The sequence below is a fragment of the Rhodnius prolixus genome, unplaced genomic scaffold (assembly GCF_049639745.1).
Source record: "Rhodnius prolixus isolate KJV_2025 unplaced genomic scaffold, Rpr scaffold_6, whole genome shotgun sequence".
NCBI lineage: Eukaryota > Metazoa > Arthropoda > Insecta > Hemiptera > Reduviidae > Rhodnius > Rhodnius prolixus.
In genome coordinates, this window is record NW_027411634.1 from 35234039 (window position 1) to 36344311 (window position 1110273).

The window sequence follows — 1110273 nt, forward strand, 5'->3', positions numbered from 1 at the left end:
CAATTTACAAAGTTTACAATGTTTTTCATCATTGGTTGGCGTGTCTACTGTTTTGTCTGCTCATGGACTGAATGTGATCGGTCTGTGTGTGGTATGTGTTTGGTTGTGAGGAAGTTAGTGTTGCCAATTGTCAAGTATTTTGTAGTAGGTTAGCGTATAACATATGTTGTTTAAATTGTTGGTGTCAGTTTAGAAATTAGACTGTTTTCTGTCTTTGATATGTATATTCATTTCTAGAAGTCACCAAAAATAATGAACAGCAATTCGTTTATGTTTTCATAACGAATAATCTGTTCAAAGCTTGTGAACACAAATAATCTCAGAGCGTCATTTCATCACCTCTGTGTAATTTCTCTCTCTTACAAAGTTTTCTTTAGTGTTTTTGTTATTAGTTTTTTGTAAAGACTGTTTTAATTTTTTTACATTAGATGCCTCGTCTAGGAAATTATTCCTGAAGAAATAACGATTTGTGTTGTAACAATAGTAATATCAATTATTGCTCAGAGACTAGGAATGACCCAATCCACTGTTTCAAAAATTTTAATGTGCTACAGGGAGACTGGGAGATACTCCCGAAGGTCTTCCACGGGCCGTCCAAAGAGTACAACACGGACAGATGAGAGATTTATTCATCTAAATGTGTTAAGGATCAGGTCCGTCACTAGCAATCAATTACGTCACTTGATCGCTGATGGCCGTAATGTCCATATTTCAAGAAGGACAGTTAGACGAAGGCTAAATGAAGCAAACTTGGCTTCCAGGATACAGCTAATGACCCTCTTCTTACCAGAGCACTTAGGCCTTGGGCACACAGAAAGCGGTCTGTCGCGGCGGGCAACAATCTCCGACCGAGGCGGTGGAGCGGTCTAGTTGTATTACACAATGTTGTATCATCTCTGTCAAACAGAACGCGGTCTAGTCTTTGTCACGACAAAATCTGGTAGTACAAAATTACAGATTTCAACGTGACCGCCTTGTCACTTAGTAATACGAAACAAAGATTCCAATGTTAAGAAACTTTATTAGTCATTTTTTATTTAATTCTCACGATATACGAAAATACTAGAAGAACCTATCTTCATGTGACTCCAGTTCAGTACATAAGCGGTGGTATTCCTCTAATTGTTCTCTCTTCTTATTGATTTCATGCACCCAACTTCGTCTTTTCTTCTTTTTGCTTTGCAAAACTAATAGCAGAAGGAGTTGTTTTTCATCAGAGCTCATACTCAATGTATAAAAATTAAAACAAATAACAAGAAGAAAGCTACCAAATTGGACCGTTCTAACAAAAGAATCGCGTTCTGGGTGACGTCCTCATATCGCAGACCGCCGCGACGACCGCTGGATTGCTGCCCGCCGCGACAGACCGCTTTCTTTGTACCCAAGGCCTTAGAGTTTCCAGGCTTCATTATTCAAGAGAACATGTCAATTGGACAATAGAGGATTGGAGATTTGTTTTATTCACAAATGAGTCGAGATTCACCCTCCAGATGGAAGGATGAGAGTTTGGAGGCGACAAGGCCTCCAAATGCAGAGGCTAACATTTCTCCAAGAGTGGGTTTTGGTGGAGAAGATGTTATGGTTTGAGAAAGCATACGTTTTGACGGTCATACAGACTCACACATCGTGGAAAATGGGGCGCTAAATGCCCGGAGATACCGTGAAGTGGCTCTTTCAGCGATATGTGGTGCCAATCTATGAAAGAGTCGGTGATGATTTTTTATTAATGCAGTTCAATGCCAGATGTCACACTGCTCGAGTTCCCCTTGAGTACCTACAGGATGTTGGGATTCGTCGTTTGGTTTCTCCACCGAGAAGTCCAGACCTAAATCCAATCGAGCATCTTTCGAACACAATTGGAAGACATCTCGGACTTCGTCTGATTGTCCCTAGCGCTCTCAGTTACCTAGTACAGCAATTATTTAATTAAAAGAATGGAATGAGATTGCTCAAGAGATTATCCAAAATCTAATCGCTTCAATGTCAAGGAGGCTTGGTGCAGATATCAGAGCAAGAGGAGGTATCCCTAAATATTGCTGAAATAAATAAAACTTAAGAAAGTGATACTAAATAAGAACCATTTTAATTTTGAATTTTATAGATTTTTTGGGGGAGAGGGCTTTATTTTTTATTTAGTGCAATAAAATCAGGTTTTTCTTAAATTTTTGGTAGTTGTTCTTTTTTTCCTTTGGATTAAAGTTCAACAACATGAATCCATACAAAAAAAAATACAAAAATACATTTTACTTCAAATTATATTTTGGAATTTTATGCAATACTTTTGTCCAGCAGTTTATATGGCAGAATTTTAGTTCGTTTAGTCATACCATAATTTAGTATATAAAAATGTAAGGCTCTCTCTAAAACAATTATTTACTAATAATCCTGCAAATCTTGATCCAATTTTGATACAATTTGGCAGGAAGAAGTGATTAGAGCTTCCCTATGTAACATATGCTCTAATACCCACTAAGAGGAAGTACTGCAATCTTTCAATTTATCGACGAGTGAACCTATTTTTACACGAATGAATTGTCATTCGATTTTAAATTTTATGTGGATATAGCTTTTGTGGATCTCGACTTCCATAACATGGGAAAGGGAGTTTTCCCTAAGCAAGGGCTCTTTTAAAGTATTATCAATCATCTTCACCCGATTTTGATAAAAAATGATTTGTTAGCAAAAAGTTGTTAAAACTTTACTGCGCTTCATTAAACTGCCAGCCTACTCTTACAGCAACTAAAGGGAAGTAAAGCAATCTTGCGAATTTAAGTACAATTTCTCTTTGCTTTTTTAAACCTGTTGTATAAGGGAGAAGTACTGCAATCCAGTTTCCCCCCCCCCTTTTAAAAGAAAGTATTTTAATCGCAGTTTAATTTTCCTATTTACTCGCAAATACCTTTCTATTTTATTCAAAACGTTTTCCTAAGTAATTTCTTTTGTGGGTTTTTTAAGGACCCCCAACTATAAGCATTTATAGGAGCATTTAAAAGATCTCTCCAGTTGTTACTTTACTCCATATCAGGCTATAATGCAAGTATTGCATATGCCAAATGTTAACCCTTAAATGGTATCCTCAAAATCTCAATTTCAACTGGTATCGTCATGTCAGCTTTGACCCGAAACTTTAAATGCACATTACTTTTGAAAGGTCATTGATATAATTAAAGTCAATTTAGTTTTTGTTAGAAAATTTATTTAGCAAACAAAAATGATGAATATTTTTAAGTTGCAAAAAAGAAGAACAAAAAATAATAATTACTGAAAAACGTTATTTTCTTAAAGTTATATGTTCATTCCAAGAAAATTCCTGAAGAAAAAAAAATTTGCGGTAGTTTTTTTAATTGGGATTATATAAGAGGGGTTTCTTTTTTATTTTTTTCGTAATGTCCCCGAGTAAGACAAATTTAGCTTTCCTAGTTCATGGACCAACTTAACTGAACAGAACCAGTTATCAGCAATAATATTAAATATTATGTAATATTTACTATATAATATTTAATATTATAGAATAATATTAAAAATAGAACAGAAAACAAACTTTAAAAAATAAAAACAAAAAACTAAAAAAGTTATAACGTAAATTGTACGGTCGGGTCAAATTTGACCCAAAACCTATATTTTCTTTTCTTGCACTGGTCAAGAACGACTAATTTTTATGATCGATTGTTGGTGAGGATGAAAGAGGAGAATTCAGGGAAGGGGAGATGTTTATAGTTAATTCCTACAAAATGCCACACACAAGAAAAACGCGCAGGTCAAATTTGACCCGACGATACCAGTTGAGAATTAAATATATCTGTAAAGCAGATATATAACTTTGCAGAATAGACAAAAAGAAAAATCTATCCACAAGGTACAAAAATCTCTTCAACAAAAACTTACATTTTGAAAAGTTAAGTATAAGAGTTGATTAAACGCCAAAAGGTACACAAATCAGCAAGTACCTAACATTTCACTCATGCTTAATTAATTTTACTGCTCTAACTTTTCACTAATATTTTCTAGAATTTATTAGATATCACAGACTCTTATGCTGGCTATTTTCATCTAAAAAATATTTGTTCAAGTAGCACACCATGTAACTTAAATTGACAGTAATATCTATTAATCTATAATAATTACACTAGGAGTGGATGTTGGTCTAGTGGTCAAGTGGGTGGCTTTGTAATTGGGAGATCCCAGTTCGAATTCCGCGTATGACTACTTTTAATTTTTTTTTTTTGTAAAATAATCTAACTATTAATCACAGGTTAAAAAGAAAAACGTAATAAAAAGCACAAAAATTTATGAGGCTAAAAATTAAAAAAAAAAAAAAAATTTAATGCTTCCACCAATATGCATCAATGATTTTATTTTAATAGGATGAAAAATTAATGTCAGTTTCAGTCATTATAAACTTTATTATGCCAAGCTTTCGACTTAGGGACTAGGTCATCTTCAGGGCTGTGGAACACATTTAGTGTGTTAACAATTATATTACCAATTTCTTAGGTCGAAAGCTTGGCATAATAAAGTTTATAATGACTGAAACTGGCATTAATTTTTCATCCTATTGAAACTATGATTCAGTCATCAAAAATAATGAACAGTGATTTTATTTTATTTATTTATTTTTTTAATAAAAACCTTTGGTTTTGTTCTTTTTTCGATTAAATTGATTGTAACTTTACGAGTAGTCAAGGGTTAAAAATATTAGGTAATAATTAATCTTGTTTAAAATTAAATAATATAATTTTCTTCAATTACATTCTTATTCCAGGTGTTCTTCCCACAATTTTGTATATATGTATTATAAAATAGATAAAGATCTATGCATATTTTTAGGACAGCTAATTATTAAAGTATTTTACTACAATTTCTTAAAGGGACTACAGTAAATTACAAGTGAGAAATGAACAATTATTGTTTGATAATTTATTTTGTTATTAACTGTGTGTAACTTGTGCTCTCGTATCTTATGTAAGACGAATTGAAGATTCAAATTTTGTTCTAACTCTGTGTTTCATATTTTAACAGAACCACAACACTAACATTGTCTTTTCCTATTTTAACGTGATTACTCAGAACAAAGGGCAACATAAAGGTAAATCAGAAGAATAATTTGGAACAGAGTTAAAATAAAGTGCCTATTTATTTATGAAGATGTAATTTACATTTTATCATAAGAATAACAAAAACATTTCTATGAATAAACTGGCCGCAAAAGGGTCTGTGACATTTAATAAATTCTAAAAAATATTAATGAAAAGTTAGAGCAGTAAAACTTAAATGATATCAATTAAGTATGAATGAATTGTTGGGAACTAGCTGATTTGTGTAGCTTTTGGTGTTAAATCAACCCTCGTACTTAACAGTTTTTGATAAGGAGATAAGTACTGAGTTTGCATCTATTATTTTCTTTTGGTAGCCCTTAGGAATTCAGCATTTCTAAAAAGTCTAGAACTTTCACATTCTCTTAAGAGTGTCCAGTTTTATTTAGCTGTAAGAGGACATTCTCCTAAGAGAATACAATATGGGAATCGTAACCAAGTAGTAGCTGCATGGTCCAAACATCCAACATTTCTGTTCTTTTATCTTACAACCAAATTAAGATAATACTCAAGGCAATCTCCTAAAGCTTAATTAAAATTTCCAAATAGAAGAAAATTTATTAAATAATATTACAATATGAGGAAGTCTTGCGTATTTACAGATGTTTTTCAGAAATAACTGATGATAAAACAAAATGGTTCTTTTATTCACAAAAAATAAAAATAAATTAATTTAAAAGAAAATATTAACTTTTAAAATACATTGCTTTTTACATTTATTGATCACTTCTATTTTGTTTTTGTTTGCTTTATAATAAATACTATCACAGAACTTTGAAATAACTAACAATTAAATACTGCGTCCTTATTAGTTATTATATATTTCATTATTCGTGTACACTAAAATTAAGTTTTATAAACCATCACTGCTTATGATCTTATCTTCATATAAATTCAAAACCTTCGTACTTATGGTTCTCAATTTTAGTGTCATTTAATAAGATCTGACCTTTGATTGTAAATGCAACTATAAATGTTTCAGTAAGATTTCCTACTTCTAAAGATTTTATTGCAACTATAATTTCATCCTTGGAATTTGGCAAAAATTTGAAACTGGAAAAACCACGTGTTGGAATCACAGAGCCAATGTCAACTATCTGTAACAGTTTATTGGATTGGATTATTTATTACATTACATTTATTATATGAAAAAATACTACTTCATGCAATTATTATCTTTGTTAATTGGTATGCGATGCGATTTTTGAACAAAAAATAATTATAATGTGAAATACACTGAAATGCCTAATAATAATAATAATAATAATAATAATGCGATGCGCCGAAAAAAAAAAAAATAAGAAGAAGAAGAAGAAAAGGGATTAGCTATGTGGTTAGCGTATTGGGTTCCCACGCGGAGGACCCGGGTTCGAATCCAGCTTTATAGAGCTGCTTTTTTTTCTTTCTTCTTACAGCTCACTTTCCGGTGATAGACAAGATTGACTGTAACGAGAGAACGCTGTCCGGAGGCCGGCAGTGCACTGAATAAAGCTTTGGGCGCCAATAACCTCAGATGTTGTCGCGCCTTAAATAATTTAAAAAAAATAAAATAATTATAATTATAAATAATCTTGTAATAAGAAGAGACAGAGAGAAAAACCCAGAATTCTTTATACAGGGTGAACCATTAAGTAATGTCCATAAGCCTACTGTGTGTAGTACATCTAAAGTGGAGTTCAATGACGTATTGGCCAACTTCATATTTTCCACGGTTCTTGAGTGACGTCACTTTAATTTTTTCTTCTAAAATCATTACTTTTTCCAATAAAAATATAATTATTCAGAAAGTTTTAGTCCGAATTCGATTTTGATGACACGGTTAGCAAGACAGATAAATTTTCTAAAAATTGATACCATTTTGAAGCATATGTTATTCTCCAAACAACCTCAATCTTCCACCGCATGATGGAAAAATAAAAGTAATCGAAATTTTTTTGAAAACTCATTAGACCCTTACGTGATCATTATCAGACCTAGGTGCTGGCACTTTTTTAAAAGTTTCCTTGTTTAATGGGCTAATAATGGGTATATCATTTTCCAGGATTCCTTTTATCTTCGTATGAGAAATTACGTTTGTTTTGCAAGAAAACATGTTCACGAGCACTCAAGAGTGTTAGTTATCAAGTTGTTTAATTCATTGAAAACTCTTTTAGATGGACCAGTAGTCAATTTTTAAAGTAAACTGTCTTAAAATAAGGAAGTCAAAGGTTACAAATAGCACTTAAAAAAAGAAGAAAAAAAAGGGTTAAGGTTTATTCACATTCTTTTCTTTTTCAACAGTGTAGTTGTGTGTGAAATTGTAATTTGGAGTAAATACAAACTATATGAATTTTCGTTTATAAAAATAGTACTTGTTTAAAATATTTCCTAACATTTTCTCAAATATTTCGGAGAGATCAGAAGTAATTTTTTTTTCTGGATTTCCTCATCCTTTACTTAGCGCATTGATTTTTCATATATTTTCATTATATTCACATCGTGTATTAAAAATTCTAGGCCTAAACCGTGCAATAGACAAGTAGTGATCTAGGCGTAACGTCTACGTTAGCGCCTGAATATCTATAACCTTGATTTGTCTAGCACTAGGAGATAGGAAGATACCAATGTGGATTTAGAAAAGAAAAATCAACATCAGACCAAATATTCTCACTAAGAATGATATTAGAAAAATGAAGAGAATATAATCTCCAAACCCACCATCTCTTCATAGATTTCAAGTCAGTTTATGACAGTGTCCAACGAGGAGAACTGTATCTCGCCCTGCTACAATTAAATATATCGTATTCCCAAAACTAGTACGCTTAATTAAGATGGCAATGAAAGATAGTGTGTATGCAGTGCGTATTAAAGGGTATCTTTCATCGGAATTACTTTGGGTCTTTTAGCATAATAAAGTTTTTGTATCAGTCGAGGAGCTGGCCCGACGCGACAACCCCCAAACTGGAGAACCTGGAGCTTTGATTTCAGGGTTCTCTCCCCCTAGACAAGTTGTCTTCACTACGGCAGTGAGCCTTGTCTTTCCATGCAGGAAGAAAGATGGAAGAAACGAAAGAGAAAGAAGATAGAGGATAAGGGAAACTCTGAGAACCACGGACGTAAATGTCTAAGGGGATCTCAGGGGTACTCTTTTAGTCGCCTCTTACGACAGAGTTTACTGTGGGTGTATCCTTAACCCTAACCCACTGCGGTCAGAGGTCATCGGAATTTAACAGCAATAAAGATCTAATGCAAGGAGATTCTCTATCCTGCCTACTTTTTAATCTCATTTTGGAATATGGAATGCGTGAAGGCAGAAATCCCGCTAGCCGGTTATATATTTCACAAGTCAGTCCAGATTTTAGCCTACGCTGATGGCGTGGATATAATTCCTTAATCTGGTTAGAGCGATTGGAAAAGTGGGACTACAAATAAATGCTGCCAAGAGCAAATATTTAAGAGCCGAAGGACCTGCAGATCAACCCGCGCACGTAACACTTGGAAATTATATGATTGAACAATTGATTATATGATTCATATACCTCGGAACCTTAATCTCTAGGGATAACGACGTATTCCTTGAAATAAAAAGAAGGAATATGTTGGCTAATAGTTGCTATTTTGGCTTCAATAAGCCCATGAGAAGCAACCTAATCTCAAAAAATACAAAAGTACTTCTCTATAAGACCCTGATTTATATTTTTGTTAATTTAATTTGTTAAAAGCGCGTCAACATCTGAGGTTAAAAACTTTACTTCATTTTTCTCAAAAATGTTACTTATGCTTAAAACGTGCACTGCTCGTGAAAAAACAATTGCATTATTATTAATTAGGTTTGTAGGTGTTTACCTTTCGAAAGGTAGTCCATGAATAGTGGTTATTTTAAAAATTGATGCAGAAATTTCTTAATAATTGCAAAAAATTGGCGTCAAAAGTTTTCAAAAAATAGTTCTGGTTTTGATTTTTCTGCATCAATTTTTAAAATAAGCACTATTCATGGAATACCTTTCGAAAAGTGTTTGTATGTGGATGTTTTTTCATGAGCAGTGCACGTTTTAAACGTATGTAATATTTTTGAGAAAAATGAAGTCAAAGTTTTTGGGGAAAAAAATAGAAAGTTGCTATTTCTTATGTTTGGGCCACAAAGTGAAACACTTGATATTATTATTTTGAAATATCAATTAGCTTATTTAAAAGGAAATTTAACCTTCTTTCTAATTGAAATTGCTTTAGCTTTAGTAATTTGAGAAATGTAAACAACTATTTTCTAAAAAGTAGTAATACCTTAAAAAGACAAAATTAAAAATATCTATAAAACGAAGCCGAATCGAGCCATAGTTTAATAGAATTTTTTGTTGTAAATGATGCCTAGAATCGCCTCTCGAAGTAACGGTAGTCTTATGCTGAACACCCTTTATATGCTAACATACTACTATTAAGTAACATACTATCTACCAAGTAATTGAATCTAAAATAAATTTTAGCTAATAATTGTTTTTGATTATATTTATTTAGTTATTTTTTTAGCAATTGAATAAGGTGACCACGTTTGGTTGTGCCCTACAGTGCTCATAATAGCACATATTATTATCACTCTATTTTACCCAGATTTTACTGTTATTTTTGTTTAATAAATACCCGAGACATTTTTAAAAAATATTGAATAATTTGCACATGTAACGCTAATTTAAATAAGTAATAATATGGCAATTAAAACAGATTTTTGTTAAATAATTGAGAACACTTAACGGTATCTTATCACTTTACAAGGTTACTAGACTAATATAAATAAAGTTGATTTATTTCACTTTATTGTCACACGGGTTCTGTGTAGGTAATTGAAGTGCGTAATATTTGGACGAGCAAATCTTTTACTTGCCTTAATGTTAAAATAGTACATATTAATGAGTTTTAAACTTTTGTGCAATAAAAAAAAATTACAACTTCTCAATTAATAATTGATACATGTGGCGATCCATAAAAAGAAATAGCACATATTATTCAATGAGCAAGTACTAGATCATTCTGTATCTGCGTAACTGAACCATTTTTCCACGAATTTAAAATTTATATACATTTATTTTGGGGGTGAGATAGAGATCTAAGTTAGGCGTCACGGTAGCCAAGCGGTTATAGGCGAGACCTGCAAAGCTAATATGCATTGTGGTACTGGGTTCGATTCCCGGTCTTAGGCCTTGGATTTTATTTATTAGTTAATAAAAGAAATTTATAGTCAAGTATGTTTGCTAGTCGCCTCCGTCCACGATACCTAATTGGTAGTTGGACGTTAAGCCCCGCCTGAAAAAATAGGCGTTTACTTTACTTACCACTTTTTTAGAGATCCAAGTCTTTACGACCCAAAAAAAAGCAGTGCTAAAATTAGAAGTTTGTGGCCCACAAAAATGAAATCTTTATATTTAATACCTTGATATATTTAAAGTTTTCACTTGCAATCAAAAGTTTATTTGTTCCCATTTCTTCATCTGTCTTTTCATTATAAATATAAGAAGACATTCGTCTTGGCAGGAAAAACCACTTTTTGTGAATGTCACTCCAAACTCCAGCCTCATGCCACATATATCCTAGGGTGAAATAAAACGTTTCCATGCTAATGAAATATACATTTTAATAGTAAACTATACTAATTTGAAATGTACCTGGGAAAGTGATTCCAAATGGCTTTCTTAAAGCTATATAATTATTTCTCCACGGTATATCGGTCACTTCGCCAAATCTGCTAATTTTTTTTACCCACATCGGATTGTTATTCACAAATTCTCCTTGTGGTGTAGTCCATTCCTTTCCCACACTTCCAACGAACAGATGTTCATCTTTTACTGTAGCCCATTCTGACTTGAAACCTTTAAAAATAATTGCATTGTGAATATTCCAGGACAGAATATAATTTCATACTTTATTTTTCGTAATACCTTCTTTTCTTAGTTATTTAGATATATATAATAATAATAATAATAACAGAAGCTCGAAGCATAGAATGAGTAGTATTAGTTTAACTGCACTTGTTTAAACTTAAAAATCTATAATCGCAGAAAATTAACGAAATCAGAGAAATTAATAAATACCTTTGCCGATTTTTCCAGGTCCGTCCAACAGTACCACCCAAGGATACACATTTTCATTTTCAATTACATAAATTATTCCAGTACGATCATCAGCAGAAAGTAATTTACCATCGAATGTAACTAACTCAGAAAGCTCCATGCCTCTTCCAGAGTAACTATACTTAGATTTTAACATTTTAGGTTCAGCTTCATCCCACTTAACACTAACCGTTTGTGACTTACTGTTCCATGTTAAGGTTCCTTTCTTATACCGACTTCTCCATGTATTTGACTCGTGTTTGCTCAGCGACGAATGATCCATATCACTTATGACCCCTATTTTGAAAATAGTTTCATCACCGGTTGCCACTGGCTTGGTTACAGGATAAGTTGTATTATATGGGCGTATTGCTTTCACTGGAATTAGATAATCGCTATTGACTAAATCAGAGGTAAGTTTATCATTTTCAGAAATTTCGTTAAAATTACTACTGTCACTAGATCGGAATGTAGTCAACAAAAACAGCGCACTAATAATTGCTACTACTGTTAAGCACTGGGTTTGTATTTTTAACGTTCTTTTTGCAACTCTGTACGAAGGTGGTGTCCTTATGGCTTTCCTCCAGTCCTTTAGAGCCATAAACATTTCTCCCTCTTCAATGTTACTGTACATTAATTACTGGTTCTGAGAGCTTATAAACGATAACATGACTACGCAAACTTGAAAACACTGCCACACAATTTCTTTAGAAGATAAAATTACCTACAACAAGCTGTAGGTACATGTTTTTAAAATAATATTTTTGAATAAATCCTCAAAAAAACCTTTCGTGCACCAAAAAAAAAAAATATTGAAATTAATTTTAGATTATAATATAATTTAAAGGGAAGAAAAATTGTTTTAAATTATGAAATAACCTACATTGTACCTTCCTTTCCATATTGATAGCTCTTGAATCTAGTTCCGGACACCGAACACGTATGTGGGGCAAGACAAGCAATGTCGTAACTTAAAGTCCCTCTTTTTCTTCTTGGAAAGTATAAAGTGAGAATCATATTCTAGCTTATAGTGAAAGAAATCTCTAGTTGAACTTTAACTAAACAATTGAACATTAGCATTAATGTGAAATTAATTATGAAGCAATATAAATGGTAAAAAAATTCTAAACATTTTTAAATTTATACTTTCCTAATAATTATTTTAATAGGTATTCAATAAATAACCAGACCTCTAAATTCAAAGCAATTTAAACTCAATAAATCTGTGTTCTCCCCATCCCAGAAAAATTAAGTAAGTGATTTAACGTACAGATTACGAAACCAGAATAAGTAGTAGCAAGTTGAAAGCTTGTTTTTTTTTTATTGAATCTACATAATTTTGTGGAAAATCCATTTGCTACTGGCAAGTCGGTTAATCTCAGTTACGAATGTTTGAATTTTTGTTTTAAATTCAATTATTAGTTGAATAAATGTTTGCTTCATTGATTTATAATACAGCCTATTTTTTTCTTTTAATTAAGAATAATGAATAAATGCTTTCGTCCTCTTAATAAATTGTGAAACAATTAAAGTGGAGTAAGCATGCTGTCTTAAACATTGAAACAAAAAAACTTATTCAAGAAATATCTACTCTAACATTCTGATAAGATGAAAGCACGGCACACCAGCACAGTAATTTTCTAACCAGGGAAGGTAATGCATACTGCGTATGGGTTATAAAATCTCTTCTTGAATGTAAATTATTCGAGGATCCTGTCAGATGCTTGTTTATATTCCAAGCCGTTCGTAATTAATCAATCACAATTTACAACAATGTAAACACTGTCAGGAAATATATGTACATCTTTGTGTCACTCATTATTTTACATGATTTTAAAGTAACAATTTTTATGTAGTTGTGTCATAGACTTCGTTGAAATTGGATATTATGGATGATTTAAGGCTAATTGATTTTGATTGGAATATTCAGGTTTTATTGATTTTTTATTTTCAAAATAGTCTATATCTTGTCTTTTAATTGTTTAAGTTTAGTTGTTAACGTTTTGTTTGTTTTTTTAATTTACAGTTTGTCCTAGGCAGTAGTGCTCTTAGCACTATAGAAGAACCGCTTTTACAGTTATCATTTCACTTATGTGATACCCTGAAATTTCAGTTCTGCAAAGCAGAGGAAATAAAAGACACATTCAACATAGAAATAACGCAGAAAGATCTCGATAACTTTATAAATATGTTATCAAACGCTGTAAGTTAAATTGTAATGTAAACATTGTTATCTAATTTGTGAAAATTTATATAACTTTGTGTAAAAAAGAACGAAACATTAAAAATATTGTGTAAATTCTAGTTCCAAAATAAAAACACTGGAGAAGCTATTTTAACTCTTTCGGCAGCCCTTTTTTCATGATTGTAATAAAAAGAACAAATTTTTTGTTTTGTTGTTTCTTAATAGGGCAACTTCAGTAATGTAAACAGTTAATTCTTTTAGCAAAGTGTCTAAAATTCGAATGGTAAAATCAAAATTTGTTTTGTTTACAAAATATTTTTCGTATTCATATATTTTTTTTGAATTTGGAACAATTGAAAATTTGAAATTTGGTTATAAATTCTTTTCTCTTTTATAGACAGTGAAGTTTTGTGAGTGTAGGAGATGCATTTCATTGTTCTAAGTTTTGTATACTTAATAGAACTACATAAGTATCGATTAATAAACATGATGGATTTTTTAAAATTGTCGCTGGGCTTAGACGACCGTCATATGTATATTTGCATAAATTTAAAATGAATTGTGAGTCAGAGTATTAAAAAATAGGTTTAAGAAAGAAATATTTTTTTTAAGTCTAAAAAAAGCATCATATAGGCTACTTGAGTTTTACTTGTACAACGCATGTATAAATGAAATAAGTTTTATGAAATTGTATTCTTTGTTCTGAATAATTATATTTATCTTGTTCTACTTTTCTGAAATCTTGTAAAACTTTTTTCTTTATTTTGATTTTTCAAAAGTGATGTTTTGTTAGGATGGTTGCTATAGTGATTCAACTTAACATTACAGATTTTATAAACAGAAGTTATTCTTTGTATTGTTGGACGTCTTGAGATTAAAATGTCTTACAGAGATTTAAGAAGTAATTCTATGGAAGTAATTATATATTTTCCAATAATTAAAATATATATATATAATGGTAAAATATTTCAGATTTTACCGAGATGATGAGAACTTTGGGATTTCCCCGGTTAATTTCTTTGGAAAACTTTCGTATACCAAATTTCACATTAATTGCTGATATTCTAATTTGGCTAGTAAAAAGATTTGATCCAGACGCTGATATTCATGACAGTTACACTACAGAAGAAGACAGAATACTTTTAATTAGAACTGCTGCAGAATTTATGGTAAACTACATTCTTGACTTAATAGGAATTTAAACTAGTTTATTGAATTAAACAATATTAACTTGGTTTCAAGGCGGTGAAAGCTAATGTCATGTTTAATACCAAAAGACTGTATCAAGCTGATGGATATGCTGTCAAAGAGTTATTAAAGATAACAACGCTATTATATAATGCACTTCTGGCCAATAATAAAGATTCTAACTGGTTACCATCTTTTAATTCAGATATTTCAACTTATGTGAGTAAACTCTGTTTAATTTTTGTTACTACACTTCTCTTAAAAAGCAAATGTGGATGTAATTTAATGCAGTTAATAAAGCCATATCGTTAAAAGGCAAAAGTTATCTATGTAAATCTGCTATAAATGAAAGAACGGCTTCGTTCTTTGGAGTAACGCTAACAAAATTATTTTGTGGTAAAATCTCCTCAAATTTATTCATTAAGGATAGCAAGCTAAAATCTATTTTTCAAAATGTTCAGTCTAAATAATTTTCGAACTTACCAAAGACTAATTTAATAATAGTGTTCCAAAATATATTAGGCGTCTCCAAATTTTTTTATTTCAAAAAATTTGAATTTAGCTTTTAAACTCAGTTAATTACCGGAACATATCTTTTGTTCCTTTTAGGGTTCAGTATGTGTACACTAATTTTATAGAGGTCTGCAAAATCAAGGTAGTGAAAAGATTTCTGAAAGCTGTGGGTGTATTTTTGTATCAGTGTTGTGTATTTTCGTTGAGATACACGCCGGGTCTAGATTCCTATAGATGGTCCTTAATTATTGTGCATATTACAGTTGCCTCATTTGTAGAGATTTGTAAAAAGTTGGTAACTAAACTAAAAATTAATAAAATTTCCTCAACTACTTGGTCCGTTATGCGAATTATAACATAAGAACTATTTACGAAACGTGAATTTACAGAAAATACAACCAATATTAACCATTTATCAATTATTATTATAGATTCAAGATTTAAAAATGTCCAGAGATTTAGCATCACAAGTGACCATCAAAGGGGCATCAATATTTGAACTGTTGAGAAAAGAAGTAGACCTTCGGGTAATTACACATTTATAAATTAGTAGTGTAGCGTTACAGATCTCTGTTACTTGTTCACAAATAAAATAAAAATTATTGATGACATGATTATTGCAGGATATTAGAAATTCGAGTATAAGTACATTAATTGAAATGAATCGTATTGAGTCAGCGGTAAAAGAGGCAGTAGAATTTGCTAAGACCAGTATTGCTAATACAAAGTCACTTATAGAAAATGTTTCGGCGACCGAAAGTAGCCTGGATGCAAAAATTGAAAAGAAACAAGTTGAGTTAGAAAGAAATCAAAAACGATTACAGACGTTGAAGAAAGTCAGGTACATTTCTTATTTTTATTGATTTTTCAGTTATTCTGTCTTAATCAGTTGATTTTAAACTGGCGACACCTAAATATTGCCTGAATAGATTATATAAATCCAGCTACCTCTTTTCTGGAAGTCACTGACTTTCAATCCTCCTTTCAGTCGTCAGGTGCTCAGCTGTTTGAGCAGCGTTACCCTGAACTTGCAGGCAGACGATGCTATCAAGTTGAACCCGTGCAGAATGCCTTGAATTTACCATAACCCAAACTGTATAAGAATGTTGCTTATATTTTAAAAATTGAAATACTTAAATCAGAATGATTTGTTTTCGTATGGTGCTTTTTAATTCGGAATGCGGGAAATGTTCTTAATCATCAGACAGGTTTTTGTCCTTCGACGCTTCTTTGTCAATTAAGTTAGCCCTTTCATTTGTCTAATCCAACCTTAACCCATCTGAAAGCCACTCTATGTCCACGAGAGAATGTGATTTTAACCTGAAAGAAACAAGTTTAAATTAAATGATAATCCATTTTAGGGCTCTATCGTGCTTTGCACCGCCTTATTATCAGTGCAATATTTCTTTATTTACGCTTCGCTGTATGAATTAAAGATTTTTTTTTCCAGACCTGCATTTTTAGAAGAATTTGAAAAACTTGAAGCAGAATTACAAACTCTTTATCAAGAATATGTAACACGAACTAGATGTATTTCCTACTTGGAACAGCAGCATGAGGAGGCCACTTTGATTGAACAAGAGAGAATGCAACAAAGACAGGTTTTACTTTAACTAACCCAATTAATAATAAAACGACTTAATTTGAATTTATTCCGTTAGCGTTAAAGTAGATATCAGTGGATTTTGGAAAGTGGTCTCGGACGACCAGGTTGGTTCGATCTTTGCAAGCTTTTGCTCTTTCAAAATATACGCTTTAAAAATTATTTTTTTTATATTCTTAGAGAGAAACTAAAAAAATGGTCGAGGAAATGCAGCAAGCGGATGCAAGAAATTTAATTGAAAGCGATATACTGAATTTAGAAGGAGGACAGAGTAATCATGGTTATCAAGAATCCAACAAGCCTGCTCCTGTGACCAGGCGTCTTCGTACAGCTACCGCCGCAAGTAAGTAAGAACTTGGAAGCCTTTCTATTTAACATCCACTTTAGATTAGAGTTGTAAGTAATAGTTTTTATTGCGACCCAAAAAAGCTAATGTTACTCAAGGTAGTTGCTTTGTTTGTTTAATTGTACGTAATCGTTTGTAAACTGTGCAATGTGTAAATTTGAGTTTGTCGTGATGAGCTCAAGTTTTGCTCATGGTTTTGCCAATCCCACATAAGATTTTTATCATTGGGTTTTATGTTTTGAGGAGTGAATAAGCATGTATTCCTATATTTTAGATGTTTAGCTGGGCCACTTCCCTACTGGGATATTTATTTCTTCTTCTTCTCTAAGGCTCAATAGTCCTTAAAAGGACCAAGGCCTCCACCACTACCCTCTGCCATTCCTCCCTTTCTTGGGCTCTCGTCCTCCACCTTCTTACGCCCATCGCCCGCAGATCCTTCTCCACCTGGTCAATCCATCTATTTGATGGGCGGCCCCTGAGCCTCCTGCCACCAGGCTTGCCCTCCAGCGCCATTTTTCGCCCGCGGCTGCGATCCATCCTCATTAGATGGCCAGCCCTCACGTCGGCTCCGAAATTATTGTCCTCAGTCAGTACCGCACCCAGATTCTTAAAGGCCTCCACGCGTTCATAGACCTTGTCCTCTACTTGCAGACTGCCTTGTCTCTCTCCATGTTCCCTTGATGTCTCTAAAAACTGAGTTTTATGTTCGTTTACATGGAGCCCCATCTTTTTAGCCGCATCCACGCACTCTTTCATGTCAGCACGACGTCGTCTGCATAGGCGAGGATCTGGCATAGCCGGTTGTAGATATTACCTCCGGGGTTGATTGTTACGCTTCTAACTATCATCTCCATTACGAGATTAAATAAAGTAGGTGACAGAGGATCTCCCTGTCGTAGCCCATTTGCCACCGAGAAGCTTCTAGATCTGGCACCGTGGGCATTGTCAGCACTTCGAGTTTGCCAATGTCATGATTGTCAGGTTGATTAGCTTCTTGGGGATTCCAAACAGCGTCATCATCCTGAACAGCTTATCTCGATGCACACTGTCGTAAGCCTGCTGCAGATCGATGAAGATGTTATATAACTTGATGTTATACTCTCGGCATTTTTCAAAATTCATTCGGAGGGTGAATATGTGGTCCGTGGTGGATCTGTCACCTCTGAATCCACTTTGGTAATCCCCCAGTACCTTTTCAGTCCAGCAAGTTAGCCTATTATTGATAATTTTGGCCATCACTTTGTAAACAATGCTTAAAAGCGCAATTTCCCGATAATTCTTACACTCCAGCCTGTCGCCTTTCTTATATATCGGGCAGATTACAGCTGTGGACCATTCTTCTGGCATTTTTTCCTGCATCCAGATGTCCCAAAAGAGTCTATATACTTCTTCTCGAAAGATGTCACCACCAGATTTCAATAATTCAGCTGATATATTATCAATGCCAGGGCTCTTAAATTGTTTTAATTTATATTTATTTGCTTTTTTTTTGCTCTAAACATTAACCATAGAACCATGGCCATTGTTTCATGGCCTAAAAAACACAAACATCCTATTGGCCTCTGCATCTCCTTAATGCTTTTAATGCTCCAATTCTCAGTATTTTGGTGGAAAAAACCAGCCGTATCTATTTGAATGTCCATGCATTTTTAATGAATTGTTCACAAACAACTTTCCCTTCTTTCTTTTCAGTAATTTCCACGAGATAAGGATGTCCTGAGCGATGAAGGAAAATGAACGTCTTCATGGAAATAATGCAATGTGTGTGTGTGTTTTAAATATTAATAACTAATTCAATTCAATAAACACTGCATTATTTCCATGAACAAAGTATATTACTGTTTCCATGAAAAAAGTATATTATTGTTTCTATGAATATATGCGCTAAATCAGCGTAGAAAGCAAGATCTCTATTTCGCGCCAATCTAAATTTTAATTGTATTCCTTCTTATCAGTTAATAAATGTAGCGCTTCTGGATTCATTGTACCTTAAATACTGCAGGCATAACAAGAAAATTTCTGTTAGAAATTTTATATTTATCTCCTGCGTAAAAAGTAAATGATTAATTTTTCCATCCTCTCCGCTTCCCTAATCACACTGTTAATTACGTGGATGCGGATTCGTGAGGTCGTGAATTAATGATTTTCATGAATAATCATAAATATTAAAATGCGAACTGGAGTATTCTAATTTCTGGATCAAGTCAATCTTTCGGCTACATATTTGAAGGCTGAGTACGCTTTTATATATTTAATATCTTCAAATATTGAGGCTTAAGCAGAGGTCACAATAAGAAGTTTTGTCTACTTAGAACTCCAAAACAGATATTTTCGTCCTGCTCTTTAATATTTCGGATGCATGTAGTTTTGTTAGTAATGTTAAGAAGTTATTGATCCATTAATTCTGGAAGGATAAAAGATTTTGTTCATGAGGGAGCCTCATTACTGCGACATCATGGGCCTGGCCAAAAGGCTAGCGAAAGAAGTTTACCGGTTTCCACTGTCGGAATTTCCAGCCTCGATTTACCGGGTTTAGAGAAAGTAAAAAGTAAATTGTGTCTGAAAAATCAATGATAAATAGACCTTATTATTTTTTTTAAATTTACCATATTGAACTTTATTTCAGAACCACGATTGACAACTGGGAAGAAAAGAGTATTTGGAAGCATGAATGTAGCTGAAGATGATAGTAACAGTTTAGATTCAGATTCAGACCTCCTTCTTGATGATGATGGAGACAATTCAGATCTTTTCGGCAGTGGTGATGATATAGAAGGTCTGCCTTTAGAATCCAATCGTTCTGAACAAACTGATGATGATTTCTAATACATCTAAAAAAAAATGTTTGTTTATTTCGATAGGTATTTTATTAGCAATTATGTAAATTTTAAATATAAATTAAGGATTTCTAGCTAATGTAAAATGAATTTATATTGACATTGGTTTATCATTCAAATGCGATAAATTAGTGGAATAGCTTCTATTTTTGTATTTGTAAATTTAGCTGTTGTTAATTAAAACATGGAGAAATCAATTTAAGAATTACTTTTGGAATAAAAACTGCGTGTTTACAAAATCTCTTCCTCTTCATTTCTTTTTCTAAGGTTTTCACTCATTTTATATGAAACAATTGATTTAACTATCTTCTTTAATTAGGTTAAAAAAGTTATTGCTAAAACATAACATTCAGATCAGATGAGTGTTGGGATGGCTGAAACTAAATTCACCCCGACCTGAATATTGTGACTCCTATAGATATCAGCAAAGTTTTTTACCTGGTTCGCTATCTGAATATATATTTAATTTACAGTTAATTTTAATTTGACGTTTTATATGGTTCATTGCTCCCAGCCTATTGGTAAATTTTGTAAGTATGAATGGTCTGTATGAATGTGTGATTATGAAACTCTCCATCAAAATCGAAAAATCATATTAAAGTGTACTTCTATTTGGGTTTTCTATGGGATGCGACAGAAAGCTAGAGATCAAAATCCTGCCTCCGGAGAACCACTGTTGATTTTTGTTACTCGCTATTTTCATAGTTTCTGTAAAAAATTTCTTTTTTTTTTAATTTATTTAGTAATTTACAATCTGTTTAAATATATATAATAAGTAAACTAAAAGGTAGATGAGATATTTTGATGCGTGAAGAGCAGGAGTAGCACTTGCTATTTGGACTTGCCCAGCGTTAGCATTCTCTACAGGAAGCCGATTATGATAGTTGATGGTTTTCAGATTTCAAGGAGGTCTCGAGGCCATTGGCGATTCATTCGGCGTGGTGGATCGTGAGAGGAGGCGAGATACTGTTCAAGAGGATTAGAGCATGTAGAGAAAACAGTACGGAACTTGTGATATTTTATCTTGGCAAATTGTACAAATGGGATGTTGAGGTCGTTACGGATAGTTAAGTTAGTCAAGTAGAAAGGAGCGTCAGCTATCTGTCTGAATAGTTGTGATTAAAATGTTTGTAGAGAACGAATGTTTGTAGGTTTGACTGAACCCCACAGTCCGTAAACTTACATAGGTTTAAGGATAGTGTTATGTGTCAACCGCTTGAGTTCTATAGGTTTTTTTTAAATGTGTTTTGTTGGCTCCCATCAAACTATATTATAGCTGCCTTTAGCATATAGTATACAGGCTTATGTATACGTTTTTCTTATTAGTAGAACTTAGCCTTTGATAATATCGTGCTTATGATGCTGGTGAGAGTAAAGAGAGTTTTGAGAAGTAAATGCTGGTGGAAATACTATTCTTTCGAACTAAAAGGGAGTTTCAAGTATTGATAAAAAAAATGATGAAAATCTCGTAGTGCCCTTAAACCACGGTCTCTAAGTAATTTCTGTATAAATATTTTGTAGAAGTTACTTTTATTGTTGAATCAATACTTTAAATCTTCTATTTCTTTACTATCAGTAGCCTCCCTGGCTAGCATGTCTAATTTTTTGTATACTTCAAGTTTGCGATCCTGTTGTCCAAAGAAACTGTACTGTTAACCACTTCTTCTTTCAGGGTAGCAACTATTTCTACAATTTCTACTATATATGTTGTCAAAATGTATATCTAGGACAGCCGATTTATTATTACTTTTTGGCTGTCACTTATAGTTGTATTTGTTTTGCGACTATGTGCGAATGTATTTTACTGCCTTTAATTTTGTAACCAATTCAGCCATCTAGCTGTAATGCCATAAGTAGGAACAGGGTAGTACCGCAGACCCTATTTAGTTATTTTTTCGTACCGTACGTGAAAACCAGATATAGTTTTTGGAATGATTCCTGAGTGCTATTTTTGAATTTATGATAATTTTACGGTTTTACTTTATCTGTTCCTATAATTGAAGAACTTGACATACGAAAAAAATCATAATTTTTTATTGTCCTAGGACTAAGATGCTTCAATGTCCCAATGAGTTTATTAAATCGTATCAAATTGTATCATTGAAAATGTTTTATGGGATAGTGATTTGGTGATAAAGGTAACTTAACATAGCCGCTTGTGGGGGGAGGGGAGGATTGAAACCTATAAAAGGTAGTACGTATAACCTCTTTCTTTTTAGGTTTAAAAAAAAAACTTTTTCAATGCTTACACATTTTCGTAAAAATCAGAGTATTCTATTTTTTTTTTTTGTGCTGACTACACTTATCATTCTATAACTTAAAACAAATAATGTTGATGACGATAAATATAGAAATTTTGGGTAAATTAAATCAGGAGTCTTTTATTTTTCATTTATTTTTTAATACTTCAGTGATGGAATAAATTTATTTTTTTCCAGTTTATAAATGAATAAGGCAACACTGCGTGCTAAAGGAAAAATATGCAACTGGCCTGTAATTTAGGGGGAGAGAGGCATTCTTAGTTCAGGCCCGTGGTTTGTTTTTGGTGTGTGTTACGCTTAGAAAAGGTCACCGATAGTGATATTTCTGAATTTGCCGACATCTTCCATAAATTTATATGTGGTAAGTAGGACTTTAGACTTAATAGTAAGTTTGTTGTAGAATTATTATATTCCTCTAAAATAACTCCTTACAGTTTTAATTTTGTAGGTCACCGTTTCCCAACACACTGATTTTTCTTCCAAATTTTTATTGCAGTTTTTGTTTTTCGTTCTTTTGTTTATGTACAATGTAGGAGAAGTTTACTATTAGAAGTTAAACATGCTAAACATATTATAACGTTTCTCCTTCTTTCTAAAAGGTGTTATTTTAACCAGTTCTTATTTTCTTTTTAATTTTTGCAAAAACTAATTTTAATCTTTAATTTTTGTTTACAAATTACGCTTATGGTTTTTGGTTTGTTTTTTTAATGAACAACCAATATTTTGCATTATCTGCTCGTTCTTTTAAAGATGCTTGTGAAATATTCAACGTTGCTGCAGTTATAGTAAACCTGTTTTTTATTAGCTTTTGTTTTTTTATTTAAAGTCATGTTTTGATTTTTAATTATGGTTAGAGTATATAGTTAGGTAATACTAAATGAAAAAATTGTGATGAGATTATTTTTTATTACTTCAAGTTTCTAATACACATAGAAAAAGGCAGTTTTGATAATAATGATTTTTGGTACTCATAATGTTTTTTTGCTGGTATTTATCCTTACGATTTATTTTTGTTTTTAAAATTATTTTTTTTTATGTAGACGAATATATTTTGCATTCTTGAAAAAAAAAAAAAAATGCGCTCTACCCTACAATTTCATTAACTTAACTTTCATTGCTACCAGATTTTTAGTTAACAAAGAAGGGAAAAAATTACGTTTTCATCAATTTAATACATAAGTGAAATTATTTATTTTTCTTTATTATTGAAATAATCACAGTCTTGAATTCATAATAAATATGACGTAATTATTAAACGTAAAATGTAAATTTCTGTTAAAGATATATGAAGTTTACTGGTTGCGCCATATTGGTAGGAGCCATTTTTAGAGGACAGCCAGTTACTTCTACCAAGCTTTGCAAAACAGCTTGTAGGTCCATTGAATTACCGTGCTCTGGTGAAATAGTAGATGAAATACTCGTAGAGTCACGTCTAACACTATGGAAGATAGTGTAAAGGGAGGGAAAAATAAGGTAAACGCGCATGGTATTTACAGGCTAGAGAAAGAGAACTATCGTTGCCAAAGAGTTTTCTGTAAGAGATAACAAGAGAATTGAATACGTGAGAAATATGAATTACAGTTAGTGATGGGCAGAACGAGTCCGCGTTTGGAGTCGTTGGATTTGAATCAGTTCCAGGGTTGGAATCGATTCCAACAACTCGTTCACTGATTCCAGTCTGTACTTACCCTATGCATTAGTACAAATGTCACGCATTGTAATTAAATAAATAATTAAAAGTTAGCTTTTCCAGTTAATAACAAAACTATATTTCTTTAACACACATTAAGTAGTTCCCTAATTCCCAATTGATCTGATAAATATAAAATTAACAACGTAACCAAATATTAACAAAAATAGGCTAGTCAAATATAAAAATTAAAGCAACTGCAGTTTTGTCGTTATCTAGCTTGACCACCGGAGTTAACTTGATTCAAGAAGAAAAACGCAAATGGGTAGGAAATTATTCCCATAAAAAAAAATTATAACCCTTCAAACAAAATGATAATTACTCATAAAGAAAGAAATATTTATTTACTATGAATTAATATCAAGCTTTTAAAATATCTTATTATTTTACAAAAAGAAAAAGCTGTGTGCCAAATCTTTAACTTAGCGGCTGGACGCTCTTTCTCTTATCTTCATTGGCGAAAGTTAAATCGTGTACATGTCATGACGACGATCAAAGTAATACTGAGCTAAAAAATAGTATTACCTAACTGCTTTACTTACTGCTGTATCCCTCCCACTCTATCACCTATTTCACAAACATTCGTCGATTGGAAGTAGGTTTTAGTTAAATATTTGTTTCATTTGAAAACAAAAAACATTATAACGCTTTCTCAAGATGTTTTTAAGTTTTAAAAATTTGTTTTTGTCCATTACTCTTGTAAAATACGAAGAATTTTAAATAAAATATAATATACAAACACAAATGATCTAGAATGCAGGTGGAGTCAGTCGGCGTTGTCATGGTGATGGAACCGTTTAACGACTCCGGTTCCAGCTCCAGCATTTTCTATTGGCTAGATTCAGTGAACGAAAAAATGGAACGAGTCCGGTTTCAAAAGGATTTAAATCACTCCGGATTTGACTCCACCAATTCCAGTGGATTTAACCAATGAAATTGCTGGTGTTGGGCCGGAGTCGTTAAACGGTTCCATCACCATGACAACGCCGACTGACTCCACCTGCACTCTAGATCATTCTGTGTTTGTATATTATATTTTATTCGAAATTCTTCGTATATTATAAGAGTAATGGACAAAAACAAATTTTTAAAAATTAAAAACATCTTGAGAAAGCGTTATAATGTTTTTTGTTTTCAAATGAAACGAATATTAAACTACAACCCATTTCCAATCGACGAATGTTTGTGAAGTAGGTGATAGAGTGGGAGGGATACAGCAGTAAGTAAACCAGTTAGGTAATACTATTTTTTAGCTCAGTATTACTTTGATCGTCGTAATAACATGTACACGATTTAACTTTCGCCAATGAAGATAAGAGAAAGAGCGTCCAGCCGCTAAGTTAAAGATTAAGCACACAGCATTTTCTATATGTAAAATAAAATATTAAATAATAAGTAAAGTAACTACAGCATTGCTTTTTAATTAATGAGATGGGTGTGCCTGGTGTTTCTTTGCAAGGTTCGCTATATTGGGTACGAAATTATTTTTCCTTCGACTCCCTGTCTTAGATCGACCCCTACTTTTGTTTAGAAATTAACAAAATAATAAAATGAATATTATTTTAGAATCGATATTCTAAAAAAACCTTGGAACTTATTTTATTCTTCAAGCATCAGTATTTAAGCTCGCCAGATTTTGTATTTTGGTGTGGATTCCTCTTACAAGTTGGAATGTGTCAGTGAACTTCTACATAGTAGCCTTAAGTGAGTTTTATTTTAGTGTAAACGACTACAGTATTAATTATTTTCATTTTAATTTGCCTCAATTTTTTGGGGCGGGGCGGAATCACTTTTTTTTAAAATAGGGATTTGAATCAACTCGTTCCACCATCGGACTCGTTCCAGTGGAACGAGTCCGCTCTAATAGCCCATCACTAATTACAGTGGCGAAAGGACGAACTTCTCTAATAACTTGTAATTTCGTGCGAAGAACATTATAAAAGCTTATTTTGATTATATTACTAATCAATACATTCAGAAAATTTAAAAAAAACTCTAAATTGTTCATATTAAAAAAGGAAAATCATTGGTGTATTTTTTTTATCGTTGATTAACGCTAGCAATCCTGTTTAAAAAAATAAAAATAAAATACGGCCTTAATATTTTACATGTTTAAACTCTATTTCAGGAAATTGTTCCAAAAAGAAATAAATTAATTACATTTCATAATTCGCTTAATTAGACTTTACAACATCGACTATACAAACTTTATACATCGTATTAAGCGTTATTCTAAAATTATTATTTTTGTTTAATCATAATTTAACAGTATAATGGCGAAAATAACCGCACCCGTTCATCCCTTCCACTCCTTCTGGGGCTAGCACACTTAATGGAATCGCCAGCTTGACAACAACGCCACGTATCGATCAATAGTGCATCTTGTGTTTTATATTCTCAATTAAGAAAAATCTTCTTTTTAATTTATTTATTCAAATTTAATTATACATAAAATAACAGAAAAGTTATTTAATGCATTAACAGGGCAAAATTATAATTATATAAGGGTTCCTGATTAGAAAATAAGAAATGTCAAAGAGGGAGTGTGTTCAGTTGTTGGAATGGCACGGTTTGTAGAGTTGAATAGGACGATGTCCTGTGAGAAGTGCCACAACTAAACCGATTTGGCTTCCCCGTTCAGCCATTGCAAGGTCTGTAATACTGATTTTAACCAATATTCTAGTTTCAAAGTGTTCAATAATAAAGAAAAAAATGATAATCAGTGCTAGTGTTATGTATGTGAATTTAATAGGGAAACATTGCTTGAAAATATTTTATAGCTGTAATAAGCATTAATATATTTTTTAATTCATAAGATTATAGCTACGTTTTAACAATTTTCGTATTGGTGAAATATGAATTACTTTTTCGCAGCTGAAGGTAGTTAACAGATAATGATTATTATGTATTATTTTTTCTCTAACTTAATAATAATAAATAAATTGAAATAGATTGGAAGAGTTTTATAATTTAGAAAGTAGTATTTTTACTTATATCTAAAGTAGACTTCAGGGACTATTAATAAATAATACTAATTAATGAATTGCAAATTGGATTATTTTGTAAACTGCAGGTTTTTGCTCATTCCATTTTAAGATAAAATTTTGGGTATTTATTTTGTGATATATATATATATATATATGTATGTATGTATATATCAAATATGTAGCGATATATACATATTTTATTGAATGTAAACATTTTATGTAATTTCAATAGTAATTAAAAAATTTTTTTTTAGAAATTAAGGAATTTAATTTTATGCACGTAAAAGTACTTAATTATTTTTTACATATTGTTTTTTTCCAGATTTCTGCCACTATGAAAATGAAAGATAATTATCTTAGTCTATAAGGTAAGCTTGAGTGCATTTTCAAAGATGAAAAGAGAATATTTGCAGATTTTTGTTGAAAGTCATTAATAGTTTATTGATTCGGGCATTTTAGTTCTCTTAATAAAATAAATAGCACAGGAATCGAAGGCAATTTTATTTCGTAAAATAGTTCAGTTATAAGGCATTCATAATTAATTGAGTCAAAGCCGACAAGACGAAAAAAATTTTACTACTTTATATTTTGATATATCTGATTAAAAGAAAAAATATAAAAAAGAAATTAAGATCAACAGAATTAAATGCCAATTATGTACATTTTATAGTCTAATTGTTCTTATTTCATAAATAAATTGACCCTTAAGACATGTTCCTTATGATTAACGTCTAATGCACATGAGAATGTTTAAAGAAAGCGTTGATTACTGATAGTATTAATTATACAAAATTTCAGCAATTATTTGCTTGCTATTGCGAGGCACAGCAATTTCTATTAACGTGAAAGCCATGGTAACTTTACATTTGTATTTTTGTGAAAAACAACCTACAATTTAAAAGATGTTAATAAAGACTAAAAATGTTAATAAAGAATAGTTTATTAACAAACTACGTAGCCAATACATTTTCCAAGATGGTTTTTCAGTTTTGGAAGAAATCAAAGTTTATTATTATAATTATTTTTTTTTTTCTAGACTTTGGTTTATTTACATTGCCTGCCAAAGACGTACTGAGAAAGATAAATGTTTCCAAACCAATCTAGTTCATATGAGATTTCTTCTAAAACTAATGCCTTTGTACAAATTAACGAGGTATGTCAAATAAAAAATTACAAGTTCTATTTTTCTACTCTTTTCCTTCGCATTTATTTTGTTTAATTTTTAGGATAATACCGGAGGTGTGAATGGTATGGCGCAGCCTCACATTTCTGACAATCCTGCTCTTCAAGTGCCTGATAATAGGGTATATTTATTTCTATTTTTTAGTACAGTACTTTAATCGTAAGAAGTAATCATCAGCAGATTACAAATATTATAAGATGTTTGATGTGGTTTATAAGATGTTATATTTCTTGGCTTTGTTGGATAACACAGTTGACCCAAATCCAAAGGCACTTATATTTTAGTAATTTTCACAATGTCAATTTTGCTGGATTTTTATTTTTTCTTTCACTATTGTTAGCTAAATGGGTTGAAGGTAGAAGTTAGTTTCTTAAGGCTTTGTGGGCGACGGGGCAAATCGATTATTTACGCACTAGCAGTAATGAAGAAAAAAAAGTCATATTTGTTTTGCTTATTTGCTATTCATTTATTTTTATTCAATAATGATTTATAAATGTAATTAATAAAAGACCTATTGGTAGGTTTTTGTCCCCGCGCATTTTTTTGGAGCTGATTTCAATTTACATGGATTTTTTCTTGACAATTTCTTATGCTTCCAAACATTCTATTTACTAGTTTTGGTTTTTTCATCCGATAGGATATCACATTTTGCGTACGAGTTTTATTAAAACTGTCCAGTAGGACAGTTGTATCAGGGTTGAAGTGAAATTCTTATGCGACCGATATTAAAAAAGAAAAATAACTTGGTGTACTAGATTGTACCCTTGTCAAGTTGTCTGCTTTACATAAGGGAATACAAAGGGATGTTTAAAACTTATCACGAATTACAATTAAATCTCTAAAGGTCTAAGAAAACAAAAAATGCGTTTCTTTAATGCGAAAGATAAATACCTACAGCTCAAGCCAGCACTCAGTTTACGCTAAGATGTGTTCAAATCGGCATTAGGAATCTTGATGAAATTGATCAACTAGTGAACTATCAAAATATTGGATAACACAAATTAGTGGCAAAAAAAAAAAGTATCCCAGGAAAGTAAATGCGTGAAGATTCGGCTGCCCTTTATGGTCTCAAATTTCAAGTCAATAGTCAAGTTCGGTTGATTTGAGCAAAAAATGGTACGAAAAATTTGTTACCCGTCACCTCTAGTTACAGAATATGGGACTTGATTTTAGATTCCTCATCGTATGGCAGACGCGCGTCCAAAAGTAAGGGTTCGCTGATGACACCATTTACATATGCACAGTTTTAAATAGCACAAAAAGTTATGAAAGAAACCGGAAACCTCAGTTCGATATTGTAAAGTTTTGTCCTTTTACTAAAAACTTTATCCACACCTAGTGACTGCCACTAGTTATTAATATGTGGGTTCGATAATAATAAAACCCGCTAAACTTGTAAGTAACCTGATTTATTAACATTACTAACATTAACATTTACTAGCAACTATCGCTATTCATTACATTTACCATTTATAACAGTTAACTGTTACTTACTTATTACGTAAATACACCACAAAAACTGTTTTACGACTGACTACTGGTCCGCACTGCACTGAATTGCGCTAGACTCAACTGCTCAAACTGTCACTCACTAACCGGCTAACAGTCCAACTGGCTGACTCTGCAGAACTCCGACTCAGCTCTAACTCTTTCCAACTGTGACTGCCTGCAACTGTCCCTGACTCCCACTGTCTGTGACTCCAGCTGTCACTACTCACTCCCACCTGCAACTGTCTTACCCCCACTCCCACTGGAGCCGCTCCCTTAGCTTTTACACAGTGGTACTATAGGCTTCGGTCACTAAACTCCTAGAACAATCTAGCCCTTTCTTCTCCGGCTCAGGTAAATTCTGGCCTTTCGTTTACACAGCGGTGGACCGTTATAGACTTCGGTCACCCAACTCCCAGAACAATCTAGGCCTTTCTTCTCTGCTCAGGTCAACTTTGTTACAATATCTTCAAAATTAGGTGCTAGGTCATTTTATTAACTTGATATCAAAGAGAAAGAAGAGCAGGCGTGGTAAGTAATTTTTATGTATTTTTTCATCCCCTTTTTACTGAAAATATTGCCAAGGCAGTAAAGCTAGTATTATTCTTAATATTAGGAAATAAGTAGTTTTCCGAGTGAATTTCTAGGCAATAATCAAATGTTAAGAGCTTTAAATGTTCACAAGCAAAGACGAATGGTTTAAAAAATAATTTTACTCTGCTACAAACAAGAAGGTTAAATACTTTTTTGAAAATTTTGGGAGAGTTGCGTTTAATTACCAAAAAAATTGGAAATATCCTGTCACATATTTAAATATTCAATATCTTACATTTAAAGGTTAAAACTTATTCCTTAATTTATCAAATAATGCACTTTACGCAGCTTGTGCAGCATTTTCTGTGTCTTCAAAGGTATCTCTTCTTGCAAGCACATCTGTAATTCTCAAATGAAACTAGAGGTGACTGGCAACAATTTTTCCTCTACTACTTTGTGCTCAGATCAACCGTTTAAGCATGAAATGCATTTGAGCCGCCTTAAAATGAACTCCCTGTTTATATTATATATCCCATATATATATAACACAGATATATACATCTATATAATTACTGCATAAAGTTTTTGGAATCCCATTTATTTATGAAAATCATGAATTCTTGCACTTATTCCTGAATAATGAGTTGACGCTCTGGCAGTGGCCTGTGTCCTCCAGATCTCGAAATGTCGACTCTGTTGCTTGGCAAGATTGTGTAATCTACATTAGGTGGTTAGTTTATTTTTACACAATACCAGCTGGTACATGGACAGTAGGGTGAGTCCATAATGTGAAATCTGTGCAGGTAGTATCTATATGGATGTGACCTGTTAATATTTGGATTGATCGTTAATTTCATATTCTGTCTTAAGTGGACCTGTGCAATATATTTTTTAGGCAGTGTTCTTTTTTGAGAATTTTGTTAATTTATTTCTAATTCTTCAAGGCTTTTCTTTAGTTTCTCTTTAACGTAGAACTTTAAGTACTACTTGATGATGTTAACGATATATAGGTTTGCCTCTCTTATCAGAAAATTTTGCTTTGCAGTTTAATTTAATTAGCTCTTTCCCATGGATACTAGTTGCGTATTTCGGAAGTCGATAAATGAGCATTCTGACAGATGAAAGTTTGAAACTGTTAGGGACTTCAGTGCGGGGCACCACCGATGTAAAACATTTGATTTTTGTTACTTTCTTAGAAGATGAAGTATATTGTTGAAGAATTAGAATATTTGTACAGGATTATGAATGTTATCTTCAAAAAGAGAATATTTCTGGCTTGTTTTAGATTTTTGTTTTTTTTTTTGCTATTAATTTATATAACATTTAACAGGTTGATAAATCTATTATTTGGTAAATTGTAGGACAAAATGGTGATGGTGAAAGGGGAGGAGAAGAAGGTAGACCCCATCCTGACTGTGATAACCAGCCATCCGTCCCAAGCGCCCGCCAAGATTACTTCGCAATCTTCTGTAAGTAGTAGGGTACATGTTCCACAAAAGTAACCTTCCTAGCTTAGAAGAATATGATGGTAAACTATAAATTTTCATTTTCAGGATTGTGTGAGGGAGTCTGACGGATCTTCCAAAATGCCACAAGCGGAGAGAAAGCTCGAGGGTGCTCTTTGCTTAGCTAGCATTAAGTCTATTAGTAATAATGAACAAAATACAATTAGTGTTAAGGATATTAATTTAAACAAGAAACATACAAGTCAGAGTGAAACTCTGAATAACATTCCACTAACCAACGATGATGCTGATTTTGAAAGCTTTAAAATCTGTGATTACTACAGTCGATGGGGTATTCCACGTTGTATGAGATTGTATGGAGGTGGTGAAAGTTCTTTAACAACAGGTACGGCGGGATGGGGTACACCGCCAACTAGCACTGGTGGTGGTGCATCTGGGTGGACTGGAGGTAGCTCTAGCCAGCCACAACAATCGCAACAGGGGGGTTCGTCGCAACAAGGTCCTCAATCAGGTGGCAGTGGTGGTTCTGGAGGATCTGCAGTGACATCCCCTCAATGGGGTTCTAATAATAATTCTGCTAATGCTGGGAATAACAACAATTCTGGCAATAATAGACAAGGAGGGCAGCAATCACAGCAACAACAGGGAAGTGCGGGAGGGCAATCGCAACAGCAACAACAGGGGCCACCTAGTCAGAGCCAGGTCCCGCCCGTCACTTCAACCAATTCACCAACTACTACAACTGCAGTGCCAAACAATTCTAACGGTGGTACGGCCAATAACAATAATGGAGGTATTGGACAACAACAAAATCAAGGTGGTTCAGGTTCACAACCTCAACAGCAAGGTGGTGTTAGCGGCCAGAACGGCCCGTCTTGGGCAGCAGCCGCGGGAAAAGGATTACCACCTACTTCACAATCGCAGGGTGGTCCTTCATCTACCAATTCGTCTACCAACTCCATCAGTTCTACTAAGCAACAGATGGAACAACTAAACACCATGAGGGAAGCCCTTTTCAGTCAAGATGGATGGGGTGGAGTAAGTACACAGAATTTCTGATTCCAATTTAATAATTGCTATTCAAATAATTTTGGATTAATATTTAATTTATCTGTGTTGTATATGATGTAATTTATGTATAATGTTTAAAATTTAAATGTGTTGCAGCATAATGTTAACGATGATAGCAACTGGGATATACCTGGTTCTCCAGAACCTGGAGGCAAAGACAACAGCAACAGTGCAGCCGTTTCTATGTGGAAATTGCCCATTAACAACGGTAATTATAGAAACTAGTATTAACGTTTTTCAACATTAATCTTTTTCGTGCTATTTTTGACGATCAATCTTAATACCTCTGTCCTACAGGACAGTTTTAATGTAAACTAAGGGTTCACGACTTTACTTTCCTTGTCTTATTGGAAACTTGACGTCAAAATTTTCTCTAAACTTCCTGTGTACACATAAGTGTTTAATTTCATAAACTTAGATCTATTTACTCTATTTTTTATTTTTTTTTAAGGCTAAGGCGCGTCATCATTTAAGGTCATTGGCGCCCACAGTTTTTTTAGCGCACTGCCGGCCTCCGGTCAGTTCTCTCGCAGATAACCTGACCATCACTGAACAGTGAGCTGTGAGAAGCTCATAGGAAGAGAAAATCTGAGTCTCTGCTGCTGGATTCGAATCCGGGATCTCCGCATTGGGATCCAGTATACACTAACCGCTTAGCTAATCTCTTCCCTTCTATTACACTACTATTTTAGTTCTGAGAGAATTCGTTTTTGTGCAGTTCTCGGGGAAAAAGTTATACCCAGATATGGAAGTGACACTACATTTCATTTTAATGCATGGTTTTCAAACATGCTGTGGTTAGAACTTGGTTTAGATTGATCTTGGTAACCTCGACGCCAGGAACGTATTTGAAATTCGGTTTTTGAAGATAGTGTGCTTAGAACTTAGAAAATGGTTGCTTCTGTTCTTATCAGATTTTCATTCTGCAACTTCCCACGAAGCAATTATCCCAAGTTAAAAATTTACCAGTCACTTCAACAAAATAAATCTGTTCCATTTAACGCCTAGTTGTTGTTGCGTAATCGTTTTTTTATTGTTGTGTAGTCATGGTACCTTATCTTATTTCTAATGAAATGTTTGCAATTTTAGGTGAGTTAAGCATTTTTTCTATTAAAAATATATCTTGTTTTCCAGGTACTGACTTATGGGAAGCTAATTTGCGAAACGGTGGTATGCCTCCTCCTCAGGGTCAGGCTCAAAAAACACCTTGGGGACATACTCCAAGCAGCAACATAGGAGGTACATGGGGTGAAGATGATGAAGGAGATGCCTCTAATGTTTGGACAGGAATTCCACCAGCTTCCGGTTCAGCACCGCAGTGGCCAAATCAACCGCCTATTTGGCCAGGTAAATCAATTTGTATATTAAAGAATCAATTTTTGCTAGAAGGTAGAAGTAGTAGGGGGAGTATTAGTAAAGAAATAAATAAAATGTAATGGGCTGGTTAGTGAGTAAATAAAATGTAATGGGCTGGTTAGTGAGTAATAAGCACTCATTAGGCTTATAATAGTCAAATTTCCTTAAACTGTTTCTTCTTGGGAGATTTTAGGTAAATCCATTTTAGATTAATACCAATTTGTGTCTTTAAAAATAGGTGGTACAAACAAGAAAGATGGTGGTGACTGGGGCGGTCCAAATTGGAACGATCAACGAGACCCACGAGACCTGAGACATAACGAAATGAGACAAATGATGGATTCTAGAGAAAGCATGAGGCCTGGTTCTATGGATCACAGGTACAGAGTTCTGTTTTTGATTAATTGTTTCGATATGTTAGACAGATAGATTTCAGACGTATGGTTTGTGCTGTTTGATTTGTTCCCTTTGATAATTAAAAATATTTGTTTTTAAATATTATTTTGTACCTTTCTCTCCTAAATAAACCACACTTGATTAAAATTACAGGAGCATGGGAGGTAATGATGTCTTGATGAGAGGTGATCCAAGGGGAATTAGTGGTCGTTTGAATGGCGTAGCAAGTGAAGCTATGTGGCCTACTGGTCCTACTGGTCCCCATCATCACATGCCACATCATCAGGGGAAACTAAACAGCCATCCGAACCAACCAGGTAGCACTCAAGCTTGTTCAAAAGGTGTAATTAAACTTCATTATGAAGAAAACAATTGTCAAATAATGTTTATAACTATATTGGAGAATTTTTGCTTATTAGGAGTTAATCAGTGGGGAGGGGGAGGAGGACCTCCAATGAAGGAAATGGGAGGCCTTGGAAGTAAGACCACAGGTTGGGAAGAACCATCACCGCCTGCCCAACGCAGAAATATGCCTAATTTTGATGATGGAACTTCTTTATGGGGACAACAACATACTAGACCAGCTATGCCAGGTTAATATTCTTATGTTTAATTAATCCACCAAATTTCACATCTTGTGAAGGTTATTTAGGAATCATTTATTTATACAAAATATATTCCATTTTAGGTCAGAGTAAAGTATCTCATTGGAAAGAGATGCCTGCGACAGGAATGGGCCGAGGAAGTCTTCAGTGTCCACCCGGACGCGGAAATCCTAATATAAAGCCTGATCAACCTCTTTGGCACCATCCAAGGTGATCCCACATCAAAAATAAAATCTATGTATTTTATATCTATATATAAATGTATATATTTTCAAACATCTTCAAAAATCTGATGTCACTTTCTCTTTCTCTACTGTAATAAGAAGGGAATGTATTGGAACGCGCTGATTTTTATATCTTAGGAAAAATCCGTATTTCTGCAGAAGACGCTCCAATAATGTTTTCGGTTTTGGTCAAAATCAGTATACCCGGAAGTAATATTGAATGAATTTTTCATTTTTCAAGATTTCGCGTGAACGGTTTCAACATTTTTTGAACTTAATGTTCTAATTTCATTTCAATATCTCCAACTTTTATTTGATTGAAATATTCTGGGAAAATCCGATTAAGGGCACTTCTGATCGAAGAGGTAGTTAGCCTTACCTCTAAAGTGCTAGCTACAAAATTATAAAAATAATATATTTCCTAATTTAAAGAAAATCAGCTGATCGATAGTGCCACTTTACTGAAAATATTTTTAATTTTTAATGATTTCATCTAAAACGGCTCCTATAATTTCATTTAAACTTCATTTAGAGGTTACAAACATAACAAACCAATTTTATTTAAGACATTTTTTCTGGAAAATTCTATTAATGTATACTTCTGAGAGAGATTTGATAAATTACGTCTGAAGTGCCATATTCTGAAAGTTAAGATTTTATTTTTTATTCACTTTAAAAGGTGGTTGACAAATATATTAAAACCGAGTTCGAAGGAAATTTCACGGCCGGAAGGAAACACATACCTCTTGATTTATTGGATAGTTTAATTTCTCGAAAATGGCTTGTAGGTTGTAAATTTCATATAGTTGAGGTAGGTTTCTCTGTAATGTTATATTTCAGTGCAATGAACAGGTTTTAAATGTTGGGGGTATTAATATCGGTCAAATTTTCCGAGTTAGGAAAGTAATAATGAGTTAGAGATTTGATAATACTACTATTATTAGATTTTTTATTTATTTATAATTAATTATTCTCGGTTGCATTACATTTGGAGGTTTGGCCAGAATTTTTTTTAAAGTTTATATTATTATTTTTTTTTTTTATTCCTTCTTTCTTAATACCAGTTTACCAAAACTTAAATTTTCTTTCTTTTACATATATTTAGGAATGGAGGTTGGAATGAAGGTACCGGTATGGATGTTGGAAGTGCTTGGGGAGAAGAGAAACCTGCTCCGTGGATGGACCAAACTCTAACAACCTCGTCTTGGCCAACTGGACCTAAACACAAGCCTAGTTGGGATGGCGATTTAGATCCATCATCTTGGGTACATCCTACCAAACAGGTATGTATTTTGTTTTATTTTTTACGCAGTTTATTAGAATTTTTGTATGTTTTAATGTGGAAGGTTGAATATTCATAAACTAGTGATTTATTTTTTATTTTAAAGCAACAGGCAAAAGCCATCTCCAAAGAGATGATATGGTCTAGCAAACAGTTCCGAATGTTGTCAGAAATGGGCTATAAGGTAAATAAATTATTTGACTGAAGGATTAGTATTTTAAATGGCCAACATCAAACATAAATTTTATGATTTTAGAAAGAGGACGTAGAAAACACGCTTAGAGCATCTGCTATGAATCTAGAGGATGCACTAGAACAGTTAAATGCAACCCGCAATCCTGGAGATAGATGGAGACATTCTGAATTAGATACTGACCATCCTATGATTAACACTTATCCTACGCCCCAACAAGCTGCTATTTGCATACCATTTCAGCCGGTTAGTGTTAGAAATAAAAATAAATAAATAAGTCAGTCGGTAATAAAGCTAAAATATTTGGGAGCTAATAGATAATTTATTTCCGAACACAATAGAGATTGAAGACATTATAAAATTAGTTTTTAGAAACTCCCCAAACATTATTGCATTTTAGGAAAATTTTCAATTATGAGAGCAACACTCGTGATCATGCTTAGTCTTTCTAATTGTGACTGGTTTCAAATTTTTTCATTCATCGTCAGCGTTCACTTCATTTAGATTCATGGTGTGTTTTTAACTTCTAATGTTCAGTGCCTCCACTCGAGCTTGAACTAAGCTCTAACAATGGAATCCGACTCCTAGCCACAAAGAAGAAAGCTTACAGTAAAAAATCTAGCATATAAGATAAAATGTTAATTATCCTGTGTTTAATAGAATTTTGAAAGTGTCAAAACTGTGGCACAAAGGATTTTAATTATCGTAATTAGAATTTAAATCCAACCCCATACTTTTCAAGCATCTAAAGAAGCTAAAATATATTGTACTCATTTTCATCTTCAGTTCTGACCATTCACATATTTAATTGGTTATATTTGCAGAATGGTGGTGGGGGAAGTGGTAGTGCTGGAGGTCCAAATGTCCTCGCAAACAGCAATCAGAATATTTCAACACTTAGTCCAGCAATAGTGCAAAAACTGTTAAGTCAACAGCCACCACCACAACAGCAACCGCCTTTCACACAGGTAAAAGTTAAAAAATCCTTGCATAGATCGACATTCACTTACTGAAGGTTTCTTTAAGATAGAGAACTTAACGTTAAGAAGTTGCGGAACATTCTCTATCATAGACGAAACAAATTTGTTGTTCACATTGGAGGAAGTTTTGCTTTTGCCACATTAGTACAGCTATTCGCGATAGTTTTTTTTTTTTAACCGTTAGAATTAATCGCTTCTACTTTGCAAAGGGTTATAAGTTTATTTTGTACAATTGTATATAGTATTCTTTGGTTTCTTGAACATTATTTTTGTAATAATAATAACTTTTTTAATTAAATTTACAAAAACACACAATTTAATTTTAAACTGGAACACCTACTGCTGCATGGATTGAAGTCAGTCAGCAGAAGTTAACACCTACACAGTTGTACTATATTTTATAAAAACAAATATTTCAAGATAACATCACTCAATAATAATATAATTTATATAACTAAATACAAAATGGCTTACAAACAAAATGAAATTCTATCCAACTAAATATTAAATTCATTAATCAAACAATTTCTGTATTTCTGTACTCTAAAAGATCATCTTTGAAAAAAGTTTTATCCCCCCTAACAAGCCGTCCATTAAATTTCCATCCGCATTCATTCATCCGTAATTCATTAGACTCTTTACATATCGACAAACATTCCTTATACCAAGCCTCTCCAGAAAATAAGTATTTAATTTTTCCACTATATCCTTCCTCATGAAACCCCAAACCTGTGCTCCATAGCAAATTATTGATTTAAAAACACTAATAAAAATTGTAAATTTTGCTGATATAGGAATGTTACTGTTTTTAAGTATTCTACTTTAAACTGACATAATACAAAATTTGGCAGCGCGTCAATTCTGTTCAAAATGATATTTTAAACGTAACTGAGGTGTTAACCATATTCCTAAATATTTATATTGGTTGTAATTTCGAATTGAAATTCAATTGAAATTTAACATTATTGTGTAAATTTAATAAGTTAAGTAAATTCTTTCAAACATAAATTTAAATACAAGCTTTTCGCAATGTAAATAATTTAATATATTTTCGCACTAACAAATGTTGCTGTACGGTAAGTATATTAGTGTCGTAAAAACTTCTGAAAGAAGTAATTAGTGATTACTAAATAATTCAACAACCATTTTGTCAATCATGGTTTTTAATTTAATTAATATCGTGTGTCGATATAATTCGTCTGTCTAAGGCTCTTAGGTGCACGAGCCTTCCCAGTGCATTATCTGTTGGCTCTCTCGTTACAGGCAAATCTGTCCATCTCTAGAAACTGGCTCTAGAAGAACACATCTATGGACGTCGGATGCAAATTTCCGCAATCTGAGTCCTATTGACCAACCAGTAAGCTGGTCCAAAAGCCTTACATTTCCTATTCCACACTATATCTACTTAAAAAAAAAATCATTCCATTCAGCTACAGTAAAAACGTTTTCAGGTCGACAGACTTCCTTCAATGATTTATGGCACTGACGACAATGAGAAAAACTTACTTATAGTTATCTGCTTCAAGAAATTTAAGTGAAACGCAATCTCTGAATTTCAGTTAATTTTGTACTTCTTTCTTTTTTTTTTTACAAGATATGGGCAACCAAGTAAAAGAAATCCTACACCATCTTTGAACTTATTTTTAGTTATTAAGTACTTGTTTGTAGCATTATATTTTCAGAAAAGTTATGACCATGATTATTGTTAATTATCAGAGACTGCACACAATAAGTACTATTGCCAGGGTCTCCAAGCCTTATCTGATTTTTTCCTCTTAGGAGCCATTTCATGTTCAATGTTCGGGGATATCCAAGTGTGTGTTTTTTGTTTTTTTTTTTTGTTTTTTGCGCATTGACTGCCACTGTCACTAACTCCTGTCCAAGTCAAGTGTAAAAAAGTGTTAACCTTATAGTTGCTGAATTGTGACCTGTAGTCCGGGTCTACAATCGAAATACGGTTACTACATATAATCTCGTTCGTACATTCATTTGAATATGGGTCAAAAATGTATGGCTCCTAAATTCCTGGTATTACTACTATTGATTTAAATTCAAGGCACGTCAACAGCGTCACAACGCGCTGGCGGCCTCCGAACAGTGATTAGTAGAGGGTTCAAAGAAGAAAAATGCTAAGAGTAGCACGTCCAGATTTCAAACTGACTTCTAGCTTACTGGTCTACCGCGCTATCAACTAAACTAATCCCTTTGCTCCAATTATTAATATTTTTCTTTTCTTTTTTTGTCTCAGCAATCGTCCAGGTCTCAGCCTGCCCAACAACCATCCCCACAACAGCTGCGAATGTTGGTGCAGCAGATTCAGATGGCTGTACAAGGCGGTTACCTCAGTCCTCAGGTGCTTATCTACTCAAATTTTAAAAATTAATACATTTATTTTAAAATTTATTTGATTTTTGTTTTTTTTAAACTACATAGAGTTAGAAGCATGTTTTTTCTTTTTCAGATTTTAAATCAACCACTGGCTCCTCAAACATTGATTCTATTGAATCAACTATTGCAACAAATTAAAAATTTGCAGCAATTAATGCAACATAATGCGGTGATTCAAGTTAATCCATTAGGAAAGCCAAGTAGCAGTCAGATCCTTCAAATATCTGTTCAGATTACTAAAACTAAACAACAAATTGGCAATCTTCAGGTACAATAAAATAAAAAGTTTAAACTTTAAAATCCTAAATAAAAAATTCTTGAATAAAAAAAATTCTTATTTTAGAATCAAATAGCAGCACAACAAGCTATTTACGTGAAACATCAACAACAAACTCCAGCTACTACGGACTTTTTTAATAAAGGAGCAATGCATGAACCCATGTCTGCATTACATGCTAATTTCTCTGATCTTACTCTAAAAGAACCTCAAGTGGTGAGTGAACATTTTAAGAATAATATTGCTGATCAAAAAATCAGTTTGCGCAATATGAGTAGAATGAAAGATTTAATGATATTTTGAAATTTTAATGTTTATTATTTTATGGCTCTGTAGAGTGGCAGTACCGGTCAACAATCCAGACTTAATCAATGGAAGTTACCTGCCCTAGATAAGGATACAGATTTGGGAAGTGGGAATGATTTCAGTAGGGCTCCTGGCAGTACAGCTAAACCTACACCAGGAAGTTCTTCTCCCAACATCAACCCGTTGCTTGGACAACCAGATGGGTAAAAGTTTTTGAATTTGAGGAATGAAAGTGGAAACATTAAATTGGTTTCATCATTATTTGGCCATAAAAGGAAGTCTTGAAGATTAGCAAATTTTCGATGAAGGAGACTCTTCAAAAAAAATTATGAGTTAGATACTTGTAAGAGCAGTGCGTTAAAGTTTACTCTAGGTGTTTTTCTTTTTTTTTTTAATTTTATTTTTTTGAGACCCACATGGCCATCTAAAGTATGTTTTTGTTGGTTTATTTAACATCAAGAGTTTTATTCAAATATTTGTAGGTTAAACAAAAGTGGTCACTGACAGTTTGAAGAAATGGCAGTTAGATAAATGAAGGGAATTTTTTTGAATAAAAAGTCCTGATTTTTGTGTTAATTGCTTTTACAGGACTTGGTCATCGGTGACTCGTCCTAATTGTGATACAGGTTGGCCAGATTCAGGAAATGATGAACCCTCGTCAAAGGATTGGCCAAGTTCTTCCCAACCTCCTACTCAAGCGTTTTCAGATCTTGTACCTGAATTTGAACCTGGCAAACCGTGGAAGGTATTAACATAAAATAAATATTAGAGAAGTGTTACATATTTGCATTTGATGGAGGAAAAGTGATATATGACTTTCTGATAATTGTACCAGGGAAATCCGTTGAAGAGTATTGAAGATGATCCCAGCTTGACTCCAGGATCAGTGGTGAGATCACCACTGTCTTTGCCTTCCATTAAGGATACCCACATCTTATCTTCTTCAGCATCAGTTCCCGGAAAAGCTTCTCCTACAACAAGCTCATCTCTTGACATCATGCCTCCAATACCATCACTTAGCTTGTCATCCACAACTTGGAGTTTTAATCCGCCAGTATCCACTACTAGGTGATTTACTAAATAATTTTACTAATATTAATTATAACGTAGCTACGTACTAGTGCCAAATAATAAAAGCAAAATAAAATGTAAATGTTTGGTTTAATTAAAATTATTATATACTTAAAGACGAGAATTAGCTTTTGATTCTCAGGTCAGTGAAAGCATTCTTAGAACTTCATTATATGTGATGTAAAATATATCTATTTCTGCATCATCTAGTGCTAAAAGGGTCTGGACTTCCTTTTTTATATTACATTCATCTCTATCTCAAAACAATCTCATATTTCCAGATATTCTGGGATAGCTCTATATTTTTTCTTAATCAGTAAACTCAAAACTCGCTTTAAGAGTGCTGGTCCATATAATAAATTTTAAGATATAGTAATAGTTTGTACTTTTATTCTATTTTTATTATTATTTATTTTTGAATAATGTATTTGATAGTTTTACTTAATGATGCCTTAAAACTTGAATTTAAATATTATTTTTACTTAGTCATTTGTTGGACAGTGGTGGTGCATTGGGAAAACTGGGGGGAAGTAAAACAGCCAACACTACAGCAGGTGGAAGTGGTGGCGCAGGAAATGGCGCTGTGGCGGGCGGTGGAGGCGGAACTGGTAGCGGCGGCCCCTGGGGTGAAGCGGGAACTGGAGGTAGCGGAGCTCAGGTACCAACACCCAGCAGCGAGTTGTGGGCCGCACCTAAGTCTAGGCCACCCCCAGGGTTGTCAGCCAAGCCTCAATCACAGTCACAAGGGCAGACGACTACTTCTGCTCCTACCACCAATGGTTGGGGTTCTCTTGGCTCCAGGTGGCCGACACCTGCCCAGGCGCCTTGGCCATCTACTCAGGCCACTGCACCTGCACAAGCTGGCTCGACTTGGTTACTTTTGCGTAACCTTACCCCTCAGGTAAATAAAAATTCCTCTTCATTAATTTTTTCTCGTTAATAATTGAGAATATTTTTTTCTATTTGGTTTAAAGTTTAGGTATTTGAGACATCCTGTTAAATGAATTAAACTTTTTTCTCCCTCAGATTGACGGTTCTACATTAAAAACGTTGTGCCTCCAACATGGTCCGTTGCAAAATTTCCATTTGTACCTGAATCATGGCATCGCTTTAGCCAAATATACATCACGAGAAGAAGCGAACAAGGTAAAAAATTCTATTTTACATTACATAAGATCAGGACGGGAATAATGCTGAATAAAATCAGAGACAGAATTTCTGGTAAAAAAATGTTTTTTTTTTTAAACAAAATTGAAACTATTATTAATATGAAAGAAAACAAGCGAGGTCTTACAGTTGGTACAATGCTTAATTATGAAGTATGTATAAATGAATAAAGTATGAATAAAGCATGCATTATTTAAGTATAAATGGTCGCGCGAGGGCAGTCTTGGAAAAGACAGCCAGCTTGCAGACCGTAAACCATTTTTTATTCCAAACACTTAATGTGTTTATTTTTTTAGTTCTACGGTTCTTGATCGCTAGAATCATGAACATAATTATTGACTACTAATCAAGGTTTTTTCTTGAGAAAAACAACCCTTGTGCACAGTATTATCTGTACTGAATAGGACTAATTATATCTTTTTATTTTCTCGGTATTTTTATTTTTATAAATTTGCTATTAATCTATTTCATCTGTTTTTTACCACGTTAAAAGAGTGCACAATGAGGTTGCGGATGCGGGCTAGGCCCCACTGTCGGTAGTGTGTGTACGCTAGATAATTTCTCTCCTGTTGTTTATCACGTACCATTTTCACATCTGTAGCCAAATTTACGTGTAAAAATGTAAGCACGATTGTAAATTATTAAATATGTGCAAAAATAAGGTTTGTAATCTTAACCCTATTCCTTTACAATGGTTTCCTTTATTATTTTTTTATCATGTTTATAATCTTTTTCTTTGTTATTTTTTTAGGCTCAAGGTGCTTTAAACAATTGTGTACTCGGCAACACCACAATATTTGCTGAAAGTCCTTCCGAATCAGATGTATTATCATTACTGCAGCATCTCGGACACAGTACCGGCGGTTCCAGCGGAACAAGTGGTGGTGGAGGAGGATCCTGGAGAACAACAGCAACTAAGGAGCCATCTTGGGCATGGGGTGGTGGCGCAGGAGGTGGTGGAGCGCCAGGTGCCGCTGCGGCCGCCTCACTTTGGGCAGAACCTCCAGACCAGCACCGAACAACACCATCTTCTATAAACTCATTCCTTCCCGGCGATCTGCTTGGAGGAGAGAGTATTTAGATCATCAATAAGACTACTACTGCAAAATTTCCAAATCCAAAGGCCTAATAGTGTATGTACTACCAAGAAGAATCGATGAACTGAATTACAAACAAACAAGGAATTGGGCAATACTATTAGCGACAGCGCTCCACGAAAGTACCAAAGGTAAGATGATTTGACTTTTTAAAAACAAAAATTATCTTGAGTCAAATCTTCTTCAATTATTATTATTATTATGTTTTAAATATATATAATTTGGGAAGTACTCAGAAGTACTTAATATATATACTTTCTTTTTTTTTTAATAATAATAATAAGCCTTATTGTTTTAAACCAGAAAGAAACATGACTTCAATAAAATTTAGTGATAAGCAGTTTAGGATTACTTTTTAATGAATGCTACCACTACTAGTTCTTTCCCAGTGTTCAAATATTTTCGTTTTTATTTTAATATAAAATAATGAATGTGGGGTTAAATAGAATGATTCCTTTAAATAGATTTTTATTGTAAAGTTTTTTATTAATTACATAAATTTGGTTGGTTTCATCACGCTTTATTTTAATTATTAATAAAATATTTATGTTAACAGTATAATCTCTTAAACCATTTACAGCAATATATTTATATTTTAAAATTCATTCTGGATAAAGTCCAAACAAAATATATGTAAAAAAAAAAAAAAAATCATATCTCAGTGAGCTTTCTAGTGGTCATAGCTAAGTTGTGAAAATTTATTATAAATGTATTATAATCAAATATCTACTTATAATAATAATAATGTGTATGTATAATTATATTAAAAATGAAGATATAAGAAAAGAATGAATTTTGAAAGCCTTAAGAAAATCACCATGATAAAATCAATTTATAAAGAGTTAAGTCTAATCCTTAAAAAATTATTAATAAAAAGAAATATTGGGATTTTTTTGTACTTAGCATAAAAAGAAACAATAAATGGGAATACTTTTCGGTAATTTAGCATTGGACTTTTACATTATCATTTTATCTTCTAATAGTTCTCATTAATTTTGAGTTATTCTTTTTCCAAGCAGTATTTCATTATTCGCGAAATAATTGGTTCAATTTAAAAAAGTTCATTTAATCGGATTGGTTCTTAATAATAATAAAAGATAAATGATTTAATTAAATACTATAAGTCATTTTCATTAAAAATAATAAAACGTCATTTTTAGTCCCAAACAAAAAACCTGTAAAAATTGTTACTTTGACCACAATATTAAAACATTATTAATTTCTAAAATAATAAAAAAAAAAAAAATTGAGGACCAAATTCAACATTATATTTGTTAATTTTTGCTCCTATATCCTCCCATGTTTTTTAATAACGTAACATTCATTATATACTACTTTTAGAAATTCACACTTTCTTTGTTAAAGTTTTTTTAACTCTCGCCAGCGAAAAGTTTAGGATCCGTTCAGAGTATGAATCAGAGATGTACTAATCACAGGATTTGCTTCTTTTTTTTTATCTTTCCTGCAGGTTAGATTAGCAAATGCGTGAAATTCTTTTGAATGAACACATACCACCCCTCCTGCAGAAGATCAAATTCAATTTTTTGTACCTGCAAAAAACTTGACTGAAATGTGGGGGGGGAAAAAAAGTAATACTACGTGGACACTTCTGGTTTTTCTGTGGGGTTCTTTGGCTAATTTTTAGAACTATTAAACAAAAAAATGCTATAATTTTCAATGTGTTTTTTCGTCGATTAAAAAAAAAAAAAAAAATGTAATAAATCCAGTTAATATGAAAAGGTACCTAATTAAATACATATTGTATTTTTCATTTAAGAGCGATAAGAGTAGCTAATTAAACTATCGACTTTAAGATCCCCTCTTTTGTGGTTGGTGCGTGTGTGGGTGTACCTCATTGCCTCCTTATTCTACTAACCTCTCGCTTTGTCTTTCTGCGATTTAAATTTTTTTTTAATCTTTATTTCTCATATTTCATGTAAAAATTAAATAAAAGCTTTGTACAAAAAAAACCTCCAATCAAAAAAAAACAAAAAAAAACTCATTTTTGATCTCAATAAGAACTACATGACTTTTTTTTTATTTAGCAAAATATATTAAATAAATTTGTATTTATTCATAATTAAATATTTATGGGGGTTATAATTGTCATTATTCTACCAATATTCATCAATACCAATTTATGATTATCATTACTATAAAAGAAATAATTGACTATTTTTAAAAATATATAAAAAAACTTACACACGACAAGTACATAATTTTTTTAAAAAAAGAATGTTCCTGTCGCGACCACAATCAGACTGCTTGAGTATTTTGTGAAATTATTATAAAACAAATTTTATTTACAAAATATAAATTTTAATTAATTAGTTTAATCTTACTTAGCAATTAAAAAAATTACTTATTTATTATATATATATATATATATACTATTATATATTTTATATATATAATGTATATATTTCATTTTTTTTTTCTCTTTTTTAATGGAAATTTTCACTCGTGTAAGGTTTATATATAGATAGTGATTTTAAGACTTGTTATTGTGTTATGTATTTTTTCAAGTCCAGTAATTTGTTTATTTAATTTTTGTGTTTGACAGCTTTTCCCCCTCTAGAGAAGTTATATTTTAAGTAAAAAATAATAATAATAATAATATGAATAAAAAATGGTTGTCTAATCACAAATTTTAGGACGTACTTGGGTTTTTGTCAATAAGTTAGCATAGCATAATTCTCCTAAAATTTATACAATATGGCAATATTATTCTATGTTTAAAGTGATCTATTTTTTGTTTCCTTTTTAGTTTTTATATTTTCTAGAAAAGTAAGTAAGATATATTAATATTAAGGTAATGTGTGCGCGAAACATATGGTAATATTTAAATAATTTGCTTACCCCTCAGTTAAATCCCCCATCTGTAATTATGACAAGCAACACGTTTGGCTTTTATTTGTATTTTTTAATTAGGACACTTAGGCATAATTTTTTTTTTTTCAGTCAAGATAAAGTAAAATAAAATTTACTATTTCCCCTACTGAAAATCTTTTATAACAGTTTTTTGATCTCTGAAATTTGCTAATAAAATTTAAAAAAAAATACCCTGAAATATTTAGAGAGTGAAGATTGAGCATCAGAAGATTACAAACTTGTGACTCTCTCTAGTATATTAACAGATGTCACACATGTGACTTAAGTCTTGTTTTGCCAAACAATATTGATACTGATAGAGCACTTCTGTCAGATCAAAGATCGTATGTATCAGAAAGTATTTCTACCTAATCATACGTTTCATTATCATTAATAATAAAAGAAACATACTGATTTTTTTTAGCTAGAAACTACTGCTCATTGAATTATTCTGAGTCGCCCAGCAATACATTTAGTTATGGTTTTCTCATCCCCACCTGCCACTAAAAAGTACTTTTTTGCTCCTTTCTCAAAAAATAATGATCCACTTCAAGTAAATTAACCAACTTAGAACCCATTCGTACATAAATCGAGAAAGTGCCGAAGTACCTTTCTTCTATATTTTTTATTTACCTTTGTCTCAGTTGTGAACCATTTTCTCTTAATTCTTGTAATTGTATGAGTATTAATGTTTTACTGGTACATCCAAAAGTATCACTGTCATGATCAAAGAATTTTTGTCCGATTTATTTCCACTTACTAATACAGTTTTTTAATTAAACTTTTATCAACTGTATGCAGTTAGGAATGATCTTAGGTAAAATTCTTCTTGAGATTTGATGTCATGATTCTTGAATTACTTGAAAAAGTTTCCTTACTAGATTACTGCTTAATTGAAAGTGATAACGATCCGTGATCATACAAGAAGTTTATCAAATTAAAAAAAGTTTAAAATGGCTTAATATGTATTAATCTTGTATGATGTAGCTGAGATCTTTTTAAAAAAAGACTTAAGTCAAATGTGCGTTGATTTGAGTTAGTTACTTGCCTATACTAGTTTTTATAATTTTTTCAGTACTTTCAGCAGTGTAAGGTATAATACACAAAAGCTACCCTTCAATGCTTAATTTTTTTAAAAATAAATATAACTATTTAATGGGAATTTGAAGTCCACTCAAAACATTTTTTTTTTCGTTTTAATAATAATATAGTAATATTTTAATTATTAAACTTGTTTTGTGTGAGGAAAGTGTTGCCATATTTTGGGGAAAAGATAAACTTGAGGTACTAAACCTCGATAGAAGCTGTGAAAACAAGTGGATGTGAAATTATACATTTTCTCTCTCCCTCTCCCTTTGCTAAAAGCATTAAATAATCACTAAATTAAATAAAAATAAAACAATCATTTGTCTTCCCACGATTATTTCCTAAAAACTCTGAATATCTATAAAAGTTATCCAAAAATACTTAATACCACGCTCTAAATTTAAAAAAAAAAAAAAAACCTCCCCTTTAAAAAAGGCAATATAGGATCTGTAAACAGAAAAATCGGTTATTAATTATTTATAAATTCATTGGATTCATTTATATGTTAATGTATTGTTTGTGTGGGAAAATATGATTTCTTAAGTTAAATTAAGTTGTTTTCATTAATTTCTATTATAATTATTTTTTGTTAATATTAGCTGAAATCTAAAAATTCACTACTATTCACATAAATCTATTAAATTTTGCCAATTTAAAGAATTATAAGTAAGCTACAAAAACCAACCAAATATTATATTGATAATTTTTTTCTTCATAGCATTAAGCCAAAATATTACTTCTACATTAAATTATTAAGAAATTTTTAAGTCTAAGAAATTTCAATAGAAAGTATGTAGTAGTAGGGTGTACAAAAAAAAAAAAAATTAAGAAATAAAAAAAAAAATTAAATATAATAAAAATAAGTAAGCATAGGTAGGTATTTGTGTTACAATATTGTTTAAAATATAAAATAAGAAATATGAATTTTACAAAAATTACTTTTACTTTCATAATTACTTTTAAATTTTTTAAATTGGGTTAGGTATTCTTTTTTTATTAAATTGAAAAGAGTTTGCTAGGGTGCAAAATGAAAAAGTATATATAAATGGAGTTTTTTTTTTCCAACTGTTACATCCAGCATTGGACTATTCAAACAAACAAGAACTTGGCGGCGAAATTGTTTTTTAAGTGTTTTATCTATTTATTTTTTTTTCCATGTTACCTGAGGATTAAATTTCAGGAAACCTAAAAAGTAAATTAAAAATAAAAGTAAATTGGATTTTTTTTAAAAATCTACATTTAATAAAGAAGATATGTAACCTGTGGCCTGTTTTGCTCACACACCTATATTTAAAAAAATATGAGAAAACAAAAAAATGAAAAAAATGAAAAATCTCCTCTTAATATTGTGATAACTTATATAAATAATAATAAATAAATTTAAACTTGATAATAAGTATGTTGCATAAAAAATGTATGTATGTCAGGAACTTCCCACCCAAATTTTTTGCACATTTGTGGGAAACTTGTCAGTATATATATGTAGAATATATATATATTCAAAAGTAATTAATACAAAATATATTTTTCTTTTGATTTAAATTTTAAGGTACGTCGTGATTTTTCCAGTGATACGTACACAAAACAAAAACAAAAAAAAATTGACTAAAAATTGGTAGCTTGTACTTTGTAATTATAATCCATAATTTAGTTTATATAGTACACAACACGTAATATTAAAAATCAACTAAGGTAGTCTATTTTCTGGTAGCTTAGATAAAAAGAAGGAAAAAATAAATCTTGTTGCGTTGTTTATGTTTGATTATTTATGTAATAATGGTTATAATATTATTAATAGTGATAAGTAATAATAAATGAAAAACAAAAAAAAAAATTTGGGTCACGGTCGTTTTAACTATAATAATAATAAAAAAAAAAAAAAAAAAAAAAAAAAATTGTCAATTCACATATCCTTATTATTATTTTAAATATATATATTATATTTTTGAAAAGTACAATTTAAGAAATTACAATTTTTTTTCTTTATATTTTATTATTATTATTATTATTATTATTATTATTTTAATAATCATATTTTCCCGCTTTCTTGGTCTTGCGAGATTTCTGAGGTCAAATGCATGAATTAATTTTCAAATTTATTATTATTATTAGTTATATAAATTAACAACGCGGCCCCAACATTCATTTTTTCTTGATAGATGTATTTCTAATAAATACAAAACTTATGAAAGTAAGAAGTTACGCACATAAAAATAAAAACCATAGAATTCCCATTAAACACTCATAAAATTTTAGTTCATATACACAAATTCGGGCCTCCTTATTAATCTCATGTTAGCGAAAGACTCCAGTATGAGTGTTCTATAGTTTTGAATATTGTGACAATACATAAAAAATATATCTTTCCTCATAATATTTTGTTGAATAATGAAAAGTGGTTTGTACACATTTGTTTAACTTATTTTTAATGCTAATAAAAAAAAACCCTTATACAACTGTCCTACCGGACAGTTTTAATATGTTTATTCATTTTGCAAGGTTTACTAATTGATAATTAATGAAATGTGTAGTTCCACTGAAAATTCTAATATTAGTTCAGTAGTAGTTATCAGACAGCAGAAAATGTCTTGTGTTTCGCTAGCTTCACTTTAAAGTTATTAAGTTTTAGTGAACTATTTTGTAATAAAAGAGACAGGAGCCCAGGTACAAGCCTAAACTTATTGTTCACCCCTCCCTATGGTTTATGTATCATCTTTCATAAACTTTGTATCGATATGAACACTTCAGAGATTGAGGGTTTTAAATTATTATGACGCAGATGTCCGGCTTTAATCTTAAACCTATGGAACTTTCAGCCTTTAGCAATTCTTTCAATAGCTATTCCAATGTATGCGAAGCGGATTCTTGACAAAACATCCAAATTGCTCATGTCTGAAGGAGGAAGTTCTCCATGGCCATGATAATGACTAGTAATTCTCATTGCAAATTCTACTCTCACTGCTGAGGACAAACAACATAGTGCGGGTTAAAATTACTTGCCCTCTAGAAACTTTTTGAGTGCTATAGCTATAGACACGACTATAGTCTGTCCTGTCAGTAACAGTTCCTCAATACACGGTATGGTCTTTTACAATCAACTCATAATGGCTATTCTTTACAACTTAAATGATTAAAATTGAAATATAGTGGGATCTGTGCCCTAGACTTAAACCAAATCATGGCATATTTTGTGTCAACCCCTTGAGAGTCTGTCAGATAGGTAAAAACCTTCCCTTTGACAACGTTCAGCAGTTTTTGTTTTTTTTTTTTTGCTGCAAGACATTTAGTTTCTACAAGACTTTAACAGGAAATGATAGGCATTTACTTTCTAATTAGTCTACTTCAGAGGCTATATTTTAGTTAACCCCACTCTATGGAGTGCTTTTTCTAAACCAGAATAATTGGGTTCCTGCCGAGTTCAAAATCTGCTCGGTTCTAGTTATGCACAACTTGGCAGCGCTTTTCTTTATTGACATCTGGAATCGTTTTCCTTCTATATCCGTATAAATAGCTAGTGTGTAAAGATTTGAGTATTTGTTGTCCACAATTTATTATTCAACAAAAATTTTGGGAGGGGGGAAACCTTACAATGTACGTATTTTAATACAAAAAGTCGCCTAAAGTTTAGTTTTTTGGAAGAGATATTTTACTGCAAGGAGGGATAGCTTTCAAAGAATAAGTTGATTGCTCCTAAACTCTTAGGTCCACTGAATTTTAGTTTTCTTGAAATTTGCGTTGAACGAATTTTATTATTTCATTATATTCTTCTTTCTTTAATTTCTTTTTCTTCTACTTAAATTTTCATTTTATTACGAAAGAGGAACTTCTGGTAAATCGGCCATACGTAGTGGGCACGCTTATTTATCAGTGAGCTTTAGTAGTTAACTTTAGGATTTAATTGATGGTAAATATTGTAATAATAATAATAATTTTAATTAGTCCAAACTTTGTTAATAGCACAAAATGTAAATATATATATATTTAAAGAGACATTTAAGGAATAATAATATAAAAAAAACAGGGGAAAGTGACAAAACAAGTTTATTTTTTAGCACCTTAAGGAAGAAGTTAATTGTTTTTCTTCAATTAAAACTAATTATCCTGCCTACTGCGAGAAAATAAAAATAATATTTAAAAAGGAAAAATTTGATGATAATAATAATAATTAACAATAAAAATTTCCAATTTCCCCAAGATTTTTGTGATTAAAGTGCCACTTTTGTTTGATGAATAAAAAAAAAAAAAAAAAAAAAAAAAAAAACTATTTAAAGGAAAGAATTAAAAGAAAAGAAAAATGTAACTATAATATATGCATACATATTAAAAAGATTTAGATGTTGTAAATGTTGTCTGTTACTCTCAAGATTTATAATGTGTGTGTTACTTTAAATATAAAAAAAAGTATATATGATAAAAATTAAGGAAAAAACTTATGTTTTTTTAGCATTTTAGTGTAAACGAAGATATTTTATAAAAAGAAGTCTTATAAATTTAAGGAATAAAAATGTGTGTGGTGTGTTAAATATTTGTATAAGTAATTAGTATTGTGATTTTTTATTTTTTAATGCTCTTTTTTAAAAAATGTAGTTAGATATAACATCAGGGCATGAGAAAAAGGAAGGTGAAAAAAAAAAATTATTAAAAAAATATATATATAAAAGTAATAGAGAAAACAAAGTGTTTCTGCGAGTTCTATATATTTATTACTAAAATGTAAAAGATCTCTTTATCAATAAGCACAACTTGTTATTTTGATAAAATTAAAAATAAGGAAATTTTTTAAACTCAAAAGTTAATACTGGACAATCATTTAATTTGAATATGTGTCTTGTTTATTTTATCTCTTCTCTCTGTCGTTTACTTATAAGAGCATATAACATTTATTAGATACGCAATTTTTAGGTTGTAGTGGTCAGAAGAACAATTGGTGGTTTATATTCCCCATTCCAACGGCTTGTTTTTATCTGCCATGTAAATCATATGGCGGAAGAAATTTTCGCGGCTATTTCTATGCAAATAATTGTGAACTTGTTAAAAAAAATTTATCAACAATAGTTTTTCGCCCTATTTTTTTTTTTTTTTTTTTTTTAACTAGTATTGGTATTTAGTATTGCTATCTTTTTAGGAACCTAAGTAACTGTTAACTGCATCCAAATCACACATTTCCTAGCCAGTTTGGTGTTAGTAATATCCAATTTAGTACACCTTTATATCTTGGCAGACAATTTTAACATATTACCCCACTCGCAGCATTCTTTTTGAAGAAAACCATATGGTATTAGAAAAAGGACTATGTCCTTTTGGATAAAAGTGTTCGTATACTCCTTGTGATGCTGAACCATTTTCTTTTTCTTGTTTTCATTTAATGCAATGCTGAACATTACAGAATTCAGCGTAATGTTTATCTTAAGCGAATGGCTGTAGCAAGTACTTAAAGTATTGTTCTTTAAATAAAATTGTCTAGAATGTAATGTATCCTCATGTTTGGTCCTAGACGCTTAGCTCCACTATTCCCTTTTGGGAATGATGAACTCCAGGTTCGTTTTAACTCCTGGGTGGGGCGAACTCAGTCACCCTAAAGAGCGTTATGGGAATTTTGTACAAAATAAAGTAGGAAATGATGCAAAAATATAGCAAAATGAATGAATAATAAAAAAAAAATGGAACATCCTTATTATCAAGACTAAAACAAAAATGTATAATATACACCAATTATGCCTATTTTATTTAAGTAAATTAAAGAAAAAAAGCAATAAACTTAAATTTCTTATTATTTTTCTTTCTTTATTTCAAAGATTATTGGTTCTTATTAACTTAATTTTAAATTTCTCCTAAAAATGGCTACAACGAAATATTAACTTCTTATTTGTCGTAATTTTTCTCTCGCAGAAACACGTTTATAAGAATACATATTTCCATTCAGTATCACCTCCATATATTGTTTAGTTTCCTTAAAAAAATCTTTCAAGCCATATCATTGATTTTAAATAATTATTAAAATAATCATAATTAAGAAATAGAGACTTTAATGAACCAAAACCAGAAGCATGAACTTCTTTAGTCAATATTTTTTTTTCCCTAAGGTAATTTAATATACATTATAATTAAGTCATAGAAAGGAAGAAATTAAACAAAAAGAAGTCTTGTCTTTTAGTTATAAAATAATAACTCATATATCAATATTTTTTCTGGAAATATTTAAAAAACGGCTTATTTTTTCAAATTAATAAATTACATGAATTAATAAATTATAAATTAAATGTAAGAATTATGTGTGAAATATTTATTTAAAAGTGAAAATAAAGCAAAATTACATAGTAATAATAATAATAATAATAATTAATAATAAATAATAAAATCTCTAGGGTCAGTCGTAAATAAGATGTGTTCAATGTAGTAGGCTTATCTATCTTTGCAAAAATAAAAATCCTAAATCTGTGGCTAAGGTTCTTAAGTTTTCATTTTATATTATTATTTAAATAAATAATATTTAAAAAAATAAATATATATTCTTTCGTGACTAGTGCACCACGAATTGATGCTGATCTTTTCCTTAATTTTTGAATGCAGTGATTGGAAAAACAGCCTTACAGTTGAATAAAAAAAAAAACAGCATTAATCGATATACTTAGGAAAACAATAGATAAAAAGTACTCTCTTCTAGTGGTCTTGGAAAAAAGGGGAATCATTGTTATTTACCTTTTTAAACTTAAAATGACAAGTACTTTGTTTTTCTTTTTGAGAAATTGTTGAGGTACAGATGTTATAGAGTATTTGTACAGAGATTTTAAAAAGAAATTTAGTGAATTAAAATAAATGTTATCAAATATCTTCTTTTTTTTTTTTTTGTTAAGGTTAGTTATCTATAAATTACACCTACATTTATGTACTAACGTGAAAAGGTTGTAAGATATACTTTTTCCCCCACTGTCAAACAATAAATAGATTATGTACATGTATAATGAATGACAATGGTCATACAATTTGTAAAGAGAAAGGTAACATCTTTTTCTAGATTTTGTGAATTAATCAATCCTATCTTACTTATATTATTTTGCCTTTCGCATTGTTTTTTTTCCCTGTTGTATACATTTTAAGCGCTGAATGTTTTCTTGTATACATATAGATAAGTGTAAACCAATATGTAAAAATAATCACATTTTAGGCTTAAATTTAGGTTTGTTACATATATATATATATAAAAACATATTTAAGAAAAAAAAATTATATAATTGTCTTTAATTAAGAAAAAAAAAAAAATAAAATGAAATGCACAGCTATTTATGTAAACTCAATTGATAAAAAAATTAAATGAAATACAAATTATAATTTTAACCCCAAAATTGTTTAAAGCAAAAACTAAGTATCAAAATTTCTGTGCAGCTTCTTTTCAGTATGGGATTATTTTGGTTATTATTTTACTCGTCTGTGATTACCCCTTTTTTGTTGGTACAAGTTGGGCAAACAGTGGATAAAGTTGCCGAATTTAATTAAAAGGAAAAATGGTAGGAGCAAAACTATGATTGATTTATATGATGGGATTAAGGTTGGTGATCCGTAATATTGTGTATTAGTATATTGTTAAGTTGCGCACATAGAATGTTCCCATAGACCACTTGTTCCCATTCTTAACATCTGTAGAAAGTATTCATGATTCAAGTAGTGCTATACTCCTTGTCCACAATCATTATTGCAATATTTACGTGAAAATGTTTAGTTTTACTTCTTTATTTACAATTACATAGGATGTTACCTTGAAATTATTGTAAGATAATAGTTTCAGCACTTAAAACTATAATCTCAAGATAAATAGGAGAAACTTCAGATCTAAATCAAGGAAAAATCTTGTTGTGGAAAAGATGTTTCTCACTATACTTGTTACTTAAGGAGATGGTAACAAGCATAACCTTATATTTGAAGGGATAAAACTTATTGGGATAACAAAATTATATTATACAAAATGTTTTTTAAAAGATTTCAGAATGTTTTACCTACGTGTAGAGCCTCAGGATTTGATTATTTTACCACTATGATGATAACCAATAGGTCTTAAAAAAGATGCTGGCAAAAAAAAGTTCTTGCGTTTGTGTTCTTTCTCAAAAATTAAACCGTGCTGAAGTTTTTCTTTGTGATTGTTTTTACTAATTCTAATCACGTTGAACTATACTATCCCTTGAGGTTGCTACCATGCGCCCAGATATTACTTGGACGGCCAACTTAACGCTCATTGTCATGGTATCCCGGTCCAAATACACTCACACGAGTTGCCACTCCAATGTTAAACTGATGTTGAAAATAATGTTTGCCGTCAGCAATCAGAAAATTGCCAGAATGATGTTTGGTAAAGTGGATAAAATCCTCATCTTTTTTCAGGGCATTCCTATTCTTGCCGCCTGACCTCCTCCGCCTTCCTTTTGACGGATTGTGGATTCTATTTGTATTAGTAGCGCCACGGGCATGGGTTTGTTTCTTTGCATCTCATTGAGCCTTTTATTGCCTAAGCATCAGTCTCCACACTCAATGAAACCACTGAAATACTCGGTTGTTATCTTTTGGGCTACCGCCCATCAGCGCAGTACAACCTTGAATCCGTGACAAAGAATATTGCCTAGCAGAGATAAGAAGTATAGTCGTCAAGTTTGTATGTGCTGACTTGTAAACCAAACTTTCATAAACAACGCGATACAGAAGTTCGTTCGATAGTAATGCCCTTCGTTATTGTTTCTTTGGAGAATAGGCAAAAATGCTGGACTGCGCGACTTAGCGTCTTAAAATCTTTCAGATAATATATAGTCGCAAGTTCATTGTCTAAATTGTTCATTACGAACACAGATTTACTTCATTAGCAGACTATTATTTGCATGAATCAAAAGGAAAATTGGATTTTTTTGTATTCATTTTTTTTTTTTATTTATTTTTTGCTTCAAAAAATTGCTTTTAAGTAAAAACAAACTGCATTTGAGAATTAATTAGTGAAACTAATTCAGCTCAATAATTTTTTTTTTTTTGCGGGGGAAAAGAAAGCTTGAAAATAAAAAGGCGCACATGTTATCATTCCTGTTAGTTTGCAGAATTTGTTATTTTTTTGGCGATGTTTTCCTTTATGTTTGTTTGCCAAGACTTAGATTTGTTTTTTTTTTTAAATTAAATATTAATAAATATAATTAAAGACTGAATGGTGATGGTCATCATAAATATAGCTATTTCGAAGCGCAGGATTTTGTTTTGTTTTAAATTCAATAAAAAAAAAAGGAAGTAATATTTTGAGTAATATTCTCTGAGAATTAATTAAATGTTTAGTAATTTTTGTAACTGAAAAAGCAACTAATCATAATTCCCTTTGTTTTTTGATATTTTTTGATTACTTTTTTAATTCTTCAGTATTAGCAGGCCAAATGGATATAACTTGCAACGTGCCTAATGTAAGTGCTATATATAAATCTTTTTAGTCCCGGCATTGGGTTTTATTCGTATAAATATTAAGAACACCTATTGTAAAAAATAAAATTTATAAAGAAAAGATTGAGAATCTAATATATCAAACTTGTAATTGTACTATGTGACTTAAATGAAAAAGAAACAAAAATAAATGTACTGGTTATCTTATAAATACAAAAAAAAAAAAAAAAGTAACAAACAGTTTTAATAAAGAAATTATGTTTTCATATATATTTTCTCTTTAAGGTTATCTTTAGAGAATAGCTTTGGTAACAAACTTTGAAATACCTAAGCTGTCCAGTTTCATTTTGCAAGTGTTTCGGGTTTTCAGGCATGTTTGTTATATATTATCCTAATTTTTACTTTATATGTGTGTTGTTATTAGGCTTTAAAACATATTTTTTGCTTAATAATTGAATGGGATCACATAACTCTTACTCTCTCTACATTTTGGTGGCTACGCTACTTTCCGGACTTCGCAGTTAATCAAGGTGTATTGATTTATAGTGAGCTAAATAATTGTGTATTAGTAATTTGCTGCGTCCTTCGGTCCCCTTTATATGTAGGCAAATGAACCGGAGGTGCTTTTTTGATAAAGGGAGTGAAAGGGGCTTTCATAAAGGTGGTTACATGATGGCTAAAAGCAGAAGTAGATGTGTATATCGTCAGAAAACCAGTTTTAACTAGATGATGTGGTTAACACCTGTGTTGGCATTTTAACCGCTCTAGTCCTTTGACGTGACAACCGTGATGTGATGACCCTGCCTAAATGATCGTGTGCAAGTCCTGTGCTTACCAGTTATCCTAGCGCCTCAAATAAGATTGCTTATTTATTTTGTTTGGGTATGTGTAATTTATGATATAATAGTGTATTTTTAAATATTTTCAAGCTGCAAGTTGTTAGAAAATCCATATAATATCAAATGAAATTGCCTAGAAGAAAAATTACCAATTTTATCCTTTCACCTGAATGATAGATACACTAGCTACTTCTAGAGAAGTTGATCAGATCCCTTCTTTCTCCTGTTTAAGGAAGGCTCTTCAAAACAATTAGTCCTAGAATTGACCATTTTTAATGTGTAATTTAGTTTCTGTTGTGATAGATAGGGCAGTAGAGATAGCTTAATGTTGGAAATATTCAATTTACTGTATCATGTATATAAAACAATTTATCAAAGCCTTATTCACTTAATATATTTGAAAATTAAGAGAAAAAAATGTTTGTTACATTTTTTTTTTAATCCTGAGGGACTTACACAAAACTTTCAGAAGTTGGAAAAATTACGTTTAGAAAAATGTGATGTTTAAAAAAAAATAGTCATAGAATGAATCAATAAAAAATAATAATAATAATAATAATAATAATAATGGTTGAGACCGAGAGACCAACTTTGATTTTGTTTTTCAGAACATACGAATATATGAATAAATATATATATATGTATTTTTTGTTTAAGTTGGTGTTTTTAAGATTGGTGAAAACCGTCCTGCGCATATAATGTAGATCTAGATAAAATAATTTAAAAATCTACATTTTTTTCAATAACAACTCAATAAACTTGTAGAATTATTCATAATTATATATCCATTTATAGTAATTGTTGTATTAGGTTAAGTTTTCCTCTTGTGTATTGTGTGTATGTATGCTGAGCCAAAAATTAGGATTGAAAATAATTAATTTTTTTTTTATTTAAGGTTGATATTCATATCTGAAATATTGTAGTTATCTTGCTGTCCAAAATTATTATTTTTTTTTTTAATGTATTTAATTCATAGATCTCTTTTATTAAGATTTTCCACTGGCAACAAGCGCAAATTCAGCGGTGGCACAAAGTTCGCGTTTTTTTTATTAACTGACGTCCCATTTTTTCTTAGAATTTTTTCAATCAAAATTAAGAACAAAAAACCTTTTTTTAATGTTAAAAAGAAAAAAAAATTAACTTTTGAAGCTTTTTTATGTCTTTTTTTTTAGTCTAGTCTTTTTCCGTTTTTAAGTCATTTATTATTAGAAAAAAATAATATTAGTATACATATAAATATATGGGTTAGGGATTCTTTGTTTTTTAAAACAGAAAATACTTTCATTTCTTAAAAAGAAAAAAATAAGGCTATTATTAATATTTAAAATTTTCAGGGAAGCAAATTTTTTATTAATTCTTTTTAATTTAATTTTTTTTTTTTTTTAGAGGCCTTTTCCACTTGTGTAATTCTTATTTTTTTATAGGTCGTATTTTGTGCAATCAAAACAAACATCAGAAGAAAAAGTGTGGAACTCAAAAAGAGTTTTATTTAACATTCCGCGATTATGTTAAAAATAATAAATAAAATGCCTTACAAATTAAGTATCATTAAAAAAAAAAAAAAAAAGAAAAGTTATTTTACTTTCTTTGTTTCCGTAAAAATAAAATATCTGAACCTTTTGGAGACAAGTGCCTTAAAGAAAATTATTAAAAAAAAAAAAAATTCGTTTTGTAGATTTTTCTAAGTCAAATAAAAATACTAAGTTTGTGCTTTTTAAAGTGTGGCACAAAATGGGTGCAATTTAGAACATGTGTTCAAAAAAAAAGAAAAAAAAAAGTAAAATAATTCCAACACAATTATATTTAAATATATATTTTAGTCTGTAAGAAAAGAGATATCGTAATTTTTTTTTTTTTTTTTTATTGAGGAACACAATTTATTTTTAATTTTTATGTATCAAGAAAGCGTAGGAAATATTTATTAGTTTTTTAAAAGTAACATTTAAGTTTGCTCCAGATAAAATGACATTTCTTTAAGAAAGCGTTGTGTGAGTTAATTTGTTTGCTAGAGAGTGAGAGAATTAGCTTCTTTTTTTAAAAAACTCAATTTGCTTTGAAGAAATGTGTCATTGGTATTGAGATAATGTGTTCGATTGGGAAACTTTGCTTACGAGAATGTTGTTTAAGGGATGCTGCAGTTACTGTGACAAAATACGTAGTTGTGAAACTGTGTACAATTGTATCAAGTGAATATGAATGTGATGTTTAGAATTGTGGGTGGTTACTGTTGGATTCAAGAGAAATTGTGATTTTTTTTTTTTGGTGAGTTAATATTCTGATTCTTAGTTCTTCTGATTTAAGGGGTTTGTTTATGGATAATTGGTGTTTTGGTGATAATTGGTAATGATTGTTGAGTATTTTGAGGATGTTTTCCGTGTATTTAGAGAGAGTGAAAATGTAGAGCAGTAAATAAAGAACTTTTTCTTACCATTGTGTCTAAATCAGTTCTTGATTTGACTTTACTGCTTCATTTACATAAAATCTCCTCTCTCTCTCTTTGTGAATGGTGTGTTTGTGCTGGCTTTTTAATCAAAGATATAAAAAGAAATATTTGAGCAATGTGATTCTTTTTGGTCTGAACAAATATTATGTATTTAATAATTAAAACCAATACAAATTTATTTTTTTAAACAAAACAAAAATAATTTTTTTCTATTAAACTCTCTCTCACCCTCTCTCTTTCTATCACTCACACTCTCTCTCAATATATATATATACATATATACACAAATAATATGTGTATGTATATAATAAATAATACAACCTTTTTTTCTTGTGATTTGTTGTATATTTTAAAACATTAAATTAATTATAAATTTCATAAATTAAAATCTATATTAAAAAAAATCAACTCGTAACAATAATTAAATTAAACTTATTATAAATTACCTAATAAATAACGCTCAATTTTTGCTAATCTTACTCGGTATTAAGTTTAGATTTACTTTTAGTAAATTGTAAATGTGGCCTTAGGGGGAAAAAAATTAAATAAAATGTAGTATATCTTTACTGGAGTTTTATTTTATTTTTTGAAGAGAACAAAATTAATTCAATTTTTATTTACATATCATTATATAGGAACATTTTATTTTTGGGGCTTAAAAACTTTTAAAAATTCAATAGAATTGTGTTTTGTATTATTTTTTAAGTTAGGGTATTTGTAAAAAAAAAAAAATGTGATTAATTTTTAATTTTTTCTTTCTTACCGTTATAAAAAAAAATTAAGTTTAATTATATCTAATAAAATCTTATTTAGCAATACTCAATTACGTGCTCTCAGGACTTCGGTGAAATCAAATAGCTCTTATTTAAAACAAAAATATATATATTGGAAACCATATTAGCGCTTCTTTTAAAAATAATAAAATAAAAGTTAAAGCATAAGGTCACTTTTTTCATACACAACGTTGTAAATTATTGTGTCTATATGATGAATGGTTACCCTTATACTCCTCTAATTTTATCTGTGTATTATTATTTTTCTTTATATATATTTTTTTAAATTTTGACAAGTTTCTTTTCTCAGTCATTTATGCAGGCTCCAGATTTTTAAATTTTATTTTATTAAAATCATCTTTTTTTTTTGCTATTAAAATAAAATGTTATCCATAAATACTATTGTGATAACCCTAATTTAATATTAATGGAAATTTATACCTTATTATTTTCATTTAAATTATTGTTCTCAATTTTTAAAACAAAAATATCGTATCATATCTAAATTAATGCATATATTAATTTAATTTAAAATAAAGTAATAAGTTTTAAGTTGATTAATAAATGAGTAAAACTGAATGGGTAAAAAAAGACTGTATAATTAAATGTCTTGAGTTTTTTCGTGTTTTTGATTTTAATTTTTTCAATTTTATGTATAGCTTAAATCTTTTCTCTCCGTGAATCATTTAAAAAAAAAAATAAGAAAACTTGTGAAAACTTATCACCCAAAAGAAGAGCAATAGTTTCAGTAAACTGCTATGGTCATTCAAAACAAAGTGATTAGGGAGGGACCCTGTCCTTTTTCATCCGATCACTGATAGTTTGGCGTGTTGATCAGAAACTGGTACCGGAAGACGGTGGAAGATCTTAACTGCTCCCTCTTAAGATTATTTAGTAAGTATTTTAATTTGTTCAAGTCTGGCCCGTGCAATCCGCTTTTATTATTTTTTGGCCAGGATTGAAAGATTGGGGTAGCGCTGCTTCGATCTCTTCCATTGTAAATAATATTGATCTGAAATTTGTTGGATTATTCAGATGATATTTATTTCAAAATATAATAGTGGTTGACCATTGATTTTCATCTATCTTCACAGTTTTATGTTCTTTAATCAGGTTTGTGAACTTTATTGTTTAAATCTAAGTAAATTTTTCTGTTCGCCTTTAAAAACAATAGTTTATAATAGGCAGTAAAAATTTAGGTTTTCATCTATTTTCACCTTTCACTTTGTTTCGACCGGGTAGTTACGCACCATGTTTTTAAGTCAATTCATAATCCTCTGTCGCCAGCCTCCCTCAAATGGTGGTACCTCATATTTAAATTTGAAAAAAGTATTCTAGGTCAAAGTGGTGAGATGATTCTGCCAACACTATATTATTAGGAAGATTGTCATTGTTGTCCATCGTCACATGGTAGCCTACCACTGCGATGGGATGGAGGGAATGGTTCTTCGTGTATGGTTTGGTTTCTGTCTAACCGTCTCAGCTATGCAGTTTTCAGTATTACAGAATGTTTCCCTCCCCAAATGAATACCTCAAATTTTAATTAATATTTTGTTCATGTTTGTATATTTTGTTTTCCCACTGCTAGATTAGTCAGTCCATCCAAGACGCGCATCTATTTTTCTCCCTATGTTTTTGTTTGCTTGAATATAGTATAAAATCGTATTTCTTTCACTTTCTTCTTTTAATGTTTAATTTGTGATATAACGACTTTCTTTTTCACAATATATTTAATCTTTGTTAAGTAATTATATACATAATTATTTTTTTTAATGTATCAAAACTATATAAACAAAAGTTATATTTAATTATATTAATATTAATTAATACTTGGGTTCCTAAATATTTTAAAAATAAAAACAGATAATATTAAATATAATATTTTTTTTATTTTTATTTAATTTATTTATTTTATTTTTGTGTGTGTGCCAAATATTCGTAAGGGTGATGGTTGGGCCAACCCGCGCTCCGGGATTTAAAAAAATAAAAAACAAAGTAACGCGACTACCAACTTTAGATAAAAATTAATTTTTTTATTATAAATAGTAATCTAATAATAACGCCTATAATCCTATATTTTATTTTTTTGAAGTAGCGTAATATATTTTTAAGTAATTCGAGTTTTAATTCATTTCTATACTTCTATTTTTCTCTTAAAACTTCTATTTTATGCTGTCCTACAGTCAAATATCAGATATATGGAATATCAACCTTAAATTGAAAATAGTAATTATAATTGGCTCTTTGTTTTCTTTTGAAAGAGATAAACTTGTACAAATAATTGAAGTGTACTTTTCTGTTTAATTAATATTATTATTTAAATCTTAAATATATATATATATAAAATACAAATTAATAAAAAAGTTTTCTAATTTCTTAAAGTGAATAATAAAAGTTAAAAGTGAGGAGAGCTTTATTATTAATAAATTAGTTATAAATGTGTATGTATGGTATTTTTCTTTGGTGGGATTATTTAATAGAAAGTAAAGAATAGAATTTTAGAAATTTTACAGTTTATAAAAAAATTCCCTTCAGTGTAATTTGTACCAAATGTACCTGGTTATGTATTATATGTATATATATATAATTTTTTTTTTACTAAAAATAAAAAAAAATATATATATATTATATATAAAACTAAAAGGCGGCTTTTTTACTTTTTTTCTATCAAAGGTGTATGTATGTACAGTACGACCGTTTTGTATTGGCACCTTTGATGTATTGCTAGCTAAGCCCCGCCCTCAATCTTATTGGCTAGAGCGCGACTTCATTGAGCTCCGCTCCTGACGTGTCATAACTAAGTGGTATACACCAATCGTTCTTCATTTTTCTTAAATGTGAGCTTGGGTAGGCTTTAGGCTGCACTGTTGTAAAAGTAGTTTTTAATAAATAAATACTTTAAAGAAATTACAAACAAAAAATATAATAAAATTGAATAATAATAGATTATATTGTTTATTAGTCCAAAAAAACAGCATGCAAAACAATAAAAATTACGACCATCAAAAGACTTGCTTATTTAAAAAAAATATCTTGATGCAACTTTTGGTTTTTTATTTTCAAAAAATCTGACTTTGAATATGTTATATATGCATACATTATTTTTCCGAAAAAAGTTCATTTGTAAATTTTTTTGCATTCCTTCTACAAATCTAATAAAAAGAAAAAACTTGTTAATGATAGATCCAGGTTTTATTTTTTTAAATAGTTCAAGGATAAATTTAAAAACATTGTGAAAAAACTTAATTTTTTTTAATTATTGCGGCCTAAAACTTCAAATAAAGGAGGCGTTGACAATATTGACAAAATCAAATCATAAAATAATGAAATATCTAGCTTGTCATAAAAGTATAATTTCTTGAAGCTTTAGTTTTAGTTAATTGAGGGGAAAATGCGAAAGAGAGAATGGATGTTCCAGTAAATGCTGAAAGTACCTAATAAATAGCAGATAAATAAATAATATTTCACTGAGAATACTTTCATTCAATTATCCTAAACTGATTGGGTGTACATTGTCGGGCAGAAAGTATAACGCTATGTTGCATTTCAATTATAGGTTCTATTTAGTACGAACAAGCGCTGTGCATTAGCGATTTAGCCTAGAGATACTGCGATTGAATATACTACCGTTTAGTCAGTAATTGGGAAAAGATAAAGAAATGAAAGTACTTTTTCATGGCGGTGTTGTTGATGTTTTAAAGAGAAACGGTACTGACATAGAATTCGTAAATTATGACAGAAGAACCATTCAAAAAGCAACTAGAAAAACTACCATTTCAAAAAATAAATTAAATACATAAATTTCAAAAAATAAATGAAATACATAAATTTTAAAAAATAAATAACTTAAAAGTGGTAAAGCGGTCCTAGAGCTCCGCACCTGTGTGGCAACGCAAGTTGATAATGGTGTACTAATTTAAAAGCAAGCGCCAAAACTAACCTTTTATAGGGTAAAATTTATTTTATAGGGTTTATTCCAAATAACACCCCGCTTACCAGCACTTGTCACTTATTCGTGTATAACGAACTAATTCGTTAACATTTCTTTCTGTGAAGTGTTAAAAACGTAGTCTACGTCAAAAAGTAAACCTGGTGCTATTCAACAAGTATAAAGTATAAACAGAAGGTTTTAATAAAAGCATTTACTGCTACATTTGCTTTTTACAAGCAAGAAAAAAGATCTTAGTTTGATTACTTTTCCGGTGTATTCTGCAAAAAGTAAAACAAAAAATGGAATAATCTGATCGATTTCCTTAAACGAAAAAAATTCAGCTGTTTAATTTTTTTTAAATAAGGCATTCGATCATTCCACTCTAAAAGCTGTTCTGTAGTGCCTACCTTAAATAATGGAGAAAAAAAAAAAAATTGGTACATATATTATGCATGTTTTATGAAATCCACAAAAGTATGTAATATGTATAATTAATATGTGCAAAGGGGTAATTTCTTGTGACTTGAGCATTTAACATCACCAATTCATTGAAAAGTAAAATGAAAAAATATAAGTAAAGAATATAGATTTAAGCAAATAATTTTAAAAAATATAACTTACTATAATAAAAAAAAAAAAAAAAAAAAAAGGCAGTTTTACTTAAATAGATAATTATGAAAGTAAGTTTGTAATTTACGCTTCAAAAAAAAGTCTCCATATAAAATTCGAGTCAAAATATTTTTTAATTTTTGTTGTAAATCTCTGTGGTTCCCAGTATTAATAGAAAATATTTAAAACTGAAGTAGTTTTCAGGCGAATAACTCTCCAATAAGTTAAAAATAACGTGTATGCCTTAAAAATGTATTTTTTATTTTTTATTTTATTTTTTTGTTTATCATATCCGATATAATGCATCGACTGATATATAACATAGATGGCCGTTGTTTTTTATATTTGAATCATTTTCACTATCTTTAATGCTCATTCCGAATTTTTTTTTCACAACATTATTTTTTATTTTATTTAATGTGCATATATTAATACTAATTTTTAATATGTGAACTAAGGAAAAATTACATTATTCACAGGGTTTTCCAAAATTATGTTTGTCATGACAATTATTATATTAGACTTGTATGACCTCTTTTAGTTTCTTTTCACATGATGTGTTAACCTTATTAGTTAATTTTAAAAAAAATGTACCATAATAATTAAAAAAAAAAAATTATAATAGAAGGGCTGTGCCGGTTTGTTTCTGTTTTTTCTTAGAAAAAAAAACCTCACTATCAATCTAAGATGGTAGGTCTAGAAAAAAGAATGTTTAAAAAAAAATCTTGTTTATTAACCTATATCATGTCCAAAAACAAAAACAAAAAAAAACGTGTGCAAGATGACATATTTTTATGAATCATATCACTCAAACGAGTCAACGCAATTATTTAAAAAAAAAAAAAAAAAAAAAAAAAAAAAAATTAGTATAAAAATTAAATTTAATTAAAAATTGAAACAAAAAAATGTTTTTAGGTAAAAAAAAAATGCTGTGTATAACCAAGACAAATGATGCGATTGAGTATGTGGAATGAGCCTGTGTTTGTTATATTTTATTTTTCTTTATTTTTAAACCTAAATGGCAATTTTAAGTTTTAAGCATAACTTTGTAATATATAATATATATTTATCTCAAAGGGAAAAAATGGAGGAAGATAAAATAAATCTTTTGTTCCGTGGTAAGGTGTCCACATAATTTAAGTGCTTTTTAATGAAGAAAACAAATATATATCTATATTTAAGAAATATAAGAATATTGTATATTACCATTAAATATGTTTAATGTATAAATGACCAGTATGCATTCAATAAAGGTTGTCCTTGAGTGTATTTATTTTTATTCTTAGTGTTACGCTCTTCCAAGAATTACTAAGTTTAGAGGAATACAAGCCTTCAAGTACTTTGAATTGAGAAGAATTAACGTAAGAGAGGCATAGAGATAGATTATTGATGATGATAAGTGAGAAAGAATCCTTTAAAAAAAAAAAAAAGCTGAGTTCTCATCTATAGGCTTCCTTATTGAAAAGAGAAAATAATTACATAATTCCATGGGTGTTGACTTGGAAATCAACCTGAGGGGAATATTGTGACAAATACGAGTTAGAAACCACTTCTTGTAGTGCCTGCTTAATATTTTTGAGGGGCTACTGTGAAAAGTGACGTTTTCTTCTCTAAAAGATCATGTTTGCTAGTCTCCTCCTTCGACAATACGTAAATTAATCGATGGCAAAGCCATGATAAAGCGTGTAAAATTAGGCATTATAGCACATTTTTTTAAAGTACCTTTTCTAAGAGAGTTATAAGTTACAGTATAAGAGAGTTAAATTCTGTAATTCTTAATCTTAATTCCTCCTCCATTCTGTTCATTGAAGATCTCGAATAATGTTACTCCAGTATTACCAGCGTTTCTGCGTGTCATTCGACTGGTGAAAAAGAAATGGTTACCTAAAAAAAACATAAATGAGACCACATCGATTAAGCTTCATTTTCTCTAATCGTGGTTAATGCCTTTTCCATTTAATGTGGTCCAATTTATTAAAACGAAGATTTTTTTTTCGAAAAAAGTCAGTGTTTAGTTAAGTTTCGTGCCTTTCTCGAAGACCCTACTTTCAAATTAACGCAAAATCTCAATTTTAAAGTGTTTTCTTTAAAAAAAAACCTATGTTAATTGTTTACAACATTCGGAGTAATAAGTTTTAAAAATTCATCTTCTCTTCGTTTCATGTAAGGTCCATCAATTTTTTTAAACAACGATTTATTAATGAAGTAAAAATTTAACAAGGTAAATATAAATAAATAAAACTGACAGATTCACTGACAGTGAATATAATTATACGTGAGAGAATCAATTATGGACTCAGAAGAAGATATACAAGGTAATTATGAAAATTCTCTTCAATAAAAGTTTTATATTCATATCAATATTAAAATTAATGTCCTTAGTTTGAATTATTGGGCTCAATATTTGAACACGTATTAGTAACCAGATTTCAACATTATTTATTTATTGATAACCTTTTTTTGTGGCTGTTGCTCGAATTTTAGTAACTCTAGTTGACGGATTGGTGGTAGATCGAGATGTAGACGTAGTAGCGATTGGTGTTGAGTGTTTCTTTGTAATGTTCTGGATAATATCCACTGGTAATCTCGTAGTTTTAACACCTAGGTCACCCCAAGGAGAGGTCATTTTGGTATCGCTTTTTGTGAAAACAATCTTATCAGAATTTACTTTTTCTGTTATAGTTGTGGTTAAAAGTTTTCTGGTTGACGAGGATGGTATACTAGTTTTCTGTTGGATAGGTTCGTTATTTAGTTGTGTAGCACATCGCAAAATTGGTTTTACAAATCCAATAAATTTAATAGTGGTGTTACCTACAGCTAGCAAAGGTTTAGCCTGAAAGGTACCAGCATTTGTCTCATCTGCTTTGACCGAAATAGCAAACAACGACATGTTTGAGTGCAGAAATAGCATTTCAGCCAATGTCCGACTAATGTTCATGGCTTCTTGAAACTTTTGTACACATACATTCGGTGATTTTGATAAATCTACTTCCTCTAAAGAAAGATTGTCTGGTGGAATCAGTACAAGAATTATTCCAGTTCTCTCTTTATTTTCTGTATTATTATTCAGTAATGTGTTTATATTTGATGTAGTATGATTATCTTTAACATTCAATTCTGTTTGTTGAGTTCCAATAGGTGTTGTACAATTAGTAGCTGGTTTTAAATTTGATTCATTAACAAATTCTATTTTTAGGGAATCTGTTACTGATGTATCATTGCGTGGAACAAAGTACGCATTTGAATTTGATAAAGTCCTGTAAAAATTAAAACAATTTCTTTGATTAAACTTACTCCACCTTCTCTGTTAATTATCGTCTAATTCTACCTGTTTAAATTTCTTAGAAGATAGAATTTTAATAAACGTTTAAAAATGCATTTTATGTAAATGTTAATGATCAGAGATTATAATGAAGCTTCTCACTGGTTCGAAAACTTGCAAGTGGCATCTCTCATACTATTTCTTTTTCATTTTCACATTAAATTGCTATTTATTAATGTTTTCCCGAACTGAAATCGGGGAGTTTAACTTAAGTGATCTTGGCTTTCCTGCAAGTAAAGAAGCCTAACATCATCTTACTTGTATATTCATTTTTTTTTTCTTGAGAACTTTTTAGGATCTCACAATAAATCAATTGATGTTTAACCATATATATCTAAATAAAACTATTTGACAAAATCTTATTCCCAGCAAACTGATAAGTGAAGGTAAGATAGATTATTTTCGCTCGATCGTTTAGTTCAACAGTTCTACCTTACCAAATTTAAGAATATACATTTGTGACTGGTGGTTAAAAAGAAATGTGACTGTTCATACTTAAACTGAACATACAACAAAGATGATAATAATAAATCATACCAATAAATTAAAGAGTACCCACAAAAAATATTCATTGCCTCATTTTACTTTTCAAAACTTGCTGCTGTAAATTAATGTTCTTTTGTGTTATTCGTACTTCCTAGGAAACAGGAAATGTTATAAAACATATGAGCTGTAATAAATGTGAGCCTAACAAAATTAAATCGAAAGTTATTAAGTTGTTCATCTATCTGATAACAATTAGAAGTTGTAAAGTAGATGGTGAATACGGCTTTTACAATAAAAATATTAACAAACCAACAAAATTAGAACAGAACTATTGTTATTTTCAAGTTTAATTTCCATCTAATTAAAATAAATTAGATGGAAAGAGAAGGTGCTTCGATTGCAGGCATTAAAAATATGTCTGAAGTAATCCGTGCCCATTAATAACTTGAACTCGAAGTTGCAGAGAACCCAGAAAACTTTAAAATAACCTTTTCTCAACAAACATTTTTAAATAGAAGAACATAGATTTTTGCGGGTACAGGGCGCTTGTGTGAGGAAATATAAGTTCAAAGCTTAAACAATTTTTTAATTTTATTGAAACTATTTGTTAAATACAATTAAAATAAATACAATAATTAATAGTATATGTGTTATTTACTACAGTAGCCGATTTGTTAGCTCTAAAAGATCTGTAAAATGTGTAATTGTTAAATAAATAAATAAATGTTAGCGAAAGTCTAGATATATGAAGACTACTTTTACTCTGAATCACTTATAAATAATTGTATAAATTAATTAATTTAAGCAAATAATAATAAAAAAAATTCAGTACGTTCAATAATAAATATATTTCCGCAATATGTAATTAAGATGAAAATGTTTAAATGGACGGAATATAAACAGATATATCCATCCCCCAGCATTCTGAAATTTTCAGATTTTTCTTCAACGTAAATTTTTTGTGCTTTTCATATTTAGAGTTCCACTCCTTTATATAATTGTTTACCAGAGTCATTTTCAATGTCTTCACGGATCGAAGTACAGTCTAATTTCTTTTTCTTGAACGTGGTATGTTTTCCACCACAATATCGATTTCTAACACCAGTTACATAGCTATGACGGAAATTATTAAGGCTATATTAGTTAGATAATTAACATTTACAATAATGTAGAAAATTTGTTTTTTCTACAAAAAAGTGAGAGCAAAATGCTGCATAATTATGATATTTATCATGTGGTGTAATCAAAAGTACTTAAATATAAATTCTTTTTATTAACCTTTAAATAAAATCCAAGGCCTATTTCGGGAATCGAGCCCACAGTACAAACTAGTTCTGCGGATCAGACCCTCTAACCCCTCGCTACCGAGCAACCTAACTGGTACCAATAAATGAACCAAGATATCTGAAGAAATGGTTAGTTCCCTACTGAGTCTAAAGGTGATCACGCATGACCCAAGAAACAACTATTACCCATTGTGTGTGGCGCAGTTCATCTCACTTATGACACTTTCAAATAGAAATTTATTATTGTTTTTTCACTTAAGTTGCTTCATTCGTGAATAGATTTATCAAATCGCTGAGTCACCCATAATTTTATAGCTCCACTGCCAGATGGCCATAATTCGAAAGTTAACAGATAAAAACAAAATATGTATATTACATGTTATTTTCTTCAGGATCAACAGGTTTGATGCGATATCTGTTCACTGCTTCTTCAAACACAAAAATGCTTCTCTGATCGGGATTTCTGCAAGTAATAATAAAGAGAGACATTCTTAATAATGTATCGTAAAAAATATAAAATTACATTAAAAGTGGAGCTCAGATTTATATGAAGGTACCACCTCGCAGATTTAGTTGTACTTTATTAAGAATGGATCTATGAATCAATGAGTATACATATCAACAGGCACGAAGATCGTTGCCAGGAGAAAAAAAAGTTATGCAATGCACCTGAAGATGTGTATGCTTAAGTAATAACTTCCATTTAATTACTCACTTCAATATTAATTTTCGAAGCTGATCGAGCTGGTAAGCAATGAATGGTTTAATACTGGTTGACGGAGGAAGTTCAGATAAAACTGGTATAGGAGGTATACTGCTTTTCGTTAGCACTTCTCTATCGCAAGAGATACAATTCATCGGGCTGGAACGAAATAAAATTTGTAAATAATATATAGATAATTATTTTCAACTTGTTTAATTCTGTTTATTTATTTTTAACATTAATGGAGTCACTACTCCTAATTAAATTGAATTTCAATCCGATGATCCATAAAGCTGGCCAAAACCAAAATGATTCAAACATTTTCTGAATCTCCCGCTCTCGGATAGCAGATATAATTATAAACAGAATAAAATAAAACTTTTAGCAAATAACCATAATTTTAAAGTAAAAAGATCTCTTCCTTTACAATTACGGGATTGCCACTTTCTCTAGTCCTCGCTCTTCGCTTTTTGAATTAAAATACTCAAACTTAAAAAATAAGACCACTTTTCAGTACTTTGGATGTAAGAAATAATTTTAAGAAACAGTAAGAAATACCTTAATTTTTCCTTGGTACCAGCTGCTAGTCTTGCCGATTTCTTTAACGGAGTGTGGAATAATTCACTTTTTATATTATCTAATTTATCCAAAAATTCTTCTCTTAGCTGATCTATAACTTCATTATCACATTTTCTATTCAGAACTGCATATAGTTCATTAAATATTATTTTCATTGTGTCCTCCTTCAGATATCAATTTTATTATGTAATTACCTTAGTAAAACTTAAAAATTGAACTACAAACAAAAATCTCAATGAAAATTAACACATACCTGAGTTGCTACCCTATCAAAGGTTTCTTCAATACCACGAGCGAAATCATTGCAAACTAATTCAAATTCATCAACGGATACTTTCAATTTTAAAAGGTCACAATCAGCTTTGGAAGCTAGAAATTCATCTATTTCAAACTTATCAGCTTTTATTTTTTTTAATTTTTCCACTTCGTGTAGGCATTCCTAAATCAAATGTAATAAACAAAATGTGTCATTTGTTTATTTATTCAGTAACAATTTCAAATTGAGGCATGCAATGCAGAGGACTCGATTATACTTTACTTTCTGGGATTCATATCAGCGCATTTTACGTCAGCAATGTTAGAAATTTAAAAAAAAAACGCATTGGTAAATTCTAGATCTGATTTGAGAGACATCTCCAGCCATGATCCAGTGTGGGGCCAACCAGGAGTCTAAGAGATGTTTGTGAAAAACACGGAATCTTCTTAAAGCCAGCCTTATTCGGACCGCTGATCAACATTTTAGCCTACCTTCAATCCACCGAGCTTATTCATAAAGCTAAATGGTGGAAAGCTAGATAGGACATTATGTCCCATGAGTCATGCAAGAATAGTTTTTTTGTGACTAATAAAGGGAAGAGACACGCCATATTTAGTCAATCTTGTACATACACATTTCCTGAAATACCATATTGCCTGGTCCTTAGACTAGAAATTCATAATTGTCGGGAGAAACTTTTTCCAGTCTTTTAAAAAATTCTTAACCAAAGTTCAAAGTGAAACTTTTATGGATTTGTTGCTTTCAACGCAGACTGACTGACTACTCGAGCAGATAAGAAATGTTTTTACAGGTGAGACCTTATCCGCTCAACAGAAATATAGCAAAGAATTTCAGCCTGAAAAACATTCGCACATAATCTCTTGACTGAAATAGACCTCTGTTTTAAACCTTCAGTCCATTCTAGTCCATCCGTAAATAAATATAGAGACAAGTGAACAATGCCGTTAATTAAAGAATTCCAATATCATGTTATTAAATATATTATGAAGGCTGTTTGAATGTTGCTACTAGTAAATAACTATATCATCTTAATAGGATAAAATCTTTTCATTTAATAACAAAAAATTATAGATAATAATTACCTCTATTACGTTTGCTTCTTTTTCGTCAGTGTTTGTTATATTCGATAGAGAAGATTTCATAATTTCTATTTCGTGTGTTATTTTATTATATTTTTTTGCATTTGAAGATATTAAACCTAGAATCTAGGCATTAAATTTCGTTATAGAAGCACATGTTACAAAGTTGCACAAATAAAACAAATATTCATGGCTGGTCTTTACTCGACGAAAGTTATTACATTCGAGGACCACGAAAATAGCAAATGCTGGTAAATAAAATGAAACCAGTAAAGAAAACATCCACTCTAGTAAATCATCAAGTTTCAATTTTTTTATTAGGTATATTTAAAGTTATTTCTACTAAATGTTCATTGAAATACAGTAGAATTGAAGGGGGTTTTTACCTTACAAAAAAAGGTTTGTGTCAATGCAGTAAAATTACATAAATAGATGGTAGAACCAATAACTTTGCCACAATGCTCTGAGGTCTATTCATCAACTAGTTCCTATTTTCCACTAGGTTTTTATAATTTATTTGGAAAACCTATTTTGTCTTAAATTATTCCCCCGGCCTCAAAACTTGTAAGCAGCCATTTTTTTGTTAGTTGAATGAAACAAATTTTAAAGAAGGAAAATTTATTATGTAAAGTAATACTTCCAGATTATAGGTTTTAGCCGAAACTAAAAGTCTCTGTAGACTGCAGTGTCTTGGTAAACACTACTCTTTCAATTTTTCTATTATTTTGTAACTATTATAAAAAAAATCATTGTAAAAATAAAAAAAGACTTACTTTCTTCAAATAAGCACCTTCATTGCGACCTTTAAATTTAATAATAACTTTTAAATTTTTAAATATTGTTGCTATATTATCTTCTAAATCATTCGTTCTTATCGATATGCTATTGATTCTTTCACAGAATGCAGCTAATTGATGTTTAATTTTTTGTGAAATATTTGGAAATTGTAGTTCTAAGCATGCTACTCGCTCTTCTAGTTGAATAGCCGTTTGATTACATTCTTCTGAGCCACCTTTCTTCAACTTATCTTGTATTAGTTTTTTATTGCTTTTTTTTACCTAGAACACATATAGTACGTATATATAAATTTCAGCTGGTTAGGAATCATTAGGCTTAAATTAAAATTAGGTTTTGTTCGTCAATGGCCAATGGAAGTAATTTTTTAAAGTTTATCGATACAGATACTCGTATGTTGTTTGTACGGTTATAACAACAATCCTTTCAGCTCTGAGGAAACTCTTGTAGAATGACATCAATAATATCCGGAACGGAGAAAATATAAAGATTAGTCTTTAAAAATAAGACTTCTTCTTCCTATTGCTAGATAAACCTCATTTTTTTTAAAAAAGAGTGTACAACAATATTGACGTACCTTTTTCGTAATAGGTGGGGTTTGTTCATCAATATCAAGTTTCATTATTATAGCATCTGAAAAAAAAAAATATTTGGTTTTTTGTGTATCAATTCAATATTTACTTTCTCTGTTATTGTTACTAAGTATACCACTTTCATCCCAGTTTTTTAAAAACATTTGGGGGGCCCAATAAAGTCGTCCCAGTTAAGTTAGCTCTTCCAGTTCGCGTATTTCGGCCGAAATTCCACTATGAAAAACGACAGCAAAATAAAAACAAAATGTTTTGCTATGCTGTTTCCACGCTCAAACAAACATATCATACGCTAATAACATTTTGTTTCAGTGAACCTAATAAATTCTCTGTAAAAATTAATTTCGAAAATTTCTCTGACAGGAAGTAATAGTAAGTTAAAAGTGATTATTTTTGCATATGGTTTTTATGTGTTAGAGTGGACATGGTTTTAAAGTGATAAAGTTAGCTAAAAATCTAATAATAATAATTAATAAATAAATAAATAAAGTAATAATAATAATTGTCGTTTTATCTCTGAAATCCATCAATCGGGAGTCAGACTTTAATGAAGCGCTTTTCCAAAAATGGCCTACGGTTTTATTTATATGTGTCTACCAAGGATTTCCATTTTTAGTGCCACCTGAAACTTTTTCTATATTTGGAAATTGATATTTTGGGACGCATTCTCTAAAACAAAAAAAAATCCATCTAGAGCGCCCAAAATTTTCGTGACAACTTAAGGCTGAACTAACGAATGAGAATGAAGTCGTAGAGAATGAACTTTGAACAGTCTAGCCCAAGCTCTTTTATAATTCCTCCCTTCCCTTTAGAATATTGTATTCTTTAAAAATTCTAATACCTACAAATTAGGAGAAAGCGAAGAAAACATTTTACATCCAAATTTTTTTTATATAAAAAAATGCACAACGTCTGCAGTCTTTTACACCTTCACTGTGTCTAATTGTTGTTCGATTTATGTATATTATATCCTATTCCACTCCTATTGTAATATATTCCACCTATGCTATTTCATATAAGATTTCCTATGTTATAATAAAGAAACTCAAATATCTTTTACAAAAATGTTTTTTGTAGTAATCATATACTCCAAAGAACCATTGAACTTAACAAAGAAGAAATATGTTAAACTTCCGAAATTACAAGAATAGAAAATACTTTCAGTACTCTACTAGTGTAATGAAGTAATTTATATTTTTCATGTGCTTTTTACGACTAACTACCAACAATAATTATGCACGATAATCTCAAGGTGCCCGAGGAACCTTTTAATGTTGATTTATATCAAGAATAGAGCGCGGAGCTGCGTGTCGCTGAGACAGTTCTACTAAAATCTAATACTGCATATATTTGGAAGTTGCATTTCTCTTTACTTGCAAAATGTGATACAAAGCTATTATATTAGGTTGAATAATTGCCGGGGTAAGATAGTTCATAATATGACTTAACTTTAAGCATTAGGTACAAATGCCTTTGGGGATTATGTGAGAGGAATTTTCTTAAATTTTAAAGCTAATTTAAATCGCCTACCTACATAATCTGCCAGTGTATTCACTTCTGCATTTAAAAATTCCACGTTTCTCACTAGTTTTGTATTTTCTTTTAATATCTGGTCCATTTTCGGATTCGAATCTAAGCCTTCCACAAAAGTACTAGTTTCTTTATCTTCTGCAACTTTGTGATCTTTCATACAAGATTTTATTGTTTGAGCCATTTCTGATCCAATGTTTTCCTCTTCAGTCAAGCCTTTAGAACGTTTCACCCGTCTATCTTTGCTCATTTTTACCACTCTTTTCTTAACTCTTTTTGGGTGGTAATGATAAATTTGTGGTTTTATGTGGTTGATACGCACCTGTCGTCCATCGGATTTTTTACTGTGAGTACTTCCCTCGTGAGAAACTTTATCAGAAATCCTATATTATAAAAAAAAAATCAACCAGGAATAATTTTTTAAAAATTCAGGAAACAAAATTCTCACTAATTAGAGCAAATAAAGGGGTCAATTTTAAAAAATAGTCTTTTTTAATCTACAAATGCACTCGTTTTTTGAAAGGCGGTATAAAATGGACCTAGCACCTTTTACTAGAAGCAGATGAATGATGGATCCCATGTTTTCTTTCGTACAATTCGTATCCTAGATAAACAGTGATTTTTTAGTGTTCAATTTTGAAATCTGTTATTCCTCAAAAAGTAAGTGCCTTGGAAGTTACCTTCTACTATTGTCTAAATAAACTTTATATGGTCATTTCATACATGTAGATTAATATCATTTATTTTAATTATTTCTCTAGAAAAAATTGTTTTTAGATCATTTTGAGGCTGGATAAATTTCGCCTAGAGAGTCGTTTCGGTGGAATGTACAGCGGTGACAATCTGGATAATGTTGAAATGTTATTACGGAAGAAGTGATACATGTTGTATTTAATTATTTGCCCTTGAAGAAGCTTCGGGGTACCTAAGAGAAATTAAACTACTGACCTAAAGATAGGCTGAAGAGATTAATAACAATGGAGTGTGCTTAAAAAGTAAACTGTTAAGCTTTATTTTAAGTATTTATTAAAGTCAAATAGCTTGTGCTAAGGCTTTAGTTAGATAGCAGCGAAAAGGGTTTTAATATTAATCTGATTAGGTGTTCTAGGCGTTTCTAAATTGAAAATTGCCGTTTACCCGGTAATTATAGAAAATAACGTAATTTAATTGCACGGTTCAAATTTGGTAGCGGACCATTTTTTGTGAATGTGGATCTTGCGAACAATTTTATAGTTATCTTCAAACTCTCTGGCCGATATTGGCATTTCCTGCTGTAAATAGAGATGGATGAAAGTTATGTACTTGACTATTCCGCTACACTTTAAAAAAACTCGAAGGGAACAGCTCCTACTCTTGCTGAGACAAAATGCTACTCCGATTCCTTATCATCGGCTTTATCGTTTCTTACAATGCTCAATGCTCTAATACCTAATAATATTGAGTCTTATACTGTTATGACATCATTAGTAGTCATCCCTATTACTGTGTGACATCAAACATGAATATCCTGGCAAGTAAATTCTACTAAATTCATGATTAAAATTAAAAATTAAATATATATAAATCAACAGTCATAAAAAAAAAAAATTACTGTATCTCCTTAGAAGGCATTTTGGAGAACAGTTCAATCCTAGGTCTTATTTTTCTTGAATATTCTGCAGCGCTTTTTATATCCATCATTGTTTTTACAATATTCTGTCCCAATTCTTCTTCCAGCTTGTCAATTATTATTTTGAGACTTGCATATTCTTTTGCCATCGTTTCTAACAATGAAGCCAACTACAAGTGTGGAAATTTTATTTAAAAAAAAAAAATGGTACATATTTCAGGCGATTAACACTCTTAATCTGAAGTTAGAACATACTCCGAACTAAAAGCTCTCATAACAAGGTCTAGAGTTCAGAGGATCGAAAAGAAAAGGAGCTCTGTACTCGGAAGTTCTGGATTTTTATTTCATTTAATAATTTTTAATAGCGTGAGGTACATCGTATTATTCCTTATATGTTTATTTCCTTAGAACTCTTGGGATCTAGAAAGGTGAAAGATATTTTCTCATAACGCTAAAATGTACGATATGAATTTCGTTAGAATTTATCTCACTATGTCTATCTTTGTATATATAGGTCTTAGCCTAATACATTCTTGGTAGGTAAAGACAGGACAAAGCTTTCTTCGAAGATTTATCGTCAAAAAGTGTGTAATTTTTTGGAGAAAAATGAGTTTTTTTTTAATAGGCAGGTATTTTCTCTTATTACAGATATTTATAATGGAACCACTCTTAAAAAGCTATATTTACTTCGTTGTCTATTTTATTAACTTATCTAAATGTGCGAGTAGTTGAAATAGAAAAACTCTCTTACTTTGTCGATCCCCTCTTCTGCCCCAATCATCCTCTTGGTTATGTTTAAACTTTGCAAAAGATCTCTAATAGGTTCTGCATCATTGGATGATTTTCTTGTTTCTTCTAATAAAACTTCATCAGATGGCAAAATATGAATACTCATCGCTTCAAGTTGAGATTGAAGGGCTATTAACTTTTTTATGTTGGAAAAGAAATTAGAGCCTATAAGTAAATATGGAATTTTTCAGAAATATTATTCAAGAAAGAAAAAAGAAAATATTTGATTTATTTACCTTTCCTTCAAGTCTCGCAAAACTAGTCGGAGATACAACTGACATTTTCTTTCTTAGTGGTTCAGTAATTTTTCCATATTCAATGACAATATTTTCCTGAAATTCATTCTAGGCGAATTAATAACTGTTTATCAAAAATTCTCAGAAATCAGAATACATTAGTGGAACAATAATTACACATTGATAGCGGTGAATAAATTTTGCTACAGTAATTTTTGTTCACTCTCATTTGAAAAGTATAAATGTAATCACTGTATTGCAACATTAATTTTTATATTATTTAGATTTATTACTAAAATGAGATCTGGGTTTGGTGTGGTTGGTTCCTATCCAAACCCCAGTTTGAAGAATGAAGACCAATGTTAAAGCAACATCCTGGTCTGCATGCAAGAAAGTATTGAATTATAAATTCTTTATGCAATATTTTAAGAGTTTGCCTCTCCCACACTCGTTAATCCCATTGATAATCTCATTCTCCCATTGCGATGGTGATTATCAGGACTTCGTCCTTTCATATCTTGTGTAATAAGTTAACAAGAATTGGTGAGGGACGAAGACCCAAAGCTTCAATTAGCCCCAATATTTTGGTGTACGTGGTTATGTGTGGATTTGTTGTTGGGTTTAAGGATATATGTAAGTTCGAATGATGGTATGATAGTGAAGCTAGAGTACTTCTGTGGGTTCGCTAAACCCAAATCTTATTTGTGGCATACGAAGCCGACATTAGAAAATTAAACAACTATTACAAAAATTTACAGAACAGTTAATAGCATCAATAAAGCTGCACGATGTAAAACCTCAGGTTTCAGTCCTGAAAAAGCTTTGGCACAATTAGTGGATGCCTTTCGCCCGAATCTTCACTATAATATTTTCAGTAAACCGTCAAAAGTAGAAGGGTGAGACATACATACATCCTTTGAACAATTCTGAACAGCTTTTGCAGATACATGTGGTCAATCATGTATATGAAAGCATCTGAAACTTGGCACGTACTGTTCATTAGGCAAAGTTGAGGAAATTTTTCTTGCGCTTTCTTTCGAGACGTCATATTATCGGCCGGCTCATCATTTATTTAAATGTGTTTTATGTTTACTTAAGTCATTAATATTTCAAATAAAAATGTCTAGCCGACAAAACCTTTTTGCATTAATTGAATTCAGTTTAATCCAAATAAATTATTGGCCAGCACACTTACTTCGCTTATTTCTTTTGAGTGTTTTTTTTTGTCAGCTGTAACGAAAATCCGGATAAATTTCTAAAAAAATAATAATAAAAATAGTTTATAAATTTATTTACGTATTGAACTCACTTTCTAAAATTGAGTCTTCATCATGTTCATCGCCATCCTTAAATCAATTAGATTAAATTTTATTCATACATTTATGAATGATGCAAATTGAAAATAAATTGTACACACAAAAAGCGAAGTTACCAACGGTGGATTTGAAGATTCATCTCCTTCTGGAGTAATAGTCACTGGTACATTTCTTACTTCTTCATTATTTGAATCATAGATTAAATGCTGAAATGATAAAATTTGAAAGCAGTGATCCGTGATGAAAAAAAATTTGTGATTTTTGCTATTTCTCAATGTTAAAGGTGACGTATGTTTTAAAATTACCAAAACACAAGAAATATTTCAGAATAAATCACCCAACCACGCCAACAGGAGTGCGCAAATTATAACTAAGTTTGTTTACAGAACTGGTCCATTGTTTATCTTATGTCCGATCTGCTATTATCCGCTTATTCAAACGATATTGTGGCTTTGGATATCTAGATCATAGTTTAGTTAAGAATCCCATAAATCAGTAACACACTAAAACTTCGGAGTTTGATGAGCTATGGTGTATATTAGGGGTGCCAAACTTTCATTGAAAATGAAAAAAATTGTTTTGAAGAAAATAGCGATAGGGGTGATCGAGGCAATGCCGTATACAAAATTCCTTCGTTAGCACTTTAACTACTGAAGACAAGTGTACACGTGGACAATTAAAAACGTTTGCTGCACAAATTTTATGCTATTTTGGGAGTAGGTACTCCCAATTTAATTTTCATACGTGAAATTAAATAAAACGGTGTACAGATCAAGATTAACTGGTAAACATCAATTCGCCTTAGTGAAGATTGTCTGATCTTAGTCTTTGAATCCAGATATTGGAAAACTAGGTCGAGGACGGCGCTGGCAAGTTTCCGGAAAAAAATAATTTTAGTTTAAGAAGTATGTTTAATAAAATAAATGTTTAAATAAAAGCAATTATAAAGTGTTTTAATTACCCACATTCCCTATAACTACTCATATTCCTAAATCCTTACTTCTATATAAATTTAACAAAAGTGATGTGGCCCGCGTGAATCTTGCCCGTTTCACCAAATGGCCCATGTTTATTTGGTTTGACACCCTTAGTGTATTTGGACGGAACTCTTTGGAAACTAAGGAATGCTCCCGCAAAATATCGAAATTACCTCTAAGTTCGGAACTCAAGCGGAATTATTTTGCGCCTAAAAAAAGTTAAAAATTTCTCGAAATCTATGACACTATTTACATAAAAGATTGAAAAAATCAGTTTCAGTACCTGTATTTCGTAGGAATCATTTCCATTAAACTGTATTTTCATTTCACTTAAATCTAGGTGATAAATGATCGCTTGAAGAGCAACTTGTAGTGCTTTAAAGTTGACCTAAATGAAAAATGGGAAAGGAAATATTTTCAGATTATGAAATAAATACGGCATAAAAATTATCTCTATATATTTACCATATAATTTTGCTTACATTGTCTGGAACTAATGCTAGTTGTATTAAATCCGGCACTTTAATAATTGTAGGCATTGTTTCCCGTTAATTTTTCTTAACTTAAATATTTACGAAATATTTTACTTTTTATTTTTGAAAATTTTTGCATGTGATGACGAAAAACTCAGGTGATTTTTATTTTCTCTTAAATTTTTCAAAATCTCAAATTATTTACATTTAGCTAAGTTGTATTTATCAATTTGAGGAAGTAGGTAGAAAAAATATAAAGAAAGTAATATTATGAATTTTTAGGCTATCTTATTATTCCCTGGAAACCATAAAGTTTTAAATACCGGTTGGTTTAAAAAAATAATTATAATTCAATTTTGTATTTCTTGAAGTTTTAGGCTTCTTGAATCAATAAAAGCCTAACGCCACTCTTCGTGAACAAGGCTTTTTCACGCCTACGTACATATAAACCAAGAGTTATACAAATTATACAAAGTAGCAAACATCATGTATGCGATTAAGATGTCGAGACTGAGCTGGGTTAGGTTATATGGTAAGAATGAAGAAGGGTAAAGTGAAATAAATACCCGGGATTGAGGAAGTGATGTGCCATGGAATATGAATGGAAGTATGGGTGCATCAAGAAAAGTCGTGAGACCCAAACTCAGTTTGTTTGTTGCTTTGAGCGACAATGCTAGAAATCTTGTCGATGGGCGTAAATAGAGAGTATTCGCAGGAAAGAGAGTCTTCCAAATTAGGCTCATTGAGGAGACTTGAACCTTTCAAAAGATGTACAGCTATTTAATCATAAAAAATGTACATGAGTGGTTGATTTGGATTTTTTTTAGTTTATTGTTTTTAGTGAAATCTGAGAATTCTAGCGAAAAACCCTCGCTCTTCCTTCAAAGGTTCATGTTTTAAGAGACCAGAGTACTGTTGCATATGTGGTCGATGTCTTAAATGTAAGAAATGTGCATGAAAGCTTGAGAACCAGATAAAATGAGAAGCTTTTGAGAAAGTATTAAATTTAAATAGCTGGGAGTCTTTTTCCCAAGTCGAGTCTTAAAACCGAGATAAATGAAATAAAAGCTGCAGCTGAAGGGGTTAAATTCTAGGAGGTGGCGCGAAGTGATGAAGAGGACCTCAGAAAACTGAAAATAAAAAATTGAAAAGGTAAACTGCAGATCGGAGTGTCTAGAAAAGAAACTTTTATAACATTTTGGTACGATGACAAATTGAATAATGTGTACGAATCTTCAACATATCTTTTCTTTCAGTCAATCACATTTTCCTCATTGAATTTTACTGAATAGATGTTTGATGTCACTCTGTACAAATGATCTAACTGGTAGATGGTCTGTCTCAATATGCCCGTGAAAGAAAAAAAAAATAAGTGAATACTATACCTCATAAAAGTAAATTTGCTTTCTCGTACTCCTAATCTAGTTTATGCCTGAGGCTTAATGTTTTCAAAAATCTTACTGCCTTTGGTTTATAAAGATTCTTTAAAAACTGTATTTCTTAAAAAACTTGTGTTTTTCCTTTTCTTTTTGCAACCAGTAACATATCATTAAGATGAATAAATTACCTTACCTAATCGGTTTTACCTTCACAGCATTTTAATTAACACAACCGATTCAATAAATTAATCGATATTATTCATCGATAATTTCTTGAACAATTGAAACCTGGAAACCTTTTTTCTGTTATCTGAATTTATCTGGGATCTTTCTTTTAATTTTTAAATGTTTTCCATTCGCAAGTTTTCCACTCAGCTTTCTAGGCAAGTAGAGCTTATGAAAGTAGAATCTAATTATTCAAGAAAAATGAATCAATTGAAAAATAGAATATTTGGTGACTTAGTTAGGCCTACAAGTAGAACTTCAATGAAGGTATGATTTCTTTGCAAGCATTACTATGTTGTATTTTTCAAATTTTACCCCGCATTTTCTTCGTGATGCAGGTAGTTGCCTTGATGAGTGAAAGGCCTGTACATAAAAATCCTGAGAAAACTGTTGACTATTACCCGAGACACGTAGAAACCCACAAACTCTGTTCGATTTTACGAGATTATGGGTTATATCGTGATGAACATAGAGACTTCCAAGAAGAAATGACTCGGTTGAGAGAATTAAGAGGGAAAAGAATATGGCGTAAAGAACCAAAGAAAAATTAGACTTTTGATTTACATTCGATTAGAGTTGAAAGTTGTCTTAAGGTAAATCATATAAACTAATAAATATGCATTTTCAAGAAAATATGTTCCATTTTTTTTTATTTTGCAAATTTGAATTTTTCTTTGCTGGATTAAACTAACAAACGTTAGATTATTACTTATCGGAGAGGAAAAATTGTCTTTCTTAAACTCAGAATTCTTTGTATACCAAAAGTACAAGAAACCAGGTAACTAAACACAAAACATTATTATAATATTTATTGTTAGGATCATTCTACTTCTACATCAAATAAATAAAACGCTTGTATCATTTTTATAATTGCTTTGTCAGTCTTTGAAGGCTGAAATAAAATGTACACAACTTTTACAAACTGATTCAAAAAATGTTCATTCATCGGTCATGCTTTCCTTGTTTAGTACGAGTGATTAACAATGACCATAATAGAGAACGACAAGCTCACTTGCACCATTATAGCGCTAAAGAAACTGAGCTCCACTTCTGTCTGCTATGAAGAAATCGTAAGAGGAAGGAAATTCGTTACACGATTATGATGTATTATTCTTTGAATATGCAAAACCAAACATTAAAAGTAAGCACGCTACGACGGATAAAATTAATGATTCTATCCAAAATTGCTCACACAACCACGCAATAAGCAAATAAAAAAGGGTTTATAGTTCTTCTTTTTTTCTATCATTAGAATCTCCTTTTTTAGCTTCATTTGGATGATCCTCCTTTAAACAGGAAGCATTGTCATTTTTTAATGCTCGATCTTTACATAAATAGGTTTTCAATGAAACATGTTGATGATTAAAATACCAGTCCTCTATGTCTGATTCATAATTTTCTAGTACTGTTTCGCACTGAAATAAAACAAATTATTAAAAAAAATAAATTACTTTTAGTTAGTAAGATTTACTGAATTAATTCTATTTTTTATTTATTTATTTTTAAAGTAAAGTGGTTACCTGCGACTTCATATTAGTTATTTCAACTGAAGGCTTATCCCAAAGTTCATGAGGAATTCCCAAATCAACTTTGACTCCTTTTTCTCTGAAACATTTATTTGACGAAGAAGAAATCAGTGGATTTTATGCTAATGGTTCAAAGTAAAATTTGGATTAAAATAACACTAGGCCGATAAAAATGAGCTTTTATGTAAGGTACTTTTAAGAAAAATAAAAAATTATGAAAACTTACACTAGGCCATGCAATGTTTTAAATGTCTGGCTCATTCCTTTAGCAAAACGAGTGCTATCAGTTCTCTCTTTGTGAATATTATACTCTAGTATTTTTTCACACAATCCGTCCAACGACTCAAGCAACCTCAGTTCACTAGACAATAATTCCAAATAATTGGCAACTATTTCTATTAAAAATAAATAATACGGACCGCTTTCATTCACATCGATGATTTCACATTCTAATAAAGGTATGTTCCATTAACTTTAAAAATACTATGGGTAACAAAAAAAAAAAAAATTGAATCAGTTCTAATAATGTTTTAACGTTTCAACGAAATTAATAAATCTAGTTAATTTACTGAGAAGCAAGTACCAAAAAGTAAATAGATACCTACGATTTCGTATATTCTTTTTTCTTTTTCGGTTTAATATCATCAACCGAGTAACCGGTTTCAATCATTTCTTTAGTCTTGCCAGTTTCATGTAAACGATTTTCTAGTTCAATTGCTAATATTTTGCACACTAAAAGTATAATTAAAAAAATGTTACACCTTTAAAAAAACTAAAAAGAATTTAACACTAAGACTTACATAAAGATATAAACTGAAAAACAGTGTTCACATAATTAAAACTTAAATAGACAACCTTCACATTTGTCTGCGTATTTAACTCCTTCATCATCATCTGGAGAACTATGACACATAGAAATAAATATTATAGATATAAGCAAATATTTCATTTTATAAACGTATATATATCTCATAAATATCAAATGATAAAAATTTAAAGGTTATAATAAGGTTTCAATCAACAAAACATGGAGGATTGTTCAGTGGCAGTGTTGGTTAAGATGGGTAAACAAAATCAACTATACTTACGAAAGAAAGCGTCTTGTTTTTAGTGTCTACTAGTAGTTTTGGTTTGCTAGATGAATGGGAATATTTAGACAATGTGAATAAAATTGAACCCCAATTCTTGAATATAAAAATGATACTTTGGTTATAAAAGGTCATTTTATCCATAATCTCTGATAATTAAAGTGATCAGTAGTCACTTAGATTTAAACTTTTCAATTCAATAAAATTGTAAAATTAAAAGTAAATTCTTTCACTTCTACGCTAAAATATGCAGTAGTATTATCTGCGCCTATTCAACGTTACGAACTAATCTCACAAGTTTTATCTAAGTTTATTACATATGTATATAAATTAAGTTAATGCAATTTTACCAAAATGCTCGATTTCTGACAAAGATATTCAGCTGATAAAACTGGAATTAGCTGAATGCGAAGGATATAAGGAATAGAAACTAGTTGGGGAGAAAAATTGAAAACCCAAAAGAAGCTAATATTTTCAAAATAAAATAGAAAGAAAGTTATTGGTAGTTCCATCATCCATGCAAAAGGTATATTTGTAAACATTTCTTTCTGTAAAACTTCAGAATCCTTTCGGACCACTAGCGCCGATTGGTGGATTTCTTTCGCTGGACTTTGTTTTTAACAAAAATAAACAAACCCATTTTACTTTCTAACAAGCACAACCTAAAGGCCCAGAAACGTTTCAAAAGTTTAACCATTTTTCTTATCCAATAAATATCAAATTTAAGATAGCTAAAGCTTTTGAAAGAATTGGAACAAAAAATAGAAATGGGAACAAATTCCTGAAGAGGTTGTCATTCTATTCTCAAAAGTCTTTATTTTAATGGGCCTACATTGAATTTATTATTATTGGACATACATATGTATATTAAATTTATCATTTAGTAAACATTCAAAGTTTGAAGAACGCTTAATGTAAGTTATGCTGTACAACTACCACAAAGAACTTATAGTTACGTGAATTAATGTTCGGAATTTAGAAAAAACAAAAAAAAGTAAAGTAATTGCCTATTTTTTCAGGCGCGCTTTACTCCAACTACTACCAATTAGGTGACGTGGACGGAGGCGACTATCAAACATACTTTACTGTAAATTTCTTTTATTAACCATTAAATAAAATCTAAGGCCTAAGACCGGGAATAGAACCCAGTACCACAATACGATATGTATAGCTTTATATGTAGGTCTCGCCTCGAACCGCTCGGCTACCGTGGCGCCTAGAAACAACAAACTTTTGCTAAAATTCTATTTTCCAATATATTTTCTTTAATTTAATTTCAGTTACCTCGTTCTAGCTGTTTAATGAAGAAATAGCATGAACTTTAGTATTGTGTTGTTTAAAAATAATTTTCTTTAGATTCATTAGATCTTCATAGTAGATCGTGAAAAACTCTTCTAATCCTAAACAGCAAACTTGGTAAAATTGTTTATTACTTAACTTCTTTATTTACAAACTAGTAAACGATAGGTCACTTATCACATCAAAATTATATTATGCTTTTAATAATTGACAGTAATTTATATTTGGGAACAGTAACCATAGAAACTAGTTATTTATGAAATAACTTCATATTTTTAACGTTCTAGGGTTGAAAAATGGATGGAATAAGCGTTTTCGATGCAAATGAATATAGAATTGAGCGTAAAAGAAAAATGTTGCCTGCACAACCGTTATTGCCCGCTGCCAATAAAGATAATACCGAAATGGTTAAGCAAATGGTTGAGGTTTCTAGGTTTCCCCCGCTATTTAAAGAGAACACTTTAACTAAGGGTCTTCCCATCAAGGTAAGGCAACAGTTATTTCTTTATGAAGATAGAAGCATTAAATGATTAAAACATGACTATAATAGAAGTTAAAGTTATTGTATTTTTATTAAACTTGCAAAACAAAATATGTTTACAGTCGCAAAACAGTAGAATTTTAGATTTTGCAGTGGTAGGTTTTTTTTTGTATAACCAACCCCAGTATTATCGAACCATAAGAAGGTGGTAATGTTTTATTTTAATTAAATCACACAAAATCGAAACATTCCGGGGGATATTCCCCTATGACCTCAGTAAATAGGCTTTGTTACCGAACACCATTCCAATTCACAATCAAGCGCTCGCTTTTATCAATAGATAAAATTTTACCTGAACTTTTTGAGGACAGTGAGTAAATAATTGCCTGATTGCTTCTCACCAAAAAGAATGAACGGTTTAGTGTATATTATTTGACTTCCATTCTATTGAAAACTGATAAAATCAACGATATTATTTAGCGCTGCAGAGGCATTTCATTTTTAAGCCTTAAAATTCACACAGTACCCTAGCTGGACGTCTATGTGTCTATCCTTTATCTTATAATTTCCTGGTCCTTTTAAATATACTTAATTTAATATCTGCACATCTTCATTTTCAAAAACTTAACTTTCTAGGATGCTTTAAATTATACCACCCCGTCTTCTAGAATTGGATCGACCTATACCCCTGGGACTAGAGATATACAATTAAGCCAAGTAACAAAACGCATAAAAACGAATCAAAATATTGGTAGAGAAATTGGTATGTTTGATTCAGCTGGGGAATTACAGTTCCCTCCTGGATTCATTCGTGGAAAGGAAGATCCACGTTATTATTCTAAACTAAAAGCGGCTGAAAGAAATAAGCCTGGAGTAGTTGATTTAAAGGTATTTGATGAAATTGTTATAATTATTTTTATTTAAATGTCACGAATTTTTTGTTTTGATTATAAAATTAACCTCTTGTTTAAAATAGGATCTGCTTACCGGGGAGTACGAAAGAAGAAAACTAGAAAGAAAGAAAATAGCGTCAAAATCAAAAGAAAAAAAATTAAAGGAACAATTTAAGCGTGAGCGAGAAGTACTTTTAGAAGAAGAGAGGTAAGGCAACAATTTGTGTTTAATTGCAGTTATTGGTTTTTTTAATTTGCTGTATCATTGGCTTCAGAAGAGAGAGTATATAGTATTGATTACATAAGAATTCTCAAAGAAGAGATATGTAGATAACAGGTATTAACCACAGTAAAACTTCTTGGCAGTGAACAGACCGATCTAGCATATCTGGAGCACTGAAATTATGCTATAAACTAGTACGCCTTATTTGATTTGGGATTTCAAGGAAGCCTGTGTTTTTATAAAATGGAAAAAATAGAAAAGTCATAGTAATAACCACGTTGTGATTGCTTTATTTATTCTTAGAAAAAAAAAAAAAACTTTTTAAAACTGTTTTCAGAAAATTAATGAGTATGTCTGCTGAATTACCCCGCAGCCCTGATTTACAAAGAAGAATTCAATTAAAAAAAATACTTGAAGAACCTGGAAACAAAATGCGACCTGAAGATGTTAAAACGATTTATCATTATTTTACATACGTATGCATTCTTATCTACACCTTTCACTTATTACTATAAATTATTATACTTATTACTTATTACACTTATAATACTTACTGTACTTGTTACCAGGGGCGGCTCTAGCTCGTTTAGCGCCCGTGTGCAATGAAACCCTGGCGCCCCCTAGGCCTGATCCCCCCCCGCGGCTATAACTATTAACTTTGCCGTCGTAACAAGAAAGTTTTTTCATATTAAACTTCTAAACTTTAAATACGTGAAATAAGGTTTATTTCGAGTTGAAACAAAATGTTCGAAAAAGAAGCCGTTCTTTTCGGGCTCGCGTTTGATAACTGCCGCCACCGCGCTGGCTGGCCGCTTCTGTCATATCATTGTTGTACCATGATGGTCCAAGACGATGCTCTTAGCTGTCTCAGGGGGCGCGGCGGCGCCCGTGTGCATTGCACACCCTGCACTATAGGTTAAGCCGCCCCTGCTTGTTACTATAAACATGAATAATTTTTTTTTTTTAATTTAAGGGAATTTCAAAAGATATAATTCAACCGTTCAATGAAGAATGGTTAGAGGCCTTCAAATCACACATACCAGATAAACTTCTTACCAAGTTAGTTTTTTTGTTTATGTAAACGGTCCAATAATTGAACCAAAATAGATTCGATGAGAAGCGCTGCAAGATCATTCAAACAATAGATCTCTCTATTCAAACTTCATTTTCTTAAGATTCTGTGACAGACATACATCCTTATACAATATGTTAAACGTTTCAAATAAACTATTGGAATGCACCTGGACTAATAACATTTATAATTCTTTATATATCTATGTAAAACTCCATTCGTAATCGTAAAAAGAAGTGTTTTGCAACTTTTATAGATCTGTTTTGCTTTATAATTAAAATTAGATATGCCCTATGATAAGAACCTTGAGAATTGAGTAAGAGAATGTCGTATATTATTTATGAATTTATGAGCATGCCATATAATATGCGTGCTTACTCAAGAATCTTTTTTGAGCCTGACAATACCTGAAAACATGTTTATTGAAAACTCACTGTTGATATTTTGACACTATGACAATACTTCCTCTAAGTTAGTGTACAAAACTAAGTTTTTACTTAAAGCACTATCTATAGAATTTACTTAAAACGTAATCGTAATAGTTGTTATTGAAAGTAAATTAGAAATAATAACGTAATTAGAAGGTCCGGAGGCCGGCAGTGCACTGGAAAAAGCTCCGGGCGCTAATGACCTCAGCTGTTGATGCGCCAAAAAAAAAAAAAAAAAAAAAAAAAATATTACATCTTCTTTGTTTCAGATGGAGTAAACTTCTTCCACCATTATTTAAAGACATAAGATTTAATTATACATTAGGCATAAGAAAAGCAATCATTGAATATCTACTATTAGACGGTAATGAAAGGAAAAGATTAAACATACTTTATAGCCTACCAAGATTTCCCAATATTGTTATACGATCGCCAGTACCATGGCATAATTCTTTTGTTACTATATCACATCAGCTTCATTATAAATATTATTGCTCACATCCAGTTGTATTAGCAATTAGTAAATTGTGGTATGATCGGTAAGTTTTCCAATTATTTCTTTCATCATTTAAAATCCTACATATTTCCCCCCAAAAAATGTATAAATTTTGCTTCTTAGTTACAAAAGATTTCTAATTGTGCCAATTTCAAAGTTGGAAGAAGCCAAAATGCCAATTAGGCCAGCTGAGTTTGATGAACTTACTTTACGTCTTTGTGAAGAAGCTCAGGAAACTTTTACAAACTTGTGAGTGAACAATTTTTCGTTTGATAACTGTAGTTTATTAATCCGGAGTCATTTGCTTTGTTAGAACCTAAGGTAGTTTTTTCGCAGCGCGTATTACCTTATATTATCTACTCCTACAGATAAATTATTAATTATAATAATTGCAGCTAAATTATTTATTTGAAAACACAAATAATCATTGAACTTTTCCTATAAATTGAATTTTCGTTACTAAGTTAGTTGTTACTCTCTGCAACACATTTGCAGAAAAATTATATAATCTCGACTTGCAAGGAATAGGTACTAGATTATTTGCTTCACTTATTCACCCTACAGTAATTTAAAAAAAAACAAAAAACAGCTTCTTAATTATTATTTGTTTCTGAAGTAATCAAAAGACTTGAATGACGAACTCATTTTTATCCATTCTTTAATTGAATAAAATATAAATTGGTATTTGTTTTCCCTTACGAATAAATTATCTATACTTTTCAAATCTGTACAAGTTAGTCCTAGGTTTACGTACTATCTACAGTTATTTATTTTATTTTTATTTATTTATTTATTTTTTGGCCTTTTGTACTTAGCAAACAGCCAAAAGTTATGTCGCTTTAAAGAATTAATTATTTAAGTTATGGGTTAGCAATGGGGTAACATTATATTGTGGACAATGTGTGTTGCTGTTGTAGTTATTGTTTATAATTATTCCTAATTTGTTTTTATTGTTGGTATTGTATATTATTGTATCAGATTATGGACATAATTATTTATTATGGACAAGATGGGGTATCTATAGATTAATATTATTGGATTTTATGAAATTGTATACGTCTAAGTGTATTTGGTCGGTTTGGTGAGCTAGTATCGTCAATAAGTTGACAGGTAGTGGACATTTTGAGGCAGTAACAGCGTTCCAAAGCTGTTCTTTGCCTTTCTTCTCGCAATATTGTTCTATTAAAAGAGTTTTTTTTTTATGCCAGAATTTTACTTTCAGGACTCTAGGAATCTGTAGTTTTGTATACTGTCATTTACTTATTTTCATCAGTTTGGCTTACTAAGTTAAGTTTCATAAGTTTCATTTACGATAGTACTTTCCCTGACAATTTTGTTTTCACTAGGTTACTGAAATGTGGGAAGTCATATGTCTTTACATATATTTCTTATTGATTCAATTAAAAACTAAAAATCTTCCTGTATGAATTGCATACAGAAGTTTAGGGATCGAAGTGACAATACAGAAAAAATCTCAACGAAGTAAAAAAACTCGTTCATTAAATCAATTAGAATTTTTTTACTGAAATTTTTGCAACTCATTTAATCCTTCTAAATTTTATATTGATTGAACATTAAACAATTTAAGGCACTTTAAGGCACTTTAAGGCGAAGGCCTACTCACTCACATTCTCAAAGTTCCTTAAATCGAATTTTACTAATAAATAAATAAAAAGCAGCTACACTCCAGATTCGAATAGGGATCTATTCCAATCCGAACTCTAGGTCACTATACTAAAGTCGCCGCCTTCATTGCTATGATGTTTTATACCATATATAATTGTTTACTTTTTTTCTGCGTAACAGATGGCTTGTGGATGTTGCGGAAATCATCTTGAATATGCGTGATACATGGGAATATTTTGCACCAAAAACTCCTAACGAAAGTACAGCTCTGGTTGAAAAATTCTTCGATTGTATCAATACACTTTTATCTTTGCAGTTGAGATATATAGTTTTGAGATCGATAAACCATTACCGTTCTATTATCCACAAATATGAGGTATTTCTTTTAATTCAGTAGTCTAAGATTATTATATAAAGGACGGTACTATTACATACCATTGAAACCGATCTATCGTCGTGGCGGTTTGCAATATGAGCGTTACGTTGAATACCATAGATATGTAAGCAATGTAGTGCTTTTTGGCCAACTAATAAATAAATCATTGTAGTTTTTATAAATTTTGTAATTTATTAAATTTGTTAATTTTAAATATTGTTTGTTACAAATATAATTTTTGTTTGGAAATGAATAGTTCGTGGCATGAAATTAAGCTACATAATTAATCGTCAAATTTTAATTATAATATTGGGCGGGTGTTGGTCCAGTGAAGTGTAGATTTGTAAGTGAGAGATCCTCAGTTTGAATCCCGCGTATAATTACTTTTTATTTGTATTAGTAATAAGGTACATACGAAGGTGAATATAAATTTAATAATTTCTTTATATTTGTACTTGTAAACATTCACTATTAATCATACGAGTGACAAATTTATAGAGCTGAACCATAACTCTAAGCCTTGGATTCTCTGAAACACTTCACTATAAATGTTGCCAGCTGTCAAAACAGACTCCATATTTTGTTTATCCAAAGTTTCTGGTATATTGAATATGATTAATGTCTGATAACTTGACATGCAAGTTTCATAGTTAGGTGGCTACCTGTTTTTCATAAATTTTATAATGGAAAACATGATGTAATTTAATTGTGAACAGAAACAAAGGAAGTATTTGGTCTATAATAAACTAAGATTTTGTTTTGTTAAAAAAAAAAGAGAGTCTGAAAATATTGAAAATGGATTTCTTTATGAATCACTAAATCCTCAAAAATTATAAAATTTATCAATATTTTATTTGTTTGTTAATATGACTTAAGTTTTTTTGGTTCTTTAGGGAGGTAACAGTATACTGAATGAATATAAAGATCTGATGTTCCCAAGGGTGCCTTTCCTCACGATTACAGTCATACCGAATAAAAAGTCATCCGATTTAACTTTGACACCATCGCTTTCAGAAATAAAGCGTGTAATACAAGCAGTTTTTCCGAAAATTCTTCATTTAACTAAAAAGTTGCCGGCTATTGAAAAATATATATTTCCTGGTTAGTCAGTCAAATGTTTTGTTTTGATCAACTATACTTTTTTCAAAAATTTAAAATATTAATTATTTCAGATTTAGAAAAAAACAAACCTTTCCTATCTTCTGTGCGATCATTTGAAGAAGAAGTGGTACAGATAATTGACAATACAATGATAACAGTCGATAAAAATATTACTGGACCAGATAAATATTTGAATTCATATTCTAAATATTTTTATATATTGACTGGCGAAGCGAGTCTAGATCTAGACAAGTTTTTTGCTGTGGATCCAATGCCATCTCTTAAGGTAAACTAATTTTTATTTGTAAATAGATGGAGGTCACCATTGTTTGCTAGAGTACCAAAAAACATGAGTACAACTTGATTGTAAATTCAAATCTCACAATGTAATTTCTGTAAAGAACTTCTATGTTGTTCAACTATAATGCCACTCTTAAATTCATGTTCCAAGCGGTTAAAAACTAAGTCACTATAAAAATTTATATTTTTTCTTTAATAAATACGTATTTTTCCAGGATTTTGCAAAGAAAATTAGAACATATGAGGATATTAAAGCTGAAATTAGATGCCTAAGAGGAAATATTCCTTTAAATTTGCTTAACTTAGATTGCACTGTACTTAATGATACCATGTGGAATATAATAGACTCTCTTAAAAAAAGAATTACAGATTATTTTCTAGATCAGTCTAGGAAACTTAATAAAGAGTAAGTGTTTAATAGTAAGATATTCATGTGCGCTGATGTCTTTTAATCGATGTACCAAAAGTTGAAAAAAAGTATACGTTTGTTTGGCTGCCCAGGCGTATATCTTTATATATGTGTAATTTGACATTCGGTGAACATATTAGCATAACATAGTTTGAAACTTAGGAAAACAGATAAATGAGGTGGATCATTACGAAATAGGTGAGCGCATAGATCTCAAAAACTTGAACGTGGTGTTTTATAATATAAAATAAGGTGATTCGGGATACAAAGTACTTTCTGCAATTGTCATAGTTCCATCAGAACTGCACACCAGTATTAGATTTTAATATTTAAATCCAAAGAGATGATCTTCATGTCATACTTTTCGCCATACCCATGCATAAGGTCATACCTGTGCCATGTTTTTACCTACCAGGATATCTGCGATTAGAAATAATAATAATTCAATACTTCAACTATTTACGTACAACAGACAACTTGTCTTAGTTTTTGATTATTCCAACTTATTTGTAAAATATCCCTACCGTATTAGCAGTAACTAAAAAAATTGAAGGAAAGAGCACTTTTTTCTTTCTTCTCGGTCTGTAAATCATTGTAAAAGTTTAGGCTCCAACCATAACTAATTTTCCGTGATTTCCTTCTATATATTAGCATTATTATTAACATTATTATTATTTTTATTACTATTATTATTGCTATTATTCTAATCGAGTACAAATACCAACTAAAAGCAATGTTTATAAAAATAAACTTCAATACATTGTTAAAATTGTACTAAATTAGGGGAGGTGAGGCTCATAAGTAGTCATTATTTTGAATTTTATCATCTTTTTTTTTTAATCTTAAGCTCAGAAATGTTCAATGATCAAGAACTCGTTCAAATAAATTTTTCAAGAAAAAATCTATTTCTTCTTATATTTTTGTACATTTAGGATAAATAGTACATTTGACGTGATCTCTCTGCGTGCAAGCGAAATGCCTGTAACTACAGCTGAATTGGTTGATTTTACGAATTTTGTAAATGAAAGCCGTGATTCCACTATGTTTGATATGAGAACAAAACTGCTTAAAAGTGGAGAGTATTTATCATTTATATTTGATTATGAATTACTTCCAGGTGAATTAACTTTATCAGTTTTTTGGCATATTTTTTAAAGCTTAATTATATATTTAAAAGTTCTTGCTGAACTGGTTTATTAACCTTATCTTTGTTTAAAAATTCTTATTTTTAATACTCACAAGCTTATTTGCCTTCAAAACATAAAATATTGGGAATTAAAGTTTCAATAAAGGACAAAACTTATGGTTTTCATTGTAGATTGGAACCTATTTATTATTTGCTGCCTATTGTTGAAATAACTCAACTTGTGAATTTGGAATTAAAAGTTTTGAGATAATAATTCCAAAAATAGTTAAAAATAAAAACTTACTTTAGTTAGCAATTTAAACACATATTATTTATATTAATGGGTTGATTCTTGCATTAACTTGTTTATATTTCTTTCTCTTCTAGAGGACGATATTCAATTGATTGCAAAATGTTTTCTGTGGCCTCGAGAGATGGATGCTATTTTAGATGCAGCTATGGGAAGAATTAATTTACAACGTGACATAGTTGAAACTTCGTTAAAGAAACGCAAATCTAAATTTGAAGAAACGTAAGTAAAAATTGAAATGGTTAAAATGTCACTTCACACTTTTGAAAAATGAAAAATAATAGTCTCCAGCTACCATTTTACCATTTTCTCTTTTACCCAACTTTTCTTGATAAATTGAGGATACACTTGGACGTTTTCTGGTGTGGTTACATTCAGTATTTTGTTTAGCCCACCGCCGTAAGATATCTTGCAGTCGAAAAAAACTTTTACTTCATGTTGCAGAAAAACGTGGAACAATGATGTTTAATGAAAGCTATTAAATTATTTTCTATTACCTCTGACTAACATTTCTGAGCTTGATCACGAGAACTTAAATTGAAATAGTGTATATGTTACAGTTTTGTTTTATTTTTAATTTATTCCACTCTGCAATTTTAATTGTTACAGTTTACTAGAACACCAGAAGATGTTGGAAATTTTTAGAAAGAAAGATCCTCCAATACTAACATTGGAGGAAATGGCTACAAATGCTGAAGGAATAGAGAGACTGGTAGTTATTTTGAAAGGAGACAAGACCACAGCAGATGTTAGTGGAATTTTGAATTTACTGACATTTTGTATGCAGAAAAAAATACTTAGTTCCACTTAGAAATAAGATTTCTTGTCTTCGAAAATGGATATCTACATAATTTATTTAAACACAATCTTCTTCAGTGGTAAAGCGACTTATAGTTAGTTAACCTTGCTTCAGTAATATCTTTATAAATATATGTAAGGGTTGAAGTAGCCACCATTCCTAAAAATCTACATAACCTGAAACCTCAGGACTTCCTCTCATAAGGACTCTGTCCAAAATATTTGAACCACGCGCTCTGTTCCTAGTAATTGATCTAATTATAATTTTCAGGCACTTAATACTGAAGAAGAGTTACTTGAATTCGAAATTTCTCCTTTTAAAATTTTACATCAAATGTTAGCTGGAGTAGAACCTTATGACAGATTGTGGCATACAGTTTATGACTTTCATACTTCCTACGATAAATGGTTTTATGGTAAGAATTTTAAGTGTATAGCTCATCGCTGACTTAAACCAAGGCTTCAACAGATTCATTTTCCTTTTTTCGTTGTTCTAATTTTTTTCGGATGTTCGCTCATCATGGAGAGGACTAAAAAATGAAATCAGTAAAATCTATATTTTTACAGTTTTTGCTAAATATATGAAAATTATTGCTAAAACAATACAAATTGCGTAAACTCAAACTTACAAATTTGTTCTCACCAGAGATGCGATAGAAACTTTATTATCAATAACAATTAATCAGAAGTCCTGTTCGACATTTTTCTAATTTCTATTTTTTTTTTTTTCATATTTCTTTCCAACATTTAATTTGGCGTACTCATTACGAAAGCAAATTCGAAAAATTTATTTAATAGTGGGTGCTGAAAAATTTTCTTTTTTTTACAAATTGTGGAATAGGTATGCAATACAAGAATGTTGTGAAACAGTTATTTTTATCCTTTTCACATCTTATAAAATGAAAGCAAATAGTTCAAATTTTATGTTACATTTTCTTAGTAATAACAAGGAACCCTGTAATCCGTTCAGCTTTGTCAGGATCCATTCACCTAAAAAGTACTGAATCTCCTTTTTTCGTTGTTAATTTTCTCAAAAGTAGCCCACAATTTCCTTTGAACTTTTAATACAGAATACATACGTTTGTCTATAACTTTTATTTGAAGCATTTTACCAGGAGGAAACTTCATTTTTGGGCATTTCTGGACGAAAATAATGTTCATTTAAAAGATTATTTTTTAGCTATCAAACCATCTACTTTACAAAAAGATCAATTACTTTTGTTAGGGATTCTTAACGTAAAAATTTATTTCAAGGAGAGGTTTTGTAACGTCACGCTGTATTTTTACTATAGTGATCTTGTGACATAATCAAATAACTTTTATCCAAGTGAAGTCTGTAAAATTTAGTACAAAGTCTCAGTTAAAAGAAAATGTAAAGAATTATTGTAGCAGAAAGACATATGAGATCACTATCCAGTTCGGATTTTTATAATTATTATTATAATAATTTTGTGAATCCTGAATAGGGCCATTTATGGGTTTGAATGCAGAAGAAATTAAAGAAACTGTTGAAAGTATGTGGCGTAATCTTTACAAGTTAGCTAGAACATTTTATAATGTTCCCGGATCAAAAAGAGTGGCTGAAACCGTTAGGGGAAAAGTAGATAAGTTCAGACAATATATCCCCGTCCTTGAAGCCATCTGTAATCCAGGCTTGAAGGAAAGACATTGGAGAGAGGTATTTGTGCAGTTTTTAATTGAGCATTTTTATTCATTCATAAAAATTTATTTAAATTACTATTACAAAATGAATTTTCTTCAATGAAATTTAGATTAGTGAAATCGTTGGTATTGATTTACACCCTACTGAAGAAACTACATTAGCTGAAATGATTGAATATGACCTGTCTAGATTTATACCTAAATTAGAAGAAATTAGTGTTGCTGCGTCTAGAGAATTTACACTGGAACAGAATCTTAAGAAAATGAAGTTTGAATGGCAAAATGTAGCTTTTGAATTAATTATTTTCAGGTGTGTCCACTCTTCATTCTGCATACAGTTCTTTTTTATTTAATCTAATTATTGTTAAATTATATGTCCCCTCCACAAAAAATTGTTGAGTGACTTGCAAATTTGATTACGCATAAAACTTTTACGAGAAAAATGTTCATTTGTACAAACAGTTGCTGAACATTTTTCCATGGATCTTGCAATGGTCTCGCCCAATTGTCTACAAATCTGTTTTTTCTTCTTTTAATTTACTGAACTTTAAGGACGGTTACGATCGTTTATCTTACAGAATCTATGTATTATGGAAAAGCACTTTGTTAGGAAAAAGTTCATTACATTAGACACTTACTTATTTTACTAATTTTTTTAGAAACGCTTAATAGCTGTTTATAAGCATATTTTAATTATATTTAAACAAGTTTACAGTTTTTGTTAAAAAAAGAAAACCATTAGATTTTGCTATCAGATAATACTTTCTGACTAACTTTATTCTTACTTTAGAGACACTGGCGTACCTGTGTTGTCGGCAGTAGATGATATTCAAGTAATGCTTGACGATCATATATTAAAAGCACAAACCATGAGAGGTTCTCCTTATGTGAAACCTTTTGAAGAAGAAATGCAAAAATGGGAAGAAAAACTTCTCTCCATGCAGGATATTTTAGACGCATGGTTTCAGGTACTTTGAATAAATTCACTCATCCTCTAAAGTACTCATTTATATATTGGTTCTTTATTGGACTAATTGCAAATGGTTGGCTCATTGATGCTGTAGTATGGGGTAGTAAAAAGAATTTCTTAAGTTGCTGTTTTTGTTTTTTTAAAATGTTTTTATTGCTTGCCGTCGTTTCTGCTGACACTCCTTGTTTTTATGAAGCTGAATGATTTGAATGGTAATTAAAATAATTATGTAAAAATAATAAATAATAAAACTTTTACTTTTTTCGTTTTCAATTATTTAAAACGCATAATTTTCATAATTACTTGAATGACATTTTCAACTTTTTTTTTCAGAAAAAATTTGGTGGACTGGACCATTTTCTTCTCAGTTTACTTTAAATGCTTTCAGATAAAACACATCCTAATGAAAAGTCCATTTAACCCGCTTTTCTAGTCAGTAGATGGGCAATTTGGGTTCTCGCTACCGTCTCCCAGAAATTTCTACAAATCCTCCAAAAGTCATCTTCTTCAAAGTATAACACATTATATTTAATTGTGTAAGGGCTAAACGTCTAATTTTCAGGGTTGAATTTTATAGGTGAAAATAGGAGAGAGCATCCTTTGACTAATGACCGACACGCAGTACCTCACTTAACTTCCTTGACAATTTTTGGTTTTGAGGATTTCGTATTTTTATTTAACTCCAATGTTTATAATTTTAGCACTAAAAATTGAAGCATCAACTGTGATATAGCGGTTTAAGCGTGAACATTAAACTAGAAGTCGGGTTGATGGTCCACAATCAAACCCTACATAAATAGCTATAGGAAGGATGTTAATTACTTACGCTCCCTTATTTGGAGTTGAATTATAGATAACGCCTCCTTTCTAAGTAATATGCTAATACTCTCAAAAGGTGTATTTCAATGTTGTTGGTTCTTAACGAGAAATTTATTTTCAGCTGCATTTTATCCGCTTAACCCTGAAACGCTTCATCGCCATTTCTGAAATATTAATAGTAATAATTTGTTAAAGGTTCAGGTTACTTGGATGTATCTGGAAGCAATATTTAGTTCTGAAGATATAATGAGGCAAATGCCGGAAGAAGGAAAGGCTTTCCAAAAAGTGGATGCGAGTTGGAGACAATTAATGGAAAGCACAAATAAAGATCCTAATGTATTATTAGCTACGGATTATCCAAATCTGCTTAAAGTTCTGAGAGAACTTAATGGACTCTTAGAAGTTATACAGAAAGGATTAAACGAGTATTTAGAAAAGAAACGTTTGTATTTCCCAAGGTAAATTATTTTTGAGATTTGAATAAGCCACTTAAAAGATTAATACTTACTAACTCTTTCGTTATTTATTTTTTTAAAATTTAGGTTTTTCTTTTTATCCAATGACAACTTATTGGAGATTTTGTCAGAAACAAAAGACCCTTTAAGGGTACAACCGCATTTGAAAAACTGTTTCGAAGGTATTGCATCGTTAGATTTTAATGATGAAGTTGTAATAGTTGGAATGATTTCAGCTGAAGATGAAATAGTTCCGTTCGTTACAAATATTGTACCCGCAGAAGCTAAAGTAATTTTATAACCCTTATAGACTTAATTTTATTGCAATTTATTTAAAATTATATTTATGTTCTTTATAATAGGGTTTAGTAGAAAAATGGCTAGTGCAAGTAGAACAAGTCATGAGAGAATCTTTAAAAGATATTTGTTCTGAGGCATTGAATACTTACGGTACCATGTATAGAGTTGAATGGTTGTTATCATGGCCTGGTATGATTGCAATATGCTGTAACTTTATAAAGTGGACAGCTGAAGTTACAGAGGCGCTGTCAAAAGGAAAAGTGCAGGTTAATAATTTATTTCGAATTACATTAAATGCTTTCCAAAACGTAACTTTTATCTTCATTTTTGTTTCCATTTTCGTCATCACTTTGCCTTAGAATTTTTTTTAAGAAATAGCTAAGAAATCGATATTATTTTATATTTAAAATTCTAGTATTATTCCAAAAGGCCTTCTATGAGATATGGATAAGGCGTCGTGGGAATGTTGCTGCTAAATGAACTTTTTTTTTATGTAATAAGAGATTAAAAATAGGAATGGTTTATGAATGGTTTTGGGTTAATTAGAAAGAGATGGATACGAATATGGTAAACTTCTAATTTTTCCACTAGAGTGAAGAATATACAGTATGTGTGAAGTGGTTAAAGAGAAATGAATGGATATTTCCTTGCATTTTACGGCACTACTTTTTTCATATTAAAATGTTCTGGAATTATTAGTAAAACAGTATTAAAGTTATGCTAATTTTACCAATAAAACCAATTATATTGTTTAGTAATTCCAATCATTCGCGAGTTGTTTAGTTCTATGCCAAAACCATTCATTCTTTAGGTTCAGAAGCAAAAGTATTCTTGAACTTTAGCTATGGCTTCTCTTGAAGTTGTTGCTGACTCCGAACGAAGTCTTTTTTTGACCGAGGAACACATTGTTCTTCAATATACTGATGGGTAAACTTAGATACATGATGGCATTCACTATTCTTTTGGAAGAATAAAGTGTTCGATTCGTTTTAAGCCATTTCTAAGACAGATGCTTTAGAGGGGCTCAAAGGTTTTGCCATCATATTTCTAGTTTAAAAGTTTAAACTATTTAAACATAAACTAGTTTAAAACTTATTTAAATATTGTTTAATTTATACTCGAAGTTCTGTATAGAAGAACGATTTGATTGGGAAAATTTTCGGAAATTTCTTGTTTTAATTAAAGTACTGCGTGAAGCATAAAGTGTAGGGCGAGTAGAAATTTCTTCCAACTTAAATGAAATTAGTTAATGTCCGTAAATAACTGATAATTCGCATTTGCGCTACTGATTAGGTTCAACTATTCTATGCAAACTAAAATTAACCGTTAATTCACCTTTATTTCCTTACACTTACGTGTATATATTATCTATTGCTTACTAACTTAACATTTAAAGTAATATTTCTGTATTTAAAATGTAATACGCTTTCATGCAACTATAGTGACAATGATTTTAAAAGTATACATCCTACCTGACAAGCTACCCACTACTTACAGACAGACCACTGAATTTGTAGTAACCATAAGGCCAAAATAAATTTTTTTTGTTTCATACAGGAATACTATGAAACTTGTAACGTGCGAGTGATTGATCTTGTTCGAATAATTCGAGGCAACATAGCAGCTGGCGCAAGAATAACCATGGAAGCTCTAATTATCCTTGAAGTTCATGGTGAATAAGTTGGTGACTTTATTTATTAATTAAATTGCAAAAATAAATATCTTATATATTTTTCTTTATTTATAAATAGCAAGAGATATTGTTAAACTATTGGTTGATTTAAAAACTAGAACTGTCGATGATTTTAACTGGATATCCCAATTGCGATATTATTATGAAGACGATATAGTACATGTTCGTATGATTACTACAGATTTTGAATATGGTTACGAATATTTAGGTAATACGACCAGATTGACCGTTACTCCATTAACTGACAGGTGTTATAGGTAATAATTTTTATATGATAAATAAATTAGTGATTTTTATCTCGAATAACCTAATGTATTCAGTAGTTTGCATTATAAATTTTTCATATTTTCATCAGAGATATACTTCAGGTATAATTTTTTATTTTTTTAAAATTATTTTAGTCTGACTACTTTATTGCCACTATTAAAAAAAATAGTACTGCTCAGTTTCACCAACTAGCTGCTACAAATTTAACAAAACCTTCCTTTGACAGCTAGTTGAACACTTTTAATGTTACGTTTTTAATTAATATAACTACCTACTTACTTTTTTATAATTGCCCTCTTAAAGAAAATGTTTTTCTGAATGCGAACGCCATTTCTATCTTTAATAGTGTTTTGTTGGATATTGTTTAATTTACTTTTGTTGTTTAATTTGGTACCAAAACGTTGGACCATTTGCTCTTAAGTGGCAGTTACGTTTCTTTTAAACCTCATGTTTGAAATTATTTTTCCCTAGTGATATTAACTTCCGTATCTTAAAAAAGGGATTCCTGAAATAATAGCTAATAGCTATAATATAATAATAGTAAATAATAGCTTAAAATTTTAGAAGAAAATCCATAGCTAGTTGAATAAATTTTCCGTCTAGTAAAGAATAAACCCTTGGAAGTAAAGAGTTTTTGTTTACTTTTGTTATTGGTGACTGGAAGGTATTCCATGGAGTCGGAACTCATATCACATTGCTTTGTAATATAGTTGACTTCATATTTAATTGAATAACTTTAAAGTTAGAATAATTATATTTGAGAATTAGATTTAAGAATTACATTTTTCTATCAGAAATCTTATTTTCGTATTTAATTAAACTTAATTCGTAATTTATCTGTATATATTGATGTTAATTATTATTATTATTGTTATTGTTATTGTTATTTATTAGAACATTGATGAGCGCATTGAAATTAAATCTTGGTGGAGCGCCAGAAGGACCGGCAGGTACTGGCAAAACAGAAACGTGTAAGGATTTAGCAAAAGCCGTGGCAAAACAGTGTGTAGTGTTTAATTGTTCTGATAGCCTGGACTATAAATCAATGGGGAAATTTTTTAAGGTAAATGTTTTTTAAAGAAATTTTACTTAAAAATTATTACTTACATTTTTTTTTTTTTATCAAATGCCTTATCATCCAACCCTGCCATGACCAAATTTTGCTTTGCATTTCTCACTGTCTGCTAGAGGTCCTCTTACATCTTCCAGTGACAGTTATCCATATAATTGTTACATGATACTTCCTCAGCACATATACTTCGTCGATACAAATAAGTATTAAATGTGAAAAACTCGTTTTTTACTTTACCCCTCTAGTTGTTACTTTAGGTATGATGCGTATGGAGTCAGATATATATACATAATTCACATTTTATGGGGAAGAAGTAATAACGAAAGCAAAGTTTCAAAAGTGCAAAAGATCAAGCAAAGACTTTGGGAAAGCTGTACCCTGTACAGCTGAAAACTATACCGAAGTATTTATTCCAGTTGTCGCGGATCTAATGCAAACGTATTTCCTTCTTTCAACGGTACATTTATTAAATTGCCTTCTAAGTTAAAATATATAATAGTTATTAAAATAATTTTTTTTTTTGTGTGTTTCATCCTTGTAATTATGTCCACCAAATTAACCTTCGGATGCCAAATTGTTATATTTGATATAGGAGCTTTTGCAAGTAATCGTGACCAATAATTAACAAGAATAAAGCAACAGCTTCTTTTTTTAGAAGGGTCAAGATTTTGCGATTGATCTGGCTTTAAAAAAATCTTATATCGTAAGCTTTGCTCCAGTGAGGAGGCTCCCCTATCACTCTCTCTCTAACCCTTTTTTTAGGCATACGAAAACAACTAGACAATCCAGCTGTAATGTTTTCTTTTTTAAAGCAAGCAAGATATTTTTGTCGATTTCGACGAATATTCTGTGACCGCAGATGTATCATCTATTTATAACCTAGCAGGGCATTTTCGGCTGCTTAGCAGTCCATAAAATAATTTTTTTTTAATTCTCAAAAAGCATTCCTTGACAGGCATCTTATCGCTTAATCTTGTAAGTGCTTTTTGAGGATATTTTTCACAGGGGCTTTCAGGTGAAATAAAGACGTGTAGGGGTGTAGTAGATCGCGTCCTCATTGTGATCCCTGGAAACTAGATATACTTCTTAACTATTTTACAGCAGTGGTGCTTATATGTCAATATTCCTTACATACTTATTTCTATTATAAAATTATCACTCTTTATATTACCATGAGTTTAGAAGGGTAGGTTAATTTTTCATGTTATTTTTCTCTATTTGTACCTATTATTTCTGAAACATTAATAATCTTGATTTGTTTTTATTTTAGGGATTAGCACAATCAGGAGCTTGGTCATGTTTTGATGAATTTAATCGTATTGAATTAGAAGTTTTGTCCGTAATTGCCCAACAAGTGTTATGTATCCAACTGGCAATTATTCAGAGCAAGAAAGTATTTATTTTTGAAGGAACCGAAATATCGTTAAATCCTACCTGTAATGTATTTATTACAATGAATCCTGGGTAATTAAGATTTGTATTAATATAGTTTTTTTTCTTTTTCTTCGCTAAGTTTAAAGAAATAGGTTGATAGATAGGTTGTAACAGTTTTAAAAAGAAACAGTACCGTCCAAAATGTTTATTTTATTTCTTACAAAATTTGTTTTTAGAAATAATAACTTTACTTTTTTACAATTTTTCTGTAAAAATATTGTGAAGTAGATTATAGATGCTGGGCAGATACCATATAAAATGTGTTATCCCTTCTAGATTTTTTCATTTACAGGTACGCTGGCCGACAGGAATTACCAGACAACTTAAAGGTGTTGTTCCGTACCGTTGCAATGATGGTTCCAGATTATGCTATGATAGGAGAAACAGAATTGTACTCTAAAGGATTTGATTCGGCCAGAATGTAAGACAAAGTTGTATACATATATATAAAACATTCTTAAATTTGTAATCATTTTGTGTGAAAAGAAATCAGGAGTGAATCTCGAAACAATTTTTTCTTACTAAAATTCCGGTGGTTCACATATTTTTCAAAATTATAATTTGGAAACATATAATTTTTCTTCTCTTCTCAAAACGCTTTAAAACTATTTTTTAAAAGAAAATTATTCAAATAAAACATCTAGTGTACTAGCAAATTAAGAATGTTAAAGGAAATGAAAAATCCGTTTGAGGATTTCCATTTTTGAGACCGAAACTACGAAAGACAGATTTCGATCGTATTCTGAGCTTCTACAAGTCCATATTATCTAGATCCAAGAAGAAATATTAGGTTTCTTCAAGCGATTCACCACAACTCGTCAGTGTAATGAGAGGTACAGGTATTACTGTTTCTTTCCAGGTAATATGTTGAGTAAAAAAGCTTCTAGTTTTTGGAAAAAGTCTTCAGTAGGATATCTTTGACCCATATATATAGAGATTGTTTTGTGGGTGCAGATTTCAGCTCACAATGTTTCGGTCCATTACAATGGTTTAGGTGTATCTGGTGTGCATACTTGTCTTACTTTTTAATTTCAGTTGTTATCTTCACAATTCTAAACATTTTCTTCAAATTTGGCTTATTTTCTAATTGTTCTAATTTAGCTGATAAATGTAGTTTGTAATTGTGTTATTGAGCTAAAATTACTTAAAAATGATGCCATTTACAGCGGTCTCCAGTAAATGTTGAAACGGCACATTAAATACTTAATCACGATTTAAAATTCTCTAGAAACTTTTCAACAAGTTTTCCTGAAAATTATTTTAATAAAAATTAAGCTGCAAAATATTACTAACAGTTAGTATTTTGAATAAAGAAGATTGTTTTCTCAAATATCATCAGATTACTTTGTTTCGTTTCCATAAGTTTTAAAAGTAAATTCTATTAACTTTAACTGCTGACTGTGAGCGGTGGGAAGTTTTTTTATCGATTTATTTAAAACTTGTGGCTGTCCTAAGTGAATTGTATAGTTTCTCGTTGCCAGGGGTAACATTTTGCTCGGAACGTTATCAGTTCTTTGGCTTTAGTTATTTAAGTGTTGTTCAAGGCAAAATGGCGTTGGAAAAATCAAATTTACACAATCCTTGGATTGAAGCTTTTTCAGATTTAAGAGCTGACCTACAAACGTTTAGTTCATGTATGAGTTTATCAGATTTAAATGCGGACAATGATTATAAACTTGTGGTTGGCGATTTTGGTAATGGCATTCAAATAAAATTAAAAGTATTTAAAGGCACGTTATTAATTGTTGAATTGCCATTACTATCTCAACCAGTCGCGATATTGTGCATGTATACGGACAGAAGTGAACCAAGAATCCCAGGAATTGCTGTAGCTACAGGTTCTAGCGTTTTGGTATATAGAAACTGCAGGCCTTATTTTAAATTTAATTTACCCTCACAAGATTGTAGCAGCCTTGAAGCTGATGTTTGGCAAGAAGTAAACAACAGTGAACAATTGGTACATGTTTTGAAAGAAATTAGTGTGAACGTGGGATTTTCAAACTTAAGTTCACCTTCTCAGAATGTACTTCTCATGGAACCATCTTTAAGAGAGGATTTTTTAAATCATAACTCACATTTCATTGTGAAAAAACAGATGGTTATTATATGCGCTACTACGATTAGCAAATATGCGAGCAATGACAGGGATGTGTCTTGTGCTTTGTTGGCAACAGAAAGCGGACAGTTATTTGTGATGGATCCAGAAACATTCACCCTAGTAAATGACTTTCAGTTGCCGAGCATTTGTTGCAATCTAGCCGCTGCGGGTGTGTACCTTGTGGAATATTGTATATTGATGGCGTTTAGAAATGGTACATTGTACACCCTAAGAGGTAATAATATTCGATATGTTACCCAGTTAATGTCGTTACCTGTGACAACGCTTCTTTGGACGAATAAAATTGTCACAGCTTGTATGGATCATACTCTAACTTGTTATAATTTAAAAGGGCGAAAATATTGGTCAGTAACTTTACCTTCACATCCATTATATATGACCGACATACCGTTGGTAGGTTTTGCTTTACATTTACTAGCGGTTAGTTTAGGAAATGGAAATATACATTTCTATAATGGTGCGCATATAGTATACGTTGTAACAAATCAGGAACCAATATATTCTATGATATTCGGTAAATATGGCCAAGAAGAACATGCACTTATAACTGTAACATGTAACGGTGCTTTGGATATAAAATTGTTGAGAAGGACAGCACAATTTAAAAATGAAATTGTAAATACTCAAGCAGCTCCAAAGCCTCATGACATTAAATTTTTAGTGCCTAAAAAGAGTAAACTGTTTCTTGAACAATCTCTTAGAGAGCGACAAAAATGTCGGGAAATGCATACATGGTTTCATCGTTCTTGGATGGGTTTAAGAGTATTGACCAGTGAGGCGTACGTGAATGCTTTGTATAATTCTTCCTTTACCAACAATGAATCATTAAAAATGATAGTTGAAGTAGTTGGTTTAGGCCCAAGAATGAAAATGAGAATTATTTTACAAAATATTTCACAAAATATAATTCCGATAGGATTGAAATTAACATTTATATATGATAGTAAATTGTATATAATTCATGAACCCATCATTAAAGTGCCATTAATGGTTAAAGGTGTTAATTACATTCTAGAGACACTTATAACTTGCAAAATGCCTGTGGCCGGAGTTATAAAAGTTTTAGTCATTTCATCCATTGTGCTTTTATCTACGTCTGTCAATATGCCCGATTCTGCTGGTATATTAGATTAATTTGTTATTCTAAGGTTAATTACCGAACAAATGGATTCCTTGTAAAGGTTTCTTTTGTTTTGATTTTTTTTTTTATAATGTTAAATGGAAAATAAACCTTTCTGTGATTAAGGCGCAAAATAAAAGATTAAATGTTTTTGACCTACATTTCTAACAATCTATTTATTTTCCTTTATCTCTTGAAAGGGAAAAGTATTGCTTTTCAGTCAGGAATTTTCACAAAAAACGCACGTTCTGATATCCCTTAAGTTAGTTAAAAATATTTTAACTTTAACTTAAAAAAATTTTCGATGGATAAAGTCAATGATATTGCCCAGTTGACTACATTCTACATTTCAATAGAAGAAAGTCGTGTATATGTCTTTGTACCTGTATTTAAATTTGATATTTATATTAGGTGACCCGTGGGAACCGACAGTAAGATTTTTAATTGCTACAAAGCTTTTATACCCACTATGTATATGAAGATCTAATTATTTTTTACGTTTTTCAAGATACTTTATTGAAGGGTATTGGCGAAGTTAATCTTGTTTCTAAAGATACACTTATAAATTGCTTGTGGTCGGGGTTATAAAGTTTTTAGTAATTTCATCCTTTATGTATTTTTGCATTTGTACATACTCGTAGACTTACTTAATTTAGGTGACCCATGGGAATTGTATGTGTCCTTATGATTGCAATATTTGTGACTGTGAAAAGTATAGCAAAAAAAATCCAATTAAAAGAATGTCAGAATATCACAAATGCGACTGTGCAAAATGGCTTTTTTGGGGATTTGTGGATTTTTATGCGAAAAGAAATTTAAGTTGGACAAAACTGTGAGGCCTATCGTTATGGTTGAATTTTTCTTAGTGAATATTAATTTAAGTGGTGTTATTATGGAACAGTAAAATCATGCTTCCTTTATTTCATTAGTCTGTGTAATATTGAGTCGAATACCTTTGTCCACATTCTGAGATTTAAGAAAATTAAATAACGTAACTTGCGACAAGAGAAGGTCTTGCCAAGTTCAGACCAGATTTTTCTAATTTTCCAAAGTTTCAAATTTTTTAAATGCAGTTGAAGAAGAATATGTTTCTAAGATAATGTATTCAGTTTACATTGCATTTAGGAATATTACCTTTTCGAAGATTTCAACTTTAACATAAATTTTGTTTGGTTCATTTTTCCCCACTTCTCCACTTTGATGAGTTGCAAATTTATTTTTTGTGTGATTTGCATTATCTTCCTTTTTTATTTTACAATATATGAAAACTTATTAATGGTTTATTTTCTAGTTTGGCAGCAAAAATAGTAGAAACCTACAAATTATGTTCGGAACAATTGTCCTCGCAATCACATTATGATTACGGTATGCGAGCTGTGAAAACTGTATTAAAAGCAGCAGGCTTATTGAAACAAAAATATCCATTCCAAAGTGAATATGTAATCGTATTAAGAGCGATTATTGATGTAAATGAGCCGAAATTTTTAGGGCAGGTAATTAGTGAGAACATATTTATATAATTCCATTTTAATTTAGGTTCTAGCAAAGTTTTTATCTATGACCCTTGAAAACCAGTGAATCACTATGTAATATTAATAGGCTTAATTTTATTTATAGCCAATTTATATTTATTTGAAAATATGTTTAACCATGAAAAAGCAAATTGAGCCGTGGTTGGCAAGTGGACATTAAATTTGTCTCACACCTATTAATAATAATAATCAATAAATAAAAGTAAATAGAATAGTAGATGGGACGGGATCTACGCCTTACGGCACCGCAGCCACAAGAGGCTTATTGTGCCAGTAAAAGTAAATAAGTAAATTTGTAGAATTGCTGTTATTTGTCTGTTTGTTATTATAAGAGGACTTTGTATTCAATTTTACATGTAAATGACCAGTCTGTAACTTTCTCTATATTCTGCTAACTTTCTTTATTTTGTTATATTTTTTCTCAAGCGTCTTTAAACTGATAAATATGTAAAATAATTGAACTCTTGCTGTTAAAAAAATTGTAATTTTTGGAGCCAATATATAATTTGATTTGATTGAGAATGTAATATTAAAACAGGATTCTAATTTTCAGGTAGATAATAAAAAAAAAAAGTTTTTTCGATTAGCTCTACATCTATCAGATCCTCAGCCTTTGCCTGAAGAATTTGTTGTTTTGTATTCCTCGCTTTCTTAACTTTTCTTGACAAACATTTTCTGAAGAGTGACAGCAATGAAGCTCCATAAAGTCTTTTCTATGTAGCTATTCGGTTTCTTATGACTGCGTCTAAATTCTTTGATGCTCATCAACCAGCTATTCGTCAAATCTCCTCCTCTTCTAGTATTTGGTCTTATCCTAATTTATTTTCACTTGAAATGTTACAGCCTCTTGTTTTAAATTTCTTATAAATTTTTTTTAGGGTAGTTGTTAACAGCAGCTACACCATTTTCATTTAGTTATGTACTACCATCAGAATTAAAATTAATTTTACGGAGGGCTGCTCCAAGTAGGCAATTGAAAAAATTGGGAGTGTCGGATCACCCTGCTCAATCCTAGGATTAAAAGAAATTCTGCGACTCAGTACTAGTCACGAGTTCCAGCAATATTCTCATTGAAAAGATATTAGTAGTTTTAATATTTTACAGACTGGAAAAAAGAAATTAAATTATAAAATGATTAGTGCAAAAATGTTTTTTTGACTTTTTATTTTTCAGGATTTGCCCTTATTTAGTGGAATTTATCAAGATCTCTTTCCGGGTATTGTTCTTCCCGCACCTGACAGGGTAGAACTTATAGAAACCCTTAAAATAAAACTCAGAGATCATAATCTGCAGCCAACAGATTGGTATATTAATAAAATTATTCAAATTTATGAAATGATTTTAGTACGGCATGGACTCATGATAGTTGGAGAATCGATGGGTGGAAAGACATGCGGATATCAGGTTAGTTTCTTTAGTTAATGTTATTTTTCACGAAAAACTAATGTTAATTTAAATCAAAATATTATTTTTTTAAGAACCTAGGTGAAGCGCTATCACAGATCCAAAATAATAAAAAGTCTTCAATGGAGGAATTCAAAGTACAATATCGTATAGTAAATCCTAAATCCATAACCATGGGACAATTATATGGGCAGTTTGATGCAATCTCTCACGAATGGTCTGATGGTAAGAGCACAATACGCTAATCACGTAAATAAAATCAAATATTTTTGAAAGTGAATTAGAAATTCGATTAAGATAGTGCATGATATCACTATGTTTCATATTCAAAGAGTATTCAATATTTCAAGACCAGCTCAGAAAGTGGTCAATTTAAAAATAATGAAAATGCAAATTTTAGTTGGAACATTGATTACACTATAAATTCAAATAATCACAACTAGATTAGATTAAATTGTATTAAAGGGCGGTTTCACCAAAAAGGGGAAGGAACGCAGACAGTCCAAAATGGCCATTGTTCCTCTGCCTCCCATCATCTCATGACTCCGGGCTTCAAGGCCACCAAATGCGGCTAAAAATATTGCCGGATAATAGTTCAATACACTAATGAAGTAGTGACAGGACACTTGAGAGCATGGCGACTCATTCGCCCAGTGCACTGAAAAAAACCTAGAAAGTTCGTAAAGATTACCAGATGCCACAATCTTCGGGAGGGGAACATTTAAATTGAAGACGAGGAATCTAGTTTTAGAATGAACAGGACACACCTCTACAAAGTGCCGCACAATCTCCTTGGACTCATCTCAGCCAGCGCAGATTGACGGACTGAGTAAGATCGCATTTGAAAAGATGGTACGCTAAATTCGCATGTCCAGTCACCACCTGAACCAACTGGCGGAACCTGCTGAAGCCAGTCACAGCCGTTTTCGACAGGCCAAGAATTTCCTTAGCCAGATGAGTCAGCTCGGGTTCTCCACTGCTTCCAGTGTTCCTTCAAAATCCATTGTTCCACCTCTGTTCTACAAGGTCGAATAATCATTACTTACTATTTATAACATATTTATTATAATCAATCAACGTTTTTAATGAGTCCAGCTTTTGATTTTCCATTTAGCCTCATTTTCCATAGCAATCAATCATTCAAGTACAAAATTCTTCTTCTTCTTCTTCTTCTTCTTTTTATTATTATTATCAGTAATGCGCGTCATATTTAGGTCACTGGCCATAGTTTCAAATAGTGAGATGAAATCAGCTCCTCAATGAAGGTTGCTAACTAAGGGCTATCTAAATTTACAAAATAAAAATAATAAACCGAACTCATGGCCTATAAGATATCATAGTTTGCAAGTTTACATCGGATTTTTGTAATGTTTTTCGCAGGAGTTTTAGCTAATACATTTCGGGAGTTTGCCACAAGTCCGAGTTTGGATAGAAAATGGATATTATTTGATGGTCCTGTGGATGCTGTTTGGATTGAAAATATGAATACAGTTTTAGATGATAATAAGAAGTTGTGTTTAATGTCTGGAGAGATTATTCAGGTTGAGTATTTATATTAAATAAAATTATGTGTTAGAAGATTTATCAGTATTAAACGATAAAATTTGCATAACTATTTGTGTATTTGAAGAGCTATATATTCTATAAATATGTGTTGGCAAAGTAAATATTTATTTAAAAAAGAAAAAAAAACACAAAAAAAAACCAGTGATTTTATTAGCGGCTGAGTGAATTAATTTAAATATTCTGTGCATTACAATTAAACAAATTAAAATTAAATCGTTCAATGTTTGCTTGAATAATGGAGTAACTACTATAATATTTCCTTCTTTTTTTTTTCTTTTTTTTAAAAAATTAGTATATTAATGGTGTTTCAAGTGTGTACGCCGAAACAATCCAGGCCTAAAAAGAAATAACTCTTCAATAAATATCAGGAAATGCATACTTCATTATTTGTTTGTTTACTACCACCTAGAGACGATATCTTAGCGATAAAAACCCCTCAGTTAGAAGTACCAATTTACAATGATATTGTTTCCGTCGCTATTTTTACATTTTCTCCTCCACCGCTGCAACTATTTTACACACATGAAGTTCAACAACTTTCATTTGATGAACATTTTCAAGAAAATTATTCAATGGCATTTGGGGGGAGGTTGGTTAGTGTTCTAAAATTTTATTTTTAGTGGAATGTAATTATGATGTGTAGTTAAAATTTTGAGCTTGAAGAGAATGGTGTAACCGAAGTAGCGAAATTCCCGAAGGGTTCTTTCAGATTTCCAAGATTTTCTAGTTCTTTGAGTGTTATTGTACGGAGTTACAATTCCTGCTATTAATGGGAATTAAATATGTTTTTAAAATAGTGATGCAACTGCTTATCCAGAAGTGTAAATTTCCTGTCGATTTTTTTTTTGTTTTTGGCATTTGTAAGCCGTTGTGTTAAATTATCGGTCTTTTTTGAAATTTCTGCATGAAAGTTTACTTTAAGATTCTGATTCGGCATGGCATGCCTTCCTGTAAAAATTCTATTATTATTAGAAACCTAATGTATTCAGCTAGCATTTAGTGAATTACAGTTTGCATAAACACCAAATAAATTAGCAAGAGTTTTTATGTGATTGGTTGCATCACTTTTTTTATGTTGCACCAATAAAATAATATTTGTTTTGTTTAAAGATGACCAACAAAATGAATATGGTTTTTGAACCGGCTGATTTAGAATTTGCTTCACCTGCCACTGTATCAAGATGTGGCATGATTTATTTAGAACCTAAACTATTAGGATGGAAAGCATTGTATGCCTCATACTGCAATATACTAGTTACAAAACTTAATGCAGAACAATATGAACTTGCTAAAGAAATGATAGAATGGTTAATTCCACCAGTAGTGAACTTTATTGCGATTAAAGCGAAAATGTTTGTAGATACATCTGAATTACATCTATTTTATGTGAGTTTTACTTATTACCTATGTACTTATCATTCAAAATTTTAAGTTTTTTCTAATTTTGTGAACGCCGGATGCAAAGGTTCATTGTAAACCAACAGCAGTTCAAAATATTAGCACACTAATAAGATGGCAACTTCCTTAAAGATGAATCTACAGAAAGGTGTTCAGAACATCTTTTGTAGATAATAACTTGCTTAAAAGATGAAGCTTCCAGGTCAAGAAAAGAAATTGTGATGTTATACCGTTGTTTCTCAGAAATATATTCCTTCTTTCTTAAATTCAGGCTGTTTAGAAAATTTAGCTGTTCGTTTTTCTTCATACCGAATCCTGGAATGTTTTAATTTTATTCTTCCGTTTTCTACCATAAGCCTAAAGGCACAATGTTAAATTAAGATCGGAGTTCCTCTATTTAAATTATTTACCCTAGCTAGGAAAATATGTAGATAATTTCACTTTTCTGTTTAAAGCCAAAAAAGACGTTTGAAAGTTTTTCTTTTAAACTTTAACAAAAATGGCCTTACTTCGGTCAAGGCATTCTTTTTTCTTTACAGGTTTCAGTTTCTTTTCTTTTTCTGCGGAGCGGTAACAGCAAAGTACTTATGTCTGCGTACACCAAGCACTTTTATAAATATCCACCTTTTACATAAAATTAATTTCTGATGTACACTTTAAATCCTTTTTTAATTGATCAAATAGGTTTTTACCTATTTTTTACGTTTTTTTTTTAAACAATATTTTTAATTGATCGCTGGGAGACTGATTTATGTATGTTATATAATGTAATCCCAAATGAGTTCTTAATTTAAAAAGAATGTACAGCTTTGTCTATTTAGCATACCTCTAATTTTCTTTCTTTTTTTCCAGAGCTTTTCAAGATTTTTTACATGTATGTTAGATCACGATAAACAACCAGGAGGATTAGGCACATTTTCACTTCAGTGTCTTGTAATTTTTTGTATTCTATGGGGAATTGGCAGTCCTATGAAGGGTAAATTTTTTGAACATTTTTGGCAGATGAGTAAATTGTAAGTTAGGTATGGCGTTGTTGCAATATATGCTGTCTGTATTGATTGATCGGGGCCAAAAACAAACTATTTGCTTTAAAACGAAATTTCTTTAGAGCTTGGTTCGATGTTTCGGACACCTCTTCTATTGAGGAAATGCAAATGAATTTTTCAAAAATAATACTACATCACAATTAAAACAGATTTGCGATATTTGGGAAGAGAGTTGTAGAAGGAATACATTTTTTAAAAAAAATAGTATAATAATTATTTTAAGGTGAGAGTCGCATAAAATTTGATACCTTCTATCGATCTCTGACTGCTGGATCTTTTGAAGAATATCCCAAACCTTCAAGTTTTAAAGTTTCTAAACATCAACTGTTTCCTGATAAAGGTACAGTTTGGGATTGGTTCTTTGACAAAAAAGGTAATGGAAGTTGGATGCCTTGGCTGGAAACTGTGGATAAAGTTCCTATTCCTCACAATGCTAAGGTTTGTCGTAATGAACAAAAACTAAAAAATATTCGTCTGGATGCTGTAAGGATCATTTCAATTATGCCTGTTTTTCAGGTGAGCGATTTAATAATACAAACTGATGATACGGCCAAGCAAAGATTTTTTATTAAACTATTTCTAAATGCCTTAATACCAATATTATTTGTTGGACCCACTGGTACTGGTAAATCTTCAATTATACTGAATTATTTAATGTCATTACCAAGAGATAAGTATATGCCAAATGTTATTAATTTCTCTGCTAGAACTTCTGCTAATCAAACTCAAGAAATAATTATGTCTAAACTTGACAGGTTAGTTCATAAGTGACTTTATTAAAGGTGTAGATGAATTAAGGTTCTATCAACTGTGAAACAAAACATTCTATTGCTGCAATATTTCTACCTATGATTACAGAAGACGCAAGGGAGTGTACGGTCCGACAATGGGAAAAATGTGTTTGCTATTTGTAGATGATTTAAGTATGCCGCAAAAGGAGGTTTATGGAGCTCAGCCTCCAATTGAACTATTGAGGCAGCTGATCGACCATAAGCATTGGTACGATCTGAAGACAACGGCTCGATTAGATTTAGTTGACATTGTAAGTAATGTATCAATTTTTTTTAATGTAAATTTTGTTAACGAATGACAAAGTTGTCGATAAATGTGATTGTGTTTTGATATAACTACTGATGAAAGATCCAGCTCACCAAAACTCCCATTTTGTATTTTGCAAGGATTTCTTACAAAACGAAATTAGAGCCTTTTCGTTTAAGCTACTTAAATAGTAAATTTTTACATAGCTATCTTTCTATTAGCAAAAACAATTTTAAAGTTTGACTTATCTTTTTATTTTCTAATAGCGACAGAAAAAAGAATTTTTCATCGTCCAGTTCAAAATAGTTTTACAGTATTAGAGTTTCAGTTTGCATTGAAGGATACCTAACTCAAATTTCTTATCTATGGTATGATATACTTATACCATATATGATATGGTTCCTTTTACTAACTCTCTAAGCATTAAATAAAAGGATGGAATCTAAATTTTGATTTAATTAGGTTTCAACTAGTTAACGTATTAACTTTCATCCTTTTTCTGATAGAATGTAGGTTACTTGTAAATTTCCTTCTTTTTTCCTAAATTGCCAATTTTTGTTAATTAATAATTCCAGGATAAAATTCACTTATTGTCAGTTGACTTATTCCTAAATAAAGGATTCAGTGTAGAAACTGTTATCTGTTATTTTTTTTAAATATTATTTCTATGAACCATATACAAGGAACCATTGATATTCATTGCGTTATGTTCTAGTTATTTGTGAGCGCAATGGTACCTCCTGGAGGAGGATCTAACGTAGTCACTGCAAGGTTATTGAGACATATGAATGTAATCGGAATAGATTCATTTCAAGATTTAACTCTTACAAAAATATTTACTAGTATTCTTGATTGGCACTTTTCCAAAGGTTTTGATGAGCGCATTTCACGATTGAGTAAGGTATATGTTTTATTTTTTCCAAGTTCTATTTGAGTCTGACTGTAATTCATAAATATTGTTAATTATCTTATTATTTTTAGTTATTGGTAGCCGGTACATTGGAAGTGTACACTTTAGCTGTGAAAACATTTCTTCCAACGCCGGCAAAATCTCATTATACATTCAATTTGAGAGATTTTTCAAGAGTTATACGTGGTTTATTACTCGTCCCAAGTTCCCGCATTCAGGCACCTGAAAAAATGTTTAGATTGTGGGTTCATGAGAGTATAAGGGTGTTTGGAGATCGTTTAATTGAAGATAGTGACAGGTATTTGTGTGTGTGTGTTTTTTTTTTCTTCTTAGATTTAGATTTATTAGAACACGTGGTAACCTCCCAACATACGGCGGTAATCGCAGAATTGTTGGGAGCTGTCCTTATACCACAAGTAATAATTATATACAAAAACTTAATGATGTAATACACATAATTTGGGTTACTCCTCCCCTACAAGGGATAAAAAGGTAATGAAAAATATCTCCTAAAATTCATCATCCAATTTTTGAATAATTTGTTTTTATTGTATGGTATTTTAGACAGTTATCTTTGCCTTTTCTGAAAAAATTTTCAAAAATGCATTTTTGGAGAATCTTATCAGTTCTCTAGTAAAAAATGGTCTCAATATTATTGCAGTATACAAAATATATTTTATACTTTAAAAGATATTTTAATATCTTTTTTATGTTTTATCATGTTAAAGTATTTTCATTATTATTGATATATTTATCTCAGATCGACATTATTTGAAATAATGAAAGAAGCATGCTATTTTCATATTCGAGCAAAAATGTCACAATTTCTAAGCGACCTTGTACCAGAAAAAGAAGAGCTAAATACAGAGCATGTAAGGAATTTATTTTTTGGAAATTATTTCGAACCAGATGCTGATCCAAAAGTTTACGATGAAGTATGTTATTGATTTTTTTTCTTATTATTTTTGTAATTTGAAGGAAGTGTGAAAATATGAGAATAGTAGAAACAAATGGTCGTTTAAGAGTATGCGCAACAATTTTATTTTTTAAAAATTACTAAAATTTGTAGAAAATTTTCCGACTTAAATTATCAGAAAATTGTTTTTATTATAACAGATACTTGATCTTGACAAATTGGAAGATGTTATGAATTATTATTTGCAAGAATACAACTTATTGTCTAAAGTACCTATGTCTTTAGTTATGTTTAAATTTGCGATTGAACATGTATCAAGAATTTCCCGAGTATTGCAGCAAGACAATGGACATGTAATGTTGGTGGGAATCGGGGGCTCAGGCCGTCAAAGTTGTACAAGATTGGCTACACATATGTCTGAATATGTGTTATTTCAGGTAATTACCCCGCACATTTCTATTGCTATATTAGTTGTTAGGTTTCGAATTAGTTCTTACGATTTCATAGGAAAGATCACCTGTTTTTACCTGTAATCCCTACCTTCTATCGTCTAGGCTTGTTATAACCTTGAGTATGTTACATTTCTATAACAATTTGTTTGGAACTTCTATGAGAATTTTATTTTTGAATTTTCAGATTGAAATAGGTAGAAATTATGATTTTAACGAATGGAGAGATGACATTAGAAAATTACTCAAACAAACAGGAATTGATGCTAAACCTCATGTTTTTCTATTTGCTGATTCGCAAATAAAAGATGAAGCTTTTGTAGAAGATATTAACATGTTGTTAAATACGGGTGATGTACCAAATTTATATCAAACTGAAGAAAAAGCAGAAATTTTAGAAAAAATGACTAATGCGGCGAGAGAAAGTGTAAGTGCAATATTTCTACACAAGAAAGTGAAGAAGAAAAACATTTTCATATGATTTAAATATTAATTTTTTTTATTAAAACAGGGTAAAAAAATTGAATCAACACCCTTGGCACTGTACAATTATTTTATAGAAAGAGTAAAAGCATGTCTACATGTAGCTTTAGCAATGTCACCTATAGGAGATTCATTCAGAAATAGGATAAGAATGTTTCCATCACTTGTTAATTGTTGTACAATCGATTGGTAATTTAATGTTTTAACTTTTTTTTTCATTTAACAAAACAAATATTTCCATGAGATTGGCTCGAAATCCTTCGCCACCGCGACCGAACGGGTCTTCTGTGGCACAAACAAAAATTTAGTATCTTATTTCTTGTATTCTTTAAGTGAAAAATGTTTGTAAACAAAAACTGGAAAATTAACCAATCACTATGTAATAGGTTTACTTCTTGGCCAGTTGATGCTTTGGAAAAAGTTGCGCAATTTTATATTGAACAAATCGATATCGCTGATGTTGTGAAAGAGAAATGTGTAAAAATGTGTCAAGCATTCCACACTAGTGTGGGAGATGCGTCTCAAAGGTATGTTTTTATCATATGACTCCTGAATGTTTGGGACGTCTAACTCTAAATAGTGATAGCTTAGACATTTGGGAGGTTTGTGTTTTTCTGAGCTGTTTGTTTGTTTAATTCCGGTTCCTAGAAATTGTGATACATATAAATCAGCATAAATTAGTAATAATTTATTACCATTCGAATAATTTATTTTAAAGAAAAAATTATAAATATTTTACAGATACTTTGAATTACTGAAACGAAAAAATTATGTTACCCCAACCTCCTATTTGGAATTGATCATGACATTTCAGAATTTACATCAAAAGAAAGTTGATCAAGTAACTTTATTAAGAACGAGATATGAAGTTGGGTTAGAAAAATTAGATTTTGCTGCTAGCCAGGTATAGATTTTTTAAGTAAATTTAAAATACTACTTAAAATTTATTAAATTTAAAATATTATCGCTAAAATTATGTAATTAATTCAAACTTTAATTTATTAGGTAGCTGTAATGCAAGATGAACTGCACGCTCTTCAACCTCAATTAGTTAAAACTTCAGAAGAGACTGAAAAATTGATGGTTAAAATTGAACAAGATACGGTGATTGTGGAAGCTAAAAAAGAGGTTAGAAATCTTAATTCAGAAAACATGCGATACCTGTTTCTCGACTGAGAACATAGATGACTATCTTCCTACCTGAATTTTCGAGATCGCAGAATAGATCTATTACTTATTACATCCTTAAAGTCATTTCAGAGCTTCTGCCACTTTTCTGCCTTTACAACATTGTAAATTAGAAGTGTAGACTTCATGTGGTAGTTGAAATCTTTTCCTAATGACAGATTTCAGACCAAGTGTCAGTCGTAAGGAAACATTTTTCTATCAAAAGCTCTAGGTAGTTTCATTGCACTAACCAATGTGTAAGGATGATTTTGAAAGAAAGAAAGAAAATAAATTTATTATTGTCCCCTAAGAATAAATACATATGCAATGGGAGGCCTTATTATTTGGCCTGTATTTCAGATATTTATAAACAAAAAATAGGCAAGTATTTACAAAAATAATTATACAAATTAAGGAAATAAATCCATTCAATTATTATTTCGGAGGAAGCTGGGTAGAAAGGAGTTGATTAAATACAAGGGATTTAAAGATGGAAAGGGTGGGAGCATGGCGGACAGATGAAGAAGGTAAGGAGTTCCAGAAAGAGGTAGCGCGTATTAGGAAGGATTTGTCGAAGGATGAAGTACGGTGTGAGGGAATATAGAGATCAGAGGGACGAGATCTAGTATTACGAGAATGGTTCAAGGATTTGAATTGAAGAGTTGGAAAATATAAGAGGGCCTTTGAGATTGGATAACTTGGAAAAGGAATGAAGCCAAAAAATACTGGCGGCGGTACTGGTAGACAGGAAAAAGCCACTTTAATTCATCGTAGTAGTGCGAAATGCAAGAGTCTCTGGTTTAAACACGTAAACAGGATGTTTCAAATTAAGAAAAATCCTGCACTTGTAGTTTTACATCGTATGAATCTGTTTCTAGGACTTATAAAAACGTTCTGATTTTTGAGTTGACCTATGCACCATTAGTGGTAAAGTTACCATATTTTTTTTTTAAATAAGAAGTAGGTCACTAATATTAAATTGTGGGACGTTGTAGGATACCTTGGCATGTGATACCATAATGTTATAGAAAATCAAAAGTTATAAACTAAAATTTGACGACGATATTTCGTAATTTTGAAACATAGTAGCATTTACAGTTCGCAAACACTGAACTTGATTCATAAAAGATCAACCACACTTACATTTTCTGTGCGGCATATGCAAACGGGGCGCCGGAAAAAATACAAGAACCAATTAGCAAATAGACGCTTTGAGTGTTCTTCTCTCCCCACTTCCACCAAGCTACTCTTCGATTTTGTTCTAATGGTTATCAACATTTAACAACGCTTTAACACTTTGCTGCCTACAATGGTTAATAGGACCTCCGATCTTGGCAAGCATTAGATTGCTTTATATTTGACGGTTATTTTTGCCCAGACAACTCTTCGCTAGTCTCAGTTGTAACATTACACTCAAGAGCTTAGCTTTGCTAGTTTCTTGAAGATTTGGCTCGAGAGACTAATATTTGGTGATCACTCATTTTCCTGAAAAAATATTTTCAGTAATATCTAGAATTTCAGTGAAAAGTGGCATGAACATTTACTTTTATGATATGTAAAAGTTCATAATTCTATGCTCGTCGCAAACTGTTTGAAACAGAAGTTCGCAGAAGGCTTGCCTTTTGTGAAGCTATTAACTTCTGTTTTTGTCTAAATGCAAATAAACACATTACAAACAGAATTTGAATTTTGCTGATCGATCTGCTTCAATTTTAGGCATCCAAAGTAAATTTTTTCCAGGCCTACGTTGATGCTATGTTAGCCCAGTTTAATTTTCTGCTAATCACATCATTTCAACTGTCCTGTCAGTCCATTTCACTATTCCCTACTATCCTATTCAGCTAACTTAAAGTGTTTAAAGCAAATAATTTAATTTATATATTTCGATGACAGATAGTCGCAGCAGATGAGGCTTTAGCAAATGAAGCGGCTGCTGCTGCGCAAGCAATCAAAGATGACTGTGAAAGCGATTTAGCAGAAGCGATCCCAGCTCTTGAGGCAGCTATTGCTGCTTTAAATACCCTTAAACCAGCAGATATTACCATTGTGAAAAGCATGAAAAATCCACCTGCAGGAGTTAAGTTGGTAAGTCTATATTGCTGTGAACTATTATATTTAACTATGCTTTACAGTATAAAATATTGTGTACGCATGTAAATTATGTATTAAATAAAATTTTAGGTAATGGAAGCAGTTTGTGTTATGAAAGGGATAAAGCCAGAAAGGAAACCAGATCCTTCAGGCAGTGGTAAAATGATTGAAGATTATTGGGGACCATCACAAAAAATGCTTGGTGATATGAAGTTTTTAGACAGCTTGAAAGGTTACGACAAGGACAATATAAATCCTGCAATAATGAAACGTATACGAGAAAAGTATAAAACAATTTTTCTTAATTAAGAATGAATGAAAAATTTAATAAAAAATGTATGCTATACTTCTTCTGATATTTTTGCAAGTTCTACTTTTACGGAATATTTCTAATTTCTTTACTACTTTCCTTTACTGTTGGTACAGCAACTACGGGAGCGCAGAAATATCTTGGGATAAAATGACAATATACTCTAATTGTTAACAGCTTTATAACCCACATTTATTGTACAGGTTCATTCCTGATCGTGATTTTGATCCCAATGTAATAAAGACGGTATCAAATGCATGTGAAGGTCTATGCAAATGGGTGAGAGCTATGGAAGTGTATGACAGAGTTAACAAGATTGTTGCACCAAAAAAAGCAAAATATGAAGAAGCTGAAGCTGAATTATCAATACAGATGGGTAAATTGAATGAAAAGAGAGCCCAGCTGAAAAAGGTTAATTTTAAATTTTTATAGTTTATAAACGATTATATATTTTAGTCTGTTAATTAGGGATACTTATTGGTAAGGAAGAGTCTAATTTTTCTTGTAATCTTTTCTCTTAACTTCCTAACTTATTTGCAGATAAATGCACAAATTTTTTCTGTTAGTGCATTAAATATTATTGAAATAAATTTTTGTTGTAAAAGATGGTGTCTTTGGTTAGGTGACAGACAATCTACAAGCTCTCAACGATGAATATACAGCTAAATCGAAAGCTAAAAAAGATCTAGAAGACGCCATAACTTTATGCACTCAAAAGCTTGAAAGAGCTGAAAAGCTTATTGGTAAGTTATTTTGACTCGCTTTCATCAAAACAATATTTTCTTAAACATTGATATTATAAACATAAACTACCGACTCAAAGTAGAAAGAAACTAAAACAACTTGGCCAATTTATTTATCAAAAAAATCAAACTTGATGCTCCACTTCTAGTTAGACATTGCTCCGAAATTTCGAGAAAAGTCAAGAGAAAATTTTAAAACTTAATACCAATAAAACTGTTCTTTCAGCACCTCAAGTAAAACAATCTTCATATTTGTGCACCAATAAAGCCTTTTTCTAATAATTAGAGAAAAATCATCTGAAAAAATAATGTAATTCTTCAAAATCTGATGAAATGAGATTCTTAAAAATGTCTTAATTGATATTTTAAAATTGCAGGAGATGTTTTTATATTGAACATAATCACAAAATCTACTTTAAACCTTGAGAAGTTTAAAAAGAACTCTTTAATCCACTTTCTTCTAAAATTGAACAATAAAAACTTACTTATTTTTTGGTGACAATATTTAAGGTGGATTGGGAGGTGAAAAGAAGAGGTGGAGTGAAACGGCTGAAACGTTGAAGTTTACGTTGATCAATGCCATTGGGGATGTTCTACTTTCTTCAGGTGTGGTTGCTTATTTGGGAGCGTTCACAGTTACATTTAGAACGGTAAGAATACTTGTTTTTTCACTACTTCACTATTTTATCAAAATTTACTACTTCAACTTATCAAAATTGAGTAAAAGCATTTAGATGTGATCCCTTTGAAAATGGTGGCAAATTTTCTAAAAAGGATGTTCACCAAAAGGATATTGTTGATCATGTTTAGTAGGACGTTTAATAAGATATAATTGTGAGAATGTTTGATTCCAAATAACTATTTAATATTTTGTGTTCTCCTATGAAGGAATTGATTCAAGAATGGAATCAGCTTTGTAAAGAACTTGAAATACCATGTTCTTCACAATTTTCTATGATAGTCACTCTCGGTGATCCAGTAAAGATCCGAGCTTGGAATATTTTTGGTTTACCAAAAGATAATTTTTCTGTGGAAAATGGAATTATTGTACACAGCGCTCGTAGGTGGTCCCTTATGATTGATCCACAGGGTTAGTGTGTTCATTAATATTTTATTAAAATGGTTATATTTTTATGCGCTTTGGCATGTGGTCGCTTTAGTGCCGAACCATTGTCCTCACTAAAGTAATTCTCACTTGAGCTCGACTTGTAATCTCTTTTCTCTTGTCATCCGCTTTTATGTAGGTCACAATAGCTCTCACTATGTTTATTTTTTATTCATTTTTTTGTAATTTGTTTACCAGTGTTTGAGAGTTGGAACTACATGAACTACATTTATTTTCACTTTCTTTTAATGAATTGTTTACCTTTCTTTGATCTGATTATTACCTTCATTCCGGTGTTTTTATTTTATTAATTTTTTTGATATTATTGCGAACGAATCTACGTTCTGCTGATCAGAAAACGCTTACACAATAATGCAGACCAAACTATAGTTTCCTATGATTTACCCCACTCTTAAGTTTATTGTAGGTTCGTTTAAGATTCATGTGTTCACTTGATATCATGCGTTTTGGACATGACCATCTTTTTATTACCTTTCTCTATTACACATCATTAGTCATATTTCACTATTGTGATAATTGCTAAATACTGTCAAAATTAGTCTCTATTATCAAAATAGATTCCCTAGATCCCATAGTTTTAATAAATAATGGTTTATTCGACCATTAAAAGCATTCTCTTACTCTTCATTAACCTTATAAGCCATAAAAATTAAGTAAATACATTTTTTAAAAACTTGTAGTTGAGGGTTATAATCTGATTAAGGAAGACAAGAAAGAGAGATCCATTAATTGGAAAAAAATGAACACAACTGTAGTTCACGAACAATTCCAATGCAGTGATCTGAGTAATCGACATTAAGATTCTGAATAAAAGAATAATTATTGAGGTCATGTGGCTCGGTTTCCAAACGACCAACGCGGCCTGAGCAAAACCCTTTCATTTAATTCAATTACTTTCAAACAATATCTTTTTTAAACGTAACTGTTTTCTGAATTTTGTTATATTTTAGGACAAGCCAATAAATGGATTAAAAGCATGGAAAAAGATAATCATTTATCCGTGATTAAGTTAACAGATGCAAATTACATGAGAAAAGTTGAAGTCTGTATAGAACATGGATTGCCCGTCTTATTAGAAAATATCTTGGAAGGGATTGACGCTAGTCTTGGTTAGTAATATTTTGAAGGCTAACCAACAGAAGTTACAAACTTGAGCAGACAATTTCTGCGATTTAATTAAATATTGGTTTTTATTTAAGGGAGTATAATTTTAATGCAGTAAAAACAATACTCAAATTTAAGAAACCTCATGGTCTAAATAATATTTTTTAGCCCAACGCCCTTAAGTATCCAAGGGGTTTTTGTTTCAGTGTCTCAATATAGATTTTTTTTTTGGCAATTTTTTACACACATATGTACCAAGCATCCGTTAACGAATTAAATCTCCAGAAGCCGATGCTCCGACAATGCTTTTAAAAAAGGATCGGTATGCCATTGATCATCTGAAGTCAACTTGTGAGATGACGCTCCAAAATTTAAAAATTATTTTAAAAAAGCTTGCAATTCTGTAACTAATGAAAGTAAATTTAAAACTTTTTTTTTGACGTGATTTCAAAATTGCATCTTATATTCCAAGCAAATGTAGCATCAAATTAACACTTTACTATATTACTATACTCACCACTCAGTGAGTGCAATCTTTTTGTGATTTATCAACATTAATTTTATCATCCACTTCTAAGGAAGCACCCTAGCCAAGTTTTAAGCGCTCTCACAGGATGCATAAAGGGTCGCGTGTTACTGCGTGAGATGAGTATGTTTTCATATTTTGTAGTGAAGTTAATATTACAGATGCACCTAAGATACACACATATTTTCACATGATAATTAACTATGTTTGTTAAGAATATTTATATTTGAATAATATCTTACATTTAGAATTAATAAACCCTGCGAGTTGCTAACTTCCTAAGTACCAAAAAGGATCGTCTGCAAAGGGTTAAATTCGTCCTAGATTTAGATATTTTTATCGTATTGATGTGTTCTTTAAAAACTCTTCAATTATATAAGGATATGCCTTTACTAAGTTATCTCCATCAAAATTATATCAAGGTTAACTGTATTGACTTTCAGAAGGATTCAAAAACTTGGCTGGTTCTTTTGAGGTTCCTGCCTTAGGTCCCTACCAGGACTGATGTACGAGTATGATTAATAAACAATTTTTATCTAACAGAGCCAGTACTACTGAAGAATTTTTACCACCAAGGAGGTATGTCGTATCTAAAAGTTGGCGATAGTCTTCTCCAATACCATCCAAATTTCCGCTTCTACATAACAACGCGTTTACGAAATCCTCATTATCTTCCAGAAATTGCCGTCAAGGTATGTTTTTCTGAAGTGAAAATTTAATTTCTTGTAGTATTTATTGTTATTTAATTATTTCTTTTTTTTAGGTCACCTTGATAAATTTTATGATTACTCCTCAAGGTTTGGAAGACCAGCTTTTGGGTATTGTAGTAGCTGAAGAAAAACCAGATTTGGAGGAAAAGAAAAATGCTTTAATTATTGAAAGTGCCGAAAATAAAAAACAACTGAAAGAACTAGAAGACGAGATTCTCCGAGTGCTATCGCAGGCTGAAGGAAATATATTAGAAAATGAAACCGCTATTCAAACTCTGTCTCAGTCAAAGGTACATTGCTATGTGTAAGGTATATTACTTCGCTCAGACATCAACTGTGGTTTTAGCCACAAGCTACTTATATTCAAGACTTCCCTTTTGTCTAGTTCAAAATATTATAAGATCTATCAATTATTTCAGCCCCTAAATATTTGCTTTTTTGTTTTTAAATTATATTTTTTAAATTAAGGTGCGTCAACATCTAAGGTCAGTCATTCATTAGTTTTTTATTTCCTGTGAGGAACCAAACACTTTTGTTATCTAATTTTTATGTGCGAATATAAAACTGCCCTGTATTACAGGTATTCGCAGACCTTGGGAATGACACTTCAATCTAATGGATCTCCCACTGGAGCCATTTTTTATATGTAGCCCTACATTAGATGCATTTTATAACTTTATACCTTCATTACTTTTATGTTAGACCCAGTTGGTCCGTGAATAAATAACAGTTAAATAAATAGTACGCAATTTCATTGAGGTCACTTTTAGTCTACGGTTGATTATTTCTAAATTCTAATTTGAAATCTAAATTGAGCTGGTGTCAAACTTAATATGACTCTGCTAATTTTATTATTTTATTTGACCAATTATTATTTTATTGCCAGTGGGAAAAATGATAATAAGATATCCAACGTCTTTGGTCTCCTTGTGCCTTATTTTTTCTTCTTCTTTTCTTTTTTTTTTTTTTTTTTGGCCTAATGCATTTCATATTGTACCGTCTCATGTGATTCTATATTGCTCAGTCAGTTTTTTTATTTTTGTCAGTATCCGTTCTGTAGTTATTGGTTTAGAGCAAACTTCGTGACATCATCGATATTATATTGGTCGACATACACATGTCTATCGATAATATTCAGTTCAAGATAACCTGTCGTTTAGTTCTGACTTAATATTCAATTTTTGAATAAGAAAATTTTCATTCTTAAAAAAAATTGGCGTTAAATATTTAAAGTTATTGAAGAATTGTAACATGAATTCTAGTTCATCAAGTAAATTTTTAAATTACTTTCTTATCTATTATATCTTGACTAAAATAGTTAAGGAAATGCCATCATTTAGAATTAAAGGTGTTATAAGAGTGGAAAATGGAAACGGCCAAAATTTTTTGGGATTTATTACTTAAAAGTTAGTTTGTTTGTTTCTGCATTTGTTTATTTCTTGCTTACGGAAACTGAATTGAACTTCTCTAGCATAATTTTAAAACATTTGAACTCTTAATCTGTAATTTAGATTGTTGTACATCTTAATTTTTTTGTTAGATACTGTCTGAGACCATCCTGAAGAAGCAAGAAGTAGCTGCAACTACTGAATTTGAAATAGACCATGCTAGAAACCATTATATACCTGTATCTAAACATTCGTCTGTATTGTTCTTTTGTATCTCAGATCTAGCCAATGTGGACCCTATGTATCAGTACTCACTTGTTTGGTTTATAAACTTATACTTTCAGGTAAGTAATTGCTTTCTTTATTAACGCTAAGGTCATTGAAACTAAACTTTCTTTTATTAGCCTTTATTATGCACATAAATGTTTCAGGCTATAAAACTTAGTGAAAAGAGTGATAATTTAGAAAAACGGATCTTTAATCTTAACGAATTCTTCACATTGAGTATTTATAGAAATGTATGTCGTTCGCTTTTTGAAAAAGATAAATTGACATTTTCTTTCGTCCTTTGTATAGGCATTGAGAGAAGTAAGGTGAGTATTTTATATGTAATAAAATATTTGCCTTCTTTTAGAAAACATTCTTTATTTTATAAATTTTTGTTTAGGGTTTAATTAATGAAGAATTATTCGCATTTTTTTTAACGGGAGGTGTTGCTTTAGAAAATCTTTATCCTAATCCTAGTCCAGAATGGCTTGGAGATAAATCATGGGCAGAAGTAGTGAGAGCAAGTGCTTTGCCTGGGTAAGCATACATTTTTTCCCCCCTCAAAAAACCTTTCTAAACATTCGTCTGTATTGTTCTTTTGTATCTCAGATCTAGCCAATGTGGACCCTATGTATCAGTACTCACTTGTTTGGTTTATAAACTTATACTTTAAATACTTATACTTTAAATAAACTTATACTTAAACTTAGTTAAGACTTTATTTGATTGTTGATAGAAAAATTCTTGAATTCGCTGTTTTAGGATGGAAAAATTCAAAACATCTGTGGAAAAAAACAATTCACAATGGAAACGTTTCTATGACGCTTTTGATCCAGTTAGCATTTCACCTCCAGAACCTTTTACCAATATTAGAAATCTAATTTGGTTGGTAATATTGAGATGCATTCGTTCTGACAAAGTAGTGCCGGCTGCACAGGTAATATGAGACAAAAAAACAAACAAAATCATTTAATGGGGTTTATGTATATATTCCAATGATACATACAGTGCCGAACAAAAGTCTGCATACAGCCTGAAAATTTGTCTTTTATCTCGGTCGGAAAGGATATCTTTGAATAATGTTTGCTATGTTACGATATGAAAATCCTTGATTATTTAATTTAACTATTAATCTGCGTTCTGACACAGGAATTTCCTTTCTTTGGTGAACCATTTTAAATAATAATAAATTCTTAACACGTTTCTTAACTTAATAATAACACGTTTCAACTAAAACTAATAAATTTGTAAATATTAAGATTTACCCTAACTAGTAAGTATTATTATAATATTGAATTTATCAATTCTGTATGTGGACTTTAGTTCAGGCATGAAGTCCGATCTTTTTATTTATATGCTGGAGATGGCAGAGGTCTTTTCATCTCTCATATATATATATATTTAGTAACAATAGTTACAAATGTTTGTCACATTTTTTACTCTAATAATTCTTTATTTTGAAAATTCCCGAAATATTGTGGTGTATGTAGACTTTTGTTCGGCACTGTAGTTATGTGAATTTTATTATGTTGGGCGAAATTAGTATTCTGTCACTTCGCTTAATACTTCATTTTTATGCGTTTATTGTAAGAAATTACCCATCAGATGTTTGGTTATGATGTTTATTAAACTTAAAATTATAGGAACATTGAGTCTAGCGCCAATGTACATGTACTCTTAGCATGTGGTGACATCAACTGGTTATGAAACTAGAGCTAACACTGCTTTGAAAAACAAAAATAGGCTCTGTTCTTGCAAATTGCAACTTCAAAACATAATTGCATAACAATAATCTTTCCAAGTTCGACATTAATTATACTGAAGATAACAGGGCAAAACTGCTGGTTACTTCTTGAATTGAGAAACTTTACCAAAGTCACACCAATAGAAATTAGTAATTCAACTTGAAGGACGCCCTCTTTTTTATCTCCACTTTTTGAAATCCCTCGGTTTTGTGCAGAACTTCATTCTGAATTAATACTCGAAACCTATCTGGCCTTGCAATCCGTTACCAATGTGCAAACCTTATTCTGAGTCTACCTTTTGAATTATACATAGCGCAGTATTCCGTCATTCAAGACAAAATAGCTTTATATAGACGAAAGAGAATGATTAATTAAATTAATCCCTACGCCAAGGTAGAAAAAATAAAATTTACTTTAATTCTTGTATTTTTTCTTCTATAGCAGTACATTGTAGATAGAATGAGTAAGTTATATGTCGAACCACCACCTTTTAACCTGCTGGAATCGTATAATGACTCAAACTGTTGTTCACCACTGGTGTTCATTCTGTCACCTGGTTCAGATCCAATGGCTAGTTTGTTGAAATTTGCTGATGATATGAATATATCTCGAACAAGCCTTTTGACTATATCACTTGGCCAGGGTCAGGTCAGTAATAAAAGTTTTGTTTTTTCTTTAAATAATTGTTTCAATCAGTTTTATTAAAAATTTTATAAACATATTATATTTCAGGGACCAGTTGCAGCCCGTATGATAGATTCTGCAATAGTTTCTGGACAGTGGGTAATTCTACAAAATTGTCATTTGGCTGTTAGTTGGATGGAACAATTAGATAAAATTTGTGACGAGGTTGTTGTTCCTGCAAAAACGCACACAAAATTTAGAATTTGGCTAACAAGCTATCCATCCGAAGCATTTCCTGTGTCGATTCTACAGAATGGTTAGTTTGAAAACTTTATTCTGCCTCTTGATCTTCAGTAGTAAAAAAAGTTCTTATATTTAATAACAATTACCGGAAATACAACTGTAAGTTGTTATTATACAAGCTAATTCAACTTGCCTCTGCCCTTTTAATTTTTGAACTATTTGAGACAATGCAATGTGGTAAAATTCAGGTAAACTTTATAAAGTTTATTGTGACATATCGCCTTGTAGACCAAATAGAGTTGGACTCAACTGGAAATGTAACAAAGCTTACTACAACCCTACTGAGACCTATTCTGAGGATTACTGTGATTCTGTTTCCTGTGAGATGTTTCAATTGTCTGGAAGTAGTTCTATGGATTTATTTTTATATATTTATGTTTGAACTCAGGTTTGTTGGGATTAGATCTTTAAATGTTGTCCTTCTTATCCAACTAATGTTTCGACACGTAAAAAAGCACACTTCCGTAACTCAGATAGTTACTCTTTGGTGCAATATCTGGGCTAAAGCGATTGGCAAAATAAGAAAGACGAGATTTTCAGACTAACCAGAGTTCAAAATATAAATTACAGAAAGAGAAGGTTAAATAAATAAATCCATTATTGTATTTGGATTGGAATTTGAAGAAAAAATAATATATGAAATTGTTTTAGTAATTGAAATATCAAAGCATTGTTTTAGTAATTGAAATTTTGAAACATTTTAAGTTAATTTTTAAAAAGCCAAGGTTTCCTATTACAAATTTTTTATTAAATTTTGAATATAGTTTAATATATTATATATTTTGAATATACTACAATATATTTGAATATCGTTGAATATAGTTACTTGTTGTTCACCTATTGGAACAGAATCACTAACTTGTTCAAAAATTTAAGAGGCATGAGGTTTTTATAGTAAATCCCTGCGATCCTTTTTCGAAAAGCATTTAACAAAAATTTTTAAATTCTTAGTTTATTTATATCATTTTTTTCGCATCTTGCTTTAGACGGGTTAGGAATAATTAATTTTGTAAACTTTTTAAAGCCATTGTTATTTTTGATGAGGTACATTAGTGGTGTCCTTTATATATTCTCAACGAAGCCATTCGTTTAGTTCGCTTCGAATTTATGAGTAAATACAAATGAATTTTTAATAAAATTTGGCAATTTTAAGACTGAATTTTGTAAGAAAAACTTGTTTGGATACGTTAAACTATTTTTTTTTTTAAATCTGGACCATAATGACACAAACCTCTTTTAAATTTAGTTTACGTCAGGTTCATTTTATTTCAGTGTTTCTAAAGTAATAAACTTCTTGTTAAATGCGCGAACTAATTGAGCGAATAATTATGGACGGTGAATGCCCTAAAGAGTTTCTTTGGTTTAAAAAAAACAAAAAAAAAACCTGATTTAATGTCCAGTGGACAGCAAGGGTTAGTAGTATCACTAGTATTAGTAATCATTTGCTCATTAATTTCTCACTTTTTTTTTAGAATTTTTAGTTAATTATTAAAACGAAACTATATATTGTTGACTGGTTGACAAAAAGAGGTATGTAAATAAAAAGAAAACATTGTTAGCATGGAAAATTATTAATTGTGAACTTTATGTTATTTTTACAGGCGTGAAAATGACCAATGAACCGCCGAAAGGGCTAAAGGCAAACTTATATAGGTCTTATCTGATGGATCCTATATCAGACCCTAGATTCTTTCAAGGTTGTTCGGTGGTTAATTCCTGGCAAAAATTATTGTTTTCACTTTGTTTCTTCCATGCAGTAGTACAAGAAAGAAGGAAATTTGGTCCACTTGGCTGGAATATTCTGTATGAGTTTAATGAGTCCGATTTAAAAATAAGTGTCTCACAATTACAGGTAATTTTGATAATTTTATTTTGACATTTGGTGCCATTATTCAAAGTTTACTTCATTAAGGACTTTTTTTCACAGATGTTTATAAGTGATTATGATGAGGTGCCTTTTGACGCATTATTGTATTTAACTGGTGAATGTAATTATGGGGGAAGAGTAACTGATGATAAGGATAGGCGACTTTTAAATTCTATTTTATCCATTTACTATAACAATCAAGTGGTCACAGAAGATAAGTATGTACAAAAACAAAACTATAACATTTTGATGATTTTATATATGTTGGTGATTTTGTCTGAAATAAATCTAAAGTAGTGCGAACAGTTAGAATTTTTATTATTGCTGGTTAAATCCGCTAAACGAATGTGACACAAATATTTGAAGATGGTACAAACGTCAAATTGTAATAGCAAATAGATGACAGAAATGTGCAATAGTAATTATATCGATTATTTTCAGTTTTACGGATTGAATCAAGTATTCAATTTATTAGGATTTATCAGTGTTCATACCTCTATGTTTTATTTTTTAAACAAATCTTGATTCCTTTCCAATCGGAACTCGGGATCCTAAAGTATTTTTCACGAAATGATTTTTTAATTGTTCTAAATCGATTAAAAAAAAATGTAAAGTTAGAAATTGTTCTATTTATGTAATAGCTGTTTTAATTTATGGATGATAGATGGTTATCTTAATGAGCTCTTTAGGACTTTAATCTATTGTAAATAATCTTATTGAACCTATTCGGTCGAACCTAGAAACCAAATTTAATTTTATAGATTCCCTGCCAAACTTACACATTCTGCAGAAACATTTTGAGATTGGCATTTAAGCCTGGCACATTAATCTTATTTACCTTCTAATAATTTTAATTTAAACTGCTAAAACATATGTAGTTATTATAACTTAAGAATGCCATGATTCTTCATCAAGTCTTTGCAGTTTCTGTTTTCTTGCTGTTGCGACATTTACAAATTTATGTCTACACATTTCATACCATCAATCTCTCTTTCTCCGCGATTTTTAGGTTTTATCATTTATGAAAATTCTGATATGTTTCCAATGCAACTTTTTATTTATTTATTTTTAGTATAATTTTGGCAAAAACAAAACATACTGTTATTAATTAGAATTATTTTTTAGTTACGCATTTTCACCAAGTGGTACTTATTATATACCAGATAAAACGGATTATGATGGCATTTTAAAATATATAGAAACATTACCATTTATACCACATCCTGAAGTATTCGGTCTTCATGAGAATGCAGATATTACAAAAAACAATAAAGAAACAAATGAGGTAGGAAGTATTTAAAATAATTGAGTGATATTTTATGTTTAATATTTATTAATGTGAATTTCTAGAAAATATTCAAGTATATTTTAATTTCATTTCGTTAACTAGCCCATATAAATCTATGATAATAATAAAATATGGTTTAGTTGTTAGGTAGTATTCTAAAAACTCAGGCAGAAATTACAGCTGGGGCTGGCATTGGAGATACTGAAGAAATGATTTCCGAATTATCTGCTGATATTTTAAATAAACTACCTCCGGAATTTAATGTTCTTGAGATTGAGAAAAAGTATCCAACAGTTTATAGTCAAAGTATGAACACTGTATTGAGGCAGGTAAGCTTATTATTATTTTACTAATGTTGGAAATTCAGTTTCACTCACAAGACCAGGTTTTCCCCTTGCATATTCAGCATGATTATGCTATTAACTGTGTTATCTTGTATCAATAAAGTTATAGAAATTAAAATTGTAGATGGTGTTGGTTCAATCTTGGTTTTTGGAACTAGCGTATTAATCATACAAATGTACACATTAACGTTTAGTATAGCCAGGTGTAATTTTTCTGTCTTTTTGATGTCTTTAATTGTTTTTGTGATAATTTGTTATTAAACTAGAATGCTGTATACAGGGTGAGCCAGTAAGTATTGTCCATAGGCCTACTGGGTGTAGTATATCTAAAGTGGAGTTCAATGACGTATTGGCCAACTTCATATTTTCCTCTGTTCTTGAGTGACGTCACTTTAAAGTTTTTTTCTAAAATCATTACTTTTTTCCAATAAAATTGTTATTACTCAGAAAGTTTTAGTCCGAATTCGATTCTGATGACACGTTAGAAAGACAGATAAATTTTCTAAAAATTGATTCCATTTTGAAGCATATGTTATTCTCCAAACAGCCTCAATCTTCCTCCGAATGCTGGAAAAATAATAGTAATCGTAATTTTTAAGAAAACTCATTCGGTCCTTACGTGATCATTATCAGACCTAGGTGCTGGCACTTTTTGTAAAAGTTTCCTTGTTTAATGGGCTTTCAAACAATGTATTATTTTCCATGATTCCTTTTATCTTCGTATGATAAATTACGTTTGTATTACCAGAAAACGTGTATGTTTAATGTATCAGTGTAAGCTTGCTTGTGTGAAACGGAATAATGCAGGTTATCCCAATGGATTTATGTGGCTTTTGTAAAATATTCTGAAAGTGATTATGTATGTATAAATTCATACTTTATGGCATACCAACAAATATGAGTTAAATGATAACTACATTATGTATTTTTAAAAAGACTGGAATTTGAATTTTTTAATTAATTTTTTCTTAGATCGGTAGAGATCTTAAATGGTCATTCCATTTACAGTCCAGTTATTTTTAATTCTATAGAGTTTTCATGAAATTCTCAAAATTAACATTTCTCCTTGTAAATTATTCCGATTCAGATCGAATTCTAATAATTATTTTACAATAAGTAATGAATTGTAATGAAATTCCTCTTATTATTTTTATAAGATTTTACATTTTTTGAATTGTATGCACAAATCTTATTATTTATGTAACAATTTTGCCTTTCTTAGGAGTTAATTAGATATAATCGTTTAATTGCTGTGATAGTGAAATCATTGAAGGAAGTGGTTAAAGCTGTAAAAGGTTTGGTACTAATGTCAGCCGCTCTTGAAGAAGTAAATTACAGTATGCTTGTAGGAAAAGTTCCTAACATGTGGGCTAGTAAGTCATATCCATCATTGAAACCACTTGGCAGTTATATTAACGATCTTATCTTAAGGTAAGTTTAGTTTTGATTTAAGTATTTTAAAAATTATTTCTATGAATATTTTTATTTTATTAATACTTTTTTACAATCATAAAACAAGTTTTTTCATACATGTTCGCAAGAAGTTAACATACATAGATAAGTAGATAGCTTGGTTAGTCAGCGACTATACAAAAAATTAACGCAGGCAGATTGTTTTCCGCCCACCCCTAATCTTTGAAGTGACACCAGCCATTAGTTAGGAATTCGTCCTACCAATAGCTGGAGGACTATAAAACACAGTATACTCGGGCCTGAACAGAATTTAGTGTTTTCTACTAAATTCACATGCCTCTGTATAAAATACAACTCGAAAGCATTTTGCAAATACAAAACAAACATACAGAACTGTTTAAATTAAATTTTTTAAAGGGTTCTGGGTGTTTAAAGGTTCATTAATTATATTTCATTATTTTAACTAATTGTTTTACGATACATTAACATTTTGAATGTATCAAACATACCCACCACGTAACCTCTCTCATTCAGTCAGCAAGTGTTGTGTGAGGTAACATAAGTGAAGTCTCCTCACAAAACTGATTAATTTACCTCTTTTGATGAGTAACAGTCAGAAACTGGTAAGAAGATACCATGAACATGCGTGTACATAACATCAACGAAATTGTCCAGCACTGTGGACTTAACCAAATGAAGAATCGTTCACAAGTTGTTCGATACGGCTCATTTTATCTTGCCAAAGAGTTAATATTACTAAAAACTTTAAAACCTGCAATGGTTCATTATTAACTGTAGTATAATCACTCTGAATTATTCAAATATAATTTAGCCAAACTAATAAATATTAATTTTTTATTTTTATTTTTTGGATTGTTGATAATCAAGCCGATTTGAAGTCTTGATTTCAAATATTTGAAAAAATTGCCATTTTTTAGCAGTGAATAATTTTAATTTCTAAGTTTTATTAATAATAAAATATTATTTATTTCTTTTTAGATTAAATTTTTTTAACACTTGGATTGAGGAAGGAATACCAAATGTATTTTGGTTGCCTGGATTTTACTTTACTCAATCATTTTTATCAGGAGTATTACAGAATTTTTCAAGAAAATGGAAAATTTCTATAGATCAACTTGGATTTGAATTTACTGTAACTCAATTTGATAACAATGCAAGCAGCGCACCACAAATTGGAGTATTTTGCTCTGTTAGTGCATGATAGTAATTTTAATTATTTATCTGTAAAATGATAAGGACTCTTTAGAAATACTTAAACATTCCTTAGTGAAACTTTTTAAAGTAAAATATTACTTTTTGTTCACCGATTAATGTATTTATAAGCAAAATTTCTTTGTATAAAATTTGACGTAACTTATGTTTTTTGTTTTGTTTTGTGTTTTTTTTTATGATTTGATTTCTTTTTTTGATACACGCAGCAAAAACATGAGGAGGAGGAGTTTAGTGTTTTTGTTGAGGTATGCAAAATTTGTTATTTGATCGAGCACTCTTTTTTTTTATCTGTATAGCAGAAAGTGTATTTTACACTTTTAGGAAGTATAATGAAATCAGTACCAGTCATAAACTTCCTTTCGTTCTTCCTATCTGTGATTTTCTAAGTTTTTAACAGTAGGGGAAAAAATGAAACACTTGCGATATTTTCTTATTAAGAATTCTCTTATGTTCGTTAGCTGTAATACGAAATTTTCGCTATTTGAAGAAACTATTTTAATAAAAGATTTATGCTCAATAAAATTGATTTTTTTAAAATTTATATGACAATACTTTATTAAACTATTCTAGCAATGTTTGAGCTTCAATTTACTGACTGCATCCCAAAAAACATTTCACTTTTCAGGAGAAGTGCAGTTACAATCCAGAAACTTTCATAACAAAACTCAATAGAATGTTGTCTTTCATGGGGTAAAAACCGCAAGAATTAAAAACGATTGCTAATTCGTTAACGATGGTACCATTATCATACTTCAAGGTTTCAAAACGGTCTTAAATTTCGTCTACATAATAGTATAGAGTGTATAGAGTGTGTGTCCTTATATTCTAGAACCTTCTCACGTCAAATTTCGATGAGTTCGTCACCAACTAAAACGAGACTGGTCTCTAAACATAATGTATTTCTACAGGTTCACACAGTGATATCTTTCTTGGCCCAACTGGAACCTGGCACATTTAAAATTTAGAAAAGCTGAACATGTTGTATATGTGTATTTACTTACACTTATATATTCTGTTTTTTTGTAGGGACTTTTCTTGGAAGGTTGTCGGTGGAATAAACAAATTAACTTTTTAGATGAGTCTCTTCCAAAGATTTTATTCGAAACAATACCAGTCATTTGGTACAAACCTGGAATAAAGGTATACATATTTTATATAAGTAAAAAAAATTGTACCATTAGCTTAAATTTGTGATATATGTCAGATATTTTTTTACTTTTTTTTTTTTGCTTCGTGTCTCGTCACCGACGAGAGTAGGAAAAAATCTGTATCCATTATTATTAGTATTATTTTTATTATTTGTGTGTAGGCAAATTTTGTACCGAAAGCTGTTTACAAATGTCCTTGCTACAAAACTTCAGCTAGACGTGGAGTACTGTCTACTACAGGACATTCTACCAATTTTATTATGTACGTGGATTTACCTTCAAATAAACCAGAACAGCATTGGATTAATCGTGGAGTAGCCAGTTTGTGTCAACTTGATGATTAATAAACAATTAAAACTATTAATAAATATATATATACATAGATCTATTATTTCCTTTAAAAAAATCGAAGATAATGTAAATATTACGCATAGCTGAACATCAAATAAGTCTCTCTCTTTAAGTAAATCCTCAGGACTTTTTTTTTATTTGTTAACTATATAGCTATTTTTTTTTTTTACTTCTCTTTTCTGGATTTGGCTCTCTTCCCAGATAATTTCCACGCTATCACAGGTTGCAGATGTGGAAGAGTTATCAGACATGGTTAGTTGCGAAATAAGCAGTCGAGGACAAAAGGACCTTCGTGATTATTAAGTGAAACATGATTTGGTCGAGTTGGCGCCACCAATTTAAGAAAAGCGCTCAATCGAGTGTTAGGAGGTAGAGTTTTTAATGTATTGATTTGATGAATTAGTTTATTAGCGTTTATTCATTCAATTTGGTTGATTTTATTTAATGTAGTTAATTAATTTGTTGATATAATTCTTGTTGGATTTATTCTAGCCGACTTAAATTAATTAATTCTTAATATTAATATTTAATCCAGAAGATGTAAGTTCTGAGAATCTTAATTAAATCTAAGAGATCCACCCGAAATGTGGAGCCAGCAACCAAAAATAATAGTTTATTGTAAATTCCAAACTTTCAACCCCGCCGCATACATTTGATTTTTGTCGGTGCTTACACTGGTAGCGGCGCAATTACGTTACGCTAGGTTCTGATACGGTGGCGCACACAAACCCCCGGCGGGTTTGCGACGACATGAATTTATGAAGTTTTTGCGAGGAAGTTCCTTGTTTTCTATAAAGCGAAACACACTTCCTGCAAATAGACATTTTTCTGATGGTCGACCTTTCTCAATTGAATCCAAATATTGCTTTTTTCCGCGTTGTGATGTGTGATTACAGGCGTAATCTCTACATTTTAATGGAGAAATATATTTTTTGAGTTTAATTGTGATAAAGAATTATTTGTTTTCTTTTATTAAATATTAAAAAAGTATTGGTTAAAAAAAAAAAGAAGAAGAAGAATGAAAGTAACTTTCAAAGATATTTTTACAGGTAAAAGGAGACATTTGAACGAGTTAAGTCGCTTTAGTATTTGGGATCAGTCCTGAAGTCTCCCTTGTTAGGATGCAGAAGGAAGCATGAGAGCTCAGCAGGTCCTAACCTGCAGCAGTTAGAATGTTCATCCAATAGTGAGAAACCAAAATATCTAAAGGTAGTAAAAAAAATTATTCACGCAATAATAGACGGGGTTCTTACCTTAGACATCGACGCAGAAGCTCTGTAATGAATTGAGTGTAGCAATTTAGAATGAATAGAAACGGATTACTGGATACACCAGAATGAAATAAATTAGGAATTTGATTGTGAGAAAGGTAATAAAAGTTTTGCGAAAATAAACTTAATAATACGGGCACTTCAAAATTGTCCCGGAAGATAGACATGTGGAGGTGAAGAAATGGAACCCTCTGAGGAGTAGCAGGAGAGAAAGATCAGCGAAGACTAGGAAGGAGACTATTGGAAAGCAGACTTGGTGAACATGTGACCTGACTACGTCCGGAATGGGAGAATCCTATAAAGTACTTTTTACCTGTTTCGAATCCGTTCGCCTACTTTTGAGGAAGTGGGTAGTGGTAAGAATAATTTCTCGTCGGAACTCGACAAACCATCACTCGAAAGTAATAAAAATTAAAAACTAGGAATATGAAATTATTAAAATACGATGGCTTGATAATGTTTTTTCTTATTTTAAATTATTTTGTTTAATTTCTTTTTTATAACTTCATTGTTGTGAAAAGAGTGTCAAAACCTAATGCGAAAGTGCTATTTAACTTAATTCAAAGGCAGGTCCAGTTCAGAGTGCACACGCTTTATGGTATAGAACTCGCAACATTCATCTGTTCCTTCTCCAGATTAGACTAAATTTAATAGGAATTTGAAAAAGGAGTCGCTTATCACAGAAGATCCTGTATTTTTGTATTGACAAAACAAATTAGGTAGGATGTGAACAAGACATTGGTTCGTTTAAATGCTTCAGTGTCTTACTCTCGTTAGAAGGACCACCTAGTTTAGATTGCAGTAAAGAAATAGCAATAAAGCTTTAGTAATATTATAATATTTAATGTAATAATTTGATAAAGCTGTTAGTTGTTTAACGTACCAATTGACCGAAGTTAGTAAACTCAAGTTTTTTTGTTCAATCTTTGATCTAAAAAACAGTATTAAAACATAAAATAAGGAGATATCTTTTATTTTATTTTATTTTATTTTATTTTTTTGTGTTGAACAATCTGCTTAGTAGCAATATGAACAGTTGCTGAAAACAGGTTGGAATAGTAAAATAAGCCAAAAATTTATCCTTAGATTTCTAAAATTTTGTGTTAACATTTAATTCATAAATGCTTTTTTAAGCATCTTAGCGGACAGAAATTAAACTCATTAAGGTTTATGGAAACAAGGGCAAAAAAATGCTAGATTCTAAGTAATAATTTTCAATTTCCTTTTAATGAAACAAAAAATTTGACAGTAGATAAAGCCATCAGGTTATTCATAATCAGAGGAAAATTTAAATTATAGAATTTATTATTTAATTATAGAAAAACGATTGGAATGCCTTGAATTCTGTAGAAAGATTAATTTTATTACGATGCCTTAAAATAGCTGCTAATCATATAATGAAGTCTTATTTAACAGTGCAGTTATAATAATATCGAAATTTATATTAAATGCTGCAATAAATTACAAATTTGCATTTCAATGAATGGATTAAAGAAGTAAAACGCAGTCAAATTTTATAACATGATTTGAAAGTTTTTATTGAGAACTAAATGGTGATAATAAGATGTAACGAATGTGTTCTGCCGCTCGATTTTGGAGGAAATTACAGTTAAATTATTCATTGCATTGTTATTTCTAAATTCTCGTAGTGCTAGCAATGTCGACGCTGATGTATCTACAAGGTTGGCACTTGATAAACTGGCTGAAGCGAGCTGCGCCCTTAGTACGTTGCTGCTAATTTACTCATAGGCAGCTTCACAGAGTAAGTGGTTGGAGACCGAATATGATAATATCCAATTACCTCTATCAAATTGTGGAAGTAGAGCCCTCAAATCTCTCTTTGTCTCAAGATTAAAGAAGTGACGAGAGATCACATTTGTTACGGTCCACACATCAAGTAAGAGGATCATGCAAAAAGCTTTATCTCTGGGGAAAAAATAAATAAAAATTCTGAATTAAGTAGAAAGGTCACAAAAATTATGGAGATAAAGTAAAATTACATTTTTTCTTCAACCTATGTATATCATTTTTTTATCTTTGAAATATTAGGTTGGTGAGTAATGCAACACGTTAGAATAGGAAAGAACGGTTACTGCTTATTATTTGCTCTCATTATTTGATACAATAGGTGCAAGTGGATGAAATATTGACTCTAAAAAAGTGATTTGTATCAGTGCAACAATAGTCAAATCTGAAAGAAACTGACTTATGGAAAAAAAGTTTAAGACTTTACTTAAACCTGTTTATTAATTACGTTTAGGTATCTTAATGTTTTCTTGTGAAAAAAGAGAAATAATTTTAGTTGCTATGTATCCTGCCAACGATCTTACAAACAGACCCTGCTTTCTCTTATTGATCAGCCAGGACGTCTGAGCTAATTGTGAAGCTTGATAAATTAACTTCTTTTTTTTTCTTTTTTGTTTTTATTTACAGCTACATGAGATTTGTGATTAGGTTTAAACATTGTATAGTACAAAATAAATCTCGAAACTTTCCTTTCACTGTTTTAACAAAACTATTTTAACCTTTTATTTCAGTTAATTCATAATTAACAAATGTAACCTACTTAATGTATAAACAAAGACAATTATTACATTTATATGCACTTTTTTATACTTAGTATAAGACAATCATAAATGTTTTTATTTTAATTATTTGGATAAATATACTTTCTTTAATTAAAATTGATTCAAATTTTGCGCCATTTGCTAACCCGGCTTGACAGAGCATGCCTGCTGCATGTCTACCAGTTCTAAATAGATATGGGTGTAGCGAACGCTCTCTGTATAGTTAGTTTTGTTTTGACACAATCGTGCATTCCGGTCGTCACGTGGTTTCTTTTCTTGCCCACCCACGTTACGGATTTGTGGGTAAACAAGGTTTAACTGTGCTTGCTGATTGTTTTATTACAAGTAGGTTCATACACTAATTGGTGGCTGAGAAGTGGTTAGACGTGATGTCTGTATCACGGTCTCAGGAGAGCGATGCTTGGGCCCTACTTTCCCTTAAATCGTCTCCTGCTAGTCCATCAAAAATTCAATGGAGTCCAGAAAATAAAGGAACCGCAATAGCAAGGTTAGAAGGTCGTGAGTTTGAATATATGGTGAGACAGAAACGAATAGTAATTGGTAGAAATAGTTCGCGTGGTGAAGTTGATGTAAATATGGGACATTCTAGTTTTATTTCGCGTAGACATTTAGAATTATATTTTGAACATCCTCATTTTTTTATGATGTGTAATGGAAAAAATGGTGTATTTGTGGATGGCGTATTTCAAAGAAAAGGGGCTCCTTCCTTTCAGTTACCAAAAACGTAAGTAATTAAAATACATGTGTGTTTTTAAGAAAATACAGTGAGTGTAGCAGTTTATGTTTATAAAGAGCTTGTTTACAAACTTGAAGGCCACCAACCAGAAGACCCCCAGGGCAAATTATTTCATGCAATCAATTGCCTTCTATAACTCAACTCTTTATTTTTATTTTTTCCTCCCCTCTCCTTTTTCTTCTTATTTACGTATTTAGGTTGTAAATTTAGGTGCTTTTCTTTGTTTTCTTCAACAAAAAATTAAATATACATTTTTAATTAAATATTCGAGGAAATTTGAACATTTTTTACTAATCATGATTTCTGATTCAGCTAATGAAAAAATCTGTTTTTCTAAACTCGAGACTATACGTTACACTGTTTCAAATGTTTTTTTATTTATTTTCGTCGTCGTCTTGCATTTCAGTTATTTTTAGTACAATTAATGATTTCTGTTTTATATTTTCATTAGAAATCTATTGTTATTTTTTCAAAGTTGATAGTTTCATAATATTAGATGCTATCTAATCAATATTAAACCGAAGCTTGCGTTATTTTGTCTTTCTTTTCTTTTAATACTAGCTACTAGTTCTCGTATTTTTGTTGTATTCCTTTGTTTTATAACTATTAGAATTTATAAATTCCTTATATTTGTATAACCTCATACGCATAAGAAAACTCATACGAAGCAGTTCCATGTTATTAATTAATCATGGATACACAGTCATATTTTCAATATAATTTAGTTATGCTAATTGCAGTAAGAAAAAGTATTTGGCACCGGGTCATATGTTCTTGTTTAAAGTGTAGTTGTACTATTTAAAAATTGCCTGATCTGCTGTAAGGAATCGATGACAACATTTAAGCCGGTCATTTTTTAGGTTCAGTAATAAAAGAACGTTTTTGAAGTATTTATGATACAAAAAAAAGGATGCCTACTCAAATGAAACTGTAATTAAACTGGGTTTTTTATTATAATTTTTTATGTATGTAATATTTTTGTTTAAGTAAACTTGAGCTAAATTTTAACAGCGCAACTTGTATAATCATTTTTTTCTATGTTCAGGTAGATGATTGAGCTCTGACTTCAACAAGTCTATATATACATTTTGGGTTTATATCTATATTAATTTGATGGTTATTTTTATAACATTCAAATAGAAACTATTGGTTGACTTACCCTATTTTTTTATTTTTTCTTGTTTACTATTATTTAAAGTTATTAAAAATTATTTTCAATTTTGGATTTTATTACTTATGTTTTTTAATTTATATTACAATACAATTTATAGGGATTTTTTTTTTATCACTTGATTAAATAAATTGCAGTTACTTATAAAACGTCTTCTTAAAACATTTAGATACATTTTTCATACTTTTAAGTAAGATGTACTTAATAGATTTAGAAAACATGCAGATACGAGTATGCTCATTTGACCCAACAGAAATTAGTTACTGACCCGTTTTACACCATTCTATAGGATGCTTCTCCGATAACAATAACAGATAATTATGCTGTTTTTAAATTAATGTAGCAATAAAAAAATCTGTTATTTTTACTACCATCATTCCAGTTAGAGGACTTAATGCGATCAGACAAATTTCAGATATTGATGATTGATAGGAAATTAACGTTTGAAGATTCCCTTAAATAAAAAAAAAAAAAATTGGGGGAAAATTGCCGTGTGAGGAGAGTGTATGTGTGAAGTGAACATTTGTTGCTCTAAAATAAAATACTACAGGAAATTCTAACTAGTTATATATGAAATTCACTGAAAGTACCACTTCACCGAGAGGAATATATCATTTTCTTGAGTTTTACTCCACAACAGTTCTGATTTTCTTTATCCACTTATTTACTTACACAAAGATGTATAATTTTTTAATTACTGCCTTATTACCTAAATGTTTTTATTGATTGCTCCAAATTGTTGCACCAGATACAATATTTGTGTAAAAGTAAATTTGAGTCTTTAATTTGTTTACTTTGAAAAAAATATTTAAGTGTTTCATATAATCTGATATTGTTAAACTTGAAATGAGCAGGAATTTGACAAAACATATTGCCTATTTTGAAAAAAAAAAGAAATTTAATTTTTGTTTTCTAATCTGTATAAATTATTAATTTCAACCACAGATGTATAATAAGTTTTATTATTTACTTCAAGTTGATAAGATAATATTTTTAATATTAAGTAAACTAAAAAATTTGAACTTTCATTTTTTATTTTTGTCAGACATTATTTGCCATAAATAATGATGCAACAACAGGATAAAATTAATGAAATCGGTTTTGTTTTTGTTTCCTTTCTTCCCTCTCTTATTTATTTTAACCTGACTTAGGTAGACAGTAAAATATTCGTACGAAAACATTCACGACAAAAATTATGCCACGGTCACGTCTACAAGACTCTCCAAATAAAAAAGCAATTGTGTGGAGCGTACGCACGAGGTTGTGCCTCACCAAAAATCTAGTCCTCGGTTCGTCCATGTTCCATTGAGAAGTTAGACTTCAGATCCCGTAATTTTTACAGAAATACTCGAGCTCACTCTAGAAAGCTGAAATTCTTAGAATAAACTCCAGCGGCTGATGACAGCGTACAATAGCTAGCGAAGTCAAAAAGTGCTTTGGAACAAAGCAGGATCCAAGCTATGAGCCCTTGGGTAAATTGGAAAGGAGCACTATACTGATTTTTAGTGAAGATCTGGCAGCTGTCTTGGGAGATAGCTCTACCTTCTGCGGTGCTTGAAGCTACAGGCTGCGGGTTTGCATGTGACATGCAAGTCTACCTTCTAGCCTACGTTCGGGCACACAAAGTGGTGCTGCCGGTAATTGGTCGTGGGTTTGAGACGCAGCCGATCTAGGCAGAACACTAGTCGCCCTTTTTTCCAGTTCTATTAAGTTTTTTCGCGCATTATTCTCAAGTATGAATGGACATTTCTAACAAATAAAGAAGGATTAAATCTAGAAATTAACGCCCAGATTATATTGCGATCATCTAAGTAGGAAAACACTTAGCGGCTATCAAAAGAGTTAAAAACTGCTAATATTTTCTTTGTTTCTATCTTATACCTGTGATTTAATACTAGGTTTCGCATCGGAATACCTGGTTGTATCTGAAGTTGCAAGTCTAATTTATTTTAATTTTCTTTACTTTAGGCAACAAAGAAATTTCTAGAAAATTATTTTCATTATTGAATGCAAGCCTCAAACAAAGTTCAAATGAAAAATTTGATTAACCCATTTTCAAAATTCTAACTATTCATAAAAGCAGTAAGGAATAAAAATATCTTGTTTTACGTATTGTGGTTATTTATTTGTTTATACTTTTAGTAGATGCCTTATCGTGAATATTGATAAGAAAAAGTAAATTTTATTTTGAAACCTATAGAAACGATTTCGTTAATTTTTAGCTTCGAATATTCAGTAGTTTATTTTTCTATTAAAACAAATAATTTTGTCTAAAATTTGTAATAATTCAGTATAAAAAATTTGGAAAGGATATAATTACTACATAAATTAAAATCAGATTCATTTACATCTCGAGTAGGGACTTTTGTCAAAATGGCGTTACTCTGTGTTGTTTTAGACATTGTAAAAAATGAAAAAATTCATTATCTCATTATCTACGTATATGTAATAAACTTGCGCACTAACAGAAATAACGCACTCCAATTTTTGTATCAGAGAGAACGTGTGTCTTATTTGTGTGAGAGAAGTGGAGGTGTAAAGATAGAAATAGTATTGTATTTATTATTATTATTTGCAACCATGCTCGGCAACAACGCTGTGATCACATCCAACTATTTTTTGTTTCCTCTCTCTCTCTCTTTCTCTTTTAGTTTATAAATTTTAATTTAAAACGTATAGCTACCTATTTATTATCTTTATTTATTTTTGATAAAATAATAAATACAAAAACTCCTGTGTGCTTGTGTAATAATTTAATATAATGCATTGTTGCAGGATTTTCATTTGGTTAATGTCTTCCCTTTTTTTCCTTTAATTCTTCATTGTCTTTTACCCAAATTTTTGGTTGTTGAAGGAAGCAAAAATACACATATCACAGTAGAGTAAAGACAGATTATTTGATCGTACGCACTACATTGGCGCACCCAGGGAGGTGTTGCCGGGTTGAAATCCCCTAAATGAATGCCAAAATAAAAAATTTCCAAAAATGGGCTACAAAAATGTACACTATCAGTTGGCAGGCTCATGCGATTCGTGTTTTTACTCCGTCTGATTGGCTCGACAAGAGGACTAGGATCTACCACATGGACTCTCTCGGCCTTGGTAAATGAATGCCACTACTTCGGCATTTGGCTCGGTTTGTTAAGTATATCATGGGGATTCTTTCCGGGCGAGACACTTTGCCGTTTCGTTATACTTTAGTCCTGAATGCACTGGCACTCGGACAATATTTACTAATATCTACTAATATTCAGCGGAAAGTCCTCCATCTAGGCTCACAAAGGAATTTCGTAGAACTTGATACCTAGCAAAGCCACATGAATGTCTGAGAAAATGACGAGTCCTAATTTTATTATCCTTCTTTTTTAAGCTCAGCAACAGATTTATTGCAACTAGGTCTGTCTGAAATGCTAGAAAATGTTTATTGAGAAATGCTAGAAATAACTCGAAACGGGGAATACTTACCATTTGTGGGTAATAAGTTTTATATATATATTTGTATCTGTACTATTTCTGAAGTGTGGTGGTCTTCTTCTATGTTATCAATTAAGAAGAATTTTAAATTAATATAAATAAATTTAATTATCAATTAAGAAGAATTTTAAAGTGCAGGAAATTTGGAGTATGAGACAATGCAATATTCTCCTCAAATAGTTTTTAAGCTTCTATAATATTAATTTTTGTTTCAATGCATTTTTACTTTAGTATGGAAACCATGCTGATTTCCAATTTTGTGGCTTTTTGTATTTCATAACGAGAAACGTATTTATCTTAATTTATTTATGTATTTAATTTCTTAATTACAGATGTACCTTAAGATTTCCGAGCACAACTATTAGGCTTACTTTTCATTCATTAGTTGATGAAACTGGTCCACCATTGAATGTGAAACAGAGGGCACCTTTACCGCCTCTGAGAATTAACATTCCAGATCCTGATTCAAATTTTACTAGTCCTTTTCCTTCGCCAACTGGTACTATAAGGTGAGATTTTATATAAATTTATTAAAAAAGAAATCATTTTGGGTAAGTTGAAAAATAGTTCTGCTTAAGGTGGAGTGTTTTTATTTCTAATTTATTTAGTAATATACATAATACATATATTTATCTTATTTATATTTAAAGAAAACTTTTTAATATTATAGATATTTTTTTTCTTACTATCAGCAATACTTTCGTGTTCCACTTCTTTGCAGTTTATTTTATTGTTTTATTTTTTATTATTTTATAAAGAGTATAATACATATATTTTAGTTGAATAAATTGTTATCAGAAAGATTGATAAGACTTAGGCCGAGATGTAATTGTTCCTATAAAACAACTAAGTGAGTGGGCAGTTGGAGGTTTAGGTTTAATCTAGGGGTATTTTGTAAAAAAGTAAAGGGGCGATTGAAGTATTAAACAGCCCCCTAAAAAAAAATAAATAAATAAATAGATTTAAAACAAAAACTAAAATCTTTCTTAGCTAAAAATGTTAGTTAACGCATGTGCAGATCAGTATTTATAAAAATAAAGCGTCAACAAAATCATAACTCTGTTAATGACAGAATTTAGTAGTCCTTTAGTTGAATCTGTTTTATACTTTCTTTGATTCTGGATTACAGTTCTTAGAAAACAAAGGTGATGATATACAAGCTTATTTGATGAACTCTACAAATTATAAAGCTTATTTAACTCATCTATTTAATAAATCTAATGAAATAATTCTGCAACTCAATCGTCTGTACAAAGATAATTTTGGAGAAAAATAATTCAACCAATTTTCAAATTTGTTAAAAGATAGGAAAACATGGTGATGTTATTTCCAATTGCCAGCAAGTGGATGCTCTACATTCTGGTCTCAATCAAAGATAAAATATTTAAAAATGAACATGAATATATCCGCATATCATTTAAATGATGATAGAAACAGATTTCTGAATTCTATCCTTGAATCAAAGACAGTAATATCTACTTGAAGGTTTTCCTTCAGCTTATTTCGTTGGGCGTGATTTACTTCTGTCACAACTCAACTAAAAAGAAGTAGATTGCGTTTAGTTAAACACTGCACATATGATTACTGAGGAGTAAAATAAAGTCGGACATTCGCAGAATATAACCAAGTTCATACTTCCCACAAAACTATTTATTATTTACTTCTTTATTAAAGTTGTTCTGTGCTGAAAATTCGATTTTGTTGTTACTCATTCTTGTTTGTAATTTTGTTTTGATTTTATTAAGTAATTTAGTTATTTCCTGTTAATTATTCTAAATTACTTACTAAAAAGTAATCTTTGTATTTCTATTCAGCTCATAAAGAAATGCAAGTGCAGGGGCAGCAAGTAATTGTTTTTGTATTTCTTCAAAAAAGGCCTGAAGGTGAAAAAAGACAATCTCATTTAAAAATATATTAATAATTTTAGTTATTCGGTAATACCAATGAGGTTACTGTTTTATTTTTTAATAACAAAAACAAAAATTAATGCAAAAATATTTTTTAAATGTAGCTAGTTTGAGATTTCAAGATAAATATGACGATAAAAACACGATTGATGAATTATTTACAAAATTGTTTGGTCAGTGGGGCTCCCAAATATTGATTTGTTTTACTACTCTTTTCATTGATACCTATAAATTGAGAAAAATTTCGTTTCTTTTATTCACTAAAAAATTCTTAACATGCTACATGGACTTCTGATTGATCTTCCCGGTTTTCACTCTAGTTTCTTACGAAAACAAGTTTGAAAAATGTAAAGTCAGCAAGAAAAGGGATCTTCACTAACCACACATAACAAATCTGGCAGAAACATTTGTCAACTCAATCGATAATGACGGATTTTCCATTGTTTTGTTCAATAAGTTCGGGTTATAAGGTGACTGGCACCTTTTCATTGTTGTTATTTATTGTTCTATCAAAGATGTTTTATGGATAAGGATTTAATTTTGGGTGAAAAAAATTGATTTAAAAGTAAAACAGTAGACATTTAAAGTTCTCTACTGCATCCGTAAGCTCTTTCCCATTATTAACCAATTATTCCAACTGGGTTGGATTTTTATTTTATTTGTTTATTTATTTTGCAACTGTAATTAAGAAATTTAAACAAATAAAATAAAATATTAGCATTGGCTAGAGGAATAATCGAAAAATTCGTGTTTGTAGATCTAAATTCTGGGAACAAGTTTCTACCGTTCATTATAGGTTTATTTATAGTTGGACAGCTGTTTTTGGTGTAATCGTATCAAATGAAATTACTTTTTTGAAGCCGTGCAGCCTAATTTAGATGTCTCTTACTGAGGACTTGACATTTACCCGAATTCCAAAGTAAAGCCTGTAGGTAATCATACTTGGTGAATAATCGGCTTCAATTCCGAAGTAACTTGCTGTTAACAGCTTAATGCTTGCCTCCTATTGCGCATCGAGCAGTTCTGCCTTTTTGTTTATTTTCTTTGCTTTGCCACTTTATTAGCATCATCATTTCGTCGCAAAACTAAGACTTACATTGTACATTGTAAGACTGCTACTTCTTTTTTTATGAGATCGTAAATTATATATATGAATTTAGTAAGTTTCAGTGCAGCCTTTACCATTATTGCCGCTTGCAGTAATTAAAAATCTTGAAGAGGATTATTGTTTTCTTTAGATTTTATAATCCTTGGTTTTATTTCCTTTTTAGTATTTGCCTATTTTTTGTGGAGGAGATTAACTGAGATAATATTTTTATATATTTTTATTTATTTAGATCTTCAACTTGAGCTGAAGATCTAATTGCAGATTCAGCCTCCGAGTGGAGTGAAATAGGTCCTTTTTTCTGTTTATAAAAGATTTGATATCCTTAGGTGAAGATGGCGTCTTCAGAAGAATTGCACTTTCCCGATGTGAAACTTGTGGGCCTGTTGGTGAGAATGAGCGTGTTATTAGAAAAGAAGTGGACGAAATGGCCGGACCACTGAATAAGGCTGGGTTGTGTTGAGCTGGGTTAAATGCTGAGACATGCACGTACCATCCCACTTGCGATCCTTAACATGATTTAGATCCTACGGCTTCTTTTATTGAAGTGCGTTACATAACCTGAAGATAAGCCAAAAAAGAAGTAAAATTTTAATTTATCTCTTGAAATAAGATGGCTTAATTTAAATGTTTATCTTTTATATAGCAGTACTTAAGGAATAAAGATTTCGTTGGAAAAAGAGGGAAAACAACTGCTAGCCTAGATAGGAGTGATTTTGTTCACTTGAACATTCATTGTTTCTCTGAGTTCAGGGGGAATTTAGATTTTTATGGATATCTTTATTGTATTACAATGGCAAACTAAAACTTGTTTACTAGCATTCAATTTGGAACCAGGATATTGCCCACCTTGCTTGTAATGAATATAGTTTGGCTAAATTACTCGCTTCCCCCCCCACCCACGGTTATTCTGGAATCTTGGTCTTAGTGGCCCATTAACGTCCATAATTTTTAGCATTTATCCGTATGGATAATTAAGATAGTTTACCCTTATGGATAAAGATTTGAATAAAATCGCCAGTTGAAAATGCTTACATTATAAAGAAATAAACTGAAAATGAGGTGTTGTGTCATCCTTACTTTTTTGTACAGATATCCCTGGGGTAATAATCTTGTTTAGGCCCCTTAACACAGGCTGTTTTAAGTAAAATGAAATTTTAAGATCGCATTCTTTCATGTGTGCTGGGAATCTAACGTACAAGAACAAAACTTTGTTTTTTTAAGATTATTGTTTTCATATTAAGAATCTTAATTATCTTTTCTGAAACTGAATTACTTATTTTAATGAATTACCTACCGTGGCTTGTTATCAGCTTATAAATATCTGAACTGATTCAGTGAGGAACTAGCCTAGATCAAGGTTCGACTCTTTCCCATAAACGAACAATAATTTAACCAAGTTAATTCTTAAGTATAATTTTTGTAGTAAAATATGTTCTGTGCTTTTTTGATTCTCTTTTTCATTTTCCTATTTTTCTTTACTACTATTTTACAGTTCACTTGTTTGCTTTGTCTCTAGGTATAATACCAACTTGAGTTACATCTCTTTACAATGGCTAAAAGGTTAAATTTGTTTTGCAAGAAGTATAAGTCAAGTTCAGATCCTACTTAACTAGCTCATCCTCAATGTTCTCACCATAGAAGCTTGTCTCATTTATACATCAGTGAATTTCATTGTTACTATTCATTTAGATGGAAATTTATACATGGCAAATGAATTTGTTTTGAAAAACTTATGAGAAATGAGTTTGGCAATCGTTTTATTGTTTTACTTTTGCAATTAGTTGCTTCCTTGTTCTCTTGACGCATATGTTTGCCTACTATTATTAATAAACTTATACGCCTTTAATTATTGAAGAAACAAAAAACTTAAAAAAAAAAGAAAGAAAAATAGCCAAATTGTTCTGGGGATAGTAAATATTATGAGGGATTGCATTTCCCATGTTAACCATTTTCCTCTAAATTTAAGCTAAAATTTGCATTTTTTTTAAAAATTTATTTATAATTTTGTAAAAGAATAGCTGTTTGGATTTCAAGATTTGAATGTCAAAAAAGGAAATAACTTTGTTTTATAAATTGCTTGTCGGACTCAGAATTAAATAAGGCTTTAGTACAGTTAAAAAATCCAATTAATAAAGCATATCTCTGTGCTCTCGCTTAGCTCTCGACTAACTCTTCTTTTGCTGAAAGTGTTCACAATTTGAATCCCCCTCCTCCTTGTGCATTCCAACGGAGATGACCCAGTAACAATATGGAGATAATTATGGATTATAATGCCAAAAATGTTCAACTTCTATTAAAACCTTTTAATTTTTTGTTTCTATTCAAAGCAGTAGAACATTTGGTTATTGGGCTTTTGGTATGTTACTAAATGGCTTAAAAGACATGTCCTTAGGGGCTGATGGATTAGATCACTTTTTCTTTAAACTTATTTTTCAGGCATTAATGTCCATTTATTTTGTAGGTCGTTCTCTTTGTATGTAATAGTTGATACATAAATTCATAACGTTTCATATTAGGATTCTTTTTACAGTGAAGGATTGGCTTGCAAATCAGCGCAATAAGTCGCTAATATTATTGGCTATTTCAATTATTTAAACTCTAGTGCCTTTATGTTTTCTGTTTGCTAAATCTGTATATAGAACGTGCCACCTTTGACTTTTACCTTTGTAAGAATCTAACAAGGTTTCCTCAGTTGCAAGGCAATCATTTATCTGCTAGGAATAGGAGGAGGCTTGAGCGAGGAAAGGTGGGGTTCTGAAAGTATCCCCATTAATAGGCGAGCATATAGCAAATGGCAAAGCGCTGGTTTTTGTCTTACATGATGGTATGCAGCCACCAAGATTTCAATTTCTCGCCCTTTCTTACACCTTGCAAGTATCATAAAACTGTGATATGGTCATTCACTCTCCACCAATGATCATACTTGAATTCATGAAACGATCCTTATCTGTGTGCGATTGGCGAAGAGAGTCATTGAAATCATAATGGCTCATGCGAACTACTAACGGGCGGCTTTTGTACCAAGAGCATTCTCATATTCCAGCTCAATTTTAAGAATCTTTGAAATGGTGCGTGTGTGGTCATGATATCATGTAAGGATGTCACCAACTACTTTTATGTATGTTCACCTATCTATTATAATTGTGTCAAATTATGTACACATAGGCATCTGTTAGTTGTTCCTATGCAAAGATGTTTCTTGCCTGATTTTTACATTTATGCAAGTATGTTTTTCGACTATTTGTACACTTATCTAGGCGCTTAAGGATGTTTATTTGTCTTGTTGAGAATAAACATTAAGCTATTCCAAAACATCTAGGAATTTTTATTAAAACTAAGTTACCTACGAGGTTTCAAAAAATACAAATTAATAAGTAAAATAAACTTTTCATAAATGTTATCTATTGAGATAAGAATGTCAAGAATAAACATTGAAGTATAGAAATAAAATGGAATGCAAAATTGAAATAAAAATATTACTTTTTTTGATGCCCAGTCTGGCTAGATCTACGATTTGTTTAGAAACCATTTCGCGCTTTATAAAAGTAACATCAATATTGGGAACATCACCGAGTGATAATCACCATGTATTACTAGCTTTCTCAAAGAACCAGAACCTCTGTCACTAACTACTCTTCACCTAACTACATCTCTTACTTACATAACTGTCCTGCAAGTGTCCTTTAAGTCGTACAACTTTCCATAAAGAGGCTTTGATAATGGTAGTACTAAATCTCTGTCGACAAATAGATTCCAAATAGTTCTCCACAATCCTGCAGACACATCCCTTTAGGCAATTCTCTCCAAGATCTCCTCATAAAGTTCCTTTGGGAGGCTTCCTGCAACCTGTAACATTTCCTTGGAAAATCGCTATAGTGTACGACTCTTTCTAATTTTTCGCAACTTCTAGCTTCGAACTCGTTTTACATTTGCCTCATCTAAACTTCTTTCTAACCTTCCACCTTTCTTTTTCACCTACAAAACTCTTCCAAAGGTTGATACTTTTGCTTCTCAACTGTGGATTCAAAGTTTACCTATGGATTCCTGTTTTCGTTGTCCAATTTACTTATCAAAAAAATTGGTTGAACCTCCCGGAGGTTTGTTCTGCCGGTTGCTACTTTCTCAATATCTTTTACTTGTGATTAGAGTTTAAAACTGCTCCAAATATTTAAAAATTCCGTAAACCTTCAAAGAAGTACTCCCTCATCTGTTTCTCCCTAAGTATATATTTTTTTTTATTAACCCACATACCTGGCTTTTTCACCTTTAAACCAAATTCTTTAGCTGTGACATTAAGCTGTTTTCTATAGCTCAATTAACTATCAAAACCATTTACTATCCAAAAACAGTACTGTTAAAGGGAAGTATTTGTGTTTTAAGTAAGAATTCTAGTAATTTCGATTGGGTTTATATAATTTTCAAAATTAATAAACTTTTAAATAAATATGCCATCTAGTGATTAACAGTTATTTGCAGTAAATTTTTCATTAGTAGCCAGATGTTTTTCAATTCCGTGAAAAATGTATCCCATCTTTTATTTTTGTTAAAACGGTAACTGCAGATATGATTAATCAGGATTTCCGTCATAATGCAGTTGAGCGTAGGATGTCTGTTTATATTTTGCTCTGAAAATCGTATGTGTGACCTTCAAATGTTAGCCGACCTAGTTAAAAAGAATTTTTTAATTAAAGTGTTCTTCCATTATATTTTATTTAGATAAATTCGCATCAGTATTTACAAATTGTAATAAAATAAATAAACGATAAACCAGCAATTTACACCAAGCATCTTAGAAATTATTGGAAATTTTTTTGATAATCACCCTTTGCGTTTGCATTAATTAATCCTTTTAGTTCATTCTCGGTAACTAAAGTAGTATACTGAATGCCTATTTTTTTCTGATGGGGTAACTCTAAACTACCAAATTACGGGTCTTGGCTATGAACAAAGCTCATACTTTATTGTACAATATTAACACTTAAGAAATGAAAAAAATGGCTACCCTCCGGACTCGAACATGCGGATCTTTTTCTTTCTAGTCTGAATTTATTACCGCTACACTAAACCTGCTCCCGTTCGGAATAGGTATGTTTAAGGATATCGGACATAAATCATTTTATTTTGTAGATGTCATTATTATACAACTTCCTCTTCTAAACGGATATCGGAAGCAACGGATAGAACTGAAACAGTCGATTAAGTTTGAAAGTTTTGCCCTCTACAGACGGAGTTTAGGTGCTGGTTGCCAGGTGCTGAGGTGTATCCGGTCAAGTTTAATAAGCTGATCTGATTACCCATGGAACTGATTGTGGGTGCGCTGTGCCTAATAATGCTCTAGCACATGTGGAAGGAGGCGTAACGAAAAATGAGTAATATATTTCGGCTCTTCTTTCTGCTGACGCTGACGGTTTGCTCTGACAATTATGGCGATAGTTGTTAAAAAAGCTGCGCTCGCCTTAAAGTACCACCTTGCCAGTTCAGTTTTTCCATTCCTTTTAAAGCTTAGTTTAATGTTTCCATTGTCTCGGCCATGGTTTCACGTGTGTTCTGTTCCATAAAGTATGAAACATAATTCCTGTACTGCAGAATTATTTTCTTCGGTTCATGATCATTCCTCTCCTCTAATCATCTCTCATCAGAAGATGCCAATTATCTTGCCATTATTGTAGCATTCTCTTGTAGATCCTTGTATTGGTCACCTACCATATTTCTTTTGTCCCATATATTTTTACAGTATAAAATGCTGGATAAGTACAAATTGTGGAGATTTCCATAAATTAAATAAATGCTGAAGTACAGGGTCTTATTTCTTAGTTGCTGGTATACCGGGAATTTTCGATATATCTTGGCTTTTTAAGAAACTTAATTGTCTAATGATGACCCTGTCTGGATCTCTTATATTTTGAATTCAGATCGTCCTAATTAACTTTTCGAAATGTTCGCCTTCATTCTTAAAGGATGTGTTATGAAAGGGGTTCCTTATTTGTGAAGGATAATTCTGTTTTAGTTAAAATCTGGTAGCTAAATTGATGGCCGATTGCTGCTATCTTCTTTTTAAATTTTTATGTTTGTATATTTCGTTTATGTAACTGTATTTACGTCCATTCTGTTATTAATTGAGGTAGTAAATTTTACTGTATATTTTGACTATAAATCTAGTTATGCTTGTAATTGTTACTCATTGCCCATATCCCTAGGATTTCTGCTATTGAACTTGTGATTCTTATAGTTGAACTTATATTTATGGCCAAAATTCCTACCTTAGTTAAGAAGAATATAAGTAAAAAACGAAATATACAACCGAGTTAACTAGAATTAATCAAGAAGGTAGCGTCAATGGCCTTACTGTATGTAACCTCAACAGGGTATGCAAATCATTTCGTATCAATCGGAGCTTCTGAAAGTGCACATATCCGTGGCGAGATGTTTAGCAGTTAACTTGAAACTATTATCTAGCCTTAGCCAAAATACCATTGTTCAAAATATGATTAGTTTCAGTAAATGGTAAGCCTAGCTCTAACGGGGATTATTTTATTGTTTTATGCATATTATATATTTTATTTATTCTTTTTTTATCATTGGCATCATTTAATAATGTTTTTTGTGATGTAATTATAGGAATAAGAATTTTTGAAATGTTTTCATATTTTGTTTTATTTATTTACTTGCACCCTATTGAGGTGTACAGAAAATTTCGCAAAAAAAAATAATCAAAAACAAGTGGAACATGGAAGTTGGGATGTGTAATATGATTGGATTTGCAGTGCGGCCAACTCATGTCCTGCTAGCCCGAGGGGAGGTTCTAGGCACAATTATAGCGCCGATCTGCAGATGGCTGCAGCTTGTGCTGCCGTAGTAGCTGGCCCTAACACTGTCGTCAACACCATTACTGTCTCAACCACTCATGATGACAGGTAAAAATATTCATCAAAAAATATTTATAATGTCCTGTCAAATACATTTAAAAAAAAAAAAAAGGCTCGTGAAGACAGTTTTCACAATTTAATGGGTTTTGTGGGAACTAAGTTTGATCAACAGCTCAAAATTTTGCTTTTTCCTCAGTCTACTTTCCCCCATTTTCTTCATAATAAGCCTAAATGTTAATTGCTGTTTTTAAATTGTTTGTTCGTTTATTCATTTTGAAATACTAGTTCACGGATTTTAATTTTAATAGCTTTCATTTGATATTTCAGTACTAAATAAAATACCAAATTCTAAGTACAATGCGACTATTTATATACAAGGCAACTTAATTCACCTAGTTTAAAAAACATTTTTAACCACTTTAATGAAGTGTGTTTAGATTGTATAATGAAGAGGGGACAATCCAAATCTAAGTTCTACGATTTAAATGATCTATTGGGCTACCTTAGGAATCCAGTTTGTACATACACTTCTAAAAAGTGAGAGTTTACCAGTAGGTCTCCAAGTAGTTGCATACATCATCTATTCTGGGCATTGGGTAATGTAGGTTCAATGTAGGAAGTAATGGGTGAAGAATTGCCTGTAAAATTCCCCTTCCTTCTAAAGGGAACACTTGGAAAGATGTTTAACCTTAAGAACATCTGAGTTTCCATTTCATAAAGTTACAGATATTGAAATAAATACAGCTGCTTTCTAAATCTCATACTTCAAATTATGAAGAAGTTATATATATGTTGACTTCTTACAGAGAATTTTTTTTTTTGTAAATACTTATCTATGGTTTACTTCCTGGGTGGGCGTTTCTTGGTTATTTATATGGCAAGCCGTAACTGTGGTTATCTTCCTGAGTAATTTCAAATGGCATGTAGAGAGAAATGTGTTGGATCTTACCTGGCTAGGATGTTCTTGTAATTTTGATTTAATGAAATACGTATTTATAATCCAGTAATTGTAACGTTGAAGTATAAACTTTATTAACGTATCAAGTTCATACGTTCGTGTATATTTTCTTCTTGAAATTTAAATGCCCATAAAATCATTGTGTTGCCTAAATAAGCCGTGATTCCAAGTGCATGGATCTTGGTTTTTGATAAGCTGCTGAGAAGATGTTATTTTTAAATTTTTTTTTTTTTTTTCTTTTATTATCCGCTGTATTTATTTAATTTTCCTATTCTCATGTGCAATCGTCTCTTAAATTCTAAATTTTTTGGGTAATAGATCTTGAGAATTCGCATATTTGTTACAGAAGAATGATTGTAAGATATGCTTTGACTTTACAAAATTCAACTTTTTATTAAAGTTAAATCTAGACAACTTTTATTATTATTATTTACTATCATATTGCAAAGAATAGCTTAATTTCTTTCGATTGTCAAATCCGTGAATTAGAATTCATTCTTGTGTGTAACTGTTTGTTATTTGATGTCTTGCATGAACTATCACCATCACCCTTCTTTTTATATTTATGTTTCAAAATATCGTATTTTTAAAAGACTTTTTGATGCTATAGATATCCTTATAGCGTAGATTTCATCGCAGGTGATAGATGATCTTGCTTTATTTTTTTCAACGATTAGTACTGTTGCATTAATGCTAGATTTGTAAGCGCTATAAGGAAAAATGTGTCTATAGTTGCTGGTGAAAAAAAATTAATTATTACTGAGATGATATTTTTAGTTTTAATACGATATCTTCTTGCATTTTTACCATTTCTACAGAACTTTTCTCGTAAATTATTTCAAAAAGAAATATAAATCGATTACTAACGTGGATTAAGATCTGGAATGCTTGCAGTAGTTTCACTTTTCAATCTGTTCTTCCATTATAGCCTTAATGAATTGAAATTCAAATACTTATAACTAAAGCAGTATTTTTCTATTCACTTCTTTACTAGAAGAAACTTGAAAACATCAACCTTTTGTAGCTGATATTAAGCTAGCCTCACTGCCACACTTGCTCCGAAAAAATTGAATAAGCGGTTCATTCAGGAAAAAAAATGGTGCCATGATTATTTTTTGCTACAGAATAATGTTTCTCAAAAATAATGATAGTGGGAGAAAAAAACTTAGTTATGGAGTCAAATTCTCTACACCAAACAAGTCGATTGCTTGCATCCAAATAGGACTGACTGAAGAATCACATTGCGATTGGTTATCAAGTCTGTTGACTAGAATATTAACCTGATTGTGTTAATATTAGATAGCCTGTCTAAAGAGCCGTTGCCGCATCTTCAAAAAGCTTGGTGTTACTGTAATTGTCTGCCCAACAACAACAAAAAAATCTGTACTCAAGACGACCATTGCAGGAAAATATACAGTAAGCAGGGGTAATTTTGTATACACAACCATTGGAATCATGATTTTACATACAAACAGATTTTACTGGTGTGCACTCTACGTTCTTGTAAGTTTACTGAGATACATCGTATACAGCAGAAGGAACCTCACTCTATAATCTCATTTACCTTATCCATTTGCATGATCTTAGCTTTATGTTCTAAATCAGCCAAATTGATTCCCTTTATGCAGTTTGATGTTTTTAGTGATAAAAACGCAATATCTACAGTGGGAAAGATATTTTACGCTAACACAAGTTTCATATTCTTCAATTCATTTAAGTTTATTTTGTTTAAAAAAATATAAAATTAAAATGTTAAAAATTTTCTTCTTTATATTTGAAAAACAAAATAAGAGTTATAATTTTACAGAAAGTGGGATTTGAGAATCTACAACTCTCCCATATAACATATGAGTATTTGAGAATAGCAACTCTCCTAGGATTTCAGCTTTTCATTTAAAAATACGAATTTTCTGACTATTCCAAAAGAAATTAAGGGTGTTTTTAAGTCTGAAAAAAAAAGTTTGAAACACCCACATATAGGCTCCTCGAGTGTCAAAACGAGCTATCTTAGGTTTGGAGATTTACTTAGTGTCCAAACATTTAATATAATCGCAAATCAAGGTATTATTATTATTATTATTTTTAATGGAACAATTGTCCACAATTTCTGTAATTGAGTTGTCGTTTTGTCGCACTTATAACATATATCTTGTTGCAATATGTGTTCGACTGGTCGTGTTTATGTTAACTTTGTTATATGTAAGCAAAATTAGTTTTATCTCATTTTCTGATTATGTTTAGTATGATGCATTCTACTAGTATTTTATATCTTGCAAATTTAACTCTTACTCATTTTCCAAAACTTTTAAGGTACTTACAGATCTTTATCTTGCCTCATATCCCTTGTCATTACTAACCTTTACACTTCTCCAGTCGGATGCACTTTAAATATTATAAAACAGAAACTGAAAGTTGAACATTTACAACTACCGTCAAACAAAAATACCTTAGATTTAATAATAACTTCTAGCTAGCTAATGAAGAAGAAATGGAACACCACTTAAGTCGGCTATACTGCCTGTAAACACCTTGGACACAGTTACTTTCCACAATTGATGAAAGAATTCGATGTAATATTTTATGCACGTTTATGTAGACGACTTACTACTGATACAAAATACAAACATTGCCCAAACCAAGACCACAGCAATCAACCTAACTATCCATCCAACTTAACTATTACTCGGGTACTCTCTTAATTCATTCCGTATCAAACTTACGCGTACAAAAAAGCATGAATATGGAGCATGTTGCATGTTTTCTATTATCAAAAGTTTTCATGATTTTACTTATGTACGCATTATTTGTTAAGTGATGATAATCACATATTATCATTATAAAAATCTATATATAAAATCATTATTTTCTTGTACTAATGAACTAGGTACAATTCAGTTTTCCTGCTAAAATTCGAACGCCCCCTCGTATAAAAAAATACAACTCTAATTTTACAATTCTAAAACTTTTCTAATGCTCAAAACATACACACACAACCCCTTATTACTTCCTAAGTTTTATTATTATTTTTTTCTCTATTTTTACAAAAATAAAAATGTTTTACCGTACATACATGCACACCATTTTACCTCCCTCACTCAGTCAGCAAGTGTTGTGTGATACAGAAATATAATTGAAATCGAATTCTGTTCACCAAACTGATTAATCAATCTTTAATGATGCTTGCTTGATATAAATTCAGGTATATTGTCTAGACTGCAGACCAACCACACTTTTAACTTTTAAGATATTTTTTAAAGATTTACTGTTACAATAAAGCATTAGCACAAAATAAATGTGGGCATGACATGATTGTACTATTGCTACATTTAATAGATTTTAATCTAATAAACTAAATTATCTAATAAATTTTAATCTTAATATTTTATTAATAATAAATCATTACTGTATATAGCCATAACGATAACGATCTATTTCTAAATTTATAGTATACATTGTTCAGATTTCAAGTCCAAAATTATAAAGAAATAGTCTTAGGCAGGGCCGGATTTTCCTATAGGCTAATTAGACTTCAGCCTAGGGCCTCAAGATCAAGAGAGGCCTACATTCAATTGTTAGCAAAATTAAAATTACACTATTCTAAAAAATAGTGAACACTAAAACACTGAACCGAAAATAAGGAGAAATTCTACGCATATGACTAATAGACAAACATAAAAATGTATTGGTTAAGATGAACGCGTTCGGCTCATTGGGTCAGTTCGTTTGTTTATACAAAATTGCACCTAAGTATAGTTCATATGTTCACTGATTGCTATGGCAAATATTGACGTGCCTTATGCTACTAAGCTCTGGTTTGTTCTTGCATAAATAAAGTGCTGATTGGTGTAGATTTGAACAGACAAATGGGAGGTAAAAGGGCCTCATAAGTGAAATAGCCTAGGGCCTCTTTTCATCTAAATCTGGCCCTGGTCTTAGGGAATTTTAATATAAAGCATAACTTACATATGCTATGAGACATTAATCTTATTTTACATTACAATTTATTACTAAAATTGATTGTATTATTGTATGGTGTTTGAAAATAAGATCTTCTGAAATAGAATATTTAATGACTAGAATATGTGTTTTTCAGACTTTATGTGACGTGATCAAGGTTTCGCATTTTCTAGCTTTGGTGATCATAGGTTTGCTTTAACAAACGATTACGCGATCGTTGCCATCATATTCTTTAATTACCATTTTATGATAATAATGAAATTACCTCCTTTTACCCACAATTATCATCCAAGTCGATTCTCATACCATTAAAAATTAATAAAGATTTTTAGGGTATTTTTTGTAAGCAATATCTCGGTAACGTTGAAACATTTTCAACTTTAAAATATCAGTAATCTCTCAGGGCTCATTAAATTATACATTAAGAAGTTCTAAATCATATATTTAATTAAAGTGGTTTTATGGTAGGTCTTTTTTTAGGTCTCACTACACTATGCACAGTTGCCTTGGTAAGGTGAAAGTTTCGACTGCTGATTTTGGGATATATATATGATAGTTACTCAGAAAAAGATTGCCTTATTAATTTTTGTTTTCCACACACTAAGGTCTATCGACCTCTGGAAAGCGACTACTGCGGCTCTGCGCACTGTATTTACCTAGATAGGGATACTTGGCGTTGTGGTGTAATACATTTTTCCTTGTTGCTCACAGCAAATTAGCTAGTTTAGAAAAAATTAATTTATGATGTATTTAAGTTTTTCGTAAGTTCTTACTTGACGAGGTGTAAGTTGCATATTCTGGAAAAAAAAATGGGTTTAGGATAAATCCATTTTCTTCCTCTTCTTGGGTAAAGCGTTACTCATCCACCAAGTTTTTCCGACCAAACAACGCTGGCTGGGGTGTATCAAATAATTCTTACATTAAAATAATGAATTCAAAGACGTCCGCTGTAAATACGCAAGTTTATTATTTATTCAATTTTTGACGATCAACCCTTGAACGACTGTTCTCCCGGACAATTATTTATTTGTATGGTATTTCAGACACTTCATTATCATTATTATTATTATTATTATTATTATTATTTTTTGTCAAGCTAATGATTACTTAGAGTTTAATAATTACAACTGTTTTGTTTAGGAGTGATATATTGGATGGATCAGACGGAAATAATTCAGATAATAAAATATACCGATCTAGTAATGGTTGTCAACCGGGTGACACTTACAGCCCACCAAAGGTAAATTTTTGAAGTATTTAATAAATTTTGAACAATGAAAATGATATGAATCAGTAGCTTATTTTCTAAGAATACAAGGCATACTAATTGAAATGCACGACCTTTGAATTCTTTTGATATATCATTAATTTTGGGAGGAAATGTAAGTAATTTTTTTCCTGACAGTATTTACTTCGCAACGTTCATAATTCGAAAATTTGGCCAGATCTTTTGATTGAAATAATCGTTAATTTAACTAGTGTCTTCAAGTTAGTAATAATAATAAATGGTGATCCTCTGTAGACTCAAGAGTTTGTTTTTTTTTTTGCCTTCTGGGCATGCATATTAGCCATGACTCAAGAGTTATAGTGACGAATCAGTCAGGTTCTGCTAGTGAACAAAATCTAAGAGAGCAGAGAAATGGCAGAATGCATGCAGTTTTAAAACTTCATGCGTGAACAATATGTTTTTTTGAATACGACAGTAACTGCTCTCAGGATAACTGCACATTGCAAGTGACTACTTGTGAGATATAAATTTTTAAACGAACTAAACAATTAGGCTTGATTTTTTTTTCTTTTTTTTTAAAGGGTGGAACTGTAATTTTGTGTAATCATCTTTCTAGACTTAGTGTGTGAATTAAATTAATGGCTGGTGATTGGCAGCATGACTGCAAAGAATGGATAAAAAAACATAATCGTAAAATTATTTGAGAAACTGTTCCGATTTCGCACTATGTGAAGTATAAGATATTTTTCTCTAAAAATAAAAAATTTGCTTTAAATTCACGTACGTTTCCTCCCTAAATTCATTCAACTTGAGGCGATTTCCTTTTTTATTCTTATATGAAGTTTAGTTCGCTGGCACAAGTTCTTTTCTTTGTATAAAGAAGTGTACGTGAGCATTAAAATGCGTGTCAATGCATGCGCAATTGAATCCAGTTAATAGATTTTTAATGTAGAAGACCTAAAACTTGAAAAAGTTTAGTAACTTATTGTCTAAATTTAGGGTACGCCAGTGATATGAACATTCCTCTTAAATGTAACTTTACACTCCTATATTGTTTTTGTAAAGTTCTGTTGTTTTATACTGGTGAAGTTACATTATTATAAATCAAACGTTTTGCTAAAAAGAAGTAATCTCCTTGGAGTTAGCAATTCAATCTACAATTATTAGATATTCAGTTTAGATAATTATTTATTTTATGATTTTAGGACGATTCCAAGCCTCCATATTCATACGCCCAATTAATAGTTCAAGCAGTAGCTTCTGCCCCAGACAAACAACTTACACTTAGCGGAATATATTCATATATTACGAAAAATTACCCTTATTATAGAACAGCTGATAAAGGGTGGCAGGTGAATATTTAAATTATCTACTTTTTTATAGTTTAATTTTAAGGTTTGGAAAGTTAAAAACATTTCCTTGGTATTTTCTTTTAGAATTCCATTCGGCATAACCTTTCACTCAATCGTTACTTTATAAAAGTGCCAAGGTCTCAGGAAGAACCAGGTAAAGGTTCATTTTGGAAAATAGATCAAGCTTCGGAAAGCAAACTTATCGAACAGGCATTTAGAAGGAGAAGGCAAAGAGGGGTTCCATGTTTCAGAGTTCCTTTCGGTTTATCTTCTAGGTAATGTAAACCACTTATCTCACTCTCCTGACATTAGAACATTTAGCGATCTAACAATCTAAATTACAATTTTTTTTTTATTGTAATTGTTTTTGTTTATTATTATTATTATTATTGTAATTTTAATATTAACTACAGGAGCGCACCGGCATCACCTAGCCATGTGGGCATGAGTGGACTAATGACTCCAGAAAGTTTATCAAGGGAGGGTTCACCAACTTTAGAAGCTTCTGCTCCGGGTTCGCCCGCTGGTAGTCTTATTAGTCAGTCTGCACCTGGGTCTCCTAGGTCGCGTCAAGAAGGTAATAGCGTTAATGAATTAATCAAGACATAAATTTAAGTAATCTGAAATGGAAATTAATGTAAGAATCACTTGACAAAGCCTTCTAAGTGTTTCAATAAATGCTGCTGGCCAACAGTATGATGTAAAAAAGTAATGTCTTATTAATAGGTGATTTTTAGATTAAATATCAGTTTTGAGTCTCGAGTTGTTGCTTCGCAACTAGAAATAAGGAAGAGATATGTGGATGTAACGAGGGTTTCGCCTTCATGATACATAACTTCTTCTAATCAACACTATGACAGCCCTGTTACCCTTGCATCAAACTTTTTCCATTTAATGTAAAAATTTCCTGTCAATTTTGTTTTTTCTAAAGGATTTTTTTTTTTTTTAAGGTGCTACCGCTGTAGCAGCCAATAATTTGATCAGTCTTTCAGAGGACCAGTCTTCTGTAATGCCAGCCTTTTCACAAGCACCAGTTATTGTACAAGCCACTTATTCAAATTACACGTAAGTCGCTGTAAAAAATCTTAGTTGTAACCGAAAAATGTTAACAATTCTAACTTACCACAGGAGATTGAATGTCGTGAATAGGATTTAAGAATATAAATTAAGAAGAGAAACTTGACTAAATATGAAAATCTGAGTTCATGGGGGCAGATTCAACTAATTTTTTTATTTTATTAATTTATTTATTAGTGACGAGCAGTTTTCATTATCAATATATGTTAAAGAATTGTGCTCTACGTTAAAATCGAAAATTGAAGTCCACTCAAAAAACGCAAGATGGAAAGATTGCAACAACCGCTTCCAAAAACCCTCCTGCGAAAGTAGCTACATCCAATTTGTGGCATAATATTATACCTAGACATGATTTCCTCATGTACTTTGTCCATTTGCCCTTGTGAACAAACGGGTATCATGTGGATCGAAACCATCAGATGATGTGCCCCTAGGCACTATTTGGCCGATTAAAATATGGAGATTTTAATATTTATAACTTCAAAGCTTCACTCCCCTGCCAAAAATATATTAACTTGAAAAGGCAATGGTTCGGAATAACTTTGTACAGATCTTTATTAAGTTATTCAAAGTAATTCTTGTGCTTTTTTTTTTTTTTTTTTTTTAAATATTGCTCTTTAACTTAGAAAAACTAAGATTTTTATAATATTTTAATTTTATCTTGTAATGTTTAGTTTTTTAATTTTAGGAATTCTTACTTAACCGAAGGTGGTAACGATACATCAATAGTTAGTATAAAAAGAGGAATCGAAGACAATGAGACTGACGACGAAGATGTTAAAAAACCAAGGCGAGAAGATCAGGGATTGGATAATCTATAAAGTGGTAATTTATCTATTTTTAATTCTCGTGTATTTTCTGATAAATTTAATTTTAAATAGTAAAGTAAAATGTTGAATCTGAAAGGTTCTCCAGGACTAAGTGCCCTCCAATTTAGAAAGGAAATTCGATGTAAAAATGCATTCATATTCCCTTTTTGAAGTAATTTTCACCTTAAAAATGCTTTATACACAAGGAAAAACATTTTAGAATAAAAAATTTAGACCAAGCACCAAAAAGAATTGAAAATTATTTTTTTCGGAAAAATAAGTACTTGTAAGTAATATTCAATTTGCTTGATACTTAAATTCTCTTCTTGCCTCTTATTTGTAATGACAAAGTTTAGAATCGTGCATCGAACGCATAGTGGATACGTCGTATTCCTTTGCAACCTGTCCGTCTAATTATACGAATACCTCTACTTAATGCGATTTTATGGCATATTATCAAATATAATCGGCAGTATCAAATTATTTACAAGAATTCTACATCAGAATTTCGAATTACACTTTTTATAATAGGGATTAATGTAAAAGAAGGAGAAGTTAATACAAAAAGCACACGCTTAGAAGTGACATTACGGGCTCCTCTACGGCGATCTGCATCATGTTGATGTACATGTATAATTCAAATCCAGCCCTGAAGAAGGTACAATAATCGTTAAGCTTTTCAAGTTATATTTTGGAATCCATCTCTTATTATTCTGCTAGGTTCCCTAGTTTTACATATATCGCCTTAGAACTTTGTGTTGTCTGTGCTCCTCCAAAAAATTATAAATTTTTTTCAGCTTTTCATAGAATCCTTTAAAAAAAAGTTTCAGAGTTAATTGTATTCACTTTTTAGGGTCAAATACAAAGAAATATAAATACTCAATCATTAAGTTAGTTTTGATGTAAATATTGCTTCGTTTGAGATTTATAAGCAGTAAGATAAAATAATAACATCCGTTCTACAAATAAGGACATAAAAAAAATTAAAAAAACAGGAAAAGCACATGAAGACAAGCCGTGAATTCATTGGTTCATTACTTGCGCTTATGAGTAACTATCTATCTCTTCTTGCATCTCATTTAACGCGTGCATTGACATGTAAGGGGATGCTATCCCTTTCTCAGTCGCATGACACAAGTTAAAAGGCATCTAAAATATGGGGCTTAACCAAATAAATGACCCAAGAATTAAGTAAAATAATAATTTTATTATTCTTAGTAGAGAAATGTCTATATATATGCATTAATAGAAATATGTATTGTTTGTTTCTGTTTACAGACAGATATTGTTTTCTCTTCTTTATTTTATTTCATTTTACTTCCTTTTACGGTTGCCATAAATTGGTGGAACAGAGTTGTGAATTTATGCGATTTACTATTATTATTTTTTTAATTTTTACTTTCTGATAACACTTTTAAGTATAGATTATAATTTGTTTGAGTACTCAAAAAATAAAATGAAAGAACAAAAACAAAATGAAGAAGCGGATTTGTCCTATTGAAAGAATTCTTTAGCCATGTAACAATTTAATAGTTTTTTTTTAATAATGAAATTTTTTGGGGGTATTTTTTGTTTTGTTACCATATTTATTATGTGGCAAAAAGTGTTGATATGACTAGCCACGTTTTGTAAACTGTAAAGTACTAAGTTTTCTTTTATTTGTTTAAATATTTAAGAAAAAACTGTAGCACACGATTATTGTTAATTAACACTCTTGTAATATTTATTTTTTCATTATTAAAAAAAAAAGTATAAACATTATATTTTATTATTAGAGTATAAAAAACAAGAAATTTCATTGTAGATGACTTTTTAGTTGATATTGTTTTTACGTTTAAATGAAAGAGAAACCTATTTTTTGTTTTTTTTTTTATTTTAAATTTTAATCAATTTTAATTTTTAGAAGTTTCCTGACGTTTAAATTAATTTTCCAAATAACTAAAAAATATTAAATATTTTCAATTAAATTGTAATCAAATTATTTTTAAAAACTTTATCTGGAAGAAGCAATTTTATTTTTTATTATTTCTTCTATTGTACTTAAATTCACCGGAGAAGCTTGGAGAATATTTACTTTTTACTTGATCAATTTAAAAGAATTTATATCTTTCCCCCACGAAATGAACCATTTTTATTTATTTGATTTTTTCATAACTTTGAGTTCAGGATGTAGGTCAAATATATTTATATAACAGCTGTTGCTACTGGTAATAAGAGTTACTTGCCATCTTGCCAGGCATTGGTACTCGAAATAGAACACCTTCTTCTCTGACTTTTAGTTCTACTAAGACAAACGGTAAAATAAGGCTAACTGTAAAGTCGGCTAACCATTCGCAATCACATGATCTACTTGTTCAGATCTTTACTGTCAAACTATGTAATTAGTAATTAGTCTCATTGAAATCCTGTGAAGAACTCTATATCGCAGAAACTCAATACTTATATTTTTGGTTAGTGTAAATTTGGCATTTACCTGAAGGTAATTATTGAATGTAGTTTTTCTGGAAAGAGAGGTGAATAGATGGTGTTTCTCGTTGGAAGCTTATCCTTCGTTGCCTCTTAAGTTCCTTGTCGAGTCTCAAACCGTTCCCAGGTTAACGCTAAAGACGTTACGTGGTATAGAGCCTTATAATTCCCCGGAAATTTTCTTTTACAATGTTTGCCTTAGCGACATATTTTTTTTAAATGCTATTGTGTAGGCCAGGTTGTGGATTACATTCGTTTTACCTGTCTAAAATCACATGATTGACTAGATGCTACCATGCCATCATAGATAGATTTCTGGGAGGGAGATCTTAGTTTTACTGCATGTAAAATATTTATATTAGTGCTGACAAATGATGACAGCAGATTAATCTGTGGTTATATATCAATATTCATTTGCATTTTGCAATTTCCTCGTATCAGACATATCTTGCAGGTTGTGAGTTTTGAAATTGTGGCAGAATAATAAGGTTCGTGTTCTTAGGCTAAAAAAAGGCAGATTTTCATAATCCAAGACGTTGAAGATGCTAGTCCACTTCTTCATAAAGGGTAAATCAAGATTCCTAATAAATTCCTTAAATATCAACTTAAATTTCGTCAGATTCTTCTTTATAGTGCCTCCAAGCCCTTACAAAAGGAGGGCAAAGTCGTGTCTTTTTCCCGGAATGACTCCTTAAAGTTTTTATTTATGATCGAATATCCTTGAGCTCAACATTTAATTATTTAAAATAAATCATGTAACAATCACCCAGTGGTAGAGACAAATTATATTATTTTAAATAATAATAATTATGAAAAATGTTCTTTGGTGAAGTTGCCACTTAATTTTTATATTTTTAACTTCCTTCCAAAACTGGAATTTTAAAAATACCAAATATTCTGAGGTTTGGCTAATGTAAAATTTAATACATTTTCCTTAAAAACAAAAAAACAAAAATAGGTACGAATTGAAACAACTTAATTGCTATAAATACCTTTATTTTTTAAAAAAGTTTTCATTATTCCTTTAATTTGTTGCTCTTAATTATTATAGTGGAGGTGGAATGTACAATGAAGTTTTAGATGTATTAATTAAAGCAAGTGATTCATCTTAAGAAACTGAGCTTGCAAATTTGAACGTGCCGAATTTCATGCAATTTATGACTGTTAAGGTCTATTTTAGGTGAAAACGAAGTTTTCTGTTTAAGCAAAAAGTATTAAGATTTAGCGGCAGTTAGATAGATTTTCCTATAGGATGTGGCTTTATTGTCCAATGCGACTTAAAGATCTGTTATGATTTCCACCAGTAACTTGCCTATTCATAAGTTGAGGCAAAATGTGCAGATATAGTGAATTAGGCGTTTAATGAGCTAAAGTTTGCCTGTGGGTCCCCTAAACTGTAGTTGCACACTTAAACTAGCGTGAGAGTTGGAAGTCAGAATTGAGTGCTTCTTGAATGAGATCCTTGCAGGGGCGCCAAGTCCCTGTAGTGGACAGTACTCTTTCTACGAAGTTAAAACAGGTACGTTAAGTTATGATTTCGAAAGTTATGACGGTTTGCTATATACATTGCACAAGACTTCTTCATTTTAAGTTAGGCAGTGTTTTGTATTCTATTTCGCCATACATCGAGTCACTTTGCAACCTACTACTGCGTTCTGCGTTTAGCGCTAATTTAAAATTACAATTCTCTGAGTAAAAATTTCCGTGATGAATCCGAGCGGTTAACGCTGTCGAACGTATTAACTAAAGTATATTCTCTAAAAATAGCTAATATTGAGAGAAGCTAATAGGCTTAGTCACACGGATATCCCGCTTCCGAATTCAGCTACCAGCCTGTAGTAGATTTTCTTTTTCTTTAGTCGAGAGGCGGCAGCCTCTGAAAGAGACTGGGCGTCAATGACGAGATGTAGACGAGCTTTAAATTAAATAATAATTGTAAGTCATGCCTAAAATTAACTTGAATTAATTGCTATTCCACTTCCGCTTTAATTTATATTTTCAGCTGATTATTTTCATAATCTTAAAAATTAATTATTGAAAACTACAAGTTTTCATTGTAGGTTTCTTTTATTTGTTATTTCTAGACAAACTGAATGCTTTCCAAATGAAAAAATAATTATTTAATACACACCTGAGATTGTTCTATTTCTTTTAAGCCCCCTCCCCCCAAAAAAATAAAAAAAGATTGGGACACATCTAAGTCACCAAAATATAGAAATATATATACTTATATATAAAATGTACTAGCTTTAAACAAATATTGATAAAAATTAAATGATGTGTAAAAATTATTAATTGTTATATTTTATTAATAATTGTACGCTAAGTATGCAGAAATTCATTTAAATAGAGTAATTTTTGTATACTTTGCCATTTAATAAGTATAAACGAAAAATAAATAAATGAAATTTATTATTAAACAAAAGATGCTGTTGTAAATATAATTTTATTGCGGTTATATGATTTATTTCGCCTTTATTATGAAATGGATTAAATACAATTTTTGAAAAATTGTCAAAATTCCTTTTTTTAACATTTCATTTTGAAAAGATAAGTTATACTACTGAGGAAAATATTATGTAACCGCAAAAATAGAATTATTTTTTCTTTTTAAACAGTTCGAATGAATAAAATAGAAGGAAATCTAAAAAACATGATTATGAATGAGGTGAACTTCTTTTTTGAACTTTTAAATCAGTAAAATAGTTCATCATTGAAAAAAAAAAATCAAATAAAGTCTTGTTGGTTGTTTTTCTTTCACTTTCGCTTTGTAATTTATCTGAATGCAAGCAAAAAAATTTAGTTGTAAATAATGTATGTTTTTAAGTAAAATATTAATGTGAGCACGATTTTGCTTAACTTTAAAAATGTTACTATTAAAAAATTAAAATTATAGAGGGTCAAAATAAAAAAATAAAGCGTAAATAAGATGCGATCATCACTAGAAAAGTTATAGATAAGATTTTCTCTACTTTAGTTTTATTATTGAATCAAAGTGAGTTTGATAGTGAATCAATTTCAATGAATAAGAAGAAAAAACAAATAATAAATAAATAAGGGTATGTCTTTTTTAAGAAAATCTGGCAATTTATAAAGGTATATTCAGGAAGTGTCAATTAAATATTGGTTCGCGGAAAGTTAGTTTCAGTGAAAGTATAGCGTTGGACAGCAGAACATCACAAGAAAAAAAAGAAGTTTAAAACTCTATAAAAATGTTTGTTTATTTTATTATTAGCAAAGTTGGTATTATACGGCGAAGGGAAGCGTGGTATGATGAATGGCTTACAGTCACCCAAGGAAAATAATGCAGGTGGGCAAACTTTGGACTGTTATGCCAAAGGTTTTAGCTTAGCTTTAACATTTATAAAAATCAAACATTACTGCAAGCAGTTTTTGCAAACTGATGTAGCTTAGGGCACTGGCCACAGATTGTGGAGGTGCCGTTCGCGTCTAGCTGGCTGTCTTTATATAATCTGTTTCTGAGGCTTTTACTGTAATGATGTAATTTCCTTAAATTGTTGGAATAGATATAATTTATATTTCACTGAATGTTGGAGCATGTGCATTACAGGGAAGAATTGTTGTGAATTAGAATGCTATCTCTTTTTAGATGAGCTGTGTTCCCTCAGTTTCTCAATTTTTTTTTTTTTTTCTTCTATCGTTTTAAAACAGTTTAAGGAAGACGATTGTAATATGGTTTTGTTCATATCTTACATTTTATCTACCTATTTTATTTGTTAGTTGCCCCTTATAATTGCCTACACAATTTCTTAGGTAATAATAATGAACAAATTTATTTTTTTGTTAACGTTTCATTTATCAACTTTATGACATTATACTTCCTTTGTCGCGGTTCCTTAAAACAGGTTTATTCAGGAATTATTATACGCGCTTTGCCGGAAATGCCTTTGCTGCTTTTCGCCTCAAAATGGCTTGAGAAAAGCGTGTGTTAGCAAAGTGAATTGGTGGATTCATTCCACTTCACATAAATGGTTTGTGCACATTGCTAATACTATATTCTCTGTAAAAGGCGATGAACAAATATTTGTCCATTATTTTTTTAAAGTTCTATAAAATTGAAAATTTGTTTTCAGTTAACAAAGATTACCCTTTTTTTTTTATCTAAAACGTAATAAGGAAGTCTACTTTGCTAATAATTGCTGATTATTTACATTTCTATTAATACAAATAAGTTCTGTTATGAGTAATCAAGACCTCTCTCATTCTTTGACTTAGATTTAAACACAAACTTTGTAGGTTCTTCAATTGCCAACTAACTCATTTGAAAACCCCGGAACCAGCTATTAGGTTTTTAAAACATTTCTGTAACCAATATTTGTAACTAACTACAAATGTATTAAATTCTGATGTGGTTGCCAGTAGAAGTTCGAGAATTCTCTGCTATGCAGTTCTAATATCCTGACTTATTTTTTCAAGTTGCTAACTACATTTGAATATTTGTTTATAAATAAAAACGAAAAAAATAGTTGGCTGTCTATGTGATAGATTTTATGTAGTCTAGTCATACAGGTTTATTTATCCGTTGCTTTTTGATATGGTTGAAAGACTTTTTTGAGACTAGGCTCTTGCACTGAAGGTTGGTGTCAGCTGGATGATTTCCCGGTATGATCTTGAAAATGGGAATCTATAACACAGGTAGCCTTTTATAAAAATTAAATATATATATATAATAAATATGAAAACTCTTTATTTTTTAATTTTATAGGAAAATGTCTATTAAATTTTCAATTTCTATTTCGCGCTACACACTTTGTGCTCACATTGTTCCTATTTTTTTTTGTAGCGAACGGATCTAGATTTTTTCCTCTAAAATCACTTGTTTTATATAGTTAGGTAATAAAATTACAATAAAAAGAGTTGTACTGACTTTTTTTTTAAATTATCAATAATACAAAAGAAATGAGAACATGAAAGTAACTATGAACATATTAACTAAGAACCAGATGAAACAGATTATTATTTATAAATAATTTAAAAACATTGTTATTCATTGCAATTCTTATGCAGACGTTGTTATATAAAATTCCTTATTTGGCTCTGAAAATTGAAAAGATAAAGAGATTGTAGTGCTTGTTCAGAAAATTGCGCATATATATCTTATTTCACTAGTCAGGCCGTTTAAAAAAAAATTTAAAAACAATTATTTACTGATTTGCTGGCATTTTTAAATTCATATAAAACTCTTCAGTTTTACAAGGATGAGTGAGAGAGTTCAAAAGAAACGTCTGTATTTTACTGGTCTACTTTTAATAATAGTAATCGGAGTAATAAAAGAAGGCTTCCCAAATAGAAACCCCAGATTTTAAACAAGAATAGATGATTTATTTGTTACCTTAAGATGTACTTCAAAATTAAAAATATATTCTTTAAGTTGTAAAACACAAGAAGGAAAAAATAATGTAAACATTAACGGTTTAATCGGTTGATACTTCATAAGAAATTAAAAGCAAAAATGGAAACAAGAGTATGACCAAACCAAAAAAAAATCAAAACTTAATAAAAAAAGTAACAAGAGTACGCATAATATATAATTTAGTTATTTAAAAGTACATAAATAAAAATGAGGGAGATTTCTTTCTTTTTATGGAAAAAATAAAAATTTATAGTGTGACTTTTATCGAAACAAATAAAAAATATATAGAGGTGTCATGTTATTTTTGTTTTATTATGCAGAGAAAATATATGGTTCATTAAAAAACTTTTTTAAATTTTATTTTTTTTTTGTTTTAAGTTTCTTCTCAGCTACTTTACTTTCAATGGAATTTAAGGAAACGAGAGTGTTATTATTTAGGTTGCTAATGAAGGCTCTAACCACATTTTCAACATAGTTTTGAGGACTTCACGGAATATTAAATTAGAGACTTAGTACAGACACATATAGTGATAGCAATTTAAGGATTAAGTTTTGATTTTTAATTTTACATTATTTAGCAGAGCCGCAGAGTTTTCTTTCTCTAATTAAAAAAAAAAAAAAAAAAAAAAAAAGAATTTATAAAGTTTAAAACAAAATAGATTACAGTCAACCCTCCACAGAGAGCAGCCATCTGCAGTTTTTTCAAGTAATAAATTAAGTTAGCTGGTATGTTAAAAATAAGTTTTAGTAGAAATAATCTATTATAACATTTATTATGCTAAAATTACTGCAATTAATGAATCATCTTTCTCGTATATTGGTGTTGTAGTAATTGTTAAATATAATTTTTATACTCCTTATGAGGTAGCGAAGTTTAAATTTTAACAAAAAATATTAGTTTGCTTAAAGTTCAATGCTACTCAAACAATCAACATAGTGACAAACGTTTATTACACTACAATACTTTTATTACATTATAATTTTATTACAAAGTAAACAGATCTATACTTAACAGGTAAAAACTACTAAAGATACAAAAAAACACATTAGTACACTATAACTAAACTACAACTCATTTAAAAACACAAATTAATAACAAAAATTAAACGTTTAATATTAATTGAAAAAGCCGAACTGAAGCACAGCCGCAAAACTGTGTCATCAAATTACTCTAAAATAAAAGAAAGTTCAGAAACATCTATCAAAATTATTTCATTATGAATCAGTTATAATTGCACTGCATTAAAATAGAATAAAGAATTTATAACACTAATCTAATACCACTTCTATAAACATTTCCATAAAACATTTGGTGATATATTTGTAAATAATGAAAAAATAGAAAAAATAAAACAATTTTTCTAAATAAAAAATTACATGCCAATGCATTCTAGCGGCGATTGCTTGAACTACGGTCAAACATTAGTTTAAGCTTTCGCCGCTAGAAAGCGTGAGAATGTATTTTTCTAATGTTTGAAGCCATCATAGCACTGCTAGACCTCAGATATGTCAGCAAAAAAAAATTCTATTCAGTACCATCTGAGTGCCGAAGGAGAGAAGGTCGCTTTGTCGCTCGTCTTACCAAATATGTCTATTTCAATCTTCAATATGTTGGACTTCAATCTTGAATAAATCATTTGAAATAAAAAAATAAAATAATTTTTCTATGAAAATAACAAGAAATAATCATGCCAATGCATTCTAGCGGCGATTGCTTGAACTACGGTCGAACATTAGTTTCAGCTTTCGCCGCTAGAAAGTATGAGTATGTATTTTTCTAACAGTTCGAAGCCTAAAAAATATGTCTTCCATCTCTCTATAAGTGTCATGGGAATCTGTTAATATAACAAGTATGACGAATAGTAAGCGAAAGATTAATAACGGTTAATGGCAAAAGGAACGGATTATTCGCCCCGCCCTCCGCACCCTGCTGGCATAACTTACTCATATAGACGCCATGTCAAGATGTCCGCTGTCGAAGCAACATCCAATTATTTCTTTTTTTGCAGCAAATACAACCTATTTAAGCTTTTTTCTATTATCAATAATTAAAAATAACATAATACCACCTAATTACCATTTTTACTCATTAAAAAAATGCCTAACTCGGAAAATAAATTTAAAAAAATAATGAAATCTAGACAAATTTTAGTTCGTAGAATGACTTGCAGCCAGGGAGCAGCACCTGCTACTCCAACACAAGTTACTTCAGAGCTTTCTTCTACAGTTATTTTTTTAAATGTTATTCAACGTGTATGAAGACCAAAATTAAAAATGAATATTTCATTTATTAGGTACGCTTATGAAATATAAATGATTGAAAATTAATTAATTAATTATAAAAGGTAGTAAATAACATGCAAAGTAAAACACATACTGAATAATATATTTATTTTATAATTAAAGTATTACTTTTTCATGGTAAACTGTCCTTTTAATATCACCTAATCTAAGTAGTGTAGTAACACCAATGCTTTTTACGCCTCTAAACAAGAAAACTTTTTTTTAAATTAATAGAATATTCTATGAATCACATAGAAAAGTTCACAAAGTAATGGAAAAAAAATTTTATATACAATTTTTATTTTATTTTAAATAAAAAACGGATCAATAATCTAATTTACAGAAACAATCATAATAATAATAACTCTTCTTCCTATGAGCTTCTTACAGTTCACTTAGTTTACTATTTGTGTTCTTCCAATCAAATAGCTGAGAATCCAAAGAAGAAGTTTGCCATGAATGCAAACTTCTAACTTCGCGAGCAAAATACAATGATTAACACTATCGAAAGTCTTGGCAAAGTCAGTGTAAACGGAATCAACTTGGGCATTGTTAACAAAAGAGTCAAGAATATATTTTTGATACGATTTTTGGTGACAGTAGAGCGACCTGACAGAAAGCCATATTGTTCAGGTATTAATACAGATTTTACATCAAATGAAAGAAAAATATTAATTATACTCTCAAAGATTTTTGGAAAGACAGATTGAATAGAAATAGATCGGTAATTCTTTATATCAGATTTATCACCCTATTTGAAGATTGGAGTAACGTGGGATAGTTTCCACATTACCGGAAAACAATCGGTTCTCAGAGACTGGTAAAAAATTATATGAAGAGAATTCAGAAGGGCATAGGCACAATTTTTTATAAGTATTGGAGGGAGGCCGTCAGGTCCTGGAGCCCTATAAATATTTAGACAGAGCATTTTATCTAAAATAATACTTTCAGGAATTTGGTACGAATGTACATTTAGTGCAGTTTGGAAGTTACAAGAAAAATTGCTTTTAGTTCTATTGTTATATACACTACTAAAATGTTAGCAAACATATTTACTATTTCCACCGGATCCCCTGAGTTACTTTCATTTAGATGCATAACATTAGGATAGCCAAGAGAGTTTTTAATAGTATTCACATAATTCAAAAAAGCTTTGATGTTTTGATTCAACTTTTGTGCAATATTGGACAAGTATGCTCGATAGCAAGTCCTAGACAAGGCTCTGCATTTAGATCTTAATACAGAAAATTTTACATAGTAACTAGGTATTTGGGTTTGTTTATAAACACAATGATACATTCTTTTATAGGCAACGAGAGCTTTTAAGTAAGAAGAAAACCATAGGGGATATTTTAGATTATTACCTACATAAATGGACTTTGGGACTGAATGTATCAATACCATATCGTAACTAGTTATGAAATACTTTCAAAGTATTGTCAACACATTCACAGCAGAATAGAAAATCCCAAGGTACACTGTTCAAATATTCGTACCGCCCTCCACAATCACAGTAGTTAAAGTTATAACTATAATCACTTAACACTAAATATGTATTTATAGGAACATTTAGTTTAAAATTTAACATCAACGAAGGATGTAACTTATCTTCTTTGACTAGACTATTTAGATGATAGAACTATTTACAGTAATATTACTAGGACAATTAGTAAAAATTAAATCTAATTTTCTGTTCATATTATTTACAGAATTCTCTTGTTTTAAACCTAAAACATTTGTTAATGAATCCATTGATAGAGACGACTCAGCATGTTGAATCATTAGTTCTTCTAAAATTTCACGCAAACGGAGATATACCAATGAATTACTGCCCGGAAGAATGTAAACGTTGCACAGGAAAAAGTCTTCCTTTGACGATATCTGAACAATAAGTAATTCAATGTTTAAATCGTTGGTCTTAGGTACAAGAGCTGAGGATATCTTCAATTAAATTTATTTATTTATTTATTTTACAATTACAAACATACAAATTATCTTTACAAAATGTATAAAGTATAGAAAGTAATAAGATATTTACATTGTAATACCTTTTCAGCAGGTCTAGTAAGAGTGCCTAAACATTTAGCTATCTACCCTCAGTAAGTTTGCTCCAAGGCTTTTAACTTCTTCAACAGTATGGTTCCTAATGACTTTACTTTCTTCTGGAAAATCTTCCCTTAAAATTTTCAATTCTTCAGGTGTTATATAAAGTCCATGTTCTTTTTCAATAGATCTTGGATTTGTGTAAAAGATCTTCTGGCAGCATTTTAGCAGCTTCATAGTATAATATCTTTAAATAGCAAAAATAAAAAGATGTAAGATTGACAAATTTAAAAAGGCAAATGTGAGTAAATATTCGTCTTATTTTTTCTTGGAGATCTCAAATTTTAATACAAAAAGTACAAATCAGAAAGAATTTTTTTTTTTAACGGTATAATTATATTGGTAGGAGGTTACTTTTTCATCGACCTAAGTAATATCTTGGCCCTTTTTTCTTGTCGCAGAAAAACACATTTACAGCAGTAGAAAAACAAAGTGAGTGGATTTTTGGGCGCAAAAAATGGTACAGAGAATAAGAGTTGCAAACAGATGACGATTGCAAATATGCAGATCATTTTAATTCAATGTTAAAAACAACTCTGCTTTAATTAATAATGCGAAGTAAAACATTTTTAACACAATCATGTAAAAGAAGCTTTCAAATTACTTATTTTTAGTGCTTCTAAATTGTATTTTCATTTAACTTCCAAAACTAATTCATTTACTTAAACTGCACTCATTAATGAAAAGAAAGTATGCAAAGTTTAAAACCATATATTCTTGTCTACAAATTTCCTTTATCCAAGGGCATTTTTTCACAGCTAAGAAATTTCTTAATTAATTTCTTCCACTGAAAATGTACTGGTACTTTGTAAAGCTAGTCTCCAAATTAATGGATATCTTTCAGCGAAAGTCTCTTTGGTTAGTCTACTCAAAAAATTTATTATTCTCTGGTGAGCATTCTCTTTTGTAACTGAAAAATAAAAGTATCGATGAAAGAAAAAGTGGTCAGAAATGAAATTATTTTAAATACATTTGAAAGAAACAATGAGAAATATTGGAAAAAGTTCAAGGAAGTTGTGTTGTTGAAGCTTGTCCAGCGTTGTGTGATTGGAACGAGATATTTTATGTAAAAAATGTCTGATGTATGAAATAGTAGAAAGGAAAACTGTGTGAAAGCAATAATTTAGTAGACAATGGGTAGTGCTCCTGTCATCATGATTATCTAAAGAACTATTTGTGTTCACTTTATTGACGGAAAGGTCGTTTTTTTTTTTATTAGATAATTGTCATTCGTATTTTTTTCTTAATTGAGTGTTTTAGTGTGCACTTTTTTATTTACCAAATTATAAGAAGAGCAAATGATATTGAAAGAATTACCTTATTGTAAATTATAGTTGTAGTAAAACTTTGTGCACTCCCTTACTTATTTAGTCATAGTAGGTCTTAGTAACATTGCATAGTATTGACAAAGAAAAACTATTCTTGTTCCTGCTCTGACAATTTCGTTCTGAATATAAAAACTAGCATTACACCAGCCAATGCTGATTTTGTAAAAATAACATGCGATGAATTAATAATGTTTTATCTCGAGATGAAATTAATTTTTTAAAAGTAAATTATAAGTAGCTAACTTTATAAGTAAGAGAACAAATAAACTATTGTTAAACATAAAAACAAATAAAATGCACATTACCTTAGTTATAGAGTTTTGTTTCAACCATAATTTTAACTCATTTTAATCTGCAAGAATATATGCATCCTCAGATAATCATTGATGTCGGCGTGAGGGTTTCTTTTTCAAATAGATAAGTAGTTTTTTACGTTTGTTTTAAAAATTAGTTCAGATTATCTTTTCTCTTAGATTTGAAGCAAGATTTGTTTTATCAATTATAGCTGAAAAAATCGACTTCTGGCACACACTGAACAATTTACTTCTTCTAAGCTTTCAATTTGTTATGTTTACATGAGATTTAATTTTAAAGAAAGTAACACCCTATTTCTATTCATACATTTAAAATAAGAAATGAATATTACAATAATACAAAAGGAAACTCCTTTGAACAACAAACTTTAAGTGATGAAATGTTTTCCTGGCAGAATCACAATTCCTTAAGGAATATTAGCTGGGTAGTTTCTTCGTCATAACATCTATTACACTAAATCGCGCTTCATCGCAGTCACCAATTTCTGTGAATGTGCAGCATCATTTATTTCCAATGTATCGGTACATCTGGAACATTCAATTACGAGAGTCAACGACTAACATTACAATCCACTTAATTAACTTAATATTAGATCCACAATCTGATTAAATAGATGGCGTCTTTCTTACTCACCGTCTCTTCTATTTCAAAAAGATGCTGATGATATTACATTTTATGCAAAAACACTTGATTATAAAATGGGAAGATAGATTTTTGCCAATTTCTGTCATATTTTCGACCACGAGACTGTCATCTTCTGGGCTTATACCTACTAACAATTGTAAAGTGCTTGCAGTTCTGGGTAATCTTTGATTTTATATTCTGCAGCACACATTTTTATTGAATGTTGACCGGTTTCGGACTTCCCTCCATTATCAATTTGAGTTTTTTAGTGTGCACTTTTTTATTTACCAAATTATAAGAAGAGCAAACGATATTGAAAGAATTACCTTATATCAGCGAGCTTGTAAATTATAGTTGTAGTAAAACTATGTGCACTTCCTTACTCTTTTAAATTATTTCTAAAATTGATAATTTCAAATAGTTTTTAAGGAAACTATGACCTGAAATAGATACATTTTATTCTTATTAAATAAAAAAAAATGGGCAGCTCTGTCTGAAACTTTAAGACTTATGTGAATAATGTACATAGAAATATGATTTTAAAAACAGGTAATAAAGAATTTCCTGTTAAATTATTAAAACTTTTCCATTTCTTCCCTTTTTATTGAACGTCTGCCTCCAAAACTAGCCGACCTAATGTGTGTTATGTACGCTTGTCTTATAAATAAAACGTTAGAAACAGAAAAAAAAAAAGGAATTTTCAGTAAAACAAATGAAGTTTTTCATTTTTTCCTTTTTCTGATCTCGTTTCTTCGAAAAATTGAACCAAAATCTACATTTTTTTAGATGTTAAAGATGGAATCACTAATTATCAATTTAACGCAATTAACCTTTTGTACTGTGCACTTTTTATATTTTCCAAGATATAAGAAAAACAAACGATATTGAAAGAATTACCTAATGTCAGCGAGCTTGTAAATTATAGTTGAAGCAAAACTTTGTGCACTCCCATACTCTTTTAAATTATTCCTAAAATTAATAATTTCAAATAGTTTTTAAGGAAACTATGGCCTGAAATAGATACATTTTATTCTTATTATACAAAAAAATGGGCAGTTCTGTTTCGGACTTTAAACCTATTTATTGTTTTAAATTCACAATACTGTTACTAAATAGCATTTCAAGTACCTGTTTATATACAAATAGTTTTATTTATATACAATATAAATATTTAAATAAAATTGACAAAAATGAATAAAACAAATGTAAACAGAAAAGAGCTTCTACTCACTTCTATATCCTGATACAAAACTTGAAATTTTGGATATGTTTTGACGATTTTAAAGCTTTTCTAGTTTGCAGAGCACTCAAGTGGCGACTTTAGGAATCATAATTGAAAACAATATTTTTATACTGTTTATATTAGGTTAGTATTTTTTGCAGAAGCAATTATTTCGGGCTGTGACTTTATTATTTTAGGTTCTTTTTTTGGTATTTGTTTTGATAAAAGGAATTTATAGCATAATACCCCACCCGTATATTCAATGATGGTCTATAGCAAAAAGTGTTTAAATCATTAAAGTTCCATTAATATTCTTGAAGTTTAACTAATAAGTCTTCATCACAAAATTCATTGATAATTACAAGTGCTTCATTATTTTAAGGGTACCAGCCACACATTAATCTTTAACAAATAAACCGTAGATGATTTTAATGCAAATTTAGTGCTATCCAAAAAAGAAGGAGTCAAGTGTAGCACTAAATTGGTATCTCACCAAAATGTAAGCTAACATTTAATTGAATTTTTTGTATGACATCCAACCTCTTTTGGCGATTTAAAAAAAAAAAAAAACACCTGCTGGTGACAACTACAATAATTAGTCCAAAGTTAAATTTATATTAATAATTAGAGTACTGTTCTCCTTTTGTGTGACGCTCTCATTCATCCTAAGAAAAGTAGATTATTGTCAGTTTGTTTTATATCGTTTTTTTATTATAGAAACTCACAATGCAAATCATGTTACAATTGCTGATAAGTTTAGAAGCTTTGAAGATAACCTAGTCTCCAGGTCGGAAGCTCGACAGAACAAAAATGAGTGAAACTAGGAATCTATTTTACCTTTTTTTATTTTGTTTACTGATTTTGGCGTCTTTTCGGTGTCAATGAGTTCATTTCACTCTTCACAGAGAGAAAAGTTTAAGATCTAGCTCGTATTGTTAAATTGTAAAACAGTAACGTTTTGTTGGTTTTCCAACCTTTAGATCCACTGCTTAATCGAAATTACACTTCTCCGTTGGTTTTGCAAAATGAAGCCAATTCAGCCCTAACGTTGGTTACATTCAGATCTTCAGCGGACTATGCGGTCTAAAAAGGAATAGGTTTCCAGCTGGATTTGGCAGTTTACTGGCAAAGTAGAGTCGTAGAAACGTTTATGCTTTTACAGTTAAGTATACTTTTCTTCTAGAGTTATAAAAAGTGAAAAAATGGTTCCTAAATCACAAAAATATGTAATTAAAAAGAAAAATTGTCAATATCTTCCCGCAAAATTTGCATTGGAACAGCTTGACGCCGTGATCTGGAAAAAATGAAAATTCATTGTTATTAATCTAACGAGATTTATGCTGATTTACAAAATTTATTTTTTTAAATATACCTGAGTGCGTAAGTTGATTGTATGTATATTTTTATAATTTTGTAATACAATTTTTACGAGCTAATCGCCTAATCTGTACGTTTCCTAATTTCTAGGTAAGTGAAGAAAAAGATTTGAAATTTGATTTAATGGATGGCGCTTTACTGGTTTCATGCTGTTTAACACATATTCGCAAAGTTCATGTTTTCTGTAGTTTTGTAGAATTTGTTTTAATGGTTAATGAAGATTCTGATATGTTAACTAACTTCACCTTTCGTCTAATACAGAAAATCAATGTATCATGCATAGTTCGTTTAAGATGTTTAAAATATTAATGCACTATAATTGAATTTTATATTATAAAAATATTATTTATTAAAAAATATATGCATATTTTTAGTAACAATCGATACAATTCTTGTCCCTATCTTCACCAACATTCCATTTGGAATATAAAAGGATATCATCTAAAAGTGATTCCATATCCCACGTATTTTTATAATTTTCTTTCGGTTCTTTCATATAAGTAGTGTAATCTACTGCTGTAATTTTATATAAAAATTCTCTAGGTGGAATCATTATTTTTTTTATGTTAGGCCAGCTTTTTACTGGTTCAGTCAATTTTACAAGGCCAGACAACAACTTAACATCACTTTCAGCCACAATTCCATCAATGACATCATCGTGTGATTGACTTTTATTATTTTGATCAGCTTTAACCTGCAAAAGTAATGAAAGTAAAAAAAGAGATTATAATGGAAAATTAAAGTAATTTTAAATGTTGATTATAAGCTTTAAAATCAATAGTGTGGAGTAAGAAAAGTTTTAAATTTCACCTCACAAGTGAGAAATTATTTTTTATTAATAAGCCAATAAAAACTAATAAGTTTACTAAATAATAAGCATCACCCTCGAAATATAGAAATACAACACCTACAGTTCGCTGTCTATATATCTAAAATTCGTTTCTCTTCCAGTAACCTTTCCAAAATTGGCTATGTTGCGGTAATCAAGAGTGTCTATAGGCTAAAAAGGGCCCTGTTTGATAATTTATAATTTCCAGACCAAGACCCTCTGTCTGTATCTAGAATATTATTCCCATTAGTTCATTTTTACCTAGTTGGGGCGACCTCAATGTCCCCAATACGATATCTGTTATCGTCACTATTGTTACCAATTAAAGGGTTGCTATTTTATCGTCTTCAGGATACTTCATCAAAAAATTAGTTCGTTTCTTTTGTTTGTCTTCTGCAGTAATGATCTCCAAATAATGAAATTACTGCCATTAGTACTAAGTACACTAAGAACTGTTCACTACATTTCTTTTGAAACAACTGTCAACCCCAATAAATTAAGGCTATAATGAAGAGGAAAAGTTTTTTAGTTTTTATAAAGCGTATAATTACAACTGAGATACACACTTTGAAAAACAGTACAAATTTTACATAAGAATTAAGAGATTAAAAAACAAAACACTGCTTAAACTCTTAATAAAAGATATTTGACCTGACAAGGTGAAATTCATGGATGTAACTATTTCACATGGATATGTTGTGTATGCTCTATGTGTAATGTGTAAATGTATTGGGGTGTAAAAGTATATATTGCTCATGTTCATGTTCTTAGGCTGGGATACCCGCAGGGACGCCAAGAACCCTGAAGAAGTGGTTAATCTACTTCCCCCTACGGGCTTCCAACGGGATAATAAACTTAATATTTTTCTAGTATCTATTAAGTAATTAGATAACTATTTTCTACAAATATATAGTTTTTTTCATTTCTACTAAAATCCATTCTTAAAGTTGATCCTACTTTTTCAAAGCAAGATTAGGTTCTTTTCCACATCCTACATTTCGTTCCTTTTAGCACTAAACCACTTATTCACTTCATTATAAAATAACGAACCTATTGAGACGAACTGTGCTCATTTTTTTTCCCCATTATATATTTTTTAAGGGAATTATTCTTATTTTTACATTTAAAAACAACTTACCTTATTTTCAATTTCATCTGTCTTTTCGAAGTGGTCTAGTCTATTTCCATTTATGGTATCTTCATTAACATGACCAATGGAGTCTTCTAAATCATTCATAATCTTAAAAGTAGTAATGACATCCATTAATTTTTTTATGATCGACGCAGATTTTCTTTGCACTTGAATATCACAATCGTCATGTAAGGTTTCCCATAAAGTCTACAAAATAAATGAGTTAGGTATACCAAGGAAAAAACAAGGGGTATAACATTTATTTTACTGATTTTCTCCGTCATAGCAAGTATTTTTATTGTATCTCTGACCGTTTTCAGACTTTGAACAATCACAAGAGGTAGGTTTTTCAATTTAGTGTAAAAATGTTTTTAATAGAAATACTTTTGTTTCCGTCCCACACTTCACTTACTGAGCGCGTATGTGTGTTATTTTAAATTATTTGTTAATGAATAGTACATTTTTCTAGAATTAGTGAAACAAAATTAATAAAATCTAGTAGGTGTTTAAGGATTCTGTATGTTTTATAGACCGGTAATGTTTTAGAATTGTTCAGTTAGATACAGGTAATTGTATTTTATAAGGAGGAACAAGAATTGAAGCATAAAAACTGAATTATATCTAAACAGTTCATTTGTACTTCAAAATAATTATTGTTAATTGAGCATTAATGATCATGAACATTGATTATAAATAATAAACAGTAAAGAAAATGAACTTAATATATTTATGCCTTTTTTGTCTCACCATGTCTTCGTGTTTGGTATGGAATGAATTTAAATGACATGTAATGTATGGAATGAATTTAAATGACATGTAATGTATGGAATGAATTTAAATGACATGTAATGTATGGAATGAATTTAAATGACATGTAATGTATGGAATGAATTTAAATGACATGTAATGTATGGAATGAATTTAAATGACATGTAATGTATGGAATGAATTTAAATGACATGTAATGTATACAAGAAGTTTTAAGAAAATCTGAGGTGCCACTTTTAAAAAATCCGATTGAGGAATCATCTTTAAACATGGAATTTTAGCCACACGTTCTTGATATAATTGTAAATTACATGAGATAATGCAATACAAATTTAGTAATTAAAGATATCCCAATAAACTGCAATCAAATTTTAATTAGAATATACTCACATAGAGGCAACCATTTGAGCTCAAATGTCTCATAGCACTATTTACACGTAAACTCACTTCAGTTGGTGTTATTTGTACAATTTTTTTCTTCTCTTTAGAAAATATTACCTCAGGAAACTTTCCATCCACCATGCCAACTGATATAAAAGTTTTCTCTTGTATTGCATCCCAAAAATCTAATGCACTAATTTTAACTTCCCAATGTAGATCATTTTGAGCTATATGATACATTGCATCGTACACCCATTCCAGACTGCTTTCTCTATGACATAATAGCATTAACATTACGATGATTCAATTAAATTTATCAAATTTTTAATGATAAAATTATGAAAAGTTAATTTTATAACTACGTATAAATTTAATGTACAAAATTCAATTGTGAGGTGAACATCCAAAATTACATTTATTAAACAGCCACACTTAACAAATCAGCAAAGCATTCCTTTAGGACCCCTGCTCTCCCAAATATTATACTTCTCTTACACCAAGCCTTCTCAGGTAACACAAACGAAAACATACCTTTTAAGCTAGTTAATGTTTTGTCTACCAATTGAAACGCTACAGATGTAAGCTGAGTCGAATGCTAAGTTATACATTATCTAAGATTTACATAGCTCGAAAGTAAGGTGGTACATTCACTTAAAAAAGGAACTAACAAAAAAATGCAGGGCCGCAAACATTTCAGCTAATTATCTACAAAAAGTATTTTTTTTTTAACAGGTTTTCCTAGACATGTACAAAACTATTCTTAGGTATCTACCTAAGGAAAACCTGATAAAACACGGAAATTCATTACCTCAAAATTTTTTCAAGAAAAACACGGTGTACTTTAATTTCCTTGGGATGCTGGATGGTTTTTACGGAACTATTAACGACACAAGTAAATAATTGGAACTCAATACAACCGTACAATTTATTACACATACATAAAATAAATAAAAATTATATAGCGGATTGACAAGAAGTTTAGAAGCACAGTACTACACGCAAAAAATTAGCTAAAAATTACTTTTATTAACTATTTTTGGGGTTGTTAATAACTAAACAAGCTTCTTTTTTTTTTTGTAAAATCCCTTTTTATAAGCGTGAAAATTCACTAAGAGGTTATGGGTACCCTAATTAAGCCTTCCGCACTATATATTTAAATATATATATACATATATAACTGCAATCGACTTTTGTAATGCCTGCAATACTATCTTATAAATAAAATTTATGTATGTTCCCTTATGTATCTTTTTTGTAATATAAAATATTTTATATTTATGTATCAAATTTTATATATCAACATTTCGTATATTATGCTTTAAATATATAAAATAAAACACGTAGATGTACGTACTACATGGCATGAATAATGCAATGATTAATTACTTTTACTTTTCAAAATTATTCATCATCGTTTGGATATAGACCTAAATGTATAGTTTAACTGTGTACCTTCTAAACTCTAATATTAGCAGTTATAACAGAACATGAGTTATTATACCCTACGACAAAGTTACTTAAAATGGTGGATGTTTGTATCACATTTTTATTAATCTTTTCAGCTATTTTATGAAATAATTATCAGCATTTTTTGCGTAATATATATATAATATATTAATCGTACGATGAATTCATCTATACTGCAATATACAGGATGTTCATTTTAAGGCGGCTCAAATGCATTTCATGCTTAAACGGTTAATCTGAGCAAAAAATGGTAAAGGAAAAATTGGTTGCCCGTCACCTCTAGTTTCTAGTGCCTTCAAAGGTGCCTCCTCTGGCTCACAAGTCAGGTTAGCCTGAAGGTTATCAACTGCTCTCTGTAACTGAGGAGGCACCTTTGAAGGCACAGTACATTCTTCAAAAGTTGAGTAAAGTGCATTATTTGATAAATTAAGGAATAAGTTTGATCCTTTACATGAATGATATTGATCACTTAAATATGTGGCAGGAGATTTCCAATTTTTTGGATAATTAAACGCAACTCTCCCAAAATTACCAAATAATTATTAAACCTTCTTGTTTGTAACAGAAGTAAAATTAATTTTTAGCCATTTTGTGTATGCTTGAGGACATCTAAAGCTCTTAACATTTGGTTAACATCACTCGGAAAACTTATTTTCCAATATTAAGAAAAATACTAGCTTTACTGCCTTGGCAATATTTTTAGTTGAAAGGGGATGAAAAAATACATAAAAATGACCTATCGCGTGCTCTTCTTTCTCTTTGATAACAAGTTAAAAAATTGAAATATGATTATTAAATACCAGATTTTGAAAAAGCCTAGCACCTTTAATTTTGAAGATATCGAATTGCGGTTTCCGGTTTCTTTCATAACTTTTTATACTCTTTAAAACTGTGTATATGAAAATGGGGGTCAACTGCAAAACCTAACTTCTGGTCGCGCGTCAGCCGCGTATACGGGCAGGAAACTAAAATCAAGTCTCATATTCTGAAACTAGAGGCGACGGGCAACAAATTTTTCCTCTACCATTTTTTGCTCAGATTAACCGTTTAAGCATGAAATGCATTTGAGCCGTCTTAAAATGAACACCCTGTATATTTCATTCAATTTAATGTACGTTATATTAATTCGTACAGTACTGTGGGAGTAATTAGTTTTATAATATACACATGTGTTTTTGGGCCAGAAAGCAGTTAAATAAATGACGTTTGTCAGGTGATAATATCAAATAATGGAGAACAGAATGTGCAAAAAAGTACTTAAAATATTCTTACGATAAATTTCGGTGCTTACAGATATCCTTTATTAGTAAAGCGGCTTTATTTCTAACAATCCCTTCCGTTTCAAAATAAAGCAGAGAAACAAAAGTAGTCTGAAACAAATACATTAATAACATAAAATAGAAACTCTCTAGTGAAACATTATAGTACTTTCTTTTATGGTCATCTAACTCTGACAGAAATTTATTCGTTTCGCTAAATTTACAATAATGGTAAAACATAATCTAAAAATTGAAAAGTAAATTTAAGGTTACCCCAAGAATATTAATGACGAGCTTTTTGCGAGGAATGTTATGAGCATTTGCTCTCCTTATATTATCTACCCGTCAAAAACTTTGTTTAGAAACGAGATGGGTGAGGAGTTATTAATCCGCACTTATTGGTACCAAAGAACATACGACCGTGTAACATATGAGAATGGGTCAAGGAGGAATGGGCCATACGAGGATTGTGGCTGGAGGGTCGGTTAATGGAAAAGACACTAGGAACCCATAGGTAAATTTTCTAATATCTTCCTAGGTGGATTCACATAAGAGAGATAACCCATTGGTTCATTGCCCTCCCCCCACAAAAAAAAGAGAAATGCATTCAGTTTAATATTAGGAAATGTTGAAATCAGAAAATGAGCACTTTCTTTTCCAAAGCCGGATCGCCATCAAAGAGCTGAGCTCTCATTTTCACTTTGAAAATAGTAAATAATTCCTTGACTAAATTAATGAGCAGGACAAACAAAATAAAGGCATCTTATTTTGGATGCCGTGGCAAGATAGTGTAAAAGAAAATTAAACGGTTATCGTTCTCGCAAAGGTGTCAACCCCCCCCCCCTTCTTATACAGCGCGAATCCTTTCAAAGGGATAAGAGACTGATAACTTCATGAGCAGCTTAAGAAGGAAAAGGAGATTGGCAGAGCTAAGCTCCAAGACTGAGACAAGGGAAGATATGTCTACGTATCTATAACCGAAAAATTCTAAGATGTGCGTGGGTCTGAGCAAAAATAGCCTTGGTGTTGCTGTAGAATTTCCTGACAAGACATTGCCGACTAAGTGAGCACCAGTAGGAGATGATGGCACCAGCAGATGTTGTGGAAAGATAGAAACTGCTGAACTCCTTCTAGCCGACTGCGATAACATCACTCAAAGAAGATTCAGATGCCTAGAAGTTAACAAGGGCGATGTCCTCCAAGATATATTGTATGAAACTATATTTGAGATTTCTCAGATATTTTAAAAATTATTTCCAACCAATAATCATTATTGAGGTAGAAGAACTGACAATGATGTAAAAAAAGTACTTAGAGGAAATTTAATGCAATATTTCCTCGTGGTGCCAAAATCTTTGAAAAATGTTAGAAATAAAAGTGATAAGACTTTTTCTAATAGTTAGTGTACTCTAATTTTCAAGGAAATGATGGGTTTTCAAGAAAATCGCTATTAAATGTTTAACAAACAAACCCGACCTTAATATTTTAATTTCACAAATGTAAATATTACCAGCACTTGTTCCTTTTGTAGATAAGTGTCCCAAATGACCTGGATTTTTATTAATTCACTCAAGCAACTCAACGCAGTCGCTCTTACATAAGATTCACAATCACTTTCAACTATTGATAAAATAATAGCTGGCAAATTATGTTCCAATAGCAGCGATTGAAATGCTGGAAATTCTGGAAAAAATACAAGTAAATGCAAATTTTTTAATCAGAATCTTAAGTATGACGCTTAGAAGCTACTTAAAATTTGGTTTTATGGCAACGTACATAAAAATGGGTACAATTTTAAATTTAAAAAAAAAACCTTTAACGATTTAATTTGGAAAATTTGTTTCTAAGAATATCTAAAATAGAAAATTCTTTTATTTCAACCTATAGTAAAAATGCTAAAATACAAGTGAAAAACAAAATAATAGAGAAGTCTCTATTCACAAACTATGATTTTTTGTTTCGTCACTCAGATACAAATGCTCATGTGCTACTCATTATATCAGCAACGTTGACACTTTCAAAAGATGAAATGATTTATTAATTTCCAATCAGTGTAAGTCAAAGCAGTATGATAACCTTTATTCCCTAAATCAAAAACTATTCTAAATAAAAAATTTTTACTTATTAGGTTACTAAACCTTGATAATTCCATCTGTAACCTTAATGCTGGCGCTGTCTTGAAAATTTTCTCATTTTATGCTTTAAACTAGTGTCAGTTCTAGTTTTTTAGATTGTTTACATTTCGACATCAAATTTCAATACCTCTCCACTGATGGTGAAGATCATTAGGATTTGGATTTGATAACACCAACTTCACTGAACCCTTTACCTTTTACTTTACTTATTTAGTACAACATATACTTCTTTAACGGAATATCCTTTTTTTTTTATAATGTGCTTTCAATTAACTATATGAAGCGTCATAAAAGTAAATAGGAGTTATGAAAATGATGGCTTGATATCGGAGGCCAGGGTCTCAAGCCAGCAGATTTGAGACAAAGCTGAACAATATGTAGAGGTCTTATAGAGCTATACAATGAGAGTAGAGTACACTAATCTCTACTATCTGTAGAATATGGGTATTTTGTATTGGCTGCGTTCTTTCCTCTTTTTTGATGGAACCGCCCTTTTAATACAATCTACAACCTGCAGAATTAAAAAATGATCTAGGCCCAACAATAGTGTGAGAGTTGGGTAATCAAGGTAAACATTGTACATACTAATAGACAGGGATACACCAGTAAGGCTACTAAGGAATTCTAAGACAAATTTGTAATTGATAAAAATATTAGGAGATATAATAGATAAAAATAACTGAACCTCAAATTTAAGTTAATTTTATATATATTATTAAGTTGGACACTTACTGTCTACCGCTAAGGAACCAATAATTTGTAAAACTTCTAATGAAGAATCTCTGACTTCCCAATGAACACTTCCTAATGTTTTAAATAATTGATCTCCAAGATCTCTCATACTTGAACCTTGTAATGTATCAACTAGCAGAGCGAGATTGGGAGGCATAAAATTTAGTAGAACCAATTTTACTAATTTTAAAGCTTCAGCACAAATCTGGAAATGACAAAAGATTAAACAATTTTATGAAAATAAGTTTGGTGAAACATAATTCTTATCTAAAAACTGCCACAATCCCCCTTATAATAATAACTAACTGAAGGTCGATTATTCATCAAAATATTATTTACTGAAAAACATTGCATCCATTTAGAAAAACTCTCCTGTTTATTAATTTGAAAAATTCTCAACTGCTGATTTAAATTAAGCAGATGTAAATATTTTCCTATGATTTGTGATTATTCAGCAAATTTTGGATCTAAAATCATTCAAAATCTCCTTACTTCTGTGCTTCTCACAGAATGAGTGAACCTAACTAGATGAGTGGCATTTTCTTTTTTTGAAATTTTGCCTAATTTCAAGAGATAAGCCTGTATTAGAGTAAATTAGTAATCACTTCTCTGATCAACTTCACGGCGATACGAAGAACATAATAAGGCTCGGAGTAATACGAATAGATTCAATTTTTTCTAAGGAGAGCAACTTTTAAATCTCAAAAATATTTTTTAAGTTAAAAATATATATGGGAACAAAAAGCTTGAGAAAACTTAGGCTCTACAGAGAACACGAATGTTATCTATCTAAACACCAGTTGCAATTCATTCTAAATAAGTGTTCTTTTTTCTAGACTCTGTATATTTAGTTCATTGTAAATTATGAAAAGATCACAACCCTGTAGTCCTTGCCTGAAATGATCTCTACGTTATTTCTTAAATGCCTCTCGGATTACTCAAATAAAGGCAATCAAATAAATTAAACAACAAAATTACAAGTATTAATACTAATTAGTGAAAAGAGAATCAGAAGATTAACTCTGAGCCAAACTTCACAGACAAAGGTTTTTTTTTGTTATAATTAAAAAATAATAATTAATAAAACAATGTAGGAATCGGTCGCAAATTCTACAAAAGTTTCAATGCAAAACATACATTACTAATTAACATAAAGATAATGACAACGAACTAGGTTTTCAACCGTAAAAAATAAAAAAATATTGACTTGAATCAGCTCTGATATAAGAATAAAAATAACAATTAATAAAACAATGTAGGAATCGGTCGCAAATTCTACAAAAGTTTCAATGCAAAACATACATTACTAATTAACATAAAGATAATGACAACGAACTAGGTTTTCAACCGTAAAAAATAAAAAAATATTGACTTGAATCAGCTCTGATATAAGAATAAAAATAACAATTAATAAAACAATGTAGGAATCGGTCGCAAATTCTACAAAAGTTTCAATGCAAAACATACATTACTAATTAACATAAAGATAATGACAACGAACTAGGTTTTCAACCGTAAAAAATAAAAAAATATTGACTTGAATCAGCTCTGATATAAGAATAAGAATAACAATTAATAAAACAATGTAGGAATCGGTCGCAAATTCTACAAAAGTTTCAATGCAAAACATACATTACTAATTAACATAAAGATAATGACAACGAACTAGGTTTTCAACCGTAAAAAATAAAAAAATATTGACTTGAATCAGCTCTGATATAAGAATAAAAATAACAATAACCATTCCAATTACAATTTTATTAAACTTATAGTATTTGTATTAATCTAATAAATAAGTATATTCATCAATTTAGTACCATTACTATAAATCGCAAAAAAGATGTTGAAAATGAATTTAAAAGAAAAGAAATTTGAGACACATAATTTTCCTAATACACTTGTTGGACACTATTTGATGTTGTTTGAAGTTGTAGTTTTCAATAAAACTATACAGGTGAATTTTATTTAAAGTTTAGAGATGTTATATTTTTTGTATAAGGTCTTGAAAACTTGTCTTTTTCTAGGCGCCAAACACTTTGGCACGAACATGTACACTCATCATTCATTTTACTCTCTTATATCATGGCTGATATAATAAAAGTTCCATGCTTTGTTAGAGGACAAAGACCTATGTAGAAGTTACACTCTTCTGTGATGGAGTCTTGTAATGAATTGAGATTTTAGCTAAGTGGATGCTAGAACAGGAATTAATGTATATCTGCAAAGACAGAGTTATGAAGGAGTTTGCCATCGTTATATAAATTAGACTTTTCAATGAATTTAGCGACTTTAGGAACTTTGATTAGTTTGGATTTTTTGGGATACAGAGAATATGGCTTAAAAAAAGCTTCTGTTGGCCCAAACTTGATGAATCTTATTTCTAAAGATAGATGAAAATCAAAAACTGATCAGAATTTATATAAAAAAGTATGCTAGCGACAATGTTTAGCCTTATTGATCCAAAAATGATACATTAATTTTTTTTTGTTAATTTGCTTACCAAGTGGGGTACATCCGGATTTGTAATTAAACTCTGTATAAAAGACATCATGCAAACTGTTTCAAGGCTGTCTCTCCAAGAAAATTTGAATTTAGTAAGATAACAAGATAGACCATTAAGTATGGCTGACAACAAGTCTGGATGTGTTCTAATCAAGTTTTCAGGACAACTTTGACATTTTTGTATTTCTATCTTTGTATCTCTTTGGACAAACTCTTTTAATAAATGCATAAACCCTTGGAAAATCATAACAGCTTGCTCCTGGAAAATACATATTAACAAGGAAAAATCAACATTAAAGCACAAAAAATAAATAAACAAAGAACTAGTTTTACTTCCTCTTAAAACACTAAAAAAAGAGGATGTTTTACGATCGTTATTATTTCAAAATCTAATTTCTCCTGAAAATATCAGTTTCCAGATCCTTGACTCAACTAGGCGACTTTTACTAACGTTTTAGTGTGAAATAGGGTCTGCGCTCGTCAATTTCGTCGTGTATGGACAACACGACTCAAAAAGAAAAATCGCATCAACTACAAGTTTGATATTTGTTCTAAAAGTTACCATCCGATAATAAGCTTTTAGAGGATATTAGTTATTCGGAAATGCTAATTAACTGAATACATTTTGTCAGATTTATGTTTTCTAAAAAAGACATCAAGATTTCTTTAAAAGTATGTAGTAAATCTATAACTTTTATCTGAACCATTTTTCTGTCTGTTTATGAACAGTTCTTGGTAGAAAAGGACTGACTCAGCTCGTGTCTAAAGTATCATTTTGGTATAATCTACAGATTTCATAATTATACGTTAGTGCAAGGAAAATGTTTCTCTAATTTGGATTTTGAAGGAAATGCACATTAGATACTAAAAATTATAGTAAAAGAGGTGGAGTGTCCTTACTAGTTTATAAATGTTTTATTTTACTTTAAAGCACGTCAACTTCTGAGTCATCGACGCCCGGAGCTTTTTTCAGTGCACTGTTGTCTACTAGCAGTTCTCTCTTTACATTCAAAACTAATCATAGGGAAGCGAGCTGTAAGAAGCTCCCAGGAAGATAAAATATAAGGACCGACTTGGATTCAAAATCAGCAACTCTGCATGAGAATCCAGTACGCTAACCATCTAGCTAATCCCTTTTATATATATATATATATATATATATATAAAATGGTGTGTATGCAGAGTCCATTAAAACTTTAAAAGACAAGACTTTACAACTTTTATTTTTCGGTTTAAGACTAAACAATCAAATTTCGTCTTTTGAAAGGTTTGCAAGGATTTCAGATAAAGATTACAGTCATTAAAAAACTAACTTTAATAAAACTACTGCTGTAGTTATCATGGAGCTCATTCATTTAAGAAAATTCTTTAACTGACCTTTTCACAAAAAGAAGAGATCCGAATGAAACTATTTATAACTTGGCACGTCATCTTTTCTAAAGAAAGATCTGTGGCAAGACATTGATCTCTATAAAAGTAACCCAACCGAATCAATGCTGGACAAGCCACATTAAATAGCTTATCAACAAAAAGTTCGGTTACTTCATTTTTATCCATGTAGGTTAGTCTTATGTAAATAAACATTGGCATTGCCTGAAAAATGAGAAAGATAAGAAATGTAGAAAAACCATAAAAACTTTCAAAGAGAAATTTCTTGTACAATATTGTAGGCAATTTCATTTGTTCATTATTTGCACAAGAAATGTGTTCTTTGACAGTGAAATAATTATGCTAGGCTAAATAAAAAGCAAGAGATCCCCAAAGAGATGTTTTTTGAAAGGAAGTGAAAGTTATGACTATATTAAAGATGGCATCTTGTACGCCACATAAGTTAGAAGAACACATTGTAGTAGAAAAGCCAAATCCTGAGGGATAAGAAAAAAAATGCATATTCGAAGAAACATTTTGTTATTCATTAATGCAAACAGGAAGTTCAGTATCGAAAAGTACTAAATTCAGAATACAACAAAATAGATACAAATTTAGAAGAAGTTTTGAAGTTTTTTTTTCCGCGCGCGTTGACAGTTATCCTCACTTACCCTCTTAGTACATCGTTCTAGTCGATATGAGGGAGTGGGTGATATTTTGTGTCACTCCTTACATACTGAAGTAGTTAACTACTAATTTCTGGGTTATAATTGAACCAGTGCTTTTCTAAAATTGCTAAATAAAAAATTTAGTTTTTGTCGATAATCTTTAACTCTTTACTAACGAATAACGAACATACACATTGAAGAGAAGAAAAATGGGAAAACGGCGCGAATAAATTGTCGTTTGTCTGTTGAACTTTGAAAAAAATATATATATATAGAATTCTCTAAGCAGAAATAATTACCACAGCCAAGAAATGTATCCTTTAAGATTAAAATTCTTACTAGATAACTTTATCGTTTACCCCGCTTCGCAGAAAAATAAGAAGCCGAATCAACTCTTCTAGAGGATTACTTCAACTTGAGAATGGCTCCAGTGAGGCTCATGCAAACACTGATGACCTACGACGGCAGATTACTTGATTCTAACTGATTTACCAAACAGCTACAGGTGTAGTGACGATTTCAGAATATCAGAGGTGGTAGGAGAATATTGGGCTGATTGTTATCATGTGGCTGATCCAGAGAAGGGTGTAGTTTTTCAATATATCTCTAAATGGTATCTTTCTAACAATTTATATAGATTAGAATGAAAAATAAAATCATAACTAGTTCCGTTACCTGAACTACAAAAATCAAATTTTCCACTTTTGTAAACTCTCCTTTATTATCTGTTCTGTCAAATTTCATGTCAAATTTATGCCACAAATATGAATAATCAACACATGTTTCCAATATTACTTTTGGGAAAAGATGTCTAATTATTAATAAATTTAAATGTTTCAAAATCAGAAATGAAAAATCACTTTCTTTGCATAAATCATTTTGGGTCAATATAATAGCCGATATATTCCATACGCAAAAAAATTTTGATGCAGCTAAAATTATCTGAAATAAAGAAATTAAAAATTCATTAAATGGATTAGACATTAGTTAAATAATTTTTCAATTTTTAAATATTTTAGCTATTCGGTTAAGAAATTATATTCTAGGCAAACGAGAATCATACTGATTTCTACATCAAGTACACAACAAATAATATGATCAATAATGTTGTCTAAGAATATTGCAGTCTAACCACTCTAGAATACATGTGGTTTCTGTGTCATGTTCACCAAATAACATGATCTATAAATTAGGCAGCCAAGAATTCTGGTGGTTTCTGTATCGTTTACCAAACATCAATCAAAACTTTACTAATGCTTCCAATACCCGTAAGACCTTCAATGCCAACAGAGGTGTGATCTGGTGTTAATTTTACCCAAAAAGATCACCATGTCACGTCATCTAGTCTGAACCATACTAAGTTCATCGTCTAAGATGAAAGATATTTAGTACTTTCTGAATACTGAAATTATCAAAGCAATACTACAAAACAGGGTGCTACTAGCAACGTTTTCCGAAAGTTACTAAATAATAAAAAGAATATCTCCTCAATGGCACTAACATTTAAATCCCCATCTTGATGCATTTCTGTCCAAGCTAAATCTTGAATTCGATATTTTCCATATAATTCGTTTATATCTATATTTACACCATTATTTAACGCCATTAGCAGTATTTCAGACATCACTTTATATAAATTTAACTTTATCTCTCCAGGTTGTATAAGAGTGCATTTATTTTCGTTTTTCAACACACAGGGATTTTGAATATCGAATGCATTTATAAGTTGGTGGTGTTGCACATTCATATCCAGTATCTCTTTGAAAACTAAATGGGTTAGAAAAGTATTGTTTCTCAAAGTAATTACTAAGTTGGAAAGTAGAATTTGTGATCTACGCCTCACAAAGATACTTAGATTAATCAAAGAAAACTGTATCACATCCTTCCAGATTTCTGAAACAATCAGTTACATCAAAATTAAATGCTTATTTTTTTTTTCAAAAATAAATAAAAATGTTCTTAATAAAATACCATTGTCAATTATCCAATTCACTCCTTGTTCATGTAGGAGTAAATTATTTATCACATCTATATAACCAAGTATTATACAATTCTTTTGATTTTCCAAGTCCTTCATAATAGAATGAATTTTCAACAGAAAATCACTTCCGTTTAACAGAGAAAATCCTTCTGGTTCATTTACAATTTTACTTAAGATTCTCAACACAAACCCTTTTACATCATCTTTTATTTCTTCCCAATGGTTTATGGAATAAGCTATCCAAGGCATTAAGATTTCTATGAAAGGATGTTGCTTTAAAGAACCTGCAAGTAAAAAAAAAAAAAAATCACATTTCGCTGTACCAAATGTACGGCGCAAAATAAAACCAACGCAAATAATAATAATAATAATTATAATAATAATAATAATAATAGAAAGATATTTACAAATATGTGTTGTATAGCCAATATTTGTTTTTTCCTGGTCGACTTAAAAATAAATTCTAAGCAAAAGTTACTTATTTTCAATCTGGTTTTCTACTTTAATTTCTTCAATTTTCGTACATAATTCGAAAGAGAATATGCATAAATAAAAAGTATAATTTAGCACTACATAAATATCAATGGCCGGAAATAACTATACTAACCATACCAAATTTTTCGTATTTTGTGTAGTGGTCTCATGAAGAGATAAGTTGTAAGGACTAGATTGGTTCCCAGATAAAGGTGTCTGCTGTCTTAATTAGGCGATGTAGGTTCTTTCTCTAGGGAAGTCCAGCACTAGACGTTTCTACGCTTTTGGACTTAGTGGCTAAGACCTGGATTCAATTACGAGGGAATCTCCTTCACTTAAGGCCCTTGGAGTTTTTGGGCTCGTGGTGTCAAGATGTAATGCCTTGGGTTTTAACCACATTTCGTCTTAATCTAGGCTCAGAAATAAATCGCTAGTTTGCTCATTACACCCTTAGTGTTCGGAGACCAAAGGAGTAAGCAAAGAATGGTAGGAACACCATGGAATACGTGAATAAATGAAGTTTCTCTTTCGAGAACTTAAAAGCTACACACCATAAGCCTCCACTACAAAAATTCAATCTAAATAAATCTGACGTTAAATGGTAGAAATTGGATTTTTTAATTTTAGACCTTGGCTAATAACTATAATTTCTTTTCGAAAGCAGATACGCATATTAAAAATTAGATTATAGGTTTACGCAGAACATTATAACTGCTTGATTAAGATTATTTTAAAATCTATTTCTTTTATATATATAAACAAATGTTCTCTATTCCAATTTCTAAAAATCATATACTATTTCAATTAAATTAATCTTTTCCTAATTAATTTATGTTAATGATACAGACTGATTAATTAAATGTTATTTTTACTTAATTGTGTAAATGAGTTCAATTTTAATGTTATTCCCTGTATTGTTTTTTCAAAAAATTAGTAAGGTTTCATAATCCTACATATCTGGGTTTATGTTATAACACTAATTCTCTTTGATTGCGTCTACTAACAAAAGCCATGATATTCTTAAAGCACAGAAGGAAATTATTTTTGTGACTATTATTGATCTTCATTGTCGTTTAAAGATTTTCACTCTTAAATCTTAACACTCTAAAGCTCACTCTTACAGACAAGAAGAATGTAATATCTAATTCATATTAAAAATTAACTGATTACGTTTATTTTAGATAATTATTGCTGAATTCTAAATTCTGCTAAAAAGGTTTCTAAATATCTAAAAGATAGTTTAAATACAAAAGTCACCTTTAGATAAAATACATATCTGGTCAAATAGCTTTTGTAAAACCGTGTCATCAGATGTCTTAAAACTTGGTTGAATAAGTTGTGAAAGGACACTTTTCAATTTATTCATTGTTACACCAAAATACTGTTCATTTTCAACACTAATAGAGAATTGTCAACTATTTTCATATTTAATAAGTTTTATGAATCTATACCACGATACTCATTTTTAAATGTACATAATTCGTGACTGCTATAACTGACTCTTCAGAATATTATGACTCAAAATAAAAAGACATGAAACCTAACATTTAAACTGAGTTAAGTAACCTCCATCTCCATCACACACACCATCTTGCCCCTACCGCTCTACTTATTCACTCTTGTTTTCTTTTATTGTTCAAGATCAAATGAACAATGTTTTTTAAATCTTTTTGTGTACTTTCTATTTTTTCTTTATATATATGCCAGGCAAAAATTTTAAACCAATGGTGATTTTATGTTATCTGCAATTAATAAAAAGGATATTTTTTCATCACGTCATAAAATTTAATGAGCCAGATTTCTAAAAAAAAACCACTTAATCTCTCTAAAAAACCAAGCAAAATTGGGATATCCTGTAAAATCGGATATATTATTCATATATTTGATAAGCAATCATTCCTCATTCTAGAGATAACATATGTATCTAACTAGCTGTTAATTCGTGTTTAGCGCGTTTCGAACAGTGTCCGGTCGTGTGTGGTGTTGCGAATAGTCTATCTGTAGTGGGTTAACTCTCGTCTAGGATTGAAGGTTACTTGTTTTGATAATTTCATTTAACATTTTTACTTAGCAATTTTTTTGGACTCCTCCAATTAGGAAAAGGTTTAATTGAAGTAAATTATATCCAAGATCATTTTATTATCATTTCAACTATCATTTAATAGCATTGCACCTTAAACTGGATTATTAATATTTGTAATATTTTCAGTACATGGCGCCTAAGTCTAAAAAAAACATAAAAAATGGTTTCTACTACTTCATGAAAGAATTAAGGGAATTAGAGGAATCTAAAGGAAGAAAATTTTCTGGGTTGAAAGAAGTATCAGATTTTGCTAATCCATTGTGGACCGTAAATATACAATTTACTTACTTATTATTATCAGTCATTGACATTTTTACTATGGTTATCGTTTTCGGAACTTTTGCTTACTTGAAGCGTGTAATTATATTTTTATAATATTTGAAATACATTTTTATCACTTGGAGTAGATTTTTATTAATGGCGAAAAAGGCAACTAAACATTTTTGTAAGTAGTCAATAGAATGTAAAAGATGCATCAGAAGCCTACCTGAAACAGAAATACTCTTAGATTAGGCATTTGTGCTAGACGTTACATGTAAGATAGCCTTCAGAAGTCGTTGATGTTTACAACTATGTGGATTTAGCGGGCAGAGCCAAACTTGAGCTCATCTCACTCATATTTAACGGACTCCTATATTTACGCACAAAGTTTGATATATTAAACTGCCATAGAGGTCTTATAGGACACAATTAATTGACTGTTGTCATTTGCTTTGATAACATAATCTATAATAGAATAGTTCTAACCTGAACTATTTCCCTGTGTTCAGATCTTTATTAACATAAGAAGTCACATGTTTTGCAATTATTAAAAATTGATGTTTGTGTATCAGCTGATAATAATAGGCAATTAGTATCAGAAAAAGTTCAGATTTTTTAAATGTAGTAATAATATGTGAGCATTTTTACATTTAATGTCTAACATTATATTATTTTCAATTCATAAAGCTTGTTAGTATGACACAGCACTTTACTTCAAAATTATATTAGTGTTATAGCTTTGTATGGCTGAGAAATGCATCTCCGGAAAAGAAAAACTTTTGTCATCAGGAACCCCTGTCCAGACTCGTAAAGAAATCAAGAATGTAGGAGTTGTTCTAACTACTGGGTGCCACATTAAATTCTTTATTGGCGTTGGCATTACATAGGCTAACATGGAAATTAGCATAAAATAATAAACTGAAACAATATTCCTTCATACTTCCGAAGTTTTATTATGAACTTTTTTGTAGTGTCTATTGTGGAAAAAATATTTATCCACTTCATCCGTAAGATCATTTCATTCTCATACTTTAGCAATCCTAAATCTCGAGATGGTTTATCCTAGTCCAATTTGTATGGTCTTGTAATGTTGATAACCTTAATAATCAATTAGCGTGAGGCACAGCAATTCATCAGAATATAGGTTTTCCAGCTATAAAGAAATTACGGTTTCGTGATTTAAAACGTTAGAGTAAGTTTAGTTACTACATTTTCAATCTTGACGTAACTGCTTGAATGTATGCCTCTTTTTATGTGCTGAAAGTAAGTGTAATGAGAAATGTGTGAGAGAAGTGCATTTAAGACAAAATTATTAATTTTTTTTTTCCTGTACTTTAATGGCTGATTATTAAGTGAAACGTTATCTACTTTTTATCCTAATTTATTTATTTATTTTTTTATTAGGCGATGTCTTTCGAGGAGAAAGAATTTTATAATAGAAAAGCTAGTCTTGCTAAAGGCACTGATGAAGATAGTCGGCATAAGTTTACATCATTAGGAGTGAGCTATGCTGATATCGATGCAGAAGCTAGAGAGCAAGAGGAATATATGAACGTTATGCTTCAGACAATTCGAAATACTGTTCGGAATCTCGACCGAACAACAAGTAATACATTGAAATAATTTGTTTCTTCTTTTCGCAGGACACGTTGAAAATTATTTTAAGTAAATGATATTTTCATTTACAGCTTTGTTAACTCATAAGTTTTATTTATGCCATGTAAATTATTTTTACAAAGGAGATAATGATTTCTATTCAGTAGCAGAGATAGCACTTTCAGAGTTCAATTTAAAAGACGGCCTCTTAAACACCATACATTTTTTCGTAGATCCAGGTAAATTTTATCAATATTTGATGGTTATCTAGTTACATTAAATAGAAATGAATTGCGAAAGGAGGGAGTATTCCGTATGGCTCCAGTCATCGCGACCAGTTAACATTGGTTAGAGAAACTACATAAGCCAAATCCTAAGATAGCCCAAAAGCTGACTTGTGATGCACCTCCCTAATATTACCGCCATTTGAGTTTCAATGACCAGTTTCTTCTCACCTTGTTGCGTGTTCCTGTTGAGTAAAAAGTAAAACCAGTGGGATGTATACAAACATTCTCATTAAAAGAAGATCTGAGCCTCTCCATTTACATGATAACATTTTATTACATGTAATTCCCATATTTAGATATTAGATAGAAAGAAAGACAGTTTATTGAGTCTTCTTGTGAATTACACTTCTTATGCCATTGCAGACAGGGTCTAAAGAAAAGCCATCGTATCAATATTCTGTAAAGGTGAGAAAGAGATCTTAGATGAACATAATGGATGAATGAGAAGGCAGTCAATGCATTTCTCTGCTTTGGAAATTCAAATGATATGTGCATCTGCAGAGAGATGGATCCAGTTATAGGAAAAATTTCGAAGGCTCAAAATTTTGGATGACAGATTAAATGATGTATTTTCTTCATAAATGATTTATAACCAAAAGAAATCCTAACGGTTGCAAAGTTTAAACATAAAACGTTAAAAACGGCCTTCGTTGCAGTAATACAAGTCAACCTGCTGCTGTCAGCCACGTTCTGCTTGCGTTCTCTGAACCTCTTCTGCGGCTTAAATCTAAGCCTTCAACTTTTAGATTTAGAGATTAGGAAGAACTGCTCCCTTTGGGCCAAAAGATAAAGTTCATTCTCAACAAGATGTAATTGGTATTGACTGGATTTAGTGAAATAGCAAAGGCCTGAATCAAAAGGGATCCAATAAAAATGCCTTGTAGATTTCATAATCGGGTACACCTAAAATGTAGTTTTTACTGGTTTATATATGTTTATAAGAAAAGATGCTTTTATATTTGTTCCTTTGCGTATCGACAGCTAAGATCATTATTTTTATTATTAAAATTATGAAAATAAATAGAATTTAAATTATGTATAATAAAATTACTTATAGGTAAAATTCCTTTGGGTTTGCGCTTTGAGGCAAAGGACTGGGCTGAAAAAACTCACGGGATACCTTATGATTGGAAATGTGGTGAAAAGGATTATTACAAAATTTTTACGAAAATACGTAATTTCTTGACGGTAAGTATTTTTAAGTCATATGAGATTATAATTGTAATTTTGTTGAATGTATTTTTTAAGGTCATTCAGAGAGTGGTTCCAGCAATATAGCTGTGAACCTTTTTTTAAATTTAATTTTTGAATTAACGTGCATGGGTTTAACGATCATTTAACGTTGAGAAATAACATAATTGCTTGTTTTAAACATTATTCATTATTTTTACGCTTAATTAGTTTCAAATTAAAGTTTCAACTCAAAATAATAATATTACTTTCTAAAATCATTCCAATTCAAATCTTTCATAGCAATCTTTTTCAAGACCACCTTCTTTACTTTAATATCCCTTCGTGATCGCTTTCTTCTCTTATCATTATTTCATACCACCGATGTTAGCTTTTAGTAGCGTCTTAAGGGATTTCTTCTATTTCTGCAGCCTACTTGATTATATGGTTATATGTATATTTAATTAGGTATTTGTGGCTGTTCGGAAATTAATTGCGATATTCTCTTCGTTTATCATCATAAAATTCAAACATTGTATTTATTCACTTGTGTATATTCTTGGTTAATGGTGTGCAGGGAACGTAATATTGCAATTTCTGAAAGATTTGTCAATTGATTCGGAGAGGTCTTTTAGCTTCTGCTTGGCCCGACGTAATGTTGAATATTTGTCAATTACCACTTCTTAATTCCACCTTTCTGCTGATAGCATCTCGTTAAATTAAAATTATGAGATTCCTTGGGTAACGAGGAGTTGTTTAAGCCTTATTAGAGTCAGATTAGTTGGTCGATGTAAGCTTACGCACGTTATACCGAGTGATCCATACTTAACAGAGCCAACAATGAGAGAACCCTTACAGGTTAAGTTTGATTAAAATTGTTTCCAAAATCTGATTTCAATAAAAAAAATTCAAATGTAATTCACCTTGTTACTTTCGATTTTTATTTCTGCTGCACGTTCTCTACTCTTATGTTTACTTCTTAAGTGAGCAGTAATGGTTAGGAGACCATTGAGACAAATCTAGTGTTTGAATTTTATCCATATTTCCAAGTTATAATTTGTTTTTGAATTAGCTATTTGCTAATTTGCTAACTGTGAACCTCATATGTACAAGACTGTTGTTAGTATTACATTTAAATCACTTGACATTTTGTCTTTCTGGTCAAAGATATGACCAGAAGATATGATATATGATGATGGACGAAAGTCGAAACAGATAAGCAATACAAAATATCAGCTATTCCGCCACACAAACTATAAAAAGGATCGGGCGTTAGCGACATCTTGTAGAGGTATCTCCTCAAACCATGATTCCATAATGAATTTTGAATGTCATTGCAAACAAATTTTGTTTCACACTCCTAACAGAAATATCTAACGGATTTTTAATAAATTTTGTCTCTTATCGTTTTTTTTTCTTAAAATATTTATATTCTAATAGTTTTATTATGAAAAGTTCTTATTTTTTCTTATGTTTTTGCTTTGTTAATTACCATTCTCAAAAGAATAAAACATTATCAAATTATATTTTATATTAAATTCTTATCGCCTCCACCCTTATTATGATCACGATCATTGTCATGTGATGTCATGATACTATTTACCCACATTAAAAAAATAATAATATTCCTATAGTATCACAAACATTGCACGTATGTCTCATCACAATATAACCGTCAGATAGTATTGTGACATGATCAAAATTTTGCATTAGAGTCAAAATTCTTTACCCACAAATATGCTTGTCTATCTATGTAGATAAATGAAAACGCGAAACCGGCCAGTGTTCAAGAAAAAGCATGCCATGATGATATCTTTGCTAAAGATTCAGTTATTGCAAGCATCATTAATGACCTAATCACCCTACATTTTACAGAAGGATAATCTTTCCTGTATTCCTCCTGTTTATACAATGCCCGACTCACTAAATAGCAATATGTGTTTGTCTGCTGTGAAAAGTGCACTCACCACACTTTGTGAAGCATCAAGTAAGTGATTTCTTTCTCTTTTATTACTGTTGTATTATTTTTATTTGAACACTCAGTAAAATTTTAATTTTCTCACAGTTTACTTCCTTTAAAAGAGAATATATAATAATTACAATAATAATACTGTATTTATGCAATTTGACATACTACAGGGAGTCTTTCAGATTTACATATTAATTTTTCTGGTCATAATATATCATCCGACACTTTCGACTCAACCACATAACTTGAGAACAAAACATAAAAATTTCAGCATTAACATTTTTTAAATCTGACTTGTGCTTTGTGTTTTTCAGATGAAAATCCTATCATATTCAGAGTATATCCATTTCCACAATTATTTTTTGAAATTCGTAATAAATGCGTTCAAACTGATGAAGGTGTTGGTACTCTGATGCCTAGCGTCGCCATAGTTGAAAATGAAATTGAAAAGGATGTATTTTCCTATGCAAAAGATCTAGGATGTCCAGTAAGAAACCTCTTTCTTTTTTAAGTAAATAATTTATAAACCACAAGCTAATGTAAAAAGCCGTTGTTAATATCAACCCTAGTTAGATGAAGTTTCCATTGGATTTATAAAAATAAAGAAAATGAGTGGGCACACCTAACGGATTAAAGTGCTTATGGAGGGACGTCTGTCAGGCAGGTAGTATATATTTATACATATAACTCTGGAGTCTGGTGAGGCACTTTTGGGTAGAAGGTTAGCGCAGTTAGTTTTATTGTCCATACCTTTTGCATTGTCTTTTTTTTTAGGTATTTTCAACCTAACATGATTCTTATGGAACATTTTAATTCTCTCGTTCCCATCGACCTCAGCAACAATTGGATCCACTCTAAATGTATTTTTTCAAGGAACAACCTCATTCTCCAAACTAATCGCTATTTGTCAATTTTTTCAGCCGGGCTTTACGCCCAACTAGCAATTAGGTGTCGTGTACGGAGGCGACTAGCAAACATACTTATCTGTAAATTTCTTTTATTAACTATTAAATAAAATCCAAGGCCTAAGACCGGGAATCGAACCCTGTACCACAATATATATTAGCTTTACAGGTCTCGCCTCTAACCGCTCGGCTACCGTGGCGCCTAATCGCTATTTGTATGAGTATAATATAATAGATGCTCCCATAATAGACACTTTACATGAAGTTTATATCTTTTGGCACATCTCAATTCGTTATAACTTTCAGAATTGTGCCCTTTTCCTCGATTTCTTTGGTCTTTACTTACAGTTTTCCAGATTTGTATCTGTGGCGAATGTCGCTGAAACTTTTATAAGTAGGATTGGCATTTATTATCGCAATATCCGTTCGGGTTTGCGCTTATTTATCATGTCGAAAAGTCTAAACGAACATAACGTGACTATGTAGGAGCTTTATAGATCCAAAGTGGTCGCAGTGGCGTAGTTTTTATCAATTATTGTGTTAAAGAACTACTGTAATAAGAATCACCTCTACAGTGCTATTATCTACATAAAATAAAATTTGCTCTTTAATTATTACATGTTTTTTGTTTTCAGTTTCATGAAGAAAAAGATTTAACAATTCACTGTTCTTTATCAATTGTGACTCGTTGGGTATATACTATATGCGATCATTGTTGCAAGCATGTAGGGATTAGTCTAGAACTAGGAAAACATTGTCCTAGAGATGCTGATGTCAACTGGGATTATAAATATACTAGGGTGAGTGAAAAAAAACTTTGAATCGCAATTTGATACAAATGCATTTGTCAAAATAATGTAGTTTTTATGAATGTCACAAAACCTTTTTCAATATAGTACTAAAAAATTCTTTTTACTTAATCTTGCTCTATTAGTAAGTGACAGAATTATAATCGTGAAGGTTTTCGATTTTGAGATTTCACCCAAAATGTTAGTTTTGATGTCCCCTGACTAAGGAAAACTAGTATATTACAAACCAATGTATAAATAAATAATAGTATAATAAATAGTATAAATCTCAAAAACAAAAACAAAAAATCAGGAAGACAACTTTCATATTTTGTGCTATGCACTACCAGATAGCATAATAAGGATTGCGTCAAAAATCTGTTAAACGTAAGTACGACTTTTCTGAACGGATTTTGTGAGTCGAAAAAAGGCACTTATGATTTTCTATAAACTTTGTGTAACTCCATATCTTTTATTTTATACTTTCAAGTAATTGCTTACAATCAACCCTAAGCAGCTATTGATGCCTTTCGAAAAATAATGTATCTTATCTGTAAGTCTTACGTTTCCAAAACGCAAATAAAAATGTCAAGAATAATGACTGACGTTCTAATAATAAATTGCTATTCATTTGGATACTTAAAAGTTTTTTTGCAAATCTTTACGAAAACAAAAACAAAACAATGTAACTTAAATATAACTTAAAATCTTACCCAATATTTTTGTTGCAGACTGTAGGAAAAAGTTCAAAAGATTCAGAAAGCAGTAGTGCTAAGAAAAAAAATGATTTCATGCCTACTATAATAGATCACGGAAAACTAAAAGTAACTACAAGTGCTTGCAATAAATATTTAATGCATTGATAACATTAAAAACTTGCAATTAAATACCAGAAAACTTTTTTCCATTATTTTTCATGATTATAATTTTTAGGAAATCAGGGAACAACAGTTACTTGAAGAGCAGGAGTCTCTTAGAAAGGCAGAAGGATTACGTCCCCCTCGTTCAATGATAGGTGAGATATTTGCAAATAAAAAGTATTAGCAGTTTACAGTAACAGTAAAACACATACACACACACACACACACACACACACACACACACATATATATATATATATATATATATATATATATATATATATATATATATATATATATATATATAAAACAGGGTGTTCATTTTAAGACGGCCCAAATGCATTTCATGCTTAAACGGTTAATCTGAGCAAAAAATAGTAGCGGAAAAATTTGTTGCCCGTCACAGAACTTCGAAACATTCCATGATAGTATTCCGTTTTAAGCATTCAACTGAGCACTTATGAATTTAATATTTTATCCAAGAAACACTCAGAAAATTAATTTGATTTTAGGTGCTGCTGGCCCGTTAAATGACAGAATGATTATTGGTAAGTGAAGCAAATAGATATTATTTTACTTTAGTCTCTTCGCTAGCAGATGGTTACTTCAGGCAGATAGCAACTGGCTAGCTGAACGGTTCTTAGATCTAAATAGTTATCTGATAGATATCTTGACAGTTGATCCCTAGTTAGTTGATACTTTGGCACATACTATTGGACTAGAAAGTCTGATGTTAAAGTTTTATTTCACATGTTTCATAAATAATAATCTACCCATTTTATTCATAAAAAATAAGATTATTTACTATAAACGCTGTCATCGATTTTAGTTTTGATTGATTTAATTTATCTTAAAATAGTGCCTCCTTCACTTCAGTGCCTTCAATAACAATTGAATTTTCACTAACGAACCGTTTTGGTCATAGATCATACAGTTCCTACCATGTAAAGTGTCTTGTTTTCTGCTTTGGTTACAAAAAAGAAATTTACGGGATCACTGAGATCTGACGAAAGCATAGTGAAAGTGACTTTTTAAATTTAAGGTTCGAATCCGTTCAAACTAGTACTTCCAAAAAAAAGGAACTAAGTGATCAGTTAATGAAACTTGATAGTAACAGAGAAGATTATTTAAATATTCATTTACTTCGAGATATGAGAACGAATATTTGAAGATTTAGATAATTCAATGTCCACTCAAACCAATCAAATAAAATAGAAACAAAGGAAAATATGTCGCCCACATCCTTTAAAAACTTAAAAATCGAAAAACTATTGATTATTCTGACACAAAATATTTTTTAACATATATGTATATATATATAAAATACAAATTCTTTCCTTTTCGGCTTCACCATCTAGCCAGGTCATTTGATTTGATCTGTGTACTAATATGAATATCTAAAACGTCTACTTGTGTCCAAGTCCAAAAATTTCCTATTTACAGTTACTCATTCTAAACCTATTTATAACTAACTACCCAGGCATCAATCTGTCTTAAATTATCATTTGCTTGCGACATCTACACTCTAGTCTTTTATATTAACTAGTGGGAAGGGGTATCGGGTAAATCTTTGTTCTGGCATCTTTTTCTCTTTATTTTAATGGAAGAATATGCACTGATCTGAGAGAAGAGGTTTTATAGGTTTCACATTAAGAGGCTATAAGCCAGAAGAAAAAAAAGTGCGTATTTGTAAAGTATGAAGTATTAAGAGTGAGTCTATGAGAATTAGCAAGAGTTTTCATCTGGGTTTGCTTAACCTAAACAGTACATCCAACTATTTTTGCAGGTTGTTCATTTATTTGTAAGTGTGCAGTGAGTTTGTGGGGTTCAGTGTATTGTTAGACTGGGATACCCGCAGGGTGGCAAGATTCCTGTAGAAGTGGCTATTATTCATTGTAGCTCTACCCAAATAAGTCGTGAATGTTTGTTGCGTTTGGGTAGTTCAGCCACTGTCTTATCAAGTCTTCATGAGCCTAAATCAACATCTTTTGACTATTTCTTTTAATATCCAATGAACTCCATGAACTTTTCATACAAGTTAGAATGATTTCACAAGAGTTTAAAAATGTGACCTTGGGCTTTATCAGTACTATAAAACAAACGAAGTTTTTTATCTGCCTTCTATGGTCCATTTTGTGGCCCCGCCCCCGTATAATGTTGTTCAATAATGAGGACCGAACGACAAATATAAAAAGTGTCTTTAACTTATGCATCCTCGTTTGATCATATTTTCTCAATAACTGATTTCGTTAGTAAGTGAGTCTAATTCGACATCAAAAGAAAATCATGATCTGGCCTTCTGGGTCTTTTCATTTTCTCTTACTTCTAACAAGCGTGAAAATGTTTTGTATTTTGAGTTATTACTAGAAACATCCGTTTTCTAGTCTCTTGAGTCTAAAAAAAGGGAATTTTAGAAAATGGACTATCTATCAAATATCTCAAAAAAAAGAAAATACATGAACTTTAAATTACGTTGGGTTCTTTGTTTGATCCCTAAATAAGCGACTTTTGGACGCTTCCTCACCCAGAAGTGCCACTTTTATTTTATTTTACATTATTATTTATTAAATTTTCTCGAAAATATCTCCAATGGTTTTCTTTTAAATATTTAAACACTCATCTTTTCTGAACATTTTCCCGGAAAAATTGGAATGAAAGCATTTTTAGGGAAGGAGTGATTCCTTTCCCTCCAAAGTTCTATTTAAGTAAAATGTATTGTCCTAGCTTTTTTATACCTTTGAGGAGGGTGAAGGCTTAATGGCAAAAATAAATATCATAATCTAATATATGTAAGAATAAGAAGAATAAATATTTATTATAATAAATATATACCACATAAAATAAATAAAGTATAAATGTATAAAAAAAACATTTCAACCTTCTTAGCTAAGTAAATAAGAGAAAAGTTAGGTGAGAAGGATTGGAATGCAGAGATTTAATATATGTACTAGTTGCTTTAGATAGTAGTTTTATTTTAAATATATTCAAGTTCATTCCTTCTGCCATTCGACATCTTGCAGGCCAATATACTAGCAGAATTAGATTGATCACAAAGTTGGGCAAACCCGATGTTCATATTTTCATCTTTGACACTATGTAAACTCGACCATTCTGACAATTATCTTAAAAATTTAGACCTTAAATTCTTACATGTAAAAAACGAAAGTTTGGCTTATGGCTGCGCCAGTGCAATGCAGAAACACATAATGCAAATAGCATGTTTATCATTTAGAAGTGTTTTCGTCTGGTGTTTTTGTGTATGTTATACAATGATCATTGAAAGAAGACAATTTAACTCCTCTCTTCCTTAAAAATGATGTCATGAATTAATCCTAGTTATTTTTTCTTCCTTTCTTTTTTAGGAAGAGGCGTAAGACAAATCCCTGAAGAAACTCCTTGGCCTATATCTGGTCGTGGAAAATTGCTATGAAAAATTACATTATCTTTTGCTAATTATTATTACCAATTTTTGTTTTGACATAAAGAATTTTTAATTTTTCGTAATTTTAAGTTTTAATTGAATAGGGAGAAACAAAATTGATTAGTTTGCTTAATGTTCCCCAATTAATTAGACTTTGTTTTTATCGCAGAACTCTTAAGTAACATCTTTTTATTTTTAACGTTACCATTAAAAATTAATTAATTCGTGTTCTTTTTTTATATTTCTACTGAATTAGAAAAATATTTTTTATGTTATCAAAATATTCTTATAATGATAAACTGTGATCAATGGTGATATGATTTGATTTTTATGTGGATATTTTTGTAAGAACGTTACTTGTATTTACCTATATTGTTCATTTTTTTACTTAATAAAGTACAGTTTTGTTTCGAAAATCCACTATCTTATTCCAAAATTTCAATAAATTCCTTATAATAGATTGAAGTGTATATATATATGTACCCAGTGGCGGCAAAAAGTATTTGCACACCAATTTGTTCTCCAAATTTTTTAATTTAAGTGATAAAAAATTTCTGTTAACTTTATAAATTAACAAAACTTAAAAGTAACATAAACATACGGAAAAAAGTATTTGCACACATTGATTATAAAGTTCCAAAGGCCGTTCACTAGTTAGTCGTCATTACTTTCTTTCCCTCAGTATTCTAAACTGTGATTGGATGTTAGAAACTCCTCTTAACTTGTGATAAACTGATATTGGCGAAAAGAAGGGGAATTAAGTGTCGGCTCCTGTGAAAAAGTTATTTTACTACGGAGTCAACGAAAATCATATCGGGAAATTGCTGATTTCTTAGGGCTGAATTTCTCTACTGTAAGATACGTTATAAAGAGATATGAGGAACGGGGCACAACGGAAAGCAGTAAACGCAAAGGTTGTCCGAAGAAGATAAATGGTAAAATGAAGAGAAAAATAATACATAAAGCTCATGAAGAAGTTGAATATTATTGAAAATTTATGGACCATACTGGATCAAAACTTAAGGAAACACCTAATCATTGGAAGACACCACCTTAAAAATCTTTAGTCGAAGTATGAAAAAGAATCAACCCAGATTTAATTAAAAATTTAGTCCACTCAATGCCCAGATGTTGTAAGCAGTTATCGATGGTCAAGAGCTTTTTACAAAATATTAACAGTGAATAAAATAAGTAGACCCTACACAAATGGAAAACTATAATGTGCAAATACTTTTTTCCAGCAGTTTATCTTAATTTCTCTTTCTATTTTACTATGACAGAAGATTTTTGTATATTATTTATTCAAATATTTGGTCAGTTTTGAATATACTTTTTATGTTTTGCACTTCACTGAAATTTTTTATTACCTAAATGTAATAAGTAAGTAAAAAACTTGGTGTGCAAATACTTTTTGTCGCGCCTGTAGTTGAGTGTCCCAACCTCAAAAGAATGTCATAAAAATTCTTCTTATCTGTTTTAAATATTACATTTGAAACATATTAGGAGAATTTTTTTTTAATTACCTATCAGAACATTGCAAGCCAGGATAAAGAGCCATACCATATATACAACACAATCTCACCGGACAAAGAGCTGTAAGAGGTTCCTAGAAGAGGGGAAATCTATGGGCCTGTCAGCATTCGAATTCAGAAGTCTAGAGCAGGGGTCGGCAACCTATTTTAAGTAGAGAGCCATTTTTCCTTAAATAATTTTAGTAAATCTTACCAAGAGCCGCAAGGATGATAGTGTAAACAAACTCTGAAGATCATTTGTATTCGCAAATTATTGTTTTTGGTATTCAATAACATTTAAATGTTTTATAAATTTATTTTTTTACATATTACAAAGTAAATAAATAAATAATAACTAAACCTGTGTTTGAATGAAAGTATTCTATAATAACGTACTTTATTTTAATATAATTCTTTCTATTCAATTTCAAACCTATCACATTTAACATTCTTTTTGGAAAAATATCTATAATAAATGAAATTTTCATTTGTTTCAATAAAATTAAAATATACAATATATTTTGGGCAGGCTGAAGAGCCATACAATTTGGATAAAAGAGCGGCATGCGGCTCGCGAGCCGCGGGTCGCCGACCCCTGGTCTAGTGCATTAACCACTCTAGCAAAGAAAAATTAAACAAAATTTCTTTACGTAAATTACGGTAAGTAATAGTCTTTTGATCGTTGTTCATTATTTTTAGCTTAAGGTTTACCATAATATTAGCAAAATATATTTGTGAATAAATTAATAAATATTAATTAAACAGGTAATAATTTTAGAAAATAATATTTAATTTAGTCCGGTTTGGTAAAACTATCAGGTTAGTGCGTAGATAGTGGTGCAACAAATCACAATATACTTTTCCAGATTTGGATTTACACATGCTAATTACGACTTTTATAATATTCTGTATGTTAATAAAATGTATAAATTTTCGCTAACTGACATTTCTAATTTAAATTAAATTGATCTTTAAATTATCGTATGTACTTTTTATTTAATAAACAGTGTTTTAAAGGAACGCACAAGTCCATAGAATGATAGTACATTGGAAAATAAAATAAAGGAATTTACCTTTGAACTTTGATAATCCAGAGAATTTCCAGACTATAGATAAACTGGACTTAGACCTCATTCTACTCAGCTTCAAACGTTGCAAAACTTAATTTAGTGGTAACTAGTATAAAACGGAATCCATATAATTTGCCCAGTGATATTTAAAAGTTCTGAAAATAGTGTTTGTATTTATCTATATATTTTACTGCACAATATTAATGGTATACAATCTTTGAAAAGGTAAAATAATAAAATATAAAATTACATAAAATTTTAAATCAATATTACAATATTAGTGCAACAGTTATTTAGTTTACTTTCCGTAATTAACTTTTGCAAATAATACAGATTGGTGCGTAATTTGTAATATAAAAATATTAATAAACATAAAATTCATGAGAATTAATCAATTGAAAAGGCATTACAGATTTTTCATTAATGAATTGTAAATTCTTTAATGAAACATTACTGCTCAATAATTAATCTTATAATTTACAATATTTGGAGTGAGTGTTAATTAATATAACTAAAAGAAAAGTTAAGAAATCGTCTATTTTTTCAGGCGGGCTTAACGTACAACTACCAATTAATTATTACAACTCCAGGTTTATCTCTAAGTCGTCTATCTGAGGTCACCTTCGTATTCTTGACTCTTCTGGATTACATCTCTTAAAGACACAACTATTCTTTCCTTCCTTTCTTTTTGAAGACTATTGTATCCGGATTCCCAAATAAATGCTTCCAGAAACTATTTGTACAATTAGGATCAATTGATTATCGAAGTTCTTTTTCCATCCCAAACCATGTGAAACTTTTCACTATTTATGCTCAACATCCTTCATTCTTCGGCACATATGACCACTGACCTTATTGTTATGGAAGATGTTACCCTGGAGATAGCTCCTTGATCGAAGAGCCTATAGATATGCTTATTATTTTATATTTCTGCAGTTTAATCTCTCCAGTTAGAAAGCTACCAATAAACTATGCGAAACCATAATACAAATTCGTTTTTTTTTTTTCAAAATTTTCCTATCTTTACGTTTGACCATGCAATTATTACGTACTTGTATAGTAAGAATAGAATATTTTCAATCCTTTTCTTTAACCTCTTTGACAGTAGGTGTTTAAACAAAAACTTAATATATGTGTAAAATAGAAAGAAATGAACAGAATCAGTGAATCAAAATAGTATTAAACGTCTCCACGAAAAAAACTATGATTATGGAGAAAGACGATCAAATAAACAATCAGGCATACTAGTGATTTGAAATCGATGAATAAACGAGTTATTTTTCCCGAGGCCAGAAAACCTCTTGATTTATTCCGCACTTGAGAAAAAGCTTGAACTCACTAACTCACTTGTATATTACACCGTATTAGGCTCCTTGAAATCTCAAATTAGTAGTGCTATTTCTCCTGTTATTTAACTAGTGTTAAGTTTGAAAAGCAAACAGGCAGAGCAGCTTCGTCCATAAGATAATCCACCAGCTCACTAGCCCTGATAGTGCTGCTGGGTTTTTTCAGACACCCACTTTCTTTTCTCATGCTCGATACCTGAAGTCCTCCTGTAACATGTATGGTATTCAAACCACAAAACTAAGTAATTCATAAAATAAGAATTTTTGTAACATGATTTATTTGTTTTCTAATAGAAAAATGGATATTTGGGGCAAACATCAACTACCAAATTTATTAACAAATCAGGAGAATATCAATACTAATTTAAGATCTGTGGAGAAATCTTTCTTTGATGATAACTGGATTGATTTTGGCAAAGTTGATAAACTTTCACAGAGAAATCGTTCAATTTTAGCAGTGAAAAATGATAAAGATGTTGATAATCTTTTCGAAAAACGCACATTTCTGCCAAGCGCAGGTGAGACAAATTATTTAAACTCAACTAGCAGTAATTATTTTTCTAGTGAATTTTTATTAGACTACAATTATTTTATAGGTATGTAATATTTTTATTTATGGCAACCATCAGTATTCTAATGTGCTACTTCAGTACAAAATACAAATCTATTATTTAAATATTGATCAGATTTACTAAACGCGTAACTGCGAATCCAATTTGAATTAAATTCGATTACTGAAAAATGGATTTCTAAATTTTCGAAATGTTGAACAAGAATCCAATGATATTTATTTCACTTAAACTTATGTACTTAACTAAAAATCAGTTATTTAAAGAAACATTTTTTTAGACAAAATTTATTTAAAAGTGAAGTTCTTAGAAATCAAAGACGTTATCTCTCAAATGCTTTGAGGACTAGGGAATTAAATGCTTCCAAGAAACCCGACATGGCTTCTTTAACAATTTGTTTTTAAGCGGTATATCAGTTTTGAATTTCGAAAATTCTTTAAATTTTTTTAAAATCTAATCAATAAAATTATAATGCTTTATTCCCGAAACATAAATGTCTCATTTACGTATTTTTTCTTGATTGGTAATGATTATAACTTTTTCAAATAAAGTTCCAGAAGAGTACGATTGGGGAATACATAATATCAGCTTCACTGATTCAAAAGAAATAAAAGATACTGAACATTTAAATGGAAGAACAAGTATTTCTCCAAATCAACAACCTTTATACCGGATATCTCCTGAATCTGGATGGAACGCTGCAAAAAATGTATGTTTTAAAGATTTTTTTGGGGGGGCAAAGACTGGATTATTGGTCATTAACACTAACAAGATTACGTCAAACTAAACATCTTTCATGTGTGGCAAAGTGTCTTTAGCTATTGGAAAGAGTTTGAAACAATAATCGTTTGTTTTAGCAAACCTATTTCATTTTAGGTTGGCCTATTTAGAAAATGTCGTACACCGTCACCATACATGCTCAATCATAAAGGAAATTCAAGCAGTTCAAATGTAAATGTAAATCGGAAGAACGTACTGCTTTCCGATGGTGCAGACAGAGATGTTAGTAAGCCAATTTATTCTCTTTTATTTTTGCACTTATGCTGTCTATGGTCAATTTAAACTGTTCCTTTCCGCGAATTTTGAAAAAGAATTATATCATTTATAAAGAATTATTTTATAACTAAAGAAGCTTCGACATAACAAACATTTCTCATGTTTTTCTTTTGGTTTGTTTTCTAAAATGGAATATCATTTTCTAAGTGAAATGTGGCATTAAGTAATAATACGAATTTTCTCAAGGAAATTTTAAACTTTTGCAGATTTTTTCCCTATATATGAGCTACTGTTTTCAGCCAAGAGCATCACTATTTTTCCATATCCTGCCCGTCTCATCCCTTAGACCTCGATTAGCAATTTTCTCTTCCAAACTCTAATTTCTCAGGCTATCTCTTTTTTTTCTTTTTTTTTTTTGGTACCTCACCATTTTCGTGGACCGTATAATCTTAGCTTTTTTTAAAGCCTGTCTTCTTGAACTGTCTTTGTTAATTCCCATTTTTTCTTTTTTTTTAATTTCCTCAATTCTTATTCTAACTAATCTGTTGTTTTCAGGGATCTTCCCCAGATATCCGTATTTTATAGTTCGCCTTCTTTTCTCAAAAATCATCCAGTCTCCCAAAAAACTATATTATAACCATTTCGTTTTTTCCCCTTATTTACGTCTCTGATTCTCCATGACATTCCAAAACTGATTCAATCTTTAAACATCCTACTCCTTTAATTCTTTTCAATCAAACTGCCACCTTACTTCAGTTCAGAATAAAAAACAAGGCCCTCATGTTCGTCTATTAAGAAATAAATCTGCATCACTACGTTTGCTGGTCTGGTGAGATGCAGACAATGATGCTGATATTAAAATTGCCAAGAGAAAAATAAGAACTATGAACTTGTATCAAGCACTCAGTCGGTATCAAGAATGTCGGAAAGATAAGCAAAAAAAGGTCTTTTGAAGCTTTGATTTCTCTTGGAAAACATCAAATAGTAGCGTACGAATTTAAAGTTCTGTAAAAGATAGTACGACGAATAGAAGAGAAAGAATATCCTGGGATATTCATAGCCAAGCAACAAATATCTTAGAGATAATTTACATTTTGATTTTCGTCGTTTTATTTGTACAGAAGCAGTAAGATGCTAAATGGAAAGTACAAGTACGGCAATAACTAACAATAATGTAAGGGATATCAATCGCAATTCATATTACAGAATTATTGGCTCCTTGGTGGATGAAGAAGAATATACCTACGCTAAATATTATCACCTTATAGACATTAGTCGTTACGAAATAATCTGGTAATCCTGAGAACGACAGCACCAGCCGCTGGTTACATGAAATCAAATTTCCTTGACACGTTCAAAGAAAGAAGATATTGCTGCAACGTTGAACTCCTAAAACTATGAGTCTGCGGAAGCGATCTGTAAAACGAAATATTCCTGAATCATCTTTTATGAAAATGTTACCTTCATGACTAAGTTTGAAAGCTCTTTCAACGACTCATTTGCAATTTTTTTTTCTCTAATTCGTCAGTAGTACTTTTGTAACCAGAATGATCCTTCCATTTTGAAGAGTTATGTCCAGGAAATCGATGCTGATATAAAATATCGCGAAGAACATTTATTTACCAGAAATTTAATAAAAAGAAAAATCAGTTTTGTAAAGTAGTAAAAATAATTTTGATGCTTAATGGGTCAGTTCTGTTGATTTTTCTCTTCTTCATCACTTTTGCCTGCTTCGAACATAACTTGGATCATATTTACCATAACTGCTGTTGGAACATTGTAATCAAATGAGGATACACTTTAACTTAAAGAACCAAGTCATGCCTGGACCACAAGTTGCACCCATCAGTGAATAGTTACAAGTACTCAAAACTTACTCAAAAATATAAACGCAACAAAAAAAAAAAGTTCAAAAAGACAGGATAGAAGTTTTTTATAGATTTAAACTAGTCTATTTACTTGACCCGTTTTGCTCACTAACGATGAATCATCATTGGCAAGGTACCTGAATTTCGTCGGTGATAACCCTTGTCTTACTGCTTGATAAACAGCCATGAATTGTTTTCGTTCTGAAAATGTTGGGACTTCAGAAACTCCCTCAACAATAGCTCCTTGTCCCTAAAATTATTATTATGCCAGTCAATGAATCTTTTCAGCACCTGTAAGCTGGGAGCAGCTTTCCATCGATGCGCTTTACTGACTCTTGGCAGTCGCTTAGGGTTAAATTTGTCTGAATTTTCTCTTTCGCTGAATTATTTCGCTTCTTTTTTTTCTTCTGCCGTAGATTGTTATACGATAGTTACACAATAAGTAAGTATAATAACCATAGTAATTAGTTTATCTATCAATATTATTGATCACTCGGTAACACAAACCACTTGGCAAATAACTGACATTTTTCTAATTATTTAGCGATACTTATAACCGAAAAAATAGCGTGCAAATTTTAATTAATGGAAACTAACGCAGTTTGCATTTCTAGTGCATTCTAATGATTACAAATACACAAAAAAAATTAGGTATCAGAAAAAATGTATTTCTTGGCGAAAACTTTAAGGTCGATTCATGGCATTACACGATTAAACTGAAATTTTGTACAGACAGATTATTTGTTGGTAGCTGAATAAGGTGGAAGTTAACATTTTTATAAAGTTGAAAATAAGGGCCACCCTAATGTTTTCCATTTCAATGTAAATTGTTATCTGTGTAATAACTATTGAAATTATAGAAGGAATCTGCCTTTTAATTGTTTTAGTTGCAGCGTACATTGGGTTCTTTAGTGTGTTGGGTCGGTATTATCAATGAACGATTTTTCACGTTAGACTGGGGCACTGCAAGTGTCTTAAGGTGACTCGAATACAAGGTATTCATTAAAGAATAATGTATGTAGCGCGACAGACTTTTAAGTCGAAGGTATTGGGTTCTAATTAAGGCGCTATTCCCTTATATTTCTATTCCTAGGAGCCTCTACAGCTCACTGTTTGGCGGATAGTTTAGCAACAGAACACAATCCAGAAGCCGGCAGTGCACTGTGAGGTCTTCAGTGTCAATGACCATAAATGGTGAAGCACTTTAAATAAAACAAAAAAGTGTTCTTATTTTTATTATTCTAGAAAACATTTAAACCAATACCATTTACGAGTAACACACCAGGAAATACACCAGTTGAACTGCATGTAACTAATTTAGATCAAAGCATTGATGCAATAGACATAAAAAAAATTTTATTGGCAATATTTGGTGAACATGTCATGGTAAGCATATTACTCTCCTGTTCTGTATTGCGATTACCATTCCCAAATTGAATCATTTGTTTAAAAAATTTCTTTATTAAAGGTTCTTCATGTCTCTGTTTTTGTTCAATCTGATGGTATTATTGCCGCTTATGTCAAAGTACCTTCTATTCAAGATGCACAGTATGCAATATCTCAATTGCATCGGCGTAAAATTGGACATAAAAAAATTATTATTTCATATGGTCACTCCGGGCAACCACATAGCCCACAATTCATAAGGTAAATATTTTGATTTCACATTAAACAAAAATCAAAAACAACTTTTTAAGAAAATATCCATTAAAATTTTATTTACCTTTTTAAGACGAAGAAGCACATCAAAGGACCAGAAAAAAAAAATCGGCTTCGGAACAATATGTAGGCTAAATTCCCAAATAAAAGTTGGCTAGCTTTATACAAGTATTTGTGTGCACATACTTAACTGTTATTAACAAATATTTTATTTCATATAAACTTCTATAATCGAACATTGCTCAGTTAAAATATGTTTTCAAGTTTTAAAAAGTCATTGCTAGAATTGTTATTTGTAAAAAAAAATGATTGTACAATAATAATTTACCCCATTTACAGTTAATTTAGAACTACATATGTACGTACGTGTGTTCACGTTTACCATTTTTGCGAGTGAATTGAAACCTTCTCGCAGGGTACCCACGCATCCCTTGACAGATCACTAAGCTTGGTACAACTTAGTTCCTTTCTGGTACTGACATTTTTACAAATATCTTGTCATAATAGGCAATTGTCCGGAAATACGGTTTAATAGATTAACCATTCCTTGTCAAAGACATCAAAAATGTATTTTAAGTGAAAACGGGAACTCGTAGATGACCCAGGATAGACCATAACCCATCACTGAACTAATTTTACATTTTTTTTTACACAGATGGCAAGTTGTGTCATTATTGAAAGAAGTACCTGGACTTAAGCTGCCATTATTTAAATTTCTTGAAATGTTTGAATCACGATATGTTACAACAATATCTGTTTCCGATTTGTACCGTCTTAAAGACGTTTGTGTTATCACTGATGAATCTAGTGGTCGAATGGTTTCACTCCACTCTAATCATAGGAATACACCATCGCCTTGTTTAACTCTAACGCAGGTAAAATTAAAAATTAATAAAAGATAGTTAATTTTTTACTTATTACAGGGATAAAGTCAGCATAGCAAATCTTGTGCGCAACTTTTTTTTTTATCTAACATAATATTTGGCATTTTTGCCATTTCTTTAATGTAAAACGGTATAAATTGATTAAGCTTTTTATGTATGAATTGTGTTCGGCATAAGAGTGCGCATTGTTACAGACGTTGTAGAGAAAGCTTTCGGCATTTCGTCTCACTGCAAATGTTCACTAAGTTAGGCTTATCTAGCGGTCTTCCAAAAATTTGCAGTGTATGACAGCGAGACAGATTTCCAGGTATTACTTTTTCCAGAAGTGTAGACCATGCTTAAACATGGTTGTTTTCAGATTAGCGTTCAAAATATATTTCTTTATTTTCTCCCCTTAATTTTACTATTAGCTGGCTAATAGTTTAAACTGATGCCAAGGGGGGAAACAAAATTTACTATGACTCAAATTAAATTTTATTGTCAATTAAAATGACCGTGCCTTCCCTACAGAACATCAAAAGATGCTCCGCTGCCTTAGTACACTGAGCATCATAATTAGAAGGTTTTTCTCTCGCTGGGAGGATTTTTAGAAGCTCTATGGTATAATCTCTCAAATCGCTTTCCTTCGCGATGATTCCGTAGACCCATTCTTATACTGCCTCAGCCATTCTCAAAAGCCCACAGTTCAACGTCCAGCGCTATTATTTTTTTATTTTTTTTTTAACCTGCTCAGTCTTTTGTCTTTTTATATTTTTAACTATTTGTAAGTTCTGCCAAAACTAGATTCTGCTTGTTTTATTTTAGTGGAATTCTGCTGCTTTTATTTTAGTGGAATTCTTCTTTTTTTATTTTAGAGAAATTCTGCTTATTAGTGGAATTAAAGATATATTCTGAGTATTACTACAAGACGTATCCCTAGTTACTTAGACGAAAAATAGGTTTATTATGTTCCAGGATGTAGAGCCATACTGCATGAAGCATTACAAAGTGAGACAGTGTCCAAATAAAGGATGGGCTGAACAAGAGGTCCCACCACTACCAAATGTACTGGTATCATTGCCAATGTTTTCAGCCAATCTATTACATTTACTTGCAACCCATAACAATGTTTTACCATTAGCAAGGTTTGATTAAAAACAAAAAGTTCTGTTTCTTGAGTGTTGAAGTCAGCCACACTTATCCCATTGAATATGTTACAGCTTCTGTGATTGTTACAATGCAGAATGTGAATCTCTTACAATAAGTGAAGCTGGTGTACCTTTGGAACATCTTGTAACATGCGTTCATAATGTTGATTTAGCACTAGCAAATGGGGTAAAATATCTGAAACCATCAGCTACTGCAAACGATAAACATGAAGGTAAATTATTGAACTGAATTAATTTTTTATTAGATTTAAAGGTAATGAAAAATAAATAAAATATTTTATTTAGATTCGAGCGTGGCAGTCAGTCCTTCTTTAGCAAATGTTCTTAATTTATTTGGAAGAGAATTAGTAGATCTATTAAAGACACAAATGCATTGCCAACTTTTATTTAATAGATTTATTCCGGCATATCATCACCATTTTGGCCGGCAATGCAGAGTTGCAGATTATGGATTTACAAAATTAATTGATTTATTGGAGGCCTTACCAAATATTATACAGGTGATTCTTAATAATAATAAAGTGGGCGTAATCTAACACGCAATTGAATTTTTAATTTTCAGTTTCTCTTACTCCCAGTAAGAGGAACTATGGTGATCAAACCAAATTTCGGAAACCGAGTTTACCAGAATAATAAAGTTTCTTTTATCTTCATGCCCACACTTTCTACCTAAATGCAAAGAGATGCGTATTTGTGTGAAAGTGTTTTGCATAATATGGTTGTATTTCACCCATTTATAAATGCAGCTTTCTAGAACCATTGTTGCGCTTCCATTCTTGCGGTCTCCTTTCCAACCAGCTAAATCAATTTAGTCTTTTTCCTTCCTAATCTCTTTTCCCTACAGGCTTTAGGATATAAACTTCTTTAACATCTGTTGCTTTTCCAATCGCTGACTTATTCCTATAAATTTTTTTTTTTTTTTTTTCTAGGGCGTCTTTTTCGAATGTCTTCTTCATCACTTTTATATCGGCAATTAAAACTTCCTTAGTTTGTGTTCATTACTTTTAACAGGGTGCGGTCCTGTAGAGATCTGATGTCCTGATTTTTGTCAGAGGCTTCTTTTTTCCCTGGACCTCCTTTCTTCTAGTTTCTTGCAAAGGCGACCTTCGTATTTCTCAAGGCAAAAACATTTCCGTAATCTCTTTGCTCAACTTCCACGACCTCTGCAGCCATTTTCACTCCCATCGCTGATATTACGCCGGGAAGCCAATTCTTTCCTTTGTTCACTTGGTTTCTTTTTGTACAGCGTCTATGATTCTATGGCGTACATCGTAATAGAAAGAAAAAGGACTAGTAGATCGCTACTTTTGTGAATGTTTTAAAATTAGACTTTAAAAATCAGGAAATGCTTATTCCATCCTAAATATAACTAAAAATAGGTGAAATTATAATAATATTAATAACTTGCACAAACTTTAAAGATTAGAGTTACTTAACATCTTCACTGTTATTTTTTAAAATAAATCCGATTTTTGTGTATTTCTTTAGAAACAATTTAACATAAATGAACGAAACATAGGTATTGTAAAATATAATCGGGTAATTTATTTTTAAAGTGAGTAAGTAAGAATACTTGATGCCAGATTGGTAATGAACGTTTTTTGCGCAACCGTTGGAAAAAAATAATTTCGTCACAAATTTTAGGTTATTGGAGAAGGTAACAAGAGAATAGTCACCCTCTCGCACAGAGCTCAGATACGAAGATTTACTTCAGATCTTCTAAGAGCTTTAAAGACCCAACCATATAAACGTATGACGTTATCAGAACTACCTGGAGTTTTTGAAAGAGTTTTGGGTAAACCATTTGATCCGGTAGATTATGGACTAAGCTTTTTAATTGATCTGGTGGATCAGTTATCAAAAACTACTGTTCAAGTCATACCTGCCGAACAAGAGGATGATTTTGTACTAGCAATACCTAAGCGGGAACAAACTCCATGTGAAATTGAAAGGACAAAACAGTTTGCCAAAGAAGTGAGTAATTTATCACCTTTAATCATTTTTTGTAAATTAATTTAATAAGTTATATATTGGACTATCATTTTATATAGGTCATAGAACTACTCGGACATGCACCTCAATGTTCAATTCTATTCAACAAATTTATACCTGCATATCATCATCACTATGGGCATCAGTGCCGTGTAGCAGACTTTGGATTCACCAAATTGATTGAGTTATTTGAAGCTATTCCTGATATAGTTAAAGTAAGTGAAAACAAACGTAAATTATTTTTATTTCTTTTTTGAAGTACAATATTCTCAATTATTAATGAGAGTAAGACGAAATTTGATTGTCTGTATGATTAATTTAAAACTGATAGTGGCTGAGGCTCAGGCCCTTCATGGGCTATGATGGTCAGAGAGTGAGACGAAGTACAAGTACAATGATGGTGGCATCGGCTTCCATGAAGAGAATTCACAAATCGAAATTTAGTCACCTCAGACACAAGTCAATTCTTCATATTACATTTCACATATGCGCAAAGAAAATTTCAGCTACAAAACGATAAAATTGCAGAAGTTTAAGTTTGTTATTTCGTTTAGGATGCTACTTTAAGATCTTGGCCTTAAGATTTTAGACTAACAGATCGAACGAAAATCACACACACACACATGATTTCATAGATTTTTTATATTTTGATATTTTGTTAAAAATGATTCAAAAAGTTTCATTTAGTATATACGTCGTATGTACAAACGTCTATATACAGTGTTGGCGGTGGATGAAAATCTGTTGATTAGAAGTACGAGTATACAGAGGAAACGTTCTAACTCAACTTTTTCCCCGACTTTAACTGTTTCCATGATCAAAAGCTGAACAGTTTTTTTATATTCTCTTATCCTTAAGAGAAAATATTCTTTCCATTAGTTTTCGCCGGAAATAAACGTTTCTTATCCTTTGAAAAGAGCTTCACTACATACCCTTACTGATAATTTATAGTTTTTAAAATTGGTTTTTGTGGTCATCGTATCTTATATCCACACCATTTGACAAAAATTATCTTTAATTGCTTTAGTTGGAGGAGGATATTGAAGGTGAAAGACGTGTCATCTTAACTCAATGCGAGAAACTTCGGGTACTTGGCGAGCAAATCTGTGATTTAGTTACACCTTGTTGTCCTCCAGGATTGCCTCTTTCTTCACTCGAAACTACATTTCTTTGGCAGTTCGGATATTCTTTGAAACCAGATGTATATTGTGCTAAAAGTATTGAACAGCTCGTACTTAATCTCCAAACAATTAAGGTTAGAATTTATCACAAATATTAAAAAACAGAAATTTTATTTCATTGTTATATACATTATTTCTTGTTTAGCTGGTTGATTCAGACATTGGTAAAATGATTGTACCTGTTGAAGAAGCATTAATCAAGCATTTAACCGATAAAGTTAAAAGATTATTGATTAGTTCAGATGAAGGAAGAATGGCATATTCTCAAATGATATGCAGCTTTAATGCTGTGCACGAAAAATACATTCAACCAGATAATCTGTTGATACTTATTCCGGAAGCTGTTCAAGTAATGCATATTTTTATTAAAATATATATCAATTTTAACCAGTAAAGATAGTAATGTAAAATTTTTATTTTTAAAGGTCGATGTTAAGGAAGAAAATGAAATATTTATTAAACTCACTCCATTGTATCAGTTAGCTAGAAGAATTAGCATAATATTAGCCAAAAATGAAGGTAGATTAACAATATCTTCATTGGAAAATGCCTATTTTAGAGAACATCAACAGTCTATACACCCTAACGATCTTGGATATTCGAATCTCCAATCTCTTTTGGCTGCACTACCAGAGATTCTGGTGCTTAGAGGAAAAGGTCTGAGGCGAGTGGTACTTTTAAACAAAGAGATACTTCAAAGTATGTACCTTAATATTGGTGGTTGAGGTTTTCCTGTTAGTCTATTATTACAATTAATAACAAAATTTCAGTATTTTATATATCCATAAGCGTTAAACCTCTCGAAAAAAAATTCTGAATACGCCCGTCTCTCTTAGTAACTATACGTCCTTAGTAAGAAAGACGAGGCAGCCATATAAGACGTTGATAATGATTTTTGCGAAGCTTGCGCGTCAATTTCAATCTAAAGTACACGTGCATTTACTTCAAAACTCTGCCTTGGTCGTTGTCTTACCTTGGTAAGGGAAAGGTAATATTGACTAGTGTAGCTTGAACTTACGATTTCTTTTTGAAACAATTTGACTTTGACATGGTAATAAATAAATCTACTACGAAAATCTTGAGACGGATAACTGTTGGATGTCAGTCAAATCGTATTTTCTTTTAGTACAAGAGGAAAATTATGAGAAGTTATGCTCTACCTTTCCTGGAATTGGGAAGGAATGGAATTGGTATTAAGAAGTATTTGTCAGTTTATGATGTCTGACTTTTGCATACATTTATTTTTTAACTATCTAAAACTAGAAAGAAAGGGACTCTAGTTTAGGGCACTGGAGTACTACATAGGAAGGTTTAAGTTCAGTTGCCTGCCTGCCTTAAATGTTCTTTTTCTAGGAGCCTTACTAGGGTAGTGCTACCTGCAAGGTGAAAACGATGTCTTAAGGCCGGCAGAGCATTGGAAAATGCTACGTTTGTTTGCAGAGGTTCTCAAAACCGGATATTTCTTATGTGCATTCAAAATTGATAATTACTCGATTCCAATTATTTTTCTTACGAGAAGTTAGCGAAATTAAAAAAATATTTTTATCTAAGCACTGTCTTGTTTATTACAACGTGATACCAGAAAGTTTGTTTGGAATTGTAAATATTCACAATTTTATTTTATTAATATTATGATTATTTTAAATTCAGAGAAGTATACTTTTTCTAATGAAAATTCATCGGAGCTGCAGATTTTTAGCAAAACTTCAGAGTTTGTATCCTTAAAAAGCTCGTTGAAAGAAAATAATAATGTAAGTAAACTTTTACTCAATAATTTTATAATTATTATATACATAAAACAAAAAACCTTCTATTATTTTAATATTAACTTTGTTCCTTGAAGTCAATAGTAAATGTTTAATCTGTTTTTTGTTTTGTTTTGTTTTAGATTCCTGTGATAAAATTGCCGGAATTTATAGCTCCCCCAACTAATATCTCTCTTTCTTCATTAATATCACCTTGTAAAGGTTTGCTTCCGCCTTCAGCTCGTCCATATATCCAAGCCCCACATCCATCTCAGCTGCCTACTCCAGACAGAAATCTTCTTTCGAAAAAGGTACTGTGAAGGAGGTTCCAATTAAATTAGATTTTGAAATTATAACTTAAAAGAAGAGTTTTTTTCATTGCTTAAAACTTTTGTGTGAATCATTCACACTACTTCTTACTCCAACTCTCAAGATCTAAGTGAAATATTTGTAGGAGTTTTAGCAAATGCAACAATTTCATTTTCATAAGAATGTATAGGGTGTTCAAGGGTGGCCTAGAAAAATATAGTTCTAATCTAAATTAGTAGGACATAAAAAATAAAAATATTAATATACATATATTGTAAATCATGGTCCGTTTCCTCCCAATATTTGAGAAAGCGGCAATTTAATTTTTTCAATCGTTCTCCATTTTAAAATTGCCTTAACACATGAGATTATGGCTGCTGCAAAATTAATTATAGCAACTGAATGAAAATTAAATGTTCATAAGATGATGATATCATTTAGATTAATAATACAAAAGAAATATCCTTATATTTATATATTTGAGAGCATGAAAGTGTCTTAATTTTCAAAATTTCAAATAAATTTATCATCAAACTATCTCTTTAATTTTTGAGCAATAATCTGCCAAATCTCTTACAGTATGTTTTAATTAATAATGCTCTTCAAATACTGGTGCTCTGTTCACATTTATTTCAAGTGCACTTTTGTATTAAAATGAGATATTCAAACATGCAAGTCAAAGAATCGGTAAAAGTTTCAAATTGTTTTTTTCAATTTATATTTATTATTGGTTACTTTTCACAATTTTGAAAAGGAAAAAGAAATAGAATAAACACTAGTTACTAAAATATTTGGGATTGAAATATCGAAGATTCGGTCAAATTAAAAAAACAATTCCGTCTTTTCGCCAACGTTTCGACAAATTTATTGTCTTACAGTTTTTTTTTCTTTCTTTTTGTGTAACTCAACTCACATAACCACGCCCTGAGGAAGACAATAAATTTGTCAAAACGTTGGCGAAAAGACGGAATTGTTTTTTTAATTTGACCGAATCTTCGATATTTCAATCCTAAATATTAATACGTAGTTTACGATCACTAAAAGCTAATGCAAATACTAGTTACTAAAAAAAATGCATGTATTCAAAACTTGAAAGAAATCTTATTCTTACCCGATTGCGTGCTAGTTGTAATATACTGTACGATGTAAAGGTGCATTTAGACAGATGCCCTAAAAATAAATGTAAAATATTGCTTAAGTATTTAAAGAGCATTAATTGAGGAATATCTTAAGAGTTTTGACAGCAATTTGCAGTCAGCGGGATGAAAAGTCATTTTAAGTTTTGAAAATGATTACCTTGTTTTATTGAAAGCCTCTTAACCCTTAACTTGGCAGAATTTTTTTTTTTTAATATCAAAATAATATTCATACCACTTCTAGATCCAAGGATGTCTAGAAAAAAAACTAAAACAAATCTCATGAGGGTATTTAAAAAAATCACATGTACACATTGCCAAGAGCATTAATAAATACATAACGCTAACAATTTTTTAAATTCTGACTTATCTCCAAAGATACATTATCATAAAAAGGGTTAAATGACACTCTCGTTAGAAGCGAAATGAAATTTTATCTTGCAGAAAATTTAATGATCTTTTGATTGGCGTAATAAAATTTGTTTGAGCTCTAACTCTCTATCTAGCAGTTAGTCCATTTTTTATATAAAACATTCGTGAAGCAATAAAATGTTATAAAATAGTCGCTTTCTTGAATGTGTTAAGGGAGTAAGAGAAGGTGAACTTGGAAAAGTGATATCTAACTTTTATTTTGGTCTGACATATTTTTGGTAAACAAAAACAAAAATGACTGACCAATATATGCTAGCTTCGTAAACATAAAAACAAACTTCTTTATTGATTTTCTTTTCAGGATAATGGTATCAATCTGTGCGAATCAGAAAAGAATGCAAATAAAATTAGCTTGAAAAGAAGTGGTCTATTTGGGACAGATTCAGAAACTACAATAGATTTCAATTTAGAACCTAGAAACGTTCAAGAGAGAAGCTCGTTTCCTAAAATAAGTAAGCATCACACATTTTTTTTATTGATGGCTATATTTTAAGAAAGTAAATAAGTAAGATAAGTAAATAAATAAGTAAATAAGTAATAAGTAAAAAAGTAAGAAAGTAAATCAAATTCCCATATCAATTAAGAAAAAAGCGTTAACATTTTACCGTACTACGATCTACGATCGGAGTTTTTCTGGATTTGGTTGCTTTACTGATGGTCATGCTTCTAAAACAGTCCAGTAGACCTTATTTACCGAATTTTCACCGAAAATATCTGTGATGAGATTCCCTGAGTTCCTAAAAGTGATTTAAGAAATGGAGTGAGTTATACGAGTATAAACACGCAGCTCAAAAACAAAATAAAAAAAATTGCAGGAATCTCAAACTTTGTATTTCGTTGGGTACAGGTACCATTATGTATCCCGACAGAAAATTATCGTTCAAAATCTTTTTACCGGAAGAAACATTTTATTTTGAATTTCACTTGCTTCAAAGGGACTAAAAGTCTTTTTTCTATATATTTACATTTACATTATTATTGATTTTTGTTTCTCTCTCTCTCCCTATTTAGGAAGAATTCGTCTTGCAGCTCAATTTGAAAACCCTATTGATCTCAACTAAATCAAGAATTATTTCTAAAAACAAAATAAATCAATATATTCTTCCAATTTCAGTGGCGATTTCGTGATTTTAAAATATTGTGATATTGTTTATAATTTTTTTTATGTGCCTAAATAAAAGGGACAAATTTGATAATTATTCCCATTTTATATATATATATAAATGCACACACATGTATATATATATATATATATATATATATATAAGCTGTTTTTTATAAATTTAAATAAAAATTAAGAAGTATTACTGCGATATTTGAAACTAGGTATTTTCAAAATATTTATTAATTTTTGCAATAAAAAATACAATTTTAGATAGGTGCTATATCGATTTATATTAAGATTTTGAAAAGTTTAGTTAAATTTTATAAGAAGCCGAATTTTATACTTATAAATGATACATAATTGTTCTATTTAGATGAGATCATAAATTAATTAAGATTAAGAAAACTAATAAAGTCCATCCATTATCAATTACTATATTTGCATTTTTGAGTTGTATACCTAATAAATTATTTATTTTTGTTTAAGCATTTAAAAAAATGTTAATGAAAAAATATTTCTACCATTTGACGTTTATTTAATTTTAGTTGATGATAAATTCTAGTTTTTATTTAAAAATAAAACAAAAATTATTGAATTCCTGGATAAATACAATTTATACCAATGACCAATATCTCTAATTTATTAGGGATTTTTTTATGGTCTTTCAAATTTATGAAAACAATAATCGAGAATTTCAAATATTCTTAGTAACTAGTGAACTGATTTTTTTTATGTTATGGTTTTTTTATTGAAATGAAATATCGACTTTTAAAATATGTATTAAATATCTAACCATCTTATGAAGATGAATATTTTGTTCCTAATTCAAATCAAAACTAAAAATAATTTTTTTTTGTAATTTTCACTTTTTGCAAGGGGAGAACATTATTAATATTTTGTGTATTATGTTGTAGAACGTATTGTTCAATACTATTGTATTAATTTCATATTAAGTTGCGATTGTATCCCTTTCCCAAATTTATTGTAAAAACAAGATTTTTTTTTTAAATTTTCAGTTGAGTTGCTAAACAAGCCCACGTTTGAAAAAGCAAGAAAGTATTTGGTGAGATCGTTCGAAGTGTTTACTTTTCTTGTATTTATTCAGTCTGAGCTCTTTCTACTCTGAGATAACGCTGGAAAAGTATTTTCGTCTTTTTTCATTCTTAAACTCCTGTGTTTTAGCTGTTCTGATTCAGTTCCATGTTGCATGTGCATTGTTTATGGGGGCAAGGTAACTAGAGCTGCTTAGGTACTAGGACTAATAGGGAAGCACTTAATCTTATGTCGGTCTCTAGAGAGCTTGAACGTATGGCTCCACTGTTTGGGCTGCTTTGGTTGCATGGGAGGTCCCTTTTGTTATCCTCCAACTTTAAATCACCACCTAACATGCGCCTTTATAAACATTTTCTCCGCCCGTTTGGAGCATTACTTGCTATTTTAAATCGGTCCTTCTATAAGAACGAAGAATTGTTGCTTACGGAAGTATTTTCACTTTCTGCATGCAACTACTCACCAGCAACTCCTTTATCATCGCCTGAATGATCGATCTGCTCTTGCACTCTTTGTAGGAACAAGTGATCGTCTTCGTAGTTTTTCGTTGGGTTCTTTCTGAATAAAATATCTTCCGCAAATTTTGATCGCCTGGAAGAGATGGAAGATTGATGGAGAACTTGCCGGTATTTTCTTCTTCGTTTAACTTTATTAATTTTTACTGCTTTTAATTGGTATTTCTTTTATAAAGCGAATTTGATTAAGCATATTCCTTACAAAATTAAACAAATCTTAAATTAAATCTTTGTTATTAAGATTCTATTTTAAATTTCGTTACAGTATAATGATCACATTCTCCAAGAGCAATGAGAATTAAAAAAAAAAAAAAAAAAAAAAAAATTAAATATGTTTGTTTATATGTTATACAATTTCATGTATATTTAATATTTGTATGAATCGTTTACTAAAATACGTTATCCAATGTTTTATTTGATATGGTATAGTTAATAAAATGTGGCTTAGTTTTGAAAGAGTTATTATTCTGATGTGTTAATTTTCGTATATATATTTCGCCTTTTTTTCATAGCTATAACTTCAATCGAGAGACTAATCTGCAAAATTGTATAAACATGCAAGTTAACAGAAATGCCCTAAATCCGTTTATGTGGGATGTTTGAAAGAGATGTCAAATGCAAACAGAACAATTTATATGAGATCACGCAGAATTTGGAAAATAAAAACAAACAAGTTTCACAAAGTGCTTTTAGGAGTCGCTCGAGAATTTCTTAAACTGCTGTGCCACTAATTCTTTCGTGATGTTCATGGAACATTGGAAGAAAGTTGAACACAGCTTTTATAAGCTAGCAGAGAACTGACAGTATTCGTGCACGTCTCATTCTTATAGATCAGCCATCAAGTGTTTGCACGCCGACTCTTCATTAATCATGAAGTTTTCTCTTCTAAATAGAGTTACTTCTTTCGGGGAAATGACGTATATGAGAAGGTTTGAAGCAAACAAAGATAAAGATGGATTTCTCCTTTTTATTTTACAACTACAGTATCTTTCCAAGCTTAGTGAATTTCAGCAATATACAGAACTTATAAACTTATCGGTGGTCTGAGAGAATTCTTGTAATGAACAATTAATCAAATTCTATTTAAGAATTCTAGATGTTTCCAATAGATGGGTAAGACTGATACATATAAGTTCTTATTGTTATACGCCATTGAGTTTTTGTAAATGCTTTCGTTAAGTATTCACCAAAAAGCTGCAAAAGATTTATGGAGAAATTACTATGAAAATAGAAATAAAATTATCACTTCAAAAATTGTTCATTAGTAAGTTCATAAGTAAGATAATAAGTACTGTTTTAGCATTATAGTATAAAAGTTAGTAATAATAAATATAGTATAGATTATTTGTTTTATTTTGTTTTAAATTTCGTAAGAAGAGCATGTTTGGGCGTTTGGAGATGTTCTCTAAATAATTCGCTTGATCTAGAAGACACAACGCAATATTTACAATAGTAGGTGCCAGTAGATGTTATGTAGACTGATAAAGCAGGATCTACCGTGACTTTTGTACCACTGACCCTGTCATCTCGTTCAACTTTTATTTGTGTTACAGATATCACTTCAGTGTTTATCTCTGTTTTTGGAGCTTCCTGATTCCATGAATTTCTGGATGTTTCTTGTTTTAGTTCCACTTCCGTCGACTTTATTTTTCCAGTCTTAATTTTAAAAGGTTCCTTATGTTTATAAGGGCATTTGTTGTAAGCATTTTGACATTTGTGTTGTTTTTCACACCATCCATCTTTGTCCAATTTATAATCATGACAATCGTTTGATTTCCAACTACTTCCAGACGAAGATCTGCTAGTGCTTTCAATACTTCTGCGTTTCCTATCTCGTCTGTATTCTCCACTTTTAACATTATTTGTTCTTTTATCCGTTCGCTTTTCTTCACTTTTCTTTATTGATTTATTCTTTTTACTTTGATCTCTATCTGAGCGATCAGTTTGGCTACGGTCGCTGTATGAACTACTAGAACTTCTATATTTTCTACTTCTACTGCCACGTATACGTTTCCTACTTCGACTACGACTTCTGTGCTTTTTATCTTTATATTTATCATCCTTGTAACTTTTCCTTCTTGATTTGTAACTATGGCTACGTTCTTCGTCACTAATATATCTATTATCTCTTTTTCTTTTTTCGTGGTTTCTATTACTTTTGGTATCATACTTGTCATTTCTTTCATTATAATGACCCCGGTAAAAATATTTACCATTTTGGTTTTTGTGATATTTCCTGTAATTATCAGTATTTCTCCAGTTATTATACCAATATCCATTATAGCCATAATTATTGTAATTTCTATTATCATACCATCCATTATTGTAATTAGTCGAATTTTTCATGTTTCTTTTTTTGTCAGATTCACGAACATTTTCTTTTTTATTGGTACTGCTTTCTTTGGACTTAACGATGTCCACATTTATTCTGTACCCAGCTTTATCAAATGTACATTTATTTTTATTCAATTGGTCCTCTCTTGCAGTAATAACATCTTCAGGTATAGATAACTTATTAGATGCTTTAATTTTTTGAAAATTAGAGCTTTCTTTTTCTATCTCTTCAATAGCTAACTTTGTTATTTCTTGATCTAGTTGAGAGTCTTTTTTGTCCTTATTATTATCTGGATTTGCAGTTTCATCAACACACTTACTTTCTTTTTCTAAATTTTGTGAAGGACCAACATTTGATACACTATCGTTTATTGGATTTTCTGAATTTTTCACAACGTCTGATTGATTAGTTAGATTATTTGACATTTGATTTGCATTTGGTTCACTATCATCGATTGAACTGCTTTCCACTGTAGTTTTTGTGTAAAGCTCTGCACTCTCTTTTTCACCAGTTGAATCTGATTCTGAGTTGTTCAAATTCAGGCCACTGTTTGTTACATCCTCTTTATTATTAGCTGACTGTGAAATGACTGATAACTGTTGCAAGAAAATTGCAGTCGAAGAAAGTACCTTTCCACCTTTTATATCTAGCTCGACTGGAAGTTCAATCGTCTTCGGTTCTAATGAAGAGGGAAGGGCGTCACTTTCTCCAGGAGCGACCGTTGGAGCAGATAAGCTGTCATTACTACCAATTCTGGCTTCAATACTTCCAGCAGGGAAAGTTTCTTGAAAATCATTAAACTGAAGTGGATAATCCATTTCCGGATTTTCCACAAAGGGGGCTGCTGATGCCGTATAACCTTTAGATTCAGAAGCTTCCGGCCATTCCCCACTATAAAAAGCATTAAGTGCACTATCTAATTTTGATTCCAGAAGTTTTTTCATTTTTTTTTTATGCTTCTGCCCACTTTTGTGCAAATTTAATTGGTGCTCCGTATTGGTTGTGATATTGCAAATTTCACACACAAAATCAGACAATACAGGTGGTAGAGGAGGTGGTGGTAAATCTTTTATGGAGGCTAAAGCCCCTTCAGTAAAAATATCTTCTGCCATCGCCGTAGGAAGTTTGTACTGAATCTTTCTTAAATTTTTCTGATGTTGCTTTCCACTGAAATGTTGTTGATATACAACTTTCGAAGTAAGTTCTATATTGCAGACATCACATTTTACAGGTATAAAACGTTCTTTTTTTAATTGTAAAGACCCTTCTACGTTATAATGCTCTTTCATATATGCGTTTACATTTTTTATATGTACTTTACCTTCATAGTGTGTAAACGCAGATGTTTCACTAGTAACTTGAACACCACAGAGTTCACACTCCAAGGGTTTAAACAGATCAGTTAAATCTTTCGGTAATGGAATAGTGTCAGGATCTCGAAAAGCTTCATCTTCATCTGTTTGGTTGTTATCAAAATTGGACGAGGCATAGAATGAGTATGCATCCAATTGGCCGTCGTTCGGATTTTGATAGGTTACGATTGAGGGCACTTGGGTTGGAAAAGAGTAAATGCTATTTGGATCATAACAATAATAATAACATGAAGCATCCATATCTTGTACAAAAAGTTCCAAAATTTTATTTGCAATACTTTTATTCAAATCCTGTCTTCTATGGAAACATCCCATATGGAAAATCCAAAACATTCCAATTCTCCATGTGATCAAAGTAAGAAAAGGTAATTTTAATTAAAGTGCGCTTTGCAATTAATGCGAAATATTAATGTGCAAATTTTCAGAAGATGTTCTGTATTATAGTGAAAAATGCTAAACATGTGATTTTTTTTAAAGATAATACGACTTCAGACATTACCTGGATTCTTTTTAAAAACTAGATACACATTTAGATAAGAAATTTGTTACAAATGCAGATTTGTAAAACCATTCTTCATACATACTTCGTATACCGCGTTGTAGCCAATAGAATGAAAGTAAATGTTTTTGTTCTATTGTAGATATTTAAAAACTGCATACTAATAGTCATTCATTCATCATAAAATCTCCAAAAACTTGAAATAGGCACATGGGTCCTAAGTGTTCGCTAAAAAAAATGGGTTCTTGAAAATTCTAAACGTAAAACTAATTAGGACTTTTAGAAATTTAGCAAATTGTAGGGTTGTTAAAGTAACTGAAAATAGTTAGATATAGTAGTACTAACCAAAAGTTCTGAAAAAATAAAACTCAACCATAACACAGAAGTTTCATTATTTCATCGAATTTTTACGATCTAAAAGTGATGTTTTGCTACAAATAGAAATACCTTGTTAGCTTTTGTGGCATGATTCTGTGCCTGATGCTGTTGAATAGAAAATGGGTTTTTCAGAATAGAGGATTGGCTACTTAAATCGCGATAGAAGCATGAAGCTTAGACAAAACCCACTTCCTCCTAGATGTCATTTAACAACTTTATTTTTGTTTCGCATAATAGTTAGGGGCTCGATAGAGATAGATTATCAATTTATACTTAGGTTTTGAAAACTTTGCCACCTAACTGCTTCAGAAACTTCATAGAGGGACTTCCTGATATAGATACAAATACTTCGATAGATAAAAATTTAGAATTAGATAGAAAGGCTTTCTGTAGAGCACCAGTTTTTTGGTTACCCACCAGAAGTACTTTACACTCTACTTCTAGGCTAGCACTCCTCTACTGATCCCGTCAGGCTAACACTTTCAATTTAAACATCCCGTTATAGTGTGCTACGCCATCGAAGTCTATAAGGAGTGGAATTTGAAAGCGGCTTGTGTGCATTTGATGCCTGATGAACCAGGTGAGTGGAAGAATGTGATAGTAATGTGTAGGAATTATATTTTGTGAGACAGGAAGTAAAAGGTATTTAATTTGTTGTCAGTTATATTGACCCTTTCATCTAGGTAGATAATAAGAACTACAAATAAATAGACTGTGTTAATATTAGGGCAACAGTAATTTTAGAGGATAATTCGTAACATTAGAGTCTTTTCTGGGATTGCTGCAATTATAACAGAGGAATTGAAAGGTGTCTATTCGAACCTATGGAGGGCTATTTTTGTATTTTTTTGTATTATTATTTAGTCTTTCTGATTGCTGAATAAATAGTATAAACGTTGTATTTTGTCATTTTCTTTTGAGTACCAACTTGAACTTTGATAATATTTTTATTGAAAATGTTTATTTATTCAATGAAAAAAATACATAATCCAATTCAATACACCGTTACAAACCCATGGTCATAAGACCGTCAGGCGACACTTTGACAATATAAAACATCTGATTAAAAACAGTCACAACTGTGTGAAACAATTACAAAACAATAAATGTTCGACCCAAAAAAGTTTTTAAAGGTACCCTTTGATTTAAAAAAAATTCAAATTAGCGACTGACCTTGCCATAAATTATAAATTTAAAGTTAAACTTGGTCATGAAGAAACATTATTAGGTTGATGATTAGAATGACGAGTGCTATCTTACTGATGTCAACAAAACAGTCTTTATTTATGGGACTTTTGAACGTATTTTTAATGAAATCCAATTATTTCTTTTAAAGAAATATTTAGATATGGATTTTGAGACTATAAAAAGGTTTACTGAAAATACCTATCAAGCCGTAAGGTTCCTTGCTCAATAAAACAAACCTTCAATGACCTTCACTAAACTTAAATTTAACACTACATTCTAAATCTAATCAATTTTAATCGAAACCAATTTGCAGTTAAATGACTTCAATGGGATGAAGAAATAAATGCCAATTTCAGTCATAGTTTTTATTTATTGTGCCAAGCTTTCGACCATGGTCATCTTCAGGGCTTATTGTCTATATGATATTTTTACATGGTAATTGTTAATTTGGTGTATCCTCTGTCTTGTCTGCTAATGAACGGTAAAATTTCTTTCTAAACAATAGCAAAATCTCTTAGTAAACATTTTCTGTGGATTAAAAAAACATAAAAACATGCTTTACAGTTGTTTATAGATTATCAAGGGATGGCTATAATCCAAATCCACTGTGATCTAAAAAATCCTATTGTGGTTTATAATTTTTGTGTTTACAGTGAATGAGTGTTTGAGATAAGCTAGATTTCGCCTGTGGATTCTAAATCTTAACATGCAAACCCTATGTAAAGGTTAATTGTGTTGTAGACTGGAACACCGAACGGACGTGAAGATTCCTGAATAAGTGGCTATTCCAAGGAAGAGGGATATCACACTACAGTTTTTAGTGCTAAACATTTAAACCATTATGAATGTAATAAATTGGAGATAAAATTTGATCTCTGAGGCTATTTACTAAGGTTTTTTTTTATTAAGGTCTAAGAATTTTAGGAAATCTTATTGATTTTTACCTTCTGAACCAGCAGATAAGCCATCCAGTCAATAATTGTTAATATATTTTTGAAAACGGATTCTCATGCTTTTAGTAGAAAATTGTTAATAACCAACGAAATAAATTGCCCATTCCTCTGATCTAATTTATGACAAACTTCTTGTTTCAATCTCAGTATCAAAACATCGATTGTTACTTATTACCTTCACTTCTGTTATACTTCGCAAAGCTTTCAGCATAATCCTTTACGTTACAGGTTACAGGTACATGTCGGCGTTTACATGTTATACAAGATCATATCATGTCGCAGAGCGGCATGTCCTATTGTTTTAGTATAGTTTCATCAATATCAGTTTTTATAGTTTTATGTTAGCTTGGAATTTCCCCATTAGATTGTGCTTGTGTTTTTATTAAACTAAAATGGAGGAAAAACAGTTAACGCAAGATAAAGAAGAGAGCATATTTCATGAAGAAAAGTTAACACCAGAAAAAGAAAAATCTCTTGAAGAAAAAAACAGTGAAAGCAATGAACAGTGTCGAGGTGAAAAAAGGCCAATTGAAGATGATACTGGCATTCGTGAATTGCCTGCAGAATTAAAGAAAATGTTTAAACCTCTATCTTGCGAGCTATGTAGTGTATCGGTGACTTCTTCAATGATGGCATATTCACATTATGAAGGCAAGCCTCACCTTAAAAATGTTAACAATTACATGAAAAAACATTACAATGTAGAAAGTGCCATTAAAAAGCAAAAACCTGTTGTACAAACATTCAAATGTGAAGTTTGTAATATTGAACTTACGTCTGAACTAGTTTATAAGATGCATTTAACTGGTAAGCAGCATAGAAAAAACCTCAAACGAAATGAGGCACCTCCGCCAAAAATAAATGAAGAAGTTGATCCCACTGGTAGATTTAATATTGGAAAAGCATTTGTAAATGAAATACCACTACCAGTTCCAGAGAATTCTGATTTATACTGCGATTTATGCCAAGTGTTTACTAACACTAAATCACAAATGGAAGTACACAAAAAAGGGCAGAAACATGCCAAAAAAGCTGCTAGAAACCAATTGTTGCAAAATATAAATGCTAATGCACTGCATAAATCAGAACATTACAATGACGCGGATGTTTGGGAAGCCACTGCAAATGAAATACAAAATAGCAACTAAATTTTTCCGACTTCAAGAAAACAAGATTTGTTTACATACGCAAATGATGAAAATTTGGGCTTATATGTAAAAAAAAAAACAGTGTTTACTACAAAAACGATTAGCATCATGTAAGTAAAAGCAAATTCTAACCATTTCTTTATAGGTAATCATTCTTTAATTTAATTTCTTTCCCTTTCTTTTATAGGGTTAGGCGTCACTTTCTTTTAGAATTCAGTTTCCTGGATTTCATGAGAATATAGCATGAAGCAAGTCATTCCAACTAAAACTTTTTTCTGTTTTAATTGAGAGTATTGTTTAGTTGAAAAATTATCATACTTGTATTTTTAAGGGCTATTTCTTATTACATAATCTACCCAGGATTAGCATGTTTTTTTTTTTTTCTCCTACTTGCTTAGTGCAAATGATATTTATTTCAATTTCTTAGATTTTTTCCTTACAATGTTTTAGCAAGTTAAGCTGAAATTCTTTTGGGACTATTTTGCTATTGACTCCACCAGCCAAAACGTTCCCTGATTCTATCCAGCGTTGCGGACTCTGCTCACATTTTTAACAAATGGTTCTCATTGTGAGCGTCTTTTAAACAGAAATTGACTAAAATAAAAGTTTCAACATATACTGCAATCAGAACTTCAACATGTATTTATTGACACTGAAGTGCGAGGAATGTTTTTTTAAGTTAGTACTGTTTTGAAATAAAATATAAAAAGTATAATTTTCTTAACAATTTAATTTTTACATGAAAGCCTGTACCTTAATCTACTTTTCTACATAATTGCTACTAACATTTTAGGCACTTATATTGTACAAGCAGCTTTTGATTTCCATTTTCATAGAAGTTTGTCTCCTGATTTGTCAATCTCTGCACCACGGTCGTTTTGACATCATCATCATCGTCGTGACGCTGATTTCCCAAATGGAGAGACAGGTGACATCATTGGGCGCTAGATCGGTACGTACGCAGGGTGAACAAGTTGTTCCCAGCCAAATGATCCGAATAACTCTTGAGTTTGTTTAGCCGCGAGAGGACGGCATTATCATGCAGCAAAAAACCCCTTCTTAGCATGCCACGCCTTTTGTTTTGGATTGCACGTCACAGGTTTTTTAAGGACACAATAGTTTGTAGAATTTATTGTTCTTAATTCTTAATATATTTTTTAAAAAAAGATTATTAGCTTTATTGTATTACAGAAATTATAAATTAAAGTTTCAAAAAAAAAATATTTTATTGATACTTTTTTTTTATAAGAATACCGATAATTTATTGTCTGATTTTTTTTTTTTTGAGTTAGTCAATCAGAAGAGAATGCGACAGAAATTTTGGTGGAATCAAATCTGTGAAGATGGATGAAGTACGATAGGAGAGTACATATAGAAACAATCTTGCAATTTACCATAGAAACAAAATATAATCTGATTGCTTAGTCAACAAATGTTAGCAAGTTCAAAAATATTTTTGTCGTTAACTCGTTCTAACATATTAATTATTTAATTACAAGTCGTTCTGAAATAGTACTGATTTAAGCAAAGATTAATACTGAGGCTGTTGTAGATTTTAGAGAAGGTATATTTTCTTAGACAAATGGTACATATATCTTTATGATACGATAACATTGCAACCCACAAAAATACTAAGTTGTAGGTGAGCTGCCTTTACAGTTAGTAAACCAAAGAAGAGAGAGAGAGATAAATGAAAGTATAAAACAAAAAGAAAAGTGACAAGACCTTCAACCGCATTTACATAAAATTTTGAATCGAATGTCACTTAATTCATGAAAATCGGTTAATGCATCGATAATTTGAAACGATTACAATAGTTCCCATTACTAGGTGTAAGAACAGGACGGCACTTTAATGTTACGTAGGGGACCCATAACCCCTTCATCCTGCCAAATTTTATTAAAATTGGGATGTGATTTACAGAGTTATTAGTAATAAATATTTAAGAAGGGGTCATACATAAATTGGGCTAACTCCTCTCTCAATGCATCAAAACCCCCCAAAAAGCATGTCTCCATGAAACCGAATGACATCTCATTCATGAAAATCGGTTCTCGCGATTAGGTGCTACGTTGTTTACAAAAAAGGTAATAAGATCAACCAACATCATTTTGTGAATTTACCGTTTTTCCAATTATTGGTAACTTTTTCCTCGAAATCTATTAGATCTGGGTTGTTGCGAAAAATTACTTGTAAAGGAGGACTTGCCCTGTATTATAAAGAAAATTTGGGAATTTTATCTTTTCTAGAAAACGAGAAAAAATATTTAACCGGACAGTTTTAATAATGGTACAGAAAACACTTGGTAATTTCTTACATGAACTAACAATGAATACTCAATAAATAGAATAATGAAGGAAATCATCAGGATGTGGAAAACAATAAACATCAATGATTTTATCATAGCAGAATACTTTTCTTTTATTATGAATAGTTTCGAATTTTCTGCTGCCTTCAGATTTGAAGTAGGTTTGGTGTAAAGAAGATGGACTGCGGTATTTACGCGTAACTGTGATAGTCAATGAGATACTCCTAATGCTTTTGGTATCGTTATTAAAATGTAAATCAAATTTCTCTACACAAACTTGATGATTCAATTTCCAAGGATGGTTGAAAAACTGGATAAAATGAAAAAGTATGCTAAAAAAACGGATGAAAATAAACAGCTACTATAGACTTACATGATATAATTTGATTGTAAAGGAAGATTTCTGTCAGCAAAACATGCATGCTATGACGCTAACAAAAAAAAAAAAAAAATCGATCGGTACAACGCACATCTCGACTCAATTTATAATATTAATAAGGTATTCAGAAATAAATGATCTCCATCTACATGGTTTTAATTCAAATTTATAACAATTTTAAAGTTAAAAAATATATTGGCCTAATTTTTTTTTGTAATATGCAAAAAAATGTTTACACATGTCACAATTGAGTTTAAAATTTTCTTTTTTTTAATTGCAAAGTAATTAGTGTTTTTTAATACTGAGAATAATAAATGAACATCAAGAACAAAAAAAGGAGTTAACTACATTTCATTTGTCATTATCGCTAATGTACACATTCTTTTATGATTAAAATTATAATATATAAATAAAAACTTAGATTTCTGAATGATTTTGACTTTTTTTTTTCAGTCGTTTCAACTTTTTCCAACATATCCTTCCTCTAGCATGACAAAGTTAAAATATAATTCATATTACTAACGACTAAAATGAGAAATTCTTTACAATTAACAAAAACAAAAAAACAACCAAAAGATTCATCATTTTTTGTTTGTAATCAAACACTAATCTTCTTGTTTCGCTCTTTAAAAAATACTTCTTTACTCACATAATTCCTTACTGAATATTATGATGCTTTCCTCTTCACGATTACATTTCAAAATCATTATTTTCATTCAATTTTTTACTACCTTTCACTAAAATAGATAGGTAAAATGGCATCACATCAGTAATTTGTTTTTTTTTTTTTCATAAAAGAAACAATTTTTTAATCAAATTACATAAAGTAGCTTATCATTCATCATGTATTCTTTCATCTATGCCATCTGACTCTGTGATCAAAGCTCGTTCTAATATAACTCTGCCTTCTTTGTAACTGAAAAAAATAAATAAAAATAGATATGTGTACACTGAAAGATTTAATTATTTTTCATTTCGGAGATTGTTTCTAAAATAAATGGTAACTTGTACTATTTTGTGCTTTCTTTTGTAATTTTTTAAAATGAAAGTTAACATGATTTTACAAAAAAATGTATTGAAAATCGTGCAATAATTAAAAATAGAACTTTGGCATAGTGAAACTTAACGTTTTAATGTTCACCGATTGACCACGTTGAAATTCTTTCGTTTTGACAAATAAAGCCGGGGTAAAGTTTAGTTATTCTCTGAAATATGATTTAAGATTAACTTAGAAAGATTTCCTAGATAAATTAAATCTATTTCTTCATTCAGCCAGCCTCCCCTCCCTTATATGTCCCTCCCATCACACTGGAATTGGTCAGACTTTTTTCAAATATAATTTTGGTAATGCAAATTTAGAGTATTTAAACCAAAGTAAAAATAAAATAGAGTCACCCGGAAATGAGGACTTGCACCAGTTATAACATTGAAGAAATAGTTACAACTAGGGCACCCTTTGTTTTCAATAAATAGCTAAATTATAAAATTAGTAATAACTTCAGAATGGGTTCTCTTGTGGACTTTATACTACACTGAATTTACGCTACGAACTGAACGTGTACTGAACAATATTAACTTGAAAACATGATTATCGAATAAAAGAAACGTTTCTGAAAAAAAAGTTACTGTGGATCACACATCCATAGTTTGTAGAGTTCAATAAAATAGGTGTGAACCAAAAGTTAAACTTCTCTAACAGGACTTGATTTAATGACATTTATTTGAAACCTTACTCCAGCTTAAATCGATTAAGTACACTTCATTGAGAAGGGATGGTGGTAAGTTTTCCTCTAATGTGTCACCTCATTATAATGTATGATCTTATTATCAGTATCTCAGTATTTAGCCTTTAAATATATATAAAAAATACTAAAAAAGCAATGTGTTTAAGTGGATCAAAGTGCCAATTACTGAACAGATTTTTTCGTATTTTTGTGGCGATTATTTTGAAAATGGTCCCAAATGATTTTCTTTAAATTTTGCTTACAAGAGCAAAAATTAGTTTAAATCATTTTTCCGGAAACTTCATTTACGCAGGGTTCAATAGAGGAGTGAAATTGTATATAATAATATTAATGAATATGAAATATCTCATCATAATTCTTAGTTGGAAATTGTATAATGGAAGTGAGACTATTCAGACCAGGTTTTACAATTTTCCTGCAATCTGGACAGTCACCGTAAGTTTTTCATTTGAATTTGGAAATAAGATGCGTTTAGACCATTGCTTTGGCTTTCAACATTCACGCTTCCTTCAATAGAACCATTTTATATCAATAAAAATGATAAATTTAAAATAACTGTTTTCGGTGCAAATTTCGAGTTACATAAAAAATTAAATACATAAACTGCGATTAGAGAGAGTTCAAACCAGATTTTTAGGATATTTCTCAAAAACGGCTGTAACAATTTCCGTTTTTAACTTGAAATGTTCAAATATAAACCCATCATATTAAAAAGTTCCGAGGAATCTGTAACTTTTGTTATTCAAGATCAAAGTGTGAGGAAGATAGGAGGTGCTCAAAGTGGACTCAACCACAACAATCCTCATTATCCAGTTGTGAAGTTACGATCACTTTAATGATTTTCAATTTTAATACAATTTGGAAAACTAGAAATGCAGGAAACTAGTAGAGTACATGGTATACCATACCATATTTTTTATTGAAACTAAAGATGGTTCAACAGTAGTTGAAATTTCAGGTATTAATTCTGCATTTGATGATATATATCAGAACGAAAAAAAGAAAATATATTATACAGTCAAATTCACACAATATAGTAAAAAGATACCGTTGGTTTTCCTCTGTGGCAAATTCATAAATCCAACCAAGTTTAGCTGAGCAGTTCTTACAAGATACATCTCGGACCATATGCCGTCCGGTCAGCATCACTCTATCTTGAACTTTACTGGAACGATGAAAATTTTATTTAAATTTTAAGAAAATAACTGATAAATCTGCAATACAAAGCAAAATAATTAATCTTTCTACCTTTAGTTCATACAAAATTAATTCACTCACTTCAAAAAAAGTTAAATAAATTTTTGAGAATTTTTAGTGATTTAAGTTGTACATTCTTTGGGATTAATTTTTTGTGGCAAAAAATATACAGGGTGTACACGGACGAGAGGTCGGGTGGTGTCTCACTAGCCCAAATGCAACAAAAAATATTCTGTTCACTCTGGCCAGATTCTTAATAGTATCCAAGATATTTGCATTTTTAACTTTTTCGACGATATTCCCGTTTTCCACACGGTATGTACATTTTTTTGAGAAGAAACAAAAAGAGAAGTAACCATTTAGTTTTGAACAATTATTATTGAACAAAACGGAAGAAAAAAATAGTATATGGTCTTGAAGCTCAAAAAATGCACAACTTTTTCTATAATTGGTTGACTCTTTGATTCATTAATAATTGAAAAAATGCAGTAGAAAAATTTAACAAAAATCATCGAGAACGAATTTTTTAGACATAAAAGTAAAAATTTCATTGATTGTAATAAACGTTTTGAGGCTCTGGATTAAGCAGATTTATAGGAAATTCAATGCTCTTTCGTGGGAATAAGCAGATTTGTTGTAGGATAAAGGACAGAAAAATTACGACCGTTTTTATGGTGGAAAACGCGAATATCGACGGAAAAGTTAAAAATGCAAATATCTTGGACTATTGAGAATCGGGTCAATGTGAATAGAACATTTTTGTTGCATTTCAGCTGCTCAATCACCTCCCGAAGTTTCGACCTCTCTCCGTGTACACTCTATGTAATAAAAACAAAGGATAGACCAACCTGCATTTTATGTTGACCACTCGGTTGAACAAAAAGGCTCTACCTGTTGCTCCAGTAAATCTTGTACTGATGAGTTCACTTCGATTTGTCAAGTTCGCATCACAGGATGCACAAGAAAATAACCGGGCACCTCCTAAATGTTCTAAAAATATTCTACCCATTTTTCAATGTTAACACTTCACAGTCAGATTTACCTATAAAAAGATCCAAGATGAGTACAGATTATGAAGTATAAACTTTATACATAACTTTAGGTCTTCAAGGTTGAGGAATCTTCATTATATTATTAGATTTTACAATGTTTTCTTTCCTACTATTTGGAGACCTGAAGATGCTCGTGACAAATATGTATCTAATTTTTCTGTTACAAAAAACGGCATTCACCGTTCAGAATTGTCTTCGAATGATTCAAAATTAGCAGTAAAAATTATCACAACACTAAACATTAAAATCATGTGCTTGGTTACACATGTTCCATTTTTAGCTAACGTTTAGATAACTTATTCTAAAAGAGCAACATGACTCGACTAATTTGAGTGTTTTTTCTAACAAAGTTACATAAAAGACATCTCTTTTGACAATTACCATAAATCATTCCACTTAATTTGTTATGATTACATTAAATTTTATGTTTTGATGAACAAAACTCAAAGGATTAAACATGTAAAAAACAACTTACAATAATGGCAATAAGCAGGTCGCTATTATTTTATTTACCATTAACCAAGTAAATACATTTTTTCACACAAAAAGAATTTCACGGTGACTGATTGATATTTGAGTAGATATAACAAGTAATTTGAGGATATCTCTAGGAGGTTTACAACTTAAACGTAAACAACAACGTTGTAAATATATAGGCCATATGACAGAATCTACCACAATATCTACAAGTTATTCCGTGCTGAGCCCTGGTGGCCACAATGTAGGATGTGTTTAACCATTTACCTAATCTAAAGCAATTCTGTATTTATCAATTCTGTATCTTCTTGTAATTTTTCAGGTAGACATTAAAGTTTAATTAAACGATATTCAAAATAATCTTTGATTTATTAGTGAATTATAATTTATGAAAGCCGTTAATATTAAAAAAATAAAAGCAGAATGCGCGCGCAACCTTTTTTCTCTCGCCAATTGGTTGAATTTTCAAAGTACGTTTGTTCGAGTTAACTCCTACCACCAGAGCGCCTTACTAACAGAGAACATGTCCTCGAAGTAGTTGAAAAGTTTCACGCTCTGTTATTTTTAAAAATTATTATTTCAAAAAAGTTTAAAATATGTGATAATTAAAGACGGAGGCTGTGATTAATTTTTAGCTTTTTTCATATTCTTAATAGACAATGAGTGAATTAAAATGAATAGTGTTTGGTACTATGAACTTACCATTGGAAACATCAAACAACTTCAAAGGGCCAGGTATATCAAAGGTAAGTTGTGATACAATTTAATCCTTTGCGTTAATGTACTCAAATTTATGAAATTCTTTTAGTTTTATGGTATATTCCTTTGTATTTATCCACAAAGGACAGCTTTGCTAATTGTTTTAAGATCAAAAATAGATGTTTGAAGATCAAAGAGATTTGCCGTTCATTGATACTTGTCTCTTTACATTATGTCTGAGTCATTAGTTTTTCTTATTTTCTTTGACTAATCTGAATGTTTACTTCAGGGAAATGTAACTGGATATACAAGAAAAAAAACATAAACGGAATGCCGTCTATTTTTGGAATCCTATTTGTTTCTTGTCGGTTCCCTTTGATCTTTTTACCGCCTGACCATCAAACGAAAGGGGTGTTCCCGTCTTGATTCTCGCTTGAAGTTTTATCTTTTAAAGTCTAAAATCATTAGTTAAATTCATTGTGTCAATATTTTTGTTTTATAAAACTTCTAAAGAGTTTTAAAAGTAAAAGTACTTTTACAGTTTTGTTTCTTTTATTGCTCAATGAATTTAAGATTTTGTGTTAAATTTTTTTTCCCCATTATTTTTTCATTTGAATTTTATATTTATATTAATGATTGAAATTTACATAAAACACTGTGTTTACAAGGGAAATTATTTTGATTTTATATTTTCATTTAGTAAAATTAACTTTTTCATTCCAAATAAGGGGTTTAATATAATTTTCTTTAATTGTTGCCCAATGTAATATATTTATTGGAAATCAATTATTTTCGTCAATAGTTTTTATTGTTAGTTTAAATTTAAAAAAAAATCCTTAAAATTATTTAAAACTCCCTAAGGAAATGTTTTTGTAAATGAGAAGGCTTTATTCTCAAGTAACTAGGATTACTGAAACCTCCTTTTTTAAACAAGTACTAGGGAAAAAATTTTTGTATGTAATATTAATAGATTAATAATATTAAATCTAGATTGCAATACAAAAGTGATTCATTGGTGATTCTGTTTCGAGAAATACACATTGGAATAACATTGTTGCTATTATTTTTTATTTAATAAGTCAAAATAGCACTAAATATTTCTAATTTATAGATTTGGAACACAATTTATTAGAATTTTTTCTTACTAGTCGAGGTTAATTTAGAGCAGGAATTCCCAAAGTTTTTCTAGTCTTGAGGTGAAGACCCACCATTAAAACCGACATACCTTTGAAGAAAGCAAAGAAAAAATAAAAATGGTAATTAAATTCAAATTTAGTCACTTTAATCCAGGTGGATTCTTGAAAAAAAACATCCTCGAATTGTCTCGTGATGGAGAGAGATCTGATTGAGTTTAGACTTTTTTTTTTTACCTTCATTGGCATCAGTTCGCACTATTAGCCAGAACATTCTTGGTTCTTAATTCTTATTTAGGCGTCCTTAAGTATGTTTATATGGTGCACCAGTTCATCATATGCTTCTCTATTTTTCATAATTTAGACTTAAGTCCTGAAATTCCCTCATCGAGGCACATGAAGAAAGAAACCCTCTCGCCAACGAAAACCTTTTCTCGCTAAATTGTTTTATAGGATGAAAAGTGGCGATTTGTGTTGATGTACAATGTGTAAGCGCGATGATAATTGTTTGTAATTTTAATGTTTGGGGAATGTTAGTACAAATATTTTTAAAACTACAGAATTTGTAGATGCGTTTTTCTAATGGAAAGTACAAACAAAACGACTTGAAGAGCGCATTGACAAAAGCTCAAGGCGCCAGAGACTTAGGTGTCGACGAGCCATCATTAACATAGAAAAAAAATCCTGTACTAGAACCGCCGAATCAACAGTGTATCAGCTGTCTGATGAGATAACCGGCAATGGTATTGAACACTTAAACTTTCTAGGCTGCCGGAAAATATAGGGAGCAATTCCACAAAAACGGCGTACCAAAAAATTTACTTTCTGTCGGTTTGTATTTGTAATATGTTTATTTTGAAGTTAGCTTTTGTATATGCAAATATTTTTATGCAGGCTAATATTTATATGAATTTTTTATTTAAAAAGGCGTTAAATGTCATTTTCAGAGTGTTCAGAGTTTTTTTTTATGCTTAGTGGAAAAGGCTGTAGAGATTAATCATTATTTAAGTATATTTTTTTTAAACAGATAATAACTGTTATAAATATTGAATCTTTCAAAAAGTTTTCACCGTTTTGGCCAGATGAGGTAACAAAAAACAATTAAAATTTTATTTTGAAATGTTTTGACATTCAGTTTAATCAATTGAAAAATAAAATAAAACAGTACTTCTCTTACAAGAATTGGAGTCCCATGAACACATTTATATTGTCACTAGACTAGAAAAGGAGAATTCCGTACAATAGGATTGTGTTCGAATTAGGGGAGTAAAACAATACATGAAAAGGATAGAATTGTATAACGATATCTTATATTTATGAAAAAAAAAGAAAACAATTAAGTGTTATTTTCTGTTGAGGAATTTTTATCGCTAATCGCTGACGAAAGTTAAAATTTTACTTCTTGCAATTTTTCGTTTTTGAGCTTGCATGTTTTACAAACCAGACCATTTTCTATAAACAACTTTTTCTGACTGAGGTAACCTCAAATTGAGAATCACCTGTGAATAATAAATTCATGAATTTGACATTTTAAAAAGTAAATTAATGCCTATTTTTTTAGACTACCTCTATATCCAATTACCATGTTGGGTGTCGTGGTTGGAGGAGACTGGCAAATGTGCTTTACTGTATTCTCATATTAACTATAAAATGACAATAATGTAATAATCGAATGAGGTCAGAGGCCCTCAAAAACTCTTGGATGGACAGATATGAAATACTTAGGATGGCAAGGGGGAAAAGTTCTTAATCGTGTGCATAGATGGCGTTGCTATCAATGAAAATTTATTTTATATTGTAGTAATGTACTTGATACAGCATTTGTTGTTGTAAATATTTCCGATAAAATAAAGAAGAAAAAATTATATAGTTTTTGAGATAAACGTATCCGAATAGTTTTCTAAATACTCTATTTTCATTTCGTTAAAATGAATAAACTTGTGCAGTCATAAGATACTTCGTTTTAATGAATTATCGCGAATGGGAATTCATGATGTAGGTTTATACAGAAACATGCTCCTTCATTTTCATTAGCGCAGAAACGAGCGACTAAATTTAAACGCGATCTTACTTCTCTTTTTACAAAAATTCGATGCTTTTAGGAAATGTGTAAATTAGAATCTTCATAGTAAATAGAAACTGTACTTGGTTTTCCAACCAGTTGTTATTGGCGTCAGTCACCTCCTTTGGTTTCCAAGAGACGGAGATCTCATTTCGTAAACTAGCTCCCAAAACTACAATCGCTGATGAAAACTTCTAGGAGGTGCACTATGTGACGGTGATTAAGGGAACGCTCTCTTATATCTATTCGGATAGTGGTACACAAAATAGTTTACAGGAATATGAAATCAGGGGAATTCTGAAACCATCAAACTGTACTGTAGGTTTCCCTGTTTCGAAAATATTCCCTCTTATAATGGGCTCCTCTTGCAAAAAAAAAAAAAAGTTCTCTAATTAATATATATTTAATAAATAATTTATTTCTTTAAATTTGGTAAAACAATACAATCATATTTTATTTGTAAGAAAAAATGGACAGAGGAACAAACAGTTGTTTAGTTAACAGCAGGTAAATGGTACTAGGATGTAGTTAGTTTTGTGTAGTAGAAGAGAGAGGTATTTCTTTATCTTTGGACTAAACTGAGAGAAAGAGATTGAATGAAGAACTAGCAGCTACAGCTGTAAGTAGAGGGGAAAGAAAACCCTCTCGTGTCTTGGACACAATACCTGGGGATGTGAAAAAACACCAACACACACATACACAAGCTAGCACACAGGACACTATGCAGTGATGGCTTCCTCCTGGTAGATTTACAGCTAAATATTTAAACCTTAAATCCATTCTCTCTAACCCCGGGGAAGAAAGGTTTCAACATACTCATTCTCCCATTTAAGTAGAGACTTCCCCTGACTCTTTCTCTTATCTACTTCAATTTTCTCTGCTCGTTCTCTCTTTTGAAATTGACTTTCTCTCATGTTTTTTTTTTTTGTTTAGGGGGAATTAGCTTTCAGTAAATGTATTGAAATCTCGCTTGATTCCTCGTATATCCTTGAGCTTTGGGTGAATTGATGATTAGAAGTTAAAAGCAAAACAGGATATTGGTACCAGAGGGAAGAAGTGGAGAAATAAGGAACATATCCAAAGAAGTAGTGGTGGTGAGCTAGCTAAAATTCACCTCTTACGGTTTAAAAGACAAACCGTAAGCTTCTATCTTCTTTTTTTTATTAAGGAAAAGAAAGAAAAGAATTTCTCTTTTCTCTGGCTCTTAATATTAAATGTTATGTAATATTAATATAAAATTTTGGAAATTGTGTTTTCACCTGATTACATGTTTTTGGGGCCCCTCACTGCATGTTAACGATATGGTTTTGGAGCATGATCCAAAGTGTTTGAGTGAGTTGCCTAAGAATGCTCGAAATTGATATATATTCTGGCTAAATAACAAAAACTTTATTGATATTTACCCCTGCCATACAAACAAAAGAAAAGAAATCAGGCAGGGTTTTAGACTTTGATGAATTACGAATTACAAAGTGGTGTTGATTCTAGAAAGAACCAACTATCCCTATTTCCTTTGCCGCATTTATTTGAGGGTAAATTTAAAGAAAATCTGTCAGTTACAGTAAGATTCAAGATTAGAGATTCACCCCAAAAATTTTCTTCCAATTTTCCACGAGTTTCTACTTATGATATTAGTTTTTCGTTTTTTTTTTTTTTTTGAGAGACAGAGAGTATTGAGACTTTTCTGAGAGCTAATGAGTCAAGCTCTTCTCGAGTGTTATAAAAGCAGATATATAAAATAAAAATGAACATAAAAAAAAAATTCATTCAAAATTAAATTTTTATAATGTTAAGGGAGTAGGCTATAACAGTATAAACAGAGACGAAAGATATGGGCCATGGTAACTGAAGGGAGGGGCAGGGGAACAACGTACACTAGTCTGTATTTACTGTCGGGCGGTCTCTTTGATCTGCTTTAAGAAAACATTCGAGATATTAACGTATAATTAGCCTTGAAATAATTCGAATAGATCAGAACTATTAAGTTGCACGCTTGGCATCGACGTATTTTTTTTTTTATTTATTTATTCTATTAAGTAGTAGTAGAGCCCCATCGATGAAGTGCCTTATTGTGCCAAAGTACGTTTTACAAATGACTGCTTGTTCTACTCTGCCTTCTTTAAATATGCATATATTTTAATGAAAAAAATCGTACGCCTCAAATTCCCTGATCGCAGCCTGAAAATGAAGGATAGAATAATTTTTTATAATGCTCCCTTTAATAGGTGGTAGCCATTTTACCATAGACAGCATAAGTTTCTCTGTATTTAAAAATGTAACTGGGTTTTGTCGACACTTTTCTATCGGGTTAGAGATAGTCCCACTGAATTATCGAGTTTGCAGTCAAGAGATCTCTATCAAGCCTGATTCTAAGAAGAGATGTGCAAAGTAGCCATGACCCGTGGCAAGTTGAAAATAAGCCACGAACTCTCTTTAAGTCAGCTCTAGCTACTTTTGTTTGGAAGAATTGACCATTGCTTTTCATGAGCCAGGTGGTTGTTTCTTTTCTTTAGCCACCTTCCCTAGATCTGCTGTGAATGATACTTTTTATGCTCCATATTCTTCAGGGGGGGGGGTCGGGTGTTTTTGTTGTATTTGGTATTTTCATTAGTTGGGCGGTTAGTCTCGTACTTCTCCTTTCTCCCACTATTACCAGGGATGCCCTGAAAAACAACAGTCTAGCCTAAAGATATTAAATCACTGAACTAAAGCCCTGCAATGTAAAACATTCCTTCACTGTCATTGATGTTAAGGCAATAAATAGCAGCCTATAAGTTAGAGATTAGTCCCGTTACCGATCGAGGATTTCAGGCAGCAACGGCGATTTTGCACTCAGATTTTAAGCATCACCATTGTATACAGAGAAGACCTGAAAGTTAGCGGTGAAAGCACGCTCCCCCGGAGTTGTCATTGCCATTGACTGTTGAATACCGTCGGTTTCGCCTTCCAGAAAAGATTTTTTCTGGAAAATGTTATGAAGAAATATTTTTATTCTCTTTTAAGAATATTTTTCGTACACTCCCCGAACCTCACGTTATAATTCAGATGTAACCAATAAAAAAATAACTAAATTTTTTTTTAACTCACAAGGTCATTTACGTCAATTGTTAAATAATAGGAATAAAAGTTCTCCTTTATATATGTAGGCATTTTAAAATGGATTCGATAATGGTATTTAATTTGTTACCAGCATTTTTGTTTGTTTTCTAACAAAATGATAACAATAAGAAAGAGAGGCAAAGTCAAGCTAAATCGTGTTCAGCTTGCGCATAGAAATGTGTAGTATAGAAGAACGCGCGCAGAGATACACAAACACACACATTGAAAAAAAACCGGCTCATAAACACATTTGGCGGCTTATGTTCAAAGAAAGGATTGCCGGCTGCGTTCAAAGAAATAAGCTGGCGACGTCTGATTCTATTTGAGAGAGAGAATGATATTGTATGTGTCTCAGAGAAAACAAGTGAGAGAGAGGGAATTAAAAAAAAAAAATAAGAAAAATAAAAAAGTCTCAAGTTTTGGCGGAACTTCTTTAAGTCAACTATGATGTTGGATTCTATTTATGTTCCAGCTTGCTTTTGTATATAACATATACGTATATATTTCCCCAGTTACTAAACCTCTTTTTGATTTGTTTTCTTTATTTTCATTAAATTAATGAAGTGTCCCGGTCGGAAAGGTAGGAGCTTACTCAGGGGTATTTGAATGTAATCCTTTCCCCGATGAGGGGGCGTGAATTCTTTTTAAATATGTATTTCAACATAAATATACGTATGTATTTTTTGTTAGACTAAGCATTGATGTAATGAAATACACAGATTCTCCCCGTTTCATACTGCAGCGGAGGCAGCGCCCTTCCAGCACAATAGAGAATTTATAGATTGTTAATCTTGGAATGTGAAACGGATATTTTTTAAACGTTCCATAATTTAGCATCACTTCTTTAATGCTTATTTAGAATCCACTGAAATAGTCTTTTGCTTATACATTTTTTGAAATACTGACATAACTGTAGCCAGGAATGATAGATATTATGATAGATTATTTTGGAATTGGAATTGATCCCCCTTCAGGTATTGCAACGAAAATGGGATTAGTGGTCGACCTTGGCAGTTCTAGTAGGAGAAACCTTCCCTTTTTACTCAGGTCTAGGGTTTTTTCAGAACTATCTTTTTGCATTATTAATTCATTTGGACTCGCTAATGCAAGCTTTCGTGACGCAAACCATATTGAACAAGAAAAAGCTTCTTCTCCTCCTGTTAAAGACTGCGATGGGGCTGACCCCTAATTGCTGTTAGGACACCGTTTGGAGATACCTTCCAAGATTTTAGGAAGTAAATGAACCCTCTGAATCTCCCTGAAACACACCTAGGTGCATAAGCATGAGAAACTGTCTTGTGACTGCTGGCCCACTATTCAGGAACTTTTAAGAAGTAAAGCTTTATGAGTTGGAGCAGTTAATTCTTCTTCTCTCGCATCAAAACAGTGTAAAGAGCGAATTATAGTACACGAATAAGTCAAGACCTCCTGGGTGGCTCTGAACCCAGGGCTGGAGTGTTTAGTTGAAGGGCCAGACAGAGGCAGTGTTACTGCGTTGGATATCTTATCACTTAAAGGACAAGAATAATGAAATCACCTTACATTGGGTGCCAGAACATACAAGCCAATCAATAAATGAAGACAATCTGGCCAGGCAGAACAATTTGAGGTCAGAGTCCTTCGGCTGCATATGTGGCAGGTTTCTCCAGAAGGATCTGAGGAAGGAAAAGGAAGCCAAGAGAACAAAGGAATGACCTCCCAGGATATAAACGTTGAAGATCTCTCTGGGCAATTGCATGAAAATATCTCATTTATGCCTCAATGTGGGTGGAGCCTTCCCTCCACAAAAAAAAATAATTGAAAAATTTCAGACAGGGTGCTCAAGTGCAATAGTGACAGTATGAAAATCATTGGTAGCACTTTATTGATTTTAATCCATCTCATCATAAATTTTCAGCTTCGCATCAGTTTTTGTTTGAACGCTGTTTACAAGTTTAGTAAAAAAGATAATTATACAAATTAATTTTTTTGAATTTAAAGGGGGCGCTCCAAATTGCATTTTTGTAAAATTAGAATTACATTTTTTTTATCAATGTTGGAAGTTTAAAATTATTTAATAAGATAACACTCATCATTAGGTTTTTGCCTTATTTACGGTCTTTCTTCTTTTAAGGAGAGTTAATTTTTTTTGAAATAATTTTTTTAAAACTGTTTTTAACAGTGAAATATATTTAAAATGTAAGAAAGATATTTGATTTTTTTTAATACTTTAAAATATTAAAAAATATATTGCAATCAGCAATCCTTAAACTTAAATTTAAAAAATAAAAAGCGTTAAAATGAACTATATTTGGATAACATCAACCAACGGCTTTTTCTGTTTTTAAATTTTTAAGTTCACTTGCAGTTTTTATCTGTCTTGAGTGCCTTGTAAACTGTTAAATATTTACAAAGTTGGATTTCATTTTTAGTTAAGATTGTTCTTTTTATTTCGTTTTCAAGTGTAAAAAATAAGAAAACTTTTCTTTCTAGAGGAACATCATGAAAAATTGCGAGGTAAATTAGCCTGCTGTTTATAAAAGAAAAATATTGAAGTGATTATATCTCTTTTAAAATATTTAATAGAATTTTGTTACTTTGGATTACACAAACACTTTTTATGGGAACGGGGAGAAGATAAGTATTTTAAGTGTAAATTAACTGTCATAAATTTTTGTCTTACTAATTAGAAGAATAAAAATTATGCCAAATAATTTCACAAAATGTTATTGTAAAACATTAGGAGGCCACAATGTGTAAGAAAAAAAAGAAAAAGAGATTTCATTTAATGTATGTATAAAAACCAGCCAATAATTCTTTTAGTTAATGACTTTAAGTACAATTTAATTTTTATGGAAATTTTATTTCAACAAAAGAATTAAAAGGGAATAAACTGAATAAATTTAGAAGTGCTCATATTTCTAGTTCGTACAATCTTTTTTATTTTTTGATTAATGGTTGTTTTGAAAATAAGATACCATTCACTACTGTTCTTAAAAGAGATTGTGAAATTCATTACAAATATTTTTTAGATTATAGTTTTTTTTAATTCATTATTTAATATGCATATTTTATTTAAAATTCAATTAGATTTTTATCCGTCATTGCAATCTTGTTTTTTTCCAATTGGGACAGGTTTTCATCTTGTATAGTAAATTAATTCATCAGTTTGGTGAAGTATTTTGATTTCCACTAACTTGAAGAACAGTTGGGGGAAATGTAAAGGCTACTTATTCATGGATCTTGGTGTTTCTGAGGATATCCCAGTCTAACCAGTAACTCAGTGCACATAAAGTTGTAGAGGTGTACATTTGCTGGGTCTTAGCGAACTCAAAAGACAAACTCCATCTCATTATCACTCAAATTACTTTAAATTTTTGTTATGGTAGGATTAATCACTTTTTGTTGGAATTCCAAGCTAACAGCAAATCACACTACTACCCTAAAAACTGAAGGTGGCAAAATATTTGGATATTAGCAAACCACTTATAGATAGATACAATTTTTACTTCTAGATAAGTACTCAGATTTCCACTTTTAAAGAAACTGTAAAAAATATTTAAATTTTCCTGTGTGTATTGAACAAATAAGGTACCATTCATTCATTAACAGTTTGATTTTGGCGATATTGTTATGGTATCAAATACTAGAACTTGATTATAAAGGCTAGTTGTCTACACACTGTAAATTCCCGCTGAATACTGATCCATCCATGCTTGCTTTCTATATAATGACCCGCCAAAATGTTCACAATCGATTTATTACTTACTCTCTTCACTCCCTCTTAAAGGAAGTATCAACCTACAGTTTTCCTTCAGAAAACTCTGAAGATCGTCTTGTATGTTTTACTAACTGGCCTTTCTTGCCTCCATCTTAACTTAAAATATAGAAAATCGCAGGATAGTAACGTGTAATAGGCAAAGAGCAGACAACACTGTCTTTTGCCGGAAAGTGAGCCATAAAATCCTCGTTGAAAGAAAAAATTAAAGGGCTGATAGTTGGATTCAAATCCGGGATCTCCGCGTGGGAATTGAGCTAATTCCTTCCCTAATTATTATTAACACAATATTGACTGCATTGGTTTTTAGATTTTGAAGTAATTTCCAAAGGAGGGAAAATGAAAATTAGCTAAGTGAAAGGAATAGACACACTTAGGGCCAATCAATTTCGTGGCCCTAAATATTTTAAGAGCCTTACCATGTTACTCTTTAAGAGCCACGTAGAATGTTTTGTGCAATCTTTGATTTTTTTTAGGGATTCCATCTGCTAATACACCTAAATCCAAGTTGATATTCTTTCTAATCTAAAAATGAACAAAAAATTCATTTAAAAAATGTTTAATTCAGTCTAAATCAAATGTGTAGCCATTGGATTTTATCAAATAATTATTAATTTCTTTCATTCAGTTTACCTTAAAGAGTTTCTTTGTAACTCTCCGAGTGATATTATTGAATTTTTTTGACTATAATCATGTATGAGTAAATGTGTGTTATAAGCTAGAGTTTGTCTTTGTGTACGTAAACTGAAATATTGTAGACTGCAGCTAAATCAGGGGATATTGTTAAACATCAATTAGGAAAAACTCTGAAGAAAAAGTAGTTTCTTAGTAGTCTCTTTTGTTGAATTTCCAAAAGAAAACATTTTATGGGTGTCTGGTTGCAAGAAAAGGTGACGCTACAGATCTAATATTTATATTTATAAATTTAAGTTAACTGAAGAAGTTGTTATCCCAGGCTACCTTTTGGCCTTCTGAAGTGTAATAACGCCTGGTACTGCAATTTATGAGGATTATAAGAGATGATTCATTTTAGTCGAAATATAATTAAGACTGGTCTATAGGATGTAGGTTATCTATTTAGTTTAATTTTAGTGAAATGTAGTGATTTTAATAACGGAGTAAAAACTAACTGGGTTTCTAAAATTCGGAATTCGAATAAAAACATATAAATTTAAACTTTGCAAATCTTAGTAAGAAAAAGACTTGAGTTTTTCGCATTTTTTTTTTCTTGTTGAGATATTGTCGTAAGTTGCCAACAATGAAAGGAATTTGTAAAAGAAGATTTTGGTTTTTATTAAAAACCGTTGAATGAACTTTCTGGAGAGAATCATCTTCGAAAATATTTGTATAGTTACTGTATTTGAAAGTATAAGTTGAACAATTGTTTTCACACTTGTCCACTACACAATTTTTTTTTTTTTGATCACAGGAGTTGAACAAAATACTAACAGATGTTGTATTTCATACTTCATATCATAGTATATAACATATATGTGGTTTACGTTATGTACGGTTATTGTGTTATATACATTGATGTTTAAACCATACACTTCAATAAGTTTTCACTCCTATTCCTTAACATTATTGGATTTCACGCTTCTTCTAACAAATATAATATCTTGCATTGTTGACTGAGCGAGGTTAGAGATGCCCTAGCCCCTTTCTACCTTCTCTACAACGTAAAAAAAAAAAAAGGAAAGATTATTTTGGAATTCTTACATTTTTACTCGTTTTTGCTTTGTTTTTTTCTTGTATAGAAGAAACATATGCTAACAGAAGAGTGCTTCTATTTTAAGTTTCTAAAAGCTATAATTTCTAAGCATAGATGTCAGCACAGCATTCCTTTCACAAATACTTAAATCAGAAATACAGAAAAAAGAATTTTGTGAAAGGAATGAAAGAAAGTAAAATTATTAAAAATTATTTCACACTCAAATTAAATTACATTTGTTTAATTTAAATAAAGAAAAGAATAAACTTTTAGCTAAATTGATGTTATTCTGCTGGAGTTTGTTATTGTCCTGTAATATTACAATTTATTATAGTTATAAAAAAATAGATTTATTCTTTTTAAATGTAACATGATACAGTATTTTAATTCATTTCACAATAACTAATTGAACAATAAGATTTCCAAATCAGTTAACCATCTAAACTCATTAAAATTTAATTTTCTAAAATCATTAAAGAGACCAGTTTGAACCGATAAAACACTCAAAATAACTAAACAGAAACTACTGAAAATTTCTTTTTCGTTCTTATAGTTACAAAGCGTTCATTATTCTTTACTGTCATGAATGATTAATTAATTGTATGTATGTATGATTTAGATTTTACAAAAAACTTCCCACTTAATTTCAGCGGCCCTACAAAAAAAAAAATATATTGCATTATCCCTTATTGGGTGGCATAGGTGATAACCAGGGCCGGATTTTCTTATAGGCTAACTAGGCTTCAGCCTAGGGCCTCAAGATCAAGAGGAGCCTACATTCAAATTGTTAGCAAAATTAAAATTACACTATTCTAAAAACAGTGAACAATAAAACACTTTTTTAGTGATGAATAACAGTAGTGATGTATTTTATTATCTCTCATGTAATTTACAAACTTAAAAATGGGAGGTGAAAGGGCCTCATAAGTGGAATAGCCTAGGGCTTCTTTTCATCTAAATCCGGCCCTGGTGATAACTGTGTCCATCAACTTTTATTTGGATAGCGGCAAAAAGCATAAACTTTTCCAATCAGCTTAATTCTAAAAACAGATTTAAGTTGGAAAGTAACTATACCCATCGGCTCAGTAAGAAATTCATGTTCTGATCTTCCAAAGTTACTAGTGATCCATTAGTCTGGAGATATTCTTGCTAAATACTTGTAACAACTATGATCCGGAAGTATGGAAGAAGGTGAACCAAGTAAACGAAGCTGTAACGAGGACAGCTATATATATTTTTTATTAAAGATCCGAAGTTCTCTCTCAATTGCAGAAAATTCCATTGATTCCCACCTTGGACTTGATGATCTTGCTTTTTTAATTATAATTAGAAGAAATATACTTTGAAGACATGTTGTCCATTATTATAATTGTAGTTAATTGTATGAGCAAATTCGAATGCTTCCGAACAAGAGTTTTAATTTTATAAAATGTCTATGTTATGTGTGGATAAAGATTGGCCAGAATTATAATTCATGTAGTAAATTACAGAATTTTAAGAGAAAGTCGTGTGAGTTTTCAGGCTATATTTTTACAGTCTTACAATTATGTTATATACTTCTGAAAGCTTTTTTTTATTATTTTTTTCAAGATTTTTCTTGCATATTTCAAGAATATGTTACTCTAAAAACTGAAATTATCTTTTAAGCTTCTCTTAATTACAACTTAATACATATATTTAAACTAGTATTCCAATTATTCTAACTTTTTTAAAGCAAGAATTTTCACCTTCAAATTTTTTGTTTTTCTGCTCATTTTATACAATTTTGATTGTATTCAAGTTTTGATCCAATTAGTTAGATTAGATTCATCATAGTTAGATTCATTAGATTAGGCAAGGACTTGCTTAACTTAGATCAGTTACAAAATTACTTGAGTGTAACAAATCACATAAGCAATTACATATAACTACATATGTAAAACAGTATGAAGCAGAACTCAGCAAATATGGGTCAAAAACTCTAAAAGAATAAAATGAACCCTTGAGATTATTATTAATTAATTTTTTTTAAGTTTTACATTATTCAAATATTATTAAAATAAATAGAAAAATTTTAAGTTTAAGATTGAGTTTAATTTTTCATTTAAAAAAACATACTGAAATTATACTTCTTTTTCTAAAGCAGTTACCATGTTGTTTATAAACACATAATTAGTAAAACAACTAGCTGAGAAATATATGTTGAATTTGTCTTTTCCAGAGAATTTACAGATTTTATTATTTAATGCATTTTCATATACAAAAACAAGTTTGGATTCTTTACATTTTTATTTTAAAAAAAACAAACTAACTAATAAACAAAAGAATGAACCAAACAGATTTCACAAATTACTCTGAGATACTTTAATTTTGATGGGGCTGCAATAAATATAAACTACTTAAGTAAGTTTTTTACCTAGAAAAGATTGCTGTAGGAAGCTATGTTATTGAATTTTAAAATTAGTGGACATATTTTTTTATATTCAATTTATTCTATTTCTTGTATAAATTATTTTTGGATAATTTTTGCCAAAATAAAATTAAATAATATTTATTTTAGGATTAATTTTTCACTTTCCTTAAAAATAAAGAAATTATTTTGAATTCCATTAAAAAATATTCATTTTATAATTTTTTGTTATTTTGTGATTATATAAAATCGGTTAGTTTAAACCAGTCTACTTAATTTAACATAAGACATTATTAATTTAAAAGAATTTGTTTTTATTGCTAAATTAACTTACTTCTTGAAAAAATAATAATTTTTGGTTAGAATAGCATCCAGTTCTCAAGAAATTGGCATTATTACTCGTGAAGTACTTCCTTAAATTTTTTTATCCATGTTTTCTCAGTTTCAAAATGTAATGATCCATTGCTAAGTACTTTATAATATTGTTTACCTACTTATAACTTTTTTTTTTAAACATCTTATACCTACTTAAGCCTACCAGACAGGTATCCTTCAAAAATCGTGATGATTGACAGGCTGTATTATATCAAGTTTCATAATTCTTAAAAGATCCTTTTATTATGTTTAGAAAATAATTCTAAAGAGGATCGATTGATGTTGCGCAGATCTGTATTGTTTGCATAGGGTACAAAATGGATATGAGGGAGCGTGGATTTCAGCTAGTATGACTTTACGTAAGCGTACGTAAAGGTCTACGTAAACTATTGCAGCTGCCTCTACATTGTTTTCTATCTTCTTTTCTTATATTACATGAAATATAGTATATATTACATCGATTTAATATATTATTTAATATTTTAATTCTTAATAACATGGTAAGTTCCTTAAAATGTGACCTTAGTTACTGAGTATTTGGTAGTGCAGTGCTTAGTTTGAGATTCTCTTAGTTTGAGATTTTTCTTTACTTGTTTTTTGCATTTGTTATTATATTTTGCATGTTTCATTTACATTTTATGTAATTATTGATACGAATTGTATTGAACTTGTGAAATTTTTGAATTTTTGATTTTTTTTATGTTTCATTATTGTAAATAATCATTAAATAAATAAACAATTGTTCAAATTCTTTCCTTTCAGCTGCATAATAAAAGTTGATTTACATTTTTATTTATTTATATAGTTAAAGTCAGTTCTTTTTTCATTATCTTTTTTCTTTTAACATCTTAAATCCATATCTTAAGGTCCATATTTTAAGGAAGCTTGGGTACGCCGATCAATGTCAGCATCCGAATTCTCCCCTCCAAAACACATTTTTTTCTTTCAATGTGAGTCATACAAGCAATTGAATAAAAAAAAAAAGTTATACATATGCATTAAATAAGATCTATTATACAAGGCATTCATATTTAGCATAAATCTTCTAATTGCTTCTTTCATATTTCACTTACTGTTTTGGAAGTATAAGAAATTTCATCGTACATATAATATACGCTTTGTATCTTTTTTTCCAAATACCCTACCATTTCTAAGTTGTTTTTCATTTGAATATTTTTTTTTTATTAGCTCGTTTTTCTTATTTGTTTTGCTGTAAAGTTATTCCAATTTGTTCATATAAGCACATTCTTGTTTATCCCTAAGATGTTAGTTGGTTGTTACTAAAAAATATTTAGTTTAATTAATTAGCAATATATTGAGATTTAAAAGTTATGCTTATCTTTTTATCAATATTTAGCTAATTTTTGTTTTTGGAAACAAATAACTGTTTAAATAGCTAATTGTAAATTACATTTTAGCTCTTTGTTTACTAGTCTCACTGTCCATTTATTATAATCTTTATAAATCATTATTAATGCAATAAGATTGTAAGAAATCAGCAGCATATTTGCTTCATGTGCTGCTGAAATCTGACGGCCTTGATAACTTACAAAATATTTATAACGTTTCTAAATATTTGCTATTTTTTTTCGAATTCCATTGTTGCAGTTTGTATGTGATGTGGCGACGGCGGAGAGTGCTTGGGTGGAGTGACACTGCGCGCTGCCAACCAGCTCGCAGCAGTAGAGATGAACGACTTCCATTTCAACCAGCCAAGACCTCCAGTAGTACCAGGTAGAGTGTGAATCGAAACCATATAAGTAGAATTGGTGCAAAAATAAAATAAAGAAAAAGCATCACATCTTATTGAATCTTTCCTAATGTTCATTTAATAATATAACGCAAACATTGTCATTCATCAGTGAATGCCAGGGAATATCTTTCATTTTTAAAGCAGTTCGGTCTTTAAAGTCATGCCTTCTCTGTTTTTGCTGGAATGCTTTATATATTTAAATACCTATCTAGATATCTAATCTACAATAGAAACTGCTATTAAATGTAATACGACATGGATCTTCCGATTAAGAACTTAATTCAGATTAAAAAACCGAAAAATAGTAATATTTCGTTAGAAAAGATTTGTATTTGAACAGAAAACCTTTAAAAATTATTATGATAATTAGACACCTCTCTTCCTGATATTGCCTGCAAAAGGCCCTTATCAGTGTCAGCTACTGGAGGGTCCGAGTTTTAACCTTACATTACTAGATTTCTTACAGATTGTCCATCATGGAGCTTAAATTTGTTGTGGCTACCTTTGTTGCTCTCTGTGGTAGGTCTTCATTGTGTTTGAAGACTTATCAACCTTTCTTTTTTTAGGTGAGGAGACTGAGGGGGCTTCAAACGGATTGAACAGTGATGATGTCGGCCAGTCAAGACAGATTCACCACCAATCAGCCGTTACACCAAGATCCTATAACACAGCATTATCACACACAGTGCAGGGTAAGTTAAAGGAAAGAATGAATTTACGAGCATTGTGTACATATAAATTGGAACACTACTTGAGTGGTAATAATTATTTATTTATATATATACTTTTTAATAATAGATTATTTTTAAAAATTTACATCTAAATAACATCTCCTTATCAGTTTATTTACACTGATGTTGTTACTAATATTGTTCTTCAGATGGGGATGCTCCACTTGGCTTCGAACCGGAGGGTCGCAGTGTGTCACCGCAAAGATGTCACACTGAACATTGTCCCAGCGAGGTTGGGCGAGACCAGCTCGATCTAAGGGTAGAAAATAAATGTGGCCGAAAGTCTACCAGCCCACCTTCATCGCCACCATCTTGCCTACAATGGGCGAGGGATTTACACTCATTACTTGCAGATCCAGATGGTGTGGCTTTGTTTCGCACCTATCTAATCCAAGAAGGACATTCAGATCATTTAGATTTTTGGTTTGCCTGCCAGGGCTTAAGGAAACAAACCACTGATGAAAGGATTGCTCAGTTCCTCAAAGTAATTTATAGGTAAATAGATTTTGCTGAAAATTTGTAACATTGTAGGTTGGCATTTATTTAAATTTAAAAAGATTACACATAAAACTTTGTTTCAGACATTACTTTCTGAAATCTCAATTAGGCATAGAAGAAAACTTAAGAAAGACTGTACACAGACGTATGAAAGAATGTGGTCGTTCCTTGGATAAACCGGATGTAACGATATTTGATGAAGCTCAAAATCAAGTGGAATCTATCATTAGAGAGACTACTTATCCAAATTTTTTGAAGTCTGAAGTATATTTGGCTCATGTCAGAAATGTACAAGCTAGAGGGACTGGTGATGAACCAGAACAAAGGTGATTTATTTTTTTTGTAATTTAAAATTTCTCCTTTGGGGAGCTAGAATCTCAGGCTTATTTTTAACATTAATTACAAGAGAACAGTTTAAATGTTCTATTATATAATAAAGAGGTTTTGTGGTAAACACGAATATTTCTTGACGCGAGTACTGAAGTATTTTTGAATAGCATACATTTGCTGACTTTGTAAATTGGTTATTAAGTTAATTTAAGACTGGTTTTCTTGAATACCAAGAGGAATCTCCTAATAAGAATAAATAGCCAAAAATAAGGATTTCCACAAGTGAGATTCTGAGGTCATATAGGCCAATTAGGCCCAACTTGCTGGTCGACGAGAGTTTGGGAAAATTTATTACTCTTGAACCCTATATACCTGCACATCACGTTGCCTAATGAGTGCACTATTATAGTTTGAATAAAGATGAATTCATAAGAGTCGTAGGTGAAAATCTCAAAGCTTAGGAAGACGAGATTCAATAACAGTTCCTAGTCTTAATTGGCTATGAAATTACCTAAGCAAGACGTGCAACTACTCGAATAACTAAACGCCTTTATAAAGCTATTGCAGTCTAAGGGATTACTTGCAATGCCTCATTTGGATGGGCTAGTGATTAAACCTGTGATTTTGTCTGAGAATTTGAATTTTTGGAGATCTCCTGATGCTTTAAAGCTTGCTGTTGGAACATTTCTCTCTCTTGAAACTGCCAAGTCTAACTGCTAGCAGTAGAGTGGGCACTTTTATTGTGGGAACCATAATGAGCGTTGTTTATTGACTGATTAACCGAGCTTCATTGAATTTAATCCAATCTAAACCATAGAATACGTATTGCTAAACTACGGCAGTTTATTAACATGGCGAATTTGTTTGCTCTTTATTATCTTCTTAAACGCTGAACCATCTACTGCTATCCAGTATTGTTGGGGAAAGTGAAAGAACCATTTTTTCAGGATTCTTGGCAATAGGAATAACATATTGCATATCCTACTCGCACTGATAGTAATGTTAGAATGCTTTGTTTTACAACCTTGAAACACGTCTAGTTCATAATATCACATAATTCATTTTGCAGACGAAAATATGGTCATTAAGAAGCCACAATAGTTTTATATAGGTCAAATTTGATTTTCCACTGCAGACACTCTTTCATCTAACCTCTATTATCAATGATACTTACTATCCTTTTATCTTTGTACAGAAGCCCATCTCCATGTATGAACTTGAGCAGCGGCGGCAGTGGGACAATCAGTCCTGTTGATCGAGGACTGCCTAACCAACCAGCTCCAGAGTACATTAATCATGCGACTGTACCACCTGTATCAACCAGTCTGTTAGCCACTGTTCATGAAGATAAGGAACTGGTTACAACAAGAGATGAACATAAGCTGTTAACAGATGTACCCGTTGGGCTTCCAATGATCCATTCCTTACCAACTTCTTCTACGTTTCCTCCATTAACCAAAGATATGTTAATTATGACACAGAAGAGGAGAGCTCATGATGTTCGACCAAGGACAGAAACATTTGCTGCAGGGTAAAATAATGATAAACCTAAATCATGTTTTATACTTTTTTTTTTTTAATTTTTAGAAAATTAGTTTTTATGCTTTGCAAATAATTAGCTGAAAGAAAAAATTAAGTTTACTTGTTGAACAGTATAAATCGCTATCTATAGATTTTTTTTTCTTCAAAGGAGTCGAAATTTTAATTTACTAAAGTTCTTTTGTTTTCTAAACGAGTAGACATAATGAAACTATCATTCTTCTTCTTCTTCTTTTGGGGCGCTACAGTCCTCCTCAACCAGCCTCCTTCATTCCTCTTGATCGTGGGCCCTAAAACGCTATCTACGCACGTCCATGCTCCTCAGGTCTGCCTCCACATCATCCTTCACCTCATACGAGGCCTCTCTCGATGATGTCGACCCCCTGGAGTGCCATTAAGCATTCTTCTGGGCAAGCGTTATGGTTCCAACCGCTCCACATGATCCAACACCTAAGACGTCCTTGTTTATTGAAGGCCAACGCTAACCTCCTGAATTGATTTTTTTTTTTTAGTTCAAAATAAGAAATTAGTACATCCTACACTAATGTTTAGATAACAAACTATAATTTATTGAAATGTCGTGGATAAAAACACGGACTAAGAATACAATTTTCAATATTGTTGCTATTGATTGCTCCATTGTTAAAAAAATCTTCAAGCCTTAACAATAAGAAGGATAGTAATAGCAAACTTAATGTCAAATATTTGTCTATTAAGATGATTAACTTGTTAGAAAATTGGGGCAAAGCTGCGTAGAAAACCTATGATATAGACAAATACAAATTTAACAGATGTAAATTTAACAAACGAAAAAAAAAGCTTCGATTAATATGAAGATCATTGAAAGCATTAATTAGATTAATAGTTTTAATTAAGCATTGCTTTAATGCTTTTTGGAGTGTTTTTAATTTTTGTTCAGTTTTTTAATTTTTTATTTGCACTTAAAGTTTGCAGAATTCACCTTGCAAGCGTTATTAATTTTGCTTTGGGTTGAGGGTAATTCGTGATTGTGATCAAAATTTTTATGTGATTAGTACTATGGTAATCAAAAATCCAGGATTAGCCGGGGCAGTATTAATGACCTTTAACCTGGCTTTTTTGAAGAAAATGATTTTCACTTATAAATAATAATTAATATTCAAACTTTTTTTAAATTTGCCTTTACAACTTTTACTATACCGTTCATAATCTCCTAAGAGGTAATTCAACTAATTTATCTAACTGGTATACGCAAATCTATTTTGCAATTAATGGGACTACATAATTGTACTCTCTTGAAGTCGAGAAAATATATTTAAATTAAATTTTGAATGTATATATCTAAATATTAAGATTTCATCCCTTTTAAATATTGAAGGATTGAAGTAGTGAAGTGAAAGTTTTTTATTTCAACATTTCTTGCAATTTAAGTATGTTGCACTTTTTGTTTTAATCACATTCACATTATTTATTTAAATATTTTAGATTGAAAGTTCGTTTTAGAAGTAAGAATGCCAGAGCATGTTGTGCGCTATGTTGCATGTATTTTTATTTATTCATTTATTAGAGTGTTCATGCACGGCAGCAGCAAAACTAAGGCATACTCATCATACAACCCTGTATCCAGACAAGATTCAGAATTACAATCACTCAGCTCTGATGCAAGAACTGAATCGGATAATATGTCATTAACTGATAGTTCTGTGTAAGTATTTCATTTTCTGAGCTTTTTTTTTTTTAATTGTATCTATTTCGAAGTCTTTTTTTTATTTTTTGGCACTTTAAATAGGGCCTCTCCAAGAGTCTCTAAAGGAAATAAGTAAATTCTTTCTCCATTTCATTGATTCCTTTTTTCTTAGTCTTCTCTTTTACTTGTAGATCTTTTTTTTATAGACAGAAGTGAGGTATGATTCATTCTCTTTTGCCGAGAACCGCCGATTGGCACCTTCTTTAGTTTCTTGATGTTGGATCCTCTTTCTTCTTTTCTGATATTCAAGTAATTTGAAAGAATTCCAGCTGGACTGGGAGGCTTCCCGTTTGAAGAGAACTCAGAGTGTCCACAATCTCTTCATCAGAAAATTCCAGTCTACAAGTAATTTTTTCCCCACTACATCTGTGGAATCTTTTTCTAAAATAATTCCCAGGCCTCACTTGTTGCGGTAAGGATACTTAGTAGGTTTCTTCACGTTTCTCCAAATGCCCCTTCGTATTTCTCATCGTCTTTTCCAGTTTTCTCGCATAAATAGATCTTAAGATTCGGATCTAGATTTTAAATTATGAGGTAGCCGTTAGTTCGATTTTAGCGAACTTAGCAAAATTGTTCAGAATTTGTTTAATGCATTTAATTTTTCATCCAAAGATAACCATCAGACTTGATAATGCGTAGAGATTTTAATGAATTTATATTTGTCTATAAAATTGTAATTTATTTAAAGAATTTATTACTTTTATTAATTTTCAATACTGTTAAAAGGTACTGGTTTAGTTAAAAACATAAAATAAAATAATTATATAAATATAAATAATAAATAAAATAAAATACGGGGTTTCAAAGTTGGTAAATGATAGAAAGGTTACTTTAAATATATACTCATCAATATTTTAAATTATACGTTAGTGACGTAAGTCCTTGTTGTAGAAGGTTTCTCTATATTTCAAATAAATTAAGAAAAACCGTTTTTTTTTTGGCATTTAAATCGAATCGTTAATAATTTTTAAAAAAAATTTAGTGAAATTTATCAGGGCCAGTGGAAATTTATTTGTCTAATTAAAATATTCATTTTATAGGTTTAGTTTCTTTTCATTGAAATGTATAAATTAAGTTTTGATTCTTGCAGAAATGATTCTATTATAATAAGGTATATTATTGATCAATATTTTACGAAATATATTTTCTGCATTACTTTTCGTTCATCAATTGGCCTTTTTCCATTATCTGGATTAAACTAAACAGTCTTAGCTTGAAACATGAAGACTAAACATGAAATAAATACAATTATTTTTACCTCTTATAGCAAATTCAAAATCAGCGGTAGTTTCAAACGGGTATTTTATGAATCACATGAATCCGTTGTGTTTAGTTTTTGGGCGGTGCTTTTGATCTAATGTTTAAGTATAGTGTTCGTTGTTAGCGAAACCTCAACTAGCAGCAGTATGGTTTTAGTTAACTTGTTGTTCACAGGATGTGACGGTGTTGTTGATGTAGTCGTGAATTCATAGTCATCTCGCAAAATATAATAGGAAAGTGGAATTTAGGTGTTTGAAAGTGAAAAAATGTTAAGGAGAAGTTCAGAAGGATTACAATCTTCCAACATGCAAACAGATCTTGTTTAATCTTTCTTTAATCATTAATCTTTTATACGTTTTTCATTCGTCTTTCATCATGTGGTCACAAATTCAGCAAGTTATGTTAAAAATCAAGTAAAGATATATTTATATTATATATTTTCTAACTATTCATCTTTTTTTGGGAGCCCAGAAATAAGAATATTTATGCAGAAGTAGCTTGCTTCATTTTTGGTGTTACCTATTTCAGGTGTAACTTTAACTTCAGTCTTTACACACAGTGTGATATCAATTTCAAAGCTCAACCAGAATAAATGTTATTTTGAACATTGCACATTTATGTGCAGTCTATTTGATGAAAATATTTTTTTTTAATTATTTTTTTTGTCATATTTTTTAGGGACGGAGCTGCTGCTACTTTCCATCATCGAATGACTCGTAAACAATATCAGCGTCATTGTCGACAAGTTAAAGAATCTGCCAGCTTGAATAGGGATCCACATATGCATCATACCGTCATACCTCGCACCCAAAGAATGAATACAAATCAGGTAACTTATTGTACTTCAAAAAAGAATATTTTATTTTTATTTGAATTTTTTGAAAGCTAAGGGAGTGGAAGAATTTTTTTTGCATTGCCAGAAGTCAATGAATGACTAACAGGAACAAATATCATCCATTCCAAATAAGTATTAGTATTGCCAAATATTAGGATCTATTCGATGCTAATTCTATTTTTATTAATTAAATTTAATTCATGGTGGTGCTGCCATTTTTGGGATATATATTTTCTAAAACCCAACATAACCCTTCACTACATCATTTTTTTGTTGGTTTGAAAAGATTCTGATACAAGCTTCCGTAATTCATTGCGAATATGGTAGAAAATTGAAAGAAGCATTTCATTTTTTTTTAATTACCTTATTTTGATAAGTAGCCATTTGGATATACCATGCATTTTTATCTTACAGATTTAACGTGAGATTTGACTATAACATGTGTCTAGCTTATCAAACAATAAACCAAACACGTTAGTTTAAAATTAATTAAAAGAAGGTTTTGCAAGTTAAAGAAAATATAAAAGATATAGAAGATGACAATGAATTTTTTATACCTTTGTTTTCAAGTTTTGTTTTATGATCTGGTCATCGAGATATCTAGTATACGATATCACTGTCTTGAAAGAAAGTTAGTTACGAAAGATTTACGAAATGCGATTGTTTTTCATTATTCATTGATTTCACTCTTGTAGTAAGGCATCTCTATCAGTTTCGACATCTGCAAGTTCCTCTCTAATATTTAAAAGCTTTGCCGCCGGTACACCTTGAAAATTTTCCGATTTCGGAGATGGATATAGAATCCAAGAATCCTTTAACTGTGTCAATTAAAGCAAAAAAACGAATCAAAATGCAAATTCAATAACAATTTATCCATCTTAGGCCAAATAATATTTCTTTTAAATTTTATACAAAGTAAACTGTTAAATATTATTGTAGGCGTTTTAGAAATTAATGTTGCAAACGGTTTTTTTTCTAAGGTTATCTCTATATTGTTATATAATTTTATAACTGTAAATATTTTTTAGCGTCACGCATTTGTTTTATAAAAAAAAAGTTAGTTTTTATTTCTTTAAAACATGTTTTCTTAAGAGTACAATTTTATTCAAAATTGACCATAAGAATATAATTGTAATGAATTACAATAGTACTTTTTTATTCATTTTACTGGTAAAACGATTGAATCCAGTGATATTTAATTTTAATTATGTAATAAACGTGACATCCTTAGACGAAGTACGTGTTAAATAAATGAATCCTAACAAATGCATTTGATAAGTAATAACCCAATTATAAAAGATATGAATAATGTAGTTAACTGTATGTAATGGTTTAGTTTGTTATCATACTTACATATTACTTGTTTGTTTTTTCGCTTTTTATTCCTTTTGAATTTATTAGACGTAAAAACTGGAATATTATATTGTTAAGTAAAGTAAAGTAATTGCCTATTTTTTCAGGCGGGCTTTAATCCAACTACCAATTAGGTGTCGTGGACGGATGTTATATTATTATTTTATTTTTGCATGTTGAGAGATTATATCCAGTAGTTGTCCTTGTGATAAGAGGTTTAAGTATTTTACATATCTGAGCTGCTCTTTTATAGCATTCGGAAATTAATACGTTTAATTTTACGTTGTTTTTTTTATTATATATATATAAATCAGATAAAAATCTGATGAGTTAGAAATTTTTGTAATGACATTAAATTTACCGTAATATGTATAGTATTAATAAACCGTTGCATTCTGATTTCGAAATTGATAGTTCTGATGATGATGATCCATTTGTCAATATTATGGAGCTAATTGGTCCTACATATTTTCTTAGTGAGGTAGAATATTCAAAAGAATTAAATCGTATAATTTTTATTTTTTTGGTAATTTTTTCATCAAAATTTAATTATCAATTTTCCAAGGTTCATCAAATGAAACCAGACGAGTTTGCAGCTGTTCTAATTGAAAAATTAGAAAGTGTTAAACGGAGTCAAGAAGTTCAAGAGAAGCTTGCTTATAGATTGTTTAATGTAAGTAATTTTTTTACCATTATTATTGCCTATACTAAATGGTGCACAATTAAAATTGTAATTTGAGGGTAGTTATGCGCACAACCGAGTTTCTGGTAGTACTATTTGTAAGCAGTTTGATATCACTTTCTACTACTTTATCAGTGACGTCCTTGAATGTTGTTTAGATCAGTTTTATTATTAGAAAACTAACCAAAAATAGATTGCTTTCCTTTAATATTATTTTATTACATGTTAGTAAATACGCAACCAAGTATTAACTTCTCAAGTTAAATAACATTTAATATGGTTAAAAAACCATATTTATAAAATTGTTACGATGATATGATATGAAAACTGATGATTAATCTATGTATATACGTATGATGTTGGACGAAAGTAAGAAACCGGCCAGAATGCAAAAAGCATGCATGCTTACAGATATAGAAACAGATATACTTACAGATATAGAAGCAGATATACTTACAGATATAGAAACAGATATACTTACAGATATAGAAACAGATATACTTACAGATAAAATCAACGATTTCCAGAACTGCGGGCCGAACTAAAAATTTTCAATTTTGAAATTATTCTTTATTGAACGCTAGAAAAAACCGTGAACAAAACAATAAATTAATTATATAACTCTTCGATTTTTAATACTTTAAATATGACATTTGCCGATTTATATAATTTTTTTAACATTTATTTAACTCTTAACTCTTGAGTTCTATTTCAAGCTTCTTTACCTTTCCACACAAATAATTAATCAAACCGACTTGGTTATCGATTAAGATTTAGTGGCTGAAGCAAAAATGAGTTTTTGGTTTGTACTGGTACTATAGTATTTTTCTTTCTCTGGCAACTTGTAAGAGGAAATGGATTAGATTCTATATAGTTTGTCAGAAACTTTACATTCTCCACTGCGACGCTGAGGGTCTATAGACTCTCAGTTAAAGCACCTCCTTCAGTGACATTTGTTTAATTATGCAGTAATTAGTGTAGTGTTCACAGGCTATTTGTGAAGGTATGAGCTTTTCTTTTCTGAAGAGCTGAACCCTGAGCCCCACAAGGCGTTTACAAAGACAAGTACCTGCAGTGCCGTTTCCCTTCTTTTTGACAAAACCTAGATTAGCTTTCCTTTGCCAGGCCCGTATGAGATGAGATTCCTTTTTCTACTGTTCCTGATTTGAAAAAAAACTTAGGAATTACAATACTTAGACCTCTTGCTCAGTAGGGTACAGTATTTACTCATTTGGCCTTTTGTTATTCTTTCTGATTTTTTCGAGTAATTTTAATTCTGTTCTGGAGACGTCAGAATTTGATGTTGTAAGTGTTAAGGGTGCGTTTTATATTGTCTGCTGGACTATTTTGAAATGGCATTGACCATACATTATACCTGCCAAATTATCTTGTATGCTCCTATTGAATTAGTTATATTACTGCATCGTAAAATAATAAAAAAAATGGATCTAAGATGAATGTTAAGGACTATTCCAATTTACTAATACAAACTCATTATTTTCCTTACGGTACAGAAGTCAGTATTTGTATAAACTGGAAATTTCAAGGTATTTGGTCAAAAACTTATAGAAACTCATTTGTATTGAAAATTAGAAATGGTACTCTTAACTCCGTTTGTTCAATATGCTCTGACAATTAGAGTGACCTTCACTTTTTTTTTTATTAACAATTGTTTCGATTAGGGGAAAAGAAACAATAAAGAGTATTGTGTAAGTGGCGAAGTATTTTTCGTTATTATTGTAGATAATAATTATTAATATTATAACCTGGCTAATTAACTAAAATAACTGACTGAGAAAAACTAACCAAATAAAAATAATTAAAACCTCTCAGGCACAAGTACTTGTACATTTGAACTATTTTCTTTTCTTAACTTCCAACAATGGAATGATAAATTCTGGTTATATATATATATGTTATACATATGTATATTCACAAATGTGTTTTCTCAGGTCTTCAAGGTTTGTTTTATATTTTTGTAAATTTATTTAGTCGGAACCTGGATCAGTACCGTCTGCAAAAACCTTGGCCGATGCTATCAGAGAAAGATTTCAAATCGATGAAGATAATGATCAGGATATATTAGGTTCGTAGAATTATATTTAAAAAGAAAAACTATTCCTTGAGTTTAACAGATTTGTGTAGTTTTATGTAATTAATTTGTATTGATAACCCAATTTTGCAGATCAGCATGTATCGCGAGTATGGTCGGATCAGACTCCATCTAGAACTCCTGGAGTGGCTTCACCAAGGCCTAGATCTCCACCAGATCATCTGCGTAGGATGAAAACAAGCAAGGTATTCTGAGTTAATGCTTCTAATTATCCATTTAATTGATTTAATGACAATTTCTTATTTAAAACAATATTATGATCCAGTGCCCTGGAGGAAGCAATCTTGTACCATGCCACGGAGGAAATCATATGCCCCCTCACTCAAAACAAGGCATGCACTCTACAGCTCATCCTTACCAGTCAAAAACTTCCTATTCATCTCGGCATTTTAAAAAAGATAAGGTTAGTTATAAACTAAATAATGAGATATAAACTTTTTTTACCCTCTTTTTACCCAATGAATGCAGATTAGTTTACTAATTTTTAAGAGTTGTAGCTTTAATTTTTTAATTCATTCTTTTTTTTTTTTAATGTGGACGTAGTAATTATACATTGCTTTTGGCCTATTGCAGGACGTGTTTTCTACGTTCAGTTCAGATTCTGGTAATGTCCATGATTTCTCTGAACATAAACTACATCTTCCAAAGAGTAAATCCGTGCCGGACTATCAGGATTCTACCACAGATACTTATTCATCTTTACACAGTAATTATTTTTATTCTCAATTTACAATATACATAATGAAGTTCAGAAATATATATCAAATTTAAGCGATGTCATTAAATTTATTTCATGATTCACAGGTCACGATGGGAGAGGAAGATCTGGTAGTCGAGAATGGAGCAGTGGAAGCGGTGGTCGTAGGCACAACAAAAAGACAGATCAGACTGATTCTGGAGTTAGCGTTGTTTCTGATACTTCTATCCATGGGTCAAACAAAGACAGGTTGTTTATTTATTTTTAATTTATTTGACGTAAGTGTTAATTAATGTGATTAGCATGTTATGAGTGTACATTATTGGAGAACATTACTGGCTAATCACACTTGATACTTCTTAACAAAAACTTACAGTTTAAAAAGTTAAGTATAAGGGTGGATTAAACGACAAAAGGTGCACAATTTAGGAAGTACCCTACATATCATTCATACTTCAGTTCGTAATTTCAGTTATATAGAAACATTCGAAAAAACAGGAGTTTAATTGGCATTTTATTACAAGTGATATCATTGAAGTAATTTTACTGCATTACTATTTTTTTTAGAAGTTATTAAATGTCACTGACCATAATGCTGGTCATTTCCGTAAACGAAATATTTGATATTTGGTAGCACCCATTTAACCTAGATTGATTCTAATAAAAGATATTAAACTACTTATGCACAAGTTTTTAAAAATATGATAAAAAATAATAATTGTTACAAAAATAAAATAAAAAATTGGAATTGTAATGAAATGTAGAGAACTTTTGAATTTGAACTATAAACCATTTGAATTAGACAAGGTACAGATGTGTTCAATGTGCAGCCTGAGAGAAATAGAAAATATCTATCATTTTCTAGCAGTATGCCCTATCCTGAGCCCCTTTAGGAAAAAGTTTAAAAAAAAAGAAAATATGTCAAAAGAGGAATTGATAAACATTCTAAATGGGGAAAATTTAATAGGTTTATATAATTTTGTTATAAAAGCAGGGCAATACAGGAATTTTTTGATTTTAGAATTTAATTATTAATTTTTAGGTTTTCTATGTTTTGTTATTTTCATCTAGAAGAGACGTTTTTTAATTGTGGGTTAATTTATTTTTATTATTATGGAATTAAGATAAGTTTTTTTGACAAACTAAAACTCCTGGCAGACGGTACGGAGTACCATGCTGTATTTTTTTCTTATTGTATGTAACATATAAATTGTAAATATATCTTAAATAAAAAAAAAATGCATTTTTATTTTCTAGTCGAGTATTATCTTGGTTAATTGAGAGCGATCGAACTTGCGCTGGCTGTGCAATGGCTGAAAGAGACTCAGGATCATCTTGCAGTGGAAGTTCTCGGCTAGATTCAAAACACCATGTTCGGCCAAATGTACTTCGGTATGTAATTGAAATGAGCTATAATTATATGGAAGTTACTACATGATGCTTACTTGATAAAATAATTTTTTTAGGGGTCGGAGGTCTCCTCCAGGTCCTGCACAACCCTTTATTGCGGATCCAAGTATGCCGCCGTTACCACTACCACATACACCAACGCAGCTTGATGAAGCACGGCGGAGGTTAGAAGATCAACATCGTTTGGTTAAACAACATTCTAGGTGAGTTAATGAAGCGATTTCCATCGTCTTATATCTCTTGAACAAATTTTCAAAGAAATTCACCCATAAACTAATAAAACATGTTATAGATGTACTTCCGGAATGTCAACATCTTATTGTAATAGTGGCAGTAAACCTGAAGCTACAACATCTGGATCACCACTTTCTGCTGGATGTCGTAAGAGTACAGGTTCCGTTGCTCAGATTCAACTACCATTTAGTACTCATCCGTCTGCGAATACTCCTGCGTCATCTAGTATTTCTTCTACGCAATCTACTAGTGTTTTTACTACGGTAGTTTTCAGTTTTTGTGATGAACAGTTTCCGTACAGGACGAAAATTCCCGGCCATCCAGTTACCCTCAGGCAGTTCAAAGAATTTTTGCCAAAGAAAGGAAATTATCGGTAAAATTTGTTTTACTATTTTATGTAAATTTTGTTTAAATTGACATTTATTAGTTTTATATTAACTTAGAATGAAAAACTCTAGAAAAAGCAGAGATGAATGGAAGAAAATTTATAGTGTTCAATGAAGCTCTAAAAATGATTAATGAAAATGTTAATAAAGATTCGTTCAGATATGTATGTAGTATGCCTCAAATGATGAAATAATCTTTTAACAAGAGTATGATATTTCGAAAAAAGATATGTTGGTAGGTAAAAATGCAATTTCGGCTAGTAGGAAAAGTCTTCCAATTTTTGGGAGAAGCGTTCCAGATAACATCTTGGACGGAATTAGGTACCCAGTTACGTTTACACAACGCTCTAGTTTGATATAATTATATCATTTTCAATATAAAAGGATGCTGACATCCTTTTTATCAATTTCCTTTTAAAGCGATATAGTTATTATGGAACGTATTTTTCAAATGAGTATTTTTTATTTATTCTTTATTATTAACTATAATAAGTATTTATAGTAATTAGTTATAGTTATTGTATTCGTTTTGAAAGGAGGGTCTCAAACTGCATTTTTATTGTGTAAAAGGTGGAGGGCAAAAATATTGAGAAACGCTTAAAGTATTAAAAACTGTAATTAACTTTAAAAAAAACCACAATGCACTACGTAAATTTGATTTTTTAAAAAATTTAAATGTTATATTTGAATTCAAGAACTTTTCCGTTTGTTTAGATATTTTTTTAAGACTGAATGTGAGGAGCTAGATATGAAAGTAATACAAGAAGAAATAACTGATGACAATGATGTACTACCGTTATGGGAAGGAAAGGTGATGGCCCAAGTGAAACCCGTGGATTAAATAATAAATTTGGTGAGTATATTCGTCAAAATATATCTCTTATGTTTATGTAAGAAGGTTTTGAATTAGATTTCATCATTCTGAAAAAATACCATTTCATAAATAAATCATTAAGAAATACAATGTGATATATAAATTTTTTTTAATTTTTCTCTTTACTTCTAAATATCAAAACCAATCTATTAGATAAATTGCATGAGTGAATATTCGTACCAATTTTTTAATTATTTATCTTGATATGATTATGCATATCGTATTATTATTTATTTATTTATTTTTTTTTTTTTTAGCGCATCGACTGCCTTGGCCATTAGCGCTATTATTATTATTATATAAATAAATAAAATAACTAATAATAACTTAAAATGAACAACCATTTGCTACTTCTATTAGTAAATAAGTTTGAAACATAGACTTTGATGTTTGAGACAAATGCATATTTAATGTATAAGTCAATAATGTTAGAAGCAAATTGAAATTTAATTACTTTTTCTTAATTAGGTAAAAATTTGCTCCTTCCACATTCTTGTGAAAAATTGCGAGATATATTTTCGCTGAGCTGCTGATGGTAATGAAAAAGAAAAACAAGATTAAAAATTATGAAGCGTGAAAAAAGTGGTTTTAAAAGATCTGATTTAAACATTTCTTGGCTAAAGAAGAAGAAGAAAAAAACATTTGTGTAGTGAAACATTGTTGAATCCATCCTTCAAACAATTTAGCAAGTTAATTGACAAACAGTTGCGATTGGTGTAAAGTGCAAATCAACTTTAAGTAATGAATAGAACTAAGTACTTTTTATATTCCTAGCCTAATTAATTAAGTTAATAAAGTGTTCATACTATTATTTTGTTTTTGTTTCGTTGTACATAGGATACGGTTCGATTAGGACTGAGCATAAATGTGTATTAGAAAATTGATATATTTTTTTTTTCAATAATAATAGGACGCTTTAAATAAAGGCCATTCTGGTGCTGACGTAATGCCTTTAGAGTTGTAGAACTAGCCAATGATTTGTTTTTTTTTTGTTGTAAACTGGCAAAAATGGAATAGTCTAATAAGTTTAACATTGTACTGTTATGCAAAGTGTCATTCGAAAAATTTTATTCAGTATTTGAGATTGTAATCTACAGATCAGCATAATTGCCACAGAGAGATTTCTAAGTGGATATGTTCTTTATTTTCGGAGTATTTATCTTTATTACACTTTTGACTCAAAAGAGCTTAAGTAATCGTTTCTTAAGCCTCGCATCTCGAGGCCATAAAACGCCCTAAACATATATTAAACTTATTTAATAGTTGGTTTTAATCCGCAGTGCTGGATAATCGGTAAGACTTTTCCAAACTCAACGTGCTCCATTTCTTTCTTCACTGACCGTTTCATCTTTTTCTCTCTTTGTAGTAAAGAGATTGATTACCAATTTCTAAATTTAGTGTACTTGACCGGAAAATTCAAATGTGGAAGACAAAGTGCCAACTTCCCTGAAATTGTAAAAAAACCCTTTACTTATCTTAGAATGTAGGGAGCAAAAATATTGGCAAAATATTTTACTGACACTTCTAGTATAAATATAAACGGGTTTATAAATTTGTAATTATAAAAATACATTTATTTTATTTTAACTTTTTTTTTAAATTTAATTAATAAGAGATTTTAATTTTATAATTTATTAAATCGAACTTGTATAAAGATGTCCCTTGGTAGATAGTAAACTAAGTTTTGGTCATGCCTGATTTCTTCTTTTTTTTATTTTATATATTCAGTTTAGTTGTTGAGTAAATTTAATGTGGCGGTACAAATGAAAAGTTTTCATTTACTTGTTTGAAAGAAGAAGTAACGGTATTCACAGTATAATCATAGCAATAGTTTATAATTATTATAATTTTGTTAATTTATAAATATTGTGCATTAATTAGAATGTTTATCGCATTTTTTTTTTTCTATATTTTGCTTTAATATCCGTCAACATTACTACAAATTCATAGAAAGCAAAAAATAGAGCTTCAGACATTTTCATCTGACGAAGTATTTAGAAGAAACAATTTCTCCCAGTCAGTTCCTAAAATATAATTATATATCAATTTTTCTGCTGTATGTTACATGAAAGATATAGAAAAAAAAAATATTTTTTTATATTTCTTTGTAAATAAAGTGTATTATTTAAAAGTGATAAAACTTACATAAACAGAACACGTGTGCCTTGATTTTCAACTTTTATTTATTTATTTTTCTTAATTATTATTATTATTATTTATTTATTTTTTTAAATACTTTTTACAAAAATAAAAGATGATTACTAATAAAATCCTGTATAGCAATATTCATCCAGATCAATTTCTTCTTTAACATTTATGGAGAAAAATTGACTTTATTTTTGGGTATTCCTCACTTAACAACCGTGTTTTAAGTAAGCCCCGCGATTTTGGTCGTAGTTCAATAAGCCTTTTGTAACTTGTTCGGATTTGTTTAAAAAGTTTGCAGTTAACGTATTTATCAGTGTTTTCCTCCTTCCTGTCGCTTTAGCATGTCAAAAACATTATGGGCTTTGGTTTGAATGCTAATTAAAAATCTTATTGATCTTCTTTTTTTATGGCTTCTTTATCATCTAACTCGACAATAATTTCATCATTTCAGGATATTTTTTTCAAAGTCGGTATTTATGAAGTTGGCTCTTTTTGGCGCTTTTATGGGGAAACCAAAAATCACTTAATTGCTGTCTCGTTGAGATTAAAAACTTCCAGTCAACGAAAAAAAAAAATTACAATATTCGTTTACTTTAAAGCGCTCGAAGAAAGCGCAAAACAATGAAAGCCTGAAATACGCGTTTGTGTATTCAAACTAATAAGTAGTTACTGTAATGAAAACTCACGGTGTGGAAGCTCGGCCTAGGTTCGAGAACTCGTTAAACGGGTTGGACGTTAACTTCGGAGTACCACCTAATTGGTTACAATTATTTTAGTTTTGATATTTTTTTTTACAGTGTTGTTAGGTTCGCAGTACTTGTCAATATCGTTGATTTTATCGTTCATAGGATTCGCAGCATTAATAGAGTGGTGTTGATTCAAAAATTTTGTGCAGAGAATTTGACTTATAGAGTCAGTAAGTCAGTGGAGTCATTTTCTTAACATAAAAATGATGAAATGTCCAGGTCTCTATTAATCCTTGAAAACTTAGAATTAAACAAAACTTGCCACCAGATAAAATCAACATAATATATATAAATATATATTTTATAATATATATATATATATACTTCCTGGATTGTAAAAGAAACAAATTTTTTGTAAAGAGAAGTTTTATTGTCCATTCAAACAGTTTTTTGTTTTTGTTTTTTGTTTTTAACATAAGCAAATGAATATATTTTTGAACTGCTATAATTTTTTTGAATTTAGACATTAAATTTTTAAAAAACGTACAGAAATTTTTCTCTTGAATAGAAGAGAAAACAGTTACAACTTGATATTGAAAAAGCTAGATCAATTATTTCCTTTCTTCTTCGTTTATATAAAAAATGGATGCAAAGTGCCAATCATTAGTTTTCAAAAACCCCTTATTTATTTTATAAAAGTAAACTTCTTTTCTTACTTTTGGTTTTGTAAATATATATGTTAATTTGTGTTTTGCCCCAATTTGTTGGTTGTATATTGTAAGTTAATAATGTAAATATGAAGAGTGAAATGTGCAAATCGGCCCAAGTACCAGTTGATGATTTTTCAAAAGAGTTACAAATAACTGCATCCTGTTGAGAGAAAAAATCTTTTGTTTTTTATTTCATAATCATTGGTTCAAAATAAGGTCCGATTTCAGTACAAGCCTCCTATAAATAAATGCACCTTCCTTTAGCATTTATGCAAAGTGCTATGCAGTTTAAATGCAAAAAATGATACTTCAGCCATTGTGAGCCAGGGTGAGTGACGTAGATCATCACATGGCGTAGATCGGCTTGATGGTGAGTTGCAGTTTCTCGTCAGAGAGCAACGTCGGTACTTAGAAATGCAAAAATAATTTTTGTATAGATTTAGAACCTTTTACATTTTTCATTCTTCATTTATTTGAGTATATATATATATATACATACATTTTGTAATATTTAAAAATTTGTAATTTTTTTTTAATAAGTCGTAAAATATTAAATTATTTATTATAATTTTTGTTAAGTATATCATCATCAGTAAATTTTTTTTATTGATTGGGATGTTACAATGAATAATAATAAAAAGTTCCTTTATCTCAAGGTTTATTATGATTGAATTATAAACTTAAATCACACAAAATAATTTCTTTTTTAATTAAAGAAGATGGTCATTAAGAAGTTGGATAATTTGTTTTGTCATAAATTTGTTTTTTATTACATTTTCTTTTGACGCAAAATATTTCGTTAAAGTTTGAAAATAGATTTTGTTTCAAAAAATCATAAATTACAAAAATTACTTAAATTATTTATAAATTACAAAAAAAATTATATATAAATACACACCGTGTAAAGTTATAAATATATGTATATTCGAATTACTATACAATGTATTAAAAAAAAGTATAACAGTGTTTGTGTTTTTTTTTTTTATTATAGTACGTCCCTGATTTAATGATAAGTGATTCTAAAGACTAGCTTACATTGCTGTCTTAACATTTCTGGCATTAGTACACTTGGTTCCCCCGTCTGATTTAGTTAAAAGTAGTGTTCTGTTTTATCGCTATGAGGTGAGTAGTGGCTTTTTTGTTTTTGTTTTCAGTAATTGTGTTTACAACCTTAAAATATTTCCATGATGTTGTTGCATTACAAGATCCATTCGTCAATGATATTTTTTGCATTTAGATGAAGCAGGATTCATCAATAATAATTTTTTACTTCTCTTCAATCATCGCAATTATTACATTAGAGATAGAGTATTTAATTCTTAAAAAATTAACATCTAAAGAAATTCTTATTAAATTATTATTAAAGATGCTATTTAAATCCTTGACTTAAAAATTACTTCACCAACTTTTTTTTGTTATGCATTATGCTTTAAATCATAAACGTTTATAGCAAATAATGAATATACCACTGATTGTATGATTATTTTTTCCCTCACAGATATACTAACTGAATTCACTAGGTATTTGATACTAATTTTTAAAGTTTTTCATTAATCTGTCCGAGAGGATATTATTTGACGTCACATTGTCCTCAGAAATTATGCAGTTTATTATATCGTTTTTTGCAGCTTTTGGAAAAATATGCACTTGTGAAACCTCACGAATAATTTATCAAATATAGAAATCAAATTAGATATACCTCCCAATTTTTAGTGTTGAACAAGAGGATACTAACCCATTAATAAATTATTTTATTTCTGCTTACACAACTTATTTTCAATATGAACCTGATGAACTATTCTTTTAAAAATGCAAATTGAAACCATAAATTAAAGTAAGTAAGCATACTGCGTCGAAAAAAAGAACTTTTATTAGAAAGAGTGTGAGTACTAAATTCATCATTATTATTTTCATTTGTTTAAATAAAATGTACAGAGGATTGTAAGGTATAAGAGGTATTTCTAACTTTCAATTGACAGAAGTGAATGACTTATTTAAGCATGATTAAAAACTAAATCTTACACTAAATTATTAGTAGCATAATTGTTAATTCAAGCAGAAAAAAAACGCAACAAGGTCTAGATAAACTGCTTTTTACTTCCGGATATAAAAATTTAACATGTAATAGAAGTAATGTTAATGTGTGTGCAGAATCGATATTAAAGCAAATGCTTACATCGAAAACAGGATAACCTTGAAATAAATTACCTTCCTGGTTTGTCCAACCTTCTCTTGTTAATTCAGTTGGCTGTGTGCAACTGTAAGTGGTTAGGATCTGTAGCAGTGCTAGGAGTCTTGTCGGGTGGATGTTCATTATAATACACATACTTAACAAATTGTTCACAGCTCTCATTTCAAAATAATTAAACAAATGGCAAATTTAAGGCAGACTCCTTTAACTTGTAGTGGACACACCCGACCTGTAGTACATCTGGCGTTTAGTGATATTACAGAGAGCTCATATTTTTTGATTTCGGCGAGCAAAGGTAATTCATTTTTTAAAGTTTTTTAAAGTAATTGTGTTGAGTTTAATTATTATTCAAAGGCCCTTTTCTGTGATTCGTTTAAGATTTTAAACAGTAAATATAATTGTGGAAATCTTTCAGATGGAAAACCCATGTTGCGACAGGGCGATACTGGCGATTGGATTGGTACTTTCGAAGGACACAAAGGGGCAGTATGGGGAGTAGCAATAAATAAGGAAGCAACAAGAGCTGCATCTGGGGCGGCAGACTTTAATGCTAAGGTAATCACCATTATGGTGTTTATATTAAAACTTCGCCAAGGTATGATTCGTGGTTGTCTAAAGTTATAAAATAAGCCGACATGTTTTATTATTTCACCTTATTATTTTAACAAATATTTTTGGTTAGGACATTTGGGGAAGTTATTATTTTTTAGTGTCACGGTGCACATTTCGTAATTTGACTGAAAGTTATTGATACAGCGGCCTAAACAAAATCGGCACAAATTATTTAGACACATTAGTTTGTACTTTCAGTATATCCAGATCTTTGTTTTCAACCTAAGATATGTTAAATCATCTTGCTTAACCAGTAAGCTTAGTTTGCCATTCATGGCATTACTTTTTTTTGTTCGGTCTTCGTTAGGCAAACCTTTTTTTAAAAACATTTGAAATAGCATTGTTTTGCTTTTTAGGTTTTCTTGATGATAAGTTGAAATATTTTTAAAAAGGATTACGTTTTGTTTTTATTCTAACTTCTCAGCTGTTTTATTGTATAAATTATTGGTGAACACGTATACAGTATATAAGGCAGATTAGTAGTCTTTATTATAGTCTAAAAAATATTTCAAGTTTTTAATTTAAAATTATGTTACCTTCTCGATATCCGGAAGGCTTCTCCGGTTAATCACTTAGATTTCATTGGTATTGAAATTGAAAGAGTATTGAAATTTGTATGATTATTTAAAAAGATAGAGAATTTATTTCTTGGAGAAAATTCTGATATAATTTATTTAACAATATTGGTGACAGTGTTTTACAGAAAATGTTTGAAATTTCCTCAAACATTACACAATTTGTTCACGTAATCATTGCGGTCGCTTTGCCTGCTATCAGTGTATTATTACTAACGTGTCATATTGACCTTCTGTGCTGTAGTACTTATTTTGAAAAATTATAAATTTTTTTTATACAATTTATACATTTCAATATTTAAGATTTGTATGTTTTTCAGGCATAAGATAAATCTTACTATTGAAAAGGGATATTGTTGTAGAATTTTTGCTACTGCTAATTTTGGTGGAGGCATTATTTTTACTTCAGGATCTTACTCAAATCTTAAATTACAATCGCTATCATTTTTATTTTATCCTACTATCTTCTGAGAAATTTCTTTAATCATGCCTATTTACTACTTCGACTTTCCAAAGGAACATGTTTTAGATATTCCCTGAGTTCGACAAAGGGATTTTTAAAAATTGGATTCTTAATAAAGTTTGTACATGTACTTTAACCATTAGCTTAATTCTAAAACAGAAAATTTTAGAAAGTTCTCATTTGATAGTTTGTTTAAAGGCAATAAGTGATCCAGACAGTAAATAAACTTTTGGCTAAAAGTATTCAACTGGAAGTGGCCCTTTTCCAAATCGATCTTGCAGTTTTTCACTCAAAAACGGCTCTAATTATTTATTATTTAAACTTGTTTGTACTCTCTTGTGTATAATACTAAAATTTTTAAGTAAAACAAGAATTTTTTCAGGCTACTAGTGATGGAATCATAAGTTCTACCAATTAATATAAGGAACGACAATAAAATAAGGCAATTACAAGACAATATGGCTCATAAATCTTTGAAATAATAGCTCTACAACTAAATAAAGTTGTATAGAACAGAATATCCAGTGGTTACCCTGGGAAATATGACGTGTTTTAACAATAAAGCAAATCCAAAAATGGACATATAAGGACATTACAAATGAACTTATAAACGTATGATACTGCTCCTTCCGAATCTACTAGAAATAAGAAATGTTCTTTTAGATCGCACCCTCCCACAAAATCAAATTCTAGGCAACAATCTAAGCAACAAAACTTTTGACTCAGTATTCTTCCAACCTTTTAGCATTATTTACCATTTAAATGTGTTGCCAAATCTGGTATGAACATTCACATTACATTCTCTAACTGCAATTTAGTAATTCTATTTTGTTGAAACTTGGCAATTTTACTAAAAAGCTGGTTGGCTTTTATATACCATGTTTACCACAATAAATGATGCTGTTGAACGAAGCGTGATATCACAGCCCCACTAAAATTAATGCTTTACTTGGCTAGTTTAGACTATGCTAGGCTTTCTAAGTAGAAAAATCATTGTAAAGAATACAAGTTTCTGATCAGTTATACAACTAAGTGTACAAGGTGATTTGTAAAGTAATATATGTGATTAGTATCTTTCAAATAGGTAAATCCCAGAAAGTTCAAATTTGATAATTGATTTTGACATTAATAGAATTCGGCAATAAGATTTTGGAAAAAATTACTTTCCGGAAGTGCCACTTACCACAAAGTTTTTGTTTTTTTTAAAAAGAATATTCTATGATTTTCCTCAAACTTTGCATTGAGTCTTTTTCAATTGGAATATTGGTTATGTGACTAACGTAAAGCTTTCTTTTACATTTTTATGTAATTGAATATGTACAATCAAAGTACAATCGAAATCAAAGTGAATAATGGACCGATAATATCTTCGTTATGCACTCTGCAATCTTGATTTAAATAAATGATTAGAGTAATTTATTTAAAGGGAACTTCCTTGAGGTATCTGGTGGGAGGGGCAAAACGTCGCTACCATTGGGCTGTCTTTCCAAGCGATTCGATTCAAAATCACTTCTTCCCTCCACAGCAGTGTTTATAATGCTGCACGTAAACTTCTGCGGGCAACTAAATTATGACATGAGAAATCTTTTACGGTAATAGACAGATTTTCGATTTTGAGTTCTCACCAAAAATATTTGTTTTGAAGTAGCCCGAGTCCGAAACATAGGACACTTTTTATCTTGAATTTTGATTTTTTTAAATTTTCTCTAAAATCGATTTATTTCAAAACTTGGTATACACATTGTTCTCATATTGATGTTCCGCTATTATTTGAAATATAATAAGCTCGGAATTTCCTTAAACATTCGATTAAGGAGATTCCTGTTTGATGGGTTTCGTAAGAGCTATCTTAGAATCCCATTCCAGTGTAATGTACGGTCCTGTGACATTTACTTTATTAAAGAGTATTGCTGCTATTCCGAATTTCTTTGAAATTCCCCTTTACTAAATGGATTTTAAACTTGTTAGAGAATATTTCGGAATGATACCTAAGGTTTTTACTAAGAGGTTTTATCTAGGTATTTTCAGGATTTCTGTCGTAACTATTCTTATAGAGAAGATTGGATCCATATCTGTCTAATATGGACATGTCAACTCTTACGGTTAGGTATAGGGAGTAATTGTTCTGTTGACCAATTCATTTATTTTTTAATTTTTCATTTTGAAAGTAGGTCACGCCTGAATAACCTCCAAGAGTTTCTGATTCCATTTAAGAGAGTAGTAATATTAACTGGTTTTGTATGGCCTTGGAAATTTTCTATTTGTATGCACGTGTATGTGTGTGTGTGTGTGTTTTGCTGTATACTTCCTGAACACATCAATGTCATCCTCTACTCTTTGTATATGACATGTATGTGTTTTTTATCTATCTACACTTAACGTGCTGTCTCCGTGTTTCATCAAATATTTTCCTGTCTATTTGCCCTTTTAATCTTTCCACACTTTTATTTCCTTCCTTTCTTCCTTTCCTTGTTGAAGTTGTCGTCCTTATTTTACTCTTTCTCTCTCACTCACTCATGACATTATATATATTTATATGTACGTTCATTTTGTGTTGTTCTCCTTGACTATGAACTCCTTGAGTCAGAAACTATTATAAAGTAATAATGATTGTTGTTAATTTTTTTTATTACTAATTTTGTAATTGGATTATTTTGGTGCTGCGAAAGTTAATTTATCTGCTTGTTTTCAAGTAATATGTGTACCTCAGAATAGCAATTTATTGCTCCTAAGAATTCTTGCATTTTGCAATTTTTTACCCAGTATTTCAGCAATTGTATTATAATTTTTTTTTATCAGCAAAATTAGTTTTATGGAATCAGTGTTTGATTCCTAGAGTTGGAACATACCGAATTTGTAAAGTATTTCTGTTCGGTAACAGATAACGTTTTTGTGTTAAGTGTGTACTATTATTGTAATTATTTTAATGCAGTGCAACCTTCAAGATTTATTTTTGCTCCCTCCTAATGTTAGGTGAAACCTTATAACATCCTCTCTAGTAAATGTCGTAAGAATTCTTAGAATTTGAGAAGGTTCTAGGGCGGGTATAATCTTCTGCAGCACCTGGTAACTTCCTACGTGTCTAAATCTTCGCCATGGATAACACAGCCAATTAGGAGGTGTATTTATGTAACCTCAGAATCTGCAAGTGTCTTCCTGTTCCAGACCCAATTTCTTCGTGAGCAACTAAGTCGAAAATGCCTTGTGAGAATACCCATCAGCTATCTAGCCTCTTCAGGAAGTAATACGGATCGTCACCCGCACCACATTCCCAACACTCGCCAGATGTTCTAAGGATGGCTCGCTGGGATTAAAAGGAACAAACGCTCACCAGGAAAGTTCTAGAAAGGAAGGAGAGCCGGTACCGAGATATAATATCCCTGGTGACTCATGCCCTTCCATGCAAAGTCCTCCTCAGATATCCTAAATTTTCATCAAAGAAAATGAGTGCTCTAAGAAAGGATACGCCCTTCTAGATTTTCTATGGAACTACCAGAAGTCATGGAGCTGGCAGATTGGAATAACCTTGCGAGATATTAGGTCACGATTTGGGCGATCCCTTGTGAAAGGCACATTGCGTAGACCGTGCGACTATTCCGGTAGATACCTTTGCCTTTTACAACCCTTTGAGCTATTCTGCTGGGCAAGAAAAGTTGTCCTATTAACTTCTTTTATTTAATACAAAACGGGATAGATGGCAAAGCGTTAAGAGGCCCGACTAATCTGCTTTAGTTATTGTAGATTGAATTGCTTGAAATACTTTTTTTTTTTGTATAATAACTATATTTCCCCAATCTCTTAATCCTTGAAAAACAACATAACAGTACATACTCAGGAAATTCCGCTTTCTGATAAAAACCGAAAGGTCATTGTGTTTTCCACTCATTACACAAGACCTTCACCTTAACTCTATCTACATGTACGTATTTTTTAAATGTATTTTTTTTTTAACTTCATTGTATAGAAGATTTTCGAAGGAGGTATAGAACTTTGTATTTTTAGCAACGTAATTTATCCATATTAATATTAATTAGTGATAGGACAGTATGTTTTACTAATAAGAAACTAATTTAGGGTAACCAACTTCTTTCTTCTAAAAGTATCCTTAATAGAATTTTTTTAGAAAAATAAATTAACTTGTATGCAATTTAGTAGAAAAAATTGCAAAAAACAAACAAAACATTATTAGTGAATGGCGTGCAGCATCTGAAATGCACTTTCTAAGGCTCTCCGTCTTGAGTTATGATGGTTGCAGGCGCTAGCGTTTCTAATGGATTAAACATTTTTGACATAGACGACTATATTTTCGATGAAAATGAAAAAAAAATGCGCATGAATGGATGTCCTTGATGTCTCATCGCACAATGTTCTCTAAAAAGACGGCTCATCCGTGCCTGATCTGATTTCACATTCTTACTCTTTAATATCAGTAAACAAGAAGCATACTACCTTGAAAATCTTAAATCTAAACACTTAACTCGTTGATAACATGCCTCAACTTCAGAATGTATTCATGCCATTTGTCACAATATAATTATAATGTTAATTAATATATGTCACTGATGTCACATGCTCACTTATTACTAAGGGACATTTTGTTCCAAAATAATTTGCAGTTTTTGAGTTTTAATCATTTCGAAATTTCTTATGAAAAAAACTTTGCCAGTGACAAAATTCTTTACTTTTTTAGTAAATAGATTTTCTGAAATGTCTCTCAAAAAAAAAAAAAAAAAAAACAAATTCAAGGCTCCAAAAAGAAAATTCGTCTTACTAATCTCCTAGTTCCATATGACCTTGGAAGCCATGCAGAGGAAAATTATTAAGCTAGCCTTCACACATTTGCTTCCTCTTTGGGTACTATCAGAACCAAGCAGGATTACGCCCAGTAATCAACACCAGTATTGAAAATATTGGTAGACTTGACTTTAACCTCTTGGAGTAATAAGTTTCAAAAGTACCTTACGCACTTAACTGTTTTCCAAGCAAGGTCACACCTTTTGAGCCACCATCTTTCGTAAATGGTGTCAATAGAAAATATGTTCATTGGTTGCGAACTTTATCTTCTACTTGCCAGAATTTACATATGTCTTGGCCCAGGAATCAATGTCAGCTTGAAATTTTTAGGCCACAAACCTTCATTTTACTTCTGCCATATCTATCCATCCCAAATAAGTTCGCTGAGATGTAACCAGTGTTTCTTTTTTTTAACCTGTATCTTTTTCTAAGAATTATTAGATCCCATTGCGATAACATAAAAATTCAACTATTTTGAGAATTAGGAATTGTTACTTTTTTTTTTATTAAAATTATATTTATTTAAAATTAGTATGTTTTTGTTATTACCAATCATTTTTTGAATCAGTTATGCAATAAATGAAGAAAATCATTAGTGAGTGATTAATAAAATTTATCGAAAAAAGATAACTTCAACTATACTCTTTTTTGCTTGTTTAAATTTTACGCTACTTTTCAAAAATTATTATTTTTTAATTAAAAATATTTTTGATAAAGTGAATTTAAAGATTTACCCATAAGTAGCTTTCTTTGATGTCAATATAATTATTAGTGAACCAAATAAGTCCCTGACATATGTAACTAAACCTTGCTATGACTGACCTTCTTCAAATTTTTTTTACTACTTGGATGTTCAGCGCTCTGAGAGTGCTCAAAAATATAATAATGCACTTGCTTGCAGTATCTCATTTTGCAAACACAAAAATAAAGTTCGGTGTGCCATTGTGCGTAGATGAGAGTTCTCATGAACTTTCTGCTCTTCTATTATTAATTGGCTTCTAACTGATATTACAGTCTATAAAAATAGTCAGCTATTAATTCCGTTTCATTGATTTAATTCAATTCAATTGTTTGAATTATAAATCTATGCAGATTCACTTTAAAATGTTTTAAAAAGTCTCGCAACTGATTATTACTATCAGACTTAGAGGGGTCCAGTCCAAGGTTGGTCCTTGATTCCTAATCTGAACGCAAAATTGTCTTTATAGAAGGTCGGGTGAAAGTACTGTAATTTCCTTTCGTTTCCCGCCTATTATAGACATTATGCACATTGGCAAAGATCCTACCACCATTAACTAAAGACAGAAACACAACATAAGTCAAATAAGTAGTCAGAAGAGTGTGCGGTAAAAGGTTCCCTTATTAGTTACAACGAAATATAATTTCCATACAATCATAGCCCTCACAAGTGACAGATCTTCGTATCATATCAGAGCAACTGATCAGTGCACAAATTAATGCTGAAATTTGAGGCAAGAAGAGAAAACTTGTTTTCAAGTCCTATCTAATGCTAAGATCACAGCTGTGATTTGATTTTTAAAAAGTCACTTGTCATTTTGAGCCAATTTATCAAGTGCCAAATTTATGACGCTATTTCCCGTCGAAGTTACTCTTTTTTAGAGCTGTAATAGCTGTGTACCCTATTTCCATTTAAATAAATCTCTGGCTGACCCATCTGTCAAAAAAAGGCACCCAATCTGGAGTTGATTATATCTTGCATTTATTGTATTTTCATAAGAGCGAGAATACATTAGTTGGTGAGATCGCCGAATTAATATTTGACGTTCATTGTCAATTATCGCAGCCTGTACATTCAAACGTTTTATTTTGTTTTTTGCTTTTATTGTTGACTTGTTTACTATATTGTGTAAATACTTGTTGTTTATGTGCATGTAACTGTTATTTACTTTGTTGTTTACTGAATTTATTATTTTTTGTTTGTTTATTTGTAGATTTGGGATGCAGTTTCTGGTGGTGAATTACAATCTATACCTCACAAACATATTGTAAAAAGTGTTCATTTTTCAAATGATAGTTCACATCTTGCTACTGGTAGTAATGAAAAACTGATTAGGATATGGGATCTTAATAAACCTGAGACTCGTTAGTAATTGATTTTATACTATCTCATTCTTTATATTGATACCTTATTAACATTTTATTTTTCTGAACTAAAAGACTAGAACCATTAACATTGTATCAATATCAATAAAATTGTCATTTTAATCATTAATACCTATTATTTGAGATAAAAATATAATTACACTAATATTCATAGATGTAATTATGATTTATTGTTTTTATAATGTATTTTGTAATGTATTTATAGCTGTACTGGAATTTTCTGGGCATTCTGGTTGTATAAAACAAGCATACTATTTGAGAGACGATTCTCGTGTTGTATCCTGTTCTGATGATAAAACATTAAGATTGTGGGACGTAAAGTCAGGACAAGTAAATTGAATTTTATATGTTATTTTTATTGTATTTATGTGTGGCTACGTGGAAAGGAAAAAAGTCTTAATTACAGTTTAGGTACAGCGCATAGAAAGAACTAGTGTTGTCACTTATGAAATTCAAATGGACATCGCTGGATGGCTACCAAAATTTACTTTTGTTCTTAAATGCTTGCTTTTTTGAGCCAAACTGACTAAAGTTCTAATTAATCGTTGATCCACCACGACCTGTAGTTATTTATAAGATTGATTACACTTTCTATTTCTAAATACTACGGTAAAAGCATAAAATATTGATAATTTTTTTTAAATTCTTTTATTTCTTTACCGCAGGAAATTGATAAATTGGAATTTACTGTGGTACCTAATAGTGTAGAGGTGTCTCAAGATGGCCAGATTCTCACTGTAACCTCTGGCACAACAGTTAGCTTCTGGCAAGCAGAAACGTTAGTAGTTTTGTTTAATTTTACTTAATTGACAGATCATATAAATAATAGAGTGTAGAGTCTATTTGAAGATGTGTCACGGGCATGTGATGAGAATTGTTTCACAGGCGAAATTCCCTGTTAGGAAATCACTAGTTAGATCGCTATAGACTGCTTTTCCTGATGTTTTCAAAAAGCAATTTGGAAAAAATTAAATTCTGTGCGGTTTCTGAAACAATGAAGGAATAATTTACCACGAATTGTACTTTAAAAATTCCAACTCCTGCTTCTAACAATTACACTGAATACACATAAAATGGCTTAGAGTTATCCGTTTAATAAATGACTAACGTTTATTGTTCTAGCAATCTTGCCCAACGCTCAGTCAAACAAACAAAATTTTAAAATGAACCTGATACATTTTAATTTCTTTTAGAGTCCGTGTTTGAATCGAGATTTAGATCTAAGCGGCTATTTGTTTCGGCCGTAATATTTGGACAAAAAAAAAAAAAAGTAAGAATTCATCGAAGGGAAACTTGGACAGAGGATGTTGTAAACCAAAAGCATAGTTCTCTTACTTCTCCTTTTAGATGCTATTACCTTTCCTGCAATGCATCAAGACCGTAATTTTAAAACATGGTCTTCAAAAATGGTCTCGATGAAGAAAACATTTCAGTAACTATGATTGATATCATCTCTGATATTTTCGTAAATCTTACGGCCTGCTTTGTTCTATTTCCAGTCTTTCTTTTTCTTGCAACTATCATTTTCTTTAGCAACTAGATCAGATGGTCAATAATAAATGACTGAATAAAGTATTAGTAATTATGAATGACTTAATATGTTTTATTGCTTTCAGATTGACTAAAATAAAAGAATGGAAAGTGCCAACTGTTGTTTATTCTGCTTCTTTACATCCGGATAAGGAAGTCTTTGTGTGCGGCGGAGATGATCTCAGAATGTACAAGTTTGACTATAATACAGGAGCTGAACTTGGTAAAACATTTAATTCAACTTTCAAAAATTTTTTACTATTTTTTTTATCCAAGAAATTATTATTTACTAAAGTTTTTGAAAATTTTAAAATTATTTGGTTATTAGTTCGCTTCATTAGTATTTTATTGCATTATGTGCATTGATTACGACAGTTTTTCGAAACAGTTAATATTTACTCAAATCATTTTGATTTAAATACGGAGTAAAAATAAGTGTAAATAAGAAATCATTGAAAATTTATTTTTTTAAAATACAGGTTTGCTGTTAATTGTCTTCCTCCTAAAGGTATAAGAAATCCTCATAAAGAGCTGTAAGACATGTTGGATTTTTCACTATAAAATCTTTTGGAAATAAATAAATCCGTAGTACGCAATTAAGTTTATAAAACAATATGTAATCTTGCTAGAATGATGATAATTTGTTGCAATTAGGTTCATTAATTAATAGGATCAAATAAACTCGATTTCTTGAGTTCCTGTCGTTAGTTTCTACATTTGATTTTAATTTGTTTACAGAATCTTTCAAGGGCCATTTTGGACCAGTACATTGTGTTCGTTTTTCACCTGATGGAGAATTGTATGCATCAGGTTCAGAAGATGGTACATTAAGATTATGGCAGACAACAATTGGTAAAACTTATGGCCTATGGAAATGCGTTGATAATAGTACAACAAATAATACCAACAATGCAAATGCAGGTGTAGATGCACTGTCATCTTCAGCACCACCATTACAAAATAATGCTACAACGATTAATTTACACGAAGTTGTGGCTAATTAATTTATGAAATATTATTTTTTGTTTTTGTTTTCTCTTTCTAATAATAACAGTATGTCTGGGAGTTTCCATTTGCTGTAAAAATGTAATATTGCTGGCCTGCCTAAACAAACACAAGTTTTATCCACAGTGTTCATCCATAATGTTCTAAGTTATTACGTTTTTCATTTAATTTAATTTGTCCTATGTATCTCCACTTATATATAGTCTTACTGTACTGTTTTGTCTCCATTCGATTGCGTCCCTTGTCTTGATTTTATAGTTATGTTTACCCACATTATGCTATGAATAATTAAAGGAAAGGAATTAATACAACAAAAAATAAAAATAAAAAACATTAATAAACGACTTCTTTTTCGCCATAGTTATAAGCTTAAAAATGTTTATTATTGGTAAATTATAATAAATAATTATTGCAGTACTTATAAAAAGTAATTAATCAGGATCATATAGGATTTGTTTTTTATGAAGAAAAGTTACCTTCCACATGGTTTTTTCATTAGTATATTTCAGAAATAAAGTCTTAAGTGAATTTTTCATTTCTTTCTTTTCTAAGTATAAATATAATTTTTAGTATGTAACTTTACTGTAATGGTAACTTTTGGGTGGTCTTTATTTATTGACATTACAGTCCGAACAGTATTTTGCAAATTATTTGGAGTAAGTTCAAATTTCAGTAGTTTTTATTTTAAAAGAAGGAGAGACTGCTTTCTAATTTTTAACTTTTCGATGATAGAAAGATTCTCTCCCCTTAATATATGAAAATATCGAATTTATGAGGAGGAAGGCACTTTGTGTAATTAAATCTTTTAAGAGATGATTTATGTAATTTAGACCATGATACTTATTTTTCTTCTACACAAAATGCCTTCAAAATAAGTTGCTCTTATTTATTTTATTTTTCTTTTTTCATTCAACTATTTTAATACCTTTTTCATTTAACAATTATTATTTTATGTTTGTTCTGAAAGGATAATTTTTCCTTCTGTGATAATTTAAGTATGTAAAATGATTCAAATGTATTTGAATAGGTAAAAAAAAAATAAAAATATTTTTTAATAAATTATCTTAATTATTTTTCAAAGTTCTCTGATTATGGATTCCTATCTTAAGAATTTTCCATATAGTAACTGTTCATTTGTTTTTTCTTTTACTCCTTTTTTTATGACTTAAATCATTTGACTCACCATCTTCTCTTACTATTGGATAAAAAGAACCAATTTTAAAGAATTCACTTACTTGCTCTTACTACAAGGTAACGAAAGCATTGCTTTCATGCCAAATTTTCAATATTTAATTTCTATGGGAAACATCCTTTTTGAGGCCCATGAGTCCGCAAAAGTATTATTTCGGCAAAAATGGCATTAGTGGTGTACGTGAGCTATATGGTCAAAATGTCTTGAAAAGTTGAAATTTGACATTTCGATTTGGTCTAGCCGATAATAATTTTGCGATCAAAGCCCTTTTTTAGTCACTTGGAAAACAAATTTACTGAATTGATTTTTCACCCAATTGAGATTTTATCGAAGTCTCCCAGAGTTTTACAGAACTTCGTAAATACACTAAGCCAGTAAAGATGTATTTTACGGTTTTTAAAATTGTTCTGAGAACTTTTCGTGGCGGTTAAATATGTCTTGAAATTCCAAATTTGAAGACAAAGATTTAGAGCTATGAGAATGGTATGACAGTTTTCTTATCTAATATTTTAAATTTCTTAGAAACTTTTATTTAATCTATTGCGTTATTGTATAGAGTTAAGTATTATCTTCTACTCAACAAAGTGCTGAGAAACCAAGTAAATGTAATATTTTTGAATGAAGTAAACAAAAATATTTTTTTATGCTGCCATTTTAAAAATTTATTCTTTGTAAGTGCTGGCGTCTAGTGACCATTTTCGTAAACACAGCCCAAACGGTAAGTACGTTAGTACAGTTGTGCCTTCTATGAATATGATAATTCAAAATCAGATAAGAGATTTAAATACATTTTGCTAATCCCTTTTTCAAGTATTTTTGCTTACAAAAAATATTAAGTAACGTATTCTATAATTTATTGCCGCTAAAAATGTTGTGTTTAACAATTTAATAATAAAATTATTTGTTAAATTGAGTGTTTAAACATACAGCATTATTGTGGCATTGGAAATGGATGCCTAATAGAAATCTTGTTCATTTATTTTGATTTAATAGTAGACAATCAGGTAATTATTTGGTTTAATATTAACTTTAAATTATTATTTTTATTATAGAGAATAAAAATAATGAATAAAATCTAATGCATGAAATCATTTAATTGTTATTAAATGGTAGACGAATGAAACGTTGATAAGTAGTCTTAAGTTAAAGTCAGATTAAACGCTGAGAGTCATTAACATAAACTTTAAGGTCATTAGTTAAACCTTTCTTACAAAAAAAACAAACATTTATATAAATTTACGAAGTTTTAACCTAATATTGACAAATTGGTCCTATCTGCAAATTGAATTCATGAATAGTGGATTACAGCATATGTTCTCAATTAATTATCTAATGACCTAATCCTTTTATTCTGTCAATCAGAGTGATGTGTAATTTTTGTTTAAATAACTTTTCCAAGTAAATGTTGGATTCGGATTACATTGTAGTGGATGTTCAAGAAAAGCCTTGCCTCAAATATATAGTATCATAATTTTCAGTTCGAAATTCAACTGTGTGCTTGCGTAAAAAAAGAAGAAGAAAAAGTTTGCAAAAAGTTTTATTATAAAGAATGAAAATACTTTCTATTTGCAGGTGCAGGTGTATCCAATGATTTGGTGCCAGGTGCTTCGTGCTGAAAGCTTCATTTTAAATCTACAAAAGTCTCTATAAGGTAATAATGCTTGTCTAAATTTATTGAGATTTAAGCTTTAATGCAATTAATGTATACTTTTTGGCTCTAATTTAAAGTTGGTGCAACTGTCCAACTATAAGACAATTCATCGGTTTCTTAGTATTCAAGTATAGATACAATTTTCTCGTAATGTCCTCCTAATTTCAAGAACCTACATTATATTTAATTACTATAAAAGAACTCGCTTATGTGATGGACTATGTATGATCGTATGACTAAAAGTTTTCTGACTTTTAAGTCTTGTCGTCATATGGTGACTCTAAACCAAGGAATATAAGTATTTTAGAGAATTGTTTTTAATTTAAAACTTATTTTTGCATTTCATTTTAATACTTTCTTCTACTATTGCAATGAAGAGAACCAAGAATCAAGACAGTTGTTAGAGGGATCCTTATGTTTCAAGATCACCATTAATCTTTTTGAAGTAAAGGACGATTTAATTCTTCATTACTATTGATACAATCTAATCAACTTAACTATCGTTTTGCAATTGGATAGAATAAGCATCTAATGGTTAAAGTTGTTGGTAGGTGCTGCCACCTGCGCTTGTGGATGGTTTTAGTATTAGTAGTGTAAACAAGATCTAAGAGATAACAGTTTAAAATCATAAATTGTCTTTAGTATTTTTTTATTTCTAATTTAATGAAAACATCATTAAGTAAGTAGCTTCAATTGAGATATTTCTATGTGTCTATAATTTTTATGTTCACCAATATATTACTGTCTTTTTTATTTATGATTTAACTAACATGTTGGCTGTTTGCTGTTTCATTAGTGTCCATAGTGAATTGATTTTATTTAATAATGATAGCTAAGAAGTCTATCAATGATATTTCAGCATTTCGTTTAAGTAAGTGCTTTTTATTGTTGCATGATGTATGGTTTCAGTTGCATCGTAGTATTAGCTGTATAAAAGCCATATACCTAATACGTTTTGGTTACCAATCGGTTTTATTGTCTTTCAGTGATCTTATTATTCACGAGGTTATGAAGTATTATTTACGTCTATCAGACAATAAAGCAAGTTGAATATTTTGCTGGTAGATTTCTGTATGTTAGATTTGTTGAAAAAAGAGTGCCGAAATAATTTTGCGTTCACTGCGGTTTTATTTCTTTAATGTAAACTTGATTGCAATTATTAGGTTGATGTCATAAATTAGTGGTCTTATTTAAGTTGCAAGCTTATATTGACTACGCGAATGAACAGTTGTATAGATAAATGTAGCTAGAACTATTTTCTGTGCATTAAGTTGTGTTGCTACATTTTTGTGAACATGTAGCCCTGAAGAAAGGAAAGTTAGGTAGACGTTACTTTTGAATTTAACGGGGAATCCCATAGAAAAATTGCTAAGGTGAGGACGAAGAGCCCGAACGTAGTTTGACTAGTTCTGAAGGGACAGTTTGACGTCAATGATTGGACATGGAAAATTGATGAGGTTCGTTTGAAACATTTGTTCTTCGTCAAACCACCTGACAATACAATGCAGCTTTAATGATTTGATTCCACTGCAGCATTTCCTTAGAAATAATGTCTTTTATGTCGCACCAGACTCACTTTATCATCTTCTAAGAATATAGTAGTATCTTGGTCATGACGTTAGCTTCCGCTTGAGCAATCTTTTCTACACCGTAAATTGTCTGTAGCCTTTGAGGATTACCTATTAAACTGTTAAAGAAGAAGATGTCTCGAGGTAGAACTTGTGTTCTACTTTTATTCCAGGCTTTATAAACGGTAAACAGATAAACTTTAAGCACACTATAGATAGAAAATATTATATTCTGAATTTCTATGTAAAACTATTCATCTGCAACTTCAATTCATTTAGCAACAAAAAAAAACCTTTACTGCGCTGCAGTTTATGAAGGGAACCGATGCGCTAAGATCTATTTACGTTTAATCTAAAATGGACAATAATACTAGCGATTTTTTTTTTTTTTTTTTTGTTAAGTTACTAAATGAATCGTTTCTCAAGTCTTTGGAGGAAATTGATCGTTATTTCTTTAGAAACTTGGTGTCCATGCGTATGTACCCTAAATACCGTTACAAACTTCAACAATGACCCTCAGAAAACAGATTTACACTTCCCAAATGATCTGCATGTGTCACAGCCCATCTTTGTTGGTGGTGCTGCTCCTTAAGTTTAGCTATTTTTTTTTAAATCCCAACTCGGTAGAAGTTAATGGCGTTTCTCCTTTTGCGAGTAATAGAGTAAGTTTTTATAACTTATACCCGTTGGCTTGATCTTTAACCAATAAATACCACCCACTGGTAGTGCCCATTGGCAAATCTTGAGGTTGTATGAATTTGGCATAGTAGTTTAATCGATTAGCAAAAGTGAAAGATTTTTTGTTACATAAACGGTAAACAGATAAACTTTAAGCACACTAATATGTATTGCATCTCTGTTTTTTTTACCTCCTGAGAATAAAACAGCCGAGATTCTCAAATAGTGCAAAAGCTTGTTTTTTGTCTGCTAGTCGTAAATTGTCCATTATAGAACGGAAATTATTGTTAGCAGCTTCTCTTTAAAAATCTTTCTAGTTCTTTCAAGTATTAATTCAAATTAGAACATTAAGAAGAAATGCTAATATAAAATAAATGATTTTTAATAGTTCTAGCAAAGAAACTATTTGAAAACAGTGGATTGACAAAATTCACAGTTTTATTAATAATAATTTATTTATTTAAAATTTTAAATTTATTTACTAAATTCTAAGCTTGTTAGCCAATTATTTACAATTTCTTTCAAAACCTTCTTTTTCTATAACCACACAGAAATGAAATCTACATTTATCATAATTTGCAAGAATTAAATATGTTCAAATTCGACTTCGTAGAACATCCTTTGATCGGAAATGAACATCTCTTGAACGACGATTTGTTTTAGCGTCAATGAATCTTTAGAATGGAATAGATACAGTTCTCTTCATTCAGCAAGATATTTATTTATGAACGTCTATATGTTATAAGAAAGACGTGTGCTAAACACCTGTTTTTAATGTTTTTATAAATAAACTTGGTGTGTATAAAAATAAATGTGACCAAACATATAGTATGGAGCATTCAAGCAAAATTATTTTTTATATTTTAATTAAAACAAAATTCATTGACAAAACTTTTCCTCAAAAATATTTCTAGTAATTCTGAAATAATGACATCATAACTGTTTAAATTGAATAAATTTTTAATTTTTGTATCAAGTGGCAATCTTAACTTAACTATTGAATAATTTTATTACTTTTTTGCTTCCTTTATTATTATTAATTTCCTGATTAATTGAAAAGACTGTTCTTTGGTACATGGAAGATTGTTACGAAGTCTGTGTAGGTCCTCTTTGTTGGTCCATTTTATTTGGGTTTAACTGATAATGTAGAGAGAGGCGCGCCTTAATCGACTGATCAATCAACGCAGAACCGGCATATGAGATTTTAGGTTTTTCTTAGCGCCTACGAAATGTTTCGGCTATTTTTCTTGCGCATCGACTACTAGGGCCACTTGCGCCATCTTGGTATTTAAATTCACTCTAAATGCTTACGCCTAGAGACTAGATCACCTTCAGAGCTTATGCTATTAACAATTTATAATATTTTTACATTTTTGCGTCTAAGCCTGGTGTGTCTTCTGTCCTGACTGTTTAGGTACTGGGACTAATAATAAAAAAAATAATGACTGAAATGGGCAATGTTCTTTCTTTTTACTTTTTTTTTGGATTAGACACCAAAATCTTTGAACAATACTCTACATAATTGATTATTTTTTTGTTAAATAATTGACGTCAAATAATAGTTAAATTAACATAAGCAATTAATCTCTAAAGCATCTGTTATAAAGACCAAGCAGAATAATTTTTTATTGCTCACATTTAACAGCTGTTATTTTTATATACGCAAATAATTCATTTGAAGGCAGTAATAGTCGAAGTTTGTCCAATCAATACCAATCGATTTAAATAATAATAATAATACAAGGAATACAATAGGTGCGTTCAACTTGACTGAATTACTTCTGCAATAATTCTAATCAGCAAATGATAATTTACTGAGAATCTAAGCAAATCTTGTAATACTTTATTAGTGATTTTAAAATTCTTATTTTAAGTCTAGACACTCTTTACGCTGTTATTGAGAGAAGATATTGTTCAAATATTCGTATTTTTTGCTTTAACCTAAAATATCCGTTCAGAGTCTGGAAAAGTATGGATGGGTATTTGTCTGTGTGTTTTAATATACGTATTGGTAGGGCTGTATGTTCGGGTACTTTAACTTAGCAAAAACTCAATTAGAAAAACCGAAAATGCCATTTTCCCAAATCGATTTTTCGGTTTTGTGAGTTTGATTGTTTTTTTTTTTTTAAAAACTTGGTTGGCTAATTAAATATAAATACATGAAGATCTAAAGTTTTTATTTTCAAATGACTTTTTTTGAGCAATGAGTTGGACATATGTATTATTAACTTCCTATTGGAGGATTGTTTCCGATTTCTAAAATATAAATTAGCTAATTATGTTTTCTTTTGTTTCACGTAAGTTTTTTTATGAAACATCAGTGAGCCTGATTGATATGTATGTACTTTTTATCGATTATATGACCCTGGGTTGGTATCTGCGAAATATATGTCTGTCTATGTACTTGAGACCGCGTGAAACTTTTTTTTGATCAAATATTTAAAGTTTATTTTTCACCCGGATGAACCCTTTAGAGATCTCTAAATGTTTGTGTAATTAACGTAAATTAAAAAAAAGGGGAAACATTCAATTTTGATGTTAGGTGCCAACAAAATGTAAGGATGCCACACAAAAAAATGGTTCACTTTAAATCAGTCTTCCGGAAGGATCATTTTATTGAATCATTTTTTTTTTTCAAAAGTTAAGATTTTCTCGCAAACGGCTCCTACGATATTATTTAAAATTGGTATCGTAATTTCAAAATACATAAATTTAAAACTTTTACTGGGCCAATTTTTCCCCAAAAATTTGATCTCTGAGATTAGGGAGTGATTAGATTCCATCTGAAGTGATAAGTAATTCAGAATGGGCTCGAAACGTTTTGAGTTGGGAGAAAATTATTGAGTTAGAACTTTTAAGATGGTATTAAGAGGTAAGTCTTGAAGTAGTCTGCCTGCCAGCAGATTAGGGTTTCTTAAAAAGATAAATTTTATTTTAGCGTTACTATATAATATTAGAAATGAACCAAACATTTAGTAAACATTCCATGTTTAAATAAAATTTATTAAAGGAAGCTTTCAGAGTATTTCGCTTTTGATTTTTCCAACTATAGTCCACTGCCATTAAGATTGAGAATAAAAAATGACTAAATGTAAAACAATGATTTACCTGAGATTGAATGATACCTGATTTTCAATTTATATCGCTGGAAATTGCTGGGACCTTCTCCACCCACATAAATTCTTTATCGTTTGATTTTTCTCCAATTTTTTAAATATATTTTTGTTTCGTCATAGTTTTCTCTTCTAATAAAATTCAACAATATCTCATTTTCTCAATTCTTCTTTACGAGAATTAGTCTAAAACTTTGAAATAGAAAAATTTAAATTAAAAAATCTAAATAAATTAGAAATTTACATAAAATGGAGATTATAATTTTACCTTTATTGAAAAAAGATTTCTTTAGCATAAGTTTAACAGTGAATGCTAAGGTATTGATTGAACCCTTTGCAGGGCCCGTAGAAAGGGAGTCACTAGTGTGTGTAGTAGCCCACTGGGTCACTGGGAATATCTCTCACTATACTACACCGAGCTCTTCGTTCCTACCCACCGCCACTCTGCACACACCTAGTTATTTAAAAATAAATTACCACAATTGAGAGTTTCAAATCAGTTTCTTTCCTTTTCCAAATGAATGGTTTCTTGAGAATCAATCCTCGTAATTTACTAGACGACGGATTGTGCCCTACTGATATTCACTCCCACCAAACTACAACCTTCTCTCTAAGACATTCCCCGGGTGGTAATTCAGCGATTTACGTACCCTCACCACATGAAGCGCTACTATCTCGTCAGATATTTGCACAAATTTCAGGTAAATGTGCGCACACAAAAATTTTTCAACCCTTATAATTATTCTTAAACTTGAACACTTTAATTGGATTATTTTTTAAGAAAATAAATTTAAATTGATAGGAAAAATCCTTTTCAAGGTAAAATTTCAAGTAATTTTCATATTAAAATTAGTTTATTTTAGAAAAAATGCTAAAAACCAGGGTCTACTTGCCGGAAGATTCTCAGTGCCCCAGTTACTACTTATATTGTTACGAATTTATGATAACAATTTCATATTTGAGTCATTTCCGCAAAATAATACAAAATTTTCTTCTATTGTATAAAAATTTTTGGGAAAAACCTCTTATAAATTAGGAGGTTTAGAAATATAGACAAGGCGTAATAGCAAGGATAGATGATTGGGGTGGAAATAGTAATCTTTACCGAATTCTAATCAAAATCACAGCATCATAAGATGGGAAAAGCTTGTTCGAAAAGTAATTTTTAACGCATACATTATTTAAACATGGTTAAAGTAAACATTTTGAAGGGAATTATCAAATTCTTATTGTCTAATGAATTTAATTTTAATTGAGTAAATTTCTTAAAGAGAAATTCGTGTAAGAAAATTGCGCAGTTAAAAGGAAACTGTGAGAGCTGAAGTAAGAGCAAAAAAATCTAAAGAAAGGTAAATTAATGTCGCGTAAACAGAGATCTTACTGTTTTAAAATTTAGACTTATTGTTAGCTAACTTGGCTTATATTTCTAATTTAAGACGCTTAGTTAGAAACGTCATTTCAAAATCACTTTCTTCTCATTGTATCCCGCTGAAATTCCCTAAAAATCCAAAACTGGGCCAAAATGAATTTCCTATTAGTTCGCCTCCAGTTTTCCACCATTTTTGCGGGAGGTTTTCACCTTGATTGTAAACTTAATGCTACTCCTCAAGGGAATTTCCGTTTCTTTTTTTCCTCTTCCCTTTTGGAAGACCTGGCGATAGCGGATTTTTTTTTTTTTTTCTTTACGCAGAATATCAGAAAGCTTAACCCACTGTCTTTCAGTAAGTGGAAAAATTTTGACAGTTTTGTATCGGAAAATGCTTTAGGTTTTATTCCCTAATAATTTATCAGCAAACTGTGCCCACGATTCTCATTCAGTCAGAATATTATAAACTACTAAGTTTCATGAATTTAAATATGTAAAATAATTAGTTTTATTTTACTCATTTATAGTACTGCTCGGTCTGCCAACTTGACCAAAGATAAAAATAGTGCTCCTAAAAATTACAAAATCTCTATTTACAAACCAAACTAAAATTTTAAAAAGTCGTAGGTAGAACACTTTTTTTTTTTTAACTTCCCGGAAAATTCTTTAGATAAGTTCATTTTCAGTTATTGACGTAAATGATTAATTACTGAAAGCCAATAATGTTTATGAACGGTAATTTAAGTTCAAATTTATCTTATTTAAATTGATGTAATTTTAAGACTTCATTTTTATGGCGATAAATAAAATCCAGGTTTTTATTATTTTATTATTTATTTTTTAATTTTAAATCGCCCAACGGAAGTGCAACATTACCAATGACTATTGTAGAGTTCATCTATTTTCGTGATTGATTTATTCATCAATAAAGGAAGATCAATAAATTATTTCCTTTTTTTTTTCAAATTCAGTTTTTCGTGATTTTGTTTCAAAAACACAATCATCACCTTTTTCCGTCCTGTCCTCGGAAAAACCTATTAGGGAGAGGCCACATTAGCTGCGACAGTTCTGACGATTGAAACTTTGGTTTTAGAAATTTTTGCGCCTGTTTTTTTTTTTTTTTTTTCAAAATTTTGTACCGGAAAAGTGCAGCTTCTAAAAAGAATTGCGGAAATCGCGGAACTTTAATTAATTGTTCTCTGTCTCTCTCTCTCTCTCCCTCTTCCGCAGTCATCCCCTCTCTCTTTCACATAATGCACACATTGTCATACTACAATACAATCGTACATACTTCACTTTCTCCTATTGTTATTCCCAATATATTATTACGTACACTAAATATTGTCAATATTAGCAATATATCTGTCAGTCTGTCTGTTCTCTAGGTGTGCAAACCTTTTTTTTTTTTTAAATAAATATCTGACATAAAAAATTTTCTAATAAATTATTAGTTAAATATGCAACATAATATCTAAATAAACTGATTAGTCTGTAACCTTTGTACATGCAGGCCAAATACATTACAGTTGTACAGTATTGAATAATAATGATCCTGATGGATTGTCAAAGTTTCTTTGATTGATGATTTTCTAAATATTAATATCTTGCTTTCTAATTTTTTCTTTTATACCGATCAGATGATTAGCTTTTAAAAATATCCTATAGTATTTTGGGGTTTATCTTCTCAGTCTTGAAGGTTATTTGAAACGTTCGGGAAATTGGTAATAATAATAAAAGATATCGTCGGATCGTCCATTTCCTTTTCTTCATTTCCTTTAATTAAAATACTTCTTTTTTCCCCCTTCCTGTAGGCTATAATTAAATTCAATATATTGCCAGAGAAGATTAACATATCGTTTCCCAATAGTTGTAGTTGTACGTAATCTGGATTACAAATCTTCCACCTTTTCCGTGCGCTGGATACCAGAAATGGCTCTCTTCTTCCAAAATGAGATAAACAAACAAAAAAGTGACTGTAGTTGACTTTCACTGTTTGTTGTTAATTTGTTGTTTACTTTTAAAAGACAAATCTCACATATTTCATCAAACAGGCCGTGGCAGATATATTACCTAACCCACGTTTAATATTCATGTACAGTTTTCTTTAATATTTTCATCTTTTTTTTAAACAGAATTATATTTAAATAAAATTATGTTATGAAATCTGGAGCGCAATACGTCTTAACTCTCAATTATACTATAACTCTATTCGTTTTTATCTTCTGAAGGTTTTCTGCCTCTTCCTCCAGAAATGACTTTTTCTGGGCTCTTCTCTCACATTTCTGCGATTTTTATTTATGTTATTCTGACTGCAACTTTTAAAATATCTATCTAGCCTCCCAATTTGTGCGAGATGGGGCCCTGCAGCACTTCTGGTGATTAAATAACTCATCCAGGTCTCTTGGGCGGGAGTTAGGAAGTGTAGGAAAAGTCAAGAGTTAGGGATAATTACTTTCTGGAACCAATTCATCCTTCTTTCTCTAAATATTGCTAAACAAAGCTCTCACATAAAAAATCATCTGATATGTATACAGAATCTCCTGGAAGCTTGGGATACTCTACCATCGCCTCCAAACCTGAAGGGAATCAAGCTCTCCAGCAAAGTGCTAGAAAGTGTGGGGAGTCGTAGTCAAATATGATCGTGATATCCCATACATCCTTCACCGCAAAGCTCTGTACAGATATTTTAAAATTGATTTAAAAAATTTTTAAAAAAAAAGGTTGGGAACGTTCTCGCTTTATACCGCCATAAATCTGGAGACCACTCAGGTCCTATGGAAACCTCTTAGAAGAAAGGGAAGCTGACCGATTGGGATTGGATATCCCTCAAAAGCTTAACATCATCCTTTCCGTTTAGTGACTCTGTTCTTCTCCATCACCGATTTAAAAAGGATTTTCTAGGACCCCAAATATTCTCGCCAGCTCTTCAGTGAAGGTTCCATTTACCTGGTGGCTCCTATTATCGTCCCAGTCTTCCTCATACCATCCATAATTCGGCGCTTGGGATTAGGCCAAGAAAGTGGTGGAAAAAGCTGGGAGCAGCACTCTGTAATATCTTGCAATTCAAACTTCAAACTTTTTCTTCTCTCGCCCCCCAAAAAACATCTCCCTTGAATATTCTGAGGTTGACTTCTTGGAGTGGTGTGAGCTTTTGGTTTACCAATGGCTTTAAGTCCTCATTCCGTCTCCTTCCCAGGATTATTTGTCCACCGGCTGCCACGAAGAGTTAGAGATCGGAAATTGCCCTTCTATTTTTATGTCCTTCAGTTAAAATTTTTGAAACTCATTCATACAGACAGATGTACAGATATACTGAAAAAATATAAGTTCTTTTCAATATCTAGAAATACTTAGTCATTATTTCGTTTTTTAGAAATTACTCAACACTCTCTCCTTCTCACTCTGAATAGTTTAAACTAAACTATTAGTTATTAGTAATCTTTCTTGATATGTAGAGAACGTGATCTTACAGCCTACATCACCACCTTGTTGTAATATTTACTCTGTGGTCGAGTGAATGAAATTGGTCCTTGAAGTTGTGTAGACATTAGTAGAAAACGGAAGTGAAATATTCATTCTACTAGTGGGGGGAGAGAAACACGCAGGTTATGGTGACATAATCTCGTTCTGCTTTTTAATGAATCTAGTGTGAACACTCGCACAAATTTCTCTTATTGCAGTTTACGTAATTTCGGGAAACTTTGAATTGTTACTAAAAAAAAAAAGAAGAAAATATCGGCTTGGAAGTTATAACTTTTTGGAATCTCTCTAAAGTCATTTCTCTGTGAAAAAAAACTTAATGTAATAGACGGCAGCTCCCAGAATACTGCATAATCAGGTTTACCGGGTGAAGGTTTAAACTAATAAGAGATAGCCCTATAAAGGCGTAGCCTATGTACAAAGTTAAAACATTGGCACTTTATAAAATCGTAAAGAAATTATGACAGAACTTTGGCAAAAGAATTATGACTTTTTCATTCTACAATACCTTAAGTTCTAACTTATTATTTGAATAAAAGTTATAGATCTACGCGCTTAAAGTATAAATACCAAGTTTAAAGCAAATAAAGAAGCGGTTTTCCAGAAAATACCATAATAGTGATATATCGATACTTCAGAAAAGCTGAACTTCCAATAGTCTTTGTAGGCCATTAAGTTACACTCAGATCCCTTAGAGGTAACAAATGGAAAATTGTGGTTTTAGTTTCATTTTTAATTTTTAAAGTATTTTATAAACTGCCAAATGACGTAATAACTGGAGAGTAGTGGTGAAATGGACATAGAATGAGACACACAAACCGAACAGAGAGAATCAAAGGCCTCTAGCACAATATTTACTTACTTATTTGTGGTAAACAGTTACCCAACATCCAAATAAACAGTTATCAACGAGCTTTCTTTCTCTTCTCTTTATTTAAAGCTGAAAAAATTAAGAAGACCAGTGAAAGCCAAAAAAAGGGTGTGGTCTCCTTTGGGAACAGAATGCAACAACTTTCATCTTCAGTGCAAATATCTGATGACGACATAGTCTTGTACTTTGTTTTCGGATTCTTTTTGTTTTTGTTTTTTGTTCAATTGGCGTTAATATTTGTATTAATTCTTTGTCAGGATTGGGTTTTAAAGGAAATAGTTGTTCTTAAGTGCCGAGAGTATCGAATTGTTTTGCTAAAATAATCCTTCATCACACATCCTTGCTTAACTCCAGCTAACTCCTTACTCCAGTCTGTCTCAGTTCCTCCTTTACATCGTCTTGCTATCTCACCCAGGAGGTTTTCCTGTTTCTTCCTGGACTTCAACATACCTCTGCACCTAGCCTATCCTCCAATCCTAACCATTAGAGTCTATCTTTTTAAATAAAGGTCTTCATCGTCGGTGAACTGATTTCTAATGAACTTCGTTTGACCAATCAGGTAAATGGGACTTACATCTTTCTCAGCTCTTTCCATTCTCATATCCTCTTACTTTTTTTCTATTTTGATTTGCCTTGAACCATATGTTTTAATGGCATATGTTACAATAATCTTCTTATGTTGAGCGTCGTCTTTAGCGTTTTAGCATCTATTACTGCTGCTGTTAGTGTTTACTCTTTTCAGCTCCTAATTGTTGGGATAAAAGTAAATCCACGGGCATTATTATTCTATTTATTTATTATTCTGCACTTGGTATTAATCAGGGGCACTTCAATGAGGCGATTTCTGAGGTGAGTTACTGATATCTGGCAAACTCATCACTATGAGTAATCTCTCTTGTATCTTTTGCTGTCGAAGAGATAGCACGAGTGTACATTGCACTTGCAAGTAAGAGCAAAATACAAGTTCGTTTAGAAAGTCTCTGAGAGTGTTTTTTTTACCCTCACACAGACTCTAAAGAGAATTAATTGAGAAATTAGAAGCATTACCGGCCTCGAATTAGTTTCAACAACGACATGATTCAGTTGGAAAGTGGTAATGTTGTTAATTTATTGTGGATTTATATCAGGAAGATTGGTCAATAGTTGATGACCAAACTCTCCCTATCACATCACTTCCGTTTGACCACTGCCTGCATCTTCTATATTTAGTATTACATGGTATACTACTAATGTACATTGGTATGTATTAGAAATCAGTTTCCATATCTCTGTGTATTGTGTTTCCAAATAGTGTCACCTCATGTTGGTTATTACGGATTCTGGTATTCCCTGTCGCTTCTCTACAAAAACGGACATTGTTAGGTCAATGCTATCGGTGGCTGGTTGATATAGCACTTTAGTAGAGTAGTTCTGTGTGTGTGAGTGTGTTGTTCATTAGGATTTCGTAACTAAAAGGTTGAAGAAAACTTATCGCTATAGAAACAAGCAACAAGAAAAGCTGCTAATTTTTTTATTGTTCTTACTGAGTGTGGCCATTTATTAAACTAAACGTTAGGATGGTACCATTGTTATTCTATTTGTTTATTAGAGCTTGGAACTGATTTAGTCTATAAGTGATTGTGATTGTTTTCCTCCTACAAACCAATTTTTTTTTTTACAAAAGATAATTGATTTAGTTAATTGATTCTTGCAGAATCCTAAAAAGCTTCTTTTTTTTTCTTTTAAGTTGATCAATACTTTGCACTTCCTTGCCTTCTTATTTTTCTTTATTTCTTTGATTATTAGTCAAACTGCGTCTTGAAAAAAGAAGTAACTTCTCTCTTCCTTTTATTTTCAATTAAATAAACTTAATAATTTTTATCGTAATTTATTGCTTAAAATAACACATTCCAACCCCTTGTTTGGCCAACAAAATTAAATAATGCATCCTTAATTATTTTTTCGTAATATATTGATTTTTTGTTAATGTTAAAAGTTGATTACTCTGAAGTTTCATTAAATTAGGCAAAGTAAAGGAGCTTTATATTTTAACGATTTTTGTTTTAATTACTATGAACACTTGGGAGGCGAGAGTGTTTGGTAATAGAAGAACATACTGGGAGCACAGAAGATAGCTGGTGTAGATGATGATGATAATAAGAGGATAACCTTTCAACAAAAATAATATAATTAAAATTTTAGATGCAATTAACTAAGTGATTTTTAAATAGATTCTATTAAGAAAAGTGAAGAACTTAAATCCCCTACAGTAGGCAATACCGCAACACATCGATGCTTTGCTTCTTAGTAGAAGTAACTCTATGAGGGCGATTCTTAACGTTTACTTCTGTACTTCTGTTTACATTAACTAAACTAGTTATTTTTATTATTAATTTTTTTTTTTTAACTTAAGGCGCATCAACATCTGACGTCATTGGCGCCCACAGCTTCTTTCAGTGCGCTACAGGCGCCTCTGTAAAGTGTTCTCTCGTTAGAGTCTTTCACTGAAGTGAACTTGTGCTTTGTTAGATTCTGTGGTCGACTACAGCCATAATTCTCAACTAGTTTTTTAGATCTAATTTATTATTATTTGTAGAGCGAGTTTATATATAGTCGTTATGTATGTGAACTTGTAACTGAGAAAAGGCTTCGGTCTTCAACAACATTAGACTTTTTCTTCTGCCTTTTTATGCTAATAAATTTTTTTGAAATTGTAAATTTGTTTTAAAAAGGATAACTGATGTCTGGATTGTACTAGTTCACTTTCTCTACCATGAGAAAATAATATTTCAGTAGCAATGATGTTCCCAGTTTTCCAGAACAACACTGAACTCTATGTTCGTGAGTTCAAAGTTTTTCCAACCAAAGCTTTTAACATATTGCCTAATATATGTTATCTCCAAACACGATGGACTGATATTTGGCTAATCAAGAATTTTCACGTACATACAGACAAAAAAATACTGGCTCCCCTCCGGTAATACAATTTTTCCTGATAATTTACAATTGGATGTCATGCCAAAACGGAGTTCAAATTTTTAACGGTGCATAATTTTGTTTTTGTTTTTTAAGATTTTCTGCCCACTGCTCACACACACAATTAGTGTGTGAATCTTAGTGTCTATTTTCTAAGAACCATTTTTTGTAATCTTTTTGAATTTCCTATAAAAGTAATGATACCGAAAATTAGTTACGAAATGTAAAAAACAGCACCACCTTCTCACAAGTCTAATAAATAACTATTATTTATAAACTCTTATGATTTCATTTGTTTGTTGACAATTTTGGGAATTTCCAGTTCGTCCTCGATTACGTAGCAGAGTGACATTGAGGTTTAAGATGAGGCGGACTAAAGTCTCTATATCTTCTCTACCTTGAGTACCTTGAAGGGTATGTCCAAGTTAAGTTTTGTTCGGTCAGCCAGCCAGCCTCTGGTGAATCAGAGAGACAGACAGACGGACGTACGGTTGGTCGGCGGGAGTAGGGAGGAGGTTCTTCGCTATTAGACATATTGCTGCTAGTGAAAGTGTTGGGTGCAGTTCACAAACATACTTAGCTGGCTACACAGCCCTGCATCTCCCTGAGTTCAGTGTTCATACCTCTAATCGCGCTGCCGGCCTTTAGCTAAGTACCTTCTGGTCTTACTTCCTTTTCAAATCACGCGTACGCACTTTATTGCATTCAATCAATTTTAATGTAGATATATTTTTTTTCCTTTTTATCGATTCCTTCTTATTTATCGTGTGTGAAATGTAGTTAGATTACATTCATTATTTTATTTATTTATTTTGCCTTTTAAAAATTCAATTTTTGGCATATTTTTTTCGTTCATTAAAGTTTCTTACTCAGTGACAATATCTAAAGGCTAGTCTAGTGTATATTTATTTTTTACAAAGACATTTTTTTGGAATTTTATTTTTGCTGCGAAAACATGGAAGTTACAATGAAAGCTGTCTTAGTCACGTTTGGGTTAGTTTTAGAATTTACTCAATTTATTTTATTAATACAATTCTTAGTAAGCATTCCCAAAAAATTGACATCATTTGAAAATTTCAACGATGTTTGCAATGAATGAAGGATGTAAAGAGTAATCATTACCACCGTATCCCAACAAATGTACACCAAGTCTGAAATTGTGAAGATTCAGCCTCAAAATATGTTTTTAAAAAGAATTTTTCATAAACAATATTTTCTTTTCACGGAAAAGGAAGTACATTATTATGACATGCATTAATTATTTTAACATTAAATTATACAATGTATCGTTCTTATTAAAATATTTTCAAGGGTTAGCACACAAAATTTGTGGTTAAATAATTAATTTTTTTCTTTATTAATATTGCGATAATAAGTCCTTTGTTTAGATTAAATAAGTATTTTTTACTGTCTCATGGAAAGAGAAGGAAGTGATCGTGTCCATTTTTAGTTTTCATCACGAAAAACACTGTCCTGAGTTAGAAAAATTAGATTTTATGTCACTTCAAAAAAGGAAAATAACTGAAGTTCAACTTTGACATTTGGAGGCACGCAAAATAAGGCTTTGGTTCTAAACTGGTCCACCGGAAGTCAACTTTAATTAATGGAAGTTTTAATTTAACTGTAAGTCATTTAAATGAAAGGATTTTTCAGGTTTTTTTTTCTCGTGATTATCTCGAAAATTTTGTCCTAAAAAAAAAAATCGATTTTCTTGATGGGTTGATATTGGTATGCTTTTCAGTGAAATTTCCCGACTTATCACCTGTTTAATATTAATAACAATTAATTATAGAACAAATTACTTGCGTCATTCCTTTTATTACAAATTACACAAACATTGAATACAACTTTCCCGCAATAACTTGGAATATTTTCAAATCTTAAGGTGACAGCAAAACAAAATTTATCTTAATTTGATTTTCAAGATTCTTCTAAACCGAAAACACATTAATAGTCAATTATATAAGTTAATTGCAAAATTTTAGGAAATCTATTTTAAATAATTCCTTTATGACTTATACAAGAAATCATTTCAGCTTGCCAATAAAATTTATGTTTAGTAACATCAATACAAAAATTTACGCTGCTCATGTTAATCAAGCCAGTAAGTCGTTATAACTACTCGAAAGTCTTGGCATTATTTCAGTTTTCTCTAACATCCAGCAAGGGGAAGTTAAGCAATTTCAAAAAATTTTCTAAATTGCATTTTTACCGGAAATAAATGTTTTTAGATCCGGCCACAGAAAAGAAAACGTTTGGTGAATATGTGTTTTAATAGAATATCTCAATACTGAGTAGTAGTACTAGAGAGCTGATACTTGTGGTATTGAGCTTCCGAATTCTCGAAAATATCTCCAAAGATTAACTTCGAATACACAGTCTTCGGCAGAGTGTTGTTAGCCATACATAAGCCATCTTAACTCGGAATGAAACTTTATTTCTTAAACCATACGAATCAAAGCAAGGTCCATTCTCAGTGTTATATTAGCTTCAGTGAGTTGTAATAACTTCTTTTAAAAAAGAAGATGTGAATTAAGATAATGAGAGAACCGCCACTTAAGAAGAGGAACTAAGAGATTGGACAAACTTTATAGAACATCACCCTATAAATATTACACTGAGGATGGACCTTGGTTTGCTTTTTATGGATTAAGAAATTAAGGTTTTTAGACTAAAGATGGCTGACGTATAACTATAACAATAATATTTCTACTCTGTCTATTAATAGTTCGATGTTTTTCGTCGTATAATTGGATAAACACAAAATGGCTTCATAACGAGGCACTCTAATTGTTTTGACATAACGGTCTTCGCTGAAATTTCTACAGAATATTTTTTGTAATAGAATTTCTCATAAGATTTTCTTTTTAAATTATTTTTCTCGGGGTTGCAGTTTCCACGAAATTCTTTCTATACGGCTTTCTAAATAATATTTCTCACAAAAAACGAAAGTATCTAAAATAATCGTCTAAGGAAGAAAGTATATTTAGTTAATGCGGGATAAAAAGAGAGCTCATGCTGACTTGGCTGACCTTACACCTTTACACGTTAGATTCAGAAGCCAATTCCCCACATTAAGGGAGTAAATGGTCTCCTGTCTGATTGCCAAGGCAATGTCTACTGTTTAGGTTACGAGACCTCTGGCATTTAGAAGACTCGCTGTAACTCCTGATGGGACCTGTACCAAATTTGAACCTCTAGGTATCCTCTCAGGCACTCGGTAGGGAGGTATAAAGATATGTAGGATAAGTCCTCTTAAGTACTGACTGTTCGCCTGCTCATGTAGAGCGATAGAGATAGGATTTGCTCTCCAAAGTTGGGATTACAGGGTTAAATTTATAGGAGGTTTATTTGGTTATATTGAGGACGTTTTGGCTTCTTTACTAGTTTACTTATGTCACTAAACTCTTTTTAACATTAGATAACAAGTTCTATGTCCTTCTTGAATACGTCATGGTTGATTTGTGCGTGCCGTAAAATAGAGAGAGGGACGATTATTCTTCTATCTCTTTCATAGCAGTTCATGTTATACACATATTTTAGAAACTGCCGTTTCTATCATTTTATGCAGAAGAAAGTATATTTCCGGTCTTTTCCTTTAATTTTTATATTCATGATAATTAGACTAGAAGCCGAGGTAACTTTACAGAGTCTAAACAATAGACTGGAGAAAGATTCCCATTTCTTTGCGTCTAGATGAAGGAAGATCTTTTCATTTAGAACGCACTAACTATGTGAGTTGGGAAAGCGCAATGTTGGTTCTAGTACTTACAAAATGTTTAAATTTCCAGACCAATGGAACAAGTCAATTGAAAGTTTGGAAATTGCTACGTAATTAAAAAGCCATTTTTTTTTTTTTTTTTAATTTACAACTTTTTTGAGATTTTCCCAAAATTGATTTCCCACGATTTGCTTTAAACATTGTTAGATCATGGTACACATGCGGGTTGATCACATTTTACTTGACACACAATCATTTATTATTAATTAATTATTATGATTATAGTTTAGTTTTTAGCATTGAAAGACTATAGTTTTTAGCATTCTGACCGCAAGTGTCGAAATCATGAAGTTGAAACGTTGGGTCATCTGTTTTTCCAACGTGTTCGGAAATTACGTCCTCGCTGGAAATGGAGTGCGCACGGGATTTGGGTCTTAAGGCTGTCGCTGTAAGAGGATCATTCTTTTCATTTATTTGGTAATCTCCAGGGTAGTTGATGAGGGAGAGCTAGGTTACGCACAGATATTGTCTCCTTACGCATCCCTTTCAGTAAGTGTACTCAGGCAGGCTCCAACAAGCCTATTTAAGAATTATTAATCTTACAGGAATTTAAATGTTGAAAAGAAATTTGTAAATAAAATGGTTAATTTTTCCAGTCTTCAAAAGAAAATCATGTAAAGTTCAATACTTTTCTTTTCTTTTTCGTCTATTACGTAATAGTGGTCACAGTTTTGTTACGTAAAACTAATTAGGCGCATATTTACAGAATTGGCTGGGTCATGGTTATCCCAGTAAACATGTAAACATCACCGAAATAAACCATTAATTACCGTGAGAATGTGAACCTGTGCCAATCTTATTAATTAACACCATTAATTACCTCCAGGTTGTTTACATTATCTGCCTGGAATGTAGAACGTAAAGCGATCAATATGCATCAATAATAAGTATTAATTTGATATATTCATGATTGAGATTTGGGGTATACTAAGCCTGCCTTGCTTAGAGGTGTTGCGTTCATCTTTCTTTGTTGACAATCATATTTTTTTGGGGGTTGATTAATAAATAACTTATTTTTAAATATGATCCGACCTGAAGTATTCATCTTTTCCCCTTGGGTGGCTTAGCAATATTGATTAATTCTTAAAAGAGTTGAGCTGTAACAACAATAAGTGTCACTATTACAGCTACTATACTTACAAGTAATTAAATTGATTTAAGTTGATTGTGGTATTCATGTCTAAAACATTAATCTCCGACTTAGACAACTTATTAGAAAGCCATATCAAGGGGCCGCCTTACATCACGGTACGTGTTTATCCAGAATCGAGTTATAATTAATTTAAATTTAAGTAGGTATGTAATAGGAAGTATATAATAAATATTTTTTAAAAATAAAACTATAAAAAACAGAACAAGTTTTATGAAACAGATAATGACCGCACTGTGAGATATTAATATTTTAAAAAAACAGTTATCCCTAAAGTTTATAGTGTAGATAAATAGTGAAAGTTCCATCTTGAGATGGTACCATCGTTCCGCCAGTATTAATAAACACTATTTTGTTTAAATCAAATATTTAATTATAAAAATTCCTGAACTTGAAATATTTGTTTCACCGCCATAATGAATCTCGTCTAGACCGACACTAGTTAATTAGATTTACAAATACTACCATTTAGTTGTATAATTATATTATCTACAAAATTTATTTTTATATACCTACTTGTATTTATTTTAAAAACAAACTTTTAGCGTTCAGATAATTAGAAAACATTTATTATGTATTATATAAAATGTATAATTATTAATAACATTAAATGTTGACGTGAAAAAGATAGAAACAAATCGACTGTTATAGACCACCCTAACATGACATTCTGTTCTCCATTTTATGAACTATTTTTTTGATTTTTAACCTTGGAATTTTTAATAGTTTCCTTCAATATTATACAAGATTTCTGCATGTAAAGAATTCTTTTGGTGTCTGCTTTAAGTCTCCGGTCATCAAGAACTCTCTTAAGTAGTCAAGATCCATTATTATTATTTGATAATTAATAATTTAAAAAAATTATTTAAGGTACTCAACAAGATATTTCCGTTATTTTAATTAAAGATATCTCTTAAGATTCGGAATCTTGTGTTAAGTTTGGCCTTAGTATATTTCTACAGATCAGGTGCTTTTACATCTCCTCTCAGTACCTATGTGAGTGATTCTTGGTCTGGCAGTGCTAGTTCAAAGGTGTATTAATGTTTCACTTAGTTCCGTTTTATTCAATACACATTTTTCAACGTTTTTCCATTGCATATTTTTCTAAAAGTGCGATTCTGACAGCGGATCAACTATTCTATTGGACTAAAAAATGTTTTCCAATCATAAACTTAGTAATAAGTTAAGGTCATCTCGGACTAAAAAATGTTTTAAAAAGTATCTCTAAAAATTCGCAATTCGCAGGAAGTAGAAACTTCAAAATTTTGTTCTTAAGTCTTCGAAATTCCTGTACCGGAATTTATTCAGTGGATTTTTCTCTTTTTTTTTGAAAATTTTCCTCTGAATTGGCTGAACAGACTTCCACTAAGTTCTGTACACGCGTTGCGCTTTTCATGATCTACAATTATTTTTATTTCAAAAACATTTATCGAGTGAAATCTGATTAATAAATCTGTCTTCTCAGTGATTGGGTAGGTTTTCCTCATTTTTCACTAAATTGGAATTAGCTAGATCTTCCATACTGTAAAAGAAGATTAAATGCGTTCCTGAAATACTGAGTTTTCCACAACCCAAAGTGCCATTTTTCGTAGAATTCCTCGTAACTACTTAGGTGACTACGTTGTTTTATAACCTCTATACGAATCCTTTTTTTTTTTTTTTTTTTTGGAGGAAAATTCGTTTTAGGTCATTTTCAGGAGGGGGAAAATTAAATGTTTTTTTTGAAATTTGAAGTTTCGGGAGGCGGGAACGTATTACTTATAACCTGGAGAATTGTAGCTAGACACTCGTAGGTTTTTTTGTTTGTTTGTTCAGCAGATTATTTTTTGCCAGCTTCCCTTTCGAAATGTATCGTTAAAGTGTATGTGTCTTTAATGAGTGAATGTATTTGTAATATTTAATGTACATTCACAACTATGAACTACTAAAAAGATCTATATCATTTGCTAACTTTCTCTTGGTCCAGTATTACATTAGTATCTCTAGAGGTGATAATTACTTTTTTCTTTTTTTTTTTGGAGGAGCAGTTTGAAGATGGATGCTCAATTATCAGCATCATTGGTCCGTTTTTTGGTCTGAAAAATAGAATGTCAAATTTGTAAAACTCCTGGAAATAGAATTGTAATGGACAGTTTTTTTCCCGCGTAATCATTCACTTCTTACTTAATTGGTTTGGCTCGCAAAGCTAAGAGCTCACATAGAGAATTAGACAGTTTTACTATGAATTAGATAAACCTTACCCAGCTGTTAGGTAACAATATTATTGTGGTAGAATGAATTGTGAGATTAATAAGAACGAATCAAGCATGCGTGCTGTTATTTGGTGAAGGTTAAATAAGAGCTTACAGAGAAAGTAACCTTAGTTAGTTAGTAGTTACATGTATATATATATATATTTATATAAGTTACAACCTTGACAGCCTCCAGTCCAAGACACGTGTTCCTACTTGAAGACCGGACATCTACAGTTTTCAGATTTATTAATTTCTTTACGTCTTATTTTCCCTGTTTTTCCCATTAGGAGGAAGAAGTTTCTGGCTTCTTGAGGCAAACACCTTAAACGATTTTACAATGTTGTTGGATAAGGCAATTTTTAGTAAACAAGTCGGCCACCGCCATTTGGCTTTAATATTCAGAATTTCAGTTGATTCAGAGTACGTATTGTGCTACATGTACATCCTCTTTGCATACGTTCTCCAGCAGATGTGGTTCCAGATCTGAACTAGTGTTGCCTGGTTAATCCAGAACTGAGGTTGTTTGATAATTTAGTAGATAGTATTCAACCCTGCTATTTGGAAGGTTCTAATATTTAATTTCCCATTAAACTGGACTCGCTAAACTCTAACCTTGAATCGATTATCAACAGACCTGATATTATTTAGGTCTCACTGATTATCAGCATCTAAAGTATCTGGAATATATCCATTCCCACGGGAGAGAACATGGAAGATGAATAATTGAAAAGGAAAAGAAGGAGCAGATGATTCAGTATTGTTAAAAGAGGAGCACAAATATATCTGCTATTCATAGAATAGTGAATGTAGCAGAGATTCCCTTGATTCTCATGAATGGTGGACCAGCTGATTATTATTACAAGGTCACTAGAACTTGGACGTTTTATTACCATCATCATCATTAATCATGCTTTGTGTTCCATTAAGGTGAAGAGATAGTTTTATAAAACTTTTACTTTCTTCCTAGATATCTTTCTTCAACCATCCGTGTTCATCTAGTGTCACTCTGTATGACTGTGAATCGTCATTTTTTATTTTTCATGTTCAAGATGGACTTGAGCTAAGAAATTTTGGATATGGTTTGGTGGATGTTTTATGCTACTTTCACGTTTGGTACACAGATAGTTTGATAGATCAATGGACCAAACTCAAAATACGATAAAGCATTGTAGATTTAAAATGAAGAATTTAAATAATGTGAACACATTCAATCTAATTACCATTTTTATTGTTTTTTTTTTTTTTAAATATTTTGTAATTAATTTTATCTCAGCAAAATTTCTGAGGAAAGGAATTTCGTTTGATTATTGTATTACTTCCGCTATGTACTTAATCTTTTGAATGTCATTGCGCCGTAACCAGCTTGCGTCACGTATTTGGTGCCCAGTGCAATATCCTACCAAATTGATTACGTTTGAAAACATGTTGACTTTGTGGTTAGGTTATTTGATTAACATGTTAGTACTTTTAACTAGGTAATGGATATGGGAATAACCGGAGTAAACGTCCAATGGAAACCGGAAAAACTTGGTTATTAAAAATTAATACTTGAAATTTAATTGTAAAATAATGATTTTAAAATGGAATCATATTAACTTCAATTATTGACTGAAGATAAATTTGAACCTTTACCTTCCGTTCCAGTTAACATCAGCAACCTTTACACAGTTATTGTAGTAAACTGTTCTGGTTTGCTCCATTACTATAATATTGTATAACCTGACTTTGACCTGAAGCCTTGTAGAAGGTCGACCAATTTTCAGTATGGAACAGCTCAGTTAATTCAAAGACGTACGTCTTTTTTCACACTTGGAATATTTTATACAGATATATTGTCTTAGTTTATTTATAGCCATGGTATATTGTTTCAAAATATGTTTTCTGTTTTTTTCTAGTTAAAATTGTATTTAAAATTTGGAAACAACCTTCATGGTTACAATAACTAGACTCTGTCTAGAATAACTGATATTTACATCTACAATTAGCGCATAACTAATAGAAGGCATTACCTTGATGACAATAGTAATAAAGAGTTTTGAATATTTGGATATATTGATAGTTGAGTCACAGATTTGTTGTGTTGATGGGTGATAGCTATAACAATATGTGTGTCAGTAAGTTGGTGTAACTCTTTTACTATTTAGGAATCTATAAATAGATGGGCATTTATGTGTGACACACAATAATACTCACACAATGTCCATACTATGGCCTCCTATTATCTAATCCTTTTCCTAGTTTTTATGGATTTTATTGCTCCTTTTGTTGAAGTACGAGTATATTGTTGGATCGGTTATTCTATCATGCTCGTAGTATCTATGTAACACCTTCTTATGCATGTACCGTTCTTTATTTATCCTTTGTGTTTCTCTCCCTTGATGATCAGTTCTTTCATTTCTTTCTTGTTAGTACTGGACCCTCGATTGCCTTAATTTATCAAGGATTACCAATCTAGAAAAAACAACATTGGCCATTTTGGCCAGTTGACGTCTTACTGCCCACAAAAGCGTGTCTTGAGTCTGAAGTGTCGACCATACTCATCCCCTTGATCTCATCTTACATCTAGCAGTGCCAAACATCTGGTTGAGCTGATCTGCATCCATTTAGCCCTTTTGGCAGGGTGCGGAAGTAGTAAAATGTTCAAATAGGCTTGTCTAGTAGGCTATCTGCAACATGCGCTGACTTATAGCTACGCCTTAAGTGGGTTCTGTATAGGTCTAGTGAATGACCAAAATGGTTAAATGCAATTGTAGAAATATGTAATTTAAATATGGAAATTGTTACAACTAAATGTTATATATCTGCATATTCGTAGTTAGTAGGGCAATGTTCAGGGAAAGTGAAAGAGTTGTTTTTGGGGAAAATCCCATATTTTCCCAAATGGGAAAAATCGATTCAGAAAAAGAGGCCTTTCCGGTTGGATAATTTTAACCCAAATTAAGTCTAATATTTGAACATAAACTTAATTTCAATGTAGATAATGCATTTTTCTTTTTTGGGTTTTTGGGAAATTAGGGAAATTAGTACTGGACCCATTGCCTTAATTTATCAAGGATTACCCACAAATTTTTAAAATCCACTTGTTTGGGCTCCGAAGATCTCAAAGCAGATGATTAAAAGTACGATTAATTTCGTCGATTAAATTCTGATTGAAATTTTAAAAAAAATTCAGTCTATTAAATTAATGATTAATTTGTATTTTGAATCAGTGCACATCTCTGCCGTGGACGTTTACAACTTACTTGATTAGACTGTGTGTAGAATAACAAATTTACAATTACAAAAAAAATACAATTCTATAAATAAACTCAAACTAATTGATTGATTAATGAGTAAGCTGCCTGGAGCAGCGTCACTATGATGTCATAGTTTTACTTTTACGAGAGACTTTACTAAAAAGATCCTGTTCATTGAATGGGTTGAACATAAATCAGCCAAATAGATATTGTCATCACTAGATCCTAGTTAGGTGGAACAGTGCTAGAAGGAACATGATATATAAAGGATTCTAAGAATCGTAAATGCTGTGAGTAACATTATCCTTAAATATAATTGTTCATTAGCCTTTGTAGAAGAATCGTGAGCTACAATTTGTGAAATTAAAAAAAAAAAAAAAAATTTAGCAGCGGCGGGAATTCCATGAAAATTTGCATTGTTTCGAATACATCTAGAATTTATTTAAATACTTTCTAGAATGTGTAGGGATTCCCCCACAGCAGGAGACTGATCTTGGCCATTAAATTGAGAACATCATTAATTCTTAAGAATGAAGTGGATTAACTTGTTGCTCCTCAAGGATCTTCTGTTCCAGAGGATCCTGTCCTAACTACAAGAACAACTATCTCGCTCTCCTCTTCCAAAATCGTTAAAAAAAAAATCCCTCCATTCATTTTAGGACATTAAAATTTGAAGTTAAAAACAAAAATGTGGAGAATTGTGTAGTTCGAGATAATCGATGTTTGTTTGTTGTACATCAGATTATTATTCGCAGGTTTGCTATTCGATATGTTTAGATTTACGGAATGTAAAATTTGTGCTTATCTCCTTTTGCTTTTAATTGATATATAAGACTAATTCAACCATATATTTACGCACACCACTCGTACACACAAAACGGAAATAGTGTGATGTTTTGGCAGTGTGATAATGATCTCTATTTAATGTTCGTTGTTAGTTCTTCCTCTTGTAAGAAAACTCCAGTTTATGATCACGAAACAGTAGCTTAAAATGGCTTTCACCGAGTTATTATTGCGTATCAGGAATTTAGTATACTTACTTCATCCTGGTTTTAGTTTATTGTAGTTCAAATTTCATTTATTATACACGCATTGTATTCATCGGGAAGGAGCTATTCTCTTTAGCAGCTCCATCTTCATGTATAACAGACGAGTCTACAGACGTAACTATGTTAGAATCTGTTCTCTCGGCCCATTCAATTAAGCTACAAGTCATAAATAAATAATAAAAATTAATCGATATTAATATCGTATTTTGTAATTCCTGCCACCGTGGCTCTATCTATATGAAAGTGAAGTTGTTCTACTTGTTAGCTTTCACACGAAAACAAATTAAATGCAATGTTCCTGTTCCTGTTTGAACTGGTTTGAAGGATCTCTTCTAGTAGTGGAGGTAACTGTCTTTTTCTTCAATCATTTTTTTGTGAACGCGTATGTTTTCTACTGACAGATTGGAAAATAGATTGGCTAGAACATCAATAAAACAAATCTGGTTATTTATGCATTGATTGATACAAATACTTTCTTAATTTAATTGATTAAATTGCAATCAGTATTAGTAATGCTAATCTTTCTAAGCTAAGCTTTCTTTTTATTTTACGCTGAATTTGAGTAAAGATTTCCGCAACAAGTTTTGATACCTTCAGGTACCAAAACGTGTAGCAAATAGTAGTATTTGGTTCTAAAAACGGTATGTTTGTTCACTTTATGATTTTCGGTTCTTGAGTTTTTCCAAACTATGCTCCATTTTGATACCTCTCCATTATCCCTACCAAATATTCTTGCCTTCATGACTTCTCGTCGCGTTTGGTGGTACTGATTTCCGGAGATGTCCTCAGGCCGAAAGATTGCCACGAAATAGTTGTATAAAGTGTCGAGCATTTCCTTTCTTTCTGTTTTGTAGGAAATGAAACAAAAAAAAAAGTTTAAAAATGCATAAAGTGCTATTTCCGGTTTGTTTAAATGCTTATTAACGGGTCCCATGATGGTATTGTTAGTAAATTTAGCGATCAAATTTCAACCTTATGCGATTATCAACTTTATAGTTGAAAGAGAAACTCATCTAATCAAGGCTTTCAATTAAGTTACTTACTCCGATCGTTTTCTCTGAAATTATTAAGGTTCCTAAATTGAATTTTAGCCGAAATGGCCATTAGAAAGATTGGAATAACGGCTGATTGTTTTTCTTTAGTCATAATCAAGGATTCCTAATCAAGAAGCCCCACAAATTCAAAATTTATCTGTTATGATTAATTCTATTAAATATAATGGATACAAATTCCTTTGAGTAATGCCCATTTCTGATTTCCAGATAGATTTGAATTTGATAGATTGATGTATTAGTGAAACAATAGCTGACAAGCTTTTGTTCATGTTACGACATGTTTACGAGTTTAAACGATTGAGAGAGATTGATAGAGTGACGACGACCGATTACTTGGAAAGAGGCAATATTTTCGTGCCCAGGAGAGCTCAAAACACGTACTTCCGGTGAAAATTCACTTTCCAGAATTTAACACGATCTCAGTTAATACACTGAGCCAGTAGAGGATAGTACAAAAAATAATAATAATAAAAAAGAAATATATAATAGAAAACTAATATGGTGTTAATCTGTCTCTCTGTTAGCCACATGTTCGTGACTTTCTCCAGAAGTTTGCTCACTCCAGTGAGAGTGTGCATACCATTCTACTACGTCCTCAAAATAAAACTCCAGGGCTATAGTGGAAGAATGTCAACGGTCATCCTGATGACATCATATCGCAAACACAGACGTTTCTACTTTCCTGTTGTTGTTGTTGTTCATTTGCTAGAGGGAGGTCTTTTGCGCCTCTACAGAATAACTTACCCAAAGAGGTGCAATTTCATTTTGATGTGTAATAATTAGCAATATTAACGCTCTCTATTTGTGATTTAATATTTAGGCGTGGTTTGCCAATAGTTTTTTGTATTTATCACGATTTAATTTTGGAGTATGAATATCTTGATATGATATTAAACATCGAACATTGGTTTACTTACTGTTAAAGGATAGAAAGTTCAAATTTCATGTTTCGAAAATTATCTTTCTTTAGACTATAATATTGGGCTAATAAAGAGAAACCTTTTTTCTACTTTATAATCACTTCTTACAGGTTTTTTTGGTTTAAATGTCTTGATTCATCGTTTTGGCTTTCAATAACTATTCTCACAATAACAGCCAACTTATCTTGGCATTGCTAGAATAACTGCAAACAGTGGTATCTTAGTGTACATCCGCTTAGGGATAAGTTCAAATTGATATCGTATATCCTGTTTAGACGCGAAAATTTCGTTTTTTGTAAGCGCCGGACCATTGTCATTTAGTTAATTCCTTCCTTAATAATTGCTAATTGTGTTTTATTTTGTTTCAGGTAAGTTTTTGGGAAAAATAGTTTTGGAAATGGCGATGATCGTAAGTAATTCTTATGTATTTAATAATTGTGTCTCTATTGAACAGCTAACTAGCTACATTTACACCAAACGTACAACTACCGAAAACAACAGCAATTACTGAATTTCGTGTTCGTTTGGTGGAAAAGGTATTTCTGAAGTTGTTCTTAGAACGTTCTTGCTGCAATGTACACTTTTTAGAACTATAAACAGGAGACACTATAATTTAGGGTAGGCGACGGTGTAGTTGGAGAATTCAATCTATTTAAAAACTATTCATTTCATTTAGGATACAAATACAATCACTTCCGAAATAAATAGTATAGATAGTAAGAAATAATAATGCAGATAACTTGATCTCTGCTCAACTGGTTATCAAGTCCTATGCAGTTAATCCTAGGAGTGGTGAGTTGTGAGTACGATTGTTTCTTAGGGTCTCCAGACGTTTAGGGTAAAGTATAAGGTTGGACCAGCCAGAAATCCCTGTTACTCCTAAAGGACCTTAGCCATTTTGGGCAAATAAAAATGCCTCAGTAGTGCATCCAACAAAGATTTGGAATATGGCAAATAGCCGTCACATTTATTAGCCCAAAATTTGCTGGCTAGTTTGTAAAAACCATTTTTTTCTCGGAAATAAGGAACCTTCAAAACGTGAAGATTAGATTTGGAAATTTAGGTACGACTGCGGAGCTGTTTGCGAGCATTTCGATGGGTAGTAGTATGTTTAGAACATGTATTCAATCGTTTGGTGTATGTTAGATTAACAGTCATATTCGCAATGGTGAATTGTGGTTAGTTTTTCATTTAGTGGATTTTAGAGTTTCATTTTATCGATAAAATAATATTTCTGTTCCGATTACGAAACTGTTGCTATTAGAAATCTACTGGTAATTCACTCAGTGAAAGTATCGATAATATATTTGTTGTACATATTTGTCATTGTAATCAATTTTGAGTCTACACTGTTCTCATCAATAACAAACACTGACATTGCGGAAATCACTTTAATGGTTAAACATGGACAGTATTTGTAATCAAAGAAAGTTTTCTTTTCTTTAATTATACCAATAGCTCATATTTCCTAATGAATAAATAATTTTTTTTATAATAGAAATTAATCAGGTTCTATCACTTCCTGTTCTAGAAAGGAAAAGTGAGAGAAAGAATCTTGAAAGTTGCATAGTTGGTTAGAGCGAAATGTTCAATGCGCTCTTGCAGCGAGATTCTACTCTAATTATGGTCTCAATTATAGAAATATCTTTCTATTTTTTTAGAGTAACGTTTGCTTCAAAGTCAATTAAATAGTCTACATTGTAGACTCTACAATGGAGAATTCATTATTTAAACTTAAATTGCAACTTTATTGATTACGGACGGAAATATTTTTAGCAATATTAGGTAGGAGTTCGATGCAAATTCTAAATTGTTTTTCTCATTCTATCTTTCATAATAATACATGGTAAATAATTTTAAATTTTTGCGGGGGACGTAAATTTTATTTACTTATCTATTTTTGAAATTAACATTAATTATTCTAGTTTTATGTTTACCTATAGTTCAAAACTACTTTTAGTGTTTTTCCCCGTATATTTTGTATAATTAGTGTTACATTTAGAAGTGGACGTCAGTTATTCAAAAATTGAGATGTGACATCATTGGACGGGGTGAGGTTTGAAACCACAATGAGAGAATGGTAAATTATCCCGAGTACTACTGAGGAAAAGTTAAGGTTAAAGGGCGATTTACTCCAGATTGAGAAATATTATGTTTCCTAGCATTCTGTCGCTTTATATTTTTAATAAAGCATGGTCTTCGATTATACAGCAATGCGTTCTCTGGAGGAGCGATTGGATAGATGCCCTTGAGTTTCCTTTTACTTGTTCGAAACGTGTGAAGATTGGGGTAAAGTCTGACGACAAAACGGCTGCCACGAAATTAAAGAAGCATGAAGTGGAACGAGTTGTATTGGTAATCAATTCATGTTGTGAGCCTGAGAAGGACATGATTTCACTTGAAAAGAGCAGCATCCTGTGATCATCCGCCATTTGTCCCTTGGGTACTACTACGTGATTGGCTGGGGAAAGGAAAAATGGAGTATTATTAACAAAGGAACAGAACCTTCGACCGACTGATCCTGCCAAGAAGGCAGTGGTAAATTTCAGGATGATTATTGAGCCTAATTCTCTGTGGATCACCTTCATGTTTTACTCAATGCCGTGAGTAACTCACATTTTTCCACCCCTGTACATATGTTAGGATCTCTTTCCTCCTGATGATTCACTTGATTGATATACACAGACCAAACTAAAAACCACTTAATCCGGTTCAGGAAAATCAAAAAATTGTTTCTCCGGATAAAACTCTAAATAAAAATCTGTACACGTAACCAATACTTTACTCACGAGGCGTAATGAGAGAATTGATCTTAGAAATCTAGGTGTGTAATAAATTCATGTAAATGTGAAACTTATAGTACGTATATGATTTTTGTGAAAGTGTTATTCTCTCTGCAGTAGAAGATCATCTATCTGTGGACAGGATGTGGAAGTGAGTAGAAAGGTCATGGCAAAGAAGTTCGCTTTGTTAATATCGTCGTGGCTCTAACATTGTCCTCTTCCCAGTTACAGTCAACTGAAAACGTTTTGTAATTTTTCCCTCATTGGCCAAAATTACTCGGTCGAAAACTCTTTCTGTTATTATAATTTTTTTTTAATTAGTGCATGTTACAACATGTCTCACCTTGCATTAATTTTAACAATTGAAAAAAGGATACGCTAACAGTTAACCTAATTTTTAAATGCTTATTTTTATAATTGGTAAAAATGTTTAAGGATTATAGTTAATTTTATAATGGTTATTACAATATAAAAATGAAAATGACCTTAAAAACCCCACTTAAACTTCTCAAATAATCGTGTAAATGGTTATGTACTTAAATGCTATGGATGCAATTCTTAATAATTACCTCCATGTACTTATATATAAATATGTTTTACTTTTTAAAATAATAATAATAATAATTTAGCCTAAAAATAATTGCGATACATCCTGGAATATTGTATAATCCCATCAAAGTTTTTATACTCGTATTATTGGAGATTTCCTTGGTGGCCCAACAGAACAATAGTTAATGATATTGTTGTTGCTTGGGAAATATTTAACTTCACCCACGGTTAAAAAGCGTAACTTCAATAAATCGATTGCTTGGTTCAAAACAAAACGAAAAGCGTTTGACCGGAAACGCTTCGTTATCGAGTTCTATGTTTCCGCTCCTTTTTAGTATTTTTCTCAAAAATTGGTAAACTTTATCGCCAAAAAATGTACTGATATCAACTCTGTGGAGAGGCAGGTAACATGGTAATTGAGCCATATATCTCGGAGACCCATTAAGCCATCAATGTATAGCCTTAGTACTAGAACTATGCTCGATTCTGGATCTTTGATATGGTTTTTGTTCATTGTTAAAAATATGAAACGTCTACAGTGAAAGTGTATGTTAGCTATCCGCCTCTGTCCACGATGTCTAATCGGTAGTTGGAGGTAAACCTCTCTTATGTTGTAAATAAGAGGATTTTCGATCTAAAGTCACCATACTTTTTTCCGTGGTGAACGGCTTTGAATGCTAAAAATTGGTTTCAGGAACGTTGGATTTGGCGATAAAAAGAAGTACCCTGGCTTCTGTGGTCGTTTTCAACGCGATTGTGCGGCAAGGAGTATCAATTTCTGGAAAGTCCCTGTTATCAGCGTTCCCGCATTTTATTAAAAAAATTACTTAAACGGATGTCACTTCTGCTACACGTTTTCGTACATTATGAAAGATATCAATATCCAATAGCTTGCGCAAAAATAGTAGCACTTATATCAACTAAACTCCTTTAATAATAATAATTCTGCTTAAAATATTTGCCAAGTTTTTTATTTAATTTCCTCAGGGCAGTGTCCTAGGTCCTATTCTTTACTCCTTGTATACAGCAGACAAACCTCAACATCCAAATACTATTCTCTCCACCTTTGCTGACGATACTGCCATCTTATCTTCACATTCCGATCCCCTTATCGCTACACGAACTCTACAAACACATATCAACCACTTACAGGACTGGCTTTTCAAATGGAGAATCAAAACCAACGTTACGAAGTCTAAGTTTATAGTATTTACTCTCAGACGGAAAATCCTACCTCCTGTCATCTTGAACCAAACTCCTGTACCAACCGTGGACAAAGTACGCTACCTTGGACTGCATCTAGACAAACGGTTGACATGGAATCCCCATACTAGACTGAAAAGACAAGAAATGAACCAACGCTACAGAACTTCTCGCCAGACTACTTGACAAACGTTCGAAACTTAACCTACATAACAAAAGACTCTTATATCTAATGTTACTGCGACCCATTTGGTCATACGGCATCGAAGTATGGGGATCGACTGAGCGTTCCAACTCACTACGCCTCCAGGCATTACAGTCAAAAATACTTCGAAAACTTCTTAACGCTCCGTTCTATGTATCTAACCTCACTATCCATAATGACCTCAAAATTCCTTTCTTTACAAGTTCTTGCTAACACTCGTTTCTTCAAATTTCATTCCTCTACAGCAGCTCATCCTAACCCTCTCATAGAACACCTATCTTCCTCCACATTACCAGGTAATCCTCTAAGGAGATTGAAGAAAAGATGGCCTCGTGATCTTCTCTTATCTTAAGCACGTTACTGGAGTGACACCACTGGGTGCCTTCTCCACTCATGATTTTCTTCTATTTCTTTTCTCTTTCACCATATTTGCTTGTTGCAACAACTGTTGCAGTGGTAAATTGCAATAAAAGATTTAAAAAAAAAAAAATTCAAAAAAATTTTATTAAATACCTAATTATTTAAAGTTTATTATGAAATAATAATGATGGTATTAATAATTTGCCTTTAATGTCAAATTGCTTAATTTGGTGTTGAACTTTAATTTAAAAGCTTATACATTATTTTTTTTTATGTCATTTTTTAGAATTTATTGTCTAGTATTTACGTTAAATTTGGGTCGTACTTAATAATTTCAGTTTCTAGTGTTTAAAATAATTAATTTTTAAAAAATTCTTTAACGTTCAAATTTTTAGGTTATTAGATTTTTCAATATGGCAAGGTCTCTTATAAATCTTAAAGTTTGAACTTTATAAAAAATTTATTGATGGACCAGATGGCTTGTTTTGTTGGTAAGAGATCATTCCTTATTGTTACTGACTTCAGACTGCCTTCCAATCATTTCTTGACTCCAGAACTACCTGTCACATCTTCTGGCCATCAGCATCACAAGTTGTTCCTCCAACCTTCTCTTTTCTTGTTGGAGAGCTTCCTTTCTGTTTGTCATGTCTTCATTCCAGTTGCCGAGGCTATAATAATCTACTTCTTTCCATTCTCTCATGCAATATTCCCTTAAATAATTAGATGCAGCATTTTGTCCACCGTGATGTGTTATAGCGAGGATGTTCCCCAGTATTCTTCCTCCTCAAGATACACGATCACGCGGACTCTCTCTCAAGAATACTCGCATCTATTAACAACCGTTTACCATGAAAGGGTTTAGAGCTTTAGTCGTAGAAGTTTCTAAAACATTTCGATGCGATAGTTAAAATTTCCTTGTAGGAAGTGGAAGTGGTGTAATTGTTGGAACAAGTTTTTTATATTTATCACTGGATTTAATCTAAAGTAATTGAAGTACCTCAATCAAGATAAACAATCAAGATAATGATACTGTGTTAGTTTAAATCGTGATGGAAAACTCGATCAATTAATTTAGGTAAATTATCACTTGTGGAGAAGAGTGGAGAATGGATTACGTGTCCATTATCTGCTGCCTCCATTATCATAGCAATCCTTCCCCTACCTGCACTGCAGGTCTAGCTGTCCTTCATTCATGTAAACGACACGCCAAATATTAGCGTGGTTAGCTAAATATCAGGTTATTAGCGAAATATTGTGGTTTTACTTTTTTAAGTAAAATTATTGTAATTACAAAATCTGGTGGGAACCACCCATATGATTTTCTTATTTCACAATTTTTAAAACATTGAATTTGTACTTATGGTTAGAAACAACTGAATTTATTCATTCAGTATTATATTTTTTTGTATTCATATAATTAATTGCTACAAATATTATTCAAGTAATGAGGCCATTTCATTCTAGTTAATGACAGTTTAGCGGGAATCGAAATTTTACCACTCCCCCAGTACTACACTGAGATTTTTTGTCGTTATTTCTTACAAATGAAAGTTGTAGATCTTCCCCCATAAATGCGCTAAGAAGTCTTTAAAAAAAGCTAACTTCTTTTGGTGACATCTATTTGAAATGTCAGATTTGAATTCTCTGTGTGATGTCTGCTTTTTGAGTCTAGTTGAATACATACACACAATTTAAAAAAACTGTTTTTTGAAGCTGGGAATCTTTAACAACTTGAAATCCAAAATCTGGCCAATCGCAATCCCCCTTTACTTATTCAGTAAGTGAAAGTAATAAAAGCAATCATGTTTTAAAATTAATTGAGCGAGAGTTACAAAAATTACATCAACTTTTGTTTATCCTGCCGGATGTTACCATTCTAGAGCTGCCAAATGATGGTTATGATCATTCGTGATTCTTAGAAATTATTATAGATCAAATAATAATCAAACATTTGATAGAAAAAGCAGAATTCTACTCGTTTCTTATTTTGAATTTTATTCTTTAAAATAAATTTCCTCTCTACAACAAATATTAATGTAATCAAAGACATTTGAATTATTTCGGGATGTGGCAAAGTTGTAGGAGGGTTCATTCCAGATTTGTTTTATTCTATTTCTATTTTTGCCAAGACTATAATGGCAGATTGTACTAAAAATATTTACTGGTTACCTTGTCTACGAATAACCTAGCAGAATAGTTGCGCAAAATTAATTGCATGTCAGACTGATCTAATTCATGATGTCACATTTAAATACTAGACATATGCATAGTGCATTATATTATTACATTTAGGTGAAAGTCAAAAAAACCGGGACCCCCAGTCTCTTGAACGTAGTTTTACACCCACAAATCTCTCTAAGCTTATTAAATCCTGTTTGCTTGCAAAATAACAACATTGCATATATTAATAATAATCATAATGATTGCGGACCTAATTGCAAGATGTTTGTCGCTACCACAATCAGTCTCATTGAAATGGAGACTCAGTTTATTTTTATTTAGCCATCGATGTTGTATCCGACTTCCTTCCTTGTCAAACCAAACTGGGTGAAAGGCCAATCCTCCAGTAGTAGAGGGGAAATGGCGGTTCTGGCACACCTAAAATGTGCACCTTTTTTGTGCAAGATGGCCGCCATCCCCACTCCGCCCAACCCTACCCCCACCCATCCTTATTGATTAATCATCGAATTGGACGAGGGTTTAAGCCACGCCCCCTTCTTATTGAATAATCATCGAATTGGACGAACCAAAACCATGACCCAAAAAAATTTAAACTCTCAGTATCTTCTCAACTAATGGTTTTGTACTCATGAAAACTATAGCATACTACTCAGTAAAACAGAGTGTGTAAGAGCACAAAATTTCATACGAATAATCTGTTGTTTACTGTGGGAGTTATAAGGGCCCCATTTCAGACCAAAACCATGACCCAAAAAAATTTCAACTCTCAATATCTTTTCAAGTAATGGATCTGTACTCAAGAAAACTATAGAATACTACTCAGTAAAACAGAGTGTGTAAGAGCTCAAAATTTTATACGAATAATCGGTGGTTTACTGTAGAACTATAAGGGCCCCATTTCACAGCAAAACCATGACCCAAAAAAATTTCAACTCTCAATATCTTCTCAACTAATGGATCTGTACTCAAGAAAACTATAGCATACTACTCAGTAAAACCGAGTATGTAAGAGCACAAAATTTCATACGAATAATCGGTTGTTTACTGTGGGAGTTATAAGGGCCCCTTTTCAGAGCAAAACCATGACCCAAAAAATTTTTAACTCTCAATATCTTCTCAAGTAATGGATCTGTACTCAAGAAAACTATAATATACTACTCAGTAAAACAGAGTGTGTAAGAGCACAAAATTTCATACGAATAATCGGTTGTTTACTATGGGAGTTATAAGGGCCCCATTTCAGAGCAAAACCATGACCCAAAAAAATTTCAACTCTCAGTATCTTCTCAACTAATGGTTCTGTACTCATGAAAACTATAGCATACTACTCAGTAAAACAGAGTGTGTAAGAGCACAAAATTTCATACGAATAATCAGTTGTTTACTGTGGGAGTTATAAGGCCCCATTTCAGAGCAAAACCATGACCCAAAAAAATTTCAACTCTCAGTATCTTCTCAACTAATGGTTTTGTACTCATGAAAACTATAGCATACTACTCAGTAAAACAGATTGTGTAAGAGCACAAAATTTCATACGAATAATCTGTTGTTTACTGTGGGAGTTATAAGGGCCCTATTTCACAGCAAAACCATGACCCAAAAAAATTTTAACTCTCAATATCTTCTCAAGTAATGGATCTGTAATCAAGAAAACCATAGCATGCTACTCAGTAAAACAGAGTGTGTAAGAGCACAAAATTTCATACGAATAATCTGTTGTTTACTGTGGGAGTTATAAGGGCCCCATTTCAGACCAAAACCATGACCCAAAAAAATTTCAACTCTCAATATCTTTTCAAGTAATGGATCTGTACTCAAGAAAACTATAGCATACTACTCAGTAAAACAGAGTGTGTAAGAGCACAAAATTTCATACGAATAATCGGTTGTTTACTGTGGGAGTTCTAAGGGTCCCAATTCACAGCAAAACCATGACCCAAAAAAATTATAACTCTCAATATCTTCTCAAGTAATGGATCTGTACTCAAGAAAACTATAATATAGTACTCAGTAAAACAGCGTGTGTAAGAGCACAAAATTTCATACGAATAATCGGTTGTTTACTGTGGGAGTTATAAGGGCCCCATTTCAGAGCAAAACCATGACCCAAAAAAATTTCAACTCTCAATATCTTTTCAAGTAATGGATCTGTACTCAAGAAAACTATAGCATACTACTCAGTAAAACAGAGTGTGTAAGAGCTCAAAATTTTATACGAATAATCGGTGGTTTACTGTAGAACTATAAGGGCCCCATTTCACAGCAAAACCATGACCCAAAAAAATTTCAACTCTCAATATCTTCTCAACTAATGGATCTGTACTCAAGAAAACTATAGCATACTACTCAGTAAAACCGAGTATGTAAGAGCACAAAATTTCATACGAATAATCGGTTGTTTACTGTGGGAGTTATAAGGGCCCCTTTTCAGAGCAAAACCATGACCCAAAAAATTTTTAACTCTCAATATCTTCTCAAGTAATGGATCTGTACTCAAGAAAACTATAATATACTACTCAGTAAAACAGAGTGTGTAAGAGCACAAAATTTCATACGAATAATCGGTTGTTTACTATGGGAGTTATAAGGGCCCCATTTCAGAGCAAAACCATGACCCAAAAAAATTTCAACTCTCAGTATCTTCTCAACTAATGGTTTTGTACTCATGAAAACTATAGCATACTACTCAGTAAAACAGATTGTGTAAGAGCACAAAATTTCATACGAATAATCTGTTGTTTACTGTGGGAGTTATAAGGGCCCTATTTCACAGCAAAACCATGACCCAAAAAAATTTTAACTCTCAATATCTTCTCAAGTAATGGATCTGTAATCAAGAAAACCATAGCATGCTACTCAGTAAAACAGAGTGTGTAAGAGCACAAAATTTCATACGAATAATCTGTTGTTTACTGTGGGAGTTATAAGGGCCCCATTTCAGACCAAAACCATGACCCAAAAAAATTTCAACTCTCAATATCTTTTCAAGTAATGGATCTGTACTCAAGAAAACTATAGCATACTACTCAGTAAAACAGAGTGTGTAAGAGCACAAAATTTCATACGAATAATCGGTTGTTTACTGTGGGAGTTCTAAGGGTCCCAATTCACAGCAAAACCATGACCCAAAAAAATTATAACTCTCAATATCTTCTCAAGTAATGGATCTGTACTCAAGAAAACTATAATATAGTACTCAGTAAAACAGCGTGTGTAAGAGCACAAAATTTCATACGAATAATCGGTTGTTTACTGTGGGAGTTATAAGGGCCCCATTTCAGAGCAAAACCATGACCCAAAAAAATTTCAACTCTCAGTATCTTCTCAACTAATGGTTCTGTACTCATGAAAACTATAGCATTCTACTCAGTAAAACAGAGTGTATAAGAGCACAAAATTTCATACGAATAATCTGTTGTTTACTGTGGGAATTATAAGGGCCCCATTTCACAGCAAAACCATGACCCTAAAAAATTTCAACTCTCAATATCTTCTCAAATAATGGATCTGTACTCAGGAATACTATAGTATACTACTCAGTAAAACAGAGTGTGTAAGAGCACAATATTTCATACGAATAATCTGTTGTTTAGTGTGGGAATTATAAGGGCCCAATTTCAGAGCAAAACCATGACCCAAAAAAATTTCAACTCTCAGTATCTTCTCAACTAATGGTTTTGTACTCATGAAAACTATAGCATACTACTCAGTAAAACAGAGTATGTAAGAGCACAAAATTTCATACGAATAATCTGTTGTTTACTGTGGGAGTTATAAGGGCCCCATTTCAGACCAAAACCATGACCCAAAAAAATTTCAACTCTCAGTATCTTCTCAACTAATCGTTCTGTACTCATGAAAACTATAGCATACTACTCAGTAAAACAGAGTTTGTAAGAGCAAAAAATTTCATACGAATAATCTGTTGTTTACTGTGGGAGTTATAAGGCCCCATTTCACAGCAAAACCATGACCCAAAAAAATTTCAACTCTCAATATCTTCTCAACTAATGAATCTCTACTAAAGAAAACTATAGTATATTACTCAGTAAAACAGAGTGTGTAAGAGCACAAAATTTCATACGAATAATCGGTTGTTTACAGTGGGAATTATAAGGGCCCCATTTCACAGCAAAACCATGACCCAAAAAAATTTCAACTCTCAATATCTTCACAATTAATGGATCTGTAATCAAGAAAACTATAGCATACTACTCAGTAAAACAGAGTGTGTAGGAGCACAAAATTTCATACGAATAATCGGTTGTTTACTGTAGGAGTTATACGGGCCCCATTTCACAGCAAAACCATGACCCAAAAAAATTTCAACTCTCAGTATCTTCTCAACTAATTGTTCTGCACTCATGAAAACTATAGCATACTACTCACTAAAACAGAGTGTGTAAGAGCACAAAATTTCATACGAATAATCGGTGGTTTACTGTGGGACTTATAAGGGCCCCATTTCACAGCAAAACCATGACCCAAAAAAATTTCAACTCTCAATATCTTCTCAAGTAATGGTTGTGCACTCATGAAAACTATAGCTTACTACTCAGTAAAACAGAGTGTGTATGAGCACAAAATTTCATACGAATAATCGGTTGTTTACTGTTGGATTTATAAGGGCCCCATTTCACAGCAAAACCATGACCCAAAAAAATTTCAGCTCTCAATATCTTCTCAACTAATGGATCTTTACTCAAGAAAACTATAGCATACTACTCAGTAAAACAGAGTGTGTAAGAGCACAAAATTTCATACGAATAATCGGTTGTTTACGGTGGGTGTTATAAGGGCCCCATTTCACAGCAAAACCTTGACCCAAAAAAATTTCAACTCTTAATATCTTCTCAACTAATGGATCTCTACTCAGGAAAACTATAGTATACTACTCAGTAAAACAGAGTGTGTAAGAGCACAAAATTTCATACGAACAATCTGTTGTTTACTGTGGGAATTATAAGGGTCCCATTTCACAGCAAAACCATGACCCAAAAAAATTTCAACTCTCAATATCTTCTCAAGTAATGGATCTGTACTCATGAAAACTATAGCATGCTACTCAGTAAAACAGAGTGTGTAAAAGCACAAAATTTCATACGAATAATCTGTTGTTTACTGTGGGAGTTATAAGGGCCCATTTCACAGCAAAACCATGACCCAAAAAAATTACAACTCTCAATATCTTCTCAAGTAATGGATCTGTACTCAAGGAAACTATAGTATATTACTCAGTAAAACAGAGTGTGTAAGAGCACAAAATTTCATACGAATAATCGGTTGTTTACTGTGGGAGTTATAAGGGCCCCATTTCAGAGGAAAACCATGACCCAAAAAAATTTCAACTCTCAGTATCTTCTCAACTAATGGTTCTGTACTCATGAAAACTATAGCATACTACTCAGTAAAACAGAGTGTGTATGAGCACAAAATTTCATACGAATAATCGGTTGTTTACTGTTGGATTTATAAGGGCCCCATTTCACAGCAAAACCATGACCCAAAAAAATTTCAGCTCTCAATATCTTCTCAACTAATGGATCTTTACTCAAGAAAACTATAGCATACTACTCAGTAAAACAGAGTGTGTAAAAGCACAAAATTTCATACGAATAATCTGTTGTTTACTGTGGGAGTTATAAGGGCCCATTTCACAGCAAAACCATGACCCAAAAAAATTACAACTCTCAATATCTTCTCAAGTAATGGATCTGTACTCAAGGAAACTATAGTATATTACTCAGTAAAACAGAGTGTGTAAGAGCACAAAATTTCATACGAATAATCGGTTGTTTACTGTGGGAGTTATAAGGGCCCCATTTCAGAGGAAAACCATGACCAAAAAAAATTTCAACTCTCAGTATCTTCTCAACTAATGGATCTCTACTCAGGAAAACTATAGTATACTACTCAGTAAAACAGAGTGTGTATGAGCACAAAATTTCATACGAATAATCGGTTGTTTACTGTGGGAATTATAAGGGCCCTATTTCACAGCAAAACCATGACCCAAAAAAATTTCAACTCTCAATATCTTCTCAAGTAATGGATCTGTACTCATGAAAACTATAGCATACTACTCAGTAAAACAGAGTGTGTAAAAGCACAAAATTTCATACGAATAATCTGTTTACTGTGGGAGTTATAAGGGCCCATTTCACAGCAAAACCATGACCCAAAAAAATTACAACTCTCAATATCTTCTCAAGTAATGGATCTGTACTCAAGGAAACTATAGTATATTACTCAGTAAAACAGAGTGTGTAAGAGCACAAAATATCATACGAATAATCGGTTGTTTACTGTGGGAGTTATAAGGGCCCCATTTCAGAGGAAAACCATGACCAAAAAAAATTTCAACTCTCAGTATCTTCTCAACTAATTGTTCTGTACTCATGAAAACTATAGCATACTACTCAGTAAAACAGAGTGTGTGAGAGCACAAAATTTCATATGAATAATCTGTTGTTTACTGTGGGAATTATAAGGGCCCCATTTCACATCAAAACCATGACCCAAAAAAGTTTCAGCTCCTAATATCTTCTCAACTAATGGATCTCTACTCAAGAAAACTATAGCATACTACTCAATAAAACAGAGTGTGTAAAAGCACAAAATTTCATACGAATAATCGGTTGTTTACTGTGGGTGTTATAAGGGCCCCATTTCACAGCAAAACCATGACCCAAAAAAATTTCAACTCTCAATATCTTCTCAACTAATGGATCTCTACTCAAGAAAACTATAGTATATTACTCAGTAAAACAGATTGTGTAAGAGCACAAAATTTCATACGAATAATCGGTTGTTTACTGTGGGAGTTATAAGGGCCCCTTTTCACAGCAAAACCATGACCCAAAAAAATTTCATTTCTCAATATCTTCTCAAGTAATGGATCTGTACTCAGGAAAACTATAGTATATTACTCAGTAAAACAGATTGTGTAAGAGCACAAAATTTCATACGAATAATCGGTTGTTTACTGTGGGAGTTATAAGGGTCCCATTTCACAGCAAAACCATGACCCAAAAAATTTCAACTCTCAATATCTTCTCAAGTAATGGATCTGTACTCATGAAAACTATAGCATACTACTCAGTAAAACAGAGTGTGTAAGTGCACAAAATTTCATACGAATAATCGGTTGTTTACTGTGGGTGTTATAAGGGTCCCATTTCACAGCAAAACCATGACCCAAAAAAATTTCAACTCTTAATATCTTCTCAACTAATGGATCTCTACTCAACAAAACTGTAGTATATTACTCAGTAAAACAGAGTGTGTAAGAGCACAAAATTTCATACGAATAATCGGCTGTTTACTGTGGGAATTATAAGGGCCCCATTTCACAGCAAAACCATGACCCAAAAAAATTTCAACTCTCAATATCTTCTCAATTATTGCATCTGTAATCAAGAAAACTATAGCATACTACTCAGTAAAACAGAGTGTGTAAGAGCACAAAATTTCATACGAATAATCGGTTGTTTACTGTAGGAGTTATACGGGCCCCATTTCAGAGCAAAACCATGACCCATAAAAATTTCAACTCTCAGTATCTTCTCAACTAATTGTTCTGTACTAATGAAAACTATAGCATACTACTCAGTAAAACAGAGTGTGTAAGAGCACAAAATTTCATACGAATAATCGGTTGTTTACTGTGGGAGTTATAAGGGCCCCATTTCACAGCAAAACCATGACCCAAAAAAATTTCAGCTCTCAATATCTTCTCAACTAATAGATCTCTACTCAAGAAAACTATAGTATATTACTCAGTAAAACAGAGTGTGTAAGAGCACAAAATTTCATACGAATAATCGGTTGTTTACTGTGGGAATTATAAGGGCCCCATTTCACAGCAAAACCATGACCCAAAAAAATTTCAACTCTCAATATCTTCTCAATTATTGGATCTGTAATCAAGAAAACTATAGGATGCTACTCAGTAAAACAGAGTGTGTAAGAGCACAAAATTTCATACGAATAATCGGTTGTTTACTGTAGGAGTTATACGGGCCCCATTTCAGAGCAAAACCATGACCCAAAAAAATTTCAACTCTCAGTATCTTCTCAACTAATTGTTCTGTACTCATGAAAACTATAGCATACTACTCAGTAAAACAGAGTGTGTAAGAGCACAAAATTTCATACGAATAATCGGTTGTTTACTGTGGGAGTTATAAGGGCCCCATTTCACAGCAAAACCATGACCCCAAAAAATTTCAGCTCTCAATATCTTCTCAACTAATAGATCTCTATTCAAGAAAACTATAGTATATTACTCAGTAAAACAGAGTGTGTAAGAGCACAAAATTTCATACGAATAATCGGTTGTTTACTGTGGGAATTATAAGGGCCCCATTTCACAGCAAAACCATGACCCAAAAAAATTTCAACTCTCAATATCTTCTCAATTAATGGATCTGTAATCAAGAAAATTATAGCATACTACTCAGTAAAACAGAGTGTGTAAGAGCACAAAATTTCATACGAATAATCGGTTGTTTACTGTTGGAGTTATACGGGCCCCATTTCAGAGCAAAACCATGACCCAAAAAAATTTCAACTCTCAGTATCTTCTCAACTAATTGTTCTGTACTCATGAAAACTATAGCATACTACTCAGTAAAACAGAGTGTGTAAGAGCACAAAATTTCATACGAATAATCGGTTGTTTACTGTAGGAATTATAAGGGCCCCATTTCACAGCAAAATCATGACCCAAACAAATTTCAACTCTCAATATCTTCTCAACTAATGGATCTCTACTCAAGAAAACTATAGCATACTATTCAGTAAAACAGAGTGTGTAAGAGCACAAAATTTCATGCGAATAATCGGTTGCTTACTGTGGGAGTTATAAGGGCCCCATTTCACAGCAAAACCATGACCCAAAAAAATTTCAGCTCTCAATATCTTCTCAACTAATGGTTCTGTACTCAAGAAAACTATAGTATATTACTCAGTAAAACAGAGTGTGTAAGAGCACAAAATTTCATACGAATAATCGGTTGTTTACTGTGGGAATTATAAGGGCCCCATTTCACAGCAAAACCGTGACCCAAAAAAATTTCAACTCTCAATATCTTCTCAATTAATGGAGCTGTAATCAAGAAAACTATAGTATACTACTCAGTAAAACAGAGTGTGTAAGAGCACAAAATTTCATACGAATAATCGGTTGTTTACTGTAGGAGTTATACGGGCCCCATTTCAGAGCAAAACCATGACCCAAAAAAATTTCAACTCTCAGTATCTTCTCAACTAATTGTTCTGTACTGATGAAAACTATAGCATACTACTCAGTAAAACAGAGTGTGTAAGAGCACAAAATTTCATACGAATAATCGGTTGTTTACTGTGGGAATTATAAGGGCCCCATTTCACAGCAAAACCATGACCCAAAAAAATTTCAATTCTCAATATCTTCACAAGTAATGGATCTGTACTCAGGAAAACTATAGTATACTACTCAGTAAAACAGAGTGTGTAAGAGCACAAAATTTCATACGAATAATCTGTTGTTTACTGTGGGAATTATAAGGGTCCTATTTCACAGCAAAACCATGACCCAAAAAAATTTCAACTCTCAATATCTTCTCAAGTAATGGATCTGTACTCATGAAAACTATAGTATACTACTCAGTAAAACAGAGTGTGTAAGAGCACAAAATTTCATACGAATAATCTGTTGTTTACTGTGGGAGTTATAAGGGCCCATTTCACAGCAAAACCATGACCCAAAAAAATTTCAACTCTCAATATCTTCTCAACTAATAGATCTCTACTCAAGAAAACTATAGCATACTACTCAGTAAAACAGAGTGTGTAAGAGCACAAAATTTCATACGAATAATCGGTTGTTTACTGTTGTAGTTATACGGGCCCCATTTCAGAGCAAAACCATGACCCAAAAAAATTTCAACTCTCAGTATCTTCTCAACTAATGGTTCTGTACTCATGAAAACTATAGCATACTACTCAGTAAAACAGAGTGTGTATGAGCACAAAATTTCATACGAATAATCGGTTGTTTACTGTTGGATTTATAAGGGCCCCATTTCACAGCAAAACCATGACCCAAAAAAATTTCAGCTCTCAATATCTTCTCAACTAATGGATCTTTACTCAAGAAAACTATAGCATACTACTCAGTAAAACAGAGTGTGTAAAAGCACAAAATTTCATACGAATAATCTGTTGTTTACTGTGGGAGTTATAAGGGCCCATTTCACAGCAAAACCATGACCCAAAAAAATTACAACTCTCAATATCTTCTCAAGTAATGGATCTGTACTCAAGGAAACTATAGTATATTACTCAGTAAAACAGAGTGTGTAAGAGCACAAAATTTCATACGAATAATCGGTTGTTTACTGTGGGAGTTATAAGGGCCCCATTTCACAGCAAAACCATGACCCAAAAAAATTTCAACTCTCAATATCTTCTCAATTATTGGATCTGTAATCAAGAAAACTATAGGATGCTACTCAGTAAAACAGAGTGTGTAAGAGCACAAAATTTCATACGAATAATCGGTTGTTTACTGTAGGAGTTATACGGGCCCCATTTCAGAGCAAAACCATGACCCAAAAAAATTTCAACTCTCAGTATCTTCTCAACTAATTGTTCTGTACTCATGAAAACTATAGCATACTACTCAGTAAAACAGAGTGTGTAAGAGCACAAAATTTCATACGAATAATCGGTTGTTTACTGTGGGAGTTATAAGGGCCCCATTTCACAGCAAAACCATGACCCCAAAAAATTTCAGCTCTCAATATCTTCTCAACTAATAGATCTCTATTCAAGAAAACTATAGTATATTACTCAGTAAAACAGAGTGTGTAAGAGCACAAAATTTCATACGAATAATCGGTTGTTTACTGTGGGAATTATAAGGGCCCCATTTCACAGCAAAACCATGACCCAAAAAAATTTCAACTCTCAATATCTTCTCAATTAATGGATCTGTAATCAAGAAAATTATAGCATACTACTCAGTAAAACAGAGTGTGTAAGAGCACAAAATTTCATACGAATAATCGGTTGTTTACTGTTGGAGTTATACGGGCCCCATTTCAGAGCAAAACCATGACCCAAAAAAATTTCAACTCTCAGTATCTTCTCAACTAATTGTTCTGTACTCATGAAAACTATAGCATACTACTCAGTAAAACAGAGTGTGTAAGAGCACAAAATTTCATACGAATAATCGGTTGTTTACTGTAGGAATTATAAGGGCCCCATTTCACAGCAAAATCATGACCCAAACAAATTTCAACTCTCAATATCTTCTCAACTAATGGATCTCTACTCAAGAAAACTATAGCATACTATTCAGTAAAACAGAGTGTGTAAGAGCACAAAATTTCATGCGAATAATCGGTTGCTTACTGTGGGAGTTATAAGGGCCCCATTTCACAGCAAAACCATGACCCAAAAAAATTTCAGCTCTCAATATCTTCTCAACTAATGGTTCTGTACTCAAGAAAACTATAGTATATTACTCAGTAAAACAGAGTGTGTAAGAGCACAAAATTTCATACGAATAATCGGTTGTTTACTGTGGGAATTATAAGGGCCCCATTTCACAGCAAAACCGTGACCCAAAAAAATTTCAACTCTCAATATCTTCTCAATTAATGGAGCTGTATTCAAGAAAACTATAGTATACTACTCAGTAAAACAGAGTGTGTAAGAGCACAAAATTTCATACGAATAATCGGTTGTTTACTGTAGGAGTTATACGGGCCCCATTTCAGAGCAAAACCATGACCCAAAAAAATTTCAACTCTCAGTATCTTCTCAACTAATTGTTCTGTACTGATGAAAACTATAGCATACTACTCAGTAAAACAGAGTGTGTAAGAGCACAAAATTTCATACGAATAATCGGTTGTTTACTGTGGGAATTATAAGGGCCCCATTTCACAGCAAAACCATGACCCAAAAAAATTTCAATTCTCAATATCTTCACAAGTAATGGATCTGTACTCAGGAAAACTATAGTATACTACTCAGTAAAACAGAGTGTGTAAGAGCACAAAATTTCATACGAATAATCTGTTGTTTACTGTGGGAATTATAAGGGTCCTATTTCACAGCAAAACCATGACCCAAAAAAATTTCAACTCTCAATATCTTCTCAAGTAATGGATCTGTACTCATGAAAACTATAGTATACTACTCAGTAAAACAGAGTGTGTAAGAGCACAAAATTTCATACGAATAATCTGTTGTTTACTGTGGGAGTTATAAGGGCCCATTTCACAGCAAAACCATGACCCAAAAAAATTTCAACTCTCAATATCTTCTCAACTAATAGATCTCTACTCAAGAAAACTATAGTATATTACTCAGTAAAACAGAGTGTGTAAGAGCACAAAATTTCATACGAATAATCGGTTGTTTACTGTGGGAATTATAAGGGCCCCATTTCACAGCAAAACCATGACCCAAAAAAATTTCAACTCTCAATATCTTCTCAATTAATGGATCTGTAATCAAGAAATTTATAGCATACTACTCAGTAAAACAGAGTGTGTAAGAGCACAAAATTTCATACGAATAATCGGTTGTTTACTGTTGGAGTTATACGGGCCCCATTTCAGAGCAAAACCATGACCCAAAAAAATTTCAACTCTCAGTATCTTCTCAACTAATGGTTCTGTACTCATGAAAACTATAGCATACTACTCAGTAAAACAGAGTGTGTATGAGCACAAAATTTCATACGAATAATCGGTTGTTTACTGTTGGATTTATAAGGGCCCCATTTCACAGCAAAACCATGACCCAAAAAAATTTCAGCTCTCAATATCTTCTCAACTAATGGATCTTTACTCAAGAAAACTATAGCATACTACTCAGTAAAACAGAGTGTGTAAAAGCACAAAATTTCATACGAATAATCGGTTGTTTACTGTGGGAGTTATAAGGGCCCCATTTCAGAGGAAAACCATGACCAAAAAAAATTTCAACTCTCAGTATCTTCTCAACTAATGGATCTCTACTCAGGAAAACTATAGTATACTACTCAGTAAAACAGAGTGTGTATGAGCACAAAATTTCATACGAATAATCGGTTGTTTACTGTGGGAATTATAAGGGCCCTATTTCACAGCAAAACCATGACCCAAAAAAATTTCAACTCTCAATATCTTCTCAAGTAATGGATCTGTACTCATGAAAACTATAGCATACTACTCAGTAAAACAGAGTGTGTAAAAGCACAAAATTTCATACGAATAATCTGTTGTTTACTGTGGGAGTTATAAGGGCCCATTTCACAGCAAAACCATGACCCAAAAAAATTACAACTCTCAATATCTTCTCAAGTAATGGATCTGTACTCAAGGAAACTATAGTATATTACTCAGTAAAACAGAGTGTGTAAGAGCACAAAATTTCATACGAATAATCTGTTGTTTACTGTGGGAGTTATAAGGGCCCATTTCACAGCAAAACCATGACCCAAAAAAATTACAACTCTCAATATCTTCTCAAGTAATGGATCTGTACTCAAGGAAACTATAGTATATTACTCAGTAAAACAGAGTGTGTAAGAGCACAAAATTTCATACGAATAATCGGTTGTTTACTGTGGGAGTTATAAGGGCCCCATTTCAGAGGAAAACCATGACCAAAAAAAATTTCAACTCTCAGTATCTTCTCAAGTAATGGATCTGTACTCATGAAAACTATAGTATACTACTCAGTAAAACAGAGTGTGTAAGAGCACAAAATTTCATACGAATAATCTGTTGTTTACTGTGGGAGTTATAAGGGCCCATTTCACAGCAAAACCATGACCCAAAAAAATTTCAACTCTCAATATCTTCTCAACTAATAGATCTCTACTCAAGAAAACTATAGTATATTACTCAGTAAAACAGAGTGTGTAAGAGCACAAAATTTCATACGAATAATCGGTTGTTTACTGTGGGAATTATAAGGGCCCCATTTCACAGCAAAACCATGACCCAAAAAAATTTCAACTCTCAATATCTTCTCAATTAATGGATCTGTAATCAAGAAATTTATAGCATACTACTCAGTAAAACAGAGTGTGTAAGAGCACAAAATTTCATACGAATAATCGGTTGTTTACTGTTGGAGTTATACGGGCCCCATTTCAGAGCAAAACCATGACCCAAAAAAATTTCAACTCTCAGTATCTTCTCAACTAATGGTTCTGTACTCATGAAAACTATAGCATACTACTCAGTAAAACAGAGTGTGTATGAGCACAAAATTTCATACGAATAATCGGTTGTTTACTGTTGGATTTATAAGGGCCCCATTTCACAGCAAAACCATGACCCAAAAAAATTTCAGCTCTCAATATCTTCTCAACTAATGGATCTTTACTCAAGAAAACTATAGCATACTACTCAGTAAAACAGAGTGTGTAAAAGCACAAAATTTCATACGAATAATCGGTTGTTTACTGTGGGAGTTATAAGGGCCCCATTTCAGAGGAAAACCATGACCAAAAAAAATTTCAACTCTCAGTATCTTCTCAACTAATGGATCTCTACTCAGGAAAACTATAGTATACTACTCAGTAAAACAGAGTGTGTATGAGCACAAAATTTCATACGAATAATCGGTTGTTTACTGTGGGAATTATAAGGGCCCTATTTCACAGCAAAACCATGACCCAAAAAAATTTCAACTCTCAATATCTTCTCAAGTAATGGATCTGTACTCATGAAAACTATAGCATACTACTCAGTAAAACAGAGTGTGTAAAAGCACAAAATTTCATACGAATAATCTGTTGTTTACTGTGGGAGTTATAAGGGCCCATTTCACAGCAAAACCATGACCCAAAAAAATTACAACTCTCAATATCTTCTCAAGTAATGGATCTGTACTCAAGGAAACTATAGTATATTACTCAGTAAAACAGAGTGTGTAAGAGCACAAAATTTCATACGAATAATCGGTTGTTTACTGTGGGAGTTATAAGGGCCCCATTTCAGAGGAAAACCATGACCAAAAAAAATTTCAACTCTCAGTATCTTCTCAACTAATGGTTCTGTACTCATGAAAACTATAGCATACTACTCAGTAAAACAGAGTGTGTGAGAGCACAAAATTTCATATGAATAATCTGTTGTTTACTGTGGGAATTATAAGGGCCCCATTTCACATCAAAACCATGACCCAAAAAAATTTCAGCTCCTAATATCTTCTCAAGTAATGGATCTGTACTCAGGAAAACTATAGTATACTACTCAGTAAAACAGAGTGTGTAAGAGCACAAAATTTTATACGAATAATCTGTTGTTTACTGTGGGAATTATAAGGGTCCCATTTCACAGCAAAACCATGACCCAAAAAAATTTCAACTCTCAATATCTTCTCAAGTAATGGATCTGTACTCATGAAAACTATAGCATACTACTCAGTAAAACAGAGTGTGTAAGAGCACAAAATTTCATACGAATAATCGGTTGTTTACTGTGGGTGTTATAAGGGTCCCATTTCACAGCAAAACCATGACCCAAAAAAATTTCAACTCTTAATATCTTCTCAACTAATGGATCTCTACTCAACAAAACTGTAGTATATTACTCAGTAAAACAGAGTGTGTAAGAGCACAAAATTTCATACGAATAATCGGCTGTTTACTGTGGGAATTATAAGGGCCCCATTTCACAGCAAAACCATGACCCAAAAAAATTTCAACTCTCAATATCTTCTCAATTATTGCATCTGTAATCAAGAAAACTATAGCATACTACTCAGTAAAACAGAGTGTGTAAGAGCACAAAATTTCATACGAATAATCGGTTGTTTACTGTTGGAGTTATACGGGCCCCATTTCAGAGCAAAACCATGACCCAAAAAAATTTCAACTCTCAGTATCTTCTCAACTAATTGTTCTGTACTCATGAAAACTATAGCATACTACTCAGTAAAACAGAGTGTGTAAGAGCACAAAATTTCATACGAATAATCGGTTGTTTACTGTGGGAATTATAAGGGCCCCATTTCACAGCAAAATCATGACCCAAACAAATTTCAACTCTCAATATCTTCTCAACTAATGGATCTCTACTCAAGAAAACTATAGCATACTATTCAGTAAAACAGAGTGTGTAAGAGCACAAAATTTCATGCGAATAATCGGTTGTTTACTGTGGGAGTTATAAGGGCCCCATTTCACAGCGAAACCATGACCCAAAAAAATTACAGCTCTCAATATCTTCTCAAGTAATGGATCTGTACTCATGAAAACTATAGCATACTACTCAGTAAAACAGAGTGTGTAAGAGCACAAAATTTCATACGAATAATCGGTTGTTTACTGTGGGTATTATAAGGGCCCCATTTCACAGCAAAACCATGACCCAAAAAAATTTCAACTCTTAATATCTTCTCAACTAATGGATCTCTACTCAACAAAACTGTAGTATATTACTCAGTAAAACAGAGTGTGTAAGAGCACAAAATTTCATACGAATAATCGGTTGTTTACTGTGGGAATTATAAGGGCCCCATTTCACAGCAAAACCATGACCCAAAAAAATTTCAACTCTCAATATCTTCTCAATTATTGGATCTGTAATCAAGAAAACTATAGGATGCTACTCAGTAAAACAGAGTGTGTAAGAGCACAAAATTTCATACGAATAATCGGTTGTTTACGGTAGGAGTTATACGGGCCCCATTTCAGAGCAAAACCATGACCCAAAAAAATTTCAACTCTCAGTATCTTCTCAACTAATTGTTCTGTACTCATGAAAACTATAGCATACTACTCAGTAAAACAGAGTGTGTAAGAGCACAAAATTTCATACGAATAATCGGTTGTTTACTGTGGGAGTTATAAGGGCCCCATTTCACAGCAAAACCATGACCCCAAAAAATTTCAGCTCTCAATATCTTCTCAACTAATAGATCTCTATTCAAGAAAACTATAGTATATTACTCAGTAAAACAGAGTGTGTAAGAGCACAAAATTACATACGAATAATCGGTTGTTTACTGTGGGAATTATAAGGGCCCCATTTCACAGCAAAACCATGACCCAAAAAAATTTCAACTCTCAATATCTTCTCAATTAATGGATCTGTAATCAAGAAAATTATAGCATACTACTCAGTAAAACAGAGTGTGTAAGAGCACAAAATTTCATACGAATAATCGGTTGTTTACTGTTGGAGTTATACGGGCCCCATTTCAGAGCAAAACCATGACCCAAAAAAATTTCAACTCTCAGTATCTTCTCAACTAATTGTTCTGTACTCATGAAAACTATAGCATACTACTCAGTAAAACAGAGTGTGTAAGAGCACAAAATTTCATACGAATAATCGGTTGTTTACTGTAGGAATTATAAGGGCCCCATTTCACAGCAAAATCATGACCCAAACAAATTTCAACTCTCAATATCTTCTCAACTAATGGATCTCTACTCAAGAAAACTATAGCATACTATTCAGTAAAACAGAGTGTGTAAGAGCACAAAATTTCATGCGAATAATCGGTTGCTTACTGTGGGAGTTATAAGGGCCCCATTTCACAGCAAAACCATGACCCAAAAAAATTTCAGCTCTCAATATCTTCTCAACTAATGGTTCTGTACTCAAGAAAACTATAGTATATTACTCAGTAAAACAGAGTGTGTAAGAGCACAAAATTTCATACGAATAATCGGTTGTTTACTGTGGGAATTATAAGGGCCCCATTTCACAGCAAAACCGTGACCCAAAAAAATTTCAACTCTCAATATCTTCTCAATTAATGGAGCTGTAATCAAGAAAACTATAGTATACTACTCAGTAAAACAGAGTGTGTAAGAGCACAAAATTTCATACGAATAATCGGTTGTTTACTGTAGGAGTTATACGGGCCCCATTTCAGAGCAAAACCATGACCCAAAAAAATTTCAACTCTCAGTATCTTCTCAACTAATTGTTCTGTACTGATGAAAACTATAGCATACTACTCAGTAAAACAGAGTGTGTAAGAGCACAAAATTTCATACGAATAATCGGTTGTTTACTGTGGGAATTATAAGGGCCCCATTTCACAGCAAAACCATGACCCAAAAAAATTTCAATTCTCAATATCTTCACAAGTAATGGATCTGTACTCAGGAAAACTATAGTATACTACTCAGTAAAACAGAGTGTGTAAGAGCACAAAATTTCATACGAATAATCTGTTGTTTACTGTGGGAATTATAAGGGTCCTATTTCACAGCAAAACCATGACCCAAAAAAATTTCAACTCTCAATATCTTCTCAAGTAATGGATCTGTACTCATGAAAACTATAGTATACTACTCAGTAAAACAGAGTGTGTAAGAGCACAAAATTTCATACGAATAATCTGTTGTTTACTGTGGGAGTTATAAGGGCCCATTTCACAGCAAAACCATGACCCAAAAAAATTTCAACTCTCAATATCTTCTCAACTAATAGATCTCTACTCAAGAAAACTATAGTATATTACTCAGTAAAACAGAGTGTGTAAGAGCACAAAATTTCATACGAATAATCGGTTGTTTACTGTAGGAATTATAAGGGCCCCATTTCACAGCAAAATCATGACCCAAACAAATTTCAACTCTCAATATCTTCTCAACTAATGGATCTCTACTCAAGAAAACTATAGCATACTATTCAGTAAAACAGAGTGTGTAAGAGCACAAAATTTCATGCGAATAATCGGTTGCTTACTGTGGGAGTTATAAGGGCCCCATTTCACAGCAAAACCATGACCCAAAAAAATTTCAGCTCTCAATATCTTCTCAACTAATGGTTCTGTACTCAAGAAAACTATAGTATATTACTCAGTAAAACAGAGTGTGTAAGAGCACAAAATTTCATACGAATAATCGGTTGTTTACTGTGGGAATTATAAGGGCCCCATTTCACAGCAAAACCGTGACCCAAAAAAATTTCAACTCTCAATATCTTCTCAATTAATGGAGCTGTAATCAAGAAAACTATAGTATACTACTCAGTAAAACAGAGTGTGTAAGAGCACAAAATTTCATACGAATAATCGGTTGTTTACTGTAGGAGTTATACGGGCCCCATTTCAGAGCAAAACCATGACCCAAAAAAATTTCAACTCTCAGTATCTTCTCAACTAATTGTTCTGTACTGATGAAAACTATAGCATACTACTCAGTAAAACAGAGTGTGTAAGAGCACAAAATTTCATACGAATAATCGGTTGTTTACTGTGGGAATTATAAGGGTCCTATTTCACAGCAAAACCATGACCCAAAAAAAATTCAACTCTCAATATCTTCTCAAGTAATGGATCTGTACTCATGAAAACTATAGTATACTACTCAGTAAAACAAAGTGTGTAAGAGCACAAAATTTCATACGAATAATCTGTTGTTTACTGTGGGAGTTATAAGGGCCCATTTCACAGCAAAACCATGACCCAAAAAAATTTCAACTCTCAATATCTTCTCAACTAATAGATCTCTACTCAAGAAAACTATAGTATATTACTCAGTAAAACAGAGTGTGTAAGAGCACAAAATTTCATACGAATAATCGGTTGTTTACTGTGGGAATTATAAGGGCCCCATTTCACAGCAAAACCATGACCCAAAAAAATTTCAACTCTCAATATCTTCTCAATTAATGGATCTGTAATCAAGAAATTTATAGCATACTACTCAGTAAAACAGAGTGTGTAAGAGCACAAAATTTCATACGAATAATCGGTTGTTTACTGTTGGAGTTATACGGGCCCCATTTCAGAGCAAAACCATGACCCAAAAAAATTTCAACTCTCAGTATCTTCTCAACTAATTGTTCTGTACTCATGAAAACTATAGCATACTACTCAGTAAAACAGAGTGTGTAAGAGCACAAAATTTCATGCGAATAATCGGTTGTTTACTGTGGGAGTTATAAGGGCCCCATTTCACAGCAAAACCATGACCCAAAAAAATTTCAGCTCTCAATATCTTCTCAACTAATGGTTCTGTACTCAAGAAAACTATAGTATATTACTCAGTAAAACAGAGTGTGTAAGAGCACAAAATTTCATACGAATAATCGGTTGTTTACTGTTGGAGTTATACGGGCCCCATTTCAGAGCAAAACCATGACCCAAAAAAATTTCAACTCTCAGTATCTTCTCAACTAATTTTTCTGTACTGATGAAAACTATAGCATACTACTCAGTAAAACAGAGTGTGTAAGAGCACAAAATTTCATACGAATAATCGGTTGTTTACTGTGGGAAGTATAAGGGCCCCATTTCACAGCAAAACCATGACCCAAAAAAATTTCAATTCTCAATATCTTCACAAGTAATGGATCTGTACTCAGCAAAACTATAGTATACTACTCAGTAAAACAGAGTGTGTAAGAGCACAAAATTTCATACGAATAATCTGTTGTTTACTGTGGGAATTATAAGGGTCCTATTTCACAGCAAAACCATGACCCAAAAAAATTTCAACTCTCAATATCTTCTCAAGTAATGGATCTGTACTCATGAAAACTATAGCATACTACTCAGTAAAACAGAGTGTGTAAGAGCACAAAATTTCATACGAATAATCTGTTGTTTACGGTGGGAGTTATAAGGGCCCATTTCACAGCAAAACCATGACCCAAAAAAATTTCAACTCTCAATATCTTCTCAAGTAATGGATCTGTACTAATGAAAACTATAGCATACTACTCAGTAAAACAGAGTGTGTAAGAGCACAAAATTCTATAGGAATAATCAGTTGTTTACTGTGGGAATTATAAGGGTCCCATTTCACAGCAAATCCATGACCCAAAAAAATTTCAACTCTCAATATCTTCTCAATTATTGGATCTGTAATCAAGAAAACTATAGCATACTACTCAGTAAAACAGAGTGTGTAAGAGCACAAAATTTCATACGAATAATCGGTTGTTTACTGTAGGAGTTATACGGGCCCCATTTTAGAGCAAAACCATGATCCAAAAAAATTTCAACTCTCAGTATCTTCTCAACTAATTGTTCTGTACTAATGAAAACTATAGCATACTACTCAGTAAAACAGAGTGTGTAAGAGCACAAAATTTCATACGAATAATCGGTTGTTTACTGTGGGAGTTATAAGGGCCCCATTTCACAGCAAAACCATGACCCAAAAAAATTTCAGCTTTCAATATCTTCTCAACTAATAGATCTCTACTCAAGAAAACTATAGTATATTACTCAGTAAAACAGAGTGTGTAAGAGCACAAAATTTCATACGAATAATCGGTTGTTTACTGTGGGAATTATAAGGGCCCCATTTCACAGCAAAACCATGACCCAAAAAAATTTCAACTCTCAATATCTTCTCAATTAATGGATCTGTAATCAAGAAATTTATAGCATACTACTCAGTAAAACAGAGTGTGTAAGAGCACAAAATTTCATACGAATAATCGGTTGTTTACTGTTGGAGTTATACGGGCCCATTTCAGAGCAAAACCATGACCCAAAAAAATTTCAACTCTCAGTATCTTCTCAAGTAATTGTTCTGTACTCATGAAAACTATAGCATACTACTCAGTAAAACAGAGTGTGTAAGAGCACAAAATTTCATACGAATAATCGGTTGTTTACTGTGGGAATTATAAGGGCCCCATTTCACAGCAAAATCATGACCCAAACAAATTTCAACTCTCAATATCTTCTCAACTAATGGATCTCTACTCAAGAAAACTATAGCATACTATTCAGTAAAACAGAGTGTGTAAGAGCACAAAATTTCATGCGAATAATCGGTTGTTTACTGTGGGTGTTATAAGGGCCCCATTTCACAGCAAAACCATGACCCAAAAAAATTTCAACTCTTAATATCTTCTCAACTAATGGATCTCTACTCAACAAAACTGTAGTATATTACTCAGTAAAACAGAGTGTGTAAGAGCACAAAAATGTCATACGAATAATCGGTTGTTTACTGTAGGAGTTATACGGGCCCCATTTCAGAGCAAAACCATGACCCAAAAAAATTTCAACTCTCAGTATCTTCTCAACTAATTGTTCTGTACTCATGAAAACTATAGCATACTACTCAGTAAAACAGAGTGTGTAAGAGCACAAAATTTCATACGAATAATCGGTTGTTTACTGTGGGAGTTATAAGGGCCCCATTTCACAGCAAAACCATGACCCAAAAAAATTTCAGCTCTAAATATCTTCTCAACTAATAGATCTCTACTCAAGAAAACTATAGTATATTACTCAGTAAAACAGAGTGTGTAAGAGCACAAAATTTCATACGAATAATCGGTTGTTTACTGTGGGAATTATAAGGGCCCCATTTCACAGCAAAACCATGACCCAAAAAAATTTCAACTCTCAATATCTTCTCAATTAATGGATCTGTAATCAAGAAAATTATAGCATACTACTCAGTAAAACAGAGTGTGTAAGAGCACAAAATTTCATACGAATAATCGGTTGTTTACTGTTGGAGTTATACGGGCCCCATTTCAGAGCAAAACCATGACCCAAAAAAATTTCAACTCTCAGTATCTTCTCAACTAATTGTTCTGTACTCATGAAAACTATAGCATACTACTCAGTAAAACAGAGTGTGTAAGAGCACAAAATTTCATACGAATAATCGGTTGTTTACTGTGGGAATTATAAGTGCCCCATTTCACAGCAAAATCATGACCCAAACAAATTTCAACTCTCAATATCTTCTCAACTAATGGATCTCTACTCAAGAAAACTATAGCATACTATTCAGTAAAACAGAGTGTGTAAGAGCACAAAATTTCATGCGAATAATCGGTTGTTTACTGTGGGAGTTATAAGGGCCCCATTTCACAGCAAAACCATGACCCAAAAAAATTTCAGCTCTCAATATTTTCTCAACTAATGGTTCTGTACTCAAGAAAACTATAATATATTACTCAGTAAAACAGAGTGTGTAAGAGCACAAAATTTCATACGAATAATCGGTTGTTTACTGTGGGAATTATAAGGGCCCCATTTCACAGCAAAACCATGACCCAAAAAAATTTCAACTCTCAATATCCTTTCAATTAATGGAGCTGTAATCAAGAAAACTATAGTATACTACTCAGTAAAACAGAGTGTGTAAGAGCACAAAATTTCAAACGAATAATCGGTTGTTTACTGTAGGAGTTATACGGGCCCCATTTCAGAGCAAAACCATGACCCAAAAAAATTTCAACTCTCAGTATCTTCTCAACTAATTGTTCTGTACTGATGAAAACTATAGCATACTACTCAGTAAAACAGAGTGTGTAAGAGCACAAAATTTCATACGAATAATCGGTTGTTTACTGTGGGAATTATAAGGGCCCCATTTCACAGCAAAACCATGACCCAAAAAAATTTCAATTCTCAATATCTTCACAAGTAATGGATCTGTACTCAGGAAAACTATAGTATACTACTCAGTAAAACAGAGTGTGTAAGAGCACAAAATTTCATACGAATAATCGGTTGTTTACTGTTGGAGTTATACGGGCCCCATTTCAGAGCAAAACCATGACCCAAAAAAATTTCAACTCTGAGTATCTTCTCAACTAATTGTTCTGTACTCATGAAAACTATAGCATACTACTCAGTAAAACAGAGTGTGTAAGAGCACAAAATTTCATACGAATAATCGGTTGTTTACTGTGGGAATTATAAGGGCCCCATTTCACAGCAAAACCATGACCCAAAAAAATTTCAACTCTCAATATCTTCTCAATTAATGGATCTGTAATCAAGAAATTTATAGCATACTACTCAGTAAAACAGAGTGTGTAAGAGCACAAAATTTCATACGAATAATCGGTTGTTTACTGTTGGAGTTATACGGGCCCCATTTCAGAGCAAAACCATGACCCAAAAAAATTTCAACTCTCAGTATCTTCTCAACTAATTGTTCTGTACTCATGAAAACTATAGCATACTACTCAGTAAAACAGAGTGTGTAAGAGCACAAAATTTCATACGAATAATCGGTTGTTTACTGTGGGAATTATAAGGGCCCCATTTCACAGCAAAATCATGACCCAAACAAATTTCAACTCTCAATATCTTCTCAACTAATGGATCTCTACTCAAGAAAACTATAGCATACTACTCAGTAAAACAGAGTGTGTAAGAGCACAAAATTTCATACGAATAATCGGTTGTTTACTGTGGGAGTTATAAGGGCCCCATTTCACAGGAAAACCATGACCCAAAAAAATTTCAGCTCTCAATATCTTCTCAACTAATAGATCTCTTCTCAAGAAAACTATAGTATATTACTCAGTAAAACAGAGTGTGTAAGAGCACAAAATTTCATACGAATAATCGGTTGTTTACTGTGGGAATTATAAGGGCCCCATTTCACAGCAAAACCATGACCCAAAAAAATTTCAACTCTCAATATCTTCTCAATTAATGGATCTGTAATCAAGAAATTTATAGCATACTACTCAGTAAAACAGAGTGTGTAAGAGCACAAAATTTCATACGAATAATCGGTTGTTTACTGTTGGAGTTATACGGGCCCCATTTCAGAGCAAAACCATGACCCAAAAAAATTTCAACTCTCAGTATCTTCTCAACTAATTGTTCTGTACTCATGAAAACTATAGCATACTACTCAGTAAAACAGAGTGTGTAAGAGCACAAAATTTCATACGAATAATCGGTTGTTTACTGTGGGAATTATAAGGGCCCCATTTCACAGCAAAATCATGACCCAAACAAATTTCAACTCTCAATATCTTCTCAATTAATGGATCTGTAATCAAGAAATTTATAGCATACTACTCAGTAAAACAGAGTGTGTAAGAGCACAAAATTTCATACGAATAATCGGTTGTTTACTGTTGGAGTTATACGGGCCCCATTTCAGAGCAAAACCATGACCCAAAAAAATTTCAACTCTTAGTATCTTCTCAACTAATTGTTCTGTACTCATGAAAACTATAGTATACTACTCAGTAAAACAGAGTGTGTAAGAGCACAAAATTTCATACGAATAATCGGTTGTTTACTGTAGGAGTTATACGGGCCCCATTTCAGAGCAAAACCATGACCCAAAAAAATTTTAACTCTCAGTATCTTCTCAACTAATTGTTCTGTACTGATGAAAACTATAGCATACTACTCAGTAAAACAGAGTGTGTAAGAGCACAAAATTTCATACGAATAATCGGTTGTTTACTGTGGGAATTATAAGGGCCCCATTTCACAGCAAAACCATGACCCAAAAAAATTTCAATTCTCTATATCTTCACAAGTAATGGATCTGTACTCAGGAAAACTATAGTATACTACTCAGTAAAACAGAGTGTGTAAGAGCACAAAATTTCATACGAATAATCTGTGGTTTACTGTGGGAGTTATAAGGGCCCATTTCACAGCAAAACCATGACCCAAAAAAATTTCAACTCTCAATATCTTCTCAAGTAATGGATCTGTACTCATGAAAACTATAGCATACTACTCAGTAAAACAGAGTGTGTAAGAGCACAAAATTTCATACGAATAATCGGTTGTTTACTGTGGGAGTTATAAGGGCCCCATTTCACAGCAAAACCATGACCCAAAAAAATTTCAACTCTCAATATCTTCTCAAGTAATGGATCTTTACTCAGGAAAACTATAGTATACTACTCAGTAATACAGAGTGTGTAAGAGCACAAAATTTCATACGAATAATCGGTAGTTTACTGTGGGACTTATAAGGGCCCCATTTCACAGCAAAACCATGACCCAAAAAAATTTCAACTCTCAATATCTTCTCAAGTAATTGATCTGTACTCAAGAAAACTATAGCATACTACTCAGTAAAACAGAGTGTGTAAGAGGAAACAAAAATGCATACGAATAATCTGTGGTTTACTACGCGAGGTAGTTGTAGGTCAAGGAGCATCAATTAGTGAAGCTGCTATAAAGCACTCAGTCGTTCGGGTTACCCTACTGTACAAAGTGAAGGGTAAATCTACTTTCAGTAGATGATTGGAGTCATGTACAGTACTCTCCTTTGCGAAAGAGGATTTTTTTTTAATTTTGTGGATCACGTCCGTTGCCAGAGCTGGGTTTCCCATCACTAAAAGCCTTCTACTGATGAGTGTGTGGCAAGTTATTAAAAAACTAATAAGTTTTTAATATGGGTATGGCTTGCAGCTTCGTTGAACTCGATGATTTCCTGGACAGATTTGGAGGTGTTTGGATCTGGCACAATTTAGGTGCGCCAGAACCGCCATCTCTCTACTACTCTCCACGTTTTGTGCACGTTCACAAGAACTGTAAAAGCCTAGAAAGTTTGCAGAAAACCTAATGTAAAAAAGTATTTCTATAATGTCACACTACCGGTGTACTCTTATTCTAGCTATTCGATATTTTGGTTATATATTTTGTAATCAAATATTATATAGGTGTTAGAACGTACAATATACTTATTGTAATTAGAACAAGCTACTTATTTATTCATATATTATTTCAATTTGTGACAACATATACGGGGCCCGTATTGTTCCTTTGTTTCTAGATCATATATGCTCCAAAATGTATTGACCAATTCTTGTATGCAATGCTGTAGGGATGAAATTATTATTATTTTTTTATTTACCATTTCAATAAATTTTATATACATACACACTTAATCGTTACGAATACATAATTTCGTAGTCTCGTTTAAGTATAAAATTTTTGATCACATTATAATTAGAGATGGACTCGAAATAAATTTGAGTTGAATTTTGTTCCTCTGTGTCCCTTAAGTATCAAAGTTTAGAAAATTTCCAAAGGAATACAAAAATAAGCGTTTAGTTTTAAAACGTTCAAATTGCCTGTTAAAACCTTGTCTAAGTTAATTATTGGCACATATTTACTTAAACCGGTCTCACAGGTTAGTTTTTTTTTTTAAAAAAAACAAAGTAGCCAGCAGGAATTTCCTTGTTTATCATAAGAGTATCTTAAAAAAAAAGTTGGATGAATGAATGTTCCTTTTGTAGGTGGTGTAAACTACGCCACAGAACTTATCAGTCAGCTACTGTCTGAGAGCCAAACGAAAGAGATCTTAGATTCTTGAATCTTAAGATTTGGCACCAAATCACAGAGGTTTTGATCAACTGCTAGAAGAGCTCATCGTTTCCCAGGCGCCCATTTCCTACTTAGTAGTACCCGGATTAAGCCAGATCATTCTTGAAAAGAAATTACTTCTTTTCTTTACCAAGAATTTTACAAAGCTCTAATAGATATCAACAGAGGATTATGTCCCGCTTCCTTTGAAGACTTTCCACTTCTTTTTCGTCGCCTATACCTTTCCGATTTCCAATCCATTCCATTCCCAGGTTATAGTAGTTCGTCATGTTCTTAAGTTCCTATCTGTAAATACATACACTTTGCTACAACTCAATAAGTAAATTCAAGCTTATTTATTTTATTTTATATTAAATACTTTCACTGTTTAATGTTATAAAATTGATAACTTTATGTGTCGTTGCTAAGTAATCTCTAAGTAAAGACCTCTTCTTATTTAAATGTAATATTTTACAAAATAACTTTTACAAATTTAAACTTTCACTTAAAAAATAGAGAAGCCATTATATTGATCTAGTTGGTATGCTTTGGATGAGGTGATTTCATTAAAAAGCTTTTAATCTACTGTTTTAAACCAAAGTACATGTACTTAATATCACTAAATATAATACTTTCTTTCAATAGTACTTTTTTTACATAATTATTCGATTGTTACTAGGATTTATGTTGATAATCGTAAATACAATTCAGATTTACTAGTAATAAATCGATATATCGGGGTAATGGTTCAGAACCAACAATATTCTTACGACAATGAGGAAGTAAGACTTGAAAAGTCAATGAATGGCGGAACAGATTTGTTTACGATAACAGTCCAAGTAGTATGAACCTACCATCTTTCTCCCGGCTGTCAAAAAAAATATAAGATGCAAAATGGGACATCACATACGTACTTATCAGTCACAGTATTATTTGCCTGTCAAATTATAATGTACTCTCGGTATTTCCTGTTAAGTCTTCAATAATCGTTTCATATTAGAAGCATTGTAGATTAAAAATCCAATTTATGCCATTGAAGGTAACTGAGCCTTTATTGGCACAGCGTCTACAACCTCACTCAGAAATAACCTTTGTACGCGGTTACCCTAAGCTCTATATCTCCCAAACTAGAGACTATGCGTCTCTTCATGCAGTAGTGGACTTCTTTTAAGGGTACTTTCATTGTCGGTTCACATACCGCAATAAGATATTATTTAACTAACTTAAAGGATCGAAAGCCCAGTAAGTGGCATTCCTTCCAGCCATCTTAAGTAGGGCTATCCCAATACTGAATTGCTTCTGGTGGTGGTGATGTTCAGTAGAACCACTGGGAGTGGCAGTGAGTTCTTGACGCTATCATGGCTTACCTTCAGCTTGTTCTGAATGCGCTAGCTTTTAGAAGTGTGTTGGAAGAGTGATTTCATAATTCGTTTATTGATGTACAGGAAATGGCGAGTTCTGTTGTCTCTTCAATACTGCTTCATCCAAGTACGTCAGTTTGTTCATTTCCTTGCGCTGAATCACGCCGTTTATCTTTCCAAAAGTACTTTCAGTCTTCTAAATAATAAACCTCGTGTTTATCTTCAAGTTATCAGCATATTCTCGACTGTAAATGACGACCGAATTTGCCATTTTGACTGATACAATGGCCATTTCTTACTTTTATTCACGTATCTTTTGGGTGTCACTTTCATTGCCGAAGTATCTTTCTTCATACAGCACGATCTATCTTCAGACGCTCATCTCATTCTTATGGTCTGATTGCTGCCACAGCTCTTTTCAACCGGAGGATACTCCATTTTAGCATCAATGCACGTTTGTTAAAAAGCTAAAACATAAGGTCAATTCAACTTTTCCTGCAGCTATGCACCTTTGTTGTACAAGTATCAAATGTGGGTGTATGAAAAGTATGAAATGAGTAAGCAGCGATTGGAGTAAAAAACAAGTCTTCAACGTTGATGGTATTAGCGTAAAAAGTTCTAAAACATCTGCTTTAAAAAACTGAAACGTTTTTTGTACTAATCTATTGGGGTCGTTCACCAGTTCGTGACCAGTCTGTAGAGATAACTATTCAAGTATGGCCAACTACAACGAAACGTTCTGATCGCCTCCCGGTGGTGACCTCATCGACCACAATATCTTTCACTGTGAGGCATACGTTTCACTGCTTCCCCTTCACCACAAGTGGAAGGCCAAGGTCATGACTTTCCTTGTCACGGATAGCCGGCACTCATTTTACAAATTAGTTATGGCCTTGAGCATAGCCGGAGAAATTAATGTCTGCCCTCTGGTTATTTTTCTTTTCCTCATTTTTTCTTTTTTTGACTTTAACATATTTTCTTTTTATTGCTTTTCATTAGAGAAGACTGGCTACCAAGCTACCTGCCCATCGGGAGAGATCATTTCAAAATTTTCAGTCTGAAAGGGACACTGTTTTCTTGATATTGTATAACTTCGTGTGCTTAGGTAGCTACATCCGGGAATGTGGTAGGGATGAAAAGGGGAAGCGTTTCAAACATAAGCGAGGGCCAACAATTAAAAAGGCAAACCTCCATTTTGAGCCAGATTGTTCCCAGGCTCCTCAGGGCCATTTTCTAAGCACCCCTTTTATAGACCAGGGGTACCTCAGTACGGTTAGTTCCAGAGAAAAACTCTGAATCAACAATATTTCATGATCACGGGGGACTTTCCTTACCTATTAAGGGAAATTAATAACTTGGAGGACATTAACATATCTGCATAGTACAAATTCTGACGACGCAAATTGCGGTAATAGGAAATCGTGTAATTGAGTTATTATTTTTTGGTTTAGGTTTAATTTTAAAAACATGTCCCAACTTATACTCCGTAAGATCCAGTTGAATTCGACTAATAACCAGCAAAACTAGAAAGCACTGCTACTCCGCTGGTGATCTTTAGACGTTCTTTTGAGAAAGTAAGAAATCCCCATATAATCGTAGAAGACATGGTAATGTCTGCTGGTGGAGGAAGGTCGAAGAACCGGAGTGAGCGCCCTAAGGTGTTCAGAATTACTTTCTCTGGCCCCCATATCGCTTGATCTTGGCAAGTCTGAAGGCCACACGCACTCCACTCTAAATACTCGTATGCTACTATACCACTTCCACTCGTGCCGATAGTGAAAGTAACCTCCACTCCTTCCCATTATTCATTACGAGAGTGGGTACGCATGTGTGTACGTAATTAATTGATCAAGCATGCACTTGTCTCTTCATTCTTCCACTTTATCGATGATTCTATTTGATAAGATTCTGTGCAGCTTATAAATTAATTTAGATTATTTTTTAATAAATTGATTAATAAAGGTGGACTTTGCATCCAGATATTGATCGAACAGGTGACTTGAATGGAAGCAAATAGATAACAAGTCAATCAAATTTGCGAATCGAACCCAGAACCAGAAGGCACCACAGCTTTGTGGTCCTTGCCTCTACCGCTCGGCTACAGTGGCTCCTCAATTTCCGTGTGCTTTTTGGAGAATAAATTTGTTGCTTTATTTCTGATAGAAGATAAACTTTTGTGGTTATTGTCAGCAGTCTAAAATTGCTATTTGAAGGTCTAATCAGGGCTGACAATAAGATGTTCTGTCAGGGGATCGTCTCTCAGACCCATTAATGGATATTGTGGTTTCCCAAGGCATCCCTACCTAATGGGGATCATTCCAAGTCTATTTGTAGTAGTGTCCGTGTTTTATAGGAGGAATTAACCATTCAGTGCATGACGTATTCTTTAGGGAGGAGTAGATTAGGTTCAGGATCTTTGGGGATCAGGTTAATGGAGGAAGTGCTTAGGCTGTTAACCCTTAAGGAGAATGAATTTGCCTAGACTATGCAATTGACAGCCTCCTTGATGCCGTACTACAATAGACGCCCAATCCAATTACAGAGTAAAAAAGATCTCAGAAAGTGATGTGAGCGAACAGCGTCATCCAAATATCCCCATCTAACTGACCCTCTTAAAATTTAATACTTAATTGCTAAGCCCTGTGCAAACGGCAGAGCTTCTAAATACGACTACTATTGTTAGCATACTTTAAGGTAGCCAAAATTAGCTCATATACAGTTTAGAAATAGCTAACTTCCTTGCTCTTTTCGTTGGTTAGAATGGCCATTAAAAAGAGTAATAATTGGATTAACCCTGATGGAATGCTCTGGCAGCGATCCCGGGTCCAACTTTCTTTGCAAAGCCGGGTCCCGGGGACTTTCCTCTTTCTGCTAAGAAAGAAAGTGTTGTCTGTACGTCCAAAAAATTGGTAATTTTGAACAAATCGACTCTTTTCAAAATTGAAATGATTATTTATTTTATACAACACTTTATTTTTTTTTGTGTTCTTAAAATTATTTACAATTTAATATTCAGTTAGTATTAGAATTACAGCTGATATGGTAGTAATATAACCTAACGTTAGTATCAGCTGATTAGTGGAAGTAGCTGGACGAAGCGATAACGCAGCATGGTGCCGTATTATCGCTGTAATACGCATCTGATTGGTTGAAATGGTTCAAACTGATTGGCTGTTGAGTTAGTGAGCGAAATTTATTTAAATAAAATTCCCCCGTGGAGAGAAATCCAGGATTCATTTTATGGAAAAAGGATACGCGAGGTCATAGATTTAAAAGTTGTCATCTCCTTTCATCATCAGAGAAGAAATAACGGCACTTATTTCAGTGCACTTTCAAAAACCTTTTCACTAAATGTAAGCGATACACTGAGAAGTGACATTCAGCTTTCTTCTCTTTCTTTTTCTTTATTAAAATAATAAAGACTAATGGAGTATTCAAATTCATCGTGACTAATAAGAAATCTCGAATTCACATTTCAGTTTGATCAGTTTAGTACAGAGAATTCGACTTCATTTATGTTTCTATCTCGCACTACACTTGCAGACTCAAAGTGCAAAATGAAAGATATTACTCAGCACTTTGGATATAATCACATTTTCAACAACAAAAAATATGGTTTTCCTATTTAAGTAAAATTTCCAAGTTAATGCATTGCCAACCTGTAACTTGCAGAGTAATTATTGTTGGGCGGTAGTTGCCTTTAAATTTCTAGCATCATTTATTTACGAGTATTAATTATTATAGGAGTGGTTATTTAGTAATAACTCAAAAGTGTATCGCCTGGAATTTAGAATTGAATTAGGGCAGAAGAAAGGAAAGTCTGTTTTCCATTCTGCTTTTCCTTACAGGAAGTTTTGTATGAAATTCCTCTTAAATACAGGAAACTTGGGAAATCTCTGTTTTTGGTTATTCAAACGAAAGAGATAAGAATGAATTTTAATTACATTTCTTTCTGGCAATGTCTTGTCAAATTATTTTATCATAAATCGTAAACATATATATATTATATTCACAATTATAATAATTCAGGAGGGAATTTGCTCAATGGATTCCCTTAGCGGGGATTACGGGTTCAAATGCGTTTACTAGCCCTTAGATTTTCTCTTCCTAGGAGCTTCTTACTGCTCTTTTTCCGGGGACCGGCTGTTGAACTAAAAAAAGGCTCCGGGCGCCAAGATGTTGAGCCATAAATAAAAAAATAACTTGGCTTATATTGACAGATATTTGAACAGATTACTTATCTGGTCTCCTCTAAACTAATTTGTATTCGTAAATAAGAAGTATACCAATTGCACAGGTTGGCCGGATGCTCTCTCTTAGACGATTTTCTATTTCCGATATTTCTAGAATTATAAAAGTCGCTTCCTATAACGGTCTATAACTTTCTTGTTCCCAGGAAGCTTTATTTAAGCGTGGGGTTCCTAGGGTTCAGGTCTGAAATTAAGCTCTGCTCTAAAGTGCCAATTCATTATATTGTACGGTTCTAACACCTGTATTTTTTAGTAAGCGTGTTTTTAAGAATAGTAATCCACTGGATTTATTCAGTTTTTCAAAATCTACAAAATGTAGATATTGAAATTTTTGAATGAAATTATTGATCTATTTTCTGCCAGAGAGTTTCATTTGATCAATTTCCTAGCCATCTAGGAATGATCTTGCACTTAAAGCTTATTTGACTTTCTTTCCATTTCATTAATTTATTATAATGACCACGTGAATTTCCTTTATAAATTCAAAATCGGAAATAGTAATAGATTGCTAAGAAGGTGAAAGTTAACAAATGATGGATAATTTTACCAACAGGGTTTACGTTCAATTTCTGAACATAACCTGCAATTTTACATCTTTCATTTATGAACATTATCCAAAAAGAAAACTTAAATCACTTGAAGGTGGTTTGTCTATTTTCATGTCCTATTTTCTTAGGCAATCAACTGAAATTTCTCTAAGCTAAAAAGGGGTTCATTTAGAAATTAGTAAAATATAGATTTTAGAAAATGTGATTAGGCCCAAAATACTGGATATTAATCTTTATCGGTGATAGCACGCTTGTTTATTGTATATCTCTGTCCCGTTTCGGCCTTTCATCCCTTAGCGCATATAGGATGATTATCCTGATGTAGGGATTTCGCAAAGTGGAATGGAGCCTATCCCTTCATCATGAATTAAAATCTATTTTCCGAGAAAGACATACCAAACAAAATTTATAGCTCTCTGTTGAAGAATACACTCTAACGATCAAATCATTTACTCAATGAGCAAAGAGCAAAGATTGTAACTGTAAAAATACATAGCACTTTCTATAAACTAACTTTTTTTGAAAACTGAGACTCTCAGAACATGAATTTTTTTTTGGAGTAAATTGGCTGTTGAAAAGTTGTCGCGATCGCAGGTCTCTTCGTCTTTTCAAGGATTTAGAGAAAGTAAAGAGATGTAGAGTGCCACGCGCTGATTACAGCTCCCTAATTGGAGATTTATAGTTGTGGTTTAAAAGGTGTTTGGACGGAGACGGAAGGAAATTGTTATTATTAGTAAGGTAGTTTCCGTTATTGCTCTATCATTCCCTCCACCCTCCTCGCCATTAAGTTTGATATTAGTTTCAGACTATCAGGGAATTCTTCATTATCATCTGTTTAATTTGGATGAATCACTAATTGTCAGATACTTTCTCTTCCTTCTGAAATGCATTCATTTTTTCTAAAACTTATCTCGTTTCCGGTATCTACGAAGGAATTAAGCTTAAGCCTACTGTTATACTAATTGCATCCTCTACATGTGACGTCCTTATAAAGTGTCCTTAGCATCATTATCAATAATTCAGAAATTAAAATAACCAAAACTAATGATTTACAATCATATAACTGACGGACACACATATCTCCTTAATTACTCGTACTTGCTTGCTTTTAAATGGAGCATCAACGTTGTACCTGTTTTCTATTCGCTGTTGGCTATTTTTCACCTTGAATTCAATTATATTTATTAGTTATTTTTACACTTTACTCCATTCGTTATTGTTTAATAATGTTATTATTTATACTTTCTCAAAAATGGTTTACAAATAACCTTGAAAATGATCGGGAGATGATCTGTAATATGTTTTTAATTTTGAAGGGTAAAAAAATGATTGAGGGTCGATAGATATGACAACTGAAATATATCTAGCCCTGAGGTAGTTCCACAGACAGACTGAGAAAAGTCAAATAAGAAGAACTGAGACGCGGAAAATGTCCATAAAAGAAATGGAAAAAGTTATATTTTGTTACAAATTTTAAGAAATGAAGGAATCATGCTTTTTGGAGGGTAGGAGCATTCTGAATGGTAGCCGATTTTAATCCATGGTAGACTGTAAGTTTTCTCTTTTATTAGCAATGTTTCTGTCCATGAAGAACCACCCCGTCCTACACCCTTAACCAGATTCCTTCAACAAACTAACACCCTGGAGCGATGTCGCCTCTTTTGCTCGCTTTTCTCGGGTGACCAGTAAACAGCTTACTGGTGTTTCGATTTCTTTCCAATCTTACAAGGCTCATCTTTACGCTTTACGCTACCTAGTCAGGTATTGATCCTTCGAACCATTCACTAAGCTCCCTGTAGGATGTAGACTTGCTAATGTCTCCCCTCTGACTGGGCCGAAGATCTACGTAGACCGAAACTCATGTTTTAAATGGCATACAGAACAAAGCCCTTCTAGACAGCGCACAAAATCTCATGAGAATCAGTACTAGCAGCACCTGACTATCTAACTAAAGGTTTATCTTTTAGGACTTTAGAAATCCAGATACAAAATTTGTATACAGATTTTTCAACTGAATTTAATTTATTGCGCTCGCATTGACTCTTACTCGTATTGACTCTTAACTGTGCTTCTTAATAAATTTTGCGAACCAAGTACTAAAGGAACGCTTTATTCAGTTTTAATGAATTAATTTAGCAACTAATGTAATTGATAATGGTCCTGGTGTAGTTGTGAGACTTAAGATCCAACAATTACAGACAATGCCGTGATACATTACATTAGTACCTGTTGCATGGAATAAAACATCCTCAATCTTATCCATTATCAAGATAGAAATATTTCAAGACAACAAATGATTTTTGAAAAAAAGATATGTATATGCAAACTGTAATAGTTACTGTAAACCAACTGTTGAAAAAGCTGATTTCTTTTATATATTAACTAATAGTGCACTTCTACAGTGTAAAAGAGAAGCTGGAGTTCATTGAGGTGTCCAAATTGTGTAATTGCAAATTAGTGGTCTCAGCTGGCCTTCACAGCAGATTGATCTTGTGTTGTTTGCTTTTATCCGCTCTTTATAAGAAAACAGCTGGCGGTTTTGCTCTCTTTTCTTTGGTTTTATAACTTATTGGAGAATTAAGTTCACTGCTAAAATTCCAGCTTTGCTGAAAATCCAAAGAATATTACATGTGGTTACAAGAATTGGAGTTAGATTTCCAGTCATATACATATTTCTGTGTATTCCTCTACTCATACGGACTTTTTTTTTATATCAATTTCATATCATATGTATTCAAAAATAGATAGGAAATATTAAAAGCAGAATCTTTTATTAATTAATCATGGCGGAAGTGTTGTTTTGTTTGTATGAGAGGAAGTTATAGTATCAAAATATATGAACGCTTATTTGCTCCATTAAGAATTTTTTTGTTTTGTTTTATATCTAACTGTAGGCATAGTTTTTAAATTATTAACTTACACGGTTGGCTAGATGATTTAAATTAATATTATTCACTAGTGAATATAAATTAGGAAGGTTGTAATTTAGTTGGTTACGTAGAAAGTAGGAAGGTTAATATATAGTAGGTTATAATTGGCCACTTGGTTTCATTTAATGATGTTACTATTTCTTTCGATAAATATTACTGCAAATTTTGAGTTCCTGTAAGTGATTTTTAGAAATTGTTCTGTGTTAAGTCAGCGATACTAGGACATGTTTTAATTGAAGAATAGTTCTTCACTACTACAGTGCAACTGCTGTAACAACAAACCAAACAAAAAGTAAGCAATTCAGGGTTAGTTTGCAATAATTAGTGTTTTTATAATACTTGGAGAGAGATATAAGTAATATATATCAGTTAAGAATGCGTTTCAAGGTAATACTGGTGATTTAAATCTAAAGGACATTGTGTTACTGGAGTGTTAGGAGAATATGAGTTCCGGTAGTCTGGTATCCAGTTTGAATCTAAAATATTTACATATTTATGCAACAAATGAATGTAAAGCGATTTAACCGGAAAATAATAAATTTCTGCCATTGTATTGTAAGATATACAATTTTGGAGCGATAACAAATGTATAAAAAGAGATATACGTTGGTAATTAATCACTATTATTAAGTTCGTTCACATAAAATTGACGGTGAATTAGTATCGTGAGGGGCTTTAGTTTGCGCAAAGTTAAGTTCTACTCTTCGGTCGATTTATTAGTAATGGAGCCTTAAATGTGTAGATAAATTACAAGATGGGAAAATGATAATAGTGACTGGAACCTACCAGAACAGTTTTTTTTTAATTCCACGGTTTTCCTTATTGCCAACAGGCTGATTTCAGGAAATTGACTCCCCTAATTGCTGATATAAAGCCCTATTAGTTTTGAATGACCATTTTTTCCGTGTAAAATAATTTTTAACTGAATATAGCGTGGCGGAGGAGGGTGTAGTTTTGTTTTTACCCCCAACATAATATGGTCATAAAATGGCAACTTTACAGAAAATCTGAAGAAAAATTGTTTTAGGCTACAATTTAAAATATTAAAAGTGTTTGGCGTTTTGGATTCCCACTCAGAGATTCCGGATTTGAATTTCAAGTTTCCAAAAGGGTTTAAATTTCAAACCTCTAAATCTCTCTTCCTATTGCTCCCGATTTTAATGAATACTTTACCGAATTGTAGAGAAAAGTTAGCTCTATAACTGATATAAATCGGAATGTTTTAGTCATATTTTTTAATGAGATATGGAAGGTTAAAGTTTGGGGATTTTTAAATCCTTTCAAATTTCAAACGTATATATCTCTTTTCGTATTCATTAGATTTCAATTAATTCTTCTCCGAATTGTAGAGAAAAGTAAGCTCTATAACAGATATATAGCAATGTTTTAGTAATAATAGTTATTGAGATATGGAAGGTTAAAATTTGGAGGTGTTGAAATCCGCTCGAATTTCAAACCTTTATGTCTCTTTTCGTATTATTCAGATTTCAATAAACTCTTTACCGAATTGTAGAGAAACGTTTGCTCTATAAGTAGTATAAATAGCACTGTTTTAGTAATAATAGTTATTGAGATATGGAAGGTTAAAATTTGGAGGTGTTGAAATCCGCTCGAATTTCAAACCTTTATGTCTCTTTTCGTATTATTCAGATTTCAATAAACTCTTTACCGAATTGTAGAGAAACGTTTGCTCTATAAGTAGTAAAAATAGCACTGTTTTAGTAATAATAGTTATTGAGATATGGAAGGTTAAAATTTGGAGGTGTTGAAAGTCGTTCAAATTTCAAACTTTATATCTATTTTCGTTTTACTCAGATTTCTAATGGTGCTCTAGTTGAACAAATCTTTTGTATATGAAAATATCCAGCATAAGGGTCTGTGACGTCTAATAAATTCTTAAAAATTATTAATAGGAAATTAATACAGTAAAATTACTTAAATAATGTCAATGAAGTATTAATGAAATGTTTGGTACTTGCTGATTTGTGTACCTTTTAGCGTTTAATCAACCCATACACTTGACTTTTTAAACTGTAAGTTTTTGATAAAGAGTAGTTCTATATTGTGGAACTATGGTAAAGTATAGTACAGTCGGAAATTATTATTAGGGTGCATCTTATAAAAAGGAAACTATGCATATTAGAGTATAATAAATGTAGCTATCAGAGAAAGGAAAAATTAATACCGTTAGAATTGTGGGGAAAAGATTATTAGGAGTGTCATTGTCTAGTTCAGAGTGCGCTAGTCACTTTGAGAGTCAAGGTAAACCAATTAGAGGCCATCAAGTTACCGCCATATGTTCAGCGTGCCTATTTAATGCTGTCTGACCGATATTTATATATTTCTACTATTTATATAACAAGATTACCTTGTATGGTAGTTTTTATACAATTTAACTCAGAAAACACAAATAGAAAAATTCAGCTTCTATTATAGACTAGACTGAAGGCTACGACTATGCAAGCAATACTGTTGCTGAACTATTTTTGAGTACCTCCTGTACCTGTAGAATAATAGCGAAAGAAACTCTCGTGAGTATTCATGGCAGACTTATTCGGTTAGTGCAATGGTTACTGAAGATCAAGTTTTGGAAATTGGTCGCTGGATATGATAATATGTAATACTTATTTATTATAATAGTAATTCTTTTAAGCAGTGAAAATTCTCTAGCCTATTGTTCCTAATTTGGAAATACTGTGTTTCTCCCACATTACCTCCTCTACTGCTTGAAATAACCTTACAATTAGAAAGTGAATACAGAATTTAAATTATTCATGTGATACAGTATTTCACTGAGTGCACACTTAGTAACAGACAGAATCGTCTTATTGTCCGTAGATATGTACATTTACTAGAGGTCATTAATGTATTATTTTCTTATTGTAGAAATGTAGTTGCCTAACGTAGGATAGAATAAATACTGAGAAGTGAGCCAAACTGATCTACTGTAGCATTCTCCCAGTTAGCCTGTCAGGCTGACTGCACATACCAAGCCCAAGAGCTGCTTTCGTAGCGCCTCTGGATTCTGCAAAGCCATGGACACATCTACGCCAATTCTGAGAATTGTTGTTCTAGCCATTTCTAAAAGACCATCAGACGCAGTAGGCCAGGTCAACATACTAACCTCAACTCTTTCAGGACCTCTCGTCTCTGATTAAGCAAGTCTGATGTAAATTTTGAAGCGGATTTTCGAATTAACTCCTTTACTTTTCTTTGGACAGTGGAATTACGTCACTAGGACTCGTAGTTTCTGCATACCAAGCGCATGATGACTGATTTTGTCACAGCCCTAGATTCGCAGGAGAAAAGGTTTACTGTTATATAACCGGGTCAGTTCGCCCGTCTTTTGTTGGCTACATAACCCGCGAGCCCTGGCACCCAGCATAGAGTGAGTTTATCAGAGCAGCCTACCTCAAAGGGGAACTGACTAGCCTTACCCCCGTCTAGAAGTGCTTAAACCCGCATGTTAAAGATCTTGAATTCACATGTTTACAATCCTGGTTAAATAATCATGCAATTAATGAAAAACTGAAGCTAGAAATGAGGAATTAGAATGAATTTATTACCAGAGCTAGGTAGTGTTTTGTCGATAAAAATATGAAAAAGAGCAATCTAGGAAACAACCTAAATAAATTGTAGGGGAAAAAAGTGTGACCTTGCGGGTAGGGCACCACACCTATTTGTGCATTTATACTTGGCTGTATTGATTATATCACTTTTATACAACATAATATTAACAGTTATGTCACTTTGTTATGAATAAATAGTAAAATATAATATTAGGGAATAACTACCTTGAGCTAAATACTTTATATCTTCAAACTAGGTGCAACCTAGTTTCTTGTGTTGACAATAAAAGTAAAGAAAAGTGCATAGTTGCATAGTAATTGGTAATAAAACGGAAGGCTTGTTTGCCGTAATCATTAATAGCTCCAGCCAACAGTTGACTCCGCCTTTCTACTAATATATTATGATGTATTTAAAATCATAAATTACATATTATATAATAGTTAGGACTTGACCTGCTGCACATGAAGTACCACTTTCTCTGTTGAATCTGATAATTAAAAGTACCAGTAGAACTTGTTTGCATTAAACAACTCTCCTATACTTGATTTACTGCGCTTTAGATTGACCACTGCGCAATCGAGAAGTTCTTTTTACAAAGTATATTATTAGATTGAAAGGAATTGCAGGTTTCAGACGGTTTAACTTAACTAATAATCGTTCAGTTTTATCGAAATAAGCACCAATAGCTTCAGCACATCTTTGCCAATAAGTGAAAATGAAACCTCATTGGCAGAAAATGTGTAAATGCTGTGCTTACCACTGTTAACTTCAAAACAATCAATAGTATAAATAAACTGTGCAAATGGTGACTTGACTGTCAATAAAAGTAGGCTATTCGATCAAGGTTTGTCTTGCATAACTGATTAGGCTTTAACTGGACGTTCTGTATAAGAAATCAGTTTCGTTTTTGTTGAGCAAGTGGAGAATAGACACACATGAATTTTATTATTGTTATTATTATCTATAGTGTACGTTTGTTGAATATTATTTAAAGTATTATGAAATAGTTCTAGCTAGTTGTTTCATGGTCTCTAATAAGGGCTAGAGACAAAATTGGTTAGCAAGCTTTCCCATACTAGAAAACCTTTTACCTCTAAATGCTATTCTCTGCTCGTACATCTTCATCACAAAGTCAACGGAAACATATGGAGAAACTTGTGCCTGGACAGCATTGTTGTTTTTCGCCGATGTATCCATAAATTATGTCATATACTCCTCGCTATTAATGTATCTAGAAGCCCCTGAGTTTCCAAAATATTAGAGAATGATAGAGGCTAGCGATAAAAGGGCCGTCCTTGATCGAGGACACAAAGCAGTAGTCTTCCACACTTGGCTTTGACAAGTAAATATTTCCTAAGTCGTTGCATCTAAATTCATTCATCATGCCTTTACTTGTCTAGTTTACCTTATTCTAAGGTTATAATTTCTACCCCAGTTATCGCTATTTTTCATCCTTTAATGTCGCCTCATTTATCCTCTTTCAATACAACCAACATCTGACATGACAGTTTCAAGAGTTCCAATTTACCTTTATATGAAGATAGAAATTAGTAACCCTATATTCGCAATCGTAGATTACATTGTGTATTCGAAAGACATTTTAATAAAATGGGCATGAAATTAACTAAGTGTCTATTATGTGTGTCTTACCCACTTACGGCATACATGCAAAACATGATTGGAAATAACTAGTTACGAGCGTATTGCAGCTCGACCCTGTATTCGGCGAACACAATGAACCAAATAATGCTCATTATCTCAGTCAGGCTTAACTGTGTTATGCAATGTCAAATTTGCTCTACATTTCCTATTTTTAATTGAAATGTCTTATGTGTTTTATTATTATTATGCTGATTCATTTTTTCAAATTGACTTCCTCTGCTTTACTTCTTTGTAAACAAGTTTTCAAAAATCTTATCAGTTTTTCTTCTATATTACGAGTTTTTATCTGTAACATTAGCATAAAAATGTTCAAAATTAACATGAATCATATAAACAAATAATATAACATTTTGAATTTAATAGATTGTTAAATTTATTAATAATAATTCAGTTTTAAAAAGATAGTAAGTTAGCCATGCCCTTGTGATAACAGCTGTTCCTTTTCAATACTATGTGAAATTTTAGATAGAGCTACCTACGAGTAACCTACTTACCTACTATGAGTACCATAACGTTGCTGTGATAATTGCATGCGATAGTGTTGAGTATTGTTCTTAAAATGATCCTCCTGAAATAAAATCAAGTGAAAAAAACTTTTAGCGCACTTAAAACTTAGTAACAACACACTTAAAATAGTAACAACTAGTCAACAGTAAGACTGCCTCTCTGGGACTGACGCTTATGGGAACAACTGTAAGTACTATAAATAAATATCGATACATATGAAACACAAAAAAATTTTCTCAAAAATTTTATTTTGTTTCATCAATGTTTTCTCGTTTAAAGCTCAAGTTAAGCCAATATTATAAATTCAGTAACCTGTATAACCTTCATCGGGTTACATTTTCATCAAAGTTTGAAGTTTATTTTTTAAATTATTGAAAAGCTTGCAGTTAAAAATTAATATTGAATACTAAGAGAAGTATTTAAAAACACATTGGTCCACTTTCTTACTCGTTCGTTCGGGCAAATCCTGGACTCATAAGTAAATACAAAAGTATTGAGTTTTTTTTTTTTTCTTTTTGCAGATTAATATACTTTTGCTCATTGGAACAACATGCTGTTGCACAAACATCATTCATTTGTCAGCCATCACCGTACCGGACAAAGGATGGAAGTTGTAACAATGTCCGTCATCCTGAATGGGGTGCCGCTTACACACCATTCCTTAGAATGTTGCCAAGACGGACTAAATCACAAGGTAAATGACTTTTGACTTATTTTGAAAAAGATATGCCAAATGCTATAACGTAATAATAACATAATTATTGAGATTTAAACCCTTGTTTTCCTTATTATTTGTACGTCAGCTCATTTATTCAAAGTTATCTAATATTATTTTATATATAATTCAATTAACGGAAGTGTTTGACACAACTGTTGAAATGGAACCTGCGATCCCCGTTCGAAGATAACACAAACATTGCTTCCCGACCTAACTCACGTAGCCTGTACATAAGTCGTATACATCGTGTATTGTTATTTCTATTTCGCAATCCTACTCTCTTTTATATAAATGTACAATACATCCGCAATTAATTGGATATGCAAACAGAGCATAACTATTACTGTATGAATGAGGAGTGCAGTGTAGTTTCGTCACCCACAATAGACAATAACATGACTTACTTAACTATTATCCATCCACCTTGTAGGTGCCCTCGTCCAGCTGTTATAGTCGTGCATTATTTTTACGATTTTGAGTTTTGATAGGAAGAACACGTTTTTCAGATCCCTTTCATGAGAAATGAGGTTTCTTTTAAAATAAAATTTGAAATTGCGTTGGTTCTGCATAACTCGAAAACGGAAATTAAAAAAAAAAAATTATTTATTCTCATTATTCATTCTAAAGCTCTAATTAGTCCAATATTCTAAATTCAATAACTGAGTTAACCTTTAGGGGTAGCCTCTTAGGCTAAGTTTACATTCTGAATTATTGAAACAATTCCAGAAAAAAATTAATACTTAACACTTGAGGGAAATGTGTTTTTTCATTTCCTCGTTCAGTGGTTCTCTCTCTGCACTCGTCTTGACAAAGACAAGGTAGTGGTTAGTGAAAACCCCATCTTCCCGTACTCATATTATAAATAACTATTCTTTATCGTTATTCAAATCTTACTCTGATTTCTCATTGCTGTTAGGAGTTCTAAGGTTGTAATGCCTTCAGTAGATTTCTCAAGACCTTTAGTTGATCCAATGCCCATAATCTTTCCACCAAGGGCGGACATAATTTGGTAATAATCGACCTTTGAGATATAATCATCTCTGTCTAAATGCCCTTGAACGTCTTTTTAGACACGACTAATATTTAAGCGGATACCTGGAGAATAGAAGAATATTCCATAATTATTAGTCTCTGATCTGTCAAGTTTGGAGTTGTTAGTTACATAACTTTAGAAAAAGTGGACGGGAGAAATATTAAACCATCACTATTACTTATATCCGGACACGCAGTAAATTCTTCGTAATAATATTAAGTTGTTCTTGATTAATTCGAAGAGTAGTGCATCCTTAAAGGAAGATTGTTGAGACATCTTATAACTAAAAATTGTTGGTCGAATGATGCGGTAAGTTTGTATGTCTACGTGATAGGTGAATACGACACGCTGTTTGACATAATAGCCTACCATCAACTCCATCTTGTCTGACCATTTAATTCATTTAGCTATTCGCTTTGGATATTTTATGAAATTTATTACAGATAGTTTGACAAGACGTAGCTAACAATAATGTGCACGTTATGACTGCATTTATTGTAATTCTAAACCAATCAGTGCGGCCACCAAGAATTCTTAGTTGAATATACTCCTGGAGTCTTATTGGAGCTTATCTGTTAATAAGATTTTCTGTCACTTGTTTACAAGGAAATCTCAATGAGCGGCAGAGATAATTTCTTGAGAACTTGATGGATTTTGATAGATTGAAATGACGGTTTTGTAGTACTCTATGTTTTATGATATACTCTTTCTTTTCGTTCTTGATTAATTTCTTGAGCACCAGCTTCCACGAGAGCTTTGAGCTAATAGTAAACTCTGAAAAATCGGGATTTTTTTTTTACATTTATTTAGTATCGCAATGATTGTAGACAGTTAAATAGACTCCCTTTCTAGCTGTTTCAAGTTATAGCTGTAAATAAAGTTGGTGTCTTTCACTCTAGCCGAGTCTTCTCTAAAATGCAGAACAGACTTCGACTTTTTCTTTCCATTAATTTGATTGGCCACAATTTGAAAGGGAATGTTTATTGATCTTTAAATAAATAAAGGTGATAAACTATGGATTTAGCTGTGAATGTTTCCATTTACATTTGTCACGAGTTCGTGATTTTAAATAGGTCATTGAGAACATCCTAATTCCTCCACTTGGCCCCTCTTCGTGTTTGAAGAAGATTTGGAATAAGACAAAAATAGTGATGAAACTTTGGGATTCAGAGGGGAGTCGAAAGAAGCGATCGCTCCCTCCCCCTTAAAAATATTTATTATTGCATCTTGATTACTTTTCAAGGAAAAGTCTTTATTTATTTATTTATTTATTTATTGTTATAGTGGTCTTGTTTGCACATTAACCATTACTTTATATGAGGGCTGGAAAAAACCAACATATTGGCATGAACAATTACAGTTGGCTCCTAGCGCCTCAATTTACCAATATGTTGGTGGAAAAAAACCAGCCCTATCTTTTCCAATATTCAATTTGAGGAATAGCGCAGCCTCTTTCCCTTCTTTCTTCGTCATGCCAGCCACTCTTCTACTACATTCTGCGTCGTGGCTTCCATGAGATAAGGATATCTTGAGCGCTGCGTACTGACATTCCTTCCTAGAACAACACAATGGTCTCTGAATGTGACTTCGTTATTTGATGTGAGCTTAGAGTGGTGTAATTAGTAGTGTAGTTATGATAGTACTTGTTTGAGTAATTAAGAACTAAAATCGCAACTATGGAGTTTAGCTGCATCCTATATTTTTATTTTATTCTCTCTAATGAATTTGTAAATAATTCGTAGCGCATCAGGATTCATTATAGCTAAAATACTTTTAGCGCTACAGGGAAATCGTACATGTGTTGCCAATTCCTTTAGGAACTTGTCTCTATTTTTATTATATCTGCTGCATCTGAAGAGGAGGTGATCGATGTCCCCATCCTCCCCGCTATCGCAATCACATTTGGGACTATCTAATAACTTAATTTTATGCAGATGCGGATTTGTGAGATTATGGTTGAACCTCAGTCGCATTATTGTTGTGTAAAATTGCCTTTCCCCCTCCAGTACTTCTACAAACCATGGCTTGTTGGGAATCCTAGGCTGTAAATCAGCGTAATATTTACCCTTAATTTCTTTTTCCAGATCGTAGAGCTTTTGCCATGCGTCATAACAACGCTTTCTTAAAGCACCTTCGAAATCCGCTAAATTGAGCACTGGAGTATGTTCCCCTAATAAGATCGCTCTTTTTGCTAGCACGTCGACTTTCTCGTTATCAACTATCCCAGCATGCCCTTTCAGCCAAACCAGATGCAACCTACCCATTGCATTAATCAAATGACTTATAATTTCTATAATTATGGGATCAAAAACATCGCCCGGACGTTTTATTTTTTGGAGTGCACTTTTAGAATCACTAAGAATGACTATTATGTCATTACTTTGTATTTGATCCGCCAGGATTACCGCATTCCAAATCGCTACGATTTCTGCGGTAAATATTGAGGCATTATTAGGGAGCTTGTATAGGCGAAAACTTCCCGTTTGCGGGTCAAGTACAGCACAACTTACTCCCTGCTCCGATTTTGATCCGTCCGTAAATAGTAAATAAGGGTTGATTATGATTTCCCTCATGCGCGCTATAAAAGCTAGGTATGTTAAATCCCCCCATTCTTCTTTCACCTTATCATATAAATCTAAATGGACGTACGGAGATTCTTTACAAGATACTTCATAGTGAAGAGATCTGCGAGGAGACGCGTGCAACACCTCTAGGCCAGAGTCTTTCGTTCAATATTTAAAGCAATGTAAACGTTAATAAAATCAACAGATGCAAGTAAAATTAAATTTTATTTTTCAGTCAGATATATTTAGTGACGAAAGCATAAATTGCCGCCAAATCTAATCATAATTGTGCTGCTGATGCAGAAATATATTCATTTAGAACCATTTTATTCCTTTCTTTTTTGAACTTTGTATTTTTGAAGCAAATTCGCTTAGACACCAAGACTGTTAGATCATTCTGACTGACAGTCTGCTTTCCAATAGGCGTGTTTTAAGGCTTGAATTTGGAAATCTCTTCAAAATCTTCTGCCTAATTTATCCTCTAATCATCAATCTTGTAACATTATATAGTCAATCAGACTGGCATTCCTTAGACAGACTGCTAGTTCAGTTGCCCCTAATGAAAACACTTTTTCAATGTCTGGCTCTTCGAAACATTTATTTTCGGTTGAAACTTATGAAATAGAAGATTTCTTCATATCAGAACAAAAAGGACGGAAGTACTAACAGAAATTACATGAAAAAGAAGACTTACAATACAACAAATACCGAAGTTATCAAGGTATATAATCTAAATTTATGAAAAAGATTCAGAGTTACAGCTGCCACTGAGATAGAGTGAAAGTAACCGGAACGCCTTCACAGTTTCAGGGGTAATAAAATGAACTTCTTCAAATGGAATGAGATTTAACAGGTTGCACTTACCTTTCTGTCTCAGTATTTTATTTATTGAATAATAATATTAATAATAATTACATATTATTATTTAAATATCATGTCTGGGATTTATGTAATCCGTTTTTTTTATATCTGTGTGTTTCTCACGTAGTCAACTGGTGCCAGCCAGTAGTTTTTGTTTTGTTTAGTTACAGAAACTAGTAAAACAACTTCCTACTTATACTAGTATTTAAATAGTGTTTAATTTTATCAGAAAGTTCTATCGAGTCATACTTTATTCTGTGAATGAGCACTTTCTGACAAATATTTTTAGTAAGTTTTTTTGTTTACGTGATATAGTGAAGCAACGTGAACTTCGAGATCTGTTATGCCTCCCTTATTGGTGCTAAGTAAAAAAATGGACAATGCCAGATGAAGATATCTGAGAAATTTTAGTATCTGAGAAGGTTCTGTGGTGGGTTATATCCTCGTTCAACATCTGGTAATTTCCAGGAGTCGCAGTAAGCTAAGTAATTGACGTTTTCTCCATCTTCCCTTAGAATATGATGCTGGTGCAATCATCTTACTTATAGACCCAGCTTCTTCCAGGTGCCATCTGAGTGTAAAATAAGACCCCAAGCTTATAAAACCTTCCATTCACTCTAGTAAGTTTAGAAGCTCTTTACACTAACGCTTTTCTAGATCAAAACAAGAACCAAACTTTCCTCGAAGAGGTTTAAAAGCCCTTGGAAGAGATAGGAGCCGATAATCAGATATAATCTCTCTGGTATCTCTATATCACTCTCCGTAAAGAAATTTAAAACTTTTAAAGACTGCACATTTCTGGCGGTTGACGTCTTTACTCAGATGTGATCCCGTTTCAAGTAAATTTTAAAAATCTCGTTTTTAATTAACCGAAAAAAATAGAATGCCATATTTTGGTAATCACGGATTAACCAGAACAATTTTTCAAGATTTAGTTTTTAAACCAATTGAATTGCAGCCTTCACACAATAATCCTTTGTGGAATCTCATACCTCCCAAATGATCTCAACCGTGGTATAACTAGAACATTTTTTCCTTTCTCCATCGATCAGGATAGAAGAATTAATTTGTTAAGAATTCTTTATACTCTAAAGAGTATTTTGGAGTAAACACGTACGACTAGAAAAATTCCAGGTCTAGGTCTATTTGAATTCTTCCTCACAATAAACTCCTTTTTTTTCTGGATTTTACGTGATTACGATGTTTTCTACTTTCCAAAGAAATGGATATCAGTTTGTCAGGTATTTGTAACAATTATCGAGTTTTTTTGTCTTTACTTCTACTGCTGGTTCGGGAAAGCCTGTAAAATTCAGAATTTTGACTGGAGAAAAGTTTGAGAACCATACGTAGTCAGAGAGAATCGTACTTTACCAATTTTATTTTATCTCTCGTCAAAAGAACACTTTTGAACCCCTAAGTTCGATAAAAGTTTTTTTTTTTAAATTAAAAACCCTAAACTAACAAAATGCTATGCCAAGAATTAAGTGCTATGGTTGTTCTTGACAATTATCTTTTAAACAAAATCATCCAACTGAAAGCGTTTAATAATTTGTACTAAATTAATAAATAATTAATCTCTGATCTATTGCAGACAACGCTATAACCACCTTTAAATAAATAACCACTTGTCCTGTGGAAGATGACGTGACTCGATCATTACCATACAAGTTCGCTATTAATAAGATTAATGTCTTTCTAATAATAATTATATTCTGCATGTAATTAAATTATTCGCTAGTAGTATAGGTTATTTTTAAAAAAAATTCAATTAATTTTTTTATTATCAATAATTAATTTATTAAATTAATAATATATTTTTAGTAAAAAAAGCTTCTCCTATAATTTCGTAGATTTATAATCGATATGGTACGCTTTTTCGTGCAGTTTTTTCCCCTATGCAGACAATCTAGATAACTGTTACCACAATTATTCAGTTATTACAATTATGCAATTCTTGCAGTTCCATTCACAAAACCCTAATACATTTCAAACTTGATCACAATCAAGGTTTAATTACCTTATAATAAACTGGTCCTCTTTTCTTTGCGTTTCCATTCATAAAATCATTCTAATTGTTTTTGAATACTTTTACCTGTGTACACCTTTTTATAAAAATTTAATACTTAATTCAATCAGCTGATTTTCATATTACCCAGTTAACAAGGTCGTGATGCACGTTTCTCTTTTTTAATGAAGTTGAATATTATAATGCAATGGCGTACTATTATTTTTAACAATGTTATACTTTATACAAGCGTTTTCTTTTTGATATTTAATGCCATGAGCAAAAAGAGGTTTATGGAAATGTTAGGGAATATTTTTATTACTTAAGTGTAATATCTTATGGTTTAACATACAGACCACTAATTATTCATAAATTTTATACGACAAACTATCTAATGTGTGATAGAATTGTGAATTTGTTAGTTTTTTAAACAATATTCCTTTATCATACCACGCACTCCTAGAAACCAGAAGAGATAGTGGGGAAACTCATTAGATTATTTACTTACTTACTCTTACTTATCCGCCTACTCTCTACTTCCAAGTTGCTGTCAGGTCCAACCTTCTCTAAAATCGCTACACTTTCCCTTAAAACAGTAAGTTAGATAAAACATTTATCAACGATAAAGATATAGTGCATTTATTACGTATAGAATTGTCACATTCACATACTGAAATTTACAATTTGTTAGCCCAAAAGATGCGCCAGAAATGAGCTGTATGCTTGTAATTCTCAAATGGCAATACATGAATTGCCCGGTTATCAAGAACTTGCCGAGCAGTACTTACTGGGTGGCAAAAACGGTCTTGTAAAAGCTCTGAATCGATCTACTATCTTTTTCCAAATACTCTCTAAAAAAAATATTTCTTCATTTTTTTTTATGTTACAGGTATTTTATCTGGAGAAGACTTGATGTCTAAATTAGAGCCTTTATTGAGACAAAGTCATCACGATCATGTGACGGCTATCTTAGGACTCTGGGCACATCTACTGAATCGAGATTTAGCTTCACCAGTTGATAATGGTCAGTACAAACTTCAAGGCAATGACAAGTTCTTATAGTAGTCCAACGGAATGGGCATATCACAAAGTAGTATCACCTCTCACAAATATTTTGGTCTTTCCCTAAATTTGTGGTTTAGGAACAAAAAAAAAAAATTTTTTTAAACAAAATAATTTTCAATTCTACGTAATTTGGATCTTACTATAAAAACGTAAAATATTTTTTTTAAATTTGCGTATATGATTACCAACGATGGAAAATGGAAGATAAGTTCATGGTATTTTAACCATTTGATGTTAAACACGCTGTTTTTATAGAAATATAATCATAACCTAATTTTACGCATGATCAGTCAATGGATAAAGGAAGGCAATAGCCCGCATTTGTATGCATAGTGGAAGAAACGAAGTGGTATGGACTTGATCAACCACTTAAGTTTTCTCTGCATAAAACTATTTTTTTTTTTTTTTGCAGGAAACCAACTGTTGAACGCGGCTACAGGATTTCTTGATGGCTCTGATCTGTATGGCGGCTTTGCACAAGATCAAGTGCCGTCATTGAAAACATCCACCGGTCATGTGGACATCAGCCACTGTCTTGCGTAAGTGCTATTAAAAGTTACTTCTCACGAATCTAGATTACTTCACAAAATTATTTCAAGCCTTCTATTTCTTTAATATTAGTTGCAGAGATGGTTCAGGAATTGGTTCCTTATATTGGCTATTATATAAAGAACACAACAGGTTGATAGACGATCTTAGTGCATTAAATCCAAATTGGAGTGGAGAAAGATTATTTTTGGAAGCAGCAAAAATAGTGTCTGCCGAAGTGCAGCATATAACATACAATGAATTTCTTCCAATAATTTTAGCTCAGGTAATCATTTTTCTTTTTCATACAGCAGATCATATTGGTAGAGAGAAACTTAGATATAACTTTTCTCTGGAAATCCCACTGCAGTCAGTGTTAAACCAAATTAAATGTTAAATATGTTAAATAATTGATAAATTGATTGTAAATAATTTATCAGTTTGATGTTTTATGACTAGTCAACAAGTGAAGTGTGACACAGAAACATAACATAAGTGCAGTCGAAATCTCTCTACACTAAACTAATTAATCTACCTCTAGTGATGGATGAAAGACCAAAATCGTCGGGGATACACTAATTATGCGTGCTCTACAAAGAAAATCAAAGATAATTGATAAATCTTCGTTGTTTTTCCTGTAAATACCATTTTTCAATACTTACAACTGCGCTAATTTGCAAAATTAAAGATACTAAGTCTATGTTGTGTTGGGAGCGTGAATGGCTGACATATGATGATAACCACAGGTTGGCCGCGAGTCAACGGTGACGTAGCTTTCTCGGCGATAGTGATCAAGATTTCCTATTAGAGAATTGAGATGTAAAAACAAGTTTTCCTGGAATTTTATTGAGTGAGATTTCAATATGATCATGGATCTCTGATAATATATCATTAGAAGGGTCGAAAAAGGGTTGAAAATTCGGCAAAGAATTTCCAATTATTTAGTTTATATTCTGTTTATGTTGTATATTCTAGCTTACGCTAGAGCAGCGTTTTCCGAAAAAGAGGGCGCCCTCTATGACAATTGCAAGGGTGGCGCAACTTTGATCAGAATATTCGCTAGGAGTGGGAAATTAGCATATCTGCGACAATTATTTACAATAATAAAAAATAATCTTCTTTTCTGTTATGAACTTTACAAAATATGGAATAGATATTTTTTTGTAATTCATTTAATTATTTTAATATAAGAATAGTATTTATGAAATACTACAATTTTAGTAAATTAGAAAATTTTTCTTGAAACGACAATTTATTCTGAAACGAAGGGGGCAACGACGATACAGAAATTTTGGATACCACTGCCGTAGAGTTTTATCTTGTAATTCAGTGCAACAAGAACTGGATACTTCCTTCGCTTATTTCTTAAGACAGATTATTTAAAATGGTATTCCTAAAAGTAGTAGCAGAAAGTAATTTAGAAAGATCTGAAAACCTGGTTGGTCGTGCAGTGCAATGTATGGTTGTCTTGTTTTCTTTAATTCTATTCAGATTTGACTTTTCAGAGTCAAAATCCTAAAAAAAAAATTATGTATTTTTAGGTTGAATCTAGACCTAATTTAATTCAAAATGGTTTCTCTACGAATTATTCAAGTGCTGTAAGGTCGGGTACGTATTTGGAAACTGCTTTAGCTTCCCTAGTTCTGCTCACAACCATCACTCCTCCAACATTGGTAAGCCGTTTTTACTTTCCTTCATTAACATGTACCAATCTACAGTTTTCTCCAATTAATTATTCATTGTAAATAAATGATGATGTGATTGCTGTTTCAGGTGTCTATGACTGTGAGTAATAGAAATGTATCCGATGTAGATTCAACCATGTTGGATTCTTTGATTTCATCATTCACCACTCCCGCCCAGCTACCAAACCTGCGCAGCTTTAACCTACCTAATGGATGTTGGTATTGCTTTCCTTGAATTAGCGGTTAATATATTCACAATAGATGATTGTATCTGTTATCCTTGTGAATTAAACAAAAAAAAAATCTGAAGATGGGCCACAAAATCCGAAAACAAAAATAAAGAACACAATATTATCTGTTAAGACGGGATAAAATCAATATATTCTTCTTTCTGTTTAAAGATCTATTGTGTATGTCTGATTTTCTGGAGCACGTACTCTTGCTTTTGAAATAATATACTAAAACTTCATGGTTTAAAAAGTAGTTGCTGCTTAAATAGAAACATTCCAGAGAATTTAATCCTACCCTTAAAGATCAGTCCCGCTGTTAATCCAACTAACTACTGGTAGATTGGGCCCAGATTAAAGACAATAAAAAAGTAGCTGTCCGACGTACTAAATCATCTTTTTGGTATTTTTTTTTTTTTTAAGAATTGGATTATTTATTGCAGCTGTACTGCTTTCTAATCAATACTCCTCTTAGTTCAAGTTTAATGAATTTCTGTGGTTAATTAAAATTAGAGGTAAGGTTTTGCTTCTATTTATTCATCCCTTGATTTAAATATTATAAATTTAATTTTTCCATAGATTTTTTTCAACAAAAAATTGCTGATTTTATTCGTCTATGTTACACATTTAGACGTTTTCTTTTAATACTGACTTTTTAGTTTATTTTAATTAGTTTAGGGAACATCTAAAATGATTTGTCATTCGGAAGTCTAATTCGTTCATGTACATATGCGATGAACTAATCTGAAGTTAGATGAAAATCAAAAGCCTGTCTGGATTAGAAGAAACAATCTTCTATGTGGATAAAATTAACAACGTAATCCATCAATGCGGATCCAACCATCAATCTATTAATTATTAAACACCTGCTATGATTTTTATCGTTACATTATTCTGAGTTCCTCTATACAGAAAGAATAGATATTTAGAAATAGATTTCTGTCAAAAGCTTAATTGAATACCGTTTCTAAAATTCACATTTAAAAAATAAAAGTATTTTTGCTGTTATAAATGTAAATAAGTAGTTCATTTAACATTTTTATTGCTTTCTATAACGGTAATTGTTTTTAGTGAACTCTGCTGGCCAGCTAATAGAAGTTAGTCGAACGAAAGGCATTGGTAATTATGTTGACTTTATTAGAGAATGCACTTCACAAGATATTAATAAATTTGAAGAGCTTAGAAACATACACAAAGAAGATAGATTGTTACTACAAACTTTATATAGGTAAACCTTTAAAGAATTCAATTTCAGATCTTAAACCAAATTTTCATTGTTAAATAAGTGTTATTATTATTATTTTAATCGATTTACTTTATTCATTGTAATTTATAGAAGTGTGGAAGAAATAGATCTTCTTGTTGGAGGAGCTTTGGAAAGGAGAGGATCTCAAGGCACACTTTTAGGTCCAACATTAGAATGTCTTCTAGCTAAACAGTTTTTATCGATAAGGCAAGGTGATCGATTTTGGTATGAAAATGATTTACCACCAGCTTCCTTTACTAAAGGTAATTAATTTTCAAATTAATTAAGTTTAACAATATTAAGTTTCAGTTTAAAACAATAAATTATTCGGGATTTATATGTTAATATGATTAATTTATGTCCTTATATGATTTTTCCCCTTTAGGTTTTCACGTTGCTTCTAACAGATAACAGCTAATACTAAACCTTAGTACATTTCTTTGCTGAGTCCTAATATATTTTTTTTTTTTCACCTCTCCGGCCTGTCATTCAAGTGTTACAGTTAAAATTGCTTGCTGGAGAACTTTGTATTCTTAAAGCAATAAATAAGTAAATAATAATAACAAAGTGGTACTTTTTATTTATCTATAGTTATATTATTTACTATTCCTTTTCATTATACTTTTATACAAACAATTTAATCTCTTATCCAAAATCGACTCACATTATAATTTCTTTTCTCTAAAAATAAGAGTTTACTCTGCCCTGAAAACAAGCTAATTTTACCATTTTTCTAATTATGCAAGTTATTTACAGGTCAGTTGACTGAATTGCGTAAGATAACACTAAGCGGTTTAATCTGTGAGAATTTACGGCTCCAGAATATTCAGCCGAAAGTGTTTGTACAAGAAGATCCCTTTCTGTAAGTTAAAATTTTATTTTATCATTCATATAAATCTAAAATATTGAACAAAAAAAAACTTATGAGTCTACGTTAACAAAGAATATATGAAAAGTATTTGTATGTAAGAGTAAATATATAAGTTGGGAATATAGTTTGGTCCTCAGTGCTGAATGTCATGGAGCGCATGTTTTTTTTACATTGATTTCATTATTGGTCGATTAAAAAGGTTTTCAGGAGGCTGCGTCTCTGCTAGACTGATTAATCAATCTTATGATGTATGAAAATTTGAAAATGATTAGATACAAAAAAAACTTGCCTGCTAGACGGATAAACTCAGCGAAAAAGGTGATAAGTATTTAAATTCCTAGAGAGAATTTGACTAGGCAGACGGTCCAGGCCTCATGAATATCCAAATGATCTTATATTGTGTATGAGGAATCTTGAGATTGGGACAGTTTAGGTCATTAACTTTTTTCAGGTGATTGAGTTATTTTTTTCAATTTATAAGTATTTAAATTTTAGAAAACTTTGTAAATTTGTTTAAATTATACAATAGTATTTTTTAGTGCAGTTATTAATACTATATTATGTGCAGTCGTTTTAGAAATTAATCACATTAATTTGTGATATTAATCACAAATCAAAGCACTGAAGATTAAATTAAATACATAAAGTTCAAATCTTGGGCATAAGATTTATTATTTCTAAATTGACCAATACTCAAGATTCCTCAGCTACTGTATCTTACCAACGATTGTTTAAGAACTGTTACCTTCTTTTTTGAACAGTTATTCTAATCTATGCCTCAAGGCTGCAGAGATCGACTGTGGTGGCGCAGAATTGCAATTTTACCTTTTTTACTCGAAGGAAGAAATAAAATAATTTTTATTTGAAAACTTAATTAGTCAGTTGTAATTTACTGCATAACTTAAGCAAGATAATAATTTATATTATTCCTTTTACTAGGAACGCAGTTGTGGGATGTGAACATCAAAATGGACTTTCAGTGGAACAATGGAAAGATGAAGATCCACAACCTGATGATATATTAATATCTAAAGAGATGATCAAAGAGGCTATGGTTAGAGCAGCTGAAGATCTGGCAAGGCGACAGCGGCGAGAGTTGGTTGTGTACGCAAATCGTTAGTAAAAATTTGGAGAAAATATTTAGAATTTAATTATTTCGTCTTTATAGTTATTGTTATTTTTGTCAATATTCAAAGAATGTCTATATGACAGATTAATGTTCATAACACTATCACTTAAATTATTTGCAGAAGGTGGAGTAGATCCTAAATCACCTCTGGGTACTGCAGCAGCATTCAGCAAGCCGAACAAAATGGCATTAGCCATGGCTAACAATTCCCTTCTGTTTGAGTTCGCATCACAAGAGATTATATCATCAGTTACAGCAAAGTTAGTTTATCTTCTGTAATTATTAATTTTGTCATTTCAAATTTGACTTGTTAGTGAAGTTATAGTTAGTAGTTGTTTTTATCATTCATTTAGAGTTTATTAACAATAGCGTAGAAAAGGCCAGTTATAAACGGCGTTGGTATCAACAACGTTTTGCTTATTCCTTGTCAACTTAAACTATATCGACTTGGATGCCTGAAAATAAAAATACGCAAAGGTTTTATTTAGATTGGAAGTAATTATTGTAAGAATGGCTATATTAAGTAATCAACAAAATTCACTTAATAGCTTCCCCTTCATGTTTAGTTAAATTTAAATGGCGTGGGATTAAAGGTGTTATTATAGCCTTTAAGATTAAAAAGATTAATTCTCAATGTGTAGACAAAGAAGACGACGTCAACTGGAAGGTGATAATGTGATAAATTTCGATCTTAGCTTCAATTCGGCCAAAGACCTATTCTCAGATTTGGATATAGGAGATTATTTCCCACCGTTGACATTGACCAGACCAACATTGAACAATGATATGGAAGAATGTCCAAATGAAGAAATTGGTCCATGTGATCCGACTTCACCGTATAGAACCTACACTGGGCATTGTAACAATTTAGAGCACCCAACGCTTGGAAAATCATTGACTACTTTTGCTAGGCTTTTACCTGCAGTTTATGAGAATGGTATTAGTTCTTTTTAATGTAAAAAATTAATCGTAACTTTAAGATGCTTGGTTTTTTTTATTTTTTATTAGTAGTATTAAATTTTTTCAATGATTTACAAGGTATTTCAAATCCTCGCATGTCCTCTGTCACTGGTGTTCAGTTACCTTCTGCCAGATTAGTGTCTTCTATGATACACGCCGATATATCCTATCTACATTCAAGGTATATTTGTTTGTTAAATCAAGTAAATAATAGTGATCTTCCAAATTATCAAAAACTAATTTAATTTTCTAACCTTTATTTTCAGATATTCCTTAATGTTAATGCAATTTGCACAGTTTGTAGATCATGATATAACATTTACACCTAACCATAGAGGTAAGAAGATTTTTATAGTTTTATTGCCTCCTTTTCTTAATTTTTGGTAATAAGAAATTAATCTTGAATTTGTTTTTTTTTAAACATTTAAGTGCTATAATTATTTTCTAGGTTTCTTTGCTTCAATACCAGATTGTAGGTCATGTAGTTCACCAGTTACTGTCCATCCTGAATGTATGCCAATACCTGTGCCAAACAATGATAATTTCTATCCAAAACGAAACGTTACTACTGGAGAAAAGTTTTGTTTAGCTTTTATGAGATCATTGCCAGGACAACAGAGATTAGGTAACATTTGTTTAAAAAAAATATATTTGCTTTAGTGGGGTATTTAGGTGAGGAATGAATAAATAAATGATTCAACACTGATTTATTTGGCGTATATTTGGTAAAAATAAAGTGCTCTTAATTAGGTTAGTTGCTTAGGAGTCACTAGTATTGGTTTAAACTTGAAATTTTATCTGACTGTCCCAGCGTTACCATAATAAATGGCAACTACATCATTAACTTTTAACAACAAATATTAATATAATAAAAAGTAAACTAAATTATGTTTTTACTATATCTAAGGTAATATTTTAGTATAATGTTTTCAAATCATTTGTTTAATTTTGGCTGGAATGTTTGTATAATAAGTGTTCAACATTTACTGTACAGTAACAAGTTTCCGTTTTTAACCATATTATAGGAATTTTTAATTTCCATCTCAACTCTTTGGATACGATAACTGTCCGAAAGTAATGAAATTGGAGTTGAAATAACCTTTCAGTGTGATTTTAAAGTATGTACTAAAGATGTTTACGAGAGCTGTACATTGCTTAATTTGTAGATACTTACGGTACCCGAAATGTTACGTGAGCGTTACGATTTTTTCTCTGGGTAAAGCTCTCACATCTTATGTAGTTCAACAAATTTTCTATGGAATTTTATATATTTTTTATTGATTTCAACCAAAACCTATTTAAACTTGAGTTGTTCTTTTTCAATCAGAGGCCCAAAATATTCACATAAAATAGTAACAGTTTATCACGAAATTATATTTACATTTTTACAGGACCTCGTGAACAAATAAATCAGAATTCAGCATATCTGGATGGTTCTCAAGTATATGGAGAACATGCCTGTTTAGGCAGACAACTTAGAGCGTTTACGTTAGGAAAACTGAACATGACTTTAACTAGAGTTGGCAAAGATCTACTACCAGTGTCGCCCGTTCATCCAGAATGTAAAGCACCGTCCGGATATTGCTTCATCGCTGGTCAGTATACTTGCAGAATATGTATTAGTGAATTTTAATTAGAATCATATTTAATAGTCAAGCTCTTAGGACTTAAAAAACAAAAAGATTAGCTTAAAATTTTTGTTTTGTTTTTTAAATAAAAAAAAAGAAAAGTTTTTAGCTTATGTTCTCAGTGCAAACAAAAATATCTAAAAACTGAATGCAAAAGAAACAACCTTGTTGGTATCTGTTTATAAATAAACTAGGATTTTGGGTAAAAATGAACTCGAGACTATACTTTATTTTTTATCTATAATATTTTTCTATTGTTTTGTTTTTTTTTTACCCAGGTGATGGACGAGCTAGTGAACAGCCCGGGCTAACGGCCATACACACTCTTTACGCCAGAGAGCACAATCGTTTAGCCGACGGCTTGAAATTAGTGAATCCACATTGGGACGACGAGCATATCTACCAAGAGGCTAGGAAAATATCTGTAGCTACTTACCAACATATAATTTACAATGAATTTTTGCCAAGATTATTAGGCTGGAACGCTATCAATCTGTACGGACTTAAACTACATTCTCATGGATATTACAAAGGTAAGTGGCGTATTTATTAGGTTCTTTTCAGTTTTATAGTTTTGAAGGTAATGTTTAAATTGTCAGTTAAATAAAACCTTTTCTGTCCAGGATACAGATCTTCTTGTAATCCAAACGTTGTAACAGAATTCGCCACTGCAGCCTATCGTATTGGTCATAGTTTACTAAGACCACACATACCCAGAATGACGCCAGCATTTTCTTCGCTTGAACCATCCATCTTATTAAGAGATACTTTCTTCAATCCAGATATCATATACAAGGTTTCTTTTTTCTTGCACTAATACTTTTAAAAATATTTTTGGTCCTTATCAAATGAAAATGAAAATGAATCAATAAAAACTGAAGCCGCCTTTTGGAATGCATTGTTTCTTCTTTTTTAGCCACACATGGTGGATGAAATTATGCGAGGACTTGTCTCCACACCAATGGAAAGTCTAGATCAATTTATTACTGGAGAAATATCTAATCATTTATTTGAAGACAGAAGGATTCCACATTCTGGCATGGATCTACCAGCTTTGAATATTCAGAGAGGTATGAACGGTGCTTAAAATAAAACTACGTTAATGAAGAGGTGTGCGTGCAGTTGAGGTCTAAACTCACAGCTAGAGTTTTAGTTTCTAGCTGGGTCATCCATACCGAACGCATCTTTTAACCTGCTCAAGAAAGATACTCGGTCTCCTTTAGGTTGAGGAGTGGAGCTTAGAGCTATCAACTTATAGAACCTCAGCCGTTTCGAAATTTCTGAAGCTCACAGATTATAAGTAGGATCCCTCATAAGGATTTTATCTTTAGGTTTTAAGGTATTTTGACCCTATGTAGAGCATAGCACTAAATATTATTTATATATACTGTGGCTGTACAGAAAATGCGTTGGAGTAGTCACAGCATCCGTAAAAGAAAATTATAAAGAGAGAGAGAGAGCCATGGGAATTAGCGAGGTCTTTTCACGGTCACTTTGGATTCAGATTCAGAGACACTTTTTTCTACATCTTAGTTCAACTAAGTTGGCAATAGGTCTCCATTTTAATGTACTTGTATAGCCCAAAAGCTCTTGATCATGATGTTTTGAATGTTTCCGAACGTTGTTTAATCCTTTGTGAAGACCCAGAGGTAGTTTAAAACGTAAAAAAATCGCAAATTATCAGTAAGTATAAGTTACTTTCAAAGTATATTTAGACTAGAAGAAAGTTATTGTAAGTTTATAAAAAAATGTTTTATTATTATTTTCACATTTGGTTGTGAACCAAGGTAACCTCTGTGAAGGTGCTTCCAGTTTGTTCTATTATGTTGCACCAACCTTGCCTCATTGAGAAGCAAACTTTTGATCAATTATTTGGTTTGCATATCAAATATACTTAAAAAGCTTTTATAACATAGTTAAAGTGAATAACACGTTGATATATAAAAAAAATATGTATTTGAATGACGTAATCTGACATTAGTTTTAAATTTAAGAAAGTTTGTGATTAAAAATATTATTAAGAACTAATGTGTGCTTAATTTCTCATTTATTTTAATTTGCTAATTTCTTCATTATCTCATAATGAGAAAGTGTTTTTTACAGTTTTATTATTATTAAGAAAAATAATACAATAAGGAGGATAATAATTCAATTATTTTTGCTTTTTTCAGGCCGAGATCACGGTATACCACCGTATAATGAATATCGTTCACTTTGTAATTTAAAACGAGCAGAAACTTGGGACGATTTGTCTAGAGAAATACCACAGGAAGTAATCAGTCGTTTGCGTCTAATCTATCCTTCTGTGAAGGATGTAGACTTATTTCCTGGTGGGTTGAGTGAACGTCCTCTGCAAGGTGGCCTGGTCGGACCGACGTTCGCCTGTATCATTGGACTACAGTTTAGACAGTTGAGGAAATGTGATCGTTTCTGGAATGAAAATGATGATCCAGCTATAAGGCTGACTGAAGCCCAGTTGGCCGAGATCCGTAAGGCCACACTAGCCAAATTGATCTGTGACAATCTGGATGCACCTGGGGAAATTCAACGATCAGTTTTTGATCAACCGTCGGATTTTCTGTAAATAACCAACATTATTTTGTTGTTTTTATTTTTCTTGAAAGTTCTTAATAAAAAATTAATGACAAGTAATTTTTGATGCGCTAGCAATCCCCGAGTACCATGTCGGAGTTTACCAGCTCTAGATTTTAACGCTTGGAAGGAAACGGTAGCCGATGGTTGCCAGATCGCCGGCAGAAGAATAAGAGTTGGAGAGTCTGCTATTCCGACTCCGTGTACCAGCTGTATTTGTACTACTGAAGGGGTGAGTGATGTTCATGATTGTCGTTAGAGAAACATTTTTATTTTACTCAGTATTCATTATTATTCTTTCCATTTCTTTTATAAAATAGGCTCAGTGTGCCTCATTAAGAGTGACAGATTGCGCCCGACTGCTGAATGAAGCTGGCCGGGAAGCAGTTTTGCGGGATGAGGTAATTACTTTTAAACATATTTTCTCTTTTATGCATCTGAATTTTCTTGTAATTGTGTATGTTGTTCGGAATAAACTTCATTTAATTTCTAGTGATAACTTTATAAGGCATTTTATCTCAGTTAATGTTTATCGTCAAGCTCAATTATTCAGCTGGTATGTAAAATAGTGAATTCAGTGAAGAAATTAATGTGACGTAGGTTTAACATGGTAAATAAGCAACTTATGAGTTTTATTCTAGTCTATCACAAGCGCCAACATACGCTAGTTAATTGTTTCTGACGTTAATCGTGTGACGATGTAAAATTTATTTTCCGGTTTCCAATTAAATAGATAAATTCGATACCTTTTATTTTCTATTTCTTGGTATTATTTTATTCAATCTTGTATCTCAGAAGGATAAAGTCTATAAGAAGAGACGTTATGTGATTTTTAAATTAGCGTTTACACATTTTAGGGCCATAACTTCTCACACAATAAGTGTAAATTTCTTTGAGTTGTTCAAATAGAAAATGTTTTACATTTGAACGTTTGTTGGATAAAAATAACCCTCATATCAGTCATTTCTGCTAAAAATTAAACCTTGTTCATAAGGATGAAAAATTAATGCCAGTTTCAGTCATTATAAACTATTATGCCGTTCAAACCTATTTTTAGGTTTGTGCATCACAGTGTTCATCATTCTTGGATTCATCACCACTGGTGGTAGCGCTGACGACCAGACGTCCCAGGACAAGACAGCGATCCAACACTAATAACGGAGATTTCTTGCCCACCAGTTTAATTCCCCCTCCTCCAGTCAAAAGGAGACCATCATTGAGAAGTTTTGTACCACCAGTCTTTCTTGGTTAGTGTCTTAGAATCTTTGTCTACTTTAAAGTGGATTTGTGAATAGTGACTTATGATTGTAGGCTCAAATAGACATGTATTAGTTTTGAAATTGGTTTTTGATTGTATAAGAATTTTCAATTTTTTGTAAATAAAACATTTGGCCTTGTACATAATTAGCGGTGTATATAATGTTTCGAATGTGCTTTATTTCTAAGAGACTATTCGTAATTTTATTTCTTTTAAAAAAAAATGTTTTATATACCATACTTAGTGAACTACTTTTAATAGTTTAAACTAGTTTAAGTTCAAAATTATTTATTTTAAGATTTCTTGTCGATAATTTTGGAATAAAACGAAAGTGTTTTATTGTAATATTGCTTTTAAGATTGTATACGTCGTAGAAAATTCCAGGTTAGACGCATAACTTGTTTGTCTCATTTAATTGTTTAAATTGGTTTTATCGGGCTGACTTGGAACAATACTCGTTGTTAATCAAGTCGAGCTGAGAAGAAGCCAATTTCAATGCTAAATAAAAAGTATATAATTTTGGTAGAAATGCTAAATAGTAACAGATAATATAAGATAGAAAGGTAAACATATTTACTGAATCAACCCTTATATGTTAAAACTGTCTAACCGGACAGTTTTAATCTGACTAGCTAACAAATATTAAATCATACGCCGGTCAAAAAAAAAAGAAAAGCGGTTTACAGATCTTTAGACTAGTTATCTCAAATAACATAAACTAAATACTATTTATCTAACTCTTGGATAGATGATATTGTCTAGAGATAATGGCGTTTTCCAAAGATATAGAAGGAAAAATCATAAAGCTACCTTCCACCTTGACAAATGCTGTTCCAAAACGCTAATTTCAAGTCCAATACATTTCATAATGTAAAGATAAATCTAATATAAGTATTAATTACGAGTTTCATGATATTTGTTGTCAATCCTTTATCTACCTTCGAAATAAGTTACCAATTTTGTATAATATATATTTTGTTATAATTAAAAATAATAATAATGAAAATGATAAAGAAAGAAATAAAGTAAAAAGAAAGAAATAAAATACAAGCCATTTTTGTGCCAATTCACTTTTATTTTTATTTGTTCAAACAATTAAGATATGAATAAGGTATTAATTTATTATAATTTTTTGTTTTTAAATCAAATTGTTATAAAAACGTTAATTTTTGTGATTGTAAAAATAATATAAAATTAATTTTATAATAAATAATTAAATGATATGAAGTATGAATAAAATGTTGGGCCCTTACTGATTTCTTACCTATTGTCGTCTCTCCAACTTGACTTTTGAAACTAATAGTTTTTGTTAAGATTTTATGGTATATGAAAATTGTATTTTGTTTTTAACCTTAAATGTTCTCCAGCCTATTCTTAAGAAAGATTTTTTTTTCTTTGATCTGTGGGCCACAGATTCAGTTTGATAAAAGGACTTCATCAGGGATGACAACAAAAAACTGCTAAGTTAAAGACAGTCCCACAATTTCCATTTTTATAAGGAATTCAAATTACTTTATTAAAACTAGAGAATTGAGCAGATAATTATTATTTTCAATTAGAGGTTTTAATTGCATATTACTTTAATTGTTACAGAACTCACTTCGTTAAGCAATCATCCTGGGACTAACAAGGAATCTACTTTACAAAATAGTAACTGAAGAAGTATTAACTCGAATACAAACATGATATTCGTAAAGCGAAATAACTATATCAGCATTTTGAGTATTTTGAATTTTCAAAGAACGAATTTAAAACAGAAGTAATCATTTATGTAGCCTTCAAAACAGAAAAAATTGATATATTCAAGAGTATTTCCGGCTTAAGCCGAAAAACTATCATATTTCAAGACCTAACAAATTATTTACAAATTATAACTTGAGTGTTATTTATATCTATTAACTAAAGATCTGTTTTCAATTCATAGGAACAGTGAAGTGAGTAGAAACGAATACCTGGACATTTGTTTCTTAGGAGTTCAGCAGGAACCTCACTCTAGCTCCATGATGAGAATTCTCTTATCATTGTAATATCACAGGATTTTTTTCACCAGTCTTGTTTGCGTTCTCCTCCTCAGGCCCTAAAGTTATCTTATCGCAAACATATTATAAAAAGACAATAGTTTCTCCTTACTCAGAAGCTCTAAAAAAATCATTCCACCCAGAGAAGGCTGTGCCAAGATAAAATAAGTATGCCTATGCCTAGATGAACCACTGTGGAATATTTAAGATAATTTCATAAGGGTATGTTGAATTTGCTACAATATAATAAATATTATATTTCATTTATAATACTTTCTATAGTATAGTTTACAGCTAGCTACATTTGCATTAGTTGGAACCTAAGTTAATCTGGTTCATTTCTGCTTATCCACAAATTTTTACAAAAACTCAACAGGACTTCCCTGTCATAAAAATATGTTTTTACAGTAATTGTTGAATAAGGCGCCACGATAGCCGAGCGGTTAGAGGCGAGACCCGTAAAGCTAGTATGTATTGTGGTGCTGGGTTTGAGTCCCGGATTTAGGCCTTAGATTTTATTTAATGGTTAAAAAAAGAAATACAGTAAAGTATGTTTGCTAGTCGCCTCCGTCCACGACACCTAATTGGTAGTTGGACGTAAAGCCCGCCTGAAAAAATTGGCAATTACTTTACTTTTTTTTACTTTACAGTAATTGTTGAATATACTTTTGATCAGGTGCTTAAGGAGATTCAATATATTAATAGCAATAATTAACTGACACCGAAGAGGGCTAAAAAATCGAACACTAAAAAGATTGAGTTAAAATCCACGGATCTTTTGGAGAAAATGGCTTTGTCGCTGATATTTACTCATCTGTCTGGCGTAAAGAAAAAATGTAATAATATTTACAAGGGAAGGGATTAGCTATGCGGTTAGCGTACTGGACTCCCACGCGGAGGTCCCGGGTTCGAATCCAGCTGCTAACCCTTAGATTTTCTCTTCCTAGGAGCTTCTTACAGCCCACTGTCCGGTGATGGACAGGGTTGTCTGTAACGAGAGAACACTGTCCGGAGGCCGGCAGTGCACTGAAAAAAGCTCCGGGCGCATAACCTTCGATGTTGACGCGCCTTAAATCATTTTAAAAAAAATTACATAATAATTATTTACTATTTATAATAATTAAATATTCTTCAGTGTTAACAGAATTCGTCATTGTCGCTTTTTGACAAAAATATCCGCCTGACGTATAAAATTAAAGTAAAGTTTGTTTCCAAGCTTCCTACTCAAAAAATAAAAATAATGAAGTCATAACTCCAAAAATGCTGTTGTTTAGAGTAACCAACTAAATATTATCAAAAGGGAAGGTTATTGTTTTAGGTTTACACAAATTGCCACCAGGGCGCTCTGCTAACTGAAAAAATACTTCATTGAATCAAATAATGTTAAAATTTCAAGTTTTGTATCAGGATACAAACCAGCGTAAGAGCTCTAATCAGATTTCAATAGATTTTAATTTAATTTTATTTAAATATTTAACACATAATTATTTGTTTTTGACAATTTTGTTTATTCATTTAATAAGTATACTAAACAAATTTATTGCTCTTTAACTGTAGGATTTTTTTAATGCTGTTTATTAATTAAAAAGTGAATTTAAATCAATTTCTAGGCTAAAGGTTAGAAAGAGTACTGCTCCTTTTTTTTGTTTTTATCTGTTCCTATGAAAAGAAGTAATACTCGTATGTTCCTGTTGCAGGCCATAATTTTCTTAAATACTACTTGGATATAATAAATTTTAGGAAGAATTTAAAAGTGAATGATATAGTGCAAAGTAAACGTACAATTTACCAACTTTCCTACACAAGGTAATTCTTTTGTTACTTTGTTTTTACTTTTAATTTTAAAAATATAAATGCGCTTAGTAAAAAAGGTAATGTACTATATAAGTAATTAATTAGTGATCACAACAGAAAAGATATGGTTATTGCCTCATATTTTTCAAGGGAACTCAGTTCACTTTGGGTAGCTGGGAAATAGTACTAAAGAAAATCAAACTGAAAATACTTTATTCTGTACCTTTCCTAAAGAATAGTTACATTATGATTAAAAGTGATAGGTTCTTGTGGCATGTACAAGAGAATTTTCAAGTACCTGTCTTGCAGAAAATATGTTTTATCAACTAAGTAACAACTAATATTAATTTAAATGTAACTCTTACATTTTATAAATTATTCGAAAACCTAAGCGACAAAAACAAGTTTGCACAACTTTCGAGAAATATAGAACAATTTTCTTATTTCTTTCTCACTCTGTCTTCACTATCACTTTATCTCAGAGATTTCTTGAAAATCATTAAAGTGGTGCTTTCTTTTTTTTTTAGATAGATCATATTTACAGGTAGAGAAGAAAGGCGGAATATGAAATCGCTCCTAGTGAAGTATAAGGTTTCCAAATACTCTACTTGAAATTTGAAACGTACCACCTACATATTCGCTGAAATAGGCCACCTTAGCTGCTGACAGGATGTTGTAGTTATGTTATTACTTTCTTAAAAAGTCTGTTAATAGAAAAAATCAATTTGTAATGGAGGCAATAATATAAACAAAATTTTATCGCATATAATTAATTTTATGAAAAAAATAAATAAATAAATAAAAATAATCAATCTTACATCTTTTTTTTGTTTTGCTTTTTAAAGATATACTATGAAGCTGCTAAAATGCTGCCATAAGATCTGTCACAAATTCAAGATCTATTAGTTGAAAAAGAACATAGACTCCATATAACACCCGAAGAATTGGAAATTTTAAGGGAAGATTTTCCAGTAGAAAGTAAAGTCATTAGTAACTATACAGTTGAATAAGTTAAAAACCTTGGAGCTAACTTACCTGAGGGTAGATAGCTAAATGTTTAGGCACTCTTACTAGACCTGCTGAAAAGGTATTTTAATGTAAATATCTATATAATTACTTTCTATACTATATTCATTTTGTAAATATAATTTTTATGTATGTAATTGTAAAATAAATAAATGTAATTGCATATAAAACAAATTTTTTTATTACTTTCTGAACTTTTCTAAGTGATTCATAGTATATTTTAATGATTTAAAAGAAAGTTCTCTTGTTTAGAGGCGTAAAATACTTAGGTGCAATATAACTGCACAACTTAGATTGGGCGTTATTAAAAGGACAGTTTACCATGAAAAAGTTATACTTGTATAATAAAATACATAAATTTTCAGTATGTGTTTTACTTGGCATGTTATTTACTGCATCTTAAAATTCATTAATTTTCAATTTTATTTTCTATAATTTATTATTTCATAAGCGTATCTAATAAATGGAACATTCATTTTTACTTTTGGCTTTCAAACGCCTTGAATAACATTTAATTAAGTAACTATAAAAAGTAAGCTGGAAAGTAACTTCTTGTGGAGTAGCAGGTGCTGTCCCCTGGTAGTAATTTTACAAACTAGAATTTGTTTAAACTTCATTGTTTTTATTAATTTATTTAGGACATTTAGACATTTTATTAATTAGTAAAAATTATAATTAGGTGGTATTATATTGTTTTTAATTAATGGTAAAAGAATAAGGTTTAAATTTGTGGTATTTGTTGAAAAAAAAAAGCAATAAATGAATGTTGCTTCGATAGCGGACATTTTGTCATGGCGTTTATATAAGCAAGTAAGGTCCGCGGGCGTGGAGGGTGGGGCGAATAGTTTGCTTGAAGTGTCTATATTAGGCTAAGGCTAAGTCCTTTCTTAACGACAGTCGTACTTAACACATTCCAATGACACTTTATAGAGAAATGGCAGGCATATTTATTTTTGGTGAGACGGGCGAACAAGAGCGACCTTCCCTCCTCTGTGATGGTACTGAATAGAAATTATTTTTTTGCAGATGTAATGGAATGTAATGCTACTTGATTGATGATGGCTTCGAACAGTTAGAAAAGTGCATTCTCATGCTTTCTAGCGGCGAAAGATTAAACTATTCTTTTACCACAGTTAAACTGATTGCCGCTAGAATGCACTGGCATGTATTTTTAGTTATTTTTCTATGAAAAAATTACACAATTTATTTTTTTATTTCAAATGATTTATTCAAGATTGAAGACCGACATGTTGAAGATAGAAATAGACATATTTGGCGAGACGAGCGACAAAGCGACCTTCTCTCCTTCGTCACTCAGATGGTACTGAATAGTAGTGATGGGCTATTTGAGCGGACTCGTTCCATTGGAACGAGTCCGATGGTGGAACGAGTTGATTCAAATCCCTATTTTTAAAAAAAGTGATTCCGCCCCGCCCCAAAAAATTTAGGCAAATAAAAATGAAAATGAGGCAGCAGAAGGTTTGGAACGATTAAACATAAGAACAAATGTCACGCAATTTATTATATTATTATATCATTAAATGTTAGCTTTCCCAGTTAATAACAAAACTATATTTCTTTAACACACATTGAGTACTATCCCTAATTTCCAATTGCTCTGTTAAATATAAAATTAACAACGTAATACAAATATTAACACAAAAATAGGCTAGTCAAATATAAATTAAAGCAATGCAGTTTTGTCATTATCTAGCTTGACCACTAGAAGACTGGAGTTAACTTACTTCAAGAGTATTCAAGGTAGAGAAACGGAAATGGGTAGGAAATTATTCCATAAAAATTCTAACCCTTCAAAATTATAATTACTCATAATATTTATTTACTAAGAATTGAATATCAAGCTTTTAAAATATTATCTTATTGTTTTACAAAAAGAAAAAGCTGTGTGCTTAATCTTAAACTTAGCGCTGGACACTTACTCTCATCTTCATTGGCGTAAGTTTGAACGTGTACATGTCAGCTAGACGGTCAAAGTAAAACTGGGCCAAAATTTAGTATTACCTAACTGGTTTACTTAGTGTAGTATCCCTCCCACTCTATCACCTATTTCACAAACATTCATCGATTGAAAATATTTTTTAGTTAAATATTCGTTTCATTGGAATACAAAAAACATTATAACGCTTTCTTAAGATGATTTGAATTTTTAAAATTTGTTTTTGTCCATTACTCTTATAAAATACGAAGAATTTCAAATAAAATATAATATACAAACACAGAATGATCTAGTGTGCAGGTGGAGTCAGTCGTAGTTACCATGACAACGGAACCGTTAAACGACTCCGGCCCAGCTCTAGCATTTTCATTGGTTAAATCCACTGGAGTTGGTGGAGTCGAATCCGGAGTGATTTAAATCCTTTTGAAACCGGACTCGTTCCATTTTTTCGTTCACTGAATCTAGCCAATAGAAATTGCTGGAGCTGGAACCGGAGTTGTTTAACGGTTCCATTGCTATGGTAACGAGGACTGACTCCACCTGCATACTAGATCATTGTGTTTGTATATTATATTTTATTTGAAATTCTTCGTATTATATAAGAGTAATGGACAAAAACAAATTTTAAAAATTAAAATCATCTTAAGAAAGCGTTATAATGTTTTTTGTATTCAAATAAAACGAATATTTAACTAAAAATTATTTCCAATCGATGAATGTTTGTGAAATTGGTGATAGAGTGGGAGGGATACTGCAGTAAGTAAACCAATTAGGTAATACTAAATTTTGGCTCAGTGTTACTTTGACTGTCTCACGGTCATGTACACGGTTAAACTTACCCAATGAAGATAAGAATAAGAGTGTCCAGCGCTATGTTAAAGATTAAGCACACAGCTTTTTTTTTTTTCGTAAGATAATAAGATAATATTTTTAAAGCTTGATATACAAGTCCTAGTAAATAAATATTTCTTTATTTATGAGTAATTATCATTTTGCTTGAAGGGTTAGAATTTTTTTTATGGGAATAATTTCCTACCCATTTCCGTTTCTCTACCTTGGATCCTCTTGAAGCACGTTAACTCCAGTCTTCCAGTGGTCAAGCTAGATAATGACTAAACAGCATTGCTTTAATTTTTATAATTGACTAGTCTATTTTTATGTTAATTTTTGTGTTACGTTGTTAATTTTATATTTATCAGTGCAATTGGAAATTAGGGATAGTACTCAATGTGTGTTAAAGAAATATAGTTTTGTTATTAACTGGGAAAGCTAACATTTAATGATATTTTTTAATAAATTGCGTGACATTTTTACTAATGCATAGGGTAAGTACAGAGACCGGAATCGGTGAACGAGTTGTTGGAATCGATTCCAACCCTGGAACTGATTCAAATCCAACGAGTCCAAAGACGGACTCGTTCTGCCCATCACTACTGAATAGTGATGGGCTATTTGAGCGGACTCGTTCCATTGGAACGAGTCCGATGGTGGAACGAGTTGATTCAAATCCCTATTTTTAAAAAAAGTGATTCCGCCCCGCCCCAAAAAATTTAGGCAAATAAAAATGAAAATGAGGCAGCAGAAGGTTTGGAACGATTAAACATAAGAACAAATGTCACGCAATTTATTATATTATTATATCATTAAATGTTAGCTTTCCCAGTTAATAACAAAACTATATTTCTTTAACACACATTGAGTACTATCCCTAATTTCCAATTGCTCTGATAAATATAAAATTAACAACGTAATACAAATATTAACACAAAAATAGGCTAGTCAAATATAAATTAAAGCAATGCAGTTTTGTCATTATCTAGCTTGACCACTAGAAGACTGGAGTTAACTTACTTCAAGAGTATTCAAGGTAGAGAAACGGAAATGGGTAGGAAATTATTCCATAAAAATTCTAACCCTTCAAAATTATAATTACTCATAATATTTATTTACTAAGAATTGAATATCAAGCTTTTAAAATATTATCTTATTGTTTTACAAAAAGAAAAAGCTGTGTGCTTAATCTTAAACTTAGCGCTGGACACTTACTCTCATCTTCATTGGCGTAAGTTTGAACGTGTACATGTCAGCTAGACGGTCAAAGTAAAACTGGGCCAAAATTTAGTATTACCTAACTGGTTTACTTAGTGTAGTATCCCTCCCACTCTATCAACTATTTCACAAACATTCATCGATTAAAAATATTTTTTAGTTAAATATTCGTTTCATTGGAATACAAAAAACATTATAACGCTTTCTTAAGATGATTTGAATTTTTAAAATTTGTTTTTGTCCATTACTCTTATAAAATACGAAGAATTTCAAATAAAATATAATATACAAACACAGAATGATCTAGTGTGCAGGTGGAGTCAGTCGTAGTTACCATGACAACGGAACCGTTAAACGACTCCGGCCCAGCTCTAGCATTTTCATTGGTTAAATCCACTGGAGTTGGTGGAGTCGAATCCGGAGTGATTTAAATCCTTTTGAAACCGGACTCGTTCCATTTTTTCGTTCACTGAATCTAGCCAATAGAAATTGCTGGAGCTGGAACCGGAGTTGTTTAACGGTTCCATTGCTATGGTAACGAGGACTGACTCCACCTGCATACTAGATCATTGTGTTTGTATATTATATTTTATTTGAAATTCTTCGTATTATATAAGAGTAATGGACAAAAACAAATTTTAAAAATTAAAATCATCTTAAGAAAGCGTTATAATGTTTTTTGTATTCAAATAAAACGAATATTTAACTAAAAATTATTTCCAATCGATGAATGTTTGTGAAATTGGTGATAGAGTGGGAGGGATACTGCAGTAAGTAAACCAATTAGGTAATACTAAATTTTGGCTCAGTGTTACTTTGACTGTCTCACGGTCATGTACACGGTTAAACTTACCCAATGAAGATAAGAATAAGAGTGTCCAGCGCTATGTTAAAGATTAAGCACACAGCTTTTTCTTTTCGTAAGATAATAGTTTTAAAGCTTGATATACAAGTCCTAGTAAATAAATATTTCTTTATTTATGAGTAATTATCATTTTGCTTGAAGGGTTAGAATTTTTTTTATGGGAATAATTTCCTACCCATTTCCGTTTCTCTACCTTGGATCCTCTTGAAGCACGTTAACTCCAGTCTTCCAGTGGTCAAGCTAGATAATGACTAAACAGCATTGCTTTAATTTTTATAATTGACTAGTCTATTTTTATGTTAATTTTTGTGTTACGTTGTTAATTTTATATTTATCAGTGCAATTGGAAATTAGGGATAGTACTCAATGTGTGTTAAAGAAATATAGTTTTGTTATTAACTGGGAAAGCTAACATTTAATGATATTTTTTAATAAATTGCGTGACATTTTTACTAATGCATAGGGTAAGTACAGAGACCGGAATCGGTGAACGAGTTGTTGGAATCGATTCCAACCCTGGAACTGATTCAAATCCAACGAGTCCAAAGACGGACTCGTTCTGCCCATCACTAGTACTGAATAGAATAGAATTTTATTTGCTAGTGGTGCTGTGATGGTTTCGAATAGTTAGAAAAGTGCATTCTCATGCTTTCTAGCGGCGAAAGTTTAAACTATTCTTTTACCACAGTTAGACTGATTGCCGCTAGAATGCACTGGCATGTATTTCTAGTTATTTTTCTATGAAAAAATTACACAATTTATTTTTTTATTTCAAATGATTTATTCAAGATTGAAGTCCGACATATTGAAGATAGAAATAGACATATTTGGCGAGACGAGCGACAAAGCGACCTTCTCTCCTCTGTCACTGAGATGGTACTGAATAGAATAGAATTTTATTTGCTAGCGGTGCTGTGATGGTTTCGAATAGTTAGAAAAGTACATTCTCATGCTTTCTAGCGGCGAAAGTTTAAACTAATGTTGTACCGTAGTTCAGCTGATTGCTGCTAGAATGCATTGGCTTGCTATTTCTTGTTACTTTTTATAGAAAAATTATGCTTTATTAATTTTTCCAATGTTTTATTATTTACATATATGGCCAAATGTTTAATAGTTATGTTTATAGAAATGGTATTAGATAAGTGTTATAAATTCTTTATTCTCTTTTATTAGTGTACAATTCTAATTGAATTATAATGAAATCATTTTGATAGATGTTTCTAAAATTTCTTTTATTTTAGAGAAATCTGATGACACAGTTTTGCAGCAGTGCTCCAGTATCGGCTTTTTCAATCTAAAAAAATATTATTCAATGATACACATTTTTCATCAGTTATTTCTTATATGTAGATGCATTTTTCACAATAATACTATAAATAAAAAATTAAACGGCCGTGCTTAAGAAGCATTTTTACTACTACCATAATTTCAACCATAAAAAACCGTTTTGCAATCAGTTTACTAGAAAAAGGTATGATTTATATCAAAAAGATTTATTATTACTGAAAAAAGCTATAGTAATTAATGTAAAATTATTTTCTATAAAAATAAATAAAGAATGCTGAACTGAAACTAGTGTTGACGTCTACAGTTGAATATATTTTTTGTAATCCCAAATAATTTTATTATAAAAATGAAAATTAATTAGATTTCTAAGCATACACGTGATTTCATTGACAATCATGTTGATTTGGCTGAATAATACAGTACCACTTTTATAATTTTTTAAGATTAGCTTTTTCTCATTAAATTAAAAAATGATAAGCACACTTACAGTTTTATTTAATTAAAAATTAGTATACTATTACTTGTTATTTATTTATGGTTTTTTTGTTGCACATTAACCAATATTTTTTGGTTGGCTGGAAAAAACCAAAATGTTGGTATACACAGCTACAGTTGGCTTTTAATGCCTCAATTTACAATATTTTGGTGGAAAAACCAGCTCTATCTTTTTCAATATTCAACTGAGTTGAGAAATATCGCAGGCTCTTTCACTTCCCTCTTCTCCATGACTGCCTCAAGGTAAGAGTGACTCTCTTCCACAACTTTCTTCTTCGCAGCTTCAATAACTTGATCGATGCATACTGGCTTTTCCTTCCTAAAACAATACAATGGTATGTGAATCTCACTTCGTTAAATGTTATTCGCTTAGAGTAGTGCATTTAGTCGTGTAGTGGAGTGTTTGTGTGAATAAATAAGAAATAATTTTATTCACACGAACGAATTTTTAAATGCTTTGTAGCGCATTATAGCTAAAATACTTTTGGAGCTAATGGGAAATGTGCTGCCAATCCCTTTAGAAACCTGTCTCTATTTCTGTTATATCTGCTGCATCTAAAGAAGAGATAAGTTAAGATTCCCAATATTGTCTCAATATTTACCGTAGAAACTGTAGCGATTTGGAAAGCGGTAATTCTGCATAGTAACTCTTATTAGTGATTCTAAAAGTGCACACCAAAAAAAAAACGTCTGGGCGATGTTTTAGATCCATAAATACAGAAATAGCAACTCTTTTGGTAAACACAATTGATAGGTTTAGAAATGTCCTCATCCTCCCGGGCACCGCAATCACATTCAGAACTATCTAGTAACTTGATTTTATGCAGGTGTGGATTCGTGACATTTTGGTTGAACCTCAGTCGCATTATTTTGTGTAAAAATGCCTTTCTCCCTCCAGTGCTTCTACAAACCGTGGCTTGTTGAGGATCCTAGGCTGTGAATCAGTAATATTTACTCTTATTTTCTTTATCCAGATGCTACAGCTTTCGCCATGCGTCAGAACAACGTTTTCTCAAAGCACTTTCGCGGACTGAGCACTGGAGTATGTTCCCCTGACAAAATGGCTCTTTTCGCTAGCATATCAACTTTCTCATTATCTACTATCCCAGCATGTCCATTCAGCCACACCAGATGCAACCTATCCATTCTCTTTTGCGTTTACCAAAATTTAATTAAATTTAAACTTTAATTTCTGTAAATATAGGATCTAACACAATCGCCCGGACGTTTTATTTTTTGGTGTGCACTTTTAGAATCACTAAGAATAATTACTGTGCCGAATTATTGTGGCATTGCTGTGCCTTAGGTAACCTTATACTGGATATATGACACCAGATGGATATCTTGCAACCAGAGATTTTTGAAATATTTGGAAATCCTTGTATTTTACTAAGGCGCGATCCCATCTCCGCCTTTCTTCTCTATCAGAGGATTGGATCAACCTAAAGAAGAAAGCACAAGTTTAATGATTTCTAACGATATCCTTAAGATATATAAGGTGATTAGGAAAATAGAGAAAACTGTTTACCATTTTTGAAGAAGATAGTATATCGTATATAGTAGGAATGTAGTAGTTCTTTTCAAGTAAAATATGGCTATGAAGTCTGCAAATGTTATTTTGTCACCAAATATTCACATTATTTCCTAAAAATTAAGAGTTTGAATCTTTAACATGTAAAATATATTCAATTTCTCTAATTAGTATCATAATTTGTTTTAAATGAAATGAATTTTGTCTTCAATCTATTAAACTTACAAGAGAAATAGAAAGACCTATTTTTAAACATATAAATTGAGTAGTTCCGTCTTAAGTAGTTACTTTCTTAAAAAACATAATTGCTCTTTGACAGTACTTGATATCTCTTGTAAAAGCCACAAGAACCTATTACTTTTAATCATTATGTGATCATTAATGTATTCCTTAGGAAACGTTCAGTGTAAAACACTCCAAAAGATCATGTGGTTTATTTTTTCTTTTTTTCATAGAACTAGTAAGGATATTAATAATTTATTCCCATTTTCTAAAAACATTTTGAATTCTAAACCTATAAATGAGTGTGGAGATAACAGAGTTGTTTTTGATAATAAAGTGATTCTCTTTGAATTGATCTACATTTGAGATGTTTTTTGATAGTTGGAGAGCCTAACAACTGTTGGTATACCGCACACACAACGAATCCCGATTACAGTCTCACCAGAAGCAAGTATTAATTTAGTTCGGCTCTCTTCTCTTAAACTTGAGTTCTGTTTTTTGATAATGATATGAATAAATTTCCCCACATGATTGCGTTAATTAAACCATTCAGCAGCATTATTCCATCTTCATCACTACCGGTAATAATTTTAACTGGTCGGGCTCCAGTTGGATTAATATTTTTTCCTAGCCTGATAGCTTTCTTGAAAAAACATACTGGCCCTTTGACAGGTTCTAGAAAACTTTCTTAAAAGCCACAAGAATCACTCACGTTAATGTGAAAAGGAATTAAATTTGAAATTATTGCTTCATCTGTCATATTCTGCTGAGTATTTAAAAGAGATTCTTCAAGACCATGTATAATAAAAAATTGCTGACGTACCTTTAGCTGATGAATTTCATTTATAATCTTTCCGATAAACTCCTGTTCATTTATTGGGTCTTTGCGATTAAAATGATTTTGTGGCCTTGCGATTTGCTCTCTTCTGAGGAGAATAGATAATCAAGAAAATGACTAAGGGAGTGTTACCACTGAAAAACTTCTCCCCTCGGTTAGTGGTCTCACTATTTTAATTGTTACTAATAGAGTATTTAGCCCTGGTGTAAATTAACAAAAAAATAAAAATAAATTTACTGTGATTTGTGTTAATGAGGTTACCTTAGTTTGGAGCTCAACTCTCTGTTTCTTGAGAAAATCGAAACATTCAACATTCTTTCACTTTCTCAAACTCCTTTATTACGTCGTTCAAGTACTAAAACACATCACCAGGTTTTTTTTTAAGATCAGAACCACTGTCACATCTGAAACAAACAAAAAAAAACACCTAGTTGTTTTCTGTGGTCTTTGATTCAGACCTAGGCATAACCATGCATTTTATATATGTAAATCCTCAGTTTGCCAGTGAAATCTGAGTATTCATCTGAAACTTTACGGTTACATTAACATTTCAAACATAAATGCGAGACCAAAAAGTACCATCTTAATTATTAAAATATTATAAAATATGATAACATACACTATACTCAACTTCTGATATAACCTCTATTATAACCTTTAGAAGAGAAACACATTAAAAAGAAATCTAAAACACACCTTAGTATATAAATCTACTTTTAATCATAATGTGATAATTTAGGAATTCTTTAGAAACAGTTCAGAGAAAAAGACCACAAAGCATTCCACAGTTTCACTTTTACCATAGAATGTGCCCAATGGCACTTCATGTATTTATTTATTTTACATGCTTTAATAAAGATTATTTACCTACCATAGAACTAGTAAGGATTTTAATAATTGATTTCCTTTATCTAAGAACATTTTATAAGCTAACCCTAAAAATGAGTGTGGAGATATGAAAGATGTTTACACTAATTTCCCAGTTCCTTTAATGTGAACCAAAACCATGGAAAATTGAACTTCAAGCCGCATCGTTTCAAATGAAAAAACAGGAAATCATTAGTTATTTATATAGCGCATTACTTTTTTTAATGATTTAATTAGTTCTTATTTTCAAAATTAAAAGTTTAAAATTAAAGAATTACCTTGTGTCTTGCAGCTTCTAATTAAACTTACGGTAAAACTCCGTGCTTTATCAAACTCTTTTAAATTCATTCTAAATATTATAAATCCAAATAATTTTTAAAGAAAATTATGACCTGAAATAGAAACTTTGTAAATAAATAAATAAAAAAATGATAAACAGGGGGCAGCTACCTTTCACACTTTTAGTCTATTAATTGTTTTAAACTCACAACCTGTTGTTAGATAACAAATATGTCAGGAATATACTAAATATTTTATTATTATAAGTGTAAAATATTTAAATAAAATATAACAATTACAATAACAATTACAGAAAAATGAATGTAAACAAAAAGAGTTCCTACGCTGGTTTGTATCCTGATACAAAACTTGATATTTTGACCATGTTTTAGGTCCTTAAACGTTTTTACATTTTGCAGAGCACTCCAGTGGCGACCATTGGCAACATAAATGAAAACAATTTTTTATTTTGTAGGTATTTGGTTGGTGTTTTATGTAGGAGCAATTATCTGTTTAGGCCATTATTTTATTATTTAAAGTTTTTTTAATTTTGATTTCCGGATATGATAATATCCAAGCGACATAATTCCAGTGTGATTTATCAGGTGCATATTTTGCTTTGAAAGCTGCAGAAATGAAGATTTATGCTAATGGTAATCTTTCTTTGAAAAAAAAGTACTATTTATTTATTATTAAAATTCTATTATTATTTTATTTTCGCCAGATAGGCTTGTAGATATAAAGTCTATGAAAGACAAAAACCACTGCTCCTAAAGGACCTGTGGTTTTAAACACAAACTTCTCTTTAGTATTAAATTTTAATGAGAGTTTGTTGCTGTAGCCAGAAACCCTTGTTAGTTTCTGGTTCCATTATATCATTCATCTGGACATTTTGAGAGGGTTTCAGTTGTCTGTGGTTAACATTAGAAGATAACAGAATCAGTACCCGAAATACAATCAAGTTTTTTGTATACAATTAAAGGTGAAGATAACAATGGATCATTTTGGAATAGCTTATAGAGTGGTAAGTCATTGCTATTTTCTAAATAATTTTGCAAGACGATTAATGTAAGAATTTTAATTAATATCAGCCCACAGTTTTGTAGGTATGGATGCAGATTATATATAGTTCTTTGACTAAAAGAGCAAAAAATTGGAAGAGTATATAAATTAGGTTATGGTGAAAAGATGTGCACGTCACAACTTATGGTAAAGGTGGTTATATTTATGCTGAGAGTATAATCAAATAGTGTATGCAGTTAAAATATATACAAATATTAAGAATTTCTTTAATATTTTAAGTAGATAAACTGTTGAGTACCGAATATCACGAAATTTATCATTTAACTGAAATGCTTCGTTATTACAAGGATTGCACTTGTCTCTACTAAGTATAAGTAACATTCAATTGATACAAAATGTAAGGAATGAAATTAAAGGTGATTGTGAAGTGAAACTGATCTGGAGAAGTATAGAATTAAATATTAACTGCTCTGGTATTTCTAAAATCTAATTGAGTCTTACTAATGAACTTTGGAAATAAATATTACAGGTGTTTATTCCTGAAGATCATTTTACAAGAAGTTAGCAAGGAAATTCTTGCTTCTATACTTCACACATAGCCAATGAAATGAAGAATAATATATTCATCCCTTCTTACAATTACAATAGAACAGACATAGGAAGTAAGAGACCGTCGCCACTTTAAATTAAGCTCTGCAGTAAAATAATTATTCACCAACGAATAGTAATCAAGGTAAGGAAATATTAAAGTTAGACCTACTGTTTTCTTAGTAAATAGGCAAAATGTTTTTAAAATTTTGTTAGTTTTTAAAATTAAAGGTAATTAACATGATTATTAAACATAAACTATTCCACGATAGTTTATGATTGTGACACCCAAGGATTTTGAGAATATTACGTAATGGAATAGGGATTAGCCGAAACTTTCAAAATGGAATTGACAAAATATATTGTTGACATATCTAGCACTTCCAACAATTATGGCTTTGGTTTTAGAAATATTAAATATAATATTGTTTTCTTTTTGTGGAAAATTTACTTTTAAGCAAGTTGGAGATAGTATATATTGGCTTTGGAATGGTCCTTAGTGGTAAGAATTTGTTATAATAAGTTCGATTTGTGAATTTTTGGGAGAATTTCAACTAAAATTTGTCGATATTTTCGTGAATCCTTACTGTCTTAATTATTCTGATTTCAGACGAGTTCTTCCTCTTGGATTTTCAGTATTGATTAGTAGATTAGTTGATTGCAAACTGACTACATAAGAGAGGGATCCATTTGATGCAAAATTTACTTGAAAACTATGGCAATAGAGAAGAACTAATTGGAAAAGGTTTCTTGAAATAATGTTGGTTTTATTATTACTATTTGTGTCTATGGAGTGCAAAATGCGCCATTAATAATGGGTTTTGGATTTCAACAAACTTCCTTTTAGTGGTAATGTTTTTTTGAACGTTCTTCGTGTCCGGGTTTGTGTATAGAATGTTTTTGCCCCTGAAAATAAGTAAAAATTTAATTTTTACGAAGAACTTGCTTCAACAATAACTGGTAACAACACATCATATTGGAATGATTTTATTGGTAAGAAATGATTGAATTAAAAATAATTTTGCAAGACTATGTAATTTTAATCGAAATCTATGAATAATTTCAAAGGTATGGGTCCTTATTATCGTTCATATCGTTCATTGCTTAAAAAGAGCAAGTAAAATATCATAGGGATATAAATTAATTTATGGAAGAAAACGCCAGTATCAACTAAAGGTGGCTGTTTTTTATGCAAGAGTATGCTAAACTGATAAAGATGAAGATAAATAGTTCTTGATTAAAAAGGAGTGAATTAGAAATTAGCTACTTATTGTTTTGAATGGAGAAGTGTAGATTTATGAACTGCCCTGGTTTTTCTAAAGTCTATTAAGGCCTTACTAATGATCATATGAAATAAATATTGCAGGTGTTTATTCTTGAAGAACATTACAAGAGAAGTTACCATGCAAATACTTGCTTCGTACCTCACTTAGAGAATCAAGAAATATTAAGTGAGGGATAATATGTTCATCTCTCCTTGCGTTCAAAATGGAACGGACATATGAATTACGAAACCTTTGGAATTTTAAATTCAGCTCTACATTAAAATAATTTTACACCAACGAATAATAATCAAGGTATAGAAATATTAAGTTTGCGACCAATTGCTTTCTTAATGAAATAGGCATAATGTTTTTAATATATTTTAATGGTGCATGTATTTAAAATTTTGTAAGTTTAAAATTAGAGATCATTAACATTAGTGAGGAGTAATATGTTCTTTCCTTCTTATATTCAATATAAAACTGACATAGGGATTGAGAGAATTTTAAATTCCACTCTGCACTTTATGTACCAATGAAGTGTGAATCTAGGTGAGGAAATATTAATGTTGAGACCAACTGTTTCCTTTTGAAATAGGCAGAATGGTTTTATTGTATTTTAGTTGATTCAACGTTTTTAAAATTTAGTAAGAAAGGTCACTTACATGATTATTTTTCGGTGGTTTGTGATTTTGGTATCTGTGCATTTTGTGGATATTACGCATGGAATAGGGTTTTGCAGTAATTTTCAAAGTGGAATAATAATCTAACTATAATCTATGTTGTTGACATATCTGGCACATAACAACAATCATGGTTTTGGTTTTAGAAATATTAAACGTAATATTATTTTGTTTGGCTCACGCACCAATAGAGCACAAATCTAAATTAAATTATATTATACCCTGTTCTAATTCATACAGGGGACAGATTATGTAAATGGAATATAAAAGATGCTAAAAAAACTGGAACTTGAGGAACCCCTGAAGGAGAAGGTAACTGTAAAGTAAAATAGTTTTCTAATAGATAAACCACTTCAAAGTTTTGTCTGAGAATTGCTATGCTTTCATCAGGAACTTTTGAGAGAGTTTATGTTGAAGTTAACAGAATCACATTCAGAAGCTCCTTTAAAGGGCATCAACATACCAAGGAAAAAGTAACAATTAAAAAAAAAGTATATTTCATGTGAATCCTTAATTTTCAGAATTATTCTCAGTACATTCTTTTGGTGATCTCACTATTGCAGATGGGATGTTGGTCCATGAGGTGCATATTTTGCTTGTAGTGTTCAGCACTGAAGAAAAATTATATTAATTGGGAAAAAATCTTGAAAGAAGTTGGTTTATTATTATTATTTGTGCTAGTGGCAAATGGTACTAAGTATCCCACCTATTTATTAGTTGTTCTTTTTTTTTCAGTGGGATAAACGTGTTTTTAGAGTTGTAAAAGCAAAATATGCTTTCAGTATTTTAACCCCAGTCCAATTCATCTAGCCATTCTTTTTTTGTCTAGGACACAGGCGTCTCAATTATTTATTTTTTTTTTCAGTGCCATTGAGAAAGGAGAAGCTATAAGCTTTTCATACCATGTTTAGTTGTGCTACAATCGTTAGTTTGTGTACGAGATCTTCTATTCATCAAGACAAGAGAAGATCGCATAAAGGACTGCTAGAAAAATCCTAGGATGTTGAAAAAATTGTGAAATTCTAGTACCAGATCTAGAAAATTCTGATGTATGGTTCGGCTGCAGTTTCTGGTCAGATCCCTTATCTGATGTCCTAATCTGATAATGTAATATTCTGACTATAATGCAATGCACTATTCTCAAACTGAAAAGCAGGTATATTATCTTTTCAGTGGTGAGTAGTAAGTTCTATTCCATAGTTTTTTCTTTATAGACATGTAGATTGAATTGATGTAACAGCCAATCAGCTGCTCTTCAAAAATGTTAGATTTTTTTTGTTTTGTTTTGAGAGAGAGTGATAGAGGGAACAGAGAGAGTGAATGAGAAAGACACCAACCATTTAATCATGTAAGGGAATAGCCAATATTGTATGGTGTTTCTCATCATCATTACCATCTCCATTATTATAAAGTCGTTAACTCTCCTAATTGAATGTTCCAGATAATTACTGACCAGAACATTGGTACTACATGATGCTGTACGTTGAAGTAATCTAACACTGAAGGAAGCATTTGCAGGTTGCATGGAGTCTGCGATGAAACGGATTTAGAGCACTAGATCCTAACACGAAGAAACTCCGCAGAGGGAAATTGAGTTTAAATTTGGAACAAAATACTAAGATTAAGATTGTCTGTATTTAATTTGTTTCTCTGATTAACAGTGATTAGTTGAATTGTTCTTCTATGCATAGGTAAAGTTAGCTTATTATAATCTGAATTTATAAAGCAAATATAATTTTAAACAATAAATTTCATCTAGAGATTAAATATTATTAATTCTTAAAACATTGAAGAGTTACAAAATATAACTTAAAAAACATTTACAGAACAACATGTAATTCATTAGATAACGTAGTAATACAACTATTGATATCATGCTGAAATTGATCAGATATTGTACATTTAATAAAAGCTGTAGAATTTTCAATGCTGATTTTGGGAATTAATAAATTATTTAACTTTACAAGAGTTAAATATAACTTGACTAAGAGTAGAACTATGTAGATATTTCTTTTTAACATCATATTAAGTGCAGTCGAATAGAAAGAGACAGTCCCCAATATTTTTTGATTATATAGAGTACATGATTCCTAACTTTTTACAACTATTCTACTCTATTTTAACAGTATATCATATGTTGGCTCATTGACTCATTAATCTTGACTTACCAATACTTGTCCTAAGAAAAATTCCTACCCTAAGTTGTAGATTATGCTAAACTTTGTATAATAAGTGGAATTTCTAGCCCAAGATTGATACCTTGCATCCAGAGATTGTTTGGAATTATTTGGAAATCCTTACAGTATACTATGGAGAGATCCCATATCCGCCTTCCTTCTCTAACTGAGGATTGGATCAATTAAAAGAAGAAAGCACTAACTTAATGATTTTTTAACCACGTTCTTAAGGTAAATTGATAGTGAAAATAGAGAGAAAGATGAAAAGAACTGTTCAATATTTCTTGAAAAATAGGGATCTTTTTACAGAATATATAAATACAATAATGGTTCTTTTTAAGTAAAATATGGCAGTAAGTTCTAGTAAATTCTTTCCAAAAAGTAGATTTTGAAATCTTACCTTTGATTCTGAAATAAATTGGTAAGTACATTAGCTGCAGGTACTCACTGTTTAGGAAACGTTGATGGTAAAAGACCTCATGCAATCCTCAGCTTGATTATACATATATATATTGAATTAGAAGGGATTTTAATAATTAATTTCCTTTTTGCGAAAGGTTTTTCAAATCTGAACCTAAAAGTGAGAGTGGAGAAAAAGACTATACTAATTTCCCTAAGTGTACTGCATTCAATTGGAAAATAAGATGCGAAAACCATATCTTTTTAATTGTTTAAAGTTCGGATCACTAATTTTTTATTTTGTGAACTATCTTTTTTACTATACACTTCTTTATCTTCTAAATTAAAAGTAAAACAAATTAAAGATTTATTACCATGTGTCTGCCTCTTGTAAACTATGTGTATAGTAAATCTATGGGCTTTATGATACCCTTTTTTAACTTTATCGTTTCTAAAAAATGATGGCGTGAAATAAATACATTTTATTCTTTTTAGGTGCAAAAAATGATAAACTGTGGGCAGTTCTCTTTCTGACGTTTAGCTTTTAAATTGATTAAAATTCACCATAATTTTACTAAATTTTACATACAATTACATTATTTTCACTAAATAGCATTTAAGAAAGCCTATATTTAAGGAATACAAATTCTTATACGTAGGTATATATTAAATATTTAAATAAAATTAAAAATAATGAAAAAATGGATGTAAACAAAAAGAGCTCCTACGCTGGTTTGTATCCTAATACAAAACTTGATATTTTAACCATGTTTTAGGTTGTTAAAAGCTTTTTTCCAGTTTGCAGAGCGCTCCAGTGGCGATTTTTGGAAACATACATAACTTTTTGTAACCTTTTGTTTTGCAAATTCCTAATTAGCGAACATAATCGTAAACAAAAAATACTACCCACTTCTAAATATCAAAATTGATATTACGACATTTTTTAAGGTGTTTTTTTTAGGAATTTTACCAGTTAGCAGTGTACTCTGGTGGCGATTTTTGTATACCTTAATTCAAACAAAATCTTTCTCTTTTGCAAAGATTTAGATAGTAATTTATGAAACAGCAACTTATTCGTACTATGATTGTTACTTTTGTTTTTGGATAGAATGTTAACAAACCAATTTTATTTTAATCTTGTATGTCAGGTGCTTATTTTGCTTGGAAAGCAACGACAGTGAAGAATTCTGTGATGGTAAAAATTTCCTTGAAGAAAGATTTATTATTATTAAAATATTATTATTCTTTTACTGGACAGAGTGTGGATGCAGGGCATATCTAAGACAAATCCACTTGCTCCTAGAGGATTTTGTGGATTTTAACACAAGTTCCATTCAGTGTTGATTTTTTTTTTTTTTTTAGCTCTATTCGGTGTCAGTTAATTAATCCTGCTAACACTTTCATTGAATCACTGCAATACCCGAACAATGATGCATTCAACGGTTAATGGCATGGAGTAATTTGCTGACAGGGAAGGCCGGCCCGTCGTTGTAAAAGTTTGTGGATAAGGAGAAATGAGCCACATTAAACTCAGGTTTCAACTATTATTATGCATATGTACCTCTAAATTATACAATGGTAATGAATATAAATGAAATATATTTGTAATTATAGTAACAATGTACACGTACTTATGAAATAAGCTAAATTCCTTCACAATGGTTCATCTAGCCATTATACCTTTACTTGGCATACACATCTTTCTCAGGGTGGAATTTTTTTTTTCCAGTACCTTGGAGAAAGGTGATACTATTGACTTTTCTCACAATGTTTGATCGTGCCTGAATCGTTAGTTTACGATATGATACCTTTGGAAGTTTAAGGCCTGAGGAGAACGAAAAAGGATTGGTGAAATAATCTTAGGATATTATAAAAATAGGAGAATACTCCTACTGGGCCTAGAAAAAGTTTTGACGCATTTTTTTGGCTGAAGTTATTAATTAGGTAATGGCCTCATTTTCTAATCTGATAATACAGTCTTCTAAATGTAAGTTAACCCACATATTTTCTATCTATATACTATACTATACCCACATATACTATTTACAAAAAATCTCTCTTTATTTCATGTGAATCCTTATGTTTTTAAATTATTATCACTTCAGAGGATCCTCCTGTGGGTGTCTAACTATTGATGTGCGGAAGGGTTTTATGGCGAACCGACTTTATTACAGTGTGTTCTTCCAGGTGCATATCTCCTACGGTCCTACCAGATTTGTGGTCTGTTTTGGATGCTATTGCTTGTTAATGACCTCTTCTTCTAATCTGATAATCATATTCTTCCAACTGAAATATAGCTCACTTTTCTCGAACTGAGAAGCATTCATTTATTATTAATTTTAGACATTCAAAAAGGTTTATGCGTATAAATAAATCTCTTACAATTGTTTACTAATTCCTTAGGCCTTAAATTAAGAGAGTGTTTTTGCCGTCGGCGGAAAAATCGTTAAAAATATGATTTCTTGTAAGTTTACTTACTTACTTAATTATTCTGATTTCAGAGGAGTTCTTCCTTTTGGTGTTTCACTATTGATTATTAGATTGGTTGATTGCAAACCGACTTTATTCGAGAGGTATCCATTTGTTGCACACTTTGCTTGAAAACTATGGCAATAGAGAAGAACTAATTGGAAAAAATTTCTTGAAATAATATTGGGTTTATTATTATTTGTGGCAATGGAGTGCGAAATGCGCTTCTCTTAATTATTTTGTAATTTTAATATAAATTCTATATATATTCTATTTAATTGTAATCAAATATAAATTAATTTATGTTAGGAAATATTAGCCTCAACTAATGTCAAAAGGTGGCTGTTTTTATGCAATAGTATTCTCAGCTGGCGTACGCTGTTAGAAATGTTTAATTACTTAATATTCTATAAAGCTTAACTGATGAGAAACGTACATAAAAAAATTCATTGATCAGTTAATTGAAGTTCATCGTCATCATAAGTATTCATGATTATTCACTTTTCTGGTGGTTCTAAGATCTAATAGGGCGTTACTAATGAACATAACAAACTGATATTGCAGATGTTTATTCCTGAATGGCATAACAAGAAGTTACTATTGAAATACTTGCTTCTATACTTCAGACCTTCGCAATTTTAAATTCAACTCTGAAGTTAACTCATTATACTTCAACGAACAGGACAAGAGGATAGGATATTGGCGAACCAACATTACTCCAGTCACACTTATTCATTATTTTGTTCGTTACTAAGATGTGTTTTTGGAGTTGATAATATTTAATATTGTATTGCAAACTACGTTGAAGTGTTAAATATTCACTTTTGTTAACTTTCGCCCGTCTTTGTGAGGATATGTTTTTGCCTCTGAAAATAAATATAAATCAATTTAGTATGGAGAGCTATTCGATAGATGTACATTATATGCGATCGCATTGGAAAGATGTAGATTATAGTGGTAAGTAATTGTTATAATAAGTTCGATTTAAGAAATAATGGGATAATTTCAATTATTTCAAATGTATTGATAATTTTGTAGATGTGTGCTCTGATCATCTTTAGTTGGTTAAACAAACTAGAAAAATGGCAGTGATATCAATTAATTTATGGAGAAAGGATACCTGTGTGCCCACAATTGCAATAAATGGCATTAGTTGTGCGAGATTATATTCAATCATAGTAAGCAGTAAACTAATATTTAAATCCTTAAAGTTGTTTTAATATTCTTGAAGTTTAACTAATGAGAATGAGTTTCTATGGAATGGCATCATTTTCTAATTTGATAATATAGTCTTCTAACACTTATATAATCCACTTTTTCTCAAAGTGAGAAGCATTTATTTATTCATTTTTCAATTGATAGATGATTAATATTTTTCTGGGGATGATTTTCCTGAGTGTGGTCCCTCTTCATCTCCAGAAAAATATGAATTCTGCTTCTTGTTTCTTCCCATTGTGGTGAATTGAAGCAGTGCTAATGCTTCAATATAATTATTAAGGTTTATGCTTATAAATAAGTTGCCGGAAAAATCTTTTAAAATATCAATCATTTTCATGTTTGTTTCTGGTTTCATTTATTATCAGAATGTTTCGAGTAGATTTCAATAGTTTGTAACATTAGAAGATAACGGAATCGCCTTCAAAAAATTCTGATGAAGGGCTTCAATGGCCATAGAAAAGAGCAATATTGAAAACAAATTAACTTATTTTTATGTATCCTTGCTTTCTTAATTACTTGCTTCTTAATTTTGATTTCAGAGTAGTTTTCCGTTTGGTGTTTCACTATTGATCAGTGGATGGGATGATAGTACACAAACATTATTCCAGTGTGATGAACTGTTGCTTATTAGGCTTAGAAAACTATTAGAATAGTAAAGAATTATTATGAAGCAGAGCACTATAATGAAGTTTATAATTATATTATATTAAATTATATTATGTTACAAATTATACGGAATGAAATTAAAGCTGATTGTAGGGTGAAACTGATCACTTGGAGAAGTATAGAATTAAGTTTTGAAGAAGATTATTATTATTTTCCAAATATTCTTTATTTTATAGCACGCAATCTTTTTCATAGGTTTAGAAACTGTAAACAAAAATGTGGGAAAATGACTGTTGGAAAAATGCTAGGATGTTACAAAGTACCATCGCTACTTATCATTAGTATAGAAGTTACAAACTCAAAAGTTCAAATAATAGGACCTCAACAGATAAAATTAGTTACCTACATATTATAAAATCAAGTAAATGTTTTTTATTTTCTCAAATAACTGATTATCAGTAGAACAAAAAATTTTTTAATTAACGTGAAAATGGATAAAATGAAATCACAGATATCGAAACCATGTGAAATGGATAAAAGCTACCAGCTGATTGTGAGAGTTAGTTCATCGGACTATTACAATTTTCTTCTCTAACACCTAGTACTTATGTAATCATGTGATCCTGCTGTTCTATCTCTGAAGGAAGGATTTGGCCAAGTTTACCTCTTAAGAATTGTTCATTACAAAATTCATTGACTAGTTTATTGAAAAGCATTGTCATCAAAATATAAGGAAATACTGAGTAGAAAGATAAATTTTACATCCAACCTCTATTTTGATTGATTTTAAAAATCTATGAAGAAGACAATCACTAAAATTTGTCGTAATTTTTTATATTGTTTGCAGAGTTCGTTTCGCTTTTTTAATTTTTTTTGTGAATCATCCAATATTCCGAGGGTAAGATAGATTGCCTGTTTTTTCACATCAGTTCCCAATTTCACAATGGTAATTTACAATTTAAAACAAGTTTTGACTTCTTCTATTTTTTCCTGCGAAACAAGATTGCTAATTAGCTAATTGTATCCTAGCCCGGTTTTGGGCTTTCACCCATCATCCAAAACAGATTAATTTGTTAGATTTATGATTTTGACTTAAGTTTTTTTTGACATAAGTGAAGTAAGATCAAAGAGATCATCCTGCACTGTCAACCTTCCCAAATTTTCGCACTTTACAATTATTAATAAGAATATGCCCGGAAAATTACAGTCTCTTGGTGGAAAATATACTCTCAAGATGGTGTTTTTATTTTCAGAGCTACAGAGAAAGGAGGACCCTAGTTCATGCCATGTTTTGCAGTGCAATAATGGTTAGTTTGTGTACGAGATCTTCTCCACTTCGAGACCGGAGGAGATCGCAACATGACTGCTGGAATAATTCTTGGATGTTAAAAAAATTTGAGGTTTCTTCAATTAAACGAGAAAATGGTGAAGTCTCATTCGGCTGCAGTTTCTGGAGATTAGCCTCATCAGATAATACTATATTCTTAAGATACTTGAGAATAGGACACTATTCTTAAACTGAGAAGCTGGTATATTATTTTTTCAATGCCAAATAGTAATTTTTATTCCACTGTTTCTTTTTCTTTATAGAATGTAAATAGAATTGATATAACAACATCCACTGCTATTAAAAAGTCGGTGAATTTTAATAAAAACTTCTTCTTAAGAGAGAAGAGGGTGTGAATGAGACAGATACCATCTTTTTAATCCTCTGAGAAAACTGCAGTACTAATGGTGGTTTCTTATCTACAATATCACAAAGTCTCATGATTGAATGTTACAGCCATTCCGAGACATTGGAACTAGATGATGCTGTACATTCAACTAATCTAACATTGAGGGAAGGATTTGCAGGTCAAATGGCAGCCGATAATATAGAAGTTGGAGTCTGCGATGAAGCGGGATTTAGAGTACTAGATTCTACCACTAAGAAACACTTATTCAAAGGAGTTTTCTTTTGTATTATTCTTGTCATTGTAATATTCATTTTCTCTTTTTAATATATGATTAGATATTGGATATTACTTTCTTTAAAATTGTATCCCACCTGAACCTTATAAAATTAAAAGCTTAGAAGATGTAAAGTGTCTCAGATGAAGTTAGCTATTTACAATTTAAATTAGTAAAGGAAGTACAATTTAAAAAAAAAAAATTTAGCTAGAGATAATTCATTATTAATTATTAAAAACACTAAACAGTTACAAAATATAGCTTAAAAAACCATTTACAGAGCAACAAGTAATATATTAGATTATAATTAATTATTTAACTTTACAAGACTTAATTTACAAGATATCCAAATAACTGACTTGCCCAAGAACAGAACTGTGTAGAAGCCTTTTTTTAATCACTATGTAAATTGCAGTCGAATATAAGGGACAGTCTTCAATACCTTGTGAATGCTTGAACCACATAATTGAATACTTTTCTGGTAAATTCCTTTCAATTTAAACAGCTAAGCCCAAGTTAGCTTATATCAATCTTGATTTAACAATTCATGTCATAAAAGTCCTACTCCAAGTTGAAAATCATCTTAAACTTTAAATTTAAGAGGAATTTAAAGAACAAGATGGATTCCGACCAGAGATTGTTGGAAGATTTGGAAATCCTCATAGTTTACTAAGGAACAATCCCATATCATCCAATTTGTGGATTTGATCGGTCTAAAAAAGAACGCTTAAGTTTAGAAAAATGATTTTTTAACAAGATCTTTTAGGCAAGATGATAGAAAAATAGAGTATGAGAAAGAGAAGAAAACTGTTCAACATTTCAGGACAATTCTGGCTTTGGTTGTTATTTTTATGTAAAAAGATCCTTGCTCTTACATATATATCTGAAATCTGTCTTGTTCAAGCCACAAGAATCCATCGTAGCTGAGTTCCCTTGAAAAATTGAACTCAAAGCCATATCTTTTCGGCTTTTGGGATCGTTAATTATTTATTTAGGGCAATACTTTGTTTAATATGCACATTTCTATTTTCAAATAATAAGAAAAACAAACAGAATAAAGTATTACCTTGTGTCTGATAATTTGTAAATTATATTTTCAGTAAACTCTGAGCATTATCATAATCTTTTAAATTCTTTCTAATATTTATGATTCCACTATAGTTCCTGAGGAAATTATGGCCTGTAATAGATTCATTTAATTCTTTTTACATACATGTGTGCAGCTCTATTTCTGACTTATAACCTATTAATTGTTTTAAATTCACAATACTGTAACAATATTGAATTTTAAAAAGCCTATATTTAAAGAATACAAATAATTTTATTATTATATGTATACGTTTAATATTTAAATAAAATTAACTATAAAGAAAAAATAAATGTAAACAAAAAGAGCTCCTACGCAGGTTTGTATCCTAATACAAAGCTTGATATTTTGACCATGTTTTAAGGTTGTTAGTTTTTTCCAATTTGCAGAGCGCTCCAGTGGCGACCTTTGGAAACATAATGAAAACAATGTTTTTATTTTTGCAAAGGGAATTTTTTTGCAGTGCGATTCATCACGTGCTGCAGGAATCAAGAATTATGTTAATGGTGAAACATTTCTTGAAAAAAGATGTTGTTTGTTATTATTATTATTAAAATATCAATTTCTTTTACTAGATAAACGTGAGCATATAGGACATATAAGAGACAAAAACCGTTGCCCCCTAAAGGATGTCTGGATATTAAGTAATTACTCTCATTAGTGTTGAATTTTTATTAGAGTATTTTTGCTGTTGCCGGAAAAATCTTTAAAAAATCAATTATTTTCTTGTTAGTTTCTGGTTCCATTCTATCATTCATGAGGACATTTGAAAATGTGGGCTTTAGTTGTCTGTGGTTAACATTAGAAGATAACAGAATTACTTCAGAAACTCCTGAAAAAGTCACATAAATAAATAAATAAAAACCTCACTTATTGTTTGTGTGTCCTCAATTCTCATAATTATTCTGATTTCAGAGGAGTTCGTCCTGTTGGTGACTTACTATTGATCTGCGAATGGAATTATTGCAAAGCGACTGTATTTATTGTAATTCATAAGTTATATATTTTGCATGGAACGCTGTTGTAATTGAAGGGAAGAATTATTTTAATGAAGAAGCTTTTTTTTAAAAAAACAGTTTGTTTTATTTACAATAGTATACAGCAGGGATGAGAAACACGCGGCCCGCCAAGCATTTCTAAAAATGAATTTATTTTATCGACTTTCTCCCATCAATATATTGTTATAAAATTAATTATAATAAAATGGTAGTACCTACTAAACCGAAATATTTTTTTATGGCGAGTTACTTGTCGACGACGTTTTTAAACATGCAATACGAACGCGCCGCGTCTGCGCGATTTTTTTGTGACGAGATACACACTTGTCGGTGACTTGTTCAAACATGCAATACGGACGTTTCGTAAATTATTAGTAAGAGTTAATCTATGTGCGGCCCGCAAAAAAAAATTAAAATTTAAATTGGCCCATTGATTAAAAAGGTTGCTCACCCCTGGTATACAGTATTCAATATTCCATACATTTTTTTTCTTTAAATGTTAGTTCATTAAGACTGAAGATTGAGTGGATGGAGAGCAAAATCCGTTGCTCATAAAAGATTTGTGTATTTTAACACAAACTTCCTCGTAGTGTTTAATGCCCCGTCGGAGTCCATGAATGTGTTCAACTTGTTTTGCCCCTGAAAATAAATAGAAGTTAATTTTATACAGAAAACTTACAGTTCTCAAGGTGAAGATAATAAAGATCATATTGGAATGGGTTTCAATGGTAAGAAATTGTTACTTTAATAAGTTCGCATGAGAATTATTGGGAGAATATCAATTAAAATCTATTAATAATTTAGACTTAATTTTTGTAAAATGTACATTTGCAGGACAGTCTCCTTGCCACAAGATGTATTTTTCTTTAGGCAAATAACACATATTATTATTATATATTATTAATAATTTAGTATGAATGGGTTCTGATCATATTTTATTAATTAAACAAGCAAGATAAATGGGCCAATTAATTGATGGAGAAATTATACCTACGCCTACTAGAGTAAAATAATATAGAATCCTCTGTCAATGCCCTGACAATATATATTTATCAGTTGATGTCACGAAGTAATTTTGTGACATAGGTGACATGTTGGGTGTAATAATGGTCTTCAATATCTCCACATATTTTGCCAATATTAATATGTAGATTATCTCCTTCTTGTGGTCCTAGTTTCCAGTGCTCCAAACTAAATCATGACAATGCAAGCTATGGCTGAACTCCGAAGCCATCCGTAATTTTATCAAAACATACAAAAATTAACTTATCCACTAATCGCCTTAACAAAAACTTACAGTTAACTGCCGATGTTGCGCTACGCCTGCTCCGCCTGGAGCCTGACTTGTGGTAGTAACATCAAGAAACTTCAGACAACGCAAAACAAATTTCCGAGACTCGCAACTGACTCTCCACGACGCACTAGAATTGACTCACTTCACGAGACTGCGTCCATTATCCCCGTACACTCCTATATCCAAAAATCGTCTGCTCAAACTCCTTTCCATCGTAGACTGCCATCCTAATCCACTCTGCGGCGACATAGCCTCCTACGATCCTTCTATAACATACAGACACAAAGAATAAAACAGATACTCCTCTAACTCTCTACACTATTTCCTCTCCTTTTTTCCCTGCATTCCTATCCTACTCACTTAACCTTACTCGTTCCTCAACAAGTGATATAACAATATGAAGGTTAAAATGTATTATACATTATACTTCTCTATTTATTTTATGTATGTATTTATAGAAATAAATATTTATTCATTCATACAGTTAACTAGTTAAGATAAGGGTAGACATAAGGATAATCAACAGGCAGACAAATCAGCAAGTACTCAACATTTCATTCACAATTCAGCTCGTAATTTCACCTGTTCAGAAACGTAGAAAAAGTTTGAGTTTTTATTCAAATTTTATAACAATTGTATCATTTATGCTTCTAAATCTACTTATTATCATTTTTTAATGAATTATAAATAACTGATGGAATTTCATTCTATTCACTTAAATAAATTACTGTATCAAATCTGACTGATGGAAAATAAATGGCAAGTCTTTAGTCGACGAATGCCATAATTTCTTCAGATTTCAAACTACTTCTAGCTAAGGTCTTACTAATTTTTCTATTTTAAAAACATGGCATTTAACTTATACATAGAAAATTCAAATATATTATTAGTATGGAAGCTAGACAATAGAAAACACAACTGTAAAACTTACGCTTAATCGCTATCATGAAATTTCAACTTCAGACTATTTTGGATTTCCCAAAAATCTTCAGAAAACATTTTTCACTTTTGCCATTTTAGTAAATCTGTAAATATTGTAAAATGTAACTTGATTATCAATAAAAACAAATTTTAAAGTTCATTTTGATTAGTTGGATGGTTGGAAGTTTATAAATACAACAAATATAATATTCATTTAATATTAATTAACTAACGACTCTAATCTTAACCTTATATTAGAGTGGTGGAACCTTACTTCAATATTTGCAATTCCTACAGTATTAGTTAAATTAAACATACAGTTGTTAAAAGTAGAGTATCTCATAAAGAAGTTGAAATATGAAGTACAATTAGTCTGAGAATGGCCTATTTTGACTGATATAATCCAGGTCAGCCTGAGGCACTTGAATTATGGGAAGGTACACCTAATGCTTCAATGATGCTTGCAAAACCAGAGCTAAAAGTACTTAGAAGTTAATTAAGAATTTAGTGCCTATAAATTAAATGATGTTACATTGCTGGTTTTGTTTGGGAAGTAAATACATTTTTATTTTAAAATTATTCTATCATTTAGGGTACAACCACAATCACTTTTTTAAAAACTTTGACTGTGAAATTATTATTATTATTATTATTATTATTTTATTTAGAAATTAAATATATGCACAGCCAAAATGAATAAAGCAATTATAAAGCCGTCTGCTTGAATGTTTGTGCATTTATTTAGGCATTTGTTCTCTTTAAAGTATTAAAAACATTAATAATTGAATAATTACTTTAAACGTGCGACTCTTAGTTCACGGACGACTCCAAGATAGTTGAAGAGTTAGGAGACAAGATGTGTGATTTCTTGGTACGAGTAAGCACAGATAAACAACAACACGTAACTTCTCCTAGGCAGAGCTGCAAATTATTTTTGCTGTCATTATAACAGAAGGATAATCAATTCAGAGCTGGAGTAGGCAGACTAGCAAACCCCCAAGGAATCTAATGTAATTTAAAATTAGAGCCAACTTTTAGATTGTTTCGAAATGCAAAAAGAAGGATTTAATCTTATCTTGGTACAGTACTTTTTTAAAATAATGTATGGTATACTGTATGTTAAAATTACTAAATATATATTAATTATATTAATAAAAATATAAGTGTAGCAATTATTTTTGCAAGGCGATTAACAAAATGAAAAAGACTCAAAGTTAACTAAAAGGAAAAAACAGTTAAATACTAAAAAATAGGCATTATATAAATTAATGAAATGCAAGTGTTAAAACACAGAACATTATTCTCAAGAGAAAGAGGCAAAACTCAAACGCACCCCATAATATCTTTCATTAAATAAAAAACCAAACATTTAAAAACCGTACTATGCAGTAAACTAACAGAAATAATACTTAAAATCATGAACAAGTTCTGGCACAGGTAGAGTTTGAATTCTTCATCACGATAAATAGTCTTTGAAAAGGAAGATGTTATTTATTCGAACAATAGGAAGTTTTTCCCTGTGGGTTCAAAAGAAATAAATTTAGACGAAAAGGCTTACCCACTGAAGATTAAACTGGGTTATTTCGTTCAGAATACTGGTTTAACTTGAGGTTAAGATATGTATACATAAGAAGCAAACTACAAATTGCTACGAAATACTTTTAATTCAATTTATTTATTAATGTTGGTGTTTATCGTACTTACAAATATTGTTTCCATTACTGGCATATCACCTAAATGATGCCTAATCTGGCTGATGTCAACTTAATCCAATGTGTTAGTGATTCAAGTTACATATCTATTCATTTTCTTCTTGAAAGAAGTACTTCCAGAAAGCATTCACTCTCGTAATTCATCTGTCACGACATCGTGGTGTTGTTGGACCAGTTTGAGAAGGTAAAAGGTAAGGTTATCTTAGAGCAGAGATGCCTGAAAATTAATACAAATATTATGCATAATTGACATCGATAAACAATTTTTCAAAAACTTAATAAAATATTTACATTTTCAAACAAAAAGTATCGATTGGAAACGTGCGGGGGCAAAACCTTTTTTTTTCAGAATATACTTTTACAAAATATAACATATTTTTATAAACAAAGTGTTATTATTCTAATAATTTAAGAGTATCAGTGGACTGTTTAATGTTCGCACGCTTAATTCTTTGATTAACTGTTCTGTTGATGCTTTTTTTATTTTTTAACTAAGTATAATTATATATTTTTCAAGTTTTTGAAAAATTCTCTAATGATAAGTGTTTATAAACAGATACATATGCCAGATGAAACATGCCAGATGATGTTTAATGTCTCATTCCAACAAAGAATTTGCCTGACTTATTTTATAAAACATTGATTTAAAAATATTAAATAAATTTCATTTGTACATATTTCTAGAAGAAGAGAGTTTTGGAGAGTTCGGTATTCTAGAACTATGTAAGGTTAATTTCAAATTTCAAATAAGAGGGCACGGTGACTGAATTACTGAATAGAGATACTTTTTTTTCTTTTCTTCCTCTACTTTTACGTTCCTTTTATTTTTTGATAGAAACTTAATGTATAAAGTTTTTTTTCACTAACAATTATTTTGATTGAGCTTTGATATTTTTTATGTGCACTGGACTATGACGAGTTGTGTATTTTATATCAGTCTTGTGGACTAATGTATTTAACTCCTTATTTATTATCTTATTTTAAATAAAAATATCTTGTTTTTGTTATATAAAATTTACAGATTTATGTAAATGATTTTTTATACTTTGGTTAACATGTTGCACATGCTCTGAATTCCCATTCTGACAGCGTGGTGCGTGTAACTCCATATTGAAATCCTATCTGGCCTTTGGTCGTAGTCGGAGATCTCCATCACATCGTAACATTTAAATGTATGAGTAGTTAGTAGAAATCTCGTTTTCTTCATCAGATAACTTGTGAGTAAGTTTTAAACATTATGCATATTTTCTGAATCGTTCTTAATTCATACAAAGATTTAATTAGAACAAATAAAATATTAAAATACTAGGTTAGCGTGGGAGTTGTTCTGGGCTTACAAGTTTGGTGATGGATTTTAGAAAATCATTAAATTTGGTTATAGATTTTACTTTAAAATTAGTTTAGGAATTTTATCAACCAGAAATTTTTTTATTTAGTTTAATTTTGGAATAATTAAGTATCTAGCTCCACGTGGTTATATAAGTGCTGAAGGTTAGGTTGGCCTCTAGTTTCTTTATTTGCAAACACGTCAACTTCACATCTATTCGTAGTTTTTTGCCTTTTGCATTTTAATGTTAAATTATTAACTATTTTGTGATTATATTAATTAGCTTTCATGGATCGCACTACCTAGTATACAGTCCCTCAGCCGCTCTCTTGGGGCAATCATGATGTCAAAGCGATTTCCAGTATCTTTTTAAGCTAATTTAATTTTTTCTTCCTTTAGGTTGTTCAAAGATTAATCGGACAATATGGTGAATAGAAGAGTACCTTCAGTTCATTCTAAAACGTATGTAACTCCACGTCGTCCTTATGAAAAGGCACGTTTAGATCAAGAACTTAAGATCATTGGTGAATATGGTTTGAGAAATAAACGTGAAGTATGGAGAGTCAAATATACATTGGCAAAAATTAGGAAAGCAGCTAGAGAATTGTTAACACTTGATGAGAAAGAACCTAAACGTCTGTTTGAAGGTAAGATCGAATTCTTTTTCTTCTGAGAAGTGTGACGCTTTTTGGGTTATGATGTAGTGTCCTATAATTGATTATACGAATAAGAACTGAATAAATACGCCTTGATTCTGGGTAAGAATGCTGTTCGTATAATTGACAGGGATTCTAATCAAGCAAGGCAAAATCAACTTCTGCGGTTAATCCCATGCTTGGACAATTTAATTCCAAGTCTGTTTCAAAGCAGAATACAAAAAACTGTGTTTTCTAAACAATTTAAAATTCTAGGTTTGAACCCTTAAATCGCTTTGCCAAATGAATTTTTAAGATTCCAACGCCTGATGTACTGGGCAAGAATTATTGGTTCACTATAACAATAAATTCTAATCATCGAGGCTAAAATAAATTTCTGCGGTTAATCCCAGGCATTGGACTCCATTTTGCCTTGTCTGTTTCAAAGCAGAATACAATTACACGAAGGAAAAACTAATTTTAATTCAGTAATATAGCATTGGTAGAGTTGAGTGATTATAAATTAGAGAGTTCTGACAACCTCTGAGTCAGAAACAATGTTTTTTTTGGAAATGGTTTGTGTGTAATCAAACAGAAAAATAAACTGACATAACCACGTTTGCTACTAGATAATATTAAGTTCAAACTTGGCGTTCAATTTGAAACCTTCTTGAGCAGAGACCTTTTTCAATTGTCTTAAAGCTGTGCAATCGTACTAAATGTGTTTAGAACGATTTCGTCGGAAATTCATTTTAGAATACTTGTGGGGTTAGTGATAGTTTTCCTCTAAAGTGCGATTTGTAAGTGTGAAGTTCTAAACTATCAATGAGTGGATAGTGAGCTGCTGTGCGGTAAGAAAATCTGAATCCCATTATTGCTAAAGGGAGTTCAGTGCTTTGTTACTAAGCTAGTTCCTTCCCTTTGGTTATTATTTAATTATTTTCCCATTATACCGTGTTCAAATAGAACACTACCGCTCTTCGTGGAAATTAGACTTAAGGAGGGCTTTGATTTTACTTTTGAAGGTGTCATAAAGTTCCTTCAAATTTTTTTTGTTAAATTGAACCTCCGTTAATTGTTAACTAACTCTAAAAATTTTGTTGGGTGGAAAATAAAACAAATCAGAATTTGAGAATTGTATTAAAGAGATATTAACTATTAAGTAAATGTTAAAAATCCTAAATGCCTTGTGATCTGGGCAAGAATTATTTGTATATACTTACAATAAATTCTAATCGTCAAGGCTAAAGTAAATTTCTGTAGTTAATCCCAGACTTTGGATTATCTCATGCCATGTCTGTTTCAAAGCAGAAAACATTTTTTGATAGACCTACTTTAACTACGTTACAGGAGTAATCAAAAGATTTATACTAATTTATATTCTAGGTAATGCTTTATTGAGACGTTTAGTAAGAATTGGAGTGCTTGAAGAAGGTCGTATGAAACTTGATTACGTGTTGGGTCTTAAAATTGAAGATTTCTTGGAAAGAAGATTGCAAACACAGGTTAGACAAAGTCTTAAGATTTGTTTTATTCAAAGTATTGAGCTGGCCTATTATCTCGGCTCTTAATTAAAATTTTATAATTAAATTGCGAAGGAGTAAGATGCTTAATTTCACGGGTTTTTATAAAGCCTTGCAAAAGATATATTATTTTGGTAAAATTAACAGCCATGATGTTTACCATTTTTTTTTTCTTCAAGGCTACATTAAAAATCAGCTATATTTGCTTCACAATGTTACTAAATTTTATGTTCATTGTTGAAAACTCGTATTGCTACACTTATTCAAAATAAGAAAAATAAAATTACTTGGTCTGTGATTACATTAATTATTATGGTGGTCAATTATTAAGTGCCTAATTTCTAAGTTCCTAAAAACCCCATCCCAATGTATTGAGGATTGTGCTGTTTATTCCATAAATATGGCACAATCTTTTTGGAAGGGGAAAAGCGAATGATGATGAATATTGCTTCCTACGGTTTAAACTATTAAATTGTAGGTATCTAACATCAGCGACATCTTAAGTTATCAAATTGCTGCTAAAAGTACACATCCTCACTTGGTTTAGTGTATGAATGACTAGCCCAAAGAGTAAAAATATTGTAAATTAGTATTTGTAAAAATTATAGTAAGAATTACTATGTGTAAGTTTGTCATATTTTTGTTTAGCATGCTACAATAATTGCTTTTATGCAGAACATTCAGTCGAATTTTTGCCTTTAATTCTCAAATAGTATTTGAGCGTTTTTTACATTTTCCAAAATATTGTTTAGGTTTTTAAACTGGGTCTTGCCAAGTCTATACATCATGCCCGTGTACTAATCAGGCAGAGACATATCAGGTTTGATTTCTTTAATTAAATTATTTTAATAAAAGTTTTAAATGACGTTTTCATATATGTTAAATAATTTGAAAGTTAATAATAAAGTAGGGTGTTATTCGATTAGCATTTTGCTTTTAAATAAGAATAATCTTCACTTGAAATTAACTTGTCACTTTTGTTAGCTAATTTCAATCAGGCCAATGAGGTTTTATTTAAAAAAAACCTTACGTCTGAAATGAGAAACTTTTTTTTGAAGAATTAGAGCTTATTAGAGAATTCCGGAACAGGCCACTTGGATTTTGTTAAAATCCTATGTCTGTTGAGTAGTAATAATGTGCGTGAAGGCATGGTCGCAGGTTAATTCTGTCCGATCACTAGGATCAATAGCCTACGTCTGACGATTTTTAGTTACTTAAATTTCAATGAAGCTCACTTTTGGTAATTAGTTTATCATTTCCTAATTTTATTAGAAACTTTTATTGTACAAAATTATAAAATAACTTACGTTTTATTTTTCCCTATTTTAGGGTTCGTAAACAAGTGGTGAACATCCCAAGCTTCATTGTTCGTTTAGATTCACAAAAGCATATTGACTTCTCTTTGAAATCTCCGTTTGGTGGTGGCCGTCATGGACGTGTCAAGAGGAAGAACTCCAGGAAGGGTACAACTGCTGCAGCAGCTGAAGAAGATGAAGATTAAACTTTATGTAATGTTTATAAAATAAAGTTTTATATAAAGAAAAATGTTTTGTTTTCAATAGTTAATAATTTTATAAGTATATAAATCGTCGACATTCTTTCAAAACCTTGAAAAGTCTGAACTGTACCAAAACATGAGATTTATTTATTAATTTTTTAAACACAGGTTTTTTTTTTTTATTATAACATCTTTCTAGGGTTTTAAATCGTATAACAATCAACCCGGAATAAAATTATATCATTATAAACGTGTTGGGTCTCCTGAAAAGTTAGTAAGAGGTTATTGAAAGTTCACCATTGACTATTAATTTTACGAAGTTACTATCAAACTATAATTGAAAAATAATATACATAAGGAATGGGTTACCTCTGAACAATATTTCACTGAAGAGAAAGTTCCAGCACTGATAAGATTTTCCTAGTTCAGAGATGGTTGAAGATGGTAAGAGGTACATACATATTTTGATAAGCACCAAATTCCTTCAATTATTTTAAAATTGTCAGTTCTCTTTTGCCTTGCTGGCTCTAATCCTACAACAAAAGAAGAATTTGGTATTGAGTTTCTGGAAGAGGGAACCGATCTTCCAATACGCATCATATTTCACAGAAACAAATGACTATTAGTCATCGATACAATAACAATACTACAGTATAGTTTTTTAACAGTATTTCATTGGAATGCTGTTAGTATTTGTTGTTTTGAGTAAAGAGCGTCCTGACTTTTGTACTTTGAATAATTAGTTATCGTAACGTGACAATCAGTGCAAAAGAAAACTGAAAATAGAGAATCTTATTAAAAGTTGTTGAGGACACCTTTTCAGAAAATTCGTTAAGGTAAATAGTGTTTGTATAGACAAGTATATAATCATCTTAATATATTAAAAGTCCCATTTACATGGCAATTTTACAGCTGCCGAGTTTGTTTCCAATATTTAACAATAACAGCAAAAAAAATCTATTGGTCTTTCAATTTTGTCAGACACTGGGGAGCAAATATAAATGAAATAATCATTAAAATGTGCAACTGAAAGATCCGTACTTCATAAGAGTTTGAACTGAACTGTTGAGAAAATGAAGTTAAAGTTAAATTTATACCCACACTGTTGAAATTTTTTGCCAACTGAGAGGTGCTTGAGAAAAAGATAATGATAATAAAGAGGTTTTAAGCCTGTAAACCTAGCGTAGAGAAAAATAAGCAGCTATGTTATTCGAATAAAAAAATGTTTGCAAAATAAAATATACCTTTCGTACGTTACAACGCACTATCGAAATAAAAAAGAACTAGAAATAATATAAAGAAATTTGTAAATTAGCCTCTTAAAAAAGTAAAAGCTATTAAAGTACAGTTATAATAAAGTTTAAAAGAGCCTATGTTATCAGTGACTATAGATAGAATGCGCTAACTGTACTTAACTGTAATGCTCTAACTTGCAATTCAACAGCTTGTTACCCATTGCATGGGAAAATTTTTAAACAGCTCGTATTTGTTAAAAAACATGCTTTCGAAGGACCTGTTCAGATCTAAAGCATCACTCAAGAATGAGCGATTCTTAAAGATATAGTAGCTTTCTCCCGTAAATCTGAATTTCGCAGGATTAAGCCGACAAATTGATGCTGTCTGCGACGTTAGTATACTTGCTGCTTTTCTATTTTCCAATATATCCCAATGAAAACGAGGCTCAAGATTTCAATCAGTTATGAAAACAAGGTTTTTTAATTCTCATTCCGCTTTTCACAATTCTAAATTACTAATTTTCTTCAGATTATGACTTTTTACTTTTTAGTTGCTTTTTCTTTTTCTCACTGTACACTTTCGGTTAAGAGCATTTGTAACTCAGAATTTTAGGAACAAATTTAATTTTCAGCATAAAAACGATTCCCTGATATCCTACTTTAAAGGGTAGTACAAAAAAAAAAAAAACCTCGTCTAAACGTCTAAAAAATTGTAGTGTTTTAAAATTAGCCGCTCGCTCATTAAGTACCAAAAAATCTGGCTGGGGTGGCATTCGAGAAAATTGTGGAAAACTGAACAAAGCACTTCCGTTTACGCCAATTTCCTTAGACTAGTAATTTAAATGTATATTTAATCCATGTTAATATTTCTTAGTTAACAAGACCGTATATTACTGAAATATCACTTCTGAGAGAAGCTTGACCCAGTCTTTCCTCTAGATTTACCCCAAATTAATTTTGCCAGGAAAATGTTTCAAATAAAAGTTATAAATCTACATTTTTATAAAACTCTACAGTGAGTATAGTTTAAAGAAAAATTATTATAGCCAATTTTGGGATGTAGATATTTCTTCCTTCTGCAAATTCTAAAATCATTGTAAACTCATAGAAAATTGTAGATTGTTCATACTTGTGGTGCCTGTCATAACTGAATAGATAACCTCCATTTGAAATGTAGCTATTTTATAATCCCAGCCAGGAAGCTGGAATCTCCAGCGGTCATACTGCATGCGCATAACCAGCTCTAATTTCACCATGGATACGCTTGTGACCGTGCCCAATGATGGATAAATGCACTTAATCTTGTGGCTTCGCAATACTGTATCCTCAAAGATGAGAGTCAATTTAACTTTCAACACAATCCATGAAAAAGTTACGTAAATAAATATTTTTCCTTTACTCTTACCTAATTTAATTTTTATTATTATTACTATATCTGAATGTTAGTTTTTATTGCCATTGTTATTCAATGGTTGTTCAAAATATAATTTTGAGATTTACAAACAAATTGTTTGAACACTAAAATAACTAAACTATAAGTTTTCTTACTTTCTCTCCCCGTAAGCGGAACTATTGTGATAATAAGTTTTCAGTTTAAAGTTTTCGTGGGAAATACCCGTCCTGAAAACGGATCTGAGAACTGACTCTGAGAACGATAAAAAACATTTTACAAAAAGGTCTTGACGTAAGTGTTGTGTCTATCTGTGAATTATTCTAAGTATTTAATTGCAATATCAATTGGCATATAAATTTTATTTTTATTATCTGTTTGAAGTTTACGACCGCATGAGCAGATGATCTGCTGCAGATCTTCTGTACATTTATAGAACGCGACTTTCTTTTGCCGCTATGATGAACTAAAGAGTTACACAACTTTTGAAAACGGACATTAATCCCAATGATTTATGAAAGGTTCCTCAGCAGATAGAAGTCTTTGGTTAGATACCACTGGTTTCCTCCAGAAAGCATTGGGCATCACAAGAGAGGGGGCCTATTTAGAGCACCTCCACCAGTCCTGTATATTTTAATTAGACTAGTGTTCTATCCTTCACTCGTGAGAATTTAGTAATGCAAAAAAAGGATTCCTTTAAAAAATCCATAACCCTCCAGGACTCACTGTAGACCCTCATTAACCTTGATCACACTTTGTAAGACTTGATAGTCTGAAAGGCCGTCAGCTGGTACGATGAGATGACGTCTTAGGAATTAATTTCTTTTTCTTACAATCTAAGCAGCATAAATGAATATGGTAAATTCTTGAAATATTGTGACTAGACTGCCTAGGCTTATCATGATGTAAAAAAACCTTTGATTAGCCTCTTACAAGTTGGTTTCCAATTCTTTTTCTATTTTGGAGCCGATATGTACCACACAGAATCGTCTGAAAATGGAGATCTTCGCTTCCGAACCTCTCTATCCGAAATAAGAACCTTAAGAGGCTGGTCGAAAAGCTTTTTGTAGCAGCTGTTCAATCAAAGGGAAGAACCAAAACTAAGATGTTCCGAAACAGCAATGACTTGCACAACCTATACTTTTGCAAAGAGTTCCGATTAAATTATAAGTTTAAAAGTGACTCTAAACTCTAATCCTCTGCAACCTAAAAGATCTACAATAGCTCCTTTGAGTGTACGTGTTTGATTAAGTGTGAGATTGTAGGTGACAGTAGTGTGTGTAAATGAATGAGCTAGATTTCGCCTAGTGACTAGTCCACTTCTTCCTACGAATTATAGGGTATCTCAGTGCTCATCTAATCGTTTGAAAATGGCATCATTTTTAATTTCTCAGCTTCCTAAGAGATCGAATATAAACTAAACTATTTGAAAGCCGTTACTTTATCACAATTTTTATGCAAAAAAAAAAAAGTTTAAGTAGTTTATTTATTATAAGAATTACCAACAACAGCCAACCACGGATATCAACAGCCTCTGTTCAACCAATCGTATAACCACAATGGTTTAACTTTCCTTTGTCACCAAGTAAAACATCTGTGACCGACACTTTCGTTTTCATATCTTAATTTCTAACAGTGATAGTGATAATTGTACAGATTCTTAGCAAACACTCGCGCTTTCTCTTAATACAGTTGTCACAACAGTACTAATAAATCGACCCACTTACTTCAAACTAGGAATGTTTACTTAATATTCAGTCGTTTTTGGCAATATAGTCTTAATTTATTAAATTAGTAACATGAATAATGTTATAATGAAAAATACGAGATAAAACTCGTCCTGTGTAAATGTTTATTAAGATAATCAAGATGTTAGAGTTAGAACAGTAATTTAGAGATTAGTATCAAATTTGAAATATTCTAAAATTTTCCGTTTATGAGTTGAATCTTCATATGCCAGCGTTAAATAAAAAACTTTTCTTATTCAAAACGACTTAAAAGTTGAATATTTGTGTGCAAATTCAGAATAGAAATTTGTTTGATTACAGGACTTCTTTTTATGAGAAGAAAGATTTGTTTAAAATATTTTTTAGGAATTTTACAACTTTAGTGCGATAAGTAAAAATAAAAACAAGATGAACTAAAACGTTTGCTAGCCATTGAGGGTAGCCGACGTCAGGCATTAAGTTGGTCGCGATGCCTCCTCAGTCGCTTTAGAGGATTTGTAGAAAGGATTGGCCTTGAAAAGGCTGTGGATAAGTGGGTTTGAATGGGAGGGTAATTTGAAAATGGAAGTTTAGGTAACGTAACTGTCCTTGGGCGTACACAAAGGGTATTTTTTTTAAATCGGTGTGGATGGTGAGGTTTAAATCGTAACAGAAGTAACTACAAAAATCCCAAATGTAAGGATCAATAGAAAGAGATTTTTTTGTAAAAAAAAAAAAAAAAAAAAAAGATTTACATAAATATCAAGCAAATTACATAAGAAAAGACAGTCTTTTATGAAAAATAACTGCGTTTGACCTAAATAGAATGTTGGCAACATCATTAGTGAAACTGATTTCATATTGAGTAAAGTAATCGCCTATTTTTTCAGCCCGGCTTAACGTCCAACTGCCAATTAGGTGTCGTGGACGGAGGCGACTAGCAAACGTACAGTTCTGTAATTTTTTTTTAATTAACCATTAAATTAAATCCAAGGTCTAGACCGGGAATCGAACCCAGTACCACAATACATAATAAGCTTTACAGTCTCGTCTCTAACCGCTCGGCTACCGTGGCGCCTTGATTCCCTACTATCTAGATTTCAATTGATTCAGTAGATTGTAAAAGTAATGTGTTCTTCTCACGATAAACAGGTGTATTACTCACTCTAAGATAGGGAAAAGCTTGAAAATGAAATTAGAACAAAAAACCTGTTTAATTAAATAAATTGTTCTAATTATAAAACCCCACTTGAAAATGTGCAAACTCTGAGACTATAATTAGATTGCATATGAAAAAGCGAGCTTTAATTGAAAACTGTTTTAATTTAAACTTTATACAGAGATGTCATAAAAGTATTAGTAATCTGTATATAAAATGTTTGGTTTTTCTCTGTTAAATATCAGTGAAAACTGTAATAGTTTAGTTGGATAAATAGCACAAGTGGGAAATCTTGATTTGTTGTTTTTTCTTCTACTACACAACATAAGCATGGAAAATTTTCAAAATTGAGCTTTTGCCGGAAAAAAATCAGTTAGAGTTTTCCAATTTTAGAGCTTTTCTCAAACTATTTGAGACTCAATTTACGTAATTCAACGCCTTTGGTAATATTCTTTTTTTTTTAAAAAAAAAACATACTGTAGTAGTTCCTAAGTAATTACCGCTCTTCAAGCTGAAACAATGTCTTAATAATCAAAATACTATGAGGAAAATATGATGTGGAATAAATTTTCTTAAAAATTTTCCTTGTGTAATTAAAGTTGAAACTAATTTTCTAGAAAAGCAGGTCACCTTGGACGATCCATTTCATAATGAACTTGAATGACTTTCAAAAGCTCAATTGAATCACAAACTATGTACTTAGTAGGGTTACGTGAGGGACAATAATAGAAACTATTTAAATAGTTGTGACACTTTAGTTTTATTGAATGAATACTATCCTTTAAGAGCTGAAGAAAGTGTTATAACTATTATTATTATTTTTATGATCGTTTCTTTGTGCCTGTACATACAAACATGGGAGGTTTTCCATTTTTAGAAGCAAAGTTATTGACCTAGAATATTGTTTTGGATAAAACCAATAAAATTCTTCGCCGATGTTCTGTATTCAGATCATCTAATTAGAAGGAAATGACTTGTGTTACTTCTCATAGGCACGGTTTAGACTACGGGATCTTTCAGCCTAGTAAAATGCATAATAACTCACTTATATTTACTCCCGCCCAGCAATGAACATTCGAATTTCAAAATCAGGAAATTGCGGAAACTTAAAACTACATGAACACGATTTTCTCTTATGTATCTCATTTTACGTAATTGAATTTTATAATAGTTTTAGAATTTATTTTTTAATCATTTGACTTGGAATTGTGAATCTTTGAATCAATTTATCTCAGCTTTTTGTACACCGTTTACTTTGATAGAAACCTATCGGTATTGTTTGGAATTCTATTTTATGAATTCTAAGTTTTACACGTACACATAAACCGTTCCTGTTGAAAATATGAACGGGCACAGTACTTTCACTAACAAGGCAGCGTAAGAAAAAGTAGGAAACTTAAATTAATTACAACAGAAATTTAATTAATAAATGGAGCATAAATTTGTAATGATAATAAAAGTTTGGCTGGTTAGACATGTTGACAGACAGCATCATTACCAGTGACACTAAGTTAGTTAAAGCAGCAGTGTTGGCATGTTCAGCTGCTGTTTGAATTGTAGATAGAGGCACCCCACGCTTTAAAATCATTAACACAGATTAACTATTTCCGGCGCTAACAAGTCAAAATCAACAACTAAAATAATTGCACTGTGTTGTAAACTGCTGTTACAATTACAATATTTTATTGTATTTATTTTTATTTCTTTAATGGTTGAATTTATAATTTATTAATTCCCCCCCCCCCCCAAAAAAAACACGATCCTATTTTAAGCATGACTGTAGTCAAAAACCTCCCAAGATACAATTTTGAGCACACTTTTCAAGAGATCTTAAAGTCAAAGACTGAGTGAATTACAGACTACACCATTCCAAGATAAAAACGATCCATATGGTTCACCGATGGCTCCAAGAGGGTCCCTGATTCTGGAGCCGGAATCTTTGGGAAGAAGCCAGATAGATACACTAAAAGCTCTCTTGGTAGCTTCTTCACCCTATTAACCCTGAGAAGATGTCTTACAAACCTCTCTTCCTACTAATATAGGAAGTACGTAGAAAAGTGTTACCAATATATGAAACAACCTTATCCCTCGTTTGGAATCGTAGAGGCGAAGAGAAGTTCTAAGATGTGCAAAGGAGATTTAGAAGAGAGACACGTTTATTAATGATAGTAATATTAGACGGTGAACAGGCAACAGACAATATATTTGGAAATAAAAGAATACAGAGCTGAAAGGTAGTACTTTACTTCATGGATGTCCAAACAGTCTAAGATGGCGTAAGTATATGTTCCGTCTTGGTCGCCGGTAGCGAATTACCTGAGTGAAGGAAATCCAAACATGTATTTCCTGTGAAAACAGAATATAACGAGTTAAAGAGAATCGTTGGAGGTCTTTTTCGAGAAAATAGTAAAATAAAAACCAGAAAAATCGATTCAGTAAACTGGCCAGTGGATCGATTTTGACGGAAACTCCTGAATTTGACACAGTCCACCGATGGCATCAGTACCACACACTGTCAGTTATGAAAACCTCCTAATTCAATGTTTGAACGGTAATCTTGGCAGAAACCGTCTGAATGAAGCAAGGCTGAATTTGAGTATTTTTTTGAATTAATCTTTATTAGCTAATTCATTCATTTATTATATGGTAAATTCATGGACAAACATACAGCTCAAGATAATAGATAAGCGAGAGAAAGACGAACTGTAAAAAGGCTGATGTTCCCACCTCCACGGCCCGGCGAGCTAAACAACAGACCTCCTGTCTATCCCCACTCTGGTGTAAAACCAGCCAAAGCTAGGATAGCATTTTCTCACTGCCGAGAACTCCCCTACAAATTCAACCGTCGTTCAGTATCTGCCCGGCAAAGCTTACGTTAGGTGTACGTTCGTCAACATAGTACCGCGAAATCGAGAGTAAGAAAAATTGTATTGTTCTTCCACTTACAGTCCTTATCAAAAGTATATCGTGTGCTATCTTTTTTTTTTTCTTGTATTATTTCAATTTTAACATTTAATTTTTTTTTCTCCCAAAATTAGTCAGTAAACTTATTTAATTTAATTAATTTTTTCAAGTGAAGAAATTTACACAGTGTTATCACAGTGACTTGTGAGTTTATTTGTGAATTGAATCAAGTTTATCTTTTCATATATTTTTTTCAAGTAAAAAAAGCACGATCAAGCCCCGCCATAAATTTGTAAGTACTTAAAAATTTGCTAATCTTAATTTTTAAATTTTACAAATATTAATCCTTTATAACTAAAACAAAATCATCTATCTCTGTTCAGAAGACGTGATAAAATTGTTGACCTCGAACTTTAAATTTATTTATTTAAATACTTCCATTATTTACTAGGTAGTTTAAAACAAAATCACAATTATTATGAGTATAAAATAAAAAAATAATGATAAAAAACCTTAAAACATAAGATAACCTATTGCATATTTGTTGACAGTAAGGTTTCGAAAAGAAGGGTTATAAGGAAAACACAGCTGATCGGATCTTTTTTTTTGTAATGAATCTTGTTCGTTTGCCAAGTTCCACAACTGTTCGTAATGAAAACAAGCTTTTTACTTAAATAGTAACTATTGCTGTTGTTTTTTTTTTTATGTTTGTTAGTTTTGCTAATTATTTTATTTAAATATACGTTATTATTATGTATTAAATTGACAAAATTAAATTTATAATTCAATTTTGGCCATCTAGGCTATCTAAAATTTAATAATCCAAAATAATTAAATAAAAAAAATTATATTATGACGAAAATAAGCAAGTTCACCGGAACCTTTCAGAAAATGTTTATTATATAAGCTGGAGATGAAGATGATGATTTAATTTTTTTATTTTTATTTTATTTATTATTTTTCCGTGCAATTGGATCTTTTTATCATTTAGAAGTTTTATAATTTCACTTAAAAACAAAACATTATTTTTAACCGGCTTCCAGTGATAATCTTTGACATCTACATCAGTTATAATGTAGCTGATATCTCCTGCGCGTAAAAACTTAACTTTACCGGGATGAAACTGCGATGGACTTGGTCTGTGAGTTACTCCAGGTTCTACACGTGGGTCATAAAAGATCTCGGTTTTCGATTCAATTATTTCATTTTTCAAGACATATCGTATCTTTTGGAATGTTGGTTATTTATTTAAAAAAAAAACCTGTTGGACTTAGCTGGAGAAAAGGTGTACTTCATTTTTCCGTAATTCTGTTCTTTTTTCATTTTTTTTTTTTGTGCCCTAATCATCAAAGTCTTGGAGTTTCTCATATTCGTATATCAAATATATATTTTGTGATCATGGACGGACGGAGAAGGTTTACCAAGTGGAAATTTTCCAAAAAAAGAGGATGATGTGCAGTGAAAAGTGCGGATTTACATTTTCCATTTCAATTCATTAATTTCATTTTTTTCTTTTCATAAAATCTATATTTATTAACTTTGAAATATTTTAGAATAATTAGAAAAATTGTATATTTAAGGGAGGAGAACAAATGAAGTGATAATCTAAAGAGAAAATAATCGTTAAAAATATCTTTCTAAATGAAGTGCTGCAATGAATACCACTTGTTGCTTCAATTGATGCATTATAATTCTGCATATTAATTTTTTTTTTTTAAATTTACTTTTACGATGTATTAATTATGAATTATTTTATTTTATTCTAACGATAACTGCAATTTAATTTATTTATTTTAATAAGTTGTAAGCAGTATTTCTTAATGCTGTCTTGCTTTTTATTTAATTAAAAGTGCATAGTATTACTAAATGCATTTACATTAAATTACTAATTATGGGAATTATGATGACGTTATGATCTGTAGTTATCAAAACAAAAGCAAGAGGTATGTTCAAACTTATATAGTTAATATCCTTTAATATTATTAAAGTTCCTGTTTATTTAACTGAATAGCATCATAGTTCCTTTGTCTTCCGATACAGCGAAAAGCTAGCGAATTTACACGCGTATAGATTTCAATAGTCAGCGAGTTTTGCTTTTCATATCGAATTTTGAAAAACCGAATGAATTCATCGACTGTCAAATTCTAAGTTTTGCAGAAACTTGGTTGCCCTGCAGAGCGATTTCTTGACTAGATTTTAGTTATTACATTGCTTTTTTTAACAAAAATTTCATCCTAATTATATTTTTTAATTTAATTTACTGTTAATTGAAGCAAGGAGAGTTATGTCTGATATCATCCTTAAATGTGAAATTTGATTAAATAATCGAGCGATTTATTATACATTTAATATATTGATATGTGATCATTTTTAAAAATAAATTGAATATTTACTTGACAGGAAGAGAGAGAGAGAGAGAGGAGAGATTAGAGCTACTTCATTCAATCATTGCTTCACTCCATTCATTAGGCAGTTTCTTTGTGAATGGAGAGAAGCAGAGCCCGCAGTATTTAATAAAAGATTTTTCAAAATTTTCCCTGTACCAATTACGATGAAAAGCGTTAATTTTATTCATTCAAGTTTAATTAATTACAGAGAACATGATCATCAATGAAAGCAATCTCCCTTTTCACAAGTAGAGCTGTAGTTCACCTACCTTTTCCACACAAAGTAGAGGTGTAGGAGAGTGTGCGAGATCAAAGTGATCGATTGGACGATTTTAGTGAATTGAATTTGGGGTTGAATAACCTGTTGAAGAGCGGATCTTAGAAGAATATGGGAAGGAAGTTTTAGAAATAGTCTTCGGTCGGATGTAACTAGCTTTAAGTGGAGATCAGTTGAGATTTTGTGAAAGAAAATTTAGTGAAGGGGAAATATTCTTTGAAGTAAATTTGAAACGCTCGAACATTGACTACCAAATGGAGATAAGAAGTAATAAGGTGAAATTGGAAATAGCTGTACTATTGTTTATGCAACTTCGTGTAATTTGCAGCCTACATTAATGCAGCTTTGTTCAAACAGTTCTCAGGATCCCTGTCGACTGCATTTATTAGGAAAATATTTCGAGGTGGTTTATTTTTAGTTCATTGCCTTTTTTCTCTGATCCCTCCCCCCATTTATAATAATTACTATTTCAGACTGAGGAGGCCCCGGTGAAAACTTAAATACGAAAAATCTTGAAGAAAATAATTCTTTTTTACTTTTTAGAGAAAGAGGAAGTACAAACTACCTTTTCCGTACACCAAAAAAAGTGTATTTCCGGAGAAAAGTGAAAATGCAAATTTATCCGGAAAAAAAAATGAGCCAGAGATAATGGAAATTATGGAAGGGATTATGCGCAGCCTAATTTCCAACAGGTGGTATTTTATTGTCACCCGTCCTTCTTACAATCTCCTAGAAGGGAATATAGTTATTGTAACTGCGTCTATATTGTCCCCAAGTCATTTAACTCAGAATCTCGATCGGGTTATCGCTTACTCGCCTTTTTTCTTTCTTTTTTTTATGACCCCTACTTTTCATGACCTCCACCTTAGTTAGTATGAATAACAAATTATGTAATTCGATTAATATGCATTATGCAACCTCCGCTGGCTAATCTTAGTGGTATAAACAATTGGGAATGTTTTATTTTTTCCTGATACGAATAAAAAAGAGCAAACGGTGTCGTACGGGTCTTTAAATAACAAGGATCGCCTCTACCGTCCCGACAAGAGAGGGTATTTTTGGGTAAATCTTGAGCCCACCACCTCGCTATCTAGTGTATGGATTAGATTAGAAAGAGGCCCTTTTCCCAAGGTCCCAAATAAGGTAGTGAAAGTCCCTTGTACTAGGGCAAGAGAAAAGTTCTCGTTAAGTAAATTACACGTGCTTTTAAAGTATTATTGTATCTGCTTTGTGTTGGATTGGGGTTCCCTGAATTGGAATATCGTGTTGTCACAAATTCTTCCTTTTGCACGATTTATTGCTAACAGAAATTCATTTAAAGTAGGCGAAAGTTTGTAAAAAAAAAGTCTGCTTTTTCATCCTTTAACAGTAAAGAAATTATGAAGAAAATGCACAAAACGATATTGCACGGTTGGCGATTAAAGAAGCCGAAACTATCGCCATTTTTAGAGGAAACGATGCTCTATAGTTTATACCTACCAAGAATTAATTATAATAAAGCCTTGTACAAGGTTGGACGCCGCATTTGAATTTTTTTTTGAGCACATTACTTCACTGTTACTTTAATTTTATTAATTAAAGTTTTGAGAAAGATTTATCTTTAATTATTTCTTCCAGTTCAGGGACTTGAGGCAAAAGAACAAGTCAAGAGGCTTTTCTCACCGTTACCATGGGAATTTTTCCTAGCCAATAAATTGCCACCTGTATTACAGACTTGCTAATTTATTTTTTTAAATAATAATTATATTAATTATGAATTATATTATACTAATTTTATTGTACAAAAACTAGTTAATCAAGATCATCTATACGTGTATTTCCTGTGATAACTTACAAGTACTAAAAATTTTCACGATCAACTTTCAACAAGGAAAAATTAATGAAAAACTGCAATACTATTTCTCTACTTTATGCCAATATTTATACTAATCTAATGAAAATTTGCCCTGGGAAAATTAACTCTGGAAAATTTTTAATCTCTCTAAGGAAGAGAAATGTCAACAATTTTAACCGCTTATTTCTGTAATAACTTTTTATAATTGGTTTTCTAATATTTATTTTCAGGAAAGGAAAGGCAAATGAAAAATATACAATTTTCAAAGTTAGGGGTTGAAGGAAAATTTTATAGCAAGCTATGAATAATTTATAATATTTCTAGCTGGAACTAAAATAAATAAAACTTATTGAACAATAAATATTTATTTTGGCTCTATTAGTTGGAAAAATATTTATTTTAAGAAAAGTTAATTGATATTTGAAATATGTTACAGAATTTATTATTGAAATATATTTTCTTCTAATTGAATTCGATCATGTGTAAAGCATTCAAATTGATAAGAAAGAATCTTTCATGCGTCATAATGAATATGTCTCCGTTTTTATAACCTCCTCTGGAGGCGGAAGTTATTTTTAGGTATACTAATTACATAAAATTGTTAAGTACTTCTTATAAACGGAAATTCACTTTTTAAAGTTTCTTGGATTACGATTAGAGTGGTTAGAGGAGAGAGGCCTGCTATAATGAGATGTGTGTTCGATGTGGGATCGATTCCTGTTCTCGGGCTTGGATTTTATTTACTATAAAAAAAAAAAAAAAAATCGATTTTTGGTGTTACAGTGGGATCACAAATAAACTGAGACAAAATCTCGCTTAACCACTTTTCACAGAATATTACAAATTTTCATTCGATTTTCTTTAAATTTAAAACAATCGTATACGAATAGTTCTACATTGAAACATTTTCGCAGGGAAATTCACTTAAGCGATTTTTGGGAGTCATGTGGGAGTAGTCTTTCCTCGAAAGTGTAATTAAATGTGTGAGAAAATTTTTCAAGAAATTCAGGTAATCAGCTGAGACATTTTACTGATCAGCTGTAAACACACACAAATAACTACACACACGTAGATGCACTTCTTTTTTTTTTTGAACTGAAATTACGAGAACCGGCAGACGAACAGAAGAAGGCGCCAATAGATCTTGTCGCGCCTTGAATTAAAAAATAAAAAAGTATAAAAAGCATTTATGAAAAAGCTAGGATAGGATCATTTACAATAAATGCTATAATAATTTAGGCGGAAGTCTATTTTGAGTAAAAACTCTATTTCATGTAATCGTATTACTTCCTGTTTAGAGCGATAAGAGAAACTAATACATGAATATTTTCTTCTTTTTTTGTTTCACATATTGTAGAATTCATGGACAACCTAAGCCCTACCCAGAGCATTGCGTTAAAGATTTGCCCACATAACGTTTCACCTTACATTCTCCTTAATATTGATCGCTAGTATACTTTCAGATAAGGTATTTGGGAGGATGTACGTGTGAGAAGGGAGTGGCTCCAGAAAGGCCCTTGTATACACAACGCCGCCCTAGAAAGATCTATTGTAGCACTACGACTGTAGTGTAAGTGGCCCTGTGTTTGTATAAAGGGTTTGTTAGACTTGTGATAAGTACAAGACTCACTGTTGAGTTTGTGGCTTCAGACGGTTTACAGAGAATAATTTCATTGAATTTATTATTTTTTAATTTTAATTTTGTTTTTGTAAACAACTGTAGTTTACTTAAACAAACAAAATGTACAAAAAAACACGTTCTTTAAGAAAAAAGCAACCAGTTTTCGTGCAAATTTTTCAAACAAGTTATTATTTTAACAATAAATATATAAAATTAATAAAAACCATCTTTAAAATAAATAAAACCTCAAAAATCAATTCAGAGTCACTTCCGGTAGGCAGATTTTGTCGAAATGGTGGCATCTAAACCAGACGTCCACTTTTGAAAATTATGCGATTTTTTTGTTTTAAGTTATGTTGACAACACTGAGCAATTTGCTAAATTCTGTTTTGCCGTCTCAGCTGACAACTAAACCGGTATTTCCGATGAAAAACAAACTCGAAAAACTGTAATATCTCGATAAGTTCATCTTATTTATAGGTTTAAGACATAGTAAAAAATTGTTATAATACCATTTTTGAAAGTAATTCTTTTGTTTATCAGTTACTTTATTAATTTAAGAAAATTTAAAATGATTCTTATACTGAATAAACTGGAAATCGAGGTTGTGAAGATAAAACTGGTTATTCTATACGCGTAAAAGAAGACAAGTTTATTGATGCAGTTCATTCCACTTTGCAGTAAAAATAATTTAAAATTGTTATTTTTAGAATTTGCTTCAAAAAATAAATAAATAAATAAATGAAGTAAAAAATAAAGCCGAAAATAAAGTAACAACAAATGCCAATCAAGAAACCACGAACTGGTTTTTTTTCCGTAATGAAGAGCCGTTTACTTCTTTCCTGTAACGGTACTTCCTGAATGTAAGACGTATTAGTCAAACATGGTTACAGAAAATACCGGAAGGTTGTGTCCCAGCTGTTAATCATAAATGTAAACATATGTTTTTATTTTCTCAAATTGCTGCAGCTGGAAATAATGCACAGTAATTTGAGTTTTCTAAAAATATAGAATTAACTCTATTAAATTCTAAAAATATATATATATTTTGTTTTTAAGCAAAAATTTTCTTTGAAATTGGCGTCTAAGATTTCCTTTAGAAAAGTTCTAATTTTCTATGATGTCCTCCATAGACTCCACAGGCTCCATTGCACTTATGTAAATCTTGTAACTTTCATTGGAAACAGTTTCCCAGAAATATGATTATCAAGTTTTTACTCTGAAGTATTTTTTTATCACGAAGAACGAGTGTAAACCGCGAACTAGAAGAACCATTATGTCCCTTACTAGGTGCTAGGTGAATTCCAAAATTATACTTCTCCAGTAATTGACAGAATCCCAATTGTTTTAATCTTCCTTGGATAATAGCATTGTGGTTTGGAGGTATAACGGAGTTGCCACCATCTCTTGAAAAAAATCTGCAAGTACCACCAAGTTCTAGACTTCAACTTTTTTAGGTACCCTCTAAGTCGACAATGGCCCTCGAGTAAACCTTGGTTAGTTTGAGTAATTCTTTAAAGTGTTATTTTAGAGAATTAGCAGCCGAATTTAGTCTGTTCAGAACTTTACCAATAATTAACTTTACCAAAATAGATCAGTTACGCATATAATAGATTACAAATGATAGAGACCATTTAGATGTACAGTCAGCCGCATTCCATTTTTGCAAATTAATAGCATTAATGGAAGTATCTACCTACTTTTTTTTGTGGAAAACAATTTGAAAAGTTATTTAAATATGGAAAATCGGTCTAAATTTGGTTTAAAATGGATCATAATGTTGCAGACATTATGGAAATGCAGAGAATTATATTCAACTTGTTAAAGACAGGGTAGAGATGTCAGAGAATAGGATTGTGATGTGACAGGACAGACTTACAGACTAACATACACACAAGCCTCCTAGTTATTGTACCACCTTTCTTCAGCACCATTACATTCATTTCAAGTCAAAAGTTCAGGAGAGTTTAATGTCAGCGGCCGGTTGAAGGTGAGAAGGGTGTATGAATTTCAACATGTATCTGTTTCAACTGGAGTTCTCTGTCGGTCAAGGACTTAACACGAACAGAGAATTACATTACATTTATATTTTCTTTATCTTTCAATCTTTTTTACTGACTTAATTTATTTATTTTCAACTCTACTTCTCAGTCCTTAAAATACTAATTCTCTTGTAAACTTCGAATTATTACTCAATATTAATTGACTACTCTGTACAGTTCATTATAATAAAAGGACATCTTTGAACCGTAACGGCGACAGATCTTTAACTTAATAATCAATTTACAAATCCTTGAAGATTTACTGCTCCAAATCTCAGTTATTAAATCTCTGAATTTAGGACAAATTACAAACATTGGTGATACCATATAGTTCAGTGAATACTGGTGAAAGATTGGTTATTAATACTAGTATAAAATAATCTGAATTCAATTAATGTAAACTCTGGCCAGAAAACCCTGGCCCTGCCATATCTCACTATTTCTTTCTAGATCTATTAAATATGAATTAGTTTGGCAACACTGGCACATCAATAAACATCAGCTGGTTCGGCCAAGTACTGATTGATATACAATACCATCATCATTTAATCACTTCCCTTTCACAATCAATCAACAAATACTTCGTCAAACCATATAGATCTTCCCCTACCCGCACTAAATACAATATGTAAATTTATCCTTATTATTTTCCAATATATGCCTTTTTTTTTGGTTTTTTATTACTTAGGTAAGGAGGAAAGTACTGTTGAACAAACGAAAGGGAAAGGGTTTTGAAGCCATCTGAGTAGGAGAGAGTAATTTTTAGAAAAGAAGCTTCGAGTGAACTAAAACTTGCTGAGTTATTCCATCAAGGAAACCTTCTATGTATAATAACTCGATAGTAACTTTACGATCAAAATCCATCAAGAGGAAATCAACTATTGCGGGAATTTTTATTTTTGAGATTTTCTTGAAGAAAGTGGTTCTTACAATAAATATTAAGGAAACCAAAAAAGAAATTGTCAGAAGAGTTAAAGATGTGGCTAAAAGTTTCATTCCGATGTAATTTACTGTTTTTCAAAATTGATAGCTGTTTTATAATTTCGAGTTAGAAATAACCTTAAAATTTGTAGTAAGAAATAAATCGTGTGGTAATTAATAATTTGATTATTAATTAAGAATTTTTTTCTTTGCCCAAATAAAAATTTAACTTCCTCTTTCATTGGCCCACAGCAAACATTTTGTTAAGTTCTAATTATTTTCAATCCAAAGTTCGTTTAAAATAAAAGAGATTTATTCAAGCAAATCAATAATGTTTATTTCTGTTTTGCTTTAAAATATTATTTTAAATCGAACTGTTCATTGATTTTCAATATCCTCTATACTTCCTCTTTAGAAGGGTAACAGAGCGTTTTATAAAATTAAAATTGGAACTTTTAATCAAACTTTAGTGGTCTGCCTCAGATTTAGATTATTACTAAATATTTAGTAAAAGATTTAATTACTAAATTATGTTTATTTAGGTTTCACTGTGAACCCGGTAGTTATCAGTAATCTGGAGGAGATGCTCTTCCTTATCAGTGTGATAAAAAGTGGAGGGGAAATCTTATCTGTACATACACAAGATATATAGTTTTGTTTGCCTTAGGTGTTTACTTCTTTTTTTGGACTACTGTTTGTTTGATTTCCAGAAAATCAAGCAAAATCTAGTGAAAATTAAGACATTTAAATAATCATAAATTTAAAGGAATTAAGATGAAGACAATATTTGCCAAAAGTAAACGTATATGGATGGGCGAAGCTTCCGGAATATTAAGCTATTGAAAGGCTACAGATTGGATATATAGTCTCCAACTACGTTAGACTTCAAAGTATTAGTTGTGGGGTTGGGGGTGAGAGGACAACCAAAAGGAAGTAAAGAAAGGAAAGTTACTGAAAAAATGTGCACGTAGCAAGAACAGAGAAGAATGAGATATAAGTGGAAGGAAGTTGAGACTTGAGACTTGACGTGCTCTAGTGGACACTGTTCAAGACAGTTTTTGAACTATTAGTATGCAGAAGAAATCTTTAGATCGTTTAGGAAGAAACTTACAAAGATGGTCGCTTTAAGAGGGAGAAGAAGTTAAATTCAGAATGGTATAATAAAATAAAATTCTTGGCCAAGTTGGGCCACACAGCATCTTCTAAGAGGCTAGTGGCCGGACAGGGTGGATGCGAAATTAAGGGAAGGATCAAGAACCTTTTTAATCCAGTGATCAGGCTCATTGGTCCACCCGGTTAGAGCAGTAAAAAGAACGGTCTCGATGAGCGGCCTACAAAGAAGAACGACTTCCTAAGACGGAAATTAAAGTAAGGATAAAGGGAAAATTGTTAGGATACTGCCAGTATGTCAGCCATAAAGACTACTACAATCCTACAGAAAGTAAAGTCAAACAAGTAATTGTATAGATTCTGCTAGAAAACTTTAGCCTCAATGTAGAGTTAGACTATTGTTACCATAACGCTTATCGATAGTCTATTCTTGTGTAAAATCGCAAACATTAACAATGAACGTTTTTAATATATTGGTGGAAATGGGTAGCCGAGCGGTTAGAGGCGAGACCTGCGAAGCTAATAACATATGTATTGTGGTACTGGGTTCGACTCTCGGTCTTAGGCCTTGGATTTTATTTAATGATAATAAAAGAAATATAAGTAAAGTATGTTTGCTAGTCGCCTCCGTCCACGTCACCTAATTGGTAGTTGCACGTTAAGCCCCGCCTGAAAAAATAGGCGATTACTTTACTTTACTTTATTGGTGGAAATGTTTATGAGAATAACTTTTTGGCTATACCATTGGCTGGATGTTTCGTTAAACTAAAACATTTCCGGTAATCTGAATTATTTGTTACCCAGAGTAAATTAGCTGAGAAATGATCTATTTTTATGTTCGCTTACTCCCAATCACTTTCGATTTCCGCTATATTTACGAAATTAAATTATCTTGTAACTTCCAGTTTTGTCAAAAAAAAAAAGACTGTCGGCTTTAATTTAATTAAATTAAAGCCGAATTAATAAATTAAAGGCAAATGCCTTCATGTAATAAAATCTCCAGAATTGCAATAAAATCAAAGGATAGACTAAACGTACTTCATGCCGAAGTTCACACATGAGAGGCACTTAAAATACCAAATTTGAACTTTTTGGTATGTGTGGTATTTTGAGTTAACACTCAAAGACAGAGAACCGTACATACCTCTCATGACAATCCCCACTTTTCGCTCATTTAAAGCAGAGAGAAACTAGCTGTATCTTTGAAGGAACTTTACCATTTATAACTTTAATAAATTAAAGTACGAGAAAGTTGTGTGGGCCAGAAGATCTTTTTATAAAAAGTTAAATATAAATAAATAGCTAAAATTAGCTGACAGTTATAAATCTAACAAAACGGCACTAGTAAACTTTCTTAATTAAAAATGGTAAAAACTAGTTTTAGTACATATCTATAGCTGTAGTTGGTAAATGTAGGCTGCATGTGCGATTCTTGTTTACACAAATTATTATGGACTATTTTTATTTGTCAGTTTCTTTTTAATACGAAAGTTAGTGAAGTTGTGAAAGCTGTAAGAAGGTCTTTGTCAATGACATGAAAGTGTGCTTACAACGGCAATGTGCAATTCATATGCACATAATAAAAATGTAATTAGATAGTGCGACTTCATCATCTGTACTTCATACTTTGAGATTCTAGAATTTCAAGTTTAAAAGAATCTGTTCTTATAATGGCTAGAATGGTTAGGATTACTTAAGTTTCCTGTGGTATTAAAGCCCGTAGATGGTCTAGTAGGTTTATCAGATAGTAGGCTACCAGATGCAAGACTCTAATAGTCTTCGTTGCAAAATGGTCACATCTAGCCCAAAGGGAGCCAAATAGTATCTCCTACTGCAACCTAGCCATATCCACGCAGTTAAACAGAAGCCCTTATCTGCCATTCTATCTACCTAACTAAGACCTTAAAGGTTATGTTTGTGTAAATATTAATCGAACAGCTGACTGACACTCTTCGCAAGGTTGCCAACTGAGACTTACAAAAGTTTAAATTCCCTGCATTAAGCGAACGCCTGCGCTAAATATATTTATCTGTTTATTTAATGAATGACCCCCCGTATAAACAGAAGTTTACCCCTGTGAAGGTGTTTTCTAAACCCTATCCAGTCCAGGCCAGTCACCAGAATAATCCTGCCAAACTTCAGTATTTCCTCAGTACTAATTTTACATAGATTCTTAAAAAACCTGTCCAGGATTTGTCTTACTTCTTCCAAAGTTATTGCTTAAAAGCCGTTCGCACATAGTAATATCAAGGAAAGGTTCTAGGCCAATGAAAGCAATAAAGGATTTGTTCCCAAATCGATTACCAAGAATTGCGATATTGCAGTGCAGCAGTTCCAGAATATTGCGTGATTAATTCGAAAACGGATACTCAGATATTTAAATGAGAACTGCATAATTATGCAGTTAATAAATAATAAAATGTTAAACTAAATTATTAAATAATTATGCAGAAAGTAAAAGTTAATAAATAGAAATACAATTGAATTTCAATAAAAATGATAAAACTAATGATGTGTAGCCGAGATTAGAGATTTAAAGTTTTCAATCGCTTTTCACCTTAATCAAGTGGAAAATGTCACTTTCTCAGTTCGATTTTCTGAACCATGAACACCGGAAATTGTGGAAAAGTGACGTTGTTTGTGTGTAAAATGATGCGTGAATCTTGTTAAACTGCTATTAATACTCTTAATTCATTATCTACCGCCATTACTTTCTCTTACTCTTCGGAGCAGGAAGTTCGCGATGTCAAATTTCGAAATTTGTACCGGAAATATATGTTGTTGTGGAACGAAAGCTTTAAAGCCGTTTTTTTGACCTAAAAAATAAAATTGCATTAAGCAATCCACGAAAAAGATGGGACGTATACAAATAATAAATGATTCAATCTATGTTATATAAAAATCTTTTTTTGTAAATTTGAAAATATACAAATTTAACAAGCGACCTATAAAGGTGAAAGTTCAAAAGTATTGTGAAAAATTTTACTTTATTAATTTATATTACATTGAAATCTGATTTACTTTGCAAATTATTTGTTAAAAGTATTCTATATATGTTATTGTAACTATTGAATAAAATTATTTAACTTCAATTAAATTTTTATGGAAATTAATCCATATTGTAATAATGCTAGTTAGCTTGTGAATTATGTTGTTTTAATAAATCTATGTTTACTGAAGACAGACGGCTTCTCGGTGCAACCAGAGATGGAAATTTTAAGCACATTAGTCCTACAAATGGCGCAGGCGAAAGCTGATCTTAATGTTGACGCAGATTGCCACCTGTTTAAAATGCACTCCAAACAAAAACAATGGAAATGGCGCAAATATAGATGGCGTTCTGTACGAATTGTTTTAAACTGAATTTAGCAGTTACTATAATAAAATGTTTAACTCCTCCGTTAAGTTATTATCATTTACTTTTCTTAATCAAGCTAAGTTTTTATTACATCCTCAACGGATGTTTTTTCGTTCATTTCCTCGCACTTAAGAAAAAAAAGAAATCGCACTTTACAAACGCACTTTCGATTACTCGATTCTCTACAAGCTTGGACACCTAGCAACGATTTTAAAGTACCTAAATATTGTAGTTATTGAATATTGTACTGATGAAGCATTTAGAGGCATGCTTAAGGTTACAAATTCGTGAGTATTAACTTCCCCCCACCACAAAAAAACTCCAATTTTCCGAAGAAAATGATTCATGTGGTTGTTGTAGGATGAATGATGAGCATAATGATGAGGGCGATTTTTAAGATCAATAGCGGCCCACTTATTGGTCCTAGGCGAGACCCCAATATCCCTCCCTTCCAACCCTAAATTTCTAAGTAAGGGCTCTAGGAAAGGAAGTATCTACCATCAGCAATTGGTAACTTCTCGGTTGCCTAAATTTTTTTTGGATAATCAGCTTCAGAATCTTCAGGAGCCAACATCTTTAGACCTAGCCACTAGGATTGCCCTCTGAATAATGTCCCATAATGTGTAACCTGTCACCTTAGAACACTTAGTTCAGAAAACGTGGGAGCTCACCAAACAGATCATACATGTAACGCTTTCTAGATGTTTGTTCTAAGAATGCCACATCAGAGGGATCCAAATTCACCAGGTTTGAAGAGAGGAGCCGTTAGTTGGGAGAACTCCTATTGTCCCGTGCTGCCCTTGTCCATATATTCCAAATTAGCCCCAAATTAAAATTTAGGGAATGTTCTAAATCTGGTAATCGCCTACCTGGTGCCATATCCCTACTCCTTTAGCGAAATAATATAAATAAATAGTTATATAATAAAGATAGTGCCATAGGGCATAGGTCCCGTCCCGCTTTTCTAATATAATATAGATCCCAAAATATATCTATTTGGGATAAAATATATCCCAAAATATAGATCCCTAGGGCTAATAACAGATCTCAACATAGAATTTCAACACACTCGATTAAGAAAATATTATAAAAAATGCTATCCATCAATTGTTATTATTAAACTCCGTTTTTATAACAGGCAAGTTGTGTTATAGTCTAAAATTATGCCAAATATACATCTAGATTCAAGCGTTGCGTAAGAATAATTTAGTCAGCTAGTTTGTGGCGTTTTGCCCAATATTTGCCATAAAAACTAATCCTATTTTGCTACCACTTTTCACGATTTCTTTCTTTTAATTTTACGTAGTAAATTTGGTGAAATGTTCACCGGAATAGACTTTCCGAGAAACTAGAATTACCTAAATTTAGTGAAGAAAGGTATAATATAAGCAAATTATCTCACAATCACCAAAAATCAATTAAAACAAATTTGTTTTGTGGTGGCACAGACAGACTGGCAGACTAGTTTGTGGAAACTATTTTTTGTTTTACTTCTTCCGTTTCAAGAACCTGAAGAAGTCCTCAGTATACAAAGATTTAAACAAAGTGGCTGAAATTCACTAGTTTAAAACAGAATCAGTTGTCTTCACACTTGTGTGAGATATAATTGTTGCAACATTCAAAAATCATTTTAAAAGTAAAGAAAATCTACGCAGAAAGGAAAATATTTAATCCAGACTTTTCATTTTCACTTGGGTATTTTAATGTTTTGTTTTTTTTCCATTTTATGTCCCAGTAATTAGAAACTGAGGATCATTGTGTTCTGATCACAAAGCAGGAGAAGAAGGATCATACTCTACAATAGAGAAGCGTTTAAAGATTGTACAGCCTCTCAGGCGGAGTATCGAGGGCGTGTGGGGGTGATCCTGGAGGTCTGCTCAGCTTGTACACCCTTTCCTGGCCCTCGCCACTGAAGACCGCACAGAATGAAAACAAAACAGAAAGCAACAATAACAGAAGACTTTGCGAATTAAATGCCGTTTCTACTCCCACCTTCTTTCGTACAACAAAACTCTGCCCCTAAGGGTGAAGTGGCAAGGCCTAATTCTTTTTCTCCTTCTCTGCTATTCTTTTAGAAATCTCTTTTTCATCTTTATTTTCTTTTATATATTTTTTTTCTCTCTCTCATGACAACCTATTGTTTGTCTCTCATTCTACTTGCTTTCTGTGTTATTATTTTGGGGAGCACACGGGAGTTGCCTGTTTCCTAGAGCAACTCGGCCACCGTCTATTCCACCCATCACCTCTTTCTCCATCTTCTACATCCATTTCAGTAAATATCTAGTAAAAACAGCTAGTTCTCCAGCGGAGATCTTGCGAGTGAGTGGAAGGTCCTTGGTTTTCTGTTCTCGTTGGACAAATATTTTTATTGTAAATTAAAAAATAAAAATAAAAGAACTGAAGGGCCACAATTGTTATTTCAGTTAAGTTACAGACCAACGTTAGTGCCCAGTTCTATTTGATTGTTATTTTTGCATTATCATTCTTCTTTTTCTTTTAAATTTATTTGGGGTTGATTTCAAAATTATTTTGAATTTGCTTTTTGGGTTTCTAGAAAAAGTGGGTGCAAAAAAAGACCGATTACTCTGTGACTTAAAAGATCTACCATGAAAATGTATAAATTTACCGTTATTGGGTCTAAAATTAAAATTGGTAAATATGCTAAAATTCTTCTTCACAAAGGTGTTGAACAATTTACTGAACGGAATGGAAGAAAATTCCGGAAACAGGTAGAATTTCAAACAAGAAAACTACGAAAGAAGAAAAATCAACGATTGTTTTTCCAAATCACTCATTTAATAATTTATTTTTGCGGACTGAAATTCAAAAATCTTTTATTATTATAAGTTTTAAGTTTTTGGGTAAAACAAATAATACATTGTAGTTGACAATTAACTCTTCCGATTTCTTTGTTCTTTCTAATTCAATAAACCCTTTGTCAATGCCCTCCCTACTCCTTAACAAAAACTTACAGTTTTAAAAGTTAAGTATAAGGGTTGATTAAACGCCAAAAGGTACACAAATCAGCAGTTCCCAACATTTCATTAATACTTCATTGATATAATTTAAGTAATTTTACTGCATTAACTTTTCCTTCACATTTTTTAGAATTTATTAGATGTCACAGACCCTTATGCTGGCCATTTTCGTCTACAAAATATTTACTCAAGTAGCACACCATTTAACTTAGATTGACTGTAATATCTATTTATCTATAATAATCAAACTATTAATCACAGGTGAAAAAGAAAACGTTATAAAAAATATTAAAAAAATAAGAGGCTAAAAAATTCATAAACTTTTTTTACATCAATGATTTTATGCATTTATTTTTATTTTTAAATAAAAATCATTGGTTTAAGTTCATTCTTCGATTAAAGTAATTGTTATTTTATGTTGTAGTCAAACGTTTGTAATAATAAGTAATAAATAATCTGGCTTTATCGCAAATAATATAGTTTTCTTCAATTACATTCTCAATCTAGGTGTTCTTCCCACAATGTTATATATATGTAATATAAAATAAAGAAAATAAAGATATGCATATTTTTAGGACAGCTAATTATTCCAGTATTTTACCATAAGTAAAATTAGGGGGACTAAATTAAATTACAATTGAGAAATGAGTAAATATTGTTGAATAATCTACTTGTTATTAACTGTATGTTATTTGTGCTCACGAATATTTCGGTAAGACGAATTTAAGACTGAAATATTGTTTTGAATCCTCCGTGATTGAAATTTAAAAAGTGGCCGACTCTAACTTTGTTTTTTTCTACTTTAACATGCATGTATATGTGACTACTCAGAATAATTCATCACTCATTTTATCATAATTATAATAAAAAAATATTATGAATGAACTGGCCAGCATAAGGGTCTGTGACATCTAATAAATTCTAAAAAATGTGAAGGAAAAGTTAATGCAGTAAAATTACTTAAATTATATCAATGAAGTATTAATGAAATGTTGGGAACTGCTGATTTGTGTACCTTTTGGCGTTTAATCAACCCTTATACTTAACTTTTAAAACTGTAAGTTTTTGTTAAGGAGATTTTTGTACCTTTTGGATAGATTTTCCTTTTTGTCTATTTGCAAAGTTACGTCTGCTTTACAGATTTTTTAAAATTTGGAATAAGCTATTCTATCATTATAACCTGATAAGGTGTTAAATCGGAACCGTAACTACCACTGGAGAGATCTTTTTAAAGAATGATTATAGTTGCGGTCCCCAAACCATCCTCAATAACCATTTTTTTGAGAAAGCGTTTTGAATAAAATAGGAAGGTATTTGTACGTAAATAGCAAAATTAAACTGCGATTTCAGTACTTCCTTTTAAGAAGAGCAAGAAAAATAAACTGTGATTACAGTACTTCTCCCTAAAAGGCAAAGATTTTGAATCGAACGACAATTCATTGATGTAAATCGGTTCACTCATTGATAATTTTAACGATCGCAGTACTTCCTCTTAGTAGGTGTAAGAGCATGATGGCACCTCACAGCCACGTAGAGGAGCTTTAATCACTTCTTCGTGCTAAATTTTATCAAAATCGGACTAAGCTTTGTAGAAATATTGGTAATAATAGTTTTAGAAAGGGCCTTATTTGGGTGGGGCAAACTCCCCTCCTTATGAGGCACGGCGTCGAGACTTTTAAAGTGCAAATCTGTACAAAATTTCGATTCGAATGACACTTCATTCATGAAAATCGGTTCACGTGTCGATAATTTGAAACGATTGCTATACTTCCCCTTAACAAGTGTAAGAGCAGATCGTCGCTTTATTGTTACGTAGGGGAGCCCTAACCCTATCATCCTACCAAATTTTATCAAAATCGGGCCAAGATTTACAGAGTAATTAGTAATAATAATTTTGGAGGGGGCCTTACATAAAGGGGGCTAACTCCTCTCCCATTCGATGTACAGGGCCGAGACCCCCAAAAGGCACATCTACATAAAATTCCGAATCGAACGACACCTCATTCATGAAAATCGGTTCACGCGTTTAGGCGCTACGTTGTTTACAAAAAAGGTAACAAGAACAACAACAACAACAACAACAACAAGAAGAAGAAGAAGAAGAAGAACAAGAACAAGAACATTTTTTGAAAAAGCCGTTTTTGCTCATTTTCGGCAACTTTTTTCTCGAAACCTATTAGATCTGGGTGGTTGCAAAAAAATTACAGTTATACAGGAGGATTTGCCCTATATTATAAAGAAAATTTGGGAATTTTATCTTTTATAGAAAAATAGAAAAAAATTGTCAAAGTTGGGTGTTTTTCAACGTTACACTTTTTCGTGCAGTTTTTGATGGTCAACCCTTATACAACTGTCCTACCGGACAGTTTTAATACTGTAAAGCTAATGTTTATGTGCGCTTGTGTCCGTTTCTCTCTCAGTCACACACGCGCTCTGTGCTAGTATTAGTGAATTGAATACAGGACTAGTTTAGACCTTGTGGAAAATTTGGAATTTGTAGTCTAAGGCAGGCTAGATTAATGGTCTGTGGCATGTCACAGTTCAATTCTTTGATTTACTGACTACCGTTTAGCCTGGTACTTTATCAATGGTTTGATTTCTGTATTTAGTACGATTTTGAGCGCCCCATACCTTTTTTTCCCTTTTTTGTTAGTGGGAAAATTTGGCCAATCGTGTACACGGCATTGCGAACATGTCCTTCGATTGTTAAACAGAACAATTAGGTCTTCTCTCGGCTGGTCAATATCTGCGGGTATCCCACCATCCCATCCTAAACTAAAGTACTTCTCTTCGCTGGTTCTAAAACTGGCATTCTTCGCGAATTTCAAGACTTCTACAAAGAAGGCTTCTAAAAACAGAGGGTTACTCTTCGCTTGAAAGCACCATTTTAATAGAAAAGCTAAATTTAATTTAAGTTCCAAATTTGAAAAAAAAAAATTAAATGTATGGCCTTTAGCATTCATTAGTACAAAGAGAAAGTATAATGTTTCACGTATACCTTGAAAACAATATTTTTCTAAAAATTAATTCTAAATTTTATTTTTACTGAGCGAAGTTCTGAGGCTAAATCAGCTGTCAGCAAACACGAATTAAAAACAGCTGATTTTGCTCAGTTACGTTTAGTACACAGACAATTGACTTCTGCTGGAAAGAAATTTTATTTATTTAATTGCATTATCAATAACTACAACTTGGTGTTCATGAGCAGGAATTAGTAACTCCTCATCAGCTTTAAAGTTATTAAACTTTTTTCGAAGTCGTAAAATCTGAAATGAAATGTTTATATTCTAAACAAAAAAAGGAATGTTGTTTTGCCATTTTTAAACAAAATTTTCAAAACTTAGTGCCCTAATTTAAAAGCATTTCCCAGCTCTTAAACATGTGGTCAGGAAAAGCAAGCAGTGCTTGAAATAACCTTTTTTCCAAGCAGAAACCTAAATCTCTTCTAAAAAACCTCACCAAAATCAAATTTACCCCTGCAATTTTCATAATGCCCTAGAGAACCCTGGAATTCTTTCAAAAATCATTTAAATCAAATTTCCTCGTTCAACAACTGATAAATGCCCAGGCAAACTGAATCTTCTTTGAATGATGATATCGTAATAAGCTGTCTTAGTTCAATCCATTTCCTCACAGAATCAACAAATAGGAAACACATTCCAAAGGCTGACTTCTTCAGGTGACCTCTAAGTTGCTCAATGCCTCAAATAGAAGATCATCAGCAAGCGAGAAATAATATTTAGATCAGTCCAAATACACCTCAGATTTCTTTCGTGTTATCGTTGCCCAAACAGATCTTTGATTGCTTCATTTGAAGCAGACTGATCCTGAGTATTGCTCTAAAGGGTTTCAGATCTCGTACTTTTTTAGGGATTAGATTGCTGCTTAAAGAAATGTAACTGAAGTTTCTTTAGAGGCTTGAGATCCCAAAATATGCATTTCCATGGAAAACTGCAAACAAAGCTTAACGAAAAGGAAATCCTTATCTCCAAAAAGGAAGTGGAGAAGACCAACTGGTTTGAAGCAGAAGAAAAAGCCGACCAAATCTGTGGAGCAAGGATCGTAGTGTTGCCACAGTGAATTATCGAGTATTTTTTCAGTCAAATTTTTTTACTCAATCAAAGATGTTTATATAAACAGATCCACTACCATTATTTACTTCCTTTAAGTTCAGTTTAACTTATTTAAATGATCAAACACTCTTATTAAAAGTGCGAGGGAAGGGGAACGAGAAGAATTTCCGCTGGAGGAGAGAACCAGTTGCCATGGTAATATAATCTTGACTATACTTGGAGAATGTCAATCTAAGTTACGTGTCAGAAACGTTTTTCGAAAGCTGGTATTTGACGACTTGAAAGGTGTCATCTTCAGTGAATTTATCTCAGCTGGAAGATTCGAATCTTATCCTCTTACCCCAGTTTAACCCGTAGAATTGAATTTCCATTATTGCAATCTTTTTCTGCTTGTAAGACCCATATTTAAATTTTTATAGTTTTCCTTAGCGTCAGCGTAAATTTTCTATTTCAGAGAACAATTTTGACAGGTTTTTTTTTTTTTCATATTTGTTGTATATAAATTTGTGTATTTCAGATAGGAGTAGTATCGATCCTGACTGTATCGACATTAAGCATCGATTGTTTATAGATTAGAGTAAATTAGGTGAACATTACATGGCACTTAGGCGCTAATTTCTTATTTATTTATTTAATTTTAACATCGTGTCACTATCTGAGGAAATTCGAGCTATTTACAGTGTAATGTCAGCCTCCGGAAACTGTTCACTCGCTTGTAGACAACACTGCGCATCACCAGAAGAGAAAAATCTAAGAGCTAGCAGCTGTATTCCGAGATCTCTGCAACGCCTAAATGATTCTTAATGAACTTTAGCTACAGATTTACAAATAATCGACATAATCGATTTATGTTTGCTCCATTTTCTCTTACTGCACTTTTAAAAACTTTTCAACTCCGCGTTTTAAAATGTAAAAAAGAAGACATTTTGAAATGACTTTATAGAGAAAACTCCCTAAATTTCCCTAAATCCGTGAGTGTGTCAGCTATTACGAGGAATTGTCAAAAAAGTAAAAAATATTTTCTAAATGAGAAGTTTTCTTTAATGTTCATTGATAGATTATAAATCATAGAATTGAAAGTATGCCGAAATGGCATTTTATCAGGAAAAGTCCCCTATTCCTTGTCCCAAAAAGTGCTCTAAATCGAGTTTACATAGAAAAAGATTTCAAACAAAAGAGTTGTTTCAAAACTTGAGCAATTAATATCAATTTCGAGGAAATCTAAAGTCTCATTTTTTAAGAAGATCTGGAAAAAAAACAAACAGTATTTCAGTGGTATGGCCATACTTTATACTCAATGGACACTTTAGAGGAAAGTGCCTTCAACCTCTCTCTCTGAAGTGTCCTGAAGAAAATTGAATGTGACTAGTTAGAAAAGAGTCATCCCCGCGAACTTTTATGTATCCCAACTTAGACTTCCTTCGGACTTGCTCTTCTCGTAAGTCGTTTATATAAGGTGAGTCCAAATAGGAGTTTCCTTTTGGTTGATAAAATCAGTTTAGAACAAGGGTTCTTAATTTGCCGTCCATGGACCCTTTGGGAGACTGTACACCGATTTCATAAGAGTACATCTTAAAAACATGAGATGTACAAACATGTAAATATAATGGGATATAAATCTAATTATTGGTTTCAATAAAAATCCCTTGTTTAAGTTTAGTGCTTTACTTGCATTATTGGGGCTTAGAAGCTACCACCAGGCTTTGTGAGGCTAAGTTCTAAGTAAACGGAAGTATGCAGCAAACGGAACTGAAAGAACACGTAATGTCTGCCCAAGGTGATAATGCATCTGAAGCTTTGAATTTTTCAGCGATGAAAAAACTTAGTACGATAAAGCAGATGCACATAAAATTTCAATCTAATTCTTTGATTTATGGTTTAAGAATTAATTCTTGTGAGAAGGGGGGGCTGTTACCTTACTGTCAAAAAACCTTTGAACAAAATAAATAAATAAATAGAAAGAACTCCTGATTTAGAAGGTTTATCGAGAAGTAAGTCTGAAGCATCTGTTGATGTGGTCTATTCATTTTAGTCGAGTATGGAGGTTCCATGTAAGTCGTTTCTCCAGATAAAGGTCGAGGTATTTTACTTGATTCGCAAGGGGAACAGGAATGTTGTTGAGATAAAGAGGAGCTAGAGTTTAACGGTAAATAATGAACTTGGAATTCAGTTTGTTCATCTTGATCATGCTCCTTTGGCGAAGCCACGTCTAAAGGAATTTGAGGTGATTTTGTAGGTTATGGATTGATGTGACATAATCTTTGTTGGGGCTGGAATAGTGGGATTGGTAAAGGAGACTTGTTAGAGTGGGTGGGGTTAAGCCTTTCTCATTAATGTTTTCTTATAGTACACGGATACCTTCTAATACGGAACCCAAATTTTGCTTATATTATTTTAGCAAAAAAATATGTCAAGCAAAAACTCCAACTTTGTAGGAATATTTCTCAATTATTTGACGGCAAGAATTAAACCAAGTCACAAATTCTTTGGATTCAACAGTAGTATTAAACTGGCCATTTGCTGAGACGAATCGACTGTGAAACACGCTTCTTGGTCAATTTGCCAACTGAATCCTTGCAGTCTCTTATAATGCAGAGTAATTGATCTAGAGGTTTGCAGAACTTTGGCCTTATGCCCGTTTAGTTGGCCACTGGGAGAATTTAAATTTAAATTAAAAAAAAAAAATTAAGTGTACAATCTCCGCATCCCTGTTGTTTACATTTTCGATCTTTAAGGTCATTAATATTATTATTAGTCTTAGAATATTAAATTTATTATTAGAGGTGTAAATAATTAAGCTAACAGCTGTTTCGGTAATGCTTAGTTTTGCTTTATAAATTGAGCGCAGAACTTCTAATATACTTTTCTCATAATAGAATTTTACAAATATCAAATGGTTACGAAAATTAATTAAAGTTATTAATAAAAATTTGGGAAGATTGCAGCGAATTTGGAGACTGGTTATGGATTGTTAGAAATCGAAGATGTTCAGTCTCCAAAATCGATTATCTGGTTGTGTACAGCTTTTGCAACAATTTTTATATTTACAAAGGGTGCACGATACACTTATTTCGATGTCAATGTTTGTACGGTTATATTATTAAAATGATTCCACTAAAGAATACTAATGAAAACGAGAACTATTTCTTTTAACTTAAACTCTTCCAAACAATCAGCAACTCCAACATCCTCGACTTTAATTCAGTTTAGCATAATTTCAATATGTGCTACATTACAATAATTATATGGCCATAATTAAAAGTGTTTTTTTTTTAATTTTTAATCATGAGAAAGAGAGAAGATAATGAAAAGATGACTAAATACAGAAGCCAGATGTAAATAACGGTGATGTTAATTATTAGATAACATGGACGATGTGATATTTCATTGTGTTCATATCGGCTGCACAATCTGCACAAAACGAGATTTCTACCTGAGGAGTTATGTCTAGCCAAGGGCATTGTTCTGGTTAAATATAGGTCATTCAAGAAATGTGGAAAATTTATGGAAAATGTATGAAAAAAAAAACCAAACTAGAATTAGGTACCTCTTACTTTGCCCTACCATTTCTCTAAAAAAATACATGAGAAGTTTTAAGATTGGACATTAAATCCTTCAAATGAATCATCTTTGCAAATAATTTTCTAATTATAAATTCTTTTCCCTTGAAAAGTAAGCAAGTTCCCTTCTAGTTAGATGGCCCTACTTTTCATTTCATTTCCACGATCATTTTTCAGGATTAATGCTTGATTGTTTATTAGGACCGCTTGGTTCTTTAAGGGACGACAACTCTGGGAAGTATCATGTCTCCCGTCTTTTGATCTGAACATCGTGGGCGATTATTGTAATTAGCTCTGCCTGAAAGACAAAGCTACCCTTCCCAATCTTACCTAGATATCAGATTCATCCCTAGATTATCCGAGTGTAAGAGTGTTCTCTAGAAAAACAAGTTTAAACTAAAATGTTTTAGATAATATTTTTTTTAAAAAAACTATTGTACAGATATCCGATCTAGAGGTAAGAACTCAACAATTTTTGAATAGCACCAGCCAGTTCTTAAACCTGGTGTTAGAACTCTATTTTCCATTTCATGTTCTGTTATTGTAGCTTCTTTTTTTTTTTTTAATTACCTGCTAAAAATTCCCTTCTGTTATTAAATATTTTATTACAGGGTAGCCAACATAAACTGGAAAGAGTGAGTAGCTACGAGTATTATATAGGAAGCCTGTATTTTAGAATTTTTAATATCAACTTTGTAGGACGGGCAGGAAAAATAATTGATTGGGGCTTATGTTAATGAGTTTGATGGGTATTTCAATATTCTGTGTAACCGGAAATTAAAACAAAAAAAAGAGAGAGAGAGAGAAACTGTTATTTTCTTGGTTAACTTCCTCTTTGGCGTACATCAATTGATTTCTATTGATGTTCAATAAGTTTCTGCAAACTTGACAATTTATAGCAACACCTTGCATCACAATATATTGTAAGAATAATTGCCAAAATTGATTTATGTACTTTGAATATTTTATGACTGAACAGGATGTAGAGTTCGTGGCATTCTATCTCGGGAAATGCCCACACTGTGTACAATGCAAATTGTGTGATTGTAATTTCATTGGGACAATCTTATAAGCTTGCTGCCATCTCTGATGGATTTGAAAAGATAAGAATTAAGACTTTCAGATTTAAAGGTGACCATTGTAAAGATTGAATGTGAATGTTTAGGGTATTTTATCCGATTGGTGGCCTAGATCCTTTTGCCTTTTGGTAAGGTTTTGTGAATTGTGTGACATGTTAAGAAACTGCCTAACTTTTATCAGAAAAAAAGTATCGTAAGTTCCTTAAGGTCGTAAGGTCTCAAAATATACCAGGAGCATTGAGATATAAGGGAAATGGTTTGTTCTAATAAATCTGCATGCGAAAATTACTAAATTATACGATAATAAATGAATGAATATGAACTGTGTTGTGTGATCCATTAAATTATTTAAATAAAACATTAATTTTGCTAAAATGAAACTGTTAAACAAATCCAGGACGGATGACGAATTATTACGAAGAAGAAGAGGGACTACGATGTACAGAAAGTTTGGTAACCCATTGCCTTAGGGCTCTCGTCTTTAAATAATAACACGTAAATCCCATTAGCTTAATAAAGTTGTAATGATCTATAATACTCTGACATAGCACATTGAAGGGAAAACCTGAAATCCTTCGGGAACCTTCCAAAATCAATTTTTTTATGGAAAAACATTGAAGGGTTTTTTGAGGAGTCTAGTTGCGGTAAGAGGATCAGTATTTAGGGAGAGAATTGTAGTGACAACCCCAATACGGAACGATCGGGAATGAATCCAATTTAATGAACTACTGAACTTTTAATTTATAGACCAAAAAATCCAAAGTCTATACCGAAGATGGATGAAAATCCGGAACCGGATACAAATAATAGAAAAACTATTTTCTTGTTTGGATGATGCTGTTTAGGAAGTGGATTCAATAATTTTTAGTTTGCTTGCAAAAAAGGGTAGTTCTGCTTACCTTGTGAGAAAAAACTTCAGTATTGACCACGCTCAAGTCTCCATCAGTGCCCTGTGACAGAGAGAAAATTGTCCATTAGAATCAACCAATCTCATGGATACTGTTACAGTTCTGAAGCATTGATCTCAGCTTCTAAGGGGCCAATATTGGGTATTCGATACTTGATTACGGATCAGAATGAATAAGCCAACCACAGCGAAGTTCTTGACACTGTGTCATCCTGTTTACTTAGATTACTGTTGTTAACGTTCTCAGTAATAACAGTAATTTTGATTTTTCTTGGGGATATATTGTACTACGACTGACGGAAGTCTATGGAGCCCCTTTTGTGCCGCACAAAACTTCAAAATTTTCAGACTTCTTCAAAATTAAGATATTAGAGAAATGTCAGCATCCAGCTCTCTCTATGTCCTTCTCCAACTACCTCTCATCTACCCAGTCTTCCAAATCTTCCACGAATATTGGTATCCCAGACCAATAGGAGGTGTGTGTTGAGGAGTGTTTTCGATCTCGCTAAATAATCTGTTCTAGGACCAACTTTTTTTCAGATACCTTCTGTGTCGTCAATAACTCGTGAAGGTCAACTTGCAAAGCCTTCAATATTCAAACAGAACTTCGTCTACTACAGTTCTAAAAGGGTACATCACAGTTTACACACTTCCTTCTCCTTTCTGAGCTTCTCCTACACAAATCTGTCGACAATTCCACAAAGGGGGTTAAGGTAAGTTAAAGAAGGGAAACAATACTTGCGTTGCCAAACTTTGGAAGAGGTTATTATTCTGGTAACGGAGAGAGCTGGACATCGACAACTAATAAATTGGGTGCACGCTCGGAGAAATTCAAAAGCTTTCTCTTCTCCTTAACAAGTTATTCATTTCTCCTTGAGAAGTGGAAGCGCAAGAGAATTCTATGGATAAGTTGAGAGGTGGGATAAGAAGAGAGTGTCCTGGCCCTTCTGGAAAAGCAGCCTAATTTGAGAAAACTCATTTGCAAATTAATCTGTTAACTCTAAAAAGATAACAGATCTGCCTAGACTGCCGTAACATTAATTATCCATATGTCCGAAAACATATTTCTTTTAAATTGAAGATATATTTACATTTGTAAAACAACACTGTTATTAATATTGATTATCGACACAATTTAGAAATTTCCTTCTGATTGGGAAACTACCTTTTGTTTTGTATTTTCACCGATAAAATGAAAAACTTTGGAGCTTTTGTTGACAGAAATGAATCGTATCTGCGAGATATTAATTTAAACAAAAATCCCTTTTCAAATTATCAATGGCAAAATATTGTCCCATACTTTTTTGATGACGTATGTTTGTTTTTGATCAGCTGTATTGAATTCTGTATTTTTTGTGCATGAACGGTTTTTATAAACTCATAACTCGTTTAGTAAATACGTTTTCCGTTCCAAAAATTGAATAATAAACATGACCTAATATTTTTACAGTCTCCTAAAACAGGTTAAGTGTCCAATTTAATTTATTAAGGTGCCCTTAGGATCAAACTACCTAAATATCTGGGTTTGTACGTACTATACTATAGTCGTATGTACATACTATATTTCATCGATTCTTCCAGCAGCAGATCATGAGTTCATCATACTTCTGGATCATTTTTACTCTCCCAAAAACCCCATTAATTAATGCCCAGGTTATGTCCAGAAGCTTTTTCACCAAATTCATTACCCTAATGTTTTGGGAAATCTCCACTACAAATCACGAATCTAATCCAGACTAGTAGTTACTAGCCGCCAAAGGCAAGAACTCCTCCAAGTATGTATATTTAGCGAATCCAAAAGCAGAGAACTCAACAAGTGATGGATTTATGTAGTAAATTAATTTTAACCGAATTTGCAGCTCATTCATAATAGTAAAATAAGAACATTAAATATAATATAATATTAATGCAAATAAATAAAATAAAAATGAAGTCATCTATCATTCACGATTCAGTAAATATCACCTCCATTTATTTACTGATTTAACTGCATCCATTTATTTTTAAATATTATATACTAGAATATTTATTATACTTAATTTGTATTAATTGCAGTCATGTATTAATTAAAAATGAATAAAAATGTTATTAGTTAATTAAAGATTTTCTTTTTTAATCAATGGGCGTGTGGTTGCAGGAAAGTAACGATTAGTTATTTAAATAATACCTGCGGTTATTCATGATGTTATTTATTTCTACATTCACAGAAATTAATGCATATTAAATAAAATATTGAATAAAATGAAATGTAAGTAGAATTTTTAAAATAATATCATAAATAGACAGATGCAGTATTAGAAAGTCAATTAAGAATGGGAACTGATTTCGTGTCGTTCTGCAAGATTGTTGACATAGCGTTCGATTCTAATTCCTCGATGTTAATTATTATTATTATTATTATTTTGATTTATAAATTAAAGTTCGTTCGAATGTCCAAAAATAAGATTCTGTGGAGATTTACTTATTGTATTTTCTTCTCTTAACTACCTGTTCAATTGATTGTTCCCAAAATCTTTTTATGAGGTTTAATATCCGCGATGTTTGCATTTCCCCTCCCTCCACCCCAATTGCGAAAACGTATTTCCGGTGAAAACTCAATTTGAGACACAGGAAATGCTTTCTTTTTAAATGTTTTTATTTTCTTCTCTCAAAAACTTAAGTTAGACATGAAAATTCCATTACTCTATAACTGGAAAATTGATTTAAATTCTGATTCAATCAATTAAAAGTTACTATCAGCTTTTACAATTCTATTTTCTAGTTCTCTGTTTTCACTTTCTCTCATTGGCTAGTAAAGAAAGGCATGAGCATCATGCAAACCATAGACTGATGATTGGTGAGTGGCTAATGAGGTTATAACGCCGAATAAAGTTTGATGGACCGCCAGTTTCTTCCAAATCTCCGAATGTTGACACACACATGTAACTTTGCAGAAGGGCGTGAATTAAGTCGATTCTTGAGAGCCTGCCTGGCCTAGAGACTTCTCAAGATAGACTACTTGCCGGAAGAAGTGCAGACGAGCAAGTCTTCTCTGGTTTCATACTTCCCTTTCAATCTTCGATGTTATTTGAAGACGTTAGAGAGATTGCGCTGAATCGGTATAATAGAGGCTAGATCTTAATGGAACATCTGCTAATATTCTCTAAGATTGGGCGCTCACCAATGCGGTAAGTCTATAGATAATGCCGCGTTGTATAATATCAATAGACTTTTTTTTCCTTTTAACAATGAAGGCGTTCTCCCTTATCAACTCATTGGTTTGTAGCTGAAGCTAATCTCATCTCCCAGTTGATCGGTCCTTAATTGCAGAAACTCTGAGCTGGTCGTCGGTGGCGGCGCAAGTTGGAAGGGTTGGTTCTCAAGAGGATGTGTTGTTACCTCTGCGTTGCCATCGATGACCTCCTCTGCAGGTTGTCAGGATAGGACTTCCAAAGCTTAAGCTACGCTAATGATCTGGTAGTATTCATTAACGGGTAGAGAATCCAGACGGCACTGAACATTATGGAACAGCTGGTGTTCGCTGGTGATTTCAGTTTTTTTTAATAATTCCATTTCTTTCTAGTCTAGTAGATCATTTTTTCTAAGTATCGATCTTTAAGTTAGATTTTTTCGCTCGGCCTACAAGCAATCCATTGAAATATTCACCGTGCAATCTCAGTCTTGAACGTGGCAGCTGTTATGCAAGGGGGGCTAAAGGTTGGTCTATTTCCGCTTCTTCCTTTCATCACAGCCAATCGTCAACGCCACCTCTCCTTTAAATATTTGACACCATATTGACTGGCCAGGCCAATATTGGCTCGTTCATTCATTCAACAGTTTTTCGGTTTTTCATCAGAGATCTCTTTCTCTCTCTCTCTCTTTCTATATATATATATATTAAGTAATCGTTAGTAAAAATGCCAAGTATTAAAGGCTGTGCATTAACTGCAACAGTATGAAAGAAAGTGACGTGATAACGTTAATTTTAAAAAACACAATAACAAAAGAACGACAAGGTCTGTTGTTGGTAAATAAAATAAAACATGAACTTTTTATCAACAGACAGTAGCGGCCGTTTCCTTTGACCTTGCTACATGTACAAACCTATTTATATGAGTCTAGTATCAAGGTCGGGGTCATGCTTCGTGTGTTTTCGTATTTTTTTAGTGTGATAATGTTCAGCACTGTCGCATCACCTCTTTTGTTTACTTCCTCTTTTAATCTAAATTTAATTATTATACTTTTGGTTGATATTGTTTTCGTGAGAGGGCTCTGGACTCAAACAACGCCTTGAACTCTGACTGGAGGCTGAGTGCCGATGACGACTCTATCTGGACTTATACTCTTTTATAGATGCAGTAGGTTCTCTGTGGAAGTTCACAGTGTCCACAAGCCCGCGTTAGTCAGAAAAGGTTGCCTACTCCGATCTGGGCGCCATTCTCTAGTCATCACTGAACCATTCATCCTTCGGATAGGTTTAAATGATAATTTGGATTGAATCAATTATTGCTTCCAATCGAAGGATGTGAGGAAACATTTTCAAAGTGTGAAAGTTCCACAATTTACGATAATTTCGTCCCAAATTTAAAGGTACGCAAGCTAAACGCAGTGGCCTACACCAAGCTATCAGGCATCTATAAAGCAGAGCTTGTATTTACCAGTGTGTTGTTTGTGGCGTTAGCTTTATGAGTAGAAGTACGGGTTTACCAAAATTTCCAATAAAGAAAAATCGTTAATAAAAACTGTGGAAATTCTTTTAAGAGAGAGGTAGAAAGTGCAATGCATTTCCATATAGAGAAAACTTCTCCAGTTACTACATGTGCACCTACATTCACGTGAACTGAAACACGTGAACTACGATGTCACTTTGTTCCGCCCTCTTGTCCCGCCACTGTTGTTGATGTTGTAGTTTCATGCTTGACTTTCCCACATAATCCTCTAGATGTTCGGCCTTTTTTTTTACTCTTTATTTGCTCATAATCTTTCACTGACTTTTTTTGCTTATGTTGTTTTCTTTGTCTTTTTTGTTTGCATCCGCTTGACAGAGAAAGTACGTAATCGTGAAGAATTATTTTTTTTTTTTATTACACCGGGTAATAGTATCAGTTTTTAAGAGTTCTGTATACGAAAAGGTGGTTTATATGTTTGCCGCCAGAAATCCAGGAAACCAGACGAAAAAGAACTTTCGTCAGAATTAATAAAATGACATACCAGCCTTAAGCAGGACTAGAGCCCTTCCTGAAATATCATCTGCCTGTCGAAGAACCCATAAAAAGGCTAGTCTGGAATTACTTTGGCCTTGACTCATAATCTTGACGATCTATTCAAGTATTGATTAAGATCAGAGCTTAATGAAAATCGTTAATCATTAAGTTAATCACATTTTAAAAAGCATGCTCGTTTAATTCTACTCGTATCTTCTAAATAGTTCCCTATATTTAGAATTTGATGTTAATATTAATTTATCCAATAATATTGAAAATAATTAGGTTTCTATCCTGTAGAACTTATGAAACTGCCTAAAAATCATCAATACATTCTGACAACACTTCAATATTACCGACAATATTAAGGAATATCGATAAAAATATTGACCAAGCCCAATCCCCTCGGATATCGCGCAGATTCTGGATCCGTCAGTAAACTGTGGAGACACATTTTTTAAAGCGCTCATCTCTAGCTAATGACAAGTGACTTTCCCTAAAAATTATCCGTGAAAACTCTTATTTAAAAGATTTTCTTTTTAAGCGTCATGTCAAAGTAACCAAAAACTTTATGACATTAAGGAAATCCAAATGTATCATTTTGTTTGTTTGTTTGTTTGTCCAATGGTAATGGATGTTTAGACGCAGAGAAAGTTGTTTTTTTTGTTAATTTTATTTCAAAACATAAATATATAATATATTTTATTGCTTACAGGATAAAAAAGTGGACGCGTATTGAAATTATAAGGCAATGAAGTGGAAAGATATTTATTGTTTGGCTTACACAGTAAAGAAAATAAGTGGATTTTCTACGATTTCACTAAAGAGGACTTTCACTGGTTTTCCTCTACGTGGCCCATGTGATCGGTTTCCTACAATTAGAACGTTTTCTAGAAATATTTTCGTAATTTTTCCTTAATATATATACTTTTTTTTTTAAAAAAAGATGAAAACAGGTTCATTTACCTCTTATCTTAGAGATAGCATCAATGGAAGGTAAGTTCATTGAAATAGTTGTAGAGTATTGTTCACTATTTTTAGTGAATGATTCATTAATCCAAAGGGTAGTAAAGGCCTATTTCATTCATATTTTACAGAAACATATTACAATGTACATTGAATCTTAGAAATGACTGCTACGATTTTCTTTTATATTCGATATTATCTTAATTGAATACTGGCGGATGTAAGTTACTTTTATTTATAACCTTCCCCTGTTAAAAATTCCAATTATTTCCGATTCTACGTGTTTAGACTTCCCTTTTAAATTGGTACTTAAGTGCAATGTATGGTCCTATAAGTTATTTATTGTCAAGAAGGCTTAAATACAAAAAGTTGACCGCCAAGGGCTCTGCATTGCTTAATTAATTCAGATTCATGAAATGTTTCCCACCTCCCTTAAAAAAAAAATCACGTTTGAAATGATTTTTAAATATAAACAGGGAATTATTGTAAATTGAAATAATGGTGACTATGATCTGATGTCATTCTAGACTGTGTGGGTGTGCACATGTGTGTAGTAGATCTCGTTAAGATATGTTTGATCAAAGAGGAAACTGTATGTATGCTAATGGTAACAGTATATCTTAGAGAACCCTTTAATTTACAGTTATATTCTGGGATATAAACCATGTTCATGGATCGTGAGGACCAAGTGCACAAAGTACATCCTCTATTTCAAACTTTTTAGTGAAAAATTGTTTACAATTTATTTGATATATCTTCAAAAAGAAAAGTGGAAAAATAGAAAAACAAAAATGAATGTTATTTTGTTGGGTGAAGTGCGAGGCCAAAAATGAGCAAAAAAATACGTGCGAACTTCAAATTGGATTTCTGGTGCAGGTGTTAACATCAGACCCGACAAAATCAGCTTGCTGAATCGTTTTGCCGATTCTTTTTTTCTACAATTCCTTTGTCCTATAAATTAACGAAATTTTCCATAATGGGCATTCTCTTATAACTTTGATAGGCTACAATTCGACTCTTCCTTTGACTTTATAGCAATCATTGTTCTACTAAAGCTTGGCAGCCAGATTTCCGTTTTTACTAAAGCCATTGGTGGAATCAGAGTATGAATTTCAAAGCCGCACATCTTAATTCGTATATCAAAGCATCGGTTATACAGCTGGTGTACTTCAATGCACTGAATTTTCTATCCAATATCATCCTATACCTTTCCTAATACGCCTTACTGAGATTCCAAGCCCCTGTGCCTTTGGGTGTAATGCGTACGCCAGCGCTCTTCCACCGCATATTCCAATGCCTCTATCAAGAATTCTCAAGTACAAAGTCAAAGGCTCTTTTAGCATTGTTCAGCTGAACTTAAACAGTAGGCCTCAGAGAACCAAAGATAAATAAATAATAAATAGGGGCACTTCTAGTCGAGGGAGTTAGTTGGGATTTCCGCTATTGCCTCATTCAGAGTAGTGGATGGACTTATTTCCTTTAAATAATAATCAATCTTAAATATGTAAATGAAATTCCGAATTTGAAGCCAATTAGTTTATTGAAAAGATTTTTATAATGTGATTGTGCTCACAATAGATTCTATAATAACAAGTAGAATAAATTAACAGGGGTTATACTAAACCAATCTTGCTCATATGTGTTGCGTTTTAATAGTTTGTGCTATTTCCATTGCACAAAAAGGTTGTTCATAAAACGTATCGAAAAAAGCTTATAGATATAATTAGAAGTTAATATTGAAGCTATATCGTTTCAGTAAACATTTTTAATTTAAGAAAATTAGTTTTAGTTTCAAGAAAATTTAAACAAACTGCGATAAGAGATAATCTTCACTAGATATTTTTCCTTATTCTGGGTCGCAGCACATCTTGAGTGAAAGATATCGAACTAATCTGCGAATATTCATGAGTTATGGTTCGCCAAGAGAAATAGTCGACAGAAGTGATGATTGTTGATGATTCGTTGCGGAGACCACCCACACTATCGCGTTCACTATATATAGTTAATAATGTTTGTAAAATTACTTATTAGCCTGTCAAGCTTACAGATTCACAATGCGCTGTCAACGCTTGGTGCAATCTACCATTTTAACTGTGGATACAGTGATACCCACCCAGGACGACAACCCAGCCACCTGTTCAACACTGTATGCTGTAGGTGTTTATACCTTTTCAGATTTACCTAACTGGGATGCTGGTCTGTGTCAGAAACAACCTCTACCACTCTTCTTCCCCGCCAAATATGGCTTCCGCCCAATAGCGCTATATATTGTAGTTTAGACAGATATCATGCCTGGCTGTTGTCCTAAAATTCTGTTTGCATATTTCACCTCTCTCAATTTTCAGACTTGACGATAAAATAGAAATTCCTAGTCTAGTTTCTAGTTTTCTTTCCTCAATCTCCTTTAATCATCAGAAAAATGGATGGAAAAACGATTCAACTTTTATGTAAATTTCTTTTTTCCTTTTTTGTTTAACCACGTAAAAGGAAGCCTTGCCTTCGTGCATTCATTCTAATTAGAAATTCGGTCGAAAAATACAAGTTCCTCAGTGTACACAGTAGGCCTGCGATAGAAGTAACAAAACATTTTGAATAGGAGGAATTACAGTCGAGCCGGAAGTGTGACTTTTCATGGCTATTTCCATTTTGAAATCGATAGAAAAATGTATTAGGTCTATCATTTTGGTTCGAAACTATCTCTGAGGAAATATTCCTGTTTTGGGGGAGCAATGAAGTTACGGTTTCTTAAAAACAAAAATCATACAATGAACCTATATAATATTGAAGTCAATTATTTATATAAATTCTGAATTTCCAGAAAATATAATTGCGTAAATTGCGGTAAGAGAAAATTGCTTGTGTTTCCAAAAAGAGTTTTCTCTCTTTTTTTCATGAAATTTTCTGTTTTTATGATTGGTTTACTTGAATGATCATTCAAGAATGATTTTTATCCAAGTTTTTGATCACTTTATTTCAGAAACCTTTTTTACTTTATTCACCCTTTTCGGCCAGTATTTCTTTTCCCATCGCCTCTGGTATTTTATTGAAAATAATATTGTGAAAATGTAATTTTCCCCGTCTCGAACAGACGCACGCACCTTTTATATTTTCATCTTTTTAATTCATTTGATTAGTTTAAGAGTTTCCTTCGCATCCTCTTCTTAAAGAAAACTGTTTTTCCATGAAACCCTTTTTGGTAGATTATTTATTTATAGAGTTCAAAATTTTTCAGGGCATGAATTCGATTGCGCTCAACTTGGCGGTGTACAAAGTGGCGCTAAGCATACTCTCTTAAATATTTACATACGCCCTACATATTTACTCAAAGCTGGGAACTTAAGCGGCGTGGATTCCCTGGGTTGAATATCTTGAACTCACACTAGATGCGAATAGCTGAATATGATCCCTACCTCTTTAGTGAACTTAGCGTCCCTGCGGGTATCCCAGGCTAACAACACACTCATACAACACTCTCACAATACACAATATGGACTGCGGAAATAATTTATGCGTGCAGCTTATTTGAGTTTACCATACTCAAAGGCAAACTCTAGTTCGGCTCAACCTAAGGTAACGCGCGTTCAGGAAAAAAAAGAAAAGAAAAAATGGATGGCACTGTGAGTGTGCCATGAAAGGAACCTCCAAAACAACTGCCGGCACTTTGGGTTAAGTAGCGCTGCCTGATTATCGCGAGTTTGGAACGCCATTTGACTTTCTCAGAAAACCTGTGTAATAATCATATGATAGAAGAGGATGAACTATTCCTTAGAAGTGAAAGGGTGCTATACCCTCTTTCTGGGGCTCCTCTAGAGATCGTAGGAATTAACCAAGTGATGGAGCAAGATTTATCACATCTGAGGGGGTTGCAGGCTAAGAAATGTCTGGCAGCAAAGAATATTTATTCCAATAGGCCATCTCTCCGATAGAATGGACACGCTACAGTGTTAAATCTTCTGCGACAGGCTAAGAAGAAGTTCTTCACACCTTCTGAAATGTGAGTAATATTCTAGACAGGAACTCAAAGTTTCTGATAGCTCTGATCACAGAATCGGAAGTAACAGAAGAAACTTGGCCTTAAAAGAGCTATTTTCCGTCAAATATTCGACTTATACTTTTTTGGATATTATTGTAATATTCCAAATACGACTATGTTGCCCCTTCCGCCCTTTGGAAGTCTTCAGTCACTCAAGTCCTACGACTATGTTGCTCCTTCCGTCCTTTAGAATTCTTGAGTCACTCAAGCCCTACGACTATGTTGCTCTTTCCGCTCTTTGGAAGTCTTCAGTCACTCAAGCCCTATGGTAATTTCTTATTCTTGTCAAAATCTATTCTTGACTAGGCACCTCGCGTTACGTATGCCTTATTAATTACTAAACAAAAGACCATTCAATGGAAGGTGCACAGCTAGTTAATTACTATATAAATACAGTTTTTAATAAATTAACTATAATAAATCATAATTAACTGAATTACCTTCTTTCAACGATTAGTAATACATAAATGTAAAAGAAGAGAGTGAATAGTAAATAAGGGGAATAATAACGTAAATAATTACATAACTGTCATGTAAATAAGAAATTACATTTTACATTACAGTAACCTAGATTTCTATAATTTTTTTTTTTTTTACTTTTCTTGATGTTTCATAATTTCTCTTAATTCATTTAATTAATAGAAATCTAGAATATAAAGGAATCGTCAGCAAAGCTGAAGCTGCACATCTAGCTTAGTTAGAAAAGAGCACAAATAGCTTGTTGGCCTCAGAAAGTTCTACTGTCGACTATTGCTGGCATTAGAGGCCCGTTTCTTTGATTTACTTCACTCATATCAGGCACGGAACCTAGGCCTAAAGTGGCCATTACGTATCCCCTAAAACTTGAGAATCTTCTCCTAGATGAAGTCTGGATTCTGGATCTCTTACGTTATCCTAAGAGATATTCTTTAGCTCCAAATTACTCATTGTAAATTTCAAAAAAATACCCATTCCGGCTAAGAAATATTTATAAATTTTTACTAAGCGTTCCATCTCTCTACGCACCAAGACTTTACAATCAAAAATACTACGATAACTACTTAATGCTCCATTCTATATTTCTAACCTCACCATCCATAATGATCTCAAAATCCCTTTCATTAACGACCTTACTAAAACTCGTTTCTTAAAATTTCATTCCTCTACCGCAGCTCATCCTAATCCTCTAATCGAATACCTATCTTCTTACACATTACCAGGTAATCCTCCAAGGAGATTGAAGAGAAGATGGCCCCGCGATCTACTCCCATCATAAGAGCAAGTATTGTATATTCACTTTAATGAAGTGATACCACTAGGGACCCTTCTCTTATCCATATTCACGATATTTTTTATCTTATATCGTATTTGCTTGTTGCAACAGTTGTTGCAGTTGTGAATTTCAACAAAAGATTATACAAGGATTCTATCTTCAGCTAGTTAATTAACAACACGCTACTGATGGATTTGGCAACGTTGCAACCATCACTCCGCGATCATTAAACAGGATTGTAAATTTCGCTAAATAAAGCGAAAGTTCAACGATAAAAATGACATTTTAGTTAATCATTTCGACTGGCAGTTTTCAACAATTCATTAAAAAAAAATATGTACTCATTAATTACAATTGTGAAGTGGCCATTGAATCGTGAATTATTTAACGCATTCCTAATCCAGTGAAAGATTAATTATCCATAGGGAATAATGAGATTTTAAATTATAAATTAATTATCTTTATTATATTATTTATTTATTTGTAATAAACAGTTATTTTAACTTAAACAACGTTAAGCCTAATTTTTTCATGAATAAAAAAAAAAAAAAAATTCAGGAGTATATGTTCAGATCACGTAGATTTATCAAGTTTTGTATCAACTTATTTATTTTGTGTTGCAACGCGATTGGTAGTAGTTCTACTTTTTTGCTCCTAAGTTTCGATACTCAGATTTTTTAAAATTCAAATTTTTGGGCCCAAAATACCTCAAAAACCCTAAAATTCCGTTTTTGCACTTCAAGTAATGGGGTTCATTCAAATGTTTCAACAACCATCGCCTCTAATTGCTTCAATAAAAAATGACTCCGTTGTATAGGGCTAATGCTTCTTAGATAACAATCTATTCCGCATAAATTACCTAATCCGAACGCGTTATCGTAACTATCATTTGTCTCCTCGTATGTCATCATCATCTAACTTTCCTCAGACCATATGTGACCAGACTTTAGCTAGTGTTTACTACTTAAATAGTGTGAAGCGTCCACCAATGAGTGATTCCTCCTTTGCCACCATTTGAAGTTAAGAGCCACGAGCTTCTATGTCAGACTATTTGCTTGTTCCGTTAGGATTATTTGAAACTTTCAAATCCCACAATTTACATTCTAAAGTTTTATTTAAAAATATATTCCATAAATAGAAGTTATTTCAAAAAGAGTTCTTGAAAAGTTAGTGTTCATTAAGTTAGTAATTTGAAATGTAAATATGTGTAAATCTAGTTGGTTTTTAAAACCTGTATATTTTTAAATATCTCCACATTTTCAATAATAGATGATTATTCTCTAGCTCAACTTAGAAAGAAAGAAGAAATTAGCGACGTGAAAGCGCAAACACGTTTGTTTATTAGTTCAAACGATGGTTTCTGTTATTGTGGCAAGATGAGAATAATTAGTTTTGCAGCCAGCATCAGTATAGACCAAAGATCTGCTGTTAACACTCCATTAAAGATAAGTCGTGTGATACGTTTAGTGTTACTTTTAATGAAACAATGATTTTTAAACTTTTACGCTTCATGGACCTTTTCGAGAGTAATGTAAAGGGACACGAGCCTCTATGACAGTTAGGTGAAGGGCCTCCAGTTCCCTATAACAGTGAGGTAAAGGGTGACGCACTTCCTTCTCAGTATACTCGTATATGTATATTTCTGTTAATTTAAGGTGCATCATCATCTGAAGTAAATGGTTCCCGGAGCTTGTATCTTCAGTGCGCTGCCGGCCTCTCCTATTGAGTCTTTAATGGGTTCAATAAAAGCAATAATATTGACAACAAACAATAATAGATTGTTTTTAAAACTTAATCAAACAGCTGTAGTTTGATCAATGTAAATAAAGCTCAATAAAACATATACAATTATTGCTTAGGGTTTGCTTGACTTATACCTTACATGAATCAGTTGAAAGCAATTTCCGAACTCTGCCATTCATGGCATGGCATTTAAAAGCAACAGAGAAACTAATAATGGGCGGGCAAACATGGAAAGAGAGGCATTTTGCTCGTCTATATACCGGATGTAAATGTTCCATGAGGTCAAGGCTCTACTACCTGTTGATTTCTCACTGTTTGGTCACTGTACTTAAAAATAAAGAGACTTCATTTGTGCAATTTCTGTTCCGATGATATAAAGAGAACTATTGTTTTAGAGAAATATAGTTTGAGTTTGAAAAATTAGTTTTCATTATAAATAGGCCTTTTTCTGGCTCTTTCCCTCTCTCTTTGAAAAACTTCTGAGAAAACGAAGGGAAAAAGAGAAATAATGGAATGAACAGCAAATTAGTGAGTTCGTTCTCACTTTGGTTGTTCTGTTGTAAATTACTCGATTCTTTTATTAAAAAAAAATAATCGTAAAACATGTAAAATAATTAAATAAAATTAATGAAACCTAGAATGTGTTTTTAAAGCTTTTATTATTATTATTTTCATTTTTTTTCAAAAATGTTTTTTGATTGATTAACATTTTCAAGAACACGCATCATGTTTCCGTCTTTCACTCAGTCAACAAGTGTTGTGCGAGGCGGAAAAGAAGATAAGTACAGTCGAATTCTGTACACCTCTAATGATGGTTGAGTATACAATAAACATGGGGGGCAATAACGAATAAAGTCTTAAGATATTATCCAGCACGGCGGACCTAACCTATATATATTGTAATTGTTTATTTTATACATATATTTACAAAACCGGAAACTTCTTCTAAATAAATATTTGTAAAATTTAATATATCTCCAATTTATAGCTGAAAGTTTATAAATTATTGGCATATTATGGGTATTAATATTGGAGAGAACTAATTTTACTGCCATAAAACCACCACTCAGTTGGGTTATTGAGACATTCTCGATAAAGTTTATTAATTTTATCGCGAACGGAGGGGGGATAGGAGCATGGCGGCGCTTGCAGATCGCAGACAGTTTGTCTGTCACTTTTAGCTCCTAATAAACTCCTAATAAATTTTCAACTAGTTTCATTCAGACTTTATTTTACAAACGATAAAATCTAGGCCATGTAATAAAAACTTGTATATTTATCTTGTAAAATTTACTGAACTGGTTGTTCTCTGGACTAATAAGTCGTAATGTTGTTACTGGACCACTCTCGGAAGGGAAAGATACGTCCCGTTGAGAAACTCCTCCTCTCCTAACAGGATAATATTACCATCATGCCGAGTTCACATTCCAGGTCATGCCATTTTTTTTTCAACCTTTAAACAATTGGTTTAAAATAAATGTGGTAATCTATAAAGGAAGTTATAACCAATTTTTTTAAGTTATCAACACAGCCTTCTGAATAGCGCCACAAAATTTAACAGTACATCAGGCGTCTAAGACTATATTCAAATATAAATTAATATGTAAATTTAGTTCTAGCGTAATCCATCCGCTTGTCAATTAGAATTTTGCTAAAATGGTGAATGATATATGTAATTTGCATATAAACTATTACCTAATACCGACTAGATGGTTTCAGTTGTCGCTTACAGTTCTGCTTTACACAGAGTCTGTGTTCCAGTGATAAATAGATTTTTCATATTTCTTTGACGAATATGAAAGTGTTAATTAGGTAATTAAGTTGAACATTAAGTTAATATTAATGACATCACGGATTATTAAGTTAGCTCTAATAGACTATGTCGGGCTTTAAATATAAGTTCTTTTAGTTTTAAAATGTGGTTAGGTCTATTCTATTCTGAGAACGAATTCAGATTCCGTCTAAAGTGCTATTTCAGTACTATGTACAGTCTTACATGCTGGATAGTCCCATTGAGGATTAAAACTATTACAAACTGCATAATTAAAAAAAAAAAAATGTAAAAATCAACAGTTTATTGAGATTTAAAATCAGATTCATTAATATTAATGATTTGAGACTAATTGTTATTTAATTTTTAGAATAATTGAAAAATTAGTCACCATTCAATTAGAACGATCTTTTAATTACCCGCCATTAGCGTTCTCTATTTGCACGCTATCTGCTTCGTGCAAAGAATGCATACTTTTACAATTGTATATTCTTGAATCTATTTTCCTTGTTTTCCCTTTTTTTTCTTACTTTGAGGATTTTTCAATGAAAACCCTAATTGGGTAATTAAGTGCCTCAGCGAAAAACTCCAACTCAATGCCGGGTAGATTTACGGAAAATCTGTCAATTGTATCAATGTTAACTGTATTCAAGTGGATCACGTTGGCCGTTAAGAAGAGAAATAGATAACTAAGTTTTAGTGCAGCCAAGGCTAAAACGGAAATCGAACGCAGTTGACAGAACCACGCAATACACCGCTGTGTTGCGGTACTGTCGGGTATCACAGCGCCTGATATTTCAAATGTATTCGCTCTCATGCAACACCGTCGTGCAAAAGATTAGGAATAGCTTCCGTTTCGATTAATTAGGAACAATTTAAATAAATATTTTGATACACTTCCGATACAATGAATTTATTTTCCCTGTACTCTTTTTCTGAAACTACTAGACCTTTTTTATTTTTAGGGTTCCCCGAAGAATGGTACCAATATAGCCTCAATTAGTTTTTTATTATTTTAACTGCAGGTTAGGTTGCTAATGACTATTAGCCGGCCATTCTTTTACCTAATTGGATGAGAAGGCTCGAAAGAAGATGGGACAAAGTGTCAGGGATTACATGGAAAAACCAACAGAACGTATTGATTTAATAAACCATTTTTGTTGTTCAGCTATTTGTACGCATGACTTTCGTATTATTTTCATTTAAAACTAAGAATCCTTTGAAGCTCCTACTCTGAGAAAATTCTAAAAGAGAACGCGTTCTTTTATATTGAAAGAAAAATAAATCATATGAGCTAATCGATTCCAGATAAATGTAAAATCACGTTTCGATATTTAATAAATTCAACACAAAAGAAATTAAAGAAAATTACATCATCTACTGGAAATTACGTCACACAATATTTTGAGATTGGTGAATTAATTATTGAAAATTCTCGCATTCAATAATATAGCCAGCCAGCTGATTCTTTCTCTTTTTGTAGGTTTTCAATAAATAATCACAAAAATCACACGTGAAAAACTAGCACGATTCTCTCTAATAGCAGTTAACGTAATTGAATTTTTCTCAAAATTTAGAAATTTTACTAAATCATACTAAAAACGTGAAAAATCAAAATCGAAAATCTACTCGATTATTATTACTTTCTTTTTAGAAAGATTAATTTTATAGATTACAAAAAACAATTGCTTCTTTTTAGAAGATATACTTAGTAATGTCTTTCTTAAAGAAAGGTACACCACAGGCATTGCTCTAGGTCTTATTGTTCAAACGCACCAAACCAACAAAAAATTCTTAAAAATTCAGTTTTAATATTAATGGGAAAGGGGCACCGCTAGGATTGTCGCCTCCTTGTCTCTGTCCAGTGTACGGCGCCTCCGATTCTACTACAATTTCGATCGATATGTCTCAGCGTTCAAACTACTTTAAACTGGTTTTGGAACATTTAATAATTAAACTTTACCTATCTATAATATGATACGACGTCGTTTATCAAGTGTTAATAGTGGTTGTTCTATCTGGTATATCTATTTCATATAGAATTATTTAATTAATGTTTACTGCAGAAAAGTCGATTGCAGTTCTTAAATTTTGACCGGAATCACATGGTTTTACGATCTCTCAAGCATTCGATTTTTACGTAAGAAAATTCCTCTTTTTACGAAAACATAGTATCAGATTTATCGCTACAAAATTTCTCAAACAAATGGACATAACTCACAGTCGCTGTCAATGTTCAATTCTATGACGCCGCCAAGAAAATTAGACTGGTGAAAAGCGCGTCAAGCGAGTTAAAAGGGCCGAATACGCGCATTCAATCAGCTCCTACCGTTTGCTCCTACTTTAACACCCGCTTTGTTCATATCGTGCTTACTTCCGGAAATATGTTATAATTACTTAGAACTGTTCGACAATTACTGTTATAGATCCTCGGGGCAGGTTCCAAAACGGCACCGCAGGGCAAAGGGCTAGGTTGTACCCTTAGATGACCTAACAGGTAAATCCCTTCTTTTTTTTTTATTAGAAATTCGATATCTCGAGATGCTGCTAGAGTGCACCAAGGTTTTGATCGAAATTGATCAACCGGAAGTATCATTTCATTGAATCGATTTTCAACCTTTTAAAGATATTTCAAAACAATTTTTAACAGTTTCTCTAAATTCTATATCCTCTTGTAAATCTACAAACTTTTCTGTAAAATATTCTGAATTTGTTTTTACTTATTGTATTAATCAAATAACAGCTGTATTTAGTCATTGTTAATTATATTTATGTAAATTTTAGATTAATAAGATGTTTTTATTTAGACCGAATTATTTATGCAATAAAAGAGTTGACAGAACTGATGTGATGCTTTCCAGTAGCATTAAAAAAGACTTAGTTGCATTAGTGGTCTAGCCGTGGGGCACTTAATAATACATCTGTCTTGTAAAGCAATGGAATAAAGCGCAGAACATGCCACTTCCCCCGCACCTTTTACTTCCACAGCCATGTACTTATTAAGTTTTTAACTTTAGTTAAGTAGCTTTATCTGTTGAATGTGAGTGTGCAAAGTAAGTGAAGATTCTTGCTTTTTTTAAGTACCAATCCATTTTCATTTGATATTCAGTTTCCGGAAGGTAGTTCTCTCAAAAACAAATATGTAAGTTTACATTTTTAATTAAGTAATTGAATCAAAGTCTTCCATAAATTAATTAAATTCATTAAGCCGGATTATGGTTTACACTTCAACTTACTATCTCCCGTGAAGTGGTTGGAAGTAAACTGACGGAGCTACTCTTACGGAGTTGTGCAAGCGGAAGTAAAATAAAATGAAAACAGGACAACGGATGGCGAAAATTGTTGAAAGAAGATCCGGAAGAGTTTATTGTCTACGTTTATGTGCGGAACATATCCTGTTTAGGATTGACGTCAGCTTGGATAGGTAAAAGATGGGTTTTTTACAATTGCACAAATCGTATCCGCAATGATGGATATCATAGTTAATTTTAAATGTTGTAGAACGCATATTTATTGTATCTCTGACCCATTTCGGACTTCTATCCATCATCAGTTGTTATATCTATCAGTTTGGTGTTGTGTACTCAACATCAGTTATCAGGCAAGTTGAATTTTCTCCCTACAAAACAAATTAATCTACCTCTGATGGAAGAAATTCCAAAATCGGTTCATGGATACAATAAACATGCGTCCTATTGAATAGTTGGCGTAAAATTGAAAGCAATTTTATGCACTGTTGATGCGAGCATGTCAGGCTAATCCAAGTATCTATCTGAAAAGTTCATTAAATCCAAGATGGTTTCACAATCAATTTGATAAGATTTTATAAGGAAATAAAGATATAGTTTTGTCCCTAGAGTTGTTCGAGTAATTCTCAGTTTTAAGGGCGCAGGTGCGATGAATTGTTGGAAACAGTGGAGAAAACTAGTCAAGGACTTCACCGGAAACTATTCATGCTGCCAGTCTATACACTCTATACTGCGTTTATCTACTTTGAAACAAAACTATTAACTGCATCCCTGTGCGGCATAAATAGCTTCATTTAAATTTTATTAATAAAGTTCTCCCTAAACCGGAAATACGAGTGCAACTGGTAGTTAAGAATGAAATAAAATGGTTCATAAATATCGCAAGTCTTATAAAGTTTTAATAATCTGAATCTAAATTTAAATTAAAAGTAAATTTTAAGGTCTGGTTCTTCTGGAGACCATTAATAATATATCGTAAATATATTTCCGGCTGTTGAAGGAAGCTCTAAAATCTTTAAGTACTAGACACAGCAATTATAAAGCGGAAGTTCCTTAAAATTTGGTGGATTTTATTTTAGGAATTTGTTTAGTGGATTGCTGATAATCCTGCCACTGATTTTTTTTTTTTTTTTTTTCAGTAAAATAAAGAGATAAAGAGCAAAAATCCTCTCAATATGTTTAGCCTTTATCGTGATTACTCTAATATACATCGGAGTCATCACGATACTCTCTAATCTCGTAATGTTCGCTGTTATCGACACCAATAAATTAACTGGGTATAATTACCAGTATATGATTACGTAAACTGAATCGATCGATCTTGTTGCTCACGATTAAAAATTAAATTTAAAAACTAAAAAAAAAATAAAAAGATATTAATAGTTATTATTATAATTTTGCTACACACCACTGATAATGATTCTCTGATAGAAGATGGTCAATGTTGATGAGCGAATGTTATTTGATAATAATAATAACCAGTTTATTACGAAAAATAGGCTAATGTAAATCGATTATAGAATAATTTGAAATCTAATTCTGTACAGTCTACATAACTGGTTAATGGTTTCTTTTATAATAATATAACAGTACTTTTAATATCAAACAGACATGATGATGATGATGGTGTTCAGTTTACATGTGAGCTGAACGGAAGGAAGTAATCACTGTAAACTAAATTCTTAAAAAGAAAAAAAAATACAGAAGCGAAAGGATGGAGGTAAGATGTTGTTTGTGTAAAATCTTGCAATTTTGTAATCTAGATTCTGAATATTTTAGAGATCTGGAAGTAGATAATTGTAGACAGGAAGTGGGGTGAGTTTTTCGCTTAAAACTTTTTTTTTGGGGGGGGGGGTTTCGAATTGAGATGAACTCAAAACTTGACGAAAAATGGACACGACCAAAATATTTTCTCTAACCAAAATGTTTAATGCAAAGACATGAAGTCGGAAGTCACTAAACTACATTTTTTGATTACTGAATAAAGAAAATCGCTTTCCAAACAAATGAAAATCTTCTTTTTTTTTCTTTGCAGCGGGAACAAAAAAAAAAAAGGATGAGTTCAGGGGACATCTTGTGTCTGACACATCATCTCATATTGATGTGATTTAATTTTTAGAGTCCTTTTTTTGTCATTTTATTTTTTTGCATATAGACTGCTCTGAATACACGCACAGCTGATTTGAATTTAAAATATTTTTACGGACGTGTATTGGCTCTTTTTTGTTTTGGAGTGTAGAATACTTTTCTGTAAAAATCTGATATTAAAATTTATAAGATTTTGTTTTTGTTTTTATGGAGGGGGATTATGGAGTCCAGAATAATTTTGTTGTTTTCCGGTGTACAGGTTTTTTGTTTTTTTATAGAGATTGGTATCAATTTATTTCTATTTGAATACAATTTGAATAGAAATCATTTTCAAAAGAACGTAATATACAGTTATTGCGTGTTTTAAAAAAAAATATGTTTTCTCTTATATCTCGTAAAAGAGAAAATAAATACGAGTAAAGATGGCTCAATGATGAAATGAATGTTAATTTATGTAAAAATTATTTTCCCGAAAAATTAATTTCTGACTTAGAAAACACATTTCCGTTGGGGAGATAATTCGTTGAAAGTAGCAGAAGTTGAGGCTCACAAACATTTTACAAAATTAAAAAAAATAGTCTGCTAACAACTTCCATAGAACTGGACTGAAGCGCCATTTTTCACATTGGGTGTTAATTAGATAAATTACATTTATATATTAACGAGAATTAAATTAATTTTTTTGGAAATTTAACTTTGAAGATAAAATAATGTCACCAAAAGAGAGAATTTTTCCGAGAGATTTTTTTTTTCAGTTTTCCAGAAATTCATGAGCTCCAGTTCAGCTGATGACTTTAAACTTAGTAAATAATTAGCCAATCATGTGAAAAGCTACTACTTTGGTTTGAAACTTTTCTTTTTCTAAAGGAAAATTCTTTCCTGGGCAGTTTAGGTGGAGGCTTTTCCACTGAATGGCAATTCATTGAATTGTCAAGTTATAAACACTTTAAGAGTTAATCTTGTTACCAAAATATTGAGTTTGAAGTGTGGATTAATCTTGTTTTAGCTTTTTGACTTTTTTTAAATATCACACTACAAACTTTACAAGCTTTTTTTTAAGTAAAGGACACACACATGACTACAACGAAGTCAGTGCTGTTAAAAGTCACGTGTCAGGCGTCACGTGAACAATAATTGCCGATTGATTACGTAATTATCTTGATGTACATCAAGACTTTCTTCATATGTAAACTGTTTCTACCTCCCTGTTGATGAACAGTTCAATATGAAAATTTATTCTTGTATTTGTTATTTATTATTTATTTAAAATTTAGATCAGTACTAGCCGCATTTTTAATAACATAAAACTGTTCTGACCCTACAACACAGACTAACTGAGGGGAGAACTTATCCAGCGATAACTAAGTCATCTTAAGGATTAACTAGTCTCCTCAGAAGAGAGAGAAAATCGCTGAGGCATTGGCGTAGTAATCGTCAAGGAAATGAGAATATTGAGAAATGATAACCAGCGGACAAGAAGATGGAAGTTGTAACGAGATCAGGCGACCCGACTTACAAACGGAATTTCTAAGTTCGTGCAAATGGTTAGATCTGAAGCCATAAAATGGAACTTTAACAATAGTGCAGAGAATTTTAGGCTGAAGGAAATTGAATTCTATGAAGATTGGAGCGTTTCGTTGAAACCCACAGTTCAATTCTTCACGTCTTCGTGGGTTTTTATGCAATAGAAGTGTACATCAGTCGTTTATTATCAAGTGAAAGACTAGATCAAAGATATTTGGTAGCGCCTGTTGATTTCTGTTCTTTTAGGTCATGAGTGCAAGGATTCCAAGTCAATCTTATGTACATATCTTTTGTTTAAATACAGCCGAGGATAAGTTATATCATTGGCAATAGGGATAGGAATTGAGTCATAGTAGATCGGAGGAAAATGATTCAGCGAAGAGTGAAAGTAATATTTTGAGATTTAGTTTCGTTTGATTTGGTTTTCCTTTCTCTTGAACCATTCCTCAAGAGAAAAGAGTTGGGTTTGAAGGTTACTGTGTGCAATTACTGGATCAATAGAAGAAAGCATAGCTGTATCATGCACACAGGTTAGAAGGATAGTATAGTAGACCCTGGTTGCGATGTCCACTGAGTAGATTGGCTATAGAATGAAACCCAAGATACTGCCTTGCGGTACGCCAGCTTCAGCCTGCTAACTAGGCACAACGCGATGCTTCAACCTGAAGTTATAAGTAGTGGCCGGACCGATAAGATTTTAAGATCGGAGAGTAAGTGAAGCACGCTCTTGAGGTTCTAGAGCCACACCGGGAACCAGGATCCACACACCCGATTCGAAGGTTTTGAGCTACACTCCATCATCCCAGAATTTATAAGCACAATGATAAAAGTTTTTTTGTTTTTTTTAATATTAATAATACGATTTTCAGATTAAATTAATGACCTAAATTGAACTATGAAACCCTTTGATGTATTTAGCTTCCAGCTGTTTTTAGACAGCTGTTTTCTGAAGAGCAAATGATGAAAACTTTTCTACATAATCTGATTTACTCGTAATTCTCTCGTTACTTCGCTTTCAGCCCGCGCACCTAGAGCAGGCGGTGAAGGGGAGGAATTTTAATGTTTAATATTTTAAATACGAATTATTAACTTTAATCATAAATAATTAATGCCTTAATTAAAAGCATTTTAAGTATTTTACTTGTCTTCCTAATAATAGATGCTAAATTATTACTACTTTTTGTCTAGGCAGTATTATCACATAAAAGCATTTCGATGATTTTATAAAAATAAAAAAGATTCCCAGTTAATTATTTCTTAAATAAATGATTATCTTTAATAAAATACAAATTTTTCCTCCCGTCAGGTCGTCAAAAGTCATGATATTTATTTGGCCAATCTTAAGATCGCACTTCAATCGAATGCCGCGCACTCTGCCAAATACAGACAGCAAAATTCAGACATGACCTTTCGTTATCTTCAATGTAGACTGACGTTCTTTTCCCATGTATTGGAATATAGGAAACCAATCTGTGGTTCACTTTGCCCACGAGTCCTAGATTCATCCTGGCTGCCTGTTATAGCCTGTCCCTATTCCAATTTCGCTGAATAACCACCTGTTTAACGTAGTTTATTCCAGCTTTTTGTTTTTTCCCTAATCTCTATCTTTCTCTTCCTTTTTCCAGGATCCATGCTTAATTTCTCTTCATGCGTTGGCTTGTCTCTAGTCCAGTAAGGATTCTCTTTGAAATTGTCCAGGTCGCTTTAGATTTAAAGCGACAATTTTAGAATTAACTTAAGTTTCAGTAAACATTATCTTGAAATAATTTTCCTAGAAAGAATGTGTATGAAAATTCTCTCGTTAATGAAAATGAGTAAATGAAATTCAGTTAATTAAAATGAAATATTGTTAATTGTGGGATCAATACGGCCATTTTATAAAATGCTATTTTTAAACGTTACTTTTTCCCCAAAATTATTATTAAGTGGTAAAGACATCGATGTCTTCTTTAAACAGCTGTTAAGTAAAAAGTAACATTAACCTTAGTGGTATGTAACCTAAGGACACCCTTTTTACACCCTTACGCAAGCAAGCGCAGACCAATAGCATGTTTGCTCATTGACTAAAACTATGGTACAATGCACCCTTTACACACTAAAGAAACCCTAATTTACTTCCTGCAAACAGTTTGGCGTTCACATTATTTCCTTTAAATTAAATTGTTCATGAAAGTTTAATTGCTATGGCTAAAGGGAATTCGCCACCTTTCACTGGCTAACTATTAACAACCATAAGGGTTACCTAATATTTTGAGTTGCATTTCAAAATGGGCATCGAATATTACAGTATCTGGTTGAAATTTGTAGCTGTATCCTTTAAACTGGGTATTTTTATGGTCATCCTCCTCATTCACTGTAATTCCAAGATGATGTGGGCACACAGGCTGGAAGTACATCCTTAAATGATTGGATTAAGAGGAATACGTATGAATTTTTTCACATCCTGTACCATTATTGGGAGAAATGTTTGATGCTGAGTTTCCCTTCTACAACAGCTCATTCTAATCCTTTAATTGAACACCTATCTTCTTCCGCTTTACTAGATAATCTTCCAAGGTGATTGAAGATATGATCGGCTTGCGATCTACTCTTATCCTGAGAGCAGTATAAAATATGTTCACGATAATGAAATGGCATTTAATAATCCGGATATTATGTTATCATCCGTTATATTTATAGCTGCAACAATTATTGCAGTCGTCAATTTCAATAAAAAAATTTTTTTAAAAATAAATAAAGTAGGTAGTACTTATAACAAAAACCTGCACAAGATTCCTTGCACCCTAATTATTTATGAAAATAATCAAATAATTTTGAAAAAAAAAAAATTATTTGACAAAAGGGGCCTGGAAATTAGAGGAGCTGGTAAGTATTAAATGAGTTTTGTAGGGTTAGCCTGGCGATACAGTTTGGGCGATTATTGTTTAATATTTTATTAGAAGGAAGTTTTGTTAAAGTGCGGCCTAAAGGACGCAGGATGTGGCCCGCCGAACTTGGGATATTGGCTATTTCCTCTACATCATCTACAGGACTACAAGGGAAACCAACCCCTTGGTTGGTGAAGCTGTTCTGAACTAGATTACCAATATTAGCACTTCTAGGCCATGAGGTTCCGACAGCTAACATGATGTTTACCACCAGCGGTCCCTTCCAACTAAAACTACAGAATCGCCCGAGGGGGGTGACCCTTTCTATCTTTGGACAGAAAACAATTCATTTCAAGTTCCAAGTTTTCGAATCCTTTGTTCATTAATTATTACACTCTATTAATATTGGCAACAAGAGGTTTACAATGATTATTTCTATTTTTTATTCAGAATTTTCACCGGAAAAACGTAAGTTAATCACGGAAACTGCGGTAAAGGGGAAGTCGTTGGAGTGTCCCTCACCAAATTTTGTTTACTTCAAGCACCTTTCCCGCTCATTTTTCCCCCCTCTAAATTTGAACTGACAATTACGACAAAGAAGGAAAAATGTAACAATGAAAAACGTGCATGAAAGAGTGACATTTTCCGATATCCTTAATAAAAAAAGAAAAGAAAAACCAGCTGATCAAGGATTACTGCGGTTAGCTACACATTCTTGCACATATCTTTTAGTTTTGAAAGGTTAGAAACCGCTATACAGGAAGTCTAATCTAACCAGTGTGTCAGGAACAAAAGAACATTCCTAACGTCTACATACAAAACGTACAGACAGATAAAACCGTTTTAATATTGTATGATCGCCTTATTGCTTCCGTCTGTCTAAACAACAAGAAGGGGTAAAAATGGATATTTGACCATCCAGTGATGATGTTTTCCGTTTTTTAAGAAAGATATTTAGACCTCATGATCTTGAATCATACATTTGTATTAATTGCATATTTATGGTTGAAAGCATGTCCTTATTTTTGCTAGCCATCTCAAAACGTGTGTATTAAAAAAACGATAGCCCAAACAATAAATCAAAATGTATTGTTCGTAAAGATTTTTGATGGAAACAACCATTTCACAGGAAGGGCTAGTCTATTATGATTTTTTAAATCAAAATGGTTGAATATCGATTTATAAATCTATTATTGAAAAGTCAATTAATTAGTATTAAATGACAATATTAGCCGCCATGTTTATATCAAAAGTTCATTTGAAATTTATAAAATTATAACAAATTCTGTTGAACTGAAATGTCACTTAACTAAACATAAACGTTATGTTTTGTTGCAAATTTTGTTTGCACACAATTAAAATTTGAAGTTTATCGTTTGTTTACTTTACTTTTGAGAATATTTGACAATTGTGATTACCAAAATTGCAGAATACAGGAAGTTGTGTGTTTCACACTACATTATTTCACACGATTACTTTACATTTTTGCAATATTAGCTTTTCATTTAGTAAATGATCTAGGATTATTTTATTTTATTTATTTTTTTTTGGAAAAAAGGAAACCAGAAAAAAAGAAAAGTGTTATGAAAAAAGCTTTTCCGTGTAAACTTCATCATTTATTAAATAAATATTTGAGAACCGTTTCGTTTTGAATATCTCTGTGATGAGAAGGGGAAAAATAAATGTAAAAATAAATCCCCTTGTCAACATATATCTTTTCCTCGTTTTTCCTTTTTTCTAGTTGTGAAATTTCCCTCTCTTATTTTCCGCTTTAGTAAAAATAAAACTGGATTGAAGACTCGCATGACTTTCTTGTATCACAATTTACGTAATGTAACATTGTATTGTTTGTGTTTTGTATTGGGCTCACAATTCGTCTTTAGACGTACTTTGATTTCGCTGATGGCTAATAGGCTTAGGTAGCCAACGAACCCTGGGCACATATTAGGACCAGTTGTTGGCGTGGAGGAGGGAGATACTCAATTTAAAATTTGAATTTGAACACAAAATTTAAACTTTCTGATTGCTTACAACTCAAAAGGATGTCATTTAAAATAATTGGTTTCACATCTTCAAAGCAATGCAGTAAAAAAAATCAATATTTAAAGTGCATTTATTGAATTAAAATCTTGAATTTCTTTAGCACAATATAATTTTGACGTAAGCTCTATATTAGCTAGATTCAATATCAGCTATTTAGATTCGCTAAAAATAAAATATATTTAAAATTGTTCATGAGTTTGTGAACATTATTAACTGAGAGTGAACACAGTTTCACAATAGGCACCGCCCTTTATCTATAATTAGATCGAGGATGTAATGTTGAATCGTATCCAAATTACAGCTTACTCCCCACCACAAGCGATCAGATTAATAAAACTACCTGCATCAGTGTAGAAATTCTCTATGCAATTTGAAGATGGCATGCATATTTCTAATACGGTAATAATGGAGATATTGGAAAAATGCTTTATTAGACATTAAACACTCTTATAACTGTAATCTAGTCGGTCAGAGAATCTAAAGTGACAGCGGATTATTTCTGGAAGATAATTTAATGTCTTGAGGAGTAAAGTATGTTTGCTAATCGCCTCCGTCCACTGGCACCTAATTCGGTAGTTGGATGTTAAGCCCCGCCTGAAGAAAATAGGCGATTACTTTACTTTACTTAATACCTTGAGGAATGTATTTTTTTTCTTTGAATTTACATGAAATTTAATGGAGAAGAACTATACGTATTCTTCCGGTTTCTCGGTTTTATTTAAAGCTCATGCTGGGTTTCCAAAAAGTAGATCTTTGGAGTAGGCCTTTGGTACATTTTTGCAGCAAAATGTTTCTTAACGGAAAGATGGATTAAGCTTCCCTATTATCTCATTATATTTATAATACTAATAAAGAAATAATTTATTTAATACGAAGCGCTCATTTTGCTGAATACATTTTATTGGCTTTTTATATACATATATATTTTTTTGTAAAGATTGCAGAAAATTTCAATGGAGTAAACTGCGGTAAAAATTTTAACTGTTCGCGCCAGAGATCTTAATACTGAAAATTACGTATTGCCAAAAATTTTGCTTCACCACATAGAATCGATCTAGTTTTAGAAAAGTATAAAAAAAAGTTTTTTATCGTAACCATGGTTACAGTTCCGGCTCGTAGAAAGCTTCCAGTAATAAATAAATAATCAGCTGGATTTTTAGAAAATGGAGGGAACAAATAATAAAAGTTACTTAATGAGCTAATTTAAATATTTAATTATTGGGGAAGTACAAACAAAAGGGCGGAAATGCTTTTTCTGTAATGTTAATTTTTCTTATTCATGTATTTCGATGTAAGTACGCTAACTAAATCCTTTCGCTAAAAGTGTAATTTCGAAGTGTAAGTATGAGTTTGAAGTTATTTGTTACGAAAATTGTTTGAAAGAGGAAAAAAAAATGGAGAATATTTTTTAAATTTCTATATTCTCGGATTCATCCGAATTTTTACTAATTTCGTTGCCGGAAGAAAGAAACAAGTTAGAAGAAGACAGTGAATGCCCTTTATAAGAGAAGAAAATTAACATTTAATTCTGCACAATGGTATAATTATTATATTAAACACGGCTTATGATGTCATAAAACCATTTCTATAGCCTCGAAAATATTATTAAATTTAAATTTAAATTTGTACATTTTACTCATATATTTGGCTAATTATTATATTGCCTAGACTATTTAATTGTTTCATGTTTAGTTAATTAATTTTGTAAAACTCTTGGCAAAGATTTCTCAATTGTTAGTCTTGTTTGAAACAAAGAGTGGGGTTAAACAGACTGGCAGACTGATGGGTGATAATGAGATGAAGATGAATGATATTTGTACTTGTATGACGTCACACTTAAACCACACCAAGTTTGTCACGTCTCTATCACTCTCTCTTTCTCTCTCTCTGTTTATGTAACATGCACAAATTCATATTTCCTTTTTTACGTCATTCATAGTCACTTCCTGATGGCCGGAAGTAACTGCCCGTCAAGTGTTTAAAATTTTGTCCATTTTGAATGTGGTGGTTTTCTTGGGTCAATCCATGGGCATATCCCAGCACTCTCAAGAAAGTTAGCGATCTCTGGATTGATCCACAGACGAACTGCTGGCTGGCTAATTGAAAATGTGGTTGTTAGTTTCCTGGGTGGCTGAGGGATAGCATTGATTTTAACCGTGGTAAGACGCTCATTTAACCACATTATCAAACTTTTAACAAAACTCCTGAGGTTCTACCCCCTCCCACTTTAAAAGTATCATTTAAAAGAACTGTTGTTAGAGGAAGTCGTCGGAGTGTTGACACCAGATATTTTACTCGGGTTTCGTTTGGAAGCTTAGTACCGGAAGCGAAATCGTTTATTACCATAGAGTTTGAACTTTCTGCAATTTTCCGTTTTTGAGAGTGCTGTGGTTCTTAACTGGATGAGATCTTAGATGTTTGAATCATTCAATTCAATCACTTTAGTTCGCTCAATAAAACATTTAAGATAAACACGGTCTGTCAGATAACTTGCAGCACTTCTATTATTATTGTAATTGACATTTAAGAGACAGAACTGTGCGCCGCTAAAGGAAGTTTAAATTAATTAACATTGTTTGTCCTATTAGATGTGAGGTCTCTCAATTCAACTTTATGTTCATATTTCTAATTAACCTTATGTTTAACTTTCTATCACCAATCAAACTGTGCCTTGATTCTCTCTCTCTCTCACTCTACCAACACTCGTTTGAGGTATTCAGGTAGCAGCGTTCAATATATATCAATTCTACTATATTTCAAATTCCGTCAAAACTCAATCTCAAAAAAAAAAAAAAGACAGTTTGTAAAAAGATGGCGATCACGTCACCAAATTTGAATTTCAACAATATTTTACGGCAACACATCTTTGGCACAGTTTTTAAGGATCAACCTTGTGAATAAGTACACAGCCTATCGAAAAATGAAAACTTAAAGGAAGCTTATCAAACTAGATGTTCCATTTAGGCACTTCTAAACACTTTGATACAAATCCATAAACCGGAAGTGATACTTTATAGTATTTAGTGCTCCTCCTTTGTTATTTCCTCTAAGTGTGTCGCGACCGCATGAAAATGTTTTGATTTAGAGTTTTAGCCACGAATATCCGTTTTGCAACCTCTTTCGCGAAAACAGGTTAATTTTTTTTTGTGAATGGACCCTTAAACTCATTCCGGAAACTTCCATATATAATTGACTGACTTTGACAGACGTGTTAAAACAGTAATGTAGTTGTACTGCGTTGTCTAAATAACATTATAAATAGCTAAACATCGTAACACTATTTTGGTACCAAGATGATGGATGATAGATTGGTATTATGCTAGGTGATTGACAGGAAGTGCACTATAACGATATCCTGCACTACTATAGTGTTCCTCCACATTATTATATCAACGATGGTTTGATAAATCGAGAATACAACAGAGTAGTACTACTGCTTATACAATTGTAATGGCAAAACTAATAGCACATCTGCTTTACACTAGCGGAAATGGCCGTAAACTACCAAAACTATAGTTTTGACATCCTGTACAAACTGACTGAGAATATGGAGAGTTTATACGTATACTGATACAAGAGTTCAGCCACCTGTTCCAGTAAAGCCGTTCGAATGTTATTTGGCAAACTGTAACAGTTACATGCAATGTTCAGGCACAAAGTGACAGAGTCACTAAATTATATTTAGTATGTGTTTGTTAACTGGAAAATGTAAATAATCAATTGCCCGTCCAGCCCTTCATAAAAAAGAAGTGAAGATTCACGAATTTTAAGGCGCCCTCACAGAGTGGGAAAAAGTGTTTTTATCTACAAATTATCTGATGACTTCTACTTCGCACAGAATATTTCTGTCAAAATATTTGAAATAAAAGTGATATAACTAAATTAAAGCTATTAGTTAGCAAGTTAACTAAAAAATATTAAAGCCGTTATCAAGGAGAACTCTCCCAGAAAATGGCACTTCTAAACTTACAATTTTGACCAAGAACTTATATTTAATGGCGGCACCAATTTTCGTATTTGAGTTCTGCTGTTTACACTAACTCTGATAGACCGACAGATTCACACACAACACAGGAAGTCTAAAAAAATTAAAAGAAAAAGGAGTAAAAAGTATTTAATGAAATTTTCAGTTAGTTCCGTTTCAATTAGAAAAAATCACCACTAAGCAAATAATTGCTAGTTAAATTTTAAATGAAAAATGGACCGTTTAAATTCTATGATAATTACGAAAGATGTGAATTTAAAATTCAAATTATAAGCTTTAAAGTTAGTATTCCTTGCATACAGGAAATGATGCTATGAGTACAGCCTCTTAGTAACTACAAGAATTCTCATTCCCTTTACGATCTAAGGATTAGTACCTTTCTGCTTTGTAATTAAAAATAAAATTTTAAGGAGTAATAAATCCTTTTATTTTTCTGTTTCAGGGATACTAAAGCGTTAAGGAAACAGGTCATGAAAGAAGTAAGGAAAATTCTTATAATTTTTCTCTAAAATATTTAAATGCTTCTATTTTAAATGCTTTCTCAGTGTTAACTATTTAAATTTTATATTCAGAATTAATTAATAAGACTTTTTATTTTCATTTACTTTGCTAATTATAAGCGAGTTTTGCATAGGAGTTCATTTTTCGATAAGGAGTTTTCGATAAGGACTAGTAAGAATTCTTGACTAATCATTGATAAGATATTATTTTTAAGAAATCTTGAGTTTTGTTCAGTTATAAATAAGTATTGCCGGACAAAAAGAGATTATTTGAACAATGGAGTGATAGAATTTGTAGAGCAATTGTTAATTTTAAAAGCAATAGTTCTAGCAAAACGTGTACATATAAGTAAAGTAATGCCTAGTCTTGAAGGCGGGCTTCACGTCCAATTACCAAATTGGGTTTCGTGGATAGAGGCGACTAGCAAACGTACTTTACTGTAAACTTCTCATGTTAAACATTAAATAAAATCCAACTAGGCCTAGACTAGCCAACAGTACATCTTAGCTTTGCGGGTCTAGCCTATAACCGCCTAACATCTTTTCTACTCATTTCTCATATTAAACATTAAAAAAAATCCAAGGCCTAGACTAGCCAACAATACATCTTAGCTTTGCGGGTCTAGCCTATAACCGCCTAACATACTTTTCTATAAATTTCTCATATTAACCATTAAAATCCCAGGGAATCGAACCCACTAAACCAACAATACCTCTTAGCTTTGCGGGTCTAGCCTATAACCGCCTAACATACTTTTCTATAAATTTCTCATATTAAACATTAAATAAAATCCAAGGCCTAGACTAGTACCGCAATACATCTTAGCTTTGCGGGTCTAGCCTATAATCGCCTAACATACTTTTCTATAAATTTCTCATATTAAACATTAAATAAAATCCAAGGCCTAGACTAGTACCGCAATACATCTTAGCTTTGCGGGTCTAGCCTATAACCGCCTAACATACTTTTCTATAAATTTCTCATATTAAACATTAAATAAAATCCAAGGCCTAGACTAGTACCGCAATACATCTTAGCTTTGCGGGTCTAGCCTATAACCGCCTAACATACTTTACTGTAAATTTCTCAAATTTTTGTCTGCTTAAATTTTCTCAAATTCTTTTTTAAACTCTGTATAGTTGAGTGGTTCTACAAATTTTATTCTCAGGAAATTCTAATTAAGGGTACTTTGGCTAGAGTATGGTTGGATTTCATTCTAATGTGCTATTTCAGTGTAATGTAAAGACATCACCTGATAAATCTTAATAAAGAATTAATATTTGTATAAAGATACAAATTTGTAATTATTTTTGATAATCAGTATTTTCTGTGAAAAGCCAACGATTGCAATGCTACCACTTACCAGCAGTTAGAGAATAGTGAAAATGGAAAAGCTTATTGGTTAAGTAAAGTTTAAAAAGTCATTCGGAAGAACAAAGTGGAACCAAGCTTTTTAATAACTTTCAAGAAATTGTAATGAAGAGAACGAATCCTTTATAGTTCACTTTTAAACCATCTACCAATTCTATTGAAGTGGTCTTGTCTAAAAGCTTAGAAAAGGAAGTTAGAAAGATCATTATAGAAAAAAGGTTGGTACCAGTGGCGGCCATCTTGATCGGCTAAATTTACTTTTTCAATGAGTTTATTAGTAGGAAGAAAGTGATTCTAATGTTTTTTCCTTAGTTGAGCAGAATAGAGGATATAAACCAATGAAAAGTAGAGAAGTGGAACTCTTAACCAATGAAATAGAGCGAAAGAAAATGTGAGAAAGGAAAACGAAGTAAAACGAACTTTTAGAAAATTTATTGCTTTTCCTCTTAAGAGTCTGACTTTTATGGTCTGTCTATTGAAGAGAATAAATCAAAAAGTCAAAGGAATAAATGAGCCATCAAATCGCAATTGAATAATCGATAATCGGATGTGAACACTCACTCATGAGAGTCTCTTCGGTTCAGAATATTCTGAACATGCCCCCCCTCTAGAGTGGTTTTAGGTAGGGTTTCTTTCCTTCGAACACTTAGTAACTACACAGGTCTCTAAGAAGCCTCGCGTAAAGAGGGCAGTCGACTAGTAGAGAGGGATTCACTCTATGGTGCCATGGTGTTATCCACATACCCCTACAACGTGCTGTAGATGTTCTAAGAATGGCTGAACCGGGGGAGGGGGAAAAAGGACCTAGCTATTCCGAGAACTCTAGGAAAATGATTAGTCGATAGTCAGGGATAATCTCGATCTGGTTCCCTAGCAAGCTCCAGATATTCTAACCATGGCACCCCCCAAAATTAGTAAGTAAGCTGAGTGTGTTCAAAGAAAGTTAAACCTTTCCAACCCTTCTTAACACCCAGGCTCTCTGGGAAGAGTCAGCAGTTTGGGATAAAAAATCCTGGTGCCTAAATAACCCTCTCAGTGAGGATTGTTCTCCTCCGCTAACTACCCAGGTTTCCTAGAATACTCAAAGGAAATGTAGTTTGAGCTTCATGTTTTCGAGCTAGGGTGCACACTTTCTGAAACCCACTTTTTTTTTTAGTCTCAAAGCGGATATTTCCGCTAAAAACGGTGATATTGAAGGTTTGATGGTAAAAAATTAAAGAAGTAGTTGAAGAGTTTCTTTATTTCCGGTAAAGCGATTTACTTCACAAACTTCGAATTCTGTGAGCAACATATCAAGGGGAGGAACATTGGAGTTTATTTTTTATTAAATGATATTTTATTTTAATATCGATCCAGTAATTAATTACGAATCGAACATCGTGATTCGAGTGTTAGTATCGATGCCTAGTTAAATTGAAAACACCATTGTGAACTTTGATTTATCGCTGTCTAGTCGATTTCGTTTTTCGCTCATCAATCTATCTCCCTTTCTTTACAAACCCTCTCTCTTACCATCCATCCTCTTTGGATGCATTCCAAATCGTTGGTTACAAATTCTGTGAAAAGCCTATTCATTATAATGATTCAGAATCAGCCAGAATGGAGTATATATTCAACAGCGGCTCGCTTTTCTTACGTGCTGTATAAACGCGGTGGGTGGTTAGGTTGGGTTGGAAATTGTGTAGGGTGTTCAGTGGAAAAGCGTAAAGTGGTGGTACGTTGGCGGCATGATCTTCCTCCATTGCAACAACAGCGCAACCAACACAAACCAGATCTTCCTTTTACCCAGCCAAGAAGGAGGCTGGCCAATATCCTACCCAAAAACTCATCCTAACTAACTCACAACGATATCACACGTAGGGTATCTCTGGCCCAAGTTTTCAGTTTGATCAACGATCCAAAGCCACATATATCTTGCGCATGCCAAACTCACTTTACTTTTAACTCAATTTGTCATCATTTAACGAAGAAAGAAAAAAGAAATCTGATGTGTTCACTCACACGACTTTTTTCTTACTGCGGTTTCTGTAATTAATTATTTTTTAAACTTCCGACTTTTTTACTAAAAATGCACATCGATACTGTTCGATACTGTTGAAGAAAACCTAATGTCAAAGTTCCGGCAGCATCCCACTAAAATCTCTGCAGAAAAAATTCTCCAAACCAAACAGCCGTTCAGTGACACTACGAACGTCCCAGTTTATTATATTCTTCCTAATCGGAAATTTCAGCAACATATAGAATTTTTAACAATTTCACAGAATAAATCGATGTTTGTTTGAGAAATATGTTGCCAAAAAATTTGGGGGGGAAGGCATTTTCAAAAAATTGTTTTCTTGCTTTATTTTTATTTTTTAAAGGCGCGTCAACTTTTTTTTAATCTTTTTTTGGCACTTGGAGCTTTTTTTTTTCTTTTCAATGCACTCCGGACAGTGTTCTCTCGTTACAGACAAGTGCATCACCGGTTAGTGAGCTGCAAGTAGCTCCTAGGAAATTCAAAACTTTAGGGGTCGAGCAGCTGGATGCTAACCAGGAATTTCCGCTTTAGAATTCATTATTCGGTAACCACTGAACTGATCCTTTCCTTTCGGTTTTTGTTTTTGTTTTTCTTGCGAACAGACTTTCATGAATGAAGTATCAATTGATTCGTAATTTTATTTAGATCCGCTTTCTAGCCGAGTCTTTATACGTTATAATGTAATAATCATGCAGTTAATTTATTTAGAGTTCAATTTCAAGAGACTCTTTGTCTACAAAGCTCATTAAAATAAAGAAAACAAATTTTAATATAAATCCCATTTACACTCGACAGATTTAATATTGTGCCAACTGTTTTAACACATTAAATGAATTTAAGTGTGTTTCCGTTACATTTCTATGTGCGTGTGAGTGTATATAACATGTTCATAGCTCTTTACATACATTCTTAGTGCTCTTAATTAAATAAAATAATACATTTCATTGAAATTAAACACTCCACATTGTATAAATTTTGACAATGAGTTTGGTAATTATATATATTTTCATTTGTTGGTGAACTTACAAATTAATTATAACAGTTTTTTAACAAATTGAAGCAACAAAGTATTACAGCGACCACTCAACCATTCAAATAATATTTCATCATTAAATAGAATGAAAAATTAAATTTCCTTCAGCAAAAAAAAATTATTAATTATTACCTAATTAATTTCAAAACAGTATTTATTATTAGCGCACAGTTCAGGTTTTAGGTTTGTGATTGAGCCAAGTTTAACACAAAAATGTAATACATTTGGACGCATTGTTTGGTAAATATGTCAGAATAGATTAAGACACTGTTCTAGTATACGCTTGAAATCGTCTTTTGATGTTCTTGCGAAAGAGAGGGAGGTAAAAACGCTGCCGTTAGATCGTGAGGAATTAACATGGAACTATTTGAATGGCATTGGCCTACAAATTCGATCTCGTATAAATCAAATTATAAAAATAATATGGGTTAACTCTCAAATGACTTATCTTTTAGCTCAGTTTATGGATTTATTTTTTATTTGGAAGAAAAAAAAGATGATTAAGTTGATATATTGAGAGATGCTGAACCAGGAAGTACTAGGCGCAAGCTGCAAGCTGCAAAGTGCATACCGCTCCCCCTAGAACCGCACTGAAACCCTTAAAAAAGGGGGGGAAAGCAAACCAAAGTGATAGGCCTAACTTCAAATAAAATATAAAGAAACAATTCAACCAAAAATTTGAAAAAAGCCAATCGCCGCTTCTGAAGACAGCAATATTCTTAGAGTGGTAAGAGATATTATACAGGTGTTAGTCTGGGTATTGGGATCTGGAGAGAAACTCGGAAAAATTGTAAGAGTAAGAGAAAATCGCGTTAGTTTTCTCATCAAGAAAAGTACCAAACAAAAATTTGAATCAGTGCAGTTAAAAAAAAAAAAATCTGACCTTGAAAGTCTGCTTTCTAGATTCAAAGTTTCAGATCTGAAACAGAAAACAAAGTAGATGTTATTCTTCAGCGTTCATGTTTTCAGAAAAAAAAAATGTGGAAGGCTGAAACGTTGGGAGACGAAAAATAAATTATAATAAATGGAGAGCAGTAAAATATTTTTCCTAAATTTATTGAAAACTCAAGTTCGTGGATAAGTACGAATGAATAACTTCCGTTTACGTAATTACGTATTTGTAAATATTCACGATAATGACATGATCCTGTCGAAGGAAGTGTGACGTCACAGTACTCCCTGTCCCCCACGACCCAGCTAAATTCATTGATCTCTGAATAAAAACTTTTCAGACCAAAGTGATGGATTTAAGATCATATCTATTGGTCCAAGTATCATCTAAAAACATACTTTATGTTCTAAGATCCGCTTTGGGTGAACTAAAGTTCTAGAAATACTATGAGAATTGTCTAGCTCTAGAAAGCTCATACGGGAAATTGCACTGCCGGATGGATTGACGTATGTACGTTTGTCTGCCCACAATTTAAAGAAAAATCATTGGATAGATTGCGAAAATAAAAACGGAAAAAAATCGATTGAATAAATTAGCATTTCTTTTCAATCGATTTTATTCTTTTTTTTTTTTTTTTAAATCTTTTATTGCAACAAGCAAATACGGTGAAAGGGAAAAGAAATAACGGGAAATCATGATTGGAGAAGGCACCCAGTGGTGCCACTCCAGTAACGTGCTTAAGATAAGAGAAGATCACAGGCCATCTTCTCTTCAATCTCCTTAGAGGATTACCTGGTAATGTGGAGGAAGATAGGTGATCTATGAGAGGGTTAGGATGAGCTGCTGTAGAGGAATGAAATTTGAAGAAACGAGTGTTAGCAAGATCTGTAATGAAAGGAATTTTGAGGTCATTATGGATAGTGAGGTTAGATACATAGAACGGAGCGTTAAGAAGTTTTCGAAGTATTTTTGACTGTAATGTCTGGAGGCGTAGTGAGTTGGAACGCTTAGTCGATCCCCATACTTCGATGCCGTATGACCAAATGGGTCGCAGTAACATTAGATATAAGAGTCTTTTGTTATGTAGGTTAAGTTTCGAACGTTTGTCAAGTAGTCTGGCGAGAAGTTTGCAGCGTTGGTTAGTTTCTTGTCTTTTCAGTCTAGTATGGGGATTCCATGTCAACCGTTTGTCTAGGTGCAGTCCAAGGTAACGTACTTTGTCCACAGCTGGTATAGGAGTTTGGTTCAAGATGACAGGAGGTAGGATTTTCCGTCTGAGAGTAAATACTATAAACTTAGACTTCGTAACGTTGGTTTTGATTCTCCATTTGACGATTTTATTCAAATTTAATTTTAATGTATACACACAAAAAAAAAAAGCCTTAGAGCCCATTTTCAAAAATCAAATTGCAACTTACTTCTAATCTAATCATAAGAGAATTGGCTCTGCCTGTCCTATAATTTTGGAAATTCTTGCTAAATCCAGAGAACGTTCACACAATAAACATGGGTTGGTAACTGTTGAGATAATTGAGGTGGATAAATATTTGGTTTTGGCAAACCCATGGGTAAACTCTAGCTCACCATCGTAAACTTTAACATCGTACACTATTTGTGGTGTGTCCACATGACAGTGGATCCAGCATTATTGTTACTTCCAATACAAATAAATCCATTACGCAATTTAAAGCTTGAGGAGATTTTGCTGATTCACAATCCTCTTTTACATATTCTCAATAATCAAAGCTTGTATTTTCGATAAAAAACCTAAATCGAAATATCAAATCGATTTTATCTTACTAAAAAAAGTAAAATTATTTTTAAAGACTAGTTGGTGGTAAATGAATTGTAAAAAAATCTAAAGATGTTTTCAAAATACGAAAAAAAGGGAGGTTATCAACTCGACTTTAGGTTATTTATTATATAATAGGTTAGATATTAGTATTACAAAGATTAACATTTTTAAACATTAATTTATTGTTTACTGATTTTTATAATTATTTAAAAAGCCAGCCAAAAAAGGTTTCCAATTCAATTTTATATTGGATTCTCACTACAGGCTGAAACCAGGACTACCAGTCGGAGGGTCAAGAGGGACCAGACAGGGTGAAGGTAGTGTAATTGGATTATTGTGGGAGAGGGTAAGGAATGAGAAAATATAGGAATACAGGAGGAACGGATTTTTTGTTTTTGCTTAAAGTAAATGTTACATATTTACATTGGTCTATTTATATTTTTGAATTCCACTTGATAAGCCAGGACTGAAGGAGGGTAAGGTGATTTTGGAGATAGGACGGGATACGTTATCTGAATCGGCGTATGGTGCCAAAGTGGTCTTAAAATCGGCTAAGTTGCAGGGTTGTCAAGATTAAATTAGTATATCAGGTGCTGTGTTAAAAATAGTAAGGTACTAGGATACTGGATTGGTGTACAACATCAAGAATTGGATGTATTGATGAGAATGATGTATCTTTGCTAACCTGAACTAAACTTATGATATGATTTTGATCCTTAATTAATTATTTGGAACAATCCATTTTTTTTTTGTTCAGTAGATTTATTGAGATTTACAACTGCAGATGCGATTGCTCCTGCAACAAGTAAATCTAGTAGCTGATACGCTAACATGTGAAGATTTTACCACCCATTAGTGGTTATCCAATGAGTCAGTTGTTAGGCTGCACCGAGTATAAATCTTAAGGCTAGCGCTGTTTTTCAATCGTAAGATAAGGATTGTAAGGTAGAGTCAAAGATTTGGAAAAAACTGGCCCATCAGAGGGTTTAGGAGGATATGCGGAAAGACGAGACTTCTTGTATCGGGGGCGGTGATTGGGGACTTGAATGAAAGGTACTTTTAGAGAGTACGGAGCTTTTGTATTGCAGCGCAGAATTTCTGACTGCAGTGTTTTGAGTCAGTAGATGTACTGTGTTTGACTGAACCGCACAATTTGACGTTGGTAAGTCCAAAACGATTTCAGTAGCACGTTTTGTTGTTTAGCGTCAATTTTGATCGTCTGTCAAGGAGTCTTGCCACTAGATCGTAGCGTTTTTTGTGGCGTCTAATATGTGTGTTTATAAAACATTCCAATATATATATTCCAATATATTTCAGCAATTTAAAATTGTTTAATTCAAGTTGCTAAACCTGTCTTTCTTTTAATGATTTTGAAATAGTTTTAAATTTTACGAAATTATGAAACTGTTTTATGAAAATAAAAAACAAATTTAACCACTGAGGGTATGAGGCCATATGATATTAATCTAAATATTATTCCACTTTGAGCATTACTCTTGAGTAGAGATCCGGAGCACGCAGTCTGGTGATGACTATTTTAATTTAATGGAGCGCAACCAACTAGACTTTGAGTTTTACGCAGTTTACTTTTAGCGGTCACTTAACTTCCTCTTTAATTCTGATTGCCTAATCAACTTACTGATGTTAACGGTAACTGATCTTAATCAATGGCTTGAACTTTTAATCAATTATTTCTATTAGTAATTTCCATTTTTTTTTTTAATGAAGGGAAAACTTAAAAATTTAGTAATATGGCAGATTTTAAGGATATCTCCAAAAAATTTGTCGTCGAAACTTCTAGCGTTTTGCAAAAACAACATTCCGTGAACAAGAATGGATTTATGTTATGTGCTGATATTAAAAAGCGGTTAGAAAATTAAAGACGCGTTTTTGTTTTGCTGCCTATTTTAAGGTAAAGTGGTTTTAATAAAAAAAACACAAACGTCATATCAAAAAAACGTCTTATCAGTTTCAACTATTAGACTATAGTAGCCTTTGTAAATAGATCGCTACGCAATGCTGCTGGTTATTTTTTCATTCCAGTTGGTGAAAACATGTGTTATTTACAAATTGTAAAATCTAATTTTAAACATTTTCTTATCGAATACATTTTTGTTTATAAAGGCGATTCCTATTTTATTCCTTTTTTTTTTAATTATTGGGTGGGGATGAAAGAGGAAAAGTTATTTCATAATAGTTTTAACAATGCTGATGAAAGATAGTCATGGATTGATGCGCCAGAATTAAGGCGCCGCAGCTTAACAAGTGAATAGATACAGGAAGTCCAAATTCTAAACACAAGTTGAGCTAAGAAAACCACAAAAACAGAAATGATTCCATTGAAAAAAATGGAATCTGTGCTCGAGATATTTTGAAGCGAAGATTCACACTATTCGAAAAGAATACATATTTTGAATGTGAACGTGTAAGGGGTTGTTTTTTTGTTTTATGATTTAAGGCGCGTCAACATCTAAGGTTATTGGCGCCCGGAGCTTTTTTTCAGTGCACTGCCGGCCTCCGGACAGTGTGTTCTCTCGTTACAGACACACTGTCCATCACCGGAGCTGTAAGAAGCTCCTAGGAAGAGAAAATCTAAGGGTCAGCAGCTGGATTCGAACTCGGGACCTCCGCGTGGAAGTCTAGTATTCTAACATCATAGCTAATCCCTTCCCTCGGGGTTGTGTTAAAAAACGAAATAGCAGGATACTCAAAATTGTTGAGATCCTGTTTAATTACACTTTCTGACAGGAAATTGGTAAAAAATCTATCCAAACGGGAAGTGCGATTATACAGTAGTTTGTCGAAAACCTTTTCGCATAACAATCAATCAATCAATCAAACTTTTGATGGAAATTTATTGATCAAATAAATTTAAGAATGAAAATTTTGATTTCAGATATTAATGATAAGCAAATTTAGACGAAAAATATAAACAACGTGGAATTGTTAAAATAAATGTGGGAACACTGAGTGCAAGAATTTTGGTTACTTCGCCAGCAGTTCCCATAATTATGTTGAAAATATCAGTGTTTCTATCTAAATATTCTTTATTAATAGAATCTTATCCAAGAATTCTAACCCAAAAATGATAATTTTTTACCTTTTACTTTCAATGTATAAAAAAAATATGATCTGAGTGAAAAAGTGGTAAGTCGTTTAGTTTTTTGTTTTAAGTTGAAGGCGCCTCCGCTGTCTGTGGTCGAAGGCGCCTGGAGCTTATTGCTCTCTCTCTCTCTGGACAGTTAGCTTTAAGAAGCTTGGAGGCGGCCATCTTGACGAGTTCAAGAGGCTTTGCGGGGAAAATCGGATTGCAAGTACTCATTTGCTGCAAAACTGGCAGTTCTAAAGCACGTCAAAGTCGCTGACAGAATGGAAACTTGACAACTTCTTTAACAATACATCTGGCGTATCGTGGCCGATTGATTTCCAGAAAAAAATCCCTATTTCTCTGGTGTAGCACAAATCCGCACCGGCTAAGGGCATCATTTTACTTCTTTTTTTTGGAACCATAGAGAACTCTATAAAATGATTAATCATCAACAAGTAGCTCTCTAAAATGCGGATCCTAAAAACTGGTAACAGACGTACGTACATTCAATAGAAACTGCTGCACATAAATGTGGCCCATTCAAGTTCTGAAACTTCTCTTTCAATGGGTTCCACTGTTTACCAACCATAAGAACGCTTCATTCAACTAAAATTCTATAGATTTCATTCTTATTTGACGTACTACACGAAGAAGCCGCCCGCAGTGGCGAATAAAATTTTTTGTAAATTGCTTAAAAGACTCGATTTTAGAATCAATGGAATAATCGAGTTCATTTGAAGGTTTACCATTCGTCATACTGTTTTTATTATTTCTGGCTGGTCTCAAATTTTCATTGAAAAAGGAAGTACCTCGAAAAAAGGAAATGCTTGAATATTAACTCTTCAATATTAAAATAATGTCAGAATGATACCTCAAAAATGAAGAAGAAGAATGTTATCTTTAAAAGAAGGAAGTCTTTTAAAATAAATATGAAAGTTAACGTTTAATTATTTTAATTACGCCGCAATAAAAAAAGAATAATCAAATCTTCGTATATTATTTGTTTATTGTGAGAAATTTTGTATTTTATAAGTTTTTTTTCTTTATTGTTTAGTTTAACTAAGAGATAGCCATTTAGTGTGAATGGGGAAACAAGCGATGCCATCTAGAGAGAAAATATAATTTTATCTGTGAAGGATGTACAGCTGTACGTACAACAGTCACACTTCTGTGATCACCAATGATGACAGTATATCAGCTCGCGATGAGTTCATTAATTAAGTGAGCTTAAGTTTTGTCTACCGACCATCAAATTTAGAGTTTATAAAGATAATATTAGTTTTTTTAAAAAAAAAGATTTACTACAAAGTTGTGAATGTGTTAAAAAATTGGTCAAATTTAACCTAAAAACAAAAAATTTGCAGGAAGTTTAAATTTAATCAGTCCACCGGAAATACCACTTTATTAAATCATTTTATTGTTTTCCAGCTTTTTGAAAATGCTTCCGTCTGTTTCCATTATAAACTTGTTGCGCTCGTACATCCTGTGCTCTGTAATTATTATTTGAAACATTTTTTTTACAAGAAAAGTTCAAAAAGGGAAGTGGTTAGGCTTTCCACTAAGTGCAATTTTATTCAAAAAATTACCGGAAGAGAAATCAAGTTAGGAATCAATTGGAACTGAATTTGTAAAACAAAATTTACTATTTTGCAACGTATGCATCTACATCTTCAGAGAAAACCTTCTTATGGAAGGGTGAATTTAAATTTTACTGTCTAAGGTTTCATTTTGATAAACAGTAAGTTCCACAACCAAAATGATCCTCGCCGATCTCACTCGATAAATTCTGCCCGTATAGTGTGTGGACATTCTTGCTCCGAGTGCCACTACAAAGTGTTTTGACAAACTGTAAGTACAATTTGTCAGTCAGTGTCTCCCCACGCTCGGCAGAGATCATGTTTTAGAGTGTGGTGGTACATGGAAGGCATTGTTCATTGGGCTAGACACCTAAGTATTCTGGACAATTATTACTGCTCTGGTATTGCTGTGCAACTCCGCCTACTGGGGTAACGGTAACGCCCCTCGTACATGATAATGCCTGTCAATATTGGGCAAACATGGCTAGTTAGCTAGTTCAGGACATGCATCAGGAGATTCTTCCCCATCTGTACTATATGAACCCTAGATGTCGCCCTTTTCTGATTATTGCTCTTATCGCTTCTATATATATTTAACTGTACTTCAGGACTTTCAATTCTTCAGATGGCCCACAATAATTCCCTTGGTTAGTACTTCACAGTAAACCTTCAAGTTTTCCCGAGGTAGGAAATCAAGATCTTCCAAATTGTAAACAAAGACCAAAAGTAATAATTTTTTAAAGGGATTTTGTTTAGTCAAAATCCCTCCGATTTATTTAAATTTAGTTTTCTCATAGTGAATACCAAATTCTCGTATGAAACTTTTCCTTAAGAATTTATTTTAAAAAGTCCAAGAAAAAAGGAAACTTTGTTATTTCTCTCTAAAATGCCGCCATTTCGTCAACTGTTAGAGTGAAGCGGCTTGACGAGAAAATTAGTAATTTTCTCGGCGGATGGTCAGCCAGCGCAGCTGGTTAGGCACCCATTTAGTGAAAATTCTACCAGCTCTGTTTTTCCCACCATATGTGCATTAAATCGTTTTTACCAACATAACTATCGTACCTACATTGTATTGACGGATTGTATAGTATATTTCAAATTTCAAAGTAAATTAAAAATAGAAGCTTTTAATAAAATGATGAAATGTTTTATTGTTGCATTGTTAATTTAAATTTGAGGAATTATTAATTATTTTTGCCTGCTCATCTGTCTGTTCTTATTTTTCAATTAACATCAGCTGGATTTTAATTAATCTTCTTAATGCTATACTGATCGTACAAATTAAAACTAATCATTTCCGGTTCATAAAATAGTAAAAGCTGTGCATTTAATAATTATAAATAATTAAGCCAATTTGAGGTTATTGATCCCATAGGAGAGATGGTAATGGCCAGGAATATCCAATAAAATATCAAATTTGGTTTCATAGTTTTGTTCCCTCTTCCTGTGCTTTTTCCTCGCCATACGTTCGGGAATGTTCTCTTTATTTACATAGAACTGGAAGCTGGAATAATGTTATTTAATTTAATTAACACAAACAACATAAATCTGCGCCGCCATTGTTCTTCTCTCCGTTTTTCCCATAGTTATTTTCTTGTCCGACAGGATAAAACAAAAGTAACAAAGTTAATCCCATTTTTATACAAGGTATTATTATTTTTTAATGCTTCAATCTTTTTTATTTTTTTTTTTGTTCTTTCATTTACTATCGGCAGCCGGAAGTATTGTAATCGTGTACAATTTCTATTAGAAAATTTGGTCTCTTGAGGGTGTCTCGTTTATGAATATTTAAGTTCAGGAAAATTTTGATTTAGATCTGATCGAAAGTGTGCATTTCCCGACGGATTCTTGAACTGAAAATTCTTTTTAGAAGCAGTCCTGGAGAGAAGTGTGGTAGACTTCCCTCTTATGTACCTGTCCACATCATTGTACGGCTTAACCACTATTAGTATTAGTAAAACTGTTTCGAGATTTAAGAAAATAGTTTTGACCGAAAAATAGTATCTTTTAAATGATTTCCTTTGCAGTTTCGAGGACCAACTGCAGACCGGATTACTCCTTTTTGGTTTTGTTAGTTAATTATTGTACTAAAATTCTGTGTTTCCTGTTTCGTATAATTACGACTAAGAGGGTTTTAGATTGAGGAGGTCGTGTGAGTGTTACACATCTAATTCTCTCTCTGTCTCTCTCTAACCCGCCCCCTCACTGCTTGTGTAAGCTTAATAAATGCATTGTCCTGTCTGTAGATAAATTGAACATCATGAGAGTATGCATTACTTAACGTTTGTTTAACAAAGGAAGTGGGTAATTAACTGTTAGTCGAATAAAATAAATATAAACAATTTAAGGTACCACCGGGGGGTTATGGGGCGTTACAATTGGCTACTAGTTTTAGCCTCTTCATTAACTTTATGTATTTATTATTTTATGTATTTATGTATTTATTCCCCCCCCCTCGGAACACTTATCTGTTTGTCGCATGAGCAATTAATATTTTATCGATTAATAAATTGGCTGGCCTCCCTTTACTTCCCTAATATTGTTACCACATCGATTATTAAAGTTGTGTTTTAGCGTTTTACCAGGATAGATTTGGTTATCTATTTTTTTTTTTTTTTACATAACCAAAGAACATAATCGTCTTTTCTGGTGTGAGTTTATTAGTTTTGGTTACATGGAGTTTGCGGCAATTGATTTAAGCGGTTAACAGTAGCTCTAACCAAATCTTTAGTTGACATCATTTTGTGGTCATTAAACTTGTTTTGTAAAGTAATTGAAAGTTTTATTAAAAGGGCAAAATTCCAATTTATTTTCCAATATATTTTGTACATATGTTTGTACGTATGTATTTTAATGGGCTTCCTTTGTAATTGAATTTTTAATGGATTTTGATTGTAATTTAAAATTTAGATGCAATAGCCATATTGAAGCTGTTTTATATTTAAAAACATATCTTTTTATAATTTTAACCCCGTCTAATAATAATCCTTCGCCCGATTTACGCTCATACTACAGACCCAAGATGAAGGTATGATTTAAACGTGAACCCGAACGAACTAATTTTGTTTCGTAAATAGTATTACAGTCAGCAGATTTATCTGTACAAGTTTTTGGGTGTCTTTAATCATGTTTTGTCATCATAGAGTCCGTCTGACACTACTACTTCCGTTTCAAACGTCTTTAGTTTCCGGTTGAGTGTGCATGACTGGGGTAGAATTTGAAAATGGCTGGTATTGGCTTCTCCCAATGATTGTTTTTACATGGTTCATGACTATCCAATCATAAAACCAGGACTGGCAGGACCTGAACGTTTAATCTGCGGGAAGGAATAGATGGCCTTATGCTAAGTCCTAAGTGATTAGTGATCACGATAAGATGACTTTTTTTCCCCAAAAAAATTGCTTATGTGTTTCTGTCTATGTCTAACTGTTTGTATGTGAGTAACCACAGTCTACTCAAAAACGAGAAAACGTAGAAAGTTGAGCTTTAATATTTTGCTCAGGTGACAAACAGGGGAAGTGACGTTACTCAGGAATTAAATATTAGTCAAATGTTCGGAATTTGAATAAATTTTTGCGAGCTAAAACTTGGAGATTAGCAGTGAGAGAATTTGTCTATTTAAAAAATTTTCTGCAAAAATGTTCAAAAATGCAATCATTTTTTTTTACCGAAATTCCACATATAGCAGGAGTATTTACTTGGTCAGAGAAGGCGTTCTCTTGGTCAGTAAGACATTGCATTAAGTTCAAGCCAAAGAGAAGGTTAGCTTAATAAGGCACGCCTCGCCGAACCGCAAGCAACTACCTTGACATACTCCAATCGTATTGTTTTACTTTCTATGTATTCCATTCTTCCAACTATTACAGACGTACAAAACCGTTACAGTCACAATTTTATTTATTTATATGTATTTCCAGGTCAAAGGTCGCTTTAATTAAATCAAAATATACTGTATAGCATGTTGCAGCACTTTATTCTGTTTATTTCTCTTACAGTACAGGAGAATCTCTTATGGTACATTTAAATCTCATTATGATGCTGTTTCATTAGACTGCTGGCCACGGACAGCACTGTTATTGGGTAAGGCCGTTAATAGAATAGGTGATATGTCAAGGCAGCTTTTCCAGTCTACACACCTGGACTAACACCTGGCGGACTTCAGATTTGCTAAGATTCAACGAGAACGTCCGAAGGGTCTTCCTTAGCCTTATGACGGTCAGGGTAACATCTCCATCTATTCCTGTACTTCTTTAGAATCCACTGATCTTCATTAGTGGCCAGCCTCACATAGTAGTAGGTTTCATAGTACGTAGGATGCAGGAGACGACACAAAATAATAAATAGCGTTTCCAGCTTTATAAGATATTAGAGGACAGAATGGAGGTCAAATTTGGGCACACTATAATTTAAATTCTACGGAAGCACTTCCAAGAAACAATATGTGAACTTAGTTTTCTTCTATTTGGATAAATAATAGATAGTTAGAAATTGTCGTTCAAGTTTAATCAACATTAGGCTAATTTTGGTTCTTTCCTTTAATTAAATTTGAGCAAACAAAAGCAGAAGAATGTGCTGCATAATTCATTGAGCAAATTTTGGGCATACTTATTTGCTTTAAAGTGGGCTTTAATGTACAAATGTACAAACTGTAAACACTTGTACACAGCAATAGAGAAGTGTTTACTTATTTTATTTGGTACGAAAAACTTGATTGTGGTTACTCACACGACCTTCTCAGGCTATAAGTCTCAAGGCCAACTCTAGTTCTAGTTGGCTTCATTATAAAAGTGTTTTTGAGAGAAGCGTGATGTGCCAGTTTAAAATCAGAGTTCATAAAAAGAATTTCAACAAAAGCGAGGTCTTTATCTGGTTAGACGGTTTAAGGAAGCGAAAAAGAAATTTGGTTCAAGAAATTCACTCTTCAGATTTTGTCATTTTCTTCAAAATCGATCTCATTGAATCTTCAATAATATTACTTGATCGATGGATCGATGAGCAGTGATCTCTAGGCAGTTCCGGGTCACATTAACAACCACAAATATAATCCTGGCAGAAGTTCCTGGCTTGTTTGTGCATGAAAGGGTTAAAAGGGCTTGTTCTAAAACAGGGAAGAAGTTCAACACCCCCCTCCTGATGGATTGCGAAGATATTCTTCAAAGAATTAGAATTAGAATCCTTGGTAGTTGCTGGAAGAAGACATATCCTCCCAAATTTTGAACTTTCTCAAAGATCTTGACTCAGTAGCAGTGCTTTAGCGGAAATAGTAGAAAGTGGCAAAAATCGAATCTTTCTCTGGAATGATATCGATATCATTTCTGATATCGATTTTTAAAAAAAACCTATTTCATTGTTTCCTGATGTCATCAGACAAAATATAAAATTTGAACACGCTGTGAATTCTCATTTTTTAACAAATAAACAGACAGACAAACAAATGTGTAAAAACTACTTTTTCGCGATCATTCATCGCAAAAAAGCGCATTTCCGGTCAAAGTTCAATATTGCAAATTTGACGAAATCCCATAAAAGTAAATATTTCACTTGACAGGTTGTTTAAAACGATTCCTTATCATTTGAAATCGCCTCTTAAATCATGTTTAAACTTGCTAGAGATATATATATATATATTCATTTGAATATTATAACACGGGAGTTAGAATTCTTGTAGTTGGTTGAAAGTGTCATCACCATGAATTATCATACAATGAACACATAGGAAATTACACGACACTTTAGAGGTAGCCTCTCCGTCCATACCCTAACTGGTGATCCTACCTCTCTTCACGTACAGATCTACTTACACCTGAACACACTAGTGCCATCTGGGGACCAGCGCTAACAAAACATACACCCTTTTACATAAATATAACCACCTCTAAAACAGTCTACCTCCATAACAGTGCTCGCTATTCTCGTTCACATCCCACTAGGGGGAGTTACACGCGTGGGGGGAAGAAAAACAATTACTGTTACAATTTTACATCGTTTTAAACCCAATTTATTTTTTGTATTGGTTAATTGTAGACGTATGAAGTAAGATGTTATATGATGTGATGATTTTAAATCATAAATTATTTATTATCTTTCGCATACTCCAATAAGATTAAAGAGAAAAGTCGTCATCTTGATGGATTATACGCAATTCCGTTTACACAAGAAAAAAGACAACTCTCTATTAGTTCTTGAATTTATGCGCAAAAAAAGTGGCAGAAAAAACACAAAATTCATTCAGTGAAACGATTCTCTTAATGAACCATCAGATTAGCAATATAAAGGTAATGAGACCGCACATTATACTTAAATGACACTGTATAGGATAGCTTAGCTTCAGAAGTGCCTGGAAAAAATCGTTAAAAACGTCCAAAAGACTGAGGAAAAAAAAATTGGTTCAGTAGAGTAGTGCTTTCTGTTGGCTTGGTTTAATAAGCCTAAAGCTTATTTCCGGTGTGGCACCGAGTCGAAAGATGTCTACAATTTCGGTACTTCCCCCTCCCATCTGTTTTTGAAACTTCTAAATTTGGGTACTTCTTGGCGAGGGTGGTGATTTAGACTTTGCTCTAAACAGCGATTTCACTGAATGTGATTGCACTTATCACCTATTAAATATGTTACAAACATTCCAAACTTTTTTGTGGAAACAGGCTGACCGGAAGTGCGCCGTTTCACTGAAAGTTTGCGGTCAGAATAATTCAAAAAAACTTCAAATTTTTAGTTTTGTAATTAACTACTTTTTGAGTACGAATTGTAAGTTTCAAGAAAATTGAACTACGTAAACAACGGAATGAGAAGTCGTCTGAGGCTCCTCACGAGGTTTTCCTGTTTTGAGTGCATAATTAAATTGTTAGCATATTTCAAGTATCAAAGAGAGGTATGAATTTTGTATAATAACCTAATGAGATTTCAATAATTCAATATAGCTTACTGAATACCCACCCTGGTCATATGATATTTATGACGATTTCAATGATATCTGGAACACACTAATTACGTAATTGAAATCAAGATACAGCTTATTGATAAAATTAATTAATTACATCTTTAATTATAAATTTTCCAATATTTTGGAGCGGAGGTGGCTTTCATTTATTTAATTTAATATTTAACAAAATGTAAATGTTTTCCAATCAGTTATAATTAAATAAATACTAATTTAACTGAAAATAACTGGATGTAAATGAATCATGGACTTTTACGGTCAAAAAGAAATAACCTCTAAAGATGAATGGACAGGAAGAAATCAACAAGTCATGTTCACCAAGAAATGCATTCAAGATTAAATTTTTCAACGGTAATAATAATAAAAAAACATGGCCCCCCACACATAGAATATACTTTTCTCGCGCAGTATACCTCCGTTTGACATTTAGAAAGAAATTTCAAAGAGCCTCCTATAAGCTCTGTGGCTGGGATTGAGGCTATTCTCTAACTCTCTCGAAAAAAGGTAGCCATTCTCAAAAAAAACGGGGAAGATGTTTTGAGCAAAAAAAAAAAAAGATATGGTGCTAAGGGAATGAGGATGCTACTCGCTCCTCTCTCTTTCCAGCAAACTCCTAGATGACATGCGATCCATGCCAAAGGATGGATGATGGCATTGGGGAGACTAAGTGGAAAACGGAGGTACTGATGGCTGATTGCTTACTATTATATGTATTAGTAAGAATTGAATGCTGTATTATTGCCGGCAATTGATTTAAGTTTAGGATGGGTAACACTATTTCGTAAAGTTAGATAGTCTTTACTTCGTGAAGAACTAATAAGGTTCTTTCACTGTCGAATACTGAACATCTTTTTTTGGAAACTGACCCATTAATCCAAAAAGAAGAAAGATTGCCAGCTTCAGTCATAATTTTATGCCAATCTGTCGTCCTAGAGACTAAGTCATCTTCAGGGTTTATGTTTATTAACAATTGTTTCTTTTTTCACATTGTTAACATCAGAGGTTGGTATGTCTTCTGTCCTGTACTGTTGTTTAGGTTCTCTAAACAGTACATCAATTTCATTGAAGCTTTTCATTTATTCAATAAATTTCCCAAATTTCCATTTTCTGAGAATCCTTTGTGCGCTACAGACGTGTCTTGTGCTTAATTCTGGGCTTGCCCAATTACAACAGCTACTCGAAGACAAACGACGAGGAGAGAGGGAGAGAGATGGGACCTGGTGGGTTGAACGGGCGTAGAGAAAACTCTGCTACACTTTATGCGAGAAAGTCTGAACTTAATTCAACCTTGAACTTTATTTCTATAATAAAGCTTAATCTCGCCAGCTTTAATGCTAATTAGTGAACTTATTAATTAATTAAATTAAGGGTCAGCTGGGTTTTTGAGAACTCCATTTTTAGGATTCAAGTAAGTTTGTTTATTCTGAAAAGTTATTAAGCATTCGGAAAATCCTATAAAGCGGTGCATTCAGGAAGTATTGATGCCACAGAAAAGTTGATATAAATTTAAATAAAGCTGATGTGAACTCGAATTCCCAAATAAATAAATGGAAGGTACTAGCTCAGAGGGTAGCGAATACTGGATTGCAAAAAAACGGAGATCCCCGGGTTCGAATCTAGCTACAGGCCCTTAGATTTTCTCTTCCTATAAGCTTTCTTACAGCTCACTGCCCGGTGAAAGACGAGAGAACACTGTCCGAAAGCTGAAAAAAAAAGCTCCGAGCGCCAATAACCTTTAACCTTAGATGTTCACACGCCTTAAATTTAAAAAAATAAATACATAAATAACCAAAATCATATTAACGAATAATTTATTTAAATTATTTATCATCTTTTTGTAAAATATCTGTTTATAAATAAAAATAATTTTGTAATGCAGTTTTAACTTTAAAATTTTGCTTGCGTCCATCATTAATTTAGAAAGGTACCAAAGCAAGAAAGACATTTCTTATTCATTCTCGTTAAAATTCGGATCAATTCCTCATTATAATCGGTTGAAGATTATGTCAGCTGTCACCACTTGACGCAGCAGAACTCTGCGATGTACATTAAGCTTGTAATATTTTTATTTTTAGTATTCTCTTAGACAGGAATATGCCAATAGTGGATATACCAATAAGTAGGTACGTCTTCAGTTTTTAAATTTATAGTAACACCGGAAGTCCCCATCGTAATCAACGAAAGGAGTGATAATATTGTTTACATCAAAATAGTATGAATGAATATGATCCATACGTACTTGAGCAAAGCATGACCGCGTACCGGATACAAGAGTACAAGAGTACCGGTGAAGGTAGGTTCACCTTGTATGCGCACGCATCGTGACATTGAACTTGTTGCACGAACTTGCAATAATTAAAGAAAAAGAAAAAATGCTTACTAAAACTCGCTTCATCTCCATCTCAAACCCTGAGACAGTCTCAGTTTCCTTCCTTTAACATAGTACATTTTTGGTTGGTTGGTATGCATGTAGGTAGTACAGTAACTCAAGAAGAAATCGTCTTATTTCCAAATAAAAGAAGTTTCCACACATTTCCCATATTTTCTCTTGTAGAGAAGTAATGTGAGGTTGGGCTCTGTTTGTAGGACGTTATTCATTTTTATGGTGCACGTTATTCTTTCTAAATATGTTTTTTCATATTTATTTCATTTGTCAATTATATTTGAAATTATTCAAGAGTTTAAAAAATTGCCCTGTAAATGCCGAGAAGTGGCAAAAAAGAAAAACGATCTACAACTCCTCGTAGTGTCTCCGAAGAACTGCTCCTAGAAGCAGGCCAACAGACGACTTTTCCTACAGCCTGGATTCAGGTCATTCTCAATCTCACACCCCCTGTCTTCCGGTACGGTGGACAAAAGGAGTTATCCATAGAATATCTGTGGAAGATATTAAGAAGAAATGAAGAAGGAAGCAATCATTGCTAGGGAACAAGATATCCCCTTTTAGCATCTTCAACAACCCAATCCAAGGCATTAAGCGAGCCCAGAGAAAATTAGCCCAGGAGTTGTCCAGGTTGAAAATACAACCTCCGAGGCGCCCCATCGCAGAAAGTAGCCTTTTCCACTTCGGACTTAGTTTGTCATTCCTATTGGTTCTTAGTTTAATATAATAATGGGAGGTTTTGCCTATTACCGCCTCAGTGACATTTGTGATGCCTCTCCTAAAATTTATGTTGCAATTTGTAATTTAACTGAACATCATACATGAAGATTTGTTTATTTATTTATTTTTCTCGAATAATCTACAAAAAAACAAAGAAACAACACGAACATATTTTGAAGGAGATATTTAGAATTCATTAAATGCTTAAAAGAGCCCCCTGTGTTAAATTTCAGTTAGGTCAATAGTTCTTTCGTATCACCACCAAAAGAAGTAGAAGCCATAGGGTCATAGCTGATAAGAGATAGATAACAAATTGGATAAGTTATACAGTGAGCCCTGAAACTCTAAAAACTTTAAAACGTTTTCCATGTTTATTTAAATAATCTTGTAATTTGTGGCCCTGCAGTTGTTAAACAAAATTCAAAATTCCAACGTCCATTAATTACCGAAAGGTGAGGATAAAGTAATGGTGGACTAACGATACAAAATAAAATAATTATCTTTTTAATTCTTTCAATTTTATTTTTTAATTTAGCCAGTTAATTTATTAATTGTTACATATTAAATATTCTGTTAGACAAAAAATAATAAACTAGAAGGAACCTCTGTTCTGGTTATCAACTGAAGAATTTATAAAAACGTACTGTAGAATGCGCTACGTGATAGGGTCTATTACTAAAGCTGAACCAAAAACTCGGTAGCTATTTTGCCATTAATCACGAATAAAAAATAAAAAATCTTTTTAACGAATCATGGCAATACATGTAGATAAGAAAACAGTTTGCCATTTACTTATAAAATTTCCTTCAAACACAGAATCTGTACGAAAAAATTAGCGTAAAATATAACACTTTTTTTTTTTTCACAGTGTAATGGCATTTTCGTTCTACTAATTCTCTTCAAATTTGGAAGCTTATTTTCGTATTTAATTCCTGTTAAAATTAGACAGGTGATGAAGCCGTACATTTTACTTGAATGACATTTTAGAACAATGGTATTGAATTGTGGGAAATCTATAATTTATTATTCAGAAAAATTTGAAATCCATTTCTAGAGTTAGCATCAGATATATGTTGGAAAGGTCTTACAGAAGTCCAAGAATTAATCGATGTTAACCTAATGATCCCACGTTAAGATTGAAGCATTCAGAGATGTATCTGAATTCTTATTTAGATAGTCATTGTGAGAAAGAAAAATATATATGTATATAGCGTTCATAGCGATTACAGCGTTAAAAGCGATTATCATTTTATTGCAGTTTTCCACATCGTATTTATGTGAACTGTGATTTTTTTTTTCCATCTTCGTAAATATTAAAACAAAAAAGAGAGAAAAGATTAAAGGTCGTTTGAAATGAGATGAGAGTATCTCTCTCTAAAACATGTCCTGATATCAAAGAAAATATGTCAACTCTATTAGACACAACATATTACACATTCAGTTCACATTTTTTTAACAAGCCAGCTTTTATAATAACTTTTGTTTTATATTTAGGGTTTTTTTTAAAAATATTTCTCATTCTTCATATCTTTAATAATTTGTAAAAGGTAAATAATAATAATAATAAAAGTTTATAGAAAATTGTTGGGGCAAATTTCGAGAAAAAATCTCAGAAAATTCAAAAACAAAATTAACTCAGCAAAGAGGTACTTCCGGTTGGAAGTAAAATTATAATAATCCAGCTACTTAATGAATTTCCCCGTCTGATCTCCTAAATCTATTATTCTAAGAGAATTTCAATTTATTTGGAATCGCCTAGCCCTTCCTTCCTGCGGTTTTCGTGTAAACGGAAGGAAATTAACAACGCTTGATTTTACGGAAAAAAAAAACATAGACGCCATTTTCGCAAAATCACTACAAAAAGAAAGAAAAGAAACTCCACGATCAGGAAATTTGTAACGGTCTATTGAATAAGTTGATTATATATATATATATATATATATATATATATTGTGGTCTGATTGGCGATAATAACGGGACAGGTATCCTGTTATGAACTTCAGGGGGTCTAACTCGCCCACATCAGCTGCCACATCGAGTACCCACATGAGTCTAATGTCAGATAGGACATCCAATACTGTTGGCGATGAATCAAAGAATCTTATAAATCTAAAAGCTGCGTGTGTTTTTCACGCAATGAGAATTTTTTTTTTTTTTTATAAATAAAAGTAAAAATCTGATATGAAAAACACTCTCACGATTTTCTCTTACCGCTGTTTAAGTTACCACAAATAGTTTCCAAAAATCACAAGGTGTATTTAAGGAGATCGTTACAGAACTTTGTTTAATAGGAGGAGAGATAATATTTTATGGGACAAACTAAATTCAGTTTACCTGTTTTCATACACAGAATAATAAATAATAATGTCTTTTAAATAAAAAATATGCAGAATCGGTTTATTAAAATTTACACACAAAAAGGATGTATTTATGTGTAAATGATATGTATATGAGATATATATTCCACTTTAAACAAAAAAAGGCAAAGAGAATATAAAATATACATATAACATAAGTAGTATTAACATAATTGGATATTCTTGAAAATATGTTTACGTGTGTGAATATATTTTGTTTATATAATCGAATAAAAATAAATAAAGATAAAAAAAGAAACACCGCTTTCTTAGTGAAAAAATACCTTTAGTAAAAATAAAGTACAAAAATAAATTGGATAGAAATGGTATAAATTTTTTGGTGTGTTACCAGAATGTATAATATGATGGTGTATCCTTGATCTGGAGTGGAGAAAAATACTTTACCCAGGAAAGGAGAGAAGATCAACGTGAAAGAGAAAAATAATGAAAGAAAGACAACAGAAAGTGCAGAGTTGGAAAATGTTCTTTTCATAAAACGGAACGTAGATGATTTTTTCCGTCTTGTTTTTCTTAATTGATTTAAGACTGAGAAATGTTTAGCCTCAGAATTGTCATAAAATGGTAGTTATGCGACAGAAAAAGATTAAAACAAAAGTTAAGTAGTTTTAATCACTCAGCTTACAGAAATCAGCATCAGTCATGGCTTTCGAGAAAAATCTTTTGAAAAGAGTAACACAGAATCCTTCAAAGAATTTGCTTTTCTAGCTTATTTACCAGTAATAAGTTCCAAAAGGAAGAGGCACAGATAGGGAAGGATGTGTGGCGATCTGCTATCCTTAGGAATGGATTGTAAAGGTCGGAAGGACGAGAGCTGGTATGACGCGACTGCACACAGGATTCGAATTTGGAGAAATTGAAAGATGTACAAAAAAGGAGCCTCTAAGGAAAGATTAGCGACAGGTTTCTAGATAAAATAGATAAGAAAAGTGAGTGAAAGTACAAATGAAAAGTAATTTCTCTTATGGAGGATGTAATTTACAAATTCAAGATGTAAGTTTAGTGATAAAGATTTCTGAATGGATATAAAGCACCACTTAAACTCTTAATACTAGTTAAACTCAATATTCTAGCTGAACCTACATCAACTGGAGTCTATTTGGAAACATTGATACAATAGATCGTTTAGAATACATTGGAATTGCCACAAAAAAACCTATGTTTTCAACACATTCAAGAAATCAGCTGTTTATGTGATTGGACCTACGTAGTTACTAAAAAAATAAATAACCTTAAAATATTCTGAAAAGTTGGTCTATCTAATACTTGGCTGTAAGCTGAACTAGGTTGGCATAATAAAGTAATGATAGTTTTAGATGCTATTTTACTCCTTAACCTAACTAAAATGAACATTGAAAAATCAGAACTCTGGAAAAACAGAACGTATAACCCACATTTCTAAATATCTGGAATTTCTCTAGTTGAACCACAGTTATTATAATTTCCTTGGCAAATGTGTTATCTTTGTTATGCAAACTTCTTTCCTGTAAGCTCTAAAAAAATGTAAGCTGCCTTCCAAGTTTGGAGGCTGGTCGAATTGGTAATTTAGAAGAGACATCTGCATTTCCTGAAGAAATTAAGCTCAACAACATTCCAAAGAATAAGTTCTTAAGACAGATGTAGGGAGATAACACTCTCGAATGAAGGCTGGAATCTAATAATCATCAAAAATGACAGTAATGCCTTTAAAACAAAAATTGTGTTATGTAGAATAACCTATTGTAACCTATGTTGTTAAAGTAAAATACCTTAATCAAAATAATAGTAAAACTCATTTGCCCAAAACGACAACGGCGATCCAAAGCAAACAGTGGCAATAGAAGCTCGTTGAATCAGCATAGGACACCCCTGGATTTAAAGTGAGATAGACTAGTGGTATCAGTGATAATGAGATTAATTTTGCCGACGTCGCTATAGAAATACCACAGGTAGCAGCTTGCATACAAATTCATAAATTTCTTATTTTCCATTTTTTAAGCAAAACAGGGTAAATCAAGGTAATGTCAAAGATAATAAGAGGAAGTCATGATATATAGAAGGGCAGAAAACAGTCCGTTTGAGCCATGCATTCTGACCTTCGACAGTCAACGCCTGCCAAGACAAGTGCACCATGTATGGTGCCAGCATTTACTGTGGAACTGTATGTACTGTTGAAGGAGGCTCTGTCATAGATAATAATGGACATTCCAATGCACAACGTTAAGGTCAGCCCTGAAACAGTGAGTGCTGAGTTCGTATCATTGAGCAACGCGATGATAACATTACGGTATGTCAAAGGAATGTAAAAAGAAAGAGATAATGTGATATTAAAGTCATGTTGAAGGGGTTTTGAAACATCCTTGGAGTTTAAGTAAATAGTTATTAATTGTAAATAATAATGGTTATCACATAACTAGAAAATGAAGGGTTAAGCCAAAATTCTTTACCCTAAATATAACATTTTGATGCATTGAATTTTACTAAAATACAACCACAGTTTTTAATTTGAAAGTAGTATTTTATAGATGCAAACAATCCATGAGTTTATAAAAATTCAAAGTTATATTTATATCATAGAAAATAGTTATAAAACATGTTACTGGAGTGAGCTTTGTCCTGAGAAATTCAGAATATCCCTTTAATTAGATTATCCTATCCCCACAACATGTACAGAAAAATGAAATGGTGGGGAGTTCATATACCTTTTTTTTCCCTCTTAAGTCAACTACGCTTTAACCTTAAACCCTTTTAGTTCATTGAACAATGGTGGCATAGTTTTCACTAAGTAGGTTGTAATATGTAAATAGGTTAAGTCTATAAAGGTTTTTTCATTTTTTCAAGATTATTTATGCGTCTAAGAATGTGCTTATTATCATTAAGTGTTTAATGTGTTAAGAATTTTGTGAAAATATAAAAAAGAAAATTCAACAAATAACCAAATTCAACATACCACGTGCTCCTTGAAAGATTATGGCGTCATTTGCAACACTACTAAAATCTCCATTATGCACTGCATACACTAAACTCCGTACGGAAAACACCACAACGATATCTGTAATTTGTAAGTAGAAAATGTAAGTATGTTTTTGATAAAATGTGAGCCGAATTTTTTCATATGATTGAAGAAATTCATTTATGGAAAAGCTCGGAAGTTTTGCCTTGCCAAAAAATCAAGTTTAAGATATGTATTAACTTTTTAGGGTTAATCTTTACTTAATTGCTTTATTAATAAGTCATTTTACCATTTTTTTAATTTTATTTTCGCCATAGCTTTTCATAAATATATGTACAAAAAAAGAGATTGAGCAATCAATTTCATAATCAAGGCTTGCTTAAAATAATAATTAGAAATTAATTCAACTTAAGAGCTTATGAAGTTTTCAAGATATTAAACCAATAAAATTACCACTACTGGCATTGCTAAAAGCAATGTGTTGAGGAAAAAATGAAATTAATGGGCAGCAATATTCTAATTGCAAAAAAGGAATGGTTAGAATTCTCAATTAACAGGTAAATTCTAAACCTTATTACTTATTCTGATAAGTTATTTTTGATTTGCTTTGTTATGAAATACATGTCTCGGCACATGTTTCGCATTACCCATAGTTAGCGGTATGCGATTGAATTAAGTGTGGTAAGTTGGTAAGGTAAAAAGGTAAGATGTGGGGGCTTCAGGAATTGCTGCGAATGTGGTAAGTTATTTTTGGTTTGCCTTGTTATGAAATATGTATCTCAAATCAAGTTTTGCATTACCGTTAGCGGTATGCGATTGAATTAAGAGTGGTAAGTTGGTAAGATAAAAAGGTAAGATGTGGGGGCTCTAGGAATTGCTGCGAATGTGGTAAGTTATTTTTGGTTTGCCTTGTTATAAAATATATTTCTCAACTCAAGTTTCGCATTACCGTTAGCGGTATGCGATTGATTTAAAAGTGGTAAGTTGGTAAGGTAAAAAGGTAAGATGTGGGGGCTCTAGGAAGTGCTGCGAATGTGGTAAGTTATTTTTGGTTTGCTTTGTTATGAAATCTATCTCAAATCAACTTTTGCGTTATCCATACTTTGCAATTGAATTAAGAGTGGTAAGTTGGTAAGGTAAAAAGGTAAGATGTGGGGGCTTCAGGAATTGCTGCGAATGTGGTAAGTTATTTTTGGTTTGCCTTGTCATGAAATATGTATCTCAAATCAGGTTTTGCATTACCGTTAGCGGTATGCGATTGAATTAAGAGTGGTAAGTTGGTGAGGTAAAAAGGTAAGATGTGGGGGTTCTGGGAATTGCTGCGACTGTGGTAAGTTATTTTTGGTTTGCCTTGTTAAGAAATATGTATCTCAAATCAAGTTTTGCATTACCGTTAGCGGTATGCGATTGAATTAAGAGTGGTAAGTTGGTGAGGTAAAAAGGTAAGATGTGGGGGTTCTGGGAATTGCTGCGACTGTGGTAAGTTATTTTTGGTTTGCCTTGTTAAGAAATATGTATCTCAAATCAAGTTTTGCATTACCGTTAGCGGTATGCGATAGAATTAAGAGTGGTAAGTTGGTAAGGTAAAAAGGTAAGATGTGGGGGCTCTAGGAATTGCTGCGAATGTGGTAAGTTATTTTTGGTTTGCCTTGTTATGAAATATGTATCTCAAATCGTATGTATCTCAAATCGTATGTATCTCAAATCAGGTTTCGCATTACCGTTAGCGGTATGCGATTGAATTAAGAGTGGTAAGTTGGTAAGGTATAAAGGTAAGATGTGGGGGCTTCAGGAATTGCTGTAAATGTGGTAAGTTATTTTTGGTTTGCCTTGTTAAGAAATATGTATCTCAAATCAAGTCTTGCATTACCGTTAGCGGTATGCGATTGAATTAAGACTAGTAAGTTGGTAAGGTAAAAAGGTAAGATGTGGGGGCTTCAGGAATTGCTGCGAATGTGGTAAGTTATTTTTGGTTTGCCTTGTCATGAAATATGTATCTCAAATCAGGTTTTGCATTACCGTTAGCGGTATGCGATTGATTTAAGAGTGGTAAGTTGGTAAGGTAAAAAGGTAAGATATGGGGGCTCTAGGAATTGCTGCGAATGTGGTAAGTTATTTTTGGTTAGCTTTGTTATGAAATCTGTATCTCAAATCAACTTTTGCGTTATCCATACTTTGCAATTGAATTAAGAGTGGTAAGTTGGTAAGGTAAAAAGGTAAGATGTGGGGGCTCTAGGGATTGCTGCGAATGTGGTAAGTTATTTTTGGTTTGCCTTGTTATGAAATATGTATCTCAAATCAACTTTCGCATTACCGTTAGCGGTATGCGATTGATTTAAGAGTGGTAAGTTGGTAAGGTAAAAAGGTAAGATATGGGGGCTCTAGGAAGTGCTGCGAATGTGGTAAGTTATTTTTGGTTTGCTTTGTTATGAAATCTGTATCTCAAATCAACTTTTGCGTTATCCATACTTTGCAATTGAATTAAGAGTGGTAAGTTGGTAAGGTAAAAAGGTAAGATGTGGGAAATAAATAGGGTGTAGGGCCCTAGGGATTGCTGCGAATGTGGTAAGTTATTTTTTAGAACGAAATGTACTCTGTAGGAAATAAATATGGTGTATAAAAATATAAATAATGCAATAATAAATAATTATTAAATAATAAATATTTAATATTTATATTTAAATGTGGGGGTTACATAGTAACATGGAATCAAAATCACATCAATTTTGGACCACATCGCCGGCACCTACTCTTGACTTTTACCAAAAATTATAGTTGAAAACCATTTAAAAACATTTCTTGTCTCAAAACATGTACTATTAACCTAAATGCCGTGTGTTTCAAACAGGATTATTACTTTCGTGAGGTCACATCCATAACTCAGCCGTTCTACGCCGAATTTGGTTAATAAAGATGTATAATATATAAAAAAAAACTAAATTTCTATTTCAAAATGAACTAATCACTTAAATACTATTCATTTAAAACAAGGATAATTGCATGATTATGTAAATCCTTTAATAATTTAAGTTCCTTCTTAAACGATATTAATTCGCCATATTTGATCTTAAGTAATCCAATAGTTCTAATTTTTAAAGATTATTTTAAAACTTAAACAAATAAAAAAAGTCTTTACATTAAATATTTTCTATGAATTTAAAGTTCTTAATTCATTTTTTTAAAGTATACATACATTATTGTTTAAGTTATACATTATTTTGAATAATTCTTTAGTTGAAACTTACGGTTCTTGTGTGTCCATGGCAGCAGAATATAGACTGGTGCAGAACTGATCATGGAGGAAGTAGCTCCTGTATAAGGGTAGTAAAATATTTTATTTTTTTAATAAAAATTATTTGTTAAAATTTTTTATATAATAAATAATTACTAATTTATTTATTATAATTTTATATTTATTATAAAAACCAATTTTAAAAGATTAAAGAAATAGAAATAGAAAAGGTTGCTAATAATTTAAACTTTTTAAATAATAAAAACTTTAATATTTTTAATTTAATGAGTTGTTTAAATAATTTTTTTAATTAATCAATTTTATTAATTATTAATTTTTCTTCTTGATGCTAATGTGACGTCACTTGAACTAGATCTGAAGAGAAAAAAAAGGAGGGAGCGCCATATTTTAATCGTCCAGTGATTATGTGAAAACTGCTTAATTATTGATGGATTAGTTGATGGGAAATAGGTTTTTGTGCGTATAAAATGAGGATAGAAAAAATAAAAAATCTGGAATCTAAAAGATGCCGAAAACAAACTTATAGGTATGCAATTTCCATTTTTCAATTTGTTTTATTTATTTAATTTCAGTATGAATTGTTAAAAAATATTTTTTATAAATGATTTCTTATATAATAATTCATTAAATGCTGTTATAAAAACTCTTAATTAATTTAGAGCTAAAAGAATTTCATTGGAAACATTTACCAAAGCATTTTCAATGTGATCATTTATTAATTTCTTATTTTTAGCTAAGGTACCAAAAGTTAGTAGTCAAATTTGTTAAAATTAAAGTAATAAAGAAATTATTAATGTAGTGAGATTAATGGATCAGAAAATGGTTAATGACTTAGACTGTCCATAATTTATTGCACTTTTACACAGAAAATATGGAATTTGAAACCCATTAGTCTCTGAATTTTAGGTCATTAATTAATATTATATGAAATATTACATCCATTCACTAAATAGTTTTTCAAATTTACCTAAAAAGGTAGATGTTATTTCAAAAAACTATTACAATATTTCAGGCTAGTATTATTTTACTAGTACTATTCTTATAATTAATTCTTGCTTTTTCCTATGATAATTCTTATTTCATGTGAATGCATTAAATAAAACTGTCCGGTAGCACAGTTCTATAAGGGTTTATTATTTATATTAAGTGGTGAATTAGAAGAAACTGAAGACAAAAATTTCATTTTAAATTGCATAACATGATAACCATTTGTATGATATTTAAATTTTGTATTTTTATTTTAAAAACATTTATATAATAAGAAAAGAATCTTATGCTTGTTTCGCAATAATTGCTAATTTTTACTTCAAATGATAATTCTCAAGTTATAAATAGCAAATTCTTTGTTAGGTAATTTGTTACAGTTTTACAGTCTAATTTTACAAACTTTATTACTTACTAGGAGGTAATTTGAAATGATAAATTTAGCCGTTAGAATTTTATGATTTTTCTTTTTTTTGCTGTTTCAATCATGTCTAAATTTTTTTAATTTTAAATGTGTAATTACACACTTATTAATTTATTTTAAGATCTATGGCAGTTTTTAAATTTTATCTTCTCTAGATATTTCTTTGTCAAACTCTTTTTGCAAACTTCCGATTTGTAGCGCCACGACAGACAGAATGTGATGTTCGTATTCTTTCCTCCTGTTCGCAGTCTGCCCAGACAAGTCTTCAATTGGAGCTTAATCCTGAGAAGATACAGTTTTAGGCCTTCAAGTGGGTCTGCGTTTTACCTTAACCAATAATAATCTTTCTTTAAAAAACTTCTTTCTGCTACGTTTTCATGATACCGTCAAATGCAGGGGAAAGATAGAAGAAATTAGGGTACGAGAGAGGCAGCAACTACTCATTCTTGTTTTTATTTAATTTTTAAAAACCCGTTTCAGCAAGGATGTTGGCCTTCGTTGTATAAAGAAGGATAATAATCATATCAGTTTAACACTGTTAAAATAATCTGCTACTTCTTTCCCGCTATTTATTCTAATAATAGTCTTTACTTATTTTTTTCATTCTCATCAAGTATTTGGCATCAAAGTATTGGTGATTAGAAGAAAGAAATCTAATGATGTATTTAGTTGTCTGACTGCTAGAGCCGTAGCTGTACAAACATTGCTAAGGTGAACTCACCGCAAGTAGTTGTAACTTCTTGGGTCACCTATAAAAACTTAGCACTACCATTTCATTTCATTTCAACTACATAATCCCACCTTATAGCTGTTAGCGTTTTACTAATCCAGGTAGTGTTTTATGCACGATTTGATATTCGTCTTAGTAAATCTTGTTTTTCTTTTCCTATTACAAATTGCTTTTCTAAAATTTGTGTCCAGCTACTTGATGAAATAAAAAGCAAGACAATGTCCTCAATTATCTCTACAGAGTCCTGTTATCTTTGAGTTAGTGCAATCATCTATATTTGGTCTGTACCGTGTGGAATGATGCTTGTGACCTACTATGTGCTACGGAACGTAAATGCAATGAGCTTGCAATTTAGCTTCTCTCTCTCGCTCTCTAACTCTCTCTTTCTCATTCACAACGCACAAGTTCATGTTATTGTTTATGTAGCTAAAGAGAGCCGTAACTGAAATCTGTTATTGATTATTGAATTTTTTTTTTTTTTATAACGATTAAACACGGATTAGATTGTTGATTTAACTTCTTTTGACAATATTAATAGCTAAGGAACTTAACTCGTATAACTTTTATTTGAAGAATTGTGAGTTTTACTTTTAGTAAACTAATCCTAACTTAGACGTAAGTGTCAGACTATGGCGGAGTCAGGATGTACATTTGAAAAGGGCCAGAGAGGCAAAAGCAAACTCCAAATAGGAGTTCATACTTAATATTCTGAAGCTTGACCGAGGAATCAACTGAATGCTTGATCTATGTGTAAATGTTTATTGAGTGATAAGTTCCCATTGTTTTGCTTAATATTAGCAAAAATTACCTGAAGATGTTATTCTAACTTTTGGTGTGATAAGGCCCATTATTAATTTAGCATAATAAAAATAAGCTTTTACTTAAAGTTTTTCAGTGAACTGAGTTTAAAAATTTGTAAGATATTTCTATTCAGCAATTAGAAGGTATAACCTTTTAAAACTAACTTTATTGTTGCTTTACATATCGGATATCATCAGATACCTATTGAAGTAATGTCAGATCGAAATAACATATTGTACATAACTCTCCCGCAGCACCAAAAGGTTCCTGGTGAATGGTATCTAGTGATATCCAAAATGTGCCCTACACAACAGATTTTTATTAGATTTTACACAATTATATACTAAAGTAGTCTCCATATACAGGTAAAATATAAACAAAATTTATCGAGTAGTTTTTGAGATATTTGAAGTTAAAGATTTCACTGTTTCAAACGAACCGAAAATTTAACTCTAAATATCTCGTTAACTACTCGACAGATTTTTACTAGATTTTACACAATTATATACTAAAGTAGCTTCCATATGCGGGTAAATTATAAACAAAATCTATCGAGTAGTTTTCGAGATATTTGAAGTTAAAGATTTCTACTGTTTCAAACAGAAACAAACTTTAACTCAAAATATCTCAAGACAGTTTTTCATTTGATCATCTCGGGTCATTATCAAAACTTCTTCACTTAAGAATAGAGCCTGGTCTTTCTTTAGTATTTTTCTCATTTATCCCGTTCTGCTTCTGCAGATCTCATTCTCGTGTTGCCTACTCTCAGCTATTCCTCAAAAAGCTTATCTAATTCATTGTCTTTTTCCTTCAACAATAAGGTGACGTCTTGATCCACTAGAGCACTAGACCATAAAAACTTTGCCCCCCAGCCTTTTAATCTTTGTTAATTTGGCCTCAATCCATTACTATCTGTTTTGAGTACGTTTCTTTTTTGCAGTAATATGACCTATATGGAGTAATTTCATCGAACATTTTCGCCAAAATTTTACAAAAAACTTGTTTCAATTGTGTTTAATCATTAATAGTGTGCATATGAAAAGTGCCTATCTACTAGCGACTTCCTTGGGAGTTATCAATTTTTAAAAACCTTATCAATAAAATTTTTTAAACAAAAGGGTTCATCCCATATTTCTACGTAGAAAATTTAAAACTGTTAAATTGACAGACAGAAATTTCAAAGCTGCGCCAAGTTAAAAAAAAAAGCTTCATTAATTTAAAGTTTTTAATTATAATATAATTATTTTTGGTTTAACATGTTCAACAGTAGTTATGATTTTTCCAGCCACCTTATGTTCCAAAGTTACCCTGCTTTCTACCCATTATACAATAACAAAGGCTGTAATTAAAATAATTATTAAATAACTTACTTCCAGTAAAAATAGCCGGGGGGGTGCTAAACTTGTTTAATTATATTTTTAATAAAACCCTTTTGTGTGTGTGTTATGATATTTTAAAGACGCTTGCAAAAAATTTAAATTAAAAATTAAATGGCAAGTAGGTCACGATTTTAATGGGGTGTGTAAAACAATATTTTCAATTAAAATAAAACAATAGATCTAAATCTTCTTCTTTGGCTCTGTATCTCAAAGGTCTTTGGCTCCTACATTGTTCTCTTCTCAGTAAAGCACTTCTTCTCCAATTCTTTACACCGAGCTTCCAACATCGTCCTCGATCTCTTCAGATCCCTAATCCTAGGCCTTCCTTCTCTTATAGCTTCTCCTGGATAGCTATAAACTTACGCTAGCATTTTCTAGTTTTTACTGGTGAAGCTAGTAGTCTCTTTTGCCTACCTTTCAACAGTCCGGGAGTAGAGATTTCTCAGATTAAGGAGCGCCTTCATCAGATCAGACACCTCTACGGCGCCCAACATCTCTGGACAGACCAATAGTTGTACTGTTTCTGGGGCCTTCTTGGAGTGATTAATTGGACGCTATTAAACTAAGATATCATTGGTGATAGGTGCGTGATCATAAACGTCATCATGTTCATCTCAGGGTGGTTGATGTTCCAAAAAATAATTTTTTTCCGTATTTTTTTTTTTTGAAAAAATTTATAAAATGATTCCAGAAATGAAATATATGTATATGATGATAACAAGCGATTATTTGCTACCATTGGATAAAACTTTTTAGTGCCTTAATCCAGGGATTTACTTAGTTGATAGGATTATTTGAAGGCTTAAAAAAGAAGAAGTAAATTGTGAACAGAGGAATTCTTTTTTAATTTTATTTTTTTAACGTTTTATCAGATGACAGTTCAGTTAATTTGGGTTACTAATGTTTCTACATTTTTTTTTTAATTGCTTTTAAAAAATCAGTTTTTGTTTACTCTGTCTTAATTAAGTGATTAATATGATTTTTTGTATATGATTTTATTATGATTTAAAGAGCATTATTTGATCTGTCATGCTGGATAGCATCAATATGACTTGATCCAGTATTGAGTGCACGTTTACATTCATACCATCTGTTTCATCACTCCTCTACTACTGCATCCAAGATCTACTAATGTCTGTTCTGCCACCCACCTATCGTATAGGAAATCTTCTCTGTTCATATCCATACCATTTATGTTTTATCAAACAATTACACCGTCCAAATAGCTTTGAACACCTATGGTGTCATTTCTTAATTTATCTGCACTGATTTTTCGCAAATACCGCCTCAAAAAATTCTTCTCAATGGACTTTACCGATAATTTTCCCATGACACTGATCTATTGGTGAGAGAACATAACTTGGGGCATGCTCGGAAAGATTCTCTTATTATTTTCAATGAAGAGGCATCGATTTCTGAATATAAGGATGCAAAGTACCTACGGTTTTCCTCTGCTTTTAGACTTGAAAGACCTTTTTTTTTTCTCTATAAAGGGCTGGTCTATAGAATACCTCATCTACGTAAAATACCAAGGTTTTTTCAGGTTATATCCTTTTGCTAGGTAAGTTACTTTCTGTACCCTCAGTCAACACGCTTGGTTTATTATGGCACTGTTTCATTACATCACATCTTTGCCTTTGTGATACCTAATAAGAATACTCGCGCCACTTACTTAAACTGATCTAGATCGGCATATTAGGGTTGTGAGCAGGTATTTCATCAAATATAACCATGCTTGTTTATTTTATATGGTTAAATATATGCCTTTGTCTCAAGTAATTTAATTAACAATATATTGTTTCATTTAATTTAATGCTCCTATAAATGTTGTCAACTTTTATGGCCCCGCTAAATGTAGTAACCGGATTTTCACTTTAGAAAAGCCATTTCTTTTGGGGCTCATGACGTCCCTCTATGGGAATAAAACTCGAAAACACCTGTGTATTCCTTTAACCCCTTCACTCACAAATTTCATTTACGATCATCAGAGAGTCCTAGTTTTAGTACAACTATTTGGATTTAGCGAACAGTGTCACCCACCACAGATGTTAGCTTTTTTTTTTGGGTATCAGTGTAAATTTGGACCCCGAGGGACCTCACTCTCCCTATGAAATAGTGGCTAGTCCACTTTGCGTTTCGAGGATCTCTCACAGATATAAACATGTACACTTTCTAAGCACCAACCCAACTGACATTTTAGGGGGCCTCAATTGTTTGCGGTGAATTGGTGTTTTACAGCCACTCTCTTTTGCATTCGGTATCAGTGATAGCAAACGTTTTTACCATTAAAAAACAAAATGGAGACTTTTGAAGAGAACAGTTATGTATTTTCAAACTTATATTGAGTACTAATAATAACATTATTTCTTGTACTTTTGTTACGTTGTGGGAAATAATTAAAACATAATAGCTTTGGGTAATTTGAAATCCTAACGTCCGCTGGTCTGTGACCCTTGGGTCATAGGTTTGCCATCATTAATCTACCTCTTGAGTATTTTGTTTAGATTTGTGTCAGTCATTTTCGACGAATTACTCTAGGCATATTACGCATGAGCGCGAAGATATGAAGAAAGTGAAAAAATAAAATGGTAAAACAGTCAGTGTAGTAATACGTAATTTCAGTAAAGAAAATTTATGGATAGCTCTTTTTTCCGTTTTCTTTATATATATATTCAGCTGTTTCCTTCATTTAATAGAACATTTAGTTTTTCAGCGTAAAAAAAAGAAAGCCTAAAATAAGAAGCTGTAATGAACATCGTAAATTTGGTTTTGGTGCAGCAAATAGTCGACCTCTTACAAACAGTCCGGAGATTATACTTTATTCTAATTAAGTATTTATTAACAAACTACATTATATATAAACAATTTATTTACAGAATAAATTACAGTTAATTCTTTATTCTTTTTTGCGCACTAAGCCTCTCTCTCTCTCTCTCTGGGAATGAAAAAGGAAGTCTTATGAGAGATATCTCATGAGAAACTCTGTTCGACTGTTTCTTACTGCAGATATTAAAGTTGTAATTGAAGAATTTTCATGTAACCTCTCTGGGAAAATAGCTTTTCCACATTTTTTTCCGTTTTTTCCATTTTATGTTTTGTTTTTTTGCTTCTTGATTTCTCTCTCATTAATCCAGCTTTATAATTTTTATTTTTTTGCAAGATCAGCGGAGACGCCAACTGTAATCGAAGAACTAGAGCGCCCATCTTTTATCACCCTTTCTCTGCTAGTTTTCCTCAAAATGCTGAGATTATTTCCTTCTTTTTGTAATCATTTATTTTTTTAGAATCAGCATACTTTCATTTCCTACTTTTGGACTGGAGTCTGCTCTATTTGACCTTATGTTCGGACCCCAAAGACTTTCCCAAGGCATCTTATTTCTCGTTCCCCAAATCGGCTCTAAGGTAGGCATCAAACATCCCGGCTCACAATTCAGCTCTATAGTTGACATCAAACTTTGGGAATTGCTTGCAAGGACATTTTCTTTTTCGATTGTTTTTCATTATCCTTATTTCATTTCCTCCTTAGCAGGGTAGAGTGCACTGACCAGTTGAAATTAGTTTAATCGTGAGAATGTTTATAGCGATTCTCCAGTTAGTCAATTGCTCTGTTTGACTCTGACTGCCTTTATAGACAAATAAAAACAAAGTTTTGCCATTCATGAGCTCCAAGTATGCGTCCGGTTTTAGGACTACGGAGTAGTGAGTAGGCAGGTTCTTAAGTTCTCGTCATTTCCTTTACAACCTTAATTCACTTAAAAAATATATTTAAATGAGGGCAAACTTCCATTGTAATTGTATTTTATTATAGATTTTAATTCTTTAACTTGTTTGGATATCCGCAAATTTCTTTATTAATTTTATTTTTCATCTCCTCTAACAGCTGATATTAGAGGAAGTATTGTGAACGTGTTGAATTTTCGATTTTTAGTTTTTGCAGGAAATGAATATTGAGTTGGTTTTAAAAAGAAAAAGTTGTTTTGCCGATGTTTGTGCCACCTAAATCTCTTCCTAAAGATTGGGGGGATGATGTTTAACGATGACACTACGACTTCTTCCTCTCTAAAACGATTGTTCTTTCACTGCATGTTCAGCAGGTCCCCAGGTACAATTCATGCAAAATATAAAGTTCAAACTTGTCCAATTTCTTGTTGACACTTGTTTCGCTAACAAGCATGATTTTCTAAAATCAAGTATTTCGAACACGTGGAATCCAAAAACGTGTATTTCTAGTGAAAATTTGATTCCTAAAATTTGACATGATTTCTGTACTCCCTCTTACTGTTAGCTAAAGGAAGTAAAAACAAATGTAGGTTTTTCTCACAATATAGTTGATTTATTCCAAAATATATTTTTTTATCTCATATAAATATCTTGTGGTTATATTTATGCTAGACGTGTTCAACTTTATTAAAGAACATATAAATAGAATACGTAGACATCATGAAAATAATAGGAGTTATATTTCTTTAATAAAGAATATCACATTACCAGAGGTTATTTCAGTATCCATAACCTTGGTCGCTTTGATAATAAATTAGTACTGATTAACTTTTGATAATGTTTGTGGGATTAAAACTTCGATTATGTGGAAAAATAAAACGAACCATTATGTTTAATATTACGACCTGGAGGCGGTGATAAACTTGCCCTTCGGTATTAGATATTAATCAGCTTACGATAACTATGGAGAGAGGATCATTGGTTCTGTTTAGGGAACATCAATAGCAGTCTCACTCCTGCGACCCTCCTTTATGAAAAATCATTCTCTAGTTTCTCCAGAAGAATAAGTTTTCAGAGAGATTTCAATGTTCCTGGAAAGATTACTTCTTTCTGTCAAACCAAGAGGTTTTCCTCTCTACATCCCCATCTCTATTTATGCCCTAATTAGCTCAGGTCGTTTATGAGTACAATGGAATAACAGCCAGGCAGGCAGTTGTCACCATTACAACATTCTCATAGCCTAATTGATTTTTAAGAAGAGATTGAGTTGTATTTGAAGAAAATAAATGACGGGAAACGTGAGTCCCACCAACTACTTTTTTTTTATCATCCGCTATTGTCTTTAACATTATTTAAATGAAACTTAAATTAAGTAAATGTAACTTTGAAGTGGAATAGATTGTACAAAAAGGTTGTATTACAGTTGGGTGATGTCATAATATTTGTTGAAGGATAGTGTACACAGGCAGGCACCAAGGCAAGTTACAGACAGACAGATAGATGTACCGTAACCTCCAGTTAGTGTGTTACAAGTGGAATATTTCGCACTTAAAAGTGCATCTGTTACAAGTGTTCACCTTTGATGTGGTTTACCTCCCCCTTTCTAATGTTGGTTAGAACTGACTTTTGCATACCTCTCCATAGTGGAGATGCATAAGGCGTTGCTTTTTCAATGGACATCCTTTTCTTTACCTTCTATCTCTCTATTCCGCCCTGGTTTCATCTCGAATTTATTATTAGCTTTTATGACAATCAGTATTATGTACACTTCCGCGCGAAGAATTATGAGAATATTACCCAACATCAACGAATGACGGTCCATCTGGTGCTATGATTGGTGATTGCTTAGCCACCGAGACTTCGTTTAAGAGTATTTTCTCGGCCTACGCTCAATATATCGAGAAAAAAAACTCTCTAAAATCTGTTTTCATTATCTTCTCTTACGCTTTTATTAAACAATACTTGTTTTGAGTTCCCTTTTTGGGTGCCGGTGAGTCTTTATGAGCGTTTAATTTGAGAATGCTTCTAGAAAAATTCGTTTTAGGGCTGTTTGAAGGAGCATCATTTCTGAGTGTAACGTTTTATAAAAATATTTTCTGTCTTACTAAAAATTGATTATTGGTGCCACGATTCTTTATCGAGGCACAATATCCGAGCGATTAGAGGTTAGACCAGCAAAGCTAAGAAGTATTGTTAGTTAGTGGGTTCTATTCCTAATCTAGGTCTTGAATTTTATTTAATGCGGTTAATATGATGAGAATGTACAGGGTGGGACAAAAGGGATGAACCGGTTTTAAAGGGATGTAAAACAAAAACAATTCAACTTAGAGAAATTTTGTTTATATTGTTTAATTCAGTACAGAATCTAGTTAAGTTTGAAAGATGATATCACGTAGGTGGCGGCCGTCAGCCGCGATGCACTCTTGAAGGCGAATTCTGAAGTTTTCAACCGCTCTTCTGCACATTTCAATGGGTATTGTCGTAACTTCCTCTCTGATTCAGTCCTTAAGTTCTTCCTGGGTATGTGGACGATGTTTAAAAACTTTTTCCTTTATGTACCCCCAAAGAAAAAAAAAATCACAAATACTCAAATCTGGTGAGCGCGCAGGCCACTCCACGTCACCCCTCAAAAGAGACGAGGCGCTGGGGGAACACTTGCCTCAATCTCGCCATTGAAATCCTAGCAGTGTGGGATGTAGCCCCGTCCTGTTGGAACCAGATGTCTCCCAGATTAGTTGCTTCACTCAATTCTTCCAGCTCAGGTTCAAAAAAACTCTTTCACAACATTGTCACATAGCGCTCAGCGGTGACAGTGACGGTTCGCCCATTATCCTCGAAAAAGTAAGGACCAATAATCCCAAATTGGGATACTGCATACCATACAGTCACTTTAGGAAGAACTTAAGGATTGAATCAGAGAGGAAGTTACGGCAATACCCATAGAAATGTGCAGAAGAGCGGTTGAAAACTTCAGAATTCACCTTCAAGAGTGCATCGCGGCTGGCGGCCGCCACCTACGTAATATCATCTTTCAAACTTAACTAGATTCTGTACTGAATTAAACAATATAAACATAATTTCTATAAGTTGAATTGTTTTTGTTTTACATCCCTTTAAAACCGGTTCATACCTTTTGCCCCACCCTGTAGTAGTAAAGTACGTTTGCCACCACTGGACACTAATTTGGTAGTTGGACTTGAAGTTTGCCCGATAAAAAATAAGCATCATTTTACTTTTTAATATTTTATTTTTGAAAAAATTAATTATATTGTAAAATTTGGTATTTTTTTAAAAACAAAAATCCAAGTAGAAACTCTAGAATTTGCAGAAGAAGGAACTCAAGTGATTGTTTACACCAGTTTGTTTATAGATTTTCTTTCTCTTTTTTGAGACTTCTTAATGTTTTGATAAAAGTTTTTTGCTGTCTTAAAATGAGAGACAGTAACAAGGCTTTTCCAGTTGATTCCAGTTTCAGAGAAGGAAATGACTACTCCGCTTCCGCGCCCCATGGAGTTATAAAAAAGATAGAACTTCACCCCAATACTGAACAGCACTTTACAAATTGATTTGTTCAGTTTATTGTTTTTCAATAAAAAAAAAAAGGAAGAAGAAGAGGGAAGAGGTTTGTTAGGGAGGGAATGTTCCCTTTTATTATTGCTCTACTGATCCAATCAGGTAACTTTATTTTTACTTTGTTTTGGAGTTCTCGCGCGCTAATTATCTACTATAATATAAACAACTTTTTGTCTTTCACCTGGCGACGATTTATACAGGGGATAATTTGATTCTGGTTAATTATTGAAGGAACACTTGCTACTTATCCAGAAAATTGTACTGGAAGATTCGTTAGTTTTGGAATTTGAGAGGTTTGAAATTATATTCATATATCTTTTTTTAAAAATTAATAATTTCTATTTATGTAATCCACTTTATATATTTTTAAAAATTGATATTTTAAATTAACAATAACTGATAGGAAATTTGCAATTTTGAATTATGGGGGCGGCGGGCGTTCTCATCAAAATTCATACAACCCTACAGCAATTATGTAAATGTATTATAATTTATAGTGAATACCTGATTTCACTATATATTCTCTATATTAAATATAGAATACATTAATATGTTGGTTATGTATTAATTGAAGCTTTAATACTTTGAACTTTGTGTATTAGGCGGATAGTTGAATCGGTGGTAAGGAAAATTTCTCTTTAGGGAGAACATTGTAATTAGCCTTTTATGTCCACAATATTTTTTTTTTTTCTTTTGTAGCCATCCGGAAAACGATGTCTTTGAAAAAGGCTAGGGCTGTTTCCGTTGACTAGGCTTTGGTCCGTTTTTGTTGGACTACTGTGTAGGCAGGTTTTTTTTTATTTAGGGTATCCACGTTCTTGTGTGAAGTCTAGGTTTTTTGATTTAGAGTATCCACAATTAATTTAGAATATCAACTCTATTATTTGATTAGTATTTTAATTGATTCAGTCCTCAAGTTTAATGCTGACCGGAAACTTAAGTCGATATTTCTGCACCAAACTAATTAATTAATCTATTTTTAGAGGCGAGACCTGCGAAGCTAATATGTATTATGGTACTGGGTTCGATTCCCGGTTTTAGGGCTTGGATTTTATTTAATGGTTAATAAAAGAAATTTACAGTAAAGTATGTTTGCTAGTCGCCTCTGTCCATGACACCTAATTGGTAGTTGGACGTTAAGCCCCGCCTGAAAAAATACGCCATTTCTTTACTTTACTAATTAATCTATTTCTGATGATGGTCGAAAGTCCGAAACTGGTCGGGGATACAACACACATGCATGACTCTTATGCTGGAAAATTAAAGGTACAAATGTTTTGTTTTGTCGTAATGAAAGTTTTGGTACAGAATTTTTCTGGATACCCTCTCCCAAACTCACAGATTGATTTGTACAAATTACTTCCTTTTCTTAAATCCAGAGTGCATTAAAACGTTTATTTCCGGTGAAAACCTAAAATTTAAAGTCTTTTCGGTCGCAATACTTCCTGTTTTACGCTAGTTAAGAGAAAGAAGAAGCAAAACTTTAATCCCTATATAGAATTTATTCCCTAAAATTGTACACTTTCATGGAAAAATAAGTTTATATGTTGGTGTATATAAGCTAACCGCTTTACACAGTAACTTAAATATAAATATTCATTTACTTATTTGTTTTTTAAATGCTCTACTCTTTCTCGGCAGTGTCTCACGAGGCTTAAAATAAAATATCTCTCTTGTTAGAATAAAAAGAGTGTTCTCTATTCGTGGAGGAGCCGTTGTCTTCCTTAAACCCGGCTCGGTTTTAATATGAACCTGATGCTAAAAGAGTTTGCGGTTTTGGCGCACGTTTTTTCTCTAATTTTTTTCTTTTTCATTGCTCCTAATTTGGGCAGCTTGGCATATGGTGGAAGTGTTCTCCCCCCCCCCCCAAACCGGAAGAAACAAGTATTAAGTGTATAATGTAAACAAAAAACTTAACAAATACAGGAAGGCAGAAATGTTAGCTTACTCTGTTTTTTAATTATTGCAATTTTTATTTTAATTTTTTTCACATGTAATACATTGGGATTTGGATTAATATAGTGTAGTTTAAAAAAAACGGAAACGGGTTAGAAAAGTAGGATGTTGCGTGCAAAAAAATAAATAAATAATAACAGCTGGTTTTCTTAAGTTGGGTTCTATTTAGTCCTTGAATGTTTAATTAGAATAAAAAGGCTGCATACATAATCTAGATTCAATTAAAAAGAGGGTGTAAACGCTAGGCCGACTTCCTCTCAGTAAAGTTCTCAAATTGTCTTCAAAATTCCATTCTTCTGTTCTACTCCCACTAAATCCCTGCAGTATCCCTGATGATGAAACAACCCATCCACTCACTTAATTTTTCCTAAACATTTTGAATGTAGCTCCCTCAAGAGGATTCTATACCGGATATAATCCCGAATCCTGATGATCATTAGGATCTCTGAGGGAATCAAAAGTGAATCAAACTCTCCTGGGAAGTGAGGAGAGCTGGTCGTTAGTAACATTCTCTCTGGTGATCCACGCTAAAGTTAGATATTTTAAATCACTAGCAGCTGAGTATTCTAAGAAAGCTATAAACCCCGGAGGTAATTTCCATCCAGGCTCTCTTGGGAAATTCCAGGAATCGGAGGGCCGGCAAATCATCATCATCTGTCTGTCTCCCGCCCACTGTTTCTTCGTGGTGGACCTACGGCGCTCGCAACATTTGGAGTTCCTCTCTCTTCCTAAAGCCTTATTTCTTTTCCTTCTAAGATAGTGTATATCCTCCTCCACAGCCCTATCTTAACAAAGGTTTTCTCAGGTCACACTTCCTAAGCCCGTGTTAACTTGGAAAGCTACTTGCTCCGAATGGGACCTTAAAGGGTTTCGGGTCGACGCCTACCTCTGCCATCCATTCTTCGGCTTATTTGGTATGATTCCTCTTGGACTAGAGGTATGGCGGGAACGAAGGGAGCAGCATTCTGGGATATGTTCTCGCTCTAAACACCTTCTTCAATTGTTATGAGGGTAAGTCCCTTTGGCCATCTCTTAAGCAAGATGGAGAGATATAAGATTGAGCTAATCAGAATCATATTTTACAAGTCACATAACCTTGCATTGCCTTTGCTAACTTAAAAAATAAATGAGCTGGGGTTTGAACTTCTTCCTTTCTCTGATTACATTCCTTTGGTTATTATTCCTTATTCTGAAACCATGGCTCGATTTCCACGGGCTAAAATGTTTCAATATAGAAGAGGAGGTGAAAGCAGGCTGCTAATGCACGTTTTGTCTCTCTAAGACCTTAGTTGAAAGAGAAATTTGATTAATTAGTGGCACAATGTTTTAGTAATTATTAGGATAATATTTGGTAAATTTTATTTCCTTAAATTACCTACTTCAAAATTTTTGATTTAATTTTATAAAATCCTTGCTTCTTGCTATGTTTATTGCATATCTACAGTCTTATCAGTACTTACTTATTAAAAACTGGTATCACTGTATTAGATTTCAGTTTGTATGCATATTGTGTGAATATAGACGACAAACAATCATAGTTTACTATATGTATACAATTCTCTCAATACACATTGCATAGTACTCCTGTATACAATTGAATACATACTGTTAGAAACAAGTTGTATGCCACCAACTGTTATTTGCTTTTGATTACCACTGCGGAATCCCATCTGGCTGCAATTACTATTTCCGTAGTAGTAATACATCTTCGATTTATGGCTTGGCTTTTACTTAATTGTTTTCTATTACAGACGAAATATTTATTATAACTCAAAATTTATTAGATAATATTTAAATTCTCTCAATTTAATTTAGTTGTTGTTGTTGCATGCTCTGCGCAGAAGGGAAGTGTTGCAATTCAAACTTTGTGATGACCTCAACATTAAGAAATGGTTTACAATAAGAGTGACAACAACAAGAAAAATGTTTGAAAATGCTGTTTTTGTCCATTTTTGGCAAAGTTATTCTCGAAATCTATTTTATGTCCGTTGTTGCAAAAAAAAAAAAAAATTATCACTTATCATCGTGGTTTATGTTCCTCAACATGAGAAAAGGAATAGAAAATAATATAATGGTCTATTCGAATAAATTTTTTAAGAGAAACCAAGAATCACTTCCACTACTCCTTAAATTTAATTAAAAAAAAAAAAAATATTTGAAATAAAAGCAAAGGAAATTAGTTAAGAAGTATCTCAGCATCGCGTAATACGTGATACTTTAAAATAATGCAAGTACATTCTCTATCTTCATTTTCTTCTAATTATTTTCATTTCCCTTCCCCGTTGTATCGCTGGAAAATTAAGGTATATTCTCATTTACAAAGAACACGAGCATACTTAAGATATTTCCTTTATTGTTTCTGAAGATATGCTCAACCTGTCTGACTAAACTGCTTTCCTTATGCACTTCAATTTCATACGTACGATATGTTCTTATTTCAAAATGAATTCCAGAATTCAATCCTTTGAAATGGAAGAGATTGTTTAGATTTCCTTTGTTATATTCTTCCTTATAGTTGGAGTTCTTATATAATTAATAAGAAAAGTACAATTATTTTAAAAGGGTAATAATTTTGTCATCCTAGAAGGAAAGGTTTATCGAGTTCCATTAAATTTATAAAATATTATTAATTTTTTTTTTTCAAAGTAAGAAATATTTCAATAGAATTTTTGATGCATCTTGAATATTTGATTATTCTTTGTACTAGAAAATTTTAAAACGGCGATAAAGTAATCAGCGATATTATCCTGCTCTACAACCATTTTCAATGATTTTTATTTACATATTTTAATGTAAGACGCGTCAACATCTAAGACGCAAATTTCCAGTGCCCTGCCGGCCATTAGGACAACGTTTCTGTGCTTTAAACAATACTGTCCATCACCAGTGATGTTCAGTAATATGATATATTTATTATATAAATAAGTTATAATATATATTATATTCAAATAAACAATAAATATATACCTATAAACAAAAAACTTTTTAGGCAGCATTTTACTATGTTTCTACGACTTATTGGCTATAATAGATTTAGACTTTAGACAATTATAAATAGTATTACAGTTTTCGCTGCAGACTGTTTCAAGTGCGATTCGGTTTATCAATAATTCCTTAAATTTAATTAAATTTAAACGTCGTCTGGAAAAAACTTCCAAATTTTTATTCTGGCAATTATTATCCAGATTAAATTAAGAATATTTTGTGTCACGTTATAATATGATTGATAATTAAAAATATTTCTTGCAGGTGTTGGTTTCGAAACGAAGCTATTAGTCAGATTAAACCAGAATGGGTGCCAATTTAAGCCCATAATAGATATACATTAAAGCAAAAAGCACAAAACATGGGGCAAGCCTTAAGCCAGTGACCAATCAGAAAATAACTCCTAGTTGACGAAATCAAAATAGAATATTTAAATGGGGTACGTAAAAAATGTCAAATTTGATGCTGGCTTCCTGTTAACTAAAAATGGCGTTTAATTGACGATTTAATTTGTTTTTTGTATCGTTTTTGTACGATTTTTTGATTTTACAACCGCATGTATGAATTATTTTTATAATTATTTATTTTAAATTTGTACATTTTACTAACTCACATTTGCAGTTATTTTAAAAACTAATTACTTTTAATTTAAATTTTCTAAACAGATTTTCCGTTTTGTTGTGCTCTATTCTCCCGGGAAAATTGAATTTTTTACATTTTAGTAAAAATACTTGAGAGAGTTTTCACAACTAGTAATCAAATTGATGCAGTTGAAATTTATAGATGTGTCTGGGCTTTTTCATACCTCTTTCCGGTTTGTTCACTTTGTTCAAAACGTTTCCTAAAATTCACTTGCAGGAAATCCTTTGAGGCGAAATAGACGTTTTTGATCCCTCGACTTTTTGTTCATCTAGTAGAGTTGTTTTAGAGTTGTATTCATGACTAAATAAAGAAGAAGTTTTGGCAGTTTTTAGTTTTTGAGCCTACGCAAACTACCCACACCTCAAATAGATTCACGTAACTCGCAAAGTTGTATATATATCTAAAATATAAAATTAATCTATTTTTTATAAAAACCCCTAATCGAAATTCCCTCCGATTACAATGGTCTATCGTAAGAAAGACAAGCAATTCTAATAAATTGGTGTAGTAGGATTTAAAATTGATTGAATCTGTCAAGGAATGTCAGTCCGATTGAGCATCTAAGATACCTATTAGATTACACTACGTTGCACACAAACACATTCCTTCCGGTTTTAGTAAATGACTAAACTTCCTCCTTCACTTACCGAAAATCTCATCAGCTGAGTGGAAGTAACATGCCGGGCACGTGTTTCTAAGTCCATTTCTTGAACTACGTCTATTTTAATTAAATTTTGCAATTTAATCAAAATGGTTACTTCCTTGTGACTGAGATGCGGTCTTCTTTTTCAGGTTTGGGATAGGGGTTTTTGCTTGTAAATATATTTTTGTGGTCTCCTGAAAACAAGATGTTTTTTGTTGTTGTGGGTGTGTTGTACGAATGAGAGGCAGATGCAATACTAAAAAATTAGATGCAGAATTAGATTTGGAACCCTCACATGAATGCTTTTTTCGTAATAAAATTTTCTTGACGAGAATAGCGAAACATCACGGCTCTGGAAGCAGAGTGAACTAAACCGGATATTAACCATCTGGTTAGCCAAAAGCAGGCCCATAGTTTCTATTGAAATACTGGGCAGTCTGTTGATTTAAATTTACTTGTTCTTGAAATATTCTATTTGTTTCCGTTTTGTTATTTTACTTTAAAATGAGATATGTGCAGTGTGCATAGGGATTTGTTCATAGTTTTTTTTTTTTATAGTCCGGCCCTCCACCGTTCTGAGGGACAGTGAACTGACCCCTGACTGTGTAAAAAAGTTTGGGGACCCCTGATTTAGAGGGAAGCTTAAACCACCTCACCCTACCCCAGAACAACCTTAAGAAGTAATTAACTGGAAAAATTGTTCAGAAATTCAACAATTTTTTCCCCATTTACATGAAACATAAATTACCTTTTCTTTAAATTTTGGTACCCTAACTAAAGACTAGAATAATGTTAGCTCATGTTTTTTCTGCAATTCACATTCCAGTTTCACCTGCGGGAAACCAACTTTACTCCAGTCTAACATTACTTCGTTTTTTGGGGGCGGAGGAACGAACATAGGGGGAGTTAATGTGCTAATTATAATTACATCAATGGTTAAAGTAAAAGTCATGCGAGAGTTCAGATCTCTCTCCCTTCTTAGGTTGCTAAATATAAATTAACATTTTTTTTAAATTAGAGTTCGAGGTAATTTTCTAAATTTATTTTTTAATGAAGTCCCGGGGATCAAGGCCCGTTAAAAATAAATTGGGATAAAGTTAGTGAACAGGCCATTTAACCCTTTATCCCAAGCCTAATACCTACAAATTTATCGCTACATTGGGATGTAGCTACCATGATGAAGGGGGTGATGGTGTTTCATCTCTGCGCCCTGGCGCACCAATCGATATATCTTCCTTTATAAATCTATACGATTATTAGTTATGGAAAATGTAGTAATGGCTATATTGTTACCATAAAATAACCATTCATTATCGATAACTAGTTATTCAATTACAATGTACAGTTTTATTCATCAAAATTTCTATAGCGAGGTTATATATATATTCTATTATTTTATTGAAGTAAATATGGGTTATTAAGTTTATTTAAATTAATTAATTTTAACATCGGTATGAGTAAATAGATGTAGTCTTTTACGAGGGTTGAAAAATGAAATAACATTCAAACAAAATTATTAAATAAATCCCCTAGTAATTGGAGGCAGGTTATATAATATCCGGGGCACGTCACTCATCTATAAAATACGAGATGACCCTGACTTACATCGCCAGAGTTACAGTGTCTTGTCTGTTCGTCGGTAGAAAGATTTAAGAGTCTGTCCTAATGACACTGTTACGTTCTATTTAAAGGTGGGGGTTGGTGGTGGTACACGGTAAAGCAAACCTTGTCACCTAGTGTCTTTTAGTCCACAAGTCATTCACCTTTATGCTCCTACTATCATAACGCGGGAGACCTTCATTCCCAGCCAAACAACAACAACAGCAACAATTGCTTTCATTCACGGTTTTACGTGTCACTATAACGTCCTAATATATATTTCTTTTTTCATTTTAAAAGCCTCACTGATAATTTCGTAATGAACGTTAGCAGTTGAACTAATATTTTAAGGATTTTTTTTTTTTGATTAATTTGTACGATTCTCTGTTTTGTTATTTCACTTTTTTCTGACTCCTAGGGATTGATTTTCTCTGTGAACGCTCACACGATTCACGATGAAAGCGTTACTTCACTGCTTCTCAAGAACCCCGCTAAAATAAATACTCGTATTACACATGTGATAGAAACAGTGTTCGGGAAAAGGAACTTCAGTGGACACTCTAGATAAAGTTTACTGAAACTTTTTTTTTTTCAATAAAAACCAATTGACATTCATGGAGAGACTGTATTCCTTTGGAATCTGAGCGCTTGATTGAGCCCCAAAGCTTAATTCTGCAAGTCCAGATAGGACATATTTTGGTCTTAAATATTTCTTTATTTTGTTATGTATTGATAATTGAGATCGTTCGTCCTGTGGTCTTAAGAAAAGTTAATATAGTCTGTTTGTTTATTGTCTTATTAGCCTAGTATGGAGATTTCAAATCCATCTTTTGTCTGATTATAATATGAAATTCATCAATGTAGTCCAACAATTTGAAATAATTAGCTACTATGATTTTTTTTTTCAAGAAAAAGGCCCAAAATTTCGACAAAACTTTCAGAAAATTTGCTTTTCAGTTCTACCAATTTCTTTAAAATTGCTATTTAAGCACCTTATTTAATTTAGCCCGCTTCAAAGTAGTATAATTGGTTTAACCAAAGAACCTTGTACGATAACAAAACTAGAGTTAAGGGCAAAGAAAACAAGGAATGTTTCTTATTAAGGAAACGACCCTTTCTTGGTTTTACTATCAGAAACAATAACATTAATGTACGTATTTAGAAAGGTAATTCCTTAGAGGATTTGTGCGGAGTTCTAGTGCTGTAATCCGGAGGATTACATATAGATTAAGGCAACGCAATTACTCAATTACATAATCTATTGATTTTTAATTATTATTTAATCCTTAAGTTAATTTTAATTAGACCTTTGATATTATTATTAATAAAAAAAGAGGGGCAATTATGTTAATTTCCATTAATTTATTCAACAAATACATCGTATGATCTACTAAATTGATATTAGTTGGTTGATTTATCTATGGGATTAGTGGTAACGTACAAGGAATATTACCTGCCTGTTCTAAGAGGATTTGTTAGGCACTTAAGATTCTATGGCCTGCTCAATTCTACAAAATTATGTATACTTGCTACCTATAAAGTTAACGTGGAAATTCGGGCAATTTTCTTTTTAAGTAACTTTTTTTAAGGAAAATTATAGGAAATATACAATACTGTACTAGAATTGAACGCAGAAAATTATTAAGTTTGGTATCTTGCTTTTAGGTACCAACTTTACTGAATGAATTCTCTAGATTTTCTTAAAAGTGGCTTCTACGATTTTCTTTGAGATTAAAGCTTAAGTAGATACATAGCTTTTATATTAAACATTTTCTCTGGGAAATTCAATTAAGGGCACTTCTCGGCGGCGTCAGGAATTGTTGGGTTTTATCCTGAAGTGCCATTTCATTGTAGTGTATGGGGTTCCCCTATCATCTATTAAATGTGTAGCCAAAAAATTTTAAGTTGAAAGGAAATTGGTTGACTTGAAAGTCTAATTTCACACTATACACTTTTTCGAAAAAATATCTTTAAAGGGAATAAGTATTTTTTTTTAAGAACAAATTTTAAATTTCTAAGGTTTTTTCCCGGTCAGAGAAGTGTTCTTTTTTATTGATACCAAAATTTTTATGGCCTTTAAATTCGGGTCTTAATTATAAATATTAAAAAAAAAAAAATCTGTTATAGTTATAACTAAAGATGTTACAGTACAACCTCTATTAACCGGGCTGACCTCCGGCTATACCACCCCAGAAAACTGAAATCCCGGTTAAACCGAATACACAGTATTACATAGTACATTTGTACAATAGGATGTAAAAATAATTGCCATTTCAGTCGTGATACATTTATTCTGCCGAGCTTTCGACCTAGGTACTAGGTCAAATTCAGGGCTGTGGAACATATTTACAGATGGTTAACAATAATTCTATTAAATTCCATTAGGTACATCTGTACCTATGAATGTTCTTATGTATATAAGTATATGTATTATACGGGTACAAAACATCGTTTTTTTATCAAACGACCACTCTCAGATGTGTACGCAATTTAAAAAGCACAACTTTGTCACTGGTTGGAATGTCCTTACGTGAAAAAATTCAGTCAATTCAGCAAATGAATTCGATGCTGCATCCAGGGATATTCCTGGGTGATCATTCTCTTCTTCGTCGATTTCATTTCATTCTTCCGGTTCGTCTTCTCGGATGTTCTGGACGATTTCTTCAGGACTAAGGCATGCAAACTGTGGAGCATCTCTATCACAATCGAACCACTCCAAAATGTCTTCTCGATTTACGTTTTCACCTCCTTCCATCGATTGGGCTAGACGAGCGAGATTTTCATACATAATGAAATGAAAATTTTTTGGGTTTTTACATACATACATAATGACCCTTCAAGAAAATCAGGTATAAAAGAGTTGCTGCCTCGCCTACAATTATGTTACATCGGAAGACAAATAATTATCCTGTCGCCACCGAAAATTAAGTTTTGTTTCAGCGCCGATCCAGGTGTTCTTATGATGACTCAACATGATCCCGGTTAATCCGAATCCCGGTTAACCGAGGGCCGGTTTATCGAGGTTATACTGTAATTTATTTTTCTTCTAAAATTGATTAGTGTAACTTGTCCTTCACAATTTACACTTTCATTATTTAAAAACTATTGTTAAAAATAAAACGAATTATTTAAAAAAACTAATAATCGCAATTACAAAAACTAATATCGTAAAAAAAAAAACGCTATTGTCTGTTTCATGTATCTACAGTACTTTTACTTTTATCGCGTTATTGTATTGATGTTAACTGTTACTCATAAAATGTGATTGTTTCACTATTTGTACACCGTTACACGTATTTATTTAATAATAGTAATAACTAATCCATAATAGTTATTGGTTTTCTAATGTCATTCCATTTATGTGGTCATTTTTGTAATTCTAGATAATATATGGTCGTGTATTTTTTTTTTATTTACCGGTATTTTTGTCAGCAACGGTTTTAGCACTTATTGTGCAAGTGCACTTATTGTGTACGTGTCATCGTGAATGACTATTAAGTGAGAAAAACAACAAAAGAACTCCAGAAAAACATGTGATTTTTCTATTATTCATTTCTCGTGGTTTTAATGGAGGGTGTAATTTGGTAGTTTCGCAAAAATCCTAGCGATCCCAATAATCTAGTGTGGGTACACTATTCACACACACCCATTCCTCTAAAACATGTTACATCTTGTACTCTCTCTCTCTCACACACACACTGTCACAAAGTGAGCGAGTCGATCTTATATGGCATTGAAAGCGCATCGCTCCCAATAAACGCGCAATAGTAATTACCACCTGGAAGGATATCCACAGTGACTTCAATATCTCTGTAGGTATGGCTATTTCCCTTATCCAGACAAGGTGGTCACAGACTATCCCTATCTGTCTCTAACGATAGTTCAATTCTGAAAGCAGTCAAAGAGACGTTTTGAACAGCCCTACTGGCTCATCATCATCTTTTTTTCTTTTTCGTTCCGCTTATTGCCAGACAGGCCAAACCGGTTTTCCACATTGTCAGGATGAGCATCAGTTCGTAAAGCAAAAAAAAAGCAAAAAGAAGAGAAAAGTTCATTGTCTTTGCAAAAACATTTTTAAAAAGTAGTTAAGTTTGCTGTTGAAATGACATGACTGCTTTTGGAATTCAGTAGCCGTTTCTACGTGACGTTCAGTGGCCCCACTTCAAGGCTTGTCAGTTATCTTTTATAATATCAGAACTCTTCAAAACGTACCACAATTTAAAATCTAAAAAGATAGTGGATTGCATATATTTAATGTTGTTATGATGACGTGAGGAAACGAGACGTCTTTAACTTTTCACGAACCCACACTTAATGCAATATTCTCTGAGAAGTATGCCAATCAAAGTGATAGGCCTAACATGATGTTATGTTCAAATTCAAATGATACCTTTTGACGACAGTTTAGAAAATTAAATAAATCTAAAAAAAAAAAGTTCTGCACAGTCACATTTCTGGTTGGGCGATATCCGTCAAACTTGGATGAAACTAGATTAGACATTTCATATTCTTAGCTGTGAGATAGGATCACCAACGTGAACTGCGCACACGAAAAATGTTTGCTGTACAAACACACCCAATCCACATTTTCTTTAATAAGATAAAGTTCACAAATTTTCTATAAACATAAATCTGATCTTTGTTTAACAACATCACAGATAAAATAGTATTGAGAAAAGCGCTACCAAAAACAGGCGTACTTCGAAATGTTTAGTTAACCTTTTTTTTTATTGGTAAAAAAAACGTCTATTCTGGACTTCCGCAGGAACTCCAGCATCCTTAAAGAAGTGGCTAGTTAATTTTAAATAATTTCAAGATTGAAGGAATGAATTTGAATTTATGCGAATCAATTCTCTTTTTTTTCTAATCGCCCCCGTTTGATTAAAAAGCTTGCTGTGAGTTTCAGGTATCCTTTTCTAATTGGATCCTTATTTTAATTACTTTTATTGGGTAAACAAGGGGAAATAAGCCTATTACAATCCATTTATCAGCCCTTGTAAATTAGTTATCGATTTTATAGGATATAGAATTTTTAAAACCTATAATTAAATATATATATAAAAAAATAATGGGCGGACGGATGATACGAACCACTTCTAGATTTATTGATAAGAAAGGGCGCTTACGTTTACATATAAATAACTGTATAAACCGTACGGTTGGTTAATTGCTTAATTCGAAAACTCTATTAATTTTCCTTTCATACTGGAAGAAGATGATAAGGAATTCCAGCCCTATTGAATGGATTCGGATCTACTGTGCATCCTAATAGTGCAGTAGTTTGCCCTACGGCATCCCCAGGTAGTGAAAAAACTCAACGGTACACTTAGGGAAGTAGCAGTGGAAGCTGGTAGTTAAGGATCTGTGTTCTGAGGGTTCCTTTAGATTATGGGAATCAGGGCTCTTCAAGGAGTCCTAGGAAGTGAGGGAAGTTTCACTCCTGAGTTTCTTGTACACCTTTCCCGCAGAGCCCTTCTCTTTGTATTCCAAACATGATACCCGCAATCACAGGTGATGGGGAGTGTTTTAATGATGGTATTCACCTCTTCAAACCCTGTTAAGCCTATTGGCTCTTCAGGAAAATTTAAGGATCTAGTAGACAGTAGAAAGAAACGATCAATTCCTACTGCTAGACTTTACCAACATCCCTCCCCATGGAGGATATATTTCCCTCTGAACATCTGGTATCTGCCCAGACTCTTTAGAGAGCCATCCTTTCCAAGATAGGCTGTATTATTTTCTACTACCCCTAGCAAAGTAGGCTATCCTCAAAAGAGGTTACTAAGTCAGTGCATCATGACTTGAAGCTCCCATTCTCGACGTCAGTCAGCCCCTTTTCGCGAGTCACTTTTCTTTGCACCATGAAAACTTTGTACGGAGGATCGCTTTTCATAAATGGTTTTTGGAAGATTTTAATACTTCATCCATTTTTATTTTTTTTATTTACCTGTAAATTATTCAAAGGTATTCCATTTATAAATTCTATTACTGTAACCAGTTATTTTTTTATAACTTTATTCTAAATTTATCGGGAGAAAATCAGACGATAAAGGAAGGTAAACATTCCAGCTGATGATAAATTCAGATCTTTTTTTCTTTTATTATTTTAAGTTCAGATAATAAATTATTGACTAAAGACTAGTTCTAAGCATCAAAGTTACCAATTTGTGTGAAGTTTAAGCCCAGTTATATCTTGTAAGGACCTTATAGAGTGGCTAGTGTGGACATTGTAAACTAATTTAAACACAAGTACCTGGGACAGCACTTAAATCTAAACACGATCTTCCCATACTGTCCATCTAACCTAGAGCAGGTAATATGAGATGTCAGCTCTGAAGATATCTCTGCCCAACATCTTGTAATAGCACGGTTCGAACAGGACTTTGTTAACAAGAGAATCTCTGGTTGTCACTAGATATCCCATCTGACATCTTGTAAGCTCTACATTTATGTTCTGTTATTCTCTCATTCTTTCTCTCTTAATATTTTATTTCATTTTCCGTGTTATTAATTCTGTTATTAGATGTTCTCAACAAAACAGCTGTGGCCATTATTTAAACTGATTATAATTATTTTTATTTTATTTTAAAGAAATAAATTTCCAATTTTTTTGGTCAGAACTTATTTATAAGTCTCACTCTGTTTCTGCTACACTCCCCCTACCCTCTCGTGCCCTCTCTCCCGTATATATTTCTTTACCCTTTTTAAGCATCTTAAGATGATAGATATCTTCTTTCCATCCAGCTGTATGAATGGTAGGTTACAATATGTTTGTACGAGTATTTATGGTCACACAATGAACTTCATACAATATTTATTAGAAACTAAAATTAGAACTATTGCGTAGTGCGTTAAATTTAACCTAGGGCCCGAATTTGCATGATGTATTCCCGCGTGGAAATGCCAGAATCGAATCCAACTGTGCCGCTCCGTAGATATTCTTTTCCTGGGAGCTTTTTCACCGCTCACTGTCCAGTGGAAAAAAACAAATACTGGAAATTTCCATTCATGGAAATGGGATAGGCTTACCAAAAAAAAAGTTTAAATGTGTTGAAGTTTAAATTTGCATGAAATTCCTTAAGTATCACTTTACTGAATTTTTTTAAAGACTTCGACTTTAGTACTCTTTGTATACTTATTGCGCTCATAATTAACTTTTATTTGAAATAGTATTTTTCAGAAAATTCTATTAAGGTATTCTTGGAGAGATGCTTTGTTAGAGTTCCTTCTAACGTACCATTTCGGAAAAATCACCCTTTGTCTTGTATATAGTAAAGAAGAGATAAATGGCTTATCCATTTCTTGACTTACCTTAAAAGGTTTAAGAAAATTTTTACTACTGGATGTGCTGCTTTATAAAAATGATTTTTCACTTTTTTGAGTTTTCTTCGAACATTTTTACTCCTCTAAACTCAAATATCTCTGAAATTCCTGTGTGCATTACGTAATTTTAGATAAAATAATTGTCATTTAAATTTATAATATATTTTCACCCATGTTTTACAAAGATAGGACACGTTTTCAAAGGAAAACTACATTTTCTGTATAACTTTCTCGTTTAGTACTTAACGTGAGAAATACATAAAGCGCAAAGGGAAGGGATTAGCTGAGTGGTTAGCGAGCTGGACTCCCACGCGGAGGTCCCGGGTTCGAATCCAGCTGCTGACCCTTAGATTTTCTCTTCCTAGGAGCTTCTTACAGCTCACTGTCCGGTGATGGACAGTGTTGTCTGTAACGAGAGAACACTGTCCGGAGGCCGGCAGTGCACTGAAAAAAGCTCCGGGCGCCAATAACCATAGATGTTGACGCGCCTTAAATCATAAAAAAAAAAAAACAAAGCGCAAACGAGTCATTCCGAGCAGCCGTTTTGATTCGTCTTGTTTTTACCAATACCACGAATCCAATTGATTTCATACCAGAACAATGTCCACAACAACGACAACACAAAATCACAGGTCATTATGCAAACAAATTCAAATTGACCTTTATACAGTCGATCAGTTATGGTATTGAGGTGAAAACGAATTGCTATTCCGTTTTCCTCGGGGAAAAACCTTGAAATACTTTTCTTTCTTTTTTTTTAACTTTCCTTTTAACTCGCTCTTTAGAGGAGGTATGGCAATCTTGCGAGCTTTACGATTTGAACTTTTGATTGGAATCCTATGTCTTGAGGTACCTTGATTTTGGAAAAATTGTTTTTTCCAGGAATTGCCTTTCCCTAGGTGTATGTTTGACATCCTAACATAAAAAATCCCAGGGTGTGCAGTCACATGTCTTTCTCTTCCAAAATCCTAGGGTGCGAAGTCCCATGTTAACAGGACACCCAATAATTTTTTTGCTTATTCAAATATAGTCTTTTCGGTGAAAAAATGTATTTCTCAAATTAAGAAACAATCTCGATATTTGTTCCTTTCTCTTTATCTAAGTGAACTAATTAATGAGGTTTAGAGCTACAGAAAGCGCTCTAAATAATCTAAAAGCTCAAATGCGGGCTTTTTTTTTTTTAAGCCGTCATGCTGGGTTTTTTAATAGCCATTCTATAAAAGTCTATAAAAAAGTATAATCAGAATCTGAAATAGTGAGATATACCAGTGAGATGAGCTTCAGATTGCCTCGGGTGATGCTAAAACCAGAGAAATTGCTACCACACTTCCAAGTGTTTTCGTGTTGCTTAACTGCTGATACACCACACACAGGGCTTACCCCAGATACCTGAAGAATTTCCTCTTTCCTTGCCGTCGGGCTTTAAAATGGAGATGCAACATTAAAGATGTAATTCAATTTTATTTTGAATGAAACGTAAATATGGAAAAGTAATTTCTGGCGAAAAGAATGAAAACAGAAAACGGAAATTAACTTTTTTTTTACCATTTATTTTTATTTTTACCTTCGTGGGGAAGTTTATTACTACTGACAGGAAATTGTATAAAATTAAAGTAGCGTTTTTTGTTTTATTTATTTATTTATTTTTTATACCGGAGTTATTATTTTATTGTTGTTCATTTATTTATTTTTAAAGTAGTTCAGAATTTTTTTTTTACTTTTAATAAAAAATTAAATTATATTTTTAAGAATAATTCCAGCTTGTTTTGTCTCACAAATTGAATACCATTTTGGTTTTTACTCTAGCCTCTGGCTGGTGCATTTTTTTTGAAAATAAATTTGTTGTTCTAAGCAAAATTGAAGCATTTCCAAATTTTTAACTTTGTTAACTAGTTGATTTTGCTTTGTATTATATACAAGAATTTGATTTTACTAAATTAATTAAAATTTAAATTGTTCTGATGAATATGTTCAACATTTCGAAATATAGCCAAACTTTGTTAGTTAAGAATGAATATAGCAAACAGATTGAGAGTTTTGTATTAGTTTGAAGCATAATAACGTCGACCAGAGAGGAGAAATAACAGTTACTTGCTAAGTTTTAGTTGTACACATTTTCATAGAACAAGAGAATCTCTTATTGGAGCTCGTTCCACTTAACACACTAAACAAACCGAGGGTATTATTCCACCTTGGAACTTGGAACGATTTCTTGCGGCCACCGATTTACTTGCCCACATTGGCGGATGATCTTGTATTTGGAATTGGGAAGGGAATATTATGGTCTTTTACGACCTGAGATATGTCTCTAATTGCCTCTTCTAATAAGTTCTATTCTCTTCGCAGTAATCACTATTTTTAGTGCCTTGTGTTTGATGCAATAGTGTAAAGTGGTTTACAGTAACTTTTAATTATTGTACAGTATTTAAACTTCTAACGTTACACCAAATGTACAATCTCTTCACCTACACTTTGCAGTTATTTGTATAAAAGTAATTGTTTAATTACTGCTTTAGTAATTATCGTTTCAAATTCAAAATGAAAATTAATAATTTAACTTTTGTACTTCTTTTTGAGCCCTTCAGAGCATCTCTTTATCGACTACTACTTCGAAACCTCAGCGACAGAGAGTACACTGCCCTTTGTTTTATTTTTTAGGGATTATAGATGTGAATTCTGTTATCTCTGTCGTACTAATGGTAGTGAATCGTGTTAACATTTTTTAAAATAGATTTTCTCCGAAAATACATGTTAAAGGAAAAAAAAAAGATACCTGGATTAGGTAAATAATGAAAAAACGTGATCAAAATATCACATAAAAACCTCAAACAAAAGAAGCAAATACGGCTAAAATCCAATCAATCCTATCTGTAGAGAGAGTGTTTTGTCTTCATAAAACAGTCCATTCTCTCCCATCCTGGATACAGGTTTGAGTAAGTAGAGGCTCATCTGCTGATCATCCTAGGAACATCAGGAGAACATTTTGGACGCGTGGCGTGGGTTAAGTGCTCTCACGCTTTCTGGGGAGCCTAGGTAGGAATCAGGTGTTATAGAGGAGGGGAATATATTTCCAGCTCTTGTCGGTGGCCTTGCTCTGACTTCTTGAACTTGAACCAAAAAGTACCTGGGTGGATTGTTTTATCGCGGTGGTACTGAACGGTTTCACTACAAGTTCGATTTAGGCGTACAGTAAATCGAGTGAGAGGTCGCACTGCAATATGCCTTGTAATAAAAAGAGGAGGCTTTCCGCGGGAAACTGTTTTATTAGAGGAGCCATTACTGTAGATCATCATAACCGACTTTTCTCCTAGCCAGACTATGCTGAAGTCTGGGAATCGTCAATATTAGTCTGGAAGCCTTTTACGGATAGGTTCAGGACTCATTTAATTCGGTTCAATTTTGAGGGTCAGCCCATAAAACCAAGGTTATCCTGTTCGCATAATCTGCGTGGTTAGGAATAGCCTTCTTTGATTGGGGAGGTGTTGATAAAGTTCTTTTTACTGTGAAGGCCATGTATCTTGGAGTACTTTTCTTTTACTTATCTTAACAATGTTACATCCAAAGTCAGGAGTCGCTCATGGATGCGGCTATCAGAGCACTTAGTGTCGTTCAGAGGCGTTTTGCTTGATCGTTCCATAAAGACCGCACCTTTTGCGGCCTTTGAGATGCGGTTTAATCTAATACTACATCTTATGCTATATCAAATCATGAAGATCGTCATGTATTCATAGAGCCTGTGAGTAGACTGGCTGAACTCCCCTCCTAAAACTTTCCGAGGAGCTGGAGAAGAGCTAAAGTTGTGTTTCCCACACCTTTAGGGAATTATTTCTGTTAAAAAGAAGGAAACAGAGGTAAAAAATGTCCCTTTTTCAATTATTAGCACTGATTTATATTCTCACATTTCACAGTAGGATTGCAAAACATGTAAATAATGGTAATAAAACGTAAATATATGCACACACACACATACAAAAAGTATTAAATAAGTAAATAAACAAGTGTTGAATCTAGAGGGGAATAAAGGGAAGAAATGGCAATATACAGACGAAAATAAACCAGGAAAAAGTGAACAAAACAAGATGACAAAAACAAATGCGAATATTTGGCAAGTTCACTTGTTGATGATAATATGACGTAGCCGAGGGATGCTGACTGTCTGCGTGACGGCCTACAGACGTGACTGATGCGCTCACGCCCTACAATAATTCAAACACAACAAAAATATATTTTATCCATTTTTTTTCCTTTTCTTTTATTTATTTCTATTATTTATTCAGTTAGGTTTTGTCACATCTTACTGGGGCTATTTTTTGCTGCTCCGATGAATTGATTTAGTTTTTTGTTTTAAATGAAACTGATGATGAATTTAGATGTAAGCTTCACTAAAACATAGTATTTTCTCTTTCTCTCGTAAGAGAATTGTCTACTTTGAGATTTCGCCGGAAATACGAGTCCCCTGAATAAGACAAGTACATTCTACTTCCTCTTACTGCACTAGCAGGATAATATTACGATCGCATAAAATTTCTGAAATCGAGTTTTCCCACGACATTTCCGTTTTAATGTCGAAACTAAGTTGAAGTGTTTGTATGTTTGTCGTTTACAAAAAATTGGAATATCACACAAAGTTCAGATTCGATATTTCGATTACGTGACCTAATCAGCCTATCAGAAGTTTCCCATTTCCGAATGGATTTTACAGTTTCATTTTTTATTTTAGACGCGCCAGCATCTTAGGTTATTGGCACCTGGAGCTTTTTTCAGTGCACAGACAATCTACGGAGAGCGTTCTCTTGTTACAGACAATTCTGCCTATCACCAAGACAGTGACCTGAATGAAGCTACTAGGAAGAGAAAATAAAAGGGTCAGCAGGTGGATCCATTCGAACCCGGGATGTCCGCGTGGGAATCATCTATTCGCTAAACCACTTACCGAAACTCTTCCCTACGTATTTAATTCTTTATTATACATCTATAAATTACAGTATCGTGTATTTCACTGAAATGGTACTTCATAAAAAAAACTATCACCCTCCTCTCCTAGAAGTCCCTTTTACTTGAATTTTTCTGTACAAATTTAAAAAACAAACTATTTAACGCATTAAATAAAATCCAATATAGGGATTCGAACCCAGTTCCGCAATACACAACTTATCTTTGCGCGCCTTTCCTTCGAATAAAGTGCATAAAGCATCAGTGGTTTCTACATACTGCCTCTAGTTGACATACCTCGTACAAACAGGCATCATTACTCGTATGTTTTGACATCATTGCTGTTCAGTGTTTTTTGTTTTTTTAATCTTAGAACAACATTTCTCTTTGTAATTTAAGAGTCTGACATCTTATCACTTAGTTACATAATTAACAATGCGTGTAACGTAGTTGGTCTTCTATTATATACCCCCCATTGTTTTGCTAACCTACCGGAAGTTCCGTATTCGTGATTGTATCTAATTTAATTGAAACTTTTATTTGTTTGTAAATTTATATTCAAACTTAAATTGGTAACCTTCCTTATAACTTTCCCATTGAGGAAAATTAAGATTACCTCAAAGTGCAGAGCTTTCTTTCTGCAGGGCCTAGAAATATTGATTTGTTTCCAATTGTTGCCTAAAAAAATGTTTAGAACAAAAAAAATCTGTGTTCATGCATCCGTATGTGTGTATGTTTGCAGCGAACGGCGCAGTTTCATTTGAATATTTAAAACACTTTTATTTGAATTATTTTTCTGGGAAAATTAATTTTCCAAACGTTTCGGGATGAAGTGTGACCTTTAGACAATTCTCCTGAAGTGCCACTTATATACCAGGTATTACGAGCCAATATTGTACGAGTTATCCAACAGTATATATACAGGGTGAACCAGTAAGTATTGTCCATAGGCCTACTGTGTGAAGTACATCTAAAGTGGAGTCAATGACGTATTGGCCAACTTCATATTTTCGTCTGTTCTTGAGTGACGTCACTTTAAAGTTTTTTTCTAAAATCATTACTTTTTTCCAATAAAAATGTTATTACTCAGAAAGTTTTAGTCCGAATTCGATTCTGATGACACGGTTAGAAAGACAGATAAATTTTCTAAAAATTGATACCATTTCGAAGCATAAGTTATTCTCCAAACAGTTTCAATCTTCCTCCGAATGCTGGAAAAATAAAAGTAATCGAAATTTTTAAGAAAACTCATTAGGCCCTTACGTGATCATTATCAGATCTAGGTGCTGGCACTTTTTATAAAAGTTAACTTGTTTAATGGGCTTTCAAACGGTATATCATTTTCCAGGTTCCTTTTATCTTCGTATGAGAAATTACTTTACAAGAAAACGTGTTAGAAGCACTCAACAGTGTTAGTTATCAAGTTGTTTAATTCATTGAAAACTCTTTTAAATGGGCCAGTAGTCAATTTTTACAGTAGATTGTCTTAAAATAAGGAAACCAAAGGTTACAAATTGCACTTAAAAGGTTAAGGTTTATTTACATTTTTTTTTTTTTCAACAGTGTAATTGTGTGTGAAATTGTAATTTGGAGTAAGTACATATGAATTTTTGTTTATAAAAATAGTACTTGTTTAAAATATTTCCTAACATTTTCTCAAATATTTCAGAGAGATCAGAATTTTTTTTTTTAAATTAATTTATTTTTTTAAGTGCAATTTGTAACATTTGACTTCCTTATTTTAAGACAATCTACTGTAAAAATTGACTACTGGTCCATCTAAAAGAGTTTTCAATGAATTAAACAACTTGATAACTAACACTGTTGAGTGCTTCTGAACACGTTTTCTTGTAAAACAAACGTAATTTCTCATACGAAGATAAAAGGAATCCTAGAAAATGATATACCGTTTGAAAGCCCATTAAATAAGGAAACTTTTATAAAAAGTGCCAGGACCTAGGTCTGATAATGATCACTTCAGGGCCTAATGAATTTTCTTAAAAATTTCGATTATATTTATTTTTCCAGCATTCGGAGGAAGATTGAGGCTGTTTGGAAAATAACTTATGCTTCGAAATGGTATCAATTTATAGAAAATTTATCTGTCTTTCTAACCGTGCCTTTAGAATCGAATTCGGACTAAAACTTTCTGAAAAATAACATTTTTATTGGAAAAAAGTAATGATTTTAGAAAAAAAATTTAAAGTGACGTCACTCAAGAACAGACGAAAATATGAAGTTGGCCAATACTTCATTGAACTCCACTTTAGATGTACTTCACACAGTAGGCCTATGGACAATACTTACTGGTTCACCCTGTATACATATATATATAATATAATTAATTATATAATATATATTATTTAAATAAATATAAGTACATTTTATTAATTTATTTAGTTTTTTACAATGCGAATGAAAATAAATAAGAGTAAATATGAGTGATGAAGGAATATGAGTGTGTGTAGAGAAGGAGAAGAGAAACTACTCAGGGTAGGACTCTAAAGGAAATCGATACGATATGATGATCTTCAGTACTCAAGGAAGTCTCGGGTACCATTGACGATTCAGTTAGCGTGGTAAATTGTCTGGAATGTCAGTGGAGGCGTGAGGCTAAACAATATAATTAGAGCAATTAGAGAGAGACAGTATATTGAACTTGCGATATTTTGTTTTGGCGATTTGTTTTACGTTTGGGATGCTGAGGTCGTTTTATGAAGAGTAAGATAAGTCACGTAGGAACAGTTTTGTTTGAAATGTCTCTGTACAGTCCGTATGTTTGTTGGTTTGGCTGAACCCAACCAAGTTCTAGTCTGTAAAGTCCACCATAGGTTTGAGAATAGTACTGTATATTAATCGTTTGATTTCTATGGGCAATTTGGAGCGTCGTCCAAGTAGTCTGTGAAGCAGTTTCGCACGTTTGCTCATCATTGTTCGCCTCTTAAATCTTGTGCGTGCCAGCTGTTGTAGTTTCCGCTTCTTCTAGGAAAACATTAAATACAATTTATTTATTTAAATAAATGATACCATCTAAGGTAAATTATGTTGAAAATAGAATAGCCCTGCTGTCAGCGTACGCTCGCCCAAAATGTTACCTTTGATAATAGAACATTCACTGGAGTTCATCTCCTTACATTTTCAAGATTATACATTATTTTTATATATTTTTATTCTTCTCTCTTTTTATTTCCTCCATTTTCTTTTTACTTTTTCCTACTGTAGTGATTTATCGCCCGGTTAGATATCACAAGAATTATTGCAGTACCGATAGAATTCGCAACTTTTACTGCTATTGCAGTTTTAGTACTTTAAATATTGTCTTCCATTCAATAAACTTTGCATTTTATTACTCCTATTTATTTTATTATTAATCTACCGCTTTCTTTGTCTCTTTGTTCTTTAAATTTAGATTTGCAATTTTTTTTATTTAAAAAACTATTTTTTTTTTTAAAGTGCGTCCACGTCTGAGGTCGTTGGCGCCCAGAGCTTTTTCAGTGCACTGTTGGCTAGTCTCTTGACAGTGTTCATCACCGGACAGTGAGCTATAAGAAGCTTTTAGGAAGAGAAAATCTAGAGGCCGACAGCTGATTCGAACCCGGGATCTCCGCTAACCCATTCCCATTCTTGGATAGTGTAATTTGTGACTTGAAGATTGTATGAATGTGTGAGTGAAGGTACAGTTTGTTGTTTTATCTATCAACTATCATCTTGCAGGGCCTGGATGAACTGTAATAGTTAGTAAGGTTGCGATTTCTTTTTTGGAAGGCTTTCTTCAACTGTACAAATGGCTGATTCCCTGCAAGACTTTTAGGCTTCAACATATGTACTTTATAGTGGGCTAAAGAATCGGACTTGTTGAAGTAATAACTGGGTACATCATGAGGTTTCTTTCACACGCATTATTTGCTGCATATTGCAGCTCTAAAAGTCCTGCGAGATCCTTTCCAGCCTCTCTGACATAAATGGGGCTGCCTCATTTCACTTGTACTTTTTACTAACCCTCTCATGGTTATTCTATAACATCCAGGACCGAAATCTTTCTAACCTTGTGCAAATGTCTGGCTACCCAAACGTGCCCAGTCGACACTCTTTCCATCCACTTAATAGTGTTCTCTCAGTTCGAATTTCCCTGACTAGTTCTTTTATGAACCTTTCAGCAGCGACTCCCAACAGTGTTTTGTTCACTTCTCTTACATGCTCCAATCGAAACAACTGAAAAGTATTTACGTCCCTTATTCCTGCTGGAATATTTACATAAGACCATCATTTTTTTATGCTTCACTCCAGTTCAAAGGCATAAGAATTAGTTTCACTAAATTTTATCACGTGATTTCTTTTTAAACTATGATTGTCGTATAAATTGACAGACTAACAGATATCTTGTCAAACCATTTATAAATGGATTTCCGCGTCCGGAAATGTATTGAAAAAGGAAAGCGTTAAAAATCAAATCAATTGCCTTCCTGGTAACTCGTTCGAGCTAATTTACTTTCACTTACTGAAGTAAGAGGATAGATTACTTACTGTAAGAGCTCTTTTCTGAATGTTTTTTAGTTTGAGCGAGTATATGATTTTTTCTCCAGCATAAATACAAACCCAGCTGCATGATATTAAGTAAATTCTGAATTTTAAAGAAATCAGTTACGATTGATTTTACAAATCTCAGTTTATTATCAGGTAGCACCATTCTACTACTTTGAACTTGAAACTATTACCACAGTTATTAGTTTTCGTAGCAGTTGCAACTTTCTTTCCACTACAATGTAACAATCAATCCGCTACTAGAAATTTCAAAATAGCGATCCTGTACATGATAAGCCTTAACCCGTCTTACTCCGTGAACCATTTTTCACCATCCTCCTTGCTGACATAAGTCATGTCATCAAATGAGGCAAATCCTCATGATTTGCTGCAGTGTATTTAGTTGTGTTAAAATTAATTAATCCCCCCTGAGGAGCGCTGATAAATGGGGTAGTTTCTTCTCTTGTTCATTTATTAATGTTGTAAAACCAGCTGTTGTGTGAATCCCTGCCGTTTGTTATAATCAAATAAATTTGAAAGAATGTTAATAATTTTTGCACATGTTCTTTTTTTTCAGTTTTTCTTAAAAATTTTAATAAGCTAGAAAACTTTCTATCAAAAATGGGTAGGCTAGCATTTTGGTAAGTGCCGTGGATTAAAATTCTAAAGTAGAGAGCAGAAGTTTCAATAAGGGCCACCAGGATGAGCAGTGTGTAACCAACCAGTGCTGGCTGGCTATGTAGTTTGCATAATGGTTCAGAACAGGCAAGGATGGGTGCTCTGTGCTATTCTTCGTGTAGAGGGGTTACTCATTATGGGGTTTAGCCGGGGCCAGGTGTGCCCCTAAACCCGATTTCACATAATACCCACCATACCTATTCACTTTTAACTCTTCCTGCGATATCGTCTCCACTGACCCAATTTTGGAAATATCTACTCGCTAATTTACAATTTATTCTTTCATTAGAAAATATATAAATTGTGCGTCAAAATTGAATATTTCCCTCCGTGAAAACTTCTTCATTAATTTAAAATTAATAAATGTTTATTAATTCTGGTGTGAACAGTCACTGGACTTCCACATGTCGCAATTTAAATAATTCAATTTGTTCGTTACTTAGAATTTATACTAGACAGTCACTTGTCGACTACATTATTGTGAATGTTTAATGATGGTTTTATTGATTCTTTTGGTATAGGGGCGGTCAATAATTTACTTACCAACGTTTCGGCAAATTCATTGTATTCTTCAGGGTAATATAAATTAGTTAAGTCAATTATCTGTTTAATTATAGCGTCACTTCTGCTGCAGACTGTGTTGAAGAGTACTTAACTTATTAATTTATTAACAATCAAGATTCTATGGATTTTTTTTTACTTTCTTCCAATTAATATACCTAAAATGTTTGGAAAATTACCAGCTGTTGTTTGCTCCTTAATTGGATAGATCGTTTTTTGTTACTGGACATTTCTCTCCTCTCCTGTTCTACTGAAAAATCAAATAACAGTATTGGTTGTTTCCTCAATTAAGTCATCGTCAACTAATTGGTTCTTCAGCTGTTTGAAAGGGATTGACTTCGAGCTTACCTTCTCTACCCTAACTAAGGCCATTGTATTTCTTATAATTTTGTTTTCAATCTACTAATGTGAAGTTTCTATTTATTACTCCTTTTTACCCATTGGCGTTGGACAGTACTGTAATCGGGTAAAAGGTTTAAAAACATGTTTTCACCAGAAGTCCCCCACTTTGAGATTGCCTGAGGTTTTTGTGGGTGCTTTTGTTGAGAGTATGGACAGAAATAAAATTTTAAAAAAATGCGAAGACTTTTATATTCCGTTGAAATGTTCAAAACAAAAATAATCGATTGAACGGAAGTTCTATTTTGGTTATTGATTTTTTATAGTTTTCTTTGAAAAATGCTATAACAATTTCTCTTAAATTTCGTACTGTGATTCTGTAGACGTAATCTATGATTAGTTTTGGAAACATTCTTTTTTATTAATTCGTTTTAGAGCACTTCTAAGCGACGGGAGTGTTTAGGCATTCCTCTAACGTATCTTTGTTGTGCATTTTCAGTCTTCTCTGTACATATAACTAGGAATAAATGAGTAATGAGATTCGAAATTTGAAGAAAATTCAACACAGGACATGTGAATTTTCAGCAGGATATCGCCACGCGATTTTTTTCCTTTATATATTAAACAAAATAATTTCTTTAAATATGTTAAATTGACTGCTTATTAAATAAACAATAATATGCTTGCAAATTAAGCATGTAAAAGTTTTAAATTTGTGGAAAATGTAAATCTGGTCAGTGAATATTGTGAGAGAATTCGTGTAAGTGTTCAGGTTAGAGCATCCTGTTTTGTAATTTTCATTCGCCTAACTTTTTATTCGTTCACAACTTTTCCATCTGCATTCCATTTCCACTGTGACGAAAAGTTTTTTTACGAGTTTTATTTAGGTCATTGAAGAATACATCATCCCTTGCAGAGAATGTCATAGATTACGTCTTGATGGTTTTACATTTGTTATTTTGATTCGATTCTGTTTTCATACTTAACATGTATCATGGTTATTGTTTGATTGTATTCATAATGAAGTTTTGATTGGAAGTGAGATAGATTATCAATAATTGATAAGTATCTTATTTTAGATATACGGACAGACAGATAGACATTTAAATGCATTCAATGATGCTCTCATGAACCATATGTTCGCATAAATTAATGCTTAATTAATTTACTCCCTGATTGTGTGTATGTTTAAAGCGATTTTCACACTGTCATTTTACTCATTTCCAAACTTTGTAATCATGAGTGATGTCATAGTAATTAAGACGACGTGCTAACAATTAGCTCTGGTTATGGTAAATTAATAATTAATTAATTATTTACATTGCTTTATTACCTGGTAAATAGGAAGATTTAGAAGGTTTTTTCGATTAAATTAAATCTTTAAATTAGATTTTCACTCGGAAGTATATCTTTTAAGGTTCGCAGAGTTCGAAAAACTGATTTTTAGATATGGTATTTGTGAGCGGATAAAAAAATCGCGGGAATCTGAATCTTTACATTTCAATTTGTTCCGTACTGGAAATCTGACTGTAATTCTGAGATCAAAATCTCTTTTCCGGAAATACCACTTTTAGATAAACTTTATCGATCTAGATAAATGAAATTAGTGACCTAATTTTACAGAAAATTGCTGCTTCCGTTTTTGAAAAAGTCGCAAAAAGAAAAATCTATAAGTGAACATTTTCGGTCTTACTATTTTCAGTAAATCTTGGCAAATATCCTGTACAGTCTGACAGACAGACAGACAACAAATACATGTTTAAGAGGGAAAGAAAATAAAATAAACTGATACAATCCAAAATATATGAAAATAATTGGTGTTAGCAGAGTATATAATACCTGTATATATGCTTGGAAATACACAATACATAATAGCAGACTGATTGCTGCCAGTTACCTAGGTAACAAGTATTCCATCATCTGGATTTGTGCTGATAAAAGGCACGATGTTAAATTGCTTACAGCTCTTCCTGAGGGTAAAATATTTTCGGTTTATAATTCGTTTTTTCCTAGCGATACTTCTACAACAAATATTCGAACCCGTAGTTATTAAAAGGAAGAGAAGAGAAAAAAGAACGGAAGTTGAAAAATCCGATATAAACGATGAAGAATGCTCAGTTCTAATAATTGAATGAAAAAAGTTGAGTGCAATTTGAGATGAGGTCATATTTTTCCCCAAAAGTGCATTAAATTCAATAAGCTGTGGAAAAGTTTTACTGTTCAAATTTCATAGTATCTCTTCGGCATCTGCCAAGCCAAATTCCATAAAGCTTGAAAGAAGTCTTCCATTGGACTGACATTCAACTTCCAATTTTGAATTGTTTGGTGTAACCCTCGAGAATTTCAGTTAGAGAAAGACAACAGATTCTTCGAACAAGTCCTGTCAGAAAACAGCCTTTCATCCCTTTAAGGGAAAGTTAAACCCCCTTTGGGTTTAGCTGGCTTAATTAATAATAATAATGAAAAATTAGGGTACCAATTAGAGTTTCTAAAAAGTCTACATTTTGTTGCTTTATTATTTTTAATAAATGGTAAGTCCTGTTAATTAGGAGAGAGAGAGAGAAAGAGAGATCCTGAAGGATTTATATCTTTAATACCTATATAATTCCTAAAATAATTTTCTTCTCAGCCTCCCAGAGGAAATCCCTTGGACAGAAAATAAACATACCTCCTTCAACATCCTTTATAGAAGATTGGATTTAGTAAAGGATAATTCCTACTTCATTATCTATTCCCTTTTCTAATAAATTTTCATTTATTTCTTAAGTTTCATTAAATGTGGATGTAATATTCCATCAGACGATAATATCTATTTGCAAAATATTCATGGGAATCTATTCTTGCAACTCCTGGAAAATACCTGAAGGATGGCGGCTGGCCTGTATTTTTAAAGCTGATCTATTAGACTTCCCTTTACTTATTTTAAACTTATTAATTTGAAATAAAAGTGATAATAATTTTAATAATATTGTTAATGTTGTTTTTTTTTTGTTGTTTGCAGGTAAGTGGCTATTAAAACAACAATTATAATCACTTAAACTGAAAGGATAATCACTTATAAGAGGTAAATAATTAGAATAGAGATAATCGCTGTTATCGATCTATCTTATATAAGAAGAGTTTGTTCTTAAATAAAAACCTTGGATTGTACCCTTAAAGTACAAGCATGACAAGGGTCACTGAAAACTTGGCCCCACTGCGGGGGGCGGCGATTTCCCCGGGGATGGTTTTGGTCTCATTCCCTGTGGTTAAATAGCTGTGGGAGGTGTTAGAGGATGGGTCGCTAGACGATGGACTTCTCTGCCTGCTTGTTGCCTAGCGATGTGGATGTTCTAGAATTTCAACTTTCAATGTTCCTCAAAATTCAATTTATTTATATATTATATTATTTTTTTTTGTCGAAAACTCTTATTTCCTGTATGTTAAGAACTCCCATATATTGATAGCGAAATTGACAGTTATATGTTCTTTTTGGAAAACGACAACTGAATCACCAAAACATTTTGCGCCAAATCGCCAGTTGCTATTCTCTCTACTTTCATGATCAATCCATAATACTTCGATTTTCGTCATCCCCCAATGAAACATATTGATGACGTTATTAAATCACTCCTACGAACGATGTAGAAGTACGGAGTGGAACTATCTATCATAAATTTCAAACATTCCTTCCAATCCAACGTCGAAAGATGAATCGTCAGTTCTCTTTTCTGCGTTTCCAATGATATCCTTCATATCCTCCTCAACATTCCCTTAATTCCGGAACTAATCCGTGCACACGCTACCATATTTTTCACACTCTTGGCCTCACTTCTACTTCCTAAACACGAACAGCGTAATATCTGACTCAATGAGTGCATCGTTTCTTTCCCGCTAAAGAGGATAAGTTACTCCTAAGTTTTCACTTCTCATTGTGGGCCCCCGCTCACCTAGCTTAATTCTCAATAGATTTTTTTTATGGAGCACTTAGGCTAAAGTGGAACTGTAGATTATTGATTCTCAGGACAAGCCCTATTTCCCCCAGGATCAAGGACTTATTAGCCAATCACCCAGATGGTCTGAGAATAGAAGAATATAAATGTCCAGGATTTTCCTCATTAGGGAAATGATCTTTTCTCTTGCCTCAAAGAACCAAATATCTCACCTTAAAAGCAGCTGCTGTTCCCTTCTTCTTGCAGTGCCGATACATAGGTTTTGGGATAAAATATCCCAGCCGCATGAAGATCTTTTCTGAATCCATGTGAGATGATCTCAGTTTTTTACTCTGAATCCTGGCCTTCCAGGATTCATCGTGCTCATTCCAAAGCCATTGCTTTAGTAGAACAGTAAGTGAAAGGAATTCTTATGAATTTACCCTATTACCTGAGCTCGAGACAGTTGCTCAAGAGCTCTGGGCCACATCCTTAAGATTATCAGAGCCCGTTTGAACTGGGATGAATGAAATGTACTGATTGGTGCTACCCTCCGAAGAACATTTTCGCATTATCGCAGGTTACTTTGCGTACGTTCTTCCGTGGAAATTGCTTCTTTTTTTCTAATAGAGGAAAATGGTGTCCTTATTGCTTTGACCTAGTTTTTTCGCCCTAGAATATATACACATAAACTAAATTTACATAAGTGAATATATACGAGTATGTATATTTATAACCCTTTGAAGTTAACTAAAATTTTCACAGTCTTTTGAAGGAGAACGCCTTCTACTAACCATTGGACTGACATACTGTTTAATGCATGCATGAATTTCCTTTTTTCGCTCATCTGTGGGGGAAAAAATGTCAAATTTATTTTTAACGGAAACTCAATACCCGGAAATTAAAAAAAAAGTAGTTTTTTAAGAGAAGCTCATCAAAACTCCATTTTCATTTGTCTTAAATCTGCAGTTATTGCAATCATGCTGTGATATTGAATCTCTGTTCGAAAAAATTATGAAATGTTTGCGTTCGTTTGTCATTCTGTCTGTGATCAACATTGCTGAAGAAAATCGGAAATACAGTTTAGTAGCATTTATTTCTGTGCTAATATCTTGGCTCCTAGCTGCCTGAAACTTTAGACTATTTCAAAATTGTGATCTTCTACTTCTTTGTTGATTCTCCAGGAGTCGGCACATATTTTGATGGAAATTTTTATCAAAATATTTTTAAAAAAATGCTCACAGCGACTTATTAAAAATTTATTAAACTCAATAAAAAGTATTTTTAATTTATTTTTTTACCTCCAAAGTTATCGACCTAGAGACTTAGGTTATCTTCTGGGCTTATTTACAATAATATTTTTTTTAACATTTTTAACATTAAAGGTTGGTTAGATGTTTAGGTACTGGAAAGTAAAGTTTTGAGTGCCTAAATAGACAGGACAGAAGACCTTAGATGTTAACAATATAATTGTTAATAAGCATAAGTGCTAAAGATGACCTAGTCCCTCAGACTAAAGCTTGGCAAAAAATAATGACTGAAACTGGAAATATTCTTTCTTCCTTTTCGATTAATAAATCAGTCACCAAAAACGATGAACAATATCTACAGTTATTAGTGTGAAATTTCAAGCAGAATATATGTACATCTTAATTTTTTATTCGACTTCAAAAGAAAGTGAAAGAAGTGCGGCATGTGTCTCATACTGCTCTGAGCAGTGCTCAGTTTTCAAAAGACTCCAACATATTGCCGTAGGATTATTAAATATATGGAAAGCGCGGTGCCTTTGTTCTTTACCGACTCACGCTGAGTGGTTACTCTCAGCTACCTTTTGCCATCTTTTATCTTCTTTATTATATATTATTTTCTTCACATATTTCCCCAAGTTATCTCCTATTGAATTTCAGATTGTTTTGTGGAATCTGGTATTTTACAGAAGCCGCTATTTTTATTATTATTATTATTATTGTCTCATATTCTACTGTTACAGAATCTATGTGTGATCAAGCAGATTTAAGATTTTTTGAATTTTTACCGGGAAGATCTCTGGTGTTGTGATTTTTACGAATAGTCTCTCTCTCTCTCTTGTTGTTCATCTCTCTCTGAGTGTTTCCTCTCTGTGTGTGTTCACCTTAACCTAAAAATGAAAAGTCGCAAAAAAGTTGAAATTTTGTTATCTCGCTTAGTCTAAAACTTTTTTTTTTTAATCAGTTTTTCCAGGATTATTCATTAAAGGGACTCTTTGGAGAGGAGGTCTGTATTCTTCCCTCTAAAGTACCATTTCAGTATGTTACAACTGAAGTTGCTCGTTACAGATGCACCCCACTTGCTCTTCCTAGCCGATCAAGAAATTAGGCACGATAGTTCCTTTAAAGCGGATCGAATTAACGATAGTTCTCTTCTGTATGCTAAGTATGTAATAAAAGAGATAAAGCCGTATCTTGGTCAACATATTCCTCTACGTACGTTCTTTGCTGCTTGGTCATGGATCTTCTGGAATGGAGGAAATTCTTGTGCGTATGTTGTTGGCTAACGGCTTACTTGGCAACAATGTTGTTAACATTTTCCGATCTTACGTGGGATTTTCTGCTCTTTTTCTATTGTTATTAATTTTTTGTATTTTGATTTATAAAGTGCACTTTCAAGTAGTCAGATTGGCGTGCCAATCTTTTCCAATCTGCTAGCACAATACGTTCTTACATCAGGAAGTCTTAGTGTTGTTTGTTCATTATGTGAAGAGAGTTTGATCTGATTTATGTGAGAATTTCTAGTTTTTATCTTAATTATTGCTTTTGTTTTTTAATTTTAAGATTAGCATCTTAATTTTATGTTTGTTTGTTTTTTTATTTTATTTATTTCATTAGAAGGGAACATTTCATTTACAAAAGCTTAAGGATAAGATTTAGTTTTTTAGTGTTTTTTTTCTTTCTTCTAATATTATGAAAGTAAGCTGATAGAATTTTCAAAATCATTAAACTTTGGAAATCAATTGCTTAAATTTCTCGTTTGTCCCTCAATTAATTATTTTTATTTTTTATTATCTTAACCGGACGTTAGGGCAGGATGTGTTCCCCAGTGGGTGATTTTAGGTGAAATTTGGTTCCAGAGTTATTTCAATTTCCTTGAACAGTCTTAGGGTCTGGAAGAAGTCTTCCAGCTTTCTTGGAACATTCTTATCTTTTTATTCGAGGGTACTTTTGGAATTTTTTTTTTGGGGGGGAAGATCCCGCTTGTTTCCTGGAATTACTAAGTATTAATGGAGATTACATACTGAATTCTCTTTTAGGGATTTTTCTTCAGAATATTTATAGAAGGCAATGGAGGAGAGGTGGGTGCCTCGAACTTTTCTGGATTATCGGGTGATTTCTTTCATCTTCCAACTCCAGTAGCAGAGTTTCACGTGCCACATTATTGCGGGAAGGGCAAAAGGTTACAGGGAAGATTTCCTCATTAAAAAAACAATGTTAAATAATAATCAAATATTCATATTTGGAAAAATAATTACTTAAGTTAGATCCTTGAGAACTTAGATTAAGAAAGTCGTGTATGTGAGTTCGCACCAAGTTTTCTTCCACAAGTGGAGCTCAAAATGTGAACTTCCGATGAAACACTCAAAATGGAAAATCTACGCTTTTTGCCATTATACTTCCTTTTATCAAAGTGGAGTGGAGAGAGAAAAAAAATTGTAAATGACGATGAGAAAAGCTATTTAAAGTTTAACGTATTGTAGCACACACAAAGCGCCGGGACATAAACGTTCCTACTGATGCTACTTTATACATTATAGTGTGATTGACATGTGTCTGTCATCATCGTACGGACAGAGTGACATTTCGCGTCCCAAAATTGACTTCATCCGAACTCTCGGCTCTCATTCTCTCTTTTACTCTCTCTCTCTCTCTCACTTTATATCACGTTCTCACCAGTTTTATATATATAGAGAGAGAGGGTGGGTTACAAAGGGAATCCTCACCTCCATTGCTCCTATATCTTCTACATTGTAGTCGAATCTCTTGAGGAATTAGTACTTTTCTCCAGTCTTGTTTATTGCTATCTGTGTTGGGAACACATAATCATTCAATAACTTAACTTCTTTCTGCTAAAACAACCAACTACTTCTGACAATCAATTTAATTAAATTGGCTTTTTGCTAAAACAACCAACTACTTCTGACAATCAATTTAATTAAATTGTTTCTTTTATTGTTATTTTTAATCATTATTCAAGGCACTCAGTACGAAAGCAAAATATCGCAAAAAATGTTTCCAATATCTTTTTTTAATTAAAAAATTATCTTAAGTGGGACACTTTAAGTTAAATTATAAATGTCACAATACTTTTTTGGAATAATAGATCTTAATAGTGCCTAACGATTTTTTTGTTTTTGTTTACAAAAATTGGTTCCAATCGATGGATTTGTCAATACCTTGCAGCTAAACAGCAGGGATAAGGGAAGTTAAGCTCTCCTGTAACGCTCCATTTCAGCATAAGTTTGATATATTTCCGGAGTGCACAAGTTTACCATAAGTGTGGCTGTACTACACGGAAGTATTATCTCTCTATGGAACTTGATAGGAAGTTATTAATCCTAAATCCCTCAACTGGACGTTATCATTTTATTGGAAGGATTGTGCTAATTGTCGAGATTTTTTTTTTTTTTTTTTTTGGAAACGGCTCCTTCGATTTTTCTTGATAGATTGTATACTCATAGCACTCACAGATCAAAAACCTTTTGTTTAAAATTCTTTTTTCAGAGAAATTCTCTTTAGGGCCTGTCTAGAAGTGAGGCGTTGGGTGTTCATCTCTAAAGCGCCCTTTGAATTTGACGTGCCTTTTTACTATCTCAGAATATTAATTATTTTTTTCTTAAAAAAAAAAAAAAGAATAAATGTGCTGCCAAAATTCCAATTTCGAAGGTAATCTCTTAAACGGATAAATTAGTATAATTTTACAGATTAAACTTCAAACTTTTTACCCGCTATTAGTTCTTACGATTTTCTTTAAATCTAGCTGTTATAATTTCTCGTTTTGATTTACAATTTTTTATTTTTTTGTAAGAAAATTCTATTTAGGTTAACTTTGAAGAGGAGAATTCCCTCCTCCTTTAAGTGTCATTTCGCGTTATGTACGGTCCTGTCATTTGTTTACTTTTAAGAAAGGCTAAATAAGTTATTCAAGTTCCGAGTTTAATGGAAATCGCTCGACCGGAAATAGCCCTTTTCTGAATGGATTTAACTCTTTTTTTTAATGTTCTGTCCCAATGATTTTTCTCCTAACTTCCTTTATCTATATTACACATACTCTTATCTTATCTGTTACTGGAGGAATTCTTCTAGGATAATTTGGTTTTTAAGGCAGTTCTCTCGCGGAAGGATTAGGGTAGGCTTCCATTGCAGGTAGTACAGACTAATGTATAGTGGTAAATTTTCAAAATTTAGAATTTGTATAAAATTTATGGATAGAATATATAGTTTTCGTGACCGCAAATTGTTAAACTTAGGATGGAAGATTTGCGAGGAATCGGTCAAATAAAACAACTCGTCTTTTTGCCAACGTTTCGACAAATATATCTGCATATATATAAAACTGCTTCTCCATTTCTGGCTCTTAATTTCTATAACTCAACCAACCCGCAGAGCCACGTAAGTTTCAATACTTATAAAGAATTTAGTTATTTTACTGTTTATTTTTGTATTACTGATTTTTACTGTTTTTTTCTATGTTACTGACTCTGTAAATTGTTTTGTATTTGTAATATCCAGGCCCTGAAGAGGACAATATATTTGTCGAAACGTTGGCAAAAAGACGAGTTGTTTTATTTGATCGATTCCTCGCAAATCTTCCATCCTAAGTTTATGGATAGAACTTGAGAGCACATAGCTTTAAGAGAAAGCCACGTGACTATTCACACAATTTTTGTTTTATTCAGAGGGGGCCACAAACTTAATTTTGGATCACCGATCAACAATATTTTTATTCTTACTTTCAGTGAGCTTTTAGTAAACTTCTAGATACTAAGATAATGTCTAAATAACTTAAGATTTGATTAAGATTTTTATCTATATCAGCTAGATATTTATTAGCGATTTGTTCGCTCATAAATGAACAAAGAAAATACTGTATTACGTGCCAACCTGGACTATATTTTCACGTATCCCTTGTTTATTTTTTATAACAATGGTTTCTCACAAAAACATGTGGATCTACCTTATGCAATATTATTATATTCCACCACGATTCTACATAAAGAATGATTGTGTGTGAATATGTTGTCTCATGCTGTCATTGTGATTCATAATAACTATGATTCATTTCCTAAACCTTTTTCTTTTTTTTTGAAAGCATAAAACGCAAACAATGTTCCATTGTAATTAAACTTGCAGGAGAGGGGGAATAAGATTCATACAATGTAGTTTTTATGTTTTTGGAGCAAAGAAATAGTGTAAAAATTAATTTCTCTTTATTTTTCCCTTAATTTATATTTAAATTTAAGACTGTAAACATTTCCGATTTTACCGGGATGCTGTAAATGTGTAACATTATTTGTATTAACATTTTTGATTAATTAATTCTTTGTTCAATTTCTCTTTTTCTGTCTTTTTTGTCTGTGGTCTCTTGTTATTCCCTTTCATAATCATGATGAGAAGGAATTTGTTAAGAATAGTCTCATCACGTACCACATAATGTTGTGTTTATGTTCTGATGATATCAAACAAACGAAAAAGTAGCAGACTGAATAAATTCCATGTATTTCTGTTTTGTTTTTATGTTTCATATCATTGTAATATTTTTTTAATTATAAATATTTTATTATTATTATTATTATTATACGAAAAAGTAACTAAAATATAAAAATGTCTGAATTTTTGAATCAAGAAGTTCATCTCCTTTCTGGTGGTAATCAGAGGAAGTCGTGTGAGTATGATTATTCACACCAGATTGCATAAAATTGCAAGGTTAGATGCAAATAAAAAAATTCTGTAATATCCTTTTTAACGGATCCAGTGACAAAAGAATGATTGTTACGTTTATAACTAATTTACTTGTTGAAAACGTTTTAGCTATCTCCCGGAGGTATACGGATACTACTTTGAGGCTCATGAAGGTGTTAATGGTTAGCTCCTGCGTGAAATAGCGGTCAACACACTCTGCTACTAGTTACTACACTTGAAAATCTCAGGAATGTCTTTTGATTAACTTCCCCAGCCTCAAGGCTTACTTACACCTTAATTCTCGGCCATTATAAAATGAAATGCTTTAAGTAGGTTATGAAAGAGATTTTTGGGGATAATGGTTTAATTATTTACTTTCTCTTACTAGATAAGGAGGAAGTTATTGCGATAACGTTAAATTTTAGATTTTACCGGATATAACCACATTGAAGTTCCCTAAAACCGAAAAAGTCGATTTTAGATAATGGTCCGCTTAAATTATTCTACCGGTTAAACATATTCTTGCAGAATATAAGGTTTTTAGACGTCAATTTCTCAAATTATAAAATCGCAGTTAATTGACCATCAATAAAAATTAACGCGGCACTTTTCTTGACAGTTGTTTTTAAAAGCAATTTTTACTTTTCAATTATTTTCTATTGAGGTTTGCAGTTGTTGATAATATTAGCCAATTTCGTTGATTTGCATTATCCTGAGCTCTCAACTAACTTTTAGAGTTAGCTAAAAACCGTCACTCTATGTCACACCTTTTCCAACAAGCATCTCTTTCTGACAGGTGACTAATTTTAGTCAGTGGCAACGCATGAAACTTTAAAAAGATGAGTTTGACCTCAACTTTATTGTAGTCAATGAAAATTGCATCAGTTATTTGTTAATTTTTGTTAAAATAATTTGTTACAAATTGTTGGTGTTTGGTTGGAAATTCTTGTTCTTATTATTGCAAATTTTATTGTCACCCTGTCCTTGTTCAAAATTTTCAAGTCTCTTTTTAACGTTTCAATAAGAATTAAACTCAACTTTAAACTAAAGTGTTCTTGGATTGATTTTGCATTTAGTTGGCTATTAGTTACCAAATTTGGCAATAATAGCTATGACGAAACATAGTTTTCAACTCTGCTTCCTTGCATTTCAGAGGTTCGACAGAAAAGTTCCCACAATCTTGTGGGTTTTGGCCATCCTTCTTTGATTACCAAAGACTTCCTAGATCTTCCATTCTATTTAGATTGAACCATCTCAGCTGTGCTTGCATCTGTTAATTGAACTAGTGATTCGTGTTTTAATAAGACTCTACTTGTTAAGTTTTCTGAAGCAGTATCCCTTCATCTATTTCGATTAAACCTCACCTATGCAGTCCTAAGATATCTAAATTTCTTTTATTGAGCGCTAACCTAGGGGAGAACCGACAGTAAATAGATCAAAAGACGGTCGTTTTTGGTTCCTTGGCCCACATCTCTTTCTGAGGAACTTCCTGATGATTGAGGAAATGATATGCCCGCTGCTACACTCCTTCCACATTATTATCACATCCTTGGGTACTTACTAGTAAGAATCTGTTCCTACTTATTGAAATCTGTATTCTTATCTCTTTAGCGGCTTTGATACTATCATGCACTTCGTTCACCGATGTTGATGTGGTTATAATATGTTAGCCTTATGTTGAAAAAAATATAAAACAAACAAACCTCATTAATCGAAATTGTAGTTGTCTTATTCATTTACAGCTGTGATTCTCCGCCGTCTGCTTCATTTTTTCTTCTGTATAATCTCAAAACATGTATTTTCATTGGGAATCTGATTTCGAAAATTTGATACCTCCATGGCGCTTCCTCGTGCGAGGAGTGTCCATGGCAATGTAAAAGATCTATGTCAGCTTTTTAAAATGTCAGTGTTTGTTTATAAAATGTAAACGTCTGTAAACTATTAAATGTTTAATGGATGTGGGTTTGCCAAACTAAGACAGCTTGATACATCAGCGATTCTGTAGGCTCCCTATATGAACTGTTTGAGTATTTGGAGTGTCAGTATAAGTATTGTTCTTGTTGTCATATGATGAAGCAGTGGTTAGTCCACTTTTCTCTCCGGGGTTACTAGAAACAAGAAGAGTATATAACAGAAAACCCAAGGAAAACGCTCATTGGCAAAAAGCAAAACACTAAAAATGAAAATTAAATTAAAAGGCTTTTCTTGTTCCTTCGTTGAAAAGGTGAAAAATGGAGACTAAATTTAAATTAAAAAGTAATTTATTTCCTTCATTTTGAATCTACTTTTTAAAAAAGTTGAAAAGGTAATCCCTTTTTGCTTGCCTCTAATCCATCAGTTTCATTCAATAATGGACCATATTTTTTTAATCTTTTCATATCTTGATTATTTCAAGTAAGTGAAATATTTTTTAAGGAAATGAGGATGGAAAAATAGGATAAAAACATTTTTATCTAAAATTCATCCCCTCGCTAATTCACTCCATAGATACGGACGCATTGCGCGTTGGATGCGTTGCAGTGGATATTTGTATTATTGATAGAGGGTTGAGTCCTTGTTCCCCTCGGCACTGCAGCCATGACTTGTTGTACCGTTTCCCTTGATTTAACAGTTCCTCCTACATATGAAACTTTCTGGCAGAAGGCCAAATAACTCATTCCGCTTCATCAAACAGGATATGAGAAGCCGTTTCCTTCTCGACTTGGCTGAGCCTTTTATATGAGTTCCGGTTTAAATAACGCCACTCTTTGAGGATATTTTCTGAACCTTATCCGTGCGTCGTAAGAAGCTTAAGAGGGCAATAAAGTATCCACTATTTTGAACTCAGAGGACCCCAATAAATCCGCTAGGACGTTTAACAAGATTACAATACTTCTTTTAACATAGGAGTGAGAGAAAAAAAAAAGTTGGCCAATCTGATGTTGATTGTCTTTAGAGTATTCTAGAAGTTAGTAGAGTCTTTTTGTTACATCAGAAAGTTCTAATTATAAATTAATATGAATTTTATTGTTACATTTTTTGGAAAATATTTGTTTAGGAAATCCATCAGGAGGTAGAATTTTAAAAGTACCGAAAAGATGTATGTGCAGTTTTTTTTCTGTCCAACTTTGTGATAATCGCGATTTCCCAAAACCGTGATTCTCCTTAATGTAGTTTGGAGCTTAAGAAACTTACTGGGAGCAATTCATGGATCTTCTTACATAATTTATTCCTTAATTGGTCCATTCACTTCACCATAGGGAGGAGGGGATTGTTCTATTTAGGTTCTGTATTATACAATCATTATTCTTGGATACGCGTACAAACATAATTACGCTGGCTTCTGTGTGCCTCTTGGAATGGCTAGACTATTCGTAGGCAGCGCTTTGGTTAGGAAATGTTTCTGTATAAAGGATGCATAGAAGTTTCAGAGAATATTTTGAAATTATTAGATAATGCAATCAAATTTAATCGATTGCATAATGCAGTCAAATGATCAAAAAAATCTGCTGTGAACCCTTTGGTATTAACTTCCGCTTACTTCAGTTTATTCAATTAAATTTTTCTTTAATTTGTTACTAAAAAAGGAAGTTGACTGAAATAATATTGCATATTCACTTTAAAAGTACTAATTTTGAAAAAATCGCTGAAAAGTATTCAGTAAACTGATACTTCCGGCCTGCTGATTTTTTTGTAAATTTGATATTTTGGTTACATATTTTATGTTACCTAATAAGTATTTAAAAGATGATAAGTGAATAAACTACACCAAAATGGCCTTCAGCGCTTAGCAAGTTAATTCTAAGTTCGTGTGTGACTTAGTTCAGGCTTTAATTGTGCTAATCCAGGGTTACAAGTCATGCAGTTCAGCGAGCAAAAAGTTACAACTGGAGATTTTGCTGAACTGGAAAAGAAACACCTTTTTTTGGTCTTTTGCTATTGCGAAGCTGTAACAAGAACAAAGTCCTCTCAAGATGGGCGTTGAAACGTCCAACATGCTTCTCTATGTTTCAAACACGACCCTACCTGTGGGTGTTGAACTCTTTCGCGTTGGTTACGTGGTTTTTATTTTGAATACTGCGCACTACGACCAGATATAGGTTCCTTCTCACTGATGCCAGACCACCCATTAAACACTTATTAGGAATCATATTCTTCCTTCTTTGGGGATGTTCTGTTTTCAGAAAAGTGGGGTATCAGTTGTTAGGGTCGCTCTTGGAGGCCAGTACACTGCTGTATACTAAACGCCTTCTCCCATACTCCAAGAGCAAATTAAGTGTGCGTAATTAGGAAGTGTTCCTACTATATACACACTGGTAACACTGTAGCTCTCTATCGCTGGTGCAAAAACGTATAAATCTCCAAACGCCCGCCCAGAGAGCTCATTCTTTTCTGCCACAAATAGCAGCAACCTTTCCAGCCTACTTTAGATAGGTAGAGGAGCCTTTACTCCGGAGGGGCACAGATTGCATGACACCTTAATAAATATTAAGGTGCAATAAATATTATATGCATAATAAATACGAAAGGAGTTTATTAAAAGACAAAGTGAAATCCATAAAGACAAGAAATAAAAGAGCTTTACTAGTACTATGTGTGAGGGATGCAATGTTCCTATCAGCTGTTCTAGGCTATGTAACTTTCTCACTGTATCTCTGTCTAGTTTGTAGATCTAAGTCTCCTCCTTCAACAGCTGTTTCAGTTTATTGCATACAGAAGCTGTTTTATAGAAGTGTGTGTGTGTGTGTGTGTGTAGCCTTCGTAAATATGAACTATAGCAAGTCAGAGCGTACTGTGAAGTACTGAAGTTGAGAAAGAGATTTTGTTTGGTCAAAGTTTTCTCTTTCTTCTTTGTTGCACAGCCTGTATTCTAAAAAGTGAGGGAGTCAATTGGGCGCGTTTGGAAACACTCTATATAACTAATTCTGTTATTTTGCCTTTTTTAAACAGAGATCTGCAAACTAGAGAGCATTTCTATTCACATCCGCTTCTATCTATTTTTTTGTTACAGCTTCTCTGTTTTCTTAAGTACTTCTTTTTTTTTCTCAGATGTGAAATATTGTAGACGAAGTTCTCTTATTGTTCGGAGGCATTTCAGCCCTGGATCTTCTCCAATAACCTGCTCTGTTGTCGTGGTGGTCATCGTCTTATGTCCGACGTCCTTAAGCCATCTTGGCCTGTTCCTTCTTCTTCAGGTTTTGCTAAAAGCACTCTCCTGGCGGTCTCTCGGGCTCCATTTTCTTCAGGTGTCCTACCTATCTTATTCTTCCTTTATTTACTCATGTGACCGAGTCAGGTACATTCAGGGCGCCTAACTCATCATTAAGAAATATTTAAATAAAATGCCCCTCATGAACATTCATTTCATTTCTAGTAGATACGTAGAAACAAACTACAAACGACTCGCAGAGGATGACGTAACCAGTTAAATACTTCCTGGCCTTGGTACAAAATAACTAGTTTCATTATCAGTTTAGCTCGCCACTATAAATCATTATGTTCCTTTGATTTCACAATTTTCCGCAAGGCTGGGTACTTTTAATAGAAAACTAAGGGACTTATAAATCGACAGAAAATTTTGCACTGGATTTTCTTTACTGAAGGCCACTGAATGGTAAACGGCTTTGACGAATCGTTTACTTGCAAATTTGATATTCATCAAATTTCTTCGTGTTTTCTTCTCGGTAGATTACTTCTTGTAACTGTCAAGAAATCTTGCAAAAGTGGTGGAACAGCATTCGAATTCCTTAATTAGCTTAATTTGTAAAAAGCAGAATTCACCATTCTTTGGTATTTTTAAACCTTAATTCACTATTCTTAGTGTCTATAACTTCTTTTGGTAGCTTCTTTGGCGTTTTAGGTGAACCATCAGTACATAAATCGCGGCGGCCAGTTGCGCGGCCATACGACAGAAATAGATACGTAACATGAAGGACACAGATTATCAAATCTAAGTCTAGGCTGAGCCCTGTGATGACTTGAAACCTACGCCTTACTCAAGCAGATTATCTTAGGCCGAAAGTTGAGGGAGAATAAAGTGCATAAGAAAAAGGAAGAGAACCATTGATGGTTTGAAAGAAACCAGTAGTTGTATGATTTGTACAAAACCAGGGATTTCTAGGAGTAATGAAGCTGAGATAGCTGGGGTGTCACTGCAGGTTGTGTGTCAAGCTTTCGAGAGGCAAGATGCCTCCACGACCGACCTCAATTGATTAAGAAAGCGGCAATTCCGATTTTTTGATTCGGATTTGGTTCCTTAGTGGTAACTACAAAATTGAAGGTTGTAAGTTACTACCTTTTTTCCTGTTTTCGAGTCATATTGTTTTTGGACGGACAGACATACAGATCTTTTTTATGTTCAGGGTTCAAAACTTTTCAAAGAAAATTGAAAATTCTTCTTCATAAGATTTTCTTTTAGTTGATGAAGGTAAGAAAAGTTAACGAATGTTTGTTTTCTGAACACTCCTTCTGTTCAGTATACCTGGGGGCAGATTTCATTTTCAGTCAGGTCGGCGGGTCATCAACATAAGTGTCAGTGGTGGGCGTAAAATTGCATGAAATTTTTAGCTTCTTCATGTGAACATTTGGTTGTGGTGACAGTAATTTCCTACTTCGCTATTCCACATTCCATGAAATATTCTAGAGCAAAAAGGGAAAACAATATAATTTAAGATCTTCCAAATATAACTGGGACGTGACATCTGTCAAGTCACAAAATTTAGTTGTCAAATTTAAATTATAATGAATAGATATTCTCTCTAATTTGATATTGTCTCTAGTCTGATATATGAAAATTTAAAGATACGAAAAATCTCGTGCGACCACCCACTAGATTTTCTCCTTGTTCTAAATTGTACATTTTCTTAATTACTTTTCATTAAGTCTCACTTAAATGTAATCTACAGGGCATTTACAATACTTATTTCAAGGAATTTTTATATTATCCTTACTGGAATTCAAAGTGTACATTTTTTGTTCAGATTTTTTTAGAATTTCAGTCAGTTGAAAGTGCTTTTTTCAATGAAGCCATTTTGTGCAATTAAAATGGTTACAGAAAACGTTATTACTCAAATTCCAGTAAGAGAAAGCCTACGAGTTTGCGCACTACAGTTTTACTTTTTTTTTTGTTGATTGCAACTTAAAAGTTGTAGAAATTTGTTTGATATTTCTTTTACATTTATGTAATTGCCAGCACTATTGATTGTAGGTTATTATTGTAGCAATAAAATAACATTTACATATTTGTAATTAATATTTTTTCTGTTCACAGGTAAGTTGCCGATTTCACAAGATATTTGATCACTTAACGTGAAGTGGTAAGAGGTAAATAATTAGAATAATTTCTATTCATTCAGATGATTTGCGTTAATTACGGATGATCTATGTTATCGATCTGTCCAATGTAATTCTTTGAAAAAATTTACTCGATCTATCGCTTTATTTATTTATTTTTGGGTATTCCAGAAAATTTATTTGAGATTATCTCTGGGGAAGTTGGGACACCTTGCAGTAGTTGGGTCCTGTTTCATTTTGATATAAACTAACTAATTATTTAATTAAATTTAAGGAGCGTCAACTTTTAAGGTTATTGATGTTGTTCTTTGTTCTCTCATTATAGACCACACTGAAATAAGCTCCTAGGTATGGAAATTCTATGGGCCAGCAGCTGGATTCGAACCTGGGATTTCCGCGTGGGACCACTATTTTTTTTTCTTTTTTTTTTTGGCATTGGCTATCGCCATACAGCCAGCATCGTCTAGGTGCTTATCACTAGAATATCACTCACTCTCCATCCTTACTTATAAATACATTCGCTTCACCATTCATCCCTATACAATATACAACTATTTACATAAACTACAGGTTATGGATGGATCAGTACTCTGTATTCCTGCCATCCTTATAGCTTAACCGAAATTAAAATCACGTAATCCTTCTGTAATCATTAACCACTGACTGTGGTCTTTTCATATTTCCTGTTTTCAGATTATTGCCAGCAATATTCATTTTGACGTTATAAACAAACCAAAACTAAAAACGAAAAATTGCAGAAATTTGCTATTGCCGGTATAAACCTAATTTTGATAATTCTTATGACCGCTATACTTCCTCAAATATACGTAATAAGTTATAGTAAATGTAATTAATATTACATTTCTCGCAGTAATTAATTATTTCCGTTTAATTTATATTTATATAAATTCACTTTAATTTGATGGTAAGTTAATGTACTAATTGAGCTGCAGACCCCCCCATTCGACTGTTGTTATATCACGTACACGAGTTGGCCAAAAATGCTGTTATTGTTGTTCTAGAGCTGAGTCACGTTCTAATTTCTGTCGGTGGCTGTTAGTAATATAGTACATTACTCCACTTGAGTTGTCTGTTTACCGGAAACTTTTTCAGCCTCGGCTCGCTTACATTCCTCCCTATGTACTCTACTTATTAACACTAAAGATATTGATCCCTAAAAAAGTTCTTAAAAGGTTAAAAGTTTTTGATCAGGTAGGAAGGGTGTTTTGGGCGATTTCTTATCTTCCATAAAAGAGGAAAGATTTATAGCTGATGTTTGTAAATTATTGTTCTCCAAAAATTAGTGGTTTCAGATCGCAGATTCTGAAAATCGAAAATCTGGTTGCATGAACCTAGACTATAAAAGCGCCACAAAAAACGGGTAACCTCGTAATTCGTAAATTTACCAAACTATTTTGATTAATCCTTGCGTTTGAGATTTGAAAGTCATTTCTCTATCTCTAATACTGGGTTGAGTATTTTCTTATTATTTTTTGAACTTGTCTGCAAGCTTGTCAGTTCTATCAGTCTTTTGGTTTTGTCGCCCACTCAATTCTCATTCCGTTTTTAGAGTTATAAAATTCAGTTTTTAGCATTACCCACGTTTATTGAGTCACTTAGTTCTTGCATGCCTCTCAGATCTTAGGGTATTTCTGTTCTAACCTCTCATATCTTAAAGACTCTCCAAGTTTACAGACTTTTAGTTCTTCGTCTCTCAGTTCTCTAGGTTTTGCAGCATCTACTTAAATTAAGACTCTCAGTTCTATCAGACTATCCGTTCTTTCAGTCTTTCAGTTCAGTTCTTGTATTGATTTATCTGTTCTGTCAGTTTCTCAGTTCAGTTCTTATATTGATTTATCTGTTCTGTCAGTTTTGCCAGTAAACCGCTCATGCCCTATATGCACTTCCACACCAAGCTTAGCCTATATTTTCAATAACCTATATTTAAAAGAATATAAATAAAGAAAACTCCTTAAGAAATGGAATTAACCTATTGTGCGCATTTATTGATCAATATAGAGCCTATTAATAGGATGAAAAAATAAATTCCAGTTTCAGTCGTGATACATTTATTCTGCCGAGCTTTCTACTAGAACCATCTTCAGGGCTAGTTTACAAAGTAATATTTTACATTACAGGGTTGGTGTGTCTTCAATCTTGTCTGTTCATGGAGAGTAAACTAGTCCTGAAGATGGTTCTAGTCCCTAGGTCGAAATAAATGTATCACGACTGAAACTGGCATTTATTTTTTCATCCTATTGAAACTATGAATCAGTCACCAAAAATAATGAACAGCAATAGAGCCTATAGTTTAGTTAACTTCTATTTGCCTAGATAACAGATAAGCCTAGTTCAAGTTCCTCTATTACTTCCATTGATTTATAAATACTTATAATGTACGAAGTAAGCTACTTATAAATTACTTTAACTTAAAATCTATTATGGCAAAGACAAAGTAAACAATGAGGTGATGAAGTACCAGTTCAGGAGCAGCCCCTTAGAATCTAAGGGGGTCTTCCACTTGTACAGTCCCTCAACAGAACGTACACTAATCGTCTGTTCATTGGTAGTTGAAGAACCTTTTATTCTCCCAAGAGTATTCCATCATGCTAAAGCATCATTCACTCAGCCTAACACGTGATAGATATGTCTTTGGCATAACTACTGCATAGCACGCAGTATTTATTATTCGAGTTATTCTTATGCATTGATTTTTCTTCTTTTTTTTTGTGTATACATTTTGTGTCTATTACTCTTTTATGAGCAACTTTTTTGCTGAAATAATATTCTTAAGCAGAGTTTGCGAACGGGTTTCATGAAATTGTACATTCCTAAAAATTTTATGTTTCGAGTTCTCAGTTGCTTTCATGGCTTTGTTGTTATTACGTTTTTATTGTTTTTTAGTATTTTTTAGAGAACACGGACTTGATGTAAAAATACTAAAAAATAAAATTCCTCCTGGACCGACATCGATCTGTAAAAATAAGTAAAAACAGTAGTTCTTAAAATAATGGAGATTCTAGTTATAACAGGTTAAGAAGATATAAAGAAAGTAATTACTTAAAGAAGAAAAGTAAAGAACTTGATGTGTGCTTAATATGCTTTAATAACTTAATATTTCACACCCTCAAGGTGTTACTTGACGCGCATGTCAGTTCTTAAAGAAGTATTGCAATCTGGATAATTGTACCTCGCGACGTTTACTTTTATGGCGGTCTCGTGTTACTGAAAACGCCTTAAGAGATTTTTAGTATAAAAATTTAATAATTTATTATTAGTTTTTTATATTCTTTTTCTTTCAAATTAAACAGAAAAACATAAATCATAAAATAATTTTTATAGACACCAATAAAAGAAGCGTTGACACGCAAAACTTATTTAAAATTATTGTAATTTTCTTTTATGAGCAGTTTTGTAACAAGGTTATTGTTATATTCGTTCAATATATATGGAAGGTTATTTTACGCCTAGAATTTGCTAAAGCCATTACTATGGTAACCATGTTTTGTGCTATAGTAGTAGTTGAATTTGTTCTGGCGGCTGTTGGTCATGTGCGGGTAGAGAGGGGTAAGATTCCTGAAGAATTGGCTAGTCCAATTAAATTTTATCTTTTAATTGTTGTTCATTCTTTTTGGTGACTGATTCATAGTTTCAATAGGATGAAAAAATAATTGCCATTTCAGTCGTGATACATTTATTCTGCCGACTTTCGACCTAGGGCCTAGGTCATCTTCAGGGCTAGTTTACAAAGTAATATTTTTACATTACGGGGTTGTTGTATCTTCTGTGCTGTCTGTTCATGGACTGTTAATCTGCTTCTGTACGAGTACGTCTTCTAAAATAGACGATAGTTATGAAAAGAGTCCATGAACAGACAAGACAGAAGACACACCAACCCTGTAATGTAAAAATATTACTTTGTAAACTAGCCCTGAAGATGACCTAGTCCCTAGGTCGAAAGCTCGGCAGAATAAATGTATCACGACTGAAATGGCAATTATTTTTTCATCCTATTTATCTTTTAATTTAATTTTCTTGAAACCTAAGAATTTGTACTGGTTTACTTCAATAATCCTTATATTTAAGAATTACCATTAAAAACAAAAAATCTCTAAAAACTAAAAATTAAACTAAGAAAAGTGGCATTTCGGGTGAGCTAACTTTGTTAAAATTTAGAATTGTGAATACGTATTTAATCCTTATTAACGTAGCAGACACCTTTCGATATATTGGACTTTGGCAAGCCACCCGTATGGAATCCACACACTAAACTCAAACTACTTGAACTCAACTAGAAATACTGAATGCTCAAGAGACTAGTTGAGAAGTGATCAAAATTGACTTCTGGACTTGCGGACCTTAGAACTGGTCGAAACAACAAAGCGTTCAAACCTAAACAGGATTCAAACCCAACAATCAAAAATCCTTCGTACCATCATCTCTGTGCAACAATAACATTCTAACCTGTGAATTCCATTTTTTCCTGATCTTACCCGCTGTATCATAATCCACACCCCAAACTTTCCCGTTCAGAAACAGAAAATTTGCTGTGTAGATTCTACCTCGAAACTTTTCCACGAACGACATTCTTTTCTTACCAACATTTGCGCGAACAAGAAGTTGAAACAAAAAGAAAAGAACAAGGAGAGAAAAAAGGAGAATATCAATTCGCCACTTTAGTCATTAAATGTAAATTATGGGTAGGATGTTAATCGCTACTCCACTTTGCCGTCATTTATCAATTGTCTTTCTTTTTAAAAGTTATTTTCTATTTTAGAAGTAACTGTCTTTCGTCTGTCTGTAAATGTCTGTCGGTCAGTCGCCGTAAAAAATGGACGATCTAATTACTTGAACGTTTTCTTTAAATGTGAGAACTAAGAATAAACGTTTTTCTTGGAGAAAACACAGGCAAAATGACGAAACGTAAAAGCTGATTTTGGAATAACCGTGTTATATTAAATACATTTTACACTACCTTAACTTAAAATGGATCAAACTTTACCCAATGACTGTAATAAGTAAATCAATCATGTGAGAATGTGATTATGGGTTATGATTGTACTGTTTCCCTGAACTCTGCCTGATGCCACTATACTCGGCATTCGATTTCTTGTACTTGAAAGTTCCTAATTCGCTGCAGAACTAGTCATTTGGACTTAGAGCGATTCATTTCCCCTAAAACATTAGATGCATTGTCGTAATCCAGTCATTTTGTTGTCGCATAGCCCATTTTGTTTTAAATAGAACTGGTTTTATTGTTTCCTTTGATCTCCGCATCCTATTTAGGCCATCTATATAAGAGGAATGTTCCAGTAATGAACGTTAGTATGCAAGTAGTTTAATTATACGAGAGAATGCACTTAGCTTTGATGCAAGTGTTAATGTATAAATAGCGCGTGCACTTAGAGAAATGCACTTTTGGTACGCAGCAGTAAAAACGGACTAGAATTATTATTAGGATAATTTTTATGTAATAAAAAAATGCATACATCAGACCCACTTGCATATTCATTAATATTGTTTCTTTATTAAGAAGAGTCAGTTTTGTGGAAGGACTATTTAACAGAATGCAATGAAAGAATATGCACTGATTAGCAACTACCATTAATTTTTATTAAATGCAATTGAAAAAGAATTTGGAATCCGAACTTACTTGAAATTTGGAATTCTAGTTGTAACTGTAAAATTTACAAGCATTTCTAGACGCCGACCTGCTTTGTTGGTGTTAGTTATAGCTAGCTAACTTAGTTATTGCTGGCTTTTTCTTTCCAACTTCCTAAGAGAAAAAAAATCACTCTTTGTTCATCCTCAGTGTTTTTCGTGAAAGAAAATCAAAGATTGATGTACACGAATGTAGATTTGATATAACGCAGCTCAGGATCCCAAACATTTCTAAGATGTTGATAATAAAAGGAATAGATTTGTTGAGCAACATTACCTACTTCCCCTTCCCTGATCTTTACATATCTCTCATCCTCCATTCACCCCTTCTGGTACTGAGCACGTGCTTTTTAAAAATCATTTCGTGACTTGAGTTTAGAAAAATAAAAACATTTGAATCAAGAAAAAAAATAGTTATAATCACGATTCACTTCTTTTTATTTTTATTTTTAGTTAACATATTTTTTTGTTTATTGAACAATTCCATAAATGGACATCGGTACTTCCAACTGCCACTTGATGACATATCATGAGCGCTGGTCGTGCCTGTTTTAGAAACTTCAAATATATTCTGTCTGTCGTAATTCTGATCAAATATTTATTTGTTCAGATGTTGAATTTCGCTGTAGTATTATAGAGATTTTTTTTTGTAAGTGTGTTGATTTAAAGCGCATCAACATTCGAGGATATGGCAACCGGAGTTTTTTCAATGCACTGCCGTCCTATGGACAGTGTTCTAACGTTATGGACTACGCTGTCCATCTCTGGACAGTGTACTGTCCCTAGAAAGGAAAAAGGCCTAAAGGCCTGCGGCTGTATTTTAACCCGTATCTCTACGTGGAAATCCAGTACGCTAACTAATTGGTTAATCTCTTCCGACAGATAGTATTGTTCGTTTCCGGTTTACAAAATTTGTTTTCTTGAAAGTTTTGGCAGTAACAGCGAAACATAAGCACTGGCCTCACTACCTGTACTTTATCGTGCCGATGTTCGTACACAAATTATTATTTGTTCATTAAAAGTTGAAGAAAATAATTAGTGCTACAGTATTTAATTAATTGGACAAAAGTTCTTTAAAAACATCATATTTAATTAAAAGGCAGATGGCACAGATTTTAGTTACATACACAGATGTTGCTGTGCTCTGCCATAAATCTATAAGAAAGTAAATAAACAGTGTTTTACTCTTTACAATTAGGTTAGAGAGCTTTGTACCATAAAAGAACAAATGAATTGGGTTCAGTGAAGTCAAAACAAGATCGGGAACACTAAGTCCCATTGGTAGTTAGTAAGAAAAGTATAGTTTTAATTAAAGGTGACCCGTAAAGATAAACGATGTAGACAGACAATGGGAGCCAGTGTTTGGACGACCCGTTGGGAAGCAATAGCTGGAAAGCGTTCTAGAGAGACAGCTTTCAGCCAATGGGATGTTATTACTTCCACCAGTGCAATTAGTGGATTGGTGGCACCAATTTTTGGAATGTGATGGGGCACCAATTTTAACACCTTATATCTTTTTCTTTACTAATTACTGCAGAAATAGACAGTGAGAAACACCCTCAATGCTTCTTTTTATTCCAATTCTAAGGTTTTTTTTTACAAACTCGGCATTATTACTAAATATTTGTGCGGTTCCCGATACTAATATTTATTATTTATAATTATATTATTATTATTATTATTTTGTAACTTAACATCTGAGGTCCTTGGCGCCCGCAGCTCATATCAGTGCACTGTCGGCTTCCGGCTAAATGTAATGGACAGCAGCTGTGAATTCGAACTCCAGTATACTCTAACCACTGAGCTAATCCCTGCCCTATTATTTAAAGAAATCATCTTGAGTGGTTTTCCGAAAAAAAAAATCGTGAAAAACCAATAAAACAACTTTTGGAAAATTCACACTTTTGATATGCATCCCCTGGTTCGCATCCAGCTGTTGGCCGTTTGTTTTTCTCTTCCTCTAGGAGGAGCTTCTTACAGCTCAATAAAGCGAAATATCACTGTCCGAAAGCCGGTAGTGTACTGAATAAAAGCAAAGTATGAGTTCAAGCCTTGAGAACTTTAATAATATACGAGTAGTATGACTTCATAATATTTTGTCTAATTTATAAGATCAAATAACACTTATTTAATTCCTAAAATTTGTTACTTTCGCAATACTGCCTTCTGTTACCTGCAATTATTAAAAAAAAAAAAAAAAAAAAAAAATTGAAAGTAAAAATGAAAACTAAATGTGACGGAAGTTATCCAAACAAGTCAATAAAAAATTAGTCTTGCATACATCCGCTTTATTCCCGATTAGATAGTCTCATAAATCACCCTAGAGCTACAAGTATTGTTGATAGCGCGATCTGCTATACAATATATATATTTTTTTAATATTGCTATACCACAATCAGATAGAATAAAACAGAGAGAAGGAATGGCACAGTCATAATTCACTCTAACGCACTCTAGCAGCAGCAGTAACAAATGATAATTGGACTCCCTCTTAGTTTTGTAGTTGATCTGCCCTTTATTAGATAGTCATATTTTATTTGGTGATATTTTAATTGTTTTTTGACACTACTTGCTCAGTTAGTATGATTTAATTGTTGTTAAGAGATTTGATAGATTTTTAGTCGGGACTGAATCTCTTATAAGACGACTGAGTCAGTCTTCTTTTAACATCCTGCTGGCAGTTTTCTGACCATTATTTTCTCTCTAACATTCTCAAACCCAACCATCTCGATGATTCATAACATTCTGCAGTTCTGTTTCAAAAAGATAAATATAATAATTTAAAGATTTTATAATACTCCAAATACGATAAACTGTGTATATTTATAGGTCATAATAGCGGAAAATTTCCTACAAAATGGTTATTGATTTGTTAAGAGTATATAAAAAAAATCTAATTTCTCCTCACATTTACTAACTATTGGAAGTGTTAAGACTCCATTAGAGACCATGACGTCAAACTGGTTAGGAAAAAAAAGATGATGAGCGTTCCTCCACTGTTAGAGAAAAGATCTTTATCAGTGGTATAGCTCTCAGAAACACCTTTCCTAGCTAGTTGAATCATTCACTGAGAAGTAAATGAAGTGCTGAAGAAAGGAGTACAGCCAATCCATCTTAGAAAGGGCACCCTTCCCTAGGAAATAATGAGTTTGTACGACTAGAACACAGAATTGAACATAGTTTAACTTGCCAATTACCAAACTTTTTATGCGATTCAATGGCTAGTTTGCTTTTAATGTTATTATTGCTTCTATTAATTTTGGCCTGTCCTTGATCTACTCTTCCAGTGGGGTACCTGAAGCTGTACACTGAACAAAGAGAATAATTGAATCGACTGTCTGAGGGCTCCTGCCATTTGGGTAGTCTCCTGCTCTTGTTTTGATCTTTACTTCTTCAAGATGGGAAATATTTGAATAAAAAGTTTCATCAGAACAGAATGCCCCAAGCAGTGGTATTGTCAGAAGAAAGTTCAAGTTATACAAGTACAAAAATTACACTGTTCTATGCTCAACTTATTCTGGGTACCTGGGTAATGCCGGTCATGGAGCAGATGGACGATTTGACTCGATTAGGTTGTTGCAAAATATTTAATGGGCTCGGAACATTCATATCTAGGGTGGGGCTAAAATCAAACTATAACCTGGGTTTTGCAGTAAATCTAAAGGTCTGGTGACCTTTTTGAGAAAATTTACAGAAAAAACGAAAACATCCATTCTGTAAGTTTGAAAAAAATACTCTCGCAAGTTTAGTAAAAATGTTATTGTAGCCTCCGCTTTAATGTCGCCCTGATCTCCTGCTATTTACTGCTTTTGTGTTATGGCGGATATACACACTAATTTTTAAATAACACTTTCTCTTGGTTAGAAGTACCTCAAAAAGGGTTTTTAAGGTTAATATTTAAAAAAAAAAAAAAATTAAAATTTGCACGATTACAATACTTCTGTTTTTTCTGGGAAGAAGGTTATGAGAAAAATGTGAATTCACATTTTTTCATAAATAATATTCTGTAATAAATTACACATTTACGAAATGACACACGCTGATTTGAAAAGTAATACATTATGTATGTGGCAAATACATTTTAGTGGCCTTCCTGAATTATACCTGTATATATATCTCATTACATGGTTTAAATTTAGCCAGTACAGATTAACATTGATTAATCATCCACAGTAACCGTTCACAACATACATGTTACATTAACGTGTATAACACTATTGGAGGTTATGGCATTTTAATGCATGCACATGCCACCAGGAGCAGCAGCAACAGGGTGGCGTGTTTGCTCCCTCTCTCTCTCTTTTTCTCAGTCTGCCTTCTCTCTCTCAGTATTGTCCATCATTAACCATTAATTATATTATTTATTTATTTATTTTTAGATAATTAATTATTACTTTTATTTATGGATTACTTAGATAATACTTAATTTCTATTATTAAGTTAAGATAGCATTACGGTCATAACAAATTTACTGTTTCGAAAGTTTCTCGAAAATAACCGTTTTATTTTGGCTATTCAGTTGTAGTGCCCTTTCACGTACACCCTAAACCAAAAAAATGAAAAAAAAAATGCACAATGGCAGTACATCTTAATACGAATACCCATTCGTTCTAGAAATAGTTACGGAAATTCTAAATTATGCTTTAAAAAAAAATAAAATGAATCACAATACGACAACTAAAATATGAAAACTTTAAAAGACATACTATCGTTTAGTTGACAACAGGAAATGTTTTGGGGAAATAAATTGACTGGGGGATAGGAGAGCGGATATTGTTTATGTACACTTAAGATGTTATCCCCTACCTTGGTTAGTGAAAGATTATTTTGAGACATTGCTTCTATGAGGGACGGGGTCTACTGGGTAAAGTTAGTTGGTCAGGATTCCACTAGATCGACATGTAACAGAACCGTTTTATTACGCTTGCTTTGAGTTCACAAGAGGCCAGAAAAGATTCTAACTTTCTACCAGATGTTTATTATCTAGCTTTGTTGTAAATTTTCGTAATGCATTTTGCTGTTGGTGCATTCAAATTTATTACATTCATTTAAAAATCAGGCCCGTCAAAGAAAAAAAAAAGTAATACGTACATCATAATTTTTACATCCTCTTACTTTAAATTAAAGGGAGTATCTTGATGGTATCAAATAAGCGATTTCTAGTGTTTTTTTTCCCGGAAATATACTTTTCTGCAATCGCTAAGTAAGGATGGTGTCATCACTATTATACTAAATCAGTGGTCGCTAAACTTTTGAGCGTGTGAGCTAGCATAGCATTTATAAATCTTCTAGTGAGCTTCCAAGGAATACTGGACGAAAGAAAGTACGCAAAATGGAATTAACACACGTTTATTGCCTACAAACATACATTTCTAGTATTAAAATCTACATATCTGACAGTAAGTGTAACAAAAAATTAAAATGCACATCAATGAGAAGGGGTGGAACTGTTTTTGGCCATCAAGTATTTTCTTGAAGTTTGGAGAGTATGTTGTAGCAGCCATTCTGATGCAGTTGTCCAAATGTTCATCGGTCAGTCTGTTTCTATATTTGCTTTTTATGAACTTCATACTTGAAAAAGATGCTTCACACAAGTAGGTTAGAGCTGAACATAGCTTTCAACCTCAATGCAACTTGAATTACAATTGGATATTTTTCTTTGGGGACTAGAGGCCAAATATTTCCAGTGATAGAAAGGGTTCTTAGAGACAGATCATTTTGAAAATCGACAAATTCCATTTCAACTGCAGCCTGATCTCCACCGAAATGTTTTACAACACAAGCTGATTAATCTTCTGCATCGATCTCTACAAATGGAGAGTTGACGAATTGTGCCACAATCAATATGCTTTTAAAATCTTGGAATCGTTGTTCGAATTGTTGTCTTATGTCTGAAAGAATTTCCACAAGCAACTCAGGGTTGCCAACCCGAGCGTGGCCGTGAGCTACCCAAAATTACCCCGCGAGCTACCGGTAGCTCGCGATCGACTGTTTGGCGACCACTGTACTAAATTTAGTGCAGATATTTTGTAACATTAAAGATTGGTATATCTTCCGTCTTAGCTCTTTAGCTACTCTTAATAAATAAATAAGAAGCCATGAATGAAATTGGCAATAATCTTCCTACCTTTTGTGTGAATGAATCACTCACCATTTGAATGAGTTCAAATAAAAACAATGCAGCACAATTTATTTTAATTTTTTTTGAATGGCAGATTGGAAATGAACATGTGTTAAAGAAATTGTATTTATAGAAAATAATTCAAAGTGTTTCTGGGACTTTACCCAATCTGTAAAGCAATACTGAAATTCTATTTTTAATTTGGTTTGTTTTATAATTGACAGACGCCACGTGACAAGAGTAGTTGATATGGCCGTACACCAGGCATTGAACTTTTACTTCTTTATTTATTTCAATTTTTCTCTCTTTTGTTCTGACAAAGAGAACTCGTCCTTCTAGTTTTTGCAGAAAAACATAGATGACGTAGCACGTACTAACAATTATAATTTCAATAATAAAAAAATTAAATTAATAAAAGAAAAAACTAATATTTTATGCTCTCTTTTATTGTTATAATAAAAAGAATTGTAAAAGAAATAGAGATAGGGTTTTCGAAGTTCAGGAATCTATTTAACGGAAACACTATTTAAAGATTTGAGTTTTATAGGAAGGTTTTGTAAATTAAGTAAGTAAAGTAATCGTCTATTTTTCAAGCGGGGCTTAACGTCCAACTACCAATTTAGGTGTCGTGGACGGAGGCGACTAGCAAACATACTTTACTGTAAATTTCTTTTATTAACCATTAAATAAAATCCAAGGCCTAAGACCGGGAATTAAACCCAGTACCACATTAAATAATTAGCTTCGCAGGTCTCGCCTCTAACCGCTCGGCTACCGTGGTAAATTAAAATACTATATAAAAAATCTAGTGGTTTTCGTGAGTGCCGATAATTAATTGTGAACCAGAAGGAGGAGCTTAGTTTTAGATTTAGATAGTTTAGCAGCAACTGCCTTAAATATGAAGTATTTTAGTGTAAACTCTGATACACTTTCCAAGCCATGTTTTTAACCACAAGGGAACAAAAAAAATTTAAAAAGTCTTCTTTAATTAAACCAGACCTTCATTAAAATTGTTAATCAACTTCTTATGATAATTTCTCTTTGATGAAAATGTCGCAATCAAGATGAAAAGATAAGAAAAAGTTTTAAAAAAATAAATAAATACAGCTAATGAGGATTGTTTTAATTTTGTTTTTCATTAATTTTCTTTTTTGATAGTTTAAAAAGACGAAATAAAGTGTGGAAAAAACTCAAGCATTCTAAAGAGTTTCACGCTGTTAGGAAACTGAAATAGCATCGACATGTTTTCTAAATTTAGATATATAAACAGTTTTTTAAAGGCTTTTTTTTAAAAAAATCAAATTCAGTCATCCTTTTAAATGTTTTTTTTTTTTTTGCTAATTTCTTATTGGATGACCTACAAACAGGAACCATTCTAAACTTAGCCTTAGTGTGGAAATGTTTTATAAAAATTTTCCAGCATCACTAAAAAAAAAAAATTATGTACACCCAGACGACGAGGTTAATATAGAAATTTATATTTAAGTATGTTTATTAGTCACCACCGTCTACGATATCTATTTTTTGGTAGGACGTAGAGCAAAAAAATCAAAATATGGCCCTAAACTTAGTTTCACGCTAAGTTGTAGTATAACAGAGTCTCCAGTTCTCTGCATTCATTGACGATCTTCGATCTGGCGCTTAGGGCAGCCGTCTGAGAATACTTAAGAGTAACTTCTACCCTTTACAAAGTAGCCAGCCATCCCTTACTACATCTCCTAAGTCCACCCTCTATAAATAATGCCTGAAGCATTAACCTCTCCGGTTAATAAATTTAAACGCTTTACTGTGTTTATATAATGGACACAATGTAACAAAGTTAAATGTAAACTATGAATTAATCTGTAATTAAGGTTGCCAAAATGAATATTACATCACGAAAATACTATTTTTGTAGTAGATCTTTCTCTCTTGTTTACTGCCTCTACTTAGATTATAATATTGTTGATTTTCCTCTCAAGTTTAATGCTTTTGTTTACTCGGCCATTAAACAATGATAAAATAAGAAATTATTAATGTGGTGAGGAAAAGTGGGTAGCTCTGAACTTTATGAATATGGAAAAGTTGTAGGAAAAAGTGTTGAAGAAAATTTCTTGGCGTTTTAAAAATTCATTATTCGTGGGAAATTCAATTTAGAAAAGTAACTTCAACAGAAACCATGTTATTGCAGTAACCATGTTTTTTTGTACACATTCATATTTTCAAAAAAGTTTAATTTTCAATTGGAAGTTAATATTTTTGAATTACAAAAAATGTGTGTTTATCTGTACAAAATATCTTTTAAAAGAAATTTACAAGAAACATAAATATTTCTTATCATTTTAGTTACACCAACGGGACCCATGTGCTCGCACAATTAGGCTGACTCCAATCAACCCTTCGTGAGCCCTCTTGTGAACGATAACAGATCTTCTTCTTCTTCTTCAATGCTTCCCCATTCGAGTTAAGGACGTCTGCTGTCCACGGCAATGTCACAATATGCCCCATTAACCATATCATTTGGTAAATATAATAATAGTAATTACAAAATAGTTTTTTCCTTCATTCAAATTCTAACTAACGGTTTACTGTTTACATCTGGAGAATCGCTATTGGCAGATTATGCTACCAGCTGGAAGGTGAATGTGCTCAGCATGTTAATGTGTCTATATTATACAATACAAACTTGTATACCAATGTATTGACCACATGCATACAATATTTGCTACATAGGCACGTATATGGTTGCGCCTAGATTTCATATTGAATACTGCAGATCAGCCCAGATGGATGCAAATTGTATAATATTAATACTATAACGATTCATAATTATATGACCCGCATGATTATCATTGTTAATTGTTATTTAGACAATATCTGTGTTTATGTGGGTTATTTAAAAATATTAATTGTAATTCCATAATGAATTCGCTCTGCGTATTTTAAATCTAGTAGATTTCCGATTTTGAGAATTCACCGGAAACAATTTATTAATGGTTACATGATCTGTTGCGGAACTATAATAGAGATTTTAATTAAAATAGACTGAGTTAGTTCACTCATTATGATAGTTAAGATTGTTCTTTGTTATCTTTCAGGCAACCGGTGCCGCTTTATTGACTCCTGATCTAATTTATTTGTTTTATGTGCGGTTGTTAAAGGCTTAATTAAAGTTAAAAAGTATTTTAAAATTCACGCATTCCGAATCCTGCGTGCATCTACTTTTGTTAGAAAAAAAATGTCAATAAAGAAGTATGTGATTCTTCCGCCTCTGTACACGATACCTAATTGGTAATTTAACGTGTAGAGAGTAATACACGCGCACTCAATCTGTTACAGTAAGTATACACTATATATAACTAGACTACAAAAATCCGAAACACAACAGTTTCCTATCCAAGACGTGACAGCATAGTTGGGGGGATACGTGAGGTATGCGGGATATTGGTAGCTGCCGCCTCTCCTGTCTTACTCTTTTAGTATGTGTTTCTAGGGCTGTTCGCCAGAGTAGGGTGGCCGGATGTTACATAACCCAGCGCGCAGAACGTACCGTATTGGAATAAGATTTAGTATATCTCTCTCTCTTACTCACTCGCTCCATCTCTGTCTCTATCACTCTCTGTTTATCGGTGAGTTCTTGGTGGAGTATGTGACGCCGTGTACTGGGTTAGATTTATTGGAAATATCTACCACAGTTTCTACAGTACAGTAAGATGTACCCAGTTTTGTTAAATCAGCCGTTCTGTGTAGGGCATATTATAAGGATTCTGTTTAAACTTCAGCAATCATGATTTCTACTATTACGTCGTCATTGCTTTCTTCATTACTTACACTTTCTCTTCCTTTTTTTTTTTTACTTTCTCCTACTATTTGGTAAGGAGAAGATTGTGATCGCATTTCGTTGTAGAGTTTTTTTCCCACCGGAAAAATCTTATTTTGAGAGCACTGGAGTCCAAAAAAAGTGTTTTACCTCTTACCGCAGTTAACGTAGTTAAAGTTGGCTGGCTGCGCTTTCATCTTGAGCTGATCCCTTCCCTATGTCATCGATCAGTTACTTTTATTTGAAACTTTTTTATGTATTTTAGAAAACTTTATTTAAGCGGAGTTGTTTTTAACGAGGGAGAAGTTAAACCCTTTTATAAAGTGACATTTTGTTATATTTTAAAGCTCTAATATGTGTATAACTTTCAAGAGTATGAAATGCCTTTTTTTTGTCTTTTTTTTTAGATTGGCCGTAAAACAACGTGTCATTTAATTCTTGGGGAGCTGTTACGTCATGCTTCCTTTAAAAGTGTCATTATTGTGAACATGTAAAATATTAAAAGCAACTGTCTTTTTGGTACGAATTCTGAATTCCAAATTAAATATATTATTTAGATTTAAATATTTTGCTAGAATGCCGTAGAAAAAAAAAAAGAGATGCTGAAAGATGTACAGTAATGAAGTAATGAGGTAATAAGAGAATAAAGAGACTAAGGATTTCCCAGAACGGAAGTATGTTAAAGTCGTCCTTTGTAGAAAGTTTCTTATTAGAAAATAAAGCGATGAATGGAACGACTTCAAGAAGAGAGAAAAATGAAAAAAGAAAAAAAGTGAGAAAAGATCTTTATCAGATAAATACAATTTCTTCATAGAAGTATACAAAGGGGGTAAATGTTGGAGGATGTCCGAAGAAGAAGAGGAAGAAGGTAGAGAGGGATGTTAAGTGGTGGGATGACCCTTCAACTGGAGGGTAGCAAACAGCACACGTCACCTCGTGCTGTATCGACCACACTGGATACCACCTGTTACTCTCCAACATCACGGTCGTCAGAGTCATGTGTGTGTGTGTGTGTGTGTCTTTGTGTGTTGGGGGAGAGAAGTGGCGGTTGAGTCTATACATCCCATTCCTCCTGACTTTACCATCATCCCATTCACAAGATCAACGTCCTATCCACTGCCACCCACTATCATCGCCACAGAAATCCCATTTGTGGCTAGCAGGGTTTCTTTAACTTGCCGGTAGGCTGGGTTGGTTTTCTTGTTCTCTTATGTGTCATCTGAAGTTACTTCTTCGCATTTCCTGCAACTGTTACCCCTTGGAAAACTAAGGAACTATTTAAATATTTATTTCAGAACAGGATTTTCTTCACGTCAATTTTCAGCGGTGCCATTTCCTCTTTTTTTTTCTACTTCTAGTTATCTCTCGTAAGAGGACCTATTGCGATTGTGAAGTTTTTCTCTTTAGAGTTTCCACTGGCGATACTATTGGAATTTTCTTTGAATCGGAAATTTTAGCTGTACTCCATGATAATTTATATAACACAGGACCGTACATTTTACTGAAATAGTGTAGAGGGAAGCCTATCTTCTCTTAACTCTTAAGATGTCTCTTAAGTAAATATTTTACGAGGGGGGAAAAAATCAAATAAATCAATTCAAATAAAGTTTAAGGAAAGGAGGTAGCTGTTTTTGAGAAAATCTTCTAAAAATAAAAAATTAATAAGGTTTAGGGTACTTCCGGTTTATCAGATTTTAATCTCTTCTGGAAGAGTCTAAGTGAATTAAAATTTGATAAATACACATTTTCAGCTTCCTACGATTATTAGTTTTTGGTATTTTTTTGTTCATAGGCTCATAGGCTTGCGAAAACAACCGAATTTTCAGAACCATGAGGAGATGAAAAAGGATTATTCAAATGAAAACTCCCAGTCAGAAATCTACACTATTGCAGCATCTTCTCTTATTTGGTAAATTAAGAGGAAGTGATCCATTTATTACGTTAAATATTTTAAATTTTGTAAATATTTATATAATTTAATGTATTTATATATACTAAATTTGCCACAAGTTGCTACGCTTAAGCCAGGCATAATCTGTGGAAAACTTATATTTATAAGCACATGGGCAACATATATCTCTACCGCCCGGCTCAAGAAGTTGTTATCGCTTCATTCTGTGGACTAATGACTGTGATTTGACCTAGTTTTCCATTCGCTAAACTGGGCATTAAGGCGCCGGTTTCCGGGTTTAGCTGTTTAAGAGATTTACCTTTTTTACTCTTACGCTGCAGAACCAATCGTGGACATTTTTTTGCCCCTGGATAAATTTCTTGTTTCATTTCTCCGTGTGTAATCTAGGTTCACTAACAAACTCATCAGGTGGCACCATTTCATTGATTCAGGTGCCACCATAGATGTTCTGATGGTGAAGGCCAACCCTCTAGAATATAATCCCTGAAGAATATATCCCTAATCTAGATTTTCCTCTCAAATATGATTTCAGAACAATTTATGGTCTTTTGTGGTTGATATATAATTTCGGTCAGAATAAATTTACTGCTAAAAAATTCCAAGTAGGGCCTAAGATTTGCTCTGTCATTTACACGTGGCTCTAAATTTTTTATTTGAATCATTTTGCCGACAAAAATTGGATTTAGAAACATTTATGGGTGTGGTGAGAGGCTGGGCTTTTTGTTAACGTGTTATTTCAGTATAATGTAATATTGTACCTGTACCATGAAGGAATTATCTCATTGTTCAGCGAATACTGGATTGTTTGTAGAAGACTGAAGAGCTATCTGTTACAAAATACGTTCTGTTAAAAGCCTCAACGAAAAAAGTAGAAGAAAAACTTAGGTTCAGGAGTGGTATTTGAAATGAAGCGTTTAAAAAGGAAAAAAAGAAAAAGCAAAAAAAAAATGAAATAAAGATAAAAATGTAACCGGGTAGACAGCACCTAAGATGTAGTACCAACCAAACTCAAGTATACAGGGTGCTAGCAGAAACATAGCCAGATATACTAGAAATGGAATACACCGAAGAGTTGCAAAAAAGAAGACTCTCTATGGTGAAGAAGGGGCCACACTATCTAAGGATGTATAACCGCTCCCAACCGACATTTCTCTCCTCTCTCCTCTTCTCTCCTATATAAATTATATTTTATGAAAACATTCATTTTCTTTTCAACTTATTCTGCTCCGAATAAATATATCTTTAAAGGTGAAATATATATATATGAAAATAGTTCCGGTTATGACTTATTCAAATATATGAAGTAATATATGTATTTTTAATTTATCTGCTCATAACTTTGTAGATAAATTCATTTTTCGCTTTCATATCGTAATGTGTCAATTATTCAAACAAAAATCGAGAATATAGTAGTTAGTCAAATTAAATCAGTCATTTTAATATAATGTTTTTTAGCTTAACATATTTTTGGCCAAAATCGGGACATCCAAAATAACATTTTACTTTCTTTAAAAGACTCTTTTTTTTACCAGTTTTTCAAAATTTTCTTTGAAAAAGGTTGTAAATATTTTCTTAAAACTTCTTTATAATCACTGTAGATCTATTATTTGAAACTATTTACTAGGAAAATCATTTCTGGATGGGGGTCGGGTGCTGTTTAGGCTTTTTTCTGGTTTGTCATCTATAAATAAATAATGCTAATAAGTATAACTAGATTTCCACGCGTAGATCTCGGGTTCGAATCCAGCTGTAGGCCTTTTAGATTTTCTCTTTCCACGAGCTTCTTACAGTTCACTGTCTTCTCATGGACAGTCGACTGTAATGAGAGAACATTCGCGCAGAGGCCCCGTTAGTGCACTGAAAGAAATTCCGGGCGCCAATGACTTCAGATGTTGACACACCTTAAATAAGAAAATAAATAAATAATAATTACCATACTAATGTGGAAATAAATTTTTTTTGAATAAGAAGAAAATTGGCTGACCGAGAAAATAGCATGAAAATGAATTTATTTTTCATTATTTGGAGATTTTTCTTTTATATTGATGCCCCACACATGGGTATATGTATATCTATAACTTTTATTTAAAAACGTTTTCTCCCAGGAAAAATCGATTTAAATGATCTCTATGGAAATTAAACATATTCGTAAAATCTCCAAGTATGACAAGTAATTTGCAAATTAAAAATCTAATATAGAGCCATATTTTGAATTTTATTGAACACGTCTCAATATTAAGTTATTTAAGTGTACTTATAAAAATTTTAGTGTGAACTAATAATAAGTAAACTTTATGATAATTTTATCCATTATTATCGTTATCTTTGTCTTTGGATGTCCATCATATTTTTTAGTAAACAGATATAACGCTATCTACGTCATGTCAGCGTTTATCTGCTACTAAACCTTTCATGTCTCATTTCCCCGTTTATCTTTATTATTATCAGCTTATTTTTTTTATTACTATTATTATTTATTTTTATCATCTCTTTGTTATAAAGAATTTTGTTCCATTTATTAGAAACAAATTTTATGTTAACTTTGAGTCTTCTTTATTTCATTAAGGAAATTGTTTGAGGAAACTAATTGAGAAATTAATTACTATATTTTAACAAAGAATTAAGGATTCTAGGTTTTTGGAATAGATTGTCGGCTCCATATGTCTTACTTCCTTTTTTAAAGGTTTTAAGTAGCATTTAAAGTCGTATCTAGTTCACATAATTATCACAGCTTTGTTAAAACTAAAAATTTCCATTATAAAAACAAAAAGAAATTAGTAGTCTGGTGTGAAAATCTTAAATTCACTTTCTCTTACACAATTTATAATTTAAAATTGAAATTATTTTGTGCAAAAAAATCGCTAAAAAAAAATAATTCAAAGAAATAGCACTTTCGCTTCAGGGATTTTCTTCAGATTTTGTAATTTAGTTTACACATTTACTGCCTGTTAATATTACACAGGTAATAAAGTTGTTAATTTTACTTGAATGAGACTTTAGAGTAAGGCTTAACCTTTCTCTCTCTCTCACACAGAGCTTCTTTAATACTTTGTGCGGGCAAATAACAGAAAACTGAGAAATCGATTCCAATAAATTGATACTTTTATTTTTATCGAAAAGCTTGTTATTGAGTTTGTGGTAGCACAGATCGGAAATATCAAATCATATGTGCATCGAGTTTTTCATTTTTGAGTTACTCAATTCGTGCAGACCAATTCGTGAAACACACTAATTCGGGGGAGACAGTAAAGTAACGCCTAACCCACATTGATACTCTACATATTTGTTGTAGGTATGTAATATTTTTTATTTGTTTTTAAATATTTTTATGCAACAAATTAATTTGAATTATTTGACAACCTCAAGGCTAGCGACTGTATGTATAACTAGATTGGAATAACATCCCACGGAATGTTTACGCTGTGGGCTATTTTATAAGTTCACATGTGGGAGATTTTAATTTATTTATTTTACCTTAAATATATTTTTCTGGAAAAAAACAAAATGTATTTCTATTAGGAAATCATTGATCTACGTTATATAAGCATTTTGTAAAACTGTATTGAAAGTTTTGTTTAAGTCACACTAAGTGTGGTTCTTTCTATTGCTTAACGTGGCCTTTACAAGTCTAAACTGCTGAATTAGGTGTCATGGACGGTAAACAAATGAGCCAACAAGCACGCGGAGTTCCTAGGTGGTCACCCAACAAGGTGCTACCCACGTCCGATGTTTCTTAAGTTGGGTGATCGGACTAGAACAATTCAATATGATTTGGCCGTTGGCAAAATTTACACATGTAAAGCACTATATTACCGTTTTAGTAAGTGTGTAAATAAAAATAAAAAAGCGATTCATGCCCAAATTACCGCCCAACTTGAGCTATTTGTTAAATCTTAATTTAAAGGATGATAGCATTTGCTATTTCCGAGTGATTCTCCAAAGTAAGAAATTCAATTTAGAAGGCGACGACAGCAGGTGACGGCCTGACCTCAGTGGAAATTCACTTAGTAGACACTTTTCTTGGTGTTTTTCTGTTCCCCTCACTCACTTTTCCATTCTAATCCGCCCCACTCCTTTTAATTGAGTTGGAAAAACTTTTGGTGTAAAGGTTTTTGGTAGGGTTTAAAGTTTTTTTTTTTTTATCAACTTTTTTTTTTTCTGTAAGAGGACTTTGTAACGAACTTTATTTAAGTAATTTCATCCCACGGGACACTCTGGTAAACGGATTGCAATGAGTCTAGTTTAATACGATTTACTCTCTTTATTTATCTAATATCTTTTATTTTTCAAACTTCCCTTTTAATAAAACTCTACGAACCATTAGCGGACGTACTTTGGTCGATGACATCATTACTAAAAGCTTGTAAGATTTTATCTCGGAATGACGAAGCAATTTTTTATTTTAATTTTCCTTTATTGTTGTAATATGTGATCGATTGTATGTGCATAGATCAAGAACGGAGAACGCATGGAATTAAAAACTAAATTTGCATTTTACTTTTAGACGGTTGCTGTGATTAAGAGTAAAAAGTTGTATTAATCCCTTTACGTATATTAATATGGCGTGATTTAAGGTGAAACTGAAGTGCTTCTGGTCTAATTGCCTTAAACTGCAGAATTATTTTAAATGGTTATCGCTTTAGTTTGCATTAGATTCATCTCGTAATTCATGCATGACTTATGGTTGAAAGTGGACCATCTTCCCAGAATGTGAGCTACACATAATATGAAATCGGAATGGTCCCGATCAATTCCCTCAATGTTTTCTCTCAAAAGTCTCCGAAACATTTGCAGTCTTGGGCTGCCATTGGTTTTTAGTAATTCTTATCAAGTTAGATTTTATGACTTTAAAAGTGTTCGGCTGATAATCGGAACTTAAACGTGTCAGAAGCACGTTCTACTGTCCAGCGACATCCCCTTAAAATATATCAGTATGAGATTTTTAAGCAGAGTGACTTAAGCTCAAAAAAAAAAAAACAACAGGAATTAGTGGATGTTGGATTCTGTGTTACTTTTTCTTGAGATATTTTTATTGGTAAATTATGTTTTTGTTATTATTTTTCCAATTTAGTGAAACTTTTGGGGTGAAACTATTTCCATGAAAATATAAGAATAAGCTAAATTAAAACTCCATATCACACGAGACCTGCCATAATATCGTATATCCAGGCATTTCACTTCCATTGTAGAGAAAATTAAATAGAAAAATGTAAGAAATTTTTCTCTTTGGAAGAAAATTACAGTGTCACAATGATTTAGTGTTTTCCATGGTTTCATACTTGAACTGAATTTAATAAAAAAAATTCCTAAAGACGGCAGAGAAAATCCATGGATTAATTGTAATATTTCTAACAAGATAAAGTAACATCATCAACCAGGCTATTTTTTTTTTTTTTTTTTTATTACAGAATTACACACAGTTTTGTAATGTTGAGAATTTTTCTTGCGGTGTAATTGTAATTGTAATTTTTTGGATATCATTAGCGTGCAACTATTTCTGGGTGTTATAGCATAAAAAAACTGGATGTAGCCTCTGCCTTCTGTGCAGTTCTGGTAGCCAGGTTCCCCAAGCCTAGACAAGGATAATGCCTAGGCAGAGAGGTGCGATTAAACAGGAAATTTTATTGCATTTTTGAGGAAGACACTCCAGGATGTTTTAATTGAATTTTTTCACAAAGAATGTTTCAAAACGAAAGTTATAGATTTAAATATAATGAAAATTAGTGTAGCAAGTTTATAGGAAACCTTAAAAAAGAAAATTGCTATCGAATTGTTTCCTTTTTCGCGTTACCATGAATACAGGAGTCTCACACTCACACACCACTTTGGAAAAACCATTTTTTCTGACATATAATTGGGACCTCCAATAAAAGTAAATAAATAAATAACTAGCCATACTAGTGCGGCTAGTTTTAATCTAGGGTAAAATAGAAACAATATTCCGACCTATTGCTGGAAACGAAGTAGCGGATATTCCATTTAACTTCTAGTTGAAACTCCTCAGCAGAATTATGTGTTCCAGTTATTTCTAAAGAACCTTACTTATTTTGTTTTTAATAAGACAGGAAGTTTCCCTATTAAGGGTCCATTATCTAATCAAATTATTACAGTATCTAAATGTACGATACATTAAACTTCCTCATTCAGTTAAGTTCTTCTATATTATTATTCTCTATTGTTATTATTATTATCATTATTATTTTCCATTACTTACCAACTGTCCAGTCGGTCTTCTCTCGCTCAGGTAAAGTTTGTATTGGTCAGGATAATTATTTAGTCATAAAATTTTCATTACTGTATTAGTAATTTATTTAGATGTCATACTTGATTACCCAACTGTTTTTGTAAGGCTAACGAAGAAACAAAATATAATAATATATCTATCCCTCCGCTTCCTTTTTTATTATTATTTATAATATAATTTTTGTTTTACTTCCTTTTACTGCTAAAAGTCTGGGTCGCCCGGTTAAAGAGCCACCATTTGGTATTAAAAACCTTGTTTTTTTTTTATCAACAAACTTCAATTTTATGACTTCATGTGTTTGAGCATCATATCCTGTTCATACAGTGATATATTTTCATCTCCTAACTCTCGCCTTCTTGGTTTTTACTAAAAACAAGGCAGATGATAGCCTCTGTAGGTTCTATCAGGAAGAGGAGGAAACAGCACTGCACGTGTTGTGTCAGTGTGAGGGGCTCGTGTGGCTAAGGATGTTACTCCACGGGGGAGGAAAAACCAAGGCCTTGAGAGCTTTACCCAAGAGTCGCTCTCCAGAATTAAGAGTCTGATTAAAAGGGCGAGTCTAGAGGGCGAACTTTAGAGTGAGGGGAGCCACAATAGATCCAAAGGGGTCGCAGGGGCGTAGGCCTTGAGGCCGCCCTAATCTAATCTACTAAAAACATTTTCAGAAATTCATTTCCGCTACTTGAATATGACTTTTCATTCGTGAAGTTCAGGGTTCATGATCTCACGGAAATTAAACGGTAGTGTTAAAAACCTAGATTAGTGTACCACAGACATCTTTCTTCTTTCCAGATCTTGCTTCTTTGCCAGGAAACTAAACTCACGATAGCTTTATAATCAAAACTTGACGCCAAAATTAAACATTTTTTTTTCAACTTTAAATTCCGTTCTTCTGGTTTTTTCAACTTATCTTTATCCAGCTGCTACCAGCACCAATCCCTATAATCTTTAGGAAGGAATTGGTCTTCACTTCTCTGTATATTGTCCTGCTTTGGCAACTGTTAGTGTGTTGTTAGGTTCTTGAGGAATGAACATTCAGAAAGCCCTCTCGGTTTATTACTAAACAGATAATAAAATGAATGGTAGATTGTTGAAGAATGAATTATGTAGTTGATTTGTTAGCGAAGTTGCAACTGTTTTGGATGGAATCTAGTCTCATTCTTGCCTGGTATGCAGTAGGCTTTTATCAAACACGGTTCTTCTTGAATAGCGTTCTAGTTTGTTCAACTTCTCTTCCTTGTAACGTGTATTCTTGTTGTCTACATTATTCGCGGCCAATAGCTCTGAGATTTGTGGTAAGGAAGGAGTAGTGATAGCTTCATCCCCTCCTTAAAGAGAATCTGTACGAGGGGATGGCCTTTTTGATTCTCTTCCTCTTGAAGGTATTCTCCTCTTTCATCCCTTTCGGCTATAACAGCCCTAAGAGCCGTCAATAGAATTAATTACGTCGTAACATTCGGGTGTTGTTCTTAGGTAATTATCCACTCCACTTAAAAGCGATTGTTAAAATTAACAAGACCTCGACAGCTGATTATTATTAATATAATAGTAATAATAATAATTATTATTATTATTTTATTTTTTTGGAGGCCTGAAATAAAAGTGAAGCAAATAAAGTTAAACAAAGTTTATTACATGGTTGTACACAGGCTTACCTAATTATTTCGCTCTATACATTGTAGATGATCTGGGATCAGGATCCATTATTGGGGTTTTGTACTTGACGATGCATATTCACCGTTATCCTCCTGTGTAAATGATGTTTCACTCGTTTCAGTTTTTCGAAATGATGTAAACCTGTAAAAGGTATCTCTCAAGGAACTTATGCCTCTCGAGGTAGGTCTCTGCGATTGGTCAGTCCGGTTCGTCGTAGGTAGTGCAATGGGTGACTCTTCGGACAATGAACTCATTGATGATGGCTGGGAAGCTGAACCAATCGGTATTATAATGGTGGGCAAAATGATTGGTTTTCGAATTTTACAATTTTTTAATGTACTGCAAATCGTAAAAATGGCAAATAATGTTGAAAATAATGCAGCCACAAAATAATTTACCCACATCGGCATCAATACCAACTCAAAATGTTTGATTGATTGAGTTTTACATCCAGTTTTGTACATGGTCTCTTTTGTGCACATTAGAAACATGTTATGTTCGACTGGGCAACAAGTTCTTGGGAGAGTTACATGATTAGCCCAATGTTTTGGCCCATGGAAGCCACAACAGGCTGTAATATACTGTAAAGTATTTACAGCTTTCCTATATTTATAATCTGTCCCATAATTTTCAAAAGCATTTTTAATATTTTTCACAAAATTTTCTTTAAAATTTTGTTGATAACTCTTCACAAAAGTGCCCGCTGTTACAAACAACAATGTTAAAATGAACAACAATAAAGCGTAAACTCTTATAATGTGTGCGGACTCAACGTAATAACCATATAAGCCAATAAACGTGAACGATAAACATAAAATACCCAAAACTGTTGCTCCTGCTCCAATAAAAATTATATTTGGCATTAATATAATTACCGGTTCGTACGATACACTGATATCTAATCCATGTATGATGTTGATGCATCCAAACATAACGCAGACTATCACAATTATTATTGTTACAGCGCGTTTACTGCAGTTAATTTCAACTGTAGAACCACGTATCATAATCTCACACTTGATGAATGCACAAAAATAATTTTATCCCATACATTTATATGATTTGCTAAAATATTTAAAACATTTCTAAGTGAAGTTAATATATCAACAATTAGATAAAACCATATGTTTTTTATTTTTACTAATTAGGTGAAAAGGAAGTATGGCAATCATGTTAAATTTTCGATTTTGATTTTACACCGGAAATATCCATTTTGAGCTGTTGTTGAGCGGGAAAAAAGTGGTTTTGTAAAGTGGTTTGTGTGTGAACAAAATATGGCAAAAACGGGAACCCGCAGGGTGCTGAAAATTTAAACTAAACCATACATTCTTTTTCATTGAACTAGTCACTAAGTTGTGAAAAATTACTGTAGAAAAATAATGATGTTAACGAGTCATGCAAAAAGGTTTTTGTTAGATTTCTAGATGGGCAGCCATTATTAGAGCAAATAATGACTTAAGATTGAGAAAAAGAGCAGATTGCCGACCTGGTCCATCCATTCCTATTACCCAGCTCCTTTGAATTAAGAAAACGATGTGAATTTAAGTAGATTCTTTTATTATTCTTAAGCAAAAACTCATAAAATCATGCAGATTTTTCCATTGTGAATAAAGATTACGGTTTTAATTGACAATGATTAATTTTTTTTTTTTATTTAATCAAAATTCAGATGAAAAGGAAGTTTTTCAATTAACTTATGAATTTTGTAGAATAATAAAATCGTGTATTGTTCTACTCATTTTTATTTTTTAATTTATACTGTGACAAAGAAATAATTGGCAGTTTTAGAAATAACAGTACCTATTTTTTATAAACATAAAATCATTAAATAATTTTTAATTAGTATAAGTCGATTATTGGATCACTAATTCCATCATGCTTTTGATATATATATACGTTGCAAAGAGAAATATAATTTAATTGATATCCGTGTGCAACATCAAACAAATTCCGAATCGACTACTTCATTCAATTTTAACAGTACGTATATGAATAATCCCAAGTCAATTCACAAAAAGACTAATCCTTTCATGCAGATTTGAACCGGAAAGGGATTACTATGTGTTAGTGAAAATATTTTTGCGACATACCCCCCACACTCTTTTCCTACTTCAGTTCTTCACTATCGCCTCTATCACTTTGATAACTGCGAAGGTTTTCCAAAAAGCGTGGGGACTCAACACCCACAATTTGTTCTTAACGCTTCCTAGATGTTCTAAAAAATGGCTCCTCCTTTAAATCCTAAGAGAACCATGCACTACAGGGAAGTTCTAGGAAGAAAGAAGGACAGGTATTAGTCACCTCCCAAGATATACCAAAAAAATAGCCTCAAAATAGACGGTTGGAAGTGTTCTAAGAAGGGTGTATACCCTTCAAGCCGTGGTTGCTGCTGAGGCACTCTAGATATTCACCATTGAAAGGATGGAGAGCCGACAGAATACCCTGATGGCAGAACGCCTCATCCAATTCCCCAGGAAGAATATATCGCGCCCTTAACACCTAGTGACCACACAGGCTCTCAGTGAAACAACCTCCCAGAATGAGAAGGAAGTCAATACGTGGGGATGATCTCGCTCTAATAAGCCTCACCCAGAAAAGGACATATCCTTCTTCATCCATCGGATATTTACGAAGGACATGAGTCCAGTGCTACGAATCTATTGTCTAGGGAAGAGAAAGGAGCAGCAGAGGATATCTTGCTCTCTTGTTCTTTCACAGATGTTCTAAAGTTGACTACCTTTGCCTACCTCTCAGCAAGATGAAGAGTTTCAGGGTTATACATATCAATCCCAGGTGTGAAACAAGTCGTCGTACCGCCTCTTAGGCCGGTTTCATAGTTGTCCAGAAGTCACCTCGAAGAGATACCAAAGCGGATTTTACCCCTACCCTGCTTTCTATACAAACATTCTGACAGTAGATATTAGTCTATAATAATTTATTTATAAACAAATCTGCTTTGCATAAAATAATGTTGCTTTGATTGTACAAAATTAGATGAAATTTAAGAAATAACGTTGTACTCCAATAAAATTGAAAAAAATACCTCATTACGTGAGTATGAAAATGTTATCAGCTGTACTAGAGTGAAAGTTATGCATTTTTATATTATATTATTATTATTATTATTATTATTATTCATTTTGTTGCTATCTTTTTTATTCAAACCATTAAGGACGTTCTACTTAGTTTTGGTACTTCATTTTCTTTCTCTTTTCAGCATTACTACTGACGCGTTATATTAAAAGTACCGTTTGAAAAATCTAATTTTCAAACAATTTGTGCATATTTAGTTATCATTCTCTAAAACTACAATATCCAGTGCAGTTGGAAGGATATAAGAAATGGCAATCCTTTGACAGGCCAGATATAAGACACAGCGGAAATATTTTGTTTTAAACGGATTAGATTATGTGAAAATCGACATTGGGAATAAAAAAAAAAGTAACTGCTCATCTTTCTGAGACATCCAGCTATCAAATTAGGTTGTAATTGTAAAGTATGTTTGCTATGACATCTAATTTGGTAGCGGACATTAAAGCCCGCCTAAAAAAGCAGGCATTACTTGACTTTAATTTCTTTAATTGTAAAAGGTGTTTAAAAAAAATCGCCAGAGTGGGTGAACTATTGCATCATGGTCATCATCATGAACTTAGTGTAACTCCCAATGATCCTCTAGGGCGCGAAATACTTGGTGCTAGCTCAGTGATTAGCATTGACTAGATTCCAGATCTAGGTTCAGATCCAGCTGCAGTGCCATAGATTTTCCCTTCCTAGTAGCTTCTTACAACTCACTGTCCGTTGATTGACGTAGTGCTGTCTGTAACGAGAGAGAATTATCAAGAATAGATATTTCTATTAAAATAATTTGTCTGTTAGTATACGTGTTTTATTTAATGAATGTGTTTTCTTATCATGCCTGAATGATATAGATAACGAAATAAAAATCTAAAAAAATTACATTGTGCAATATGTAAAAAATAGTGTGCATTTCAGCACATTAAGAGGCGCTCGTGGCCAGTGACGAAAACGCTATCTATCTGCTGGGTCAAAAAGTTCTTTAGAAAAAAAAAATTAATTAACGCATTGCTCTCAAATGTTATCTTGTGATGTATTTGTTAATTTGTTTAATTTAAAAATAAAAATTGTTTAAAACAAATTTATGATATAAAAAAATATTTACCTATTATTTGTTCACATTGTTTAGGTGGGGATCATTCCCCGCGGCCGATGTTAAAGCGGAACAGCAAGGCTTATCCGTCATCAAGAGAGCCGCCAGAGTGGGGATCACCAACGTTACAATCGTTGGCAAATGTCGTTCCTCGTGGATTAGCGGCCGGCAAAAGGCATCGGCACAGTTTCGCCATCATCATCAACATCATCAGCAGCAGCTACCAAATAATCATCAAGGATTCGAGATGAAATTAAGGGAACGGGTGACCTTGGGCGCTTCAGCATTGGCTGTGCTACTTACACTAGGATTGGTGCTAGATCTACAGTTGGATCTTGGAATGTCCGGACACAGGTAATGTTGTTCTACAAAATTATAAACAAAGAGAAGAAATTGCAATCGCAATGATGTACAGCTTTCCAATTTTCCCGTTCCAATATATCTAATTATATTGCACTTTCCTAGATTTAGAAGTTTTGTTTCAAACATTTCAGTGAAAAATGCTCCTCAACCCTTCACAACATAGCATAGCCATTCGGCTACCATCTTTTCCTCTTTGTATTAGAGTAGCCATCCTGTTACTCTTTTTTTTTTTAAAATTTAACTTTCAAAAATAATGTCAAAGTTCAAAGGAAAACCAACAGAGAAATTTAAGCGCTACAACACCCACTTTTTTTTTAAAAAAAAAAAGAAAACCCTGTATTGAATTTATGTCGCAAACTTGTCGCTTGCCTATAGCTCTTTTCTGTGTTAAAGCAATTTTAAAAACTATTAGATTCATAGTAGATAAAGGGGGGGATACTTTATCAAAGTTTTAAAAATTGCCAAATTTAAACAAATTCTTCTTGAGAATAGGATAGCAAAGCTTCTAGACCGTTTAAAGTTTTTCAGTAAAAGTTGTCTGCAAATTTAAATAGCTACCTCGCCAAGAATTAGGATACGTCAGATATTTCATTTCAGTACAACTGGGACAAACAACATTTCAATAATAAGTGTTATAAATTCTGTGTTGTCCAATGTATTTACATTTTCTACAACTTTAATTTATTTTATTTTAATTTAAAATAAATGATTTTCGCTTCTACGGCTTAATAGCCAGTTGTATGGTGAAGACAACTGTCACACAGTAGTTGGATATGACTGAGCAGGATGCATGTTATAGCCACCTATTTATTAAAAGATATTTAAAGAAAAAATACTTGGAATTAGTAGCATTTTTTTAAATCATTATTTAAGCAGTGAATTATGAGAGTTTGGGCAGAATTTTTTGGGGGAAAAAAATCGTAAAGAGACGTTGAGACATTTCGAGAGGTTGTGTGTTTCTTCCCTCTAATGTGTCATTTAAGTATCTTGTACGGCTCAACTATCTTTACTATATTCATAGGAATTCAATAAGTAAGTAAAATTCCAAATTTAAAGAGAACCGTTTGAGTAGAAGTACCATTTGGCTAAATTCATGTATTAATTTTTAGCTATTATTTTTGGGCACAAATTATTTCTAGAAAATTTGATTACGTAAATAGCTGTAGAAAAAGTCGTGCGAGTTCAAACCAATTTTTTTTTTTTTACTTTCTCTCAGTCTTGGTACAGCGTCACATCAAATTTTTGATAATAAGTTCTCATCAGTGTTCCCTCTAATTTTTTGTGACCTGTGTGCACACATTTTTAAGTGTGTGCAGTTTTTTCCAAAATAAACAATTTTGTGCGGCAATTTAAAAAAGTGCACAGAATAAAAAAGAAGGCAATACTATAATAGTATTAATATTCAGCCAAATTTTGTACCAACTTGCTACTTATACGCATTGACTCAATAGTCAATTCAATAGTTCGTGAAGACAGAATTTAGCTGATTGCTGTGGCTTCCCTTTTCCATTCAAATGGAAAATAAGAAAATTTAAATACTTACAATGTAAAAACGTTGTCTGCTTCTAATTTGTCAAAACAAACAAACAAGAAAAACCATTCACAATTACTTATTATTAAACAATTTTAGAATTAAGGATTACATTTTTATTAATGGCATTTATTTTATAACTTCTCTCTCCTGTCTTTTGGTTTTAACCATTCTGCATAAATTTACAAAAAAATTTGTGCGCGCGAATATTTTTCATGTGCGCTATGTTTAAAATTTATGTGCGCGCGCGCACACGCGCATAGCTTAGAGGGAACACTGGTTCTCATTATGTAAATTTTAAGACAGAATGCATGAAGAAAATTTTAAGAAGTTCGGAATGCATGAAATTTCTTATTGCAGAAAATGTTAGTCGAACATTCTGGGCACAACTGTTACAATTTAAAAGAAATAAAACCCTATTCAATTGTTAAAGTAACATCCGAAATTAATTAAGTTAATTATTAACAAGTGTTTATTATTTGCCAGTTTTCTCAGACGAGGGTTCTATAAAAATATAATACAAAAAGCAATCTATTTAAAAAAATTATCTATAAAAAAATGTATTTAGGTTATGTATTATTATTTTTTTAATTATCTAATACAACAGGTCTTTAGTATTCTACCTAATTATGCTTAAATTAAGACAGACTGTCAACTGATCCCCGTTAATAACTGTTATTGCTTTATCTTACACGCTTTAGTTCTTATGTTTTATTTTTATTATCTGTTAAAGTCCCTCTTGTTTAGTTTATCAAATCACCTATTTATTCTGAACATAATTAAAAATCGAACAGTAGTTGCTCGCATTATCCTGGAATTCCGTTTCATTCAGTACTTTCAATTTAAAATTTCATTTGCAGTGGTATGAACTATGTTAAATCAATTGCTTCATCCCTTGAAAGGATGTTTGCCTCTTTGAAAATAGTTTACAAGTATTTATGAGGAAGCTGCTGTTGGGTATTTAAAATTTAGAGACTTTGGATGTACCTAAGAGTATTATATAATATATATTATTTGATTAAAAATAAATAAATGTCCTGTAAAAGAAGCTGAGGATAATTTATTTAGCTAATAATTTCTCTTTGTTAATTAATATTTTTATTTATCTTTACTTTTTCAACTAAATCGCTATGTTGGTTTCTTTTACTTCCTAAGTTTTCTTCGAATATGTTTCATTCCCCAACTATGGCTTCAACAATTCTCTGTGTGTAAGTCTTCCATATTAGGTTTTTGTTTCGTCAAATCTCGCAAATGTTTTTTATGACTTGCTCTCTCGTGTTTATGCTTTTGAAATTTATTATTTATTGCTGAACTCTTTTGCATTTATTTATTTACTGATATTGCATTTTGCATGAACTGTGAAGTTTAAATATCTCTTAACAAAAAGGACGTTCAACTGAAAAAATTATTTATTTTTTTGTTCTTTGCCTTTGAAAAAGCTGAAACTGTGATGTTAAGAAAAGAAAAAAAATTATGAAATTGACTTTTTATCGGATATGATCACCGGATAGAGGCTACTTTGTTGCAGAGATTTCTCAGTTTTTCACAGTTTTCCAAGGTATCGCGTAACTATCCACTTGATCTGGTGTCTAACTGCTGTTTCTGTCTGTAGCCTTCCGCCCCGGCCCCAGCGTAGTTGAGCCTGAAATTTTTGAAAATGATGGACTGTAAGAAGTTTTAATCTTGAACAGTATCATCATCGCTCTATTCTACCCACATCGACGCTTCTCGTTCTATTGATTCTTGGTTGTTTGGCAACGCTTTAGTTCATACCGTGTTCTATCCCATTTATGATAGCAAGTTCTTCCTTGCTCATATGCATAGACGACTGGATTTGCTGCTGCATGTTTCGCTTACCAAATTGCAATAGCTCTTGTCTCTTTGGGAACTCCCGAAGAGAGAACTACAAGCTTTAAGTGGCCAGACATTCTACAGATTTCTCTGGCAATTAGTCGTGTAATAATAAATAACTTGTTTTTAAATTAATTAGGACATTGAACTGGCTGAATGAAGCAGAAAAAATGACAGTTAAGGCTTTTACTAAATATAATCTAATTTGTTTGTCATTAGCCCTCTAATATTTCATTATTATCCAGTTATGTTCCTAACAAGCAGTCATAAAGCTTCTTAGAACTTTCACAGAATTGTTCATGTGTAATTTATACTTTGTTTTTGGAAGAAATCTGATTTAGATCTCATGGCTGCCTCTCGAGATCTAAGGGTCGCGAGACACTTAGATTGAGGTAAACCCTGTTGCTTGGTATGCTAAATCCAGAAATTTACACATAACTATGTCTGTGATATAAGGGCGATTGCTAGGGAGTCCATTTTTTGCAATCAAATTAATCCCTTTTCAACTTGAACCAATGCGCTATAAATTATTAAACGGTTTCAGGATTTACCTTCAATCTTTAGAGATTTATTCTTCGGATTTGAGTAGAGTATTTCATTTCAAAGTTATTCTTTGCAGGACTCTTACATAAGATCACGTAGATTCTATTTACTTCATTCGTAATTAAAAAGTAATTTTTTAAGAATCTTTTTTTTTAGTCACGATTTTGTTGGAAATTATTGCTAATTGATTATTAATTATTTCCTCTTTCTAGAAATAAGTTGAATACGAAAGAATTGTGTGGTTACAGAAATAGATATTAATATATGAAATAAATGTGCCTCTAAATTATAAGGTTTCAGTATAAACCAATCTCGTGCCAGAGGCTGTACACGATATATCTGTAGAATAGAAAGGACTTCAATGCGTGCGTTAGATTATCGTATAGTTGGAACGGTGGTTTTAACAAATCCCCAAAGAAAGAAATCGATGGAATAATATCTGGTAAACCGGGCTGACCATCTGGTGGTTGTTATTTTGGTGGACCGATTTGCCGTGGGATTTAGAGGGTGAACTTTTTAGTTCTCGTGAAAATGGGGAGGAATACTGTCTAAAGGTTGGATTTAATTGCTGGAGTCTCGATCGTAAGTCTAAACTATATAAATGTCTTCTGTTACTGTTCGTGTCTTCCATCTTTAAGTTGGGAGGTTATGGTAAGCGGTATCTCTAACATTTCTCTCACTCAAAATTGTAAACTTCTGGTGGTTCTATAGGTTCATATATTTGCATAATATGAGGATGCAATGTGTGTAACTAATGGTTTGCGGCTGCCCGGTGAGGCCATTATCGAGTTTTCAGTAATTGTCTAGACTAGAGAGTAGAGACTCGCTATAGGCCTTAGTATTTGGACAAACCTTGCGATAGGCTTACATCTTTTTTCACTGTTGCTGTTCTGAACTTTTTTGAAACTTCTACAATTTTGTCAGGAGAATTTTTGATACCACACTTCCTTCAACAAAACTATTTTAAGATATGTATTCATTATGTCGGAGCCACCAACTTTTTTAGTACAATCTAATGATGATGATGCTAATTTAATTGTGTAAACCGCGGCCAAAGGGAAAGTATTGTAGATGATCCCAACAGTTATTATTAAATTAATGTTTAAAGCCATGTTTTACTAATTATTTTTGAAAATAATATATTTTTTTCTTTTTTGTTCAGGCAAAATGAGAGTACATTTTAGAAACAGTGATTTTTTTTTACTGTTACGTCATCCTTGTTTTTTCGGTTTATGATGTCATTGGTTAGTATAAAATTTACCAATAATACGCTGTGAACATCAGTTACACATCATCGGTTCAAATTTACTTCACACATTTTATTTTTTAATATATTTTGATTAGTATTACAATAGCATATGTTTTTGATTAAATGTTTTATCTACTTCCCTTAACTATGACAGAGCTCTGTATCGTGTAAATATGGTTCTCTACAATGCTACTGATAGTGTCGGAGGTAAGCTAATGGGAGAGTAATGTATTAGGTAAAGTCATTTTACTGTTTGGAAACAGGACAATGGGTAAATATCGGGAGATTGGGTCGAGCGGCAGATGGGGCAGCCTAAATTACCATATAGCCGCCATGTTCTAGCTTGCCTCTCGCACAATTTAGTCTCATGTCATTTTAAGTTAAGCCAGTAGTAAAATTTATCACTTGCATTTAATTTTCTGGCTGAAAAAAATTATGGATTTTGACTAGACACTTTTTTGCTCTATTGGGAATTAGATGAAATGTAAACGGGGAGTGAGGGAGGATTTCATAATTGAATTTAAAATTTCTGTAGTATGACCGAGCTAACTTGGAGGGTAAAAAGAGAAAAAGCAGGATTATCCCTATTATAACTAGGCTAGCTATAAGTCTGGACTATTTGCTAAATTTTTAATCTTAAAGCTGGTTAAAAATTTATGTTTAATATTCGAAACAATGAAATCTTTAAGTAATTGATAACTACTGTATTCTCCGCATGGAAAATTTCCAATAATTCTATTTTAAACCTTTGAAAAGAGAGATTCTCAATTTGGAATAGAGCCAAAAAAATTCTAGAAGAACCCCAATGAGACTTACCAATGAGCGAATCAGCAGTTATAAGTAAATAAGAACTAAAAGACTTTAATTAGCTATCAAAGCATTATTTAAATTCTTGCAAATAAATTTAAATACCGTTCCTAAATAGAGGTTAGGTAATAATTTGTTAGCAAAAGATTGGTTTTCTATTTAATTATGATTACTAAACCAAGTTTCGATCGAATTATCTGATTAATAAATCCATGATTGTTCTGGGAGCCAAAATTTAGGGCAACGGTAGTAGAATAGTGTTGTTCAGAGGGGAGTTCTTGTAGAACGGCAAATTCTACGTGCGAGACATGTTGGAAATCCGTGGTATTTTGCAGTACTGCTACTGAAGGAGTCGTAACTTTGATTTGAGTACGAGCGGTAGATTCAGAAAAATATTCTCCAAGCATTAAGCATTATATCCAAAATGATGTCTTAGATAAGACGGTTAATAGAGAGATGAACCTACTTTTCGGATTAATGGTAGAAACAGAATTCTTGACGTGGACATTCATCAAACTTCCAGATTGTTGCAGCCTGAAGAAAGCTAGTTGGGAAATTAATTAATTCCAAATTGATGTTGAAGTTGTATAAATTAATGTCGAAGAAAAGTCTAAATAATAAGTTGTTCTATAGAATGATAAACAATAATCTTTCTTGTAGAAGTTTTAATCCTAACCAGTAGCTTTTTGTGATAAGTATAACATTTAAAATGGATTAATAACAATCATAAGATGAATCCAAACAATCCATTTAATTTATTTTAGCTCTTGTATTGTTAGGGAAGTTCATAAAAATTATTTTTCATTTCTTTGTTTACATTACTTTGAACTATTATTATATATCATTTAATGTATGCATTATGTTATCGCTATTAACATTAAATTTTGTGTAATCTGATGCGTATTCATTGGTAAATTTTGTTTTTGCAGATGACCTATCTCTTCAGGTGATGAAGATGAGGCAAATTCTAAACTTCAAAGCATCAAATCTTCAGAAGAATATTTTTGTTTAATTTTTTGCTAGCCAAACTCTCTAAATTAATTTCATTGTCGTAAGATTTTTTTTTTTTTGTTTGTTTGTTTGAATGAAGGTACCTGGAAATCAATTCATCAAACGAAATTTGAAGGAAGAAAAAAACAAAATCAATTGTTTCTACAATGTACTCTCAAGGGAAAACAGCTGAATTCTTAGTTGGTTTTGTTTATCTATTTAATTGCGTATTTATTATTTTTTAATAAATTCTTACTTTTGTATGTTTTGTTCTATTTCCTATGTATGTACAATAAAAAAAATTACAGGGCTTCAACAGAAAAAATAAAAAAAAGTTCTTGAAAGATCGAATTTCTTACAACAACAGAATTGTGTCAATCTATTTTTCATTCATGTATAAACCCTTTAATCTTAAGGGATATCCTTCCATTATTATGTTTTATAATGAATGAAATATCAGGATATAAAAGTTCATGATTTGTATTTGTTGTCAGATTGATAATAAGTGAGTGGATCCTGGAATAGGATCAAAACCTTAAATGTTTTTACCATCAATACAACAAAAAAACCTTTACCAAACTCAGAACTAAAAAACTAAAATCGACCTGTATTAAGGAAACGAAATATATGGTAAAAAAGAATCCAGGCGGTGAAAAGAAAAGATGATTTTCTCCGACATGGTATGCTTTTTTTCATATTGACAAGATTTTATTTTTATCCATCTTCAATGATTGGTTCGCTAAGTTTATGAAAACAATTTTATATTCACTGTTCCCTCAACTCAAGGTGGGTTACAAATCGCGCTTTTGTAGTCTTGACTTTCTATCAAAAGCCGCCCTTTCTCGATCTATTGTTGCCACCATCCAGTTGTAGACTCTTAAGGGTATTCATGATATTCGGTGAACCTGTCACTGTAGCATATCATCATGTCTATCATCAATGGCGCAGCAAGCGTTGTTTCAATCTCTTCAGAGCTGGTAATAAGACCAGGTCGATCGACAATTTGTTTTTTTCCGTGATATCATCGAAAAGTTTATATATGTAATTTTTCAATGGCGATGATGGACATTTGACTTCTTTGCCGTGGCGTATCTTTCTCTTCCTGGCCTTATCTCTGGTTGTTTCCTTCTTGGTTTTAATTTTAAAATTTTCGTTTTAATTTACATAGTTGTACAATCGGGGGAGTCAGGAAGCAAACTGCAGAATTCATCTGTGCCCATTCTCCCACCGGAAGGTGTTATTTTAAAATGGTACGTCTTTTTTAAATACACTCCAGGTTATTTATACCCGTATATACTTGGTTCTGATTGACTTCCTAATTCAGTTGCAATCGAATTTCTGATCGCCACCCTCTTAATCAACCGACCTTCCAGATCTAATGCATCTGCATAAGCAGAACTGCTTATCAGTTCTGCATGAGGAGCCTCAATTTAGTTGTAGCATTCTTGTGCCAAATTGAAGAAAAAAATACCCCTTGTTTTGGGCCTTTATTTGAATTACTGACATTTTATATTCATATTTGATAGTTCAGTTAGCATTGAAATAGCAAATTAGGTAAGCAGAAGATAAATTTACTAAAACCTGGCGAAACCTATCCCTGAAGATAGATGAAAATATGAAATTAATTAGGCAACATCTTGCGATTTGATTTCAATAGAATTTTTAATCTTAACTATTTAAATGAAGATTAACTTTTTGCTAATTTGTATAATCGATAGACTCAGATAAAAAGAAAATCCGTATCTGCAAAATTTTGTAGCAAAACATTAATTACTACTGTATTACGATATACAGATTAAATCACTGTTCTTTCAAAGAATAATTCATAAATAATTTCAACATTAAATGAGATAAAATTGTTTTGATAAATTTATTGAAAGAAAACAGAATCTTAATGTATTCGTAATCAATTTTTATCATAGTTTTGCAATCGAAAGTCTATTTTATAATTGTTTGTGTAAAGGGGGAAAAAGAACTGGAATTCTACCATGGGTTATTAATATTATTATTTATGCTTTAATCAAATACAAACTAATATAGCATAAATTCTGGACAGGAATTTATACTTTTCTACATTCATTTACTAGGCTTATGAGGGAGTTTAGTAGTAAATTGTGAAACAAATAGGAAATAATTTTTAAAAAAGGCTTTGCATCTTCAGCGACTTCTATAAATTCTTGCTACTACTCCTACAGAACTAAAGGAAGCTAAATTAATTCAACGATCTCAAAATAAACTTAAAATGAAGAAAATTGCATTAAAGACCTCCAAAACAGGTTGGAAAATCAAGGAACTTTTGGTGATTTTTTATAGAAAAGGACTGTTGCTGCCGTCACGACATTCAGAAGTCAAATGGTAAATTATTTTTGTAAAAATAATACTTTTAAAATGGATTTTTTAATTCTAATTTCTTAAAAGTAATTTTATAATACATATTTTGATTCGAATTTTTTTAAATGAGCTAACGGTTACAATTTCACCTACTTAACTGCCGATAAACCGAGTTCTATTACTAAGTTCTTTTAAATTAGATTCTTCCAATTAGCATTTAAAAACAGTAATAGATATGATGAATTAAAAAAATAAATTCACGACCTAGATTTAAAAAAATAGAAGCAAGGTATGGCGTCTACTGTGATAAAACATATCATTAAAACCTTAGTATAACCTTTTGGCTCATTGTTGAGAACTACCAGGTATTTTCAAATTATGTTGTGTATGTGAGAAGCTAACATTCAATTATCAATTAAATTATCAGTTCATCGCTTTTATAACTGTAAGTAAAAATGTTCAAGTTAATAATGTGAATTGTCATTTTAAGTAGGTAATTTAGAAATTTGTGTGATAATACTATCTAAGCAGTAAATCTCTATTTTGGTGTATGCTCTTCTTTGGAATTCTTCCATGAATAGTATTTGTAACTAAACTAACAAAAAAAAAATCAATGAAAATTCAATAGAGAAAAAAAAATCAATAAATTGATGGCATTCTTGTTTCTTCAATCTTTTATTTATCTTGACAAACTCAACAACTTGTGCCAAGTGTCAGGTTACTATAAATATTTTTATTAGCTTCACAATGTTTATACTTAGTTAAATTGGGCTGCACTGCCTTGCCAACACTTATTTTTAGAGTAAAATGTAAGAAATGCTTCCATCTTTTGTGCATTAATTGTAGAAAAGGTGTTGAAAGTCGCATTTGTTGGAAGAACGACAGTAACTCAAATTGTAAATTAATATTTCCATTGAAGTGAGAGAAGATTCTGTTATACTTAATCTAGTGAAACAAATTTTTGTGTTATTCATTTAGTTGATTGAAGAAAAACAAAACCTTTTTTTTTTATTAAAATTTAATATTTACTGTTAAGAATTATGATTCAGATAAAAATATTTCTGGAAGATGGAAAGTAAAACAACCTCTGGAACCATATCTCCAAAATCCAAGAAATCCTTTAGTCCCAATTCCCTGCTTGGTGCGCTCTTCCATACCATTTTTTTTCCTCTAATTAATTGAAGGCTACATTTATCATTTGAATATATCGTTTTATTTCTGGGTTTTGAGGATTAATTGTTTAATATATTCGGATCAGTTATGACTTGATTGATGATCGTATGACTTTTACAAAAGTACTTTACGCTCGCAAATTTCGGTTGGAGTTCTCTAGTTTTCTTATTAACCATTTTTATTGATGGTAATTTGCAGTAAATATAATTGCTCAATGCTTTTTGAATATAAGGTAATTTTGAGTACAAATTAAAGGAAATAATATTGTCGAAGTACTTGTAAATCCATCCATCCACCTTGTCACTAGTCCTCCCAAAAAAAAGAAGAAGTTTCAGTACTTTCTTAAAAATCCAAGTCCTTGCCTTAACGTTTGCTAATCGTTTCTGTGTTTATTGTGCTTTTTTTTATTTACTTACATTTTATTCTGATAATACATTGTTGTGAGTTATTTTATTGCGTTTACTGTAAAAATCATATTTTTATATTAACATTAAAATTTCATTCCAATGTAGGTTGTTAGATCTTCAATAAGTTGCAAATTTGAATACAATTTTTATATGAGAAAAGAGAATTTGTAAGAAAGCTAAAAGAAATTCACCAAGGAAGAATGAAAAAAAAGAACTGTTTTCAGAGTCTCATCAGTATTAAGGAAGGTATACTTTTTTTAACGGAACACTTACTGAATTCAAAAGAACCTCTTGGATGATCCTAACAGCTGAAAAGTACCATTAAAGGCGACAGGTAAGAAAAGAACTTTGGTATGATTAAACTTTCGATCCGCAATACTAGACATTCATACAAGATTAAATCCTTAATAAAATGCCCAATTTTACTCTTTAGTCTGATATGTAGTGTGTATTTTCATTCAACTTCAGAAAGTTTTGAGGCATTAGTTCTTTACAAAGTTTTTGACTTCCACGTTCTTTCACTACAGTATCTACACTGGGCGGCTGTAAATAGTTGCCCACATAGCAGATACTGTATTGATGGCAGAAACTTTGAAATTGGACGTCTAAATTCTTTATAAGAACCAATCTCCCCGAAGTTAGATGAATCTGCAATAAGGTGTAATTAAGCAAAACCAAGCACAAATGGTGTATAAACAAAAAAAAAAAAACATACATTTTGTTTACGGTGAAAGCCTAAATGATTAGTTTTAATTAACAATCATACATATTAATTTTATAGAAAACATTATTCATGTATTTAAAAAATCATAACTTTAAATTTTATATTAACTAGTTTAGTTGTCTTTTTTGTAGATATTTTATTTTTTAGGTAACATAATTTTCCTAAGCTTTCACCAAAGGCTTTATCCTCTTTCAAGCTTTGTACTTAAATTTTATACACACAACATTATTGAAACAAAACAATATATGTATGTAATTAATTTTACTTAAAAATTTATAAGAATAAGTGATGAGATAAATTTTTAGAACCCTTTTAGCCAGTTCACAAAAATGGAGAAAAATTAATGTATTAAAAAAAACTTGATTTTTCCATTCACTTTGATAATTTTTTTTTGTAACTGGACCATTCTACATCTTCTACTAAATTCAATATTAAAGTTCATTTATTTATAAATAAAAAATATATTTTCTTGATTTTGGGCCCTTTTTTTTCATTTTTAAATTCATATTTTTAAGTTTAAAGTTGAACAATTTTTTGTATTAAATTTTTGCATCTTTTACATTTTTATAAACATCTTGATAAGTAACTATAGTAAAAAAATTAAATTAGGGATTTTATTATTAAACTTGTAAAAAAAGATTGTGTGGCAAATTTATCTTTATGTAGAGATTTAATGTAGATGAAGATGACCAGCATGAAGATGTTGATAAATCCATACTTACTTAAAAAAGTTGTCTGAGGCTAGTGTAAGAAGGAAATTTTTTTTTTTTTTTAATATACCCTCACAAATAATAGGAACTGGTTAAAACAAGTGGAAATATAATAATCATTAAAGAAAATCTACTCAATAGTAGAATAAAACATCTAAAAGAAGAAAACTTGAAAAACAAAATTATGATTTTGATTTCCATAACCCTAGTTGTAAGATATTCTAATACTAAAAAAGAATGTGATTTTAAAGAAAGCATTTTTTTCTCCATTGAATTAAATTATTTCTATGATACAATGAATGTTTAGATAGATATAACTGAAATGTAAAAAGTGTAAAAAAACGATGAGGTATTATAAGATAGTAAAATGTAAGTGGTAAAATATTAGGGATATTTCAAATAATAAATAAAAACAATAATATACGTGATGCAAAATGTATTTATATGCAAAACGTTTTGACAATATGAAATTACAACCATATGAACAAAATATTCATTTAGTTTTACATCAATATTTAACGTTTGTTTTTTTCGGTCTATTTTATTAAGTGTCTATTTATCACAAAAACAAAAGAAAATCAACAGACCCGTTCTACATTTCTTATTTTTGTATTTGTTAATTGTTTTAATTTAATTTAATTTGTTTATCTTGAATTAATAAGCACGATTTTGTTCTGTCCTTATGGTTCTTTATGTTTGGAAGGCTTAACTTGTGCCATCTTCAGGTCATGGCTGACAGACTAGCTGGTAATAATTTGGCAGCACAACCAAAGAAAAAAAATATTTATTTTTTCATGGTCTTGCTAACCGTTAATTGAAGAAATAATCGTCTATCTCTTTGGGACCCGCTTTTTCTTGGAATTCTTCTTCGGCGTCCACTTTTTTAGTCACCGGTGAAGATATGTTAGAGAGTTCTTCACTGCCAGTCTCCTCAATTTCAGAATCTTTATTACCAGTGGTAGCGTAAGCAGCGGTGGTTGCTTTGCCCAGTTTGCCTTTAGGGAAGAATGCAACAGCACGTGGAAATCTCTTGTAGCACTTGGCGCGATAACTCTCTATTTCATTTTCACATTGTCCAAAATCGCCATCTCTCATCGCTGCTATAACTTCTGCACAATTCTGCCAGGTAATGCCGTCCAAGCCGTCAGTTAGATTAGTGGCTATCTTGATTGCCTCTTTCTGTGTACTTCTGTCCAGTTTATACATTACTCTTGCCGCTTGCAACAAAGAAGGGAGATTGTGGCGATGATTTTCCAAATAATCATTGTTTATCTGCTCTGGTGTTCTTTCACGAATTATTGGTTCCATTACCTTTGTTATCACCTTAACAACAATCGGATCCAGTGAATCCTTGCACAAACTGATCTCTATACAGAACTTGACTAAAGCTTCATGTACTTTTGGATGGTCAGGCCATCTATCAGTTAACTCTTTAACATGTCTGAGCAAGATGAGAGGCTTCCTGCGGCGCCAGTAGATTTCGTACCCTAACAAGTGAGTCTGCAAAGCATCAGGAGCCAGCTGTTTGAGTGGCTCCATAAACTTAACTGCTTGCTCCAGTGGATCTGTCACTCTGGCCAATTTTTCTGGTATCAGCTCTTCCTGGACAGGACTATCATCTTGATCACCTTGTGTTTGCCTTGCTTTGTTATGCTGTTCTCTTTTTTCAGCTGCTGATGCTTCTGCTTGCTGTCGTTCTGCTCTTCGTTGAGCTTTCCTCTGTTTATTGCGCAACTTTTTCAGTTCGGCAGGAGCCATATTATCCTCTTTAATTTTGTCTTCAGTTTTATCTTCTTCGATTGGTTTATCATAGAGTGTCAGATAAACTTCTATTGCACAGCGTGCTGCCCGTTGGTAGAATCTGTGCGATCTGAGAACATCTTCCAATCTGAGTAAGCCCACATAAGATCTTAGAGTCATCTTTCTCATGCAGTAAGTATGAAAGTCAAATTGATCGTCAATAATGGCGGAGAAATGACGATCAATCTCGTGGCATTTCTTCAATGCTTCTCCATAATTTCCTAGTCGTTGATAGGCTAGAGCACATTCTGTTTGAAACCACATACACTGCATTTCATTTAAATTTTCCATGGCTGGTACACCTTCTCTTGTAAATCTGGAGCACATATCTTCTGCTTCCATTATTTTGTCCGCTCTCAGCATATATTTGGCGCATTTTGAATTAACATATCTGTCTGCAGTATCCAAAGATTGCGCTTCTGCTGCCCAGCTGTATGCAGCGTAGACATTACCTGCGTGCTTGTAAATTTTTGCTTTGGCTACTAATAATTCTATGAGTGTAGGAGTGTGGTCTAAAGCCATATCAATATATTTCATAGCCCTCTCAGAATCAGCTTGATAGTCATAGTGTTGGGATAAATAAAAGTAAGTCCAAAGTAAGGTAGAAGGTGGCTCTTTTTCCAAATCTTCTTTGTCTGCGTGTAAAGTACCACGTTTCATAAGAGAATCTTCATAGCTTAATACTAATTTTCCTAAGATGTCAGCCTTTTTAGAGTCTTTGTACAAAGAACGTACGTCCACAAACAATGAAGGAACACCTTTTCGCAGTCCAGAGCTCAAATATTCGTCTGCGTACGTAACAAAGTCAGTACCATGAGCATAGTTTAGTATTAGCCTGGCTGGAGTCCTGGTCTTAGGATCGATTCGTTTAAATTCAAGCAGAAGTTCCAACCTCTCACTGTCGGAAACCTTGTTAGTAGCACGAGCTAGGAGATCATAGTAACTGGTATTTTCGTGATTTCTCTCCAGTAGCTTCCTCACCCACTCTTCTGCTTCTTTGCCTTTACCCAGTTTCAATAACAAATCCACTATTGTCTCTTCAACTGACAAATTGTCACATATTTGTGCTCTGCACTCAAATAAATGCTTAAGAGCTCCCTCAGCATCACCAGATTCTCTAATCACCATATTTTGATATAGAAGCAGTTCACTGTGTTCATAATCATAATTACTATCAGTTTGTGTTTTCATAAAGCAATCCAATATTTTCAATGCCATCTCATAGTCTTTCAGTAGATGATATGCCATAGCAAAACTTAACCATGATACGCGTTGTGAAGGTCTTAGCATGAAAAGTTGGTATCTAGTATCTCTGTACCCCTCCAAATCTCTCATTTGTATTTGAAGCAAAGAAAGATCCCTAAGTATCTGAATGTTATCTCTATCCCATTTAAGCGCATTTCTGTAGCATTTAATAGCCTCATCATATTTCTTATCTGATCTTTGAAGTAAGCCATACACGTGCCAACATACATGTGATTTGAGGTCATTACGCAAACCACGCCGCACAAGTTCATAAGCTTCTTCTTTTCTCCCTAAACAATTAGTAATCAAACCTTTCATTGCTAGAGTTTCACCATGTTCAGCAAATTTTGGATTTGCTAGTATCTGTTTAGCAAATTTCAAACCATTTTTATACTGCTTATGTTCGTAACATTTTATGATTCTTTTGAACAATGAATTCTCTTTCGGAGGCAAAGGATTAGAAGATGGCATTTTATATTCAAGTTATAATACAAAATAGTTTCTTTCCACAATAAAGAAAATAGCTCTTTTTTTATTACTTACTTGAACGAAACAACAGTCATTTATCACGCTCAAGGACTTACTAAGATTTTTCACTCACGAACTTATAATATGCAAATTAGAATGGTGAAGTTCCAAAAAAACACTAATTTAAACAAAAGTACACAATTTCACTCTGAATTTTAACATTAAAACTGCATTAAACAAAGTAAAAACTTAGGTGTGTCTGTCATTCTAGGAGACCGAAGGTTATACACTAAGGTTATGCGCGACTGTAGGTTCTATTGTGGTTATGTAGGGTATGGCGTTGAGTTTTAGTAATTTATTTTTAAAGCTATACTATTTTAAGGTTGATGCCTGAATATTACAAAATAATGTATATGTATATATATTGTAGGTAATATTTAGTACTGAAATTCATAATAAAATTATCTCCATTAAAATAGAGATCTTATAATTTTATGCATATATATACATGGATTCTATATATTATATATATCTAAAAAGGCTAGGCTGTGGAGTGTACGATTGTGTTATCACCATGTTTGTGTTGGCAATTAATATTCCTAGTTACTTTATGGTTGTTCTATGTTTTTCGGAAATTAATTACCGTAGGTAGAATTATTTCACTTTAGTGAAGTTGTAATTTCAACTTTTGGAAAATGATTCATTCAAATTTAATTAAACCAATTGTTAACTTACTTAAAGTGTTTGGTAATTTTGTATCGAATGATAAGTTATATGGTGTTATTATTGCCAAGAAAGTAGTTTTTAAAAAAGAAGAAAGAGGTGAGTAATTTCTAGATTAATTTGAATAATAAAGATAGTTTAAACTTTTGAAAATTTAAAGATATCCGACATGTTAATAGAGGTCATTTTTAAAAACATGTTTTTGGTTTTTAACTGTATACAAGTCACATTAACACTGCATTTATTTGCTGTACTTTTACTGAACAGTTATTTATATTTGGTGGAGTAATGAATTTGTTGGTTATCACTAATTTAGTGATAGTTATAAAAAGGTTTCAGTTAACTGTCAGAAATTTTGAAGTAAATATGTGAAATGTTAGGTTTGCAGTGTAAGAATATTTACTTATCTATTACATACTGACAGATTTTAAGCATAAATTTATATAATTCAATTAGTTTTCCAAGTTTCAGTCTCTTAGCACATCCTAGTCGTTATTGTAGAATTCATTTTTTGCCATCAAAGCAAAAATTGAATTTTTAAAGAACTTGACCAAGTAATTATAATATTGAGCGTTTCGTGTTATAGAATTTGTTTTTATAGGTATCGTTCTTTATTTTTAATGTCTAAGGAAATATTCTTAAAATTTTTAAGTCTTTTTAATTATTGGAATTTACTCTAAAATTTCTTTAAGATGAACTTGAAATGAAATCTTTAATCAATGCTCAGTTCATTTTTTCCATTACGAAAATACTTCTACTTATGTTTTCTTAATAAAATCTTTGTTTATAATCTGATACTATTAAACGAATTTAATAGTAATATAAAGTTAATTTATGATAATTAAGTATTTTTTGAGAGCTCTGAGTCATTAGAGTTTATTTTTCATTTATTAAATTAGAATAGTTTTGGAAATTTTACTTATGAACTCATTTTTCCTGGAAGCAGTGAGAATGTTAATTTATGTGGTTGAAGTCTAGTTTGGTAGGCCTTTGTTTATAGATTTCTTTTCTGTACTATTAAACCACCGTTTAAACTTCTCAAGGCTCTTCACGTATGTTCGTTCTGTAATATTTTTTACTTTTTTCAATAGTTAATCAGGATTAGGAGAATCTGCTACAAAAATTGGATTGCGAACTCTTAGAGGCAGAAATTCTGTTATTTTCGAATTGGACCGGCAAAGTTTTTATTATATAGTCTTTATTTATTAAAATAAAATACATTTCTGGGTGTACAAAATAAATTATAAAGACAACTGCCATGGTCAAAGACGGTCGGCGGAGACCGGCAAAGTAAAGCTCATGTATTGCTCAACCAAATAGAGGGGTCGGCCAAACTAGACTCAGGTCTAGTTTGATTAACTTAAATACCTAAGTTCAGCCTAGGTTAATTTTCTATTTCATAATTTTTTTTTTTTAATTTCGAAACTATTCATATAAAAAATAATTGATCTTAATGTCTGCTTTAGGTCTTTTAAATTTATCGTGAAATTAATTGCTTTGATGTTCTTTTAGATTTGTTTCCCCATGTATTCTGCTATCTCTGGTAACTGTGATTGTTGTTCACAAAAAGTGTGTTTGAATGTATATTTTGGCCATGTGATTAGCATTTCACAGCGTTTTGCTTTTGTTGTACAGAATCTCTTTTTGCTCAGACCTTCTAAGAATTAATAGAATCAGGGCAAAGTGCTCAAGATTTTCAATTGGGATCAATTCAGAAAAGAACACAGAAGTTGTTTTAGATGTTCTATTTTACGCTGCATCCCCTGAACTCTTATCTAAATGAATGTTACGATGGTCATATTATTTCCTGTTTCTTTACTTAATGAGTGTCACATTTAAGATAATTGTGTGTGTTGAACATTTTTTTTTTTTTTAGTATTATTGATCCGCATCCAGGACAATAGCAAAATCTTAATTTCTATAACAATATTCTCTGAAAAAGCTAATGCATTTTGACTTTCCGTTTTCATTAACTCGTGATAAGTTTTGGTACAGATTATTATTTTGGAAGTGAACATTGTGGACGTTCAGTTTCTTTGGAGATCCCCAATGCTTATGCGGAAAATAAAACGGTCCCATTGCGTGGTATTATAAAATTCCATTGCTGTAGGTGATGCATGTTTCTTTCTTAGTAATTTGTTTTCAACTTTATCCGGTATAGAATGAAAGATCGATTTTGCCTTGATTTACTCTTCAGCGTGCTTCATATTCAGTGACTTGTAATGAGCTTGTCTATTTTTCAAGGAACATAGCCCTCCAAAAATGCCAAATATATATATATATATATATTTATTTATTTTAAATTATTCAATTTTTATTTCTGCCTATAACTTTTTCTCTTCTATTTGTGCAGACTGGTACCAACTCATGGCCGGGTGAAGTACAGCGAGAATGGTGCTGATCCACCAAAGGCTGCCTATAATTCGTTTAGAAGAAAATTCCTAGAAAGAACCAATTCCTCAGGTTCTGGTGGAGGAGGAGGAGGCGGAGGTGGACTCACAGGCCAGATAGTCACTTCATCATCTTTGCTATCTCCGCAAGATAGTATTACATCGCAAGTGTTTTCTACGATAAGACCATCCAGCAAGGACCAGTTTCTAGATCTCAAAGAGGTGTTGCTTGATCCCGGCCATCAAGAAGTGGTCATCAATACATATGAAAGTGATGAACCTAATCCAACTATTGCAACAATTTTTAAAATTAAACCTAAGTAAGTTGCTGGTTAATAGTATATTTATATATTTAATAATATTTTTATTCTCATGATTATTTTTTGAGAGTTTTTACAGTAAATTTGAACTCTTTAACAACAAGAGACGGATTGTTTGTTAAGTGGTGATCCTTATGTATAATAGTGCTTACATCATGCTTAACTTTTCTATTCATTTCTAGGATTTTTTCGGATATGCTGATTGTTTATCGAGATTCGGTCGTAGAAAATATTTCTTTTTAGACAACGCACAACGTTTAGGGCAAATCTTTTGTCTTTAGATTTTTATAAGAAACTTATTTCTTTATTTAATCCAAAAGCTTTTTACTTAAGTCTCCATACTTTATACTTTGTATTTACATCCATAATGAATGTTAGAGACATTTGTTAAGAGAAGAATTGGGTGTAAAAAGGAAAGAAAGGTTGTCTACAGTAATTAATGATATTTAGATAAGCTTGACCTTATATCCCATTATTAGTGTAGAGTTCTACTAGGAGGTCCTTTGCAATCATTGTATATTTTCGTAAATTTTTCCAAAAAGGTCTTCCTCCTTCATTCGAATTATTTGTAGGGCATAACTTTTATCGTTAATAAGAAGAGTTTTCCAGATTCCTTGAAGTCTACAACCATTATGCTCCCTTTAGTGTGATTTCCATTCTGTTTTAAAATGTTTTATACGCTTGCAGAATCTTCCCTTTTTTTTTTTTTACTCACTCACGCCGGGACACCCACTGGAATAGTATTATATTATCATCTTTCAAACTTTTATTTTTTCAATTTCTAAAATGCCTATTAACCAGTTTTATTTGGAAATTACTTTTTTTAAACTCTACTATCAGTTCTTCTAAATTGCTGTTAATTTTTTCAACTCTTAAATAATAGTTCCACTTCAAATAATAAGTTTTTCCCCGCCTTGCTTTTACTTGCAGATTCATTAAGACTTCAGCCTCTGTGTCCTGTGGTATAGGTAGGGTGTAATAGAGTGAAAAGTATACTTAGAACCTCAGTAGAAACCTGCAAGTGAAATTAGGAAAGTTAATCTTTTATAAAATGATTTATTAAAAATTAATAACGGTTCCTTTTGATAATAATTTAAGTTAATTTTGTTCTTGTTTTATTCTTTTTGAGATTTGAGTAGCTAATAGTATTGATACAAATTTCTTAATCGACAATATTGATATCAAATTAAGTTACTCGATCGTTTGTAAATTTTAGTTTTATAAAGCTTTAGTTGAAGAGCGAATGAAGTCGTCACGGTAGCCGAGTGGTTAGAGGCGATGTCCGCGAAGATAACTATTTATGGAATTAGGTTCGATTCCCGATCTAGGCCTTGGATTTTATTTAGTTGTTAATAAAAGAAATTTACATTGAAGTATGTTTGTTAATAAAAGAAATTTACATTGAAGTATGTTTGCTATCCGCCTCCGTCCGCGACTCCTAATCGTGTAAAGCCCGCCTGAAAAAATAGCCATTACTATACTTTTACCTTTTTTGTCGTAGAATGCTACCTCTCTCTGAAACTCCTTGCCTTCATCTGTCCGCCATGCTCCTACCCTATCTATCTTTAAATCCCGTTTATTCAGTTATCTACTTTCTATTCAGCTTCCTCCGAAATTCTAATTGTTTTAATTTATTTCCTTAATTTCTGCTGTTATTTTTATTTTCACTTTTTGTAAATACTTATTTGTTTATTTATTTTCTTTTAAACACAGGCCAAACTGTTAAGGCCTCTATTTGTTCCTGTATTTATTCTTAGGGGACAATTGTCTCAGAATAATAAATTTCTTTTCTATTTCTATTCTATTCTAGAATGAGGTAATTTATAGAACTCGGATGTTTTAATCTTTGAGCAAAATTCTTATTATCAAGAAAGGTTTAGTTACCTAAATTGTAGGAGAAAGAAAGTTGTGTAAATATTCAAACCAGAGTTTTTAATAAATAAACTCATTATTAATAAATTTGTTTAAATAATAATCGTAGAATAGCCCCGGCCCTGGTCAATAAAATGATTGCCTTAGCAATCGTGTGTTGATTCCCGCTTACGTTAGTTTGCATAGCCTCAGCATTACTGCATAGTTTAGCAAGTTAAACGAGAGTTGCACTCTAGTGTATCATTGTGCAATTTTTTTTTTTTTTTTGCCCTCCTCTCTCTTCTCCTTTTTCATAATAAAAAACGCTCAAAGTACGCTGAGTTAGCAGAATTTTATTAGCTTATTGTTTTCTCACGTAGTACACTTATATACATATATTTAATGCTTACGCTAATTGTGTCAAAATAATTAGTTTTTTCCTACGATAACTCATTGAGTTAACTTCAAAATTATAGCTTACTCACAAAACAGCCTTATTTCATAGTTTCGCCTAATGTGTACTGTTTCTTCCGACTCGAATTTTTTATTGTACATGTTATACACGTATTAAATAAAAATGTTAGAACTACACGATGTCATATTGATGTAATGTATTGTTTTACAATATGTTAATATTACCAAACATTAAATATGTTTCTAGAAATTGGTGTTTGAAGAAAATACATAAGCGTAAAGCTTGAGATGGTATTGCGCAAGTGGTAATTTGGTCCGGATAACAACACTTTGCCTGAGTTTAGCGCTGTAAGAGTAGAGAATGATAAGGAATTAAGTTGTGGAGAAAAAATAAGGCCGGCGAAAATTAGCTTTGTCCGCCCACTTTAATTTCTTTTCCAGATTATTTATAGAATAACGTAGGCAGGGTTAGCCGAGGCAGTATTTAGAAGTGAAGTCTTTGTTCCGAAATAGGACAATAAATCTATAATCTTGTGATTCAGAAAGGTCTTATTAGTAATTCTACTCTATGTATATATTTAAAGTATAGGTAAATATAATTTCATTATTACGTCGGTTAACGATACACAAATAATTATCATATAGTGTAAATAGTGAAGTTGTAAATGTAGGAAGTATTGATCTTCCAAAAACGGGTGGATAAATGATTACGCTAGTGAAGCGGAAGGAAGTTGAAAGATCGACTGAGACAGGAAGCCAGCCGACTGTGTGTACACCAAGTGATTTACTAATGGTCTGTTATAGTCGTCACGAGGATACTCTTGATTTCCTTAAATCTTTCTTTCCCAATGACGACATCCTCCAGCCCGACAGAGAAGGTAACATTTAACCCCCTCGCTCCACTTAGCTTTTTTTTTTTTAGTCTGGTAGATTTACGTAGTCACGTAAGTCGGTCTATTTATATGTAGTTCAATTTACTTTTTACTAACTCTTAATTTTTGGTTTTTGTGATGGTAGTGAGTGGAAGGCTTAGAATTCGTCTAAAGGGGCCATTTTAAGATCTTCTTCGTTATAATAATGGTAACTTGGTTGAAATTTCACTAAATAACTGAATTGTAAAAATCTTAGAATATTTGTTCCAAGATTTTATTTTAAAAAAAAAAAATTCGCCAGCAGATTTCATTAAAATTTTTATAACAAAGTGGTAATTATTATATTATTTATTTATTTATTTATTGGGAATCCCGTGGGAGGTGGAGCTATTGCTTGCTACCAATTATGAGGAATCAAATTAGAAATAAAGTTTAATTTAATAGACAATTTTTCGTTTAATAACCTAAGTCTTAAGAAATATGTAAATCTAATGGTATTAACGATGGCTGTATTATTGGATAACGGTAGATGCAGTACTTTTCTGCTCTCCTCTAACTTCCGTGCCTTATAAAGAATGCAATTTCTAGTCGAGACGCCATTTTTCTTTCTTCTTTTTTTTTTTAATACCTAACTGTAAAGTTTTGATTATATTTGCATAAGTTGTTCTTCTTCAATCTTCTGCACTCATTTTTAGATTTTAAAAGTTATTCAGATAGAAAATACGTGTTCTAGAACTAGGGAGGAATTGTAATTTCGAGTTGCTTTCTTTTTTTCCGCCCCTCCAAGTGGAAGGGGAGCTTATGAAAATCTATTGTGCCCTCAAGGAGTGCTTAGCTTGAGGATGTACCTCTGTTTCTCGCTTTAACTATTGCATGCTCACTGAATTTTACTGATTCTAACAGCTAAGCATCATCGTCTTCCTAACTCAGTTCCAGGAGGGAAATCTTATAGTACTGAGTGTCCTCCCTTCTCTATAATCTTGATTTATCCTGTAACTAGCAGAAAAACCAAGAACTTTCATTATCCCTGGAATATTCTTAGAAGAGTTATCGATATCACAACTTGTTCCATGCTTCTGAAAATTCTCTGAATTATAACGCTGCTGGGTTGAACTATCCACTTCATTATCTCAGAAAGATCTGTGGTAGAGCCTTCGCTTATCCTTATAGTACCATACGTTTCAAATACCTTTCCTGAGAGTATAATACTCAGAGAGGAATTCTGTTTGTTCACCATCTCTCACCCTGTAGGAAGTATTGCGGTCGTATCAAAATTCTCGATATTGATCCCCATCCGAAATGCTCGATTTGAGAAGTCCCCTTACCCCCTTTGTCAGAATAGTACTTTCTCTCTCATTCTATACTCATTTCTGCGGCTTAATTGCGGAAGTAAGAGATTATTTTTTAGCATAAATACTTCCGCTCTCTCCTCAACACTGTTGCCCCCTCTTTCTCACCAGTTTATATACTAAGTTTAAAGTGCAGAAACTTCACTTCACAGAATCCAGTTCTGCGTACACCCAAAACTATCAAAGTCTTAAGTTATTGCCAGCGGTAGATTCTTTTCCATAGGAATAAAATTTTCTTAAGTCTTAGCTGCTTTTAAAATCAAATTACAGAAGTAATTATTTTCTGTTCAATATTCTTAAGTTTTTCAAAAAACAAACAAAAATTATTATTCTTTTGCGATTGAAGAAAAATGCACTGTATTCAAAATATATTTAAGAAAAAAATTATCTTAAAAGTCTTTGATATAAAATAAAACGCGCATTTTTAGTTTATCGCTTCTTATTGCGCAAATTGTTTTTTATCGTTACAATTAAATTGTTAATTCGTTTTAATTTATTTTTAGAACTGCGGATATTAGAGGAATATTGCGATGTATAAAATTGATAAAGTTGAATTTTGAAAATTTATGGAAGTCTAATCGTACCTTCCTCAATCTTTTTATGAGGTTTGGTTTAGCTGACTGAAAAGTCGTTCAGATATTTTTCTCCATTTACACCTGCGTCGCTTAACAGTGTAATATCACAGACCTGTGAATCTAGCACAGTACTCTTGCTTTATCTGCTTATATTCAGAAAATGTCAGATTCCAGTCGATGACCAAACTCGAGATGTTTTCTTACAATTCAGCCGACTGTTAGCTGAATGAAGCACAGCACCAACTTGTTTCTCTCCAGTACTTAGTAGTGGAATTTAATTCTTATTCTAAGACCAATTCCCTGGCTTTAGTTTATGGTCACATATTTTGTTCATCTTACAGGGATTAATATTTGCATATCCTAAGGGCATGAGTTCAATTAAGCTAGATCATCTACAAGTTTACCAGAGCATGTCATCAGTCACCAAACATCGAATGCCTATCCCTTTGATGATGACTTTTTTTCCTTCACTAGGGTCATTCATCAATCTTGTAACAAATGACTTTGTTCCACCGCCCTCTAGGACCCCCAGTCGACAGTCTTCCTCCTGTAAGTGTTTCTATAATATCTTGAGTGTTCCTGGTTTTGTCAGTTCCTTCATTTGTCTTCATTCACCCGCCCATTCCCTAATTATATTTAATAAAAAGAACTCCTGATAGATTTTATAAGTATAAAGCCCTTAAAATATTAAATCCTTTAACCAAACGCCCAGAGCACGCCCTTTTTACGTGCCCAGAAAGGAGAGGGATTGTTGTTTAAAACAACGTCAACTTCGTTCATTGATCTGTGGAAAACTTATGTCTTTTAATGTTTATAACAGCAAAGAAGGGTGGTGTGATTGCGCACAGTATTCAGCACAAACTAGAAGCTGAAAAGTTGGGTTACTCCGATTGGGTTATCCAAATGGGGATACGACAGGAAGTTTCCGTCAGAATAGTTCTCTCTAATTTATCACAAATTTAATTTCCTTTAAAATTTGTTTCTCTATTCTATTGTACTCTAGTCTAAGTAGAATCAATCCAAATCAAGTAGGTTGATTGCATTTTGGCTGCTGATATAGGCCCCAATTCACCCTTGTTGATCCTGTAAATCTTTATCTCCAGTAATGGTGCTTTTTAAATCTTTTGGTCTCCGCAGAGCCGATGAAACTGCAGAAAGATTATTAAGTCAAGGTTACTAATTTTCTTTGGGACTCCTCTATGACGAAAATAAGATATGAAGATGATGTCACTTGAGGTCGGTTGGGTTATTAGTCATTACATTTTTTACAAACTTAACACATGGTTATGTTAACTGTGGAAATATACACCAATTGTAAAGCTGTATTCAAGGAAAATGTTAACAGTTGTCCTATTACGCCAGGTTATGCGAAACATTCAGTCCAAATTTTCGCTTCGTCCTTGGGAAGAAATTTTAGCGATGTATGAAATATTGCTCTTAGAGATTGTTTTATTATTATCATGTTATTTATCTCCAATATAGTGATAAAAATACAATCCTCCATGTTTAATTCCATGATAATACATGTAATAAAAGTGAGGCCAGCAGGATTTGGACCAATAACCGGTAATGTTTTCTGAGGTTTCTTATCGCCTGTCCCGTTCGGCAAAGTATTTGCAATAAAACCCTTTATTTCCTGTTTGCAGTTATTTTATGACTACTTTTTATAGTCCCAGGAGGCTTTATTGTTTTTCTTTAACTACTTTATTGTTGCTTTCTCTTACCATCGGAAGGAAGTAAACCAGAAATTCAATCGTTCAGTTTTTTTTTTGTTTTTCTTTGTTTTTTCAAACAATTAATATGATTCGTATTGGTTGAACATTGATGAGCTAGAGTTTGTCTTTAGGTTTGTTAAACCGCGTAATTGTAAATATCTAAATGGCAGAGGCTTTTTATTTTGTTTTAGTTTATTTTATTTTTACTTTATTTTGGAAGTATCAGTGTATTATTATTGTTTTAATTTAAGGCGCGTTAACATCCGAGGTCTGTAGCGCACGGAGCTTTTTTACAGTGCCTTGTCACCCTCTGGACAGTTTTCTCTTGTTACAGACAACCCTGTCCATAACTGGACTCTGAGCTGTAAGAGAAAAATCTATGGCTCAGCAGCTGGATTCGAACCCGGGACCTCCACAAGGGAATTGAGCTAATCCTTTCGCAGTGTAATGTTCCTGTTATAGAAACTAGTATCCCTGAAAAAGTGGCTAGCCCATTTTTCCCCTTAATGGGTAGAGGTATTTGAAATTCAATTTCCTTAAAAAAAAAAACTTTTGAATTGAAATATTAATTCTGTACCCGAAAATAACTCATCTAAATGAAAAATGTTAAGCTAAATTACCCGTGTGATTTACAATATTTAATTAGTAATTTATTTGCAAACATTTTTCATTTTTCTCATAATTTATCTTTTTTTTTACTTTACGCTGTTCTGGATAATTTTCCTAAAAGAAAAGTTTCTTAAGTGCTAATTATTCTTTTTAAAGTTAAGTAATTTAATTCTAGATTTTTATTTTTAAAAAATCAAATTACTTTTATATTTTATTGCATTAAACTTCTCTCTCTGTGGAAATTTTCATCAACCAAATTGGTTCCAAAACCCAGCAAAACCTGTCAACTTTCCATCATCATTCTATCGACCCATCATTAGCCTGTTACCTCTAATGGGAAATGTACTAGGGAAAATTCTACCTTAAACGCCTTCAACCTATCCTTGAGTCCAAAGAAAATTATTTGTGACCAGTTTCATGCTGTCTTCATTATACTAATAGTGTCATCGCGTAGAGGACTCAGTAGCAGTAATGCCAGGGAGTTTTATTTTTAGTACAAATTGTTTCTGACATTTTTACTATAATTTCACATATCTGTTCTATTCTGATAGGTATCCTCTCCTGAACACGATCTCAGCCCCTATTTTTCTCCTCTCACTTAAAAATTGCAAATTTGAAGAAAACCTGTTAAATGATTGGATGCCAGACAAATTCCAACTTCCGAGAAGATCGTAAACGGTTGGAGGAAGTCTTGTGAGTGTTCGCATCAAGTTTCTTTCTTTTCCTTTTTAATAGTAAAATTAATTTCGAAAAAGTTAACTGTATCATCCATCTTGGAGACTTTGGAGATTGTTTCCTCAACGAAGCTAATCACATTTAGCTATTTATTAGGAACCAGATATTTCATGGAAACTTCTCCAATCTTGTTGTTAAAAGAAGCTTTGTTGTTGAAGAAACTGATTATTGATTATGATGGGTTGGCAAAGTACATTCGATTCTTATTCTTAACAATACTAACAAAGACTTGAAATATATTTACTTACTCATCTGGTTCATTCTCTAGGGTTACTGCAATCATTTTAGTCTAATGGAAGTACGGGACTAGTGTGCCGTCTGCAGCCTAACAATGGAAGTAAAATATGTTCTTGGAGATATCCAGACAGAGGTTGAAGTGGTACCTTCTTATATACTTGACTTATTTCTTCGCAGTTGTTGGGCAGAATTCTTGGGCCCACCAACTATTATTATTGTTAGTGGTAGAGTATGTAACATGTTAACAGTATTGAAAACTACCTACGGAATATTGGCTTGCCAAGATGGATGTTGCAGATCTCTCGTAAGTATTGTCAGCTAGAGTGGCTTGGTCACGAATCTCCTCTCTCTCCCACATCCACAGCACACTTTGCTCTCTTTTACTCCTCTTTTCCAGCTCTTTCTCGTTGCCTCTCTTGTGGCACTTTTTGCTCCTTCTTTTTTGGTCCCCCCCCCCCAATATTATAATAATGTTTTATAATTTATTCAGCAATGTATTTGATCTATCATTATTTTATTCTAATATATTTTACACAATTAATTTCCACAACGATCACCATACTTTCACTTTACTCTGTCAATTTAATTATGTTATCTATCTCTATTCAAAATAACAATGACAAATCTGAGAAATATCCTATTACTACGAGCTAAAGTAAATTACAAATATAAATTACAATTTCAAATTTAACATACCCTAGACCCGCGTATATAAATTAAATTACAACTACCGAGATTAACTAAGTATAAATGTGTGTGTATTTCTGTAGAATATTATTCAATTGTAATCTGTGCGTCTATATTTTATACATATACCGAGTTATACACATGGGGCCATTTATAGTCTTAAATATTGCTAGCAATTTTCTCATGTATATCTGACAAGGAATTTATAAGGAAGATGTGAATATCTAAGGTTCATTACCTTACTTGTAGTATCTGCTCTAAGGGTAGTTTGTCATATTCTGTTGTAGGGGAAAATGGAAATTGTGATTGTAATCACAGGAAGGGTGATTACGGTTTGGTTGGAATGAGAGAGAGACAGAGAATGTGTGCCCTAATTTGTCAACTTGACGATTAAATTCCAGTTTTTGGCCTTCAGTACCACCGTATGTATAACAAACCTGCGTTATTTTGGCCTAACCTTGTACTAAACTGAACTATATTAATGTATAAATCTTAGGGTTTGAGTTTAGTTCCACTCCAGTAGAATGAGCCCTTCACGGTTGTATATATTGTTAAGTTACATTTATCTACTAATACATGCAAACCTTCTCCGTCTCCTTGTACTGCTATAATGTCCTATATTCCACTTCCCACCTGTTGCCGTACAGAAAACACTGGTTGGCCATTTCTTAACAGAGTTCCATAACTTTGCCGGTCGGTTATTACCTCATTCCATGCACGAGGTCGTTGACGATTAAACATAGCTTACATACGCTAAATAACTGGAGAGAATCTTCTAATTCTTCCCTCTTATTATGTTTCTCTTTCTGGCTGAACATTTACGCACACCAGTTACGTTTATTTTATAAAAGGAATTTCCATTTTCCAGTTGTCCCAGAATACAAGAATACCAACAATATCCTAGACTCTTTTCAGCTTCCCCATTCTTAATACTACATGCCTTCCTCCTGCATTTCTTGCAGCAAAATGTGAGGATTCACCAGAAAAACGTATTTTGAAGAAAGGAAGCCGCAAAATTTGCGGTTGTTCCGCATTTCATATTTTGCCCGCTTTTGATCCATCAGCCGAAACTTCCAACAACTATTTACTGCAGCAAAGCTCTTGATAGTCCTGGAGACCATTAGGAACAACTACTTACAGTTGCTATTCCACCAACCTTTCAACGTTCGCCAGATGTTCTGAAGATGATTTCCTAAAATTAGGGCTCTTAGAAGTTCTAGAAAACCCCCCGGCCGATCTGGGAAAACCATTCTCTGGAAATTTGTGCACCTTTTCCCGTCGTAACGCAATCCCCTAATATTGTAAATTTAAGGGAAGTTAGGTGAATTCCAGGGCTGATATACTATCCTCAACTCTGGCAATTTTATAAGCAATCAAGGAAAATTTTTAAAGCATCAGGTAGAGCCTACTTTTTAGCACAGTTACTGTCCAGTTTCTCCAGGTATGTCCTGGGGACGGGAGCCGACAGATTAGGATAGCGCTCCTAGAAAAGATCAATCTTCTTCCTACACCTAGTCACTTACCCGGTTTTTTTGGGGACGTCCAAATGTTTTTCTGTTCTAATTAAAAAGTAAAGTAATAACTTGTTATAGCTTTTATACGTAGTATAGTAATAGGCGGGGCTTAAACGTCCTAAGTTTTCTTTCAATCATTGCTGATTGGCTGCCAATAGTTACCATATCTAATAATAGCAATAAAATTATTGATATTTTCTAAAAATAAAATTTTATTAAAACATCATTAAACGGAAAAAGGGCTGGTGAGGAAATTGATGCTGTCATCATTTATTCTGTTTCGAAATTTCGCTTCAATTAAGGATCGATGGTGATGAATCAGTTTTCAGATAATTAACTTCCTACAGGTTTTATTTGCAATAGTATCGATATTTCTGTAGAAGTTTAATTAAAACTACTCAGTGAAAGACAGTCGAAAAGAGGGGACTATTTTTGTTTATTAGCTTTTTGAAGTAAAAGTTTTGATGTCGAAAAAAAGTTCTTTGGCTTTTCTTTGTGCGTTTGTAGAGAGAGCTTTTCCCTGAAAGATTTTTTTTTTAATGCCAGTGAATCGGTAATAATCATCCCGAATTAATCTGTGAAATTGCTTTTAACTTCGATCGATCTACTAGAATATAACTTCCTCCTAAATGTTTTGGCTAAAATATTAAAAGCAGTAGAACACACCTGTGTTCGTTGGGAAACATAAGTAATTACTGAAATTTTATATATGAATCATTCACAAATTACGTAGCTGTAAGTTTTGAAAAGTTTGGGGTGCAAAGGAAGTGATGATAACTTTTAAACTAATTATTATTTAATCGTGCTTTACGTTTTAAGGCAATATCATTTTATGGTATATAGTACAGTTTGAATCCAATGGGCAGCTGTAATTCTAGTTAGAACTTTACGAACTTTAGTTATTTCTCATTTAGGTTGCTTCGTATCATTTGGGCTGCACCCAGGGCTTTTTTGTGAAAAAAAAAGTTACGATTCTTTTTTCCCTTTATTAACATTGGAAGTGATGATAGGATGTAAAGTAATTGAATAAGTAAATTAGACCCCGAGCAAGAAGTATACGTACAGTGACGTCGTAGTATCGATGATGTTTCTTAACTTGGACGTAGAAATACACGCAAAAAATCCTAATGTTCGCCCTTACAGCGAACACTTATCTTCTTCTCGTTTTTCCTTTACTGGACAATTTCCTTTCAAGCAGCCCTAAATACATGATGGGAAATAAGTATTTTCTCACCTTGACTAAAACCATACCAAATCAAAGTGAATCTAATAAATTATTTGTATAAGTATTATTATTATATTAAACAATCCTTTCTCTTTAGACACATTTTATCTGTAATATTCATTTTAAAGCCAAATTATTTTGACCCCTCTAATGGCAGAAATCAAGGGGTGGATACGTATTTTGACCTGTAACACGGTCCTTCTACCCTTCTCTTTTGCTCTCGTTTTACCCCCATTTCTTTTTGGGAGGGGGAACCCCTCCACCATTATTTCGTCACTTAATTCTTAATTTTTGGTGGGGGGGTGGAGATGGAGTTTAACGTGCAGGAAGTTGGTCGTAAGTAAGTTGCGGAAAAAAAAAAAACGCCAATTTATACTAGGTTATCGAGGTTCGTTTAAGAAAACTTTCTGACGATTGTTGCACCGAAGTACATAGTTATTTTACAAAGACAAGTACATACTACTTGAACTAAGAAATATGATTTTATTTAATAATATAAGCTACTTCAAGTACCATCCAAATAATAAACTGATTTTAATTTAATACAAAAGATTTGTAGATAGATTATTGGGCTGTAAGCTTAGGAGAAATATTGGAGAGAAAGAGAAACAGGAGGTATATTGATGAGCATGGAGGTCGGTACTCAGCGAAGCTGGTTGGTACCAAGCTGGAGAAATGGTACCATAATAACGATAAGATTTTATGGTGGTAGTGGTGTGTGTTTGTTCTCAGCTGGTCTATTTTAAAATTAAATACACCACTATTTTAGGCAGAAAACTACTACTAGTATTATCGTAAAATACTCTTATTTATTGCTTCCGGAAATTTACCTCCACAGAGCGCAGGACTTATAAAGTTTATCTTGGATGAACTAAAAATAATGTTGATATCTTTGATGTTCTATTAAGCTCTAAAAGTTGTTTGTTCTCCTTCGACTATTTGTTCTTAGTAATCAACCTTCTTTCAAGATTACTTTTTTTTTTTGCTTAGCTCTTTTTTTGTCATTCTCCTGCCCTTCGTAAGAAAAAGTGACGTGCAGAGATTTTCTACAGCTGTTTAAATTCTTGATGCTGGCGATGTATATAGATCTTTAAAAATAAAACGATTTTTTTTTTTTTTTATTTATCTTATTTGTTGTAAGTAAATGTGTAAACCGGGTTGCAAATTTACACATAAGTGTAGACATTGTGTTTATATATTAAGCTTGCTAGATAAACATGAACAGCTGTTGCACAATTTGTGTACACGCCAGCACAAAATGTAAGCAAGTTATGGCTGTACACAAGGAGCATATTTTTCTTATATGTTATTATTTTATTTACTTGCCTCATGGATAATTTACTAAATTCTCTGTTCACTGAAACATTTCGTTTTATTCTCTCTTTTCCCCTTTTTTGGTTTATCAAATAGCTTCATTGAAGAATTTTTTAATTTAAAGGAAGTAAAAGAAATTTGGTAAAGATAACTTTTTAAAAACATTAAATTACAACTAACACTATTAGGGAAGGTATCAGCTTAAGTGGTTAGCATGTACAGGATCTCGGGTTCGAATCCAGCTGCTGGCCCTTAGATTTTCTCTTCCTAGGAGCTCCTTACAGCCTACTGATTAAATTTTAATTTTTTAAAAAAGCTCCGGGCGCCAGTGACCCTCAGATGTTGACGTGCCTTTACACCAAAATGGCTTAAGCTCCCCAACAAGCTAGGAAAAATTATTTACATCAAAGTTAAGTAAGATCTGAGGTTGGTGGTGGCTGGAGCTTTTTTTGTAGAACATTGCTCTCTCTTTATAAGACAACACTGCTCTCTCTTTATAGACAACACTGCTCTCTCTTTATAAGACAACACTGCTCTCTCTTTATAGACAACACTGCCCTCTCTTTATGGACAGCACTGCCCATCACCGTATGCTATAAGAAACTGTTTGAAAATCTAGCCCCCTCTTTCTCTCGGAAAAATGTCCTTGAATGGAAATCTAGCTGGAAAAATATTTCGAATAAAAGTTGGAAGATTCAATGTATGTATCCAGAGTAAAAGTTGCAATTAAAAAAAAAAAAAAAAATCAGCTGTGAAGCACGAGTACTTAAGATTGAAGTACCAGTGCTTCACAGTTTTTTCATACTTTTTAATTAAAATTTTGTTTAATTATCTTATCTGTTTGAATAGTTAACTAAAGAGGAGTTCTTGAGTGAAAATTCTCCTAATCTAGTTGAACTTAATTTAGATAATCATTTTCCTCATATTTCTTGGATCCATTTCACTAATTAGATAGTAGGATGTTATCTTGATGACTTAGTAATAGTATACATGGAAACATCTCTCTTTAGATAGTATATACTGATATGACGGTTTTATGTTGGAAAACTCAAGAGATATATTTAATATTAAAAGGACAACATCTTGGTCGAGGAAATTCCATTTCATGAAAAGAGGTTGTTGCATGTGAAGGTGAAAATTTGTGAATAAGGAAGCATGTTGAATAAGATGGCGGAAATATGTTTTCGGCGACGGCTGCTGTGGTGCTGCCATCAGTTGCATGAGAAGAAAATGGGAAAAGATCTTCACTTGTACACAGAAATGAGAGAGGTTTGCTGCTTGCTAGGTCCAGAGCTGCGCTTGGTAGGAAAAGAGGAATAGGAAGACTGAGAGGATATGGGTAACAGGTGTAGGGTTAAAAACAAGATTGCAAGGTTTAGGAACTACTTATATAATTACCGGTACCAAGGTTGGTAAGAGTTTTCTGCCTTGAACATCTTCCTCTTAGCTAAGACTACTGGTCTAAAGCGCCTCATTTCTCACCTCACTTCATATCCTCTCTTCATCCACATTTTCTACTTTTCTTTCTTCTAGCTCCAAGAGTTCTCTCTGTATGTATATAACCTTTTACGTTACCTTATTCCCGCCTTTTACTCCGCACCTGTCCTTACAGGCCCTCGCCTTAATGAATACCTTCTTACTTTAAATCTTTCCCCCTTTTAAGGGGGGCTCCTTCAGAAGAAGATATTTCGTTTTGTAAAGCGGAAATAATACCCTCTTTCTGCTGCCTTCGTCGCCTCCTTTCCCCTACTTACTCTTTCTTTAAATATATTTTCCACTTGAATGGTTGAACTACGGAAATTTACTCGAACTAACTGCTAATGTCATTTATGGTTTTTACAAACTAATTTTTCTTCTTCTTCTTCTTCTTCTTCTTATTTTTGTTAATTTCTCTGCCTTAATGTTAGTTACTTTTAATGAATTCTCTACGCTTACTGTTGACTTGTTCTTATCAACTCTTTGTTGCTCTTGGATCCTAAATGTCCGTGTGCAGATGATATGTTCTAGACCAGGCAGGGATCGGCAACCTATTTTAAGTAGAGAACCATATTTCCTTAAATCATTTTAATAAATCTTACCAAGAGCCGATAGAATGATAGTGTAAAAAGCTCTAGTAGATCATTTGTATTCACAAATTATTATTTTATGATATCCAATAACATTTAAATGTTTTATATATTTATTTTTACATATTGCAAAGTAAATAAACAAATATGTTGAATAATAACTTAACGAATGAAAAGGCGGCAGTCTTACAATTTAAATCAAGTACTTTATTTTGATATTGTATAATTCTATTCAATTTCGAACCTATCACATTTGAAATTATTTTTGAAAAAAATACCTTTGAGAAATGGAATTTTCATTCGTTTCAATAAAATTAAAATATACAATATATTTTGGGCAGGCTGAAGAGCCACCACAATTTGGATAAAAGAGCCGCGGGTTGCCGGCCCCCTGTTCTAGACGATCTTCCTTTGATTCTTAAAACCTCGTTCAAGGTGTCCAAGCTGTTTTTGTGTAAATTGTTCCCCGAATACTGAGGTTTCCCTTTTTTTTTACAGGTTCTTTTTGAAAAAACTTTTAGTTTTCACTCTTACATCTGCAAGTTGCCTTCTAGGGGGTCTAATTGGGCGTGATTCTTGATTACCTCCGGTGTTTACAAGGTGTGAAATCAGATTTCGGTCTGTAATATTTTGTTTTACTCACAAGAGATTAAAACTAGTGACTTTTAATTCACTTTATTTTAGCTGAATAACTGTCGAGAGTTAATAAACTCTTCTGTCTAATGAGGATTTTTTCCCTTTGTGCTAGAAAACATTTCAATACGCAAATCCTTTAAATTAATAATTTTCATGATTTAATTACGAATGAAGGAAATTCCTCTAACTTAAATCTAACTTTGAGCTAATAAAGTTAATTAATTAAATTATTATTCAAAATGATGTCACCTTTAAATATGAAAGGGTTGAGTGGAAGAAGAACAATGGACGGGTAGTGACGCTGTGACGGTGACATCTGTTAGCAGAGAGAAGCAGTAAAGAAGAGCCGCGATCTCGAAATGGCCGGCTCCCCCCGGGGAGTACCGAGAGGTTGCTCGGAATTGTGTGGCTCTGTGTGTTGTTGTCTCTGTTACTATGATTAATATATTATTAATTATCTCCAACTACTAGTTCTTAATTAATTATTCTGTGCCCTCTTACTTCCTGTATCAATCATCAAGCGTTTTATAATGTGTATCATCATTTCGCCACCATCATCATCTCTTCCACGCCGATACTCTAACCCGTTCATTATTAATGGCACATTCTTTTTTTTCCTTGGTGTAGGGGTGCGAGAAATCACCGAGTGGAAAGAAACAGATTTTCTTGTAAAGTTTTTTTCTATTTAATTAAAATGGTAATAAATAATAATTTTTCATTTGCGATTTTCTAGACCAAATGGCAAGCTTGTCAGCAGCTTGAATGAAAGCTTGAATTAAGTGAATCCCTTAGTTGATAAATGTCCTCAAAATTATCCAAAAGTGAAAAGTAAAACTTGCGAATATAAATTAAGGATTCAAATTGGCGAGGAATCGGTCAAATAAAAAGCAACAACTCGTCTTTTTGCCTATTTTTTATTTGGCCGATTCCTCGCCAGTTTTGAATCCTTAATTTAATAGTTTATGGTCACGAAACCATTATATATTCTTATGAATATACTCACAGTGTTTTCTCCTAGTACAGCTAGTAATTTTCTAACCATTATACGTTAAAGTTTAAAGTACGTAGACCAAAAATTTTTTAGACTCCTTTGAGCTAAATAGAAAAATAAAGAATCTCTTTAAAAAATTGGATATTCAAGTACACATATTCTAGAATTATTTCTAAAGCAGCTTTTGATTTCCGCCAAAATGTACAAACCCCCCCTTCGCGCTCAATATTTTCTTTATATCCAATGAAAATGTGTACATAGCTCAATAAATTGGAAAAGAAGTTAAGGGAAAAACTTTTAAAGAATTTTTTTTTTTTTTTTCAGAAAATTGAAAGAAAATAAAGAAAGTTGAATTTGTTCTGAAAGTTTTAACTTTGCTTTGCCTCTCTCTCGCTCTCTCTTTGTCTTTCTTTTGGGACTTACTAAGTACGCCTTAAAGCTCTAAAGGAAGTAGAAAACATTAGAAACTCTCTCTGGAAACATCAATTATAAAAAAAAAAAAAAACTTTTTGGTGGTTTGCATTGCAGTAAGGACTTCGAGGGCTTTATGAAAGCTTTATTTCCAGTGTATGAAGTCTGTGTAGGGCATTAGAGACCATGACCATTTACTTCTTCAGCCTTGGCTATTTTTCTTAAACGGATGTATTAAAGATGTCTGGCGCAGGTCACATCCAGTGTGTTCTTCCTGACAATCCAATACGAGTCTTCAGACTCCTGGAAATGACGCCTTGCCTTTTCTAAAATCATTCAACTTTTTCTTTTTTTTCTAAACCCTCTGCGAAGATATTACACGTCTACATCTCCTGGAAAACGTACAGTCTCACTAGGGAAATTTCTAAGAAGAGCGAAATGCGTGCAATCAAGTGATTAATGAGGTCGGGAATTGGGATATCTGGCGTTTCTTAAGTCCATCTTAGTGAATGATCTTTACCCCAGCTGTGTACTGGTTCTAGTACACCTTCATCGTCTTTACCGAACTAGTTCTATTTCTAGTTCCATTTTTATACTTCTTCAAGTTCTGCTTCAGGCACCACTGCCAGTTCAGTTTCTTTTGCCGCCCAGCTCTTGTTTCAAGTAAGTCTCTTTGAGTTATGTATAGTTTGAGGAACACCTCAGTTTCAGCAGTGGGGCCAGCCACTATCAACATCTGATTGGAAGAAACAGATTCCTCTCCTGTTTACTTTCTATTAGCTTAAAACAGAATTTAAGTCAAGTCTTAACAGATAACAATTTTTTCTCTTAATTTTAAGGATTGCAATTGTTTTTTTGTTTTTTTCTAGATTTTTGTGTGCATGGAAAGTGGTATTGGAGAAAAAAGAAATATTGAAAACAGAATCGTGCGAGAGAGAGTGACTGAGTTGGAAAAGTGAAATAGGGATAGACCATCGTTATTTCGCTTGATTGATTGATTAAGTCAGATGACAAGAAATGTTCCCGACAATATAGGAAAGTGCCTTGCAGATATTGTTTTGGATGTGTGCACTTTCTAACCTGTAGACTGTAAGGTTGTTGTATATGTTCCAGTTATAACGTATTTCTTTTTTCTGCTTTTACGTCACTATCGTTTAAAGTTTTCTATATGATGAAACCATCCCCTTCCACCTTCAAAAGAGTTCATTCATTTTTTATATATACGCGATGTATCCAGGATATTTTCTAGTGAATGGATCAGCCAGTGTAATAAGTTACTTTTTTTGAGTGAAAGTTTCAATTTCAATAAGCTTTTCTTTATCAAGAGAAATGAACACCCTCTGTTTAATCTCGAAGCTGATCTTAATAATCTAAGTGAACCCATATGCAGAGGGGTTTGTCAAGAAGAAGAATTGACACTACACGTATTTGGGTATTTCCTACCAGTGTGCGCGGCTGAGCGTTTCAGTACCATCATGCCTTCAAACTAGACCCAGAAATTCAGTCAGTATAATGGGCTACTTTGGGGGGAAAAAAAAACGATTCAGTGAAGTATTTCTGATTGGCCGATTAGATCAAAACCTTGGTTGTGCTCTCTTCCTGTAGTGGTGCCCAAATTCCAGCTGTTTGGCACACCAATCAGTCGACCTCAAAATGATTATTTCCGGTAGAATCGAAAATCTATACGATTACCAATACCTTTCTCTTTCTTACTAGTAGAGTTGCTGAAAGTAATAAGAAAAAAAAAAAAAACATCTGACAGTTAATTATTTTAATTAACACATTTAAGGTTTATATAATTAACATTTTATACGTTAGGTTGTCGTTAATTTATTGTGAAGATGTGCTGTCATTGTATAAAGTTACTGTTAGGTGTTTAGGGTGGGTATGATATTAATTTATGTAGCTGACGTTTAACATGTGCTACACTTAATTAAATTTATTAAATCTTATTTGTTTCCGGATCTTGAACACAACCGGCTCTATGTATTCATTTTATAAATATTATTAATATTATAAATCTAGTTAAAACATTTAAGTGAGATAGTGATGTCTTCTGAGGATAATTATTTTTAACCATAAACGATTTTTGCTATAGTTATTTTACTCGTCTTCCTCTTGTATTTCTTAAGTTGTAAGTACATCGTTTTCAATTAATATCAAAGTAATTATCGTCTTAATTATCCAAACTTTCAAAACATTCAAGGAAAATACAGTGTTTAATTATTGTGAGTTAAAATTTAGTCAAATATAATTTGTGTTTTCCCCAAAGTACTTGGTCTCTACCTTTTTGTTTGTTGAACGTTTTCCGTCTACATCCAGGCTTATCAGTCATATAGATTCTAGATGTTGCTGCTGGTATAGTTCCGCTTAACAACATTATAAATACCATACTGACAATGATTATATTCATTGCAGTTGTTTGTATTATGTAAAAAAGATTTTTATTTTTTTTGCAATCAGTATTAGCACTTAGTTGGGATAAGCGAGGTATTCGAGCCAATTGAGGAGCAACATTTGAGTGGGCCCTTAAGAATTCTCAGATCAATCCTGCTGTAAACACCCTACCACGAATGTGAGAGATGTACATCCCGCAGTAGACTTGTTCATTCACCTTCGATTCGTGGCAAGAACCCTGGAAACACAATTAGTGATTAAAAAATGATGTGAATCATTTTGAACTTTCGTCATCAATCATGAACTTTGAAAACAGTAACACATTCATTTTAGCACCCTTGGAACTGAAGGTTAAGATGGATTTCATTCCAGAATCTTTCCAGCTTCTTCTGAATGATTGATTGAACTCTTCCGTTGCTCATCTTAAGATTCCTGAGATAGATTTCAAACGCTGTTACTTCTATCTTCCATGAGTTCACGAACGGTTTTTAATCTTTACAGTCTTGAAATTCTTCGCTCTATAGTTGAAGCAAATCCAAGTGTACGAGAACTTTCTTCCAGAACACTTCCAAGACAACTCTTGTTTGCTTATAACGCAGTAAATGCGTTGTTTGTAACTAAATAAACCAATAAAATTAATTTAATTTTAAATTCTCTAAACGGCTGCAACCGTTTTCTTTAAGCTTAGAATAAATTATTGTAAATATATTGAATAATTAGAAGAAGAAGTGCATTACGATGCAAGTCTGTTGAGCAGCTCTCTCCTCGACATCCATTAAGTGCATGAGGAAAATAAATTCTCGAATAAAATTTGTTTTTTTATCACTATTACATTAGACGCAGTAAAAGAACTATCCTGCGAGTGTGAGATCCAGTGAGAAAAGAAATCGAATCGGTGTAAGCGTGCTTAAATTGAAAGAGAAAGAAGCTACAGTAACTGTAGATAGAATGCTGTAGAAAGACAGAGAAACAGCCTGCTGGCAAGGAGGCGGCTATACTATTCACCTGACAGCGCATTTTCTCTTAGAAACGGCCTCTTTCTCACAGTGAAAAATTTCTATCCGCGTTTCCCCAACCGCGCTCCACCCCCCCATTTTTAAACTTATTTACAAGTTTATCGTTCAATTAATACCAGCCATTTTATAACCTTAACTCCCTCTTCTACAATCAGCACTGTTACATCCTTTCTATGTGGTGCACAAATTGCTTCCTAATCGTTATCCATTGTATGTGCCTCTCTCCGCCGCCATCCCCCACCACGACATCTTCTGTAAATCGCCACTGCTACCTCAATGAGGCTGTATAATACAGCTGTTTGGAAATATTCTCACCGGATTCACAGTTCTATAACTGCTGAAAAGTCATTCACCATAAAGCTGTTATTTTTTTCTCCCCCACTTAATTGGAAATGATTTTTCTTTTTTTAAACCCTCAGTTTTTATTGAGAAGGGAAAGGGCATTAGTATAAAAGGGATATAATTACTAATTTTCATTGGATTATTAGTTTTTCCAGTTTTTCCCCCTTAACAGAGAAGAAATTATCACAGAATTGCCTGGTTTTTTTATTGCCAATAAAAGTTAATGTATGTTTTTGTAGTTATTGAAGTAATTTGTTAAGTTTTCTTCCCCTCGTAAGGGTACGTATTGCGATCGTGTCTCAAGTATTAGATGTCAGTCAACGCTGGAAAATATCAGTTTCAATAATGGGAACTCCGGAAATTGTAAAAGTTCCTTTTTTTTTTAATTACCTACACAAAGAAAATTTTCGTTCAGTAAACCTGGATGTGAATATTGGACTGATTCATCGATCAATAAAACTCTTGATTATTAATGCTATTTTATAAAACGGAGAACAAAAATATAATTATTTTAAGATGCTTTTCTTAAAAAAAAAAAAACAAGTAATAATGCCATGAAATTCATATTTATTTTCAATTTTGTAAAATTTTAATGGGTTTATTGTACAAGAGCTGTAATGAAAAGTTTTTCAAGTGTAAATGGAAAATTTTCTTAAATAATCTTGTAATTTCAAACAGACCACCAAGAAGTAGTGTGGGTTTTAATTAAGGTTTAGTCTTGCAGTCAGCCAGCTGTAAGGCGGGTTGATGACTTTACAGCATGCCCAGAATCTTACCCAAGTTTGCGGGTAATAAGGAAATGAGAAAAAGGAGGTAGTGTGGGGCGTGCAGAATGCACAGACAGAGCGACAACTCTTTGTAATGACGAGGGGGGTGGGGGCGAATCATAGAGGAGTTTTTAGTTAGGGATTCTGTGGGAATTAGGGTGGTTTTTTTTGTTTGTGGGGGGGGGGGGAAAGGCACACGACCATCCTTAGCACTCTGTCAAGTAGAAACATTGATAGCCATCTCCCATTATCACAGCATGACTCTCTCTATCCAGGATGGCCGCTGAGAACATAAAACCAATGTTTTCACTGAGCATGGTTAGCACAAAGCTTTCTGCTGCAACACTGCTTGCAGAAGAACAATATTGCTTGCGGGATCACCCACATCTGGTCTCGTTACAGTTTTCCTAATTGATTTTTCATTCAATGCCGACAAGGCACCGAAGTTAAAACTGAAAAGTGGACAGTAGCCGTTCCCCCCCACAGCAGTGACCCCCCTCTAATTCCCGGCTTGTTGCGCTACTTCCCAACTCCATTCTGCGCGCCACTAAAAACACACAGAACAGTTACCAGGTTTTGGTAACAAGCGTTTTGTGGATAGAATTGAATTTTAGTGGTTGTGAAGTAGAATTGTATAACGACCCCAAGTGTGACGGCAGTTTGACGACATTAAGGAATATTTTCCTACAGTTCAGTCCAGTGGGAGTGAGAGAGACAGCTACAGCAACGCAAGTTTGTGCGCCACAGATGTTAAGCTCCTGAGGAAAATGTGAAAACTTTTAAAACTCACAATTTTCTTCTCGCTTTCCAACTTACCACCAACCCCAATTGCAAGAATAAAACCTTTAAACTTTCTTATAAAACTAAATTAATTGAATTTTTAGTTTTTCTTTTTTAATATTTCGTAATATGAAACTTACTTTAACACCCTCAAGAAATACGGGCTTCTACCAGATATCCACACTTATTTAAGGTTGCCGCACTATTAGCTAGTGTATCAGGATTTTATGTAATGGTTAATAAAAGGAATTTATAGTGAAGTAAGTTCCATCTCCTTTCACGGACACCTAATTTTTAGCAGTTGGATGTAAAGCCTGCCAGAAAAAATATGCATTACTATACTTTTTTACTATTATAAAATGTTTCTTTAAAAAATTGGTAAACCCAAATTTGTTCATAATCTGACCACTTGATTTTTTTCGTTTATATTTTAAACAATTTTATATATAATTACATCAACACTAATTTACAACTTCCTCTGTAGAGCTCTGCAAAACACGATGGCTTCATAGATTCTAGTGAGCTTCATCCGAAGATTTACTATCTTGAGTCGGCTAACTAACACAGGATATCGATTGAAGTGAATTCCATCATTCGAAGGATGCGCTTTCTCAAATATTCGATTAGGTGATCGCGAGTGAGTGCTTCGATGTCTTGCCTTCGAGAAGGATTTGTGAAGAAAGGAGTAGTTTAGGGACAGTTAGGAGCAAATGGTTCTGTTAGGATGTTTTGGAATGAAATTTGGTGTAACAGGATATGATATATGGAAATTTGGGATTTTAGGGATTTTTTTTGATATGGTTAAAAGCTTAGTTGTGCCGTAGTCTGAATGTCCAGATTGAGGATTTGTTGAGCCCATTAAGATCGTTAGTTGAATAGCCTTTTGATATCCCGTAACGTATGTTAATTCCTGTCGCTTCTGTTTAAAAACTTTATTCTAAGAATGCTTAAATGCCAAACATAATGAGCAGCTTGTGACAGAGTACGTTAAGCTATAGATGTATAGTAGCCTAATTTCCATTTATTACTTGATGCTTAAGAAGATTTTCCCTGTACATTTTATTGCTACCTGAGCTCCATGAAAATGATGGCAATTGTAGCGAGAAGTTGTTGTTTGAAGATGTTTTTAATTATTTATTTTATGAACAGTTTCTTGACTTTTAATTACGAATTTCGCCTAAAGTATGCTCTACTCTTATTCCAGGTTTTGTTAAAACATTAATGAAATTAATTAACTTTTTAAAAATGCCCTTATGTGTTTGAGAGAGCTGCAAACATTACTTGAGAATGTTACTTAAACTGTTCAGGGGACGATAGATCGTTGTAATAAGAGTTGGTATTGGAAACACTGCTTATTTTGCCGTTTTATAAGTAAAGGATTTAAATTATATGCTGAGAGGATCTCGTGACGACACCTTCTCTCTAGGGATGTTCCTCTACTTAATTCCTTGAATTTCCCTTTGATTAATTGTATTCTAATTAAAAGAAAACAGTGGAAATGTTTTCTCTTAGATTCTTTGTAAGTGGACTTTTTCCCATTAACACTTTCTCCTGTCCCATGATAAAGTATATTTTTATAGTTGTGTGTTTTATCTAGTAAAAAAAAAAAAAATACATACATACATATTATATTACAAGCAGCAGCAAAATAATTACATTTTTAACACAGGGCGGGTCCTTGTTCCCTATTTGACAGACAGGAGGATCTGCAGATACTTATTGTATCTTCCTGAATGTCTCAATTCTCTCTTACCTCCAATCATTCTCCACTTTACACAAGGGTTTTACCTCCAATTCTTCTTTGCTATATGATCTCTTATTTCAGCGTGCAACATCCTAATAACTCACTTAGTCTTCCAGAGAGAGACAGTTTCCTGTTCTCCTGACACAGTAACTCGCAGGCTAGTCTAAGTTAATAAACAATAAAACGGATATTTCAGGTGAAAACTTAAAATTTGCAAAAAAAAAATAAAATAATAAGCACAAAGTGTTAGAGAAACCGTAACAATTCCAATATAATTGCAAATCTACTAAGGGGTGGTTATGGTGGACTTCCATCAGGACTGCAGAACTGCTAGGGCACAAAACAGAAATTGTGTGATTGTTTTTATCGCACCCTAGGGTGTTGTATTTTTACTTTTAGTAGTTCGATTTTCAAACAAACAGACAAAAAGAAAAAAAAGACGAACTCACCTTCCTTCCTTCCCTCACATAGATATATAAAACTACTCGGCCCGATCAAGTACTAGACAGATCACCTTTGGGGAACCCTCACTGCAAAAGCTAAGAATTGGCTAAGAAAACACATTACCTAGTTTGCTATACTGTCTGGTACAGTTAGCCCGAGACCTGCCAGTAGTAAGTACGTGCTTTATTGTGTGAAGTTAAGGAAATATAATCTTTTTCTTCTTCTTCTTAGTAAGTCACTGCCAGAAATGGTATTGCGGTAGCAGTCATCGGCTAACGTTACCAACAGTAACAACATTAGCAGCAAACTCTACCGTCCATAGTATATAACACAAACACAACATCAACAAAACTGCAAGAATGTATCCAATTATAACCTCACTTCGAGGTTTCACGTTCACTCATGTACCATATATATTACATTTCAGGTATATATGTTGGTGGATGGACAAACAAACATCCTCTACTTGTACCAACACACGACAGTTCCAATTACTAGATAAGTACTAGAAATGCTTTCACATAGAGGAAATTATTTAGTAGTTTTTACATAAATTTGAAGCTAAATGTTCAGCTGCCTTTAATTTTATTAAACTAAAATTTGAATAATGTTAAAATTCTTATACTTCTTCTGAGCTCCTTTATGGGTATCAGGCGGAGAGTAAGAGCTTCTGTCATTTGGTGTCCTGGCTTCCCAGTCCAGTCTGCCCAGCCAAGTTTCATTCCCATATAACATCCATTTTATGTCTTTCTGGGTCTACTTCTGGTTCTAAAATACGATCTAAATATTAAAATTGACCATCCTCTCTATTCCATGCTACTTAACCAGCTGGTTGTATTTTTACTTGCATTTGTATAGTGTAGCCTACTATGTTATCTTAATAAGCTGTGCCAGGGTTAATCTTAAATTTTATGTTAGATAAACTTCTTTTAACCTCTCGCTTTAGTGAAGCTTCCTTTAAAATGATAATTTAGCGAACGAATTTAAATCAAAATATAAAATAAGATTTTGAATAAAACTTCTTCTTTTTTTACAAAAATAAAAGCACATCAAATTTGAACTCTTTCTTTTCTGAGAAACGGTGGTTAACTTTTTTTTGTACTCTGAGGTCACTAAAGCGAAGAGTTCCACAATCTGATTCTTAAAACACTAGAAACAAGAGATATTTATGAATATAAAGAGAACAAAACAACAAAAAAGAAGTCCTTTATTGTCTTTATATCCCTTTCCCTTTCATTCTCCCTGGTCCTTGTCAGTTGCTAAAAGGCATCAAAAAGTTGAAAGTTAATAAAAGATTTTTCACTTTGGTTATATATAAAGTTTTGTATAGATGTCGGTCGATCTCGTTCGCCCTGACCGGAAAGGGCCAGTTCATATAAAGAAAGTTACTTTTCCGATTTTCCCCCCCCATTTTAGGTCCCAAGGCGCATTTCTCTCTCTTCTTCATTCTTCTAAGAAACTCCGCCACAACTAAAAACCTTCAACAAACAAACAAACACATACGAGTATACATGCACGAACAAACAACTAACATACAGCTTTGCTTCCGGTGTGTGGTTTGAGTTGCGGGGTTGATTGAGCATGTAGACGATACAAACACACAAAATAACTTTACTTCTCTATTTACTAGAATCTCTTTCTATTTGGGTGTATATATACAAACATATATGAGACTATATCAGATATAATATAATACAGACATAGAGATCAGATATGCCCAGGACTAAAACGATTTCCTCCTCTCCACAACTTTTTACATAACCCAAAGCACCGCAAGACTCACACTATACGTGCTAGTATATATACATACGGAGCTTATAACACGGTCACAATATAGAGTATTGTAAGTTTTGTAGAAAAGTTTCTTCTCTTTCTTATTTTAGGTTGTCTTATTTTTACTTAGCTTCTTAAACTAGTATTATAGGTACTTAAAGCTCAAACGAATCTTATCCGCTAAAAACATACTTAGTAGCTTCTCTTAGTATAAGAGTATAAGCAATGAGTTTCGAGCTAATTGGTAGAAATAGAGTTTCCACCGAAATGTTGAGAATTGAGTTTCCTCTGTCCTGGACGTCCACATACTTTTTAGGTTTCATAGTACTGAAGGAGAAGGACACAGTAAGACGTAGCTAGAAGAAGCCAGGAGTAGGGGGAGACCTTGCTGTGGGATAATAGGCTAATTGCCCTCTCATGGAGGTTGCAATTTTAAATTGCCTACTGGAGTCATGATTGCCTTTAGGGCAAAACCCTTTAAAATCGGTGTAGAAGACCAGTCAGTCCTACATGCTGACCAGTCCTACATACCAGTTTGGCGCTTTTGGGGCAACCTGTCCAAATTTGTTCATAACGGAGGTACTGATAAATGGTGGCTGAGATATTTGTTGCGTGTACGAGTATTAGGTTGCAAGAAAAGCAAACTTAATTGTAAGCGAGGCCCCCCCTGGGAGCATCTTACGGAAATAACAAAATTTTAAACTATCAGCGATACTAAACACTAATTTGTTATTACTTCCTTCAAAACAAGCATTTTCAAAAATAGATAATCTGCAGGATCGCTTTCTATCCTCTTACGACAAGTAAAAAGGAAGTATGGATTACATTTAAGTTGAGCGAATAACCTCTCACGATCAGTTTAGACAGCATGAGGACCAATTTCCCCCCCCAAAAAAAAGAAAACTTTTCCTGATAAACCATTTAAACTATTGAAAAGGAAGTAGCTAACGGATATTGCTGTCCAGTTTTCTGCTGGAGGCCATTGGTCACCATAAAGTTCTCATACTCTTTTTATAAGTTTTATAAATTTCATACTAGTTTGGGCAGATCGGCCATTGAACTGCTTGGTCTAATTGGAAGTGAACAGCAGCTGTTTGTGGACATCGATTACACCTTACTTCTAGTTTTATATTGTTCCTCTTCTCAAGTAGGTAGTTTTATACTTATTCTTTCCCTTCTAGGAGAAGAATTATTGCTATAGTGCAGATTTCAGTAGCTTGCCGTTCTCGAGGGGATCTCTACGTGGAATATATTCTAAGAATAGTCCTAGGTAATCCTGGGTTCGTATCCTGGCACTTGTAGCTCTGACAGTATCATACTGTCAGGTGGAGATTGGCAGTATACTGATGGAAAAAAAAAAACTCGGGGCGCCCATGACTTCAAATACTGACGAGTCTTAAGTAATATTAATTATATAGTCTAAAATATGTACTCGAAAATTTCCCAAATTTGAAACCCATGTACTTCCACCCTTGTTCTCTCAATTCTGAAGAAATTGGTAGCTAGAAAAATGGTTGAGTCCCCAATTTAGAGGTGGTAGCAGCTGTAGCACACATTCCAGAATTGCTCTTCCGGTACTTCTTCCATTAGAAAGACCTGGAATAATGTGGATTGATCTAAAAGGTGACCACGTGGATAAAACCTACAAAAAGACATGGCATTTCCATGCTGGGTCGAGAGAACTCGCCCTCAGTGACAAACAAAAGTTTTTATTTAGTCTATAAGTAATTGTTACGTAAGTTTCGTTTTTCTTTATATATTCCTGGTTGTTTCCCTCATTTTTCCTTTTGTTAATATTTTCTATCACTGAGTACTTAAATAAAGTAACGGGAGTCCCAGCCAGACCACAGTCTAGCAGCCCTTCCAGTAGAGTTCACCCATAGGAAAACCCTTGCTTCATTTTCTAGTCTGCTGCCGAATTATTATATTCCAGTGCACACAGCCTAACCAAGTTTTTCTTTATTTCTGGAAACGTGTCTGTGAATGAACTTCCTGAAGATAATGGCATTGCCAGCGCCCACCCTGACTGTGATGATTCATTTTGGTACATTTACCATTACTTACCCTATTGTACTTTTTTGCATTCTTATGTCCTGACTAGCGCGAAGCTTGTACCCACACCATGACGGTATTAAAGTAATCTGTTTTATTACAATATTTCTTCACCAATTTCTATTCACAAAAATATTTCGAAAATGTGGTTAGGGTTTCTCAGAGCTGGATAATATCGTTGATTCTATCCGTTGTATCACGCATATTGGGACTTTCATCTATAGTTGGAGGAGATAGATTAATCAGTTTGATTTAGAGACTTCACTTATCTTCCCATCTTATTTGGTCACACTTGGTGACTGAGTGAAGATGGTTATGTAACCATCAATACCGACCCTGTAACCTCCTTTACTTAGTCACCAAATGTAGTGTGAGACAGAAACATAAGTGAAGTCGAATTCTCTGTTATACCAAAGTGATTCATGATGTAGTAAGTCCGAACCCGGTCAGGGATAAACATGCGTGATAAGACGGATACAGTCACCGATATTCACAGAAATATCTTACAGACCATGATGAAGAAAGACGACCCTTCTTCCGCTAAGCACGTGTAGACAAAAAGTGGACTTGATTGAAAACTCTACAATAAATAACTATTGCAGCTTACTGGCTCAAAGTAGAGGGTGTAGTCTCAGGGCGATGAAAATTTTATTACCTCCATTTATATCTTTTAAAAAATTTATTATATTTTGATAGCACAGTGCTGAGTTGAAAGTCATGTTTCCAAGTTGTGCGTTCCTTCCAAAACTTAATAATTGTTCAACTTAACGTTAAAGTAAAGAGAAAAGTTTCTAAGCAAAGTTGCTAGCAATACACAGCTATATATATATTATTGGCCTTGAAATCCACTGTAATAGTGTTGGACTATAAAATAATAAAATGTGATGCTGAAACTTTTAATTCGATATTCTATAGAACTTTGTTCAAGTTAGTAATAGGGACGCTGTTTGACAAAGCCACTTCTTTCTGAGTGGGTTGATTCTGAAGAGTTCGGTCACCTACTACACATGGGTTTAATGCATGTATTGTTTCCAACAAGTCGGATTTAATGACTCCCATGTAAATCTACATTTATGTGTTATAAATTATATCATTATTATAACACATTTATCTATGTGTTATAGAAAAATTATATGATGGACTGAATGTGTGCCGGGATACTCTAAACAGAACTCATTGCTATGGCCCCGGAAATGGTACTCACCCAGTATTACAAAAGTAAAAATGATAAGAATCAATCTTAGCCTCCAAATCGCTCAGCACCTTATAATACTTATCTATTTTAGTCCTGTCTGCCACTTTTTTTGTAATGAGACCTCCACTGTTGCCATGTGAGACCACTTCTGGTGATTAAGAAATACTCCGGTTCTCTAGAAGTTTAAGATAGAAAATTTGGAGCCGGCAGTTAAGCACAAAAGCACTTTCAAAAGAAGGCATATTCTTCACCATCACCTAGTAACCACGCAGGCTCTCTGGAAATGCCAGAATTCCTTCAAATCCTGCGTTATTTAGGTAAGGCTACTACTACTCCAAAGAGCTTGGTGCTTCCCTTCCATTTTCTCTAGATCAGGGCGACTCTATTTTTCCATCTGATACATTCGTTTCTCATCTATTTTTGAAAGCAGTAATTAAGTAAATTATAAACTTTTTTTGGGGGGGGGGGCATTGGCTTTCGCCATACAGCCAGCATCGTCTAGGTGCTTATCACTAGAATATCAGTCACTCTCCATTCTTACTTATAAATACATTCGCTTCACTCATTCATCCCTCTACTATATACAACTATTTACATAAAACTACAGCTAATGGATGGATCATTACTCCATATTCCTGCCATCCTTATAGCCGAAATTAAAATCCCGTAATCCTTCTCTAATCATTTTCTGTAAACATGTTACAATTTAACGTTATGACCTTGCGTATTAAAAACTAGTTGTTAGTTTGAATGTGTAACAGCTCATTTAATGCTTTAGTAATGGTTTAGTGGAGGAGGTCTTATAGTCGGGAAAGAGGTTTATTTAGATAGGTAATTCACAATGAGCTAACATAACTATAAATTTCTAGTAAAGCCTGCAGCTATAGACTGTGTGTATGTATGTATGTTAGGCACTGTTAGCCTAATCAAACTGAGTGCCTATCTTCCTGTTATACATACACTCACACATGATGGGTGTACAGGTGGGTAATCTGTCTTACAAGATTATCCTTACACCTCAGAGTACGTAAATCACCTTGTCTTACCTGGCTGCTATTACTCTAATCTTTTACAATTAAAAATTAAAGATTAAATTTAGATTTAAGTAAAAAAATATTTTTTGAGCAATTTTTTCACTCACAAAACTTTTTTCGGGTTAAAATTAACTAAGTATAGAAAATTTTGCAAGATCTCATTCTTGGATGTCTCACAGGCCTTTGACCGAGTATGGCACAAGGGTTTGCTATGGAAGCTTAAGGGTATTCTACCAAGCACATACTCAAATCCTATCTCTCCGACCGATTCTTCCTAGTAACTCAAGGCTCTTCTCGATCATCTATTTTTCCTGTCCTTGCTGGTGTACCACAAGGTAGCGTCTTAGCTCCTCTTCTCTACACAATCTTTACAGCCGACTTACCTTCAAATCCCAACACCTCCATATACACCTTCGCTGACGACACTGCCATTCTCTCCACACATACTGATCCTGTCTTCGCTATCCGCTCTCTACAATCTCACCTTCACTCACTAGAACCCTGGCTACAAAAATGGCGAATAAAAATCAACCCAAACAAATCCAAACACATAGTCTTCACACTCAAACGAACAACTCTTGGACCTGTCTTCTTATATAACACTCCTATCCCACCAGCCGACCATGTGCGGTACCTTGGACTGTACCTAGACAAAAGACTAACTTGGAACCCTCATACGAGACTTAAACGGGCTGAATTACACAAACGATACAAACTCCTTGCTAGACTACTGGACAAACGCTCAAAACTAACATTACAGAACAAGCGTCGACTGTACACTTCCCTTCTTGCTCTAATATGGACTTACGGACTTGAACTTTACGGGACAGCTAAACGATCTAACATCAACAGATTACAAACACTCCAATCTAAAATACTCCGCCGCATTGTAAACGCTCCCTTTTATGTCAGTAACCACTCCATATACACAGACCTCAACATTCCATTTATACCAGAACTTGCCAAAACCCGCTACAACACATTCCACCAAAAACTATCATTTCACCCTAATCCTTTAGCTGCAAACCCATTCTCAACCACACTTCCCTCCAACCCCCAAAGACGGCTGAGGCGCCGTTGGCCCCGTGACCAACTGGTAAACTAATGATGGTCATCACTGGATGATCATCATTCATGATTGCCACGCCATTTTTATTGTTCGCCCAGCATATTTACTTATTGTACTGTACGAGTGCAGGTGTAAATTTCAAATAAAAGATAAAAAAAAAAAAAAAAAGATCTCATAACTTCCTTTTTATGTAGCGATAGGAAATATGAGATTATCTAATACAGCGTTAAAATCGATTTATATTAATAATAAGCCGGTTGTAAGGCCTCTCAGTTTTACTTTTTTAATTTAAGACAGGTCAGCATCTAAGGTCCATTGGTGCTCTCGAAGTTTTTCAAGTGCACTGCCGGCCCTCTAGGGACTGTGAGCGGTAAGAAGCTGTTTAGGAAGAGAATATCTAAGGGCCAGCAGCTGAATCTATACGCAAAACACTGAGCTAATCCCCTCCGTCTTTCCCTTATAATCTCTTGAAAAGTTTACTTTTTTCTCAATATCTATTATTAACTACTATTTATTTATTTATTTATTTTAGAGAGAGAAAACATTTTCCCTCTGGTGCTAAGCAGTGCGAATTACTGAGGAAAACAATTTTAAATAGTAAATATTAAAGATAACATTTAATGTAGACTTAACTGGCCAAAAAACAGAATTCCATTAAGAGATTAATTAAAAATTCTATTTCCGATTTTCCTTGAATAATTCCCAGGATATGAACAAATTGAAAATGATATATACATGTGTATATATATTCAGTTAGCTTTCGGTTTTCCATTTTATTTTACTTGGGAAGGATAGAGTTTTCCTGTACATATTTAAGGGAAGTATAGAGAGAAATTGTTCTGGTTTTGTAATAAATAATAAATAAATACTAATTAGTAAAAACAAAAAAAGAAAAGTCAATTGAATATATTTTCCAACGAAAACCTAAAAAGAATTCTAGCGCATTTTCCGCTACAAAATAAAACAATATTTCCAACAGCACTAGTACAGCAAAAAGGATCAATTATTGTTGATTTGTACGAAATTAATACTTTCTGCTGGCTAAAACTGATCCAAAGTATCCATCACAGCTTAACCTAAGCAGTATTTATTAATGCAAATATTATTTGTATCATCATCAAAAAAAAAAAAAAACATTTGTAAATTCTTAAATTCAAAATAAATATGTCCGAGATAAAGTTATGGAAAAAATAAATGAATTATTATTAACAACAAACTTTAAAGATTTATTCATTTAATAACTAACACATTAGGTGTAGAGAGTCGCAGTGGTAAGGTTGTCTAATGTTTACACCTCTTGTGAATTTGTACTAAGTACACTTTCTATAATTTCATACCGGAATTACTAAAACTTTTTTAAAAAAGTTCGCTAATGTAATGGCCAACTTGCAAGTTCACAATTTTATGGGGAACCCTATCTCAGAGAAGCCTAGCTTTTTTGGTTACCTAATATATTCCTAAATAAACTTTTTACTACTCAAGTATGTGTGTAAAAGGATAACTTTTTGTCACTTAAGTTTGTAAAACAAAACAAAATTGCAACTAATAAACTCTCCTGTGAGTTGGTATTATATGCGATAATGGCAATTATAAGACTTTATTTATTTTAATAACATTTTCAGCTATTATAAGTTGGCTAAAAGTAATTTTGAGTTTTTAATAATATATTTTACCTTCTTCAGCAGCATTAACTCCTTCCCCAGGAGTCCCTACCATCTTAGCCTTTCCTGTTTTACCATCCCCTTATTGCTCATTATATTGTCAGTATAATTCCACTTTGGATCTTAATCTTAATCTCTATAGGTTTCTTTCTCCCAACCAAATGTCTTCCTCAAAATATTTAGCAGAACTTCGTCTCCTTTAAATAGAATCCCAACGTTTTATAAATTAACTTACAGCTTCCTTGATTAACGCTTAAAAAAGTGCAAAACATACTGCAATTGTTCAGCAAATGTTCAAGCTTTTATTTTTTTTATGTTGACTTAGTTTCTGTTGGTCATAACTGGGTACCTTAAACTTTGTAATTACTTGAAAAGTTTTGGCCTTCCAGTGTTATTGCTTCTTGGTTAATTTTTCTAGTAGGCTGCATTTATTTAGTTCTGGCTTCAATTAAATCCTAGCCAAAGTTAGCTTAATATTTTGATAGGTTAATTGTTTCGATTAGTAATATCTTGTTAGAGGAAAATATGTTTTCAATGTTGGGCTTCCTGGAAGAACTATTCCATGGGTGGAAATGGTTGCGCAGCACTATGGAAATGTGATAATTGTTTCGTTTTATTATGTAGTTACAGTATCTAATTAATATTGCTGATTAATATTGTGTAAGTCGATCATTGTAGTGAAAGAGTCAGTCATTTTGGTATTCACAACAGATACTTTAATTTTTTAATTGAAGCAGTTCTCCAGCCATGTCGTGATAAAGAGAGGAAAATTAAGTACATATTGTATGGCCCAAAGAAGGCCAAGTTTTGGTTAGTGTAGTTGTTTTTTTGGAGGGAAGAAGCTGAAAATGGCGACGCACCAGGAAACACTTTTCTCGGCGAGAGTGTAGTGGTAGCAGAGAACAAGTAACAAGTTTTCTAAAGTGTTATTAATATTAAAAACCTCGGCTTCAGTTTTCACTCTTCAGTCTTCTACTTCTTGTGTGGGTCCACATCCTGAGAGGAGGAGCGCGGTGTGCTTTACATCCGCCGCTTTTCCATCTCGTCTTTCTCTTGGTTTTTACTAATAAATCCAGAAAGTATTCCACAGCTTTGGGGGGAGTGGCAGCCCTGTACTCCCAGTAGTGTTATTCTGGTGTGTGTATGTATGTGTGGGTGTCGTTATTCTGGTTGCAGAAGGGAGACCAAGCAGCAGGGAACTGTTATGAATATAACACAAGAAATATTCTGAATTTGCCCACTTCAAACTTTGTTCATACAAGTCCTGCCACCTTGCCTATAATGCTGCTTTCTCCCCAATAATGCCATCTCTCTTTGCCTCTCTCTCGTACGTGTTGCCTGTCGAGCGTGTGAGTAAGCTAAACTCTCAAACTCACCAGAAAATCCCTCTCTCTTGTTATTCAACCCAAATAACAGTTCAAGTTTTTTAATTAATAAAGAAAATTAATTTGAAAAACTTGATCTCCATTTCCATTTTTGTTGGAAGTAGAACCAAGCCACATCTTCATCTTTAGTCTAAAATATATACAATAATTATGTATATATTGTATTATATAAGGAAACTTCTTGGCCTTGCACAAGAAACAAAATTTTTTTTTTGTTATATGTTAGTGCTCATATCAAAAATAATGTTCTTCAAGAACAGAAGAGAGAGTGAGATTGTATTGGGCTGAAAAAGGTTTGACTTTTCAGAAAGCCTCGATGAGCTAACTACTGTCTTTCAGTCGTAGATCTGTGTGCTGTCGAGATCATAAAGCGAGGAATTATTCCAGGTTGGCCAAGGCCGCCGTCCTTTCAGGCAGTTAGATTTGAGGTTTGCTTAAGGCTGGTGTGAGGCTGTATAATAATGGTGATTGACTTAGTAACTAGAATTAGAATAAGGCCTTCTTCGTCTGGGTGCCCGATTGTTCGGGGGTATAAGAGTGACTAGAAGGTTGATCACTTGGCCCAGAAGAAAAAGAAACCGTATGGAAACCGTGTCAGTGCAAAAGGGCTGGCCATTAGTATGGTTTCCGCTCTATTCAAAGATGAATGACCTACGCTAATGTCCAAGAGTCTCTCACTATACTTCCAGTCAGACAGGACTGGAGAAGGTGCTCTATCATCGGGTATCATTATGGACCCTATGTGGTGTATTCATTCTAGTCAACCCATTTAGAATCTTCGTTCATAAATGATTTGATCTGAATGTATTTTGTTGAAAGGATAAACTGGAATATTGCACCGCCATAAATTCTTCGTTTTTGACTGAATGACCTCTAACTGACCTAAATACGATCACAATATTTCCTCTTTGATGGTATAAGAAGAAGAAAAAATATATATGCATGTTTTTCACAAACGATTTACTTTCTTTAACAACCCTCTGAATTGTCTACTAATGACTTTTCTTTGAATTGCCTTGGAAATAAGTTTCTTTTATATACTAAGAGAATTGTCTGAACTTTCAAGTGCTACTACTCTTTGGCACTTGTGGGTAGGTGCTTCCCGAAGCATTGCTCCGTAGCATGAACTTCTTGAATTACTGCTCCATTGAAATGCAAATTAAGAAATACGTGTCTTATCATCTGGTCAGTCCCCATTATGCTAAACCAATTTAGTTGTATCCAGATATGTGGTGGACCCATTAATGAGTATTATATTTTCTACTATTATTTTTATTATTATATTGAAAATAATTTATGAGGTCTCTGTAGTTTGACAAAGTAATTTTTTTTAGGAAATGGATACTTTCTCAGGATTGAGGAAAACGTTTGGCTACCTTTTCCGTCTGAGTTATCTTATTGGTTGGTTCTTACAAAATACGTTTCCCCCAAATATATATCCGTCATTATTACATAACTCATGCAAAGGTGTAATAGTGAGGCCAAATGTAATTCAGATATTCTAGACAGGTATAATCAGTAGCCAGGTGTAATGTAATGTTTGATCTAGTTGTCATCTGTTATGACTGACATGTTTACCGTAATTATATGTGAGTGAGACATTATTCTGCCTCATGTAGGAAATTTATGTAATTTGGAATTATCTACAGGTCGTTGAGCTAACGATTGTCAATTTATTGAATCGATAGTGCGACATTAGTTTTTATTTTGATTATTGCCTAGAGGATGTATTTATTATGATCATGTCAAATTTTACGTATTTTCACTGAAAATTCAGTTTTTCCGATTGAGTTCAGAAAATATATACTCACTTCCAGCAGAGTTCTTTTAGAGTGTTAGCACTTTGATATGCTAATTGTAGTTTGAAATGTATATTGTAGATCAGACATAATATTTGGTTTTGGTTACCATTGTTGTAACCCAAACTTAGGGATCCATTTCCCTGGTAATTGGGATAACTTAGGGATAACTGGTAATTTTATGCGACAACTTAGTTATGATGTCACCTTACCTCAGATTTTTTGTTCACAACCCCTAATTTTTTATTTTATTTTTTTTTTCCAGAAAAAACCTGACTCTGTTGGAGAGGTTCCATTTAGGGATTTCCAAACATGAACTGTACAAAGAGAACGACCCTCTCGTTCCAGCTATCCTGCAGGAAATGGCAACTGCCAAGATTGTACATGTCTGTAAGTTGCAAGTTTTATTATTTTTGTTAGAATTATTTTTTTACATTTTCTTGCGGGTAGTTAATACATGTTGGGCATTCGTTAATGATCTTGCTACGTCCAGGACTACAGTCTTTCGGGCTTCTTCCAAGAGCCAGGAATCATTCTTAATGGTTAATTGAGGTCATTACCTCTTATGCAAATATTAGAGAGGAGGTCTCAACAATATTAAAATCTTAAGTTTAAATTATTAACTGCAAACACTCCAATCCAAAATACTCCGCCGCATAGTAGATGCTCCATTCTATGTTAGAAACCACACAATACATACAGATCTCCAAATTCCACTCATCTCCGAACTTACCAAAATCCGATATAAAAATTTTCATCAAAAACTCTCATTTCATCCCAACCCTTTAGCTACAAACTTGTCTTCAACCACGCTATCCTCCAATCCACGAAGACGGCTGAGGCGCCGTTGGCCCCGTGACCAACTGGACTGGACCATCACTGGATGACCGTCATTCACGTCTGCCACGTTGCTGTATACATACATTTATCTCATTTACTTATTGTGCCCTTTGGGTACAATCTCAATAAAAGGATAAACAAAACAAAAAATTATTAACTACCAGATAGTTCATGAAGGCTTCTCCAAAGAGATTTTTTCTTGAGGTTTGAGTTCTAGAGAAGTAAAACGTTTTAGAGGCATATTTAAGAACAAATAAGGATGTAATTCACATAAATTTCAAATTAAAACTACTATTGACGTTTATCTAACTTAAATACCACTTGTAGGAGTTATTTATCTTATGAAAACAACATAGTTAAGTAGCTGGAAGGTTGGGCACTTAGTCCGTTCGAAGAGTAACATTTCACCTTCTTACTTCCAACTCTATACCATTTTTGCTAAAATATTGGTTTTTCCAAATAAGACATGGATCCTACACTCAGGCACCCATCCGTGGATACGCTGAATATAAAAGCCATGCTGTTTGTATCTGCAATAGTCAGAGAATTCACACTAACTAGACAACGATAGTCTTACACAGCGACCCCCTCCAATCATATCTGGTCGCGTAGAGCTCTCATCGTTTCCGGATAATGTTTGATTCGTAACAGGCCGTTATAGCAAGTTAATCAGTTATTGGCCCGTAGGGGCTCCCAACATAAGCTGTCTATTTCGCTATCTGTTCGCTGGAATTTCCAGTTAATGGTTCATTTCTGAAGAACAATTTTCTGCTTGCAGCAGGTTTTAAAATAGAATTTATTTACTGACCGGGAGTCAGTTGAACAGAATAATCCCACCAAACCACAACGTTAAATACAGTAAATATCCATGCATTTTATTATATAAAATGAATTTTCAATTTAACAGATTAAATATGTTAGTTAATTAATAAAATAAAAAGGTATGGCATTACCAGCATTAAAATGAAATCTAGCTTTAGTGTGAAAACGCTGCTAAAATCACTAAATGGTTGTATCAGTTTTGTTCGGATCAATAGTATGCGGCTTACTTCCTGGTAATATCTGCGGAAATTAAATACCGCTCTCATTCCCTACCTCATAGCGATGGTTGAATTGTAGATATTTGTTTTACTCATCTTTTTTGTATTGTAACATATAGAACCTTCATTTAAATGTATTTATACTGCCTAGGTATAGCTGTGAAATACTCGGTAACTAGATGAAGAAAGTATTGATTGCGACCATCCCAAGCTGTTCTCATGAAAAATAGCAGGAAACTTAATCTCTATATTTTGATTGATCCACCAGCGGAGAACCCGACTGTAAGTTTGCGATCCTAGTTCCTCCAATAGTACTACTTTACTAAATGGAAACTGCATTTACTTGGAGTAGTTTCCAAAGAAAATTAGATTAACTTTATTTCTGGGAGAGCCGGAAGCTTCTTTCTTACCATTACAGTATAAAATATCCGGTACGCTGCCTTGTACATATATTATTTGGGATGATTAAATACGTTTTTAAATTCCAATTTAAAAAAAAAACAGTTTCAAAAAAGGCTATAACGGTCCGTGATTGGCCCAAGTCTCAGCCAATACAGCTCTCCACCTAGTTCTGTCTCATGCCAGCGTTCTTCATCTCTGCGATTTAACGGCTTCCTGCATATCCCCCAGTCGGGGCTTGTCCTTTATCCTATATGCTCTATAGATCTGTATAAGGCTCCTTTAACCGTACCAGTCTACTATGGTGGCGACTATATCTGGCTCACCTAATAGTACTTCCAAACTTTGTAGCCATCTTACGATAATACTGGTCCAAATATAAAACGCTTAGTTCGTCCGTACTGGTTAATACACTTACTTCTAAACAAACCTTTCCAAACCGCCGTGACTTTATGTAGACTGTTAACTTTACAGCTCAGGACAAACATTCTCAGTTCTATATATTTTAGCCCAGCAGCATTACTCTCAAAACTGTTATTAGAGTGGTTAAAGTGCAATGAAGCTTAAGTTGATTGATGTTTTAAAGATCAAAGAATTTTTTAAAGTCTAGAAGTGGTAAGAGAAATTCGTGTGTGTTCGTTCCAGATTCGTTTCTTTAAAATGTACACACAAAGTTTATTCATTTCATTTATTAATTTCAGCGAAAAAGTTTTACTAAAATTTATTGTAAAGAATAAATATAAATGATTTAAGAAATACCAGTGAATCTAACGATTTTATTTCATCTGCAGTTGTTGGCGTGTAACAGTTTCAACCAGCTGGCTTTATTATTCTTTTGGCACAATTGGTACATTTTTATTTTGTTTAGTACATAAAACAATGGTTTTATTGTCAATTGGGAATTTTATTAATTATTTCATCGAAAATTCCTGTTCATTATTACTTCTTTTTCCATTAATTTTAATTAGTAATTTTTCTTTTATATTAATTTACTTGTTAAAGATAAACGATTTTTCTTACTTCTAATGACCTAAAAATAGCGTGACCGTAAGTACGAATTTCCCAATAGGTTTTCTTACTTTTCCTCCTTTTTTTCCGAGAACCACTTTACCCGATTTCTTTAGACTTTAATGTATCATTTCCGTTAGGATTTTATGAAGAACAGCTAAGATAAACATAATGTACTTCGGTGTACGTTATATAATATTATGTAATAAATATATTTTCCGAGGGAACAATGACATTGTGTGCTAGACTTGTAACCGTTATAATGTTGGCACGTTTGGAAACCCCTTCTCGCACTTTCAATGTTAAAAAAAAAAAACATATTTATTCTTTCATTATATTATAAGAAGGTATTGTTAACATCACAGACATAATGTAAAGATAGTATACTTTTGCATACATATACGCCCTAAGTATCCACACAATAAATGTCCGCGATTAACCATATCATTACAATGTTACGGAGTTCCTAATTTCATGCTTTGTCTCCCATGCTTTTTTCTCACACCGTGGTGTCGACGAGGATTCAAAATTCCCTTCGTTATTTATTAGCCTCTTCGTTCTACGTGTTCCTTAGTATTTGCGAAATTCTTTCCCTTACTTCTGTAAATAAATTGGTTGAAGTTCTTGAATACTCTGATGTGTCATTTTCCATGTATCATGCCATTTCCGTTGAAGGGTACTCTTTTAATAGTCACTAAATCATTTATAATAGAGGTTAGAATCAATAGTTTTTTTTATCTTAGATAAACTCATAATGCACTATAAATATAAAATTTCTCTTTTCTAAAGGTCAGGCCTGATTTGCCTTGCTTTGACTGGTTATTGGCACTTAAATTGGTTTTATGGTTTGGTGATGTTTAGGGAATAACTTGGTTAAACTATTTACACTTGTTGAACTACTAAGCGATACTATCAGCTGTAAGACCAACTAGTTATCTCTGTTGCAACTACTTGCTGTGGTCACTGGATTTCCTTTTCCTTCTGAAAGTTCAACCGGCACCGAAAAGCTCTGGTATTTATAGTCGTCAGTGGTCACGGCTCACTCCGCCTCTACTGTGAGCAGAAGAGTTGGTACTTGACCATTGTCACGTTCTTACAGCTATGGTGAAGAGCCCCGCTGCCCTGGTAAATTTTATATTCTTACCCGCTGATGCAAGAGCGAACAGATTTTTATTAGCGAAGCTGCTTTCCTGTCGACGAGCACTGTTCAGCGGTGTGTTATCAATTATTCTCACTGTTCACCTGAAGTGGCCCACTTTTCATCCCAGTTAAATGGATGACCTAATGGATTTAAATGTAGCTTTTCGCAAAACTTGTTGGAGCCTTTATAGAAGAGTTGTGTCACCCCGTCAGCAAAGGCCCTTGTTGGATAAGGAGGAAATTTTTTTTTTCTATTCTGTTCTTGTACAGATTACGAAGAAGGAGAGGAAAACTATCTCTTACGTTCTGTTGCTGGTTTGCGGTAGTTTGCTCGAGAAGATGTTAGGCTAAAAAAAAGATTGGTGGGAAAACTGCGGTTTGTAATGAGGAGGTCCTTTAAGAGGAAATAACCTATTTTGGCTTAATAAAAACCTTTTTCGTTTCAGAAGAAGACCGCCCCCATTTACGAATGAAATCTGCAATAAGTCGGAGATGCACATCATTTTCTGAAAACCACTTTTCCGAAATCAACGGATGTTTATTAGAAAGAAAACTGAATGCTTCTTTTTTGCTTAAAAATTATAAAATTAACTAATATTTTCAGTTTTTACTAAAAAAGAATCTAAATTACAAAACACTTGCAAGTTAAGTTTTTTCTTTGTTCCTCGCTTTGTAAACGCTTTTCTTGGAAACTATAAATACATAATGGAAAAGTAAAGTACAATAAGAAATCATTTTCTTGAGCTAAAATAAGAGACCTAGGCAAGCGCACACAGACAGAATAGGAAGAGGAAGAAGGAAAAAAAAATGAGCGGCAACTAGAGAAAGAGGTTATATAAAAGAAACAAGAAATTCAACTGAAAACTTTTTATATGTACTTGGGTTTAGTTGGGAACTCATCTCACGAATTCCTTTAACAATTGTGAAGTCCCTCAATTACCAGCAAAAGCCTTAGTAATGAAAAATAGCATTCGAAATTGTTTTGTTTCTTCCTTAGTCCGGCCAGGTTTTCTGTATGACTATAGTAAGACATAATTAAATGTTTGTTCTCTCCTTCTTTCTCTCTCTCTCTCTCTCTCTCTCTCTGTCTGTGTTTGTTCCTTCTTACGGAACAGTTCTGTCAGGAGGTAAGAAGAGAGAGATAGGGGAGAACATAAATAAATCAAAAGAATCGACCCTTACACACCTAGAAAGGTCACAAATTAACATGAAGTTAGTTTTAAGAAATCTGGCGAGTATATTCACACCATCTTTCTCTGCAATTCTCTTCTTTTCTTTATGGATAAGAATTTTTATTTTCTACATATACTTTTTCCCCGCGGGAAAGTGTCTACGGGAAATAGCTATCCCCTCTAAGTCTAGATTTCAACCCTTTATTAGTTATTATTATTATTTCAAATTATTAGACCTTTATTAGCATTTAAAATATTCATATATTTGTTTTTAATTAAAACAATTTACGTTAACATAACTGTGTACAATTAATAGATAAATGGATAAAAGCAAATATATATATTTTTTTCACTCTAAAATAAGAGTGAACATTTTAAATTTTGAGTGCTGTTGTCTTAGCGCCTTGCTGCACACCGCTAGAAGACGCCCTGTTGTTGCATTGTACCATCGTCTACAACTGTGTACTTAACATTATCAAAATGAAATTCCATAAAAAATACCATGTTTATGATATTACAATTTAATGTTAGCTCCAGACAATAACTATAGCTTGCTAGAACTCTAGCGCAGCCAATAGGGCGAATATTTTATTAGATTTTGTAATAATGTTAATGCTCCATTCTTCTGCCCTACATAATACTGCCAGAGTGGAGTGTTATATGCATACGATGGGAATGTATGTACATAAATGCGCTTAAGATTCTGGAGGGTTGTATATATAACTTTTCAATAATGATAATGGTACCTAATGTAAAATTAATGCACCTTTAGTGCCTTTAAAGTACATCCAGTGCATGAAACTATCACATACAGTGCTATATCTTTAGCTTGAACGTTACTTTCCTTTTCTAGATTGTTTAAAATTATATTAATTGAATTTATATGGGTATAATGGGTACTTTTAAAACCGAAGGTATGCTTTATATGAGTAAATAGCATTGGCATTTTAGCGTTAAGCTAGACAACGATAAAAGATTCGGAGATTGGTCGGAAAGCCTATGTAACTAAGACCCCAGTAGGTCACCGACTAGTTAGAGAGCACCCTCTTCTCTCCTATCTGTTTAATTAGACGTAGGAATCTAGTAGTGAGGGGTTGTGGATTTTTCTTCTCCAAAGTGCCTAATCTAAGTCACACCAAAGCTTCATCCTGTGCAGTTCCATCTTATCCTCTGCCAGCTAATGTTATGCTAAATGTTTCCTCAATCTACAATGACCAGTGAAGTATAACATATACGAACACACTAATGCCAAAGCTTGCAATTGCTCATGTAGTTTGTGTATGGATTGGATGTTTATCCCTACAACATTACCTCCACCCCATGACCTTTTTTACCATCTATCCCTAGCCATATAGCCTCGGTTACCGTAGCTTTTAAGGGGACTTGAAATCTGTACCTTTGAACTGATGATTTATTCAGCAACTTAAATTCCTGGAATTTTAAAAATACTACCTTGCATTTTAGTGTCATTTAACGCACAAGTAAGCTGTACAAATAATTGGGGCAAATAACCTGTGCAGGTATTTTATACTTAGAATAATTTATTAAGGCATTTAGTAGTAGGGATTACACTCGACATTGTTTAAAAACGTTTTGTCGAAAACAAGATGCGAGTTTAATTTAATTTTATATTGAATTTGCAATTCCTGACAGCCCGATATTGCCAGTATTAAAATACTCAGAACCTTGTAGCAGTGTGTGTTTTTGAAGTAACCAGTTAGTAATGTGACCTCTCTCTTGTTCCTTGTATAATGTCTATCAAAGTTAACATTGGCCGTCCGTCCAGATCGTTCTGTTTCACTTAAGCTTGTACAGTTTGTGCCTTGTTCCAGTGGCTCTCACAGTGAAACTTTGTTTTACTACTTTACTTTAACATCTGTTGTTGACCGAGGTCCGTTATATTTCTCTGTGCAAATCCCAGGCTCCTTGGACACAATATCATCCCCCCCGACAAAACAATAACTGGCCAAACTTATCACCAAACTAAATTCAACAAATCCCCTCCCCCCTCCTACAACCAACAACCCATCTATATTTGCCGCCTATATTTACTTCCTCGTTTGTTGTATTGACAGTTCCGTGATTTTCTGTCCAGTTTAATACTACTTGACTTTATACTTTGACTTGTTGAATTGAAACTCTAGTATTATAGCATTAAAACTACCCATCTCCCTTTATTCCCCTAGTATTGTTGAATTTTATTGCTACAAATATAAGTTTGTACAATTTTAGCTGTGTTACGAAGTCTGTAAGAAAGTAATCTGAAAATTCCTTTTATTCAAAGCTAATTAATTTTATTTATTTTGCTGTGGATTCATTTTCGGGTACGTAGAGGAGGGCGTTCATAAGAAGAAACATGGTTCTTAAACGTTGAACATGTTACTGAAAAAGCTCTGGTTTTGAGGCTAATAATAACAAAACTAGGTGAAATGCTTGAGTTTATCTTGCTGTACATTAGTAAATATTTCTGGAACTGATCTTTTACCCTTGGGATCTGAGTGCTCCCGTAGTGTGTGTAAATTGGATACTTAAGATTTACAAGTGATAAATAATCCTCTGGGACCTTACAATTAGATAGTGTTTAATTATAGTGGCTTCTTTATATGAGGATTTTTATTGCGGGTAAATTTAATTTGATACTAATATGCTTGAGAACCGACATAAGTTGTAGTTAGATGCTTCTGTGGAATGTAGCTGTTAGTGTAAAAGAAAAAAGAAAAGCATACCAAGCATTAATCCTAAAATTTAATCTTAAAAATGTACAGTATCTAGCCGATTGAAAGATATCAAGATCCTTAGTCCTTAAGAGAGTTCTTTATACCTAAATGGGATTCTGAGGATTCTCTCTTAGAACCAAAGTTATAAGTTTTTATTTTTACATTATTCAAACAAATAAAATAACAATATAAATGTAATATATTCTTAAATTCAATAGACATGTACGATTATTATTTTAATGTTTTAGGTTAGCAATAGCTTATAAATATCGGGAAAAATGTTTGATATCCATGTTTTGTAACCCAAGAGAAACCTTCTGTTAGTTATATGTATTATTCAAACAAATCACTATGACGTGTAATTTCTTGTGTTAGTATGAAATGTTTTTCCGTAATTAATTTTGCCAAAAATGAAATCAATTATCAATATCAATTCATTTGGATATGATAGTTGCAACTAATCAATCTCGAAAATTACCTACTACGGTCACTAATGGAAACAGTTGTAAGTAGATATTAACAGTCACATAATTTTGGTTCATTTTTAAATTAAAATTTGTCTTAGCAATTTTGTTTTTTGCAATTTTAATTTTTATAGCTTTAAATCAGTATTAAATTATATTTGAAATTGTAAAGTTGATCCTACATGAATTGATTAATCTACTTAACCTTCAGCAAATAAGTTTTGAACTTATTTGCTGAATTATTAAAGCGATTGTAGAAGTAAATGTAATATTACAAGAACTGATTTCACACTTCTATCACTTTTACAATAGGTCACAATTATTTCTTTCTGATTTTACTTACTATTTTTTAACGAGGCGTGTTCTAGACTTAAACTCTTATCATCTATTATTAGTGTTCTTACAAAACGCTTCTTTTTTTTATTATTATTACAGTTTGAAAAGACTTTTTTGATAGTAGTAAAATGCTTCACTGTCTGCATGACTGAAAATAATAATCGTATACATTTCTAAAGAAAGAGGGACGTAGTCCTTGACTTATCGTTCTTGAAAAGGTCGATTTACTTGCTGTTTGCGCCAATTCCTTCCATGGATTAAGTAATGAATTTACCTCGAATTAAAAGTTACATTTTAAAGACAATTTTTGTCAAAGCTTTGTTGATTGGATTTATAAATAAATTGTTAAGAGATCTGCATAAGTGGGTTCTTTGAGAATTCCATCCTGGTTCTATCTCATCGGCTTAGTACCTATGCTTTGGTAAAAAGAATTCGATCTCATCCATTCTCTACTTTTGATTGAGAGATGGACGGTAAAGATCGTCTGAAAATGTAGGGCATTACCTTCTTATTACAATTTTTTTTTGTTATATAAATTGCATAGTAAGTAGCAAATGGTATTTTATTGAATAGAAATGTACACATTGCAGAGGAAATGTTTATTGATGGAAAACGTTTTGTTTGTACAGGTCAGAAAGAAGGCGGCACACAGATCAAGCTGGTCATTGACTATGCAAATAAAGACCAGGCCCTCTTTAAGCCTATGAGGTCAGTCAAATAAAATCATTTTTATATTTGATTTTGTTTTCATTTCAAATATTTATATTGGGTCTTTTTTTTTATTATTATTATTTTTTAATGTTATTTGTGAAAAAGGAACAGAAATTGTTAGATCAGGATATGTTTTGAAATATGTTTCACATTTAACAGTTAATATCATTGAACTTTTCTCTCTAATGCGTTTCCATAATTCAATTGAGGCATTATTTTAAGAAATTCATAACCTAAATCTCTTCTACGGGCTCTTTTTTCCTTTCCTCATCATCCTAGGTAAATAGAATTGAAACTGAGGCGTATCTGGTTCCCCAAAGCTTTTTGTAACTCCCGAAATATAGATCCTTCGGGAAAAAAAAGGAACTTTCTTGTCATCCTGACATTTTTTCTGCAACTCACCAAGATCTAAATCAAAGTTTTAGTGGTCACGAGTAAAATAAATAAATATTTACCAAAATTGGTGAGAGCACTTTGACCAAATTATCTTTTTTGTTAGTAAATGTAAGAGTGATGTGCGAGTTTGTGGAAGGGATGATGGTATGTGGTTGTTACAATGGTGCTCCATTGTGTTGGTAAGTCAGTCGATCTCGGTGGTCATCAGCCAGGATGGTGATGCTTTGGTGTAAACAGAAAGACCCAGAGAGAGAGAGAGAGCTAAGCTACATTTCCATATTAACTCGCTGACGTTGCTTAATGGCTTCTCTGTGACAAACGCTGCCCATTGTAAATACTCACCCCTAATGCGTTTGTTATATGTATCTCATTCTCGTAAAAACGTTTTTTATTTGTAAAATGTCAGCAGAATTCCTTCTTTTTTTTTAAGAAAAGTTTTTAAAAACAAAATTGCGTCACACAAAGCTTAGCATCAAAGAAATAGCTGCTTGCTCCATAGAAATAGTTGTATGACAGCTGAGAGAGGCCAAGGGTTTTTTTAATACTGAAATTAAATCATGCCTTCGGAGCTCTGGTAATAAAAGCGTCTTCGGTATGAGAATTCGTAAAGTTCTCAGAAACTAGATCACTGGCCTTTTAGCATCTTGCAAAATTGGTCATCCCGCTATATTGCTCTGATTATTAACGATGCTCTTACCACTCGAAGGAGATGTTTCTGCTGATAAGTCATGACCAGTAAGTAATCTGAAAAAAGATAAGTTCCTCTTCTTGGAAAGGTTATAGTTATGCGATTGTCCTGTTCTTTAAAATTAATTTTTTTCATCGCTGCCCATCATTTAGCTTGCAGCTTTTTTGAGGACACTTTCTTAGCTTTACGGAAAATAATTGGTCGATCGGACTTTAAAATTTGATTTCTATTTTTTAGCAAACAGGAACCTTGGGATCCATTAGAGATTGGAGAACAATCTCTTCACCCTATGCTTGCCAGGAACTGTACACAGCTTCCCTACCTGCAGCCATCGACCGCAGTTATATCTTCGAGTTCTGGTTTGAACAGAGAGCTATGTTAGCTGTTCGGTGGAATTTTATGAGAAATATTTTTACTTTTTTTTAAATCCCTTCTCAGATAGTTTTCAGCTGCCTACTTGTTTCATGTAATCTCTCATCTACCTGCCTACAGGAGTTGGTCAGCTGATGTTAAGCAGTACTATTTTAATCGACAAAATGATTGTCTCCGTTTCTGGAGATTTTCTTGGAAAATTTCTCCTTCTCGTTTTCTTTAAACTTTTTATTGGTTATTATAATTATTATTATACATTTTAGCTCTGTCACTTTCACTTCTGTTATTTGGGGAAAATTAATTCTCGTCCTCTATAATCACTCAAAAATGTTCGCTTTTCTTGAAAACAGCTGGACCCATTTTTATTTTCCCCTAAGTTCCATGATTTATTTTGTGGATTTTCCTTTTGTGAATAGTTTCGTCTACGTCAATTAACTTTCATATTAACTGATGTCTCCAGTGGTTGACTGACAGGCTTAATGGGAAATTAAAGTCCAATCTAGATGTCACATATCCAGGAAGAACTGCTGACTATTATTGTGCTGTATATAACGCAGTTATAGAAGAATTTAATTTATAATCCTGACGGGTATGTTGATGGGAATGTGAGCCTCAGCTTTCAGTTCATATGTCCTATTATGGGATCTGTAATTTAAGTATTAACTAACTAAGCCTTTGCGTTTATTTTTTTTAAATAAGAACAACTAGTAGAATTGTAGAGAACATTCTCTGGATTGAACTGGAGTGTGTAGCTATGTTTCGCTCTGTGTGTGCGAGTGTATTATATGCAAATGTTGAATTCATTATTCAAATCATTACATTGATGAGAAAGGCCGCGAGGGGATGATCCCATGTCATCTATCCTGCTGGATGATTTCCATCCATACTAAATTCTAATAATTATTGATCATCATTATTAAACCATCATCACTATTAAACCATCTAGACAGGCTTTGATCATTCATTGTTCTACATACTCGTATTCGGCAAAAATTTAAATTTCCTTGGAACTTTGCATTTTTACTACTTATATATCTTGACAGTAACATGGTATTGATGAAAGCGGTATACCACGACTCTTACCTTTATTTGTCGTCCATCAACTCTCAACTTTGCCCTTCCCAGTCTCCTACTCAAATATCATCATGGTCACCATCCGCTCGTCTTAAACACTACGCACTCTTAAAACATTGCTTCCTTGGTCGGTGGGGCCCGTCTTTCTTCTTCCTTTCAGAACAAAATAGCATTGTCTCATTGACCTACCATCTTCTTTCTTCCATTTGTTTCAAATGCCTAGTATAGTTTCTTTTTTTTTAACTTAATAGTGTTGGTGATCGTCTGATCTTGATTATCTTCACTAATTAAGGAATGTGGAATTCTTAGCAGCCTTTCACCATCTCTATAGCTTAGCTCTAGTTCATTGTGCCTCTTTAAGAGTCCAGGTTTCTGCCCTTTTTTACTTGAACTTTTTTTTTCTGCACAAAATCGAGATTAAGGTTTAGATTGCAACTTTTCCATTAGATCTTTTTATGTTAGATCTACATTAATATTTCCGAATCCAGGTGTTCCAGCGATGTTCACTTTGTCTCCCATATATTTGAATTTGTTTCTGGAATGGAGATCGATTGAATGAAATCAAATTAATGAAATTAATATCAATATTTGATGCCTAAAAACAGAATTTAGTTGTAAATGTGTGTCTGTGTTTGTTTTATCAAGAGCATTGCGGTGTAAGCGTGGACGATAGAAACCCTCCCACCTGCACACTTGTAAAAACCTTTCAGCAGAAATATAATTTAGTGGTAGAATTTATAGTTCTAACTTATAGAGTAACACAATTATGGCGTCTTTAGGTTAATTTTGGTTTTACTCGCGTATTTTGTTTGGATAGGTGTGTAAGTAGACGCTAAGTGTTGAGTAGCAGATGTGGAGGAGGTTTGTAATTGTCATTGATGTAGGCTAGCGTTTACCAATACTTCTCGCAGACACTGCTACACTGAAAAAATGCATCTACTTATATACAGGGTGTCCCAAGCTATATGGATAACGACTTTTTCTCGGAAACTAAGATAGCTAGAAAAAAACTAAAAAATACGTGTTCCCTTAGTTTTTGATAGAAATCCAAATTTACTTTGTAAATTTTTTTCGGTGCTTCCAGAAGCGAGATACAGGCACCAACTTCATTTTTTCAAATGGGAAGGTGCGGTTTTTATTTCAGAAATGGATTCCTCTATTTTTTTAAAGAAAAATTTACTTGAACGGTTTTTTTCTGTGAGCGATATTTTAGAAGTTAGGAATGAAAACATGATTCTTATAAGAAATGATAAAATGATAATATTATAACGGTTTTTTGATAGAATAAGAAGAAAAGTACTATTTTATTATAAATTTTACTCCTCATTAATATTACAAATCATGCTCGAAATGGCCTCCACCATTAGAGTTGCATAGACATGCTCTTTCCTGCCAATTGCCCCTTACTGCCAAAGAAATAGATTCGGCTTTAACCGACTTACAGGTATCTATTATTCTCTGCTTTAGTTCATCTACAGATGCCATCCCGACTTGATTCTGATACACCTAGATTTAGAAATGCTATTAGATAAGCAGAAATAAGGAAAGAAAGAAAAAAGTTATGAATAATCACCTTGTTTTTCAGGTATCCCCAAAGGAAATAGTCCATAGGTGTCAAGCCCGGTGAGAGAGGTGGCTACTGAATCGCCATATAACACGCCCATCAAATTGCCTATCGAGATATCTCTTTACATGCCTGATGGTGTTATATCGACACGGGGGGCGATTCAGTGGCCACCTCTCTCACCGGGCTTGACACCTATGGACTACTTCCTTTGGGGATACCTGAAAAACAAGGTGATTATTCATAACTTTTTTCTTTCTTTCCTTATTTCTGCTTATCTAATAGCATTTCTAAATCTAGGTGTATCAGAATCAAGTCGGGATGGCATCTGTAGATGAACTAAAGCAGAGAATAATAGATACCTGAAGTCGGTTAAAGCCGAATCTATTTCTTTGGCAGTAAGGGGCAATTGGCAGGAAAGAGCATGTCTATGCAACTCTAATGGTGGAGGCCATTTCGAGCATGATTTGTAATATTAATGAGGAGTAAAATTTATAATAAAATAGTACTTTTCTTCTTATTCTATCAAAAAACCAAGGGAACACGTATTTTTTAGTTTTTTTCTAGCTATCTTAGTTTCCGAGAAAAAGTCGTTATCCATATAGCTTGGGACACCCTGTGTTTATATAGTATATATAAGGTTTCCTAAAACCTCTTGAACGCTTTCTCACAAATCGCACATACCTTCTTAAGAATCGTAGATGTTATGTTGAAATTTCATCTTGTTGGCCTCAAGACTTCGCACACTACAATAAAAGGAACCAGCAGCCACATAAAATTGATTTGATTTTCTTGTTATATTATCATAAATATCATATCCAATCATTTATAATCAAATCATTCCAAAATTTGTTGATTGTTATTATCTCATACTCTTAAAAGAAAGAAATATATTGAGCTATTTCCGCAGGTATTGCATGCTACGATGGCCCAAAAAATGCAGAAAAAAAAGAAAGTTTTGAGAACATGGCTATTTACGTATTTAATGTGTAAAGAGAGAGATTTCGTTTAATTGTAAAAGTTACTAATAATTTATTAACATTAACTTCAACCAACAAGTCGCTCAATAAATAATATAGGACGGGATTTCCTTTCCAAAGGGATCTCATGGGATTTGTGTTTACTGAGAAGTATTAGGGTATGTAGGTAATTGCTAGCAAGGTACTTAATAAAATACTTATTACATTGAAATTTTGGAAAACTGAATCTGAGTGATGCAAAAACTGTTACAATAATTCTACAAGTGGAAAATACTTAAAACCAATATTGGCTATAGTTTTCTCTGGAATCAATAAATAGCAACATTAATTTATTTACATTAATGTCATAAAATTGATATTGATTTGAAAATTTAAATGAAGTAAAATGGAAGGCATTACCAACAAGAAGATTAACAAATTTGAACCCCAAATATAGAATGGTGCGTTCAGAAAGGTTAATAATATCTCTACGTTCATATTCTAGATGTCATGAAAGAAACGAATATATAAATTATATCCTGGCATACATGATAAACAAAGTACCAAATAAAGCTACAAACTTTTTGGCACAAAGTCTTGATTATATAAACAAATAAACATACACATGCCTTCCACCGACGCGCTCACTTTCTCATCAGTGTAGGAAATTTTGTTTTACATGATTGTCATCAGAACATTGTGCTAGCAATTTCTACTGATGAAACTTTACATACAGACCTATCCTTCACCGAGCTTCTTTTCTCACTGAAAACTGCGTGTACGTATTGACATTATTTCAATTTTCCTTCTTTTCTTTTTTTAAATTGATTTTTCACCGAGAAAATAAGTTTCAATGTCTCCAGAGTACGAAAAAGTTGTTTTTCTAATTGGTCCGTCTGTTTCATTTTATTTGTGAGTAATACAAAAACGTAACAGCGAATTAGGTATGAATGGTGACTGAAAATGAAATATGAACAATAACGGAGTTGTGCTGTTAGATGGCCGTTACTATGAACACCTGAAATTCAAGCTGAAGACTGATTCGTATTGGTGGATGTTGACTGAATGATCTACAAGCGCGTTTACTGGATTTCGTGTGATTATCCAATATCACTTCTAGTAATCTGTCTGATTTCTTTAGGCACGTTACGCAATATCCATTACAGGAGTTAAGCTCTCCTGTTGGGCTACAAAGGCTAGTTTTCTTCTTGGCTGGTTTTCCCCTTTCTCAATTCCTATCAATTATCTTTCTTTACTGCTTGCATTTCCTGAGTTCCACTCAGATTAGATCAGATATGGTGTCCATCTCATAAGGAAGTAAAATGTGCACTCTGGCCATAAGTGGACCCACACTGCCTCCGGTAGAAATGAGCTTACATCAGTCCTTATCATTTAAAAAAAAAAAGTCAGGACTAAAACAAGCAAGAATTTCGAACCCCCCCGGTTTGACTCTAGATAAGCTTCTTCAAAAAGCAATGTCCTGAAACTAGGGCAGTAATTCTTCAACTTCACTTGTTGGTGATACTCTTGTCATTGAAAAAGTTTGGGTATAACTGAAACAATCAGTACAAGCTTTCGAATAAAAGTAAGTGGAACTTACCCTCCTTTATATCACCAAAACCATAATATTTATTAGTAGGTAAATTTTAGGTATGTAAGCGAACTACTAATAAAATATGTTGGTATTAGATTGTAAATGTAAATTACCTTTGCGTTCACCTTTGCGTGATAACAATAAAATGCAAGTGCCGTATGAATCTTTTAGATAAATAATGGCAGCCAACTCTTCTAGTTTGACCTAAATGTAAATGTAAAGCAGGTTTCTGTCGTGTAACAGGCATTTATTTCTTTTATTATGTTAAATTTATATATGACCTTAAATTTCAATTTGACACCTATTTGTCGAAAGTGGCACTTTACTCTTTAATTTCTTGTATTAACTTCTGTATTAAAATATGGATATCTATATTCATGATGTTAACATTCAAACATGCACCATTATCTGATGAAAGAAAGCTTAGAGAGCTTATTTATTATATCATACATTGCAATATAATATTAAAATGCATCAATACTATGAAAATTACGTATATAACATTTTGGTGCACATGATTGTGAAAAAAAATTGGCAGCAGACATTGAAAGCAAGAAAATCTTGGAAGAACTTACTAGTGTAAGGAAAAGCAACACCTTGCTGATTCTCTATGTCTCTCGCTTGACCAAAGCATTCACCACTTCTCTCGGCTTGTAGAACTATGCAACAAGAAATCAGCCAGTTCTTTTATAAGATTTGCAAATCATTATACAATTCGTTATTCTGATATTATCCAGCACCTTCACAAAAATGTTCAGCATGTTAAAGATGTCATCTTGTTGTTGACAACCATATTTCTCTTCCTTTGATCTGTAATTATTGATTTAAATTTATCTCCTAATGATGATCCTTATTGTGTATTATGTTGGAGCATATTGCTTGGCCATGTGAAGTACCTCTAATGGAGCAGATTTAAGTTACTGGTTTAACGTTGAAATTATTTTCATCTCATCTAAAAAGAAATGGACATAATAATTGTAAGATTTTCAAGGAAGCGGAAGCTATTGGAAAAAAACAATTCCTGCTCCTGACTTTAAAATTTCTTCATTTCGCATTAGACAAAAATATTCAGAGTGCTGAAGACATATTACAGATAAATTATAAAATAAGCTTACCCACCCTTACGTACACATTAAGCTTTACTGAGTAAAAAAGTTAAGCTTATCGCTATTTACTGCTCTTATTATTATTTTTTTTTTTATAAATAGCATTTTTTTTAAAAAAAATGGGAGAGAGTAAAATACGTATTCCAGAGAATTCAAATAATCCATGGCAGACCAATTAGTGTTGTAAAGGTATATACATATGGAAAAAGGAAGTAATCCCTGAAGATTTATAAAAAGGACGCTGTACGGTAGCACCACCACACCACCATAGGATCTTGATATGCAAGCAAGCAAACAATTCTTAAAAATAAAAGAGCACCGAAGGCTCCATTTTGTTTTGTATTCTATTCTGGATCAAAAGAAATAATGAACAAGATGAAAAAAAAGAAAAAAAAAGTAGTGTTTTGATGTTATAATAATCAAACAAGCTAGACTTTGTATGGATACTTTTAGTACTAACATATGGATTTTACATGGATTATCTTTTATTCCTAACAGCATACTTTCATTATTAAATAATCTTAAATATGGATATGGTGCAGGTGGTTTATTGTGAAGTTAGTTTATTTTTTTAAATGTTTATTCAACCTTTTGTTTTATTCCCTCCAAAGTTCCCTTGTTCGGAAACTGTGTAGGACACGTCATTATTTTCTGGTATACATAACACCATTCTTATGTTTCTTAGTTGTCCACCCTGAGTTATAGTGAAGCGTATTGTTGATATTTTTTTTAAAAAACATGGTGGTGCATAGATGGAGATTACGAATTGATGGAAATATTATTTGAATTTATGCAAAGATAATATCCTTTCTTTCTAAGGAAAATGATTAAATATGAAGATGCCTGCAGCATGTGATTATTATTGCAGCATTAGAGGATAACGCATTAATTATTAATAAATATTGGTGCTAGTCCCTTTTATTTGTGTTTTGTCGCATGTGGGTTCTGATTTGCGATGAAATTTTGTGTTTTAGTGCGGGTGTGTAAAAGGTACCACTCATACAGCTGGGCACATCGCTGGAAAGTGCTACACCTTCGTGTACAATCAAATCACGCTTTACTCCTTACTTCAACTTGGGTTAAACTAATATAATATAGATAAGTAACATCTGGGTTCTCTCTCAAGCCCAAATCCTATACCCAAGCCTAGGCTTCCTAGATAACTCTGTATTCACATACATACCACACCACACACACTATTCTACAAAACTTGTGTTACATACTAACCCACTTTACTATATAGTTAGCCTTGTCTCTAGAATCCTTTGCAGCAGCAACAGTGTCACACAGACACATATATATTCTTGCAGTAGTGCGACAGAATTATCGAGAACATGCTACCACCAAAGGCTTGTTATCGTAGTGTCCGACTACATTCTATACTCTTTGTCTTTGTGGGGTATACGAAAATGTTGTCTCATACTACATTCCAATAGTAAATTGTTATTGTTGTGGAGGAAATGTTTGTTTGGTTGGGACGGCTGTATGAGTTGTAAATGTTTTGGGAAGATATGTTATACATTTTTTAAAAATGAATATAATTATTTTTTTACAAACCGGATAAAGGAATGAATAAAATTGTTGATTTTATCGATCGTAGCACTTATGTTTATTGGATCGTGATTTGATCGTACTTTCATCCATTATTAGTATTGTGTAGAGATTTCGATTTCACTTACGAGGTGTAACTATTAAATAACGAGACTGATGCTGCTACAGAAGAACTATGCATGTGCCAAATCCTAATGACCGGCAGCTGTGCAGCGTAAAGCCTTCTCTTTAGATTGCAACGTCTCACATGTTTGTAGAGAGATCTGTCTGACCGGAACCGTCGTTTGTGAACTAGAGGTTTTAGTTTTGTTTTGCCGAAAACATGATACTACACATGTAGTAGAGCCACGAATTGTCGTGAAATTTCACATGAAGGTGGGTAAAACCGCTATTGAAACTTATCTTTTATTAAAAGAAGTTTATGGCGATGAATGTTTATCACGTGCGCTAGTTTTTGAGTGTTTCAAGCGTTTCTAAGATGGAGGAGAATATGTCGGAGCTGATGACCGCCCGGGTCGCCCTTCCACGTCCAAAACGGATGAAAATATCGATTATAATTAATCAACATTACTACCGTGAGGTACTTGCTTAATTCTGTGAAAGAGTAAGGAAAAACCGCCCGATTTATGAAAGAACAAGTCATGGGTTCTCCATCAAGACAACGCGCCGGCTCACACTGCATTGTCTGTCTAGACGTTTCTAGCCAAGTACAACACCCCAGTTTTAGGCCATCCGCCTTATTCGCCTGATCTGACCCCATGTGACTTTTGTCTGTTCCCTAAAGTCAAATCTGCATTAAAAGGAACACGATTTCAGTCCTTTGAAACTGTGAAAGAAAAAACAGCACGCGTCTTGCAGGAGCTTACAGAAAAAGACTTCCAGCACTGTTTCGAAATTCGCATGGAGCGTTTTAGGGAGGGGGAGGTGTATATTGAAGGAGATAATAACTAAATATGTATAAATTTAAAATAAAATGTTTTACAACAATAGTCTCGTTATTTAATAGCCACACCTCTTATGTGTCCATCTCATAATAAACTTGTTGGCTGTAAGTGTCATAGACAGCAAGTGAGTGTTGTAGCGCAAGGTAGAAATATAAGTGAAGTCGATATCTCTACACCAAAATGATTAATCTTACCTATAGTGATGGATGAAAGTACGAAACCGTTCCGTGTTACAATAAACATAAGTGCTACGATCAATAAAATCAACGATATCCAGCACCGCGGACCAAGTCTTATTTTCGATTGAATAAAAATTGAAAATTGATTATTAAAAGATAATTCGATTGTATATTACACATGATACAAAAGTAAGTGTTGATATTTATGTGGCATTTTAATAAATTCAACACTTCCTGCTAATAACATAAGGGAATGGCGATGGAAAAAAAAAAAAAAGTGTTCTTTATTCCATACTTTTTGCTTGGTTTAAATAAATGGCCAATTTCCCAGAAGCTGTGAATTACCAGATCATATATACTGAGTAAATATGTGAAAAAAAAGAAGCAAGTGTTAAGAGAGTTTAAAGAAATTAAGTTTCACATTATCCTGAGTTATCTCTTTTCTCTTGAGGTTATCTCTGTCTCTTCCATTATATAGACTCTCGCTTTCTCCCCTGTCTCTCTCACCCACCTGTATACGCCTCAAAAAGTTACAGTATCTCTGGGATATGTATGTATGTTTTCATCCCAAATTAGCATTAGCAGAATTAAACCCCCCCCATATTTACATAGTTTAGTATACTGACTTTGAATGGTCCCTCTAATTACTGTTCCACCTGCACTTAATTAGCTGCCCGCACTTCTACGTAGTTTTCACTTCCGGTTTGAAAAGTTTATTCTCACCCAGCTAACAAATTTGTTTAAAATGGTCTGTAGTTAATTCAAATATTTTTTTTTTAGTGAGTTATAACCATTTATAATAAATGTCTGTTGTAACTCTCATCAGATCCTCTTCTTACTATGATTATAATGGAACACATTTCACCTAGAAATAGGTAAACCATTGTTTAGGTCCGCTGGGCTAGATAATATCTTTAAATATTATATCTATATTTTAATTTTTGTAAGTGCATGAATTGAGCTGGATTTTGTGAGTAATCTTCATTTTAGTTCTCTCTAGATTAAGTTTTGTATACTGGCGTGGGGTTTGGAGCCTTGAAGGTGGAGAGTGCACTTAGGCCGGCGGTGGCAGCCTATTGTGCTGCTGAACATTCTGCTCGCACAAAAGCCGGCTCCAGTAGTGTAAGTAACCCGAGTCCACTTCAATGTAAGTCCCAAACGCTTTTCTCACTCTAAAGGTTCGCCCCCCCCCCCCACACAAGGCTGTACTTCCTTAAAGAATAGGCAGTGCGTGAACTCCTATGCTAGATTTCAATTTCCTGTTTATAAGATTACCGTTATGGAATAGCCCAACCATTCTAGTTCTCTCTACTTGTTTTTTTTAACTTTCTCTTATTGTTTGTTTTAGAGATCTTCCTAGAAAACAACTCATGTTCCAAATCAAATTAGAATACTTTCATAAGAGAAAAAGTCATGCAAGTATTCACACGAAAATTTTACTATTTCCTAATATCTGACAGGAAATTATATTGCGATCTGTAAGCCATTCTATTATGAGTTATCTCACGTAAATATCTACGAGGGTCGTTTGAAAAGTCCGTGCAAAGTCAGAGAGATAGCACCACTGGCGCGTATCGAGGTTATGTTTAGTTAGTAGCATCTCTTGGAAGAACGCACACCAAGTTTCAGCCAGATCGGTCTATTTCTTTGTGTTTGGTATTCGTTTGAATCGAGGAAGTCGAGTGATTTTCAAAAAATGGACGAAAAAGAATTTCGTGTGTTGATTAAACACTACTTTATGAAAGGCAAAACGCCTCAGGAGACTAAAGAGAAGCTTGATAAACATTATGGTGACTCTGCACCTTCGATTAGAACAGTTTATAAGTGGTTTCAAAATTTTCCGAGTGGCCATATGGGCACAAGTGACGCTGAACGTTCTGGACGCCCTGTTGAGGTTACTACTCCAGAAATCATTGATAAAATCCATGATATGGTGATGGATGACAGAAGAGTGAAGGTGCGTGAGATTGCTAGTGCTGTGGGCATCTCGAATGAACGGGTACATAATATTTTGCATCAACATTTGGACATGACAAAGCTATCCGCAAGATGGGTGCCGCGATTGCTCACGCTTGACCAAAAACGAAATCGTGTGAAGTGTTGCAAGGACGGTTTGCAGCTGTTCCAGAAGTATGCGCAGGACTTTAAGCGTCGTTTCGTCACTGTGGATGAAACATGGATACATCACTACACTCCTGAGACCAAAGAACAATCTAAACAATGGGTTACCAAGGGGGAATCTGCGCCAAAAAAGGCGAAGACCGTTCCTTCGGTCGGAAAGATTATGGCGACTGTCTTTTGGGATTCGCAAGGAATAATCCTCATCGACTATCTGGAAAAGGGTAAAACTATTACAGGTGCATATTATTCATCGTTATTGGACCGTTTGAAAACCGAGCTGCAAGAAAAACGCCCACGATTGGCCCACAAAAAAGTCCTTTTCCCTCACGACAACGCACCAGCTCACACCTCAGCAGTTGTGGTCGCAAAATTAATGGAAATAGGGTTCCAACTCGTTTCACATCCTCCCTATTCTCCAGACTTGGCTCCCTCGGACTACTATTTGTTCCCCAATATGAAGAAATGGCTGGCGGGAAAAAGATTTTATTCAAACGAGGAGGTGATTGCATAAACGAATGGCTATTTTTCAGACTTGGACAAATCCTATTATTCGGAAGGGATCAACAAACTAGAGCAGCGTTGGACGAAGTGTATAAGCCTAAAAGGAGACTGTGTTGAAAAATAAAAAAGGTTTACCCCCAAAAATTAAGTAGTTTTTATTTTTGCACGGACTTTTCAAACGACCCTCGTATTTTGTAATTAGCTAATTAAAAGTGTAATAAAATCTTCATTGCCCGCATAATATTAAATAAGAATAAAACTAATATTTCATATTGTAAGAAAATAGACTTAGAAGTATTCACTGTATGGAATAAATTCCATACTTTTTAATAAGAAAATTCCTTTATGTAAATTGTGGTTGAAGAAAGTGATTTGATTGGTAAAAGAAACGCCCCATATTTTATCTTTTGTTTCTTTATTCATGCTACTTAATGTTTATAGTTATTTGTCATTTTATATTCTTTCTGCATAACATTGCCATCACTTGGTACCTTAAGAATATTGCACAAAAGTCTTGGTAATATTCAGAACCAGAATATTTATATTTATGCAAATATTAAATTTTTATTATTATATACTAAAATGTTTCACCCAGTGTAATCTCTTGTTCAATATTTTAAATTTACTTACTACATAAGGACATAGTGCCATAGTGAAGGTATTAGGGGTAAGTATGTGTTCTTCCATATGGCATGAATTTAGTTGGTATGGATTGGTTATGCTGAACATATGTGAGCCCGTTGGAATGTAATCTATCCGGATGTTATTAATGTTAAGTTACGTATCTGTCAAGTGTGCGTCAGAATCGGTGAGAAAATGGTATAGCACAATCCCTCTTATAGATAGATGTTTTGCGAGTACGTATGAAATTTCTGGCTCTTCTCTCTTGGTAAGACGAATCGAACGTTTCTGTATATATGTACACACAATGATAGACGGAAACCTTTGTTGTACGTGACTTATATCTTATAATAAGATGCTGCGAAGGAGCAATAACGAACGTTCTACTCATCTCTGATTAGATCACGTGATCTCTTAGATGAACTGAATTCCCATTCAGAATCAATTTCTGACCAATCTCTCGCTAACCATAAAGCCACTATAAATAGTTTGTACTGTTAGGCTGGAATACCCATAAAGTCGTCAAGATCTCGCAGAAGTCTCTGCATCTTAGACATTTTATTTTAAACAGGAGTTCAAATCTTAATTTATCGAGTTTATTACCAAAATTTCAAATTAGGTTTGTTCAGATAAGGTATAGTTGGTAATTGTTTAACTAGGTTGGTTATTTATCTCGTAAAAATAATTTATAAAATAATATATTTTAGGAAGGGTGTGCAAAACTTAATAAAATTAGAAATGGTTTTTACCAATTTGACTTGAAATGTTGATTACTTATAATTTAAATTATGTAGCTACAAAAGTTGTAAAAAGTCATTGTTGATTAGGCTTTATAAGTACTGTCTGTGGTTGAAAGTGGAAGATTCTGCTGTCACCGTTGGTTATTTTCTTCTCCATAGCAAGGCTGTTTTGCCGTACATTACTACTAACACAGTATACCAGCTGTAGAAGGAAATAGGTCTTGTACAGCACAGTTTTAATAAGATTTCTTAGTGTGTTAGCGTTAAATAAACGGGATAAAGCAGGTTTTGTAGGAAAACAGTTGGTTGGGGGATTGAAAGCCAGTGAAATGTTTTATGATGCTCTACTGGGATAGTATATAACCCACAGGATAAGGTAAAGAAGGGTAGAGGAAGACGTGCAAAGTCCTGGAAAGCTTGGGAGAAGAATGCACAGTACTTTCTCACCCAGTGCGCGGGCTCATTAGATTAGGCAGTAGAATTAGGCTAGAGGGGCGGGCCGGGCGGTGTGGCCATCTAGAGTGCTGTGGTAAATCAAGAGATCTACGGAATGCGGAGGAAAAGCGAGCAACGGGTGCTAGAAAACCTCTATCTTCCTGTTTATCTAAGGTCTTGATTGGTGAACGGCTACCTACCCATGGAAACTCTTCCGCCGCCCAGTCTGGCGGTGAAGTGAACTTGACAATTGTTAGGGCTCCTAACCTCTCCTAAATAGTGCTAGCTCTTTTATATTATAAAATTAGTATTCCTGGAGCAAGTTGCCTTTGCAAAAATAATATATAAAGAGAAGTTTTTATTTCATGAAGTAGTTCTGGTATTTTATTTCATTTCACTTTTCTTCATTTTCAGAAAATAACATAATATTATTTTAGACGATAAAAGTGAATTATATAATTGTTTTGTGAACTAACATTATATAAACGCAGATACTCCTTGTTTCCAGTAAACCCTTAGCAGAACATTGCGGTCTTTATTTTGGTTACCTCGCATTAAATCTTAGCAGGAATAGAAGTCCACGCTTTGGTAAATGAAAAACGTGGCAATCTGTCGTTAAGTGCAGTTAACAACCGCTTGTTAGTCTGATCTAACAGTTCGCTAGCCCACCATGGGTCTCGTTAGTTGGTCCCAAGCTACGGCAGGCTAAAATTTTTATTTTTTTTTCCTTTTTATGAGGAGGGAGAACTTTTGATAGAGTGAGTGATGCCTTTCGAGTTGTTCCCCATGAAGAAGCGATCACATGATTGAGTAGCTGTCCACAATTAAAATTAAAAAAGAAAAAAAAGTTCCGCAGCATGGTAATACCAAGATCACACACTTCAAGTCAGAGTGCTTCAAAACTTTACTTTTGTGTACCAAAGAGGAATTTGATGAGTGGCAAAACTGGCTTGACAATAGTAGAGTAAACATAAGTCTTATTTTTTTAATCTACATTAAAGTAAAACATCATACCACGCAGACTTTTTAAGCTAGAAGTAGAAGAGAAGGGAAATCCCTCTTTCTTCCATTCCTTTATGTTTTACTGCTGTATTTTTTTTAAATTTGTTCAATATATTTTAGTTACTGATCAATAAAATTAAAACTCGTATTTTCCTTTGTTACAGGTTTCCCAGAGAACAGCAAACGTTGCCAAATCATTTTTACTTCACCGACTTCGAAAGACACAACGCTGAGATTGCAACCTTCCATTTGGACAGGTAATACTTTTATTTTGTAATTGGCTCTCATATAGCTTTAATATTGGACATATAAAGCGAAATTGCTTAACTTAAGAGGATGTTTAATTTAACTTCTTAAGAGGATGTTTAATGCACATTTAGTGGCACTAACATTCTAAACTCAACAATTGTACACAAAACTTGATTGAGAAAACTTTAAATGAAGAAGTAAAGTAGAGAAATTAGTCAAAGTTAAGCTTTGATGGATGAAATATCAAGTTTACCATTTGGCCGGTCAAAATGCTACTCTAGGGCAGATTAAGAAAATTTTCTTAGCAGCTCTCTTGTGGTAAGAGATGTGAGTCGGGCATAGATCTGATGTGACAGGTTGCTATGTATTGAGGAATATAGACTTGAAACATGGCTCCCAAAGAAATAGAATGCTTATAGTTTACTCGGAGAGCTATAGAAAACCTGGTGCCGCAGTTCCGAGAAGTTCTAGAAGTTTTATTTTATAGTTGAAGAATTATTATTATTATAGTGGTTCCAGAAAACGAAAGAATAGAAGTAGACTTTAAAATGAGCTTAGATAGGCACAAAATTTGGGCAATAGATCGAAGAAGTCCTTAAATGCCAAATGTTCTCTGAGGATGGATAATCTTAAGAAATCCAGAACTAAGCGCTTTATGTTGCACAATTTGATTGGCTGAATTGAGGACCCGTTAGATCTGGCTATCAGTAAAGTTGTTAAGTTGATCAGAGTGGGAGATGGCTAATGAGCGAGACATTAACCGTTGTAGAGCACTAGTACCAGTTTATGGTAGGTAACAAGTGCGTATCTGTAGACATGAATTAGTAGAAGAGACGGGTTGGAAAGAATGTGGAATGAGGAAGCACCCTGATGAGACCCTAGGGTAGGTTGAATAATACACCCGAGGGGAAAAGAGAAACTAGCTAGCAAAAGGGGGCCGGCCGCTCTAGGATAGGTGTAAAATACCCCTAGTATTCTCTTGATGTTCTGCAAATGGGTAGAGTGGATATTCTCGAGTGAGTTCACAAACAAGAAGAGAGCCTCCTACTACTAGCGGAGTACCTTACTACTAGTAGTGAGGCAACTTGCCAAATATCTTGCTTGTCTCTAACAGCAAACTATCCCCCCCCCCACCAGTGATGGAAGGTTGGGTACCATTCCATCAAATAGTGAACACCACAGCTCCAGCGTTAGGATCTAGCCAAACTCACCACCATACATCACAGCAAAGAGCATTGTTCTTAAAGTGCTTTGCTTAACCTTCTCTCGCAAGTAATTAACTGTTTCTCTCACTAAAATTTAAAAAAAATGTAGTAGGCCTGCCATAAATGAAATCAGTTATAACTGATTTTGACTCTATAGATAATAAACCTCTCCACCACATTTTATCGCCATCATGGAAAAACTGTTAGGCGCATATTTCCCAAGTAGAAATGTTTATCATATCTCAGATGTATTCTTGGTTATATTGTTTTTAGGCAATAAACTCACTAATTTGTTATGTGTTACATTTAGACAATATACTTTTTGCTCGTATCTCACTCATCCACATCTGTTATATATATTTGAAGATAACAGAGCAAGTTAACTTTTAATTTACTTTGTATTTCTTTTTTTCTGTGTTTTGCTTTTTTTAAATTCGTTTACTTTGTTCTATTTCCTTCCTTGTCAGTTCCCTTTTATGTTCTTTTCCATATGTTCTATTTACTAACATGTTTTCAAATAACAGAAAAAGTTATAACTATGCAGGGAACGTATTCTTTGAAACAATAGAAAAATGTTTTATAGAATAAAATTGTATAATCCTTTGAATTCCAGACTATTAAAATTAGATTTTTTTTGTTTTGTTTTTAGTTCTGTACATTTTTTTATTTATTTAATTCAATTTCTTAACTCACAGCCTGAACGTATAAATATTTTGAAATGAGTGTGAAGATAAGCTTATGAAACACTGAATAAGAGGGGGTTACGTCAAAAAAAATAGTAATAACAGGCGATTTGCTCTGACGTAAACAACGTATAGAGCAGTGGTCGCCAAACTTTTGAGCGTGTGAGCTAGCATAGCATTTATAAATCTTCTAGTGAGCTACCAAGGAATACTGGACGAAAGAAAGTACGCAAAATGGAATTAACACACGTTTATTGCCTACATACATACATTTCTAGTATTAAAATCTACATATCTGACAGTAAGTGCAACAAAAAGTTAAAATGTACATTTCAATGAGAAGGGCTGGAACTGTTTTTGGCCATCAAGTATTTTCTTGAAGTTTGGAGAGTATGTTGTAGCAGCCATTCTGATGCAGTTGTCCAAATGTTCATCGGTCAGTCTGTTTCTATATTTGCTTTTTATGAACTTCATACTTGAAAAAGATGCTTCACACAAGTAGGTTAGAGCTGAACATAGCTTTCAACCTCAGTGCAACTTGAATTACAATTGGATATTTTTCTTTGGGGACTAGAGGCCAAATATTTCCAGTGGTAGAAAGGGTTCTTGGAGACAGATCATTTTGAAAATAGACAAATTCCATTTCAACTGCAGCCTGATCTTCACCGAAATGTTTTACAACACAAGCTGAGAAATCTTCTGCATCGATCTCTACAAAAGGAGAGTTGACGAATTGTGCCACAATCAATATGCTTTTAAAATCTTGGAATCGTTGATCGAATTGTTGTCTTAAATCTGAAAGAATTTCAACGTATTCTTGGTTATTGCTGGGGAGGATTTTGTTTGTCAACGCTCTTCTTCAGACTATTATTCAAACTGGATAACATTCTTTTCCCACAGCTCGGGCTTTTTGGAAAATGACGTTACATCTGAAATCATTCCACCAATGTCCTTATCTTTGCCTTGAAGTTGTAAGTTCAAACCATTCAGGCTGCAGCCAGACCACAAGCAACTCTGGGTTGCCAACCCGAGCGTGGCCGTGAGCTACCCAAAATTACCCCGCGAGCTACTGTTTGGCGACCACTGGTATAGAGTAAAACTCTTCACCACTTTGGGTAAAATTTCATTGAATTTCAAATACCTAAGTTCGGTTGATAACTTTTTTTTTTATTACGAGGTATATTTTTATAAATAAGGTAAAACAGTGTTATGTAAAATACACGCTGTCACATAGGATCTACTGGTGTATAAATACAGATAAATATGCCAGGACTGCTACATTTCCTGTATTACAGATGTTATATAGAATTAGTTTAGATGGAACGTTGTGGCAGTAGCGTAAATGCTGGTTTATAACAACATATAAACTAAACCTAAAAGCTTCTGTGATAGCTTGAAATGTTAATTAGATGTCCCTACCAGTTGGACATAATTTAATAGCTCCTGTTGGCCCACTAATTCATTCGATTACACTATATTTTGCATTGTCTGATGGTGTGGCATTAATGCCTGCTATAAATACGTATATATATCGATATTCAATTTTTTTTACACTTTTTGACAATTGAGAAGGTAGTTTTCCACCGGGGAAATTATTTCCCTGAAAATCAAAAAACCATTAAGTTATATTTTAAAATAAAAGAGTAAATATGAACTTATTACTGTTCTACTCTTGATTTCAACTCTTCCATTCAACTTCGATTCCAGTGCTCTAATGGCTCCAGATCGGAAAGAGATTTCTTATTGCTGAGACTTATGATTGATTTGTGAAACTTATGAACTGACGTTTTCATGAACTGTTGTCATCTTTCGGTCTTCATCAAAACCTCATGAATGATATTGGAGAAACTTTTTGACTAGATATTTTATGATAATCCAAAGTATAACCACCATTTTATGGTGGCACAGTTCCTTAGATGCTGCTTCGAAAGAACTCTCCTAAATAATAGGTGTCATCTGCCATTGATTAGCTTCACTTGAAGAGCTTGGTTGGCCCACGTAAAAAACCTTTACTTGTTAGTGGGGAGATGTTTGTTACATCATCATAGGCAGCGATCATCTTTCAACATTGAAGCTTCTTTTTCTTCATAGACTAGAGTTCCAATTATCTTTTTGTAAATCGGCTCTGAACTGCACTTGCCATCTCTCCTCCTAGTCATCGACCCTTAAGTTTGGGTCGATGACTAAAAACCAAATATAACAATTAGTCCTGCTGTCTCTTCATGAGACCATCAGAATCACCGAAAAGATGGGAGGTTTCTGGAGGTGTAACATAGAAGGAATTAGAGTAAGTTACTGTTGCTTCCCGGCTCAACTAAATACTTTATCAAAAGGCTTTCAATTTTACATTAAATATTTATGTAGAAAGAACTATTTTATTGGAGTATGGGAGATTATCGTAATTCTAGTCACTCTGCAGTAGTTACAGTCATGTAAACCAAAAAAGGTTAATATACTAGCCTTAATAATAGCTGGTTGCAACAAGTCATTACGGTTGCAGTTAGAGAAAATTTTAAGAATCTTGCATACTACAGTATACAGAGTTATTAGTAATAATAATTATGGAGGGGACCTCACATTCATGGGGCTAACTCCTCTCCAATTCAATGTACAGCGTCGAGAAAATTTTGAATCGAATGACACCTCATTCATGAAAATCGGTTCTCGCGTTTAGGCGCTAGGTTGTTTACAAAAAAGGTAACAAGAAAAAGAACAAAACCAATTTTTGAAAATGCTGTTATTGCCCATTTTTGGAATCGTTTTTCTCGAAATCTATTATATCTGTGTTGCAAAAAATTACAGTTATAAAGAAGGGTTTGCCCTACATTTTAAAGAAAATTTGGGAATTTTATCTTTTATAGAAAAAGAGAAAAAAATTGTCAAAGTTCAGTGTTTTTCAACGTTACGCTTTTTCGTGCAGTTTCTGACGATCAACCCTAATACAACTGACCTACCGGACAGTTTTTAATATTGTTTTAGAGACAAACCAATCTCTCGTTATTTTACTGTATAATACTTCCTCCCTAATATTTCCTCATGCATTTTCAAGAAAGCTATTTTCCATTCTGTTCATTCAGGGCTTCAATATTCATTCATTCAGCCGTCAGAAGTGTGAGTGACATCTTGTTGAAGCTTTTCTTTTGGTTTTTTTGTCTAAACTTGAATTTTTATGACTTCCTTTAAATTACTTTTATTATGTATTCAATTTTCGTGAACTATGGGAACAATATTATTTAAAAAAAGTGATGCGTTGATGGACAGTCAAGATGTCATGTCTAAATAATCACTTCGTTGTAAACGGGCTGTTAGCATTAAGATTTATTTTTTATTTTTTGCTCTTACAAAACAGAAAAAAAGAGGAAGTAATCATATCAAATTTTCAATATCGAGTATTCGCCGGAAATATGATTCGTAAAAGTGGTTTTAGAAAATGATTCGCAAGTATTTGTTCTTCGATTATCTTCGAAAAAGGATTTTATGCAAAAATTGTAAAAGTAAACGATTTGATTTTTTTAAAGTCGATCACAGCAGTCTTCAAATTTACAATTGAAAATGCTTTCCTCTAGCTTGGTTTGGTTTAGTTAAAAGTTTGTGGAAAGTTAGTGAAGATAACTTTTTGTTTTTCTCGTTTAAGTAAGAAAGATGCGAAGAAGTGACCCACATTGAATGAAGCCCCGGCCAAAGAAAAAGTAAAACAGAAACTTTTTTGTCTGTATGCGGGCAAGTTGAGGAAGTTCTATTCGTTGTGGACTTAACAAAAAGCGAATAGGTTAGGTTGGAACAAACTGAGCCAGAGAGTTCTTTTAGTGTCAATAAACTCTCGGAAAATAAAAACTATTTGATAATGTTATTTGGATTCATTGGTTTTAGCTGAGGGTTTTCCGATTGAAAAATCCAGTTAATAATGGTTGAGGAAAAGTTGTGTTCCAAAGTGGAAAACGCATAAACAAGTAGTCTACTACCTTTTATCCACTTCTTAAAATGTTTACATTTGACGCTTTTTCAAAACCGTTTTCTGCCATTGAGCACCCAACTTCTTCTTATTGAAGGAAGAGGACGGAAAGTGAGCAAACTGGAGTGGTAGAGAAGTTCTGCTGGGCTATCTAAGTGGGCGTGAAGGACTTAAAAGCCGGGTTGCAAGCGAGGGGGGGAGCAAACTTTAGGAAGGGTTTGGTCAAATATCCAGGATTAGGTAGTAAGAGCTGGAATTTAAAAGGAGCTATTTATTGGTTTCTTAAGGTTTACACAAAACTTCCACTATCTTATAGCCCATTCTCTTCCCCTCCACCGAACTCCTCTTGCTCCCTCTTGCTACTATTCCTTTAGGATAAAGCTTCCTCCTCTCCTCTATATCGGCTCGCTCTTCTTAAGGTGGCACATTCCACACAAAAACAAACAAACAAAAAACTACCAAGAATATAGGATAAAGGAAGAAAAGTAATCCAAGGAAACTAGTGGGTGACCCTAGGCCATTTAACTGGGTCCCCAAAGTATTGGCCTGGAAGATAGCGCGGCCAAGTATAGCGGGAGGCGTTCAACTAAAGAAGTTCAAAGAATGGGGACAAGGAATTCTGGTTCCACTTATTGAACGAACCAAGTGTTGCCGCTATCTCGGTGAATGTAATTTTTTGTGGCCAGCGAACCCTTAAAGATGGGGGCCTTTTTTTTTCTTTAAATATGGAAGCGAGAATATTTAGCGCTGAGCTTACTAGCGAATTTTATTGCAAGATCTTGCAGTAAACTGTGCTTGCAATTTACTAGTTTTATTACATTTCTCCTTAAGACTTTATCAAGACCTTTATCCCTAGCCCTTATTTCTTTATAAGGCTTTTTTTTGCTGAACAATAAATAATTGCCCAGTAAAGTATCTGTTTTGAACAGCCAGACGATTTACTCTTACTAGATTTACCCAAAGTTTTATAATGAGGTGATATTGAAATACCTTCTTTTTTTTTACGCAAACATTATTTTGCAAATGACGTTTTTGAGCTAAATTCCGAATTGAACGATTTTCCAGTGACGTAAAGCGAAGCAATGGGTTCATTATTTTCCTCTTGAGTAGAAAATTTTGAGAAATTCTTGTGACTTAATCCTCTATATGTTAGGCAGACGTTACTTACCATTTTCTTGGTAGTGCTCATCCCATCTGCGGTATTGAGAAATAATCTACATGATTTCCCCTCTTAGAAAAAAGAACAAGTCTAACCAACGAAACAACATTTTCCAGAAAGTAATGTCTTAAGTTGAGAAATGAAATTATAACAAAGAAAAAAAACAAAACCTGAACTGTTTTTCCCTAATTATATTCACTAACTACGAAAGATGGTGAAAAATAGATACGGTTTTTCATTTTAGCTTAATTTCCTTTAAGTTAAAAGTTAGACTTGCACTAATTACACCAGATTTACATAATTACACCTACATTAGTGACCTAAAATTATTTATGCTCATTAACTGAGTGTATTAAACCTTCAGGCAGGCAGGCACCTAGGTTATATATATCTAAGATAGCCTCGTTTTACTCCATTCCTTTTTTCCAGTTAGTCATTTTCTTTGTTTTAATAAGTGAAGAGATTTTTAAAGTTCACCTTTTTCTTTGTATAGGTTGTGTGTATCTGGAAGACTTTAGCCTGCTAGTGACTTCTTTTCTCGTCAATTGAATCGTCGGTAGATGTTTCAAAAACTTGCGAGTTTATTTTTCTAATTATGTACTTACTTACTTTAAGTACTTTACTGCAACAGGTAAAACCTCAGTGTTTTAATTTTACTTACCTGCTCTAATAATCTAATAGTTTCTTGGTTACAATTAGCATTTGAAATTGTCTAAATATTTTTGGTTTTTGTAAATGAACCTGGTCTTTGATTAAAAGAAGAAAATTGGCTTAGAACATATTTTTTAATAAAAATTACTTCGGGCCACAACCTATACTCAAAACAGAACAATAGAGATTTCCAGAAACAGTTCTTCGGCTTTGATTCAATGCTACCAGATGTCTAAAGGACATCCTGTTATACAGCAAAGACAGCACCAAAATCCAAACACAACGTCCCACAAAGATTTCTTCTCAAATTAACATTCTCCCGCCTCCCAGTGATAATAATCGAAAATTAGGGAAACATTTACAAAATACACCCAGCTCGTATCTCTGTTTCTTTCTCTAATATACCCAGATCTTACTCTCTCACCTAATATACATTGTTACTCCGGATTTGGAATTTATGACTCCGCAAAGACACCTGAGTAACTTCGTACCAGTTAACATCAGCTTATCAGCACTGAACAATCTCAAGTCAATCTTCATTGGAATTAGTGTGCTCAATCGATAGCAAAGGGCCTGATGATGGAGCTAGATTTATACGACCCATATTGGCGTACAAATACTAATGGACATTAGATGTAATTTTTCATCATTGGCTCAACACACACAATGGAAAAGACACAGAAACTTTAATAAATAAGAGAGAGAATCACAAAACCCTTTATTTATCATATCTGAGGGTGATCTGCAGAGAGAGTTAGTTCTTGAAACAATATACTTAATATATTTTGGATTCTCCAGAGGCACTATTCTGAATACTGGGTCTTCGTAAATGGGATGATGGTAGGGATACAAAAAAAATCTAATAAATTATTAACCAAGTTATAAAATTACCTTCCCTTTTATTGCTTTATGTTTAGTTCATCTTTGAAGTAGATATCGTATAATGAGTAGAGGGTATAATAATGAAGTCTTTGGGTAAGATGGCTGACATTTTCTTTGCAAGAGATTCTTTAAAAAGGGGTGAACTGAACTACAGAGAGATTAACAAGATGGTAATGTTTACGTAGAATATAATTAGGTATTCTATAAGTAGACTTTTGTTCCTCTTTTTGTTCTAATTCTCAGTAAGTTTTTTTTCTTTTTATTTATTTTTTTTTATACGAATTTGTGTTACGTCCACTTTTAGTGCACTGATAGAGGAGTCACAATGGCGTCGTACTATGTGGGGCTTATTTTCTGTCCAATTATCTTATATCTTCTTATTTTTTATCATCATCGTCTTATTATTAGTATCACCATTTCTGTTATTATTCCTGTATAGATACTTCTCTTTAAGATGTATAAGTAGGTTTTCTTATTTTTTCTTCTTCTTATATTAGCCTTCTTCTGTTTCTTTAATTCAATTTCTCTTCCTTTTTTCCCTCTTTCTAATTAGTTTATATTTCATCTTTTGTTTTCTCTCTTCGTACTTCATATTTCAGAATCGTAATTATGTATTTCTTCTTTGTTCCTTTGTTAGCTTTCTTGACATAAGGGTTTCACCGGAAATTGTATTGCTTACATTGAGCCATGTTAGAAAGAAAGAAGGTTATAGAGGTTTATTGTGCTTTTTTCGTTTTTTTTTTTTGGTCGGAGGTCGTTTCTGCGAATTATCTCCTGAAGTCTTCATATATAGCCTAAGGTTTCAGAACGCAAAGTAGCGACTGCATTTCATTTAAACAGGACATAGAAGGACTGGTTACATTTCATTAAGATTTTTTTTTTTTTAACCTTTTGAAGCCTTTTTAGTGGTATCATCAAAAGCAGTTACTGTCCTTGCAGACAAAAAAAAATAAATAAAAAGAGGCTTGCCAGAAGTTGAAGGTTGGTTCTTTTAAATATTCAACCTGGAGATTAATGTAGAGAAAACATAGCTCATGATGACCACTGAGACTAAACAAATCTGAAAGTTGCTCTCTGTAAAGTAACTTTTTCTTCCTATTTCTTAAAACATCTCGGTCATCATTCTGGAAGTAAAATTATGCCCGGAAACAGTTGTAACTTAGCAACATTAACAATCTTTATAAACAGAAATATTTCCAGAAAGGCAAACGTCCGTACGAAACATTCCTCAGGGCAATTATTATTGCTCTAATTCGTGTTTTCCTCACTTCCGTAAGTGAACTTGGGCAATTTATGGTGTTTGATGTATACCAGATTAGGAACTATGCAGAACTGGAAGATCCTTTTTTTAAAAAAACATGAACTTGTGATAAAAGTGTAAGATGGGGTGACTTTGGTGGTCGGAACGTTTGCGTGGAATTAATAGATTGCGTGGTCTTGCTGAGTTGGCTCTAGGATTTTGAGAACTATCTCGAAAATATTGTGTGTTAACACTCATGTTTTGTAAAATGCTAATAACTAATTATGTTATGCTAATATATAAAATAGTACATTTTTTTTTTAATGAAAAACATTTCAAATATTTTTAAGGTTTTAATTACAGAGAATAGGTGTACTACCTATTTTTGTATGTTACGTGTATGTGCTAATGGAGCACAAGGTACTATGCCTATTTACTGTTAACCAGTCATACGTCACATACTAGTGACAGAGCGAAGTCAGAAGGTTGCTGTTCTACTCTCCACCTCATCACCGAGTACAAGTTCCAAATCTATTACTCCGTGCTGCTACGACAGTATGACTTATGACCTTTTATAATGTGTTACAGACTGTTGGGGTTTAGAAGAGCGATGCCAGTAACCGGCAGGACGCTCAATATTACTACGGAGATATACGAGCTAGCCGATGATGATCTCCTGAGGACCTTCTTCATTTCGCCATCAAACAACAAGTAATTTATCTTAAATATATATTATGCATACATCATTATTGCAATATTTATAATATAATATTGCAGATGTTTCCACGGAAAGTGTACATATTACTGTGATACTGGACATGCCATCTGCGGGAATCCAGATTCACTGGAAGGCTCTTTTGCTGCTTTCCTGCCGCCGAAAGAGATTGGTCCTAGAAAAGTGTGGCGACATCCATGGAGGAGATCCTATCATAAAAGGAGGAAGGCTCAATGGGAACAAGGTATGCGTTTTTTTTTTTCTTCTTTTTATCAAGATTTTTTTCTTTGTACTTTCTCTTATCTTAATTATAAAAATAGCATTGTATGGAGTACCAGGACATTAAGATTTGAAGGGCAATGTGGTGGAAGACTTTCTGTCTGCCCTATGGTGCTCTCACCGGATCCCCAGATCCTTTTGATTAGAGCACACTGATGTAAATGAAAGGCTGTTTTTCCAAACTCTTTATCTCAATTTAGACTGTCAGGACTGTCAGTTACAGCTGGAGGCATCCCTCAAACCCGTAAATTTGATTCTAACAGTGGTAGCGCTAATTGAGAACCCCAGTCTTAATGAACCCATTGCCCCATTTCCTTCTATTCCGGGCATAGACAAGTACCCAGAAGAGCTTCTTAAAACTGTCCTGTGCAAGCCGATTAACCCTTTAATTTGTAGCTCAAGCTTAGCTTGCCTAACTGAAGGTTTGTGCTCATCACTTTTTAACCACACAGATCAGACTCGTAAGTCTCGTGAAATAAGATGTATCTTGTGGAATGTGATGTATCTTGTAGAAGGAACATGTTAACTACACTCGAATTATTTTCTTTCATCATCGCCTTTAACATGTTGTCATGGAACTGAGGTTTCTGGTTAGATGTGACTTTGATGGAAATGAATTGAAATACAGGCGGAAAGTGGTGTTATTTATATATATAATTCTTTATTCGGTAAAAACATAAAATAACACTTTTACATACAATACAGAAATAGCATGGCTACAAGCAGTCTGCTGTAGTGGTATTATTTGTATGCTTTTTATAATAGCTCAGAATTTTGGGATGCCTTTATTTATAAAATTGAACGAGAAGTTTATTAATACTTTTTAGCTAGTTAAAAATAATAATTATTATATAACCATCTAAAAGAAAGCTACCTTCCCAGAATTGTGCTCAAAGCTTTAATTAAGCATGTGATATGTTGGAATATTTAACAGATTATTAAAAAGAAAATAATAAACTATATACCAGCTCCAACTTTTGATCTTTTCATATTTTTTAATCAAACACCTTCTTTTTCTTCAACTAATATAAAAAGTTTGCAATAAATTTTTTTTTAAAAAACTCGTTTTCTTAATTAATTTAAAAAATATATATCTACCAACAAAATTTTGTATTCTGTAACATGTTACAAGTGAACTTATAAGTCATATTGAGTTTTTGCAAGTAATAAAAGCAGTGGAACAAAAAAAAATTAATAATAAAAAAAAAATCCCTGTACTATAGAAGTTTATTTGACAAGTTTTAATTAGTAGCAATTAATATTCTACGTTGACGGTGTTGTAGCGACCTGTCCGATAACTCTTCTTCTACATCAAGGGTTTAGCCCTCAGTATGCTCTCTTTGATTAACTGATACCTTTTTTTAATTAGTTTAATAGTAATTATAAAATTATTTAATCGATGTATCTTTTTTTTCTGTTTTGTTTTAATAGTAGATAATATTCGTTAGCTTTAATTATTATTCCCAGCCAAAAAATCCAGGTCTGATTACAAAAGAAGTTGTTCGTTTTCCTCTGGTCCCAAGCTCAAATTAAAAGGCATTTATATTTGTTACCAACTGAAATTGTTATAGCTTTTAAAATCTTTTCATGTATCGTGTTAGCACTGGGTTAACTTTTTTTTACGTAATAATAGAACAGCCAGTTATTGGGGGAAATTTAAATTTAAAAAAATTAAGTGAGGGGCTCTTTTTTTTTTTTTTTGTTTATGTCTTTCTATTATTGTTACTTTGTTGGATCCCAAATCTGAGACCAAACCCAAGAACAGATTGCTATTGGAATGGCAGAAGGATTAGTGAAACTTATTATTATTAAGTAGTTTAATTTCTTGCTAGTTTGACCAGTAATACTCTAATCCGTATGTAAATTGAACCTCTCGCTTTTCACAGCATCAAGTGCATGCAGCAACTTAAAATGCACCATTTTAAGGATTTACATGGTTTTATAACTAGGAAACCTTCAAACAGAAATTTCCTTCTGGAAAAAAAAACCATATTCTGTGGGCACCAATTTGATCTTTGGAATTTTAAAACAATTCATCCATTTCAAGAGGTAACACGCTACTGATGAGATATACCTCTACTTGATCCATTTAAGGTGCATTTAGGATACTAGATTTAAAAATAAAATCTAGGCAAGCATATGTTTCCAATTTACCGTTGATTATTAACACACTTCTATCTATAGGCTGCTTTAATAGGAGGTGCTAGTGCTAGTCCTGTACTGCTTAAGATCCCTACTTCGTTTTAGCGGTCACGATCTACCTATCAATATGAACGATATCCTTTTTTTCCCCTGCGGGGGGTGTACTTGCTACCTCCATATATTTTACCCACTTTTTGCTGCCTTTAATATCTTCTTATTTTTCAAACTTACTTATTTTATATAATTAATATATATATATCGTGTATTTCATTTTCAGCACTTGAAAGGGTCTGTCTTGTAGTGGCTCAAGATATTCTGTTAAGTCACTTGAGGAAAGTAAAATTTTAAAATATTGGGATAAAATTGCTGAAATATGAATTTCAGTAAATATTGGGATAAAATTACTGAAATATGAATTTCAGTAAATATTGGGATAAAATTGCTGAAATAAGAATTTCAGTAAATATTGGGATAAAATTAGTAAATAAACTAATGTCTATTATTTCTAGTGAGGTTTACTTCAAATATAATGTTATAGACGGAGGTTGATAGGTAAAATAATATATCTAAACTTAGCGTTCAGCTCTTCTAACCGCTCGGCTACGTATCTTGTTCATTTTCCCATCTTTTTCAGAACGGTCTGAGGTATTAGTGCTTCTATTATAGAGTATAGCTTGTTCTCAGATGTGTAAAACTACAACTTCCCTTTCTTGTCAAGTAAATGGCTATTGTTATCGATTAATTTATAACAAATTAAGTGTTTTGGGAAGATAGAGCTTAATTAACAATCCATGTATTTATAACTGTAAACGGGGGGTTGCAGTTACTGGGGATGTAGTAATTCGGGATGGCATCGTTACGCTCTAAAACTTTTACTTGTGTATTTGTGTGTGTTGTGGGTTGGGGGTGGAGAGCGGGGGTTGTTTGTAGTAACGGATGTTGTTTGCAAACAAGTTAGCACATTTAGAATGTTGAATGGAGGATATCCCATGTAAAGCGATAAAACAACTTCCCTATCAGTTGTATTAACACCCCGGATTTAGGCAGTGGGACAGTAGTAATTGTCCCTGTGGATAAACCAGCTAGCATTTAGTTTTGTTTTGATGAAACTTTGAAAAGGAGAAAACAATCATTTATTCCATTATAACAGAAATAAAACAAAATCCTCATCACCTTACTTCATTTATTACCGTTACTAATTAGTAATTACCAATTTCAAGATGGGCGCCGTATTGCTCGTAAGTCCTAGGCCCATAATGATCATTATCCCAGCCAAACAAGACCGCTAACCCTTACTTAAACCTAAACACCTCCAAGCTGCCCACATCATATTGAAACCGATCGATTATCTTATCGTTTTAAATTAAACATTAGATAGGTATAAGCAAAAATGAATAAAGACATTTAAAATGGTAAAGAGGATAAAATTATCTACGTATGTTCATGATTGTTAATAGATTTTTAATTCAATTCATCCCACGGGTTGCAGTTGCCTGCTCTGTACAAAAAAGTAGTTTAAAGTATATGGAGCGTTTCAATCTATTTGAAATATGACGAGCTCCACTTCTGGTTAAATCCTCTAGGTGGATAGGTCCCCGGGTCTGTTGATAGCGGATCCGGACAGCCAGTCCTGGGATCCAACAGAATGATATATTTTATGCCGATAATGCAGACATATTGGTCGGGCACAATGCTATATATATTTAATATGCGTGGTTATTAGTATGTCCGTAAGCTCTTTACAAGGGGAACAGCTAAAATACATGCACCTGTTGGAGGGAGGGGCTGGGATGATGGTTCGTAGCGCAACCCTTCCTTAGGGTTCGACTGATACAGTTTAATCTTTTGTGCATTCTACATTATCTTCCCCTACTTGTGTGATTTACATATCCATTATTGAATTATAACCCAGAACGTGTTAATTTTCCATTAACTATATGCTTTTAATCCTAAACTGACGATAAGTAAGGAAAAAAAAACAACACAAAGAAGAACTGTTATAATAACGCTTTTGCAGCTTATTTCTGTAAGCTTATGTTTTCCATAATCCTCATTAATATATGATTAGAATTTTATAGAGTAGTAGGTGTTGGTATTAATTAAAAGCACAATACAAGTTTAAGGATTTACTTGATGTTTTCACTAGCTGCATTGGATTGGATTGTTTGAATCCGGTTCGGGACCCTGGATCTTTTAAACGCTAATAGTAATATAATCACGATGCTTAGTGAGAGAAGCGGAATCCAGAGCATTTAACTGTTTTAGCTGGTAGGTTCAGCATTTCCAATGGCAGAAATTCACGCAGGTGGAGACTGTTTCAAATTCAATCATGGCTGAGATCGTAGGAATCAGATAAATGAGACTCTATCTAAATAAAAAATAAGTTTGTACATTATGCAGTACATACTTTAATAATTATAGTAAAATATAAAAAGCTTCCGTTTTTAAATTAATGGTCACATATAAGCAAAAATGAATAAAGACATTTAAAATAAAAAGGGGATAATTATCTAGGTATGCACACGATTTTTAATAGGTTTTTAATTCAATTTCATCAACTTAATTATACTTAATAATAAATAATATAAATTAATTAGTATTAATGGTAATAATATTTGTTCAAATTTTCCACAGAGGCTGATTATTGTAACCTAGTTCGAGATATACCGCCGTACAACGAAGGCAGACGACTTCTTGATCTGATGGACATGTCCGTCCTGGACTTCTTGTCTGGTAACATGGATCGTCATCACTATGAAACGTTTAGACCATTTGGCAATGACACGTTCCCAATACATTTGGATCATGGTAGAGGATTTGGTCGACCATTCCACGATGAACTTACAATTCTTGCACCATTATTGCAGTGCTGTTTCATTAGAAAATCCACGTTGGATGTGTTACTCAGGTACCAAGTTCATTGTGAAATATTTAGTGTTTCTGAAATAATTTGACTTTCTTTTTAAATGATGGTAGTCGGAGGCAAAATTTTCAGACCATTAATAAAGAATTTCATTAAGTTAGTAGTTTGTTATTGTTCAGGCATTTAATGACCTATAGGCGGCACGTGATTGATTCAATTTCTGGGTATCGATCTAACGAGATTTGCCGTATAATGGGGCTTATGCCAAAATTGGAATTTGTAGAGTCAGTAAGATAAATAAATAAATAAATGGCAGATTATTCGGTACATGAAAAGATTAGGTTATTTCAATAAGCAGTTTTTAGTAGGTCTAGGTTTTAATTAGAGTTCTACACCCCTTTTCTTTAGGTAACTTTTTGCGCCTTAGAGATTAGGGCTATATCTCCAAAGATACAAAATAATCCCTTGGTTTAGATGATGCAATTAACAGCTTCGCAGCTTATTCTAGAAAAGTAATGTAAGCAGAAGTGGTTGGCATTTCTTGGCACTCTTGATAATATCTTAGCCTAAACAGCTCGTATCACGCTCACTCAATTTAATTATCTTATGTATTACTCCTCGACAATATTCTGCATAAATTCACCTAGTTTGAATCACCATTTTCAGTTCCTTTCAGATAATTTAGATCATGCTCCGAGTTATATGAAGAAGATTGGTAATTTTGGTTTTATCCCTGCTATTTTTTGTAGTCTTTTCTGTTTCTGAGTTGAAACTTGCTTGAGTATTTTTCGTTTTGTTTTTTGCGAATTTATATGCATGCAATTTCTCAAATAATGGCCCAAAAAGATGTACTACGGATGTTTGAAACGTTTTCATAAAAAAAAAATTATTTTTTTGAGGTGCTTCAAAGAAGTTACACTATTTCTAATTTTGGTTTCTACCAATTAGTTTTTTTCCCCTTCATATTTCCTAGACAATATGTTTTAGTGTTACATTAGATGCTGATGTAGGTAATTTTAGTAAAGAACCTTTTAATAAAAAATAATCGGAAGTTTGATGAAATTATAAAACAACTTTAACAACCCTAAATGTTGCCAGCGATGAGAGAGAGTTTACATTACATTTGTTTTCTTTGATTATTGATTTCGGATAAATCAACTGAAATTTGTGCTGTCAATCAGTTTTTATCACTTGAATTGCTTTATGCAATTACTCCGATGAATGTATTTGTTTCATTAAGTTTGTTATTGTTGTGTTGTTTGTTTCTGGCTGTTTTCCCCTCCCGCAGAAGCAGAAAACCTTCAGATTGATTGTGTAAACAACATTGGAGTCCTCTCTTTTTGGGCAACTAGAATGTGTGAAGGCTTAAGATAGCCGATCTTTCTAGGGTGCGTGGTGAGTTTGATTTGCTTTTTTCCTTACCTTACCTTACCCCTAAATGTATATTCGAGTTGATTAATAAAATGTGAATGATTTCAAACGCCTAATTTACTAAAAAGATTTTTTTATTTTATTTGTTTTTTTGTAGGAAGATAGTAGATACGGGTCAGAGATAATCTGTGTTATTATATCTGATATATTTCTTGATTATAATTAATGTTTTGATTCAGTCACCTTTTAGAAATATTAATTCGCTTCTATCTTTCTAAAATCCGCACAACTTTTTCTTATTTTTATAATCAAGAAACTAAATCATACATTTTTCTTAAAACTTAGATTTTTGGAACTTTAGCCACTATAATTATACAATTTATAAAGCTGTACATTATTTTGGAGTGTTCATTTTTCAGAGAGAAGCCTATCCTTTAAAATAGAAAATAATCGATTTATCTCATCAGGGTAAAAATCCGGGTCCTCAGAGGGGTTCATGGAATTTTGAAATATGGCGTTTTTGCTTGTCCTCATTACAGAGAGTTCATCAAGCGAGAATGTTATCTAAGTGTTTATAATAAATTTTGTGGTTTTCATGAATTAAATCTCAGAATGAATATGCTGACGATGAAAATTTGTTTTTGCTAAATTTGCTTCTAGGAACCATATTCTTGTTCATGTTAACTCACATTTCAATTTATCTCGATATGAAACTATCGATATCGATTCCGCTGCTCTGCTGAGTACCCCTGATTGCATGTATAAAATCATTTAATAATTATAACAACAGAGGTTAAGTAATTCCTTGATGGAGAAATGTTTATGCTGAAGTTATGTGTGTAAACAGGGAGCACAATATGGACTGCCGTCCTACTTAATGCCACATTAACCCTGTTAAGAATTTATTCCAATAATGTAAGATGTTGACCTACATTAAAGGGGATGAATATTTGGGCCAGGGGCATCTCTTTATGTGAGGGTAATATTTTAACGTAATATGCGATGTAGATATGGCAGATAATTACTTTAAGAGGGCGATTATCCACCTTCTACGTTGGGTGGGGAAATTATTTGCCTTTCTCCTGCAGTTTCATCTCAACTACCACAAACCAGTTTATAAACTCTTACTAGAGTTAGTAACTAAAAACATGTTCGGCCGAAAAAAAAAATAGTTATGTTTAAGTTTCCTTGGTACTTTAACGAAACAGAATTGTCTTTCGGGTTACTGCTTAACGAGGTATGAATCACTGTCTTACCAAATTTCGAAACTTAGTGGAGACCTAAAGTTTATATCGATTCCAATGCTCTGTTGAGCACCCCCTGGTTGCATTTATAAAAACTATTTAATAATTATGTCAAGAAGTAGTTATGTAGGCTTAGAAAATTATTCATGTTTAACATGCGCTGTTTATACATGTAGCCTTTCTGTTTGATTTTATGACTTTCAGAATTAGAACATGTATAACAAATATGTTCTATACCAGTAAAGTAGTTCAATGATAAACGCAGGATATTACTCTGGTCAAGTTAGAAATAAAATATTTTAATAGTTTGAAATTGGTTTGGCGGGACAATAAAGCAAGTAATGGCGCATTGTAATAGTTGCAGCTTATCAGTTGATATACCAGGGTTAGAAACAGTTTAGCTCCCCTTTTATAGCCTCACTTTGGCCAGAAGCATCTGGGCGAAGAAGGTAAAAGCCCTGTTAGGACTTAGTATCAAGCAGTCAGTGTGTGTCTGCTATTTGTGCCCGTGCCCATAGTGCGTGGACCTCGCTTCCGATCTGCGCCGCCGTACAACAAATAAAATTGACAGTTCTTATTTCCTCTCTCTCTCTCGCTCCTCGCCCCCAAGGCCCCCCCCCTTGAGCTCCAGAGTACGCAATCTCTATCTAGTTTCTTTTTTCTTTCTTTCTTTTTCCTCCTAGCTCACCTTTTCGTTACCTTCTTTGTTGGTCGTCGCAATGATCGTTAGGTGTTTGTAGAGATAAGCCTTCTTTCAGTACTGCTTCTCTTCTTCTTGGTCAAACTATTCCCCTTTATATTTGTGGAGGGTGTCCAGGTGGTTAGTATTTTTTATTTCTGTTGTTGTACAACTTTTTCCTTTTATGTGGCCTATTTGTAGATGCTTCAGATAAAAGATATAAAGCTACATAACATAGCTTGGATATATCTTGGCCATCTAATAAAAAACTTTCCTATTTCACATTAGTTATTTATTTTTTTTTACAATATGTCGCATTCTAGTTCCACGTATTTGTTTAGGTCATCGTAATTTGATTTCACCGCTATTTTCTTATTGCATACAACATGTCAATTTAATCATATAATCGACAAATTATCTGCTAAAATGGTATTTCATTTGCTGTTCAGTTGAATAAATGTTGGCAACATCTCCTGAAAATATGAAACAGAAAGGAATAGTTTTCCAGTAATATGCTTAAGAATGTAATTTTAGTTTAGATTGAAGATTTATTTAAATGGTTTTTAGCTTCGCTATGTTTAAATAGTTTTTTGTCTGATATCTAAATATAGCGACAGAAAACCATGAATTAGATCAAAAGATTTTATTTCGGGTTATATGAAAGGGTTGGTGAGTAAGATAGCTAACCCACAGAATTCAGCGTTGCATTTGCCATGCCTAAATGGTTCAGTTACCCTAGAGAACTTGAAGGAAATCGTCCCGGAACAGGCGGTCGGTCTAATCCATTACTTCTGCGTGTTGAATGACTAGGCTCGCAGACGGTATGTACCATTACCTATCAAGAAGTCAGAGCCAGTTCCATTCTGTAATTCAATACTTCAGAATGAGAGAGAGAGCTTGATAAAGTGGCAGTTCTAAAAATAGTTACCCTCCTAATACAATAAAGTAATTTGCTTTTCCTGAAAGACTGGCTAAACTTACTAAGATACAAGCCCGTTGGGTTTAAAAAGCTGCTGTTAAACATTAAAAATCTTTTCCAAGATATCCCACAGAAAGGATAGGGCGTGGCTACATCTTTACTGATCCTGTTTCCTGTAAATATCCCAGGCTAACAGAAACAATACCAAAACTTGAAATCGTTAATGCTCACATAATACCAAAGTACAACATGGAAATGTAAATATGTTGGGAAATATGTGTATTATTATTTAATAGCTAATACAGGTTTAATTTTAGATAAAGATCTTATGCTCTGTTGGCTGTTGTAAATACTTAATACGCTACAAATCTTATAATGCACTTATTACAGTGATGTTAGCAGTAAAGAGGTTTAGCTAAAGAGGTTGGGTCAGTTTTAGGGTATTCAGCGACATTCTTCATGCACAGGAGATCATAGACTGTAATATTTAGGTTGAATAAAATCTTTCTTAATGTTATTGTCCAGGAATATGTCTGGATAAAACATTAGGTACGATATCAACAGCTTTCCTATCCCATTAAAATTGCATTGGAATTTTGTAATTTGCTTAGTCCAAAACTTTATTTACAAATTCATGATTTTGCTGTTCTACAAAGTAAAGCAGTATCAGGTATAAAAACGAAGTTTTTTATGATTAAAAAAAAAAAAAATCATTTATACTGTGCCACATTTAATATATGCTTTAGGGAGAAATTCTTTAATCGGTAATACGACTTAACTGAAGCAATTTTCATTGCAATTTCAACAATTTTTTGTTTTAACTATAAGAAGTACACTTGTGAACATGGAGTCGTATTATTACTTTTATATGATACGTTTTCCCGGAAAAAATTAATATTCTATGGGGAGTGGGGTTTCCAGGCCACTTCAAGCATCCCTCTTAAGTGAGTGTACTTATAAGTGAAATTTTCTGCAATGCTCACTCATTCGCATCAAGTTCTATAAAGGAGAAATTGGCCAGAATTCGTAGTGTTATGAGGAAAATTAAACAGAGTTGTGATTTTACAAAATTTATTGTAATTTCAAGTTTGCTTTTTTCTCTTAACTTGATGATACTTATTGATTTACTTAGATGTACCGTTTTTTTGTAACATTTTTCTGGTGGAAATGTCTGGTTTGTTCTGCTAATGTGGACGCATCGGTAAAGTTGAGCCAGCTTTCCTAACATAAATCATTATCTTTTCGCAATGATCGTCACATTAAAAACTCCGCTTTGAAAGTACTTCACGGCACATCATTATGCTCGAGTTGAAAGCCGATAAATTTTTATAAGGTTTAAAAAAATAGATTTTTATTTTATCTACCGCAAGTTTGTCAGATAAGTTCAATATATTTTTGTCTTTGTGAAAGACTTAATTGTATACATTTATCTGGTGTATAAACACTAGAAACAAAAGGCTGTTGTTTGTTAAATTATGAAGGAATTATACATACATTTCTTATAAAATTTGGTTGGTGAAAATGTTGATGGCAAACCTAAGATAAGGTTATAATCCTTGTGTTAAGATGAAAAGAGAGTACGTATAAAATGAGATGGTAGGGATGAGGCTTGTTGAAGGCTTAGTCGGGCGACGGTTAGCTAGCGTTGTTGTGGGTGGATGGTAGGGATATGAGCGCGCCGGCTGGACCTGACTGCTCATCATAGATTCATGAAGAGCCTAATCTCTGTGTGGCCTTTTCCATTCACAGATAAAAGTATGTAAACATGGCCTCTTTTGTACTATGGATCCATCATCTACCTGGTACTCTTGTGCTGTTGAATTGTGTTCACTGTGTTTTAGAAATATGACCAAAGAGGCTTGGAACTGCGGGTAGAGGAACGGCCGCTAGACGGACAGAGTTGTAGGTTGGCGCATGTTGTGTGTAAAGGACCCCCCTCCCGGGAGGTCCACAGGGCCCGCCAATTAGTAGTAAACCATCCTCACTGGCACCACAGTTCTGAACAAATAGGAAGGCAAAGGAGGCCGTGGGGGTGGGACCTTGCCGCCTCCAGCTGGCTGCAATATTCATACGGTACAGGTTTGCTGGGCCGACTCAAAAGCGACCAGCTCACAAGTCCCAGTCGACCATTAGGCTTGCTGAAACATTGATGTAATACTACACTCCACTAGACTGGTGCCTTCGACACCGCAGCAAGCGTCCACCAACCAACCCACCCCCACTGGCTGCCAGAAATGGTTTAGAGTTTGGAAGAAGAAGGGGTTGAAGTGATGTTTCGTCTCTTCTTGTCGCTCTCCTCCTGCAATACAGGAGCTCTGTTGTTTCGCTTTTCATGTGTGGTGTGTGTGGTTTTACCAGAACTCCCTAGGTATCTCTTTTCATAACAGCATTTTTTTGTATAATTAAGAAATCTGACTTTGAATGTTCACTTTCTGAAATACAAATTATTCACAGTTCTTGCTGACAAATTATAAACTTATAATTATAAACTATATATATAGTTTATATATGTAGAACAAGTACCATTCGTAGTCAACAATATTAGCAACATCATTTTGTAGCAAGGAACTAACAAGTAATAACTTACAAAGATTAAGAAGGCTTAATTGGGAAAGAAACAAATGAAGTCCGGTGTGTACAGCCAAACCACTTTCTCTGAAATCCAATCTATGATTCTAACTTTATTAGTATGTTACATATTTAATTCTTTATTACTTAAAATATCTTATAAGAGATATTTAAATTATAGATTCTTCATTTATAATTTTATATCTTACATTCCAGGCTCTCTTGGCAAAAGTAATCAGTGGAAGATAATCCGAGGTGGACAGCAATTTAACAATATAATGGCCAGAAAGACTAGAACTTCCCATGATCCTTATACATAAGGACATATAGCTAGAAAATGATAGAGATCCTCTTGTATCCCTAAGGAGCACAGAGAGCACATACCATCATAACTTTGCCGCTCTAACCAAGGGACAGTATTCAACCTGAGTAGCTCGGCTCGAATTTTAAAGAGCCAGCTAAGGTCTCTGAAATTTAACTGCGCATTGGATATATTTAAAATCGCCTCCTCGAGTTTATTTATACATTTTGTATAAATACATATTATTACTAATAAAACAAAACCCAACAGCTTACAAATACCAAATAATCATACGCTTTCCGTCCTAACTATTAAGGACTAAATTTCTAATTTGTTTTGTATTTTAGATGTGGTATATCATTTTTAAAAAATATATTTTTGGTGATGGATCAAAGTAGCCCCATTTTTACTTATGGTACGTTACTGTATGGTTGTAGCTTAAACAAATTTCGTAGATATTCTGTTTGCATGGCGAGGACTTTCCATCTTGCAAAAGTATTATTTTAGAACAGTAAGGAATCACCATGTTGAGCGGACAGATTAGGATGAAATTAATATCGCGAAATAATCAATGATACTCAATTAAATATGACAAAAAATGTAAATTGAATTACTTTAAAGAAATCACAAATAGTTCTGTTTTTCTATTTATAGTTTGATTATTGTTTATTGTAAGACTAATGATCAGACAGAGGTAATGTACTACTATCCAGTAGCGATGCTACATGCACACCCGCGCGTACAGGACAGCCCTGTGTATCTGTATTATTAATGTATCCAATTAGAGCGACTGGAAGTAACAAGAGCCTGGCCGCGCACAGTTGGAGGGCACTAATTAGGGTCAGGAGGGGTCACACCTTCAATATGTCCCGCTCCCACAGGATCTTCTCCCTGCCGCACACTTCCGCACTGGTGCGTTTGCCACATTTATGTAGAAAAGTTATACTGTCACGGTGCTCGCACCCACGTGCTATTGAATATGAATAAGGTGTTTAAATAAAAAGATCTCATACAGAGATGCTTTCATCCAATGAGCAAAAAAATAAATAATTAGTAAAAAAAAAAATGCCAGAGAGACATTTCTTTTAATTGATTTTCTTTTTTATTTTATTTTTTCCTGCAGCCTTCGCTTCCTTCCTTTCTAAATGATCTTTCCGCTAAGTGACTTTCATTACCAGCTGTTATCAATCTAGTGCTCTTTTCTCGATGGCTGGCTACCTCCTTAACTATACCCCAAATTTCGATTTCTTAAATTTATTCTCCCTAAGTTACTTTGGTTTACCTGAAGCTGTAGTGGATTTTTTAGTTAACGGCACACAAAATCTCATTTTCAGTACGAAAATGACCATCTCAGTACGTATAATTTTCCGCTTGTTTGTTCTTAGGTATCACACAGGCGATAAAAGGTTATCAGAAGCGTTGCGTGAATCGATGGCCATGGATCCAGTAGCGCCTGTCTTATGGGAGCCACATTTTACTGCATTGGACCGTCGTGTTGGTATTGTACTGCAAGCTGTACGGGACTGTTTAGCAAAAGGTGGATCTTCTTCTTCAGTGAAAGATGCTGACAATTATCTGCCTAGAAAAATTGCAGTAGAACCGGATACTGGTTCGCCGAAGACTAAAAATCTTTCCTAGCCGACAATATATGGACAGTTGAAGATGAGGAGCATACAAATAATTGTCTCCGGCCATTAAAGGACCGTAGGGCGAGAAGGATGGGCAGCAGGTAAGATATGATTCTAAGTTTTGCTTCCTGCCACTCCAACATGGCAACATCATCGTGGCATCTTAAAGCATCATAAAAACTCCTGTAACAGATTCTGATGAACCACTTGATGCTTGAATCCATTTGCATTTTAGTTCCTATTAAAAGTAAATTCAAAACCAACGAGAAAGGATCCTGCAACTTTTGGAATTTTCTTTGCAGGATCTGGACTAATTAGGTAAGAAAGATGTAAGAATGTGTTATTCGATTGAAGACGTGTAAAAAAGCATTTGCTGTGGTAGGAAGAGTTTAAGATAGTGAGGGATTTGGTTCTTTAGAGGATGGTGGGCTGGTTTAATCTCTTAAATCCTTCTGGGCTGTAAATTACCGTCTTATAGCCATTGATTTTTATTATATCACCGACCTTGGTACTGTTTTCCTGGTCAATTTTTAATTTGATTGGCATTGAAGACGATCACCCTCTGTTGGTAGACTCGAAAGTAAGCTTTTGGTGTATTTAAGAAATGTAACATTCTAATGAAACTTCTTCCTGATCATATCCACATCCACTCGACAAGAAATGGCTTCCTCGAATCTGACCTTGCTCTTCCTAAACCTTGTAGAATATCATTCTTGAAAAGCCGTTAAGGATTTGCCCTTGACTTACTCGCTTTTATCCCAAGCTCTTCCTAATCTCAATTTTTCTAATTTGTTCCTTCTCGAGCACTCTATTGCATATATCTATATATCAAAGAGTATATCGGTTTAGAATTAACAAAAAGAATAAATAAGAGATTAAACCTTTGTAAGAGACCCTGATTGTATTAAATAAATATAGAAGAGATACTAATGAAAAATCTAACTTATTTCCAAATAATTAGGAACAACGGGTTGCCTGCATCTTGCACCTCGTTGCAGTCTTCCATACTAACATAGTTCCCTTCATACTGAGTACTCTGTCTTATCGCAACCGAATCACTGTGCAAAGAACATCCTTACCAAAAAAACGTTTCGACAAGTATAAAAAACTATTTTTCAAACCTACATTCAGACTGAGTGAATAAAAAATTAGATTTTTTAGAATAATTTGACTATGGAGTTCTTACTCTGCGACATCCAACCATCTAAATCAAGGTCGCCTTCGTGTTCTTACGCCTCCTGGCTTGCCAATTAATAATTTTTGAGAACCGTGAAGATTAACGTTCTATTTTCAGTCAACAAGTTTTCGCTATAAAATCAGGCTCCTTAACTAGCTGGAGGTTCCGATTCTTTTCCACTATTTGTCCTTACTTGTTTTAACTGGATTGCTATTTTAATTGAAATTGGTTTTAGTTAACATATTTCAAAATTAAACAAAACAAAATTATACAAATGCAATTTACAAGATCAATTCTTGCTTCATCTCTTGCCTTGTGGTTCATCTAAAAAGAAAAAAAAAAAAATGCATAATTCATATGGTTAAATTATTATTCAAATTGTATTGTCCTCATATTTTGTCCCGTATATTGTATATGTAAGTATAACAAAAGTTTTATATTTTTAACAATTACTATATTCTGTGAATGTTAGTGATTGTGTGTAAGTGTAATCGCGCGTTTTATTATGCCAAAGTCTTATTTTTATCTTTTTTTCATTTGGATCATTGAAAAAATACAACATTTTAGCAAATATAACGTTGAAATTTGTATAATATAAAGACAAAAAAATTTATATTTGCTGTAGTTACCAATCCCACCTTTCTTATAAATAAATACCTGCCTCTATTTACTGCCACATTATATATGTATATATATGTGAGTGTGAAAAAGAAAGGCAAAAACAAAACAAAAAAATATATAATATAATGATATATATATTTTTATAATTATATAAATGATCGGGTACTGTGATCGCGGTTTCTATTAATAATTAATAAATTAATTAAAATATTTTAAAAAGACGAAACATGTATAAATATATTATGGAAAGAAAATATGTTTAAAATTAGTTAATTCTTTTTTTTTTTTTTTTTTTAAGAGAGAGAGAGATAGGTTTAGCTCAAACTTTATTAATAAGAAGAGTGGTTATAATTTCATAATTTTTAATGTATCATTATTGTACCATATAGGGGTTTCAGTAAGATTTTCGAGAATTTTAGTATAGCTGCTAATGATCTTACCCGTGTTCCTTTTGCTCTCCGTTTTCAGTTCTATTACTTACTTTTTTCAGCTCTTCTCTTCACCTATCTAAGAGCGTTCGCTGTTTCCATAAAATAATTTACAAAAAATACTTGTCTATTTAATCTAAAACATCTATATTTTAATTATCTTCATAAATTTGTCACTTATTACTTCAGGGCTACGATCTTAAGGGGTCATAGTTGGGGGAACCAATGTAAATCAAGCCAATAGATTTTACACAGAACCCAATACTATAGATTTTGGAAACTGTTGAAATACCCAATACCAAGGATAGTGAGTAAAAAATATGTTCACTTAACTGAAACTCCTATACAAAAAAAAAGAAATATATTTTAAATGGAATTATTAAATTTTTTGTTTCAATAATATAATCGACTGAATAATTAATAAATGTTTAGAGGAAAGAATTATTTTATTTTCTAGTTATTTCATTTTGATATATAAATTACTGAACGTTGATTTTTTTTAACAAAACAAAAAAAAAAATCCACTTTATATTTATATAATAAAATCGCCGTTGCTGTGTTTCAAGATGAAACAAAAAAAGGTTTTCTTAAACGCAAAGCTTTTTTATATTGGTACAGACAACACTGTCCATCATTGGATAGTGATCTGTAAGAAGCTTCTAGGAAGAGGATATCTGAGGGCCAGCAATTGGATTCAAATCCGGGATCTAAGCGTGGGAATCCAATACGCTAACCAAATAGCTAATCCCTTCCTTACTTACAAAGCTTTTTATATAAAAAAAAAAGTTGCTTATTGTTTTCATAATTAAAATAAAACAAAATTGTTATTAATGTATACTTGGACTATCATTTTGTATTATATGTAATAAAAAAATAAAGTAGTAATACAATTTAAAAACAAAAACTAAACATATCTACAAAAAGTGACTGAAACTAAAGAATTTTTTTTTTGTTTAATCTGATGGGTAAATTTTTGTAAAAAGAAAGTAACAAAGTTTATTTCAGTGTTATTGCAATCTTCCATGTTTATGTATATTTTTTATTTACTTTTTTGGCAAACCATCCTCCACTTTGAGTTTTAAAAATTTTCTTACCAAAAAGTTGATTTTTAAAAGAAATTTTTGTTGGTTTCTCTATATTTATGTTTTGAGTTACGTACACTTGGGTATCTCAAAAAGTTATTTCTATGAGTATTTGTATAGGTTCAAAACCTTCCTCAGCGGCATAAGCGCTTGTACTCCTTAAGAAAGGGAACGGTTTTTCTTTTAAATGTAAACCTCATCTCTCTTTGGAATGGTCTCTCAAGTACCGAGACAGGTTTTGGAAATAATTAGAAACATCAAGAGGCAGGCAGGTCATGGCCGATCAAAAATCTGGTAACAAGTTCTGAGCAGTGTGATGTGGGTATCCTAAACGGGGCCGATTGAAGGTGTCTTCAATTACAATATCAAAATCATCAGACATTCACTAATGTATACTTTTTATATTATATAAAAGTACCGTTGCGAAAGGTAATTCGAATCGAAAGATCATATAAAAACAATAATAATGGCCCAAAGCTGTGTTTTTTAAAAAGGGATTGGTTGATAGAGTAGTTGCGAAACATTTTTTTTTAGATGAAATATAGAATATTCTGAAAATCTTCCTCGACTGAATTTCGAAATTAATATGAGTAGATGCCTGATAATTTTGAAATTGTGATTCAAAAGATCGATTCACGATGATAATGGCTTTCAAAATTTGATTTATTTTTTTAATTTTTCCTATGTTTTTAATTAAATTAATTCCAATTAAAAAACATTCCAGAGAGATCGACTGTAAAGCAACTTTACACTACAGTTAATAGAACCTTTCCAAATCCAAATTTTCAAGTAGATATTTGCTTGCCTTTTTACTATTAAGTAATTAATCTTTTGGGATACTCAATGCTTCTAATTGTATTTTTATAATTTTAATTTCATTTTAATGTTTCCCAATTTTATTAAAAATAAAAACAAAAAAGGATAATTAATAAATTAAATCGTGTGTTACAATAAGAGACTAAGTGCCAGTAAAATTATTATTAAAAAGAGAAATTTATTTGAAATGTTTTTAATTTACATTTTTTAATATAATATATATTATATTTTAAATAATATTTAAGAGGAAAAATAAATGTACATTAGTTATTTTGGGGTTATATATAAATTTATTTATAAAAAAATAAATTATTTAGATTTAATTTAATATACATCAATAAAAAAAGTTGGTCTGAAATAATAATATTCACAAAAAATACAATATTTTGATTTGGTGTGTGGGGTCCGAAATTGTACACTCTTCTAGTCATTCGAATAGACACATTTTTGTTTCGTTTTTATTTTTTTTTCATTTGTGAAGAGGAAAAAATATTATTAAAAAAAAAAATCGGGAGAATGTAAACAATATTATAAATAAATTTTTTTTATAAAAATTATTATTTTTACTTTCTCTTGATATGCAAGAATTGCTTTTCTTGATTGAATTGGAATCTCAACTATCTCGGCTGATGGTACCGTCAAATACTTCTACAGGTATGATATTTTAAACTGTAAATGTTGGAACTTGTCACGCCTTAGAACTTAGCAAAAGTATTACAATATTAGATAATTTATATTTTTCTTTGATCCTAAATGAGTTTGCGCATCAATTTTGTTTTAGGGAAAAAAAAAGATTAAAAATTGATTGCAGTATGGAAGATAAAACGAACAAACGAATGCTGTAGCTTTTTTAATCAAAGTTATTCAGCCAATTTAAACCTTTTTTCATAAATTATTAAATTCAGTAAAGAATAAACTTTAAGATTAAGAAGAAAAAGAATTGAGCGACATGTTTGCAGAAGAAATTATCATAATTCAACGCTACAGTCTGCATCTCTCTCCAAACTAAATAAATAAATAAATGCATTGAGTGTGTTCTGCATATGTAAACGCATTATTGTAGCAGAATTTAAAAACACTATGTAAAATGCTGGCCCAGATTCCATTTTGCAGATTGTGAAATTTTTAAAAAAAATTAACATTACGCTGGAGCTTTATTTCAGTCGTGTTTATTTAATTTGATTCAAAAATTACATATTAATATAGCTTTTTTCAATTATGATTATTATTAATTTATTGTATTTTTAATTAAATAATATAATACTACTTTAAAAAAGATTTTAGATTTTTATCGGAGAACTGTAATAATTTTAATTTTTTTAGTAGGAGGACTTGACTAACAAATTCAAAGGCATTTGTAAAATCGTAAAGCACTACAGTGGACAAAACATGTTTGTCAATTGCAAGTAGAATATCGTAAGTAACTTTTAGCTACACACTGTGTGCTGTTATCCTCCACAAGCAAATTATTATTTTCCAAACATTCATTCATCTTGTAGCACACAATCTTCTCTAAAGGAAACTGCCTGCAGTTTCTAATTTTAATCTGAACCAGGTTTATGATGGTTTCTGTTAGATTATTCTGTGGGAGAGATTATTCGTAAGTGATCCAAAGTTATGTATTTGAAGGTAAGTCCGTTATCATTTAAAGATTTGTCTATATTAGTTATATCCAAGAGATCAGAGTCTGCATAGTATGTAAAGACTTTTTTGCGTTCTCAGGTTTTAAAGTGCTGAAGGTATTATTTACAATAAACATGGTAAAAAAAACCAATAGTTTCTCCTTACTCAGAGACAAAAATAATTCGACCAAGAGAAAGCTGTCTTTTCTCGAAATAAAAATGCCCAGATGAACTACGGTGGGGCAATTTAGTTAATTCATAAGGGTACGTATAGTTTATTACACATTAATCACAAATATTGTAATATTTCATTTATAATATAATTTACAGCAGCATTTGCATATTATTATTAGTCGGAACCTGAGGTTATGCGGCTCCTATCTGCTTATCCAAAAACGTTTATAAAGACTTGACGGGCCTTCCATGTCATAAAATTACTTCGTTATATTAACTGCTGAATACAACATTGTTCGAGTACTTCAAGAGATTCAGTAAAAGTATTCACAGCATTTATTAACCGACACTGAAGTGGGAGAACAAAAAATCAACACTGAAGGGAAGTTTGGGTTAAAATTCACGGACCTTTTAGAAGCAAGTTGGTCTCTGAAGTGCACTATATCCACAAACCTATCTAGCAGAAAATATATATATATATATATATGTATTTAAATAATTCAATTTTACTTCATGGAAAGTTTTACTATTACAGAATTCTTCAATGTCGTACCCTTCCGAGCAAAATATTCACCTCACGTATAAGATTAAAGTAAAGTTGGTTTTGCTTCCTCCCTATCCTATAATAAGAATTATTAATCATGACTCAAATAGAGTGTTATTACAATGAATTATCAACTGTAACTTAATTGCAAAAAAAAAGGTTATTGTTTACATTAAGTTTACAAAAATCGCCACCAGAGCGCTCTGCTAATTGGAAAAAATCCTTTTTTGTAAAATAATGATGAAATTTTAAAGATTTGTATTAGGAAATAGAAGTGCGTAGGAGCTCTTTTCTGTTTACATTTTTTTTCTATTTTTTTTTTTTTTTAATTTTGTTTATATATTTAACATATATACATATAAAGTTATTTACATTTTTTAAATATAGGGTTTTTAAAATGCTATTTAGCAACAACATGGTGAATTTAAAACAATTAATACGCTAAAAGTGAAAGAGAGCTGCCACTTTATCATTTTTATATTTTGCCGGAGCACTGGGGAAGAACGATATTAATGGAAAAACAATTCTTGAAAGAAGGTTTGTTTTATTATTATCATTTGTACTAATCACAAATAGTATTCAGCATTCCATACGTGTTAGTTGTTTATTTTATATCAGTTAAATAGACGTGTTTATGGAGTTGAAGTAGAAGCTCACATAAATAAAATCAGATTTTAATACTTAAACACAAAGTACCTTATAGTGTTAAATATTCATACGCTTTTAGCTTTCGCTGTGTTTGAATATTTGTAAATGGAAGGTTTATGCTGCTGAAAGAAAATAAGGGTAAATCAGTTTGGAATGGAGAACTTACTATTCGCAAGGTGGGCATAATATGCGATTGCATTGGAATGGTTTATAGTGGTAAGTAATTGTTATAATAATGTCGGTTTGAGAATGAATGGGAGAATTAAAATTATTTCAAATTTATCGACCATTTTGCTTGTATGTGCCCTGATCGATGTTATTTAAACAAGCAAGAACAATGGCAGAGCAATCAATGTTTATCCTACGTCGCAACAAGTATAAAGAATGGCAATAGTTGTACAAGAGTATATATAATCCAGGTACGTAGCAACAAAGTATTTAAATTATTAAAGTGCTTTTAATATTCTGGAAGTTTAATTAATGAGAATCGTTCATTACAAACTTCATCGATCAGTAAATTAAAGGGCTTCATCATCTTTGTGAGTTCTAATTATTTTAAGAGATGCCACATTTCTCTAATAAGTAAAACTAAATTAATTTAATAGAAATTGAATGGTACATAAACAAAGAAGAAAGTGGAAGAGTGAAATTTTGCACTAAATTGGTATCTCGCCAAAAGGTGAAATTACTTTTTTAATGTCACTGAGAAAAGAGCTGTTAGCTTTATATAACATGTTTTATTTTGCTGCAATTTTTAGATTGTGAAATGAAACTTGCGCCACTTCATTGCTTGAGGAGTATGCAAAAATGACTTTTGGGAACATTCTAGGATTTTACAAACTTGGGAGGATTCTTCTACGGTCCTAGAATAATTGTTACGTCTGTTTTGGCTGCTGTTCCTTGGTAATGACCACATCTTCTAATCAGATAGTATACTCTTCTAAGTGAAATCTAACCCAGTGTTCTCAAACAGAAGCATTTATTTATTTTTTTAATGTATTGAAATGTGATTAATATTCTCTGGTTGAGTGTATTGATTGTGGTTCCTGTTCAGCTGCAGAAAATCATGTGTTCAGGTTTTCGTTTCTACTATTATTGTGAATTGAAACAGAGCTTTATATTAATCTAAGAAGCAAGTATATTACTTTTTCAATGGCAAGTAGTAATTTCTATTCCACAGTTTTTTTTATTTTCTTTACAGACATTTAGATAGAATTGATATAACAGCCCATGCTCTTAGAAAAGCTCTTTATTTAACATAAACTTTCCTTTAGTGTTACATTTTTTGATCTTCTTTTAAGTTTCTTTTGGTGATAGTGTTTGTACATAGAATGTAAAGGTATTGACCATGTATCTGCATATTTTTTTTATTTTTAAGTGAAAGAATGAGTGGGAGGAACGCCACCTGTACATATATAATCATGTAAGAAAATTGCAATATTATGTGGATGTCAAATAAAATAAAGTTGTTGACTCTCATTATTGAATGTTACAGATATTCCGAGACATTGATGCTGTACATTCAGCTAATGTAACGTTGAAGGAAGTATTTACTTGTTAAAAAGCAGCCGATAATATAGAAGTTGGTGTCTACAATCAAACCTTGTGAACAGTCCTTAAGCGAAATGTAATTCTACCAGGAAAACATTTCATGAGTTAGTTTTTTGTTCAAAGATGTTATTGTACTCACTTTTACAATATTCGTTTTCTGTTTTTAATATGAGCTGTTTACTGCATAGCTTGATTAACTCCATAAAACCAAAATTGGAGGTATGCCATGAATTTAATATACATTGTTTTTTAAAATTCCGTTTATAATAAAATTCAAATAAATTTACCGTTATCATTCAGCACCTACCGCTTAATGGTGTTATTCTTTATTATTTGGGTAATTTATTGTAAATATGAAAAACTATTACAGAACCAGGTGCTTTGATATTTAAATTTAAGATATTACAAAAAGTGAGGTAATCAATTTGTGCAGTGAACGTCTCAGACATGAATAAAAATTGGGTTTTACATTTATAAAAATTATGTCCCACCCAAAACTTATGAACTGAAAAGCTTAGAAAATGTAAAGTGGTCAATATGTGCCAGTAGTCGGTTCTTATAGTCATAGTAAATAAATCAAATCTTAAAAAAAGAGAAGTTAAATTAATTATATTACAAAAATGAAATTCTAGTTATCTTTATAAAAAACTGAAACCCTCACGCCGACATACCCACGTACATCTAAGAACTGCAAATATTCTTCTAAGTCACTGCTAAGTTTCTAAAATGTATTATGTCTTTTTAATACTAACTATGATGACGAGATACATCTTTTATTATTAGGACAGAAAAATATTTATGTATGAAAAAAGGCCAGCACAAGGGTCTGTGACACCTAATCCAATCTAAAAAATATGATACTAGAAGTATGAATGAAATGTTGGGTACTTGATGATTTGTTTACCTTTTGTCGTTTAATCAACCCTTATACTTAACTTTTAAAACTGCAAGTTTTTGTTACTACTATATTATTTCAATTCAATCATAAGGCTGGTTGGATTGGTATTGATGACATTGTATTCAGTGTAACACATTTCAACGTCTTACAGTAAGTACATGTTTACACTTTACAGCATTTTATTTCTCAGTAGTAGTTTAGAAAGAAAACTGTATGTTAAATTATCTAAAGATAGATAATATTGGTATACGGACTAGTATTAATTAGGTTCCTACTTTTGTCTTTTTTAATTTGTATTTTGTCAAACTTGAATTTTTTTTATTTTTTAAAGATATACTGTGAAACTGCTAAAATGCTGTCAAAAGATCTGACACAAATTCAAGATCTATTAGTTGAAAAAGAACTTAAACTTCATATAACACCCGAAGAATTGTAAGTTTTTAAGAGAAGATTTTCTAGTAGAAAGTAAAGTCATTAGGAACCATACAGTTGAAGAAGTTAAAAACCTTGGAGCAAACTTACCTGAGGGTAGATAGCTAAATGTTTAGGCACTCTTACTAGACCTTCTGAAAAGGTATTTTAATGTAAATATCTTATTAATTTCTACAGGGTGTTTCAGGGTTATGTGTCTTAACTGAAAATATGAATTGAGGACCATAGCATTATCAACGGTACGACATTACCTCAAGAATTTTGTCAAAGAAATTTTTACGATTGGAATTTAAATCAAGTTGATCTTAAACCACAATTTTCGCGTCATATTCTCTGGACGGATGAAGCTACACTCACAAGAAATGTTCAACCAAAAAACTTATCATCTCTGGATGCTCGAAAATCCTTATGCAATTCGTGAGCACTATTTTCAGCGTGAGTTTCAGTGATATTAGACAATATTTTAATTGGTCCGCATTTCTTACAACCTAGGCTTAATGCGGACTCATTTCTGCAGTTTCTTAGTAATGATTATTACATTTTGATTGAAGTTGTTCCGCCTCAACTCAGAAGGAACTCATGGTTTTAATTAGATGGTTGTCCAGCACATTGAGGCAGAGGTCGACGAAAGTGGTGGCTAAATCAACATTATCTCAATCGATGGTCCGACGGCTTAGACTGCTTGCTCTCCAGATCTGACACCAATGGATTGTTTTTGCTTGGGGTGCCAATAAATGAAAAGTCTATGAAATGCCGGTCATTGATCTTCATTCTTTAAGAAGAAGAGTAATTGAATCAATAAAGCAATCCAGTGCCGTTCGGCTATTGCTGCTGTGGAAGAAAGATACCGATTCCTCATTTTCTTTATTATTTATTTATTTACTTTTAATTGTCATTATTTTCTATTAATAAGTAGTTGGAAGGCACTATTAATTTTTTTTTATTATAAACTACCTAATAATAATTTATAAAATGGAAATCTTCATACGTGAATATCTCATAAACAAAGCGTTAACGGGCTTCCTTCATACCTTCATAGGAAAATTGTTTCTTGTTTTGAGGTCCTAAATTCATATTTTCAGTCAGAACACTTAACCTGAAACACCCATACTATATTCATTTTGTAAAGATAATTTGTATGTATGTATGTAATTGCAAAAATAAATAAATAAATGTAATTGTATATAAAGGAAAATTTTTCATTTCTTTCTGAACTTTTCTAAGTGATTCATAGAATATTTTAATAAATTTAAAAAGAGAGTTCTCTTGTTCAGAGGCGTAAAATACTTTAGTGTAACTATACAACATAGATTAGGCGATAATAAAAGAACAGTATACCATGAAAAAGCAATATTTTTATAATAAAATACATAAAATAAATATATTTTTCAGTGTGTTTTACTTGGCATGTTATTTACTGCCTTTTATAAGTAATTAATTTCCAATTTTATTTTCTATAATTGATTAATTCATAAACGTAGCTAATAAATGGAACATTCATTTTTACTTTTGGCCTTCATACGCCTTGAATAACATTTAATTAAATAACTTATAAAAAGAAAGCTGGAAAGTAACTTCTTGTGGAGTAGCAGGTGCTGTCACCTGGAAGTCATTTTACAAACTAGAAATTGTTTTAACTTCATTACTTTAATTAATTTATTTTAGGTATTTAGACATTGTTTAATTAGTAAAAATTATAATTAGGTGGTATTATGTCGTTTCTAATTAATGGTAAAAGAATTAAGCTTAAATTGGTTGTATTTGCTGAAAAAAAAGCAATAAATGGATGTTGCTTCGATAGCGGACATTTTGTCATGGCGTCTATATAAGCAAGTTAAGTCCGCGGGTGTGGAGGGCGGGGCGAATATTTGCACCTTGTAGGTTAGCCTTCGTGCCATTGAACACCTGGCTCATCTTCACTTGCGCGTCATAACTGTGCTTAATACATTTCCATGCACACTTCAAGACAGATGGAGATAATACAGAATGGATTTATTTTTTTGCTGACGTATATGCTATATATGATAGCTTGGAACAGTTAGGAAAGTACATTCTCATGCTTTCTAGCGGCGAAAGCTTGAACTAATGCTTTACCACAGTTAAACTGATTTTTTTTTATGAAAAAATTATGCAATTTATTTTTTCCCATATTTAATTATTTATTCAAGATTGAAGTCCGACATATTGAAGATAGAAATAGACATATTTGGTGAGACGAGCGACAAAGCGACCTTCTCTCCTCTGTCACTGAGATGGTACTGAATAGAATAGAATTTTATTTGCTAGTGGTGCTGTGATGGTTTCGAACAGTTAGAAAAGTACATTCTCATGCTTTCTAGCGGCGAAAGTTTAAACTAATGTTGTACCGTAGTTCAGTTGATTGCCGCTAGAATGCATTGGCTTGGTATTTCTTCTTACTTTTCATACAAATATTATGCTTTTATTTTTTCCTATTTTTTATTTACAAATCTATGACCAAATGTCTAATGGTTATGTTTATAGAAATGGTATTAGATAAGTGTTATAAATTTTTTATTCTCTTTTACTAGTGTACAATTCTAATTGAATTATAATGAAATCATTTTGATAGATGTTTCTAAAATTGTACATATTATAGGAATAAAGCATTGTAAAATATTACTGAGGATAAATTGTTGTATCTTAATTCACCCTTACGTTTAAATTACAGCAATCGTAGCATTTTTCAAACAGTTTGAGTTTATTTCAACCTCAAAAATCCGTTTTGCAATCAGTTTACTAGAAAAAGGTATTAATTATATCAAAAAGATTTATTATTACTGAAAAAAGCTATAGTAATTAATGTAAAATTATTTTCTATAAAAATAAATAAAGAATGCTGAACTGAAACTAGTGTTGACGTCTACAGTTGAATATATTTTTTGTAATCCCAAATAATTTTATTATAAAAATGAAAATTAATTAGATTTCTAAGCATACACATGATTTAATTGACAATCTTGTTGATTGGTTTGAAAAAAAACAATATCACTCCTGTAATTTTTTAAGATTAGCTTTTTTTAATAAGTTTTATTTCAATAAATTCAAAAATGATAAGCCCAACTGAAAAAGTTGTATTTAATTGAAAATTAGTATACTATTTACTTGTTATTTATTTCTTGTGTTTGTGGTCGTGTTTCCACATTAACCAATATTTTTAATGAGGGCTGGAAAAACCAAAATGTTGGTATACTCAGCTGCAGTTGGCTTTTAATGCCTCAATTTACACTATTTTGGTGGAAAAACCAGCTCTATCTTTTTCAATATTCAATTGAGTTGAGGAATATCGCAGGCTCTTTCACTTCTCTCTTCCCCATGACTGCCTCAAGGTAAGAGTGACTCTCTTCCACAACTTTCTTCTTCGCAGCTTCAATAAGATAATGATAACTTGATCGATGCATACTGGCTTTTCCTTCCTAAAACAATAAAATGGTATGTGAATCTCACTCCGTTAAATGTTCTGCGCTTAGAGTAGTGCATTTCGTGGTGATAGCGTTTGTGTGAATAAATAAGAATTAATGTAGACAATATGGAGTCTCTCTACATCCAATATTTTTATTTTATTCCCACTAAAGAATTTTTAAATGCTTCGTAGCGCATTCTAGCTAAAATACTTTTGCGCTAAAGGGAAATCGTACATGTGCTGCTAATCTCTTTAGGAACTTGCACTATATCTGCTGCATCTAAAGAGGAGATGAGATAAGATTTCCAAGAATGCCTCAATATTTACCGTAGAAACTGTAGCGATCTGGAAGGAGGTAATTCTGCACAGTAATTCTTCTTAGTGATTGTAAAACTGCACACCAAGAAATAAAACGTCCGGGCGATTTGTTAGATCCCATATTTACAGAAATAGCAACTCTTTTGGTAAACACAATTGATAGGTTAGAGATGTCCTCATCCTCCCCGGTACCGCAATCACATTCAGAACTATCTAATAACTTGATTTTATGCAGGTGTGGATTCGTGACATTATGGTTGAACCTCAGTCGCATTATTTTGTGTAAAAATGCCTTTCTCCCTCCAGTGCTTCTACAAACCATGGCTTGTTGAGGATCCTAGGCTGTGAATCAGTAATATTTACTCTTATTTTCTTTATCCAGATGCTACAGCTTTCGCCATGCGTCAGAACAACGTTTTCTCAAAGCACTTTCGCGGACCGCTAATCTGAGCACTGGAGTATGTTCCCCTAACAAAATGGCTCTTTTTGCTAGCACGTCAACTTTCTCATTATCTACTATCCCAGCATGTCCATTCAGCCACACCAGATGCAACCTATCCATTCTCTTTTGCGTTTACCAAAATTTAAATTAATTTAAAATTTAATTTCTGAAATTATGGGATCTAACACAATCGTCCCGACATTTCATTTTTTGGTGTGCACTTTTAGAATCACTAAGAATAATTACTGTGCCGAATTATTGTGGCATTGCTGTGCCTTAGGTAACCTTATACTGGATATATGACACCAGATGGATATCTTGCAACCAGAGATTTTTGAAATATTTGGAAATCCTTGTATTTTACTAAGGAGCGATCCCATCTCCGCCTTTCTTCTCTATCAGTGGATTGGATCAACCTAAAGAAGAAAACACAAGTTTAATGATTTCTAACGATATCCTTGGAATACATAAGTTGATTAGGAAAATAGAGAAAGAGAGAGAAAAGAAAACTTTTTACCATTTTTGAGGAAGATAGTATATCGTATACAGCAGGAATGTAGTAGTTCTTTTCAAGTAAAATATGGCTATGAAGTCTGCAAATGTTATTTTGTCACCAAATATTCACATTATTTCCTAAAAATTAAGAGTTTGAATCTTTAACATGTAAAATATATTCAATTTCACTAATTAACTGTATCATAATTCGTTTTAAATGAAATGAATTTTGTCTTCAATCTATTAAACTTAAAAGAGAAATAGAAATACCTAATTTTAAACATATAAATTGAGCAGTTTCGTCTTAAGTTGTTACTTTCTTGAAAAAACATAATTGCTCTTTGACAGTACTTTAAATCTCTTGTAAAAACCTATTACTTTTAATCATTATTATTTTATTTATTTATTTATTAACTATTGCTTTTAAGTTTTCACCATAACTGAGCTACAAAGCTGATAGCATATAAACATTACAAAATATTAATCTGACACTAGTGCTGGGTTCTTTGAAATCCTGTAAAATAGCGAAATTTACTTAAAAAATTCATTTGGGTATAAAAAAAAAACATTTTTTAGACAATATAATGAAAATCTTCAGCATCTTAACATATAGCTAAATGACAATAATTATAATGATATTTTGAAGAAATGAATGTTATGTCAGAGAATATTCAAACACAAAAGTACAAAAGAGATTCAATAGTACATGTTTAAGCCCTACAATAATATTGATCTTACTCTTAATCCCTCGATAGTAAATTTACAAATATTGTTTGCTTTGATATCATCTTTGATAAGGCCACCTGTTTCGATGTAATTTCAAAATTTGTAACCACCAACCAATCATCCTGGAGAACACTTTTAATTTTAAATGAGATCGCCCTGTCTCAAGCCGAATTAGAGCATTCGGGGTATTTAAGGGCAAGTGTAACAGATATTTTAAGAATTTGGTTTGACCTTTCTCAATGATATCGGTATAACTAGGGCCCCAAATTTCCGACATATACAGAAGGGTTGATTCAGAAAGAGAATCGAATAAGAAATTTTTGGTTTTCCAACACTATCCGACTTACATTGTTTTAATATGCTCATAACAGCTGAATTTGCCCCGAAACATTTAGTTAAAAAAAATTAGCTGCTTTTCTAAATTTTCCAGAAGATGCAAATGGTACACCTAAGTAGGTACAACCAGTTTCCATCCTGATTTCGGTGCCTTCGTAGTAACTTTTTCTAATTGAATTTACAGAAACAGTTTTTTTAAAAGGAACTATAACAGTTTTTTGCGTGTTTAAAATTAAAGAATTTAATCGACAATATTTACTCAATATATCCAAATTTTTCTGCACATCTCTCTCTGGATAACATAAAATTACAAAATCATCAGCATATTTAAGTAGGACTAATTCAGTATCGTTATCCAGACATAGACCCGAAGCTCCATTTTAAATAAAAAAATCCGACCAAATCAGATACAAACAACAAAAACAAATAGGGCTGAGCACCTCCCCCTGAAGAACACCCTGGCGAACAGGTATGGGAATAGATAATTTATCATTATCAGAAATAACAACACTTACATTATCGTATAAACATTTGACGATTCTTATTATTTTACCACTAACTCCCATGTTATACGAGTATAGCTTATGCTACAATATATTGTGATCAATGGTATCGAACGCTCTTTTCATATCAACGAATATTCCGAAAACCGCGCGTCTCGGAAGTCTTAGATGAATATTAACTACGGAATTTAAAGTAAATATTCCGTCGCGACAGCCTCGTCCGCTCCTGAATCCCATCTGCTCCTCAGGAATCAGACCAGCGTTCTCAGCCCAATTACTCAGCCGGTTATTTACTATTGAAGTAAAAATTTTAACGATGCAGTTAAAAATTGAGATTCCTCTATAATTATCATATTAGGTTTTATCTCCTTCTTAAAAAACATTTTAAGTTTAATTTTGGACCATTCAGACGGTATGTTCTCACTATTCCAAACTCTGTTAAATAGACTTAAAATATAATGAATCCAACTATTAGGTAAAAATTTAAAGCGGTCATTTGGTATGTAATCCAGGCCCACAGCTTTATTACGTTTTGATTTTTTTATACTTGCTAACAATTCTTCTAAAGTAATGTTATAATCTAATTCTTGGTGGAAATAACTAAAAAAAGAACTATTATTCACAGAGAGAGGTATATTTTTAAGATAAAACTCTTCCCAGTCTTTTAAAGAAATAAGACATTTTACGGACTTTTTTAATTGGAATTTTTTAACAGTTTTCTAAAATTCTGTAGGATTTTTAGTTTCTCTCAAACTAGACTTCATATTATTAATATAATCTAATTTGGAATTTTTAACCATTAATTTGTATGTTTTTTTATGTTTCAAATATGAATCTACTAAATATTTTAAACTAAAATTACTTTTTTGATAGAATTTTAGCGCAAGAGATACTTGTTTTTTGTAATTGTAACATTCGGAGTTGAACCAAGGTTTGTTTACAGTAATAGGACCAGAGTACTTGTTTCTACTTACTAAAATATTAGAACTGATCATTGACAATGAAACACTATTCTTAAAGTTAACAAATAATTCATAAACTGATTCGCTATCAAAATAAATCCCCGGACAAAGCTCTAAATTCTTTTCAAAATTAATTAGATTACTTAAATCTCTATTTAGAAAAATATCTCTGGAGTTATCGCAAGTATTAATATTATCATCATTACTGCAGAAATTCACGTTTAAAGTTAAGACACAACTCCAATGTTCAGAAAATTCAGAACTATTATTGATTACAAAATATTTTAATAAAGGTAGAGAGCTAAAAGTGCACCAAACCTTGTTGACTAATAAATGTAAATTTACCTGGAAAGACGTTAGTTGAGCGGCCATTACACACAAACATACCTGAATTCTCCATGATTTCCACTAGCTTAAATCCCCTTTGTGAAACTTGGCTGTCTAAAGAATTTCTCAAACCTTGAAAGCTAGATTGCTCAAAAATATCATTGTCTAATATATTCATCTTGCCAATTCTCAAATTAAAGTCGCTACCCATGATAATATTATAACCTGAAAATACAGAAATTAAATCATGAAAATCAGAATTAAAATTGTTTAAAAGGTAATCAAAATCACAATCAGGTTTCCAATAAACAACACCAAACACAAAATTAATATTCTGAACAGCACTAATACACAACAACCACGATTTATTTATATGAATTTTCACTTGAGAAGCTAGACCCTTTCTTAGTAAAATCATCAGCCCTCCTGTAAAATGCTCTTTCTGTATTATGCTATTTCACAGCATTTGAGACATATACAGTATAATCATTTGGAAACAAAGGTAGGTTCACATTCTCAGAGTATAACCAAGTCTCAGACAGGCATATAATTTCACTTGAAAGCAAAAGTTCAATTTCGGATTTAGTCATATTGAAAAGCGTGCTGAATCCATTAACATTCCAGAAGTTCATATTAATTGTTTTCCTTTTTCCATTTATGGTGTACTTACTGCCGGTATTTGGTTTTTTGACAAGAAACTTCCAATAGAACCATGCTTCACTGCTTTTCGTTTCTTTCTTGGCCTAGTCGATGTACCTGAGGTTGAACTATCATTTTCTTCCATTAAAGGTTGTTCTTCTAATGACAACACAGTATCTTCCGCTTCCTGAACAAAAGTTTCATAATCTGTATCAGATTTTATGCTTAATAACTTTACTTTAATAACTTTACTAAAGTAACTTTACTTTAATAACGTTACTTTGGTACCATCATCTTTTCGCACAAATATATTTCCATTTCTGCACCATATACATTTAAAAAGATCTCATTTTTGAAAGTCTTTACCTTTTTTAAAAAGCAGATATGATTCTCTTCCTAAATCATCAGTAATGAAAATTCTTCTGTTGTTATCTTCACACTCCTGAGCAAACATCCCAACAATCAATGAATTCATTTTCGAAAAATAAGCCTTAAAAAAGTTTTCTTCAATTCATTACTTACAAATTTAACACAATAGGTGGAGAGTTTTTAGAAGATCCGTTTTTCACTCTGTTACAGTAGTCGATTCATAGCCAATAAAATCAGCGATAATTTTAATAGTGGTAAACAAATTTTAACCCGTTATGAGAGGCACATTAAAAATTCTAACTTTATTCAAATTAATTGCGGCTTCGTTATTTATTATTTTGGAATTCAGATAAGAGATATGCTGCGCTAAGTGTTTTCTTTTTTTATTATTTTTAGTTCTTTCTTAAAGTTTACTTTTAGTCATTATGTGATCATTAGTGTATTCCTTAGGAAACGTTCAGTGTAAAACACTCCAAAAGATTCTATGGTTTAATTTCTTCTTTTTTTCATAGAACTAGTAAGGATATTAATAATTTATTCCCATTTTCAAAAAAGATTTTGAATTCTAAACCTATAAATGAGTGTGGAGATAACAGAGTTATGTGTTGAATAATAAAGTGATTCTGTTTGAATCGATCTACATTTAAGATGTTTTTTGATACTTGGAGAGGCTAACAACTGTTGGCATACCGCACACACAACGAATCTCGATTACAGAAGCAAGTATTAATTTAGTTCGGCTCTCTTCTCTTAAACTTGAGTTCTGTTTCTTGATACGGATATGAATAAATTTCCCCACATGTTTGCGATAATTAAACCATTCAGCAGCATTATTGCATCTTCATCACTACCGGTAATAATTTTAACTGGTCGGGCTCCAGTTGGATTAATATTTTTTCCTAGCCTGATAGCTTTCTTGAAAAATCATACTTGCCCTTTCACAGGTTCTTGAAAACTCTCTTAAAAGCCACAAGAATCACTCACGTTAATGTAAAAAGGAATTAAATTTGAAATTTTTGCTTCATCTGTCATATTCTGCTGGGTATTTAAAAGAAATTCTTCATGATCATGTATTATAAAAAATTGTTGACGTACCTTTCGTTGATGAATTTCATTTGTGTTTTCGAGAAACTCTGTTCATTTATTGGGTCTTTGCGATTAAAATGTTAGTGGCCTTGCGATTTTCTCTCTTCTTAGGAGAATAGATAATCAAGAAAATGACTAAGGGAGTGTTACCACTGAAAAACTTCTCCTCGGTTAGTGGTGTCATATTTTAATTGTTACTAATAGAGTATTTAGCCCTGGTGTAAATTAACAAAAAAATAAAAATAAATTTACTGTGATTTGTGTTAATGAGGTTACCTTAGTTTGGAGCTCAACTCTCTGTTTCTTGAGAAAATCGAAACCTTTAACATTCTTTCACTTTCTCAAACTCCCTTATTACGTCCTTCAAGTACTAAAACACTTCACCAGGTTTTTTTTAAAGATCAGAACCACTGTCACATCTGAAACAAAAAAAAAAGAAGACCCAGTTGTTTACTGTGGTCTTTAATTCAGACGTAGACATAACCATGCATTTTATTTAAATCCTCAGCTTGCAAGTAAAATCTGAGTATTCATCGAAAAATTTTCGGTCATTAACATTTCAAACGTAAATGCAAGACCAAAAAGTACCATCTTAATTATTAAAATAATATAAAATATTATATACACTATACCCAACTTCTGATATAACCTCTACTATAACCTTTGGAAGAGAAACACATTAAAAAGAAATCTAAAACACACCTTAGTATATAAATCTACTTTTAATCATAATGTGATAATTTAGGAATTCTTAAGAAAAAGTTCAGAGAAAAAGACAACAAAGCATTCCACAGTTTCACTTTTACCATAGAACTTGCCCGATGGCACTTCATGTATTTATTTATTTTACATGCTTGTAATAAAGATTATTTACCATAGAACTAGTAAGGATTTTAATAACTTATTTTCTTTTTCTAAGAACATTTTAAAAGCTAAACCTGTAAATGAGTGTGGAGATATGAGAGATGTTTACACTAATTTCCCAGTTCCTCAAAGTGGACCATAACCTTGGAAAATTGAACCTAAAGCCGCATCGTTTCAAATAAAAAAAAACATGGAACCATTAGTTATTTATATAGCGCATAACTTTTTTCAATGATTTCATTTGTTCTTATTTTCAAAATTAAAAGAAAAACAAACAAATTGAAGAATTACCTTGTGTCTTGCAGCTTCTAATTAAACTTATGGTAAAACTCTGTGCTTTATCATACTCTTTTAAATTCATTCTAAATATTATAAATCCAATTAATTTTTAAAGAAAATTATGACCTGAAATAGAAACTTTGTAAATAAATAATTAAAAAAATGATAATCAGGGGGAAGCTGCCTTTCAAACTTTTAGTCTATTAATTGTTTTAAACTCACAACCTGTTGTTAAATAACAAATACGTCAAGAATATACAAAATATTTTATTATTATATGTGTAAAACATTTAAATAAAATTAACAATAACGGAAAAATGAATGTAAACAAAGAGAGCTCCTACGCTGGTTTGTATCCTGATACAAAACTTGATATTTTGACCATGTTATAAGTTTTTACAATTTACAGAGCACTCCAGTGGCGACCTTTGGCAACATAAATGAAAATACAAGATATTATTTGTTTAGGTCATCATTTTATTATTTAATGTTTTTTTAATTTTGATTTTTGATATACGATAATATCCAAGCGACATAATTCTAGTGTGATTTATGAGGTGCATATTTTGCTTTGAATGCTACAGAAATGAAGATTTATGCTAATGGTAATCTTTCTTTGAAAAAAAGTTCCATTTATTTATTATTAAAATTATATTATTATTTTACATTTGCCAGATAAACTTGTAGATATAAAGTCTAAGAGAGACAAAAACCACTGCTCCTAAAGGATCTGTGGTTTTTAACACAAACTTCTCTTTAGTATTAAATTTTTATGAGAGTATTTCTGTTGTTGCCAGAAACCCTAGTTATTTTCTGGTTCCATTATATCATTCATTTGTAAATTTTGAGAGGGTTTCAATTCTCTGTTGTTAACCTTAGAAGAAAACAGAATCAGTACATAAATACAATAAAGTTTTCTAAATACAGTTCATGGTGAAGATAGTTAACATATGAATCATATTGGAATGGCTTATAGTGGTAAGAAATTGCTTTTTTCTTAATAAGACAATAATGTAAGAATTTTAATTAATAGCTGCCGATAGTTTTATAGGTATGGGTCCAGATTATACTTCATTAATTAAAAGAGCAAAAAAAATGAAATTGTTATATAAATTAGATAAAGGTGAAAAGATGTGCACGCCACAACTTATGATTAAGGTTATGTTTATGCTGGAGTATAATCAAATAGGGTATGTACTTAAAATATATATAAATAATAAGAATATCCTAAGAAGATTAACTGTTGAGTATCGTATATCAAAAAATTCATTGATCAGTTAATTGAAGTGCTTCGTTATCTTCAAGTTATCGTTATTATAAGGGTTGCACTTGCCTCTCATAAGAATAAGTAACATACAATTGGTACAAATTGTACGGAACAAAATTAGAGCAGACTGTCTGGTGAAACTGATCATCTGGAGAAGTACAGAAGGAAATATTAACTGCTCTGATGTTTCTAAAATATAATTGGATCTTACTAATGAACGTTCAAAATAAATATTACAGGTGTTTATTCCTTAAGAGCATTACAAGATTTTACCAAGGAAATTCTTGCTTCTATACTTCACACACAATCATGAATGAAGATGAAATGAAGAATAATATGTTCATCGCTTCTTATAATTACAATAAAACAGACAGGAATTAAGAGACCGTCGCAGCTATAAAGTTAGCTCTGCAGTAAAATCATTATAAACCAACGAATAGTAATCAAGGTAAGGAAATATTAATGTTTACCAACGGTTTTCTTAGTGAAATAGGCAGAATGTTTTTAATATTTTGTTAGTTAGTTTCTAAATTTAAAGGAATCAACATGATTATTCGACGATAGTTTATGATTATGACACCCAAACATCTTGCGGATATCATGTATGGGATTTGAGTAATTTTCAAATAACTAATAGTTAAATTGTTCATATATCTAGTGCTTAAATCAATCGTGGCTGATTGGAGATCCAGCATATAACTTTCGAAACATTTTTTTATCTTGTAGCACACTTTCTTTTCGAAAGCATTAGTAACTACAGGGCGCAGTTCCTATAGTGAGAATAGAAAGTTAGTTTTTGTAATGTAAGAATGTTATTGATATATTTTAGTTGATACAACGTTTTTAAAATTTTATTAGAATGGTCACTAACCTGATTATTGCACGATTTAACAAGCCAGTCATCGATGACTGTCTATGTATGTGCCCTCATAAATTGGTTAAATAAGTAAGAAAATAGCAGTGCAATATCAATTAATTTATGGAGAAAGAATACTTGCGTGTCAACAGCCTCCTCTCGGTGAATTTCTTTTCAATTCCACTTTGGAAGGAGCTGTTAGCTTTATTTAAATTGATTGATAGATTTTACAATAGTGTTTAGATTTCAAAATGACACCTGTGCCATTGCCTGTACAGAATGCAAAGTTGACTTTGGGAAAATTCAGGATGTTATCAAATTGAGTGGTCCTTCTAGTCCCAGAAGATTCATGACGCCTCTTTTGGTTGTTCCTTGGTAACCATCTCTTCTACTAATATGATTTTGTTGTCTTCTAACTTAAATCTAAACCCATTTTTCTCAAACTGAGAACAGTTTTTTTTTTTTATTCTAGATATTTATATTAAAATTTGTGCTCAATTGCATTTGTTGACTATTCTATAGTTCTTAAATTATGATAGTATTTTTACCTTAGCTAGAAGAATCCTTAATAAAATTAATTTTTTCTTGTTAGTTTCTGATTCCATTGTATCATCAGAACTTTTCACATAGTTTTCAGTTGTCTATGGTTAACATTAGAAGATAACGGAAACACCGTCAAAAAATCCTGATGAAGGCCACCAAAGGACGTATAAATGTGTAATAATTAAAGAAAATAGTCACTTATTATGTGTGAATCCTTACTTTCTTAATTATTCTGATTTCAGAGGAGTTCTTCTTTCACTATTGATTAATAGATTAGTTGATTGCAAACATTCTTTATAAGAGTGAGATACATTTGTTGCACACTTTGCTGAAAATCTATAGCAATAGAGAAGAACTAATGGGAAAACGTTTCTTAAAATAAGGTTGGTTTTATTTTTATTATTTCTGGCAATGTCGTGCGAAATGCGCTATTCTCATTGGGTTTTTGCTTAAAACAATCTTCCTTTCAGTGGTAATTCTTTTAAACGTTCTTCGTTTCCGGGTTTGTGAGTAGAATGCTTTTCCAGTGAAAATTAAAAAAAATTAAATTTTACGAAGAACTTACTATTTGTAACAACAGATCATATTGGACGATTTTTAGTCGTAAGAATTTTTTGTTTTTGTTTAATTATTGTGCAAGACTATGCAATTTTTAATTTTGTAATTTTAATAGAGATCTAAGAATAATTTTGCAGATATAGTTCATTGGTTAAAAAGAGCAACTAAAATAGTGTTTGATTTATTTTAGCAGATGCAACGTTTTTTTAATATTCTTGAAGCTTATGCAATAAGAATTGGTTGATAAAATAGCGTAAATTAATCAGTTAAATTAATTTAAAGAAGGAAACGCCAACCTCAACTAATACTAAAGGTGGCTATTTTTTATGCAAGAGTGTATTCAGTTAGTGTATGCAGTTAAAAATATTTCATTACTTAATGTTCTATAAAGTTTAACTGATGAGAATCGTAAATAAAAAAATTCATTGATCAGTTATTTGAAGTGTTTCATTTTCAAAATGTTTTCATGATTATTCACTTTTCTGGTGGTTCTAAAATCTAATGGGACTCTACTACTGAACATATTAAGTAAATATTGTAAGTATTTATTGCAGAATGGCATTACTAGAAGTTACCATTGAAATACTTGTTCTATACTTCACACACAGCCAACCAAGAAAGATGTCGTGAAGGGTAACATGTTCATCTCTTCTTGAATTCAAAATAAAATATATGGAGGAATTAAGAGATCTTTGCAATATTATATTCAGCTCTGAAATTAAATCATTATGCATCCACGAGCAGTATAAGAGGTAAGGAAATATTAATGTTGCGAGCAACTGTTTTTTAGTTTAATAGGCATATAATTTTATATATTTTAGTTGGTGCAATGTTTTTGAAATTTTGATAGGAAGGCCATTAACATGGTTATACCGGAATGAGTAGTGATTGTGAAGCTCAAACGTTTTGAGGATTTTATGTATGGAACGAGGATCTGATCTGCAGTAATTTTTCTGAATGTAAATATTGAACGTAATGTTATTTCCGTTGGCTTACCCACCAAATGAGTACAAATCCAAAATAATTTTTTTTTACTTTTCTTCTAATTCAAACAGGAGGTTATGTAAATGGATTATAAATGATGTGATAAAACATATTCCTGAGTAACCCCTGTATGTTGGTAGTCTTTTTTCAAATTTGAAACATATTTACCAAGGCTTGTGAATAACCCATCTTATGTAGATAACAGAATGCACAGAATAATACTTTTTATGATTGATGACCAATTATTTCAGAAAGGAGGTATTCAGGACGGGAACAATATGTAGCAGTTGAAGTGGCTAATATATTGGCATTTAAAGTCTGAAGAAGAAACATGAGTACTCTCAGAGATTTTGCGTCAATCGTTAGTTGGTGATATGATAACTTTGGCACGTTAAGACCTGAAGAGGACGCAAGAAGGACTGGCGAAAAAAAAATCCTTAGGATATTACAAAAATATAAGCATTCTGCTGCCGAATCTATAACGTCTTTTTTGGTTGTAGTTTGGAGGTAATGGCCTCATTTTCTATTCTGGTAACATAGTCTACAAATAGTAATGTAATCCACATATTCTCAAACTGAGAAGCATTTATTTATTTGTTTGTTATTCTATTGAATTGTTAGTAATATTCTTCTTCATTGAGCGCCCTGATGGTTGTTCGTGTTGAATTCCTGAAAAACATGTGTCCTAAGTTTTCGGTTCTACTCACATAACTAATTTTACGAATGGAAATCAGATCAGTAGTTCATTGATAAAAATAATTCAGTTTTACAATTGTTTAATAATTCTCTAGGACTTAAATTATAAATTTTTCGACCATAGCTGGATAAATTCATAAACTATAACAATTTTGTTTCCGTTAGTATCATTCATCAAGAACTTTTGAATGTGTTTCTGTTGTAGATAACATCAGAAGTTAGCAGAATCGTTTTCACAAGCTGCTAATAAAAGGGCACGAAAAAAATCTCTGCTTATTTTATGTGATTCTTTACTTTTCAAAATTATTTTTATTTCAGATTATTTATCATATTATTTTCACTGTTGATCTGCGGATAGGATAATAGTGAACCAACATTACTCCAGTGTCGTCCTCAGTTGCATATTTTGCATGGAATGCTACAGAACTGGTGGAAGAATTATATTAATTGAAAAACATATTATTATTTGTGCAAAAGGCTAATGGTATGCAGCATTCCTCACTTATTCGTTATTTTGTTTTGTTGGTTACATAGACGTGTTTATGGAGTAGATGTAAAAGCCTAATCTACATTTAATATTTCATGTTTATTGATCATTTTGTGTGTATGCGCCTTGATCAACTTTAATTGGTTAAACAAACGAGGAAAACGGCAGAGCAATATTAATTAATTTATGGAGAAAATATTTCTGCATGTCGATTGGCGCAAAGAATGACAATAGTTGTGCAAGATTATATTCATTAGCAGTAAAGAAATATTTTACACAACTGAAATCTAACCCAATATTCTGAAACTGGGAAGTATTTATTTATTTTTTATTCTGTTTAAACGTGAGTATTATTTTTCTTGGTGGAGTGCCTTTAGTGTGGTTCCTATTCAACTGCAGTTAAATATGCGTTCAGGTTTTCGTTTCTACTTGCGTACCATTCTTTTCAATGTAAATGAAACTTTTACATTAGAATTTATGCTTATAAATAATTGTCTAATTACAATTGTTTATTAATTCGTTATGTATTAAATTATGATAGTATTTTTGCTGTTGCCGGAAAAATCTTCAAAGAGAAATCAGTTATTTTTTTTATTAGTTTCAGGTTCCATTCATTCCATTCATCGGGTAATTTCCCAAAAGTTTCATAAATCTGGCCTATTCGATAGTGATAATTTCGTATTAGTAATAATTACTATTAAAAGTAAAAGAAAATATGTAATCAGTTTTATTAACTTACTGTACGTTACAGATATTCCAAGTCAAGATGATGATGGATGATGCTGTACATGCAGCTATTGTATACAGAACGAAGGATTTGATAAAGTTTACCAATTTAAATTGCTTGAAAAGCTTTGAGTTTGTCAAGAAGCCAATGATTACTTTTGCGACATTCAATTAGTTCCAATGAGTGAGTAAGTAAAACACAAACAAGAAAAATAGCAGAGCAAATAACAATAAATAAATTTGTGGATACAAGGTATCTAGGCGTCAAGAAGTGTATAGAATGGTCATAGCTGTAGAAGGGTATAATCAATCCGGGCATTTTGAAAAAAAAAAAAAAAAAAAAATTAAATCATTAAAGGTTAACTAATGAGAATCGTGCAATAAATTTCTAATGAGTAAAACTAAATGATTTTAATGGAAATTGAAATAATTTAAGAGAAATTGTTTAGATTACGAAATGAGACTTGCGTTTTTCATTGACGGAGGAGAATGCAAAGAGAACTTCTTGGAAAATTCTAAGATATTACAAAATTAGGAGGATTCTTCTACGGTCCTAGTAGATTTGTGATGAGTGTTTTGGATGCTGTTTCTTGGTAATGACCTCTTCTTCTAATCTGGTAATATATTCTTCCTACTGAAATCTAAATCAGTTATCTCGAAATAAGAAGCATTAATTTTATTTTATATTCCAGAAATTTATGCTTATAAATAAATCTCTTGATTACTAATTGTTTAGGCCTAAAATTAAGAGAGTATTTTTGCCGTAGCCGAAAAAATCGTTAAAAATATGATTTATTTTATTGTAAGTTTCTGATTCCATTGTATCATCAAAACGTTTCAAGTAGAATTCAGTTGTCTGAGATTAACAATAGAAGATAATGCAATCGCCTACAGAAAATCCTGATGAAGGCCATCAATGGACATAGGAAAGAGCATTAATTAAAAAAAAAGAAAAAGACACTTATTTGTTTGTGAATCCTTACGTTCTTAATTATTCTCATTTTCGAGGAGTTCTTCCATTTGATGATGGCAAACAAACACAAGGGAAGAATTGTTTTCATGAGATTACTTTTCTTGAAATAAGGCTTGAAATAAAATAATAGTTTTGGTTTTCGACCGTTGTTAATTGATGATTTTGAGGAATACTGAAGTGTGGTCAATAAATTCACTAACAAATTTCTTTCTAAATACCACCGTTTGAGTAAATATATTACCTTCTTTATGGTATTGTATAATTTGTGGAGTTTAATGTTAAGCTACATGATCATAACATTAAACTCCACAAAATTTACAATACCCTGAAGAAGGTAATATATTTACCGAAACGTTGGTATGAATAAAGAAGTTTGTGAATTTATTGTCCGCACCTCAATATTCCCAAAAAAATCAATATTAATAATTATTTGTGCCAATGGAATGTAGTACCTTTTGTATTCCACTCTTTTTTGAGAATGGAGATGTAGGTGGAGTGGGTATAAGAATTAAATTCCCAGCACTTAATGGATCTTTGGATTTTAACAAACTTCCTTTTACTCTGGATTAAAGTGTTTTTGCTAATGAAAATAAATGTAAATTAAATTCTTGCGAAAAACATACTTTTTGTTAGTTGATGGAAACAATAACTCATAGTGGAATGATCTGTAATGGTAAGATTTTTTTTAAATTATTTTTTAAGACCATGTTATTATTAATTCTGATTAAAATCTATCGATAATTTTGTAGGTATGGATTCTGATTATCGTTTATTGGTTAAAAGAGCAAGAAAAACGACATAGTAATATAAATTATTTTATGGAAGGAAACGCCAGCTTCAACTAATGTTTAAAGAGGGTTATCTTTATGCAAGAGTATATTAAAAAAGAGTATGTATTGTAGTTAAACAATATTTCAATGCTCAATATTCCTTTTAACATTCTATGAAGTTTACTTGTTGAGAATAGTACATCACAAAATCTATTAATCAATAATTGAAGAGCTTCTTAATCTCTTACTAGTAAAACGTCAATGATTAGTTTTAGACCCTTTGTAACTTCCCGTAGTTGGTACGACAAGTATTGGACCACACAGGGGCTGCATATAAGAGTACTGGACGGATGTAGAGATAATAAATTAGTTTTTTCTTAATAAAATCTATGTTAGAGTTGCGGTTTAGGAGAGAACAATTTCTGGCACAAATTCAAGATCTATTAGTTGAAAAAGAACTTAAACTTCATATAATACCCGAAGAATTGGAAATTTTAAGGGAAGATTTTCCAGAAGAAAGTAAAATCATTAGTAACCACACAGTTGAAGAAGTTAAAAACCTTGGAGCGAACTTACCTGAGGATAGATAGCTAAATGTTTAGGCACTAAACCTGCTGAAAAGGTATTTCAATGTAAATATCTTATTACTTTCTATACTACGAGTACTATATACTCGTATATTCATTTTGTAAAGATAATTTGTATGTATGTAATTGCAAAAATAAATAAATAAATGTAATTGTATATAAATGTAATTATTGTTTTGAGGTCCTAAATTCATATTTTCAGTCAGAACACTTAACCTGAAACACCCATACTATATTCATTTTGTAAAGATAATTTGTATGTATGTAATTGTAAAATAAATAAATGTAATTGTATATAAAGGAAAATTTTTCATTTCTTTCTGAACTTTTCTAAGTGATTCATAGAATATTTTAATAAATTTAAAAAGAGAGTTCTCTTGTTCAGAGGCGTAAAATACTTTAGTGTAACTATACAACATAGATTAGGCGATATTAAAAGAACAGTATACCATGAAAAAGCAATATTTTTATAATAAAATACATAAAATAAATATATTTTTCAGTGTGTTTTACTTGGCATGTTATTTACTGCCTTTTATAAGTAATTAATTTCCAATTTTATTTTCTATAATTGATTAATTCATAAACGTAGCTAATAAATGGAACATTCATTTTTACTTTTGGCCTTCATACGCCTTGAATAACATTTAATTAAATAACTTATAAAAAGAAAGCTGGAAAGTAACTTCTTGTGGAGTAGCAGGTGCTGTCACCTGGAAGTCATTTTACAAACTAGAATTTGTTTTAACTTCATTACTTTAATTAATTTATTTTAGGTATTTAGACATTTTTTAATTAGTAAAAATTATAATTAGGTGGTATTATGTCGTTTCTAATTAATGGTAAAAGAATTAAGCTTAAATTGGTTGTATTTGCTGAAAAAAAAGCAATAAATGGATGTTGCTTCGATAGCGGACATTTTGTCATGGCGTCTATATAAGCAAGTTAAGGCCGCGGGCGTGGAGGGTGGGGTGAATAAGTTTGCGGCTATTTAGCCACACCCTTCTTAAACGTTGGCTGATACTAACACATTCACCATGACACTTAAGAGAGATGGCAGGCGTATTTGGTGAGACGGACGAACAAGAGCGACCTTCCCTCCTCTGTGATGGTACTGAATAGAAATTATTTTTTTGCTGACGTAATGGAATGTTATCTGTGATGGCTTCCAACAGTTAGAAAAGTACATTCTCATGCTTTCTAGCGGCGAAAGCTTGAACTAATGCTTCACCACAGTTAAACTGATTGCCGCTAGAATGCACTGGCATGTATTTCTAGTTATTTTTCTATGAAAAAATTACACAATTTATTTTTTTCCATATTTAATTATTCTATTCAAGATTGAAGTCCGACAAATTGAAGATTGAAATAGACATATTTGGTGAGACGAGCGACAAAGCGACCTTCTCTCCTCGGTCACTGAGATGGTACTGAATAGAATAGAATTTTATTTGCTAGTGGTGCTGTGATGGTTTCGAACAGTTAGAAAAGTACATTCTCATGCTTTCTAGCGGCGAAAGTTTAAACTAATGTTGTACCGTAGTTCAGTTGATTGCCGCTAGAATGCATTGGCTTGGTATTTCTTCTTACTTTTCATACAAATATTATGCTTTTATTTTTTCCTATTTTTTATTTACAAATCTATGACCAAATGTCTAATGGTTATGTTTATAGAAGTGGTATCAGATAAGTTTAAAAATTCTTTATTCTTCTTTAATACTGTACGATTATAATTGAATTATAATGAAATCATTTTGACAGATGTATCTAATATTTCTTTTATTTTAGAGTAATTTGATGTCACAGTTTTGCGGTTCTGCTCTAGAATCGGTTTTTTCAATCTGAGAAAATATTATTAGATGAAATAAATTTTTCTTGAGTTATTTCTTTCATGTACAAGCATTGTTTACCATAGTACTATAAATAAAGAATTAAACGGCAGAGTTTAAGATCATTTTTACTGTAACATAAGCTTCAAGTTGTCATTATTATAAGAGTTGCCATTTGTCTTTTACAAATAAAACGTAAGTGATTAGTTTTACAAAACTCAATAAATACAAGGTTTGGTATGCAAAAATAGAAGACTGTGGAGTGAAATTATGCACTGAATTATTGGTCATCAAAATGTAAGCTGAAGAATGGTTAATGTAAACATGTATTTTCTGAATATATAGGTTTCGTGACCGTAAATTATTCAATTAAGGATTCAAAATTGGCGAGGAATCGGTCATATAAAAACAACAACTCGTCTTTTTGCCAACGTTTGGACAAATACTTATATTGTCTTCTTCAGGGCCTGGATATTACAAATACAAAAATACAAACAATTTAGAGAATCAGTAACATGGAACATCAGTTAAAATCAGTAATATAAAAAATAAAAATAAATAAATATAATAAATTCTTTATAATTATTGAAACTTACTTGGGGCTATGCGGAAACTAAGTGCCAGAAGTGGAGAACAGGTATACTTATATATACAGATATAGCGGGACTTACATGGGAATTTGGGTAATGACAATGGGACAGAAAGACTAATTACAATGTTCAATTTTTACAAAAGAGTAAATAAAATAGATATTGGGAAATTTCTTTTAATACAAAAACAAACCGGAAAAAACAAAAAACCCTTATGAATTAAATATCATAAGAACCAAATGATTAGTAAATTTAAAAAACAGCAATATTTATGTACAGAAGTTAGATATCTTTTTATTTTTTAATGATAAAATTGTAGCAGTTGGCTAAATTCGACGTGTCTGTTCTAGAGTTTACTGGGTTGTTTTGTTTCACTATGTGGCACATTTCTAGAAAATTACGTTTGTACTGGTTTTTTCCCTATCGAGTACTGTCACATTCGATTCTGACTTCCAGAATGTGTTAATTAACACCTCTTATGCTTAAAAGCAATTATCTAATTAAATTTAAATTTATGAAGGAAATATAATTTACAAAAAATTGTTTTATCTAGAGCTAAAACATTTACAGAATAACAAGTAGATAATGTATTAGATAGCATAGTAATATAACTACTGATACTATGGTAAAATTGGCCAGATATTGTAAATTTACTATATATACTGCAGCAATTTCAATGCCAATATTTGGAATTAATAAATTATTTAACTTTACAAGATCTTATTTATCAGAGATCAAAATAACTGTCTTGACTAAGAGTAGAACTTTTAGATAATTTTTCTTGTTAAACTGTGGATGGAATCAATCTAAACAAGAAAGCATGAGTTTAATTATTTTTAACGATATCCCTAAAATAAGGAGATCGGAAAAATAGAGAGAGAGAGAGAAAATAGAAAACTGTTCAACATTTCTTGAATAAATTAGAATATATTTTTTTACATAATATAATAAATGCAATAATGATTCTTTTTGAGTAAATTAAGGCAATAAAGTCTAGAAAATGTGTTTTTGTCAGTAAATGTTCATATTTTTTCTAAAAATTTGGAGTTAAGATTAACATGTAAAATATTTTTAACTACATTACCTCAAGGTAAACAGTAAATTGTAATGTCTATCAACTTGTTTTGAATATTGAAAGAACAGAAAGAAAAGGAGAGACTTGAACATACTTAAACTCTCTCTTCAACTAGCAGGTGCAAGAATCCGGCACTTTTATTTAAAAAGATTTTAAAATCTGGAACTATAAATGAGTTCCTACTTTCCAAAAGTGAGCAGCTTTTCCTTGACAAATTGAACCAAAAGCCACATCTTTTCAACTGTAAAAGTTTGGATTACTAATCATTTATTTAATGCACTACCTTTCTTACTATGCACATTTTTCTTTACAAAATTGTAAGTACAACAAAAAAAAATTATTACCTAGTGTTAGCCAGTTTGTAAATTGTTCTTTTACTAAAACTTTATCATACACTTTTAAATTCCTTCTAAAATTTATTATATCCAAGTAGTTTTTAAGAAAATTATGGTCTGCAACAGAAACATTACTTTTTACATAAGAAATGATAAATAAAAGCAGTACTCTTTCTGAATTTCAGCCTAGAAATGGATTAAAATTCACTTTAATGTTGCTAAATAACATTTTAAACAACCTACATTTAGAGAGCAATAATTTTTTTTAATATAGTTATTTTAAATGAATAACCAATACTGTCAAAAACAAATTTTTATATGCTAAATATTTAAATAAAATTGACAAAAATCGATTCGAGCTCCTCCGCTGGTTTGTATCCTGTTACAAAACTTGAAATTTTAACATTATTTGGCTGCAAAAAGTATTTTTCCAATTATCAGAGCGCCCTGGTGGCGATTTCTGTAAAACGCTAACAATAACCTTCTCTTTTGATAATGTTGAGTTGGTTATTTTACTCCTCAGTTTTATTTGAGCCATGAATTAATTATGTCAGGCGGATATTTTGGTCGTTAAAAGCTGCGACACTGAAGAAGCTGTAAAACAAGAAAAGGAGCAATTTTAATTAATTTATAAAGAGAAAGGATGCATACCCCTCTGCAAATGTAAAGAATGGTCATAATTGAGCAAGAGAATATTTAATCCAGGTATGTATTATAAAATATTTAAATCAATAAAGTTGTTAATATTCTTAAAGTATAACTAATATGAATCATTCATCACTAAATTCTTTGATCAATAAATTGAAGTGCTTCGTCATCTTTAACTTCTAAATATGTTAAGAGGTGCCATAAATCTCTAATTAGTAAAACTAAATGATTTTGATAGAAAGTGAATGGTACGTAAACAAAGTAGAAAGTGGAGAGAAATTGAGCACTTAATTGGTATCTCGCCAAAAGGACAGCCTTGTCGTTGGAATTATTTTCTTCAGTACAACTGAGAAAGGCGCTATTGGCTTTAAATAACATGTTTTATTGCTCTCAAATTTTCAGATTGAGAAATGAGACTAGCCACTTCATTGCTTGAAGAGAATGCAAAGAGGAGTTTGGGAAAAATTATTAGATGTTACAAAATTGGGAGAATTCTCCTATGGTCCTACAATTGCGACGTCTGTATTGGATGCTTTTTTTTGGTAATGATCTCTTCTAATCTGATAATATATTCTTTCAACTGAAATCTAACTCACTTTTCTCAAATTGAGAAGCATTTATTTATTTTTTATTCTAGACATTCATAAAGGTTCATGCTTATAAATAAATCTCTTACAACTGTTTACTGATTCTTTAGACCTTAAATTCAGAGTATTTTTGCCGTCGCCGGAAAAATCTTTAAAAATATGATTTTTTTTTCTTATAAGTTTCTAATTCTATTGTATCATCAGATCGTTTCGAGAGGTTTCAGTTGTCTGTGGTTAATATTAGAAGAGGACGGAATCGCCTTCAGAAAATAACGATGAAGACCAATGGACATTGAAAAGTGCAATAATTAAAAACAAAAAACACTTATTTTTTGTGAATCCTTTCTTTCTTAATTATTCTCATTTCAGAGGAGTTCTTCTATTCGGTGTTACGGTATTAATCAGTGGATGATACGATTGCAAACAAACATTATACCAGTGTGATCCATCTGTTGCTTATTATGCTTGGAAAGCAATAGCAATAGGGAAGAATTATTCTAATGAGACAACCTTCCTTGAAATAAGGTTGGTTTTATAATAATAATTATTATTGTTATGTGTTAATTATAATTATTTGTGTCAATAGAATGTAGTGTTTTGTATTCTACTTTTTTGTTGATAGACATGTAGTGGAGTGGGTATAATATCGAAAACCGCTGCACTTATTGGATTTTAACAAATTTCCTTTTACTTTGTATTAAAGTGTTTTTGCTAATGAAAATAAATATACATTAAATTCCTACGAAGAACTTACTGTTTGTAAGATGGAGGAAACAACAAATCAAATTGGAAAGATTTAAAGTGGTAAGGAATCATTTTAGTTTTAAAAAATAATTTTGCAAGACATGTAATTTTGAATTTTGTAATTTTAATTAAAGTCTATCGATATTTTTTTTTGGTCTGGATCCTGATTATCGTTTATTGGTTAGAAGAGCAAGAAATAGTGATATAAATTATTTTATGGAAGGAAACGCCAGCCTCAACCAATGCTTAAAGGTGGCTATTTTTATGCAAGAGTATATTTAAAGAGAGTATATTGTATTTAAACAATATTTCAATGCTCAGAATTCCTTTAACATTCTATGAAGTTTAATTGTTGAGAATAGTACATCATAAAATCTATTGATAAGTTACTTGAAGTACTTCAAGTTGTCATCATTATAAGGGATGCCAATTTTCTCTTACAAGTAAAACTCAATGATTAGTTTTGCAACATTTAATTAATACAAATTGGTTGGTATGCAAAATAGAGTGAAATTATGTACTGAATTATTGGTCATCAAAATATAAGCAGAAGAAAGGTTAATGTTACAACCATCGTCTATTTTCAATGGCGATTTTTTTAAATAATATGTGAAGAAGACAATCACTAAAATTAGTACTATTACTAATAGTAGATTAATGTTCACCTCTTTTGTGACTATTAGAATAGAATACAGAAGATATTATTTGTATTAATAGCGAGATATCATGAATCACACATATAATTATATGTTATAATTATTATTATAACCAGCCAATTCGCTAGTGATGGTAATTTGTTATTTTAATAATTTTGCATGAAAAATAAATTACAATTAAAATTAGAAAAATAATTCGTTAGTTTTATTAAAATTGCAGAGTTCTGTTCACCTTCTTTTGGTGGATCATTCAGTATTTCAAGAGGAAGGTAGATTATTACCAGTTTGTTGGTGCCCAATTTCACAGAGGTCCCTCACAATGTAAAACAAAATTTAATTTCTTTGATTTTCCCTGGCGTAAAAGGACTGTTTATTGTATCCTTGCCCGGTTTGGTGCTTTCATCCATCGTCAAATATAGATTAATTAGATAGATTTAAAATTTTGATTTTAGTTGATAATGAAGTAAAAATTTCGCGACTAAATGATTATTCTCCCTCTAGTAGAGGATGAAAGTCGCAACCCAGTCAGCGGTACAATATGCTGCTGTGGTGGATGAAATCAAAGAGATTATCCTAGCACTGCGGCCATAATCACATTTTACTATTGTTAATAAATATGAGCCCGGAAAGTGGTTTACTTTCTTGGTCGAATACATGACAAAATAAAAAAATATGACTGATACTGGCAACAATCTATCTTCCCATTTTATTATTAATATTTTTAAAAATCTCCCACAAGACCAAAATGAAGCGGGATCATTTGGTCATTCTCTTTTTTCCACCGCCCTCAGAAGGTGGAATTATATTTTGCAGAGCCTCTGAGAAAGGATGAGCTTTTCAAATCATGTTTGGTTGTACTACAATAGTTAGTTTCCGTACGAGATTTTCAGCACTTCAAGGCTATCTCTAAAATCATAAAGTTGTTTACCCTCATAATTGAATTTTACAGATATCATATTATTATATCCGAGTTTTTTCAAGCTCTACAATAAGTGAACAACAAAATATGAATCGCTTTGTGCTATTTAGACTTTGACGAATTCTGTAACCAATGCGGAGAAAAACTACAGATAGGTGAATTAGTCACCGTACACGATTCAGGAAACTCTGTTTCAGACAACGTGGTCAACAATCACTTTAAACCATTATGTGTTCAATTTATTAATGAAAAATACAATTCTATTCAAAATGTTTAGCTATGCACAAACGAGCACTAACCACAAGTAATTTTTCATTAAAATTAATGAATGGGTCAGAATAAAGCTATTGCATTGACATGTACCGTTTATAGATAAGATAATAATACAATTTCAATAAATAAGTCATTATTTTAATGGGAACAAAATAATTAGACGCATAATTGAAGAAAAATATTAAGTTTCAACAAAAACATCAACTGCTGGTTTCGTTTTCAATGATATTGTATTTAAATTTGAATAGAAAAGGAATGATGCGCATGCTTGTATATATGCAACCTGATAATTATTAACCTCTACTAGGTTATCCAGTAGATCATTAAAAGTTGTTTATAGCTAACTTACAGAAAATTTTTATCGTGCACTTATGAACTTTCATAATAGATTATAAGCCTTGATGTGATAGAAATCGGATATGGATCCAGCATTGCTTAGAGAGCGTGAATTATTTAAGAAACGTGCTTTAAGTACACCAGCGTGAGTTCCAGTTCGTCTTAACATTTTTTGATGATTTTTAAACTTCTCACCTATTAAATTTATTCAGGACATTTTATTTTCTAGGGTTGAAAAAAAGAAAAAAGATGAATCACTATTCGTATCAAAAGATGAAGCAAAGAAAAAGCCAAAACCTCCGTCTACTACATCGTCAAATTTAAAGTATGGTATTCACGTTATTACTTCATTAGTGGTATACATTATTTTCATATAAAGATTGTTAAAAACAGCATTCAGAATCTAAAGTTAAAATATATTGAATCCTACAAAGACAAGCAAAAAATCTTCCCACAATTCTTCACTGGTGATAATGTTAGCGATTATTTGAATAATTTTGTGATTTATTTGTTTTACATTGTAAAAAGAAAATGTGAAATGTTTGACTAATTTTTTAAAGTTAAACCTGTTATATTTTGGAGTGTAACTTAAGGTCCAGCGATATGAAATTTGATATTTAAACTTAGTTATACCTTTGTGGATTTATCAGATGATCACGCCTCCGTACATTTTCATAAATAGTGTTCGGTAATCATTATTTTCTGTAGCATTCACTAGCTTTACATCATTTTGTTTTGTTGGTACAGCTTTAAATCGGTTTCGAGCAGTTCCCAGTACAAATTTAGTGTATTAGCTAAAATAGTAAAATATATGAAAACAAGACACCTTGAAGGTGATGACCATCCACTTACTTTAGATGAAATTCTGGATGAGACAAACCAGTTGGATGTGGGGAGTAAAGTAAAACAGGTAACTTGTTCATTGGTAAATCTATTAATAGTAATACTTTGCTGTTTAACTACATAATATTTAATTTACTATCGTTAATTTATACTGAAGTTAGCGGGGGGAAAATAAAAAAAACTACTGAATAACTACATAATATTTAATTTACTATCGTTAATTTATACTGAAGTTAGCGGGGGGCAAAATAAAAAAAACTACTGAATGTGAAACTTTATTGATTCCACGTTTCGAATAACTCTTGAGTGTTTTTTTCAGGAACAATGGTTGATGGTTGCATGGAGGAATCTTTACAACCACCACATTTCAGAAGGCGGGACAATAAAAGTGCTCGAAACAACGAATCAATAAAATTTAACATCAGTAAAAATTCCATTTTGATTTATTAAAATTTTGGAACAGATAAAGAACTTTCAATAAACTGTGGGTATCTTTTTGTGTGGGTGCTTTAGAGTCGAATATTCTCTTCCAAAAAAAGTTGCTTCTTGATTTTTCTTCAGTCGAAACTTAACAGAGTTCAGTTTAAAAGTCTGTGAAGAGAGATTGCAAGGATAAATAGGTTCTCACCGGTAGAATAAAGAAACGTGTTAACATAAAATCTGAAAATTAGTATGCGGTAGTTTATCAACTTAATAAATGTAAAAATTAAGTTTATGAAGAAAATGTGTAATTTTGTATATAGTGGTTGCAGACTGAAGCCCTAGTTAATAATCCAAAAATTGAAGCTAATCCTGAAGGGAAATTTTTATTTAAAGCACCCTACAAAATACGTGATAAGAAAGGGCTGCTTAGATTATTGCGACAGCATGATCTCAAAGGTCTGGGAGGAATAATGTTAGAAGATGTACAAGAATCGTTACCACATTGCGAAAAAGCACTCAAGGTATCTATTTACTAATCATATTAATTATTTTGTAACTTACTTTTAATATCGAGGTGAGCCAAGTGCAAGTTGACAAGACAAGTTGTCCTCGAAGATTGCTGTTTTCCTCCATTAACTCAGCAAATTTTTGTAACCTTAGCAAGTTTTTCTTTTCTCGTCTTCATTTGTTTTCATTTACCCAGCGTAACTTCTCCCGAAGTGGATTACTTCCATTTTCATGGTGCTTAGATGGCGTCCTGTGGGCATCCCAGCCTTAAAACACTCAATACTGAGCGAAACCAAAGGCGAACTCTTGGTTAAGTCATGAAGCTCCTGTGGAATTATGGATAACACTAGGATTATTGCGACTAGAATGGAACCTCTAAAGTAGCAGCCCCCCATTCGGAATAAGCAACCTTGCATGGCTAATGCAGGCCTTGGGTATGGTTTTGACTTCCCTCAAAAAGCCTGCATGACAACTAGGAAGAGGGTAATCCAATCAGCCGACCCGTCTCCCATTCCCGGGATTGCGAAATGAATATTCCAACGCACTAGAAAGCAACTTACTTAAGAGATTTTATACATTTTAAGCTACCTACAAACGAAATTCTCTCGAATAAGTTGTTTTATGGCAATAATAAAATATGTAAAAAAAATTTTGCTTTAAACTGACAGCTTACTACGCGCTCTAATTTTACCGCCATATTCATAAATATTTTATTGAAATTAGAAATTGTGTAATTTTATTTTGTTTTTTATTTCAGAGTTTACAGAATGAAATTGTATATATAGTTAGACCAATAGATAAAAAGAAAATCATGTTCTACAACGATAGAGCTGCAACGTTAGGATTAGATGAAGAATTTCAAAAACTGTGGAGATCGGTGGCTGTTGAAAGTATGGATGATCAAAAAATTGAAGAATATTTAGAGAAACAGGTGAGATTCTGAGTTTTTATTGTTGGCTAATTAAAATTGCTTAAAATAATAAAATATTATTATTTTAATTATTATTTAAGTGTTATGTATACGGTTGTGCTGAGACAATTTTTCGTTTCTGAGGTTATAATTTATTATAGCTTTTGCCACAAGGTGCTTAGACATGGATAATTCTTCCTTTGGTCTATCGCTTTTATTTGTAATTTTTGAACATGAATAATACTTGTTAGAGAGTAGATCGTTATTGATTTTGCAAAATGGTAGGTTAATGAAATAGTCGTATCTATTTAAACGAAGTTTGAGGAGTGTCTCCCTAGGTGCTTTCACTAGAATAACTAAACAACCATCGTAACCGGGCGTAATGACATTTGATGTCGCGCCTTTAATTAAAATAAAAATAGATAAGTCATATGAATATTCTAATCAGAGTTTTCTCTTTGTATAAACAAATAAACAATGGGTTGGAACGTTTTGCCTATTGTCTTAAACTACCAATACTTTCAAGTTCTCGTTGTAAACTGTTAAATTAATGGCAATCTATCTTGTTTAAAAACATATTCCTGTTTAAAATTTATAAAATATTTTTTCTTTACTTTTTTAATTTTAGGGTATCAGATCTATGCAAGATCATGGTATTAAGAAACCAATTCAACCTCAAAAACGGAAAAAACCAAACCAAAGGAAACGACAATTTAAGAAGCCTAGAGATAACGAACATTTAGCAGATGTACTTGAAACTTATGACGATAAGTAGTTTATAAAAATGTTTCATTATAAACAGATCTTTTAAATAATTTATATTGTAACAAATAAATTATTTTTTAATATTTGGGTTTTTATTCATTTTAAGTACTCCTTGTTTACTGAAAGTCATTTTGATGTCTTCGAAATTAATTACTTAAGTACTTCGCGGAAATTTCGCTGTTTGTTATAAAACAGAACAAATCACAAAATCAAATGTTATTTTATAATCCCCTAAGGATTCTTTTCTGAAATGACTGCAATGATTGCATAATAAAAATCTTGTTGTTTTGGAAGTTCTGTGTTGCTGCTCCAGAAGAAATGCCTATTTTTTCAGGCAGGCTTAACGTCCTAACTTCCAACTAAATATCGTGGACAGAGCAGAAGCACATACTTTCCAATTAAATTGTTTCTAATAAAAAAAAAGTGGCTACAAGAAGAATTCGAACTGGAGATCTCCCGTTTTCAATTCAAATCCATGCATCATCGTCCACCCGTAAACAGAAATAAGTGGCAATTAAAAAAGTTAAATGTGAAGTATTTTAATGAAACAGATTTCTTTTTCGTCACTGTTCAATTAAACCAACTGAGAATTGAAGAAATGGTCTTAGACCAGGTTTACATCTAATTTTAAGACTGCTTAAATCTAATTTCACAATAAAAGCGGTATTCCTTACTTGTTGCATCCACACAGAGAATATAGATTCATTTTGTATGAAGCTCAGTAAATGCAACCAGCACCAATATAAGCCATATCTCCGTCTTACTTTCAAAATTCCTTTAGCTGCATGTCCAAGATGGGTAAGGAGCGCCTTCTTTCTAAAGGTTTTGTTATTCAGTAGCCATCTTGGAACGTAAGACTTACAGTTCGTATTTTTTCTTTTACTTTAACTAGTTCTTTCTAGAGACCAATTAAAAAAAAAGTACTTGATAAAAAGTTAACCATAAATAAATTTAAGATTCTTTTGGAGTTTATTGTAGGTTTCGAAAGGGATGTAAAAACAAAATCTTAAAACAATTCAAATAAAAAATTAATATTAAATGAGATGGTGATTTAATATTAATTAAATTTGGAAATGTAATAAAAACTTATACGTCTACTTATGTATTCAGCTTAGTTCAAATCTTTATCACACATTAGATTGTTTTAAATATTCAGAAAAAGTAACTGCTTTTTACCATTTTTACAATGAACCAGTTTCTTTATTACACGGTTTAAAAAACTGCTTTGTGGCTTTTCAAACTTGTATAGGTTTTTGTCCAGGATCGTTCGAGATTATCGAAAACAGCGACTGTTGGTTTTAACATTTTAAAGAAAACGCAACACATTACGAGTGATGGAGCCTAGGAAGAATTTCAATCTCGACGTTAGATTTGGATAGATTATTTTCATTATTTTAACACTATTTTATTATTGAGAGGTTAATCATAATATTACTTCTTCCAAAATTCACAGTGCAGTTATTAAATCGTGTTACAAAGGTCGCAATTAAAAATTGATGAAAGCAGTTACAGTTGTTCTTCATATGAAAAGTGAGACTAATTCAGTAATAATTAAGAAAGTAAAAAAATCCATCTTTCTGAATTTCTAAAAATCCAGGGAGTTTTTAATACAGTTTTCTGAGAAAACAACAAGTTATTCAATATTTTCTCCTAGGAAAGGGATTAGCTCTGAGGTTAATGTATACTGTATTCTAAAACGGAAATACCAGGTTCGAATCCAGCTAGTGTCCATTATATTTTCTCTTCTTAAGAGCTTCTTACAGCTCACTGTCCGGTGATAGGCAGTGTTGTCTGTAACTAGAGAACACAGTCTCGAGGCCGGCAGTGCATTGAAAAAAGCTCCGAACACCAATTACCTCAGATACTGAAGCGCCTTAAATTAAAAAATAATAAAACAAAATAAAATAATATTCTCATCTCTTTCATAAATTTTATGTATATACAAAATAATATGTTTCAGCTGAATAATTTATATTGCGGTAACAATGCTGATTTTTTTTTTTTTACTTACAATTCTATCTTAACAAACAAATCTTACCCTATTTTGATATTTTGAAATGACTTTAAATCACAAATGTCACCAACTCAAACTGGTGGCACAATTTCTAACATCTCATCTTGAAATACTGATACACAAACAAGAAGGAATATTCACAAGAACCTTCAATGAACATCACAAAACTGCCTTCTTATTTTACAAATATACTTAAACAAAACAAGACGAAAAATCCAGTTATTTTTCTTTCGATCTAGCAAGTGTACAAAGTCAAACGATTATCGACATCTTTCTACTTGTTTACCACTTCTTCTGGTATTTGCATATGTATAACTATTTCACAAAAAGTGCTACTGTATACCAGGAAATCAGTGTGAAAATCCATTTAAGCATTTTTTCCATGAAGCAATAACATTTACAGTTATTTGAGACCTATCGCTCTTGTGACCTGGAAAAAGAACAATAAAAAATAAAATAAATATTTAAATCATTTTACATTTACCTACAGCAATTATCGTAATAAAGTTAGTCTCTTTGATTTTACACGCCGTAGCACGCATGTTTATTTACCCCTCACCGATTTTGGACGTTTATCCATCATCAGAGGGTGGTGAGGAAGATTACTGGTGTGTAGGCGTCTTATTCAAAATATTAATAAATCGTAAGGCATTCAGAAAAAATAATGAAATAAAATTTATGAAACCTAGTATTATTTAGTGCGTGGTATGACGAATAAAATCAGACTATTTGAATAACATTAAACTGAAATGGGTAGATGAAGTAATCAGGTACTCTTACAAATAATACACGCATATATTTAAATTTGCCGTTAAATATATTTTATTAATATTATGGTTATAATAAAGAATTTACACATGTAAACAATTATTAATCAAACATGAGACTAATAAAAGTTGTTATTTTCAAATGTTCAACCAAGTAGCAAACTTTTACTTTATTCTCTGGTCTGATTTACGGGGGAAACAGAAATACCCTCTTCTCAATTAATGTTTCTAATATTATTTTCTAGGATGGATAAGATAATAACGTGGAGCATCCGAATTCGCGTTCACCTGAGGAGGCTATTTATATTTTCTTTCCTAGAAGTTTCTATTGTCCACTACTTAGTGATGAAGTGTTTTCTGGAACAAGATAATGCTCTAGGTCCGTAGTGCACTGAGAATGCTAGCCGCCCATATACTCATATCTTAACTCTTCTTAATATTAAAGTAATAACATTAACAATGAGCTAAAAAGATGAACCTCACCTGTTCGTAGAACGTCCAAGCCAATGCCGCCATCAGTGTTCTTCGCAACATTCTCGGCACTAATCCTTTAAAATATCCTTGTACGCCATATTTCTAGAAAATAAGAAACTATCTTATAATATCTTGCTTCCGAAGATTACTATAACATGGATATATTAAAGAGGTAATGCTCTTATATAGAGGCAAACATAAATATGCATTTAATTGTTTTTGGGGTAACCTCCACATAAATTTCACAAGGTATTTTTAAAATATTACTGATTTCTAATGTAACTTGGGCAAAATGTTTAGAGTTAATTATTCAATAATTGATATAACTCTATACAGATGGTAACGGGAAAATATTTGAGGGGCAAACCGACAGAAAGGCAACTTAGAGTTGGTATGAATAAGGTAACTACATTCTGAAAGTACCTGTTACATTCACTAACACTGGACAAAAGGGATTGTTGAGATTGCTCTTATAGTACGCGACGGTCCAAAGGAATGCTTCTACAGTTTTTGGGAACTCTGCTGGAGTTCGTGGGGCACTCTTATTTACTTCAAGTAGCTGGTGCAAGGATACGCTTCTACAGCTACCATCGAAAGTGTTGAATCTAAAAATAGAAATCGGCCTTTGATCCCTCTCATACATTTTCACCGCAACACAATGGTGATGACCCAGTCTTTAAGTAAGGAATTCATTTTTTCCGAGATCAACATAGGTTAAAGTTTCCTTTTATACGTATATTTTCAAGCTATAGGTGTTATTAAAGATATAGCTTTAAATATTCAGTTTGAAAGCGCCGGTAACAAAGGCGCCAGTTTTTCAACACCAACAGATGTCAATAAAAACTATAATATATATTCTTAAAATAAGACCTACCTTGTGTAAATGGAATATTACAGATTGTATATCTGGATATTTATCAGGATACAGTTGCATTTTGGTTTTAACCACATCAGCAGGTTGCGTGATCGCTGAAGCCAATATCCCAGCTAAAACTCCACAACTGAAATGTGCGGGTGCTGCTAAATCACTTTTTAATACTTCTGTAATCAAGAAATCATAAGGAATTAGACAACATGAAAAATAAAAATGTTAAAACACAATCATAAAAGTTATTAATTGATGAACACTCAGAATGAAAAGGATTTATTAAATTAGAATTAAGGTATAACAAACCAGAACTAAACAGAAATGACTGTAACAGCGCATTTTCTCTTCAACAAAAGGTTAGAACAAAGATTCAATTAATTTTTTAAGACAAATCTAGACCACGAAAATTAACAATGCAAAAAAAAACTGTGCAGTTCATAAATCTGAAGATATTAATACCTTATTCTTAATACCGATTCAGATCACGTTAAAGACTCACACATCTATTTATAAGAAATAAAAAGAAGATAATTCGATAGAAGCCACAATCACTATTTTTAATCAAATTAAAACTATTTGATTAAAAACGTAACCTTATCTTTCAAATAACCAAAAAATAAAAACTCATAATCGACCTCTTCCGAACTGATTTAAAAAAATCAGGTGATAAGAAATTATACTAAATTTCCATTACTTTTAATATCTTTATTCACTACTTTTTGGTTCTTTTTCCTACAGAAAAAAATATTAAAAAAAACGAAGAGACGTCAACAAAATAAACTATTTTTTGTGTGGTAGTATTTAAAAAAAAATTAATTAAAAAAAAAGAAAAAGCATTTATTCATCGAGTACAAGATTTTGTAATCTTAGGTCAAACAGTGATAATGTTGGATAACCTTAAATAATATTTAATGTTACAATGAAGGAAAATAACAAAGAAAAATAAATTAAAATGAAAAATAAGAGATAAAAGACTCCCCACGAAGGATGTTAATGATAGTGTAATCTTTTAATAAAATTAAAAGAAAATAAACGTAAAGAATTTCAGGGTTGATCAAACTACTTCTTCTTTTACTTCCCTTGTTCATTGATATTTTCTTTAAATTTCTCTTACAACAGTAAGAAATAGTGCGGCCATACAATACTGTAGAACTTAAGTTTTCAAAAGAAATACTTTCTTAATACGCTTTTAAAAGCCCCCCCTTCTTTGTAACTAGGACGTGAAACCGAATAAGAATATGTAAAAGGAGGGAGTGGATATAAAACTAAACGTTCTGCAACGATTTGGAGCTATCTGCAATAGTTGGCTTTCTTAATCTTACTGTGTTCAAGACGATTATCAACATGTTCAACGTGACGGTGGTTATTTATACGTTAACAATTACCATGAGTTTGTGATCCCGCAAAGTTTGATGTTAAAGAACACACCAGAAACTCAACAAACATTTCATCAACTAAAAGTACAGCTATAAGAGTTCTCGTTTCCAGGTTTATAAAAGTAAACAACTTATACATTTCATATTTATACTTATTGTTTAACTTACTAATCTAATTTGAAAACGGGATCTCTCGAGAGAACTCATAGTGCTTCCTCCAAATCAACCCATTAAAAACCTCAGGACAAAGGCGAGCGAGAACTTCGATTCCTAATTGTAGGTACCCGTAAAGTCTCCTCTGCTTTCGATCGGCTTTCTCGTCACTTTCTTTACCTTTTTGTCCCGACATTCTGCTTATTGAGCGAGGGACTCTAAAGATTTACAACAACCCGAATAATCTTTTGTAATTATCTTACTTGTAAACGAGAAGCATGTTATGGAATTAATAGTAAAGTTCGTTTGATGGTCGTCCACGAACCGAATTTGGTAGTTGGACGTAAAGCTCACATGAAAACAGTAGGCATTACTTACTACTACCGATCCCTTATAAGTCAAGCACACTCACCTTTTGGTACAATGTTTTTCAGCTGAGTGTAGAACATCAAATATAATCCTGAGAATGGTGCATCCCTAACTAATGTAGGCAATAGACCACATGTTAATCCTTTATATCCTTCCCTTGCATAGATCAAACGCAAAGCATGACTTATGTTTCTGTAAGGATATTCTCCACTCTATATATACAAAAAAAAAACTATCATTAAATACTAACAATATTTTAAAAAAGATTTGAGTTAAAATTTTTTAAAAACCATCCAACACTATGTACCTCAAATCTTGTCTTTACAACGGTAATCGGTATAAGACATACAGCGCTAAAAGTCCTGCCAGTAACGCCAATCACTATAGCTTCAATTGGATTAGGCGTTCCTCCGGTGAAAGCGTTTGTCATCCAATGTACTGATGAAAAATATAGGCCTACACCAGGGATGGTACGAGTTATGGACTGAAATTGACAAAGCACAAATATAAAATTATAGCTTTAACTATAAGCACAACTCAAGTTTAATAATTGAATGTCTAGTTTCTTCTCCTTTCTTAAGCTATTTCCGTTTCTTTTTTCTAACTAGCTTTTGAAACATGTTTATTTACAGCAGGTGATAAGTGTAGAAATGTCGAGTTTCTACAAATCGAAGAAAGAAAAAAGCCTAGCCAGTAAAAAAGAAAAAGTCACAGTAATTATTTTTTCAAAAGTATTCTTGAATAACAATGATTACGAAACCGACTTGTTTAATACCAGATGGAATTCAGAGGTTACAATCATCTAATTAAGCGCTGAACAAATCAAAGACAAGCTCTTCGAAAATGAATTCTGAAAATTGAAAAAAGCACGATATTCTTCAGTAAAACCTTTTCTACAAAAGCTGTTCTTCAGGGTTAATAAATTATACAATCCATTTTGTTGAGGAAAACGAGTAGTAAGTGAGTTCTAGATATAAAAGAAAAGTGCTTTTTAAATCAATTTACCTTTATCTCGTATCTTGTAGATTATATAATTCTTTACCTTACATAATTCTGATTAGTAAGTGTAATTACTAGTACACCTGTTTTATCGATTTACACAGTAAAAATGTGTACTTCAAATGACCATACTGTCTTTCCAGTGCGAAATTAAAAATCAGTAGCACACTGTGGTCTAAAGAGTCTAACTAGACATCTGTTGAGAATTTCATTCCATATAAATCAGGGAAGGTTGTCATTTACTTTTTAAATAAAAAAGATCACCCACCGTATCGCGTAAATGATCATCGCAAACGGGAGATTTATTTTTAAAGTGATCCATTTCTTCCTGTGAGACGAGACTATTTTATTCTAAGATTCCTTTTACTAAATACTTTTGAAGCTTTGAATAATTAAATAAACCCTTTTTATTAATTCATTTTTTAGAATAAAAATGATGAACGTTTCCTTAAAATGCAATCATCAACTAACCTGCGGTATTTATTCTTAATGATGACAAACACTGAATATTTTATATTTATGATAGTCTTTTGATAGATTCGAGACTAACTAACATGTTTTTCAAAAAACCGGTAACTTTTAAATTATATAAATTTAACCAAAATAACTGTTTGATAGGAATCTGAGTGTTTTATACGCAAAAAATAATAAATAAATTTACAGTTTACTTACTGGTGTCATTCCCTTCCATAACCCTGACATATGCTCCTTCCTTAAAATGTTGTTCATCATATGTAACATACCGGCAGTCTGGGGACCACTAAAAATTAATAAAAAAAAAGCACAACGAATAAGTAACTATTATCAATATTATTTCTACTTAAATTACCCTTACTGAACACTCTAAAAAAAAAGTTTTTATGGAAAATTAAACTAACCTAGCATTCGAAATAGGAGCATTTTGCAGCCTAGTCTTGACCAAATCCAAAGGTTGGAACAGAACAGTTGAGAATGTTCCAGAAAGCGATCCAGCGAGAAATGCTTTCAATACAGGTGACTATAAACAAAAAAAGAAAAAAAATGTAATAATGATGTTTAGTAAAAAAAGCAACATAAATGTACTTTGACACTTTTTTTCCTCTTGTTTCAAAACTTACTTCATCTAAATAATGCGAAAATTTGGATGCTTTACTAACTGGTAATCCTTCTAATTGTTGCATTCTTTTATATTATTACCAATACACACTTCTTGTTGGTTAGTAAAATATTTTTAATTAAATGAAAAACTGTATTACTTTTGAAGTTATTTGTTTCCCAAAGTGTACACTTTCTTGATTTCATGATTACACAACAAACACTTAAAAAATATCAAGGTTTTTTACAAGTTCAAGTTAATTAGCATTCTTAATGCTGTTATCCGCATAACTTTTTCTGCTTAACTAATAATTCAAAAATAGGGATGGAAGGATAAAAAGGTTTAACCGCGTAAAAAATTCCTACACAAAAATAGGGCGGAACCTAAAAGCTGTTAGAATGAAAATTATCCCAACGGTTACTACAAGAAACGTACACTCCAGCTGAAAGACGAGAACTAAACGGTCCGAAAATACTTGAGAAATATTATACACGTAATCACTTGCGCACACCTCCTGGACAAGCTGCTTAAACTGGTTCTCCTGTTATAATTACACTGAGTGAAGGTTATTCAGAACTCAGCTGTAACCGTATGACGTAAAATATTCAGCCGAGTGGGATGTGAAACCAGGTGTGGGGTGGCACCACTATTGTGCAGGCGATTGAATGAATACTATTTACAATTTAAATGCACAGGATATTCCCAGGCTTTAGAATTATTTAATCGTCATCAATTTCAGCTACAATTGCGAACTTAATTATTTACAATAATAACTTTTTTAATCAGATGCTCGTATTTCGTCTACCTTTGCTAATAGCTGACCAAAAAAAAAAAAAAATCTGTTGTGAACACACACGATTTTCTCTCATTAAATTCTTAACAAGTAAATGTTTACCATTTTAACTAACTCAGAATGTCCTAAAACAATATTCCCAGAAAAGTTATTCTAGTAAAAGCGTTACGAACAAGAGTAAAGAAAATAATCAGAGGAGGCATTTACAAACAAACAAAAAATACATGTTAAATGATTCGGGTTTTGCTATTTTCTGCTAACTCGAATTACAGCATGTGATGTTCTTCTTTATGATATATTTAGATGGAGAATCGTAAATCACGCCTCACTGATATTATAGTGAGAAGAAAGAGAACACCATTAACAAACAAGTTCCATATAGTAATAGAATTATCCTAGAAAGAAAATTCTTAAATGAACAACTCGAGTGCAATGAGTGTACTGACAGAAAATATGTTTAAAGAAAATCAACGGGGACATTTACGAGAAAATGTAAAAAAAAAAAAAGTCAAGTTAAATGTGTATTACTTCCAACTATGCGATTTTGATCGCTTAGTTACAAACAGGATCTCTCCTCGTAACATTCATTCGAAATATTTCGTTTCGGTTCATTAAGAATTAGAATTTTTGAGATACTTTGTTTACGCAAACATACTATTCTTTAAAAAACACTTTTTTTGGACTCAAAACTTACATTAGAAATAAAAAATTTGTCATGATTGCGATACTTTTCTTACTTAGTAAAAAATGTACAGGTGATTCTGTGTACACTATATGTACTGAAAGAAAATTTTTCCATGATATCTGAATTTGAAAAAATAAAAAAAAGTGCTCTTTAAAAATAAATTAGAATAGCTTGATATGAAAGGCATTCCAAAACTGTTAGCTACGGCTATTAAAAGATTCAATTTTATTAATGTGGATGTTGTAACAAGAATGCGATACCTCTTAAAAGTTATAATTCTCAAATTTGGAATTTTTGAATTTGTCTTTGGGTAAATTAAGAGTAATTTTGTTGTAGGTCCTCTTTCCCTAAATATTTTTATTTATTTAAACTTTATTTTGAAAGTTAAGCCATTATTAAAAGATAAAATCAAGAAACAAAGGCAAAGAAATAAGATGATTCTACAAAATATTTACCAAAATACAGTTTAAAATTTAGATAAAAGCTTTTATTTATTAGATACAACACAAACACAAATAACACAAATAATGGAATATCACACAGTTAACGTCAAGACTAATAATCTTACTGAGTAAGGTTTAGAATAACAGATTTAAACACCAAGATAAATATCAGAACCTGGAAATCAGCCTAGGACTCAAAGTGTTGCCGGTTTCAGGGAGCAACGGAACATGGTTTCCTCGACAAGAATCCCCTAGAAAATGGCGTTTTTCTATTAGGGACGCCAGACGCAATGTAACAGATTAAGACCCTCATCATTGAGAAAATAAAACTTTATTGGGCTGCAAAATAACAAAATCGCTCAACCGCTTGGATTGTTGACAAATGTATGGAATAATCTATTTTTCAAAAAAGTTTCTGCGAACCTCTGAGATTGATTCTATAGTTGTTACACGCGTCTTATCTTGTTCTAGTAAAATTTGCGATAGTTTGAACTATACTATTGATAAACGATCACGATGTGTGTGTGTGTGTACAATCAAGTTTGCAGTATTGCATAGCTGTCAAAACGATCATGGTTTTTAAGCATACAAAAATGGATGTAAATTTGAACATCTGCTTTGATTAAAAAAAAAATACATATATACATATGTATTTACATATATTATCTCTTATATATATAGATTTAAATTTCCAAATAGAATTGAATTGTCATTTAGTGAAACATATTGCCCTGGTTATTAAAATAACAGCAACTATAGTAGTTTGAACAATAGATAATGCTAATGAAAACAAGCAATTGTTTAAATATTGGTAAATTGAGATATTTAAGGGGAAGAAAATATGACAGTAAAGGAAAAACAATTTCATTAAATTTATTCAAAACAGAACTTTCCCAGAAAAAATAAGAAAAAACGTTAATCTATTGTATAATAATCTATCGAAATTAAAGAAATTAATGGAATAATTTTGTGGAAAACTAAACAAAAATTCGGCACTTAAAGTACTTTCCGTAAAACAGAATTTTATAACATAATTCATGAAATTCAAAATTCAAAGCATACACATATCATAAGCATCTATACTAAAACTAATCGGAATAAATCTTTTGAACTTTTTTGAGTTGAGTCTTTTGAAGAATAACAACATTTTCGAAACAATTGCTAGTATTACTTCCCCATAAAAACCTGGGACTAAATAAAAAAAAAGACATTAAAGTGTATGATAGATAGTATCCAATATTTGGAGAAAAACGTTGGAGCAAACACTTTCTGTGGAAATCACAAGTTCACTTACGTGGCACTTCTGATTATTAGATTTTGTCGAAAACATTAGTATCAAGAGGCTTTATTTCAAGAGGAGCCTCAAAATTTGTGTTTAAAATTCAACTTCCGGAATTCAAACCTTTCTTACAAGAAAGCAAGATATGTAAAATATATTATGAAAAGCAAATAGTTACCTCAAAAACCATCTTATCTTGTGGTAACACAACAAAATAAATAAATAAATATAAAAAACTAATTTGTTTAGAAAAAAAAATGACTAGAACAGTTGCAGGACGCTACTTTGACAGTTGAGATTGAGCTCGCACTCAATTTATATTATATATGCCATGGAATATCAGCTCTCTTATCTCTTAAACGTTTACTAATCACGGTCAAAGAATGATTTAATTGGCAAATAGTGACGCCTTATCAACTTCATAGTCCTCGCCATGGGGGTAACCTACGTAACTATCTATAAAATTTATACATATATAATTATATAATAAAGAATTAAATAAGTTACTAACATACACAGTTTCGAGAGAAATTCCAGTTACCTATTCATGAACTTTTCGAAAATGTTTCCTACAATTTTTCTCTAAACATCGTGTGCACTAAATACATGTAAATCTATAACGTGTAACTGAATAATTTCTCGAAGGAAAATCGCTTTAGGGCGTTCTGAGAACTGATATAGGATAGTTTAAGGTGCAGTTTTACCACCTGGTTAATGTTTGTATTAACTATATATGTTCCTGAGTATGAAAAACTAAATAAGTTAGAACCACAAGAGTTATATTAAGAGAAAGTTGTAAGATTTTTAACGTTGAGTTTTTTGTTTTTAACAAAACTGATTAAAAACGGGTCTTTTCACTCGAGTTCGTTTAACTTGCACATTACATCATATTTAGAATTTATGGCATTTAAAACTTTATTAACTTGTATATGAGTGAGTACTCATATAATCAATGTAATGTAAAATGCCAGTTATAATCTGAAGTGACACTAATTAAACTTTTCCATTGAACCAATTTCATTTCTTCTTTGCCAATTTTACGCAAGCAAACACCTTTTTAAGTATTAAATTCTCATTAGAAATAATGTTCTGAAAATAAAGGTGATTTCACAAGTTGTCACACCATCAGTTTTATAATAAAAAGGAAAAGAAAACCAAAACTAATTTTTATGAAGGTTTGATCTTATTTTTTATGATCCAAAAAATTAACCATAAAATTGTTAACGATAAAGTTGCACTATGTGTTTATTATGTTTAAATTGCTTATGCAATTCTTGTTTCCTGGCTATTTATAATAACTTTTTTTATGAGGTTATCTTGCTTATCAATTACACAATTTGTGTTTGGGTGTTCAAAATTCATTGTTATTATAATTATTTATTTTCTCTTAGAATTAAAGGGGTGGGAAAATCTGGAAAAATCATTTCACTATTTACTCTCAATACATTTCTCAAAGTTGTAAATACTAATTGCAGCAGATTTAAGATAACACAGCACAGTTCTCTGAAGTGGAACTTCATAGAGAAATCCAATCGCTTCTTTAGAAACTTCCACAAATAATACGAAAAAAAAGAGAAGAAGTTGCAATAAAAATTGTACTTTATAACGTTAATTAACACTGAACTTTCAATTTTACTAGCTAAACACAGTTTCTATACAGTAGTTCTGGTCTGATTTTTTGAGAAAATTAAATTAATAAAAAACTATACGAAATTTGCACTCCCAGTCTTGTATAATCGAATCTAAAGCAAACATTTACTTTCAAATGTCTGTTTACACTACAATATTACCCCAAATTTTTTAACTTTCTTCCAATAATAAATTATCCTCTGAAGATGAATACTGCTCAGAAATAAGTAGAAAAATGCGTGCTCTAAATAAATATAAAAAACTAATTTGTTTAGAAAAAAAAAATGACTAGAACAGTTGCAGGACGCTACTTTGACAGTTGAGATTGAGCTCGCACTCAATTTATATTATATTATTTACGAAATTATTACGTGCATACAAACTATCATTTTTCCTATTAACTAAACTTTCACTTACATCACGGGTGCTCTCCATTCAAATCCAATCAATCACAAAGATGCCTTCAATAGTGAAGTCACAGTAAGTATGAGCAATTAGTTGTTGTTTTCTAGGCTTGAATCACGAACTGTTATTCTGAAGAACTGTACGTACACATATATCAATGATCTGCTAATCGTCAAGAATTTGTTAACCAATGGCGATATCTTCATTATTCCTGCAATCATCGTAGGATTATTAGCTATTTCAGAATGATGGGCAACTTATTAAATTAATGAGAAAACACAAAAATATAAGAAGATTCTAAAGTTATTAATAGTTAAATAGTCGATGTTATTTTCTCCACAAAATCAAGCATGTAATGTAATGTTTAGAAGTGGTCTACCTGTGCATATCAGTGTGGAGGATATTGTGATAAAAGCAATGAGAACTCCTGCTTCCCTTCAAACAAAACTGTTTATTACTAATTTAAACCATTAACAGACTTTATCAATCACTTACAGTAAATTTTTTTGTCCTTTGGTGCACTCAACGTATTTTTTTCTATTACTTCAATGCTACACAATAGTACTTGATGTTTTTGACTGAAGAATTCTATTTATTTATTATTTTTTGTGCAGTGGCCAGCAATAGATTTCAGATATTTTTGACAGACAAGATATTCAAATTTGATTTTTTATTTAATGAAAAGACTTCTCAGTTTAGGTATTTTTAGAATTAAAAAAAAAGTGCTAAAAAATTGCACTATCTAGGAGAACAGTTCCATACTTGCCACTCACATTAAACTGAATAAAAAATTATTTCAATTTAAGAATAAAAAAAAAAAAGATAAATATTAAGTTCACTAATACGTTATGTTTCCATAGTAACAATAAAATAAGTGCGCCGGAACATATTGAAGTTGACGACGTTGCTCCTCTAAGTTGTTAGCTAACTGAGGGCAACACCTATGAGCAAACTCATCACATTAGACTAAAAATTGGACGAATAAAAGAGCTAGCGAAATTTCTACCTTTGTTTATAGAAAGAAAAAACAAATTATTTAAATAAAGTTGAAATCGAGCATAGTCTTAGCTCCAGAATGATGGTTTAACAAAGGTATCAAAAATAGTGCCTATATACCAAAGAACACTGAATTAGCCTTGGATAAAGTGTAGAATCTCTCTCTCTCCCACTCTCTGTCTCTCTCTCTCTAGGTAAACTTGAGCCCAATCTTATGGCACTCTATGCCAAAACATCTGATGGTAATAACGTCGCATTGAAGTTCATAAATGCGCCTACCAAGAAATCTTATCAATGCTAATCTTCAACCTTTAAGAAGAAGAAAGTAAAATAATTTAAATAAACCGCAATCCAACCCAGGATCAAACTTAATTTTACAGTCGTAATAAATATATATACATACATAGAAAAAATACCTGAAAATTAACTTCTGCATAATGTAAAATCATCTTTGATGAAGAAAATTGAAAAAGCACAGAAATAATGTTTTACATCACACTTATACATGAAAGTACTACTGCGGCGAACTCGTGAATGCAGCATAACAAAAAAAAAAAAATCTCAAGGATTTTATAACCTCTTCAATTTATAACACCTCCCACCTTTGAAAATATATTGTAAACAACCTTGATTTGTTTAATTTAAAGAAAGCAAAATAATAATAAATTATATTAGAAATAGAAAGTAACCATTTCATTTTTAAACCATTTTTGTTTTCTTAAAACAAACAAAACATGGATAAAAAAGTAGAATAACTAATAAATACGTCGTCAAATACTAATAAAAAGCAAATGAGAAACGCAAGTTAAAATTATTTTAAACGATTGTTTACGAACAGGATAGGATGTCATCATATTGTTACGTTCTTTTGGCCAAAATAATACGCACAAATCCTCCTCTCGAATAAAGAAAAACATACGTTATCAGACACGACATATAAAAGCTATTTTTAAAAAAGTCACCGTTCCTTTTTTATACAACGGAAGTGCAAATTATAGATAGATGCTCTTTCCTTCAGCTTATCTCCTTTTCGTTAAAAATGGCTACAACTATTTTTTTAAAAAATTTTAGTACTACTACCCAACTAAACTCTGGTCTTATGTCTTTTTATAAGGCACGAAACATCAAAAAAAAAATCTTTGAAGGATTCCGCCTTAATGGGTCCAGTTCCTACGCAGATTATAACAATCAAAATAAGGCTCTTCTCTGTTAAGGCGATGAACATAGATCTCTAGAAAAGAAACTGACTGGAAAATGAAAGGAAATGACTTCCTTGTCTTAATTGCTAGATTAAGGCTTGATATGTCTTACAAGTTGAGTCAGTGGTCGTTAGAGTAAAACCTTTGATCTTTTAAAGAAGGGAGGTTTGATTTCTAGATCTTTCCAGGGCTGGTAAAATAAGCCTCTTTAGGTGTAGTGCTTTGGGAAACTGGACCCACCGCTATAATAACGGACAATAGTAATTATTATAATTTCTCTAAACGTTTAGAAGATCATATTAACAATTTTTTATTTTTGCTTCAACTTTTAAGTTATCAACACCCCGAAGCTATCCACAACTGACATGGAGCTCGCTTTACATATTACTGGCATCGAGATCAACAACGTTAGTCTGGCAAATAAGAGAAGGTACTAATAATAATAAAACTGAGTAATGCACTATAGTGTATTAAAATAATATCACTACTTCCTCAATAATAAACAACATTCTATGATTAAATATTCACTCAGCAAGTTTACAGTGTGACAAATAATTATAAGAGCAAGTCAAAATCTCTATATCAAACCGATGAAACAACAGCCCCTGATATAAGCACGATTAGTTTTAATAAAACATCAATTCTAACGATTAGCTTTAACGATAACTATTATCAAATTTAGCACGATTAGATTCAATGTATCCAAAAAATTGTAAACATTGTTCCGTAGAACGCATTTAACCTATTGGATGAAATATATTTTTAAAAAATGCACTAAAATATCACGTTACCAATGAAATCATAATCGTGTCAAGAGGTTTATTTACTCAAATAAATAAACACTTCTAAGAAGGTAAGGTGAGAACACTTATTGCTCCTTTCCTCTCTTAAAATCAACAGAAATACGTTACCAACAATATTTACTTTATTGTATTACACTCTGAGTAAAATTAATAATAAAAAAAATAATTCACACAACTTTTTATTATTATATTTAATTAATAACTTATGGTTTGGGAAGAGACGTAACCCTAAGTAATATAAAGCCCCAAAGGGCACATTATGTACGTGGTTTCATATAGGGTGCATATATGTAAAGGGTGTAGTTAAAGTTAGCTAAACCGAAGTAGTTGCATTCATCAACCAACTCTGCCTGACCTAAGTATAAATATATATATACGAGTACGTATTTTATTTAACATTCGTCAACATCTGAGGTTATTGGCGCCTGTGCTTTTTTCAGAGCACGGCCGGCCTCGGGATAGCGTTCTCTATACATTAGCGGACATTAGTGATTAATAAGAAGTTCTCGATACATTAGTGATTTATCAGAAGCTCGTAGGCTAGCACCTAGATTCGAACCCGTTATCTCCACGATAAAATTTAATTTTAGCTAAACACTCGGCTAATCCCTTCCCTACTTAAGTGTATTGTATGAATGTTGGAAGTGTCAGTAAAATTATTGTTCGTGTTATTACGCTGGGACATCCGCAATGACGCCAAGATCCCTGAAGAAGTGGCTAGTCCATTTCCCCCTATAGGTCCTCATTATTATATCTTTATTACGTCATCATTTTTTTTGGCGCATAACTGCAAATTCTTTAGAAGAATGAGTACAACCATAATAAAACTATTATAAAATAAAAAGATAAGAAGACCAAGCGAAACGTCATCAATGAATCTGACGCAGGTATTCAAGGCGCGATAAAATTTAACGTCAAGATCCTTCGAGATGATAGCATAAAAATGATAGGAACAGTACTTTCGGAGAATCTAGAACAAAAAAATAAATTAAATAAAGGAGATTATAAAGAGGAACCTTAAACGGGAGAAAGAAGTTACATAAACCATTTTCTGAATACTTTTTCATACCGAAGATATCAAAAACTCAAAATGACTACTTCAGGTAAAATTTCAAATTCAAAAATTTGACCCGATGGTACTTTTCTTACTCATAGAGCTATAACAGGATTTTTTTCTTTAGAGATACTAAAAATTTAATAACCTAGCTTAAAAAGATGAAATGTTGAACAGGTAATTGGTCTGCAAAGCTGGTGGCTTAGTTTGTTTTTCCTCAGCGATGTTTTCCTGCCTAGCATGTTACATTTTCCTTAATTCTGTTTGGTTTTCATCCATCTTCAGGCACTTTCATCATTTTGTCTTGAAAAGTTGATTGTTTAAAGCTCCTGTACGACTCAATGCGGACCCAATTGCCTATTTAACAAAAAAAACAAGCAAAATAGTAGAATTAAATAAAACAATTAAGTTTATAGCTATTTGCAAATGTGTATATTATAATCAACCTTGCAGATTTTCCCTTACAAATGTAAGAAGAAGTAAAACGATCACAGTAAAATTTGAATTTTCATAGGAAATATAAGTTTTGTAATATTCCAAGTCCAAACAATAAATAAATATGTAATGTTATTAATTCATTATTGTGAATAAATTTTAAATACACCTTTCTCTAATAGCAACTGATTCCAAGTGAGCAACTTTCAAAAAAATCTTGAAAATTAATGAATGCTACTTCTACAGTCACATTCTAATGCGCCATTTCTGAATGTCACATGGTTTTTACTACCTGTATAATAATCTGAAGAATACTGGCAAAATTGAGAGAAAGTCTCGTAACTATTTCACACCAATTTTTCAAGAAAATTCTCGAGTAAGACGAAAATCACAGCAATCATAGCATCCCTGAAAGTATCCCAGCCAGTACAATACGAACAACACTTACTTTTAAACTTCTACAGTCACACAGCGTTATACAAGACTAAACGGAAGTGAAATGTCCTTAAGCCCACTAATACCCGGACGAAAAATCACCTGTAAATGCCTCGCACAAGCCGTCTGGCATCCATTGACTGATCACAAAGAATGTCTGTCATTTGGATTCTCTTGAAAAAAAATCGCCAAACTGCAAGCAGTGTATAGCCTAACCATGCTTGTTCTTAATAGACTGACTCTACAACCCCCACTTATTGCCACTCTCGTTTCTCTCTTGATTTCTTATCTGTGAATATGTGTGAAAGTTCAGGGGTGAAAATATATTCGCAAGAATGTGTACGTACGTACGACAATCGAAAAAAAAATCTGACGAAATTCTTTATGTAGTTATAAAAAAAAGTACTGAATATATAAAGATATATACATATTTGTACTTTTTTCATAACTTCGTAAATTTCGTCAGATTTGATATATTTATAAATACACTGTACACAACGACCTCAACATTCTATTCGTACACCAACTCGCCAAGACGAAATACCAAAAGTTCCATACTGCTCTCTCTCTACTTGCTCTAATCCTCTCGTACTGTCTCTCACCTCCTCTGTCATCCCTAAAAATCCTCCTCGCCGACTGAATCGCCAATGGCCCCGCAGTCTAAGACCTAAACATCATTATTCTATAGAGAGTGCTACCGCTGGGTAGTTTCTCTCCTCCTGCTCTTCCCGCACCAGTTCATCATATTTACTCATTGTATATACAGGGTGTCCCAAGCTATATGGATAACGACTTTTTCTCGGAAACTAAGATAGCTAGAAAAAAACTAAAAAATACGTGTTCCCTTAGTTTTTTGTTAGAAATCCAAATTTAATTTGTAAATATTTTTAGGTGCTTCCAGAAGCGAGATACAGACAACAACTTCAGTTTTTCAAATGGGGAAGGTGCGGTTTTTATTTCAGAAATTGATTCCTCTATTTTTTTAAAGAAAAATTTACTTGAACGGTTTTTTTTCTGTGAGCGATATTTTAGAAGTTATGAATGAAAACATGATTCTTATAAGAAATTTCAAAATGATAATACTATAACGGTTTTTTGATTGAATAAGAAGAAAAGTAGTATTTTATTATAAATTTTACTCCTCATTAATATTACAGATCATGCTCGAAATGGCCTCCACCATAAGAGATGCATAGGACATGCTCTTTCCTGCCAATTGTCCCTTACTGCCAAAGAAATAGATTCGGCTTTAACCGACCTACACGTATCTATTATTCTTTGCTTTAGTTCATCTACAGATGCCAACCCGGCTTGATTCTGATGCACCTAGATTTAGAAATGCTTTTAGATAAGCAGAAATAAGGAAAGAAAGAAAAAAAGTTATGAATAATCACCTTGTTTTTCAGGTCCCCCCAAAGGAAATAGTTCATAGGTGTCAAATCCGGTGAGAGAAGTGTCACTGAATCGCCCCCTGTGTCGATATAACACCATCAGGAATGTAAAGAGATATCTCGGTAGACAATTTGATGGGCATGTTATATCGACACGGGGGGCGATTCAGTGGCCACCTCGTTCACCGGATTTGACACCTACTTCTAAATCTAGGTGCATCAGAATCAAGCCGGGTTGGCATCTGTAGATGAACTAAAGCAAAGAATAATAGATACGTGTAGGTCGGTTAAAGCCGAATCTATTTCTTTGGCAGTAAGGGACAATTGGCAGGAAACAGCATGTCTATGCATCTCTAATGGTGGAGGCCAATTCGAGCATGATCTGTAATATTATTGAGGAGTAAAATTTATAATAAAATAGTACTTTTCTTCTTATTCAATCAAAAAACCGTTATAATATTATCATTTTGAAATTTCTTATAAGAATCATGTTTTCATTCATAACTTCTAAAATATCGCTCACAGAAAAAAACCGTTCAAGTAAATTTTTCTTTAAAAAAATAGAGAAATCTATTTCTGAAATAAAAACCCCACCTTCCCATTTGAAAAAATGAAGGTGATTTCTCGCTTCTGGAAGCACCGAAAAATATTAACAAATTAAATTTGGATTTCTAACAAAAAACTAAGGGAACACGTATTTTTTAGTTTTTTTCTAGCTATCTTAGTTTCCGAGAAAAAGTCGTTATCCATATAGCTTGGGACACCCTGTATATATTTACACAGATTATAAATTATTAAATAAAAAATAAATAAAAATATAAACAAATTTATATATACATATACATACATTCGAATATCATTATGAAATGAAAATTTTCATTTTTGAGTAATGGAATCAAAATTTCCACAGACATACTCACGTGACGTCACAAATTTAAAAATCACTGTTTTCTTACTCAGAAGACATTTTAATGAAGGGATATTTCCTTCGAATATTCGCAAGGACGCAATACTTCCTCTAAAAAGTGTTAAGAGGAAATAAAAATCAAAACAATCGACCATATGTTGAAGAATTCAGACCTAAACCTAAATATTATAAGTGATGGCATGTATCCAAACGAAATCTATACCTATTTGTGTATACTTATTTGAAACATAATTTCTGAAAACTTTTTTTTTTTTTGAGGAATAAATTTTGGTTTTTAGAGAATTTTATTGCCTAAATTGTGAATGTTCGTCCCAAATCTTTACATTCTAATAACGTTTACATGAGTCATGCGCTTACAATTCGCATTCAGACGATCCTAAAACATGTATAATAAATACAATTACTATTTCAAATATTTTTAAAGATCGTATTCTTTCTCTAACCATTAATAAGAGTCACTTTACATTAGTTAAAGTCAATAGCTTGGTTTATTATCTTTATATTTAATTAAAGCACACAATTCCAGTTAAACTACTATCTCTATTATAATTATAATAATCATGTTTCAATATTATCCTCAAGCTAACATTCTAGCAGACATATCCACTATATCATAGAAAAACAAAAATGTTAAGGTTATCGCCTGCCCTATCTGTGAAGACCCCCCATGGCGTGATATCTGTGTCCTTATTTAAAATTTCATTACATAAATATATACTAATAATCTATAATTTTTGTTTTTCCATTTCTTTATGTAACAAACAAACACACACACTTCTATAAATATATGTAGGAGGAGGGATACTACTTATTTATAAATTGAAGTTCCAAATTTTCGAATGTACAGTAACAGAGTTTACACTCTCTTAGTATACTTTAAAAACCGGGGAAGTAGTAGCCACATTCTAAGGCCAATATTCTCCCTCATTCCGTTACTTTGGTATTGTCACGAAGAGGTAGGGACTAGTACATATGGGATAATACTATCTATGTTTGAGCCGACGGCTCCGGGCCGTCTCCAGAAATGATTTGGCAATTCCTGCTTGTCCAGTGGTGGAGACCTGCGGCATTTCGTAAGATATCGTACTTACAGTCCTTGGAGCTTTCGTTATCGTTATGCTGGTGAAGGGCAAATGATACTTTCTACTGTACTTGGTTCACCACACTCAGGATACAGAATCACCACATACAGAATCATTCACAAACTTAAGGAAGGCTACCGTAAAATATATTACATTTGTATTCCTACTCTTGCGTTATTTATTGCACCATTTCTAAGCTCTTATCTTAATTACATACCTTGGAATTTTTTCAACAGGTTCTCCACTGAATGATCTTATCATTTCGTTCAGTACTTCTCGATAATGGCTAATATCTTCCAATCGCTGATTTGGTCCTAGATCACGTCATGAGTGCACCAACTACGCTGAACTACGTTACAAACAAAGATTATCAATTTATTTATTGATTTGAGTCGTCAACTACCATTGATTTTGACTGATTTATTTTGTAAAAAAAAAAATCTATTAAATACAATTATAAATCAATTAAGAAATGAGAATATTGAAACCAACTTATTTTTACTGCTGAATAAATCTTTATGAGTGAAAGAATGTCTATTCAATTTCATTATTATTTTAAATTTGTAAATAATATTTTCGATAAATCAAACTAAGAGTTTTAGAAATTTTTCGTTAAATTCTTGGCTGCAATTATTAACAATAAGTAAAAACATGTGGTTCGGGCGGCAATGCTGGAAAAAATCAATAAAACTATTTACATTATCAATTTCGTTTTAAACTAAACGTAATTGGAATGCTTGACTGAACACCAATTAGTATCAATTGAGGAAGACTCCATCGTACCAATTAGTGAATGATACGAGAGTATTAAAGTTTCTTGTTTTCTGCTGAGAATTTAGCATGTCGGTCCTTGAGTTTCCATACCAAAACAGGATATCATACCCTATCAAATGTGTAAGGAAACACATCCTAGCCGTGTAGGGTTTTTTTTTTGTTTTTTTTTTCAAGACGATTCACGTACAAACCAAATTGAAAAAATTACTTTTTCGCACTCGTGAGATCTTAAAACGGGTATTTCTGGTGAAAATTGAAAATCTGTTTGGTAGGTGTAACACATTTCCTCGTACGAAGGTTAAGAGAAAGTAAAAATACAAAAAAAAATGGCTCCTCGATTGCATAATACGCAGCATGCCGATCTATCCAAAGTTATAGAAACAAAATCAAATAATTGAATTACTAACTGTAATTAAGTAGAGAGAAGATGAGTTATTACCAGTAGTTACGGCAATTAAAACAAACTGACAGAGATAAAACAGTCCAGGAATGAAAATAGATACAAAAAGAAGTAAAAAATAAAGATGTAGCGTTACAATAAAAAATTGGTGGTTATTTTTTCTAACTTGGTCAAAAGAAAAATCTAATTAAAATATTATCTTTATTTTATGCCGTTAATAATAAATCCTAACTTCAATTAATAATACACTTTAAGATTTAAAAAAGTAATATACATATATCCAGAACAGTCGTTCTAGTAACATATCAAACACACGCAAAATGAATAAATAAAATGAAAAACAATAAATTAGACAATACTGCACGTGAAGCCGAAGCGATATATTTTTCGTGGAGTAAATATGTGTCAGCAAGTTTTATTTTTGTTTATTTGGCACAAGGTGAAACCGTTCTGCAATAAATGTAGTTCTATATTTATCGGGAAGGACTTTATTTTTAAAGTAAAGCTGTTCTTAATTTGTTCCTGCTGCTGAATGTTCTATCATTATTAATTTCATTCAATTACTTTTAATTGTTAAAACATTTTATACATTTCTTTTTAAGTTTATATTACAAGTACTTAAGAATAGTCTTTTGGAAGATTTTCAAGTTTTTATCATTTATTACGTTCTTATTTTTGAAAAAGTTTGTTGAATCTTATTTATTTATTTTTAGAGACTTCTCTTAGACGTAAAAACGCCAAGCTTTACTGGTGAGAGCGTATAAACATACACTTTTTTAAGTTGAACAAAAAAATGATTTTAAGTTAATCAAAAAAATTTATCGGAATGATTAGACATTTATTCATATAAGTATCAAGATTGCTTACCATTCAAAATTTTGACGGATTTCGACTCAAATCAGCGACATTTCATAGTCTTGGTGCTGGTGATCCAGCTAACCATCTGGAATTCCGGCAAATTGAAGCACTCTTAAAAAATAAATAAATTAATAAAATTGGACATTTATTCATGATTAATAGAGTTTTTGAGGAATAAGAGGAAACGAAAAGAACCTTAGATCCATTTTTAGCCAAGTTTTCAGCTTTTTTCTTTTTCAAATTTAGAATTTTAAGTATACCAAACATATATTGTTTCATTTTGCTTATTATATTAGTTAAAAATAACAGAGGTGACTTTTATACGACTTTCACTATTCTCAAGGTTTTATATTCCACGTTAGAATTTTTTACTTAAGTTTATTGACTTCATTAAAATACAAGTTATTTGGCATTACTTTAGGTTTACTAAATCAACTCTATTGTATGGAGACGTTTAATCCTAGAACCCTTCTTAAAATCAATTTTCATTATACAAATTTCAAACAAAAGCGGATTCACCTTCTAGACACTTAGCTGAACGGTTAGTGGCCATCTAGATGTAGTGCTATTGGGTTCAATTCCCGGTCTTGAATTATATTAAATGATTAATATGAGAAACGAAATGTTTTCGTTAATTTTTATCTGTCCTAAGCACACATATTTGGTTTATTCCTGACGGTATTGATATTTCATCCATCATCAAGTGGTGGAATTTCGACTACACTTGTTTCCACTTTGCACTACTCTAGCGAGTGAGAAAGGTTACATGGTGTACATATGTTTTATTCAAAATGTTAATGAATTGTAAAATATTTTGTAGAAATAATGAAATAAAATTAATAAAACCTAATAATTGTTCAAGGATTGTGTACCTTAGTACTTGGGTAATTTTTAGAAATATACGGTAGGAATTGTATATGTTTTTACATATAAGGGAGGGGAGCGAATTTAAGCAGAAACACATTACCATAAAGTACGTTTTCTAGCCGTCTCCGTCAACGAAACCTAATTGGAATGTTTCGACTGAAACTGCAGGCATAATTTTATTTTAATATAGATCTTAATAAAAGGAATGAGAGAATGAAGTATACTGGTAGGTATCGTATTTAGCTGAGGCTCAGTAAACCAAATATCAAATTTGATTTGCGTACACTAAGGCAAAATAATCAATTTTTACAAATCATTTTTTTAAGTTAAAGAGTTTTATAACTAGAAAACAAAAATTCGCGAAAAGCTATACTTGATATTCCATTTTAGACTTGACGGCTCATTCCAAAATCTGTCAAACAAAAGTGTGATTTTGCTGAAAAGATTTTGTCTTCTTCTTGCACGATTTATTAAAAAGTTCGCTGATTAAGTAAATTGAAAGTACAGTTAAATAAATCTTTATATACATTACTGGTATTCAGACTTAGAAATAAAATGCTCTATATTTCTTTTTTACTTTTTCGAAGTCAAAGATAGATTTCATTAGAGAAAACGTTTATGGAAAATAATCAAATGAATGGAAAAAAAAGAACAGAACAGACCACTCGTCAAAGGGATTTTTTCGCAGCAAAGCTGCACGTGATGTGGCCGTGAATATCTGGAGTGCTACTCTTAAGAACAATTCCGCAGCCTAACCTTAACCTTCAACTCCTATCTTTCTCCATGTAAGTAGTATTTGATATTGAAACAGTTACTCTTCCAAATTTTACATAGTTTTAATCTTTTAATATCCAAATTAAATTTAGCGGATTAACTGTTACTATCATGTATGGATATTATTATTTCCTCTCCTTTTTTTTTTTTTATAGAAATATCTCGTTTTTACAAGTTGTACTAGTCTTAGGGTCACCTAACGCAAAAACTTGAACTGATGTCCAAGTGCTCTTGTATGTGTTTTCGTGATAAGAAGAGGGGAAGTAGCTACACTCTCCATGCATAAGTTTTTCCCTTAAATTCTGTGATTGTGGAGGTGCCACAAAGAAATAACAGCGATCAGTGGTGAAGGTTGGGGGGGGGGGATCATAGAGTCAGTTTTCCCGAACAAATTAGGCTAAAAATTGTAATAGAAAGTTGAAAAATTGATTATTAAAAATCTAAGTTTAAAAAAAAGAAGCTAGCTTTTACCTTTAGTTAAATCATAAATTTACGTTATGTGTAAAGTGTTTCCAAAATTCGAAGTTTGACGAAAAGATCAAATGATTAGAATGTTTAGAATTGGAGTAAAAAGAAAAACACGAATATTCCAAAATATGTATATACAATAAAAATTTCACTTTAATAATTTGACACTTAAAAGATTATCACTAACGAAAATTTGTCAGGATAGTAAGCATGATTTAGCGAAATTATAATTTTACATTTTTAGGTTTTAATTACCGTTCTTTATAAATAAAACTGATCAATATCTTACTGATAAATCGATGCTGACGTTTTATCAAACGTAATCCATATCACGTTACAGATATAGCATGACATAAACTAAATCTCATTAACATAATATGCTAGAAAGCTTATCACTAATCCATCCATCACTCGCAGGCACGAATTTAATCTAGCATTCCATATTTTATCTTCCTAACAACCTACTAGACAATTAACTTTTTTTTTTATGCGTCATTACTATTTCAAATTTTTGGTACGTCAGGTTTTTTTCCAGTTTAAAATCAGCAACGATATTAAGTGAGTAAAACTTTCAAACTCTGCAATCTTTACAATTTTAAATGCTTCATTTTTTTTTTGCATAGATAAATCGAAGCTACCTGTATTTGGAACATAACAATGTACCAGCAGTTCACGAATTTTTCATTAATGAGCTGACATGGTAGTATTTCTGAAGGATGGTAGAGCTGAGAGTTATTAGCTCCATCAACTGTACTTGCTTTCAAAATTACCAAAAAAATAACCATAAACGACTTCTAGAACACGAAACACAATTTAACTTCTTTGGGTTTTAGATAAAAATCCTCACCAATACATAGTGGAAATTAAGCTTTGATGCATATTAAGTGGAAATTAAGCTTTGATGCAGAAAAATACACGGTCCTTACATTTCTTGATGAGTTATTGCATTCAGCACAGTTCAGCAGGCTAGACATCTTTACAAATTTTGAAAAAGAAGGCAACTGACCACATCTTTCAAATTATACAATGTTTTTTAATACTTAAACCAAATATACTATGTCGTTGGCTACTTATAAGTACGAATAATACAATATTGAGTTTTCATCTATCACAGTCATTATCAAATCATTATTTTAATGATACCAACTACCTTAATAACGAACTTATACCAAAAATGGAAACAGAAGTTAAAGCTTTCCAAGGGGACCAAAATCGCATTTACTTTTACTTAACTTAGTCAAGAAATAACTTGGAAGCAAACCAACCTAATTCGACTTAAGATTAAACATATAACCCCCCGTAGAAGATCTATTTCAACATTTAACTACTATTGTGCACCCTATTTAAACATACTCATCCCGCGTTGATCAAAAATCCACCGAACTGATCTGTAAAATACTCCTCAACCTTTATTACGCACAATGTGGATAACATCGATCAATCTGCCAAAAATGATTTTAGTCGCTTCTGGAGAAGGCTAGACTTTCCTCACTAATTGAGAGAAGAGAAAACATATTTTTTTCATGGAAAGCTGTAAATGATAGGAAAGTTTTTCCAAGAAAATTTACTTTCGGGTAGTTCTGAGGAACGTGAGCGGCAGGCATAAGTTTAAATTTAAATACCAATGTACCACTTTATGGTATTGCAGAAAAAAAAAAATTGTGAGAATATTTAATTTTGTTTTAAGTGTGAAGCAATTCGCTGATCTAAAGTATAATCCTCTTGAATGATTTCTTTTAGTCGTACACGTCTACACTGATGAAACCTACCGATTTTGTTTTAAATTCTATTCAATGCGTGACTTTATTTTCTCAAACATTGGGATGATACAAGGCAAATCAAGACAAGCTGCGAAAGATACAGTTTTACCTTTTTATGACATAATTCATGATTTTAACTTTTCTTTGCAATGTAAAGAAAAAAAAAATTGTTTTTATTTCTTAAAATAACATATTCTTATAATACCTGATTAATATGCTGTTTCAAAACATTGATTTTTAGAACATAGTAGTTGTTCTCTTTAGAACTTTTAGGTTAACTTTTTCAGGAAGTTCAGTAATTACCTACAAAAAAAAAAAGAAAGAAAGTTGATAATTAGTTACTGCGAAATAATTGTAAACTTCGGTTATTGATAATTAAAAAGAATTAAAATTTTGACCAATCCAAATAAAGTGCTAGCAGAAAAAGTAAATTAAATTTAAAAATTTAGCTTGAAATTATTATTTAAATCGATATATAATTTTTTTAAATGTCTACTAAAAAAAACAAAACTGTTCATTATCAGAATTGAATTCGATGTTTTTATAGAATATTAACATTAGGATACATTTAATATAAAAAACATTATAATAAATTATTGCTTACCTGTATGCTAAGATAAAGACGTTTTCCCATCCTCTAGACAATTTAACCTTATTATCATATCATAACCTTTGCCAAATTAGGTTCACTTCATTACGAGAATGTCTAACCTAATATTAATAAAATTACACATATGTAAATTTCAATGATTATTTTTTTATGCTATTTCTTATTTATTGCTGTAAATTTTTTAATTAATTGTTATAACCTGTGTTTTACAAAGCATACATTTATTTGAAACATGACCCGCTTTCTTCGTCTCTTTTTCTATTTTTCAGCAAAAAATAAAATGTATCAGTCAGGGGGGGGTCTCCTTCATAAGAAGTTATCAGTGTTGCCCTTCTTTTTTTTATTTAAAAAAAAAAGATAAATAAAGCGATAACATTAAGGTCGCAATAGTGTGATCTATTCATAAGATAAATTAAAAAATAATTAGTGGAGAAGAACTGACATAAAAAAAAATTGCAATTTTAACTTGGACTTTCATCTCATTAATTTTTTTTTTTATCTTTCTTAGTAAATTTTTTTTTTTTGTGAAACATCCCTTTCATCGATAGTAAAAATCCTGTTCAACAAAAGGATGGAATGGGCTAGCACAGGGGTCGGCAACCCGCGGCTCTTTTATCCAAATTTGGTGGCTCTTCAGCCAACTGAACGATGTAGTCTAGAGGACAACTTGTCCCACAGCAGAAACTGAGGTAATCCTCAATTTAAAACTTCTTCAATTCTTCGCCTGGCGGTTGAGGGTGAACAAAGGTATACTTCAGAATATCTAGAAGAAAAATTAATATATTACTTTCACAAGATCTACCCTACTGCGAGGATAGTTTCTACATGTAGGAGGAGAATAGTCGCTTTTTTAGAAGGAGCATTTGGTGTAGGGGGGTACAGGGAGAAATTATCCCGATTACCGGCTCCTCGTTCATTGTTGGAAAGCCTTAAAGATGTAAGCTGTCGAAGAGGAAAAATATTCTCCCGAGAATCCTCCCTGACTCTTTAAATTTTGGGGAGCTATCTAGGAAAGGCTGATACCTAAGATAGTAGTCTGGTAAAACATGGTCTCACCTGGCATCAGTGGGGAGCACAGTAATCTAACACTATGTAGGTTGCAATCGAATCAAAGACGCGAGTGGTTAATGTGAGCAAGTATTTTGTTTTAGCAAATCCACAGTGAAACTAACTCTTTAACACACAGATCTCACAGTTATCACGGGTAAAATATATCCCGGGGCATGTTTCCACGGAACCCTATAATTTAGGATTTTGGGTTTATTTTTCAGAAAAATGATTCATTTCAATAAAACATGTTCGTACTCAGATATCCCATGGAATATATTAGTTTGGAGTTAATTGTTGTTTGTCTAACAAATAATCAAATTTTGAATGTATCTACATCTACGGTTGAAAGACAGAAAACTAAGGTAGACATCTACTAAGTATCGCTAAATGGCGGAGGAACAACAAGTATTCAAATTCTTTTAAATTAATTTGCTAGACTCCTGGCAACAACTGAAAGTGAAGTTTTTAATAATAACTGACTTTACGATAACTTTGTAACAAATCAAAAATAGTAACACTATTACTAACCCGCGAACTAGATAATAAAATTTATTTAAAAAAGATACTTGTTAAAAAAGTTGAATGGAACTTTCGAAGAAAGGAAAAGAGAGCTCCTATGAATCAATAGATATAAAACTGTTACTACGGGCGTCCTTTAGATAAATCTATTAGGATAATTTGAATAAAATCATTAGAAACAAATTTGTCGAGACCTACCAAAATATTTTTTAATTAGCAAGTCAGCATCGCCGTCTTGTGAAAGTTCGGCCAGTATACTTCATTTGAGCATAGAGTGCAAGATTTGCCCTGAATATGAAGTACCAAGAAACCAACAAAGAATACTGTTAATGTTTTTAATTTTAAAAAAGAAATAATCACCAGGTAATAATCGATTTTCATAAATGAAATAGTTAATATTTTTTAATTTATCAAATTTGGATTGTAACATTAAAAAGTTCATTAGGAAGATAAAGTTATAAATGAACTGATTCAACAAGTAAAATGACTGCATAGCGTCGATTTAATAATAATAATAAAAACACGGAAACCTATCAAATTGCAAATCCTGATAGTGAATTTGTCTATCAAATAAAAATTAAAGGTTATTTAAATATAATTTCTGTTCAAATAAACCAGCCGCTTATACAATTCTAACGGATCGTGGCCTTTAGTGAAACGCCTTAATGGCGAAACCAGTTAATAACAAGTATTTATGAAATACAGTTCGATATAACATAAAAGATAATAAACTTAACGGATACAACTTCATATTTCTGTGAGAATCCCACTTTATATTCAACTTATTTCCCTTTCAATTGATTTCGTTCATTAGTTCGATTATTTTTTATGTAACTCAAGTAAGGACTTGAACCTTCGGTTCTAGACTCTATTTGTGTTTTTTTTTTTGGTGAGGGAAGACAAATTATATAGGATCCAAGAGGGCTTAAGATAGCATAGGGTTCGTGCAATTCAAGGAATAATAATAAATAATGCGGGGCACCACGAGCCATGAAGATCAGGAAGACACAAGTACTCTTAAGGGAGAACATAGATTTATCAGGGTCGATTTGGTTTAGGTTTTATAAAAACTCTCTTTACCCACCACCAGAGCACTTCAATACACTAATTTCTTGTAAAAAGTAAACATAAATTTTTTAATTAAAACAAAAAATTAAAGTTTTCAAATTCCATTCATAAAAATCATTTGGTACGTATTATCTTCTGTAATGATTAAACATCTAATAAAACCGTTAAAAGATGTGACAACGAAGCGCTCACTTAAAAAAGGAGGGCTCGACAATGACGATTCAATAAACAATAATATTATGTAATAAAGTCGCGATAATAAATTTATGTCAAGATTCAGTAAATTACTCAGAAAGGAATATTTTCGACGACCTTACATATCTGCATATATGTGTACACATTATTTTTGTCTGTGATAATAAATAAACTAAGAACTGAATCAATATTATATTATTCATTTTACTATCAATATTTCTTAATGGTTTTGAGACGATTTCTAATAATTTATAAAGAAAATGAGACCAATTTAACCTGTTATATTTAATGAATCTAAAAATAAAATAAAATTGTCAAATAAAAAGGTGGAGAACAACGCAAAAAGAGAATTAAAAATAGCCAAGATAATTTTTGTTTATGTTCAAATTAGAAAGGTTACAACAGAATGGTGGGTAAGATGTTAATAAAAACAATGATATTTACATCAAAAAAGGATGTAAATAAAATCATTGAGATAAAAAAGAATAAAATTGATAAGAAAGGGTTTTCTGTGGGTCATTGAGTGAAATATCACAGTACCCCCAAATACTATTAATTAACTAAAAGTCAGTCAAAGTTTATTTTTGAAAAAATGAGATAATGATTCAAGTAAACTGAACTTATGTTGTATTCATTGAATACACAAAAATTAAAAAATTGTAAAGAAATCTAATTTGCAATCTCACATTTCTTCTCGTTGTTATACCATTTTTACCAACAAGAGTCAGAGTGTAAATAGATGCATATTATTATTGTGTAACTTATAAATTTGAAGTACGAAATGTCGCAACACGCATAATCGGCATATTTGGCACCAATTCCCAAATCCAAAGACATTTTAGCTGATAAATTATATGAGTCAAATAAAATGGTGGCAGCTGGCTTATTTTATACATATCCCACAATCGTTTTTCAGAGTTGAGAAAAGATTAAAAAGTACACTGTTCTCAAACGGACTAACTAGAAAATTAAATGCATTTTCACGAACTTTTCAATTTGCCTTAGTCTAGTCACCTCAATAGCTTCTAGTTAAGGCAAATGGCAGTCATCCTCGAGATAAACACTATGTCTTTCATATCTCAATTTCTTTACCACATTTAGATCGGGTTAGATGAAACTAAAAAAAATAAAAAGTAGGAAAATCAGGGTTCCTAGAATAGGTTTTTCCTTTTAGATCTATGATAGGCTTCTACTGGCTGCGGTGCCTGAAGTACAGAATCTATCCGGAATCTTTTCTAATCTTACTCTATGAAATTATTAAAAATCTTCTAAAATAAAAAGCAGATTTATTGATTGGTTAAAATATTAAAAATTTAATATATGTACTTGTGCTTAAATAAGAATGCTGAATTCTGTGAAAACTTTGGTGAGCGTTATTTTCTCTCAAGTTAACTGATTCTGCGACCATCAATCAACCTTCTATTGACACATTTTCTGGATATAATACTAAAATATGGTCAAAAGATTCTGCCTCTTGTTCTTGCTCTTCTACGGTATCCGACTGTTCTTCCAGTTCTAACTCATCTTCTTTATAATATTCTTCCTTGTGTTCACTTAGAGGAAACAGCAAATCATCACTGTAACAAAATTTATTGCACATTACCATTTGCCAACAAAATAATGTTTTGTGTAATTACAAAAGGGAAAATGTCTATAAACTGGCAAATATAAGAAGAAAAATTGGCACCAGAGGCGAATAAATAATTTGGCTTCCCTACTGGGATCTTACAACAATAAGAAAACTATTTTCAAGTCTAGTCAAACCTAATCTAAGAGTTGAATCGTACGGTGCTACCAAAATAATGAAAATTTAGAGCTCCCAGAGACATTTCTTTTTTGAGCTTCGCTGATCAACAACAAACAAACCCACACACAGGGAAATATATTACCTTTTCGTCTTACACAGGAAACACCTTAAAATACGCATTTTCCGTAAAAGCTCAAGTTCGGAAATTTTATACAAATAAATACCTGCAGATGGTCAAAGAACTACTGGACTCCAAATCTTTCTCTAATTCTTGTCTCTTCTTCAGACTGGTCCTCTCAGGAAGTGGCCAACTATCCCACAAAAATATATCATAGATAATATCAAACATTATACCAATAAATTTTTTCCAAGCTTCAATTTGTTCAGGTGTTAGCGATGGATGGAAATTCTCAATTAGCGTGTCCAATAATGTTTTTTTCAAAAGCTAGAAAACAAAAATGTATCATTAAATTTAAACAAACCATTTTATTTAATAACAACAGTTCAATTGCCGAACAATCGGTTTCAAATGTTGAAAAGTTAAGGCAATGATATTGTCAGAAGCCATATTATAATAATTACTTTCAGCACAATACTATAATGAAAGTTCGAAACCGATCCGAGCTACAATAAACCAGCGTGCTAACGAAGGATAAAATCAATGATATAATATGGTTTAGGGCGGGGTTAGTGCAGTGGTTATGAAGTATGGATTTGTAAGATAAGATAAGATTCTAATAGGGCGGCCCAAGGCCTACGCCACTGCGACCCCTTTGGATCTATTGTGGCTCACCCTCTCTAGAGCTCGCCCTCCAGACCCGTCCGTTTAATCAGACTCTTAATTCTGGAGAACGACTCTTGGATAAAGCTCACAGGCCTTGGTTTTTCCTCCCCCGAGAAGTAACATCCTTAGCCAGACAAGCCCCTCGCACTGACACAATACGTGCAGTGCCGTTTCTTCCTCTTCCTGCCAGAACCTGTCAATTTTACCACAAATTTAGCTTTTTAGCTAAATTAGCAACTCTGTATTTAGCTTTTTGGAAAGTCTACAATATTGAATGTATTAAACATCAGACTCACACGGAAACGTAGACAAGATTTACTAGTTCAAGTTTTAATGAAATGTGAGAAGAAACTTGTTTAAAAATGAAATGGGTGGATAAAAATGTATCAGATCATATGAAGATTACGATAATAATTATTCTGAGATATTTTCGTTTCGATATTTAAAAAAGAATATAACGAGGATTTCAGAAACCATCAAGGCACTTCTGAGTGTTGCCGGAAAACTTCCTAGCAGATTAAATAAAAAACAATTGCGACCAATGGTTGAAGGAAACCAGGAAGAGAATCAGGATAGGTAAAAGTAACCAGGATATTAAATTCATTCTCAGAAAGTTACTGAACAGAGGAGGCAACTGAATATAATTAGAAGTTATATGCTAGCCTAGTAGGCTTTTGATAAAGTTCCTGAAATCTCTGGCAGAGAATAGTATTTCTGAATACCTAATAATGACCATAGGAAGTTTTTAAAAAGAGCGCAAGAGTCTTTCCAAAACTGCAAATTCAGCTTATCCGTTACAGCGAGAATCAGGCAAAATGATGTCTTGAATCCTCATTTTTTTAGCATTATAATGGGCCTTGTGTTGAGTGAATGCAAAAACAAACCTGGAATTTGAGGCTGGAACTAGCTCTTCTTCTCTAACAGAAAGTTTTGGTTGTTTTATAGCCACAGTAAGCTGTTTCGGGAGATAAAAATCAGCGCAATCTCGAAACTTGTACATTGTAACTAAGAGGTAAGAAAGATTATGGTCAAAACGAGAGAAAAGACAAATTTGGAGCTAGAAGAAAGTGGTGAGAATGAAGAATAGGCAACTTAGGTTTTACAGAGACAGTGAATTGGGGCCATGATTCAGAGACGTCTTCAGAAACAAAGTAACTAAAATAATTGAGAAAGAAAGCTTAATCGAGACTGAGTAAGAAACACCACTATCAGAAATTGCCGCCCGATTAAAGATTAAATACAGCAAGTTGAGATGTTTGGTCACGTACAGACAAAGATTGAGCAATACAAAATAAGGTGATATGATTAGTAATCGGTAGAGGATTTTAGAATCTTTCTCTGCCATGAAAGATGGAAATGGGAACGGCTTTGAGATACCTTAACTACCAACGGTTAAGGACTTATCAGAGGTTGATTTCTCTATAGATGTAGAGTTTGACCCCTAAAGTCAAACTTAATTTAGACTTTTAAAGCTTCATCGCATAGTAGCCGACTGTGAATCATAAGTCGAGATTTAAGTTAACAACACGCCTACACTTGCCACTTCTCTAGAGTTAGAAAATTAAGAAAACAAATGAACTATGAAGGACTATTACCTGAAAGTAGCTTTCGGTTAAATCCAGACAGCGATGGTACATGGCCAATTCCCAGATCAGTTTTGTACACAAAGTTGATTTATCGATATTTTGAACAACTATACTAAATATTTCAGCTAATTTATCCATATAGTCCAAATTTGTCTGGTCCATAAATAATTCTTCCAGTATTTGACCGTGATTGTGTTTGAGTAATTCTTCTGGATTAGCTTTAAATAGTCTGAAAATAGAGAAACGAAAATAATTAAAAAACTAATATAATCAATTAATGGGATGGAATGGATACTCATTTAAGCCCATTTTAAACCTAGATTTGGACGAAAATTGATTAGCAAAAAAAAAAATCATACAAAATTTGTGATTAGTAAGAGTTTCTTTAAGAAGAGTAAAGTGCCAATTTAATAAAAAATAAAGTATATTATTTTCACAATATTGGAGTACTTATTTTTAAAGAAAAATTCGCTACCTTCTTATTTGAGGTTTCTCTGTGGGGACAGGACTATGAACAAGCAGAGACATCTAGCGGTCACTTCTTAAACTGATAGCTTCTTCAAGTTACCGCAAGATGGCAGAGGCAGGTCAAATATAATATAGATACTCAAATGGGGCTACAAGGCTCGGCATGAATTTGTATTAGGAACTATTTGTCATATTAATTCATAAAAATACTTTAATTTGATTATATTAGTAAATATTAAATAAAAAAAAAATATGTCAACCAATAAAACATAGTAATTGATGAATAAGTTTAAATTATAATTACTTGGTAAACCACATCATTGCCAGAGTGCTTTTATTAATCCCACGTTTTTTCCATGAATCTTTTAATAACTCTTTTTCATTCTGCGTTAAAGATATGAAAGTAGGATGGGATAATTCTCTTTTCTTTTTATTGATTTCGTCTTCCTGTTAATATAAAAATCTTTTTAATAATATCGTTTAATACCTCCAAATAAATATGTAATGCGCCAACCAAAGATGTAAATTTCAGGTTTCAAACTTTCAACTTGAAACGATAAGTTTAAGTAATAAATGATTTCAGTTGGTTGAAACAGATACCAAAGCGGATACCAGTTATTGGTAGGAACGTCCTACTAGTAAATAAAAATAAAATTTTGTAAAAAGGTATTTTCAATAGTAATAATCAGCCTTTGTTTAGAATGTCAAGTTCATCTTACGTTACGTTGTGAATTGCCAGATGTCACACACTGTTCATCGATTTTTAAAGAGCTGATTTTCGATCTATAGGAAGTAGGGATCTCCTTTCGAAATATCGCGTCTTTTGGACCTAGGATTTTAAGGATGCGCCCTTCATCAGCTGCTGCAGTGCTGGATTAATTAGTTAAACGACTTAAGGCAAAGGGTATCCATGGGCTTAAGCATCACTCGTCTTCACTTTAGCGGACAATTGAGACGATCACTTAAGGAAGCTAAGTTGTACCTATGTACAATATCTTTGGCGATAGTAACTCTTTGTCTCTGGCTCAATGAATAAACATTGATAGAGAGAAATTTCAAGTTAAAAGGTACTAATATTTGCTTTGTTGCTCACGTAGCGGACGCTGAGAGTTATAGTTTGAAGGAAGTAAACATTGACTTTTGCTACTTATTAAATCCAGTCTTCTTACCATTGGTAAACAACATATTGTTGTAAACTATTGTATTGGTGTCATCCGTCATCCAGAACAGAAATGGCAGCCCTTCCCTCGATTTAAACCCAATAGAACATGTGTGGGATAAGAGTTAGCGATTAGGACGTTTCCAGCAAACAGTTGCGTCGTCTAGTTCCGCATATCTGGGATTAGATACCCCAAGTTGATTTTGACTATTCGAAGCATTTCCTACCGTATTAAAAAAAGTTGTAAAATTAAGATGTAAACGATTTTAAACTTTTTCCTCCCTAAAAAGTAAGTAAATAGCTTAAAAGATTCAAGCCTCTAACATTACTTCATCTGGATGATGCACTTTTAGCATGTATTCTGTCAACTTCCTATTCGGATTTAAACAAAGATGACGATGATGATTCCTCATCCATATACTATATATGTTATAAACAAAACAAAAATCTATACTCCCACTTACCGATTTTTTTGGACAAATACAAGGTTCTTCAATACATTTATACTCGTTGATCACACCGTCTGTGTACCAGATATCATCCAGTCGTTTACATTTCCAGAACGTTGGTGCATTTCCGTAGTAACTTTTATTTATTCGTGCCAATTTTCTTAGTCCTCTACGTCGTCTATCCATGACGTCAATGTTTGCATGATCTTTTGGTGTGTACCTCGTTAAAACGGCCATCTGCCTGTTTTACATTACCTGCACTGTTTATATAGGAATTCAACGATTTTTATTTTACCATTTTTCATTTAACCCTCAAGAACTTAAAAAAAGAAGTCATAAATCTGATTCCTCGAAATTTATTTTGTCTAATAACAGACAATGTCTTGAGAAGCTACATTAAAAACAATCACAGATAATTATTATTTAAAAAATCACAAAATGGCAAAGACTATAAGTGTTGTATTGGATGAAGGGAATGCAATGATAATAATAATCACTTAAAGTAATCTCTACAAAATCTGGTAATACAAGTACCCCAAATTGTTTTCAACCACAGCAGCATGTTTGTGATTGATTCACCGGCCACACTTTCTTCTAATTAAGAGAGTTTAATCAATTACTTCAACAAGAAACTGAATACCAGCCACATTTATTGCGACCTAAAAGATCAATTATAGCTTTTCAAAGTGCCAGTGGGTGTCATATAAACTTGAGAGGCCAAGTTTATAATGTGCAAATTGTAATGTTCAAAATTGCCTGAGGGTTCGCTAAACTTAAGTAGGCACACATTAAATATCTCTAAGTGTATTAAGCACACGATGGAGAAGCGAGTGAAGTAGAAATACAATACTCGCAATGATTCCTGAAGAAATGAATACTAACTTTCCTTTTAAAGTTTTTTTCAAACGCTTAAAGGAGAGAATTTATAGTAAAATTGTAACGTTACATCACGTTATAAACATCATGGTTTGTGCAGTTAAATACGGTAGACCAACGACTCACCTTTTTAAAACAGAATCCCAGCATTCTTGAAGCTCATTTACCGCAATAATTTCTCAAATTATTTTGAAATATAACATAATAAAAGTGAACTACTATAACATAGTAAAAGTAAAAAAGTAGTTCGACTACTGATAACCTTTATTTTGATTTCCTTAATATATTGGCTCGTCCACTGCTCTCGGTACTAGAGAGCCTTTTCGGAACTATCCTCCGACTCCTATGAAGTTACCGCAACTACGAGTACTCAGCTTGGAATTAACTTTCTGATTAAAGTCAACTCGTCAAAAGGGAAGAAGGTATTCCTTGTGGACCATTTTCTTGATGTTCTGTGAGACGACCTCGCGCCTACAGTGAAGCACAAACTGCATAAACACTAGTCTTCCAATTGTCATTGAGTCTTTCAATCACATACTGCTGGATCTTTTGAAGGTTTCCTAATCATTTGGACTAGTTTTGGCTTTACCCTAATCAAGCGCCCATTTAGACCTTTGCATGGTCGTCCGTACTGCTTATTCGTATAATACCGCTTAATTTTTTTCTCCTTACTTTCTACATTTATCTACGTGCTAATAGCCACAATCTCTTTCCTGTACCATCCTCAGATTAGACAGGATGACCCTGCAGCCAATAAGTGCCAAATTATAATGATGGTCACTGGATACAGTAGCATGGAAGCCAAAAGCAGAACGTAAGTTGGGGATCCTTTAACTTCGGAATGTAATACTAAATTTGATTAGTGGTAAAATTATAAATATTTCTTTAAAAAGACTCATGTAATAATGTACAAAACAGCATTTTCATACCAAATTTGTAAAGTTTGCAATGTAAAAATTTGTTATAATGCATTGTATAGTATGAGAATTATTTTCAACTGTCTTGCGCCAAATTTCCCCTTTAAAGTAAAACCTAAAATCGCCGTAATTTCTAGGTACAACTGGGTCTATTTTTTATTTTATTTTTTAATCGCGTTGTCTTTTTATTTGACGATACAATCAGCAAAACTGGAAGTAAAAAGGTTTCGAAAACATCTTACTTAACATGATTGGAGAACGATACAACCCATGGTGGAAGATTACATTAAAGATTAAAAATATGCCCAATTATACATCTTTACTGCACTCTTCTTGAAATAACAAAGAAATGTCTTTGTTGAATATTCGTATAAACTAGTCAAACATATTTCCAAAATTAGTTTTCATAAAAAGAAAAAACAAACCTTAAGAAATTTTTACAATTACCTTTCATTATTTGGTCTAAAATACTTTAGCCTCGGCGGCGAAACTCTCTCAATGCATTCCTCTTCTCTTAAGTACGAGTATGTATCTTCTTTTTTCTTTCTTTTGACAAAGAAATCAAGAATAATTAAATTACAATCTTACTAAATAAAATTGACACTTTTGAAATATCTTACACGATTTACTCGTAAACCTGGTTCAAATAATAAAAATAATTTTTTCATTATATTCATTGTTTAGTGGAATTAATTAAGCAGTTATTTTATTACGTGTTTAGTAATGTATCACTTTAAGAATCCTTTTTATTTTCTTTTTTATTAAGGGGTATTTATTTTGCTTTCTTTCTTAGCTGTTATTACGTAGTACGTATTTAATAAATTAGACTGTCCGGTAGGACAGTGTACAAGGGTTAACATGTACGAGGCAAAATCCTTTCTTACAAAATTTATTCTAAGCAAACAAAATTTTCTATTTTATTCTATCGCATTTTGAGTTAACTGATTGCTCACAGCAGACCAAATTTTAAAAAACAATTTTTAAAAATTCAGGGAATCTCAAACCATGTGTTTACATTGATAACGAAAAATAGAAAATTTTCAATTCAGTCAATAGATATTTGACAGTAACAATGGATGCTTACTTATCTTCAACTTTTGGCCGTATTTTCTTGTAAAGTGAAATGAGATCGGCCCTGTCCTCTAAATCTGGTACAAATCCCATGTTTATTTTGTCCATTAGAATCATATCTTTGATGACAATAGGTGTCATAACAGTTCTACAACCGTACTTCTTTCGCTTTTTCTTTAACTCTTCATATCCTTGCAACAATGAAGCAATTTCTCTCTTGAGTTTAAGTTTCTTGTGCGGTGGCAAGGTTTTCTCAATAAATTTCCCTTTCTGATTTCTAGGAATATGCAGAAAATCACGTTCACAGGGTAGCAACTCTTTTTCTTCACTAAATTTGGCCATGTCATCTCTATTTGGGTAACCAGGTAGGACATAATAACTAGATACACTTTTCAAAGATACGCCTGACGGTGAACCGATATCATCGTTGGCGTAATAATTCACGTATGTCCAATCATAATTGCTTTCGCATTTGTCAAGATGTTTGGTTGGAAAATCTATTTTCTTCGGCACAACGGCTAACTTTTTCTTTCTCTTGCCTTCCACTAACAAGTCTTGTACTTCATCTTTCAGTTCCAATTTCTTTACTAAACCATCAAGTATTCGTTCGAATTCTTTGATTTGTTTCTCATGAGCGCAGTCTTCTGGTGTTTGACGATAGATATTTGCAGTTGGACGTGTACATTGCTTACCAGCAAACGCATATTTCTCCGCCAAACCATTGAATGATTCCTACAATTGAAAAGAGAGAAATTTTTATTTGTTAATTGAAGAGGCTAATTTTTTAATTATATTTAATTTGATGATGGATAAAGATAATGTTTAATTATATTCATTCTATACTTAAAATTGTGAATGTATTTTAAGAAAATGTGCAAGTTAAAAATGTTATTTTATAAAATTAAGAATGAAGAGAATGCGGAGACATTTTTGCAGAAAATTGGATTATTATCAATCATAAAAGTATATATATTATAATGGACTTAAGATGAGATTATATTTTCCTGAAAAAGTTAGTTTAGTAATGCTCAAAGAAATAGAACTATTGGTGGTGACCACAAATATGTTGAAATTGATGTACTCGTAAGTTCATCTGCAGAGAGAAGTAATAATGGTCGGATTCTTCCCCAATAATGGTTATTGGAGAAATATGCTGTGATACTGTTTTTAATTAAAATGGTTAACGGCAGAATTATTATTATTAATAATAATATTATATTATCAATAATTTGTAAGATGTTTACATCCTGGAAGATTCATTGTGTCTGACTGCTGGAAGGGCTACCATTATCAGTAGAGAACCCATCGAACCGACCACCGTAAATAACACTGTAGCAATACTACTTAATAACAATTCTCTCTAGACTGCTTATTGATAAGTACTTAGTTACTTGATTAAAGAACTTATTAAATTTTTGCATTAGTCGGATAAAAATTGCATTTTCCGTTTCATCAACTCTTACCCTGAATTGGTTGGCTACTTCCCGAAAACTTTTTTTCTTTTCATAAGAATCTCGAAACATCACCCTATTTTTTTATACGTCCAAATGAAATTAATAACTCAGAAAATTTAGAATTAGTTAATTTTTTGAAATCATGAATGAGAACCATATGTTTTAATTTAAATTACAAATGAAACACAAATTATGTGTTTTAATCTTAACCTGAATGTTTTAAATTGCATTAATAAGGGACTCTAAAACACTTTCTTTCACCTAGCTTCCGAATCCGAGAGTCAACGTTCAGATAGTATTGAAAATGTTGTAGCTGTGACCGCTCAGATCAGAAAAAAAAAAACCTTCTTAGAAAGACTAAAAATGCTTACTGAGATGGGCAACTATTCAAACATAACAATGCAAGGACATAACTAACAAATGCCTGTTGATGCTAATCCCAAAACAGCCTTTTCGTCTTGCTGTAGAAAACTAAGACAGTAAAAATGTAAAGTTCTGTTATAGCGCCACTTATAGTGTTAGACATATCCATCACGCAAATTCACCCCACTCAAAGCTTATAGAGAACATCAACCGAACACCATTATGGTTAGAGAACGAACAACTGAACATTATTGAGCGCTTTACAGCTAGATGAAGACTTAAAGAATAATTTTGAATTAGAATGCTCCTGTTCTTTACAAATAAACAAAATTTTGTTTCAAACTACTATCTTTTGCATCATATTTTTTAATCAAAAAATGGAAGGACATATAAATTTTCTTCTTCTTCAAGTGACTGAATCTCAATTGATTGGTACCATACAGCATTAAAAGAGTCATGAAACAGTGCACACTAAGGTTCCTTTTAAATGTTATCACATGTTCTAACCTGTTTGAATCCTTGCAATAATGCCATAAACTTCCACCCACATTCATAAAGCTTTAACATTTAGTAGATTCAAATTCTCTTGAATCACGGTTGGTAAATTTAAAGCTGAGCCTTAGTTTTAAACTTCAGAAGCCCTCTTTGCTTGGTTTAAAATATCTTGGAAAATTGTGAATGAAGCTTTTATCTTCTACTAAAGATGCTTCTCTCCTCTAAAGGTACTACGTCAGAGCTTTGTGCTGGCTTTTCTGCTTCCCCGACGTATTTGTGGAGAGGAAACTTATCACAGTTCCAGACACCTTCGAGAGGTACACTGAACTTTGTCAAGCTGTAAAGTATGGTGCTCTTTCTAAAAGTTTTCAAACTAAAGGTAAATAATAATAACAAAACAAAACAAAAATATAGTAACGGCATTATTCTTTAATTTTTTTATTCAATTTCCAGCGATCTAAAAAAATAATACAAAAAAATCGCCCTATTTATTTTTATTTAGTTACATTCTTTATTTTAGTTTTTCTTTGAGGTATATATCGTTGTTTGGGAGGAGGCAATTCCATTAACAAGTTTTTAATTCAACAGGCAAAATAATAGTTAATTTGTAATAAATTTTCTTTTCTTCCAATTTCCCAAAAATTCTTTTTTCGCCCCTTGGGCGCCCATTTATAAATATTATTTTTGTTTTTCGTTTTAACAATAATTTTTATAAAATACTAATCAAAAGAAAAAAAATATATTCACCAAGAGAAAACTTGTTTTATAATAATTTAATGGTAGTTTTAATTTAAAATTATTTTTACAATATGTATTAGAAGGGTTTAACTTAAGATTAATGAAATTTATTTACAACCCAAACAGTAATTCTTAGCGGTATTTTTACTTCTTTAATTGTAGTTAAATGAATAAATTACAGGGAAAAATAAACAAAATTTGATTATCAAAGTTACGATATTTGTTAAAAGAAACAATATAAATAGTAAAAAAAAAAAAAAAATACTGTAAATGCAAATGATTTTAAAGTGCGTTTTTTTTCTAATCTTTTTAATTTAGGAAGGCTGCTTAGACTTGACCATGCTAATCCTCGGATTGGTTTCTGTTTGGACGAAGCAATCGGTGTTTATTAACCGTACGGACATGCTGAATAGGTCACATTGAGTTTGACAAGAAGCTTTGTAATTAAGAATAATGATAATTATGATTTTTATCTTTTAATGAAAAATCTAACAAAAAATAAAAATTCAAATTATTTGCAACTCAGTCAGATCTAAATACACAAGAAGAAGTAACAAACATATATGTATCTGGATTTCTGCAAGAACTAGATGTATCATTCCATGAACTGACTGCCCAGGTTCGAAAAAACTTTTGGGAAGATAAGCTTAAAGAGAGCCGTTATAGGAGAAAGTCCTCGGGATAAATGCTCTTGACAGTAGCGATAGTTTTTAGATGAAAAAGACTTAAGGAGGAATAATCGCATTCCATTATGAGCTACAAGAAGATCATATAATTTTCTTTCGATGGATATTAAATCGATTTCCAACAGCCCTAATTCTCAAAACTCCTAATTTCAAATTTGTTATACACTAAGACAGTCATGGAACCAAACCATGTACTGATAGTCCGTGTTTGCTGGAAGAAAACCTAACAAAGTGAAAGAAAGGGTAACCTTAGAAAATACAAATTAATTAAAATCCGGTAAAACAGTCTCCAGATGCCAACAGCTAGGTTAGATAACCACTGTCAGTTGGCACATAATTTCAAAAATCTTACTAACAACAAACATGACATAATTTGAAAATTTCTACACTAGAATGCTGGAGTTATATTGGCCAAGTCTGAGAGGAAGGCAGCCTAAAATTTTAAGCTGTCAGGTGTTCAATAAAGTAATTAAAAAATTAATAAAGAAATAAATATTAACCACGCAGGTTTTTTAATACTACAGATTTTGTAGTTATTTATGAAAACTTTAGGCCAAAGTGAAATGTTTTGAGTTCATTAAAAAAAATTCCACCTAATTCCCGTGCAATATTTTACCTACTACACTATAACAATAATCATTATTTGATTATAATCTTTATAATAATTTACAAGTGAAATATTACAAGAATTTTTAATATTATATTAATTAGAAAAAATAAAATAAAAAAATTACAATACAGGCTAAATTGTTTAAAACATTTTTTAGCCATTTATTTTATTTAAATAAAATAAACCTAAATCTTTGGTAAATACTGTATATTAATTTGTTTTTCTTTTAATAAGAACTAAGGTAAGTGAGTTTTTAATGCACTAAATATAATTAAAGAGTATTAATAATCCTTATGTTCATAAAGAAAAGAAATTGAAAAAAGTGCAATGAGTTTAGAGACAGGGATCAGCTATAGAAAAAGTAAGGACGACATTAAAATAAACAAAATATAAATGTTGATGTAAGAAACAAAAAGAATTTGTTAATTCTTATCTAATTAATCTTGTTAAATTGATCTGAACAATTTTTGTGACCCGATTTTAAAATTGAAGAACTTTAATGCCTTATTTGATTCAGTCATATTTTCTCTTTATATAGATTTACCTTAATACAGAATTATTATTGAAAGGGAACTGACTCAAAGCCCAACTCAAAACTGTTCAGGCATTATGGATAATGAGATTTTCAAGAAGGTAAAAAGACTTCAGTTTGAACTCCAGTCACCATCAAAGTGTTCAATACTCATTGCTAAGTACTTAAGTTCGTACTACTTTGTTCGTAATACTAAATGTTCAATCGTAACAAAAATCTATTTTCTTTAATAATAACCTCACTTTGTACTGTTTCTTTGAAAGTACCCCCTTCACTTGTAGTTTTTGTTTTTTGCAGTATAGAATATCCACCAGTTTTGGAGGAATTCAAATAGCAGTAAGCCAATATGGGAGTGCACAAATGTTGAAGTGACTTTCTATAAAAATCCTTTGGGAAAACTCTAGGGTGTTAGGGTGGACCTAAAATAACCACTGATCTGAAGCGAAATTCAAAAAGCAAATAGTTTCTTAAAATTACGCGACACAAAGAAAAGTATGGTTATGAAAGTTGGGTTTGCGAAAAACTCGTTAACATGATAAGAAAAATACTAAATATTATTTAAACTAGTCTGCGTAAATGAAAACAAGTGAATGGAAAGAGAAAAAGAGTTTCGGTAGTAGTTCGGGGATTCAAATTGGACGTCTTTTCTAATATGAAAAGATTAGCGAATTTATAAAAAGCAGAGCACAGCAAAGCTGAATTCAGGCTGATTGCCTGTTTTCTTGCAAAATGATCAATAATTATTTAACGTCATTAAATGCCGCGCTGCAAATTAAAGAGGGGAGGTTCAGTGAAAACGCGCAGGCTGCACAGATTTGGTTTTAAAATATAAAAGATGATATTTGCCTTTAAAGTAAGTAAACTTCAGTCAGGGCAACCCTCTATCCTTTTGACCACTACTAACAGGCCCTTGTGACCATTAACACACACACAAAACTTTCAAGTGAATTAGGCATATCCCACTCAATAATAAATGGCCATCTGCTGCGAGTAGCTGTCACAGAAAATTACTAAATCATTTTACACGGATTTATGCCCCCTTCAAGACGATCGTAGAAGTAAAAAACCTTCATCAAAATTAGAATAAAATATCGTTTTCTTCAACTGAACTATTACTTGTGATGAAAAGTGCAGTATTTCGACAATCCGAACAAACAAACACAAAGGATAGATTAATCCAACGGGCTTACTCGAATCCTGAAGAGAATGACTTCAGTTCATAAGATGAAAAAGCCAAAACTGTGTATAAACCCTAGTAGAATTAACCTAGGTTTAAAAACAATAGAAATAAGGCATTATTCCCAATTTTGAATCTATAACTGTTATCAATGTATTCTTTTTTGAATAAAGATTAAAGGCAATAATTTTGACGTAAAAAGAAAATTTTGAGAGAATAAGGAAAATGTAACAATAGATAAAAAATAATAAATAAAAGCCCCATTTCTGTTTCTTTGTTTGTTGTAACTATAAAGGGCTGCATGTACAAGTCACGTCTAAACGTTTCATATAATCATACATACAATCAGTAAATAACTATTTATACACATATTTATATACATATATTATCTATTGACTAGCTTCGTGCATCACTTTTTTTTTAATAAATAAATAAAATATTTAATACATACTTTTCTTTCCTTCCCAGGAAAAAGAAAATGAGGAGTAAATACGTAAATAAATGATAAACGATCGACCAACTTTGAATTCACACTCTTCTTATAACAATATTATAACCTGTCAAACGTTCAGTAGTTTACAATAATCTTAACAGGTTAGTTATGGTATTTGAAAGGAACAGACATAAATAGTAAAAATAAAAAAATTCAATTTTTCAAGATATACACAGAAAAAAAGAGAGAATATTTTGTTTAATTATAACGTGTCAAGAATTATTTTGTTTTTAATACTTATTTAATAATTATATAAGTGGTCAAGTTGATTAATTTTGTGGGCAGTGTTGTTTTTATACTTTAAATTTAAATTACAAAGTTACAAAGTATTATTATAAGAAATATTTCTACGTAGTTTTTATTTTTACTTCTAGGTAAGTCCTCGAAAATTTGTGTATTTTTTTTTCTTTTTTACAAATTTTCAGTTTTCTTTTAACTAGGCCACTTATGTGAGAGTATTTTCATGAAATGTTACAAAAGACAAAAATAAAACAGAGAAAAGAGTAGAGTTCAGTCTTTCTTTGGCATTAATATGTGTTTTGTTATCTTTAATTGAAAGAAAGAGAGAAAGAAATCGAGTGATTGTGCAACTTTTGAATTTTTTACAAATAACTTAAATATATATATATTCAGCAAGAATATGTACATACATAACAAATATAACCTAAGTCATGGGTGGGCAAAGTAGAGCCTGCGCTACGCCCAGATTGAAAAAAAATATTTATTACGTAATTACTTAATGTTTCAAGTAATAATTGGTAAGGAAACGTAATTATAATATGAATATTTTTTTAATTATTTTTGTGCCAATTTAGTTTTACTATTAATATACACCTTCCTAGGAATGAAAATGATTTTTGACCATGTTATCTGTTGCTCACGACCTGCGTTATAAATTTTGTCCACCCCTGACCTAAGCGACGATTCAACACTTTTTTTCGTTTTTTATTCAGTCAAAAAATATTTTTACAATTAAAAAAAAAAACGCAAAATATACAAACAAAAACAGAAAATAAATTAAAGGGGGGAAAAAAAGAAAAACATTAACGAAGTCATATTAGGAAGAAAAAATACAATGATTAGTTATTTAAGTCAAATAAATTTTTAGGTTATTTGTCTTATTTTAAGTCTTTTTTTTTGTTTTATAAATAATTATATATATATATATACTTAGTCGCACAGCAAATTGTTGAAGAACAAATTTTTAGATTCCAAGGGTGTGCTAGAGTATGTCCTTATTCAAAGTAACAATTTATAAAATTACAAAATTTTAAGAAAGAGATACCCTTCCTAAACATAAAATTTTTATTTTAAATACATGAAGAGGTAATAAATTTGTTTTTTCTTACTACAATAGTTAAATGCATTTTTTTTTAAATTTTATATTCAATTTATTTAATAGCTACTCTAACACACGCCTCTTTATTTTTTTTTTTTTTTGTCTTATTACAATTACAATTATGAATGAGAAACCTAAAAGTGTTCAAGGTGGTGGAAACGCTGGACTGAACAAATTAAATAGGACGGCAAATATTGTACAAGCGGCGTAAACACCTAACGCGACCCACCAGATTAACTGTTCATGTAAACGTTGTTCGAAATTCTTCAACACTAATAGTCCAATAGTTAGGCCGGCTAATGCACCAGTTAGATGTGCTACATAGCTGACCGGCGGTGCAGCAGTTTCCGCTGCGTAGCGATCATAAACGGCAAAGCCAACGTCTGCGCTGGCCACAACGAATATTCCTATCAATCTGACAATACCAAACTCCATGTTGTTGTAATTCTGTGAACAGAAAATTAAATTAATTTATTTTTAGATCACTTTACTCACAAACTTATCATCCAATAAATGTGCACCATTTACAATGCTTTACTGCGATATTATTCCGTCGACATAATAACAACACTTCGGTTTAGATTGTTCTTATCATATCAGCTGAAATTTATGAATTTACAACAAAAATGTTTAGCTGCTGTTTTGTTAAATTACCTTTGAGCACCATATATATTATTGTGGAAGATGTCTTACCAGGAGTACGTTGGCAAGATGTGCGGCTAGCAAGGCATAAACACCACCTGATGCTCCTACCAGATACACGTCGGCGTCAAACACAGATGTGCCCAGTGAGCCTGTAATAATATGCAACGCTAATTTTTAATCATCCCTTTGCTATATGCCTCAACAATTGGAAATGTAGCAGCAAACTATTTTTGTCTCATTTTAAAAGATTTTTTTTTCTTCACTATACTGACCAGCTAACACTCCAGCCATGTAAACGGTTCCTATCCTAAGAGATCCATGCACCATCTCCAGAGGAAGACCAACCAGTAACTGCACTAATAAATTGAACAGTAAATGCAACCACCTGAAACAAAAGGAAATTAAATGGCTACAAATTAGCAGTAGACAATCATTAAGGGTTCAAAACACTTTTTAATATCGTTCGAGAAACTATTACAGAGGTTTAGAAATTCTTCTTTTAAGTTTGGTACTTCTAACAGTCTTTGAAAGATACGGCAAGAGGCGGATACTGTAAATTTCAGCAGGAAATAAATCGAAGAATCCTATCTAACATGATTTAAGCACAAATCAATAGCTAGTTACGTCCGGTCTTGGACTATTTTCACGTTCTATGCTGTATGAAAGCAAAACTTATTCTGAATTTTGAGTTGAGGTATACAATCATACTCGCAAAACGTTTGCTAACCAAGTTTTAGTTCTTTTTAAAAATACAATTAACTGGATTTAATTGCGCTAGTATTGATACTTATTCAAATAAGTAAGCATTTTAGTGAAATAATAAATGAAATATCTAACAATGTAAAGAGTTATAAGTTAAGGAGTTTCTCCTAGATTCTATGTAACGTAGAAGGTGACTTCTTAAGTCTTAGACAAATTCATAAAGTTTTACTCAAAACAACTGATGAGTCAAATTTTTCACTCTTTTAAAAGAGAATTAAATCAAAGTAATATTTACCCAGCATGCAGGACCATGTAGAAGAAGAACCTCCACACTTCAAGTCTCTTGTCAGGCCTATATATGAAGACGGAATCTATGGGCACCGGACCAGCAGCGTTCATCTCGCCGGTGGCCACCGTATAGTACGTGAAGAACCCCAACTGCAACAAATTAAGCGTATAATTCATTTAATACTTCTTAATATTAAAACTTTCTAGGGATAAATTTAACTAAACTCAAAGTCACAGATGTGGTAATTATCACGTTCTTGTAATCTGTATAGATTCACGAAAATCAAAAAATTTCAAATCTGATGTTTTGCATTAGTATACCCAAGATGCAACAAAGCATCAATATTATCTTATTATACTTACAATAATGTTATTGCAGTGTTTTTCGTGATATCGCTTTCAATATCTACCACATAGAACTTTACTCTCAGAAACTTTAAGTTTCCATCTGTACTAATTCGGGGCAATAGTCTGAAGAACGAATTTCCGTTTTTTATTTATTTCACGGAAATGTTCTGAGAGGATGAGAGAGTAGTTAGACGGTAATTGCGAACATTTCAAGCATTTTTTTTTTTTTTTAGCATACTCAAATAATGATGTAGAGCCTTGATTTTATGAGAAGTTTTTGGGATATAACGCTTCCTTCAAAAGCACGTCTGATTTTTTAGAAAATTCTCTGTTCAGGTTATAAAGGTAGAGTGTTGGAGGATGTGGTGAGAGAAATGCGCGTTTGTTCGCACCATATTTTTTATGCTCTAATGACGTATCAGTAAGATTTATTGGAAGCACACACCCTGGGAAAACGACCACCAGAAGAGATTTCAATGTCCACCGCTGGTGCTATTAATCATGTGACACTACCAAGAAATATATTTCTTTCCTTTTTTAGTTCATTATTTTGTGGTCATTAATGGAATAAATTATGAGATATATAGATAGGGCTTGTATTATACGGCGTCATCCCTTCTACAACTCTAAATGTCCTGTGTACCACCTACACATCACTAACAGTAGGCCCTTTTAATGCTCTCCGCAACAGATATCTTTCTATAGGCATATTATCTTCTTCAGCTTAGTTATCTTTAAAGGAAAAGAAACATTGAGGTTATTTATCAAATTATTATCAGCGCAATCTGGAAATAGACTTTAAGACACTGAAGAAACCTTGTAAATTTTAATTTTTGTTCAGCCTAAAATCGGGCAATTTCTTTTCTTTGTGGGGGCGTCTTCACGATATAATTGAATTAATTTTGTTTTTTAAAGAAATAAAAGAAAATTTTTATACAATATTCTTGTTCTTTCAGGAATTCTACCAGAGATATTTTTGGTACTACTGCTTTTTCCGTTCTAGCAAGCATGCATTTTTAGTTTTCCTGACCAGTTTAGAACGTTTATCCATTATCAGAGGTTGTTTAATCAGTTTGTTGTACAGAATTTGACTTCAACTAAGTTTCCGTTTCACACTACACCTTAGATTGGCAAGTTTAGGTAACCAAACAAATTACCTGTACTAAAACAAACTATAATAAAGCAAAAACAAACTATTGGAGTTTCTTTACTTCCAAAACCCAAAATGATAAAATGTTCTAATCGAACAAACAATACTTTGTTTAGCCTGCCATCTGTCAGCCTATTAGTTCAACCACTGTAGCGCAAATTTAACCGAAACATTTTTTTTTTTACAATTATTTCTACAAAAGAACTTAGATCTACAAATAACAGTTATACCCCTAGTTATTGATACGGTTATTGATTTTTTCCCCCCTTAGTTGGGGCGGCTTTAATTGAATTAAAAATTTAATTGTTTTCCTTTTATTCTATCAACTTTTTAAAGAAAAGAAATTAAAGAACATTTTGAAAAGACGTTTCATGTTCTTCCAGCAATTCTACCTGTTCTAATTTTTAAAAATTAGATTTCCAAGTAAAATTATGGATAAATACTTTAAGTTAGAATGGCTCTTCAGAATGAAGCTTCACCCAATTCTCCTCTAGAAGAATTCTGAGGTACCCAAATGAAATTAAATCTCCAAACTTTATTTTTTAGGGAGGTGGCTCCTTAATTTGATACAATCAAATTGTAAGAGGAAGTAGTGATAAATATTACCCTTCAAGTCGAAGAATGTTGTAGTAATGAAACAGACAATCCGGAAACTAGTAGAAGGAAATGAAGACGATAAGTGTAGATAGGAAATACATAGCGGTAACTGAAGGGATGAAACGTCAATGGGTCACAGACTCTGCTCCCATACAGACATCCATATTTAGCTATATTTAGGCTAAATTAGCCCCTTTTTTCTCCAGATTTTCTGAGAAAAGCTGTGAAGGCTTATGGCCAGACACGGCTCCATATGTTCACCAACCACAGGGTGTGCAGAAGGAACGGAACAGTTGTTACTTTACTACAGTTTTTAGGTAGAACTGAGGTAAAAACTTGGCATTCCCCCCCCTACACCTTTCCCACTCAACACTATTTCTGTCTAAACATCCCCTCCAATTGGATACACGTGCCATAATATATAATTTTAAATGGCACCTACATTGTTGGGTGTAATTTTTAAAATGGTTTAATTATTGTGAAGGGAGGAAAAAAAAAGTACAGCGCCGTTTCCATAAGGGATTTTTTGGGTACCTTAAACCAGGAACAAACAGCTGTTCTGTTTTTTCTTTTAAATCAAGTAAGCATGTGTTTTTGTGTTTTATAATATTTCAACAACAGATGGTCTATTTATAAATTTATCCGTTAAGGATTTATTTTTGATCTACTAATTTGCAATTTTTAAATTTTTCACCGTTTAGACAAATTTTGAAGCCCACTTTTATTGAGGCGGATTAAATTCACGCAGAACTATAACTACTTTTTCTGGCGTGGGAGAGGGGAATATGGATAATCTCCTAGATATACTTCCTTTACAAACTATTTGTTTTTGTAAAAAGGAAATAAAGTTTAGAAAATATCAGAATTACAAAATTACGCATCCTCTTGAGAAACGTCATAAAAGTGGGTTATTCAAGTGCTTACGCCTGATTTTTTTTTTTTTGGAGGGGGCACTCAAAGAACACTCAAAACAGACATTTCCGAGAAAATAGCGAAACATTCTTCTTAAGAAGAATAAAACATATGTTCATCACCTCTTAAACAAAAAAATAGTAAAAAGGTTTTTAGGTTAGGTTATAATTTATCAGGAAAAAAAAACTACACTGCCTACCTGATATTTTATATAATAGTAATAAACTATAATTATTATATCTAACTAGATTAGATAGATGTAATGGGTAATTTTCTTAAAAGAAATAATAATAAAACATAATACAAAAACAATTTAAGTAGGAGTTTTTACTTCAATAGTATTTAATTTTATAATGTGTCAGTACGTATATTGGAATTATTTATAAGTGTTAATATGTTTAAATGGAAAAACCAGGGGTCTTTAGTTTTTCTGTACTTCTAATAATTGTTCGACCCTACAATTTTCTAGGGTTTTTTTTGACGTTTAATATATAGGGGAAGGTTATAAGTTCAGATTAATCTAATTATATTATAACCTAATATTATATTGGAATTCTATTCGTCAATCTCGGAGAACTTTTTTTTTTAATGGTGCCAAATAAATATATCTGAGAGAGAACCTTTATACAGCCCTTAATAGTAGAAGGTTTCATCCTGAAGTAAACTAAAATAACTGACAGTTTAAGTAGTCAATTATGAATGTTGATTGTAAGTAATTACTACATTTCAAAAGAAGTCTTTTTTTTCCACCTCCCGTTAACTGTTTTTTTATATCAAGTACGTAAGTTATTTAGTTGGAATTCTTAACTGTATTAATCTTTCTCTCCATCAATAATTATACCAATAATGTTTTTAAATTCGATACAAGTGATTTAGTTTTTTTTTTTTTGCTTGTGAGGTGCAAAAATTTAACAATTTAAATTCCTTTCTATAATTAAGAACAGGTACAAAAATTTTAATAGTGGGATGGGTTTTTGAAAAAAAAGGCTGAAGCATGATCTTGGTTTTTTCAGTTAGATAATTTCTATCCAGAGTTCACTGACGTTACGCAAGGTGGTATCCATACGAAATCAACATGGAGCTCAGGGATCTGAATACGATTACTTCCGGTAAAGAGACTATAAATTGCACAATTGGAACACTTCCTGTTTTTTGAAGGAAAGAGAGATTGAGGAATATATATATGTACACAGAAGTACCCAGAAGGCAAACTAAAAATGAAGAGCAGGTGTTGGTATACGTATATTTACCGAAATAGCCAAACACAACACTTTTAAAAGTATTGACGTAATCTGCAAATCTTGCACATTTAAGAGATTTAAGAGCAGTTTCTAGCTGTTAAAGATAAACTTCGAGTGACTTTAGTACTCCAGTGGCAACTTTCAAGACTAATTGATACCAATAACTCTTGTTGATGGAGCCGTTATCCTAAATAAACTAGATAAATAGAACAGTGAACAATATATTTGGCTATTTTATAAGATGTACGTAATATCTTTATCTCTTTGGAATGTTTTCGTTGGAGCCTGAAACTTTGACCATTAATCTGCCTGGTTCTAGCTAAGACCAACGCTTGTTTTGCAACTTTGTTTCAAAAACAATGATCCTCCAAGCCTGAATGAAGAATGCTTAGATATGCTCATAGATTTATATGAATCGCTATAATTTACAAGGAATAACCCTAAAATTTTACAACAGTTGGACATATTTGCATTCGATTACCGAAAAATTGCATTTTAAATAAGAACGGTTATATTAGGTTATAACTATCAAAACCTAAAGGTCTACTATTATCATGACAGCAGTGTAATGCGTGTCACATATCTGTAACCCCTTCCTTAAGGCAGCCATTTAAATAAAAGTCCCTTTCTTTGATTGATTGATTTGTCACTTCAAAGTCGAATTCTCAACACCAAACTGATCTACCTGCTAATAACGGAAATCTAAGTCCAAAATCGATTCAGCGATATTTTTTCCAGCACAACGGAAATCAATTTCAATCAAATTCGTGGCATTTTTTGAGTTATGTTCACCAAAAAAACAAACACAGATCGCTGTCTTAAAATCACTTTTTTTGGGACGTCAAAGCCTATATTTCCGCTGGAAAACTTAAATTCAATTTAATATTTTGACGTGGTGCGATTATGGAACTCGACCTCAGAACAAAATCAACACTGATTTTCTCAAAATCAGCTCTACCATAAAATTTTCTTTAAAATTCGCAAGTTGATCAATTAAGTTTCATTTGAAACTTAGCAAACTGCTTCTTATGGAAGTTCGTTAAAGAGGTGAGTTTGAGAATTGAGTTTCCCACTAGAGTCAATTAATAACTCAAATTTCAAAGTTAATAAAAATCTTTCCGCCGGAAGTGCTACCATTTTACGGAATAAATTGTTGCAGGTTTTAGATTTTTATTTTTTCGCTCAAATTTTAAGTTTCATAGTAAGAGAAAATCGTGTGTGTTTCACACTGTTGCGTGCTTGTTTCATAAGCGTTTTTTTATTCGCACCGTTTTTCACGATTAAAAACATGTTTTTCTCTCCCCCTTTGGGGAAAAAAAAGAAATACTGTACAAAATAAACATTCATTAATTTAGTTTTCAAGTTGAATAGATTTATCTTCCTTCAGGATGGCGCCTTTTAACCTTTAATTCTAAATAAATTGTAACAGGAATAGATAAATAAACCCTGTTGTTTGTCATTTCAACGCCGGTTCCTGTATACTTTTTAACAACAAAAATATAGTAATTTGTATTTTTAGAATTAGCGGTCTAGTTTGTTTATACGACTAACGTAATGTATCAAAATGTCTACACTTGTTTCTGTACCAAAAAAAAATAACGATTACTTGAATAAAGGAAGCCCTTTCAAAATAGATACTAGAGTTCATGACGTAATATATATTTTTGTTGTTGTTGGCCTAGTTTTCCTATTTCATTTTCTCTAGTTTGGATTTTTCTTATTTGTACTTCTCTTATTTACTTGTTTTTACTGGATAAGTGAATTCTGAGAAGCTTTTTGTTTTTACCAGCAACTTATCTAACACACCCATCAAGATAATTCATCAAAAGGCGCCAAAAAAAGCACATTACTTACAACTTGAATAACAAATTATTACTTTACTGACGGTAATCGATACAGAAAACTAGAAAATAATGTTATGTTTACAATTAAAATGCATTTATTTCAGCCCCTGACAGAGACAGTCGAGCTACTACTAGACAACATCACGCACTTAACAAAGAAAGTAAGAATTTTACAATTACAATTGTATTACAATTACAGCTGCTGGCAGGTTGGCGTACATTTTTCTCCCATTCGGGAAAAAATAATGTCGTACTCATGAGTGAGGAAAACTGTAATTTCTGAGAAAGCAATAAATAATACTAACTGACATAGTTACGTGTATATATTTATATATAAGTATATTTATGTATTCCACTTTCTAGGCTAAAAGTAAAAGAGAGGGGCGTCCAGTGTAATTCCCCAAACCACGAAGATGTATGGGATCTCCAGTTACGACATAACAATTCTTCTTTCCTGTGACCCCTGACAATTTGATAAATCTGTACCTCGGAGGGAAAAGGCACCATGTCACAAAAAGTAAATTTTCCAGGGGAGCCAAATAAAGATATTTTTCCAAATTCATTTTTTGTTCCACTTTTCCGGTTATACTCTTTCCTGTACTACTTCACCATAATTATCACATTACGTACGGCCACTTTAACTCCCATATTTTAAAATATTTTATTTAGATCTCCATTGTGAAAAAAAATGTATGCCCATGTAGTGCCTTTTACCCTTAAGCAATGAAGTATCATAGCGCTTTTTAAAAATACATAATTCGCTTAATAGTAAACATAGGACATAGTGCTTTACACCTCTAGAAAGAGCAACAAAAAATTTGTAAAATGATGCCAAAATCTGAAAATCGAAAAAATGGACATGGTGCCTTTTCCCTCCGAGGTACAGAAATTATTTATTTATTTTCAAAATTTCTTTTCAAGGATAATATTATCAAGGATTTAAATTTTTTTGAACACTTGTTTTTTAGTCCAAAAAAATATAAATTCTTCAAAGTATTTGTTAAAGATTCTTTAATAAAAGTACTAGGTTCTATTTTATTCATAATTTGATCATTTGGAGATCATCTTTATCGGATTAAGAGGCATTTATATTTTCTTTAATCTTCGAATGCTACTTTATTTTTTTTAAAAAAAAAGAAGTTTTCAAGACATCTAATTTTTGAAGATTTCTTATTTCCGCACCAATCTTTCCGGAAAGAGAACTACCCACAAGGAAATTCCAGCTCGTTGCCCTCATCGTCATACATGGCTTACCCTTTATCCGGCACGCCGCGTAAAGGATGGAAACTCATACCTTCTGGGAACAAAAAGAGCGCGCATTACCCAAAAAATTATCTTGCAACTTCTTGTTAGTAATGATGGGTAACTAATGACCGGTCTCTAGTTTCAAAAAAAAAAAAACGAATTCATACGATTGGTTAACCAATGGTAATCCATAGATTATGACCAAAAGGGGTAAGAGAAAAATCTTTTTAAGAAACCCAGGTAGTGTGTCACGTGACAGAGGGTAAGATTGTTGTTAAAAACGGCTTCTTCTTCTTCTTCTTTCTTTTTTTTCCATTTCGATAAGTAGTTGTAGGGGCGGTTATGTGGAACAGAGAGCACCTGACAGGAAGTAATGGGCACGAGCGCCTACTGCGGAAGTTCATGTAATCTGAGACACTATTGTGTCCCTCCATCCGCACATAGAGTATATTTGATATTTGGAACAAAAGAAGATGATATGGTTGAAGAGGGGAAGTGGTTCCGCCCTTTACCTTTTTTTGAAGACAAGCAATAGAAAAGGGACAATATAACAACGCTAAGGTTGTGAAAACCGGAAAAACGTGTACAGCTTTTTTATTTTTGTTTATTAAAAGAAGAGTTTTGGGGCGCAGTTCACAGAAAAAGGAAGTTTTGTTCAGTAAATATCCTACAGAACATAGAATCTCCCTAAAGTATAATGGAAAAAGGATCAGCTCAATGGTTAGCGTACTGATTCCCAGGCGAAGATCCCGGTTTCTAATTGAGCTCCTACTTTTAGATTCTCTCTTCCTAGGAGCTACCAAAAGTTTAATAATGTTTTACAGCGCATCTTCAGAAACAAATTTGGAAATTAAATTTAAGATTTGCAACTAATAAACAAAAAAAAAAGAAATTCAATTCCTACTATCCATTGTTTTGGAAAACAATGAAATTGCTGGAATCAGCGGAAAACCTGGTGAGCCGAAATTCTATATTAGTTCTTGGGCAATTAAAGAAATAATAGACGACAAAAATACTGGAAATCTGAGGAATATCCATAATTAAATTGATTAATTTTAGTGGAAGAAATAATAATATCAATCATAATAATAGTGAAGATAATAATATAATTTACTGGAAACTGGTACAAGATGATTGGCTGGAAAGCAATCGGAATGGAAAACGATTCCCAACCTCTACTTTCTATTCTTCCAATTGGACAATGAATGGAAACTGCTTTATGTGAAATATGCAAAAGAAAACGGAAATATCTCATTAATTTAATTAATATATGGGGAGCAAAACTTTCTAATTTCCTCTGTTGTGCTACCGGAGGATGTGAAATTTTCACAAGACCTTTTTTTTTTTTCGTGATAGTTCCGCCATGAAACAGGAACACCTACCTGGTCCAACTTCACTTCCTAGTATGGCGACATATATTTCACTGGCCTAAAAGTATGTGAAAACTCACACGATTACTTCCGCTTGCTACAGCTTTCTTTATGGAATTTAGCAGCCGGTAAAAAAAACAAAAAAAAAAACGTAGAGTTTCACGGAAATGGTTCTTTAGAGAGAAGTTCAAATATCTGCTCTCTTTTCATCCATCGGACAGCCACTAGAGCAACTATTTCCTGCCGTATGTTCCACAAGCCCTAACCACTTTATTCATATAGTTCGCAAATCAAGTGAAAAGTTTTAGCATCCTTTTTAGCGATTTTTCCTTACCTTTTTCACATGCGCTCAGTGATCATTTTCTGCAAAATCGCTTTTTTTTTTTTATTCAGAAGAACGTAAAACATACACTTCCTTTGATGACGCAATAAAGATAACTTTACTCAATCGCACTACTTCCTATTACACTTTGTAGCTAAAGAAAATTTAAAAAAACCTCCTTAGTACCTATATTAGAATTATGCAACGAAAAATTTCAAACCTCTCTAAAAGGTATTTAACCTTTTGTTGTACTTAAATAGCCATGCTCACTGAGTGACTGACTTATAGTACAATTAAACTTTGAAATAATAGCTTGCATACAAAAAAGGCGAATTGAATAACAAGGGCCACCACCACAGTTGGTAACTGTACTCCGTGGGAAATAAAACATCAAAGTAAACCCATAATTCATAAATATGGACACATACGTCTACGTAAAGAACTGTACCATAAATATTATAACCTTAACAAAACCTTTGTAAAACAAAAAACCTGCGTATAATAAATAAAAATGGGAGAGAGCAAGAAGCGTACAAAAAGTTTTCGTCATTCAATTGCATTATTTATTATCAATTTTTCAATCTCCTCCTAGTTTAGAGAAATATAGTTTTATACAATCATGATTAAAGTTTAGATCATTATTCATGTACGATGAATGTGTCATGTTCAATGAGAATCGATGAACCCGTTTTCGAAAACAATAACCAAAAAAAAAAACAAAAACAAGACACCTTGTGATTTGGAAATATGAAATACCCAACTTTCATTTACTGCAGCAATTAATAATAATAATGATCATATACATGAAAATAATGAAAGCGAAACTGACCTCGACCAGGGTGATGAACAATATGAATAGAGGCGGCGGACAACAGGTGTAATGGTCTGCATAGTACTTCCGGTCTCTTTCTTCTGTCAAGAATTCGTCCGCAATTATCTGCACCATCCTGCGCAATGAAGAACTGCTATAAGTATTTAAGAAAGGGCGTAAACTTAAATGAATGATATATTTATAATATATATGTAAAACATTTCTAGGAAAGGGAAAGTGAACTATAGTGTGCAATTAAGGGGTGATAGATGAAAGCTTCCCTCTCTAAAGTGTCAATTAAGTGTTAAGTACGAGTTTATTCAAATAGCTTAATGTTCACAAGCTAATGTTTGAACTGAGTAGGTTTCGGAATCGGGGCCACGATAGCCGAGCGGTTAGAAGCGAGACCCGCAAAGCACAGATGTATTGTTGGTTAGTGGGTTCGATTCTCGGGGTACTAGGCCTTGGATTTTTTATTAAATGGTTAATATGAAAACTTTATAGTCCAGTTTGTTTGTTAGCCGCCTCCTGTGAACAACACCTAATTGGTAGTTGGATGTATAAAGCACGCCTCCTAAAATAGGCATTACTTTACGTATTGTACTCTTATAACGTATTTGAGGGACATTTTATTAAGGGCACTTCTAGAAGAGTGGCAAGGGCTAGCTTTAGTTCCCTCTAAAGAACTATTTCCACAGCCTTGTTGTATTGTATTGCAAAAAAAAGTGATCATTTTTCCGAGTTTGAAGAAAATCCCTGAACAAAAGCACCACTTTGCTGAATTGATTTTTCATTTTTCTGAGATTTTTTCTACACTTTAAGGGTCATTTCGAAGAAATGGTCAGTTTTAAAATGCAATTAATGTCAATAATAATTAAATATGTATTGAAATTCCAAGTTGGAAAATAATCTATAACTTTTAGACCTTGGAAAAGTCGTGTGAGTGTTAGAGCCAGATTTTTCACGCACTTAAATGATCCAAGGTTGCTGACCAGGATGGTAGAGGAGGTGTTTGTTGATTACGTCACAACTCAACTTCCTCAAAATTAGTAATATTCTAAATTTAGAAAGGGAAAAAAGTCTTGAATGAGTCATTAATCTATTTTGGAAATTATCTACACTCTTTCAGTAAATTTTTAAATAGAATCTTCAATGGTTTTCCGTTTCCAAGGAAACAATACTTTATTCCTAGGGAACGAGAAGAACCAAATCAGGCGCAGAGGAAGTTGATGGCGATAATAAATCTTTTTTCTTTTAAATATTTTTACTTTCTTACTACTCGTTAGATGAATTATTACTAGGCACTCTAATATCTGTATTGAATTTCCACCGGAAATAGATGCACACGTTGAAGTCCTCTGAGTCAGAAAAATGGTGTTTAGAGTTATGTGTGTTTGTGAGTAACTTTGATTTGATATGCATGTGGCAACACTAGCTCAAATAAGAAAAACTTGATGTTGTCACTAACACGACTTCCTTACATTTCCTTGAAACTGGGAATTTAAAGCGGAATAAAGTAATAATTCCCACAAAACTGCCTTAAATCAAAATTTTCCTTAATGTACTAACGGAATATTTCACTCCTAAATATGATAACTTCTAATACAACACTAATAGTAGTTTTTACATAATTGAAAATCACAAAATAATTATCGAAACGTTGCTGAGAAGCTCAAAAGTATAGCTAGCTTATAATTTTAACATTTAAATTGTATTTGTTAATAATGAATTTTGGCAATCAAATTAATTAAAATTAGAAAAATTATGTAAGCTTATACGTTTCTGGAAAAATATTGGACAAAACAATTTGATATTATAATAATTTCCAGGAACGTTACAGCTTCTTTAGCTGTCTTGAAGAGGAAGAGGAAATAAAATGAATGCAACATAAGGGCAGAAAGAGGCGTGATAGTGCTGCATAATGGCATGGTCATAGGCACGAGTCTCCCTAATTCAGATCAGACAGTCTGGGAAGGGCAAGGAGCAAGCTCGTTCTACATAACCAACCTGGGGATATCATCCATAGAAATGATAAAGGAACAACTAACCACAATAATTAGCCTAATAACTATAACTGAATTATAATTACAAGTGTAAAAAAAAGGAAGATTCTACTTGAAAAGATGACCACAAACAATGTGGGAGGAGGGGGGGGCAATTTTACAGTATATAATAATTAAATAATTAATTCAATTTGTGGTGCACTCTGTCGGATAAAAAGAGTACCACAAAACCGTTTTAATTTTCTATTGATTTTTGGATCTTAAAGGACTAGTTCTTCTGTTTTTCTCTTTGAAGATGATCCTGAATAGTTCATCCACATGTATTAGGACAAGGAAAATATTGGTAACTAAAAGTAAAGTAAAGTAATCGCCTATTTTTTCAAGCGGGGCTTAAGGTCCAACTACCAATTAGGTGTCGTGGACGGAGGCGACTAACAAACATACTGCACTAAATGTACTCATATTAACCATTAGATAAAATCCAAGGCCTATGACCAGGAATCGAAGTCAGTACCGATGTGCATATTAGCTTCGCAGGTCTCGCCTCTAACCGCTCGGCTACCGTGGCGCCCTAGTGGTAACTATGGTACTGAGGGGGCGTGAAGTTCGACCAACATTTCCCTAAACTTGAGGGCCACTGAATTAGTCTAATATATAGGTAAGCAATTTTTACAGGAGAAATTTTTTGGGCCAATTAGCTTTGAGTTTAGACCAGAATTTTGTGAATAATTTTTTTTTGAATTTTGCAAATAATTTTCGACCTTATTCCGATATTCTCTAAAACTAATCGGGGTACATGTAACATTTAGTAAGGGTTAACAAAAAGGTGAGAGAGCTCTAAATATCCTTGATATTTAAATTTGTATGAAAGGTCGAATTGGGTAGCAAATAAAAAAATCAGTAATTTCAATTTTATAATATTGGTTTTGTTTTTTTCGACGCATCGACTGCTTGGTCATTAACGCCAATATAGTTATTTATTTTACTTTGATCTTTGAAGTTTATTAAAAGGGTATTGAAGGGCCAATTACAAAATATTCTGATATTACGAGGAGTGATGCTCTTTAGGGAAGCTGATTCTTAGAAAGCGTTAGAATCAAATTTGAAAGGATATAAAAAAAATAAAATAACACCTTCTGCAATAAAAATTAACAATGAAAGTTTTAGTTAAACAATAAATAGGTACTTTAATTATGAAAATTAAAGGAAATAAATATGGAGGAGAAAGTGCTGTAGAACTTTCACTTACAGACTTAAAACTCCATAAAGCTTTTAATTGAATTCAACTTAAACAAGATAAGTACAAAACATAGAGCTGCGAGAATATGAACTTAGCAAATTAGCCTTAAAAGTTGTTAAAAGCCTTCATAGTGGGAGGGCCTAGAAGATTTATCATGTGGGCACAATGCTAGAGGTCTTCAAACTTTGGATTTATAAATAAATTTATTATGGGAACAATAAAAGATAGCAAAAAATAAAGGATGTGATGAAAAAAGAAAATCACCTGTCAAAGATGGGCGGCTCCTTCAGTATTATGTGAAAGTCGTTCTCAGAGGAAACTTCCCTGTCCAAATGATGGACCGCACATTTGAAACTGCGTCTTCTTTTACCGCTCATCTGTAAACACAAACATGGTTGAAATGAAGTTTGAAATAATTGCGTGACTTTTTTTGAGCGTCTAGTAAAAGAAATTCAAAGATCCTTTCTTGGGGGCGGAATGTTGAAGGATGAAGACAAGATAGTGCATGATTAGCTTTGTAAAGAAAGCGGAAACAAACTTTAAACAGTAAACAGCTTTAAGTGAGAAAAATCAGTTTATTCGCATCACTGGATGATAGATTTTGACTTAATTCTTCGTAACGGACACCTCTTGGATGCATCAGCAGGAACTGATAAAGAGTATCGCTTAAAAATAGCCCACAAATCTTTTTTAAATAACCTGTTGATAATTCACAAAAGTAGGAATATCACGAGAGTGTTTGATAGACATGAGGGAGCGTACCCTTTCGATCATTTGTCCCAGCTTAAACGTCAGAAGAAGAACTCGAACAGGAAATGACATATAACTGGCCCTAGAGACCATAAATCTCCAAATTACTCTTACTAGAACTAGCTCCACGTCTACACAAATGTATCCAAAGATAAAAGCAACCAAAAAGTGCAGAAGCTGACATTGTGGTAAAAGGTAGTAACAGGAAGTTTAATGAAGACGTCAGAGCTACATCCTTCCCTTTGGTCAAACTTTGGAGAGCGCTTCATTCTCAGAGAGTGCTCTTCGAGAACTCACTAGCTGCCATCTGATAAGATCACACGTACAAACCAATATATAAAAACCGTTATTTCGAACTTAAGAGGCCCCAAATCAATTATTTCCGGTAAATATCGGAATATATCTTCCTATTGCAATACTTTCTTCCTGCCAGCAATAAGAGAAATTAAAAAAAAAAAGGAAGAGAAATGGGCGTGGCACCGGAAGCGTTCAATACTTATTCTAATACAATAAAAGGCCAAGGAAGGTAGTAAATATGGTTATAATAAAGTTAATGGTTAGCGTTCAAACGCCTTGCCTCCCCCCCCCCCTCCAGTAGGACGAAACACAACGAAGCTAGTTGAAACACGCAAACAACACTTTGGCCTCATTTTCTCGTGAGTTGTGACTTTTCCTTCGTCTTCTAGTTATTTATATAAAAGGGCAGAAATAGCGCAGCGAAGACATTATGGAAATACCATCACTGTCTGTTCGACTTTATTGTGGCACAGATTAAATGACATAGATTTACACTTATTTTTTTTTTATTCTTAGACTTTCTTCTCTCGCTACTTGCTTTTGCAACCCTAACAAAGAATCAAAATTGAAGAATTCAAATCAGGAATATTTAAGGTTGTTGAGTAGATTAGACGTGCGGTACCTGTGGGTAACTTCAGCAGTAACGTCAAAACTATATTTTATTTTATTTTTTTTTGGTGGGGCGGTCCCTGAGCGCTAGCTCATACCCGCCCCACGCTCACACTTCAACCGTTACAAGGTTCAAAAATTTAAAGGCCACAACAGAAAACTCAAATCCCGTCAAAACAACAAATAAAACCAAACAATCGCCAAAAACAAGATAAAAAGAATAAAATATCAACAATTAACAATTAACAAATATAAATAAATAAATAAATAAATAAAATACAACCACACACTCATAGACACCCCACAAACACGACAACAATCCTTCAAAAACATCAACATCATCCGCCCACTACCGATGCCATCCGCCTATCAAGGGCTGCCCGCGCAAAATCGCGGAAGGCCGAATACGCAGAAGCGTTCTCTAATAACAGGGGGAAAACGTCCACGGTGAACGGGAACCCCAACTTTCGCCACATAACAGAGCGCAAATCATCGTATAGGTCACATCGCAAAATAACGTGCTCCGCCGTCTCCGGCTCTCCGCACGCGCAATATGGATCTGTTTCCATGTCAAAACTATAATACCGGACAGATCTGAATCAGATCCGAAAGGCCACAGTGGGTTTCCACAGTGCTTTTTGAAATACCAGAACTGTAGCAGTTCTAAGGCCACTGAAGTGCTTAGAACTAGAGTCTATAGAAGAAAGCCGAGAACCCATTTTTTGGGCGAGCTACAGTCTTCCAAATATGGAGATTGTGTTTGTTTCTTACTGTGTCAAGGAGACCTTATAAGGAAACTTCCAAGACAAGAGGAAGCAAAGGCATTAGTCCCTCAACTGGGCTTACCTTATTCTGGATGCCAGACCATCCACTAGGATCAGGATGATGGCCACGTGTATGATGAGAAAACGGATGAAATGATCCTCTTAGTTTCAAGCAAACCCTTAATGCGCCCAGGAACTCTTCTGCTATGATACGTGCAGTTTTGTTGCACATATCATGTGTCTCTTAAGAGATATGGCGGAAAATGCTGACTATGCTCTGCAGTCTGCTGGGGTCTGATCTGGGTGGTTATCGCAGGTACTGTGGAAGAGTATAGTACCGTATATTCTGTCAAGCAAGTTTCCTTAAACTGGGTTTTCTAAAGCACCCATAAAGGAGAGATTGGGCTTGCCTACATGTTCGTCTGAGCCATTGTTTGGCCAAGGTTAAAGCGCGGGGTTGTTACGATATATCTTTGTGGGTGGCAGTGAATGTAGGCTGTTTGGCATACTTCCCTTTCTATAATATATTCTTACAATTTACCGCCTCCACTTACTGTTTTCAGATCGTTTCCTTCACCTAATTGTAGTCCATTTATATTCATGTGAATCAATATCGCTAATCTGACAAGAAATCCCATAAAGTTCCTTTTGCAGCTTGGCCATAAGATTAATAACCTCCAAAGATGCAACTTACCAAGCCAAATGAATCAGCGTAATATTTACTAGTATTTCGCTACTTCAAAGCATGACCGCTTTGAAGTGCAGGTATCACTTAACTCGTCGTAGTTAGAGCTACTATAATGACAACGCACAAATACATACCCAACTATCCAAAGATGAACCACTTTAAAAGTCTACCTTACAACCATATTTGTAATTTAGGTTTATTACCCTGGTTTACAGCAATCTTCCGTGATTTATTGCATAATTTTGATTTTAACATAGCGGTTCAAGACAGTCATTTACCTTACCTTCTCTCTCTCTCTCTTATTTTTTATTCTTCGTATTTTTGTTATATGCTAATTCTATATTCCCAAGCCTTTAAAATCTCCTCAGTAATGAGAATTCAATTCACAAAGCAAGAATAGTTATTTATTGTACAAATGTGGGAAGTGAATTTTCCTCGTCTAGCTGCCCACATCGCTCCGCTCGTGTGGGCAAAACCAGGGCTGCTGAATGAAAACACTTCCGGCCGTCAAGTGTGCAATATTAGTTTAAAAAAAATAATAATAATAAAATGAAAAAAAAAAAAGCTTCGTTGCAATAATTTAGAAGATAAACTCTTAACTTAGACGAAAAGGTTATCCGTTAAAGGATGACGTAGTTTTGGTAGAATATTAGATTAATTATTAGAAAAGGGTTTTAAAAAAACACGATTACAATACTTCCGCTTATAGTGAGAGAAAATGGAAAAATTGAGCTATGTGAGGATACCTAGCAAGTTTTCTTCTCTACTAGAATGTTGTACGTATATCCAAGAATTGGATCACTTTATCTGCGTTGCAATAAATGGAAAAGCTTTTTATAAAGGAAATGGCACAACATGTACACGACATTAGAGCGTGTAAATCAATATTCCCCTCCCACCCACTATGGAGTATTGTGTATTTTCATACAAAGTAGGATAGTAGTGTAAATAGAGCACACAGATTTACCAACATACACACTTGTTTGTGATGAAAGATAGAAAGGAAGTAAATGTGATTGCATTATCTCACTGATTGATGATAGACAAGCAGCGGAGGAGGGACAGGGCGCCCCGACCACCCTGGAATTTTATTAATAGCATCTTAACTTATATCATATACGTGGTACACGTGTCCTCTCTTTGTGTATGTAAAACATGCACCAAAAAGTATATAATAGTGACGCTTACCAGAAGACCTAAAATGTTAGCCTACACGAACACACACAAACATCGCACACTTACACAAATCTTGTGTAGATATATATATGAAAGAAAAAACACATACACTCTAAACGTACGCAAGATCTGTTATAGGTTATCTGTAAAAACAGTCTTACTAGCTTCTCTCTTTGTAAACATAAACAGTAAGCTAAACTTTCTTTCGAAAGTATCTTTCTTACATCATTTCTTTTTTTTTCTTTTCTTTTTATACCTTTTTAAATAAAAAAAGAAATCTTAAAGTGTCCAAATTTTAGTAGAGTTCTTTAGAGGCGAGAATGCAAAGCTAGAATGTATTTTGGTTATAGGTTCGATTCCCGGATCTTGACTTTTTTTTTTTTTTTTAGGTTAGGTAGGAAATTTTATTTACAACTAAATTATTACTTTAATATTCAGTCATTGGAAAATCTTGAATTAGAAGGGCACAAATTTCATCAACCTAAGTGTCTGCCTAATCAATTTCTAGCATTTTTTAAAAAGATAATTTTAATTAGGAACAAAACAAAGCAAAAAACATGAAAATAAAATGAACCTGCAGATCTACTATTATCATGACAGCTGTGTTTAGAGTGTCACATATCTATAACCCCTTTCTTTGGTACCACGAAACTATGCACACAAATTAAATGGACAATCAAGTTATGTCAATAGATGCCAATTTCCCTGTTGTCCACTCACACAAACCGGAAACAAATAACTGAGATAAATCTGAGACAGTGATTGTAGGAGGAACTATCATTCTACCAACTAAATGTAATGCTACACTTCGCATCAAATACATATAAATAATACAATCAAAGAAATAAAAATTGTATCTACCCTGATATATTTATCTTTTAACAAAATCGAGTCAATGTCCTTAGTGTTTTCCGTGTTTAGAAATACTGTTTAGGGGCTGAAGAGGCAAAAGAAAAATCAACAACCTACGATAATTAATATCTTTTTTTTTATTTTTAATTTACAGTTGGCAACACTTTTTTTGCATCTAATTTTAAAAATATAATATACTTTTTTTGGGGGGGGGCAACTTTTGCTTTCTCTTTCTAAAGAAGATCGTTTTTTTTTAGAGAGATTTTTTTGAGGTCCTCTGAGTTTGAAAGTTATTTGCACAGATTGTTCTGATTTGTTGTTTAATAACTTCCAATTGCTATTTTAAGTAGACCATACAGCTTAAAGTCGATCGTAATTAGAAACATATTAAAATGGCGCCCGCCCACTTCCGTCTTTTAAATGAGAAATGTAAAAAAGAATTAATTTTAATAAATCTACCAGAACAATAACTGAAGATACAGATAAGAATTAAGAAAGGAGGTAAATTTTATAACTAAATATAAGAAAGAGTAGTTTTTATGAATAAAGAAAAAGAAGAAGGAAGTGACCAATTGAACGGAATATGGAGGGTAATCAGCTAAAACTGTAAGAGAAGATAGAGCGAACTAACTGGCGGTTATTCAGTGTTGTACAATAAAATGGACTGAAATTATAGTAGGCCCTAAACAAAAAGTGTAAGTCTCCCACCTTTTGAGTACTCCCAAGATTTCGAGCACTTCCGGCTGACGAATGGTCTTCGCTAAAGTTACTGGTCCAGTCCCATGAGAGTATTTTTGAGCTACAGTGTTGATCATTTTCTCAAACAAACAATAGGATGAAAAAATAACTGCCATTTCAGTCGAGTAAAATTTATTTTGCCGAGCTTTCGACCTAGGGACTAGGTCATCTTCAGGGCTAGTTTAGAAAGTAATATTTTTACATTTCAGGGTTGGTGTGTCTTCTTTCTTGTCTGTTCATATTTTTTCATCCTATTGAAACTATGAATCAATAAACAAACAATATTTCTCAATCTCAAAATAGTTATTTACGGGGAAATTTTGTTAGGATCGTACGTACACCTTAAAAAGAAGTTATATATAAATGTATTCTTGGATTAAAAATATATTTATCAAGAAACGCTAATTTTATTCAATATCGAAAGTAAACAATATGATTACAGAGAAGCGATATACCGTGTAAAAAGACCCAGTCTGATGTCTTAGAAAAAGATAGAGAGAGAGAGAAGCGTTCTTTTCTCTATCTTCCTCTCTAAAACTTTTCTAAAAATACCCACAGAGTTGAATAGTGTGGCTACATTGTAATTCATTGAACGTCATACAGAATAGTTTGGCTGCAGTGGTAGTAACCAAGTGGTTAGGGGCTAAGACTGTACGTACACAGCAGCCCGTGCCGGTATTTCTACCGGGTATACCTGACCATCATTACAATATCTGTACATCCTTAAACTACTTCTTCTCCGTCGAGAAACAAACTTGAATCCACTCTTTATAAGCTTATATATTCCATTTTTAAACCGGAAGTATGACTTTATTGTTATAGGATTATTCACATTTTTTGGAACAATTTCCTTTAAAATTTTTCAGGAGAAATCGATTAATCGAGAAATCGACCTTGTGTAATATAATTACCTTTAAAGTACCCTTTCAGTATAATGTACGATTTTGTGATGTCGTGACAATATTCCTAGATCGTAGAAAAATTCAAAAGTACACTCAAAAAAAACCTACAGTTCTGGATATACATACTTCAAAAATTACGATAATTTTGGTATCCAAACATATAAATGGTAAAAACTGTTTTCATTCAATTATTTATTTAAGAAAGAACTAAGTTTACTTACCGTCCTCCACCCTCTTCTCCCTATCTTACCCCCACCCCGCCTACTACAAAAGGTTTGTGTATACTATATATACATTTATGTATGTATTAAAGCGGTGATGCGTGTATCGCATACACAACAACAAGTGAATGATGATGTATGAAGACAATTACCGCCGACTTATAATGCTGAAGATGGATGGAGGGGGAAGAACGGAAGTGGCTCATTGACAGATTGGGCATATCCGTCCCAGTACGTCACACCTAACTAAATATACAATAACCTCCCACCGTGATATATGGTCATCATATGAGTTCCGTATATACATACGAGTATATAAAAATTATCTCACCAAATAATATTATTATAATAAAAACGATGACGTTTTTTACGCTATTGACTACATGAACTGTCATTAAGATAAGAGTGGATGTTGGACTAACTAGTCAATAAGTCATTGAAAGACTAACTTAGCATATAAAACAAATATTCAGAATAAGAAAACTGGGCATGCGCGACCCAAATCAATGCCATTGATATTTTGTTTTATTTTATGGCTATTTGAAGAAGATTTTTAGATATAAGACGAAACTATAACGTAAAGCGCACAAATTTATTTTCTCACTAACAACCTCAAGAAAAGATGACAATATTTAAGACCACTGAACTAGGTGCCCTTATAAATATTATTAATGGAGGGACCAGCATACGGTTAGAGGTCAACGATTATCCTTAAACCCGGGGAAAAAATGCAGATTCAGACAATGAACCTTAATTTCGGTCATTTCCATTAATTTTCTTTTCATGATGAACAAATTTCATGCAAAATACCTTTCAACGAAAAGGAAATAACCTTAAAATTTATTGGTAAAAGCTGTGAACACATTCAATCATCAAACAAATTAAAAAACAAAAACGTACATTAATAATTCCAAATCTAAGAAAATGTTCCAATTGTACCATCATGGCTAATAAGAGAAGCCATGAGAGATACTTCATGAGTTTTTTTTGTTTTATTTTAGACAACCTCATCATACCTTAAATACCCTCCTGAGAGTGGTTTTGCAATAAAGAAAATAAATATGGCGACACATCCACACCCATCAGCACTACTAATTAATAATGCTAACCACAGGAAATACATTAAAGTACTTCAAATAACACAGGAAGTCAAAATTTTGAGTCAAAAATAATTTTAAAAAACTACCTCTTTTTAAAGGGTTTCCTTATTTTATTTTTTAGATAATGGCGTATTGAATAAATAAAGAACTGAGATTTTTTTTTTTTATAAGTAAATACATTTATTATCAAGAAATGTAGGTCTTAGGCAATTATGTAATCAAAAAATGAACGAGCATAATTATGTGAGAGATATTGGAATGGAGGAAGTGCCGAACATTCTCACAGACCGACAGACATCTAATCGGCTGGTCGCACTGGTGGGAAATGGAACTTGATGAAAACAGCACACAAAGAGGGCAAAGATAGGTGGAGGAAGATACCAAATTGAAAAATCAATTCTTAGATGTGTTTTTGGAAAACCCAAATAGTATTATTATTTGAAGCTATAGATAAATGTTTAAAATCAAAAATCATACTTAAGTGATAGACTTTAATATAAGTAAAATCCAAATTCAAACGAAACTCCACAGAAAATGTGGTAAAGTCCGCAGTACTGAATAATATCTTTGATAGCTTATCATCGTTTCGGGCTTTCATCGATCATAAGAGATCGATATATCGATTTGGTGTAAAGAATTCGATTTCACTTATGTTTCCGTCTCGCTTGAGTCAGCAAGTCAGCTCGTACTATCCGGGAAGATAGTTGTATTAAAAGTAATTAAATAATTAGAAATAATAATTTATATGTATACAAATAATTAATAAAGATAGTAAGATAAGATAGTAACACTAATCGATTTGGTAAGTAGAATACGTAATTGTGATGTAATTGCGATTTTATGTGAACATCCATAATGTATGTGCGTGCGTAGATGAAACTAAAGAAAATATAACAGGACCTGCATAACAGTAATGTGTGCTGGAATAGTATAATTCAACTCCTTATTTATTGTTCCCTGTTATACGCCTTGCCACAAACATTAATTATTATCAAATGCAAAATATTCACACCATTTGTTCTCAACAACTTCTCACAATACTGAATATGGTAATTAAAATAAAAAAAAACAAAACTGTTTAGATTCCTAAACTGCCACCAGATGGTGGGACCAAATACTACGTATTATATTAAAGTGTAGTGTAATTTTTCACTTTCTTAATTACAACCAATTAAATAGCAGTATTGGAGTTCGTATCGTTTTACCGTCAGAATTCTTGACTACGATCACAACCCAGAAGTATCTATATCTTTGAGCGTTGTGGTTCACTTACGGCTAGTCAATCTGCACGATTTGGGAGTCGGATTCTCTTAAGTTACACATTCCAGGTTGCACATTCAGGGCTCGTTATAGATGACAGCTCCTTACTCGTTTGCATCTTAGCTTAGTGCCGGTGAAGGTTTGCTCTCCTATTGGTACTGGTGCAAGACTGCTCTACAGCACTAAGGCGACACATGAAAAATCTTAGAATCTGAGAGGGTTCTAGACAGAATTATATTCTTTACCAGACATCCATATCTGGTTTGAACAAAGGCATTGTCATACTCACCGATTCAGCAGACCGGGTGCCGTTTCTTTGGTAACCACAAAAACCAAAAAAATGACCGAAATTTGGCAATATTTCTATCCCTTTGATTAATCAGTTACCCAAAATAAGATGAACAGTTCTTCCAAGTGAATGATAAACAGTAATTATAAAAAGAAAGATCAACAAGTAATCTACAAGAAGAAGAAGGCGACAGTGTAAAGCAGGAAAAGTGTGAGTGAAAGCGAAATGAAAGAAGATCTTAAATATATAAGAAGAAATGAAAACAAGATGACGTAAAATATTGGTGAGGATGGGGGCGTGGTGGTAGAGTGGTGAGGTGATAGATGAGTCATATTTAGGGCTGCTCGAAGTGTAAGTGTTTGTTTGAGGAGTGAAGCGGCGAGTGGAGAGCATTAGGCAGTGAGCCCCCGCACACATCACATGTACGCTGGTAAGCACTCTAACGCTCACTGGCCGGCTGCTGTTGCTAACTACTACCATTGGGCAGTCCGGGGGGTCTGTCTAGACAGCCACTGACTGCTGTTGGAACTGTGCCCATCGCCACTTCCAACTTCGGCACTTCCCTAGGCCCCCTCCTCTTATCAGCCAACTAGCCAAATTTAATCGACTCCGATAATCAACATTTTTTTTTTTTTTACAAACATACGTCATAATTATTACCGGATGTTAATCACGAACACGAACTTACCGCTTAAAGCAACTATTTGATTTTTTTTTTTTAATGTATCACGCGATTAACAATTCTTTAAGTTTAGAATTTTTACTAAAAGAATAGTTGACTTCCGCACGTTCACCTGCATATAAGGTACGTCCAAGTTAATTAAAAAGAAAACTCAAACAGTATCTACCATTCCAAATCCATAAAAAAACTTTCCAAAAAAAAACGGGAATAATTTAGAAAACCAAAAACCAGAAAATCAGAAAAATCTTTTGATTAATGGCACTTCCGGTCTACTGATTTTCATCAAAATGGTCTGAACATTACATTGAAATAACACTATAAAGGAGCCCTATCCTAACCTTTGCCTAAAATTGCCCTAAAATGAATTATTCTGGGTAAAAGTTGACAAATTAAAGTTACAGGTCTAGGATCTATATCGAACACCGAATTCGTGCATTAAAACTGTCCGGTAGGACAGTTGTATAAGGGTTGATCGTCATAAACTATACGAAAAAGCGTAACGTTGAAAAACACCCAACTTCGACATTTTTTTTTCTCTTTTTCTATAAAAGATAAAATTCCCAAATTTCCTTTATAAATAATATAGGGCAAATCCTTCTTTAAAATTCTATAATAAATTTCCGAAAAAGAATTAAGTTCTTTTAAATAAAAGCGAAAGAATATGAAACGATTTAAGTAATCGCCTACAATCAAAGAATGCAAATCTCTTTCATTTTCAAACCCAGGATTTCATCAAGATATTTGATTCTAATTAATGTTGTACGAATCAGAAAATGGTACTTTAGAGCGAAGCCTAACTTCCTGTTAGCAAAATCTACGTGATTAGGCAAGATCATTTTTCAATAAAGCTGATCATCCATTTTAATTAAATTAATTTTTAGATCATGATTTTTCTTCTTTTTTGTCCCCCTCAGAGGGCGATAAGGATGTACTACGATTACTTAGCTAATTGATGAAACTTTGTAAGCTCATCATGACAGTTACAAAGTTAGCTTCATTTTTTTTTGTTCGTATTCCTCTTCTAGAGCTCTATAAAAAATCTGCTGAGTATATAACAGCTGAAAAATCTAAGCTATTAGAGAGAGGTTACTAACATTCAGGTTTAAATATAAACCACAGCCTTGTAGTTCAAATTTAGTAACCACATATTTTTTTTAAATGATTTTTTTGTGTGTGAAACATTTCTCTGACTTCAAGTTCTTACAAAATTACTTCAAACTTTGCGTATTTACTTAATAATATCAGATTTTATTATTATAAAAGCTTCAATTTTGAAGATAATTGACGTCAGTACAGACCGGACTAGAACTAAAATGAACGGACCAGACTTCAAAGAAAGTGAACAATAATCAGAGTACTAGGGAGTTATTTCGGTTCGTTGAATGCTGGAGAATCAAATTTTAGACTTATTGAGTGTAAAGAGCATAATTGATTCGAGTTCGAATAGGAGTTGATAATGTAAAGAACTTTGCGATGGAGCTGGCAAGGGTGGTTCCCTCGCCCTAAATTCTTCTTTGTGTTTGTGAAAATGTACACCAAATTCTATTTTTGTATGAATACTATATAACAGGAAAGGGGATTAGCTTACTGGATTCCCACGCGGTAATCCCAGGTTTGAATCCAGCTGTTGCAATTTATGATTTTCTCTTGCTAAAAGCATCTTAAGGCTCACTTGCCGGTGATGGATTTTGTCTCTAACAAGAGATCACTCTCCGGAGAAGTGAATATAGCTTAGGGCGCCAATGACCTCAGATGTTGATGCGCAATAAAAATTAAGAGGTTCTTAAAAATTTAAATTTTCTTGAGCATAACATAATTACAAAAATTTGGCAAGTATGCAAATGGCCTCCGATTGCGGCAAGAGAATATTGAAAATAAACCTAAAGTGAAGAACCTCTATGGTGATGTTTGCCTCAACATAGAGATATTACTTCCTAATGTTGTAACTAATGGAGAGATATTATATATATTTATGTATTTAAATTTTTAAATATATAAATGTAAATGTGTTTAAAAATAAACAAAATACATTTAATTTTAGAGCGACGGCCCGGCCGGATATATAACATTAAATAATACATATCATGTCTGGTTACAAAGATAATATGTGGCTGTGTTAAGATCTGTGACCGAGGAGCCGAGAGTAGCAGACAGTTCTATTTGTGGTCGAGATTACCCCCCGTAGGAGAAGTTAGTTCGGCGGGACCCTAGACAGGAACATGGCATTTCTCACAGGCATGTATCCCCGGCCAGGGTTTCACATCGGATCTTTTTTTTTCTCCGTTTCACTTGTATCGAATGTTCTCTCTACGTCCTGAAGATAACCAGGACAACTGGCATTACTGAACTAGGCAAAAGCATAATGTTGTGGGGAGGTCTTAGATTTCAAATTCTAATTTCCTGATTCTATATCCAAAAAATAATCACCTATATTACGGTGTTCCCTGTAATCAGCCTCCTGGAGCCGAAAGAAAATTTGTTTTTATCTCATCAATTAACTGAATTTGACAATTTTCGTCATTTTTTTTTTTATAGCATCTTTTCAGCATTGTAAATTAAGTACATGATTCATCATTTTCATAATTTTTCATGCTGAAAAAAAATACTGTCATGCTGGTTCATTGACCCTCGTCATTGGTGAAAGTATTCTTTCCGGATTTCCTTAATCCAGTGAATTCCTTTTACAGATTTACGAAATTAGTTAAATTCCAATTTTTTTTTTCTTTGCGCAGATCACGAAATGATTTCCGTTTTGGCTAAGAAATTTTATTTTTACGTTTCAATTTGTTGCAAGTACCACAAAGCCTTCCAGTTCCTCTTATCCCCCATCTGCTCATTGCGATTTGAGACGATCAACTCTCTTTACTCACAATACCTCGTTCAACATTCTGTGCATCTCATTATTTCCCCATTCTTGCTAGTTGCAGAGCATTTTGGCGTTTCCCAGTGCAATCTGTAGTGTCTAATGTCTTAAGTAATAGAAATATAGGGAAGAGATTAGCTCAGTGGGTATCGTTTCTTACTGCTTACTGTTCGGTGATGGACACTGTTATCCTGTAACGGTCGGAAGTGCACTAAAAAAACGTTCCTGGTTTGAAGACCTCGGATTTTCGGGGGAAAAAAAAATAAAAAGAAGAAGTAATACTTGACTTCCTGCAGGTTTGCGCTAACCTTATACACAGCTGAGGATCTTTTCTTGCGATGCACTGTCCGAGTCTTTTCATTTCTTTTAGACACTCTTCAGAACTCTACGTCAGTACTGGTAGTATTATAAAATGATAATGACGTATTTCGATGTTCCTAGATACAAGCTTACATTGAATGAGAATCCACTAAATTGATGGAAGGTTGAATAACCTTTTCATTGAAATCAGGTAGATAAAAGTCGTAATTATTCTACTAATTAGAGTGTAATACGATCTTCTGTTTGTGCGTAAGTACGGTTAATGATGAAAGCTGTGCAATACTGTACCGAGATGGGCACGAGCTACGCTTCACGTCTTTCATGAACTTTCCAGAGCAAACAGAGCGCAAAGTATACTGCCACAGGTGCGCAAAGTAGAACTGATAGACTGCAGTTATATACACAGCCTTTATGATCACTGCTATCGAATTAATAACAATTAATTTTAAAAAAGAAAAAATAGTTGCCATAGAAACAATAATGTAGTTGTTCGTTTCTCTTTAGCCGTCAATGTTGTTCATTTTGAAATTTCCCTTCAATGATAAATACTCGTAGTATCATCAGAGAAAATTTAACTTCCTTTTTAGTTTTGGCAATTAAACTAATTAAACTAGCGTGTGATTACGCTAACCCACTCTTATTATAAAATGCATTTAAAAGTTAACGGTCTAAATTATCACTTCCGGGAGATGATAATTTGCTTATCTCACTTCCAGTCGTACGATATTCTCATTAAAACATAAATAAGCTAATTTACGGGTACATATTATAAAACTGTAGCTCCCACGGGATGGTGAATACCTTCATATCTTTATTGTCCAACCTTTACGTAAATCATGTTTCATTTAATCATAACTTTTCCCAAGAATGTTTTTGCAGAAACGTACATAATGTTTGTATAAAATCTTAATGATTGTGATTGTGGTTAGCAAAATTAAAAAAAAAACAAGTTGTTCAAATATCATTAGTCAAAACTTTTTCATCAGGACCAATTTATTACATTCAACTTGCATAACAAGTTGCAAAAAAATTACAGCTATAAAGGAGGGTTTGCCCTATAATTTAAAGAAAATTTGGGAATTTTATCTTTTATAGAAAAAGAGAAAAAAATTGTCAAAGTTGGGTGTTTTTCAACGTTACGCTTTTTCGTGCAGTTTTTGATGATCAACCCTTATACAACTGTCCTACCGGACAGTTTTAATGAAGCCAATCATCTTTTTCAATAATAAAAACTGCGAAGAGAAAGACTTGGCATTAAGAATTAATTATCAACAGTTGCATTACACAATTATCATCTTAAGATCGATCATTTATTATTAAATATCAATTAGGAACCATTTATAGGAACCATTCAATTAAACCGGACATTTTTTTTAACACTATCGATTAAACAGATTGTCCTGAGAAATTCAAGAAGAACGTGGTCATTATTATTATTATTAATAAAATACAATTTCAGCCAGATGTTGCATTTAAAATATCATTAAGTAGGAATCAAGAGCCGAAATTAAAAAAAAAAAAAGAAAAAATCTGGATCGATACAAGAGCGACTGCTCCAATTATCCTGGAAGTAGGACTCACAACAACGAAACTACTTTTGAGGAAATTGAGGAAAACTGAAAGCACTTTAAGGAAATTTGTCCTTTCAGTTACGTCACTTTAATTCTTAACAAACAATACGTCTAGAATGATCATTTATGTACATAATATGGTACTTTGGAAGCATACCCTCTCCCAGAAGTGCCCCCCCAAAACAAAAATTCAAATATTGCGAATTTATTTATTTATTTTTTTTAAAAAATCGTGCTGTAAAGTGAGTTCCGGTCAAGGAAGTTCGTTCACTAACTTCCTTTTGGGACCCCCGTGTGTGTGTGGTATATCCAAAAGAAATTAAAATTTTGATATTTCCGCGATTTTGAGTTTGGAAGTGACACCACTCATATTTCCTACTAACATTTAAGCCCAAAAATTGAAATGAACTCAAAATTTATACTTTTTTAAAGGTTAGCCGAGAAAATAAACAAGTCGTAAATATAAACAAACAAATTTACCACAAAGAATCCACAAAAAATTATATATATGTAATTACAACAGATACCTATAATACAAAAAAGTATTTATCTTTTGTTTTCATTTCACTATCGTAAAATTTACACAAGTACACTTTATCTCTTTAAATATTGTAAAAAAAAGTAAACATTTTTAAACCCAAATGTATAAAAACACACGATTCAGCCACTACAAATAAATAATAATATAGGGGTTGTAAAAATAAAAAAGAAAACGTTGAAAGGAAACGCCCAATTGCTACCAACATGAAGTAATTAAAATTCCCTAACCGCCCAAACAATCATTATTGTAATACTCAAACTGGAAGAAATATATATATATATATATGCATACCATTCAGGCCTACCAAACTAATCACAATATTAATTACTAGGTTACAAACTACCTAACTATGTTTAGGGAATTATGGTTCTCATGCATTTCGGGGTTCATTAAGCCCTTAAATTTTTTTTCTCCCTCCCTTTAGGGAACTATCGGAATGTTTTGATTGAAGCTACGAAGGCCAAGGAGTGCAACTAATATTTTTTGGTTACTAACTTCAACCAAACTTACTAAGTAGATATTTCAATTTAAAAAAAAAAAAGAAAATAGTAAAAAATTTGACTGACTAATACAGCCTCCCTTCACTTAAGTAGTGTCTGTAACGGTAGATCTGGAGGAGATTTTGTGGCCAAGTTCCGGCTCTAACTTTCTAGCTGCAACTCGCATAAGAGCCAGAGAGAAAGTGGAAAAATGGTTTTTATTGAAAAAATGGACACCCTGACACCATTAAAAGAATATAGCGATGTTGGGGCACACTTAAGTGTGAAAAGCTCTCTATTTCTGATAAGGTCTGAGAAGCTGAGTTTCTGGGAAGATAATAGTTCTGATTTCAGCTCAAGTCACAGAGCAAGAGATTGGCTGTGGAAATGCTAAAATGTCACCACAAGAATCGAATTCTTGAAAACTTACTAGGAAAATGCACTGTGCTCGCAAGCGATTCCTGCGGTTCAATACTTTCAATCTGAAACCAAACTGCAGGATCGATACTGATTTGGAAGACGTGTAATCGATCCATTTGTAACTACAATGCAATTTCTTACCTTGATAGACTTCCGATTCTAGTTTGGTTTAAAGTAGAAGTTGCGCTTTATAAGCCCTTTGCAATTCAAAGCTTAACTTAAGAGCTTTTCGTTTGCATCAAACCCATAGAAAGAGTATTGCAACATCTATAAGATCGAATACTAAAAACCGCATGGAGTATTTATAATATTTGATTAAATTTACGAACTTACAGCGCTAAAATTTCACTCTGAATTTGGCATATAGCTCCCTTTTTTACTTACCTGTAACAAAGAAAAAAAACAACTAATTATTTATAATTAAATCAAAGGTATGTTAGATAAAGAGAAAAAGTTTGACTGGCATCGTAAGTGATCTAAAGAGAACCTTAGGTGTGTGATCTAGGTATCGATTTCCGGGATCGACAGTCAAGAAATATGTAAGAACAGACAAATATCTCGCTAGTAACTTGTCTGGGAGGGTCTTTCGACCATGCAAGACTCTCAGTTGATCAGCGCTGAGAGCTTGTAAAGAGGAATCTGGCTACACTTTTCACAAGAGGATGCTACAGTAAGTAACCCTCTTTGAATGCAGAGTTCCTTGGGAAACAGGACCTCACCCTGTGTTCCAATAATATACACATATTCATGGGGCAATATAATTTACTACCAATTATACATAATCAAATAAACAATAAAATATACAAGTATCATTAAATCATACACTTATCTATGTAAAAACAATTAAGACAATATAGGTAATATTTTGTAGTAATTTCCACACCAAGTTATTATCTATTCTATCTTGGATAATTACCTGACCTTTTCCATACATAAATTTAGAAATAATAATCTACATTATTCTTAATATAATTTACTATAATAACAAACTAATATCTAATTATTAGTTCAAAATGTTATAATGAAACTATTATCATTATTATTATTATTATTATTCATATAATTTGAAATAATTCGATTAATTTGGTGAAGAAATATGCTTACTTTTTATCGATCCAACGCACGATTTTTTTTTTGTTGCCATTCTCACAGCAAATAAAGTTTTGGTCGAAATCGATAACTAGAAATGCGATATTCATGGAAAAGGTAGTTTTTCGCAATTTTCTCAAAACGTTTCTTTACTACATGTACTTGAGAAATAGCTCTTTTTTTTAACTTTTGTATGGGGGGAGAGGAGCAAGTCAACAGAAATGGTGCGACCCTATAGCAAAACACACAGATTTCTCAAAACACAAATTTAATCAATCTTAAACGGAAAAGGATCAAGATAATAAATAAAAAAGGTCATAAAAAAAGGAGGTCGCAGGACCTTAAAAAGCTGCAGACTGCAATCACCACCCAGATAGCCGATTGAAGAAGGGCAGACTCCCCTATTCCTATGCTCTAACTACTCCAACCATTCATTACAGAGATATGCAACTTCATCAGAACAATTAATAATCTTTCCTCTCTCTGCACCTTGGTGCGTAATAGTTGCTGCTGCAAACTCACTTTATACAACTTCCTTTTTATTTATTTATTTATTTTTTTAATGAATACATTACAATTATAAAGTTAATTCCAATAAAATAAAATCCAAGTTTTTAATTAATAACCTCGACTGTTGATAAGCGAATAAATAGTTTAATCAAGTACAATGATGTATTAAATATTTATTAAAAAACAATTAGCAATAACGTTAATATTATTTTCCTTTCTTATTGTCATCACATATGTGAGATTATCTAGCAAATTACAGCTCTTATCTCCTTCCGTCTCATATATTATTTGTAATAAAAAAAGAAAACAAACGTCAGTTACGATTCTCACATCATTAAGTAGGTTTCAATTAATATTACAATTATTATTATTAGCTTTCTTGGTGTATTTAATTAAAAGATGGCTCGCACACATGTAATTTATTTACTATTTACCTTTCATTTATTAAAAGATATTTTATTTTCTTACAATTCAATTTCCTACATAAAACTTTATTATTTCCTCTTCCCCTTCATTAAGTTAGTACGTCTATATTTCTCTATTAATCTCTTTTTTTTACTTCTTCTTCTTATACCTAATTGCGATCGTATCAATTTGAGCTTCAACCGGAGATACAAGTTTTGAGGTCTGATATTGCCCCCAAACAAAATTTAGTTCGCCTTAAAACATGTATTTCCGGCCAATCTGTTAATGGAAATGAGCCCTTGCAAGCTAGCAACAACAGGGACAAAAGGATATTGGGAGAGTTGAAAAATTCGACGCCTGAGGTAAAATATCCCAGCACTTTGCTCTTTAAATACATAAATGTAAATCTAGAAACCTCTACACCGCAAAGTAGATGAGATAAACACACTAAATATTTATACTGACTTGAATAAAGAATTTAAAAGCTAAGAGCAAATTACTTTACTATTTACATAAATTACAGCTGGAAGAATGTTACCCCCGTAGATGAAGAAACTAACATCCACCGCTACTAATTATTAAAAAAGAATTTTTCTATCCATCTTACTAGAAAGTGTGGGATGGAATCCTACTATTCCAGGCGGAGGGTGGGTGTAAAAAAGCGAAGGGAAGAGATCCACATGTTGTGTATTGCATGTAGGAGGATCATAGAAAATACATTGACATCAATTTGAGGACAACGTTAAGTTTGAGGCTGTGTCTGTGAGTGTGTAGATAGAAAGAAAAAAAAAAGACAATCTTCTACAAAGTCTTTTGTCTAGTTCTTAACTAATATACCACCAGTTTGTGACTTTCTAATTTAGAAGGCGCTTCTTTTTATATTATAATGATACGTTACTCTTTGAAAAAGATTATTATTTTTTTTTACATTATTAATGAGAAAATTATAATTCTTGGATATTCGTTTTTTAAATACATATATATGTAATAGAAAACAAACAAGAGTGTGTTCCTACTTGCATAGGAAGACCATGAAGCCATAGCTGGAATTTAAACTATGGACGTTCTCCATATATGGCATAGGTGGAAAAAAAGACTTCAACGCTGAAGGAAAGTAGGCGCTCTCTCAATCCTACACATTCACATTCTCCACGTCTTTGTCACAGGCTCGAATAAGAAATAGAGCTCATTCTTCTTATTATTATTATTTTGAATAAAGTAATCTTATAAAATTGGTCCAGAAGTAAGAAGCGAGAGAAATAAGACATGAAATAAGCAGTACCAGATAAGTGCCGCAGGTTTTATTCTCTAATAATAAATATTGTTAAAGGATAAAAGCATTTAGATTTTTTTTTTAAATAGTCATTTAGGAATAATTTTCAATTCATGTTCGATGTATAAAAAGTTCGATAAGAGAACATTCGATGTACTCTATAATTGAGGAGCTTCAAAGCTCCTCTAAATCCCCGAAGAAGAAGTATCTCCCATATCGACCTTTTATATTCTACAACTCGAATTTCTTCCCATTGAATACCCATTGACACTGCTACAGAAATAATATTGTAATGAAATTCCAATCCTTGTAAATTCACAGTTGCCACGATAGCTTTAGCTAGCAGAGCTTCAGGCAGGAAATCGTATTGGTTGCCTATCGTCTTCTCTTAGCAAGTCTATCCAATATAAAAAAAAGGGGCGTATTAACTTAGTAGTCCTCTGAATCTACAATGCCCCTAAAAGGAACCTCATTCGATCCTGTACAGGTTTTTTTCTTTTACAGGTTTTTAAGCAATTCTCTCCCTGACTAGGAAGACAGGAAGATACAAAAAATATATATTCATATAATACAGATTATAATTAGTTAATGTCAGGTCAAGGTTAATAATCTTGAAAAGCATGCAGGATAAAACGTATGTATCATACATAATACATTAGAAAAAAAAAAATTACATGAGGAAAAAGGTTGATGACATGTCAGCTGTGCAACCGTTTTCTGAAATATTTCTAAAAGATGAGTGGTGGAAATACACGGCGCCAGTACGGCCCACGCGAGCTTCCTCTGATTGGGCTCGCAGTACACCGTGTTCTCACAGTACTCTATAGCTCGTACAACCTCTAGAGGACGACCTCTCACCACAGCTATTGGACTTGCACGCTTAGAACATATGGTTTCACTAAATAGTTTACTTTTATTTAATCTTTCAAATATGATATGGAAGAGTAAAGCCAATCTTTTTGACGGAGGATAGATTTAAATGATTAAAGAGATTCCTCATTGGCCAAAGAAAAGTCAGCTGGGTTTTTGATTTTTAATTTAGCGAGCAAAGCAAAAAATTCTGTACAGCGCATAGAGATGTGTTATTGCAATGCTTTTGCTGCCCCGCTTACACAGTGCCTCTTCTACATGCTTCTTTTTTTTTTAATGATATATTGCAATCCTCTCTAAATCTTTCAAACTGCAAAATATCTTTGCATTACAGATTACAAAACGAAAAGAAATATATGCATTTAAAATTAAATATTTTTACAATAACCGCTTCCTTCGCACTAATTACCCTCAAGGATACCTTAAGAAATTGAAGGCAGCCCGGAAAGCTTCGTCTGGCAGTCTTTTAAATAAATAACTAAAGTTAAAAGAATTATAAAATAAATAATGAATGCAATTTAAAGATAACCGTACAGTATGCTTTACTGAAGGAGGAGAGGCCGACCTTGTGAAGGTGACTTTAAAAAAGAACCGGAGTCTGAGTGTGGGTCGATCTTTTCTTACTTTTTACTTTTAGAAAATAAATAAATCCAAGAACTAAGGCTTGGTATGTACACAGTTTATCGTCCTCTGCTATCAATCATCTGGAACAATTAGTCATACTATTGTAGGCTGCGTTTCAGTGTTTCTTAAACATCTTTAAAAAGTTGGAAGATGTAAAATAAGGAGGGGGAAAAAACAATACTCCAGGACATAGTTTTTCAAATTTTGGAACGTTTAGTCTGAGAAGCACTGCCATAAAGATAACTCTAGTCTTAAAATTCTCTCTCTGACTAAAAATGTCTTTTAGTATAATTTCCGGTGGGAAAATGTTGCAAACAAAAGTATGAAATTCCACATAAGTGCGATGAGCGTAACAAGAAAATAACGTGGATAGTAAGGTGTCGTGGACGTAGGCGACTAGCAAACACACTTTACTATAAATTTCTCATATTAACCATTATGGTTTAGATCGTGGTGCCAAAAAATCGAGTAAAACCTGTCAGTAAAATTCTATTTCCGTTTGAGAGGTTTTTATAAAACCCCATGGATACAACTACACATAACACTTAGTTTGAGCTTGCTATGAGTTTTCGTCTTTGAGCTAGATTATTACTAGTGTACGGATCTGAAGTGGAAAGTTTTAGTTATAAAACGAGGTAGCATAGAGCACTAATCGAACCTATGCCTTGTGCAATATTTCGAAAATGGTCTCTGAGATCTTCACCCACCTGTCAAACTTCCATTAATTTCAAATATCAATCTAAATCTATAATTTAACATAGACAAACAAAATATAGATCAATAAAAGTGAGCAAATTCCTTTCAACACAGATAGCCAGACAGAGCTCTCTCTATAACTGTTACTAAAGGGGAAATGAATGACGGCAGAAACTGTTAAGAAAGGAATCTGTAGCCGACTAGTTTGCCAACAATTTCAAATGTTGAACTTCTATGCATGCCCCTCACACCCTCTAGGTCTACTCAGTGTTCTCACTATGTGTGACTGACTGACTGGCCACATTCGATCGAGAAATAGTCCGATAGCTTTTAAAAGTAGACTTCGTACTGACTGGTTGGTATTCTTTATTGGATATTGGACCAAGACCAAATTGATTGGATGTTCATAAAACATTATTTTCTACATACCTAAAAGATGTCTTTCATAAAAGACGACGAGAGTAACATGAAATGGAGCCAAAAATAATTACTAATAAATTTTGAAACCATAAATGAATATTGATTTTCTATTATAAGGATCCCAAAAATAAATAAAATTTTCTCACTATAAAGGGAAGTGCAGAGTTTTCAGGATTAGATTTCTATGTTAGGAATCAATCAAAGCACATTTCCTGTCCAGATATACCATTCATACAGACGTAAACTTTGATTCAGCTTAATAATTTGGTAAGAAACATTTTACAAAGTAAATTGCAGTGAGTAAAACATTTTGTTCATATCACTCAATTTATCCAGTAAATTAAATTAATTAAAAAAAATTACTGTACTTGATTAACTTTTTCACAGGACAATGGGATAAACGCTTTCTTAATTTCATCTAAAATTAATGCAATATGGGATATACGAGTCGCAGGGCTTACCTTGTATCAAGCAGAATAAGTCCACTGATAAGTTCTAGTGTTAGGAAACTAAGTTCAAAATTATTCAATTATTTTTTCGACCTTTTGCCAGTATAAAAATTCAAGGCTAACAAAAGATCACCCTATTCGAACCGATGTTTCCGGTTTTTAATTAGTTTATCTTATATTTCAATCAACCAATCATTTTTTTAGTTTTACTGCCTGTTTTTAGTTAAGGCTTTCTCTTTGTTTTTTTGGATTAAAACAAAATTATCGATTAAACTTTTGATTAAACAATTACAACAAATTCCAAACCAACTATGTGACCACAAAGAGTGGAAGAGCAATTTTACTCAATGCAGTAAATTGTATTATTTAAAAAAATAAACCCTAAACAAACTAAGAGGGATTCCTTATATTTTGAATAGGAAACTATTGCCCTACAATTGAAGTGGGTCATGACGTAATAAATGACTCAACGTTGGCCTTGCAATATGAGTTAATAATAAATAAATAAAAATGAAGTAAACAGACGAAATTTGTTTTAAAAATTACGAAAATAAGGGTGATTTGTGGATGGTTTATTGAGTGAAGTCAAGGTACTTCCTTTTAATAAGTACCAGAGCAGCCTAAATGCTACACCAGATCGAAGGTTTGCTTCATTCAGATAAGGGAGCATACAGAGCCCAAAACGCGTTAGTATTTTGAAATTTAAAGTGCCTTCACTTCTTCCTGATTTTTAAGTAATGCTGCAGACTCATATAATCTAATGGAATATTTGTCTCTTATGACGAAAATCAAAGTAATCAAATTAAAAATAAATTAACACAAAATAAAAAAAAAATGAAACCATCCAATCCAATTAAAAAAATTAACTAAAAAAAAAAAATTAAGAAAAATGGGGAACTGTAATATTGCATTAGACAGTGTAACGTCAACAACTTTCACATCGTACTGACGAGGTTACACAGAACTGGAATTGATCAGGAGATTGGAATGCAAAAGTCGTGCGTTATTACTACACACTAGCCTCAAATATGTATTTGTAAATAATGTGCTATAGATGTGAACATAAATATATATATAAAATTTCGATATATTATTTAGCTAATCAGATAAAAAAAATCAACAAGACTACATCTACATTCTTGTAGATATTACAACCGTTAACATTTTTTTTTTAGTAACTTTTATTAATAACTATAAAGTTACTAACAAGGGTAATAAATTTTTATTGATGATAAAAATAAAGTAGATTATCAGTTTATTAAAAAAGTTCACGTTTGCTGCGTTATTATTAAGAGGTGTGAAATATCTCCCGTAAATAGAATAACTCTCTTAACTTTTCTGAAGAGAGATAGGTAGGAGTTCAGGTTTTTAAACATTTTCAGAACTGAGTTCTTTTTACGCCGGAAATATTTTCAGTTCCGCCAGGTCGAAAAAAAAAAGAAAAAGATTCGCTAGTGACTGATGGTGCTAGTTGTGGAGGGGGGGATTTTGATTCCAATTTCTCCAAAATTTAGCTAGTCTTTAACAGCTACCATCTTGGATGCGAAGATTTCATGGGTTTGAGCACATAGGTGGTTCTAATTAGATTCTCTCATCCTAGGAGTTTCAATCCAATGATGGAGAGCGGCAGGTGCTCTCAAAAGCTTTTTGGACCGACTTTAAATGCCCGAAAGACTTGAAAAAAAAAAAGAAGCTCCATCCAGCTTTGGGTCAAGATTATGATGAATATGTTTCAGAACATCTCATTATTAGCTTTCATCTTCAGAGAATTTTGATCACTAACTTAAGGTCAGAACTCAAAATAGGATACTTTGCAATTGTAATGCTTCTATTTCCTGTAAGTTTTTAGATTTTGATACGATACTTTAGTTTACACGGATACACTTTATGTTGAGCTCCTAAGACAAAGCTCTAGACCTCAAAACATTATTTCCTCCTAAAATAAAAATTCAATAATTTAAAAAAAAATATATAGAAAGTGAAAAATAAAATAAACAGGTGTATATTATAGTGAAGGGGACATATTTGTAAAGGTCGCCCAAGGAAACAATCCACTCACGTGGTTACTTTGGGTCAGTTAATTACCGCTGTAACCAGAGTGGGGATACAGATATGTATCTAGATGTCTATATCTATAAATAAATATAGCTGTATAAGGCTGTGGCAAAGGATTGGACAGGATCTAAAAAAAATAAATAAATAAATAAAACCAATGTATACGTCGACACACCTGGAAATTACACCAATACGTCATACAGTTGCTCCAGCTTACGTTAATATCTTTATAGTTATATTTAGATAGAAATACCAAATAAAAAATCTATTTAGTGAAACATCAGTTCCGCTCCACCAATTCTCTTCAAATTTGATATTTTAAACACACACACACACACATATATATATATATATATATTTAATTCCTATTAGATAATTAACAATACGACTCGGCATTGGCTAATAAGACACCTAATTGATTCTAAGTTAAGTTAAACCCAGACTGAAAAAAGTAGACGACTATGTCATTTCGGCGTAATTTCAGTTTTAAAATCTAAAAATATGTCAGGAATAATTAAATATGTTTTAAAAATAGAGTATAAAAACATGTATTATAACATGAGGTTCTAGAATTGTAGAAAGCGGAAGTTACGTGTGTATGTTCGCATGATTTGTTAATTTGAGGTTAAGCTGGGCCAAAGACTTGTTCGTGTTCAGGGGATCTAGAAACTTGAGGTTCCGGTGAAACGAGTACTTCCTCTTGTAAACCAACAAATCAAAGCAGACAGATCCATCAGCCAAAAGTATCTCTGCCAACCAACTACTTAGAATAGAATTCTGTAGAACTAGAAAATTAAATCCAACAAGCCAGGCTAGGATAATTTAGGCTAGTAGCTAATAGATCGACCTCAAAAGCAGGAAGTTCACCAGATTCCAGAACGCTGTGGAATTCCTTTGGAGATACCGTTTTACATAACAGATTTTGATGGGATGTCCAGTCGGCACCAATTTTTTTTTACTTTAATGTCACACATCACTGGACAAATATACGTACAAGGCAGATCTATATATACTTATATAATTCTTAGAAAAATCCACTAATGAGTCATAGACCAAGGTCGTCTAGTAATTGCTATTATAGTATTAATAGTCTGATTGTTTTTACTATAGTTATACTCTAGTATGGTAAATCTTTTATGCAATTAAATGCATTAATTTATGAGTTATATTGATAAACGGAAAATGTTATTAAAAACCACCCAATAGCTTCTTACTGCATTTATTATCTAGATTGACGCCAAAAACCATACATTTTCAATTTCCCTATCGAAAATCTGTTTAATATTGAAAATATAATTTAAAAAAAACATTACGCGAACACTCTAATTTCTCGAAAATTTATAATCTTTTGTAGTACCACTTTGGGCTATAAACCATACAAATTTTCGATCAAAAAATCGGTTGACCGGAAGTAGCCTATCACTTGCAGTAACTGGACCCCATTCGTTTTCCTTTTTTGATGTAACATTTCAGGAAGTATTTATAATACGATCGTGTAAGATTTTCAAAATTTAGTTTTTACCGGAAATACTTATCGTGGGAAAGCCTGAATAAAAATAAATAAATAAAGTAATTATTTAAAAAAAAAGTATTTAATTTGAATAAGTTTAATGACAGTAAGTCGCAGAAATCTCAAATTTGGCCTATTATGATTTAAAAACATGGACGCTCTAGGTTCTGGAAGAAATCCATCATTGGGTAAATGCTTTTCTAACTGAAGCGATTTTACAGGTGTTTCTTCTGCGATCTATATAATCAATTTCAAAGGATCTATTTCTATTATTTGAAAAATTTTGGTTCAGAAAGTGTCCTCATTTCCATTTGACATCTAAGATTTCATCTTTCTAATAGACTTTATCCTCCATCTAGTTTTTGAAGGACAATACAGCCAAATTCAGGATTAAAACAATGGAAAATTTCCCTCTAACGGAAGGAAATCTTAAATTCTTTAAAATTAAAATTATATAAAAAACATTTTCACGAAAGAAAATCATATAATGTTAACATTAAACTCATTTTCTGATAGATAATTTATTATCCTCAGACCGTGCTGTTTTTATAAACAGTGAAATATCGGTAAGGCGCGGCGGTCTTATATGAGAAAAGTCAAGGACAAAAAAATACCTACAACAATTTGGATAGGATTATTTTTAAATACCATTTTACGAAATGCTATCTCTAACTAGATATACGTACAATACCTAAACATAAAAAAAAGCAAAATACCTGACGTTAATTTATCTATTAGCGCTTTACATATCTGCAATGTAGAAATTTACACTTTTTTAAATCTAATATCTCAACCAATAACAATAATAAAACTTTAAGAAAAAGGATTAGCTCAGTGGATACCTAATGGGAGATCCCGGAGGTTCAAGCTGCCGATCCTTGAAATTTTCTCTTCCTTCAAGAAGCCCACTCGCTATCCTCGATGGACAGTGTAGTTTGTCCACGAGAAAATACAGTGCAGAGCCTGGTAAATAAAGTTTCGGCACAATGACTAACTGGCACCGGAAATGTCTCCGCAATTTAAATCATCCAGGAGCCGATATGAAGTACGAGGGTTGATTGAAAAGTCCGTGCAAAAATAAAAACTACTTAGATTTTTGGGGTAAAATTTTTTATTTTTCAACATAGTCTCCTTTTAGGTATACACTTCGTCCAACGCTGCTCTAGTTTGTTGATCCCTTCCGAATAATAGGATTTGTCCAAGTCTGAAAAATAGCCATTCGTTTCTGCAATCACCTCCTCGTTTGAATAAAATCTTTTTCCCGCCAGCCATTTCTTCATATTGGGGAACAAATAGTAGTCCGAGGGAGCCAAGTCTGGAGAATAGGGGGGATGTGAAACGAGTTGGAACCCTATTTCCATTAATTTTGCGACCACAACTGCTGAGGTGTGAGCTGGTGCGTTGTCGTGATGGAAAAGGACTTTTTTGTGGGCCAATCGTGGGCGTTTTTCTTGCAGCTCGGTTTTCAAACGGTCCAATAACGATGAATAATATGCACCTGTAATAGTTTTACCCTTTTCCAGATAGTCGATGAGGATTATTCCTTGCGAATCCCAAAAGACAGTCGCCATAATCTTTCCGACCGAAGGAACGATCTTCGCCTTTTTTGGCGCAGATTCCTCCTTGGTAACCCATTGTTTAGATTGTTCTTTGGTCTCAGGAGTGTAGTGATGTATCCATGTTTCATCCACAGTGACGAAACGACGCTTAAAGTCCTGCGGATTCTTCTGGAACAGCTGCAAACCGTCCTTGCAACTCTTCACACGATTTCGTTTTTGGTCAAGCGTGAGCAATCGCGGCACCCATCTTGCGGATAGCTTTGTCATGTCCAAATGTTGATGCAAAATATTATGTACCCGTTCATTCGAGATGCCCACAGCACTAGCAATCTCACGCACCTTCACTCTTCTGTCATCCATCACCATATCATGGATTTTATCAATGATTTCTGGAGTAGTAACCTCAACAGGGCGTCCAGAGCGTTCAGCGTCACTTGTGTCCATATGGCCACTCCGAAAATTTTGAAACCACTTATAAACTGTTCTAATCGAAGGTGCAGAGTCACCATAATGTTTATCAAGCTTCTCTTTAGTCTCCTGAGGCGTTTTGCCTTTCATAAAGTAGTGTTTAATCAACACACGAAATTCTTTTTCGTCCATTTTTTGAAAATCACTCGACTTCCTCGATTCAAACGAATGCCAAACACAAAGAAATAGATCGATCTGGCTGAAAATTGGTGTGTGTTCTTCCAAGAGATGCTACTAACTAAACATAACCTCGATACGCGCCAGTGGTGCTATCTCTCTGACTTTGCACGGACTTTTCAAACGACCCTCGTAGATCTGTACTACCCCAATGGTCCCAGGAAGATACCATCAAGTGTATCTCTCTAAGAATTCCTAGGAAGTGAAAGGGTGCTTGGCTCCAACCCTCTCTCTCCCCAGTGTAATCATTCCTCCTTCACATTCTCTTCGACATCTTATAGACTCCCAATCCAAAACTACCTATTCTTATAGAACGTCCTTGGGCTTATCTTAATCAACTCAATATTCTCCTCTTGATCCGTTCCTTCTAATTCTACACCTAGTACCCCATGATTGTTCTAACTACGTTCAGGTCGTTGAGTTTGCATTCCCACACAATATCAGGATGGACATGATGAGTTATCGTGAACAAGTAAGAAGAAAGTCTACGTTTCACACCATATTATTTCTGTATTGAAGTTACAATACTCGGATGAGATAGATATTAAAGAAATACGTAGAATAAAAAAAAGATAGAAAAATGATTTATTTACCATTATTATGGTGTATATATATTTCGCCTTGAATAATTTCACGGGGTTCGGCAAATTTACTGTTCTACTTTATAGTAACAAAACTATTGCTCTATTATATTGTAATGGATGTCCTAGATGTAGAAGCATCTCTAACAACTAGTAGATCGTCGATAGTTTTCTGAATTGGGCGGCCGTTATCAGATCTGGTTCTGGTAATTTCTCTTCCAGAAATGAGATGTACCGCTGTAATATTGTACAAAAATCTACTCTCTTTTTTTTTTGCTGGCCATTATCGCATTACTAATCTGTAAATATATATAAGGATAAAACTTCCTTTTTTTATATTTTTCTGCCGCACAGTTTATTTAATCTGGTATCAAAATTTATTACAATTTTCCGAGTTTATCCGATAAATTTTCTTCAAACTGGGAGCATTTCCGGTTAAAACATTTTATCAAAAAATTGATAAAAAAAAAAGGAAACTTTCCTCACCAGTTGTATGCGAAAGTAGAAATACACTTGAACCGGAAAAAAAATCAATCCACCTTAAAAATATGCCTTATCACCTAACAAATATGGTACCATGATGTATTTCCGGTGAATGAGGGAATCCCCCTCTGTTAAATAAAGAATGCAATAATATTTAGCTATAAAGGACTCGTCATTTGAAAGCCGGAACTATTTTATTTAAAAAGAAAAAAAACGGAAATAACAAGTGCAATACCTAAGAAGGAAATTAACAATAAAAAAAATAGATGATTCCAAGCTAGGTGCTGCTAGCACAAAATAGACACACGTATGCGAGAGGGTAGAGAATAGTCAAGTGTCGGTTTATAAAAGGACCCAAGTTTAGTTCTGAATAAGAGATAGAGAGATCTAGGAGTGAGACTGTTAACTACATTACTCTGTGATGAATCACACATTCGTCTATATACTGGAAGAGTTAAGATGTGTGTGTGTATGAGTGTGTTGTATGTATCGGGCTAACCTTACTCCAGTATAGTCATTTTGCTAATAATAGATTAGTAAATATGTACGTAAGATGTAGCGCCGCTATAGCGGAGGCGTTATCTATTAGACTCCTTATTATTGTACGAGAAGAATGTATCATTCTAAACTATGACCGGATATAGGAATGTGGTATCGTATTATGAAGGGGCATCTGTCCAAAGATTATTTGAAAAGAATGTTGTGATTATATTTTTGTTTAACTTTAGGTGGCACTTCCTTTGTTGATTGATTTTTGACCAATAGCTTATTTATTTTTGGTTAGCATCAATTTGAGCTTTTGTTTTAAATTATGCTAACGACATACAGACAAACATGCTCAGAGTAATTTTTTTAAAAATAAACCACTCCTTCGAACTCAGGGGACCTTCAAACACACTTCTACTAATTTTGACTTCTTCTTAGTCATCGTTAATAGAAGACTGTTAACCCCTTAACGTGCACACTCGAGTTAACTCGAGCGCGCTAAACTGGCCAAACTGTGCACACTCGAGATAATTTGAGCGGCGTTGCACTTTATGCTACTATAATTTTTCACTCTCGAATATAATCGAGAATTGAAAATAATGTGAAAGCAAAGAAAAGCAATCGTTTTATAGATATTTATCATTTACATGGGATTGTAAGCTCTAACAATTACTTAATCAAATATAAAATATAGCGTTTTTTTCAAAAAAACTGTGCATTAAGGGGTTAAATAAAATGTATGTTATAATACATAAAAACAACTTTTTCCTCCCTTAGTACATAATCACGTAAAAAGTCATTCACGGAAAAAAAATTAAATAAAATGAAATTGAATCAAAATCACATGAATGAACAAGACTCGCAAAAAAAGAATCTATGACGATGTATAGGGAGGGGTAGCCCAACAGAGAGAGCGACAATGACAGCTATAGCATGTGTGCTGTGTATTTGTGTCCGTATGAATTCAAACAGAACTGATTCATTCTCAAAAAAAGACATGTATGAACCTGTCCGTGAAGGAAGGGGAATTACCAGCTGTGATAGCATGAGTTACCTTGCAAACTATTCACCATGATTCACACTTTGCGAGACACATAATCGTAATTCTTAGCAAAATTAACAGCATAAACCGGATTTTTAAAATTAATGTATTCCCAGCACTTACGGGAATTTCTGATTAAATTCATGATTGAATATGAATATATTTTCTTTTTATGAAAAATGGAGTAACTTATTTAAAAACCTTTGTTTTGGTAATTTAAAGCATATTCATTATGGACCAATTGCACGGCTAACCTCTCGTTACAGATAATTCTGTCCATTACCGGGCAAGAAATTGTAATTTCCTTGAAAGAGAAATCCAGGATCTACGCGTGGAAGTCCAGAACACTAAACACATCCCTCTTATTGATACAATTAATTCAAGTTTTAATCTTCCCCTCAGCTGGATGATGGCCAGCTTCCATGAAAAGCGAATGAGATCCATCAATGGCCATCCGACAAACATACAAACCAATTTTTCACAAGAGTAACCACTATTTAGCTTCTCCAACAGATTGAAACGGATAAATAACTTTAAATGAATTCAAGAAAAGACTATTGTGCTAATCAATCTTTTATGAAGTAAATGACCTTTTTTTTTGAAGTCAATAACCTTAAGAGAAAAATCAATCATTTGAGCGAGAAAAATGGAAACAAAATAAAAAGAAAAACAAAAGTTAGTACAAAAGGTTGACAATTTTCTATTACCAGTAAAGAAGGAGGGGATTGGTAAAACACCCATGGGTAAAGGAAGACTTCGGCGCCACTAGGTTACCATGGAAACTGGTGGGTTTTATGCAGGCCTGCCTCGCCGACTATGTAATTGTATGATCAATAGAAATGGGGGGAAAGGGAGGGTCCACTTAATGTGTGTGTGTATTATATATATATATATATATTTATATGTGTGTGTATGTATGTCTGTATAATGTATTGTTGTTTCTGTCCGAGTTAATTTAAGTTGAGCTTAAACCGTTGTCCCTTTTATCTCAAAAACTTGATAATTTATTGAAGCATTCGATTATACCTAGCTTTACCTTTTGGCTACCTATCGCTTTTTTACCTTTATAAGCTAACTGTTCCATAAATTTTTGTAGCAATCCTAAATAAAAGTTTCGTCCAGACACACAACTAGAAGCACTTGGAGGTGTATGGGATAGCACGGCACCGTATCAGGCATGACAGCAGTTAGATTAGTAAGGTTCCAATTCCCATCAAGAAGCTTGAGCTAACGTAATTGGTATAAGGGAAAACAAGAAGAAGAAGATTTCGACGAGGAGTGCTACCGAGGCCGCCTAAGAGAGGTATTTTGAGGGCCTGAATTTTCTCCCATTAAAATGTTTTAGTATTTTTGTTTTCTAATTTGGGGTGCGTCAAAAGCTGAGACCATTTGCGTCTATAGCCTTTTTCAATGCGCTGCCAGCCTCCGGACCGTGTTCTTTCGTTAAAGACGTTCTTCATCACCGATTCATGAGCTATAAAAAGCTTCTAGGAAGAGAAAATCTAAGCACCGGCAGCTGGATTCGAACATGGATCTTGAGTGAACTCAACCACAGAGCTAATTCCTTCCCTCATTCTCGAAATTAAGAACAGCTTTTTACGTAGAATGCTCAATTAATCAAATTATTAAAAAACAGATTGGAAGCCATCATAATGATGAGCACAAAAAACGGGCCTACAAAAGCCAAAAACCTCTTCGTCCCAAAAATACATAATAGTTTCCTAACGGGTGTTCTACGGTTTGTAGAAGAATGTATGAATCCGAAGCACATAGGTGACATTATGAGGAACTCATTCTGGCTTTGTAAATGTAAGAAACTCATTGTTGTATGATCGTGAAGATTAGGCTGGGGAATCTGCAGGAACTTCAAAATTCCTGAGGGAAAAAAAAGGTGATTGGTTTGATTGTCTTGTTGCGAACCATTCAACGGGCATTTCTCAATATCCGAAAAAAATAAATAAATCTGATTTTTCCGATTGCTTTGGCATTTTCACACTGAACTGTTAGGGTTTCTTAATTACTCTTAACTGAATAAAGAAAATCAGCTCAAACCCAACTATTTTGAACTTAACTTTTATCGGTGAAAAATAACAAGGACATGTGAGAATTTCGGAGCATGTACATCAGAAAACCTTTGGGGAAATCATGAATAGTTTTCCTCTAAGATTGTTTCAATTTGGGCGGAAATATTCATAACTTTCAGAAAATCGTAAACGCAAGCACGCAAAACAAAACAAAATGAGCAAATTTATAGCACAAACAATTTCCCAAATTCAAATTCTATAATTAAAAAGTAATGTTTAATTAATTGTTTACTTAATTAACTTTTAAATAAAGTGTTAATTTAAATTATGAAAATTACATCCAAGTTAAAAAAAGCTTTTTAAATTTGAGAAACAATTTAGAACTATCAATCTAAGTTCAAAAACTATTAAGACTAATGTTATGTTTACGAGTTAAAGGTTATAATTTTTAATTATTCTTTAAGTTTAATTTTTTAAAAAAAATCTTCCACCATCAATTTGAGATTAACTAACAACAAAATGACGCAAATTTTCTCTTAGAAAACGACAAAAAATCTTCTAACCTGTCAAACAATTGACAGATAAAAAAATAACAGTAAAAATAGAAATGACTCATTTTAAACATTGCCAAAACGTCAAAATAAATTTGTCGTTAGATAAATAAATAAAAAAAAATAGCTAAGTTTGATGCTCTATTAGAAAACTTTATTAAAATATTTATTTAAAAAAATAATAAAGTTCGTAAACTAAACTTACACATTTCAAGTAATCCAAATGTTTATTGTGTTTATTCAACACTCTGGTTAAGTTACGTGAATACGTCAACGTACGTGAAATGGAAACGGCCAACGCTCGCGTTAACACTACCATCCACACCGTTCAACAGCCAAAGTTATACTAACTAAAAAACATAAACACAACCTGGTTTAAGGGGGATTTTGTGAAGTGAAAGCCGCCGGCGGGGTAATATCTTGCAGGGAGGGAACTTTACATGACCAGCGCCGGCCGACCGTTCACGATTATTATCGAATAGAGACGAGCTAAAATTCTGGCTTTTTAGCATTTTTTTTAAGTGTATGTATTTTCTTCTATTATTCCATTTTATTATTTATATTCTACATGTAAAATGTATGAAGAATAAATTTATTGGCAGAAAAAAAAAAAATATATTTATAAGAGATCAGAAATTGTTGCCAAATCCAGCAAAAATTCTTTTATTAAGGGCTACGTCAATTTCAGAGCTTATTAAAAGGTCACACACAATACCATAACTATTAGTATAAGCCCTGAAGATGACCTAGTCCCTAGTCCCTTTGCTCAGCAAAGAAAATAAAATAGGGCTGAATTTGGAATGAATTTCTCCTCACCTTTAAACCAGTCTTCAAAACCAAAGATGAACAGTACTCAAATCGCAAAAACGTCTCAAGGAAAACTTCGAACCTTGGAGAGCTTTTTTGCTACTAGAACTACATTAATTAAGGGTTGAATTCCTAAAGGGTTTTGGACACTTCCATTGAACTATCTACCACTTTGGTTAAATAATGCATTATTCTCGGTAAATATTTAAATTAGAGAAATTCAGGCGAGTAAATTTTACTCGTGAAGTTTAATTACGTAATATTGCGACGAGAAACTATAGATTCAAAACTGAATTTTTTTATTATATTGCATAATTTAATTTTTAAACAGTAAAAAAATGAACAAAATATAAAATAAATAAAATATTACAAAATACAATGAGTTAAAGGTAAATATTCCAGCACTCTGTTTATCTAAACATCTGGTCGGTATCCCTTTTTTGATAAAGTATAAAATTAGTTACATTCTATTTATTTACTTTCAAAGTACCGAAAGTGCCAATTTGCCACAAATTTAAGTAAATATTTTGCTTCAAGATGTTTTGAAAAAAAAGTTGTTTCATTTTATCTTTTTTTCTTTAAAAACACATTTTCGTGCTGAAAAAATCTTTTATCTGATATAATAAACCAAAATAAAAAATAAATAACCTCAACTGTGCACATTTGACAAAGTAAGGACAGATATTTCAAAAATTATCGTATTTATACGAACCAAGAGTTCTGGTATGGGCTAGGGTTGCCCTACGTCCCGTAGGGATCAGAAATATTCTCCTTTTCCATTCTATTAGTTCCTAACTTTAAAAAAAAAAGACTCCCCCCTCCGTAAACATTCCAATTTTAAAAAAAAGTTAACCAAAAACTAAATTTTGTATAATGCCTGCATTCATGTAGTTTACATCCGCCATTATTACGTTGGACACTCATTCGCTTTTAGATCGAATGTGATCTAATTTATTAACTGACTATTAACCGGTCAATAGATTTCTATCAATCGATAGCATTGGTAATACTGCCGTCAAATCATTAACTATTCTATCCTACTATTAACATTTTTGTCAATAGTAAAATCAACCCACCTACCAAAATATATGTATAGGCTTCTTACAAAACGGATGTGAGGTTAATAAGATTGTGATAACAATCTATCGTTTTGAGGGGACTTTAAAAACGTGTTTTTTCCTCCAGAGAAAATTCAAAATTGGAAAATTTACATGAAAACCAGACTTCCTGTTATTATGAATAAATGAAAATATACAAAAAAAAAAATCACCTTGAAAAGACTATGAAATATAAAACAATATTAAATATGGCGCAAGCGTACAAAGGGGGTCATCACGTTTTAAGGGCATGCATATTTAAAGTTTCTTCATATTTAAAGATCTCGATTCGCAAATCGTAAACGTAAATTAAGATTTCATGCACTGCTTCTTATGCTGGGGTTGTAGATCAAAAAGTGAGCGCGTCCAGAAAGACTTAGTAGAGACAACTTTTTCAAACTCTCCGGACTTCGAGATGTATGTATGTTTCCGGAGGCAGGTCAAAAAGCACCATTGCAACACTTCCTTCTTAAATGTAAGAGAAATTAACAATCGTCTAATAGAAGAAGTAGATAAGAATTTAAAAAAAGACTCCAAAAAAATAAAGTACATAACTAGTTTGTTAAGATAGTACTACTGTACTCCATAATTCACCTAACAGCCAGCTAGCTAGCTAGCAGCTAGTACTAGATTGAGTGAGAACAATATGTAAGTGGCTGTTTGATGGAGGGAGAAGAGAAGGTAGCGGAAACGAGTGTACACTTCCTGCAGGCCACATCCGTTCAGTCTTCCGTTCTACTCATTCAGAAAGCACGTCATCATACACAGATCCCTCATACACAAACACACTGATCACTAAATACAGGTGTCCAACACTCACTACTTCAGCACCGATTTATCTCTTTGGTTATTACATTCACTAAACACCTCTCTTAATTTTTATGGCAATTCAAGTTTATTTCTAATTCTTGTTTTAATATTAAAAGTAATGCTGCAAAAATTACATTTACGTAAATGCAATAATTGCAGGATGTACAATGTAAATTACAATTACTTTTTTTATTTTACTTTATCTTACTCTATTAATAATAAAAGGTATTGGTGAGCGAGCTGATTTTTTATTTTATAATTTCACCGGAAATATAAAAAAAGTTTTTCTCCCAATTTACAGTTCCGCAATAAGTAGGATTACGAGTGTCTCAAATTTATATATCAAGTTTTCACCGGAAGTGTAGATTGAGGAAGCGAGAGAGAGAGATAAAGAGTTGTGCAAACCACTTTTTCGTACTCAGGAAACCTCAATACGGATATTTCCTTTGATTACTCGATATTGATAATCTGCACTTTTACAATAATGCCCTTCTCTTTACATCAATAGAATAAGAGACGATAAAACATTAACATCAAGCTGCACCTTTCCACTAATAATTTTAGATTCTCCAGACTTAACTCTTTAAAACTTGCAAACACACTGTGCTCTGAAGTTCTTCATCTTCTTTTTTTAGGTTTCTAGAGTATCTTAAGAAATGTATTTCCCGTAAAACAAAATACAAAAAAAAACGCGATACCTTTATTCGAGGAATGAAACTAAAAGAATATTTTCCAACTAAATTATTCACTTTTTTATAAAAGAAAAACAAAAAAATGGTTGCCGTCTAAACCTCTATGCTCGCAACAATAATTAAAAGTAATAATCAGTGACGTAGTAACAAAGAGATAACAGAAAGGCAAAGGAGATGTCAGTCCACCTGTGTTATCTCAGTTACTAAGGGCAACAATATAATAGAACCACCTATTTTACTACATACAGGACATATGTTACCTTTTTCACAATAAATGGTGTTAGCATCGTCGAAGAGAGTTCACGTACGATAACGAGCAGAAATACACAAACAATAGATAAGAAAATGAGGATCGTATTGTCTGTATACAGAGTTACTATCAAGGTTTGTGTAGGTGCTTTGTACAGTGGTTAGCTTTTAGTTTAAATCTACAACTAGGTTTGTTTTTTTTTTTGTAAACAGTATTAACAACAACAGTACTGTTGTGTGAGAATTGTTTGAGGCGTGGCCAGGCAATATCGTCACTATGGCATACTTCGAGAAATTCTTTCAAAGATAAAGCTAAAAATCACCATGGGAAAATCTTGAGGCAACAAAAAAGAGAAGAAGCATCGATTGAAAGAAATATAGTAAGGAAATTCCCTTAGTAACGATACCCTAAGGGTAGGCAAAAATAGATATGCTACCGAACCTGCTAAAAAAAAAAACAACTTCCGCTTCTTGCTAATCTTACACTGCTTCCTTTTACTACAATATTCAAGATTCTAATTCCCCCAAAATTTTAAATATATAAAACTAAAACTAAGGTTATAATATAAAACTGCAAAATACATTTTAGAGGGAACATAAAACCCCATTAACCCTACTTGACCAAGAGTACAAAATTATAAAAGATGCGAATGGTCCAGAAGTCGGTGCAGCCTCCCCCCAAAACATCCATCCATCAATAAGAGATAAGGAAAGGGAATACTTTCCTTGCCTGGTTAATAAGGGAATATGCACTGGGCGATAGAGTCGCCATGCGTCCTGTCGATACTTTATCAGTTTATTGTAATGGCATCTGGCAACCTTTGGCCGGATTTGTTGTTTAAAAAGCCCCGGTATCTCTTATGAGATGAGGAGTGGGAGGGGAACAATGGGTATTTTGGGGATTGCCAGCGTTCCTTCCCCTTTTCGGTGGAACTGCCCTTCTAATACAATCTACAATCTAATACGGGAAACTGGGATAGAAGTTCTGTGGCCCAATATTGAGCTAAATCTCCCCAAATCCCCAAATTACTTTAAGGTCCTCCTGAATCTAACCGTAAGATTCAACCATTCTCAGATTACAAAGAAGTTCTAAACATAAATAAACAATCTCACACACACCACACAAAAAAGCAATTAAATTATAGATACAATCATAGGTAGTATAAGATATATACAAAAGATTACTAGATCAACATGGTCTTATCTAATAGTGGGGGGTGTATATCGTATATACAGACTTAACAAAAACTTACAGTTTAAAATGTTAAGTATAAGGGTTGATTAAACGCCAAAAGGTACACAAATCAGCAAGTACCCAACATTTCATTAATACTTCATTAATATTTAAGTAATTTTACTGCATTAAATTTCATTTATTTTTTTGAATTTATTAGAGGTCACAGACCCTTATGCTGGCCATTTTCGTCTACAAAATATTTGTTCAAATAGAACACTATTTCTTAGATTGACTGTAATATCTAATCAACAAACTATTAATCACAGGTTAAAAAAAAAAACTTTATAAAAAAAAATATGAGGTTAAAAAATTCAAAAACTTTTTTCAAAAATGCTTGCACCAACATTCATCAATGATTTTGTTTATTTTATTTATTTATTTTTATTTTTAAATAAAAATCTTCGGTTTAAGTTCGTAATTCGATTAAAGCAATTGTTACTTTATTTAGTAGTCAAGCGTTTTTAATAATAGGTAATAATTAATCTGGCTTTATCGCAAATAATATAGTTTTCTTCAATTCTCAATCTAGGTATTCTTACCGCAGTGTTATATATTTGGAATATAAGATATGCATATTTTTATGACAGCTAATTATACCAGTATTTTACCTACTATAAGTAAAATTAGAGGGACTACATTAAATTACAATTGAGAAATGAATAATTATTGTTGAATAATTTACTGGATATTACCTATGCGTTATTTGTACTCACAAATACTTCGGTAAGAAGAATTCTAGACTGAAATATTGTTTTAAATCCGTGATTCAAATTTAAACAGTAGCCGACTCTAACTTTGTCTTTTTCTATTTTAACATGCATGTATATGTGACTACTCAGAATAAAGGGCCTAATAAAGATAAATCAGAAGAATAATTTGGAATAAAGCTATAATAAAGTACCTATTTAATTACGAAGACATAATATACATTTTATCATAATTATAACAAAAAATAAAATATTATGAATGAACTAAGGGAAGGGATTAGCTATGCGGTTAGCGTATTGGATTCCCGCGTGGAGGTTCCGGGTTCGAATCCAGCTGCTGACCCTTAGATTTTCTCTTCCTAAGAGCTTCTTACAGCTCACTGGCCGGTGATGGACAGTGTTGTCTGTAACGAGAGAACACTGTCTGGAGGCCGGCAGTGCACTGAAAAAAACTCCGGGCGCCAATAACCTCAGATGTTGACGCGATTTAAATCAATAAAAAAAAAAATTATGAATGAACTGGCCAGCATAAGGGTCTGTGACCTCTAATAAATTCAAAAAAATAAATGAAATTTAATGCAGTAAAATTACTTAAATATTAATGAAGTATTAATGAAATGTTGGGTACTTGCTGATTTGTGTACCTTTTGGCGTTTAATCAACCCTTATACTTAACATTTTAAACTGTAAGTTTTTGTTAAGGAGATTTTTGGACTTTTTGGATAGATTTTCCTTTTTGTCTGTTTTGCAAAGTTACATATCTGCTTTACAGATTTTATTAAAATTTGGAATAATAAATTCTACCATTATAACCTAAAAAGGTGTTAAGTCCGAACCGTAACTACCACTGGAGCGATCTTTTTAAAGAATGATTATAGTTGCGGTCCCCCAAACCATCCTCAATAACAATTTTTTAGAGAAAGCGTTTTGAATAAAATAGGAAGATATTTGTACGTAAATAGCAAAATTAAAAAGCGATTTCAGTACTTCCTTTTAAGAGGAGTAAGAAAAATAAACTGCGATTACAGTACTTCTCCCTAAAAGGCAAATATTTTGAATCGAATTCATTGATGTAAATAGGTTCACTCATTGATAATTTTAACGATTGCAGTACTTCCTCTTAGTAGGTGTAAGAGCATGGTGGCACTTCACAGCCACGTAGAGGAGCTTTAACCACTTCTTCGTGGTAAATTTTATCCAAATCGAACTAAGCGTAATAGAAATATTGGTAATAATAGTATTAGAAAAGGCCTTACTTGGGTGGGGCAAACTCCCCTCCTTATGAGTCATAGCGACGAGACTTTTAAAGTGCAAATCTGTACAAAATTTCGATTCGAATGACACTTTATTCATGAAAATCGGTTCACGTTTCGATAATTTGAAACGATTACCATACTTCCCCCTAATAAGGGTAAGAGCAGAACGTCGTTTAAATGTTACGTAGGAGTGCCCTAAACCTTTCATCCTGCCAAATTTTATTAAAATCGGGTTAACATTTTCAGAGTTATTAGTAATAATAATTTTGAGAAGGGGCCTCACATATATGGGGCTAACTCCTCCCCCATTTGATGTACAGCGTCGAGACCCCCAAAAGGCACATCTACATAAAATTCCGAAACGAATGACACCTTATTCATGAAAATCGGTTCACGCGTTTAGGCGCTACGTTGTTTACAAAAAAGGTAACAACAAGAAGAACAACAACAAGAACAAGACCAATTTTTGAAAATGCCGTTTTTGCTCATTTTCAGTAACTTTTTTCTCTTAATATATTAAATCTGGGTCTTGACAAAAAAATTACAGTTATAAAGGAGGACTTGCCCTATAATTTAAAGAAAATTTGGGAATTTTATCTTTTATAGAAAAAGAGAAAAAAATTGTCAAAGTTGGATGTTTTTCAACGTTACGCTTTTTCCTGCAGTTTTTGATGATCAACCCTTATACAACTGTCCTACCGGACAGTTTTAAAACAGTCTGTACCATTATCACCATAGATCATAGCGGAGAAACCCTTTACCATTTAACTTTGTAGGGGTAAGATGTTTAATTAGGGTTAAGGTTCTTTCTTCGACTCCCAATTTTTTCCATTATTTGTCCCCCACTGCCATAATAAGTTAACATAAGTAGTAATGCTTCATTAAAGCCCTTCAAAGATGGGTTCCTTCCTTTTAGCGCCTCTGGAACATGTGTACTCAATTTTATACAGACACGCTTACGTGCTGCCCTCATTAAATAAGTTGTGAAATAATAATTAGTTATTTTGGTTGTAAAACAATCTCACAGCCACTTCGGAACTGTCTTCCGCCATTATCTCTCTCTCACAACACTGGTTCCGGTTACGGCATGAATGTCCCGATTTAAGAATTTAAATTCCTTGCTGAGAAAGTATAAAACAGTTGTGTGCGAGCTCAAAAGAAAGAAAATCATCGGAAGCTCTCTTTCACAATCTGTCGCCCACTTAGCGAGGAAAACCTCACATCCGGAAGTACCACACTACACGTAATGAGGTTTCTCATTATTCGAGATTTCTTCGAAAAAGTCTCTAACGATTTTCTTTTATACCATAAACTACACCTAGATCTATAAATCTAGTACTTCATTAAATTTATTATAGAAACATTTATTTAGGGCATCTAAATGGTAAAAATTTTGAGAAATTTCATTTTGATGTAATGTGTAGTTTTAAATTTAATAAAAATGAACCAAGTACACATTGAGGACAACTCAGGGGGACTTTTTGGATCTAAATCCACTAGGACAGTACGTTTGGGACTCCACCGAATCCTTCAATATTAAACCCCATTCAATCCACAGTCCTTAGCCGAATAATCAGTGGAATCTATTCAGTTTCCAACCGCATTCTTTTTCGTGGAATCAACCGCCATTTGTTTCTACAAAAAATTATTCCATTTCCGTTTCCAAAAAAAAAAAAAATCCAAACGGATGTAACCATCAGCATGCAGTACAGCAAACCTCTTTGGCTGAGTAGCCTTCGGAAACAGACTCGCTCCTTATCAAAGAAAATCATCCAAACTCACTCTAATATTGTTTCCTGTCTACTTCTTTACCCTTAACAGTTCAAAATCTACAAGCCCACCATTCTAGGGAGTTCCAGCTCTGGCTGAGATGTCTCCAATCAGTACCCTAGTCAAGAAGTGGCTCAGTGAAATAGCCTGTTGACAAGTACCACAGGATTGGTCGTTGCGATGTTAGAAATATTACGTTAGTAAGAACCTGAAGCATTTTAGTAAGAGGAAGTCGCGTAAGTGTTCACACCAGTTTCCTCTTTTATTTGCTGCTTCTTAAATGTTTGCTTACAACAGAAAATAAGGGTAGAAAAAAAAAGACACAAATAAATGAGACAATAATCTAGGCAATTGCACGTTACTCACGTAAAACCAATAAATATTCCGAGTGACCTTTCTATTTCACAGTTCTTTTTCTAAACCATGTACTCTGGATCTCTTTTCTCTTTTAACCTTGCCCACCTTCTTCTACAGGCACAAGTTCACTGACGTACGCCCCAAAACACTCACACAAGGCTAGCACCGTACACAATGTTGCCACCAAAATACAATACCTAAGTAAACTAAGATAGAAATACTTTTTTCAAGTACAAACTTTTATTTAGACGCAGAAACGTTCGGTGAAGATGTAAAGGTTTTCGATTTCTTTTCTCACTTCTTTGCCATGCCCTCTCTCTCACGCACATTATATTTACCTGATACTAGGTAAGCGTATACGTAGACCATATGCTACACATATCAGCTGGTGTGGTATGGCCATTTATGTATAGCTCATTGTATAGTAAACTAATAAAAAGACTTCGCATACTCTGTCAGTAACACACATCCCCCACCATTGGCAGCCTGTTTATGTCCCTTGTTGTAAGTAAATATGCTAGTATGTAGTAAAAACAGGAATGAGAATGTGATTCAAGCACTTCAGTAGGAAAAAAATCTCAGAAAAAGTGGAAAATCCATTCAGTAATCGAAGAACTTTCCGGAAACTTCTCCGAATTTTCTCCGTAAACTCAAAATTTATCCAAGTTATTAAACCCCATTTTATAATATAAAAGTACGCAGAGTCGTCAGATGCTTCAGAAGGCCTCCCCCCAAACTTAGAACCGATTTTCATGACAAAAAAAAAAAATTACAAACCAAAACGAGTGCTATTCTTCATCTTTTCACCAATTTTCCTGGTATTAAATATTGCAATATCTGGCTCATTACTTTTTCGGTAAGCGCAATATCAAAGCGGTATAAAATCTCTAGACAACAGACCAGTTTATTCATGATTCCCAATGATTTCTTAATCTTTAGCCATAAAAAAAAAATAAATAAATAAAAATAGAGTTAAAAAAATAGAGCTTTCTTTGTCGGTATTATTAAGCCTCTTTTACTTCTTTTTTTGCCCCCCAGCTGCTATCTACTTTTGCGCATGATACGAAGATAAATACAAATAAACAAATAAGAAAACTGAGAAATCTCCGCAAGCATTCATTAACTTCATCACTTTCTTGAACTGTTGAAAGTGGAAAAGTTCAAATTTTCGAAATGATGTTTTCATGGAAAATAACTAATAGAATTACTACCTTAATACTTCATTATAATTAATAATAGTGATTATTTTAATAATGACTATTAAAAACAAAATGCCAGGATAGAGGCAGACGAAAATAATTTATTACGTACTGTACGCCCAAATTTACACTTTCGACTAAAACCAGTTGGCAATTCGAACGATTATAAATCTCACGACGAGTCTCTGTAGACTAAGAAAACACATAAACATCTTAGATTCTGCCAGAAAGTTGACAAAAAGTAATCAGTGCGATGGTTGATGCCCGGAGTACGTTTAATTAAATAAGACACTTCTGGAGAGGATGCTCTAATCTAGTGGGTGCCACAATAGTCCATCTAGGTATCTGTAGTTTAGGCTCTTTGTCCATCAATCACCCTCAGAATCTAAGCTAAGATGATTCTCTGTAGAATCACTGTCTTCTTTGTGTAGTCCAAATGTCTGATTGATTGCAGGTTAGGTTCAGAACACAAAAAATACTTTGTTCTTTCTAATTCTGATAATATTCTTTGTTCCATCCAGTTTGGGGATGAAAACTCGCTCCCTTCGTTTCCTCCGGGTACCGTCTCCGGTTTAAATCATTGAGGGAATGCCATGTTAGAATTGAATCTACTGTCGGAGGTAAAAACTGTTCTACAGAAATAATTTCAAAATTTTTCTCATAATTTAAGACACTACCATTCCAAAGTAAATGAAAGATGTACGCCTGTTTGCTCCCAGATTTACTTGATTATAAATAATATTTCCAGAAAGGGCTCGGCTCTGCTACGGCCCTTCTGTCGTTTGCCAGCAAATAAGGAGAAACGGTATCTCTTTTTCTGCTATTATGTTCCCTAATGCCCTCGCATATGTTCCTCTCCTAGTTCCACCCTAATATAGTTTTACCTAAACCTTCTCTATACAGTATATTCCAAAAGTTGGTTAGCAAGGTGGCAGCAGCAGCACGTGATTGCTGTCTCTCATCTCCCACTTAAATACCTTCTCCAGACTCCACTGCACGGCGTGTGCCCCTTAAACACTCTTATGCGGCTGTTGCCGACGTAATCTTCTCTGACCATATGCTCTTTCTAACATCGCATCGTCTTCACCATTCCTCATATCCTATACCGGATACCTACAGGGTGCATGTGTTACCATTTTGTTCCATTCTTAGGTGTTTCCTATTTTACCAGCAAAGTATGTATACAACAAAAAAATTAAGGCAAAAAATTATCAGACCAGTTGCCGACACAAAGCTTCCTTTTTAGTTTTCTATTGTGTGGTAGATTGACGTTTCCAGAGTTCCGGTATTGTTGACGTCTTCCTCTCCATCTCTTCTTCTTTTTTTGTTTTGTTTAGTATGGTTTGGCTTCTCTCTAAAGTGGCTTTATAGAGAATTGTACGGTTTAACCACCTATTTAATGCCCGGGCATTGGCTAAACCTTCAAGTTTGGTGAACAATCGCTAGAACGGAAGTCTTTTGCAGTGGCATACCTATCTATAGCTAGTTGCAGAGTCCAAGGAGACTTGTAATACATAAAGCAACATACCATCTCACAATTTAAACATTAAACTTGCGCAGTGATGAGTAAGAGTAGTATCTGGTTTAAGATTAGCTTAAAAAGAATCCAGCTGCCACGAAGTCTCTTAAAATGTAAAGTAAAGCCTATTTTTTGAGCCGGAGTAGTGCACGAAGGCGACTAGCCTTCTGTACTATAAACTTCTCATATTAACCACTAATAAAATCCAATTCCTAAACCAGGAATCGAACCCAGCACCACAATATCCTAAAATGTATGATGGGCAGTTACGAACCATGATTTCAGTTTTTTTTTTCGAACTTAGAAACGATTCCTAAGAATTGAATGTCAGCATTTCTATTGGTACAATCTGTGGCATATTTAAGTGATCAGAATTCAGAAATGAAACGTTCTTATTACCGGACTATTTTAAAATGCAAAAAATCACAATAATTATTAAAAAGTTAAGATAGCTGAAGTAATCACGCCCAAGATAACATCCGTTTAACGGTTTAGCAAATGCCCTTGACCAATTCCCACAGTATTTACTGGAGGATACAATGAGATAAAATGTATTTTATTTATTTATTTACTTGCTCTTACTCTACTAGAAAGAGAAGGTATTGCGATCATGTTGATTTGAGAGTTCATAATTTTGAATAACATCTGAATCTAGATGTTCCTTCTTTCACTCTGAAAGGGTTTCTAACCGTAACTCGTTCATCACGTTTAATATCTGGAAAATATTTTCAAAAAAATTGTAAGATAAAAAAAGGGTGCATTTTATCTCTCAGAAACTATGAATTACTCCTAATCAATCGCAATTTACTGTTCTACCTCGCAAAGCGATTTCCGGTCGCACATTTTTCCATCAAATTTTGAACTCAATAACTGAAAAAGTAAAATTTAAAATTCCATGATGCATATAAAACCAAGGAAGCCAAGAATTTCTAAAAACAAGGTTGTACTTTTTTTATACAGATTCAATCATTTAATGGCAAACCGCAATCGTAAGTTCCATCCATTAGAGAATCTATTTCTCTACGTCTATAAATAATGCAACTTTGTCATCAACAGTTTTACAGTTATGTATATTCTATAAAAAAAAAAAAAAAAATGGGTAGACGTTTCGGTCTATTTGCACAACTGACCACTAATAAGGCCACAATTTGGTCACTTGTTACTGAAAGTTAGTACATAAATAGTTGTGTACATATACATAATTAGTATGTATGTATAATAGGGGAAGTTCCGGGAGTTAACAATCTTTAGAGTTCGAAGTGCTTCTTACCGAAGTTAATTTTGCAAAAAAGAAAAATGGCACATAACTTTCTCCTAGTTTACTTTAATTACAGTAATAATTTCTGGAAGGGAAAGGATTTCCTTAAATTGTTAGCGTGCTGGACTTCATCGCGGCGATCCCTGACTCCAGCCCAGCTAGATTCCAGCCATTAGATTTATTCCGTTCTTCTACGATCTACTCACAGTCCTGTGTTCGACAGTACTGTCTGTAAAACGAGAATGGTCGAAGGCCGGCAGTGCATTTCCGAAAAGATAAGCACCTCCCGTGTCTATTCTAAGGATCCCTCATAACATTTTAAAAAATAGTTCAACCTACAAACTCCTTGGGAGTAATTTTACAATAAATTACCAGTCCTCCAGATTTATTTCCATGCGTGCGCTTGTACGTACGTGTTTGTTTCTTATATGTATATAAAACTATGTCTCCTAATTTGAATAAATTCCTAGCAGTTAATAGGTGACAGGTTTCCCTTACTTTGTTGACTGCTGCTCTTAAACCTTTGATTAGGTTACATTAAGTGCTAGGTTTGATGTAAGGTTACCATGCAGGTAACTAGTCATTAGAGTTTTGGTCACTCGCCCCACCATCGGCTATTTGATTACTTACTATTTAAAAGAACAGAAAATTGTAAATGGTAACAGTATCTTCCCTTTTTTTTTTCACTGCTTATGTGAATCTTTCGAGTTCAAGACTTTTATAAAATGTAAATTATTTTTTATAGCACTTAGTTTATTTTTTTAAAGAAAATTAGGGTCTAATTTTTGGGTATGACGCATGAAACCTTTACAACTACTATGTTTTTTTAAGGTATTAATTGAATGTAGTAATACATCGTAGAAACAAATGAAAATTCGTCCTTATTTTTAATATTCGATAACTAAGCTTTCATACATAAACAGTAAAAGCTAAGGATGGTGCAGAATCGTGCATGATTCAGAAATTAGAGCAGTATATTTTCGTTCATTTGTACTACAATCAGCGCGATGGCGCTATAAGTAACAATAATAATACTGAGATGTAGTAGATACAAACATATTGTAATTGCCAACTAGCAAAGCCCTGAAGATGATCTAAGTCCCTAGGTCGAAATCTTGGCCAAAAATTATAACTGAAATCTCGCAATAATCTGCCTTTCTTTTGGGACCAATGAATCTCACAAAGCTAAGAAAAATTGTGGGTTCGATTTCCGGTCCTAGGCCTTGGAATTTATTTAGTGGTTAATGTGAGAACATTATAGTAAAGCATGTTTCCTATCCGCCTACGTTTTCGCGACACCTAATTCAGGCAGCTGGACGTAAAGCATGCCATGGAAAAGTAGCCATTATTTTACTTCACTTTTTTTAAGATTTGATTCTAATATTCGAGGCAGCTTGAGGCAAAGAAAGAAGTAAGAAGTTGGAGACAATTATTAAGAGTAAGTTGTGTGAGGGTTCACAGCAGATAAATTTTCCACTTTTCTGGGATTCCAAAATATGGATTTCCCTTGAAAAATTCAATTTCGGAAACGAATATACAGCTTCGGACGTCTAACATTCGTCCAATAAAAATTACGAATTAAAAAAGATTTAATTTGTGGTAGGGAAATGCTTTAAATGAAAGTCGGTGCAATACTTAGATTTTTTATGTATGTTATTTAATATTACCTGCATAATAACAATAATTATGTATGTATAATGATTGTATATTTCGCATAATCATATAACTAGACTACCTAATTATGAATACATGGTTCACTTTCACCAATTAAAACTGTTGAAAACACAGATAGAACTCATTTAAATGGAAGATTGTCTCGGTTCAGCAGACATTGTTGCAATTAAAAAACCATTCTCCCTTGACGCCTCACTCAACGCATGGTGCAATCTACTTTTTTTCCAGAATGCATTCGTATCAAAAATAAAACTCCTTCCACCTCCGAATTTCAGTATATCTTTTAACTTCCCAAAATAATGTAATAACAATTAGGACTACATATTTTACTGTTATAGCATTTTGAAAGAAAGCATATTCAACTACCTTCTGTCGGAAATGCCATTAATACAATTTTCCTTGGAAAACTTTTACGCGAATGTGAGTTTTCTTAAAAACAGAATAAAACGAAACTATATTTTCAAGTTTTTCACAAAAGCCAGCCTAACTAAAATACCAAACTATTATTTAGAAATGTATTCTCAGTTTTTACAAAAAAACATTTAATATTATTTCTTTAACACAACTTCCTAGCGCCTGCAGCGGAAGTTGAAACACATAAGTTTTAACGACTCAATTATATTAATGAAGCGCAGGTCAGGTCCTCCCTTCGCTCCCCTCGGCTGGAAGAACAACAACAAAAAAAAAAACACAGTTGTTGCTCTTTCTTTTATCATCTCTGTAGTTTAGTTACAACATTTTAACCGTACAAACATAAACAGGAGATAATGGGGACCTGTGAGAAGATACACTACAGAGAGTTCTCTGCAGAGAGGGTGTTCAGCATCTTTATGACGTCATCGGCTCACTACTTGTTTTGGTTTGGTTAGATTCACTTTTTGTTTCCTATTTTATATTATTAAAATTAATCACTATTTTCTCACATTAACTTATGAGAAAAAAAATCTGTGAAATGTTCGAAACTAAATTTTCTCAAGAAGTTCACTTTTTCAAAACCTCTCTTTGACCTTAACAACTATTTCTTTGTGATATGCACATGTGTTGAGAATATCTGTTCATTAAATTGTCCTAGTTTTAGTGTTATTAGACAAGGACGCCAAAACGGCCCAAAGAAGTAGCCAGTCCATTTCCTCAACTAAATATAAGTTATGAGAAAGATTAAGTAAGGCTAAAATTGTTCTTTTATCCACCGATCAATCAAAAGAGAATTGACGATAAAATAAGTTTATAATTTAATGGAAAATAAAAATGACAATACTTGATCCAACAATTGTCAAACTGACATTGTGGTAATTTTTTTTTTTTTCTAAAGAACTTACACGGTTCAGTTACGCAATTGCTGATCCATGGAATGGAACGAGACGCTTGATCTATAGACGGTAAAAGGTCACCACCACAAATCCGTACCCATAACCTGCGTATTAAATAAGGCGGTTTTCCCAGTCTTACAACACAGTGATTATTATACATATAGAATATACGGTGCCAACATTATTCTTTAGATTTATTATTAACTACTAAAATTTATATGTAAAATAATTGAATTCAGTAGCTGTTTAACCATTGTTTTTGTTTATGCACTGCCCGGCCGCCAAACACTGTCCACCGCCAGAGATATGCTCTAAGTTCCTAGGAACAGAAAATGTAAGAGCCAGCAACGCTTGGAATCAGTTCTGCGCGTTGGGATTCAGTATACGCTAGCCACGAAGCTAATCATTTCAACTTTTTGAATCTTCTTTAGTTTCAAGTGTTAATTTTTTAAAGTTATATAAGTATACGAATCAAAAACTAACAAGATGACAATAAATTTATGTAATTCTCAACTAAAAACTGGCTAAAATACCTAAAAATAGATATAAATATGGTACCATAATGGAACTGAGAAACATCAGTGTAATTATAGAACGGAACAAAAGGAGTAAAAAAATTAACCTTAACGATTAAAAAATAAAAATGTAATAGAACACAATGAAGAAAAGATTTCTTCACGCTGAACTATTTTCTTGATGAGATGGAAATAGCAAAAAGGACGAACGAATAAGATGGTGGGTGGGACAAAAGAAAGACAGACGGACCGACAGTCGAAAAATGTTAGTGTTGTGCAATCTGTGTGAGTGTGTGTGTTAGTGTAGAACAGAAGTGATAGATCCTCTGGCCAACCTCTGTCTCACAGACACACACACACAGAGAATGATGAAAACTCATCAATTGTGCTTACCCTACAAGAAGAAGAAAAACACAAACCAAGACACATCAGTCTTCTGTGATCCATACTTCCACGGCCTTACTTCCTTTTCTACAGCGATTTCGTCACGCGCTTCTATTTTCCACTTCACTCTCTATCTCTCTCTCTCTCAGTCTGATTGTTCAAAAAGCCCAATTAACAAAACTATCCAACTGTAGGCAAAACATTCACACAATGAACCTCTTAACTTCTGTTTTGTATAGTACCGACGGGATGGACAGATGGCGATGGAGTGGAAAACCACGATTGAAAACTGATGAAACCTTCCCCTCATCAAGGTAACACCTTCACCGGAAATCTATAAAACATTTTCTACTAATTATTTATTTAAAACAATATGAGGTTAATGAACTGTTCTAAAAGTAAGACACAAACAAGATTCTCAATCAGTTTTTAAAAATCACTTGCAACAATTAAATAATATTTTACTTGAAGTTAATTATTGTACTAAAAAGAGAGTTGAAGTTTCAAGCAAGTTCAGCAACAAGCCACTAAACTCAAATTGCTGTTGATCAAAATAAGAAGATCAAATTGTTGATTTAAACAATGTGATAGCAAAATATGTTTAGTTTGAACAAAATAAGAAGAATTGCCTTTTACTTGAGAATACCCCCCAAAATGGCACTTCAGCTTGAACAAAAACGTTTTTTTGGGTCGGATCAAGTTGTGGCATGTAAACCAAATATCTAATATTGAACTTTTTTTGCAATTGAGCAAGTTTTGAGTTATTTTGTCCTCACAATACTCTATAGTCAGACACAAAACTAGATAGAGAAATAAATAAGTACAGACCAACTTAATAAAATCCACTTTTTCAAACTCAGGAGTCCTGAAAACATGCATTTCTGCATGTGACAGATAATATATTTACCATTGTAGCAAAAGATAGATTTTGGTTACAGGATTCCTAAGGTCATCATTTTTCAAACCTGTTTCTTCCCCAACTTACTGCAAGAGATCTGTATTATGTTTCTCGAAAGAATATCCCCTCAGAAGCTAGCTCTGTTGTCTCTTAAGAGAATCTGCAGTAACAATCACGTTCTATGAGAATACGTAGTATAGAATCACCGAATTGCACTTTAATTCTGGATAGTAATAAAGCAATTAATAAAAGGTATTGGGAGAACAAAATGTAAAACAATCTAGCGAAAATTTTCTGTAATTTATTTTCCAAAAATTTTAATTTGGCAAGGGCATTAAATTCCCAGAGCAATTAAACTTTATACAAGAGATAAAGAAGTAAAAAAAAATTTATAAAAATAATAAAGGTTAAATCCCCTCATTAAATAGAACAATACCTGACGTCACGATACAATCCAGTATTTATTGAGAATGCTTAAAAAAAAAGAAAACCCCCGTTAATATTTCTCACATTAAGCAGTGGGTAATTTATTTTATTTTTACTCTAAACAATATTCTTAATCATTTTCCCACATGTAAAAACAACATAATCAATAAAAGAATTAAAAACATAACCTAGGTTCACACACTGTTATAATTAGTTACAACCTAAAAATATGCATTGTTATAATATGCTAACAGTATCCCCCAATAGATAGTATTGTTTTCTTCTTTTCTGCTAATTTCTTACAAGACACTATAATGTGTTGGGCAAGAAGTAAAAAAGATTATAAGATTTTATCAAGCTTTCGACTTAGGGAGCTACGTCTCCATCAGGGCGCTGAGCTTGTTATAATATTTGACTACATTTTTAACATCAAAGGTTGGTGTGTCTTCTGTTCTAACTGTTGTTTAGGTACTCACAATTGCCAACGAGCATAAGCTCTGAAGATGAGCTATGTAGTAGTTAGGTCGAAAGCTTGGCAAAAAAATAATGACTGAAACTGGCAATAATCTTCCTTACTTTTGGATTGATGAATTAGTCACGAAAAACGATGAACAATATACTACAATGTTAAAATATTTAAGTCAAATATTAATTTTTTTAAAAAAAGGACTCTTTCTAGGTGCTTCTAAGGCTCTATCCATCCAGTGGATGATGAGATAACATTCCGGAGGCCCGGAAGTAATACAAACAAATAAATAAGAAGATAAAGACACACTTTTAATGAAGGAAATAGTACCAGAGGAGTTGTCAGAGGAGTGATAGCTTAGCATAACTCAAAAATGAAAAAATGCAAAAAAGTGCAAATCTGATATTTGCTTTAGTTGCCCCAATTGGACCCGACAATTAGCGATTGGAAAATCAGTTAAACAGAAGTAAAACTAGTTCAGTGAAACTTTGTTTTTTTGTAATTATAATTTATAAAAATCAGTATAAATTTAAACATTTATTTTCATCATACACGCCGCATGTCCTTGTCCGTTTCCTTTTTATTCTAGTTTTTTTCAATAAAAAAATAAAGATTTAAGCATATTTTTAGAATGAATAAAACTGGTGTGTATTTATAAAGTAAAAATTTTTAAATTATGAATCATTTAATTTCACAAAATGGAAGCAATAATAAAATGGAGTTTATAAAAATAGTAAAGTTATAAGAGAAATTTAAAGCCATTAAATTAATGGATTTTCTCACTATTCCAAGATTTTTCTAAAATGCCTCCTTATAATTTCTTTTCCTAAACTTTTTACGTTGATCAAAAGAGTTTATTCTCATAATTTTTTGGGGGAATTCCTTTTTGGACACTTTGAGATGCAAGATAAACTTTTCCAAAATCGTAACTCTGTCCGAAGTGTAAGAAAAAGTGCAAACAAAGCACAGAAATGAACTTCAACATTACATGAATAAAAAAAAAATTACTTCAACCAGGGAACAGTTTAAAAATGGGTCGGCAATGGATGGAAACAGGCATAATAAAAGAATAGGCAGTGGATGCATTAACAGTAGTTATCCTAAAAAGGAAATTACCTGAAATTATGGTTAAATACAGGTACCAAACTACCATATTATCACAAACGGAGTGCGAGGGGGGGATGGGTAAAATGAAACTGTCCCCTTTGGTTCCCACAAAAGTGAGATAGAAGCGACATCTAGTGGCCAGGCTGGAGGTACATTAATGTAAGTAATATAAGTAAGATGTGGCCGCGCATTAGTAAAGGGTCGTTGAGTTTGTTAACATGTTTTTAACCAAATATTTAATAATAAACAGAATTACTCTAGTTAATTGTAGTATTTTCAACCAGTTTTGTGAAGAAAGCGACTAGTTGTTGGGCGCCTGAAAGCTAATTTATTGGTATCCTAAGTTAGCTGAGGAATGGAGAAAAGGAATGGTTTAAGACAGGAATTCAAAAAAGACTCTTGGAAGAAAAATTGAGAGGAAGTTGTAGAAAAGAACGCCTCTGGAATAAGAAGAAGAAGGGTGAAATGGGATTTTGCCGGAAGTCCAACACTCCCTTGTTGGTTACGAACCGTCAACGAACCAAACTTCACTTTAGCAGCAAAATTCGAAGCAAGAGCAACAGTAAAGTAGTGTCCTGCTCTCGTTTAGGAGTGAAGACACTTTTATTGCATACTCACGAATAACGTCCAGAACAGTAGATCCAGCCCCTCTGGTTCGAACCATTAATTTGCTTAAATACAATGTGAAGTAGATATAGGTGCACTTACCTGAAACAATAAGAAAAACAATCATGTAATTACGTAATTTTGGTTACTTCTTTGTAAATAAAAATACTCTGGGTATGGACACTCACACGACTATAATTCTACCACACTAAATTCTGAAAAGTGGAGCCCAAACAAACACTGGAGTGGGAACTGTAATAAGGTTCCTAATTAAACTGTAACCAAGTAGCAAATGAATCTCCAACATCTCCCTAGGGGTGAGGGAATCCAAATTCTATCTGCCCATACAACTGCTTCTGGAAGCTCGCCAACAGTATTAGCTCTTGTTGAGACAGGAGAATAAAGCAAATACTTTGCCTCTTCATTTTTTTTTATTTGAAATGTGGACGAAGGAGCCACATTCGCGGTTTGGGGGAAGAGGAGTAATAACATGGCGATAGCAAGCTTTATTCATGCAACAGGGGAAGTTGCATTTTCCAGTTATTTTCCAAGTACGGCTTCATAAGAATTACGGCTAATTGTGTTCCAGAATACAAACGAGACCCTGAAAATGCCTGAAATACGGTACCCCATCATTTACCAATTGTATTTAGAATAAAAACAGATCCAAAAAATAAAACGATTAAAAAACTCAAAAATATTGGTACAAGAATGTACATTGTTTCAACAGAGGCCGAAGTAGAAGAATTTCTATATTTACATATGAATGAAATACAAGTAAAGCTGTGTGTATGAGTAAGTAACGATTAGTGTGAGTAGAGAAGTTCTTGAGGAGCAAGTTCCGGTTATTTACGTCCGGTCACGTGGCAACAGTCTGCACCTGCCACAAGTACTAACACGTGGTCTGTATTAAATCACAAGATACCAGAAATTTGTAAGAATTACTACTGCCGTAACCTTGCTTTGCGGTTTGGTAAAAAAAATTATCCTTTACGAGCGAGAAAAAAAAAGAAGTTAAGAAACACGCTGGATTTTTCTAATAAACCCTATTAAAACAGAAGCTCTAAAAGCGCATTCTGCGAAATATTGGTGTTACATGAATCCTTCTTTTGTGTTTCGTGAAAAAATGGTAATCATGCCAATAAATAGTTCAATTTTAGTATATGTGGCGCCGAAGTGAGTACAGGGAAGAATAGAAAAGGGTCTAGTTAAGTTGGTGGATTACTTGATTCCCACGCGGAGATCACCGGTTCGAATCCAGTTGCTGCCCTTAAAATTTTCTCTTCTAAGAGCTTTTTTCTCAGCTCACTGACCGGAGATGGACAGGGTTGTCGGTAACGAGGGAGCACTGTCTGGAAGCCGTTAGTGTACAGAAAAAAGCTCCGGGCGCCAATGGTCTGATTTTATTAGAGCCTGGAGTCATTTTAGGAACGATTTCGACCGTAACCTTAGTGTCAAAAACAACGTAACTAGTGGTAATCTTAAATTATTATTATTTTTTGTTAACTAAAGTGTTTATAAACAAATATTGTAACATAAAATCCAAAACCTTCTTCTATATGGTTACAACGAATAATAAAATAGTAATTATTTTTACAATATAATCACGCAATTGGACAATAGTATGTATAGTGGCTTTCCTAAACGGAAGTTTGTCCTCCATAAACTGCCTCTATGAATGAAATAAAAAAAAATAAAACCTTTACGTACATGAGAGGAAATACGTCATTACAAGGACACAAATCACTGGCTACAGTCACATATCGTCACACACAGTCATACATAAAATTAAAAAAAATTCTTCTGCCATCTTAGGAAAACGTGCAATGACTTGGAAATTGTTACGATAAAATATGTGAGGGATACACCCACCCTAACAGATACAGCTGGAAACTTAACCCCACAAAAAAAAAATCAAATAAAAATCTAGAATATGATAAAAAAAAAGGTGGGAACGTTTGACACGATTTTTAATTTATCATAGTATTCCGAATGCGCACGTGCCATAACTGTTTGAGGTCTACCAGATAACAGCAGGTACAGAAGTGGGTAAAAAACTTATTTTTTGTTAACACCCCGTTTACATATTTTCTTACAACTTAAAATATTATCAAACTTTTGAATGCTAACTCTATCAACCTAACTCAATTACTTCCTTAGTATTTGAAATTTCTACTAAACGTTTAGATTTCCCTTAATTTGGAAAATGGAACTCTTTGGAAAGCAGAGATAGAGAATATCTGCAACAATACCAAGCATTCATTGGGTCTATCTTAAACTTAGTGGATAGGAGGAAGCGACTTAAATTTCGACGGTTTAGAACATAACAAGATTTAGTTCTTTTACAAGTACTAAAAATTATTTGTAATGCTCAAGAAATATTAAATATGGTCATTAACAAAAACAGAACTACTAGAATGACAATTATTAAAAATAATTAACGATAAAAACAGTAATAGCAATCCATAAAACAAGAAAACAATTGAAAAACGTTAACATTTTAGAAATTAATTGCACTTGTTGCTAAAAACAATAGATTGATTGCTACAGAATCCGTCCGTACACGGGAAAACTAGAGAGAAGGAAATTGAATTTCCCAAAACAGCGCTAGAGTTAATTAAAATTTATTAAACTTTTTCTTTTTTTTTAGAAGAGATTTATTTGGTATAAAGCAAGAAGGGGAGGAAACAATAACCCGGAAAACTCTGTCTGTGACTCTGGTGTTGTAAATGGTATGAAACCAGTTGTAAAATAACTAACAAAAATAAATACAAACAAAGCAGAATGAGACCGGATGCAACAATGGTGTGGACTATTGCTTTTCCAGAGGAAACAGCAACGACCAGATAGTTACGGTCCGCGGACTTCCTTGGACACCGTTACTGCTGTTGTTAGTCCCCCCAATTGAGAAAACAATACTGTTTACGTAATAAATGCATTCAATTGAAATATGTGAATAAAAAAATTTTTTGCTCTTCAGTTTTAATGAGCAGGGCTCTTATAAAAAAAAGGTCTTAAAAGTATAATATGTTCACATTTAATTATCAACCTACGAAGATTTTAATGAAATTTAATAGAATTTAATTATTCTTGTAACGTACTATAAGGTAAATTACTCTTATTAAAGTTTTATATACAGGCTTCACTTAGTTTGTGACCCTTTTTTAAATCCATTAAATTTCAGGTTTTCCAGTACAGATCAGGTTATTTACAGTTCACGGAGTTGAAATATGATTGGTTTCAATTCATAGTAGAGAAATTGTAGAGGAGAGGCAAACTAGCAAAAAATATTTTGCCACTACTCTCAGGAATCACATTTGCATTCTAAGAGCTTGGCTTAGACAGAAAATCAGTGAGCACAATGTCTAAATGGATGTGCGAACATGTAGAGGCTTGCAATTCATTAAACTATCTCTGCAAACTATCCAGATATGTTAGTTTGCTCGGGTACCAGAATAAACATAACGTGCAAGTGTAAAACATGAAGCAACAGTAACATTGAAAAACAGAACATTAACAAACTGAACAGAACAGTGTAAACATAGTTCTCAACCACTACACTTTCATTGCTGAAACTGGATACCTCCTAACGAGCAATTATAACCATCTTTGCCAGAATATTGGGGCAAGTTGGTCGAAGAGAAGTGTAAGAGTCTGAAAGTGACATCAAGTGAAACACAAGTCCCTTACTACCCTTTTCTTTGATAGAAGCACACTTCCTGCGAATGAGAATGTCTACAATGAAGTACTAACAAATGTTTCCTCAAAAAACGTCGAAGGAATTGCAGAATGATCTCTTGTATTTACTATCATATTGAGGCTGTTGCAAAAAGAAGTTTGAGGACAACAAACTGTGTTTGAGAAATATGGTTGTGATTGCTTGTGAGGAGGAATTCAGATGAAGCAAGGAAAATGCATTGTTCGTTTATATTTGCTTGTAAGGAGTTATCCGGATGGTAAAGAGTAAATGTAATATTTCAGTAAAAAGAAAAGCAATGTTTAAGAAAAGCTGTAAATAACTTGCGACGAGTATCCCAGGTGGTGCAATGAAAATGTAATGTTTGAGAAATGAGGTTATAAATCCTGTTAGGATGTTCCCAGCCAGGGAAAAGTGTTTGAGAAGAGTGATTATAACTGTTTGTAAGAAGGTACCCAGTTGGTAAAGAGTGAAGCAATATTTAAGATAGTTGTAATCGCTTGTACGAAAGTTCCCAGTTGGTAAAGAAAAAAATGCAGGGTTTAAGGAATGTGATTGTAATTGCTTATAAGAAGGAACCCTGATGAATGGAAATTTAAAAATGTACAATTTCGTTTTTCTTGTGGATACCAAATTCCAGCAAAGTTTTTTTTGGAAAAAAAAACACCTCAAATATAGAATAGAATACTACGTTTAGGTGGCGGAAGGCCTGCTTACGAGTCATGGCGGCACAAAGTGACCAAAAAATGTAAAAGGAGGACTCAATCTAAAAAAAAAAGGGTAGGAATCAATGCTCTATAGATTGTACAAAAATATATCCGGAAAAGAACTGCAAATCATTTTTCAAGTTACAAGAATGGCCATTGTTCTCCAGGTTCAGTTCTATCACTCCAACTTTTTTTTGCATACTCGTATATTAAATAAAATGCTAAGAAATAATCTTAAGAATTGAATTAACCTGTAAGTTTTAAGATTCATCATTAAATGAAATTGTTGCACAATTCAGTTAATTAATAAAACAAGAAGTATGCAAGTTATTATTGCAATAAGGAACTTTTAAAACTTAACTTAAAAAAAAATTATTTCGTGTTAACGTTAGACTCATCACATTCTTTTATAAAATTATTCATAACTGATTTTCTAAACAATATTGCAGTTACAACATAAATTATTTAATATATTCATGAATAAAAGATCAGATAAAGATCAATTATGGTCATCCAATCATTGGATCAGCCATTAAACAGATTCAATACAATTAAAATATTATCTTTATGGAAAGCAAATTCAGTTAAACATTGTAGTAATTATATTTCTAAATAAAATAATAATAAAAAAAAATGCATAAAATTCTTTTTACTTTAACATGAAAGTATGGCATACCTTATTTCTGTTTAATTTCATCATTGCATACAGGAATTTCATCTTTTTAAATGCACTACACTATTTCTATCTTAAATCAATCAATAATGAAACACAAACTGACATTTTCTTAACAAATTTACACAATATTTTCGCTATAAAATTTCAGATTAACATTCAAAATTAAATAACTAAATTAATGCACAGAGAAAAGCTAATGGCGACATCACAGAAGAGGCAAGATCCAAGCCTGAAATTGGAAAAAAAAATGACGTCATATTATTTTTTTATTTAAATTTAATTTATATAAAAGTAACCTAAATTTTTAAAAAATATTTGTATTTAACTAATAATTAATTTTAAAAGTTATGTGAATTCTAAAAGTTCATGTAAATTTCATGATTTAATTCAGGGGCAAATTTTTAATTTTAAAAAAGAATTTATAAAATATAACATGAATTAAATTAATTGTAGTTTGACTAAATTTAAGTAATTTAAGTTTTTATATATATAAACAAAAAATTAGACAGGATTATCTCTTTGGTCAGATTACCCGCGTCCAGTCTAGTCTAATCCCGAGACATTTAGAGGTCAGTGAAAAGAGGAAGACATATTAACTTCTACGTAAGTATATTTAAATTAATAACTGAATTTAATTTTTTCATTTCTAAAACTAAATGCATAGATTAATTCTTAAATTATACAATCAGCGAGAAAAAGGAAACAAAGATTATCTACGAATACTGATATTTATGTTGTTTATTAATCGATTCCATCTAATAAGATCCAACATGGAGAATTGCAGTGTAAGTGATGTTCTTTATTTTATAGGATTTTATAATCTAAAAACGGTAGTTGGGCTTAAAGCTATCCTGGGAAAGTAGGCATTACTTTTTATTTTAACTTTATACTTAATAAATCCAACTCGGGACTTTGAAAGCTATTACTGAATTCTGTTATCATTTTTGGAGCTCACACCTCAAATTGGTATTTTATTCATAGGAAATAAATAATATGTGAAACTACTAAACATTTTTCTGGACCACACTGAAATAATGCACCAAAGGTATTATTATAGATTCAGTTGCAATCATAACTGTGAAATAAAAGAAAAAAACTATAAAAACTTACCTTTTAGTTCTTGATCAGGAATTCCTGTCCAGATAACATGTTATTGTATTTCTTTTCTTTTTTAGAGGCAAAAGACATCTCTTGAATCGAAAATAAATTCTCTTTATTGTGTATTATTGCCAAACATTAACTGTAACTAACATTAAATTAAACATTATTCCAATTATCAATTAGGATTGTGAGAATCTTAAGTGTTAGAATTTGAAGCTTTATTTTGTTTGAGTGTTACTAGCAAAATATTATATAGATTAATCAGTTAATGGAAAATCATGGGTTTCGTAATAACTTTTTATCACACTGAGAGAAAAGAAATGTTAGGGCTAATTGGAAAAGTCAAGTGCTTTTCACTGTGATCTGGCCAAGAAGTTTTGTGAGAAAATAATTTGAATAAAACCACATCTAATGAAGAAGATCTAAAAATAATGGGGTTTTTACAACTCATTGATTGCTTTAATTCTGTTTTAGAATAGAATTAGAATCTATGAGACTTCCTTGTTAATGATGGTATACTTTAACTGGGTAAACTTAGATGTGTAACAGTTATTTTAGGCAATATCGTCTAGACAGGCATCCGTATGTTGTTTTAAAAGAAAGGGTTTCTGTTTTTCAGTGTCAATGTGTAAAAGGAGTATTTGGAGTACATAATGTTCCATAATGAGCTACAGATTGCTGGAGGCTTCAAACATTCTACCATTGCAGAAATATTGGTACAGGTATTGATTGATTTCTGTAATGTTTACTAAAATGCAAATGAATCCAATTTCTTGTATATGTATAAAAAAAATGTTTAAGAGTGGATTGTGTTAGGCAATTGAGAAACAATTTTTATAATAACCGGTCACTACTTACCTTAAGATTGCCTTAAAATGATGAACATTTGAATAGTTCTGAAGGAATAAATCCAAAATAAAATTTTGAACTTCATAAAACACTAAATAATCACTAAACTTTATGGAGCCAGGTATTAAGTAAGCAAGGTTAGAATTGAGGAGAAACACACCATATATTCCCTCTAACGTGGCAAGACTTTGTTTAGGTTAGGTTATCATTCAATTCAGGCAATTCAAATGGAAATAGCGCCTTTTTTTCTCTTTTAATTCTTATAAGAAATTTTCTGTCCATTAGTTTTGAATATATACAATTTTTGTTATACTATTTTCAGCAATTTGGTTTATAATATGTCTAATCGCTAGACACTTAAAATTCTTTTATAATTATTGTAAAGTGCGAATTTTTTTTTAAATAACGCACACCACTCGTGAAATTAAAAAGGGATTTATTGTGCAGCGTCCATCATTCGGGTACAACTTGAGAAACCCTTTATAGGAGAAAATGATTTAATGGTATTAGTAATTTTTTGTTTGTTTGTTAACAAGAGTGTTTAATGAGACGCAAAAAGACTTACTGAGGCTCCCTCACACTAGTACCAGATGAAACCACTTATTTTGCTTCACCCCTAAGTGACGAAACCACTCATTCATGGGGAGGTTCTTCTTTAGTCAGGGATAACCACTTCCTTTTTGCATCACACTCTCCTGTTAATGCCCTCTCCAGATATTCCAAAGAAGATTCCCTTAAATTAAAAGAAAATGGGAGGTATTCCAGGGAGAATACAATCATCTCCTGGAAAGTCCCCAGGCTCAATTAAGGGAGGACAGACAGTTAGTTGGATTCAAACCCGAGACTCTATCCTTTCCCTTTTCAAGAGTTTTCAACTGAAAAACCTGGTTCGTGGGCTCTCACATGACTTCCCTTATTAAATTCACAAACCCTTATTTTTTTTTTGTCATCAACTCCAAATTTTCAGAATATTAAAAACATTTTACAGTTTATAACTGTAACATAAAACAGTTCCTGAATGCCATGAATCCATCCCTTAGTGTCTATCCCAAATATTCCGAAGATTCCCAAGCATTACAAGGTGGGTCAAGAAAGGGTATTTATACATTCTTCTAATTTGTTTAGAAGTTATTCTACACAGCACTAATTCCATTTTCTTTTGAATGTTATCATTATTTGTTTGGTTGATTGTTCTGCTGCTACTTTCGTGATTGAAGTATTTTGAACCGCATTACATATTTTTTACAATATACTTCATTCAATTGAAATAGGTCAGTTAATTAGGGCGAACAATTTCTAACTTTACTTCTTTTTTCCTTAAGTATTAAGGAACGGGACCAACTTTAAGTATTATCGAACCGGAGCAAACTTCTTTGTTTTTTTGTTACTTAAGAAAAAAAAAAATGCAAACTACATGGAAAGTTGTGTACTTAGCATTCAAGTTACATGGGAAATCTCTCAGAATAAAAACAAATACACCAAACCAAATGCAGTACACTAAAACAAAAAAGTGGAAAAAACTTGAGAAACATTTTTAACAATTCTATTTTAATGTTTTCCAAGTAACTAAAACAAACACCCAACTTTAAGGAAACATAAATGAGGTGGAAATGATAGAGAAATGGTAGTTAGAACTTGCAAAAACAAATTTACATAATGGTTGACACTTCCCGCCCAGAACAAACCCGTTTGATTCTTTCTTTTTCCCCCCAAAAAAACAAAAAACAGAAAACAATGTATTCTTAAGTTGTTATTTTCTTTAACCATTTTAAACCGTTTTTTTTTTCTTTTTTGTAGCTTAAAGAGGAAGTATTGTAATCGTCCCCTGGATAGGAAAATACCTAATGTGTCAACGCACACGACTTTCTCCTCACAATACTCATGATTCTACCTCATCAATTTTCTAAAAACTTGGAATTTTTAAAAACTAGTTCTGCTCAAAATCAGTTGATCGAAAGAGCGACCTTACTGGATTGTTATTTTTTTTATTTTGCGATTTTCAAATTCAGTTTCAAAATTCCTAATTAACTGACCGGAAATATCATTTTATTGTTTTGTGTTTTTTTAGCGATTTGTTGTACTCTAGGTTTTCTGAACATTTTATTTTTGAAATTTATTTCTGCATCAACCACATCCATTTTTTTTAAATTCACGAAACAAATTTTTTTCAGTCACTACAGTCCAAGACTCTAAAATATTTGCGTGACTATGGCATATTTGGGCCATTTATTTTGCTTCGTCAGACAACATTCCTAAGAGTAATTTAATTAAGTAATGGATCTATTAGGCAAATAAGCCTTTTATACCGTACTAACAACCATTCTCTCAAATATGTTAATCCAGAAACCCATGCCATGTACGTCACGTTGTAAAATATTGGTCTTTTTTTTCTGGTGACTAATTCTTTAATACAAAAATAAAAATTCTTTCCAAATTCGGTTTTAATTTTTTTATTTGCTGTAATGCTAAGTTTTCGATCTAGAAACTAGGTCATCTTCAGAGACTACACTTACAATTATAATCTGTTTTACATTGTTAACATTAAAGGTTGATTATCTTCTGTTCTGACGTATTAGAGCACCTAAACAGTCAGGACAAATAGGGAAAAAAAGGTTATTTCGTGGCAGAGAAGATTTAAATGACAATCTAGATTGGGAGAGGAGTTTCAGCAGGCGGTTTTGGATTAGGGAGTGAACGGGGATTATGGAAAACATCCCATAGAAGGAGTCGATTCTAGTACATCGAGGGGACTCAATCGCAAGTCTAAGAAATTCGTTCTATGCTAGATAAAAGTTTCTTGGTGTTATTACTATAGGTCAGACTCCAAGCGGAGCAGGCGTAGAATAACATCTCCTTTGTAGGGAAAGAGTTTGTTCAGAGCAATCATCCTCGAGTCGTGATAGTAAAGGGAAAAGTAGTCTTTGTAGTCAGATTACCGTAATTCACTCTGTTTTGTACAGTTTCTTGTCTACGTTCTTGACGAGGTTAGACCACGTGAGCAGAGTATACTCTGTTGAGATAGGGTCTAGATTTGGTAAAGAAAATAGTGTTAGTCTTCTAATGAGCATTTCATTGGGCGGTCTCTTAACCTACACTTACCACAACGAATTCCAAATAGGAAGTGAAATCGCTTGAGCGGAAGTACCACTTTACCATTAAATTTTGGCGCTAATTTTTGCGCACCAATTCGTGGCAGAATGTTTCAGGAAAATTTGATTGCGGTAAGAGAATATTGTTTGGGTTTTTCCGCAGATTTTCAAACTAATTACAAAAAGTTTTCTTAATTAACATCAGCGAATCTAAAACAGGCTACATAACTTGCCAAGTTGGGTCATAGCTCTCACCTGTATGTTTGCTCGGAGACATTTAGCGATAAAGGAACTTTATGCTGGTAGAGTGTGATAAGAGAGTACCGTCATGCGCAGAGAGGTTACCTAGATAATTATTGTTATAGTTCATTACTGGAAATAACCTGCTAAGACTGGGAAAAGATAATTGTTGGTTTTATTTTCCTCAAATTTTTTATTGAATTAATTTAGTTTTGTAGGAACTCAAGTCAAAATAAACGCGTGATAAATTTGATGATGGGCCCTCTACTTCTGAAAGACTTGAGGCACTTCATCCTATACCCAAGCAGAACTACGAATGAGCTGAAGGCTAAGAACCACGTACCCTAAAATAATATCCTAGTTTACCAATTAACCCCATATTTGGCATCCCAGCAAATGCTTTTAATGTCCTTTAATATAATTTAAAATACCTGCATGAGAGTCCGGGCCTAATAACTGATAATTTCCGATGTTGTCAGTGCCTTAATAGATAATAGGTGCTTAATACTCTGAGGTGCCGGAGCTTAATTTTTCAGGGCGGAGGCCACTGTTCTCTTGTTGCTAGCAACACCTTCCATCATCGGATAGTAAGCTGTAATAAAGCTGCTAGGAAAAGGAAATCTAAGAGCCAATAGCTGAATTCGAACCCGGGATCTCCGGTTGGGATATTTTTTTTAATGCACGCGATTTTTTTAAAACTAGCTCCAAAGAATTCCCTTACAAACCACAGGATGTAAATGCTTGATACGTCATTAATATTTTTTCAAGGTATTATTTATGATTGCTAAAAAACTCAATTCTTGAGTGACATTTTTTTTTTAATTCAATTCTTGTACAATATGCGTACCAGTGCAGGAAGTTTGGTTCAATGCTTCTTTTAATACTGGGTGTTTGTCCAGGTGTATTAATATACTGGGTACATATCCTTTGGAATACCCACTACCAGGTGGCAACTATATTCTATGTTTGGACCTTTCTACTACTGCTGCTGCTAGTTCTCTTTGCCCACTTGAAGGTACTACTTCCTTCTCCTTCTGTTCTCTCTCTCTGTTTGTCTGTACATATGTTTGTGTCAATGTATGTACACGTGGCTTCATTAATACGACAACAGTGGAGTACTCTTATTTTCTTTATTTCATTTTATTTTTTTTATCAATAGGTTTACTCTATAACAGCAGAGTTGGGTACTTCTTTTAGGACCAATAGACATGATGCATCTGTCAGTCTGATAACAGAGCCCCTCTAAAACATACTTCTTAATAGATCATATAATAATAGGTTCTTAATGGAGAAACAATCGAACTATATGCTCCTGCGGGTTAGTGGACTCAGAAGGTTTATTGAGATTCCTATTTTGAAAACTTGAAAATAAATTAAGTAATGGTTTAAAAGAAATCAAACGTCAACTTTTTCCGGACATTTTCCTTTTTTTTTAAATAAGTTTTTGGGTTTTCCTCTGAAGTGCCATTGCTGGCAATTCTTCGGTTCTACCAAATACAGATTGTCGTGCTAAAATTTCGAGTTTACTGAAAATACCCCTTAAATAGTCACTTAAAAACACCGGAAATTAGAAAAATCTCAGAGTCATAATTAAATAAAATGAGAATATTATTCTTCAAGACAGGGAAAGATTTACGTTACAGAGATTGTTCGCGCGCTGTCAGTCAAGAGAGTCAGTTTGGCGCAAATAATGAGAACTATTGCAGCTTTTGCGCATTATGATCATTAAAAATTTCCATGTGGCTAGTTCTGCTAGCTCATTTTTTTTCCCTCCATTTTCCAAGACAGTTTTTAGTACCAGTCGCACATATCACAGTGCAGTCTGGTTCACTGTAAGTGTGAGTTGGACATGTTTTAGTTATTATGGTAATTGACCATATTACTTCCGGTTCACTCTTTTTAGTCATATTTTACGCGTACTACTATCATTTTTTTAAAAAATTATTTATTTTTAATAAATATAAATTTAATCTGTGTGCCCTATTTACGCGACTTTTCTCAGTAACTATTTTTGATCAGCTACATTCTCAAATGAAATTTGTTTTTAAATAAATGAGATGGGAATTTTTTAGCCTGAATTATCTGACAGCGTTCTCTACTGGTTATAGAAATCTTCTAAAAAAACAATTCAATTTTTAATCTAATTTTAATTAAATTGCTCCGGAAATGAAGCAAATTTTTTTTTTAAATTTTAGAAGCCTAGGCTGTCAAATTTTAATTCTGATTAAACTTTTTTCTTTAAAAAAAATTTGAAATTCAATGTTTCTCATAGGATATTCAGTGCCAAGATTGACGAGATTTTTCCGTGATCTCTGGCTTCCAAATAAATCAATTTTACAGGGAAAATCTGATCAATAAATGTGATAGGCCTATAGGTAGGCTTACCATACGCCCCGGTTTGACCGGGATGGTCCCGGCTTGAGATCCCTGTCCCGGCGTCCCGGTCAAACTTGTACAACACCGACACCCCGGCCGATCGTTCCCCCGCGCCCATTTATTAATATGTTTTCAGTTCTTAATAATTTTGATTGCATTTCAAATATGAAAAACACAAATTAAGCGAAAAGCAAAACGAAAATGAGCCTCTTCCTCCTCTGCGTCCCGGTTTGGCTCTTCGTAATTATGGTAAGCCTACCTGTAGGGATACATTTAATAGGCGTTTTTATTTTTTTTAACAAAAAATAAATCATAAAACCATTTGCGTGGGACAACGGAAAAAATAATTTTAAACAGAAAAATCAGAAATGCATATTTTTAAACAGAACTGTGCATTTTACTTCTAGCGGGATTTTCATTTTCGAAAAATTCTCTTCATTCCTAAACGATTTCTTATTCGCTTCAAACTCGTTTCACGTATTTAGATAAACTCAGGATATAAATTTCCCGCACGTACTCAAACTCTGGAAAATTTTTGAAACACGATCGCTGATTCAAGAAATTTAAAAATTGTCTCTAAAATCCGAACACCGGATTTCTAAATGAAATTGAAAAAAATAATATTAAAGAAATTATGGCAAAAAAACAAATGAACTTATACTAAGTTCGGTACTCAGTTGGGTTCAGGTAATTATATTTCATAAAAAACCGGAAGTTGGAACTAATTATGAATTAATTATCTTTAATTAATCGCACGAACAAGTTAAGTATGAATGAGTTCAACAGTTTCTCATTGTAACTTAATTTTTTTGTAATTTTACTTTAAAGAAAATTATTTCTGTTATTGGTAGATTTTTGAAATGAAACTTTTATTAGAATCGTTAATTTTTAAATAGCTCTAATCCAAGTTGTAAATCTGTTACGATTTCAATAATTACTAGGCAAATTAATAAGCAATTTTCCGCAAGAAAATCTGCTGAAAACAGACATATGATTTCCACCATAATTTTTGTATCTTGAATTTTTTCGGAACTAGTTTCAAAGCTCATTATTCAGTAAAAGAACTTAGACTCGGTATTTGTGCTAAACAATGATCTCTTCTCTATATTAAAAGAAACAAAAGGCTGCATATTATTCTGGAATGGTACTTCAGATAAAGGCCTATGTTGCTAGGCAACTGAAGTAAAAGTGAACTTCCGCTAGATAGATTTTGATTGCAATCAGGTCCCCCCCTCCCACAGTAAGAGCAATCTAAAGTTTAAGCTCCTTGCGGGTTTTAGCTTTCAAGATATTTTGTCCGCTCACATAGAACATTTTATAAATAACAATTTTTTTTCGGACTGAAAGGTCCCAAAACAGATATTAACCGGTCAACACTTGAAATCGAAAATTTAGCATGATCGCAATACTTCCGTTACCTAGTAACAGAAAATAATAGCTTTTCTTTGGCCAGAGGATGATGTTAAGGTTTTTAGTGAAAAAAGATTTGCTAGATATGTGTCTATCTACCAATCTACCACCTTTAAGTAGCTCCCATACCTAGGTATTTACGGTACAATTTGTTCGCTGTAAAGCAAACGTAGTAAAGGTGCAAACTCTTACTGAATTTCATGCACATTTCTTCCATACTGACATGTGGCCTAAGAGCGCACATTTGGCCATTTCTGTTATATTCCAAACATACACACACAGAAACACCGGTCGACCTTAAAGTAGTGGAGTACTTATTGGCCATGTTACACAACAACACCGGCCAGCTGCCTACTTCACACAACACTCTCAATCACTATGGATACCCAGGTTCATTCATTATTTTTCTTTTTATTTACAACTCTAGCAGACCATGAATGATCTTTCAATAAATACGTTGTTTTATACTTAAATTGAATAAGCTACGTACCAGATATTGGACCGCCTAATATCGTTTATTCACATTAACTGAAGTAGTAAGGGATTTCAGTTAGGAGGCGACAAAAAAAGTCAATGCTTAAGAATGTATTCTGTTATATGGTGGTCTTTGATGAAGGATAAATTCTTTCTTAAACGATCAGCGAATCATTGCCTTAAACACACACCTGCCAAAGGCGACTTTTCTTTGCGCTAATTACTTCCACCAAGAACGTCCACTTCCAGAGAATGACTATGCTTCCCTTAGACTGATAACATAACGTGACTGATAACGGAACTGAGGACTTAAAGTGATTGGTATTGTTACTGCTTCAGTTTGGGTAAATCCTTGAAGGTAGGCAATAAAATGGAGCTTAACGTTGCCCCTCATAGTGCTTTGTTAAGACCACTGGACGCCGTCTCTTCAGTGCGACTAATGAATGATACTGAACTGCCCCTGTACACTTCCTTTCTGGTGTCATTTTTAATACACCACGTCTTCCACAACTCAGTGGACGGACAGTCTTGTATAGACATCTTTTTCTTCCTCTCCGTTTGTTCGTACATAATTCGTTATTTACCATCTTCTTTCTGGTTCCCACACCTTGTTTTCATTCCTTCATTAATCTAGAAGAGTTTCCTACTTCTACCAACAAAACACCGCCTTCTAGCAAGAATTTAGTACACCCGTCAAAAAACGACTCGTCACTTTAAAGTTCCCACCAGGCGGCTGTTGTCATCCATCATTCAATACACTAATGTCTTTATATCGTTATCTTCTTCTGGAACTCTACAAGAGTAATAGTGTAATGGTCATGAAGCTTGAATTGGTAAATGGAAGATCTCCAGTTCGAATCCCGCGTGTAACTACTTTTTATCTGTTACGGTCGGCTTCCACTCCCGTCTACGTCACTTGTTTGACGTTTAAGCCCCGCAAGAAAAAAATAGGCGGTTACTCAACAATCCAAAATTTACAGTAGTGTTTAGCCTTCATGATCTTGGATTGCTGGGTGATTTTAAATCTTTTGTACCTGCGAAGAAATCATCTTATATGAATAATGTCCATTTTTATCATAGTAAACTAAAAATTTGAAGGATATTCGCTATTTTTAACTTCCTCAAAATTCATGCAGATTTGCAATATTAATTATTCACCGGAAGTACATGTTATGTGATTCCTTGATCACGAAAATATACAGATGTGTTTGTAATCAAAAGAATAACAGGGAGCTTGTTTTTGGTGTTGGATACACAGCTTGTGAACTTACGCATTGCGTACAGTATAGTTGAACTAACTGAAGTTCATTAAAAAGCCCTGTATGAAGTACTAAGTTGACTAACTTGAACATTAACTCGGCAGGTGAACAGCTGTTCCCTCCCCATAAGAGCCACTTGTTGTTGCACACCCTAAATAGATAATGAAGCTCAATAAACTGTGAGCCATCATATTGATCTGTTTAATTCAAAGATCACAAAGTTTTTTTTAATAGTAAGCACTTCTAATTTACACCTGCCCTTAGGGCAAGTTTATGATATAGAGGAGCATATGTAACTCTATTTAACGTACAAGATAGGATATGATGATAGATTAATAGCGTCTCTGTCCATGTATTTGTAGGTAAGAGCAGTGGTTAATGTCTATCAGGATTATATCGATGGAGCTAGTTTACTAACCAACTTTGAAAGCGTATTACTTAACACTTGTCAGCTCAGAGAGTTAGCAATTATTATTAATAATAATTTTTTCTTATGAATATCCGTTTTAGGACGTTTCTGGGTGGTTTTAGGCTTCCCGATGCTCTAAAGTGTCATTTCAATGCGATTTAAGGATTTACAAAACTGCATAATATTACGAAGAATGAGATATTTTTTGAATATGAGTCTAGAAAATTCTAAAAAACGAAAGTCGTATGAGTGAGGGCATTAGAATTTTACTTTTTATGACAGTAAAGTGGCGCCAAAAAAAAAGAAAGAAAAAGTAAAATATTACGCGCCTTTTCCATCAAAGGATCCTAGCAACGGAAGAGGTGGAGGTTGTAATAATTAATTAAAGAATATTAAGGAACATACCCTAATTGTATTATAATTAAAGAACTTCAACAGTGTGGAAGAAAATTATTGTGTGTGGATAACTGTATTAGTTTGATTGGTGAAGCGGGAGTGTGTGCAGGGACTCGGGATGCGCACGGTAGTGTGAGATGAGTGGGTGGTAATCACCATGGCAAACAGCTTCATGGTTCTTTTTTGTAGCCGTGAGGTCCTACTCGGGTCCTCAGATCGGCCCACCGCAGTCGAACTCTCCAGGACAGGCTAACCCAGTCAAATCTCCTGTGAAATGAGGAGATCCTTTATTCATTTTTATTTTTCCACTCTAGTGTGCTTTCTTCCTTTTTTATTTATCATCCTTTTTTTTGTCCCACTTCTTAAGCATCTTTTACCTTCTTCATACTCCTCTTGTCTCCTCTCCTGTCCTCAATCTTCATTTTAAATGTTTATTTATTTTTTTTTTTTTAGTGCTCGTTAAGGAATTACAATCTTGCTGATTTTAGAGTTGAAAGTTTCCACCCGAATTACATTTTGATTGTTTCCAGACGATGGAGAATCTCCAAAAACTTTTTCACTTTTTTTTAGTTTTAATTTGCTTAGATTTAAGCGATGAATAATACTGAGAATTTAGGCGCCATCGGAGCTGCTTGGTTGGTTCGATTCTTGGTCTAGGCTTTGGATTTTATATAACGCTCATGTAATCTGTGAATTTACTCGTAATATTAAAGTATGATTGCTAGCCGCCTCCGTCCACGAGATCTAATCAGTATTTTGATGTAAAGCCTGACTGAAAAACTGGACATCACTAGCTGGGAACAAGGGGTATAAAGCTTGCCTTTGGATACTCTAAACCCATGCAGTTGCCTACATCAAAAAAACTCGCCAGGATCTTAAGTAATTAGAGTGAGTGTTGGAGGTATCAAAGTTGAGTGTAAATGGGCTGGGATTCTTTAGGACGCCAAGTTCCTGTTGTCACTAAACATTCTACATCCGACTAAGCTAAAAAAACTCTCTTTTTTTTAATTTAGGAGATCTCAAAATGTTTGAGTTTTCAAAAATTTGATCCCGATTTCAAGGCTTCCTCTAACTTGGTAATAAGAGGACGTGAAGTTCGGGAAAAATTGGCGAAAATCTTTATGATGGTACACTTCTTGGGAGATTAAATCGTGTTCTAGTGTTGGGGGGGGGAACAGGATAAAAAACGCGAAGAAAAAGGAAAACATAAATAAACAAAATGTCCTTGGATGGTGTTTTAGTAATGTTTGTCAAAGGAAAGAAAAAGTATCAGCACCCCGGGCCACGATACCACTTGGTGGTGCTGTTACAGAGCACCGAGAGGAAGTGGGGGCGGTACTGATTGGGGCTGGCACACACAAACACACACTAATGACTGCGTGACCTCCCACAGTAGCGCGCCCTCTATTAAGAACTAAGAAACAAAAAATAGAAATAAAATAAATGACAGATAAACTACAGAAGGACGTCTACTGCTGTTTGTAGACAGAACGACACACACACCCCCGCAATAGTTTCACGGTGGTACCATCTAGTGTCCAGGTCCCCAGTCCAGGTAAACAGATTAACAAAAGACACCGACAAAACACTCGTTACTCTCCACCATTACTGGACGTCCCCAGCGGTCGGCAACATGAAAATCTCACCGCCCTCACACGAACATGTACTTAACTAGCTTCTTTTTTTTTGGTTTTGTTTGTTACTTTAATTTTTATTTTTACTTCTGTTTTCATCGCACTACCTTTTTACGAGCTGCAAAATCTCTAGCGCTAGTGTAGTGCACACGATTGTTCAGCGCTAGAAAAGGAACATATTATCTGGTGCAAACAGACCAGTTTTCTCTTAATACAAGTCTCAAGGCTCCAAACCCTTAATTTTCTTCAAATACGGAGTTTTTAAAAATATTTAATTGTTACTAAGATTAAACAATTTGTAGAATCTTACACTTCACTGAAATAATATTTTTAGAGTTACATCCTACCCTAAAAGGATTTTCCAATAAAAATAAAAGTTATAGATAGGAAGGAATTAGCAAAATGGTTAGCGTACTGGATTCACACTCGTATTCATACAGCACACTGTCCGGTGATGTCTGTAACGAGAGAACATTGTACGAAGGCCGGATGTATACTAAAAAAGCTACGGGAGCATTGGCCATTGGTCATTGGACCTCAGATGTTGACGCACCTTCAATAAATAAATAAATTATAGAACTATATAAATGAAATTTAAAGAAAAATCTTCGGAGCCATTTTCGATTAAATCTCAATAAAGAGAAAAATCTATTTAGTAAAGTGGATCTTCCGGTAAGTAGATACAGAACACAGGGAAGCATAACGTTTACCTTCCACTTCCTTCCAATCGCCATATTTCTTTTTAAACAAATAGATCACAAATAAATAAAAATAAAACAATATAAACCAAGGATGCTGAACGGAATAAGGGATGAAAACAAAATTAACCTCCAGGAGCTCCAGACGGCAGATGGTAGACGATCTCTTCTGGGTGTAATATTGGCCAATGATTAGATAGAGGTACTTCTTCGGCAAGCAGGTATACAACACTGGTTCCTGCAGACCGACTGATGTGCTTAAATTATATTCTGGCTACAATGTATATAAAGAGTATTTATATATATTTATATACACAAAATAAAAATTACTCAGCGTGGACACTCACAAGACTTCCTACTACTAGTTTTCCAAGTTTCCTTTAAATTTGGAATGTTTTTACTAACAATATGAAGGCGTAGAGTAGTTTATTTTGCAGATTCTATGTCGGAAAAAATATTAGAGACCACTGTCCCAGCTTTTCCGGACTTTTTTTGGGGGGAAATGGAAATTTTATTTCTACGATTTAGGGGATGAAAAATAAAAACCACGTTTTTGTCCTTTTGTTGGTTTTTGGGAGGTGACTTTCTTCTTCTTTTTTTCCTTCTACGTACCGTACTAGCTAAGACGGAAGGAAGAATCACAATACATCGATCATGACAATACATCGATTTTTAGTTTTCTCCGGAAGTATCAGCTTTGATGTCTTCTGAGGTCCAAAAATAAGGTGGTCTATAGAGCGGAAGTTCAACTTCTGCAGGAAGTTCTAACTTGATATCAGATTTAGGTGCCATCATCGGTCAAAATCGGCTAACCGAAAGTGCCACTTCATTGAATCAGGTTTTCCGCTTTCTTTTTTTTGGAGATTTTCCTTTAAAATTTTCTCTGAAATTAAGTCAATTTCCCTATTACTGGGAAATAACTCGTTTTAATAGAAAGTTATCATCATCATCCTCCCCTGTTTCAAGTAATTTTGATTTCAGTATCTTCATCAACCATTACACATTACTACCTTATTAAGTAAATTACTTCGTGTAATTGTAGCTAAATTACATCTTACATCTACTAGACCCGGAAACTTGTCCAAATTGTAATAGTTATGCAAGGCAATAACCCATTGCTAAAGTAAAGGTGTAATGACTAATTATTTGTATCTTTGATGATTTCTTACAAAAATGATTATTTTCAAAATACTAAACCTTTTAGGATGAATGGATTTTTTTTTTTGGCAAGAGAAGGATAAACACCCCATCCCAAACACTGAGACGGAAGTGTTCTGTAACGAATGAATGTTGGCACTACGTGTTGAATACACACTGTTGGGAATTTGGTCTACAATATTTCACTATACCGGCGGTATTCTTGAAAGCATTTATGTGACCATTACTTCACATGGTTGTACACATTATCTTTATTTATTTTGTACAAAAAAGAAAAAGAAAATGGTTTAAGATGGAAAAATTTTGCAGTAAAATTCTTTCTTTGTCTACTGAATGACATTTTAGATAGATATATTGTCCGCTCCTCCTTCCCACACCATTTAAAGGCAGGGTCATATGTGTTCACCCGAAGAAGATGAATCAGTTGTCACCACTGAGAAGCCAAGATATCTGTATTCTGAGTGCCCTGTGTGTGTGTGGCGAAGAGGGGAGGGGCCATCCAATTACCTGGACTACTCTTTCTCACCAGGTTTGGTGCTGTGATTTATGTACCTCTCTCCCCTGTCATCTAGCTTCAAGAACTAAGGTCTTCTTCCATAGAGAAATATAGTGGCGAAAATTCTGTCAAATGAAATAGATTTTCTTTTAGATTTCCCTTAATCGATCTGTTTGAGTGTCTGGGTGGGATCAGCGTGATTGAAAATGGGAGGGGAAAGAGAAATCACAAAATATATCTTCTTTAAACTCTGCAATACAGGAACAAATTACTACATTCTTACCAACTGTAAAACTTCATATTTTATTGAAATGATCCTTCAGAGGAATGTTTAGCATTTTGTCCACCCCTTCCTCAGAACTGTTCTAAACTACGGTATGAGAAAGTCACGTAGTTTTCAAAAGCAGCCAAGTTTTCCGTGAAAATTTCGCATCACTTCGAGAAATATTTTCCTACTTTCTGTTTAAAAACTACCATTTTTCTTTTTATTTTGCCTCATTAGATTTAATCTTTTTAAACATTTTTACAAATAAATAAAGAATTTAACAGACTGTAAAATACTCGTACATTTTAAGTTAATTTTCTCTATGAATAATCGCGAAAGAAAGTTTAAGATTTTGTGAAAGTAACAAGGAAGAAGAAAAGAAATGGAAAAAAGATGTGCTACAAGAATGTGAATGTTTCCACGGGGGTAAAGCGATGGAAGGGTATTAAGGAGGCGCCCTTGTCAGGGCCACCTGGTTGTCCCTTTCAAGGGACGCCACCACCCAAAGATCTCAGTGGCACGTCACAACAATGATTTTCAATGCCACTAAGCGGCGGTCTTTTGCCTAAAGGGACACAAAGTGTATAGTTAGGAGATTGCAATGGAAGGGTAGAATGGAATCAAATAATCATAATAATAAGGGAAAGTAAGAAGTAAAAGAAGGAAGATGTTAGACTCCCACCAAACGGTATGAAGAAGATGATAGGGTGCCATTGAATTTGTCAAATGTAGCTCGGTAAGCGGGTAAGTAAGCATTAAGGGATAATCTTTTAAGTGTTGAATTGTAAAAAAGGGCACCGCCGTAAGGAAAATTTTCTCTTTATGGACTTGTCAACTGGAATACAATTACTGTCCCAACTAATATTTTACGATTTACAAAGGAATGTTAAGATGTAAAGAAAAGGAGATCTTTCGTACCGTACCATTGGTTCAAGGCTAGTCGTACGGAGATTCTTTGTTAAGGCGCTTTGTCGCGGATCTACGACCGAGCAAGTTTTCGTCGCTCTGCGTCTATTCCAACAATCATTATCTTTCATTTAAATATTGCATACTAATTACAAACATGTAGATCTATAAATGAACTATGACTGAAATTGGCAATTACCTTTCATATTCCTTGAAGTCCCCTAAAAACGATGAACAATACTCTAGAATCTAGATCTACAACTTTATTTCAAACATTTTCCAAGGAAAACGATTTTTCCTTTTGGAACGAAACTCAAAACACAATTTCAATCAAAGAGCTTTGAAAACGATATGTTTTAAACCAAGTTTGCTCAGGATATCTATCCTTAAGCTAACTTAAAAGAGGTAACCAGTGGAATTCTAAAGTAAACCGTTAACAATAAATACTATAAAATATACCGATAACCCAATTAAAGAAAAGCAATAAAAAGTAATTAGTAATTGGGATAATCAACTCTTTTTTTAGTTGAATAGGTGTTGAATTAAAAAGAAAGATTTATACAATTTTTCAACCGATAACTTTTGTAATTACTACAGATATAACCTGTTCAAAAAGAAAACCTATTATTATTTTATAGTTAAGAACAATATATAAATCGTAACTGTACTGTTAAGATCGTAAGATTTAAAATAAGAAACTGTAAAGCCGTCTAAATCTCTGGATTTATCCTGGTTCATTAACACCTCAAGAAGGCATACAAGTTACAAGAATTGAAGAACAGGAAAATCTGATTTCTGTACCTTCCTTAAATACGAGTGTTTCAATAAAGACAAAAGTCGAACACGATTTCAACTAGTTTCGTACCATATTGTTCCTTCAGATACTAAGATTCAGCCAAAATTCGACAAACGGAAGTGTGACTTCAGTGTGAAGTGATATTTGATTGACTAGCACCAACGATTTTTCTCAATTCAAGAGTTTTCATTTTCAAATTTGACTTCAAGGCTCATATTAAATCAGCTGGCAGGTTATGTTAAAGTACCTCAAGATCCGAATAATAAAAAGTCATTCGAAGAAAAACTTTTAATGAAACAATTAATTGTGAATAAAGTTCAAATTTCATTGTTATCTTAATTTCTAGTCAAGAGGCAAGCAGACTTATTGAAGGATAAAAGTAGATACCCCGTCCATGCCCAAGTTTCTCCCTTCATTTCCGTGACTAGGTTGGTGTCACGAAGTACCAGTAGAAAAAAAGTCACGGAAAAAAGCCATAATTTAGGCTACGAAAAAAAAGTCATAATTCAATAATACTGGCCGGTAAAAAAAATGGTTAGGTTAGGTTAGGTTACGGAAGTCATGTTATCGAGCAATTCTAGTCCGTCACAATTCATTTAAGCATCATAAATCATTGAATGATTTAACAGAAACTATTTATATGAACTATGAACTGTGAGAGCACATGACTTGTACATATTGGCCTCTCTGTAACACATGAGAGAAAGTTTCTCTTGTTCGTGAGAAATTCTGTGCGAATACTCACACGACTTTTTTCACGCCACAAAACAAAAAAATTATTCAGCAAAGTTGATTTTCTTCGTATTTCACTTCCGCTTAGTTGTACCAGTTGGAGATGGTTTAAACTGTAAGATTTGTATCATTGAAAGAATAAATTCAAGGCAGGAAGAAATAGAAGGGGTGTAAAGTTAGCTACCAAAGAGTCGAAAACATACGAGATAGTTGCTTTGTTCTTTAAGTGGGACTTCCTTTTTCTTATGGCTGGTTTCTTCAAGAAAGAGTTAGCAGGTTTTAGGATTTAAAGCTAGGTCTCTAGTTTGGAATGCCTGAGATCAAAATTTGGGCGAATTTGGAAGGCTTCCTGCCTGGATGGCCATCGGAACCATCAGGAGTGTATGCAGACCATTTCCAGTAGTTTCCCTATCTCCTACGATAGTTTTGGAGCTTTTCTGGGCTAGAGCTAGAGTTACTAGGGCCAGCAGGGTACTTACTTGGGCTTCTACTCACGCCTACGCCGTGTGCCCCTACTCACTCAATCTTGCCCTGTCCAGCAGGTTGTCCTGCGGTTAGATGATCCCCAGCCCTTGGGCAGGATATGATTACAACAAGATTCTAAGATAAATGGTGTAAGTTTTACCCTCACCAAAATTATTTTTGGTTTATGGAAGTTTTTTAAAACTTTTTGAAAAAAATAAGCCAATTTGTTATTAACAACGTAAAACACCGAGACAATGTAAACCTAGGAAATGACTAAAATGCATTGCTTCCATGTTTATCTTACCAAAGACTACATGGGTGGCAAAGAGATTTATATTTATATTTTTTTTTTTGTTAGATCGCAGTTTCCACCAAGTTCTAGGGTTACCACCACTGGACCGGCCGATCAACAGACAATCTGTTTACCATATGGCCTCCAAATTTTACACTCGATTTGAGTCTCTTGGAAAAAAAAGAAGTATAATAAAAGATTTATCAAGCATAGATGGAGGGCAAAATAAATATATAATCCAATGTAAAAGAAACACTGCTTAGGAGAAACGAAATCTACTGTAAACGTCACAAATATCTCTCTTAACACTATCTACGTAATTAAATTTACTTCTCTATTAAAACAAGTGCACCGCAATTAAAATTAAAATGCTACCTTGACGTCACGGCTACCATGTCAATATACCCTGAGAAAATGAGAGTAAATGTCGAGTAAATAATAATTGTAAAATATCAGGTGCGGAACACTCACACGACCTTCCTCTTGTCGGTGTTTACGCAATTATTATTATTTTTTTTTTGTAACTTACAATTTTTACTAAAAAATAGTTCGCTTCAAGGTTTTATTGAGCAAAAAAAAAAACACTATAAACTTTTAAAAAATCTAATAAATGAAGTAGTATTTCCGGTCAGCCAGTTTTCTTTAAATTTATGCTAACGAACTGAAACTATAGAACATAGTTTGAGAATGATTGGCCCTGAACATTAGATTTAGTAAAACTATACCGAGTATTTGTAGATGTAAAGCAAAAAAAAAAAGTATCTCTGAGAATGTCAAACTTGATCTGAGTAAAGCTGACGTTTAGAGAAACAATCCCGTATATAAGTAGAGACGTCATCTTAAGAAGATGATGACGTTAGATGAGAAATATAGTATTAGTGTATTGGTTGTATTATAATAAGTGTATACAGAACAGAACAAAACAACAGTGATTAGAACAGAACAGAGTAGAAACGGACAGACAGACAAAGTGACACATGTACTACATAATCTTGGTCACATATGACCGATCATGTCCACTAAAGGTAAAGAGCCTGTCTACTTACACTTCGAATACACCACCCTTGCCCAGTTACTATGACAACAGTGTTTTTTTTTTTTTTACTAAGGATACAGTGTTGTTTGTTGTTATTAACAGTGTTTCTCTTGTTATCATCATACATTCCAAACAGTTCTTGTTTATTATTACAAATATTAACACGAAACATTCTTCTCCTATTTAGAATCGTTAATATGAGGCATTCAAGTTGTATTACTTTTCTTTAATTAATCCTTCCTTCTTTAATACAAAGTTTTAATAACTTCCTGAAAGAAATATGGAAAACTAACTTACTAACTAATCTAAAGAGTCTAAAAAACAATAGATCTATTCAGTTTTCATTAGAAAAACTAAAAGTAGACTTAGGAAGTTAATGAAGTCTAACAGAGAAAAATTAGTTGTAGAATAATTTTTTGTTCTTCACATAATAATTCATCAAGGAGGCAGTGAGTATGATCCAACTTCCGAATGGATCATATTAGTAGCACACCTCTGTACCATATATATAACAGCCACTAATAAGTAACTTAAATCCGTGGCGAAATATTTGGCAGAAACAAACGTATTTTCAAGATCAATACTCAAAGAAGCAATTTTAAAATGAGTTTTGCCAGTAGTGCGTGTTTTGTGAGATCCGTGAAAAATGATCCCCTTCATTTTCTATCTCTGTCTAAACAAAATATTCCAATAACTAGAATCCGCAGGAAGCAGAACGTATTCAGGAAACTAAGGGTCTAAGTAGCACGCAGTATGTACTACTTTTTTTTCATTAAGGAAACTGAGAAAACAAAATAAAAAAACAATTCAGCGTAATAAATTTTTTACAAGAGAAATAAAAATGTTTCAAATAACCTCAAACCAAGTCAAATTGGAAATATTCCGTTACAAATTAATTAACTCAAAAAAAAAGTGGAAAGAAATAGTGGTGAAATGAGATAGATAAATAAATAAGGAGCAAAAAGGAAATACAGACTAACAAGACGATGGTCTCTCTATCTAGCTCTCTCCCTCGGGAAGGAGTCCCGAACCAGCGAGAAGAAAATGAGATCTTGGAATTTATTAAAAGCCGCAGTAAACAATGAATGGATCTTGGAGCTAGTACAGCTTCTTCCGGAAGTTGACTTGTCTGGACTGTGTGACAGAGAGAGAGAGACCTTTCTAAATACGACCAACATCCGTTTTAAATATTGTACCAACAAATGGCGTATTTCCTGTCAACAATCTTTTAGAAAGTTCAAACACGTTCAATAATAATATGAATATCTGGTGGAAAAAGATTGTTAACCTTAAACGGTTTTCTCTCACTAATATTCTCAATGGTTCTAACCAACATTTTTTTTTTTCTAATAACGCCGTATTTCAAAACATATTAATTTCTAACTAATGTTGTATAGTTTGTACGTTACACCGAAATAAAGAGAAGTGATTGCCACGCGAAGGATCTCTGGATCCAGCTGCTGACCCTTAGATTAGAAAATCGTAAGACCCTTATTCGAGAAAATCTGAAGAATGCATTTTTTAATGGCGTTTCTTCCGGTTAAAGAGTTATCAAACTCGGAATTTTGGCAAAAAAAAATTGTTCTCCTCATTAAGGGCCATTCAAATTCAAAATGTTATAGACCTACACATATACAATTTTAAATTAAAATCATAGAAGCCATTTCCGTAAAGAATCGTAAAAAAAATCAATTCAGTTAATTGGTACTTCCGGTTGACCCATTTTGGACAAAACTTTGTGGCGCCCTCTAAAATATCATATTTGAACTTTTCCGCAATTTTTTTCGTTTTTGAGTTACGGTGGATACATACACAGACAGACATATTTTAAACACGTCATACGTTATGTGATAAGGGTTGAGACTTATGTTTAATAAACTCCCTTTTATCAGGGTTAATGTTGAAACCAGCACTTATACTTAATTTTTTAAAATGAAAGTTTTTGTTAAGAATATTTATTTAAATTTTAAACTGAAATTTCAATTTTGAATTACAATAAATACTTACATCATTTCCGGTAAGAATACACAGCTTATTATATCCGAAAATTAAGAGGAAAAAAATTAAAAACAACGAACTCTAATAATGCCGAAGTTAGGTTATTACCGTTAGACGATCTCGCAGAGAATATCACAGAACTAAGGGTTCTACTGGTTCTGTGACGGTAAATTCACAACTAGGATATCTCCCCTAAATAAACAGAGATCAGCTAACCCCATCTAAGTACTGAGTCATCCGAGAGTTCGTAAGAAGGGCGAACATAGGGTTTGGGTAAATAACTTCGTCTCCCTTCGTTAGTACCCCCTTAATACAACAAGGACATTCCAAAATTTGTAAACAGTTTAAAAAAAGTTTTTGTTTTTTTTTACTGAAATATTTCTTTAACAGTGAAAATTTTAAATTTATTTTCACCGGGAAACAAATTTTCCGGTATTTTTATTTTTTACAAACTACACTTTTCCTCTCTGGAAGTGTGGGTGTTCTTTTACGGAGGTTATGTCACGGGGATATGTCAACAATGGGTTTTGACATAATTCATTTTTCCCCAAGATCAGAGAGGCCTTAAAACATATTTCCATTCCAGACTCAAAACTTTCCAATACTTTTGTCGCAATACTTTCCCTTAGTTTGGATAAGTAGTTTACTGAAACCCTGATTATGGCAAAATAATAATCTAGAGACGACAATCCCTTCAGGGAATACCACACACACACACACACACTGACACACGGACCAAGGGCGGAATGGTCAACTAAGTGGATCAGTGGAAGGGAAAAACTAGTTAAATACAAGTCTTTAACTTCAATTAGAGTATTTACTTTACAAGTGCGTTTCCTTTATGTATATACAGACAAATAACCCACAAGTGTACACTGTGAATAAGGAGCTGTCTCCATTACTATACACCACTGGTAGACGGATATTAACGGAAACCCTAGATATGTGCACAACGTAAGGTTTCCTCGTTTAAAATATCTTCAGTGTACATACTTTGCAGCTCTGTGTTAACCAATTAGTGCTCACAAATCAAAATAATAAATCTGGCATGAGCATTCACTAGAGTTCATCTGAACTCAATTCTAGTGCTCTAAACTTACTTTCTTAGGTCCCTTTAATTTACTCAATTAAAAAAATTGTCGACCAACATGAAAACTATTGAGGCACCAAAATTTGCCAGCTGTTACAAGATTTATGGAATCTCAGGGAAATGAACAAATGTAAATGAAAAATGTACAACAACACCATTGCCCGTGTGTATAAGTAGTAGTGATAGATCGTGTAAGACTCACGATAATATAAACTACGTCTAGCAAGCTCAGTAAATATAAATTGGAGACGGCTCTACAGTTCTTAATTAAATACAAACGCTCATTTATCAAACAAAGCGGCTGCATCAATAATACCACTGCCTCATCTATCTAGCAGCACGCCCACTTCACGCCAACCTCTTTCTAAAACATTCAGTAAAAACTCCGAGAGCTTCTTTTTTTTTTAACTCTCCTAACTTAATTTACTTTTTTTTTTATCGTCACTCTTTTTAATTATTTTCTTAATTCTGTTATCATTTTTGTAATTAATTTTTAAATTGCTTAACTAAGTTACATATTTCATAACCTGCTAACCCAGATTTGCTCGTGGATAGCATTGCTAAAGATTTTGTTTTGAGGTTATGAATAATGAAGCGAGCGAGCCAGCTCGTTATAAAAGTAGTAATGTCCCAATATTACCTTATATATATATATAATTTGTTGTTTTATTGGGTAGATGAAAGGTCCAATTTTCCAAATTATGTTTTCAATTCGAAAATATATGTTTTGAGACCCTCTCAGTTCGAAAAACACACACTCCAAGAATGCGAGGGAGAGACCAATTAGTAAAAATCATTTTTTCGAACTTAGATAAACTTAAAACAGAGATTTCGGTTGGAAACTCAAAAACGACACGATTATAACAATACCATAGGGATAGAATAGAGTAGGGCCAAAAGGATTTTATTTGGAACTAAGACTTTCACTTTGATTTGGAGCTGTGACGTTACTTTTGCTTCAAAATTAATATTTCAACATTCAAGCAAACTATCTTTTTTTGGTAAAAAATACTTTATGTAAACTGCGATAACAAAAGACCCACCGAATGTTCCAAACTAGAGATTTTGGTCACTAATTAGATTTCCGGTCAATCCACAACTTTCTTTCTTTGGAAAATAATGCGCAGTATTTGTTTTTTGTATGATTTGTGTTTCATCTACAATTTTTCCCGAGGGTAAGCCAAAAATAAGCGTGGAAAATCTCTCTCACTGCAACCTCCTGGAAACAAGGGATTATCGCATTTTGTTCTGGTTGTCTGGTTTAGAAATTAGCAAAGACTAAACGGTTATAAAAAATAATAATTAGCTGGCCAAATTATTACCGGAAGATAGATAGAAGATTATAGATCTTTTGAATTGTAATATACTCTTCTCTTTCACTAGTAGTAATTGCAATATTTAAGACAACCAAGCTAGAAACAAAACCCAAGGATTAAATATCAAGATAAGGTTATGTGCGCGTGTGGTCTATGAAAAAAAAACTTCTTTCTGTATTCATTTTACTGTGAAGTCTGTAAACCTCTATAACTAATTGTATTACAGCATTAAGATGTTCCCACAGGGGGCGCAGCTCCTCCTACACAGCTTGCTTGATACGACGTACTATATAGGTATCAGCGTCATTGATGGGTAAGCTAGCCCCGCCAGGACCTCACACAATGATAATCTTAATATTATATGAGTTTACTTCAATTAAAATTGTAAGGTTATTAAAAATTAGTAAATTTTAAATCTTCCAACTGGTGTAATAAGGGGAAGTATTTTATTCGTACATATTTTTAATTTTTAGTTTAGATGCTAAACTAATACTACTAAACAAGACTTATTTACTTGTCCAATATTCGACCTATCTGGTCTTAAGGAGCTGGCCAATAGGGTTCAAGCGAACTTTCTAGTTTCTGTCGCATCCAGTCATCCCAATACGAAATCCTACGCCGAATAACGGACGCTCCCCTTTATGTCTCGAATCTTACCATCCATAATGGCCTCATTATCGTTTCCAATCTGCTTACATCTAGAAAATTTCCTATGGCCTTTTCACCCTTGCCAATCCTCTGATAACCTTATTATCATCACCATGTAAAACCAAGGCGTCGCCTGAAGCGCAAGTCCTAGATACCATCTCATTCAATGATGCAAATCATTAGTTAGGCAGGCACTGCAATGGGGTGTACTTCATCAAGTGTAAAATGTTATATAACTTCTTCTTTTTTTATCTCAAATCTATTTTACTTATAGTACGCAATGCAGTTGTAAATAAATAAACAATTAAAAAAGTTAAAGTCGGTCTCCAGATTGAAACAAAGCGAAATATAGTTTTATCTGCATGCGAGTTCTAATTTTCAAGATAACAGGCAACTTTCTAATCAAAACTTTTTCGGTCTCAGAGTACCTTACAACGGATATTTCAACGCAAAATTTAATTTCTAATATTCGCAATGATCGCAGTTCCGACTGTAACTAGTGAGAGAAGTAATAATAATCATTAGAAAAAGAAACAAAAAACATTTTTACCAAATTGCTCTTACCTTCTAGTTCACCACAGATATGGTGTAAGAAAGTACAAAAATAAATTCCAAAATAAAAAGGGAAAACTGCAAAATCTTGTTGCGGGTATTTTTAACTTAGACCTCTTAATAAACAGCTTTATCTTATCGTTACATCTAGCGATATGGCAGGATGTTTGCCCAGTCAATGATCTTCAATAAGATCTATACTTGGGTTATACATTTCCCTTCTCTTAGCCACTCTACAAGCAGAGCTATTTCTTTTCTCAATATTTAACTTTCCATTTAGTCCCATAAAGTCTGACAATTGTTTAAACTGAGGCGAGGTCTGTATTAGTTTGACAGTAAAACGAAAGATAAGTTAAAACAATTGGTTGATTTATTTCTGTGTATTTAACAAAACTTTATCTTATGGTTAATGATGAGAGAGAAATTCAGAAACACAGGCAAAAATTAAATTAGAATGCGATACTTTAAAGTAGAATCAACGTTATAAGCTCCGTATTTAGGTAGTAAGACCATAATTTGGTAGTCTGGTATGATTTACTTACCCAAATATTGCACATCTAACACTGACATTCCTTTCACGTTAGCAAATATATTTGGTCACTTAAACTTGTAATCCAGCTTCTCTTGGATTAATTAGATTAACCTCTCATATTGTTATGATGTTTACAACAGAAATATCGATTATGAATTAAGAAAAAACGTAATAATTTTCAATTACAATTAAAACTTTTTAAGAATCATTTTTACTAACTAAAACCAAAATACAAATTCTGAAAAATATTTCAAATGGGAAATTCTGTAAATTTAAAGGCTGATTAGTTCTATTATTCGTAACATAACCTTCCGATTTTTTGAGATTTTCTTAAAAACGGTGTCCATGGTATTTTTTAAACAATATTCGTTTAATTTGTACCCTAAAAATTCTATCAAGAATTGATGAGGCTTAAGATGATGAAATGTAAGGAATAACCTCGAAATTAATTGTATAATTAAGAATTTAAAATGAAACCAAAATTTCAAATTTAAAAAAAAATTCAACCAGAAGGGCCACTTCACTTTAATTAGATTAACTACCTTTTTAATAGAAAATATGTTTCAAAAAAAATAATTTCGTTGTTATAAAAAAAAAAAAGGTGTTTGTTCACACTAGATTTGTTTTTTCTATTGAAAATTGATGCAAACAATTACATATTGCTATAAAAGTAGAATTTTTTAATAAATATAAACATAATCAGAATTCTCATTTACAAAAGTCGGTCAACGTATGCTTGATGCTAAGATAGATTCCTGAAGTTGTTAGAGTCAGCAAAGAGGTAGTTTCTTTGATCTTACTGAGAGGTATGTTAGACTTCTGAAGAACTAAGTACCTGCGAGAAACGTGCCGGGGTCGACTCAGTGTTGGATAAGTGTTGAACCAACCAACCAGACACTCATACTTATGCTGTATTGTAGTAGGTTGGTACGTGAGAAAATCTTTGCTGAATTTACGGTAACAATGAAAAACCTATACCATTTAAAATTTGTACTGTATTTATAGAAATCTCATTATTTACGTGGGAAAACATAATGCTGCTGTCAATTTTGAATGTTTGCCTTGTTGCTATTTTTCTGCTCTCAAACCGTTTTAATAGAATTTATTGAAATTTCGTGAACTTATCAGTGAAGTAATGCTTTTTAAAATTCTGTTAAGAACTAGACTCCTTTTTTCTATTCCATGAAATTGAATAATTGGGTTTGAGAACAAATTTGACTTGATAAAGATTGTGTGCCATGCTGGACTTAGTCAACATTCAATCCTCTAAATTATGTCTGAGCGCTTTTTGTCCTAAAACCAGCTTTTTTTTTTACTCAACCCGGATAAAATTGTTCTTCTCTATCAATTTCAACCTTAATTACATTTTCGTAAGAAAATAGAAACAAACAAGAAATATTCATCTAAGACTTGTTTGCCGTGCAGAAAAACTTCTGACAGCTGCTAGAGAATGGTGAAATTTGGAGTTTTTATGTTATTCCGATATTGAGTACAACTCAATGAAGTAGAAGCCTTCAATAGAAAAAGTCTGGTATATCAGTTTCTCAAAATACTCTGTCATCACTCTTGGGAATCAAAAATCATGTATACGTAAACCAAAAAACCACTTATTTCAGTATAAAATAAAAACAAAATATTAATCCAGATAGAAAAAATATTTTTATGTATTTCAATACAAAAGTACGCCTTACATGAATATATGCTCATGCAGTTCGTACATGAAAACAGAATTAATATAAAAATAGTCGAATGGATTTATCTTGTTATAACAAATTTCACTCATTTTCTTTCAACAGGTAGGATTTCACTTTAATCATTGCACAGTACAACCAGCAATTCTCGTTGATGGTTGAAGAATAAGTAACAATTTCAGTCTTGGTAATGATAAGAAGTGGCCTTTAGTTTTCGATTGAATAACTGTAGACTGAATAACCAGAAATCATCAAACGGGTCGTTTTCAGTTGTCTAAAAACCACTTTTTAGGATTCAGCAAAAATTACTTGTAATGGCAATAATTACTCTTCCTAGAACTTTTTCTTTTTAAAGATCGAGGTGAGGTAACCCTCAGTTGACTATGGATTCTTTGCACATATATTATTTCAAAAATTTTAGGCTCAATATCGGTAGACATTTGCTAAAAAATATATATAGGAAACAAAATTTTTAATTTCAGCTCAAGTTTTGTTCAATATTTTTCAAAATATACTGCAAAAAACAAAATAAAAAATATCACCTTAGAGCGGTAGTCAATTTCTGTTCAATTTAGCTTTTGCACTTCTCAAAAGCTGATAAATATCCGAATAAAAGAGAGGTACTAAAATTGTATGTTTATAGACCATGTTATTTGCACAGATTATTGCACAATACAATTTCATAACCGTTAGTCATTTCTTTTTGTTTGAAAGCACAATAATCTTTAAACAGATTTATAACAGCTCACTTCCACTGAAATCCACAATTCCGCTGTTGGATACAGCATGTTTAACTGAAAACTATTGTTCCCTATTTTAGGTTATATTTAGATTGACGAAGGTTAGACTATTGTAGACGGAGAAAGCTCCATGCACCCGTGCACTTCAAGTGCATTGTTTATGTGGACCCCTACTGTGTCAGATAGTTGATTGGTAAATACGTTTTGATTTTCTTTACAAGTTTTTTGCATATGCATACAAAGACAAACTAAAATTGACAATACAGTAGAATGCTAACAACAGAGTCGCCGTTATTTCAAAGTATCCCAAAAATAAAATAAGATGAAGTTAACCATTAGCAGTTTTCAATTTTATGAAATATTTCTAGTACGTTCTCAATACATGTAATTATCAAGATTGGAAAAGAGTTTCTTTGTATGTAATAGAATATCTGTTTTGGAACTTCTCTCATTGCTAATAGTAATGAGTTTTTTGGAAAATCAAACGAATTCCTCCTTGAAGATAAACCTAGAACTTTTTGAGGAAACTTTATTCCTTAGAACAGTAATGTGGTTTCGATTTTCTCAAGACCTTGTTTCTTCAGGTGACCGCCGAGACGACATCTGGTACTCCCTAGACTCTCAGGATGTTCTAAGGATGACCCCTCAGATAAAAAGAAAACCAAGCTCCCCAGAGAAGTTCTAGGAGGACAGCAAAAGCGCTAGCAAGGTATAATCTTAAAAATTTCTTACGATTCAGAACATTTTAAAACCAAATATTTGGACATAGACTCTGAAAAGTTCTCTAATTTTAAAACCTTATGTGTATTTAATTAAAATATGCCATTGAGGAAGCTGACTTAAGAAAGTTATAAAGAAGACACTTAACTCGAAATAAGATATAACATAAAAAAAAAACTCCTAAAGAAAATAATAGTTATAATAGAGCGACAAAACTATTAAAGTAAGCGTTTACAAAGAGTATTTAACTGATAGTTTCAACACTTAATCATATACATTATATAATATAGGAAAAAACAGGAAACAACTGGTGTAGATCATTGTTACAGATCTAATAAGAACAATAAGTACAGCTGTTATAGTACCAGGCGATATAATAATATCTTCGTAATCTATTGGGATAAAACGGAGTAACAATCGGGACAGTTTGTACTACTAGGGCCTAATTAATCACCTGTTATAAGATTTCTCACAGTTCTTCGTCCATTAAAGCAATTAACTATCTGAGAAAACTAACCCATGTAAGGTAGTAGTAAATTTTTGCAGACATTTAATACATCTTGAAATAACGTTTAGGTGTCTTTTTCATCGTATTGTCTACAATAACTTCATGTTCATCCACCGATACTCTGAGATACTTTGCACTTCCAAGAGATAAACACCAGTTCGGAAATTTAAACAAATATTCAATCGTAAATAAGTAGATTTTACTTCTTTTATAGAATTCTTAAAAACGGTTTTACACAATGAATTATAATGATATTCAAATCTCGCAAAAGGAAAAAAAAATTGTTGCGTACAATAAAAAGTTTACAGTAAGAATTATCAAATGGCATGAATCTATCTATTCAAGTAATAACAAAATGACTTAAAAAAAAATTACAAATCAAAGAGTAATCTGTATTTATTACTCACCACATTGACGAAATCTTGGAACGTAATAGCAGAAGTAGTCCTTTGCTCTGCCTTTTGGGCCAGCAGATCTCTTTTACTAGCTGGTATTGCCTCCATGAATTCAGCACTTTGTAGAGCTTTTATAAAATCATCCCAAGGGATTTCACCGAAACCCTCTGGATCAAACTAAAAAAAAAAATAAATAAAAAAGTGAACAAGTAACAATAAGCGTCAATAAGCCTTACTCTACCATCTAGCAGCCAATGAGTGAACTAAAATAGTTACTACCTGCGCCGCTAGATCGCAGGCCAATTCAGTATTCCATTTGATATATTTTACCAGTTTTAATGTTATAGATTTATTTTATTTTATTATTTTTTCATTTAATTTCTAATATTTAAATCAATGCTTTAAATTACCTTATCGAACAGTTGACGCCATTTCTGCAAATAAAAGTAAACGAAATATATTAATAATTTTAATTGTAATAAAACGAAATGCTGTACATATTTCATTAAAAACTAAATTACTTTATAACGATAATTCAATTAGAAAAAACTTATTAATGATGAATCAGTTTGAGTGTGGCCTTCTGTGGAATAAAACCTTTAAGCTAATAAAATTTTAACAGTTCCTCATTTTTTAATTACAACTAAATCTAACGAATGTTTTGACTGACAGGTATTAACATTGCCTTTGCCTAAAGCCTCAATTCCTTTGTATTTACTTAAAACTGCTTTTAAATAGAAGTTCAATTAATACGGCCTGAAGGGAAAACATATTATCCTTTACATTTTATGTGTAAATATGTACGAAATAAATTTTTAAACATAAATAAAGCTCCATACTGCGTAATTGTGAAATTGTTTTCTTAAGGTTTCTGGTTGTGTTAGCGACTATATTATTCTTACAAGATAGTTCAATTTTTTAATAAAACAAATGCTAATATTAGGAATAAAGCATCAGTTGCACTTTGCTCTTTTCATTTATCAACGCACTAATCTAAGGTCAGGAAAACGTAAAATTATTCTATTCTGACCCCTCATCGAAATCTGCTCCATTAATAATTTTCTTAGAAACATGATAAAAAAATGATGATTAACAAAGAGATTGAGGAACTTTCTTTAAAATCGATTTTATCAACTCTTTTAACCTGCCTTTTAAAGTAGACGAGAGTACATTCGGAAATTTGGTACTTTTAAAGAAATCTAACTTCCCTCTTTCTCTTCATACTACAATACTGTTGATACAATGATACAAAACGATCATTCGCATGGGTGCTTGTTGCAGGAAATGCGGTAAAAAAGACCAGCCCAAAGATACGTCATTTGTGACTAATGACATTATCAGCACTATGATATCATGACCAAGTCTTTATATTATTACAATAAGACCAATAATGTGTGGTATACTGACATCACTTAGAAGCGTGGTGTTGTTGACATCTTGAGACCCATACTCTATCGCAGCTTCTTCACTAACTTCCATTTGACACACCCATCTGGCCTGCAAAACACAAATCATACAATAATTTTAGTCAAATTATAACATCTTATATCCGGGTTGGGGAGAAATTGCAATTATTATTAAAAGCCAGTTTTGTCACACTTACATAACTGTAATTTCTTTTTCTCTGTTTTAAGTTACTTTATTCTCATAAATTAGTTTGTCACTTAAATCTTTGTAAGATATTGAACTTGTTAAGAGTGCTTTGCTAGCTGGGACATACTCCAGGTTTTGTGGAAAGTCCCTTACAATAGTGTACTTGTACTGAAACCAACTTTTAGTAAAAATTCATACTTCGAAGAAACTTATCTCTTATAACATGAAAAACTGTGGCGTGCAGACTCTCATGACCTTCTCTCACTGCGATTTAACAAATTCTAGCCTGTATATTTTATTAAACTTGGCATTTATTAAACTTATTTATCATATATACTCTTTTTATACAGTTTAACAAAATCTACACTACTTTGAACTGTCATTTTAGAAAGAAGTTTATCTCCATTGCTTCCTAAGATTAGGTGAGCATTTTTTGCGTTTTAATTTGTATTTATCCTAGCAACCATGTTGATTTCATGAAGATTGAGATTAAAAGAAAAATACCTGTTAAATATTCACACTTACAATTACGTACACGTACAGCCCGGACATTCACATTTAGTGCTAACTTTTGAAAGTGGCCCCAATGGTTTTTCTCTAAACTTAGTATGCTGAATGCAATCTTGTAGGTCTACTAATTTTAGGGGGTGGGTATTCTCCCTTCCCCCTAAAATTTCCATTTCAGCATAATCTTCGGTTCTTCTGAGTTTTATATATCATAGAGTAGGGTTAAATGCATTGCTAATCGCTAAAATACCGAATTTTTAGACAATTCTAAAACCGAAAGTACACTTTAAAGAATAAATTTTTCACTTCTTTAACTTTATCTATTTTATCAATTTTAGCTTGCGTATTTGTTGTATCCCCGACCGGTTTCGGACTTACATCCACCATCAAAAGGAATTCAAATAAGATTTTATCCATCACTGCGGACCTAACTATGTTTTATAATACATAAAAGGTGATGTTTCGAGAATTGCAGTTAGAGTAAATCGTGTGAGGAGGCCATTTATTTTTCACATCATAAAAAGATTAGTGTGAACAAAAAACATTCCTAAACCAAGAGATGAGTGCCGCAACTATTGATTAGAACTGAACGTAAATCACTTTCCATAAAAAAAGTGTCAAGAAAATAAACAAGGACCCGCAAAAGTGGATGATAATAAAATCTGTCGGGTTTTTAAATGGGAAAGTTTTACAAGAAGGGTTCTTTTCGTAGAGGATAAGTTCTTAAAGCGGGTAAACAAGCTTCAGAGACTGGAGCTTCACAGGACGGATATTGTGATAGGGAGAGAGAGGGCTTCTGTTGGAGTTGAAGAGCAGATCTATTACAGACATGCAGACTCCTGCACGCAAACATACATCTCTGGTGATCCGAGTAAACAGAGCAAACAGCTTTTCTCTAACACAACGACATTGTTTCTATCTTGGGATATTTGTGACTGGCCTTTATTACATTCTGGATTTGTAGTCCATGTGGGGACTACATAAGCCGCTGTTTTGTACCATTTTTGTTTTACAGTGGGGATGTTGGTGAACTGGTTACGTAGGTTGGATCTGTAAATGGGAGATCCCCGGTTCGACTTCTGCGAAAGCTAATTTTTATTCATTAGGAATAATGGTAGTAAAGTATGTACTATTTAATTTACTATTTAATCAGTTAATTTCAGAGAATCGGGTAACTACGCATGCGCAGAGTGCTGAAACTGCTCACATCCTTTGATGTAGTTCGCGATTATTTGGACTGCGTTTACTAGTGGAGTACAATTTAGATAAGATTGGAAGGTCCTTTTTCACAGGCATTGCAGCCAAAAACGGCTTATAACTAGCGAACCTTTGTGGAAACCTCTACCTTTTTCTCCCTTAGCAATGATTTTCTAAATTTAGAAATAATACTTTAATTAGGCTCAACTTTGCATCATAGTTAGGAACCATGGCCTCTTCCAATACTTCCTTGATTAAGAAATCTTAATAACCATAAATTCTCATTTATGGCGGCCAAGATCTTTAGAACCCACTAGAGAGAGAACGTTGCATGACATTCCTGGTTTCCATGACCACCAACCCTCGTCTAAATCACTCAACTCTATAACAGTGAACGCCGCTAGCTGGAAATCAACAGCCTTTTCAATATTACGCTTCGTTTCCGGTTAATTAATTTAAGTAAATTAATTTCTTGTAGGAAATCTGTTGTAGATATATTGTGTTTAAACTCTTATTTTTTTTTTCAACTCGCCTCAAATCGTTACTGTTAAAAAAAAATACGATTAGTTACACAATCACTGAGCAAGAGGTTAAAAACTATTGCATGACATCGCTAATTAGGTATGGAGCTCAATTCGAGTGACAGAAGTTGCATTACTAATTGGCTTGGCTTCTATTGATCAAAATTCGCAGCTCCTCCAAATAAATAATTTGTTTAAATTATTTTCAGTGTTAGGTAAAACTAACTTCTCACAAACGATTCATCGTTATTTTAAGAAGCTTTGGAAAATATAATTTTACATTTTGACCAAGTCAAGAACAGTTTTTTTTGCATCATCCTGTTTCTGCAGAAAGGCAAGAAAACATTGAAACCCAACCACTTTCTTCGGTTGTCGTAGTTGTAACTAATATTTCTCGAATGGGAGAAAATTTTTGAGAAATACCAGAAAACTATTAATTTTGAGCGAAAAGGATTTTGAAAATTGACCATTATCGCAATTCTTAAAATTGTCATTATTGAGAAAATATACACCAAAAGATAAATTGAGGCTGCCTAACCTGATTGAAGATAAAAAAAAAAAATTGCCTTGCTTTTCCCCTATTTTTCTAAGGAAAAATCTTAGAAAAAACAAAGAAGCCCATGTGTCAAAGTTATAAAAAGACACGTGTCTGCTGACAGTAAAGAAAAGGAAAATATTTAGGTGACTGTGGGTGTGTGCAGTTAGGTTTGTCATAGCGATGGAATGTGTACGTATGTGTGGAACGACCGGGAATGGTCGACCTTACACTAGCGGTACAGCAGCTGGTGGCTCAGCAATGACGTAGTTCAGCAACCTCCTGGTACTGAATGGTGGTGGGCCACTGCCAAACTACTAGTGAGCGTCATCGCCGTGACGTCACCTACTCTATCTTCGTCACATTTTTTTTTCTATGAGATCTTTTACGTCTTCTCTTACGCAACGAATAAAAGTCAAATTTCTTTATAGTTTGAATCTTCACTAATGTTCAGTTGCTTTCACAGAGTTTCTGTTTTAAAACATCTCTTATTTTGTACATAATCACAACATCCTAATTTCCCCAGATCTTCTAGAAAAAACAAAGGCGTTTCCAAGGGAGGTTCTGCTTTCAGGGCACAAATCACGTGCCGCTCTGCTCCTTTTTTAATTGATTAACTTCTTGTATTGCTTATGTTTTACGCGTTCTACATAGAACCTCTCAAATCGAGGGCGACATACATTATAGTGGAAATGAAACTTCAAACTCTTAATCGATTCATTTTATCGGTGCAATATTTTAAATAAAAATTGCAGAACTACTTACATGCCAAGAATAAAGAAAATCTAAGCAGACGTTTATGAGAAAAGTCTCAAAAACTGCCAAAAAAATCATTTTTAGCATTTGGCACTTCCGGTTGGCTGTTTCTGCCCTTATTATATCAGGTTCGCCAACAGTTGCACCTAAACCGGATTTCAAATTTGAACTTCTGCGAGATTTTTTTTTTGAGTTGCGGTAACACACACACAAGCCAATGTTCAAAAACCAGTTTTTGAACTCAGGGAATCTCAAAAAGTATTTCTGATGAAAACAAAAGAAGAAAATGTGTACGATCACACAGCTTCCTTCCGCTGATGGAGAGTTAAGAGAGGAAGAAGATAAATGACAGGAAACTAACAAAATAATAATCTTCGTTTCTTATTTTTCGTTTTGTAGTAAAGCTGAAGAGCGTTAGGCGATGGCAAGTATAGAGCGGCATCCCGCCCCCGTAATTGTTCCGTAAATAAAGAGGGAGTATTATTTGGTGGTGGCCATTAGCTAGGTAAATATTAGTTCTCTTAGCCGACCAAAATATTACCTCTCTGAAGTGGCACAAAATCGGCTCTTAGTAATTACAGGGGTTGTAACTATAAAACTGTTGCAACAAATTGGGATGTTCATGTTCCTACTACCGGATTTACATAGGGCTCAGTTTAGAAATTAGTTTCTATTTGTAAAAGGAAACAAATCTTCCCTAAATACTTACAAGATGTTCTTTTTATTCTTGGATGCCGAACTACCAGATTACTGGGAATTAAGGGATGCGTATCTTCAGTAGAACTTGTCCCACCCAACACATTAAAAAAAAAAAAAACGTACAGCTCCTCCCATCCCCCCAACTTCTTAATCTATGGATGCTATATTTGGAAGAATCTGGGAGAGGGTGTTCCATGGATACTAGAGAGTGCTTATCCCTCTTGATTAACAGCTCCTCCTGGTCACCGTTCTTCCTGGCAATACCCCTTGGAGGTGATAGGAAGTGTGTGGTCCCATCTGGCACCAGTGGAGGCGCAATTAGAGGGATCAACACTTCTAGATAAGAGTTTTTCTGACATACTCAAAATTCGATCAAAATATTTTAATTTTCATCAGTATAGTATAGTTCAATATAATATTAATACCGTAAAATTAAGGGAAATGATACTTTTGAAGGAAGTCATAACTGTTCTAAAATTCTTTTATCTGGAAAACAAAACTCTCATGATGAGATTTTTTGCAGAAAATTTCACAGATCAAGAGATTTTCAAGAAAATTCTGGAAAATTGATAAGGTTCTTTAGGAAGTTCACATTAATTATTCAAATTTTGAATCTTTAGTCCTGCTTTTCCATATTATTCTGCTTAACTTGAATAGTTAGGAATATTCCTCGTCGGCTTGTGAACAACGTTACAGCGTTTGTGAACTTTCAGAGGATTACCTTTAAAAGGGGGGACGGAGTATTATTGTGTATCACCTCTCCCTATTTCAATGATGTGATACCATTCAGACAAGATCTCCCTCTATTCATCGCCGCCTTTCTCAAGGAGGCGGAAAATGTTGCCTATTCACTCTGAAGAAAGAATTATCAAGAGAGCGCAACTAATGCGTTTTTTATTATGACAAAACACAAGCGGTAAAAATAAATTTCAGGAGCTGCGTGGATAGTATATATTATGAACAGATATCCTCTGTAATTGACAGGAAGACGTTGTCTGAAATAAACAGCAGAGATTGAGGAAGCTCTAACAGGATAAATCAGCTTTAAACTTGCTGCTGAACTCTTCCAAATGTTTAAGAATCTTGGAAGGTTCTAAGCAGGTTTCTTCTGTATCACCTAGTTACTTTCCATACATTTATTCAACAAACTTTAAAAACTAGTCTGAAAGCTGGCAGTCCCAGTTAAATTTTTTTCATTGAAACTTGAGATATTGTCGCTGCATTAAATATAATCCAAAATTTTGCAATTGAACTGACAGATTCGTAAGTTATCCTTATTAGAGCCACTTAGTGTGATGCACTTGTTAATCACTTAGAACTCCCCAAAAATCTTTTAAGCGGGATGCTTAGACATTTTTCCTGCCAATTTTTAGGAAATCAAGGAATCCCCCATGAGTATAATTAGAACTTCTGGTTTATATATCCTGCTACTTTCCGTTTCCTCTTTATCTGATAAAAAATATATGCCTTCATTCGCTTAAAACGGCTTTCGGAAAAATTACTTAGAGGTGAAAGTAAAAATAACTCTCAATCTTCATTAAAGTACTTAAGTTGGGAAGATGTCACGTGCAGTGTTTTGTTGGTTGGCCTCTTTACGTCGAAACTTCTATCAGAGAAGAAAATTATTGGTAAGATCTTAAAGTTCTGTAATTTAGGTGTAATCGTGCTGCATAGACAGGCGTTAAGAATTTGCCCAAAGTGTCTTATTCATAATCGCATGAAAATCAATTGATGTCATGCAGAGTGTCACGCGTATAATTTGATTTCTATAGATTGCTTGCTATGGCAACTCTAGTTTGCATTAATTCTCTTCCAATTTAGAAATTAATATTTCCCTTCGAGTTTTGACCTTTTTTGTGTTTTTTTAGTATTTTCGTAGGGAATTCATGAACTGTTGATTAACATTAACCAGCTGGAAGTGCAAGTTCAGCATATTCCATGGTTACATTATAAAAGGTAACACTTTGTATTGAACGGCAATAATTGAAAACAGCAACATGTGCTGTTGCAGTAATCTGCAGGTATTCAAAGCAATTCCATTATCATCTTGTAACTTCTTCAGAAACTCCCTTATACTCTAGGGACGAAACATTATGAAGCCACGTGCCATTTTAAAAGGGCGGCTTTATAAAATAGCATGTGTGACACAATTTACTGCCCTCTATATAAATAAAAGCTTTGCGAAGAAAGAAAGAGTCGATCTTTTTTTTTATATATTTAGATTTGAATTTAAAATGACACACTATGAACAGCTGGGCACCAGCTGCTTCTTAAACATGTTCCTATTGCGAAGGCTTCGAAATTTTTATATGTTGTAATACATTAAGCAGATATTGCTCAATCCAGTTGGGAACTAAAACAATAAGAAGAGTGAAGTTGTAATACAAAATTTGCGATAAAAGGATTATTTTATTATTAGGCTTAGTCCCGAGCAAATTACTCTCTTAACAAAGATGGTTTCATTAGAATCACTTTAAGTGGTAAAATCATTTCAGCAAAATTTTGATGAAAGCCAATCTATCGTTTATTACACTTTATTTAATTTACTTTTGGTGTAGTTCTGGGAGTAAGGTATCCCTCTAAAGTATCTTTTACTTAATTATAGTTTTATAATTAAGTAAGGTAAGTATAATTAATATGTTTCGAAAATTCGTAGTTTGGATTGTTGAAATCTTAGAATTGTAAGGAAAATTAGTAAAAGAATTCATGCCGGTTGTATTATCATTATTATTGCTACTTAATATTTGTAGTATTTTTCATTTCTAAATTTTAACCAGCATTATTGGCAACATGGTAAACTAACTAGTAAATAGCAGTAAGAAACTTCCTGCCACACTTTGGAGTTACCGCATCCAGTTCCGGCCTTACCATGCTTCCAACAGTTTCTAAAGTTGTAGCACGTTCCTAACTTCTATTTTGTACTAACTTTCTCACAAGATGAGGTTTAATACAGACCTTAATAATAATGTCAAGTTATTCATTTTTTTGGGCCTCCCTTCTTTTCTCATGGAAGTTTGGTGAATACAAAAGAGAGTGATGATAAAGTTTCTCTCAGATGGTTGAACAAGAAAAAAAATTACTTTTTTCCCATTTTCTAAAAAGAAAAATTATATTTAGTGAGAAAGAAGTGAAAGTATGGGGGTATAAATGGTCCCAGACAGCACTGCCTGTTGTGTTCGTTTCAAGTAACTTGTTTGTAGATTTGTTTGTGTGGTGTCTTCCTGGGCCAACTTGCAGAACTTCCTCTCTGCTCCTCTCTTAGTTTATCTGCATTCTACAAGCTTTATTACTTAATGAATTTCCATTGAAGTCGAGGGAGGAATTGTGGGCTTTGTTTCTATTACTGAGCCACAGTTTTCATTACCTCTTCGGCTTTATTTACATAAAGCAACTAGCAGTTCTTCGCTTGGGGGAATTTCTTTCTTCTTTATTCTCATTCAATTGGATATTCAACAGAAACTGACATGAACACCTGTAGTAGAATGAAGTAGGTGTCGTGGACGGAGGCGACTTGCAAACATACTTTATTATACATACTTTACACTGAGAATCGAACCACCGTAGCTTTGCGGCAATCGTCTCTAACCGTTCGGCTATCGTGGCGCTTTGGGTGAAACTTTGCCATAAAATAGAGCCGTAAAACCACTCAGTGAAAAGAATGAAACAGCATTGCCATTGAACGCAATCTACTCCTTAATAATAAATCTTTGAAACATATGCTAGTTGGGTATAAGATGTGAGATTGTACCAGCTTATTTAATATTTATGAAATAATTACGCTAACAGCCTTTCCTCTAACGTTTTATCAAGCCTATTTGTATGAATAAAACATTTCTACTGTACCAAACATTGTAGACATAGTATCAACATAAAGTTTTTATGTTTTTAGAAATGGATCATGTTATATTTTGTAGGGTTAGAGAAAATTTTATGAAGGCTGATTTAGATACATTGGTATTAACAAAGCGACATTCATTTCGACCCGTCAGTAGTTATACTACGTACTAGCTCCATTGCCTTCTGAATAATTTATTTGTAAAATATGGTGCTATACAGGGACGAGGGCCAGTAGCAGCTGATTGCTGGAAATTTTATGGAACTTCATTTGTTTTACTTTACTCCAGAGGCGTGCAATTTTAATTCAACGCACTTTTAAGGCCCTTTTCATCATTTCCCTCCCACTTTACCATCTATTAATCTTAATTAAATATATTATTTACACTTTTCAGCTGGAATACAAAGTTTAAAAAATATTTACATTTTATAGGTTATGTTCAGTCTTTGGGAAATCCCAATCTATCTTCATTTCCTAACTACAGTGAAGAAGATTATTATATTAAATTGGATGGCAAGTTTCTGGGAAAAATATTTCAGGAGTGAATTAGGAATTTTGGGAAACATCTTCTTTTTTTTTTAAATTAGGGTTGTGCACGTAATTATAGGAAGTGGATTACTAACTTGGGTGTCGCCCTCCAGATTTTCTTCTCCTAGAGATGTAACCTGATTCACTTACCCTATCACCTGTTACCATAGAAACAATAATTTAGACACAGGGTCACTAAGTTCATTACTGACTCGCCTCCCACTCCAACGTCAAGAGTATCTACTACGGCAAGAGCTGGAATTAACAGCACACTAATAGCTAATTTACGGACTACTCTGCTCTAGTGGGGAGGTTACACAGCAGCATTTCACCCTGGGGAAATATATTGGAACAGTGTAGTTCGGCACTTGGACTCTATCTTGTAATAGATACAACATTTCTTCAGCTTGAAGATCACTCAAGTTCAATGTCCCTTTTCACATCAGGTTCTTAGGAACGTAATCTGGAGAGTAAACGCATAAAGGCAGATTGGAGATGCTCTATCTTGTCGCTAACTATTCAAAAACTTCTTCTTTTTTGTAATTATAGAATAATTAATGGCATTCTAGAAGAAGCTAGAACAAAGTCACATCAATGTAGAGCGAACAACGTTACACGTCATATTCTTTGTTCCAAGCAATAGATTTCTTTTACGTTTCCGTCAATATGGTTTATTTTAGTTTGTTATAGTATTCTCAAACTCCTCACTTCCGCCTTCAACAGGGGGAGAGAACGCTTCCTAAGTAAAACTAAACATACGAAACTGAATAACTCAAAGCTCGGAAGGCTTTAAGTTTGATTACAAATATGTTATAAATTGTCCATAAATAGTCTAACTTAATCTCCAAGTTAGAAACAACAATCTAAGAGTTAGTAGCTCTTAGTTACAATTATAGGCACGCAGATGCACGAACTAAAAGCGTTTACAACTTATAGGGGAGGACTTAACTTATACTAACTTTATTGGCTATGTAGTGGTTCTTACACACTAGTGTACCAAATGGGGTAAGTTTTATTCTTGTCTAGATTGCTTAAAAATAGGTTACAACTAGGATAGTTTCGTTAAGGTAATGGTCACCGGAAATAGATCCATGGCATGCACTAAAAATTTTGCTTTAAATCTGTAATTTTGTGGTGATAGTGGGCTCTATACTGTCTGGGATTTCTTAGCTAAAACAACACATTCAATGCACCTACTTATCCTTAAACCCTACCTGTTCGAACGTTCCTTTAAAGTGAGGCGTAGGGTTGAATTCTCAGTCATGAAGCATCCTAAGTACCATTTTTTATTTTTTTATTTAAGACCTGCCTGAGATCATTGGCACCCGGAGCTTTTTTCAGAAAATCGTAAGGGCCAGCAGCTGGATTCGAACCTGGGATCTCCGTGTTGAAATCCAATACGCTAGCAACTGAACTAATCCCTTCGCTTATTGTGCTAAACGTCCCATATTGCATTAATTTACACAAACATTCCCACCCATACTAGTACAGTGAAACAGGAAACAGTTCAATTAGTTTGTTGTGCTCTAGCTGGATTGCATTCTATCTGGTACAGAAGAATTGTGAATGGTAATACTCAGTAAACAACGTCACGAAACGTCCTGTAGACCAACTTCCGTAGGGTGCAAAAGTGGAGTGAAATTACATATGAAGTAGCTTCCGACTAGAGTCTACTTCTGCAATCACAAAAATTGTACTCATCAATTCTGTAATGAAGTTATTTCCTTTAAAATTCGTTAAGGTTCGTCGGGAACAATCTCTCTATCTCGAAATAAGGGCATTCTAGAATTCAATGTATCCAACCATGATCTATTTTGAACACTTACATATAAGTTTATACTTTACAGTTTTAGACATCAAAACGTTAATACTGACGTATTAAAGTTAACTTTTTCAAAGTGATCAATGTGAAAAAGAAAAGCCAACTGTAAACAGATCTTATTTTTTTTTTACTAGTTTATATATAGCTCTTAGCGTTGACCCAGTTAACTGCAGTGCATCACCCAACCTGACTCACTCCTTACGAATGGCCAACTAACCAAACTGCAAACATTATCTGGGTCATTGCTTACAAATGTTTCGCAATATCACTCTTCTCAAACTTTGTGTATTATGAGAACTGCTTTATACGTTATGGCACAGCTTCCTGTAAATCAAATTCACTTGGCACTCTCTTACGTAATCGTTATAACATGCAGTTTATCCAAGTACATTTGGTTATGAAATAAGAAGAAGTTAATATTTTTATTAATTTTGTGCATAAAATATATCAAGTATTTTGCTGAAGGTATTCCTTGCACAACTTGAAATATTAAACTACCCTCATTGCGTAGTTTTTATTTTTTAATTATTTATTATTAATAAACTAATAAAAACTAAGCTTATTGCCTTAAATACTTGATAAAACATTTAACAAGTACATGTGAGCTGCTAAGGAGGCACAGACATAGATCTAAGTTGTGCAAGGAACATTAATCTTTCTTTAATTGTGTGTCCTTTTTTTCCTGGTTTCATTGGGATTATTAAAATTAATAAATTGGAGAAGAGAACCATTGAAAAAAAGTATTTACTGTGGATATTTTATCAAAACATAGTTATTGAAACACTGTTTCTCTATTTGAGATTCAAGAATAAGCAATCCTGAAAAAGTCTTGTATCAGACCCACACCCAAAAATTAATAACAATATTTATGTTATAGGTAATCACAACAAAAACTGTAAACTGAAATAGCCGCCCAGTAGAAACATAACCTTAAATAAACCTTCCTTGCTAGAAAGAGTGAAAGTAAACTAAACTTGAACAAACTCCAAGATTCCAGAACAGAGAAAAATGTTTTGTTTTATTTGGCCAGAGGACTGTCGCAGTAAATCAAACTCAATACTTGTGAACCGACACTTAACGTAATAATAACATTACTGTCGTAAAATAGTTTAATGTTCACCCAACTAAAAACGTAAGTATTCTGTTATATTCCATCACAACAGTAACATAACCTATTCATGTTAACGTTTAGGAAAAGTTTTTTAAACTAGTATTTATGTAGCAATAAACGAGGGAATAAACATTTGTTTGTTTGTTTGTTTTTTTTTTTAACAAAACTGCTCTTTCAGTAGTTTTAAGATCTACCGTTAAAAACACTGAAAGTCTTTCGTTTGATATATATCGTCCTCTTCAAAATATTAGAGCTGCTTTGAAAGTTATAAGTAAGAAATTTCTAACTCACTAATAATAAAAGAATAAAAGAACCTCGCACTTGCGTATCTAGCCTTTAGCAATGGTGACTCTCTAATTGGTTTACTTCTAGATAAATAAGACTTCTAACAGCACCTTCGAAATTGAAAAGTTTTCTTAGGAATGATGTGTAACTTCCTCTTTTTTTATAAGAAATATTACTTTAGATCTTTGGTTTTTTAAATGTTCAATTTTCCCTCTTGTAAAGAAAGATGAAAATTCTTTTAAGCTATCTGTAAAATTATCTGTTTATCTTCCACAACTGGCACAATAATTGATCAAGAATTAAAACTGGACTGTGAGCTTGAAACCTTCAAGGAAGTGAATCACAAAACTATCCTAAATTGAAGTTTTCTGGTCTGTCTTTCAATGGGAAACCTGACTCCTTTTATTACAAAAAGCCCGCAATTCCTTCTGAAAGGAAGCAGTTTCTAATAGCTCAATCACACTCTATAACAACTGCTCCTTAATTTTGACTCATTCCTATCATAATCAGCTTCATTACTAGCCTGTATATTGGGCTGCTCACTAAAGAACGGCACAGTAAGTAAAATTAGGCAGCTAGAGTTTTAACGATCTAGTTCGTGTTTACAACTAAACACCATCATATTCCTCATTCTTCCCATTAAAGTTAGGGTCAGAAAAGTGTACCTTACGGGCAAAAATAAGTACCGGAACTGATTCCGGAGCACAGTGTGTTAGCTAGTTCACAATATCCTAAGGCCTAGACCGGAAATCAAACCCAGTACCATCTTAGCTTTCCTGGCCTTCCTTCTAACCTCTCGGCTACCTTTGATGCCTGACTACTAAGTCTAACTTAAATTAGAACAAAGTTAGAAATTTAAAGAAACCTTCAATTTGCATATCGATTAAAAAAAAAAGTCCAAGGACATTAATGAATACTTAAAAAGCAGGTAACTTAGAAGGGTCCACTTACACTCAAACAATCTCCTATTACTTGTAATGAGTCAGTGGATGGAAATTTACAGAAAATTTAGTTAAATAAGCGACTTGTATTGAATAATCAAGAAGACCTACTATGGAACAGAAAGGTGTTTTCAGACGAGCATTTTATCCGTGCAGCATAGGATTATACTAATTGAATTAATAGTATTAATTTACTTGTGTGTAACTAAATATTGTCGTATTAAAATACTTAATTAAAGTAGATAATGCATGGGAAGACTAATCTAAGTCATAACCGTCACAGCACGTGTGTTTCCTTATTGAGACAGGTTTCCGATTTTTACCCATCTACGGAGAATAATTCATCACTAGTAGTAGTAGAGTTAGATCTAATCTAACTAAAAACCATGTTATTTTAAATAAAACGACTGAAGAGGCGTAAGAACAGAAAAGTAAGTAAAATATGTTAGTAGAGAGATCTTCGCTTGATAGTAGTCGAAAGACATCAAACAATTCAAGAAGAACCGTTTCTAAGAAATTAATTGAAGAAGAGAAGTTAAAGAGGAATCTATCAATCTCTATTAACTGAAAGTTCTAGTTAAACGGAACTAGCACAATATAACTAGATCTATCTACTATAAATGTCACCATTCCGCCGTACATCCGGGACGACATCAGAGGTTGTGACCCCAAATCCTTCTCACTGTAAATCATTAACAGTCGTCTTCTGAGATAAAACCAAAATTAATTATAACCCGAAGTAAACAAAAGAGGAAATTCTGTTTTTATTTACTCATGTTCGAAGTAATAATTAAGAAGTTGTCATCAAATATGTACATGCTTTGAAATGCTTAAAGTATGAAAAGTATTTACAAATTGCTAAACTTTAAAATTGTGAAAAGTTAAATTTTGATATTACAATTAGCTGTTATCAGGAAATACAGAAAAAAAGTTTGTTTAAAATCGATCAACCCGAAGTGCAATTTCGGTGAATCTACGTATTCAGTGTATTTTTACGATTTTCTTGAAAGCGTATCTAACAAAGTTTTTCTGGGATGAATGAGTTTAGGAGTTCTAGCTAAGCTGGGGTAAATAATTCTTACAGATTAAACAAGCTATTGTATATTATAAGCTCCAAAGTTTAAAAGCGGCGGACTCGCCAGGCCGGGCACTAATTGTGTTTCAACTGCCTCGGCCATCGCAATTGCAGTGCTTGTCACTAGGTTTTACCATTTCATTAGTTTTCATTTGTTATAAAAACATGCACTAAATTGGGTCTTGCCTAGTACATATGTGCCTTGCCTTAGGTAGATACGAATCTGTTGGTCGTGCCTTGAAATCAGAGCGTTTACTATTGTCTAAAACATTAATAGACAGTAACTGAGGAATTTTGTGTTAGTTACGGTGCTGTAAATTGTAATTTTAAAATGTCTGAATTTAAAGTGAGAGGAGAATTGGTCCTTTTAATTTAAATTGCCTGGAAAACAAAAGACGTTTTGAAAAGATTTCATTGTACAACATAGGATTCCGAACTGTGTAATTTTCTTTGTAAAAGTTCCATTCTTTCAGAGGTTTCTATTTTGCTCCTAGATTAGATTCGACCCTTTTAGATCTATTGTGGCTCGATTTTGCACCTAAGAGTTGGCCTCAACTCTCCTTAATTTTATAATACCTCAAAATTGTATTTCCGTAGAGAAATCAACATTGAAATTGTGTTTTCCACTTGTTAAGAATGAAAGTAAAAGGCGTGATGTGTTTGAAACTAGTCCTCATTTCTTTATTTGATATTATTAACATCCAAACCGCAAAATAGCCGAAGTGTGGCCTCAGCTGCCGCACAAGGTGTAGAGGTGAACGACCTTAGATTGGTGAAAAAGGCTAGCCGTTGGGAGAACCCTTCTAACGGAATTTCTACTTTCCTTTTCATTCATAACAACGGTGGAATACTTCCCATTCCTTTCTCCAAGTTCCTCTACCCCACTCAGTGTTTTTCTTAATGAATTATCTATCCTACTCATGAATTCATTACACTTGCTAAAAAAAATCATTGATTTAGGAAATGAATTCATTTTTTTATTGACTGTTTTCTTTATACTCTGTACTGGAATGTTATAAATTATGTTTAAAAAAGGACTCGCTTCGAATTCCTTATTAAGACCAAAGATGCTGAGGTCTGTCCTCCATAAGTGTAAGAGTTCACAAGACTTCCTATTTGTATTTTATAATTTTATTGTAGGAGGAAATTATTATGCCCTCATCTAATCTTCAGGATCATCCTGCTTTTGATAGACTTTTTCTTATTCAGAGGAAACTTTTAACGAATCTTTCTGGTTAAAATCAAAAATTAGATGTAAGAAAAGTAAAAAAATAAACGTAGGAATGGAGAATGGTAGGAAAATTCTTGAAAATAGCAATTTTAGAAAATTTGATGAACTGATCTATTTTTGCTCCAGATTGTTAGTAGAAAACACTGAAATTTCTTTGTTGTTTTACAGGTGATGACATACTTTCCAGAGCATGAAGTTGCAGCCAATTTCCGCTGAAAAATCAGAAACCAAGGTGTGTGAGATGGAATCATCAGAGAAGTAAATGCTGTAACTATTTTTCTTCTTTTTCATTTATTTAGTTATTTACAATCTACATAAATATATACAATAAGTAAATTAGAAGGTAGATGAGCTATATTGGTACGTGAAGAGCAGGAGGAGAGAAACTACCCAGCGGTAGCAATCTTGACAGGAAACCGATTATGATGGTGATGGTCTTCAGACCTCTAGGAGGTCTCGGGGCCTTTGAGCTGTAACTCTGATTTAAAACTCATCTCTAATCAATTGCCGTCACCGCCGATGTTGTGCACTTGAAGAACATAGGTAGAACACATTGCACTTTTGAAGCCTAGTGTTCATGTTATTAACAAAACTTGATGTCTTGATACTGCCTGAATAAAACCGTCGTAACAATTTTTGTTTAGTACTTCATATTCATCGTATAACAAATTCAAACTTGAACCAGTTAAATAATTCACAGGTTGGGAGGAAATCACTGCTTTAAATTGGAAATCGGAGAAAAGCGAGTTTCCCAAACACTTTATCAATCTTTCATTTCCTCCTCTAAAAGACTTTTAACCTTCTAACAAAAAGTTAGCAAGTTCTAACTCATGCATTCACAATTTTTGTTCCTGTTTATAAATGTTTTATACTTCTTTTCAACTTTAAATTACTTTTCTTCCATCTGCTAACCGTAATGTAAGAGGGTAAAAGAAAAATGCATAAAATTGATTTTTACTCCTCCATACTTAAAACTATTTTCTCTTAATACAATTTGACTCTTATTCTTAAGTTTTTGATGCTATTGTTAAATAATGGGCTTACCATTTCAACTTTAGAGGAGGTGTGAAAAAATATTAGCAAAAAATTAATCCTTTACTCTTTTAAGTTGTGTGGAAATGTCATTTTGAGTTTTTAGTTGAAACTTGGTACCAAGTGGTGCGTATCGCAGGTAAGAAGCTTTCTGTTGAATACTAGTAACAAATCTCACCTTAAGAGTGGTACTCCAATCACACAATGCAATGGCAAAACTTTCTCTAGAATGCAATGACTTCAGGCGAAGACAAAGCGCAGGTACATCATAGATGCCTTGATTTTCACAGGCAAGCCATAATCCGTAAGGAAGAAACCTTCTTCATATCTCGAAATCATCTGATCCCATCATACTATTTTTTCATTACAAAACGCACTTCCTCGTTCAGGATCATCAACGCTGGAGTATAGTTGAAGCTGGCTGGAGTAGATCTAAGAAGTGACTGTTTCTCTGAATGCTATTAATTGTTGATAATGTTAATTATTTCTTTTAAAAACAACGCCAGTTTGTTTGCTGGCATGCTAGCTAGAAATGTGACTGTTTATTAACGAGACGGAGTAATGGTGAGGATGGTGACCTAATTTCACTAACGAGGTTTGTTTATGTTTATATTTGGGTTACTTCCTCAGTAATATGTGGCATCTTGAAAGGCTGCAAAACTACATTTGTTTACAGTAGCCTTAGTTGTAGAGTTATTTATAGCCTGAAATTGAGTGACATCATTTAAAAGCACAAGATCTTTTATATAAATTATAAACAGAGACTCAACTTTCTAAAAATAAAAACCTAAGAAAAAAAAAGTAAAAATGAGTGCTGTGTTAATCCAGTTTTTATCCAGAAAGATACATTGTTGTGAAAAAGGACATAACAGGTTTAGTGGTTTGATTTTAATAGGAATTCAAGTTGCTTTTTTGTTTTTGAATTTTTGCGATACCCAAATACTGTATTCTAGTTATTTCTTTTAGCAGAAAAGAATGTAGTTAGAAAACAAATACATTACATTTTTTCAAGGATATTTAAGTTGACTTAAAAACGTATATAAACACTACTAGTTTAAACTTTTTTTTTTTTTTTTTCATTACTTGTACAACTTCTTGTTTATCGCCTAGCAGGGTTCAAAAGAAGGTCACTTTGGTTACAGATAGAGCTTAGGAAGTTTAAAAAGGTCTTGAAATGAACCGCATTATTTGATTTCAACAGAGTTCAAGTGGATTAAATGAAGTTTTATCTATTAAGTAACTTCTTATAAAAACAGAGATCGTGCTCCTTTAATAATTTGGGCTATTTTTGTTAGATAAATCTTCATAAGAGATCGATTCATTTTATTAATCAGTGTTAGGTTGAATGATAATGCAGTTATCATAGAAGTGTAACCTTCCACTTGGTATTAACTTGAAATGGCTCTCTGTTTAAAATTAGAGACGAATTTTATAAAATATTTTTTGGAGTTGTTTCTTGCAGTATCTGTTTATCGTAAGTGCTTCAGTCATCCAAATGTTTATGAATTGTAATGTGTACGCGTATAAATGTGTCTTTGCATTAATATCACCTCTTTGCATAACATAATCAGTACGGTTTGATAAGTAGGTTTGCATGTTTGATATCACGCATATCTATTCAGAAGGATTAAAGATTTATATTCACAATTGATCTTAATCGCAGTTTATTATTACTTTTTTTAATTGTTCATTTCCGAGTTTTAAAAAGTATTTTAGACAGTGAACAACACAACTTCCGCATTGATTTAATTTTTACAATTAGATTACATCATTTGCTTGTGTAATACTAATTGTGTATCGTTACTCAAGTTAGTTACATTTGAATGTCTCCGCAACCTGCGTTCTGTATTATCAGTTGACGTAGTATGTCGCCATTCTCAGCAAATATTTTTGAAAGTCACTTATTTCCCTAAGTCTAAACGTTTTTATAAATTTATAGGTTAGATTGAACCAAAGGGTGGTTTTTTTTTCTCAGGCTCCAGTAGGTGGTCGGCAATTTCGTTTTCCCAAACGCAAGCATGTTCCTGCACCCATTCACACCTCATAAAGGTCCTCCTTTACTTACAATCTAGGGTTGAACAAGTTTTTGAAGCTTCCAGTATAAAATAGTGGTCCGAAAAGATAGAAACTTGCTTTTTTTTAGGTCCTTTTCTTAGATTTTCCCTTAGCTCAGGTCTTCATTTAATGCCGTGTGGGTCTGTGGGTAAACCCAAATTTGAACTAAGTATGGTGCTTGTTATGTGGGAATGATATACTTTTTCAACGCCACGCAGCTCATATCTTATTTTTAAAACAGTTACAGCATTGTTTTATAAATTGTTGTACTGTGAAACCGTTTATCGTCGTCTCATGATAGTTTTCAAGTTTCCAAATCAGGGTATCGGCTTTATTTTTTTCGATTTGTGGAACTTTCATGTTAGCCGTTATTCTTACGTCAGTATTATTACTTCAAGAATGGTATTTGTAAAAGTAAATAGTTCACTCGTAACGATTCACTTGTAGAGAATTATCTCTCAAAGGTCATTAAACTGTATAATTTTATTTTATAAAAGTTTTAGAACTATGTTTAAGACTTCCGTCTAACGTACTTCATAAATTATTTATAGTTAATACTAAAGAGTATAAAGATAGAAACTAAAGTGAGAATAACAAAACAATGTAAATATATATATATACTGTTCTATTTCTCTACATTCTTCCTGTTTACGTTTATTTTAGCATTTTGTAACATAAATACATTATAATGGCGTATAACATTAATGTAACATTAAGTGGGAAACTAGTATGCTGCCCAAATATTGTAGAAACGTGGTTATTAATATTTTGTTCTCTTTCTTTATCTAGGAAGTGACTTAGTTGTAAACATAATAACTGAATTAGGAAATTCCATCACTGGATGCTTGCAATAACCGAGTGAATAACAATGAACCGAAGGGATAACAGTTGTTTAGGACAGTGCATCATTCGCTCGAAGGGTTAGTAATCTTACTTGATAGATAGTCAATGTTTGATTATTATTATTATAAATGCATGAAGCTTTTGAAGGCAGATTTCGGAGTCCGTCCAAAATGAATGCGAGTTAACAATTCAGTTTAAAGGTTCTTTCTGTCTTTGATTTATTTAGATTAAATTATTTCTTATTTATAAATGTATTTAAATCTGTTGAAATTTAAATGATTTTTAATTTTCTTATATGATTAAGAACAAATAATGTTCAATTTAATATGTTCTTGCCATATTTAAGATTACAACTTTTACAGGAATTTCCAGAACAACAGTTCCAGGAGGATAGCTGGAAGTAAACATAATTAAGGATATGAGACAAATTTGAGACAAAGCTATTGCAGTTTTCAAATTATTACAACGGGTCGATCATTCATCGTAAATCTACCCTGAATTTCAGGAAAATATTAGTTCTAGTTTGTTAGGCAGTCCAGTTAACTCAGTCATAACCAAAATTATCTAAAGAACGCTGACATAATAACAGGTTAATTTGACATTTTATTACAATTGATATCATTTAAGTAATTTTACTGCATTAAATTTTCATTAATTTTGCTTAGAATTTATTAGATGTCACATACCTTATGCTGGCCATTTTTATATACAAAATATTTGTTCAGTAAAGTGTAGTAGCACCCATTTAACTTTGATTGTAATAATAAGAGGTGTTAAACTACTCAGGCACGTGTTTTTAAAAAGATGATACAAAATAATTGTGACGTTAATTATTAAAAAATCAAATAAAAATGCATATGTCAGCATGCATTACCGATATTTTTTTTTTTAAAGTTTTCTAATGTTGAACCTTACTGAAATTTTAATCCTCAATTTATCCTCAATTGTTTAGCTCAAATATAGGGGGAACTTCTATCTCTAAATTGAAGTATGTTATGTTTTATCTTTCATATGTTTACTCAATTTTTTTTCCAAAATAGTTCCATTAGAATATATTGAGTAATTTAACGTAACTACTGTATTGAGTAATAAGAAAGTATTGAGTATTAATATATTGTGTAGATTGGTAAAAATTCTAATTTACAAGGAAACTAACTACTTACGTATTAGTAAAAAAAAGTGTGGGTGTGCTCATTAGATGAAAAACAATTACAATAAATTGTGATTAAGTTAATATTCATGGTCAACCGAGCCGAAAATTTCCTATAATAACCGATCATATTCAGCTAGTTAGAGATAAAAAAAAGGGAGAAATTTGATGTAAAAAAGCCGGCTAAGGCTAAGGTGATTTTGTGTTTTCGAGCTATTGTCCATTACACAGGGACCTTTTGCTAAATAACTTCTGTTTCAGACTTCAAAACGTTTAATTCCAATGTAAATTCAATTTTGGAAATTTGAATGCTTATGTCCTCATCTTCCTCATGCTGGAGCATTTTTAAGTCAAAAACTACACAACATAAAAATTAATTAATATTAAATAATTAATAAGTAAATTAATAATTGATAATTAATTAATAGATAATTGAAATGGTTTTTAAAAAGTAATTTAAGAGTTAATTAATTTATGAAAGCTTATAATGTAACAGAACGCGCCTCACTTCTGAACTGAATTGTAGAGTGGTTGGTTGTTAATAGAGAAAAGTTTAACCACAGTTACATCCAAACTTTGAAACTTTTCATCTCATACACCTTATCCATTATTTAATTAATCTTTCCATTTTATGTATTCATTATGAGCTTTAATAGTGTCATAAAAGTTTATTAAGTGCTTTTGAAAGTACATTTATAAATAAATGTTTCTTATTCTTTTAGTGATCACAAAAAAAATGAATCCTAACTCAACTGTCTATCAATGGCACCTATAATGCAAAAAGAATCATGTGGTGGTCAAAACAAGAATCATCATTCAAGAATTCAGGCTAAAAAGGGTCAAGGCTTTTGAGAAACAATTGGAGAGATGTTCTCGTAAATAATTATTGTAAGTTATAATTGTAAGTTCAGACAAGGACAGTGTTAGTGGATTACAACTCATTTCTTTCGAGGACATGTGTAATGAATATCCTAGTTAGTTTGCTAAAAAGAAAATGCATATACATATGTAGTTTCAACAAAAAAAGGGAAAATTCTAAAATATTTTCACAACTTTTTTGGACTTACATTTTCAGAGTTCTTAATGTGACAGTGTCGCATTATCGATGCAATGAGTTTTTGCCGGAAATATTCGTTTTGGAGGACCCTTGAATCCGAAAATGTTTTAGAATATAGATTTGCGTGATAACAATTGCAGAGTCCCTACTTTCATCTTAAAGTTATATTAGAAGACCAGATTTAAACTTAGCGATGAAAATTATTCCTTTACCGAACTTTAAGTAGCACTTTTCCTGTAGGTTTTCTTACGACACTAAATTAATACAAACTGATTTAAAATTTGTATTTGAAACAATTTCCCTTGAAAATTAATTTTAGGGTACTTTAAAGGGGAGGTAAGTTATAACGTTTTCCTCTAGAGTGCGTAGTGTTTTATATATATCATCTTAATATCACTTATACAGTGTTGAAGAAAAATGCTGTGACCCGAAAAGTGAATTTCCTAAAGGTTTATTTATTTTTTTAGTTTTCTCTTTAAAAAGCTGCTTCAATAATTTCCTATAAAACTTAGAATACTCATTACAGACGTTCATTCGATAAGCATTTGTCACTTTTATACATATGTTATTTAAGAAAGTAAGCAGGGATTCTGGAACATCATATTTCTCTTTAAAATCTTTTATTATTACGAACTTAAGGCCAACTAATTTTAGTCAAAAAATTCAAGTTTAGAGAAAAGCTTTAGTGGTTAAGAGGCTGTCTTGAAAGTGTTCATACCATTTATCTAAAATATCGTCAAATGCAGCAGCATTTAATTTAATTAATAAAAGTAGATTATTGGCAATCCGTCAAAATAAATGTTACTAAACTAAATGAAGTGAAATGAACGCCAAAATTGTCGGCTTGTGAAAAAGGTTAACGCTTCATTATTAGTTTTTTTTTGTTTGTAATATACATACATATGTCTGCCATTAACAAAAAGAGGTTAATTAAGTTTAATGTCTAGTCTAATTTACGTTAAAAAATAAAAAGAAAAAGCAGGGTTCTGGCATACATTTCTTCAGAAAAAAAAGTTATTAGGATAAAGCGACCTACTAATATTGTTATAACATTTCAAGAATATAATTTATAGTTTCTAAAAATAAGAATAGTTAATGTTATAATCTGGAGTACTGGTAAATCAATTTTGTAAATAAATATTAAAACATTTTAACTATTTTTAAATGAATACAAGTGGAAACAGTGTTGTAATAGATTCTCAGCTGTTAATAATATACAACTAACTAGATGACCGTGTACTTGAAGTTTACACCAGCAGCTGGTACACGATGTTTGTACTGGCAAAGTTTATTTGTATTCTGCTGCTGTCTTCTCACATATTTAAGGACTTTCTAATCTTGTAAACTATACTTAAGAGAATATTTATACTGGCCACGTGGCTTTATTTGAATCATGATCTAAACTGAACTGTTCAAATAATCATTGTTTCAATAACATATAACCCTTAATGGTCGTATGGGATTGGGAGACAACAATTTTTTTAAATTAATTTTAAAATACAAATTAGAATATCAATAATATTTTGTAAAATTATACAAATGTCCTACCGAACAGTTATAATACTTTAAATAGGAATTATATGAGTATAATTTCAATATCCTCGTGGCACTCACTTCAGAGTAATACAGTACTTCGTAGTTAGTTGTATCTATCGGTTTTGCCGAATAGATGCAATAGTTTTTCGAGGTTACATTTCATTAAGTTTTCTACTATCATCATTTACCAAATTTGATGACATTTTGGTTTTTCGTGGGCTTTCAAAGCTTTCTGGCTGTACGAGCACATTTTTACTTTGCTAATCTGTTTATTCTAATGGTTGATAACACTGGTAATTACTTTCCCATGGAAAGTAGAATATCATACATTTTAAATCAGACAAAAGTAACTAGAATTAAACCCGAATAATAAAAGTTAACAATGTAAAATAAATCAAAAACATAGTTTATCTTAGAAAACTTCAATTTTAAATCTTCAGGAACTCAGAATGTACAAGCTCACTAAGCGTAAAATGTAACTAAACTTTTTTCTCTTATCTACGTTATAAACAAAATAAAAAAACAAAAACTACTATACTGACCTCGTTATAGAGAAAGAAAAAAAGAAGAAAAGTAATAACATTATCTGTATCAAACCACAGTTTTCCTCCGAAGGATGTGTTCATTTTATTATCAGTGATCACGCGATACTTTTCCGGACTAGTATAGTGGCTAGTTAAGTGGAAGTAGAAAAGAAAAAGAAAAATTAGGTTCTTAATGTTTTCTGCAAACATAGGCAGTGATTATGTAAAGTGATTTTTTTTTTCATCTTAAGAAAATTATATCACATTTAAGTGGTTTACAGATAATAGTGGTTTTTTATTTTGTTAATGTATAAATTGTATTTAATTTTTAGGATTTAATTATCTTAGATATTCTAATGTTAGGATGAAATTCTATGAAGAAAACTAGAACGAATGTTTATGTTTTAACTTATGTGGTTTCTGTATCGATGGCAATCTATAGCCTCCCAGAATGCCATTCAGAAAACTACAAAATGATAAAAGCTGCATTCTCATATAAGAAAAAAAGTTGAAAAAACACTGCGTCAAACCCGCAAAGTGGGAATCACAAAGCATTAATCATCCCTAAATTCCCTGTAAACTTTTTAAAATTTATTTTAAACTCATACCTTTTGCACTGAATCACACAACAAAATATGAAAACTTTTTTTTGTTTTATTGGCATAAATGTCGGAACTAATTCTTCTATTTTATAGGTAGTGGTCCTCTATTTTGTGCATTACCATCAGGTAATCTGGCAGTCTGGATAAACTTCTCCAAGTTGTAATAACTACGGTGATTTGCTAACGTGCACCGAGCGATCACTGACGGATCTGTGGGAAGTTTCGTGGATACACCTGCCACTACTTGGAGCTTTTGGGTTACTTTCGAGCTATTGAATCTAGAAAATAACACCCGCCCCATGTTCTTATCTAATCTAGAGAGGGCAAAACCTGAACACTAGGTAAATATTACTGATCCATGCTTTTATTTGAGCTAAACAATTAAATTAGATTGAAGAAGTTAATTTACGCTAATGCTTAGCTAATTTTAATGAGAAAAAAAAATGCCTAAAAAGATATAGCTAACATAATGTGGTGTACATTCACTTGACTTTGTATTATCGCAGTTTACGTATTTAAATTTTCTTTAAATTTAGAATTTGACAAAAAAAAAAAAAGCAGTGTCAATAGTGCAGACAGTCCTGCACTATTAGACTTCACAGCTCTTCCAGGTCCTTTTTTTTGACATCGACAACTGAGCCATAGCGTCGAATCAGATCCCTATTAAATTCAAGTTCTTCGACAGAATGTATCAAAGCAAAGTAAATCCCTAACACACGTTATCTCCAAGTTCCAATGGCGCTGATACAAACTTTATTTACTTTACTATATTTACTGGAAAAAATTTAGTCAAATGTTGTGGAATGTTTTGAAGAGAATAGAATATAATAAAATTTTATTTACAGTGGTACCTCGGTTCTCGACCACAATTCGTTCCGGAAGTGCGGTCGAGAACCAATTTGGTCGAGAACTGAAACAATTTATCCCATAAGAAATAATGTAAACTATGTAGTTTATTTCGTTTCTAAGCCCCAGAATTATGCCGTTTTACTGACCTAATTTTTATATTTTATGTAAAAACAAGTATCTAAACAAGAAATAAGATCTAAAAGTGTACAAATATAAAAAACAACTCGGCTCATCTCGGGTGTTCGAGTTCCAAATGTTTGTTCGGATTTCAGAACAATATTTTCTCGAATTTCTTGGTCGAATACCGATTTGTTCGAAAGTCGTCAAGTCGGCCAAAAAGCGAGGTACCACTATATTTCTATATATAAATAAATATTTACAATGTTCATTGTTTTATTAGTTGCAGTAACTTTAATTTAATAGTAATTATAATAACTTTAATTTGCAAGTCACTCGCAAGAATAAATCAAACAAAAAAACCTTGCTCCAAACAATGCCATAAATTAAGCTGCGTCAGATTAGTTTGTGGCGTGTGGTTAAGCAGTTTTGAACCCAAATTTCCTTGTAGGATTGCAGCAGCATACACTTGAAATAAATAAATAATAATTTAGATTTAACATTACTAAAATCCTTAGTCCTAGGAAGCTTACTGTGTAGAATATCTATTTTAGTGAATCATGGGACATCAAGGATTTTTGTTAGATTCTAATTTAAATAGCTATCTAGTGACGTCCAGTTTACCAGTCAATAATGCTTTTTCAAACATTTCAGTTACATTGGGCTCTGTTTAAATTTTGCGATGTATCTCCACTTTTTTTTAAGGAAAATTTTTAAATTAGAAAATATTGCAATTAGATAGTCATGTGAGTGTTCAATACCAGATTTTTTTTGACCTTATAGAAGCGTGAGAGAGTGTGAACTCATAAGTACTATGTTAGTATAGTTCTAAGCCTATGTAATATTAAAGCTGTTTTCGTAATGAATGTTAAACTTTTCTTAACTTATTGTAAGAAAGCCTAGAATTTTGCAATCCTGATTTTAGAGAATGAAAAATAGAAATTATCCTAAGTAATCCGTCTTTCTGCATAATTTATTGTTTGCTTGTTGGTTAGAGTCAGAAACAGCCGTCTGTCAGTTTATATAACAAACTAAACAAAACTTCACCCTAATTTCACATTTGACCTGTGAAGAGATAAAGAGGAGCTGGCTCGAAGGGTTTCTGCCCTGATTTCCTGATCAATAGTTAATAACCCTTTTCAGTCAGCGGTCAATTTTAATTTTTTATACTTTCCAACTGTTATTATTAGAACAGGATTGCGTTCTCTTTTCAAATTTTAATTGTATATAGCTTGTATGTTTTATTTTAGCTTGATATTTGCTTGAAGCTTAACTGTCAACATAATAGAAAAGTTTACTGCTTAGCTACCTAAGTTGAATGTAAGTTAAGCTACGTTCTTGAAATTATTTTTTTGGTAATGATTCATATTTAAAGATCATTATTTATGTAGTTAGTCCAGGTTTTAAGAATGGTGATACAATGATCTTGGTCAGTTTACGTGCTTTATGGAATCTAGATTTAAATTATTTGGGGTTTGACAGGTAAAGATCGCTTGAACGGCTGCAAGATTGAAAGATTACCGCATCCTTTTTAGCAAAAATTTTCTTCAAAAAAGAGGAGAAACAGATAAATAGGGTTCTTGTTTGAGTGCGGTCCACTTTGAAAATTAAACCTTAACTTTCCATTTTAATCACTTAAAATTGCTATTTAAGTTCGTAAGTACACGATTAGCTGGAAATAAAATTCCAGGAAACCTTTCTAGGAAAATACAAAATACTCAAAAACCTGTTTTGTAAATACCATTCTAGTCTAGGTAATCAATTTTGATTCTAACAGTAGTTTTTTTTTTTTGGCACTGTTTTAAGGAGATCCTCATTATTATTGTATTGACTGTAGATCGTCCAAATTATACTCAAGGCATTTTGCAGCATCACTTTTACCAAGAGGTCCAGAAATCAATTTTACCAGAAAAATACTTAGGTATTTCGATATGTGGTTGTAATTGTTGAAAGATAAAGAAAATTAAACAGATCTTTAGTATTTATTAGAAAATATAAAGATTTTATTTTATCCTCCTAGCACTCCTGTTTTCTTTCATTCTGATCGGTTGTGGAATTTCATCCATTTTCTTCAGAGATTGAATAATCAGATTTTGTGTGTAGTAGTTATGACTTTAATTTTAAAAGTTTTGCAAGTTGTAGTCAAGCCAAACTCTAAAAAAATGTGAGACATAATTGAAGGTCGCATGCTTTGGAGGTGATATCGTTAATCGTGACATACATAAATAAAACGTATAATAAGTTTTGATTATCCAGTGATTTTTAAAAAATATTTTGGTAAATTTCATTAATACAATAATTTGTTTTAAAACGAACTATTATATTTAGGCTATTTCGTGTCGAAAGTCTCGTGTATTTCACTTCAGTTAAATTTCATTCATTTATTTTATTACCTTGAATTATTAAGAATTGCCATAATTATTCTCAAGGGTCCCGTAAAAGTCAATTGTTTATCCAGACATTAATATTCCTAGCACAACAACGCGGGTTTTATTCATTTCATCCAAATCAACTTGGATCTTGAATGAAAATGTAAAAGAATGACCTGATGAAACAACTAATTTTTTTTTTTTTATCCCAAGGCAGCTGTTGTGGCGAGCAAACTGCAGCTGGACTGAAGTTTAATGGAACACGCAACATTTGACGCACGGCTAATTTGATAAGCAGTGAGATTGATTGTAAAGGTGATATAATTAAACATTATGGATTATGAATGAGAATTACTAATAGTTTTTAACAAATTTGTTGGATGGGGGCGCTTTATTTATTTATTTTTTTTGCATTTATTTTTTCTACAATCAGTAGAACGCCCCTCAAGGCGCTATAAGTAACACTGATAACAGAAACAATGAAACAAACGAGTGGAGAAGTTCCTCACTGGTAACACTCCAAAGCTTTATTCTTAAAAATAATAAATCTGCTGTAAGAGAAAGTAAAAATTGAAAAATTTCAATTTCACGACGTTTTTCCTTTTTTTCTTCAAAATAATTCTACCTAATGCTAATTATTAGAAAGTAATTTCAATCGTTGCAAATTATTCCTAATAAATTAATCAAAATGTAGGTAATGAAAGTTGAAGCGACAAAAATTGATTAATCCTGGACCATTTGAAATTCTTCACTGGGTAATCTAGCATATTTACTTGATTGGCAGGAAGTTTTAGCTTTCTTTATCTCCAAGTTCTGCTTCCATTGCTGTTACTGGGCTGGTGGTGGTGTCATGAAGCAGTAGGGTTGTGGTAGGGTGGTGGTGTCATGAAGAATTAGGTTTTAAACTTGGATGTGTGCTTCCCAAAAATTAGGGCTGATTCTTTTGGTTTTTCGCAATAAGCAAGTCCGTTTACTCGTAACCAAAGAACTCATAGCTGTTGTAATAGACCCCCCTCTGCCTACAGTTCTTGGAGTATGATACATGAAAGATAGTTACTTAAATGCATGTCGCGTACAATTCCATCTCAGTCGTAGCCTATCAAGGCTAACGGCACTCCTCTTTAGCTGTCCTGTTGGAAACGGTACTTGATCGTCTTAATTTAGTATGGTCTTATTTCTTTTTACAGAGATTATGCAGCACTTAAGATATTTCTTCTGGTAGTTTCACGATGGCTTGGTACATCCCTGCGCAGAACGTGACAAAAGAAATAGAAACGGCCTCATATGTCCTGTCTGACTGCGTTGAATGAAATCGCTGGTTTGTGAAATGAGGTTAGGCGCTTGGAAACAAGAAGGAGATCGTACCCAAAACCGGAATAGACCATGGATTTCTTAAAGAAGTGAGTTTTTTTAATTTTTTATTAGACCTTCAAGGGGTCAATAAGTCTCGTCTGGTTGCTGTGTCTAGGAGTACAGGCCCCCCATGCTTCAATCTAATCTAACCAGTTTGCTTGCTTAAGAACTTTCAGGCTCCTGCTTGATAAAATTTTAAATGAAGATGTAAATGTATTTTTTTTGAATAAAGGTATCTTAGAAGGTACTTTAGAAATAAAAGTAAAGTAACTTTAGTACTCACCGTAGAAAGGAAATTGCGTCATCCCAATTTCTAAAGAAAGTGTCTCTGTTTCTCTCAAAGCCTCTATCGCTTGGCCGACGTTTGTGTTGTACCAAGTGACGGGCGACATACAAGTTTCGATAATCGCAGTCAGACCTGGAAATTGAAAGGAAAAACAATTATCTAACTGGCTCTATGAAAGCAGACTAAATTTAAATGATAGAACTCGTCATCAATATGTCATTATATTTGTGTATGAAAAATCACAAGTAGCGGGAGACAGGAACGCCCAACCGCGGGATGAATTTTTATATTATTTCAAATTAAATAAATTGAGATATTAACGAGTTTCCTTTCTGACTGTTGTAAACATTCCAAGCAATTAGTATTAGTCGATACTATTTCACCTGTTCGAGGTTGTAAAACTTGGTACAGCTCTCTTACCAGCTTCAGGAATTTTCTAACTCAGATTTGAGGAACCCATGTTTCATCGCAATTGCGTTTACAATCGCTTCCTTCGCTTCTTTGTAAATAACTAGTCAGCTTTATGGCCTATTGTAGCTCACGGTGCGATCAGAAATTATGGGTTCGTCCCAGTATATTTTTCATCTTTCGTCTTCCACCAATCTGGGCTGGAAGTACAAATAATAAGGAGAACACACAACTGGAAGCTTTAGGTGGGTACAAAAAGCAGGATGGCATATCTTACAATATTATTGTTCCTTACTGTTATTTAAGTTAAAGCGTGTCAACATCGAAGTCATTAGCACTCGGAGTCTTTTTATTGACTAGCCTCCAATCAGTGTTCAATTTAGATAAGCAATATTATTTTAGATCTTGAGATGCAAGTACCGTAAATACTTGCTGATGTTCAGTAACACAATTTATTTGATTGTAACTACTAGTGGCGACATTTGCCTACTGCGAATTATTCTTATTTTCTTTGTATTTATGAGGATAGAATTAATTATTTAGTTTTTATTTTGGTATCAGATAACCAGACTGGATGAGGAAGTATTTCTTAGGGTACCCTACTTTAATACAAAAAAAAGAAAAAGAAAAAAAAAAAAGAACTACGTGAGCGACTACTTCCTTCTTTTGTACACTTGCTCACACTCACCAACGCGGATTTCCGGTTTGATTGTTAGCCTTTTACAAGGAGTATTGTGTTGCTGTTAGACAGCGTAGAAAAAAAAGAAGGGGTCGTCAGCCCGAAGTGGGTTTCTTATTACAGCGAAGTGTGCCAGCAGGGTTATCCTTCTCAATATGAGGTTACATGGTACAATTGCTGTCGCCAATGGCTGGCTTATTACTTGAAAATCCTGGATTAAATTTTTAAACCAAAATTATCCATTGTTATTGTTATTTTTGCTTTGTAAGAGGAAGCTGCTAGAAAATGTCATTCTATAGTAAGTGTTTATATACACGGCCCGCTTTGGCAGCGTTCTATTAAACCCACGAAATTTCAAGGAGGTTTGGCATGCGAGACTCTTCTGAGGAAAAAGGGGTCAAACATTTTCTTACGGAAATACTATTCCTCTAACCTTAGGTTGAAAACGATACATGATTTTCTTCTGGCAAATTTCCTTAAAAACCGATGTGCCAGACATCCCGATGTCAACTAGGTGCTCTCTGTGAAATAATGAGCATTTGACAAGCGACATCCTACAAGTGCCCAAAATTTCCTTTGACGATGATTAACGCCGGCTTTATGCTCCGGATATCTTCAGTGTATCGGACTGCAAGATGAGAAATTTGATTGATTTCCAACCAAAAGAAATGGTGTATAAAATAAATGTATAAATAAATCGTTTTGTTGATATTCTGTTAATATTGCCTTGCGCAATCATTTTTTCGTTTTCAAGGGATCTCACAACACGTTTCCCCAGTAATACCACAATTGAGTAGTGTGCGTCAATAAAATACTCGTATGTTTTTAGTCATTATAAATAGAAAACAAAAATCCGCACAAAACTCTATTCTTCAATTTAAATTACGCAGTTTGATCTATACAAAATTTATACTAAAATTTAAAATTGTCTACCATAAAAATATATATATTTTAACAAAAATAATATTGTCAAAATACTATTACCTATAAGAAAAGTTTATTCAAACTGCTGATTTTTCTGTTAAAATCCGTCCAAGCGGAAAGGCTATTGCCTTATAATAGAATCAGACCGTCAAGTTTTCTTTAAACGAAGATTTTGTTATTGTCTTGTTATAATGTTGTATACTATTTTATAAACTTTCATGTCCTAGAATTTTGATCAAATTCAATCTGTTTGATAAATATGTATGAAAAATGGTAAGTAGTAAATAAGAGGCGTATTGTTTAGGATGTGTATCAGTTGTTGATGCTTATATTTTAGGAAGCTGTAGCAACTAGTATAAGAAAGTTTTATTCTTTTTCTGAATATGTAACACGAGGTCGGATTCAGTACAGAAGGAATATTCTGACAATCTAAGGTTAGGAAACAAAATCATTAAAAAACAAGAGTTGTTTACAGACTAACATAAAAGGAAATTATTGTTCACTATCTAGAATAAATACCTTGTTTTGTAAAGAGAGTAAATATCCTTAATTAAATTTTCATGCTTTAACAGACAAAAACTAAAAATAGATTATTTCTCTGTATATTATTTCATATTGTCTCAAGAAAAATGCTTTTATTGTAAAGCGACTGGGCATCTTTTTGTTTATGAGAATGCATTTGCTCTTTATTAGAAATAGCCACAGGAAGTCCCGGTGAGTAAGGTGGTTATGCCTGAAAGTGCAAATCTTTGATGATAGCAACCATTAAACTGGCGTGCTTTATGCGACCAAGCAAGCAATTCCACAAAACCCAGCTTTGTCTTAACCGCAGGTCTATGATCATTCCTAAGATCTCCTGCATTTGCATTGCTTCAAAACAAATCGTCTGCTATCTATATTACGCCGTTCTGGGCTATAGGAAGTTTGGGTTATCCAGCTTTGGATAATTTCAAAGTACTTATGTCCACAGCAAGGGATTGCGCCAACACATTGATTTTAGAAACGAAGAAATTCAGGAATAAGTTTCTTTTCTTGCTAGAATTTTTTAAGGTAAAATCATTGAGAATAAATCTATGAGGTAATTAATTGTTCGAATATAAAATTGATCATCACCATTTTTTTAAAGAAAATTTTGTTCTAAAGCATCTTTTCTTGAGCAATAAAAATATGTATATTAATTGGTTGATCGGTGCATTTAATTGATCCCATTAAATCCGCCCAACAAATTCTACTAGGTACCCCTATAAAGTCACGTATCCTTCATTAAATGCTGCTCAAAATCTATATTTCAATGCTTTCTGAAACAAAAGAATGTTTAGCCGATTGAATTGATTAGGAGAGGTTGAAAGTGGGGCCTTTGGTTTTCGCACCCTTTTTGTTAAAGAGAAAGGGTGTAAATAGAAATGGGTAGGCGGAGAATAATGGAAGACTGGAATGCAAAGCACTAACTATATGCAAGCAGCTATTGTTTTTGTGAAGCATTCGGAAAGGCTGCAAGAATGGCTGCTGCGCACAATGATACGTTTCCCGCAGTGTAAAGTCTGGTTCAAACCCTTCATTTCTAATTATATCCTGACTTGGTGAACAAGGCCTATGTCAGTTCACAACTTTCAAAATTCATTTTAAAAGAATTTTGTATAATTTTTGGTTTTTAATTCCCTTTTGTTTATTAAGACTGTTTAACTACCTTGGCACCAGGATAACATTTTATTATTTTCTCTTTCTGATTGTAGCAGAATATTTAGCAGAATGTTTTTTGACGAATGTTCATAGTTGCGTTTTGCCGAAATGAGTATTTTTAATTACTTTTGACGTCGTTTCCCCTCTCTGAGTGTGTATTTACGAAAAAATGTGTTTTGATTAAAGAATTTACCTTAAAAACGAACTGTCACAGAGAGCGTGCCTTGAGATTTCGTTTAAGTTTGACTTCCTCATCTAATTCACAAGATTTACAATAGCTAACTGTTAGTGGTACGCCACTAATTTTTTCTCTTGCTCTCCATATCTTAACTTTTACGAAAAATCACAAACTTTCTAATTACAGATGCCTATTATTCTTTCTTTGAATCTTCTACTCAGAAAAAAGTTTGGACTAATAGATCTCTAACATTAAGCTTTCTTTGAAATATAGGCTTATTTATAGCTGAACAGTATTTATGTTGCTAAAACTCTTGTTAAATTCACAGTATTCAGAATCTGGGCTAAAAAATTTTCTGTTTTTTTTTTTTTTTGGAGGTTTATTTTCTTTGAAAGTGGCTCTTCGATCACTTCTAATAATAGAGAAACCAACTTCACAGATTTAATTCAATTATAGCTGTTGAAATAATTTTATTTTATTTTCTGAATAAGTAATTCTGTGAGAGTTTTTTGAAATGAGCAAAAAATATAATCTTAACAAATAGTACCGGTTTTACATGGAGGCTAGTATTTTCTTTTACAATTTGACAATTTTGATCTGCCAAAAATCAAAGATATTTAGTGATTGTGTCACAATTGCATTCTGTAAGCGCGATTTTTGACAGTAGTCATAGAAACTAATCATCATCAAGAAGTAAATGAGTGCAATTTTCAGAATTTATTAGCCATGCACGAAATGTAGTTTTGCGAATGGGATATAGTGTGCACTATAACTTTTTGGTCTACAAAAGTTTAGGTCAATCTTGGGACTTGGTTTTTATAGTATAATGAATCTAAGAACATTTGGTTGAATCTTATACATTTCTTCAACAAATTCTGGAAGAAAATTCCATTTAAGTATTTAGAACTTATTTATTTATTTATTTCTCTTAAGTGCAGGTGTGAACAATTTATTTAGAGCTTAGGATTGCGTTAAAATAGAATTTTAAGAGATTAACTGATAAAAGTTAGCAAATATTTTTAACTTTATTAATCTAAATTTATAATATATAAACTGTAATTTATGTTTCAGATCGATAATCAATCAAGTAGAAATTAGGTTTCTGATCCAGGTAATAGAAATTGAAATCTAAGTCAGGAGTCTGCTCCTTATATACACAGAATTTATCTACCAAAGCTATCAATTCTGGCCTAAGGATTACCAACCAGTTTAGAGGAGAAATTGAAGATGTTGTATAACCTTCTACTTCAGTTGGCAGATAGCTAAAGGTAATAACCTTCCCATTAGCTGCAAGATAAGTTTAATCATTTTGACTATCTATTTTATTTATTTGTACATGTTGGTTGTAACTTTTATTTGAAACATTTTTCCAAAAAAGCTCGATCCTAGATTTTTTTTTGTTTATTCTCTCTAAACTTCGAATATATATTATATGTTCTATATATTATATTATTTATAGATCCGTAATTTGTGCTTGAATAATTTTCCATAAATGAGAAATCGTTTTAGAAAATTCTATGAGGAGATAAAGGTTGGGTTTCCACAAAAAAGGCCATTTCTATGAAAAATGCAGTTTTACAATCAGGGTTATTAAGAAGTGAATATGTATTAAAAATCGATGTTTGAAGAAATTTTTTGAAGAACTGTAGCACGAGTGAATTCTCACCATTTCATTAGCTCAGAATTTTGAAAGGTAAAATAAAAGGAAGTTATGCGTATTAAAGGATTTTTATATAATATTTATATTATTACATCCATTAGTGTGTTGATTTGAACTGCTTGTTTAGAAAACATTAATATCTAATACTAATTGATGTGTAAACATTTTTATTGATTATGAGATAGGAGCTGTTATAGAGTTGGAGAGATCTAGAGTAGTGAAGGAAAAAAACAATCGGTGAAACGTAGAAAACCTTGTGAAACGCTTGATTTGTGTTGAAAGCTTGACTACAATAAAAAAATTTGATGAAAATCGTTTATCCGAAATGGCGTATTTACAGATTTGAGTTTATTATTATTATTTTTAATTTCTGCTCTCGCAGTCAATTATTCTTAATACTTATATAAAGGTGAAAAGCTTTGCTATGCGGTCTACTACTCATATCGCTCGGCTGCTATGCTGTTAATGCAATATTTTTTTTTTTAGCTTAACATTAGGAACTTTTGAGAAAAAATTAGTTATTTGTTGCTATATCAGTGGGTTTTGTGGATATTAGCTGTTATGGAGGGTAGAAAAATGAAAAGTCTCTCTTTTAAAGAGCCATTTAGATGCCACTTGCCAGATATAGAGAAGAAAACACCCCATCTATTGACTAGAAACCCCCTCGGCATTATCAGCTACAACGCGGTGGGCAGTTCAAATGACTCAGTGCAGACATCAGCAAACTAATAAGTATTTTTAACTAGCCGGTACTGCAAGCCAGTCGTATGGGTGCCTCGTAAAGCCACTTTTGCTATATTTAATGGATGTTATCAGTGAAAACACTTGTCTAATTCCATCCTTTAAGCTGTTAACTTTTTACTGATTTGTTGGCAGATTTATTGCCAGAAGTATTTCACTTTCTTAGTAATGCGATCGCATGAAAATTTCTATTTCATTTTTTAAAGGAAATATTCGTTTTGAAGTCTTCTGAACTCCTCTCCAAAAAAGGGTTACCTGTGTGTACTCTATGTATGTAGTATAAGTAAACAATCCCGTTAAAAAATGAAATATTGCAAGAAGTCCACATCTATATTGCGTACTCTCAGATATGACTGAAAGTCAGCGATCAAAATCCTTCTTTCGGAAGTACCTTCCTGCTAATTGTTTTCATTTCTTTCTTTTTTGACGTTCCCCGACAACGACTCCTATACAAAAACTGGTAGACTCGTAGCTCATACACAGATCTAATCTTTTAATTGAAAAATTGTCTAAGAGAATTCTATTCGTGGCCCTTTGGGGAGCGGGGATGGTTTGGCTCCATTTCGTCTTAGATTTTGTATTTTTCGGTAGTGATAGTCCCTCTTACGGTAAGCCACTTTCTCTCTCTCGTTCTCTAACTCTGAGAACGAGAGAAAGTATTGTAGCTCGTCAAATTTTCAATGCTGTAATTTTGCCAGAAATATACGTATCGAGGCCGCCTGAACCCTAAAGCAGGATTTTTTCAGTCTGCATGTTATAATGAAAAATTGCGTAAGCTGCAATTTTATGTTTCGTTTAAGTACCCTAAGTATCGGTATAATGTAAAAAGCGATGAAGATTTCACTTCCGGAAGGACCGCTTCATTAAGTAGATTTTTCACTTTAATGATGTCTTTTAGTTCCGAATCTTACAACTTTCAAAGTTCCAGAAAAATTCAATTATTGCCTTTTCTGGGGAGAAGGGTGTAGTACTTGGCCTTTTAAAGTGTCGCCGTTTTAACATTACGTATGAATCTATTTCTCATAAAATTTTGAGTCAGAAGAAAATACACCTTCCCGAATGTACGAGTTTTCTGTGTGGTTTATTTTATTTTTTTTAAGTTTTCCTCGACTTTTCCAGAAACCAATCGAACTAAACTCTCTTTAAACTTACTACTTTTCACTTAACACTTTTCTAAGAAACTTTAAACTTTTTCTGTACTATTTCTGTGAATTTTATGGTTTTACTACTCGTATATTGTAACTGTGAATTATTTTGCTAAATATCTGCTGCGAATTTTCAATGTGAAAATTGAAGTAAGTTTTACAGTTAAGCTTTTCGTACTTTTGTACGAAAAAATTTTTGTTTAGAATTCGGGACTGCAACCATAAAGTGTTCTTGTTATGTATCGAGTCAGCTTTAGTGCACTCCTTGTCTATGTAAAAGCATATACCAAATATTTATTTAGAAATTGTATATATATTGATATATTTTAATATCAAGCACTTCTAGTTTACACTGTTCAGTTTATTGAAGTAATAAATAGAAATTTAAATGGACAGTGGTTAACTTACTACGCCAACACAATAATAGTAAATGAGGATGTGAACCACAATTTAAATTTATAACGCCACTGACCTTAATAAATACAGAGGATTCTATCCATTATAAAATTGTTCAAAATTTTCTTCAGCAATAATCTCTCTAATAAAATTAAGTATTTTTATCAAAGCAACGAAAATGTCTTATAATTTTCAATGATAATTAAGAGAGTAAAGTCGCTTTCAGTTTTGATGCTTTTCACTTCCTTACATTTTCATTATTTTAATGGAAAGACACCAACATATTCAGTTAAAGCGATAGTAAATATTTTATTCATTAAGTTGCATTTGATCAAGAATCTTTTTAGTAAAAGGGAGAGTTTGAAAAGAGCTCTTATGTAACGTACTTGACCAGTGGGGGAGTAAGTTATGTTGGAAGTTGTATGTTATTTTGTGCTGTTTCTGTAATCAATAATGCATTTAGTAATTGTAATGGCATTTTTTAAGGTAACACCTGAGCACATGGACTTCCTAAGTAGATTTTGGATGATAATTACAAATTGGAAGAATTGGTTTTTGTATCCTGCATATAATCACAAACCATACTTTACGGTGATTTATTTTTGTAGAAGTCATTAGATTAGAAGGTGGCTCCTGAACAAAGTTCCATTCATTTTTTGAAGTAAGTACAAATTAAATGTGGCTATCTAATTTTATACTCATCAGGCGCGTTACCCTCTCACGATTGTTTGTTACTGCAATATTCAAGTTTGCCTCAAGCAAAACTTCACGTACCATCTTTGCTCTCGTAAATTGAAAATTTCCAAAGTCTCACGAACATTGAGTGAATAAAAGACTAATAACAGGATTGATCAAGTTTCTAACATTCCGAAAACATCTGGTTACTCGGAATGTTACGAGTAAAGCAATGTTACCCGTTCTAGTTTCTTAGATGTCACCAATACAATTAATTCAGAAAGTTCAGTTATTCCTAAACAGATCTCAAAAAAGGAAATTTAACACTTATTTACCTTTTCCATATTTAATTTCTTGAACTCTGGCTTATTGATAGTGTCTTGAAAACTCGTCTTTCCCTGTATGCCAAACATTTCGGCACAGATTTGTTTATCAATGGTTGGTATGTTATGTGAGAGTAGTACGATCTGTGTGGCTAAGCAGCTTTTGGAAAAAAACGATGTAAATGAAAAACTTACAAGATTGTCCATCACCAGAGTTGATCTGCAAGAAGCTGCTAGGAAGAGAATATCTAAGGGCCAGGGACTGGATTAGAACTCGAGATCTCCGCATGGGAATCCAGTAGGCTAACTTCTTGCTGAAATTCCGTTTTAATAGAAAATTATTATAGTTTCTTCACACTAGATTATTTTTTTATATAATGACCCCATATAATGCTAGAAATTTGTCTATTATCTCATGTTGAATAACTCTCTCTAATCAATGAGTGTAGTAATTCAATCTAAATTCGCTAATTAAATAAAAACTGAAAACATGAATTAAGTGACGTACAAGATTGTAGAGTTAAACAAAAAAAGACCTGCACAAAGAGGATGTGTCTGTTCCTTGTAAAATTATTAATGCTTTTATCCTGTTATCTCATAGATGTCTAGAGGCAAGTAGACAAATAGCCGACATTAGACCAGCAGTGACCCAGTTACATCAATAACCACTCTATCTCGTTCTGGTTTATTTAAAAAAAAAATCACTTTTAATAGATTATATCTTGCAGTAGCGCACTTCCTGTACACGTAAGTGGTTGTAGATTGCTTCTACTCTTAATAAAGTTAAAAAAAAACTGTGAGTTCAAGTAAATCAAAATTATTTTGGTAGTTATTTTAACTTTATATTGGTAAAACCGAAAAGCTGTGTTCGTAATAAATGACAAACTTAGTCCAAACAGTTCGTCTTATAAATATTGAACAATATTTACACAATTAATGTAGAATTATATCTCGATTGATTTGAGTGTTTTATTTACACTTAATAGCAAATTTAACAAAAGTTTGAAGTTGCCAGTGAAGTCAAAAGTGTGCTATTAATTAACTCTTGTACAGGAGCCATCATAGCCGAACGGTTAGAGACCTAAGCTGTGTATTATGGCACCGAGTAGGATTCCCGGTAAACATATATTAAAAAATAATTATGTATCTTATTACTTCAATCCTTTGTTCACTAAAATAAAACTACTTTTTGAAAAAAGCGTGGATTCCCAGTATCCCATTTTAAAATTTATTTCCATAAAAAAATAAAGCCGAGAAGTTTTTGAAGAGAAAGAAAGTAATAAAGTAAAAGTGAAATTTTAAATGAAGAAAATAAAAGCTGAAGTGTAGTTAAATTGAGAACCGTAAGAGTATGTATCTTCTAACATAATTAAAATTGTGTGTCATATAAATTTCTTTTCTAACAGAACTTTTTAGATAACTTAAGGGCTTAGTTTATGGTAAACTTCACTAAGGTTGAATCAATGCTTTTGACGATTCATCGCAAAACAACACAAGATGGCCAACTTCCAACATTGTAGACAATTGTTGGCCCAAAGCCATTTCGTAAACATACGCAGGTCAATGTGATAAGATGATGGATTAACAGTTCGGTAAGATTTAGAATTAGTTTCCTACTGGCTAGATTAGATTAGATTCTAACTTCGCATTAATAATATTGTCAATATTATAAGATATGCGAATATTATCGAATGTATGTTCCATTAATCGTCCCCTAAACACCTGCGTTTTTTGTTTTTTTTAGATTCTCCCTCGCTTCCACAAGGAGATTCTGGATCCGCCATTAAATTAACTGTTTTTGTAACTTGCTCATTGCTATCATAAAGTTTCAATTATTATTATTACTAATTATTGTTATTATTTTTATTTGCCGCAAAAAAACTAATTACTTTAGCCTTCAGAGACTCTTACCCCAAACCTAGAGGGCAAAAGAAAGAAATAAAGATAAATAATATATGTATTAATAAATAAAAACCCCATTCTTTTAACTTTATCTTATTATAAATGCACTTTAAATAAAAAAAGTTTATTTTTGACAAGTATTCGACAAGCATGCATTATATATAATCTCAATTCTATTGTATTTGTGTTCGCAGAAGCGTGAAGATGTAGTTTTGCAAGAGTTGCACTTTGATAATGGATAGAGGAGAAAGAAGGAGAGAGGCTGACTGACTTACTAAATGACCAATTATTTGCCGATGTTCTCAGGGAAAGTTTAAACTTGGGTCTTAAGTTTATGGCATTACATAGCCAGAATTCTTTAACTAATTACCACTAAGTGGTTAATGGTGCTCACTATAGTAATTAAAGAATACTTTATTTCTCTACGGTAGTTGTGAAGGTATGTAAACAAGAAGGTTAATTTCAATCAGATTTATTTATTATCTTGTACAGCTAGGCGAGTGAATAGTTTTCTACTCAAGTGTGAGAATTTAATTTTGTTGCACTATGTTTATGTATTGAATATTAATATCGGCAAAAAAGTAATTTCAAGGAATTTGTTGGATAAATCGTAGTTTTTCTAGCTCATTTTTGTTTTTTCCTGTGAAAAAATAGTGAATTTTGTTATTTATTTCCTGGAGAAGTCAAAATTTTAAAAAACAATAATGCAATTTTACGATTACTTCTTACCAGCAGCAAGAAAGTAAACAAGTAAAATTTAACGTAATAGTGACAGTGAAATGTTACAGTTAAAAAAAAAAACATTTAAACTACACGAAAACTACCAATATTTTTTTTTTCAAACTTCATTTGATTCGAATATTCATTTCATCTCTTTTTTAGCTGCCGAAAGAATACACGGTTAAATCAATCTTTCTGCGTTTTTTTTTCATTTTTGAGTGTAAAAAGGGTTAATCATTTGGAAGGTGGTACCATTTTTGGTTCGCATTTTGTGGTGGCAGTTATTGAGTTGGTGATAATTTTTTTCAAGTCTTCTGTATATTTACGATGTACAATGCGTAATCATTTCTTTTGACCTATTTTAGGACATATGATTGATGAATGGCTTCTTATAATTAATTTGTAATTAATTAATTCTTAAAAACCGGGAAGACGGGGGCCTTCATGAAAATAGAAGATCTAATCATCCAATGTTTCCTTCCATCTTGTTTACAACTGGGTTATATAAAGAAACCATTTATATTCCTTTCTTTATATTGGGTTTGTAATAAGAGCTGCCAAATCTAGATGCTGTGATCCCTTGCTTAGAGATAACATTTTATGCCTTGAATATAAAAGAGTTTATTTGACGCCAGATTGTCTGGTATAGATCGATGTGCAATCGTTTGTCTAGGGTTCCATAGCCCCCGCTATGGGTTTTCTTTGAACTTGAATATTTTGCTGTCATAGCAGCTAAACTATTTTATTATTTATTACTTCTTTTTTCATTAACAAAAAAAAAAATCAAAAAGTATTAATTATGAAGCTATATAGATTGTGAGATTCATGTTGATTAGTGTTTGTAATGGGGATGTTAGACTATAATAATAAATTAATGCAACTATAGCATGTGCCTCAGTATACACAGCCCTTTTTTGAGGCGAGGCTCTAGTCTAGACTCCAGACGACATTAGCGCTTCTAACTGTAGCTCCGTTACATATAATAAACTACAGTTCTTATATGTGCTTTTGTAAAATGTTCATCGAAATAGGTTCCAGTTTAACAAACAAGTAATACTTAAGCTATTTAAGTAAATTATTTGCAGAGGAAAGCGCCTTATTAATCATTTTTCTACACAACATTCGTACCAAAAAGAAAGAAAGAAAAAAAAACAGTTTATATGGTTTGAAGTCATATTTGGTTACTTTACAACTGGAATCCTAGAATTTCATTTTTTTAAATTTTTATTTAAGATGCATAACTTGTGCCATTGCGCGCGGGTAGTACATTTCCAGCTTAGGAAAAGGGGTTTTCTCGCCCAGTGTTCACTACCTTTCATCGGGCATTAAAGTGTAGGAAAAGAAAAACCTGGATTCACTCAGGGATAACCCTGCGAGAGTGTCCAATATCTTCCCGTAAAATTATCCAAACCTTACATTGGCATTTATTATTTTTAACAAATTTTTCAAACTTTAAATTTTTACACTGTTTTTTCCTTGACAATTGTGGAGAAAGTGGATACATCGTTTTTATAGATAGTGTTACGTCTAGTTTACAATAAATTTGGCGCTAATCAAATCATGATTTTATACTTAAGTGATCATGAAAAATTGATAATACTAGTGATCATTATCTGTGTATACTTCATTTCTCTTTTGTAATGACCACTTTCCCACGATAAAGAGATAGTAGAAGTTATGTAGCAACGCGATATCACCAGGGAATATTATCTACCATGTGCTAACGTTACCTTTTTTGTTCTATTTTTAAACATTCTGCATTAATATAAGAAATAGAGCTACTGCATTCCAGCTAATTACTAAAAAAAAAAAAGAAAAAAAAGTGGTAATAACATGAAATATGACTATGAGGTTACGTTTACGCGTAGAACAACATTATGAATACATTATAGCTCTAACTACATTAGCGTACAGAACAGCTGACAGTGTGCTACACTTCCGGCTTCCGGTATGTAAAAAAAAAAAAAAGAATTGAAATATAATGCTGAACACGTTACGATACATAGTTCTACACTCAGTATGCTTTGTATCCTACAAAAAACGAGTACATTCCAAAGTGATTTGAAAATTACTGATTACTGCTAGATTGTAATCTAATTTTTGATGGGTTTTAAATTTTTGATTGCTGTTGATAGAATAAGTATTGCGTTGTGTAAAATGTTATTTCATCAAATTTAATTCTCGCTTCAAATTCAACCAACCTGAATTGAGGTAGGTGAAGATTCGCAAAGGCAACTAAACAGATTTAACTGAAGCGTGCTTAGGTCTGACTTACAATAGGGTTCTTATGTTGAGGATTCCTGATGCAGTAAAATTCGACTGATTTAACTGCTGAAAAATCTGGACGTAGAAGGTGATAACAGCTACACATTCCCAGGGAAAATGGAATATCTAATAACTTAGAGAAGTCACAAAATGAAAAAATAGATTACGCTGAAATCTATCAACCGAGAGCACTGTTAATTGAATGGATTTTTCCGCTTTCTTCAAAAATAGCCCCAACATTGTTCGCTTGTTATGTATAATGCAAAGTAGCTGTTCAAAACACATCTTTACCATCTCCGAAGGTTACTTAAGAAATCTAAATGGTGTTTCAATTGTTGGTTAGGCAGTGATAATCTCATGGTTACCTTTCCTCACCTTTACCTCAGGGAAACTTTTCTTTTCTAAGAAAATTGAATTAGAATTTGGTGTAGGTAGTCTAATATTGGCAACACCCGCGAATATTTTTTAAAACTACGAAATCTTAGAAACATAATTAAGAGATTTGGTGTAAAATTAATCGTTTAACTGTGAACAGCACTAGACAGTAGATTTTTCGAAAAATTTCTCTTAAAAAAGTATTATAACCTTCTTTCTCATTCTTTCAATCTTTACAGAGTGAATTTAAATAAATATTAATCCTTTTGATTTGAATATTCAAGTTTTTCATTGAGATGTTTTTAAAAGTTGAAAAAAAACAACTGTGGATGTTAAAATTTATTAATTTGATTCCTTTTCAGATTGAGTGTTTTTATTGAATTTCTTCAAATTATCAAGAAGGGGGAGTTACATGATAAGAAAAAGAAGTTGTTGACCTGTTATTGACTTCAAATTAATTTTATGCAGAATAATTTTGCTGGTAGTTGGACGTAAAGCCCGCCTGAAAAAATAGGCATTACTTTTTAACAAACTTGAGATTATTTCAACTTAATTGAAAACTGAATAATTGTAATATTACTTTTTTTTTTCTGTATAAAATTTAACATTATATTTTTAATTTTAGGAATGCTCTTAACCAAGCCATAGTAATGTCTGGTAACTAGCTAGAAGAAGAGGGCATCAAGTGTGTGCGGTAATAGTACTTATAATGTGAGGATGTTTGGATGACGTCACAAAATAATAGAGGAGAACACCCTTCGGTACAGAGAATTTAAGACCGACAGGGTGAGTGAAGGGTAATATTGCTTTGGCAAGGTCTCCCTCCCTTCCTCCTTATATTGGATCCAGTTCCGCTTCTCCTCATTTATGTCTCTCCCCTCTTTTTTTTTTATATACCTTATGATGACTTGGATCTCCCTTCTGTTGAGCTACCCCACGTTTCCAAAAAAGATCATCCCCTTTTGTACAGACTCTAACCATTGGAACACGTGACAAACCATTAATATGTCACCGTGGCCTTAGCCCGGGCAAGATGTTGCAGGGATGATGATATCTCTTCCTTCTCTCTCTCTCTCTCTCTTCCTTTCCTCTTTACTCTTAAAAGATTTCACTTTCTACTTTCTTGTACATCTATTGGTAAATGGAAGTATTGTGAAATTTTTGAAATTCCATTTTCAATGGAAACTAAGTTTTGAGGCATATATATATATATATATAAATGTTTTTCCATTTCTATATGAATGATTTGTTTAGATTTGTAAAAGGAGTGCTTTGCAGCCAAATCCAATACGTCCTAAAAAGTTCTTTGGTTGCTCCCTTTGGTGCTTTAGTTAAGGCAGACACAAGCCAGAAGCATAGGGAATTTACGCTTAGCCAAAATTGTTTCGATTATTCGTAAAATAATCAACTTATTTTTTTTTTTTACAAATTTTCATTTCATTTCTACTGCTATAAATAAAATAAGAATTTGGGTATTGATGAGTAAAACAATTCGATTATCTAGTAGAAGAAAATCTCATATTTCTAAAGTATTAGCGGGTCTTGTATGTTAAATATATCAAATTCAATTTAAAAATAGTCTGAATAGTAATAGCTTCAAGATGTCTAATAGATTTGATTGTAATAGTTGGATTATTATTACATACATCTTTTAAGTATAAAATTCGTAAAGCAATGCAATAAATACTAAGAGTATAATGTCTGGTAATAGTAGAATAGTTTGTCGTTGTAATAAATTACGATTGTGTTTGAATAAAAAAATTATTTCAATTTTACATAAGATATACTTAAAGAAATATACATATACAAACAGTTTTTGTCTCTAATAAACTAAATTACATTTTTAAGTTAATGGGTTCTCAATTTAAAACTGAACGGGATCCGCAAACGCTAACAGCCCGAAAGTTAGAGGGGTTCATTAGATCGTAAAGCAGAATATAAATGAGAACTATATTTTTGTTTGTTACCATGAGCTAGAGTTTGCCGGTGGGGTTGCTTAACCTAAATAATTGCGTACTTCAACTAATTCTACAGATCCACTGCATTTTATTTGAATGTAAAGGGTTGTGTTACTCTTGAAATTAGCCTGAGTTATTCAAGAAATGATGGTAATGCATGTTGTAAATAAACTATATTTCGCAGAAATTACAGTTAAGATAATGCAATCTTGAATTGTATACAACTCCTCCGAACATGAGTCTTACCAAAATAAGCAAAAAAATGCTGCGTTATTAAGTCTTACTTGTCTCTCAATGATGCAACAAACAAAAATACCCTTTGTAAATAAATAATTTACTACCCCACTAAGTAAGCAGACCCCTGCCGTACATATGTTTTGTATTGGAAGTATTCCCCTAATCCCACAGCAATTATCTGGCTAAACTGAATTTTGGCTGTTGCCTAAAAGATTCAATATTTCTTAGACGGGACGATATACTACTCTCTCTCTAGAAAAGTTTTTCTACTTCCTTTACCCACCTTAGTTTTTGAAATAGTTTATGAGTTTTTGTTATCCGTAAAAAAGAGATGCATTCAAAGAAGAGCCAAAAGACTTCAACCTAAGATATCCTCACAAAAATATTCCCAATACTAATGAAAATTTTGCAAGTCATTAGAGGGAATAAAATAAAAATATAGGACCTTCAAAGCAGTTACTTATTTCTTAGTTTCTACATTAAGTGCTTATATACTCACACTGCCCTCCAAATTAGTGTATATCTCTCATCACTAAACACTAAATATTCCATATTATGGACACAACACTTAGGTAATTCACATTCTGTTACCACTGTGTTGTTTCTAGGTAGGAATAAGCCTATGTTTGTGTGTGCACGGCTCAAGTTATCCTTATCTAATGGAAACCAAGAAGGAGAATATAGTGGAAGAGAGTCACTGTTATTTCGTGGCAGTCATGGAGAAGAGAGAAGTGAAAGAGGTTGCTGAGAAACTGTTCCTTGAACTAAATTAAAGGTAAATTGAGAGGCAAATAGTAACTATGAATACTATATAATATAATCTGTTGATTTTTTCCAGCCCTAGCAAACAATAGTGGTTAATGTGCAATCCCAGTCAAAATCACAATAAATAAATAAAATTGCTGTTGCTAAAGATCTGTGGATATCACCGAAACAGATTTAGTTTGATAAAGTTAAAAAGAAGTTTTATAATAAATTTAATTGTATTGCGTATATGATTATAAGTTGTATTTTGAATAATTTTTATTATTCTAAATAGTAGTTTTAATTAAAATATAATTAAAAATGTTTTTAGGTCCGCATTGCTGGATAATTCGTCGTAGCACGCAATTTTTTTTGTATTCTTGACCGATTTCAGACATTTATCCATCTTCAGTGGTGATAAATCAGTTTGGTCTAAAAAATGTTATTTCAACTAAGATTTCGTCTAAGATGACGGATAAAATCAATGATACTGAGTTTGGATACTAAAAAATTATTTTTCTATCGTTCTGTATCGCTGATAATAATACCATAAAATGTACTTTCTACAACAGTAGAACACTTGGGCAATTTCTTTTAAAATATTCCTGAAGTGTACCGGAGTGTTTACTACTAGATTTCCATTTGTTAGTAGGTAAGAAAGACCCTAGTTTAATTATTATTAGTTATTGTTAGATTGCAAAATACGTTGTCAATTCATTTAAAGGACTATATTAGATGTATTAAAAACTGTATTCGTCTTAAAACTTAGTGGGGAAAAAGTTTGTAAAGAATTCGATAGCATTATTGTGGTTGGGTTAAAATTCAGGAGACCCACCAGCATTCTGCTTCCTGATTTTAAGTACGTAAAATCACATTAAGATAGATAATGCCAATACTTTTTTTTTTACGTATGCCGCGTTAAGTTCTCGTACAATGATCTAATTAAACCGACTGAAGGATTCGTGGGGCCTAAACAACTATTTTTGATCATCCTATAAGATTGGATCGCTGTGACAGACCGCATGAGGATAGAGTTATAATAATTGGGAAGTGTTTTATATTTCGTTTCATTCAGAGGAATTTTAAAGAAACTTGATTTAAAAAACTTTCAAAGAAGTAAGAAAAAATAATTTTAATTGTGTGATTTCGAACTGGTTAATCGAAAGTTTCAAATAAATAGCGTTGAATTACCTATTCAATGTTTTGAAACAATACAAAAAAATATTTATGCCCTTGTTTTATAAATATAAATCGTATTTGTGACAGGTTAATGACCAGTAAGTGGAAGCAGCTGATCGAGTGACGAACCTAAACCTACAGGCGTAATAATGACCTGCTATAGATCAACTTGTGTGGTACGGACAATGTAAGAACTGTTTATCAGATCAACCGGATCAGGTAATAAATTAATTTAATCCAACAACTATCTGTTTTGTAATAAGTATAGGCCTCTAGTTGTTGACAAAAAAAATAGAACCACTAGAAATTAAACAAACCATGACAATTCTCTATTCAAATAATAAAACCGTTAAGTAAATGCTAATGGTGTTGAATTTCTTTTGAAAGGTAACACTTTAAGTAGGTTTCAAGTACAAAATAAATGATACTCTTAAGAGGATCTTGAAAAGTGTGGAATTACTACTTTATTAAGGATTGTGTATCAATTAAGAAATTAAAGTGGATATTTTATATCATTTAGGTGCTTAGTTACTTTAATAACATATTAATTGTTTAATTGATCCACTATATCGTGAAAGGGAATGGTTGTTGGTTTTTACGACCTCAGTATATAGTTTTTGAAATTTTTTACAGGGTTTTTATTTTTTACATGCTTACTTTCTATATTTCTTGGTTAAACGTTAGAATCATTAAAATTTAATATTTATTGATACGTCTTTCTATAGAAATTTCAGATAAAGCTTTATGAGCAGTGAGGGGAGGTAAAGTTGATGCATCCAATTTGGTTAAATTCATCAGTTTAATACTAAAACTGGTGACGTTTTTACCTGCACCATATTTGGACAAAAATAATTATTCTAAATAGGACTTTTTAAAAATAAAAAAAAATATGTTATTATACTATGAGATTATTTGTTTACAATCTTTTACCTTCTTCAAACGTTATAGTTGGAGGTTTTAATTCTTTCTAAGAGCAAGGCATCTTTTGCTTGCTGCTAGCAGAACCTTGGTACTTTAAATCTGCCACGAGACTCGACCTTCTCTTACTATAATCCTCAAAAGAATAGAAATATTTCATAATGATAAAATGTGCGATAGTAGAGAATATAGGTGTTAATTAAAGATGGAATTGTTGCAGGAAAAATGGATGCTAGAGATAAACGAGGTATACTCTACCAATAGATTCTCTTTGAATACCTACCATTCTCAACAATAGTTTCTCTATGGTTTGCTGCAGACAGGTAATGTCCATCTTATGAATTATTTAAGTTTAATTAAACTGATTTAATATTCAACAGTGTAGGTGTTCCTTTGTTTTAAGGGAGGAATGTACACATGAACTCCCCATTATTATCAATGAAACTTGTCTCCTCCCCCAAACCTGATAATTACGGTCGAATGGATTTATCTGGGAATGTAACTTTGATGGTATCTTGCTGAGTCATTCAGTATGGTCTTTTAGCGGTGCGTTTAGGTAAATTATATAGGTTTCTTCTAAAATATCTATGCTTTATCTTTTTCAATCCATCTATAAAAACAAAGTGTCTCTTTTTTTACATAAAGTTGTTACTAAAAATGTTAGTTATAATGATGGTTGAAAGCAAATCGTGAAAGTTGAACATTCGCTTTGCTGACCAACTCCATATTTTGAGTTCTAAAGAATTTTTATTTTTTAAAATGCGTAATAAGTAAGAGAATAATTTCAAAGATAAATTTATCTTTAAAATAAGTAAAATTTTACAGCCATTTACCGAACGCTTCATATTTGAATAGTAATTTATGACTAATTAATGTAGTAACGATCATTAAGATTAGAAGTGGCCCTATAAAGCTAAACTTAATTTCTTTTTAATAAGTAGGTGCTATCAATTTATTCTTCCTCTGCATATCTGAAAAGCTGGAGCCACTTATCAATTTATTGGTTGCTTGTTCCAAAAATTATGTAAAAAAAATTGTATTGAAAATAAAATGGGTAAAGAAAAGTGAGGTGTCAGTAAAAGTTGAATCTGTGTTATGTAACTTTGATAAATTATTGTAGAGAGGCTTAACACTTTCAAGGTAGTTGTAAATTTATAATTTTCAAATCTGAGCCTAAAAATAGTAGATTATTGGTTTATCGCACCAATTTGGGTCAGCAAAATAGTTTGAATCATTTAATATTCTACTGTCACTGTTTACATATGCAATTGATCCACTCCTGCGATATATTACCGGTTTTTTTTTTTTTTTTTTATATTACGATATTTTATTTTGTATCTATTTGCACTTTAGGATTTGAAGATTTAATTTAAACAACCAGACCTCTCGTTTTTGTTTTGTATCCCTTATAACTCGAATCGTTGGCGTAAAGATTTTTATATTTTTTAACTAACCAAAACTAAGATTTCTCATAAATAATAAGGGTAAATGGAAGAACAGTTATAGGTTTAAGTGGTTTTCTTCTTTCTATGAACCTGGTATTAAAAAATGATTTAGTTGTACTTTAATAGTGAGTAGAATCGTACTAAAGTAGCTCTTCAAAGGAAAACTATTTGCAATATATATTGAACATCGAAAAATATTTTTTGTATTAGAAATATAGTTTGCTATGTTTATTCTTTTTAAATGTATTTTTGATATATATGATTAATTAGTAATGGACGATGATAATTAGTTACAGATGCTGCAATTATTAATGATGAATACTGATCAGAGAATATTATTTTGGAGCTTAATTTTTGTGGACTCATTAACTGCAGAAGTAGAAAGCACAACTTTCTCCACGTACATTCTATCATGCATATTTAACCGTTGCAAGGTAAATGAAACTGAAGCATTACTTTTTTTTATTAATATATTTATTTTAAATAACAGAAGTAGTGGTATTATCTTAAGGTTTATAGGAATTCTTCTTGAAAGGCACGAAGCTGATGAACTAAAAAAAACTTCTTGTACTTTTCCAAATGAGTTTTAAAACATTTTGTCGTAAAAAGATGGTCAAATCAGAAGAAGTTTTTTGAAAATGTTTTTATTAGTCACTTGATTACAATCAAAACTAAGCATTAGTATGGTAGTTGGAAAAGTTACATTTATTAAATATTTCTTTCAGTTTTTTACTGCAATATAATAATTTCTTAGAGCACCTGAAGCAAAATTTCTACGTAATTTAAATGAAATTTTATTTGCGGTTAACTGAATTCTGTTAAATTTATAATTATCATATTTTAATAAACAGGAGACATTACTAAATCGACATTACTCTTTTATCTAAGTTTTAGCCAAATTTGTCATCTGGGAAGGGGATTTTACTTCTAGAATTTTTGAAATTTTCTGTTTATCCGGAAAATGCTCCACTAAATAGATTTCATGTTGGGAAATTGGTAGCCATAGAGAATTCTTCATCGTTCTCTCTAAGAAGCTACGAGTATTTCAGAACAATTTGCTGCCCGCCACCATAGCATGGATTGCTTAGATTTGCTGACACATTTGTAGTTTTTTTGAAAATGTGGAAGAATTCTTTTAATTTTCCATATACTTAGTAAGCTTACTGAATAGGTTTAATAAAAAGCCGTAAAATATATAATCGGAAAAGGGAATATCTAATAAAAAACATAATAGGAAAAGTTTTATAAAACAGGTTAAAAAAACACGATTTAGTTTTCTCTTATTACTATCTCTTATTGCATTTAAGTACGAGGAGGTGGTATTCGTGTAGATTTTCGAATTTGGGTTTCAATCCGAAGTAACCTAAAAAAAATGAAAGAGTTCTATTTATTTCGTTTAGTTACCATCAAAAGAATTCTAAAACTGCATTTGGTAAAAATCTTTTTACGGAAGGAAGCTTTATTAAAACGCTTTATTAAATTTATGCTTTATTAAATTGTGGTCTTGGCGGTTTTCTCAAAAAGTAGTCCAACGATTTTCATATTATTTTCGCAAACTTTCTGTAGTTAAAGAAAAGTAAAAAAAAAAAAAGAAGCAGAATCATTAATTACTTTCAGTCAGATACAATTATATAAACAGAATGGATTATTCGCAATAAGTGGCCTGCGATCAAGGGTGCAGCAGTGTGTACTGGAAGTGCTACTACGGTGGTCCCGGGACCTCCGCCTTCCCTTTCGGGGGTGGCGAAATCCAGTGGGGTGAATGTGCTGCCTCGTATCCTAGCAACCACAACGTCTCTCTCTTCCCTTCTCTAGCTTTCTATCTCTCTTTGTGCACCCGTATAACCTTTACTTGGGTACTACCAATCAGAAAACCTCTCTCTAAACTCCCGTCCAAACCTCGTTTCCAGTTTAGTAAATAAATAATTACTGCCTATTCGAGATAAAAGATATTACTTTTACTTCAAATTAAGTTCTGAGATTGAGATAATCAAGGAAAAAAAATAAAGCTTTAAGAATGGAATATACTTGATCAAAAACTTGAAAATATTATTGAGTGTTCAGTATACGTTATCTATTTTATTGGATTTAACACAACTGTCTTGTGAAATCTTTTAATTATTTTTAGGGAGTGGTTGTAAAATCAAAACCACTGCAAAAAATTCCAAGAAGAGCTGCAGCAGTTCCTTTATAGCGTAAGCAGTAGTAAAATGTACAAATTGGGCTACAGTTTTGCATATGGATACGTTAAAATTCACTTAAATCTTACTCGCTTAAACCCTTTATGAATTATGGATGTTAGTCTTATTAAACTTTGTTTGTATTGTTAGGCTGGAATATCTGCAGTGAAAAACACTAAAGAATAGCTCTAATTAGTTCAATTGCTCCTTTAAAGGAAAAATAATAAACCCCTGATAGATGTTCAGCTTAAAGATTTTCTGATGTTAAGAGCAAATTAAGCTTTCAGTTAAACGACCCTTACGTACATTCCATATAGTGTTGTTCGTATTGATAAGAATGGAATACCGGTAGAAGCACTAAAAGCCCCAGAAGTACTGCTTCCCTCCAACAGCAGAAATCTGGATAAAGCAATAATACGTTATAGGGTGTAAAACGCAAATTTTACTTTAATTTTAATTAAAAGTAGGGACGAGGGCACAACCTACTCTTAGCCTGAAAAAGCAGTTTAGAAAGGAGTATGAGATTTCTTCAGCTTTCTTAAAAATAGCTAATGTTAATTTTTCCGTATTTTATTGTTATAAACCACTTCCAGTGTAAAATGCAATTCCATATAACTATAGGTTTTTAACCCTTAAAGTTAAGTATACAAAATTATTGTTGCCCTTTCTTACCTTTAGGTGCTTTTATATCACAGGTAAGCCAAAAACGTAGTGAACCAATGCCATGGTGTTATAAGTGCACTTTTAATTTTTAAATTTAATTTTTATTAGAAGTAAACTTCTTTCAAAAAGTAATTAATAAAATATATTAATATTATTTACGCGTCTTTACTAGATCGCACTCTTTAAAAAAAAACATTACTCCTTGGATCCTTTTTTTAAATACAGAATTCAAGAAAAATAATTATACTTTTTGAACCAGAAATAATTATAATACAAAAATGAGGAGAGAAAGGAAAAAAAAAATGAAACGAACGAAATGCTGAGAGGTCTAGCCGAGGCACAGGGTAGTGCGGATTGAGCCGCTAACCGGACTGGAAGGATGTTCAGTGATAGCAAGATGTGTTCGGTTAGAATTCAACGGTAGAGGGCCGAGAGTGCACGATCCGGAGCCGACTGTTGGCGGCCTGGTGATGATTAAGGGGCCGCGGTGGTTCGCCGCCACTGATAAGGTGAACTATTTAATGGTATGTGGGTGTGTGAGCTGATTTAAACGGGTCAACTAATCACATTATTCTTTAGTATTTTTTTTTTTTTTTTGCACTCTTATCCTTTCCTTAGAGGAAGTAGTGCAGTAGCACAATTTCTGTATTTTGAATATTTACCGGAAATACAAGCCTTGAGATCCCCATTTACGTAAAAAGAGTTAAAAAACAAAATAGGCTGTGCACTTAGCCTGTCAGTCAGTAACTGCTCAGCATATATTAGAACGTTTTTAAATAGATTTATTTTTTGTTACTTTTGTGTGGTTCTCTGAAATGTTTTTTTATAAACTTCATGTGTTAATTTCATTCATAGGCGCCTACAATCTTGTGAGTGTTTAAGGGTTAAAACGCTTCAAAGAAAACTTCAGTTTCATTAAAACCACTTTAACCATTATCTTTACATTTCTTTTAATAAACATTCTTTAAAAGCTATACTTTTGTTAAAAGCTGAGCTGGGGTTGGTCATGGGTTGTGGATGGTTGAGAGTGAAGTGCCCAGGAATATCATGAAAGGAGGGTACGGGCGCGTCGAGGAAAGCCTGTTCAGGCGTCTTAAATGGTGTGATGTTGGCAACGGAAGGTATATTTTAGATTAGGTTGGTTGAAGAAGCAACGACAGGCCATCTGTTGTAGAGCAATTTAGACTGATATATAGTTTGGCATGAACTGAGCATTTTTACTGAAAAAAAGATGAAAAATAATTTTGAACAATTTGTATTTTTTGTTTTTCTTTGTCGTGTTTATAAATATGCATGGGGAAAATTTCTGAATACTAATAAAATTGATTGTTGTCAATCAGGTGCAGAGGAGGTTACCCTGTACATTGACCCATTGACCGTCTGCTGTAAATAGTGACTAGTACAAGAGGTTGATGTAGTCCATTGTAACGCCCATCCAACTACACCGCAGTAAGTAAACGTCTTTTACTTGATTCTCGCTAATATGAGTATTCCTATTAAATCTTTTTGAGTGCTAGTACTGTACTGTTCATTTCTTACCTTGATAAAAAATTTGGATATAACGAAGTTACTACATCATGGATGTATTTTTTAGCAAACAAAACCAAGTGTCCAAATGTATAATTAGACTATTGGAGAATACTCGGAGAACAGAAACGTCTCTGATGTAAATATATCGCGAAATATTTGTTTTATGATTGCTTTCGCTTTGTTGGTAATTTTCCACGCAATATCTGATAGAATTGCAGGATATTTTTATCTCACGTTTGTAAGAAAATAAGAATCCTCTGAAGGTATTAAAAGTTCTATTTGAGAGGAAGGCTAGCACAGAGCAGTTCAAGATTGTTTCTCAATTTCTTATAAAGGGCAAAGCAAGTGGAGGAGTCGGGGGTAAAAAATTGATGAACAACTCTAAAACGTGCTCTGAATAACCTGAGGTATTAGCTATGCCCACTAGGAATCATAAAAGTAGGAGCGATTTATTCCCTAGGTCAGATTTTTCTCGTAATTTCAAATCACAATTTTTATATTTTGTTTCAATTGGAACTGTATTTCTTTAGAAATCCTTCTGGAAGTATTCCTTATTTAATAGTATATTACAAAAAAATAACCAGACAAGAATTTGTTCCCAGAATAATGCGGTGTTTCATTCTGGTTGTCGAGGCGCCGGATTACAAAGGCGCTTGGTCCGGGATGTTGGTTATGCAGTTTTCATGGAATTTGATTGGTAGGTAGAAATCAGTATGTTAATGAATCAGTAAATCGATCAACCAATTAGATTCTATATTTAAAAATTGAACTTAGCACTACTCATATAAAGATCTATTGCATTCGTTTATGTTTGTTTTGATATGTATTTTAAAGATTAACTTTGTTTGTTGCGTTATTTATGATGTATTTTTGTGAAGCACAGTTAAGCTTCTGACCAGATAAAGGTATATTTTTTTTTTCTGTTGCAGTGGGACTTTGCAATTTTTTTTTTTTTGCGTTAGCGGCTATTAGGATATTTAGTAAGTTTTCATTTTTTTCTAATAATTTCTCGTAATTTTTTAAAGAATGAATTGCAAACTATTTCATTTACTTTAAGAAGGTTAGCTTAGAATATCTACAAGAAACGTTGACGACCTTTCGATACGCTCCAAACATTCATTAACCTACTTGGATGAATAATCAGTGTGTTTTCTGTTGGCTTTTAGTTGCCACAAGTTGTACAATAACACCAGTTTATGCTGCCTACTGGAAGTGGTAGTTCAGGACTTCGCCACTCTATATTGGCAGGATATAAAACTGTGACAGCAGGCCACTTTAAGTAAATCAGATCGATATTTTGGCGAATCGTCTCATATGGTAGCATCTAGTGCGTTGATGACTCACTCGCACACAACCGTTTGTAGAGTCTCTGCCAAGAGGAGATTATCAGTGAAGAAATTGTATCTGGTACGTATATATCAGTACCTCGGAGGTATACAACACTAAGTCCATTTTTTCAAAATTTATTTTTTTAATTTTTTTTTTGTGATACAACCATCTGTTAACATACATTTATGTTACTTATTATCCACCAAAGATTTAAGCAAAATAACTACCGCTTATAAGTAAGAAAAAATCGTGAAAAAATATTTCATTTGCTCTCTTGTAAAAAATTTAAAATGTGACATAGTGTTGTGTACCCCCTAGGTACTGATATAAAAAATTGTATTATTTTTATTTAATGGAAAAAAATGAGTGTTTTTTTTTTTTTTTTTTTTTTTAATTTAATATTCTGGATAATCAGGAATTGGAAATTGTTCAGCGAATTCTTCAATTATTAGTCATATACAGTGAGTGTCTCCTCCTAGATTGAATTGTTAATTTGAAATATGTAAATTCACTAACTTCTTAATGTAAACAGTTTATCAAAATTATCTATTCCCTACAATAAACTAGGAGTTTATAAATTATTTGTTGGTTGAAGCTTTAAAACCTTTGTTATTCGTATAATTAGAACTTACATTATCCTTGTTACACCTTTATTTGTCTTTATTTATTTTTAATTCAAATTAATTTTTTAAAGATCAGATTAGCACAAACATTAGCATCGCCAACATGTTTTTTTAACGAAATCACTTCTTTTTTCTATTTTAAAAGTTTAATTCGTTAAATAAATGTATACATATTTAATTTAAATGAAAGAACATTATTTTTATTATCTGTACAATGATTGTTATTTAATTATTTTTTTTGTAGCAATGTAGAATTTTGAAATAATGCAAAAATAATAAAAAAAGTACAAAACTAATTTGTTTGTTTTTATTTTAATACTAATTTAATTAATAAATATAGTATCTATTTATAATATAAATCGTATTTCAGTAAAACACTAAGAATTTAAAAAAATTAAGATAGGAAACAACAATAATAATAAATTTTGAAAAGAATCATAATCTTCAAGTAACCGTTATTGGTGGCTTAAATGCAATACCTTTTCTACTAGAGCCTGCTGCTGTCTGGTAGCCATTTGTTCAATTAACGAATATTTTGTTCTTTGTTCTATTCTCGTCATTTTATGTGGGTAGTGAGCTTTTTTTAATTAGTAAAAATGCTAATTAGGTGGTATTACGTTAGTTTTAATTAATGATAATAGAATTAAGCTTAAATAGGTCGCATTTGCTTGAAAAAAAGGCAATAAAAGATGTTGCTTCGCAAGTGGACATCTTGACATGGCGTCTATATAAGTAATTTAAGTTCGCGGGTGTGGAGGGCGGGGCGAATAATTTGCATCTTGTTAGTTACCCTTCCAGCCTTTAAACAACCCCTGGCTCAAAACTACCCTTACCATCAACTGTACTTTCTAGAATGCATTAGCATGTTATTTGCTTGTTATTTTTCATAGAAAAATTATGCTATTTATTTTTTTCCATTTTAAATGATTTGTTCAAGATTGAAGACGTCTGTATTATTTATTCAAGATTAAAGTCAGAAATATTTGGTGAGACGAGCGACAGACCGACCTTCCCCCCACAGTGTCTGAGATGGTACTGAATAGAATTTATTGTTGCTGACGTATATGTAGATGGCTAGCAGTGCTGTGATGGCTTGTTGGAAAAGTACATTCTCATGCTATCTAGCGGCGAAAACTTAAAACTTACCATAGTTCAAGCAATCGCCGCTAGAATGCATTGACATGTTATTTCTTGCTATTTTTCCCAGTAAAATTATGCATTTATTTTTTATTTTTGAAGTACCTTTGTGTTTTTCATTTTTTCAGCTTGTTTTTTTATAGTTCACATTTTATTCTTCTGACGAATATTACTAAACACAGGAAAGAAATAAGAATTGTTTTATACAAATTATTTTATTATAACATTTTTAGAATATTTACCAGTAATGGTTTTCGAACATTTTGCCACTGGTGCAATACATTATAAAATGAACAATATAATAAGACTGTAACAAATATATTTTTTTGAAAGGCACTCGTCCATTTTTTTTTGTTTAAAAACATTTTAAGGTAACTAAATGTTATAATATCAATAACAGTTTTAAAAACTAAGTTTTACAGAATATTATACTGTGATCAGTACTTTTATTCTGAAAAAAAGTGAATCACACGAAATGGATTGTATGCAGCAGTTATCTACAGTGTGATTGATACAACTGCGCATCCAAACATCAAATCACAAAAACAAAAAATAATGATTATTATTCACAAATTATAATACAAAAGTATTCGTACATACATTAAGATCATTTCTGAGATAAGTACAATTCATACCTCCTCTATATTTCTGTTTTTATTCTTTTTCTTATTTCTGTTTTCATAACGACCAAATTTAATATTCTGGATAACCAGGAATTGGAAATTGTTCAGCGAATTCTTCAATATCTCTTCTCAAAGCTTTCACACTTTCCGATACTTCTGGATGACTGTGAACAACTTTCTTGAATTCATCTAATTTCGGCCCGGAATGTTTTTGCGCCTCTAAAGCTAAGTTTAGTGCTGTGGATAGAAAATCAAAATAATAATTATACAAACAAAAGCAAGGAAATTATGAATTGTTATAAAGTACAATAAGTTTTATAACTTTTAAAAAGAAAATATTGATTCTACGAAAAATTGTTGTCTTTGTATTTTGGCAAGGATGTCATTCGTTTTCTTCAACCCTGCACCCATGTTAATGTTGCCAAGTTAGAGATCATAATATGAAAATCGAACAATGTAGAATATAACTTAGTACGTTATCTTTAGTTATTTGTCTAATTTTTATTTTTGAATCCAGTCACTTAGTTTGTCGAGATGATATGCGTAACACAGAATGTTTATTATGCGTTAAAAATAAAAATGTCACGAAAATTATGAAATTATCTAAAAACTGACTGATGGCCTAATGTTTGGCTCGTTCAAATTAAAAGTTACTTGAATGTCCTAATCTAATTAAACAAAACAAAAGCAAAGGACATACCTGAATGTATGAACATTACGACTTGATCTATTTCAGGTTCTTTAAGTCCCCTGGTAGTGAGAGCAGGAGTACCCAATCTGATGCCACTCGGATTCAAAGCACTTGTATCACCAGGAACTGTATTTTTATTGCAGGCAATGTTAACTTCTTCCAAGATGAATTCAGCTTTAGCACCACTCAGTCCAACAGACTTGACGTTTACCAATACTAAATGCACTTCAGTACCGTCGGTAGCGATCTTGTAGCCTAGATTCTGTAGACCTTCACATAATCGCTTTGCATTTGCAACTACCTATTGAGAGAATAAAATATAGGCAATAAATTGAATTTTTTTATAAAAAAAAAACAAACTTTACACTTCGCTGACATTCCTAAAACTTACCTGCTGTTGATACTGTTTGAACTGCGGTGTGGCCGCCTGCTTCATTGCGGTAGCTATTGCAGCGATTGCATTATTATGCGGTCCTCCTTGCAAAGCTGGAAATACAGCTTGATTCACACGATTTTCTAGATCATACATAACTGGCTTTCCATCTTTTCCCACAGAACGGACACCTATAACAAATTAAAGTTTTAATTGTAAGTACAAACCAGTCAAGGTGCTTGTATGCAAAATAGTTAATGTTAATTATTAAGTAGTAATAGTCAATTATCATTCTGATAATTTGAAAATTGCGTTCTTAATCATGAATGACTGCTTGTAGCATTATCAATTCTTGGCGAAAATTTGAAAATGTTCTATTATTATAAACATTCTTCTTACTTCAGCGACTTTCAAATTAGAAAATGTACACAAATATATGAAGAAAAAATTGCCTTTATTGGTTTGAAATTCATAAAATATGACTGAAGAAACTGTAGAAAAAAAAGCAGGGGTTGACACAAAGTGCTTAAAATTTTTATAAAAAAAATGTTTTCTTGATATGTTTTACCAATATTTTTATGATCAAAATTTTTCTTTAAAAAAGTTCTAGGTTCGTTCATTCCGAGCTTTTTAATAATAAAACTAAAATATATGTTTGAAAGCACTGCTTTGCAATAAAGTATGTTTGCTAGTCGACTCCGTCCACGACACCTAATTGGTAGTTGGACGTTAAGCCCCGCCTGAAAAAATAGGCGATTACTTTACTATTTTTACTGTTTTGCGCATGATTTGTGATTACATAAGTTAAGACGTTAAATCAGCAGCCTCCGGAAAGTGTTATTTCCCTAAAATGAAAACATAGGATAGTAAGCTGCAGAGGCACCTAGGAAAAGAAATCTAAGGATAGGAAGCTGATTTCAAACCCAGGATCTCAGCGTGGGAATAGTTTCTATCTTTTATAAAAGCAAAACAATTATAAGGTACTAAGCGATTAAATTTCAGGAAAAATCGTCCCGCAGTGAACGCAATGAGCAGCATTATTGCATCCCACGAGATCCTGTGTTCATTGATGTTAAATCATATACAACCAGTAACAAAACAAAAAGTCTAGTATGCGTTTAACAGTAAGTGCATAAGTAAAATATCTCAAACTTTATACCAATAAAACTTGTAAGCTTAAGTATTTTATTAACTTCTTTTTAATTCCTTGGTAGGTCACAGTATCCAGAAAAATTACAAAATTAACTTTTCTTTTACTCTCAAATTGTCATAAATAGTATAAAATAAATTTAGTACGTGTTTTAAATTTATTATTGATTTATCTTACTAGTAGTTAGAACTGATTAGATTAGATTCAGGATCCGATCAGAACATCTTATCCACTAAGACCACAGCTTCTGCAAATTGTTTCCCATTGGCGATAAAGAATTACTAATAACGCCCTGAAATGTTTTCTGATAAGCTCTCACTTGAATTGATTATTTGAAAGGAATTTAGTACGTACAGAAATACTTTAACAGAGTCTACATTTTAATGTATTTTCGCATTTGTAAGCAACAGATGTTAAGAGTTTTAATGTCCGGTTTGAGACTCAAGTCACGCGGCGAGTTATCAATAGGCTATTCCCGTCAATAATGTATACGATTGCTGATAAAAAAAAAAAGGGCATTTTAAAACCTTATTATCTTACAACTGTGCCACAGAAAACTTGAAGCTTATTCAAATGATACGGGACTATTCATAACAATGTTTAGTGTCTTGAATAAAATACAAACAAAAATTAAGTAATTCCAGCAAACCTTTTCTGAAAAATATAACTGCGGCTCTTGGCCCTCTTAAAGTTTTATGTGTAGTGGTGGAGACAACGTCACAATGTTTAAAAGGTGCTGGTATCACTTCGGCGGCGACCAATCCACTGACGTGAGCCATATCGGCGAACAGATAGGCACCATTTTCATTGGCAATCTTCCTAAACCTTTCATAGTCCAGACACCGTGAATAACAGCTGACGCCTATTTAAACAGCATCACCTTAATTTTATATTCTTAAGTCATCAAAATTAAATCCTTAATTTGTTTACAATATTAATTGTAAACACTGATACAAAAAAAAAAAAAAATTGAATCCATTACCTGCAATAATAACTTTAGGCTTGAATAGACGAGCGTTCTCTTGTAGTTTATCATAATCTATGTACCCTGTGACTGGATTAACCTTATACGGAAAAGATTCGAAGAAGATAGATGTAGCGGATATTTTCTTGTTTGGTGTCATAAAACCGTGAGTCAAGTGACCTCCGTCAGGTAAATCCAGACCTGAAAAAAAAAAAAAAAACAAGTTATTAGTTAACAAGGTATGGTTTTAACTCCATAAACTAAAATATCAGTTGAGAGCGGGCTCGAATTGACCAATGTGTATGTCCTTATAAGAGGAAATCTAATGTGAAATCCTAAATCTGAGCATCGTTCTTTGACAAGCAACAAATTGGTGAACATCTTACAAATCTAACAGCCTCAAAAAGGTTCGTTAATGGCGTTTGAGCGTGGGCTCTTCGAGTGAGCTTCTTATTTTTCATTTGTGAAATTTATTCTTATTCTAGACATTTTTTTTATTCAATGTTTGTCAAACGAATTTACAATTTATATAAACTTTATTTAGAATTTAAAAAATGTCATTATTTCTTCTTTTTTGTTTTTAAAATTAAGTACAATTCTTTTCTGAAACCAAATTTTAACAGGATAGAATGGAAAGTAGAAAAAGAAGAGTATCGCCAGCAAGAAGCTTTATGATGGGTCTCTACCTGTAGAAACATATTACTGAGACGAGATTCAATGAAGTTACTAGCTTATAAAATAGAGATGGAATCCAAAACGTCATTTCAAAACCCATCTTGAAAAACTTTTATCGATTTTTCTGCGTTTTTATTTTCAGGGTCTAGAAGAATCGTTTCTCACACATTATAATTTACTGTTTGGGTATTAATTCCTCGATCATTTAAAGCAGAAACACGAAATCTAATATTCATATTCTAGTAAAGGTATGACAAGGCAGTCATAACCCCTTAATAATATTATGTGGTCATAGTCCATGTAAATAGAAGAGGCAAGCAGCTAAGAAATTAGGTACACGTGCGCAAGTTTCTTGTCTTGTGACACGTTAAAATATGCGTGAAAGCGAAAACGGTGCACCAACTTAATGGTAATAAAATTTCGTTTCACTGCAAAATGCCGAAAACTTTATACTTTTCTTAAACACATCGCCAAGTAAATGTGCTTTCAAAAGTAAGAACTGTGGTTCTAAGTATTCGTTTAAAAATGTAAATGCTAAGCCTATGTCCAAATTAGGTCTAGACAACCTCTTTCACAGCTGATCTTGACTGGCTCAATAAATCTTAACACTTGACTTATACATGTACTAACCCATTATTCGGTCATGGGGCTGGCAGAGCGCAGTGTACACGGCTAAATTAGCCGGAGATCCAGAATATGGTTGTACATTCACTCCCCATTCGTCAGGCGATAGTCCATATGTTTTTAAAGCTCGTTGTTGGCACAGAATTTCAATTTTGTCGATAACTTCATTGCCTCCGTAATACCTTTTTTAAAAAAAATCCAATTACTTCAATAATAATAATAATAATAAATGTAAACTTTTCATTCATACTTATTACTTATGTCTCATGTTTTTGAAAGCCAAAAAAAGAAAGTAATTAATATCACAGCCTAAAGTAGAAATAAGAAGAGCTCTATCTATCAGATGTTAGAAAAAAATTAAATATTCTTATTAACTTTGCCTTATTATAAATTTTATAACAAATAATTTATTCCTACTATTTGTAAAACCTTGAAGCCTTTTTTAAGTTTTTTATTTAGTAAGAAACTTCTAATGATAAAAAAAATTCAACAACTTTTCAGACAGTCTGCTTTTAAATTTGTAAAAAATATTTTATACTTTGAATTAATGAAAGAATATAATACTTATCGTTATATTTATAAAACCGAAATATGATTGTTAATTATAACTGAAAATAAAATCAAATTCAAAGTTGTTCTTTTAATTAATCTCAGTTTAAATGTTTTTTTTTTTTTTTTTTTTTTTTTGGCGAAGTTTTAGGCATTGCGAAAAGCCACTTGCTCTAAAGATAGGTGATAATCAATAACTGATAGCTTAGATTATTAGATTTTGCCAAATTAATCTATTAAAAATTATATTGTATCTATTAAATAAAATTTTATTTATATTAACATCCTCCTAGATGTTTGAAAACTACAAAGTTTTATTAATAATAGAATCCCTCTGTGAATTCATGTTACCTTTGTAAATTCAGTGGAAACCTTTCTATGCAATAGAAGCTTTTCTTAAAGATTATATGTAATTATAATTGTCTAAGTTAAAATAATTATCTCGAACGAAAATGATATAATTTCAAAGACAAATTAAGAAAAAAAAGAAGAGAATTAATTGAAATCCATCTTGTAAATGTACTTTTAATTCTATATTTAATTTAAATAGATGTAGCCTTGACACCTGACATTAGGATATCTTATTTATTTCAACAAAAATTACTCCACCATTGAAAGCAATGTCAAAAGGGTATCGGAACATCAGCAGACGTTATCAAAAAGAGGGCATCGTTTTCCTCTATTGGCTGGCTTTGTTTTGCCAATAAAAAAAAGGAAGATATTAGCTACCTCAAGACATGTCTGTGAAATTGCGTTTTAAAAAACTCGGTGAGTATAATTAGATAATGAATTATATAAAAGAAAAAAATATATATACATATCTCTTTGATAACAAACAAAAAATGACCCCCCATGGAGTCAAAAAAAATTTGTAGATGAAAGCGGAATTAAATCTTATTTAAGATCTTCTTTTTTTTACTTAAAATGAAACTGATAAGAACAGCTAACGTGATAATTTTTTATAATAATTACAAATTAGAACTTCTGATATTAAAAAAAACGTTTTAAAAAACTTCAGAAACTGTGCGTTGGAATATAAACTACCTAATTGATCAAGGAGGGAAATTGGCACAAAATACGTTGAAAAACGAGTTTGGCAATTCCCGCTAAACTTCATATAATCGTCATAAACATGCGTCAGAATATATTATGCAAATTAAGGAAAGCAAATAAAACAAATCACTTCCTGTGATATTGAGCTTACCTTTTGCCGGGTAATCCTTCAGAATATTTATTATGCAGACATGAACTTAGACATTGGAGAACGGAAAGTGAGGTGAAATTTTCTGATGCAATCATTTCCAGTCCTCGACGTTGCCTTTTTTTCTCATCTTTCATCAAATCATACAATTCTGGATCAGAATCCCATACAGACTCGTGTAAAAGATTATCATCAACACCCATGGCGACTGTTTGACTAAAATCATACGAAGTTAGATTTCAGTATTTTGAATTAAACACAACTTTCTAAAATAAATTACAGATATTGGAGGACTTACCTAGCAACCCCTACAGTTTTAACGCCTCTCTTAATAACTAATGTACAAATAGTTTTCAACATGTTTAATATGAGGTAGAGAAAGGTTAGAAAAGAGTATCAAGAGATTTGATATATTCAAACAATCGTGTGGACTAGATTAATAAATTTTCTAACAAGTAATACAATTTCTCATGTTTTCAATTTCTAATTTAATGGAATAAAATACAGGCATAGTTCACTACAAAGACAGCATGCATTCCCTCTCAGATGGTTACAATTAACTTAAACCAAAAAATCATTTATAGTAAAGCTAGACATATATATCTAATTGTACCAAATAGGTGGGTAGGTTAAAAATATCGATCACTTACTTGTATTGGAATGGAGATGTTTCTAAGCTAAATAAAAGGACGATTAAACTATCTCTGGCTATATCTGGCGATAACGAAATTTAAAATAGAGTGGTAGTGGTAAAAGAGGGGACAGAATTGGCGCAAAATGTGCGTGAACTAGTTATTTCCCAATTCCCGCTACTACAAACTAGTGATGGGCTATACGAGTCCGCCTGTGGAATCATTGGATTTGAATCAACTCCAGGGTCGGAATCGATTCCAAACACTCGTTCATCGATTCCAGTTGCCGTACCTATCCTATGCTTTCGTGCAAATATCATGCAATTTATTAAATATTTTATTAGTACTTAACTTCATCAGTTAATAACAAAACTACATGTAATTTGCAACAGTTTTAAAAGATATATAATATCTAATTGTTATTGACAACATCAAATAAAATTAGCTTTACACAAGAACAAGATTTAAAACAAAGCAGTTTTGTTAATATCCAGCAGGACCACTGGGAGGTTGAAGTTACCCTGCCAGGAGGGGAAATGAAATGGGAAGGAAATAAGGTTGTTAAAGGTATCAATGATGTTAGTTGGACCTTAAAATATGTACATGCAAACAAATTAAAATATAACAATGAACATAAACTAAGAAAGATTAACGAAATGAAATTATATTACTAAATATTTAATAATGAATAAAACTAAGCCGTCTATATATATATATATCCCAATACAAAACAAAATGAATAATTTTTATCACAGACTAGAGAAGGATTAAAGTTTAAAGCTACTTAGAACTTAAGAAATTAATTAATGTAAATTTTTATTCAGAAATAATATCATAGAAACATTGCTCGACTTTAATCTATTGCGTCTGTCAACTAATATTTGTCCAGCTTTAGAGAAAATCCTTTCGCAAGGAACTGAAGTGGCTGGAATGCATAATCTTTTCAAAACAACGTCATACAATCTGGGATATAAGTCTTTCCTCTCTCTCCACCAATCTAACGGATTGGCTTCTCTATTTAAAAAAGGTTCTGCCAAATATTTGTCTAATTCAATTATACTGGCAGATACTGGGGTCTGTTTCGCGTTTAACGTTTTAATTTTTGCATCGAATTCCCGCCAAAGACTAGAAGTAGAAGTTGTGGATGATGGAACATCGGTAGATAACGAAGCTTTCGGAATTTGAATAAATGATAATTTAGTGGCAAGAGAATGGTACATTTTCCGGAATTTAACGTCGCTCGAAAAACCTTCGTTTTTAAATCGCGGATCTAAAATCATCGATTGACCTATAATTTCTACCGATTCTAAATTGGAAAACCGATTTGAAATATTAGCGCAAATTACTCGAGCCATTGATTGTATTTCAGGTCTGTAATTTGTGTGCAAAAATTTTGAAACGTGATCGGTCATAAAGCGCGAGAATATAATAATTTTAGAAATTGTTATATAATTTTCCGAACTTACTTCGTCCGTAATTTCATTAAATATCTGCAATAATTGAACCGCGCTCTCTAATATTTCCCAATCGATTGTTGTTATATTATGTTCACCCTGTAGATTTAATAAAGCTATGGTCGCGATCAATGGCTGTTTGGTTTTTAAAACGCGATCAAACATTATAAATGTGGAGTTCCAACGAGTGGGGACGTCTTGTTTTAATTTTAATTTTGGGAAACCCATCTGTGTTTGTGTATTATGTAGCTTGGTCAGAGAATGAGAACTTCTTTTAAAATATTCTACTAAAGCTTTAATTTTGTCGGTCGTTACGCGAATTTCTGCGATTCCCGAATGGACAACTAAATTCATTGAATGGGCAAAACAAGAAATATGCCTCCAATTGCACTGCTTTACTGCCGAAACAATATTTGCACCATTATCAGTAACAACGGCAGTTACTTTATTGGTGAGTTCCCATTCTTGGACCGTGGATTGCAGGTGTGAGGCCAAGTTATTCGCTGTATGTCGTTCAGAGTAACTAGTACACTTCAATAAATGTGTTTGTAAATTTGTGTTTTGGTCTATGTAGTGGGCAGTTATAGCAATAAAGCTTTCATTATTCACCGATGTCCAACAATCAGTTGTTAAACAAACGGCATTTACTTCGTTGAATTTACTTTTTAATTTTGATTCTTCCCGCTTATAAATCATTGGGAGTAAACTGTTGGATATATACTTTCGTGAAGGTACATTATAACTGGGGCAAAGCAATTTAATTAATTTTCTGAACTCTTGATCTTCAACAATACTAAAAGGATGATATTCTTTTACTATCATTTTGAGCAATTGTTCATCAATTTCCTTGGACTTACTGGGGTGCAAAGGTTTGATTACTTCTACAAAGTCAGTCAAGGATTTTTGAATTACCGGAGCCTTATGGGCAGATGAAGAGAGAGGAGCGACATCTGCAACTTCTGAATGGATGGAAGCTAAACTAGTAGAGGGAAGCGAGCTTAAATTTTGAGTGTCTATAGAAGTTAAATGAGATTTCTTAACAGGGATCTCTTCAGTGCTTTGCTCTGTATTCTTTCTTTTATTGAATGATATAGGATGTTTTCTCTTCATATGTCTGAACAAATTACTAGTAGAGCCACTTGTAAAGCTAACGATTTCGTGGCAATACCGGCATTTAGCTTTGACAGAATCAATAGAATTAAAGTGATTCCAAATTTCACTGCGTTTTGGCATTTGTCTGAAATTAATTTACTAAAAATTAATAAAATATTAAATTTAAAAAATAAGAAACAATAGTAAAAAAGGCGATAATAACCCCGTTGTTGATGGGCAAAAATAAATAAATAAATAAAAAAGTAAAAAAATTAAACTAATTTATTAAATATTTTGCTTTTAAAATATTTTCAAATATTCAATAAAGAAAAACAAAAGATAAAAATGAAATAATTATTTAATTTAGGAAAATATTAGTCTTTGAAAATATTTTAGAAATCAACAAAGCACACGCTCTTCAACTTAATTAAGATTTACCACTGGAAAACACCCTTATCTGCTTATCATCAGAAGACAGACACATGAAATATTGTTATCAGCACGAAAGATGAAATTGAAATGGCCCTTATTGCTATAGCTACATATCTAGAGACAAAAAAATTATATTACCTAAAGAGCGTACTTACTACAGACTCCCTCCCACTCTTATTACCTATTTCACAAACATTCGGCGATTGGAAATATTTTTTAGCAAAATATTATTCTATTTATTCTAAGCAGATTCTTAAGATGATTTTAATTTTTAAAATTTATTTTTGTTTATTACTCTTATAAAATACGAAGAATTTCAAATAAAATATAATATACAAACACAGAATGATTTAGTATGCAGGTGGAGTCAGTCGTCGTTACCATGGTAACGGAACCGTTAAACGACTCCGGTTCCAGCTCCAGCAATTTCTATTGGCTAGAATCAGTGAACGAAAAAGTGGAACGAGTCCGGTTTCAAAAGGATTTAAATCACTCCGGATTCGACTCCACCAACTCCAGTGGATTTAACCAATGAAAATGCTAGAGTTGGGCCGGAGTCGTTTAACGGTTCCATTACCATGGCAACCACGACTGACTCCACCTGCACTCTAGATCATTTTGTGTTTGTGTATTATATTTTATTTGAAATTCTTCGTATTTTATAAGAGTAATGGACAAAAACAAAATTTAAAAATTAAAATCATCTTAAGAAAGCGTTATTATGTTTTTTGTATTCAAATGAAACGAATATTTAACTACAAAATATTTCCAATTGATGAATGTTTGTGAAATAGGTGATAGAGTGGGAGGGATACTACAGTAAGTAAACCAATTAGGTAATACTACATTTTGGCTCAGTTTTACTTTGACCGTCATGCGGACATGTACACGTTTAAACTTACGCCAATGAAGATAAGAGTAAGAGTGTCCAGCGCTTAGTTAAAGATTAAGCACACAGCTTTTTCTTTTTGTAAAACAATAAGATAATATTTTAAAAGCTTGATATTCAATTCTTATTAGATAAATATTGTGAGTAATTATAATTTTGTTTGAAGGGTTAGAATTTTTATGGAATACTTTCCTACCCATTTCCGTTTCTCTATATTGAATCCTCTTGAAGCAAGTTAACTCCAGTCTTCCAGTGGTCAAGCTAGATAATGACAAAATTGCTTTAATTTATAATTGACTAGCCTATTTTTGGGTTAATATTTGTGTTACGTTGTTAATTTTATATTTATCAGAGCAATTGGAAATTAGGGATAGTACTTAATGTGTGTAAAAGAAATATAGTTTTGTTATTAACTGGAAAAGCTAACTGTTAATGATATATTTTAATAAATTACGTGACATTTGTTCTTATGTTTAATCGTTCCAAAACCTCTGCTGTCTCATTTTCATTTTAATTTTTTTGGGGCGGGGCGGAATCACTTTTTTTTAAAATAGGGATTTGAATCAACTCGTTCCACCATCGGACTCGTTCCAGTGGAACGAGTCCGTTCAAATAGCCCATCACTACTACAAACCATCTGTAGAAAACAGGTGGTTGTCGATAAGCAATTTAATAGAAACGATTGGTGAATTATGACATTTTGATAAAATAAAAAGAAGTGTTAAATTTATCAACTTCTATTTCAAGGTCTTTTATCATTATCCACAATTTAACTCCCAGAACGATTGCCACTAATATATAACAACGGAATTACCATATCATCTTTTTTCATATATTAGAAATGTTACATTAGAATGAATTAGCGAAACAACTGAAATCATTTAGGAAAAAGGGTTCAAGTCAGAAAATAATTTGAATGCTTCCGCCAGTTTTGTGGGATATTTATTTTTATAGGTAAATGTGGGAATTTTAAAATAAAAATAAATGTAAGAGTTTATTCGTCGCAGCATGACTCCTTTCCTAATAAATTCAGACTTAGTGAAGGTTTAGCACTTCAGATCTATTTTCCATTTTTAATATTACACATTATTTTTCACTAACAGAAATTTAAAAGTGGAAATGAACGTCTAAATTCTAAAATTCAAACTCTGAAGATAGAAAACTGCAGATGAAAAAGATACGATTTAATCTAAAACCAGTGCGATCTAAAAGCTTATTTTTGTTCACTTGAGTGTCAGTTTTTGAAAATAAAATGTTCAAAGGTATGTCTAATGTGAACAATGTGTAAATAGGAATGAGTGTGCGATATTGAACAAAAGTTTGCCTATGGGTTCGCAAAACCCAAAAAGTTGCATATATTCCCACTTCTTTTTCAAGGGAGGCTGAGATAATCGTGAGGACATGAAGATCCCTGAAGAAAAAGCTAGTCTATTTTTACTCGCGAATAAACTACCTACACAATTATTTAAAATTGGGTAGTTGGACGTGAGCTCCCCTGAAAAACTAGGCGACTGACTGATTTTACTTTTAAAATTTAATTTTACAATTAAATAAATAAAATTGATATATAAATATAGATGATGCGGAGACCATCAAAAAGAAGAATTTTATAAAATAAAAAAAAATTAAAGAACGTAGTAATTATAAAATATTTTTAATAATATTAAAGTAAAATTAGGAATAAATTATACAAGCCTTACTTATCAAATGATACAATATTTAATTACGAAATGATAAAAAAAATCAAAAGTAATTATCTTTTGTTATCTTTAGCCCTTAAATTATGAAAAATTACTCTGTTAGCAGAAGTCTTTAGAAAATGATATGAAATAAAAACCCTTACCGTTTTTCTGGTAGTTCCAAAGAAAGTAAAATTATATTTAAAAAAATTAAATTATAATAAAACCAATGGCAAAATTCATATCTATAATTTTTTGTTTTATAAACTTTATTTTCTACTTTTGTTTTAATTTGTCAATATAAAGTAAAACGTCAATAATAATAATAGTATCATCAAAACTACATACTTTAATGAAACATTGAAATCTTTGATTCTTTTCTTTTTTCCTAGTTGGGTAATTTGACTTCATACTCTATCTCTTCCTGGTTACTCTAAGAAAAGTTAAGTAAGAACTGCGCTATAGGCCTTAGTTATTTCCTTATCGTTGCAACGCTGAAAATTTTGAAATCTCAATTAATTTTGTTAATTGCTTTGAAATATTAATGAAGAAAGAATTCAATACAAAATGTCATAATGTTTATATTCGATAGTTTTAATTATACATAAATGAACTATTAGAAATAAGTTTTTATTAAAACGTGCAGTAATTTTTAATTCATCTTAGATTAATGAACTGCTAATCAAGTTTTGCTTATTAAAAATGCTGAAATCATTAAAATTAACACTCTTTGTTTTTAAAATACGTGAGTGTCTCATTTTCGTTTTGACTATAACATTTTCTTCATTTTGAATTTGACTTGAGCAATCGAAAGGCAGGAATAAAAAATAGTGAAATGGCTGTCTTATGTAAATTAGTTATGAGATTTATGACTAAAAATAAAAGATACGCATCTAAATATTTTAACCTAATACTACAGTAGACATGAGGTTGTAACATCCACCATTGCCATCTTTATTTGTTTATATTAGCAGCTGATCGTGCTGCTGTGAAGAAGCTGAACCTTATAAAACTTGAGGGTTTGGGGAGGTGAAGTGATCGAATAAAGTTATGGACGGTAATAAAACTTTACTGTTAGTGAATTTAAACAATTCTTCAAGTATCTATTTTTTGTTTTTCTTTTTGAAATCTTAAAACAAATTTCAATTAATAATTGAAATGTTATTGACCAAAGAATAATTAAAATAATGATAACTCCAGAGTACTGTACTGCATGCAACCCGGTCAATCTTGGAGAACATGTAAGTAATTTGAGTAAATATATTCCTACTTTCCCAGGCTTATTATTCAATTGAGCTTAGGCTTTAAATCTGCTTCATAAGCTGGTTAGCTGTTTAGATCTTTTTCCGTAGCACTAAATAATGGGCGGTTTTTTTTTTTTTTAAAGATGAGCTAATTGATTTTTATTTACAATAATTCCTAACTTTGTAAATAGTTCAGTATTATTTACATAATTTCCATTTTGTTGTGCTAATTGTAATTAGTAATTACAGATAATGTTAATATTAACATGAAATTTCTTACCTAATATTAAAAGCTAAGTTATTATCAAAACTATTTTTTTTTTAACAAAAACAAGCTTTTGATTGCCAAATAACTTTGTAGTATTTTTAACTGTTATAGAACGTTCATTAAAGATAACATTGTTATTCTTATTTTACATTGGTACTTTTAATTCCTTTGAAAAACAGAAGAGGCATAAAACCGTACAATAAATAGCTTCAAATGCTAGTGTTAAACGATTTTTTTAATGAATTATTTCTTCTATGAGGCATTTACACCTTAAATTTATCAATTTAGTAGTCAGACTTATCAAAACTTATTACAATCGTCTTATTTTTTATGGAGTTACAAAAATTGTTCTGAAGGCGTTCAGTGCCGAGTGTTAAATGTTTGGCTGAGTGTCTTTAAAGTCAAATTACACTGTGACCTACTGTTCGATTGAGATGCTATAATGCAACATACTATATATGCATTTTATTGTTGTAAAATAAATTGAATTCAATGATATTGCATTCAATCCCTAACTGCATTAGATTCTAAAAATATTGGCCTGAGATATCCATTAGAAAACGACTACAGTGGGCAGAACTAAAGAAGCACTTAGATAAAAAAGAATTCTCTTGAGATAATGTATGCTATTATGAGAATTAGGAGTCTTGGTAGGTGTACTGAGAGGACACTCTTGGGTGGTCAGTACATTAACAAGAAACAAGGACAGTTAGTTCTGGATAGTATCAGAACTGTGATGAGGGAGTTACGTTCTGAATTGTCAGTATTTTAAAAAAAAAAAAACTTAACGTCACTTTTTTCGCCAAATCTGAGTCCGTGGGTTAGGGAGATTAGATTGAAGAGCTTCACAGTTGGATTTTTTCACTTCATTTTAAAAGTGGAAGTTAACGTTTATACTTTATAATCCAAACTCAGAACATAGAGGATTGTAGATTGAAAAGTGTATCAAAATCCTCTGTAATCTTAAAGCTCTATTGTTGTTCCCTTAATTGTCCCATGTTTACATATAGAATGTACATGATTATTGGTCTCTTAAGTGTTCAAGTTTACCTATAAAATTTATAACAGGTGCACATTGGTATCTAAATAGTAGAGCTTGCAATGTCGTAGCCTTTAGATTAGTCGATCGCACTCTCATAAACCGCCATGCAGGTCCACTACACGTTTGCACGGAGAGAATAAAAACAGTATAATTTCTTTGAAAATGTTTATGTCTGATGTTTCATAACTGTGAACCTATTTTGTTGTATTTGTTCTGTTATCGTTCGTTATAAAGCTAATCTCTGTATACAAAATTAATAGTTGAAATTAACAAGTTTTATTTCTAACTGAAATTAAATTGCGGTTTACTTTGTTAATTTTCCTTCAGAGGTATTTTTGATTCTAATTTATTGAGCATTGTCTGCCATTAAGAAAAGAAGAAATGAGAATTATTTGTTGGCTACAGTTTCCTATCAAGGCTACCAGAGAAGCATCTTTGCAAGAAAGAGGATCAAAAACAAAATATACCTGTATGGGTTTATTACTTATTTGCAATCTGAAAGACGTCACTACACTGCTCGCATTATAATAGGTAACAACTCTTGGGCCCTTATATGTTTGGGACATTTTTCGGCCTATGAAAATGCCTAATGTGTGCGAACCTAAGAACTTTTAGCCATGAAATTCACCGAATGAATTGTACGAATAATTAATTATTTAGATCAACTACCAGAATTCCTTCACCTCAGACTGTTTATGGACTATTCTTCTTAAATTTTGTACCGGATTGCTGGAAAAGAAAAATAGTGGTCAATTTTTACTTGTCTAGGCAGCATAGAAAACTAAGCGTTGCTTTAAACTTCAAGTGAAATCAATACACCTTTGTCTAATCAAACGAACGGGTCCCAAAATAGATCCGTTGAAATGTAAGCTTCTATTTAATCAAACTGAATCATTTAATTTCTTTGAGTTAAATTAAGAAATTGGTTAGACAAAAAATAAGTTGGACTAAATATGTTGTCATCTTTGAGGTGTAAATATGGTTTTGCTTGAGTTCTATCTACCTGAACTTTTATCATCTATGATCTTGTTTTAATTTAATTTCTAGGGCCCCTGCCGTGGCCACAGTTACCATACACGGAAGCAGAATGTTCCTCCGCAGATATTTCAAGATCAGTCACATTCTCACAATCCTCATGCTGAACAAGACGGAAGTGACTTTGATATTGTCAAAGCTACACAGGTTTCTATATTTTTAGATTTTGATATATAAATTTAAGAATTGACTTACTTTGCTTATTTTAATTTTCCTCTGCAGTATGGTCTTCTTGAACGATGTAAAGAGTTGATTGAAGCTGGTTTCGATGTTAATCAACCAGACCAAGAAACCGTGTCACTATTGCACTGGGCAGCCATCAACAATAGACAGGATATTATCAGATATTATGTCAGCAAAGGAGCCATAGTGGATGCTGTTGGTGGAGAACTCTCTGCTACTCCGCTTCACTGGGCCACCAGGTTTATGCCTGCATCAAACTGCTCAATTAATCACAACAATATCATTTTCTTACAATAACAATAATTTTCAATTCAGGCAGGGCCACCTGGGCAGTGTTACACTTTTGATGCAATATGGTGCCGACCCTTCCCATTGGGATGCTGAGGGCTGTGCTTGTATTCATGTGGCTGCCCAATTGGGACACACTTCTATTGTTGCATATTTGATAGCCAAAGGAACATCCCCAAATGTAGCCGATAAATCTGGCATGACTCCTCTTATGTGGTCATGTCATAAAGTTACTAGGTATGTTACTTCTCTTTATCTATCTAGTCACTTGGGTTACTGACTAGTTGCAGGTAGTACAATGCTACGTTTAAAATTTACTTAGTATCATTTTGTCTTTCACGTGACCTTTTCTTTTCAACAAAGAGTTTTACTCAAATATAGTAATACAATTTTTTTCAGGCGACCTTTGTGTCCAATATACGATCATGTGGATGGGGATAAATAGCTTACAAAATCAGTTCATTTCATCATATGAGCAATATCCAAGTCCAAGACCATCATGCCTCTACTCACTCAGCTACCGTGGTTTCCTCCACCAAATATTTCAAAAGTTTTGTGTATTTAAAATAAATGAGTAAAATAAACAATTTAGTTAGCTGAACTGCATAGTATCTATCAAACACACCAATTATAATGACTAATTTTATCAAACTAGCGTTCATTAACATTTTTAAAGTATATAAATATATTTCATAAAATAAACGAGGAATGTTGTAATAAGCGACTGATTGTTCTTCGAAGTCTCTGACTCCACAGATCCACTTTTCTAGATGATGTTTCCATTGCAGAAGCAGTTCTAGGAAGCTTTTTCTAGGCTCGATTAAAGTTCCCTCTGTGATTTTTATTGTACTAATTAATTGTTTCTAATCGTTTTTATATTATGAGTGTTTTGAGTTTTGGGTACAGGATAATTAGGGAAAGGTGGGTCGAATCCTTAGATTTCCAGTTGTCTTAAGAATATACCCGTTTCAAGAATGGGTGACTCAATTGAACAATGAACGTTCACAAAGACTTTTCACATCAAACCAGCTTATTGAGGTTGACAATTTGCGAGTTTTCAGTTTTGTTTTGATAACTACACAACCAAGCTTCCAAACCATCTTCCTACTTGCAAGATTTGGCCTTTTCTGACACTTTTTTTCATTTCCGTTTAAACACATATGAAAGAAAAACGATTTGCAACATTGCAACAATTCAAACCGTAAAACAAAAATCGCAAATAGAACTATACTAGTTTTAAAAAACCTTCCAAGAAAAGGAAACATCGTTAAGACTAGTGCAATCGTTGGTTGTAAACTACTTAAGGGAATAAGACTTACGAGCTTCGTAAATCCTATAATTTTTTAAAAACAACATGCACGTTTAGATTTTTTCAGATAATGTAACAGATAAAAAACAAAATCTTGTTAATTAACTAGGCGATAAATTATAAAATTAATAAATCAATAAATTAAACTTGAAATGAGATGTAAATTGGATCGAGGAGTCTCCGTAAGAAATAAAATTATGCGAGTATCCAACTAGGCAGGCAACTAGTCCTGATCAGAACTCATAATTGAGAGTGAGTGAGTGGTTGATGAAGGCGCTGGGTGAATATTATGTTCCAATTTGTTTCCATGATGATAACAAATCCTCTAGAAGTAACAGCATTATAGACCCCCACAGATGTAACACTTTTCTGGATCCAATATCATTCATTACCAGTGAACTAGGAGATTATTTCGAACTAAAACCTCTTTACTGTGAAGTTTCTTTCGCTATATTCTTCCTGACAATTCTCTTTCACGAAAGAGTTGCTCTTATCAAGGAAGCGTATCCCTTTAAACTACCCCCAGAAAGTTACTTGGCTAAGGCACCCAGCCAGCAATGGATGATACCAAAAACCTTAAAAAGAATAGCTATTCTTTTTCCCTTTGAAGGTAAAATGATATTTTAATAATGAAATGATAATTTGGTACAAGCGCTAAAGAAGGCAAACCCCTTGCCCTGTACAAAAATAAATCTGAGTTACTGGTACCAACCACTAAAGTTTATTTTCTTCATAATTTATTTAGTTCCGTTTGAATAATAATTGTTTTTATTTTAAAATTATTTAAAATTTAGTTGGTGCATCCATTGCAGAAGCAGTTCTAGGAAGCTTTTTCTAGGCTTGATTGAAGTTCCCTCTGTGATTTTTATCGTACTAATTAATTGTTTCTAATCGCTTTTATATTATGAGTGTGCTGCATCTAAAATAAAAATTTATCCTGCAGGTCGACTCTAGAACTGTCGCTCTACACTTCAATAATTTAAAATTATTTTACATTAACAGGATACTTCGTTTATGAATTTTTGTAAAGAAATATTTTTGTATTCTAGTTTGGATCCTACAAGACTGTTGTTGACATTTGGGGCTAGCACCACGATGCAAGACCATACTTACGGAAATACGGCACTGCATTGGGCAATTGAAGCCAGAAATCAGCTCGCAGTGTCTACCCTTATAATGCACGGAGCTAGTCTAGATGTTGGGAACGCTCAGGTTATTATTAAAGAGAGTTTTTTGTTTTTTTCAAGGCTCTAAATATAAAACAAAAGTTTAACTCATGTTTTTTTTTACTCTTTTAAATTTTTGCAGGGGATAACTGCATATAGTTTGTTGAGTTCACCTAAAGCATCCAGTTGGTTGGGTAAAAAGGTATTAGAAAAAGTTGCAGAACATTCCGTAGTAAGTCAAAAGAATACTATTTGTAACAAGATTAAAGGAGATAAGGTGAGCTTTTCTTTTTATATTAATTCAATAAATTTTGTTCTCTACTTTAAAAACATTTCTTTTTTAAATCAATCTTGTTAAATTGTATTATACTTTGCTTGGCAGAGACTGCGATATTACAGTATGGTATCAACACCATTTTTGATGTTTTATATTGTTGGAATGACATTAGAGACTGGTGCACCGTATACGGTAAAGGCTGGCGTATTGGGCGGTGCTGGAATTGCCCTACATTTGATAACTAGATATGTTTTTGATGAAAGATTGGTAAACGTCTTACCAATGTCTGTCTATTTAGCTACTAAGGTAAATGTAATTCAACTATACTATTTTTTTTTCTTTTAATCTTAAGGCTAGTTTTCGGTTTTCTTCCACACATGACAAGATTGACTATCTCCTTGAAAACTGAATTCTTTATTCCTTTAAGTGAGTTTGCAATGCAAGATTAGTATCTAAAATTGATCTTTAGGAATTCAGATCATCTGGGTATTTGTGTTCTATACTTTAAAAGGAAATAAGTCTAAGATAGTTCTTAGACTTATTTCCTTTTAAAGTATAGAACACAAATACCCAGATGATCTGAATTCCTAAAGATCAATTTTGATTCCCTCCGATAGCCAAGTTTGTTTGCAGAATGTAACATCTGTAAAGGACGCACAATTTGTATTGTCAGGATTGGACAGATGAACATGACTCATAATTGAATTTTAAATAAGAGTGTTTCTCAAAAGATAAAGCCCATTTTGTCATTGATGTTTGTTAGTTATTGAATAACATCTTTTCCCAGGAAATAGATTGTCCATGCTGGAGCGATTGGCTCCCCCCCCCCGCTTTCACAACCTGACTCCAATGAATTTTTGCCAATTAACAAGTTGGCGCCGTCGTAACAGTGAATCTATGCGACTGCAGAAACGATTACATTACTGTACTCGAGAAAGTGATTTGAAGTACAGAAAAACATTGGGGCAAGAGTTTAAAATTGCAACATAACATGAACCTCACTGATTTACGTTTTCATTTTTATGTATTATTGTAGAACTATATAAAGTATGATCAATTGGAAAATGGGTAGTGACTTAATGGGCACTAAGTTCAAGTTTTTAAAATTACTTACTTTGAAATATGTCCTAAATATATTCAAAGATTTATAAAAATGTTTATTTTAAACATTCTTCCACATAAATATTTTTTGTTTAAAATAGGGAGTTGACTTGAGGTTTCTTTTTACAAAATGGCATTGCCATTCATTGCAAATGTTGACAATAAACTTGGTTCCGCTGATTACACAATATTGTAATTATATTCTTGATTTTATCCGACATAGTACACATGAATTTTGTGTCCCTTAGCCCAGCCCTGAGGTCATATCCAAATTCTCAACTAATTATGTTATAAAAAGAGTTCTTTTTTCAAATCTTTTTAATTTTTATTTTTTAGTTCTGGTTCTACTTGACATGGCTTGTATGGCTGTCACCAGCAATGCCGTTAATAACTTCTTTAATATTTCTCAGTACTAGTTTACTGTTGTGGCATTTTTTTCTGAAATCGTGGCGTGGAGATCCAGGTATTGTTAAAACAACGCAAGATCAGAAATTCAGGGTAAATATAACTTTGTCTTTTAAATAAATAAAATTAAAATTGATAGAAGAAATTGCGTCGACATTTCACTATTACATTGATTGTTTTTCAACAGACAATAATAGAATTAGCCGAGAGAGGTGGTTTCGATACACAATATTTTTGCAGTTCCTGTCTGGTTAGAAAACCAGTTAGATCTAAACATTGTTCAGTGTGTAACGTTTGTGTGGCTAAATTCGACCACCATTGTCCTTGGGTCAATAACTGTATTGGTAATTTCTTTGAACTTATTTATTTTTTTTTGCAAAACTTTTTTTTTTTTTAATTTAATTACTTACTTATTTTGTAGGTGCACGAAATCACAGATATTTTATTGGATATCTGGTAATGCTGGTCATAATGTGTCTATACATGTTGTACGGCTGTTCAAGGTTTTGGACGGTGATGTGTCCTAAAGCAAATGTTTCCGAACACGACTTCTGGCAAGGTAATTGTATCTTTTTCTTTTCTAGTATTCTAGTTACTAATTTATTAAAAAATAATTAAAATTTTGCATGTTGAAAACTTACTTTTTAAATACTTCTAGGAGTGTGGATGACAGCTCAATGCAATGGCTGGGTGTTTTTTGTAGCCATTAATGCGACATTGCACTCAGTGTGGGTTGCCATGCTGCTTGCTTGTCAAACCTATCAGGTAAAATAATAAATTAAATAATGTTATAGCGAAAACCTGTGGCTATAAAAAGTTATTCTATTAATTATAAATTATAAGCGTATCAAATTGTGTTTCTTGAAAAATAAACTGAATAAGCTAGAAAGATTCTAGGATATAACTAGAAGAAAGTTCTTTTAACTAGAATGTTTAGGCAAAAGCAGAACAATTAGTGCAATTAGACCAGAGTGAATACTTACATCTATCAAGATCAAATGTAGATGTTCGTCTACACTTAGGAAACGCTTGAAATGAATCATTATATATAAGCAGTTATAGCTTACCATCTGGAATAACTTACTAAGAAACCAGAAGTAAATAGTTTGTACGTTGTAAGCTGAGCTCTTATTTCTAATAATTATGTGATATTAATTAGGATTTACGAAACTGTTGGCTCCCCACCTTCCCTAGAACTTCCCAAGAGGGCCAGGGTGGGTTACCAGGGATGGCAGGGGATATATGTACCCTTGTGCACTTTCTTTTTTTTAATTAGTAACCCTTTGTTCTCGCGCATAGATTTATTATTAAATCTAAAATTATAAATGATTGAAAATTTATTTATTTACTTTTTAGATCTCACTACTGGGCATGACAACCAATGAGAGAATGAATGCCGGCCGGTACGGACATTTTATTTCAGCTGGACGCAGCCCATTCGATCGTGGTAGATGTCAGAATATTGTTGATTTCTTCCAGTTAACATGCCTAGGTATATGTAGGCCAGAGAAAACTGATTGGCTGACAACATATCACATACCGACTTCTGTGCCTGGTTTAGTGGTAAATAACGTCGCTGTGGGTAGTAGTAATGGCGGTTTGATTGTAGCGAATAGTGGTAGTAGCAGCGATGTAGGAGCCGCTGATGAACATAGGCCTTTAGTTGGCAATGCAAATATGGCCAAGCTCAACGATTATCCATTTGTCTAAGTATGGACTTCATTTTTTAATTTATTTAAATCACTATTTTTTGTGAATGATTAGATAAAGTGTAAGTGTGCATGTTTGTGGACTTAATATTATTTATAATTTTTTTTTTTTAAGAAAAAGGTACGATGCCTATTTTTTATTTAATTTTTTTGTTCGGATTACCTCAATAAATTTAGTAAGCTAGTGGATATAGATTGGAACAAATCTAGTCACTTCCTTAACTTTTCAGATAGAAGAATTTCTTCTTAAACCGAACCCTGTTTCCTTTCCAATATTTCTAACCGTAATGCAGAGTAGAAAAATCTTTCTGATGTATTTCCATTCTAGCATCACATTTTTTCTAATTTTGCTAACTTCAAATTCTATAATTTTATTTTTTAATCATTCATTGTAAAGAAATGTAGTTTTTCTACGTGCTGTAAGGAAAAGTTGCGAACAGCTAGTAATAAGCTAACTTAGAATAACGTAAACTGCTTTCTATCGAACATAAAGGTACTGAAAATAAGCAATAGAACCAATTAATGGCTCCATTTGGTACATGTATACGTTTTATCCATAAAAGGTCTCTCTAGTGATTGATGGTAAAAGATAATTCAGACATTGAATAAAATAATAAAGAATTTCTTTATATTCAGTCAGATACTGTGATAAAAGCTCTATATGTGACATCTGGACTTATTATACATAAACAATAACGATTTAAACATGAATTGACAAAAATAAGAATGCATCATCTTGCTTTACAATTATGTTCATTTGTCCATTAATACTACGATTATCAAATAATGATATAATTGAAGGGCTATGGATTAAAATGTTGGATATGTGATGTGAAGGCCAGGCCATTAAATGACTCACTTAATATTCGACTAGATTCTACTTGAACGAAAAGGGAATTTATTTAGTGTGGAATATTGTAAGCATTATTTTATCCATAAGACAGAAGTAGTTCCATAAATTAATTACTTCTGTGTCAATTTTGGGTCAGTAGATTCATATTATTAGGTTTGGTACCCAAAGAATTACCAGATTATCACCTAAAGAACTGTTTTCAATTGTTCAGAAGAGCTCAGAAAGGAGCTAGAAAACTACAGCCTTGCTGAAGAACACTTCTATTGACTCAGATTTACATTTCTCTGGGCAAGAGAAGAAGGACATGGGCCTGGCAACAATCAGGGTAACATTAGTACAAAGAAGCAGTTGGACCTAGAAGGACGCCAAGTCTCCTTTGGCTTTCACAAAGTGAATGATTTGGAGTAGATTCCATGATTTGGAGTAGAATCATGATGATTTGCAACTCAATTTTCCAGAGAAGACCTATAAGCCTGTTTATATAAGTGGTTCATATGAAATAACTCCCAAGACCTTCTCAATATACCATGATCTCTTCGTGAAATGGAAGAAGTAACATATATGAAGCATGATTTAGAAAGGAATAGGTTTTAAATTTTAATTTTTTGTTACTGAACCGAGTAATTATTTTGCTGTTAAACAATTTTTTAGTTAATTTAACTTACGTATAGGGGGAAAAGAAAGTTAAAATTTGAATAATTTTTGTTTCTAGAAATATTAGTGAAAACAGATAAGAAAAATTGCTCTCATTGATATATCATATTGATTACACAGTTTGAAGGATTTTTAGTGAAAAGTAGATAATTGATAATAAAAATGGCATTAGTGATAATATTTAATAGTTGACAACTATTGATTGAAATTTAAGATTATGTAGATTACTATTCAATATGGTGTCGTGTCTTTCATACATTTAATTGAATTTTAAAAGAAATCTAGTTATAGTTTGCGTTAATTTAGGTCTGTGAATTTTAATTAATTATTTTGTGAAGGGAGGGGGAATTGATTTTAGGAGGGTTTTTAAAAGGAATGATAGTCTGTCATCTGTTTTTCCATAAAGAGTACTGTTTTTTATTTAATTGTTTAATAAGTAATCATTATTATAATTTCAAGATAATCACTTGACTAGAATTGTAATTTTACTATGATCTGTAATTTGTTACACTCCTTGAGAGAAAAGTAGCATTATAGCATGCATACGTTCAGATTTTCGATTTTGGGTACTTTATGGAAATAACGCTTTGTGGACTCCTGAACATGATAAAATGATTTTTAATAAATGAGGTTCTGTTCTAGCATTTTATTGATCAAAATAGAAATCTAGATAGTTGAAATTATTTCACGTGTCAACAGAGGGGGTCCTTTAATAAAAGTTCGGTCGAAATCGACCAATCAGAATTTTCATTTCACTGAATTTTTTTCGATTGTATCTAACTTTTTAAGTCTGTCACTTTTTGGTTAAAACATTTAAAGAGTTTTGTGGTTGAAATTAACGGTACGCTAGCCTCTTTGCTTCTTTTTTAAATTACGCGGTTCTAACATCAGGATAATTAAGTATAAAAAGTGTTGCTAAAATTCCGAGTTTGCAAAAAAACAAAACCTTTTATTTTACTAGGTAAAGCCACTAACTTAGTTTCTTTGAATTTGATTGCAAAATATGGTTTACTTTACCCTCGCTGCATGTGTTTTTCTGTCCCGTTTCTTTTCATCCGCCATCAGATAAGGATTGATCGATTTAACGTAGAGAATCAAATAATGGATAAGAATCCGAAACCGGTCAGAAACATGAAAAATATAAGTGCTATAAAGCATTAAAGTCAATACACACGCACTTTTGAAATTCTAATTAATCGCATGAATAAATTTTGTATAAATGAACATGAACAAATAAATTTTGTTCGAATTGTTTTCAAAGAACATGGATATTGTTCAATATACAGCCAACTTACTCTTTTCTATTAGCATTTGAGAATACGTGCTTATTTTTGTTCACTTCCTAATTGTCCTCCCAATCATTGCAGTTTCAACTTCCATTCCCATCTTCTTATCGCAGTGATTGCTCTAGAAATCATGGTCTTCACCTTATCTAAAATATAATCCCTATTGTTTAAATAATTATTGCTTAAAAAGGAAGCAATTAATAAAATTTTATTGAAAGAGTCATTTACGTTCTTAATCTTAGATACCTATATAATAATTTAATTATTTCTGATAAATCAATTTGTCAGTTGTCATTAAATTTTATTTTTATGATTTTATTTTATTTTTGTTAAATACTTTAAAATTGTTAATTACTTTGAAAATTAGATTTAATTTTTTTAAATTGTTTAGTCTATAAGAGAAAGAGTTGGTGTAAGTACCAGATATTTTTCTGATTCTGCTCTATAACTGACAAAAAAATCTAATTCTAAAGTTTATTATGTAAAAAAAAGTCATCTGTATTACACATTTAATCTGTTTTGTGGAGTTATTTAATGAATATTTTATTTTATTTGCAACGAAAAGATAGGACACAATTCAAGATGTCGCTGCTAATTCTTAAAGTAATCATCGCCTTCTATATTTGCCCAGAAATTTGGAAAAACATTTCTGTTTTTGCTTTCCTGTTCACTAATATTATCTATTTTTATTTCTTTTAAAAATCCATTTAGTCATTAACAAATATTATCTTTAATTACATTCACTTGCGGTGCCTTTTTTTTTTTACTAATTACATGTATGTACTTCACAAACATGCACGATGCAGCTTATTGAATAATGATGAATGAACAAAAAACATTTTAATTTATACAATCTATAAACGCACTTTAATTAACTGATTATTAAACGTGTAAAAAGTTTCAGTTCCTTAAAAAATATACAACAAAATAAAATAAAAATGCAAATAAGATGTCTTTTTCATCAACAGTAAATAGGAGGAAAAAATATTATTCCTCATGTACATACGTATTTTGTAGCTTTTACTTAAAATTCACTATTTCGCTAGTGTTTATATATTTAAAAATGAATGAAAAAAAAAAGTGATTAGCAAATCTTAATTTGTTGTTGGCAATTGCACCTGAAATATGGCTAAATAAAGAATAAATAATCATGAAAAAAAAGTAGTTAAAGCGTGCCCTTTATTGGACTGAAAAATGATTGATTGCTCTCAATGGATTTTATGTTTTTTCAATATAGGGCCAGAACATCCTAAACATGAAATAAAAAAATTTAATGATATCATTAATTTAGATGACAAATAACTAACATTAATGTAATTTTCGTTTTTGGAAGAAAGAATCAGAAGTTCCGTTTTCTAAGTCATTTCTTTAAGAATCTTGATGCCCTTACGAATATACCAACCTTAACATCAACAAACAGCCCTTATTCTCACGCAAACATATTACTATGATTGCTTTAGTTTAAGGCAGGGTCCTTTTCAATTATAATAAAAGGTCCCCTACGCCTAACATGCACCTCACAATGGACAGTGATAATTTATCCCACACACTATTAGCGCACATTAACTATAGACTACAGATCTTTGGCTGGCTGCTGAGAATGTCAGTATGTGTTTTGCTAAGTCAGGACGCTATGAAGTTAGGGCCAAATTGTCTATTCAATATCGTTCTGTATGTGTAGGGTTTCTTAAATGTGATAGTAACAACCTGGGTTGGGCGTTTCCCACCGGCAAACTCTAGTCTCCTACACACTAGATTAAGCAAATGAGCCTTAAGAAGTGTCGGGTCTCCCTCATCCGGCTATTAACAAACAGTTGTACATGGCCATTCAGGATGACATTGTGTTTGATGTTGTTGAGATTGTCTTTGGGGACGCGAGGTTTTTAGGATAGGTGTACAATTTTGTGTAGAGGACTACAGCATGCAGACATATTGGACTGTTACATGCTATTACAGTAGCCATATAAACGTGATTCTTTATTTAAGTGACTATTCAGACTAGCTGTTCGGTGGCAGATTCGGTTGTACAGAGTAGATTTAAACGAGTTTTAACGGGCCTTTTTTAAGGACGAAACAAACCATTTTAATCCAGCCTATTTGAAATAAATAGGAATTCTACTTAGGGACATACATGTCCATTCCACTATCCTCTGCTGGCAAAAGCAAACCACAGCTCCTAGCGGTCCCGAATTGCCTAGCCGATTTAATCTATCACTATTTAGTTTACCATTTTAAGAGCACAAGAGGTTCAGAATACATCTAACCGGAGACTATCCTCTGTGCGTTTGTGACAGCAGGGCAGGAAAGATATCTTATTTGTTTGCTAGTTTGAAACATAAATAAGCATAAACGATTTATAGAAAAAAAAATCTTTAAAAAGAAGAGTTCTTTTCCTTCTAATACATGGGTACCATGACTATCAGTTTCTGAGGAACAATTCCGATCTTTTGCTCTACCTGTCAACCATTGGGCATGCAGCCCATTCTAAATTTCCCGTCAATCTCAACTACAACATCCTTCCTGGTAATGAACTGTTGCGCACTCAGTATGTAAGACAAGGGACACCAAAATTCCATTCCTGATGAAGTGGCTGTAGCACTTTTCCTTGCTAAGATAGTAAAAAATTTGGCCCTTTCTATTAAAAAAGAAAAAAAAAAATGCCTTTATCTACACATATTCCAATTTTGCTTACTTTAGTTAATTGCTAGAGCTGAAATGAACACCATAATTAGAAACACCATGTCTCTGCAATAGGTGCAAATATGGCCAGCCAACATCTCATTAAATTTACAAAATATATGTACATATTCTGCATAAATATAATACAGAATGTTCTTTTGTCGATACAACATTTAAAATTATATATTGGATTGCCTTGTTCACTGTTTTGTAAAAAAAAACGCCAGCCAAATTTTTTAAATATATTCGGTATGTTAACATTAATAAATTTTGAATTCATACTATGTAAAATTTATATATATCTATAAAGAACTTCTGCTTAAAATAATATATATATTTTTCTTTTAATAAATAATAATATGTACCTGCCATCACTAATTCGTGATAAAAAGATTGAACTTTAATAAAATTATAATAATAATTCAATGTTTACCTAGTGATGTAGCCTCAGTTAGAAGAAACAGTGTCTTTTATTTAATTTTTTTGAAACCTAACCAAGTTCGTATATGTACATTTAGGAATTTAAGTTTGTATTAATTATTTTATTTATATTTTTGTAAATGGTATTTACTTTATTAATGTTTCCGAATATTTTTTTTTATTTGTGATCACTACTCTTAAGATAGGAAAAATTCATTGTACTTTTTCCTTCTCATCACGCTAAGTTCATGCCATTTTTTTTTTTTAACATGATTTCGTTTAGAAATATTATTATACTTATTCTTATCTTTACTATGCAAAAAGTTCGAAAATAATAAATGTATTAAAATTTAACTGTACACCCGTTATTTCCGCCAATGATTTTACTTCATTCCTAGCTTTCAACCTATCGTTTTATAAGAAGAAAATGCTCTAGTTCAGCCTTGTTATAGCAAAGAACATCATCATGTAGTGAATTCGAAATCCGGTGCAGACCAGTTGGGTTTGGAATTAGCTTTCCGTGTGTCACGCGGATATTATTACTTTGACTAACTTTTCGACAAGATTGGATGCACTGCTTTCATTCTGTGGAAGTGCTTCGTGGGATATAGATGGGATCATAAAAGCTGGCCCGTTAAGCCAAATTCATTCCTATTTAAATGTTCTGATGTATGTAAATGTTGATGTATAGCCAGGGTTTTTGGGCAAATGTGTAAAATAGTAATTGTGTTGTTTAAAGAACGTGTGTATGATACTGAACTATCATTTTTTAATTCCAAGTAGATGCGTACATCACAGCAGATGCCCATGTATAATTTGGAGTGTTGTTAGGTGCGATACCGGTAGAAAACCAAGATCTTTGAATTACTGCTAAGTTCCATCTTTCTACCTCAACCAAATATCAAGCTTAAAAGTTCTGCCAATTTTCAAGTTTGAATTGTGGTGGATACACATTTTGAGGCCCTCACCCACAGAGATTGTGTTTGTGTGTGTGAAAGAGAGAGAGAAAATGAATAAGAAAGAGAGCCCAATTTAAACAAACCATTTTTTTCGCAAACATTTCAACGAATGTCAAAACTAGTATTTCTGATTTAAAAATTTACTCGATTTTCTTCATTAAATTCTAGAGAAAAAAAAAGAGAAAGAACTATACTAAAAATAAATAGATAAACAAAAAATTAAAAAATAATGTGGCATGAACTTTTGTGAAACAATCGAAATACGTATTTTTTGAGGAGATATCCTTTTGCAAATCCCAAAACTCTCATAATTAATTGTTTAAAGAATCCTTTTGCAAATTCCAAAACTCTCATAATTAATTGTTTAAAAGAATCCTTTTGCAAAACCCAAAACTCTCATAATTAATTGTTTAAAGAATCCTTTTGCAAAACCCAAAACTCTCATAATTAATTGTTTACAGATTATTTCTGAATTTTTCAACAATTGTAAATTATTTTAGGCGGAAAATTCTAGCTTGTTAGTGCTTTGTATTTCAAGCATTTTTAAGCCTTCTTAAATGACTTTTTAAAATAAGATATTGTATTTTCTCACATTTTTTACACATACGAAGTATAATTTAAAGAATAAAACAAAATTATTCAGGCATTGTCAATTAAAAGCATTTTTTTGCATTGTTAAGTTAAGGTGTAGATTTTTAAACATTAGTTTTGTCTAACGTTAAATTAATAATTCATTTAGGATTAATAAATTTCTTTTCTTTCTTTGCAAAAGAAGTGGATCATGCATTTTTTAAATAATCTTCTAAAGTCAAATTAATAAAATTGAAAATTTATTTGATTTGTTATAGATCCTATCTGATGACGAACCCACCAGTCCTGAAATCCTAATTAACTACGAGCCTGTTAAGGCGTTATGTTAGTTAAGTTTGTCAAAACCCATCGATAAGTTAGTATTTGTGGGTGTAGGGTGATATAATCTTAGAGAAGGGCTTTCACAGCACAAATTAGGTTATTTATAAAAAGTAAGTTGGTTTTTTTTTTTTAGTAAATTGATTTTGTAATTGTGGACTAATAATTCCGTGGAGGTAATTTCGGAGAGTCAAATTTCACGAGAATTAGTGTTCAAGGGCTGCTTACGGTTTTCCTGAAAATAGATTTTCAGCGGACATTGTACTCATTACTAAAATCGTAGTTAAAACATCAAATTTAGGTTTTAGATCAGGCTCAGTGGTTTTGGAAAGCACGAAATAAATGTGCCCAAAAATAATTACAAAGTATTTACCGTCATTTGTTAAATTTGACTGAATGCTTGTCTGTGAATATTAATTTAAACTACTAAAATAATAATTCATGCTCATTGTGTTACTTACAAGTGCCTGCTTACATCCATAGAATTTTGCTTAGCCTCTTGATACCTATCGAACTTGTAGTCTATTTTTCTTTAAAGAATGATCTTAGAGTACGTCCATGATTTCTTCCTTTGCTCGGAAAATGTTCGTACCTCGGAGTCATAATTATTTAATTAAAGATATGCCCTCACAGAAGTTACTTCAATAAGTACAGCTTTGAATGATAACCTTAAATGAATTTCATAAATTATAAAAGATTTTGTTTTTCGAAATGAGAATAATATTTTTTTGATGGTTGATTCACTTCAATTGCCAAATAATTTTCAAATTATATCCACAATTCATGCATTTTAATCTATTTAAATTGAAGAACTAAATGTTGTTATTTGTATTTGTAAATATTATGAATACAAACTGACGATATAAAATGTGTGACATCCACGCTTTATAAGTTAATCGTACCACTAATTGTAATCGTGCACCCTCCCTCAAAAAAATAAACAACTTTTTAGAAAATTTTTGAAATTCTATTAGCCGAAATAATGCATTATTGATTCATCAAATCATTTTGAGCCTTATGTATAAAAGTAAAAATAGTAGAAAAAGAAAGTTAGCAATTGTTATTTTAAAATTAATGTGTATACAAAAAAAAAATATATATATATACATAACATATAAATTTATGAAATGTAATACTAAAAATTTAGCATATTTGCGATCTAAAAAACATGTATCATACATAGCTTGTGTGATTTGAAACAAAATTACCTTTTTTTTTTTAGTTTCCACTTCTTTACTATCTTAACCATGAATTGTAATGGTCGTCTTTTTCTTTTTTAATAATTGTCATTTATAAAAGTAGAAGAAAAACTTATGATTGTTGCAAATTAAAAACGATGGTAATAATTATAAAACTAAACATTATAAAATTTGGGGAAAAATACCCCTTTTTTACTAAAAACCTAAAAAATTAAGAGGGCCAATAAATCTGAGTTAAGACTAAAATAAATTCTCTAATGATGTTTAAAAAAAAGTCTAATTGTATTACTTACAATGAATTATTGGTTTCTTGAAGTTTTCATTGTAGACTTGTGGATTCGAATTTGTGGTTTTATGTAGTGGAATATTTTGAAGCCCAGTCACCTATTTTGCAGTGTCTTATCATTTTTGAGGCCAAACCAGTAAACAGATACCTTTTTTTTTTTTTTTTTTAAACAAATCACTTGGTTTTTGTTTTTAAACACAAATGTTAATTGACACATGGTTGGAACTGCAATATGCAACAAAATCAAAGATTTTTATTTATAGAGACACGCTTGAATTTTTTGTATTCATTTTATTTTTTAGATCTTTCACTTTCGAATTTTATGCCCAAATTCTCTATCCGTTTGGAATACTGAAGAAAAAAAGTTTGCTGGATGGTGATCGGAAAATAAAACTAATGAAACAGATTTCGATTTGAATAAACAAAAAATAAAGAATTTGGAAATACGACTTACACTATTTCAAACACTAATAACTTACCTTGAATGATGTTTTTGAATCAGATGTTATACTGGAATTATATGTGTACGTTTATTCCAAATTGATTTTGAAAATAGTTATTACAAAAGAATTGTCTTCCACTCAAGTATTTAATTTTTAAATTTATATTAGGTTAAGTGAAATACATATCTTTTCCAAGATTGCAATAACTTTCAAGGTGAAATGATATAGGTTTTTATATTCATTTCTACTTTAAATAAAGTAAAAAACTTTTTGTAAAAGAGAAATTCAAATCGTTACTAATTTAAAAAAAGACAAAGTTTGAATTCTGTTTCTTTTAAATCAAAAATAGCAATCTCGACTAAATATACTTTGGCAGCACTGAATTGTTTGTATATTTTTCTAGTCAACACTTATAGTTTCTCGTTATTTATAATTTTTTTTTTCTTTCCTTATACTTTCCATCTACTTTTTTGTAATTCATAAATTTGATTTATAATTGTATATAAATTGTATACACTTTGTACTTGTTTTTTAAAAATTATGTTTATAAATAATGTATATACCATTTAATTACAGTAAGCACGTTTTCTGTAATTTTTTTTAACAAGCTTTTGCACCAATTATTTGTTTTAAAAAAGTAAAATAAATTAAATTATTACTTAGAAGTAGGTTTTTCATAGAATTTTATTATTTTTATTATTATTTCATCGTTAATGGTAATTGTACAATCTTTGTACAAACTGATTTTCTTAAACGAAAATAGGAAAATAACAAGTCTACTGCTTGAGTAGTCGCATATATTGGGAGAAAGAAGAAGATATGAATGCAATAAAGAACAAATCCAAAATTATAATATAAATTAATGTAAATAAATATTTGATGATAATAAAACTATCTTTAAAAATGGCGTTTCTTGACTATTGACCCAGGATACACACTTTACAGTCATAAAAACACTTCAAACTGGATTTAATTGGACAAGCATTGATACACATTTTAATTTCACGTTCTTTTCAAGAATTACGAACTTATATGTCTATAAATGTACCTGCATTTTAAACTAAAAGTAAATTGAAGACCCAATATTAATAAATGTAAGAAATCTCTTTCTTTACATTTTAGACGCTCGCATCAAAATAGGGGATAGCAATTTCTAAGCAACAAATTGAAATTTGTTCTTCATGATAATGGATTAACTTAACTAATTTATTCCAAGATAGATAGTATCTTACGATTGTGTTGATTACAATATTTAATGTCATAAAGTACAAACCAATAAATCATCAATAATATAAACTAAGCAATATCAAACTTCGTTAATTTACGTTAATTACACCTTTAGAAACACAGAAAATACAATACAACAAACAAATTTCGCCACGAATAATGTTTGTTTTCTAATATCTCTAATTAATCTGTTCGCACAAAGTACTACATTGAATCAAGATTCCTATATTCAGCACTATTATGCCGCACGTTGGAAAATAGACATGTTTTTGCAGTATTAACTGTAAAAAAGTTTGAAAAGCTATCTGGTGGTGATTAATAAGAGTGGATTTTATCGAAGTTTATTGATGACTCGTTTTAGGGATTTTGAAGGGGAATCTCCTTTGTTACAACATAATTGTTTTGAGTTAAGAGATCTTTGACTCAATGTAGTCCTTACTGCAAACAGATTAATTAGAAGTATTATAGTAGAAGACACAATTTATTCGCGGCAATTTTTTTTTTTTGTATTACATTTTCTGTTTCTTGAGTTTTATGTGTAAATTAACAAATTGCGATATTGCTTTGAATAATGTCATTTTTTAAACGGAGTGTATGCTGGAAGTGTTTGATGACTTCAGAAATGAAAGAAACTGGGTTTGGGAAATGAATGTATGAGCAAGGTTAATAGTGAATGGAGAATCCCTACTCTATCCCATCTCCAACTGATCATAAAGCTCAAGACGTATTTGTGAACAAAATATCTACCTCGATAACAGAGCATTGAACTGTGTTTTCCAGTTGATATATCACCATAGATAACATAAATAAAAAGCTTCTGAGGCGATTCCAATATTTTCTTTCTAATCGTGTAGACGAGAGACAATTAATTATCAAGTCGTCACCTTCTCGGACTACCAGCAACACAACAGGAAACAACTCAAAAACATTATAGGAGTGCTTGGAAATGCTTGTGAGAATTGGTAATCTAAATAAAGGTATTTTTCGTCTGGGTGCCCGTAAATTCGAAATACATATATGGCAGATAGCATAGTGAGGACAAGACTGTGGAGTGTTGCAAACAGACTAGGTAAGTGCAGCCATTAAACACGGATGTGCCAAGTTGTATGAGTGATGGAAACACAATTTACTACGAGAATTCCGGTCGGTTGTTCAGATGACCGTAATTCTCATAACGGACACTGTAAACTGAGCCATATAAGCAAAAGATTGCTTATACATACAGGGTTTGCCAGAAAGAAGAGGAAAAAGTCCAAAAAGAATTGTGTCAGTGAGAAAAGCTGGTATGTCTCAGGATTCGGCTTTTTGGTGCATAAAAACCCTTAACTTCTTTCTTTGGTTTAACAAAAAAAAGAGCTTCAACTAGGGTAAGTCTGTGGCGTTAGCCTTCTGACTTCTCCCTTAAATGCGTCGTGAAAGATGTGTGGAGATGGCAGCATTATAGCACAAAGTCCAGACAATCTGGCCATTCAAAAAATCGTAGAGCGTTCCGGATGGCTGATTTCAACCAAACGCTTATCACCAAATCCCACGGCTGCTTTGGTTCGAAATATCAAATTTGAACTTTCTACGATTTTTGTCCTTAATTATGTTGCACACTTGTACATAGAATAATATGAACAAAAAAAAAAAGGTTTTCTCGTACTTAGGGGTTTTAAAAACGGAAATTTCCGATGAAAACTAAAAATCAAAAATATGCACGATCGGAAATAACTTTACTAGTTAAATAAGAGAAAGTAATAATTCATTACTTTCAAAAACCGTACCTTGTAGTCTGTAAAATGCATAAGCTTTGTTTAATCCAGTCATATTCCAGTACACTTCCCTTCCTTAAACGATCTTCCTTGTTCAATCTTCTCTTCTCAGTTGACTCAACTTGCATCCACCTTAACTTAAACATTAAAACAAGAAAAAATGAACAAGGTAATTTAAACAACTAAAATTTTTATTAAAAATTATATTTATTTAAAAAAAATTGTCTTTTTTTATGATTTTACAAAAAAAAAAAATACTGTTTAAAAATACTGTTTTATAATGATGGCGATTAATTTCGTATTTTGGCGAAAAGTTTGATTGCGAGAAGATAGAAAATAAAAAATAGCAATTAAAAAAAAAAGGGGAAGATATATTTACAATAAATAATTCTCGATATTATTTGAAATAATGATAACTAACAGTCATTGATATTTTTTTTTGATAATAAAAAAATAAAATTCCAGCTATTTCCTCTGGGACTTTTATATCAACTTTATGTACACAAAAAAAAAGAAAAAGAAAAGCTTATTTACTTATTTACTTCAAAAGTAAAAAAGTCCATGAGCAAGCAGCTGGTTTTATTTACAAAACAGTTCACATTCACCAACATTATCAGTTATGGCTTACAGTGTTCGTTTTTTTATTTTTAAAAAAAGTCATTTCAGTTCTTTTTTTTTATTTTTGATGGAGAGTAAATAAATAAAACCAAGAAATAAATTAAAGTTTCACTTATAAGGAAAAAAATAAAATAAAAGTCAAACAAAAGAATTTGAGCACTAGCCTCTTTTGATTGAATTTATTATTAATTTTTTTTCTTTTCTTTTAAGTGAACTTATATCTCATTTCATAAATAAAATAAAATGATTTTAAGTACAGATTTTAACTTTCTTGGCATTACTTTATTTTATTTAAGAAGTAAAAATTGAGTATGTCATTCTACCAGATATAATCGAACTTATACCTTTCTAGCTTGGATATTTAAGATTATCTATGTTTTGTTCATGAGGTGGTATTGACGCTTGAGCAATCTTGTGTGTTATAGTTGTCAATATCTTGGAGATTAAACCGAATTTTACCTATAAAACAATAAATTAAAAATTATTAAAATGTAAAGAATTAAAATTAAAAAAAAAGAGAGAAATTAAAATATTTTTGACACAGCATTTTGTAGCCAAAAAGAACTTTTTCTTTTTTTAACAAATTGTGCCTTAAGCACAAGAAGTAGTTGACTTCATTACTAGAAATGTTCACTTTAAAAGTATCCTTTTCGAAGAAAAAAAATCGCTAAAAACTTCAAAACATCTCATTTTTCAAAGAGATACTTCCGGTTATCCAATTTTCTCCAATCTTTTAATTTTTAGTCGCTTATTTAATTTTTATTGATATTTAATAGATGATACTACAATGGTAAGTAAAGCAAGTATCAAATTTGAACTATTTCAATTTTTAGTATTTGAGTTCTAAAAAATACATGCGCGCACATTAATTTATAAAAATCACTTCGAAAATTGGATCTAATCGCAATGTACTTCCTTTTACTAGGATAATAAGAGAACGTAAATATTCGAACAAATTAAATCCATGATGAGTGTGTCAGGATATTTAACTAAACTAACTAAAAAAAAAAATGTTCAAAATGAAGCACTCCTTAACGATAACATGTCAACAAATTAAAATGTATGAATAAGGCTAAAAAATAATTATGAGTTTACGTCTTCAATTCAAGGCATATAAGTTGTTGAAGTGAAATCAAACAGTAAGAGCCAAATGTTAAAATAAAACATCATAAATTACTAATCGTGGATTTTAAATAAAGTAGCGTGGATTATTTCAATTTAGACTCTCTTCAGTCTTTAATCCAACGTTAGAGATAACGTCCTCTACCTGAGAATTTGGATAAATGAGGCTTGAAACCCAAACTTTTAAAGTGGATGACAATATTTACAAATAAAAAAGACATGCTATTCATCAGGAAAATGGATGACCATCTTTTCCTTTATTTATATAAATAAATAAAAATTAAAAGGATAATGCCTAATACAGTCTTTGTTCTATTTTGGGAAAAAAGTATGAAAATTTTATTGGAATCTATCAAGCTTTTTTTTGTATCCTTCGTACTGAAATTTTATGGGCCTTCTGAATGAGAGCATCTTTTCGATAATATAACCCATTTTATATCCTTTAATATAATTATAATCTCCTGGAGATTTTTGCTTGAGCAAAGAGTAAACTCTTGCCCAATCAATTACTCTGACAGAAGAGTAGTGGAATACAGGAAGAACCATACAGATTGGAAAAAGAGAATCCAAATCACGATTTTAAAGTATACCTTTTTTAGGTTGTCATTTTTTTTTAATCTTGATATAAAGCATATGGAGTGTACAATGTAAGTGCAATTTAACTGAGAGTTATGATGAACAAGAGCTGGCTTTTGGATAACCAAAGTAACGGGCACACCTTAACTACCTCTTCTGCACCATTATGAGTACGTTCCGTGAATGCAAAAAAAAACTATAAAAGGTTAGTCCTTGATTCCTGCTTGGGCATCAAGATTGCTTGAAAAAGTGATTAGTTCATTTCTTCATAAAAGGATAAAATAAGGATTGGAATACGTTAAGTGAGAGACTTTAAACTCAAGTTCATTGTGACCTAACGGATAGATTGCATCTCCCACGGTAGTTCATTGGTATGTTAGGCTCTGAAAATTGTATAATTGGGGGCCAGTAATGCTAAAATTACGAGCAGTTTATATTTTTTATGTTGTATGGGTTGCCATCCTATACGTTGGGAATTCGGCTAAGATCTCTATCTCCCAGAAGATATCATGAACTGATAAGAATGAAGCAGCAGTGAGCAAGGGCACAATAGATCTTGAAGGTAGCAGAGCATGATTCAACTCTTACAAAAAATGTTTTAATGAAAGCCGGAGCCGATCGTTTGTATTAGTAATCAAGTTCGCTCTAAGATCTCTTAAGAAGTGGCTAATCCATTTTCTCATTTATTTATGCCACTGACGCAATTCCAAACAGAAGGCCCTAGGATTTCCTAATGTTTAGCAAAAATTGTTAAGTAATCTAGAAGACTGTATTAGGCAAAAGTTGAGCATAAACATGCCTTTTAAATTGTGCTTTAAACACATAATTCATGCATTAATTTTTTCATTCCAAACTTTTCATAATTTCTGAAGTATGTTTAAGTTTAACGTAAAAGAAATAATTATGTTTCAATAATTATTTAAAATGATGAATGAATAAAACTTTTGTTAACATTTTAATAAACTCACCCTCATTAGAAGTTGAATTTTATCACTAATTAATGCAAATTTGGCACCTTTCACATTCCCCTGTGAAAATAACAATTGTTTCTATTTACAGCATTCACAAACAAAAGTTAAATTGTGATTTTTTTTTTTTGAGTGTGCAGTCTTTTCCTTTTTAGGGAAGAAAGAAATTTTGTATAATTCTAGCAAGTGTTTTTAAGTGATTTTGGGAGTCATAAAACCAAATTGAGAAATCAGTTTAGTTATTTGTTATTTAGAACAGAGTGGTTGTGCAGTGGCTCTTCACATACAGAAGCGGTTGCATTGTACTTTTGGTTTTAGTCCTTCCTCAAACTTTTCCTATTCTTACATCTTACCTTCAATATTAATTTTGATTTTCAGACTCTTTTGGATCATCCTTCTCACTAGGAGAGGGGTTATTTAAAAAATTTCGGCCCTGCCAATTGAAAATTAAAAACAATTATTGGACAACAGAATGAAACAGTTTGTTGGGGATAGTTATATTAATCTGCTTTATTTGGGTATAAAAAGCAAACAAAAACAAACCTATCCACGCTGTAAGAAAATCTAATTTCTAATTAGAACGATAAGTATTTATATTTCCCCTTTTCAAGAGCACAATATGATACAAAATGTGAATATTGTAGCATATTTCAACTCTACTTAGGAGCGAAGTGTTGTCCAAAATATAAGAATGAAAAACCGTCTGTTCCTTTCAGTAATTGTGCATAACTTCCTAGCGAATCTCTTCTCAAAGTTTAAGTAACAATTCAGCCATAACAAGGAATATAGACGACTTAAAAAAAGAAGTAGAGTCATTTTTAAAGCATACTAAACAACAGATCATGACTACAATCCTGGGGACTTATGCTGAATTTTGGTTGACGAAGATCTGGGTTGGATGCTGCTTCCGATAAAATATTGTTCTTCACTTACTTAAAAGTACTACAGATACATAGTGGGTATTGTTATTAAGAAATGTTCCCCTTCAAAAAGTTATCAAGAAAAATAGTTTACAATAAATGTAATCTATACGTAGGACGTTCCCAAATATGGTAAACCGACAGTAGACGAACTTTTTTCAATCATAATCTGAAGAACAATACGTTGGTTTCTTCCAGCCCTAACAAAAAAATAATGGTTAATATGTAAAAAGGACTACAAACACAATAAATAAATAAATAGTCTAAATAAATAGAAGAAGTGTGCAAGTTACACGAACTCACAAAGCAGAAGAATGATCAAAACAAGAAAATGATCCAAAGAAGCAAACACGCAGGCTTACTGAGAAGAAAAACCAGTATCTAAGAAGAAACGAGAAGAAAATGCATCGAAAGAAAAAGAATTTTGCATCATCCTTGTTCTATTTGACGAACAGAATGATAGAAGTAAATGCTAGCAAAAACATTAATTTTACACCATACAAATCTTGAATGTTAACCATAATTACACAGATCTATCGATTTTCAACCTGCTATGAGGGAAAATTTCCATAGAATTACTATAATGAGTTTTTTACAAGCTGTATAACATAGATCACAAAATGAAACGAATAAAAAATTAATAAATAGAATTAATAAATTACCATTCAGTTAAGGGCTTTAATTTCCAGATATCCAGAAGAAATTTGTACAGCCCTTTGCAATGCATAAAACAATTATTGATATCTGATCTACATTTTACATGGCATTTTAGGTTAAACTCTACATCAAAAGGTCAATTTCGCAATAAAATAATTCCAAAACAAAGGTACTTTCATATTAACAGGATCGCAAAGAAAATTAAAAAAAGAAATAGTTAATAGGAAGAAAAGGACTCAGAAATAAACTGACCAAAACTTTTTACGTTAACTGGAAAATCAAACAAAATCCTGAAAATAAAATAAAGCAAAGTAATAAAGGAATACAGCCTCTTAAATAGGAACTCAAACTAATAATATAATGCTTAAAATATATTTACATACTATTTTGTACAACTATTCCTTAATTCATTTGCAATAAAATCTGGCTTTCATTCCGAAAAGTAAGTTTTCAGAAAAACAATACTTACAAAAAAATTAAATAATAATTGTTAAAATAGAACTTACAAGAAGGCTGTTCTCATGCGGGCCAGCATCTACCGAAGCTCCGCCTCCGACTGCAGCACCGCCTCCTTTGCTAGAAGAACTCAACGAGAGAATGCCACCCAATCCGCTTCCACCACTTGCGTCACCGCCTCCACTGCTGCCACCCTAGACAAGAGTTACTGATTAAAAGACAAAAACAAAGCATCTTTCTTCAAAATTCGTAGTACGGAGATCACTCAATGGATGTCAGCTGTGATTCAATAGTCAGCAGATTTGAAAATTGAGTCAAGCATTACCACTTTAAACAGGAAATAGATGGAGAATAAAATTTTCTCCTTATTCTGAGCCTAAAATGGTGGATTTCCAGCACTGGAAAATGAGATAAATCCCAAACACTTTCGTTGCCATTTCTCACTTGAAAAGTTTTCTGAAGTCAATTGTAATATTTAAAGCGAGGCTTAACGTTCACTGCTAGTAATTTCACTAACAAATTTAGCAGCAAAAACTAAACAATTTTACAATTTTTCCAACCTATCATTTGAGATTGGCTACGATAATGCAATATCACGTAACATTGGTTTTGTTAAACGCACAATTTCTGATTGACTGCTCAAATTCTGAAATTATAGTTTTCTCTTAACTTTAATATTAATAAGGCCAATGTACTGAATAACATATTTCTGCGCCAGATTTGTTTTATACTCTTATTCAACGCACAGTTAGGTCCGAAGAACACGTCCAATGTTCTTAAGCCAGTATCCTACTTTTTATAGTTGTTATTAATTAGTTATTTATTTATTTTTGACTATTAGTTAGAAACTGAGTTCAAATAATCAGAGTTAGAAACTACTATTAGACACTGCGCCGTTGGTTGTCATAAGCTTTCGTTTTCACTCCAACAGCCTGTTTCTAGCGATTACTTAATCATTTATTTATGTGATATTTTTAGGCCTTACATTTTTGTGACTGCTTCTGCCTATATATTTATCTTTAAGTCGAAAATTAAATATCACCAGGCACCAAAGCAAACCGAAAAAAAGACAGCTGCTTGAGAAGTAGGAAAATCAATCTTTAGTCAATTTATAATACAAAAAATAAATAATTGATACATCTAAAAGTTGATTTAAATACTTACACTACTAGAGCCAAGAAGTGGTGTGATCAGATTCAAAATGGACCCAGAATCAGAACCTGCACTGGCCGAGACTCCCGCACCATCGCCTCCACCACCCTGGAATATGCCAACAACAATTCTACCCTACAGCTCTACACTACTCAACTACGTTTTAAGTTCTCTACTGAAATTTCTTGACTTTATATAAGTATATACATATATAAAATTTCAGTTCACCAGCTAGGTACATATACACATATAATTCATTATACATTTCACTTTAAGTTGTATGGATGAAATCATCTTTACAATAAATTATTATATCAATTAATATAGTTAACTATATTTAAAAAAATCCAAATAACAAATAATAAATAAAGGGAAATTTACAGAAATAATACTTACACCGCTGCTAGATCCTAGTAGCGGTCCGCTGATGCTCAGAATAGATGACAAGTCCGAGCTGCCACCCCCAGCACCGCCATCATCATCACCACCCCCACCCTGCACGGTCCATCAAATTACCCATACTCATCATATCCGATATATCCAGCTATCGTCCATTAGCCAATTACCACGGATTTAATATTATTTTACATTTTTTGGAGGTTCTCATGAAGCAAAAGTACATTTCATTTAAAGTATATGGATAAATGGATTTAATTTAAAAATAACTTATGATGTTTGTGATTCTGAGTTTTTAATAAAAAAACTCTCTCAAATTAAATTTTCAAGCGTAAAACCCCCACCAAAGAGAAATGTGACTAGGGACTCATAGGCATCCCGAAGGACTCCCCAAAAATCCTTTATATACCAGATATACAATGAATTTCACTTCTGTAATAAATTACACTTTTCTCTACAAGGAATACTTAAAAGCTACTTCGAAACTTAAATGGTTTCGAGAGAAATGTACTTGTGCTTCCAATGGATGACCCCTTGAATCTTACTAGAAAAAGTACACTATTTGAAAAATGGCTGCATAAATATATCAGTATGATAACATTCAAGAATATAAAAATTACACTACTTAGCCTTCAAAAAATAATAAAACAAATATTATATTTTACTCTAAAACTAAAAGCAAGCCAAGCGATAGGCAAGGCTAGCGATATTGAATTTTATTCTACATTACTTTTTAAATAATAAAAATATAAGCACCAAAAAATCTATACTAAATAGAAGCATAATGTCTGAGAGCAAAATAAGCACAAAATGAAATAAAATAAAAAATACTTACACTGCTGGACCCAGACAAAGGTCGAATAAGGTTAATAAGGGACCCTAGATCAGAACTGCCTCCACTTCCACCTCAACCCTAAAAGAGCCACAACCCCATTCTCTCGAAAAGTCAACTGTCTGTTATGAGTTTAACATTGTCTTAACTCATACGGTGGATGTTCTTTTCTTCGGAAACACCAAAGTGCAGCTATTAATTAGATGGGAAAAGGAATAATCTACTGGGCTACAGGATACGAGAAATAGTTCCTCTTTTGCTAACAGTAAGACAGAGAATAAAAAATAGTAAAACAGAGGAAAGAGGTTATTAATTAAGGAAGGTACATTCATGCGGTTTATATAGGTGTGAAGATTTGTCAAATGAAGGAAAGTGCTAATTAATTACAGCCTTTAAAAAAATCCTTTGAAAAGAACAACCTGAATAAAAAAAATGTTTTTCATCTGGTTGCAATAAAAGAAGCATTCCTGGCCAAGGCAATATTTTAACTTACACTGCTGGTACCCAGAAGTGGTTGGAGCAGACCCAACAAGGAACCCAAATCAGAACTGCCTCCACCTCCTTCTCCATCATCTCCACCGCCTCCCTGATGATATATTTGATAAATTATGTACGAATGTATTTACAAAATCATTACCGTGCCGGCGTTGCAGCATGGTAAAATACTTACACTGCTAGTACCCAGAAGTGGTTGGAGCAGCCCCAACAATGAACCCAAATCAGAACTGCCTCCACCTCCTTCTCCATCATCTCCACCGCCTCCCTGATGATATATTTGATAAATTATGTACGAATGTATTTACAAAATCATTACCGTGCCGGCGTTGCAGCATGGTAAAATACTTACACTGCTAGTACCCAGAAGTGGTTGGAGCAGCCCCAACAATGAACCCAAATCAGAACTGCCTCCACCTCCTTCTCCATCATCACCACCGCCTCCCTATTTGGATGTTTTCGTAATTCATTATGAGAATATCACAGGCGCTGAAGTTTCTTTTACAAATGAGAGGCTCAGCAGAAGTTTATTGAAAATAAAATTTACTTACACTGCTAGTACCCAGAAGTGGTTGGAGCAGTCCCAATATTGAACCCAGATCAGAACTGCCTCCACCGCCTTCTCCATCCTCATCACCACCGCCTCCCTATTTCCATTTATATAAAAAATTTATTTAGTATTTAAACTTTTTCAAGTTGTTATTCTTCATCATTTCTTTTTCATCTCTTTATCCCCTACAATACTTACACTACTCGTTGCCAACAATGGTTGTACTAAACTTAATATAGATCCCAGATCAGAAGCACTGCCTCCTCCTCCCCCCTCACCGTCTTCATCATCACCTCCACCCTAAAGTTGTAATATGTAAAATTGTAGTCAATGAATAGATTTTAAAAGGTTAGTTCTCAGTGCTGTCTTTTCTCGTTTTCATAAGTGTTTGGATTAGTTAATTGATTCTACGCTTGTGAATTATTTTTCTAAATGTGCAAAATTAAGTTTTAAACCAGTGTGTACAACTCAGGCAAATCATTATTATTCCAAGAGAATAGATTTTTGCCTAGATAGATATTATTTCACAAATTTGTTGCTAGGTGAATGGTAATGTGGTTTATTTGAGGTTAAGTATATAGGTATTTGACAAGCCGTTTTAAAACTTGTATGTCAGTGTTAAGATTTAACAGTTATCAAAATAAATAAATTTACTTTTTTGTATAGTTACAACAAAAAAAAAAAAAAAAAAATTCTGATCTCGTACGTTATACATGGCTTCAAATAAACTAAATATATTTAGCGCAAAAATAACTCTTGTCAGTCACTATCTGCGCTCAAAAGACAAAAAATTCAAAACCTTTTAAGTGCTTCCTTAAGACAGGTTGCTGGTAAAAGAGCTCAAAGCCAGCATAGAGTTGCCGAATGTTAAGGAAACCAAAATTTTAGAAATGAAATGCAAAAAGAATTTTCTACAGTTTATTGTCAGGATCATCAAATAGAAGGAAAAGCATTCATTCATTTTTGAAAAGATTCTTTAAAAAAAAAATAATAATAAATAAAAAAGTTTAAATGATTATATACTTAAAAATCATCTCCATACTTAGTGCAGCAAGTGCTTAGAAAATATTTAATTTTCTTTCATTTTTGATTGTGCATTTGAGATATTTTCATACAATAAACTCACGCCAGAAATAGTTTGCGAAAGAGGTTGGATTAATCCGAGAATGGCACCAAAATCAGAGCCACCTCCCCCTCCCTCTTCATCATCTCCACCTCCTCCCTAAAGTTTTTAAACTGTATTTATTAACAAATCGCGAACGTGGCTACATTTAAAAAATAAATAAAAGGATAATAAATAAATATGATCGGCAAATAAACCTGTACGTATAAGTTTTTTTCAAAAGCAAAAGGTTCCTAGAAAACAATATGGGCAAATGCAATCCTATTGCACTCAAAGTTAAGCCTAACTGCGGCGAGTACCAAGATTTAACAGAAGTTACTAGTATCTGGACGAAAAGTACAAACAAACACAGTACAATTAATTGGCAATTACATAATTTTATGCAAAAATTAAATCATACAGTGGCTTGGATATCACACTAACGCGTTTTTATCGGATCGTTTCTTTAGTTTGTCTTCAGGATGATTTGAAATACCAACAAGCACTAAAAGTAAAGAGGTCTAAAGTTTCTGCATGGTTACATAAATCTCACTTTTTTTCGAGCAATTTGAAAAGTAATATGCTTGAGAGGGATTCATTAAGGGATATACGAGAAATTAAATGACTGGATAATGAAGCAATTCCTTCTTAACGATGGCACCACATCGATCTAAAAGTAAAAAAAATTTGAAAAAGTAACTTTCAGAAAATGCTTCTTTCACTAAATAAGGAACTGGCCTCCTTAACTTTGAGAGAGAACCTATCTACACCGCGTATATCGATGAAAATGACAGAACTTGATTACAAGAAAGAATTAACCCTACCCTAAAAGAAATGGATGAAATTTCTAAATCGATAATATAAATAATGGCAAAAGAATAATCTACTTTTTAAATGGACCTCTTTTTTTTAATTGATATGTTTAATAAATTGCTTTTTTTTCTCAATCTAAAATTTAATAAACAGAACACGAATTATTCGCACAATTACGCGATAATTTACGTGTCAAATACATTTGCCATTATCAAGTGTATAAGAATTTCCGGAGATGGAATTGTTTACGACTGCTTACGAACACTTTCAATTACATATTTATCAGGATTAACCTATTAAGATTTTTTTTAGAGTAACAACCTCTTGGACAGAGATAAGGTCCAGAAATTTAGTTATTTTCTATGATAATGAGGTAATGCGATTGTACTTACACTGCTAGTGCTTATGACTGGACCAAGTAGATTCAGAAGAGAGGAGATATCAGATCCTCCACCTCCACCACCTTCTTCATCATCACCTCCTCCTCCCTAAGGGTACCCAACAGTATTGAGATAACATGTACAGTTCTACTGTTTATATTTCCAAAACTGTTCAATGTTGGAAGTTACCCGTCAACGTTATTTTGTTACAAAAGGAATAGACAAATTCTATCAATATAGCATAACAAGTTTTGGGCTGTGCAGAAGTCTATTGAAAAGTTGGTACATGTAAACAGTCACTACATGAGAAAATATCCAGTAAACTTATTTTCTTTTTAAAATATATTCGAATAAATAATGAATATATACTCTAGTAAGAACCTTCTTCAACAAGCGTCTTTAATTTGGAGTACAATCACTACTTTGGTAATTAATAAAAATAAGGTTGATTAAGAAACTCGAATTTGCAAACGTAAAATACATATGTATGGAAAAAAAAGTTGAAAAGGTTATTTAAAGTTGATAATTTTACTAATTGCATTCTATGGCGCACTTTTCAAAATTACACCATTTTTATATTTTGAAATTACTCTACAAGACCTCGACCTTTAACAAAATTATTTTATAATATCCCAATAATTTAGAATAGAACTTTAATAATGATGAGAAATAAAGTTTAATGTTCTGAAAGAATTGTTGAGTATTGTTCACCGTTTTTGACCAACTGTCCAGCCCTTTCATCGAGCTAGAGGGTAATAGATTATCCCTAATTTCTCCGAATTCACAAAAGTATCAGCAACGCTTTGCAATATCACTACATCTTACTGCTAAAGAACAATAAAATCTGAGTGGAATAAAAAGTATATCTAAAAAACACCCAGAGGTTTGCTAGAAAAAATTATCACGATGTCGGGTGAGCAGCGCTCATCGTCCCGGGAGAAGGAACCTTAGCGCGACACAGCAATAGCAAGAGTACAAGTCCACTAAACGTAAAAAACAGCTAACAGTACGTTCTTCCCTCAATTTAACATATAACAATATTACTTTACTCTACTCGAGCACATATCCTCTTTTATTAATTTTCCCGAAGGAGTATGTAGTCCAAATTGTCGAGCAGTAGTATATAAACATTTTTTATACCTGACAACTCAAATTTTAGATACAGAGTAATATCAAAGTTTACAGTTCTACCGTATACACAACGTTTCTCTGCTTTTAGATATATTACATTTTTACAATTACTATTTACAATGAATAATGGTTTTAAAGTGATTAAAATCACTTTTATGAACTTTGGTATTAAATAAATAGATTTCTAATACAGTTTTATATTATATTTAATCAAAAAATAAATAACTTTTAAACATAAGATCAACTGAAAATACACTGCAGTTTGAAACATTGTGTGTTAATTTTGTTGTAATTGTTTCATTTTTTCCAATCCGCAAAACAGTCATTTTGTCACTAGTTTTTGTTGTTTCTTTTGTTTTGTATTGTGTTTAGTCTTTAAATGTCTAATGTTAGAAAAGTTTCTTCAACATTCTTTGTAACCACTTCATCGTTCGGCTACTTACTCCAGAGCTGGTGCTGATGACTGGACCGATCAAGTTTAATATCGCTCCAGAATCTGAACCTCCTCCTCCCCCTTCTTCGTCGTCGCCCCCCTGCGAATATTATTAAAATAGAAAAAAAAAAAAAAAAAACTGTTTACCTATAATCCGTGGATTTTACTGGATTCACAGTGCTATGGTCTTTAATCCAGTTTTTGTTAGAACGTGAAACTAGATAACATACCTTGCTATTAATTATGTGCGCTTCGCTGCTTCTTGATACTTTTTTGTGAATTTTTCTTCAGTGAGATGTTAATGATTTCATTCTTAAGTTATTTATATTACTTATCATGAAAAAAGCAAGATTTTTTTTGCCATGCATGCTTATAATAAGTGCTTTGTTAACTGCATGCTACATTCAAACCCAGTCACTTTCGTTTGCAAACAAAAATAGCTTTTATTGAAATGAAAATGAATGGAATAGGCGTTTTTTTAACTGAAATGAATACTTAAAAAATAGTTTTAAGAGACACAAACAGTTCCATCAAGGAAATAAAAGGAAATAATTTGAGAAAAAACAAGAAACAATACAATACAACAAAAAACATAAAGATTGTCTAACAAAAAGAAGTTAGCGGGAATGATTGACAAACAAAACTTTTTGTTTCAAAAACTTTTCGTCTTTTTCTATTCAAACTAAACGAAGCAATAAATTCCTCAATGGCTAAGTTTGTGTTAATTACCGAGTACGTGGAGGTGTCACGAAGTAGCACGGTCACGACTGGACTACCTGCAACCAAAATTTGGGCTGTTGAAGAGAAGGTGGTCGTAGAGATACAGCCCTGGACGATTCAACGCCTTCAGACCCGTTAGCGAAAACACGACGGCTATCCTCAGGATCATCCCTCCACCTACGGTTCTTGTAGCTTTTGGGTTGATGAGGTAGTTCAATGATTTCTCGTTTTACACCAATAATATATATTCTATGACAACTCTATAAGACAATATTTTACCCAGTTTCATTAAACCAAGATGCAGAGTCAGCAGGTGGTGGACAAGGATTCGATACTAGTCACAACTTAGAAAATAAACTCTTAATCCAGAAATAATATCAAAATGTCTGAACAAAAAATAGACCTAATAAAGTTCAAAATCGACTGATGACAGCCCTCTTATCAAATTGTTAGTTGTAAGCAAGCTGATTTTTATTTTGTTTTTCACGGTTACATAATATTTACATATTTCAAACATATTTTTGAGAATGTCATTTTTTGGATGGATGGACAGATGGAGGGATTTATAGATTTTGGCAAAAAAAGCTAAAAAAAAAAAAACAAAACATTGAAAGTGACTTTGGGTTTTCTGTGTTAATATCTAAATAATTACTCACAGATGCAGAACCTATTAAGGGTATGATCAAGTTGATAATCGAATCAAGACCTGAACCTGCATCACCTCCATTTGAAGAGTCACCCTGTTTTGCATACATGTGTTTGTGCACTAATTAATAATTCTATTTTACTTTTATATTAGAGAAATGATTATTAAACATTCTGTTGTCTAATTTTATTGTGAATGCTCAAAATTACCACTTTTGCTTTTTCCATAAGTTTGCTATAATTACCTTCATGAATAAAAATTAAAAACAAACAGAATGTTACATTTCTCTTATTTTTTCAATTAGGTTTTTTGTTCCAACAGTTTTGCATTTAAGCAAAAAATGTGCACAAGTGCATTGTGCATAAATTTTCTAACAACTTCACCCAATATTGGCACTTCTAGCCTGAAAATATTCTAAATATATTAAGCTGACTTTGCTTTCTGAAAAATACCTGAGTGCAAAAACTACAAGAAGTCTGCTTTGTGCTTAGGCCCGGTATTCTGAATTATTTATTATGATTCATTAACTTCATTATGATTCTCTTATAAACAAGATGTTGCTTCATGGACATAAAAAAAAAAAGTATAACAAGAAGAATAACAATAATTAAAGGGCATATCTACTTTTAACTATGAAAAATAAAGACTTTTTTCTTAAACAATTGAACATTAAATTTGGATTTAGATATTCATTTAATATACTGAAAAAATCGGGTAAATTTTAAATTTGAATTTTGTAAATTTTGGTGTGGAAGCAGCACGCTTACATGAACTTAATTAAGAAGTATATCTACCAGAAACTTAATAGTTTTTGTTTATATTAAGGATAAAAAGTTTTCTACACGAAATTACATACAGCAGTCACTATTTATCTAAGACTGACTAGTATCTTAATGAAGCAAGAATCACGAAATTGCAGCTTTTATAGAATCTTATGGAGGAGCTTCGATTTCGCCAAGAGTATTAGTAGTTCTTTTAGAATTAATTAAAATTTTTATTGAATGTCAACTTAAAATATCCTTATTTAAAACAAAAGAAAATAATAATAAAAGGAACAAAATAATATTTTAATAATGTGAGTAGTATAAATTTACTATCATTAAACAAATGCTTCAAGTCAAAAACATTCCCAGGACTTTTTCTTTTAAAAATACATGATTTTCATGCAATTTATGCTTTATGTTAAAGAGAGAAATACTATAATAAAAGTGTATTTTTCCTTTTTAAGAGAGAGAAATTTCTCAGTTAAAAAGTAACCATGCAAATAAAATGGTACATAAAAAAAGAAAAAATATGTATAATTTTTTTCATGTAAAATTTATTTATTAATATTTTAGATTTTGTTTTGCAATAGATATAAATAAATTTAAAAATAAATTGGATATTTATTTTTTACATAAAGTAAGAAACTTCCAGAAAAGTTATATTTTAGTAAATCCCGTAAATAAACGATAAAATTAAAAACATTTTATTTTCCCGTTCCTTTCTAGTTTTAGTTTAATATTAATATATTACTAAGCTGTTACAGAAAAACGATAAATAATGAAATAAACTATGAAAACTTAAGAATTTAAGTGAGGGCAAAATTTAACGAACACGACATACTGTTGTAAATTCGAGCGTAAACCATTTGCTTTTACTAAAAAGTTGCGACGATTTTAAAAATAGATCTCTAGAATAGTACAATTAAGTGCTTTAACTTTATCACCAACAACAATCTGAAGATTAAGAATGACAAGCTCTATCCATTGGTTGTAGAGTTTTGATAAGAACTGTCGAACTTTGCTCATTCCTCGAACATAATACTTCGCAAGTTCTGATCAATTAACATTACCAGCATGAAGTCAACAAGACACCAAGATGTTCCTTCTCTTAAAGGTAAGAAGTGAGCCGATGGAAACTCCTTTCCAAATGCGATCTCATCAAAACGGTTACTTAATGATTCGCTATGAGAATTTTGTTAGAATTCTTAATCAGGAATTGCTAAACTAAAATGATTTTTCTTGTGGGTAAATGTTGTTCATCTAAGGTCTGATTAGAAAGATGAGACCGCAAAGCTATCTTAGCTTCAAACTCTCTTTTTAGCCTCAAGCTGTCTACTCAGTGTCAACTGGTCTCCGAGACTCAACCCTCTCATCTCAGTAGAAAGAGAGTAATTACAAAAATTCCTAGAATGATTAGGAAAGCACTTAATAACTGGGCTAATCACTCCAATTTACTAGAATTGATTCTGCACAAAAAACAGACATTCAACTAACAGCTGGAGAGTTGATGCTACTTAGCTTTTCGCTTAGCTAGAAATACACTGGGCCAAAAAAGTCTGTGAACACTAACCTAAATTTTATTACTTTTATTATTATCTTATTAGAAACTTCTTTTATTTTCAAATGAGATATACTATTCGATAGAGAGAAACCAGAGTTTTCATTTTATATTCAATCTTTTATTTTTGTTCAGCAGGAATATCACAATTAAATGTTTAACAAAACAACACCCCAAACGAATGCAAAAAAAGTCTGTGAACACTTTGCAGAAATAAATCAATCTTACACATTGTACGTGAATTATAAATTTTAAAAACTTGTAGGACCTCCTATGTTCCTAATCACTTCCAACAAGCGAGCTTTCATCGATCCTAATAATTTTGTGGTCGTCAATGTTGGAATTTTATCCCACTCTTCTAAAATAGCGTTTTTTAGTTGTTCACGGTTTCTTATTCCTCGTTTATTTATTTGGCGGCTGATTTCATCCCACAAATGTTCTATTGGGTTAAGGTCTGGCAATTGTGGAGGGGTGTTTAGGCGCCAGAGTGTATTATTTAAAAGCCATTCCCGAGTTTTTAGTGCGGTATGTTTCGGGTCATTGTCTTGTTGGAAGACAAACGTTCCCTCCAACCCTAATTTTTTTGAATTTTCGTTTAAATTGCGTCTTAATATATCCACATACACATATTGGTCCATCATACCATTAATTAGATCTAACTTGCCCACTCCTTTAGCACTCATGCACCCCACACCAGAATGTTGCCTCCCCCATGCTTAAAAGTAGGCTTCATATTTTTCATTTTCATAGCTTCATTTCTTTTTCGCCACACTTTTTGTCGTCAATCAGACCCACATACATTGAATTTCGACTCATCTGAAAAGATTACGGTTTCCCAGAAACTAGAAGGCTTAGAAACATATTCTTTCGCGAAATCCAATCGGCGGTTACGATTTATTTTATTGATTAAAGGTTTTTTCCTCGGGACTCGACCGCAATAATCGTATTCATGTAATTTATTTCTAATTGTCTGTGGTGTTACGCTTACACATAACCACTTGATAATTCTTGACTGATTTTTTGAGCGCTTGTCCTGGGTTCTTCTCGAACAGACTTCAGAATTTGCCGTTTATGAAAGGAATTAAGTTTTGGTGGCCGTCCACTGCGTGGCCTACTAATCACATTTCCGTACTTTTTAATTATATTATGCACCGTTAAAGGGTTTTTTTGAACTATCTTCCCTATTTCTCGAATACTTTTTCTTTCATTTCACAACGTCACAATAAGTTCTCGAATTGGTCTGGGAACTTCCATATTAGTGGTTAAATATGTACTAATTAGATTATTTATTCACAGAACTGACTGTAGTGGTTTCTACAATACAATAGAGAACTTTCAAACTTTATTCAATCGTTTTTCTGTTTGTTATCTTAATGTTTTTACATATTTATACAGCTGTTCACAGACTTTTTTTGCATTCGTTTGGGGTGTTGTTTTGTTAAACATTTAATTGTGATATTCCTGCTGAACAAAAATAAAAGATTGAATATAAAATGAAAAACTCTGGTTTCTCTCTATCGAATAGTATATTTCATTTGAAAATAAAAGAAGTTTCTAATAAGATAATAATAAAAGTAATAAAATTTAGGTTAGTGTTCACAGACTTTTTTGGCCCAGTGTACATATCTGACACCTACAAAGTTATTCATTAAGATTCAGGTTTATAATAACAACAAAAACAATGCCAATTAAGCAGCAAAATATCAGTATTACGAAATAAGATAAAAATACATCTGCTGTTTCGACATATTTTTTCTAAGAGAGAACCCATATTATTAGATATTCTCAGATTTGTTAAGTATATGTAGAAGGAGACTCTTCAAGACTGCTGCTGGTTTACTAAAAATGACTAAACTCTAACAGAAATCACCGTAGAAATTTTGAATAATCACTTATTGTCATTTAATTTTTAATCTAATAGACTTCTGAATAGACCGCGTTTTATTCGTTGTATTGAACAATCATGCAGTTACATTATTGTTTTTTTTTTTTTTTTTTTTTTTTTTTTTTTTTTTTTTTTATCTTTAAACGTTGTAGATGGTCAGCAATTTTGGAATTTAGGCTCTTTATTGGTTAGTACAATTTTGATTAAATCTATACTTACACCACCGCCAGAACTGCTACCCAAAAGTGGTCCAATCAAATTCAAGATGGAACCGGAATCAGAACCAGCTGATGCTTCCTATTGTTAAATGATATAAAATAAGGGAACTATAATTATAGCTCGATAATTTGAAAAAAAGGTATTTAGAATTAAAGTAAAATCAGTAGCTCATTTGGCATTTGTTGGTCAGGCCAAAGTAAAGTAAATTTTAAAAAATTAAGCAAAACAAATGAAAACCCATTTTAAAACGTAAATTGCATAGTTACCAACCCTACATAATGTCGTGTTTTGCCTATTCCTTCCTGCTACAAAAAATAAAAATAAATAAAAAGCTAGAGGAGAACCTGAATGGTGCAGTTGCATAAGATAATACCCAGATTCTGAATATAGCTACCAGTTCTACTTTATTTACAAAAGATGCTAATGACTATTTCTAGAAAGCAGGACAATGTGCTGAGTGTAATAATTTTCTAGCATTATTTTTCAAATATGTTTGGCTCCAATGACAATGAAGGATGCAGTTGGAGCTTCGGTGCTTCCATAACGGCTTTCAACCTGGCTGGGCCATATGCCCGACCACAACCAGATGTCTACATTTCATTTTCACCTCTCCCACAGCCTTGTATTTCAGTAACGGTAATAATAGCGGCCAATGGGTTCACCAGAAGCACGATAATAATCTCGAGAGATCAAAACCTTATTAATTCTGACAATTGTTATAGCTTTCCTCAAACAAAATTGACAAAAATTGAAGGAGCGCCACAGCTTTGATGTCGACGGCAGCTCCTGCCGATATGATAGCCATCCGCGCGTAACAATACCGGCATTAATCACAAAATAAGTTTATAACAGTAAAGCTGAACGTTTTCGTTAATATCAGGTAAAAATATGTTTAAACACAATTAAAACCAATCAGAAAAAACAAGTTAAGGTATTTTTCTTGGAGTATTAAAAAATTATAGCTGCAGTTTAACTTGATCCTCCTCAAATTGGTGGCAGATACACGGCTACTGTATAGGTAGATAGATTCGACACTGATGGAATTTAGTGGTTAATAAATTTCATCATGAAGAGTTATTAATCTAGCTAAGAAGTAATTAACTTTTGAAAATTAGCAATAACTCATTCTATAATGCGCAAGCACTGACAGTTGAGTGGCATTCGTACCTTTTTTTCAACTGCAGAACTTAAGTTAGCATTTAAAAATATTGATAGTTTCCAATTTCAAAAATTGGGAAACAAAAAACGACAAGTAAAGGAAGAAAAACCTCCAGCAATACGAAAATTAGAAAATGAAAGTCCCGGAATTTTCTTTAAGATTAATGTGTCATTAAAAATCATTAAAACAAAAAGGAAACAGCTCTTACAGCTCCGCCTCCACCACCGCCGCTGCTGCCTCCAAGTAGACCATTCAACAGCTGGACTGCTCTCTTATCTCTTTTCAGTAGTTGTTCCACCTGAAAAATCAATCCAAAATATTAATAAAATTTTGCACAATTATTAGTTGAAACATAATAAAATAAATACAACATAATTTAGTACCCTTGTAAAAAAGTTAAAGACTTCCTACCTTAAGGATCACAAATATAGAACGGGAAATAGAATAAAAAGAGAGTAGAGTTGTCCGTTTGTATTATACCTCTAACTAAGCTCTTGATGGGTAACATTTCGTCGAAGAAGGTTGGCTTGGGTCAAGAGAAAGGAAATCATGCTGGAATGGGTCACATGGATTGGTTATGACGGCTCAGCACCAACAGATATGATGGGATTTGACTACGACAATGATGATTTACCTGACAGTTACCTTCAATTTCACATAATTTAACAAGCAGTGTTGTTAATTGTTTAGAAAAGAATTACACAATATCCTTTTTTGATAAAAAAAAAAAAATGTTTAAAAAAACCCAAGTGTAAACACATAAACACATCATAATATGAAGAAGCATTACGCATCACTGAAGATGAGGAATAAAACTTCATTATAAAAATATTTTGTTCATAGTTTCAGTTAAATGAATTTAATTAGGTTAGGTGGTTAGGTGATATATACATGTAAAAGAGGCTGTCCTCAATGTTCACTGTGCACTACAACTAATTAATAGAATATTAAGTAATTTTGCATAATGTTAAGGAAATATTTAGTAATAAACACGATATGTATATTTCGAAATGTATATATAAATAATAAAAAAAAAAGTATAAAATAATTAGTTGTGAATCAAGATTTAAAACAACAATGATTCGAAGGGAAGGGATTAGCTATGAGGTTAGCATACTGGACTCCCACGCGGAGGTCCCGGGTTCGAATCCAGCAGCTGACCCTTAGATTTTCTCTTCCTAGGAGCTTCTTACAGCTCACTGTCCGGTGATGGACAGTGTTGTCTGTAACGAGAGAACACTGTCCGGAGGCCGGCAGTGCACTGGAAAAAGCTCCGGGCGCTAATAACCTCAGCTGTTGATGCGCCAAAAAAAAAAAAAAAAAAAAAAAAAAAAAAAAAAAAAAAAAAAACAATGATTCGAAAGAAATATAATTGATGGTAGAAGAAAATCTAAGAGAAATGGTTATGAAATAAGAAACGTGAGATTTAAATGGCCAGTAAAAATTGCAAGTTTTATCTACTATAATTCAAAATCAAGTGTAGTTTATCTTTTTTGCTTTTCTTTTTGTGTCTACTGAAAGTTCTGTCACAATATGTAACGTTTTGAAATAGTCTGGTGTGACCAGTTATTCGGATCACAAGTAAAATGCTACTTGATCACTTTTATTCTTGTGACATCATCCACTATTTTGTAAACTTTTATTTATATCTAATACAAATGATAATTTGATATAACGAGCATGTTTTAAAATTCGTTTATTTTTATTTGTTCAATCTAAGTAAGGGACTTTTAGCAATTTTGGTCTGCCACTCTCCCTCATTGTTCACGAAGAAGTCTCAACTTCGGGAAAGGGAGTAGAAGATAGTTAATGAATGACCAAAGAATTTGAAGCACACGGAGAACCGCGACAACACGCAGCTGAATTGGATAACAAGAATAAAGGCAAATAAGGAGACTTAATTCCGAACATTTTTGCTGAATTTTCTAAAATACTTAGGGCAGATTAGGCTTCAGAAAAATGGCTCTCATGGAAACATACGCCTAATCGATGGACCACGTCACGCTGAGACATTACAAGATTATTCTTCTGGAAAGCCCTGAAGAGATGCCATAAACTATTTTCCTGGCAGAATGTATGTTTAGCTGAAAAGATTACTTTCCTGGCCAAGTTCTGTCTCTAAAGTAAAGAAATATCTGCACAGGTAAAGGGGATAAGAACCCGCTAAGCTTCTGGAAATGCAGAAGTAAAGTTCTGGAGAAGCTGAGTTGTTACTCTTCTTATAAGGTGGTAGTAACGGGAGTAATACCCTAATTGAAGAATTAAAATCTCTTTGTGTTGAAATTTCTTAACTGTTAAGAACCTATAAGCAGACTGGGTCTTAAAAAAACAACTTATTATAGATGTGAAACGCCATGTAAGAAATAAGTACAAAATAAAATTCTAATTGCATGTTAATTCACGTCTAACATTAAGAAATAATCGTTCATAAACTCGGTCACATTTACAAAATTATAGGCAATGCCAGGGAACTCTGCCCCCTTGACTCTAATTGATTTTCTTTTACACTTTTTTTTTTTTTTCTTACTGCAGAGGGAGTAAGTATTGGATGTTGAAGTAATGACAAATTTTCAAAACTGTAAAGCTTTTTATTGGTATAACAGTGCTGTCTGCCGTTCCAAGGATTTTAACTTGTAACAGCAGCTCTAAGTAAATTCTACTCCTCAGATTGTTTAGAATTCCTCTTAATTCTCAATTAATTGATTCATTTCTTTGCAGTTTTTAAACCTTGTTTAAAACGTAAAGAATTTTTTTTGAAGAGGACGTACCAAAGGGATGGACTATTTCGAGAGAGGGGGAAGTGAGAGAGAGAAAAGAATTTTTAACAACTTAACTTCCATTTTAAAGATTACACTTACGTAATAAATTTGACGGCATTTCATATTTTAAAATATTAATTCCGTTGTACGTGCACAATTCATCACAGTTTAATTTTGGATAGACTTAAAGCAAATATTCTGTTCATAATTTAAATAATTATTTAAATTCACAATAAATGGGATACCATAAAGTATGGGTAATTTATTACAAACTTCTCGTTTTTTTAGCTCAAACAATTGATTAATTTTGTATTTAACATTTTTTTTTAACAAACAATAATTTACAATCGATTGTGTTCAGTGAGAGTAGAGTCACTAGATAAATTAACGTTCATTATGAATGATGTCTATAGTAATTATTTTTTGTTTTTGTTTTAATTCTTTTAAACGTTTAATTTTGCGCATGCATGATTATCAGTTAAAGATGATAAAAATGAAAGTAGAGATTAAGAAAAGTAAAAGGAAGAAGATTCAACAAAAATTATAAGGAAGTAATTTAATAAATAATATATGTATATTTTAAATGGAATGTTTCATTGTTGCAAAAGTGAAATTTCTTTTCTTTTAAAACAATATAAACATCTCCCTGCCGTACCTATTAAATATTGTGATAATTCAGTGTAATAATATTACAATAATATAGTTTGTTCTAACGACTATAACTATAATTTCTTCAGCAGAGTTCTAAACCGAAAGGTTAACTGGTGGTAGTTTATTTAAATTTAAAATATATAACTGCTGAGATTCTTAAAGGAGCGTCTGTTTCCTGTTTAATTTTTGCTTTCTCTTACTGACTGCGTTGTTTCTTTTAAAGAGGTTCCCTCCACTTATTGCAACGCCACATTTTCAAAGAAACAGTTTGCACGAGAAATAATCCGATAAACTGTTCTAGGTAACTATTGAAAAGTTATGGCATAAAAAGAAGACAATTAAGACAATCCTTCTCTCTCTTTCCCTAATGTAGATTAATATGATCCTAATAAAAGTCGGCAAAAGAGTGTTTCACATCAGAACCCCAATCCTGCGCTGCAAATAAGAGTTAAACCAGTTAGATACAGATAAAAATATCCTAATAAAGCGGCAGAAATATGAAGATCAATTTGGTCATTACTCCCCACTACCACCGCGGCTACTGGAGACCATTAACTACTTTCTAATATTTCTCAATAAGGTTTGAGGTTTACCTTGAAAGTTTTCAGAATTTAATTAAAGTTTTGAAATTTTTTTTGGAAAGAAATGTAGCTCTAAAAATGGATACAGACTAACAACATTGACTCATAGAACTTGTAATTTTGTCCTGTTTAGTATAATTCTGAAATCCCCTTTTGAATTTGGGGATACTCAAGAAAACTAAGTTTTCCGATTGAAATTCAAATTACCCACCAAAAATAATGTAGAATATTCAAGGGTAATACCACGAGTTACTCAAATTTACTGAACCAAAGTAAAGTAATGCCTATTTATTCAGGTAGGCTTTGCGTCCAATTACCAAATTTAGGTGTCCAGGACGGAGTCGGATATTTCTCATATTTAGGGAAGAAATTCCCACGCGGAGGTCCGGGTTCGAATCCAGCTGGCAGATCCTTAGATTTTCTTTTTCTATTCTAGGAGCTTCTTACAGTTCACTGCTCGGTGATGGATAGTGTTGTCTGTTACGAGAGAACACTGTCCGGAGGCCGGTAATGCAGTGAAACAAGCTCTGGGCACCAATAACCTCTGTTGTTGACGCGCATTAATTCATTTAAAAAACCGGAAGCTTTTTTAGATACCTCTTTTAATTTTTCCGTCCTCTCAGGTGAAGGCTCTTCTTCCAGCGTTTCAGCGGCTGCTTCTAGTATCTTATCTTCAGCGGCTTGTTCCAGTTTTATACTGTCTGCAAGTGTTCTCAACATTGCCACCTTTATTACTTCATTTTGAAGATCCTGTAAGGAGGAAATTACAAATATTAGTCAGTTAAAGATGTAAAATGAAGAAAATTATGGTAGAATAAAATAAGAAAGAGATATGCGAAGTATAGCATATGTCTATATATAATTGGAGGAGTTGGGACTTTCCTGCTTTCACATCAAAGTAGAATTGATAAATCTCGCTTTAAAACATTCTGGTAACATCAAAATCGTTACATAAGTAGGAATGCTGACCTCTCTGCAGTCTGGGATGTGTTATTTAATATGAACACCCGCCGTAAGAGGTCAACCATTTCAGACAGCTGCAAGTCTACTACTATTTATATAAACCTAAGTTTTCTAGTAATAGAAAATTTTACAGCTTCAACTCTTTAATAGTTTATAACCTCACCTCAAACGTAATTAATAAAAAAGTTATTGCTTAGCTAGAATTTATTATATAGTTTATAGAAACTAAATCAAATCTAATAATAGTAGTTGTGATAATTATGTAGTTTAGTTTGACCTTTTCAGTGCATATTTTGAACTAAATTTTGTTCGCAGGTCTTGACAAAAGGTGCAAAGATTTAATAAATGTTCTTAATAACGGCCACGTAAAGGTTTAACAACGTAATTTGTAGACTAAATTTATTTAATAAGTGATAATGATTATTGATTGATATTTTATTAGTGTTTGGTATAGATGTGCATAAATATAATCAATTGATAAAAATTGATGCTAATTTCTTTAACACTTATTAATTTAAAAATTATAAGTTTTTACTTGAAAAGACCACTTTCAGTGATATAAGAGATATTTATAACTTGTTAGTACAGCAGCAGTGTTTTAATTTTAAACTAAGGAATCAACGAGCGATTTATTAGCTGACAGGAAGATCGTCTTAAAACAATCAACCATATGGGCTCATTAATATTGGTCATTAATAAATATAATAATGGTAGCCCTCTCACCAAACTTGACACAATTAAAATTTTCAAAATTCTTACTGAAATGCCTTTAGGACAAAGCCATCTCATGACAATCAGAACTGACTTCGTATATGCAAAGTTTAGAGGAAATATTCAATATCATTTTACTAATTCGAAACGTAATTTCAGCCTTTCACTGTTTTACAATATATAAATGGTATGTTGCCATGACCATAATCGAATTTTTCTGGAAAAATATTTCAAATAAATTTCGATCTCCATGAGTCTAAAAAGTAAAAAAGAAAATCAATGGAGTCATTTCCGACCAAAATTTTTAAAAAAAGTACCAAATGTATTCAGTAAAATGGGACCTAATCAACTAACAATGCAAATTATGTTTCTAAGTTAGATTGTTCAAGTACATAATACAGACCATTCTTAAAAACCAGTTATTGGGACTTATGGGACCTCAAAATCAAAATTAGTGGTGAAAACTTCTTACAGAAAATTTGACACGATCTCAAGAGAAAAAAAACAAAACCTCCACCTCAAAATAAGACCAATCAGAAAACGTACTTACAGAACATTGAGGTCAAAAATATTAATTTTATGTTGTAATATGTAAATACATAATATGCAAAAAATTGTACAAATCATTGGATAATACGTCATTAACTGTAATTATTACTGGTATGGTTAGTTATGAAGCGAGTCAACTTTTTTTTTTGTTTCTTCTAAGAGAAGACAGATTTGAAAGATTGAACAGCTTATTTTAGAATAAAAAGGAAATGTTCTAAAGAGGGATTCATAAAAAATAAATTGCTAAATGCAAATTTTACTATGTTCAAATTCTTTAATTATAAAAGCAATTAAATAAAATAATAAATTGTGATATAAAATCTCCCCTCATCACGCCAAAAAAAAAATAATCATAGATTACTTAATAAATAATTGTTGAAACCTTGGACTAATTAAAATTGTAATGTTATCTGTAGGTAATTACTACATACAAGAACAATCTGTTTTTAAAATATTTATTTAATTTGTGGTGCTGAGTACCAAATTTACGTGGTAAGTCAGAATAAAGAAGAAAGATGAGCACAGGTAATGCCTAAGGTTACATGATATACTTACTAACAGGTTTTGGTATTCTACAATAGATCTTTCATTTCAATCATTTTTCTTAGACAATTAGCTTTAATGCAGCTCTGAGGGAAGGATTTCGTGTAGGTCTTCCTTCAAAAGAATCATTTCATTTTGAGATCACGGGTTCGAACAAAAAAATGATAGATTGGAACTTTAAAAATTGTAGTAAAAGAAAGTCATGTGAATAATTTTTTTTCTCAATATTTTATTATTTTAAAACGAAGCCAAATCAATCGCATTTTCGTCAATCAGCATCTCATCTCTGATGATCTTATGACTTGTTAGGTGAAAACACTGTTCTTTAACAGCTCCTTGCAGTTACCACCTAATCTTTTGACCTAGTCATAAAGAAACAATTTTAATCATTTATTTAAAAAACGAAATAAGACATTCTTCACGCTACAAACTCTATTTAAGTCTTAAAAACGTAATAATAATTATTATTTAAATTACAATTTACTTTCTACAACTTTGTTCTGTACATAACATATATTTTGTAACCCAAGATGTCGTACACTGGTTTAGAAAACCACCATTTTGACCCAATTTCTTAAGCAGAATTCCAGGAAGCTGTTTTATATAACTTGTCGATCATTATAATATTATAAACTTTTTTAAAAAATAAATAAATAATTATTTAACCAATACTTCACCTATTTTGTGGAATGCATTATAGATTTATTTTTTAAACAATAAATCTGGGGAGATCATTACATGATTTTCTCTTACAGCAATTTATTAAATATTTTAGGAATTATTTTGTTGATAAAAATCGCTAAAAACCTCAATAATTTATTTAGTAAAGCGGCCATTTTGTACAAATAATTTTCCTAAAATTCGGAGTTCAAATTTATACAAGTAACGAGACCGAACACTGCACTTAAGTAACACTTTAGGGGGAAGCTTAAACACGACTCTTCCCTAGAATTGCCTTCAGAAATATTTTCCTGGCATAATGTTTCAAATAAAAACTATAAATCTACAAATATGTTCAATAATAGTACGAAGCCATACAACACTTAATCTACTGGAATAGATTCTGATCTCCAGGAATCCAAAATTAGGCTCGATGAGACAACACATTCTACCAGTCCTAACAAATACTTCTCAAACCTGAAACATTCTAAAGATAAATAAAAAACATCCTCCTTATTCAAAAGGGAAATTCTTCAAAAAATCATTAATCTAGTGTAAGAAGGAGAAAAAACAAAGATGTGTACGAACTGTACTGAGAAGCAGATACAGTAAAGATTAGAATGAGCTAATTAACTGGAGGTCATATGATTGGATTGAAGAAAAATGTGATCGCAATGAGGACTTTGGATGTTGAGGAATGGTATAAACAGAAAGGTGTGTAGAGCCAAAAGAAATAGGTGGCTAATAGTGTTGCCAATGACGCAAAAAATCTTATGGGTACCCGCAATTGGAGAGCAGCTGGAGAAGACTCATTGACGAGTCCAGGATCTATCAAGTGTTGTAGCGCCACGAGAATAAGTAAGTATAGGGCACACTCCATAAACTAAGCTCCTTTGATGAACTATTAACATGGCCAGAATCAAACTTTACTTTACTCACATGCATGGTAGTGATGGAGATCCAAAAGGATTTTTGACAGTGCAGATCTGGTTTCCGTATTAACACTAATCTAACAATAAAGGGTCCAATCATTTACGTGATAGGTACACCACTGGAACAGAGAAATAGGGCTCAATAAAACTTTCTCGTTACTCGAGATTTATGAAAAGTTGTAATAAGAAGAAAAGGTTCACGATCTTCGGTTATATTTATTGTAGATCTACCTTGACCATAGCACTGGAATCAGCACCCGGCAATTTTCATCCAAATTGGGACTATTCAAATCTACTGTAAAACAACATCTCCACATTGCTGAGGAAAAGATCTTGTAATGGTCTTGGCATCGAGATAGCTGTTAAAAACTTATAGCACCATGGACTTCGGAGTGTGGGAGCTTAATATCCAATCCAGTTGTATTCGATTTCCTTAAAAAACTGCTCCAATGTAATTTTTTTAAAATTTGCTTCCTACCTATTCACATAAATTAGGTCTATAAGTTTTATATGAAACATTTTCCCTGCATAATTTACTTCTGAATATTTCAATGTGAATCATAACTTATGACATTTTAATGACCTAGAGGTCTTAAACGTGGATAATGAATGTGCGGGAAATTCCAAATTTGAAAGATATTTACCATCAAGTTCAGTTTTGGAACAGATTACTGAACTGCTAGATCCATAATATATATGCTAAAGAACGAATACGTCACATTTTTCGCTGACGTCTTCTATTTAGAAGCGAACTACATCCAAAAAGAGAATGTTAAAACAATATAAAGAAATAGATAGGAAATAATTACTTGTTACGCACTAAAACATCCAAAGATAACGAACCCTATCAGCAACATCTTATTTAGAATAACATTGAAGAAACCTTCTTATTACATAACCTAGTATACACATACAAATATCCAGTGACCTAGTGGCACACTACTGAACTATATTATAACACAGATTATTTTAGAGACATGCAACTATTCAATTTAATCTTATGTATATTGCTTAGATTTACTTTTTTCCATTTTCTTCTGTTTTCTTAATAATTTACTTTCTTGGGACGTATCACTTTTCTGTCGTAAGAGCATGTATTGAGTTTGAATAATTTTGTGTGAGTGCTTGTTCATGTTGAGAGTCAAAATTTTTATATATTAAGAACAATAAGTAATTGTATGGCGATTTTTCGTGATTGCATGCTGATGTTACATGTTGGAAGTCAAAATGTTAGAAACTTTTTAACGATATGTCTAGCAGAAGACAGCTCAAAGTTGAAGACCAAAGTTGGTTTGCTGCATCACACTGCAAACTTTGTTTACCTTCCCATATTACCAAGAGGCAGAATTTGCAACGTATAACATTTTCATTATTGAGTTTTCATTGGAAATACAGTTGTTGAGTCCCCTTGAAACTAAAGTAAATTTTTAAGGAAATAGACTAAGAGTGTGTATATATGTGACCAAAATAAGAAAATTCGAAGCTTAAAAAAATCGAATGAAGCCAACTTTTGTATCCATTTGTTCCTCAATGGGACTGGACATTAACTTAGCGATAAAATTTCTTTCAAAAAGAGCTTTAACATTAATTGTGGGTTAGGGTAGTTAATTGTCAGTTTTACTCGGTCAACTTCAGGCCTTTGAAATCTATCAAAGTATTTTGTAATAATTTTAACTTTAAACACATTTTGTCTTCAATCAGAAAATTCTGACATTGAAATAAAAGAAAGACGCATGCGAGATTCACTCTGTAATTTGATTTATTGAGTCGAACAAGTAGTTACTAGCGTGAAATAAAGATTATTGTTAGGATGTGGAAGAAGATCTACGATCTAAAGTTGTATCTATTAGAGATGGAAAGAAAACTAGTTCATTTCTATGTTCTATATCACAGAAGTATTTCTTAAGCCCGGCGTTCCAGATTACCTCATCGTACTGCTATGTACAAATCTTCGGCAACCATTTGAACAGCAACATGAACAGTAAGATATTTTTGTGGTAAAATTACTTACTACAAACCATATTCCATGTAAAAAAAAAAATCTTATTAGCAGGCGTTTATTTTCGATTTGGTAAAAAAGAGATTTCTTCTGTTAAACAAAAATTGAAGGCTCCTTTCATTTTGTGCTTGCGAATGTATCATTTATTGATCTCTTACTGTTCATATCCAATTTCAAGACCAGGATTTTGTTTATTCGTTACTGAATGGCCTCTATGAAATCTTTTTATCCTTTACAAGTAAGTTACAGAAAACTTTTTAAAGACTTCTAGCACAATACATTAGAAACACCTGCAGAAAGTCGTGTGATTATTCACACAAGATTTTTCAAACTGTGCGCAAGCTTTACTAAGCATTGAGAGTATGATATACCATACGCTTATAAGAGCTTATTCCTAATTAGGGCCGTTCACTGTAATAAATGCTTCTATTTAAACTCCATCAGGCAGACAGCTAGGTCAGAGAGAGAAAGGCGATCTGTCTTGACGAAGCTCACGACGGCCAACTGGATTAAAACCGTTCGTTGGCTCGTTAGGTAGAGAGTGATTAAGAGTGAGAGGGAACGAGTGAGAGAGTGTGACAGAGACTGGTCCATAGTGGAAAGTAAAATGTGAACGAAATATCCAAGAAGGTTAGTAAACTTTGAGAGAGAGATGACGTAATCAAAGAGTTCCTACACACTCGCAGACGCATTAACATATGTCTACTAGAGATTGCATTCTCAATGCCGTCCGCGTTGTTATATATTTATTGCAAGCTTGCAATTACGCTTCTGCATTATAGCTATTATATTCATTGATATGATTACAATTAATTTCTTTCTTGTTTTCACTGATATTTCCTTTTGATTTTATTTAGTATTATCCTCGTAAAGGAAGTTTCAAATTTGTAGAAAATAGGTAACCTGGAAAAGGCTAATTTACAGTTTGCCTTTTTCAGTTTTCACGTATGTTTTTTTATTTTCTTCTTTTTCAAATCTTTTCTTCAAATTTTGAACGTACATTTAACTTTTAGTCAAATTGTTAGTTTAAAAAAAATGGTGCATTTCTCTTTTAGTTTACTTTCAATAGATTTTATACCAAAAGTTGGATGCTGGAAGACGTGCTAATTTCCATCTATGTCTGCTAACATCTTTTTATTTGAATCAACATGTTTTTCAGCCACATAAATTTCTTCAGGTGAAGAAAAAGGCAGAAGACTGAAAGTGACTTGAAATCTGGTAAACAGTTCAACGATTCATAGTTCTAATCACTCACACGTTTCCACAGCTTCTTGCACCTTCGAAGGTAGTTGCATTTTAAGGATAATAAAGAAAAATAATCCCTTTAGCTTCTCGGTAAACCCATGGAAGACCCTTCTCGGCAAGGTTTCTGATCTCTCTCTCTCTCTCTCTCTCTGATAGCTGTTGTATTTCCGGCGAGATCCACATAAAAAATTAGCACCTACATACATAAGCAAGTCAAACTAGTAATAATCTCTCTAATATTATGTAGTTTCCTTTGTATTTTTTAAAAACATTTATTTTTTCTCAAAGTAAGCGAAGCTTATTGTATTTTTTCTCTGTTGATATTTATGGCTTTGTTGTAATGAAGTAGTTTTGATCATACTTTTTGTTTCAAATTAGTTTTTGTTTCGTCTAAGGATGTGCTTTTTCTTTACATTTGTATCTATTTTATTTTTTATTACAAATGCTTAAATAAATTAAAAAACCCGCCTAAAATCAATTGGATCCTTTTGATAATAACATAGTCTAGTTCTTCAACGCATTCGTTAACAATGTAACATATTCTTTCTTCTGAATGCCTAGGTGTCAATAATCATCGATCAACCAATACCACGTACTTGCACCAACTAGATGGGTGGTTCTTTTCTTGGGTATCATCATCTATTTAAAGATCCATTTAAATACAGATGTCCATTTCTTCATAGTTATATAACCTTGCTTTATAGCCTTAAACCTTCATTAACTTTAGTTGAATTCCAACTAAACGTAAAACTTCTCTAAAAAAAAAGAGTCTTGTAAAGAAAACAATTCGACAGATCACGTTGTAAATTGCATTGATAGCAACGCCGTCCTTACAGCAAACCGAGAACTTATCACTTTGCCTCAGTTATAGATACATTTTAGAAGAAAATTTAACAGAGCTAACTTTTTGCACACCAGGAAAATCGAGAGCTCGTTTCACTTTGTACACTTATCTTAAGTAACATTGCCTTGTTTTAATGCCATATTAAGTTTTAGCGCGCGCACACACATTTATATATTTATACTTTATTAATAAAGCTGGTTAGATTTTATAAAGGGCATTTGTGAAAACCGGTTTTCACGTTGCTTAATCGAATATGGAATAAAACCTGTCACAGATTGTATTACTTTTATTTATACGCCAATAAAATTAAAAAATTAACGTAACCATTTTTTCTTTTATAATTAGCACTTTAATCTGATTTAAAGTAAAAACTTTACAATGAATAAGTCTAAACGACATATCGATCTGTAAACCTCTGTAGTTTTTTTTTTGTTTCTGTTATATAACGGACTGATGTTTACAACATTTACACGTTTATGACTTCCCTGATAAAAAAAACTTGCAACGTCTAATGTTCCTGTCAGATGAATAATTGGACGATTCATAATTATCTGAGGAAGTATTGCGGTCGTATGGACTTCTGATTTTAAGTTTCCACCGGAAAACTCACATTCGTTTTGAGGTCCCGTAAGGCATTAATAAAAAGCGTATTTTATAAATTGGTCTCTCACCATCTATGAGTGGTGTGTCTTTTTTTAAACTCCCAATAATAACCCTGCTGAAAGGGAGTTAATTAAATATAATATCAATTCGCACAAAATAAAATCAGTACACAACACTATGTCCAATTTTAATTTTTTTCAAGAGAGCAAATGAAAGAGTTTTTTCGCGGATTTTTCTTACTTATAAGCCCACGGGAGTTATTTTGCTTAGATCTTTGGTAGATAATAAGTAACATAGATGCACCATAACAGGTGGTTGGGTCATAAAAAAAGAAATATTGTATTAGAAAGATTAAAAAAATAAATTTTGAAAAAATTGACTGTGTTGTGTACCTCCGGGGTACTGAAATATTGTTAATACATTGAAATATGGACATAACTATTTTTGAAATAAAATAATGAATCGCTTCTTAATAACACTTCCGATGCACGGATTTCTCGAAAACATTAAAAAACTTATTATCAGAAGTGGCAAATAGTGTTAACATAGATTACTAAATTTGGGCTTTTTGACATTCTCAGTTTAAGGTATACCTGAACAGGAATAGTATGTTAACAGGTATATAATAATAATATAACAGGTATGTGAGTTCCCAAAATTGGAAACAACTGTACTTCTTCTTCTTTTTAGAGTAGGAAGAAGGGGTAAAACTAATGTCTTCAAGCTTTACCCAGCAGCACTTCTCTTCAAAGAGAGGTTCTATTTGTGTTTAGGGAATTAATTAGGAGATGTCCTAGGGCGCTAAGACATCTTAGCGATCCATCGATCTTTCTCTTAAGGAATAGCAATCGAAGTTTTTTTTTGAAAGAAAACTGTATATTTTCAGAAATTAATTAAACAGTTCACTTACTTTAACCATTGCCATTTTCATATCGTCTGTGATGTAAAGTTTTTGTGCAGGAGGCAGTTGTTGGTCTTGATATATTGGGCCAGCAAGACACCCGTACACTGCCGATAATAGAACCAGACATATGGTCAGTCTCATCTTTGCTAATCCTTTCTCTACTGCACTCTATCTGAAAAGTTTCGAATAAAAGTTATATTAAGAGCCTCACTTAGGAAAAGTTTTCATAAAATCATTGATGACATTATCGCGGAAATCTCAAAGTAATGAAAAACTTGCTCTTTAAAATGGTCTTCCTGTTAAAGACATTTATATTGCCACGTTCCTTGGTGAGAAAAAGTGTGAGCTCCTTGCAATTTTTTCATTTTTGAGCCAAAGTGTTTATGTACCAACGTACATCTCCACCCCCCCAAACACTTTTTCGGACTCTGGAGATCTCAAACGATTATTTCTGGTGAATTCTTGGTATAGAAAATATGCGAGCAACAATAAAAGTGCTTACAGCAGAAGAAAGTGAAAAATGAAAATGAAATTGAAGAAGAAGAAAGGTTATAATTACCACAGAATGGGCCAACTATTAAACAGCTGTTTGACACAATTGTGGATCAATGAAAGGAAAAGGAACGGAATAGCTGAGAAAGTAAACACTTTCATTTAAAAATTCGTGCAGGTGAATTGGCTCTTTCTTACTGCGCATGTCCGGCAAACCAGATGAACTAACCAAATGTAACTTTTTACTATGTTCAGTTCCTACTTCTTGCTGGAATATAGCGCTGTTTAATATTATACTAAAGCAGGGTGAAAGTTTCTGAAGAAAACAGAAGGATCTTTACATACGGCGGCAGCAGTTAATGACCTTGCGCAGTTGCCCATTGTTTTAACACCTAATTAATTGACGCTCATTAATGAGATCTGTTAATGATAGAGATAGATATCTTAAAGCATTCTATAATTGCTAACTTATTATTAAAAGTACCTTGCGAAAACATCTCTGAAAAGTGAAAAATTTATTCAGTAACTTGGTACTTTTAGTAGTAAAATTGCAATAAGATTATACAATCTACTAAACTGGCACATTAGAAGAAACTATAACCACCTTCTCTGGTATTCTTGCAACCGGGATTAGCCCTTTCCATCCTAATATAAAATTATACAGATGACAAGATCATACATTACAATAACAGGGTACTTTGGAAGGAAGTCTTAAACTTATAGTCTAAGAAGCCATTTTCCGGTTGTTAGATTTTGCCCAAATCTTATTGTTCCGTTTTCTGGGTGGCAAAAAAAGTTTTAATTTCTATCATTTTCAGATTTTGTGACAATACAGTCAATTTATAAAAACCGTCTACATTCTCTAGGCGGCTATCAAAATGTTGAACTCCACTTAAGACAAAAACCATCATTAAAAAAAATGAACAATAATTATAATTTAGTAAATTTTGTCAATTTTACAGAAAATTTTAATGTTTAATGTAAATATAAGTCCAAAGATGTCTCTCCTTCCTTAAATTACCGTTAGAGATCTCTTAGGTAATTCTCTCTGTGCATATTTACTTTCTATTTGGAGGGTCATACATTCAACCAGGCGAGAATGATGAGTTCCTTGTTTGAGCCAATCAGGTCTTTATCTTTGGCTGACCCCACAAAATTCCCAGCACTCTTTTTTTTTAAAAAAAAAATATCCTCGCAACCACCCACACTTGAGAAGCATGATTCTTGGTAATTATCGTAAAGGTCATTGTTACGTGTATAAAATTTATTGACGTAATTTATATGTAATCCCTATTTAGATAAAATGGATCTAGAGTAGGGTTAACTCTAGTGCTTTGACCATTTCGCTATGAATTTAAAATTTTTACTTTTATTTTATTTTTTTAATTAACTGCTTGATTATATTATCTATAATCTGTGGATGCACCACTTTTTAGTCACAAGTTCGATTCCTGAACTCCTGAGATTTTATTTAGTGCACTAATGCGGGAAATCTATTGTAAGCTAGGAGTAACTTGTTAAACACCTCACACCACGAAATCAGACAGGTAGTTGGACCCTGGAATTAATTATTACGGCAAGGTAAAGTTGTACTGGGCTGCGTGATTACTCAAGGTGGAAGTTGGCGGTTGATGACGTAGGATCAAAAAAAATTAAAATAAAAATGAGAAGGAATTGTATTTTTTTTTCTACAAGATCTGAGGTCTTGGCGCCCGGAATTTTCTTCGAGTGCACCGCCGGCCTCGGGACAGTGCCCTCTTTTTACACAAAACACTATCACTGGGCAGTGAGATGTAAGAAGCTCCAAGGAAGAGAAAATCTAAAGGGCCAAGCAGCTGGATTCGAACCTAGAATCTTCAGCGTTGGAATCCAGTATACTTGACACACTGAGCTAACCCTTCCCCTGTGGTTGTTTGTCTTTTGACCAGGTTTTTGATTTAGAAGAAAATTATATGCTCTTTTCTTTGGTGGTTGGGAGGGGGGGGAAGGAAATGCGATAAAATCAGTTAATCAATTTTTATACAGAAGTAATGAAATGTACGAGGTAAACATTAGTTACATTGTTACCTCACCATTTAATTGTCCAGTCGACTAGGTAGGGGGACGGATGACTACTGCGCGCGTTGATGTCAGGTATCATTGAAGAGGGATGTTGCTTAAGTCAGTTGTAGGCTTTCTTTGTGCGCTAAGATTGTCACTTTGGATGTCACAAGTTCCTGTGTCAGCAATAATGGTTTTTGTTTTTTAAATCGAATATAATAATTTTTGAAGTTTAAAAAAAAACTCGTGAAGTTAAAAGAAAATTCCTTTTAAAAAAATCTATTCACTAAAGTGGCACACAGAGAGCTGATCTTTTCCGGCCCCAATGAAAGCACCGATAGGATATATCAAATTTGAACTTTTTTCTAATTCCCATTTTTGATTTTTGTTGCTAATTTACATACTAATTTTTAAAACCACTTTTCCGGACACAAGAGTCCTTAAAATTGATATATCCGGTAAAAACAAAAAAAGAAGAAATCCACATTCGCTTTTAAGTAGTAAAAATAATAATAACTAAAATTATCAACATTGCAGGTTGGTTTTTAAAACAAAAATAAAAAATATATAATATATACTTAAAATCATACATAATTCAGTTATAACATGTTGGTAATAATTAAATTGTTAGAGAGAGAGAGCGAAGCACCGTACTCCAGATTTCGTCACCATCTGGAAACCAGATCTAGGCCGACCACTCCCTTAGATTTTAAGAAGTTGCCGTCGTCAATAAAAGTGAAACATAACTAAATCTTTCGCAAAATCTCGCCTACAGACATAGATATATGTATATTAACTGGTGCAGGACAACGTCTGAGGTCATTGGCGCCCGGTAACTTTTTCAGTGCCATCGACCAATGATTTACCTTTAAAAACAACCATGATGAACATTCTGTGAAATGTAAGAAGCTCTTTTGGAAAAACAATATAAGTGCTGGCCGAAGGACTCAAATCCAGGATCTCTATGTACAAGTCCAGTGTATTGCATTAATCATTGCGCTAATCACTATTGTACAAATATTTGTGAATTTAAATACTCTTAGGAATCGTAGCTACGGTGAGATTAATTACAAGCCGGCACGAGATTCATCAGTCAGAACTTAATTTAAATTCCTTATTGTTGATAAGAGGTCCAAATTTGACCGGAAATCTTACCACTTCTAGAAGGAAGTAGTGCAGATTCCTTGAGTCAGAAAATGGTGCGTGCGAACAAATTCCTCAAAGTGCAAACACACAGGATCACAAACTTTATAGGGGCTTAGCGAAAAAGCAACGCTATCTTTGGGCTAGATAGAAAACTTTTCACCTTTCCCAGGTTTCCTGAGGATCCGACTATAACAGAGAACTGCCAATTAATTTTTTTCTCTTTTTTAAACTAAGCATCCTTACATCTAGGTCATTGGACTATTTTCAGTTTTTTACCGACCTCCAGATAGTGCTTTCTCGATATTGGAAGAAAGAAAAAATCAAAAATCTTTCCATGTCTACTTTATTGAGTAATTTTTTTAAGATTTTCTGAAAACCAATTTCCTTATACTTAAAATAATTATTGTTTTAGGATTATTATTTTTTGTTTAACCTGAAAAATCGTTTCAGCAAAGTGAACGAACGCTTTTGGTATTGTGGCTGTATCTAAAAGCTTATTAGCAGGTTTTATGATGATTCCAAATACAATACAAAAAACAAAATTTTGAGATTCGCAGACCACATCAAACACCCAGACAAAACAACTTCTAAAAATCACTTTTTCAGACGCAGGGGACCTCAGAGAGGATATTTCCAGTTAAAACTAACTAGAGTAGTTAAAACTAGCTGTAGAGTATTAAAAAGGCCACTGGGTTCAGCTTGAGGGCCCCGTTCATTGTAGTTAAGGCCATCCAAATCTTAAAGTTATTCTGAAGCCTCATCAGTTTAGCTGTGGCCCCCCAGCTTTAAGAACTATTATTTTCAGATCAACAGAAGCAACAAAATAGAAAAGTAGAAAAAAAAAAGGATTACTTGTCATACTTCTTAGGAAATGGACACAATCAAATGGCCGTTAAGTGTTTAGCCACAGATACGTGTTTTAGAATGTTAAATTTTTGATTCATTGATGTTATTATGTTCAAAAGAACGGCCACCTAACAAACTCATATGCGCACGCACAGTTTGAACCGTTACAACAAACTATCATATACCATATACATAAAAAGTAGGTACGTATGTCCAGTAAGTGTCTCCAAGTTAAAGAACTATCGTCAGTAGGCCAAGGCTGTTAGTTCTGCTAGTTGACCGCACTCAACACTGGGGGCAGGGCTGATCCTTTTTTGTAATGAGACGACACACTCTCACTAAATGTAATTAAAGAGTATTTTTATTGTAGACATTAAGAGCGAAAGTCTTTTATTAATTCTTAGCGTTTTTTTATTTTATTACAAACACATACGGTATTTTTATTTATTTATTTTTTCACTTTGATTACACTGAATTTAAAGGTTTATAAACAAACTGGATGAAAACCAAGGTAAAAGTAAAAAATGTTTGTTTTATTTTAAAACTACCGAATAATGTAAAGTCGTAAATTGTTAAGTTTCATGTTTAGCAGAGTTGAATGAGTGTGAAAAATTGAATCATAACTGGTACGATAGTTAGGCAGTCATTTTTATGGGAGATTTAGTTTGTCTTAATATGGACAAAAGGACTTGAAATTCATTGACGTTTTACGGATAGATTTCGATGATATTTTTGGACATCAGCATCTGAACTTGAAACTACATCTTAATGTATAATCCGAGGCTTACTGCAGGGTAATCATGCGATTAATACACAGTCGAACAAAATTAGAGAGAGAGAGAGATTGAGGGGGATGAAAGAAAGGTAATTTATTAATTCTTTAGGTTCCTCAAAACATGTTTAAAATCTGCTTTGAAAATTTGATTTTTCGATCGTAATACTTTCACCAAGTTGAATGTAAACAAAACTGGGTAAAAAAAAAAAAACTAGAGAAAATAACAACAGATAATCTTAATAACTTTAGTAAGCCATATTGTAATTATCCGTCTAATAGTTACAATCATTATCAACAATGTCTGGAGCACAGTGACTGTACTCTACAGGTCAAAGATTAAATATCATTCGCATATGCTAATAAACGGGTTATTTAGCAATAACACTGCTATTAAGTAAAGCGAGGGGGGAAAAAAATGAAATCACAACTTCAATTAAGTATTTCAACATAGTATCTGAACTATATTAGTCAAAAATAATCAAAGCTTTTTGATTATTAAGTTCCTGAGAATTTCCAACACTGCAGCGCGCGCTGGGAAACGATCTTTTTTGGAATTTAATGGCCAAAATTAATGACTAACATTAATAATAATTTAATTAGGTAAACTATTGAGCAAGAAAGTGGATGAGTACATAATTAAATGATCTACTGATAACAAGAAAGATGCAGATCAAGGCAACAAGATCCAATGAGATAACAATTACAATAACCAGGGTCAAGATTTATGATACAATAAGTGTTACGAAAATGAATGAATTATAAATAAATTAAAAACTAAATAATTCTAAAAATAAATAAAAATTAAATAAATGAAATATTAGATTTTGTAATAAATTATGGTTAACCATTCCAGCGTTAATGATAGGTTACACAGGCTCTGGATGCTGTAGCTCAGCTGAATGAGATTTCATCAAGCATCACAGTTTTCTGTTCTTTTTTTTTTTTTTTTTTTACTAAATATTTAATTTTTTTTTTTTTTAATATTTCGTCACTTAAAACTGGATAGTATTTAAATTTTAAAGACTTATGGCTGCATCATTAAGGATGGTGATCATTGAAGGGCCACTTTCCATTATTACGTATTTTTCAATAGAAAAATCTTACATTCTCTTGCTGTACATTGATTGCGTTAATTTCCCAATGTATGTAAGTGAATGGAAATTCTGTTGGAGATCTCAGAAAGTCCCTTATTTCGTTAAATGTTCCTTTTTTCTCATGTCTACCGAGATTTTCTTGAACGAAAATTTCTTTGTACGAAGTATGTTTTTATTAATTTCGAAATCTCTGAGGAGTTGAAAAATTTAAAGAAATCAACTTATGTGTTGTAACCGGCTACAGAATCTGATGTAAAGTTGAGAATAAAAAAAATACAATAAATAAATAAATAAATAAAGGGTAATACAATCACTGATTAAACGGATTTCCCTAGGGAAGAGATTAGCTGAGTGATTAGCGTATAGTGGATTTCAAAGCGGAGATTCTAGGTTCAAATTCAGCACGCTTCCTACAGCACACTGCTCGTCCTGAGGCCCAGTTGTGGCGTAAAAAAAAAAAAACTTCGGGAGCCATTGACCTCAGAATCAAAAATTTGAAACGAGTTGAAATCGGTTTTTTTTTTAAGGTGTAACTGCATATTCCCACTATATATAATTTGTTTTTAGAAAAGAAAAAACCTTAATAGAAAAAGAAGAAAATCAGCAAAGAATCCTGAATTAACCGGAAACATAAAATTAACAAGAAGTTAACCAATTTAATCACTGATGACTGAATAAAATGGTAGACAGAAAATTACTTCAGTAACAACACTACACACACTCGAAGTTATGCAAATACTTGTAGTATATCTGTCTAGTAGTGAAAGTAGCATCCAAACTACACAATAACTGTTACTAACTAAACTTCTCTGTTGTTGTTTTTATTTCGTAAGTTTTATTTCTTACAATTGTTTACTATTTGATATTTTAATTCTAAAAATATTTTACGAGCTCTAAAAATAAGATTTATTTAAATATAGACAAATTCTTTTTGAATTTCATTTGAGAACTATAAAGAAAATAATAAGTATAATATTTACTGAAGGTTTGAGAGCCACTGTTTTTAAATACAAGAATAAAAATGCAAATTAAATTGCGATGTTAAAAGAAATGAATTTGCTAACGATTCGACTGAAGACGATCTGTAAGCTACACTTAAATACATTTCTGAGATTTCAACTGTTAAGTATAGAAATAGAAGCATTCTACGTTGAAACCGCTTATTAAATGGAATTACAGATAATTAAGCATTGTTTGACACTCATCCACGGCCAGGCCAATCCCGAACTTAACCCAAATAAATAACTGCATCATTGAACCACTAAGTGAGATGATTCTGAAGAATTGAATAATGTAGGTGAACGGTTTGGTCAATCCCAACTCGTACAACTATAGAGGCGCCACGGTAACTGAGCGGTTATAGACTTCTTTGAAATCTAGGATAAATATTATTCTTCAATTGCGTAAAATACAGAAGACAATGATTGCATTTTTCAAAGTAAAAGCGCTGCATCCAACACTTCCATAGAATGCATACCACTTGAACCACCAACACATGTTAAAAGGCCTTCGAATAGTGCCTAGGACGCCTCACCACATCTAAGTATGTTCCAAATATAAACAGCCGCTGATCAGTGTAAATAATTCGCAAATTCTAATAAATATAAATGCCAAAGTTTTAATTAACAATTCAAATCAACTGAGCGTCTTAAAACTTGCAGTATTGTGGCACGAAAACTGAATAATTAGACTGATGATAGAATGCTAAAGAGAGATAAGATTAAGAAGATCTTGGAGTATGCACAAGTGTGACGTAAAAGATGTGCAAAACATTACGTCATTCTAGGTTTAATGAAATGATATGCAAATGCATTACGGAGTTGATAATAGATGAGAATGTTTTTCTTTCTTTTTTTTAAATGCATCTATAACTTGCAAGTTAAACAGCTGGTTCTTAAGACAAGATATTACTTTATCAAATTAACAACTGCAAACAAGGCTCTCATCTTTTATTGGACACATTCTAAAGAAGAAATGGTAAGTCATAACAATGAAGAAAAGTAGATGCCATTTCCTGGTGCGATTTAAACAGTGATATTATAAAGTTATTACCTTACTAATGAGGTTCAGAAAAGCTGAAGATAGTTCAGAGTTTTGAATATCTCAGACCTTAGTTTACATAGATAGGACAGTGGCCTAGAAAAAAAAATAGAAGGTCAAGCAGCTGGATCAGGAATAATCAAATCAAGTCGGAGGGAGGTGCCTAATTTGGCCATAAACTGAATTTCCCAAAAACCAACCGAGAAGAATCTACTTTCCTACATTCACTGATATAGTTCAGACCAGAACTAAATTCTCGATAATCCTTAAAAAAAACCTTTCATTAAAAGATAACCTAGGAGCAATGATCTCCACATCTAATTAAACAAATTGAGACATTAAACAATAAAATAAAAATAATTTTAACACAATCAAGTACAATCATCAATGACTGGCCAACAATTACATGATTATATAACCATTACAGTAGCATGATTAGACTGTAAACTAAACTTGTAATCATAAAGATTACTACTTACTTTATAATGAGCTGTACTTTAATAGTTGGTGTGTTTTAAATTAAACTCAAATAATAAAAAAAAAGTAAAGTAATCGCCTATTTTTTCAGGCGGGGCTTAACGTCCAACTACCAATTTAGGTGACGTTGACGGAGGCGACTAGCAAACATACTGTACTGTATATTTCTTTTATTAACCATTAAATAAGATCCAAGGCCTAAGACCGGGAATCGAACCCAATACCACAATACATCTAGCTTCGCAGGTCTCGCCTCTAACCACTCGGCTGGCGTGGCGCCCCAACTCAAATAATAATTACTAGTTTTGTATGAAGACGATAATGTAGGCTATCTATTGAAGGCGTATTGAAACTAGAAAGAGAAATGGATTAATCTTTGACCAGGCTCTTTCTTAGAAAATAATTTTGAAATACACAAAATTATTACTAAATATTTTTAATTTATATTAATATTGGTAAAGGAAGAACTACGATCGTATCAAATATTCGACACCGCGTTTATGAAAAGATCAAAATAGAAGAATCTTTAGAACTAAAAACGTAATATTGTAATTCCATGGAATCTGATGAAAAGTTAGCTATAAAATTCACTCAACTGGAAGTGCTATTTCACTGAATTTTCTCCCCACTATTTTTCAGCACTCTCCTAAGAAGCCTGCGAACAAAAAAGCCATTTGTCTGGGTTTCCGGTGAAAAATCAATAATAATGCGGCGGAAATACTTTCCCTTCTCTTGGCCTTATGAGGAAGTAAAGAAAGATTCGTTATCACTAAGTTATAGAAGCGGCTACCGAATGGGGAAAGAAAGAAGAAGTGATCGAAAAATTTTCTCCCACCACAAAAGCCGAGACTAAAATAAATTTCAGAATGTACGCAAGGAGGAGATAAAAGACCGGTTGTTACGACATATTGTACAGCTCTACTGGATTGTGTATTTTGTTTTTTAATACTTCATTTGAAAGACATTAGCCTTTGTTACCCTCCACCTTTTTCCAACTGAAAACTGTTACTATACCATAAATTTACTTTTCATACCAAACTTTTCCGACGATCTTATCTAAACTTAACTAATGACTCCACTAATACAATGCTGTTTTCATTTATAGCATCACTTCTTTTACTATATTCGGCAAGAGGAAGTCCTGCTATTTACTGAATGCCCCACTGCCCTTCAGTTCAGAACAGTAACGAAAAAACAAAAAGTATCAAAGTACGGAAAATATTCTAGGCATAGAAAGAGTTTAAATAACGGAAATGTCTACTAGACATTTCTTGGCCCCAAATTCTTAAAGAGACTTGCAATGGCAACCGGACGTCATAAAAAGAATAGCAAAACTTTCAAACTTTTTCCCCCTCATTACCCCCCTAATTAATTAGAAACGCTTCTTCAGGATCCAAGCTTCCCAATGACAACCCTTACTAAAATACGCTATAAGGACCAGCTCAATATCTAAAATCTTTAGCGAATCGTGCATTAGGATAGTACATGAGTAACACTGTCCTTCTGGGAGAATCGATGATCCCTTCACCCTAGAATAGGCAGCCATTTCTTGACTCAAGAAATGGCTGCTAGAACCTGCAAGAAATGGCTAACGTATTGATGTTGCTCATTATAAATAAACATAACTTTACCCCTTTCTCTCAGAATCTCCTCAAAAAAGAATTTTGATAAAAGAATAAATTTTGATCTTCATTTATTTATTTCTGGGTGTTTTTGAGTACTAAGCTAATTGTTTAAGAGCACATCTCATTAGAATAAAAAAAATTAAAGCCAGGAGGCGAAGAACTACGCCCGGTCCAGTCTCTACAAACCACCAGAAGCATAGGACGGATCTCCAGCTTTTTGGTGTGGGGACCATTTAACACTATTAGGTCAGAGAAGATGATATCGTAAAAACGGATGGAGAAAGATATGCTCCTACTAGGCGCCCAAGGTCATCTGGCGCAATGAGCCTCTTTTAGTTGCGGTAACTAGAGAATAAGAGCAAACCTTACCGTCTAAATTTCTGTAACGAATAATTTGTATATTTAACCTTAAAAAAATTGAAAATTACCAAATGTAAATAAATTAATTGTAATGACTGTTGCTAGATTCTAAAATAGAAAAGAAATTGACGCACTTTCTTTAACGCCACAGCGATCACATCGCGACGCCTCTGGACAAAAACCACACGAAAAAATATTATCATTAAATGTAATTAACTACCACACGGACAGACTCACATACTAAAGTTCCATTAACTAGGCTTATAAGCCTCATTTTTCCTTCTGATTTTTTACTTTCCCTCGTAACCTATTTTCTTCAGAATACCTAACACTTATTTCTTTTCCAACCCACCGGTTTTATAATTTAGACATATGGCCCAAATATTACGTAATCAATTTGAATGAAATGACATCTAAATGAGTACTTTTTTAACTTAAAGCAATATAAGTCGTAGCTAAATAGGAAATGACTGATCTCTACTTTCAGAGAGGCAGCAATTAGATAAATTTAACACTTACGAATGCTCGGGGTGGCAAGAGGACTAGTCTCATTTCTTCAGGGAACATGACTTCTTTGATCCAAACTTATCACTTTATTCATTTTCTTTTTTTTAAAGGCGCATCAACATCTGAAGTCACTGGCGCCTAAACCAGGCTCCAGGCATCTAAACTAAGTTCTCTCGTTTCGGAAAACGCTATCCATCACCGGACAGTGAGCAATAAGAAACTCCTAGGAAAATAAAATCTATGGGCCAGCAGCTAGATTCGTACCCGGGATCTCCGCGTGGAAATCTAGTACGTTAGCCTAATCTAATTCCTTATCCCTTCCCTGTGAATTATTATTATACTGCTGATAAATGGCTAACGTATTGATGTTGCCCATTATAAATAAACATAACTTTACCCCTTTCTCTCAGAATCTCCTCAAAAAAGAATTTTGATAAAAGAATAAATTTTGATCTTCATTTATTTATTCCTGAGTGTTTTTGAGTACTAAGCTAATTGTTTAAGAGCACATCTCATTAGAATAAAAAAAATTAATAATCTATAATCTCTTCTGTAAAATTTTCCGATTGGCAGATTCAAAATTGAAACAAAATTGCCTTGATTCCCTTAAAAGCTCCAGAAGGTAACCTCAAATTTGAAAAATTGTGATTTCAGAAAGCTCAGAAGCACTCCTAACTAAAAAGACGTACACAATAAAATAACTGAAATCGTTTCTCCGACTTAGAATTCAGATTCAGATATATTTTGATAAATCAGCCAAAAATTGATATGACTATCATATGCACACACAAGCAGTAAGTAAATGCAAAAAAATAACAAGTCAACTATAACCTACAGACCACGTACTGCAGGTTTAACCTAGAAGGTTATAGCAGGTATAACAAGTTAATTTTACAATGACATAGTTACCAAAACTAGCGTAATTTAGATTCTATTTTATTTCAGTAAAAACTTTTAGTATAATGATTAGAAAATTTATTTCTTCGTCTTGTAAAATAAATAAGCAAATAAAAATATTCGAAAATTTTTATTTCTAAAAATAAAAAGCTGTACTCACTGTGGCAACACTGTTGATTGTAAAAAGCAAAATAAAATAATCGATTTTAAAAAGAAAAAACCCAACTGAAAATTGAATTAAGGCAGTATTTGATTTGTGTCGGCAGTTTTGTAGAAAGGCTGGCGAGGGACTGAAGTTCGCTGTAGAACAGCGTATTAAGTAATGCAGTCTTGTTTACTATAAGTATAAAGAGGGGACTGTACGCCGTTTGAAGGGTTGCGCCAGCCACTGTTAAAATCCCCTCCCCCTCTTTTAAATAAGAATTAAAGAAAAAGTATTTAAGAAAAAAATAATAATTTCCCCACTCCCCCTTAAGATGAAAATCATTATCTATAATTTATTTTTAATTTTTAAAGAAATTAATTAGTATGATTTACACATTGAACCGATTAATAAAATCGTAACAGATATCTTACGTTTAATTATCAAAATTATTTTTATAAATAATACTTCGCCATCGTCTATAATTAGAATGCAAAAATATTTGTAATTGGTAATACAGTTAAGCAATCATGGAGAGAGTTTGATCTAATAATGATGCATTTCAAAATAATGAAATAAATAAATGAGAAATAATAAAATTACAATTACATTTATAAAAATTCAATAAATAAATAAATTTGTATATTTATTCACATTCTGATCTATCTTAGCATTAAAGTTACTGGGGACTTCTCTTCATTCGTATAGATTTTTAACAAATTAGATTTATCTGTTTAATTGTAACTCTTTATTTGGCTGAAACTTCCAATAGCTGGCTTACTTTTCGGCCAGTAAGAAAAAGCATTGAAATCTTGTAGATTTTCTAATTTCAATTTGCTTCATAGAGCACATTCTAAGATTAAAGAAAATTTAATGACGTAAAATGCAGTAAGAGATAATTATGTGAAGGCTCTGACAAGACTGATAGAATTTTGATTGCTAATTTGTTATATAGAAGCATTCAAACCTTTGTTTATGTTTTGGGGCGTTCTGCTTTACGACTAGTCGACTCATGGTTTTATAACCCATCCCTTCAATGACGCCAGGTAAGTCAACATATCCCATTGTAACCTCAGTGATAAAATAATTCACCCACAGGTTACTCGTATAAGGGGTAACCCCTAAAAAAGAACAAAGGTGGTAGTTACCTAATTGAAACAACGCCACCTACCAACGCTCCTCAGGTGTTCTACAGATAAATCCCTTAAATCCAGGTTTTTCTGGAAAAGAGTCAGTAATGTACTCAACCTTCAACAACATCCCCAGACGTTTCCTATTTTTATTTCTAATTTACGCTTTGAAGGAATTTAACACTTTCTGTTTAATTTTTTTAATTTAAGGCGCGTTAACATCAGAGATTAATAGCGCCCGGAGTTTTTTTTTCAGGGAACTAACTCCTCCGGAACATTTCCTCTTGTTATTGATCATCATGAGACGGAGTTTTAAGAAGCTGCTAGGAAGAGAAAATCCAAGGGTCAGTGGCTGGATTCGAACCCGCAATCTCTGTTTGAGAATCTAATAAACGCTAACCACTGAGCAATCCCGCCCCCGTTATTTATTTTTTATTATAATTTTATAAGGAAATGGAGCATTATAAAAATTATTGTTATCAATTTTGGAATGTGTGGTAACCAAAATTACGTTAAATTATAGGCATATATTTATGAAAAAGTGATGTAATTAGTATTTGCTCATGAATGTTATAATGTTATTATTTATTTTAATATTGCATATTGTAAAACAAAAATAATTTTAGTTGTATAGTGTTTGCGGTCAATTTCGATTTAAAAAAAAATCGATAATTTGTGACGGAAGTTAGAAAAATCGGTTTGTTGTATCATGCTACATTAATTTGATTATGTATTTATAAAAATAAATAGCTTTCAGAAACTAGTCATAGAATTATATAATGCAACTAGTAAATAAATTTGGGGTCTTCCTCAGGGTATGTAGAAACCCAAGCAGTAGCGTTCAGCACAGCACACTCTTGCAGTTGCATCTACGTACTGCCTGCAATCGGGGTGACAGTGTGTCTAACAGAATAAAGGTGTTGTTTGTTTCGTTGGGGCACCCGCAGGGTGGCCAAGGTCCTTGAAGTAATTGCTTGTCCCTCGGTGGGAGCGGGAAATGTTCTAATTATATTTATATTATTAGAAATAGTTACTTACAAAAGCTAAACTAAGTTTTGCTATCCACTTCCACCACCTCACACTGATCCTCAAACTGATTGGAATAAAGTACACCTGCAAAAATAAACATTACTTTAATTTTTGCTCTCAGATGCTAACTTGCTACACATTATAGATAAAAAAACTTAGTCTTAAGATCAATTTCCTATATTTTGTTTCAACATATATTACCAGCTAATGAATCATGCTCCAAGACTTGAGTAATCCAAAATATTTTTAGAAAAAATAAAATATTCCTTTTATTAGATTTCGTTAAAAACCATTTTCCAATTTTGGGAAAAAGCTCACTTAGGATAAACGAAGAAAAAATGTACAAAGGCTGGTTTTCACAGCCTCCTGTTCAGAGAACTTAAAAAATAATCCATTTTCAAATAGGGGCTGATAGTGGTAAGTGTTTAGGTCAGCATAACATATAACGGAAAATTGCAGAAAGATTGAAACCGATGTTTCTACTTGGTACCCTCCAAGTAAGCTTTTGGTCCAAATTAGCTAGTCGGAAGTATTATGTATTAATTTACTTCGAGATTTTTTCATTTTTGGGAATTTATTTCTCGAAATTGGTTGAAACAATTTGTCGGGCTTTACGTCCAACTACCAAATTAAGTGCCGCTTATAGAAGCGACTACATTCCTTAAGGCAGGGGTCGGGATTAAGCTTCCCTCTAAGATCATTTAAATATCGTGAAATACCTCATTACCTATAAAATACAGATAAAAATTCAAAGTTTAAATCAAATAAATAAAAGAATTTCTTGTTGAAAACGTGACCAGGACCTCAGAGCTGGACAATATTACTGAATTTATCCGTCGAAGCATGCAAATTCACTGCATCCTTGATCAGTTTCGAGATTCCATCCATCACAGTCAGCAATTGTACTCCAAACTAATTAATCAACCAATCGGATGATGCTGCAGTCCAAACAACCACTCACGGATTCAATAAACATGCATGGTACTACGGACTAAATCATCTGTTGAGTGGATGTGCCACTTCAAAGAGTAAATTTACTGGTTAACAAAGTAAAAATTCAACGTTTCGGAAAAATTTCATTACGTACATAAACAGCGTAAGAGAAAGTTCTAGCCAGATTTTTCTTTTCTTGTTTTTTTAGATTCTTAGACTCAGCAGTAAAAGCGTTATTCATTTGGGCAGATTATCCTTCCAGTCCACATCTACAATAGACAAGATCTACAATGTTATTTTACATATAACTCTATTTCATGTATTGGGCATTCAAAAGCTATTATAGACGGTTGAGTATGTACACAGGTTTGTGTTTGTATGCTCATGGTGGGATAGAAAGTGATGACCAAGATAATCTACGGGAAACCGATTGATATCTGATATTCCTGAAGTGAGTTATTACAGGAATGTTTCAACATTGACATTCCTTCAGGCGATTCTTATTCCTTCGGTTAATATTTATTTTTACTCTCTTTGCTCCACTGATAAGAGGGAGTATTGCATTCCAGCAGATTTCTTATTTTGAATTTTCACCGGAAGTATACGTTTGAATATCCGCTGAGTGCGAAACTGTGTGTCTTCTTATCTTGAGCTAGCAGTGTAGTGCGAGACGGTGACGTGGGTGAAGTCGAAATCTCTACCACCAAATTGATTAATCTACCGCTGATGATGGATCAAACGAAACCTAGTCAAGGATACAATAATACGTTCAACGACGGATATAAGCAAAGATATTATCCAGCACTGCCAACCTAACTAGAGTTTTTCAAGTAAAAATCTATTCAATAAATTAATAGTTCCAGTTTGTGGGATTTTGATTGCTAGGTCGAGTAAAACTGAAGGAACTATCGTAGAAGAACCATAATGAAGTTTTAACTACCGGGATTTTTTATTTTTAAGATATTTTGTTATCAAACACAGACCTTATTATAAAATCTATTATTTTCGGACTCAATCAAGGGGCCTTACAACGCATATTTCGCCATAATGTGATGATTTAAATATCACTAATTCGCTTTAGTTATTTTATTTTTGAAAAATTGCTTTAAATTTGGTTTTATTATTATCAAGAAACGTCATAAATCTTTCTTGAAATGAATATTTAAATATTCACAATAATAAGTATCTACTCTAACATTTTGGCTATTATAACTACCTACAAACTCCAGTTATAGTTGTAGAGCTAATTTACGTACGTACAACTGTTCAAAAAAGTTATGTGTTAGGAAAAATTTGTTTTATTTCTTTAAATAACAGCATTACATAATAATGAATACTATTTTAGTTAAAAACTAATATTAACTTTATCGTTTAATTACCATTACTTCATTAATAAAGTTCTGTTTTTTTAAAAGCGTTTATGTCACCAACGATCACTAATTTTATTCTGTCTAATGCAACTATTGCAGATGCATACCATATGGAGAGAGCGTTCACTGAATTCTACAAGATACAGGCAATATTTCATTTATTTATGTGATTAACACATACAAATAATTATCTTATTTATCAATGTAATAATAAGGAAATTTCGAAGTAAGTAAACATCCGTGTGAACACTTACACGACTTTTCTTATTAAAGTTCTTGAATTTTAAAATTTATTTAATAATTCAATAGCGTTTTATTAAAAATCTGTTTCCGGTGTAAACTCGAAATAAAAAGTCTGCCATATTCAAATAAATAAAAAAAAATCTGGATCGAAATGATTCGTCTTGAGAGGAGTTAAAGATGAGGGTAATAGGTAGGCTCAGAGAAGGGATTAGCTGAACGGTTAGGAAATACTGGATTCCAACGCGAAGATAACGGGTGCGGATCCGCTGCTAACCTTTAGATTCTTCTCTTCTTAGGAGCTTCTCACAGCTCACCATCCGGAGTCACTCATAAAGCTCCAAGCACCAACCAATAACCTCAAATGTTGACGCGTCTCAAAAAAAAAAAAAAAAAAAAATCATAAAACTCCCGAATTTATTATAGATCCCCATGAATTTATCGCAATTAGTTCGAAGAGTAAATGCAAATTGTGACATACAATCTGCCTCAAAAAAGAAGCTAAATACTTCTATTGCTCCCTATTTTTCGCTTTGTTCTCTCTCACAGAACTCTCTCTTAATTTAGAGTTTCGTTCAATCCATTATCCTATCTTATTCTCGCTAATAAAAAACGTACATCCTAATAAAATACATACATCCTGATCATCTAACTTATTTCCGTTCTTTATATTATTCAGTACAGCTACATTAAATACGAAAATAAAACAAAAATTAGTGTTGTGATATTAGTGTACTTTAAAATTAAATGGTTGTTTTTTCTAACATTTCTTGGACCAAGTCTGCATTGTTTGATTTAATGGCTTCCTCTTCTTCCTCAAGCTCTTTCATCCTTTTTAAATTCATGTGAGTCAACAGGTAGTGGACCAAGGATAGCTCTCTGGTAACTTCCAATTCGGTGGTTAAGGAATTTACGTTCTCATCTTGACGCAATAACCAAGCTAAACGTTCCAATTCAGTTTGCCTCTCCTTATGTAATTCATATTGCCTAAATAAATTAAAGATATTACTTAAATGAAAATTATAGAGTAAATTAAGTACTTTAATTAAATTACCAGGCAACGGCGCAAGTCTTAATAATTTGGAACTTACAGTAAATTCTTTAACAATAAGAAGAATTTAAAACAAAAAATTAAAAAAATACAAAAATAACCGCAACAAAAGTGTTGGGCTAGGTAAAATTTTCCAGTGGACAGGCTGGAAAAATTCTAAAACATGTGACCAGTGGTGAAACAGGTTTCCCCCTTTTTTTCCCCGTATTCCTACGAGTTCCTAGTTGATAATCTTGCGTAGAGTATCAGTCATCTGTAAAACATATTCTTTGAACTGATTTTAGATTTTAATAGTTTCTTCTACTTACTGTTTTGGTTCCGGTTGAAAGAAAGCAAATGTTTTCAACAGTTCGTTCAACTCTAAAATACTGGAAGCATATTGTGTTGGGTTTGTTGAATTATCTACAATTTTTTTGAAAACATCTATCCAAGGTAACAGGAATATGAACAGATCGGCAGCTTCCATTGGTTTCTCTACTAAATATCTTGGAATTTTTTGCTCTATCTCGTTGTTATTTTGCCCAGGAAATCGTAGATCCACATAGTCTTTTTCCAAAGCGTCAGACAGTTTTTCAGCCAACGTATCTTGCGGATACAAAAATAATGTTTGATCTATAATCGTGGCGCTGCTTGCCGTGTCATGTTCCGACGGTGGGTCTTCTTGTAACTGGTCTGAACCTAGTTTTTATCATACATAAATAGAAAATAATAAATTAAGAGTATATTGAGATATTAAAAAGTATTCCAGAACTATCATACTTATGAAATTTGAATTGGGCATCGGCCCCACCTCCCAGCGGCCATAGAGCCTCAGGTTAAGAACTACAGATCTAGTAACGTTAAGACGAAAAAAGAAAAAGTAATTTTTATGTACTAACTGTCGCCTTCAGAGAGACGCATTACTTCCGGTAACAGATTCATACTATATTCAGATTTGACATTTTCCATCAATAATTTTACATCATCAACTAATGATAATTTGTCATTGGACTGATCTTCATCATCAAGATAATTATCATTATTTTTCTTTGTCGTGGATAATGAAGGCACAGGGTAAGTAACTTGATCTCCACTACTGTATCTGTTCATGATCGCCTGTTTGGAACTGTTTAACAAGGTAGATCCGTACCTAATCCAAGCCGTTGATAGTGCTTCTTCTAATGTCTGGATTCTGCACGAGAATGGGGATTTGAATGATATAATGAGTCAAAATTCTTGATTTACATTTATTAAAAGCATTATTAAAGTTTAAAAAAAATCATGAAAAACTTTACCTTGCTTTATCTTCTTTTTTCCCAGTCGCTGAGCCCTTCATTTTGTAAAACTGGGTAGTAGCGATTGCCAAATGATGTCTGGCGTTTCTAAAATTAACGATAAATATTAAATACCAATAATGATGATAAAATATGATTTGAACATTTCACATAACTTTCTCTCAGTAGATTTTTAGGGTTTTATTCTATTATTTTCTATGTATGTAACTATGTAGTTCTTTCATCTTTTTTTTTTTTTCATTGAATCGGCTATCATATGAACGAATTGTGCTGTTCCCTGGTGCCAGATGAAACCATACACTCTACAGCACCTCCAAGGTGATAAAACAACTCCTTCAGGTCCTCTAGGAAGTTCTTACGATGGAAAGTGGCAGTTTTCCAGTAGTGTCAAACCACTCCTCTCATTCAATAACCTCCCTAAATGTTTTGAAGAAAACTCTGAAGTATGGTATACACACTTCTCCAACCATTGCAATCATCTAGGGAAATCCTAGGGATTAAGAAGTCGGTTGCCTTTGTTCCTCTTCTACGTATTTACGCTGATCCCTCCAACAACTCTCTCCACATGTTTTAAAGGGAAGCTCCCCCAAATCAAGTTTTCCAAAGAAAAATTATCTTCGATTAGTTAAGGCTAGGTTTTATCTTTGTGTAATACTAAAACAATTATATCTGTCATGGTCCAATGAGTAATAGGTGAGTGTTAAGGGGCGTTGGTATTGTGTGTTGTTAATATGGAAGGGACGCCAAAATCCCTGGAAAGGAGAAAAATCCCTCAATAAATGTTTTTAATGTTATCATACAGTATTCAATACCATACATCAAAATAATATGTCAGTTATAAATAAAGGGAATTTAGGAAACGCCTTCATGAAATTGACTGGAAAAATAAATGGGAAAATATTGGCTTTTCTTCCGACAGAATGTAGCTTTAAATAAATCCGGAATATTTCCTGGTTACAACAGTTGTAAATTCTGCCACAGGTAAGTTTTTTTTTATTTGTTTGTAAGTTTACACAATGGAAATTAATAATCTATAATTTATTTACGTGTACATTTCGAATGGTAGATAGATATTCCATGCGTGTAAATAAATAGCCGTTCATATATTCTTTTCCGGATACTCGAATAGTGTATGTTCCAGTTGTTATTTAATATCTTTGTAACCAAAATAGTGGTAGTTAATAATATCGATCAGTGTGTACTCGATATAAACCATACATGTTTTGATAGAACGATGTAATAGTCATCTGATAATTACAACGCGGTCCAATTTTTGCGGCTTACATTCAAATTACATGTGGGAAATTTTAATTTTGGTTTTTGTTTATAATATGATTGCATAATAATTAAGGAGTTTGGAATGTTGTTTAGCTAATCATCTAACAAGTTCCAGGAGAAATGTGGGCCGCTTGCAAAGGATAATCACTCTCTGGAGACATCCCCCCCACGATATTCTAAATATTCTGAAGAACTCCTCTAAGAGGATCCTAGGAAAAGAATATTCCTTTACTAGTAACTTCGAATCCTCAGAAAACTTAGGACTCGACCTACGCCAAGCCCTCGTTGCTCCCCAGATAATAAATAAAAAATAATAACCAAGTTCTCCAGAGAACTTCTAGATACAGATAGGAGCCGGTATCTTCCTGATGTCTAAAGCACTTTTTACCTCAGGGCTCTTTTTAGAAATTCAAAACAAATTTAAACCCTAATTAAAAGATTGAGTGTGTTCTAAACAATGTACTCTCTCTCTTCCAACCCTGGAGCCCAGGCTCTCTGTAAGAAATCCCACGAAGTTGGGCAATAAGATATCCACTTCCTTCAGAAAGTATCTCCATACAGAATGGTTTTACTTACAACTACTGAGCACAGAAAAGACTCTTATAAGGTTTTTCCGAATGCAATGAAATCATTAGTTTGCGAAGTAATACCTTTGCCACCTCGAGGCCACAGATGATAGGCAAACATGACTGGTGTGGAAATCCTGAACCACATGAAAAAAAAAAAGGTTACCTCATACTGAAAGCCTAGAAGGGGCATCACTAATAAGCCTCATCCAGCTACATTTCCTGGAGTCCTGCACTCTTATTTCAGTCAGAATTGTACTTACCTAAAATCATGTTCCATAATTAATATTTTCGCCACTACAGCGGCCCTTTCGATCCAGTCATATGACACCACCATGTTTAAGTCTAATTCCCTCCTCAACAAGAAATGTTCACTTTTTAGGTATTTCTTCGTTTCACATTTCAATATGTATAAATTCACTAATATTTGAAAATTATCTGTTACGATATTTTCTAAATGTTTTTTGGAATCTTTATTTGGTTGAATTTTGAAATACTGAGAGAATAAATCTTTACATGTACACATAATTTTTGGCATTTCTTTGCGATCGTAAATCTAAAAAGAGAAGAAAAAAAAGATGAAATGATAAAAAGAGAACAAGAGATAGCCAAAAAAAAAAAAGCTAAAAATATCACCTGAATTGATTCTTCTAAAAGTTGTATAGCACCAAGTTCGTAATCTTTTTCCTTCATTGCTTTGGCCAAATTGTTCACAGTAAAGAAATATAGCCAATAAACTTCCGATTTAGGTAGCAGCGGCCATAGAAGTTCATGAGCTTTTCTAAGCAATTGCATTGCAGAATTGACATATTTATTTAGTAGATAAGTGCCAGCTTCATAGAAAACACATGCTTTCATTGCTATGTATCTTGGGAAGTTGACCTGGTTCGTATCCAGTGACAGCAGTATGTGGTCCAAATGGGTCAGCAGACTGTCCGCTTTAGCTTTAGCCAGACTTCCTGTCCACCATTTTTTGGGATTTTTCTCAGCTTTTAGTTCGATTACCTGAAAAACAAAAATTAATTAAATTTGTGGAATATTTCTCTTTTGTTAACCAGGATACAGAGCACTGCAACCAAGTGAGACCACTCGATTAACAAATTAGACCTATTCCCATAGAACAACCCAGTGGTGATAAGACATCCCACTCAGTTCTCAAGAGGAATTCTGGAAAAAGTAGTGAAACTCTGGATAAAAACAAGGCTAGGCCAAGTAACCCCTTCCTTCCAAAGCTCTTCTCTCAATAAATTCTAAAGAAGATTCCAAATTCAAGAAATAGAGAGTAAATGTTCCTCCAGAACCTGATACCTACCCAAGCTCTCCAGAGAAGCACCAGAAAAAAACGGGAAGCCTGCAGTTAAGGATAACTAATCCTTCTCCGGAATCCACAGAACACCTCTCCAGATTCGAAAGAAGACACCCCATATTAGGGTCCTAGGTAATGGTTCCTACAAGGGTTTCTCCAACCTTAATGATTAACCAACAAATGTTCTGGAAGTTCTGGAAGAGAGGAGAGCGGACATTAGTTTTTCTATCGGAATATAAAACTGAAAATGAAGCAGGATAAAAACAAGACGCTAAATTTAAGGATTTATCCTTCTAAAAATTTACCACGATGCATTACAACAAACCTGGCAAGCAGCTTTAAATTCTTCATGACGCTCCTGTAGCACTTTCAGGGTGTTGGGCACCAAAGTACCTCGTTCCCAGTCGAAATAATTCTGAAATATAAAAAATAAAAATTATATTATTTTCAAGATAAACAAAATAAAATGATTTTTCCAAAAACTTGGAATTATCACTACAAGGCTGTATATAATATAAGGTAATGTCTTTTCAAATTCTAATTATGAGCTGAAACAATTTTCTTTCATTTTCTGCTGTTTTGCTAAAAATTTGTTCGAATGTTAGAAAACGACACCAACCACATTAGGTAATTTTTTTGTGGGAACGGGGTAATCCAAATTTAATAATTATTGTCAGATAAAAAATGAAAATTGGTTCAACTTGTACTATTTGTTTGTATAAGACAAGAGTTTTGTGACTTTAATTGAAATCAAAAAATCTGACTGTTACTTCAATAGATTCTCTTATAAGAAAGGAGATTTAAAGACTTCCTCATGAATTCTTCTAAGAGATTCCCAGCTGATAACCCAACAGATAATAGTACGAGTATATTGAGATGATGCACTGCATGTGTGAGCTTCTATCCAACTTTGACTCGAACTTAGAATATCACTGAGATTTCAAATTTGATTATTAGTTTAGGGTTGCTACAAATAAATGAAGCATCAGGTTTTGAGCCAAGCGAGTATCCCCCTCCTTTACTCAAATAATTTATTTTGGTTCAATAGATTTTCTGAAAAATGACTCCTATTGGATATTTAATTTAAATTTGAACTTATAATTTTTTCCCAATAGTTATTATTGGTAATAATAACTTATTTTATTAACATCACAAAAAAATAGATTAAATAAAACTGAGAAAGCACTTACCCCAGAAATCATTTTAATAAAAAATTCACTTCCGGCAGACTTTATATAATGTACTGTTGTAAAGCATTAATTGGATGAAATTGCCCAAAAATTTCGCTTAATTGCAGATATGTTTTGTTAATGTTCTTAAATTAAAAAAAAAAAAACTTTTTCTTTCTTATAAAATAAAAAACTAAAATTTTACGTTTTAGTTTCCCAAATATTATTGTAGTGTCAAGAGTATTGTTTGATATAATATAAAAGAATATATTTTGACAATTTAATGAGTTCTTAGTGAGTGGTAATGTAGTGTCCATGGTAATTATGCTCATATGGTTTTACATTATATGTATTAAAAATATTTGACTCGTAATAATCCTTCAAATAGCTGCTGGCCTTCAGATTTTTCTCTTCCTAAAAGCTTCTTACAGCTAACTGTCCGCTGATGGACATGTTGTTTGTAACGAAAGAACACGGTCTTTAGGCCGGCAGAGCACTGAAAAAAGCTCCAGAATGTCTTCTCAGATGTTGATTGATACGACATAAATTGAAAAATGATGAGACTAATCATACAAATAAACTCCTACGACTTAAATGAGTCTGAGTTTCGGTAAACTTTCGACCTTTTAATGAGCGCGACAGGCAAAGCATTATTTAGTGGATACACTAAGTAAATTGATTAATTAATTTAAGATACTGGCGCTTTTTTTATGTGCTTATTAGGATATATTAGATTTGTACAGGGATTGGCCAGCCTTGGCCTTACACCTTTGTCCTCTTAGATCTAAATGCCTGAAATTGGAAGTTCCTGTATATGGAGAGAACGTCTTTAGAGTGCATCTCAAGTATACGTAAATATGAGCTGGAGGCTGAGCCCTAACTCACTTCAACCAGCTCTGTAAGACCCTTTTCATAATTTATAAATAAGGCCCTTGGCAAGTATTGTTTGTTTAGAATGGGGATAACCGCATGTGTAATTAATTGGGCAATTCTTTACTTTATAAAATCAGCCTAATCACTAACCCTATTCATAAAATGCCCTTTAGAGTTTTTTTGTTTAAAGAAACTTTCCGGATAATAAAAACTGCAAAGAAAATTGTAGGCGCCATTCTTTAAAAACATTAAAAAAGTTAGTAAATCCATTCTTTAAAATTGAATTTTTAGGTAACCAATATTAACTAGAAGGTAACATGAGCTAGTTGTCAAATTGGAACATAGTCAGATTCACTCTCTATTTCTTTTACACACAAACATAACATATTCGAATCCGGGATGTCCGAGTTTGAATCTAGTTTACGCTAACCATTGAGCTGATTCCTTCCCTATCAAACCAATTTCATCGTACTAACAGGAACTTAGCCTTTATGTCCGTTAAAAATAAATAAATAAGCCTGCACGACTGCTAGACTTCTTCAAACATTAGGTAAGAGAAAGTAAAAATGCTTAGATTTATAAATTTGTGCAATATAGGTGGGTCTATTTTGGTAAATTCATATTTTATGGAAAGTTTACATGTTATATTATTTTATTATTATTATATATATTTTAAAAATAATAACATACTGCGACAAATTAACCATTTTTCCCCGTTATTGCTAAAGTTTTTGCAATAATTTCCTTCCCACGAGCAATTTATAAAATTCTTCACTTGCCAAACAGTTTTATGTTTTGTAAGTCAAGTGTTATTTCGGTTTATAATAAATTGGTTTTTGTGTCGAATTTTATTTCCACATTCTGGTAGTAAATAAACAACCAATCGGAAGTTCCCATTATTTCACTTACTCTAATTACAAACAAATGACTGTGAGCACTAAGTACAATGACTTTCGTGTCAGGTACTTTGGCTGCAAGGTATTTCAAACTTTTGATTGTCTCTTTATAGACAACACTGGCCATCTCCGTACAGTGTTGCAATGTAGTTTTTCCTCATTTAATAAGGAAGGTTGATTAGTACCGGATGTTTTGATACAAGAATTCTAAATTTTATTTACGTCATAGTTAATGGTTTTCATGAAAAGTGATCATTTTTGTTTATTATTTATATTCTTCGTAGTGTATTTAATTATTTATTTATTTAAATTTTTCAAGATTTATTCTTACTGTCTTTTTTGGAAGGCGACTTTTGCCATGCATCTAATATTTATCAAATTTATGTAGATTTTTTTATTACAAGTATTTCATAATCATAAGTCTTATTGTTATTGTCTTTATTAACAGAGTTTCCTCAGAGGGAGAAATGGACAGTCACTTCTTCAAGGATCTTAGTGCTACTGCTGTTATCCCAGCCTAACTATACGTAGTTGGGAATTCCAGGCAGTAATTTGGTTTCCGTTGGTCGAATATTTTCGTTTAAAACTCTTGAGTATAAAATGTTAACGATCTCAAAACTTCTTCGTAAAAGGTCAGATAAAGTAAAAACTAGAATTAAAAAAACAGTAAAGAGATAAGCTTACTGGTTAGTGTATTGCGACTCCTCCGCGGAGATCTCAGGTTGGAGTCTATCCTTAGTTTCACGGCGAGAAGCCTCTTATGCTGTTCAAAGCACGCTGACGGTTATTTGTGACAAAAGAACACTGTCTGCAGACCGGCTGTACATAGGAAAAAATACATATCATGTCTTTCTTGAACTGTAGGTTTTTTTTTTAAACTTAATATTATAACATTAGGTTTTGATGTTTCGAAACGATAAACTCTCCTCAAATATAGATATATCAATGGTTACGGAATAAATTGAATTATTTATTCAAGATTAAGAAAGAAAAAGTTTAGTCTTCTTTAAAATTTCAACATGTTTAGAAAAAAATTAATTATAAAGAAGAGATATTTATGAAACTACATTGAGCACGCCATGGTGGTTGTTTCTTTGTCTACACATCTGTAAATACTTTTCATTTAGTAATCTGCCACATTTTAATTATGTTTGTCCCGACTATTTGATTAAAAATAGAAAAAAGAAGAGCACATTTTTAGAATGAATGGATAGCCTCGTGGCAGAAATTCTACATTCTAGAAAAATAATTGAATCAATTAACTTATTAGAATCACTTTGATGGGTACACTGAGCATTGCGTAAAAATGTGCATTAACACGAGCGTTCAAAGCGGTCAGGATGTTCTGAAAGCGATGGAAATTTTTTTATTTTGGGTTTCCATCGGAAATGTTCGATTTGAAGTCCGAAGAAGAGGTTTTCCTGTTTATGGTATGTATAACTTAAGATCAAAAATTATTTTTTAAAAAAAATACATTTCTGCAGATAAAGAAAACGACTATTTAAAAAAAAAAATGTAATATTTGAATCTTGATAATACAAATTGTATTTATAGTGTATATTATAATTTATGAAAAAAAAAAAAATGGGATAAGAGAAAGTGCAATGAACGTTCACAACAAATTTTATTAAAGTAAATGTTTAAGTAATTAAACTGGTAATAAATACGTAATTAAAATCATAACTGGATAACCTTAGAAAAAAAGTAAACCAGAATGAATCATAAATGATTTAATGATCATTAAATTATAGCAATATTTGTAATCAATATGAAAGAAATGGAAATTATGCATGTCCAGTCACCAAGAAATGACCCAGATTATTGAGACAGATCCGGGCGATGCCCTCAACCATATTCACCCGATGGAATATTATATAATATATAATGTAATTGGATTTTACAGAGATAACTTAGAATATCCATTGTGCGTGGGTGTTGTGTCTATTTGTAAACCCTCCAATAAATCAGGTAAAACAAAAAGAGTAACGCCAGCGCTTTTGATGGGAAGAGACCATAATTGTAATTCTGATTTATTTTTATTAATGTATCTTTTTTAAGTTTAAGAGCATATTACTTACTTTTAAAACCACAATTATTGGGTGTTGTGTCCATTTGTAAGCCCCCAATAAATCAGATAAAAAGAAAAAAAACTAACGCCTTCGCTTTTGATGGGTAGAGACCATATGATTGTAATTCTGTTTTATTTTTGTTAATTTATCTTTTTTAAGTTTAAGAGCATATTATTTACTTTTAAAACCACAATTAACAAGATTAATCAGCAGCTAAGCACAAATTTAGTGAGAACAATCACATCACTTTCTCTGGACGCAGTTTACATACTCGTATTTAAATTTTGTGATCTTACTTAGAATTTCACCAAAAAGAACTTTCTTCACTTCCGGTTTAGTAACTGCTTAGCCAGCCTTAGTCGCTAAACTCCTATTACTTTACAAACTCTCAAAAGTCAATTAATTAAAACTGTCCGGTAGGAGAGTTGTATAAGGGTTGATCGTCAAAAACTGCTCGAAAAAGCGTAACGCTGAAAAACACCCAACTTTGGCATTTTTTTTCTCTTTTTCTATAAAAGATAAAATTCCCAAATTTTCTTTAAAATATAGTGCAAATCCTCCTTTATAACTGTAATTTTTTCGTAATAACATAGATTTATTAGTTTTCGAGAAAAGCAATGTGAAAATTGCGCAAAAACAACATTTTCAAAAATTGTTGTTGTTCTTGTTGTTGTTGTTGTTACCTTTTTTGTAAACTGCGTAGCGCCTAAACGCGCGAACCGATTTTCATGAATGAGGTGTCATTCAATTCGGAATTTTATGTAGATGTGCCTTTTGGGGGTCTCGACGCTGTACATCGAATGAGAGAGGAGTTAGCCCCCTTTATGTAAGGCCCCTTCCAAAATTATTATTACTAATTACTCTGTAAATCTTGGCCTGATTTTGATAAAATTTGGTAGGATGTTAGGGTTAAGGCTCCCCTTTGTAACAATAAAGCGACGGTCTGCTCTTACACTTGTTAAGGGGAAGTATAGCAATCGTTTCAAATTATCAACGCGTGAACCGATTTTCATGAATGAAGTGTCATATTATTCAAAATTTTATGTAGATTTGCATTTTAGAGGTCTCGACGCTGTGTATATTTGGGAGGGGAGTTCGCCCAATGTATGTAAGGCCCCCTCCAATATTATTATTACTGATAACTCTGTAAATCTTAGCTCGAATTGATAAAATTTGGGAGGATGAAAGGGTTAGGGCTCCCCTGCATAACAGTAAAGCGATGGTCTGCTCTTACTTTATTATATTATATCTCCTTAACAAAAACTTACAGTTTAAAAAGTTAAGTATAAGGGTTGATTAAACGCCAAAAGGTACACAAATCAGCAAGTACCCAACATTTCATTCAAGCTTAGTTGATATAATTTAAGTAATTTTGCTGCATTAACTTTTCCTTCACATTTTTTTAGAATTTATTAGATGTCACAGACCCTTATGCTGGCCAGTTCGTTCATAATATTATTTGGTTATACTTATGATAAAATGTATATTATATCTTCGTTTTTAAATAGGTACTTTATTTTAACTCTATTCCAAATAATTATTATTCTTCTGATTTATCTTTAATATGCCCTTTATACTGAAGTTGTCACATCTTATACATGCATGTTAAAGTAGAAAAAGACAAAGTTAGAGTCGGCTACTGTTTAAATTTGAATCACGGAGGATTTAAAACAATATTTCAGACTTGAATTCGTCTAACCGAAATATTCGTGAGCACAAATAACACACAGTTAATAACAAGTATATTATTCAACAATTATTCATTTCTCAATTGTAATTTAATTTTACTTACAGTAAAATACTGGAATAATTATCTGTCCTAAAAGTATGCAATACTTATTTATTTTATATTACATAACATATATATAACATTGTGAGAAGAACAGCTACATTGAGAGTGTGATTGAAGAAAACTATATTATTTTCTATAAAGCCAGATAATTATTACCTATTATTATAAACGTTTGACTACTACATAAAGTAACAATTACTTTAATCGAAGAATGAACTTAAACAGACGATTTTTATTAAAAATAAAATAATCGAAATCATTGATGTATGTTGGTGTAAGCATTTTTTTAAAAAAGTTTTTAAATTTTGTAGCCTCGTAATTTTTTTTATTTTTTATAACGTTTTCTTTTTAACCTGTAATTAATAGTTTGATTATTATAGATTAATAGATATTACAGTCAATCTACAGTGCTACTTGAACAAATTTTTTGTAGATGAAAATGGCCAGCATAAGGTTCTGTGACATCTAATAAATTCTAAAAAATGTGAAGGAAAAGTTAATGCAGCAAAATTACTTAAATTATATCAACTAAGCTTGAATGAAATGTTGGGTACTTGCTGATTTGTGTACCTTTTGGCGTTTAATCAACCCTTATACTTAACTTTTTAAACTGTAAGTTTTTGTTAAGGAGATTTTTGTACCTTTTGGATAGATTTTCATTTTTGTCTATTTTGCTAAGTTACATATCTGCTTTACTGTTTTTTTTAAATTTGGAATAAGCAATTCTAACATTATAACCTGATAAGGTGTTAAGTAGGAACCGTAACTACCACTGGAGAGATCTTTTTAAAGAATGATTATAGTTGCGGTCCCCAAACCATCCTCAATAACAATTTTTTTGAGAAAGCCTTTTTATATAAAATAGGAAGGTATTTGTACGTAAAAAGCAAATTTAAACTGCGATTTCAGACCTTCCTTTTAAGAGGAGTAAGAAAAATAAACGGGCGATTACAGTACTTCTCCCTAAAAGGCAAAGAGGCAAAGATTTTGAATCGAACGACAATTCATTAATGTAAATAGGTTCACCCATTGATAATGTTAACGATTTCAGTACTTCCTCTTAGTAGGTGTAAGAGCATGATGGCACTTCACAGCCATGTAGAGGAGCTTTAATCACTTCTTCGTGCTAAATTTTATCAAAATCGGACAAAGCGTTATAGAAATATTGGTAATAATAATTTTAGAAGCGGCCTTACTTGGGTGGGGCAAACTCCCCTCCATATGAGGCGTAGCGACGAGACTTTTAAAGTGCAAATCTGTACAAAATTTCGATTCGAATGACACTTCATTCATGAAAATCAGTTTACTTGTCGATAATTTGAAACGATTGCTATACTTCCCCTTAACTAGTGTAAGAGCAGATCGCCGCTTTAATGTTACGTAGGGGAGCCCTAACTCTATCATCCTACCAAATTTTATTAAAATCGGGCTAAGATTTACAGAGTAATTAGTAATAATAATTTTGGAAGGGGCCTTACATAAAGGGGGCTAACTCCTCTCTAATTCGGTGTACAGCGTCGAGACCCCCAAAAGGCACATCTACATAAAATTCCGAATCGAATGTCACCTCATTCATGAAAATCGGTTCTCGCGTTTAGGCGCTACGTAGTTTACAAAAAAGGTAACAACAACAAGAAGAAGAAGAAGAAGAAGAACAACAACAACAACAATTTCTGAAAATGCCGTTTTTGCTCATTTTCGGCAACTTTTTTCTCAAAATCTATTAGGTCTGGGGGGTTGCAAAAAAATTACAGTTATAAAGGAGGGTTTGCCCTATATTTTAAAGAAAATTTGGGAATTTTATCTTTTATAGAAAAAGAGAAAAAAATTGTCAAAGTTGGGTGTTTTTTAACGTTACGCTTTTTCGTGCACTTTTTGACGATCAATCCTTATACAACTGTCCTACCGGACAGTTTTAATATGCGTTGTAGTTTTATTTTTTATATGTGACTAAACTATATGTGACTAAGCCGGTCCCAAGCCCAGGTGAGAAAGGATGAGGGGTCCGTCGGAGTTACTTATGTTTCAGGATCTAAAGGCTAACTATACGCAGAGCCAGGAGAGGGAGGATATATTCATAAATGTTTATGCTGTGTAAATATGTTATTGTTTGCAACCCTCTATAAAATTATAAATAAATCTATCCAAAAGGTACAAAAATCTCCTTAACAAAAACTTAGTTTAAAATGTTAAGTATAAGGGTTGATTAAACGCCAAAATGCACACAAATCAGCAGGTAACCAACATTTCATTCATACTTCATTGATATTATATTATTTAAGTAATTTTACTGCATTAACTTTTTATTAAATTTTTTAGAATTTATTAGATGTCGCAGACCCTTATGCTGGCCACTTCATTTATAATATTTTTTTGTTATAATTATGATAAATCACTTTTATAACATATGTACATGCATGTTAAAGTAGAAAAAGACAAAGTTAGAGTAGGGTACTGTCTTGAATTCGTCTTACCGAAATATTCGTGCGCAGAAATAACACACAGTTATAACAAGTAGATTATTCAACAACAATTATTGATTTCTCAATTGTAATTTACTTTGGTCCCCCTAATTTTACTTGTAAAATACTGGAATAATTAGCTGTCCTAAAAATATGAATGAAATGGCCAGCATAAGGGTCTGCGACATCTAATAAATTCTAAAAAATTTAATAAAAAGTTAATGCAGTAAAATTACTTAAATAATATCAATGAAGTATGAATGAAATGTTGGTTACCTGCTGATTTGTGTGCATTTTGGCATTTAATCAACCCTTATACTTAACATTTTAAACTGTAAGTTTTTGTTAAGGAGATCTTAGTAAGAGTTTCAGCCCAAAAAAGGGATATATTTTCTTTAATAGGAAAATTTTGACCATTTTAGTCATAAAAATCTACAAAAACCAATCTATTGATTACCATTTAAAACAATCTGATATGAACTCTCACTGGACTTTCTGTTTTACTTCAATTTTTCTTTAAATTTAGAATTTGTTTTTTTTTTAAAAAAGAAAAGCTTTATTTTAAGAAAAATCTTCGGTCCAGTCAGAGAAGGGGATACAAGGAAGCTTGATTGTTAGAAGATCAAGAGCTCTTAGCTGAAGAAGGGTCTAGCATTTTCTAAGAATAGTTGAAAAAAAAAACTAATCCCCAGCAAGGTAATTATTGATCAGTTGGGTGGAGCGAAGAAGAGGAAACAAGCTCCCTTAAGATGTCTTAGTGATGTCGAAAAAGATTTAAAGGAGCCAGATGTAAGAAGAAGAAAATCAAATCAATTTAGAGGCCCTTTCGATTGAATTATTTTAAAATCAACCACACACACACACACACACACACACTGCAGTCAGCAAGAGTAATGCGCGACAGAAGCATTGTAAGTAGAAGTTAATAATTTCTGCACTCAAATAATAACATCAACCTCTGATGATGAATGTTATTCCAAAAACAGCCAGAAACGAGAAAGTAACGTACGTGCTATGATAAAATCAAGCAAATTAAAAATAATCTTATCATAAAAATCTTGCAATAACTACCAAATCATTACCAGTTGAGTTGCATAATATTAGAAGTCATGTTTACAATTTATCTTTACAGGAGTAAATATATTAATAACTAACCAAATAAATTACTATAGTTAAGTTAATGTAAAAATGCTATAAAGAGAATATTTAATTTGATTAGAAGGTAATGACCTCACAGGTGTACCAAATGATCTAGTTAGGGAAGACCTTGAATTCAAATTGAGACTAGTCCAAAGTAGATTTCATGACTTCTTTTTTTTTCTAAATTTAGGGCATTCAACTTTTGATACAATCGAGGGCAATGATTTTTTGCAAAGTGCCAGATTGTAAAGTACAAGACTTTTTATTTATTTTGAATATCTGTAAGCAGTGTATCCTTGAACAATTTACAAAATAACTAGTTTTAAACCGCGAATTCAAATTCTGAATTACTTGGAGAAAAAAATATTGTTTGTGAAAGGGTTGTGAATGTTAATCGCTAACTGGATAAAATTAACATGTCCAAAAATACAAATTTTCCAGTAGAACAAAAATCAAACTGATCAACCGCTTCATCGAAAAAGTTATATTATTGAAAAATAAAAATTTCTTGATTCAAAATAGGTTTCTTTACTAATTTCAATTTTGGAAGTACATCCGCCCGCGCTGGATAATACAGCTGATTTTCTCCGTCGTAGCATGCAAGGATTCATTCAATGGATTCAGTAAGTGCAGTAAGAAACGGAAACGTAGTTAAATTCTCTACACCAAACCCATATCATTTTCTACTTTGAACACTATCAACTTAAACAATCAAAACCAGTGGTTTGTGGATGAAAAAAAGTTTGTGAAGAAAAATGATGCCCAGCGTTTTATGTAACACTGAAGATGGGCATTTCCAGTTGGTTCCCGAAGAGCATGCTATCAAATCTGAACGCTTTTAAAAGCACAATTGGAAGATTTTGTCCTGGCTGAAAAATACCTGAATTTAAGTAAGAAAACTAAGTTTGTGAACCAAGTGTGTTCATTTTTAATGCAGCATTTATGCGTGCATTAATTATCGATAAATTGCAGTGAAACTTAAAATACTTAGTCTAGTTGTTCTAATAGAAATTAAAAAAAAAAAATAGGTCATAAGAACAAACTTATTTTCTACCATTAGATCATATCAATATAATAAATATACTACATTCTCAAAGACCTTGATATTAAATTTTTTGCAATCAATAATAGTCGGTAATTTCGTACAAGTATAAATTTAAGACACATTCAGCATTTAAATGCCGTTTCTATTTAAATAGTCACTTGACAATCATTATTACACTTAAATAATTAAAACTATAATTGCGTGTTCAAATGTTACGTAATAAGATAGCCGATCAAGTGACTGCACTTTTGACGCTATGGTAATATGGTGACGACCTTATTTGTTTAATCACCTCTAATCAAAAATAATCACGGGTCATCAATTTTGTTAAAATGATTGATATTACATTTCTTTCAAAGTTTCTACGATTAAGTTCAAATCATATAGAATATCAATAAATGATTCAAATTTAAGCTTCTTGTTGAACATGTTTTTGAAACCCAACTCAATATTCCCTAAGAAACAGTTTCAAAATCCAAGTGATTTCCAAATTCTTAGCCTACAAGTTTGTTATGTGTCAGTTAACGTTGCTCTATGTAGTTTTAATGTTATGGTTGTCTGTGGGATCTATACAAAGTATGTACAAAAGTTATGGCAAAAAGTTCAGATCAATCAGGTTTTGGAGCCGTAAAGCTCTAAGGAAAGCTTGAAAGGACAACAAGCTTTTAGGCCAAAATCAGCTATCCTGTAATGCCACTTACTAAATCGCTTTTTCAGTTTTTTTTCTGGAATTTCCACAAAAACTATTACGATAGTATTAAATAATATTGTAAATTTTATAAATTAGAATAGTATTTATTAAATAAACTGATACGTAAATTATGGAACAAGAACCAATAAACCCTCTGGGCGTTAGGAGGCTCTAAGGTAAAACCCTATTTATTCAGGGATCCCCGAGAGTACACTTCCAGTAATTACAGAAAATCGAAAATCACCAGGAAGCAGTAGTTTTTCTTAAGAAAGTCACGAAAAAGTGCCCCACTTTTCAACTTACTCCATTGTCGGTAATAATAACATAATAATTATAAAATCATAAAAATAGATTCACAAAACATAAACTATTATTACACAATCTCTACAGTGTTAGAGTGTTAGTTATTTACCTATTTACACTCCTTTAAACTGTTCATAAACATATTTAATATTGTTTCATATTGTAATTACAATAATTATGTATGTACATAATCTTGGCCCAGTTTCCTTTTTTTATAGTTCTTATTTATGTAATTTAAGTCAATTTTAAGAACTTATTATAGATAAGAAAGAAACTACCATAAGATCAAATCAAGTACAGCGATGATATCTAATTGTCAACGATGAAAACAATAAATTACTTTCTGTTACTAAACCAGTAAGGACTCCAGTTTATGGGATTCTTCCGAACGTACCGAACATCAACCAATATCTTCAATGAAAAATACTCCGTTCCACTACTTTTTTATGCGACATGACAATACATTCCGACCTTCAGAAACCTAAAAACAAAAAACCAAAAAAACAGTAAGAGAAGAAACTGCCAACAACTTAAATTTTAGATATAGAATTTTCTTTTAAGTTTTCTTTTATTATTGAGAAAATGAAAAGAACTACTTTTAATTTAATTCTTTTCTCTAAGATAAGAAATACTAGCTGGAAAATACAATGTTTTTCCCTATAGAAAATTCAAATAACAATTTTTTTTTTCCAAATTAATATTTTCTTCAAATTATTTCCTATTATTAACTAAGATGTCTGATAAATTTACCAAGATGTTTTTTTTTTGCTGATAAATTTTTGTTTATTAAAAATCAAAATTCCAAGATCGACAGATATTTATTTCCACATTTTAAGGAGATTCGGTTGACAAAGAACGTTAGTAATTTTTTTTTTATGAACATTAGAGCCACATCAAGGACGTTTTTTTTTAATAGTTTACTTATTGAATTAAATTTTATCGTAATCATCAGATAGTATTTAATATATTCATTTGAATTACAATTATTCAAGATTTAAATCTGAACATAAATAACGATTAAAATTATCGATATTTTTTTCGACTCAGTTTTAAGAAACAATCATTTTATAAAACCTCAGTTGTCTTTTTTCCAAAACTTAGAGAAGGGATTCTCCCTAAGAGGGCGGTTCATCTCGTAGCTTTTCTGTTACAGTCTACTTTCGAATTGTCTTTTGAGAGATATCGCTTACAGCTGCTTGGATTGTTTAGGTCACAGTATTGATTGCACGATTAAGACTGAGTACTTGGATCGAACTATCTACAACCTTCTAGCATTCAGGACCGCGGCTCACCCTTTCAAATAATAAAATCAATAAATAATAAAAGAAACTGCAATGCTAACATTAAGAGGGCGTTAGAAAGTCCAGATACGAATTCAGAATTCTAAAACATATATACTAGTTATTATGTTATCCTACGCGATTGACTTACATTAAAATTGAACTTTTGGTAAGAGTCAGCATAGTAGGCGTTGTTGTAAAAATATTTACAAATGGTGTTTAAGATTTTGTAATATCGTTTAACAATGCCGATAAATACATAAATTTACATATCAGCATCATCGTCACCTATGACTACGAAATATTAAAGAATATATACGTATATTAATATTAAAAAAGCTATATTAAATATTATAAATATTAAAAAATACGCACACTCCCACGATTTTTCCTTGCTGCAATAGAGGACTTCAAAACGGATATTTCCCGGAAATACTCCATTTTCAAAATTTGACATGATCCTGATACTAGAAAAAGAAAGAGAACATTAAACAAATTAATATCAATTAATTTTAATATCAATAAGTTTCAAATATATTTGAATAAATTAAATTTACAAAGGCACAATGGGAAATTAAGCTGTAGAAAAAAAGTCTCTTTCCTTATTGTGTGTCCGATAATTGCAAAGGTATCAGATTTTCGTTAATCTGGCCTTGTGGCTCCCTATAAGGGTCAAGGCACAACATGTGCGAGGATAAGGAGATCCGCCTAGGTGGTTCCAGTTCCGGTGACCTGAGAAGAGAATGCTTAAAAACGGCTAGTGGAAGATCCTTGGACATTATCAAGAGACGAGGTTTTTTCCTACCATAACTGTAGGAATTGTCACGATAAGCCTGATTTCTGCTCAGTGATCCTGTACAGACTGAGTTCTGTAATTGCCGGCGTTGTAATTATTAGGTTCCAAAACTCTCACTACATAGGCAGAAGTGCAGAAGATAAATTTGCCGTCCTGACAAAACTCTAGCATTCAGCGATTAGTAACAGGACTTGACTCTTTACAAAAGCTTCTTTTCTTAAATATTATGGATTCAGAAACAGTAAGCTCTGCCAGAGTTTTCAATAATGTCTTCTAAGATAAAGGTCTTTTGCAAGTTTAAGAAGCGAACAGATTGCTTTTATCTATCTTCTCAGTAGCTGAATTCAAAATTCTGGATGGCAGAATCCGCACCAGATGTTTTTCTGAACTGAACTACCTGTTTCCTTCTCTGAGCCTGATTTTTTTTTTTCAAATTAATCATAATAATCATTAAATAAAAAAAATTAAATATAAAAAAAATTAAAACAAGTTTTAATACTTCCTATTAGTAAAAGTATATCATGGAGGCATTGCATACCGCAAGTTTTAGTTATTCAATATGCAGTGTAAAAATGGTCGTTGCCACCGCCTTAGGAATCACTTCCTGTTTGGACAAAAAAAAAATATTATAAGTGCGATGGCCCACAAATACATCGTGAGATTGTAATACAATTACATCAACATCTTGAAAAGAACGCACATTCCACGCCCTGGTCATTAGCAATCTCCTTCTTTCTCTCTCCTGCGTTACGCTATGTCTACTTGTCCCTCTCGAACGTGATTGCATCTGAAACCAGATAGTTCTCTCTTTCTCGTGTCCTGCACTCCGATACTCCGCTAACACACACATATAACCTGCATTAAAAAACTTAATATTAGGTTGAGTATTAAATTATCTTCCGTCTCTTTTATGTAACTACATTACTTATTTCTATTTTTTTTTTTTTTTTTATAAAAGGTAAAACGTTGTATGCAGATATTCACTTTGTAACATGCATTTTAGTAGAAAAGGGAGCGGCCTGCAATTCTGTGCCAAATGCAACACCAATGATGTCATTTTTAAAAAACGCTTAATGAAGCTTATCTATTATACTGGCATTACACTATAGTTTTGTCTTCGCCCCCTCACAAAACTAGAAAAACCTAAAATCTTATTTTTTTTTTTTGTTTCCTGGTTTTAACAAGTTTTATTCTTGTAATTATATAATTGTAAATAAAGGTATGAAGTTAATGTACCATACCATATAATTTTTTAACTTATTCTACTTTCACTTGTTTGAATAAGTATTTTGAAAAGGTTTCAAAATTTTAAAGACTACTTTAACCAGCAAACAACAATAACTAATACTGCTCAGTAACCAATAGCAGTTCGCATGTTAACATTTAATAAAATCAGTGAGGCAAAATGTATTTTCTACTAAAGTCAGATAAAACCATGGGTAATACAAAATTATACTTTAAAAAAGATGCAAATATTGAATCTTGATGATTCAGGAATTGAATCATAGTCCTTTTTGAGAGATACAACCAGAAGATAATTCCATTTATGCCTCTTCTTAGCAAAATCAGTTACTGCTTGCAGGATTGCAATTGCACAAGTGTAACAAAGAAATAGTTTTGCTCCATTCCAATTTGAGGCTCCCAGATAGTTAAATATGAAATCTTGAGATAATGCTAAGCGGAAATTTACCTCTAACGAAATATTTAGTTTAACTACAAGGGAAAGTATCAAATTGGTCTTTGAAAGGACTGCGAATTAGGTCTTTAAAAAAATACGCATTCTCAATTTTGACTTCACATAATTAGAAATTATGCAAGTTTTTTTTTTAAATTAATAAAATGCTAGATTTTACTTGATAATTTCAAACTAAGTATGTTTCTCAATATTCAAAGTGCATTATTTAGTTAAACTGCATTATCAGTATAATTACATTTTTGCAATTACTACATAAAGAGTAATTCACATGAAACTGCACACAAAAATTTTTAATCAGATTTAAAAACTAATTACAAATGCAACAAACTGCAACTGGCTATATTGATTTCTGCTGGTTACGCAATTAAATACACTTAGGTACAATCTAAAATATTATGTGTTCTACATATTTCTATATGTTCTTTTCATCAACTCTAATATTATTGGCCTATTATTATAGATTTGGTGACAAACTTAAATTAAACAAAGATTCCTCTTTTTACTTCCTGTTTGCACTGTAAACTAGTAATAGTAATAGTAATTTACTAGTTTACTAATGCAAACAAGAAAACAGTTTGTAGAGTATACAATTTCAGTACAATAATTGAGAATAATTATATAATAATTTTCTGAAAGTATATGAAGCGATTGGTTCCCGTAATTGGGCCAGAAATTAAGGAAGTATTTTCTGATTTCTTTAATTTCTGTCAGTTAAACTGATTCAGGTCTTCCATAACATGGATATGTTAAAGATGGCCCAGAAATGTTGGAAATATGTTTTCGCAGTTTGTGGACAATATCTTTGATTTATTTTCCCCCCACCGTGGCACGCATATTTATTGCTTAGAAACATAAGTTTTACACCAAACTGCTTAATCTACCTCTGATAATGGATGTAAGTTTGAAACCGTTCAGGGATACAATAAATATGCGTGCAACAATGGATAAAATCAAAGAAGTTGCCAGCAATATTTACTTTACCCTCATCTACCAAAAAAGAACCCACTTCAAAGTATCTACTACAATTTGTAGATTTTGTAGAATGCCATTTTTCGTAATCTCAAAAAGTAAAAAAATTAGGAAATCCGATCGGTTAAGTTAAAGTCGAGCCCTCTGATTGGACCAAATCGAAATGTAAAATGTTTAGCTTCCTGAGAGAATTTTACAAACACACACACACACACACACACACACACACATAGAGATTATTTCCTGTAACCCATTTTTTCGAATTCAGAGCACGTCATATTTTCCAAGAAAATTTATATTCGAAAATTTGGCATTTATGGCAAATTTTGTTATCTAGTATTTTGACTCCCTCTCTCTTATTTTCATGACAAAGCTGTATTTATGAAAAGATAATTAACTAATTTTTTCTTTATGGGTCATTCCATGTCAAATCAACACAAAAAAAGACCGTTTTTGACCTCACCATCTCGGATTTTCTTGAAATTAGGCACATGTGTACTATTGGTATAGACTTGGAAAAATATGAAATTTTACTGTGATATGTCAACTGGTTTATGAGTTACAGGGCTGTAAAGTTGCCAAAAATGGGCTGAAAAACAGGGAACCCCGTGTTTTTGAACTACTGTAGAAGCTTTCCTAATTGAGCTAAAGACTTGGGATTGATGTCATTTTATAGCATATACAATGCCCTTTCCTGTGATATGCGACACCATATGGGTTAGGATAAATAAAGTTTGTTAAATTTAAATTTAAAATTTAAATTTTAAATTTTTTAAAAAGTACATATTTTAAAATTTTAAAATTAATTCTATGAATAGCTAGTAGTGTTATGAATTACTGGGCAAAATATTAATTTGGGACAACAATGGCTTCATTGTTAAAAAAATTTAAGACTAAAGCTCCTTTTCATGGAAAATATATTTTAATAAAATTAAAGTGATAAATAAATTGAAAATAGTAATAATGAATCAATGAATCATAATTAATATTTATTAAGATTTAAAATATTGAAATCATTTTTAGAAATAATAATTATGATTACAGTAATTATTCATATTAATTATAATATATTATTTTAATGAAATTATGCAGTTAAGCAAATTATACAAAAATAATTCCATTCAATATCTTTGTTCAAGAACAGTCTTCTTTGGCTGAGATAACAGCCTCTTTAAGTTGGTTTAAGTTGGCAAAGGGCCTTGTGATGGCATAGGGGGTTCGGTAAAGAGACTGGCAGCTCGTGCCAGTTTGCAACGACGCTACGGAAATCAAATCCAAACTTCACAACATTTTGAGTGGGCAGTAGAAAACATCACCAACATAGACTTTGCATATTCAACCCAGAAGACTATGTTGAATCTGAGTGTTTTTTAAAAAATCGGTTTGCTCAAGCATTGGCTATTAAAGGAACACAGCAATACCATGCTTTCATTCCCAGAAGTAAATCCAAAATATTGGTTAAAAACTTTTCTATGAACTCAGAAGCTTGCGAAATGGAAGTTTCAAAATTCCCTGATAAACTAAAATTAGCCGACATATCAGGTTATATCAGTGTAGTCTATAAAGAAACTGGTGGCTTGGATATGTTTTAGAGAAAAATGAAGAACTTGATGAAGTAAAAGTAACTTTTCTTCATCCAGCTGGACCCTCTAAATCATCTCGCATCCAAGAAATGCCGATATTCTTTGGGTCTCAGTAGTGGATGTTTGGATAAAAATTGATCCTGTGACTCTGACTGGAAGAACTTACATATGTCCTACTAGAAAGTGATGCATGTCAAGCAAATGACGCCTTTTCAAGCTTAAAATAATAAAGAGATTCTATTACTTAACAGTATGTTTTACTTTGGACTTATTAGTGGAATTATTATTAGCATTATTGTATTAACATGAATTCAGAGTTGAATTAATCGGATTGGAGCTTTAGTCTTAATTTTTTTTAACAATGAAGCCATTGTCGTCCCAAATTAATATTTTGCCCAGTGATTCATAACACTACTAGCTATTCATAGAATTAATTTTAAAATTTTAAAATATGTACTTTTTAAAAAATTTAAAATTTAAATTTTAAATTTAAATTTAACAAACTTTATTTATCCTAACCCATATGGTGTCGCATATCACAGGAAAGGGCATTGTATATGCTATAAAATGACAACAATCCCAAGTCTTTAGCTCAATTAGGAAAGCTTCTACAGTAGTTCAAAAACACGGGGTTCCCTGTTTTTCAGCCCATTTTTGGCAACTTTACAGCCCTGTAACTCATAAACCAGTTGACATATCACAGTAAAATTTCATAATTTTCCAAGTCTATACCAACAGTACACATGTGCCAAATTTCAAGAAAATCCGAGATGGTGAGGTTCAGACCCCGTGTTGATTTGACATGGAATGACCCTTATGTTAAATAGGCTACACAAAATCTTTACAAGATCATTTTCTAAATAAAGGTTCTTTAGAATTTAATCATAAATAAGGTGTTTTTTTATAAGAAATTTGAACAGTCATTCCGTTCAAGGAGAATGAGAATACATACGAGACAAAATTACAGATGAAATCGACACCGAACTGTCAATCATTCAAGATAACTGTGATTTGCTTACTGTTTAACTGATGATGAAAGATTCTGTTATTTATCTAATAAATATTGGGGTAGGGTTTCTCATTTTGGAGTGTTGAAGGTTATTCTATGCAGTAGAAATGCAGTTTATTAATCATTATTGAAAGTTTATTTTGTTTTCGACTTCAATTTATGTTAAGTGATTTGTGTTTATTTGTGCTTTATGGAAATCTTAATTTACCACAGTAGAAAAGTATTGCGTTAGTGTCTAATTTCAACATGGAGTTTTTTTTTTTTTTTAATTCCTGAAAGATCCATAATGAGTAAAAGTAAAGGGGATTATCCCTAAAATGAAAAGTTACAGGAAGTTTATATTTCTATTTGGTTTATCGATCAAAATAACTGAACTGGAGGTACCACTTTACCAAATTGTTAATGAAGGAATATTGTTGATTACTACTTCTATGTTCTATTCTTTGAATCACCACTTCCCGATCTCCTGGATAAGTTCCGTTCCCCTTATGGTCCCCAAAAGAAGAAAACCTACTTCCTACAGTCTTGCTTCTTTATTTTTATTAGCCCACTACTAATCCTGAGCGAAATCTATCAAAAGCTGCAACCTTGTTGCAGAATTATGCCCAACCTTGAATAACAAAAAAATAATACAATAACCACGAAAAATCATTTTTGGTTTTTACAATGGCGATTTCAGACCCATTGGGTTGTAGACGTTACCTTTACCTCTTTTAAGTTGGGACAGTACTGTTCTTTGGTCTTCCCAGTTGTAGGCTCAAGCCTTCGACAAGGTTTGGCCCACTTCTTCATAACAAATTCATTAGCTAATCCTTCTTCGCAGCTTACGAAACAGATAGATATTTCCTTGTATTTAAAGAGACGCTCTTTCCAAATTACCCTCTATTTGCTTGCTCAGTTTATAGGGGTTTATAGATCCTGTATCAGATCTTATCAGCTGATATTTCCAGACATCCTTTAAACAGACCAACAATTTACATTTTACTGATGAAACAAGTTATATTTTCTTCCATTCAGAACCTTTAATTCCCTTTCGTACCCTAAAAGAATATCTTAAAATACTAAAGAATTTTGTCAGAAAAAAAGCAGTTTAATACAAAAATAAAGGCACAAATTCAAATCTACTGAAAGACAAACACTAATTTAGAACAATTTGTAAAAACCTCTCTTTTCTTGTAATTAAGTGATTACAAAACTGATAAATCCGGGGAAACTTGAAATCAAAATTTTACCAAACTTCCTAATACTTCTTAGGGATTAGCTATGAGGTTAGCATACTGGACTCCCACGCGGAGGTCCCGGGTTCGAATCCAGCAGCTGACCCTTAGATTTTCTCTTCCTAGGAGCTTCTTACAGCTCACTGTCCGGTGATGGACAGTGTTGTCTGTAACGAGAGAACACTGTCCGGAGGCCGGCAGTGCACTGGAAAAAGCTCCGAGCGCTAATGACCTCAGCTGTTGATGCGCCAAAAAAAAAAAAAAAAAAAAAATACTTTTTTACCCAACAAACTTAAAAAACTAACAAATAAACAAACTTTAATTCTTTCAAATTTCTAATTCAACAAATAATGTTTTTTTTAGGTATATTGTAATAAAAAAATTTAATCAATAAAAAAATTACTAAAATAAAAGCAAATATTTATTGTGACCAGTAGAGTTACCAGAGACGACAATATCAGCGTAGTTTTGCGGGTTGCATAAGTGTAAGGAGTTTTTTTTTATTATTCTTTTCTAAAATCATTATTTGAGAGTGTTACTTAATTGTAGAGTTAGTTTGACGTAACTTAAAACTTTTTTTTTTTTTTAATTACTATAAAACTTGCTAAGATAGAACAGTAAGCGTCAAGTCCTACTTTAACTGTATTGTATAATTTCATCCAGAGAAATTAATATCATCTAATAATAGGAAACATAAGACAACAACAAAAAAAACAGCCCCTAATCTAGATTTCTTGAATCTTAAAACCGGTTTTTATTAAGTCTTACGATTAAAACGGAGCATTCAACTTTGTTACGCATTGTTTGTGATAAAAAAAAAAAAAAAAAAACTAAATGGTAAACTGGGTTTCGTTGTATTAAATTAATACATATATACGGATATATTACGTACACATAAATCGTCCGCGGGATTCCCCTCTCCCAGTTATACCAAGTACAGAGTGAAAGTGGTAACAAACCGGTCCATGGGTCACAGATCCCAGTGTGCATTTTTATGTAAAAAAAAATAAAAATAGAAATACATATTTCCCCCCCCCCCCACTACAATCGTTAAGTAAATAATGATGTCATTATTATACTTAAACCTTCTCAACAAAAACTTGAAAAATTTAAAATTCAAGTACAAGAATTAAATGATTAAACGACAAAAGGCACACAAATCAAGCAAGTACCTAACATTTTCATTCATACTTCATAATTTGCGAAACGTTAGTAAAAGCTTATATGTTTCATTCAAATTTTTATAACAATTTAAGTAATTTTACTGCATTAAAATTGATGTGCTTTAGAGGAAGGCCTTCAATTGAACTGTCCTGGAACCATGCTCCAAACAAAAGTTAGAGAAAAACATGAGCACAATGAAGTTTATTAAAAATATTTATAGCTACTTTGTGGGAGAAGGAAGCCCTTTTGTAAAGAGGTACTTCCGTTTGAAAAACTTTGATAGTAAAATTAATTACTGGTGAGATCAAAAGGAAATAAACAGTTTTATCCCATCACAATTGTTCGTCTTTGTGACATTACATAAACACAAACAGCATTTCCGTAAAATACTTCTTTTTTTTTCTCAATCAGAGATATTTCCGGTGATTTGGAAGAGCACAATATACTTCCTTTAACTAGTAAGAGAAAGTACAAAGAAAATAAATTGTGACATATTTTGACATAAAATTCAATAAAAAAAAAATAATACTTAAATCATTAACCTAATTACATAAAATTCCCTAAATCTTGAACTTCAATAACTGGTGTAATATAAAGATTTCTTAATTTAATTTGTAATTAATAATGACATTGCCAAGTACCGTAAATGCAGTAATTCCCATCATTACCATGCAATAGGCAGAAAATGTGTATTTGAAATTTTATAAAATGTAGGACAATATGTTGTTAGTGAATATATTTGCATGTATGTTCACATTATCTTGTGGGAATGTCTGCTTAATGTACTTTGTGTTAGAAAATACGGATTTCATTATTTTAAAAAAAGGAAATATACAACTTCCATTAATTCGTAACTATAAAAATAGATAAAAATTAACAATTAAAATGAAGTTCTATAATTAAGAAAAAAAATATACGTAATAAAAAAAAATATATGTGCATGTATTTTGGATAATAGTTGTCAGTGTAGTACGCCCCATGCTTCTCGACAGACAAAATAGCTTTAGAAAAGCTGTCAGTTTTTAAATCAATGTTGATTTAGAAATTAATTTGTAATTACCCATGCAGATCTACGCGTGACTCATGCTAGGAAGGCTAGTCTAGGGTGTAACACTACACTCTCAACAATTCCAAAAAAAAAAATCATCGCATAACCCTCCAAAATAAGGTATAGGCCCCCAAAAAGGGGATTCAGGCATCTTTCCTTTCCACACAATTAATTAATCCGTTAAGACGACATTTCCAAACTAACTTTGGGCTGGCATCCCGATAGCCACTGTCGAAGTTTAATTGAACAGAAAATTGCAAATTTAGCTCCCCTTACTTAGAAAAACTAGGTTATTAAAAAACATCTTTACTTCTATATGTGATTACTAGATATCTTTAGATTTCCAAATTTCATGCAAGTTTTAATAGCCATTAGTTGATAAAGTTAATAATATCAGTGATTGTGAAATAGATCAAACACTTAAATAACCAAAATAGGTAATAAGAACTATTAACCATTCTAGTAAAACGACTATAGAATACTTCAATTACCACTCAGTAAATTTGTGGTTAAAAAAAAAAAAGAATAAAACTATAAAAACAAATTTAATAAAATATACCTACACTAGCACACCACTTAGTTAATTTTCTGAATTACCATAATTTTCGTTTTATTTCATATTCAAAATAAGGTCATAAGGACATCAGGAAGTACGTAATTCTAACCACAAATTATGATTTAAGAAAGAAGGCAAAAAAAAAAGAAGTTTAGTGTAGTGCCTTTCAAAATATGTAACACTTTTTTCAAATATAAAGTTGTATTTAATAAGATGAGAAAGAGAATGGATTAGCTCAGTGGTTAGAGTACTGGACTCGAAACCCGATTTCCATTTTCTCTGCCTAGGAGCTTCTTACTGCTCAGTGTCCGGTGATAGACAGGTTGTCTGTATCTAGAGAACACAGTCCAATGGCCACTAGTGCGCTAAAAATAGCTTCAGGCATCAATGACCTCAGACGGTGGCGCGCCTTAAATAACAAATTAAAATAAAAAAAAAGGTTCAGGAACAATCACACGAATTTCTTTGACTGCAATCTTAGATTGTTCCATAAAAATATTATCTCATTAAAAAAAAAAAGTCCAAAAAGTACCCATCGGGTTTTTTATCTGTGAAAACTCACTAAAGCATGTATGAGAATGAGATCACTTGGATAGACGAGCAATCTGAAGTGGCCATGTGAGGGAGAGATAAAAAATAATCAGCAAGTAACTTAATCTCAATTCTGCAGAAAAATAAGTTATAGTAGAAAACAGTCTTGAGATGATTTTTCCTGGCCAGGAAGTCTTATGATGGCAAAGACGGAGGGAAAGAGTCCATCAGGGAATCCAAGAAGAAGTCCAGAAAGGGAGAGTCGAGCAGCTGCTAGGCACAGAATATCTGGAAACATCTCAGTACGGGACTTAACAGTTCTCAGAGAACTAGAGAAAGAAAGACTTTGGAAAAGAGTAAAAATCAGTTAGAAAAAATGTCGACCTAAATAAAGGAATATTAACGTTCACATAGGCGGATGTAACGTTGAAACGTAATTCACTTATTACTAAAACGGAAATGTTTTTAGTTATAAACAGGTTAGACAAAAAAAAAAAAGCCCCTCAAACTAGTTTTTAGAATTGATTGGTGTAATTCAATTACCGAAACTTATTGGCCAACAGGTTATGAAACTTCACATCTAATAAAGAAAGTCAACAAACAGTTTTTTTTTAAAAGAGTAAAAGAGTTCAAAGAGGAAGAGCACGATTGAAGAAGGATTTATCATAGGTTGTTGTCTTGTAATGGTAAGGAATACAAAGGTCAGAAGGACGATAGTGGGTATGACGGGAATGCATAGAGGATTTGTATTGAGAAATTGAAGGTTGTATTCGGCGGAAATCAGGGTAGAGCAAGTTTAACGCCACGTACGACTGGGGAAGATAAATGTGGAAAACAGTTAGTGAAACGTTCAGAGGATCCCCATAAGTGAAACGCTTAGAGGAACCCCATAAACCAGAGCCCAAAGTTGGGGGAAAAAATCAGAGAGGAGACAAGCAGTTGGCGTCTATTTTGGCGAAGTAGGTGTAAGTTGAGTTAATGGTGGGGACCCAATCTAAATATAAAGCTTCAGCTTCTGGCAGTATTTAGTTTTTGAGATGTTTGGTTCACACCTGGAAATAAAAGTGAAGTCGAAATCGTTACAAAAAAGTTGATTACTACCTCTCATGAAGGATGAAAATCTGAATTCAATCAGAACCAACAAGCTGGGGATGATGCTCCGATGACTGACACACCGTCATCTCAGAAATTGCATATCATTAGAATGAGCTTTCGTCTCCAGAATGAATTTCTTACTTAAGCGAACGCATGGTACATAAAATTTTTCAAAAAGAAAAGGTTTTTTATTGCGTAAATTACCGGATTAGTAGTACATCATTCTTATTTTTCATTTCTTTTATGGCACCTCAGCCACTTCCATAAATATACAATAATTTAATGGTAAATTTTAAACGTTAATTCATCATGAAAAACTCAAAAGATTTTACTTAAATCTTTAACCTTTGCTCTTCCCTTCTTCAAAGATTTGCAACGAGTAATAAAACTACTAAGTCATTAAACTTTATTTCTTTTTCAATCAAATTGCTAATCATAAAATTTTTTAGAGACGAAATTAATTAAAAAAACAAAACAAAATATGGATTTTACTAGTGACCTAGTGTGGAAATTAACTACATTGAAAAAAGTAATTGATTTTCTTTGATTATAATCAAAATAATTTAAATGATCTTTAAGCGCGAACTCAATGAAATATATTCATCAGTTATTCAGATTTTAGGACCTCTTATTTTTCCAGCATCATAGAAATACTCAACATTCAGAGAGGATAAAAAAAAAATCAAGATGCAACAGGACTTCCAAAAACATTGCATTCTAGAAGCTGCACATAACCATAGCTTCCCAACAATTTGACTGACAATTCATTAATGACCCAGGGCAGTGGGAGGTGAATACTTTTTCACTTGAATGTTAATTGCTGTTAAAAACAATGATCGAGAGAGAGAACAACAATATTGTCCTTTATTATAAAGAATATATTTAATGATCGTTTCACACATTCTTAAAATTTGTATAATTATTTGATTATAATTAGTAGATTGATACTCTTCGTAATTGATTCTCTTTGGTGACTTTCCGTGTTAACTGTTTGCGTGTTTTGTGTAATTATCCTAATATTATTACTATTGTCTTTTTAGATTTTTAATTAGGTAACAATTTCTAACAAGGAATGAACAGGAAATCAGCAGTAGCGGTCATAAAAAAAAGAATAAATAAAATAACATAAATAAATAACAATAGTAAAATAGAATAAATTATTGCAATATTATTTCTATATATTAGTCCATAGAATTGTTGTTCTTGTTGACCAATGCATAATGCACTATATAACATCCCCATATGCGGGGACTTATGTAACTTAGCAATACTCAAGAATAACTTATTTAGCAAGTCCGGGTACGATATGATCAACTGTTGGGATCCGCAACAATGTTCACAATATCACTTCAAGACGACTCTCTAACCTATAATACATTAGAGTTAACTATGTGATTATACCATACAAAAACAGCTCAAGCAATCCATCTGGGAGGAATACATTAGAAAATTAAACTGGCAAACATGAAAAGTAAAAAAAGTATTTTTCTAAAATTTAAGTAGTCTTATTCATCTACGTAATAAAACAATAATATGTCAATACCAATCAAAATAACAATCAAACCCAAAAAGTCGGGACCCTAACAATAAACGAATTGTTTTAATTTGCTATCTTAAAAGTTCTTCTTTCTGCATATTAAAATTTTAAAAAAATAGAATGTAGATATTATAAGTAGATTCCTAGATAAGAATGATTACAATCTTTCAGTTCATTCTGAAGAGAAAAAAAAAATTAAAGTCATTAATTGTGTTGAATTTTCTTACTTAGGAGGATAGTTTGATAATAAGTACTCAGATTTGGACAGAATTTAACAAAAGGCTCTTCAAAATGACTGACAAATTTTGGGATTTCTTCCAAAGCCTATAGTAGGAGTAGATGAAATCAAAACTTTTGCAACTACATAGATCAAAAACGTTTAGCTGCAGTAATAAAGACAATTCTTAATTACAATTGCAGGAAGTGAAGGAATTTTCTGAAATGTTCCCCGAGAGAGAGAGAGAGGAGAGAGGTGAACGAACTAATCCCAATTAAAAATCACAAACTTGAAAAGTTCAGCGTTGCCAATTGAACATTCCATGTTTTCGTTTTGCTTATTAAAAATGGAATTCCCACGTCGCTTTTTTTTTAACCATAAAATATATGTGAAATGTAATTATATTTACCTTGACCTAGTAAAAAATTAAATTAAACATGAAATAATTTCACAAGTTATTGTTCTGAACAATTTCCGATTAATTTCTTACTTATTACAGAGTGAGATTATCATTTGTGAAAATCAATAAACTTGTTTACAATATTTGTTCTAGTAAGATTACTAAACGATGAGAAAGATGTGGTGAGATTGCCTTTAAGAAAAGGTGGGTTAACGATGGAGCCGTCCGGTTCATAATTTTTTTTGTTATCAATACAGATTTTGCTCAAAGTAGTTCAATAGAGTATTCTTTTTTCCAAAGGTACGTTTTTGCAACATTGAAGTACAAAGTTGAATCTGAATGGAATTATTTTATCTATTGTTGCGATATCAATCGAATTCCTGAGATTATGTGATACTTCTAGCACTAACAACGATGAAGAAAACTGCATCGATTTATAAAGAGAAAAATGTAATATTTCACCTTGCACAATGTATCTTGATGTTGGCGATTTTATCAATGTAGGAAACTTACATTAAATATGATTATAACTTCCTTTAAAAAATTATTGGACCGATAATATTGCAAGATCTCTGTGCACACCCACACAGCCATTCACCAATCACCTTCAATCATGCATAACCAGAAATTTGTTCTCTTTCCAAGATCGTGAGAAGAAAAAGTTGCGATTGTGTTTAATTTTCGTAAGTTGAATTTGTACCGAAAATAACGAATGGTTTAAGATCCTAATTTGTAAGAAACAGTTATTTCTCTTATAAAAAGGAAATAGACGTCTACAGAATGCATCTTCAGGTACGTGTATAGCATTGAAATCAACTAAATTTTAGTACAAATTCTGTTTCAAAAACATTTACTAACCTAAACTGCTGTAAAAGAGTGGAAGTCGTGTGGGTGTTCACTCCAGATTTTGAAAACAATTTGCAATTTCCTTCGAAAAGGCTAGTATTATTTCTTTCAATAGTTTCTAACTCTATTTAATTTAAAATTAATATATTTATCGAAATCTTGTAGCCGTCTACAATTTAAAACCAAATCAAAAGTCGAGTCGCGCCTCAAATGCCCAGTAAAATTCAAAAAAATATTAGAAATCTCTAAATTTGAAGTGGCACTTCCTAATAAACCTTTTGCGAAAGTTTCGAAAACTACCAATACTTCATTGTGGCCTATAATTATATAGCTGTAGACAAATTTTAATTAATTGGTACTTTGAGGCAGAGTGTATAAGTTTTAGAGCAAAATTTGAGGACGGGCGGACGTTCGGCAACAATGTGGGCAATCCAATGAGTGGATCCGATTCAACTCCACTCCCCCAGCAAAGGTTATTGAAAGAAAGAGGAGGAAATGGCCTTTTACATCCCAGTTGATTGCGAAGAAATTGTTAGTTTGCGATATGAGAACATTTTGCACTTTAAATCCGGAGCTGAAGATGCCACAAAAACGACTAGAGCGGAAAAACCATGAACCTTAACGAAAAGTAGGTCTCTCCGACAAACTCTGAAAAGTGTCAGCACAATAAGCCTCTTTCGGCTGCGTTACCTAGTCCACATCACCCAATCAAAGCATCTGTAACATCAACATCCGAACAAAATCTAACACATCTTCTGTTTAGTAATTTTAACCTACCCAAAAATACCTAATTAATAAGATACTATTTTCAAACAAGAGAGAGAGAGAGAAAGGTGATTTAAAACGGAAATGGATTATAAGTAAACAGGAACCAATCCAACCAAAATTATATTCCATCATAACTGCACTTTTCGGTTATATAGTGTAAATAATACTAATCAGTATGCATCCTCACTCATGGTATTAAATATAAAGTAGCTGATCAATACTTATTGATAATGATTAATCATTAAATGATCATAAATTCAGCGACTTAATTGCCTCATTCATTCATATTCTAAGAAGTTGGATTTTTCAATTCACACTTATTTAATACGTGATCTATATCTGAATTTAAGAGTTAAAACAAATTATTTCTACAGTAAAATTAATCAATTAAACAATCTAGATTGATTAATAAATAATGCAATAAAGAAAAAATATTAACCTCAACATTAACTAATTGTTGCATTATTCCCTCAAATTACTCCTGGTCATTCAATTAAATCAATGGAGTAAAAGTAAACTCAATCAAGCCTGGTTACTAACCTAGAACAAAATTTAATAGTTAATTGATTGGAAATAACGCCTATTAAGATTAACATTGTTAAATCAGTAATAAAAATGTTCTTTGTAGAACAAATAAACAAGTGGGAAAAACACACGTTCTTCACTTTCAGATATTCTGTAAGTTGTAAGTGAATAATTTTCTGCAAATTCTTGATTTAAGCAATAACATTATACAGTTTATAAAGAGAAAAATATATAAAAATGGTACTTAACTTCAGATGAAAGCCAAATACTCCTTTCCACAAGAATAGTCCAAAAATCAATTTTCACATTCTTAAAATTAATACTAGCTACCTTGTAAATAAATATATCAGTCACAGTTTGAAGTTATGTAATCAAAACCAATGTGTAATTATTGTTAATTAAGTGCAAGTCCGGCGCATGTAGTCTCTAGATTGGCAATATGGTAATAAGTAATATAAAAAAAGACACATTTTCACCAAATAACTTCTCTTTTTATCAGGATTTTAAATCACTCAACTCTCGTGAATATTTTATGTGATTAGAACGTTCATCACTTTAAAATCGTACTTATCACCATCCTTTCCAAATACTGCCCTCTGAGATAGACCGTTTCAAATAAAAGTTGTACCTCGGCCTGAAATAAAACGTTCCCTCAAGGGCACACTCAGAGGGCACCTGAAGAAGCGGGTGCCTGGAACCGATGGCACCTACAGATTTTGATGGGAGATGAAAGAATATCCAATACAGCTCCTAACTGTCTGTGATGCTAATATTTAAGGAAGAGGCGGACTGCTGAGGTGCTGGAGTAATTCGTACTCTTTCTGGAACCCTCTCAGATCCTGGAATTTCACCCATATCTAAAGTACTATACTGTAGTGCTCGCTGAGCCTCAGGAAAGGAGGTCACAATAGCACTTAAAAGTTGCAGTCCACTGTCACATCCCAGTAAAAAAAAAAAAAAAAATGTAGACGTACAAATATTGAACAGACTTTTGGTTAAACTTTATAGAGATCTGAAAGATAGGTTGTACAAAATGTATTTACTTCATCGTTTCACACAAAGAAGAGCATAAATTTGAGCAATGTAGGTTTTTCACTAACAGTAGCCAATAAACATTCTGTAAAAAAATCCTTAATGACAAATATTAGATTAATACTTCGAAAATTGGCTCCAAGAAAATCTGTGAAAGATTTCATACTTACTTAACTTTAATAACCTCACAATGGCGTAATGAGCATTAAATTAGAAAAGTTCATTCGAGAAGTAGATTTAGGTAAAAAATGTAGATCTTAAACAAAATATTTAAAAGTTAAGTTATAACAGTTTATAATTTGAACTCTATATTAAAAAGAACTTACAAAAAAACCCGTTTCTCACAACTTCTTTAGAATTTTTTTGTAGAATCTGACTTACAAAAGATGGTGGGGCATTATCACTTCATAATCAGATGTTTGCTATCCTTTAGGTTAATGAAGTGTTACAATTTTAACAATGTAATTACATATACTTATCTTTGCAAGCGTACTTACTGTAGTGTACTTCTGTAACTTTTGCTAAGTGAATTACAATTTGATCAATAGATATTTGGATTTATTAACTTTTAATACAAGTTTTATGTTATTAAAGGATTTTACGACGGGACAAGAATCAAGAAGTTCATTACACTGTAATTGGTTATATTGAATACTAGTTTTCTGGAAAGATAATGTTTGATCATTGAAAAGCTTTTTATGCGAATGGACCAAAATCAGTTTTATTTAACTTTTTTTCTTACCTTTAATGTTGAAGGTTAGAATTAAGCCTCCATCAAAGTGTTGTGTTGAAAAATATGTCACAAAATATTTGGATTTTGTTCAATCTCCTTATCACTACAGTAAAATTCTCCGATCTGTAATTAAAAATTACAACTATTAGAGGAAGCTAAAAAAGTGAGTTATCATTTTCGATGAGAAAAGTCTATGCTAAATTTCTTGAAATATTTATTTATTTGTTAAGGAATTAACGTTTTTTGCGTTAGATTTTAGGATATGTTTTTAAGAACTATTTATTAAATTGAAGATTAAAACTTAAGTCTAGAAATTTTCAATAGAATAGCAACAGCATTCTGGTTGAAACTCGAGTTAAAAAATAAAAAGTATGTATTGAAATATTTTAATACAAGGCATGTTAAGGTTAGATTTTGTAATCATAATTGATACCTAAATTAAACAATGAATTAAGTAGAGTGCTAAAAGTGGCATGTTTTACCCTGTGTTTATATTACTTAAAATTATAAGATTATGCTACTTAATTCATAACGTTTTATGCAGTTAAAATTTATGCTTAAAAAAGTACTAAAAATTTCTCTATCTAAACGTAAAATACAAAGATCTATTGGCTATATTTGCTAATTGTTCAAATATTAACGTTAAAAAATTTCCATTATAATTCCAGTTTAAGATATGAGGAGTATAATCTTCCATATTGTGAGTAGTCATCCAGCATCTTAAATTTTCCAGGTTCCTTTTTGGAATTAATTCATCATTAAACATAATAAATGTTTGAGAATTGTAATTCTTATTGTTAACAGTCTAGCTTAACTTATATTACTTTAACTCACATAATTTACCTTAAAATTATTAATAAAATGAACTTACATATCAAAGTTGAACTCAAGTACAAGAGCTAATAGATATGGACTGTACTCCAGAAGCCCATTAAAGAATTCATTTTTCATTCTGTTTATACAAAAAGTTATTTTTTAATGTATTTTATTTTTCATAAAAAAGCTCAATTAAGAGATATATTCATTTTCTAATTTCATACTTATTATTTTTTTCAAAAATTTGTGAAAATAAAAATTTGCAAATGCAAAGGCAGATATAATTTTAATTACTTAATTGAATTTTTTTAATCAATTGCTTTTAAGAGAAATAATGTCTTATAGCTACTAATTATTATGTTACTTTGTTTATTCCAGAAATTGGTCCATTTCCAGATCGCCATCTTTTTTCTCAGCCTTTTGAGCAGCATCCTTCAAATTTGAAATAAGTGTTAAGCGTGATCATTAGTTTTAATACAAAATTATTTAAGACAGTTTTTGTAAATTTAGAAATAAAATTTAAGCATTAATTTAGTATTTGTGAAAAACTTTCCTGGATTCGTATCTGATGAACATTTTAATGGGTATGTAAATTTTTTTGTAATTAATGTGACCTTCAATTATGAATTACTTAGCACTTTTTCCCTCTTGATTAAAATATTACCATATTATTGTATTCTTATTTCGATTTGATCTTTCAAGAGTTTAATACTGGTTTTGGATCAACTCTCAAATGTCTGTAAAAAATAAAAGTATTCTCACTGAACATTTGTTCTGGAAATTATTGATTTTAATTTTTAGGTGCAGTGGTGCCTTTTTACAAAAAAAAAAGTATGTACAGTTCATTTACATTTATTAACAAAATTAGTTTTATGATTTTTTTTTTTTTTAAATTAAATTCTGAAGGTTTAAATTTCAATGATTATGTTGTTTGTTACTTAAAAATGGAGGAAGATGCGATAAAAAGGTCCTCCAATAAAGCCATCCTAGAAGACAAAGAATTTTTTGAAAAAGTGGGCAGTAGACTGGAAAAAAATGAAAAGTTGTTTACCTAAATCATTATTTGGCTTAAACAGATTAAAAAAAAAAAAATGTAGTCATTATGTTTTCAGTGAGTTCAAGCAGCTTCTTTCAATTTTAAACATATAGTAAATTCATAACTGTTAAATATGGAAATTCCTAGCTGAATAATGATATTCAAAAGTCTTTAAGTGCCATTTTCATTCTTTGGTTACATTTATCATGAGGTAAATTACCAAATTAAACTAAAGAATATTATCACAATTCAGTTTTTCCAATCTAAGAATAATTTGTCCTTACTTATTCATAAAATGTTCAGAAATAAATTAATAGCAGAAGATGTAAAAGTCATCTGTTAGAGTTTTGGCTGAGGATTTTATGTTTCACTTATCACATTTAGATGAAGATCTAGAATACAATGCCCAATGAGGCAACAGATTTTGCCATAAAGATGGCCGTAAGTAAATGAACCAAGTTGCAAAAAGATTTTACTCTGTTAATTAATGTAATTTTTCTTTAATGTTATCATCAAGATTAATGTGGGCATTATGTTTGGCTAACAATGTACATAATGTACATATATTCTAGTACTCTCATAAAACAAGTACACAATGAGAAACGAATAATAAAATTTGTACTGCTTAAAAAAAATCTTGCAAATCTCAAAGAAATTATTATTTTTTTGTGTAAAACAAATAAATTGTAAATATTTAAATTATATAATGATAATTTTAACTGCTGAAGACTTTCAAAGGAACTTTTGAACTACTTTTTTTTCACTAAACAGGAAATAGTGTTTGATGGAAAATACAACTTTATATAAAAAGATTAACATTTGACTAACAAATGATTAATGCATTTTTATGACTTTCACATTCATTAACATAAAGTCATTTAGCAAATTCTCAGCATCCTTACTGCAAATTTAGTTTTTAATGAACTTAAACGTTTATTTTGAATATTTAAAAGGCTACTCTAAAAATGAGCTTAATATTGTAAAGAAGGGACGATGAAAGATATAAAGGATACCTCGTAATGGATTTGTATGTTCAACATTTTCAATAATTAGTTCAGATTTTAACTATGATTTTAGAGCGGTTTTTTTTTGTCAAATCAATGATGTGACTTTTTCTCCTCTGAAGCATCTCGTAATACTTTATCAAATTTTCATATTCTTTGTAGCCTTAATGATAAGTTCTGAAATATATACAACAGTATATTCAAAATTGTGTCAGTTCAGCAAAAACCTAATGAATCGCTTATCTTCCTCAGCATCAAATTCATATATAGTTACGTTCTAATATCTTCATAAGAGTGAGGAGGGGCAGTTTACCAGCGGACCATAGAAAACGTTACCGTTTTTAGAGAGAAGTGGATTAGTCACTTCTTCAGAAAAATCAAAGGAATCCAGCCTAACTAGTGATCTACAGAGATAGTTGATGGGTACATCTAATTGGGTTTAGCAAACTCACACATGTGTGTGCATAATACTACAAATACACTCCAAAAATTCACTTTTATACTCCATTGCAGTGATTTTGGTTGCAGAGATAAGCGTCGTAAAGTTTCCATCCATTAGAGGAGCTCGGATGGCACAGCCTTACAGAACTTAGGTTTCCTATAAAATTGAAAGTTTTTTTTCTAAGCAACTTAAAAGAAGAAAATGGGTTTTTTACTTTTTCTTTTCAAAGTATCGTAATTTTAATAACCATTTGTAAATATTGCACTAATTCAAAATTTCTATGTTGAATGTTATCACTCTTATCTTATACTCACCAGAAATTATAATTTAGTTATAATCCTCTTGTCAAACTGTATTCAACAATTTGACCTGTAATAAAATACAGAGAATTATTCATAACATACAGAACTCATAAATAATAAGTTATTATGGCATAATTTTACTTGACGTCTAATAAATTAAATGACCATTTTATTACTTTTAAACGGTTTAGTGGTGGGACCGTCATGATTACTTGAAAAATTGATATTTAGTTGGAAGTTCATGTTACAATTTTTTTCGAAACAACTTTCTAAAGAATTCATTTTTGAATTCCTTTAATCAGCAGTTTGGATACTAAAATCTAATCAGGCCTTCATTAGAGATTCCATGATTCCTGATCTTACCCAGTGTTTGACCTGATCTTGGCATTTTGCCGATTAAATCTTCATTCATCAGTTATTTAACTAATTAATAATATATTCGTATCTTGCTCTGTTACAGGTAAGTCCAGAATTGTTCCTTCCTTTCTTTATCATCTAAGAAAATTTATTTGGCGAGAAAAAAGATCTATTGTGTTAAAAAGCTGATTATAAGGTAATACGTCACAACTTAGTTTAATGCAATCATTTCAAATTACAGTATCAGTATTTCTTTTATTAAGTTGATATTTGGAAATAGTGACGCTATAAGCTCTTCTACTTATTCTAAATGAATGCTACATTCAAATGAACAAAACTGTTCTTGACGTTGTGTAGGAGGTACTTTTCTCTTAGAATAAATGATGACGATATAGGATTTAAACACAATATAAAGGTCATAATAATGGCTCAACAGTTCACAACAGATCTGAGCCTCTGCGTTGAGTTTGTCCTCGATCTTTTCAGAGGTTATCCTGGATATTTTCCAGTCACGTAAGTGGGAGTATTCTACTCGCATTGTTCATTCAATTCTTCACTGCTTTATATTTGCCTTTCCCCATTTATCTCCATAGGGAAGGTTATTGACATCCTTAGAACTTAAAGCTGGGGCACACTGAAATTTTGGTTTCCAAATTTGCAAAGAACTAATTTTTTCTGCTATTTTCAGTACTAATTTATCTACTACTGTTACTGTTTTTAAGTATTTATTGGATTTTTCGGAATCAGTATTTCTTGCTTTCTTGGAAATTAGAGAGAGAGATATTCTGCGATTAGGCAGCCAATTTACAACCAGTAAATATCCTTCGAATAGTAAAAGTCGAAAAGGTCATTTACTTTTTAAAGTCTCCACCTACTTAAAGAACTCGATGTTCACCAGAATTGCATCATAGAATGTTCCAGTTCGAGCGGATTAGTTCGCGGCCTACACTTATAGTGGCGCTGGGTGTCTCCTTGAAAGGATTTGTCCACCGCGCCCCTCTTGAACTGAATTATGTTTTTGGTCCAATAAAACTAGATTTATTAAAAAAAAAAGAGAAAGAGGCGAACTAATAAAATTAATGTTCTGAACATTTGGAACAAAAAAAACAGTCCTGTACTTTGACTCAGCTAGAAAAATTTAATTTTAGCTATCCAATATGGTAGGCCCATACGAAAATCTTAGCCAGCAACAATGTAATTGCGATTATTCTGAATTTCCCAGGGGTTTCCAACTTTTGTTTGGTTGAAAACATTCAACCTTCGACATTTTTTGACCACTTCGTGTCCCCGATGACCAGCAAGCAGGCAGGCTTTCAATCTAATCGTAGTGTTCTTATTAATTGCTTGAGATGCTCTTTTAAGTACAAAATGGAAAAAGGTTTAACCCAGAAAAATAAAATAAACAGTTCAATCAAAATGGCAAGAACAGGACTTGGAAAAACAAAACAGTATAACCACATATTTCAAACTATGCGTTTTTTTTTTCCAATCAATGGTAACCACTTTTCACTAACCGAATTTTTACTTAATCAACCAGGAGCCTGCTTAACCACAAGATTACTGCAATTATAACCAATTTTCTGTAACACCGCATTTTATGTTGACCAACTGTGTAGAGTTTTACAAGCAGTTTTTTTTTTTTTAAATAATTATTGTTTAATTTGATTTAATTATTTAGTTTTTTAGGGTGGGGGAAGTATTGCTATGCCCGGCACTCTCAAATAACAATTGTGTCCCTTTTTCTGGTGCCAGACAAATCCATATAGCAACCCCGACATATCTGGATAAGTACGTAGAATCCCAGAATTTGAGATATTTTATTTCTAAGAAAGGTTCAGCACTTTGTCAAGTACCCTCTGAGTCCACAATACTCAATGATGAAACCCATCAGTTTGCGGAATTAAAAGGAATTATAATGATTTGTCTCAAAGCTGCTTTTTCTAGCTTAGCTCTGTCTGGACCATTCTTACTAGCAATTAATTATAACCACATTTTTCAAACTGTCTTTGCTTTGCTCTATCAGCGTTCTCCTTACAAGCAATTATAGCTCCCTTCATCAAACACTGCATTTTCACTTAATTAACTCCTTAAACAGTAGGTTACAGATAGCTGCTAGCTGTTATTTCTTTTCAAAATAATTTTCTCTTTACCAACTGGGTACCTTTTTACAAATAATTAGTACTACTTTTCTCTAACGCTACATTTTATTGGCTCCATCTTATTTTTGGCAACTTTTTTTTTCACGAAATCTATTTGATTTGTGTTGCTGAAAAAAAATTTACTTTAAAGAAAAATTGGGAATATTATTTTCCATAGGAAAAGTTGAAAACTTTGGTATTTTTCAACATTATACTTTTGATATTTTTGACTATCAGCACTTAATCAGTTTCAGCTGCCAACTTCTAAACAACCATCTGGCTAAGGTAGTTATCATTTAGTGGTTAAGGAGAGAACCAGTTAGGGCAAATAAATCTGTGTTGTTTGAGACTGTAGTAATACTGTATTGTTTTTTATCTTTGATCTGTTTTCACATGTAATTTTTATTTCGGTTTCGGTGTAAAATAACTATGAAATCTTAGCCATTAATTTATTCTAACAGTGTTAAAGCAATTATGAATACAGCGTTTCATAGTATCTAATGCTGTAAGAGACGGTCGAGTGATTATGTGATGGTGAATTTTAAATCGACAATTTGGCTAAATTTAGGCGAGGAGAACCTATTTATTCTTTCATCATATCAGAGCACCTGTGTTGATTTAGTAATGTAAAACCAATTATTCTACCTAATGTATTTAATTTTAATGATTCAAGAAAAAAAAATACAATGAACATGAATTTATTGGGCAAGTTTTGAAATCAACTATGATTTGTAATATTTCATGGAGGGCAAAACAATTTGAATAGTTTTTGTAATTGTCTAGTTCTTCTTAATAGATCATCCTTCACCTATAACTTTTAAATAATAATCTTATAACTACTATTAAGCTAATGAAATGTAAATTTTGGTTTAATAACAGAAACAACAGTAGATATAACAGTAGCTTACTAAGAGGTTATTGCACTGGTCTCCAACCGCGGAAGATCATACATGTAGGACAATAACTTTACATGAATAATTTTCATAGGGGAATTTGATTTTAGGGCAGTCTAATGTAGGGATGAGGGGATAGTGGCATTTTGGTGTAATGTCCGGTTTTACAAAGTGGATGATGTTAATAATATAGTTAAAAATTCTGAGTTACGTATGCCTTGAGTTTTATCTCTACCAATCAAATTTTAAAGCTTTTTTTTAATGTATAGTAAAGCTGGCTGACTAATAAGGGATGAATTTCACAAAAAAGAATTGAAAAGCGCCCGAAGGCACCCAAAACTGATTGGCAAGTCTCCTCTTATATTTCATTTTTGATGCACTCCTTGCCCTAAGATGCATGGTGCAAAGTGCAAGACCCAAGATTCTGTATAAACGGGACTAGGGAAGGATAGGTCCTGCGAACTATGCTGGTAGGCAATAGAAGAGCCTTTAGCGGACTAGCAGAGCAGACTGCTTATTGCAATTAGCATGAAGCGTAAATCTTTAAAGAGTAACAGCCACTTTTGTTCAGAGTGAAGTGAGTGTGGGCAGATAACATTGCACTCCACCTCTGAGCAACTTGCACACCGTTCTACTCTTATGCAATTCTACATTTACTATTATGCAATTAATTAATGGGATAAAATATAATAATAATCAGGGTGCTAATGACCTCAGAAGTTGACCTAGCTTAAATTTAAAAAAAAAAAATCTTTGTTGACTCCTAGATCGTATTAAGCGCCCTAATCTCGAGGATATCTTGGATGAAGAGCACCATGGATGCAGGATGTGCGTTGCAGAGTGCACGTTCAGTCTGCCTATTCGGCAGAATTCCTTTCTATACTGGGATTAAAATGTGGGATTGAGTTAGCATGCTTGATTGTCAATCTAGTTCTAGAAAAGGAGAGGCAAGCCTTAGAGACCATGGGCGCCTTGAGTTTCGGCGTGGACTTTTACTACCACATCAGTTTTTTTCGATTAAAGAAACTGTTTCATCAAAAACGTCTTGAATCTATTTCTTTGTTAATTACTTGTTTCCTTTTTTGGGCCACCATATTTTCTCCAAAACTATGAACCCTTGAAGAAAAAATAAAAACTCTTGCTTTCCTCAGACTTCTAATTGATCCAATTTCAAACTAGGCCACATTACATGATACCACTCTTCTCGTTATTAAAGCCACTTTATTTAATAATAACAGTCAGGTCCATTCACCTAATTCGTTGCATAAAAATAAAGATCGATACAAAACCACTTCCAGAATTGAATAAAAAAAAGAAAATGAAATATAGTTCAGATTCCCGTTCACTTTAGCTATTTAAAAATCATTAAAATTACATAAATATTGGGGCGCGTCTAAAGTTCCGGGTATTTCTAAATTTGATTTAATTTCTTCTTTAATAAAGATTTAGTAACAAATTTAAAAAAAATAAAAAAATACAACAACAACTCGCACGACCGTCTCTTACTACGATTACCGATTTCTGACTTATACTCTTGTTTTCAAACTACGAAATATTTTAAACAGAGCTCCTCGAAACCTATCTAAAAATAAATATTCTATGAGGAAAGTCGATCCAAGTGATAGGCATCAGTGAGAGACTAAAATCCGATCTTAAATTCAATTTCAGCTTAAACAGCGTAACAGCAAAACTTCCAATATTAGAACTTTTTGCAATTTTCGTAAGATATAAGTTATTTTTACAATTCCGAATTTTGTAATTGGAATAGATAACTGCATTCAGTTAGATGTTCAGAAAAATGGGCGTTAAGATAATTATTTCATGAAAAATTTTGATACAGGAAGTATCGAAAACAAAATTTGTGAAACAACCAAAACGACACACAAACACCGGAAGTCACAAAGTAAATTAAAAATAAGTAAAGCTCCGTCTCAGTAATAAAATAAATAAATACAAATCTGGAATTTTATTTATTATTACAAACCAATGAAAAAAAAAGTACTTATTAATTATGTGGAGAGTCATTGAATATATATTAAAAAATTATTAAAGTGATAACCTTGTCCAATGAATTATTATCAGCTGATATTCCATAGATGGGAGGATGTTTAGTAAATCCAAGGTTATTATGGTGTTCAAAGCCAGAAAAACTTTCCTATCTTCAATTTGTTATTACAATATTTCTTTATTAGCAGTAATCTACACAATTTATTAATAACAGAATTTGGTATAGGACGAAATTTTTATCAGCTACCCATTCTTGTAATTCTAATTGCTTAACAAAAAGGAAAAAAACAAAAATTGGAAATACTTGGAAGATAATGGGAAATATTAGATTAGAAGTGATGAAGCCTTTCTGAAAAGAAACTATGAATTACACGAGTATAATAAACGACTTTGAGAGACGGAGTGACATTTTCCCAGCTTGTCTGATAAGACACTCTAATCTAGCAGCGACTTTAATGCAGTCTGAGAGATTGAAAACTGTTGAAGACTCTCTAAGCCAGCAGCGACTTTAATGCAGTCGGAGAGATTGAAAACTGTTAAAGACTCTCTAAGCCAGCAGCGACTTTAATGCAGTCGGAGAGGTTGAAAACTGTTAAAGACTCTCTAAGCCAGCAGCGACTTTAATGCAGTCGGAGAGGTTGAAAACTGTTAAAGACTCTCTAAGCCAGCAGCGACTTTATTGCAGTCGGAGAGGTTGAAAACTGTTAAAGACTCTCTAAGCCAGCAGCGACTTTAATGCAGTCGGAGAGATTGAAAACTGTTAAAGACTCTCTAAGCCAGCAGCGACTTTAATGCAGTCGGAGAGGTTGAAAACTGTTAAAGACTCTCTAAGCCAGCAGCGACTTTAATGCAGTCGGAGAGGTTGAAAACTGTTAAAGACTCTCTAAGCCAGCAGCGACTTTATTGCAGTCGGAGAGGTTGAAAACTGTTAAAGACTCTCTAAGCCAGCAGCGACTTTAATGCAGTCGGAGAGATTGAAAACTGTTAAAGACTCTCTAAGCCAGCAGCGACTTTAATGCAGTCGGAGAGGTTGAAAACTGTTAAAGACTCTCTAAGCCAGCAGCGACTTTATTGCAGTCGGAGAGGTTGAAAACTGTTAAAGACTCTCTAAGCCAGCAGCGACTTTAATGCAGTCGGAGAGATTGAAAACTGTTAAAGACTCTCTAAGCCAGCAGCGACTTTAATGCAGTCGGAGAGATTGAAAACTGTTAAAGATTCTCTAAGCCAGCAGCGACTTTAATGCAGTCGGAGAGGTTGAAAACTGTTAAAGACTCTCTAAGCCAGCAGCGACTTTATTGCAGTCGGAGAGGTTGAAAACTGTTAAAGACTCTCTAAGCCAGCAGCGACTTTAATGCAGTCGGAGAGATTGAAAACTGTTAAAGACTCTCTAAGCCAGCAGCGACTTTAATGCAGTCGGAGAGATTGAAAACTGTTAAAGACTCTCTAAGCCAGCAGCGACTTTAATGCAGTCGGAGAGATTGAAAACTGTTAAAAACTCTCTAAGCCAGCAGCGACTTTAATGCAGTCGGAGAGATTGAAAACTGTTAAACGTCTTGTTAGGGCTGGGGGGGGGGGAAACGAGCAACCATCTTCTAGTTTTGTGATCATGTCAGCATTCCGATTGCAAATTTTCCCAGGAAATATCCGTTGAGAGTAATCTCAGAAAACTGAAACTATTATACGTAGATCTATTTGGCACTCTCAAGAGACGGGACTGTTACAAAACGATTAAAAGCCCTATACCGGAACTTCTTTCGCAAGGGCAATCACAGTGTTACCAACCCTGAATTTAAGCAAAATTCCTCAACCGGAAGTATCACTTTACTAAAGTAGAATTATCAATTTAAATTTTTATGGAAATGATTGGGAGGCAACTTGAGGCACGCGAATTTTTCTATTGTGCGGTCAAAGATCTTAAGTAAGCTCAACTTAAAAAATAAAAAATAATGAAATTTTAACTTTTTTATTTAAATAAATAAAAACATAATAAAAACCGCAAAAAGAAGCGAAAAACATAATCTGTAA

The 1110273-nt window shown here is 32.2% G+C and overlaps 31 protein-coding genes and 12 long non-coding RNA genes across 171 annotated transcripts; 20 read left to right on the plus strand and 23 right to left on the minus strand.

Moving 5' to 3' along the window:
* Window positions 1–5625: 5625 nt before the first annotated feature.
* LOC141461241 (apyrase-like) lies at window positions 5626–11804 on the minus strand. The gene is made up of 4 exons (XM_074142087.1): window positions 11153–11804; window positions 10727–10930; window positions 10494–10651; window positions 5626–6190 (listed from the first exon to the last, which is right to left on the minus strand). Exons 1-4 carry the CDS (start codon window positions 11802–11804, stop codon window positions 5978–5980), a joined length of 1227 nt encoding a protein of 408 aa, XP_073998188.1. The 3' UTR covers window positions 5626–5977.
* Window positions 11443–20025, plus strand: Cluap1 (clusterin associated protein 1). Of its 7 annotated transcripts, XM_074142089.1 has the most exons (10): window positions 12347–13100; window positions 13197–13373; window positions 13753–14256; window positions 14328–14524; window positions 14598–14762; window positions 15488–15583; window positions 15680–15897; window positions 16507–16657; window positions 16840–17002; window positions 19632–20025. In XM_074142089.1, the coding sequence occupies exons 3-10, from the start codon at window positions 14235–14237 to the stop codon at window positions 19829–19831; spliced, it is 1212 nt and encodes a 403-aa protein (XP_073998190.1). In that variant the 5' UTR covers window positions 12347–13100; window positions 13197–13373; window positions 13753–14234; the 3' UTR covers window positions 19832–20025. The 7 variants fall into 7 exon arrangements, with proteins under 7 accessions (XP_073998192.1, XP_073998191.1, XP_073998196.1 ...); XM_074142091.1 differs by lacking the exon at window positions 12347–13100 and adding an exon at window positions 11443–11583 and having other exon boundaries at window positions 13197–14256; XM_074142090.1 differs by lacking the exon at window positions 12347–13100 and adding an exon at window positions 12143–12283 and having other exon boundaries at window positions 13197–14256.
* A 2276-nt stretch (window positions 20026–22301) lies between these two features.
* Window positions 22302–65855, plus strand: gw (trinucleotide repeat containing adaptor protein gawky). 8 transcript variants are annotated; one of them, XR_012462692.1, is made up of 28 exons: window positions 22302–22464; window positions 23385–23576; window positions 26063–26673; window positions 27103–27148; window positions 27817–27933; window positions 28007–28084; window positions 31347–31454; window positions 31539–32489; window positions 32619–32730; window positions 33657–33869; window positions 34117–34258; window positions 34428–34615; window positions 34694–34867; window positions 34963–35089; window positions 36209–36386; window positions 36492–36569; window positions 36642–36824; window positions 37403–37546; window positions 39807–39911; window positions 40020–40214; window positions 40290–40439; window positions 40560–40732; window positions 41118–41274; window positions 41365–41597; window positions 42087–42501; window positions 42627–42746; window positions 43519–43995; window positions 59484–65855. XR_012462692.1 is itself a non-coding variant. In XM_074142039.1 (25 exons), exons 3-25 carry the CDS (start codon window positions 27865–27867, stop codon window positions 43846–43848), a joined length of 4623 nt encoding a protein of 1540 aa, XP_073998140.1. In that variant the 5' UTR covers window positions 22302–22464; window positions 27103–27148; window positions 27817–27864; the 3' UTR covers window positions 43849–56430. The 8 variants fall into 8 exon arrangements, 1 of the variants encoding a protein (XP_073998140.1); XR_012462691.1 differs by lacking the exon at window positions 23385–23576; XR_012462690.1 differs by lacking the exon at window positions 22302–22464 and having other exon boundaries at window positions 23015–23576.
* A 795-nt stretch (window positions 65856–66650) lies between these two features.
* Window positions 66651–70089, minus strand: LOC141461244 (uncharacterized). Of its 3 annotated transcripts, none has more exons than XM_074142099.1 (3): window positions 69675–70089; window positions 69240–69364; window positions 66651–69072 (listed from the first exon to the last, which is right to left on the minus strand). In XM_074142099.1, the coding sequence occupies exons 2-3, from the start codon at window positions 69269–69271 to the stop codon at window positions 68259–68261; spliced, it is 846 nt and encodes a 281-aa protein (XP_073998200.1). In that variant the 5' UTR covers window positions 69272–69364; window positions 69675–70089; the 3' UTR covers window positions 66651–68258. The 3 variants fall into 3 exon arrangements, with proteins under 3 accessions (XP_073998200.1, XP_073998201.1, XP_073998198.1); XM_074142100.1 differs by having other exon boundaries at window positions 69697–69711; XM_074142097.1 differs by lacking the exon at window positions 69240–69364.
* A 363-nt stretch (window positions 70090–70452) lies between these two features.
* On the minus strand, window positions 70453–83391 carry LOC141461236 (uncharacterized). Of its 8 annotated transcripts, none has more exons than XM_074142071.1 (17): window positions 83248–83391; window positions 81673–81777; window positions 80514–80618; window positions 80406–80442; window positions 80292–80326; window positions 79097–79192; window positions 78823–78996; window positions 78054–78241; window positions 76463–76845; window positions 74920–74975; window positions 74321–74605; window positions 73551–73673; window positions 72445–72630; window positions 72171–72355; window positions 71625–71771; window positions 71286–71372; window positions 70453–70736 (listed from the first exon to the last, which is right to left on the minus strand). In XM_074142071.1, the coding sequence occupies exons 2-17, from the start codon at window positions 81712–81714 to the stop codon at window positions 70598–70600; spliced, it is 2268 nt and encodes a 755-aa protein (XP_073998172.1). In that variant the 5' UTR covers window positions 81715–81777; window positions 83248–83391; the 3' UTR covers window positions 70453–70597. The 8 variants fall into 8 exon arrangements, with proteins under 8 accessions (XP_073998172.1, XP_073998169.1, XP_073998171.1 ...); XM_074142068.1 differs by lacking the exon at window positions 83248–83391 and adding an exon at window positions 81872–83183; XM_074142070.1 differs by lacking the exon at window positions 83248–83391 and adding an exon at window positions 81855–83183.
* Window positions 83392–83522: 131 nt separating this feature from the next.
* Window positions 83523–84099, plus strand: mRpS33 (mitochondrial ribosomal protein S33). Its single transcript, XM_074142111.1, has 2 exons — window positions 83523–83733; window positions 83805–84099. Exons 1-2 carry the CDS (start codon window positions 83587–83589, stop codon window positions 84015–84017), a joined length of 360 nt encoding a protein of 119 aa, XP_073998212.1. The 5' UTR covers window positions 83523–83586; the 3' UTR covers window positions 84018–84099.
* On the plus strand, window positions 83921–139452 carry LOC141461229 (dynein axonemal heavy chain 3-like). 8 transcript variants are annotated; one of them, XM_074142030.1, is made up of 69 exons: window positions 83921–84059; window positions 87667–87864; window positions 88497–88748; window positions 88837–88961; window positions 89314–89452; window positions 89950–90035; window positions 90746–91015; window positions 91096–91221; window positions 92779–92974; window positions 93868–94075; window positions 94147–94361; window positions 94591–94781; window positions 95717–95901; window positions 96298–96442; window positions 96830–96968; window positions 97290–97434; window positions 98485–98696; window positions 98791–98990; window positions 99471–99648; window positions 100665–100927; window positions 101012–101213; window positions 101287–101490; window positions 102782–102896; window positions 102976–103174; window positions 104079–104247; window positions 105527–105720; window positions 105983–106111; window positions 110221–110422; window positions 111635–111865; window positions 111940–112090; window positions 113246–113406; window positions 114542–114817; window positions 115682–115805; window positions 116099–116313; window positions 116392–116630; window positions 116734–116917; window positions 117629–117814; window positions 117895–118121; window positions 118584–118758; window positions 118940–119176; window positions 119376–119615; window positions 119700–119860; window positions 120058–120198; window positions 120413–120575; window positions 120677–120799; window positions 122732–122923; window positions 123020–123213; window positions 123443–123650; window positions 123862–123982; window positions 124493–124632; window positions 124871–125072; window positions 126059–126217; window positions 127282–127430; window positions 127502–127738; window positions 128989–129180; window positions 129268–129429; window positions 129504–129640; window positions 129866–130040; window positions 131290–131496; window positions 131581–131788; window positions 133377–133627; window positions 133703–133860; window positions 134768–134927; window positions 135071–135259; window positions 136497–136705; window positions 137687–137897; window positions 138127–138165; window positions 138947–139060; window positions 139230–139452. In XM_074142030.1, the coding sequence occupies exons 2-69, from the start codon at window positions 87676–87678 to the stop codon at window positions 139410–139412; spliced, it is 12309 nt and encodes a 4102-aa protein (XP_073998131.1). In that variant the 5' UTR covers window positions 83921–84059; window positions 87667–87675; the 3' UTR covers window positions 139413–139452. The 8 variants fall into 8 exon arrangements, with proteins under 8 accessions (XP_073998131.1, XP_073998136.1, XP_073998137.1 ...); XM_074142034.1 differs by lacking the exon at window positions 83921–84059 and adding an exon at window positions 86015–86056; XM_074142032.1 differs by lacking the exon at window positions 83921–84059 and adding an exon at window positions 86399–86606.
* CNPYb (FGF signaling regulator protein canopy b) lies at window positions 84261–87504 on the minus strand. Of its 6 annotated transcripts, none has more exons than XM_074142106.1 (6): window positions 86081–86221; window positions 85793–85894; window positions 85598–85724; window positions 85219–85353; window positions 84987–85071; window positions 84261–84881 (listed from the first exon to the last, which is right to left on the minus strand). In XM_074142106.1, the coding sequence occupies exons 2-6, from the start codon at window positions 85884–85886 to the stop codon at window positions 84690–84692; spliced, it is 633 nt and encodes a 210-aa protein (XP_073998207.1). In that variant the 5' UTR covers window positions 85887–85894; window positions 86081–86221; the 3' UTR covers window positions 84261–84689. The 6 variants fall into 6 exon arrangements, with proteins under 6 accessions (XP_073998207.1, XP_073998210.1, XP_073998211.1 ...); XM_074142109.1 differs by having other exon boundaries at window positions 85848–85894; window positions 86081–86216; XM_074142110.1 differs by lacking the exons at window positions 85793–85894; window positions 86081–86221 and adding an exon at window positions 87365–87504.
* BBS1 (Bardet-Biedl syndrome 1) lies at window positions 106211–110194 on the plus strand. The gene has a single exon (XM_074142077.1). The coding sequence runs from the start codon at window positions 107240–107242 to the stop codon at window positions 108941–108943; it is 1704 nt and encodes a 567-aa protein (XP_073998178.1). The 5' UTR covers window positions 106211–107239; the 3' UTR covers window positions 108944–110194.
* Window positions 139453–143448: 3996 nt separating the features above from the next.
* FoxK (forkhead box K) lies at window positions 143449–175630 on the plus strand. 3 transcript variants are annotated; one of them, XM_074142078.1, is made up of 10 exons: window positions 143452–144002; window positions 148992–149168; window positions 158439–158588; window positions 164596–164695; window positions 165889–166035; window positions 166120–166310; window positions 166449–166612; window positions 166986–167100; window positions 167801–167937; window positions 169200–175630. In XM_074142078.1, exons 1-9 carry the CDS (start codon window positions 143647–143649, stop codon window positions 167931–167933), a joined length of 1533 nt encoding a protein of 510 aa, XP_073998179.1. In that variant the 5' UTR covers window positions 143452–143646; the 3' UTR covers window positions 167934–167937; window positions 169200–175630. The 3 variants fall into 3 exon arrangements, with proteins under 3 accessions (XP_073998181.1, XP_073998179.1, XP_073998180.1); XM_074142079.1 differs by lacking the exon at window positions 169200–175630 and adding an exon at window positions 168019–169169; XM_074142080.1 differs by lacking the exon at window positions 158439–158588 and having other exon boundaries at window positions 143449–144002.
* A 2505-nt stretch (window positions 175631–178135) lies between these two features.
* LOC141461235 (uncharacterized) lies at window positions 178136–203453 on the minus strand. Of its 16 annotated transcripts, XM_074142061.1 has the most exons (17): window positions 201967–202329; window positions 200226–200519; window positions 199756–200147; window positions 198930–199196; window positions 197596–197811; window positions 196217–196477; window positions 193717–193921; window positions 192360–192532; window positions 190863–190960; window positions 188133–188394; window positions 186981–187181; window positions 183646–185707; window positions 182424–182854; window positions 181781–182317; window positions 181465–181575; window positions 180093–181057; window positions 178136–179925 (listed from the first exon to the last, which is right to left on the minus strand). In XM_074142061.1, the coding sequence occupies exons 1-12, from the start codon at window positions 202073–202075 to the stop codon at window positions 185384–185386; spliced, it is 2802 nt and encodes a 933-aa protein (XP_073998162.1). In that variant the 5' UTR covers window positions 202076–202329; the 3' UTR covers window positions 178136–179925; window positions 180093–181057; window positions 181465–181575; window positions 181781–182317; window positions 182424–182854; window positions 183646–185383. The 16 variants fall into 16 exon arrangements, with proteins under 16 accessions (XP_073998162.1, XP_073998158.1, XP_073998156.1 ...); XM_074142057.1 differs by having other exon boundaries at window positions 180093–182317; window positions 182424–182559; window positions 182741–182854; XM_074142055.1 differs by having other exon boundaries at window positions 180093–182317; window positions 182424–182562; window positions 182741–182854.
* On the plus strand, window positions 202583–214469 carry mael (germ-plasm component protein maelstrom). 6 transcript variants are annotated; one of them, XM_074142082.1, is made up of 12 exons: window positions 202583–202740; window positions 202919–203059; window positions 204458–204659; window positions 204742–204888; window positions 205994–206124; window positions 207982–208093; window positions 208390–208562; window positions 209616–209780; window positions 210500–210592; window positions 210702–210783; window positions 211141–211176; window positions 213991–214469. In XM_074142082.1, exons 2-12 carry the CDS (start codon window positions 202922–202924, stop codon window positions 214056–214058), a joined length of 1347 nt encoding a protein of 448 aa, XP_073998183.1. In that variant the 5' UTR covers window positions 202583–202740; window positions 202919–202921; the 3' UTR covers window positions 214059–214469. The 6 variants fall into 6 exon arrangements, with proteins under 6 accessions (XP_073998183.1, XP_073998182.1, XP_073998184.1 ...); XM_074142081.1 differs by having other exon boundaries at window positions 202665–202823; XM_074142083.1 differs by having other exon boundaries at window positions 202665–202812.
* Window positions 214470–216713: 2244 nt separating this feature from the next.
* On the plus strand, window positions 216714–235027 carry Marf1 (meiosis regulator and mRNA stability factor 1-like protein). The gene is made up of 19 exons (XM_074142046.1): window positions 216714–216855; window positions 218271–218494; window positions 219097–219254; window positions 219422–219547; window positions 222655–222795; window positions 222878–223056; window positions 223724–223943; window positions 224907–225076; window positions 225152–225312; window positions 225386–225600; window positions 226745–227074; window positions 227152–227307; window positions 228120–228347; window positions 228419–228622; window positions 228699–228972; window positions 229924–230024; window positions 230162–230329; window positions 232197–232347; window positions 232907–235027. Exons 2-19 carry the CDS (start codon window positions 218275–218277, stop codon window positions 232954–232956), a joined length of 3252 nt encoding a protein of 1083 aa, XP_073998147.1. The 5' UTR covers window positions 216714–216855; window positions 218271–218274; the 3' UTR covers window positions 232957–235027.
* On the minus strand, window positions 216726–223649 carry LOC141461251 (uncharacterized). Its single transcript, XR_012462697.1, has 2 exons — window positions 223133–223649; window positions 216726–218183 (listed from the first exon to the last, which is right to left on the minus strand). It is a non-coding gene; the product is annotated as an uncharacterized lncRNA (long non-coding RNA).
* A 5425-nt stretch (window positions 235028–240452) lies between the features above and the next one.
* LOC141461252 (uncharacterized) lies at window positions 240453–241420 on the minus strand. The gene is made up of 2 exons (XR_012462698.1): window positions 241283–241420; window positions 240453–240832 (listed from the first exon to the last, which is right to left on the minus strand). It is a non-coding gene; the product is annotated as an uncharacterized lncRNA (long non-coding RNA).
* Window positions 241421–241497: 77 nt separating this feature from the next.
* LOC141461245 (zinc finger matrin-type protein 4-like) lies at window positions 241498–243329 on the plus strand. 4 transcript variants are annotated; one of them, XM_074142103.1, is made up of 3 exons: window positions 241498–242549; window positions 242627–243117; window positions 243233–243329. In XM_074142103.1, exon 1 carries the CDS (start codon window positions 241684–241686, stop codon window positions 242437–242439), a length of 756 nt encoding a protein of 251 aa, XP_073998204.1. In that variant the 5' UTR covers window positions 241498–241683; the 3' UTR covers window positions 242440–242549; window positions 242627–243117; window positions 243233–243329. The 4 variants fall into 4 exon arrangements, with proteins under 4 accessions (XP_073998204.1, XP_073998205.1, XP_073998202.1 ...); XM_074142104.1 differs by having other exon boundaries at window positions 243276–243329; XM_074142101.1 differs by having other exon boundaries at window positions 242627–243329.
* A 1937-nt stretch (window positions 243330–245266) lies between these two features.
* Window positions 245267–249808, minus strand: Ype (yippee zinc finger protein). Of its 2 annotated transcripts, XM_074142114.1 has the most exons (5): window positions 249596–249808; window positions 248917–249110; window positions 247920–248036; window positions 245948–246042; window positions 245267–245863 (listed from the first exon to the last, which is right to left on the minus strand). In XM_074142114.1, exons 2-4 carry the CDS (start codon window positions 249075–249077, stop codon window positions 245961–245963), a joined length of 360 nt encoding a protein of 119 aa, XP_073998215.1. In that variant the 5' UTR covers window positions 249078–249110; window positions 249596–249808; the 3' UTR covers window positions 245267–245863; window positions 245948–245960. The 2 variants fall into 2 exon arrangements, with proteins under 2 accessions (XP_073998215.1, XP_073998214.1); XM_074142113.1 differs by lacking the exon at window positions 245267–245863 and having other exon boundaries at window positions 245900–246042; window positions 249596–249807.
* A 162-nt stretch (window positions 249809–249970) lies between these two features.
* Axn (protein axin) lies at window positions 249971–281669 on the plus strand. 2 transcript variants are annotated; one of them, XM_074142047.1, is made up of 19 exons: window positions 249971–250343; window positions 266431–266556; window positions 267142–267333; window positions 267456–267801; window positions 267888–268130; window positions 269330–269665; window positions 271220–271357; window positions 273338–273488; window positions 275413–275520; window positions 277522–277615; window positions 277715–277827; window positions 277908–278045; window positions 278216–278348; window positions 278447–278588; window positions 279597–279731; window positions 279806–279952; window positions 280042–280356; window positions 281084–281222; window positions 281501–281669. In XM_074142047.1, the coding sequence occupies exons 2-18, from the start codon at window positions 266511–266513 to the stop codon at window positions 281208–281210; spliced, it is 2904 nt and encodes a 967-aa protein (XP_073998148.1). In that variant the 5' UTR covers window positions 249971–250343; window positions 266431–266510; the 3' UTR covers window positions 281211–281222; window positions 281501–281669. The 2 variants fall into 2 exon arrangements, with proteins under 2 accessions (XP_073998148.1, XP_073998149.1); XM_074142048.1 differs by lacking the exon at window positions 281501–281669 and having other exon boundaries at window positions 281084–281224.
* Window positions 281670–285759: 4090 nt separating this feature from the next.
* Window positions 285760–298765, plus strand: wmd (serine-threonine kinase receptor-associated protein wmd). The gene is made up of 8 exons (XM_074142096.1): window positions 285760–285909; window positions 287134–287273; window positions 287394–287533; window positions 295375–295525; window positions 295752–295876; window positions 296212–296324; window positions 297163–297299; window positions 297815–298765. The coding sequence occupies exons 1-8, from the start codon at window positions 285905–285907 to the stop codon at window positions 298078–298080; spliced, it is 1077 nt and encodes a 358-aa protein (XP_073998197.1). The 5' UTR covers window positions 285760–285904; the 3' UTR covers window positions 298081–298765.
* A 2080-nt stretch (window positions 298766–300845) lies between these two features.
* LOC141461232 (uncharacterized) lies at window positions 300846–397920 on the plus strand. 5 transcript variants are annotated; one of them, XM_074142043.1, is made up of 24 exons: window positions 300846–300924; window positions 378038–378210; window positions 385587–385721; window positions 386175–386301; window positions 386384–386576; window positions 387832–387963; window positions 388064–388190; window positions 389274–389430; window positions 389539–389711; window positions 390205–390310; window positions 391259–391434; window positions 391570–391708; window positions 392090–392385; window positions 392487–392589; window positions 392675–392745; window positions 392857–393033; window positions 393800–394003; window positions 394315–394569; window positions 394660–394832; window positions 394953–395106; window positions 396208–396616; window positions 396704–396860; window positions 396949–397029; window positions 397686–397920. In XM_074142043.1, the coding sequence occupies exons 2-24, from the start codon at window positions 378183–378185 to the stop codon at window positions 397878–397880; spliced, it is 3768 nt and encodes a 1255-aa protein (XP_073998144.1). In that variant the 5' UTR covers window positions 300846–300924; window positions 378038–378182; the 3' UTR covers window positions 397881–397920. The 5 variants fall into 5 exon arrangements, with proteins under 5 accessions (XP_073998144.1, XP_073998146.1, XP_073998141.1 ...); XM_074142045.1 differs by lacking the exon at window positions 300846–300924 and adding an exon at window positions 301586–301603; XM_074142040.1 differs by lacking the exon at window positions 300846–300924 and adding an exon at window positions 315493–315948.
* LOC141461250 (uncharacterized) lies at window positions 305490–307028 on the minus strand. Its single transcript, XR_012462696.1, has 2 exons — window positions 306552–307028; window positions 305490–306475 (listed from the first exon to the last, which is right to left on the minus strand). It is a non-coding gene; the product is annotated as an uncharacterized lncRNA (long non-coding RNA).
* LOC141461253 (uncharacterized) lies at window positions 371151–384848 on the minus strand. Of its 2 annotated transcripts, XR_012462700.1 has the most exons (4): window positions 384710–384848; window positions 377504–377577; window positions 376998–377295; window positions 371151–371453 (listed from the first exon to the last, which is right to left on the minus strand). It is a non-coding gene; the product is annotated as an uncharacterized lncRNA (long non-coding RNA). The 2 variants fall into 2 exon arrangements; XR_012462699.1 differs by lacking the exon at window positions 371151–371453 and having other exon boundaries at window positions 375738–377295.
* A 15642-nt stretch (window positions 397921–413562) lies between the features above and the next one.
* LOC141461469 (uncharacterized) lies at window positions 413563–425558 on the plus strand. 15 transcript variants are annotated; one of them, XR_012462903.1, is made up of 18 exons: window positions 413563–414138; window positions 414213–414329; window positions 414420–414583; window positions 414667–414870; window positions 415336–415470; window positions 416092–416302; window positions 416911–416982; window positions 417536–417826; window positions 418112–418361; window positions 418916–419078; window positions 420609–420780; window positions 420976–421190; window positions 421748–422198; window positions 422280–422672; window positions 422754–422893; window positions 423473–423715; window positions 423795–423960; window positions 424793–425558. It is a non-coding gene; the product is annotated as an uncharacterized lncRNA (long non-coding RNA). The 15 variants fall into 15 exon arrangements; XR_012462904.1 differs by having other exon boundaries at window positions 422025–422198; XR_012462893.1 differs by having other exon boundaries at window positions 413563–413767; window positions 413839–414138; window positions 420976–422198.
* LOC141461468 (uncharacterized) lies at window positions 423954–432205 on the minus strand. 5 transcript variants are annotated; one of them, XR_012462889.1, is made up of 8 exons: window positions 431793–432050; window positions 431494–431718; window positions 430584–430710; window positions 429800–429893; window positions 428872–429134; window positions 427447–428213; window positions 426556–426669; window positions 425848–426202 (listed from the first exon to the last, which is right to left on the minus strand). It is a non-coding gene; the product is annotated as an uncharacterized lncRNA (long non-coding RNA). The 5 variants fall into 5 exon arrangements; XR_012462886.1 differs by adding an exon at window positions 423954–424529 and having other exon boundaries at window positions 425849–428213; window positions 431793–432205; XR_012462888.1 differs by lacking the exon at window positions 425848–426202 and adding an exon at window positions 423982–424529 and having other exon boundaries at window positions 426556–428213; window positions 431793–432073.
* A 354-nt stretch (window positions 432206–432559) lies between these two features.
* RpS9 (ribosomal protein S9) lies at window positions 432560–436531 on the plus strand. 3 transcript variants are annotated; one of them, XR_012462884.1, is made up of 6 exons: window positions 432560–432718; window positions 433228–433475; window positions 434850–434968; window positions 435739–435806; window positions 435971–436226; window positions 436316–436531. XR_012462884.1 is itself a non-coding variant. In XM_074142604.1 (5 exons), the coding sequence occupies exons 2-5, from the start codon at window positions 433253–433255 to the stop codon at window positions 436485–436487; spliced, it is 582 nt and encodes a 193-aa protein (XP_073998705.1). In that variant the 5' UTR covers window positions 432560–432718; window positions 433228–433252; the 3' UTR covers window positions 436488–436531. The 3 variants fall into 3 exon arrangements, 2 of the variants coding, with proteins under 2 accessions (XP_073998705.1, XP_073998706.1); XM_074142604.1 differs by lacking the exon at window positions 435971–436226; XM_074142605.1 differs by lacking the exon at window positions 435971–436226 and having other exon boundaries at window positions 432565–432722.
* An 8240-nt stretch (window positions 436532–444771) lies between these two features.
* Window positions 444772–729440, plus strand: LOC141460039 (extracellular serine/threonine protein CG31145). 9 transcript variants are annotated; one of them, XM_074139651.1, is made up of 12 exons: window positions 444772–445170; window positions 502171–502207; window positions 605881–605997; window positions 618105–618422; window positions 637337–637693; window positions 674618–674742; window positions 684098–684176; window positions 700191–700283; window positions 710636–710758; window positions 710825–711006; window positions 715818–716091; window positions 724514–729440. In XM_074139651.1, the coding sequence occupies exons 3-12, from the start codon at window positions 605927–605929 to the stop codon at window positions 724764–724766; spliced, it is 1875 nt and encodes a 624-aa protein (XP_073995752.1). In that variant the 5' UTR covers window positions 444772–445170; window positions 502171–502207; window positions 605881–605926; the 3' UTR covers window positions 724767–729440. The 9 variants fall into 9 exon arrangements, with proteins under 9 accessions (XP_073995752.1, XP_073995757.1, XP_073995756.1 ...); XM_074139656.1 differs by lacking the exon at window positions 605881–605997 and adding an exon at window positions 573394–573456 and having other exon boundaries at window positions 444774–445170; XM_074139655.1 differs by lacking the exon at window positions 605881–605997 and having other exon boundaries at window positions 444774–445170.
* Window positions 607125–615023, minus strand: LOC141460050 (uncharacterized). 2 transcript variants are annotated; one of them, XR_012461690.1, is made up of 2 exons: window positions 607985–608659; window positions 607125–607901 (listed from the first exon to the last, which is right to left on the minus strand). XR_012461690.1 is itself a non-coding variant. In XM_074139687.1 (2 exons), exon 1 carries the CDS (start codon window positions 614905–614907, stop codon window positions 613948–613950), a length of 960 nt encoding a protein of 319 aa, XP_073995788.1. In that variant the 5' UTR covers window positions 614908–615023; the 3' UTR covers window positions 607141–607901; window positions 613900–613947. The 2 variants fall into 2 exon arrangements, 1 of the variants encoding a protein (XP_073995788.1); XM_074139687.1 differs by lacking the exon at window positions 607985–608659 and adding an exon at window positions 613900–615023 and having other exon boundaries at window positions 607141–607901.
* LOC141460060 (uncharacterized) lies at window positions 616215–618207 on the minus strand. Its single transcript, XR_012461703.1, has 2 exons — window positions 618081–618207; window positions 616215–617717 (listed from the first exon to the last, which is right to left on the minus strand). It is a non-coding gene; the product is annotated as an uncharacterized lncRNA (long non-coding RNA).
* On the minus strand, window positions 631169–634583 carry Naa15-16 (N-alpha-acetyltransferase 15/16). The gene has a single exon (XM_074139647.1). It carries the CDS (start codon window positions 634261–634263, stop codon window positions 631558–631560), a length of 2706 nt encoding a protein of 901 aa, XP_073995748.1. The 5' UTR covers window positions 634264–634583; the 3' UTR covers window positions 631169–631557.
* Window positions 729441–732094: 2654 nt separating the features above from the next.
* Window positions 732095–735639, plus strand: LOC141460058 (uncharacterized). Of its 3 annotated transcripts, XR_012461700.1 has the most exons (4): window positions 732095–732287; window positions 732474–732547; window positions 732627–732771; window positions 733364–735639. It is a non-coding gene; the product is annotated as an uncharacterized lncRNA (long non-coding RNA). The 3 variants fall into 3 exon arrangements; XR_012461701.1 differs by having other exon boundaries at window positions 732383–732771; XR_012461699.1 differs by having other exon boundaries at window positions 732095–732771.
* A 10336-nt stretch (window positions 735640–745975) lies between these two features.
* On the plus strand, window positions 745976–754480 carry LOC141460054 (uncharacterized). 6 transcript variants are annotated; one of them, XR_012461693.1, is made up of 10 exons: window positions 745976–746121; window positions 746314–746494; window positions 746560–746706; window positions 747023–747231; window positions 747918–748565; window positions 749295–749492; window positions 749591–749699; window positions 749976–750231; window positions 750739–751817; window positions 752083–754478. It is a non-coding gene; the product is annotated as an uncharacterized lncRNA (long non-coding RNA). The 6 variants fall into 6 exon arrangements; XR_012461695.1 differs by having other exon boundaries at window positions 745978–746121; window positions 750739–752250; window positions 753356–754479; XR_012461692.1 differs by having other exon boundaries at window positions 745978–746121; window positions 750739–752250; window positions 753084–754477.
* Window positions 754481–759230: 4750 nt separating this feature from the next.
* Window positions 759231–764372, minus strand: LOC141460059 (uncharacterized). Its single transcript, XR_012461702.1, has 2 exons — window positions 763783–764372; window positions 759231–763389 (listed from the first exon to the last, which is right to left on the minus strand). It is a non-coding gene; the product is annotated as an uncharacterized lncRNA (long non-coding RNA).
* TfIIEbeta (transcription factor IIEbeta) lies at window positions 761960–765486 on the plus strand. Its single transcript, XM_074139695.1, has 6 exons — window positions 761960–762100; window positions 762185–762280; window positions 762703–762865; window positions 763542–763742; window positions 764486–764659; window positions 765267–765486. The coding sequence occupies exons 1-6, from the start codon at window positions 762039–762041 to the stop codon at window positions 765411–765413; spliced, it is 843 nt and encodes a 280-aa protein (XP_073995796.1). The 5' UTR covers window positions 761960–762038; the 3' UTR covers window positions 765414–765486.
* A 1817-nt stretch (window positions 765487–767303) lies between these two features.
* Window positions 767304–780297, minus strand: LOC141460051 (mitochondrial glycine transporter-like). Of its 7 annotated transcripts, XM_074139691.1 has the most exons (10): window positions 780132–780271; window positions 779849–780037; window positions 778745–778943; window positions 773302–773420; window positions 773096–773183; window positions 771732–771908; window positions 771468–771636; window positions 769533–769699; window positions 768668–768760; window positions 767304–767847 (listed from the first exon to the last, which is right to left on the minus strand). In XM_074139691.1, exons 3-10 carry the CDS (start codon window positions 778760–778762, stop codon window positions 767821–767823), a joined length of 858 nt encoding a protein of 285 aa, XP_073995792.1. In that variant the 5' UTR covers window positions 778763–778943; window positions 779849–780037; window positions 780132–780271; the 3' UTR covers window positions 767304–767820. The 7 variants fall into 7 exon arrangements, with proteins under 7 accessions (XP_073995792.1, XP_073995790.1, XP_073995793.1 ...); XM_074139689.1 differs by lacking the exon at window positions 779849–780037 and having other exon boundaries at window positions 780145–780297; XM_074139692.1 differs by lacking the exon at window positions 779849–780037 and having other exon boundaries at window positions 780132–780273.
* A 17367-nt stretch (window positions 780298–797664) lies between these two features.
* On the minus strand, window positions 797665–807076 carry LOC141460042 (uncharacterized). The gene is made up of 8 exons (XM_074139661.1): window positions 806919–807076; window positions 805469–806187; window positions 804832–804930; window positions 802607–802832; window positions 801288–801430; window positions 800525–800744; window positions 798370–798590; window positions 797665–797975 (listed from the first exon to the last, which is right to left on the minus strand). Exons 1-8 carry the CDS (start codon window positions 806976–806978, stop codon window positions 797810–797812), a joined length of 1854 nt encoding a protein of 617 aa, XP_073995762.1. The 5' UTR covers window positions 806979–807076; the 3' UTR covers window positions 797665–797809.
* Window positions 807077–812392: 5316 nt separating this feature from the next.
* Window positions 812393–971728, minus strand: stet (rhomboid serine protease stem cell tumor). Of its 8 annotated transcripts, XM_074139668.1 has the most exons (11): window positions 971364–971728; window positions 947957–948091; window positions 918958–919047; window positions 917961–917984; window positions 917563–917727; window positions 828325–828437; window positions 824836–824953; window positions 814985–815127; window positions 814260–814372; window positions 814036–814136; window positions 812393–813789 (listed from the first exon to the last, which is right to left on the minus strand). In XM_074139668.1, exons 3-11 carry the CDS (start codon window positions 919027–919029, stop codon window positions 813487–813489), a joined length of 1152 nt encoding a protein of 383 aa, XP_073995769.1. In that variant the 5' UTR covers window positions 919030–919047; window positions 947957–948091; window positions 971364–971728; the 3' UTR covers window positions 812393–813486. The 8 variants fall into 8 exon arrangements, with proteins under 8 accessions (XP_073995769.1, XP_073995775.1, XP_073995773.1 ...); XM_074139674.1 differs by lacking the exons at window positions 917563–917727; window positions 917961–917984; window positions 918958–919047; window positions 947957–948091; window positions 971364–971728 and adding exons at window positions 887280–887508; window positions 888237–888305; window positions 888390–888525; window positions 913507–913985; XM_074139672.1 differs by lacking the exons at window positions 917563–917727; window positions 917961–917984; window positions 918958–919047; window positions 947957–948091; window positions 971364–971728 and adding exons at window positions 887280–887508; window positions 888150–888305; window positions 888390–888525; window positions 913507–913985.
* Window positions 971729–976169: 4441 nt separating this feature from the next.
* On the minus strand, window positions 976170–992926 carry Shmt (serine hydroxymethyl transferase). Of its 3 annotated transcripts, XM_074139667.1 has the most exons (9): window positions 992786–992926; window positions 989350–989495; window positions 982827–983039; window positions 981080–981255; window positions 979793–979975; window positions 979460–979672; window positions 977679–977851; window positions 977297–977588; window positions 976170–976833 (listed from the first exon to the last, which is right to left on the minus strand). In XM_074139667.1, exons 3-9 carry the CDS (start codon window positions 983024–983026, stop codon window positions 976667–976669), a joined length of 1404 nt encoding a protein of 467 aa, XP_073995768.1. In that variant the 5' UTR covers window positions 983027–983039; window positions 989350–989495; window positions 992786–992926; the 3' UTR covers window positions 976170–976666. The 3 variants fall into 3 exon arrangements, with proteins under 3 accessions (XP_073995768.1, XP_073995767.1, XP_073995766.1); XM_074139666.1 differs by lacking the exons at window positions 989350–989495; window positions 992786–992926 and adding an exon at window positions 983474–983613; XM_074139665.1 differs by lacking the exons at window positions 989350–989495; window positions 992786–992926 and adding an exon at window positions 983122–983446.
* LOC141460041 (E3 SUMO-protein ligase ZBED1-like) lies at window positions 983656–987932 on the minus strand. Its single transcript, XM_074139660.1, has one exon. It carries the CDS (start codon window positions 986140–986142, stop codon window positions 984259–984261), a length of 1884 nt encoding a protein of 627 aa, XP_073995761.1. The 5' UTR covers window positions 986143–987932; the 3' UTR covers window positions 983656–984258.
* On the plus strand, window positions 989833–1009620 carry Hip14 (palmitoyltransferase Hip14). Of its 2 annotated transcripts, none has more exons than XM_074139649.1 (13): window positions 989833–990242; window positions 992603–992737; window positions 992813–993012; window positions 993089–993298; window positions 995420–995582; window positions 995679–995813; window positions 995919–996119; window positions 997251–997412; window positions 997507–997663; window positions 997741–997878; window positions 997978–998084; window positions 998676–999029; window positions 1006728–1009620. In XM_074139649.1, exons 1-12 carry the CDS (start codon window positions 990189–990191, stop codon window positions 999027–999029), a joined length of 2016 nt encoding a protein of 671 aa, XP_073995750.1. In that variant the 5' UTR covers window positions 989833–990188; the 3' UTR covers window positions 1006728–1009620. The 2 variants fall into 2 exon arrangements, with proteins under 2 accessions (XP_073995750.1, XP_073995749.1); XM_074139648.1 differs by lacking the exon at window positions 1006728–1009620 and adding an exon at window positions 1000093–1005930.
* A 2310-nt stretch (window positions 1009621–1011930) lies between these two features.
* LOC141460047 (uncharacterized) lies at window positions 1011931–1057816 on the minus strand. Of its 9 annotated transcripts, none has more exons than XM_074139677.1 (11): window positions 1056608–1057433; window positions 1045200–1045361; window positions 1035838–1035990; window positions 1031458–1031547; window positions 1030091–1030168; window positions 1025675–1025758; window positions 1018563–1018661; window positions 1018179–1018274; window positions 1017065–1017208; window positions 1014982–1015041; window positions 1011931–1012774 (listed from the first exon to the last, which is right to left on the minus strand). In XM_074139677.1, exons 1-11 carry the CDS (start codon window positions 1056653–1056655, stop codon window positions 1012664–1012666), a joined length of 1125 nt encoding a protein of 374 aa, XP_073995778.1. In that variant the 5' UTR covers window positions 1056656–1057433; the 3' UTR covers window positions 1011931–1012663. The 9 variants fall into 9 exon arrangements, with proteins under 9 accessions (XP_073995778.1, XP_073995785.1, XP_073995786.1 ...); XM_074139678.1 differs by lacking the exon at window positions 1056608–1057433 and adding an exon at window positions 1057653–1057816 and having other exon boundaries at window positions 1011932–1012774; window positions 1045200–1045365; XM_074139679.1 differs by having other exon boundaries at window positions 1011932–1012774; window positions 1045200–1045365; window positions 1056608–1057432.
* A 1986-nt stretch (window positions 1057817–1059802) lies between these two features.
* On the minus strand, window positions 1059803–1069295 carry LOC141460043 (KIF-binding protein-like). 3 transcript variants are annotated; one of them, XM_074139662.1, is made up of 9 exons: window positions 1069002–1069295; window positions 1068137–1068226; window positions 1067142–1067510; window positions 1066769–1067061; window positions 1064662–1064748; window positions 1064266–1064558; window positions 1063696–1064065; window positions 1063102–1063323; window positions 1059803–1059877 (listed from the first exon to the last, which is right to left on the minus strand). In XM_074139662.1, exons 1-9 carry the CDS (start codon window positions 1069011–1069013, stop codon window positions 1059853–1059855), a joined length of 1761 nt encoding a protein of 586 aa, XP_073995763.1. In that variant the 5' UTR covers window positions 1069014–1069295; the 3' UTR covers window positions 1059803–1059852. The 3 variants fall into 3 exon arrangements, with proteins under 3 accessions (XP_073995763.1, XP_073995765.1, XP_073995764.1); XM_074139664.1 differs by lacking the exon at window positions 1059803–1059877 and adding an exon at window positions 1060891–1060995 and having other exon boundaries at window positions 1069002–1069294; XM_074139663.1 differs by lacking the exon at window positions 1059803–1059877 and having other exon boundaries at window positions 1063050–1063323; window positions 1069002–1069294.
* Window positions 1069296–1078678: 9383 nt separating this feature from the next.
* LOC141460056 (uncharacterized) lies at window positions 1078679–1098937 on the minus strand. Its single transcript, XR_012461697.1, has 7 exons — window positions 1098847–1098937; window positions 1098691–1098776; window positions 1097403–1097503; window positions 1083028–1083182; window positions 1082866–1082931; window positions 1081907–1081998; window positions 1078679–1080732 (listed from the first exon to the last, which is right to left on the minus strand). It is a non-coding gene; the product is annotated as an uncharacterized lncRNA (long non-coding RNA).
* LOC141460057 (uncharacterized) lies at window positions 1098936–1100603 on the plus strand. Its single transcript, XR_012461698.1, has 3 exons — window positions 1098936–1099416; window positions 1099506–1099622; window positions 1100448–1100603. It is a non-coding gene; the product is annotated as an uncharacterized lncRNA (long non-coding RNA).
* The last annotated feature ends 9670 nt before the right edge of the window (window positions 1100604–1110273 follow it).

What these genes read in the sequence shown, in the direction of transcription:
- LOC141461241 (XM_074142087.1), bottom strand. Translation starts at nt 11,804, where the DNA reads ATGTACAGTAACATTGAAGAGGGAGAAATGTTTATGGCTCTAAAGGAC. An exon ending in ATTTGGAATCACTTTCCCAG is followed by an intron (nt 10,652 to 10,726) that starts GTACATTTCAAA and finishes ATTTCACCCTAG; the next exon opens with GATATATGTGGCATGAGGCT. An exon ending in AAAACTTTAAATATATCAAG is followed by an intron (nt 6,191 to 10,493) that starts GTATTAAATATA and finishes AAACTGTTACAG; the next exon opens with ATAGTTGACATTGGCTCTGT.
- Cluap1 (XM_074142091.1), top strand. Translation starts at nt 14,235, where the DNA reads ATGTCTTACAGAGATTTAAGAA. An exon ending in ATTCAGATATTTCAACTTAT is followed by an intron (nt 14,763 to 15,487) that starts GTGAGTAAACTC and finishes TTATTATTATAG; the next exon opens with ATTCAAGATTTAAAAATGTC. An exon ending in CAGACGTTGAAGAAAGTCAG is followed by an intron (nt 15,898 to 16,506) that starts GTACATTTCTTA and finishes TTTTTTTTCCAG; the next exon opens with ACCTGCATTTTTAGAAGAAT.
- gw (XM_074142039.1), top strand. Translation starts at nt 27,865, where the DNA reads ATGTTTCCAAACCAATCTAGTTCATATGAGATTTCTTCTAAAACTAAT. An exon ending in GAAATTGCCCATTAACAACG is followed by an intron (nt 32,731 to 33,656) that starts GTAATTATAGAA and finishes CTTGTTTTCCAG; the next exon opens with GTACTGACTTATGGGAAGCT. An exon ending in AACAAATTGGCAATCTTCAG is followed by an intron (nt 40,215 to 40,289) that starts GTACAATAAAAT and finishes TTCTTATTTTAG; the next exon opens with AATCAAATAGCAGCACAACA.
- LOC141461244 (XM_074142097.1), bottom strand. Translation starts at nt 69,709, where the DNA reads ATGAATATTTTTTGTGGGTACTCTTTAATTTATTG. An exon ending in GGGTACTCTTTAATTTATTG is followed by an intron (nt 69,073 to 69,674) that starts GTATGATTTATT and finishes TAATTTTTACAG; the next exon opens with GACTTTATCAAATTCAAATG.
- LOC141461236 (XM_074142068.1), bottom strand. Translation starts at nt 81,928, where the DNA reads ATGCCTACAATTATTAAAGTGCCGGATTTAATACAACTAGCATTAGTT. An exon ending in CCCCACCTATTACGAAAAAG is followed by an intron (nt 74,606 to 74,919) that starts GTACGTCAATAT and finishes TATGTGTTCTAG; the next exon opens with GTAAAAAAAAGCAATAAAAA. An exon ending in GGTACCAAGGAAAAATTAAG is followed by an intron (nt 71,772 to 72,170) that starts GTATTTCTTACT and finishes ATTTCGTTCCAG; the next exon opens with CCCGATGAATTGTATCTCTT.
- mRpS33 (XM_074142111.1), top strand. Translation starts at nt 83,587, where the DNA reads ATGTTTTCCATTCGCAAGTTTTCCACTCAGCTTTCTAGGCAAGTAGAG. An exon ending in CAAGTAGAACTTCAATGAAG is followed by an intron (nt 83,734 to 83,804) that starts GTATGATTTCTT and finishes TTCGTGATGCAG; the next exon opens with GTAGTTGCCTTGATGAGTGA.
- CNPYb (XM_074142105.1), bottom strand. Translation starts at nt 85,965, where the DNA reads ATGAGATATATATACGTTTATAAAATGAAATATTTGCTTATATCTATA. An exon ending in ATACGCAGACAAATGTGAAG is followed by an intron (nt 85,725 to 85,847) that starts GTTGTCTATTTA and finishes TTATACTTTTAG; the next exon opens with TGTGCAAAATATTAGCAATT. An exon ending in AAAACATTGCATGGCCTAGT is followed by an intron (nt 85,072 to 85,218) that starts GTAAGTTTTCAT and finishes TAAATGTTTCAG; the next exon opens with AGAAAAAGGAGTCAAAGTTG.
- LOC141461229 (XM_074142030.1), top strand. Translation starts at nt 87,676, where the DNA reads ATGGATGGAATAAGCGTTTTCGATGCAAATGAATATAGAATTGAGCGT. An exon ending in GAGACAAGACCACAGCAGAT is followed by an intron (nt 96,969 to 97,289) that starts GTTAGTGGAATT and finishes TATAATTTTCAG; the next exon opens with GCACTTAATACTGAAGAAGA. An exon ending in TTGTACCCGCAGAAGCTAAA is followed by an intron (nt 101,214 to 101,286) that starts GTAATTTTATAA and finishes TCTTTATAATAG; the next exon opens with GGTTTAGTAGAAAAATGGCT.
- BBS1 (XM_074142077.1), top strand. Translation starts at nt 107,240, where the DNA reads ATGGCGTTGGAAAAATCAAATTTACACAATCCTTGGATTGAAGCTTTT.
- FoxK (XM_074142078.1), top strand. Translation starts at nt 143,647, where the DNA reads ATGTCTGTATCACGGTCTCAGGAGAGCGATGCTTGGGCCCTACTTTCC. An exon ending in TCGCCAACTGGTACTATAAG is followed by an intron (nt 149,169 to 158,438) that starts GTGAGATTTTAT and finishes TTGGATTTGCAG; the next exon opens with TGCGGCCAACTCATGTCCTG. An exon ending in ACACTTACAGCCCACCAAAG is followed by an intron (nt 164,696 to 165,888) that starts GTAAATTTTTGA and finishes TTATGATTTTAG; the next exon opens with GACGATTCCAAGCCTCCATA.
- LOC141461235 (XM_074142063.1), bottom strand. Translation starts at nt 202,075, where the DNA reads ATGAATAAATTGAAAAGTGTCCTTTCACAACTTATTCAACCAAGTTTT. An exon ending in GAATTGGATAATTGACAATG is followed by an intron (nt 200,148 to 200,225) that starts GTATTTTATTAA and finishes TGATTGTTTCAG; the next exon opens with AAATCTGGAAGGATGTGATA. An exon ending in GCTCAAATGGTTGCCTCTAT is followed by an intron (nt 187,182 to 188,132) that starts GTGAGTATATTC and finishes TTTATTTTGTAG; the next exon opens with ACTTTATGGGAAACCTTACA.
- mael (XM_074142082.1), top strand. Translation starts at nt 202,922, where the DNA reads ATGGCGCCTAAGTCTAAAAAAAACATAAAAAATGGTTTCTACTACTTC. An exon ending in TTGCTAATCCATTGTGGACC is followed by an intron (nt 203,060 to 204,457) that starts GTAAATATACAA and finishes TTTTTTTATTAG; the next exon opens with GCGATGTCTTTCGAGGAGAA. An exon ending in CACACTTTGTGAAGCATCAA is followed by an intron (nt 208,094 to 208,389) that starts GTAAGTGATTTC and finishes TGTGTTTTTCAG; the next exon opens with ATGAAAATCCTATCATATTC.
- Marf1 (XM_074142046.1), top strand. Translation starts at nt 218,275, where the DNA reads ATGGATATTTGGGGCAAACATCAACTACCAAATTTATTAACAAATCAG. An exon ending in CAAAACAGTTTGCCAAAGAA is followed by an intron (nt 227,075 to 227,151) that starts GTGAGTAATTTA and finishes CATTTTATATAG; the next exon opens with GTCATAGAACTACTCGGACA. An exon ending in CTATTCCTGATATAGTTAAA is followed by an intron (nt 227,308 to 228,119) that starts GTAAGTGAAAAC and finishes TAATTGCTTTAG; the next exon opens with TTGGAGGAGGATATTGAAGG.
- LOC141461245 (XM_074142101.1), top strand. Translation starts at nt 241,684, where the DNA reads ATGGAGGAAAAACAGTTAACGCAAGATAAAGAAGAGAGCATATTTCAT.
- Ype (XM_074142114.1), bottom strand. Translation starts at nt 249,077, where the DNA reads ATGGGTAGAATATTTTTAGAACATTTAGGAGGTGCCCGGTTATTTTCT. An exon ending in GTGGTCAACATAAAATGCAG is followed by an intron (nt 248,037 to 248,916) that starts GTTGGTCTATCC and finishes TCATCGTTCCAG; the next exon opens with TAAAGTTCAAGATAGAGTGA. An exon ending in GCCACAGAGGAAAACCAACG is followed by an intron (nt 246,043 to 247,919) that starts GTATCTTTTTAC and finishes TATTTTTTTCAG; the next exon opens with TTACAAAGAAGGCAGAGTTA.
- Axn (XM_074142047.1), top strand. Translation starts at nt 266,511, where the DNA reads ATGAACGACTTCCATTTCAACCAGCCAAGACCTCCAGTAGTACCAG. An exon ending in TACTTATTCATCTTTACACA is followed by an intron (nt 278,349 to 278,446) that starts GTAATTATTTTT and finishes CATGATTCACAG; the next exon opens with GTCACGATGGGAGAGGAAGA. An exon ending in GTTCGGCCAAATGTACTTCG is followed by an intron (nt 279,732 to 279,805) that starts GTATGTAATTGA and finishes TAATTTTTTTAG; the next exon opens with GGGTCGGAGGTCTCCTCCAG.
- wmd (XM_074142096.1), top strand. An exon ending in CGGCAGACTTTAATGCTAAG is followed by an intron (nt 287,534 to 295,374) that starts GTAATCACCATT and finishes GTTTATTTGTAG; the next exon opens with ATTTGGGATGCAGTTTCTGG. An exon ending in AGCTTCTGGCAAGCAGAAAC is followed by an intron (nt 296,325 to 297,162) that starts GTTAGTAGTTTT and finishes TATTGCTTTCAG; the next exon opens with ATTGACTAAAATAAAAGAAT.
- LOC141461232 (XM_074142040.1), top strand. Translation starts at nt 315,911, where the DNA reads ATGGAAGTTACAATGAAAGCTGTCTTAGTCACGTTTGG. An exon ending in GCCAGGACAACAGAGATTAG is followed by an intron (nt 393,034 to 393,799) that starts GTAACATTTGTT and finishes ACATTTTTACAG; the next exon opens with GACCTCGTGAACAAATAAAT. An exon ending in GATCAACCGTCGGATTTTCT is followed by an intron (nt 396,617 to 396,703) that starts GTAAATAACCAA and finishes TTGATGCGCTAG; the next exon opens with CAATCCCCGAGTACCATGTC.
- RpS9 (XM_074142604.1), top strand. Translation starts at nt 433,253, where the DNA reads ATGGTGAATAGAAGAGTACCTTCAGTTCATTCTAAAACGTATGTAACT. An exon ending in AAAGAAGATTGCAAACACAG is followed by an intron (nt 434,969 to 435,738) that starts GTTAGACAAAGT and finishes AATATTGTTTAG; the next exon opens with GTTTTTAAACTGGGTCTTGC. An exon ending in ATCAGGCAGAGACATATCAG is followed by an intron (nt 435,807 to 436,315) that starts GTTTGATTTCTT and finishes TCCCTATTTTAG; the next exon opens with GGTTCGTAAACAAGTGGTGA.
- LOC141460039 (XM_074139650.1), top strand. Translation starts at nt 579,551, where the DNA reads ATGTTCTGTCCCAATGATTTTTCTCCTAACTTCCTTTATCTATATTAC. An exon ending in TGCCAAGATTGTACATGTCT is followed by an intron (nt 674,743 to 684,097) that starts GTAAGTTGCAAG and finishes TTGTTTGTACAG; the next exon opens with GTCAGAAAGAAGGCGGCACA. An exon ending in ATTTCGCCATCAAACAACAA is followed by an intron (nt 710,759 to 710,824) that starts GTAATTTATCTT and finishes ATAATATTGCAG; the next exon opens with ATGTTTCCACGGAAAGTGTA.
- LOC141460050 (XM_074139687.1), bottom strand. Translation starts at nt 614,907, where the DNA reads ATGATACGTGGTTCTACAGTTGAAATTAACTGCAGTAAACGCGCTGTA.
- Naa15-16 (XM_074139647.1), bottom strand. Translation starts at nt 634,263, where the DNA reads ATGCCATCTTCTAATCCTTTGCCTCCGAAAGAGAATTCATTGTTCAAA.
- TfIIEbeta (XM_074139695.1), top strand. Translation starts at nt 762,039, where the DNA reads ATGGATCCAGCATTGCTTAGAGAGCGTGAATTATTTAAGAAACGTGCT. An exon ending in TGGGGAGTAAAGTAAAACAG is followed by an intron (nt 762,866 to 763,541) that starts GTAACTTGTTCA and finishes TTTTGTATATAG; the next exon opens with TGGTTGCAGACTGAAGCCCT. An exon ending in AAGAATATTTAGAGAAACAG is followed by an intron (nt 764,660 to 765,266) that starts GTGAGATTCTGA and finishes TTTTAATTTTAG; the next exon opens with GGTATCAGATCTATGCAAGA.
- LOC141460051 (XM_074139688.1), bottom strand. Translation starts at nt 773,583, where the DNA reads ATGCAACAATTAGAAGGATTACCAGTTAGTAAAGCATCCAAATTTTCG. An exon ending in TTGTAAAGACAAGATTTGAG is followed by an intron (nt 771,637 to 771,731) that starts GTACATAGTGTT and finishes TTGTATATATAG; the next exon opens with AGTGGAGAATATCCTTACAG. An exon ending in TAATATTCCATTTACACAAG is followed by an intron (nt 768,761 to 769,532) that starts GTAGGTCTTATT and finishes CTTATTTTCTAG; the next exon opens with AAATATGGCGTACAAGGATA.
- LOC141460042 (XM_074139661.1), bottom strand. Translation starts at nt 806,978, where the DNA reads ATGTTTCGAGATTCTTATGAAAAGAAAAAAAGTTTTCGGGAAGTAGCC. An exon ending in CGGCCAAAAGTTGAAGATAA is followed by an intron (nt 804,931 to 805,468) that starts GTAAGCATCCAT and finishes CTTTGTCAAAAG; the next exon opens with AAAGAAAAAAGAAGATACAT. An exon ending in AGTTCTTTGACCATCTGCAG is followed by an intron (nt 797,976 to 798,369) that starts GTATTTATTTGT and finishes ATTTTGTTACAG; the next exon opens with TGATGATTTGCTGTTTCCTC.
- stet (XM_074139668.1), bottom strand. Translation starts at nt 919,029, where the DNA reads ATGGAAGTTAGTGAAGAAGCTGCGATAGAGTATGGGTCTCAAGATGTC. An exon ending in ACACCACGCTTCTAAGTGAT is followed by an intron (nt 917,985 to 918,957) that starts GTCAGTATACCA and finishes TTTTATTTGCAG; the next exon opens with AAATGGCGTCAACTGTTCGA. An exon ending in TACATGGTCCTGCATGCTGG is followed by an intron (nt 814,373 to 814,984) that starts GTAAATATTACT and finishes CTTTTGTTTCAG; the next exon opens with GTGGTTGCATTTACTGTTCA.
- Shmt (XM_074139665.1), bottom strand. Translation starts at nt 983,183, where the DNA reads ATGTTGAAAACTATTTGTACATTAGTTATTAAGAGAGGCGTTAAAACT. An exon ending in AAAACTGTAGGGGTTGCTAG is followed by an intron (nt 983,040 to 983,121) that starts GTAAGTCCTCCA and finishes GTATGATTTTAG; the next exon opens with TCAAACAGTCGCCATGGGTG. An exon ending in GAAGGATTACCCGGCAAAAG is followed by an intron (nt 981,256 to 982,826) that starts GTAAGCTCAATA and finishes TTTTTAAAAAAG; the next exon opens with GTATTACGGAGGCAATGAAG.
- LOC141460041 (XM_074139660.1), bottom strand. Translation starts at nt 986,142, where the DNA reads ATGCCAAAACGCAGTGAAATTTGGAATCACTTTAATTCTATTGATTCT.
- Hip14 (XM_074139649.1), top strand. Translation starts at nt 990,189, where the DNA reads ATGATAACTCCAGAGTACTGTACTGCATGCAACCCGGTCAATCTTGGA. An exon ending in TAGATGTTGGGAACGCTCAG is followed by an intron (nt 995,583 to 995,678) that starts GTTATTATTAAA and finishes AAATTTTTGCAG; the next exon opens with GGGATAACTGCATATAGTTT. An exon ending in TTGCTTGTCAAACCTATCAG is followed by an intron (nt 998,085 to 998,675) that starts GTAAAATAATAA and finishes TTTACTTTTTAG; the next exon opens with ATCTCACTACTGGGCATGAC.
- LOC141460047 (XM_074139677.1), bottom strand. Translation starts at nt 1,056,655, where the DNA reads ATGTTCCCTGAAGAAATGAGACTAGTCCTCTTGCCACCCCGAGCATTC. An exon ending in TCTTGCCACCCCGAGCATTC is followed by an intron (nt 1,045,362 to 1,056,607) that starts GTAAGTGTTAAA and finishes CTTTTCAGATAG; the next exon opens with AGTGCAGTAGAGAAAGGATT. An exon ending in CGCATGAGAACAGCCTTCTT is followed by an intron (nt 1,015,042 to 1,017,064) that starts GTAAGTTCTATT and finishes TTATTTTCACAG; the next exon opens with GGGAATGTGAAAGGTGCCAA.
- LOC141460043 (XM_074139662.1), bottom strand. An exon ending in TTTTAGAAGAATCAATTCAG is followed by an intron (nt 1,067,062 to 1,067,141) that starts GTGATATTTTTA and finishes TTCTCTTTTTAG; the next exon opens with ATTTACGATCGCAAAGAAAT. An exon ending in TTTCAACCGGAACCAAAACA is followed by an intron (nt 1,063,324 to 1,063,695) that starts GTAAGTAGAAGA and finishes TAATTTATTTAG; the next exon opens with GCAATATGAATTACATAAGG.